Source organism: Lissotriton vulgaris, chromosome 4_1 (assembly GCF_964263255.1).
Source record: "Lissotriton vulgaris chromosome 4_1, aLisVul1.2, whole genome shotgun sequence".
In the NCBI taxonomy this organism is placed as follows: Eukaryota; Metazoa; Chordata; class Amphibia; order Caudata; family Salamandridae; genus Lissotriton; species Lissotriton vulgaris.
The window spans coordinates 2,125,493,155-2,126,646,587 of NC_141691.1; the positions used below are offsets into that span (position 1 = coordinate 2,125,493,155).

At 45.1% G+C, this 1,153,433-nt stretch overlaps 1 protein-coding gene across 1 annotated transcript; it reads right to left on the bottom strand.

The window, feature by feature from the left end:
- Window positions 1-250,186: 250,186 nt before the first annotated feature.
- On the bottom strand, window positions 250,187-921,438 carry LOC147725201 (glutathione S-transferase kappa 1-like). The gene is made up of 8 exons (XM_086967129.1): window positions 921,364-921,438; window positions 857,245-857,326; window positions 856,960-857,073; window positions 621,319-621,419; window positions 324,486-324,521; window positions 305,538-305,654; window positions 304,970-305,063; window positions 250,187-250,898 (listed from the first exon to the last, which is right to left on the bottom strand). Exons 1-8 carry the CDS (start codon window positions 921,436-921,438, stop codon window positions 250,849-250,851), a joined length of 669 nt encoding a protein of 222 aa, XP_086823255.1. The 3' UTR covers window positions 250,187-250,848.
- Between the last annotated feature and the right edge of the window lie 231,995 nt (window positions 921,439-1,153,433).

Here is a 1,153,433-nt window from a genome sequence, read left to right on the forward strand (position 1 = left end):
CATAGATGATATCTATCATAACCCACTCACACTAGACGCTCTTCCGCCTATTGATGTTAAAACATTTTCAGAACTCCTCTCCCGCGTCAAATCCGGTTCACCCAACAATAGATGCCCACCACATATTTTGAAGGAGGTTTGCTCAGCTTTCCCACTAAGCATCCTTCCATTTTTAAATGAATCACTCTCACAAGGCAAGGTTCCTGACAACTTTAAGAATGCCACGGTGATCCCACTAGTGAAAAAACCTGGAGCAAACCCCTTGGACCTGACCAATTATAGGCCCATCTCCTTCCTTCCCTTACTGTCCAAACTACTCAAGGCTCACGTGTCTAGATGTCTATCTAACTTCATTGAAAACTCTGAGTACCAAGAGCCGAATCAAGCAGGTTTTCGGCCATCTCACTCAACAGAAACTGTGATTCTGGCAGTTCAGGATACTTTAGAATCTAACGCAGACAAGGGCATCCACTAGGCCCGGGTGCTTCTTGATTTGTCAGCCACGTTTGACACGGTTTATTATAACATACTGATGAACCGTGTCGAGCAGGCCGGCCTCAGGGGTCCCGCCCTGAATTGGATATATTCCTTTATTACGAACTGTACACAGTCAGTGAGATTAGGGACATTTACAGCCCCCTGGTCCCCATCTACCTGTGGGGTGCCTCAAAGCTTGTCACTCTCACCTTTACTATTTAATCTATACCTCCTTAAAATACTATAGAATCACAATTTTTAACTATGCTGACGACCTCTAGCTAATCATTCCCCTAAACTCTACAGACTCGGTTGCCGAATTTCAGGCAACCGTGTCACATATACAGAGATGGATCAACTTTAACCATCTCAGACTCAACCTGGGCAAGACAGAACTTGTCTTGCCCGGGAAAAGTGAACTGAGCTGGGGTTGGCACTTCTGGCCACTCAACATGGGATGTCCTCCTACTAAGACCCACTCGGTCAAAAGCCTAGGGGTCACTATCAGCGCAGACCTATCACTCAAAGGACAGGTAGGAGCTGTCGTATCTTCCAGCTTCTTCCAATTCAGAAAAATCTGAAAAATAGCTCACCTATTAACACACTCAGCACTCATCCAAGTAGTTATAGCCCTTATACTTTCCCGTCTGCACTTCTCAAACGGCCTCTATCTGGGTATCCCAGCAGGTCTGCTAAAACGTCTCCAGATGGTCCAGAACCAGGCGGCGAGACTTACCTGGAAAGAACCCAAGTGGCAATCAGTTAGAACTGGGTTGGAAAAACTCCACTGGTTGCCAGTGGCCCAAAGGATCGCCTTTAAAGCGGGATGAACCACTTTTAAGGCATTGCATGGCAATGGCCCCAAACTCATCAGAAACCTGATCACCAACAATAAACCACCGCGCAACCACGCTCTGCTCACCTTGGCCTAGCAACCGTTCCCCCATTTAAAAAGAAATGTCAAGGAGGTAGTTGCTTTTACTACCTGGAGGCCACCTTCTGGAACTCCCTTTCCGCCACCCATTAGACACTGCAGTGATCTTCAGGCGTTTAGGAATTCCTTGAAAACGTGACTATTTAAGCAGGCCTACGTTTAGAGTTTGTGCTTCGTTTTCCTTACAAATAGCTCCATGAAACCTATGGGGTTAAGTGCGCTCTAGAAATAGTTATTAACATAACATAACATAACATTGCTAATGCCATTGCGTAGGCATCTTGAAGGATTATGGCAAGAACACTTGGTAGGTCCCAATTAACCGTTAAAGCCTGGCGTTATTGGGTAGGCTTGATCGGCGGATACTGGCAAGGACACATGGTTGATCCTGAATAAAAGGTGAACCTTAAGATAATACTTATGGTTTGGGCAGGACGCTAAATAGCAAAAACCTTTTCCGTGCGAGCCGCAAGGTGCTCGTAGAGGGGCCGAAATTGGATCCCGTCTGGAGGCGTGATGGCCGATGGTAATCAACAATGTGTCCGTATTGCTAGGATCATACGGATTTAATATAACCTGCATCGACTAATTGAAACTTGTCCGCAAACTGATGCGTGACAGCCACGTCTTGCCTACGGTGCACCGTCCGTTGAAACCGAAACGCGATTCTTGCGTCACGGCTTTACCGACCAATCAGGCAAAGCTCTTCATTATAGTCCTGAAGATGATCCCACTATATTTGTGGAGATAGGGATCGAAACGTTCGTCGACTGTTTGTGCAGTACTGCTCTTTCTATGATTTGTATTTTCCATTGCAGTTACTGTGGGTTTGAGCTTATTTAAAGTTTCTATTGTACTATAAGCCACCCTTTTCTCCTCTTTTGCCTGTTATTTTCTTTTCTATTTTTTCCTCACTAATTTTTTCCCCCATGTATTGTTTTTCCTTGACTTGGTACAGGCTTGTGCCCAGTTATTAATGTGTGACTCGTTTCACCTTATTCTGTGTATAACGTTATTTTATATTCAAAAGAAACACTTCTATGTCCGGCTGGACACTGAAGAAGAAAAACACACAGTCCTTATTTCAAGCCTGTGATAATTATTCTTTCAAGTATTACTAAAGCCTAGGACCTTTGTTAAATAAAAATAAGTAGTACTACCCGTGGTCCTTGGCCATCCTTACGGGTTCCCTTGTCCCTTGATACCTAGGGTTACATAGTCAGCATAAGGCCAAGGGGCAGTCCTGGCTCATGTGAGCATGCAAAATGCCTAAGATGGGCCTGCAAGATCTGCTTCCTCAAATAGCCTGACACGCTCTATACTAGGAGCAGGTGCATTCTACTAGCTAAGCCCTTCTGAGGATGTGCAAAGCTCTGAAGAGTGAAACAGCACATGGTGAAGTAGTGTGGCTCACTGGTTAGAGGCGGCAGACCCGAGAGCAGAGGACGGCCCGGGACCAGGGTTCGATTCCCGGCGCGGCAGGTTTCTGGACCAGGGTCAGCGGACTCGATAATTCTCTCGCCTCGGTGCCCACTCTGATCAGCGATCACACTCGGCAACTCTGGGCATTAGCTTGCCTCATCTTCACTAACGGCCCCACCAGACCGCTGGGGATGCCTGGTCTCACCCTGGAGATACCCATTAAGGGACCATCTCTCAGGGAAGCCAGGAAGGGTTTCGCAGCGGTCAAAGCGCCTTGGGACCCTACGGGTAAATAGTGCGCTATATAAATGCCTATACATTTACATTTACATTTACATTTACATTTACATTTACATGGCGAGCACATGGCTACCTAAAATGGCTGCCAACATACAAAATGGCTTTCAGCTCATGCTAACAAATCCCTGCAATATTTAACACGGTGGTCAATAAACTGGAATTAGCAATGGCACTGGTATGTTACCGGTGATCAATAAAATGGCACTATCAATGGTAATGGGATGTAACCGGTGATCAATATAGTCGCTTCAACAATGGCACGTGGATGTAACTAGTGATTAATATAGTGGAATTAGCAATGGCACTGGGATGTAACTGGTGATAAATAAATTGGCATTAGCAATGGCACTGAAATGTAACCGGTGATCAATAAAGTGGCATTAGCAATGGCACTGGGATGTTACCAGTGATCAATAACATGCGATTAATAAAGTGGCAATAGCAATGGCGCTGGGATGTAACCAGTGATCAATAAACTGGAATTAGAAATGGCACTGGGAAGTAACCGGTGATCAAGAAAGTGGCATTAGCAATGACAGATCTCTCCGCACTGCAACTCAACTCCTTCATTTCCACTCCAACTCATCTAGCTGGTCACATCCTAGACCCAGTTTTCTCAAACCTAGAGAAACTTACCTCAGAGTCACCCTTACCAATGGGATGGACGGATCACTCCCTTATTAAATTGGCCATTCCGGTCAATAAAAGCAGACACAATACGGCATCGACCCGCCGCCTAAAAAGACCATGGCATAAATTATCTCACAACGACCTACATACGACCTTAGGGGACTTCCACCTTGACACCAACTCTGACATCAACGCTAACTACAGCGCGTTTCATGAGTGGATCACGGGCGGACTAGACAGTCTCATTCCAGCAAAATGGGCAAAAGGTCGTAACTCCCCATCCAACCCCTGGTACAACGATACCCTCAAAAACTTACGCAAAGAGTGCAAAAAGGCAGAACGCCTCTGGCGTAGGGAATACAACAAAGAAGATAAATCGAAATACCTACTTCTACAGAAAACGTACCACAAAGCCATCCGTGCTGCACGGACCGCTTTCTACGCCGACAAGATCGAATCCAGTCCCACCCCTGCTAAAGAAATCTTCAAACTCGTACAAGAACTTCAGAGCAGTAAAGCTCCCCTCCCTACTATCTCCTCCGAGCAACAATGCGAAGACCTTGCCAGGTTCTTTGTCGACAAGGTACAGAAAATCTACACCTCCTTCCCTCAGTACGCCCCTAGCACTACCAGCAATCCCTCCTCTTCCCCCAGCTACTCGAACATGACTTGCATCCCAGAAATCTCCGATGATATCCTCATCAGACTATGCAAAAAAGTCAAATCTGGTTCCCCCGCGGACCCTATGCGCCCGGCTCAATTCTTAGAGTCACTCAACTTCTTCCTACCGGCACTTACCGCCATCCTGAACCTCTCCTTCACTACAGCGTGTGTACCATCTGCCTGGAAGCAAGCGTGGGTTTCGCCTATCATCAAGAAACCCACCCTAGACCCATCTAAACCGGAGAATTTTCGTCCAATCTCCCTGCTCCCATGGCTGTCTAAACTCGCTGAAGCGCATGTCAACAGCACTCTATCCCAGCACATGGTCAAAAACAACATTCTTGACCCATCACAAAACGGGTTTAGACCAGGCCATAGCACTGAGTCTGCTCTCTTAGCCACCACAGAGCACCTCCGAACGTTCTTAGATGCTGGTCAAAGTGCTGCGCTAATCCTTCTGGATCTCAGCGCAGCCTTTGACACGGTATCCCATGTCATCCTTCTCAACCGTTTGGAGGCCTTTGGAGTAGCTGGTCATGCCTTGGACTGGTTCAGATCTTTCCTCGAAAATAGGTCCTTTCGAGTTTCTGCCCCCCCCCCCTTCTTATCCAAACCCCACCCAGTTGCACAGGGAGTTCCGCAGGGCTCTGCGTTGAGCCCATCCCTTTTTAATCTCTACGTCCAGCCTTTGGCGGCAGTGGCCAAAGAGTGGGGCTTGACATTAGTATCATACGCTGACGATACACAGCTGGCCATCGCTCTCTCAGAAGGGCCTTCCAACTTATCCTCTAACTTCAAAAACGGACTCTCTGCGGTTGCCCAATGGATGACAATGAACTGTCTACAACTTAACGGCGGAAAGACAGAGGTACTACTCCTTGGCAAAAACACCAGCCTCTGGAATGAGCACTGGTGGCCGTCTTCCCTGGGCACCATCCCCCCCCCAAAACCCTAGTGAAAAATCTGGGCGTTTGGATGGATGCCTCACTCAACTTTCGGGCCCACACCAAAAAAGTTGCCGGCACCTGCATTGGCCTGTTGAGAAGCCTCAGCCACATACTAGGCTTTTTCGACGCCAAAACCCGCCAACTCATTATCCAAGCCACCATCCTCTCGCGTCTAGACTACGCCAATGTGCTCCTTCTTGGTGCCAACAAATGTGAGATAGCACGACTCCAACGCGTGCAGAACTCTGCGGCTAGAACTCCGGTCGGCCTCCCCCGCAGATGCTCAGCCAGAGCGACCATCAAAAAATTACACTGGCTACCCGTTGATTCTAGAATCAAATTCAAGACCCTCATTATGTCCTTCAAAATCCTCAAACTCAACACCCCCCCTCTGCTTCGACCCCTTCTCACTCCCTATGCGCCGTCACGGAACCTAAGATCCTCCAACCAAAACCTTCTATGGGTTCCTCGCATAAAACTCTGCCGCATGGGCGGCCGCTCCTTCAGGTTCCTTGGAGCCAAGATGTGGAACGACCTGCCACAACATATTCGTTCGATAGACAGCCTACCAGCATTCCGGAAAGCAGTGAAAACGTTTCTATTCCCTTGCCTGTAATCCTCCCTCTGTCCTGTCTCCCCGCTCAGGCTAGGATCTGGGTTCTTAGCGCCGGGACGCCTCATTGCTGGGGCAGCTGTTGCGCTCTACCAAAACTATAGAATGTAACCAGTGATCAATAAAGTGGCATTAGCAATGGCACTGGGATGTAACCAGTAATAAATAAAGTGGTATTAGCAATGACATTGGGATGTAACCGATGATCAATAAAGTGACATTAGCAATGGCACTGGGAAGTAACCGGTGATCAATAAATTGGCATTAGCAAAGGCACTGGGATGTAACCGGTGATCCATAAAGTGGCATTAGCAATGGCACTGGGCTGGAACCATTGATCAATAAAGTAGTCAAGTCACGTCAAGTCAAGTCAAGATATTTATATAGCGCGCTACATACCCATAGGGTCTCAAGGCTCTAGAGGAAGGGTGGGGAATTACTTGTCGAATATCCAAGTTTTAAGTTGTTTTCTGAATGCTAGGTGGTTCTGAGTAAGGCGTAGGTGAGTGGGAAGTGAGTTCCAGGTTTTAGCTGCCAGGTATGAGAAGGATCTACCTCCCATGGTGGTTTTGTTGATGCGAGGTACCGTGGCAAGGGCTTGGTTGGAGGATCGTAGCTGACGGGAGGGGGTGTACAAGGACAGTCGTGTGTTGAGGCATTCGGGTCCAAGTTCGTAAAGTGCTTTGTGTGCGTGGTTTAGGAGGCGGAAGGTAATCCTCTTATTTACGGGGAGCCAGTGGAGGTTTTTCAGGTGACCAGAGATGTGTTCTTTACGCGGGATGTCTAGTATGAGCCTGGCTGAAGCGTTCTGGATGCGTTGGAGTTTTTTCTGGAGTTTTGCGGTGGTACCGGCGTATAGTGTGTTTCCGTAGTCCAGTCGGCTCGTAACCAGTGCGTTGGTGACCGTTTTTCTAGTTTCGGTGGGGATCCAGCGAAATGTCTTTTTGAGCATGCGAAGAATGTTGAAGCAAGATGATGAAACGGCGTTGACTTGTCTGGTCATCGAGAGTGAGGAGTCCAAGATGACGCCTAGGTTCCGTGCGTGGTCCGTCGGGATGGGTGCCTTTCCAAGTGCTTCTGGCCACCAAGAGTCATCCCAGGCAGAGGGGGAGGTGCCTTGGATGAGGACTTCTGTTTTGTCTGAGTTCAGTTTCAGACGGCTGTGCTTCATCCACTCGGCTACTTCTTTCATTCCTTCGTGTAAGTTGGTTTTGGCGGTGTTAGGGTCTTTGGTGAGTGATAGGATCAGTTGAGTGTCATCCGCGTAGGAGATGATGTTGAGATTGTGTTGGCGAGCGATGGCCGCGAGGGGGCTCATGTATACGTTGAAGAGGGTGGGGCTGAGTGACGACCCTTGTGGCACGCCGCAGATGACTTCAGAGGCCTCTGACTTGAATGGTGGGAGGCGGACTCTCTGGGTTCTTCCGGTGAGGAACAAGGTGATCCATTCCAGTGCTTTTCCTTGGATTCCTACATTTCTTAGGCACTGTAGAAGGGTGCTATGGCAGACTGTGTCGAAGGCAGCGGAGAGGTCGAGGAGGATGAGGGCGACTGTGTCTCCATTGTCCAGTAGAGTTCGAATGTCGTCTGTTGCTGTGATAAGTGCGGTCTCAGTGCCGTGTTTGGCTCTGAAGCCGGACTGTGAGGGGTCGAGGGATTTTTTGGTTTCGAGGAAGGAGGCGAGTTGGTTGTTGACAGCTTTCTCGATGACTTTGGCCGGGAAAGGAAGAAGCGAGATGGGGCGGTAGTTTTTGAGTTCGGTGGGGTCAGCTGTGGGTTTTTTCAGAAGGGCGCTGAGTTCTGCGTGTTTCCAGCTTTCCGGGAAGGTGGCGGAGTAGAGGGAGCAGTTGATGATGTCTCGGAGGTGTGGAGCTATGATGGAGTCTGCTTTGTTGAAGATGTGGTGAGGGCTTGGGTCAGTCGGGGATCCTGAGTGGATGGAGTTCATCAGGCGGATGGTGTCCTCAGTGGAGATGGGGTTCCAGTCATTGAGGATGTTAAAGGGGGGTGAGGGTGCGGCAGAAGGTTGGGTGGGTTGGTCTCTGGGTTGGTAGTCGAAGCTGTTGTGGATGTCTGCAATTTTGTTGTGGAAGAAGGAAGCAAGGGAGTCGCAGAGGGCTTGAGAGGGAGTGATGTCGTTGGAGTTGGCTGAAGGGTTGGTAAATTCTTTGACGATGTTGAGTAATTCCTTGCTGTTGTGGGCGTTGTTATCTAGATGGTCTATGAATGCGGCTTTCTTGGCAGATCGGATTAGTTGGTGGTGTATGCGGGTGGCGTTTTTGAAGGCGTCCCTGGTGCTGGTGTTTGGGTCTTTTTTCCAGGCCTTCTCGAGGGAGCAACAGTGTTTCTTCGATTTCTTGAGATCATCGTTGAACCAGGAGGCGTTTTTGTTGCCTGGTTTGCTTTGACGTTTTTTCAGCGGTGCTAGGATGTCGGCGCTGTTGGATATCCATTGGGTGAGGTTAGTGGCTGCTTGGTCGGAGTTTGAGGAGTGGATAGGAGTGTTTTGAAGAAGCGATGAGGAGATCTGGTCGATGGTGATTTTGTTCCAGTTTCTTCGCATGGTGGGTTGAGGATGGTTGTGGATTGTGGTCTTATTGTATGTGAAGTGAACGCAGCTGTGGTCCGTCCAGTGGAGAGCTGTGGTGTGACTGAAGGAGACATGTTTGCTGGAAGTGAAGATAGGGTCGAGTGTGTGACCAGCAATGTGGGTGGGGGTAGTGACCAGTTGTTTGAGTCCGAGGTTGGCAAGATTGTCCAGAAGGGTGGTGGTGCTGTTGTCATTGTTCTTTTCTAGGTGAAAGTTGAGGTCTCCCAATAGAATGTAGTCCTCGGAGGGGAGGGCGTGTGGAGTGATAAAGTCAGAGATGTTGTCATTGAATTGTGCGCGGGGTCCTGGAGGCCGGTGGAGGAGGGTACCTCTGAGTGTGGTCTTGGGGTCGGTGTGGATCTGGAAGTGGAGGTGTTCGGCGCTTGCAAGGTTGACGTCTGAGCTGGTTGAGATGCGGATGGAGTTCTTATGGACGATGGCGATGCCTCCTCCTGTTTGCTCGATGTGGTCCTTACGGATGATCTTGTATCCTTCCGGGATGGCAATGGTGATGTCTGGGGCTGAAGAGGCATTCATCCATGTTTCTGTTAGGAAGGCGACGTCCGGTGAGATGGTGTCAAGTAGATTCCAGAGGTCGATGGCGTGTCTGTGGACCGAGCGGGTGTTGAGCAGGATGCATTTTAGGTGGTTGGTGTCGGATCTCTGTTTGGTGTTGGTGGATGAGGAGCTGGTTTTGGTGCTGTTGAACTTGCAGGAGTTGCAAGAGAAGGGTCCATGGGTGAGTCCAGGAGCGGCTTGTACGCATTTGGGGGAGCGGCCGGGGTTAAGGGCTAGGAGGGTGGGGGCGTCGTAAGTAAAGCGGGGGGAAGGGCATTGCGAGGGCCAGGGGGTCTGGCGCTGGGAGCGGTCCAGGCGCGGACGGGCGTAGACGGGCTTACCTTTGGCGCACCTTCGGCGCGCAAGGGGCGCGTTCGCTGCGCGTGAACGCTGCGCTCAAATACTCCTGTCATATATGGTGGTGAGGGGGGAGGGGCGAGGGAGGGTCAGCTGGGAAGGCGGTAGCGGGGTGGAGACTAGGGCAGGGCTACCAACAACAACAACAACAAAATGGCCGGCGGCCTTACAGGATCGAGTAGCAGCAATATAATACAATAAGTCTATGGTAACATCAATAGCGCGCAGCACGATGCGGCAATGAAAAAGTAATTCCAGGCAGGCAGCAGTGCGAGTGTTAAAGTATAGTCACAGCAAGCAGTGGAGCTGCGTTAAAATCAGACGTTAAGCTGTGATACACAGCGCTATGCAGCAATGTGTCAATCAATAAAGTGGCTATACGCAATGGCACTGGGATGTAACCGGTGATCAATAAAGTGGTCAGTAGAAATGGCACTGGGATGTAACCGGTGATTTTTACAGTGTGTATCAGAAATGGCACTGCGATGTAACCGGTGGTCAATAAAGTGGCATTAGCAAAGGCACTGGGATGTAACCAGTTATCAATAAAGAAGGTATCAGCAATGGCACTGGGATGTAATTAGTTATTGTTGGACCCGGCCCTATGGGCAGGTTCACCCCAAGACTTTTTGCTTTTTCCTAGCCTGTTTCTGGAACCTGGTGGTGGTGATTTTAGGCCTCTGCGTACTTTTTCACTTTGGTACAGTGTAAAGTGCTTGAGCTCTCTGTGTATGTGTGGTGAGTGACCTGCCCTCCCATAGGAAGGAATCGGGAATATGTATGCCCATGGTAGTTCCTGATGTGTGGGGAGTGCAGGGGCGAGTTTGATATGTGCGAACTCGTGAGATTGAATAGTGCGTAATGGTATATGCAGTATGAGTGTGTCTAGTCAAGAAGTGCCACTTATATAAGTTGGCATATTTGTGCAATTTGTGTCTGGCGTGTGATTGGCTGGTGAGCCTGGGTCAGGAGTGCCTGGGCCTGCTTGTGGACTGACTGTCTGGTTTGAGGGTGACAGGGGCTGGAGAGCCCAGGAGGATGTCTGAGTCAGCCCATGGATGAAAGGCAGCATCTGCTGCCAGGGAAGTGGGAGGAGATGGCACTTGATAGTGAAGGGCCGTGCCTGCCAAACCACAATGCTGGCTCCACCCCCCGCTGGGCGACTGTCACCTCTGTCCCTGATACTGACAAGACTTCCATATAACCAGTTCTAGCTGATTCTCACACTGCCTACAGAAAGACTTCAAAGACTTTTCTGTGTATAGGAAAGGGCTGTGTCCCCTTCCAATTTGTTCTTGTTTCTGACTTGAATCTACCAGGGGCGGGCGCTGCCCAGCCCCTGGATGCCCTGATGGACTGCTGGGGGACTCTTCCTGACTGTCCCCCTCCCTGCTGCATTTCTTGGAGGACTTTGCTGGCAAATAGCGCTTAGGAGCACTTTATTTGCCTTTCCTAGCTCTTGGGAGCGCTCTGCAAATTTCCTAGCGCTTTGGAGTGCTTTATTGCCCCCAAGCGCTGGAGAGCGCTTTATTTGTACTTACAGCGCTACTTGGCCCCAAGCGCTTAATAGCGCTTTTACTTTTATTGTTTTTGTTATCGAGGGTGCCACCCCTCGGATTGTGGTTCCCCGCCTGCCTGCCTAAACAGGGCCGCTGCGCTGCCCGCAGCGACCCGGAAGTGGTTGGCCAGCCGGCCGGCCAATCCCAGTGCGGCCAACCGGAAGTGCCAGCCCCCGCTGCCCGGGGGGGAAGAAAGGAGAAGATGGCGGCCGTTGCGGGGCTCCCGTGACCGAGAGGGGGTATGCACCTGTTACAACGCAATTTTTAATCCACACTACCACTACAACGCAGGCATTACAACGCATACCGTTACAACGCATTGCGCTGGGGGGCGCTCTAGGATAAGAGGTACGTTTAATTTACTATCCAACACCTTCCCTAGGGTCCACGGAGACTGGAGTTAGAATAGTAAATTATACTTACCACTATCCAGCACCCCAAAGCGCTATGCGTTGTAGCGGTATGCGTTGTAAATACCGCGTTGTAATGGTATGCGGAGTAAAAGTATGCGTTGTAACGACATACATCCCCGAGAGGGAGCCCCGAGAGAAGGAGAGAAGCCTGCCTGCCTTGTTGCCGGTCTCCCGTGTGTAGAGGGAGACTGGAATTGCTGGGAGCGGCATGAGGAGATGAGCGGAGGGGGCGCGAGGCACATTGCCGGTGCCTGCCCCCACCGCGAGCACAGGAGAGCCCCCGGGGGGAGAGAGAGAAGACGGCGCACTGAGCCGGTGAGTGGGGCCGGTACTGTTTTTGGCAGCAGGGGGCATCGGGGCACATTTCTGGGGCCCGCCCCCCTCCAGTGTGAAGCGCCTGTGGTGGCTCAGGGGCATAGCTTCGTGTCAGAGCCTGAGAGGCTCCGCGGGCCATGCTGGTTGTTTGAAGGCCACAAGAGGCCTTGGGGGCCACGACGATTTAAGGAGCCAGTGCGCTCCATGATGGTGGTGTAGTTAAGAGCGGCCCGATTGGCAGCAGGATGCCCCAACATTGTAGAGCCCTGAGAAGGCTCTGAGGGGGCATTTCTTTGTGTAGAGCCCCGAGGCCCCCTGCCCACATTATTGTTTGACAAGCCCCGAGAGGCTCATGGGGGTACATTTGTTTAGAGCTTGTGTGGCTCCCACAGTGGGTGCAGTTTGCGCCCAAGGGTCAGTGAGGACCCTGGCGCAGTTTTGAGACTCCAGCTGCCCAGCAATTAGTGGGCAGCTGCACCGTTTAGGCGCAAGATGGAGAGTGGGTCCCTGAGAAGGACAGAGATGGCACTTAGTGCCAGCTGCAGCGTTTAGGCCCTTGTGATGTTCCCAGGTGACCAGCAAGTAGTGGGCATCTGCACCGTTTCGGTTTTGCGCCAGTGGCGCACCCCTGACTGCTGCTGCATGGCAGCGCACCCTGACATTCTGGACATAGGGCTTTTAGTCCCTTTATTAGATGGGGCTAGCATGTGATTTTTGTGCAATGTGATTTCTATGTTTTTAATAGTAATTGCTAATGTGAGTTTTGCGCAATGTGGTTACCTATTATGTCTAGGATGGTAATTGCCTACTGTGAGTTTTGCGCCATTGTATGGTTATTGCACCTCTGAATGTGTTTTCTTGCATCATGTGTTATTCATGCACCTCTGAATGATTTTAGGCATCAGGTGATTTTTGCGCTATTGTATTGTTCTGGCACCTCTGAATGTTTTTAGGCATCATGTGTCTTCTTGCGCTGCACCTCTGAATGTATTTTATTGCATCATGTGTCTACTTTCCTGCGCTGCACCTCTGAATGTTTTAGCCGTCATGTGTCTCCTGGCGCTGGACCTCTGAATGTGTTTGTGATGCATCATGTGCCTTATTCTTAACACCGCGGAATGTGTAGGTTTATGCATCATGTGTTTCCCTTTACTACTCCTTTAAATGTATATTTATGCATCATGGGTAATGTGTTCTTTCCTAGACCCCTAAATGCTGTGTGATACTTATGTGGTTGTTATTTTTAGTACAGGTGGTCCTAGTGAGGTCCTGGTACCTATTCCCAGTAGTTACTGGATGTATTTTATAACTGGTATCTTGTGCTATACTTATTCTAAGTTCTAAAAGTGCTATTTAGGATTCTGACAGTGGCCCATGTGGCCCTGTCCTGTACATAATCCCTTGTGAATATTGCCCGTGCCAGTTGGCACAATGTACATGTGTGATACTATCTGATGTGTTTTTACAATACAAAAGTTATTTTATAAATAACCTTGTGTGGAGTTCCTTTTGTGGTGTGCCTAGTATGTTGTTGCTGTTGTGTGCTGGCACAAATGCTTTACACATTGCCTCCGAGTTTAGCATTACTGCTCGTGCCAAGCTACCAAGGGGGTGAGCAGGGGTTATCTTGGCATGTGACTTCCTTGCCCTGACTAGAATGGTGGTTTCTGCCTGGCTTTGGCATCAACCTTAGCCTACCAGAAATAGCCAGTTCTAACAGTTATCAATAAAGTGGCATTAGCAATCGTACTGGGATGGAACCGGTGATTAAAAAAGTGGCATTAGCAATCGTACTGGGATGAAACCAGTCCATACTAATATTGTAAAGAGAGAGCCCAAACCTCTGAGGTGGGTAATCTCAGTAACCACAGCACCAATCACAACATCCAATACAGCGTTGGAAAGGGCAGTTGCAGGAGAAGGATAAAGGCTATGCAGACGGATAAAAAAATTGCAAAAAAACTACATCATCCAGAAGGCCGAGGGCCAAAATAACATCAAACAGGAAATGATGTAATAATGTGACTCACTATAATGAGACTGAGAGGCTGGAGCCAAATTGATAGTGAACAAGAGATATGCTATCCCAAAATGCATAGATTTGTGCCTGCCTCCTTGAGAAACTCCATGCTGTTAGGATTAAAGAAAAAAGCACATAAGTTAAGACAAAACGCAAGTTTGTCCAGTTTTTCTCCCAGCTGGGGGAATTGGTTGTTGATTTAAATGCGGCGTGGTTCTGCCGGGTAGATTTATGAACCAGCCAGAGAGCGCTGCAAATTCTGGCGAAAAGGAACCGAGGGGTATTAATATATATATATATATATAACAGTAATCAGTTAAAAATGAATTGAGTTTACTCCTTTCTGCACTTTACGCAAGATGTTTTCAATGTTCATTAAGGACATCTCCCTCCGACTGCAATAGCCAATCAAATGTACTGGTTTTCAATGCACTAGCACTTTAAATTTAGCTCACTTCTCTCAGGGCGTCATGTGACCAAGGCCTCTGTGTAGGCCAAAACGTTATGCGGACGAGGTGTGCCAGAAAATAAAAAAACTCACCTGTACTCTGGGTCTTCCGTTTCTTCCTTTGCTGTAACCTGAGAGGAAACGAGTGGAGAATCATTTAAACCGGTTGAGTGTTTCTCCGGTGTTGGAAGACCCCTTCTCCGTAAGCGGCAGAGCAGCAGGAAACCGTGACCTTCGGTCACCTGGAAGTCGTGTATTTCTCCCGTTTGGGAGATACTGCTCCAGCCCCTGGACGCCGGACAAACTCGCCGTTTTTGATTCCGGGAGAGGTATGGTGGGATGGCTGTCCTAATACCGTGCCAAGCGCCCGTGATCCAACCGCGAACGAAGGGATTGTGCCAGTGGAGAAGTTATACGATACGGAGGACGGCAGCCATTGCGGCAGTATCCTCGTTTTTGTGAGTGAGATATTTATATCTTGGAGTGGGCAAACACCATGTTGGCAGGCGCACGTAAAGGGAGAGAGGTCGCAGCTCTTGAAGCCTTTGACGACTCCCCGGCCTGGGGGTCGGCAGCCAGCACTTCCGAGGAACCAGGTGCAATGGGAGGTTCCGACATTCGCGACAAGTTCAAAATCTTGGAAAAACTCCTCAAGCGAGAGCAGTCCAAATGGTGGGAACACCGTTCCCTCAGCAGATATCTGGAGGTAAATCGGATACCCCGGGGGCTGAGAGCTATGCTGGCCCCAAGCTACGAATTTATGGATCCGGCAATGCTTAAGGACTGGGCCGAATGGAGCCTGGATTCATCTCGCCGATTGGTGGTCATGTTGGTGGGTTATGCAGACAGTGACAGAACAAAAATCCAAGAACAGATTGAGGAAATCGAGGCGGAAATAGCAAATCTGTGTGCGGATAATGCAGACATTTCCCTGGAATGTAAAAAACACAGAGAAACAATGCAGCAAAGAGTCCAAAAAGAGGAGGATGTCATCAGGAAACGCAAAGCGTTTAAATTCTAGCGTGATAAGACAGACTATAATGAAGGTGGTATATTCACCTTTGCCCGCAAATATGATGCCATCAAAGCCACAAAAGCCTCAAGTTCACGCGCAATGCATAATACCGCCCCCACAACTGCTCCAACACGTTCCAGGTCACCAGATGACTCCACCAACACGGATCTCAGTTCTAATATGGACAGTGGGTCCGAAACAGAAGCGGCGAGAGGATCGGCACGATTGGGGTTTACCCAGTTTACCCTGGAGCAGGAATTGGAATGTATCCGCCATGACAGACGCGATACGTTGCGCCCCAGAATTCCAGCACCAGGAAAAACCCAAACGCAAAGCGACGAGAACGCAGAAAAAGCAACGCAAAGCGTAAAATCCAAGAAAAGAAACTACAAGCGGTGGAACACAAACAATAAGAAGTAACAGAAGTAAGCAAATTTTCTCATACACTGGATAATTGTTTATCTGTGATTAATGTAACCACTACTGCTTTTACTGCCTCAGAGATTGATATTTTGTCAATGGGATTGTCGTTTAGCCCCCCGAGCAACTTTAACTATGCGGACACAAGAATTGATCTTTTCAAATTCCCGCGCAAGCTCAAGCTGCAAAAACATTTTTCTAGCAGCAAGTCACGCAGCACTCTTAGAAAATCTACGGTTGCTACATCTACTATGGGGTTGGTAGTGAATGATATCCCGCTGATGCAGGATTTAGAAATGCTACGAGCGGAAGCCCCTGCCTCACAGATCACACAGGGGGATGCAAATGCCCATAATGGTAGGCTAACAAACTTTAAACCACGCTCTACATTCACTCCAGTAACACCTTATGACAACATCGACATTTTCCATGATGCTATCAGAAAACAAGTAAAGACATTGCATGCAAAGACATTGAAATCTAAACAATACAATCAAAGGGGTAACAATGAATATCAGAAACTGGTGAAAAAAATACAAATGGATGGTAACATGATAGTCAGTCAATCTGACAAAGGTGGCAACATCGTGCTCTGGCCCAGGAACCTCTATATGGAGGAGGCATATTTGCAATTGAATGATCCAAACTGCTACAAACATTGTGATGTGGGTGCGCTGAGAAAAGCACAATCAGACTTTCATTCCCTATTGATGGGCTGGCGCTCGAGTGGGCTTATCAGTATGGATGAATTGAAATATCTAAAAAATGATCACCCAATCACCCCTGTGTTGTACTTAATCCCCAAAGTGCATAAAAACTCTGTTAAACCGCCTGGAAGACCTATTATCTCTGCGTGTGGGGGGCTACTAGAGATAGCCACAACTTACATTGACTCATTCCTTCAGGAATATGTTATGGCACTTCCTTCTTATATCCAGGACTCAAGTGACCTCTTAAGAAAAATCAAAGCAGTGCAATGGGAGAAAGATTACTCGTTAATTACACTAGATGCTTCATGAGTTTATACCAGTATCATGCACGCAGATGGAATGAGAGCTATTCAATTTTACCTGGGCCAGCGTCCGATTGAACTCGCTGAGCACAACAAATTGTTACTCACCATGACTAGCTTCTGTTTAAATCACAACCATTTCATGTTCCTTAACCAGTACTAGTATCAGCAGATTAGAGGTGTCGCCATGCCTGTTTGCACATGGGTTACTGGGAGAGGCAGGTTCTCCATGGCGATCACCTTGAAATCTGCTCCCGCCACATCATACGATGGTATAGGTACATCGATGATATTCTCATGATCTGGCGGGGGACACATGAGGAAGCTGTAAGTTTTATTGAAACCCTTAATAACAATGCATACAACTTGGCCTTTACATCTCACATTAGTCATACACAAGCCCACTTTCTGGATGTTACAATAGAGGTCAGCCAGGACAGGTTGGAGACTAAACTCTACAGAAAGCCCACTGGGGGCAATACCGTGCTTCATGCTGACAGTCACCATCCTCCGCACTTAATAAGGAGCATCCCCTATGGGGAGATGCTCAGAATTAGGCGCATCTGCAGCACAGACATTCATTGTAAAGCAGCGCAGGCAGCAAGCAAACAAAGGTTTCTGGCAAGAGGCTATACAGAGAATTTAATTGATATAGCCATTAACAAAGCAAATGTACTGTCCTGTAACGATGCACTGATCCACAAGAAAGCCCAGAGGGTCACAGATCCCAGTGTATCACAGCCAACAAGACTCATATGGACCTATAATAGACAACACGGTGCACTTAGGAAGATAGTCAATAAACACTGGAACTTGATCAGGCTAGATCCAGTGATTGGTGAACACATGGCCAGCAAACCAGCCATCACCTTCAGAAGAGCATATTCCTTACAGGATGCTCTAGTAAAATCTAGTCCGGAGGTGATCCCCCCCAAAAACTGGATGGCTAAAACCGAGTTCCTTACTGCATTTTCCACAGTGCCCCGTAAAATCAACAAACAATTGACGTGCAAAAGTGAGTACGTGGTTTATGTGCTGGAGTGTCCTTGTGGCCTGCAATATATTGGTAGTACCAAGTTGCAGGTCCACAAGAGGATACTCCAGCACATAAGGGCCATCAATACTCACGAAACCACGTAGCCCGTTGCAAGGCATTTTAGGGAACACCACGACAACAACAGTGGACTCCTTAAATATTATGCCATAGATTCTGTAGGTCCTTTGAGGAGAGGTGGCAATAGAGAAGGTATTTTAAGAGCATTGGAGACCAGGTAATCTTGGAAATGGACATTAAGACCCCACATGGCCTCAACTCTACGGAGGATTTTTATACGTGTCTTTAAATGTCTCTTAAATGCCATGCAGTTATTTGCCACCCCCCTGTTTAATTGTGCCAAACATATCAATTGCTTACTACCCCATTTAGTGTACCGGTTACTATTACAACTATTCATGTGTTAACAACTAGGTTGTATAGTATGGTATTTTTGCAATGATCACACCTGATATACTCCTGTTGGAAGTTGCATTAGGCAGCACCTAACCAAAGTTTGAGTTATAAAAATTTCCTTTTTGACTTATCTTTTTTGGTTTTGTATGCACACATTAGTTTAATTTATTTTTGCTTTTATCACACCAGTACAAGTAATATGGCATAGGAGGTGAGCAAATAGGAATTGTATAAACCCTATGTATTTGATCTGTATAGGTGATATTTTTTATTGCTCCACATTAGTATTATTATCACCAAGGGTTTCTACTGCAGAAACAAGATGGCAGTGTATTTTGAACACAGTGTCACATGATCTGTTGTGCCAATCCTAATCAAATTTGATGTATTATATGTAAATACTATTCTGTTATGTTTTTCCTCCTTTTTTTTCATTTTTGATGTAACAAAAATGTGAAAAATATGAACTATTTATCAATTAGATTTTATAGTGATATGGATGTCATATGATAATAGGTATTGGCAAACCAACGGACCATATTGTATTTAAACAGTAATCAGTTAAAAATGAAATGAGTTTACTCCTATCTGCACTTTACGCAAGATGTTTTCTATGTTCATTAAGAACATCTCCCTCCTACTGCAACAGCCAAATGTACTGGTTTTCAATGCACTAGCACTTTAAATTTAGCTCACTTCTCTCAGGGCGTCATGTGACCAAGGCCTCTGTGTAGGCCGAAACGTTATGCGGACGAGGTGTGCCAGAAAAATAAAAAAACTCACCTGTACTCTGGGTCTTCCATTTCTTCCTTTGCTGTGGTTCCGGATGGTGGGCCTAAGCTGAGAGGAAACGATTGGAGAATATATATATTTATATATACTAGCAGCCCATCCCGACTTTGTCCGGGTATGAAATAGAATGTGTGTAATGTGTGTATTCATATACATCATTCACGTGTTCCCCCGCTTGAGGCCTAGCTGCAGCCCTGGTTGATATTAGCAGGCGCGTGTCCCCCCGCTTGAGGCCCGGCTGCAGCCCTATTTCATGTTAGCAGGTATTTGTATTTAGTGTAGTGATCCGCCGCCTGAGCCCGGCTACAGCCCTGGCTGATGTTAGCAGGCGCGTGTAATTTGGTTTAATGTGATAATTTAGTAACAGCGCAAATGAGAGGCTGCAGTAATTGTCCCAGCAGACACGCTCAGTCGCGTGTGCCCCCGTTTGAGTTCCAGCGGCCACCGTCTAGCAACTAGAATTGTGCGAGTCTTGAATGATTGGTTCCCGCTGTGCTTATTTTTTTATGAAGCACACCGACACTCTTCGGCTCCGAGTGCTTTTTAGACGCACCCAGGCCAAGCCACAAACTGCGTTCGGCCCTTTCAGATGCACCCAGGCCAAGGCACACACTGCATTCAGCACCCCAAGTATGTGAGAGACAACGGGCAGTCCCCCAAGGGAGTCTTGCGAATTGTTACTTACCCCCAGCACAGTGATGTCATGAGTAATGTCACTGACCATGTCATGAGTGATGTTATATGTGACGTCATCAGCAGTGAATTGCGGGCACGCAAGTTATAGTTAGCTGAGCTAACTATAATGGAGGAATTTCAAAGGTTTTGTATGAGAGAAATGTTCAGTTAACTATAACGTGTGAAAACTAGGGTTTTTTCAATAAATTTGCATAGTTTTTTAAATGCTAATTCCTAACTATAACGTGTGTGAAACCTATGGTTTTTTCAATGAATTTGCAAGGTTTTTTAAATGATAATTCCTAACTATAACGTTTGTGAAACCTATGTTTTTTTCAGTGAATTTCAAAGGTTTTGTAAATGATAAGTTATAAATGTGTTAATTATTATGTCTTTCTTTTTACACTAATTTCTTATATTTTTAATATAAATATTTATATGTATTTAATCTTTTAGATTATATTTCATATTCCTATTATAAAATAATAACAAAACTAAATTGCAAAGTAATTTTGGGATTAATTATTGCTTAACTCGGTTGCAAGTATAACACAACTCCAGCAATGCTCTGGGCCCTATGCTCACAAAGCTGTATCAATCCTTACACCTGCTTCAAGCAAGTGCAAGGTTTTGACGCAGCATAAGCTCAAAAGCGACTGAGTCACTTTTAGGAGGCGTTGATGCACCCCCTTGTGCACAGGAAAGCCTCTTTTGGCGCACAGCTTTACAATGTAATGCGCCCTCCAGATGCGTCACATTGTTAATAGCACACACCATGGCACATCTTTTGCACCACCACTGTGTCACAAAAGTGACGCAACAGCTGTGTGAATGAGGCACAAGGGTATTGTAAATCCACCCCTAACACATACAAATTCACCCAGGCAGTTTCACCAGCAGCACAAATTGAAGCATAGACTTCTAACATATTTATGTACATATGTTACATTTAACTTCTTCGCACATACTACAGTATACTATAGGTAAACACCTTAAAGATTTATGTTGTAGCACTTCTTCATAGTTCTGTACTTTCACATTCTCCGTACACTAGTAATATATTCATTCATTCATTTATGAACTACACATTCATTCTGACAAACTTTTACACACTAACATAGAAATATAGTTCTTTCTTTGACCAGTGAAGGTAGTTCTAAAAAGAACTGTTTTTTTGTTTTGTATTTTTTTTTCTGTTTTCTCAACAAATTCCAAGCGGAACAAAAGAATGAAAAATAGAACAACTAATGTCGAGGACAGCAATGATCCTGTATCCTGCATTTTATCAGGTCGATAGACTGTTCTCCATAACACAAAAGTTTATTGCAATAAATGCAAAGAAATTTAACTTTAGCAAAGTCAGAATCAATATGTGCGTGTGAACTGTTTGCTTGAAATGCTCCCGCAGTTGATGTGCTTAGTGTAGCAGCAGGTGGGGTCTCGTCCAACCTCCATCTTTCAGCTCGAGCAAAAGTTCTTGGGGTGCAAGTTCTCCACATGTCGCACCATGTTCGCAGTGCCAAAGGAGTATTTTTTACATGGATCACCCCTTCAAAGAGTTGTTTGGCAAATTTTGCAAGTTACTTTTGCAGGATTACCTTTTTTTGACCTTCTGGAAAAGTGAAAAACTTCCAAATTAGAGCTTCTTTCCTCTTCTTTGGAGCTTCTTCAGGAATAAAATCTCCCTCTGAAGAACTGTTGGAAGATGACTCCATTGATCTTATTATGGTGATCTCCCTTCTATTTGAGAAGATTCTCACAACAAATGCTTCTTTTTAGAAAGTCAAAGTCGAATAAATATAATAGGACGGAACATTCAACACTCGCAATAGGAAAAGGTTATGAACCAATCATATCTCTACTTTTAAAGTCACTTGGCTTGCGCAGCTCTTTCAATACGAGTACGCATGATCTTCTACCACGATTTGTATAATTCTTTTTAAAAGTAATATAGGAATATTAAAAGTATTCTAAAAAAATCATAGTTATCCCAAATGTCTGCTCTTAGTTTCTACATTAAATACATAAATAAATGTTTTAAAGCAAGTACAAACATTGCCCCCTTTCGCGCACAGAACGCCGTACATGACATCACACCGAAGCTTTAATGCGACGCGTAACGTCAAAGCATATTCGTACTGTATGCGCGGGTACACGCTGAGTATGATAAGCAGTACAAACTATGGTGTGATTGTAGGAAGGTGGATATCTGACTATGGTTACCCCCAAACTTTTTGCCTGGTGTTTAGCTGGTTTTTGACTTAGTTGGCCTGGGATCCTGCTATTCAGGGCCCCAGGCTGATTGCTCTCTCCTTAAAATGGACTCCACGCACCTTAGGTGCATAACACAATTGGAACTGGTTCACCTTATTGGCCCCTGTAACAGTGTACCCTAGGTACCCAGGGCATAGGTGTTTCCAAGGCCTACCAGGGGCTGCAGCATGTATTGTGCCACGCCTGGCCTGGCCTTCATATTTGACACAACTGGCTGATCACTCAGCTGGGGTAAGTTGGTGTAATCACCTATTACTTAGATATAGTATCCCTATATCTAACCTTAAACTGGACACATATGTTCCTATCAGCCACTCCTATGGAAGGCCTCAACAATCCTGGAGGCAGAGTGCTTGGAAATATGTGAGATGGTGCTCTAGCATGAGCTAAGCCTGTCTGCAGCTGTCGGGAACCACTCCCTAAGCTGTTCCGGGATATTGCCATACCATATACTCTTAAGTGCATTATAATCCTCGCGGTTATATGCTATCTTTGGTTTGGCTTTATCAAAACATGTCGAGTAAGGTGTCATACGAATTGGAATACTATCCCCTCGACAGTTCTGTCGACGGGGATAGCATTCCACCCTTCTAGAGGGACACGACATGTGTGTAGCCTTAACCCCGGTTAAAGTTAACCACAGCCTCAACATCACAAAATGGATGCTGCTACCACATACACAAGTCTGACCTCCTGCTGCTGGGAGTCGTTCCAGCGAGGGAGGCTTGGACAAAGTGTTTCCTGCCTTGGGAGGTGCGAGCACCACCCCAGACAGGGGTTTGTGTATTGGGTAGGACAGGGCTGAATGGATTGAGACATGCCCGGGGCACACAAGGTGTCCCCGTGCATAAACCAGTCCAAACCGGTCCTGGGACTTTCCAGACCCAGGCCTGGCAAGGAGCTGGACAAAGGAAAGGGGGTGTAACCGCCCCCCTTCCTGGTTCCACCCAGAGGAGGGACCTAGTAGGTGATCCGCACCTCAGATTGGGAATAAGAGTGGGAGCAGTGCCATTGCACAGCAGATCATCCTGAATCAACTTTATACGAAGAAGACGACTGGACTTCGACATTCTGCTGCACAGAAGACTGAAGAGAATCTCCCTTGTGGCCTAGGAGTGGCCACCCTGTGAATACAGGTACCAACCAGCGAATCGACGTCTGCTTTGCTGCCGCCTCCCGCCGGAGCCCGAGCCCGGAGCCTGACAAGACCCAGACTTCTCACAGCCCGATCCACAGTCCCTGCAAAGAAGGGACCCGTGGAGGCACCGAGAGACGTGGGACCAGACTTCTTGGAAGAAAACCGAAGAGCTGACAGCGCAGTACCAGAGACATCCTCGACATTGTGCTTTGGGGACTGAGAACCCCCACCACCGAGCAGCCCTTGCACCGAAGATCAGCCCCCCAGCATCTCCACGAGCTGCGTGGGGCCCTTTTGCATTGTGCCACTCGATGTGCCATCCCGGCCACTAGCCACGTGTCAGCGGCCATCTTGGCACTGAAACCGAAGAACTACACTACGGGTCTGGTTGCTCCAGACTTGCCCTAGCTCCTGTGAAAAGAAGCACCCGCTCTGACCTTGCTGGTCCGAGTGTTAAGCCTTTTTCGACTCCTGCGTGGCTTGCATTAGCCAAGGCCTGTGTGCTTCAATCAAGTTGCCGACACTGCCAACAGCAAGAAGCCTGCATGGGACAGCTCGTGACCGATTTCTGGACGTCCTCGACCCCCGGTGTCCACGTGGCTGCAGAGAGAAGCTACACCTCAACGCCTGTTTGCACCCAACATCGCCTGGTTCCAATCTGGTTCCACGGTAGTCGCTGGCTAGTGACTTTGAACATTGTCCCCTCTGCTTTCAGGTCTTCACATCTTTAGATTCACCCTTGGATCCACCGGAACTCTTCACATCGAGCCGCCTGCAGCATCTTCAGCTTCAAGCACCATCGACCAGCGTGACGAATCCCGACACTACTTCGACCCTGTGCACCCGCTTCCTGTGGGTGAGGTAACTCAGCTCAGCTGGTGTTCCTACACTGGTACACATTTCTAGGGCCTGTGTCTCAAGTTTCAGCTTTCTAGGTCACTCGGAAGGTTCCGAACTAACTAACTTTGTACTTTTTACGCACCATAGACTTTGCATTGGTGAGTGCGTGCACTTTAAACACTGCACCCGAGTCCCGCTGGCCTTTCCCGACTTAGTCACTGCTAGTCCCGAACAGCTCCAGCGATTCCCAAGGCCCTAGGCCTGTTTCCTTTCAGATTGGTATCTCTTATACTACTTTCTTAGTATATGTTTAGGTGGCCCCTAGGGCTCATCCATATTGTGCAACTTTTGTGTATTTTAAACTGTCTTGTGTTTAACGCTTCTGCTTCTGTGCTCATAAAGAGTCCAGGGGATACTTTTAGTTAACAAATCAATATATATTTTCAATATGTATCTGTGTGGTGTCCTTTCATTTGATATTCAAGGGGGTTGTGTATGGTAATACAGCTGGTTTCACATGCCTTTCAGAGGTTAGCCTAAGACTGCTTTGTCCACGTTGCCACTAGGATAACTGGTCTATAAGGTTGACTTACAACCAATCATCATAAGGGTTGCTTGGCATGGTACAAAGTGATCACTAGAATTAGTGAACATTATATACCAGGCCAACTTCTCACAGCGATCACCTTTCAGTGACAAATCACAGCTCAGAGCGCACTAAGAAGAATAATTAGAAGTGCTGACTCATTCCAGATCAGATTCTGGGCCTGCCTCTGCGCACATGATAACACCGCCCCCATCTCTCTCTGTTGCTAATTGTTGGTGCACACACTCACACTTGCACATGCTCGGTGCACGCCCGCCCACACAACCCGCATGCCACCACCAAGCATGCTTGCTATCATTTAGCCTGGAAACCAATACATTAGCCAATGTGATCTCCCCCAGGGCCATCATTCCTATAGAGCGCGAAAACGCTACCAATGACAGCCCTGGGCTTGGTTTGGTCAACCCCACGGATCACGTATTATGCAGGCACTGACGTGAGCGCGCTCTCTTTTGCCTTCCTCTGCTGCGATGACACACAGACTTCCGAAAACACCCCAGACTCAGCAAAACCACAGCCTTTCAAGACACAACAAAAGACGACAGAAACAAAGGTAAGAGAATACGTCACAACATCAGCCTCCACTGTAAATTGTATATGCATAATACTATTTTTTTATCCTTCGTTTGGCATTCCTACCCCTCAATAATTTTAAATTGTACTTACATAATTGAAATATTTCTTTATAAGTCACAAGGTCCTATACACCTCTAATCTTAATAATTGTGCGTGCATGAATTTCTGTGTCGTATTTCTGTACTACACCACGAGCTTAGGCCTCTATTATTATTAATTGTGCGTCCATGATAGTATTTTTTTTTCGCCGTCACGAGGCTTTCCCAGGCCTTTATTAAGTTATTGATCTTCCTTTGTTTGTTGGAGCTCTCTGCAACAGTCTTAACTACGGAATATTTAGAACCCACATTAAAATTCACTTTTGATAGTAGTTACGCAACTCAGTTTCAATGACTAATCAAAATGTCCTTTTGTTTCCTTCACCAAACATCGTTCAGAAGCAATTACAGCCTAACAGCAATGGAATTCTCTTTATACAAAGTAAGCACAGCAGCCTAGATCTACAAAGCCTGCATAGCAATGCATTTTAAATAAGTCGACATAACGAACGTCAGTAACGCAGTAGTCACATCCATATAGATACCACTTGAACGCGTTACTATAACAAGTAAAATGTACCAGGTATACTGCACTCGTAAAACTGTAGTGTAACTTTTATTTATGAAAGGAGAGAGGGCTGCATTATCAAACCTTGGAAACAGAATTATCGCCACTTTAGCCTCAGGAAACTGGCGATAATGGGTTTGATAATATACTCTATGGAATTCCAATCGAAGCTCATGTTAGATGTGAAGGACATCTGACATGAGCTTCGATTGGAATTCAATAGAGCATATTATCAAACCCATTATCGCTGCTTTGGCGACAGTTTCCTGCCGATAAAGTGGCAATAATTTTTGTCGACCAAGCTTGATATTATGGCCCAGAGTGCGTAGTGTACAGCAGCTTCTCTATAAAATGTATAATTACCTCCGAGCAGTGACAACAGATAGGTTACAACAGTCTGACAGACAGATCATTACACCACTTTTAAGTCACTTTTAACATGGGTAAAGTGATGAAAAGAGCTAGTAAATCTATGTCTGGTTCAACAAAAAATCTCAACTCCAGACTCTGCAACACAGTTTTAATGTTTTCTCTATCTCTCACTCTATGTGACATCATTTCTCTATCTCTCCTAAACTTAGACATTGCTGTCTGCTTGGATATCTAGAAGATCAGCCCCCCTGAAGTTGTCCATCCCAGTGGCTGCAATGTTTGGCCGCAAGCTTTATACAACGGTAAGCACAGAGGCCTAGATCTACAGATCCTTCATAGGAATGCATTAGAAATAGGTGGCCATAACAGGAGTCAGTAACGCAGTAAGCACTTCCATATAGACACCACTTGGACGCGGCACTATAATATACTAGTCACACTGAACACGTAAAACTGTAGAGTTACCACAACTTGTAATATTTCAGCTTAGTTACTCACATCTACATAATTCTAATCTCTAATTTTCTTGTTTCTTTCGCAGATTACCAATCAGACATCTTTTGGAATCCATTTCACAATTTCTTTATAACATTGTTTAACTTATTTTGCCAGTTCTAATATAGTTATAATTGAGTTTCGTTCACATTTATTGTTTAATAAAAGTTAATTAAAAAAAACTACATACTTTTATTTTCTAGGGGAGGGGTATGACGGTCCACAATAAAACTAATGTTGAAATACTATAGTAAAATATTCAAGACTATGATTGAAAACGACTGAATTCTAAATAACTGTTATTATTAATACAACGGTGAGAAACTACTAAAATGGCGGTGGACAAAGTACATAATCAACGTTTGGCGCCTCAGCACTACCTTTCAAATAAATATATAAAAATATGACTATTAATACTGTACAAAAGTACAGCACCGGATAAATCACACAAACCGGAAAAACAAAGCAATAGATTTACTAAGTAATATAAAGAAAGGTTTGCTCGTTGAACTTGAAGAAAAAACATGAACTTCGAAACGACGCTGATCATGCGAAGGTAGTACAACTGCTACACCAAAAAAAAGGAAAGCTTTACATACAAAAGGCGATACATTATTGCCGCTTTTATCGACAGGAAACTGCAGATAAAGCGGCGATAATGTGCTTGATGATAGCCCTTGTAACTTTCCATACCAGCCCAGGTTCTGATCCTAACCTAGGCAGCTATGGTTATTTACAAGTACATATTATCAACCCCAATATCTCCGCTTTATCAGCAGTTTCCTGCCAATAAATAAGACGATAATGTATCGCCTTTTGTTGATAATATGGACCATTGCTCTTTTTTTTTACCTGTAAACTTAGGTGCATATTATCAAGGACCGGTGTTAAAATTCAGCACCGGATGAATCACACGAACCGGGATCAGAAAGCGACAGATTTACTAACTGATATAAAGAAAGGTTTGCTTGTTGAACTTGAAGAAAAAAACGTGAACTTAGAAACGACGCTGAGCATACTGAGAGAGTGCAACTGCTACATCAAAAAAAGGAAAGTTTTACATACAAAAGGCGATAAATTATCGCCGCTTTTATCGACAGGAAACTGCCAATAAAGCGGTGATAATGTACTTGATGATAGGCCCTTGTAACTTCCCATAGCAGCCCAGGTTCTGATCCTAACTAGGCTGCTATGGTTATTCACAAGTACATATTATCAACCCCATTATCTCTGCTTTATCAGCAAATTCCTGCCAATAAATGCGACGATAATGAATCGCCTTTTCTTGATAATATGGACCATTGCTCTTTTTTTGACCAGTGAACTTAGGTGCATTTTATCAAGGACCGGTGTTAAAATTCAGCACCGGATAAATCACACAAACCGGGAACAGAAAGCGACAGATTTACTAACTGATATAATTAAAGGTTTGCTTGTTGAACTTGAAGAAAAAAACGTGAACTTAATGACGCTGAGCATGCGAAGAGAGTACAACTGCTACACCAAAAAAAAGGAAAGCTATACATACAAAAGGCGATACATTATCGCCGCTTTTATCGACAGGAAACTGTTGATTAAGCGGCGATAATGTGCTTGACAATAAGCCCTTGTAACCTCCCATAGCAGCACAGGTTCTGATCCTAACCTAGGCTGCTATGGTTATTCACAAGTACATATTATCAAGCCCATTATCTCCGCTTTATAGGCAGTTTCCTGCCAATAAATGCGCCGATAATGTATCGCTTTTTGTTGATAATATGGACCATTGATCTTTTTTTTGACCAGTAAACTTAGCTGCATATTATCAAGGTCCGATGTTATAATTAACGCCATTTTATTGTCAAGAAACTGCTGATAAAACGGCGATAATGAGCTTCATAAAACGGCCTTGTTATTTCCCATAGAACCCTATGATAGCACCAGAACATAGCCTTCTATGGGACTTAACAAGGACGTATTAGCAAGCCCACCCTCCCAACATTAATAAAAAACTCCAGACAATGCAGATACCCAGAGTTGGAAGGTCATTTTCCATATCACTGGCCCAGAAATGTGGCGTTCCCTGTGGCGTGTATGGGGAGAGAGAGAGAGAGAGCTCCAAAAATTTTTTTTTTAAAAAGACTCGAGGGGTGCCGCTCCCTGAGACTGCAGAGACTCGGAGTAGGACCGTAACACCCCGCATACCTCAAAATAAAACCAGAGGAGTCCCATTCCCCAGTGTTCGGGGTATCTTACAAGCCACCATAATGCAGAAAAATTGCCCCCGTAATTTACCCCCTGTGACCAAATGAATAAAATCGACTTCTACTTTTTTTCACCTTTTCCACCGCGTACAAGTACTGCGCGTGTACCCCGCCATTTTTTACTTTTTTTAAAATAAAAATTGAGCCTAAAGATCCACGTACCACCCCCAGACCAAGACTATAGGCTCAGAATGTTTCTACCCTGCCCCCTTTCCTTATTGTTCAACTTTGTTTTACTGTTTTCTTGTGACTCTGCTCTTCTGACAAACAACATGGCTGCCAATACTTCCTGGTTTGGAGTACTGACAGCCTATCAGCATGCAGCTCCTGCTTGTAATTGTAGGTATTTACATACGCGAACGCTGCAATTTTTCTTTAAATAAATAAAATAAAAAAATAGAGCTGTAACAGCTATATACAACCTCCTAAGCAACCCTAGAGGGTTAGAATATCTCTAACCTACCCCTTCCCTTATTTCTCAACTTTGTTGTCTTGTGACTCGGTTCTAGTGAGGCACAAGATGGCCGCCAACACTTCCTGGTTTCCAGTGTTGACAGACAGTTCACAGCCAAGCAGCATGCAGCTCGCGCTCGTAATTGAACAGATTTCAGTACGCGTACTGTACTCCGACTCTAGAAATCGCTATGATTTAACTTGCAATTTTCTCAGAACCTACTGAACGGATTTACACCATTTAACAAAAAGCACAATCTGCGAACAGAACTCTATCTCTCTGCCAAATTTAATGTAATTCCGTTCACCTGTTTGGGGTGTAGCCCTGGCTAAAGGTCCCTATGGAAAATTGCATGGGGAAAAAACATTTTGGGACCCCCTTTTTTCTCAGCCCTGCCTGACGAATCACCCCCAAACTTTCACAGAAGGAGCGGAACCAAGAAGGCCATTTTTTTGGGAGAAATTTGCAAAGATTCTTAAACCGATGCCAAAGTTATTCCAAATAGAATATTGTGGATTTCCTATGAAAAATAGGTCCTAACTATAACTACCTACTGGCACCCGCCAGTAGGTAATATATATATATCAATCAAGGCCCCGTATCGTGACCGAAACGCGTCATGCTGGCGAATCCGTGTGAATAAACCTTTTTGAATTTCACCCTTGCGCTGTGGAGTGGTCTGTACCTGTGGTATCCGTTGTGGCAGATTGGATCTTGGTCCTGGTTTGAGGCAGCGGAACAGGACTGTGAAGTGCATATATATATATATATATATATATATATATATATATATATATTACCTACTGGCGGTCGCCAGTAGGTAGTTATAGTTAGGATTTTTTTCAATGTTAAATCTGAAAATTCTATTTGGAATAACTTTGGAGCCGGTTGACGAATCTGCCTGAAAATTTCCTCAAAATGGCCTCGCGGCGTTCCGGTCCTTCCCTGAAAGTTTGGGGGGGATTCGTCAAGCGGGGGCCGAGATAAAAGGGGGGTCCCAAAACGCGTTTTCCCCATGTTAATTTCCATAGGGCGGTCGATTTCACTTTTAGCCCGAACGGCTGAATGGATTTCCACCAAACTTGGCAAAATTGTAGGGACTGGTAGCCCGATGTGCCTTTGCTATGTCTCAAGATATGTGCTCCAGTGGATTTTGAGTAATTTAGGTTCCAAAAAATATATATATCTATAGCCGCGCTCCGGTGCGCGCACCAGGGAGCGCTCCGGGCGCGTGACGCGAGGTGCGCATGGAAAGCTGATTGGCTCTCGGGTGTCTGTAAACATTCGAAACAGTCCAGAGCGGTCGCCATCTTGTGTCTCGGTAAAATCGAGACATAAGAGGTGGCTAAAACAAAGTGGGAACTGACCATAAGGCGTCAGGGATAGACCCCTTTGACCCCCTAGGTTTGATGTGGGGGCTATAAAAGGGCCCCGCGGGGCATTTAAATTATTTTTTTTTTTTCGTTTTGCGCGGGGGAAGCGCACGGTGCGCGCACCGGGGAGCGGCCCTGGGAGCGCACTATGATGAAAAAAGGTGACAGAGTGTTTAAAAAATGAAGTTTTGATTTAGAAATTGGAGGTAGTTCTAAAAAGAACTTTTTTTTTTCTTCTTTTTGTTGTTTTATATTTTTTTTGTGTTTTTTGAACTTTTTGTACTTTTTTTGGCTTTTCAAAACAGTTTTATATATTTTTTTGTATTTTTTTGGGGGAGAAACAAAAAAAGGGAATTGAAACTGGCTCAACTGGAGCAAAAAAACAAAAAACCCAAAAAATTACTTCTTTTTGGGGCACTTGTGATTATCACCTGCAAGGACGATGAATTTCACACTTTGTTCCCCATAGGAGATAAGTTTGCCACAAGCTTTGCAAGTAATTTTAAAATCAGCAAACCTCGGCTGAATGCAAGGCATCACCTCAGATGTTTCTGGTTGCGAGGAAGTGGGTTGGTTTCTTTGGGAGGGGGTCCTTGATGAATGGGGGAGGTTACTGGCCAGTTCCCGGAACTCTGCACGAGAGTAGTTGTTTGGATGCTTTCTTGTCATGTGCCGAATCATGGTATAGTTACCAAAAGAATATTTCTTATTTGGGTTGCCCCGTGAAAGTTCATCATTGCAGATGAGGCAAGTGACTTTGGGCGCATTCACCTTTTTTTTCCCCTCTGGAATTGAAAAAAACTGCCAAATAAAGTGTGGTTTGGGTTTATAAGGTGTATTTTCTTCTGGCAGCCATCTTCTTCTCCCCTCCTCCTCTTCCTCTTCCTCTTCCTCCTCCTGTTCTTGACCACCAATATAATTTGGAGCTGGTCCTCTTGGTTGTTGTGGTGGTGGTGGTGGGGCAGATGCACCAGCTGATGCTACTAATGAAGCCATTTTAAAGTACAAAATATTACTCAAAGAGCAAAAAAGTAGACAGAGCAACAAACAGGTCTTCCTCAGTCAAAGGACAAAGTCAGAATAAGGAAAAAAGGTGGGGTCTTTCATCATTTAGAAAAAAAAACTGTCCTGAACCAATGAGAAGTGTTATTTTCAGGTCACAAGACCAGGGGCTTCATCATTATGAAACCAAAACTGTTATGAACCAATGAAAAGTGTTATTTTCTGCTCACATGACCTGACGCGCTTACGCTACGCGCCCGGGGCGCGCCCGGGGGCGCGCCCCGGGTCGCGCAGCGTAAGCGCGTCGGAAGTTTACGTTGTGCGATCGTATTCGCTCGAGTACTTCCGGGTGCGCTTACGCCGTGCGTATCACGCGGTCGCGGCTACGCGATACGTCACGATTATGTTTTCGTTTGCGATATTGGCGCTTACGGGACGCTCCCCGGAGCGCGCCCCGGGGCGCTTTGTAAAAATACGCTTTTCGGGGCGCTCCCCGGGGCGCGCTCCGGGAGCGCTCCCCAAAATAATTTTTTAAAAAAAAATTGGGAAAATTGTAGGGACAGGTAGCTCTATTCTGAAGTGGTTTGTAAAAAACATTAACTTTAGAAAAATATGTATTGTGCTACATTGGGCTTAATATATGTTAGAGCCAAAATGTAGCCCAAATGTAGCCCAAAGTAGCCCAATGTAGCCCAAAGATGGCCACCAGAGATCAAAAATTGAAAATGTAGCCCAAAATTCAACTAGATGTAGCCCAACTGTAGCCCAATGAGAAAATGTACCAGAGTGTTAAAAAGAACAACTAGAGTGCTAACAGTCTTATTTATAAAGTGAAACTTATAGTTAGGAATTAGCATTAAAAAAACCATTGAAATTCACTGAAAAAACCATAGGTTTCACACCAGTTATAGTTAGGAATTAGCATTTAAAAAACCTATTAAATTCACTGAAAAAACCATAGGTTTCACACCAGTTATAGTTAGCTGGAAATTTTACTGATATAAAACCATTGAAATTCCCACGTTATAGTTAGTCGGACTCACTATAACTTGCGCGTGCAATGCACTGCTGATGACATCACATATTACATCACTCATGACATGGTCAGTGACATCACTCATGACATCACTGATGACACCATCCTTGTGACACAGTCACAGACCTCCTCTCAGTGTAAAGTAACCCTTGAGACACATATTCAAAAATAGAAACTGAAATTTTTAAAAAATGGACATACCTATATCAGTTACAACAAGCAATTCTGTACTTCCACTATCTATATACACATCCACTCATTCACCAACAGTTCTATATAGTCACTCATACATATACACACTCATCATATGAAGAGATACACCTATACATCCTGTTACACACCGACATTCATCCAAAAGTTACTCACACACATATTCACACGTGCAAATAAACTATTGAACAACCATTTATTTGAATATAGAGTTATACACACACTTCCACCTTACTTCTACTGAAAATTACACATATTTATTCTCTTAAACAATCACTTATAGAAACACATACTTATTTAAACAGGAAATCTTACAATCTCTTACTCTCACATATACTCACTTATATACATCAATATTCATATATACTAGATTAAAACATATGTAGTTACTGATAAAGACACTAGTGAGACAGTCATTCACTCACTAACAAACACATATAGACACTCATCCACCCATACAGTCCTGTACATATGCTGTCTTCAAAACACATACAAACAAAGAGTCAGTCACTCATGCATCTATGTGCTAAGTAATACCTCCACCAAACCATATAGACACTCATACTGATACTACTAAAAATATCAAATAACCCATATACATACGCATGTAGCTACTTATCAACACATGTAGCCACTTATACACAAAGTGAAACACTAATATATGTATTTAAATATTTAAACATAACTCACTAATATTTATTTTTCAGAAAGACACATATTCACTGGATGGTGTCATCAGTGATGTCATGAGTGATGTCACTGACCATGTCATGAGTGATGTAATATGTGATGTCATCAGCAGTGCATTGCACGCGCAAGTTATAGTGAGTCCGACTAACTATAACGTGGGAATTTCAATGGTTTTATATCAGTAAAATTTCCAGCTAACTATAACTGGTGTGAAACCTATGGTTTTTTCAGTGAATATATATATATATATATATATATATATATATATATATATATATATATATATTACCTACTGGCGGTCGCCAGTAGGTATATATAGTTAGGATTTTTTCCCTATGGGATTTCTGAAAATTCTATGCCTAATAACTTTTGCGTTTGTGGATGGAATTGGCTGAAATTTTCAGGAAAATGGCACATTTTGTTTCTGAGCAGCCCTTGAAAATTTGGGGGGGTTTTGTGGAGGGGGGGCCGAGAAAAAAGGGGGGTCCCAAAACGCCTTTTTCCCATGTTAATTTCCATAGGGCGGTTGGACTCACTTTTAGCCCGAACGGCTGAATGGATTTTCACGAAAATTGGCAAAATTGTAGGGACTGTTAGCCCGATGTGCCTTTGCTAGGTCTCAATATATGTGCTTCAGTGGATTTTGAGAAATTAACGTTTAAATCAAGATATATATCTGTAACAGCGCTCCGGGCAGCGATCCGGTTAGCGAACCTTTCGCGTATCGGAACTTTGCGATGCGAAGCTGATTGGCCCTCCGGTGTCTGTCAACATTCTAAACAGTCCGGAGCGGCCGCCATCTTGTCTCTCGGTAGGATCGAGAGACAAGAGGAGGCCAAAACAAAGGGGGAAATTACCATAAGGGGGCATAGTAGATCCTCGTTGTCCCCCTAGGTTTTATGTGGAGGTTTTAAAAGGGCCTAGGAGGGTCCAAAAAAAAAAAAAAAATTTTTTTTTTGCGTGGTAAGCGCCAAGTTCGCGAACCGGAAAGCGTTCTGGGCAGCGAACTTTATGGATAAAAGAATGAAAGACTTTTCTAATACTGTATGTTAATTGTTTGTTGTTTTTCTTGTTTTTTTTTGTTTTCTTTTTTTTAAAGTGTTTTTTTTATTTTGATTCTTTTTCATAATTTATTAAACTTTCTAACATTTCAGTGTCTGAAATGTCATTATTTTCTTGAAATATTGTTTGCAATCTGTGAGGTTGCAAAATGTCCTCATTTGCAAGGAGGACATCTACTGCTTGGACACATTGCAGCAGTTCATTATCCAAGCTTTCATCCATAAATTCCATGTCAATTTGTTCAATTAATTCCTGGCTGCTCTCTTGCAGGTCCATCTCAAAAGAAACTTGCTGCTCGCCTTCCATTTTGCCTGAAATTTGGATTAAAAAAATATATATTAGTAGAGATAGGGCACTGTTGGGATTAATTTTAGATAGGCAGTTTTTATCAGTGAATTTATCTTTTGGCAGTGTATTGTATGAGAGTGGAAATAGGACTATAAAAAAGTGTATGTGATTTAACCAAGACAAGCCTTACTCCATTCATAACTATAACAGAGAAGTCTATCTAAATACATTACTACTACAGAGGGATAGTGTATATCTAGCAGAAAAAGTCTACTATATTAAGTTATAGTGCACAATATATTAAATTATAACTTACCTTCACAAAGAAGTTGAAGTTTTTTGAAGCTATTGAAATAGGAGGTACAACAAGAAGTAGTAGTCAAAATGGCTGTGTTTCCTTCTCTCCCTTTATATATATACAGGTATATAACCAATCAAATGTCAGGTAATAAAAGTAGAAAATGAAAGTAACATTTTCATTGGTTGTCAATTCCAACAATTCAGATGTGTTTTGTGAAGTAATTTACCTCACGGTACTTGGAGAGGTCTACAGGCTAAATGGCTAAATGAAATTTCAATGAAATTTGTGAGAATGGAAGGGATTGTTATGTAGTATGAGCTAATCTATATTTGGTGAGAGTGTCTCTAGTCGTTTTTCTGTAAATTACTTTCCCACCTTTTTTTAGGACCGCTTTCCGGAAAGCGGCCCGGTTAGCGAACCTTAAGCGTCACGGGAGTCAACCATTTTGTGTTTCGGTCGCATTAAGATACAAGATGGAGGGCAAATAATGTTTAGAATGGGTAGAAGGGGTCATGGTAGACTTATCTTGACCCCCTAGGTTTTCTGAGCGTGGCTGAGGAGGCTTATATGTGTGGAAAAAAAACATTTTTTAAAAAAATCCGCGAGGTTAGCTTTCGGTTAGCGAACCGGGTAGCGCTCCGGGGAGCGAATTTTGTGGAAAATTAGTGAAAAAAGTTAGAAAAAAATAATAATTGTGAGTGATCAGATGAAGGGTAGCTCTGAGAAGAGCTTTTGGGTTTATGGTACATTTAGGTACTTATAAGTAGGTACCAATGCACAGTCTTAAATTCAGAATGAAAATTCTGTTGCCCTCATCTGAGAAGTGAACTCCATGTCCTCTGTAGATATCTTGCATGTAGTAACGCAAGTTATTGTTGTACAGAGAGCCCATTCCATGGTCTCTCATGAAAGCTGAAACAGATTTGTTTACATGCTTCCTCGCTTTCTCAATTTGTGGACAAAATTGGTTGGACCACTTCCATTTCTGTCTTTGGCATATATTGGAATATACCAAGGCAGTTTGAGGAAAAAGTGCCATTAATTGCTCAAAGGTGTCCTTTAAAAGCATTTCTAGACCTACCCCTGTCAAAGTGCCCAAATCATTACCTCCACAGTGCACAATTAACAGGTCAGGTTTTGGCAAATGCATAAAGGTTTTCACCAATGGTATCAATTGGTGACATTTTAATCCTCTTTGGCCCAACCACTTAATTTCCACATCTTGTAAATTGAGGTTAGGTAAATTTCTGTTCTCAGCATACCTTTGAGCCCAGTGGATGTAACTATGTCCAACAATCCAGACCTTAAACATGGTGGGAGAAGGTTGTTCTGCAGTCAGATGAAGTGTGGTAATGAAAGGGCAGTTGAAACAGTAGGAGTTTCTAAAGAAAATAAACTGTGGATTTACAATGCTAATGATTCATTAGCAGTGATTGGTGCATTTCCATTTCTGAAAACAGAACGTTAGGGTGCATGGATGTGTTCTTTGAAACATGTAATTTGAATGGTCAAGGAAGAAACATTTAATGAAAGATTGCACTGGATACGCAGGTGCACTGAGAGTTCGGAGTTCAATTGAAACATTGTTGTGTGAATTTGCAAACATGAGAGGTCTTCCAGGAGGTGGTTGCTATGGAAACAAGGCAGAGAGGGCAGAGGGGGGAAGGGTTTTGATTTGAAAAAAGTGAGGGAAGAGGTATGATTGGCTAATATGAGAGATATGTGAAATGAATATCTGTATTTCTGTGCTTTCAATAGCTGCAGCCTTTGGAGTGCATCCTTTTTCTTCTGCTGAAGACAATTTGGTGTATTTCTTAGACTGTTTTCAAAACTCAAAAAATATTTGCTAAGGTGAGAAAAGATTTATTTAATTTAGATAGAGAATAGTATGATTTAAGGAGAAAATGATGAAGAAAGCTGTGTTTTTAAAATGTGGTTTTGTCTCTAGTGATATAGTAATAGAATTAGTTTCATAGAGAAATTGTAATTGCATATTTGGTGTAACATTCTGGCATGCAGTAACACAAGTTATTGTGGTACATGGAGCCCATTCCATGGTTTGTTATGTAAGCTGAAACAGATATGTTGTTGTTAAAAACGATTTAAGAAATCAATTACTTTTCTGGATATGTACTGCTAGAGCTTCATCGGTTGTTTTGAGCCATATTTATAAGGTATTTGAGTGTCTAAGATGTTATGTTTTCCTTTTAAAATGTAAAGTGTTCCTCATGGGGCAAGTGTCTTGTAAATACGCTCCCACTTGCGCTTGGCAAATTTAGATTTTGATTATGGGAGTTACCTAGCCATGTTAATAGTGTCCCAAAAATGGTGCTAGGGAATTGCAGAAAACACTTTCATGTGTCTCAAGGACATTTTTAGTCATTTCTTCATGAATGCAGGTATACAATTGATTTATATGCTGTGTTTAAAAACGAATTTTGAAATCAATTAAATTTCAGGATATGTACTGTTAGAGCTTCATAGGTTGTTTGGGGTCATATTTAGAAGGCATTTTAGTGTCTTTGATGTTATTTTTCCCTTTTTAAATGGAAAGCGTTCCTCATGGGGCCCTGAGCAGTTCTTAGCCATGTTATTTAATAGGAAGTGGATAACATGGCTAAGAGCATTTGCTGGAAAATGCATGAATATCGCTGACTTTTCTGCGATATTCATGCATTGCGGCAGTTTTTTTTCGCATTTGCGAGCAGTTCTTAGCCATGTTATCCAATGGGAGGTGGATAACATGGCTAAGAGCATTTGCTGGATAATGCATGAATATCGTTGACTTTTCAGCGATATTCATGCATTGCGGCTGTTTTTAATCGCATTTGTGATAAACAATTACATTTCTTGATATGTACTTTTAGAGCTTGATAGGTTGTTTGGGGCTATATTTAGAAGGCATTTTAGTGTCTTTGATGTTATGTTTACCTTTTTAAATGGAAAGCGTTCCTCTTGGGGCAAGTGTCTTGTAAATACGCTCCCACTTGCGCTTGGCAAATTTAAATTTTGATTATGGGAGTTACCTAGCCATGTTAATAGTGTCTCAAAAATGGTGCTAGGGCATTCCAGAAAACACAATCATGTGTCTCAAGGACATTTTTAGTCATTTCTTCATGAATGCAGGTATACAATTGATTTATATGCTGTGTTTAAAAACGAATTTTGAAATCAATTAAATTTCAGGATATGTACTGTTAGAGCTTCATAGGTTGTTTGGGGTCATATTTAGAAGGCATTTTAGTGTTTTTGATGTTATTTTTCCCTTTTTAAATGGAAAGCGTTCCTCATGGGGCCCTGAGCAGTTCTTAGTCATGTTATTTAATAGGAAGTGGATAACATGGCTAAGAGCATTTGCTGGAAAATGCATGAATATCGCTGATTTTTCTGCGATATTCATGCATTGCGGCCGTTTTTTTCACATTTGCAAGCACTTCTTAGCCATGTTATCCAATGGGAGGTGGATAACATGGCTAAGAGCATTTGCTTCAAAGGTTGTTTGGGGTTATACACCATTTTTGGGAAATTATTAACATGCCTATCTAACTCCCATAATCAAAATCTAAATTTGCCAACCGCAGGTGGGAGCGTATTTACAATAAATTTGCACCATGAACAACGTAAAATAGCATACTAGACACTCAAATGCCTTATAAATATGACCCAAAACATCTTATGAAGCACTAGTAGTGCATATTTCCAGAAATGTATTGGTTTTCATTTAATGATTTACTTAATTGGTAGGCCTTCACATGTTTTTTTACCTTGGTTTTTTTCAGTGATAATCTTATCTGCAACCATGTGTTGGCCTCACCTCAAATAAACAAAACAGGTGATGGACTGAATGTGGATCAATGACACACATTCACCCCAGTCTAAAGATCTGGGCCTAAACAAATCTTTAGATAGGCTACATCTTATCGTCATCCTGAATTAATGATTTAAAATATTAGGGAGTGATTTATGAGTGTTGTATGCCTGTTTTGTACCATTGAGTGTCATTTTTGTGATGCAGTGCTGGTGGAAAATATTTGCTATGTTAAATAATTAGTACGGCATTAAGTTTTAGATGACTGTTATTCATTTACTGTTTGGTAATAGTGGTTAATAACATTTTATATTATATTTTTCCACAGATTCAACTGCAGATTCTTTCATAGTTTGTAAAATGCCTTCCAAAAGTAGAATAAGAAAGGCTAGAAAACGTCAAAGACAGCAGGATGATGTTTTATTGCAGCAGTCCTCTTCCCCAAATACTTGTCAAAACACCAAGAAAGGTCCGGGTAAGAGCACGAAATCATTCTTAAGAAATATTTGTAGTAAAAAAAGTTTTGCTCAAAAAAATGTTTCAGTTCACAAAAAGAAAAGTAATTTAAATGGAAAGGAGAGACCCATCACAAATGTTACTGGTAGAGGAAGAGATAACTCTGTGCATGATAGTAGAAGGAAACAACAGTTTAGGGACATTCGAAATCGAATGTTCCGTAATAGGATATTAGTTAATTTATTGAAAAATATTAAAAAGAAAGGCCAACAGAACGCGGCATTTTATAAGAAGAAGAAAAATGTAGAGAAAATTATTGATCATGCTTTTGAAATTAAGCGAAAGTTGTTTATTTTGGTAATCAATAGAATTAGGAAACTAAGCAAGGTAATTTCTGATTTCAAAACAAAAAGTAGATGGAAGAGAGTAGTAAATCGTACTAACTTTTGTGAAGTTTTTTCCGGAGAATGGATGCATAGTTCAAGTTCTGAGGCATTTTTTAATGAGGAGACTTATTTTCAGGATAATGATTTGGTGCATGCAGTTGACATCAGTGGTCGAGCTTATGAAGTGAAGGATGGTTGTCCAGTTGAAAAAGAACAACTTGTGACAACAGAAACAGAAGAGGCGCTAAGTGATGAGGTTTTAGGAAGACGTCCTAAGGGTCCTGTGTACATTTGGAAGTGTAGTTCTATTTGCAGTGTGCGACAGGTTTCCATCAATTTGCTTTGTGATTTTATACGGACATTTAATAAGAAAAGTTTGAAGCAGAAAATGAAGTTGTTGCAAGATTTAGATCCTTGCAGAGTGAGACAAATGACAGGTTTGCGTGGTCATTCACTGGCTTGTCTTTCCAGGAGAGTATGCCAGAGTGTTTTTCATCATTTCAGGATGCTAGCAGTGCATCATAATAAAGTGAGAAAATTAGTGAGAATGTTGTATTATGCTAAGAGTCCAGCAATTATGCTTAAACAATTATGTGCTGCTCTTTTGCATGGTTCTGAAATAGATGTGAAGAATATTTGTGAAGAAATTGAGTTTTGTTACTTTGGTAGTAAAGATGAGAATGTTCAAATTGACCCTGAAGTAGAGGGTAATGTGGAAGATAATGTACAGGTTTCCAGTACAGATAATTTTCAGAAGGAAATTGCCATGTTTCAGATGAAATCAAGTGAGAGGCCTAATTTCACTTGTGTATGTTGTCGACGCACTTATTATAAGAATCAGACTAAGTTAGTGGATATATATGCAAAAAGTGAAAGGGAAAATAATAGTGAATGGAAGGATTTTGCCACATACTTGATGGTAGAAAATTATTTTGATTTGGGATCGGATCAACGTGTGTGTACTTATTGTTGTAATAAATTAAACCAAAACCAGATGCCTGCTAGGGCAGTTCATAATAATCTGGAATTGGTTGAGATTCCTTCTGAATTGAAGGATTTAAATACTTATGAATCTATTTTGATTCAAAGTATCCATCCCTTTCAGGCTATTGTAAGAATGAAGCCAAAGACAGGGAAGTTGCCTCCAGCAGATTTACAGAAAGGATTAAAGGGAAGAGTTGTTTATTTGCCTCTAGATTTGAACAAAAACATTAACACAATTGGAATAGAAAAAGTGGAAGAGGAACCTCTGGTTATCTTGGTTAATGGGGTTCCGACAAAGAATAAGAAAATATGGCAAGATTTAGTGGATGTTAGGAAAGTCAAAAAGGCAACAGTGTATTTGAAGAAAAATAATAAATACTATAAGAATGTATATGTTGCTGAAGAGGAAGTAAGTGATGAAGAGGATAGCGATTTGTGTGCTGGCCAAATTGAGAAAGTAGAGGCCTCTAAAAGTGAAGAAATATATGAACATTATAGTGTTCATCCTTTGCATTCCAAGGAAGTCATGGGGAATGCTATTGAGTTGTTTCAAATGAAACAAGCCAAAGGGAGTCCCATTAGTGTTTGGGAGGAAAGTTTGGAAGCTCGGTGTTTCCCACAGCTATTTCCCACAGGTCAAGGAGGAAGATATGATGAGCGACCTCATCAAATTCCTGCGTCTGAATACCGGACTTTACGATTGTATGCAGCAGATCCTAGGTTTCGGCAATGCATTCCCTATTTGTTTCATCTCCTGTTTGAAAGCGATCTGTCTGGACTGTCATATGCAGTGAACCACATCTTAAAAAGTGGTATACAGATGCGAAACATCTCGGCAAGTGACTTTATGCATAAAGTCAATGTCCAAGACAGTATTTTGGATTCTCACTTAATTAATCTCATGGCGTGTCAGCGTGGTACTAATGAGTACTGGTACCGTCGTCATGGTGATTTAAAATGTATGCTGAGGAACTTAGGAACTCCAACATGGTTCCTCACTCTGAGCTGTGCCGAGTATGGCTGGGAAGACTTACTTGAATTTCTACGAGAGGCAAATGGAAATATTGAAAACATTGAATTCAAGACACCTGGAGAACTGTGTTCTTTGGATCCAGTGAATGTATGCAGGTACTTCAATCATAGATTTGAAGCTATGATGTCTTTCATCACAAATAAAAAGAATCCACCTCTTGGAGAGGTGTTGGATTTCTTCTGGAGAAAGGAGTACCAAGCAAGAGGTGCCCCTCATATACATATGTTGTTGTGGATCAAGGATGCACCTAAATTTGGAACAGATCCGGATGACTTAGTGATGAATTTCATCGAACAGTATTCTACGTGTGCTGTTCCAAACGCAACGGAGAAGAAAAGTCTAAGAGAACAAGTTCTACGTTTCCAAAGCCATTGTTGTGGAAAGTACTGTCGTCGTAAATTCAGAAACAAGGACAAGTTCTACACCAAATGTCGTTTCAACTTTCCACGACCGGTGATTTCTAAAGGAAGAGTGAACAGTTTGATGTCTTCGCTGCGACATAATGTGACGAGGAAATCACCCAAGAATACATACAATTTGAAAAGGAACGAAGAGTCCAAGTACATCAATGACTACAACCCAGTGATTTTGTCCATGTGGAATGCTAACATGGATATACAGTTTGTGGCTGACAACTGTATGGCTGTGGCTCGGTATGTGACATCTTACATCACCAAAAAAGAAAAGACCGAACTGAAGGATATGTGGGAGGACATTTCCCATGAAAAGAGCCTCAGCAAGAAGTTGTACAGTTTCAGTCTGAAGATGTTGTCGCATCGAGAAATCGGAGCTTACGAATGTTCTGACCGGTTGTCTTCAGCAAGTCTCTATGCCAAATCCAGGAGTCTCGTTTGGGCGAGTCTTGGTCTTGCTGCAACGCGAAATCGAGTTCTAAAACCTGTCCGGGAAATTGAGTATTTGGCAGAAAAGGAACCAAACAGTACCGACATTTTGAAGACCAACATGTTGGATACATATTATCCAAATCGAAGCAGTCACCTTGAAAATGTTTGTCTATATGAGGTTCTCCAAAATTATATATTCAAGAGGAACATCAAAGAAGATATTGAGAAAGGAGTGTATGCTGTAATTGGAAGTGAGGGATGCCTGGTCAAGCAAAGAAAATGCCAATTAGTAAACCATCGAAAATTGAGTGGTGAATCTCCAGAAAAAAAGGAGTTTTTTTATTTAGCACTTTTGCAACTTTTCAAGCCTTGGCGTGCAGAAGAGGAACTGCTTGGAGATTTCCTCTGTTACAAAGACTCTTTCAATGCAGCCAAGGAGTCCATAGAATGTCCTGCTTTTTCTAAATATCAAGAAATGCTAACTTTGGAAATTGAGCAGGAAGCAACGATTGCAGCCGAGATTGCCAAAGACAGTTCTCAGGACAGTCAGAGTTCTGTTTCATTGAGTCAAGATCCACTTGGAGGACCTATTATCGAAAATGAAGCTGCCACTGCTATGAATGAAGTAGAAAGAGCCATGGCACATGCTCAGGAGGATTCAGTTAACTTAGAAGACTTGGAAAAACAACTCAACGTTGAGCAGAGGAAAATATATGATGAAGTTACCAAGGAAATTGAGCACGGATTAAGTCATGAGAAGAACAAGTGCTCATGTACATCGTTGAAGCCTGTCCGACTGTACGTGAGTGGAGAAGCGGGAACTGGAAAAAGTTTCCTCATTAAAGCAATCTCTTGTTATTTGCAGGAAAGGACTGAGTCATCGCTGTCTTGTGTTGTCACCGCTCCTACTGGACTGGCAGCACATAACATTAAAGGTATTACTTTGCATCGTCTACTGATGCTGCCGGTGGAGCATGACAACAAATTACAATACAACAAGTTATCTGGAGATGCTTGCTGTGAAGTTTCAAGAGTCTTGAGGAAAATGAAACTACTTATCATTGACGAAGTAAGCATGGTTTCCAATGTCATGCTTGCCTTTGTGCATTTGAGAATGCAAGAAGTACTTAAAACTGAATATGATGTGTTATTTGGTGGGAAACACATAATTGTTTTCGGAGATCTTCTGCAGCTGACACCAGTAAAAGGTCAACCTGTGTTCAAAATACTCACGCATGAAGATACCAGGAAGTGCCTAGGGAGCATTGGCAACGTCAATATATGGTTAAACTTCAATTATGCAGAACTGCATCAAAATATGCGTCAGGCAAAGGATGAAGATTACAAGAATATTCTACAAGATATTAGAATTGGAAAAGTGACTGAGCATGGGAAAGAAGCTTTAAATGCACGATTACTGTCAAATTTATATCCCACACAAGAGATTGTGCCTGAGAATATTTTTCAGAAAATTACTGAGAAGAAATCCGGGATATGTCTCATGCCAACTCTTGCAGAATGTGCCATCTTCAACAACAAAATGTTGAATTTAGAAAAGCAAGAGATTTTGAAACTTGAAGCTATCGACAAATTAGAGCATATGGGATCAACAATTATTTTGTCAGACAATTTGAAATCAAAATTGGATTCATTAGAGAAGACTATATCTAAAACAGCGGGTTTTGAAAAGACTTTGAATGTGTGTTTAAATTGCCGAATCATTTTGAGAAGGAATTTACATGTAGAAAGAGGTCTGGTAAATGGATCAATGGGTAATGTTGTTGATTTTGAGAAATACAGAAATAGAGATGGAATAGAATTTTTAAGAATTAAATTTGATGGCATTGAGGAAGTACAGCAAATTGGTCGTTGTTCTGCTAGGTTTTTGCTTGTTAAAGACTTATATGTTCGCCGTAAACAGTTTCCTGTTTGCTTGGCATATGCGGTGACAATCCATAAATCGCAAGGTTTAAGTGTAGACTGTGCATTGGTGAATATTGGCAGTTCTGTGTTCAAGGAGGGTATGGCATATGTGGCATTGTCACGAGTTAGAACTTTATCGGGATTGTACTTGATTGACTGTGATGTCAGAAACATTTGTGCGGATCTAGATTGTGTTAAGGAATACAATAGGTTAAGAAGAGAGTATGCGCCACATTTGCCTCAATATCCTTTGTTTGAGAAACGTGTGGTAGGCCGGAAACGTAGAAATAGCAGTAATAGTAGGGAGGTTGTTGCAAAAAGACTAAAAGTCAATGAACCGAAAATTGTTAGCAGAAAGAAAGTGGATTCTGTTGAAGATGTTGTTGGTTTTCAATTTGAAAACAGTTCTGGTGTCAACTGCTATGCAAATGTAGTGGTTAATGTTCTCTTTTCACTAGAGAGTTTAAAAGAACAGATTCTGTTGAATTCAGAACAAATTTTATGCAGTTTGTTGAATTCTGTTTTCGAGAAATGTAGCACTGATCGAACAAAAGTAGAAAGTGTGTCTGAAGTTCGTTATCTGTTAGATGAATGTTCAGGTCAAACAGACTTCTCTGAAAATAATCAGCAAGATTGTCAGGAGTTTTTAATGTATATGCTTGATATATTGCAAGATGAGGGTGTAGATGTAGATCAACTGTTTGGGCTTTCTTATCAATGGCAGCATGACTGCGAGAATTGTAGGGTATCAAGTACTACTAGTGTAGACTCAGAAAGATTTATATATTTAACTTTGCCAGACAGTAAATCAGTCTCCTTTAATAAGCTAGTAAATGCAGCGGATCACAACATGGAGTGTAGCCAATGTAAATCTGAAATGATGTCAACATTACTTATACGTAGATATGGCCAGTATGTCATTTTAATGATGCAACGATGTAGGCCTGATGGATCAAAATTGTCAACTTTAATAAAAAATTTTGTGGCTTCTCAGCTTTCAATATCAGGAAGGACTTTTGTAACTGTAGCAATTATCTATCACGATGGTCCTTCAACTACTTCAGGACATTATACAGCTTATTTAAAGTCTCGAAACGGCTGGTCATTCTGCAATGATTCCGTTGTAAGTTTCAAAAAAAAATTGCCGTTTGACCTTAAAAATTCTTACCTGGTGTTTTTAAAACCAAAATTTTAAAGAAAGAATCTCGAGATTTCCTATGAAGAATTGGAAAAGGTTCATCAAGTTGAGGGAATGTAAGTCTGCAATGCTGTCTAGATTATTGGTCCAAAACTTTTAATTGTAATGTTATTTTGTAAAATCCGACTATATAAACCTGATGCAAGTAAGTCTGCTTCATAGTAAGCAGTATCAGTGTCATAGGAAAAGGAGAACTTGAGTGACAAAGAAGGGTAAGATATTAGTAGTCCAGGATTGTGAAAATTATCTTAAATGTTTTCTTTTTGAAAGTTGCGAATATAGAAAATGACGGGATTTGATTGGAAGAATTACAAGACTTGTGAATAGCTGCATCATGATTTGGCCAAGTGGAAACATGTGGTAGAATGTGAGAAGTCTTTTCTTGTATGTAGCATATTTTTCGAATCGTTGGAGGTTTTCTTTCAGAAAGTGGCGGGCTGACAATATTTATAGCACAACACAGTGGACGCTGTTCATAGGACATCCTTCGACGTCATTGAAAGTAAGTTAATTTTAAGGAGTTTTGAATTCAGATTTCTTATGTTGAATGGGTTTTTTAAACACAATCATTTTGATTGTGTTTTTTTTTCCCCGCTGTTACATGATGAATACCTTCAAGTCACTGATTTAAGTGAAATTTGATACATTCTGAGAACATCAAAAATAAACCATTTAACATGTATAATTAATGTTTTGCTTTTTGTACTTATGATATACATTTAGAAATGTGAAGTAGATATGGAGAAACTGAGTCTTCTGTAAGTGTCAATTTTAATCCTTACAGTGTTGTACTTCTGGGTACTGTTTTTTAAAAAAAAAAAATGAATAGGCCTCACCTCAAAGAAAGCTGTTGAAAGCAGACATCTTATTTGCATCCTGAAACAATCATTTAAAATGTTAGACACAATTTTATGATGGCTTAACATCTTTTTTGCGCTGCATTTGCATCACTATTGTGAGACATTAGCAGTGCAAAAAAAGCACCATGTTCCAAAATAGGCCTCAGTTCATCAACATCAAGATACAGTTTTTTGTAAAATATATATATTTAGGATTGTGTAGGGGACGTAGAGAAGCAGAGACTTCTGTAAATGTCAAAGTTGTTGAAAAACTGTTTGTTCTTGAACCTTTTCCCTTGTCTTTTCTAATTTTTAAGTACATGTTTTAATATTTTTGGAAATGTTTGTTCTCTGTTTTACAGATTGAAAGTATGAAAAAATATTTTAAAAAGGTAACAAGAATTATAAGGTAAATGTTTTCTACTCTTTTTACCCGCAATGCACTGCTGATGATGTCACTGACACTATCTCTCATTTACTCTCTATAGCTGTCTTTCTTTTTACATTATTCTCTGTTTACTTCCCTTATACTAACTCTTCTTTTTTTTAAAAAAATATTTTTTTAGTTCGCTTACAGTTCGCGAACCGGTCAGCGAACTTGAAGCGAACCAAAAGAAATAGAGCTTGCCAGAGTGATAAACATTCTAGCAATTTTATTTGAAAGGGGAGGTAGTTCTGAAAAGAACTTTTTTTTTTGTTTTTGTTGTTTTATATATATTTTTTTTTTTTCTGAACATTTTTTGATTTTTTTGTATTTTTAGAACAGTTTTATGTTTTTTTTGTGTTTTTTATGGAGGGGAAACAACAAAAAAACAGGCATTGAAAACGGCTCAACAGGAGCAAAAAAAAAATGAGTGCTTGGGTGCATTAGGGCACTTATGGTTTTCAAACACCATATTAATCAAGTTGATGCTCATGTTCCCATACGACAACATAGCACCACAATATATACAAGTAAACCTCATATGTTGGAAATTTGGTTGAATATTTGGCACAGTTTCCTGTGCCTCTCTTCCTGACAAAGACATTGATGAGGTAGATCTGGCCACAGGAGTTGTCGGGGGATTGTCTTGTAGGTCCCTTAACTCAGCCCGGCTGTAGTTCAAGGGATGCCACCTGGTCATATGTCGATGCATAGTATAGTTGCCCATACTATATTTCTTCTCTGTGCCTCTTGACAATCTGTAATCACAGATGAGGCAGGTGGCATATTTCGCATTCACCTTCTTCTCCCCTGGAGGGATGGAAAAAAACTGCCAGATGAAACTAGTTTTTCTCTTTGAAACACGGGGCAACTCCGGGATAAATTGTTGTTGATCTGTATCCTCTTCTTCTTCTTCCTCCTCTTCCTGCTCTCTGTTGGAGGTAAATTGACTTGGTGGTCCTCTCTTCTTATGAGGAGGTGGAGGTGGTGGTGGGGGTGCACCAGCTGCAGCAAGAATGGAAGCCATTGTTGAACTCCAGGTAAATGGTCTTTCTCTCACCAAGATGAAAGTCAGAGTGAGGAAAGAAGGAGGGGTTTACATGATTTGGGAAAAGCAAACGTTCTGAACCAATGAAAAGTGTTATTTTTAGGTCACATGACCTAGTCATACATCATTTGGAAACCAAAAGTGAAATGAACCAATGAAAAGTTTGATAAACAAGTCACATGACCTGTTCCGCTTACGTTACGCGGTGCGCGCCGCGTCTCGGATCGCTTCCGGTTCGCGGTCCGGAGCACTTCCGGGAGCGCTAACGCAGCGCGTCATTAGACGCATTACGCGACAACGTGATACGTCGCGCTTCCGCGACGCGTCACAGTTCCGCTAACGTAACGTTGACCGGTTCGCGGACTAGGTCGCGGCATCAAGATGAGCTAACGGAAAGCTTCCCGGTTCGCGAACTAGAAGCGAAGGAAAAAAAATATTAAAAAAAAAATTATTAATAAACATCTAAAATATATTTTAAGATTTAAAGAAGAATACATTTTACAGTTACAGATGTTAGCTTTTAAAAAACCAATGAAATTCACAGAAAAAACCATAGGTTATAGACCATATATAGTTAGGAATTTGCATTTACAAAACCTTGAAAATTCAGTGAAAAAACCATAGGTTATAGACCATATATAGTTAGGGATTTGCATTTACAAAACCTTATTTTACTCGCATAAAACCATTGAAATTCCATATATAGTTAGTTGCGCTAACTATATATCGCGCACCCGCAATCCACTGCTGATGATGTCACATATTACATCATTCATGACATGGTCAGTGACATCACTGATGACATCACTGATGACATCTCAAATGACATCACTGATGACATCACTGATGACATCTCAAATGACATCACTGATGACATCACTGATGACATCTCATTTGACATTACTGATCACATCACTGATGATATCATTCATGTGATAATACGATGAACCTCTTCAGACTCTAATATAACCTTAGATACAATCAGTGTAAACAGACACTCACAGACTGTCACTCATCTATGGAGTTACTCACACACCTAGTCAGTCATGCAAAGAATCAATCGCACCTCCATTTCCTCAACTATACAGTTATACAAACTTTACTTATTCAAACATATACTAACACATATTTACTCTCTTATACAATCCCTGATACAAGTTTACAATGATCCATACAGCCACTCACACATTCACTGGCTCTTATGCACAGTTATTTATATATGTCAACTCTCACATGTACTGTGTTTTACATATGTACTTACTTTGACATGTAGCACTGAGATATCCATTCACTCACCAATACACTCATGCACACAGTCAACCGCCCATACAGCTGTTTCCACATGCACTTTTGAAACCATACACCTAGGGAATCAACTGCTCACACATCTATGCACAGAGTCATACACCTCCCAGCCACCCACACACACACTCAGTCTCCCATACAAATACCTGGGCTACCAATCAATAACCCATATAGTTACTCATATAGCTACTTATCAACACATGCAGCAGTTTACAGAACAACAGACATAATAATGCACAAATTAAGACAGTTTAGTCACTAACCCATGCACTCAGTGAGACATATTTAATCACTCACTCATACAGTCAGTCATGCACCTACTAAATCCTTCATCCAGACACTTATACATCCACTCATTCTTCAATATGTAAGACATATTTACACTTTACAGAAACATACAGTCACTGGGTGTTGTCATCAGTGATGTCATCAGTGATGTCACTGACCATGTCATGAATGATGTAATATGTGACATCATCAGCAGTGGATTGCGGGTGCGCGATATATAGTTAGCGCAACTAACTATATATGGAATTTCAATGGTTTTATGCGAGTAAAATAAGGTTTTGTAAATGCAAATCCCTAACTATATATGGTCTATAACCTATGGTTTTTTCACTGAATATATATATATATATATATATATATTCACTGAAAAAAACATAGGTTTCACACCAGTTAAAGTTAGCTGGACATTTTACAAAACAATTGAAATTCCCCCGTTATAGTTAGTTGTACTCACTATAACTCGCGCGCACGCAATGCACTGCTGATGATGTCACAAATTACATCATTCATGACATGGTCAGTGACATCACTGATGACATCTCAAATGACATCACTGATGACATCACTGATGACATCATCCATGTGACAATCAAATACACCTCATCACACACTAGTATAATCTTTCATCACTCATTGTAAAATAGAAAGTACCATATTTGAGACCATTGACACACCAATAGACAATTCTAAACACCCACTCAGTTATTCATAGAACTATACACACATCTAATCACTTACCTATAGATTCAGTGTTATATGCATTGAATAATCAACAGAATACTATCAAATATACTTATACGCCTATTTCAACATTACACACAAGCACACATTGTATTCACCTATAAAGACATCCTGCTGACTTATGCAAACAATTGATTATACTTACATTTACTCACCTTCACACTTATACAAACACCACTTCATCTATTTATATACATAGTAACTCACACTTAGTGTGTTATAAAATCACTATTACAAGTATACAGTTGTCCATATAGTGACTCATACAATCACTAAGTCTTAGGCACACTTAATTAGATATAACTGTCACATACACTGCCTTTTTTTTCAAGTTTAATGGAGATGTATCATTGAGAGAAATATTTAATCACCACCACACCCATAAAGTCAAGTCAAGTCAAGTCATAAAATTTGTATAGCGCACTACATACCCAGAGGGTTTCAAGGCGCTTAGGAAGGGGAGGAGGATTATTTGTCAAATATCCACGTTTTAAGCTGCTTTCTGAACGCTAGGTGGTTCTGGGTGAGGCGAAGGTAAGCGGGGAGTGAGTTCCATGTTTTAGCAGCCAGGTATGAAAAGGATCTGCCTCCCATGGTGGTCTTGTTGATGTGAGGTACAGTGGCGAAGGCTTGGCTGGAAGAACGTAGTTGGCGGGAGGGGGTGTAGAAGGACAGTCGAGAGTTGAGGCAATCTGGTCCGATGTCGTAGAGTGATTTGTGTGCGTGGGTAAGCAGTCGGAAAGTGATCCTCTTATTGACGGGTAGCCAGTGGAGGTCTTTAAGGTGACCGGAGATGTGTTCGTTGCGTGGGATGTCTAATATGAGTCTGGCTGAGGCGTTTTGGATTCGTTGGAGTTTCTTCTGGAGTTTAGCGGTGGTACCTGCGTAGAGGGTGTTTCCGTAGTCCAGTCGGCTCGTGACCAGAGCATGGGTGACTGTTTTCCTTGTTTCGGAGGGGATCCAGCGAAATGTTTTTCTGAGCATGCGAAGAATGTTGAAGCAGGAAGAGGATACGGCGTTGACTTGTCTGTTCATTGAGAGTGAAGAATCCAGGATGACGCCAAGGTTCCGTGCGTTGTCTGTCGGGATGGGTGCTTTTCCGAGGGCTTCCGGCCACCAGGAGTCGTCCCAAGCAGAGGGGGATGTGCCTAAGATGAGGACTTCTGTTTTATCTGAGTTGAGTTTCAGACGGCTTTGTTTCATCCATTCGGCGACTTCTTGCATTCCTTCGTGTAGGTTAGTTTTGGCGGTGCTGGGGTCCTTGGTGAGAGAAAGGATCAGTTGAGTGTCGTCCGCGTAAGAGATGATGTTGAGGTTGTGTTGGCGGGCGATGGCCGCGAGGGGGCTCATGTATACGTTGAAGAGGGTGGGGCTGAGTGATGATCCTTGAGGCACGCTGCAGATGACTTCAGAGGCCTCGGACTTGAATGGTGGTAGGCGGACTCTCTGGGTTCTTCCGGTGAGGAACGAGGTGATCCATTCAAGTGCTTTTCCTTGGATTCCGATGTTATTGAGGCGTTGTAGAAGGGTGCTGTGGCAGACTGTGTCGAATGCTGCAGAGAGGTCGAGGAGGATGAGGGCGACTGTGTCTCCATTGTCCAGTAGAGTTCGAATGTCGTCTGTTGCTGCGATGAGGGCGGTCTCAGTGCTGTGTTTTGCTCGGAAGCCAGATTGTGAGGGGTCGAGTGATTTGTTGGCTTCGAGGAAGGCGGCGAGCTGGTTGTTGACGGCTTTCTCGATGACTTTGGCCGGGAATGGAAGAAGCGAGATGGGGCGGTAATTTTTGAGTTCGGTGGGGTCCGCTGTTGGTTTTTTCAGAAGGGCGGTGAGTTCAGCGTGTTTCCAGTCTTCTGGGAAGGTCGCGGATATCAAGGAGCAGTTGATGATGTCTCGGAGGTGCGGTGCTATGACGGAGTCTGCTTTGTTGAAGATGTGGTGAGGGCATGGGTCTGTGGGGGATCCAGAGTGGATGGAATTCATCAGGCGGATGGTTTCCTCAGTGGAGATTGGGTTCCAGGCGTTAAGGGTGTTTACGGGGGGAAGATGGTCAGCAGATGGTGGGGTGGGTTGGTGTCCGGGTTGGTTGTCAAAGCTGTTGTGGATGTCTGCAATCTTGTTGTGGAAAAAGGAGGCTAGGGAGTCGCAGAGGGTTTGAGAGGGGGTGATGTCGTTGGAGTTGGCCGAGGGATTGGAAAATTCCTTGACGATGTTGAAAAGTTACATATACACTCACTGAAACATATACACTCACTGAAACAACTGTTATAACATGTAGTCTTAACCTTATATACCTACTGAATGAACTATTCACACATTTTTGGGCAATCACACACCCCCCACAAACCACATAGACATTCATTTACCCATACAAATACTCAGTTAAGAACCCAATAACAAATATAGTCTTTAACATAGCAATTAAGACAAATCAATAAAGACTTTCACATAGTTTAGTACCTACACATTTTATATAGTGAGACTCTACAAATTAGTCAAGGAAACAATCAATGACACTGTTACTAAATCCAGCATCCATACATTTATATTTATATATCCATTCATTCTTCAATGCAAAGTAGTGTATTTATAAAACATATTTAAATATCCAATCAAACCACATTCACTGGATGATGTTGGAGTTCTGGACTTTTTGGTTCCGTCCAGAGGTGTCAGGGATAACACCCGAAGACCCCGGAGTTCTACCTGTCTCGGTGCACAAATAAACAGAAACACGGGCTTCTCGATGGTGGCGTCAAAGACCAAAGGTTTATTACTGCAGGGACACAGAAGTCACAGAAACTACACACGGGCAGTATCTAGGAGCTTGTTCGATTTGTACAAAGTGGGTTGCTCCTTATATACTAAATTTTAGGCTTGGGGCAAATTCTTTACATGTTAGTACATTTCTAAACCTTTGTGTCCTAAACAATAAATATTTGGCGTTGCACAGGAATCGTCAACAATATCTGATGTCAAAACATTATGAACGAGAGGTTCCCACTATTCCATCATAATCCCATGTCAACTTTTCATTCAAGAGTCGGACCGCCTCATCGTAAATTTCGTTACCTCCCCCTAATAAAGGCCCAGAAGGAAAGGAGCAGAGCCAGGTGCAGAAGATAGAAAAGCAGGATAAGAGATGTTTGTGGGTCGTAAATGGGCAAGGCTACCAGCTTCGGCCGCCTAATCATGATCAGGCCAACGAACACTAGAACCAGTATAGCAGGACTGGCCTCAGGCAGAGGAGGCAGTTTCTGTTGTGTCATGCAGCCATGGCGTTTTCTGTCCTAAGGTGCACGTGTCACTAGAGAGGTGAATCGCCGGCCAGACCTACGTGTCCTTAATTGAAATGATCAGAGGTCACTATGTGTCCATTGACTATGTGAGGGCAAGAAATACAAGATGGCTTCTGTAATCTAAAATGGATGCCATGGGTAGATCAGAAATGTGTTTGTAACAGGAGTTCTCTTGCTCGTAGCATAGCGAAAACACCAGGATATGCTAAATGGATCATTTGCGGTTCACTGATACCAAAATTATGTATTTACGACAATGTTGAAAACACGGGTTCAAATCGTCACGGAACCTCAGGCCCTCCTTTTGCCCTTACATAGGCAATTACTCAGTCTATGTCAGAGTCTAACTCTATGCTCATCAGGTCAGTGACATGTTGTTGTATCATCATCCTTTCTTGCACCTTTTCTCCAAACGCAAGTGGTTTTCTGAAACAGGTTGCAGCACAGAGACTACACAAAGCAGGACCACATTGGATAATAAGGCAGCACGAGAACAGGAATACTAGGATGATACCAATGACCATCAGAACCTTCCATCCCCACGCTGATAACAGAGTCCAAAGCCATTCCATTAAGGACCAGTTTCCCTTGTCTACGTGAATAGACTCGGAAATCTTGTGTAGCTTAGAGATCGCCTCATAGACAGTCGGAGCATTATTGGGAATAAAAACACAGCAGCTCGATTGGATCATTCTGCATACCCCACCTTGATCTGCAAGTATTACGTCTCGAACCATACGGTTCTGCAACGTCATGAGACGATCCGCCTGAAGCTCAGCTGTTAAGTTACTAAGGGCACCAGCAGTTTCTGTAATAGTAGATTCAACTACCCGTGTTAGCTGACGTTGATTTCTACTATTGGCCATAGGCCCCCAGATTGGAAGGAAACCTTTGAAGAAGTCTCCAGCTTCCTGACCAGCGGTATCTTCCTTGCTGAAAACACCTCTTGCTACTCTGGTCTTGTGATAATCTGAAGAAACAGTGTACGTTGGAGGCAACAGTCGAGCAATATAACATGAACCTGAAAAGTCAGCAGGCAACCATGTATACGCTCAGTCTTGACAGATGAAGTAGGTACCCCTAGCAGTCAGAAAGGCAGGGGAAGAGTTAGACGGAAACACGTAAGTCTCAACGCACTCACTCTTCCCTAGCTGAGCTCTCGGATTTCTCCCATTTCCCTGCAAACAGACTTGACCTCGGTGAGGTACGACCCAAACTGGAGTGGAGCTTTTACGCTTGCTTTCTCCCAAACTAAGGCGATACTCTGTAGAATTCCAACTCAAATATACCCGTAATTCATCTCTAGGGTAAGATGGGGTATTATTGACGTCTTTAATCATGTCAATGATTCCCTGAACTAAAGCTTTATTGGCAGAGTTGAATTTAGTGGAACGTGGTGGACTGAAATGATCCATTATAGCTAAAAGGCAAGACTAGATAGGGAATGCCTTTATCCATAGTGTGTGGTATCGGGCCACACACCCAGCAGTTTGTAGTGTTAACTACCAGTTGGTGTTGGTGCAAGAGCTGTACAAATGTGTTATTAATGAATTCTGAGCGTCGAGCTTGTTCGTGTTCAGGAAACGAGTGAAAAGAATGCATAGAAGCAACAGTAGAAGAAACAGGATCAAGGGGAGGTACTGTAGTTGTTACCGGTGTAAAAATTAAATGCACACCAAAGACGATTCCACCCACCAACGTTATTAAAACAATTAAAAACGTAACTGCACATTGTATCAGAAAGCATTTGCTATGAAGAATCTTGTAAAGTCTATTTCTGCGAACATAAATTACATTCTCTCGTTGCAGCTCAGGAAGCTCCATCTTCTACAATCCGCTCGCGACCACTGATGATGTGTACGTAGATGAAAATGCCTCTATCAGCCCTGGGAATTCCCAGAACTAACAGAAAGATCGACCTTGTGTCTGACCCCCGCAGATTCAACTAGGCACACAGCCACGACCCTACGGCTACCCAGATGGCAAGGCAATTTTAAAACAACAAAACAATACAAAGTATTAGCAAACTTCCTGGCTGGAGGCAATGTATCAAAATGTAAATGTGTAAAATAGGCAGTTTCCTGCTTTATTTGTCCATATTACGAGATCGTAAATTGTATCTCAATTTTGCAGGAGCTGTTTGATCCGGAAACAGTGTATTTTCAGCAGAGGTTGCAATATTCATGTTCGCAGATGGCAAATGTTCTTTTGATGCAGAGGGCAAATGTTCGGAGTTCAAAGGAGCAGTTTCAGAAGAGGAGTCAGAGTTTGGTGAATCAGTGATCAGTTCTGCATCGCTGAAAGGGATGAACCTGGGGACTTGTTCAGTTTCAGAGGCACCGATTCCTTTCTTCACCCAGTTATCATAAGGAAGTGGCAGAGGCACACGCTTAGCATGCGTTGCATGGATCCAGTTCTTTCGGCCAGCCACACGAATAGCAGTTCTCGTCGCCAATAACACTTGAAATGGTCCGACGAATCTTGGTTGGAGATTCCTTGTTCGTCCAAAATTTCGTATAACCACTTGGTCACCTGGTTTCAGCTGATGACCTGGACTCTCCGGTGGCTTTGGCAATGCATCGAAAACCTGTTGGTGAATAAGACTCAATTTAGCAGTCAAGTCGAAAAGGTAATCAATTAACATTGGATATTCCAGCTGCTTAAATTCCTTCGGTCTAGGTACTCCCCAAACATTTGCAGGCCGACCAAAAACTATTTCATATGGACTAAGCCCTACTCTAGAATGCTGGGTCGCTCTTGTGGATAACAGAGCCAAAGGTAGTGCATCTGGCCAGGACAAACCCGTGGATGCTTGTATCTTAGCAAGTTTTAGTTTAAGGGTGCCATTGTAACCCTCAACTAAACCAGCAGACTGGGGATGATTCGCACTGTGGAACTTCTGTTTTATCCCTAAACCGGCACACACACTCTGCATAACTTTCCCTACGAACTCACTTCCATTATCTGACCATACAATCCGTGGCATTCCGAATCTGGGGAAGTATTCTTTGAGAAGAATTTTGGCAGTGGACAAGGCAGTGTTGTCCTTCAGTGGATATGCTTCGATCCATCTGGAAAAAGCACAGACTACCACTAGGACGTATTTTAGATTATTGCACCGATCCATGTGGATGAAGTCTAACTGAATCACTTCGAAGGGGCAAGAAGGAGGAGCGAAGTGACCAACGGGTGTGGGGATTCCCTTGCCAGGATTATGCATCAGGCATACCATGCAATTTCTCACCACTCTCTCTGCACACTTACTAATCCCATCATTCTTCCAGACTGGAGCCAACATCTTACAAATCCCTTTAGAACTGATGTGCGCTGCTCCATGCGCCATCGTTACTACTGCAAGCACATACGCATCAGGCAACATCCAACGCTGCTGTTCTGACAAATCAATCCAACACCCACTCGAGTCCATTTTACCCGTACTCTCTTTCCATGCGAGCTTTTCCTTCTCAGTCGCTTCTTTCTGAATTTCTTTCACACTTTCCACTGTGTCTTCACACATTCCAGACTCAGAAATCCATCTTGCAGACGTTGCAACATACATTCTACTCATCATATTCCTAGCTGTCTGTTTAGCGGTCTCATCAGCAAAAGCATTCCCACGACCAACATCATCCGTGATTGCTTTATGAGCACTGCATTTCACAATCGCAACTTCAGTCGGCAAGGTTAGAGATTCCAACAAGTCGTTAACTAGCTGACCATGTTGAATCTTAGTCCCATGGGACGTAATGAAACCTCTCTCTTTCCACAAACGGCCAAAACTATGGGCCACGCCGAACGCGTACTGACTATCTGTGAACACATTCACTCCCTTTCCCTCAGCTAAAACACACGCTCTCGTTAGTGCGATCAATTCTGCAGCTTGGGCAGAATTCTGACTCACTCTCGCAGTCTCCATAATCGTACTCAAAGTCGTTACTGCGTAAGCAGCAGTCACATCGCCATTCTCCAATTTAAAGCAAGACCCATCAACATACAACGTGCCATCCGGATCTGACAACGGAGTGTCTTTTAGATCAATTCGTCCTTTTGTCTCTTCCTCGGTTCTGAAACAGCAGTCATGCGGTTCCGAATCACTCGACTCCTGATTAGTCGGCAACAATGTTGCTGGATTCAATACATTGCATCTTTTGATCTGAATATGACTCGCTAGCAGTGTCAGCTCATAGCCTGATAATCTAGCACTGGTAAGGTGTTGCGTCTTGGTTCGGTTCATGAGTGTATCCACGGCTTGTGGAACCATTACCACTAGCATGTTGTTCATCAGCAAACCAGCAGATTGTCGAATGGAAGCTGCAGCTGCCACTGTAGCTCTCAAACAACTAGGCAACGCTCTAGCTACCGGATCTAATGTTGATGAAAAATACGCACAAGGGCGTTGTTTATCACCAAATCGCTGCGTCAGAAAACTCAACGCGCAACCTTCTCTCTCGTGAACATAGAGCGTGAATGGCTTACTGTAATCAGGTGTACCCAATACAGGAGCTGAACATAATGCATTTCGTAACTCAGAGAAACTCTGCTGACATTCGGCAGACCATGGCACCGGACTCGGAACATTTTTCCCAGTCAAAGCTACCAATGGTTTTGCCAAAAGAGAAAAATTTGGGATCCATTGCCTACAGTATGAGGTAATACCTAAAAAGGCACGTACTTCTCTCTGTGTGCTGGGAACATTCATCTGCGTAATTGCTTTTATTCTCTCTGGGGTCAACTTCCTTCCCTCCTTTGACAAGAGATGACCTAGGTAGGTCACTTCTTGGCAACAGTATTGCATTTTCGAAGGTGACACCTTGTGATTTAAACTAGACAAATGATGCAATAAAGAAATCGTAGCTGCTTTGCAAGTTTCCTTCTCATCAGCAGCCACTAAAAGATCATCGACATATTGCACTAAAGCAGAACCAGGAGGAAGTACAAAGGAATCTAACTGACTTTTTAATGCCTGGCTGTAAATGGATGGACTCTCACAATAGCCTTGTGGAGCACGTTTAAACCTGCAGCTTCGACCTCCTAAAGAGAAGCCGAAAATATCTCTGCTTTCTTCGGCTATCGGAATGCTGAAAAAGGCATTCTTCAAGTCGATAACTGAAAACCATGTGGCTGTAGCAGGAATCAACGTTAACAATGCAGTAATGTCTGGAACCACAGAAAACTGTGGAATCACAATTTTATTAACCTCTCTAAGATCGATTACAAATCTATAGACTGGAGGCTTTGAAGGATCAGTACGTTTCAGAATTGGCAATACAGGACTGTTACAGACATTTCCTCTAGTTTCTTCTACTACGCCTTTTTTAATCAAATCTTGCACAATTAATAAAAGCGCATGTTCACCTTCACTAGAGATCTTGTATTGTGGAATTCGTGGAAATTTGACATTTGCTTTCAAAGTGACTACATATGGTGGGATTTCTAAGAGACCTACATCATTAGGACCAGTCGCCCAAAGAGTATCAGGGAGAGAACGCAGCTCTGGTGGGAGCGCATCCATCGACAAGTACATCGGAGAGGTTATTCTTTTACCCAATGTAAGCTGTACTCCTGAAGGAGAACAGTACAATGTCGCATACAGGCGTTTTAACAAGCCTAAACTAAGCAGATTTTCATTACAACCGGTTGTCAAAATCAAGGGTGCTTTCAATTGACGGGGTCCAACAGAAATAGACAAAGGACCAGATACGGGGTTGTAAACAGGGGCGCCTGAAAAACCTACAGAAACATTTGTTAAGCCAGACAAAGGTGCGCCAGGGAGTTTCGCATGAATGATAGAACTTTTTGCGGCACCAGTATCCAACAGAAACGGTTCGACTACACCTGATGTTGCTACTGCGACATAAGGCCCACTCTGATCTACTGGAACTGATACTACTCCCTCTCTTTGTCCATGGCTGTCCTAGTACTCATTTTGTCGAAATTCCTCATTAACTTCGCAGTAGTCTTCAACATGATACTGTTGAGATCTATTTTGTTGGGCAGACTGTCCATTTCGCTGATCGAAATGATTAGAAGGATGATCATTCGTTTGTGGAGGCATAGCACCTCGTCCTCGACCCCTAGAATTTTGCATAGAACCACCACGACCTCTCTGAGCTGCTGCAGCATTATTCTGCGCTAAGACTGGACAGTCATTCTTATAATGACCTTCTTTCTTACAGTAAGCACACTGATTCCATTGATATTGCGGTCTCTGAGAATTATAATCTGTCCTCTGATATGACCCTTGCTGTGTATTAGTCTGATTCGTGCGAGGCGGATATGCTTGCTGCAAAAGAACCTTAGTTTTCAAATCTTTCGTTTTCTTATCTGACTTTTCCTTCTCTTCTTTATCCCTATTTTCATAATACTGGGCAGTTGCAAGTATTTGCGCAGTTGTAGAGACAGCCCACGCACTCTCAGAATCTTTCAATTTATTACTGAGCTCTGGTAACAGATTGTGTACAAATTTATCAACAAATAGTCTCTGTCCTCCCTCCGTGCTCATATCCTGACCACTGTGATCTACGAAAGTTTCTTCAAACCTTGTGAAAAAGTCGGAGACACTTTCGTCCTTCTTCTGCCTGCATGCGGACAACTTGTCCCAGTTAACACGTAATGTTGGCATCAGAGTCTTCATTAAATCTATTATTCTACCAGGTAAATCAGCAATTAGTGGTTCGGGTTTGGAACCACCTACTTGTTGACCATCCGCTGCAATTATAGCTGCCCAATCACCACCTAGGGCAACTGGATGATTCTCTTTACGAATTTTAGCCCAAATTGGTTGCGGAACTACATTACCAAATAACATATCAATGTCCGCTAAATTCATCACGCAAGCTTCCACTGTCTGCGCTAACTCTTTATAGTATCCGGCAGGATTCTTCCGCGGATCAGGCAAGGCCTGTTTCACTGCTAACACTTCGGCTCGCTTCCACGGAATGTGTATCCACACTCTCTGGAATTGGGCCGGAGCGGCTGCAATACCACGGTTTGCATCAGCTGGCACAGCTTCGCGCCAAATTGGAGGAACCTCCCTCATAGGATATTGGCGATTCTGCTTCGTACTATGTTTCTCTAACTCCCTTGGTGAACGAAGGGATGGATCATTCCTATAACTTAAAATCAGTTCCATCGCTTCCTTTATATTCTGGCCAACTATCATACCTGCAGCAAATTCTTTTTGAACATGAATTAATTCGTCTAGATTTGATTCAGAGTCATCTTCTTCCAGTTCCTCACGCAAAAGAGAGCACATTTCATCGAACACATATCGCTGTGTCGGTTCATTCCATTGCATAAATGTATCTAATACATCTCTAGTACTATATCTTCCACTTTTCGAAATCCATCTAAGAGCTGTGGAATCTAGTATTCCCCGTTCTTCAGTACTGGGAAGCTGACTACGTCTCTGCACGGAGTCAGAGGCAGGAGTCTTAATTAAAGTTTTATAGAAGGGAGATAGAATATTAGTGACAGAATCAGTGATTCTCCGTCGAACAGAAAGCAGAGTCATAATGCTAGCAGAAGCCGAAAATAGAGTAGCAGTTGGAACAGATAGAACAGGAACAGTAGGAGTAGCAGGCAAAGTAGCTTGCGAAACAACAGGCATAAGTGTAGCAGGTATAGGCAAAGGAGTAGGAAGAGGGGGTGCCGGAGGAACATTAACATTGACCACAGGAGGCACAGGAGCTTGATTCGGGGGAGCCAGGAGCAGGAATACCAGGCTGTCCAGCAACCGGTAATTGAACATTCGGTAAAGGTGGAGCCGTAGCACCCTGTGCATACGGTGGGGGTGACCTCAACAAGTAAGACAACAGAGGATCGTTTTCGGGGTCCTCTACTATCTTAGCTGTACTCGAGGGCAAGGCAGGATAGCACTTGTCTATCGCTAAATTACGCTCTCTATTGGCCACCTCCATTGCTTTCTCAGACTCGTTGAGTTGCAGCTGCTTAGCAGACTGTTCTAAAGTCAACTCTTGTTCTTTCTGTTCTTTCTTTAACTTCTTAATTTCTCTCTGTTTAGATTCTTTTCGCCAATAACGGAGAGAATCAAACATTGCCGGCCGGGCTTTCTTCTTAAACAATTTCATTTCCAAATTATCAAGGACTTCGGGTTCAAAACTACCATGCAGTGGCCAACTAAGGACACCATCTTTCTCTGTATATCGGATCCATACCTCATTATAGGATATAGGACCCACACCAAACTTACAATACAGATCATATAGAGGAGTCCCAATCGAAGGAACCAGACATGAGTCCTCCAACCGGGAGTCACTGTTGCAACCAAAACACGACAACATACAATTTTTCCGACTTACCATTTTATAATCCGGAACACAGAACAGACAAAACACAAACAAAGATGTGCGCGCTCGAACCAAGAACTTAGGCCTACCAAAGCGAACAAATGTATCGATACCCAAACTAAACCAAATGATTATCGTAACCAGAACAACCAGTGATAATCTTACGAAACCAAACCAAACCAAGAACTAAAATGAATATCCAAACAGGAGCAACCCTTACGAAGTAACCAACTAGCAACCACTTAATACTTAACTGAGGCACTGAAGACGTCACCAAGGAGAAACCCGTCACGTCTCGCCGTACTAAGGACTGCACCTCGGGTCCAAGACAGGGCGACGGTCAAGGCAACGGATCACTGCAGCTGTCCGAACGGGAACCCTCGTGGAAGAGAACGTCGGGCCACTTTTGCGATATGCCGGGATCGATGAAGTGGGGCGCCTCCCTCAGGAATCTTCACACGAAGCTTCTCGAACTCTTCAGGCTTTTGGACCGGTACCGAATGACGTCGCCCCACGTGGGGCGCCAATTGGAGTTCTGGACTTTTTGGTTCCGTCCAGAGGTGTCAGGGATAACACCCGAAGACCCCGGAGTTCTACCTGTCTCGGTGCACAAATAAACAGAAACACGGGCTTCTCGATGGTGGCGTCAAAGACCAAAGGTTTATTACTGCAGGGACACAGAAGTCACAGAAACTACACACAGGCAGTATCTAGGAGCCTGTTCGATTTGTACAAAGTGGGTTGCTCCTTATATACTAAATTTTAGGCTTGGGGCAAATTCTTTACATGTTAGTACATTTCTAAACCTTTGTGTCCTAAACAATAAATATTTGGCGTTGCACAGGAATCGTCAACAATATCTGATGTCAAAACATTACAAACGAGGGGTTCCCACTATTCCATCTTAATCCCATGTCAACTTTTCATTCAAGAGTCGGACCGCCTCATCGTAAATTTCGTTACCTCCCCCTAATAAAGGCCCAGAAGGAAAGAAGCAGAGCCAGGTGCAGAAGATAGAAAAGCAGGATAAGAGATGTTTGTAGGTCGTAAATGGGCAAGGCTACCAGCTTCGGCCGCCTAATCATGATCAGGCCAACGAACACGAGAACCAGTATAGCAGGACTGGCCTCAGGCAGAGGAGGCAGTTTCTGTTGTGTCATGCAGCCATGGCGTTTTCTGTCCTAAGGTGCACGTGTCACTAGAGAGGTGAATCGCCGGCCAGACCTACGTGTCCTTAATTGAAATGATCAGAGGTCACTATGTGTCCATTGACTATGTGAGGGCAAGAAATACAAGATGGCTGCTGTAATCTAAAATGGATGCCATGGGTAGAACAGAAATGTGTTTGTAACAGGAGTTCTCTTGCTCGTAGCATAGCGAAAACACCAGGATATGCTAAATGGATCATTTGCGGTTCACTGATACCAAAATTATGTATTTATGACAATGTTGAAAACACGGGTTCAAATCGTCACGGAACCTCAATGTCATCAGTGAGGTAATTTGAGATGTCATCAGTGATGTCATCAGTGATGTCACTGACCATGTCATGAATGATGTAAGATGTGACATCATCAACAGTGGATTGCGGGTGCGCAAGTTATAGTGAGTACAACTAACTATAATGGGGGAATTTCAATAGTTTTGTACGAGGAAAATGTCCAGCTAACTATAACTGGTGTGAAACCTATTGTTTTTCAGTGAATTTTAAAGGTTTTTTAAATGCTAATTCCTAACTATAATGAGTATGAAACCTATGGGGCCTTATTTACGAGCCCCTTACGCCTCCGGAACGTCACTTTTTGTGACGTTACGGTGGCGCGGAAGACTGAGTGATATTTATCAGGTAGGACTAAGCCACTTTTTGTGGCGTAATCCTGCCTGATAAATATCAGTCCCTTTAACGCAGTGTCCTGCGTTAAAGGGGTATGCCATGGGAGTTGCTTGGTGCGTTCCCAGCAGCATCCAAGGGCTTGAGTAATTTATAGTATCCTCAAAGTCAGTCTTTCAAAAATTCCAAAGTATAGGACATGATAATCCAAATCCAAATGTTTCTCAAGAAAAGGACTTGAAGGAAATAGGAACGCCCTGAAGAAGTTCTGATGTCCAGAACAAAATGCGTCGGCTGGCTGTGGTACATAAACTTAAGGACAATAAAAGCATTTGAATATACACCAAGATTCAGCTCTTCAATAAGGACTCTAAGTGATATGATTTGATTGGACTTGTTGTGCAAGTGGTGCTGTGCCAAACTTTGGAATATTCCAACCTACTCTCTACTACTCACTCTCTACTACTCCACTACTCTCTAATACTCACTCTCTACTACTCATTCTCTACTACTCGACTACTCTCTCTCTACTACTCACTACCTACTACTCACTATCTACTACTGTCTACTACTCACTCTCTTCTACTCTCTATTCTCTAACACTCACTCTCTACTCTTCTCTCTCTACTACTCACTCTTTACTACTCACTCTCTACTACTCACTCTCTACTTCTCACCCTCTAATACTCTTTACTACTCACTCTACTACTCTCTCTCTACTACTCTCTACTACTCACTCTCTACTACTCACTCTCTACTACTCTCTACTGCTCACTATCTACTACTCTCTCTCTTCTATTCTCTACTACTAACTCTACTACTCACTCTCTACTACTCTCTATTATTCTCTCTCTCTCTGCTACTCACTCTCTACTACTCACTCTCTACTACTCTCTACTACTCACTTTTTACTACTCTCTACTCACTCTCTACTGCTCTCTACTACTCACTCTACTACTTACTCTCTACTACTCTCTACTTCTCACTCTCTACTACTCACTTCACTTCTTAAAATTTATTCGACAATTAAGTCATAAAAGTATACATAAAATACACATTTTTAGGTTAAAAATCCATTAAAACGTATACAATAAATATTAAAAAAATATTAAACTACATTAGACTATTGCCGAATATCTTCTTATATTATTTCATAGATCCTAAAAACAAACTCATCAATATACATTTTGAACAGAGGAGTATTGCACAAAGAGCTCATAAAAACAACCCCCAAAGATTTACAAGTATGAACATCTTAATATTCACATGTCTGCCGCTATTTGTTTTATACGTATTACCCAAGCCCATTTCAGATATTTAGCCACAGCAACAGCAATTAGGGGTGTCGGGTCAGTACATAGGATTCTTAGAGCTTCTTGATGTCTATGAATACCAAACAATTTACATATGGGCTTAATCCACATCGATCTAGGGGCCGTATACAAAGGACAGAAGAAGAGGAAGTGACTTAGTGACTCTTGTTCCTCCCCACACTTAGGACATATGTCATTACCATTTTCATCTGCCCATTTAGCTGTAAAAGACCTTACTGGAAGGGAGCCTACTCTCAGCTGGATAATAGAGCTTACGGTCCTGTTGTTTCCCAATAGTGTGCCAATATAATTCCAGCTTCAGTCGGGCTTTAATTTCCATGAATCGTCTGTTAAGTGCGAGGAGAGTCCCTTTTTCCTCACTTCTGTGATCACCATCTCCCAATACTTTTCTTTTACAAATTTTTTGGAGGGGAATATGGCATTTTCCGGGTCAACCCAGAGTTCCCTCATTCCCAATTTGAAAAGTAAAGACCGGATGGCCTTCAGCCAATGAATTTTCTGGCATGAATCCGTATTCATTATCTCCCTTAGCCCCTGGGCATAATGCCGTAATTCTTCAGTGGTCCATAAACGGCGCCAGTATAATAATGGCTGTAAAGAGGCAAGATCTTGCACCGCCTTTTTTCCAGAAGGACCACCAAGTGCAAACATTTTTTTTTTAAATAGCGCATTTTTGTTTGCATTATTTTTTTTTTTTTTGCCCTTGGGGATCCTTTTGGGACCCCCTGAGAAGGGCTAAAGGGTTGGGGGGTCTCTACCCTGCCCCCTTTTCGTGTTTTCCACTCTTGTTTTGGGCTCTCTTGTGCCTCACTTCTCCTGAAAAACAAGATGGTGGCCAACACTTCCTGGTTTGGACAGTTTGGAAGGTTGACAGTCGACTGCCAGCCAATCAGAAACTTGCTCGCACACGTAAGGGTACGCGCACGGTGCGCGTACGGTGAGCGCATATAGATATATAATTTGCTCAAATTCAATTTTCTCAACAACTACTGGAGGGATTTTCACCAAATATAGAAAAGGCACTACTGCATACCTGTCCCCAAGTTTGGTGTAATTCCGTTCAGCTGTTCGGGCTGTAGCCGTGTCTAAAGGTCCAATAGAAAATGCCATTCGAAAAAATTCAAATTCAATTTTCTCGAGAACTACTGGAGGGATTTTCACGAAACATAGCAAAGGCACATCTGCATACCAGGCCCTACCATTTTGCCAAGTTTGGTGTAATTCATTCAGCCGTTCGGGGTGTAGCCGTGTCTAAAGGTCCCTTTGGAAATTAACATGGGTAAAACACATTTTGGGACCCCCCTTTCGGCCCCCACTTGATGAATCCTCCAAAACTTTCAGGGAAGGAGCGGAGCGGAGCTGGCAAAATTCTGGAAAATTACACACAGATTCCTCAATCGGCTCCAAAGTTATTCCCAATAGAATGTTGAGCACATATAGTTATATAATTTGCTCAAATTCAATTTTCTCAACAACTACTGGAGGGATTTTCACCAAATATAGCAAAGGCACATCTGCATACCAGGCCCTACCATTTAACCAAGTTTGGTGTAATTCCATTCAGCCGTTCGGGCTGCAGACGTGTCTAAAGGTCCCTATGGAAATTACCATGGGGAAAACACGTTATGGGACCCCCTTTTTTCTCTGCCCCCGCTTGTCGAATCTCCCCAAAACTTTCAGGGAAGGAGCAGAGCGGAGCAGAGCGGAGCGAATCAATTTTAAGGAAAATTACACACAGATTCCTCAATCAGCTCCAAAGTTATTCCCAATAGAATGTTGGGGATTTCCTATGGTGACTAGGTCCTAACTACCGCCAGTAGGTAATATACATACATATATAAACATATATAATCTGCATATCTATATAAATACAAATTTAAATGCATGCATACATATACATATATGCATACATACGCATGTTATTTACATGAAAGTTTGAAAAACACTAATAAAAGCAAAGCTAAAAAGCCACCTCATTACAAACAGAATGGCTTTAACTTAAACGAGATCTGTTGCATTTTCAATGCTTGTTCACTTTGGTTCCATCAAGAAAGCATTCAGATGTGTCACACATTTTCCATAAATTCTGAATATTAGCACTCTAGTTGCTCATTAGATAACTGTAGTAAATCTACTGCTCACCAGGAAAGTCTGCTGCTGGTATTCAAAGTGCATGTTTCAGTCTGCATGTCAGAATTTTTTAATGAAATAGAAGAGGATTTGAGAAGTCACTCAAAATGTGCCCTAATTTTTCTTTCTGAAGCACTAATCATACTTTCTATGGCAAAATGAACCCCCTCATTTTGTTTCTATTTAAATTAAATGTTTTCAGACTTACCACTTCATTCCAATCAAGATGGCTTCAGGTGTGCCATACTTTTGTCATAATTAAGACTGTTAGCGCTCTAGTTGTTCTTTAGGACACTCTGGGACATTCTGTCATTGGGCTATACTTGGGCTCATCTGGGTGATATTTGGGCTACATTTGGGCTCTTTTGTCTCTGGTGGCCATCTTGGGGGGCTGCATGTCAGAATTTTTTAATGAAATTTGAACAGGATTTGAGAAGTCACTCAAAATATGCCCTAATTTTTCTTTATGCAGCACTAATCATACTTTCTATGGCAAAATAGACCCCCTCATTTTGTTCATTTTTAACTTAAATGTTTTAAGATTTACCACTTTATTCCAATCAAGATGGCTTCAGGTGGGGGGGCGCTAGAGGGCGCACTGCGGGATGGTTGGCTAGTAAGTCAGCTCCGCCGGAAGGGTGCAGGGAAAAGCAGCCTAGACACTCCAAAAGTACCGCCAGTACAACGGAAAAGATAAGACTGACAATCGCAACATGCAGCCCAAACACTATTGGCGATGAAACTCCGAAATAAGGGAAACTGACGGAAATATCAGCGAAAAATAGCACTGACGCGAGTAGCGATCCAAGATGGCCGCTCCCCACCATCGGACCTGCTGGCAATTGTAACGGATACACGAGCAGGTACGAGGAATGCCCCGGTCGATATGCGTCCAACTAATGTAACGACCAAGTTGTGCCATGGCGAGACGACCCTGATCTAGCGAAGGCATTGTAAACGCTGCTTGAAGGGTTGCGTTCCAAGGGCTTCAAGATGGCAACGGCAGTGGAACGCAGGGAGTGAACAGGTGAACAGCGGCGAGGATATATTACGGGACCGTACGGAAGCCCGCTGTCGGTGGGTTCTCGGCAGACCTGAGCGAGGGACGACTGATATGGCCAGAGGGCGGATGTAATAGCAGGCAAGGAGAGCACTCCTAGTTGGCTCGACCTCGGACTCGAGAACCGAGGCACTGGACGGCTGCAAAGGCGGGAAGGCATCGGTGAAGTATGTCGCACAGCACTCTGTAACGGCGCCGAGAACATGACAGTGTTGGCTGTCTGACACGGTGGACTACGTATAAACCCCACATGACTGCCAAAAAGACAAACCTGCAGGGCGTCTGATGAATAAATCTACTTCACTGTGGGCAGCTAGAACACCCCAACGGCGCAACCTGTCTGCTGCGAGAACCTTGACGACGGTAAGCTCGGGGACACTACTGCGTAGCCCTCTAACGTGCACTGGTATTATGGGGAAACCCGACAAACAGCAGACTAAGCTACCCTTTGAGGCGAGGAAACAGGCGAAAACCAATGCGACAACATCGGATGCAGAGGGGGAGCACGAGACGAACGACGGGACCGGCATGGAGGCAGTCCTATGGGCGATACAGCAAAGTCTGCAGGAAATGAATAACAATTTGGACAATGTGATGCAACGCGAGGACAATATGGCCGCGATAATAGAAAAACATGATGAGCGGATTGTGGAGGCGGATCAAAGGATATCCTGAGTGGAGGATGAATCCAGGACCACAACGCAGGCATGTGGAGGTATAGAAAAAACGCTAGAGGTCCTACGGGCTAAGGTGGAGGATCAGGAAGCGAGATCCAGACGGAATAACGTCCGCCTATCAGGCCTGCCGGAGTCCACAAACACAGGCAAAATGGAAAGCTACATCAAGGCGTTGCAGAAAGACTTATTTGGCACTGAAAAATTGTCTTCGGTTTTCCTTGTCGAACGCGTACACCGTTCCCTGGGGCCTAACCCAAAACCGGGTGCTACTCCGCGCATGATAATCGCCCGCATGCTCAACTACAGGGACAGAGAAACGGTCCTTAGACTAGCCAGAGAAATGGGTAAAATCACATATCAAGGGAACACCCTGGAATACTACCCAGACGACACCATGGCAGTGCAGTTAGCACACAAGGAATATGCACCAGTGAAAAAGAAATTACGTGATCTAGGAGTCGAGTACGCAATGTTCTATCCCGCGAAGCTCAAAGTCACAAATGCGGGCAAACCCGTGATTCTTCCCACGGTGCAAGCAGTGCAGGAATACATCAAGAAAGTGGGACGATGACGCAAGGCACAGGACCGAGATGGCCAGGCTAGTGATAATGACTAAGACGCCAGGGGGCCGTGTGACACTACTGTATACAAGACTTCACGCGGATGGCGGCACCTCAATGCTATAACCACTTCAAACATTTACGGATTGGCATTGCGGCACTTGGAGACATATAGAAGGGGCCCAAAGATAGGTGCAGATGCGGGCGGGGGCCCGAGTGTGCCTTTTGAACAGACATTGCCGGCACTTCAAATACGCACCAGTAATTTGCACAGTGAGTAACCTGGTAGTCCATAACGGACATGGGACAAGGGAGGGACCACGGGGCTGTGGCATGTATATGAAGAGACTCAGCTAAGTTACACTGACCATATACAGCACTAGCTGGCAGACAAACACTGGGTCCTGCCTGCACAACTAAGAAGGTGCGGGCTACTACAAAGACTAAGGGGCGGAAAACAGGGGTAGACTCACGTAACATGCTCGATTTAAACCACACTGCTGCAAAATGAGTCAATGGATAATTGTTGATGTATTGCGAAAGACTGCTGTCAGGATATGGCAGGGAAAGTGAGGTACAAAAGGTATAGTGGGTAGTATAATAGCGTGCGCACCCGTCCACATCCACTATGTGGATGGAGATGTGTGTACCTGGTGACACCCCCAAGCAGGTGCGCCCCAACTCCAGTTCTACTACTAGTTTGGTTAACACACGTTGATGGCTTTGGCAAAGTTTGGGTGCTAAAGTGGGTGGGGGGAGTACGTGGGAATTGGGAGTTGTTCGAATTGATTCACTGTGTCTGAGAAGCATTGCGACCTCTTTATTTACCACAAGCACTGTCACTAACGGTATACTCACTGCTAGAACATGTGTACTTAAATACGGGACAGAGCAAAATGCAATCATAATGTATGGAGAGATTAGTCCTAACAAGAAATGACAGACTCCAAAATCGATGTCATGATGCTACCCACCACACTGAAATTTATCAGGTGGGATGTTAGAGGCCTGGGTAATCCGAAGAAAATTCGGCAGATGTTTGCGTATTTTGATAGATTACATGTTGACGTAGCTTTCCTACGGGAAACACACATAGCGGCCAACAACACATCCACACTGGGAGCTAGATGGGCAGAATCAGTCACCAGCTTGAATTACTCTTCTTATTCTCGAGGGGTCAGCATTTTAATAAGAAAGGGGGTACACTTTGAGATCTCGAACATACACTGAGACGCCGAAGGAAGAAGCGTCATTGTCGTGGGTACGGTGAGCCATCGTCAAGTTGCACTGGTGAACACGTATGGCCTGAACATAGACGACCCAGGGCTCTTTGGGAAAATATGGCAAATCATAGCAGATATCCAGGCTGAGAACATAATATGGGGAGGTGACTTTAACATAGCACTGAAGGAGGGACTAGACAGATCACCGAACACACTTGAACCACACGTAAAAGCGAGAGCGACACTCCAGGATGCTCTGGAATATTTACAAATGACTGGCATATGGAGGGTCCACCATCCAGGGGAGCTAGCTGCAACGCACATAAATGCAGCACACACAAGTTGGTCTAGGCTAGACTACTGGCTAGAACACTTTCAGATCACAGCCATGTGCTCTTGGAGGTGGAAATACCGCACTACGAGCCTCCACCTTTCACAATGCGATTTAATGCAGTAGCTTTGCGTGACCCGCTTTTCGCAGACACCATACATAAAGCAATATTAGATTACTTTGACCTCAACTGCCCCACGACAGAAGACCCTTGCCTCCTGTGGGAAGCTTTCAAGGCTACATTGTGGGAGGTATGTATTAGCACGACCACGGGCATATTGAAAGACATCAGGCAACAATTAAAAACATGTGAAAGCGCCATACTCTCGTTAGAACAGAGATATACGCAAACAGGAGACATTGCAATACTGGAGGAAATACAAGTACTCCTGACAGAGCATCAACAATTTGCAACACACAAGCTTAAATACATATCAAAGCGCAAAACCGCAAGAATGTATGGGGAGGGAGGCAGGCCAGGCAGAGCCCTAGCTGAGAAAATATGTACATGACGAGCGCCGCAACACATCACTACAACCAAAACCCGAGCGGGAACCGTGACTCGTGACATAAAGGCATAATGGGTGAATTCATGGATTCCTACTGCCAATTATATGAGGCACGTCCCTCTGTACCACAAGAGGAACTACTGTCATACATGGCAGATGTAGAAATAGCGTGGTTATCAGAGGGCCATAAAGAATTCGTAGCTCGCCCCATAACGGTAGAGAAAGTTGTAGACACAATTAAACGTCTACCAAATGGCAAAGCACCGGTGCCTGACGTGTTTTCAATAGAATTCTATAAGACATTCGCGGACCTACTCGCTCCACATCTGGTGAGACTTTATGGAGCGGCTCACGAGGCCCAAACTCTCCCGACGTCAATGATGGAGCCTTGCTGATTGCATTATTAAAGCCAGGTAAAGATAAGGAGCAATGTGACTCCTACCGCCCCCAATACTCATAAATGTGGATACCAAAAAAATAGCGAGCCTTTTAGCGGACAGACTCAAACCACTTATGCCACTACTGGTAAGACCCGACCAATCTGGCTTCGTCCCGGACAGGTCAACGCCGCATAACACGCGCACTTTATTTGCACTAGCTCACTACCTGGCGCCAAAAATAAAAGCTGTGGCGGTTCTATTAGATGCGGCCAAAGCGTTTGACATGATCGATTGGCCTTTTCTTCACGCAGTACTAATACGCATGGGGTTTCCTCCGATATTCATAGGATGGATCATAATGCGTTACATGAATTTAACCGCATGCATCAGGGTAAACAAGCATGTTTCGGAGCCACTTGCAATATGTTGGGCTACTAGGCAGGGATGTCCACTCTCCCCGATGCTTTTTGCTTTGGTACTGGAGCCCTTAGCTTGCAAAATTAGACAGCACCACCACTACTCGCCATACAGCTCCCGACACGCCCTATACACATCTCGCTGTACGCAGATGATATGGTAATTTATGTAAAAAATCCAGAGCAACACCATAACCCGTTACTGCGCGAATATATAAAATTCCGCCAACACTCAGGGCTCCAGATAAACTGGGCTAAATCCCTCATTCTGGCGCTGACGGATGGCACACACCCAACGGCCCTGGATTATCCGCTAGAGTGGCAGGACGAGCCAACCAGATACTTGGGAGTGTGGTTCCACAGGGACCCTGAACTAGTCATCTGGACCAACTATGGAAGAGTGATATCGGCGTTAGAAGAGAAGATTAAGCGATGGAATAAACTGCCGCTGTCGCTGGCGGACAGAGCAGCAATCGTAAAAATGGTGCTTCTGCCCAAGTTCCTCTACTTGTTTAACAACATTCCAATTAAACCTCCTGCGGAGGTGTTCCGAAATATCAAAAAATTGGTGCTAAGTCTGCTTTGGGCGGGAAAGCAAGCCAGGTTAGAGTTACAAACAATGACACTACCATATGCTAAGGGGGGTTTCAAGGTCCCAGACCTATATCTTTATTATTTATGCGCTCAAGTGCAATTCGCGCACTACTGGTACCACAAGATTCCCTTCCTGACCCACGTGGCGGTGGAAGCGGGTGATGCAGACCCGGTCCCATTGGCCAACATATTACCACATAAATGAGTTAGATAACACGAACGTGACATAAACCCGGTAAACACCACCACGGAAGCGTGGAGACTGATGGGTAAGATAGCTGGAATCCTACCACTTTACGCACCTATACTCCTACTGGCACATCACCCGGCGCTATCAGTTACACAAGAACAGATCGGTATGGACTTGCTGAGACACGCTGGTATTGATACGATGGGTGATTTATATAAAGATGGAGTCTTTCAAACCCTAGACAAGTTAGATTACATTAGCCATCCAACACTATTATTTAGCTTTAACTACCATAGGCTACAAAGAGCAGTAAAAGAGCACTTTCCCACTTTTCCAGAGGAACCCCAGACCCTGACTCCCCTGCAACTAGTTCTCACCACACCCACAGCCTCCCACCTAGTATCGAGGTTATACACAAGCATACAGAAGGACATTGGAGGGAACACTGAGGGGATGAGAGGTAAATGGAGCGAAATGTTAGATGGCACGCTGTCAGAGGAGGAATGGGAAACCACTTGCCTGCTCACGGGCAAACTAACTCCGAATGGAAACTTGAGGATTATCCATTATAAATACATACACCAAATGTACTACACGCCTAAGCGGCTCCATAGGTACGGGTTAAGGGAAGACTCAAAATGTGTTAGATGTAAGCAAGACAATGCAGACTTCATGCATTTAGCATGGCAATGTTGCTCACTGGCTAGATTCTGGGAGCAGGTAGTACAGGCCATAAGTAACATGCTTGGGTTAACAATCGAAGGTACGGCCAAGGTCTGTTTGTTGGGTATTGTCCCGGAGCTAAGAGCGAAAAGGCGTAAGTTCTGTGTGGTAGCACTTTTAATGGCGAAAAGGAGGGTCTCACTACATTGGAATAGTAAAATGGGCCGAAGATGAAAAACTGTCTGGAAGACTTAACATATTGTCGAGACACACTGGCAACTTATGAGGAGGATTTGCTGATCGGATCACGCCCCAGGGACTACTGGATGTATTTAAGGGACTATTTGCAGACGCACGCACTAGTCCAAAAAGAATAAAATGGATAAGCAGGATTGCGACATAGTAAATGAAGTTGAGTACTAATAGACGGTTTCAAAAGGGGAGGGAGAATGCTGTGACACAGTGACCAGAGTAATAGGAGTTTTTGCTGTTTTACTTTATTTCCAGGTTTACGGACAAATAAAAATATAAAATGTAAGAACATAGACATGATTGGATGCGTATATAGCGCTGTTCTACTATGCGAATGCTTATTAATGCAACGTCGCCAGTCCTAAAGATATCGGCTGATGGGCTGTGTGCAACCAACAAAATATTACATGACTTGTACCAGTATGTGGCCGGCCTGTTATGGTTGTAGGCGCAAAATTGTGTTTTACTCATGCGAAATGTGCAATAAACGTCTTACACAAAAAAAGATGGCTTCAGGTGTGCCATACCTTTGTAATAAGTAGGACTGTTAGCGCTCTAGTTGTTCTTTAGAACACTCTAGGAGGCTGCAGTAGAACACAAAGGAATCAACTGACAGTCTCTGTCCTTGTGGATGTACGTGTTTTACTGAGAATTTCAGACTTCATTTTCACATGACTGAGAAAGATAATGTGAATTTACAGAAAATATGCTTTCAGTTTAGCTTATAGATCCCCTTCCAAACCACTGTGGGAAAAGCATGAGATAATAGTTTTCTTTCAAACATGATTCATGATATCCCAGCAGAAGGCTTTTTCACATGGTAAAATCACCTTAGAACCCACCACAATTCCTAAAATGAGTATGGCACCATCAAAAAATGATTTATAATGTAACTAAAGTCCTAAAACCTTCTATTACCTGCATTGCTTTTTAATGAGGTGCTATCATGTATATTGGTCCCAAGATGGCTGCCAACACTTCTTGGATGAAGTGCTGACAGCCAATCAGATATCACGATGAGATGTGTGGTTAGGCTCCGCCCAGATATATATATTTTTTTTCCTTTGATTTTCTCTGTAACTACAGGAGGGATTTACACCTTTTAACCAAAAGCATGATCTGCGTACCATACCCTACCATTTTCCCAAATTTGGTGTAATTCCATTCAGCGGTTCGGGCTTTAACCGTGTCTGATCGTCCTATGGAAATTAACATGGGGAAAACACGTTTTGGGACCCCCCCTTTTTTCTCGGCCTCCGCTTGACGAATCTTCCTGAGATTTTCAATGAAGGAGCGGGCCATCTTCTTTGAGAAATGCGCGAAGATTCAACAACCGGCGCCAAAGTTATTCCCAATAGAATGTTGCGGATTTCCTATGGAAACTAGGTCCTAACTATAACTACTCACTGGCGACCGCCAGTAGGTAATGTATATATATATATATATATATATTCACAGAAAAAACCATAGGTTTTACACACGTTATAGTTAGGAAGTAGCATTTAAAAAACCTATGAAATTCACTGAAAAAACCATAGGTTTGACACATGTTATAGTTAGCTGGAAATTTTACTGACATAAAACCAGTGAAATTCCACGTTATAGTTAGTTGGACTCACTATAACTTGCGCGTGCAATGCACTGCTGATGACGTCACATATTACATCACTCATGACATGGTCAGTGACATCACTGATGACACCATCCTTGTGACATAGTGACAGACCTCCTTTCACTGTAATGTAACCCTTGAGACACATATTCAAAAATAGAAACTGAAATTTAAAAAAAAATGGAGATACCTATATCAGTTACAACAAGCAATTCAGTAATTCCACTATCTATATACACATCCACTCATTCACCAACAGTTCTATATAGTCACTCATACATATACTCACTCATCATATGAAGTGATACACCTATACATCCTGATACACACCGACAGTCATCCAAAAGTTACTCACACACATATTCACACGTGCAAATAAACTATTGAACATCCATTTATTTGAATATAGAGTTATACACACACTTCCACCTTACTTCTATTGAAAATTACACATATTTATTCTCTTAAACAATCACTTATAGAAACACATACTTATTTAAACAGGAACTCTTACAATCTCTTACTCTCACATATACTCACTTATATACATCAATATTCATATATACTAGATTAAAACATATGTAGTTACTGATAAAGACACTAGTGAGACAGTCATTCACTCACTAACAAACACATATAGACACTCATCCACCCATACAGTCCTGTACATATGCTGTCTTCAAAACACATACAAACAGAGAGTCAGTCACTCATGCATCTATGTGCTAAGTAATACCCCCACCAAACCATATAGACACTCATACTGATACTAATAAAAATATCTAATAACCCATATACATACGCATGTAGCTACTTACCAACACATGTAGCCACTTATACACAAAGTGAAACACTAATATATATATTTAAATATTTAAACATAACTCACTAATATTTATTTTTCAGAAAGACACATATTCACTGGATGGTGTCATCAGTGATGTCATGAGTGATGTCACTGACCATGTCATGAGTGATGTAATATGTGACGTCATCAGCAGTGCATTGCACGCGCAAGTTATAGTGAGTCCAACTAACTATAACGTGGAATTTCATTGGTTTTATGTCAGTAAAATTTCCAGCTAACTATAACATGTGTCAAACCTATGGTTTTTTCAGTGAATTTCATAGGTTTTTAAAATGCTACTTCCTAACTATAACGTGTGTAAAACCTATGGTTTTTTCTGTGAATTTCATTGGTTTTTAAAATGCTAATTCAGAAAAATGTCGTGTATGCAACCTATACTTTTGGCAATAAAGTTCTGGCAATATTTTTTTCGAAAACAAGCCGTTTTCTTCACTGTTCAAGTTGCATAGAGACTCCTTGTAAAGCGATACAGAATTCGAAAGTCTGTACCTTGCCTTTTTTTAAACACATTAAAATTTGTCTGTAAATAAAAATAGCCTTACTAAACTTTCGTGCGCGACCCGGTGTGCGCACTCTCGGCAACAGTTGTCAATAAAATGGATATCGCATTTCCAGGCTTTCGTGCGCGACCGAGTGCGCGCACCTGCCTATATATTTCGTGAAAACTTTGCAATTTGAACTTTCCAAAAACAGCTCCAGGAGCATATTATAAAGGGCGTTTATCGGCTTTCGATCGTGCGCGACCGTGTGCGCGCAACCGCCTATATATATTTCGGGAAAAGTTTGCGATTGCAACTTATTAAATTTCTTCATACACCCACCATAGAACTTATACTACTCAGAAGATATATTAAATCCGGATATGTTTCGATTTACTCCTTTTCACGTTTTGAAATTGGACCGCTACTTCCAACCAGATACTATCACCGCGTACACGTCCTGAGACGCGCATGTGAAGTCATGTGACTTGAAAACAACACTTCCAATTGGTTCCTAGTAGTTTCTATGCTGCGTCAATACCTACGCCTGCTTCAAACACATGCACAGTTTTGAAACAGCATGGGCCTGAAAGTCACTGAGTGAAATATCATACATTACAGTCAGCCACTTTCAAGACGCATTCCTTCAGAGGAACACTTACCGTTTATTAGAGGTAGATCGTCCGACTCCACCGGAAAACACCCCTAATAAAAAAGACATATATATAAAATGCGGACTAGCCGCTGTATCGTACTAGCAAACTTTAACTTAAAACTCGTTAGAGAAAACAAAAGGAATCGAACAAATCAATAGGCCACTGATAGGATCTCTTTTTGACCTTGCTAAAATAGAAACATTAGGAACAACCCCTCATGAGAAATATGAAACTAGTGAAACTAGTGAGAGAAACCGAGCTCGACGCCATCTTGCCCCCTTTTAGGCCCCATCACGAACATAGATAGCCCTACATAGCAAAACGTGATCTTATCGCCTGCCCAACTTCAGATCTGACCCCCCCCCCTTTTGCTCTCATGTCCTGTCGGAATGTCCGGCTGTAGATTACAATCACATGTTCCATTTGGGAGGGGAAACGACATCAGAGCGACAAATATTAGAAATATACCACACGACAGCAAAATAAAAGATTAAAACGTTTTTATTCTTGAACAAAAATATATTAAAACAACTATGGAGAACCATTACGCGAATAGTCCGGAGGCGACAACATGCGCCAAGGCCTGTCCCCAGGATGAACCAAGGAATCCGTTCCTGGGACCGTGGCAAAGAGCAGCCGGTCGCCATCGGCCAGAGAAGGCATGGGCCCGACCCGAGATGTAGTTGTCTTCCCATTCTCTTCCTCTTTCGGCGCCTTGCAGGCCACGAGGGGGGGATGTCTTGCATATGCCTCCGACCTCCCCCCCCTCTCTTCATCGCCTGGTCCGGCCATAACAAATGTCAGCAAAACGCCGTGGGGTAGACTGGGAGGGAGAGACAGCGCGGACGATAATCTTTCGGCGCCTTGCAGGCCACGAGGGGGGATGTCTTGCATATGCCTCCAACCCCCCCCCCTCTCTTCATCGCCTGGTCCGGCCATAACAAATGTCAGCAAGACGCCGTGGGGTGCACTGGGAGGGACAGGCAGCGCGGACGAGCCTCTACCGCCTCCCCACTTGCAGGCCCCTCACCTGCACCCCCAAAGCTCCACGCACCCGTCAAAGGACTCGTCCACTCTTGCGGTGCAGCGACGCTCCATGCACCTGGCAAAGGACTCGTCCACTGTGGCGGTGCAACGATGCTTCGCCCGACAGGCTTGAGTCCATCAGCTCCTGCAACCCAGTGACTGCCGGTGGTTGCAGATCTTTACTTTCAAAATGCTGCCAACAATATTTTCTGAATGGCGTAGCCACGAGACGTTGGCGCTCTCATGCTGACGCCAGCCTCAGTTTGAATGACCAACAATCCGGGGCGCGGCGTGGACCGCGTAACGTAAGCATAACAGGTCATGTGACTTGTTAAGGCTTTTCATTGGTTTAGAAATATTTTTATGAGCATATTTGACTATTTTATTAAAAACACTACACATAACCTGTTTTTCAAGTTATGTTTAATTTTAAATGAAACGGTTTACATTTTCACTTTTTATTTCCAGTAAATTTGAAAAATAAATGTTTATAGTTCCATATGCTGAAGCACGTCAGCTTCCCACCCTATGTCATACAATTCTGACAAATCGGCATCCTCATCATGTTCTTTAAATCATCTAAGGGTTCCACTTCCACTGACGTTTCAATGACATGTTCAACAATAAGATCGAGACCAACGGATTGCTCATTATCACTCATGGCTAATGTCCTTATCTTTAAAGAAAGAGAACAACAATGAGATGTTGCAGAGTAAGAGACAAATCTCAGACACTATAATAGTAAAATTGTTTAACAACAGTAACATTTTGCAGCTATTATTTAGCCATGTCCAGCGATGCTGAGGAGGTGAGTCCTATGTCCAAGTTTTCAGTGAACAGGACTCATCTCTTTTTAACCTTCGATAAGCTTCACCAACTCTGTGTCCCCTGCTCATACTTAAATGTAAAGGGGCAGATTTATGTTAACTGGCGCATCCCCAGAGATGCACCAGTTAATGTGCACCGCTGCTCTGCCACCCATGGTGTGCCGCATTTACAATGTGGAGCACCATTTACTCGCAGTGACAAAATGGCGGTCAACACTTCCTGATTTCCTTCGAATCGAACGTTAACAGACGTCACGCAGCAAAAAAAATTCCGCTCGCGCGCAGCCCCTCCTTCCCCAAAGTAGCAATGTTGGGCTACTTTTGGGCTGCTTTCTAGTAGGGTTTTTGAGCGTCAGAAAGTCTACAAAAGCCGTCGGCAGCGGCCTGGGGTGGAGAACCATTACACGAATAGTCCAGAGGAGACACCACACGCCAAGGCCTGTCCCCAGGATGAACCAAGGGATCCGTTCCTGGGGCCGTGGCAAAGAGCGGCCGGCCGCCATCGGCCAGAGAAGGCATTGGCCCGACCCGAGATGTAGTTGTCTTCCCATTCTCTTCTTTTTTCGGTGCCTTGCAGGCCATAAGGGGGATGTGACATACCTAATAGTATAACTCATATATATCCGACCCCCCCCTCTCTTCATCGCCTGGTCCGGCCATAACAAATGTCAGCAAGACGCCGTGGGGTCCACTGGGAGGGAGAGGCGGCGCGGACGAGCCTCCCCAGATGGAGGCCCCTCAGCTGCACCCCCAACGATCCATGCACCCGGCAAAGGGTTCGTACTCTGTGGCGATATAGGGACACTCCACGAGCCCAGCAAAGCGTTCGCATACTGTGGCGGTATAGGGACGCTCCACGAGCCCAGCAAAGGACTCGCCCACTGTTGCGGTACAGCGACGCTCCACTCACCCAGCAGGGTCTCGTCCACTGTGGCGGTGCAACGATGCTTCGCCCGACAGGCTTGAGTCCATCTGCTCCTGCAACCCAGTGACTGCCGGTGGTTGCAGATCTCCTAAAAATGGCGGTCGACTTTGCAGGAATGGGCCTGGCGTGAAAAGTTGGCCTGGTCACCTGTTAACCAGAAAATTGGCCCCTGTCTTTCCTTTCAAAATGCTGCCAACAATATTATATCAAACTCTGCATTGGTACTTACTTATAAATGCAGAAACAACTCAATTAACACAAGGGCTCTTTTCAGAGCCACCTTATATCAAAGCACTCAAACTTCTGATTTATCTCCATTTTCACACTTTTGTAAATAGGTCTGCGCGCCTGAGTGCGCGCACCCCGCAACTTTTTCGAGAAAAAAATATATATATTTTCGCTTTTAAGGACCTTACTGCACACCCTGAGAAAACCTACGCAGCAAAACAATCTCTACCTTCTCCCCTTTCCATGTTCCAACGCTTTGAAATGACAATATATTTACTCGCAGTGACAAAATGGCGGTCAACACTTCCTGATTTCCTTCGAATCGAACGTTAACAGACGTCACGCAGCAAAAAAAAATTCCGCTCACGCGCAGCCACTTGGGTGCGCGCACGCATGCGCTCCTATAGATATATAATTGACTTTAACTTTAATTTTCTCAACAACTACTGAATGGATTTACACCATTCCAAAAAAAGCGTAATCTGCGAGCCGGACTGTACAGTTTTGCCAAATTTCTTATAAATCCATTCACCCGTTCGACCTGTAGCCGAGTCTAAAGGTCCTATGGAAAATAACATGGAGAAAACACGTTTTGGGACCCCCCTTTTATCTCAGCCCCCACTTGACCAATCCCCCCAAACTTTTAGGGAAGGAGCGCAGTGGACTGAGCCATCTTCTTTGAGAAATTCGCTAAGATTCTTCAACCAGGGCCAAAGTTATTCGAAATAGAATGTTGAGGATTTCCTATGGAAACTAGGTCCTAACTATAACTACCTATATATATATTACCTACTGGCTGTCGCCAGTAGGTATATATAGTTAAGATTTTTTCCCTATGGGATTTTTGAAAATTCTATGTCTAATAACTTTGGTGTTTGTGGACGGAATCGGCTGAAATTTTCAGGAAAATGGCACATTTTGTTTCTGAGCAGCCCTTGAAAATTGGGGGGGGGTTCGTCAAGGGGGGGCCGAGAAAAAGGCGGGTCCCAAAACGCGTTTTTCCCATGTTAATTTCCATAGGGCGGTTGGCATCACTTTTAGCTCGAACGGCTGAATGGATTTGCACGAAACTTGGCAAAATTGTAGGGACTGTTAGCCCGATGTGCCTTTGCTAGGTCTCAATACATGTGCTCCAGTGGATTTTGAGAAATTAACGTTCAAAACTAGATATATATCTGTAACAGCGCTCCGGGCTGCGCTCCGGTCCGCTTACTTTTTGGCGAAACGGAACTTTGCGATGCGAAGCTGATTGGCTCTCCGGTGTCTGTCAACATTCTAAACAGTCCGGGGCGGCCGCCATCTTATCTCTCGGTAGGATCGAGAGAGAAGAAGAGGTGAAAAACGAAGGGGGAATTTAATGAAAGGGGGCAAGGTAGACCCCTCTTGACCCCCTAGGTATGATGTTGGGGTTATTAAAGGGTCCCGTGGGGAAAATAAAAAAAAAATGATTTTTCAGAAGCGCTTCCTGGGGCCTCCCGATTCCAGTTGGTAATAGGAGAGAGCGATGTTAGGGACTGTTTCCAGTCGCTAACATCTTGGCACGCCCACTTTGCATGTCATTAGTGATAAATATCACTGATATGCAAAGCGGGGCCCAAGATGGTCGCTATCACCTTTTAGCTGTCACTAACTGGTGTTAGCGACAGCTTGGTAATAGGGAGATAATTTTCTCTCTTTTTTTTTTGGCTTTTAAAGCCCAAAAAGCGGAAATAAACCCCCTTGATAATATGCCCCATGATTTCTCGGGGGTTTCAGCTGACAGGGCTTGGTATTGTGTTACGTGCTAATTCTTCCAGGAAACGTCAGAGGGCCGATGCAGGGGCTCTAGAAGGGGTGATAAACCATTTAAGCCTCATTAACAAGCGCATGGTCTTTTAAAGATCTGTGAAGTACTCGGGGCGGCGGTGTGTATGTGCCCTATTTCAGGAGCTGGCGGGGGGGGGCACTGCCAGCAACTTGCCAGGCCAGGCAGTGTTCAACACTTGCATCACCCTTTCTCTGCCTGCTATTGCGCTCCATGCTTCGGAAAGGTAAGAAAAAGAACGTGCATTTGAGTTTGAAATGTCCGATCCTGTAGCAGCACACTTCCAAAGCCCACACATGACAATAACCCGATTCAAGGCCCCATTCACCCGATTTTTAAAAAATATATAGCACTCCAACAAAGTAGTAGGATTCTAAAACTTTATTAACTTATAAATATATAGAACCGAACAAAAACTGTAAATACATTTAAACATTTTTGGGAAAAAAGAAGCAACAATGGTCAGTAGCTGTCTTTTGTGCGAATAGTACCGAGGCAGCACAACGTGCTGAGTTCTGGACGGCACCCAGGTGATGTCACCTGGGTGCCGCACTGGTTTTCGGTATCCTACAATGCAGCTCAGAAAAACAGCGTGGGGTGCCCCGGGGGGTTCGCGGGGAGGCCTCGTCAGTAGCGGTCTGTTGTGCGAATAGTCCCAAGGCAGCAGAACGCGCTGAGATGTGGATGGCACCCAGGTGATGTCCAGTAAGCTGCCGCACTGGTTTTGGTATCCTACAATGCTGCTCCGAAAAACGGTGTGGGGCGCCCCGGGGGGGGCGTGGGGGAGGCGGCGTGAACGGGCCTCCCCAGGTGGAGGCTCGTCTGCTGTACTGGGGCGCCCCTTTACCGTTTCAGTTCCCATTCCGCCCGCTTTTGCTACACTGTGCCTCATCCTCCATTCAGCTGTTTATCGCCCGCTCTTGCGGCTACAGCGTCTCGCTCACCATGTAGTTGAGTTGCGCCCACTCTTGCGGTGCAGCGATAGGCGGCTGCCATAGGACTCTTAAAATGGCGGACGGCTCTTCGGATTTGGGCCTGGTCCACTAAAATGGCCCTGGGACACCTTGGAACTTGGACGCTTGCCTGCTAGGGCTTGGGCTCCATTCTCGAAAGCGTCCCCTCAGCCGTGAAGATTCTACAAAAGTCTTGGGGGCCCTCGACTCCTGCAGGCTTCCGGTGGGGAGCGGCTGCCATGATTGCTCGCGGAATGACCACGACGGAGCCACGAGATGGTGGTGCTCTCATGCTGACGCCAGCTTCAGTCTGAATCATCCAGAAACAAGGTGGGGCTTTCATCATTTGGGCAAAAAAAAAATTCTAAACCAATGAAAAGTGTTATTTTTAGGTCATATGACCAAGCCTTCCATCATTAGGAAACCAAAAGTAAAATGAACCAAAGAAACGTTTTATAAACAAGTCACATGACCTGTTATGCGACATAGGGCTACAAAAAGCGTAGAAAATCCGTTGGCACATGAGGCGGCGTCAGTAGCGGACCGATGTGCGAATAGGCCGAAGGCAGCACAACGCGCCGAGATCCGGATGGCACCGAGTTGGTGTCCAGCAAGTTGCTGCACTGGTGTGGCTATCCTACAATGCGCCGCCGAAAGTCGGCGTGGGGCGCCCCGTTGGCCTGTAAGGTTGCATCAGTCAGTGGGGGCTGTGCGTCTCCCCCAAGATGGAGGCTCCTCGGCTGCAGTGGGGCGCCCCTTAGCGTTTCACTCGCCGTCCAACTGAGTTGCGTCCGCACTTGCGGCTACAGTAGGCCGAAGGCAGCACAGCGCGCCGAGATCTGGATGGCACCGAGGTGGTGTCCAGCAAGTTGCCACACTGGTGTGGCCATCCTACAATGCTGCGCCGAAAGACGGCGTGTCCAGCAGAGTTCCGGTCACTCTTGCGGTACAGTGACTCGAACGCGCCGAGATCCGGATGGCACCGAGGTGGTGTCCAGCAAATTGCCGCACTGGTGTGGCCATCCTACAATGCTGCACCGAAAGACGGCGTGTCCAGCTGAGTTCCAGTCACTCTTGCGGTACAGTGTGACTCGAACGCGCCGAGATCCGGATGGCACCGAGGTGGTGTCCAGCAAGTTGCCGCACTGGTGTGGCCATCCTACAATGCTGCGCCGAAAGTCGGCGTGGGGTGCCTCGTTGGCTTATGAGGTGATGTCAGTAGTGGACCGATGTGTGAATAGGTCGGAACCAGCACAAGGCGCCAAGATCCGGATGGCAAGTCCTGGATGTTGAGTGCCATAGTTGAGAGTTTTGAGCAGTGTTTGTAACTTAATTCAACATTCTTCCTAAATGTAACAATGTGAGATTCACTAGGAGAACGGCTGTTTATCTTTCCTTTCAAAATTCTGCCAACAATATGTTCTGAATGGAAGACACCATCTTGTAGCATAAAGGGCCGAAAGGGGTTCTGGTCTGGCCGATGGTTGGTGGAGACATTTTGACTATATCTTGGACCTGCCCGGCCTCGCCCAAAATGGCGCCGGTATAAATGGGACTCGTAACTCCTTGTTGTGTACTGGTTGAACAACCTCGATATCACGAGATATGAATGCAGTTTTGATACTCATGGCGGGCGGGGACGAGAATTGATTGAATATTTCGACATCCCTATTGATATTAAGTTCTGATGTGTTATTGATTACTGTACTAGTGAAAGTTCGAATTAACGTCACCCATGGTACTTGCCCGCAAATGTATATCTAGATAATTTTTTTGTAAGTGGCCCTGTCGTATTTTAATTACAAAATGTACGTCCACCGATTCCGCAACTGTTAGACACCTTAGTTCTTGCAACCTAATGGCCCGCTCGTTACGTTCCTCTACAGTGTAAATGTCTCCTCATCATATACGATTTCAGTTTACTCCGTGGCCGGCCCACGTGGTTATAGGCCCGTATTTGTATACTGACATTTTCACAATAAAGGTTTTTAAAACAAAACATGGTAGTAGTATTTACATTGGTAAAGTTTTTACTTTTAGTCACTGTTTTCGAATCAGTAAAAGGCAAGTGAAATAAAGCAGTCCAATTACATGACGGATAAAAGGTATAATACGTAGGAACGCAGTAAACATAAATGGTCAAGGGCAGTTGTGTTTTCCACTCCTGCAACATAAAGTGATCGATAAGAATCTGATAATCAGGCGTATCGGCGACTAAGACAGCAGGCCGAGCCTCATTTACTCAACGGCTCCGTCATGGGACGAAGAAACGCCCTTTTTCTCGAAAAAGGAATATATTTTACTTGCAGGACAGTTGTAAATTTTCCGGGAAAGTACATTAGCCTGGAACATTATAACATATATGTTTAAAAAAAAATAATGTTCGAATCAAATAAAAAGCGTAATTTTTAGGTCATATGACCAAGCTTTTCATCATTAAAATAACAAAAGTAAAATGAACCAATGAAAAGTTTTATTAACAAGTCACATGACCTGTTATGCTTACGTTACGCGCTGCGCGCCGCGCCCCGGATCACTTCCGGGTGCGCTAACGCGGCGTGTCATATAACGCATTACGCGACAACGTAGGTCAAGAATATAGTCAAAATGTCTCCACCAACCAGCGTTCTGAACACAACCCCTTTCAGCAGTCCAAAAAGTTCTGTTAAATGACAACAGAGGGGACAGGCAACAAGAACCATCAGTCAAAGAGGGGAGGGCAAGTTCTTCTCTACCGGGTCATGTTGGGGCGCTACCGGAACTGATCGAATTGGTAGTCTACAGTGTTTCTGGATGTTTCAGACTGAAGCTGGCGTCAGCATGAGAGCACCACCATCTCGTAGCTCCGTCGTGGCCATTCCACGAGCAATCATGGCAGCCGCTCCCCACCAGAAGCCTGCGGGAGTCGGGGGCCCCCAAGACTTTTGTAGAATCTTCACGGCTGAGGGGACGCTTTCGAGAATGGGACCCAAGCCCTATCAGGCAAGCGTCCGAGTTCCAAGGTGTCCCAGGGCCATTTTAGTGGACCACGCCCAAATCTGAAGAGCCGGCCGCCATTTTGAGAGTCCTGTGGCATCCGCCTATCGCTGCATCGCAAGAGTGGGAGCAACTCAACTACATGGTGAGCGAGACGCTGTAGTCGCAAGAGCGGGTGGTAAACAGGTGAATGGCGGAAGAGGCACAGTGTAGCAAAAGCGGGCGGAATGGCAACTAAAACGGTAAAGGGGCGCCCCACTACAGCGTGTCTTCAGGTCAAACGGATTGTGGGACAAGGTCCAGAATAGAAGAGTCATCAAAAGGCAAAAAGTTCCGCCGGACCCCGGGAGCCGGCCGCCTATGTCGGGGGCGATCTCAGGCTACACCAGTGCTATAAGAGGGGAGGGGGTCGGAGTCAAGCGTCTTCTCCGAGTCCGTGCCATCACACCGCCCCTCGGGGGCCTCCGTCAAGCGGTTCAGGGAGGCACCACATCACATTGTTTTCCAATGCAGTCAGGTCCACAAACGGCCCTCACTTACTTTGAGAATAGTGAAGCTGCAGCAGGTGCAAATAAGCTTCAGACAGTGTTACAAGCGCTGCTCAGAACTCTGAACTATGGCACCCAACATCCAGAACTTATGCCATTTGAGAATGGCAGTGACATCGAAGCAACTCAGGGACCAAAACCATGAACGTACTTTCACGTATGAAAATCCTACTTGGGGAGGGGGCAGGAGCCAAGCGCCCCCTCCCAGTCCGCGCCACCACACCGTATGTTGAAAACCTGAAGCTATCGTTCTACAAACTCAACCAACCTTGGATGGAAAAATCTAGAAGAAAGAACAAACTGAAAACCAGTTTTGGTCTGCATAGCATCAGCAGCAACGCTTGCTATCACAGTGCATGAGTTTCATGCTCGATCGATTGAGCTAGCCGGATCGGGCAACAAAAAGTATAAAATAGTTATGTAAATAGTTATTTAATAAAATGTTTTACCCTGTTACTTTGCTGGTGTGTTGTATATATTTTTAATATTTGCAAAGGGTTTGTCGTTATTTTGGGCGGGGTGGGTGACGGATCCGAGCTGTCTTGCAGCCCTCATGGTGTGGAGCTCAGTTCATCTCACTATTTTCGTATTTCTCATGAAGGGTTGTTCCTAATGTTTCTATTTTAGCGAGGTCAAAAAGAGATCCAATTAGTGGCCTACTGATTTTGCTCGATTACTTTATTTTTTTACTCGATTTTTCACGATTTTTCACTATCTGCAAAGACTAAACAGAGTATTGCGACTTTGTGCTTGTTTATAAATAGAGAATGAACCAAAGAGAATCAATTGTAAAACAGTAAATGCTTGGATAACAATCAATCAAATGGAGAGACAAGCAGGCACGATGGATTACAACGGGGGTAAAGGCCTGCGTTAACTACCCTTCACTATCTGCAAAGAGAGAGTACTACTAAGAGAAAAGAGGGGAGGGGGGGGGCAGCGTTCAAAGCACATCAGCGAGCATAAACACGAAAAAGTTTTTACCTATCACGTACTTGACATTTGACAGCTTTTGATATTTGCTAATAAAAAACCATTGAAATTCACAGAAAAAACCATAGGTTTTAGGCCATATATAGTTAGGAATTTGCATTTACAAAACCTTGAAAATTCACTGAAAAAACCATTGGTTATAGACCATATATAGTTAGGGATTAGCCTTTTCAAAACCTTATTTTACTCACACAAAACCATTGAAATTCCATATATAGTTAGTTGCACTAACTATATATCGCGCACCCGCAATCCACTGCTGATGATGTCACATATTACATCATTCATGACATGGTTAGTGACATCACTGATGACATCACTGATGACATCTCAAATGACATCACTGATGACATCTCAAATGACATCACTGATGATATCACTGATGACATCTCAAATAACATCACTGATAAAATCACTGATAACATCTCATTTGACATTACTGATCACATCACTGATGATATCATTTATGTGATAATACAATGAACATATTCAGACTGAAATATAACCTTAGATACAATCAGTGTAAACAGACAGTCACAGACTGTCACTCATCCATGGAGTTACTCACACACCTAGTCAGTCATGCAAAGAATCAATCACACCTCCATTTTCTCAACTATACAGTTATACACACCTTACTTATTCAAACATATACTAACACATATTTACTCTCTTATACAATCCCTGATACATGTTCACAATGATCCATACAGCCACTCACACATTCACTGGCTCTTATGCACAGTTATTTATATATGTCAACTCTCACATGTACTGTGTTTTACATTTGTACTTACTTTGACATGTAGCACTGAGATATCCATTCACTCACCAATACACTCATGCACAGTCAACCGCCCATACAGCTGTTTCCACATGCACTTTTGAACCCATACATATAGTGAATCAACTACTCACACATCTATGTACAGAGTCACACACCTCCCAGCCACCCATACACACACACTCAGTCTCCCATACAAATACTTGGACAACCAATCAATAACCCATACAGTTACTCATATAGCTACTGATCAACACATGCAGCAGTTTGTAGAACAACAGATACAATGATGCACAAATTAAGACAGTTTAGTCACTAACCCATGCACTCAGTAAGACACATTTACTCATTCTCTCATACAGTCAGTCATGCACCTACTAAATCCTTCTTCCAGACACTTATACATCCACTCATTCTTCAATATGTAAGACATATTTTAACTTTACAGAAACATACAGTCACTGGATGTTGTCATCAGTGATGTCATCAGTGATGTCATTTGAGATGTCATCAGTGATGTCATCAGTGATGTCATTTGAGATGTCATCAGTGATGTCATTTGAGATGTCATCAGTGATGTCATCAGTGATGTTACTAACCATGTCATGAATGATGTAATATGTGACATCATCAGCAGTGGATTGCGGGTGCGCGATATATAGTTAGTGCAACTAACTATATATGGAATTTCAATGGTTTTGTGTGAGTAAAATAAGGTTTTGAAAAGGCTAATCCCTAACTATATATGGTCTATAACCAATGGTTTTTTCAGTGAATTTTCAAGGTTTTGTAAATGCAAATTCCTAACTATATATGGCCTAAAACCTATGGTTTTTTCTGTGAATATATATATATATATATATATATATATATATATATATATATATATATATATATATATATATATATATATTCACTGAAAAAACCATAGGTTATAGACCATATATAGTTAGGAATTTGCATTTACAAAACCTTGAACATTCACTGAAAAAACCATAGGTTAGAGACCATATATAGTTAGCTGGACATTTTATTGACATAAAACCAATGAAATTCCATATATAGTTAGTTGCACTAACTATATATCGCGCACCCGCAATCCACTGCTGATGATGTCACATATTACATCATTCATGACATGGTCAGTGACATCACTGATGACATCACTGATGACATCTCAAATGACATCACTGATGACATCACTGATGACATCTCAAATGACATCACTGATGACATCATCTAGTGTCTGTGTGTTTTTGTAAAGTTTAAATATGTTTTACATATTGAAGAATGAGTGGATGTATGGAAGACTGAGTGTGTGTGTGGCTGGCTGGGAGGTGTGTGACGCTGTGCATATCAATGTGTACTTGTATCAGTGATTGTATAAGAGAGTAAGTATGTGTTAGTTTATGTGTGAAAAGTATGGTGTTCTGTGTTTAACTGTATAGATGAGGAAATCGAAGTGTGATTGATTCTTCACAGGACTGACTAGGTGTATGAGTGCATATGATAGTGTTGTAATAATGAGTGACTGTATGTATGAGTGATTGTATGGGTGAATGAGTGAATGTGTGTGTAGACGTAGGAATCAGTGAGTGCGTATGTAGTAACTGGTATTGGTGTGTCATGATGTCATCAGTGTTGTCATTTGAGATGTCATCAGTGATGTCATTTGAGATGTCATCAGTGATGTCATCAGTGATGTCACTGAAGTATGGTGTTCTGTGTTTAACTGTATAGATGAGGAAATGGAAGTGTGATTGATTCTTTACAGGACTGACTAGGTGTGTGAGTAACTCCATGGATGGGTGGCAGTGTGTGAGTGTCTGCATAGGTGTATGAGTGCATATGATAGTGTTGTAATAATGAGTGACTGTATGTATGAGTGATTGTATGGGTGAATGAGTGAATGTGTGTGTAGACGTAGGAATCAGTGAGTGCGTGTGTAGTAACTGGTATTGGTGTGTCATGATGTCATCAGTGATGTCATTTGAGATGTCATCAGTGATGTCATCAGTGATGTCATTTGAGATGTCATCAGTGATGTCACTGACCATGTCATGAATGATGTAATATGTGACATCATCAGCAGTGGATTGCGGGTGCGCGATATATAGTTAGTGCAACTAACTATATATGGAATTTCATTGGTTTTATGTCAATAAAATGTCCAGCTAACTATATATGGTCTCTAACCTATGGTTTTTTCAGTGAATGTTCAAGGTTTTGTAAATGCAAATTCCTAACTATATATGGTCTATAACCTATGGTTTTTTCAGTGAATTTCATTGGTTTTTTAAAAGCTAATATCTATAGCTGTAAAATATATTCTTTATTACGTGACGTATCACGTAGCCACGTGAGACGCCTCATGACGCGTCGCATAACCGTGACGTATCGGCTCTGCAGCGCAAACAAAACCCGTAACGTAAGCGTGCCGGAGCACGCTTACAGATATATATATTTTTTTTAACCTTAATTAGACAAAATCCACACGTGCACATATCTTGAGGCCTTGCAAAGGCACATCAAACAAACAGTCCCTACAATTTTGCCAAGTTTGCTGGAAATCTATTCCCTTAATTTTTTTTTTACTGTTTCTCTTGGTTTTCCCCTTGTTACGCTTACCGGGACGCTACCCGGTACGCGAACCGGACGCTCCAAAAACACAAGATGGCCGACTCCCGTTACGCTGCCGGTTAGCTGCCCGGTTCGCGTACCGGGAAGCGCCTCTACCGCGAAAAATCGCGGGGGACTTTAATATCCCCCTCATCAAACCTAGGGGGTCAGGAGGGGTTTACCTTGCCCCCTTTCCTTCATTTCCCCCTTCTTTTTTCACCACATCTTGTCTCTCGAACCTACCGAGAGACAAGATGGCGGCCGCTCCGGACTGTTTAGAATGTTGACAGACACCGGAGAGCCAATCAGCTTTGCTTCGCGAAGTTCCGTTACGCGTCAGGTACGCGAACCGGGGCGCTAACCGGAGCGCTGTCACAGATATATATATTTTTTTAAACGTTAATTTCTCGAAATCCACTGGAGCACATATATTGAGACATAGCAAAGGCACGTCGGGCAAACCATATCTACAATTTTGCCAAGTTTCATGTAAATCTATTCAGCCATTCGAGCGAAAAGTGAGTCCAACCGCCCTATGGAAAAATGAATGGGAAAAACGCGTTTTGGGACCCCCCTTTTTTCTCGGCCCCCCTTGATGAAACCCCCCAAAATTTTCAGGGGCTGCTCGGAAACAAAATGTGCCATTTTCCTGGAAATTTCAGCCAATTCCGTCCACAAACGCCAAAGTTATTAGACATAGAATTTTCAGAAATCCCATAGAGAAAAAATCCTAACTATATATACCCACTGGCTATCGCCAGTAGGTAATATACATATATAAACATATATAATCTGCATATCTATATAAATATAAATGCATGCATACATATACATATATGCATACATATGCATGTTATTTACATGAAAGTTTTAAAAACACAAAGAAAAGCAAAGCTAAAAAGCCACCTCATTACAAACAGAATGGCTTTAACTTAAACGAGGGCGAGATCTATTGCATTTTCAATGCTTGTTTACTTTGGTTCTATCAAGAAGGCATTCAGATGTGTCACACATTTGCCATAAATTCTGAATGTTAGCACTCTAGTTGCTCATTAGATCACTGTAGTAAAGCTAGTGCTCACCAGGGAAGTCTGCTGCTAATCATGGTTTGCAGCCATTTTCCCGCATTTTTTATCCCGCAGACTTTCAGTCCGCATACCATTATCCCGCAAGGTCATTGACCTCGCATACCATTATCCCGCATTTTTTCAAAACGCATGTGCATTTATCGCGCATGCCTTTACAAAGAATTACGTTTTAAAGGCATGTATGGTAAATGCATTTGCGTTGTGAAAACCACGATGACGAGAGAGGTAAGTGGGTTTGTGTTCATTTTTTCGTGGGTTAGTGATTGTGTAGTGTAGTGTAGTGTTGTGTAGTGTAGTGTTGTGTTAGTATAGTGTAGAGTTGTGGTGGTTGTTTAGTGTAGGGTCATGCTGGGGGTAGTGTTTTAGGGTTTAGGGTTGTGTTGTAGTGTTTGCGTAGTGTAGGGTCATGCTGGGGGTAGTGTTTTAGGGTAGTGTTGTAGTGTTTGCGTAGTGTAGGGTCATGCTGGGGGTAGTGTTTTAGGGTTTAGGGTTGTGTTGAGGTGTTTGCGTAGTGTAGGGTCATGCTGGGGCTAGTGTTTTAGGGTTTAGGGTAGTGTTGTAGTGTTTGCGTAGTGTAGGGTCATGCTGGGCGTAGTGTTTTAGGGTTTAGGATAGTGTTGTAGTGTTTGCGTAGTGTAGGGTCATGCTGGGGGTAGTGTTTTAGGGTTTTGGGTAGTGTTGTAGTGTTTGCGTAGTGTAGGGTGATGCTGGGGTGTAGTATTTTAGGGTTTAGGGTAGTGTTGTAGTGTTTGCGTAGTGTAGGGTGATGCTGGGGTAGTGTTTTAGGGTTTTGGGTAGTGTTGTAGTGTTTGCGTAGTGTAGGGTCATGCTGGGGGTAGTGTTTTAGGGTTTTGGGTAGTGTTGTAGTGTTTGCGTAGTGTAGGGTCATGCTGGGGTGTAGTGTTTTAGGGTTTTGGGTAGTGTTGTAGTGTTTGCGTAGTGTAGGGTCATGCTGGGGGTAGTGTTTTAGGGATTTGGGTAGTGTTGTAGTGTTTGCGTAGTGTAGGGTCATGCTGGGGGTAGTGTTTTAGGGTTTTGGGTAGTGTTGTAGTGTTTGCGTAGTGTAGGGTCATGCTGGGGGTAGTGTTTTAGGGTTTAGGGTAGTGTTGTAGTGTTTGCGTAGTGTAGGGTCATGCTGGGGGTAGTGTTTTAGGGTTTAGGGTAGTGTTGTAGTGTTTGCGTAGTGTAGGGTCATGCTGGGGGTAGTGTTTTAGGGTTTTGGGTAGTGTTGTAGTGTTTGCGTAGTGTAGGGTGATGCTGGGGTGTAGTATTTTAGGGTTTAGGGTAGTGTTGTAGTGTTTGCGTAGTGTAGGGTGATGCTGGGGTGTAGTATTTTAGGGTTTAGGGTAGTGTTGTAGTGTTTGCGTAGTGTAGGGTGATGCTGGGGTAGTGTTTTAGGGTTTTGGGTAGTGTTGTAGTGTTTGCGTAGTGTAGGGTCATGCTGGGGGTAGTGTTTTAGGGTTTTGGGTAGTGTTGTAGTGTTTGCGTAGTGTAGGGTCATGCTGGGGTGTAGTGTTTTAGGGTTTTGGGTAGTGTTGTAGTGTTTGCGTAGTGTAGGGTCATGCTGGGGGTAGTGTTTTAGGGATTTGGGTAGTGTTGTAGTGTTTGCGTAGTGTAGGGTCATGCTGGGGGTAGTGTTTTAGGGTTTTGGGTAGTGTTGTAGTGTTTGCGTAGTGTAGGGTCATGCTGGGGGTAGTGTTTTAGGGTTTAGGGTAGTGTTGTAGTGTTTGCGTAGTGTAGGGTCATGCTGGGGGTAGTGTTTTAGGGTTTAGGGTAGTGTTGTAGTGTTTGCGTAGTGTAGGGTCATGCTGGGAGTAGTGTTTTAGGGTTTAGGGTAGTGTTGTAGTGTTTGCGTAGTGTAGGGTCATGCTGGGGGTAGTGTTTTAGGGTTTAGGGTAGTGTTGTAGTGTTTGCGTAGTGTAGGGTCATGCTGGGGGTAGTGTTTTAGGGTTTAGGGTAGTGTTGTCGTGTTTGCGTAGTGTAGGTTCATGCTGGGGTGTAGTGTTTTAGGGTTTTGGGTAGTGTTGTAGTGTTTGCGTAGTGTAGGGTCATGCTGGGGGTAGTGTTTTAGGGTTTAGGGTAGTGTTGTAGTGTTTGCGTAGTGTAGGGTCATGCTGGGGTGTAGTGTTTTAGGGTTTTGGGTAGTGTTGTAGTGTTTGCGTAGTGTAGGGTCATGCTGGGGGTAGTGTTTTAGGGTTTAGGGTAGTGTTGTAGTGTTTGCGTAGTGTAGGGTAATGCTGGGGGTAGTGGTTTAGGGTTTAGGGTTGTGTTGTAGTGTTTGCGTAGTGTAGGGTCATGCTGGGGGTAGTGTTTTAGGGTTTAGGGTTGTGTTGTAGTGTTTGCATAGTGTAGGGTCATGCTGGGGGTAGTGTTTTAGGGTTTAGGGTAGTGTTGTAGTGTTTGCGTAGTGTAGGGTTATGCTGGGAGTAGTGTTTTAGGGTTTAGGGTAGTGTTGTAGTGTTTGCGTAGTGTAGGGTCATGCTGGGGGTAGTGTTTTAGGGTTTAGGGTAGTGTTGTAGTGTTTGCGTAGTGTAGGGTCATGCTGGGGGTAGTGTTTTAGGGTTTAGGGTAGTGTTGTCGTGTTTGCGTAGTGTAGGGTCATGCTGGGGTGTAGTGTTTTAGGGTTTTGGGTAGTGTTGTAGTGTTTGCGTAGTGTAGGGTCATGCTGGGGGTAGTGTTTTAGGGTTTAGGGTAGTGTTGTAGTGTTTGCGTAGTGTAGGGTCATGCTGGGGTGTAGTGTTTTAGGGTTTTGGGTAGTGTTGTAGTGTTTGCGTAGTGTAGGGTCATGCTGGGGGTAGTGTTTTAGGGTTTAGGGTAGTGTTGTAGGGTTTGCGTAGTGTAGGGTAATGCTGGGGGTAGTGTTTTAGGGTTTAGGGTAGTGTTGTAGTGTTTGCGTAGTGTAGGGTCATGCTGGGGGTAGTGTTTTAGGGTTTAGGGTTGTGTTATAGTGTTTGTGTAGTGTAGGGTCATGCTGGGGGTAGTGTTTTAGGGTTTAGGGTAGTGTTGTAGTGTTTGCGTAGTGTAGGGTCATGCTGGGGTGTAGTGTTTTAGGGTTTTGGGTAGTGTTGTAGTGTTTGCGTAGTGTAGGGTCATGCTGGGGGTAGTGTTTTAGGGTTTAGGGTAGTGTTGTAGTGTTTGTGTAGTGTAGGGTCATGCTGGGGGTAGTGTTTTAGGGTTTAGGGTAGTGTTGTACTGTTTGTGTAGTGTAGGGTCATGCTGGGGGTAGTGTTTTAGGGTTTAGGGTAGTTTAGTTGTTTAGTGTATGCTAAAGGCATATTCGTTCTAAAAGTTTTCGTTATTTTAATTTGCGGCCTAATAGTACATGCGGGATTTTTTTTGCGGACTGATGGTATGTGGGATTTCGTCATATATTCGCTAATCATACTTTCTATGGCAAAATGAACCCCCTCATTTTGTTCCTTTTTAAATTATATGTTTTAAGAGTTACCACTTTATTCCAATCAAGATGGCTTCAGGTGTGCCATACCTTTGTAATAAGTAGGACTGTTAGCACTCTAGTTGTTCTTTAGAACACTCTGGGACATTCTGTCATTGGGCTATAGTTGGGCTACATCTGGCTGATATTTGGGCTACATTTGGTTTTTTTGTCTCTGGTGGCCATCTTTGGGCTACATTGGGCTACATTGGGCTACATTGGGCTACATTGGGCTACATTTGGGCTCCAACATATATATAGCCCAATGTAGCCCAATATATATTTTTCAAAGTTAATTTTCGTAAAAACTACTGGAGCCTATATCTTGAGACATAGCAAAGGCACATCGGGCTACCAGTCCCTACAATTTTGCCAAGTTTGGTGTAAATCCATTCAGCCGTTCAGGCTAAAAGTGAGGCCAACCGCCCTATGGAAAATTGCATGGGAAAAACACGTTTTGGGACCCCCCTTTTTTCTCGGCCCCACCTTGACGAAACCCCCCCAAATTTTCAGGGGCTGCTCAGAAACAAAATGTTCCATTTTCCTGAAAATTTCAGCCAATTCTGTCCTCAAACGCCAAAGTTATTTGACATAGAATTTTCAAAAATCCCATAGGAAAAAAATCCTAACTATATATACCTACTGGCTATCGCCAGTAGGTAATATATATATATATATATATATATATATATATATTCACTGAAAAAACATAAGTTTCACACATTTCACACATGTTATAGTTAGCTGGACATTTCGCTCATAAAAAACCTTTGAAATTCCCCCGTTATAGTTAGTTCAGTTAACTATAACTTGCGCGAATGCAATGCACTGCTGATGATGTCACATATTATATCACTCATGACATGGTCAGTGACATCACTCATGACATCACTGATGACATCTCAAATTACATCACTGATGACATCACTGATGACATCATCCTGTGAATGTGTGTCTTTCTGAAAAATAAATATGCTTTATATATGTACATCTAAAGGTCGATGGAAGAATAAATGTGTAAATAAGTGTCTAAATGAATCTTTTTAAGTGTATCTTAGTGAATACATATATTAGCGAGTAATGTTTAAATATTTTTATATCTGTACCTGTTTCTCACTTTGTGTATAAATGGCTGCATGGGTTGGTGAGTAGCTACATGAGTGTGTATATGGGTTATTAGTTGTTTTTTTGAGTATCAGTATTATTGTCTGTATGGTTTGGTGGGGGATATTACTTAGCGCACAGATGCATGAATGAGTGACTCACTGTTTGTATGTGTGTTGAAGACAGCAAGACTGTATGGGTAGATGATGGTATGTATGGGTGGGTTAGTGAGTGAATGATTATCTCAATAGTGTATTCATGAGTAACTGCATATGTTTTAAACTAGTATATGTGAGTATTGCTGTATATAATGGTACACAGACAAAATATCGAGATTTAAATTTCGAAATACAATTATATCGAAGTTTAAATATCGATGGGACATAATATAGAAGGTAAGTAATATCGACAGTCTTAATATCGATATTAGTATGATATCAGTAATTTCGAAGTTTGAAATATCGATGTCAATAATATCGAAATCAATAATTTCGATGTTACTAATATCGATTTTTAAATACATTTTGTGTATATTATAATGTATTTATTATGTTTTATTATGTAATTTTTAATGGAATTTAATTAAATATTGTCTTTTAGTACTGTAGCGGGTTGTGGGTTTATAGGGGAATAGGGTGGGAAGTAATTTAATAATAATCAATTAATTAATATATGTTTGTAAATATTTTTAATTAATAATTAATTGGTAATTAATTAATATTAATTAGTTAATTCATTAATATAATTTTGTATACATTTTTAATTAATCATTAATTGGTAATTAATTAATATTAATTAGTTAATTACATTAATTACTGTATTTTTTTTATATATATAATTTTTTGTTATTGTTAATTAATTAATTGGGAAAAAATAATATTAATTATTAAATTTAATTAATTACAGCTAATATGCTAATATATTTACTTTATTGTTATTGTTAATTAATAATTAATTGGTAATTAAATAATATTAATTAATTTTGGGTAAAGGAGTATTTTTAGGGTTCAGGGTCAGTTTTGGGTTTTTGGGTAAAGGGGTATTTTTAGGGTTCAGGGTCAGTTTTGGGTTTTTGGGTAAAGGGGTATTTTAGGGTTCAGGGTCAGTTTTGGGTTTTTGGGTAAAGGGGTATTTTTAGGGTTCAGGGTCAGTTTTCAGTTCTTGGGTAAAGGGGTATTTTTAGGGTTCAGGGTCAGTTTTCAGTTTTTGGGTAAAGGGGTATTTTTTGGGTTCAGGGTCAGTTTTCAGTTTTTGGGTAAAGGGGTATTTTTAGGTTTCAGGGCCAGTTTTGGGTTTTTGGGGTACAGTCGTACAGGGTAAAAATAAAATACATTTAAATTAAATCAATTAAATGAAATTAAAAAATATAAAATTACATTAAATTATTAAGTTTTTAATTTATTTTAAATGTATATGTATTAGTTTTAATTTTTTAATTATGTTTTAATATTTTTATTTAATATTTGTAACATTATATGTATTTTATAATTATTTTTACATTATTATTAATACATTTAAAAAAACGATATTTTTAATTTCGATATTTTTGTACTACGATATTAATTTTTCGATATTTTTGTACTTACCTTGTTAGGGATAGCATTCCTATATTTTTGATTTCGATATTTTTGTTCCTATATTTTTGTATTTCGATATTTTTGATTTCGATATTTTGTCAGACATTCGTATATAATTGAGTATATGTGAGAGTGAGAGTTTGGAAGAGTACTTTTATAAATAAGTATGTGTTTTTATAATTGATTGTTTAAGAGAGTAAATATGTGTACATTTCTGTAGAAGTAAGTGTAGTGGTGTGTATATAGCAGTATTATCAAGTAAATGGATTTTATTTGCATGTGTCAATATGTGTGTGAGTAACTGTATGGACGAGTATTAGTGTGTAGCAGGATGTATAGGTGTATGAGTATATATGATGAGTGAGTACATGTATGAGTGACTATATGGAACTGTTGGTGAATGAGTGGATGTGTACGTAGATATTGGAATTACCTAATAGGTTGTTGTAATTGGTGTTGGTATCTCAATTTTTTTGAAAATTGTAGTTTCTATTATTGAATGTGTGTATCAAAGGTTATATTAGGGTGAGAGGAGGTCTGCCACTCTTTCAGAAGGATGATGTCATCAGTGATGTCATCAGTGAGGTCATTTGAGATGTCATAAGTGATGTCATGAGTATCATCAGCAGTGCATTGCGGTCGCGTGAGTTATAGTTAGCTGAACTAACTATGATGGGGGAATTCAAAGGTTTTGTATGAGTGAAATGTCCAGCTAACTATAACACGTGTGAAACCTCTGATTTTTCAGTAAATTTGCAAGGTTTTTTAAATGCTAATTCCTAACGATAACTTGTGTGAAACCTATGGTTTTTTCAGTGAATTTGCAAGGTTTTTTCAATGCTAATTCCTAACTATAACGTGTGTGAAAACTATTTTTTTAAGTGAATTTCTACGGTTTTTAAAATGCTAATTTCTATATCAATTTTTATATTTATTATATATTTATTTTTCCACAAACTGCCTTTGTATATTGTAATACATTGACTGTATCCTGTAATATGCAACAGCACAGCTAGTTTTTATGATTTGGATAAAGTTGAACAGTATAGTCTACATCTTCAATCAACCTATAAACACTCAAATTTCTTATTTGACTTTTTTCTTGTGATTTTTTTTTCAAAATGCGCGCACCTCGTGATTTTTTAAAATGTTTTATTTGGCCTTTGGGGTCCTTCAGGGACCCCCTGAGAAGGCCCAGGGAGTCAGGGAGTCTCTACCCTGCCCCCTTTTCACGTTCTCCACTTTTGTTTTTGAGTCATTTCTGCCTCGAGGGTGCGAGCAACGTGCGTGCAACTCGCGGCTTTTTTTTTTTAAAATGTTTTTTTTGCCCTTCGGGCTCCTTCAGAGACCCTCTGTAAAGGCCTAGGGGGTCAAGAAGTCTCTACCCTGCCCCATTTTCACGTTTTACACTTTTGTTTTTGACTCACTACTGCCTCGAGGGTGCGAGCAACGTGGGCGCACCTCGCAAGTTTTTTTAAAAAACAAAATGTTTTTTTGGCCTTTGGGGTCCTTCAAGGACCCCCTGAGAAGGCATACGGGGTCAGGGAGTCTCTATCCTGCCCCCTTTTCATGTTCTCCACTTTTGTTTTGGGCTCTCTTCTGCCTCGGAGACACAAAATGGTGGCCAACAATTCCTGGTTTCCACCGATTAGAATGTTGACAGACGTCTAACAGCAAAATAGGATTCTGCTCATGCACCCCCGATTCGCGCGCGGTGCACGCATGGGTGCGCGCACCGTGTGCGCTTATAGATATATATATTTATTTTCTTTTGATTTTCTCAGGAACTATTAGATGGATTTACCCCATTTGAGCAAAAGCATGATCTGCGAATCAGACTCTACCATTTGGCCAAACTTTTTGTAATTCCATTCAGCCGTTTGGGCTGTAGCTGTGTCTAATCGTCCTATGTAAAATAACATGGGGAAAACAAGTTTTGGGACCCCCCTTTTTTCTCAGCCCCCACTTGACGAATCCCCCCAAAACTTTCAGGGAAAAAGCGCAGCGGAGCAGGCCATCTTCTTTGAGAAATTTGCAAAGATTCATCAACCGGCGATAAAGTTATTTCCAATAGAATGTTGCTGATTTCCTATGGAAACTAGATCCTAACTAAAACTACCTGCTGGCGACCGCCAGTAGGGTATATATATATATATGTATATATATATTCACTGAAAAAACCATAGGTTATAGACCATATATAGTTAGGGATTAGCATTTACAAAACCTTATTTTACTCGCACAAAACCATTGAAATTCCATATATAGTTAGTTGCACTAACTATATATCGCGCACCCGCAATCCACTGCTGATGATGTCACATATTACATCATTCATGACATGGTCAGTGACATCACTGATGACATCACTGATGACATCTCAATTGACATCACTGATGACATCACTGATGACAATATCCAGTGACTGTATGTTTCTGTAAAGTTAAAATATGTCTTACATATTGAAGAATGAGTGGATGTATAAGTGTCTGGATGAAGGATTTAGTAGGTGCATGACTGACTGTATGAGTGAGTGATTAAATGTGTCTCACTGAGTGCATGGGTTAGTGACTAAACTGTCTTAATTTGTGCATCATTATGTCTGTTGTTCTGTAAACTGTTGCATGTGTTGATAAGTAGCTATATGAGTAACTATATGGGTTATTGATTGGTTGCCCAAGTATTTGTATGGGAGACTGAGTGTGTGTGTGGGTGGCTGGGAGGTGTATGACTCTGTGCATAGATGTGTGAGCAGTTGATTCACTAGATGTATGGTTTCAAAAGTGCATGTGGAAACAGCTGTATGGGCGGTTGACTGTGTGCATGAGTGTATTGGTGAGTGAATGGATATCTCAGTGCTACATGTCAAAGTAAGTACATATGTAAAACACAGTACATGTGAGAGTTGACATATATAAATAACTGTGCATACGAGCCAGTGAATGTGTGAGTGGCTGTATGGATCATTGTGAACTTGTATCAGGGATTGTATAAGAGAGTAAATATGTGTTAGTATATGTTTGAATAAGTAAAGTTTGTATAACTGTATAGTTGAGGAAATGGAGGTGTGATTGATTCTTTGCATGACTGACTAGGTGTGTGAGTAACTCCATGGATGAGTGACAGTCTGTGAGTGTCTGTTTACACTGATTGTATCTAAGGTTATATTAGAGTCTGAAGAGGTTCATCGTATTATCACATGAATGATATCATCAGTGATGTGATCAGTAATGTCAAATGAGATGTCATCAGTGATGTCATAAGTGATGTCATTTGAGATGTCATCAGTGATGTCATTTGAGATGTCATAAGTGATGTCATCAGTGATGTCACTGACCATGTCATGAATGATGTAATATGTGACATCATCAGCAGTGGATTGCGGGTGAGCGATATATAGTTAGCGCAACTAACTATATATGCGAATTTCAATGGTTTTGTGCAAGTAAATTAAGGTTTTGTAATTGCTAATTCCTAACAATATATGGTCTATAACCTATAGTTTTTTCAGTGAATATATATATATATTACCTACTGGCGTTCGCCAGTAGGTATATATAGTTAGGATTTTTTCCCTATGGGATTTTTGAAAATTCTATGTCTAATAACTTTGGCGTTTGTGGACAGAATCGGCTGAAATTTTCAGGAAAATGGCACATTTTGTTTCTGAGCAGCCCCTGAAAATTTGGTGGGGTTTCGTCAAGGGGGGGCTGAGAAAAAAGGGGGGTCCCAAAATGCGTTTTTTACATTGAGTTTTCCATAGGGCGGTTGGACTCACTTTTAGCTCGAACGGCTGAATGGATTTGCACGAAACTTGGCAAAATTGTAGGGACTGTTAGCCCGATGTGCCTTTGCTAGGTCTCAATATATGTGCTTCAGTGGATTTTGAGAAATTAACGTTTAAATCAAGATATATATCTGTAACAGCGCTCCGGGCAGCGATCCGGTCCGCTTACTTTTCGCGTTTCGGAACTTTGCGCGCAGAAAGCTGATTGGCTCTCTGGTGTCTGTCAACATTCTAAACAGTCCGGAGCGGCCGCCATCTTGTCTCTCGGTAGGATCGAGAGAGAAGAAGAGGTGAAAAACGAAGGGGGAATTTAATGAAAGGGGGCAAGGTATCCCCCTCTTGACCCCCTAGGAATGTTGTTGGAGTTATTAAAGGGTCCCGTGGGGAAAAGAAAAAAAAAATGATTTTTCACGGTAGAAGCGCTTCACGGGCCGCGAACTGGGCCGCAAACTGGTAGCGAAACGGGAATTTGCCATTTTGTGCTTCGTTAATTAAATTACTAGGTACAAGGGGGTGCGGGAGACGTATCCTAATCCCCTATGTTTCCTGAGGGTGGCTGAGGAGGCTGATATATGTTGATACATCTCTTCCAGCGGCTGTGCGTGAGCTTTTTTTTTTTTTGCTGCGTGACAGTCCGGAGCGGCCGCCATCTTGTCTCTCTGTAGGATCGAGAGAGAAGAAGAGGTGAAAAACGAAGGGGGAATTTAATGAAAGGGGACAAGGTATCCCCCTCTTGACCCCCTAGGAATGTTGTTGGGGTTATTAAAGGGTCCCGTGGGGAAAATAAAAAAAAAAATGATTTTTCACGGTAGAAGCGCTTCACGGGCCGCGAACTGACCCGCAAACTGGTAGCGAAACGGGAATTCGCCATTTTGTGCTTCGTTAATTAAATTACTAGGTATAAGGGGGTGCGGGAGACGTATCCTAATCCCCTATGTTTCCTGAGGGTGGCTGAGGAGGCTGATATATGTTGATACATCTCTTCCAGCTGCTGCGCCATCTTGCCTTTTTTCCAATGCCACAATTTTGTCGTGCACGGCAGCCATTTTAGATGCCAGGCTGGTCCCAGGCTATCACCTACCCCTGCGGATGTAGTTTATGGCCCCAGCTGTAGAGAATTCAGACATGCCAACCCTCCCGATTCAGGCGTGTGACTACTGATTTCAGTGCTAGTCTCCCGCCTCCCGATTTCTGCAAGCAAAAACCCGGGGGCATATTACGAACAACTAGCGATAATTTTTGTCTCTAACTTGTTTAGAGACAAAAATTATCGCCGCACATCGGCGATTTTTATCGCAGATAAACCTTGCTATTATCGCAGAAAAGTCAGCGATATTCATGTATTATCGAGCAAATGCTCTTAGCCATGTTATCCACCTCCCATTGGATAACATGGCTAAGAATTGCTCAGGGCAGGTGTTAGATTTTGGAGATATTCGCGCTTAGCGCGAATATCTCCAAAAGTTGGTAATAGGAGATAGCGATGTTAGGGACTGTTTCCAGTCGCTAACATCTTGGCACGCCACTTTGCCTGTCATTAGTGATAAGTATCACTGACATGCAAAGCGGGGCCCAAGATGGTCGCTATCTCCTTTTAGCTGTCACTAACTGGTGTTAGCGACAGCTTGGTAATAGGGAGATAATTTTATCTCCGCTTTCATGGCTTTTAAAGCCAAAAAAGCGGAGATAAACCCCCTTGATAATATGCCCCACGATTCCTTGGGGGTTTCAGCTGACAGGGCTTGGTATTGTGTTACATGGTAATTTTTCCAGGAAACGTCAGAGGGTCGATGCAGGGGTTCTAGAAGAGGTGATAAACCATTTAAGCCTCATGAACAAGCGCATGGTCTTTTAAAGATTTGTGAAGTACTCGGGGCGGTGGTGTGTGTGTGCCCTCTTTCAGGAGCGGGCGGGGGGGCACTGCCAGCAACTTGCCAGGTCAGGTAGTGTTCAACACGTGCATCACCCTTTCTCTGCCTGCTATTGCGCTCCATGCTTCGGAAAGGTAAGAAAAAGAACGTGCATTTGAGTTTGAAATGTCCGATCCTGCAGCAGCACACTTCCAAAGCCCACACATGACAATAACCCGATTCAAGGCCCTATTCACCCGTTTTTAAAAAAATAGATAACACTCCAACAAAGTAAGATTATAAAACTTTATTAACTTTTAACTATAATGAACGGAACAAAAACTAAAAACATTTAAACATTTTTCAACTCAAAAAGCAACAATGGTTAGAAGCTGTCTTTTGTGCGAATAGTCCCAAGGCAGCACAACGTGCAGAGTTCTGGACGGCACCCAGGTGATGTCGCCTGGGTGCCGCACTGGTTTTGGGATCCTACAATGCAGCACAGAAAAACAGCGTGGGGCGTCCCGGGTGGTGCGGGGGGAGGCATCGTCAGTAGCGGTCTGTTGTGCGAATAGTCCCAAGGCAGCAGAACGCGTTGAGATGTTGATGGGACTGTGTCCAGTGTCCCATGGCTGACACAACATTTACGACAGGCACCCAGGTGATGTCCAGTAAACTGCCGCACTGGTTTTGGTATCCTACAATGCTGCTCCGAAAATTGGCGTGCGGCGGCCCGGGGGTGGGGGAGGCGGCGTGAACGGGCCTCCCCAGGTGGCGGCCATCTAGCTGAGTTGCGCCCGCTCTTGCGGCTACAGGGTCTCGCTCACCATGTTGTTGAGTTGCTCCCACTCTTGCAGTGCAGCGATAGGCGGCTGCCACATGGCTCTTAAAATGGCAGACGGCTCCTCGGTTTTGGGCCTGGTCCACTGAAATGGCCCTGGGACACCTTGGAACTCGGACGCTTGCCTGCTAGGGCTTGGGCTCCATTCTCGAAAAGCGTCCCCTCAGCCGTGAAGATTCTACAAAAGTCTTGGGGGCCCCCGACTCCCGCAGGCTTCCGGTGGGGAGCGGCTGCCATGATTGCTCGCGGAATGACCACGACGGAGCCACGAGATGGTGGTGCTCTCATGCTGACGCCAGCTTCAGTCTGAATGATCCAGAAACAAGGTGGGGCTTTCATCGTTTGGGAAAAAAAAATGTTCTAAACCAATGAAAAGTGTTATTTTTAGGTCATATGACCAAGCCTTCCATCTTTAGGAAACCAAAAGTAAAATGAACCAATGAAAAGTTTTATAAACAAGTCACATGACCTGTTATGCGGCATAGGGCTACAAAAAGCGTAGAAAATCCGTTGGCACGTGAGGCGGCGTCAGTAGCGGACCGATGTGCGAATAGGCCGAAGGCAGCACAACGCGCCGAGATCCGGATGGCACCGAGGTGGTGTCCAGCAAATTGCCACACTGGTGTTGCCATCCTACAATGCTGCGCCGAAAGACGGCGTGTCCAGCTGAGTTGCGGTCACTGTTGCGGTACAGTGACTCGAACGCGCCGAGATCCGGATGGCACCGAGGTGGTGTCCAGCAAATTTCCGCACTGGTGTGGCCATCCTACAATGCTGCGCCGAAAGACGGCGTGTCCAGCTGAGTTGCGGTCACTGTTGCGGTACAGTGACTCGAACGCGCCGAGATCCGGATGGCACCGAGGTGGTGTCCAGCAAATTGCCGCACTGGTGTGGCCATCCTACAATGCTGCGCCGAAAGATGGCGTGTCCAGCTGAGTTGCGGTCACTCTTGCGGTACAGTGAGTCGAACGCGCCGAGATCTGGATGGCCCCGATGTTGTGTCCAGCAAGTTGGTGTGGCAAACTGGTGTGGCCATCCTACAATGCTGCGCCGAAAGTCGGCGTGGGGTGCCCCGTTGGCTTATGAGGTGATGTCAGTAGTGGACCGATGTGTGAATAGGTCGGAACCAGCACAAGGCGCCAAGATCCGAATGGCAAGTCCTGGATGTTGAGTGCCTCAGTTGAGAGTTCTGAGCAGTGCTTGTAAGACTGTCTGAAGCTTATTTGCACCTGCTGCAGCTTCACTATTGCCCTGGTGTGGCCAAAGGTGGCACATGACATAGGCGGCCGGCTCCCGAGGTCCGGCGGAACTTTTTTCCTTTTCCTTTCTGCTTCTTTTCCTACAATCCGTTTCATCTGAAGACACGACCAGGTCCCTGAATGTGTGCAGGGGGACGCTATTGATTGAATGAAAATGGCGGCTTGACATAAAGCTGACTCAAGCGTTACTGTTGATGCTATACAGACAAAAATTAGTTTTCAGTTTGTACATTCTTCAGGTTTTTTTTTCCATCCAAGTCTGATTGAGAGTTTGTAGAAAAATGGCTTCAAATTTTCCACATACTACTCTTCAACATTCTTCCTAAATGTAACAATGTGAAACTCACTAGGAGAACGGCTGTTTCTATTTCCTTTCAAAATGCTGCCAACAATATTTTCTGAATGGAAGACACCATCTTGTAGCATAAAGGGCCGAAAGGGGTTCTGGTCTGGCCGATGGTTGGTGGAGACATTTTGACTATATCTTGGACCTGCCCGGCCTCGCCCAAAATGGCGCCGGTATAAATGGAACTCGTAACTCCTTGCCCGCAAATGTATATCTAGAAAATGTTATTGTAAGTGGCCCTGTCGTATTTTAATTACAAAATGTACGTCCACCGATTCCGCAACTGTTAGACACCTTTGTTCTTGCAACCTAATGGCCCGCTCGTTACGTTCCTCTACAGTGTAAATGTCTCCTCATCATATACGATTTCAGTTTGCTCCGTGGCCGGCCCACGTGGTTATAGGCCCGTATTTGTATACTGACATTTTCACAATAAAGGTTTTTAAAACAAAACACGGTAGTAGTATTTACATTGGTAAAGTTTTTACTTTTAGTCACTGTTTTCGAATCAGTAAAGGCAAGTGAAATAAAGCAGTCCAATTACATGACGGATAAAAGGTATAATATGTAGGAACGCAGTAAAGATAAATGGTCAAGGGCAGTTGTGTTTTTCATATCTGCAATATAAAGTGATCGATAAGAATCTGATAATCAGGCGTATCGGCGACTAAGACAGCAGGCCGAATCTCTTTTACTCAACGGCTCCGTCATGGAAGGAAGAAACGCCCTTTTTCTCCAAAAAAGGAATATATTTTACTTACAAGACAGTTGTAAATTTTCCGGGAAAGTACATTAGCCTGGAATATTATAACATATGTTTGAAAAAAAAATATTGTTCGAAAACAATAAAAAGCGTAATTTTTAGGTCATATGACCAAGCTTTTCATCATTAAATTAACAAAAGTAAAATGAACCAATGAAAAGTTTTATTAACAAGTCACATGACCTGTTATGCTTACGTTACGCGCTGCGCGCCGCGCCTCGGATCACTTCCGGGTACGCTAACGCGGCGTGTCATATAACGCATTACGCGACAACGTAGGTCAAGAATATAGTCAAAATGTCTCCACCAACCAGCGTTCGGAACACAACCCCTTTCAGCAGTCCAAAAAGTTCTGTTAAATGACAACAGAGGGGACAGGCAACAAGAACCATCAGTCAAAGAGGGGAGGGCAAGTTCTTCTCTTCCGGGTCACGTTGGGGCTCCACCGGAACTGATCGAATTGGAAGTCTACAGTGTTTCTGGATGTTTCAGACTGAAGCTGGCATCAGCATGAGAGCACCCCGTGGCTACGTCGTGGCCATTCTGTGAGCAATCATGGCAGTCGCTCCCCACCGGAAGTCTGCGGGAGTCGGGGGTCCCAGTGACTGTTGTAGAATCTTCAAGGCTGAGAGGACTCTTTTGGGAATGGGGCCCATGCCCTAGCAGTCAAGCGTCCGAGTTCCACGGTTGCCCAAAGCCATCCTTGCAGGCCAGGCCCAAGTCTGTGGAGCCGACCGCCATTTCGTGAGCTCCGTAGCAGCCGTCTGTCGCTGTACCGCAAGATTGGGTGCAATTCCGTTGGATGGCGGGTGAGACGTTGTAATAGCAAGAGCAGGCGCAATTCAGCTGGCCGAGTGAGGCACTGTGTCGCAAGAGCGGGCGCAAGTCAGCTGGTCGAGTGAAGCGCTGGGGTGTAGCTGAGAAACCTCCACCTGGGGAGGTGGGGGAGGCTTGTTCGCGCCGCCTCTCCCTTCTAGTGCACCCCACGCCGTCTCCTGGCACAGGTATATGTGATGGTCGGACCAGGGCACTGCAGGACGTGTCTTCAGGTCAAACGGATTGTGGGACAAGGTCCAGAATGGAAGAGTCACTAAAAGGCAAAAAGTTCCGCCTGACCCCGGGAGCCGGCCGCCTATGTCGGGGGCGATCTTAGGCTACACCAGGGCAACAAAACTTGGGGAGGGGGCAGGAGCCAAGCATCCCCTCCGAGTCCGTGCCATCACACCGCTCCTCTGGGGCCTCCATCAAGCGTTTCAGGGAGGCACCGCATCACATTGTTTTCCAATGCAGTCAGATCCACAAACAGCCCTCACTTACTTTGAGAATAGTGAAGCTGCAGCAGGTGCAAATAAGCTTCAGACAGTGTTACAAGCGCTGCTCGGAACCCACAACTATGGCACCCAACATCCAGGACTTATGCCATTTGTGCAAGGCAGTGACATCGAAGCATCTCAGAGACCAAGCAACATACCATATCCAGAGTCCTTCCCACAGCCTCTGCCTTCCTTCTTACCTAGTTATTGTTCTTTCACTCCCACTCCAGGCTTTTAGTCTGTGGATGGAAAACCATGAACCTACACTCACCTATGAAAATCTTACTATTGATGGTTGATTTTGAGCCCAAAATACAAAGGCTTGTTTGGATCGATGTTGCAGCAGGCTGCCATGTAAATAGTTATTTAATAAAACGTTTTACCCTGTTACTTGTTGATTTTGAGCCCCAAATACAAAGGCTTGTTTGGATCGATGTTGCAGCAGGCTGCCATGTAAATAGTTATTTAATAAAACGTTTTACCCTGTTACTTTGCTGGTGTGTTGTATATATTTATAATATTTGCATAGGGTTTGTCGTTGTTTAGGGCGGGGTGGACGGCGGAGCCGAGCTGTCTTGCAGCCATCATGGCGTCGAGCTCAGTTCCTCTCACTAGTTTAATATTTCTCATGAGGGGTTGTTCCTAATGTTTCTATTTTAGCGAAGTCAAAAAGAGATCCCATTAGTGGCCTACTGATTTTGCTTGATTCCTTTTGTTGTTTCTAACAATTTTTCACTATCTGCAAAGACTAAACAGAGTCTGGACTTGTTTGTAAAAAGAGAATGAACCAACGAGAACCAATTCTAAAACAGTAAATGCTTGGATAACAATCAATCAAATGGAGAGGGAAGCAGGCACGACAGATTACAATGGGGGCAAAGGCCTGGGTTACCTAGCCTTCACTATCTGCAAAGAGAGAATACTCCTAAAAGAAAAGAGGGGGGGAGAGGGCAGCGTTCAAAGCACATCAGCGTGCATCGACATGAAAATGATTTTACCTACCACGTACTTGACATTTTAAAGCTTTTGATTTTTGCTATTAAAAAACCATTGAAATTCACTGAAAAAACAATAGGTTATAGACCATATACAGTTAGGAATTAGCATTTACAAAACCTTGAAAATTCACTGAAAAAACCATGGGTTATAGACCATGTATAGTTAGGAATTAGCATTTACAAAACGTTATTTTACTCACACAAAACCATTGAAATTCGCATATATAGTTAGTTGCACTAACTATGTATCGCGCACCCGCAATCCACTGCTGATGATGTCACATATTACATCATTCATGACATGGTCAGTGACATCACTGATGACATCACTGAAGACAACTCGAATGACATCACTGACAACATCACTGATAATATCATTCATGTGATAATACGATGAACCTCTTCAGACTCTAATATAACCTTAGATACAATCAGTGTAAACAGACACTCACAGATTGTCACTCATCCATGGAGTTACTCATACATCTAGTCAGTCATGTGAATTTCAATGGTTTTGTGTGAGTAAAATAAGGTTTTGTAAATGCTAATCCCTAACTATATATGGTCTATAACCATAGGTTATAGACCATATATAGATAGGGATTAGCATTTACAAAACCTTATTTTACTCACACAAAACCATTGAAATTCGCATATATAGTTAGTTGCACTAACTATATATCGCGCACCCGCAATCCACTGCTGATGATGTCACTATATATGGTCTATAACCTTTGGTTTTTTCAGTGAATATATATGTATATATATATATATATATATATATATATATATACATATATATATATATATATATTACCTACTGGCTATCGCCAGTAGGTATATATAGTTAGGATTTATTCCCTATGGGATTTTTGAAAATTCTATGTCTAATAACTTTGGCGTTTGTGGACAGAATCGGCTGAAATTTTCAGGAAAATAGCCCATTTTGTTTCTGAGCAGCCCTTGAAAATTTGGGGGGGTTTTGTCGAGGGGGGGCCGAGAAAAAAGGGGGGTCCCAAAACACGTTTTTCCCATGTTAATTTCCATAGGGCGGTTGGACTCACTTTTAGCTCGAACGGCTGAATGGATTTGCACGAAACTTGGCAAAATTGTATGGACTGTTAGCCCGATGTGCCTTTGCTAGGTCTCAATGTATGTGCTACAGTAGTTTTTGAGAAATTAACGTTTAAATCAAGATATATATCTGTAACAGCGCTCCAGGCTGCGCTCCGGTTCGCTTACTTTTCGCGAAACGGAACTTTGCGATGCGAAGCTGATTGGCTCCCCTGTGTCTGTCAACATTCTAAACAGTCCGGAGCGGCCGCCATCTTATCTCTCGGTAGGATCGAGAGAGAAGAAGAGGTGAAAAACGAAGGGGGAATTTAATGAAAGGGGGCAAGGTATACCCCTCTTGACCCCCTAGGAATGTTGTTGGGGTTATTAAAGGGTCCCGTGGGGAAAATAAAAAAAAATGATTTTTCACGGTAGAAGCGCTTCACGGGCCGCAAACTGGGCCGCAAACTGGTAGCAAAACGGGAATTCGCCATTTTGTGCTTCGTTTTAATTAAATTAGTAGGTATAAGGGGGTGCGGGAGACGTATCCTAATCCCCTATGTTTCATGAGGGTGGCTGAGGAGGCTCATATATGTTGATACATCTCTTCCAGCGGCTGTGCTTGAGCTTTTTATTTTTTTTGCTGCGTGACGTCTGTTAACGTTCGATTCGATGGAAATCAGGAAGTGTTGACCGCCAATTTGTCACTGCGATAAAATATTTTGTTATAAATGAATCCTTATTGATAAACATTGTCTGCGCCATCTTGCCTTTTTTCCAATGCCACAATTTTGTCGTGCACGGCAGCCATTTTAGATGCCAGGCTGGTCCCAGGCTATCACCTACCCCTGCGGATGTAGTTTATGGCCCCAGCTGTAGAGAATCCAGACATGCCAACCCTCCCGATTCAGGCGTGAGACTACTGATTTCAGTGCTAGTATCCCGCCTCCCGATTTCTGCAAGCAAAAACCCGGGGGCATATTACCAACAACTAGCGATAATTTTTGTCTCTAACTTGTTTAGAGACAAAAATTATCGCCGCACATCGGCGATTTTTATCGCAGATAAACCTTGCTATTAGCAAGGTTTATCGCAAATGCGATAAAAAACGGCCGCAATGCATGAATATCGCAGAAAAGTCAGCAATATTCATGTATTATCGAGCAAATGCTCTTAGCCATGTTATCCACCTCCCATTGGATAACATGGCTAAGAACTGCTCAGGGCACTGTCACTGACATGCAAAGCGGGGCCCACGATGGTCGCTATCTCCTTTTAGCTGTCACTAACTGGTGTTAGCGACAGCTTGGTAATAGGGAGATAATTTTATCTCCGCTTTCTTGGCTTTTAAAGCCAAAAAAGCGGAGATAAACCCCCTTGATAATATGCCCCATGATTCCTCGGGGGTTTCAGCTGACAGGGCTTGGTATTGTGTTACGTGGTAATTCTTCCAGGAAACGTCAGAGGGTCGATGCAGGGGTTCTAGAAGGGGTGATAAACCATTTAAGCCTCACAAACAAGCGCATGGTCTTTTAAAGATCTGTGAAGTACTCGGGGCGGCGGTGTGTGTGTGTCCTCTTTCAGGAGCGGGCGGGGGGGGGCACTGCCAGCAACTTCCAGGCTAGGCAGTGTTCAACACTTGCATCACCCTTTCTCTGCCTGCTATTGCGCTCCATGCTTCGGAAAGGTAAGAAAAAGAACGTGCATTTGAGTTTGAAATGTCCGATCCTGTAGCAGTACACTTGCAAAGCCCACACATGACAATAACCCGATTCAAGGCCCCATTCACCCGTTTAAAAAAAAATTTATAACACTCCAACAAAGTAAGATTATAAAACTTTATTAACTTTTAAATATAATGAACGGAACAAAAACTGTAAAAACTTTTAAACATTTTTCACCAAAAAAAGCAACAATTGTCAGAAGCTGTCTTTTGTGAGAATAGTCCCAAGGCAGCACAACGTGCTGAGTTCTGGACGGCACCCAGGTGATGTCGCCTGGGTGCCGCACTGGTTTTGGTATCCTACAATGCTGCTCCGAAAATTGGCGTGGGGCGGCCCGGGGGGGGGGGGCGTGGGGGAGGCGGCGTGAACGGGCCTCCCCAGGTGGCGGCCATCCAGCTGAGTTGCGCCCGCTCTTGCGGCTACAGCGTCTCGCTCACCATGTTGTTGAGTTGCTCCCACTCTTGCAGTGCAGCGATAGGCGGCTGCCACATGACTCTTAAAATGGCGGACGGCTCTTCGGTTTTGGGCCTGGTCCACTGAAATGGCCCTGGGACACCTTGGAACTCGGACGCTTGCCTGCTAGGGCTTGGGCTCCATTCTCGAAAAGCGTCCCCTCAGCCGTGAAGATTCTACAAAAGTCTTGGGGGCCCCCGACTTCCGCAGGCTTCCGGTGGGGAGCGGCTGCCATGAGTGCTCGCGGAATTACCACGACGGAGCTACGAGATGGTGGTGCTCTCATGCTGACGCCAGCTTTAGTCTGAAACATCCAGAAACAAGGTGGGGCTTTCATCGTTTGGGAAAAAAAATGTTCTAAACCAATGAAAAGTGTTATTTTTAGGTCATATGACCAAGCCTTCCATCTTTAGGAAAGCAAAAGTAAAATGAACCAATGAAAAGTTTTATAAACAAGTCACATGACCTGTTATGCGGCATAGGGCTACAAAAAGCGTAGAAAATCCGTTGGCACGTGAGGCGGCGTCAGTAGCGGACCGATGTGCGAATAGGCCGAAGGCAGCACAACGCGCTGAGATCCGGATGGCACCGAGGTGGTGTCCAGCAAATTGCCGCACTGGTGTGGCCATCCTACAATGCTGCGCCGAAAGACGGCGTGTTCAGCTGAGTTCCGGTCACTCTTCCGGCACAGTGACTCGAACGCGCCGAGATCCGGATGGCACCGAGCTGGTGTCCAGCAAGTTGCCGCACTGGTGTGGCCATCCTACAATGCTGCGCCGAAAGACGGCGTGTTCAGCTGAGTTCCGGTCACTCTTCCGGCACAGTGACTCGAACGCGCCGAGATCCGGATGGCACCGAGGTGGTGTCCAGCAAGTTGCCGCACTGGTGTGGCCATCCTACAATGCTGCGCCGAAAGACGGCGTGGGGTGTCCCGTTGGCTTATGAGGTGATGTCAGTAGTGGACCGATGTGTGAATAGGTCGGAACCAGCACAAGGCGCCAAGATCCGAATGGCAAGTCCTGGATGTTGAGTGCCATAGTTGAGAGTTCTGAGCAGTGCTTGGAAGACTGTCTGAAGCTTATTTGCACCTGCTGCAGCTTCACTATTGCCCTGGTGTGGCCAAAGGTCGCACATGACATAGGCGGCCGGCTCCCGAGGTCCGGCGGAACTTTTTTCCTTTTCTTTTCTGCTTCTTGTCCTACAATCCGTTTCATCTGAAAACACGACCAGGTCCCTGAATGTGTGCAGGGGGACGCTATTGAGTGAATAAAAATGGCGGCTTGACACAAAGCTGACTCAAGCGTTGCTGTTGATGCTATACAGACAAAAATTGGTTTTCAGTTTGTACATTCTTCAGGATTTTTTTTCCATCCAAGGCTGATTGAGAGTTTGTAGAAAAATGGCTTCAGATTTTCCACATACTACTCTTCAACATTCTTCCTAAATGTAACAATGTGAAACTCACTAGGAGAACGGCTGTTTATGTTTCCTTTCAAAATGCTGCCAATAATATTTTCTGAATGGAAGACACCATCTTGTAGCATAAAGGGCCGAAAGGGGTTCTGGTCTGGCCGATGGTTGGTGGAGACATTTTGACTATATCTTGGACCTGCCCGGCCTCGCCCAAAATGGCGCCGGTATAAATGGGACTCGTAACTCCTTGTTGTGTACTAGTTGAACAACCTTGATATCATGAGATATGAATGCAGTTTTGATGCTCATGGCGGGCGGGGACGAGAATTGATTGAATATTTCGACATCCCTATTGATATTAAGTTCTGATGTGTTATTGATTACTGTACTATTGAAAGTTCGAATTAACGTCACCCATGGTACTTGCACGCAAATGTATATCTAGATAACTTTTTTGTAAGTGGCCCTGTCGTATTTTAATTACAAAATGTACGTCCACCGATTCCGCAATTGTTAGACACCTTAGTTCTTGCAACCTAATGGCTCGTTCGTTACGTTCCTCCATAATGTAAATGTCTCCTCATCATATACGATTCCAGTTTGCTCCGTGGCCAGCCCACGTGGTTATAGGCCCGTATTTGTATACTGACATTTTCACAATAAAGCTTTTTAAAACAAAACATGGTAGTAGTATTTACATTGGTAAAGTTTTTACTTTTAGTCACTGTTTTCGAATCAGTAAAAGGCAAGTGAAATAAAGTAGTCCAATTACATGACGGATAAAAGGTATAATATGTAGGAACGCAGTAAAGATAAATGGTCAAGGGCAGTTGTGTTTTTCATTTCTGCAACATAAAGTGATCGATAAGAATCTGATAATCAGGCGTATCGGCGACTAAGACAGCAGGCCGAGTCTCTTTTACTCAACGGCTCCGTCATGGAACGAAGAAACGCCCTTTTTCTCGAAAAAGGAATATATTTTACTTGCAGGACAGTTGTAAATTTTCCGGGAAAGTACATTAGCCTGGAATATTATAACATATATGTTTTTAAAAAAATAATGTTCGAAAACAATAAAAAGCGTAATTTTTAGGTCATATGACCAAGCTTTTCATCATTAAAATAACAAAAGTAAAATGAACCAATGAAAAGTTTTATTAACAAGTCACATGACCTGTTATGCTTACGTTACGCGCTGCGCGCCGCGCCCCGGATCACTTCCGGGTGCGCTAACGCGGCGTGTCATATAACGCATTACGCGACAACGTAGGTCAAGAATATAGTCAAAATGTCTCCACCAACCAGCGTTCGGAACACAACCCCTTTCAGCAGTCTAAAAAGTTCTGTTAAATGACAACAGAGGGGACAGGCAACAAGAACCATCAGTCAAAGAGGGGAGGGCAAGTTCTTCTCTTCCGGGTCATGTTGGGGCGCTACCGGAACTGATCGAATTGGTAGTCTACAGTGTTTCTGGATGTTTCAGACTAAAGCTGGCGTCAGCATGAGAGCACTACCATCTCGTAGCTCCGTCGTGGCCATTCCACGAGCAGACATGGCAGCCGCTCCCCACCAGAAGCCTGCGGGAGTCGGGGGGCCCCCAAGACTTTTGTAGAATCTTCACGGCTGAGGGGACGCTTTCGAGAATGGGACCCAAGCCCTATCAGGGAAGCGTCCGAGTTCCAAGGTGTCCCAGGGCCATTTTAGTGGACCAGGCCCAAAACCGAAGAGCCGGCCGCCATTTTGAGAGTCCTGTGGCAGCCGCCTATCGCTGCACCACAAGAGCGGGAGCAACTCAACTACATGGTGAGCGAGACGCTGTAGTCGCAAGAGCGGGCGGTAAACAGCTGAATGGCGGAAGAGGCATAGTGTAGCAAAAGCGGGCGGAATGGCAACTGAAACGGTAAAGGGGCGCCCCACTACAGCGTGTCTTCAGGTCAAACGGATTGTGGGACAAGGTCCAGAATAGAAGAGTCATCAAAAGGCAAAAAGTTCCGCCGGACCCCGGGAACCGGCCGCCTATGTCGGGGGCGATCTCAGGCTACACCAGTGCTATAAGACTTGGGGAGGGGGTCGGAGCCAAGCGTCTTCTCCGAGTCCATGGCCATCACACCGCCCCTCGGGGGCCTCCGTCAAGCTGTTTAGGAAGGTAACATATCACATTCTTTTCAAATGCAGTCAGGTCCACAAACGACACTCACTTACTTTGAGAATAGTGAAGCTGCAGTAGGTGGAAATAAGCTTCAGACAGTGTTACAAGCGCTGCTCAGAACTCTGAACTATGGCACCCAACATCCAGAACTTATGCCATTTGAGAATGGCAGTGACATTGAAGCAACTCAGGGACCAAAACCATTAACGTACTTTCACGTATGAAAATCTTACTTGGGGAGGGGGCAGGAGCGAAGCGCCCCCTCCCAGTCAGCGCCACCACACCGTATGTTGAAAATCTGAAGCCATCGTTCTACAAAGTCAACCAACCTTGGATTGAAAAATCTAGAAAAATGTACAAACTGAAAACCAGTTTTGGTCTGCATAGCAGAAGTAGCAACGCTTGCTATCAGAGTGCATGAGTTTCATGCTCGATCGATTGAGCTAGCCGGATCGGGCAATAAAAAGTATAAAATAGTTATGTAAATAGTTATTTAATAAAATGTTTTACCCTCTTTCTTTGCTGGTGTGTTGTCTATATTTTTAATATTTGCATAGGGTTTGTCGTTATTTTGGGCGGGATGGGTGACGGAGCCGAGCTGTCTTGCAGCCCTCATGTTGTGGAGCTCAGTTCATCTCACTATTTTCGTATTTCTCATGAAGGGTTGTTTATAATATTTCTATTTTAGCGAGGTCAAAAAGAGATCCAATTAGTGGCCTACTGATTTTGCTCGATTACTTTTATTTTTTTACACGATTTTTCACGATCTGCAAAGACTAAACAGAGTATTGCGACTTTGTGCTTGTTTGTAAATAGAGAATGAACCAAAGAGAATCAATTGTAAAACAGTAAATGCTTGGATAATAATCAATCAAATGGAGAGACAAGCAGGCAGGATGGATTACAACGGGGGTAAAGGCCTGCGTTAACTACTCTTCACTATCTGCAAAGAGAGAGTACTACTAAGAGAAAAGAGGGGAGGGGGGCAGCGTTCAAAGCACATCAGCGTGCATAAATACGAAAATGTTTTTATCTATCACGTACTTGACATTTTAAAGCTTTTCATATTTGCTATTAAAAAACCATTGAAATTCACTGAAAAAACCATAGGTTATAGTCGATATATAGTTAGGAATTTGCATTTACAAAACCTTGAAAATTCAATGAAAAAACCATAGGTTTTAGGCCACATATAGTTAGGGATTTGCATTTACAAAACCTTATTTTACTCACATAAAACCATTGAAATTCCATATATAGTTAGATGCGCTAACTATATATTGCGCACCCGCAATCCACTGCTGATGATGTCACATATTACATCATTCATGACATGGTCAGTGACATCACTGATGACATCACTGATGACAACTCAAATGACATCACTGATGACAACATCCAGTGACTGTATGTTTCTGTATGTGTTAGTATATGTTTGAATAAGTATGGTGTGTATAACTGTTTAGATGAAGAAATGGAGGTGTGATTGATTCTTTGCATGACTGACTAGGTGTGTGAGTAACTCCATGGATGAGTGACAGTCTGTGACTGTCTGGTTACACTGAGTGTATCTAAGGTTTTATTAGAGTCTGAAGAGGTTCATCGTATTATCACATGAATGATGTCATCAGTGATGTGATCAGTGATGTCATTTGAGATGTCATCAGTGATGTCATCAGTGATTTCATTTGAGATGTCATTAGTGATGTCATCAGTGATGTCATCAGTGATGTCACTGACCATGTCATGAATGATGTAATATGTGACATGATCAGCATTAGATTGCAGGTGTGCGATATATAGTTAGTGCATCTAACTATATATGCGAATTTCAATGGTTTTGTGTGAGTAAAATATGGTTTTGCAAATGCTAATTCCTAACTATATATGGTCTATAACCTATGGTTTTTTCAGTGAATTTCATTGGTTTTTTAAAAGCTAATATCTGTAGCTGTAAAATGTATTTTTCTTTAAATCCAAAAATATATTTTATATGTTTATGATTAATTTTTTTAAAGTATTTTTTTTTTCGCTCCCGGTTCCCGAACCGGGAAGCTTTCCGTTAGCTCAATTTGATGCCACGACCCGGTCCGCTAACCGGTAAATGTTCCGTTTGCGTAACTGCCGCATTAGAAATCAACATCGTGACGCGTCGCGGAAGCGCGACATATCACGTTGCCGCATAATGCGTCTTATGACGCGCCGCGTTAGCGCACCCGGAAGTGCTCCGGACCGCGAACGAGGCGCGAAACGCAGCTTTCCGGAAGCGAACCGGAGCGCGGCGCGCATCGCGTAACGTAAGCGGAACAGGTCATGTGACTTGTTCATAAAACTTTTCATTGGTTCATTTCACTTTTGGTTTCCTAATGATGTAAGACTGGGTCATGTGACCTAAAAATAAGACTTTTCAATGGTTTAGAACTATTTTTTTCCCAAATGATGAAATCCCCCACCTTTTTTCTCACTCTGACTTTCAACTTTGAGAAAGGAAGACCTATTTTGGAAAATGGCTTCACTAGTTGCTTCAGCTGCTGGATCCCCACCACCACCACCACCACCTCCTTCAAAAGAGAGGACCACCTCCACAGTTCCTGGCAAACCCAGAGGAGGAAGAGGATGAAGAAGAAGAAGAAGAAGAAGAGGAAGAACAGGCACCACAATTTTTAAAAGAGTTGCCCCGGGTATCTAAAAAAACAACTAGTTTTATTTGGCAGATTTTTTCTATTCCAGCAGGAAAGAAAAAAGTTAATGCACGCTACGTGACGTGCCTAATTTGCAAGGATGAGTTATCTAGAGGCACTGAAAAGAAATATAGTTATGGGAACCACACTATGCATCGTCACATGCAGAGGTGGCATCCTCTGAATTATAGCAGGGCCGAGATGCGTGACCTGCAAGATAACCCTCCAACTTCTGTGGCCAGGACATCAGCAGAAATATCTTTGTCGGTTGCAGAAGAACGAGATACAGTGCCAAACATTCAGAAAAAGTTTGTATATATGAAAATTGTTTGCTTATATTGTGGCGCCTTATTTTCATGTGCGAATATGAGTGTTAAATTAGTTAATTTAGCATTTGAAAAACACCAATGCCCTAAACGCCACAAGAAATAATTTTATTTTTTTGCTCTTGTTGAGACCTTTTCAATACCTGTTTTTTGTTCTTTCCCTTTCAAAAAAAACATAAAATTGTTCAAAAAATACAAAAAAAACAAATAATGTTCAAAAAAGAAAAAAAAAATATAAAACAACAAAAACATAAAAAAAAGTTCTTTTCAGAACTACCTCCCCTTTATACAAAAATTGTTAGAAAGTGTAACACTCTGGCAAGCTGTTTTTTTTTAGTTCGCTTTCCGGTTCGCTCGCCGGTACGCGAACCAGGAGCTAACCCCAAATTTAAAAAAATAAATAAATAAAGGAGTAAGTACAAGGGAAGTAAACAGAGAGTAATGTTAAAAGAAAGACAGCTATAGGGACTAAACCAGAGATGCTGTTTAATAGATTTATTTACCGAAGAAAAGATGGAAGAGGATATAATTGTGGAAAACAAAATAGATAAGGAAGTGAAAGAATCAAGCATTGAAAATGCAATAGGTCACACAATAGAAGAGTTTGTCCTTTTGGTTTTGCAAATGGATGAGTGGCGTTGCGTGGATGAGTGGCATTGCGTGAATGATTGGCATTGCGTGGATGATTGGCGTTGCGTGGATGAGTAGCGTTGCATGGATTAGTGGCGTTGCGTGGATGAGTTGCATGTGTGAGTGGCGTTGCGTGTGTGAGTGGCGTTGCGTGTGTGAGTGGCGTTGCGTGTGTGAGTGGCGTTGCATGTGTGAGTGGCGTTAGTGTGGGGAGGGAGGGGGGACGAGAAATGCACACGGCGGACAGGGGAGGGGACGGAGCGGGGAGAGCAGAATGAGGGTGTAAAGCAGCTGGGGCCTTTGAAGTGAAGCTAATCTTCACTTTAAAGGTGTGGGAGGAGTGTGGCTGAGGGAACAGACGGCGATTTGGTAATGTGCACACGCATTTTAGGTCAATGCACTTGCGCATTGACCTAAAAGCCACGGGCACAGCTCTAAATTTCCACATTTAGTTAAACTTTGTTTAAAGCTCTATAGTCTGAAGCCCTATAGTAGGTGAATGTGATAGAAATGTAACGAAAAGAGTAGAAAACATTTACCTTATAATTGTTGTTAACTTATTCTCTTTTTTTTCATACTTTCAATCTGTGAAAGAGAGAACAAACATTTGAAAAATATTAAAACATGAATTTAAAAATTAGAAAAGACAAGGGAAAAGGTTGAAGGACAAACAGTTTTTCAACAACTTTGACATTTACAGAAGCCTCTGCTTCTCTAGGCCCCCTACACAGTCCTAAAGATATATATTTTAAACTAACAGTATCTTGATGCTGATGAAGTGAGGCCTATTTTGGAACATGGTGCATCTTTTGCACTGCTGATGTCTCACAACAGTGATGCAATGGCAGCACAAAAAGAGATGTAAAGCCATCATAAAATTGTCCCTAACATTTTAAATGATTGTTTCAGGATGCAAATAAGATGTGTCCTTTCCAGAGGTTTGTTTGAGGTGAGGCCTACTCAGGTTTCAAAATAAAACAGTACCCAGAAGTGCAGCACTGTATGCATTAACTTTGACACTTACAGAAGCCTCAGTTTCTCCATGTCTACCTCACATTTCTAAATGTATATCATAAGTACAAAAAGTAGAGAATTAATTATACATGTTAAATGGTTTATTTTTGCTGTTCTCAGAATGTATCAAATTTCACTTAAATCAGTGACTTGAAGGTATTCATCATGTAACAGCGGGGAAAAAAACACAATCAAAATGATTGTGTTTAAAAAACCCATACAACATAAGAAATCAGAATTCAAAACTCCTTAAAATTAACTTACTTTCCATGATGTCGAAGGATGTCCTATGAACAGCTTACACTCTGTTGTGCTGTTAATATTTTCAGCCCGCCACTTTCTGAAAGAAAACCTCTATCGTTTTGAAAAATATGTTACATATGATAAAAGACTTCTCACATTCTACCACATGTTTCCACAAGGCCAAATCATGTTAGAGCGATTTACAACTCTTGGAATTCTTGTAAGAAAATCCCGTCGTTTTCTATTTTCGCAACTTTCAGAAAGAAAACGTTTAAGATTACTTTCACAATCCTGGACTACTAATATCTTACCCTTGTTGCTCACTCATGTTCTACTTTTCCTATCACACTGATACTGCTTACTATGAAGCAGACTTACTTGCATCAGGTTTATATAGTTGGATTTTTAAAATGACATTATAATCAAAATTTTGGACCAATAATCTAGACAGCATTGCAGACTTACATTCCCTCTACTCCATGAACCTCTTGAAATTCCTCAGAGCACATCCCGAGATTCTTTCCCTAAAATTTTGGTATTAAAAACACCAGGTAAGAATTTTTAAGGTCAAAAGGCAATTTCTTTTTGAAAGTTAAAGCAGAATCGTTGCAGAATGACCAGCCGTTTCTGGACTTTAAATACGTTGTGTAATGTCCTGATGTTGTTGTAGGACCGTCACGAAATATAATTGCTGCAGTTACAAAAGTCCTTCCTGATATTGACAACTGCGAAGCAACACATTTTTTATTAAAGTTGTCAATTTTGTTCCATCAGTCCTACATCGTTGGAACATTAAAATAACATACAGGCCATATCTTCGTAATATTAATGTTGACAACATTTCAGATTTACATTGGCTACACTCCATGTTGTGATCACCTGCTTTTACTAGCTTATGAAAGGACACTGATTTACTGTCTGGCAAAGTTAAATATATAAATCTTTCAGAATCTACACTAGCAGTACTTGATAGCCTACAATTCTCGCAGTCATGCTGCCATTGATAAGAAAGGCCAAATAGATAATCTACATCTACACCCTCATCTTGCAATACATCAAGCATATACATTAAAAACTCCTGACAATCCTGCTGAATATTTTCAGAGAATTCTGTGTGACCTGAACATTCGTCTAACAGAAAACGAATTTCAGACACACTTTCTACTCTCGTTTTATTAGCACTACATTTCTCTAACACAGAATTCAACAAACAGCATAAACTTTGTTCCGAATTGATCACAATCTGTTCTTTGAAAGTCTCTAGTGAAAAGAGAACATTAACCACTACATTAGCATAGCAGTTGACACCAGAACTATTTTCAAATTTAAAACCAACAACATCTTCAACAGAATCCATTTTCTTTCTGCTTATAATTTCAGGTTCATCAACTTTTCGTCTTTTTGCTATAACCTCCCTACTATTGGTCACATTTCTTCGTTTCCGGCCTACCACACGTTTCTCAAACAAAGGATATTGAGGCAAATGTGGCGCAAACTCTCTTCTTAACCTATTGTATTCCTTAACACAATCTAGATCTGCACAAATGTTTGTGACATCACAGTCAATCAAGTACAATCCCGATAAAGTTCAAACTCGTGACAATGCCACATATGCCATACCCTCCTTGAACACACAACTGCCAATATTCACCAAAGCACTATCTACACTTAAACCTTGTGATTTATGGATTGTCACCGCATATGCCAAGCAAACAAGAAACCGCTTACGGCGCACATATAAGTCTTTTACAAGCAAAAATCTGGCAGAAGAACGACCAATTAGCTGTACTTCCTCAATGCCATCAAATTTAATTTTTAAAAATTCAATTCCATCTCTATTTCTGTATTTCTCCAAATCAACAACATTACCCATTGATCCATTTACCAGACCTCTTTCAACATGTAAATTCCTTCTCAAAATGATTCGACAATTTAAGCACACATTCAAAGTCTTTTCAAAACCCGCTGTTTTAGAAATAGACTTTTCTAATGAATCCAATTTAGATTTCAAATTCTCAGACAAAATAATTGTTGCTCCCATATGCTCTATTTTGTCAATAGCTTCAAGTTTCACAATCTCTTGTTTTTCTAAATTCAACATTTTGTTGTTGAAGATGGAACATTCTGCAAGAGTTGGCATCAAACATATTCCAGATTTCTTCTCAGTAATTTTCTTAAAAATATTCTCAGGCACAATGTCTTGTTCTGGATATAAATTTGACAGTAATCATGCATGTAAAGCTTCTTTCGCATGCTCTGTCACTTTTCCAATTCTAACATCTTGTAAAATATTCTTGTAATCTTCATCCTTCGCCTGACGCATATTTTCATGCAGTTCAGCATAATTGAAGTTTAACCATATATTGACGTTGCCAATGCTCCCTAGACACTTCCTGGTATCTTCATGCGTGAGTATTTTGAACACAGGTTGTCCTTTCACTGGTGTTAGCTGCAGAAGATCTCCGAAAACAATGATGTGTTTGCCACCAAATAACACATCATACTCTGTTTTAAGAACTTCTTGCATTCTCAAATGCACAAAGGCAAGCATGAGATTTGAAACCATGCTTACTTCGTCAATGATAAGAAGTTTCATCTTCTTCAAGACTCTTGAAACTTCACAACAAGCATCTCCAGATAACTTGTGGTATTGTAATTTGTTGTCATGCTCCACTGGCAACATCAGTAGACGATGCAAAGTAATACCTTTAATGTTATGTGCTGCCAGTCCAGTTGGAGTGGTGACAACACAAGACAGCGATGACTCAGTCCTTTCCTGCAAATAACAAGAAAGTGCTTTAATGAGGAAACTTTTTCGAGTTCCCGCTTCTCCACTCACGTACAATCGGACAGGCTTCAACAACGTACATGAGCACTCTTTCTTCTCATGATTTAATCCATGCTCAATGTGATTGGTAACTTCGTCATATATTTTCCTCTGCTCAACGTTGAGTTGTCTTTCCAAGTCTTCTAAGTTAACCGCATCCTCCTGAGCATGTGCCATGGCTCTTTCTACTTCATTCATGGCAGTGGCGGCTTCATTTTCGATAACAGGTCCTCCTAGTGGATCCTGACTCAATGAAACAGTACTCTGACTGTCCTGAGAACTTTCTCTAGCAATCTCAGCTGCAATCGTTGCTTCCTGCTCGATTTCCAAAGTCAACATTTCTAGATATTTGGGAAAAGCAGAACATTCTATGGTTTCCTTGGCGGCATTGAAAGAGTCTTCGTAACAAAGAAAATCTCCAAGCAGTTCTTCTTCTGCACGCCAAGGCTTGAAAAGTTGCAAGAGTGCTAAATAGAAAAACTCTTTTTTTTCAGGAGATTCGCCACTCAATTTTCCATGGTTTACCAAGTGGCATTTTCTTTGCTTGACCAGACATCCCTCACTTCCAATTACAGCATACACTCCTTTCTCAATATCTTCTTTGATGTTCCTCTTGAATATGTAATTTTGTAGAACCTCATTTAGACAAACATTCTCGAGGTGACTGCTTCGATTTGGATAATATGTATCCAACATGTTGGTCTTCAAAATGTCGGTACTCTTTGGCTCCTTTTCCGCCAAATACTCAATTTCCCGGACAGGTTTTAGAACTCGATTTCGCGTTGCAGCAAGACCAAGACTCACCCAAACGATACTCCTGGATTTGGCATAGAGACTTGCTGAAGACAACCGGTCAGAACATTCGTAAGCTCCGATTTCTCGATGCGACAACATCTTCAAACTGAAACTGTACAACTTCTTGCTGAGGCTCTTTTCATGGGAAATATTCTCCCACATATCCTTCAATTCTGTCTTTTCTTTTTTGGTGATGTAAGATGTCACATACCGAGCCACAGCCATACAGTTGTCAGCCACAAACTGTATATCCATGTTAGCATTCCACATGGACAAAATCACTGGGTTGTAGTCGTTAATGTAATGTTCGTTTCTTTTCAAATTGTATGTGTTTTTGGGTGATTTCCTTGTCACATTATGTCGCAGCGAAGACATCAAATTGTTAACTCTTCCTTTTGATATCACCGACCGTGGAAATGCAAAACGACATTTGGTGTAGTACTTGTCCTTGTTTCTGAATTTACGACAACAGTACTTTCCACAACGATGGCTTTGAAACCGTAAAACTTGTTCTCTTACACTTTTGTCTTCGTTCGTCTTTGGAACAGCACATGTAGCATTCCACATGGACAAAATCACTGGGTTGTAGTCGTTGATGTACTTGGACTCTTCGTTTCTTTTCAAATTGTATGTGTTTTGGGTGATTTCCTCGTCACATTATGTCCCAGCGAAGACATCAAACTGTTTACTCTTCCTTTAGAAATCACCGGTCGTGGAAAGTTGAAACAACATCTGGTATAGAACTTGTCCTTGTTTCTGTATTTACGACGACAGTACTTTCCACAACGATGGCTTTGGAAACGTAGAACTTGTTCTCTTAGGCTTTTCTTCTCCTTTGCGTTTGGAACAGTACACGTAGAATACTGTTCTATGAAACTCATCACTAAGTCATCCGGATCTGTTCCAAATTTAGGTGCATCCTTGATCCACAGCAGCATATGTATATGAGGAGCACCTCTTGCTTGGTACTCCTTTCTCCAGAAGAAATCCAACACCTCTCCAAGAGGTGGATTCTTCTTATTCATGATGAAAGACATCATAGCTTCAAATCTATGATTGAAGTACCTGCATACATTCACTGGATCCAAAGAGCACAGTTCTCCGGGTGTCTTGAATTCAATATTTTCAATGTTTCCATTTGCCTCTCGTAGAAATTCAAGTAAGTCTTCCCAGCTATACTCGGCACAGCTGAGAGTGAGGAACCATGTCGGAATTCCTAAGTTCCTCAGCATACATTTTAAATCACCATGACGACGGTACCAGTACTCATTAGTACCACGCTGACACGCCATGAGATTAATTAGGTGAGAATCCAAAATACTGTCTTGCACATTGACTTTATCCATAAAGTCCCTTGCTGAGATATTTCGCAGTTGTACACCACTTTTCAGGATGTGGTTCACTGCATAAGACAGTCCAGACAGATCACTTTCAAACAGTAGATGAAACAAATAGGGAATGCATTGACGAAACCTAGGATCTTCTGCATACAATCGTAAAGTCCGGTATTCAGAAGCAGGAATTTGATCAGGTCGCTCATCATATCGTCCTCCTCGACCTGTGGGAAATAACTGTGGAAAACACCGAGCTTCCAAACTTTCCTCCCAAACACTAATGCGACTCCATTTGGCTTGTTTCATTTGAAACAACTCAATAGCATTCCCCATGACTTCCTTGGAATGCAAAGGATGAACACTATAATGTTCATATATCTGTTCATTTTTAGAGGCTTCTACTTTCTCAATTTGTCCAGCACACAAATCGCTGTCCTCTCCTTCACTTACTTCCTCTACTGCAACACATACATTCTTGTAGTACTCATTGTTTTTTATCAAATACAACGTTGCCTTTTTGACTTTCCTAACATCCACTAAATCTTGCCAGATTTTCTTACTCTTTGTCGGAACCCCATTAACTAGGATAACCAGAGGTTCCTCTTCCACTTTCTCTACTCCAATTGTATTAATGTTTTTCTTCAAATCCAGAGGCAAAAAAATAACTCTTCTCTTTAATCCTCTCTGTAAATCTGATGGAGGCAATTTCCCTGTCTTTGGCTCCATTCGTACAATAGCCTGTAAGGGATGCACACTTTGAATCAAAATAGATTCATAAGTATTTAAATCCTTCAATTCAGAAGGAATGTCAACCAATTCCATATTATTATGAACCGCTCTAGCAGGCATCCGGTTTTGTTTTAATTTGTTAAAACAATAAGTACACATACGTTGGTCCGATCCCAAATCAAAACAATTTTCTACTATCAAGTATGTGGCAAAATCCTTCCATTCACTATTGTTTTCCATTTCAGTTTTTGCATATAAATCCACTAACTTAGTCTGATTCTTATAATAAGTCCGTCGACAACACACACACGTGAAATTAGGCCTCTCACTTGATTTCACCTGAAAGATGGAAATTTCTTTGTGAAACTTATCTATATTCGAAATCTGTACACTCTCTTCCACATTACCTTCTTCTACTGGGTCAATTTCAACATTGTTCTCTTTACAAGCAAAGTAACAGAACTCAATTTCTTCACAAATATTCTTCACATGTAGTTCGGAACCATGCAAAAGAGCACTGCTTAATTGTTTAAGCATAATTGCTGGACTCTTAGCATAATACAACATTTCACTAATTTCCTCACTTTATTATGATGCACTGCTAGCATGCTGAAATGATGAAAAACACTCTGGCATACTCTTCTGGAAAGACAAGCCAGTGAATGACCATGCAAACCTGTTACTTCTCTCACTCTGCAAGGATCTAATTCTTGCAACAACTTCAACTTCAACTCCTACGCACGACGGGGGCCACACACTGGATGGCATCTTCACTAATGCCCCGGGTCTTCAAGTCACCCAAATACTCCCTCTCACTTGGTCCGATCACCGCCTTATCCTGGCCACCCTGTCAGCGCAGGATCCACTGGCTAACAAATCTAGCACCAAATCTCACCAACCTTACCTGGCTTGGGACGATATAGACGTAACAAGGTTACAAACCCTGCTGGATGATACCTCTCCTACTTTATCTGCCGACCCCAACACTGCCACCTCTCAATTTCACAATTGGGTTAGCTCGGCAGCTACAGACCTGGTTCAAACTAAACAACGATCCCGCAACAGACAAACCCCGTCGGCCCCATGGTATTCAGAGGCACTGCGCACTCAAAAGCAACTATGTAGGAATAGAGAGAGACTATGGCGGAAAAATTATATAGATGAAGCCAAACTTAGGTACAAGGAATCAGTGGCCATATATAAAACCATGATCTCCGAGGCAAAGAAAAAATACTACTGTGATAGAATAGAAACAGCTAAAAACTCTAACAAATCACTATATGAGACCACTAAACAGCTAGCTGGTCTATCCGTCGACCTAACTCCTCCCCCCTCCCAGGCTCTTTGCGACGCACTGTCCAACTTTTTCTTTAGCAAAGTTGATGACATTTATAGGGTCTTCACCAATAATACCTCTACCCCCTCGATGCCTTCAACTCACTACCAGGGTCACACATTTTCTCAGTTCAACAAGGTCACCTGTTTACAGGTACAGAATACAGTGTCATCCATCAAATCTGGTTCGGCTCTAGACCCATGCCCCTTGAAGGTATTACGACCAATTATGGAAACAGTTATTCCTGCCATGACTGCAATTTGCAACTCTATGTTTAGCACTGGCATCTTCCCAGAGACACTGAAAAAGACCTTTATAAAACCTCTCCTTGAGAAACCCAACCTCCATAAGGAAGAACTGAAAAATTATCGTCCTATTGCTAGTCTCCCGCTGATGGCAAAAATAGTGGAGAAAATCATGAACCTCCAACTCTCTTCCTTTATTGAGGAACACAAACTTCTGGAGGAATCACAGTTTGGGTTCCGTCAATTTCACGGAACTGAGAATGCATTGGTCAAAGCGGCGTACGACATAAGATCCATCCGGGATGCCGGAGGTACAGCTGTTCTCATCCTGTTGGACTTATCGGCAGCCTTCGACACGGTCAACCATATCACTTTTGTCGACCGTGTCGAGAGCACAGGAATTCGAGGCAATGCCAAGAGTCTTCTTGCCTCCTTCCTGGCAAATAGATCCCAGGTCGTTACTGTCGGACCTTTTGAATCTTCCCCTCTGTCACTGCCATGTGGAGTTCCTCAAGGCTCATCCCTAAGTCCGACACTATTCAACATTTACGTGTCGGACCTTGCCAAAGTCATCAGGGCATACGGGATGAGCCTTACCTCCTATGCAGACGACACTCAATTGGTCCTTGCCGTCAAGAATGACGGGCTCAAAATAGCCAACAACTTTAACCAAGGCATGCTGGCTATTGGAAGTTGGATGGCTCAGAATTGCCTGAAGCTGAACTCTGATAAGTCGGAGGTTGTAATTTTTGGCAACTTATCCCCGGAGTGGTCCCCCCTTTGGTGGCCAACATCTATGGGCCAGCCTCCGGACCTGACTAACAAGGTGAGGAATTTGGGAGTCATTTTTGACAACCAACTAAACTTTCTTCCACACGCCAACCAGATCTCTTCCTCAGCTTTCCATAAACTGAGGCTCATTAAGAAAATCCTGCCTTTCTTACCGGAGAGTGCCGGAAAAACGCTGATGAGCTCCCTCGTCTTGTCGACCCTAGATTATTGCAATGCTCTGTTTCTAGGTGCCCAGGAGAGAGTGCTATGGAAAATGCAGGCCATTCAGAATGCTGCCGCCAGGCTCTTAGGGCGCATTCCCAAACATCAATCGGCCGCACTCACCATAAGACAGCTCCACTGGCTACCAGTGAGAAAGAGAATTATGTTTAAGTCTCTCTGCCTGGTATACAAGGCTCTACACAATACTGGACCTGCATTCTTTACCCAAAACCTTATCCCTTACTGTCCTTCAAGAACGCTACGCTCGTCCAGTCTGCACGAGTTGGTGGTACCTCGAACCAAATCTGTCACATGGGGGGACAGAAGATTCATGGTAGCCGCACCGAAACTGTGGAACACATTACCACAATCGATCAAAATCAGCACCTCCCTCTGGATGTTCCGCAAGCAACTTAAAACCTGGCTTTTCACCCAATGAACCTCTGCCCTCCTGAGGGTTAAACACTGCAGCAACTTTAGCGCCGAGATGCCCTAGGGCCTTCGTTCGTGCTCTACAAATGCTTTTATAAATAAATAAATAAATACATTTTCTGTTTTAAACTTTTCTTATTAAATGTACGAACAAAATCACAAAGCAAATTGATGGAATCCTGTCGCACACTACAAACACTACTACACTTCCAGGTGTACACTGAACCCTTAGGACGTCTTCCTAAAACCTCATCACCTAACACCTCTTCTGCATCTGCAGACACAAGTTTTTCTTTTTCAACCGGACAACCGTCTTTCACCTCATATGCTCGACCACTGGTGTCAACTGCATGCACCAAATCATTGTCCTGGAAGTAACTCTCCTCATTGAAAAATGCCTCACAACTTGAACTATGAATCCATTCTCCTGAGAAAACTTCACAAAAATTACTACGATTAACAAATCTCTTCCATCTACTATTTGATTTGAAATCATAAATTACCTTGTTTAGTTTCCTAATTCTATTGATTACCAAAATAAATAACTTTCGCTTAATTTCAAAAGCCTGATCAATAATTTTCTCTACATTTTTCTTTTTCTTATAAAATGCCACTTTCTGTTGACCTTTCTTAATATTTTTTAACAAATTGACAATTATCCTGTTGCGGAACATTCATCTACCAATGTTCCTGAACTGATTTTCCCTTCTACTGCCATGCACAGAGTTATCTCCTGCTCTAGCAGAAACTTTTTTGACGGGCCTTTCCTTTTCCTTTAAATTGTCTCTCTTCTTCTGCACTAAAACATGTTCTGGTTCTGTAGTGGTATTTTTTTGTCTGCAAATTCTTTTTAAAAATGATTTCAGTTTCTTACCCGGAGCTTTTTTGCCGACTTGAAACGATTTTATAGTAGAGGACTGCTACAATTGTTTACCAAGGTGGAGTGTAAGTCGCTTTGCTTCTTTTTTTGTCCTCTGCCTTGAGGGCATTTTTGAATTTTTCAGAAGATCTTCAGTTAAATCTGTGGAAATGTTTTTAAAAAATTGTTATTAACCACTATTACCAAACAGTAAACCAATAACAGTAGGCAAACAATTAACACACTAGTTGTCAATTCTACCTACAGTAATTTAACAACATTTCTAAATTTTAAACTCTCAAATAATAGCAATGGAATGGAATGCTTCTACATATGACCTGTGCTCTGTTATATGTTAATCTCAACTAATTTCGAGACTCTATTTCACAGTTATATTAAAGACACTTCACACAGGGTGTTTTTGAAAACTTTTATATAATTTTAATTCAACATCTAGAGATTGTTCCTCATCTAGAGTTTGTTCCACATCTAGAGATTGTTCCTCATCTAGAGATTGTTCCACATCTAGAGATTGTTCCACATCAGACATTGTTGATGTTATTGTTATTGACTTAAAATTGCCAAGCACACATGAAGGCATATTTACAAGGCCCTTGCACCAGGGGGAAGTGACTTAAAATTGCCAAGCACACATGGGGGCGTATTTACAAGGCCCTTGCACCAGGGGGAAGTGACTTAAAATTGCCAAGCACACATGGGGGCGTATTTACAAGGCCCTTGCACCAGGGTAAAGTGACTTAAAATTGCCAAGCAGACATGAGGGCGTATTTACAATGCCCTTGCACCAGGGGGAAGTGACTTAAAATGGCCAAGCACACATGGGGGTGTATTTACAAGGCCCTTGCACCACTTATGCGTCACTTTTAACATTTACAATGTGGAGCTCCATGGGGCAAAAACGGCACAGATGCGTCATGCATCTGTACCGCAAAAGCGACGCATTGCAGGAGTCACATCGCAAGTGCGATATAACTCCTGCAATGCACAGGGGCGAGCCATACATTGCATGGTGCGTCACTCCTTACGCCTGCTTCAAGCAGGCGTAAGGATTTGATTCAGCAATGCCATAAAGCTGACTCAGTGAAATTTTGTAGATTTCACTGCTTTAGTTTTACAGGACTTTCATGCAAGGGAACGCCCACCCTGCGACAGAACGGCCACATGAAACCTGATGCAGGTTTCATGTGGCGCATCTGCCTAGATGCATCACGTTGTAAATATGTCGCAGCATGGCGCATCTTTTGCGCCGCCGCTGCGTCACAAAAGTGACGCAACGGCAGCGCAAAAGAGGCGCACGGCCATCATAAATCTGCCCCAAACATTTTAAAAGATTGGTTCAGGATGCCGATAAGGTGTGACCTATCCAGAGGTTTGTTTGAGGTGAGGCCTACTCAGGGTTGCAGATGAAATTTAGGCTTGTTGAAGAGTACAGAGGAGATAATACATGTGCAGGCCTACAGATGAAGTGAGTCAAGTCCACTGCATTCTTGAACAAAGGCCAGACCTCCTCTGTCTCCCTGGACAGGCCTAAACCTCATCTGCACAATGTGATTAGTAATGTTATGAAACACAGGTGATGTAATTGAAAAACGTGCAAATATTTTTGGTCATTTCACAATCCCATCACCTGTGTTTCCTCAGCATTGAGCAGATATAGTCTAGCATATCCAAGAGTACGCAGAAGGTGAGGACTGTATGCAGCAGTGCAATGTACATAATTCTCCTCCTTTGACAATTACAGAAGCCTCAGCATATCCATGCCCCCTAAACAGTCCTAAATGTATATCATTATTATCATAGTGACTATGAAACTCTAGCTGTACATATTGTGAAACCTAAATGTCTTAAAGTAACGATTTTTTAACCGACAAACAAGCAAATTATTCTCCCAGATTGATGGTGAAAAGTGAAATATTTATTAAAAGAAACACACACCATTTTGTCCTTCTCATAAATGTAAAAAGCATTACTTTTCTTTATGAACCATTTTCATGTCATAATTTAAAAACACAGCACAGCTCCTATGTACAAGTACACCCTGTCAGTACTTAAATTTGCCAAGCACACAAGGGGGCGTATTTACAAGGACCTTGCACCACGATAAAATGACTTAAATTTGCCAAGCACTCATGAGGGTGTATTTACAAGGACCTTGCACCACCTTTAAAGTCACTTTTAAAGTGGTGAAAATGACGTGAATGTGGCTCATAAGCCTTGTAAATATGCCCCCATGTTGACTACGTAACTCTTGCAGAACATATTGTGAAACCTAAATGACTTCAAGAAACGAGTTTTTAAACCGACAAACAAGCAAATTATTCTCCCATATTCATGGTGGGAAGTGAAATATTTATTTAAAGAACCAGACACCATTTTGTCCTTCTCATAAATGTAAAAAGCATTTCTTTTTTTAAAAAAACGATTTTCTGGTCATAATTTGAAAACACAGCACAGCTCCTATGTACAAGCACACCCTGTCAGTACTAATACTTCACATTATCTCTAATTATAATTTGTCAAAGAAGCAAAATCTTTTTGGAAAAGATAATGAAAACACTTGGCACAAAACAACATTTTAAATGCACAGCTGGCTTCCTTATTTTCTCCATAAACTATACTAGTCTCTATCTAAATTAAATGAATTTTTCTCACCTTAGCAAATGCTTTTTGAATTTCAAAACAGTCTCAGAAACATACCAATTTTTCTTTAGCAGAGCGAAGGGTATGCACTCCAGAGGCTGCAACCAACAAAGGCACAGAAATGCTGTATTTCATCACACATATCTCTCATGTCACCCAATCAAAACTCTTCCCTCACTTTTTTCAAATCAACACCCTTCCCCCCTCTGCTCTTTCTGCCCTTTTCCCATAGCAACTACCTCCTGATAGACCTCTCATGTTTACAAGTTCACACAACAATGTTTCAAATGAACTCTGAACTCTCAGTACACCTGCTAATGCACTGCAATGTTTCTTAAAATTTCTTAACCATTCAAATTACATCTTTCAAAGAACACACCCATGCACCCTAACTTTCTGTTTTCAGCAATGGAAATCCACCAATCACTGCTAGTGAATCATTAGCACTGAAACTCCACAGTTTTTTTTCTTTACAAACTCCTTCTGTTTCAACTGTCATTTCATTCCCACACTTCATCTGACTGCAGCAGAACCTCCTCTCACCATGTTTTCTGTCTGGATTCTTGGACATAGTTACATCCACTGGGCTCACAGGTATGCTGATAACAGAAATTTACACAACCTCAATTTACAAAATGTGGAAATCAAATGGATTGGGCAGAGAGGATTGAGATCTCATCAATTGATACCATTGGTGAAAACCTTTCTGCATTTGCCAAACCCTGACCTCATAATAGTGCACTGTGGAGGAAATGATTTGGGCACTTTGACTGGGGTAGGTCTGGAAATGTTTTTAAAGGACACCTTTGAGCAATTGATGGCACTTTTTCCTCAAACTGCCTTGGTGTATTCAAATATATGCCAAAGACAGAAATGGAGGTGGTCCAATCAATTTTATCCACAAATTGAGAAAGCGAGGAAGCATGTAAATAAGTCTGTTTCAGCTTACATGAGAGACCATGGAATGGGCTCCATCTACAACAATAACTTGCGTTACTACATGCAAGATATCTACAGAGAAGATGGTGCGCACTTCTCAGATGAGGGAAACAGAGTTTTCATACAAAATTTAAGACTACTTATAAGTACCTAGAACTTACACCGAACCTAAAAGCTCTTTTCAGAGCTACCTTAACTATAATTACTCTTTAAAAATTTCGAATGTACCTTTTTTCACTAATTTTCACTTATGTTCGCTTCCCGGTTCGCTACCCGGTTCGCGTACCGGCAGCTAACCGCGCGAAAATGTCAATTTTTTTTTCCGACATATATGAGCCTCCTCAGCCACCCTCACAAAACCTAGGGGGTCAGGATACGTCTCCCGTGCCCCCTTATACCCATTTCCCACATTGTTTTTCCTCCATCTTATGATTAAATTCGAGCGAAACACAAAATGGCGAACTCCCGTTACGCTACCGGTGAGCTTCCCGGTTCGCGTACCGGGTAGCGCTTCTACCGCGAAAAATCAAATTTTTTTATTTTTTTTATTTTTTGCCCCACGGGACCCTTTAATAGCCCCCATATCATTACTAGGGGGTCAGGAGGGGTCTACCTTGCCCCCTTTCATTAATTTACCCCTTCGTTTTTCTCCACCTCTTGTCTCTCGATCCTACCGAGAGACAAGATGGCGGCCGTTCCGGACTGTTTAGAATGTTGACAAACACCGGAGAGCCAATCAGCTTCACTTCGCGAAGTTCCGTTACGCGTCAGGTACGCGAACCGGGGCGCTAACCGGGACGCTGTCACAGATATATCTATTTTTAAAAAGTAAATTTCTCAAAATCCACTGGAGCACATATATTGAGACATAGCAAAGGCACGTCGGGCAAACCATATCTACAATTTTGCCAAGTTTCGTGTAAATCCATTCAGCCGTTCGAGCTAAAAGTAAGTCCAACCGCCCTATGGAAAAATGAATGGGAAAAACGTGTTTTGGGACCCCCCTTGTTTCTCGGCCCCCCCTTGACGAAACCCCCCCAAATTTTTAGGGGCTGCTCAGAATCCAAGCGTGCCATTTTCCTGGAAATTTCAGCCAATTCCCTCCACAAACGTCAAAGTTATTCGGCATAGAATTTTCAGAAATCCCATAGGAAAAAAATCCTAACTATAGGTCGCCAGTAGGTAGTTATAGCTAGGACCTAGTTTCCATAGGAAATCCTCAACATTCTACTTGGATTAACTTTGGCCCGGTGGATGAATCTTTGCGAATTTCTCACAGAAGATGGCTCGGTCCGCTGTGCTCCTTCCCTGAAAGTTTGGGGGGGATTCGTCAAGTGGGGGCTGAGATAAAAGGGGGGTCCCAAAACATGTTTTCTCCATGTTATTTTCCATAGGACGTTTAGACACGGCTACAGCTCGAACGGATTTATAAGTAATTTGGCAAAAAGGTAGAGTCCTGGTCGCAGATTACGCTTTTGTTTGAATGGTGTAAATCCGTTCAGTTGTTGCTAAAAAATTTAAGTTGAACTCAATTATACATCTATAAGCCCGCTCGGGTGTGCGCACTTATGCGGCTGCGCGCGAGCGGAATTTTTGTTTTGGTGTGTGACGTCTGTGAACGTTCGATTCGAAGGAAATCAGGAAGTGTTCACTGCCATTTTGTTAGTGTCCGAGTGAATATATTGTACATTTCAAAGCGTTGGAACATCGAAAGGGGACACAGTAGAGATTGTCTGGCCGCATAGGTTTTCTCAGGGGGTGCAGTCACGCCCTTGAACGTGAAAAGAATATTTTTTTTTTAAATAAAAGTTGCGGGTTCGTGCACTCTGTCGCGCACACCTATTTACAAAAGTGTGAAAATGGAGATAAATAAGAAGTTTGAGTGCTTAGATATAAGGTGACTCTGAAAAGAGCCCTTGTGTTAATTGAGTTTTTTCTGTATTAATAAGTAAGTACTGATGCAGAGTCTCATGTTACAGAGGAAGATTCTGTTTCCCTCATCCATGAAATGAACACCATCTTTCCTATAGATGCCTTGCATGTTGTAACGCAAGTTGCTGTGGTAAATATAACCCATGCTATAATCTCTGAGGAAAGCAGAAACAGATTTATTTACATGTTTCCTTGCTTTCTCAATTTGTGGACAATGTTGATTGGACCAATTCCATTTCTGTCTTTGGCATATATTGGAATATACCAAGGCAGTTTCCAGACCTACCCCAGTCAATGTGCCTAGATCGTTCCCACCACAGTGCACAATTATAAGGTCAGGTTCTGGGAGATGCATAAAAGTTTTCACCAATGGTATCAATTGGTGACATCTCAATCCTCTCTGGCCAATCCACGTTATCTGCACATTTGGTAAATAAAGGTTGGAAATTCGTCTGTTTGCTGCATATTTTCCACTCCAGTGAATATAGCTGTGTCCTAAAAGCCAAACCTTCATTTTCAAGGCAGATGCACTAGTACTCCGATGGGTTCTGGAAGTGGAATGGCAGTTAGAAGCTGAAAGTCAGGATAAAAAAATGGATGAGGCTTGGTGTGGTTGAAAAACTAAAAATGATTGGTTGATTGTAATACCTCAAGATTGAAGAGTACGTTGCATGTTAATGTTTATGTAAAACGAAAAGTACTATTGGGTGTCAAAAAAATGACATGTAACAGAGCAGTGGATAGGCAGGTGTTTTTGGAGGGAAAGCAGCATTCTTGGTTTGATGTAGAACGTTGAGATATGAACTTTTGACCTGTGCCTTCAGCCAGGTGCAGAATGAGGTGTTACCATGGAAACAGCCAGAGAAGGCATTGGGTGATGGGTTACTTTTATGTGACATTGAAAATATTGTAAGGGACAACCAACTGAAATGTTAATTTGATTTTAAAATTTTGCGGGAACAAATATGATTGGTTGAAGAGACATATATGAGTATGTATTGACAGGATATCTGTGCCATTGAATTTTGATTGCAGTGATAGAAGCATTATTCAGAGTTCCTCAAACGAATATCTGTTTTGTGACTGTCACTGTTCTACATCATACAAAGCATTGGTAAAGGTAAGTCTGTAACTGTTTGTTTTGTCATGTACCGTAAAATGTGGTTTAGTCACTATAATTGGTTCATTTTCCTCACAGTTTTTGAGTAACATCATTTTTGACTGTGACAATGTCTTGTATTTTTAAAACTATTTTTCCATTTTGTTTCATCACTCTTTAACGACATTATTTGTTTGCAATTATTAGTTTAAAATTTTGAATAATAAATTTCAATAAACTGAATGGTCTTCAGTCATGTTCTTATGTAATCTTTTACAGTTAGTTTTTTTAATTCACTGTCAGTCAGAGACGAAACTGGAACGAAATTTTGGGGGGGCAAATTAAAAAAAAATGTGTTAGGCGTACATGAATGTTTCATTAGTTGGCAGAGTAAAGCTGCAGGGGCTTTTAGGAGGGGTAAAACAACTGCAAGGCCTCATTAACATTCAAATGGATGTTTACAGAGATGTGAAACGTTCAGGTGCGGCTGTGTGTGTATCTGGAATATATATGTTACCTTGGGCTGCCACACCAGACGGGAGGGGGGTGGGGGCCTGACGTCCTGTGAATTTAATGGGGGTTGCGCACCTTTTCTCCACATTCTTTCAAGTGTAAATTATAGTTTTGTATATAATTTTGGTGAACAGCAAAAAATGGAATATAAAATATGTTTAATATAGACAGTAATTATTTGTGTGATTTTGAAGCGTTTACATATAATGAGAGAAGTTGGTTTTGAGATGAAAAAATGTTATTAGCAGAGACACAGATAATGCAGATAGAGAGAGAAATGGTACATTACATGTGATACCGTTGTCAAAAAGTGCTAATGCTTAAGGTATTCCTAAACATTCGGTCAGGCGACAAAATTACAGTGTGGTTTGTGGCCGCGGGCTGCACTGGTGCGGGTGGGATGAGAGGGGGAGGTGGCCGAGTAAAATAAAATGAAAACTTGTGACCATGAGGTTGTACACAGGTTTGTGCAGTACACATGTGAAACCGTCGTCAAAAAGTGCTAATGCTTAAGGTATTCATAAACTTTCTGTCAGATGACAGAATTACAGTGTGGTTTGTGGGCGTGGGCTGCACAGGTGGGAGTGGAGGGGGCAGAGTAAAAAAAAATGAAAAGTTGTGACCATGAGGTTGTACACAGGTTCGTGTACTACATGTCTTCATACATTGAGGTAGAAGACCGAGTATACATAGATCTCTCTCCCTCCTGCCGTTTGACTCCATCTTTATCTCCCTCCTGCTTTCCGTCTCCGTTGCCCTGTGTTATCTTAGTCTGTGTGTCTGTCTGTGTCTGCCTTCAGTCCGGGCTGAGGAAGTTTGCTCGGCAGGAACACACAGATAGTTGCATCAAAGTACTTGGCAGGTTTTCAAAAAACTATTTATATAATTGAGATGCTTTTTTGAAGCGCTAGTGAATGTCTACTTTCACAATTACCGCTCGGTTGGTTCCACAGAGCAGAGGGTATGTCGTATTTGACTTCTTAGTGTCTCTGCATCTGCACTCTGTTCTCTGGTGGCTGGCGGAGAAGTGTTTGTTATAGTGGAGATGAAAGGGTGATAAGGAGTGAAATACAACATAGTGTCTGGTCTGTAGAAGCGGGGGAGCAGTGATTAACACTGTGAGTGAAGCGGAACTGCGGCGGTGCTTGGTAACAGTAATAAATTATTTTCTTACTAGAGGTACGACTGTTTGAATGGTCCGTGACCCGCTAAGAAAGGCTTGACGGGCCGTCATAGGCCTGCGGGTTGTAGTATGAGTAACTCAGGTCGATAAAAGAAAACATGAACTTAGTACAGCTGAGGTTACGTGGAACACATGAATACTCTTTCAGTATACAATCATTTCAGTTCAGAATATGGATTAAAAGAGAGAACATGTATATTTGAAATGTTTATTCAGAAATGCACTGATTTCAAGGCAAGTTTCTTATCTAATACGAGTACAGATATTGTAAGAAACAAAGTAATCGGCATAGTCACTAGTCCATAGAATACAAACGGTATAGTTGATGTAAAATGAATACGGTTTAGCAAAATTTATTCTACACCGTTATGAGGAAGTACATTATATTTTATTAAATCTAAGAAGGTGTCTTGCCTTTCAGTTTAGCAACGATACATGAAAATGCTAGTGGTTAGACATCAGCTCATTAACAATCTGGTCTCTGCATGCGAAGCACTATCAACTTTGTGTTATGCTATTGTGTAAGGGAAAAAAAACGCGCCAAAAGCAACAAGTTGGCTGGAGGTGCATGTATGTTATCTGTTGGAACATTTGAAAATCAGTGTTGAGAAGAACTACTGTATTGACATATCTTTTGAAGGTTTCAGTACTCCATCTGAAATACAGCTCGAAAAGTAATGCAAATATTAGTGTAAGAACATATTTTTCTCATATGAATTAAAAATATTTCAGTACATGGAAAACTAAAGCAGCAGAGGTGTGTGAGGTGCAAATAAGCAGCTAAAAGGGGAAATGGCGTTTAAACTTATAAAAAACTCATGCTAACTTTACACATTAATCAGGGCACATGTAGCATATATTACCCTGCTTTGCTCCGAGTACGTTTGAAATAAGATAAGATAAGATATGCAACTGAATTGTTGAAATTAGAGTTTAATAAAAAGTTAAGTTCGAAATCGAGTAGCTGAGGAAAAAAAATGTAGTCCACATAAAACACGAAAATCTGACCAGCAGGAAATTGTAATGTCCACTGTTTGTAAAGCCAATAGGTCTGTTGATATAAAAAAAGTCCAAGAAAACGTGAAAAAGATAGGGAGGGAAAACAAAATGTAGACGTCAATGGCTTGCATAAGAGTCATCCAACAACTGAGTAGGCGAAATAAGCAGCTACCACTTCTAAAAGATAGTCACTGTTATCATCCGAAAACATGCCAGCCATCCAATTGAAAAGAGGAAAAGAACATACATGGTCTTGAATTACCGGAGCCTCTAGTACCATCAGAGGGCAACTCAGTATCTTTTCTATGTAGCTGTGTGCCAAGAAATCTTGCGCCACTGCGAATATATTCCAATGACCCAGAACTACATGTATCGCTGCAAAGGCCATAATCCCTCCGTCGGAACAAAGCTGTTCATGATCAATTAACGGATTCATGAGATGATTGTAATTCACTTCAGCAGATACCAAGTTGCAGAGACATAAGTCCAGGGCCCACATGAAATCACAGCTCAGGCAATGAAATACAGGCTGCACACAGGTGAAATAGGAAAATCGAAATGATAATCGATATGATGCACTCAAAGTCACGAGTGGCAGGATGCCATAGTACTCAAGCATCCTCTGGCGAAACAGTTCTAAGTGCTCCGGCTCATTTGGGAAGACAGGAGGGACATCCATTTTGTAATAAACAAAATAGGAACACAAAAGTCGCAGCCACTGGTAGTAGAACAGGATGTCCAGAAAAATAGGTCGCCGACTATGGAGTGATAGGTCGCCGACTATGGAGTGAAGAGTAGCAGAATGACTTCAAATAATTTCTGGCAACGAAGTCAATAAACCATTGCTTAGTAGTTATAAAAAGAAATAGGCCTGCCTTGAAGTGGAAGATGCGTTAAAGATTATTGGAGTCACCTCAGCAAATTGTAAAGGAAGGTCACTATTTTATAAGGAATGCACTTCTCTGTGAATATTAGCTAAGTGAAAGAAATATGTTTGTGAACAGATGGTAGGGTAACTTGTTTTTGTGACAATAAGGCTGTTGTTCATGTCCTGTGATTCAACTTTGAATTCAAGGCCGGAATTCGCGGCCAGATGGAAACATCAAGGTTGCCATGCGGGGGTGGATAAACTACATTCTTACAGGGAAGCATATGCAGAGTGACTATTACCGCGTAAGCTTTGCCGTTTAAAAACTCATAATAATTCTCATTACATGAAAAAAAAATAACCACTGTTGAAGAATAAGGAAAAAGTCGGCAATATAGCAGGCACTGGTGTATCTTTGAAAAGACATGCAACATTACAGCGCTTCTAGTTAAATAAGTCATGTAATTGAAAGTGCCTGGATGTGAACGACTAATTACATGTTTCAGTACACTCATCTCTATACAGATATAGGGGCAGATTAACATGCTCCGTACGGCACTTTTGCTTCACTTGTCCCATGTTAAAAGTGACGCTAAAGTGGCGTAAGGGGATTGTAAATCTGCCCGACATTTTTTTGCCGTCTCCAAGGCATTTGAAAGTGGAAGTGAGCGACTTGGTTTTATGACTGTAGGAAGTACTGAGCCACTGGTATCTATTTATGTGAAGACATTTATAGAATTTGTACACTGAAAAAATGCGAAAGGTAGACTAATTAATTTGTGCATTAGCCATGTTGCAGTTGCGGCTTCGGATACTAAAAAGGGAAAAGTGTCTAGGCGTTGAATGTGGAACATTGAAAGAAAACGTGTGTCATGGAAAGCAAACGTGGTTTGAAAATGAAATGTAAAGGTTTAAAGAGAGAGGAGAAAATTAAGATAGTTTCAGGGCTTTAAGTTGGCCGGGTCTGTTCGGGTCTCAGCACAGGCAGTTTCTTAAAGGTAGGCTTGCTGTCTATCGGGCTGCACTTTTGAGGCCTGGCGTAGGCAGACTTTTTAGTTAACTTGTGCAGCTATTAATCTGTGTCAAAGGTATTATTACTTAGTTGCTGTAGGTATGATGTTACGTGTTGTACCATACCTACATGAAAAATATGGAGGGCAAAATTTACAGTGTGGTTTGTGGCCGAGAGTTGCAATGGTGGGTGAGAGTTCAGAGGGGAAAGGGTTGGGGCTAAAAGGAAACAAAGAGTTGTGAGTTAAGATTATGCAGAAGTTCCTGTAATAGATACGTTCTTGCACTAAGTTAGTGGAGTCAGCATACATATATCTGTGTTGCTGTTTTCGTTATCTCAACATACTGTTTTTGTGCTGCTTACTTCATATATTTTAGTGTGTCTGGCTCGCCCTCTGTATCTCTGTCTACTGTGCAGTTTTTCTCCATGTTGCCTATCCTCTGATTTTTACCGTTCCTGTCTCTCATACATTTTCTCTCTATGCAGTTGTTGTTCTCCCTCACATGGGGCTTTATTTATGAAGGCCTTGCGCCGTTGGTGCGTCACTTTTAATATGGGAAAAAGTGATGCATCTGTGGCGCAAGGCTTTCATAAATGAGACCCTTTGTGTCCTATTCTTTTTGTTTCTCTTGCTCTCTCTGTCTGTTGTGCTTTTCACTATATTTATTCATTTCTGTCATTCTTTTCTTTTCTGGCCTGAAAGCACTCTTACCTTCACTGTCCCTTGTGATATCTCTCTGTTTCTCGTGCTCGTTTTGTATTGTTCTCTGTGTCCTGTTCTTAGTCTCCCTCCTACATTGTCTTTATGGTGGTGTATATCTCTTTCCCTCTTATTCACTCTTCTTCTCTCTATCTTTCTCTCTCGTCTGCTTTGTTTGTCCATCTCTGTGTTCCTTATGCTCTCTCTCACCCTATTATCAGTGTTTGCCTGCTGTGCTCTCTGTCCCTGTGCCTCCTGTCTTTTGTCTTCTTTGTGCTTTGTTTGTTATTTCTACTCTGTGACTCCCTCTGCATGGTCATCTTTTTCTTTATTGTACCTTCCCTTTCTTTCTTGACTTTTCAGTGCTGCTGTTATTTTTCTGTCTCTCCATTTGTGCTTTGAATGCTGGTCTGTCTCTGTATGTTCCTCTTCCTGCTACTGTCTCTCTCTCTCCTGTAGTCTGTATCTCTCCTGTCCTGTATCTATTGTCTACTCTATATTTAATATTTTATTTAATATTTAGTTATGTCATGTGTTCAAAAAACAATTATTGAACTTAGGCATTAGGATATCTAATGGTAGAGAATCTTAGGTAATTTATCTTTAGGCTTGTTGTTTGCTACAATGGCTCTATGTTGTGTAATAAATATGTCTGTAATATGTTAATTAAATTTAATTATTTCTCTTTTTTATAGTGTTTGGTGCTGAACAGCAACAACCTGCCTTCTACGTTACAGAGTTTTCAGGAATCGTATTCTTTTTTTCAGGTGAGTTGGTATTTTTGAAAGGCAATTTTTTTGGGTGCACATTAAAATAATAAGCAAGATTTTTTTAAATATTTGCAAAGTTTCGATTTGGAGCGTGATTTTATCTTCTATTTTTGCCATGTCTGTATCTGCTTGTACTAGATATGTATTTTGAGATATTTTTCCACTGACAGTTGATATTATCTTTTTATGGGCCTGGTGCATGTGTTCTTTTCGATGCAGTTCTGGTTCATCTATCATTTGATTATAATTCTTTGCGGTTTCCATGGAATAATTCTTGCTAAGTGTTCATTATTTTTCAAACTCATGCTGTATTATCTTTGGCAGTCTTTTTTCTTCATTTACAGAGGTGTATTATGATATGGCTCTTGGTGTGATGGGCATCTTTTCTGCATATCTGTGACTGTACTATCTGTGTGCACTGTTTTACATACATTTGCATAGCTTTATTATGATGTGGTTCCTCATGTTTAGCATGAAATTTTGTACATGCTATGAAATTCACATGCTGAGTATGCTGTTGAAACATAAAAGCAACTGTCTCTGTGGGAAGTAGTAATCTGTTAAGTGAATGTTATGGTTTGTACAATGTGAGCCTCCCCTTCAGACTGTATATAGTTTGAATAGCAGTTTGTAGTGGTGAACTCAGAAAATGGATCCCTAAAAATTAATTATAAAGTTTATCAATAGTTGTGATATCCAGAAAACCTAAAAACAAATTTTACAGTAAGATGTCTTTTTACAGCAGTAATTATTTAATGAAAAAAAAAGGAATAGTGTTAATGTCTAGGCTCATCGTGTCAATTTGTTTTCAAAACAAGAGGAAGGTGCTATCTTAATATATGTAGTTAATGAGTTAGAAAGTATAAAAATGTATGTAGTTTAAAAATTAGTAAAGGTACTTTTAAGTTATATATTTATGAAAAAGATATAATGTAGTCTTTATATTTTTTTAAAAGGATACAGAAGAAAGGAAAAAAATAGAGATGGAGAATTATTCTGAAAAAAAGCAAATACATTTTGAAATCGTAAATGATCTGCTGGAGGAGTTACTAGAATGAGTGTTTGAGGACGAAAATAACTTTGAAAATGAGGACTTTATGGATATATCATTGGACAGTGCTTATTTAGAGATGGTGGAAGGGGAAGAGGAGAGTTTGGAGGATGAGGGTCATGAATTGGAAGAAGTACCCGATGAACTTATGCTTCAAGTTCTTTTAGATTATGAACTTTTAAATAAATAAAATTATTTTGGATAGTAAATCATTCTTGAAGACAGTTTTCTTGTACTATTCGTCGTTGATCTGCTTTATGAAAGTGACAATACATGTTCTCATGAAGTGTATAAGAGATTATAGTAAAAAAAAATAAAAGCACTAGGATCACCGACAGTTTTTGAAAAACAGTGTACTGTTTGTATGCTTTAAAAATTAGAATCAGAAAATACGTCTATAATGTTAACACAGCTATGGACTGTCTTAAATTTAGAACCAACATTCACTACAGGATTTGTAATATATATATTTGTTATGTTTGTGTTTTACAGATTGTTATTTTCATCAGAAACGTAAATTAGTATGCCGACCAGAAATGAAAAAAGAAAGCTGTATAAACGGACTTACAATTTGAAGAGGAAAGAAATACAAGAATTATCAAAACAACAAATGACGGATTAAAAGAAGAGTGCTCCTGGTAAGAAAACCAAAGATTTTTTAAGAAGATTATGTCAAAGGAAAAGTGTAAACGATAATCTTCAAAAGGAAAAACAGTTATCAGTATCTAGAAGGACAAATGCTGCAAAAAATCAAAATGTTTCTCGAATCAGCAGAGAGGAAAATATATACAGTAAAACACGTACGAATCAGTTTACGGAAATCAGGAAGCGTATGTTTTATAACAGAGAAGTTTTGAATTTATTAAAAAAGGAGAAAGTTTGTAAAAGAAGATCTGCTTTTTATAAGAAGAAAGCACATATAGAGGATGTTGTTCAGCGCGCGTTTGAGACAAAAAGAAAATTATTTATTTTAGGAATTAATAGAATAAATACACTAAATAAGGCAATCAGAGTTTTAAAAGCTAAAAGTAAATGGAAGAGACATATAAATAGAAGTAATTTTTGTAAAGTGTTTTCTGGGAAGTGGATGCATACTTCAACTTCTGAGACATTTTTTAATGAAGAGAGTTACTTTCAAAGTAACGATTTGCTGCATGCAGTTGACACCAGTGGTCGAGCATATGAGGTGAAGGATGGTTGTGCAATTGAGAAAGAGAAAATTGTGGTTAGATATGCAGAAGAGGTGATAGCTGGAGAAGTTTTAGAGGGACGTCCTAATGTTCCTGTTTACAGTTGGAATTGTAGTAGCATTTGCAGTGTACGACAGGATTCAAGTGATTTCTTTCGCAATTTCCTACGTAAGTACACTAAGGAAAGTCTTTAAAAAAAAATGTAATGTTGCAAGAATTAGATCATTGCAGAGTGCGAGAAAAAATAGGTATGCAAGGCCATTCTCTGGCTTGTCTTTCTAAAAAAATATTCGTTACAAAATTGGGAACCAGTGATGGACAATGTTTAACGGGGTCCAGAGTATGTGTCCAGTCAACTATTAAGCAAAAGAATTCTAAGTTCCCCGGGGATGAATAATGAAGTAAGTGTAAAGATATGGAGACAGAACGTAAGCAGGGAACAAGGTGTTCCCTTATGGGAACTAGGAGGCCTCACACACCCAGGAACCTAGGTGTCATGCTTCATCATTGGTCTCCTGCTCCTCGTTAGATGGGCGCTGCAATGTCTGACGGGCGCCGTAGGCGCTCTTTGTTGGAGATCTTTTGTTCCAGCCAATGGTTTGAGTGCGTGTGAGGGGTCTGGTGAAGGTGTAGTCGTGAGGGAATAGTGAAATTAAAAGAAGGTGAGTCAATCCACAGGGTACTTTATTCACGTGGCTGACTCCCTTGGTTAAAATGGTGGGAGGGGAGAAAGGAACTGCTTAGTCTACAGTGGGCTAACTCAACCCTCTAAAAAGGTCGACATGTTTCTTGCCTGTCTGGCAATTCTTCAGGACCTCGGGTGTTAGGTACTACACAGTGAGAATAAGAATAACATTAAAATTGAAGAAGAAAGATACAACCTCACTCGGTCAATCAGGGAGCAGGCCAATTGGTTCTGCTCTAGAGGGGAGATTTTTTTGAATAGGGATTTCTGAAAATTCTATGTTGAATAACTTTGGCGTTTAAGGACAGAATTGGCAGAAATTTTCTGGAAAATGGCACATTTTGTTTCTGAGCGTCCCCTGAAAGTTTGGGGGGGTTTCTTGAAGTGGGGTCCGAGAAAAAAGGGGGGTCCCAAAACGTGTTTTTAACATTGAGTTTTCCATAGGGCGGTTGGACTCACTTTTAGCTCGAACGGCTGAATGGATTTCTATGAAACTTGGCAAAATTGTAGGGACTGGTAGCCCAATGTGCCTTTGCTAGGTCCCAAGATATGTGCTCCAGTGGATTTTGAGAAATTAACGTTCAAAAAAATATATATATCTGTGACAGCGTCCCGGTTAGCGCCCCGGTTCGCGTACCTGACGCGTAACGGAACTTCGCGAGGAGAAGCGGATTGGCTCCCCGGTGACTGTGAACATTCTAAACAGTTCGGAGCGGCCGCCATCTTGTCTCTTGGTAGGATCGAGAGACAAGAGGTGGAAATAAACGAACGGGGAAATGAATGAAAGGGGGTAAGGTAGACCCCTCCTGACCCCCTACGATTGATGTGGGGGCTATTAAAGGGCCCCGCGGGCAAAAAAGAAAAAAAAAAAAAAGTGTTTTCGCATTGGAAGCGCTACCCTGTACGTGAAGCGGGTAGCTTACCGGTAGCGTAATGGGAGTCCGCCATCTTGCGTTAAGGTCTAATTTGGACACAAGATGGATGATAAACAATGCTGGGATTGTGTAAAAGGGGGCAAGGGAGACATATCCTGACCCCCTAGGTTTTGTGAGGGTGGATGAGGAGGCCCATATATGCCCAAAAAAGAATAAGAAAATTCAAATTTTCGCGCGGTTAGCGCCCGGTGCGCGAACCGGGTAGCGCTCCGGAAAGCTTAAATCGTGAAAATTAGTAAAAAAAAAGTTACATTTAAAATGTATTTAGAGTGATCATAGTTAGGGTAGCTCTGAAAAGAGCTTTTGGGTCTGTGAAAGATTTAGGTACTTATAAGTAGGTACCAAAGCACAGTCTTAAATTTTGGATGAAAACTCTGTTCCCCTCATCTGAGAAGTGCACACCATCTCCTCTGTAGATATCTTGCATGTAGTAATGCAAGTTATTGTTGTAGATGGAGCCCATTCCATGGTCTTTCATGTAAGCTGAAACAGACTTATTTACATGCTTCCTCGCTTTTTCAATTTGTAGACAAAATTGATTGGACCACCTCCACTTCTGTCTTTGGCATATATTGGAATATACCAAGGAAGCTGAAGGAAAAAGTGCCATCAATTGCTCAAAGGTGTCCTTTAAAAGCATTTCCAGACCTACCCCAGTCAAAGTGCCCAAATCATTTCCTCCACAGTGCACTATTATGAGGTCAGGGTTTGGCAAATGCAAAACGGTTTTCACCAATGGTATCAATTGGTGACATCTCAATCCTCTCTGGCCAATCCATTTGATTTCCACATTTTGTAAATTGAGGCTGTGTAAATTTCTGTTATCAGCATACCTGTGAGCCCAGTGGATGTAGCTATGTCCAAGTATCCAGACAGAAAACATGGTGAGAGGAGGTTCTTTGAGCCACTTTCACGTTATTTTCACCATGGTAAAAGTGACACAAAAGTGGTGCAAGGGCCTTGTAAATACGCCCTCATGTGTGTTAGGGCATTTTAAGTCACTTGCCCCATGAATCTGGGAGAAAAATGTGCTTACTTGATTTGTTTAAAAACGTTTCTTGAAGTCATTTAGGTTTCTTGATATGTACTGCTAGAGTTTCATAGCCAGCATGGGGCATATTTACAAGGACTTTGAGCCACTTTCACGTCATTTTCCCCATGGTAAAAGTGATGCAAAAGTGGTGCAAGGGCCTTGTGAATACTCCCTCATGTGTGTTAGGGCATTTTAAGTCACTTCCCCATGAATCTGGGAGAATAATTTACTTACTTGATGTGTTTAAAAACGTTTCTTGAAGTCATTTAGGTCTCTTGATATGTACTGCTAGAGTTTCATAGCCAGCATGGGGCATATTTACAAGGACTTTGAGCCACTTTCACGTTATTTTCCCCATGTTAAAAGTGACGCAAAAGTGGTGCAAGGGCCTTGTAAATATGCCCTCATGTGTGTTAGGGCATTTTAAGTCACTTCCCCACAAATCTGGGAGAATAATTTGCTTACTTGATGTGTTTAAAAACGTTTCTTGAAGTCATTTAGGTTTCTTGATATGTACTGCTAGAGTTTCATAGCCAGCATGGGGCATATTTACAAGGACTTTGAGCCACTTTCACGTCATTTTTCCCATTTTAATAGTGACGCAAAAAAGGTGCAAGGGCCTTGTGAATACGCCTCCATGTGTGTTAGGCCATTTTAAGTCACTTCTCCCATGAATCTGGGAGAATAATTTGCTTACTTGATGTGTTTAAAAACGTTTCTTGAAGTCATTTAGGTTTCTTGATATGTACTGCTAGAGTTTCATAGCCAGCATGAGGCATATTTACAAGGACTTTGAGCCACTTTCACGTCATTTTTCCCTTTTTAATAGTGACGCAAAAGTGGTGCAAGGGCCTTGTGAATACGCCTCCATGTGTGTTAGGCCATTTTAAGTCACTTCTCCCATGAATCTGGGAGAATAATTTGCTTACTTGATGTGTTTAAAAACGTTTCTTGAAGTCATTTAGATTTCTTGATATGTACTGCTAGACTGGGGCACAGAGTGAGGTAACGCACTGGCAACAATCAGGCACAGAGAATATTAGGTAGCAGGCAATGCGAGCGCCACGGGACCAGCAGAGCAAAAGAGCAAATGCACAATTTCCCCACACAGCGCAAATAAGTCAAGGCAGCATAAGAGGCACTAAAGCGCTTTGAAATCAGGCGGCGCTAATGGGCAAATAGAGCGCTATGAGCGCTATGAGATCCGAGAAGGCACCGAGTTTAAAGGGCACAGAGTAATGCAAACGAAGTCAGTAACGATACCACAAGGAGGCCAGGGAGCGTGGGAGTGACCGCTTCTGATGTGAGTGCAGAGTGAGTGCGGGAGTGACTGTGAGTGCAGAGTGAGTGCGAGAGTGACTGTGAGTGCAGAGTGAGTGTGAGAGTGACAGTGAGTGCAGAGTGAGTGCAGAGTGACAGTGAGTGCAGAATTAGTGTGAGAGTGACTGTGAGTGCAGAGTTAGTGCCAGAGTGACTGTGAGTGCCAGAGTGACTGAGTGCCAGAGTGACTGTGGGTGCAGAGTGATTGCAATGTGACAAACGAAGTCAGTAACGATACCACAAGGAGGCCAGGGAGCGTGGGAGTGACCGCTTCTGATGTGAGTGCAGAGTGAGTGCGGGAGTGACTGTGAGTGCAGAGTGAGTGCGAGAGTGACAGTGAGTGCAGAGTGAGTGCGAGAGTGACTGTGAGTGCAGAGTGAGTGCGAGAGTGACTGTGAGTGCAGAGCGAGTGCAGAGTGAGTGCAGAGTGACAGTGAGTGCAGAGTGAGTACAGAGTGAGTGCGAGAGGGACGGTGAGTGCAGAGTGAGTGCGAGAGTGACTGTGAGTGCAGAGCGAGTGCAGAGTGAGTGCAGAGTGACAGTGAGTGCAGAGTGAGTACAGAGTGAGTGCGAGAGGGACGGTGAGTGCAGAGTGAGTGCAGAGCGACAGTGAGTGCAGAGTGACAGTGAGTGCAGAGTGAGTGCGAGAGTGACTGTGAGTGCAGAGTGAGTGCGAGAGTGACTGTGAGTGCAGAGTGAGTGCAGAGTGAGTGCAGAGTGACAGTGAGTGCAGAGTGAGTACAGAGTGAGTGCGAGAGGGACGGTGAGTGCAGAGTGAGTGCAGAGCGACAGTGAGTGCAGAGTGACAGTGAGTGCAGAGTGACAGTGTGTGCGAGGGTGACTGTGAGTGCAGAGTGAGTGCAGAGTGAGTGCCAGAATGACTGAGTGTAGTATGAGTGCTGAGTGAGTGCCAGAGTGACTGAGTGCGGAGTGAGTGCAGAGTGACTGTGAGTGCAGAGTGAGTACAGAGTGACTGTGAGTGCAGAGTGAGTGCAGAGTGACAGTGAGTGCAGAGTGAGTGCGAGAGACTGTGAGTACAGAGTGAGTACGAGAGTGACTGTGAGTGCAGAGTGAGTGCAGAGTGAGTGCGAGAGTGACAGTGAGTGCAGAGTGACAGTGAGTGCAGAGGGAGTACCAGAGTGACAGTGAGTGCAGAGTGAGTGCTAAAGTGGCAGTGAGTGCCAGAGTGACTGTGAGTGCCAGGGTGACTGTGAGTACAGAGTGATTGCAGAGTGACAGTGAGTGTAGAGTGAGTGCAAGAGTGACTGTGAGTGCAGAGTGAGTGCCAGAGTGACTGTAAGTGCAGAGTGAGTGTAGAGTGACAGTGAGTGCAGAGTTAGTGCAGAGTGACAGTGAGTGCAGAGTGAGTGCAGAGTGAGTGCGAGAGTTTCTGTGAGTGCAGAGTGAGTGCGAGAGTGATTGTGAGTGCAGAGTGAGTGCGAGAGTGACTGTGAGTGCAGAGTGAGTGCAGACTGAGAGCGAGAGTGACAGTGAGTGCAGAGTGAGTGCAGAGTGAAAGTCAGTGGAGAGTGAGTGCGAGAGTGACAGTGAGTGAAGAGTGAGTGCAGAGTGACAGTGAGTGCAGAGTGAGTGCAGAGTGACAGTGAGTGCAGAGTGAGTGCAGAGTGACAGAGATTGCAGAGTGAGTGTGAGAGTGACAGTGATTGCAGAAAGAGCGCTATGAGATCCGAGCAGGCACCGAGTTTAAAGGGCACAGAGTAATGCAAACAAAGTCAGTAACAATACCACAAGGAGGCCAGGGAGCGTGGGAGTGACCGCTTCTGATGGAGTCAGGACGGTCGTCCTGACTCCATCAGAAGTGAGTGCAGAGTGAGTGCCGGAGTGACTGTGAGTGCAGAGTGAGTGCGAGAGTGACTGTGAGTGCAGAGTGAGTGTGAGAGTGACAGTGAGTGCAGAGTGAGTGCAGAGTGACAGTGAGTGCAGAGTGAGTGCAGAGTGACAGTGAGTGCAGAATTAGTGTGAGAGTGACTGTGAGTGCAGAGTTAGTGCCAGAGTGACTGTGAGTGCCAGAGTGACTGAGTGCCAGAGTGACTGTGGGTGCAGAGTGATTGCAATGTGACAGTGAGTGCAGAGTGAGTGCGAGAGTGACTGTGAGTGCAGAGTGAGTGCAGAGTGAGTGCGAGAGTGACAGTGAGTGCAGAGTGAGTGCAGAGTGAAAGTCAGTGTAGAGTGAGTGCGAGAGTGACAGTGAGTGAAGAGTGAGTGCAGAGTGACAGTGAGTGCAGAGTGAGTGCAAGATTGACTGTGAGTGCAGAGTGAGTGCAGAGTGACAGTGAGTGCAGAGTGAGTGCAGAGTGACAGTGAGTGCAGAATTAGTGTGAGAGTGACTGTGAGTGCAGAGTTAGTGCCAGAGTGACTGTGAGTGCCAGAGTGACTGAGTGCCAGAGTGACTGTGGGTGCAGAGTGATTGCAATGTGACAGTGAGCGCAGAGTGAGTGCGAGAGTGACTGTGAGTGCAGAGTGAGTGCAGAGTGAGTGCGAGAGTGACAGTGAGTGCAGAGTGAGTGCAGAGTGAAAGTCAGTGGAGAGTGAGTGCGAGAGTGACGGTGAGTGAAGAGTGAGTGCAGAGTGACAGTGAGTGCAGAGTGAGTGCAAGATTGACTGTGAGTGCAGAGTGAGTGCAGAGTGACAGTGAGTGCAGAGTGAGTGCAGAGTGACAGAGAGTGCAGAGTGAGTGTGAGAATGACAGTGATTGCAGAAAGAGTGCCAGAGTGACTGTGACTGCAGAGTGAGTGCCAGAGTGAGTACAAGAGTGACTGTGAGTGCAGAATGAGTGCAGGAGTGACTGTGAGTGCAGAGTGAGTGCGAGAGTGACAGTGAGTGCAGAGTGAGTGCAGAGTGACAGTGAGTGCAGAGTGAGTGCAGAGTGACAGTGAGTGCAAAGTGAGTGGAGAGTGACAGTGAGTGCAGAGTGAGTGTGAGAGTGATGAGTGCAGAGTGAGTGCAAGAGTGACTGTAAGTGCAGAGTGAGTGCAGAGTGAATGCAGAGTGAGTGCGACAGTGACAGTGAGTGCAAAGTGAGTGCAGAGTGACAGTGAGTGCAGAGTGAGTGCAAGAGTGACTGTGAGTGCAGAGTGAGTGCGAGAGTGACTGTGAGTGCAGAGCGAGTGCAGAGTGAGTGCAGAGTGACAGTGAGTGCAGAGTGAGTACAGAGTGAGTGCGAGAGGGACGGTGAGTGCAGAGTGAGTGCGAGAGTGACTGTGAGTGCAGAGTGAGTCAGAGTGAGTGCAAGAGTGACAGTGAGTGCAGAGTGAGTGCAGAGCGACACTGAGTGCAGAGTGACAGTGAGTGCAGAGTGACAGTGTGTGCAGAGTACAGTGAGTGCAGAGTGAGTGCAAGAGTGACTGTGAGTGCAGAGTGAGTGCAAGAGTGACAGCGAGTGCAGAGTGAGTGCAGAGTGAGTGCAAGAGTGACAGTGAGTGCAGAGTGAGTGCGAGCGTGACTGTGAGTGCAGAGTGAGTTCAAGAGTGACTGTGAGTGCAGAGTGAGTGCAAGAGTGACTGTGAGTGCAGAGTGACAGTGAGTGCAGAGTGAGTGCAGAGTGACAGTGAGTGCAAAGTGAGTGCAGAGTGACCGTGAGTGCAGAGTGAGTGCGAGAGTGACTGTGAGTGCAGAGTGAGTAAGAGAGTGACTGTGAGTGCAGAGTGAGTGCAGAGTGAGTGCAGAGTGAATGCAGAATGAGTACAAGAGTGACAGTGAGTGCAGAGTGAGTGCAGAGTGACAGTGTGTGCAGAGTGAGTGCGAGAGTGACTGTGAGTGCAGAGTGAGTGCAGAGTGAGTGCCAGAGTGACTGAGTGTAGTATGAGTGCTGAGTGAGTGCCAGAGTGATTGAGTGCGGAGTGAGTGCAGAGTGACTGTGAGTGCAGAGTGAGTGCAGAGTGACTGTGAGTGCAGAGTGAGTGCAGAGTGACAGTGAGTGCAGAGTGAGTGCAAGATACTGTGAGTACAGAGTGAGTACGAGAGTGACTGTGAGTGCAGAGTGAGTGCAGAGTGAGTGCGAGAGTGACAGTGAGTGCAGAGTGACAGTGAGTGCAGAGGGAGTACCAGAGTGACAGTGAGTGCAGAGTGAGTGCTAGAGTGACAGTGAGTGCCAAAGTGACTGTGAGTGCCAGAGTGACTGTGAGTACAGAGTGATTGCAGAGTGACAGTGAGTGTAGAGTGAGTGCAAGAGTGACTGTGAGTGCAGAGTGAGTGCCAGAGTGACTGTGAGTGCAGAGTGAGTGTAGAGTGACAGTGAGTGCAGAGTTAGTGCAGAGTGACAGTGAGTGCAGAGTGAGTGCAGAGTGAGTGCGAGAGTTTCTGTGAGTGCAGAGTGAGTGCAAGAGTGACTGTGAGTGCAGAGTGAGTGCGAGAGTGACTGTGAGTGCAGAGTGAGTGCAGACTGAGTGCGAGAGTGACAGTGAGTGCAGAGTGAGTGCAGAGTGAAAGTCAGTGGAGAGTGAGTGCGAGAGTGACAGTGAGTGAAGAGTGAGTGCAGAGTGACAGTGAGTGCAGAGTGAGTGCAGAGTGACAGTGAGTGCAGAGTGAGTGCAGAGTGACAGAGATTGCAGAGTGAGTGTGAGAGTGACAGTGATTGCAGAAAGAGCGCTATGAGATCCAAGCAGGCACCGAGTTTAAAGGGCACAGAGTAATGCAAACGAAGTCAGTAACGATACCACAAGGAGGCCAGGGAGCGTGGGAGTGACCGCTTCTGATGGAGTCAGGACGGTCGTCCTGACTCCATCAGAAGTGAGTGCAGAGTGAGTGCCGGAGTGACTGTGAGTGCAGAGTGAGTGCGAGAGTGACTGTGAGTGCAGAGTGAGTGTGAGAGTGACAGTGAGTGCAGAGTGAGTGCAGAGTGACAGTGAGTGCAGAGTGAGTGCAGAGTGACAGTGAGTGCAGAATTAGTGTGAGAGTGACTGTGAGTGCAGAGTTAGTGCCAGAGTGACTGTGAGTGCCAGAGTGACTGAGTGCCAGAGTGACTGTGGGTGCAGAGTGATTGCAATGTGACAGTGAGTGCAGAGTGAGTGCGAGAGTGACTGTGAGTGCAGAGTGAGTGCAGAGTGAGTGCGAGAGTGACAGTGAGTGCAGAGTGAGTGCAGAGTGAAAGTCAGTGTAGAGTGAGTGCGAGAGTGACAGTGAGTGAAGAGTGAGTGCAGAGTGACAGTGAGTGCAGAGTGAGTGCAAGATTGACTGTGAGTGCAGAGTGAGTGCAGAGTGACAGTGAGTGCAGAGTGAGTGCAGAGTGACAGAGATTGCAGAGTGAGTGTGAGAGTGACAGTGATTGCAGAAAGAGTGCCAGAGTGACTGTGACTGCAGAGTGAGTGCCAGAGTGAGTGCGAGAGTGACTGTGAGTGCAGAGTGAGTACAAGAGTGACTGTGAGTGCAGAATGAGTGCAGGAGTGACTGTGAGTGCAGAGTGAGTGCGAGATTGACAGTGAGTGCAGAGTGAGTGCAGAGTGACAGTGAGTGCAGAGTGAGTGCAGAGTGACAGTGAGTGCAAAGTGAGTGCAGAGTGACAGTGAGTGCACAGTGAGTGCGAGAGTGACTGTAAGTGCAGAGTGAGTGCAGAGTGAATGCAGAGTGAGTGCGAGAGTGACAGTGAGTGCAGAGTGAGTGCAGAGTGACAGTGAGTGCAGAGTGAGTGCAAGAGCGACTGTGAGTGCAGAGTGAGTGCCAGAATGACTGTGAGTGCAAAGTGAGTGCACAGTTACTGTGAGTGCAGAGTGAGTGCAGAGTGACAGTGAGTGCAGAGTGAGTGCAGAATGAGTGCAGAGTGACAGTGAGTGCAGAGTGAGTGCAGAGTGAGTGCGAGAGGTATGGTGAGTGCAGAGTGAGTACAAAAGTGACTGTGAGTGCAGAGTGAGTGCAGAGTGAGTGTGAGAGTGACTGTGAGTGCAGAGTGAGTGACAGAGTGACTCTGAGTGCAGAGTGAGTGCAATAGTGAATGTGAGTGCAGAGTGAATGCAGGGTGAGTGTGAGAGTGACTGTGAGGTCAGAGTGAGTGCAGAGTGACAGTGAATGCAGAGTGTGAAAGTGACTGTGAGTGCAGAGTGAGTGCAGAGTGAGTGCGAGAGTGACTGTGAGTGCAGAGTTAGTGCGAGAGTGACTGTGAGTGCAGAGTGAGTGCAAAAGTGACTGTGAGTGCAGAGTGAGTGCCAGAGTGACTGTGAGTGCAGAGTGAGTGCAGAGTTACTGTGAGTGCAGAGTGAATACAGAGTGACAGTGAGTGCAGAGTGAGTGCAGAGTGACAGTGAGTGCACAGTGAGTGCAGAGTGAGTGCAAGAGGGACGGTGAGTGTATTGTGAGTGCAAGATGTGTGACCATTGTTTTGAAAAATATTATCTTCTTATTCAATAAAGAATATTTTAAACAAACAAAAGGCACCAGCATGAAAGCAACCTGTGCTCCCAGTCTGGCATGCCTGTACGTGGCACAATTTGAAGAGAAGCATATATTTCATTCTGGTGCACCTTTTTTTGAAAATATTACTGTTTGGTCCCGTTATATAGATGACGTTTTTTTTATTTGGACTTGACCAGTAAATATTTTAGAAGATTTTATCTCCTGGTTAAATCTAGGTGACAAGAATCTCAAATTCACAAGCCATTATGATCAACAAAAATGTGAATTTTTAGATAATATAATCAAACATAAATATGGACACTTACAAGTAGAACTTTTTACTAAAAAAACGGACAGAAACACCATGCTCCACTATCAAAGCCACCGCCCACCCTGTCAGAAAAACAATATTCCTTTCGGACAGTTTTTAAGACTGAAACAAAATTGTACACAGAATGATGATTTTACAAAACATGCAGAAGTTTTATCTACCAAACTTATCAATAGAGGATACCCAAAACGGATGGTCAAACAAGCTTTCAAAAGAGCTAGATACTTTAACAGAGATAATCTCCTTAATGAGAAAGCCAAAGAAAATCAGATGGACAACAGATGAGTATTTGTCAGTAACTTCAGTGGAGTAAGCAACAAAATAAAAAACATCATTAATCGTAACTGGAATCTAGTAACCAAAAAGAATAAAGATAAAATACAGAAACCAATGTTCACGTTCAGATGCAATCGGACTATTAGGAACAGCTTAGTCCATACCTACAGGGAAGATAATAAAAGGACCCAACTGACGATAGATAAGAACCCTCTCCTTTCAGGTACTTTTCCATGCAGCAACTGCTCAAACTGTACAAATATAATCAAGGGCGACTGCATTGAACATAAAAAAAGCAAACATAAAATAAAATCATTCATGAATTGTAGATTTAAAAATATGGTATATTTGATCAAATGCCCTTATGATCAGATATACATAGGAGAAACATCCCGTGAAATCAGGGTAAGAATAAATAAGCATAAATCTGCAAAAACGCTGCAACAGAATAGGTGCTCCCCTAGCAGACCACTGGAAGACAGCAGGACACAGTGTAGATGACCTACGGTGGTGCGGTTTAGAACTAACCACCCAAAACAGTAGAGGAGGCAACACCGACATTAAACGAAAAAAATGCGAACAATTCTTCATGTCCAGACTAGACTCAGTCAGAGAAGGACTTAACACCAGAGAGGACTGGGAAAGGATCTTGTAAACCTATCCTTAGTTGCCAACATTATTTCTAATAACACCAGTTCAGGTAGCATTAAGTTTGACAATATCCTAAAGATCATAAGCTCTTAAACTAAATATTAACCCGGATGAGACTTATAAGAACTGTGGGATTGTAAGTCAAATGCTCCACCTGAAAAACTGAACCACTATAGCGAATTGACAGTACCAAATAGAGACTATTTCTAATAACACCAGATCAGGGACCATTAAGTTTGATAATACCCTAAAGATCATAAGCCCTGAAACTAAACACTAACCCTGATGATACTTACAAGAACTGTGGGATTGTAAGCCAAATGCTCCCTTTGATGGACTGAACCACTAAAGCGAATTGGCAGTAAAAAATAGAAACTAAACAGGCACTTCACCCTAAAATCTATTTAGAATGCATAAATAATCGTCATAAGTATAGACAATAAGTATTGATCCGACTGGTGTATCTCGTGGTGTGTTATATTATATAAATGAAGGATGTGCGCTTATAAAAAACACATATTGTTTAGAAGTATAATTTAGATATCCGCTTTTAGTATAACGTAAAGAATCGCAGTAAACTCTATGCATAACCCTGTTCCATATAACCCAAGAAATGCGGTGATAATATAGAGCATAAAGAACTATAAGGGTAGACCAAACAACGCGTGTCACACATGTAAGAAGGACCGTGTTAATAAGATGCGAAGACAATACAGTGTATTGAAAACTACAATTGTAGTTCATACAACGCGTGTCGCACATTTATGACGATTCGCGTTGGAATTAAGCTCGGCGTGAGTACGCCGCTGAAAAAAACCACGAGAAATCCTTTAAATGATAAACGACCGAATGCGAGGAACAAACGCCGATTGAATCAAGATTGCGAGGAGCCGAGAGGGGTGCAGGGAGGCCAAATACAAGCTTTCAGGTAAGGGGTATTCCCCCATGGTTAGATTTTGAAACGCAAACTACCCCTTAAACATAGTTCCATCCGTGTACTAGTATTGGCGATGCTAATCATGGCAATTGTTCGTGATAGTTTTATTGAAACGCAAACTACCCCTCAAACCCAGCACCACCCTAGTATCAATATCACCTACGCGAATCATGGCAATTGTTCGTGATGATTGTACCGGAAGAGGAGAATAAGAGCCATGAAATAATATGGGAATATATCTGTTAAATTAATTCAAAATTGGTACAATTTTCTTAATGAATGTCCGACTTAGGCACCATGCTTTGCGTATCGGCACAGTGTAAATAAAGACACCGAAACGCAAACTACCCCTCAAACCTAGCACCACCTTTGTATCAACATCGCCTAAGCAAATCATGGCAATTGTGCGTGAGGGTTATATCGAAATAGGAGAATAAGAGCCATGAAACAATATAAGACTAAATCTGTTAAATAAATTAAAATCGGTACAATTAGCTTAATGAATGTCCGACTTCAGCAGTATGCCTTGCATATCGGCACAGTGTAATTAAAGACACTGAGCCTTACCTCATTGAGAAGGTAGTTATACTTCTAACAAAAAACGCTGCAGTTAAATCTATATAGCAATGATGTAAAATGAAGCATATGCGCAAGTTAATTTATGAAGATAAAACCAGAAAGATACAAATAATGTAACGCTTTGTAGTTGCAATTGGAAGAATCAATGCAAACACAGAATTCCAAAACTGGTAGAAGATAAAAGAATCCAGTCACGCTGTTGTGAGGGCCATTTAACCCTGTCCATAGGATGAGTACCATGTTTTACTTAATCAATTAGAATCATACCACATTAGTTTCCTTTATATAAGGATCCCCTTGAGTTTTCTATGTGCTGATAACTCTGGCACATACCACCTGAAGTATGATTAGCCGTATGGTTGAGCCTATACAGCCATACTGTAGACAGTATCATCTAATGCACACTACATCCTAATGTGTACATATATGTTTCCTTATAGTGATACTCTTTATAAGCGGTGGCCGCCCCCCGGCACTTTCCTCATCATTAAGTTCCTGAAATGCACAGGTAATATTAAATAAGAGAGACATTGATAAGTTGTGAACCAATGTTAAGTGACCACCCAATTAATAGTCACTTCCTGTCATTTTGTGCCCCTCCCAGAAATGAATTTTATATTTTGCCTTGGTAGACCAGAGCGTCTATTCCCTGTTTTACGATATGAACGTACAAACCTCCAATTGAAACACGAGGCATAATTAAAAGTCTGCAGGTATGCATAATGGTTTATCCTTAGAAAAGCTACCTTATAGTGACTTTCTGTCACTTAGTCAGGAACCTGTATGTATAGCCCACTGTAACTCAAATGCCACGCTATCAAAACAAATAGGAAAGTAGACTCATGTAGAAAAGAATATATAAGACTCTTTGAACAAAATTATGGTGCCTAGTTTAATGTAAAAGAAATGTGCTTTGTTAAACAGAAATTTGAAGATGTATCTAATTGTACGCCCTTTTTTTGTATAGAATCGTTTGTCCTGAGGAAGGGGATATCGCAATACACCGAAACGCTGCGTTGAAAACCTTGACAACTCTGAATTGTGTGGTTCTGATTATCCTGTTAATTGTGAACCCTATAGTTTTTATTTGTTACACATTGGTATAGGCACCTCTTTTTAATATGAAAACTTTTTTAATTGTATGGAACTGTATTGATGTTGTTAATTACTGATTGTATTGATTTGTAATAAACTGTGCAAATTTTTTTTAACAAACAAATATGTTTTATTAATTTAGTGAGAAATGTCTTTGTTTTCATTGTATGTCTTAAATGGTACACTTTTCTATTCTGTTGGCATTTTGAGTTATGAGGGTGATATACAAAAAGGCTCTTCAAGAGTTGACTACTGGGACTTGTTAAGTTCTTTACTTCTTCTCTCCTTGTCCCCCATCGGTCTATTTAGGAGGCCTCCCTTTCTTTTACTTTTCATCCAAGATATTAGATATTGTAGAAGAGTAGTAATCATTTAGGTCACTGACTGAGGTGATGTGGAGGGGGGGTGAAGGTCGGATTAGCCGTGAGTATCAGGTTCGTTAAGGTCCAGGTTTTCGGTGTCTCTGGCCCAACGTTTTGGGAGTACCGGTTGGGGTGTCCTTGTCCTGCGGGTGCCAGGTAGCAGGAAGGTGATGGCATGGTGTTCAGACCAGTCACAGGGGTCAATCAATATGAGCTTGACGGTTGCCTCCTTGGAGATGATCCAGTCTAGAGTGGCCCCTTTCGAGTGGGTTAAGAGAGGGCACGCTTGGGTCAGGGCTAGATCGGTCATGAGGTCTTTAATGGCATTGCCATGAGGGTCCTTAAGGTCGTTCCAGTGCAGGTTGAAATACCCGAGGAAAATGTCTTTGGTGTTGGGGGAGTTCCTTGCTGTTGGACGTGGCCCTTCTGGCAGGTCCCCCCCTGAAGTTTTGTGCTTGTTATATGTGACCTGGGACTGGTGATCCCCCTTCTGAGTGTGTGTGTGGTGAGAGAGACCTGCCTCCCATAGGAATGCATGGGGAATGTATGTGGCTCTGGTAGTTCCTGATGCGTGGGGCGTGCCGGGTCGTGTTTGGTATGTGTGCGCTCGTGAGGTTGAATGCTACAAGATGATGTATGCGGCATGTGTGTGACTAGAAGGGAAGTGCCACTTCTAGACCTTGGTGCATGTGTGCAGTAGGTGTGCTGACGTATGATTGGCTGAAGCCGGCTGGGCCTTCCCCCACCAGGCTGGCTCCACCCCCTAGGGTGCGTCCAGTGTCCCTGGCCTGGCCAGTAACATGAAATTCCTTATAACCAGTTCTAGCTGGTTCTCTCCCTGCCTGCCCCTTTTTGGAGACAAAGGAAGCTCCTGTATAAAAGGAGGGTGGGCCCTCTTCTCTCTCTCTTCCTCTTCTTCTTCGTCCTGCTTGGAACCCTGCCAGGGGCGTGCTGCTGCTTGGGCTCAGGGAGGGGCTTGCCTCCCTGAGCCCTGCACTGCTCCTGAACTACCTACTTCATGGACTTCCTATAGACTCTGCTGTCTATGCTTCTAGCGCTTGGGAGCGCTTTCCTGCTGTCCTAGCGCCTTGGGCGCTTCACCTATGCTTCTAGCGCTTGGGAGCGCTTTCCTGCTGTCCTAGCGCCTTGGGCGCATCACCTATGCTTCTAGCGCTCGGGAGCGCTGTCCGGCTTTCCTAGCGCCTCGGGGAGCTTCATCTCTGTTCCTTGCGCTGGGAGCGCTTTCCTCCAACAGCCGGTGCCACCCGGCAATTGCCCTGTTCATGTGAGGGGCCCGAGCCCCCAGCGAGTGTCTACCTCGCTTGCCCCCGCCCTCGCTGTATTTATCGAGGGAGCCCACTCCTCATTAATCCCCCCGGTGTTCACCGCCGCAGCCCGGGACCCCTCGTGAGGCCCGCCTCCGGGCCGCGCTCTGATTGGCCGGCGGCCCGGGGAGCTGTGGAGACGAGTGGAGAAGAGCCGGTAAGGCAGGGGACGGCGGGAGCCTACTCCGCGCCCCTGCGTCCACACAGCAGAAGTGCCGCTTCCCCCCTGGGGCCCCCAGGAGCGAGCGGGTGCCCCGGAGAGCGAGAGAGACCAGCGCGCTCGCCGACCGGTGAGTGATGCAGGAGGGGAGGCGGGGCATCGGGCCACATTGCCGGTGGCCGCCCCTTCCCTCCCGCGTGGGCAACCATGTGTTTAGAGGCCCGCGGGCCCTCCAGTAATGCCGGGTCCCCCGAGGGGGATCCCGCCTGGCCATCCCTTGTCCCCTGAGCCCCGAGAGGCTCCATCTGCACACTCTCCCCCGAGCCCCGAGGAGGCTCCAACGTGTCCTGGCCCCCTGAGCCCCGAGAGGCTCCATCTAAATTCCCGGGGCCCCGAGGAGGCTCCACCCCGGGCCCATTTGCCCTGAGCCCCGAGGAGGCTCCACCATGTGTCTCTGGCCCTCCGAGCCCGCGAGGCTCCGCCCAGTGTTCCTGAGCCCGAGTGGCTCCAGCTATAATCCCTGAGCCCCGAGAGGCTCCACCATGTGTCCCTGACCCTGCCGAGCCTGTGAGAGGCTCCACCATTGCCCCCCTGTCCCCCTGAGCCTGCAAGGCTACGTCCAAGTCCCCCAGCGGCCCAGCACTTCGTGGGCCGCTGCCACGTTTAGGTTTGCCCCGGGCCCCTTGCAGCCCACTCTGGACATCGAGACTCTAGAGCGCCCTTGCCCCAGGAAGGCCATCTGGCCTAGGGGGCGCTACTGACGATTATCAAAGTGTTGCTGAGAATTATTAGGTGTTGCCCTGCTGATGGGGGCCTCTGTTGTGTTATGTACCTTGCCATTCCTTCCCTCCTGTATAACCTTGCCTCATGTATGTCTATACTGGTTAGAGTGAGTTCTATTGCTAGTTCTATGAGACACCGGGGCATGACGTATTCTAATGCTAAGCTCCTGGTGATTATGTGTTCTAGTCCTAGTCCGAGGAAGCTCCCAGTGAATATGTGTTCTAATGCTAGATCCATCATGTGCATACCCCTGGCAGGGGCCCCTTGGCCCTGCCCTGTACCTTTTCCCTTGTAACCCCTGCCGTGCCTCGAGCCCATTGTAAAGTGTATGTTCCTATGTGTCCTTCGTAATACAAAGACTATTTTCATATATATACTTGGTGTGGAGTTCCTTTTGTGGGAGGCCCGGGATGTTGTTGTTGGTGGGTGCGTGTGCAAATGCTTCACACATGTCCCCCGAGATAGGCCTGGCTGCTCGCGCCGCGTTACCTAGATGGGTGAGCAGGGGGTCGACTTTACATAGGAGTGGAGGTCTCTGACTGGCTGGGGTGCAAGTCCTGGCCGGCCGGGGGTCCCATTTCCTACACTTGCCGTAATAACTTCCATGAGGTAGTCAGTGAAGGATTCGTGATTGCCTGGGGGTGGTAAAAGATGTGTAGGTTACAAAGGAGGGTGGTGCTACTGCAGACTGAGAGGGCTAGATATTCACAGGCATCAGTGGTATCCGTTAGAAGCTCTGTGACAAGGAGGTTAGAGCAATGGATGCAGGCGATTTCACTACCTTTTTTGTTATGTGGTCTGTCTAGCCTGGCAATGATAAAGTTGGGGGGGGATTAAGAGGTCGAGGCAACGAGATGATGCGTCATTAAGCCATGATTCTGTTAGAATGGCTAGTTCTGTGTTGTTCAGAATGAGAGCAGCGACATCGGCCGCATGCTTTACTGCAGAGCGGCAGTTGATTAAGAGCCCTTTCAGAGCAGGGAGGGGGGTGGTAGCGGGGGTCTGGTCCGACAGGGGTATGAATGCAAGGTTGCTTCTGATCACCCTTCTATTGCAGAGGGGGGCTGATCTGTGTGGGTTAATAGCGACCGTGCAGATGGGGTGTGCAGCACTCGCGTCTGGTAGACAAGGTAGAGAGGTAGGGGCTACTTTATGGTCTTTGAGAAAATCGAGGATTTCCTTTTCAGTGAGGACTTGTGAATTTGTTGGGGTGAGAGAAAGGTTGTAGGAGAGGGCGAGGTCAAGGGTTTCCTCTGATAGGTAGCTAGAGTGCTTGCGGGGTGAAGATGTCTCAAGGATGTTGGTATGGGGCGTTTGGGAAGCTCTGGGATTGGGAGGGAAGACACCTGAGGTGTGCGAAAGAGATTTCGACGAGGTGGAGGACGTTTGTTAGATCGAGGATGGAGGAGTGGAAGCTCTGAATTGTTTTGGAGGCTCTGGAGTGCAGAGAATAGATATCTGCGGAGGGAGGGTTGGCGGGTAAGGGTGGGCTGTGCTAGAAGTTGTGGAAGGGGTGGCTTGAGTGTTGGCGGGGCTGGCGTGTCCTGCGACAGCAGGAGTCGCTAGAGAGGGGGCGTTTTGAGGGCAAGAGTGGGCTGTGTTAGACATCGTGGAGGGGGTTGCTTGAGTGTTCGCGGGGCTGGCATGACCTGCAGCAGCCGGAGTCGCTGAGGAGGGGGGTTTGGAGGGCAAAGGAGGGCTGTGATAGGTGTAGTGGAAGGGTTGGTTTGAGTGTTGGCGGGGCTGGCATGACCTGCTACAGGAGAAGTCACTGAGGAGGGGGGGTTGGAGGGCATGGGTGGGCTGTGTTAGGAATCAAAGAGGGGGTGGCTTGAGTGTTTGCGGGGCTGGCTTGACCTGCCACAGCGAAAGATGTTGATGACGTAATGATGTAAGATACCGAGTGGGGAGCGTGGAGGGAGGTGACCAAAGATTCAGGGCTTATTTCGCTTGAGGAAGTTGTAGGAGGCCTGGTGGAGTTAAGGTGAGCTGTGATGGAAGCCGTGGATTTTGAGTGGGGAGCATGAAGGGGTGGAATCACGGGTCTCTGTTCCAAAGCGTTAAGGAGGTTGGTGGGAGTAGTGAGCGGATTAAGGTGTTCTAAATTGGGCAGGGGGTTGGTGTAGAGTCAGGCCGTGTGTAGGTCCGCGTCCCAGTGTCATGCACGTGGTTTCGGAGAGTGGTAAAAAGATCTAAGAATTTGTCAAGGTTTTTTGTTGAGGCTTGGATCAGTACAATGCCGCTTTTGTAGAGGTTGATAGTGAGGACAGCTTGAAGGGTTGTTGATGTCACTGTTGTGAGCTTAGTGCCATATGGAATGTTCATGGATGAGCATAACATCTCAGTAAGCACCAGAAATGATTGTTTCTGTTGCTCAAGGTCAGTATTAATAGAAATATCTGCTTAAGCCTATATATTACACTACATATACTGTGTATCCAGGAGACATTATTTTTCTTCCTCCCCTGAAGTTGATGGAGCACAACACTTACCTGGTTCCACCAAGATTACGATTTTTAGACTGAGGGACTGGGTGATGCAAAGGATGTCTGTTGAGATCTCTGCCCTCTGCTTTCTTCTCTTGTAGTATACTGGCCAATCACTATGCAGTAATGTAAGAAAACGTAACTACCCCAAATAATATTTAGAAAAGGTGTTGATTGATCAGCAGTTACTGAAAGTACTCCATGCATTCTTCATACACACATTAAGGTAAGTAACATCCTAACTTTTACTCTCCAGCCGGCCTTATTTAATTTTTTTTGCTATGGTGGAAGACCTAGGTGGCCTGCGGGAACCTCTTTCAAGATCCAATTTTATTTTTACTGTTGTTGCTGAGGACTGGCAGAACCTGGACCACTAAGAGCACATGGTTCTGACCATCAAAACATTGTGTCTAAAACATTTCTGTGGACAGTTGGGTTGGAGTAGCATTTTTGATGCACCAATTAAAAAGCGCTTGGTTTTCTGTCCTTTAAGACTATCTTTATTGACATTTTAGAAAATACCTTTGCAAACATTTGGTGTGGTACCAACAAACTACATTTATTTCTTAACTAGACAATTAAAACACCACATTGAAACCCAGTTCCTACATGACATGGCCTTTATTTAGAAATGTTACTTTATTTTAAGATATTTTTAAAGCGTATCACCATTAGTAAATTCACCTTCATCTATCCCACTGTTCGCCAGGGGCAAGTGGGAAAAAAAACCTTCCATTCACTTCTCTATTAAACCACTCCGTGATAGTTTATACACTAGTGAATTCATAGCTTGACTACTGGACTGCTTTGTACTCGATCCTTAGTTTTTACCTATCAAATAAAATGAGAACAAAAGCCTCAAATGTAGTTACGATTCAGAAAAGGGGTTGGTGATGAACAGAGTGTCTGAATTAAGCAGACCACTCTTACCCAGTCCATAGATCAGGGCTTGATCCATCACTGTTATTTATCTCACTGCACCATCCCAGCTCATAACCTGGCTATATGCAAATCAGTCTGCCCCTGGCCCAGTGCATCATGGGAACAGGGCAGACTAAACTACCAAGCCAATTCTTCACCAGAAAGGAGACAAGCTACCGGGGACCGGTTTCTGGCATTTCAGCCGTCTTCGGCCCGGCTTGTTTGAATCCTGATGGTGCAGTGAGAAAGGGACTCATGTCTGAGTATACCCTGCCACACCTATAGTGGCCAAAAACGATTCAGAAAAGGGGTTGGTGATGAACAGAGTGTCTGAATTAAGCAGACCACTCTTACCCAGTCCAAAGATCAGGGCTTGATCCATCACCGTTATTTATCTCAATGCACCATCCCAGCTCAGAACCTGGCTATATGCAAATCAGTCTGTCCCTGGCCCAGTGCATCATGGGAACAGGGCAGACTAAACTACCAAGCCAATTCTTCACCAGAAAGGAGACAAGCTACCGGGGACCGGTTTCTGGCATTTCAGCCGTCTTTGGCCCGGCTTGCTTGAATCCTGATGGTGCAGTGAGAAAGGGACTCATGTCTGAGTATACCCTGCCACACCTATAGTGGCCAAAAACGATTCAGAAAAGGGGTTGGTGATGAACAGAGTGTCTGAATTAAGCAGACCACTCTTACCCAGTCCAAAGATCAGGGCTTGATCCATCACCGTTATTTATCTCACTGCACCATCCCAGCTCAGAACCTGGCTATATGCAAATCAGTCTGTCCCTGGCCCAGTGCATCATGGGAACAGGGCAGACTAAACTACCAAGCCAATTCTTCACCAGAAAGGAGACAAGCTATCGGGGACCGGTTTCTGGCATTTCAGCCGTCTTCGGCCCGGCTTGCTTGAATCCTGATGGTGCAGTGAGAAAGGGACTCATGTCTGAGTATACCCTGCCACACCTATAGTGGCCAAAAACGATTCAGAAAAGGGGTTGGTGATGAACAGAGTGTCTGAATTAAGCAGACCACTCTTACCCAGTCCAAAAATCAGGGCTTGATCCATCACCGTTATTTATCTCACTGCACCATCCCAGCTCAGAACCTGGCTATATGCAAATCAGTCTGTCCCTGGCCCAGCGCATCATGGGAACAGGACAGACTAAACTAACAAGCCAATTCTTCACCAGAAAGGAGACAAGCTACCGGGGACTGGTTTCTGGCATTTCAGCCGTCTTCGGCCCGGCTTGCTTGAATCCTGATGGTGCAGTGAGAAAGGGACTCATGTCTGAGTATACCCTGCCACACCTATAGTGGCCAAAAACGATTCAGAAAAGGGGTTGGTGATGAACACTCTGTTCATCACCACCCCCTTTTCTGAATCATTTTTGTCCACCATAAGCGTGGAAGGGTATACTCAGATGTGAGTCCCTAGCTCATTGCACCATCAGGATTCAAGCAAGCCGGGCCGAAGACGGCTGAAATGCCAGACACCGGTCCCCGTTAGCTTGTTTCCTTCCCAGTATAAGAATTGGCTTGGTAGTTTGGTCTGCCCTGTTCCCATGATGCACTGGGCCAGGGTCAGACTAATTTGCATATAGCCAAGTTCTGAGCTGGGATGGTGCAGTGAGCTAAAAATTGGTGATGGATCAAGCCCTGATCTTTGGACTGGGTAAGAGTGGTCTGCTTAATTCAGACACTCTGTTCATCACCACCCCCTTTTCTGAATCATTTTTGTCCACCATAAGCGTGGAAGGGTATACTCAGATGTGAGTCCCGAGCTCATTGCACCATCAGGATTCAAGCAAGCCGGGCCGAAGACGGCTGAAATGCCAGAAACCGGTCCCCGGTAGCTTGTTTCCTTCCCAGTATAAGAATTGGCTTGGTAGTTTGGTCTGCCCTGTTCCCATGATGCACTGGGCCAGGGTCAGACTAATTTGCATATAGCCAAGTTCTGAGCTGGGATGGTGCAGTGAGCTAAAAAACGGTGATGGATCAAGCCCTGATCTTTGGACTGGGTAAGAGTGGTCTGCTTAATTCAGACACTCTGTTCATCACCACCCCCTTTTCTGAATCATTTTTGTCCACCATAAGCGTGGAAGGGTATACTCAGATGTGAGTCCCTAGCTCATTGCACCATCAGGATTCAAGCAAGCCGGGCCGAAGACGGTTGAAATGCCAGAAACCGGTCCCCGGTAGCTTGTTTCCTTCCCAGTATAAGAATTGGCTTGGTAGTTTGGTCTGCCCTGTACCCATGATGCACTGGGCCAGGGTCAGACTAATTTGCATATAGCCAAGTTCTGAGCTGGGATGGTGCAGTGAGCTAAAAAACGGTGATGGATCAAGCCCTGATCTTTGGACTGGGTAAGAGTGGTCTGCTTAATTCAGATACTCTGTTCATCACCACCCCCTTTTCTGAATCATTTTTGTCCACCATAAGTGTGGAAGGGTATACTCAGATGTGAGTCCCTAGCTCATTGCACCATCAGGATTCAAGCAAGCCGGGTCGAAGACGGCTGAAATGCCAGAAACCGGTCCCCGGTAGCTTGTTTCCTTCCCAGTATAAGAATTGGCTTGGTAATTTGGTCTGCCCTGTTCCCATGATGCACTGGGCCAGGGTCAGACTAATTTGCATATAGCCAAGTTCTGAGCTGGGATGGTGCAGTGAGCTAAAAAACGGTGATGGATCAAGCCCTTATCTTTGGACTGGGTAAGAGTGGTCTGCTTAATTCAGACACTCTGTTCATCACCACCCCCTTTTCTGAATCATTTTTGTCCACCATAAGCGTGGAAGGGTATACTCAGATGTAAGTCCCTAGCTCATTGCACCATCAGGATTCAAGCAAGCCGGGCCGAAGACGGCTGAAATGCCAGAAACCGGTCCCCGGTAGCTTGTTTCCTTCCCAGTATAAGAATTGGCTTGGTAGTTTGGTCTGCCCTGTTCCCATGATGCACTGGGCCAGGGTCAGACTAATTTGCATATAGCCAAGTTCTGAGCTGGGATGGTGCAGTGAGCTAAAAAACGGTGATGGATCAAGCCCTGATCTTTGGACTGGGTAAGAGTGGTCTGCTTAATTCAGACACTCTGTTAATCACCACCTCCTTTTCTGAATCATTTTTGTCCACCATAAGCGTGGAAGGGTATACTCAGATGTAAGTCCCTAGCTCATTGCACCATCAGGATTCAAGCAAGCCGGGCCGAAGACGGCTGAAATGCCAGAAACCGGTCCCCGGTAGCTTGTTTACTTCCCAGTATAAGAATTGGCTTGGTAGTTTGGTCTGCCCTGTTCCCATGATGCACTGGGCCAGGGTCAGACTAATTTGCATATAGCCAAGTTCTGAGCTGGGATGGTGCAGTGAGCTAAAAAACGGTGATGGATCAAGCCCTAATCTTTGGACTGGGTAAGAGTGGTCTGCTTAATTCAGACACTCTGTTCATCACCACCCCCTTTTCTGAATCATTTTTGTCCACCATAAGCGTGGAAGGGTATACTCAGATGTGAGTCCCTAGCTCATTGCACCATCAGGATTCAAGCAAGCCGGGCCGAAGACGGCTGAAATGCCAGAAGCCGGTCCCCAGTAGCTTGTTTGCTTCCCAGTATAAGAATTGGCTTGGTAGTTTGGTCTGCCCTGTTCCCATGATGCACTAGGCCAGGGTCAGACTAATTTGCATATAGCCAAGTTCTGAGCTGGGATGGTGCAGTGAGCTAAAAAACGGTGATGGATCAAGCCCTGATCTTTGGACTGGGTAAGAGTGGTCTGCTTAATTCAGACACTCTGTTCATCACCACCTCCTTTTCTGAATCATTTTTGTCCACCATAAGCGTGGAAGGGTATACTCAGATGTAAGTCCCTAGCTCATTGCACCATCAGGATTCAAGCAAGCCGGGCCGAAGACGGCTGAAATGCCAGAAACCGGTCCCCGGTAGCTTGTTTACTTCCCAGTATAAGAATTGGCTTGGTAGTTTGGTCTGCCCTGTTCCCATGATGCACTGGGCCAGGGTCAGACTAATTTGCATATAGCCAAGTTCTGAGCTGGGATGGTGCAGTGAGCTAAAAAACGGTGATGGATCAAGCCCTAATCTTTGGACTGGGTAAGAGTGGTCTGCTTAATTCAGACACTCTGTTCATCACCACCCCCTTTTCTGAATCATTTTTGTCCACCATAAGCGTGGAAGGGTATACTCAGATGTGAGTCCCTAGCTCATTGCACCATCAGGATTCAAGCAAGCCGGGCCGAAGACGGCTGAAATGCCAGAAGCCGGTCCCCAGTAGCTTGTTTCCTTCCCAGTATAAGAATTGGCTTGGTAGTTTGGTCTGCCCTGTTCCCATGATGCACTAGGCCAGGGTCAGACTAATTTGCATATAGCCAAGTTCTGAGCTGGGATGGTGCAGTGAGCTAAAAAACGGTGATGGATCAAGCCCTGATCTTTGGACTAGGTAAGAGTGGTCTGCTTAATTCAGACACTCTGTTCATCACCACCCCCTTTTCTGAATCATTTTTGTCCACCATAAGCGTGGAAGGGTATACTCAGATGTGAGTTCCTAGCTCATTGCACCATCAGGATTCAAGCAAGCCGGGCCGAAGACGGCTGAAATGCCAGAAACCGGTCCCCGGTAGCTTGTTTCCTTCCCAGTATAAGAATTGGCTTGGTAATTTGGTCTACCCTGTTCCCATGATGCACTGGGCCAGGGTCAGACTAATTTGCATATAGCCAAGTTCTGAGCTGGGATGGTGCAGTGAGCTAAAAAACGGTGATGGATCAAGCCCTAATCTTTGGACTGGGTAAGAGTGGTCTGCTTAATTCAGACACTCTGTTCATCACCACCCCCTTTTCTGAATCATTTTTGTCCACCATAAGCGTGGAAGGGTATACTCAGATGTGAGTCCCTAGCTCATTGCACCATCAGGATTCAAGCAAGCCGGGTCGAAGACGGCTGAAATGCCAGAAACCGGTCCCCGGTAGCTTGTTTCCTTCCCAGTATAAGAATTGGCTTGGTAGTTTGGTCTGCCCTGTTCCCATGATGCACTGGGCCAGGGTCAGACTAATTTGCATATAGCCAAGTACTGATCTGGGATGGTGCAGTGAGCTAAAAAACGGTGATGGATCAAGCCCTGATCTTTGGACTGGGTAAGAGTGGTCTGCTTAATTCAGACACTCTGTTCATCACCACCCCCTTTTCTGAATCATTTTTGTCCACCATAAGCGTGGAAGGGTATACTCAGATGTGAGTCCCTAGCTCATTGCACCATCAGGATTCAAGCAAGCCGGGCCGAAGACGGCTGAAATGCCGGAAACCGGTCCCCGGTAGCTTGTTTCCTTCCCAGTATAAGAATTGGCTTGGTAGTTTGGTCTGCCCTGTTCCCATGATGCACTGGGCCAGGGTCAGACTAATTTGCATATAGCCAAGTTCTGAGCTGGGATGGTGCAGTGAGCTAAAAAACAGTGATGGATCAAGCCCTGATCTTTGGACTGGGTAAGAGTGGTCTGCTTAATTCAGACACTCTGTTCATCACCACCCCCTTTTCTGAATCATTTTTGTCCACCATAAGCGTGGAAGGGTATACTCAGATGTGAGTCCCTAGCTCATTGCACCATCAGGATTCAAGCAAGCCGGGCCGAAGACGACTGAAATGCCAGAAACCGGTCCCCGGTAGCGTGTTTCCTTCCCAGTATAAGAATTGGCTTGGTAGTTTTGTCTGCCCTGTTCCCATGATGCACTGGGCCAGGGTCAGACTAATTTGCATATAGCCAAGTTCTGAGCTGGGATGGTGCAGTGAGCTAAAAAACGGTGATGGATCAAGCCCTAATCTTTGGACTGGGTAAGAGTGGTCTGCTTAATTCAGACACTCTGTTCATCACCACCCCCTTTTCTGAATCATTTTTGTCCACCATAAGCGTGGAAGGGTATACTCAGATGTGAGTCCCTAGCTCATTGCACCATCAGGATTCAAGCAAGCCGTGCCGAAGACGGCTGAAATGCCAGAAACCGGTCCCCGGTAGCTTGTTTCCTTCCCAGTATAAGAATTGGCTTGGTAGTTTGGTCTGCCCTGTTCCCATGATGCACTGGGCCAGGGTCAGACTAATTTGCATATAGCCAATTTCTGAGCTGGGATGGTGCAGTGAGCTAAAAAACGGTGATGGATCAAGCCCTGATCTTTGGACTGGGTAAGAGTGGTCTGCTTAATTCAGACACTCTGTTCATCACCACCCCCTTTTCTGAATCAAATGTAGTTAGGCATTTGGGAAGAGTTGTCAAATTTCCATTTAAAGATTCTGATTTACCTGCTATACAACTCAGCCCCTAAATAACTACAGCACAAGTTAAAATTCTGCCTTCCCTTTCAACGTTCTGTTAATCCAAAACTAATCTTACCATCCTAAAGTCTGCTTACAAAAACAAAGGTAACACAGACTTCTTGCAGGCCAACCTTTCGTATTGAACACCCTACCCAAAGACATCCATAGTGCCCTTACCCTTTTCAGAGCCTTACTACATAACACTATTTGTATTCATTTTCCATGACAAAGGCACCAGTTTATAACATAAGTTCCACCCACAGGATGGTAATATGTGCAAAACTATTTCATTAAGAGATTTCATGTGCCTAGCCAGGCCTCACCTTTCATTTCATTAAGATATTTCATGTGCCTAAACAGGCCTCACCTTTCATTTCATTTAGAGATTTCATGTGCCTAGCCAGGCCTTACCTTTCATTTCATTAAGAGATTTCATGTGCCTAGACAGGCCTCACCTTTCATTTCATTAAGAGATTTCATGTGCCTAGCCAGGCCTCAGCTTTCATTTCATTAAGAGATTTCATGTCCCTAGCCAGGCCTCACCTTTCATTTCATTAAGAGATTTCATGTGCCTAGCCAGGCCTCAGCTTTCATTTCATTAAGAGATTTCATGTGCCTAGCCAGGCCTCACCTTTCATTTCATTACAAGATTTCATGTGCCTAGCCAGGCCTCAGCTTTCATTTCATTAAGAGATTTCATGTGCCTAGCCAGGCCCCAGCTTTCATTTCATTAAGAGATTTCATGTGCCTAGCCAGGCCTCACCTTTCATTTCATTAAGAGATTTCATGTGCCTAGCCAGGCCTCAGCTTTCATTTCATTAAGAGATTTCATGTGCCTAGCCAGGCCTTACCTTTCATTTCATTAAGAGATTTCATGTGCCTAGCCAGGCCTCAGCTTTCATTTCATTAAGAGATTTCATGTGCCTAGCCAGGCCTCATCTTTCATTTCATTAAGAGATTTCATGTGCCTAGCCAAGCCTCACCTTTCATTTCATTAAGAGATTTCATGTCCCTAGCCAGGCCTCAGCTTTCATTTCATTAAGAGATTTCATGTGCCTAGCCAGGCCTCAGCTTTCATTTCATTAAGAGATTTCATGTGCCTAGCCAGGCCTCAGCTTTCATTTCATTAAGAGATTTCATGTGCCTAGCCAGGCCTCAGCTTTCATTTCATTTAGAGATTTCATGTGCCTAGCCAGGCCTCAGCTTTCTTTTCATTAAGAGATTTCATGTGCCTAGCCAGGCCTCAGCTTTCATTTCATTTAGAGATTTCATGTGCCTAGCCAGGCCTCAGCTTTCATTTCATTAAGAGATTTCATGTGCCTAGCCAGGCCTCAGCTTACATTTCATTAAGAGATTTCATGTGCCTAGCCAGGCCTCAGCTTTCATTTCATTAAGAGATTTCATGTGCCTAGCCAGGCCTCAGCTTTCATTTCATTTAGAGATTTCATGTGCCTAGCCAGGCCTCAGCTTTCATTTCATTAAGAGATTTCATGTCCCTAGCCAGGCCTCAGCTTTCATTTCATTAAGAGATTTCATGTGCCTAGCCAGGCCTCAGCTTTCATTTCATTAAGAGATTTCATGTCCCTAGCCAGGCCTCACCTTTCATTTCATTAAGAGATTTCATGTGCCTAGCCAGGCCTCAGCTTTCATTTCATTAAGAGATTTCATGTGCCTAGCCAGGCCTCAGCTTTCATTTCATTAAGAGATGTCATGTCCCTAGCCAGGCCTCAGCTTTCATTTCATTAAGAGATTTCATGTCCCTAGAGATTTCATGTGCCTAGCCAGGCCTCAGCTTTCATTTCATTAAGAGATTTCATGTCCCTAGAGATTTCATGTGCCTAGCCAGGCATCAGCTTTCATTTCATTAAGAGATTTCATGTGCCTAGCCAGGCCTCAGCTTTCATTTCATTAAGAGATTTCATGTCCCTAGCCAGGCCTCAGCTTTCATTTCATTAAGAGATTTCATGTGCCTAGCCAGGCCTCAGCTTTCATTTCATTAAGAGATTTCATGTGCCTAGCCAGGCCTCAGCTTTCATTTCATTAAGAGATTTCATGTGCCTAGCCAGGCCTCAGCTTTCATTTCATTAAGAGATTTCATGTCCCTAGCCAGGCCTCAGCTTTCATTTCATTAAGAGATTTCATGTGCCTAGCCAGGCCCCAGCTTTCATTTCATCAAGAGATTTCATGTCCCTAGCCAGGCCCCAGCTTTCATTTCATCAAGAGATTTCATGTGCCTAGCCAGGCCTCAGCTTTCATTTCATTAAGAGATTTCATGTGCCTAGCCAGGTCTCAGCTTTCATTTCATTAAGAGATTTCATGTGCCTAGCCAGGCCTCAGCTTTCATTTCATTAAGAGATTTCATGTGCCTAGCCAGGCCTCAGCTTTCATTTCATTAAGAGATTTCATGTGCCTAGCCAGGCCTCACCTTTCATTTCATTAAGAGATTTCATGTGCCTAGCCAGGCCTCAGCTTTCATTTCATTAAGAGATTTCATGTGCCTAGCCAGGCCTCAGCTTTCATTTCATTAAGAGATTTCATGTCCCTAGCCAGGCCTCAGCTTTCATTTCATTAAGAGATTTCATGTGCCTAGCAAGGCCCCAGCTTTCATTTCATCAAGAGATTTCATGTCCCTAGCCAGGACTCAGCTTTCATTTCATCAAGAGATTTCATGTGCCTAGCCAGGCCTCAGCTTTCATTTCATTAAGAGATTTCATGTGCCTAGCCAGGTCTCAGCTTTCATTTCATCAGGAGATTTCATGTGCCTAGCCAGGCCTCAGCTTTCATTTCATCAAGAGATTTCATGTGCCTAGCCAGGCCTCAGCTTTCATTTCATTAAGAGATTTCATGTGCCTAGCCAGGCCTCAGCTTTCATTTCATTAAGAGATTTCATGTGCCTAGCCAGGCCTCAGCTTTCATTTCATTAAGAGATTTCATGTGCCTAGCCAGGCCTCACCTTTCATTTCATTAAGAGATTTCATGTGCCTAGCCAGGCCTCAGCTTTCATTTCATTAAGAGATTTCATGTCCCTAGCCAGGCCTCAGCTTTCATTTCATTAAGAGATTTCATGTGCCTAGCCAGGCCTCAGCTTTCATTTCATTAAGAGATTTCATGTGCCTAGCCAGGCCCCAGCTTTCATTTCATCAAGAGATTTCATGTCCCTAGCCAGGCCTCAGCTTTCATTTCATCAAGAGATTTCATGTGCCTAGCCAGGCCTCAGCTTTCATTTCATTAAGAGATTTCATGTGCCTAGCCAGGCCTCAGCTTTCATTTCATCAAGAGATTTCATGTGCCTAGCCAGGCCTCAGCTTTCATTTCATCAAGAGATTTCATGTGCCTAGCCAGGCCTCAGCTTTCATTTCATTAAGAGATTTCATGTGCCTAGCCAGGCCTCAGCTTTCATTTCATTAAGAGATTTCATGTGCCTAGCCAGGCCTCAGCTTTCATTTCATTAAGAGATTTCATGTGCCTAGCCAGGCCTCAGCTTTCATTTCATTAAGAGATTTCATGTGCCTAGCCAGGCCTCAGCTTTCATTTCATTAAGAGATTTCATGTGCCTAGCCAGGCCTCAGCTTTCATTTCATTAAGAGATTTCATGTCCCTAGCCAGGCCTCAGCTTTCATTTCATTAAGAGATTTCATGTGCCTAGCCAGGCCTCAGCTTTCATTTCATTAAGAGATTTCATGTCCCTAGCCAGGCCTCAGCTTTCATTTCATTAAGAGATTTCATGTGCCTAGCCAGGCCTCAGCTTTCATTTCATTAAGAGATTTCATGTCCCTAGCCAGGCCTCACCTTTCATTTCATTAAGAGATTTCATGTGCCTAGCCAGGCCTCAGCTTTCATTTCATTAAGAGATTTCATGTGCCTAGCCAGGCCTCAGCTTTCATTTCATTAAGAGATTTCATGTGCCTAGCCAGGCCTCAGCTTTCATTTCATTAAGAGATGTCATGTCCCTAGCCAGGCCTCAGCTTTCATTTCATTAAGAGATTTCATGTCCCTAGCCAGGCCTCAGCTTTCATTTCATTAAGAGATTTCATGTGCCTAGCCAGGCCTCAGCTTTCATTTCATTAAGAGATTTCATGTCCCTAGAGATTTCATGTGCCTAGCCAGGCCTCAGCTTTCATTTCATTAAGAGATTTCATGTCCCTAGAGATTTCATGTGCCTAGCCAGGCCTCAGCTTTCATTTCATTAAGAGATTTCATGTGCCTAGCCAGGCCTCAGCTTTCATTTCATTAAGAGATTTCATGTCCCTAGCCAGGCCTCAGCTTTCATTTCATTAAGAGATTTCATGTGCCTAGCCAGGCCTCAGCTTTCATTTCATTAAGAGATTTCATGTGCCTAGCCAGGCCTCAGCTTTCATTTCATTAAGAGATTTCATGTGCCTAGCCAGGCCTCAGCTTTCATTTCATTAAGAGATTTCATGTCCCTAGCCAGGCCTCAGCTTTCATTTCATTAAGAGATTTCATGTGCCTAGCCAGGCCCCAGCTTTCATTTCATCAAGAGATTTCATGTCCCTAGCCAGGCCCCAGCTTTCATTTCATCAAGAGATTTCATGTGCCTAGCCAGGCCTCAGCTTTCATTTCATCAAGAGATTTCATGTGCCTAGCCAGGCCTCAGCTTTCATTTCATTAAGAGATTCCATGTGCCTAGCCAGGCCTCAGCTTTCATTTCATTAAGAGATTTCATGTGCCTAGCCAGGCCTCAGCTTTCATTTCATTAAGAGATTTCATGTGCCTAGCCAGGCCTCACCTTTCATTTCATTAAGAGATTTCATGTGCCTAGCCAGGCCTCAGCTTTCATTTCATTAAGAGATTTCATGTGCCTAGCCAGGCCTCAGCTTTCATTTCATTAAGAGATTTCATGACCCTAGCCAGGCCTCAGCTTTCATTTCATTAAGAGATTTCATGTGCCTAGCCAGGCCTCAGCTTTCATTTCATTAAGAGATTTCATGTGCCTAGCCAGGCCCCAGCTTTCATTTCATCAAGAGATTTCATGTCCCTAGCCAGGCCTCAGCTTTCATTTCATCAAGAGATTTCATGTGCCTAGCCAGGCCTCAGCTTTCATTTCATTAAGAGATTTCATGTGCCTAGCCAGGTCTCAGCTTTCATTTCATTAAGAGATTTCATGTGCCTAGCCAGGCCTCAGCTTTCATTTCATTAAGAGATTTCATGTGCCTAGCCAGGCCTCAGCTTTCATTTCATTAAGAGATTTCATGTGCCTAGCCAGGCCTCACCTTTCATTTCATTAAGAGATTTCATGTGCCTAGCCAGGCCTCAGCTTTAATTTCATTAAGAGATTTCATGTGCCTAGCCAGGCCTCAGCTTTCATTTCATTAAGAGATTTCATGTCCCTAGCCAGGCCTCAGCTTTCATTTCATTAAGAGATTTCATGTGCCTAGCCAGGCCTCAGCTTTCATTTCATTAAGAGATTTCATGTGCCTAGCCAGGCCTCAGCTTTCATTTCATTAAGAGATTTCATGTCCCTAGCCAGGCCTCAGCTTTCATTTCATTAAGAGATTTCATGTGCCTAGCCAGGCCTCAGCTTTCATTTCATTAAGAGATTTCATGTCCCTAGCCAGGCCTCAGCTTTCATTTCATTAAGAGATTTCATGTGCCTAGCCAGGCCTCAGCTTTCATTTCATTAAGAGATTTCATGTGCCTAGCCAGGCCTCAGCTTTCATTTCATTTAGAGATTTCATGTGCCTAGCCAGGCCTCAGCTTTCATTTCATTAAGAGATTTCATCTGCCTAGCCAGGCCTCATCTTTCATTTCATTAAGAGATTTCATGTGCCTAGCCAGGCCTCAGCTTTCATTTCATTAAGAGATTTCATGTGCCTAGCAAGGCCTCAGCTTTCATTTCATTAAGAGATTTCATGTGCCTAGCCAGGCCTCATCTTTCATTTCATTAAGAGATTTCATGTGCCTAGCCAGGCCTCAGCTTTCATTTCATTAAGAGATTTCATGTGCCTAGCCAGGCCTCAGCTTTCATTTCATTAAGAGATTTCATGTGCCTAGCCAGGCCTCAGCTTTCATTTCATTAAGAGATTTCATGTGCCTAGCCAGGTCTCAGCTTTCATTTCATTAAGAGATTTCATGTCCCTAGCCAGGCCTCAGCTTTCATTTCATTAAGAGATTTCATGTGCCTAGCCAGGCCTCAGCTTTCATTTCATTAAGAGATTTCATGTGCCTAGCCAGGTCTCAGCTTTCATTTCATTAAGAGATTTCATGTGCCTAGCCAGGCCTCAGCTTTCATTTCATTAAGAGATTTCATGTCCCTAGCCAGGCCTCACCTTTCATTTCATTAAGAGATTTCATGTGCCTAGCCAGGCCTCAGCTTTCATTTCATTAAGAGATTTCATGTCCCTAGCCAGGCCTCACCTTTCATTTCATTAAGAGATTTCATGTGCCTAGCCAGGCCTCAGCTTTCATTTCATTAAGAGATTTCATGTGCCTAGCCAGGCCTCAGCTTTCATTTCATTAAGAGATTTCATGTGCCTAGCCAGGCCTCAGCTTTCATTTCATTAAGAGATTTCATGTGCCTAGCCAGGCCTTACCTTTAATTGCATTAAGACATTTGATGTGCCTAGCCAGGCCTCAGCTTTCATTTCATTAAGAGATTTCATGTGCCTAGCCAGGTCTCAGCTTTCATTTCATTAAGAGATTTCATGTGCCTAGCCAGGTCTCACCTTTCATTTCATTAAGAGATTTCATGTCCCTAGCCAGGCCTCACCTTTCATTTCATTAAGAGATTTCATGTGCCTAGCCAGGCCTCAGCTTTCATTTCATTAAGAGATTTCATGTGCCTAGCCAGGCCTCAGCTTTCATTTCATTAAGAGATGTCATGTCCCTAGCCAGGCCTCAGCTTTCATTTCATTAAGAGATGTCATGTGCCTAGCCAGGCCTCAGCTTTCATTTCATTAAGAGATTTCATGTCCCTAGTCAGGCCTCAGCTTTCATTTCATTAAGAGATTTCATGTGCCTAGCCAGGCCTCAGCTTTCATTTCATTAAGAGATTTCATGTCCCTAGCCAGGCCTCAGCTTTCATTTCATTAAGAGATTTCATGTGCCTAGCCAGGCCTCAGCTTTCATTTCATTAAGAGATTTCATGTCCCTAGCCAGGCCTCAGCTTTCATTTCATTAAGAGATTTCATGTGCCTAGCAAGGCCTTACCTTTAATTGCATTAAGACATTTGATGTGCCTAGCCAGGCCTCAGCTTTCATTTCATTAAGAGATTTCATGTGCCTAGCCAGGCCTCAGCTTTCATTTCATTAAGAGATTTCATGTGCCTAGCCAGGCCTCAGCTTTCATTTCATTAAGAGATTTCATGTGCCTAGCCAGGCCTTACCTTTAATTGCATTAAGACATTTGATGTGCCTAGCCAGGCCTCAGCTTTCATTTCATTAAGAGATTTCATGTGCCTAGCCAGGTCTCAGCTTTCATTTCATTAAGAGATTTCATGTGCCTAGCCAGGTCTCACCTTTCATTTCATTAAGAGATTTCATGTGCCTAGCCAGGCCTCAGCTTTCATTTCATTAAGAGATTTCATGTCCCTAGCCAGGCCTCACCTTTCATTTCATTAAGAGATTTCATGTGCCTAGCCAGGCCTCAGCTTTCATTTCATAAAGAGATTTCATGTGCCTAGCCAGGCCTCAGCTTTCATTTCATTAAGAGATTTCATGTGCCTAGCCAGGCCTCAGCCTTCATTTCATTAAGAGATGTCATGTCCCTAGCCAGGCCTCACCTTTCATTTCATTAAGAGATTTCATGTGCCTAGCCAGGCCTCAGCTTTCATTTCATTAAGAGATTTCATGTCCCTAGCCAGGCCTCAGCTTTCATTTCATTAAGAGATGTCATGTCCCTAGCCAGGCCTCACCTTTCATTTCATTAAGAGATTTCATGTGCCTAGCCAGGCCTCAGCTTTCATTTCATTAAGAGATTTCATGTCCCTAGCCAGGCCTCAGCTTTCATTTCATTAAGAGATTTCATGTCCCTAGCCAGGCCTCAGCTTTCATTTCATTAAGAGATTTCATGTGCCTAGCAAGGCCTTACCTTTAATTGCATTAAGACATTTGATGTGCCTAGCCAGGCCTCACCTTTCATTTCATTAAGACATAAATAAAAACATCAATGCCAATAGCTTAAGCTTGCGTAAATGCGAGACCTATTGCATTGCAAATGATTGTTCTTGTGGTTACTTGGGCGGATCTTGCACCATCCATGGTGCTCTCCACGGGAGTGATTCTAGATTCATCTTGTTCGGAGTACGGCATTCAGGATCAAACACAAAACAGCCCCAAGAGGATGAACAGAGTCCCCTTCCTTTCTTTCGCCCACACAGTCCTACTATGGACCCCAGAAGGCACTTTGATCAGTGCAGTAAATGTTTCTAGACTAAGCGGCAAGAGACTCTGGTTTCTGTAAGTAAAGGAACCACAGGGGTGTGGGAACACAGGACTTCCTTTGCCATGAAGTCAATCAATTACCATCACTGTGCATTATGTGAAAATGAGGATTCATTTTTTATAGAAACATACTATGAATAGTAATGAATAAAAACTATTTTGCTGAATTTAATCTTAATTTTGAGGAATAATGACAAAGTCCGGACACATGCATTTTTCATTGACTGTGATTTCAGCATTGCAGGCTTGAAGATAGGATCTGGGGCCCCTGCTGTCTGAAGGGTTTGGTTAAGGTTAGGTGAGGTTTAGGAATGAGGTCTACTTCCTCATAGGACTTTAGTTTTGCCATGTGATTGGTGCCTCTACTACTTCTTCACGTTGGGTTGCACCCTCTCGTTAGTGGTGTGGCACCTAAACCAGTATCATACGCAGAGGAAATCATTGTGATCGGGCGGCATAGTACTGGGTGGGGATGTATGACGAGACAGCGCGATCATTTAGAACGCGGTACATTACATCGCTGTTTCCCCAACGCAAGTTGTTACAATTCTTGCGCTGGAGGGGGCTTGACTTAGGAATAGTGTGATTTACTATTCCAACTCCAGTCTACGTACAGCAGGGAAGGTATTGGAATAGTAAATCACACTATTCCTTAGTCTAGAGCGCCTTCCAGTGCAAGTCATTGTAACGACTTGCGTTGTAAAAACAGCGATGTAAATGTATTGCAGTGTTTTGACTGCGTTGTAAAGGCTGTTTTCCACTGGGTGGATCTGCAGCACATAGAGGCCGTATCAAGACGGGAGCCGGAGGAGCGATGCATGCTAGTATAAATACATGGCCTGGTGTGACAGAACTGGACAGCTCGATCCTGGGGGTGGATGTGGCTCAGGGGCCTCTTTTTGTAACTCTTAGGTAAGAGCCTAACCTCCCCCAACTTTCGTGACCCTATGTTTGGTGCATGCACAGATAAATGTCGTCTCCCCTCCTTTTTACCCGACCTAATGAATAAAAATAGCCATGATAGAAGGCTCTTCAGTAGACAGTGCTCACATGAAGTGCCCTCTGGACCCTTGAAGACAAGTACAGGTGAAAACGTTTTTGATTGCTTTTACAATACAGTTGCTTGATGGATCAACACTTGAAGTAGCCACTGAACATATACATCTTCTATTGTTCAATAATCACTGCCCTACATCAAGTGAAGAAAGCCTCCCTCAAGTGTCTCCATCTGGGCTTCAACCTAAAAGTATCACACAGAAAAGGTTTCTAACATATTTCCAGCAACACCCTCAGATCATTGAAGTGCGCTGCTCAAGGCCAGGGAGCCAAATTCAGGGACTCGGAAGCTTTCACACAGTCTATGCCTCAGTGTGCACACACAACTGTCCTGCATGCCAGGGGCACAAAAAAATACCAGTTAGAACTTCAGTTCAATTACGCAGGGCAGAGGTGCACATCTTGAAACTATGCAGGGGACATTCATGTTCCAAGTAGAAGTTATACTACATAATAATAATAATAAAAGAGCTTGTAAAGCATCTGGTTTGACTAGCTAGTGTGTTCCCGCGCTGCGGCCCTTGATGCTTAAGATAGGACTAATATTGAACAGGCAAAAATTTGTGGCTCTATATCTGAAAGAGCCAAGTCTTTAATTTTTTACGGAAAAGGTTTTCAGATTGTTCCACCCGGAGATCCTGGGGAAGAGAGTTCCACTGTTTAGCAGCTAGGTAGCAAAATGATCAGCCCCTCATTCTCATTCTTTTGAATACTGGGATTTGAACGTGTCCCGATCCCCAGGTTTGTAAGGTCCTGGTCGGAGTGTAGGGGGACAGTAGGTTATGTAGGTAATTCACACCCTTTCCCAGCAGGATACGTTGACTGATGCATAGAGCCTTAAAGAGAATTCTCTCCTTTACCGAGAGCCAGTGTAGAGTGGCTCCGGCATGCTTGGAGGGGGCTCTTCTTGGGAGCATCCAGACTAGGCGGGCCGCCGCGTTCTGAATACATTTTAGTCTTGCAAGCATGTGGAGAAATTGGTGCTGCCTCTTCATGAGATTGGGATAAAGATACTACTAGTTGCGTGTTATCCACGTAGGACACAACACTAATGCCGTATTTCTCAATGATGTCTGGCAAAAGGGCCATATAAAGATTAAAAGAGTGGGGCTCAGTATAGAACCCTGAGGAACCCCTTGAGCCAGCTTGATGTTCTTAGAGTAGTACGGCCCTTGGGACACCTGGAAGCACCTGACCTGTAGGAAAGATCTTAACCATTTCAGGGCCAGATTAGTCGGTCCTACTTCCTTGAGGCGCTGAAGGAGTATTGGATGGGCGACGGTGTCAAATGCGGCACTGAGATCCAGCAGAACCAATGTCACAGTCTGTCCTTCATCTACTTGACTGCTGATGATTTCTGTGGACAGAAGCAGCGCTGATTCTGTGGAATATGTTGCCGGAAACCTGATTGCGTGGGGTGGACATGCACAAATAACTAGAATAAAACATTTTATTGCATTTCACCCATGTGCAGCTACCTCTTATAAGGGATGTCCAGTCAATGTACTTTCTGAAAAACAGCAAGTCAAAAGAATCATCAGACTACTGGACACCCTTCCTGCCTAGAACAAAGAAATGTAAAACATTGTGAAATGAATATTACCAATAAGTAATTCGGGCAATACCCTTCATGCACCCAGAGTCCTTACAAATTAAGATGTATTATTTATGAAAGCGGACGTCGGGAAAAGGGTCACAAAAGTCAGACACCAACATTGCACGTCACACAAAATGTAATACAGTTCAGATAACAAGTTTGAATGCAGACACCCCAAGAGCAAAACCTTTTTACACAGTAGAGTGGAAGGGACACCAACAGAGCATAATGCCTATGGAATGCGCTGTTCGGGGCAAAATAAATCTGATCGGCTTGATCAGCAACCTCAGAAACCAACCTGCTAAAACAATGTCCTGAAATCGGTGAAAATGGAACAAAATTGCAGTAATAAGAGGAGCAAACTTCAACACCAGTCCATCGGTGAAGAACCTTACATAGTGTTCCCTTCACCAAAGGGACACAATCTCTCACAACAGAATGCCAACCGAAAAAGCCACTTGAAGACCAAAACATTTATAGGGCCCCTCAACTAAAGGTTCAAAAGTAGTATTCGTTATGGTCCATAAGGACCAGAGTTAGAACTCTAAGACAACCCAGCTTAAACCCTCTCAACACATGAGATGCATAGCACTCAATTAAGGAACGCGTTTCTAAACACTGAATATAAACTGATGGCTGCCAGCTAAGCATGAAAAAAAGTAGCCAGTCCCAACCCAAAACCACAATGCAAAAAATACACAATTTAAAAGAATTACAACTAGGAGGCTAAATATTGAGAGCCTACCTGTAGGAGTTGAAGGACTTCCAATGATGCAAATGCAAGCTCAGAATATGCCTCCCCAACTCCAGGGTGCATTAGAAATGACAACTACAAAATGCCTAGCCATCAGCCCCAAGATGGCAACTGTAAATAGGACAGCTAGCTGATAAATAAGCTGACTACTGCAGTGGTAAATAGGACAATAAAGGAGGCCACTTCGCCTTGACTGTCATCCTTTAAAGAAGTGGGAACCATGTCTTGAAGGACCAGAAGGAAGACATCAGAAAGAATGAAGACCTCTCCCTCCTGATCTTGTGTACAAGCTTGGGTAGAAAGAAGAAAGTATCTACTCTGGTCACAAAATATATCTTTCACATATGAAGCCCTCCCAGGGTTCCACGTGGTCTCGAGACATCTTCAATGTTTACATGGAGCTGCTTGGTGCAGTATCAAGATTCATCAATATGCCAAGGATATACAACTTTAAATGAAAGTCTCCAATGCTTCAGCCATCCATCGCCTCAAACCCTGCGTTCACATCATCCACACCTAGATGTCCAGCACCCACCAGAGTCTTAACCCCCAAATTGCCGAATGGCTAAAGGCCATCGATGCCCTCAATGGGAATCTCACTCTATCAGACTCTGTCAAATCTCTAGGCATCACTCTAGACTCAAAACTGAACATGACAAGACACATTAAGAACTCGGCCAAAAGTGCTTTCCTTTACCTCAGTCTACTGAACAAAACAAAACAGGCCACCCAATTTCTGGTACTGTCAGGACTGGACTATGGGAACGCAGTCCTCTCAGGAATTCCAAAATCACACCTGGCTCCCATCAAAACAACACTGCATGCGGCCACCAGAATGATCACCGGTATCAAGAAATTTAAGCATATCTCCCCAGCACGCAAGGAGCTTAAGTGGCTTCCAGTCAAAATTATAGCTTCAGAACAGCCTGCCTCACTGTTAGACCTGACATCATTGGCCTGAGTCTCTCCTCCATTTTTTTCTGTTTGCCTCCTCTGTTTACGATGTTTTTGCTGGTATACTGCTTTGGGCACTGTGCCACTGCTGATCAGTGCCACAGTGCAAGTGCTCCCTATGTTAAATTACTGTATTGATTGAATTCCATGTTTGGCTTATTTGGTTTACTGTCAGTCCCTAGTATAGTGCACGAGGAGTGCCAGGGCTTGTAAATACAAATGCTGCTAGTGGGCTTGCAGCACATGTTGTGCCACCCACAAGAGTGGCCTAGTAAAAATATGTCTAAAGGTCTGCCAACGCTAGACCCACGTGCAGTCTGGTACTGTCACGCGGACTGCGCGAGTACACCTACTTGCCAGTCCCCAAACCTTCCCTTAACTTCATGTTAGTCACCCCTATGGTAGGCCCGAGGGCAGGGTGCATTGTAAGCGTAAGGTAGGACAAGCCTGACGAAGTTGGCATGTCCTAATAGTGAATTACAGCCATATTCGTTCTTCACTATTGTAAGGTTGCCTGCTCTCCATAAGTTAGAATGGGCTGCCGGGATTATTAATGGTATAATCCTAGCGGGCTCGGGGAGTATGCCATAATGTCGAGTTTGGTATCCCTGAACTCAGGGTTTAATAACGCATCCGTTTGGGTGGATGGTTTTTGGACTCTGGGTTTGAAAATAGCACTTTTAGAAAGTGGCTATTTTCTTGTCTAACTATTACTGGTTTCTGCTGGTTTGGTGTGTGTGTGACAGGGGCTGGGTGGCTCCAGAGGTCTGAATGACTCAGTGTGGGGTGAGTGGGGCATTTACGTTGAGAGTAGGGGAAGAGTAGCTCCTGATAGCCGACCCTGCCCGATACAATGCTGGCTCCACCTCCTGCCGAGCGACGGATAGCTCTGCTCCTGCTAGTGACAATACTAGCTCCACCTCCTGCTGGGCGGCTGAGGACCCTGCCCTGCACAGTGAATAGGCCAGGTGCCTCTGCCTGGCTACACCCACAACAAACCCAGGATGAGGGGAGTTCCCCTGCATGGACAAAGGGATCAAAGCCAAAAAGGGGTATAAGAGAAGGACCCCTGAACCAAGACTTTAGATCAATTCTGACAAGGAACCCTGAACCAAGGACAAGAAGCCTGCTGATCCAAGGACTTGCCTACCCCTTCTGCCAGAGTGCTGTTTGCTGGGCGGAATCCTGCAGTCGCTTCTATATTTTTGCCAAGGAACCAGGAGAGAGGAACTGAGTGTGTACTCTCGAACTTTGCCAAGGAAATCTCCAAGGGCTGGAAGAGTGCCAGCCTCCTTCTGAAGTCACAGAGCTAAAGGACTTCACCATTTGCTGAAAGTGCTTGTTGCTCGAACCTGAAAGTCCAGCACCTCTGAAGAAATCCAGCAATCCCGACGCCGACGGACGCCACCGAATCCAGCTCGACATCGTGAGTGCAGCTCCCGTGTCCCGCATATTCGATGCCGGCCGCTTGGCCCGATCGACGCTAGTAGCGAAGCCGCTGCCGACGCCTCGACCCCGAGCCCTCTCGACGCCATGAGGCTGCTCACTCTTGCAACATCATCATCGACATCGACGACGACGCCGTATCCCGCTTCACCTCGTGAGCACTGCTCCTGCCTGACATCTGTCGACGCCACTGCAGATCGCCCCGACTCCGAGGCCTGATCGACGCCGAAGACGTGACGCCAGACATCTTGACGCCGCTGATCATCGTGTGCTTCGCTTTTCCAAGGTACTGTGTTGTGGGGGGTCCGTAGGACTCCGGGCTCGACGTAGCGCTACTCGCGGTCGACGCCAAACCTTTGGAATAACTTTGACTCGATGTTGTGTGACTCCCGTGTGGGTTACATTGTTGCCAAGAACTGTGATCTAAAGAAGAACACTTGCTTTTGTTACTAAAGACTTTTGTGCTAAGAAGAAACTACGCTTGAAATATTATTTTCCTTCCAAGAGTATTTATTAAGATTGTGGTATATTTTTGTCGTTATTTGGTCTTGTGCTAAGCCTTATATAAACATCCGTATTTTTATAATACTACTGTGTCGTGTCCATTTGTAGTACATTCACTTTATTACTGTATGTGGTCATAAATGCTTAACGCACTGCCTCTAAGATAAGCCTGTCTGCTTTGCCAAGCTACCGAGGGGATGAGCAGGGGTTATCTAAGTGTGTGATCCCCAAATTGCCCTGACTAGAGGAGGTGAGTCCCTATTTGTCAGAAGTGTATACCTCTGCCAACTAGAGACAGCCAAGTCTAACATTGGTGGGTCAGCGGTGAGGATTTGAACTTTGCATTTATGACCCATGTGCAGTGATTAGTGTGCGATACATAGTGAAAGCAGACCATAGCGCAGCCACAATCTATTTTTGGTAGGATATTCTATTTTTGTTCTCCGCTTTTCTGAAGCTTGTTCGAACAGTGCCAATTTTGACCATGAGTGATGCCGGAACCACGACCCCTGTTGTTGTGGAGGAGTTTGATAGGAGTAAAATCAACGATTACCCGGTAAAGATGCTGAAACACTTTTGCAGGCAGTTTAATGTTCCTACCCCTGGCATCTCAAAGAAAGGGGACTTTCTCTAAGCATTGCAGGCCTGGTTAGAGGCCAGAGATCCCGCTGATACGGTGGTGGAACCGCCAGTGGAAGGGGATGAGGGATGCCAGTGAATGGGCCCGTGTCCTCTCCAGGTAGCAGTGTGTCCTCAAAAGGTCTTTCCCCTGAAGAACGAGAAGAAAGGGCGAAAGAACGGGCATACAACCTAGAGATGGCAAAACTAAAGATAGATGGGCTGTTGGAGATAGAGAATGCAAGAAGCAGGAGAGAAGCTGATATTGAGATCAAAAGATTGGATTTCGAAAGAGAAAAGTTAGCTTTTGAACATGAGAAAATGGCGAGGGAGATGGAGCTTAAAGCAAAGAGTTTAGAGTTGAATCCCTCTGGTGGTAGAATCCCATCTGTGCCTGCAGAAAGTAGGTTTTATTTTCCCAAAGATGTGATCAAAGATTATCATAAGAATGAAGATATTGGCCAATGGTTTAAAGCATATGAGTTAGCATTGTTGGCCCACCGGGTCCCTGAGAAGGATTGGGGAGCGGGGTTGTGGGGTCGCTTTGTGAATGAGGGGAGAGATACCCTGTTAGATATTCCTATGGAGGATAGGATGTCTTATACTATTATGAAAGATGCTTTAATGTTGAGGTATGGCCTAACACCAGAAAAGTACAGACAAGCCTTTAGAGAATGTAAGAAATTGCCTGGTAGGACGTGGGTTGAATATGTGTCATTTTTTTGCAGAGCCATGGATGGTTGGGTAAAGGGCAGCAAAGTGGAAAGTTATGAAGCTCTTTATAATTTGTTTGCTTGGGAGCACTTGTCTAATAACTATTTTCCAGAGCTACGCCAGCACCTTATTGATAGCAAGACATCTATCCCTAGAAAACTTGCTGTGGAGGCGGACCACTGGGTCATTACCAGGGTCCACCAGGGTCCAGTGGGAGACTCAGCCAAAGGTGGGCAGGGTCCCCAGCAGAAGAGTGGGGGGGACAAGGGTAAACAGAAGGAGTCCCAGAAAGGGCCCCAAAGTAATTCCCAAGGGAACCAAGGGAAGGGTTCCCAGCCTCCCCCTGTGAAGAAGCCAGGGGCCCGACAGGTAAACCTGTTCATAGGGGCCCAATGACCTGCTACGTCTGGAAGCAGGTGGGACATCATTTTTATGATCCCCAGTGTCCCATGAGGGACTCGAATGCACCACCACATGCACCCCCCCGTCAGTTGGCGAGTGTAGCCCTGGGAGGGGAGGAGATGGTTGCCCCTAGTTGGAGGGGTCCAGCAGAGATGTCCCTGGTCCCGCTAGGAGACATGGAAATGGTCCCTCCACCCCCTCTGCCTAGTAACACTAATAAATGTAGGCAGTGGGTGACCATTAATGTCCATAGAGTGGAAGCTCTCAGAGGCACCGGAGCGAGTGTGACAGCTGTCAAGTGTCACTTGGTGTCCAGAGAGCAGGTGGTTCCCCATGCATTCTACCCTGTGATAGCTGCCGACAACTCCCAGAAAGAGTGTGAGGTAGCTAAGGTTCCCTTTGAAAGGGGGGAATTTCAGGTACTCTTCAAGTTGCTCTGAGGACCGCCATGCTTGTTGATTGTCTCCTGGGCAATGATTTGGAAGACTCCCCTTGGGCTAAGGTGGAGCGAGAGACACATTTGAAAATGTTTGGTGTGCCAGAGTGGATGTGCGCGACCACTCGATCGATGACAGCAAGTAAGGGTGTTGATGGGGTCCCGGAGCCTGAAAGTATGGCCCAGGACCCACCTGTAAAGAGAAGAGGCAGGAGGCGTGGGAAACCGGCCCCCACCATTCCCGTGGTCCAGGAGGAGGCAGACCCTGAGGGGGATGCCCTGGAGCCCACAGGGAAACAAGTTGCTGAACTGGGAGACCTGCCCGAGCTGACCCACTGGCAGCAGGATGGTGGTCCCTCCACGGAGGAATTTTGTGCCGAACAAAAAGTGTGCCCTTCTCTTGTGGGTATGAGGCAGCAGGCCTCAGACCAAACCGCAGGTGATCAGTCAGGATCACATTTTGTCTACTGGGAGAACGACCTCCTGTATAGCGAGCCTAAGGCTGCTGAGCCTGGATCAGCCCGTATGCTGGTGCTACCCCAGCGCTTCAGAGCCTTCCTACTGGGTTTGGCTCATGGCGTTCCGTTAGCTGGACATCTGGGGCAGGACAAGACCTATGACAGGCTTGTCACCCATTTGTTTTGGCCTCAGATGAGAAGGGATACAGATATCCATTGTAAAACCTGTCAAACTTGCCAGGCAAGTGGGAAAAGCGGAAGGAAGCAGAAGGCTCCCCTCCAACCTTTTCCAGTCGTCAGTATCCCCTTTGACCTTTGAGCGGGTGGGGATTGACATTGTTGGGCCCCTGGACCCCAAGACAGCCCTGGGCAACAGGTTCATCCTGGTCTTGGTGGACCATGCCACACGGTACCCGGAAGCCATCCCTCTCAGAACAGTGACGGCCCCCGTGGTGGGACGGGCACTGATGGGTGTTTTTTCCCGAATGGGGTTCCCCTGAGAGGTGGTGTCAGACCAGGGCACCAACTTCATTTCCAATTATATAAAGTCTCTGTGGAAGGAGTGTGGGGTAACCTACAAGTCCACCACTCCTTTCCACCCTCAACGTAATGGGCTGGTTGAGAGATTCAACCGGACCCTTAAAGGCATGATCATGGGTCTAGAAGAACCAATGAGGCATAAATGGGACGTCCTCTTGCCATTCCTACTGTTTGCTTACCGTGAGGTGCCACAGAAGTCTCTAGGGTTCAGCTCCTTTGAGCTTTTATATGGACACCCGGTAAGAGGACCTTTGAGTCTGGTCAAAGAAGGCTGGGAGCAATCTCCCAGGAAACCTCCCCAGGATGTATACAGTTATATGCTGGCCTTTAGGAACCAGACTCGGCGCTTCAGAGATCTTCCTCAGGCAAATCTGGAGGCCAGCCTGGAAGAGATGAAGCGGTGGTACGACCGGAATGCCACACTGGTCGAACTTCAGCCTGGTCAGAAGGTTTGGGTCATATCCCCTGTGGTACCTTGTGCGCTCAAGGACAGGTGGACTGGACCATTTGAGGTTGTGGAGAGGAAAAGCGATGTCACCTACTTGGTGGACTTGAAATATCCCAGGAACCCCTTGAGGGTCCTGCATGTCAACCGGTTAAAGCCCCACTCAGAAAGGTCCAAAGTAGGCATGCTCCTAGCTACAGATGCTGGAATGGAGGAGGAGAGCGAGCCTCTTCCAGACCTCCTGTATGCGAAAGAGCAAGATGGGTCAGTGGATGGTGTTGTCCTCTCCGACACACTGACCCCTGAGCAGCAGCTAGATTGTCGCCAACTGTTTGGACAATTCCCTCATCTGTTCTCCTTAATTCCTGGTGTCACTCATTGGTGTATCCATGACGTGGACATAGGGGACAGCACTCCTGTGAAGCATAAGGCCTACAGGGTGACGGACAAGGTCAGAGCATACATTAAGGAGGAGGTCTCCAAAATGTTTGCCATAGGGGTGGTTGAGTCCTCTAGCAGTCCTTGGGCCAGCCCAGTGGTCTTTGTCCCTAAGGCTGCAGGGCCTGGTGCTTCACCAGAACTTCGGTTCTGCGTGGATTACCGAGGACTTAATTCAGTCACCAAGACTGACACGCACCCCATCCCCAGAGCTGATGAGCTCATAGATCGGTTAGGGGCTGCCCGGTACTACAGTACGTTTGATCTAACGTCTGGGTACTGGCAGATCACCTTAACTGATGGGGCAAAGGAGAGGTCAGCATTCTCCACACCAGATGGGCTCTACCAGTTCCGGGTTATGCCCTTTGGGATGAAGAATGCCCCTGCCACCTTCCAGAGGTTGGTCAACCAGGTATTGGCTGGACTGGAGGATTTCAGTGCCGCCTACCTGGACGACATCGCAGTGTTCAGCGCCAGCTGGGAGGAACACTTGCGCCACCTCCAGGAAGTGTTGTTGGCCCTGCACAAAGCAGGCCTCCCAATCAAAGCCAGTAAGTGCCAGATTGGGCAGGGTTCAGTGGTGTACTTGGGGCACCAAGTAGGCAGCGGCAAGGTGGCCCCCCTGCAACCCAAGATAGATACCATCCTGGCTTGGGCACCGCCCAAAACCCAAACTCAGGTGAGAGCCTTCTTAGGTCTCACGGGTTACTACAGGAGGTTTGTCAAGGATTATGGTAACATTGTGCACCCCTTGACTTCGCTGACTTCCAGGAAGCAGCCACAAAATGTGATCTGGACTGACGCCTGTCAGACGGCCTTTGACACCCTGAAAACTGCAATGAGTACAGCACCCATACTCCAGGCACCCGACTTTTCTAAAGAATTTGTTGTCCAGGCAGACGCTTCAGAGCATGGCGTGGGGGCTGTTCTAGCTCAGGTGAATGAAGAGGGTCGAGACTTACCCGTAGCCTTCATCAGTAGGAGGTTACTTCCCAGGGAACAGAGGTGGAGTGCGATAGAGCGAGAAGCATTTGCTGTGGTCTGGGCACTGAAGAAGCTAAGACCCTACCTGTTTGGGACTCACTTCCGGGTTCATACAGATCACAGGCCCCTCAGATGGTTGATGCAGATGAGGGGTGAGAATCCAAAGCTGTTGAGGTGGTCCATTTCCCTACAGGGGATGGACTTCACGGTGGAACACCGCCCTGGTACAGATCACGCCAATGCTGATGGTCTGTCCAGATTTCTCCGCCTTAGTGATGAGGACTCCCTAGGTCAAGGGTAGTTCTCCCCACATTTCAGCTGGAGGGGACACGTGTTAGACCTGACATCATTGGCCTGAGTCTCTTCTCCATTTTTTTCTGTTTGCATCCTCTGTTTACGATTTTTTTGCTGGTATATCGCTCTGGGCACTGTGCCACTGCTGATCAGTGCCACAGTGCAAGTGCTCCCTATGTTAAATTACTGTATTGATTGAATTCCATGTTTGGCTTATTTGGTTTACTATCAGTCCCTAGTCTAGTGCACGAGGAGTGCCAGGGCTTGTAAATACAAATGCTGCTCGTGGGTCTGCAGCACATGTTGTGCCACCCACAAGAGAGGCCTAGTAAAAATATGTCTAAAGGTCTGCCATTGCTAGACCTACGTGCAGTCTGGTACTGTCACGCGGACTGCGCGAGTACACCTACTTGCCAGTCCCCAAACCTTCCCTTAACTTCATGTTAGTCACCCCTATGGTGGGCCCGAGGGCAGGGTGCATTGTAAGCATAAGGTAGGATAAGCCTGACGAAGTTGGCATGTCCTAATAGTGAATTACAGCCATATTCGTTCTTCACTATTGTAAGGTTGCCTGCTCTCCATAAGTTAGAATGGGCTGCCGGGATTATTAATGGTATAATCCTAGCAGGCTCGGGAAGCATCGCACTATGTCGAGTTTGGTATCCCTGAACTCAGGGTTTAATAACGCATCCGTTTGGGTGGATGGTTTTTGGACTCTGGGTTTAAAAATAGCACTTATAGAAAGTTGCTATATTCTTGTCTAACTATTACTGGTTTCTGCTGGTTTGGTGTGTGTGTGACAGGGGCTGGGTGGCTCCAGAGTTCTGAATGAATCAGTGTGGGGTGAGTGGGGCATTTGCGTTGAGAGTAGGGGAAGAGTAGCTCCTGATAGCCGACCCTGCACAATACAATGCTGGCTCCACCTCCTGCCGAGAGACGGATAGCTCTGCTCCTGCCAGTGACAATACTGGCTCCACCTCCTGCTGGGCGTCTGAGGACCCAGCCCTGCACAGTGAATAGGCCAGGTGCCTCTGACTGGCTACACCCACAACACACCCGGGATGAGGGGAGTTCCCCTGCATGGACAAAGGGATCAAAGCCAAAAAGGGGTATAAGAGAAGGACCCCTGAACCAAGACTTTAGATCAATTCTGACAAGGAACCCTGAACCAAGGACAAGAAGCCTGCTGATCCAAGGACTTGCCTACCCCTGCTGCCAGAGTGCTGTTTGCTGGGGGGAATCCTGCAGTCGCTTCTATATTTTTGCCAAGGAACTAGGAGAGAGGAACTGAGTGTGTACTCTCGAACTTTGCCAAGGAAATCTCCAAGGGCTGGAAGAGTACCAGCTTCTTGTTGAAGTCACAGGGTTAAAGGACTTCACCATTTGCTGAAAGTGCTTGTTGATGGAACCTGAAAGTCCAGCACCTCTGAAGAAATCCAGCAATCCCGACGCCGACGGACGCCGCCGAATCCAGCTCGACATCGTGAGTGCAGCTCCCGTGTCCCGCATCTTCGACGCCGGCCGCTGGGCCCGATCGACGCTAGTAGCGAAGCCGTTTCTGACGCCTCACCCCGAGCCCTCTCGACGCTGTGAGCGCTGCTCACTCTTGCAACATCATCATCGACATCGACGACGACGCCGTATCCCGCTTCACCTCGTGAGCGCTGCTCCTGTCTGACATCTGTCGAAGCTGCTGCAGATTGCCCCGACTCCGAGGCCTAATCGACGCCGAAGACGCAACGCCAGACATCTCGACGCCGCTGTACATCTTGTGCTTCACTTTTCCAAGGTACTGTGTTGTGGGGGGTCCGTAGGACTCCGGGCTTGACGTAGCGCTCCTCGCGGTCGACGAAGAACCTTTGGAATAACTTTGCCTGGACGTCATGTGACTCCCGTGTGGGTTACATTGTTGCCAAGAACTGTGATCTAAAGAAGAAGACTTGCTTTTGTTACTAAATACTTTTGTGCTAAGAAGAAACTACGCTTGAACTACTATTTTCCTTCCAAGAGTATTTATTAAGAATGTGGTATATTTTTGTCGTTATTTGGTTTTGTGCTAAGCCTTATATAAACATCTGTATTTTTATAATACTACTGTGTCGTGTCCTTTTGTAGTGCATTCACTTTATTACTGTATGTGGTCATAAATGCTTAACGCACTGCCTCTAAGATAAGCCTGTCTGCTTTGCTAAGCTACCGAGGGGGTGAGCAGGGGTTATCTTAGTGTGTGATAATCTTGCCCTGACTAGAGGAGGTGAGTCCCTATTTGTCAGAAGTGTATACCTCTGCCAACTAGAGACAGCCGAGTCTAACACTCACCCATAAAGCCCTTCACACCAGCAAACCTGAGTACTTTGCAAAAAAAACTCATAAAAGCCGGCCAAACCAGGAACCTGAGAAGTTCTAACTCCCTCCTACTCATCCCACCAAACACACACAAAAAAAAAACTGCGGACCGATCTTTCACTGGAAGTGCTCCCAAAATTTGGAACTCCATTCCCCCTCACATCAGAACCATTCCCTCCTTTGTAGAATTCAAAGGCCAACTCAAACCCTCATTCCTCAACCGATCCCCAGGGATTGGATAGCTTGGGGCAACTAGCGTTCTTCGAGCTCGGCTCCAGCACAATGACTTCAAAGGAATCTGAAGGAAAAACGGTCCTGCACTACAATATGTTGCTCTCTATTTTTGCGTGTTTATGTTGATATGTCACTCTTCTATCCTCTATCTTATAATTATTTGTTATGTTCCCATTGTAAAGCGCTCCGATACCCCTGGGTCTGGCCAGCGCTATAGAAAATATCTTAAGTAAAAATCATGAAATAGCACAAACCTCCCTCAGTGACATGAGTCTGGATGGCTCTCACCGAATGCCAAATCCCTTCTATTCTTTATGGACACCAACCTCTCCCTAAAAGAACACATTGCCAAAAACACAAAGACTGCCTGGTACCTGACAGACTTCACATTGGCACCCCTCTGGCTCAACCAGGGCCAAAAATTATGATCAGAACACCCCCATCCTGATGGAACTCTAATGGCTCCTCCCACCAGCATGCATCATCCTCAAATCTAGCAGCCTCATTTACAAAGCCCCCACATAAAGCACCCCGCTTCTACTGCACTCACCAGCTTTGGTGGTTCTTGGCACAGTCGCAGCCAGGACACCATCAGATTGCATACAAAGAAGTGTAAAAAATAAAAAAATAAAAAACAGGCCTTTGCCATTCATACACCCAGGATCTAGAACAACATCCTGATATCCATCAAGACTGTCCCACAGCTGCTACAATTTACGAAAGAGTTGAAGACTCACCCCTTTAAAGAACATTACATAACAATGCTTTAACTTTCCACAACCCTGCTTTCTCTCCTACTGCACACATACGTTGAGCAAGTGCAGTGCTACGCTGCTTTATGGTTAGTTTTGCAGAATACTGAGCCCTAGGGATGTTCTATCAAGCACACAACACACAGATGGAAATTGTTATATTTAGAAGCAAACAGGCTCATCCAAGGCTCGAGGAAGGCTGCGGCAGCGCCAGCAGGCCGAGACGATGGTTCACGTTGCAGAGGGCCGCGGTAGCGCCAGCAGGCTTGGGAGATGGTTTCACAAGGAAGGGCCGCGCCAGCAGGCTACGGAGATGGTTCACAAGAAAGGGCCGCGGCAGCGCCAGCAGGCCTCCAAGGATGAGTTCGTCTCGGTGTCTCTCGACTCCAGGATACAACTGCCTTCCTGCTCTGGAGCTGCCCCAGTTATAGGTCTGGTCTCCTTTGATGTCCGGACCCTCGCACTTGGAGGTCGGGAGGTCCGGGATGAGGGAGTCCAGACCCCCAGCAGGGGGGTGGAGCCAGCGCCCGGGGAGGCCGGGGGCGATCAACACCTGGCGGAGGGGAGCCATTGACACTCCTTCTCCCATTGATCTGCCAAGTGGTCTCTTCACCTCCTGGGTGGATGGTGGTGCCTCGATGTCGGGGCCTGGCCAGGCCCAGGGTTGGGGTCGAGCCGAGGCCACGCGGCCTTGTTATGTAGTGTCCAAAGATGGCGGCTGGGCCGGGGCAGTGGTGCTGACGGGGGCCCGGGCCAGCCGATACTGGGGTGTTCGGGAGCTGGAGTTCCGTTGTGGACGGGTCGTGGGTTGCCCCGGTGGGTTGCCGGAATGGTTCTTGGCGGGGATACAGGGAGAGCAGGGGTCCGGGCCCCGTCATGCGGGGAGGGAGCGGGCCTTCCACGAGGCCTGTCCAACATGCGTCCCCCCCAGCTGAAGGCAGGGAGAGTCACCCATCCTCTTGGGTACTCTCCTCGCCGAGGCAAAAGAAGCGTGACAGGCCGTCTGCTTTGGCGTGGTCCTGGCCTGGACGATGCTCCACAGTGAAGTCCATCCCCTGCAGGGAGATGGACCATCGCAACAGTTTTGGGTTCTCTCCCCGCATCTGCATCAGCCATTGCAGGGGTCGGTGATCTGTTTGCACCCAGAAATGGGTACCGAAGAGATAGGGCCAGAGCTTCTTGAGGGCCCATACCACGCCGAAGGCCTCCCGCTCGATGGTGCTCCAGCGCTGTTCTCGGGCCAGCAGGCATCGGCTGATGAAGGCCACTGGCTGATCGACTCCCTCGGTGTTGAGTTGAGAGAGGACAGCCCCAATGCCATGATCTGAGGCGTCCGTCTGCACTATGAATTCCCGGCTGTAGTCGGGGGCCTGGAGCATGGGGGCGGTGCACATGGCGGCCTTCAATTTCTCAAAGGCCGCTTGACAGTCCGGAGTCCAGTTGACTGTTCTGGGGTTTTTCTTGGATGTGAGTTCTGTGAGGGGCCCCACAATGCTGCCATAGTCCTTTACAAACCGCCGGTAGTACCCGGTGAGCCCCAGGAAGGCTCGGACCTCGGTTTGGGTGGTCGGGGGTTGCCAGGCCTGGATGGCAGCGATCTTGAGCTGGAGGGGGCCACCAGACCGCTCCCCACTTGATGTCCCAGGTAGGTCACGGACCCTTGGCCAATCTGGCATTTGCTGGCTTTGATGGTGAGCCCGGCCTGCCGGAGGGCATGCAGGACCTCCCGGAGGTGGTGGAGGTGGTCTGCCCAGTGGCGACTGTACACAGCAATGTCGTCCAGATAGGCGGCGCTGAATTCTTCGAGGCCCGCCAGTACCTGGTTCACGAGTCTCTGGAAGGTAGCTGGAGCGTTTTTCATGCCGAATGGCATCACCTTGAAGTGGTAGTGGCCAGGGTAGAGAAGGCGGATCGCTCTTGGGCCCCTGGGGTGAGGCCGATCTGCCAGTAGCCCGCTGTTAGATCGAAGATGCTCAGGTAGCGGGCGGCCCCCATGCGGTCAACCAGCTCATCCGCCCGGGGGATAGGGTGAGCGTCGGTTCTGGTAACGGCGTTCAGACCCCGATAGTCCACACAGAACCGGAGCTCGGGGGTAACGCCCGGGGCGGCAGCCTTGGGGACCAGTACGACTGGGCTGGCCCAGGGGCTGTCAGATGGCTCGATCACTCCCAGAGCCAGCATTTTGGAGACTTCGTTCTGGATGCAGGCGCGCACTCGATCCGGCACTCGGTACGCCCTGTGTCGAATAGGGGGACTATCCCCGGTGTCCACGTCGTGAAGGCACCAGGGGGTGACCCCGGGGATGAGGGAAAACAGGTCGGCGAATTGGAGCAAAAGGTCTCGACAGTCTTGGCGTTGCTCTGGGGATAAGGCATCAGAGAGTCTGACCCCTTCCACGGAGCCGTCCTTCTCGAGCGTCCTTAGCAGGTCAGGAAGGGGATCGGAGTCTTCTTCCATCCCACTATCGGTAGCCATCAGGAGGCTGAGCTCTGAGCGTACGAAGTGGGGTTTGAGTCTGTTGGCGTGGAGGACACTTACGGGGTTCCGGGGGGACTCCATGTCGATCAGGTAGGTGACGGGAACCTTGCGCTCTACCACCTTGAAGGGCCCCGTCCATTTGTCCTGAAGGGCGCAGGGTTCAACCGGGGACATCACCCAGACTTGTTGTCCCGGCTCGAACTCGATGGAGGAGGCATGCTGATCATACCATCTCTTCATGTCCTCCTGACTGGCTTCAAGGTTGGCCTTGGCGAGTTCCCTGAATCGCCAGGTCTGGTTGCGGAGGGTCAGGAGATACTTGTATACATCTGGCGGAGTCTTCTGGGGGGGCACCTCCCATCCTTCTTTGACCAGGCTGAGGGGACCCCGGACGGGGTGTCCATACAGGAGTTCGAAGGGGCTGAAGCCCAGGGATTTCTGGGGGACTTCTCGGTAGGCGAACAGGAGGCATGGGAGCAGCACATCCCATTGGCGACGTAGGGGTTCTTCCAGGCCCATGATCATCCCCTTGAGGGTGCGGTTAAACCGCTCGACCAGTCCATTTCCTTGCGGGTGATAGGGGGTCGTGAAGTTGTAGGTGACCCCGCACTGTTGCCAGAGGGACTTCATGTATTTAGAGATAAAGTTCGTGCCCCTGTCGCTGACGACTTCCCGGGGGAAGCCCACCCGAGAGAAGATCCCCATCAGGGCTCGGCCTACCACGGGCGCCGTCACGGTCCGAAGAGGAATGTCCTCGGGATAGCGGGTGGCGTGGTCCACCAGGACCAGGATGAACCGGTGTCCTTGTGCTGTTCGAGGCTCCAGAGGTCCCACAATGTCTATCCCCACCCGTTCGAACGGGGTGGTGACAATGGGGAAAGGCTGCAAGGGTGCTTTGATCTTTCGGCCGCTCTTCCCGCTGGCCTGGCAGGTTGGGCAGGCCCGGCAGTGGTTTGTTACGTCATTCCGCATCTTAGGCCAGTAGAAGTGGGTCACCAGGCGGCTGTACGTTTTGTCTTGCCCCAGGTGTCCGGCAAGAGGCACATGATGTGCTAGGTTCAAGAGGAAGTCTCTGAAGCGGAGGGGGACCACCAGCACCCGGCTGGCCCCCAGCTCAGCAATCTTTTGCTCACTGTAGAGCAGGTCATTGTCCCAATAAATCCAGTGGGCCTCCGAGGTGTCTCCGGTGCTCTGGGCGAGGGCTTGCTGCCGGAGTCCCTCGAGGGAGGGACATGTTCTCTGTTCCTGTCGGAATTGTTCCTGAGTGGGGCCACCCTCTTGACGCCACTGGGCCAGTCCGGGAAGGCCCCGGAGCCGATCGAGTCCTTCTTCGCTGTGCTCCGGAGAACTGGCTTCCAGGGTGGCTCCCTCTTGGACGATCGGGGGAGGGGGCTCTGGTCATTCGGGTTCTTCGGGACTGGGGATGGGGCGGGCGGCCATGGACCGGGTCGTTACGCAGACCCATTCAGGGAGGCACAGCATCCCCAGGTGCTCTCTTCTCTCGACGGCTAACCAGGGAGAACTTTCGAGGTCATTCCCCAGGAGGCAGTCCACGGGGGCATCGTCGCGGACAGTCACTTTCAGCATTCCGGATACTCCTCCCCACTCGAAGGGGACGCAGGCCATACGACACAGGTTTTCGGAGTTGTCGGCCGACCGTACTGGGCAAAGGATGTTTGGTAAGATCTGGTCCGGGGTCACCAGATGGCAGCGGACTGCGGTCACACTGGCCCCGGTGTCGCAGGGGGCTTCGGCCCGGTGCCCATTAATGTTGACCCACTGGCTGTACTTCTGCGTGTTGGCAGGAAGGGGTGCCCGTGGGATCAGGTCTCTTTCCCCTTGGCAGACCAGGGACGTGGCGGCTGGTTCCCACTCGGGCTGGTCTGGCTCGTACTCTTCAGTGTCTTCCTGGGTTTGTTCTTCTCCCAGAGCGGCGGCAGCGACCTGGTGGGGCATAGGGCTCTGGTTTTTCAGGCAGTTGGGATCATTGGCGTAGTGGCCGGGTCGCTGGCATCGATGGCAGGTAACGTTGGCGCGGAAACCTGGTCGCGTCGGGGGGCTCCCTCTTCCGGCCGGGGGCGGGGTGTTGCTGGTGGGAGCCACCGGGACGGTGTCCCTGCCCCGACCTTGGCCTCCTCCTCCCCCTCGGGGGCGATGGGGCCCTTGGGAGGCTCGGTTCTGTTCGCTGGGCCAGTTTCGGGGTACTCGGGTGCTCTCCCATCGGTCAGCCTCGATGGCGAGTTGCCGAGGTTCAGTCAGTTTACTGTCAAGGAGGTGCTGCCTGAGCTCGACGAAGCAGTTGTTAGAGAGGTGCTCCCATACAATCAGGTCAAAGAGCTGCTCGTAAGTGGTCACCTTGCTGCCCTTGATCCACCCTTCGAAGGCTCGGCTAAAGAAGTTCACGTACTCCACCTAAGTCGTACCCGGGATCCGTTTGCAGTCGCGGAACCTCTGGCGGTACATCTCGGTCGTGAGTCCATATCGAGTGAGGAGGGCGGCTTTCATGTGGTCGTAGGATGTCATCTGATGGTCCGGGAGTTGCAGAAGGGCGTCTTGCCCTTCGTTGACAAACCTCCCCCATAACCCGGCTCCCCAGTCACTCCGGGGAATCCGGTGGGAGGTCATGGCTACTTCGTAGGCTTTGAACCATTGCTGGATATCATCGTTCCGGTAATATTCTCTGACGACATCCTTGGGGATGTGGACCTTGGGGTCCGTAGTGACAGGGGGGCTCGGGTGCCCGGGGACCCCGAGATCTTTGTTCTGCCTCCGAATCTCTAGTTCCTTCAGGTTGTGCTCATGCTCGTAGGCTAGTTTTTTCTCTTCCAGCTCTCTCTGCCTTTGTTTCTCCTCTCGCTCCTCTCGGAGCCGTAAGTGTTCTAAAGTTATTTTTTGTTCCGCCAATTTAAGTTCTCCATCTAAGCGAAGTCGAGCCAGTTCCAATTCGTGGAGCCTGCTCTTCTCCCGTTCTCGGGCCTCCTCCGGTGAGAGACCCGGTCTTCTTTCTTCTGTCGGAGCAGTGCTTGTTTCCGTTGTCTCGAGGCTTTGGTTTTGGGGTACGGCTGTACCAGTCTCCGCCCAAGATTCCAAGGCGTGTTTGAAGTCTTCTTTCGTGCTCAGTCCTGTGGTAGCAATGCCCAGTTCTATGCAGAATTGTTTTAGTTCTCTGTGGCTGTATTCTTCTAGTTTTTCCGTCTGGAATTTTTCCGTTGTTCCACTCTCTTTTGTCGTCATGGTGGTTGTGTGTCGTGGGGTGAGTTACTCTCTGTAAGATTATGCGTTGACTCGGATCGCGCCGCTGCCACCAATGTTAGACGGGGACCTGGAGGGTCGGCCGAGTACAGGGGGGAGAGGCCTCCGGTGAGGGCCGTCTCCGGCGATCGTACAGACAAGTAACTTCCCCCCCACAGATAGACACCACACAAGAATGAGTTCAACACACTTTATATAAGAATCTTGAGGCAAGGTGATAAACGATACAGCGGGGACAGGACACGAGGATCCTCCCAATTCTAGTCTCTGTAGGGAAAAGGGGTAGCGGGACAGTCTTAGTACCGGTTCGGTACGGGAGCAGCAAGAGGGAAGCTCACAATCCTCGAGCTTGGGGGTCCGCAAAGATGGGCCGTGGCAGCGCCAGCAGGCTACGAAGATGGGTTGAGGTGATGAGGGCCGCGGCAGCGCCAGCAGGCTAGGACGGTGGTTCACAACGAGGAGGGCTGCGGCAGCGCCAGCAGGCTAGGACGGTGGTTCACAACGAGGAGGGCCGCGGCAGCGCCAGCAGGCTAGGACGGTGGTTCACAACGAGGAGGGCCGCGGCAGCGCCAGCAGGCTACGAAGATGGTGCACGACGAGGAAGGCTGCGGCAGCGCCAGCAGGCCGAGACGATGGTTCACGTTGCAGAGGGCCGCGGCAGCGCCAGCAGGCTTGGGAGATGGTTCACAAGAAAGGGCCGCGGCAGCGCCAGCAGGCCTCCAAGGATGAGTTCGTCTCGGTGTCTCTCGACTCCAGGATACAACTGCCTTCCTGCTCTGGAGCAGCCCCAGTTATAGGTCTGGTCTCCTTTGATGTCCGGACCCTCGCACTTGGAGGTCGGGAGGTCCGGGATGAGGGAGTCCAGACCCCCAGCAGGGGGGTGGAGCCAGCGCCCGGGGAGGCCGGGGGCGATCGACACCTGGCGGAGGGGAGCCATTGACACTCCTTCTCCCATTGATCTGCCAAGTGGTCTCTTCACCTCCTGGGTGGATGGTGGTGCCTCGATGTCGGGGCCTGGCCAGGCCCAGGGTTGGGGTCGAGCCGAGGCCACGCGGCCTTGTTATGTAGTGTCCAAAGATGGCAGCTGGGCCGGGGCAGTGGTGCTGACGGGGGCCCGGGCCAGCCGATACTGGGGTGTTCGGGAGCTGGAGTTCCGTTGTGGACGGGTCGTGGGTTGCCCCGGTGGGTTGCCGGGATGGTTCTTGGCGGGGATACAGGGAGAGCAGGGGTCTGGGCCCCGTCATGCGGGGAGGGAGCGGGCCTTCCACGAGGCCTGTCTAACAGGGGCCCCCAAATTTATTTGGACTTTCTGAAAAAAACACTAGATTTTGAGAGAATGCTAATGAGGATAGACAGATATGACTCTGGCCTTGGCCTCGACATCTTCTTCCCCCGAGAGGGCACAGTCCTGGCTTGATGGAATGCGAGACTTCACGAACATTAATAGGAAGTTTGCCAGTGAATGGAATGGAAAGATTTTTATATAGCGCATGGCTACCCGGGGGCATCCCAGCGCTGCAGCAGGACTGCGATAAGGAGAGGGGGAAGTACTCAGGGAAAGAGCCAAGTTTTCAACTGCTTTCGAAAGACCAGGTGGTTGGGTTCTTTCCTAAGAGCGAGAGGAAGGGAATTCCAGAGCTTGGACAGTTGTACCAAAAAAGGTGGCCCCCGATCTAGACCTTCTGATTCTAGGAACTGTCGCCAGATAAAGATCATCCGAGCGGAGACATCTAGAGGCCTTATAGGGTCTGACTAGATCCTTGATAAGGAGGGGATCAGATCCCTTCAGGGATTTGTGGGCAATACCCAATGCCTTAAAATAGATTCTCTCCTGTACCGGGAGCCAGTGGATGGAACAAAGGGCGGGTTTGTCCCGGTGAGCAGTCTTGCCGCTGAGTTCTGCACATCCTGAAGCTTGTTGATAACAGAAGTAGGGAGTAGGGGCATGGTATGATTGGGAAGCAAAGGGAGGTTTTTCCGGGTCGTTCTAAGAATGCCATAGCATGCTGCAGTGGTCTTCGTGCTTGAGTTTTGAATGAAAGTTCGTGGTCAAGCCATATTTCCAAACTCTTTATTTGAGTTGTGGGGATAGGGGCTGGGCCTATGCATGCTGGCCACATGGTGTTTGATTTGAAGCTCAGCTGGTTTCCTAACACCATCAGTTTGGTTTTGTCACCGTTCAGCTTCAGATGGGAGAGACACATCCAGTTGGTGACTTCCTTAAGGCAGGAGTGGAGGTCGATGGGAGACTGCTGGGCCTGATTTAGTCCTCAACCAGCTGAGTATCATCTGCATATGTGACAATATGGACCCCGAAGGGGGATACAATATCCACCAACGGGGCCATGTATACATTAAAGAACGTGGGGCTCAGGGAGGAACCCTGAGGAACTCCACATTGCAGGGAAAGGGGTTTGGAGAGGTGATCTCCCTTAAAAACTTGAAAATGTCTATTTTCTAAGAAAGAATGCAGCCATGCCAGAGCCATTCCTGAGACTCCAGCCTTCTTGAGACGGTGAACCAGAATGTGGTGGTTCACAGTGTCGAAGGCTGCACTGAGGCCGAGGAGTAGAATGCCAGAGGACCCTCCCTGATCGTTGATTTTCCTTACTTTCTCCACCGCTGAGAGTAGGGCAGTTTCGGTACCCTGAAGGGGCCAAAAACTAGTCTGGGAAGAGTGAAGGTGACCTTGGGAATCAAGGAAAGCTGATAGGGAGCTATTAACGCACAAGTTACTTACCTTCGGTAACGATATATCTGTAGGAAACAGTAGTTAGTGTTAGATTCCTTACCGTAAAATATCCCCTGACGCCAGACTGGATCCAGAAAGTTTTGCGTAGCAGTACCCCTGCGTGTCGGTAGGCGTCGTCTGTGGCTCTGTTTCCGTCAGCGGCGTTGTGATGACGTTGGAGTACTTAGACGCCGCCCTCGCGCGTGGACGTCAGCTCTTGTACATAGCTTTCCGTTCCAGAAATGCAGAGCCATGCCAGAGACCGACACTGGTGCCATGAAACTAGGGCCCTGAAAGGGATGTCCTTAACCCTAGGTATCAGTTCGCAGAGCGGGGAGAATGGGTGGGGCGGTAAGGAATCTAACACTAACTACTGTTGCTTACAGATATATTGTTACCGAAGGTAAGTAACTTGTGCATCTGAAAGAAACAGGTTAGTGTTAGATTACTTACCTTTGAATGGATACCCCAGCAATACCAACCCCGGTGGTGGGTCTGCGAACCAAGATCACACCAGAAAGTCCTGGAGAACGGATCAGCCGAAGAAGCCATCTCTCCGGATTTGGCTGTCCAGGCAGTAGTGTCTAGCGAACGTTTGGAGCGAGGCCCACGTAGCTGCCTGACAGATGTCCTGCAAGGGGACTCCCCGACCCAGGGCAGTAGTAGCCACCGTGGCCCAGGTGGAATGGGCCCTCAGCCCAACAGGGTGCTCCTTTCTAGCTAAGGAGTAACAGACCTTGATGCACAACACGACCCACCGAGAGACGGTTCGTTTGTGCACCGCCTGTGCCTTCTTCGCTCCCACGTAACCAACAAAGAGCTGGTCGTCCACTCGGAACTGGCATGTGCCATCAAGGTAAAAGGAGAGCGCATGTTTTGAGTCCAGACGGTGGAGCCTCTCTTCCTCCTTCGAAGGATGCGGAAAGAAGGTGGGCAAGGTGATGGACTGCCCAATGTGAAAGGCCGTAACCACCTTGGGCAGAAAAGAAGGACGAGTTTTTAAAACAACTTTTGTCCGGATGGAAAAGAGGCTTAGAAGATAGAGCCTAGAGCTCACTCACTCTCCTGGCAGAGGTGATGGCAACCAGGAATTCAGTCTTAAGCGTCAGAAGGCGAAGAGGGCAATTGTGAAGTGGCTCAAAAGGAGCTCACATCAGATAGGTTAGAACAAGGTTCAAGTCCCACTGAGGCATCACGAAAGGAACAGGAGGAAACTTGTGCGTGCTGACTTTCAAGAATCTATTTACAACAGGGGATTTGAAGAGAGGGCTGATCAGGACGCCTCAAGAAGGCTGAAATGGCAGAGAGATAACCCTTAAGAGTGCCCAGAGCAGAGCCCGGCTGGGCAAGAAAAAGGAGGAAGAGGAGCACCTCAGAAAGGGGTGCAGAGAGTGAATCCACAGCCTTTGCTGTGCACCATGCCACAAATTTGTTCCACCTATAGGCGTATACTGATTTTATGGAGGGACGCCTGGCTGCCAGAAACACATCACAAACTTCAGGAGACAAGTCAAATGGCCTCAACTGCCGCCGTTCATTCTCCACGCATGGAGGTGGAGGCTGAACAGGTTCGGGTGGAGGACCGTCCCCTGCTTCTGCGACAGAAGGTCCTCCTGAAGAGGCAGATGAATCGGGGGATCGGCTGACATGCGGAGTAGCTTGGTATACCAGTATCTTCGTGCCCAGTCCCGAACCACAAGGATGACTTGGGCCCGGTCGCGCCTGATCTTCTTCAGCACTCTGGGCAGAAGTGGTATAGGTTGAAAGGCGTACAACAGACCGCAACTCCACTCACAACGAAAAGCATCTCAGAGCGAGTGCCGCCTTGAAAATTCGAATGCGCAGAACTGATTACATTGATGACATTGCGCATTCTCTTCGGTGGCGAATAGATCTAACTAAGGCTCTCCCCACTGTTGAAAGAGGCCTTGCCCCATGTCCGATTTCGACGCCGTTCGTGATCGATCATGCACCGGCGGCTGAGTTTGTCCGCCCTGGCATTCAGGGAACCTGCCAGGTGTTGAACCACCAGGGTGACACCCTGGTGTTCCAGCCATTGCCAGAGACGCAGAGCCTCCTGACAAAGGGTCCATGACCCCACCCCGCCCTGTTTGTTGCAGTACCACATGGTGGTGGTGTTGTCCGTGAACACCTGCACTACACTTCCCCGGACAGAGGAAAGGAATGCCTTCAGTGCAAGCCGGATCGCCCGCAGCTCCAGAAGGTTGATGTGGAGCCGGGACTCCGCCGGAGACCGGAGGCCCCTGATCTCCCTCTCTCCCATGTGGCCCCCCATCCCAGGAGGGATGCATAAGTCACCACTAGGTGCTCCGGTTGGAGTAGGGAGAAAGATCTGCCGCTGACCCAATCGCGGTTCGTGAGCCACCACTGCAACTGTCTTGCAGTGCCGTCTGAGATCCGGGCGGGGTCGGACAGGTTTAACTGATGCTGTGCCCAATGAAACTTCAGGTCCCACTGCAGATCCCGCATGCGCCACCGGGCGTGATGCACCTGAATGATGCAGGAGGCCATCAGCCCCATGAGCCCCAGCGTCAACCTGACCGAGTCCCAGGATAAAGGCTGAAAGATCGGATTCAGAGCTTGAATATCCCGAACCCGCTGTTTGGGGGGATAAACCCGAAACTGCGCTGAGTCCAGAACTGCTCCGATGAAGAGGAGCTTCTGAGAGGGACACAGGTGTGACTTTGGTACATTGATGGAGAACCCCAGCAAGTGAAGGAGGTCGGCTGTAGTCTGGAGGTGGGAGACGACTGTCTGGGGCGAGCCCGCCTTCAACAACCAGTTGTCGAGATAAGGGAAAACTGAAACCCCCAATCTGCGCAGATGAGCTGCGACCACCGCCATCACTTTCGTGAACACCCCTGGGGCACTGGTGAGGCCGAAGGGGAGCACGGTAAACTGAAAGTGCTCGTGGCCTACCATGAACCGCAGGTAACGCCGGTGAACCCGGCAGGACGGGGATGTGGAAATATGGGTCCTGCAAGTCCAATGCTACCATCCAATCTTCTGGGTCAAGGGCAGCCAGGACCTGAGCCAAAGTCAGCATCGGAGGAAGCCATTGACGCTCCGAAGATCCAAGATAGGGCGTAGGCCTCCTTTGCCCTTCTTGGGTACTAGAAAGTAGTGGGAATAGCAAACCCGTCCTACTTCTGGCCCAGGAACGTGCTCAACGGCCCCCTTGGCCAAGAGGGCCATAACTTCCTCCTGTAGAAGTCACAAGTGATCCCCTGACATGCGGTGGTACTGAGGTGGCATGGCTGGAGGGGTCCCCTTGAAGGGGCGGGAGTAGCCCCTTCGGACGATTTGCTGCACCCACCTGTCCGATGTGACGGAGCACCAGTGAAGGAGGTGATGGCGAACCCTGCTCCCCACTGGCGTCGAATGGGCCTGAAAATTCAGGCTAGGAAGATTTTGAGGCAGGTGCTACAGGGGCGGGTGTGAACTGACCTTGCCGGTGTCCCTTGGCACCGCCACGGCGGTTACCACGTTCGTGTTGAGGTTGGTTCTGCGGCCTCTGGCTAGCTGGACGTGTGGGGGCGCCTCTTCCTTGGCCATGAAAGGTGGAAGTTTGCTGGCGTTGGCCTAGGCCCAAGGACTTGGCCGCAGCCCTGGAGTCCTTGAAACTGTCCGCCTTGTCGCCAAAGAGGAGACGGCCATCAAAGGGCATGTCCATAAGTGAGGCTTGGACATCCCTGGAAAAGTTCGCGGACCTCAGCCAGGCAGGGCAGCGATCCGCCACCGTCATCGCAATCGCCCTGCCAAGCGAGTCCATGGTATCCAGTCCACACCGAATTGAATATCATGCTGCATCCCGTCCCTCTGCAAGGGCTTGGGTAAGCTTTGCCTGGACCTCCGCCAGGCATTGCGGCAGCACTTCCGCAACCGTATTCCACACAGAGTGGGAGTAACGGCCCAAAAGGCAGGCGGTGTTTACAGACCGCAACCCCAAACTAAGTGAGGAGAACATTTTCTTCCCAAACTAATCGTACCTTTTGGATTCTCGATCCGGAGGAGCGGTTGGGAATGCGGTCTGGGAGGTAGAGGCCTGGATCGCCAGTCTCTCAGGGGTGGGATGAACGGAAAGGAAGAAGGGGTCGCCCGGAGCTGGGCAGTAGCATCAGGCCACGTTCCGACCTACAGGGAGGACTGTAGAGGGCGTGGACCAGGTGCCCATCAGAACGTCAGTGAGGGCTTCGTTAAACGGCAGGAGAGGCTCCGAGGAGCTTGTCTGCGGTTTGAGCACCGCAGTGAGGAGGTTAGTCCTCACGGCCGCGACTCAGAGCTCAAGAGCCAAGGCCTTGGCTGCCCTAGTCAACACCATGCTGTAAGCAGCCCCCTCCTCCGTAGCCACGGTAGGAGGGGAGACAAATCCAGTGTTGGGCGAAGTGTCCAAACCACTGGCCTCCCCCAGCTTGTCTGCCCAGTCCTGGCTCAACTGGCACTGCAGTGCCAGAGGGTCCTCAGACCCCTCCCAATCCCTCTCGTCATCCATTTCCTGATAGTCGGGAATAAAGGAGGGAGCCGGGTCGTCAGTGAAGGGCTCAAGGATCGGCGTCGAAGACGGCGCCGGATCTGGACCGGGGTGATGGCATCAGCGGAGGAGTCGTAAGGTCGACCAGCGTTGTCACAGATCCAAGCCTGGATCCTGAGGAGCCCTGCGGCGTTGGGACCGGAGTCGTCGACGGCGCCTGGGCCGAAGGACCCAACGGCGCCAGGGCCGGAACCGCTGGCCCGCTTGCGCTTCCAGATGGACCCGCGGGGCCCGAAGGCACCTCACGGGGTCCGATGGAGGGAAGCGCAACCTCATTGTTGTGAGGAAGGCGCTGATCTCCTCCGGCGTCGCGTGCAGCCCAGGAACCGGCGGGTATGGAGCTGGACGCAGTGCTTGCGGCTCCGGCAGGGCCGCGTGGGCGGTGTCGCCAGATGCTGGTCGCATCGCGGGGAGTCAGAAGAGCGACGTCACTTCTTCGACTTCTTTTGCCTCGACTTACCTGAGGACTTGGAGCCCGACGAGTGGTGTCGACTCGCCAAGCTGTGATGACTGCACCGGGACCTCGAGCGGCGCGGGCCGACTGCCAGATTCAGATGCTCCGTCCATCACCACCCCCTTTTGTACCGCTTTTGGCCGCCACAAGTGTGGCAGGGTATGCTCAGACGTGAGTCCCTTGCTCACTTTGCCACTGGATTCAAGCAAGCCGGGCTGAAGACGGCTGGAATGCCAGAAACCGGTCCTCGGAAGCTTTTTTCCGGTCCAGGGAAGATATTGCTTGGCAGTTCGGGCTGGACTGTTCCCATGAGGCACAGGGTCAGACTGATTTGCATATAGCCATATCTGAACTGGGGTGGCAGAGTGGGCTAAAGAACGGTGATGGATTAAACCCAGATCTTTTGACTGGGTGTGAGTCTTTGATTGATTCAGATGCTCCATCCATCACCACCCCCTTTTGTACCGCTTTTGCCCACCACAGGTGTGGCAGGGTATGCTCAGACGTGAGTCCCTTATTCACTTTGCCACTAGATTCAAGCAAGCCGGGCTGAAGACGGCTGGAATGCCAGAAACCGGTCCTCGGAAGCTTGTTTCCGGTCCAGGGAAGATATGGCTTGGCAGTTCGGGCTGGACTGTTCCCATGAGGCACAGGGTCAGACTGATTTGCATATAGCCATGTCTGAACTGGGGTGGCAGAGTGGGCTAAAGAACGGTGATGGATTAAAACTAGATCTTTTGACTGGGTGTGAAAGTTTGATTGATTCAGATGCTCCGTCCATCACCACCCTCTTTTGTACCGCTTTTGGCCGCCACAAGTGTGGCAGGGTATGCTCAGACGTGAGTCCCTTGCTCACTTTGCCACTGGATTCAAGCATGCCGGGCTGAAGACGGCTGGAATGCTAGAAACCGGTCCTCAAAAGCTTGTTTCCGGTCCAGGGAAGACATGGCTTGGCAGTTCGGGCTGGACTGTTCCCATGAGGCACAGGGTCAGACTGATGTGCATATAGCCATGTCTGAACTGGGGTGGCAGAGTGGGCTAAAGAACGGTGATGGATTAAACCCAGATCTTTTGACTGGGTGTGAGTGTTTGATTGATTCAGATGCTCCATCCATCACCACCCCCTTTTGTACCGCTTCTGCGCTTGCTGGCGTAGAAAAAAGAACTGACGTCAGCGCGCGAGGGCTGCATCTAAGTACTCCGACGACGTCATCCCGGCGATCACGATACCGGCGACGGACACGGAGCCGCAGACGACGCCTGCCAACGTGCAGGGGTACTGCTAAGCAAAACTTTCCGGATCCAGTCTGATGCCTGGGGATATTATAAGGTAAGGAATCTAACACTAACCTGTTTCTTTCAGATATGTTTTTCTGCAAGCTTACTGATACAGGGAAGAAGCGAGATGGGACGATAATTGCCCAGTTCTTCAGGGTCTAGGTGGTTTTGTTTTAGAAGAGCCTTTACCAGAGCATTTTTTTCATTGTGCAGTGACTGAGACAGCGGCTAATGAGGTATTAATTAAGTGAGTAATGAAGGGAGTGATAGTGGGTAGGACTTTTTTTAAATATATTAAGTGGTGCGGGGTCAGTCGGAGACCCACTTTTAACAGCCTATATTATGGGAAGGACAGATTCCTGGGTGAGAGGGGTGAAGATTTCTAAGCCAAGGTAGTTTTCGTTATGTGCTAAGTCTCTGCTTTGGGGTAAGGGAGGAAAGTCAGGAAAAGGGATGTGCTTCAGAATGTTTTGAATTTTTGTCTGGAAGAAGTCTGCTATTTTATTGCAGAATTCACCCGATGAATCAGGCCCAGTTTTGGTATCTGGAAGTTTTAATAACTGTTTAATGATGAGGAATGATTCTCTGGAGGGGTTTGTGAGAAGTTGGCCTGGTATGTGATGCTCACTAGTTCTAGTGATTACCTTGTACCATGCCAAGCAACCCTTATGATGATCGGTTGTTAGTCAACTTTATAGACCAGCTATCCTAGTGGTAGCATGGACAAAGCAGTCTTAGGCTAAACTCTGAAAGGCTTGTGAAGCAAGCTGTTTTACCATATACAACCCCCTTGAATACCAAATGAAAGGACACCACACAGATATATATTGAAAATATATATATATTTATTAACTACAAATATCCCCTATACTCTTTATTTTTTTTTTTAAATATATCCTTTATTAGGTTCACAGGATTAAAGAAAACATATACAGTATCTCGCATCTCGAGAATGTTTACGGTGGTCTCGGAGCAAATCACATAGTACACTGTTACATCACTTTGGGTACAATGGTGGAATTATGTCTCAATCATGTCTGCCTCATTAGCATTGAGTAAAGGAAAAGTGAAAATAGTAAGAAAAAGGGGAGGGGGTGGGGTTGCTAAACTTGGGGGTGTGCATTGTGCGGTGCGGTGGATGTGTGTCAATTCAGTTGGGGGCTTCGGGGTGATGTCGCAGCCTGCCCATGGCTAGTCTGTCAACTCGGGGAGGGCGGTGCGTCGTCAGCGGTGCGTGTATGTCGCGGATGGGGTGCTCTGGGGGGGGGGGGGCGGGGGTGGGTCCCATCCCATCGGTCAGGTAGGGTTGTCATCAGCAGGACCACCATTGGCAGTGCCTGGTGCTACGTTTCCGTCTTCGTGGTCCCTACTTGGGGAGGTGTCGCCTGTGGGGGCTCCCGGTGCCTGGCATTCTCTATGAAAGGAGGTTAGCATCTCGTCCCAGAGTGTCGCTATGGGGAACTGCCTCAGTCCTGCCGTCTCCTCATTGTGGAGGGAAATGCTTTCCGCTCTTGCCCAGTTGTCCAGAGAGGTGGGCCAGTGTTCTGTCAGGGGCGAGCCTGCGCGCTTCCAGTGTTTAGTGATTAGTCTCTTGGCCGCGATCAGGCCAAGGTCCCAAAAATGGGAGGGGACTTTGTTTTGTTTGGTCCTGTGATAGAGGCCTAATAGGCATGCCTCCCATGTGTGAGGAATTGGCATGGCCGTGCTTCGCTCGAGTATCGGCAACACTGACCGCCAGTACGGTTGGATCTGCGGACATTGCCACAGCACGTGTAAGAGGTCCGCCCCCTCCAGTGTGCATCTCGGGCAACCTGCCGCAGCTCCTGGGAAGTATTGGTTGATTTTGTCCGGGGAGAGGTATGCCCTGTGTAATATGTAGAATTGGATCTGCTTGAAGCGTGCATTACGGGGGATGTTCTTGGGGCTTGCCAGCATTACTGCCCACTCTTTGTCCGTCCAGGCTTTCCCTCTGTCTACTGCCCACTTATCCCTCAGTGGTTGTAAGGTGCATTGCGTGTGTGTTAACAGCGCTTGGGTCAACCAGTGCACCACATGCGTGCCATTCCCCATCACATGAAGGCATTGTATCAGTTGGTGTGTGGGAGGTTCTTCAGTGATGTTTCCCCATTGTTGTGTGAATGCTTTAATTATGGAGGTGTATTGTAAGAACTTTCCCGCCGGTAATCCCGTGTCAGTGGCCAGTGTCGCAAAAGGGATCAGGGCGCCGTCAGCGTATAAATCCGCCATGGTTTCTATTCCCGAGCGTGTCCAGTGCCCCATAGCTGCTTCAGTGACCACGGTCGTAGTTTTGGGGGTGCCCAGGAGTGGGAGCACCGGGGCATACGGTTTAGTGGCTTTGGTAAGCCGTAGGCAGCGAGAGTAGCATTTTACAGCCGCTGTTACATGCAGTTGGGTGTGTTTCCTTGCGTTCATCAGTGGGTGGAATAGTGTGTGTATCTGCAATGAGGATAACGTGTCCACAGCCGTGGCTGTGTCCTCCTGATGTCTGCCTGATAGCCAAGCCACCACCCACTGCAGTTGTGCCGCCAGGTAGTAAAGTTCCAGGTTTGGAACCGCAAGGCCTCCATCGCTGACAGGTGTATATAATTTTGTCAGCGCTACTCTGGGTCTACCCGTGTTCCAGATCAGATCTCTGATCATGGTTTCTAGTTCTTTGAAGATGCGGACCGGGACGTATAGTGGAATGTTCGCAAAGTAATATAGGAGTCTGGGTAGTACAATCATTTCCGTTAATGTCACTCTGCTCGGCACATTAAATGGTAGAGTCTTCCAAAAGGCGATTTAGGATCTTATAGAAGTGATGGCTCGTGTTAAGTTTCCATCTAAGATGTCCGGGAGATTTCTATATATATATTCCCAGGTATTTGAACGTGGAGTGGTGCCATGGCAACCTCTCACCATTGATCCTGAGCTCAGGGTCTGGGATGTCGGGAGCAAATGGGTACGCCCACGATTTCGCCCAGTTGACTTTCAGGCCCGATATGATCTCGAATGACCGGAAGATGTCCGATAATTCCAGTGGCAGATGATTGAGGTCTCTAATGTATAGGAGCAGATCATCAGCGTATAATGATACTATGTGTGTGCCGTCTGCCAGTGGGATGCCCCAGTGTTTGCCTTTGCTACGCAACATTTCAGCAAGAGGCTCCATCGCCAGCGAGAAGAGTAGTGGGGACAGCGGGCAGCCCTGCCTGGTGCCCCTTTTGACTCTGATGGCATCAGACAATAGCCTGCCCGTGCGTACTCTCACCTCGGGCATTCTGTACAGTAGTCCGACTAGCTCGATGTATTCATCGCTCAGGTCGAATTGGCGCAGCACTGCCAGTAGGTAGGGCCATTCCACTGAGTCGAACGCCTTTTCGAGGTCTAAAATTAAGCAGCCCGATACCGGCCAATTCTGGACCGCTAATTCCTGTACTCGGAACAGCCTTCTTATATTCTGGGAGGTGCACCGTGTTGGGACAGAGCCGTTCTGGTCTTTATGCACTAGGGTAGGTACCAAGGTCGTCAGCATCCTGGCCAGGGTGGACGCCAGAATCTTGTAGTCTGTGTTCAACAGTGCCAGAGGCCTGTACGATCCTAGAAGTGTGCCATCTCTACCCGGCTTAAGGAGAGACACCAATGTTGCCTCGTTCATTGACTTGGGCAAGGATGAGTCCTCTAATGCCGCCGAGTATATTCTAAGGAGTTCAGGGATTAGGATATCAGAGTAGGCCTAGTAATATTCGGCCGGTAGCCCATCTGGGCCTGGGGCCTTGCCATTTGAGAGGGCGAAGATGGCGTCACGTAGCTCATCTGCCGTTAACGGCGACCCAAGGTCGTCTCGTTGGGCATCTGTCAGGGTAGGGAGCGTTACCTCATCTAGGTATGCTGCAATGTCCGGCTGTGGGTTCTGCAGTTGCGACCGATATAGTGCGTCGTAATGAGTCACAAAGGCCTCATGGATTTTCGCCTGCGTGTACACCGCTGGGCCGTCAGCTGGGCGTTTCACCGTTACTGGTGGAGTTCGGTCTTCGCGCTGTATTAGCCAGGCTAGCAGTTTGCCGGGTTTGTCGCCGTAGCGGTGTGTGCGGGCCGAGTGGGCAGCATAATTAACATGTTTTAACCTATCCACTAGTCTATCATGTTCCGGCTGTGCCTCCAGTAGTCTGGCGTTTGCGCCCTCAGCTGCTTCCTGTTCTGCTTGCATTAGGTCTGTCTCCAGGCGTCTCAGGTCCATCTCTATCTGCCATCGGGAATGAGCCTGTGTGCCTAGACACGGCCCCCTGAGGACCACCTTGAACGCGTCCCATTCTAGCTGGGGTGTGGATGCTGTTCCTTTGTTTTCCTCGAAATATTGCAGTGTTTGCGCGCCTATGGAGCTCCTAAATGGGCCATCTAATAGTAAATCAGGTTGTAGCCTCCAAGTGGGTACTGGCGGCCGTGGTTGCTCCCATGCTAGTTCTATAAGGTGTGGGTTATGGTCTGAGTGTGTGCGGCCCATGTAGTGCGTGTCCCTGACGAACGTTAGAATCTCATTGGTGACCATGTACCTGTCTAGGCGTACGTGCAGGGCGTGTGCTCCCGAGTAGTATGAGTAGACTTTGGTGTTGGGGTTGCGGCTACGCAACACATCTTGCAAGTCCCATTGCGCGGACCAGGCCTGAAGGGTGTGTGCGGCGTGTAGTGCCTGTGAGTTGGGTGGTGGGGGGTGGGATCGGTCCAGGGCAGGATCTAAGGTGCAGTTGTAGTCTCCTCCCAACATCCACGGGGTGCCATGCCACGGTGCCAGTGTGTTCGACAATTGCACCAGGAAATCTGCTAGTCCCGTATTGGGTGCATATACCGAGGCTAGCACCAGTGGGTTCCCATCTAGTTTGCCCTTGACTACTACGTACCTCCCTCCGGGATCTACATGAGATTCCAGTGCCGCCCATGTGGTGCCCGGTTTTACCCATACCAGCGTCCCTCTGGTGTAAGATGAGTAGTATGTGGCATACAGTTGCCCCCGCCACCTGCACCGTAGGGTGTTGGTTTCTGACTCACTGAGGTGCGTCTCTTGTAAGAGGGCTATCTGTATGTGATGGCGTTTGAGGTATGAATAGATCTAGTATCGCCTAGACGGTGTGTGCATGCCCCTCACATTCCATGTACATATTTTAATCGTAGACATTACAGTTCTTCATCTGTCCCCCATTCCCATCCCCCCCGCTGTCCCCCGCGAGCTCTACAGACTCCATCAAGCCATTGATCTGTACAATGCTCATCAAGAGTGCATCTAGCACAGCACACCATAGCATCAGATTGAAGGGGGGGGAAGAAACACGGCTAATGGAACGATTAGCCATTGAACGTGATAAACATATAGAATACCAAAAGGAGAGTAACAAAGTCTAACTCTAAGGGGGTTGCTGTGCGGTGCGCACTATAGCGATGGTCTTTAAGTTAACAAAGTCATTTTGTGAAGGCCCCCCACCTTCCCGGGAGGTATACGCCAGTCCAGACCACACTAGTAATACAGGGAATCTTTCATATGTGTATTAAACACCATACATTACGTGTCCTAGCTGGTCGACTGCTGAGTAGGCGATCCCTGGGTCCGTGTGCCGTACGCGAGTCTCTGAGTTGTCCCCAGGCTGCGTATCCGCTGGAAAGGAGTCAGGTATGTTCTCGTCTCCTAGGCTCCACCTAGGACCGGGTGTGTCGTCTGCTGGCACAAGTTCTTCTGTCATCCTCTGCGTCGTGGCGCCGGTCGGTACTCTCCTCGTGGCCAGCATTGCATTCCACTTTGAGCAACTCCAGGGCATTGCATCCTATGGCTCAATCTGCTGATGTAGTCCGCTGTCTGAGGGGTGACATCCGGCCCGTCTTCTGAGGCCTGGGAGTCCGGCACCCCATAGATGGCTTCGTCGTCGCTAGGAAGATCTTGCGTACTGCCTCCTGCTGGTTCGCTCTGTGTAGGGGAACGGCTTAGTTCCATCACTAGGCGGAGGGCATCCTGCTTCTCCTGCTGCGTAGCGTCTGCCGGGGGGGTGTCCTCGCCGCTCCTCTTGTGCCTGTCTGTGCTCTCTGGCGAGGCCTGCGTCTTCTCCAGCTTCCGCCAGCTTGATGCCTGCCAGTGGGGTCCGCTGTCGCTCTGGGGGCCGTGTCTGTGCCACTGTCCAGCCATGCCTCCACCTCGTTCGGGTCAGTGAAGAAGTGGGTCCGTTCGCCAGCTACCACTCTCAGTTTCGCGGGAAACAACAAAGAATATTGCAGGCCTTGTTGTCACAGGCTTCGTTTCACTGCCAGGAAGGAGTGTCTTTGTCTCTGCACCTGCACTGTATAGTCCGGAAAGAACATCACAAACGCGTTTTCAATCCGTACCTCTTGGAGTTTGCGCGTTTCGCGTAGTATTGAGTCTCTGTCTCTGTAGTTTAGTATGCGGAGTAGCATGGGCCTCGGGTTGGAGCCCATTGTCAAGGGCCTGGTGGGAACTCTGTGGGCGCGTTCGACCACGAAGTGCGGCGAGAGTGACCCCCCCGGCAGTATATCTTTCAGCCATCGTTCCATGTGCTCCTCTGGGTTCCTTCCTTCCCATTTCTCCGGAATTCCAACCAGTCGCACGTTGTTTCTTCGTGCCCTGCCTTCCGCATCCTCGTCCCTGTCTTCTAGGAATTCCACCCTATTCAGCAGGTCCTGTATGTGTTTACTCGATTGTCCTACTTGGGGCTGGAGCTCCTTCACACCGCTTTTTAGGGACGTGGTGCGGTCCACCAGCTTTTTATGATCCGCCCGCAGATGCGTGAGGTCTATGGCCACACTATCAATTTTGGTGGCTAGGGAGGTGCGAGTGAGTTGGATGGACTCCTCCAGTCTTTCCATGGCCGCTAGCATGATGTCAAGTTTGGCCGCTGTCTGGTCCTGATCGGTCGTTTTACCAGATTTGTCCATTTTGCCTTTGGAGTTTGTGCCTCCGGTCCTGGTCCGTGTCCTGGTCCCGTTAGACATCTGTGCCCTGGCTCGCGTTCAGCACCTGCAGTGAGATCTGTAGTGATTTGGCCCCTGGATAGCGGGTCGGGGGTGTGGGTCCGTGGAGTAAAGGAGGGCGAGTTGGCGACTCTATGGCGACGGCCAGTAGGTGGTCAGCAGTCAGTGCCACCGTTCTTGTGTTGGCGAGCGGCAATGTTCAGTGCCAGTTAGCCACTCGTTCTTATCCGTGTGCTCCGTGTGGCCTCAGAATTCTCTCTCCAGACTGGGAAGCATGTGCGCTGCCCGGACGTGCTGGCTGTCAGTTGTCCTCGTGGTGGCGTTGTGGTACTGCCAGTGGTGCGGGCCTTGCTCACCTCGTGGCGCCGTTGCTGCCCTGTCTGATCGGCCCCTTGTCGTGTGTATGGTTGTGGCCCCGCCACACCTGGGCAGTGGTCGGTTGGTCTGCCTGTGGCTGCACGCGTTGTTGTCTGCCTTTGGGTCATGCTTTAGGTTCCGGCTTCCCCCGCCATCCGAGTTGCCGTCTCTCACTCTCGCCTAGTCTGTGCTGTGGGCGCCATATTGTTTGTTGTCAGGGGCCGGCCCGGGCGCCTGTGTGTGCCGGTTCCGTGTGCTCTGTGTGGCCCCAGAAATCCCATCTCAGTTCGAGTGCACTTATGGTGGCCCGTACTGCTGCCGATGGTGTGGGGTGGTGTGGGTTTCACGCTCCTCGTGTTCAGCTCTCGTCCGCAGGCGCCTTCGTGCCCGTGTCGCACGCCGGGGTCGTCCTCAGCTGTGTCTGCTTGTGGCTGTGTGTGGTACGCGCCCTTGGCCCCGGTCTCTCCCATCACCCGAGTCGACACTGCTCACCTCCTTCCTCAATGTGGTGTCGGCGCCGTGCAGCTCGGCGTCGGGAGTCCGGCTCCGAGCGTCCGTTCGGGCCTGCTCCGGACCTCCGGTCCCAGTGGTCCTCTCCTTCGTCTCCTGGTTGTCGGGTCAGTCCCGGTTCTCGCCGCACATAGGACACAGCGCCCACCCGTGTTTGGTGACAGGCTCCGGGTGTTCTGTTGGCGGATGCCTGCGTCCCGCAAACGCTTGCCACAGGCCGTACCCTTGGGCCTACCACTTCCGCCGGGACCTCGGGGTGGCCTAGGCGTCCGCCGGGCCCATAGGCGATGTGCGTGGCTGTGGTTCCCCGGGATGCAGCGGTGCAGTTCGGCTTCTCCGATTGGTGCCAAAATCGGACAGATGTTGGGTCTAGGCGTATGGTCTCTGCGCCCGTGGTTTTCGGCCGGCTGTGCAGGGTAATTCAGTGGATAACTGCGCCTGGAAGGGAAGCTTGGCGCGGAGCTCTACCCGCGGGTGTCCATTCCAGTCGCGCGCTTAGCCATGCCCCCATCCCCTATACTCTTTATGAGCACAGAAGCACAAGCGTTAAAACAAAACATAGTTAAAATACACAAACGTTGCACAATATGGATGAGGGCGGGTGGCCACTCAAACCATATATTAAGAAAGTGGTATAAGAGATACCAATCGAAAAGGAAATAGGCCTAGGGCCTTGGGAATCGCTGGAGCTGATCGGGACTAGCAGTGACTAAGTCGGGAAAGGCCCGCGGGACTCGAGTGCAGTGTTTAAAGTGCACGCATTCACCAATGCATTGTCTATGGTGCGTAAAAGTTACAAAGTTAGTGTTTTAGGAACCTTCCGAGTGACCTAGAGGGGTGAAACTTTAGACACAGACACTAGAGGTGTGAACCAGTGTAGGAACATCAGTGTTGATGAGTTACCTCACCCACAGGATGCGGGTACACAGGTGCCAAGTAGTGTCGGGTTTTGTCACGCAGGTCGATGGTGCTTGGAGCTGAAGATGCTGCAGGCGGCTCAATGTGAAGAGTTCCGGTGGATCCAAGGGTGGATATGAAGTTGTGAAGACCTGAAAGCAGAGGGGACAATGTTCAAAGTCACTAGCCAGTGACTACCTTGGAACCAGATTGGAACCAGGCGATGTTGAGTGCAAACAGGCGATGAGGTGTAGCTTCTCTCTGCAGCCACGTGGACACGAAGAGGTCAAGGACGTCCAGGCATCGGTCAAGAGCTGTCCCACAAAGGCTCTAGCTGATGGCGTGTCGGCAACTTGATTGGAGCAAACAGGCCTTGGCTAATGCAAGCCACGCAGGAATCAAAAAAGGTTTATCACTCGGACCAGCAAGGTCAGAGCGGGTGCTCCTTTTTACAGGAGCGAGGGCAAGTCTAAAGCAACTAGACCCGCAGTGTAGATTGTAGGTTTCGTCGCCAAGTTGGCCACTGACCACGTGGCAAGTGGCTGGGATGGCACGTCGAGTGGCACAATGCAAAAGGGCCCCACGGAGATCGTGGAGATGCTGGGGGGCTGATCTATGGTGCAAGAGCTGCTCAGTTGTGGGGCTTCTCAGTCTCCAAAGCACAGCATTGAGGGTGCCTTGGGTGCTGCGCAGTCAGCTTTTCGGGGGTCTTCCGAGATGTCCGGTCCCACGTCTCTCGATGCCTCCATGGGTCCCTTCTTTGCAAGGACTGTGGATCAGGCGGTGAGAAGTCTGGGAGTCTGGGTCTCGTCAGGCTCTGGGCTTGGGCTCCGGCAGGAGGCGGTGGCAAAGCAGACGTCGAGTTGCTGGATGGTGCCTGTGTTCACAGGGTGGCCCCTCCTAGGCCACAAGGGAGATGCTCTTCAGTCTTCTGTGCAGCAGAATGTCGAAGTCCGGCGTCTTCTTAGTTTTAAGTTGATTTCAGGATGATCTGAGGTGCTATGGCACTGCTCCCACTCTTATTCCCAATCTGAGGGGTGGATCACCTGCTAGGTCCCTCCTCTGGGTGGGACCAGGAAGGGCGGCGGTTACACCCCCTTTCCTTTGTCCAGCTCCTCGCCAGGCCTGGGTCTGGAGAGTCCCAGGACTGGTTTGGACTGGCTTATGCACGGGGACACCTTGTATACATGCTGCAGCCCCTGGTAGGCCTTGGATACACCTATGCCCTGGGTACCTAGGGTACACTGTTACAGGGGCCTATAAGGTGAACCAGCTCCAATTCGTAATGCACCTAGAGTGCATTGGCAATAATTTTAGAGAGAGAACAGCAGGCTGTGGGTCTGATTAGCAGGCCCACAGCCACATTAAGTCATAAACCAGTGAAGCAAAAAGCAAAAATTTGGGGTGACCATAGGATAGCAGACCCTACTCTCCTACACAAACCCCCCCAAACGCAGGGACATGAGACTAACCTTGACCAGTTGTGTCTTCGTGTTCTAAGTGGAAGTACCTGGAGAGACCATCTGCGTTGCCATGGTCAGTCCCTGGGCGGTGCTCCACTGTAAAGTCCATCCCCTGTAGGGAAATGGACCACCTGAGTAGTTTGGGGGTTTCACCCTTCATCTGATTAAGCCATAGGAGGGGCTTTGAGGTACCGGGTTTTTATGGACCCGGCGGTGCCAGGGGAACACCCAATGACCACGAGTCCTTCCTGTTTCAGACTACAGAAACACAGAGTCTTCTAGGTGAAGTCAAAGATCGTATTTATTGGCTGCAGCCAGTAACAGGTATCCTAGAAGTACAACAGCATGTATGTTCTCAGGAGACTGCTCGAATTTACAAAGCCAGCCTTCTCTTTTTATACAAAATAATAAGCTTCAGGCAAACATTCCTTATTTTACAGTTGACCATACACATATTTTCGCAACAAAGAAAAAGCAGAGTCATGATGACAAGCCCACATTTCAGTTTGTCCAGCTCATAATTAATTATCCGGCAAGGTCCAGTATTTCCATCAGATATCGACAGACCCCAATAAAATTGGGTACCTCCTCCTCGTAAAGCAAGTCATAAAGCAAGAAACAGGGACAGGTATGTGCAAGATTAGGCATGGTGTGTATGCGATGAAAGGTTTATGACATGTTGTGCCTTGATACTAATCTCATTCGGCCACTGGGAAAAGAACTGCCCCAACAGGTTTGGCTTCAGGCAGTGGAGTCAGCTCGCCCAGGTCACAGAGGAGTCAGAAAAGGTGTACGTGTCCTTTAGACCGAATTCAGCTTTAGTTATTTGACTATGTGAGGGCAATCACAAAATGGCTTCCGCTCACAAAATGGAACCCGAGGGTTCAAGACAAAAACTTCGATTTGAGGGTGATTTCGTCACTCGATCATGACGAAAATGCTTATGTATAGTATTTAAGTCATTACCGGTCTGCTAGTACCAAAATCGTCATGATACGATGATATTTATGACACGAGTGCAGAGCTTCGGTACTGCAGGGTAGCTGAGTCCAGAATTTTAAGTACCACAGACCCTCCTTTTGCCCTTACATAGGCAATAACCTATACTCATGCTAATCTGAGTCCAGGTCTGTATTCATAAAGTCATTGAGATGTTGCTGTAGCATCATCCTATTACTTAGTTCGCTTCTTGATACAGATTTCCTTACACATGATGTAGCACAGAGGCCACATATTGCAGGAGCACACTGTACACACAGACAGAACAGGAAAAGGATGGCTAAGATCATCCCAATGACTATCAGAATCTTCCATCCCCAGGCAGATATAAGTTCCCAGAACCACCCCATCAAGGACCAGTCTCCTTCATCCACGTGAATGGATTCAGAGATTTTATGCAGTTTTGAGATGGCCTGGTATACCGTCGGAGCGTTGTCTGGGATTAAAATGCAGCAACTTGATTGGATCACTTTACAAACCCCACCTCGGTCTGCAAGTATGACATCTAACGCGACCCTGTTTTGAAGAGTCATAAGGCGATCCGACTGGAGCTCAGCAGTCAAATTACTAAGGGCACCGGCAGTTTCAACTATAGTGGATTCAACCACCCTTTTCAATTGCCTTATGTTCCTGCTGTTCACCATCGGCCCCCAAAACGGCAGAAAACCCTTTGCAAAATCTCCGAACTCTTGTCCTGCAGTGTCTTCTTTGCTGATGACACCTCTAACTATCCTTGTCATATGGTAATCTGCTGCGGCCGTGTAGGTGGGAGGCAACAGGAACGAGACAAAACATGTGCCCGAGAAGTCAGGGGGCAACCATGTATAGGCTCTATCATGGCAGATGAAATAAGTACCCTTAGCTGCTAGGAACGAAGGGGAATTTTGAGATGCAAACACATATGTTTCCATGCAGACGCTCTTCCCCAACTGAGCTCTGGGATTTTTGCCATTACCTTGCAGACATAGGTGACCCTTATGGGGTACAATCCAAATCGGGGAGGATCTCCTTGCTTGCTCGTTTTCATTCAGGGCAACTCTATATCTGGTTATGTTCCATCTAGTGTATGCTTGCAACTCATCTTTAGGAATCGTTCTATACGAGTCAATGTCTCTACTCATATTCGTGATTCCTACCACTAACGCCTTGTTGCTCGAGTTACTCCTCGTGGAACGTGGGGGATATGGTTCGATGGCAAATAGGAACATCGTCTGAAACGCCCGCAAAGAACCATAGTAGCTGAATGGCAAGAAAAAATGTGGGATACCTTTATCCGTCGTACGTGGCATAAGGCCGCACACTCAACAACTAGTAGTGTTCATTACTAACTGGTGTTGGTGTAAGAGCTGAATGAAAGAGTTATTAATAAACTCTAATCTTCTAGAGGACTCATGTTCAGGCAGGGGGTGAAAAGAGTGCGAGGAAACAGTAGGAGGAGGTATGGGCTGTGTAGTGGGTGCAAATGAAACTTGAAAAGTGTATAAAACATATCCTATTAAAAATATCATGACACCAAGCAACATAAAAATACAACATATCAACAATCTCTTCTTTGACATTAATTTACACATTTTATCTTTAAAGTTCATTCGTTTGGCAGGTCTCGCCATCTCAGAAAACTCCATCCTCTCTAATTTGCTGCCCGCGGAGGTAGGTTGTTTCTGCTGAAGAGTGCTTCTGTCAGTCCAGGGTAACTCCCTTAGACCAACCAGAACTGTCGACCTAACTGTCTCCAGCTGCACTCAAAAGACTTGGGCAACCGCGACCCTAGCAGCAGAACCGGATGGCGGTTCAAAAAAACAAAAATGAGCAAGTTTCTCGGATGAGAGAGCTGCACAATCAAAAAGTAAAAAGAAATACTTTATTTGTCCATAGTCATAGTTCTTGGCCTTAAATTGTAACAATTTCTGCCAGGTGCTGTCTGGTCTTGGAATAAGAGTTCAGGCTCTGTAGTGTTCAATCGAATTGACAGAGGCACAGCTTCTTGCAAAATGTTGTCGCTCTCCTTTTCAGAAATTGTTCCTTTTATACGTGCATCGCTAAAAGGTAGGACACGAGGCACGGTCTCAGTTTCAGAGTCAGCGATCCCCTCATGGACCCACCGGTCGTACGGAAGAGGCAGTGGGACCCTCTTACAATGATTGCCGTGGACCCAATGTTTCTTTCCTTCCACTCGAACGGCTGATCTTGTCGAGAGAAGAACTAGATGAGGGCCGGTACACCGGGGCTGGTCATTCTTTGTTCGCTGGAAATTCTTAACCAGTGCATAGGAGCCAGGATCGATAGGATGCCCTGGAGCTTCAGAGGCCTGAGGTAGAGTGTTGTGGACCTGTTGGTGTAAAACACGCAATTTAGCCGTCAATTCATACAGATAATCAAGCAGTACAGGGTGTTCGATTTCGCTAAACCTGGTGGGCCTTGGCACTCCCCATATGTTGGCCGGGCGGCCGAACACAATTTCATAGGGACTAAGTCCCACTCTAGAGTGAACAGTCATTCTTGTTGATAGAAGTGCCAAGGGCAGGGCGTCAGGCCATTTAAGACCTGTGCTCGCTTGAATCTTGGCCAGTTTCAGTTTTAACGTGCCATTATAGCACTCTACTAGTCCAGTTGATTGGGGGTGATTTGCAGCATGGAATTTTTGCTGTATGCCTAGCCCTTCACACACTTTCTTCATCACTCGACCCACAAATTCACTCCTATTATCACTCCAAACCATTCTAGGCATTCTAAATCTGGGGAAAAATTCATTGACAAGGGCTTTAGCTGTAGACGGTAAACAGACATAATATCGATTCCAAAATATCGATTGGACAAAATATCGAGTAAAAAATATAGACAAGACAAAATATAGACTAGACAAAATATAGACAACAAAAATATCGACTAGAATAGCCAAAATATTGAATCAAAAATAAAGACTAGACATAATATAGACTAGATAAAATATAGACAACAAAAATATCGAAAATAAGGTAAGTTATTAATATTTAATAATATTTGTGTAATATAAATCTGTAGGGGGTTGTGGGTTTATAGGGGAATAGGGTGGGAAGTAATTTACTTATAAATAATTAATTATGTAAATTTAATCTAATTGTTAATTACATAATAATTGGTAATTAATTAAAACATAATTGTTAATTAATTTAAAACGAATAATTGATAAATATTAATTTTTATTAATTGATTTTCTGTAGTGGGTTGTGTGTTTACAGGGGAATAGGGTGGGAAGTAATTTAATTATAATTAATTAATTATGTAAATTTAATCTAATTGTTAATTAAATAATATTTAGTAATTAATGAAAATATAATTGGTAATTAATTAAAAATAAATAATTGATAAATAATTAAATTTTTGTAATTTATTTTCTGTAGCAGGTTGTATGTTAATAGGGGAATAGGGTGGGAAGTAATATAATTTTAAATACATAATATTGTAAATTATTTATAGTTTTAAATTAATTATTAATTGGTAAATAATTAAAATATAAGTGGTAATTAATTTAAAATAATTAATTGGGAATAGTAATTTTCACCCCTACGCTATCCAACGCTTTCCCTACTGTTGCACCCCCTGGAGTGGGAATAGTAATTTTTACCCCTACGCTATCCAACGCTTTCCCTACTGTAGCACCCACTGGAGTGGGAATAGTAATTTTTACCCCTACGCTATCCAACGCTTTCCCTACTGTTGCACCCACTGGAGTGGGAATAGTAATTTTTACCCCTACGCTATCCAACGCTTTCCCTACTGTAGCACCCACTGGAGTGGGAATAGTAATTATTACCCCTACGCTATCCAACGCTTTCCCTACTGTAGCACCCACTGGAGTGGGAATAGTCATTTTTACCTCTACGCTATCCAATGCTTTCCCTACTGTAGCACCCACTGGAGTGGGAATAGTAATTTTTACCCCCACGCTATCCAACGCTTTCCCTACTGTTGCACCCACTGGAGTGGGAATAGTAATTTTTACCTCTACGCTATCCAACGCTTTCCCTACTGTAGCACCCACTGGAGTGGGAATAGTAATTTTTACCCCTATGCTATCCAACGCTTTCCCTACTGTTGCACCCACTGGAGTGGGAATAGTAATTTTTACCCCTACGCTATCCAACGCTTTCCATACTGTAGCACCCACTGGAGTGGGAATAGTAATTTTTACCCCTACACTATCCAACGCTTTCCCTACTGTAGCACCCACTGGAGTGTGAATAGTAATTTTTACCCCTACGCTATCCAGCGCTTTCCCTACTGTTGCACTCTTTGGAGTGGGAATAGTAATTTTTACCCCTACGCTATCCAGCGCTTTCCCTACTGTTGCACCCACTGGAGTGGGAATAGTAATTTTTACCCCTACGCTATCCAACGATCTCTTTAATGTAGCACCCACTGGAGTGGTTACATTAAATTTAAACCTTTTGCTATGCTATGGTAAATATAATCTATATGTTTTATTATTGCCAGGGAATCCGTGCCAGCACCAGGGGGGAAAACTCGGACCCTGCCATTGGGGAAAGCTCACCTCATTAACGCCCACGCAGCGCCCGGTCTCTCCCAGCCGTCTGCGCTCCTCTGACACCAGCGCAACAGCGGAGGAGGGGAGACCGAGGGGCAGGAGAGACTTCATCTCCCAAGAGCTCTTGCGCTGTGCAGCTGACGACGGGGGATGACGCGCCAGGAGGCGCCTTGAAATTAACAATGACCTCGGTGGAGCGGGGCTATTGCCAGGGAATCCGTGCCAGCACCAGGGGGGAAAACTCGGAACCTGCCATTGGGGAAAGCTCACCTCATTAACGCCCACGCAGCGCCCGGTCTCTCCCAGCCGTCTGCGCTCCTCTGACACCAGCGCGACAGCGGAGGAGGGGAGACCGAGGGGCAGGAGAGACTTCATCTCCCAAGAGCCCTTGCGCTGTGCAGCTGACGACGGGGGATGACGCGCCAGGAGGCGCCTTGAATTTAACACTGACCTCCGCGTCGCGGGAGCGCGCGGGAACCGCGCCGGGCTAAGCCCGGGCAAAGGGCGGGCCCTCTACGGCCCTCATCGGACAGAGGAGGACGGGGACGGGCCACCCCATTTGCATGTACTGAGGTAAATCACTGACTTGTATTTCTATATCCATGCCCAAATCTAAATCAGGGGATATGCCCACTAAAATCCCGGATGACATTTTCGCTCAGTCTCCATCTAGTTTCCCATGGCTGGACGACTTAAATAGCCTGTGCAAGGTTAAATATGTTCCAGCCGCACTCCCCCCCACGCTAAAATCCTGCGGCCTATCACCATTTCCAAAGGAGTTGAAATCTCTTCCTGATACTAATTTTACACCATCTAGGGTCACGCCTGCCAAAAGGAAGACTGTTGGGAACAAAGACAATGGGAGTTCTATTAAATCTCTAACACCTGATAAACCTCCTCCAAGTCCTATTCCACCTTTAAATAACTCTTCCTCTACTATCCCACCTGGTGTCAATCTAGAGGACTTATCATCTTCTTCCCAGCAGGCCCTTCTATCAATGATTGAGCAACTGCTTAAATCCTTAATACACCCCTTGATGGTCAAAATCACCACGCTGGGAAATAAGCTCACGGGGTTGGAGAACTCCATTGAATCTCTCTTGAAACCCCCAGCCCACGTTGCAACAACTGATTGCTCGTCAACAACCACCCCCTCAAATTTCCCAATTTTGACTACCCCTTATGAAGCGGCGCCTATTCAATTGCCAACCTCCACCTCCTCATTGCCTATCAACCCCAAAGCCCCACCGAAATTGACAACTCCACGCCACATTCCATCTAAACATGTGCGCACCACTCACATACACTTACCTCCAGAAGCAGCACCTTTTGTAATTGTTCTCACGGGAGTGCCTGAACTACCAAAAGGCAAAGCCGAAAGACATAACGAACTTATGAACAAGGTCAAGTTCTGGCTATCAAAAAACAGACCTCTGCCTTACCACCTTGATGGCCGAATAATAAGTGTCCGGAGGGTGGGATGGCTTGGACCTCTTAAAAAAGACATCCAGGGGGATCTGATCCTGATACGGTTCAGGAGTAGACACATTGTGCCATACATGCAGACGTGGCGACCTCAAAATGGAGACGGACTTATTTCCACCTGGAATTTACAAGACTTTTACCCCTATACGTCCTACACGCTTTCCCCTAGTACCCAGGGCAGTGATTACATCCCGGGGGGTAGAGGAACCCATTTAAGTAATGGCAGTAGTTTTTCAGTGGCTTTTAATTGTCCCAAACCGTTGTATAATAGTTTTCTGTGTCATAATTATTAAGTCTTGTAGTCTACTGTGTCCTACAACGTTGCCTAAAGGTCGTGTAAAGTGTGCCCAAGCCATTAACTGTGCAACCTAAAACTAAACTATTAGGAGATTATTTTATTTTAAAATGTTTTTAAAATGTATTGTAGTACTTGTCTGTATGCTTTTATGATTTTAAAACTTAAAATCGAATAAAGCTTTTTGATACTGATTAATAACATGTATTTAAATATATATATGTATTATTAATATTATTAATTTTTAAAGGTACATTAATTATGTAATAATGTTACATTTATTTAATAATTTTAACTATGTTTATATTAAATATATTTAATATTATAGTTTTAACTTATTTTAAAGACATTAAAAAACGATATTTTGACAGTCTATATTTTTAACACTCGATATTTTAAACTCGATATTTTTGTACTTACCTTAGTGAAGATAGAAAGTCGATATTATGTCCCTCGATATTTTGGCATCGATACTATGGCAACTCGATATTTTTGCTGTAGATATTATTTCACTGATCCGCTGTGGACAAAGCAGTATTGTCCTTTAAGGGGTATGCTTCGATCCATCTTGAAAAGGCACAAACAACAACGAGTACGTATTTTAAGTTGTTGCACCTTTCCATGTGGATGAAATCTAGCTGCAAAACCTCGAACAGATACGTTGGAGGCGCAAAATGACCAACTGGAGTTGGAGTTCCCCTACCAGGATTGTATTTCAGACACACCATACAATTCTTGACCACATTCTCTGCACACTTAGGGATTCCAGCATTTTGCCATACCGGAGCCAACAACTTACAGATCCCTTTCACACTGATATGAGCCATTCCATGAGCCATTGTCACCACTGCAAGCACATACGCATCGGGTAACAACCATCTCTGATGCTCTGACAATTCAACCCAACAACCATTCGCATCCAATTTACCCTTACTTTCTCTCCATTCATTCAACTCTTTCTCTGTGGCTTCAGCTTGCATGGATTTCACGCTCTCAATCGTATCTTCGCACATACCAACATCACCAATCCATCTCGCAGGGCCTGCAACATACATTCGACTAATTATATTCCTAGCAGTTTCTTTCGCAACTTCATCCGCAAACGCATTTCCACGACCAACATCAGCCGTAACCTTTTTGTGTGCACTGCATTTCACAATCGCAACCTGTAACGGCAAGGTCAGTGACTCGAGAAGCTCATTCACCAACTGACCATGCTGGATCTTAGCACCATGCGAAGTCAGGAACCCACGTTCCTTCCACAATCGTCCAAAACTGTGAGCCACACCAAATGCATACTGGCTGTCCGTGTACCTATTCACTCGTTTTCCTTTCGCCAACACACACCCTCTTGTAAGTGCAATCAACTCTGCTGCTTGCGCTGAATTGTGTGGGATACGTGCAGCTTCAACAATCGTATGCAAAGTCGTCACAGCATATGCTGCAGTCGTATCACCATTCGGCAACTTGAAACACGAACCATCAACCCACAAAGTACCATCACATTCTGGAAGAGGAGTGTCTCTAAGATCTACTCTCCCTTTCGTCTCTTCTTTGGTTCTCAGAAAACAGTCATGCTGATCTTCACTATCATCATTTGTCTCAACTGAAATTGGCAACAATGTGGCTGGGTTTATGGTATTGCACCTCTTTATGTGCACATGACTTGCCAACAGTGTCAGCTCATACCCTGACAATCGAGCACTAGTTAAGTGATGTGTCTTCGTTCTATTTAACAGAATGTCCACTGCATGCGGGACCATCACAATGAACATGTTATTCATTACTAACTCAGCAGACTGTCGAATAGAAACAGCTGCTGCCACAGTGGCTGTCAAGCATCTTGGCAACGCCTTAGCTACCGGATCTAAAGTCGCCGAAAAATATGCGCATGGACGCTGTTTGTCCCCAAAAGACTGTGTCAGAACTGACAATGCGCAACCTTCTTTCTCATGGACATACAATGTAAAAGGCTTACTGTAGTCGGGGGTACCCAACACAGGAGCCGAACACAATGCATCACGCAATTCAGAAAAACTTTTCTGACACTCTTCAGACCACGGAATGGGATTTGGTGTATCTTTACAAGTTAATGCCACCAAAGGTTTGGCCAGCAAGGAAATATTCGGTATCCATTGTCTGCAATATGATGTAATACCCAAGAAAGCACGCACTTCTCTCTGTGTCCTTGGGACACTCAATTTTGCAATTGACTGTATTCTTTCTGGGGTCAGTTTCCTTCCCTCCTTCGATAAGAGGTGACCTAAGTAGGTTACTTCTTGTCGACAATATTGTAATTTTGAAAGATAGACTTTGTGGCACAGATCACACAAATGACGCAACAACGACAATGTGGCTTGTTTACAAATCTCCTCAGTGTCTGCAGCAATTAGCAAATCGTCGACGTATTGAATAAGGGTAGCGCCATCAGGTAAAACAATCGTATCAAGCTGTGTTTTTAAAGCCTGACTGTATATTGATGGACTTTCACAGTAGCCCTGAGGAGCGCGTTTGAAGCGGAAACTTCGGCCTCCTAAACTGAAGCCAAAAATATCCCTGCTCTCCTCGGCAATCGGGATGCTGAAGAAAGCATTTTTCCAGTCAATCACTGAGAGCCAAGTGGCTGAAGCTGGAATCATAGTCAGTAGGGCAGTTATATCAGGGACAACGGGAAACTGTGGCACAACTATTTTATTGACCTCCCTGAGATCAATCACAAATCTGTAAACAGGTGGCTGGGAAGGATCAGTACGCTTCAAAACCGGCAGAACAGGACTATTACAAACGTTGCCTCTTGTCTCTTCAATTACGTCTTTCTCAATCAGATCATAAATGATCGCTAACAATGCCTTTTCACCTTCACTAGAGATCTTGTATTGGGGAATACGTGGCATTCTAACATTGGCTTTCAGTGTTACAACATATGGCGCTATTTCCAAGAGACCCACATCATTAGGTCCAGTGGCCCAAAGAATGTCCGGAAGAGAAGACAATTCTGTCGGAAGTTTATCCTTCGACAAATACATTGGAGAAACCACTTTCTTACCCAGTGTAAGTTGTACTCCCGAAGGAGAACAGTACAAAGTCGCATATAACCATTCAGCAAATCCAGTCCCAACAAATTTTCACCACAACCTGTCGTAAGAATAAGGGGTGCTTCGAATTCACGAGGACCAACAGAAAGGGACATAGGACTAGAAATTGGGTTCCTAACCGGGGCGCCAGAAAAACCTACTGAAACGTTCATTTCGCCAGACAAAGGTGTGCCAGGGAGTTTTGAGTGCATAATAGAACTCTTTGTAGCACCAGTATCCAACAGAAAAGGCTCTGACACACCTGATGTAATCACCTCAACATAAGGCCCACTCTGATCTACTGGAACTGAAACAACTCTCTCTCTTTGTCCATGGCTGTCAATCATTACCTTCCATATTCCATTCTTCTGCATAGTAGTCATCAGCATAGTACTGAGGTATCCTAGTAAACGAGTTATTCTGCTGGTCAAAACTATTCATGGAATTCTGAGGCGGGAAAGAACGAGTGTTCTGCGGGAAATTTCCACGTCCCCTACCTCTAGGAGCTTGTTGAACACCTCGACCTCTTGCACCAGAAGCACCATTCATACGCTGTAACAAGACCGGACAACTACTCTTGAAATGACCCTCTTCTTTGCAATACGCGCACTGATTGGGACCATACGGTAAACGTTGCTCGGAAGACTCGTTTCTTTGCGAGTTCCTCGAATATTGCTGAGGTTGCTGATAGTCGCGCTGACTATTAGTACGAGGTGGATAAGCTTGCTGTAGAGGGACTTTAGTTTTCAATTCCTTAGTCTTTTTATCTGCTTTCTCTAACTTATCTTTACGCCTATTCTCATAGTACTGGGCCATAGCTAAAATCTGTGCTGACGTGGAAACAGCCCAAGCACTCTCAGAATCCTTCAACTTACTACATAATTCAGGAAGCAAATTATGTACAAATTTGTCAACAAACAATCTCTGACCACCCTCCGTAGACATATCCTGACCACTATGATCTACAAAAGTCTCTTCAAACCGCGTGAAAAAGTCAGACACAGTTTCATCTTCTGTTTGCACGCAGACAACTTATCCCAATTAACACGCAATTCGTGCATTAGAGTCTTCATATACGTAATAATCTTATCAGGTAGTTCAGTAAACAGATCCTCAGGCTTAGCTCCACCTACTTGTCTATTGTCAGTGTCCCTAAGATTAACCCATGTATCACCCAATTCAGCCACATGATCCGCATGACGAATCTTACTCCAAATAGGTTGTGGAACAACATTACCAAACAACATGTCTATGTCCGCCAAATTCATAATACACGAACCTACGGTCTGGGTCAGTTCCTTATAATACCCTGCTGGATTCTTGTGCGGATCAGGTAAAGACTGTTTGATAGCTGAAACTTCAGCGCGCTTCCATGGAACATGCACCCAGACGCGCTGAAAATGAGCCGGTACAAGTGGCAGATTATTACCTGGACCAGCAGCCACTTCCTCTTTCCACACAGGGGGATCCTCTCTCATTGGATATTGTCTTGCCTTCCGCTTAACCTCAGAGTCAAACAGCGACTGAGAAACACTTTCAACCCTAAACGACAACAATGTCGCAACTGCTTTCTTAACATCAGAACCCAGAATTGTGCCCTTTGCAAACTCGAACCGCACACGATACAACTCAGACATTTTGCGTTCCGAATTATCTTCTTCCAATTCCTCGCAAAGGAAAACACACATTGTCTTAAAGACGTATCTCTGCTTCGATGCTTCCCACTGATGGAAGACATCCATAATAGATTCTAAATCATATCGTATTGGGTCTGTAACCCATTTATGTGCCAAACGATCCAATATCTCTTTCTCTCTAGAGTCAGGCAATTGACTGCGTGACTGTCTACGCTCTGTAGCAGGGGACATACCCAATTGTCCCAACCAAGGAGCAAAGAACCCAGAAAAGGCAGCAGTCATTCGCTGTCTGGTAGAAGGAGAAGAAGAAAGAATAAGGGAAGAATCCAGAGTCGGAGCAGGAGGAGCATTAGGAACAGACGTAGAAGTAGCAGGCAAAGGCAAAGTTGGCGGCCTCTGAGGAGGCTGCGCCAAAGGAATGGTAACCAACGGAAGAGGAGCTGGTTGTGGAGGAATCACAGGAGGCACAATAATCGGAGGTTGTACAGCCACAACTGGTGGCGGTGGTGCCGTAGCATTTTGTGCATAAGGGGGTGGTGAACTCAGGAGATGTGACATTAATGGATCTTGCTTCCTGGTCTTTAGTCGGCAAAACTGGATAGCACCTATCTGCCGCTAATTTCTTTACTCGTTTCATCTGTTCGCTTTCTTGCTCTTCTTCATTATCCCTAAATGCAACAGCAGCTTGTACCATTGACATACCTCATTCTCGTTTATTTTTCTTCGCTAATTTCATTTCTCTCTGTTTGGGTTCTTGCGCCATAGGCGAAAAGAGTCAAACATCGCTGGCCGGGCTTTCTTCTTAAAAAGTTTAACTTCTAGATTATCCAAAATTTCTGTGTCAAAGCTACCATATTGGGACCATTTTAAAACACCATCCTTTCTGGTGTATCGGATCCATACTTCGTTATATGTGATAGGGCCTACGCCATGCTTCACATAGAGCTCATAGGTCGGAGTTCCAATCGGAGGAACCGGACACGAGTCCTCCAATCGGGAGTCCCTACTACAACCAAGACAAAACAAATTCCCAAGTCTGCTAAGACCAGGCATCTTCGCTCTCTAGTCTAGCTTCTAACTTCAAAGGATTATCGAATACGATAGTCTCGTGAATACACGAGTCCTTCGGCTTTGGCACTTGCAAGTTCCAAATCAAAGCGATCCCAAAGGGATACCAAACTAAGAACCAAACTAAGGACTGGGAGACGTTCCACTTATACTTAACTGAGGTATCGATGATTGATGACGTCACCAGAAGACTCGTCTATCGTTTCGCTCTACAAATCATCAAGGGTCCAAAACAGGGCGATAGTCAGGGCAGCAGTCCTTCGTAGCCGTCGGGACGCGGGGAACCTCGCAGCAAAGACCTTCGGACCACGTCGACATACAGGGGATGCTGAAGTGGTTGGCCGTCCTCTGGAATTTTCACACGAGGCTCCTCACGAACCTCTGGCTTGGACCGGTACCGCTGATACTGCCCCACGTTGGGCGCCAACTGAGGTACCGGGTTTTTATGGACCCGGCGGTGCCACAGGAACACCCAATGACCTCGAGTCCTTCCTGTTTCAGACTACAGAAACACAGAGTCTTCTAGGTGAAGTCAAAGATCGTATTTATTGGCTGCAGCCAGTAACAGGTATCCTAGAAGTACAACAGCATGTATGTTCTCAGGAGACTGCTCAAATTTACAAAGCCAGCCTTCTCTTTTTATACAAAATAATAAGCTTCAGGCAAACATTCCTTATTTTACAGTTGACCATACACATATTTTCGCAACAAAGAAAAAGCAGAGTCATGATGACAAGCCCACATTTCAGTTCGTCCAGCTCATAATGAATTATCCGGCAAGGTCCAGTATTTCCATCAGATATCGACAGACCCCCAATAAAATCGGGCACCTCCTCCTCGTAAAGCAAGTCATAAAGCAAGAAACAGGGACAGGTGTGTGCAAGATTAGGCATGGTTTGTATGCGATGAAAGGTTTATGACATGTTGTGCCTTGATACTAATCTCATTCGGCCACTGGGAAAAGAACTGCCCGAACAGGTTTGGCTTCAGGCAGTGGAGTCAGCTCGCCCAGGTCACAGATGAGTCAGAAAAGGTGTACGTGTCCTTTAGATCGAATTCGGCTTTAGTTATTTGACTATGTGAGGGCAATCACAAAATGGCTGCCGCTCACAAAATGGAACCTGAGGAATCAAGACGAAAACTTCGATTTGAGGGCGATTTCGTCACTCGATCATGACAAAAATGCTTATGTATGGTATTTAAGTCATTACCGGTCTGCTAGTACCAAAATCGCCATGATACGATGATATTTATGACACGAGTGCAGAGCTTCGGTACCGCAGGGTAGCTGAGTCCAGAATTTTCAGTACCACAGCTTATGGTCGGTCTGAATCTTGAAGTGAGTGCCAAACAAGTATGGTCTCAACTTCTTCAGGGCTCACACCACAGCAAAGGCCTCCCTCTCTATAGCTGACCAACGTTTCTCTCTGGTGGTCAGCCTTCTGCTAATAAAAGCAATGGGCTGGTCTTGACCATCTACATTAATTTGTGAAAGCACAGCTCCCACTCCAAACACAGAAGCATCTGTTTGGACAATGAACTCTCTTGAGTAGTCAGGACTCTTCAGGAAAGGTGCAGAGCACATGGCCTTCTTCAGGTCATCAAATGCCTTTTGACAGTTTACTGTCCACTGAACCTTTTTGGGCATCTTCTTGGATGTCAGATCATTAAGAGGAGTCACAATGGACCCATAGTTCTTAACAAACCTCCTGTAGTACCCAGTCAGGCCCAAGAAAGCTCTGACCTGAGTCTGGGTAGTTGGAGGGGACCAGTCCTTTATGGTCTGGATCTTACTCTCCAGTGGCTGAACTTGGCCTCCACCTACAAGGTGGCCCAAGTACACAACCTTACTCTGCCCTATCTGGCACTTGGTGGCCTTGATAAGTGAGGCCTGCCTTTTGCAGAGCCTCAAGCACTTCCTTCAGGTGGACCAGGTGATCCTCTCAGGTGGAGCTGAAGACAGCAATATCATCCAGATATGCTGCGCAAAAGTCATCCAACCCAGTAAGGACTTGATTCACCGCCCTTTGGAAGGTGGCAGGTGCATTTTTCAAACCAAAGGGCATCACCTAAAATTGATAATGCCCACCTGGGGTAAAAAATGCAGTTTTGGCTTTAGACTCCTCAGCTAACCTGATTTGCCAGTAGCCAGCTGTCAAGTCAAATGTGCTCAAATATTTGGCAGAAGCCAACTTGTCAATGAGCTCATCTGCCCTTGGAATAGGGTGTGCATCTGTCCTGGTGACAGCATTGAGTCCTCAGTAATCCACACATAACCTCATCTCTCTCCTGCCATCTTTGGTGTGAGGTTTGGGGACCAGAACCACTGGGCTAGCCCAGGGGCTCTCTGAAGGCTCAATAACACCTAATTCCAGCATCTTTTGCACCTCAGTCTTTATACAGTCCCTGACGTGGTCAGGTTGCCTGTAAATCTTGCTTTTTACAGGAAGACTGTCACCAGTGTCCACCACATGGGTACACCAGTTAGTCTGACTGGGTGTCAAGAAGAACATATGTCTGTATGACTGCAACACTTGTCTACAGTCATGTTGCTGATGTTCAGTGAGGCTGCCATCTAAGGCCACACCACCAACTGAGCCATCCTCAGGATTCTGAGTGAGCAGGTCTGGGAGAGGGTCGCTCTCTTCCTCCTGTCCCTCAACTGTAGCCATGAGCAAGCCCATGTCTTCCCTGTTAACATATGCCTTCAGTCTGTTGACATGGAGCACCCTGTGGGGGCTCCTGGGAGTTCCTAGGTCCACCAAGTAGGTAACCTCTCCCTTTTTCTCAACAATTGTATGGGGTCCAGACCATTTGTCTTGGAGTGCTGCTGGGGCCACTGGCTCCAACACCCATACCTTCTGTCCTGGCTGATACTCAATCAAGACAGCCTTTTGGTCATGCCAAGCTTTCTGCAATTCTTGGCTGCCCTCAAGGTTTTTGGATGCATTTTCTATATACTCAGCCATCCTGGAGCGGAGACCAAGTACATAGTCCACTATGTCCTGTTTAGGCTTTTTGAGAGGTAACTCCCATCCTTCCTTCACCAGACATAGGGGTCCTCTTACAGGGTGCCCAAACAACAATTCAAAGGGGCTGAAGCCAACCCCCTTTTGAGGAACCTCTCTGTAAGCAAACAAAAGGCAGGGTAGAAGGATGTACCATCTTCGCCTGAGCTTTTCTGGTAATCCTTTGATCATACCCTTTAGGGTCTTGTTAAACCTTTCAACAAGCCCATTACACTGTGGATGATAAGAGTGGTGAACTTGTAGTTGACACCACATTCCTTCCACATAGCTTTCAAGTAACCTGACATGAAGTTGGCACCTCTGTCAGATACTACCTCCTTAGGAAACCCCACTCTGGAGAAAACTCCAAGTAAGGCCCTGGCCACAACAGGAGCTGTTGTGGTCCTTAGTGGATTTGCCTCTGGGTTCCTGGTGGCATGGTCCACAGTATGAATCTGTGCCCAGCTGTTGTAGGGGGATCCATTGGACCAACAATATCAATCCCCACTCTTTCAAAGGGAACCCCCACCACAGGTAGTGGTATCAGGGGGGCCTTTGTGGTGCTACCTGCTTTACCACTGGCTTGGCAGGTTACACAGGAGCAACAAAACTCCTTGGTGTCTTCAGACATGTGAGGCCCGTGAAAGTGAGGGAAAAGCCTGTCCCAATTCTTATTCTGGCCTAGGTGTCCTGCTAAAGGAATATCATGGGCCACGATAAGAAGGAAGCCCCTAAATTGCAGAGGTATAACCAACCTCCTGGTTGTACCAGGCTTGGGGTCTCTACCCTATGAATAAAGGAGCCCATCATCCCAATATACTTTGTGGGTACCTTGGGCATTCCCAGCATCCTCAGCAGCAGCCTGCTGTCTGAGGGGTTCAAGAGAAGGACAGGTTAACTGAGCCTGCCCCAAGTCTGCCCTAGAAGGTCCCCCTGTCCCCAGAAACTCAACCTGATCAGGTTCAAGTTCTTCAGAGACAGTTCCTTCAGGGGTCTCCAGATAAGCTACCTGTGAAGGCTGATCCTCACTTGTAGGCAGTTGGGAAGGCACAGCCTTTACCCTCATGTTCTTCTTCTTGGAAGGTGCTTGGTCCATTGTTCCAGGATCCAAGACCTGAGGTTCAGAGAGGCACTTTTTGGCCTGTGACCTGGTCACAGCAAGGACATGTGATGATATCCCTAACATCTCTGCATGAGTCCTGTACTCAACTTCTGACCATAGAGAGCTCTCCAGGTCATTGCCCAACAAACATTCAACTGGGAGATCAGCACTAACCACAACTCTTTTTAGGCCAGTTACCCCTCCCCAGGAAAAGTTAACAATTGCCACACTATGTGTAGTGGTGGCATTGCTGGCATTGGTCACCAGGTAATTATCACCTGGCATGTATTATCCAGGGTCCACAAAGCTAGGTGTCACCATAGTGACACTGGCACATGTGTCCCTGTATGCTTGAGCCACTTTGTCATTAATCAAAGGCGTCTGTCTGTATTTGTCCAGATTACTGGGACTTATGGTAAGGGCTAAATCTATGTCCCCCTCACAAATCAGAACAACCTGTGTAAGGGTTCTGACTAGGTCAGAATCTCCCTCAGTTCCCAAGGTGATACCCACTACCCCCTTAGTTTGTGGACCAACACTGATAACTGTACTAGTGGGTGCAGGTGCCTTAGGGGCTGCAGTGTTGGGGGCTCCACCCTTTTTACACTCACTTGTCCAGTGAGAGGTGTTTTTACATGTACTACACCAGGGTTTTCTTTGACCTTCTTTCTTCTTCTTCTTGGAAGTTTGGGATCCACCATCTGTATTAGCTTGGGGCCCTGTTGAAGACTTCTGGTCTTTATCTTTCTGCTCCCCACCCTTCTGGTCTGTTTTCTTCTGGTCACCACCCTGGTTCTGGTTCTGGTTATTTTGCTTAACTCTGGTTCTAACCCATTTATCTGCCCTCTTTCCCAATTCTTGGGGAGAGGTCAAATCTGAGTTAACCAAATGTTGATGCAACTGCTGGTTCTGACAATTATTTAAAATTTGTTCTCTCATAAGCGAATTGTACAATCCTTAATAGTCTGTAACCTTGCTTCCCTGCAACCAGCCCTCCAGAGCCTTAGTGGCACATTCAACACATTCAGACCAGTCCTGAGTCTGTGTCTTCTGGGTATCTCTGAACATTAACCTGTACTGTTCAGTGGTTAAGCCTAACCCATCAATTAGAGCACTCTTCAGGACCAGGTAGTTTCTGGAATCCCCATCACTAACTGTGAGGAGTCTGTCTCAGCCTCTACCTTCAAAGGAGAGCCACAAGATTGCTGCCCACTGCTCCTGAGGGATCTTCTGTGCTTAACAGGCTCTCTCAAGTGCAGTCATCCATTTGTGGATATCATCCCCAGCTTTGCAGGGGGGCACAATCTTACTCAGGATTCTGTTATCAAAAGACCTGTCTTTATCCCTAGGGATAATGCTGCCACCAGTGGGTTCTAACCCACTCTCTCTAGACTGCCTTGCTCTAGCAAGTTTATCTTGGGACAGGGCAACCTCTAACTCTTGCTTCTGGATCCTAAGTTCAGCCTCTCTCATTTTGACCTCATGTTCCCTTCTCTGAGGGCTGGTCAACTCCCTTCTGGAGTGACCATGAGAACCTCTAGAAGCCTGGGAGGTATTGATTCACCTCAGTGATTCCTCCTCCTCCTATGCTCCTGGTTAAGTCCACTTGGGTGTCTGGGCAAGGTCATCCTTGCTTCAGTCCCAAATACACTTAAGTTAGTCTGGTTAAGCCTGCTGACTAGCACCTGACTATTTCTCCCATCATCAGAATCACTGCTCTTTCCTTCTGTCTCCTCTTCTTCTTCCTCCTCATCAGGCTGAATATCTCCAGTGACTTGGTCATCCTCATATACCTGGACTATGGGGACAGGGGCATCAGTATTGTCATCTTCAGTGGGAGAGCCTCCTTCAGCATTCCCTGTGGGGTCTGCTTTAGAGGTCTTTAGAGCCTCAGACTGGTCTAAGAGCTCTCCAAGGCGGTCTGTAGTAGGGGTTGGCCCTGTCCTAAGACCTCTTAAGGCACAAAGCTGCCTTAGTTCCTTAAAGGAGAATATAGCAAATTTGGATGGTGCCCTTTGAGGGTCACTCTCAACAGAGACATTCCCAGTGGAACCCTCTGCTCCAGACATTGCTCTAGTGTGGGTGGATATGTTGCAATCTACCTACACTGTTGTTTACCTACTAAACCTATCTAGTAGTTGTAGTCAGGGTATGCTACTCCTTATCCTCTACAGCAACTAAGTTCAGTAGAACTTAAGTTTACTAGTCTTGTTTTATATGTACCTAGCAGGTACCTGTATGATCTTTTAAATGATACTCTCAAAGATTGTAATGGTAAAACAAACAGCAAGCTCAGATCCCAATCCGCTGCTCACCAATGTGAGAAGTTGGCCTGGTATGTGATGCTCACTAGTTCTAGTGATCACCTTGTACCATGCCAAGCAACCCTTATGATGATTAGTTGTAAGTCAACCTTATAGACCAGCTATCCTAGTGGTAGCGTGGACAAAGCAGTCTTAGGCTAAAATCTGAAAGGCATGTGAAGCAAGCTGTTTTATCATATACAACCCCCTTGAATACCAAATGAAAGGACACCACACAGATATATATTGAAAATATATATATATTTATTAACTACAAATATCCCCTATACTCTTTATGAGCACAGAAGCACAAGCGTTAAAACAAAACACAGTTAAAATACACAAAAGTTGCACAATATGGATGAGGGCGGGTGGCCACTCAAACCATATATTAAGAAACTGGTATAAGAGATACCAATCAAAAAGGAAATAGGCCTAGGGCCTTGGGAATCGCTGGAGCTGATCGGGACTAGCAGTGACTAAATCGGGAAAGGCCCGCGGGACTCGGGTGCAGTGTTTAAAGTGCACCCATTCACCAATGCATTGTCTATGGTGCGTAAAAGTTACAAAGTTAGTGTTTTAGGAACCTTCCGAGTGACCTAGAGGAGTGAAACTTTAGACACAGACAATAGAGGTATGAACCAGTGTAGGAACACGGGCGTTGCTGAGTTACCTCACCCACAGGAAGCGGGTGCACAGGTGCGAAGTAGTGTCGGGTTTTGTCACGCATGTCGATGGTGCTTGGAGCTGAAGATGCTGCAGGTGGCTCGATGTGAAGAGTTCCGGTGGATCCAAGGGTGGATCTGAAGTGGTGAAGACCTGAAAGCAGAGGGGACAATGTTCAAAGTCACTAGCCAGTGAGAACCGTGGAACCAGATTGGAACCAGGCGATGTCGGGTGCAAACAGGCAATGAGGTGTAGCTTCTCTCTGCAGCCACGTGGACATGGAGAGGTCGAGGACGTCCAGGCGTCGGTCACGAGCTGTGCCACAAAGGCTCTAGCTGATGGCTGTGTCAGAAACTTGATTGGAGCAAACAGGCCTTGGCTAATGCAAGCCATGCAGGAATCAAAAAAGGCTTATCACTCGGACCAGCAAGGTCAGAGCGGGTGCTCCTTTTTACAGGAGCGAGGGCAAGTCTGGAGGAACCAGACCCGCAGTGTAGATTGTAGGTTTAGTTGCCAAGATGGTCGCTGACCACGTGGCAAGTGGCCGGGATGGTGCGTCAAGTGGCACAATGCAAAAGGGCCCCACACAGATTGTGGAGATGCTGGGGGGCTGATCTTCGGTGCAAGGGCTGCTTGGTTGTAGGGCTTCTCAGTCCTCAAAGCACAGCATCGAGGGTGCCTCGGGTGCTGCGCAGTCAGCTTTTCGGGGGTCTTCCGAGATGTCCGGTCCCACGTCTCTCGATGCCTTCATGGGTCCCTTCTTTGCAAGGACTGTGGATCGAGCGGTGAGAAGTTTGGGAGTTAGGGTCTCGTCAGGCTCTAGTCTCCGGCAGGAGGCGGCGGCAAAGCAGACGCCGAGTTGCTGGATGGTGCCTGTGTTCACAGGGTGGCTACTCCTAGGCCACAAGGGAGATACTCTTCAGTATTCTGTGCAGCAGAATGTCGAAGTCCGGCGTCTTCTTAGTTTTAAGTTGATTTCAGGATGATCTGAGGTGCTATGGCACTGCTCCCACTCTTATTCCCAATCTGAGGGGTGGATCACCTGCTAGGTCCCTCCTCTGGGTGGGACCAGGAAGGGGGGCGGTTACACCCCCTTTCCTTTGTCCAGCTCCTCGCCAGGCCTGGGTCTGGAGAGTCCCAGGACCGGTTTGGACTGGCTTATGCACGGGGATACCTTGTGTGCCCCGGGCATGTCTGATTATATTCAGCCCTGACCTACCCAATACACAAAATCCTGTCTGGGGTGGTGCTCGCACCTCCCAAGGCAGGAAACCCTTTGTCCAAGCCTCCCTCGCTGGAAGGACTCCCAGCAGCAGGAGGTCAGACTTGTGTCTGTGGTGGCAGCATCCATTTTGTGATGCTGAGGATCTAGTTAACTTTAACCGGGGTTAAGGCTATGTACATGTCGTGTCCCTCTAGAAGGGTGGAATGCTATCCCCGTTGACAGAACTGTCGAGGGGATAGTATTCCAAATCGTATGACACCTTACTCGACATGTTTTGATAAAGCCAAACCAAAGTTAGCATATAACCGCAAGGATTATAATGCACTTAAGAGTATATGGTATGGCAATATCCCGGAACAGCTAAGGGAGTTGTTCCCAACAGCTGCAGACAGGCTCAGCTCATGCTAGAGCACCATCTTACATGAAACCACGCACTCTGCCCCCAGGATTGCAGGGGCCTTCCATAGGAATGGCTTATAGATTAGCATGTGTCCAGTTAAGGTTAGATATAGGGATACTATATCTAAGTAAGAGGTGATTACACCAACTTACCCCAGCTGAGTGATCAGCCAGTTGTGTCAAAATATGGAGGCCAGGCCAGGGGTGGCACAATACATGCTGCAGCCCCTGGTAGGCCTTGGATATACCTATGCCCTGGGTACCTAGGGTACGCTGTTACAGGGGCCTATAAGGTGAACCAGTTCCAATTTGTTATGCACCTAGAGTGCATTGGAAATAATTTAGAGAGAGAAGAGCAGTCTGTGGGTCTGATTAGCAGGCCCACAGCCACATTAAGTCATAAAACAGTGAAGCAAAAAGCAAAAATTTGGGGTGACCATAGGATAGCAAACCCTACTCTCCTACAGGGTTGATAGAGTGCGATAGTTTTTGTTCATAATAGGTGGCCTGGGCAGTCTTTGTCTCAGCTTTATAGGTTGCTATGGCTGACCTATATTCTGCTTTTTTCCCAGGAGCGAAGTCTTTCCTCCAGGTTCTTTCCAATCTCTTTGCATTTTGTTTCAACAGACGAAGCTTGGGTGTAAACCAGGCGTGTTTATAGGGACCGGGTTTCTCCTGTAGAAATTTTTTGGAGAGCACAGTATTTAGGGAGTTTTCAATCCAGTTGGTGAAGTCGCTGGAAGAGGTGTGAGGGTTATCATTGAAGATAGGTCTAGTGTTTTCTAGAGTAAGGGTCCATTCTTCTACCGAACGTTTTGACCAGGGGCGGATTTCTGTGGGCACTGGCAATGTTGGGGGGGAGAGGAAGCATTCTTGGAGGGTACAAAAGGAAAGGAACTAAGAGATGATCGGTCCAGGGAAGGCGAATGGGGTCAATCCCTTTTAAATGTGCTAGGTTGGAGAAGATCTGATATAGGAGGTGTCCTTTAATGTGTGTGGCTAGATGTTCCTTCTGAGATAGCCTCAGATCTGGCGTCCTACCAGCTAAGTCGGTTTGTGATGGTCCAATGGATTATCAAAGTGGAGATGAGGGTCTCCAAGAATGGTGAAATTGGCTGTACTGCTAGAAATGGAGATTACTGCTTCTATTAGTGACTGGGAGAACTGATTCAGGGCTCCGGGAGGACGATATATGAGGAGGCCTGGGAAGGTGAGTGTGGGGAAGAATTCGATGGAATAATGGACATTCTCACAGTCTAATAAGGGACTGACTAGTAGTCGACAGGTCAGCTGGTCCTTATGGATAATAGCAATTCCGCCCCCTTTGCCGGATGTTCTATCTAGATGTTTAATTTGGAACCCTGGGAGGAGGGCTTGTATAATGTCAGAGTCTGAGCAAGGGGTAAGTAAGCCAGGTCTCTGTGAGGAACAGTACCTCGGGTGAAAGGTCCTCCAGGAGTTGGGAGATTTCTGTGTTGTGTTTAGGTAGGGTTCTGCAGTTGAGCAAATAGAATTTGAAAGGTATTATGGGGTCTGAAATGGGGAAGCCCAAGGGGGTGAATTTGTAGGAGCAAAGAGTGCACTTGTTATTGTCATTTGTGAGGGATAGTTGGTGGGAACAAGTGTGTTTATTCATAAGTTTCAACTCTTTGCTGGTATAATGTCAGCCATCGATAGTGGGGCAAGTAGGGGTCCTGGACCCGGCCTTGTGCAGACGGGCGCAGACTAACTTGCCTTTGGCGCGCCAGCGGCGTGCTCACTGCGCGCGTCCGCCGCACGTCGGGGAGTGCATCATCTTTTTTCCGGTTTGTAAGCAGCTAGACTACTAACCTGAGTGAAAGTTCGTACCGGAAGTGGAGTCCTTCCGGGTGTCTGGTCGGGTCAGGTCCTCCTTCCACACAAACGGAACTCTCCGCGGTGGACCGGGGAAACCTGGAAGAGTGCATGGTGCATCGGAGCAGAGAGGTAGCTTCTAAAGTTATTTAAAAACAGGTGTTGTTTAAAAATTGCATGCGGCGAGATCAGCAAACAGAAAAGGTGCGCAGCGTGCAAGAGGGCCTTTACCTAGTGCTCTAGCAGTGGCTTGCCTTGAGCCTGAGTGTCACAGCACCCCTAGCACATCCGCTGCGCGTCGGAGAGTACATCAGCTTTTATCCGGTTCGTGAGCAGCTAGACTGCTAACCTGAGTGAAAGGTATTACCGGAAGTGGAGCCCTTCCAGGTGTATGGTCAGGTCCTCCCTCCACACAAACGGAACTCTCTGCGGTGGACCAGGGAAGCCTGGAAGAGTGTAAGGTGCATCAGAGCAGAGAGGTAGCTTCTGAAGTTATTTAAAAACAGCAGAATTCCAAAAGGGTCAAGGCAGCAGACCTAGGTCAAGCACTACTGGTTCTATATTTCTAAATTTCGGGTGGTGCAAACTTCTTCCTACACCTGCTACCAATAGGTGTTCAGGTCAAGGATACAAAAACATAAGATGGAAGGTGCACACAATCAGAGTCCAAAGGAAGGATAGTGTATTATGTATCTTCTTCTTTATTTAACAGTTTTTTTCAAAAACAGGCACAGCCAACGCGTTTCGTTCCATTAGCCTTGTGGAACTTCGTCAGGGCGAATTGGTTTAATTTCGGAGTTTTTGTCAATCTATTTAAACACCCAATGTGGATCAGACAGCACCTAGCACTGGGATTTCAAGGCATGTAACCTTCTTATATTCAGCGATGATGTTCAAACTGGAAACGAGTGGGTAGGCCCAGTGAGTATTCAAATGCTGTATCCAGCAGAGTTCAGAATATTGGAGGCCCAAGTATAACGATTATTCAAGGTGGTGTGAACGTTCGTCAGAGAGTCTAATTTTCGCAAGGAAAGTTTCTTTCTTCTATTTCTAATGTCCAACTCCGGTACAGGCATAAATTGAAGCTGTGGAGGTCCGTAGAATAACGCGGTGGGATTCAGTATGCAGTCTCGTGGCGGTGTTCCGGGACGCCGCCACGAGACTGCATACTGAATCCAAGCACCCGACCACAGGTGCTCGGTGGTCATTACTACGACCACCGCGTTATTCTACGGACCTCCACAGCTTCAATTTATGCCTGTACCGGAGTTGGACATTAGAAATAGAAGAAAGAAACTTTCCTTGCGAAAATTAGACTCTCTGACGAACGTTCACACCACCTTGAATAATCGTTATACTTGGGCCTCCAATATTCTGAACTCTGCTGGATACAGCATTTGAATACTCACTGGGCCTACCCACTCGTTTCCAGTTTGAACATCATCGCTGAATATAAGAAGGTTACATGCCTTGAAATCCCAGTGCTAGTTGCTGTCTGATCCACATTGGGTGTTTAAATAGATTGACAAAAACTCCGAAATTAAACCAATTCGCCCTGACGAAGTTCCACAAGGCTAATGGAACGAAACGCGTTGGCTGTGCCTGTTTTTGAAAAAAACTGTTAAATAAAGAAGAAGATACATAATACACTATCCTTCCTTTGGACTCTGATTGTGTGCACCTTCCATCTTATGTTTTTATTTAAAAACAGGTGTTGTTTAAAAATTGCATGCGATGAGACTTTGAGTCTGCCTACCACTGATGTAAGGTTTTGCGAGCTGGTTGGAAGTCTGCACAAAAAGATCCTTCCATTGGATCTAGAGAGCAATGTCCTCCATTCCTATCCAGGTAGCTCTTAGTTCCCTCCATCAATGAGTCACATGAATTTTAAGATCACTTTTCAAACAAAGAGGACTCCAATACCCCCAAAATGTGCTGGACTGGATGCTATAGATGAAACACTGCACAACGGGCCCCCAAAGAAAAGACCGTATGCCTTTGCCGCCACGGAAAGGCATGTCCTGCAGCTCATCCTAATATGGCTGGCGGTGTCTGATAGACACCGCCACCATATTAGAGCTTTTCCGCCACGGTCGGAATGCGACAGCGGCGGAAAAGCGGCGGACGGTCTTCCCGTCCGCCAATGATCCCCCAGCCATCCTAATGTGGCGGGGGTCTTTTCATTTACGGCAGCGGTGAATCCGCATCCTCTGGGCCGGCAGTGGCTTCCGCCGGCCCGGAGGATGTGGATTCACCGAATTCCTCATCGACCCCCTAGCAAAAAACAAGCATTATGCACACCAGATCCATTTGCACTAGAGACAGGTGTGAGAAGTTGGCCTGATACATGATGTCTCCAATTCTGGGAGCATCTTGTATCAGTCCAAACAATCCCTTATGGTGATGGTTGTAAGTCAACCTTATAGACAAGCTATCCTAAGGGTAGCATGGACTAAGCAGCCTTAAAGGCTTAACTCAAGAGGTCATGTTAAGCGTGCTGTTTTACCAATCACAATCCTGTAATATCAAATGAAAGGACACCACACAAGTTATATATTATAAAAATATATGTATTTATTACTAGAATAATCCTCTGTACTTTTTATGAGTGCAGAGGCACAAGCGTTTAAACAAAAGCACAGTTAAACATATAAAAGTTGCACAATTATGGATGAGGCCCAGGGGCCACACAAACCATATACTAAAAAAGTGGTATAAGAGATACCAAGCGAACAGTGGTTAGGACTAGGGCCTAGGGCCTAGGGAATCGCTGGGAGCAGTCGGGACTAGCAATGCTGAAGTCAGGAAAACCCGCGGGATTCGGGTGCAGCGCTTAAAGCACACACATGCACCAATGCAAAGTCAATGGTGCGTAAAAGTTATAAAGTTACTGCAAAAGGAGACTTCCGCTTAACCTAGAAGGACAAAACTTTAGACACATACACTAGAGGTGTGTACCAGTGTATGAACACCGGCGTTGCTGAGTTACCTCACCCACAGGAAGCGGGTGCACAGGTGCGAAGTAGTGTCGGGTTTTGTCACGCAGGTTGATGGTGCCTGGAGATGAAGATGCTGCAGGCGTTGTGAAGAGACGTGTCCGGTGTGATCCAAGGGTGGATCGAAGATAACAATTATCTGAAAGAAGAGGGGACAGAGTCTGGGTCACTCAGCAGTGACCAGGGTGGAATCAGGAAGGAACCAGACAATGTCGGGCGATTTCAGGTCGCTGTTGTGAAGCTTCTCTCCGCTGCCACATGGACTCTGGGGCACCAAGGATATCCAGGAGTGGATCACGAGCTGTCCCACTCAGGCTCTCGCTGTCAGCGGTGTTGGCTTCCCGATTGGAGCAAACAACCCTTGGCAAGCGCAACCCACGCAGGATTCGAAGATGGCTTAACACTCGGACCAGGAGGGTCAGAGCGGGTGCTCCTTTTCAGGGGAGCGAGTGCAAGTCTGGAGCAACCAGACTCATGAGTTAGTTTTCAAGGTTTGTCGGTACTGGGGCCACTAGCCTACGGGCAAGTGACCGGACCAACGCGTTGAGCCAAAAGATGCAGAAGGGCCCCACGCAGCACTCGGTGAGTGTAGAAGGGTGAGCTTCGGTGCAAAAGAGGCTCAGGGCTGGGGCCTCTCAAACCCCAATGCACAGCTTTGAGGGTCACTCGTGGGCTGCACGGTCAGCGTCTCGTGGTCTTTCCAAGATGGCAGGCCCCACGCTTCAGGTCGCCTCCACGGGTCTCAGCTCTGCAGGGACTGTGGATCGGGCTATTAGAAGGCAGGCACGCTGGGTCTTGTCGAACTCTGTTGCTCGAGTTCCGGCAGGAACTGCAACAAATCAAATGTGGAGGTGCTGGATGGTGCCTGTTTGCACAGGGTGGTCACTCCTTGACCACAAGGGAGATTCTTCAGTCTTCTACATCGAGTAGGATGTTGAAGGGTCCAGAGTTTCATTTCATAAGTTTCAGTCAGGATAATCTGAGTACGTTGGCACTGCTCCCATTCTTATACTAATCTTAGGGGCTGGATTATCTGCTAGATCCCTCCTATGGGTGGGACCCAGGAAGGGGGTGTATACACCCCTTTCCCTTTGTCCAGGGTCGCGCTGGGACTGGGGCTGGTGTGCCCCAGAACCGGTTTGACCGGATTATGCAAGGGGAAGCCTTGTGCGCCCCAGGCACTGTCTGATTTCATTCAGCCCTCCCTGCCCCAATACACTATCTCCTGTATGGGGTGGTGTAGCACCTCCCCACGACAGGAAACCCTTTGTCCAGACCTCCTCTGCCAAGTTTCAGTCAGCAGCAGGAGGTCAGACTTGTGTCGGTGGAAGCAGCATCCATTTTGTGATGCTGAGGCTCCGGTTAGAATTAACCGCGTTTCAGTAAAGTAACATGTCTTCTCCCTCTAGAAGGGTGGAATGCTATCCCGTCGACAGGACTGTCGAGGGGATAGTATTCCAAATTGTATGACACCTTACACAACATGTTTTGATAAAGCCAAACCAAAGTTAGCATATAACCGCGATGGATTATAGTGCACTTAAGAGTATATGGTATGGCATTATCCCGGAACAGCTTAGGGAGTTGTACCCGACAGCTACAGACAGGCTTAGCTCATGCTCGAGCACCATCTCACGTTAAACCAAGCACTATGTGTCCAGATATAGGTTTAGATATAGGTATACTATATCTAAGCAAGAGGTGATTACACCAACTTGCCCCAGCTGAGTGATCAGCCAGTTGTGTCAATTTAAAGACCAGCCAGGGGTGGCAAAAGCTTTGCTGCAGCCCCTGGGAGGCCTTGGATGCACCTATGCCCTTGGCACCTATGGTACACTGTATAGGGGCTGACAAGGTGTCCAGTACCAATTTGGTTATGTACCTATAGTACAGGTCTGAATTTAGAGAGAGAACAGCAGGCTGTGGGTCTGATTAGCAGGCCCACAGCCACATTAAGTTGAAAACCAGTGAAGCAAAAAGCAAAAATTGGGGTGACCATAGGATCGCAGATCCTACTCTCCTACAACACGGCAAGAAAGCGTGCATTGGAGGTTTTCAGGACAACTGTAAATGATTAGTTTACCTCCTTTGTTTTTTCATTCTGTATTTGTTAAATATTCCACTTCTTGAAGTGCAGACTGTATGGTATTGCAACACATTGCAAATAATGAGGAAAAGGTTTAAAGAAAACTACACACTGAAGGTGTGGTCCTCTTCTATGCATTACAGGTCTACTAATGGCTCCAACGATCACAGTGATATGTCCCATTCAGTAAAAAGGGAGAAAATCTGTTTAGAAAAGAAAAACAAAAATAAAAAATGTACTGAAATATCTAGGGTAGTTTGGCCCTACACAGAAAGATAATACAAATCTCAAAGAAAGCTCGCTAGTTAGTGAATCCAGTTCACAAACGACCACTGGACACTGAGGTTGGTGAATAGGTAACACAATGAAATAGCTGGCTGTCCAGCAGGATCAAGCACAAGGCTACAGAGTGTCTAGATTCATGCTCCAGAGTGATGCTCTATCCACCTTGGGAGCAACAAAGCTGAACGCAGAGTTGATTTCAAGAGAATAAGGGCTCCAAGGCCTTCTTTCCACTCCACAGCCACTGTAGCATCACGCATACCTCATTCAAAAGCATATATGTATAGATCAAGGTCATACCCAAAGAAGACTCCAAAGTCAATGTATTTTTAATTAAACTTTTTTGATCACACAAGCACAATTACAACTCTAGCAATATGCATGTCAATGCCTGTATTTAAAATCAAGCCTAGAAAGAGTGGGACATAGAATATTAGGAGGGAAGCTGCCAGTCATTAAAGCATGTATCAATGCGAGAGCCGCTCATTATTGCTGTAAGCCTGATGGATGCAATGGAGCTGAGTCAGGATTGGAGTGGGGCAATGACAGGAAGCCACAGGTGACCCAGTGAGGGCAGCAGCTCCAGGCCCTCTCAGTTCTTGCTTAGAAGCTGCAACGTTCACTTAAGAGAATGTTTTCTGTTTGGAGAGCCCTGCATCAGCTTTCATAGATCTCAATCATAACAGTGTACACCTTCTTATATACAAGCTTGTAATCCTCCATGTCCCAGCTAGCTGGCTTAATTCAATTCTCCTCTCAACACATCCTATTGCATCCCTGTTAGAGCAGAATGTTGGGGGCTGATGGCAGGCACTGCTGAATGAATTCATATTCTGCAGCCCGTTGAAGCCTTGTCAATACCGATACCTCTTCTAAACCCGACATGCAACCGCTTGACACGACCAGGCACATTTCCCACCTCTCTACCACACTCGCCAAGCTATCTTCAAGTGATTGATTTTATACTGATCATGGTTTCTTCTCCTGGAACTGGCTTTTACAGCAGATCATTCTGCCCTGGTAGGACAGGCCCCATCCACTTCTCTCCTGTTGAAAGATAAGAAAACAAGCACATCAAATAAATTCCAAAGTACAGAGGCTTGAGAAAAAGTTAAGAATGGAAAGGAGACTGCTGGTCAAAGGGGAAATGTGGTGGTCATTCTGAGTTCATGGTGTTAGACAGGTGGAAGGGCTGGGGGAGTCCGTAACATGTTGACTGGGCTACTGCTACAAGAACATGGACACAGTGGGGTTAGTCAGTCACATGCGGCAAAGCTATGGAATTCCCTGCCTCTAACCCTCAGACAAAATAACAACCAAATGTCATTCAGGAGAGATCTAAAAACTTACCTGTTTTCAAAAGCGTACTAACTTACCCAGCAGCCAGACACACTATTCAGTCTAGAGCGCTGCGAGGCCTCCGGGTGGTTATGCGCTATATAAGTGTCATTTTTCATTTCATTTCATGTTGGACCTTTAGTGTATCTGCGATGGTAAAAGGGAATGGAATGGGGCAAAGGCAATCATACGACACGTATGAGCACCCTCTATAAACTTTCGACAGTTTTAGATCTGACTAACTGTTCTCATTCTGTACTTATAGCAAACTGTTTAAAACATAGGATCTGTGTGTCTTTGTGCTCAATACATGTTACGTATTAAAACTCAAAGATTACTTTATACAACACTTGTGATGAAGTAATTGGAGAAGAAGTCATTAGCTTTGGTATTATGCTAGCTTTCTTCCTTCTTTCATACATTCAATTAATGTATGCTTTCCGACACGTTCTCTATGGCTGCGAGTTGTTCTACCCATTCATGAAGCTTTCTTTAGAGAAGTCTTTTGGTGTATTATTCTAGAGCACTCCAGTTTAGTTTCATATCCTTCTTCCTGGTATGAGGAGCACTCATTAGGGATAAAACTGTAGTTTCTCAACCTGCACAAGGCTATTATTGTGGTATGCCGTGTGTCTCTAGATCCCCATCCTTCCACTGAACACATTCAGATTCCCAGGTCTCAAATCATAAGACTTATGCTGTTAAATTAGTCATGGTTTTGGGTCCAACAATTTCTGCAATGTCTTCAAACTTTCTGTATTCCTTAAGACAGGCGGCATTCACCGTTAGCGGGTATATTCTAAAAGTGACCTGCAGATTGGCAAGCAATACCCAAAGAAGACCTACATAAGTGTCCACCATACTTTACATGTGTCTCTGAGATTTGGGAAGAACATCACGGGTGAAGCCTCCAGAGCGGGACTAAATACTCCAGAAGTAGTCTTGTAATTAAAGTGCACAATAGTACACCATTTTAATAGCACTGCATATATACCTTCAATGCACCCTAATAGACTCTCAGATTAGCCGTGTTTCCTTGCTTAGCCAGTTGCGGTTTTTTATGCAATCCCCTTCTAAAGAGGTTGCACACTCAGGCAAGACCCTCAAGCATAATCCATGGAAGAAACCCCTGGTAAGGTAATGGGTCTATCCACACCTCATCAGACATATTAGAGCCCTTTGCAGAGCAGGTGTAGAGACTGTGGCAAGTGTGTTGGAGTCACACCCGCTGGAAAGGTAATAGATCCATGAACAGACATTGTCAGCAAAAACAATACATCAATGGAAGAGACCCCGGCAGAAGCGGAGGATTGATTGATGACTCTGCGGCTGAGATGGCCGATACCTCAAGCAGCCCTAAGCAGAGTTGGAAGATTTGTGATGCCAGCAGGGGAGGTGGACACATAAAAGAGTCCATGGCAGAGTCCCAGGTATCATGGTAGATTCATGAAAGACTCTCCTGTAGGGTTGTAGATTCATGCAAGACTCTCCTGTAGTGTGGCAATTCATGCAAGACTCTCCTGTAGGGTGGTAGATTCATGCACGACTCTCCTGTGGGTTTGTAGATTCATGCAAGACTCTCATGTAGTGTGGCAATTCATGCAAGACTCTCCTGTAGGATGGTAGATTCATGCAAGACTCTCCTGTAGGGTTGTAGATTCATGCAAGACTCTCATGTAGTGTGGCAATTCATGCAAGACTCTCCTGTAGGGTGGTAGATTCATGCAAGACTCTCCTGTGGGTTGGACGATGCATGCAAGACTCTCCTGTAGGGTGGTAGATTCATGCAAGATTCTCCTGTAGGGTTGTAGATTCATGCAAGACTCTCATGTAGTGTGGCAATTCATGCAAGACTCTCCTGTAGGGTGGTAGATTCATGCAAGACTCTCCTGTAGGGTAGTTGATTCATGAAAGACTCTCCTGTAGGGTAGTAGATTCATGCAAGATTCTCCTGTAGGGTGGTAGATTCATACAAGACTCTCCTGTAGGGTGGTAGATTCATGCAAGACTCTCCTGTAGAGTGGTAGATTCATGCAAGACTCTCCTGTAGGGTTTTTTGATTCATGCAAGACTCTCATATAGTGTGGCAATTCATGCAAGACTCTCCTGTAGGGGGGAAGATTCATGCAAGACTCTCCTGAAGGAAGGTAGATTCATGCAAGACTCTCCTGTAGGGTGGTAGATTCATGCAAGACTCTCATGTAGTGTGGCAATTCATGCAAGACTCTCCTGTAGGGTGGTAGATTCATGCAAGACTCTCCTGTAGGGTGGTTGATTCATGCAAGACTCTCCTATAGGGTTGTAGATTCATGCAAGACTCTCCTGTAGGGTGGTAGATTCAAACAAGACTCTCCTGTAGGGTGGTAGATTCATGCAAGACTCTCCTGTAGAGTGGTAGATTCATGCAAGACTCTCCTGTAGGGTGGTAGATTCATGCAAGACTCTCATATAGTGTTGCAATTCATGCAAGACTCTCCTGTAGGGTGGTAGATTCATGCATGACTCTCCTGTAGGAAGGTAGATTCATGCAAGACTCTCCTGTAGGGTGGTAGATTCATGCAAGACTCTCATGTAGTGTGGCAATTCATGCAAGACTCTCCTGTAGGGTGGTAGATTCATGCAAGACTCTCCTGTAGTGTGATTGATTCATGCAAGACTCTCCTGTAGGGTTGTAGATTCATGCAAGACTCTCCTGTAGTGTGGTAGATTCATGCAAGACTCTCCTGTAGGGTTGTAGATTCATGCAAGACTCCCATATAGTGTGGCAATTCATGCAAAACTCTCCTGTAGGGTGGTAGATTCATGCAAGACTCTCCTGTAGGAAGGTAGATTCATGCAATACTCTCCTGTAGGGTGGTAGATTCATGCAAGACTCTCATGTAGTGTGGCAATTCATGCAAGACTCTCCTGTAGGGTGGTAGATTCATGCAAGACTCTCCTGTAGGGTGGTTGATTCATGCAAGACTCTCCTGTAGGGTTGTAGATTCATGCAAGACTCTCCTGTAGGGTGGTAGATTCATGCAAGACTCTCATGTAGTGTGGCAAGTCATGCAAGACTCTCCTGTAGGGTGGTAGATTCATGCAAGACTCTCCTGTAGAGTGGTAGATTCATGCAAGACTGTCCTGTAGGGTGGTAGATTCATGCAAGACTCCCCTGTAGGATGGTAGATTCATGCAAGACTCTCCTGTAGGGTGGTAGATTCATGCAAGACCTGTAGGGTGGTAGATTTATGCAAGACTCTCCTGTAGGATGGTAGATTCATGCAAGACTCTCCTGTAGGGTGGTAGATTCAAACAAGACTCTCCTGTAGGGTGGTAGATTCATGCAAGACCTGTAGGGTGGTAGATTCATGCAAGACTCTCCTGTAGGATGGTAGATTCATGCAAGACTCTCCTGTAGAGTAGTAGATTCATGCAAGACTCTCCTGTAGGGTGGTAGATTCAAACAAGACTCTCCTGTAGGGTAGTAGATTCATGCGAGACTCTCCTGTAGGGTGGTAGATTCATGCAAGACTCTCCTGTAGGATGGTAGATTCATGCAAGACTCTCCTGTAGGGTGGTAGATTCAAACAAGACTCTCCTGTAGGGTGGTAGATTCATGCAAGACCTGTAGGGTGGTAGATTCATGCAAGACTCTCCTGTAGGATGGTAGATTCATGCAAGACTCTCCTGTAGGGTGGTATATTCATGCAAGACTTTCCTGTAGGATGGTAGATTCATGCAAGACTCTCCTGTAGAGTGGTATATTCATGCAAGACTCTCCTGTAGGATGGTAGATTCATGCAAGACTCTCCTGTAGGATGATAGATTCATGCAAGACTCTCCTGTAGGGTGGTAGATTCATGCGATTTTCTCCTGTAGGGTGGTTGATTCATGCAAGACTCTCCTGTAGGATGGTAGATTCATGCAAGACTCACCTGTAGGATGGTATATTCATGCAAGACTCTCCTGTAGGGTGGTAGATTCATGTGAGACTCTCCTGTAGGGTGGTAGATTCATGCAAGACTCTCTTGTAGGATGGTAGATTCATGCAAGACTCTCCTGTAGGATGGTAGATTCATGCAAGACTCTCCAGTAGAGTGGTAGATTCATGCAATACTCTCCTGTAGGATGGTAGATTCATGCAAGACTCTCCTGTAGGGTGGTAGATTCATGCAAGACTCTCATGTAGTGTGGCAATTCATGCAAGACTCTTCTGTAGGGTGGTACATTCAAACAAGACTCTCCTGTAGGGTGGTAGATTCATGCAAGACTCTCCTGTAGGGTGGTAGATTCATGCACGACTCTCATGTAGTGTGGCAATTCATGCAAGACTCTTCTGTAGGGTGGTAGATTCAAACAAGACTCTCCTGTAGGGTGGTAGATTCATGCAAGACTCTCCTGTAGGGTGGTAGATTCAAACAAGACTCTCCGGTAGGGTGGTAAATTCATGCAAGGCTCTCCTGTAGGGTGGTAGATTCATGCGATTTTCTCCTGTAGGGTGGTTGATTCATGCAAGACTCTCCTGTAGGATGGTAGATTCATGCAAGACTCTCCTGTAGGATGGTATATTCATGCAAGACTCTCCTGTAGGGTGGTAGATTCATGCGAGACTCTCCTGTAGGGTGATAGATTTATGCAAGACTCTCTTGTAGGATGGTAGATTCATGCAAGACTCTCCTGTAGGATGGTAGATTCATGCAAGACTCTCCAGTAGAGTGGTAGATTCATGCAATACTCTCCTGTAGGATGGTAGATTCATGCAAGACTCTCCTGTAGGATGGTAGATTCATGCAAGACTCTCCTGTAGGGTGGTAGATTCATGCAAGACTCTCATGTAGTGTGGCAATTCATGCAAGACTCTTCTGTAGGGTGGTAGATTCAAACAAGAATCTCCTGTAGGGTGGTAGATTCATGCAAGACTCTCCTGTAGGGTGGTAGATTCAAACAAGACTCTCCTGTAGGGTGGTAGATTCATGCAAGACCTGTAGGGTGGTAGATTCATGCAAGACTCTCCTGTAGGATGGTAGATTCATGCAAGACTCTCCTGTAGAGTGGTAGATTCATGCAAGACTCTCCTGTAGGGTGGTAGGTTCAAACAAGACTCTCCTGTAGGGTGGTAGATTTATGCGAGACTCTCCTGTAGGGTGGTAGATTCATGTTAGACTCTCCTGTAGGATGGTAGATTCATGCAAGACTCTCCTGTAGGGTGGTAGATTCAAACAAGACTCTCCTGTAGGGTGGTAGATTCATGCAAGACCTGTAGGGTGGTAGATTCATGCAAGACCTGTAGGGTGGTAGATTCATGCAAGACTCTCCTGTAGGGTAGTATATTCATGCAAGAATCTCCTGTAGGGTGGTAGATTCAAACAAGACTCTCCTATAGGGTGGTAGATTCATGCGAGACTCTCTTGTAGGGTGGCAGATTCATGCAAGACTCTCCTGTAGGAGGGTAGATTCATGCAAGACTTTCCTATAGGATGGTAGATTCATGCAAGACTCTCCTGTAGAGTGGTATATTCATGCAAGACTCTCCTGTAGGATGGTAGATTCATGCAAGACTCTCCTGTAGGATGGTAGATTCATGCAAGACTCTCCTGTAGGGTGGTAGATTCATGCGATTTTCTCCTGTAGGGTGGTAGATTCATGCAAGACTCTCCTGTAGGATGGTAGATTCATGCAAGACTCTCCTGTAGGATGGTATATTCATGCAAGACTCTCCTGTAGGGTGGTAGATTCATGCGAGACTCTCCTGTAGGGTGGTAGATTCATGCAAGACTCTCCTGTAGGGTGGTAGACTCATGCAAGGCTCTCCTGTAGGATGGTAGATTCATGCAAGACTCTCCTGTAGAGAGGTAGATTCATGCAAGACTCTCCTGTAGGGTGGTATATTCAAACAAGACTCTCCTGTAGGGTGGTAGATTCATGCAAGACTCTCCTGTAGGGTGGTAGATTCATGCAAGACTCTCATGTAGTGTGGCAATTCATGCAAGACTCTTCTGTAGGGTGGTAGATTCAAACAAGACTCTCATGTAGGGTGGTAGATTCATGCAACACTCTCCTGTAGGATGGTAGATTCATGCAAGACTCTCCTGTAGAGTGGGAGATTCATGCAAGACTCTCCTGTAGGGTGGTAGATTCAGACAAGACTCTCCTGTAGGGTGGTAGATTCATGCAAGACTCTCCTGTAGGATGGTAGATTCATGCAAGACTCTCCTGTAGAGTGGTAGATTCATGCAAGACTCTCCTGTAGGGTGGTAGATTCAGACAAGACTCTGCTGTAGGGTGGTAGATTCATGCAAGACTCTCCTGTAGGGTGGTAGATTCATGCAAGACCTGTAGGGTGGTAGATTCATGCAAGACTCTCCTGTAGGATGGTAGATTCATGCATGACTCTCCTGTAGGGTAGTATATTCATGCAAGACTCTCCTGTAGGGTGGTAGATTCAAACAAGATTCTCCTGTAGGGTGGTAGATTCATGCAAGACTCTCCTGTAGGGTGGCAGATTCATGCAAGACTCTCCTGTAGGAGGGTAGATTCATGCAAGACTTTCCTGTAGGATGGTAGATTCATGCAAGACTCTCCTGTAGAGTGGTATATTCATGCAAGACTCTCCTGTAGGATGGTAGATTCATGCAAGACTCTCCTGTAGGATGGTAGATTCATGCAAGACTCTCCTGTAGGGTGGTAGATTCATGCGATTTTCTCCTGTAGGGTGGTAGATTCATGCAAGACTCTCCTGTAGGATGGTAGATTCATGCAAGACTCTCCTGTAGGATGGTATATTCATGCAAGATTCTCCTGTAGGGTGGTAGATTCATGCGAGACTCTCCTGTAGGGTGGTAGATTCATGCAAGACTCTCCTGTAGGGTGGTAGATTCATGCAAGACTCTCCTGTAGGATGGTAGATTCATGCAAGACTCTCCTGTAGAGAGGTAGATTCATGCAAGACTCTCCTGTAGGGTGGTAGATTCAAACAAGACTCTCCTGTAGGGTGGTAGATTCATGCAAGACTCTCCTGTAGGGTGGTGGATTCATGCAAGACTCTCATGTAGTGTGGCAATTCATGCAAGACTCTTCTGTAGGGTGGTAGATTCAAACAAGACTCTCCTGTAGGGTGGTAGATTCATGCAAGACTCTCCTGTAGGATGGTAGATTCATGCAAGACTCTCCTGTAGAGTGGTAGATTCATGCAAGACTCTCATGTAGGGTGGTAGATTCAGACAAGACTCTCCTGTAGGGTGGTAGATTCATGCAAGACTCTCCTGTAGGATGGTAGATTCATGCAAGACTCTCCTGTAGAGTGGTAGATTCATGCAAGACTCTCCTGTAGGGTGGTAGATTCAGACAAGACTCTCCTGTAGGGTGGTAGATTCATGCAAGACTCTCCTGTAGGGTTGTAGATTCATGCAAGACTCTCATGTAGTGTGGCAATTTATGCAAGACTCTTCTGTAGGGTGGTAGATTCAAACAAGACTCTCCTGTAGGGTGGTAGATTCATGCAAGACTCTCTTGTAGGATGGTAGATTCATGCAAGACTCTCCTGTAGGATGGTAGATTCATGCAAGACTCTCCTGTAGAGTGGTAGATTCATGCAATACTCTCCTGTAGGATGGTAGATTCATGCAAGACTCTCCTGTAGGATGGTAGATTCATGCAAGACTCTACTGTAGGGTGGTAGATTCATGCGAGACTCTCATGTAGTGTGGCAATTCATGCAAGACTCTTCTGTAGGGTGGTAGATTCAAACAAGACTCTCCTGTAGGGTGGTAGATTCATGCAAGACTCTCCTGTAGGGTGGTAGATTCATGCAAGACTCTCATGTAGTGTGGCAATTCATGCAAGACTCTTCTGTAGGGTGGTAGATTCAAACAAGACTCTCCTGTAGTGTGGTAGATTCATGCAAGACTCTCCTGTAGGGTGGTAGATTCATCCAAGACTCTCATGAAGTGTGGCAATTCATGCAAGACTCTCCTGTAGAGTTGTAGATTCATGCAAGACTCTCCTGTAGGGTGGTAGATTCAAACAAGACTCTCCTGTAGGGTGGTAGATTCATGCAAGACTCTCCTGTAGGGTAGTAGATTCATGCAAGACTCTCATGTAGTGTGGTAATTCATGCAAGACTCTTCTGTGGGGTGGTAGATTCATGCAAAACTCTCATGTAGTGTGGCAATTCATGCACGACTCTTCTGTAGGGTAGTAGATTCAAACAAGACTCTCCTGTAGGGTGGTAGATTCGTGCAAGACTCTCATGTAGTGTGGCAATTCATGCAAGACTCTTCTGTAGGGTGGTAGATTCAAACAAGACTCTCCTGTAGGGTGGTAGATTCATGCAACACTCTCCTGTAGGATGGTAGATTCATGCAAGACTCTCCTGTAGAGTGGGAGATTCATGCAAGACTCTCCTGTAGGGTGGTAGATTCAGACAAGACTCTCCTGTAGGGTGGTAGATTCATGCAAGACTCTCCTGTAGGATGGTAGATTCATGCAAGACTCTCCTGTAGAGTGGTAGATTCATGCAAGACTCTCCTGTAGGGTGGTAGATTCAGACAAGACTCTCCTGTAGGGTGGTAGATTCATGCAAGACTCTCCTGTAGGGTGGTAGATTCATGCAAGACCTGTAGAGTGGTAGATTCATGCAAGACTCTCCTGTAGGATGGTAGATTCATGCATGACTCTCCTGTAGGGTAGTATATTCATGCAAGACTCTCCTGTAGGGTGGTAGATTCAAACAAGATTCTCCTGTAGGGTGGTAGATTCATGCAAGACTCTCCTGTAGGGTGGCAGATTCATGCAAGACTCTCCTGTAGGAGGGTAGATTCATGCAAGACTTTCCTGTAGGATGGTAGATTCATGCAAGACTCTCCTGTAGAGTGGTATATTCATGCAAGACTCTCCTGTAGGATGGTAGATTCATGCAAGACTCTCCTGTAGGATGGTAGATTCATGCAAGACTCTCCTGTAGGGTGGTAGATTCATGCGATTTTCTCCTGTAGGGTGGTAGATTCATGCAAGACTCTCCTGTAGGATGGTAGATTCATGCAAGACTCTCCTGTAGGATGGTATATTCATGCAAGATTCTCCTGTAGGGTGGTAGATTCATGCGAGACTCTCCTGTAGGGTGGTAGATTCATGCAAGACTCTCCTGTAGGGTGGTAGATTCATGCAAGACTCTCCTGTAGGATGGTAGATTCATGCAAGACTCTCCTGTAGAGAGGTAGATTCATGCAAGACTCTCCTGTAGGGTGGTAGATTCAAACAAGACTCTCCTGTAGGGTGGTAGATTCATGCAAGACTCTCCTGTAGGGTGGTAGATTCATGCAAGACTCTCATGTAGTGTGGCAATTCATGCAAGACTCTTCTGTAGGGTGGTAGATTCAAACAAGACTCTCCTGTAGGGTGGTAGATTCATGCAAGACTCTCCTGTAGGATGGTAGATTCATGCAAGACTCTCCTGTAGAGTGGTAGATTCATGCAAGACTCTCATGTAGGGTGGTAGATTCAGACAAGACTCTCCTGTAGGGTGGTAGATTCATGCAAGACTCTCCTGTAGGATGGTAGATTCATGCAAGACTCTCCTGTAGAGTGGTAGATTCATGCAAGACTCTCCTGTAGGGTGGTAGATTCAGACAAGACTCTCCTGTAGGGTGGTAGATTCATGCAAGACTCTCCTGTAGGGTTGTAGATTCATGCAAGACTCTCATGTAGTGTGGCAATTTATGCAAGACTCTTCTGTAGGGTGGTAGATTCAAACAAGACTCTCCTGTAGGGTGGTAGATTCATGCAAGACTCTCTTGTAGGATGGTAGATTCATGCAAGACTCTCCTGTAGGATGGTAGATTCATGCAAGACTCTCCTGTAGAGTGGTAGATTCATGCAATACTCTCCTGTAGGATGGTAGATTCATGCAAGACTCTCCTGTAGGATGGTAGATTCATGCAAGACTCTACTGTAGGGTGGTAGATTCATGCGAGACTCTCATGTAGTGTGGCAATTCATGCAAGACTCTTCTGTAGGGTGGTAGATTCAAACAAGACTCTCCTGTAGGGTGGTAGATTCATGCAAGACTCTCCTGTAGGGTGGTAGATTCATGCAAGACTCTCATGTAGTGTGGCAATTCATGCAAGACTCTTCTGTAGGGTGGTAGATTCAAACAAGACTCTCCTGTAGTGTGGTAGATTCATGCAAGACTCTCCTGTAGGGTGGTAGATTCATCCAAGACTCTCATGAAGTGTGGCAATTCATGCAAGACTCTCCTGTAGAGTTGTAGATTCATGCAAGACTCTCCTGTAGGGTGGTAGATTCAAACAAGACTCTCCTGTAGGGTGGTAGATTCATGCAAGACTCTCCTGTAGGGTAGTAGATTCATGCAAGACTCTCATGTAGTGTGGTAATTCATGCAAGACTCTTCTGTGGGGTGGTAGATTCATGCAAAACTCTCATGTAGTGTGGCAATTCATGCACGACTCTTCTGTAGGGTAGTAGATTCAAACAAGACTCTCCTGTAGGGTGGTAGATTCGTGCAAGACTCTCATGTAGTGTGGCAATTCATGCAAGACTCTTCTGTAGGGTGGTAGATTCAAACAAGACTCTCCTGTAGGGTGGTATATTCATGCAAGACTCTCCTGTAGGGTGGTAGATTCATGCAAGACTCTCATGTAGTGTGGCAATTCATGCAAAACTCTTCTGTAGGGTGGTATATTCAAACAAGACTCTCCTGTAGGGTGGTAGATTCATGCAAGACTTTCCTGTAGGGTGGTAGATTAATGCAAGACTCTCCTGTAGGATGGTAGATTCATGCAAGACTCTCTTGTAGAGTGGAAGATTCATGCAAGACTCTCCTGTAGGGTGGTAGATTCAAACAAGACTCTCCTGTAGGGTGGTAGATTCATGCAAGACTCTCCTGTAGTGTGGCAATTCATGCAGGACTCTTCTGTAGGGTGGTAGATTCAAACAAGACTCTCCTGTAGGGTGGTAGATTCATGCGAGACTCTCCTGTAGGGTGGTAGATTCATGCAATACTCTCCTGTAGGATGGTAGATTCATGCAAGACTCTCCTGTAGGATGGTAGATTCATGCAAGACTCTCCTGTAGAGTTGTAGATTCATGCAAGACTCTCCTGTAGGATGGTAGATTCATGCAAGACTCTCCTGTAGGATGGTAGATTCATGCAAGACTCTCCTGTAGGGTGGTAGATTCATGCAAGACTCTCCTGTAGGGTGGTAGATTCATGCAAGACTCTCCTGTAGGGTGGTAGATTCATGCAAGACCCTCCTATAGAGTGGTAGATTCATGCAAGACTCTCCTGTAGGGTGGTAGATTCATGCAAGACTCTCCCGTAGAGTGGTAGATTCAAACAAGACTCTCCTGTAGGGTGGTAGATTCATGCAAGACTCTCCTGTAGGGTGGTAGATTCATGCAAGACTCTCCTGTAGGGTGGTAGATTCATGCAAGACTCTCATGTCGTGTGGCAATTCATGCAAGACTCTTCTGTAGGGTGGTAGATTCAAACAAGACTCTCCTGTAGGGTGGTAAATTCATGCAAGACTCTCCTGTAGGGTGGTAGATTCATGCAAGACTCTCCTGAAGGATGGTAGATTCATGCAAGGCTCTCCTGTAGGATGGTAGATTCATGCAAGACTCTCCTGTAGAGAGGTAGATTCATGCAAGACTCTTCTGCAGGGAGGTAGATTCAAACAAGACTCTCCTGTAGGGTGGTAGATTCATGCAAGACTCTCCTGTAGGGTGGTAGATTCATGCAAGACTTTCATGTAGTGTGGCAATTTATGCAAGACTCTTCTGTAGGGTGGTAGATTCAAAAAAGACTCTCCTGTAGGGTGGTAGATTCATGCGAGACTCTCCTGTAGGATGGTAGATTCATGCAAGACTCTCCTGTAGAGTGGTAGATTCATGCAAGACTCTCCTGTAGGATGGTAGATTCATGCAAGACTCTCCTGTAGAGTGGTAGATTCATGCAAGACTCTCCTATAGGGTGGCAGATTCAGACAAGACTCTCCTGTAGGGTGGTAGATTCATGCAAGACTCTCCTGTAGGGTTGTAGATTCATGAAAGACTCTCATGTAGTGTTGCAATTCATGCAAGACTCTTCTGTAGGGTGGTAGATTCAAACAAGACTCTCCTGTAGGGTGGTAGATTCATGCAAGACTCTCTTGTAGGATGGTAGATTCATGCAAGACTCTCCTTTAGGATGGTAGATTCATGCAAGACTCTCCTGTAGAGTGGTAGATTCATGCAATACTCTCCTGTAGGATGGTAGATTCATGCAAGACTCTCCTATAGGATGGTAGATTCATGCAAGACTCTCCTGTAGGGTGGTAGATTCATGCAAGACTCTCATGTAGTGTGGAAATTCATGCAAGACTCTTCTGTAGGGTGGTAGATTCAAACAAGACTCTCCTGTAGGGTGGTAGATTCATGCAAGAATCTCCTGTAGGGTGGTAGATTCATGCAAGACTCTCCTGTAGGATGGTAGATTTATGCGATACTCTCCTGTAGGATGGTAGATTCATGCAAGACTCTCCTGTAGAGTGGTAGATTCATGCAAGACTCTTCTGTAGGATGGTAGATTCATGCAAGACTCTCCTGTAGGATAGTAGATTCATGCAAGACTCTCCTGTAGGGTGGTTGATTCATGCAAGACTCTCCTGTAGGGTTGTAGATTCATGCAAGACTCTCCTGTAGGATGGTAGATTCATGCGAGACTCTCCTGTAGGGTGGTTGATTCATGCAAGACTCTCCTGTAGGGTTGTAGATTCATGCAAGACTCTCCTGTAGGATGGTAGATTCATGCAAGACTCTCCTGTAGGGTGGTAGATTAATGCGAGACTCTCATGTAGTGTGGCAATTCATGCAAGACTCTTCTGTAGGTTGGTAGATTCAAACAAGACTCTCCTGTAGGGTGGTAGATTAATGCGAGACTCTCCTGTAGGATGGTAGATTCATGCAAGACTCTCCTGTAGGGTGGTAGATTCATGCAAGACTCTCCTGTAGGGTGGTAGATTCATGCAAGACTCTCATGTAGTGTGGCAATTCATGCAAGACTCTTCTGTAGGGTGGTAGATTCAAACAAGACTCTCCTGTAGGGTGGTAGATTCATGCAAGACTCTCCCGTAGAGTGGTAGATTCAAACAAGACTCTCCTGTAGGGTGGTAGATTCATGCAAGACTCTCCTGTAGGGTGGTAGATTCATGCAAGACTCTCCTGTAGGGTGGTAGATTCATGCAAGACTCTCATGTCGTGTGGCAATTCATGCAAGACTCTTCTGTAGGGTGGTAGATTCAAACAAGACTCTCCTGTAGGGTGGTAAATTCATGCAAGACTCTCCTGTAGGGTGGTAGATTCATGCAAGACTCTCCTGAAGGATGGTAGATTCATGCAAGGCTCTCCTGTAGGATGGTAGATTCATGCAAGACTCTCCTGTAGAGAGGTAGATTCATGCAAGACTCTTCTGCAGGGAGGTAGATTCAAACAAGACTCTCCTGTAGGGTGGTAGATTCATGCAAGACTCTCCTGTAGGGTGGTAGATTCATGCAAGACTTTCATGTAGTGTGGCAATTTATGCAAGACTCTTCTGTAGGGTGGTAGATTCAAAAAAGACTCTCCTGTAGGGTGGTAGATTCATGCGAGACTCTCCTGTAGGATGGTAGATTCATGCAAGACTCTCCTGTAGAGTGGTAGATTCATGCAAGACTCTCCTGTAGGATGGTAGATTCATGCAAGACTCTCCTGTAGAGTGGTAGATTCATGCAAGACTCTCCTATAGGGTGGCAGATTCAGACAAGACTCTCCTGTAGGGTGGTAGATTCATGCAAGACTCTCCTGTAGGGTTGTAGATTCATGAAAGACTCTCATGTAGTGTTGCAATTCATGCAAGACTCTTCTGTAGGGTGGTAGATTCAAACAAGACTCTCCTGTAGGGTGGTAGATTCATGCAAGACTCTCTTGTAGGATGGTAGATTCATGCAAGACTCTCCTTTAGGATGGTAGATTCATGCAAGACTCTCCTGTAGAGTGGTAGATTCATGCAATACTCTCCTGTAGGATGGTAGATTCATGCAAGACTCTCCTATAGGATGGTAGATTCATGCAAGACTCTCCTGTAGGGTGGTAGATTCATGCAAGACTCTCATGTAGTGTGGAAATTCATGCAAGACTCTTCTGTAGGGTGGTAGATTCAAACAAGACTCTCCTGTAGGGTGGTAGATTCATGCAAGAATCTCCTGTAGGGTGGTAGATTCATGCAAGACTCTCCTGTAGGATGGTAGATTTATGCGATACTCTCCTGTAGGATGGTAGATTCATGCAAGACTCTCCTGTAGAGTGGTAGATTCATGCAAGACTCTTCTGTAGGATGGTAGATTCATGCAAGACTCTCCTGTAGGATAGTAGATTCATGCAAGACTCTCCTGTAGGGTGGTTGATTCATGCAAGACTCTCCTGTAGGGTTGTAGATTCATGCAAGACTCTCCTGTAGGATGGTAGATTCATGCGAGACTCTCCTGTAGGGTGGTTGATTCATGCAAGACTCTCCTGTAGGGTTGTAGATTCATGCAAGACTCTCCTGTAGGATGGTAGATTCATGCAAGACTCTCCTGTAGGGTGGTAGATTAATGCGAGACTCTCATGTAGTGTGGCAATTCATGCAAGACTCTTCTGTAGGTTGGTAGATTCAAACAAGACTCTCCTGTAGGGTGGTAGATTAATGCGAGACTCTCCTGTAGGATGGTAGATTCATGCAAGAATCTCCTGTAGAGTGGTAGATTCATGCAAGACTCTCCTGTAGGGTGGTAGATTCAAACAAGACTCTCCTGTAGGGTGGTAGATTCATGCAAGACTCTCCTGTAGGGTGGTAGATTCATGCAAGACTCTCCTGTAGGGTGGTAGATTCATGCAAGACTCTCATGTAGTGTGGCAATTCATGCAAGACTCTTCTGTAGGGTGGTAGATTCAAACAAGACTCTCCTGTAGGGTGGTAGATTCATGCGAGACTCTCCTGTAGGGTGGTAGATTCATGCAAGACTCTCCTGTAGGATGGTAGATTCATGCAAGACTCTCCTGTAGGATAGTAGATTCATGCAAGACTCTCCTGTAGAGTGGTAGATTCATGCAAGACTCTCCTGTAGGGTGGTTGATTCATGCAAGACTCTCCTGTAGGGTTGTAGATTCATGCAAGACTCTCCTGTAGGATGGTAGATTCATGCGAGACTCTCCTGTAGGGTGGTTGATTCATGCAAGACTCTCCTGTAGGGTGGTAGATTCATTCAAGACTCTCCTGTAGGGTGGTTGATTCATGCAAGACTCTCCTGTAGGGTTGTAGATTCATGCAAGACTCTCCTGTAGGATGGTAGATTCATGCGAGACTCTCCTGTAGGGTGGTTGATTCATGCAAGACTCTCCTGTAGGGTGGTAGATTCATGCAAGACTCTCCTGTAGGGTGGTAGATTCATGAAAGACTCTCATGTAGTGTGGCAATTCATGCAAGACTCTTCTGTAGGGTGGTAGATTCAAACAAGACTCTCCTGTAGGGTGGTAGATTCATGCGAGACTCTCCTGTAGGGTGTTTGATTCATGCAAGACTATCCTGTAGGATGGTAGATTCATGCAAGACTCTCCTGTAGGATGGTAGATTCATGCAAGACTCTCCTGTAGAGTGGTAGATTCATGCAAGACTCTTCTGTAGGATGGTAGATTCATGCAAGACTCTCCTGTAGGGTGGTAGATTCAAACAAGACTCTCCTGTAGGGTGGTAGATTCATGCAAGACTCTCCTGTAGGGTGGTAGATTCATGCAAGACTCTTCTGTAGAGTGGTAGATTCGTGCGAGACTCTCCTGTAGGGTGGTAGATTCATGCAAGACTCTCCTGTAGAGTGGTAGATTCATAAAAGACTCTCCTGTAGGCTTCACAATTCACTTGCCTGTTCCCATGGGGCACAGGGTCAGATTGATTTGCATATGGCTTGTTCTTCACTGGGGTGGCATGGTGAGCAAAAGAACGATGGATTTAACTCCGATGTATTGATTGAGGGTGAATATTTGTTTTGTTCTGAATTCCGTCTATCATTTGTGTGGCTTTTGTTCTTCTGTCCTCACCTTGATTGGAATCAAGGTATGCCTGTTAAGTCCTCCATGTACCATTTGGAACAATAAAGACTGAGCTATCAGGAATGGTAAAACAGGAACTCCACTTTTTGCTCAGCGGTAGAGACCTACGCTTCCCACATTAGGACGCCCTTTGTGTTTTTTTCTTAGGGTAACTATGGTCAGTGCTCACCTGCAGGTATTTAGTTCACTCAGAGTAACAAAGTTTCAATTTCTACCAGTAACCGCTAAACCAGGGGCTGCTGATGAGAAGGGCGTCGATCAAAGCACCAGGTGTGGAGAGGCTTGGGCAGAGCCAATCCTGGGCGAGCTGGGGTTGGGCGAGAGCTGCCTCTGTTGGAAAATGATGCCTGGTACCCATCAACCCTGAGGGCCGACAGGAGGATTGATCACTTTTTAGTGATGCAGTCCAGAGCTTCCCATCAGACGTTTTGTTTGGCTTCGAGTACAATGCAGTGTAATGCACCCTATTGAGAGCAGGTCTAAAAGATGAGCATTCATGCGTTTAAGACTAAGGTGCAAATTCCAGGTTGTTACCACTGGCCAGTGTAGCTCACCCCCTCACTGAAGGAAAACAATTCTGATAATGGACACAAAACCTATTCAGTGTGATTGTCTGTAAATGGATGTTTCTATCAATGTTTGTATCTGGTTAAAACCTTTTTTATGTAACTACAACACACAACTAATCCGCACAGTGCACATGATATATGAAGATCTGTAGATAGTACCCAAGGGGTCAGACTAAGCAACTAACTTAGAAAGGCCTAGCACCTCTCCTTTGGCAACTTGCACCTCATACAAGAGTTGGTAATACCTGGAGCACGTGGCTACACTCATAGGGGGTCTCAGTCTCCTGCTGCTACCAGGAGAAAATGATGCCTAAAAAGTGATAGCAGTTACTTTGTAAAAAAATTAATTGATTTAGATGATTAAGGAATTTTGTACTGTAGCCGATTCACCTTCCAACAAAATTGGATATAGGAGACTTTCCCTTTAATATTTCTCTCCCCTACACATTTAACATGACCTCCTTGTGATTCTGGTTCACTAATATCACTGAGTATTGTGCCCAGGACTTAGTAAAAGGCCACTCCATCCGTGTATGTATGTGTGCGGTTTATTAGCATTTTCTTCAGCTGTCATAAGGATTTCTTATACACCTTTCCCTATTTAACCTTTAGAACCTCTTGTTCGACCTGCTCAAATATTCAGGGACTGAATAAAAGTGGATTCTATTTTTCATAAGTTTATGCATATTTGTTATATAGTGCAATAATTATCAGAACAAACAGTGCGGTTCCTGTGGACTAACCACGTTGCAGACAGAAAAAAAGGCTGCAAAACGGGAAAAATATAGGCAGAGCCCAAACTGTGTGAAATCACAAGTAGCCAAAGAAGAAGACTTCTGAAACTAACAACCAGACCCAGAAAACACGGCAGCCTTTTCGGATTGCAAAATAAAATGTCTTCCAAGCAAAGCTCGTCCCTAGGACAGTATTCAAATCCCCCATCTGCACTGTGCCTGCCGGATAATCTGTTTGGCTGTGAGCGACTCTGCTATTCAGTACAGCTCCCAATCACAGCAAGGCGGCAAAATATGAGCCAATCCGCTTTCTAGTCAAAACTGCCAATGCCTGTTTATTTTTAGGTCTCGCGACCTATCAATGCGCGCAAGCGCATTGAGCGGAGCGAGAATTCATGTCGGCAAAATCCTCGTCAAACCACGGGCTTTCAGCAGCGGTTTTCTTTAAGTTCATGTGAATCACGTGATTAAACAAGCACGCGCATTCACGGCCGCACAGCACATCAAAGGGCTTCACCCAGCGTGCGCTCTGCAGCTTCTCCTCCCCTAATTATTCATGGCCGGCCACAGGCCGGCCGTACTTTCAGTTTCCCCGAGTTGCTTCATTTCATGTGCCTTTTTTTTCATGTTTTAGTTTCCGAGGACTGTGTGCTTCTTACATTCAGTTTCCTCGTGTTGCTTCATTTCATGTGCATTTTTTTTCATGTTTTACTTTCCGAGGACTGTGTGCTTCTTACTTTCACTTTCCCCATGTTGCTTCATTTCATGTGCATTTTTTATCATGTTTTAGTTTCCGAGGACTGTGTGCTTCTCTCGTAGGCTCTCCCGCCCCCATCCGGCTTCCCTCCAACCATTTGACACACTCCTTGCCTCCCCCTCCATTCTCCTCCCCTTGCTCGCATTCCCGCCCCCCACCAGGCTCTCCCGCCCGTTTCTCTTTTTTATCTCTGTCTCTCGATAAACCTGTTTGCCAGGATCCACCCCTGGGCATCGCACTCAGGACGTATGAGGTGCAGACAGGTACATTAAGGTTAGTCGCAATGGCAGGCTTGTTTCATGGATGGGGACCTGCTCCGCAAAGATGGCTTTCTTGGACCAGAAGCACGGCCCAAAGACAGAAGAAGCCATAGGTGGATTGGGCCTTCCCATGGCTGCTTCATTAAGGCACATTAGTGCGAGGGGGAAACATTGCTATTTTCCGTAATGACTGAACTACACTCGGTGCCTTTGTGCGGCTGGGCTCGCATGATACACATTATTAAAGCCTATTAAAAGCATCACTATTTGGCAAAATTAGTAACTCGTCTTTAGGGAAATTATTACCAAAGTCAGCGTGGTTCGAAGTACAAGTGTTCCACATTCCTCTGGCGGCTCTGCAATCCGCAGGCCTATTTTTAGCTGCACCCAACTGCCAGAATAGTATAATCCTATCCTACGGCCGTCCACAACCTGAAACCCCCTTTGTGGTTGTAAACAGAAAAGGGCGAGTGCAAGTGCAGTTCGAGTTTTACGTTGAAGGGGTTTGTTGATATTTTTTCCACTGGTGGTGTGGACGGCATTCGCTTTCCCTCGTTCTGCTAAAACTGTCTTTTATTCCCGCCGGACTTTGCCTTACATGGCTCTCGGCCGCTAGGCCTCGATTCCAAGAACGGAAGGAAAGACTTGTATCCAGATCAAGGGCGGAAGACAAAGCTGTTCTTTGAAGCACGGCTGGGCTAGCAGTTAAAAAATATACCATTCAGTCAGGCATTACGCTTGGAATAAATGCAAGACATCGATTTTACACCTTTTTCAACAATTACTTACATGCAAAGCGATGGTGGTTTTTCAGATTGAGAAAAATTCTTTACATGCAATACAAGGGAAAATCTTGATTTCGTTTACCTTCTAGCAAGCCTTTGTACCTGGAACAAAATATAAATAGGCCTAAAACGAGCTACTAATGTAAGAGAACCTATTACACATGTACAATTATGATAAAAATAGGCAGCCACTCGTCTGGCTCCAACATGGCTCGAGTTTCTATTTGAACGGCAAGCCAGGACCGGGCTAGCGCTGGTCTTTCTCTCGCTTCTCAAATTGTATTGTATTGTATTTTATTGTAATTGCATTTCTATAGCGTTTACTAATCCTCATGAAGCGTCAAAGCGCTTTGGATCATATCAGTATTATGGGATTTGGGATGCATGAGAGAGTGGATGTAGAGGATATAGTGATATATGCAGTTTTGTTAAATTAATTGGAGTTGTTGCAATGCAGAATAGACATGATTTGAATCTGAAATGTGTGTTTTTCTGGTTTCAATTCAATGACAGTTTTAAATAAATGAAAATATTTTGCTTTGAGCATGGGCTAGAGAATGCAGTCAAAAGTCCCTTGCTCAGATCAGTGAAAGTTTACAGTCTGAGACGAAGCTCCCCAAGACATCTACAACTTCTAGTTTAATGGGCGGTGTGTGCAGGTTTAAGCAAGCGACCACACCTAGAGCAGATGTAACATGCATTGGTAAATGCATTAGGTTTTGCCTATGGTATTAATATTAAGAGGTGTGGGAGCAGTGTATGAGTGCAGGCAGAATGGGGTGAGTTTTCTCTGTGCAGGGCGAGTGGCGCATAAACGAAGGTTGATAAGTATCTGGGTGCAGGGCGAAAGTGCCTCAATGTATGGTGAGTGATGTGGATTCAGTGCAGAATGATAATTATGGGAGTATACAGGGTGAGAAATGTTAACCTGTACAAGGTAAGAGGTGTGCAAGTACAGGGTAAGCAGTATGTCAATAATGTGAGAGCAGGATGAGAGGTTTGAGTTCAGGGTGAAAGGTGTGGGTGGAGGGTGAGAGGAATGAGAGTGCTGGATGAGAGGTATGTCAATGGTATGTGAGTGCGTTCAGCACTGTGTGAGTGGTGGGTGAGCAGTATCTGACTGGGCAAATCATCATCATCATCATCAAAGATTTATTTCGATATATAGATTATCATAAAAGCACATAAAAGTATAAAACCACAATTCATTAGCATTACATTTTTTAAAATAGATTATAAAAAAAGACCATTCATATTTCAGTAAATATTTTTAAAAACATATTAAACTTTAACAGCTTTGTGAATATTTAAAAAGATTCAACTAAAACTAAAGTCATCTAATAGCCTTCAATCTAATCACCCAGGCCCAACTAACGAATTTCTGCCCCGCATCTATAAGACTAATTGGGCGATAGTTGGCAGGGTCCTCCCTGGGGCCCTTCTTGTAAATAGGGATCACCTCGGCCGCCTTCCATGAGTTCGGAACAGGTGAACCTTCCAGCAGTGCATTCGTCAGGTTTACAAAGTAAGTGGCCCAACCATAAGGATTGGCTTTAAAAAGGTACACCGTCCTGCCCTGGGGCTTTCGCAGGTACAATTTTAGCTATTGCTGCCAGGACCTCTTTTTTATCAACTCTCTTGAGGGGAGCCTGTCCAGAACCAGTATCCAGGGCACCACTCAAATGCCCTGGGGCTCCGGACGGTTCATTACCACCATAGAGTTTACTAAAGTGCTCAAACCATTCACTATCTGTAATATGGTTGGGGATTTGATCCGGGTCACAACTATTCGATCTTCTGACTAAGGCCCAAAATAGGTCACAATTCTTGGTTTTACTTGCATCTCTAAGAATTTCCCAATGGGATTCTTCCCATTCCCTTTTAGCTGTTGTTATAGCTTGTCTATAATGCAGTCCGGCCAGCCGAACAGCTACTGGGTTGCATGATTTGATAGCAAGAATTAAGTTATTTTTCATCATTCTGCAGTTGCTATCAAACCATTTCTGCACTGGTTTGACAGTTGTCAAACTCTTTTTACCTGGAACTATAAGCAGTTTGCCAATCTGATCCATAGTCACAGTGTGAATGGCTTCTACCTCTACAGGCCCAGCCGCGCCATTACATACTGCAGAAAGCCTTAAGGACTGCTCGCTAAGGATTCCATCCAGCGCACTCAGTCTAGTTTCGTCCATACTAAACTTAGGCCACTTGAGGAATCTATTGCAATTGAATGGTATTGTTTGCTTAGTTATTAACCTCGCACTATTTGATGAGTTATGTTCCCTTCTCTGCCACAAGTCCACCAGTGTGAGGGACAAGGGGTTATGGTCACTCTCCACTGATGGTATAATGACCATATCCACCACTGACTTCCAAGCTCTCCTGTCTACCATTATATAGTCAATTCTACTGTCACACTGTACTCTGTTGTATGTGTTTGCCCCCTGAGCATCAGAGATGGTGCGAACATTCACAGCTCTTAGACCTGTTTCAATCATTAGAGCATTCAGTTGAATGACTACTGGAGACCATCTCCTCACAGGCGAGAGGGAAAGGGGCGGAACGCCCCATTGGGCATCGCCATCATGCACTCCAAGAATGTCATCTACTGCCAAAGGTTCAAACGAGCAGTTAAAGTCCCCAGCAACCAAGATTACAGAGTCATGAGAACACAATTTAAGCAGATCAGTTAAAATATCAATAGTAGAGGATTTGGCCCCCCTTGGGTACCTCTAGCGAATACATTGAAGAATTCCCAAGTGGGGACACCATTCGTACTCCCAATAGAAATTCTCATAACATCCAGAGATGAACAAGTGTGGTGAGTAATCTTAAGATTAAAATCAACCCTTACCCATACCATAAGCCCTCCAGAGGGACGACCACGCCCAACCGTAGTAGCAGGTACATAAAAACAAGAAAATCCCTGCTTATATAGAGGTTCAAGGCTCCATGTCTCCTGAAACATACATATGTCATAGCCATCAATAAAATTATTACAATCCGGTAATTAAAGCTTGTTTCGCAGACCAGCCACATTCCACGAAACAAGTTTGAGATTATTAATATGAACCTAATCGGAAATTGGGACACGTGAAGTTTCACCTAAGTCCTGGCTAGTAACAGTATTAGAGATTCTCAAAATGTCCAGGGCTAAATTTGAGGACTCGGGCCCCTTCGACTGCCGTAATGTAGATGCATCGGGAGAGCAACCACCCGAGGGGGAAGGGGGATTATTCAATTCTCTTGCTCCATCATCGAGTCAATCAACAGCCGCCAAACAATCAAAGCGGTTGTGACTGAGGAAAGTGTCCATGTGAAGGGAGGGCATAGGCCATCCCCCCTGATGTGGTCCCCTCCCGCTCCGCTGTGCCAATGTCCAACCATCTAACTGTGGGGTAAAATAACCTGGGGGATAAAAGTAGGTCAATGGGAGTGAGTGAGTAGTCGTACCTGCACTAGGGTATCTCCAGTTACAAATATAATCAACAATTCTAGGGTTGTTGAAATTTATCAAAATACAGTCGCCCCTTATATATTTGGCCAAATAACCAACCCATGGTACCCTCCGAATCATAAGTAATTTACCAACAAGATGCGGGGGCAGGGGTCTATTCGTATTTAGCCAATGTACAACCCTATTCCAAAGTTTTGTGGGGGTTTCCACCTCATCTTTGCCCAACTTTGGTTCCCCGGCTAAGACTACCGCAAGTGGACAAACCTCCGGGGGTAAGTTTAAGATTTTCTTCCCTATATTAGATTGAGTAGTAGGGACCTCCCCACCTGTCATGTCTTGTGGTGGATTATGTTTTTGCTTACATGAGCTATTTATATTGGCAGATGCTGTGTCCTTAATAAGGGGTGAAGCTGCAGGTGCAGGTGAAACCAGATGGTCTGTATTTGATACTATTATTTATTTATGGGTGGCTGGAGCAGCATGAAATACTATAAAAACCTGAGAGTCTGGAAAGAACTAAATGTGTTCTTCACAAGTGAAACAACCAGTGCCCAGTACTAGGTAGCAGAGGAAGAATCGCTGTAAGCTATTGAACAAGAGTGCATCTGCCAACGCACATAGTCACCAGCAACTGTAGGTGTATCCCCATAAAGATGGATTCCCATCAAAGTCTTGTAAATGATCAATTCTATCATTTGGTCATCCAAGGTAGGGATGGTAAGTCTCTAGATCATTGAGACACTGTCCAAACCCTCCATGAGGGATAACCCTCTAGAGTTGCTCGAAGACCATGCGTTTGATCAAGAATTGGGAACTAGTGCAGTGCAAAAAGGAGTGAGTGAAATTAAAATGAATAGAAAAAGGCAACAAAATCAACTTTAATAGCTGCCAGTGTCTTTCAGATTAAAACCAAGAACAGCGCAATTATAGCAGTTCCAACAAATAGCTGCTGAGGGGCCGACATGTTTCAGCCAAACGGGTATAAACTCATAAGGCTTTCTTCAGGGCCTCTGTTCTGAATAGGTCTTGCGACTGCAAAATGTGATATACAAGGGTACACAAACACAACTTCTAAATGAAAAGAAAGTGCAAAAACCATAAAGGATATACACAGCTATTCCTCCATGTTACTTGGTGTATTGTTCAACTACAAGAATAAATGGTGACATCAGTGCATTGGACACTGCAACTTGAATGAAAAAATTCTTTAAAAAGTAGTATTGTAATTAACTCACCTAAGTTAACAGGGGATAGGACCTCACCTCACCTGGACCAAGCTCAGGATAGAGGAGGCCACGCGCTAAAAGGCAAGGAAAGAAGGAAGCTTGATCTAACAACAAGAAGAAAAAATACCTTCCTAGTTGCACATCATGATATGCTACCTATTCTTTTACCAGGCTTCCCATGTCCCGTGAAAGCTCACTGTCAAAAAACTCAACCACCCCTCACTCGGAAGCAGCTACACACTCAACGTTATAGCCCAAATAGCAGAACACATATGTTTACCAAGAGTGACAGACCCTTGAATCCCTACCTCTCCGTCGTTGCCTCGAAACTGGATCCGAGTCTGGGGGAGGCAACGAAGAAAAGGAGGGGCAGGGATTTGTAACAGAAGGTGGGCTCGCCTTTGGCCAATAGGGGAGTAGCCCAGATGGAAAATGCAGTGTTAGCTGTTTAGGACGGGTCAGAACCAGTTAAGCTTAATTTTAAGATAAAAGTTAGTTTACCGGCAAAGTCCGTCTTCTCATTCGATCTAGTTCTGTTGTTTATGGTGAGTTCCCGCGATAGAATGCGGTACTTTGTCAGTGAAAAGCGTCAAACTACAAAGTGACGTCATCCACGGCGTCGCCGTAGTACTATAGACCTAGGGATATTAGCGCTCCTGAGGCGGAAGCCGGGAGATAGTTTTATGAATTGCTGTATTTGAAAAACTGTTGTCGTTTTTAAAATTGCACTGCTGTGTTTAAAACTTGCACATTGATTTTATCAATTTTATTAATTTGCACCTCACATTAGACCCCTCTTGAGGCATTTTGCATTGTCCTACCTCGCGCCTCGCTCGCCCAGGGACTCGCAGCTCCCACTGAGCCGAGTTGGGCATTGTGTCCACGAAACCCACAGGGGCCGACTCAATTTAGCGGCATCTTGAGCGAGGACGAGGTTGCCGCGCTAGTGTTCGCGAGGCAGGGCTGGTCACGCGGCGCGGAAGCGCATATATTGAGCAGAATAGCGCACTCGGGTAAGACCTAGGGATATTAGCGCTCCTGAGGCGGAAGCCGGGAGATAGTTTTATGAATTGCTGTATTTGAAAAACTGTTGTCGTTTTTAAAATTGCACTGCTGTGTTTAAAACTTGCACATTGATTTTATCAATTTTATTAATTTGCACCTCACATTAGACCCCTCTTGAGGCATTTTGCATTGTCCTACCTCGCGCCTCGCTCGCCCAGGGACTCGCAGCTCCCACTGAGCCGAGTTGGGCATTGTGTCCACGAAACCCACAGGGGCCGACTCAATTTAGCGGCCATCTTGAGCGAGGACGAGGTTGCCGCGCTAGTGTTCGCGAGGCAGGGCTGGTCACGCGGCGCGGAAGCGCATATATTGAAACGGTTATTCTACGCGCTAGCGTACGCGTTTGTGGACGCACCCTACCGCGCCAAAGGAGCGCTTAAGGAGAGCCCGTCTGTGCCCGTCCGTGCCAGGCCGGGCTAGGACGTGGCTAGTGGGTAAGATCCATGGATCCTCCCCCTCATCCTAGCGTCAGTTACAGTGGTGATCTGCTCAGATCATTGAGAGGAAGGGCTAAGGATATCTGCCCTGGGGAGACACCTTTAGAGGAGGTTGCAGTCCCATGCCCCTACTGCAAGCCCATAAACCCCACAAGCTGAAACTTAGATAGCTTTTCACTTGCTTTGATCAACTGTCGCTCCCTTCCGAGGCATACCACTGAAATCAACCTGCTCCTAGAGGAACGAGATTTTGACGTTCTATTTTTAACTGAGACATGGCTGAATGATGACTCAGACCCTCATATAGTGCAAGCTCTCCCACCCAAGTATTCCATCGCCAGACAGGACCGCATGTCCGGTCGAGGAGGAGGTGTGGCGATTATTTATAAAAACACTCTCATATGTAGAACCTCGGATAGTCCACTTTTGGAATGTGAGAGTATTGGCTTCTCTATAACCTTTTCGCCCACCTGCACCTTTTCTGGGATCCTGGTTTATAGACCCCCAGGTGATTCTCATGACTTCTGTAATAATCTTTTAGATAAGATTTCTCTTTCCATCAGTAGTTCCCCCAATTTCACCATCTTGGGTGACCTTAATATTCACCTGGATGAAGTCAACGCCGTGTCATCGCAATGTTTGCTGGATACCCTGAGAGTGGTGCATCTGGAACAAATTGTGACTAGTCCCACGCATACAGGCGGCCATCTATTAGACCACTTTTTTACTAATCTTGGAAACATAATGTGTGGTCAGCCTAGTTTTGTACCATGGTCAGACCATGCACTACTGTCCTTTAGGTGGTCCCCAGTAACACAGATCCACAAGGCCGCCATTCTAAAGAAGGTTAGTCGAGTATGGTCTAGACTACCAGCTGAAAACTGGGAGGCAGCCCTGAAAAGCTGCCCGCCCGCCCCCCATGAGGATCCGGTTGTAGCCAATGAAGCCTTTGATCATTGGATCAACTCCACACTAGACCCTATTCTGCCAAAAAAAGATCTACTGCACAGAGAGGGTTCCAATAAACAAACTTGGTACACCAGGGAACTTAAGGAACACAAACAACTGTGTAAACGTGCGGAAAGGAAGTGGAGAAAGAACTACGCAGCTGCCGGGAAAAATGAATACAGGTCATCCCTGAGATCCTACAAAAACCTATTAAAAACCACACAGGCCGCCTACTACCAGAGCAAAATTGCGGAAGCAGCTAACGCCCCCAGGGAAATCTTTAAAATCTTTCAATCCCTAGCTACCACACCCAGGACTATTAGCCCTGTTTTGAACCCACAGAAACACTGTGAGGAGTTAGCCATCTTCTTCGCATCCAAGGTGTCTAATATCTATTCCGGCTTTGCACCAGTGACTGATTCCCCAGATATTTGGGAGAGTGGACAAAGGGGGGACCGGAAAGTAGACCCTAATCCATCTGCAGGTCTCAAAGTCTTCCTGCCATTGGATCTGGCTGGAGTGGATAGTCTCCTTGGCAATCTTAAATCTGGCTCCCCGTTAGATGCTGCTCCCCCGGCAGTTCTTAAACAGGCATCAGGGACAGTATGCCCTGTGATAATGCAGGTCATCAATGCGTCTCTGGCCTCCGGTGTTGTGCCCCCCAATTGGAAGAAGGCTAAGGTCAGAGCCTTGCTAAAGAAACCTAGCTTGGATCCTGAAGACCTGGCCAACTACAGGCCCATTTCTCTTCTACCGACCATCAGCAAAATAGCTGAAAAACATGTCAACCAGGTTCTCTCGTCCTTTATTGAATCCACGGATGGATTACACTCCACCCAGACAGGGTTCAGAGCAAAACAAGGAACAGAGACAGCTCTGGTGGCGGTAGTGGAGGCAGTTAGGGGCATTGTGGATGCAGGAGGCTGTGCTGCGGTGGTCCTGTTGGACCTCAGCGCAGCCTTCGATACAGTAAACCACTCTCTCTTGCTGCATCGGCTGCATCTCACAGGGGTCTCCGGAGTGGCCATCAAATGGTTCCATTCTTTTCTATCAGAAAGAAGCTTTTCCGTCTTTGAGGGAGAGGTGTCATCCAGCCAGCTGCAACTGAATCACGGCGTTCCCCAGGGATCTTCCCTCAGCCCCACTCTATTTAATATCTATATGAGACCTTTGGCTGAGGTGGTTCTTCCCTGGGGAATCCAACTTGTTACCTACGCCGATGACACGCAGCTGGTTGTATCCTTGGTGAGGAACGATGCCTTAAATCAGGGGATCAACAATCTAACCCCGTGTCTCACCAAGGTGCTTGAATGGATGACCTCCTCCTTTTTGAAGTTAAATGGGACCAAAACGGATATTATGCTTCTGGGCTACAAAGCCCCAATTAACTTGGACCCTTGGTGGCCTCACTGCTTAGGACCCCCCCCCCAGCACCTAAGACCCACATAAAAAGCCTGGGGATCTGGCTAGATTCCTCCCTTGGTTTTCACTATCAGGCTAAAAAGGTAGCCGCAACCTGCTATGGGCTGCTGAGAGTCTTAAAAAAAGTGCTAGACCTCTTGCCATTCGAAGCCAGACGATTGCTGGTCCAGTCGCTGATTTTGTCGCGGCTGGATTATGCAAACGCCGTCTATATGGGGGCTCCAGTCGGCACCATAAAAATTCTGCAATCTGTGCAGAACTGTGCTGCTCGGCTGCTTATGAAAGTCCCCAAAAGATGCTCAGCGAAAGCCGCACTTCAATACCTCCACTGGCTACCCATCAAGGGAAGGATTATTTTCAAAACCATGTGCTTGGTGCATAAGTCCATCCATGGCGCTGGCCCGCCGATTCTGGATCCCTTCTTTTGTCGCCATCAATCAGTGAGATCTCTGAGATCCAACCAGCGGAACTTGTTGGTAGTCCCCAGGATAAAGCTGGCCCGGATGGGTGGCCGCCGGCTCTCTGTGCATGCAGCTAAAGAATGGAACGCACTCCCAGATGACATCAGGCACGAGTCTAACCACCTTGCTTTCAGGAAGCGTTTAAAGACACACTTGTTTTAATAGTGTCTTCCTGGTCCCTTGGTCTTACAGCGCTGGGATGCTCAAGAGTAGCCATGCGCTATAGAAGAAGGTATTCATTCATTCATTCATTCATAGTTGAAATTCCTGTGTCTGCTAATAAGCGTTACGAGGCTTAGACACAAACTGTTGTTGAACTACAATATGACGTCAAAAGCGGCATCACAGTAGTTCATTCGTTGAAATAGTCAAGTAGTATCATTGTGTGGTTAGATGCATGCCGAGAAACCAGAATATTATTTGAGACCTGATTGTGCGAAACTTCAGGAGAGAATAAACAGATATGGTCATATATAGAAAATGTATTATTATTATATAAAACGCATGAATATTATCTGATGTTTCGCTAATGACCTAGTTTATTATTATGGTGGTATAATAAACTGGTCTGGGGTGTACACGGACTTCACAAACTACCAGGATCCATAGGGACCTAATAAAGCGCCGTGATTCATAGACTCTCAGATTAGCCACCGTCTCCTTACTTCGTTCGCAGTAGTAATTACAAAAATATTGAAGTGGGAAACTGATGGAACTTGACAAAGGAATAGAATACAAGTCGACTATAAACATTTATCATAAGTCATTTGTAATTAGATGATGAGTTATGCGCTGATGCTAATCTTGGATCATGTTCTCAGAGCGTGGTCCACGGAATATCGTCATTTAGCCCACCAGTGTCAGTAGATAGTTTATAGATCCATCTCTGCTCTTTGGCAAAAAGGTATCTGGACACGTCCCTGATGTGTGAAGGTACATATGGTTTTTCTAGTACCGTCCAGGTGAAATCTGTCTTAAGATGGTTCAGTTCCAGAAAATGTTTAGTTAATTTTGAAACACTTCTTTTACACCTAAAGGAGCTCTTGTGCTCCAACATCCTGGTGCGGACTTTTCTAGTTGTTATGCCTACGTATTTCTTCGCACAGGGGCATGTAAGTACGTAGATGACTTCTGAGCTGTTACAGTTAGAAAAATTCTTCTGAATCCAAGTGCGATTTTTCCCTATGTCTATCTGTGTAGATTTTGAAGTTTGTGGACACATGGAACAATTGCCACATGGATGATGGCCTGTCACTGCCGCCAAATCCCATGAGGTGCCTACAACCCGCTTAGATTTATCTTGGGGGCGGTCGCGAATGTTCCTGGACCTTTTGAAGGCAAAAAGAGGTGGTTCAATTTTATTATTGGTGCAGTTCAGTATACCCCAATGGCGCCTAACAATACGTTGCACCTGATTTGATTTAGTATTGAACGTACTTACGAAAGTACTGGAGCATCAGCCTTTTCCTTGTAGGTTTTAACTAATGATTTAGTAACTGTAGCAGGATTATCCCTTATGGTGGGTTCTACAATTCCCTTGATGTCACGCTCAATCCTTTTTAAATGGACCTCGATCTTGCTCAGCCTATCCTCTAATGGAACTAAAAGGAGCCTGAGAGTCTCATAGATGGCGTTTGTCTCAACCTCCAGCACCCCCTCCCGTTCCCCTTGGCTGGGCAAACCGCCTGTTACCTGGCTCACCCTGTACGGCAGGGAAGAATCAGCTAAGCCCGGGGCACAGTTTGCAGCAGGCTGCTCCAGGGTAACTGGATTTTCTTTCATGAATGTTCGGGCTTTCCTTTTCCTCCCATCAATGTTTTTACTAGCCCTTGCTTATTTTTTGGGATTGCCCCCGGGTCTCACCCACACTGTTGCCTAGTATTGTGCACCTTAACTATGTTAGGCACAGAAGGAAACCTTTGGGGGGATAACAACAATGATTCTGAGGCCGCGGACTGACTACTAAGTGAAGCCTGTGACAAATCACAAGTGGGTAGCTGTAAGGTATGGAGTTCTAAAATTGGCGAAGCACTTATACCACTATTAGCATTTAGGTTGACAGGAGTCCGCACATTCGCAATGTGTTCCATTGAAGACCTTCTTACAATAGCCAATTCCTGAGAGACACGTCGCTCCATTATTGTAATCCCCTCATCAACAACAAAGTTCATCCTCGTTATGAACTGGTGCGGCGGCGATGTCACGGGTGCGGCGCAAATGGTAGCAGCCCCAAAGGTAGCCTGTTGGGCCGTTCCCCTCACGGCAGCGGGTAAGTTCGCTCCGTCCTCTGTCACTTAACAAAACGCCTGGGCAAATGTGCATGGTCAGCGGTGCCTGAGAGTAGGTGAAAGGTGAGCAAGCGTTGTGCAACAGAATAAATTTTTATGATATGTAGATTACCTCTTTCTTGAAAGTCTCATTAAAACAATGGTCAATTGTTTCCTCCAATTCACCCAGTCCAAACTTCCAAGTTTATGAAATTGTGAAACATGAGCACTTTATTAAAAGCAAAGACAGGGAGGAATCTTGCATAACTATTGTTAGCTGACAACATGGCACATTGAGACACGGGCTTGCTGCTCAGATATCACCACCTTTTAACAGTACACACTGTCACCAAACACAGAATCTGCACCCAACTCATTCTGAATATGAAACTGCCTTGCAGTTAAGCCATCCAACAATACTGGGACTCGAACATGCTCTGACGTCCAGTGAGACACAGCCTGCGCTACACAAAAATGTACCAATCAAATATTGAAAAAACTGATGGTTTGCTTCACTACCCATTGTATATGGGCCATAGAAGGACAAGGCTTTGGCCAGAGCTCGTACTACCTAAACACGTGGCGTCCAAGAAGCTTGTAACATTTGATAGCTGGTAGAGCCACTGAAGTCACTTGTATGCTGGTGTTTTGTACTTTGAATGCATGGAAGCAGTGAATCGAAATTCAGGACTTTTGGTCAACTCCAAAGTCATAGCGTCCTCTCAGTTTTGTTCCTTTGTACAATGTAAAGGAAAACAAAGCCCCTAATTAGAGACGAAATTATGTTTGTACTGAGGGAGGCAAATTGAGGGAAGTCCATCGGTCCTCCTCTTAAAAAGCCTTGGGTGTATAATCAGCTTTTGTAGCAAACACGTCAAAGCCTGGAGACGGGCTGTTTTGTTTGTGGTAGAAACGTGTTTCGGTGGTATGATAATGTTGAGACTATTAATATGCTATTTTCTGGACGTTTGCACGATATTCTTTCAAATGTCTATAGCTACTGCACCAGATTGGTAACCAAAGCAGCGGTTGGCATTCATTAGTAGTAGCTGGAAGACTTTTTAGTTAGACTATCCCGACAATGGCTCCGTGCAGTCCTGATTATTATTGTTCATGGGATTTTCCTTTTAAGAAAAGAACCACCTGACTCACTGTTTATGTATGAGCTGTGCCCTTTTGGGAGGACTGGGACTGCTGGAATTATACCAGCACAGGTTAATGAGTAGGCCACTAACTCACAGGGCTCTTCAAGCTAAGGTTAACACCTCGCGGAAGAAGGCCAAGCCGCATAATTGCAGACTTCAATAAAGCACATGGGGCAAGTAAATTTCTTATCAAACGCCTTCAATCTCTAGGCATAAAGGGTAAAGCCCACAAGCCTCTGCAATAATTTCTTACAGAAAGATAACAATGTGTTGAATCAAATGGCCATAGCTCTTTTTCTTTTACATTACCTTGTGGTGTACCGCAAGGATCAGCACTGAGTCCGACTCTTTCATATCTATATGTAATACTTTTAGCATCACTGATCAAAAGTATTGGCTTCTCAGTCATCTCTTATGCTTATGACACCCAGATTGTGGTGTTGGTCACAGAAGATTTAGAGAGGACTACTGTTTGTTTCCACGATTGATTGCACACAACATATAGGGAGATGCATATCGAATAACCATCTGAAGCTGAACTCTGATAAAACCGAGGGTCTACTCTTTGGCAATCGTCCATCGTTCTGGTTTCCCAATTGGTGGCCCCAGGAATTGGAAGCCCTATCAACCCCTGTTGCCAAAGCAAAAAACATGGGGGCTCACTTTGATGAGAAACTTTCCTTTGTTGAATATGTAAATGCTATCACCTCCTCATGTATTCTAATGCTAAATTCACGTAGATTTTTTTTCCCTTTTATTCCTTTGGAATTACGTAAGGAAGTGAGCACTGCACTCGTCTTTTCTAAAATTGAATATTGCAGTGGGTTGCTCCGAACTGCTCACAAGAAATCTCTGCACAAGCTTGCAGATGGCTCAAAATTCGGCAGCAAGATTACTTCTGAGGATACCAAAATATGTTATGTTATGTTAATGCCATTTAAAACGAGCGCGGCTACTCAAAGAGTTTCCCAGCGCGAACCAGTGCGGAGTGGAAGAAGAACAGCTAGATGAAAAGAAAAGTCTTCAATCTTTTCCTGAAGAGTTTGGGGTCCTGAATACGGTGGAGATCCAGGGGAAGCAGATTCCAAACAGAGGCTGCCGTAAAGGCAATAGATCTTCCTCCAATTCCTTTGAAGCGAAAACGCGTACATGAGCAAGAAGCTGTGTCGCTGAACGCAGCTGTCTTGCGGGAACAAAAAAACCTGAAGCCCTTTCTCATATAGACCGGACCATGTCCGTACAAGGCTGAGTGAGCAAGGACAAGGGCTTTGAACTTGACTCTTTGTATCACAGATAACAAATGGAGATCACGTTTGTGTTGCCTTACTCTGGTTCTTATAGGGATAATAAGAAGAGTCCTAGCTGCTGCATTCTGGACTCCCTGCCATCTAGTCAAAAGGTAACCAGGAAGGCCTACACACAGGGCATTGGCATAGTCAATGTGTGAAAGAATTAATGCCCGGGTAACGATTTCCCTGGCTGACCTAGGGAGAAGTGATACAAATTTTCCTGAGGGGAAGCACTGCCCAGCAAGCTTCTTTATCTGAGTGGAGAAGAGTAGCTTCTCGTCAAACCATATCCCTAGGTTTTTGGTGGGAAGGCCCACGGAAGTAGGCCTGAGATATGCTGCCGTCCAGGGTGATTCCCGGAAAGGAGGAGGAAAGCTCCCAAAAAGAAGGATCTCTGACTTATCCTCATTGCAATATAATTGTGCAGAGGAAAGCCATTGGAAGATGGCCTTCAGACAAGTTATGGCTAGGGAGGTAGAGGAGTCGCCCTTCTTCCATGTAAAAAGGAGCTGGGTGTCATCCGCGTAAGCTATGATCTTAGCTCCAAGCTCTGCCGTCAACCGGACCAGGAGAGTGACGTATATACTAAAAAGAAGGGGGCTCAAGGTAGACCCTTACGGCACTCCTGTGGTCACAGTTTGAGAGGAGGAAGAACAAGCATTTACAATGCAATGGTCTCGTCTTTGTTAAAGTTAGAGCTATTGGCATTACTCATGACATTATTTTTGTTTTTAAAACATATAAATAAATGGCATTGTCAGTTACAATGCCAATTGCTTAATCTCTCGCAAATGCGAGACCTATTGCATTTGAACCCTGTTGGACTTGGCCCTTCTGGCAGGTTCACCCCTGAAGTTTTGTTGGATTATATGTAACCTGGGGATGGTGATTCCCACTCTGAGTGCGTGTGGTGAGAGAGACCTGCACTTCCATAGGAATGCATGGGGAATGTATGTGTCCCTGGTAGTTCCAGATGGGTAGGGTGTGTAGGGTCGAGTATGGTATGTGTGAACTCGTGAGATTGAATGCTGCACAACGGTATATGCGGTATGATTGTGTCTAGTGCAGAAGCGCCACTTTTAGAAGTAGGCATATTTGTGTAATGTGTGCCTGGCGTGTGATTGGCTGAGGCTGGCTGGTGAGTCTGGCTCCATGAGTCTGGGAGGTTCTGCCCCGGTGGTGAATGGAGTGTTTAGCATGCTGATGTGAGGGGAGGAGTGAGCCTGGGCCTGATTGTGGATTGACTGTCTGGTTTAAGGGTCCAGAATGATGCTGGGTTTCCCCACACAATGCTGGCTCCACCCCCTGGGGTGCATCTGATGTCCCTAGTCTGGCCAGTGAAAAGAATCCCCCATAACCAGTTCTAGCTGATTCTCCCCCTGCCTGCCCCCTTAGACAAAGGATGGTGTGTATAAAAAGGGTGCTGTGACACTCTGAAAATGTTCTTGTTTCTGACTTGAATCCTGCCTGGGGCGTGCTGCTGCTTGGGCTCAGGGGGAGGCTTGCCTCCCTGGGCCCTGCCCTGCTCCTGGACTTCTGATGGACTTTCCTTCCTAGGAGCTGCTGTGCTCCACCTGAGGTCCTGGACTCCTTATGGACTTTGGTGTTTTTCTGCCTACCTAGCGCTCCCTTTGACCCCTAGCGCTTGGGAGCGCTTTCTTTGACCCCCAGCGCTTGGGAGTGCTGACCCTCCTACCTAGCGCTTGGGAGCGCTGGTTCTTGCCCTCTAGCGCTTGAGAGCGCTGTGCTTACCGGCCGGTGCCCACCCGACATTTGCCCCGTTCTGGAAAAGGGCCCTGGGCCCCAGCGAGTGCCTTCCTCATTTCATTTGTCCTTTTTCGAGGGAGCCTACCCCTCGTCATTTCCCCCGAGTCACCGCCGCCAGCCCGAGACCCCTCGTGATGTTTACCCGGGGCCGCGCCGTGATTGGCCGCCGGTTCCGGATTCCCTGTGACGCTGTCCCCGGGCCGCACCGTGATTGGCTGCCAGCCCGAGGACTCTGAAGGCCTGTCCCCGACAGAACAACAAAGCAAGGAGCAGCGAGAGCCTACCCCGCACTACTACATCGCAGCAAGATGTCGCCAACCCCCCCCGGGGCTCTTGAGAGTGAGGGAGAGCCCCGGAGAGCGAGAGGAGGCCGGCAGAGCAAAAGGAGACCGGCGCGCCGACCGGTGAGTGCAAAGAGGGAGAGGGGGCGTCGGTGCCCGCCCCTCTCCCCCAGTGAATCCTTCTGGGTGCTAAGAGGCCCAGGAGGCCTCCAGTGTTGCTGGGTCCCCCGAGGGGGACTCCGCCTACCCCCACCCTTGCTTTCCGAGCCCGAGAGGCTCCCCCGGGCCCCAGTTGCTCCCGAGTCCCCCGAGGGGGACTCCAACGAAGGCCCCACATTAGTTCAGAGCCCTGAGAGGCTCATAGGTGGCCCAGTAGTCTCTCGAGCCCTGAGAGGCTCCATCATTGGCAATTGTCTTTCGAGCCTGCAAGGCTCCACCTCGTTGTTCTCGAGCCGGAAAGGCTCTCACCTGTTCATATTGGTTCAGAGCCTGTGAGGCTCCCATGTTGGCCCTATCTCCTACAGCTGCCCAGCACTTCTTGGGCAGCTGCCACGTTTAGGTTCATTTGTTGGCTCCCCACAGCCTGTCCTGACATTGAGACTTTGGGTCATCCTAGTCCCATAGAGGCCAGATGGCCTGTTGAAGTTGTGAGCTAATGTTCATGTGATTTCTTGAGAGTTCTTATGTGTTGCGCCTCTGAAGGTGTTTCTGTTGTGTTATGTGCCTTGTCACTTCTTCCCTCCTGGATACCCTATGCCTCATGTGTGTTGCTTCTGGTTAGAGTGAGGTCTACTGCTAGTTCTATGAAGCTTCCAGTTGTTATATGTTCTAATGCCAATTCCACCAAGTGCATATTCCTGGCAGTGGCCCCCTTGGTCCTGTCCTGTACATAGTCCCCTGTAAGTTCTGCCCGTGCCTTTGGCACCTTGTCAAATGTGTGTTCCTATCTAATGTGTTCTTTTAATACAAAGACTATTTTCATATACACCTTGTGTGGAGTTCCTTTTGTGGGGGGCCCTGGATGTTGTTGCTCATCAGTAATGAATGTGTTCTTTTTTTAGAAAGACAAAGATGTTATGCTTGACAAAAGTGCAGAATTATTATCATTCTGAGCAGTTCATGCCATATCCACAATGTTTTAGAACATCATGCATTATAACACTTTTAAATAAACATAAATCAATTTACTGGCTGTGTTACAAAGATATCAATGCCTAGGCATTTCGGGTTCTGCTGAACCCTTCTTCAGGGGAAATACACAGCGCAAATAATAAACATTTATACAAATTTTGGTGTCCTCCTCACGGATCTACAACACAATGTGAAATAAAGCTAATCAAAAAATAAATTGATATCTCATGAATACATTTGAAATACATTTAAGTATACTATTAGGATTTGCACTCAAAGTGAAGAAAAATGGAAGAAATGGTAAGGAACTAAAGTCTAACCTGTGTATTCAATTAAAGTGCCTATGCGAAACAGAGCCTGTGCTGGATCAAGTGTATGAAAAAGGCAATGTCAACCTCACCCGTGTTTTACTAGAAAATATCACAAAAGAAATCTGTTGGACAGGCCACATGAAGGGCCGCTCTCCCCCGGCCCGAGCCCGGTCACACAGGTACCACACACCCCCATTGCACGTCCTCCGTCCCCTCAGGGACCCCTGCCTTCGAACATGTCGACCTCGTGGACCCGACCCACTGCTGGCCCGCGCGCCCATCCTGGGCGCCATCTTGGACACTCCACCACGAGGCCGCCTGGCCCCCGATCGACCTCAACCCTGGGCCTGGTCAGGCCTCAGACATCCCGGCACCACCATCCACCCAGGAGGTGAGCGGGCTACTTGGCAGGTCAATGGGAGAAAGAGGTGTCGATGGCTCTCCCCCGCCAAGTGCCGCTCGCCCGTCGCCTCCCCGGGCGCTGGCCCCACCCCCCTGCTGGGTGTCTGGACTCCCCCATCCCGGACCTCCCGACCTCCAAGTGCGAGGGTCCGGACATCAAAGAACAGCAGCCCTATAACTGGGGCAGCTCCAGAGCAGGAAGGCAGTTGTATCTTGGAGTCGAGAGACGCAAAGAAGAACTCATCCCTGACGGACTACTGGCGCTGCCGTAGCTCTGCCTTGTGCACCATCGTCCTGCCTGCTGGCGCTGCCGCAACCTTCGCAACCTTCGTAATCCTTCATCGTCGTCGGGACCTGCTGGCGTGGCCGCGGACCGTTTGCAACCTTCATCTTCATCGGGACCTGCTGGCTCCGCCGCGGACCGTCGCTTCCTTCGTCCATCTCGGGACCTGCTGGCTCCGCCGCGGCCCGATCATCTAGAACACCGAGCTCGAGGATTGAGAGCTATTTCCATCTTTTGGTAACCAAGACTGTCCCGCTACCCTTTCCCCAAACCAGAGACCAGAATCGAGGGGACCCCTGAGTCCAGACCTCCTTGTACCATTTTATCGTACTTTAAGAATCGCCTATAAAATCTCGTTGAACCTTACCCTTGTGTGGTGTCCGTCTGTGGGGGGGAAGTTACTTGTCTGTACGTTCGCTGGAGCCGGCTCTCCCTGGAGACCGCTCCCCTTATCCTCGGCCGACCCTCCCGGTCCGTCTAACATTGGTGGCCAGCGGCGCGATCCGAATCACCGCATAATCGTACAGACAGTAGCTCACCCCACGACGAAATCACGATGACAACTAAAGAAAGCGGATCCACCGAGAAATTCCAGATGGAGAAATTGGACGAGTACAACCATCGTGAACTAAAACAATTCTGCATCGAACTAGGTATCGCTACCACCGGACTAAGTACCAAAGACGATTTCAAGCATGCCCTAGAGTCTTGGGCAGAGACCGGGGTTGCAGGAAACCCCGATCGAAGCATCGCAGCAAAAACCACCATGGCTCCTGAAGAGCAAAGAACGGGTCTCTCGCAAGACGAGATCCAGGAACGAGAAAAAACCCGACTACACGAGCTAGAAATGGCTCGGCTCAAAATGGACATTGAACTTAAGTTGGCCGAACAGAAAATAAACTTAGAGCACCTGCGTCTCCGAGAAGAAAGAGAGGAGAAACAGAGACAAAGGGAGCTCGAGGAAAAGAAACTGGCATATGAACACGAGCGACGACTAGCTGAGATTGATTTACGCAAGCAGAATAAAGAAGTAGGGGTGTCCGAGCAACCCCACACCCCAGGGACAACGGAGAAAAAGGTACACATCCCCAAGGATGTCGTTCGAGAATACTTCCGAGAGGACGACATCCAGCAATGGTTTAAGGCCTACGAAATCGCTATGACTGCACACCGGATCGATAGAAACGACTGGGGAGCCGGCCTATGGGGGAGATTCCTCAATGAGGGCCGCGACACCCTGCTACAGCTCCCGGACCACCAGATGACCTCCTATGACCATATGAAAGCTGCCCTCCTCACCCGCTATGGCCTCACACCCGAAATGTACCGTCAGAGGTTCCGAGACTGCACCCGCATCCCGGGTACAACTTGGGTGGACTATGTAACCTACTTTAGCCGAGCCTTCGAGGGCTGGATCAAAGGAAGCAAGGTTACAACCTACGAACAACTGTTCAATCTCATGGTATGGGAGCACCTATCAAACAATTGATTTATTGAACTCCGCCAGCACCTCCTCGACAGCAAGTTAACCGATCCCCGGCAGCTCGCAGCCGAAGCTGACCGATGGGAAATCACCAGAGTGGGCCGGAATGGGTCCTACGAACAGAACCGGAACAATAATGGTCAGCACCGTCCCCGAGGAGGAGGAGGAGGCCAAGGACGCGGAAGAGACAACGCTCCGGTCGCCCCCGCTACCAGCACCACCCCCCCGGCAAACCGGGGCAGCGCCCCGGCGCGACCGGGATACCGAGCCAATGTTACGTGCCATCGATGCCAACGAGTCGGCCACTATGCAAACGACCCAAATTGCCCACAGTACCAGAGCCCAAGACCCCGCCAGGTGGCTGCTGCTGCCCTGGGGGAAGAACAGATCTCCGAGGAGCAAGAAGAATATGAGCAAGAGCATCAGGAATGGGAGCCAGCCGCCATGGCTCTAGCCTGCTTAGGGGGGAAGGACATGGTCCCGCGGGTCCCCCTACCCGCTAACACCCAGAAGTACAGCCAATGGGTGAGCATCAATGGACGCCGGGCCGAAGCCCTTCGTGACACTGGGGCCAGTGTAACAGCCGTCCGCTGTCACCTGGTGACCCCGGAACAGTATCTACCAAACATTCTCTGCCCTGTACGTTCAGCCGATAACTCGGAAAGTCTGTGTCGGATGGCCTGCGTCCCTTTCGAATGGGGGGGGTCTCCGGCATGTTGAAAGTCACGGTCCGAGACGATGCCCCCGTAGACTGCCTCCTGGGGAATGACCTTGAAAGCTCCCCGTGGGCAGCCGTAGAACGAAGAGAACACCTGGGGATGTTAGGCGTCCCGGACTGGGCGTGCGTCACCACCCGGTCCATGGCCGCCCGTGCCAACCCCCGCCCAGAGGAACCCGAGTGGCCGGCGCCACCGCCTCCGGTTGCCTCAGCCGAAACCACCGACCGTGACGTCCCCCCAGAACAAGCTCAACCTCCAGACCTCGCTGACCTCGACCAGTGGCCTCAAGAGGGGGGGCCCACACAAGAACAATTTCGCCAAGAACAGAAGACCTGTCCCTCCCTCGAGGGACTCCGCCAGCAAGCGCGCGCCCAAAGCGCAGGGGATACCTCCGGCACTCACTGGGTCTACTGGGACAATGACCTGCTGTACAGTGAGCAAAGAATCGCGGAGCTGGGGGCCAGCTGAGTACTGGTGGTGCCCCTCCGTTTTAGAGACTTTCTGCTAAACCTGGCCCACGATGTTCCCCTGGCGGGACACCTGGGTCAAGATAAAACCTACAGTCGTCTGGTGACCCACTTCTTCTGGCCCAAAATGAGGAACGATGTACACCAGCATTGCCGATCTTGCCCCACGTGCCAAGCCAGTGGAAAGAGCGGCCGCAAACTGAAAGCCCCCCTGCAACCTTTTCCCGTGGTCACCACCCCGTTCGAGAGGGTCGGGATAGACATCGTGGGGCCCCTGGACCCACGCACAAAACAAGGTCATCGATTCATCTTGGTGCTAGTGGACCACGCCACCCGCTACCCCGAGGCTGTTCCCCTGCGAACTGTGACAGCCCCGGTAGTCGGCCGGGCTCTAATGGGGATCTTCTCCCGTGTGGGCTTCCCCCGAGAAGTCGTCAGCGACAGAGGCACGAACTTTATCTCTAAATATATGAAGTCCCTCTGGCAACAGTGCGGGGTTACCTACCGATTCACGACCCCCTATCACCCTCAAGGAAACGGACTCGTTGAGCGGTTCAACCGCACGCTCAAAGGAATGATCGGGGGGTTGGAAGAGCCCCTCCGTCGCCAGTGGGATGTACTGCTGCCGTGCCTCCTCTTCGCATATCGAGAGGTTCCCCAGAAGTCCCTGGGCTTCAGCCCGTTTGAACTGCTATATGGACACCCAGTGCGGGGGCCGCTCAGCCTAGTCAAAGAAGGCTGGGAGATGCCCCCTCTAAAGAACCCACCAGATGTCTTCCGGTACCTCCTAACCCTCCGCAACCAGACCCGGCGGTTCAGAGAGCTGGCAAAAGCCAACCTAGAGGCCAGTCAAGAGGACATGAAAAAGTGGTATGACCGGAATGCCTCCTCCATCGAATTTGAACCTGGGCAACAGGTATGGGTGATGTCCCCCACCGAACCCTGCACCCTGCAAGACAAGTGGACGGGGCCCTTCAAAGTAGTCAAGCGCAAGGGTCCTGCCACCTATCTCATCGACATGGAATCTTCCCGGAACCCCCTCCGGGTCCTCCACGCTAACAGACTGAAACCCCACTTTGTGCGTTCCGAACTCAGCCTCCTGATGGCCACAGACAATGGGGTTGAAGAAGACTCCGAGCCCCTCCCTGACCTCCTACGGACTCAGGAGAAAGACGGCTCCATGGATGGGGTCCGGCTCTCGGAGGCCCTCACCCGAGAGCAACACCAGGAGTGTCGAGTCCTCCTGTCACAGTTCGCCAACCTGTTCTCCCTCACCCCAGGTGTCACTTCCTGGTGTGTGCACGATGTGGACACGGGGGACAGCCCCCCTATCCGCCACCGGGCCTACCGCGTGCCAGATCGGGTACGGGCCTGCATCCAGGAAGAGGTAGCAAAAATGCTCACGCTCGGGGTCATTGAGCCCTCAGACAGCCCCTGGGCCAGCCCAGTAGTACTGGTCCCCAAAGCGGCCGCCCCTGGCACCACACCGGAACTCCAGTTCTGCGTCGACTACCGGGGCTTGAATTCGGTCACCAGAACAGATGCACATCCCATCCCCCGGGCAGATGAACTAATCGACCGCATGGGAGCTGCCCGCTACCTCAGTATTTTCGACCTGACGGCGGGCTACTGGCAAATCGGCCTCACACCCCGGGCCCAAGAACGTTCTGCCTTTTCCACCCCCGATGGGCATTACCATTTCAAGGTCATGCCCTTCGGCATGGAAAATGCCCCAGCAACATTTCAGCGGCTCGTCAATCAGGTCCTGGCGGGGCTCGAAGGGTTCAGTGCCGCCTACCTAGACGACATCGCTGTATACAGCCACCATTGGTCCGAGCACCTCCACCACCTCCGAGCAGTGCTACAAGCCCTTCAGCGAGCTGGCCTCACGATCAAGGCCAGCAAATGTCAAATTGGTCAAGGGTCTGTAACCTACCTCGGGCACCAGGTGGGAAGCGGCCGGGTGGCCCCTCTGCAGCTCAAAATTACCGCCATCCAGTCCTGGCAGCCACCCATCACCCAGACCGAGGTACGAGCCTTCCTGGGCCTCACGGGCTATTACCGAAGGTTCGTGAAAGACTATGGTACCATCGTGGGGCCCCTCACAGAACTCACGTCAAAAAATCAACCCAAGAAAGTCAACTGGACCCCAGAGTGTCAAACAGCATTCGAACAATTGAAAGCCGCCATGTGTTCCGCCCCTGTGCTCCAGGCCCCCGACTACAGCCGGGAATTCGTCGTCCAGACGGATGCCTCCGACCATGGCATTGGGGCAGTCCTGTCTCAAGTGAACACCGAAGGCCTTGATCAGCCAGTGGCCTTCATCAGCAGGCGACTCCTACCACGGGAACAACGCTGGAGCACCATAGAGAGGGAGGCCTTCGCTGTGGTATGGGCCCTCAAGAAGCTCCGGCCCTACCTCTTTGGCACACACTTTCGGGTGCAGACCGACCACCGACCCCTGCAGTGGCTGATGCAGATGCGGGGGGAAAACCCGAAGTTACTACGTTGGTCCATCTCCCTACAAGGGATGGACTTCACAGTTGAACATCGGCCTGGGCCGGATCACGCCAACGCAGATGGCCTGTCCCGGTTCTTCCGCCTCGACGAGGAGAGTCCCCAAGAGGATGGGTAACTCTCCCCGCCTTCAGCTGGGGGGGACGCATGTTGGACAGGCCACATGAAGGGCCGCTCTCCCCCGGCCCGAGCCCGGTCACACAGGTACCACACACCCCCATTGCACGTCCTCCGTCCCCTCAGGGACCCCTGCCTTCGAACATGTCGACCTCGTGGACCCGACCCACTGCTGGCCCGCGCGCCCATCCTGGGCGCCATCTTGGACACTCCACCACGAGGCCGCCTGGCCCCCGATCGACCTCAACCCTGGGCCTGGTCAGGCCTCAGACATCCCGGCACCACCATCCACCCAGGAGGTGAGCGGGCTACTTGGCAGGTCAATGGGAGAGAGAGGTGTCGATGGCTCTCCCCCGCCAAGTGCCGCTCGCCCGTCGCCTCCCCGGGTGCTGGCCCCACCCCCCTGCTGGGTGTCTGGACTCCCCCATCCCGGACCTCCCGACCTCCAAGTGCGAGGGTCCGGACATCAAAGAACAGCAGCCCTATAACTGGGGCAGCTCCAGAGCAGGAAGGCAGTTGTATCTTGGAGTCGAGAGACGCAAAGAAGAACTCACCCCTGACGGACTACTGGCGCTGCCGTAGCTCTGCCTTGTGCACCATCGTCCTGCCTGCTGGCGCTGCCGCAACCTTCGCAACCTTCGTAATCCTTCATCGTCGTCGGGACCTGCTGGCATGGCCGCGGACCGTTTGCAACCTTCATCTTCATCGGGACCTGCTGGCTCCGCCGCGGACCGTCGCTTCCTTCGTCCATCTCGGGACCTGCTGGCTCCGCCGCGGCCCGATCATCTAGAACACCGAGCTCGAGGATTGAGAGCTATTTCCATCTTTTGGTAACCAAGACTGTCCCGCTACCCTTTCCCCAAACCAGAGACCAGAATCGAGGGGACCCCTGAGTCCAGACCTCCTTGTACCATTTTATCGTACTTTAAGAATCGCCTATAAAATCTCGTTGAACCTTACCCTTGTGTGGTGTCCGTCTGTGGGGGGGAAGTTACTTGTCTGTACGTTCGCTGGAGCCGGCTCTCCCTGGAGACCGCTCCCCTTATCCTCGGCCGACCCTCCCGGTCCGTCTAACAAAATCCAAACTGTGCCAAAACCACCATATTCAATGGTGATATAAATAACGTAGTATCCAAGTGAACCTCACAGCCACAAACATTCCCTTTATAGGGTGCAAGTCTAAACCATGCAAAGGCGGCTTACCCAAGCCAAAGGTCAAAATCGTGCAAACTCCCAAAGCAATATGGAACTGTAAGGTAACAAAAGCGTATAAGGATAGGACGCTGAGCTTCAATAGACCTCAGATGCAACGTTCTAATCCCTTGGTGAAATGGCGTCTTAACCGTGTCAAACTTGGAGCCTCTAAGCAGCTTTGTCATAAACCAACCCGAAGGTTTAGTGGAAAACTCTGCAAAACATCAATATAATGCTGTGATAACACTATGCTGATCGTATATGTTTCCGTAAACACAAGCCAAGTTCAAAATACTCTGACACTCACAGTGTCATTGAAGCGCGTAGGGTTTCCTCGTGAAACGAAAGACCCTACTCTCATATGTGCAGGCGCACGCTCAAACTTCTTCAACGTTACGTCTATATTTAAAGAGCCAGACCTCCAACATGAAGGTCAGGCTAATGTTTTTATTAGCAACTCACAAAACTTTATTATGAATGAAGCTTTATTGTTCACAAAACTTTATTCTTCACAGCCCTCAAAATAATGAAGGGTAGCCTTACTGTATCACGAACAAAACCACCAATAACAAGGTCGTAGGTACTGTATACACACTACTTTAAGCGCTATTAAAATGCTCTACAGTCAATGTGTGGTGAAAAAAGATATAGCATAAGGAACCAAATACCTGTGTATGATGAACTAGACGCAGTGCCTCTCCGGTTAAAACAAGTGTAGTCAGGAAACCGAAACCTTCCGTGGGGCGGGACTTCCGTCTTTGGAAGCCCGCACACACGCCCACGGAGTGCCTGAGAGCGGGGCTCTCATGCCCGAGGGAGAGCCCCGCAGAGGCTGCAGAAGTCCAGAATGGCGGTAAGTGGGGCTTACTTGTAAGGGGAACGGGGGGTGCACTTGTGTGTGTGTGTATGTGTGCGGAGGCGGTGGAGGGGCGGGGGTCTCTGTATGTGTGTGTGCGTGCATGTGTGTAGGTGCACTGGTGTGTGTGTGTCTCTGTGTGTGTGTGTGTGTGCGGCGGGGCTGGAGGGGTCTCTGTATGTGTGTGTACCTGTCTGTTTGTGCGCGCCCATATACATTGTGTGTGTGAACAGCCTGCCAGAATCAGAGCGCGTGTTCACGCGCGCGGCCTGATCCGATTCCGGCAGGCTGCGTGCGCGTGCCAGTCTCTTGTCTCCAAGTCCTGCTAGTCCTTGAAAGCTGAAACGATTGCAATAGGCTTGCTTTGCGACAGCAGGGGCTTTGCCCCTGCATTTGCAGGCGCGAGTCCTAAAAATGCATTACAGTTGCAGCCCCTAAAGGCATCACAGATGATCACAGGATTAAGTTGTAAATACCGTTAGACACCCTAGCAGGAGTGTCTAGCCATTTAAATCTACTTTGCTTGTGACATCACCTTACACCAGTACTTCACATTGAACATCAGTCCCTCTAAAAGAAATAACCATTAATAAATGCATTTCAGTGCAATTACGCCATTTCACCTCCAGGGGATGCCTTCTCGAGACATCTCCAACTCAGCCCTTCAATCTTTGATGCACTTCTCAATGAACCCCCAGCTGTAGAACTAAAGTTCCAGCCTAGGAGGTGATGCAATCTTCGCTGAGAGTTGAGGGGTTATTCTTATTAAATCCTCAAGAAACTTAGGGTGGGACTTAGCTTTGTGCTGGGAGTGAGACTGCGCTGCTCCAGCAGCTCCCCCAGCACCTTTTCTACTCAAGGGTGACCCCTCTCCTCTGGGGGCGACCAAAACGCCAAAACAATCCATTTCTCATGCCTTGCAAGGCATCATGGGGCGCTTCAAGCTCCTGCCCCTTTCTGGGTTCTCGGTGGGGGGCCTAGTCCCATCCGGACCCCCGGGTAAAGGTATGCGACGTGGGGAGCCCACACCCGGCCGCTTTGCGCTTTGGTCGGGGGCCCGGTCTCACCCGGGCCCCTGGCTCCTCCTTCCTTGTGCAGGCCCCGGTCCCACCCAGGACCCCCACAGGCTCTCCACGTTGGAGGGCAGTCCATGGGACCTGACCCACCCCGGGGGCCTTTTCTGGACCGGCGGCGGAGCCTCACGTGCTTCGCCATCGGGGGCCACAAGTCAAATGTTGCTTACCTTCTGAGGGCCATATCTCAGCCCGTGGAGGTTCGATCTGCCCCATTTTCATGTCTTCTTGCTCCTGGCAGTGCCCCCCAGCCACTAGGAGCATTCTCCTTCACCCTCTGGGTCTCCAAGAGGGTGCATTCTGCAGGGAGCGGTCTGCACTGGCTCCCTGCGCCTTTCGCCTGGCTCTCCTCCTGCGCCTCTCTTCTCCCTGTGCAGAGGCCTCTTCTTCTGGGCACCAGTCCTGGGCTCTTCTTCTGGCACTGTTAGGGGCCAGGGGGGCAGTCATGGATGTCCTCCTACCAACTACCCATTGCACCAGGCTCCAGCACCTTTCGCCTCCGCAGACCACACCCCAGAGAGCTTCTCTTCCTGTGCAAGTACTTTTTAAAAGTTGAGTAGGGGGCTGGCAGAAAGTCTCTGTGGGTCCTATCAAAAAGCGACACATCACTTCCCTGCCCCTGCTCACTCCTTCTTGTCCAGCCTCTGGGTGTGTTCAAAATGGAGTCCAGTGTCTCTGGCCACATGGCCTCTGAAACCCAACTCTTTCCTTCTTGATGCAGCCTGGTGCCTGGCACCCAGTGACAGCAGCTAATGGATGAGCCTGTAGCCCCACCCATCTTCTTCTTTGTGAAGAGGAGGCCCTTGCTTGTGGAAGAAAGGTTATCAATCCATCCAGCTGAGGTCAACCCTCAGCCTGGGTCTGGTCATGGCTGGCTCAGAGAAATATGACAGTTCTGTATGACCCAAAAGCAGTACATATAACTTTGGACTCTGCAGAATACTTATTTTCACCTACACTACAATGGACTTTAGTGCGTGTCTGGAATCTGTAGGCCTTGTGGGAGTCATTTTAGCCAAGGGCCCCACATACCCATAGGGGAATAATGAAGTGAAAACACAGTAAACCACACTGACTTTCCCTGGCATGTTCCTTCCCAGGGTGTAAATCCTATTCCATGTCACCACCCAATTCTGCATAAGTCCTGCCACACCATTCACTCTGTAGCTGCTCCTGGACTGCACACGCTAGGAATCTCCCCTGCGCAGCTCCTACACGTGTGCACACGCATGTACACCCGTGTCTGCATGTAACCAGCACGGTGCCCCATACTCCAGCTGCTGCGCAGTGGCCTAGTCAAGCCAGGCGGACACCAGTAAAATCCCCATGCAGTCTCCTTCATTATGAGTTCACTGTGGATGAGTCCCAGATTAGGAGGCTCCCCCACAGTAAAAGCTCAACAATTAGGTGCTCAAAAAACAAAAAATCCAGGCGGCCCCTAGTGTCAGACCCACCTTCTAACACACGCTGCGCCCAGCTGATTCCTACAGGGAAGAAGTAGCCACTCTACATGGGTACCCTTCCCGTATTCAGCGATAACTAGTTATAAGGGGTTCTGACCAGACCCCCCTTTCTCACCAGTTATCCGCTCAGACCACCTGCTTCTCCCATCCATGAAATCTCTACCCATGACAGGGATCCCAGACTACCCTAAGAACCCTCCAGGCTCTAGGTTAGATCCCTCCAGGTCACTCATGGTCTACATGGACTCAGCCTAACTAGGCCCACCTTTGCCCTTGGGCAAGCAACACTATGCCTATCACTTCTCTGGACAAGGGTTCAGTGCCTCGGCACTAATGCGGAGTCCTGGGATAGGTCTACATCCCATGCCCGGTTCACTAGCTGGCCTCCATTCCAGAGTTTGTTCCAACCAGGACCCTCTCTCCGTTTTGGTCCTTGCACCCTAAAGATGCAACTTCTCTGAACCCTCACCCTCAGCATGCCGCTGAGGTCATTTTGCTGCCACCACCCTTTCGGCATGACTGTCTTCTCTAAAGAATGCACAGCCACTCATGCTTTTCCCACATAGGAAAGCTCCTCTGACCACTAGCCTGACTCCACAATTAGGACCTCAGACCGGCCTCACTACCACACTGGCAGTGCTAGGGAGGAACACTGAGGGTGCCTTGTCAGACCTCCTACAGCTCATTCCCTCCATCAGTAGCTCTACACGGAAACTACCCCGGGAACCTAGACCTCCTACTCGTTCTCCTCTGCAAGAACAGGGCCTATGCACCCTTCCCTCCGAGAGGCACACTCTCCTCCCGGAGTACCCTTAGAGAGCCAGTAGGCCCCGAGTTAGCTAGACCCAGGCCCACTTCTCATGGCTCTCCCCTGTCTCCCGGCAGCGCCTTGCGAGACCGTCCAGGGACCTACATGGTCCCTGGATGGCCTGCACCACCCCTTCTGAAGAGCAGGGTTCCTTCACTTAAGATAGGCCCCACCTGCCTTCAGGGTAGTACGACCACCCTCAGCCAGGGACCCTAAAGATCCCGGCTAGGCCTGCACCACCCCTTCGCGAAACACAGGGTCCCTTCACTGAAGATAGTCCGCACCTGTGTTCATGGTGGTACTACCTTGCAGAAGTCCACCTCCTGCCTCGAGCTAGGGGAACATCCCCATGCCCATGGTCCTTGGGTCCAAGTCCCACAGGACCTACCTGACTGGTTACCGGCTAGGCATCGCCCAAGCCACCACTTCAGGTTCCCTCCACCAGCTCCTGGTCCTGATGTTCAAGTCCCACAGGAACTACCGGACTGGTCACCATCCACCACTAACACTTCAACTGAAAACTAGGGAGCACATCCCCCAACTCAGATCTTCACTGGGTCAGTTACCTAGCCCACCTAGGGGATACCACTACACAAAATCACTCAACAACTACCCTCCTTTGGGGGCACCCACTACCAGGGGCCACCCCTGGGTTGCTCACCTCCCCATCAGTTAACCTGGGGGACCTGCCGGAAACTCAACTCTATCACACCCTCCTCCCACCGTGGGATAAGTTTGTTAGGGTGCCTAACCATGGTAACCCCTGGGGTGTTACTACCTGGAGGGAAGAAACCTCCTGCCCCACCCTTCAAGTGGTTTTGACTTGCGCCTATAGCAAAAAACTTTCAGCGGTGGAAGGATATCTGGGGCCTCTTCTGTGGAAGCCCTCCCTGCCCATAAAATCGCGAGAACCTCCCAGGACCCCCTTTTTCTCCTGTCCCCCATAAAGATCAATCCACCCTCACACCCCCCTCTGTGATGTACGAATCAGTTGCTGTCCCTATCTCTTGAGGAGACACCCTCCCCATGCAGGTGTAGTGTTAGAGTTCAAAGGTGTACAATATGGTTTAGAACATTTACATGTAATCATTTCCTGGAAAGCACCATCCCTCTAGCACATGATAATCAACATAGCGCTGTCATGTCAATACAGTTTACATTTAAACCATAATAATTTTCACATGACACATATGGGCGCAAGACTTTAAATTCCCATACCTTTAGTTCAAATAACCAAAACTTTGAACCCTTCTCAGAGCCTCGCGCTCTTCCATTTGCTCATTATTGTATAGTTAATGTGTGGCTAAACTGGACTTATCAAATGCTATAAATGCACACCAGAATGGGATACTATGTTTCCCGCTGCTAGACACTAATGTTGGAAAACGAGGCAGCATCTGTGAGGCCTGCACAAATAACATGACACATTTGTCCTTCACTGGGAACCAAACACCCAAGGGGAGCGCCTGACTCTCAGAGGGTAGCGTTGCAGAGCAGTCTGAGGCTTACTCAAGGGAGGTGGTGCAGGCTAGTAATTGCCATTTGCAGGTGCGCAAAAATAACACTCAATAATTGATTGTCCAGTCTGTACTTTGCTTTATAAAAGTAAGAGTACATTTATTAAACACACACACACCACTCAATACTATTCACCAATTTACAAATATACATAAGCTGTTGGAATTACTTTGTGACATTGCATAACATCCCCACCCCTCCCGCAGAGGGGGGGGGGGGGTCTAGTACCACCACTCCCATGTATGCACATCATCTTGCCCCCAATGCAATTAGTTGAAGCTATCCTGGAGCGAGGATCCTGCGCACTGGCACCATCCCAGTGGCGTCCCCCTCCCCCCTGAACCTCAACAAGCATTAAACAAGGGTACACCTGCCTTGGTGACACATGACCCTGACCAAGCATCTCCTACTGACCCTAATGTATACACCTCTACATCTTAAGGGCTAACAGTCTGGGGTCTTCACCTAAGCGCAGCAGCAAGACTACATGTTTACGCACACCTTAGAATGACAGTACTCAGCACATTTGGAAATCATTAAAAATGCATTGCAATTGCAGCCCCTAAAGGCATCACAGATGATCACAGGATTAAGTTGTAAATACCGTTAGACACCCTAGCAGGAGTGTCTAGCCACTTAAATCCACTTTGCTTGTGACATCACCTTACACCAGTACTTCACATTGAACATCAGTCCCTCACCTGACTTTCTACCCCATTTAGATACTACTCCTACCAGTCTTAATTTTAAAGGGGGGCTTATTATTGCACGTTCTATGTGCTGTCATAGTCAGGACATCAATGAATTAATCCTTGACCACCATCTAGACTTCCTCTTCATAACTGAGACGTGGCTCAATGACTCCAGCAACCCTGACCTGGCGATTGCCCTCACGCCCGGCTACGTCATTTTCAGACTGGACAGGCCGAGTGGAAGAGGAGGCGGAGTGGCTATAGTCATTAGAAGTTCCCTGAAATGTCATACAATCAATTTGGGCCCCCTCAAAGGCGCTGAAGGCATGGGCTTTTCTATCTCAATGCGGCCTCGTCCTTCACGGGAGGCATAATATATTGCCTGCCTGATAGTGCGACCATGTTTCTTGAGTCCCTGGGAGAATCCTTAGGTCAACTCCTACTTTACGCTCCTGGGCGATTTCAACCAGACACTTGAAATCTTCGGGCTCCACCAAACAGTGGCCCAGGCCACTCACTGTACAGGTCACACTCTTGATGGGGTCTGTTCTAACCTCCCCTCACTTGTGACACATAAGCCTACTCCTCAAATTTGGACGGATCATTGTTTTATCCCGTTCAACATTAGCGTGTAAAAGCAATGCAGCAGCCTCTATCCAATCTGAACTGGATGGCGGTTGCTGAAAGCATTAAGCTGAAGCCCCCGCTGCAGCCTCAGGCCCCTAGCCTGTCTGGTGAAGTGATCCAGGATTCGAAAACCTTCCACACATGGATGGAGCAAGTTATTGAAGACCTTGTTCCCCCAAAGCGCCCCTCTACAAAGGAGAAAAGGAAAAAGATAAGTGCCCCCTAGTACACACAGTCACTTGCTGAAACACATCTATTGTGCAAAAAAAGTGAACGCAAATGGAGAAAAACCTATCACCCGACAGCAAAAGCTCTCTATGTAAAACATAGGAATACATATTTTTCTAACATTAAAATTGCCAAGAAGGACTATTATACCAAAGCCATTAAAGATGCCCAACAAAAACAAAAAAACTCTTTTCTCTATAGTGCAATCTTTCACCCACCCGAAAGCCCTTCAATCCGAAATTCCGGCATCTCAAGGTCTATGCAACCAGTTTGCTGACTATTTTGAGGAAAAAATTAAACTTCTACAGGGGGATTTCCCGTCCGTCCCTCTGCCTTCCACGCAAGGCGCCAATGATACCATGGTGACAACGGCTCACACTTTTAGTATGTTTAAACCAGTTTCTCTTTTACAAACTCGCAAAGCCATCATGGCCTGCAAATCGAGAGCGCCTTCTGTCTCCTGCCCCCCGCTGATTCTTCACCAGATAATTGATGTAGTTAACCCATCATAAATGTCATAGTCAATGCCTCACTTAGTTCAGGTACTGTTCCTTCTGATTGGAAAACAGCAATAGTGAAACCGTTAATGAAAAAATAAAATAAAAATACAACTGACCTTTCCAATCTACGTCCAATATCTCTCCTCCCAGTTCTTGGGAAGATAACAGAATATATGGTTCACCAAGAGCTCAAGAACTTTGTCGAAATGCATTATATTCTACATCCTCAGCAGTCGGGCTTTCGCTCAAGGCATTCCACTGAAACGGCCCTCATTGATCTCACCGACTCGATCAAACTTTTTACAGGATGAAGGTAAAAACGCCGTCTTGATATTATTAGATCTATCGGCGGCATTCGATACCATTTCCCATAAAATACTGATTGGTCGGCTGAGAGAAAAAGGTATTACAGAGGCTGCCCTTGACTGGTTAAGCTCTCTCTATCTGAGAGAACACAAACCATTTCATTGGGACCCCCTTCCTCTCGAACGAAAAAAGGTCACATCAGGAGTTCCGCAAGGCTCTATTTTGAGTCCGTTGCTATTTATTATTTACATGGTGCCCCTTATCACTTTAATTGAATCATATGGGATACTAGTAACATCGTACGCCGATGATACTCAATTGATTGTATCCTTAGATAAGAAATCCACAAATGTTGAACAGAACTTTCAGAACTGCCTGACGGGCGTTTTTTTGTGGATGGAAAACAACCACCTGAAATGTAACGCTAACAAGACGGAAATACTGCCCATGGGTAAAAATGTCAATTTCAGCCCAAGTAATTAGTGGCCAGAGGATACCACCGCGCCGCCTAGTTCGGTGGAAGTAGCCAGAAATCTGGGTTTCCTTTTTGATTCCTCAATGTCCTTTGACCATCATGTAAGGAACGTTGCGGGAAGTTGCTTTAGCATTATAAAATCTCTAAAGAAATGTTTTGATTTCCTCCCCACTGAATCGAGAAAGGCAGTGGCCCTCATACTCTCCCGTCTTGATTATTGTAACGGTCTCATGGCAGGGGTCAAAAAGGTCACATTAAAAAAACTGCAGAGCATGCAACACGCTGCTGCAAGACTGGTACTAAAATTACATAGAAAATCCTCAGCATCCACAGCCCTTGGGACTCTGCACTGGCTGCCCCTTCATAAAAGGAACCTGTTTAAAATCCTTCCGAGCTCTCAGCAACATCGGTCCAAGGTATCTCTCAAGAAGACACACCTGTTACAATCTCTTTGTATCGCTTTCAAGGCCCTTCACCATGAGGGTCTAGAATCTATTAGACAGCTCTTTCAATGGTACACCCCTTCCAGACCGTTAAGATCTTCTTCTCTGATAATTTGGTCGTGCCCCTGGGGAGGCAAGAGCTTTGTGGTGGCAAGAACCAAAACATGGAATTCAATGCCACTTAGCCTAAAAACACAACCAATCTTCTAACCTTCCGCTTGGCCCTTAAAACATGGCTGTTTAATAAATAGTTATGCCTGCGTGGTTTCTTCATGGTTTATGCTTCCCCAGGCTCGGTTACATTTTTCTGTCTTTTTTCATCTGCAAGAATTTTTCAGTGCCTAGACACCCAAGGGTAGTAGCTATAAATCAATTTAATTTCATAGCTGTTAAACCCATTCAAGAGGGCAGAATCAAACCATTCTCGATTCCTTGAATTAGGAACTGGATTTCACTCCAGAAAGTTTTTTTTCCAGTTGACATAATTCTCCTCTAGGTACGCACAATGGCTTGTGCATAAGGTCCCTAATCCCAAAATTAAGCCATGGATGTAGGATTGTGAGCTTTTCTAGGTGGCAAAAACACTCAAATTTAGGCAAACGTGTATATGCCTAAAAAGTCTGAGGGTATTCACAAACATTTGTAGGCAGTTTGGCCCTCTGAAAACGTACGCACATTTGTGATGCGAAATGTAGAAGCGATTGCCTTTCCAGGGTTGGAATGGGCAGCTGACGCACTCATATTTTATGAAGAAGTAGGAAAGGTGATCTTGCAAGAGAAAAATGTGTTTCCCAGCAATAGAAAAAAACAAATCACACATGCAATTGTGTATTTACTCTACATCAGAGAGCTTTAAACTAGGGGGGGGGGGGGGCGGTTATTCTTTTTTTGGTGGGGGGGGGGGGGCATTTTATGGAAATGGCACAGAATTAAAAGTTTGAAGAACGCTGCTCAACCTTTTCCTGTGCTGAAATGTACACTTCATATACATTCTGTAGGCTTCTAGTTTAACCAAGTAAGCACTAGATTAGTTTCAGTCCTGGGAGTCATTTCTGAGCCCATGCAAGTATGAAGTTTGCTCTAATGGATACTACAGGAGCACATTTTCAACTTTTAATTTAGTACAATTCTGAATGGGCCTATGGGGACTATCTTATGTCTATTGATGGGTTCACAGGGACCGTTGTTTCACTCACCCAGCAGGTCAGCCAGCAGCTCAAACCTATCGGAACCGAAGAACATGTGTGGTTTGCCATCCACATGGGCAACCATAATGGGCATCCCAAATGCCTGGGGATACAAGGGAGAGCAGAGCGAGGGGTCAGAGCATAGTAAGCAATATGAAATGACAAAAGGCATGCAGCGAACGGGCAGTGCCCTTGGATACCCACTGTTGTGCCATCCTGTCAGCTGCCTCTGCTCTCTTTCCTCACCCAGTCTGTTTCATTCTCTACACTCATTCTCTTCAATACTAACTTATATCCGACATCCCGTTCATATCTATTTGTTCTTTATCTGCTTTTCCATCCCACCTTCCTTCACTACCTTTCTTTCTCCTTCCATTTTTCCTCTTCCTTCAATATTTCTATACCTGCGCTGGACATTTTCCCTTAATCACTCTTTTCCTTTGCGTCCCTCATCCCTTCCTCTTTCCCTCTCAATCTACTCCCTCCCCCCACATTTCTTGATTGTATCTCAGTCTCATGCAGCCAGATCACCACTTGTTCTCCCATTCTGACTCTGCTCACCACACATCTTTCATACCCCATAATTTAGGGCCTCCTCCGTCGTCTGTTTCAGCCGATCCTTGACCTCTGGTGTCGTGCACAGTCCCAGCAGCCTCTGCGCCTCTGCTGAGGGCAGACCAGCCTTCTGTGCAGCCTGGAAGGAAAGCAGAAACAGTCTCATAACTATCACTTACCACAACTTCACTGCTAATTTATTTCTTGCACAGCATCCTTAGGAAGCCTCTATCGTTAACAGCAGGTTCTAAATCCAGGATCTCACGAATGGAACCACTAAAAATATCTCATCTGCGCAAATTAATAACACCGGAGAGGAAGAGTGACGTAACTTATGGAATACCAAGAAAAAAATAATACGAACTGAATTACATTCCGATTTTCGAATTGATTATTGTAAAAATGGAATAATCCCTAGGGGACTTCAGGTAACAAATGAACCAGGGATCTATATTGGGAACCATAAAGTCATAGAAAAATGGACCCTAGTCGCCAATAGATGCAGCCGTGATTGGATGCTTTTAATAATAGAAACAGAATCTGATATACTAATAGTTGAGCGACAAGAATTGAAGGATCTAGAAAAGAAACTAACTGAAAGTACGGCGTTAGACGATGCCATCAAAAAATTTGAAAACATCCAAAAGGATGTCGACGGCTATAGGGACTATCTGTTTAATAAAAAAAGTAATAAAATAAGAAAAGATGTTACCAAATACAACCCAGAATTGATTTATCCATATTTACAAAAAGATTACTATGAACGCCCTAGAGAAATTCCTTAATATCGTAAACCCTGGCAACAACACCAGGGACATCATTTCCAAAAAAAGAAGGTCAGATTTTTTGATACCTCATACACTAGCTCCGACAGTGAACCAGAAATACAGAATGACAACAGAAATTCTGGAAAAGATAATGACACCTCCAAAGGCCCCAATAGGGACCCCTCCTCCCTTTCTTTTTTAGAACAACGACAGAATTTTGTCCAACAGAGAGGGAGAGGCAGAGGGAGAGGCAAATGCTTGCCTCAACCTCAGTTCCAACAGAGACCCTACACCAGGAGTCAGAAAACATGGGACATCTAAACAAAGCACATGTAATTAACCTTTCTAATATGGAACTATCACCCGTAGAAATAAAATTACTTGAAAAAAGGTTTAGGTTATGCGATTGCATCCCCGGTAGATAGATTCAGCTTGGAAAGGGACCTTCAAACATTCTTTAGAAAAATTAGACTTGTGTCATTTTTCGAAGATAAAGATAGAGCTCCATCCCTTAACAAATCAAGTCTTAAACCAAAATCCACTTGGACTCCCCACATTGCACAAGTGAGTAAAGAGATTGAAGCTTTTGAAATAGCTGTCGCCAAAAGCGTCTCTGATGTACTGGACCCAAAAAATTGGACTAACCTTAATCTGAAAAAAGATGAAATAGAGTCAGTGCAGAGTGAGTGCGACAGTGACTGTGAGTGCAGAGTGAGAGCGAGAGTGACTGTGAGTGCAGAGTCAGTGCGAGAGTGCCTGTGAGTGCAGAGTGAGTGGGAGAGTGACAGTGAGTGCAGAGTGGGTGCGAGAGTCACTGTGCGTCTCTGTGAGTGCAGGGTGAGTGCGAGAGTGACTGTGAGTGCAGAGTGAGTCTAGAGTGAGAGTGAGTGAGAGATTGACTGTGAGTGCTGAGTGAGTGCAGAGTGAGTGCAGAGTGAATGCAGAGTGAGTGCGAGAGTGACAGTGAGTGCAGAGTGAGTGCAGAGTGACAGTGAGTGCAGAGTGAGTGTGAGAGTGACTGTGAGTGCAGAGTGAGGGCTAGAGTGACTGCGAGTGCCAGAGTGACTGTGAGTGCAGAGTGATTGCAGAGTGACAGTGAGTGCAGAGTGAGTGGGAGAGTGACTGTGGGTGCAGAGTGAGTGCCAGAGTGACTGTGAGTGCAGAGTGAGTGCAGAGGTACTGTGAGTGCAGAGTGAGTGCAGAGTGACAGTGAGTGCAGAGTGAGTGCAGAGTTAGTGCATAGTGACAGTGAGTGCAGAGTGAGTGCAGAGTGACAGTGAGTGCAGAGTGAGTGCAGAGTGAGTGCGAGAGCGATGGTGAGTGCAGAGTGAGTGCGAGAGTGACTGTGAGTGCAGAGTGAGCCAGAGTGAGTGCAAGAGTGACAGTGAGTGCAGAGTGAGTGCAGAGTGACAGTGAGTGCAGAGTGACAGTGAGTGCAGAGTACAGTGAGTGCAGAGTGAGTGCAAGAGTGACTGTGAGTGCAGAGTGAGTGCAAGAGTGACAGTGAGTGCAGAGTGAGTGCGAGAGTGACTGAGTGCAGAGTGAGTGCGAGAGTGACTGTGAGTGCAGAGTGAGTTCGAGAGTGACTGTGAGTGCAGAGTGAGTGCAAGAGTGACTGTGAGTGCAGAGTGACCATGAGTGCAGAGTGACAGTGAGTGCAGAGTGAGTGCAGAGTAAGTGCGAGAGTGACTGTGAGTGCAGAGTGAGTGTGAGAGTGACTGTGAGTGCAGAGTAAGTGCATAGTAAGTGCAGAGTGAATGCAGAGTGAGTGCGAGAGTGACAGTGAGTGCAGACTGACAGTGAGTGCAGAGTGAGTGCAAGAGTGACTGAGTGTAGTATGAGTGCAGAGTGAGTGCCAGGTTGACTGAGTGCAGAGTGAGTGCAGAGTGACTGTGAGCACAGAGTGAGTGCAGAGTGACTGTGAGTGCAGAGTGAGTGCAGAGTGAGTGCAGAGTGACAGTGAGTGCAGAGAGAGTGCAGAATGAGTGCAAGAGACTGTGAGCGCAGAGTGAGTGCAGAGTGAGTGCCAGAGTGACTGTGAGTGCAGAGTGAGTGCAGAGGTACTGTGAGTGCAGAGTGAGTGCAGAGTGACAGTGAGTGCAAAGTGAGTGCATAGTGACAGTGAGTGCAGAGTGAGTGCAGAGTGACAGTGAGTGCAGAGTGAGTGCAGAGTGAGTGTGAAAGGGATGGTGTGTGCAGAGTGAGTGCGAGAGTGACTGTGAGTGCAGAGTGAGTCAGAGTGTATGCAAGAGTGACAGTGAGTGCAAAGTGAGTGCAGAGTGACAGTGAGTGCAGAGTGACAGTGAGTGCAGAGTGACAGTGAGTGCAGAGTACAGTGAGTGCAGAGTTAGTGCAAGAGTGACTGTGAGTGCAGAGTGAGTTCGAGAGTGACTTTGAGTACAGAGTGAGTGCAAGAGTGACTGTGAGTGCAGAGTGACAGTGGGTGCAGAGTGACAGTGAGTGCAAAGTGAGTGCAGAGTGACAGTGAGTGCAGAGTGAGTGCAGAGTAAGTGCAAGAGTGACTGTGAGTGCAGAGTGAGTGTGAGAGTGACTGTGAGTGCAGAGTCAGTGCATAGTAAGTGCAGAGTGAATGCAGAGTGAGTGCAAGAGTGACAGTGAGTGCAGAGTGACAGTGAGTGCAGAGTGAGTGCAAGAGTGACTGTGAGTGCAGAGTGAGTGCAGAGTGAGTGCAAGAGTGACTGTGAGTGCAGAGTGAGTGCCAGAGTGACTGAGTGTAGTATGAGTGCAGAGTGAATGCCAGGGTGACTGATTGCAGAGTGAGTGCAGAGTGACTGTGAGCACAGAGTGAGTGCAGAGTGACTGTGAGTGCAGAGTGAGTGCAGAGTGACAGTGAGTGCAGAGTGAGTGCAGAGTGACAGTGAGTGCAGAGAGAGTGCAGAGTGAGTGCCAGAGACTGTGAGCGCAGAGTGAGTACAGAGTGAGTGCAGAGTGAATGCAGAGTGAGTGCGAGAGTGACAGTGAGTGCAAAGAGAGTGCAGAGTGAGTGCAAGAGTGACTGTGAGTGCAGAGTGAGTGCAAAGTGAGTGCCAGAGTGACTGAGTGCAGTGTGAGTGCAGAGTGAGTGCCAGAGTGACTGAGTGCAGAGTGAGTGTATAGTGACTGTGAGTGCAGAGTGAGTGCAGAGTGACTATGAGTGCAGAGTGAGTTCATAGTGACAGTGAGTGCAGAGTGAGTGCAGAGTGAGTGCAGAGTGACAGTGAGTGCAGAGTGAGTGCAGAGTAAGTGCGAGAGTGACTGTGAGTGCAGAGTGAGTGCGAGAGTGACTGTGAGTGCAGAGTGAGTGCAAGAGTGACAGTGAGTGCAGAGTGAGTGCAAGAGTGACTGTGAATGCAGAGTGAGTGCGAGAGTGACAGTGAGTGCAGAGTGAGTGCAGAGTGAGTGCAAGAGTGACAGTGAGTGCAGAGTAACAGTGAGTGCAGAGTGACAGTGAGTGCATGTTAGAAGGCAACCTCAGGGGAGGGCAGGAAGTGCACCTAACCACCCTAGGACCCACCTCCCTAGGTACGAAGACGAGCACTGGAGGAAGAGACTCCTCAGGGGGAGAGTCTCGATTCTAGGATCATACACACTACAAAAGCACCACACAACAAAGAGACACCACACCGTAGCTTCTTAAGAACGTTTCTTTATCTTGTAGTTCAAGGGAGATCTTTATGATCTTGAAAGCTAGTAATTACAAGCGTAGCAGAGCTTCAGAGTCTTGGTCGGGGTAGGGGTAGCGGGACAGTGTTTAGTATCAGAGTCAATGTCGTTGTGTATCCGGTGCACAGCTCTCAATCCTCGAGCCGAGGGATACGGGTTGATCTTTCAGGGTGCAGCCGGACCAGGAGAGTCAGAGAGCCGCGAGTCGCTCAGCAGGGCTCAAGTAAGATGTCGGAGGTCTTAGGATCTTCAGGGGGAGCCGCGAGTCACTCAGCAGGGCTCAGGTGGTTCAAGGATGCAGGGGGAGCCGCGAGTCACTCAGCAGGGCTCAAGCACGATGTCGGAGTTCTTACGATCTTCCGGGGGAGCCGCGAGTCACTCAGCAGGGCTCAGGGGGTTCAAAGTTGCAAGAGAGCCACGAGTCACTCAGCAGGCTCAGGTGGTTCCAGCAGAAGTCCTTCTCTGCCAAACGAGCCACGACCACGTCAGCAGGGCTCTCGATGTTCCAGAGTTGAATCTGCCAATAGTGCCGGAGCAACCCCAGTTATAGGACTGCTCCTCTTTGATCTCCGGAGTTTGGTTGGCAGGGGTCTTGACACCTGGAGGCTGCTTGTTGGGGTTTCCTGCCACACGGCCCCTTTGATTCATTCAGTTGGTTTCGGGAGGAGTTCCAGACACGCAGCAGGCATGGAGCCAGCCCTCCGGGCGGCCGGAGGGTTGATCGAAACCCACTTCTCGAGGGGAGGTCGGAGGTGTGAAAGATCCTGCTCCTCCCTCTCTCATTCAAGGGGAGCGCTCTGTCCTCCAGCCAGGGTGGCGCCTCTTGACCTAGGCCGCGCTGGCTCGGGCGGTCATCTTAGGTGCCGAAAAGTGGGCACACAGGGCCTGCGGGTCGGGAAGATGGAGACACGGGCTGGGAAGTCCGGAAAGGGTCAGGACTTAACGTGGAGGAAAGGGTTGGATAAGCCAGGGAACTCAGGGGTCTTTTGTGGTGGAAGCTCGGACGGGAGTTTGCTACGGGTCAGGGAGGCCCACGCCACGAGGCCGGGTGTTAGACGGGGACCTGGAGGGTCGGCCGAGGACAAGGGAGAGGCCTCCGGTGAGGACCGTCTCCAGCGATCGTACAGACAGGTAACTTCCCCCCCACAGACGGACACCACACAAGGATAAGCTCAACACTCTTTATATACGATTCTTGAAGAAAGGTTATCAGCAATACAGGGAGATCGGGACGCGAGGGTCCTCTCAATTCTAGTCTCTTGAAGGGGAAAGGGGTAGCGGGACAGTCTGGGTACCGGTCTGGTACTGTGGTGGCAAGATGGGTAGCTCCCAATCCTCAAGCTCGGAGTTCTGGAAGGTCGGCAGGTCCCGACGAAGATGTAGGTTGCAGAGGGCCGCGGCAGCGCCAGCAGGCAGGAACGATGGTTCACAAGGATGGGCCGCGGCAGCGCCAGCAGGTCCCGACGAGGATGTAAGTTGCAGAGGGCCGCGGCAACGCCAGCAGGCAGGACGATGGTGCACAAGGATGGGCCGCGGCAGCGCCAGCAGGCAGGAACGATGGTGCACAAGGATGGGCCGCGGCAGCGCCAGCAGGCAGGAACGACGGTGCACAAGGATGGGCCGCGGCAGCGCCAGCAGGTCCCGAGGAGGATGTAAGTTGCAGAGGGCCGCGGCAGCGCCAGCAGGCAGGAACGATGATTCTCAAGGCAGGGCTGCGCCAGCTCCAGCAGTCCGTCAAGGATGAGTTCTTCTAGGTGTCTCTCCACTCCAGGATACAACTGCCCTCCTGCTCTGGAGCTGCCCCAGTTATAGGTCTGGCCTCCTTTGATGTCCAGACCCTCGCTCTTGGAGGTCGGGAGGTCCGGGATGAGGGAGTCCAGACACCCTGCAGGGGGGTGGAGCCAGTGCCCGGGGAGGCTGGGGGCGATCGGCACCTGGTGGGGGAGAGCCATCGACACTCCTCTCTCCCATTGACCTGCCAAGTGGTCGGTTCACCTCCTGGGTGGATGGTGGTGCCTCGATGTCGGGGCCTGGCCAGGCCCAGGGTTGAGGTCGAGCTGAGGCCACGCGGCCTCGTGGTGCCGTGTCCAAGATGGCGGCTGGGCCGGGGCAATGCTGCTGAGGGTGGCCTGGGCCGGCCGATGTTGTGGTGTTCGGGAGCAGGCGTCCCGTTGGGGACGGGTTGCGGGTTGCTTTTGTGGGTTGCCGGGGTGGTTCTTTTGGTGACACCGGGATAGCCGGTGTCCGGGTCTTATTATGCGGGGAGGGAGCGGCCCCTTCACGAGGCCTGTCCAACAGTGCTAGAGTGACTGAGTGCAGAGTGAGTGTAGAGTGACTGTGAGTGCAGAGTGAGTGCAGAGTGACTATGAGTGCAGAGTGAGTTCATAGTGACAGTGAGTGCAGAGTGAGTGCAGAGTGAGTGCAGAGTGACAGTGAGTGCAGAGTGAGTGTAGAGTGAGTGCGAGAGTGACTGTGAGTGCAGAGTGAGTGCGAGAGTGACTGTGAGTGCAGAGTGAGTGCAAGAGTGACAGTGAGTGCAGAGTGAGTGCAAGAGTGACTGTGAATGCAGAGTGAGTGTGAGAGTGACTGTGAGTGCAGAGTGAGTGCAGAGTGAGTGCAAGAGTGACAGTGAGTGCAGAGTAACAGTGAGTGCAGAGTGACAGTGAGTGCATGTTAGAAGGCAACCTCAGGGGAGGGCAGGAAGTGCACCTAACCACCCTAGGACCCACCTCCCCAGGTACGAAGACGAGCACTGGAGGAAGAGACTCCTCAGGGGGAGAGTCTCGATTCTAGGATCATACACACTACAAAAGCACCACACAACAAAGAGACACCACACCGTAGCTTCTTAAGAACGTTTCTTTATCTTGTAGTTCAAGGGAGATCTTTATGATCATAAAAGCTAGTAATTACAAGCGTAGCAGAGCTTCAGAGTCTTGGTTGGGGTAGGGGTAGCGGGACAGTGTTTAGTATCAGAGTCAATGTCGTTGTGTATCCGGTGCACAGCTCTCAATCCTCGAGCCGAGGGATACGGGTTGATCTTTCAGGGTGCAGCCGGACCAGGAGAGTCAGAGAGCCGCGAGTCGCTCAGCAGGGCTCAAGTAAGATGTCGGAGGTCTTAGGATCTTCCGGGGGAGCCGCGAGTCACTCAGCAGGGCTCAGGGGGTTCAAAGTTGCAAGAGAGCCACGAGTCACTCAGCAGGCTCAGGTGGTTCCAGCAGAAGTCCTTCTCTGCCAAACGAGCCACGACCACATCAGCAGGGCTCTCGATGTTCCAGAGTTGAATCTGCCAATAGTCCCGGAGCAACCCCAGTTATAGGACTGCTCCTCTTTGATCTCCGGAGTTTGGTTGGCAGGGGTCTTGACACCTGGAGGCTGCTTGTTGGGGTTTCCTGCCACACGGCCCCTTTGATTCATTCAGTTGGTTTCGGGAGGAGTTCCAGACACGCAGCAGGCATGGAGCCAGCCCTCCGGGCGGCGGGAGGGTCGATCGAAACCCACTTCTCGAGGGGAGGTCGGAGGTGTGAAAGATCCTGCTCCTCCCTCTCTCACTCAAGGGGAGCGCTCTGTCCTCCAGCCAGGGTGGCGCCTCTTGACCTGGGCTGCGCTGGCTCGGGCGGTCATCTTAGGTGCCGAAAAGTGGGCACACAGGGCCTGCGGGTCGGGTAGATGGAGACACGGGCTGGGAAGTCCGGAAAGGGTCACTACTTAACGTGGAGGAAAGGGTTGGATAAGCCAGGGAACTCAGGGGTCTTTTGTGGTGGAAGCTCGGACGGGAGTTTGCTACGGGTCAGGGAGGCCCACGCCACGAGGCCGGGTGTTAGACGGGGACCTGGAGGGTCGGCCGAGGACAAGGGAGAGGCCTCCGGTGAGGACCGTCTCCAGCGATCGTACAGACAGGTAACTTCCCCCCCACAGACGGACACCACACAAGGATAAGGTCAACACTCTTTATATATGATTCTTGAAGAAAGGTTATCAGCGATACAGGGAGATCGGGACGCAAGGGTCCTCTCAATTCTAGTCTCTTGAAGGGGAAAGGGGTAGCGGGACAATCTGGGTACTGGTCTGGTACTGTGGTGGCAAGATGGGTAGCTCACAATCCTCGAGCTCGAAGTTCTGGACGGTCGGGCCGCGGCAGCGCCAGCAGGCTAGGATGGTAAGTCTCACTTGAGAAGGGCCGCGGCAGCGCTAGCAGGCAAAGGTGGGGGCTCGCACAAGGATGGGCCGCGGCAGCGCCAGCAGGTCCCGACGAAGATGTAGGTTGCAGAGGGCCACTGCAGCGCCAGCAGGCAGGAACGATGGTGCACAAGGATGGGCCGCGGCAGCGCCAGCAGGTCCCGACGTGGATGTAAGTTGCAGAGGGCCGCGGCAGCGCCAGCAGGCAGGAACGATGATTCTCAAGGCAGGGCTGCGGCAGCGCCAGCAGTCCGTCAAGGATGAGTTCTTCTAGGTGTCTCTCGACTCCAGGATACAACTGCCCTCCTGCTCTGGAGCTGCCCCAGTTATAGGTCTGGCCTCCTTTGATGTCCGGACCCTCGCTCTTGGAGGTCGGGAGGTCCGGGATGAGGGAGTCCAGACACCCTGCAGGGGGGTGGAGCCAGCGCCCGGGGAGGCTGGGGGCGATCGGCACCTGGTGGGGGAGAGCCATCGACACTCCTCTCTCCCATTGACCTGCCAAGTGGTCCGTTCACCTCCTGGGTGGATGGTGGTGCCTCGATGTCGGGGTCTGGCCAGGCCCAGGGTTGAGGTCGGGCTGAGGCCACGCGGCCTCGTGGTGCCGTGTCCAAGATGGCGGCTGGGCCGGGGCAAGGCTGCTGAGGGTGGCCCGGGCCGGCCGATGTTGTGGTGTTCAGGAGCAGGCGTCCCGTTGGGGACGGGTTGCGGGTTGCCGGGGTGGTTCTTTTGGTGACACCGGGATAGCCGGTGTCCGGGTCTTATTATGCGGGGAGGGAGCGGCCCTTTCACGAGGCCTGTCCAACATGCGTCCCCCCCAGCTGAAGGCAGGGAGAGTCACCCATCTTCTTGGGTACTCTCCTCGCCGAGGCGGAAAAAGCGTGACAGGCCATCCGCGTTGGCGTGGTCTTGGCCAGGGCGATGCTCCACAGTGAAGTCCATCCCCTGCAAGGAGATGGACCATCGCAACAGTTTTGGGTTCTCCCCCCGCATCTGCATCAGCTATTGCAGGGGTCTATGGTCTGTTTGTACCCTGAAATGGGTACCGAAGAGGTAGGGCCGGAGCTTCTTGAGGGCCCATACTACAGCGAAGGCCTCGCGCTCGATGGTGCTCCAGCGCTGTTCTCGGGCCAGCAGGCGCCGGCTGATGAAGGCCACTGGTTGATCGACTCCCTCGGCGTTGAGTTGAGAGAGTACTGCCCAATGCCATGATCTGAGGCGTCCGTCTGGACGATGAACTCCTGGCTGTAGTCGGGGGCCTGGAGCACGGGGGCTGTGCACATGGCAGCCTTCAACTTCTCGAAGGCCGCTTGACAGTCTGGAGTCCAGTTGACGGTTTTGGGGTGTTTCTTGGATGTGAGTTCTGTGAGAGGCCCCACAATGCTGCCATAGTCCTTTACAAACCGCCGGTAGTATCCGGTGAGCCCGAGGAAGGCTCGGACCTCGGTTTGGGTGACAGGAGGTTGCCAGGACTGGATGGCAGCGATCTTGAGCTGAAGGGGGGCCACCAGACCGCTCCCCACTTGGTGTCCGAATTAGGTCACAGACCCCTGGCCAATTTGACATTTGCTGGCTTTGATGGTGAGGCCAGCCTGCTGGAGGGCGTGCAGGACTTCTCGGAGGTGGTGAAGGTGGTCTGCCCAGTGACGACTGTACACAGCGATATTGTCCAGGTAGGCGGCGCTGAATTCTTCGAGGCCCGCCAATACCTGGTTCACAAGTCGTTGGAAAGTAGCTGGAGCGTTTTTCATGTCGAATGGCATCACTTTAAAGTGGTAGTGACCATCCGGGGTAGAGAAGGCGGATCGTTCTTGTGCCCTGGGGGTGAGGCCGATCTGCCAGTAGCCTGCTGTCAGATCGAAGATGCTCAGATAGCGGGCAGCCCCCATGCGGTCAACCAGCTCATCCGCCCGGGGGATGGGGTGAGCGTCGGTTTGGGTAACAGCGTTCAGGCCCCGATAGTCTACACAGAACCGGAGCTCGGGGGTGACGCCCGGGGCGGCAGCCTTGGGGACCAGTACGACTGGGCTGGCCCAGGGGCTGTCGGATGGCTCAATCACTCCTAGAGCCAGCATTTTGGAGACTTCGTCCTGGATGCAGGTGCGCACCCGATCTGGCACTCGGTACGCCCTGTGTCGAATAGGTGGACTATCCCCAGTGTCCACGTCGTGAAGGCACCAGGGGGTGACCCCTGGGGTGAGGGAGAACAGATTCGCAAATTGTAGCAGGAGAGCCCGGCAGTCTTGGCGTTGTTCCGGGGACAAGGCCTCGGAGAGTCTGACCCCTTCCACTGAGCCATCTTTTTCACAGGTTCTCAGTAGGTCAGGGAGGGGTTCGGAGTCTTCTTCCGTCCCACTATCTGTTGCCATTAGTAGGCTGAGCTCCGAGCGTACGAAGTGGGGTTTGAGTCTGTTGGCATGGAGGACTCGGAGTGGGTTCCGGGGGGACTCCATGTCTATTAGGTAGGTGACAGGGCCCTTGCGCTCTATCACCTTGAAGGGTCCTGTCCATTTGTCCTGCAGGGCACAAGGTTCGACGGGGGACATCACCCATACTTGCTGGCCTGGTTCGAACTCGATGGAGGAGGCATGTTGATCGTACCATTTCTTCATGTCCTCCTGACTGGCCTCAAGGTTGGCTTTGGCGAGCTCCCTTAATCCCCGGGTCTGGTTGCGGAGGGTCAGGAGATATTTATATACGTCCGGAGGGGTCTTCTGGGGGGCCATCTCCCATCCTTCCTTGACCAGGCTGAGGGGGCCCCGGACGGGGTGTCCGTACAGGAGCTCGAAGGGGCTGAAACCGAGGGATTTCTGGGGAACTTCTCGATAGGCAAAGAGGAGGCAGGGGAGCAGCACGTCCCATTGGCAACGTAGGGGTTCTTCCAGGCCCATGATCATTCCCTTGAGAGTACGGTTAAACCGCTCGACCAGTCCGTTTCCTTGTGGGTGATAAGGGGTCGTGAACCGGTAGGTGACCCCGCACTGCTGCCAGAGAGACCTCATGTATTTTGAAATAAAGTTTGTGCCCCTGTCGCTGACGACCTCCCGTGGGAAGCCCACTCGAGAGAAGATCCCCATCAGGGCTCGGCCTACCACGGGTGCTGTCACGGTCCGAAGAGGAATGGCCTCGGGGTACCGGGTGGCGTGGTCCACCAGGACTAGGATGAACCGGTGCCCCTGGGCCGTTCGGGGGTCTAGGGGCCCCACAATATCTATTCCCACCCGTTCGAACGGGGTGGTGACGACGGGAAAGGGTTGCAAGGGTGCTTTGGTCTTTCGGCCGCTCATCCCTCTGGCCTGGCAGGTGGGGCAGGCCCGGCAGTGGTGGGAGACATCATTTTGCATTTTAGGCCAGTAAAAGTGTGTTACCAGGCGGTTGTATGTTTTGTCTTGTCCCAAGTGTCCAGCAAGGGGGACATTGTGCGCTAAGTTCAAAAGGAAGTCTCTGAAGCGGAGGGGCACCACCAGCACCCGACTGGCCCCCAGCTCAGCAATTCTTTGCTCGCTGTAGAGCAGGTCATTGTCCCAATAAATCCAGTGGGCCCCTGCGGTGTCTCCTGCGCCCTGGGCGAGGGCTTGCTGCCGGAGTCCCTCGAGGGAGGGACAGGTCTTCTGTTCTTGTTGGAATTGTTCCTGGGTGGGACCACCCTCTTGACGCCACTGGGCCAGTTCGGGAAGGTCCTGGAGTTGAACTGGCCCTTCTTCGTTTTGCTCTGGGGGATTGGCACTTCGGGCATCTCCCTCCGGGACAATCGGGGGAGGAGGTTCTGGCCATTCGGGTTCTTCGGGACTGGAGATGGCGCGGGCGGCCATGGACCGGGTCGTTATGCAGGCCCATTCAGGGAGGCCCAACATCCCCAGGTGCTCTCTTCTTTCGACGGCTGCCCTGGGGGAACTTTCGAGGTCGTTTCCCAGGAGGCAGTCCACGGGGGCATCATCGCGGACAGTCACTTTCAGCATTCCGGACACTCCTCCCCACTCGAAGGGGACGCAGGCCATCCGACACAGGCTTTCTGAGTTGTCGGCTGATCGGACGGGGCAAAGGACGTTAGGCAAGATCTGCTCCGGGGTTACCAGATGACAGCGGACTGCCGTCACACTGGCCCCGGTGTCGCGTAGGGCTTCAGCCTTGCGCCCATTTATGTTTACCCACTGGCTGTATTTCCTCGTATTGGCGGGTAGGGGAGCCCGCGGGATCATGTCTCTTTCCCCTAGGCAGACCAGGGAATTGGCGGCTGGTTCCCACTCGGGCTGTTCCTGCTTGTATTCCTCATACCCCTCTGGGGCTTGCTCTTCTCCCAGGGCGGCGGCAGCGACCTGGCGGGGCATAGGATTCTGGTTCTTCGGGCAATTAGGGTCGTTGGCATAGTGGCCGGTCCGCTGGCAAGTAACGTTGGCTCCGAACCCCGGACGCATCGGGGTGTTTCCCCTGCCGGCCGGGGGCGGGGTGTTGCTGGTGGGAGCCGCCGGGGCGGCGTCTCTGCCCCGACCCTGGCCTCCTCCTCCTCGGGGGCGATTGGGACCTTGGTTGGTTCTGTTTGGCTCGCTGGGTCCGCTTCGGGTAACTCGAGTGCTTTCCCATCGGTCAGCTTCGGCGGCGAGTTGCTGAGGGTCAGTCATTTTACTGTCGAGGAGGTGCTGCCTGAGCTCAACGAAGCAATTGTTGGAGAGGTGCTCCCACACGATGAGGTTAAAGAGTTGTTCATAGGTGGTTACCTGGCTGCCCTTGATCCACCCCTCGAATGCTCTGCTGAAAAAGTTCACGTACTCCACCCAAGTTGTACCCGGGATCCGTTTGCAGTCGCGGAACCGCTGGCGGTACATTTCGGGCGTGAGTCCGTATCGAGTGAGGAGGGCGGCCTTCATATGGTCATAGGAGGTCATCTGATGGTCCGGGAGTTGCAGCAGGGCGTCGCGCCCTTCGTTGATGAACCTCCCCCATAACCCGGCTCCCCAGTCACTTCGCGAAATCCGGTGGGAGGTCATGGCTATCTCATAGGCTTTGAACCATTGCTGGATATCGTCGTTCCGATAATACTCTCTGACGACATCCTTGGGGATGTGGACTTTAGGGTCTGTAGTGCCAGGAGTGTTCGGGCACTCGGGCACCCCGAGCTCTTTATTCTGCTTCCGAAGCTCTATTTCTGCTAGATTGCGCTCATGTTCGTAGGCCAGTTTTTTCTCTTCTAACTCCCTCTGTCTTTGCTTCTCTTCCCGCTCCTCTCGGAGCCGCAAGTGTTCCAAGGTTATCTTTTGTTCCGCCAACTTCAGTTCTCCATCCAACCGAAGTCGAGCCAGCTCTAATTCATGGAGTCTGCTTTTCTCTCGTTCTCGGATCTCTTCCGGGGAGAGACCCGATCTCCTTCCTTCTGTTGGAGTGGTGCTTGTTTCCGGCGCTTCGAGGTTTTGGTTCTGGGGTACGGCCGTACCCGTCTCCGCCCAAGACTCTAGGGCCTGTTTGAAGTCTTCTTTCGTGCTTAGCCCTGTGGTAGCAATGCCTAGTTCTATGCAAAATTGTTTTAGCTCTCGGTGGTTGTACTCTTCTAATTTCTCCATCTGGAATTTTTCTGTGGATCCGCTCTCTTTGGTTGTCATTGTGGTTGAGTCGTGGGGTGAGTTACTCTCTGTACGATTACGCGTTGGTTCGGATCGCGCCGCTGGCCACCAATGTTAGACGGGGACCTGGAGGGTCGGCCGAGGACAAGGGAGAGGCCTCCGGTGAGGACCGTCTCCAGCGATCGTACAGACAGGTAACTTCCCCCCCACAGACGGACACCACACAAGGATAAGGTCAACACTCTTTATATATGATTCTTGAAGAAAGGTTATCAGCGATTGTTGGACTTGGCCCGTCTGGCAGGTCCACCCCTGAAGTTTTGTGCTTATTATATGTGTCCGGTGGATTGGGATTCCCCTTCTGAGTGTGTGTGTGGTGAGAGAGACCTGCCTCCCATAGGAATGCATGGGGAATGTATGTGGCTCTGGTAGTTCCTGATGCGTGGGGCGTGCCGGGTCGTGTTTGGTATGTATGCACTCGTGAGGTTGAATGCTACAAGATGATGTATGCGGCATGTGTGCGACTAGAAGGGAAGTGCCACTTCTAGACTTTGGTGTGTGTGTGCAGTAGGTGTGCTGGCGCCTGATTGGCTGAAGCCGGCCGGGCCTTCCCCCACCAGGCTGGCTCCACCCCCCTGGGGTGCGTCCAGTGTCCCTGGCCTGGCCAGTAACCTGAAATTCCTTATAACCAGTTCTGGCTGGTTCTCTCCCTGCCTGCTCCTTTTGGAGACAAAGGAAGCTCCTGTATAAAAGGAGGGTGGGCCCTCTTCTCTCTCTCTTCTTCTTCCTGCTTGGGAAGAAGAAGCTCACTCACTCACAGTCACTCTCGTACTCACTCTGCACAGAAGAGGAGGACAGAAGAGGAGGAGGAGGGGAGTAGGACATTCTTACCACAAGAAAATACCCCATATAGGCCAAAGCAGCACATTGTATGGGAGTTTCTTTTCCATCCCAGAGGGCAAGAAGAAAGTGAATGCACCAAAGTTGACTTGCCTAATCTGTAACATGGAACTTTCAAGATGGAACCCTAATAAAAAATACTCATTTGGCAATAACACCATGATTCGGCCCATGCAGCGCAGGCATCCCAACAACTATGCTGCGGCAGAGGTGAGAGAACTGGCCAGCAACCCTCCCCAATCTTCACCCAGCACCTCCAAACGAAAGCAACCCACTCCAGCGGGACCAGAGACAAGGGAGATGGTCCCAAACATACAACCACAGTTTGGGGAATACAAGATCTCTTGTATATTTTGTGGTAAGACCATCACCTATGGTGAGCAAAGCATAAAGCTTATCAACCGTGCTGGTGACAACACAATTGCCCCAAAAAACAATATTTTTTTCCTTATTTTTTTTTGCTCCAGTTGAGCCGTTTACAATTCCCTGTTTTTTGTTTTTCTCCTTAAAAATAACAAAAAAAAATATAAAATAGTTCATAAAAGCCATAAAAAGTACAAAATGTTCATAAAAAATAAAAAAAATATAAAACAACAAAAAGAAGAAAAACACAGTTCTTTTTAGAACTACCTCCAATTTATGAAAAAAGGCTCCATTTTTTAAAAAGTCTGTCATTCTTTTTTCCCCAAGGTACGCTCCTTGGTCCGCTCCCCGGTGCACGTACCGGACGCTCCCCCCGCGCAAATTTCCCCCTTTGTTTTTGCCACCTCTTGTGTCTCTATCCTACCGAGACACAAGATGGCGGCCGCTCCGGACTGTTTGGAATGTTTACAGACACCCGAGAGCCAATTAGCTTTCCGCGCCCGAACTCGCGTAGCACGCTGGTTAGCGCCTCGGTGCGCGTACCCGGGCGCGCTTATAGATTTATATCTTTTTTTTAACCTAAATTACTCAAAATCCACTGGAGCACAAATCTTGAGACATAGCAAAGGCACATCGGGCTACCAGTCCCTACAATTTTGCCAAGTTTCGTGGAAATCCATTCAGCCGTTCAGGTAAAAGTGAGGTAGACCGCCCTATGGAAATTAACATTGGGAAAACACGTTTTGGGACCCCCCTTTTATCTCAGCCCCGCTTGACGAACCCCCCCCAAACTTTAAGGGAAGGACCGGAGCGCCGCAAGGCAAATTTGAGGAAATTTTCAGGCAGATTCCTCAACCGGCGCCAAAGTTATTCCCAATAGAATGTTGCGATTTCCTATTGAAAATAATCCTAACTATAACTACCTACTGGCGACCGCCAGTAGGTAATGTATTTATTATGAATATATTTATGTATATATGATTCTTACTACTATGTTATATACCGTGGGACTCCCACTTCGTCGAAGGGGAATTATTCAAGCATGTGAATCTATGAAAGACACCAATGCTGGAGAACCACAGTTTACAGGTAAGTAAATTCTGTTCATATGCATTATCTCTCATAGGAAAGCGTTGCTGAGCAAAGACGCATTAAAGTGAACTATTTATTTACCTGTAAAATTTCAGAACTAAAAAAGCACTCAGATTTATTCTTGAGAGTGTGTCTCATTTATTGCTCTGTGGGCACAACAAATGCTTAGCACTAACCTCTGATAAGACTAAATTGCTCACCCACACTACCACAAAAGAGAGCATTTAGAGTCATCATTTTTGCCTCTTTAAACCAATAAAGGGCTGTCTGGATTCTTTACACAGTGTACCTTGCTTTAGTGCACTATTTAAAGAGCCAGCTTCCTACAGCATTCAGCCAACCCACCACACCCAATTCTGGCACTTCTCTTGTGCTGGTCAAAAGCATGAGAGCAGCGTCTGGATTGGTTAGGGGAGTTCCTTGTGCCACAGACTGCAGAAGAACACTAAGGAGGATGTGCAGTTCATGGAGAAGTACCATTTAGTTTTATTTATTACTAATGTTAGTGTAATGCATGTCAATGTAGTGATTTGGTTTGCGTTGCATGATGTTTTTTTATTTTATGCTTTTTGAGGTAGGGGTGGTTTTATTTTAGGCTTTTGCAGGGAGGGTTTTTTTAATGTTGTTTGTTTTGGGTAGCAGTAGGGCACTTCATTCGCCCCACCACTTTTAAATGTTACCAGCTGCCCTTGATGAGTATTCCTTTTCTACTGTAGCTTGGTATGAAACATGCTGTGCATGGCTTTTCAATCTAGTAACAGTTGTAGTTGTTTGCTGCTCAGTAACTGGTTCCCATGCCAGTAATTATCATGTAGTCAACTAAATCAATTTCACTTTGAAGACCACAATTATGGAAGAGGTGGTAGGATTCTTCAATGCCACTGTTTTAACTTATTCAAGCATGTGAGCAGTCCTAATAGCAATCAACTAATTGAACCCAGGAATTGGTAATCTTTTAAGTTTGAGCAAGTAGTACCTATTAGAATGTGTTTTAATTGTTAATCATTGATGAAGTAACTCAGTTATTGCATACATTGTGAACCATGTGCCGGCTTCCTATTCATTTCTTTTCTCTAGACATTTTAATGAATTAAAAAAATTATGTTTTTAACGTTTGACTATGGAATTAGTCGAAAGTCTTCAATCTGCTTTTATATTTTGATAGATCTTGAAAAGGGCTTAACATTTAGGAGGCTATTAAGCAGGTCCCTTCCTGGGCTTTCCATCCAAATCGATTCAAATTAAATATCAATGGCTGCAGTTGTGTACAGACCATATGACACTGTCTGAGGTGCAGGAGGAGGGAGGTAGATTTCTGTAGTTAGTTCTGATACCAAGCTATCACCTTGTGGCAGATTACATATTCACACCTGCTGCTAGGGTTCGATTTTGGGGTGAAATTAACAGTTATGGTACAAGTGGATAAAGTATGCCAAACCAAAGAAACTTAGTAGTCGTCATAATGCAGTGGACTGCAGTGCTACATTTGTGAGATAAGTGCCGGGCCCATGGGTTTGCTCAGGAGTCTGTTGACTGTGTCACAGAAGGTTGGGGTGCCGATTACCAAGGTTGCACAGTCTGGATTCCTCCACATGCAACTTTAATCCACTGCCAGACACTCCGTCTCTTTATTTCCCTCATGCAGGCTCTTTTTCATCCCTACTTTCTCCCATGGTCACCGTTTTCTCTTTCTTCTTCTTCTGTGCATTTTCTCTCTAGCTGTGGATCATAGTCTGTTGAGGAACAATTATAGCCAGTCCCAAAACTAAGGGGCCCATTTCGATGTCGAGCGGATCGCCACCGCCATGGTGGTGGTGGCGATCCGCCCAACATCCATGCCCGCCCACCACCCATTTCCCCACCCCCGCCATATTACTATGGCGCGGGGGACCGTGACGGACGAAAACACTGTCCGACGCTTTTCCGCCCCGGACGCCTTGCGGCCGGGGCGGAAAAGGGTTTATATGGTGGCGGTGTCTATCAGACTCCGCCAGCCATATTAGGATAGGCTTAAAACAATGCCTTTCCGTGGCGGCGATGCCGCCATGGAAAGACATGCGGTCTTCACTTCGGGGGCCCCCTGCGGGCCCCCGAAGTGAAGGTGAGGTGAGGGTGCACATGGGGGTTACCTGTGGTACACCCCAGCATTTGCATACACAATGCAGCAGGCACCGCGCCGTGCCTGCCGCTTTGTGTATGCAAATGAATACATGCATTTTTAGCATTGCGGCCACAATGCTAAAAATGCAGGATTCGCCCGCCACTGTGGCGGGTGCATCCTAATATCCCCCACGGGACCCACACCCTTATGGCGGCGGTCCCATTGACCGATAGGATGGTGGGCGGACTAAGTCCGCCCTCCATCCTAATGGACTCCTAAGTGCCAGCAGTCCCCACCGGCAACTACTAGCTCACAACACTGGTGCAGAAAGACATGAAGAACATTGAACTTACAGACAAGATGATATCCGGCTGTGTGATGTCTTCATCCTGCGAAAGAGTGGAAAGAGATGGGATTTTTAGTTTCCAGCACTTTGTGAAACAATATATACCTCCACAAGTAAAATTATTTTAACAGCTGCAAAGTCCACACCAATACACTACCTCTCTTGAAAAAAATTTACTTCAGTATTAAATTAAAAAGTCATATTTACAAGACACAAAGTTTAGAAATTACGTATACATGCATATATGTGTGGACAAAGAAAAAAATCATAGCCATTGCAGCAATAAATCACTTGAGAAAAGACTTCAGCTGTGTTTGTACCTGTGTGCAGCAGGAGTGGAAGATATACATATACATACACATTCACACATGCATATTATATATTCACTGAAAAAACCATAGGTTTCACACCAGTTATAGTTAGCTGGAAATTTTACTGACATAAAACCATTGAGATTCCCATGTTATAGTTAGTTGGACTCACTATAACTTGCGCGCCTGCAATGCACTGTCACATATTGCATCACTCATGACATCACTGATGACACCATCCAGTGAATGTGTGTCTTTCTGAAAAACATATATGTTTTATAAATGTATTTGTAAAGGACGATGGAAGAATAAATGGTTAAATAAGTGAGTAAATGGATGTTTGTTAATATAAGAATTGATTGGTTAACTGCCTTATTAAGTGTATCTTAGTGAATACATATATTAGCAAGTAAATTTTAAATATTGAAATGTATGTATCATTGTTTCACTTTGTGTATAAGTGGCTGTATGGGTTGGTGACTGACTCACTGTTTGTATGAGTTTTGAAGACAGCATATGTACAAAACTGTATGGATGGATGAGTGTGTATATGTGTATGTTAGTGAGTAAACAACTGTCTTACTATTGTCTTTTTCAGTAACAACATATGTTTTAATCTAGTATATGTGAGTATTGATTTATATAAGTGAGTATATGTGAGAGTGAGAGATTGTAAGAGTTCCTGTTTAAATAAGTATGTGTTTCTATAAGTGATTGTTTAAGAGAGTAAGTATGTGTAAGTTTTCTTAGAAGTAAAGTGGTAGTGTGTGTATTGCTGTATATGCCAAAAAATGGATGTTCAATCGTTTTTTTGCATGTGTGAATATGTGTGTGAGTAACTTTTGGATGACTGTCGAAGTGTAACAGGATGTATAGGTGTATCACTACATATAATGAGTGAGTATATGTATGAGTGACTATATAGAACTGTTGGTGAATGAGTGGATGTGTATATAGATGGTGGAATTTCTGAATTGTTTGTTGTAACTGGTATGGGTATCTCCATTTTTTTGAAAATGTTAAATACTATTTTTGAATATGTGTTTCAAGGGTTACATTACACTGAAAGGAGGTCTGTCACTCTGTCACAAGGATGGTGTCATCAGTGATGTCATGAGTGATGTCACTGACCATGTCATGAGTGATGTAATATGTGACGTCATCAGCAGTGCATTGCAGGCGCGCAAGTTATAGTGAGTCCAAATAACTATAACGTGGGAATTTCAATGGTTTTATGTCTGTAAAATTTCCAGCTAAGTATAACTGGTGTGAAACCTATGGTTTTTTCAGTGGATTTAATAGGTTTTTTAAATGCTAATTCCTAACTATAACTGGTGTGAAACCTATAGTTTTTTCAGTGAATTTCATAGGTTTTTTAAATGTTAATTCCTTTCTATATCGAGTTTCTAACCTATGTTTTTTTAATAAATTTGCTGTTTTGTGTAAGTATTAATTTGTACGTTTTTTTTTTGTCATTTTTTCCTGGGGCGCTCTGGGTGCACGCTCCGGTAAGCTCTCCGGAAAGCGCACCCAGAGCGCTACTTTCGTTCGTGAAAAAAATATGAATGAAAAGTTGATAATAACGCAAAACATTTCGTACCATACAAATAAAAGCAGTTTTTTTTATAAGGAAATGAAAATGATTTTGCATTTCCGTGAAACTATCAAAACGTCACTTCGGCGCGCAGCATAAGCGCCCCCGAAAGTGCCTACGTTCGCGCCGCGTATGCGCCCCGGAAGCGCCTACGTTCGCGCCGCGTATGCGCCCCGGAAGCGCCTACGTTCGCGCCGCGTATGCGCCCCGGAAGCGCCTACGTTCGCGCTGCGTATGCGCCCCGGAAGCGCCTACGTTCGCGCCGCGTGTGCGCACCCGGAAGCGCTCCGGTGCGCGCAGCGCGTCAAGTCATGTGACCTTAAAATAACACTTTTCATTGGTTGGTAACAGTTTTTTTTACAAAGAATGAAATCCCCACCCATTTCCTTCACTTCTTTTTTCACTTTTGTGACTGAAAGACCTGTTTTTTGCTCCTGGATCTTTCTTGGTTTACCATGGCTGCCAGAGAATCCAGCAGTGATGAAGAGCGTGATTTCATCGATGAAGAGCCTCCTCAGCCAAAGGTGAAGGAGCATTTCATATGTAATTTTTTTTAAATTCCAACTGACCAGAAGAAAGTGAATGCTCCAAAAGTGGAGTGCAGGATCTGCAAAAAAGTCCTGTCACGGGGTGACCCCCCAAAAAAATACTCTTTTGGGAACTTCACAATGATCCGACATGTGGAGAGGAAGCACCCCCAGAATTTTGCTCGGGAAAGTGTCAGGGCTCTGGCACAAGAGGTTCCCAGTGATGGGGCCTCTACATCCACCGGAGGAGCAACTTCTTCTGGGAGGGGGCAATCGCAGGAGCAGGTGCCAAATATTCAGCCTGCATTTAACCATGGTGCCCTCAGATGCAGATACTGCAATCAACTCCTCACCTATGGGGAGAAAAGTGTCCAGCTCATGGTTCGAGCATTGGAGAACCCTCACTGCCCTTCCCACCCCTAATTTATTTTGTGTTTTTTGCTCCTGTTGAGCAGTTTCCATTCCCTGTTTTTGTTCCTGTTTTGAAAAAAGAAGAAAACAAAAAGTTATTCTCAGAACTACCTCCAATTCTCATCAAAGAGCTATTCTTAAAAAAATGAAAAAGAGTAAGTGAAATGGAGTGCATTGATAATGGAAAGGAAAATGAGTAAGAAAGAACAGAAAGGTATGAGAGGAGAAAGGAAGTGAAGTTGGGGGACTGAAAGAAGGTGAGTGTTGGGAAGGAAAGTAAGGAGAAGAAGAGGGAATATGGGGAATGTTGATATTCAAAGAAAATGTTGAAAAGGAACGGGGTTGTGGAAGGGTAAGAAAAGATGCATTGCTGGAGTTGAAGGCTGAAGGCCTCATTTATGAAGCCATGCGTCACTTTAACGCCACCAAAGCGTCACTTTTTGTAACGCATCAGTCCAGTAAAAAATGCACCTTATTTATTCATATTTACAAAGTGGCGCATCTAGGTAGATGCATCACTTTGTAAGCCCCTGCGCCACATTATTCCTACGTCAGGTGTAATGTATGCAAAAGGGACGTATTGACGCAAGAAAGGGTCGTAGAGGTGACGCAGTAAAATCCATGAGATATCACTGCGTCACTTTTATGACGCTGTTGCATCCAAATCTTACGCCTGTTTCACAGCAGGCGTGCAGGCCCTTTCACATGGGGCTTGGCCCCAAGTGAAAGGATACATTGCTGGAGTTGCTTCATTTTTGAGACACACTCCAGCAATGCATCACTTTTGCGCTAACAGATACGTCTGAAATACTGACGTATCAGTAAGAACTTCCAACATAATACGTCATAAAATTAATATGACGCATGAGTAGAAGACTGAAGGACTCATTTATGAGGTCATGCGTCACTTTAACACCACCAGAGCGTCACTTTTTGTGACGCACTAGTGCTGTAAAAAATGCACCTTATTCAGTCATTTTTACAAAGTGACGCATCTAGGTAGTTGCATCACTTTGTAAGCCCCTGCGCCACATTATTCCTATGTCAGGTGTAATGTATGCAAAAGGGACGTATTGACGCAAGAAAGGGTCGTAGAAGTGACGCAGTGAAATCTATGACATATCACCGCGTCACTTTTATGACGCTGTTGCTTCCAAATATTACGCCTGTTTCACAGCAGGCATGCAGGCCCTTTCACATGGGGCTTGGCCCCATGTGAAAGGATGCATTGCTGGAATAGCTTCATTTTTGTGACACACTCCAGCAATGCTTCACTTTTGCGCTTACAGATACGTCTGCAATACTAACGTATCTAAAAGAACTTCCAACATAATACGTCATAAATTTAATATGACGCATGAGTAGAAGACTGAAGGACTCATTTATGAGGCCATGCGTCACTTTAACGCCACCGGAACGTCACTTTTTGTGACGCACCAGTGCTGTAAAAAATGCACCTTATTCAGTCATATTTACAAAGTGACGCATCTAGGTAGTTACGTCACTTTGTAAGCCCCTGCGCCACATTATTCCTACGTCAGGTGTAATGTATGCAAAAGGGACGTATTGACGCAAGAAAGGGTCGTAGAGGTGACACAGTGAATAAACTGGGGGCCTCATTTCTGAAAAGTGACACATCGCTGCGTGAAAACAGCGATGCGTCACTTTTCTGTGCGCACTCCTTACGACATTCCTGATGTGTCATATTTAATGTATGACGAATCATGTCGCAAGGAGTTACAGATACGTCAGTATTTCTGACGTATCTGTAAGCGCAAAAGTGACGCATTGCTGGAGTGTGTCACAAAAGTGACGCAACTCCAGTAATGCGTCCTTTCACATGGGGAAAGCCCCATGTGAAAGGTCTTGCGTCAGTCTTATGCCTGCTGAGAGGCAGGCGCAAGATTTTGACGCAACAGTGTCCTAAAAGTGACGCAGTGAAATCTCATAGATTTCACTGCGTCACTATTACGAGGCTTTTTGCGGGGGAACGCCCCCTCTGCATACCTTATACCTGACGCAGGTATAATGTGGCACAGGGTTTCAAAAAGTAACCCATCTACCTAGATGCATCACTTTTTAAATATAGCGCAACGAGGCGCATTTTTTGCACCGCTGGTGCGTCACAAAAAGTGACGCACAGGCGGCGCAAAACTGTTGCAAGGCCTTCATAAATGAGGCCCTGGATTTTCCCCATGCTTGGCTCCCCGGTGCGCTCCCCGGTGCGCGTACCGGGCGCTCCCCCCACGCAAAATTTTTTTAAATGCCCCGCGGGACCCTATTTTAGCCCCCACATCAAACCTAGGTGGTCAGGGGGGTCTACCCTGCCCCCTTATAGTCATTTCTCCCTTTTTTTTATGTCACCTCTTGTGTCTCGATCCTACCGAGACACAAGATGGCGGCCGCTCCGGACTGTTTCGAATGTTTACAGACACCTGTGAGCCAATCAGCTTTCCGTGCGCAAGTCGCAGAGCACGCCCGGTGCGCTCCCCGGTGCACGTACCGGGGCGCGCCTATAGATATATATATTTTTTTGAACCTAAATTACTCAAAATCCACTGGAGCACATATCTTGAGACATAGCAAAGGCACATCGGGCTACCAGTCCCTAAAATGTTGCCAAGTTTGGTGTAAATCCATTCAGCCGTTCGGGCTAAAAGTGAGGTCGACCGCCCTATGGAAATTAACATGGGGCAAACACGTTTTGGGACCCCCTTTTATCTCGGCCCCCACTTGATGCATCCCCCCCAAACTTTCAGGGAAGGACCGGAGCTCGACGAGGCAATTTTGATGAAATTTTCAGGCAGATTCGTCAACCGTTGCCAAAGTTATTCCAAATAGAATTTTGAGATTTAACATTGAAAAAAATCCTAACTATAACTACCTCCTGGCGACCGCCAGTAGGTAATATATATAGATATATATATATACATATATCTATATATATTACCTACTGGCGGTCGCCAGTAGGTATATATAGTTAGGATTTTTTTACTATGGGATTTCTGAAAATTCTATGTCGAATAACTTTGGCGTTTGTGGACGGAATTGGCTGAAATTTTCAGGAAAATGGCACATTTTGTTTCTGAGCAGCCCCTGAAAAGTTAGGTTGGTTTCGTCAAGGGGGGGTCGAGAAAAAAGGGGGGTCCCAAAACGCGTTTTTCCCATTCATTTTTCCATAGGGTGGTTGGACTCACTTTTAGCTCGAACGGCTGAATGGATTTACACCAAACTTGGCAAAATTGTAGATATGGTTTGCCCGACGTGCCTTTGCTATGTCTCAATATATGTGCTCCAGTGGATTTTGAGAAATTAACGTTTTAAAAAATAGATATATCTGTGACAGCGCTCTGGTTAGCGCCCCGGTTCGCGTACCTGACGCGTAACGGAACTTCGCGAGGAGAAGCGGATTGGCTCCCCGGTGACTGTGAACATTCTAAACAGTCCGGAGCTGCCGCCATCTTGTGTTTCGGTAGGAGCGAGACACAAGAGGTGGCAAAAACAAAGGGGGAAATGAGCATAAGGGGGCAGAGTATATCCTCCCTGACCCCCTAGGTTTGATGAGGGGGCTTTAAAAGGGCCCCGGGGGGCAAAAAAAAAAAATTGTATTATCGTTTTTTTTTGTGGGGGGAGCGCTCGGTACGCACACCGGGAAGCGGTCCGGGGAGCGTAATATAGGGAAAATAGAATGAAAGAATGTTCAAATATTGTATGTTTATTGATTGTTCTTTTTGTTGTATTTTTAAAAAAAATTTTTATTAAAGTACCAACATGTAGGTACCAATGCAGAGTCTAAAAATAAATATACACTGTTTCCTTTGTAGATATCTTGCATGTTGTTTCAGAAGTTATTGTGGTATATGGAATTCATAGTATAGTCTGTGAGGAAAGCAGAAAGAACATGGAGGCAGGAGATGTTAAATACACATTGGAGATAAAATAGTGGGAGAAAGGAAGTAACTATGAGCAAACTTACTATGTAACACAAAAAAGTTGCACAGTATATTTTAAGTCTGACTTTACATTATAATCAATGTGGTACTAATTTAAGAAATACATATAAAAATGAATAATGTCTCAAACAATTTTTGAATTATAAAATATAAATTTATTTTTCAGATTCTTTTTCCAAATTTAACAGAACTTCTAATATTTGATTGTCAGAAATGTCCTCATTTTGAATCAGGAAATCTACTGATTGTACACATTGAAGTAGTTCATAGTCCCGTGATTCATCCATGAATTCTGAATCATTGGGTTCAATAACTTTATCATTGTTGCTCTCCAGAACAATTTCGATGGAATTTTTTTGCTCTCCTTCCATTTTTGAACTGTAATTTGCATTTAAAAAAAATATATCAGTAGAGATAGGGCACTGTTGGGTTTAAGTTCAGACAGGTACTTTGGTTTTTTTAACAGTGATTTTCTCTTTGGGCAGTGTATGGTATCAGAGTGGAAGTAAAAATATAAAAAAGTGTATGTGATAAAGCCTAAGTAAATTCACAATTATACAAGACAAGCCTAACTCCATCCATAACTATAACAGAGAAGTCTATCTTATTCTATAACTATTATAGAGGGATAGTATATAACTATCAGAAAATGTTTTCCAAATTAACTTAAAGTGCACAACATACTTCAGTTTTTAAAATAACATCTTACCTTTCAAAAAGAAGTTTAAGTTGTCAGTGAAAATGCTCTTGAAATGTACTTCAGGAAGTAGTAGTCAAAATGGCTGTGTTTCTCTCTCTTTCTTTATATATATTCAGGTACATAACCAATCAAATGTCATGAAATATTAGTAGATAATGAAAGTAGCATTTTAATTGGTTGTCAATTCTAACACTTCATATGTGTTTTTGTTATGTAATTTACCTCAGGATATTTAGTCAGGCCTACAGCATAATTTTCTCAATGGAATTCCATCAAATTTCGGTAAATGGTAGGGACTGCTATGTAGTAGGGCCTATTCTATATTTGGTGAAAGTGTCTCCAGTGGTTTTTCTATAAATTACTTTCTCACCTTTTTTTAGCGAGTGCTCACCGGTGCGCGCCCCGGTACGCGAACCGGCAGCGTTACGGGAGTCCTCCATTTTGTGTATCGGTAGAATTGAGACACAAGATGGAGGACAAACAATGTTCAGAACGGGTAGAAGAGGGCACGGTAGACACTTTGTGACCCTCTAGGTTTTCTGATGGGGGCTTAAGACGCTCATATAGGCAAAAAAAAAAAATTGCGTGGGGCGCGCCCGGTAAGCGAACCGGGGAGCGTACTTTGGGAAAAAAAACAAAAAAAGTTAGAAAAAGATAAACGTTTTGAATGATCAGAGGAAGGGTAGCTATGAAAAGAGCTATTGGGTTCTGTGGCTAATTTAGGTACCTACAGGTAGGTTCCAATGCACAGTTTTAAATTCAGGAGGAATATTCTATTCCCCTCATCAGAGAAGTGCACACCATCTCCTCTGTAGATGTCTTGCATGTTGTAACGCAAGTTATTGTTGTATATTAAACCCATTCTAATTTCTCTCATGTAAGCAGAAACAGATTTATTCACATGTTTCCCTGCCTTCTCAAATTGTGGAAAAAATTGGTTGGACCACTTTCATTTCTGTCTTTGGCATATATTGGAATATACCAAGGCAGTTTGGGGAAAAAGTGTCATCAATTGATGAAAGGTGTCCTTTAAAAGCATTTCCAGACTAACCCCAGTCATAGTCCCAAAATCATTTCCACCACAGTGCACTATTAAGAGGTCAGGTTTTGGCAGATGCATAAAAAAATTATATTAAAAACATATAAAATATATTTTTCATTTAAAAGAATAATACATTTAACAGCTTTTGATATTTGCTATAAAAAACATTGAAATTCACCGAAAAAACCATAGGTTATAGACCATATATAGTTAGGAATTAGCATTTACAAAAACTTGAAAATTCACTGAAAAAACCATAGGTTATAGACCATATATAGTTAGGGATTAGCATTTACAAAACCTTATTTTACTCACACAAAACCATTGAAATTCGCATATATAGTTAGTTGCATTAACTATATATCACGCACCCGCAATCCACTGTTGATGATGTCACATATTAGATCATTCATGACATGGTCAGTGACATCACTGATGACATCACTGATGACATATCAAATGACATCACTGATGACATCACTGATGACATCTCAAATGACATAATTTTTTTAATTATTTTTAAAAATGTATAATAAATTTTAGGAGCAGGATGTGGGTTTTTAGAGGAATAGGGTGGAGAGTGTTTTAAAAATGTGTAATTCATTTTTACTATTTTTTGTTAATATTTCAAAATTTTAAATTTTTTAAAATTAATTTTTAATAAATTATAGGAGTTGGATGTATTTTTGTAAAGGAAAATGGGTGGTTAGTGTGTTAAATTATGTATTTTTTGAAATTTAATATTAGAATTTAAAATTTTAAAAAATATGAAAAAAGTTTGGGTTATTGGTGTGTTATTTATGTTTGTGGGTGTTTAGGGTGTGTCTTTTTTTAAATTTGAAATATAATTTTACATTTAAAAAAATGGAGAAATTTTATTTTGAAAATTGTATTTTTATTAATAAATAAAAAAATGTTTTTTAAATAATTAAAAAATGTATATATTTAATTTTGATATTTATTTTGTGTTTAGTGTGCTTTTTGTGAAATATTTTTTTAATAGAAATGTAAATTTAAATATTAAAAATAAAAAATAAAAAAATTTTAAATTTCAAATTTTTAAAATGTTGAAATATACAAAATCATTAAAATATAAAAAATGTTTTATGTTTGTAAAAATTGTGTTATATTTTTTTTTACTTTTTTTTGTTTTTGCGAAAAATAATTTAATTATGTATTTTAAATGTAATTTTTTTTTACAATTTTGTTTTGAATTAAGTAGAGATTGAAAGTATCTAAATATTATTTAATTTTTTTTTGAAATATTGTAAAAAATATATAAAAAATAATAATAATGATAGAAAAATTTATAATTATTGTGAATATTCCAATTGAGATTGTGGATGATTCAAAGGGGTCATAGACCAAGTCCGCCCGCCATCCTGCCGGTATGCGGGACTGCCTGCCATAAGGGCAGGGGTACCGGGGGCGGTATTAGGATGTGCCTGCCACAGTGGCGGACACATCCTGCATGTAAAGCATTGTGGTGGGCGGTGCGCTCAGCACCGCCCGCCACAATGCTTAAAAAACACTTTTACATTTGCATAATCAAAGCGGCAGGCACCGTGCGGTGCCTGCCACTTTGATTATGCAAATGCAGGGAGGTACCACATCTACCCCTCCGTGTGCACCCCCATACTCTCCTTCACTCTGGGGCCTGCATGGGGCCCCCAGAGTGAAGTCTGCCTGCCTTTCCGCATTGCTTAAAGCACTTCATAATATGGCTGGTGGTTTTTGATAATCACCGCCACCATATTATTGTTTCCGCCCCAGATGCAAGGCGGACGGTGTTTTACTCTGCTGCAGTCCCCCCACCATTGTAATATGGCAGGGGGGAATTCGGGAAAAGACGTCGGGTGGATTGCCCCCACCAGGCTGGCGGAGGCTACCGCCAGCCTGGCGGGGGCAATCCGCCTGACATCCTAATGGGCCCCTTAGTATCTTAAAAGTAATTTTGATGTAAGAGGTATGTATTGTTCATGGAGGTTCGTTATATGTATTTATTGTATTTACTGTATATAATTGGTGGAGTGGGAATAGTAAATTATATGGTTTGCTTGTCCAGCACCTTCCCTTACTTTATACTTGGTGGAGTGGAAATAGTAAATTATATGGGTTTAGTCTCCAGCACCATTCCTGGCTTTATACTTGGTGGAGTGGGAATAGTAAGTTATATGGGTTAAGTGTCCAGCACCTTCCCTGACTTTATACTTGGTGGAGTGGGAATAGTAAAATATATGGGTTTAGTGTCCAGCACCTTCCCTTACTTTATACTTGGTGGAGCTGGAATAGTAAATTATATGGGTTTAGTGTCCAGCACCTTCCTGTAGTAACTTGGGACCAACTCGTCGCCAAAATAAATGTAGTAACTTGGGTCCAGACTGAAGGTAGCTTTTAATTAGATTTATTAGCACAAGTTACATGTAGGAGGTACAATGTCCATAGGCCCCATTAGCTAGTACAAAGCCCTTACAAAGCCCCACCGGAGCGCCTGGCTAGGTGCTCAGCCCAAGACCAACTGTGATGAATCAGGTCATAACATTCTAAATGACATCACATTTACAGAGTTCCACTAGTGGAGTAGAGGAAGACATGTGAACATATTTATTAAGATATTACACTTCCCTGACTGTATGCTTGGTGGAATGGAAATAGTAAATTATATGGGTTTAGTGTCCAGCACCTTTCCTGACTTTATACTTGCTGCAGTGGGAATAGTAAATGATATGGGTTTAGTGTCCAGCACCTTCCCTGACTGTATGCTTGGTGGAGTGGGAATAGTAAGTTATATAGGTAGAATGTCCAGCACCTTCCCTGACTGTATGCTTGGTGGAGTGGGAATAGTAAGTGATATGGGTTGACTGTCCAGCACCTTCCCTGACTTTATACTTAGTGGAGTGAGAATAGTAAATTATATGGTTTAACCCTTTCACTGTGCGGCAATTCCGCCGCAGCGCTACGCAGCAGGGGGCCGTGCTGCGCTCCGACGCTGGTGACGGAACCGCTCCATCACGCCCCTCGGGTGAGCTGTGCTTATGACGGAGCGGTTCCATCAAGGCCCCGCCCGCTCAATAGAACGCGCAGGCGCAAGATCAGCAGCGCGCAGGCGTGGCGAGCGGGCCGTGACGGAACTGTTCCGTCACCAGCACAGCCCACCCGAGGGGCGTGACGGAGCGGTTCCTTCACCAGCATGGGAGAGGTTAAGTGTCCAGCACCTTCACTGAGTTTATACTTGGTGGAGTGGGAATAGTAAATTATATGGGTTTTGTGCCCAGCATCTTCCCTGACTGTATACTTGGTGGAGTGGAAATAGTAAATTATATGGGTTTACTGTCCAGCACTTTCCCTGACTGTATGCTTGGTGGAGTGGGAATAGTCAATTATATGGGTTTAGTGTCCAGCACATTCCCTGAGTTTATACTTGGTGGAGTGGGAATAGTAAATTATATGGGTTTTGTGTCCAGCACATTATTTAACTTTATACTTGGTGGATTGGGAATAGTAAATTATATGGGTTTAGTGTAAAGCATCTTCCCTGACTGTAAACTTGGTGGAGTAGGAATAGTACATTGTAGGGGTTGACTGTCCAGCACCTTGCTAGAGTATATATTAGGTGGAGTGGGAATAGTGATGTATATGGTTTGATTGTCCAGCATTTTGTGACAGTATATACAATGTTATTAACAGTAGTTAAATACATATTGTACAGTAAAAATTATAGACAATTATTAATTAATTATTATAATTGACAGTAAGTGAAATTAAATTAATCAGACTCACAGCACGTTTTAAATATTTTATTATATCCAAAAGAGGGTAATAAAATGAGAAAGTAATTGTATTGACATTTTTCAATGTTAAGTACAAATTTTGTTTGATGATATATAGTTTAATAACATATTTACATTTTAGTTACAGTTGTATATTGGGCGAAAAAAATTGTATTGTATTCACATTTTTAATACAATCATTTTTAGGAAAAGTAATATTTATTCAGTATACATTTGTTTGTATATTTCACAATGTTTAATGTAAAAAGAAAGATTTATTTTACAAGTGATATAGAACAATTTTTTTATTATTTTTCAATAGTGTTTGTATTTTTAAAAATCTTTTTAAGGAAAAATATTTATACACATTACAAGTAGGTATTGTTGACATTATATATAATTTACAATTGTATTTTTGCAAAGAAATTATTTTTAATAATACATAAAATATTAATAATAAAAATTATTTGTACATAGAAAGAGTAAATCATAGTAACATGTATTACAGTATTTAATATTCATACAGTCATGTAAATAATTTTTATTAAAGTAAATGTTTGTTTAATTAACATAAAGTAATTGAAAATAACATATAAGACATTGTAAATAATTTTTATAACATTTTTACCATTTGTTTATTAAAAAAATACAATAGTTAGATGATATTGGTTGAAACGTGTAAAATAATGTTAGTAGGTTATTTAATGTTAATATGAATGGGACTATTTGTTTGTTAGGGACTATTTTGTAACCGCGTTATGTTATTTTGGGTCATTTCGACATGGAGAGCTCGCGGTTGGAGGCTGCTTCAAGTGTGAAAGGGTAAGTTTAATTTGAAGTAAGTTAGATGTATAGTGTGAGTGTTTGTGGAGTGTGTATAGGTTTTCTAGTGTTGGGTAGTTGTAGGATGTGTGTGTTTTAGGCAGTAGTTACGGTTTTCGTTTTGGTTCCAGTTTTCTCAATTTGGGCTTACTATGTTGAGGTAGGAGTAGGGTTATAAATGTTGATTAAATGATATGTATAATGTTTGATAATGTTTGAAAATGTATGTTGGGGTGTATTGTGTGTGGGTGGGTATGTTTTTTTTTTATTTTACAGGTACTTTGCGTGGATGTTGTTTTTTTAGTAAGAAGTGTGTCGATTTTTATTTAATCTTTTTTAGACACACTTTCTTACATTTTCGCTTTTTCAAGGAGTGTTTCTTTATTTTTTATACTATTTTCGGGTTTTTAATGGTTTATCCTTGGATTGATTATGGAGAAGATTTGTTATGGATGTGTTTTTAATTTTTATTTTTACATTTCCTTTCCTTGGAGTGTTTTTTTTTTAGTTTTTGGTAACTATTTTTGGGTTTTTAATGGTTTTCGACTGGATGGTATTGGAGAAGTATGTTTTTGGATTTGGTGGCATTTTTTCATGAGTTCCTTTGGATTGTTTGGATGGATTACTACTATTGAAGGATTTCTTTTGTTACAAAGCTTTGTCTTCAGCAACAAAGTGAGTAAGTTTTCTTCATTTATTTTTTGGGTGAGATTTTTATTTTATTTGTTTAATTATTGTACGTTATATGTTAGAAATGATAAGAAAAATGTTTAGATATATTTAATTAAATGTATTAAATACATTTGAAAATGTTGTTACAGTTTCTAACATGTATTTAAAATATATATTTTATGTTTAATGTTTGCTCAGTATAGGTATGTTAGATATGTTTTATGTATGGTTTTTGCTATCATAGACAGATCTTGTAGGCCTCAGGTAGTTGGGTATAGGGTTACCTGGTCTGGTAAGGTATTGTACATTTTTCGGTTTGTTTAGTTAGCTTCGGGGCATTTAGTCTTACAGATTGCTCCATTCGGAGTTCTTGGTAGCTTTGCTCCTTTTGTAATGCTTGAAGGAGTTTATGTAGTGTGGGGGTACCTCTGCCTGTACTTGCTTAGAAAGCATTGTGCCATCCTTCGACGGCGTTGTTTCTTTTAGCCTGTTTGTTTTGGGTACTTAGGTAGACGTTCCACCAGGGAATTTGAAATTTTAGTTGCCTTCTGTGTCCTGATCTGTGTAGCCTTACTACCCATGTGTCTTCGAAGTAATCTACTAGAGGGCTTAGTTGTGCATTGCGCTGTGTCCGCCCTGATTCCTTCGGAAGCGGACGCTCCCCACATCCCCTGGTCCCACCTGGGTATCGTTACTCTGCTGAATTACTGAGCAACTGAAATTGAATTGTGGTGATTGCGCTGCTCGCATTGCCTCCCCAGCTATTATTACGCTCGATTTTCAGCTTTTTGTTGTTGTATGCTGCTTGCTTTGCTTGGGTTTATTTTGCATATTTAATTCACATTGCCTCCATATTTATTTACTAGGGCTGTAGCGATTTGCCTGCTAAAGTGCTAAAGTGTGTTGCCTGCCGACAGCGTTACCCTGTCTGTGCCCCGGCCTGGTCCGGTTTCGTTTTACCAGCCAATTTGTTGTTGTTGTGCATAGGAGCCCGTCCCCTCCACCACGAGCCCGCCTCCCAGCTGCTCCTCCCTCGCCCCTCCCCCCTCCACTATCCACTTATGACAGATGCTTCTGCGCGCAGCGTTCACGAGCAGCGGACGCGCCCCATGCGCGCCGAAGGTGCGACAAAGGTAAGCCCGTCTACACCCGTCCGCGCCTGGACCGCGCCCAGCGCCAGACCCCTTGCCTCCCGCAAACCGCACTCATCCCGCATAACATATGACGCCGCCACCCTCCTAGCCCTTAACCCCGGACGCACACCACAATGCTACGAAGCTGCCACTGGACGTACCCAAGGTCCCTTCGCCTGCTACTCCTGCAAGTTTGCCTGCATCAAGACCCACACCAAATCCACTACCTCCAAACACAGCTCCAAATCTACCCACCTGAAGTGCATCCTGCTGGACACCCGCTCGTTCCACAGACACACCTACTGAACTCTGGGACCTACTCAACACTGCTTCACCGGACATCGCCTTCCTTACAGAAACCTGGATGAACGCCTCATCAGCGCCCGACATCACCATAGCCATCCCGGACGCTTTCAAGATCATCCGAAAAGACCGCACCAACCAAACAGGAGGAGGCATCGCCATCGTCCAGAATCACGACCAGCCTCGACGACAACCTTGCAACCGCTGAACACCTCCACTTCCAGATCCACACCGACCCCAGGACCACACTTAGAGGCGCCCTTATCTACAGACCACCAGGAACCCGTAAACAATTCAGCGAAGACATCATTGACTTCATCAGCCCACATGCCCTCACCTCCGAGAACTACATTCTACTGGGAGACCTCAACTTCCACCTGGAAAAGAAAAACGAAAGCAACACCACCACCCTTCTGGACAACCTGGCCAATCTCGGTCTCAAACAACTTGTTGACACCCCCACCCATGTAGCTGGACATACGCTCGACCCAATCTTCACATCCAGCAAGCACATCTCCTTCGATCACACCACAGCTCTCCATTGAAAGGACCATAGCTGTGTTCACTTCAGCTACAAAACTACCTCGACCCTCAACCTCCCACAACCTATTCCACGAAGAAACTGGAACAAAATCACCACCGACCAACTCCTCACATCGCTCAAACAAAACCCCCCCGCCCTCTCATCGGACCCAAACCAAGTGGCCACCAAACTCAAACAATGGATCACTCACAGCGTTGACGAACTAGCACCCTTGAAAAACCACCAAACCAAACAGGGTAGCAAAAAGGCCCCCTGGTTCAACGAAGACCTTAAGAAATCCAAGAAACTATGCCGTACTCTCGAGAAAACATGGAGAAAAAACCCAACCACTGACAACCTGACCACCTTCAAGACAGCCACCCGCAAACACCACCAATTGATACGATCCACCAAGAAATCAGCATTTAAGGATCGACTCGACAACAACGCCCAAAACAGCAAGGAACTATTCAACATCGTCAAAGAATTTACCAACCCCACCGCAGCCTCAAACAACATTACCCCCTCCCAAGACCTCTGCGATTCGTTATCCTCTTTCTTCTACAACAAAATCGCCGACATACATAACAGCTTTGAGAACATTTCCAAAGAACAGTCCACTCCACCCACCCCCGAACCTAAACCGCCCTCTAACATCCTTAACGCCTGGAACCCAATCACCACTGAAGACACCATCCGCCTAATGAACTTCATCCATTCAGGCTCGCCAACCGACCCCTGTCCCCACCACATCTTCAACAAAGCAGACTTCATCATCGCTCCCCATCTCCGTGATGTCATCAACTGCTCCTTCAACTCCGCTACCTTCCCAGAAAGCTGGAAACACACCAAACTCAGCGCCCTCTTGAAGAAACCCACAGCGGACCCCTCTGAATTTAAGAACTACCGCCCCATTTCCCTCCTCCCATTCCCTGCCAAAGTCATTGAGAAAGCCGTCAATAGCCAGCTCGCCGCCTTCCTTGAATCCAACAACTCCCTCGACTCCTCACAGTCCGGCTTTCAAGCCAAACACAGCACAGAAACCGCCCTTATTGCAGCGACAGACGACATCCGAACACTACTGGACAACGGAGAAACAGTTGCCCTCATCCTACTCGACCTCTTCGCCGCCTTCGACACAGTCTGTCATAGCACCCTCATACAACAGCAACATCGGCATACAAGGAAAAGCCTTAAACTGGATCATCTCGTTCCTCGCCGGGAGAACCCAGAGAGTCCGACTCCCCCCATTCAAATCAGAGGCCTCCAAAGTCATCTGCGGAGTACCACAGGGATCATCACTCAGTCCCACACTCTTCAATGTTTACATGAGTCCCTTGCATCCATCGCGCGACAACACAACCTTAACATCATCTCTTACGCTGACGACACCCAGCTGATCCTTTCCCTCACCAAAGATCCTAACACCGCCAAAACCAATCTTCATGAAGGCATGAAAGAAGTAGCCGAATGGATGAAAAACAGCCACCTAAAACTTAACTCAGACAAAACGGAAGTCCTCATCCTCGGATCATCCCCCTCTGCCTGGGAAGAATCATGGTGGCCATCGGCCCTGGGCACAGCACCCATACCCACAGACCACGCACGTAACCTAGACTTCATCCTAGACTCCTCCCTCTTGATGACCAGACAAGTCAACGCCGTCTCATCCTCTTGCTTCAACGTACTTCGTATGCTCAAAAAAACTTCCGTTGGATCCCCACCGAAACAAGAAAGACTGTCACCCACGCGCTGGTCACTAGCCGACTGGACTATGGAAACACCCTCTATGCCGGAACCACAGCCAAATTACAGAAAAAACTCCAACGCATCCAAAACGCATCAGCCAGACTCAATTTGGACATCCCGCGCCAAGCTCACATTACAGGTCACCTTAAAGACCTCCACTGGCTTCCCGTCAACAAAAGAATAACGTTCCGTCTCCTCACCCACGCACACAAGGCCCTCTACAAACTAGGACCTGAATGCCTCAACACACGACTGTCCTTCTACACACCAACCCGCCAACTGAGATCCAATTCGATAAATAATGCACCCCCTCCCCCAAGCGCCTTGAGACCCTCTGGGTGAGTAGTGCGCTATACAAATTCCTGAACTTGAACTTGTTGTATTTCGTTTTTTTTTATAATAGGGGCTGTCTATTAGTAGGTTGTAATGTTCTGACACATATATTCACTTACTAACACACAAATAAACACAATCAGACACCCAAATAACTGTTTTCATAAACACTCCTAAACCCATTGTGAAGATCTTACCAATACTGTTCCGCAGGAGCGCCAGGGATACCAGGAACATGTGGCTAGGTCCTCAACCTTCCGCTACCACCAATTGCCCCTATCAGACTCTGGAGTGCAATGGTAGGCAGGGGAAAGAAGGGAAACAAAACAAGGAAAGAAGGGAGGAGACAGTCTTCGCAATTCAGCCCTCTCTCTCTCTCTGCTGGCAGGTAGGTGGTAAGTTTTTCTGTAAAAGAAAGGGAATGCTTAACTATGCTCTATGAGACAAATAACAATGTAGCTCTAATAACCCTCTCCCAGAACGTTACCTAATACACCGGTATGGTACTCTATAACAAGGCTGGAACCCCTCCTTTTAGGCTTAAAGAATTTGTCTTTCTCTCTGAAGGAAAAAACATAGAAATCAATCGTAATAACTAAATTCTGGACACAGTGTCTTCTATATTTCTGTCTTAATATCAATCTCACCAAGGCTGTTTATGAGTCACAGATTAAGATGAGATATATGAATAGTTCTTCAAATACCCTGTAAGGTAATTATAACAATGTTGAGAATCTGCAACTTGATATTGTGCAAAAAGTACTTAAAGGAGCCCCAAGCGCTGTTACCGTGGTTCCAGGGTTTCCAGTTGGTAATTAAATCCAGCAAAGAAGGTAGCGCAGGCTTCCAAGGACTAAATAGTGCACAATCAGGGAGGGAAAAAAATATAATGGAGACGATTTCTCCCTGTAGCTGAACCCCCTTCCGAGTGAGCGCCGCAGCCAACGGAACACTCCCCACGTGACCCGGCAGACCCGCGGGACAAAATCCAGCCGGTCTGCAGAGCCCAGTGACGAAGACACCCGCTCACCTGAAAACACCCACCGGAGGAGTCCGGCCACACCAAGAACCCAGGAATGCAAGGGACAGCTCTACCAAAGAAGGAGAGCGGAAACGAGGAATCAAAACAAAGGGGAATCCAGGTTGGAGGCAAAAACGGGAATCTGTGAAGCAACAAAAGTACTCAGACTTGCGCCGAACGCGAGTGGCAAGTAATCCGTAGTCCGCAGTCCGGAAACAGAGGCAACACTAGGACGTGAAGCCTCAATGTCACAGGAAGTCAGGCTTTTCAACCTGCCTGACTTCCTTGCACATGTGCGGTAGAGAACCGCCATCTTGGAGTAAGACCTGGAATCGGCAATCCTGACACCCATATGCCTAGACAATCAACCAATCACACATCTATGCATAGAGTTACAACTCTCCCACCCAACCACAGATACACTCAGTCTCCCTTACAAATACTCAGCCAACTAATCAATAACTAATATAGACATTCATGTACTTAGTGACCAATTGATGCAGGTTATTCAACAACAGAGACAGTGATACACACATTCACATAGTTTGGTTACTAACCCATATATTTAGTGAGACACATTTAAATACTAACTTGAACAAACAGTCAGACAGCTACTAAATCCTCCATCCAGACAGTTATATATCAACTCAATCTTCAATACAGATTGGTATATATAATAGATATTTTAATTTCAAACAAAACCACATTCACTGGATGATTTCATCAGTAATGTCATCAGTGATGTAATTTGAGATGTCACTGACCATGTCATGAATGATGCAATATGTGACATCCTCAGCAGTGCTTTGCGGGCCTGTGCGTTATGGAAAGCAGAACTAATTATAACAGAGGAATTTCTATGGTTTTGTATGATTGAAATGGCCAGATAACTATAACACCCTTGAATCCTATGTTTTTTTTCTGTGAATTTCTAAAAAATGTAAATGCTAATTCTCCAGTATTAGGGTGTCTTTCATAGATTCACATGCTTGAATATTCCCCGTCGTCAGAGTGGGAGTCCCACTGTAAATAAAATAGAAATAATATGCATATAAAAATTTATATGTAACAACATAAAACCTGAAATATGGATCAGAAAAGGGCATAACCTGCCTACACATATTCCTACATAGGAATGAATGGGACTGGAAAAAACCATTCGCAGTCTATCCTTGTCATTATGTTGGTCCAAACTGCAGCCAATCAGGTGACTGCAAACCTCTGGAACCTTTTCCTCAGAGCTCACCACCTCAGATTTTCTACCGCACGTCGTGTGTAAGGGAGTCTCCCTGAGCTGTGCTCAGTTTTCTCCTTTCTTCAGGTGTTTCCTGGTTCAACAAACATGTCTACAAGTAAGAAGTCTCTTTTCAGAGCATGTTCATCCTGTGGAAAGCTGAGACTTTTTTCTGAGGACCCACACAGTAAGTGTATTTACTGTCTTTACCTGGACCATGAGGTGGGGAGCTGTAAATTCTGTAGAACTTTCTCCAGAAAGACTTTAAAGGATAGGGAAGGCCGTTTACTCATCTGGCTTCAAAGACTAAAGGATAAAGATAATGTACTTTCTGATGCTGTTTTCTTGTTTCTGGCCATTCCCAAGCAGCCTCCAAGCGTGGTAGTGTGCAGGAGGTGCCTTCTCCATATTTAAAGAAAAGGAGAATGTCTCTTTCCTTGGCCCCTGCGGTGTCTTCACCACTTCCTACCACTTCTGGGCCCACAAGATCTGGCTCTCAGGCTCCTGCTGCATCTTCCTCAAGTTTTTCTGTGAAGAAAACTGATTTTCCGTCAACGACGGTGTCGTCTACAGCTCCGTCGATGAAATTTGCTGCCTCTGGTTCGAAATCGACGACGACGGTCACGACGACGCTTGCATCTGGATCGTCTACGACCCTTTCGTTGACGTCATTGTCGTCAATGAAGGTAATTCTCAGTTCAAAGGCTGTGTCATCGATTATCCCTATTTCATCGTCGTAGACGAAGAAACCTCTGCCATCGACGGTTCGATCAACGTCGACGAAGGGTGTGAAGAAGTTGGCTTCGTCGACGCCTTCGACGACGAGTGTTCTGTCGACGAGTGTTCCTTCGATGATTGTTCCGTCGATCACTGTCCCGTCGGCGACTGTCCCGTTGATGAAGAAGATGAAAACAAAGGTTCCGTCGACATATACGTCGACAAAGGTTTCATCGTCGGCACCATTGCCGTCGACGATGTCACCGTCGACGACAGCCTCATCGACGAAGTCTCCATCGACGACGGTTTCGTCAAAGAAGACCGCAAAGACCGTAACAGTGTCTATGTCTCCAACAGCACCCTCGAAGGAAGGAGTACCATCGATGAAGGAGTCTAAAACTGTAGAAAAGACAGTACCGTCTACTTTTGCCTCGCTACCTTTGCTGCCACTGTCTTCCAGCAAGTTGGATAAGGTTACAACCTTTCCTTAAAGTAGTGTGGCATTACCACCCTCTCCTTTATTTGCAACAGACTCGGATCAAGAATCTGAAGAGGACGTGCATGAAGCTTTTACTGAAGCTAGAAGTCCATCAGACTTAATTATAAAGTGTCAGGAGTTTAGTAATGATGAGGAGGAGCAGTATAGCCAACATGATGAGGTTCAGACTCAAATGCCGGCTGCGATATTGCCTTTGTCGCTGGTTTAAAACCTCCAAACTATGTTGGACGACTATAATCGGGTTTTTCAGCCATCAACACAGGTAGCTACAGTTCCATCAGTCTTCACCCCTATCACGGAGCCGCCAGCTGTTCCTTCAGTACCTCCACCGCCTGCTACCATTCAGAGACACACATCAATTCAAGTACACACTACTGTGTATCCTGATGAGAATGAGGAGAACCCTCTGGAGCGAGATGATGGAGAGGTTACAGATGTGGATGGTGATGATCAGATGGCGGAGTGGGACGAATATCGGGTACAGACACCATCCCCATCTCAAGTGACGCCGGGGGATTCTCCTCCGGTGGATATTGCAAGCTTCCATCAATTGATGGATAAAGCGGCTCAGCGTTTTAAGCTGCCACAAGTGCAAAGAGATGAAGATTGTTTCCTCTATGATTTCAAGAGCCAACCATTCAAACAGATTCATACTGTTCCAATTATAGATTTCATCTGGGCAGAAGGGGTGAAACTCATGAAGATGCCAAATTCTTTGCCGGCCCAATTGCCACGGTTGGAAAAGAAGTATAAGGCACCGGTCGTAATCTCCAGCATGCCTCATTGGCCAGCCGAAGCCAGATTCGGTTGTTACACAGGCAGCTCAGAGGGGATCCCGGAATCCTGCATCTACTATTACAGCCCCTCCGGACCGGGAGGGCCGTCGCCTGGATGCTATAGGGCGCACGTTTTCATCGATGTCTTCCACTACTGTGAGGGTGGCTAATGCTATGGCCATCTTGGGTCGTTATGACCGTCAAGTTTGGGCAGATATGTTCGCCTATGTGGCGTTGCTTCCGGATGCTTCCACGGCGGAAGCTTTACAGCTTCTTCAGGAAGGAGAAAGAACATCTGAAGAATTGATTGACTGTGCTGTAGATGTGGCCTGCACTGGATTTCGGCAGCTCGCTGGAGCAGCTGTCTTACGTAGGCAAGGTTGGTTGCGCTCGACCTCCTTCCGTCAGGAAGTCCAAGCAAAAAATCTTGATATGCCATATGATGGCGAATCACTCTTTGGAGCACACATTGACGAAGCGTTACAATCTATTAAAAAGGACACGGACACTGCAAGTGCCTTAGGAACTCTTCAGTTTAAGAAACAGCCCTTTCGGGTGCTCGAAGACAAGGCGTTAATTCCAATTTTCGTGGAGGAAGCAATCAGTACCGCTCCTATAACCAAGGCAATCAGCGTTTCTCCGGTAACCGTCAGCAGTCTTCTCGTCAGCAGCCAGCCAAGACCTATCGAGGGAAGTCCTCATACAGAGGATCTTCAAATAAATGACAATGACTTGCCTTTAACCCAGCAAATTGGAGGTCGAATCTCTCTGTTTGGTTCTCAATCGTCCTCCATCACTACGGACCGTTGGGTGCTAGACATTGTGGAAAAGGGCCATGCTTTGGAATTCGTCAAAATCCCTCCTTCAACTCCACCTTCCGGGCCGCCTCCTCCGCACCTTAAGGAACTTTTACAACAAGTTCACCTCCTGCTTCAGAAGGGTGCAGTAGAGGTAGTGCCAAAGTCTCAAAGAGGTAAGGGGTTTTATTCCCGTTTTTTCCTGATCGTCAAGAAGAACAGAGAATGGAGACCAATTTCGGACTTGAGAGCACTAAATCAATATCTCAAGACCCAATCCTTCCGTATGCTAACGCTTACAGAAATCTTGCATTTGCTCTCAGTCGGAGATTTCATGGCTACTATCGACCCCTGAGACGCCTACTTCCATGTCCCAATACTCCTAAGTCATCGAAAGTTCCTACGTTTTCAGGTGGGGCAACAACATTTCCAGTTCAGAGTGTTGCCATTTGGCCTCCGTTCCGCCCCTCGAGTCTTTACCAAGATATTGGCTCCTGTCATGGCCTATCTACGCCTCCAGGGTGTCCAGATATTCCCATACCTCGACGATTGCCTCCTGAAGTCGCAGTCCCGCTCACAACTGCTGTGCCCTACCTTCCTTTGTCAGAGGGTGTTTTGCTCCTTGGGTCTGTCTCTCAACCTGGAAAAATCCCAGCTACTCCCTGCAACTTGCAAGGATTTCCTAGGAGCCACATTAGATACCTCACTGGCAAAGGCATTTGTGTCCCTGGAAAGTCAACAAAGGATCCTGTTCCTAGCGTTTCTTCTACTGTCAAAACAGTACGTTTCAGTTTGACTGCTGAAGTCATTTCTAGGGTTGGCATCATCGTGCATCGCTCTCATCCCACATTGCAGACTACGGGCGCATCCTATTCAAGAAGATTTGGACGGTCAGTGGCGTCAAGTCACCGGATCCTTCAACGATCTAATCTGTGTCATGACTTGCATGAAAGCGGCGCTCAAATGGTGGACACAGCCATTACATCTTGCAGCAGGGATGTCATTCCTATCACTCACGCCAGATCTTACACTCACAACGGACCCATCTCTGGAGGGATGAGGGGCACACCTCCAAGACATGTCCATAAAAAAATGGACATTACATCAGAAGACCTGGCACATCAACAAATTGGAACTCATGGCTATTTTTCTAGCGCTCAAGTCGTTTCTACCCGTGATCCAAGGAGAGTCTGTCCTTACACAGACAGACAACACAACCTGCATGCACTACATAAACAAGCAGGGCGGAACAAAGTCTCTGGTGCTGTCTCGACTGGCGCAGGCAATTTGGGACTGGTCACTCAAGCAACAGATCACGATCGCCGCAGTTCATCTCCAAGGGTTGTCTAACATCTTGGCGGATTCCCTAAGCAGGTCCCGATCATCAACCCACGAGTGGGAGCTTCATCAACCAACACTCGAAATGATCTTTCATTGCTGGGGTCGCCCGGCACTGGATCTCTATGGCACGCCGGAGAACCAGAAATGCCCAGATTACGCAAGTTGGCATCCCCACAAAGGGTCACAGGGCAGTGCCCTTTTGATGAACTGGTCAAATTTCTTTGCTTACGCCTTTCCACCGCTCCCTCTAGTACCTCGGGTGCTCTGAAAGATAAGGAGAGAACCCTGCCACGTCCTTCTCATTGCTCCCAGGAGGCCACGACAAGCATGGATCTCGGAGTTGCTTCTTCTGTCCCAGTGCAAGCCCATCCTTCTATATCCTCGGATGGATCTTCTTTCCATGGACAGGGGTCTTATTTATCATCCAGACCCCTCTTCTCTGAGCTAATCAGCCTGGAACCTGAACACTGCGAATTTGCACATCTGGTCATTCGTCAAGAATGCCAAGACATCCTTGCTCAGGCCAGAGCTCCTTCAACTATAAAGACTTACAAGTTGAAATGGAAATGATTCGGCCATTGGTGTGCTGCTGCCGGTATTCATCCCATCTGTGCAACGCCGACACAGCTTCTTCCTTTCGTCTTACAATTGGCTCAGTCAGGATTGTCTCATGCCACTTTAAGAGTTTTTCTGGCTGCAATTTCACGCTTCCGCCAAGATGGCTCCACCTCCCTGTGTTCCTCTCGGAGAATACGTCAATTTTTCAAAGGACTGTTTCGTAAATTTCCACCAATTCGGCGCCCTCCTTCTGCTTAGCGCCTTAACATTGTCTTAACACAATTAATGAAGACGCCATTTGAGCCAACACATAGAGCTGACCTAATGAATATCACCTGGAAGGTTGCTCTTCTCCTTGCATTAACGTCTTCTCGTCGAGTAAGTGACATTCAAGCATTTACAATTAATCCACCATTTCTTCAGTTTCAATCAGATGGTGTGGTGCTTCGCACTAACCCTGCTTTTCTACCTAAAGTACCTTCAGATTTCCACATCAATGAACCTGTTATTCTGAAGACTTTCTTTGCTAACCCACAGTCTCCTGCGGAACAACGCTTGCACTCCTTGGACATTAAATGGTGCTTGAAGTTCTACATCAGCAGAACGGCTCAGTTCCGCAAATCTGACCAACTTTTTGTAGCTTATGGACGTTTTCACAAGGGGCGTCCAGTTACCAAACCTACTATAGCCCGTTGGGTGTCTTCGGCGATTGCTTTCTGCCATCAAATGGTGGGTAAGCCTCTGCAATCTGCTGTGAGGGATCATTCAATCAGATCAATGGCATCCTCTACTGCCTTATTTGCCGGTGTCCCGCTGCATCAAATTTGCAGAGCAGCCACGTGGTCCAGCAGACACACGTTCACAAGACATTACTGTCTGGGTGCCATGAATGACGCGGATACTGCAGTAGGACAAGCTGTGCTTCGCAATCTATTTCAATAAGGTGAGCCTCTGTTCTTCCCTCCTCCTTTTAGTTTCCAAGTATTTATTGACTGTTTGCTGTATATATGTAATCCATACATATGATTTCAGTCTTTTATATGCTATGTAACTTTGGAAACTTTTCTTTGGTGCTGACTGCTATCTCTTCTATAATCAAGCATGTGAATCTATGAAAGACACCCTAATACTGGAGAAGAACAATTGTTACCTACCTGTAAACAGGTGGTTCTCCAGTATTGGTGTCTTGCATAGATCACATGCGACCCGCCCACCTCCCCTCAGAGGCTCTCTTCTCCTCATAGACTCTTGAGTCACTCTTGTGCTACGAAAATCTGAGGTGCTGAGCTCTGAGGAGAAGGTTCTAGAGGGTTGCTGTGGCCTGATTGGCTACAGTTTGGACCAACATAATGACAAGGATAGACTGCAAATGTTTTTTTCCTTTCCCTTGCATTCCTATGTAGAAATATGTGTAGGCAGGTTATGCCCTTTTCTGATCCATATTTCAGGTTTTATGTTGTTACATATATATTTATATATGCATATTATTGCTATTTTATTTACCGTGGGACTCCCACTCTGACGACGGGGAATATTCAAGCATGTGAATCTATGAAAGACACCAATACTGGAGAACCACCTGTTTATAGGTAAGAAACAATTGTTCTTTCTAAGTATAAAGTCTCTGAAACCTATGTTTTTTTTCAGTGAATTTCAAAGCTTTTTTAAATGCTAATTTCTAACTTTAATGGCTCTGAAATTCACTGGAAAAAACCATAGGTTTCAAAGGTTTTTTAAACGCAAATTTTTAAGTGTGATAGTAGTTATTCCTATTTTTTTGTGCTGATTTTCTACAGTTTGTTAACTGTTTATAAATATTTTATTAATTAAATACCATTATATATTTTTCTGAAAATTGCAAAAAAAACATTTAAAAAATGTAAAATGGAATATTGATCAATGTTTTTGTTTTCATTTTTTAAAAAATATATTTATATTCTTAAAAAAAATCCCGAATTGTTTTGGAGCCGCGCACTCAAAGCGTACACATCACAGTGGGTGCGCAGATTTTAGCTGCCATTGTAGAAAACTCGTGAAGGATCCGCGTACGGTGTCTGTCAGCTGCGTGTTTTTCAGTTACATCATATACATTTAACATTACGTGATATGCGCAATGGGTATGCGACCAGTTCGCGACTCCTGCTCCCACGCATTAGCAACACATGCGCATTACGGTACGAGATGCTTGCACGGTGGCGGGTAGAGCATGACATCATATACATGCCTGGGCGCGCTAGGGGCGCGACTCCCGCAAAAAAAGTTTATGTTACAAAATGATATGTGTCTTTAATATACATATTGGGGCAAGAGATTATCTATGATATTCATAAAAATAATATATTTGCACTTATAATAAACTTAGATTATTTTTAAATATATTTTTGCAGTCGAGTGCGTGCATCGTGAGCACAGAGAACCAGGTTAGCAGAGCTGCTGCAGAGCCAGAGAAACCAGGTCAGCAGAGCTGCTCTAGAGCCTAAGAAGCAGGTCAGCAGAGTTGCTTCAGAGCCAGAGACCCAGGTCAGCAGAGGTGCTCTGTAGGCCGAACACCAGGCCAGCAGAGCTGCTTTAGAGGGAGAGAACCAGGTCAGCAGAACTGCTTTAGAGCCAGAGAACCATGTCAGAAGAGCTGCTCTAGAGCCAAAGAACCAGGTCAGCAGAGCTGCTTTAGAACCATAGAACCAGGTCAGCAGAGCTGCTCTCGAGGCAGAGAACCAGGTCAGCAGAGCTGCTTTAGTGTAAGAGAACCAGGTCAGCAGAGTTCTTTAGATGGAGAGAACCAGGTCAGCAGAGCTGCTGTAGAGGCAGAGACCCAGGTCAGCAGAGCTGCTCTAGAGGCAGAGACCCAGGTCAGCAGAGCTGCTCTAGAGGCAGAGACCCAGGTCAGCAGAGCTGCCTCAGAGGGAGAGAACCAGGTCAGCAGAGCTCAGAGGGAGAGAACCAGGTCAGCAGAGCTGCTTTAGAGCCAGAGAACCAGGTCAACAGAGCTGCTCTAGAGCCAGAGAACCAGGTCAGCAGAGCTGCTTCATAGGCATAGAACCAGGAAATATTGTAAAAAATATATAAAAAATAATAATAATGATAGAAAAATGTATAATTATTGTAAATATTTATTTTAATTGAGATTGTGGATGATTCAAAGAGGTCATATGGATGACTGGCGGACTCTGTCCGCCCGCCATCCTGCCGGTATGCGGGACTGCCCGCCATAAGGGCAGGGGTCCCGGGGGTGGTATTAGGATGTGCCTGCCACAGTGGCGGGAACATCCTGCATGTAAAGCATTGTGGTGGGCGGTACTCTCAGCACCGCCCGCCACAATGCTTAAAAAACACTTTTACATTTGCATAATCAAAGCGGCAGGCACCATGCGGTGCCTGCCACTTTGATTATGCAAATGCAGGGGGGTACCACATTTACCCCTCCGTGTGCACCCCCATACTCTCCTTCACTCTGGGGGCCCACACGGGGCCCCCAGAGTGAAGTCTGCCTGCCTTTCCGCATTGCTTAAAGCACTTCATAATATGGCTGGTGGTGTTTGATAATCACCGCCTCCATATCATTGTTTCCGCCCCGTATGCAAGGCGGGTGGTGTTTTACTCTGCTGCAGTCCCCCCACCATTGTAATATGGCAGGGGGGAATTCGGGAAAAGACGTCGGGTGGATTGCCCCCGCCAGGCTGGCGGAGGCTACCGCCAGCCTGGCGGGGGCAATCCGCCTGACATCCTAATGGGCCCCTTAGTATCTCAAAAGTAATTTTGATGTAAGAGGTATGTATTGTTTATGGAGGTTCGTTATATGTATTTATTGTATTTACTGTATATAATTGGTGGAGTGGGAATAGTAAATTATATGGTTTGCTTGTCCAGCAACTTCCCTTACTTTATACTTGGTGGAGTGGAAATAGTAAATTATATGGGTTTAGTCTCCAGCACCTTCCCTGGCTTTATACTTGGTGGAGTGGGAATAGTAAGTTATATGGGTTTAGTGTCCAGCACCTTCCCTGACTTTATACTTTGTGGAGTGGGAATAGTAAATTATATGGGTTTAGTCTCCAGCACCTTCCCTGACTGTATGCTTGGTGGAGTGGGAATAGTAAGTTATATGGGTTGACTGTCCAGCACCTTCCCTGACTTTATACTTAGTGGAGTGAGAATAGTAAATGATATGGTTAACCCTTTCACTGGGCGGCAATTCCGCCGCAGCGCTAGGGTGCAGGGGGCCGCGCTGCGCTCCGACGCTGGTGATGAAACCGCTCCATCACGCCCCTCGGGTGAGCTGTGCTTGTGACGGAGTGGTTCCATCAAGGCCCCGCCCGCTCAATAGAACGCGCAGGTGCAAAATCAGCAGTGCGCAGGTGTGGCAAGCGGGCCGTGACGGAACCGTTCCGTCACCAGCACAGCCCACCCAAGGGGCGTGACGGAGCGGTTTCTTCACCAGCATGGGAGAGGTTAAGTGTCCAGCACCTTCACTGAGTTTATACTTGGTGGAGTGGGAATAGTAAATTATATGGGTTTTGTGCCCAGCATCTTCCCTGACTGTATACTTGGTGGAGTGGAAATAGTAAATTATATGGGTTTAGTGTCCAGCATCTTCCCTGACTGTAAACTTGGTGCATTGTAGGGGTTGACTGTCCAGCACCTTGCTAGAGTATATATTAGGTGGAGTGGGAATAGTGATGTATATGGTTTGATTGTCCAGCATTTTGTGACAGTATATACAATGTTATTAACAGTAGTTAAATACATATTGTACAGTAAAAATTATAGACAATTATTAATTAATTATTATAATTGACAGTAAGTGAAATTAAATTAATCAGACTCACAGCACGTTTTAAATATTTTATTATATCCAAAAGAGGGTAATAAAATGAGAAAGTAATTTTATTGACATTTTTCAATGTTAAGTACAATTTTTTTTGATGATATATAGTTTAATAACATATTTACATTTTAGTTACAGTTGTATATTGGACAAAAAAATGGTATTGTATTCACATTTTTAATACAATAATTTTTAGGAAAAGTAATATTTATTCAGTATACATTTGTTTGTATATTTCACAATTTTTTATGTTAAAAAAAGATTTATTTTACAAGTGATATAGAACAATGTTTTTATTATTTTTCAATAGTGTTTGTATTTTTAAACATTTTTTTAAGGAAAAATATTTATACACATTACCAAAAAAAGTAGGTATTGTTGACATTATATATAATTTACAATTGTATTTTTGCAAAGAAATTATTATTAATAATACATAAAATATTAATAATAATAATTTTTACAGAGGTAAAGTATTTTTACACAGGTAATGTTTTTAGGTAAATTGTTTGTACATAGAAAGAGTAAATAATAGTAACATGTATTACAGTATTTTATATTCATACAGTCGTGTAAGTAATGTTTATTAAAGTAAATGTTTGTTTAATTAATATAAAGTAATTGAAAATAACATATAGGACATTGTAAATAATTTTTAGAACATTTTTACAATTTGTTTATTAAAAAAATACAATAGTTAGATGATATTGGTTGAAACGTGTAAAATAATTTTAGTAGGTTATTTAATGTTAATATGAATGGGACTATTTGTTTGTTAGGGACTATTTTGTAACCGCGTTATGTTATTTTGGGTCACTTCGACATGGAAGAGCTCGCGGTTGGAGGCTGCCTCGAGTGTGAAACGGTAAGTTTAATTTCAAGTACTTTATTTAAGTTAGATGTATAGTGTAGGTGTTTGTGGAGTGTGTATAGGTTTTCTATTGTTGGGTAGTTGTAGGATGTGTGTGTTTTAGGCAGTAGTTACGGTTTTCGTTTTGGTTCCGGTTTGCTCCATTTGGGCTTACTATGTTGAGGTAGGAGGAAGGTTAGAAATGTTAATTAAATGATATGTATAATGTTTGATAATGTTTGAAAATGTATGTTGGGGTGTATTGTGTGTGGGTGGGTATGTTTTTTTCTATTTTACAGGTACTTTGCGTGGATATGGTTTTTTTAGTAAGAAGTGTGTCGATTTTTATTTAATCTTTTTTAGACACACTTTCTTACATTTTCACGTTTTCAAGGAGTGTTTATTTTTTATACTATTTTCGGGTTTTTAATGGTTTATCCTTGGATCGATTATGGAGAAGATTTGTTATGGATGTGTTTTTAATTTTTATTTTTACATTTCCTTTCCTTGGAGTGTTTTTTTTAATTTTTGGTAACTAATTTTGGGTTTTTAATGGTTTTCGACTGGATGGTATTGGAGAAGTATGTTTTTGGATTTGGTGGCATTTTTTCATGAGTTCCTTTGGATTGTTTGGATGGATTACTACTATGGAAGGATTTCTTTTGTTACAAAGGTTTGTCTTCAGCAACAAAGTGAGTAAGTTTTCTTCATTTATTTTTTGGGTGAGATTTTTATTTTATTTGTTTAATTATTGTACGTTATATGTTAGAAATGATAAGAAAAATGTTTAGATATATTTAATTAAATGTATTAAATATATTTGAAAATGTTGTTACAGTTTCTAACATGTATTTAAAATATATATTTTATGTTTAATGTTTGCTCAGTATAGGTATGTTAGATATGTTTTAAGTATGGTTTTTGCTATCATAGACAGATATTGTAGGCCTCTGGTAGTTGGGAATAGGGTTACCTGGTCTGGTAAGGTATTGTACATTTTTCTGGTTTGTTTAGTTAGCTTCGGGCCATTTAGTCTTACAGATTGCTCCATTCGGAGTTCTTGGTAGCTTTGCTCCTTTTGTAATGCTTGAAGGAGTTTATGTAGTGTGGGGGTACCTCTGCCTGTACTTGCTTAGAAAGCATTGTGCCATCCTTCGACGGCGTTGTTTCCTATAGCCTGTTTATTTTGGGTACTTAGGTAGACGTTCCACCAGGGAATTTGAAATTTTAGTGCCGTCTGTGTCCTGATTTGTGTAGCCTTCCTACCCATGTGTCTTCGAAGTAATCTAATAGAGGGCTTAGTTGTATTTCGTTTTTTTTTTTAAATAGGGGCTGTCTATTAGTAGGTAGTAATGTTCTGCTACGTCTGTAACTGGAACGTAGGCTAGGGCAATATGTTTTTTTTTACCTGGTAGGCAAAAGTGCTGTCATTGCAGTATTTGGAGCTCAGGGCAGATTTTTGTATATGTTTCCATATACATTGGTTAAAATGGTAGTAGCAACCTTGGATTGCTGTGTGAGGGTAGGTCTTTAGAATTGCATTTATCATTGCTTTTTCAAAGTCTATGATAATTTTTTTGGGGAAGTAATTATTTGTTTGTTCTGTTATTTTAGTTAGTAGCTCAACATAGGTTGTTTGCTGTTTGTTGGGTAGTAGGGCATATATGAAAGGAATACTGCAGTTTTGATAGTGTCCATGGATGGTGTATAATTGATAGAAAGGTTTTGGGCATACTGAAAATGTACCATCCATCATCCATGTTTTGCATTGGTGTAATTTTAACATATTTTCTGCTGTAGCAAACATTATAATTCTTTTTTCATTAGATGCATTGTCGTATAGAATGAAAGGTTCCTCATTATGAGTTATTCTCAGTTCAGGGGAATTTGGACGTGCTCAAAGGTTTTTGGGGTAGGTGAAGTAGGTGCAGTTAATCTTTGTTGCCTAGCTATTGTCCTTTTTAGAGATTCAATGGAAGGGAGTTGGCTTGATGCATGTTGGGGCAGAACGTTTAAGTGTTCTTTAAGGATAGTTGTAGTAGGGAGGTCGGTGCTATGGCCTGTTTCAGTTAGTGGGTCAAGCATTTGTCTAATTTCTATCTCTGTCACGTTGGGAGGGTGGTTATGTTCTGTTGTATTTGTTAGAGTTGTTTCCTGTGTTATTGCTCTACCATAACATTTATTAATGTAATATTTGCTGCAGTTCCAAAACGCTTTCATTTCATGCTGTTTTTCTTGGGTATATGTATAGCCCATATAACAAAGTAGCATTTTGCCTTTCTGTGAACTTATAAATTTGGCTCCTTCAGTCATTTTTCTTTTTTCTTTCTATAGTAAATACATGTTGCATAGAGATATTTAGGGGGTCATTAGGATGGCGGGCCGACTTTGCCTGCCCGCCATCCTCGTGGTAATAGAGACCGCCTGCCATAAGGGTGGGGGTCCCGTGGGGGTATTAGGATGTGCCCTCCACAGTGGCGGGCACATCCTGTATTTTTAGGATTGTGGCGGGCGGTGCTCTCTGCACCGCCTGCCACAATTCTAAAAATGCATTTCAGCATTTGCATTTACAAAGCGCCAGGTACCGCGCGGTGCCTGCCCCCATGTGCACCCCCCACCTCTCCTTCATTTTGGGGGCCCGCAGGGGGCCCCAGAGTGAAGACCGCATGCCTTTTCATGGCGGCAACGCCGCAGCGGAAAGGCACCTAAATACAACCTTCCTAATATGGCTGGCGGTGTCTGATAGACACGCCACCATATTTTTCCATTTCCGCCCCGGCCGCAAGGCGACCGGAGCGGAAAAGCGGCGGACGGTCTTTCCGTCCACCGAGGTCCCCCCCATACTAATATGGCGGGGGGAAACTAGTGTGGATGTCGGGTGGATTGCCTCCGCCAGGCCGGTGGTGGCTACCGCCAGCCTGGCGGAAGCAATCCGCCAAACATCATAATGGGCCCCTTAGTTGTCGATGGTTCTGTTGGGAAAACAAAATGAGATTTATTGTATATGTTTTGTTTTGTATTGATGGATTTCATTCCCTATGGACATTTTCTTGCTAGTTTTTCTTTTAAAAGTTGTCTCTATTATTTTAGTTTTTATACATACTTTTGTTTTAGAGTTGATAGAGTTGCAAAAGTTGGGCTTTTTTCCTGTAATTTTTATATATCTGCAAGACATGTTAAGAAGGAAAGAAAATGTTTCAGTTATTGTTGTTTAATTTTTTATTTTTAGTTTTTAGTGCTAAGTTTAGTAGTTATTATAAGTTAGTGGTACTTACTTTTTTTTCGTATATCCTTTTTTTGATTGTAGCAGCTTTGTGTTCTGGTGAAAATTTGGCAGAGTTTCCCCTGCACGTTTTGTGGCGCAAAGTGTTCATTAATTGTGTCTTTAATTTCATTTTATAGTGTTTCTATAATGTGTTGGTTGTTTTGATTGGTCTGCCTAATTTTTTGATGTTTTTTATTGGTTGCTTGAGAGTGTTGTGGTTTATATGGCAGACGCCAATTATTGTATTTTTTTTATCGTGAAGCCTTTTTTTCTTCTTTTTTTTATAATTGTTTGATAGTGTTAGATGTATAATGTTTTATACGTTAATTTGATGCAAATGTATTGTATTGTTAATTTGATGCAAATGTATTGTATTTTCGAAACCATCCATCATCCATGTTTCACATTGGTGTAATTTTAACATATTGTCTGCTGTAGCAAACATTATAATTCTTTTTTCATTAGATGCATTGTCGTATAGAATGAAAGGTTCCTCATTATGAGTTATTCTCAGTTCAGGGGACTTTGGACGTGCTCAAAGGTTTTTGGGGTAGGTGGAGTAGGTGCAGTTTATCTTTTTTATCAAATTTGTGATGTTTATTTATTCAGTGATTATAGTATGTTTAATTTTATATAAGTATGTGAATTTATGTTACCATTTACCATGTTTTTTCTGTGATATATTTTGTTTTTTATGATGTATAGAGAAGTCGATACATTTATTTTGCGAAATTTTAATTGTCTATACATTTTTTTTCGATATTCTTGCTTCTGTCTTTATATGTGTTGAAAGTCGATATATATTTTTTTCGAATTTTTTTGGGGTCGATAATGTTGTTTTCGATTTTTTTTTGTTGCAATATTGTGGAGTCGATATTTGTGTAGCTTCTTGTTTAAGTATTGGTAGTCAATATTTTTGTAGTCGATAATTTAACTTCGATATTCTAGGTACTCAATATTCGGTCTGTCGATATTGTTTCAGTGATCCCTGTAGGCATGCTGGCAGGAAAAGAGATTGAACTATTGTGCTCGCAAACTGTGTGCAATAGTTCCAGCAGCTCCCTGTGTGCAATAGCAATGCCGGCTCCCACAGGAGGAAGAGAGCCAGCTGGGACCAAGGACGCCTTGAGGCTACCCTCACAGTCTCCATCCTGTACACTGAGGGCTCTGGCAGGGACCAGGGTGCCAAGGGATACGTGGCCGCGGCCCAGGGCATGGGGACCCCAGGGCCAAAATCAGCCTGGGAGGGGGCCTAGCAGTTCCCTTCCCCATTGAGTTAGGGCCTGGTCCCAGGGAATGGGGTCCTCGAGGACGAAATCGGCCTGGGGAAAGGGGCCGCATGGCCCACCTCTCTCACTGTATTTTGGCTTTTCTCTAAACGATGGGGCCATAGGGCTGAAATCAGCCCGGGGCATGCCTCCCACCATTAAATTTCAGGTGGGTCCTGGGGGATGGGGTCCACGGGCCCGTCCTGGCCATAATGCCCATTTCACAGAAATGAAACCTCAACAGGAACCACTTATAAATATAAACATAGCACGTGCCACCATTGAAATGAGCCGCCCTTGAAGCTGCACTTCTGTAAATGACATATGATCCAGGGCTTCACAAAGGCAAAGCAGGTGTGTTTTCTCTGCAATTGCATATTGAACAAGCATTGAAAATGCAATAGGTCTCGCCTTTGATGAAGTTAAAGCCATTTGCTTTGCTAACGGTATTGTATAGCAAAGCAAATGATTTTAACTTCCACATGCAGTTACAGACACAGAATGGTAAAGCACGTGGCATTTTGTTAGTTTCATTGCTTTGTTGATACTAAGGACATATGAGACATCTCAGTGTGTCTAATACAGGTTTACGAGACAAAGGTGAGAGCGTATTTAACAGCTCGGACTGAAGAATTCTGAGCTACTATAGGGCTGCCCTTGTAACAATAGCCGAGTATTTCCAGTCCCTTTGAATCATTTGTATGTGCCACTGTTTAAAGTAAGTTTTAGAGCTAACAAAGGTTCTGAGCTTTTGGTAGATATGACATATAATGATAAGCACAGACATAAGATAAAGACTATGTATCTTTTCTCCAACGTCCAGCCGGACAAGGAGATTTTTATTTCAAAGATTTGGTGAATATATACAAGATTTGGGAAGTGGACCAAGCCACAATTAACCGGGCACAAGCCTGTACCGAGTCAGAGGAAAAAAGGAGAGACAATACATGGGGGGAAAAGGATAGAGTAGCAGGCAAACAAGGTGGAGAAAACGGTGGCTTATAGTACAATGAAGTGTTACATAAGCTCAAAACCGACAGTAACTGCAACACGTATTACAAGATTGAAAAGGGAAGCAGAACTGCACAAACTGTCGACGTTACGTTTCGATCCCTGTCTCCAAAAATTAAATTGGGATCATCTTCAGGACTACAGTGAACATTTTGCCTGAGTATATTTTAAAATAAGCCGGTGCACTTAATGAAGGTGCATTCACAGCGTTGGGGAACCAGGCGACGGGATGCAAAGGTCCATCTGAGGCGCCTATCGGGTAAGTAAGGGCAGCCTCCCGGTGCTTCTGGGGTATTGGAGTTCTGGTAAAGGCACAGGCAAGTGATCTTGGTGGTAGGAACTGCTGCCGTGCTTGGACACCTGGCGTTGTGTGGTCCCGCACAATGGAGAGAGCGTTCCGTAATAGGAGCGCCTTCGGGCAGCGAATGGGTCCCGTCTAGTATGCCGGATGGCGGATCCTATTACGGAACGCTCTCTCCATTGTGCGGGACCACACAACGCCAGGTGTCCAAGCACGCCAGCAGGTCCTACCACCAAGATCACTTGCCAGTGCCTTTACCAGAACTCCAATACCCCAGAAGCACCGGGAGGCTGCCCTTACTTACCAGATAGGCACCTCAGATGGACTGTTGCGTCCCGTCGCCTGGTTCCCCAACGCCGTGAATGCACCTTCATTAAGTGCACCGGCTTGTTTTAAAATATACTCAGGCAAAATGTTCACTGTAGTCCTGAAGATGATCCCAATTTAATTTTTGGAGACAGGGATCGAAACGTAACGTCGACAGTTTGTGCAGTTCTGCTTCCCTTTTCTTTTTTTTTTTTTGAAAACCTTTATTAGATCATTCACCAAAAATTACAGGAGTAGGCCTACAACCCCAGGGGCCGGACACCACATTTCGAGGATATATATAAGAAACACAGTGACACAGCTCTTCAGCCTGCAACCCTGAGGTCTGGCAGCGATACAGGATATACGTTTCAATATTCACAGTGCGGAGCGCAAGTTATTCATAAGGTTTTTATTTTGCATTTAACCCCACCCTCCCCCCTCAAAACAAGATACAGAAGAAGAAACAAGATATCCGGAGCCACACAGTCGAAGATATGATAAGAGCGGGTAGGTGTAGGAAGGCAGTCGCAGACCGACTTAAAGAGACAGTAAAGACGCAAGCGCTAATGAGGTCAAGGAGAGTAAAGAACCGAACAACCGATCTCACAGCTTGGCCGCCCACCCTTAAACCCCACCCACCCGCCTACTCCAGAATGAAACAGAAAGTGACGCTACTGGACACTGCAAGAAGAAGAAAGGGGCCGTAGAACTAAACAAAGGCAAAATAACAAACCCCCCCACACCCTCCACTCTGCACCCCTGCAATGGCTACGGCCTACCCCACTAGCAGCGTGCCTGTCGCCCATGGGAAACCCGAAAAATAGAGAAAGAGAAAGAAGGGCCCTAGAACATAATAAAGGCAAAATAACAAACCCCCCCCCCACCCTGCACCCCTGCAATGGCAACGGCCCAACCCACTAGCAGCGTGAGTGTCACACAGAAAGATCCCTAAAAGAGAGAAAAGCGGAGGAGGAGAAATAAAAATACACTCCCGGACTCCTTCACCTCCCACCAGGCGTAACCACCCCGAAACACAATCAATGTAATTTCCAGCGAAACATAAAATCAATCCGGGGAAGTAAAACACACACCACCTGACTCTCGTCCGTTACAGGTCACAATCCCAGCAGCGAAGTAAATTATTATGCTAACCCCAAAAAGGACACCAGTTAACCCTGGTCAATACGACAAATACCAGGAGCACGTATAATCCAGAACACGATGACAATTAAAGCAGTAGAGCGTCCATGAAAGTTCAAATCAATATGAGCGAGTTGAAAGAGGGGTAAAAATGCACGGGATACATGAAGCAAGTGAAGAAAAGCGTGAAAGGATAATTAAGCTCTCCGGTAGTCACTGGTGATCCTGTTGAGGTACTCAAGGTTGTCCATGGCGATGTTCAGTGGGTTATGGCAAAAGCAGGGGAAGCTAACAATGTTCACGGGCTCGCAAACCATCTTGTAGGGATCAGCAGCGTCTACAAAATCTGGCTCCTGCACAGGGTCCTCGAAGTGGAGCCCACAATGTTCCATGGGTAGTACTGCTGGTTGAATTAATGCCAAAAGATCGTCGTCCGGTCTCCGGCAGAAATTGTCCACTGTTGCAGACAGATTCCGACTTTGGGCGATAATCTGTGAGCGGAGCGCCCCAATGGCCGCCATTACGGCATGCAGCGATGGTGTGTCGTCTGTCCCCTCCATCTCCTCTCACGAAGCGACAGAGCAGGATATAGACCCCGGAGGTCGACAACACCGGGGTAGCAGGCACAATTGGAGCAGACAACAACGATGGGCGCCCTCACCTCACGATATCTACACCTTCGCCGCTGGACAGGGCTCTGGTCCGTCACCCCCGGGAGGCTTACAATGACTCCGGGCGTCGGATACAGGACCGAAGCAACCAAAGCATCACGCTGCAGCGTCTGCGGTGTAGTCAGGATAGTAGATCGCCATTGGAAATAAGAAAAATTGTGTCTCCGTTCAGGAGACCGGACAAACCAAAAATCCACTGCCGATATTGTTCAACTCCAGCCTGGGTGGGCTGGAAATCGAGGCCCCAGCTTCCACACTGAGTTAGGCCGAGAATGAAACACAGCGTATCTTTGTCACCCGATAAGTTAAAAAGTTCGGGACTGCACCTCCAGAGTCAGTAACTCCTCACACACACGGGAGTCAGGTGTAGGAGCAGGATAAATTGCAGGATATACGAGCTGCTGGCAGAGGTCGGCGGAGCCGGGAGCTTATGCGGCCATCTTGTTATCCTGCGTAGCTCCTCCCTCAGCTCTGCTTCCCTTTTCAATCTTGTAATACGTGTTGCAGTTACTGTCGGTTTTGAGCTTATGTAATACTTCATTGTACTATAAGCCACCGTTTTTCTCCACCTTGTGTAGTATTCTGAGTTGTATATTTATGTTCCTGCATTTCACGGCATCTAGCTGCTCAGCCAGTGTGAGTGTTCCAAGTAAGAATGTTGGTGTGATTGACATGTATGGAATGCTTGGGTGCTGGGTATGAGAGTTGGCAGTTAAAGATGGGCTGAGCAGCTAGGAGGCTGCTCCTGGTGGGGTTGCTTGTTCCATACTAAGACTATCTGTTCCTGTTCTATACTTCCTGTAAATTTATCGAAGGCTGAATAAACCTACTTCTTCATTCATCTACATCTGCCTCGGCTACATCATTATATGTATGTATGGACTAACATACTACAATATTCTTGGCGACGATCTGGAGGAGACTTTCCTGCACTAAGATGCCATCAAGAAAGAGTTGGGAGTATCCAGTTACGCAAGAGGAACAAGCATCATCAAAAGTAAGAAAGTAATCTTGTTTAGCACGTTAAGAAGCCCCACCAGTGCCGAACACACCAGGCAGCCCTAGTATAGTCATGCTGTTATGTCATCTCAGTGTCATCAACATCCAGAAAATCAACATCAAAGCTGTCTACGTTTGTCAGAAGAACCAATTCATCCAAAAAAAGGTACACAGTGCAAAAACCAACGTCAAGGCTCCCGCTACTAATGCAGAATGTGCCTAAGAAATCAAGGTAATTGGTGACTGCCTGTGTTTTTGAACTAATGCTATGTAATAGACTCGTCTCTACATAGGATGTTGGATTAATAAATTATTCTGTGTGCTCCTCATGCTAGCGCTGAACCTGTGTGGGAATCATTTGTGACACTTCCTGCAAAAAATTACTCACTGGCCCATTGACTTTTTTTTTATGGTTGTTATCAATTCAGTTCACGGAGTTTCTGCAACTTTAAAAGGAGATCTACATAGTCACTATAATGAGATTTTTACAGGAAGTTTAAAAATTTCGAGGTTGGCAGCAAGTTCTGGTTGCAATGACAGTTGTACTTCATTTGAAAATTCAAAAATTGGCACCTGAAACTGACCTTGTCTCAGATGTCGCGCGGAGCTCTTCACGAGGCTGCCATGACGTCTTGGGTATTCTGGAGTTTGATGCTGCATGTGTACGTTTTGCAGCAGGAGCGCGCCGCAAGCCGCACGGCATGCGTCTCCTGTGCTTCTCACCATATTGTAGTTGGCGGATCCAGTTTTTTTTTCATCCCGCGTTATGGATGGAAAATAGTGCCCTCCAATTACTCCGCCAACCGTTGTTAGGGCAATAAAGTTTTTTTTTGTTCAGCAGTGTAAATCTATCGATGGCTGAATAAACCTACTTCTTCACTCATCTACATCTGCCTCGGCTACATCATTATATGTATGTATGGACTAACATACTACACCTTGTTTGCCTGCTACTCTATCCTTTTCCCCCCATGTATTGTCTCTCCTTTTTTCCTCTGACTCGGTACTGGCTTGTGCCCAGTTAATTGTGGCTTGTTATACTTCCCAAATCTTGTATATATTCACCAAATCTTTGAAATAAAAATCTCGTTGTCCGGCTCGACGTTGGAGAAAAGATACATAGTCTTTATCTTAAGTCTGTGCTTATCATTATATGTCATATCTACCAAAAACTCAGGACCTTTGTTAGCTCTAAAACATATAAATTACCTGAGGTCCCTCGCTACCTTTACGAGTCCCCTTGTTTTGTATATTGATACTGTTTAAAGTAAAGCCTGTGTCACTGTTCGGTAAAAAAGTAAATACCCCCCACCATGGCTGCCTTCATGGTATCATCTGGCTGCTATTCTGGTGGTTCTTAACAACTGCTGGGCGCATTTGGAGCAGCAAACACTTGAAACACAGGTGCGCGCGCAGTTGCTGATGTTTTGTTGTATAGTGCTTAGCCTTTTTTCTATGTCAATCTTCTAGATTGTCTGTGGATTCTACCTATGATGCCTCTGTATGTTCCATGCTGTGGCAGTTAGAGCTATGGCCAGATGGGCGACAGACCTGTTCACTTCTGTGCTGCAATAAATCTACTCTAAGCCTTCTAACAGTGTGTTAGATCTTCATTCCTACTTACATCATTTGGCGACGAGGATGGGATGCGAACCCACGCGTGCAATATTGGTGAACTGATTTCCACACTCAAGGGGGCAACATTTTTCAGTAAGTTAGATTTTAAACATGCATATCACCAGATTCGTCTTGAAGAAGGTTCTAAACACCTGACAGCCTTCATTACTGCTGAAGGGACCTTTCAATTCACTCGATTACCGTTTGGGCTGATTTCAGCTGCAAGTGTCTTCCAGCGGATGGTATCGGAGGTGTTTAAGGGTTTAGACAAAGTAATATACTTTCAGGATGATATCCTGGTTTTTGGTGATTCGCTGGATGAGCACAACAGTGTTTTACAAAGTGTTTTATGCAGGGTAGCTGAGGCTGGACTCACTTTGCGACGAGAGAAGTGTGCGTTTCTGGTTAAAGAGGTTGAATACTTGAGTTACTGTCTTTCTGCTGAAGGTGTTAAACCAAAGAAAAACTTGTTGGAAGCTATTGAGTTATCTCCTTCTCCGGTTGACAAGGAGCAGCTCAGGTCCTTTATGGGACTAATTGAGTTCTATTCTAAGTTTGTGAGAGATTTCTCAACAAAAACTGCTCCTCTGAGGTGTTTATTAAAAAAGGGAGTCAAGTTTCTGTGGTCTAGTGAGCAAGTTTCTTGTTTTAATGAGATTAAAGCTGAACTCAAATCTGCAAATGTTCTTACTCCATTTGATACTAAACATTCATCTATTCTGATGGTAGATGCAAGTGGGATTGGTCTTGGTGCGGTTCTTCTTCAAAAACATGGTGGCGTAGAAAAAACCATTGCCTTTGCGTCTAGGCCATTGACTGTTTCTGAGTCAAATTATTCTGTGATTGAGCGGGAGGCCCTTGCGGCTGTTTGGGGTGCAAGTTATTTTAGAACTTATTTGTGGGGTTCCCGATTTATCCTTCGCACTGACCACAAACCCCTGCTTAATGTCTTAGCTCCTGGGGGGACTTGGAAGGGCTCACCCTGGTTGGCCAGATTGGCTTCTCGTTTACAGGATTATCAATTTGAAGTGCAGTTTGTACATGGTTGGAGGAATGTTCAGGTGGATTGTTTATCTCGCCTTCCTGTGCAACCAGAGAAGGTACAAGATTCTTTGGATGACGTACAGGATGATGCTGCGGTTGCCTTTTTACAAGATATTTTGTTCTTGGGGGAGGGTTCCTTTTCAGCTGAGGAGTGGTCAAAAAGCATGGAGGAGGATACTGTTTTAAAAGCTGTTGTTGATCTTGTTGTCAAAGGGGCAAGAAGAGAGAGTACTGTTGAGCCTCCAGTTAGGCCCTTTCTTAGGGTTTTGAGTGAGTTGTCTCTGTCTGGTAAGAATGTGTTGATGAGGGGTGATCGTTTTGTTCCTCCCAATTCTTTGAGGGGTAGAATTCTTAATCTGGCCCACGAAGGTCATTTGGGGCAGACCCTCACCCAACGACGTGTGAAGGAGAATTTCTGGTGGCCTTTGATTGATTCTGATGCTATAGATTGTGTTGTTAAGTGTAGTTTTTGTAAGGAGGGAGAGAAACGTCTGAAGGTTGTTGGCTCCAATTCGATTGGCAGCATTTCTTTTAAGGATTTGCCTTGGCACACTATCTGCCTAGATTTCATTGGTCCAATGAATGAGTTACCCTTTAATCAACGTTTTGCTGTTGTCGTAATTGATTGCTTTTCTAAATGGTTAACCGTTCGCTTTATGAAAGAGATCACTACTGATTCAACTATCAATTTTCTAAAGGGTGTCTTTGTTGATGAGGGTTTTCCCTCGGTGCTAATTACTGACAACGGCACTCAATTAACTTCTGCTAAAATGGTTTCCTTTGTACGTGAGTGTGGTATTGAGCATCACCGTACGTGTCTGTATAATCCAGAGAGCAATGGCTTGTGTGAGAGAATAAATCGCTTAGTGAAAGGTGTGATTCAGATGTTCGTTGCGAGTGGTTGTTTTTCTAATGAGCGTGTTCAGGAACTTGTGTGGGCCTATCGCTCAACTCCTCATAAACAGGGGGAAAAGTCTCCTTTCGAGTTGATGCATGGTCGTCCTCCCATTTCAAGGTTGACACCTTCCTGGTTAAGAGGCCTGGATAATCAATCTTCTTCATCCAACTTGACTTCTTTACCAATCTCAGTGGGTGACCTTGTCAAGGTTAAGCCTGGTCGTTGTGCTAAAGGTCTTACCAAGTTTAGGGGCCCTTTTGGTGTTAAGAAAGCTTTTGCCCATTTTGTGCTTCTTGATAATGGGGAAAAGTGGAATTACAGGAGGGTGGCACTTTATCAAAAGCGTGGAGCTGTTCCTCAGGAGGATTCTTCAAGTGCATGTGAAAAGAACTGTAATGGCTACATGTTATCCTCTCAATGTGACCCTAATGCTTTTTCTCCCTCTGCTGTACCGGGGGAGGTGGGTAGTGGTGATGCTTCCACTTCTTTCTGTGAAGAAGGTGGTTCTGTTCCTGTTTCCTCGACTCCTCTTAGTGTTAATCTGAGGAGCCCACGTTCTCGTCGCCCTCCGGTTTACTTGGATGATTATATTCATTGATGTTTTTTTTGTTCTTTTATTTGTTTTGTTTTCCTCATTTCCTTTTGTTGTCCAAGGGGGGGAGATATGTTGTATAGTGCTTAGCCTTTTCTCTATGTCAATCTTTTAGATTGTCTGTGGATTCTACGTATGATGCCTCTGTATGTTCCATGCTGTGGCAGTTAGAGCTATGGCCAGATGGGCGACAGACCTGTTCACTTCTGTGCTGCAATAAATCTACTCTAAGCCTTCTAACAGTGTGTTAGATCTTCATTCCTACTTACATCATGTTTGTATTCATAGCCAGATTTTTAAAGACTTCTTAGGCGTCTACTCAGAGACTGTCCTGCCAGAAACAAAACAGACGGTCTCCTCAGGGGCTTTTTTGTTGACTTTACTGCCTGTTTTCATGTGTTTGTGCCCATAAAGTACCTTAGTCATCTATGTGGTGGTCTGCTGCTAGTGTTCTTTGAAGGCGGGCACTGCTGTCAGGCACTGTGGAGACCACCAAGACACTCTGAGACACCTCTTTACGGATTGTGAGACTGTAGGTGTTTATTTTAAGACTGAAAGTCACTTTAAGCGAGGGCTGGAGCGGGCCCTTTTTTTTCTGCCCTTCTTTCTGCCCCCAATAACACGACTCTGGTAAACAACGCTGGCACTTCCCTGGCACTAAACACTGAATAAACTGTTTTGCTAAGCTCGGTCAGGAAGGTAGTACAATGCTTGCAGACTAAACTGGGGCGATACCAAGAGAATTCACATAGTGCCAAGCACCTAGCTGAGATGAAACTGGATTTGTATTCCCCTGTTGAATAACTCAACCGATTTGGTATAAAGAGTACACTGTGATCAGAACCACTCTGAGTTAGCTGACATTTTTGTTGCAAGTGGAGTGGAGTAACGGAAAATGATGGGAGACCCCGCGCGGAATGTGGTAAGGGCCCCAGGTCTCCCAATATCTCACACATATGGTCTGCATGGGGTTTCCTTGAAAGGTTTGGGTTCCCTCCGCTGCAGGGACAGTAGGGGACTAGGTTACTCCCTGTAGATTTTGGGAATGAATGCACTAGATGTTTAAAGCGATTTGCTCAGGGTCACACATTTAGGCAAAAAAGGAAATCGAGGCCGGATATCCCCTGAGACTCCAACCTGGTTCCCCAGTACCAAAGTTGTCAATTAATATTAGCCGCAGACATTAAGCTTTGATCGCGTTACAGAGGAATAACTTGCCGCCTCCAAAGACTGTTCAAAAAAGTTGCGTGAATCATGGAATCCGGAGTCTTGGTTTAAACGAGGTGAGGAAAAAAACATAAAAGTGAAAGGATGTCAAATTCTGGACTTTGTGGTCGGCCTTGCACTCCAGATACACCGGGACATGTTATGTCTAACCCCTCGCAAGCCCGGAATACTGACGAGCCTTCCGCAGAGACAAGGCTGCAAGATGTCTTAAGTGGAGGGCTCTGCAGCAGCTTGCAGTGTTTACGCTCAGCCTCATTGGCAGGCAGCCCCAGCTCCCTCCGTGGCCCAGAACACTTGTTATTGAGCTCTGCTCTTCATCATGTCTATCCCTGCTGCTGCCTGCCCGCTCCAAACATAGAAAGAACCCCACACGCCCCTAAAAATATAGAAAGGTATATATTTATACATTCACTGAAAACAAGCTCTCTAATTTGGCAAAGGCAGCCGCTTGTTTATAATTGCATCGCGCTTTCACTTTAAGTGAAAGCGCGATGCAAAAATAAACAAGAGGCTGCCTTTGCCAAAGTCGAGACACTGTCTCCCGCTGCAAGTAAAAGATCAAATCCCGGTGAGCGGGGCTATAAGGAGACAGGGTGGCAACAGGCAGCGATTGACATGATTTCGGTGCAATCATTGTATTGCCTTTGGCATAATTTGTGATGCCAAATGACACACACAAATGAAAACTGAAGGCGGAGCTGGGAAACGGCTTCTGGAATCGTATCGTAACTCGCGCACCCGCAATGCACTGCTGATGAAGTCACATATTACATCATTCATGACATGGTCAGTGACATCACTGATGACATCTCAAATGACATCACTGATGACATCATCCATGTGACAATCTGATACACCTCATCACACACTAGTATAACCTTTGATCACTCACTGTAAGATACAGAGTACCATATTTAAAAGCATTGACACACACATACCAGTTACTACATACTCACTCACTGATTCCTAAGTCTACACACACAACTGTCCATTCATTCACAGAATCACTTATACATGCAGGCACTGATCAGTGGTAACACTTTCAAATGTACTCATACACCTATATAGACATTGACACATCAGCAGTCATCCTAGTCGGTTATGCAGTGATGCTACTCACTCGTGAAAAGAGTCAATCACACTTACATTTACTCACCTACACAGTTATACACACAACACCTAATTTATACATGCACATAGTAAATGATAGTTACTATGTTAAAAAATCACTATTATAATTATTCACTCATTCATACAGTTACTCTCACAATCACTGACTCTTACATATACTTATTTAAATACACCAACTCTCATATACAATGCCTTTTATTTTTCTACTTTATTGGAGATGTACCACTGACACATATATTCACTTACTAACACACAAATAAACACAATCAGACACCCAAATAACTGTTTCCATAAACACTCCTAAACCCATTGTGAAGATCTTACCAATACTGTTCCGCAGGAGCGCCAGGGATACCAGGAACATGTGGCTAGTTCCTCAACCTTCCGCTACCACCAATTGCCCCTATCAGACTCTAGAGTGCAATGCTAGGCAGGGGAAAGAAGGGAAACAAAACAAGGAAAGAAGGGAAGAGACAGTCTTCACAATTCAGCCCTCTCTCTCTCTCTGCTGGCAGGTAGGTGGTAAGTTTTTCTGTAAAAGAAAGGGAATGCTTAACTATGCTCTATGAGACAAATAACAATGTAGCTCTAATAACCCTCTCCCAGAACGTTACCTAATACACCGGTATGGTACTCTATAACAAGGCTGGAACCCCTCCTTTTAGGCTTAAAGAATTTGTCTTTCTCTCTGAAGGAAAAAACATAGAAATCAATCGTAATAACTAAATTCTGGACACAGTGTCTTCTATATTTCTGTCTTAATATCAATCTCACCAAGGCTGTTTATGAGTCACAGATTAAGATGAGATGTATGAATAGTTCTTCAAATACCCTGTAAGGTAATTATAACAATGTTGAGAATCTGCAACTTCATATTGTGCAAAAAGTACTTAAAGCAGCGCCAAGCGCTGTTACCGTGGTTCCAGGGTTTCCAGTTGGTAATTAAATCCAGCAAAGAAGGTAGCGCAGGCTGTCAAGGACCAAATAGTGCACAATCAGGTAGGGAAATGGAGGAGGGAAAAAAATATAATGGAGACGGTTTCTCTGTGTAGCTGAACCCCCTTCCGAGTGAGCGCCGCAGCCAACGGAACCCTCCCCACGTGACCCGGCAGACCCGCGGGACAAAATCCAGCCGGTCTGCGTAGCCCAGTGACAAACACTCCCGCTCACCTGCAAACACCCATAGGAGGAGTCTGGCCACACCAAGAACCCAGGAATGCGAGGAACAGCTCTGCCAAAGAAGGAGAGTGGAAACGAGGAATCAAGACAAAGGGGAATCCAGGTTGGAGGCAAAAACGGGAATCTGTGAAGCAACAAAGGTTCTCAGACTCGCGCCGAACGCGAGTGGCAAGTAATCCGTAGTCCGCAGTCCGGAAACAGAGGCAACACTAGGACGTGAAGCCTCGATGTCACAGGAAGTCAGGCTTTTCAACCTGCCTGACTTCCTTGCACATGTGCGGTAGAGAACCGCCATCTTGGAGTAAGACCTGGAATCGGCAATCCTGACACCATATGCCTAGACAATCAACCAATCACACATCTATGCATAGAGTTACAACTCTCCCACCCAACCACAGATACACTCAGTCTCCCTTACAAATACTCAGCCAACTAATCAATAACTAATATAGACATTCATGTACTTAGTGACCAATTGATGCAGGTTATTCAACAACAGAGACAGTGATACACACATTCACATAGTTTGGTTACTAACCCATATATTTAGTGAGACACATTTAAATACTAACTTAAACAAACAGTCAGACAGCTACTAAATCCTCCATCCAGACAGTTATATATCAACTCAATCTTCAATACAGATTGGTATATATAATAGATATTTAAATTTCAAACGAAACCACATTCACTGGATGATGTCATCAGTAATGTCATTAGTGATGTCATTTGAGATGTCACTGACCAGGTCATGAATGATGCAATATGTGACATCCTCAGCAGTGCTTTGCGGGCCTGTGCGTTATGGAAAGCAGAACTAATTATAACAGAGGAATTTCTATGGTTTTGTACGAGTGAAATGGCCAGATAACTATAACACCCTTGAAACTTATGTTTTTTTTCTGTGAATTTCTAAAAAATGTAAATGCTAATTCTCCAGTATTAGGGTGTCTTTCATAGATTCACATGCTTGAATATACCCCGTCGTCAGAGTGGGAGTCCCACTGTAAATAAAATAGAAATAATATGCATATATAAATTTATATGTAACAACATAAAACCTGAAATATGGATCAGAAAAGGGCATAACCTGCCTACACATATTCCTACATAGGAATGAATGGGACCGGAAAAAAACATTTGCAGTATATCCTTGTCATTATGTTGGTCCAAACTGCAGCCAATTAGGTGACAGCAACCCTCTAGAACCTTCTTCTCAGAGCTCAGCACCTCAGATTTTTTTCCGCACGTCGTGTGTAAGGAAGTCTCCCTGAACTTTGCTCAGTTTTCTCCTTTCTTCAGGTGTTTCCTGGTTCAACAAACATGTCTACAAGTAAGATGTCTCTTTTCAGAGCATGTTCATCCTGTGGAAAGCTGAGACTTTTTTCGGAGGACCCACACAGTAAGTGTATTTACTGTCTTTACCCGGACCATGAGGTGGGGAGCTGTAAGTTTTTTTACCATTTTTTTTTTTACCATCCTCAGGCGGGATAGGCCCAACGGTCGGGGTGGCGGGTTGGCTATCATCGTTAAGAAACTCTTCAGGTGCCACACATTCGATTTGGCCTCTCTCAAGGACTGTGAAAGCATTGGCTTTGTGATCCACATTAACCCCTCCTCCTCCCTTTCAGGAGGACTCGTCTATCGTCCCCCTTGGAATGCCACACCATTCTTGGACTCCCTCGACGAGACTTTGGGATCACTCATGACCCACTATCCCACTTTCACCCTTCTCGGGGATTTCAATCTTCATTTAGAATCCTGCACAGACCCCGACACCTTTAACTTCCTACACTCACTTGAGATCTTTGGCCTTTCCCAATCGGTCTCCCATCCTACCCACCGGGCCGGGCACACACTGGACAGCATTTGCACAAACCTGGCCTCCCTAGATGTCTCTCCCCCATTACCGCAAATATGGACAGACCACTGTTTTATCCCCTTCTCCATTAAGACTAAACCCTCTTTGTCACCGCACATCAAATCCCCTCCCACCCCCTTTTCCATTAATTGGAAGAAAGTAGCCGAGCGCATCAAGCTGAACCCCCAGCTCTCTGTCCCCCCCCCTCCCATCGTGGGAGAGGCATCACAAGACTCCATAAATTTCCATTTGTGGATTGACGGAGTAGTCTCTGCCAACTCCAACCCCACCAACCAAAAATCAGGTCAAGGCAAAAGGAAGCCCAATGCTCCCTGGTACACTCAGGCCCTCACCGATTGTCACCTAAAGTGTAGGGTCCTGGAAAGAGAGTGGAGGAAAACTTACGATCCCATGTCCAGATCCATATACATCCTTCAGAGGAAACAATACCTCTCTAACATAAAAAAAGCAAAAAAGGTATTCTTCACTTCAGCTATAGACGCTGCCAAACAGAAACAGCAAATTATCTTCAACATAGTAAAGTCCTTTACCCACCCAAAGTCACTGGCACTCGAAATCCCCCCATCACAAACCCTCTGCGACCAAATAGCAGATTTCTTCATTGAAAAAATCAATAACATTCATAAGGATTTCCCCCCGCCACCAACTCTCACACAAGATGCCCACACAACTATCCCCTCTTTGAATAACTTTACTGCAGTCTCTCTGGCACAAACACAAAAGGCCATTTTGACCTGTAGATCAGGAGCCCCTACGGATTCCTGTCCCCCGATTATTCTACACCATCTTATCGAGGCTGTTAACCCGTCAATCAATGCCATTGTTAATGAATCCCTCAACTCCGGCATTATCCCCGCTGAATGGAAGAAGGCCATAGTTAAGCCCCTCATGAAGAAACAAAATAAATCCCCAACTGATTTTTCTAACATGCGCCCAATCTCCCTTCTCCCAGTATTAGGCAAAATCACTGAGCAGTTAGTTCACGAGGAACTAAAAATCTTTGTGGAAAATAAACGCATTTTGCACCCACAGCAATCCGGCTTTCGCCCGGGCCACTCCACAGAAACTGCACTGATCGAATTATCGGACACCATTAAGTTCTTGCAGGATGAGGGCAGACAGGCTGTCCTCATCCTGCTCGACTTAACCGCGGCCTTCGACACCATCTCACATGCCATTCTCATTAACAGAATGCGTGAGATTGGTGTCGCGGGTTCCGCCCTGGCCTGGATAACATCATTCCTATCCAACCGTTCGCAAACTGTCTCCTTAGGCCCCTTTCTTTCTGGCGAAAGACCCACCATCTCAGGTGTGCCCCAGGGATCCATACTGAGCCCTCTCTTTTTTAATATATATATGGCTCCCCTTCTCACGTTGATTGAATCCCACTGAATCCACGTGACTTCTTATGCTGACGACACCCAGCTTGTCGTCACCATTGACAAAAGACACTCTGACGCTGCCCTTAGATTTCAAAACTGCCTTTCCCAAGTTTTTGCCTGGCTTAACCTGAATCATCTTAAATGTAACAGTGCCAAAACCGAGATAATACCCCTAGGCAAAGGCATCCTCTTCTCCCCTAAAGACTGGTGGCCTCATAACTCCGAAGCACCCCCGAGCGCGGTCTCCTCAGCCCGCAATCTTGGAGTCCAATTTGACTCGTCCCTCAGCTTCGACAAGCATGTGCGCATTACTGCGGGGTGCTGTTTTAGCCTGATCAGGCAGCTAAAGAAATTTTTTGACTTTCTGCCCATCTCAGCCAGGAAATCAGTCGCGGTGGCTCTTATTCTCTCCCGGCTGGATTATTGTAATGGCCTCCTAGCAGGCATAAAGAAATCTTCCCTTAAGAAATTGCAAAGTGTTCAACACGCAGCGGCCAGGCTTGTTTTGAAACTCCCCCGCAGGTCCTCGGCCTCTGCAGCCCTTAACACTCTCCATTGGCTGCCCCTCCATGAGAGAATTCTTTTTAAGCTTTTTGTCACGGTCTTCAAAGCCACCAGGAATACTGGCCCATTTTACCTGACTAAGCGCTTTTTGCGTTACATTCCAACTCGTTGCCTGAGGTCGTCAGGAGCTAATTTAGTTACTGTACCCCGAATAAAATTAAAAACTAAAGGTGGAAAGACCTTTTCATTTCTGGCTTCCAAGGCATGGAATTGTCTCCCCCCCAACCTTAGGCATGCCCCCTCAGAAAGCCTTTTTAGGAAACTTCTGAAGACCTGGATTTTCTCTCAGTCTGACTCATCGGTCCTCGCAGCTATCTGAACCTCGCTCTCCATTGCTGGTTCTCTGTGTGCTCAGCGCCAAGATGCTCCTTCCGGAGCGATAGTCACGCTTTACAAATTTTAATAAATATCAAATATCAAATATCAAATAAGTTCTGTAGAACTTTCTCCAGAAAGACTTTAAAGGATAGGGAAGGCCGTTTACTCATCTGGCTTTAAAGACTAAAGGATAAAGATAATGTACTTTCTGATGCTGTTTTCTTGTTTCTGGCCATTCCCAAGCAGTCTCCAAGCGTGGTAGTGTGCAGGAGGTGCCTTCTCCATATTTAAAGAAAAGGAGAATGTCTCTTTCCCTGGCCCCTGCGGTGTCTTCACCACTTCCTACCACTTCAGGGCCCATGAGATCTTGCTCTCAAGCTCCTGCTGCATCTTCCTCAAGTTTTTCTGTGAAGAAAACTGATTTTCCGTCAACGACGGTGTCGTCTACAGCTCCGTCGATGAAATTTGCTGCCTGTGGTTCGAAATCAACGATGACGGTCACGACGACGCTTGCATCTGGATCGTCTACGACCCTTTCGTCGACGTCATTGTTGTCGATGAAGGTAATTCTCAGTTCAAAGACTGTGTCGTCGATTATCCCTATTTCATCATCGTCGACGAAGAAACCTCTGCCGTCGACGGTTCGATCAACGTCGACGAAGGGTGTGAAGACGTTGGCTTCGTCGACGCCTTCGACGACGAGTGTTCTGTCGACGAGTGTTCCGTCAACGATTGTTCCCTCGATCACTGTCCCGTCGGCAACTGTCCCGTCGATGAAGAAGATGAAAACAAAGGTTCCGTCGACATATACGTCGACAAAGGTTTCATCGTCGGCACCATTGCCATCGACGATGTCACCGTCGACGACAGCCTCATCGACGAAGTCTCAGTCGACGACGGTGTCGTCGAAGAAGACCGCAAAGACCGTAACATTGTCTATGTCTCCAACAGCACCGTCGAAGGAAGGAGTACCATCGATGAAGGAGTCTAAAACTGTAGAAAAGACAGTACCGTCTACTTTTGCCTCGCTACCTTTGCTGCCACTGTCTTCCAGCAAGTCGGATAAGGTTATAACCTTTCCTGAAAGTAGTGTGGCATTACCACCCTCTCCTTTGTTTGCAACAGACTCGGATCAAGAGTCTGAAGAGGATGTGCATGAAGCTTTTACTGAAGCTAGAAGTCCATCAGACTTAATTATAAAGTGTCAGGAGTTTAGTAATGATGAGGAGGAGCAGTATAGCCAACATGATGAGGTTCAGACTCAAATGCCGGCTGCGATGTTGCCTTTGTCGCTGATTTAAAACCTTCAAACTATGTTGGACGACTATAATCGGGGTTTCCAGCCATCAACACAGGTAGCTACAGTTCCATCAGTCTTCACCCCTATCACGGAACCGCCAGCTGTTCCTTCAGTACCTCCACCGCATGCTACATTCAGAGACACACATCAATTCAAGTACACACTACTGTGTATCCTGATGAGAACGAGGAGAACCCTCTGGAGCGAGATGATGGAGAGGTTACAGATGTGGATGGTGATGATCAGATGTCGGAGTGGGGCGAATATCGGGCACAGACACCATCCCTATCTCAAGTGACGCCGGGGGATTCTCCTCCGGTGGATATTGCAAGCTTCCATCAATTGATGGATAGAGCGGCTAAGCGTTTTAAGCTGCCATGAGTGCAAAGAGATGAAGATTGTTTCCTCTATGATTTCAAGAGCCAACCATTCAAACAGATTCATACTGTTCCAATTATAGATTTCATCTGGGCAGAAGGGGTGAAAATCATGAATACGCCAAATTCTTTGCCGGCCCAATTGCCACGGTTGGAAAAGAAGTATAAGGCACCCGTCGGATCTCCAGCATGCCTCATTGGCCAGCCAAAGCCAGATTCGGTTGTTACACAGGCAGCTCAGAGGGGATCCCGGAATCCTGCATCTACTATTACAGCCCCTCCGGACCGGGAGGGCCGTCGCCTGGATGCTATAGGGCGCACGTTTTCATCGATGTCTTCCACTACTGTGAGGGTGGCAAATGCTATGGCCATCTTGGGTCGTTATGACTGTCAAGTTTGGGCAGATATGTCCGCCTATGTGGCTTTGCTTCCGGATGCTTCCACGGCGGGAGCTTTACAGCTTCTTCAGGAAGGAGAAAGAACATCTGAAGAATTGATTGACTGTGCTGTAGATGTGGCCTACACTGGATTTCGGCAGCTCGCTGGAGCGGCTGTCTTACGTAGGCAAGGTTGGTTGCGCTCGACCTCCTTCCGTCAGGAAGTTCAAGCAAAAATTCTTGATATGCCATATGATGGCGAATCACTCTTTGGAGCACACATTGACGAAGCGTTACAATCCACTAAAAAGGACACAGACACTGCAAGTGCCTTAGGAAATCTTCAGTTTAAGAAACAGCCCTTTCGGGGTGCTCAAAGACGAGGCATCAATTCCAATTTTCGTGGAGGAAGCAATCAGTACCGCTCCTATAACCAAGGCAATCAGCGTTTCTCCGGTAACCGTCAGCAGTCTTCTCGTCAGCAGCCAGCCAAGACCTATCGAGGGAAGTCCTCTTACAGAGGATCTTCAAATAAACGACAATGACTTGCCTTTAACCCAGCAAATTGGAGGTCGAATCTCTCTGTTTGGTTCTCAATCGTCCTCCATCACTATGGACCGTTGGGTGCTAGACATTGTGGAAAAGGGCCATGCTTTGGAATTCGTCGAAATCCCTCCTTCAACTCCACCTTCCGGGCCGCCTCCTCCGCACCTCAAGGAACTTTTACAACAAGTTCACCTCCTGCTTCAGAAGGGTGCAGTAGAGGTAGTGCCAAAGTCTCAAAGAGGAAAGGGGTTTTATTCCCGTTTTTTCCTGATCGTCAAGAAGAACAGAGAATGAAGACCAATTTCGGACTTGAGAGCGCTAAATCAATATCTCAAGACCCAATCCTTCCATATGCTAACGCTTACAGAAGTCTTGCGTTTGCTCTCAGTCGGAGATTTCATGGCTACTATCGACCTCCGAGACGCCTACTTCCATGTCCCAATACTCCTAAGTCATCGAAAGTTCCTACGTTTTCAGGTGGGGCAACAACATTTCCAGTTCAGAGTGTTGCCATTTGGCCTCCGTTCCGCCCCTCGAGTCTTTACCAAGATATTGGCTCCTGTCATGGCCTATCTACGCCTCCAAGGTGTCCAGATATTCCCATATCTCGACGATTGCCTCCTGAAGTCGCAGTCCCGCTCACAACTGCTGTGCCATACCTTCCTTTGTCAGAGGGTGTTTCACTCCTTGGGTCTGTCTCTCAACCTGGAAAAATCCCAGCTACTCCCTGCAACTTGCAAGGATTTCCTAGGAGCCACATTAGATACCTCGCTGGCAAAGGCATTTGTGTCCCTGGAACGTCAACAAAGGATCCTGCGCCTAGCGTTTCTTCTAATGTCAAAACAGTACGTTTCAGTTCGACTGCTGAAGTCATTTCTAGGGATGGCATCATTGTGCATCGCTCAAATCCCACATTGCAGACTACGTGCGCGTCCTATTCAAGAAGATTTGGACGGTCAGTGGCGTCAAGTCACCGGATCCTTCAATGATCTAATCTGTGCCACGACTCGCATGAAAGCGGCGCTCAAATGGTGGACACAGCCATTACATCATGCAGCAGGGATGTCATTCCTATCACTCACGCCAGATCTTACACTCACAACGGACACATCTCTGAAGGAATGGGGGGCACACCTCCAAGACATGTCCATTAAAAAAATGGACATTACATCAGAAGACCTGGCACATCAACAAATTGGAACTCATGGCTATTTTTCTAGCGCTCAAGTCGTTTCTAACCATGATCCTTATACAGACAGACAACACAACCTGCATGCACTACATAAACAAGCAGGGCGGAACGAAATCTCTGGTGCTGTCTCGACTGTTGCAGGCAATTTGGGACTGGTCACTCAAGCACCAGATCATGATTGCCGCAGTACATCTCCCAGGCTTGTCCAACATCTTGGCAGATTCCCTAAGCAGGCCCCGATAATCAACCCACGAGTGGGAGCTGTGAGAAGTTGGCCTGATATATAGTGCTCACTATTCTAGTGATCACTGTGTATCATACCAAACGACCCTTATTGATGATTGGTTGTAAGTCAACCTTATAGACCAGCTATCCTAGTAGCATGGACAAGAGCAGTCTTTAGGCTAAACTCTAGAGGGCGTGTTAAGTCAGCTGTTATACCATCACATATACCCCTTGAACACCAAGTCAAAGGACACCACACAAGTTGTTATGAAAATAAAAGGATATTTATTTATAACAAGTCTACCCTGATCTCTTTATGAGTCAGGGAGCTAAGCACAATACAAAACTCTTAAGAAAATACTTTAAGTTGCACAATTTACACAAATGCCCGAGGGGCACGAAAAACCATATACTACAAAAGTGGAATGCGAAATACTAGCAGGTAAGTAACAAGATCCAGAGGCTTTAGGATCGCTAGGACTACACTACTGAACCTTCAAGTTAGGAGCAGGAGGCCTAGGGAGATCGGGTGCAGGGTGTGCACTCTCACGCGGGATGCAGGACAAAGTCTATGGATACAAGTATCTTGTAAAGTTACAGTTATCAGATGAATCCGACTAGTTAGGCTGAAAACGAAAAAGGATCTGGACACTTAGATAGTGAACCTACGTTGGAGCACCGAAATGCTCAGGTTACCTAGCCCAGGGGCTGTGGCTGCATAGGGTTCAAAAGAAGTCGGGAATCCTTGTTACAGTCTATGGAGCCTGAAAGAAGAAGTTGCTGGCAGGCGACCAGTGATGATGTCCGGAGTGATCCAAGCCTGGATCGGTGATGGAGACGACCTGAAAGCAGAGGGGACTCAGTTCTTAATCACTAGCCAGTGATCAGATGGGCACCAGGATGGCACCGGATGAAGTCACCTCGACCAGGTGAGTGGGCGACGCTGGGCTCTGCAGTCTCTCGGACCAGGAGGCTTTGTCGGTGACCAGGATGGAGGTGCGAGCTGTCCCACGAAGGTGTCTGCTGTCGGCGCTGCTGAAACTAGGATTGGAGCAACAAGCCTTGGCAAAGGCAAGCCCACGCAGTAAAGTCAAGATGGCATCTGGAGTGGACCAGGAGGGTCCGGAGTGCTCCTCTTTTGGAGGGGAGCAAGGGCCAGTTTGGAGCAACGAGACCAGCGGTGAAATCGTTGTGGTTCGTTGTCAGGAGGGCTACAAGCCAGCAGGCAAGTGGCCGGACAACGCGGTGAGCAGCAAAGAGCAGAAGGGCCCCACGCAGATCTCGCGGATGCTGGGGGGCTGGACTTCGGTGCTGGAGCTGCTTAGCGTTGGGGCTTCTCAAACCCCAAAGCACTCACTTGAGGATCCCTCGGCGGTCGTGCTGTATAAGCGTTGTGCAGTTTTGAAGATGGCCGGTCCCTTCAGGTCTCGCCGCACCCACGAATCTCTGCTGGGCTGATGATGCAGGTAGAGGTCAGAGATGCCAGGGAATCTGGGTCTCGTCGAGCTGGGCAGTCTTGATCCGGAGGAGAGACTTACAGCAAACCGCGATGCTTAGGTGGTGCCTGCGGGTGCAGGGTGGCTACTCCTTAGTCACAAGGGAGAGTCTTCAGAAATGTTCAAGAGTTCTTTCGTGGAAAGTAGTCAAGATTCAGAATTATCTAATTTGGGAAGGGGGCCTGCTCCTACCTTTATTCTCAGAAAAGTGGCTGGCACGCGACTAGGTCCTGCCCATGGGTGGGACCAGGAGGGGGGTGGTTACACCCCTCTCCCTTGTCCAGACTTTCCCCAGCTCAGGGGCTGGTGTGCCCCTGGAACTGGTTCAAGCTGGCATATGCACAGTGAGCACCGGGGTGCCACTTGCGGTCACCTTCCTCTCAGTCCTGCCTACCTGGGATACACAAAACTCTGTCTGGGATGGTGCTAGCACCGCCCCTGACAGGAAACCCTTTGTCCAAGCTCTCCTTGCTGGAAGGACTCCCAGCAGCAGGAGGTCAGACTTGTGTCTGTGGTGGCAGCATCCATTTTGTGATGCTGAGGCTCGAGTAAACTTTAACCGGGGTTCACAGTTACCTACATGTCGTGTCCCTCTAGAGGGGTTAGTATTCCAATTCGTATGACACCTTACTCGACATGTTTTGATAAAGCGATACCTAAGATTGCAAATAACTGCGAGGATTATAATGCATTTAAGAGTATATGGTACGTGTTATCATGGAACAGCTATTAGGACTTGGTTCCGCAAGCTGCAAATGGGCTCAACTCATGCCAGAGCACCATCTCACATGATTCCAAGCACTCTGCCTTCAGGATTGATAAGGCCTGCCATGGGAGTGACTGATAGGAATATATGTGTCCATTTTAGGGTTAGATATAGGAATACTATATCTAAAGCAAAGGGTGATTACACCACCTTGCCCCAGCTGTCGTGCAGCCAGTTGTGTCAGATGTAGATGGCCAGCCAGGGGTGGCACAATACATGCTGCAGCCCCTGGTAGGCCCCGGGTACACCTATGCCCTGAATACAGAGACTGATAAGTTGGCCCAGTACCAATTGGTAAATGCACCTAAGGTACACGTGTCAATTTAGAGAGAGAACAGCTAGGCTGTGGGTCTGATTAGCAGGCCCACAGCCAGGGAAGTCATAAACCAGAGAAGCAAAAAGCAAAAATCTGGGGTGATCATAGGATTGCAGACCCTACTCTCCTACATGACCCCCCCCCCAAACTTTGGGACAATAAACTAACCTTGACCAGGTGAGTCTTCTTGCTCTAAGTGGAAATACCTGGAGAGCCCATCTGCATTGCCATGATCAGTGCCAGGTCTATGCTCCACTGTAAAATCCATCCCCTGTAGGGAAATGGACCACCTAAGTAGTTTGGGGGTTTCACCCTTCATCTGATTTAGCCACAAGAGGGGCTTATGGTCGGTCTGAATCTTGAAATGAGTGCCAAACAAGTATGGCCTCAATTTCTTCAGGGCCCAAACCACAGCAAAGGCCTCCCTCTCAATAGCTGACCAATTTTTCTCTCTGGGGGTCAGCCTTCTGCTAATAAAAGCAATGGGCTGGTCATGACCTTCAAAATTCAGCTGAGATAGAACAGCACCCACACCCAACTCAGAAGCATCTGTTTGGACAATTAATGTTTTGGAGTAGTCTGGACTCTTTAGGATAGGTGCTGTGTACATGGCCTGCTTTAGGTCATCGAATGCTTTTTGACAGCTTGCTGTCCACTGAACTTTCTTTGGCATATTTTTACTTGTCAGGTCATTAAGTGGAGTCACAATAGATCCATAATTTCTGACAAATTTCCTGTAATATTCAGTCAGGCCCAAGAAAGCTCGAACCTGAGTCTGGGTGGTTGGAGGAGCCCAGTCCTTGATGGCCTGTATCTTGCTCTCCAATGGCTGAACTTGGCCCCCACCTACAAGGTGGCCCAGGTACACAACCTGTGTCTGCCCTATCTGGCACTTAGTGGCATTGATAGTGAGACCTGCCTCCTGCAGTGCCTCTAACACTTTCCTCAGGTGGACCAGGTGATCCTCCCAGGTGGAGCTAAAGACAGCTATATCATCAAGATATGCTGCACAGAAGTCATCCAGCCCAGTGAGAACTTGATACACCAGCCTTTGGAAGGTGGCAGGTGCATTTTTCAAACCAAAGGGCATTACCACAAATTGATAATGCCCACCAGGGGTAGAAAATGCTGTTTTGGGCTTGGCCTCCTCAGCTAACCTGATTTGCCAATACCCAGCTGTCAGGTCAAATGTACTTAAGTAGTTGGCAGAAGCCAATCTATCTATAAGCTCATCTGCCCTTGGTATTGGGTGGGCATCAGTCTTAGTGACTGCATTGAGGCCTCTGTAGTCTACGCAAAACCTCATCTCTTTCTTACCACCCTGGGTGTGAGGCTTTGGCACTAGAACTTCTGGACTAGCCCAAGGGCTATCTGAGGGCTCAATGACTCCCAGCTCCAACATTTTCTACACTTCTGTCTTGATGCAGTCTCTGACATGATCAGGCTTTCTGTAGATTTTACTCTTAACTGGCAGACTGTCCCCAGTGTCAACCTCATGGGTACACCAATTAGTCTGACTGGGTGTCAGAGATAACATATGTCTAAAGGATTGAAGAACTTGTTTGCAATCCTTTTGCTGATGCTCAGAGAGGCTGCCACAAAAGACAACACCATCTACTGACCCATCATCAGGGTTCTGAGTGAGCAGGTCTGGGAGAGGGTCACTCTCCTCCTCCTGTCCCTCATCTGTGGCCATGAGCAATCTCATGTCCTTCCTGTCGACATATGCTTTGAGCCTATTCACATGGAGCACCCTGAGGGGGCTCCTGGGAGTTCCAAGGTCCACCAGGTAGGTGACCTCTGCCTTTTGCTCAATGATTGTGTGGGGCCCAGATCATTTGTCTTTGAGTGCTACTGGGGCCACTGGCTCCAACACCCACACCTTCTGTCCAGGCTTGTACACAGTCAGGACAGCCTTTTGGTCATGCCGAGCTTTTTGGAGTTCTTGGCTTGCCTCAAGGTTTTTAGATGCTTTTCCATGTACTCAGCCATCCTGGAGCGGAGACCAAGTACATAGTCCAAAATGTTTGTTGCAGGCTTTTTGAGAGGTCTCTCCCATCCTTCCTTCACCAAACAAAGGGGTCCTCTTACAGGATGCCCATACAGAAGTTCAAAAGGGCTGTAGCCAACCCCCTTCTGTGGGACCTCTCTGTAAGCAAACAAGAGGCAGGGTATAAGGACATCCCATCTATGCCTGAGCTTTTCAGGTAGTCCATGAATCATCCCTTTGAGGGTCCTGTTGAACCTTTCAACAAGCCCATTGCACTGTGGATGATAGGGTGTGGTGAACTTGTAGTTGACACCACATTCCTTCCACATTGCAGTCAGATATCCTGACATGAAGTTTGCACCTCTGTCAGAGACAACCTCCTTAGGGAAGCCCACTCTGGAGAATACTCCAACTAGGGCTCTTGCCACAACAGGTGCTGTAGTGGTCCTAAGGGGAATAGCTTCAGGATACCTGGTGGCATGGTCCACCACCACCAGTATAAACTTGTGCCCTGATGCTGTCTGGGGTTCCATTGGACCAACAATGTCAATCCCCACTCTTTCAAAGGGTACCCCCACCACAGGTAGTGGTATAAGGGGGGCCTTTGTTGTGCCACCTGACTTACCACTGGCTTGGCAAGTGACACAGGAGCGACAAAACTCCTTGGTATCTTCATTCATGTGAGGCCAGTGAAAGTGTGAGACATGTCTGTCCCAAGTCTTATTCTGGCCTAAGTGTCCTGCAAGGGGAATCTCATGGGCCAAGGTAAGAAGGAAACCTCTCTGAGACAAGGGGATGACCAGCCTCCTGGTTGCACCAGGTTTGGGGTCTCTTGACTCAGAGTACAGGAGTCCATTATCCCAGTATACCCTGTGGGCACCTGTGGCGTTCCCTGCAGCCTCAGCAGCAGCCTGCTGTCTGAGGGGTTCAAGTGAGGGGCAGTCTAACTGTGCCTTCCCCAGGTCTTCCCTGGAGGGTCCCCCTGAGCCCAGAAACTCATCCTGATCAGGTTCAAGTTCTTTAGGCTCAGTTTCCCTCAGTTCTTTGAGGTCAGCCTCCTCTGAGACTTGATCCACAACCTGGGGCAAGGGGGAAAGCAATGCCCTAACCCTACTGCTCCTTCTCTTGGAAGGTGTCTGGTCCATTGTTCTAGGATCCAGCACCTGTTCAGTGGGGCATCTCTTGGCCTGTGACCTAGTCACAGCAAGGACATGTGCTGGCAAGCCTAACATTTCCATGTGAGTCCTCTGCTCCACTTCTGACCATAGTGATGTTTCCAAATCATTGCCCAACAAACAGTCTACTGGGAGGTCTGAACTAACCACAACTTTCTTTTGGCCACTTACCCCTCCCCAGGAGAAATCAACAATTGCCATACTATGGTGGGTAGTGAGATTGCTGGCATTGGTCACTAGGTAATCTGTACCTAGCATGATCTGTCCAGGGTCCACAAAGTTAGGTGTCACCATGGTGACACTGGCACAAGTGTCCCTGTAGGCCTGAGCCACTTTTCCATTAATTAAAGGTGTCTGCCTGTATTTTCCCAAAGTATTGGGACTGGCATCAGGGGATATATCCACATCCCCTGTACAGACAAGGACAGCCTGAGTGAGTGTGCCAACTAGGTTGTCATACCCCTCAGATCCCAAGGTTAACCCAATTAATCCCTTGGGAGGTGCACTACCACTACTGACTGTACTAGGTGGTGCAGGTGCCTTAGGGGCTGTAGTGGTAGGAGTTTGCCCTCCTTTCTTGGTGCACTCACTAAACCAGTGAGGCTTACTTTTAAAGTATTGGCACCACCTTTTTGACTGGCCTTCTTGAGTCTTCTTTTTCTGCTGTGAAGCCTGACCCCCACCCTCTTTGGTTTGTTGGAGACCTGTTGAAGACTTCTGGTCATTTTGTTCACTCTTGTTACTACCCTTTTGGTCTGCTTTCTTCTGACCACCCTGGTTCTGAGTCTGGTTCTGCTTGACCCTTGTTCTGACCCATCTGTCTGCCTTCTTTCCCAATTCTTGGGGAGAGGTCAGATCCGAGTCAACAAGGTGCTGATGCAACAACTGGTTCTGACAGTTATTTAAAATCTGTTCTCTCATGATCAGATTGTACAACCCTGTGTAATCAGTAACCTTACTACCCAGCAACCAGCCTTCCAAAGCCTTAGTGGCACAATCCACAAAGTCAGACCAATCCTGAGACTGAATTTTCTGGGTGTCTCTGAACAGCAACCTGTACTGCTCAGTTGTTAAGCCAAACCCATCAATTAGTGTATTCTTCAGGACTTGGTAATTGTTAGCATCCTCAGCTCTAGTAGTGAGGAGCTTATCTCTACCTTTGCCTTCAAAGGAGAGCCACAAGATAGCTGCCCACTGACTCTGGGGGATGCACTGGACAGTGCAGGCCCTCTCCAAAGCAGTCATCCATTTGTGGATGTCATCCCCTTGTTTAAAGGGGGGCACTATCTTACTCAGGTGTCTAGTGTCTAAACTCCCGGTCTATATCTCTAGGGATAATGCTGCCACCAGTGGGGTCTGCCCCACTCAATTTCTGCTCTCTAGCAAAGGCAAGTCTCTCTTTGGCCAAGGCAAGTTCTTCCCTCGCAATCCTCAGATTGACTTCCCTCATCTTAGCTTCATGCTCTCTTCTCTGCGGGGATGTCATCCCTCTGTGAGAAGACGTCTGAGAGCCATTGGTATGAATGGATCTGTTAGAGCCTCTGGAGAGAGACCTAACTCATCCATTCCCAATGTTAAGCCTGCCTGAGAGTGGGCCTGGGGGTCCCCCAAGTCCATTTTCATGCCTGCTTAAGTTGGTCCTAGTGAGCCTACTGACTACTACTGGACCTTTGTCTGCCTCATCCCCTGACAACTCCTGTTCTGTTCCTCTTCCTCCTCTTCACTTCCTGTTCCATTGAGGTTGAGGTCAGGGTCCCCAAGGGTTCCCTCTAAGGGAGGCATGTTCCCATCTGGATTAGAAGGGCCTGTGTTAGAAGCCCTCCTGGCATCATAAGTCTCCAAGAGACCTATCAGAAATGGGATGGTAGGGTTAGAACCCTGTTTTAGCTTCCTGGAGGTACACACTTGTCTCATCTCCTAGAAGCTAAGAGCTGCATATCTTGACATGACCTGTGGAGGGTCAACTGACACAAGGGGAGTCTCTGTGTTCTCTCCTTTGTCAGACATGCTTTTCTAGTGAGGTGTAAGTGGTGCACTTACCTACACTATGTGTTTGCCTACTGATCCCTTGCTAAGAGTTGTAGTCAGGGTGTGCTAAGCCCTGTTACACTACAACAGCTGGTTCAGTAGAACTCAGAGTATTCTAAGCTAAGTTATATGTACCTTGGTACTTATGTGATCTTTCAAAATATATTCTTAGGATACGTGTGGTAAAACAACAGCAAGCTCAAATCCCAACCGCTGCTCACCAATGTGAGAAGTTGGCCTGATATATAGTGCTCACTATTCTAGTGATCACTGTGTATCATACTAAACGACCCTTATTAATGATTGGTTGTAAGTCAACCTTAAAGACCAGCTATCCTAGTAGCATGGACAAGAGCAGTCTTTAGGCTAAACTCTAGAGGGCGTGTTAAGCCAGCTGTTATACCATCACATATACCCCTTGAACACCAAGTGAAAGGACACCACACAAGTTGTTATGACAATAAAAGGATATTTATTTATAACAAGTCTACCCTGATCTCTTTATGAGTCAGGGAGCTAAGCACACAACAAAACTCTTAAGAAAATACTTTAAGTTGCACAATTTACACAAATGCCCGAGGGGCACGAAAAACCATATACTACAAAAGTGGAATGCGAAATACTAGCAGGTAAGTAACAAGATCCAGAGGCTTTAGGATCGCTAGGACTACACTACTGAACCTTCAAGTTAGGAGCAGGAGGCCTAGGGAGATCGGGTGCAGAGTGTGCACTCTCACGCGGGATGCGGGACAAAGTCTATGGATACTAGTATCTCGTAAAGTTACAGTTATCGGACGAATCCGACTAGTTAGGCTGAAAACGAAAAAGGATCTGGACACTTAGATAGTGAACCTACGTTGGAGCACCGAAATGCTCAGGTTACCTAGCCCAGGGGCTGCAGCTGCATAGGGTTCAAAAGACGTCGGGAATCCTTGTTACTGTCTATGGAGCCTGAAAGAAGAAGTTGCTGGCAGGTGACCAGTGATGATGTCCGGAGTGATCCAAGCCTGGATCGGTGATGGAGATGACCTGAAAGCAGAGGGGATTCAGTTCTTAATCACTAGCCAGTGATCAGATGGGCACCATGATGGCACCGGATGAAGTTACCTCGACCAGGTGAGTGGGTTACGCTGGGCTCTGCAGTCTCTCGGACCAGGAGGCGTTGTCGGTGACCAGGATGGAGGTGCGAGCTGTCCCACAAAGGTGTCTGCTGTCGGCGCTGCTGAAACCAGGATTGGAGCAACAAGCCTTGGCAAAGGCAAGCCCACGCAGTAAAGTCAAGATGGCGTCTGGAGTGGACCAGGAGGGTCCGGGGTGCTCCTCTTTTGGAGGGGAGCAAGGGCCAGTCTGGAGCAACCAGACCAGCGGTGAAATCGTCGTGGTTCGTCGTCAGTAGGGCTACAAGCCAGCAGGCAAGTGGCCGGACAACGCGGTGAGCAGCAAAGAGCAGAAGGGCCCCACGCAGATCTCGTGGATGCTGGGGGGCTGGACTTTGGTGCTGGAGCTGCTCAGGGTTGGGGCTTCTCAAACCCCAAAGCACTCACTCGAGGATGCCTGGCGGTTGTGCTGGATAAGCGTCGTGCAGTTTTGAAGATGGCCGGTCCCTTCGGGTCTCGTCGCACCCACAAATCTCAGCTGGGCTGATGATGCAGGTAGAGGTCAGAGATGCCAGGGAATCCGGGTCTCGTTGAGCTGGGCAGTCTTGATCCGGAGGAGAGACTTACAGCAAACCGCAATGCTTAGGTGGTGCCTGCGGGTGCAGGGTGGCTACTCCTTAGCCACAAGGGAGAGTCTTCAGAAATGTTCAAGAGTTCTTTCGTGGAAAGTAGTCAAGATTCAGAATTATCTAATTTGGGAAGGGGGCCTGCTCCTACCTTTATTCTCAGAAAAGGGGCTGGCACGCGACTAGGTCCTGCCCATGGGTGGGACAAGGAGGGGGGTGGTTACACCCCTCTCCCTTGTCCGGACTTTCCCCAGCTCAGGGGCTGGTGTGCCCCTGGAACTGGTTCAAGCCGGCATATGCACAGTGAGCACCGGGGTGCCACTTGCAGTCACCTTCCTCTCAGCCCTGCCTACCTGGGTTACACAAAACCCTGTCTGGGATGGTGCTAGCACTGCCCCTGACAGGAAACCCTATGTCCAAGCTCTCCTCGCTGGAAGGACTCCCAGCAGCAGGAGGTCAGACTTGTGTCTGTGGTGGCAGCATCCATTTTGTGATGCTGAGGCTCGAGTAAACATTAACCGGGGTTCACAGTTACCTACATGTCGTGTCCCACCAGAATTGGCGAGGGGTTAGTATTCCAATTCGTATGACACCTTACTCGACATGTTTTGATAAAGCGATACCAAAGATAGCAAATAACCGCGAGGATTATAATGCACTTAAGAGTATATGGTACGCGTTATCATGGAACAGCTATTAGGACTTGGTTCCGCAAGCTGCAAACGGGCTCAGCTCATGCCAGAGCACCATCTCACATGATTCCAAGCACTCTGCCTTCAGGATTGATAAGGCCTGCCATAGGAGTGACTGATAGGAATATATGTGTCCATTTTAGGGTTAGATATAGGAATACTATATCTAAAGCAAAGGGTGATTACACCACCCTGCCCCAGCTGTCGTGCAGCCAGTTGTGTCAGATTTAGATGGCCAGCCAGGGGTGGCATAATACATGGTGCAGCCCTTGCTAGGCCCTGGGTACACCTATGCCCTGAATACAGAGACTGATAAGGTGGCCCAGTACCAATTGGTAAATGCACCTAAGGTACACGTGTCAATTTAGAGAGAGAACAGCTAGGCTGTGGGTATGATTAGCAGGCCCACAGCCAGGGAAGTCGTAAACCAGTGAAGCAAAAAGCAAAAATATGGGGTGATCATAGGATTGCAGACCTTACTCTCCTACAGGAGCTTCATCAACCAACACTCGAAATGATCTTTCGTATCTGGGGTTGCCCAGCACTGGATCTCTTTGCCACGCCGGAGAACCGGAAATGCCCAGATTACGCAAGTTGGCATCCCCACAAAGGGTCATAGGGGAATGCCCTTTTGATGAACTGGTCAAATTTCTTTGCTTAGGCCTTTCCACCGCTCCCTCTAGTACCTCGGGTGCTCTGAAAGATAAGGAGAGAACCCTGCCACGTCCTTCTCATTGCTCCCAGGTGGCCACGACAAGCATGGTTTTCCGAGTTGCTTCTTCTGTCCCAGTGCGAGCCCATCCTTCTACATCCTCGGATGGATCTTCTTTCCATGGACAGGGGTCTTATTTATCATCCAGACCCCTCTTCTCTGAGCCTATCAGCCTGGAACATGAACACTGCGAATTTGCACATCTGGTCATTCGTCAAGAATGCCGAGACATCCTTGCTCAGGCCAGAGCTCCTTCAACTATAAAGACTTACAAGTTGAAATGGAAATGATTCAGCCATTGGTGTTCTGCTGCTGGTATTCATCCCATATGTGGAACGCCGACACAGCTTCTTCCTTTCTTCTTACAATTGGCTCAGTCAGGATTGTCTCATTCCACTTTAAGAGTTTTTCTGGCGGCAATTTCACGCTTCCGCCAAGATGGCTCCACCTCCCTGTGTTCCTCTAGGATAATACGTCAATTTTTCAATGACTGTTTCGTAAATTTCCACCAATTCAGCGCCCTCCTTCTGCTTGGTGCCTTAACATTGTCTTAACACAATTAATGAAGACGCCATTCGAGCCAATACATAGAGCTGACCTAAAGTATCTCACCTGGAAGGTTGCTCTTCTCCTTGCATTAATGTCTTCTCGTCGAGTAAGTGACATTCATGCATTCACAATCAATCCACCATTTCTTCAGTTTAAATCAGATGGTGTGGTGCTTCTACCTAAAGTACCTTCAGATTTCCACATCAATGAACCTGTTATTCTGAAGACTTTCTTTGCTAACCCACAGTCTCCTGCGGAACAACGCTTGCACTCCTTGGACATTAAATGGTGCTTGAAGTTCTACATCAGCAGAAAGGCTCAATTCCGCAAATCTGACCAACTTTTTGCATGCTTATGGACGTTTTCACAAGGAAATCCAGTTACCAAACCTAGAATAGCCAGTTGGGTGTCTTCGGCGATTGCTTTCTGCCATCAAATGGTGGGTAAGCCTCAGCAATCATCGGTGAGGGCTCATTCAACCAAATCAATGGCGTCATCTACTGCCTTATTTGCCGGTGTCCCGCTGCATCAAATTTGCAGAGCAGCCACGTGGTCCAGCAGACAAACGTTCACAAGACATTACTGTCTGGGTGCCATGAATGACGCGGATACTGCAGTAGGACAAGCTGTGATTCGCAATCTATTTCAATAAGGTGAGCCTCTGTTCTTCCCTCCTCCTTTTAGTTTCCAAGTATTTATTGACTGTTTGCTGTATATATGTAATCCATACATATGATTTCAGTCTTTTATGTGCTTTGTAACTTTGGAAACTTTTTTTTGGTGCTGACTGCTACCTATTCTATATTCAAGCATTTGAATCTACACCCTAATACTGGAGAAGAACAATTGTTACTTACCTGTAAACAGGTGGTTCTCCAGTATTGGTGTCTTGCATAGATTCACATGCGACCCGCCCACCTCCCCTCAGAGGCTCTCTTCTCCTCATAGACTCTTGAGTCACTCTTGTGCTATGAAAATCTGAGGTGCTGAGCTCTGAGGAGAAGGTTCTAGAGGGTTGCTGTCGCCTGATTGGCTGCAGTTTGGACCAACATAATGAGTAGGATAGACTGCACATGGTTTTTTCCTTTCCCATGCATTCCTATGTAGAAATATGTGTAAGCAGGTTATGCCCTTTTATGATCCATATTTCAGGTTTTATGTTGTTACATATATATTTATATATGCATATTATTGCTATTTTATTTACCGTGGGACTCCCACTCCGACGACGGGGAATATTCAAGCATGTGAATCTATGAAAGACACCACTACTGGAGAACCACCTGTTTACAGGTAAGAAACAATTATTATTTCTAAGTATAAAGTCTCTGAAACCTATGTTTTTTTTCAGTGAATTTCAAAGCTTTTTTAAATGCTAATTTCTAACTTTAATGTCTCTGAAATTCACTGGAAAAAACATAGGTTTCAAAGGTTTTTTAAATGCTAATTTTTAAGTGTGATAGTAGTTATACCTATTTTTTTGTGCTGATTTTCTACAGTTTTTTAACTGTTTATAAATATTTTATTAATTAAATAACATTGTATGTTTTTCTGAAAATTGCAAAAAAACATTTAAAAAATGTAAAATGAAATATTGATCAATGTTTTTGTTTTCATTTTTTATTGTATTCTATTTATATTCTTTAAAAAAATCCCGAATTTTTTTGGAGCCGCGCACTCAAAGGGTACACATCACGGTGGGTGCGCAGATTTTAGCTGCCATTATTGAAAACTCGTGAATGATCCGCGTACGGTGTCTGTCAGCTGCGTGTTTTTCAGTTACATCATATACATTTAACATTACGTGATATGCGCAATGGGTATGCGACCAGTTCGCGACTCCTGCTCCCACGCATTAGCAACACATGCGCATTACGGTACGAGATGCTTGCACGGTGGCGGGTAGAGCATGACATCATATACATGCCTGGGCGCCCTAGGTGCGCTACTCCCGCAAAAAAAGTTTATGTTACAAAATGATATGTGTCTTTAATATACATATTGGGGCAAGAGATTATCTAAGATATTCATAAAAATAATATATTTGCACTTATAATAGATTTAGATTATTTTTAAATATATTTTTGCAGTCGGGTGCGTGCATCGTGAGCACAGAGAACCAGGTCAGCCGAGCTGCTGCAGAGCCAGAGAAACCAGGTCAGCAGAGCTGCTCTAGAGCCTAAGAAGCAGGTCAGCAGAGTTGCTTCAAAGCCAGAGACCCAGGTCAGCAGAGCTGCCCTGGAGGCCGAAAACAAGGTCAGCAGAGCTGCTTTAGAGGGAGAGAACCAGGTCAGCAGAACTGCTTTAGAGCCAGAGAACCATGTCAGAAGAGCTGCTCTAGAGCCAGAGGACCAGGTCAGCAGAGCTGCTTTAGAACCATAGAACCAGGTCAGCAGAGCTGCTCTCGAGGCAGAGAACCAGGTCAGCAGAGCTGCTTTAGTGTAAGAGAACCAGGTCAGCAGAGTTCTTTAGAGGGAGAGAACCAGGTCAGCAGAGCTGCTGTAGAGTCAGAGAACTAGGTCAGCAGAGCTGCTCTAGAGGCAGTTACACAGGTCAGCAGAGCTGCCTCAGAGGGAGAGAACCAGGAAAGCAGAGTTCAGAGGGAGAGAACCAGGTAAGGAGAGTTGCATTAGAGCCAGAGAACCAGGTCAACAGAGCTGCTCTAGAGCCAGAGAACCAGGTCAGCAGAGCTGCTTTATAGGCATAGAACCAAGTCAGCAGAGCAGCTTTAGAGCCAGAGAACTAGGTCAGCAGAACTGCTCTAGAGCCAGAGAACCAGGTCAGCAGAGCTGCTCTATAGCCAGAGAACCAGGTCAGCAGAGCTGCTGTAGAGCCAGAGAAACCCGGTCAGTAGAGCTGCTTTAAAGCGAGATAACCAGGTCAGCAGAGCTGCTTTTGAGGGAGAGAACCAGGTCAGCAGAGCTGCTTTAGAGCCAGAGAACCAGGTCAGCATAGCTGGTCTAGAGCCAGAGAACCAAATCAGCAGAGCTTCTCTAGAGCCTAAGAACAAGGTCAGCAGAGCTGCTCTAGAGCCAGAGAACCAGGACAGCTGAGCTTCTCTAGAGCCTATGAACTAGGTCAGCAGAGCTGCTCTAGAGCCAGAGAACCAGGACAGCAGAGCTTCTCTTGAGCCGGTGTACCAGGTCAGCAGAGCTTCTTCAGAGCCAGAGAAACCTTTTCTGATCCATAGTTCAGGTTTTATGTTGTTACATATATATTTATATATGCATATTATTGCTATTTCATTTACTGTGGGACTCCCACTCCGACAACAGGGAATATTCAAGCATGTGAATCTATGAAAGACACCACTACTGGAGAACCACCTGTTTACAGGTAAGAAACAATTGTTCTTTCTAAGTATAAAGTCTCTGAAACCTATGCTTTTTTTCAGTGAATTTCAAAGCTTTTTTAAATGCTAATTTCTAACTTTAATGTCTCTGAAATTCACTGGGAAAAACCATAGGTTTCAAAGGTTTTTTAAATGCTAATTTTTAAGTGTGATAGTAGTTATACCTATTTTTTTGTGCTGATTTTCTACAGTTTTTTAACTGTTTATAAATATTTTATTAATTAAATAACATTATGTATTTTTCTGAAAATTGCAAAAAAAACATTTAAAAAATGTAAAATGAAATATTGATCAATGTTTTAGTTTTCATTTTTTATTTTAATATATTTATATTCTTTAAAAAAAATCCTGAATTTTTGGGAGTCGCGCACTCAAAGCGTACACATCACGAAGGGGTGCGCAGATTTTAGCTGCTATTGTAGAAAAATCGTGAAGGATCCGCGTACGATGTCTGTCAGCTGCGTGTTTTTCAGTTACATCATATACATTTAACATTACGTGATATGGGTATGCGACCAGTTCGCGACTCCTGCTCCCACGCATTAGCAACACATGCGCATTACGGTACGAGATGCTTGCACGGTGGCGGGTAGAGCATGACATCATATACATGCCTGGGCGCCCTAGGTGCGCTACTCCCGCAAAAAAAGTTTATGTTACAAAATGATATGTGTCTTTAATATACATATTGGGGCAAGAGATTATCTAAGATATTCATAAAAATAATATATTTGCACTTATAATAAACTTAGATTATTTTTAAATATATTTTTGCAGTCGAGTGCGTGCATCGTGAGCACAGAGAACCAGGTCAGCAGAGCTGCTTCAGAGCCAGTGAAACCATGTCAGTGGAGTTGCTTTAGAGGGAGAGTGCCAGGTCAGCAGAGCTGCTCTAGAGGGGGAGAACCAGGTCAGCAGAGCTGCTCTAGAGCCAGAGAACCATGTCAGCAGAACTGCCTTAGAGCCATAGAACCGGTTCAGCAGAGCTGCTTTAGGTCCAGAGATCCAGGTCAGCAGAGCTGCTTTAGAGCCAGAGAACCAGGTCAGCAGAGCTGTTGTAGAGCCAGAGAACCAGATCAGCAGAGCTGCTCTGTAGCCTAAGAACTAGGTCAGCAGAGCTGCTGAAGAGCCAGAGAACCAGATCAGCAGAGCTGCTGTAGAGCCAGAGAAACCAGGTCAGCAAGGCTGCCTTAGAGCCAGAGAACCAGGCCAGCAGAGCTGCTTTAGAGCCAGAGAACCAGGTCGGCAGAGCTGCTTTAGAGCCAGATAACCAGGTCAGCAGAGCTGCTCTAGAGCCATAGAACCAGGTCAGCAGAGCTGCTCAAGATTCTAAGAACAAGGTCAGCAGAGCTGCTCTAGAGCGAGAGAGCCTGGTCAGCAGAGCCGTTGTAGAGCCAGAGAACAAGGTCAGCAGAGCCGTTGTAGAGCCAGAGAACCAGGTCAGTAGAGCTGCTCTAGAGCTTACGAAGCAGGTCAGCAGAGCTGCTCTAGAGCCAGAGACCCAGGTCAGCAGAGCTGCTCTAGAGGCCGAAAACAAGGTCAGCAGAGCTGCTGTAGAGCCGGAGAAACCAGGTCAGCAGAGCTGCTTTAGAGCCAGAGAACCAGGTCAACAGAGCTGCTTTAGAGCGAGAGAGCCAGGTCAGCAGAGCCTTTGTAGAGCCAGAGAACCAGGTCAGTAGAGCTGTTCTAGAGCTTAAGAAGCAGGTCAGCAGAGCTGCTCTAGAGCCAGAGACCCAGGTCAGCAGAGCTGCTCTAGAGGCCGAAAACCAAGTCAGCAGAGCTGCTGTAAAGCCAGAGAAACCAGGTCAGCAGAGCTGCCTTAGAGCCAGAGAACCAGGCCAGCAGAGCAGCTCTAGAGCCTAAGAAGCAGGTCAGCAGAGCTACTCTAGAGCCTAAGAACTAGGTCAGCAGAGCTGCGCAAGAGTCAGAGAACCAGGTCAGCAGAGCTGCTCTAGAGCCGGAGAACCATGTCAGCAGAGCTGCTCTAGAGCCTAAGAACTAGGTCAGCAGAGCTGCGCCAGAGCCCGAGAACCAGGTCAGCAGAGCTGCTCTAGAGCCGGAGAACCAGGTCAGCAGAGCTGCTCTAGAGCCTAAGAACTAGGTCAGCAGAGCTGCTCTAGAGCCAGAGAACCAGGCCAGTAGAGCTGCTCTAGAGCAAGAGAGCCAGGTCAGCAGAGCTGCTGTAGAGCCAGAGAACCAGGTCAGCAGAGCTGCTTTAGAACCACAGAACTAGGTCAGCAGAGCCGCTCTTGAGGCAGAGAACCAGGTCAGCAGAGCTGCTTTAGTGTAAGAGAACCAGGTGAGCAAAGTTCTTTAGATGGAGAGAACCATGTCAGCAGAGCTGCTTTTGAGCCAGAGAACCAGGTCAGCAGAGTTGCTCTAGAGGCAGAGACCCAGGTCAGCAGAGCTGCCTCAGAGGGAGAGAACCAGGTCAGCAGAGCTTAGAGGGAGAGAACCAGGTCAGCAGAGCTGCTTTAGAGCCAGAGAAACAGGTCAACAGAGCTGCTCTATAGCCAGAGAACCAGGTCAGCAGAGCTGCTTTATAGGCATAGAACCAGGTCAGCAGAGCAGTTTTAGAGCCAGAAAACTAGGTCCGCAGAGCAGCTCTAGAGCCAGAGAACCAGGTCAGCAGAGTGGCTCTAGAGCCAGAGAATCAGGTCAGCAGAGCTGCTGTAGAGCCAGAGAAACCAGGGCAGTAGAGCTGCTTTTGAGCGAGATAACCAGGTCAGCAGGGCCGGTTTTGAGGGAGAGAACCAGGTCAGCAGAACTGCTTTAGAGCCATAAAACCGGGTCAGCAGAGTTGCTTTAGAGCCAGAGAACCAGGTCAGCATAGCTGCTCTAGAGCCAGAGAACCAAGTCAGCAGAGCTTCTCTAGAGCCTAAGAACTAGTTCAGCAGAGCTGCTCTAGAGCCAGAGAACCAGGACAGCAGAGTTTCTCTAGAGCCGGAGAACCAGGTCAGCAGAGATGCTCTAGAGCCTAATAACTAGGTCAGCAGAGCTGCTCTAGAGCCAGAGAACCAGGACAGCAGAGCTTCTCCAGAGCCGGAGAACCAGGTCAGCAGAGCTGCTTCAGAGCCAGAGAAACCATGTCAGTGGAGCTGCTTTAGAGGGAGAGTGCCAGGTCAGCAGAGCTGCTCTAGAAGGGGAGAACCAGGTCAGCAGAGCTGCTCTAGAGCCAGAGAACCAGGTCAGCAGAGCTGCTGTAGAGCCAGAGAAACCAGGTCAGCAAAGTTGCCTTAGAGCCAGAGAACCAGGCCAGCAGAGCTACTTTAGAGCCAGAGAACCAGGTCGGCAGAGCTGCTTTAGAGCCAGATAACCAGGTCAGCAGAGCTGCTCTAGAGCCATAGAACCAGGTCAGCAGAGCTGCTCAAGATTCTAGGAACAAGGTCAGCAGAGCTGCTCTAGAGCGAGAGAGCCTGGTCAGCAGAGCCGTTGTAGAGCCAGAGAACAAGGTCAGCAGAGCCGTTGTAGAGCCAGAGTACCAGGTCAGTAGAGCTGCTCTAGAGCTTACGAAGCAGGTCAGTAGAGCTGCTGTAGAGCCAGAGACCCAGGTCAGCAGAGCTGCTCTTGCGCCAGAGACCCAGGTCAGCAGAGCTGCTTTAGAGGCCGAAAACCAGGTCAGCAGAGCTGCTGTAGAGCCGGAGAAACCAGGTCAGCAGAGCTGCTTTAGAGCAAGAGAACCAGGTCAACAGAGCTGCTTTAGAGCCAGAGAACCAGGTCATCAGAGCTGCTCTAGAGCGAGAGAGCCAGGTCAGCAGAGCCGTTGTAGAGCCAGAGAACCAGGTCAGTAGAGCTGCTCTAGAGCTTAAGAAGGAGGTCAGCAGAGCTGCTCTAGATCCAGAGACCCAGGTCAGCAGAGCTGCTCTAGAGGCCGAAAACCAGGTCAGCAGAGCTGCTGTAGAGCCAGAGAAACCAGGTCAGCAGAGCTGCCTTAGAGCCAGAAAACCAGGCCAGCAGAGCTGCTCTAGAGCCTAAGAATCAGGTCAGCAGAGCTGCTCTAGAGCCAAAGAACTAGGTCAGCGGAGCTGCGCAAGAGCCAGAGAACCAGGTCAGCAGAGCTGCTCTAGAGCCGGAGAACCATGTCAGCAGAGCTGCTCTAGAGCCTAAGAACTAGGTCAGCAGAGTTGCGCAAGAGCCAGAGAACCAGGTCAGCAGAGCTGCTCTAGAGCTGGAGAACCAGGTCAGCATAGCTGCTCTAGAGCCTAAGAACTGGGTCCGCAGAGCTGCTCTAGAGCCAGAGAACCAGGCCAGTAGAGCTGCTCTAGAGCCAGAGAGACAGGTCAGCAGAGCTGCTGTAGAGCCAGAGAAACCATGTCAGTAGAGCTGCTTTAGAGGGAGAGAGCCAGGTCAGCAGAGCTGCTCTAGAGGGGGAGAATCAGGTCAGCAGAGCTGCTTTAGAGCCAGAGAACAATGTCAGCAGAACTGCCTTAGAGCCATAGAACCGGTTCAGCAGAGCTGCTTTAGGTCCAGAGAACCAGGTCAGCAGAGCTGCTTTAGAGCCGCCAGAGAACCAGGCCAGCAGAGCTGTTGTAGAGCAAGAGAACCAGATCAGCAGAGCAGCTCTGTAGCCTAAGAACTAGGTCAGCAGAGCTGCTGAAGAGCCAGAGAACCAGGTCAGCAGAGCTGCTGTAGAGCCAGAGAAACCAGGTCAGCAACGCTGCCTTAGAGCCAGAGAACCAGGCCAGCAGAGCTGCTTTAGAGCCAGAGAACCAGGTCGGCAGAGCTGCATTAGAGCCAGAGAACCAGGTCAGCAGAGCTGCTCTAGAGCCATAGAACCAGGTCAGCAGAGCTGCTCAAGATTCTAAGAAAAAGGTCAGTAGAGCTGCTTTTGAGCGAGAGAGCCAGGTCAGCAGAGCCGTTGTAGAGCCAGAGAACAAGGTCAGCACAGCTGCTCTAGAGCCTAAAAAGCAGGTCAGCAGAGCTGCTCTAGAGCCAGAGAACCAGGTCAGCAGAGCTGCTCTAGAGCCGGAGAACAAGGTCAGCAGAGCTGCTCTAGAGCCTAAGAACTAGGTCAGCAGAGCTGCTCTACAGTCAGTGAACCAGGTCAGTAGAGCTGCTCTAGAGCCAGAAAGCCAGGCCAGCGGATCTGCTGTAGAGCCAGAGAAACCATGTCAGTAGAGCTGCTTTAGAGGGAGAGAGCCAGGTCAGCAGATCTGGTCTAGAGGGGCATAACCAGGTCAGCAGTGCTGCTCTAGAGCCAGAGAACCATGTCAGCAGAACTGCCTTAGAGCCATAGAAAAGGTTCAGCAGAGATGCTTTAGGTCCAGAGAACCAGGTTAGCAGAGCTGCTTTCGAGCCAGAGAACCAGGTCAGCAGAGCTGTTGTAGAGCCAGAGAACCAGATCAGTAGAGCTGCTCTGTAGCCTAAGAACTAGGTCAGCAGAGCTGCTGAAGAGCCAGACAACCAGGTCAGCAGAGCTGCTGTAGAGCCAGAGAAACCAGGTCAGCAAAGCTGCCTTAGAGCCAGAGAACCAGGCCAGCAGAGCTGCTTTAGAGCCAGAGAACCACGTCGGCAGAGCTGCTTTAGAGCCAGATAACCAGGTCAGCAGAGCTGCTCTAGAGCCATAGAACCAGGTAGGCAGAGCTGCTCAAGATTCTAAGAACAAGGTCAGCAGACCTGCTCTAGAGCGAGAGAGCCAGGTCAGCAGAGCCATTGTAGAGCCAGAGAATAAAGGTCAGCAGAGCCGTTGTAGAGCCAGAGAACCAGGTCAGTAGAGCTGCTCAAGAGCTTAAGAAGCAGGTCAGCAGAGCTGCTGTAGAGCCAGAAACCCAGGTCAGCAGAGCTGCTCTAGAGCCAGAGACCCAGGTCAGCAGAGCTGCTCTAGAGGCCGAAAACCAGGTCAGCAGAGCTGCTGAAGAGCCGGAGAAACCAGGTCAGCAGAGCTGCTTTAGAGCCACAGAACCAGGTCGGCAGAGCTGCTTTAGAGCCAGAGAACCAGGTCAGCAGAGCTGCTCTAGAGCGAGAGAGCCAGGTCAGCAGATCCATTGTAGAGCCAGAGAACAAGGTCAGCAGAGCTGCTCCAGAGCCTAAGAAGCAGGTCAGCAGAGCTGATCTAGAGCCAAAGAACTAGGTCAGCAGAGCTGCTCTAGAGCCAGAGAACCAGGTCAGCAGAGCTGCTCTAGAGCCGGAGAACCAGGTCAGCAGAGCTGCTCTAGAGCCTAAGAACTAGGTCAGCAGTGCTGCTCTAGAGCCAGTGAACCAGGTCAGTAGAGCTGCGCTAGAGCCAGAAAGCAAGGTCAGCGGAGCTGCTGTAGAGCCAGAGAAACCATGTCAGTAGAGCTGCTTTAGAGGGAGAGAGCCAGGTCAGCAGAGCTGCTCTAGAGGGGGAGAACCAGGTCAGCAGTGCTGCTCTAGAGCCAGAGAACCATGTCATCAGAACTGCCTTAGAGCCATAAAACTGGTTCAGCAGAGCTGCTTTAGGTCCAGAGAACCAGGTCAGCAGAGCTGCTTTAGAGCCAGAGAACCAGGTCAGCAGAGTTGTTGTAGAGCCATAGAACCGGGTCAGCAGAGCTGCTATAGAGCCATAGATATAGGTCAGCAGAGCTGCTCTAGAGGCAGAGAACCAGGTCGGCAGAGTTGCTTTAGAGCCAGAGAACCAGATCAGCAGAGCTGTTTTAGAGCCAGAGAACCTGGCCCGCAGAGCTGCTTTAGAGCCAGAGAACCAGGTCAGCAGAGCTGCCTTAGAGCCAGAGAACCTCTCTGGTGGCCATATTTGGGCTACATTGAGCTACATTGGGCTACATTTGGGCTCTAACATATATATAGCCCAATGTAGCCCAATATATATTTTTCAAAGTTAATTTTCGTAAAAACCACTGGAGCATATATCTTGAGACATAGCAAAGGCACATCGGGGTACCAGTCCCTACAATTTTGCCAAGTTTGCTGGAAATCCATTCAGCCGTTCGGGCCAAAAGTGAGTCCAACCGCCCTATGGAAAACTCAATGTTAAAAACACGTTTTGGGACCCCCCTTTTTTCTCGGCCCCCGTTGACGAAAACCCCCCAACATTTTAGGAAACGCTAAGAAACAAAATGTGCCATTTTCCTGAAAATCTCAGCCAATTCCGTCCATCAACGCCAAAGTTATTCAACATAGAATTTTCAGAAGTCCCTATTCAAAAAAATCCTAACTATATATACATACTGGCAACCGCCAGTAGGTAATGCGTACAGATGCATGTTATTTAGACACCTCATTACAAACAGAATGGCTTTAACTTAAACGAGGGCGAGATCTATTGCATTTTCAATGCTTATTTACTTTGGTTTCATCAAGAAGGCATTCAGATGTGTCACACATTTTCCATAAATTCTAAATATTAGCACTCTATTTGCTCATTAGATCACTCTAGTATATCTACTGCTCACCAGGGAAGTCTGCTGCTGGTATTCAAAGTGCATGTTTCAGTCTGCATATCAACATTTTTTTAATGAAATAGAAGAGGATTTGAGAAGTCACTCAAAATGATCCCTAATTTTTCTTTCTGAAGCACTAATCATACTTTCTATGGCAAAATGAACCCCCTCATTTTGTTCCTTTTCAAATTAAATGTTTTCAGACTTACCACTTCATTCCAATCAAGATGGCTTCTGGTGTGCCATACTTTTGTCATAAATAAGACTGTTAGCACTCTAGTTGTATTTTAGAACACTCTGGGACATTCTGTCATTGGGCTATACTCGGGCTACATCTGGGTGATATTTGGGCTACATTTGGGCTCTTTTGTCACTGGTGGCCATCTTGGGAGACTGTATGTCGGAATTTTTTTAAGAAATTGAAGAGGATTTGAGAAGTCACTCAAAATGTGCCCTAATTTTTCTTTCTGCAGCATTAATCATACTTTCCAAGGCAAAATATACCCCCTCATTTTGTTCTTTTTTAAATTAAATGTTTTAAGAGTTACCACTTTATTCCAATCAAGATGGCTTCAGGTGTGCCATACCTTTGTAATAAGTAGGACTGTTAACGCTCTAGTTGTTCTTCAGAACACTCTGGGACATTCTGTCATTGGGCTATACTTGGGCTACATCTGGGTGATATTTGGGCTACATTTGGGCTCTTTTGTCTCTGGTGGCCTTCTTGGGAGACTGCATGTCAGAATTTTTTAATGAAATAGAAGAGGATTTGAGAAGTCACTCAAAATGTGCCCTAATTTCTCTTTCTGCAGCACTAAACACACTTTCTATGGCATATTATACCCCCTCATTTTGTTCCTTTTTAAATTAAATGTTTTAAGAGTTACCACTTTATTCTCATCACAATGGCTTCAGGTGTGCTATACCTTTTTAATAAGTAGGACTGTTAGCGCTCTAGTTGTTCTTTAGAACACTCTAGGAGGTTGCAGTAGAACACAAAGGAATCAACTGACAGTCTCTGTCCTTGTTGGATGTACATGTTTTACTGAGAATGTCAAACTTCATTCTAACATGACTGAGAAAGATAATGTGAATTTACAGAAAATATGCTTTAAGTTTAGCTTATAGATCCCCTTCCAAACCACTGTGGGAAAATCATGAGATATTAGTTTTCTTTCAAACATGATTCATGATATCACAGCAGAAGGCTTTTTCACATGGTAAAATCACCTTAGAACACACCACAATTCCTAAAATGAGTTTATAATGTAACTAAAGTCCTAAAACCCTCTATTAACTACAATGCTTTTTAATGAGGTGCTATCATGTATATTGGTCCCAAGATGGCTGCCAACACTTCTTGGATGAAGTGCTGACAGCCAATTACAAAATGATATGTGTCTTTAATATACATATTGGGGCAAGAGATTATCTAAGATATTCATAAAAATAATATATTTGCACTTATAATAAACTTAGATTATTTTTAAATATATTTTTGCAGTCGAGTGCGTGCATCGTGAGCACAGAGAACCAGGTCAGCAGAGCTGCTTCAGAGCCAGTGAAACCATGTCAGTGGAGTTGCTTTAGAGGGAGAGTGCCAGGTCAGCAGAGCTGCTCTAGAGGGGGAGAACCAGGTCAGCAGAGCTGCTCTAGAGCCAGAGAACCATGTCAGCAGAACTGCCTTAGAGCCATAGAACCGGTTCAGCAGAGCTGCTTTAGGTCCAGAGATCCAGGTCAGCAGAGCTGCTTTAGAGCCAGATAACCAGGTCAGCAGAGCTGATCTAGAGCCATAGAACCAGGTCAGCAGAGCTGCTCAAGATTCTAAGAACAAGGTCAGCAGAGCTGCTCTAGAGCGAGAGAGCCTGGTCAGCAGAGCCGTTGTAGAGCCAGAGAACAAGGTCAGCAGAGCCGTTGTAGAGCCAGAGAACCAGGTCAGTAGAGCTGCTCTAGAGCTTACGAAGCAGGTCAGCAGAGCTGCTCTAGAGCCAGAGACCCAGGTCAGCAGAGCTGCTCTAGAGGCCGAAAACAAGGTCAGCAGAGCTGCTGTAGAGCCGGAGAAACCAGGTCAGCAGAGCTGCTTTAGAGCCAGAGAACCAGGTCAACAGAGCTGCTTTAGAGCGAGAGAGCCAGGTCAGCAGAGCCTTTGTAGAGCCAGAGAACCAGGTCAGTAGAGCTGTTCTAGAGCTTAAGAAGCAGGTCAGCAGAGCTGCTCTAGAGCCAGAGACCCAGGTCAGCAGAGCTGCTCTAGAGGCCGAAAACCAAGTCAGCAGAGCTGCTGTAAAGCCAGAGAAACCAGGTCAGCAGAGCTGCCTTAGAGCCAGAGAACCAGGCCAGCAGAGCAGCTCTAGAGCCTAAGAAGCAGGTCAGCAGAGCTACTCTAGAGCCTAAGAACTAGGTCAGCAGAGCTGCGCAAGAGTCAGAGAACCAGGTCAGCAGAGCTGCTCTAGAGCCGGAGAACCATGTCAGCAGAGCTGCTCTAGAGCCTAAGAACTAGGTCAGCAGAGCTGCGCCAGAGCCCGAGAACCAGGTCAGCAGAGCTGCTCTAGAGCCGGAGAACCAGGTCAGCAGAGCTGCTCTAGAGCCTAAGAACTAGGTCAGCAGAGCTGCTCTAGAGCCAGAGAACCAGGCCAGTAGAGCTGCTCTAGAGCAAGAGAGCCAGGTCAGCAGAGCTGCTGTAGAGCCAGAGAACCAGGTCAGCAGAGCTGCTTTAGAACCACAGAACTAGGTCAGCAGAGCCGCTCTTGAGGCAGAGAACCAGGTCAGCAGAGCTGCTTTAGTGTAAGAGAACCAGGTGAGCAAAGTTCTTTAGATGGAGAGAACCATGTCAGCAGAGCTGCTTTTGAGCCAGAGAACCAGGTCAGCAGAGTTGCTCTAGAGGCAGAGACCCAGGTCAGCAGAGCTGCCTCAGAGGGAGAGAACCAGGTCAGCAGAGCTTAGAGGGAGAGAACCAGGTCAGCAGAGCTGCTTTAGAGCCAGAGAAACAGGTCAACAGAGCTGCTCTATAGCCAGAGAACCAGGTCAGCAGAGCTGCTTTATAGGCATAGAACCAGGTCAGCAGAGCAGTTTTAGAGCCAGAAAACTAGGTCAGCAGAGCTGCTCTAGAGCCAGAGAACCAGGTCAGCAGAGTGGCTCTAGAGCCAGAGAATCAGGTCAGCAGAGCTGCTGTAGAGCCAGAGAAACCAGGTCAGTAGAGCTGCTTTTGAGCGAGATAACCAGGTCAGCAGGGCCGGTTTTGAGGGAGAGAGCCAGGTCAGCAGAACTGCTTTAGAGCCATAAAACTGGGTCAGCAGAGTTGCTTTAGAGCCAGAGAACCAGGTCAGCATAGCTGCTCTAGAGCCAGAGAACCAAGTCAGCAGAGCTTCTCTAGAGCCTAAGAACTAGTTCAGCAGAGCTGCTCTAGAGCCAGAGAACCAGGACAGCAGAGTTTCTCTAGAGCCGGAGAACCAGGTCAGCAGAGATGCTCTAGAGCCTAATAACTAGGTCAGCAGAGCTGCTCTAGAGCCAGAGAACCAGGACAGCAGAGCTTCTCCAGAGCCGGAGAACCAGGTCAGCAGAGCTGCTTCAGAGCCAGAGAAACCATGTCAGTGGAGCTGCTTTAGAGGGAGAGTGCCAGGTCAGCAGAGCTGCTCTAGAAGGGGAGAACCAGGTCAGCAGAGCTGCTCTAGAGCCAGAGAACCAGGTCAGCAGAGCTGCTGTAGAGCCAGAGAAACCAGGTCAGCAAAGTTGCCTTAGAGCCAGAGAACCAGGCCAGCAGAGCTACTTTAGAGCCAGAGAACCAGGTCGGCAGAGCTGCTTTAGAGCCAGATAACCAGGTCAGCAGAGCTGCTCTAGAGCCATAGAACCAGGTCAGCAGAGCTGCTCAAGATTCTAGGAACAAGGTCAGCAGAGCTGCTCTAGAGCGAGAGAGCCTGGTCAGCAGAGCCGTTGTAGAGCCAGAGAACAAGGTCAGCAGAGCCGTTGTAGAGCCAGAGTACCAGGTCAGTAGAGCTGCTCTAGAGCTTACGCAGCAGGTCAGTAGAGCTGCGGTAGAGCCAGAAACCCAGGTCAGCAGAGCTGCTCTTGCGCCAGAGACCCAGGTCAGGAGAGCTGCTTTAGAGGCCGAAAACCAGGTCAGCAGAGCTGCTGTAGAGCCGGATAAACCAGGTCAGCAGAGCTGCTTTAGAGCAAGAGAACCAGGTCAACAGAGCTGCTTTAGAGCCAGAGAACCAGGTCATCAGAGCTGCTCTAGAGCGAGAGAGCCAGGTCAGCAGAGCCGTTGTAGAGCCAGAGAACCAGGTCAGTAGAGCTGCTCTAGAGCTTAAGAAGCAGGTCAGCAGAGCTGCTCTAGATCCAGAGACCCAGGTCAGCATAGCTGCTCTAGAGGCCGAAAACCAGGTCAGCAGAGCTGCTGTAGAGCCAGAGAAACCAGGTCAGCAGAGCTGCCTTAGAGCCAGAAAACCAGGCCAGCAGAGCTGCTCTAGAGCCTAAGAAGCAGGTCAGTAGAGCTGCTCTAGAGCCAAAGAACTAGGTCAGCGGAGCTGCGCAAGAGCCAGAGAACCAGGTCAGCAGAGCTGCTCTAGAGCCGGAGAACCATGTCAGCAGAGCTGCTCTAGAGCCTAAGAACTAGGTCAGCAGAGTTGCGCAAGAGCCAGAGAACCAGGTCAGCAGAGCTGCTCTAGAGCTGGAGAACCAGGTCAGCATAGCTGCTCTAGAGCCTAAGAACTAGGTCCGCAGAGCTGATCTAGAGCCAGAGAACCAGGCCAGTAGAGCTGCTCTAGAGCCAGAGAGACAGGTCAGCAGAGCTGCTGTAGAGCCAGAGAAACCATGTCAGTAGAGCTGCTTTAGAGGGAGAGAGCCAGGTCAGCAGAGCTGCTCTAGAGGGGGAGAATCAGGTCAGCAGAGCTGCTTTAGAGCCAGAGAACAATGTCAGCAGAACTGCCTTAGAGCCATAGAACCGGTTCAGCAGAGCTGCTTTAGGTCCAGAGAACCAGGTCAGCAGAGCTGCTTTAGAGCCGCCAGAGAACCAGGCCAGCAGAGCTGTTGTAGAGCAAGAGAACCAGATCAGCAGAGCAGCTCTGTAGCCTAAGAACTAGGTCAGCAGAGCTGCTGAAGAGCCAGAGAACCAGGTCAGCTGAGCTTCTGTAGAGCCAGAGAAACCAGGTCAGCAACGCTGCCTTAGAGCCAGAGAACCAGGCCAGCAGAGCTGCTTTAGAGCCAGAGAACCAGGTCGGCAGAGCTGCATTAGAGCCAGAGAACCAGGTCAGCAGAGCTGCTCTAGAGCCATAGAACCAGGTCAGCAGAGCTGCTCAAGATTCTAAGAAAAAGGTCAGTAGAGCTGCTCTTGAGCGAGAGAGCCAGGTCAGCAGAGCCGCTGTAGAGCCAGAGAACAAGGTCAGCACAGCTGCTCTAGAGTCTAAAAAGCAGGTCAGCAGAGCTGCTCTAGAGCCAGAGAACCAGGTCAGCAGAGCTGCTCTAGAGCCGGAGAACAAGGTCAGCAGAGCTGCTCTAGAGCCTAAGAACTAGGTCAGCAGAGCTGCTCTACAGTCAGTGAACCAGGTCAGTAGAGCTGCTCTAGAGCCAGAAAGCCAGGCCAGCGGATCTGCTGTAGAGCCAGAGAAACCATGTCAGTAGAGCTGCTTTAGAGGGAGAGAGCCAGGTCAGCAGATCTGGTCTAGAGGGGTAGAACCAGGTCAGCAGTGCTGCTCTAGAGCCAGAGAACCATGTCAGCAGAACTGCCTTAGAGCCATAGAAAAGGTTCAGCAGAGATGCTTTAGGTCCATAGAACCAGGTTAGCAGAGCTGCTTTCGAGCCAGAGAACCAGGTCAGCAGAGCTGTTGTAGAGCCAGAGAACCAGATCAGTAGAGCTGCTCTGTAGCCTAAGAACTAGGTCAGCAGAGCTGCTGAAGAGCCAGACAACCAGGTCAGCAGAGCTGCTGTAGAGCCAGAGAAACCAGGTCAGCAAAGCTGCCTTAGAGCCAGAGAACCAGGCCAGCAGAGCTGCTTTAGAGCCAGAGAACCACGTCGGCAGAGCTGCTTTAGAGCCAGATAACCAGGTCAGCAGAGCTGCTCTAGAGCCATAGAACCAGGTAGGCAGAGCTGCTCAAGATTCTAAGAACAAGGTCAGCAGAGCTGCTCTAGAGCGAGAGAGCCAGGTCAGCAGACCCATTGTAGAGCCAGAGAATAAAGGTCAGCAGAGCCGTTGTAGAGCCAGAGAACCAGGTCAGTAGAGCTGCTCAAGAGCTTAAGAAGCAGGTCAGCAGAGCTGCCGTAGAGCCAGAAACCCAGGTCAGCAGAGCTGCTCTAGAGCCAGAGACCCAGGTCAGCAGAGCTGCTCTAGAGGCCGAAAACCAGGTCAGCAGAGCTGCTGTAGAGCCGGAGAAACCAGGTCAGCAGAGCTGCTTTAGAGCCACAGAACCAGGTCGGCAGAGCTGCTTTAGAGCCAGAGAACCAGGTCAGCAGAGCTGCTCTAGAGCGAGAGAGCCAGGTCAGCAGATCCATTGTAGAGCCAGAGAACAAGGTCAGCAGAGCTGCTCCAGAGCCTAAGAAGCAGGTCAGCAGAGCTGATCTAGAGCCAAAGAACTAGGTCAGCAGAGCTGCTCTAGAGCCAGAGAACCAGGTCAGCAGAGCTGCTCTAGAGCCGGAGAACCAGGTCAGCAGAGCTGCTCTAGAGCCTAAGAACTAGGTCAGCAGAGCTGCTCTAGAGCCAGTGAAGAAAGGTCAGTAGAGCTGCGCTAGAGCCAGAAAGCAAGGTCAGCGGAGCTGCTGTAGAGCCTAGGAAACCATGTCAGTAGAGCTGCTTTAGAGGGAGAGAGCCAGGTCAGCAGAGCTGCTCTAGAGGGGGAGAACCAGGTCAGCAGTGCTGCTCTAGAGCCAGAGAACCATGTCATCAGAACTGCCTTAGAGCCATAAAACTGGTTCAGCAGAGCTGCTTTAGGTCCAGAGAACCAGGTCAGCAGAGCTGCTTTAGAGCCAGAGAACCAGGTCAGCAGAGTTGTTGTAGAGCCATAGAACCGGGTCAGCAGAGCTGCTATAGAGCCATAGATATAGGTCAGCAGAGCTGCTCTAGAGGCAGAGAACCAGGTCGGCAGAGTTGCTTTAGAGCCAGAGAACCAGATCAGCAGAGCTGTTTTAGAGCCAGAGAACCTGGCCCGCAAAGCTGCTTTAGAGCCAGAGAACCAGGTCAGCAGAGCTGCCTTAGAGCCAGAGAACCTCTCTGGTGGCCATATTTGGGCTACATTGAGCTACATTGGGCTACATTTGGGCTCTAACATATATATAGCCCAATGTAGCCCAATATATATTTTTCAAAGTTAATTTTCGTAAAAACCACTGGAGCATATATCTTGAGACATAGCAAAGGCACATCGGGGTACCAGTCCCTACAATTTTGCCAAGTTTGCTGGAAATCCATTCAGCCGTTCGGGCCAAAAGTGAGTCCAACCGCCCTATGGAAAACTCAATGTTAAAAACACGTTTTGGGACCCCCCTTTTTTCTCGGCCCCCGTTGACGAAAACCCCCCAAAATTTTAGGAAACGCTCAGAAACATAATGTGCCATTTTCCTGAAAATCTCAGCCAATTCCGTCCATCAACGCCAAAGTTATTCAACATAGAATTTTCAGAAGTCCCTATTCAAAAAAATCCTAACTATATATACATACTGGCGACCGCCAGTAGGTAATGCATACAGATGCATGTTATTTAGACACCTCATTACAAACAGAATGGCTTTAACTTAAACGAGGGCGAGATCTATTGCATTTTCAATGCTTATTTACTTTGGTTTCATCAAGAAGGCATTCAGATGTGTCACACATTTTCCATAAATTCTAAATGTTAGCACTCTAGTTGCTCATTAGATCACTCTAGTATATCTACTGCTCACCAGGGAAGTCTGCTGCTGGTATTCAAAGTGCATGTTTCAGTCTGCATGTCAGAATTTTTTTAATGAAATAGAAGAGGATTTGAGAAGTCACTCAAAATGATCCCTAATTTTTCTTTCTATGGCAAAATGAACCCCCTCATTTTGTTCCTTTTCAAATTAAATGTTTTCAGACTTACCACTTCATTCCAATCAAGATGGCTTCTGGTGTGCCATACTTTTGTCATAAATAAGACTGTTAGCACTCTAGTTGTATTTTAGAACACTCTGGGACATTCTGTCATTGGGCTATACTCGGGCTACATCTGGGTGATATTTGGGCTACATTTAGGCTCTTTTGTCACTGGTGGCCATCTTGGGAGACTGTATGTCGGAATTTTTTTAAGAAATTGAAGAGGATTTGAGAAGTCACTCAAAATGTGCCCTAATTTTTCTTTCTGCAGCATTAATCATACTTTCCAAGGCAAAATATACCCCCTCATTTTGTTCTTTTTTAAATTAAATGTTTTAAGATTTACCACTTTATTCCAATCAAGATGGCTTCAGGTGTGCCATACCTTTGTAATAAGTAGGACTGTTAACGCTCTAGTTGTTCTTCAGAACACTCTGGGACATTCTGTCATTGGGCTATACTTGGGCTACATCTGGGTGATATTTGGGCTACATTTGGGCTCTTTTGTCTCTGGTGGCCTTCTTGGGAGACTGCATGTCAGAATTTTTTAATGAAATAGAAGAGGATTTGAGAAGTCACTCAAAATGTGCCCTAATTTCTCTTTCTGCAGCACTAAACACACTTTCTATGGCATATTATACCCCCTCATTTTGTTCCTTTTTAAATTAAATGTTTTAAGAGTTACCACTTTATTCTCATCACGATGGCTTCAGGTGTGCTATACCTTTTTAATAAGTAGGACTGTTAGCGCTCTAGTTGTTCTTTAGAACACTCTAGGAGGTTGCAGTAGAACACAAAGGAATCAACTGACAGTCTCTGTCCTTGTTGGATGTACATGTTTTACTGAGAATGTCAAACTTCATTCTAACATGACTGAGAAAGATAATGTGAATTTACAGAAAATATGCTTTAAGTTTAGCTTATAGATCCCCTTCCAAACCACTGTGGGAAAATCATGAGATATTAGTTTTCTTTCAAACATGATTCATGATATCACAGCAGAAGGCTTTTTCACATGGTAAAATCACCTTAGAACACACCACAATTCCTAAAATGAGTTTATAATGTAACTAAAGTCCTAAAACCCTCTATTAACTACAATGCTTTTTAATGAGGTGCTATCATGTATATTGGTCCCAAGATGGCTGCCAACACTTCTTGGATGAAGTGCTGACAGCCAATCAGATCAGATGTGTGGTTAGGCTCCGCCCAGACTCATATATTTTTTTTAACCTAAATTACTCAAAATCCACTGGAGCACATTTCTTGAGACATAGCAAAGGCACATCGGGCTACCAGTCCCTACAAACCCCCCTTTTATCTCGTCCCTCACTTGAAGAATCCCCCACAAACTTTCAAGGAAGGACCGGAGCTTTGCGAGGCAAATTTGAGGAAATTTTCAGGCAGATTTGTCAACCGGCGCCAAAGTTATTCACAATAGAATTTTGAGAATTTGCATTGAAAAAATCCTAACTATAACTACCTACTGGCGACCGCCAGTAGGTAATATATGTATATATGTAATATATGTATATGTACATATATACATATATTACCTACTGGCGGTCGCCAGTAGGTAGTTATAGTTAGGATTTTTTTCAATGTTAAATCTCAAAATTCTATTTGGAATAACTTTGGCGCCGGTTGACGAATCTGCCTGACAATTTCCTCAAAATGCCCTTGTCGAGCTCCGGTCCTTCCCTGAAAGTTTGGGGGGGATGCGTCATGCGGGGGCCGAGATAAAAGGGGGGTCCCAAAACACTTTTTTCCCATGTTAATTTCCATAGGGCGGTCGACCTCACTTTTAGCCCGAGCGGCTGAATGGATTTCCACAAAACTTGGCAAAATTGTAGGGACTGGTAGCCCGATGTGCCTTTGCTATGTCTCAAGATATGTGCTCCAGTGGATTTTGAGTAATTTAGGTTCAAAAATATATATATATCTAAAGCAGCGCTCCAGTACGCGCACCGGGGCGCGTACCGGGCGCGACACGCGACTTGCGAGCGGAAAGCTGATTGGCTCTCGGGTGTCTGTCAACATTCTAAACAGTCCGGAGCGGCCGCCATCTTGTGTCTCGGTAGGATCGAGACATGAGAGGTGGCCAAAACAAAGGGGGAAATGACAATAAGGGGGCAGGGTAGACCCCCCTGACCCCCTAGGTTTGATGTGGGGGCTTTAAAAGGGCCCCGTGGGGCAAAAAAAATAATAATTGGGAAGCGCACCGGGGAGCTTACTATGGGGAAAAAAGAATGATAGACTTTTCAAATATTGTATGTTTATTAATTGTTCTTTTTTTTAATTTTTTTTTATTTTTTTATTTAAGTACCAACATTTAAGTACCAATGCAGAGTCTAAAATGTAATATACACCGTCTCCTTTGTAGATATCTTGCATGTTGTTACAGAAGTTATTGTGGTATATGGAATTCATAGCATAGTCTGTCAGGAAAGCAGAAACAATATGGAGGCAGGAGATGATAAAGAGATGTTAAATACACATTGGAGATAATATAGTGGGAGAAAGGACGTAACTATGAGCAAACTTACTATGTAACACAAAAAAGTTGCACAGTATATTTTAAGTCTGACTTTACATCATAATCAATTTGGTACTAGTTTAAGAAATACATATAAAAATGAATAATGTCTCAAACAATTTTAGAATTATTAAATATAAATTTATTTTTCAGATTCATAGTCCCGTGATTCATCCATGAATTCGGAGTCATTGGGTTCAATAACTTTATTATTGTTGCTCTCCAGAACAATTTCGATTGAATTTTTTTGCTCTCCTTCCATTTTTGTGCTGTAATTTGCATTTTAAAAAAATATATCAGTAGAGATAGGGCACTGTTGGGTTTAAGTTCAGACAGGTACGTTGTTTTTTTTAACAGTGATTTTATCTTTGGGCAGTGTATGGTATCAGACTGGAAGTAGAAATATAAAAAAGTGTATGTGATAAAGCCTAAGTAAATTCATAATTATACAAGACAAGCCTAACTCCATCCATAACTATAACAGAGAAGTCTATCTTATTCTATAACTATTACAGAGGGATAGTATATAACTATCAGAAAATGTTTTCCAAATTAACTTAAAGTGCACAACATACTTCAGTTTTTAAAATAACATCTTACCTTTCAAAAAGAAGTTTAAGTTGTCAGTGAAAATGCTCTTGAAATGTACTTCAGGAAGTAGTGGTCAAAATGGCTGTGTTTCTCTCTTTTTTTTAATATATATTCAGGTACATAACCAATCAAATGTCATGAAATAATAGTAGAAAATGAAAGTAACATTTTAATTGGTTGTCAATTCTAACACTTCATATGTGTTTTTGTCATGTAATTTACCTCAGGATATTTAGTCAGGCCTACAGCATAAATGTCTCAATGGAATTCCATCAAATGTGGGTAAATGGTAGGGATTGCTATGTAGTTGGGCCTATTCTATATTTGATGAAAGTGTCTCCAGTGGTTTTTCCGAAAATTACTTTCCCACCTTTTTTTAGGGAGCGCTTACCGGTGCGCGCCCCAGTACGCGCACCGGCAGCGTTACGGGAGTCCTCCATTTTGTGTTTCGGTAGAATCGAGACACAAAATGGAGGACAAACAAGTTGGGAATGGGTAAAAGGTGGCACGGTAGTCACTTCCTGACCCTCTAGGTTTTCTGAGGGGGGCTTAGGACGCTCATATAGGCCAAAAATAAAAAAAAATTGAAAAATTTCGCGGGGGAGCGCCCGGTACACGCACCGGTAAGCGTACCGGGAAGCGTACTTTGGTGAAAAATAGTGAAAAAAGGTAGAAAAAGATAAACGTTTTGAATGATCAAAGGTAGGGTAGCTCTGAAAAGAGCTTTTGGGTTCCTTGGCTGATTTAGGTACCTACAAGTAGGTTCCAATGCACAGTCTTAAATTCAGGAGGAATATTCTATTCCCCTCATCTGAGAAGTGCACACCATCTCCTCTGTAGATGTCTTGCATGTTGTAACACAAGTTGTTGTTGTATATTGAACCCATTCCAAAATCTCTCATGTAAGCAGAAACAGATTTATTCACATGTTTCCGTGCTTTCTCAAATTGTGGACAAAATTGGTTGGACCAGTTCCATTTCTGTCTTTGGCATATATTGGAATATACCAAGGCAGTTTGTGGAAAAAGTGTCATCAATTGATCAAAGGTGTCCTTTAAAAGCATTTCCAGACCAACCCCAGTCATAGTGCCCAAATCATTCCCACCACAGTGCACTATTAAGAGGTCAGGGTTTGGCAGATGCAAAAAGGTTTTCACCAATGGTATCAATTGATGACATCTCAGTCCTCTCTGGCCAATCCACTTGATTTCCACATTTGATAAATCAAGGTTGTGATAATTTCTGCTTGCTGCATACCTTTGAGCCCAGTGGATGTAGCTATGTCCAATAATCCATACAGAATACATGATGTGAGAAGGTTCAGGTGCAGTCAGATGAAGTGTGGGAATGAAATGGTAGTTGGAACAGTAGGAGTTTACAAAAAAAAATTGTGGAGTTTCCCTGCTGTTGGATCACAAGCAATGATTGGTGGATTCAGATAGTTGAAAACTGAAAGTTAGGGTGCATGGTTGTGTTGTGTGAAAGAAGCAGTTTGAATGGTTAAGAAAAAGTCACTAAAAGCAATATTGCCCTGGATAAGCTGGTGTATTGAGAGGTCAAACATCCTTGCTGACTTAATTTGCAACATTGTAGAATACACTTTTGAACCTGAGAGTTCAGTTAGGAGGGAGTTGCTATGGTAACAGATAGAAAGGTCTGAGAGGGGGAAGGGTGTTGGTTTGAAAATAGTGAGGGAAGACTCTTGATTGGTTGAAATAAGGCATATGTGTGTCAAGTTAGAGATTTTCTATGCCAGTCTTGGTTTCAGTGTATTCAGTGCACACCTTTTGGTCTGCTAAAGAAAAATTGGTGTGTGTGTCTGACACTGTTTTCAATCTCCCAAAGCATTTGTAAAGGTAAGTAATGATGTATTTAATTTAGATAGAGACTTGTTTGCTCTATGGAGAATATTTGGAAGCAGATAGTGAAGTTTCAGTAGTGAAATTGATTCCTTGTACATAGGACTTGTGCTGTATTTGTAAAAAGTTATTTAACCCCTTCGATGCTGATGACGAGCTCAGCTCGTCATCCGCCATGGGTGGCGTGTGCGGATGAAGAGCTGAGCTTGTCATCTAACGCAGCTTTTGCAAAAAAGCCGCGAAGCGCAAAAATAACCGCTGCAGCGATGCGGTTAAAAAACGATTTTGGGGTAAAAGAATGGTTTTTATATTTTTGAGAAGTAATTATTAGTGTTTGCCTTATTAAATAAATATATTTGAACCATTTAGAATAATGTCACTTGCATTACCTCAGATTTGGAAGCAGATTGAGATTCTTTTTTATTGGTTTGTGGCATGTTTTTTGGAAATGCTTGCTATGAACATTTGCAAGATAGGGGATTTGTATTTTGTTAAACAGTGAGGTTTCAGTAGTGAAATTGAATGCTTGCACATAGGTCCTGTGTTGTGTTTCTAAAATGTTATTCAAAAAACGATTTTGGGGGCAAATCAATGGTATTTTTCATTTGGCCCTTATTTATGATTGTCTTGTGCTGCTGGTACATCACTTTAAACATGGGAAAAAAGTGACGCTTTGGTGGCGCAAGGCCTTCATAACTAAGGCCCTGAGTCCCTGATTTTTTTTGTTGTTGGTTTGTGTCTTGCTTTTTGATAATGCTTGATATCAACATTTGCAACATAGAGGATTTGTATTTTGTGAAATAGTGAGGGTTCAGTAGTGAAATTGAGTGCTTGTACATAGGATCTTTGCTGTGTTTCTAAAATGTTATTCAAAAAACGATTTTGGGTGCAAATCAATGGTATTTTCATTTGGCCCTTATTTATGATTGCGTTGTGCAGCCGGTGCATCACTTTAAACATGGGAAATAAGTAACGCTCTGGTGGCGCAAGGCCTTCATAAATAAGGCCCTGAGTTTGTTTGCTGTTGGTTTGTTTTTTGCTTTTTGATAATGCTTGTTATGAACATTTGCAAGATAGAGGATTTGTATTTTGGGAAACAGTGAGGTTTCAAAAGTGATATTGAGTGGTTGTACACAGATTCTGCGCAGTGTTTCTTAAATGTTATTCAAAAAACGATTTTGGGGGAAAATCAATGGTATTTACATTTAGCCCTTATTTATGATTGCCTTGTGGCACCAGTGCGTCTCTTTTAACATGGGACACACTCGTGGAGCAAGGCCTTCATTAATAAGGCCCTGAGTTTTTTTGTTGTTGGTTTGTGTCTTGCTTTTTGATAATGCTTGATATCAACATTTGCAAGATAGAGGATTCGTATTTTGTGAAATAGTGAGGGTTCAGTAGTGAAATTGAGTGCTTGTACATAGGATCTTCGCTGTGTTTCTAAAATGTTATTCAAAAAACGATTTTGGGGGAAATCAATGATATTTTTCATTTGGCCCTCATTTATGTTTGCCTTGTGCTGCTGGTGCATCACTTTAAACACGGGAAAAAAGTGACGCTCTGGTGGCGCAAGGCCTTCATAAATAAGGCCCTCAGTTTTTTTGTTGTTGGTTTGTGCCTTGCTTTTTGATAATGCTTGATATCAACATTTGCAAGATAGAGGATTCGTATTTTGTGAAATAGTGAGGGTTCAGTAGTGAAATTGAGTGCTTGTACATAGGATCTTCGCTGTGTTTCTAAAATGTTATTCAAAAAACGATTTTGGGGGAAATCAATGATATTTTTCATTTGGCCCTCATTTATGTTTGCCTTGTGCTGCTGGTGCATCACTTTAAACACGGGAAAAAAGTGACGCTCTGGTGGCGCAAGGCCTTCATAAATAAGGCCCTCAGTTTTTTTGTTGTTGGTTTGTGTCTTGCTTTTTGATAATGCTTGATATCAACATTTGCAAGATAGAGGATTTGTATTTTGTGAAATAATGAGGGTTCAGTAGTGAAATTGAGTGCTTGTACATAGGATCTTTGCTGTGTTTCTAAAATGTTATTCAAAAAACGATTTTGGGGGAAATCAATGGTATTTTCATTTGGCCCTTATTTATGATTGCCTTGTGCTGCTGTTGCATCACTTTAAACATGGGAAAAAAGTGACGCTCTGGTGGCGCAAGACCTTCATATATAAGGCCCTGAGTTTGTTTGCTGCTGGTTTGTTTTTTGCTTTTTGATATTGCTTGATATGAACATTTGCAAGATAGTGGATTTGTATTTTGGGAAACAGTGAGATTTCAAAAGTGATATGGAGTGGTTGTACATAGGTTCTGCGCAGTGTTTCTTAAATGTTATTCAAAAAACGATTTTGGGTGCAAATCAATGATATTTTCATTTGGCCCTTATTTATGATTGCCTTGTGCAGCCGGTGCATCACTTTAAACATGGGAAATAAGTGACGCTCTGGTGGCGTAAGGACTTCATAAATAAGGCCCTGAGTTTGTTTGCTGTTGGTTTGTGTCTTGCTTTTTGATATTGCTTGATATGAACATTTGCAAGATGGTGGATTTGTATTTTGAGAAACAGTGAGGTTTCAAAAGTGATATTGAGTGGTTGTACATAGGTTCTGCGCAGTGTTTTTTAAATGTTATTCAAAAAACGATTTTGGGGGAAAATCAATGGTATTTACATTTAGCCCTTATTTATGATTGCCTTGTGGCACCAGTGGGTCTCTTTTAACATGGGACGCATTGGTGGTGCAAGGCCTTCATAAATAGGGTCCTGAGTTTTTTTGTTGTTGGTTTGTGTCTTGCTTTTTGATAATGCTTGATATCAACATTTGCAAGATAGAGGATTCGTATTTTGTGAAATATTGAAGGTTTAGTAGTGAAATTTAGTGCTAGTACATAGGATCTTCGCTGTGTTTCTAAAATGTTATTCAAAAAACGATTTTTGATATCAACATTTGCAAGATAGAGTATTTGTATTTGGGGAAACTGTGAGGTTTGAAAGATGATATTGAGTGGTTGTACATAGGTTCTGCGCAGTGTTTCTTAAATTTTATTCAAAAAACGATTTTGGGGGCAAATCAATGGTATTTACATTTGGTCTTTATTTATGACTGCCTTGTGGCACCGGTGCGTCTCTTTTAACATGAGACGCACTGGTGGCGGAAGGCCTTCATTAATAAGGCCTTGAGTTTTTTTGTTGTTGGTTTGTATTTGGCTGTTTGATAATGCTTGCTATGAATATTTGCAAGATAGAGGATTTGTATTTTGGGAAACAGTGAGGTTTCAAAAGTGATATAGAGTCGTTGTACATAGGTTCTGCGCAGTGTTTCTTAAATGTTATTCAAAAAACGATTTTGGGTGCAAATCAATGGTATTTACATTTGGCCCTTATTTATTATTGCCTCGTGCTGCCGGTGCATCATTTTAACATGGAAGATAAGTGACGCTCTGGTGGCGCAAGGCCTTCATAAATAAAGCCCTGAGTTTATATGCTGTTGGTTTGTTTTTTGCTTTTTGATAATGCTTGCCATGAACATTTGCAAGATCGAGGATTTGTATTTTGGGAAACAGTGAGGTTTCAAAAGTGATATTGAGTGGTTGTATATAGGTACTGCGCAGTGTTTCTTAATTGTTATTCAAAAAACGATATTGGGGGCAAATCAATGGTATTTACATTTGGTCCTTATTTATGACTGCCTTGTGGCTCTGGTGCGTCTCTTTTAACATGGGACGCACTGGTGGCGCAAGGCTTTCGTAAATAAGGCCCTGAGTTTTTTTGTTGTTGGTTTGTGTCTTGCTTTTTTATAATGCTTGATATCAACATTTGCAAGATAGAGGATTTGTATTTTGTGAAATAGTGAGGGTTCAGTAGTGAAATTGAGTGCTTGTAAATAGAATCTTCGCTGAGTTTCTAAAATGTTATTCAAAAAACGATTTTGGGGGCAAATCAATGGTATTTTCATTTGCCCATTATTTATGATTGCCTTGTGCTGCCGGTGCATCACTTTAAACATGGGAAATAAGTGACGCTCTGGTGGCGCAAGGCCTTCATAAATAAGGCCCTGAGTTTGTTTGCTGTTGGTTTGTTTTTTGCTTTTTGATAATGCTTGCTATGAACATTTGCAAGATAGAGGATTTGTATTTTGGGAAACAGTGAGGTTTCAGAAGTGATATTGAGTGGTTGTACATAGGTTCTGTGCAGTGTTTCATAAATGTTATTCAAAAAACGTTTTTGGGGGCCAATCAATAGTATTTACATTTGGCCCTTATTTATGATTGCCTTGTGGCACCGGTGCGTCTCTTTTAACATGGGATGCACTGGTGGCGCAAGGCCTTCATAAATAAGGCCCTGAGTTGCTGTGGTATAAACTTTATGTTGCAAATTACTGTTTATATTGGGTTTTTTTTGTCATTACTTTGTTGTTTGCTAATAGTGGTCTTTAATGTGTTATTTTTTTCAGAACCACAGATTGAAATCAACATTTTAAAAGCAAGCAAAAATGCCGTCAAGGCAAAGGAGTAGAAAAAATACCATATGTAAAAGAACAAAATCATCAAAGGAATTAAAAGAATCCTGTACAACAAGTACTTCAAAAAACACCAGAAAAGCTCCTGGTAAGACAATTAAGTCTTTTCTGCGCAATTTATGTAGATCAAAAAGTAATGTTAATAGTAATGTGAAGGTCCAGAAGGAGAGAGCAAATCTAAAAAGGAAGGAGACGCCCTCAAAAAATGTTTCTATTGGAGCAGGAGATTAGAGTATGGATAGCAATAGAAGGTTAAATCAATTTAGGGACATTCGTAGACAAATGTTTCGCAATAGGGTAGTTTTAAATTTGCTAAAAAATGAAAAGAAAGGTAAACAAAGAGCTGGTTTTTACAAGAAAAAGAAAAGTGTAGAGAAGATTGTTGATCAGGCTTTTGAAGTTAAGAAAAAATTATTTATTTTAGTAATCAATAGGATTAGGATACTTAATAAGGTAATTCATGTTTTCAAATCGAACAGTAGATGGGAAAGAATTATTAATCAGACTATTTTTTGTGAAGTATTTTCTGGAGAATGGATGCATAGTTCAAGTTCTGAGCCATTTTTTAATGAGGAGAGTTACTTTCAGGAAAATGATTTGGTGCATGCAGTTGACACCAGTGGTCGAGCATATGAGGTGAAAGATGGTTGTGTGATGGAAAAAGAGAAACTTATGTCTAGAGATACAGTAGAGGTGTTAAGTGATGAAGTATTAGGGAGACGTACTAAGGGTCCAGTGTACACATGGAAGTGCAGTAGTGTTTGTAGTGTGCGACAGGATTCAATCGATTTGCTTTGAAATTTATTACGTATATATAGTAAGAAAAGTCTAAAACAAAAAATGAAGATCTTGCAAGAGTTAGATCCTTGCAGAGTAAGAAAAAAACACAGGTTTGCATGGGCATTCACTGGCTTGTCTTTCTAGAAAAGTATGTCAGAGTGTTTTTCACCATTTTAGGATGTTAGCAGTGCATCATAATAAGGTGAGGAAATTAGTGAGAAGGTTGTATTATGCAAAAAGTCCAGCACTTAAGCTTAAACAGTTAAACAGTGCTCTTTTGCATGGATCTGAAGTGGATGTGAAGACTATTTGTGAAGAAATTGAGTTTTGTTATTTTGGGAACAAAGAGGACAGTGTAGAAATGGATATAGTAATGGATGGTAATGTGGAAGACAATGTACAGATTTCAAGTACAGAAAGGTTTGACGAGGAAATTACCAAGTTTAAGGTGAAATCAAGTGAAAGGCCTAATTGAACTTGTGTGTGTTGTCGACGGACTCATTATAAGATTCAGACTAGGTTAGTTGATTTATATGCAAAATGTGAATTGGAAAAGAATAGTGAATGGAAGGATTTTGTAAGTTATTTGTTGGTGGAGAATTCTTTTATTTTGAGTTTTGATCAGCGTATTTGTAATTATTGTTTGAAAAAATTAAATGAAAATAGAATGCCTGCTAGAGCTGCTCATAATAATCTTCAGTTGATAGATATTCCTTCTGAATTGATGGATTTAAATACTTATGAATCAATTTTGATTCAATGTGTCCATCCTTTTCAAGCTATTGTTCGCATGGAGCCTAAGATAGGGAAATTACCTCCTACAGATTTACAAAGAGGATTAAAGGGAAGAGTTGTTTATTTGCCTCTAGATGTCAAGAAAAATATTGATACAATTGGTGTAGAAAGAGTAGAAGAGGATCCTCTGGTTATTCTAGTTAATGGGGTTCCGACAAAGAGTAAGAAAATCTGGCAAGATTTAGTGGATGTTAGGAAAGTCAAAAAGGCAACGTTGTATTTGGTCAAAAACAATGAGTACTATAAATATGTAAGTGTTGGAGCAGAGGAAACAGCTACAGAAGAAGACAGTGATTGTTCAGTTGGCCAAATTGAAAAAGTTGATGTGTCTAGAAGTGAAGAAATATATGAACATTATACTGTTCATCCTTTGCATTCCAAAGAAGTAATGGGGAATGCAATTGACTTGTTTCAAATGAAAGCAGCAAAAGGAAGTCCCATTAGTGTATGGGAAGAAAGTTTGGAAGCTCGTTGTTTTCCACAGTTATTTCCAACAGGTCGTGGTGGACGATATGACGATGGACCAGTTCAAATTCCTGCAGCTGAATACCGGACTTTAAGATTATATGCTGAAGATCCAAGGTTTTGGCAATGCATTCCATATTTGTTTCATCTACTGTATGAAAGTGATTTGTCTAGGCTTTCTTATGCAGTTAATCATATATTGAAAAGTGGAGCTCATCTGCAAAATGTTTCAGCAAGGGACTTTATGGAGAAAGTCAATCTGCAAGACAGTATTTTGGAATCTCAGCTAATCAATCTCATGGCATGTCAGCGTGGAACAAATGAGTTTTGGTTCCGTCGTCATGGGGAATTGAAATGTATGCTAAGAAACTTAGGAACTCCTACATGGTTCATCACTCTTAGCTGTGCTGAGTATGCATGGGACGACTTACTTCAATTTCTACGAGAGGCAAATGGAAACATACAAAATATAGAATTGAAAACACCTGGAGAACTGTGTTCTTTGGAACCAGTGAATGTTTGCAGATATTTTAATCATAGATTTGAAGCTATGATGTATTTTATTACCAACAAAAAAAATCCTCCCCTTGGAGAGGTTCTGGATTTCTTTTGGAGGAAGGAATATCAAGCGAGAGGTGCTCCTCATATACATATGTTGTTATGGATTAAAGATGCACCCAAATTTGGATTAGATTCAGATGAAACAGTGATGAGTTTCATTGAAGAGTATTCAACATGTGCTGTTCCAAAAACTACTGAAGAAAACTGTTTAAGGCAACAAGTTTTACGTTTTCAATCTCATCGTTGTGGAAAGTACTGTCGTCGAAAATTTAAAAACAAGGAAAAGTACTACACGAAATGTCGTTTTACGTTTCCACGACCAGTGATTTGTAAGGGAAGGGTAAATAATTTGATGTCATCTCTATGACATACTGTGACGAGGAAATCTCCCAAAAATACATATCATTTAAAAAGAAACGAAGAGTCCAAGTACATCAACGACTACAACCCAGTGATTTTGTCCATGTGGAATGCTAACATGGATATTCAGTTCGTTGCTGACAACTCTATTGCTGTGGCTTGATATGTGACATCTTACATCACAAAAAAAGAAAAGAAAGAACTGAAGGAAATGTGGGAGGACATTTCACATGAAAAGAGTCTAAGCAAGAAATTATACAGTTTCAGTCTGAAGATGTTGTCGCATCGAGAAAGTGGAGCATATGAATGTTCTGATCGGTTATCATCAGCAAGTCTCGATGCCAAATCAAGAACAATTATTTGGGTGAGTCTAGGTCTTGCTGCAACACGAAACCGAGTTTTGAAAACTGTACAAGAAATTGAATATTTGGCGGAGATAGAACCAAACAGTACAGATATTTTGAAGACAAATATGTTGGATACATACTATCCAAATAGAAGTACTCACCTTGAGAGCACTTGTTTGTATGAAGTTCTACAAAACTACAGTTATAAGAGGAACATCACAGAAGATATCAATAATGGAAAATATGCTGTCATTGGGTATGAAGGATGTCTAGTGAAGCAGAGAAAAGGCCATTTGATTAATCATCGAAAATTGAGTTGCGAAGCTCCAGACAAAAGAGAATTTTACTATTTAGCTCTTTTGCAACTCTTTAAGCCATGGCGTACAGAAGAGGAACTACTTGGAGATTTTCTCTGTTATCAAGACTCTTTTAATGCAACTAAGGATACCATAGAATGTCCTGTTTTTCTAAATTATCTGCAAATGTTGAACGAAGAAATAGAGCAAGAAACCACAATTGCTGAAGAGATTGCTAAAGACAGTTCTCAAGATAGTCAGAGCTCTACTTCATTGAGTCAGGATCCACTAGGAGGACCAATTATCCAAAATGAAGCTGCAACTGCCATGGATGAGGTGGAAAGAGCTATGGAACAAGCTCAAGAGGATGGAGTTAACTTAGAAGATTTGGTAAAGCAACTAAACGTTGAGCAGAAAAAGATATATGATGAAGTCACAGAACAGATTGAACATGGATTCAGACATGAGAAAAAAGTGTGCTCATGTACATCATTTGAGCCTGTTCGACTGTACGTAAGTGGAGAAGCGGGGACAGGAAAAAGTTTTCTGATTAAAGCTATTTCAACTTATCTGCAGAATAGGACTGATTCACCGCTGTCTTGTGTTGTAACTGCTTCAACTGGTCTGGCAGCACATAACATTAAAGGGATTACTCTACATCGTTTACTGATGCTGCCAGTTGAGCATGATAATAAATTGCATTACAACAAGTTATCTGGAGATGCGTGTTCTGAAGTTTCAAGAGTCTTGAAGAAAATGAAACTTCTTATCATTGATGAAGTAAGCATGGTCTCAAATCTAATGCTTGCTTTTGTGCATTTGAGAATGCAAGAAATTCTTAGAACAGAGTATGATGTGTTATTTGGAGGGAAACACATTATTGTTTTTGGAGATCTATTGCAGTTGACTCCAGTAAAAGGACAACCAGTGTTTAAAATGCTCACGCATGAAGATACCAGGTAGTCTCTTGGAAGCATTGGAAACGTTAATATATGGTTACATTTTAAATATGCTGAACTGCTTCAAAATATGCGACAGGCAAAGGGTGAAGATTATAAAAATATTCTACAACATGTAAGAATTGGAAAAGTAAGTGAGCTTGGGAAAGAAGCTTTACATGCTCGATTAATTTCAAATTTGTATCCAAATGAAAACATTCTGCCAGAGAATATTTTAAAAAAAATTACTGAGAAGAAATCTGGGATATGTTTGATGCCAACTCTGCAAGAATGTTCCATCTTCAACAACAAAATGTTAAAGTTAGAAAATGAAGAGATTGTGAAACTGGAAACAATAGATAAAATAGAGCATATGGGTGCAACAATTGTTTTGTCCGAAAATTTGAAAACAAAATTGGATTCATTAGAGAAAAGTATTTCTAAAACAGCTGGTTTTGAAAAGACTCTGATTGTGTGTTTAAATTGTCGTATCATTTTGAGAAGGAATTTAAATGTTGAAAGAGGTCTGGTAAATGGAGCAATGGGTTATGTTGTTGATTTTGTGAATTATAGAAATAGAGATGGAATTGAATTTTTAAAAATAAAATGTGATGGTATTGAGCAAGTACAACAAATCAGTCATTGTTCTGCTAGATTTTTACTTGTAAAAGACTTATATGTTCGCCAAAAACAGTTTCCTGTTTGTTTGGCATATGCAGTAACAATTCATAAATCTCAAGGTTTAAGTGTTGATAGTGCTTTGGTGAACATTGGAAGATCTGTGTTTAAAGAGGGTATGGCATATGTGGAATTATCCCGAGTCAGAACTTTATCAGGATTGTACTTGATTGAGTGTGATGAGACAAAGATTTGTGCAGATCTAGATTGTGTTAAAGATTACAATAGGTTAAGAAGAGAGTATGCTCCACATATGCCTCAATATCCTCTGTTTGAAAAACGTGTGGTAGGCCGAAAAAGAAGAAATGAGAATAATTGCAGTGAGGTAGAGGCAAAAAGACAAAACATAGATGAAACTGTAATCGTAAGCAGAAAGAAAAAGGATTTGGTTGAAGATGTTGTTGGATTTCAGTTTGAAAACAGTTCTGGTGTCAACTGCTATACTAATGTAGTGGTTAATGTTGTTTTTTCCTTAAAACTTTACAAGAACAGATTGTTGAAAATCAAGATCAAAGATTCTGTGGTTTATTGAATTCTGTGTTTCAGAAATGTAGCAGTGATAGAGCAAAAACAGAAAGTGTTTCAGAAATTAGAAATCTTTTAGACATATGTTCAGGTCAAAAAAAAAATTCACAAAATATTCAGCAGGATTGTCAGGAATTTTTAATGTATATGTTTGGTGTATTGAAAGATGAAGGTGTTGATGTACAAAATCTTTTTAGCCTTTCTTATCAATGGCAGCATGACTGCGACAATTGTAGTTTATCAAGTAGTACTAGAATAGACACTGAAAGATTTATATATTTGACTTTACCAGACTGCAAATCAGTTTTTTTTAATAATCTAGTGAAAGCAGCTGATCATATTATGTTGTGTACCCAATGTAAGTGTCCAATGCTGTCCACATTATTTATACAAACTTATGGACAGTATGTCATTTTAATGTTTCAACGATGTAGACCTGATGGAACTAAATTGACAACTTCTATTAAAAATGTTGTGGCTTCTCAGTTATCAATTTCAGGAAGAACCTTTGTAACTGTAGCTATTATTTATCATGACAGTCCTTCAACAACATCAGGACATTATACAGCTTATTTTAAATGTTGAAAAGGTTGGTCTTTCTGTAATGATACTCATTGACTTTCAAACAACGTTTGCCTTTTGACTTAAAAAATTCTTACCTAGTGTTTTTAGAACCAAAATGTAACTGAAGGTAATTGGCCTATGAAGACAGGAGCAGTTAATAAAAGTTACTCTGCTATTTAAAATTATATTGTGAGTAAAAGTGATGAACATAATATAAAAAATCTAGTTCTCATATAGGTACTGTAAGTGATCTCATAGTAAGTGATATCAGTATTATATGAAATGTTGAACATGAGTGATCCAGAGATGGGAATATGAATTATTAAACATTGTGAAAATGTTGTATGAGCTTTTCTTTGAAAACATTGGGTAAACGGTAATTTCAGAGTGCGAAAATAGACTGATAAATCTGACACTATTTGGCCGTAAGGAATAGTGTTAGAATGAGCAAAGAGTCATAACTTAACACAAGGAGCAAATGAAAAAAATGAGACATATTTCAGATGTTCTTAGAGTTTTTTTATAGGAAGTCGATGAAATGGAATTTTTAGTGAACAGCAAAGTATTTTCCTATGAAAGGGACCTTTACGAGCTACTATTTGGCCCCAAGGAAAAGTAAGTGAATGAAAGATTAGTGTAAATATGTGATTTGTAAGTTTATATGGTTTTTTTTAAACACAATCTTTTAGATTGTGTTTTTTCCCCTGCTGTTATATGATGAATACTTTGAACTCACTGTTTTTAGTGAAATTCAATAAATTCTGAGAACAGCAAAAATAAACTATGTAACATGTTGTAGAAGTTATTCTATAGTTTATTTTGTGTAATTTATATTGTATTGCCATTACTTCACACTCACTTTCCTTTTTCCACCCTTTTTCAGCTCTCTTTACTCACTCACACTGCCTTTCTCTCACTCTGTTTCATCCCGTTCCTTTACTCCACTTCTTTCACAACCCCTCAATCCTATTTCAACTGTCTGCATCCCCTCTGTCCTTTGCACCACTTTTCAGCTTTCAGTCTCTCTGCTTTACTTCCCTTTTCCGTCTTTTCCTCCTTTGTTCTTTGACTAATTCCTCTTTACTCACTCATCTCTTTTTTTGTACTCTGTCACTATAACTTACCCATTCTCTCTCACGTATCTTTCTTTGCTTCTTACTTTTATCCTCTTTTTTCGTTTACTACCTCTATATCCTCAGTCTCACACTCTCCTTGTGTTATGCTCATTTGTGTTTATCTACCTTCTATCTTTTCTCTTAAAACAACTTCACTGTTCCTCTCTCATCATTCTTCACCCCAGTTCTTTTACTCCGGTTCTGTTACTACCCCACATTTCCCATCTTTCAGTATCCTTCTCTTTAGTTTCATTACCGAATCTCATTCTCTCAGTACCATTGCTTTAGTCCTCTTCCCCTCTCTTTCCTTGTTTTGCTCCCTTACACATTTCCCATTCCTTACTCATTGTACTCCACTTCACTCACTCCTTCCCTTAGTCCCTCTGTGTACTTACTTCCTCACTCCTTTTCTCTCAATCCCTCTATATTATCGTCACTCCCTTCATCCCTTCATTCTGTGACTCCCCTTCACTCACTCTCAGTCATCTTCCATTCCTCTTTCTTGTAAATGAATTCTCAATCAGACTACTTTCCCTCTCACTCCTTCCCCCTTTACTTACTCTTCTTTCTTGATTTAGTTTTGCTAACTCACATTCTTTTAGTCTCTTACTTACCTTCACTTCATTTCTCTCATCTTGTCTTCCTCTCTGTCACTGAATTTATCTGACTTACTCTTAGTAATTTGCTCTTCTTCTATTTCTTTTTCCCTCTTTTTGTCCTTCTACATTACTTTATTTCCCTTTCTGTATCCTTCACTCTTGCTTTATTTCTTTTATGATTTTTAACCTCTTCACCTGTCTCTTTCATTTATTTTATTTATATTCTACTAATTATAACTTATTTTTTCTTCTCTCTTTCACAGATACAGTGAAAAAAAGTAATTAAGTTTACATTAATTATATGGTAAGTATGACTAAAAAATGTAGTTAGTCATCATCCTTTGCTTTAACCTCACTACTTTTCTCTCACCCTACCTCACCCCTATTTCCTTACTCTGCATCCCTCACTTATACTTATCCTCCATGTTTACTTCTCTTTTCCTTACTTTCCGACCACATTCTACTTCTTTCAGTCCTCCTGCTCACCCACACTCCTTCACTTTCCATTCTTTTCTGGTTCACTCAGTCCCTTTCTGTCACTCCTTCCTTTTCTCTCTCTGTCCTTTGTCTCTGTCACTCCCCATGTCTTTCCTTTTCTCAGTTACTTCCTCTAACACCTTTTCTCTGTCTTACTATCTATTACACAGTCCATTTGTGTTCCTCCCTCTAGCTCTCTTTCTCTTTACAGCACTCTTTCTGTCCCCTTTCTTTATGCTCACTTCTTCATTATTATTTTTTTTTTTTGGGTGCGCTAACGGGACGCGCTCTGGGAGCGCCCCAGGGCTAAAAAAAAAAAAAAACATAACAAAAATAGTATTACATAAATATATAATATAGGACTCATTTTAAAAAATATTACATTACATAGGTATAGAAATTTGCTAATAAAAAGCCTTTGAAATTCACTGAAAAAACCATAGGTTTCACACCAGTTATAGTTAGGAATTAGCATTTAAAAAACCGTGGAAATTCACTGAAAAAAACCATAGGTTTCACACCAGTTATAGTTAGGAATTAGCATTTAAAAAACTTATTAAATTCACTGAAAAAACCATAGGTTTCACACCAGTTATAGTTAGTTGGAAATGTTACTGACATAAAACCATTGAAATTCCCACGTTATAGTTAGTTGGACTCACTATAACTTACGCGCCTGCAATGCACTGCTGATGACGTCACATAATACATCACTCATGACATGGTCAGTGACATCACTCATGACATCACTGATGACACCATCCTTGTGACAGAGTGACAGCCCTGTTTTCAGTGTAATGTAACCCTTGAAACACATATTCAAAAATAGAAACTAATATTTTCAAAAAGATTGAGATACCCATACTAGTTACAACAACCAATTCAGTAATTCCACCATCTATATACATGTCCACTCATTGACCAACAGTTCTGTACAGTCACTCATACATATACTCACTCATCATATGAAGTGATACACCTATACATCCTTTTACACACTGACAGTCATCCAAAAGTTACTCACACACATACTCACACATGCAAATAAACTATTGAACATCCATTTATTTGCATATACAGCTATACACAAACTACCACCTTACTTCTAAGGAAACTTACACATACTTACTCTCTTAAACAATCACTTATAGAAACACATACGTATTTAAACAGGAACTCTTACAATCTCTCACTCTCACATATACTCACTTATATACATCAATACTCACATATAATAGATTAAAACATATGTTGTTACTGATAAAGACACTAGTGAGACAGTCATTTACTCACTAACACACACATATACACACTCATCCACCCATACAGTTCTGCACATAGGCTGTCTTCAAAACACATACAAACAGTGAGTCAGTCATTGATGCATCTATGTGCTAAGTAATACCCCCACCAAACCATACAGACACTCATACTGATACTAAAAAAAATCTAATAACCCATATACACACACATGTAGCTACTCACCAACCCATGCAGCCACTTATACACAAAGTGAAACACTGATACATATATTAAAATATTTAAACATTACTCGCTAATATATGTATTCACTAAGATACACTTAATAAGCCAGTTAACTAATCAATTTCTTTTTTAAAAACATCCATTAAGACACTTATCAAAATATAAATTTTGTTTTTTTGCTCCGCGGGGCCCTTTTAAAGCCCCCACATCAAACCTAGGGGGTCAGGGAGGGTCTACTCTGCCCCCTTATGGTTAATTCCACCTTTGTTTTTGGCCACCTCTTGTGTCTCGATCCTACCGAGACACAAGATGGCGGCCGCTCCGGAATGTTTGGAATGTTTACAGACACCTGAGAGCCAATCAGCTTTCCGTGCGCAAGTCGGGTGTCACGCACGGTACGCGCCCCGGTGGGCGTACCCGGGCGCGCCTATAGATATATATATATTTTTTGAACCTAAATTACTCAAAATCCACTGGAGCACATATCTTGAGACATAGGAAAGGCACATTGGGCTACCAGTCCATACAATTTTGCCAAGTTTGGTGGAAATCCATTCAGCCGTTCGGGCTAAAAGTGAGGTCGACCGCGCTATGGAAATTAACATGGGGAAAACACGTTTTGGGACCCCCTTTTATCTCCGCCCCCGCTTGACAAATCCCCCCCAAACTTTCAGAGAAGAACCGGGGTGCCGCGAGGCCATTTTGAGGAAAGTTTCAGGCAGATTCGTCAACCGGCGCCAAAGTTATTCCAAATAGTATTTTGAGATTTAACATTGAAAAAAATCCTAACTATAACTACCTACTGGCGACCGCCAGTAGGTAATATATATATCTATATCTATATTCACTGAAAAAACCATAGGTTATAGACCATATATAGTTAGGAATTAGCATTTACAAAACCTTGAAAATTCACTGAAAAAACCATGGGTTATAGACCATATTTAGTTAGGAATTAGCATTTACAAAACCTTATTTTACTCACACAAAACCATTGAAATTTCATATATAGTTAGTTGCACTAACTATATATCGCGCACCCGCAATCCACTGCTGATGATGTCACATATTACATCATTCATGACATGGTCAGTGACATCACTGATGACATCACTGATGACAACATCCAGTGACTGTCTGTTTCTGTAAAGTTAAAATATGTCTTACATATTGAAGAATGAGTGGATGTATAAGTGTCTGGATGAAGGATTTAGTAGGTGCATGACTGACTGTATGAGTGAGTGAGTGAGTGATTAAATGTGTCTCACTAAGTGCATGGGTTAGTGACTAAACTGTCTTAATTTGTGCATCATTATGTCTGTTGTTCTGTAAACTGCTGCATGTGTTGATCAGTAGCTATATGAGTAACTATATGGGTTATTGATTGATTGTCCAAGTATTTGTTTGGGAGACTGAGTGTGTGTGTGGCTGGCTGGGAGATGTGTGACTCTGTGCAGATCAATGTGTTCTTGTATCAATGATTGTATAAGAGAGTAAGTATGTGTTATTATATAATTGAAAATGTAAGGTACTCTATGTTTAACTGTATTGATTAGAAAATGGAAGTGTGATTGATTCTTTACAGGACTGACCAGGTGTGTGAGTAACTCCATGGATGAGTGGCAGAGTGTGAGTGTCTGTATAGGTGTATGAGTGCATATGATAGTGTTGTAAAGATGAGTGATTGTATGTATGAATGATTGTATGGGTGAATGAGTGAATGTGTGTGTAGACATAGGAATCAGTGAGTGCGTATGTAGTAACTAGTATTGGTGTGTCAATGGTTTAAAAAATTATATTCTGTATTTTACACTGGATGTAACAGAGGTTATATTAAAGTGTGAGGAGATGCATTGTATTGTCACATGAATTATATCATCAGTGATGTGACCATTGATATCAAATGAGATGTCATCAGTGATGTCATTTGTGATGTCATCAGTAATGTCATCAATGATGTCATTTGAGATGTCATCAGTGATGTAATTTGAGATGTCATCAGTGATGTCATTTGAGATGTCATCAGTGATGTCATCAGTGATGTCATTTGAGATGTCATCAGTGATGTCATCAGTGATGTCACTGACCATGTCATGAATGATGTAATATGTGACATCATCAGCAGTGGATTGCGGGTGCGCGATATATAGTTAGTGCAACTAACTATATATGAAATTTCAATGGTTTTGTGTGAGTAAAATAAGGTTTTGTAAATGCTAATTCCTAACTATATATGGTCTATAACCCATGGTTTTTTTAGTGAATTTTCAAGGTTTTGTAAATGCTAATTCCTAACTATATATGATCTATAACCTATGGTTTTTTCAGTGAATTTCAATGGTTTTTTAATAGCAAATATCAAAAGCTTTAAAATGTGAAGTACGTGGTAGTTAAAAACATTTTCGTGTTTATGCACGCTGATGTGCTTTGAACGCTGCCCCCCCCCTCTTTTCTTTTAGGAGTATTCTCTCTTTGCAGATAGTGAAGGGTAGGGAACGCAGGCCTTTGCCCCCGTTGTAATGGGTCGTGCCTGCTTCCCTCTCCATTTGATTGATTGTTATCCAAGCATTTACTGTTTAAGAATTGGTTCTCTTTGGTTCATTCTCTATTTACAAACAAGCACAGAGTCGCAATACTCTGTTTAGTCTTTGCAGATAGTGAAAAATCGTTAAAAAAACAAAAGGAATCAAGCAAAATCAGTAGGCCACTAATGGGATCTCTTTTTGACCTTACTAAAATGGAAACATTAGGAACAACCCCTCATGAGAAATACGAAACTAGTGAGAGGAACTGTGCTCGACACCATGATGGCTGCAAGACAGCTCGGCTCCACCGCCCACCCCGTCCAAAATAACGACAAACCCTTTGCAAATATTATAAATATATACAACACACCAGCAAAGTAACAGGGTAAAACATTTTATTAAATAACTATTTACATGGCAGCCTGCTGCAACATCGATCCAAATGCATGCCGCCATTCCCGGGATTTCTCCCCGACTACTCTGTGGCCTACGAGATGGATCAGTATGGGCAAATATACACTTGGGGATTCACAAGCACCAACAAGCCTTTGTATTTGGGGCTCAAAATCAACAACAGTGACAGAGAACAGAAGCAAACTAAGCACTCAGGGGCTACGTTTAAACGTAACATCATCTCCCCAGAGGTTCATCACCTTACACAGACATGCACTCTGATCTCCTTGGCCTCAGTCAAACATCAATAGTAAGATTTTCATAGGTGAGTGTAGGTTCATGGTTTTCCATCCACAGACTAAAAGCCTGGAGTGGGACTGAAAGAACCATAACTAGGTAAGAAGGAAGGCAGAGGCTGTAGGAAGGACTCTGGATATGGTATGTTGCTTGGTCCCTGAGATGCTTCGATGTCACTGCCTTGCACAAATGGCATAAGTCCTGGATGTTGGGTGCCATAGTTGAGTGTTCCGAGCAGCGCTTGTAACACTGTCTGAAGCTCATTTGCACCTGCTGCAGCTTCACTATTCTCAAAGTAAGTGGGGGCTGTTTGATGACCTGACTGCATTGGAAAGCAATGTGATGCGGTGCCTCCCTGAACCGCTTGACGGAGGCCCCCGAGGGGCGGTGTGGTGGCGTGGACTCGGAGGGGGCGCTTGGCTCCTGCCCCCTCCTCAAGTCTTGTTGCCCTGGTGTGGCCTGAGATCACCCCCGACATAGGCGGCTGGCTCCCGGGGTCAGGCGGAACTTTTTGCCTTTTGGTGACTCTTCCATTCTGGACCTTGTCCCACAATCCATTTGACCTGAAGACACGTCCTGCGGTGCCCTAGTCCGACCATCACATATACCTGCGCCAGGAGACGGCGTGGGGTGCACTAGAAGGGAGAGGCGGCGCGAACGAGCCTCCCCCACCTCCCCAGGTGGAGGTTTCTCAGCTACACCCAAGCACTTCACTCGGCCAGCTGACTTGCGCCCGCTCTTGCGGCACAGTGCCTCGCTCGGCCAGCTGAATTGCGCCTGCTCCACACCTTGTCCCACAATCCGTTTGACCTGAAGACACGTCCTGCGGTGCCCTGATCCGACCATCACATATACCTGTGCCAGGAGACGGCGTGGGGTGCACTAGAAGGGAGAGGCGGCGCGAACGAGCCTCCCCCACCTCCCCAGGTGGAGGTTTCCCAGCTACACCCCAGCACTTCACTCGACCAGCTGACTTGCGCCCGCTCTTGCGACACAGTGCCTCGCTCGGCCAGCTGAATTGCGCCTGCTCTTGCTATTACAGCGTCACACTCGCCATCCAACGGAATTGCACCCAATCTTGCGGTACAGCGACAGGCGGCTGCCACGGAGCTCACAAAATGGCGGTCGGCTCCACAGACTTGGACCTGGCCTGCAAGGATGGCTCAGGGCAACCCTGGAACTCGGACGCTTGACTGCTAGGGCATGGGCCCCATTCCCAAAAGCGTCCCCTCAGCCTTGAAGATTCTACAAGAGTCACCGGGGCCCCCGACTCCCGCAGACTTCCGGTGGGCAGCGACTGCCATGATTGCTCGCGGAATGGCCACGACGGAGCCACGAGATGGTGGTGTTCTCATGCCGACGCCAGCTTCAGTCTGAAACATCCAGAAACACTGTAGACTACCAATTTGATCAGTTCCGGTGGAGCCCCAACGTGACCCGGTAGAGAAGAACTAGCCCTCCCCTCTTTGACCGATGGTTCTTGTTGCCTGTCCCTTCTGTTGTCATTTAACAGAACTTTTTGGACTGCTGAAAGGGGTTCTGTTCCGACCGCTGGTTGGTGGAGACATTTTGACTATATTCTGGACCTGCATTGTCGCGTAATGCGTCATATGACGCGCCGCGTTAGCGCACCCGGAAGTGCTCCGGTACGCGAGGCGCGAAGCGCAGCTTCCCGGAAGCGCGGTGCGGAGCGCGTAACATAAGCATAACAGGTCATGTGACTTGTTAATAAAACTTTTCATTGGTTCATTTTACTTTTGGTTTCCTAATGATGGAAGGCTTGGTCATAGGACCTAAAAATAACACTTTTCATTGGTTTAGAACATTTTTTGCCTTTTACTGATTCGAAAACAGTGGCTATTATTCAAAAGTTTACCAATCTAGGTACTACTACCATGTTTTGCTTTAAAAACATAAATTTTATAATTAAAGTACGACAGGGCCAGTTACAATAAAATTATCTAGATATACATTTGCGGGCAAGTACCATGGGTGACGTTAATTCGAACTTTCAATAGTACAGTAATCAATAACACATCAGAACTTAATATCAATAGGGATGTCCAAATGTTCATTCAGTACCTGTCCCCGCCCGCCATGTGCTTCAAAACTGCGTACGTATCTCGTGATATCAAGGCTGGGCAACCAGTACACAACAAGGAGTTGCGAGTCCCATTTATACCGGCGCCATTTTGGGCGAGGCCGGGCAGGTCCAGGATATAGTCAAAATGTCTCCACCAACCAGCGGTCGGACCAGAACCCCTTTTGGCAGTCAAAAAAGGTACCGTTAAATAATAACAGAAGAGATAGGCAACAAGAACCATCAGTCAAAAGAGGGGAGGGCAAGTTCTTCCCTACCGGGTCACGTTCGGGCTCCACCGGAAATGATCGAATTGGTAGTCTACAGTGTTTCTGGATGTTTCAGACTGAAGCTGGCGTCAGCATGAGAGCACCACCATCTCGTGGCTCCGTCGTGACCATTCCGCAAGCAATCATGGCAGCCGCTCCCCACCGGAAGCCTGTGGGAGTCGGGGGCCCCGGTGACTTTTGTAGAATCTTCAAGGCTGAGGGGACGCTTTCGGGAATGGGGCCCATGCCCTAGCAGGCAAACGTCCGAGTTCCAAGGTGTCCCAGGGCCATTTTAGTGGACCAGGCCCAAATCCGAAGAGCCGGCCACCATTTTGAGAGTCCTGTGGCAGCCGCCTATCGCTGCACCGCAAGAGTGGGCGCAATTCAACTGGATGGTGGGCGAGACGCTGTAGCCGCAAGAGCGGGCGCAACTCAGCTGGATGGCGGGTGAGGCACTGTGCCGCAAGAGCGGTCGCAACTCAACTGGATGGCGACTGAAACGCCAAGGGGTGCCCCACTGCAGCTGAGGAGCCTCCACCTGGGGAGACGGGGGAGGCCCGTTCGCGCCGCCTCCCCCCCCCCGGGGCGCCCCACGCCATTTTTCGGCGCAGCATTGTAGGATGGCCAGACCAGTGAGGCAACTTGCTGGACACCACCTCGATGCCGTCCGGATCTCGGCGCGTTGTGCTTCCTTCGGCCTATTCGCACAACGGTCCGCTACTGACGCCGCCTCACAGGCCGACGGATTTTGTAGGCTTTTTATAACCCAAAGCCGACTACAAGACAGGCCAAAGCAGCCCATTGTTGCTACTCCGGGGAGGGAGGAGCAAGGACAGTGTCAAACGGACGGTGAATGCTTTGAGATGGATGTTGCAGCAGGCTGCCATGTAAATAGTTGTTTAAAATGTTTTTTTTAATGTGTTTACTTTGTTGGAGCGTTGTAAATATTTATAAGTTATTAAAGTGTTATAATCCTACTACTTTGTTGGAGTGCTATATATTTGTAATGTGACACATTCTTGTGAAGACTTTGATGTACAGAAAGGCATCCCTGGAATCTTCCGCTTCAGGCTCGGTCCCACACACCCTTACAGTGAGAATCCCCTCCCCAATCACAATACAGGATCATTATCAGATAGTAGGAACAGCAGGACATTCCGCCAATTCCCGGAATGCGTGTGGTGTGACGGATCTCAAGGGGTGGGGGCCTTGATCTACTGTAACTCCTTTGAAGAGAGGTGAATCTTTACAGATGGGGCCATAAACTACTTCCGCAGGGCTACGTAATAGCCTGGGACCGGCCTGGACAATCGGACACAGAAGAAGAGGAGTGTCAGAGGGTGCGGTAGTGAATAGGGTGAAAGGGAGGTGTCGGGCCGGCACGGGGTGGGATTCTCAGGGAAGAGCAGCGCAGATGGGGGGAGGTTTATGGCCCATGCATGAGAGAGAGAGCGGGGGTGACCAGTGCATGGGGGAGATGCTTGCGAGGGTAGGGAGCCGTGCTGAGGATCGGCGGCGTGCAGAGAGTGGGTCTGGTCAAGGCATCTAAAATGGCTGCCGTGCACGACAAAAGTGTGGCATTGGAAAAAAGCAAGATGGCGCAGGCAATGTTTATCAATACAGATTAATTTCCATACAGCCATAATCCATACAGCCACTCACACATTCACTGGCTCTTATGCACAGTTATTTATATATGTCAACTCTCACATGTACTGTGTTTTACATATGTTCTTACTTTGACATGTAGCACTGAGAAATCCATTCACTCACCAATACACTCATGCACACAGACAACCGCCCATACAGGTGTTTCCACATGCACTTTTGAACCCATACATCTAGTGAATCAACTGTTCACACATCTATGCACAGAGTCACACACCTCCCAGCCACCCACACACACACTCACTCTCCCATACAAATACTTGGGCAACCAATCAATAACCCATACAGTTACTCATATAGCTACTGATCAACACATGCAGTAGTTCATAGAACAACAGATATAATGATGCACACATTAAGATAGTTTAGTCACTAACCCATGCACTCAGTGAGACACATTTCATCACTCTCTCATACAGTCAGTCATGCACCTACTAAATCCTTCATCCAGATACTTAAACATCCACTCATTCTTCAATATGTAAGACATATTTTAACTTTACAGAAACAGACAGCCACTGGATGATGTCATCAGTGATGTCACTGACCATGTCATGAATGATGTAATATGTGACATCATCAGCAGTGGATTGCGGGTGCGCGATATATAGTTAGCGCAACTAACTATATATGCAAATTTCAATGGTTTTATGCGAGTAAAATAAGGTTTTGTAAATGCTAATCCCTAACTATATATGGTCTATAACCTATGGTTTTTTCAGTGAATTTTCAAGGTTTTGTAAATGCTAATTCCTAACTATATATGGTCTATAACCTATGGTTTTTTCAGTGAATTTCAATGGTTTTTTAATAGCAAATATCTATAGCTGTAACATATGTTCTTATTCTAATTCATAAATATATTTTATATATATTTGTATTATATGTTTAAAATTCAATTTATATTATAGTTTAAATTATTTTTTCTTGTTTTGCTGCCGATCCGTGAAACGGTAAACGTTCCGTTAGTGCAAATACCGCATTAGAAAGGCACATCGCGATGCGTCCCGTAAACGCAACATATCGCGTTACTACGTAATGTCCCTTAAGACGTTCTGCATTAGCGCACCCGGAAGCGTTCTGGAACGCGAACCAAGGCGCGAAACGTAAAAGCTCGGAATCGATCCGAGGCGCAGCGCGGAACGCGGAACGTAAGCATAACAGGTCATGTGACTTGTTTATAAAACTTTTCATTGGTTCATTTTACTTTTAGTTTAATAATGATGGAACGCTTGAGCATATGACGTAAAATAAACACTTTTCATTGGTTTAGAACATTTTCTTTTCTCAAATGATGAAAGTCCCACCTTCTTTCCTCACTCCGACTTTAATTTTTATGAGAGAAAGACCTGTTTTTGTTTGCTAAGACATGGCATTTGTATTAGCTGCAGCTGGTGGATCTCCACCACCTCCACCACCACCAAAGAAGAAAGGACCGACTAGCCAGGTCATCTTCGACCAGGAAGAAGAAGAAGAGGAAGACGAGGAACAGGAGCAAGGGACAAGTGGCTTTCTGAAAGAAATGCCAAGAACGTCCCGTGTGAAAGTGAATTTTATCTGGCAATTTTTTTCTTTTCCTTCTCATGAAAAGAAAGTTAATGCTAGGTTCGTTACCTGCCTCATCTGCAAAAAAACACTCTCGAGAGGGACCAAAAAAAAATATAGCTATGGTAATCATACCATGCATCGGCACCTGGAGACTTGGCACCCTCTTAATTATTCCAAAGCGCAACTTCGAGATTTGGTGGAAAACCCCCGACCGGCAAAAACATCCACCAATGACTTTACAATAAGTGAGTCAGAGGCAAGGGAAACAATTCCAAATCTGCAAAAGAACTTTGTGCACACGAGATTGACTTGTTTACAGTGTGGAAAATTAATTTCATGTGGAGAAATGAGTATTACTTTAATAAATAGATCATTTGAAAATCATCAATGTCCAAAACGTCCTAGAAAGTGATTTTTTTTTTCTTGTTGCTCCTGTTGAGCCCTTTGAAGTGAATCATTTTTGTTTCCCCTGCCTCAAAAAAAACACAAAAAAAATATAAAACATCAAAAAGAATAAAAAAAAGTTCTTTTCAGAACTACCTTCCCTTTTTAAAAAAAATGCTAGAATGTTTAGCACTCTAGCATCCTCTATTTCTTTTGATTCGCTTCCCGGTTAGCGTTCGGGTACGCGAACCGGGAGTGAACTAAAAAAAATATTTTTTAAAAAAAGACGAATAAATAAACAGAGAGTAATGTGAAAAGAAAGACAAATAGAGGGAGTAACACACAATAACTGTTGAAAGAGGGACTGATAGAAGAAGTGAAAAGAGTAGTATAAGTAAGTAAAAGAAAAAGAAATGAAGGAAGCAGCAAAGACAGGAAACTAAGGGTTAAAGAAAAGAAGCAGTGGAACTAATAAAAGTTAAATCTGATAGACATGTAACGTAAAGAGTACTAAACACTTACCTTATAATTGTCATTACCGTAGTGTATTATCATTTTCATAGTTTTAATCTGTGTAAGAAAGAACAAAAAAATTTAAATTAATACAAGATGGTAAAAAAAGAGTGAGCATAAGACAAAATGAATGTTAAATGTTAAATGTGGTATACTAGTAAAGCGTACAGCTGACCCAGCAAAGAGGCGTCCCGGCACTGTATACCGCTGGGGAACCCATCCTGGCTTTCCCTGTGAGATGGTCCCTCCTGAGCATCCCCAAGGTGAAGCCAGGCATCCCCGGCGCTGATGGGGCCGTTAGTAGAGATTAAGCAAGCTATTACCCAGAGTTGCTGAATGGGACCCATGGTTGGAGTAGGCACCGAAGCGAGAATTATCGAGACCGCTGACCATGGCCCAAGACCCTGCCGCGTCAGGAATCGAACCCTGGTCCCGGGCTGACCTCTGCTTCCGGGTCTGCCACCTCTAACCAGTGAGCCACACCAATCCATATATATATTAGAAATCACAATTCAAAGTAGAAAATTAATTAAACATATTAAATGGTTTATTTTTGCTGTTATCAGAAAATATCAAATTTCACTGAAAACAGTGAGTTGAAGGTATTCATCATATAACAGCGGGGAAAAAAAACACAATCAAAATGATTATGTTTAAAAAACCCAAATAATATAACTAAGCAGAAACAAGAACTCCTCCAAAGTAACTTACTTTCTATGACGTCAAAGGATATCCTATGAACAGCTTATACTCTGTTGTGCTGTTACTATTTTCTGCCCGCCACTTTCTGAAAGATAAACTCAATTGTTTTAAGAAAACTGAGACATACAAAGCAATTTGAAACAGCACACTAAATTACAGCAACACCTAGAATCATTATAGTCCAATTACCTACCCTAAATTCTGACTTCAAAAAACAAGTCAAAAGGCAACATTGCTTCATAGTCAATTAGTAATGTTTGCTGAAAGACTAGCCATTTTATAAATTTTAAATAAGCTGTGTAATATACAGATGTTGTCAAAGGACCAGTATATTATATAATAGCTGCAGTTGCAAATGTTCTTCCTGAAATCGATGACTATGTAGCCAAAACATTTTCAATTAGACTGGACAACTTATTTTCTTCCAGTTTATGTAGTTGAAATTGTAAAATGACATTTCATCCATAAGTTTCCATAAATAATGTGGACAGCATTGCAGACTTACATTTCCTCTACTCCTTATTTTGATCAGCTACTTGACTTTGCTTATAAAAACAAACAGTTTTCGCTCTGTACTACAATTATCCACAAGGCCATATAGAGTAGGAGCCATTAGAACATCTTGAAATTCCTCTGAACAAATCCCAAGCTTTTTTTCCTAAAATTTTGGTTGTAAGAACACCAGGTAAGAATTTTGAAGGTGAAAAGGCAATCTTTTTTGGAAAGTTAAAACAGAATCATTACAGAATGACCAGCCGTTTCCAGATTTCAAATAGGCTGTATAATGTCCTGAATTAGTTGAAGGACCATTATGAAATATAATTGCAGTAGTTTTAAAAGTCCTTCCTGATGCGAAGCCACAAAATTATTAATTAAAGTTGCCAATTTAGTTCCATAAGGCCTACATCGTTGGAACATTAAAATGACATACTGGCCATAACTTCGTAAAATTAACGTGGACAGCATTCCAGACTTACATTGGCTGCACTCCATATTTTGATCGGCTGCCTTTACTAGCTTATTGAAGGGTACTGATTTACTGTTAGGCAAAGTTAAATATATAAATCTTTCTGAGTCTACACTATTAGTACTTGATAGCCTACAGTTCTCGCAGTCATGTTGCCATTGATAAGAAAGGCCAAATAGATAATCTACATCTACACCTTCATCTTGCAATACATCAAGCATATACATTAAAAACTCCTGACAATCCTGCTGAATATTTTCAGAGAATTCTGTTTGACCTGAACATTCGTCTAACAGAAAACAAATTTCAGACACACTTTCTACTCTCGTTTTATCAGCACTACATTTCTCTAACACAGAATTCAACAAACAGCATAAACTTTGTTCCGAATTGATCACAATCTGTTCTTTGAAAGTCTCTAGTGAAAAGAGAACATTAACAACTACATTAGCATAGCAGTTGACACCAGAACTATTTTCAAATTTAAAACCAACAACATTTTCAACAGAATTCATTTTATTCCTGCTTCCACTTTTGGGTTAATCGACTTTTGGTATTTTTGCATCAACCTCCCTACTATTACTGATATTTCTTCGTTTCCGGCCTACCACACGTTTCTCAAACAAAGGATATTGAGGCAAATATGGCGCATACTCTCTTCTTAACCTATTGTATTCCTTAACACAATCTAGATCCGCACAAATGTTTGTGACATCACAGTCAATCAAGTACAATCCCGATAAACTTGTAACTCGTGACAATGCCACATATGCCATACCCTCCTTGAACACAGAACTGCCATTATTCACCAATGCACTGTCTACACTTAAACCTTGCAATTTATGGATTGTCACCGCATATGCCAAGCAAACAGGAAACTGCTTACGGCGAACATATAAGTCTTTAACAAGCAAAAACCTAGCAGAGCAACGACCAATTAGCTGTACTTCCTCAATGCCATCAAATTTAATTTTTAAAAATTCAATTCCATCTCTACTTCTGTATCTCTCAAAATCAACAACACTACCCATTGATTCATTTACCAGACCTCTTTCAACATTTAAATTCCTTCTCAAAATGATTCGGCAATTTAAGCATACATTCAAAGTCTTTTCAAAACCCGCAGTTTTAGATATAGTCTTCTCTAATGAATCCAATTTAGATTTCAAATTCTCTGACAAAATAATTGTTGCTCCCATATGCTCTATTTTGTCAATAGCTTCAAGTTTTACAATGTCTTGTTTTTCTAAATTCAACATTTTGTTGTTGAAGATGGAACATTCTGCAAGAGTTGGCATCAAACATATTCCAGATTTCTTCTCAGTAATTTTCTGAAAAATATCCTCTGGCAAAACGTCTTTTTCTGGATATAAATTTGACAGTAAGCGTGCATGTAAAGCTTCTTTACCACGCTCAGTCACTTTCCCGATTCTAACATCTTGCAAAATATTCTTGTAATCTTCGTCCTTCGCCTGACGCATATTTTCACGCAGCTCAGCATAACTGAAGTTTAACCATATGTTAACGTTGCCAATGCTCCCTAGGCACTTCTTGGTATCTTCATGTGTAAGCAGTTTAAACACTGGTTGTCCTTTCACTGGTGTCAGCTGCAGAAGATCACCAACAACAATGATGTGTTTGCCACCGAATAACACATCATACTCTGTTTTAGGAACTTCCTGCATTCTCAAATGCACAAAAGCAAGCATGACATTTGAAACCATGCTTACTTCGTCAATGATAAGAAGTTTCATCTTCTTAAGGACTCTAGATACTTCACAACAAGCATCTCCAGATAACTTGTGGTATTGTAATTTGTTATCATGCTCCACTGGTAGCATCAGTAGCCGATGCAAAGTAATCCCTTTAATGTTATGTGCTGCCAGTCCAGTTGGAGCGGTCACAACACAAGACAGCGATGATTCAGTCCTTTTCTGCAGCTAACATGAAATTGCTTTAATGAGGAAACTTTTTCCAGTTCCTGCTTCTCCACTCACGTACAGTCGGACAGGCTTCAACGACGTACATGAGCACTCTTCCTTCTCATGACTTAATCCATGATCTAGTTGGCTGGTAACTTCATCATATATTTTCCTTTGCTCAACGTTGAGTTGTCTTTCCAATTCTTCTAAGTTAACTGCATCCTTCTGAGCATGTGCCATGGCTCTTTCCACTTCAATCATGGCAGTGGGAGCTTCATTTTCGATAACTGGTTCTCCTAGTGGATCCTGACTCAATGAAACAGAACTCTGACTGTCCTGAGAACTGTCTCTAGCAAGCTCGGCTGCAATTGTTGCATCCTGCTCAATTTCTGCATTCAACATTTGTAGATATTTGGGAAAAACAGGACATTCTATGGACTCCTTGGCTGCATTGAAGGAGTCTTCGTAACAGAGAAAATCCCCAAGCAGTTCCTCTTCTGCACGCCAAGGCTTGAAAAGTTGCAAAAGAGCTAAATAGAAAAACTCTTTTCTTTCAGAAGATTCACAATCCAATTTTCGATGATTTATCAATTGACATTTTTTTTGCTTGACCAGACATCCTTCACTTCCAATTACAGCATACACTCCTTTATCGATATCTTCTTTGATGTTCCTTTTGAAAACGTAATTTTGAAGAACATCATACAGACAAGCATTCTCCAGGTGACTGCTTCGATTTGGATAATATGTATCCAACATGTTGGTCTTCAAAATGTCGGTACTGTTTGGCTCCTTTTCCGCCAAATACTCAATTTCCCGGACAGGTTTTAGAACTCGATTTCGCGTTGCAGCAAGACCAAGACTCGCCCAAACGATACTCCTGGATTTGGCATAGAGACTTGCTGAAGACAAGCGGTCAGAACATTCGTAAGCTCCGATTTCTTGATGCGACAACATCTTCAAACTGAAACTGTACAACTTCTTGCTGAGGCTCTTTTCATGGGAAATATCCTCCCACATATCCTTCAATTCTGTCTTTTCTTTTTTGGTGATGTAAGATGTCACATACCGAGCCACAGCCATACAGTTGTCAGCCACAAACTGTATATCCATGTTAGCATTCCACATGGACAAAATCACAGGGTTGTAGTCGTTGATGTACTTGGACTCTTCGTTTCTTTTCAAATTGTATGTGTTTTTGGGTGATTTCCTCGTCACATTATGTCGCAGTGAAGACATCAAACTGTTTACTCTTCCTTTAGAAATCACCGGTCATGGAAAGTTGAAACGACATTTGGTGTAGAACTTGTCCTTGTTTCTGAATTTACGACGACAGTAATTTCCACAACGATGGCTTTGGAAACGTAGAACTTGCTTTTCTTCTCCTTTGCGTTTGGAACAGCACACGTAGAATACTGTTCTATAAAACTCATCACTAAGTCATCCGGATCTGTTCCAAATTTGGGTGCATCTTTGATCCATAGCAGCATATGTATATGAAGAGCACCTCTTGCTTGGTACTCCTTTCTCCAGAAAAAATCCAACACCTCTCCAAGAGGTGGATTCTTTTTATTCATGATTGAAGTACCTGCATACATTCACTGGATCTAAAGAGCACAGTTCTCCGGGTGTCTTGAATTCAATATTTTCAATGTTTCCATTTGCCTCTCGTAGAAATTCAAGTAAGTCTTCCCAGCTATACTCGGCACAGCTGAGAGTGAGGAACCATGTCGGAGTTCCTAAGTTCCTCAGCATACATTTTAAATCACCATGACGACGGTACCAATACTCATTAGTACCACGCTGACAAGCCATGAGAATGAGGTGAGAATCCAAAATACTGTCTTGGACATTGACTTTATCCATAAAGTCCCTTGCCGAGATGTTTCGCATCTGTATACCACTTTTCAAGATGTGGTTCACTGCATATGACAGTCCTGACAGATCGCTTTCAAACAGGAGATGAAACAAATAGGGAGTGCATTGTCGAAACCTAGCATCTTCTGCATACAATCGTAAAGTCCGGTATTCTGAAGCAGGAATTTGAACAGGTCGCTCATCATATCGTCCTCCTCGACCTGTGGGAAATAGCTGTGGGAAACACAGAGCTTCCAAACTTTCCTCCCAAACACTAATGGGACTCCCTTTGGCTTGTTTCATTTGAAACAACTCAATAGCATTCCCCATAGCTTCCCTGGAATGCAAAGGATGAACACTATAATGTTCATAAATTTCTTCCTTTTTAGAGGCTTCTACTTTTTCAATTTGACCAGGATACAAATCGCTATCCTCTTCCTCACTTACTTCCTCTTCTGCAACATATACATTCTTATAGTACTTATTATTTTTTTTAAATACAATGTTGCCTTTTTGACTTTCCTAACATCCACTAAATCTTGCCATATTTTCTTACTCTTTGTCGGAACACCATTAACTATGATAACTAGAGGTTCCTCTTCCACTCTCTCTACTCCAATTGTGTTAATGTTTTTGTTCAAATCTAGAGGCAAATAAACAACTCTTCCCTTTAATCCTCTCTGTAAATCTGATGGAGGTAACTTCCCTGTCTTTGGCTCCATTCTTACAATAGCTTGAAAGGGATGCACACTTTGAATCAAAATAGATTCATAAGTATTTAAATCCTTCAATTCAGAAGGAATCTCTACCAATTCCAGATTATTATGAACCGCCCTAGCAGGCATCTGGTTTTAGTTTAATTTGTTAAAACAATAAGTACATATACGTTGGTCTGCTCCCAAATCAAAACAATTTTCTACCATCAAGTATGTGGCAAAATCCTTCCATTCACTATTGTTTTCAATATCACTTTTTGCATATATATCCACTAACTTAGTCTGATTCTTATAATAAGTCCGTCGACAACACACACACGTGAAATTAGGCCTCTCACATGTTTTCACCATAAACGTGGAAATTTCCTTATGAAACTTATCTGTACTGAAAATCTGTACACTGTGTTCCACATTACCTTCTTCTAGTGATTCAATATCAACATTGTTCTCTTTACCAGCAAAGTAACAGAACTCAATTTCTTGACAAATATTCTTCACATCTACTTCAGAACCATGCAAAAGAGCACTGCTTAATTGTTTAAGCATAATTGCTGGACTCTTAGCATAATACAACATTCTCACTAATTTCCTCACTTTATTATGATGCACTGCTAGCATCCTGAAATGATGAAATACACTCTGGCATACTCTCCTGGAAAGACAAGCCAGTGAATGACCACGCAAACCTGTCACTTGTCTCACTCTGCAAGGATCTAATTCTTGCAACATCTTTATTTTTTGCTTTACACTTTTCTTATGAAATGTCCGTATAAAATCACAAAGCAAATTGATGGAATCCTGTCGCACACTGCAAATAGAACTACACTTCCAGATGTACACTGGTCCCTTAGGACGTCTCCCTAAAACCTCATCACTTAACGCCTCTTCTGCATCTGCAGACACAAGTATTTCTTTTTCAACCGGTTGACCGTCTTTCACCTCATAAGCTCGACCACTGGTGTCAACTGCATGCACCAAATCATTGTCCTGAAAATAACTCTCCTCATTAAAAAATGCCTCACTATTTGAACTATGCATCCATTCTCCTGAGAAAACATCACAAAAATTAGTTCGATTTACTTCTCTCTTCCATCTACTATTAGATTTGAAAACATAGATTACCTTGTTTAGTTTCCTAATTCTATTAATTACCAAAATAAATAACTTTCGCTTAATTTCGAAAGCCTGATCAATAATTTTCTCTACATTTTTCTTTTTCTTATAAAATGCCGCTTTCTGTTGGCCTTTCTTGAATTGTTTTAGCAAATTGACAATTACCCTGTTGCGAAACATTCGCCTACGAATATCCCTGAATACATTTTCCCTTCTACTGCCATGCACAGAGTTATCTCCAGCTGTAGCAGAAACTTTTTTGACGGGCCTTTCCTTTCCATTTCAATTGGCTCTCTTTTTCGGCACTAAAACTTGATCTGTAGTTATACTTTTGTTTCTACAAATGTTTCTAAGAAATGATTTCGTTCGCTTACCCGAAGTTTTCTTCGTGCGTTGAGATGATTTAAATGTAGAGGACTGCTGCAAAAATGTAGTAATCTGCTGTCTTTGACGTTTCGTAGACTTTCGGATTCTATCTTTAGATGGCATTGTCTAATTTCTCAATATTCTGCAGTTGAATCTGTGGTAAAATATAATAAAAAATGCTATTAACCACTAATACCAAACAGTAAATGAACAGTAAGAATTTGATTCAGCAATGCTATAAAGATGATTCATTATTTTTTTTTAATGTTACTGTGATAGTGATAGTATTACAGGGCTTTCATGCAAATGACTACCCACCCTGCAAAAAAAAGCCCACATGAAACTTTACACACATTAAATTGTGTACTTACCTGCAATAATCCATATGCCAGTGTTTACGTCCCTCCACCCTGCCCCTCCCCCTCCCCGCATGCCTGCCCCACTGTAACTCCCTCCTTTTTACAGGCACACATAGGGGCGTATTTACAAGGGCCTTGCAGCACGGTGAAAGTGACTTCAAATGACCAGACACACATTGGGACGTATTTACAAGGCCCTTGAACCCGGGGGAAGTGACTTGAAATTGCTAAGCACACATAGGAGGGTATTTGCAACACTTATGCATCATTTTCTTTTAACATGGTTATGTAACTCAAACAATTAATCATTACTATGGGCTTTGAAGCCCATAGGAATGATTAGGCATTACCGATTCGGTATTTACCGAATCGGTAATTAAAGAATTCACAAGGGTGCAGGGGGTGTCACTTTGACACCCTCTGGCACCCTCAAAACAGGCACAGGTGCCATGTGGCAGGCATACCTGCCCTAAGGACAGGTCTGCCTTTCACATGACATAGGTGTGCATGCACACATGTGCATGCACACCGAAATTGGTATTTTACCATGAAGTTGGATTTCATGCTAAAATACCGATTCGTTAAGGCCTTTGAGACTCAGAAGAGTCCCCCCTACATAGGAAACTTACAGAATCGGTAAAATTACTGATTCGGTATTTTACCGAACCGATAATTTTTCCGATTCTGTAAATGTAGATTTACCTACATGTGGCCTTGGATTTAGGCCCCTACATACCGATTGGCCATTTACCGGTCGGAAACGGCCAAAATCGGCCGTAACCGGTCGGTAAATGGCCTGAAACAATCACCTACATCGGGCCCTAAGTATGCATGCATTTGATTTCAAACAAAGTTTTTAAACCTTTTATGTAAAACAATAATACACCTACATTCATGCGGAACAGACTTAAGATGCCCTAATACACATCAAAAAGTTTTTTTAAGGAACTTGCACCTTTTTTTCAATAACTTTTAACATGGCTATGTAACTCAAACAATCAAAATGAAAAATTTTCAGGCACACATGGGGGCGTATTTACAAGGGCCTTGCACTACGGGGAAAGTGACTTCAAATGACCAGACACACATGGGGACGTATTCACAAGGCCCTTGAACCCGGGGGAAGTGACTTGAAATTGCTAAGCACACACAGGAGAGTATTTACAATGCCCGTGCAACACTTATGCACCATTTTTTACATATACACCATAACAATACCAACACAAATGCATCATATATCTGTTCCGCAAAAGCGACGCATTGCAGGAGTCACATCACAAGTACATAGTTTCTCATAATTTTTTAAAGCATGCCTTTTCCTTAAAAACGATTTTCCGATCATAATTTGAAAACACAGCACAGCTCCTATGTACATACACACCTTGTCAGTACTAATAATTTACATTATCTACAATTACAATTGGTAAAAGAATCCAAAATCACCTTTGAAAGCAGAATGCAAAACACTTGACGCAAAACATCATTTTAAATACACAGCTGACTTTCTAATTTACGCAAAAAAGCATACTAGTCTTTATCTAAAATATATAAACGATAACTCACCTTTAAAAATTCTTTTTGAAATTCCAAACAGACTCAGAAACACACCAATTATTCTTTAGCAGAATTAAAGGTATGCACTCCAGAGGCTGGAACCAACAAAGGCACTGAAACGCTGATATTCATCACACATATCTCTCATGTCAGCCAATCAAAACTCTTCCCTCACTATTTTCAAATCAACACCCTTCCCCCCTCTGCCCTTTCTACCTCTTTTCCATAGCAACGACCACCTGCCAGACCTCTCAGGTTTACAAGTTCACACAACAATGTTTCAAATGAACTCTGAACTCTCAGTACACCTGCTAATCCACTGAAATCTTTCATAACATCATTTTATATTAACCATTCAAATTACATCTTTCAAAGAACACATCCATGCACCCTAACTTTCTGTTTTCAGCAATAGAAATACACCAATCACTGCTAATGAATCATTTGCACTTAAACGCCACAGTTTTTTTTCATTACAAACTTCACTATTTCAACTGCCATTTCATTCCCACACTTCATCTGACTGCAGCAAAAACTCCTCTAGCCATGTTTTCAGTCTGGATTCTTGGACATAGCTACATCCACTGGGCGCACAGGTATGCTGATAACAGCAATATACACAACCTCGATTTACAAAATGTGGAAATTAAATGGATTGGCCGAAGAGGATTGAAATGTCACCAATTGATACCATTGGTGAAAACCTTTTTTCATTTGCCAAACCCTGACCTCATAATAGTGCACTGTGGCGGAAACGATTTAGGCACTTTGACTGGGGTAGGTCTGGAAATGCTCCTAAAGGACACCTTTGAGCATTTGATGACACTTTTTCCTCAAACTGCCTTGGTATATTCCAATATATGCCAAAGACAAAAATGGAGGTGGTCCAATCAAATTTGTCCACAAATAGAAAAATCGAGGAAGCATGTAAATAAGTCTGTTTCAGCTTACATGAGGGACCATGGAATGGGCTGCATCTACAACAATAACTTGCGTTACTACATGCAAGATATCTACAGAGGAGATGGCGTGCATTTCTCAGATGAGGGGAACAAAGTTTTCATACTAAATTTAAGAATGTGTATTGGTTCCTACTTATAAGTTTCTAGAACATACACAAAACCCAAAAGCTCTTTTCAGAGCTCCCTTAACTTAGTGTACTCTTTTGAAATTTTGAATGTACCTTTTTTCCACTTATTTTCACCTATATTCGCTTCCCGGAACGCTAACTAGTTCGCGTACCGGCAGCTAACCACGCGAAAAAAAAACAATTTTTTTAAAACGACAAATATGAGCCTCCTGAGCCACCCTCAGAAAACTTAGGGATACAGGATACGTCTAAACTACCCCAATCCACCCATTCTGAACATTATTTACCCTCCATCTTGTATCTCAATTCTACCGAAACACAAAATGGAGGACTCCCGTATGTTGAAAGTGAGCCCATAATTCTATCGATGCCCAGGCTGCTGGCGCAAACCGCCTCTTAGTGCCCATTCTGAATAGTTACCAAAATAAAGAGACGGGCGCTGGAAGCAGGAATCAAGAACAGAGTTTATTTCTCATGAGGAGAGCCAGTCATTTCGGACACGAAACACAGTGTCTTTCGGGAGGTGCTCTAACAAGTGAGCTTGAGACTCTTGCTTTTATACATTGCAGAACATTTGATGATACAATCAGGTCAGTATGTCGCAAAAGGAAAACATTCCTATAATCCTCGTGATGATCCTACTCCACATACGTTCACAATGGGGACCCTTGACCTGCTGATAAGAGGGGAGGGCGAACGTGCAGCTGAGTGTGTCATAGGATGTGTGCGCCTGATCATGGCCCAGGAGGTGGGGTGGCTAGGCATACAATAAGGGCAGTAAATGGTATCTCCTGGCTTAGGCGATGGCCTCGGACATGTGTGGTCAGCCGAACTCGGGGGAAGGGGTCATCAAAGGAGTGGTATTCATGCCTACGTGGACAATCGAGCGCGGAGGGAGGGCTCGTCAATAGAGGGGCATTCATGGAAGGGAAGGGGGTGCTGGTCAGGCGCGGCCGAGACTCTCAAGGACAGGGCTTTGCGGAAGAAGAGGGTTTATGATTTGCTCATATGAGGAGAAGGAGGGGGCCAGGGTCAGGGTGCATGCAGGGCCAGAGTCGCGCAGAGAGAGAGAGAGAGAGATCTTATGACCTGTACATGAGAGAACAGGGGCAGTCAGCTACAACTGGGGGGGGGGCTATGTAAGCTGAGGCGAAGGATGCTTCTTCGAGAGGGAAATGAGGAAGGCCTGGGTCGAGCAGGAGGGTTACCTTTTCACATCAGGGTCGCGCAAAGGAAAAGGGTTTCATGGTCTATACATGAGAGAGGGGGTGCAAGATTCGCGCAGGAGGGAAGCTGGGGATTCCATTGGGTAGAAAGGCCATGGTGCCTGGAATGGCTGTCATGTACACATGGGTACAGGCCTTTGCGGGCGGAGGGATGCAGTCAATGCTTTACAATATTCATGGTGCGTGCAGGGAGGGGAGGGGGAAAAGGGAAATGAACGTTGCTTATGTACATCAATACTTCTTATTTTCTACAGTCGCCCCTTTTTACTTAGCAAAGTTCATTTTTGCGGTTGATGAAGGTACATATAAACAGGTGCGATCGAAGAATTTGCATTTGTCAATACTAACATATGGCATATAATCATGGACAGTTGATGTGTTTGGCAGAACGCAGCACATAGGGGATGGCATTTGTCGAGTTCCTACCATTTCAAATCACTACATAGCATAAATGTTTCTGACTTAAAAAGGTGACCAATGAACATTTTTGACCAGATAGTTGAGAGCGGAATTCAGTTCAATACACAAGATCTCTTCGTCACAGTGTCTTTTATCAGCGAGCCATCACTGGTAGGCTCTAATCCGGGCACTTTCGTTGGCACTGTTGAGCACCGGCGGTGGAGCTATAGGTCCAGCTCGGTTCGATCCTTACGCGTTGCAGGGTGCGGTCAGTCCTCTGCTGTTAGACCACAGTCCTGTTCCCTAAACAGTCCGTTGGCGGCGCCTTATGCTCGGCACCTATAGTTCTGTGGCAACACCCTCTTCCCATATGATTGCAGCTTTTTCCTTTGGCAGAAAGTCACGTGGGAAGGTGGGTGGATGTGGTTCAAATAGTCGATAGGAGAAAGAGCGAGCGGAGTTGGGTCAGAGTTCCTGGGACACACAAAAGGGACCAAGGGAGCAAAGGATAACAAGCAGGCAGGCCCATCAATCGGGCCCAAAGAAGGCAGACGGAGACTCCAGGCACACGTGGGTTAGCAGTCGGAGGGCTTCGAGGCGGCCCGTCATTTTTCATTTTCCACGTTGAAATTGCGGTCTCGTCCCGTGCCTTGTCGCTCTGCAGCTCCACTTCTGGTCGATGTCATACGTGTCCCAAGGTCTGCAGTCAGGCTGGACGTCACATCTGACCCATCTCCTCCGGTTATCGTGAATCTTTGAATGGGTACAAGACAACGTTTTAGAGAAATGGCAGAAGAAGACATCTACGCATATGAATTCCTCCCTCAATCCTCCGCATTTGAGTTCTTATGCTCATCGGTCACAGTCAGAGGTCTATTACCAAGTAGTGCATGTATCAGCATTCCTACCGAGTTTATGGCAGGTTTATTCATTGTCCTATTTATAACTCACATGAGGATAAATGACATTTCCATCAACTGTGCGTCACATCATATTCAATATTACAGAGCATTTCCTTTCAGGAACAATCATATTTTCAGACAGGGCGGGGGTGCTATCATCAAGAGTCGGGCAAAACAGGATTTCCTCAAGGGTCAACAGCTACCCATGGTCATTACGTTTATACCCGGGACAGCAGAAGTGGTTCTATCAAAAATGGGGCAGGGATGCTTCGGGCGCTTGCGCTTGGGTGCAAAGGGGGTGGGACAATCTGGGTATTGGGTGTCAGCCTAGACGTTGGCGCTCGTTTCTGAAGAACAGACATAGGATGCCATTGACATACAGTTCCCCTATAAATGGCCAGATTTGGGGGACTTTAGTCGTCTTACCTGTCCTTTCTATCTCGGCCAATTCAAGTTCATTCATTTTACAGAAAGGAGAGGCAGTAACATGGCGAGAGATGTTCATTTTAGTTTCGGTCAATTTCGCTGAACACCTTTGTGTTCAAATATGTATCGAATCAGACTGGTGCCGGTGGGGCACAATTTTACCAAAAGAGGGAGAAACAAATAGGGAGACTCTCATAGAGAGCGAGAGTCGTCCGCAACCTAAACGAGCCATTTGGTACACGTATGACATGTAAGGAGAGACAGAGAGAGATAGAGAAAGAAATAAAAAGGAGCGGAGAGAGAGAGAGAGAGAGACGTGTACGAAAATAGGTCATTTAGTGCGCTCACAACACAGAACGGCAAAGGTCAGGTGACCTATGGATACAGACAGAGGGGAGACATAAATTCGTACGTTACATACACACGAACTCAGACAGGGAAGACAGCACATATATTACGAAGGTACGAGACATTCACGACAAGACAGGAAACAAGTGTTAGTCTACAAGATCTGTTTTTATATTTTCTACATATCGTTACTATCCTATTTATCTACGTGCTTAGCTCTTTCTGCCCTTCCCCCCTTTCCCTTCTCGCGTGTCATGCCTGCAAGCGTTCCCAATTACCAATACTCACACCTCGGTTGGTCGATCAGAAATTAACCTGGTTGCGCTAGTTACCCATGGTTGGATCTTAAACCATTTTTCAGTTCCTTCCTTTGGTGGAAAGTTCTCCAGGCTGAGGTAACAGCAAGTATTGATCGAGAAAACAGTCGGACAGCTTGGCTGTATCTGCAAGAGTGTGAGAAAGGGGGCAGTGCATTTTGAACATCGGCAACATTTTCTAACTTCCTAGGCGGGTGGTGCCGTGGCAACCCTTACCCGTACAATTTTTCTTTGTCCTTTCCCTACCTAGTCAAAACGTCCAGTCATTTCATTTAACGCGTCGTTTCTAGTCAATTTTATCTTTGCCGTCATTCAGTACTTGTCCAGTCTCTATGTCAGTCCATCCTCCCGTTGCTATGCTCTAAGGAGGAACAGTCATGTTTAAGCCTACATCTTTTAAAAACTTTTATTTGTCCTAAGGACCATGCTCATATTCCCTTTTTCCCCCTCTCATCGGCGGTTCGGTCGTCGTCCATCCATACATCAGCCAGTGTTCCGACGTGACCTGCAGAAGGGAGGAGAAAGAAGGGGTGGGGGGCAACATTCAAAACCTCATCAACGTACAGTAATCCGGAAATGCTTTACCTACCACATACTCGACCTATTTCCACGTAGTGCATTTCCCTACCATCACGGCGTTTAAGCCCTAATGGACCAGGAAGGTCAGGCAGATAATCATTGATGATCTGTGTATCTACATGAGTTACTTGGTCGTAACCCCTTTCGACCGGGTACAAGGGTGGCGGTCAGGTGGCATTTCTGTGGTGTCGTTTTAGAGCTTTCAAAGCACTTTTCCGGCTGCCTGTGACACATAGTGTGGCTGCTGAATATCGGGTCCTTTTTAACCCCTTACCTTCATCATACTTTCTCGTTGCTCATAGTAGTAGTACATTCAAAACTCACTAATGCAACCGCTACAACTATGCTTTCGTTTTCAAAATACCTTTAATAAAAAGTGTTGACACATAAATACAGGCCTACAACCCGGTGGACTAGCCACGGAGCAGATTGGAACTGTACACGGGAAGAACGAAGCTGGTGGCAGTTCATTGCATAAAGTGCGGCAGTGCAATAAAATCATATTAAACTCCCCTACAGAGCAAGCATGATGTATGTCAGTAATTCATCTTTAATAAATTCATAAATACATTATCCAATGTTCATTCATTACCTTAAATTACACCAATTCATTTTTCAATTCATAATCGGTACCCACCCTTAAGTCAATTCATGGTCCAAGCACATACTCAATATCCTTCATATCTACTTTCATTATCCAAACGTTATATATATCTCGGGGTAAAAAGCTTGCGCAATCAGGGTGCAACAAAGTTCATTAAAAACGTCTCATTTTGGGTCGGCGCCATTTTGGGTGGGGTCAGGCAAGTTCTAGCACAGTCAGAGTGTCTCTAGTCTCGCAGGGTTGGCCCAGAACTTTCCATTGGCAGTTCAGAAAGTCTCGTGCAATGTGGTTAACAATCTAACAAATATGGACCATGAGTCAAAGAGTGGGAAGGGCGGCAACAATTTTCCTACCGGGTCATTCTGGTGTTCCTCCGGAACTGAACAAGCCTGTGCCGTGGCGGCATCTTAGCCATTTCCGATCCGAGTCTGGTGCCGGCAGGAGTAGCACCGATGTCGTGGTTCCCAGCGAAGGGGGCGGGGGCACCCATGCAGAGGGTCGGGGGCCCCCCGGCTCTTATAGAATCTTCAAGGTCGAGGAGAGGCGATATGGAGCAGGTGCCCGTCCTGGGCAGAAGACCTCTTTTTGATGTTGACCCTCTTTAAGCAAAGAGTGTTGGGGTGTCGCTGGAAGCCTCCACCTGGAGGGAGGTGGGGGAGGGTCGTTCGCGACACCTCCCCCTTCCAGCGACCCCGCGCCGTTCTCCGGCTCCATCGTTTTCGACATTGGCCGTGCCAGCCATTGATGATGGGGGGGGGGGTGGTCGGCGGCTGAGGCAAGACAGCCCCCCCCTTCCCTTGGCGACATGTGGCGGGACTACCTTCAACTCTCCAGGGAGCGTGGAATGTGGCGGGACTGCCTGCACCTATGCAGGCAGCGGCAGGCGGCGAATTTGGCATCTGGCGGGACTATTTGATTTGCCGCCGTTCTTGCCTTGGCTTCGGCTCTGGACCAGCAGGCGATGGCATGCGGCGAATTTGAAATGTGGCGGGACTACTTGATTCGCCGCCGTTCTCGCCTTGGCGTCGGCCTTCGGCAAAAGCCGGATCGGGTGAGAGAGAGGGGTGGTCGGTGGCCGAGGCAAGACAGCCCCCTCTCTCCCCGCGGCCTGCAGGGCGGCAGAAGGGAGAAGATGGAGAGGTCCTTGTCATCCTTTGGACCGCCTGCCCAACATCATCTCCTCCTGACCGTGGCCAGGCGAGTCCCTCGTGCCTCCAGGCCTCGCCTTCCGGATGGGCGTAACCGCGGACCTGTTGCACTTCGGGAGCTTCCGGAATGGGGGTAGGTACCTATTGATTTGTTTCTATTTCATGTGACCGTTATTTGGGCGGGGCGGGCAATGAGGCAGACATGCTGGGAACAGGAACAGGCAGTGAAGCCTAGCTACCTCGTGGCTATGCTCTGCTATCGAATCTTTTCGCCATTTTACATTTCCTATTACGAACTACTTCTAATGTTTCTTATTTTTGGTGAAGTCAAAAGCTCATCAAGGGGTTACTGACTTAGCCTGATTTCTTTTTATTTTTCTTTCTCTTCCTTAGCGTGTTTCGAGCTAAAGCTTTCTGTTAGTAGGGAACGGTGATCACTTCATATTTTTATGTGTCCTTTTCACTAGGGGGGTACGTCTGGACGGACCAGACGAGTCCCCTCCAATAAATGGTCCGGGGTGGAACGAGATTATCGATCAAAAAGGGGAACATATATTCCTTCATTGGGGTATCATCCTGGACAGACCGAGCGATGTACTTCCACTTACTAGGGTAGCCTCCTGGACGGACCAGTCGGTCTATTTCTATTAAATGGCCCATGAGTAGAGAGCATATGTCCTCCATAAGAGTAGTCTCCTGGGCGGACCATGCGAGCTATCCCACAATAACCAACCAGTGGGGAGTGGGTAGGACTGACGAATTCACAAAGGGGCATAACCTACCCTTTTCTACTTGCAAAGACTAGACAGAGTGTTTCTATTTTACGTTGTTTGCAAATAGAAAATACCTCAAACGAAACAATTCCTGGAACAACAATGTCCAGGCAACCAACCAATCAGTGGGGAGAAAAACAGGCATGACGGATTACAACGGGGACAAATGTCTGCATTACCTGCCCTTCGCTATCCAAAAAGGAAGACAGAATATTTCTACTCGTCTCAGTTTGTAGACAGGGAAGATCTCAAAGAGCAACAATCGATTATTAATCGACTTCAAACAATCAGTGGGGAGAAAAGTAGGCATGACGGATTACAACGGGGACAAAAGTCTGCATTACCTACCCTTCTCTATCTGCAAAGAGGGACGACGTTCCTATTCGCCGCTGTTTGCAAACAGAGAATGTCTCGTTCTCAAAAGAGAACCAATATGTCAAGTAGCCCTCAAAGCTAACTGAACCAATACCAACAATGCCAGTATACAAATACCGGTTTTCAATACAAACAATCAATCAATCAGGTGGACAGAGCCACCCTACCAATCAGGCGTAAAAACACCCTACTTAATCTTACCCGGACCGGACCATACGGACAGTTCTTCGACTCCCTCCTCCAGCGCCCGATCGTTCTCTTACTCCATGTAGCATTCCTGTGGGATTCCAGTCAGGACAATAGGTCACTCAAGAGAGGTCCGTTCAGAATTGGTGAAGTTCTGTCGATCGGCAGCCGGGCTAGGGCCCTCTCAAGGCAGGTATACTCCGATCATTTTAGACGTTCACTTCTTCGTCTGGATCTCTCTTACCGAACCCTATGTCACTGATGGACCCCGCGTTGGGACGCCAATTGTTGAAAGTGAGCCCATAATTCTATCGATGCCCAGGCTGCTGGCGCAAACCGCCTCTTAGTGCCCATTCTGAATAGTTACCAAAATAAAGAGACGGGCGCTGGAAGCAGGAATCAAGAACAGAGTTTATTTCTCATGAGGAGAGCCAGTCATTTCGGACACGAAACACAGTGTCTTTCGGGAGGTGCTCTAACAAGTGAGCTTGAGACTCTTGCTTTTATACATTGCAGAACATTTGATGATACAATCAGGTCAGTATGTCGCAAAAGGAAAACATTCCTATAATCCTCGTGATGATCCTACTCCACATACGTTCACAATGGGGACCCTTGACCTGCTGATAAGAGGGAAGGGCGAACGTGCAGCTGAGTGTGTCATAGGATGTGTGCGCCTGATCATGGCCCAGGAGGTGGGGTGGCTAGGCATACAATAAGGGCAGTAAATGGTATCTCCTGGCTTAGGCGATGGCCTCGGACATGTGTGGTCAGCCGAACTCGGGGGAAGGGGTCATCAAAGGAGTGGTATTCATGCCTACGTGGACAATCGAGCGCGGAGGGAGGGCTCGTCAATAGAGGGGCATTCATGGAAGGGAAGGGGGTGCTGGTCAGGCGCGGCCGAGACTCTCAAGGACAGGGCTTTGCGGAAGAAGAGGGTTTATGATTTGCTCATATGAGGAGAAGGAGGGGGCCAGGGTCAGGGTGCATGCAGGGCCAGAGTCGCGCAGAGAGAGAGAGAGAGAGAGAGATCTTATGACCTGTACATGAGAGAACAGGGGCAGTCAGCTACAACTGGGGGGGGGGCTATGTCAGCTGAGGTGAAGGATGCTTCTTCGAGAGGGAAATGAGGAAGGCCTGGGTCGAGCAGGAGGGTTACCTTTTCACATCAGGGTCGCGCAAAGGAAAAGGGTTTCATGGTCTATACATGAGAGAGGGGGTGCAAGATTCGCGCAGGAGGGAAGCTGGGGATTCCAATGGGTGGAAAGGCCATGGTGCCTGGAATGGCTGTCATGTACACATGGGTACAGGCCTTTGCGGGCGGAGGGATGCAGTCAATGCTTTACAATATTCATGGTGCGTGCAGGGAGGGGAGGGGGAAAAGGGAAATGAACGTTGCTTATGTACATCAATACTTCTTATTTTCTACACGTAACGCTGCAAGTTCGCGTACCGGGAAACACACTGACAAGCACTCGCTCAAAAAAGGTGGGAAAGTAATTTACAGAAAAACAACTGGAGACACTTTCACCAATTAAACATTAGCTCATACTACATACCAATCCTACCATTTTCACAAATATTGTAGGAATACCATTTAGCCATTGAGCATGTAGAACTCTCTAAAATCCCTGAGGTAAATTACTTCACAAAACATATCGGAAGTGTTGGAAATGACAACCAATTAAAAGATTACTTTCAATTTCTACTATTATTATATCATGACATTTCATTGGTTATGTACCTGAATATATATATACAAAGAGAGAGAAACACACCCATTTTGACTACTACTTCGAGAAGTGCATAACAACAAAAAATCAACTGATAACTTCAACTTATATTTAAAAGGTAAGATATTATTTATAAAACTGAAGTATGTTCTGTACTGAAAGCTAATTAGAAAAACATTTTCTGACAATCATATTCTATCACTCTGTAATACTTATAGAAAAAAATAGACTTCTCTGTTTTAGTTATGGCAGGGCCAGTCCTAGGATTTGCAAGACCATGGGCTAAAAGGGAAAGTGCGCGAGGCCCCCTCCAATTTACATAAGTGGCTCCTTGCAAGGAGAACATTCACAGACACTGAGGAGGCCCCATTGTCCAGCATTTTGACGCCCCCACAGTTTTAACTTTTACTCCACACGCATTTCTCACACCTTCATAGGTGTGAGAATTGATTGTGGTCTAAAAGTTAAAACTGTGGGTGCGCAAAAATGCTGGACAATGGGGCCCCCTCAGTGTCTGTGAATGTTCTCCTTGCAATTGAAGGAGCGTCTCCTTCTCCCTCCCCTATACCTCCTGACACCATCCATGGGAGGCCCAAGGAGGGGGCCCCCTCCAATGGACCTTAATTGCAAGCGACACCTTTCTTTATGATAGATCTCCAGGAAAACAAAAGGACACATCACCAGTGCGTAGCCCCATGCTGGTGGGCTGAGTGCGAGACCATGAGCGGCAGCCCACGCTGCCCATGCCTAGCGCCGGCCCTGAGTTAAGGATAGAGTTAGACTTCTATAGTATAATTCAGAATTGACGAAGAGTTTATTTGATAATTTTCTTCATATTTCTACTTCTAATTTGATACCATACACTGCCCAAAGAAAAAAACACTATATAAATAACCAAACTGCCAATCTGTACTAAAACCCAACAGTGCCCTATCTGTTCTGATATATTTTTTTAAAATTCATTTTACAGAATTGAAAATGGAAGAACAACAAAACAACATGAAAACTGAAACCGAAAAAAAAATTGAGACACAAGTTGACATGGATTTCTACGACGACACAATAAATAATGAACTTGTGCAATGTGTAGATGCAGTAGATTTTCTACTAAAAAATGAAGAAAAAAATGATCACGATTTTTTAGATTTTCTTTTAAATTTTGAAAAACAAAATGAAAAATAAATTTTAATTTCTTAATTCAAAAATTGTTTGACACATTATTTATTTTTATATGTATATTGAAAACTAGTAGCAAATGTATCATAACGTGAAGTCAGACTTAAAATATACTGTGCAACTTTTTGGTGTTACATACATTGCTTTGTTCATAGTTACTTCCTTTCTCCCACTATATAATCCCCAATGTGTATTTAACATCTCTTTATCATCTCCTGCCACCATGTTGTTTCGGCTTTCCAGACAGACTATGGTATGAATTCCATATACCACAATAACTTCTTTAACAACAGGCAAGATATCTACAAAAGAGACGGCGATTATTAATTTATAGACTCTGCATTGGTACCTACATGTAGCTACGTAAATAAAAATAAACAAAAAAAACAGCAAAACGAACAATTGATAAACATACAATAAGTTAAAAGTCAATCATTCTTGTTTCCTTATAGTACGTTCCCCAGACCGCTTTCCGGTACGCGAACCGGGCGCACCGCACGAAAAAAACAATTTTTTTTTAAAAAAATATTTTGGGGTCCCGCGGGGCACTTTAATATCCCCCTCATCAATCCTAGGGGGTCTGAAGGGGTCTACCTTGCCCCCTTTCCTTTATTTCCCCCTTCGTTTTGACATCCTCTTGTCTCTCGATCCTACTGAGAGACAAAATGGCAGCCGCTAAGGACTGTTTAGAATGTTGACAGACACCGGAGAGCCAATCAGCTTCGCTTCGCAAAGCACCGTTACGCGAAAAGTACGCGAACTGGTGCGCTATCCAGTACGCTGTCACAGATATATAAATTTTTTAAAACGTTAATTTCTCAAAATCCACTGGAGCACATATATTGAGACCCAGCAAAGGCACATCGGGCTAACAGTCCCTACAATTTTGCCAAGTTTCGTGCAAATCCATTCAGCCGTTCGAGCTAAAAGTGAGGCCAAACGCCCTATGGAAATTAACATGGTAAAAATGCGTTTTGGGACCCCCCTTTTTTCTCGGCCCCCCCTTGACGAAACCCCCGAAATTTTCAAGTTTTTCAATTTCAGCCGATTCCGTCCACAAACGCCAAAGTTATTAGACATAGAATTTTCAAAAGTCCCATAGAGAAAAAATCCTAACTATATATACCTACTTGGCGGTCGCCAGTAGGTATATATAGTTAGGATTTTTTCTCTATGGCATTTTTGAAAATTCTATGTCTAATAACTTTGGCGTTTGTGGACGGAATTGGCTGAAATTTTCAGGAAAATGGAACATTTTGTTTCTGAGCAGCCCCTGACAATTTGGGGGGGTTTCATCAAGGGGGGGCCGAGAAAAAAGGGGGGTCCCAAAACGCGTTTTTCCCATGTTAATTTCCATAGGCCTCACTTTTAGCTCGAACGGCTGAATGGATTTGCACGAAACTTGGCAAAATTGTAGGGACTGTTAGCCCGATGTGCCTTTGCTAGGTCTCAATATATGTGCTCCAGTGGATTTTGAGTAATTTAGGTTCAAAAAAAGATATATATCTGGGCGGAGCCTAACCACACATCTGATCTGATTGGCTGTCAGCACTTCATCCAAGAAGTGTTGGCAGCCATCTTGGGACCAATATACATGATAGCACCTCATTAAAAAGCATTGTAGTTAATAGAGGGTTTTAGGACTTTAGTTACATTATAAATCATTTGTTGATGGTACCATACTCGTTTTAGGAATTGTGGTGGGTTCTAAGGTGATTTTACCATGTGAAAAAACCTTCTGCTGTGATATCATGAATATTGTTTGAAAGAAAACTAATATCTCATGATTTTCCCACAGTGGTTTGGAAGGGGATCTATAGGCTAAACTGAAAGCATATTTTCTGTAAATTCACATTATCTTTCTCAGTCATGTGAAAATGAAGTCTGACATTCTCAGTAAAACATGTACATCCAACAAGGACAGAGACTGTCAGTTGATTCCTTTGTGTTCTACTGCAGCCTCCTAGAGTGTTCTAAAGAACAACTAGAGCGCTAACAGTCCTACTTATTACAAAGGTATGGCACACCTGAAGCCATCTTGATTGGAATAAAGTGGTAACTCTTAAAATATTTAATTTAAAAAGAAACAACATGAGGGGGTATATTTTGCCATAGAAAGTATGATTAGCGCTGCAGAATGAAAAATTAGGGCACATTTTGAGTGACTTCTCAAATCCTTTTCTATTTCATTAAAACATTCTGACATGCAGTCTCCCAAAATGGCCACCAGAGACAAAAGAGCCCAAATGTAGCCCAAATATCACCCAGATGTAGCCCAAGTATAGCCCAATGACAGAATGTCCCAGAGTGTTCTAAAGAACAACTAGAGCGCTAACAGTCCTACTTATTACAAAGGTATGGCACACCTGAAGCCATCTTGATTGGAATAAAGTGGTAACTCTTAAAACATTTAATTCAAAAAGAAACAACATGAGGGGGTATATTTTGCCATAGAAAGTATGATTAGTGCTGCAGAATGAAAAATTAGGGCACATTTTGAGTGACTTCTCAAATCCTTTTCTATTTCATTAAAACATTGTGACATGCAGTCTCCCAAAATGGCCACCAGAGACAAAAGAGCCCAAATGTAGCCCAAATATCACCCAGATGTAGCCCAAGTATAGCCCAATGACAGAATGTCCCAGAGTGTTCTAAAGAACAACTAGAGCGCTAACAGTCCTACTTATTACAAAGGTATAGCACACCTGGAGCCATCGTGATGGGAATAAAGTGGTAACTCTTAAAATATTTAATTTAAAAAGGAACAAAATGAGGGGGTATATTATGCAATAGAAGGTATTATTAGTGCTGCAGAAAGAAAAATTAGGGCACATTTTGAGTGACTTTTCAAATCCTTTTCTATTTCATTAAAACATTGTGACATGCAGTCTCCCAAAATGGCCACCAGAGACAAAAGAGCCCAAATGTAGCCCAAATATCACCCAGATGTAGCCCAAGTATAGCCCAATGACAGAATGTCCCAGAGTGTTCTAAAGAACAACTAGAGCGCTAACAGTCCTACTTATTACAAAGGTATAGCACACCTGGAGCCATCGTGATGGGAATAAAGTGGTAACTCTTAAAACATTTAATTTAAAAAGGAACAAAATGAGGGGGTATATTATGCAATAGAAGGTATTATTAGTGCTGCAGAAAGAAAAATTAGGGCACATTTTGAGTGACTTCTCAAATCCTTTTCTATTTCATTAAAACATTGTGACATGCAGTCTCCCAAAATGGCCACCAGAGACAAAAGAGCCCAAATGTAGCCCAAATATCACCCAGATGTAGCCCAAGTATAGCCCAATGACAGAATGTCCCAGAGTGTTCTAAAGAACAACTAGAGCGCTAACAGTCCTACTTATTACAAAGGTATAGCACACCTGGAGCCATCGTGATGGGAATAAAGTGGTAACTCTTAAAACATTTAATTTAAAAAGGAACAAAATGAGGGGGTATATTATGCAATAGAAGGTATTACTAGTGCTGCAGAAAGAAAAATTAGGGCACATTTTGAGTGACTTTTCAAATCCTCTTCTATTTCATTAAAAAATTCTGACATGCAGTCTCCCAAAATGGCCACCAGAGACAAAAGAGCCCAAATGTAGCCCAAATATCACCCAGATGTAGCCCAAGTATAGCCCAATGACAGAATGTCCCAGAGTGTTCTAAAGAACAACTAGAGCGCTAACAGTCCTACTTATTACAAAGGTATGGCACACCTGAAGCCATCTTGATTGGAATAAAGTGGTAACTCTTAAAACATTTAATTTAAAAAGGAACAAAATGAGGGGGTATATTTTACCATATGAATTATGATTAGTGCTGCAGAAAGAAAAATGAGGGCACATTTTGAGTGACTTCTCAAACCCTCTTCAATTTCATTAAAAAATTCTGACATACAGTCTCCCAAGATGGCCACCAGAGACAAAAGAGCCTAAATGTAGCCCAAATATCACCCAGATGTACCCCAAGTATAGCCCAATGACAGAATGTCCCAGAGTGTTCTAAAGAACAACTAGAGCGCTAACAGTCTTACTTATGACAAAAGTATGGCACACCAGAAGCCATCTTGATTGGAATGAAGTGGTAAGTCTGAAAACACTCAATTTAAAAAGGAACAACATGAGGGGGTTAATTTTGCCATAGAAAGTATGATTAGTGCTTCAGAAAGAAAAATTAGGGATCATTTTGAGTGACTTCTCAAATCCTCTTCTATTTCATTAAAAAAATTCTGACATGCAGACTGAAACATGCACTTTGAATACCAGCAGCAGACGTCCCTGGTGAGCAGTAGCTTTACTACAGTGATCTAATGTGCAACTAGAGTGCTAACATTCAGAATGTATGGCAAATGTGTGACACATCTGAATGCCTTCTTGATGGAACCAAAGTAAACAAGCATTGAAAATGCAATAGATCTCGCCCTCGTTTAAGTTAAAGCCATTCTGTTTGTAATGAGGTGGCTTTTTAGCTTTGCTTTTATTAGTGTTTTTTCAACTTTCATGTAAATAACATGCATCTGTATGCATATAAGTATATGTATGCATGCATTTATGTTTGTATTTATATAGATATACGGATGATATATGTTTATATATGTATGTATATATATATATTCACTGAAAAAAACATAGGCTATAGACCATATATAGTTAGGAATTAGCATTTACAAAACCTTGAAAATTCACTGAAAAAACCATAAGTTATAGACCATATATAGTTAGGAATTAGCATTTACAAAACCTTGAAAATTCACTGAAAAAACCATAGGTTATAGACCATATATAGTTAGGAATTCGCATTTACAAAACCTTATTTTACTCACACAAAACCATTGAAATTCCATATATAGTTAGTTGCACTAACTATATATCGCGCACCCGCAATCCACTGCTGATGATGTCACATATTACATCATTCATGACATGGTCAGTGACATCACTGATGACATCACTGATGACATCTAAAATGACATCACTGATGACATCACTGATGACAACATTCAGTGACTGTATGTTTCTGTAAAGTTAAAATATGTCTTACATATTGAAGAATGAGTGGATGTATAACTGTCTGGATGAAGGATTTAGTAGGTGCATGACTGACTGTATGAGTGAGTGATTAAATGTGTCTCACTGAGTGCATGGGTTAGTGACTAAACTGTCTTAATTTGTGCATCATTATGTCTGTTGTTCTGTAAACTGTTGCATGTGTTGATAAGTAGCTATATGAGTAACTATATGGGTTATTGATTGGTTGCCCAAGTATTTGTATGGGAGACTGAGTGTGTGTGTGGGTGGCTGGGAGGTGTATGACTCTTTGCATAGATGTGTGAGCAGTTGATTCACTAGATGTATGGTTTCAAAAGTGCATGTGGAAACAGCTGTATGGGCGGTTGACTGTGTGCATGAGTGTATTGGTGAGTGAATGGATATCTCAGTGCTACATGTCAAAGTAAGTACATATGTAAAACACAGTACATGTGAGAGTTGACATATATAAATACCTGTGCATAAGAGCCAGTGAATGTGTGAGTGGCTGTATGGATCATTGTGAACTTGTATCAGGGATTGTATAAGAGAGTAAATATGTGTTAGTATATGTTTGAATAAGTAAAGTTTGTATAACTGTATAGTTGAGGAAATGGAGGTGTGATTGATTCTTTGCATGACTGATTAGGTGTGTGAGTAACTCCATGGATGAGTGACAGTCTGTGAGTGTCTGTTTACACTGATTGTATCTAAGGTTATATTAGAGTCTGAAGAGGTTCATCGTATTATCACATGAATGATATCATCAGTGATGTGATCAGTAATGTCAAATGAGATGTCATCAGTGATGTCATCAGTGATGTCATTTGAGATGTCATCAGTGATGTCATTTGAGATGTCATCAGTGATGTCATCAGTGATGTCACTGACCATGTCATGAATGATGTAATATGTGACATCATCAGCAGTGGATTGCGGGTGCACGATATATAGTTAGTGCAACTAACTATATATGGAATTTCAATGGTTTTGTGTGAGTAAAATAAGGTTTTTTAAATGCGAATTCCTAACTATATATGGTCTATAAACTATGGTTTTTTCAGTGAATATATATATTCTCAACCTAGAAGAAGATTTAAAAACACACCTTTAGATAAGGTTGTCTAGACAACTTGCTTTAGTCTAGACGTGTAATTTTGCTCATAGGCTGCTGTACTAGTATATTTGTCCAACAGGAGTAGGTGGATGGCCCAGGATCCCCGCTCCCACAATGAAAAAGGTTTTTATCTTATTTTGCACATTTCTCAAGGGTGTCACAAATTTCAGTAGGGTACACGTGTGAAACTGGTACGGCTTATTTGCCCACTTGGGCAATATTCCTTGCGGATTGCTTAGCATGATGTTAAAAAACGGCCTAGAATTGTCAATGACATAAGCCCACTGGGGCGTAATTTTTTTGAACTACTTATAATATTGTGGTATAGTTCGTTGTACTGCATTTAATTTTGACGTTGTATTATAATGTGTGTATACATGTCATTGCTGCCGAGGAATTTGCTCATTAAGCTGTGCTTAACTATGATTTTTAACTGTCTATTTACGTGATGGAATGAACTATGAGTCTTTTTTCCATTTCTTTTCCTAATTTCCCGTTTCCGTGCACGTGACCTTACAACCTGTTTTTGCACTTTAAATGGCGATGGTTTACATTGTACCTTAGGTGATCAAGCCTGCTGGTCAGGCGAAACGCGTCCAGGGTTTTGACAAATAAAACTTTAATTTGTCTGGTACACGGTCTCGTCAGCGTGTGGTCTTTCTACCCGTTGTGGCTTTATGTGCAAAGACCCGGCAGCGGAGGTCTTTTGAACAGACGAGACACCCGTTGGTTTGGCGGCGGTGACTACTTCCGAGGCAAGGAGAGGAGAAGATATATATATATATATATATATATATATATATATATATATATATATATATATATATATATATATATATATATATATATATATATATATATATATATATATATAACCTACTGGCGGTCGCCAGTAGGTATATATAGTTAGGATTTTTTCCCTATGGGATTTCTGGAAATTCTATGTCTAATAACTTTGGCGTTTGTAGACGGAATCGGCTGAAATTTTCAGGAAAATGGCACATTTCGTTTCTGAGCAGCTCCTGGAAATTTGGGGGGGGTTCGTCAAAGGGGGGCCGAGAAAAAAGGGGCGTCCCAAAACGCGTTTTTCCCATGTTAATTTCCATAGGGCGGTTGGACTCACTTTTAGCCCGAACGGCTGAATGGATTTCCACGAAACTTGGCAAAATTGTAGGGACTGTTAGCCCGATGTGCCTTTGCTAGGTCTCAATATATGTGCTTCAGTGGATTTTGAGAAATTAACGTTTAAATCAAGATATATATCTGTAACAGCGGTCCGGGCAGCGATCCGGTTCGCGTACTTTTCGCGTAACGGAACTTTGCGCACGGAAAGCTGATTGGCTCTTCGGTGTCTGTCAACATTCTAAACAGTCCGGTGCAGCCGCCATCTTGTCTCTCAGTAGGATCGAGAGACAAGAGGAGGCCAAAACAAAGGGGGAAATTTCCATAAGGGGGCATAGTAGATCCTCCCTGACCCCCTAGGTTTTATGTGGAGGTTTTAAAAGGGCCCAGCAGGGTTTTTTTTTTGCGCCTAGTACGCGAACCGGAAAGCGTTCTGGGCAGCGTACTATAAGGATAATAGAATGATACACTTTTCAAAGACTGTATGTTAATTGTTTGTTGTTTTTGTTGTTTTTTTTTGTTTTCTTTATTTTTAAAGTTTTTTTTTTATTTTGATTGTTTTTCATAATTTATTAAACTTTCTAACATTTCAGTGTCTGAAATGTTATTATTTTCTTGAAATATTGTTTGCAATCTGTGAGGTTGTAAAATTTCCTCATTTGCAAGGAGGGCATCTACTGCTTGGACACATTGCAGCAGTTCATTATCCAAGCTTTCATCCATAAATTCCATGTCAATTTGTTCAATCAATTCCTGGCTGCTCTCTTGCAGGTCCATTTCAAAAGAAACTTGGTTTTCGCCTTCCATTTTGCCTGAAATTTGGATTAAAAAAATATATGTTAGTAGAGATAGGGCACTGTTGGGATTAATTTTATATAGGCAGTTTTTATCAGTGAATGTATCTTTTGGCAGTGTATAGTATCAGAGTGGAAATAGGACTATAAAAAAGTGTATGTGATTTAACCAAGACAAGCCTAACTCCATTCATAACTATAACAGAGAAGTCTATCTAAATACATTACTACTACAGAGGGATAGTGTATATCTAGCAGAAAAAGTCTACTATATTAAGTTATAGTGCACAATATATTTCATTTTTAAAAATTATAACTTACCTTCACAAAGAAGTTGAAGTTTTTGGAAGCTATTGAAATGTGATGTACAACAAGTAGTAGTAGTCAAAATGGCTGTGTTTTCTTCTCTTCCTTTATATATATTCAAGTATATAACCAATCAAATGTCAGGTAATAAAAGTAGAAAATGAAAGTAACATTTTCATTGGTTGTCAATTCCAACAGTTCAGATGTGTTGTGTGAAGTAATTTACCTCACGGTACTTGGAGAGGTCTACAGGCTAAATGGCTAAATGAAATTTCAATCAAATTTGTGAGAATGAAAGGGATTGTTATGTAGTATGAGCTAATTTATATTTGGTGAGAGTGTCTGTAGTCGTTTTTCTGTAAATTACTTTCCCACCTTTTTTTTGGACCGCTTCCCGGAAAGCGGTCCGGTCCGCGAACTAGGAGCGTAACGGGAGTCCACCATTTTGTGTTTCGGTCGAATCAAGGTATAAAATGGAGGGTAAATAATGTTCTGAATGGGTAGAAGGGGGCATGGTACAAGTATTTTGCCCCCCTACGTTTTCTGAGGGTGGCTGAGGAGGACTATATGTGCGAAGAAAAAACTTTTTTTTTGAAATTTTGCGCGGTTAGCTTCCAGTTCGCGTACCGGATAGCGCTCTTTGAGCGTAGTTTGTTGAAAATTACAGAAAAAAGTTAGAAAAAAAATAATAAAAGTGTGTGATCAGATGAAGGGTAGCTCTGAGAAGAGCTTTTGGGTTTATGGTACATTTAGGTACTTATAAGTAGGTACCAATGCACAGTCTTAAATTCAGAATGAAAATTCTGTTGCCCTCATCTGAGAAGTGAACTCCATCTCCTCTGTAGATATCTTGCATGTAGTAACGCAAGTTATTGTTGTACAGAGAGCCCATTCCATGGTCTCTCATGAAAGCTGAAACAGATTTGTTTACATGCTTCCTCGCTTTCTCAATTTGTGGAGAAAATTGGTTGGACCACCTCCATTTCTGTCTTTGGCATATATTGGAATATACCAAGGCAGTTTGAGGAAAAAGTGCCATTAATTGCTCAAAGGTGTCCTTTAAAAGCATTTCCAGACCTACCCCTGTCAAAGTGCCCAAATCGTTACCTCCACAGTGCACTATTAACAGGTCAGGTTTTGGCAAATGCATAAAGGTTTTCACCAATGGTATCAATTGGTGACATTTTAATCCTCTTTGGCCCAACCACTTAATTTCCACATCCTGTAAATTGAGGTTAGGTAAATTTCTGTTCTCAGCATACCTTTGAGCCCAGTGGATGTAACTATGTCCAACAATCCAGACCTTAAACATGGTGGGAGAAGGTTGTTCTGCAGTCAGATGAAGTGTGGTAATGAAAGGGCAGTTGAAACAGTAGGAGTTTGTAAAGAAAAAAAACTGTGGATTTCCAATGCTAATGAATCATTAGCAGTGATTGGTGCATTTCCATTTCTGAAAACAGAAAGTTAGGGTGCATGGATGTGTTCTTTGAAAGATGTAATTTGAATGGTCAAGGAAGAAACATTTAATGAAAGATTGTACTGGATACGCAGGTGCACTGAGAGTTCAGAGTTCAATTGAAACATTGTTGTGTGAATTTGCAAACATGAGAGGTCTTCCAGGAGGTGGTTGCTGTGGAAAAAAGGCAGAGAGGGCAGAGGGGGGAAGGGTTTTGATTTGAAAAAAGTGAGGGAAGAGTTATGATTGGCTAATATGAGAGATATGTGAAATGAATATCTGTATTTCTCTGCTTTCAATAGCTGCAGCCTCTGGAGTGCATCCTTTTTCTTCTGCTGAAGACAATTTGGTGTATTTCTGAGACTGTTTTCAAAACTCAAAAAATATTTGCTAAGGTGAGAAAAGATTTATTTAATTTAGATAGAGAATAGTATGATTTAAGGAGAAAATGATGAAGAAAGCTGTGTTTTTAAAATGTGGTTTTGTCTCTAGTGATATACAAATAGAATTAGTTTCTTTGAGAAATTGTAATTGCATATTCGGTGTAGCATTCTGGCATGCAGTAACACAAGTTATTGTGGTACATGGAGCCCATTCCATGGTCTGTTATGTAAGCTGAAACAGATATGTTGTTTTTAAAAACGATTTTAGAAATCAATTACATTTCTGGATATGTACTGCTAGAGCTTCATAGGTTGTTTTGGGCCATATTTAAAAGGCATTTGAGTGTCTTTGATGTTATGTTTTCCTTTTAAAATGGAAAGTGTTCCTCATGGGGCAAGTGTCTTGTAAATACGCTCCCACTTGTGCTTTGCAAATTTAGATTTTGATTATGGGAGTTACCTAGCCATGTTAATAGTGTCCCAAAAATGGTGCTAGGGCATTCCAGAAAACACTTTCATGTGTCTCAAGGACATTTTCAGTCCTTTCCTCTTGAATACAGGTATACAATTGATTTATATGCTGTGTTTAAAAACGAATTTTGAAATCAATTAAATTTCTGGATATGTACTGTTAGAGCTTCATAGGTTGTTTGGGGTCATATTTAGAAGGCATTTTAGTGTCTTTGATGTTATGTTTACCTTTTTAAATGGAAAGCGTTCCTCATGGGGCCCTGAGCAGTACTTAGCCATGTTATTTAATGGGAAGTGGATAACATGGCTAAGAGCATTTGCTGGAAAATGCATGAATATCGCTGACTTTTCAGCGATATTCATGCATTGCGGCCTTTTTTTTCGCATTTGCGAGCAGTTCTTAGCCATGTTATCCAATGGGAGGTGGATAACATGGCTAAGAGCATTTGCTGGATAATGCATGAATATCGCTGACTTTTCAGCGATATTCATGCATTGCGGCCGTTTTTTATCGCATTTGCGATAAATCTTGCTAAGGAGAAAATGATGAAGAAAGCTGTGTTTTTAAACTGTGGCTTTGTCTGTAGTGATATAGAAATAGATTTTGTTTCTTTGAGAAATTGTAATTGCATATTCGGTGTACCATTCTGGCATGCAGTAACACAAGTTATTGTTGTATATGAAGCCCATTCCAGGGTCTCTTATGTAAGCTGAAACAGATATGTTGTTTTTAAAAACCATTTTTGAAATCAATTACATTTCTGGATATGTACTGCTAGAGCTTCATAGGTTGTTTTGGGTCATATTTATAAGGCATTTGAGTGTCTTTGATGTTATTTTTCCTTTTTAAATGGCAAGCATTCCTCATGGGGCAAGTGTCTTGTAAATACGCTCCCACCTGCGCTTGGCAAATTTAGATTTTGATTATGGGAGTTACATAGCCATGTTAATAATGTCCAAAAAATGGTGCTAGGGCATTCCAGAAAACGCTTTTATGTGTCTCAAGGACATTTTCAGTCCTTTCCTCTTGAATACAGGTATACAATTGATTTATATGCTGTGTTTAAAAACGAATTTTGAAATCAATTAAATTTCTGAATATGTCCTGCTAGAGCTTCATAGGTTGTTTGGGGTCATACACCATTTTTGGGAAATTATTAACATGCCTATGTAACTCCCATAATCAAAATCTAAATTTGCCATCCGCAGGTGGGAGCGTATTTACAAGAAATTTGCACCATGAAGAACGTAAAATAGCATAATAGACACTCAAATGCCTTATAAATATGACCCAAAACAACTTATGAAGCACTAGCAGTGCATATTTCCAGAAATGTAATGGTTTTCAAATAATGACTTACTTCATTGGTAGGCCTTCACATGTATTTTCTCCTTGGTTTTTTTCAGTGAAAATCTTATCTGCAACCATGTGTTGGCCTCACCTCAAATAAACAAAACAGGTGATGGACCGAATGTGGATCAATGACACACATTCACCCCAGTCCAAAGATCTGGGCCTAAACAAACCTTTAGATAGGCTACATCTTATCGTCATCCTGAATTAATCATTTAAAATATTAGGGAGTGATTTATGATTGTTCTATGCCTGTTTTGTACCATTGAGTGTCATTGTTGTGATGCAGTGCTGGTGCAAAAGATTTGCTATGTTAAATAATTAGTAGGGCATTAAGTTTTAGATGACTGTTATTCATTTACTGTTTGGTAATAGTGGTTAATAACATTTTTTATTATATTTTTCCACAGATTCAACTGCAGATTCTTTCATAGTTTGGAAAATGCCTACAAAAAATAGAATTAGAAAGGCTAGAAAACGTCAAAGACAGCAGGATGATGTTTTATTGCAGCAGTCCTCTTCCCCAAATACTTTTCAAAACACCAAGAAAGGTCCGGGTAAGAGCACGAAATCATTCTTAAGAAATATTTGTAGTAAAAAAAGTATTTCTCCAAAAAATGTTTCAGTCCACAAAAAGAAAAGCAATTTAAATGGAAAGGAGAGACCCATCAAAAATGTTACTGGTAGAGGAAGAGATAACTCTGTGCATGATAGTAGAAGGAAACAACAGTTTAGGGACATTCGAAATCGAATGTTCCGTAACAGGATAATAGTTAATTTATTGAAAAATATTAAAAAAAAAGGCCAACAGAAAGCGGCATTTTATAAGAAGAAGAAAAATGTAGAGAAAATTATTGATAATGCTTTTGAAATTAAGCGAAAGTTGTTTATTTTGGTAATCAATAGAATTAGGAAACTAAGCAAGGTAATTTCTGATTTCAAAACAAAAAGTAGATGGAAGAGAGTGGTAAATCGTACTAACTTTTGTGAAGTTTTTTCCGGAGAATGGATGCATAGTTCAAGTTGTGAGGCATTTTTTAATGAGGAGAGTTATTTTCAGGATAATGATTTGGTGTTTGCAGTTGACACCAGTGGTCGAGCTTATGAAGTGAAGGATGGTTGTCCAGTTGAAAAAGAACAACTTGTGACAACAGAGACAGAAGAGGCGCTAAGTGATGAGGTTTTAGGAAGACGTCCTAAGGGTCCTGTGTACATTTGGAAGTGTAGTTCTATTTGCAGTGTGCGACAGGTTTCCATCAATTTGCTTTGTGATTTTATACGGACATTTAATAAGAAAAGTTTGAAGCAGAAAATAAAGTTGTTGCAAGATTTAGATCCTTGCAGAGTGAGACAAATGACAGGTTTGCGTGGTCATTCACTGGCTTGTCTTTCCAGGAGAGTATGCCAGAGTGTTTTTCATCATTTCAGGATGCTAGCAGTGCATCATAATAAAGTGAGAAAATTAGTGAGAATGTTGTATTATGCTAAGAGTCCAGCAATTATGCTTAAACAATTATGTGCTGCTCTTTTGCATGGTTCTGAAATAGATGTGAAGAATATTTGTGAAGAAATTGAGTTTTGTTACTTTGGTAGTAGAGATGAGAATGTTCAAATTGACCCAGAAGTAGAGGGTTATGTTGAAGATAATATACAGGTTTCTAGTTCAGATAATTTTCAGAAGGAAATTGCCACGTTTCAGATGAAATCAAGTGAGAGGCCTAATTTCACTTGTGTATGTTGTCGACGCACTTATTATAAGAATCAGACTAAGTTAGTGGATTTATATGCAAAAACTGAAAGGGAAAATAATAGTGAATGGAAGGATTTTGCCACATACTTGATGGTAGAAAATTGTTTTGATTTGGGAGTGGACCAACGTGTGTGTACTTATTGTTGTAATAAATTAAATCAAAACCAGATGCCTGCTAGGGCAGTTCATAATAATCTGGAATTGGTTGAGATTCCTTCAGAATTGAAGGATTTAAATACTTATGAATCTATTTTGATTCAAAGTATCCATCCCTTTCAGGCTATTGTAAGAATGGAGCCAAAGACAGGGAAGTTGCCTCCAACAGATTTACAGAGAGGATTAAAGGGAAGAGTTGTTTATTTGCCTCTAGATTTGAACAAAAACATTAACACAATTGGAGTTGAGAAAGTGGAAGAGGAACCTCTGGTTATCTTGGTTAATGGGGTTCCGACAAAGAATAAGAAAATATGGCAAGATTTAGTGGATGTTAGGAAAGTGAAAAATGCAACTTTGTATTTGAAGAAAAATAATAAGTACTATAAGAATGTATATGTTGCAGAAGAGGAAGTAAGTGATGAAGAGGATAGCGTTTTGTGTGCTGGCCAAATTGAGAAAGTAGAGGTGTCTAATAGTGAAGAAATATATGAACATTATAGTGTTCATCCTTTGCATTCCAAGGAAGTCATGGGGAATGCTATTGAGTTGTTTCAAATGAAACAAGCCAAAGGGAGTCCCATTAGTGTTTGGGAGGAAAGTTTGGAAGCTCGGTGTTTCCCACAGCTATTTCCCACAGGTCAAGGAGGAAGATATGATGAGCGACCTCATCAAATTCCTGCGTCTGAATACCGGACTTTACGATTGTATGCAGAAGATCCTAGGTTTCGTCAATGCATTCCCTATTTGTTTCATCTCCTGTTTGAAAGCGATCTGTCTGGACTGTCATATGCAGTGAACCACATTTTAAAAAGTGGTATACAGATGCGAAACATCTCGGCAAGTGATTTTATGCATAAAATCAATGTCCAAGACAGTATTTTGGATTCTCACTTAATTAATCTCATGGCGTGTCAGCGTGGTACTAATGAGTACTGGTACCGTCGTCATGGTGATTTAAAATGTATGCTGAGGAACTTAGGAACTCCGACATGGTTCCTCACTCTGAGCTGTGCCGAGTATGGCTGGGAAGACTTACTTGAATTTCTACGAGAGGCAAATGGAAATATTGAAAACATTGAATTCAAGACACCTGGAGAACTGTGTTCTTTGGATCCAGTGAATGTATGCAGGTACTTCAATCATAGATTTGAAGCTATGATGTCTTTCATCACAAATAAGAAGAATCCACCTCTTGGAGAGGTGTTGGATTTCCTCTGGAGAAAGGAGTACCAAGCAAGAGGTGCCCCTCATATACATATGTTGTTGTGGATCAAGGATGCACCTAAATTTGGAACAGACTCGGATGACTTAGTGATGAATTTCATAGAACAGTATTCTACGTGTGCTGTTCCAAACGCAACAGAGAAGAAAAGCCTAAGAGAACAAGTTCTACGTTTCCAAAGCCATCGTTGTGGAAAGTACTGTCGTCGTAAATTCACAAACAAGGACAAGTTCTACACCAAATGTCGTTTCAACTTTCCACGACCGGTGATTTCTAAAGGAAGAGTGAACAGTTTGATGTCTTCGCTGCGACATAATGTGACGAGGAAATCACCCAAGAATACATACAATTTGAAAAGGAACGAAGAGTCCAAGTACATCAATGACTACAACCCAGTGATTTTGTCCATGTGGAATGCTAACATGGATATACAGTTTGTGGCTGACAACTGTATGGCTGTGGCTCGGTATGTGACATCATACATCACCAAAAAAGAAAAGACAGAACTGAAGGATATGTGGGAGGACATTTCCCATGAAAAGAGCCTCAGCAAGAAGTTGTACAGTTTCAGTCTGAAGATGTTGTCGCATCGAGAAATCGGAGCTTACGAATGTTCTGATCGATTGTCTTCAGCAAGTCTCTATGCCAAATCCAGGAGTATCGTTTGGGCGAGTCTTGGTCTTGCTGCAACGCGAAATCGAGTTCTAAAACCTGTCCGGGAAATTGAGTATTTGGCAGAAAAGGAACCAAACAGTACCGACATTTTGAAGACCAACATGTTGGATACATATTATCCAAATCGAAGCAGTCACCTTGAGAATGTTTGTCTATATGAGGTTCTCCAAAATTATATATTCAAGAGGAACATCAAAGAAGATATTGAGAAAGGAGTGTATGCTGTAATTGGAAGTGAGGGATGCCTGGTCAAGCAAAGAAAATGCCAATTAGTAAACCATCGAAAATTGAGTGGTAAATCTCCAGAAAAAAAGGAGTTTTTCTATTTAGCACTTTTGCAACTTTTCAAGCCTTGGCGTGCAGAAGAGGAACTGCTTGGAGATTTCCTCTGTTACGAAGACTCTTTCAATGCAGCCAAGGAGTCCATAGAATGTCCTGCTTTTCCTTAATATCAAGAAATGCTAACTTTGGAAATTGAGCAGGAAGCAACGATTGCAGCCGAGATTGCCAGAGACAGTTCTCAGGACAGTCAGAGTTCTGTTTCATTGAGTCAAGATCCACTTGGAGGACCTATTATCGAAAATGAAGCTGCCACTGCTATGAATGAAGTGGAAAGAGCCATGGCACATGCTCAGGAGGATTCAGTTAACTTAGAAGACTTGGAAAAACAACTCAACGTTGAGCAGAGGAAAATATATGATGAAGTTACCAAGGAAATTGAGCACGGATTAAGTCATGAGAAGAAAGAGTGCTCATGTACATCGTTGAAGCCTGTCCGACTGTACGTGAGTGGAGAAGCGGGAACTGGAAAAAGTTTCCTCATTAAAGCAATTTCTTGTTATTTGCAGGAAAGGACTGAGTCATCGCTGTCTTGTGTTGTCACCGCTCCTACTGGACTGGCAGCACATAACATTAAAGGTATTACTTTGCATCGTCTACTGATGCTGCCAGTGGAGCATGACAACAAATTACAATACCAAAAGTTATCTGGGGATGCTTGCTGTGAAGTTTCAAGAGCCTTGAGGAAAATGAAACTACTTATCATTGACGAAGTAAGCATGGTTTCCAATGTCATGCTTGCCTTTGTGCATTTGAGAATGCAAGAAGTACTTAAAACTGAATATGATGTGTTATTTGGTGGCAAACACATCATTGTTTTCGGAGATCTTCTGCAGCTGACACCAGTAAAAGGTCAACCTGTGTTCAAAATACTCACGCATGAAGATACCAGGAAGTGCCTAGGGAGCATTGGCAACGTCAATATATGGATACACTTCAATTATGCTGAACTGCATGAAAATATGCGTCAGGCAAAGGATGAAGATTACAAGAATATTCTACAAGATATTAGAATTGGAAAAGTGACCGAGCATGGGAAAGAAGCTTTAAATGCACGATTACTGTCAAATTTATATCCCAAACAAGAGATTGTGCCTGAGAATATTTTTCAGAAAATTACTGAGAAGAAATCCGGGATATGTTTGATGCCAACTCTTGCAGAATGTGCCATCTTCAACAACAAAATGTTGAATTTAGAAAAGCAAGAGATTGTGAAACTTGAAGCTATCGACAAAATAGAGCATATGGGATCAACAATTATTTTGTCAGACAATTTGAAATCAAAATTGGATTCATTAGAGAAGACTATATCTAAAACAGCGGGTTTTGAAAAGATTTTGAATGTGTGTTTAAATTGCCGAATCATTTTGAGAAGGAATTTACATGTAGAAAGAGGTCTGGTAAATGGATCAATGGGTAATGTTGTTGATTTTGAGAAATACAGAAATAGAGATGGAATAGAATTTTTAAAAATTAAATTTGATGGCATTGAGGAAGTACAGCTAATTGGTCGTTGTTCTGCTAGGTTTTTGCTTGTTAAAGACTTATATGTTCGCCGTAAACAGTTTCCTGTTTGCTTGGCATATGCGGTGACAATCCATAAATCGCAAGGTTTAAGTGTAGACAGTGCATTGGTGAATATTGGCAGTTCTGTGTTCAAGGAGGGTATGGCATATGTGGCATTGTCACGAGTTAGAACTTTATCGGGATTGTACTTGATTGACTGTGATGTCACAAACATTTGTGCGGATCTAGATTGTGTTAAGGAATACAATAGGTTAAGAAGAGAGTATGCGCCACATTTGCCTCAATATCCTTTGTTTGAGAAACGTGTGGTAGGCCGGAAACGTAGAAATATCAGTAATAGTAGGGAGGTTGTTGCAAAAAGACTAAAAGTCAATGAACCGAAAATTGTTAGCAGAAAGAAAGTGGATTCTGTTGAAGATGTTGTCGTTTTTCAATTTGAAAACAGTTCTGGTGTCAACTGCTATGCAAATGTAGTGGTTAATGTTCTCTTTTCACTAGAGAGTTTAAAAGAACAGATTCTGTTGAATTCAGAACAAATTTTATGCTGTTTGTTGAATTCTGTTTTCGAGAAATGTAGCACTGATCGAACAAAAGTAGAAAGTGTGTCTGAAGTTCGTTGTCTGTTAGATGAATGTTCAGGTCAAACAGACTTCTCTGAAAATAATCAGCAAGATTGTCAGGAGTTTTTAATGTATATGCTTGATGTATTGCAAGATGAGGGTGTAGATGTAGATCACCTGTTTGGGCTTTCTTATCAATGGCAGCATGACTGCGAGAACTGTATGGTATCAAGTACTACTAGTGTAGACTCAGAAAGATTTATATATTTAACTTTGCCAGACAGTAAATCAGTGTCCTTTAATAAGCTAGTAAATGCAGCGGATCACAACATGGAGTGTAGCCAATGTAAATGTGATATGATGTCAACATTATTTATACGTAGATATGGCCAGTATGTCATTTTAATGATCCAACGATGTAGGCCTGATGGATCAAAATTGTCAACTTTAATAAAAAAAATTGTGGCTTCTCAGCTGTCAATATCAGGGAGGACTTTTGTAACTGTAGCAATTATCTATCACGATGGTCCTTCAACAACATCAGGACATTATACAGCTTACTTAAAGTCTCGAAACGGCTGGTCATTCTGCAATGATTCTGTTGTAACTTTCAAAAAAAAATTGCCGTTTGACCTTAAAAATTCTTACCTGGTGTTTTTAAAACCAAAATTTTAAAGAAAGAATTTTGGGATTTCCTGTGAGGAATTGGAAATTGTTCATCAAGTAGAGGGAATGTAAGTCTGCAATGCTGTCTAGATTATTGGTCCAAAACTTTTAATTATAATGTCAATTTTAAAATCCAACTATATAAACCTGATGCAAGTAAGTCTGCTTCATAGTAAGCAGTATCATAGGAAAAGGAGAACATGAGTGACAAAGAAGGGTAAGATATTAGTAGTCCAGGATTGTGAAAATAATCTCAAATGTTTTCTTTTTGAAAGATGCGAAAATAGAAAATGACGGGATTTGATTGGAAGGATTACAAGAGTTGCGAATCGCTGCAACATGATTTGGCCTAGTGGAAACATGTGATAGAATGTGAGAAGTCTTTTCTTGTATGTAACATATTTTTCGAAATGATGGAGGTTTTCTTTCAGAAAGTGGCGGGCTGAAAATATTTATAGCACAACAGAGTGGATGCTGTTCATAGGAGATCCTTTGACGTTATTGAAAGTAAGTTAATTTTAAGGAGTTTTGAATTCAGATTTCTTAGGTTGTATGGGTTTTTTAAACACAATCATTTTGATTGTGGTTTTTTTTCCCGCTGTTACATGATGAATACCTTCAAATCACTGATTTAAGTGAAATTTGATACATTCTGAGAACAGCAAAAATAAACCATTTAACATGTATAATTAATGTTCTGCTTTTTGTACTTATGATATACATTTAGAAATGTGAGGTAGATATGGAGAAACTGAGTCTTCTGTAAGTGTCAAAGTTAATGCTTACAGTGCAGTACTTCTGGGTACTGTTTTTTTTAAAAAAAAGAAATAGGCCTCACCTCAAAGAAAGCTCTTGAAAGCACACATCTTATTTGCATCCTGAAACAATCATTTAAAATGTTAGACACAATTTTATGATGGTTTTACATCTCTTTTGCGCTGTTATTGCATCACTATTGTGAGACATAAGCAATGCAAAAGAAGCATCATGTTTCAAAATAGGCCTCATTTCATCAGCATGAAGATACTGTTTGTTTAAAATAAATATCTTTAGGATTGTGTACGGGTCGTAGAGAAGTAGAGGTTTCTGTAAGTGTCAAAGTTGTTTAAAAACTGTTTCTTCTTGAACCTTTTCCCTTCTTTTTTCTAATTTTTAAATACATGTTTTAATATTTTTGGAAATGTTTGTTCTCTCTTTTACAGATTGAATGTATGAAAAATTTTCTTTAAAAGTTAACAAGAATTATAAGGTAAATGTTTTCTACTTTTTTAACCCGCATTCCACTGCTGATGATGTCACTGACTATGTTATGAATGATGTAATAAGTGGGCATGTTTTACTACAATGGTAGGTCTTCACATCTATTATCTCCTCTGTATTCTTCAACAAGCATAAATTTGATATGCAACCCAGAGTACGGTTCACCTTAAACAAACTTTTAGAGAGGACACACCTTATCGTCACCCTCAATCAATCATTTAATCTATCACATTTAACATCTATTAGTTCTACTGCTTCATTTCTTTAATCTTTACTTTCCTGTGTTTGCTACTTCTCTCATTCCTTTCTCTATTACTTAATTTTTCTACTCCTTCCAGTATTTTTCTCACTCACTCCCTCTCTTCTCATACTTCTTCATTATTATTCACTAATTCTGTCTCTATTAATGTTACTGTTTCTGAATGATCTCCAAAAATTTTTAAAACAAGAACAGTAAGTATAAGGATAGGAAAAGACATTTATGTTACAAGAAAGACAGCTATAGGAAGTAAACAAAAAAAACTGTTACTCGCATCCACTGCTGATGATGTCACTGACCATGTCAAAAATTATGTAATATATGACATGATCAGAAGTGAATTGCGGGTAACAGTATATTTTCTTTACTCCCTATAGCTGTCTTTTTTGTAACATAACTGTCTGTTTCCTTTCCTTATACTTACTGTTCTTTTTTAAAAAAAATTGTTTTTGGTTCGCTCAAAGTTCGCGTACCGGAGTGCGAACTGGGAGCGAACTAATAGAAATAGAGCTTGGCAGAGTTCAAAGAATTCTACCAATTTTTTTTAATAATGGGGAGGTAGTTCTGAAAAGAACTTTTTTTTTGTTTTTGTTGTTTTAAATTTTTTTTATTAGTTTTCTGAACATTTTTTATATTTTTTTGTTTTTTTCTGAACATTTTGTATTTTTTTTTATTTTTTGGGGGGAGGGGGGAAACAAAAATGATTAATCGAAGAGGGCTCAACAGGAGCAACAAAAAAAAGAAGAATTTATTTTTGGGGGCGTTTTGGACATACATGATTTTTGATGGCTCTTATTGTAAGAGTTATGCTACTTTCGCGGTAGCATAATATTTGATTGCACCTCACACAAACTTGTTTCACTTCCCCCATGTCCATTTGAATATTTGGGATCAACTCCCTTGCTTCAGGTCCCGAAACTTCTGGCACGACCGATCTTCTGGCTATTGCTGGGGAATTCTGTTGTTCATCCCGAAGCTGAGCAGCACTATAGTTATTTGGGTGCCACCTGCTCATGTGCCTGTGCATAGTGAAATTCCCATAACTATATTTTTTGTCCGTCCCTCTAGAAAGACGATCATCACAGATACGGCAAAAGACATACCTGGCGTTCACTTTCTTTTGCCCTGGTGGAAATTTAAAAAATTGCCAAATGAAATTTTCCTTCCTGTTGTACCTCCTGGGCTCCTCTGGCAAATATTCAGGCTCTTCCTCCTCTTCCTGATCTTCCTCTTCTTGAAAGATTGGTTGAGTTGGTGGTCCTTTCTTTCCATGAGGAGGTGGAGGTGGTGGTGGGGGAACACTACCAGAAGCAACAACAGAAGCCATTTCTCTGGATTGTACAAAGGTCTTTCTCTCACCAAGATGAAAGTCAGAGTGAGGAAAGAAGGAGGGGTTTTCATCATTTGGGAAAAGCCAAAGTTCTAAACCAATGAAAAGTGTTAATTTTAGATCACATGACCTAGTATTACATCATTAGGAAACCAAAAGTGAAATGAACCAATGAAAAGTGTTATTACCGAGTCACATGACCTGCTGTGTTTACGTTTCGCGCTTTGCGCCGCTTTCGGTCCGCTTCCGGGTTCGCTAACTTGGCGCGTCCGATGACGTATTACGCGACAACGCAAAACGTCATTCTAACGTAACAGTTACGCTGAAAGAACGTTTACCGGTTCGCGGACTAGGAGCGGCTTTAAAATGAGCTAACGGAAAGCTGACCGGTTCGCGAACTGGGAGCGGAACAAAAAAATATTTTTTAAAAACATGTATTAAAAACATGTAAAATATATTTAAAGATTTAAAAAAGAATAGATTTTACAGCTACAGATATTAGCTTTCAAAAAACCATTGAAATTCAATGAAAAAACCATAGGTTATTGTCCATATATAGTTAGGAATTTGCATTTACAAAACCTTGAAAATTCAATGAAAAAACCATTGGTTATAGAACATATATAGTTAGGAATTTGCATTTACAAAACCTTATTTTACTCGCATAAAACCATTGAAATTCCATATATAGTTAGATGCGCTAACTATATATCGCGGACCCGCAATCCACTGCTGATGATGCCACATATTACATCATTCATGACATGGTCAGTGACATCACTGATGACATCTCAAATGACATCACTGATGACATCACTGATGACAACACCCAGTGACTGTATGTTTCTGCAAAGTTAAAATATGTCTCACATATTGAAGAATGAGTGGATGTATAAATGTCTGGATGAAGGATTTAGTAGGTGCATGACTGATTGTATGAGGGAGTGATTAAATGTGTCTCACTGAGTGCATGGGTTAGTGATTAAACTGTATTAATTTGTGCATCATTATATCTGTTGTTCTGTAAACTGCTGCACGTGTTGATCAGTAGCTATATGAGTAACTATATGGGTTATTGATTGGTTGCCCGAGTATTTGTATGGGAGACTGAGTATGTGTGTGAGTGGCTGGGAGGTGTGTGACTCTGTGCATAGATGTGTGAACAGCTGATTCACTAGATGTATGGGTTCAAAACTGCATGTGGAAACAACTGTATGGGTGGTTGACTGTGTGTATGAGTGTATTGGTGAGTGAATGGATATCTCAGTGCTACATGTCAAAGTAAGTACATATGTAAAAGACAGTACATGTGAGAGTTGACATATATAAATAACTGTGCATAAGAGCCAGTGAATGTGTGAGTGGCTGTATGGATCATTGTGAACTTGTATCAGGGATTGTATAAGAGAGAAAATATGTGTTAGTACATATTTGAATAAGTAAAGTTTGTATAACTGTATAGTTCAGGAAATGGAGGTGTGATTGATTGTTTGCATGACTGACTATTTGTGTGAGTAACTCCATGGATGAGTGACAGTCTGTGAGTGTCTGTTTACACTGATTGTATCTAAGGTTATATTAGAGTCTGAAGAGGTTCATTGTATTATCACATGAATGATATCATGAGTGATGTCACCAGTGATGTCATTTGAGATGTCATCAGTGATGTCACCAGTGATGTCATTTGAGATGTCATCAGTGATGTCATTTGAGATGTCATCAGTGATGTCATCAGTGATGTCACTGACCATGTCATGAATGATGTAATATGCTGATGATGTAATATGTGACATCATCAGCAGTGGATTGCGGGTGCACGATATATAGTTAGCGCATCTAACTATATATGGAATTTCAATGGTTTTATGCGAGTAAAATAAGGTTTTGTAAATGCAAATTCCTAACTATATATGTTCTATAACCAATGGTTTTTTCATTGAATATATGATGAGCGGTAGCCAAACAGCGTACACATAGATTAATGCTTATTTGCACTTATTTGTATATATATGAATTATGTCTCACAGACAACTTTGATTGACTACCATTTGCGTAGCAGTGCATAATAAGAATTGTTCGCTTTATTTATTTGATTTTTAAAGCCTTTGATTAAATGATGTCGGATACTGAAAATGTATTTATACAGGAATTATGTCAGCAATTGCACTTTATCTTTTCATACCCTGCGTTGTGATTTGGCACATGTATTTGAAAAAATGTCTGCAAAGGTGTTTTCAATTGTGATTGTTTAAATAATGACCAATCAGATTTGACGTTGAGTCTGCACCGGCACTTTAAATTTACGCAACTTCTTTCATGGCGCCATGTGACCAAGCCCTCTGTGTAGGGCGAAACGTTATCTTGGCGTGGTGTGCGAAGAAATAAAAACTCACCTGCACTCTGGGTCTTCCTGTGTCCTTGTTGGGGTTAGCTGAATACTGATAGCTGGCGCAGCGAAGCGGCACTCTTGGCGATACTTTTCGAGCCGGTTGAGTGTTTCTCCGGCGTTTGGAAGACCCCTCCTCCGCAAGTGGCCGAACAGCAGGAAACCGTGACCTCCGCTCAACCGGAAGTCCTTTGCTTTCTCCCGTTGGGGAGTTACTATTCGGCCCCTGGACGTCTGAGACAATCGCTTGCAGTTGGACTTTGTCGGATGCCTTTTGGGACGGCTGTCTCAACTGTGACGCCCGCGTTTCAGCAGCAAGCCATAAAGAACGTTTCAGTGGAGGAGTTGTGCACGACCGGCGGAAGGGCAGCGATTACTGCAGCAGCCTTCGTGGTCAGTGAGTACGACAATTGTTTTCAATTTAGCATACACCATGTCAGCGGGCGCCCGCAAAGGGAGAGAGGTTGCCGCTCTAGAAGCGTTCGATGATTCCCCGGCTGGGGGGTCTACAGTCACGGCTGCAGAGGAAGCTGGCGTTGTTCGTGGGGATAATCTCCATGAAAAATTTAAAACACTAGAAAAGCTTTACAAACGAGAGCAATCCAAGTGGTGGGAGCACCGCTCCCTTAGTCGGTATCTAGAAGTCAACCGGATACCGCGGGGGTTAAGAGTCATGCTAGCCCCGAGCTATGAATACATGGACCCGGCGTTGCTAAAAGACTGGGCAGAATGGAGCCTTGATTCTTCCCGTCGGCTGGTTACAATGCTCGTGCGCTATGCGGAAAGTGATCGAATTAAAATTCAATCGGAAATCGATGCACTAGAAGCAGTCATAGCCAGCATGTGCGAGGAAGACGCTAATGTCACGCAAGAAAGTAAAAAATACAGGGAAGTCTTGGAACAAAGGGTGCAGAAAGAAGAGGACGTCATCAGGAAGCGTAAGGCATTCAAGTTCCAACGTGACAAAAATGATTACAACGAGGGCAGAATCTTTACGTTTGCTCGTAAATATGATGCGATTAAAGCATCAAAACTAAAGAATTCACGGGCAGGCGCCACCATGGCCCAAAGCACACTGCAAGCACGCTCCAATTCTCTTGAAGGATCAACTCTTACTGACTTGAGTTCCAACATGGGAAGTGGGTCAGAAACAGAAGCTGGAGGACCCTCTGAGCGTGTGGGGTTTACACGGCTCACAGTGGAGGAGGAAATGGAATGTGTCCAGCAGGACAGGCGGGGAACCTTACGCCCCAGATTTCCAGCAACCAAAAAACCTCAAACGCAAGGCGACGGGAGCGCAGGAAAAGCAGCGCCCAACGAAAAGCCAAAGAAAAGAAATTATTCACGCTGGAATGCCAACAAAAAACAGTGAACAGCTTAGCATGTGCACAAAATCAGACCCAGACAATTGACAATTGTTCATCTGTTATTAACCTGACTAACACCTTATTTTCGGACCTGGAAATTAACATTCTCTCTAAAGGATTGTCGTACAGCCCCCCAAGTAACTTCAATTACGTGGATACAAGACTAGATCTTTTTAAATTTACGCGTAAATTGAAGCTTAAAAAACATTTTGCCATTAACAAAACGCGCAATTTTGGCAAAAAAGTGGTGGTGGCTGATACACCGAGTGGCTTAGCGGTTAGTGATGTCCCGCTTATGCAGGATTTGGCAGCTCTTCAAGCGGAAACTCCAAATTCTCAAAGCACTCAGGATCAAGGGAAGACATACACGGGCGGTTTAAGCAATCTTAAACCACGTTCAACATTCACCCCTGTCACTCCATATGACAACATAGATATTTTCCAGGATGTAGTGGTCAAGCAGATCAAAACACTACATGTGAAAACTTTGAAAGCCAACAAAAGTAAATGTCAAAGAAATAACAACTATCAGAAACTAATTGCAAAAATCAAAGCGGACGGAAACATAATAGTCAGGCAATCTGACAAAGGAGGCAACGTCGTGCTCTGGCCTAGAGCACTTTATCTTGAGGAGGCCTACCTTCAACTTAATGACCCAGATTGCTACAAGCATTGTGATGCAAATGCCCTCAAAAAAGCACAAACAGACTTCCACTCTTTTCTCATGGGATGGCGTTCCAGTGGTCTCATCAGTATGGACGAACTGAAATGCCTTAAAAATGATCATCCTGTAACCCCCGTGTTGTATCTTATTCCGAAGGTACACAAGGATTCAGTTAAGCCGCCTGGTAGACCGATCATATCGGCGTGTGGGGGGTTACTCGAGAAAACTACTTCCTACATTGACTTGTTCCTTCAGGAACATGTGCTGGCATTACCTTCATACATCCAGGACTCCAGCGACCTAATGAGGAAGTTGATGGATTTTGAGTGGCAGGATGACTATTGGCTGGTAACCCTAGATGTGGCTTCCTTATATACCAGCATTGTGCACAAAGATGGACTCAGGGCCACAGAATTCTTTCTAGGCAAGCGACCAATAGAGATGTTGGAACATAACAAAATGTTGCTTGCTATGATGAATTTTTGTTTACATCACAACTATTTTATGTTCCTTAACCGCTATTACCAACAAACGCGAGGAGTCGCCATGGGGGCGTGTTTCTCTCCCAGTTACGCCTGTCTCCACATGGGGTACTGGGAGAGACAGGTCCTCATGGGCATTCATCAAGACACCTGCACTCGCCATGTCATTCGATGGTATCGATACATCGATGACATTCTCATGATTTGGCGGGGTACATTGGAGCAAGTCACGTGTTTCATTGAGACCTTGAATTGCAATTCGTACAATCTTTCATTTACATCACACATTAGTCAGGATGTAGCACATTTTCTAGATGTGACACTAGTGGTCAACCAGGGCAAACTAGAGACCAAGTTGTTTAGAAAGCCTACTGCGGGCAATACTATATTGCATGCAGAAAGTCACCATCCCCCACATTTAATTCGAAGCATCCCCTACGGGGAGATGCTTAGAATTAGGCGTGTCTGCAGTACTGAATCTCACTGTAGGGAGGCACAAACAGCTAGCAAACTTAGGTTTCTGGCCAGAGGCTATAAGGAACATCTTATAGATTCAGCAATCAATAAAGCTAATGCCCTTTCCCGCACGGTTGCATTGACCCATAGAAAACATCAGAAACCCAATGCAATTGATTGTGAGCAGCCAGTCAGACTTATTTGGGCTTATAACAGTCAGCATGGAGCACTCAGGAAAATTGTCAATCAGAACTGGAATCTGATTAAACTGGATCCAGTTATAGGAGACCATATGTGTAACAAGCCTGCCATCACTTACAGGAAAGCATTTGCAATGCAAAATGCCCTGGTCAAATCCAGCCCTGAAGTGATCCCTCCTAAAAACTGGTTGGCGGCAAGCCGTGGATTCAGAAAGTGTTCCAGTTGTAAGGCCTGTACTCAGGGACTCAATAAGACCGAGTTCCTAACAGCCTTTTCTACAGTGCCACGTAAAATCAATAAGCAGCTGACATGTAAATCTGAATATGTGGTGTATGTGCTGGAGTGCCCGTGTGGCCTGCAGTACATTGGTAGTACCAAACTGCAGGTTCACAAGAGGGTACTCCAGCACATCCGTGCTATCAACACTAGCGACGCCACATACCCAGTGGCCAGGCATTTCAAGGAGTTCCACAACAACAACAGTGGGCTCCTAAGATACTATGCCATTGACGCCATTGGCCCACTGAGAAGGGGAGGGAATAGGGAAGGGATCTTGAGGGCTCTCGAGACCCGGTACATTCTGGAAATGGACAGTAAAAGCCCCAATGGGCTTAACTCCACTGAGGATTTTTACACTTGTCTATAGTTCCATATATTCCCATCCCCATGATTTGTGCTGCTTACCACGTTTATTTATTTTTTTGTCATGTCTGGGTCAATTCTCATGTGCCTTTTATTTGCTGTTCGCTGTATTTTCTGCTCTGTAGCTAAGTTTTGACTGTAATTTAGATAACTTGATTCAGCAATATTAGAACATCATTGCTTTTTAACTTTCACTGGTTTATTTGGTGCACAGTATTTCAACGTCTTAGGGTAATACTGACCTAACACCCTTAGCAGGGTATGAATGTTTTCTGACAAAGGTATGTCTATTCATTAGGCCTTACCTGTCTATCCGGCATATATTACCATTTTAAAACCTCTATGGTAATCAGTGACAAACGTGTATAGTATACTCGTTGTATATAGATGTATATATATGAACTAATGTGTATATATTTTAAGGTTTTGGACATAATTTTGGCTTTTTGCATTCATGCAGTGATGAGCGGTAGCCAAACAGCGTACACATAGATTAATGCTTATTTGCACTTATTTGTATATATATGAATTATGTCTCACAGACAACTTTGATTGACTACCATTTGCGTAGCAGTGCATAATAAGAATTGTTCGCTTTATTTATTTGATTTTTAAAGCCTTTGATTAAATGATGTCGGATACTGAAAATGTATTTATACAGGAATTATGTCAGCAATTGCACTTTATCTTTTCATACCCTGCGTTGTGATTTGGCACATGTATTTGAAAAAATGTCTGCAAAGGTGTTTTCAATTGTGATTGTTTAAATAATGACCAATCAGATTTGACGTTGAGTCTGCACCGGCACTTTAAATTTACGCAACTTCTTTCATGGCGCCATGTGACCAAGCCCTCTGTGTAGGGCGAAACGTTATCTTGGCGTGGTGTGCGAAGAAATAAAAACTCACCTGCACTCTGGGTCTTCCTGTGTCCTTGTTGGGGTTAGCTGAATACTGATAGCTGGCGCAGCGAAGCGGCACTCTTGGCGATATATATATATATATATATATATATATATATATATATATATATATATATATATATATATTACCTACTGGCGATAGCCAGTAGGTATATATAGTTAGGATTTTTTTCCTATGGGATTTTTGAAAATTCTATGTCGAATAAATTTGGCTTATGAGGACAGAATTGGCTGAAATTGTCAGGAAAATGGAACATTTTGTTTCTGTGCAGCCCCTGAAAATTTGGGGGGGTTTCGTCAAGGGGGGGCCGAGAAAAAAGGGGGGTCCCAAAACGTGTTTTTCCCATGCAATTTTCCATAGGGCGGTTGGCCTCACTTTTAGCCTGAACGGCTGAATGGATTTACACCAAACTTGGCAAAATTGTAGGGACTGGTAGCCCGATGTGCCTTTGCTATGTCTCAAGATATAGGCTCCAGTGGTTTTTACGAAAATTAACTTTGAAAAATATATATTGGGCTACATTGGGCTATATATATGTTGGAGCCCAAATGTAGCCCAATGTAGCCCAATGTAGCCCAATGTAGCCCAAAGATGGCCACCAGAGACAAAAAAAACCAAATGTAGCCCAAATATCAGCCAGATGTAGCCCAACTATAGCCCAATGACAGATTGTCCCAGAGTGTTCTAAAGAACAACTAGAGTGCTAACAGTCCTACTTATTACAAAGGTATGGCACACCTGAAGCCATCTTGATTGGAATAAAGTGGTAACTCTTAAAATATTTAATTTAAAAAGGAACAAAATGAGGGGGTTCATTTTGCCATAGAAAGTATGATTAGCGAATATATGACGAAATCCCGCATACCATCAGTCCGCAAAAAAAATCCTGCATGTACTATTAGGCCGCAAATTAAAATAACGAAAACTTTTAGAACGAATATGCCTTTAGCATACACTAAACAACTAAACTACCCTAAACCCTAAAACACTACCCCCAGCATGACCCTACACTACACAAACAGTACAACACTACCCTAAACCTAAAACACTACCCCCAGCATGACCCTACACTACACAAACACTACAACACTACCCTAAACCCTAAAACACTACCCCCAGCATGACCCTACACTACACAAACACTACAACACTACCCTAAACCCTAAAACACTACCCCCAGCATGACCCTACACTACACAAACACTACAACACTACCCTAAACCCTAAAACACAACCCCCAGCATGACCCTACACTACACAAACACTACAAAACTACCCAAAACCCTAAAACACTACACCCCAGCATGACCCTACACTACGCAAACACTACAACACTACCCTAAACCCTAAAACACTACCCCCAGCATGACCCTACACTACACAAACACTACAACACAACCCTAAACCCTAAAACACTACCCCCAGCATGACCCTACACTACGTAAACACTACAACACAACCCTAAACCCTAAAACACTACCCCCAGCATGACCCTACACTACGCAAACACTACAACACTAACCTAAATCCTGAAACACTACCCCCAGCATGACCCTACACTACGCAAACACTACAACACTACCCAAAACCCTAAAACACTACACCCCAGCATGACCCTACACTACGCAAACACTACAACACTACCCTAAACCCTAAAACACTACCCCCAGCATGACCCTACACTACGCAAGCACTACAACACTACCCAAAACCCTAAAACACTACACCCCAGCATGACCCTACACTACGCAAACACTACAACACTACCCTAAACACTAAAACACTACCCCCAGCATGACCCTACACTACGCAAACACTACAACACTACCCTAAACCCTAAAACACTACCCCCAGCATGACCCTACACTACGCAAACACTACAACACTACCCTAAACCCTAAAACACTACCCCCAGCATGACCCTACACTACGCAAACACTACAACAATACCCAAAACCCTAAAACACTACCCCCAGCATGATCCTACACTACGCAAACACTACAACACTACCCAAAACCCTAAAACACTACCCCCCAGCATGACCCTACACTACGCAAACACTACAACACTACCCAAAACCCTAAAACACTACCCCCAGCATGACCCTACACTACGCAAACACTACAACACTACCCTAAACCCTAAAACACTACCCCCAGCATGACCCTACACTACGCAAACACTACAACACTACCCAAAACCCTAAAACACTACACCCCAGCATGACCCTACACTACGCAAACACTACAACACTACCCTAAACCCAAACACTACAACACTACCCTAAACCCTAAAACACTACCCCCAGCATGACCCTACACTACGCAAACACTACAACACTACCCTAAACCCTAAAACACTACCCCCAGCATGACCCTACACTACGCAAACACTACAACACTACCCTAAACCCTAAAACACTACCCCCAGCATGACCCTACACTACGCAAACACTACAACACTACCCTAAACCCTAAAACACTACCCCCAGCATGACCCTACACTACGCAAACACTACAACACTACCCAAAACCCTAAAACACTACCCCCCAGCATGACCCTACACTACGCAAACACTACAACACTACCCAAAACTCTAAAACACTACCCCCAGCATGACCCTACACTACGCCAACACTAAAACACTACCCAAAACCCTAAAACACTACCCCCAGCATGACCCTACACTACGCAAACACTACAACACTACCCAAAACCCTAAAACACTACACCCCAGCATGACCCTACACTACGCAAACACTACAACACTACCCAAAACCCTAAAACACTACACCCCAGCATGACCCTACACTACGCAAACACTACAACACTACCCAAAACCCTAAAACACTACCCCCAGCATGACCCTACACTACGCAAACACTACAACACTACCCTAAACCCTAAAATACTACACCCCAGCATGACCCTACACTACGCAAACACTACAACACTACCCAAAACCCTAAAACACTACCCCCAGCATGACCCTACACTACGCAAACACTACAACACTATCCTAAACCCTAAAACACTACGCCCAGCATGACCCTACACTACGCAAACACTACAACACTACCCTAAACCCTAAAACACTAGCCCCAGCATGACCCTACACTACGCAAACACTACAACACAACCCTGAACCCTAAAACACTACCCCCAGCATGACCCTACACTACGCAAACACTACAACACTACCCTGAACCCTAAAACACTACCCCCAGCATGACCCTACACTACACAACCACCACAACTCTACACTACACTAACACAACACTACACTACACAACACTACACTACACTACACAATCACTAACCCACGAAAAAATTAACACAAACCCACTTACCTCTCTCGTCATCGTGGTTTTCACAACGCAAATGCATTTACCATACATGCCTTTAAAACATAATTCTTTGTAAAGGCAAGCGCGATAAATGCACATGCGTTTTGAAAAAATGCGGGATAATGGTATGAGAGCTCAATGACCTTGCGGGATAATGGTATGCGGACTGAAAGTCTGCGGGATAAAAAATGCGGGAAAATGGCTGCAAACCATGATTAGCAGCAGACTTCCCTGGTGAGCACTAGCTTTACTACAGTGATCTAATGAGCAACTAGAGTGCTAACATTCAGAATTTATGGCAAATGTGTGACACATCTGAATGCCTTCTTGATAGAACCAAAGTAAACAAGCATTGAAAATGCAATAGATCTCGCCCTCGTTTAAGTTAAAGCCATTCTGTTTGTAATGAGGTGGCTTTTTAGCTTTGCTTTTATTAGTGTTTTTAAAACTTTCATGTAAATAACATGCATATGTATGCATATATGTATATGTATGCATGCATTTATATTTATATAGATATGCAGATTACATATGTTTATATATGTATATTACCTACTGGCGATAGCCAGTGGGTATATATAGTTAGGATTTTTTCTCTATGGGATTTCTGAAAATTCTATGTCTAATAACTTTGGCGTTTGTGGACGGAATTGGCTGAAATTTTCAGGAAAATGGCACATTTTTTTTCTGAGCAGCCCCTGAAAATTTGGTGGGGTTTCGTCAAGGGGGGGCCGAGAACAAAGGGGGGTCCCAAAACGCGTTTTTCCCATTCATTTTTCCATAGGGCGGTTGGACTCACTTTTAGCTCGAACGGCTGAATAGATTTACATGAAACTTGGCAAAATTGTAGATATGGTTTGCCCGACGTGCCTTTGCTATGTCTCAATATATGTGCTCCAGTGGATTTTGAGAAATTAACGTTTAAAAAAATATATATATCTGTGACAGCGCTCCGGTTAGCGCCCCGGTTCGCGTACCTGACGCGTAACGGAACTTCGCGAAGCGAATCTGATTGGCTCTCCGGTGTCTGTCAACATTCTAAACAAACCGGAGCCGCCGCCATCTTGTCTCTCGGTACGATCGAGAGACAAGATGTGGTGAAAAACGAAGGGGGAAATGAAGGAAAGGGGGCAAGGTAGACCACTCCTGACCCCCTAGGATTGATGAGGGGGATATTAAAGTGCCCCGCGGGGCAAAAAATTTTGCGATTTTACGCCGTAGAGGCGCGTCCCGGTACGCGAACCGGGCAGCTCACCGGGCAGCTAACCGGGCAGCTAACCGGCAGCGTAGCTGTCAACATTGTAAACAGTCCGGAGCGGCCGCCATCTTGTCTCTCGGTAGGTTCGAGAGACAAGATGTGGTGAAAAAAGAAGGGGGAAATGAAGGAAAGGGGGCAAGGTAAACCCCTCCTGACCCCCTAGGATTGATGAGGGGGATATTAAAGTCCCCCGCGATTTTTCGCGGTAGAGGCGCTTCCCGGTACGCGAACCGGGCAGCTAACCGGCAGCGTAATGGGAGTCCGCCATCTTGTGTTTTTGGAGCGTCCGGTTCGCGTACCGGGTAGCGTCCCGGTAAGCGTAACAAGGGGAAAACCAAGAGAAACAGTAAAAAAAAATTAAGGGAATAGATTTCCAGCAAACTTGGCAAAATTGTAGGGACTGTTTGTTTGATGTGCCTTTGCAAGGCCTCAAGATATGTGCACGTGTGGATTTTGTCTAATTAAGGTTAAAAAATATATATATATCTGTAAGCGTGCTCCGGCACGCTTACGTTACGGGTTTTGTTTGCGCTGCAGAACCGATACGTCACGGTTATGCGACGCGTCATGAGGCGTCTCACGTGGCTACGTGATACGTCACGTAATAAAGAATATATTTTACAGCTATAGATATTAGCTTTTAAAAAACCAATGAAATTCACTGAAAAAACCATAGGTTATAGACCATATATAGTTAGGAATTTGCATTTACAAAACCTTGAAAATTCACTGAAAAAACCATAGGTTAGAGACCATATATAGTTAGCTGGACATTTTATTGACATAAAACCAATGAAATTCCATATATAGTTAGTTGCACTAACTATATATCGCGCACCCGCAATCCACTGCTGATGATGTCACATATTACATCATTCATGACATGGTCAGTGACATCACTGATGACATCACTGATGACATCTCAAATGACATCACTGATGACATCACTGATGACATCTCAAATGACATCAGTGATGACATCATGACACACCAATACCAGTTACTACATACGCACTCACTGATTCCTACGTCTACACACACATTCCCTCATTCACCCATACAATCACTCATACATACAGTCACTCATTATTACAACACTATCATATGCACTCATACACCTATGCAGACACTCACACACTGCCACTCATCCATGGAGTTACTCACACACCTAGTCAGTCCTGTAAAGAATCAATCACACTTCCATTTCCTCATCTATACAGTTAAACACAGAACACCATACTTCAGTGACATCACTGATGACATCACTGATGACATCTCAAATGACATCACTGATGACATCTCAAATGACATCACTGATGACATCATGACACACCAATACCAGTTACTACATACGCACTCACTGATTCCTACGTCTACACACACATTCACTCATTCACCCATACAATCACTCATACATACAGTCACTCATTATTACAACACTATCATATGCACTCATACACCTAGTCAGTCCTGTGAAGAATCAATCACACTTCGATTTCCTCATCTATACAGTTAAACACAGAACACCATACTTTTCACACATATACTAACACATACTTACTCTCTTATACAATCACTGATACAAGTACACATTGATATGCACAGAGTCACACACCTCCCAGCCAGCCACACACACACTCAGTCTTCCATACATCCACTCATTCTTCAATATGTAAAACATATTTAAACTTTACAAAAACACACAGACACTAGATGATGTCATCAGTGATGTCATTTGAGATGTCATCAGTGATGTCATCAGTGATGTCATTTGAGATGTCATCAGTGATGTCATCAGTGATGTCACTGACCATGTCATGAATGATGTAATATGTGACATCATCAGCAGTGGATTGCGGGTGCGCGATATATAGTTAGTGCAACTAACTATATATGGAATTTCATTGGTTTTATGTCAATAAAATGTCCAGCTAACTATATATGGTCTCTAACCTATGGTTTTTTCAGTGAATTTTCAAGGTTTTGTAAATGCAAATTCCTAACTATATATGGTCTATAACCTATGGTTTTTTCAGTGAATATATATATATATATATATATATATATATATATATATATATATATATATATATATATATATATATATATATATATATATATATATGACGGAAAAATCCTTTCGAAGAAAAGATCAGAGGCCACAAGGGGGGATCCGAGCAAAACACAACTTTATTCCATCAGACCCCAGCGGCGGCGGATGCATTTCGGCGTAGTCGCCTTCCTCAGCGCCCTTTCGCTGTAAAGAACACACCCCGTACTAACTCCTCCTGTGTAAAATACTTAATTGCACCTGGGTCTCCTCCCCCATGCCGTCTGCACACCAATAGAAGTTCGTGAAGAAATGAAGCGAACTGCAAATCCCAACAGGCACTATGTTGGCAACGTCAGGTAGGTGGTGTGGGGGAGTGAGTAACATCATTGGATGGGCGCAAGTTCAGGTGAGTCTGGTGGGTCAAGAGTCAGATGAAACAGGCGTGTCTGCCCTGGGTCCCCTTGCATACTGCAGTTGCCTGTTGCTCCAAATCGCACACCGAGTGGGGGCAGTCGAATGCGCGACTTGAATTGCCCCACAGAGATAGAATACCTCAGTCCATTCAGGGCTAATTGAAGTTCCAGGCGGACTCACGGGATTACCGATACCTCGGTCATGAAAGTTGCTGCACGCAGCGGGTCGCCAGTTGAATCCCGGGTCTCTTGTCACTGCAGGGCCTCCGTGCTGTGTATCTGGCAAACACAGAAACAATGACGGAAAAATCCTTTCGAAGAAAAGATCAGAGGCCACAAGGGGGGATCCGAGCAAAACACAACTTTATTCCATCAGACCCCAGCGGCGGCGGATGCATTTCGGCGTAGTCGCCTTCCTCAGCGCCCTTTCGCTGTAAAGAACACACCCCGTACTAACTCCTCCTGTGTAAAATACTTAATTGCACCTGGGTCTCCTCCCCCATGCCGTCTGCACACCAATAGAAGTTCGTGAAGAAATGAAGCGAACTGCAAATCCCAACAGGCACTATGTTGGCAACGTCAGGTAGGTGGTGTGGGGGAGTGAGTAACATCATTGGATGGGCGCAAGTTCAGGTGAGTCTGGTGGGTCAAGAGTCAGATGAAACAGGCGTGTCTGCCCTGGGTCCCCTTGCATACTGCAGTTGCCTGTTGCTCCAAATCGCACACCGAGTGGGGGCAGTCGAATGCGCGACTTGAATTGCCCCACAGAGATAGAATACCTCAGTCCATTCAGGGCTAATTGAAGTTCCAGGCGGACTCACGGGATTACCGATACCTCGGTCATGAAAGTTGCTGCACGCAGCGGGTCGCCAGTTGAATCCCGGGTCTCTTGTCACTGCAGGGCCTCCGTGCTGTGTATCTGGCAAACACAGAAACAATGACGGAAAAATCCTTTCGAAGAAAAGATCAGAGGCCACAAGGGGGGATCCGAGCAAAACACAACTTTATTCCATCAGACCCCAGCGGCGGCGGATGCATTTCGGCGTAGTCGCCTTCCTCAGCGCCCTTTCGCTGTAAAGAACACACCCCGTACTAACTCCTCCTGTGTAAAATACTTAATTGCACCTGGGTCTCCTCCCCCATGCCGTCTGCACACCAATAGAAGTTCGTGAAGAAATGAAGCGAACTGCAAATCCCAACAGGCACTATGTTGGCAACGTCAGGTAGGTGGTGTGGGGGAGTGAGTAACATCATTGGATGGGCGCAAGTTCAGGTGAGTCTGGTGGGTCAAGAGTCAGATGAAACAGGCGTGTCTGCCCTGGGTCCCCTTGCATACTGCAGTTGCCTGTTGCTCCAAATCGCACACCGAGTGGGGGCAGTCGAATGCGCGACTTGAATTGCCCCACAGAGATAGAATACCTCAGTCCATTCAGGGCTAATTGAAGTTCCAGGCGGACTCACGGGATTACCGATACCTCGGTCATGAAAGTTGCTGCACGCAGCGGGTCGCCAGTTGAATCCCGGGTCTCTTGTCACTGCAGGGCCTCCGTGCTGTGTATCTGGCAAACACAGAAACAATGACGGAAAAATCCTTTCGAAGAAAAGATCAGAGGCCACAAGGGGGGATCCGAGCAAAACACAACTTTATTCCATCAGACCCCAGCGGCGGCGGATGCATTTCGGCGTAGTCGCCTTCCTCAGCGCCCTTTCGCTGTAAAGAACACACCCCGTACTAACTCCTCCTGTGTAAAATACTTAATTGCACCTGGGTCTCCTCCCCCATGCCGTCTGCACACCAATAGAAGTTCGTGAAGAAATGAAGCGAACTGCAAATCCCAACAGGCACTATGTTGGCAACGTCAGGTAGGTGGTGTGGGGGAGTGAGTAACATCATTGGATGGGCGCAAGTTCAGGTGAGTCTGGTGGGTCAAGAGTCAGATGAAACAGGCGTGTCTGCCCTGGGTCCCCTTGCATACTGCAGTTGCCTGTTGCTCCAAATCGCACACCGAGTGGGGGCAGTCGAATGCGCGACTTGAATTGCCCCACAGAGATAGAATACCTCAGTCCATTCAGGGCTAATTGAAGTTCCAGGCGGACTCACGGGATTACCGATACCTCGGTCATGAAAGTTGCTGCACGCAGCGGGTCGCCAGTTGAATCCCGGGTCTCTTGTCACTGCAGGGCCTCCGTGCTGTGTATCTGGCAAACACAGAAACAATGACGGAAAAATCCTTTCGAAGAAAAGATCAGAGGCCACAAGGGGGGATCCGAGCAAAACACAACTTTATTCCATCAGACCCCAGCGGCGGCGGATGCATTTCGGCGTAGTCGCCTTCCTCAGCGCCCTTTCGCTGTAAAGAACACACCCCGTACTAACTCCTCCTGTGTAAAATACTTAATTGCACCTGGGTCTCCTCCCCCATGCCGTCTGCACACCAATAGAAGTTCGTGAAGAAATGAAGCGAACTGCAAATCCCAACAGGCACTATGTTGGCAACGTCAGGTAGGTGGTGTGGGGGAGTGAGTAACATCATTGGATGGGCGCAAGTTCAGGTGAGTCTGGTGGGTCAAGAGTCAGATGAAACAGGCGTGTCTGCCCTGGGTCCCCTTGCATACTGCAGTTGCCTGTTGCTCCAAATCGCACACCGAGTGGGGGCAGTCGAATGCGCGATATATATGTATATGTATATATATATTACCTACTGGCGGTCGCCAGTAGGTATATATAGTTAGGATTTTTTCTCTATGGGATTTTTGAAAATTCTATGTCTAATAACTTTGGCGTTTGTGGACGGAATTGGCTGAAATTTTCAGGAAAATGGAACATTTTGTTTCTGAGCAGCCCCTGACAATTTGGGGGGGTTTCATCAAGGGGGGGCCGAGAAAAAAGGGGGGTCCCAAAACGCGTTTTTCCCATGTTAATTTCCATAGGGCGGTTGGCCTCACTTTTAGCTCGAACGGCTGAATGGATTTGCACGAAACTTGGCAAAATTGTAGGGACTGTTAGCCCGATGTGCCTTTGCTAGGTCTCAATATATGTGCTCCAGTGGATTTTGAGTAATTTAGGTTCAAAAAAAGATATATATCTGGGCGGAGCCTAACTACACATCTGATCTGATTGGCTGTCAGCACTTCATCCAAGCAGTGTTGGCAGCCATCTTGGGACCAATATACATGATAGCACCTCATTAAAAAGCATTGTAGTTAATAGAGGGTTTTAGGACTTTAGTTACATTATAAATCATTTGTTGATGGTACCATACTCGTTTTAGGAATTGTGGTGGGTTCTAAGGTGATTTTACCATGTGAAAAAACCTTCTGCTGTGATATCATGAATATTGTTTGAAAGAAAACTAATATCTCATGATTTTCCCACAGTGGTTTGGAAGGGGATCTATAAGCTAAACTGAAAGCATATTTTCTGTAAATTCACATTATCTTTCTCAGTCATGTGAAAATGAAGTCTGACATTCTCAGTAAAACATGTACATCCAACAAGGACAGAGACTGTCAGTTGATTCCTTTGTGTTCTACTGCAGCCTCCTAGAGTGTTCTAAAGAACAACTAGAGCGCTAACAGTCCTACTTATTACAAAGGTATGGCACACCTGAAGCCATCTTGATTGGAATAAAGTGGTAACTCTTAAAACATTTAATTTAAAAAGAAACAACATGAGGGGGTATATTTTGCCATAGAAAGTATGATTAGTGCTGCAGAATGAAAAATTAGGGCACATTTTGAGTGACTTCTCAAATCCTTTTCTATTTCATTAAAACATTCTGACATGCAGTCTCCCAAAATGGCCACCAGAGACAAAAGAGCCCAAATGTAGCCCAAATATCACCCAGATGTAGCCCAAGTATAGCCCAATGACAGAATGTCCCAGAGTGTTCTAAAGAACAACTAGAGCGCTAACAGTCCTACTTATTACAAAGGTATGGCACACCTGAAGCCATCTTGATTGGAATAAAGTGGTAACTCTTAAAACATTTAATTTAAAAAGAAACAACATGAGGGGGTATATTTTGCCATAGAAAGTATGATTAGTGCTGCAGAATGAAAAATTAGGGCACATTTTGAGTGACTTCTCAAATCCTTTTATATTTCATTAAAACATTCTGACATGCAGTCTCCCAAAATGGCCACCAGAGACAAAAGAGCCCAAATGTAGCCCAAATATCACCCAGATGTAGCCCAAGTATAGCCCAATGACAGAATGTCCCAGAGTGTTCTAAAGAACAACTAGAGCGCTAACAGTCCTACTTATTACAAAGATATAGCACACCTGGAGCCATCGTGATGGGAGTAAAGTGGTAACTCTTAAAACATTTAATTTAAAAAGGAACAAAATGAGGGGGTATATTATGCAATAGAAGGTATTATTAGTGCTGCAGAAAGAAAAATTAGGGCACATTTTGAGTGACTTTTCAAATCCTCTTCTATTTCATTAAAAAATTCTGACATGCAGTCTCCCAAAATGGCCACCAGAGACAAAAGAGCCCAAATGTAGCCCAAATATCACCCAGATGTAGCCCAAGTATAGCCCAATGACAGAATGTCCCAGAGTGTTCTAAAGAACAACTAGAGCGCTAACAGTCCTACTTATTACAAAGGTATGGCACACCTGAAGCCATCTTGATTGGAATAAAGTGGTAACTCTTAAAACATTTAATTTAAAAAGGAACAAAATGAGGGGGTATATTTTGCCATATGAATTATGATTAGTGCTGCAGAAAGAAAAATGAGGGCACATTTTGAGTGACTTCTCAAACCCTCTTCAATTTCATTAAAAAATTCTGACATACAGTCTCCCAAGATGGCCACCAGAGACAAAAGAGCCTAAATGTAGCCCAAATATCACCCAGATGTACCCCAAGTATAGCCCAATGACAGAATGTCCCAGAGTGTTCTAAAGAACAAGTAGAGCGCTAACAGTCTTACTTATGACAAAAGTATGGCACACCAGAAGCCATCTTGATTGGAATGAAGTGGTAAGTCTGAAAACACTCAATTTAAAAAGGAACAACATGAGGGGGTTAATTTTGCCATAGAAAGTATGATTAGTGCTTCAGAAAGAAAAATTAGGGATCATTTTGAGTGACTTCTCAAATCCTCTTCTATTTCATTAAAAAAATTCTGACATGCAGACTGAAACATGCACTTTGAATACCAGCAGCAGACGTCCCTGGTGAGCAGTAGCTTTACTACAGTGATCTAATGTGCAACTAGAGTGCTAACATTCAGAATTTATGGCAAATGTGTGACACATCTGAATGCCTTCTTGATGGAACCAAAGTAAACAAGCATTGAAAATGCAATAGATCTCGCCCTCGTTTAAGTTAAAGCCATTCTGTTTGTAATGAGGTGGCTTTTTAGCTTTGCTTTTATTAGTGTTTTTTCAACTTTCATGTAAATAACATGCATCTGTATGCATATTAGTATATGTATGCATGCATTTATGTTTGTATTTATATAGATATACAGATGATATATGTTTATATATGTATGTATATATATATATTCACTGAAAAAACCATAGGCTATAGACCATATATAGTTAGGAATTAGCATTTACAAAACCTTGAAAATTCACTGAAAAAACCATAGGTTATAGACCATATATAGTTAGGAATTAGCATTTACAAAACCTTGAAAATTCACTGAAAAAACCATAGGTTATAGACCATATATAGTTAGGAATTCGCATTTACAAAACCTTATTTTACTCACACAAAACCATTGAAATTCCATATATAGTTAGTTGCACTAACTATATATCGCGCACCCGCAATCCACTGCTGATGATGTCACATATTACATCATTCATGACATGGTCAGTGACATCACTGATGACATCTCAAATGACATCACTGATGACATCACTGATGACAACATCCAGTGACTGTATGTTTCTGTAAAGTTAAAATATGTCTTACATATTGAAGAATGAGTGGATGTATAAGTGTCTGGATGAAGGATTTAGTAGGTGCATGACTGACTGTATGAGTGAGTGATTAAATGTGTCTCACTGAGTGCATGGGTTAGTGACTAAACTGTCTTAATTTGTGCATCATTATGTCTGTTGTTCTGTAAACTGTTGCATGTGTTGATAAGTAGCTATATGAGTAACTATATGGGTTATTGATTGGTTGCCCAAGTATTTGTATGGGAGACTGAGTGTGTGTGTGGGTGGCTGGGAGGTGTATGACTCTGTGCATAGATGTGTGAGCAGTTGATTCACTAGATGTATGGTTTCAAAAGTGCATGTGGAAACAGCTGTATGGGCGGTTGACTGTGTGCATGAGTGTATTGGTGAGTGAATGGATATCTCAGTGCTACATGTCAAAGTAAGTACATATGTAAAACACAGTACATGTGAGAGTTGGCATATATAAATAACTGTGCATAAGAGCCAGTGAATGTGTGAGTGGCTGTATGGATCATTGTGAACTTGTATCAGGGATTGTATAAGAGAGTAAATATGTGTTAGTATATGTTTGAATAAGTAAAGTTTGTATAACTGTATAGTTGAGGAAATGGAGGTGTGATTGATTCTTTGCATGACTGACTAGGTGTGTGAGTAACTCCATGGATGAGTGACAGTCTGTGAGTGTCTGTTTACACTGATTGTATCTAAGGTTATATTAGAGTCTGAAGAGGTTCATCGTATTATCACATGAATGATATCATCAGTGATGTGATCAGTAATGTCAAATGAGATGTCATCAGTGATGTCATCAGTGATGTCATTTGAGATGTCATCAGTGATGTCATTTGAGATGTCATCAGTGATGTCATCAGTGATGTCACTGACCATGTCATGAATGATGTAATATGTGACATCATCAGCAGTGGATTGCGGGTGCGCGATATATAGTTAGTGCAACTAACTATATATGGAATTTCAATGGTTTTGTGTGAGTAAAATAAGGTTTTGTAAATGCGAATTCCTAACTATATATGGTCTATAACCTATGGTTTTTTCAGTGAATATATATATATATATATATATGTATATATATATATATATATATATATATATATATATATATATATATATATATATATATATATATATATATATATATATATATATATATATATATATATATATATTACCTACTGGCGATAGCCAGTAGGTATATATAGTTAGGATTTTTTTCCTATGGGATTTTTGAAAATTCTATGTCGAATAACTTTGGCGTTTGAGGACAGAATTGGCTGAAATTTTCAGGAAAATGGAACATTTTGTTTCTGAGCAGCCCCTGAAAATTTGGGGGGGTTTCGTCAAGGGGGGGCCGAGAAAAAAGGGGGGTCCCAAAACGTGTTTTTCCCATGCAATTTTCCATAGGGCGGTTGGCCTCACTTTTAGCCTGAACGGCTGAATGGATTTACACCAAACTTGGCAAAATTGTAGGGGCTGGTAGCCCGATGTGCCTTTGCTATGTCTCAAGATATAGGCTCCAGTGGTTTTTACGAAAATTAACTTTGAAAAATATATATTGGGCTACTTTGGGCTATATATATGTTGGAGCCCAAATGTAGCCCAATGTAGCCCAATGTAGCCCAATGTAGCCCAAAGATGGCCACCAGAGACAAAAAAAACAAATGTAGCCCAAATATCAGCCAGATGTAGCCCAACTATAGCCCAATGACAGAATGTCCCAGAGTGTTCTAAAGAACAACTAGAGTGCTAACAGTCCTACTTATTACAAAGGTATGGCACACCTGAAGCCATCTTGATTGGAATAAAGTGGTAACTCTTAAAACATTTAATTTAAAAAGGAACAAAATGAGGGGGTTCATTTTGCCATAGAAAGTATGATTAGCGAATATATGACGAAATCCCGCATACCATCAGTCTGCAAAAAAAATCCTGCATGTACTATTAGGCCGCAAATTAAAATAACGAAAACTTTTAGAACGAATATGCCTTTAGCATACACTAAACAACTAAACTACCCTAAACCCTAAAACACTACCCCCAGCATGACCCTACACTAAACAAACAGTACAACACTACCCTAAACCCTAAAACACTACCCCCAGCATGACCCTACACTACGCAAACACTACAACACTACCCAAAACCCTAAAACACTACACCCCAGCATGAACCTACACTACGCAAACACTACAACACTACCCTAAACCCTAAAACACTACCCCCAGCATGACCCTACACTACGCAAACACTACAACACAACCCTAAACCCTAAAACACTACCCCCAGCATGACCCTACACTACGCAAACACTACAACACTACCCTAAACCCTAAAACACTACCCCCAGCATGACCCTACACTACGCAAACACTACAACACTACCCAAAACCCTAAAACACTACCCCCAGCATGACCCTACACTACGCAAACACTACAACACTACCCAAAACCCTAAAACACTACCCCCAGCATGACCCTACACTACGCAAACACTACAACACTACCCTAAACCCTAAAACACTACCCCCAGCATGACCCTACACTACGCAAACACTACAACACAACCCTAAACCCTAAAACACTACCCCCAGCATGACCCTACACTACGCAAACACTACAACACTACCCTAAACCCTAAAACACTACCCCCAGCATGACCCTACACTACGCAAACACTACAACACTACCCTAAACGCTAAAACACTACCCCCAGCATGACCCTACACTACGCAAACACTACAACACTACCCAAAACCCTAAAACACTACCCCCAGCATGACCCTACACTAAGCAAACACTACAACACTACCCAAAACCCTAAAACACTACACCCCAGCATGACCCTACACTACGCAAACACTACAACACTACCCTAAACCCTAAAACACTACCCCCAGCATGACCCTACACTACGCAAACACTGCAACACTACCCAAAACCCTAAAACACTACACCCCAGCATGACCCTACACTACGCAAACACTGCAACACTACCCTAAACCCTAAAACACTACCCCCAGCATGACCCTACACTACGCAAACACTACAACACTACCCTAAACCCTAAAACACTACCCCCAGCATGACCCTACACTACGCAAACACTACAACACTACCCTAAACCCTAAAACACTACCCCCAGCATGACCCTACACTACGCAAACACTACAACACTACCCTAAACCCTAAAACACTACCCCCAGCATGACCCTACACTACGCAAACACTACAACACTACCCAAAACCCTAAAACACTACCCCCAGCATGACCCTACACTACGCAAACACTACAACACTACCCAAAACCCTAAAACACTACCCCCAGCATGACCCTTCACTACGCAAACACTACAACACTACCCAAAACCCTAAAACACTACACCCCAGCATGACCCTACACTACGCAAACACTACAACACTACCCTAAACCCTAAAACACTACCCCCAGCATGACCCTACACTACGCAAACACTACAACACTACCCTAAACCCTAAAACACTACCCCCAGCATGACCCTACACTACGCAAACACTGCAACACTACCCAAAACCCTAAAACACTACACCCCAGCATGACCCCACACTACGCAAACACTGCAACACTACCCTAAACCCTAAAACACTACCCCCAGCATGACCCTACACTACGCAAACACTGCAACACTACCCAAAACCCTAAAACACTACACCCCAGCATGACCCCACACTACGCAAACACTGCAACACTACCCTAAACCCTAAAACACTACCCCCAGCATGACCCTACACTACGCAAACACTACAACACTACCCTAAACCCTAAAACACTACCCCCAGCATGACCCTACACTACGCAAACACTACAACACTACCCTAAACCCTAAAACACTACCCCCAGCATGACCCTACACTACGCAAACACTACAACACTACCCAAAACCCTAAAACACTACCCCCAGCATGACCCTACACTACACAAACACTACAACACTACCCAAAACCCTAAAACACTACCCCCAGCATGACCCTACACTACGCAAACACTACAACACTACCCAAAACCCTAAAACACTACCCCCAGCATGACCCTTCACTACGCAAACACTACAACACTACCCAAAACCCTAAAACACTACACCCCAACATGACCCTACACTACACAAACACTACAACACAACCCTAAACCCTAAAACACTACCCCCAGCATGACCCTACACTACGCAAACACTACAACACTACCCTAAACCCTAAAACACTACCCTCAGCATGACCCTACACTACGCAAACACTACAACACAACCCTAAACCCTAAAACACTACCCCGAGCATGACCCTACACTAAACAACCACCACAACTCTACACTACACTAACACAACACTACACTACACAACACTACACTACACTACACAATCACTAACCCACGAAAAAATTAACACAAACCCACTTACCTCTCTCGTCATCGTGGTTTTCACAACGCAAATGCATTTACCATACATGCCTTTAAAACGTAATTCTTTGTAAAGGCATGCGCGATAAATGCACATGCGTTTTGAAAAAATGCGGGATAATGGTATGCGAGGTCAATGACCTTGCGGGATAATGGTATGCGGACTGAAAGTCTGCGGCATAAAAAATGCTGGAAAATGGCTGCAAACCATGATTAGCAGCAGACTTCCCTGGTGAGCACTAGCTTTACTACAGTGATCTAATGAGCAACTAGAGTGCTAACATTCAGAATTTATGGCAAATGTGTGAAACATCTGAATGCCTTCTTGATAGAACCAAAGTAAACAAGCATTGAAAATGCAATAGATCTCGCCCTCGTTTAAGTTAAAGCCATTCTGTTTGTAATGAGGTGGCTTTTTAGCTTTGCTTTTATTAGTGTTTTTAAAACTTTCATGTAAATAAAATGCATATGTATGCATATATGTATATGTATGCATGCATTTATATTTATATAGATATGCAGATTATATATGTTTATATATGTATATTACCTACTGGCGATAGCCAGTGGGTATATATAGTTAGGATTTTTTCTCTATGGGATTTCTGAAAATTCTATGTCTAATAACTTTGGCGTTTGTGGACGGAATTGGCTGAGATTTTCAGGAAAATGGCACATTTCGTTTCTTAGCAGCCCCTGAACATTTGGGGGGGTTTCGTCAAGGGGGGGTCGAGAAACAAGGGGGGTCCCAAAACACGTTTTTCCCATTCATTTTTCCATAGGGCGGTTAGACTCACTTTTAGCTCGAACGGCTGAATAGATTTACATGAAACTTGGCAAAATTGTAGATATGGTTTGCCCGACGGGCCTTTGCTATGTCTCAATATATGTGCTCCAGTGGATTTTGAGAAATAAACGTTTAAAAAAAAATATATATCTGTGACAGCGCTCCGGTTAGCGCCCCGGTTTGCGTACCTGACGCGTAACGGAACTTCGCGAAGCGAAGCTGATTGGCTCTCCGGTGTCTGTCAACATTCTAAACAGTCCGTAGCGGCCGCCATCTTGTCTCTCGGTACGATCGAGAGACAAGATGTGGTGAAAAACGAAGGGGGAAATGAAGGAAAGGGGGCAAGGTAGACCCCTCCTGACCCCCTAGGATTGATGAGGGGGATATTAAAGTGCCCCGCGGGGCAAAAAAAATAAAAATAATTTTTTTGCGATTTTACGCCGTAGAGGCGCGTCCCGGTACGCGAACCGGGCAGCTCACCCGGCAGCTAACCGGGCAGCTAACCGGCAGCGCAGCTGTCAACATTGTAAACAGTCCGGAGCGGCCGCTATCTTGTCTCTCGGTAGGTTCGAGAGACAAGATGTGGTGAAAAAAGAAGGGGGAAATGAAGGAAAGGGGGCAAGGTAAACCCCTCCTGACCCCCTAGGATTGATGAGGGGGATATTAAAGTCCCCAGCGATTTTTCGCGGTAGAGGCGCTTCCCGGTACGCGAACCGGGCAGCTAACCGGCAGCGTAACGGGAGTCCGCCATCTTGTGTTTTTGGAGCGTCCGGTTCGTGTACCGGGTAGCGTCCCGGTAAGCGTAACAAGGGGAAAACCAAGAGAAACAGTGAAAAAAAAATTAAGGGAATAGATTTCCAGCAAACTTGACAAAATTGTAGGGACTGTTTGTTTGATGTGCCTTTGCAAGGCCTCAAGATATGTGCACGTGTGGATTTTGTCTAATTAAGGTTAAAAAAAATATATATATCTGTAAGCGTGCTCCGGCACGCTTACGTTACGGGTTTTGTTTGCGCTGCAGAGCCGATACGTCACGGTTATGCGACGCGTCATGAGGCGTCTCACGTGGCTACGTGATACGTCACGTAATAAAGAATATATTTTACAGCTATAGATATTAGCTTTTAAAAAACCAATGAAATTCACTGAAAAAACCATAGGTTATAGACCATATATAGTTAGGAATTTGCATTTACAAAACCTTGAAAATTCACTGAAAAAACCATAGGTTAGAGACCATATATAGTTAGCTGGACATTTTATTGACATAAAACCAATGAAATTCCATATATAGTTAGTTGCACTAACTATATATCGCGCACCCGCAATCCACTGCTGATGATGTCACATATTACATCATTCATGACATGGTCAGTGACATCACTGATGACATCACTGATGACATCTCAAATGACATCACTGATGACATCACTGATGACATCTCAAATGACATCACTGATGACATCATGACACACCAATACCAGTTACTACATACACACTCACTGATTCCTACGTCTACACACACATTCACTCATTCACCCATACAATCACTCATACATACAGTCACTCATTATTACAACACTATCATATGCACTCATACACCTATGCAGACACTCACATACTGCCACTCATCCATGGAGTTACTCACACATCTAGTCAGTCCTGTAAAGAATCAATCACACTTCCATTTCCTCATCTATACAGTTAAACACAGAACACCATACTTCAGTGACATCACTGATGACATCACTGATGACATCTCAAATGACATCACTGATGACATCTCAAATGACATCACTGATGACATCATGACACACCAATACCAGTTACTACATACGCACTCACTGATTCCTACGTCTACACACACATTCACTCATTCACCCATACAATCACTCATACATACAGTCACTCATTATTACAAGACTATCATATGCACTCATACACCTAGTTAGTCCTGTGAAGAATCAATCACACTTCGATTTCCTCATCTATACAGTTAAACACAGAACACCATACTTTTCACACATATACTAACACATACTTACTCTCTTATACAATCACTGATACAAGTACACATTGATATGCACAGAGTCACACACCTCCCAGCCAGCCACACACACACTCAGTCTTCCATACATCCACTCATTCTTCAATATGTAAAACATAATTAAACTTTACAAAAACACACAGACACTAGATGATGTTATCAGTGATGTCATTTGAGATGTCATCAGTGATGTCATCAGTGATGTCATTTGAGATGTCATCAGTGATGTCATCAGTAATGTCACTGACCATGTCATGAATGATGTAATATGTGACATCATCAGCAGTGGATTGCGGGTGCGCGATATATAGTTAGTGCAACTAACTATATATGGAATTTCATTGGTTTTATGTCAATAAAATGTCCAGCTAACTATATATGGTCTCTAACCTATGGTTTTTTCAGTGAATATATATATATATATATATATATATATATATATATATATATATATATATACATATATATATTACCTACTGGCAATAGCCAGTAGGTATATATATATTTAGGACCTAGTTACCATAGGGAATGCCGAACATTCTATTGGGAATAACTTTGGAGCCAAATGAGGGATATGCCTGTAATTTTCATCAAATTTGCCTCTCTGCGTTCCGCTCCTTTCCTGAAAGTTTCGGGGGAATCGTCAAGCGGGGGCCGAGAAAAAAGGGGGGTCCCAAAACATGTTTTCCCCATGTTAATTTCCATAGGGACATTATGACAAGGCTACAGCTCGAACGGCTGAACGGAATTACACCAGATTTGGCAAAATGGTAGGGACTGGTATGGAGCAGTGCCTTTTGTATGTTTGATGTAAATCCCTCCAGTAGTTTATGAGAAAATTGAATGTGAAATTGAGTCCAATGTAATTTTCTATTGGACCTTTAGACACAGCTACATGCCGAATGGCTGAATGGAATTACTGCAAACTTGGCAAAATGGTAGAGCCTGGTATGCACAAGTGCCTTTTGTATAGTTGGTGAAAATCCCTCCAGTAACTGTTGAGAAAATCGACTTTTTTCAAATTATATATCTATGGGCGGGACACGGTGCGCGCACGGGCATGCTCCGCCCTTGCACTGTCTTTGCACGTGCGCGGACCTTTGCGTGCGCGTGCGGAATTCTGATTGGCTGTTGAACGTCTGTCAACATTCCAGTCAGTCGAAATGAGGAAGTGTTGTCCGCCATCTTGTTTTTGTGGCAAATGAGAGTGGTTGTAAACAAAGTGTAGCAGTTGACAAGGAGGCAGGGTAGAGATTCCTGAGCCTCCTAGGTTTTGTCATGGGGTCTGTAAAGGACCCCGAAGGTTAAAAAAAATGAAAAAATAATTTAAAAATCACAGGGTCCGTGCACCATGCGCGGACCGCGGCTCAAAAAAACTAAAAAGAAATACATTAAAATAATAAGTTTTAGTGTTTAGATGTTGGTTGAGTGCAACATTGAGTGATGACTCTTTCACCTTTGGGTTTTGGTAGGTGTTTTGTGGAGAATTAGTATGGTAATTGTTAGAGAGCATTGAGGGTAGGTTGAAGATCATGTGAGTTTGAATGTGTTGATAATTTGAACCAATTAAAATTCTACTTTGGTTTTGATTTTGTGTGTGATGAAATGTGATTGGCTGGGTATTTGAATATGTATGAAAAATGGGAGGGAAACACAGCCATTTTGAGATTTTAGTGTTTGAGGTATACCTCTGAGGTGTGAGATTGAGACAGATTTTACTGTACAACAGTTTTCTTGAAGGTGAGTTGTTAATTTGTAAGCAGTACTAAGGTAGGTCTGGTTGTACTCAGATGAGGGCTGTAAATGAAATGCATTTGTAAAGCTTGCAGTTTTGATAAAAAAAGAGGATTATATTCACTGCACTTTAAATTTAAGAAATGATTGGTGCTTTTTGAAAATGCAGCACAGCATATTAGGGTGCATAGTTTTGATTTTTAAAAGAAGCAATTCTAATGGTTCAGAAAAGTTCATTGAAAGGAACATTGCACATGATTAGCTGTTATATTGAGTTTGAAAGTGTGGGAATATAGAACCAATTGAAATGTTAGTTTAGTTTTGAAATAGTGTGGGAAGACATTTGATTGGTTAAGACCTGAGATATGTGTGAAGAATGAGCGGGAAAGTGTGCCATTTCCTGTTTCAGTGTCTGAGGTGCATATCAGAGATTCTTCCTTAGAAAATCTGATATGTGTTTGACACTGTTCTATATTTTCAAAAGCGATTTTAAAGGTGAGTAATATAGAGAGAGTGCTGTTTCAAGTATTGGGAAGCATAACAAGCATATTGGGCTTCATTCCTGTTGCATTTTGAAAATGAGTCAGGTTTCTGCATTGCAGTGTAGTGTTCATTTAAATGGGTTGTGCTCTGTGTGTAAAAGGATCACAGTGAGTGTCTGTGTGAATTAAGGAATTATATTTTTAACTTTTTCCATAATGTTAGCTGTGTGTGCTTACAGTTTGTATTTTTTAGTTTATAAGGTAGACTTCTTTTTTAAAATGTTTTTTATGCTTGGATTCAATGCTGGTATAGAGATAGGGTAATGGTTTCATTGGCATATTTACAAGCCCTTTGCACAATGTTTGACATTAATGTTGGTATACAGATAGTGTAATGGTTTCATTGGCATATATACAAGCCCCTTGCGCTTTGTTTGACATTAATGCTGGTATACAGATAGTGTAATGGTTTCATTGGCATATTTACAAGCCCCTTGCACAATGTTTGACAGTAATGCTGGTATAGAGATAGTGTAATGGTTTAATTGGCATATTTACAAGCCCCTTGTGCAATGTTTGACATTAATGCTGCTATAGAGATAGTGTAATGGTTTCATTGGCATATTTACAAGCCCCTTGTGCAATGTTTGACATTAATGCTGCTATAGAGATAGTGTAATGGTTTCATTGGCATATTTACAAGCCTCTTGCGCAATGTTTGACATTAATGCTGGTATAAAGATCGTGTAATGGTTTCATTGGCATATTTACAAGCTCCTTGCGCTATGTTTAACATTAATGCTGGTATAGAGGTAGTGTAATGGTTTCATTGGCATATTTACAAGACCCTTGCGTAATGTTTGACATTAATGCTGGTATAGAGATAGTGTAATGGTTTTATTGGCATATTTACAAGCCCTTTGCGCAATGTTTGACATTAATGCTGGTGTAGAGATAGTATAATGGTTTCATTGGCATATTTACAAGCCTCTTGCACAATGTTTGACATTAATGCTGGTATAGAGATAGTGTAATGGTTTCATTGGCATATTTACAAGCCCCTTGTGCAATGTTTGACATTAATGCTGGGTGGAGTCTCCTTGGGTGGAGATATAAATATTGTAAGTTGTTACGAAAGATGTTGCACCTTTTCATGCAGAAGGTTGAGAAATGGAAGTTCAAGAGTATTATTACGTATTTTCCCAAACAATGAATTTTGACGTACTATTTGGCCATGTGGGATAGTACATCAATGAAAAATGATTTTTTCGGGTAAATGTTGATAAGATATGTTTTTACATAAGTTTGTAATGATACTCAATTGATTTTCAAAATTGATTCCAATGGGCTTCAAGGCCCATAGGAATCAATGGCAAATACAGATTCGGTAATTATTGAATCAGTAATTAACAAATTTTACCGAATCGGTAATTAATTTGGTAAAAATATGTACATCTCCATTACCAGTTCTTAACCACATGGCTGCTGCAGAGATTTCCCTACTGTGCTGCAGACCCTTGAATTCCATTGTTCTTGACGAGCTCAGCTCGTCATCAGCACACGACCAGCGTACTGCATGACGAGCTGAGCTCATCATGAGCATGGAAGGGGTTAAATACCGAATCAATATGATTCGGTTTTCAAGAAGTGGTTATCTGGGAATACCTACATCGGGCCCTCGTTACTTATGAGTAGGTAAATCGAGATGACGTACATCTGGCCCATTGAGTTGCAACATATTTATATACATATGTTACATTTCAGTGCTTTGGAAGTAGTACAGTGTACTATAGGTAAACACCATATAGGTTTATCCTGTACCACATCCTTATAGTTTTGCACTTTGACATGCACTATGACAAACCTTTACATACAAACATAGAAATTTAGTTCTTTCTTTAACCAATAGAGGTAGTTCTAAAAAGAACTGTTTTTTTGTTGGTTTTGCTGGAAAAACGATGTAAAGGAATAAACTTTTAAAGGCAGATAATTGTTCAACCGGAACAAACTATGAAAAATAAAGCAAAACATTATGGGGTGCACCTGTGCTTCCTGTTTTTTTGCAGGATAACTTGAATGGACTCTTGTCCAAAGGCTATCAGTTTCTGGCAATGAATGCATTGCATCATCAATTTTTTTTGGTTGGATATTTGCAACCGCTGATGCTTGCATTGGTGGTGCTGTTGATTGAGAAGAAGTGCTGGGAGCAGAGCCCTGCTCCTCTGATGATCTTTTCATTACAGCTTTACTCCAATTATTTGGATGCATATTCTTGACATGGCGTTCCATGCTAAAAGTTCCAAAGCAGTACTTCTTCTGTGGATCCCCTCTGGAAGGTACTGTGTCACAGATTTTGCATGTGACAAAAGGCGCATTTACCTTTTTCTGCTCTTCTGGGAATTTAAAACATTTCCAAACTATTGACTCTTTTGGTAATCTAGGGGTTTCAGGAACAAACTCAGGTTCCTCATCTTCAGAATGGTCAGATTCCTCATGCTCTGAATGCTCAAGTTCCTGCTGTTCAGACTTTTCAATAGATTTTTCATGAGCAAAGCCAAAGAAGAATGATGAACATGGGAAGGGTCTTTAACAATTGCAGTAGGAAGTATTATAAACCAATTAAATCTTTTGTTTTGAGGTCACATGATTGGACGTAAGCTTACAGAGTGCTTACATTGCGTTTACGGAGTTCTGACGTCATCTTACGATGCGTTTACGTAGTACGCACCCTCACGAGATTTATAATTGCCTAAAGTTATATATGGCCTTTAAAATTCAAAAGATAATGTGTACCTTTATATTGTGCAATGAATACGTAAATATAACGATTTAAAGTTTATAAAACTTTCAGAGGTAAGAGCTCGAAGCCTTCACGGTGCGCGGACGGAGCTCTTACGTTGCGTGCACGTGCGACGAACCCTCGCGAGATGTGTTACTACTCCAAAAAGTAATATACTGTTGTTAAAAGTTCTTAAAAAACATTTTCTACATTTAAGCAGATATTGTCTACCTTTAAAATCTACGTTAAAAATGTAGATATTATGTTTTAGAAACTAAAAAAAATTGCTGGGGTAAGAGCTCAGAGCATTTATGGTGCGCGGACCCTGTAATCATATAAAAAAAAAACTTGAAAATAAAAATTATATATATATTATATTAAATATATATATTTACTGAATAAACCATAGGTTTCAAGCCTTACATAGTTAGGTATTAGCATTAAAAAAAACTTGCAAATTCATTGAAAAAACCATAGGTTTCAGGTCACATATAGTTAGGAATTAGCATATAAAAAACCATTGATATTGCTCCTATATAGTTAGTTGTACTAACTATATTTCGCGCACCCGCAATCTACTGCTGATGATGTCACATATTACATAACTCATGACATGGTCAGTGACATCACTGATGACATCACTGATGACATCTCAAATGACATCACTGATGACATCTCAATTGACATCACTGATCAGATCACTGATGATATAATTCATGTGATAATACAATGCACCTCTTCACACTCTAATATAACCTTTGATACACCCAGTGTTAAACACAGACTAGCATTCTTGAAAACATTGACACACCAATACCAGTTACTTCATACGCACACACCGATTGCTAGGTCTATACACACATCCAATCATTTACCCATACAATCTCTCATACATACAGTCACTCATCAATAGAACACTATCATCTGCACTCAAACACCTATACAGACACTCACACTCTGCCACTCATCCATTGAGTTACTCACAAATCTAGTCAGTCATGCAAAGAATAAATCACACTTCCATTTCCTCAACTATACAGTTATACACACAACATCTTACTTATTGAAACATATACTAACACATGCTTACTTTGTTATACAATTACTGATACAAGTACACAATGATCCATACAGCCACTCGCACAATCAGTTGCTCTTATGTATAGTCATTGATATATGCCAGCTACCCCCACACACACTCAGTCTCCCATACAAATACTTGGGCAAACAATCAATAACACATATAGCCACTCAAATAGCTACTTATCAACACATGCAGCAGCTTACACAACAACAGACATACTGATGCACACATTCAGACAGTTTAGTCACTAACCCATGCATTTAGTAAGACACATTTAATAACTCACTCATACAGTCAGTCACGCACCTACTAAATCCTTCATCCAGACACTTATACTTCCACTCATTCTTCAATATGTAAAACATATTTAAACTTTACAAAAACACACAGTCACTGGATGATGTCATCAGTGATGTCATTTGAGTAGTCATCAGTGATGTCATCAGTGATGTCACTGACCATGTCATTAATGATGTAATATGTGACATCATCAGTATATATATATATATATATTACCTACTGGTGGTCGCCAGTAGGTATATATAGTTAGGATTTTTTCTCTATGGGACTTTTGAAAATTCTATGTCTAATAACTTTGGCATTTGTGGACGGAATTGGCTGGAATTTTCAGGAAAATGGCACATTTTGTTTCTGAGCATCCCCTAAAAATTTGGGGGGGTTTCGTCAAGGGGGGGCCGAGAAAAAAGGGGGGTCCCAAAACGCGTTTTTCCCATTCATTTTTCCATAGGGCTGTTGGCCTCACTTTTAGCTCGAACGGCTGAATGGATTTGCACGAAACTTGGCAAAATTGTAGGGACTGTTAGCCCGATGTGCCTTTGCTAGGTCTCCAGTGGATTTTGAGAAATTAACGTTTTAAAAAACAGATATATCTGTGACAGCGCTCCGGGTAGCGCTCCGGTTCGCGTACTTGACGCGTAACGGAACTTCGCAAAGCGAAGCTGATTGGCTCTCCGGTGTCTGTCAACATTCTAAACAGTCCAGAGCGGCCACCATCTTGTCTCTCGGTAGGATCGAGAGACAAGAGGAGGAGAAAAACAAAGGGGGAATGTAATGAAAGGGGGCAAGGTAGACCCCTCCTGACACCCTAGGAATGATGTGGGGGTTATTAAAGGGTCCCGTGGGGCAAATAAAAAAAATTGATTTTTTGCGGTAGAAGCGCTTCCCGGTACGCGAACCTGCAGCGTTACGGGAGTCCTCCATTTTGTGTTTCGGTAGAATTGAGATACAAGATGGAGGGTAAATAATGTTCAGAATGGGTAGAAGGGGGCACGGTAGACGTATCCTGACCCCCTAGGTTTTCTGAGGGTGGCTGAGGAGTCCCATATGTGCGACAAAAAATATATTTTTTTTTTATTTTTCACGCGGTTAGCTGCCGGTACGCGAACCGGGTAGTGAACCGGTAAGCGAACATAAGTGAAAATTAGTGAAAAAAGGTATATTCGAAATTTTTAAAGAGTAATTAAAGTTAAGGTAGCTCTGAAAAGAGCTTTTGGGTTCTGTGTAAGTTCTAGGTACTTATAAGTAGGTACCAATACACAGTCTTAAATTTGTATGAAAACTCTGTTCCCCTCATCTGAGAAGTGCACGCCATCTCCTTTGTAGATATCTTGCATGTAGTAACGTAAGTTATTGTTGTAGATGCAGCCCATTCCATGGTCTCTCATGTAAGCTGAAACAGACTTATTTACATGCTTCCTCGATTTTTCAATTTGTGGACAAAATTGATTGGACCACCTCCATTTTTGTCTTTGGCATATATTGGAATATACCAAGGCAGTTTGAGGAAAAAGTGCCATCAATTGGTCAAAGGTGTCCTTTAAGAGCATTTCCAGACCTACCCCAGTCAAAGTGCCCAAATCATTTCCTCCACAGTGCACTATTATGAGGTCAGGGTTTGGCAAATGCAAAAATGTTTTCACCAATGGTATCAATTGGTGACATCTCAATCCTCTTTGCCCAATCCATTTGATTTCCACATTTTGTTAATTGAGGTTGTGTAAATTTCTGTTATCAGTATACCTGTGAGCCCAGTGGATGTAGCTATGTCCTAGAATCCAGACAGAAAACATGGCGAGAGGAGGTTCTGCTGCAGTCAGATGAAGTGTGGGAATGAAATGGCAGTTGAAATAGTGGAGTTTGTAAAGAAAAAAACTGTGGAGTTTGAGTGCTAATGATTCATTAGCAGTGATTGGTGGATTTTCATTGCTGAAAACAGAAAGTTAGGGTGCATGGATGTGTTCTTTAAAAGATGTAATTTGAATGGTTAATAAAAATGATTTTATGAAAGATTGCAGTGGATTAGCAGGTGTACTGAGAGTTCAGAGTTCATTTGAAACATTGTTGTGTGAACTTGTAAACATGAGAGGTCTGGCAGGAGGTAGTTGCTATGGAAAAATGGCAGAAACGGCAGAGGGGGGATGGGTGTTGATTTGAAAAAAGTGAGGGAAGAGTTTTATTGGCTGACATGAGAGATATGTGTGATGAATATCCGCATTTATGTGCCTTTCTTGGTTGCAGCCTCCGGAGTGCATACCTTTTGTTCTGCTAAAGAAAAATTGGTGTGTTTCTGAGACTGTTTTGAAATTCAAAAAGCATTTGTTAAGGTGAGATATCGTTTTTTTTATTTTAGATAGAGACTAGAATGTTTTTTTGAGAAAATAAGAAAGCCAGCTGTGCATTTAAAATGATGTTTTGAGTCAAGTGTTTGCATTATGTTTTCAAAGAAGATTTTGCATTCTTTTACAAATTGTAATTGCAGATAATGTAAAGTATTAGTACTGACAAGGTGTGGTTGTACATAGGAGCTGTGCTGTGTTTTCAAATTATGATTAGAAAATCGTTTTTAAGGAAAAGGAATGCTTTAAAAATTTATGAGAATTTATTTACTTGCGATGTGACTCCTGCAATGCATTGCTTTTGCGGAACAGATGCATGATGCATCTGTGTTGTTTTTGCCCCATGGTGCTCCACAGTGTACATGTTAAAAGTGATGCATAAGTGGTGCAAGGGCCTTGTAAATACACCCCTATGTGTGCTTGGTCATTTTAAGTCACTTCCCCCTGGGTAAAGGGTCTTCAAAATATGTCCTCATGTGTACTTTGCAATTTTAAGTCACTTCTCTCTGGTGCAAGTTCTTTGTAAATACGCCGTTATGTGTGCTTGGCCATTTCAAGTCATTTCCCTCTGGTGCAAGGCCAGGGCCTTGTAAATACGCTCTCATGTGTGCTTGTCCATTTCAAGTCACTTCCCCCTGGTGCAAGGTCCTTGTAAATACGTCCCCATGTGTGCTTGGCCATTTCAAGTTACTTCCCCCTGGTGCAAGGTCCTTGTAAATACGTCCCCATGTGTGCTTGGCCATTTCAAGTCACTTCCCCCTGGTTCAAGGGCCTTGTAAATACGTCCCCAAGTGTGTTTGGTCATTTGTAGTCACTTTCCCCGTGGTGCAAGGTCCTTGTAAATACGCCCCCATGTGTGCTTGGCAAATTTTGATTTTGATTGTTTGAGTTACATAGCCATGTTAAAAGTGATGGAAAAAAAGGTGCAAGGGCCTTAAAAAAACGTTTTCATGTGTATTAGTGCATTTTAAGTCAGTTCCCCATGAATGTAGGTATATAAGTGTTTTACATAAAAGGTTTAAAAACGTTTTTTGAAATCAATAAGGTTTCTTGATATGTACTGCTAGTGTTTCATAGGTTGTTTGGGGCATATTTACAAGGCCTTTGAGTCCCTTTGATGTAATTTATCCCATTTTAATTTAAGACATTTCCCCTGGAGCAAGGTCCTTGTAAATACGCTCCCATGTGTGCTTGGGTAATTTAAGTATTGATAGGGTGTGCTTCTACATAGGACGTAGACTACATCTGCACAATGAGATAACTAAGCTGAAGAAATACAGGTGATGTGATTGTTAAATGTGCCAAAACATTTGCATGTTTTTCAATTATATCACTTGTGTTTCCTAACATTATGAATCATATTGTGCAGATGAGGTTTAGTCGTGTTCAGGGAGATAGAGGAGGTCTGACCTTTGTTCAAGAGTGCAGTGGACATGATTCACTTCATTGGTAGGCTTGTACATGTATTATCACCTCTGTACTCTTCAACAAGCCTGAATTTCATCTGCAACCCTGAGTAGGCCTCACCTCAAACAAACTTCTAGATAGTCCACACCTTATCGTCATCCTGAATCAATCATTTAAAGTGTTAGGGGCAGATTTATGATGGCTGTGCGCCTCTTTTGTGCTGCTGTTGCATCACTTTTATAATGCAGCAGTGATTTACAAGATGCACCATGTTGCAAGATAGCAGCCGCGGGTCGTGGAGAGAGTTACGGTGGGCCAGGGAGGTGGGGAGGGGGAGGGGTAGGGTGGAGGGACCTAAACACTGGCATATGGATTATTGCAGGTAAGTACACAATTTAACGTGCGTCAAGTTTCATGTGGGCTTTTTGTTGCAGGGTGGGCAGTCATTTGCATGAAAGCCCTGTAAAACTAACACAGTAAAATTAAGAAGATTTCACTGAATCATTTTTATGGCATTGCTGAATCAAATCCTTACTGTTATTGATTTACTGTTTGGTATTAGTGGTTAATAACATTTTTTATTATATATTACCACAGATTCAACTGCAGATTATTTAGAAATTAGACAATGCCGTCTAAGGATAGAATCCGAAAGGCTACGAAACGTCAAAGACAGCAGATTACTAAATGCTTGCAGCAGTCCTCTACAATAAAATCTTGTCAATGCACGAAGAAATCTCCGGGTAAGAGAACAAAATCATTCCTTAGAAACATTTGTAGAAACAAAAGTATAACTACAGAACAAGTTTTAGTCCAGAAAAAGAGAGCCAATTTAAATGGAAAGAAAAGGCCCGTCAAAAAAGTTTCTGCTACAGCTGGAGATAACTCTGTGCATGGCAGTAGAAGGGAAAATGTATTCAAGGACATTCGTAGGCGAATGTTCCGCAACAGGGTAATTGTCAATTTGCTAAAACAATTCAAGAAAGGCCAACAGAAAGTGGCATTTTATAAGAAAAAGAAAAATGGAGAGAAAATTATTGATCAGGCTTTCGAAATTAAGCTAAAGTTATTTATTTTGGTAATCAATAGAATTAGGAAACTAAACAAGGTAATTTCTGATTTCAAATCAAATAGTAGATGGAAGAGAGTAGTTAATCGTAGTAATTTTTGTGAAGTTTTCTCAGGAGAATGGATGCATAGTTCAAGTTGTGAGGCATTTTTTAATGAGGAGAGTTATTTTCAGGACAATGATTTGGTGCATGCAGTTGACACCAGTGGTCGAGCATATGAGGTAAAAGATGGTCGTCCGGTTGAAAAAGAAAAGCTTGTGTCTGCAGATGCAGAAGAGGTGTTAAGTGATGAGGTTTTAGGGAGACGTCCTAAGGGACCAGTGTACACCTGGAAGTGTAGTTCTATTTGCAGTGTGCGACAGGATTCCATCAATTTGCTTTGTGATTTTGTACGGACATTTAATAAGAAAAGTTTAAAACAAAAAATAAAGTTGTTGCAAGAATTAGATCCTTGCAGAGTGAGACAAGTGACAGGTTTGCATGGTCATTCACTGGCTTGTCTTTCCAGGAAAGTATGCCAGAGTGTTTTTCATCATTTCAGGATGCTAGCAGTGCATCATAATAAAGTGAGGAAATTAGTTAGAATGTTGTATTATGCTAAGAGTCCAGCAATTATGCTTAAACAATTAAGCAGTGCTCTTTTGCATGGTTCTGAAGTAGATGTGAGGAATATTTGTCAAGAAATTGAGTTCTGTTACTTTGCTGGTAAAGAGAACAATGTTGAAATTGACCCACTAGAAGAAGGTATTGTGGAAGAGAGTGTACAGATTTTCAGTACAGATAAGTTTCACAAGGAAATTTCCACGTTTATGGTGAAATCAAGTGAGAGGCCTAATTTCACTTGTGTGTGTTGTCGACAGACTTATTATAAGAATCAGACTAAGTTAGTGGATTTATATGCAAAAAGTGATATGGAAAACAATAGTGAATGGAAGGATTTTGCCACATACTTGATGGGAGAAAATTGTTTTGATTTGGGAGCGGACCAACGTATGTGTACTTATTGTTTTAACAAATTAAACCAAAACCAGATGCCTGCTAGAGCGGTTCAGAATAATCTGGAATTAGTTGACATTCCTTCTGAATTGAAGGATTTAAATACTTATGAATCTATTTTGATTCAAAGTGTCCATCCCTTCCAGGCTACTGTACGAATGGAGCCAAAGACAGGGAAATTGCCTCCATCAGATTTACAGAGAGGATTAAAGGGAAGAGTTGTTTATTTGCCTTTAGATTTGAAGAAAAACATTAATACAATTGGAGTAGAGAAAGTGGAAGAGGAACCTCTGGTTATCATAGTTAATGGGGTTCCGAAAAAGAGTGAGAAAATCTGGCAAGATTTAGTGGATGTTAGGAAAGTCAAAAAGGCAACATTGTATTTGATAAAAAACAATGAGTACTACAAGAATGTATGTGTTGCAGAAGAGGAAGTAAGTGAAGAAGAGGACAGCGATTTGTGTGCTGGACAAATTGAGAAAGTTTTCCCCATGTTAATTTCCATAGGGACATTATGACAAGGCTACAGCTCGAACGGCTGAACGGAATTACACCAGATTTGGCAAAATGGTAGGGACTGGTATGGAGCAGTGCCTTTTGTATGTTTGATGTAAATCCCTCCAGTAGTTTATGAGAAAATTGAATGTGAAATTGAGTCCAATGTAATTTTCTATTGGACCTTTAGACACAGCTACATGCCGAATGGCTGAATGGAATTACTGCAAACTTGGCAACATGGTAGAGCCTGGTATGCACAAGTGCCTTTTGTATAGTTGGTGAAAATCCCTCCAGTAACTGTTGAGAAAATCGACTTTTTTCAAATTATATATCTATGGGCGGGACACGGTGCGCGCACGGGAATGCTCCGCCCTTGCACTGTCTTTGCACGTGCGCGGACCTTTGCGTGCGCGTGCGGAATTCTGATTGGCTGTTGAACGTCTGTCAACATTCCAGTCAGTCGAAATGAGGAAGTGTTGTCCGCCATCTTGTTTTTGTGGCAAATGAGAGTGGTTGTAAACAAAGTGTAGCAGTTGACAAGGAGGCAGGGTAGAGATTCCTGAGCCTCCTAGGTTTTGTCATGGGGTCTGTAAAGGACCCCGAAGGTTAAAAAATATAACCTTTGATACACCCAGTGTTAAACACAGACTAGCATTCTTGAAAACATTGACACACCAATACCAGTTACTTCATACGCACACACCGATTGCTAGGTCTATACACACATCCAATCATTTACCCATACAATCTCTCATACATACAGTCACTAGCCAAGAGGCCTAGAAGGGGACCAGCCGGGGGAGACGTCCCTGTTCCCTGTACCCCGCTCGAGGCGCCAACCCCGGTACCGGTGGAGGGGAATCCGATTCCCGTCGGGGTCACCCCGACATCCACTGAGGATATGCCCCCCGAGCTGGCGGCACAGCTAGCAGCGTGGTTGGGCGACAGTAGCGAGGGCACCACGGCTGCCGAGGCACAAGCGCTGGTCAAACAGTTGCGCGAGAAGCGAGATGCAGCCAAGGTGCCCGCGCCGGCGGCAGTGATAGACAAGCCGCAGGCCCCGGTTGCGACCACAGAAGCAACGTCCGGTGCAGGTAAGCGGCCATTGCCGATCGCGAGGGACGAGTCAGCACCCTCTCGTAGAGAAAAGTTGGGGCAACATGTTCCTTTGGCAATAAAGGAAAAGATTTGGGCGGGGGAATATGTGAACATTTTCTCCTTGCTTGTCGACCATTATGAGGTGGAGCATGTTAAAGGTCAGAAGGATTTGATGCATCCGAGTGTTTGGCGCGCAAAAATGGCCGCCTTTAAAGTAAATGAGAATATTGGCAATTGGGGCAATGCTTGGGGGATTTTTACGTCGATCTTAGGGGAACGTAGGCCTGAATTGCTTTCTGAGCTACCAATCTATCAGTCACGAATTATGGGGTACTCGACGTCTCACCAGGGTAACCACTGGTTCTGTTATGATAATCTCTTTAGGAAGGCGAAGGAGCATAACAAAAGTTTAACCTGGGACTGTTATGATTCTTTGACATGGGATAAAATGAAAGAGTCAGGAATGTTGAAAATGCCGTTGGTGGGGAGCAATGTTGGCGAGTCCTCCCGCCAATATGCGGGGACGCCCTTTCGGTCAGGTACGAGTACCGACGATTACTCGAGATCTGCCAGTAATTCAGGAAAAAAGGGTTTCTGCTTCAATTTCAACAAAGGTAAATGTACTAGGCCACAGGGATCGTGTAAATTCAAGCACGAATGTAGTGGTTGCGGTTCGTCCCATCCTGAGTCCTCGTGCAGGGCCAGAACGGGTGAGAATGGGGGTAGGGGAGGCGCCAAACAGGTCTAACATAGTCCGAGGGGCGCCTTTACCAACCCCGATTGATACCTTGGCGATGATTCCCTGGCTCAGTGAATACCCAGATCGTACTTCTGCTGGATTGCTGCGAAACGGTTTTTCATATGGTTTCCGCATTCCGGTGGGGGACTTTCAGGGTGTCGGGATATGCAAAAATCAACTTTCCGTCCTGCAGCATACGACTGTAGTACGGGAGAAGATCCGGAAAGAGGTTATCCGAGGTCGTGTCTCCGGCCCGTTCACTGCACCCCCGGTACAGGATTTTGTTTGTTCTCCTTTAGGGGTGGTCCCCAAGAAGGACCCGGGTGAGTTTCGATTGATTCATAATTTGTCAGCTCCACGTGGTCTTTCTGTAAACGATGCAATAGACCCTGAAGTGTGTTCGGTGCGGTACGCATCCTTCGATGAGGCCGTAGCCATTTTGAATCGCCTGGGGCCCGGGGCGCTGATGGCGAAGTCAGATATCGAGTCAGCGTTCCGGTTGCTCCCGGTACACCCGGACGATCAGCGTCTCCTAGGTTTTAATTTTCAGGGTTGTTTTTACATGGATAAGTGTATGCCGATGGGGTGCTCTATATCTTGTGCCTATTTCGAGAAATTCAGTAGTTTTCTGCAATGGGTCTTCACAAAGAAGACGGGTTTCCAACATGTAATGCATTACCTGGATGATTTTCTGTTCCTTGGGGCAGCCGGGGATCTTGAATGTGGCCGGGCCTTGGCCGAATTTTGTTTGTTAATGAAACAGTTTGGTGTGCCATTGGCACCAGGTAAGACGGTGGGTCCTGCGACTCGCCTCGAGTTTCTGGGGATCGAGTTAGACTCCAGAGAAGGTTGTTTTCGTTTGCCAGCTGACAAAGTGTTAAAGTTCAGGGCAACCCTGCAAGAGTGTCTAAATGGGTCAAAAATTACGCTGCATCAGTTACAACAGTTGGTGGGACAGTTGAATTTTGCCCTAAGAGTTATACCAATGGCCCGCCCCTTTTCTTGCACAAGCTATGGTCGGCTTACAGGAGGGTCACCACCGCACGAGACTATCGTCTGAGGTCCGCCAGGACGTGCGTATTTGGTTAGCATTTCTGGCGGACTTTAATGGTCGAGTCATATGGAACAAACCAGCCGTATCTTCTGAAGAGCTGGGGCTGTGGACAGATTCTGCAGGTAGCATAGGTTTTGGTGCCATCTTCGGCACAAAATGGTCAGCACAAAGGTGGCCGACGTGGTGGCACGACAATGGTCTTACAAGTAATATTGCTTTCTTGGAACTTTTTCCCATTTTGGTGGCCTTGAGAACCTGGCCAGAAGGGTTCAAGGATCACTCTGTGATATTTTGGTCCGACAATATGACTGTGGTTGAGTGCATCAATAGTCAGGCAGCACGATGTAAGCTGATTTTAAGACTACTCAAAGAGATTGTTTTGTTGTGCATGCAACTGAATGTGCTGTTCAGAGCAAAACATGTCCCAGGGGTACAGAATCAGGCGGCTGATGCACTGTCTCGTTTTCATATGCAGGCTTTCTCGGGCTTCCTTCCCTCAGCGGACCCAGAGCCGGCACCCTTCCCCGAAGCTCTCTGGTCTCTCGGTGCCCCGAACTTTGTCACCTCGTGGGAGAGAGTCTAGCACCACGGACGAGGAAGGCATATGAAGGGGCGTTTAGGTCCTATTTAACCTTCTTGGGGACTGATAGAGAGAAGCTTTGGGGCCATGAGGAATGGGTGGTGAATTCCTGATGTCCTTACGTAGGGCTGGGAAATCTGTGGCTACGGCTCAGAGGCATCGTGCTGCTATTTCCTTTGTTGCCAGGGCTCATAGTATCCAGGACCCGACAGCGTCTTTCGTTGTACAAAAAGCGCTGCGTGGGTGGCAACGCCTTGAGGGTCGCAGTGTAGATGAGAGGCGCCCGATAGGTTTGGATAGGTTGGCCCAGTTGTTGGCTACACTCCCTGCCACATGTTCATCTCCGTTTGAGGCGGTGTTGTTCCGAGCCGCTTTCACGCTAGCATTTCACGGGGCGATGCGAGTAAGCGAACTGGTGGCAAGGAATAAACAGGATGTGGCGGGGGGTTTGTGCCAAGAACACGTTCAGATCAGAAGAGAGGCAATGACGGTCTCCTTTGTCAAATCCAAGACCGATCAAGATGGGATGGGTGACTGCATAATCATACGCAGGATTCCCGGGTCCTCCATATGCCCGGTAAAGTGTTTAGAAGATTACCTAGCACGAAGGGTGGCAGTATGGGGGGGGACCTTGTTGAGACACGCGGACGCCACCCCACTGACGAGGTTTCAGTTTCAGCGGGTGCTTGCGATGTCAATTGCCGCTGCGGGCTTGAACCCGGGCGAGTTTGGGACCCATTCCTTTCGTATAGGGGCTGCTACAGAAGCTACAGCCAGGGGTCTTAATGTTGAACAAGTGAAACGAGTGGGGCATTGGTCCTCCAATTGTTATAAGAGGTATGTACAGTTACACATGTTGTAAAGCTATAATGATGTGCTCACGCCTCTTGTTTTTGTTTGGTTTTCAGTTGCGCAAGCCTACGAGGCGAGGCGGACTTTGCAGTCGACCCAACACCGGGACAGCGGTCAGACATCACCGGCTGTGAAAAAGGAGGTGTGGGTCGTGGGCCACTCATACGTGAGGCGTGCCGCGGACGTATTCAAAGCAGGTGACATGATTCACGTAGCTGGGGAATACGGGTACAGGGTGTCCTTCTACGGAAGAGGCGGTCTCTGTATTGACCAGTTTCAAGCATATTTTGAAGATTTGTTAGGGCGGACGAGGTCACCGCCGTCTATAGTCATAGTGCATCTAGGGGGCAATGATTTGGTCACCACCGGTAGACGACTTCTCCTTGAGGCAAGGCTTTCCACTGTAAGTTGGTTGGCGAGGAGAGTTCCGGGGTGCACAATTGCGTGGTCCCATATGATCCCGCGAAAGGTATGGCGGGGGGCTATTTCTATTCCTGCTTTGAATCACTCTGTTAGGAAGCTTAATAACAAAGTGAGTAGGTTGTTTCGTTCCGGGACATTGCATTCTATTTCGCATGGATGTATTAATGATGACAGTATGTATTCGGGGGATGGTGTGCATTTGTCTCGGGTGGGAAATGAGTTACTCATAGGAGACTTCTTAGCATGGTTAAAAACGTTGAAGCATGACCTTTAGGTAGGAGCTTTGTGGGGGGTCCGGATAGCCGGTCAACTATCCGGACCTGTGGCGGTAAGGTCATGATCGGTGAGCAGTAATTGGAAGATCCCTATGAGTGGGCGTCACCCAACACGGATGGGAGCGCTCGGGAGAGGTGGCCATTGGCCCCTCAACGGGGAGGCGGTCCTGTCTAAGGAGAGGCCGCCGGAAGGAAAGGAAAGGCGGTCAAGGCCCCTTCCTGTGTAGGAGGGGTTACAGCCCCCTCCTGGGGAATTTCCCGGGGCCAGTGACGTCTGCGACGGCAGATGTGGTAAGTGTGTGGGGTTTGGGGGGAGGTCTACGCTACCTTCTAGATACTCACACGAGTCCTCGAACGACCTTTAAGTGGCGTCGAGTTTATTGGGGCCCCCGACAAGTCAAAGGGAAATTGGTAGTTGCACGTGGGGTACGCCTCAGTGCTGTCGCCCCTCCCAAGTGGGGGGGGGGTATTTCTGGTTAGGGATCTTGACACCGGTTACGACCTTGCCGTTGGCCCTTAAACGTTAGGATGTACAATTTCATTATTTCAAGAAAATGTTTTGCAGGTTGGTAGTTCGGCTAGGAGAACCTCTGTATTAGAGAATCTGTTAAGGTTAGCCAAACATCGCAATGTGGTTATGAAATTGTACATTAATATGAACTGTTTAACGTTTAATTTTTTGTTTTAATAAATACGGCCGGGGAGGGTCACTCCCTCCCTCTTCCAAAAACTTCAAGAACTGTTTCCGGTTTCCCTCCTTTTGGGGATTGTGTTGAGAGGGGGTGGCGGGTATCTCAGCCATATGGAAAGGGGCGACCACTCGGTCCCCCCGAACTTATGGTGGAGTACCGCGATCCCCCCGGGAAGCCATTTTGGGCGGGAGGCGCGGCTCGGCTGGTATGCCCGTAGCGGCGTAGCCGGGGCGCGCTCTTTCCCGCCCTGGAGTGGGCTGGCCTAGACACTGACGCAGCTGGCCACGCCCTCGGGGCAGGCAGGGGCGGGTTTACGCCCGCCCTGAAGACGGATAAAAAGGGACGCAAGACCGGAAGACATCCTCTTGTTCCTGTGCTCTGAAGCTGCACCTCCTCGCTGCACGTGAGCTCGAGACGGAACGAAGAGCCAATTTTGACCCACCCACCAGCCCCTGAGGACAGCTAGTTGTTTTAAGATGGTTCGATACTTCTAATTTTTCGTTTACAGGTTGTGGCATTAGCATGTTGATATTGAGTGTGTAATAAAGTTGGCCGTTTATGTATGTTCTGAGATTAAAGATTTTCTGTTTTGTGTCCGTTGGTATTATCATGTTGATATTGAGTATGTAATAAAGTTGGACGAAGTTTTGATGTTCTGGGATTAAAGATTTTCTGTTTTGTGTCCGTTATAAGCATGCCTATTCGGGTCATAGTGGCCAATGGATTGTTGGTTTAGTTAGCATTGTCGTATTTATTTGGTAGGCGGTAAGGTCAAGATCGGTGAGCAGTAATTGGAAGATCCCTATGAGTGGGCGTCACCCAACACGGATGAGAGCGCTCGGGAGAGGTGGCCATTGGCCCCTCAACGGGGAGGCGGTCCTGTCTAAGGAGAGGCCGCCGGAAGGAAAGGAAAGGCGGTCAAGGCCCCTTCCTGTGTAGGAGGGGTTACAGCCCCCTCCTGGGGAATTTCCCGGGGCCAGTGACGTCTGCGACGGCAGATGTGGTAAGTGTGTGGGGTTTGGGGGGAGGTCTACGCTACCTTCTAGATACTCACACGAGTCCTCGAACGACCTTTAAGTGGCGTCGAGTTTATTGGGGCCCCCGACAAGTCAAAGGGAAATTGGTAGTTGCACGTGGGGTACGCCTCAGTGCTGTCGCCCCTCCCAAGTGGGGGGGGTATTTCTGGTTAGGGATCTTGACACCGGTTACGACCTTGCCGTTGGCCCTTAAACGTTAGGATGTACAATTTCATTATTTCAAGAAAATGTTTTGCAGGTTGGTAGTTCGGCTAGGAGAACCTCTGTATTAGAGAATCTGTTAAGGTTAGCCAAACATCGCAATGTGGTTATGAAATTGTACATTAATATGAACTGTTTAACGTTTAATTTTTTGTTTTAAATAAATACGGCCGGGGAGGGTCACTCCCTCCCTCTTCCAAAAACTTCAAGAACTGTTTCCGGTTTCCCTCCTTTTGGGGATTGTGTTGAGAGGGGGTGGCGGGTATCTCAGCCATATATTCACTGCACTTTAAATTTAAGAAATGATTGGTGCTTTTTGAAAATGCAGCACAGCATATTAGGGTGCATAGTTTTGTTTTTTAAAAGAAGCAATTCTAATGGTTCAGAAAAGTTCATTGAAAGGAACATTGCACATGATTAGCTGTTATATTGAGTTTGAAAGTGTGGGAATATAGAACCAATTGAAATGTTAGTTTAGTTTTGAAATAGTGTGGGAAGACATTTGATTGGTTAAGACCTGAGATATGTGTGAAGAATGAGCGGGAAAGTGTGCCATTTCCTGTTTCAGTGTCTGAGGTGCATATCAGAGATTCTTCCTTAGAAAATCTGATATGTGTTTGACACTGTTCTATATTTTCAAAAGCGATTTTAAAGGTGAGTAATATAGAGAGAGTGCTGTTTTAAGTATTGGGAAGCATAACAAGCATATTGGGCTTCATTCCTGTTGCATTTTGAAAATGAGTCAGGTTTCTGTATTGCAGTGTAGTGTTCATTTAAATGGGTTGTGCTCTGTGTGTAAAAGGATCACAGTGAGTGTCTGTGTGAATTAAGGAATTATATTTTTAACTTTTTCCATAATGTTAGCTGTGTGTGCTTACAGTTTGTATTTTTTAGTTTATAAGGTAGACTTCTTTTTTAAAATGTTTTTTATGCTTGGATTCAATGCTGGTATAGAGATAGGGTAATGGTTTCATTGGCATATTTACAAGCCCTTTGCACAATGTTTGACATTAATGTTGGTATACAGATAGTGTAATGGTTTCATTGGCATATATACAAGCCCCTTGCGCTTTGTTTGACATTAATGCTGGTATACAGATAGTGTAATGGTTTCATTGGCATATTTACAAGCCCCTTGCACAATGTTTGACAGTAATGCTGGTATAGAGATAGTGTAATGGTTTAATTGGCATATTTACAAGCCCCTTGTGCAATGTTTGACATTAATGCTGCTATAGAGATAGTGTAATGGTTTCATTGGCATATTTACAAGCCCCTTGTGCAATGTTTGACATTAATGCTGCTATAGAGATAGTGTAATGGTTTCATTGGCATATTTACAAGCCTCTTGCGCAATGTTTGACATTAATGCTGGTATAAAGATCGTGTAATGGTTTCATTGGCATATTTACAAGCTCCTTGCGCTATGTTTAACATTAATGCTGGTATAGAGGTAGTGTAATGGTTTCATTGGCATATTTACAAGACCCTTGCGTAATGTTTGATATTAATGCTGGTATAGAGATAGTGTAATGGTTTTATTGGCATATTTACAAGCCCTTTGCGCAATGTTTGACATTAATGCTGGTGTAGAGATAGTATAATGGTTTCATTGGCATATTTACAAGCCTCTTGCACAATGTTTGACATTAATGCTGGTATAGAGATAGTGTAATGGTTTCATTGGCATATTTACAAGCCCCTTGTGCAATGTTTGACATTAATGCTGGGTGGAGTCTCCTTGGGTGGAGATATAAATATTGTAAGTTGTTACGAAAGACGTTGCACCTTTTCATGCAGAAGGTTGAGAAATGGAAGTTCAAGAGTATTATTACGTATTTTCCCAAACAATGAATTTTGACGTACTATTTGGCCATGTGGGATAGTACATCAATGAAAAATGATTTTTTCGGGTAAATGTTGATAAGATATGTTTTTACATAAGTTTGTAATGATACTCAATTGATTTTCAAAATTGATTCCAATGGGCTTCAAGGCCCATAGGAATCAATGGCAAATACAGATTCGGTAATTATTGAATCAGTAATTAACAAATTTTACCGAATCGGTAATTAATTTGGTAAAAATATGTACATCTCCATTACCAGTTCTTAACCACATGGCTGCTGCAGAGATTTCCCTACTGTGCTGCAGACCCTTGAATTCCATTGTTCTTGACGAGCTCAGCTCGTCATCAGCACACGACCAGCGTACTGCATGACAAGCTGAGCTCATCATGAGCATGGAAGGGGTTAAATACCGAATCAATATGATTCGGTTTTCAAGAAGTGGTTATCTGGGAATACCTACATCGGGCCCTCGTTACTTATGAGTAGGTAAATCGAGATGACGTACATCTGGCCCATTGAGTTGCAACATATTTATATACATATGTTACATTTCAGTGCTTTGGAAGTAGTACAGTGTACTATAGGTAAACACCATATAGGTTTATCCTGTACCACATCCTTATAGTTTTGCACTTTGACATGCACTATGACAAACCTTTACATACAAACATAGAAATTTAGTTCTTTCTTTAACCAATAGAGGTAGTTCTAAAAAGAACTGTTTTTTTGTTGGTTTTGCTGGAAAAACGATGTAAAGGAATAAACTTTTAAAGGCAGATAATTGTTCAACCGGAACAAACTATGAAAAATAAAGCAAAACATTATGGGGTGCACCTGTGCTTCCTGTTTTTTTGCAGGATAACTTGAATGGACTCTTGTCCAAAGGCTATCAGTTTCTGGCAATGAATGCATTGCATCATCAATTTTTTTTGGTTGGATATTTGCAACCGCTGATGCTTGCATTGGTGGTGCTGTTGATTGAGAAGAAGTGCTGGGAGCAGAGCCCTGCTCCTCTGATGATCTTTTCATTACAGCTTTACTCCAATTATTTGGATGCATATTCTTGACATGGCGTTCCATGCTAAAAGTTCCAAAGCAGTACTTCTTCTGTGGATCCCCTCTGGAAGGTACTGTGTCACAGATTTTGCATGTGACAAAAGGCGCATTTACCTTTTTCTGCTCTTCTGGGAATTTAAAACATTTCCAAACTATTGACTCTTTTGGTAATCTAGGGGTTTCAGGAACAAACTCAGGTTCCTCATCTTCAGAATGGTCAGATTCCTCATGCCCTGAATGCTCAAGTTCCTGCTGTTCAGACTTTTCAATAGATTTTTCATGAGCAAAGCCAAAGAAGAATGATGAACATGGGAAGGGTCTTTAACAATTGCAGTAGGAAGTATTATAAACCAATTAAATCTTTTGTTTTGAGGTCACATGATTGGACGTAAGCTTACAGAGTGCTTACATTGCGTTTACGGAGTTCTGACGTCATCTTACGATGCGTTTACGTCGTACGCACCCTCACGAGATTTATAATTGCCTAAAGTTATATATGGCCTTTAAAATTCAAAAGTAATATGTTCTTTATTATCCCAGATAATGTGTACCTTTATATTGTGCAATGAATACGTAAATATAACGATTTAAAGTTTATAAAACTTTCAGAGGTAAGAGCTCGAAGCCTTCACGGTGCGCGGACGGAGCTCTTACGTTGCGTGCACGTGCGACGAACCCTCGCGAGATGTGTTACTACTCCAAAAAGTAATATACTGTTGTTAAAAGTTCTTAAAAAATATTTTCTACATTTAAGCAGATATTGTCTACCTTTAAAATCTACGTTAAAAATGTAGATATTATGTTTTAGAAACTAAAAAAAATTGCCGGGGTAAGAGCTCAGAGCATTTATGGTGCGCGGACCCTGTAATCATATAAAAAAAAAACTTGAAAATAAAAATTATATATATATTATATTAAATATATATATTTACTGAATAAACCATAGGTTTCAAGCCTTACATAGTTAGGTATTAGCATTAAAAAAAACTTGCAAATTCACTAAAAAAAACATAGGTTTCAGGTCATATATAGTTAGATATTAGCATTAGAAAAAACCTTGCATATTAACTGAAAAAACCATAGGTTTCAGGTCATATATAGTTAGGAATTAGCATTAAAAAAACCTTGCAAATTCATTGAAAAAACCATAGGTTTCAGGTCACATATAGTTAGGAATTAGCATATAAAAAACCATTGATATTGCTCCTATATAGTTAGTTGTACTAACTATATTTCGCGCACCCGCAATCTACTGCTGATGATGTCACATATTACATAACTCATGACATGGTCAGTGACATCACTGATGACATCACTGATGACATCTCAAATGACATCACTGATGACATCACTGATGACATCTCAATTGACATCACTGATCAGATCACTGATGATATAATTCATGTGATAATACAATGCACCTCTTCACACTCTAATATAACCTTTGATACACCCAGTGTTAAACACAGACTAGCATTCTTGAAAACATTGACACACCAATACCAGTTACTTCATACGCACACACCGATTGCTAGGTCTATACACACATCCAATCATTTACCCATACAATCTCTCATACATACAGTCACTCATCAATAGAACACTATCATCTGCACTCAAACACCTATACAGACACTCACACTCTGCCACTCATCCATTGAGTTACTCACAAATCTAGTCAGTCATGCAAAGAATAAATCACACTTCCATTTCCTCAACTATACAGTTATACACACAACATCTTACTTATTGAAACATATACTAACACATGCTTACTTTGTTATACAATTACTGATACAAGTACACAATGATCCATACAGCCACTCGCACAATCAGTTGCTCTTATGTATAGTCATTGATATATGCCAGCTACCCCCACACACACTCAGTCTCCCATACAAATACTTGGGCAAACAATCAATAACACATATAGCCACTCAAATAGCTACTTATCAACGCATGCAGCAGCTTACACAACAACAGACATACTGATGCACACATTCAGATAGTTTAGTCACTAACCCATGCATTTAGTAAGACACATTTAATAACTCACTCATACAGTCAGTCACGCACCTACTAAATCCTTCATCCAGACACTTATACTTCCACTCATTCTTCAATATGTAAAACATATTTAAACTTTACAAAAACACACAGTCACTGGATGATGTCATCAGTGATGTCATTTGAGTAGTCATCAGTGATGTCATCAGTGATGTCACTGACCATGTCATTAATGATGTAATATGTGACATCATCATTATATATATATATATATATTACCTACTGGTGGTCGCCAGTAGGTATATATAGTTAGGATTTTTTCTCTATGGGACTTTTGAAAATTCTATGTCTAATAACTTTGGCATTTGTGGACGGAATTGGCTGGAATTTTCAGGAAAATGGCACATTTTGTTTCTGAGCATCCCCTAAAAATTTGGGGGGGTTTCGTCAAGGGGGGGCCGAGAAAAAAGGGGGGTCCCAAAACGCGTTTTTCCCATTCATTTTTCCATAGGGCTGTTGGCCTCACTTTTAGCTCGAACGGCTGAATGGATTTGCACGAAACTTGGCAAAATTGTAGGGACTGTTAGCCCGATGTGCCTTTGCTAGGTCTCCAGTGGATTTTAAGAAATTAACGTTTTAAAAAACAGATATATCTGTGACAGCGCTCCGGGTAGCGCTCCGGTTCGCGTACTTGACGCGTAACGGAACTTCGCAAAGCGAAGCTGATTGGCTCTCCGGTGTCTGTCAACATTCTAAACAGTCCGGAGCGGCCACCATCTTGTCTCTCGGTAGGATCGAGAGACAAGAGGAGGAGAAAAACGAAGGGGGAATGTAATGAAAGGGGGCAAGGTAGACCCCTCCTGACACCCTAGGAATGATGTGGGGGTTATTAAAGGGTCCCGTGGGGCAAATAAAAAAAAAATTGATTTCTTGCGGTAGAAGCGCTTCCCGGTACGCGAACCTGCAGCGTTACGGGAGTCCTCCATTTTGTGTTTCGGTAGAATTGAGATACAAGATGGAGGGTAAATAATGTTCAGAATGGGTAGAAGGGGGCACAGTAGACGTATCCTGACCCCCTAGGTTTTCTGAGGGTGGCTGAGGATTCCCATATGTGCGACAAAAAATATATTTTTTTTTTTATTTTTCACGCGGTTAGCTGCCGGTACGCGAACCGGGTAGTGAACCGGTAAGCGAACATAAGTGAAAATTAGTGAAAAAAGGTACATTCGAAATTTTTAAAGAGTAATTAAAGTTAAGGTAGCTCTGAAAAGAGCTTTTGGGTTCTGTGTAAGTTCTAGGTACTTATAAGTAGGTACCAATACACAGTCTTAAATTTGTATGAAAACTCTGTTCCCCTCATCTGAGAAGTGCACGCCATCTCCTTTGTAGATATCTTGCATGTAGTAACGTAAGTTATTGTTGTAGATGCAGCCCATTCCATGGTCTCTCATGTAAGCTGAAACAGACTTATTTACATGCTTCCTCGATTTTTCAATTTGTGGACAAAATTGATTGGACCACCTCCATTTTTGTCTTTGGCATATATTGGAATATACCAAGGCAGTTTGAGGAAAAAGTGCCATCAATTGGTCAAAGGTGTCCTTTAAGAGCATTTCCAGACCTACCCCAGTCAAAGTGCCCAAATCATTTCCTCCACAGTGCACTATTATGAGGTCAGGGTTTGGCAAATGCAAAAATGTTTTCACCAATGGTATCAATTGGTGACATCTCAATCCTCTTTGCCCAATCCATTTGATTTCCACATTTTGTTAATTGAGGTTGTGTAAATTTCTGTTATCAGTATACCTGTGAGCCCAGTGGATGTAGCTATGTCCTAGAATCCAGACAGAAAACATGGCGAGAGGAGGTTCTGCTGCAGTCAGATGAAGTGTGGGAATGAAATGGCAGTTGAAATAGTGGAGTTTGTAAAGAAAAAAACTGTGGAGTTTGAGTGCTAATGATTCATTAGCAGTGATTGGTGGATTTTCATTGCTGAAAACAGAAAGTTAGGGTGCATGGATGTGTTCTTTAAAAGATGTAATTTGAATGGTTAATAAAAATGATTTTATGAAAGATTGCAGTGGATTAGCAGGTGTACTGAGAGTTCAGAGTTCATTTGAAACATTGTTGTGTGAACTTGTAAACATGAGAGGTCTGGCAGGAGGTAGTTGCTATGGAAAAATGGCAGAAACGGCAGAGGGGGGATGGGTGTTGATTTGAAAAAAGTGAGGGAAGAGTTTTATTGGCTGACATGAGAGATATGTGTGATGAATATCCGCATTTATGTGCCTTTCTTGGTTGCAGCCTCCGGAGTGCATACCTTTTGTTCTGCTAAAGAAAAATTGGTGTGTTTCTGAGACTGTTTTGAAATTCAAAAAGCATTTGTTAAGGTGAGATATCGTTTTTTTTATTTTAGATAGAGACTAGAATGTTTTTTTGAGAAAATAAGAAAGCCAGCTGTGCATTTAAAATGATGTTTTGAGTCAAGTGTTTGCATTATGTTTTCAAAGAAGATTTTGCATTCTTTTACAAATTGTAATTGCAGATAATGTAAAGTATTAGTACTGACAAGGTGTGGTTGTACATAGGAGCTGTGCTGTGTTTTCAAATTATGATTAGAAAATCATTTTTAAGGAAAAGGAATGCTTTAAAAATTTATGAGAATTTATTTACTTGCGATGTGACTCCTGCAATGCATTGCTTTTGCGGAACAGATGCATGATGCATCTGTGTTGTTTTTGCCCCATGGTGCTCCACAGTGTACATGTTAAAAGTGATGCATAAGTGGTGCAAGGGCCTTGTAAATACACCTCTATGTGTGCTTGGTCATTTTAAGTCACTTCCCCCTGGGTAAAGGGTCTTCAAAATATGTCCTCATGTGTACTTTGCAATTTTAAGTCACTTCTCTCTGGTGCAAGTTCTTTGTAAATACGCCGTTATGTGTGCTTGGCCATTTCAAGTCATTTCCCTCTGGTGCAAGGCCAGGGCCTTGTAAATACGCTCTCATGTGTGCTTGTCCATTTCAAGTCACTTCCCCCTGGTGCAAGGTCCTTGTAAATACGTCCCCATGTGTGCTTGGCCATTTCAAGTTACTTCCCCCTGGTGCAAGGTCCTTGTAAATACGTCCCCATGTGTGCTTGGCCATTTCAAGTCACTTCCCCCTGGTTCAAGGGCCTTGTAAATACGTCCCCAAGTGTGTTTGGTCATTTGTAGTCACTTTCCCCGTGGTGCAAGGTCCTTGTAAATACGCCCCCATGTGTGCTTGGCAAATTTTGATTTTGATTGTTTGAGTTACATAGCCATGTTAAAAGTGATGGAAAAAAAGGTGCAAGGGCCTTAAAAAAACGTTTTCATGTGTATTAGTGCATTTTAAGTCAGTTCCCCATGAATGTAGGTATATAAGTGTTTTACATAAAAGGTTTAAAAACGTTTTTTGAAATCAATAAGGTTTCTTGATATGTACTGCTAGTGTTTCATAGGTTGTTTGGGGCATATTTACAAGGCCTTTGAGTCCCTTTGATGTAATTTATCCCATTTTAATTTAAGACATTTCCCCTGGAGCAAGGTCCTTGTAAATACGCTCCCATGTGTGCTTGGGTAATTTAAGTATTGATAGGGTGTGCTTCTACATAGGACGTAGACTACATCTGCACAATGAGATAACTAAGCTGAAGAAATACAGGTGATGTGATTGTTAAATGTGCCAAAACATTTGCATGTTTTTCAATTATATCACTTGTGTTTCCTAACATTATGAATCATATTGTGCAGATGAGGTTTAGTCGTGTTCAGGGAGATAGAGGAGGTCTGACCTTTGTTCAAGAGTGCAGTGGACATGATTCACTTCATTGGTAGGCTTGTACATGTATTATCACCTCTGTACTCTTCAACAAGCCTGAATTTCATCTGCAACCCTGAGTAGGCCTCACCTCAAACAAACTTCTAGATAGTCCACACCTTATCGTCATCCTGAATCAATCATTTAAAGTGTTAGGGGCAGATTTATGATGGCTGTGCGCCTCTTTTGTGCTGCTGTTGCATCACTTTTATAATGCAGCAGTGATTTACAAGATGCACCATGTTGCAAGATAGCAGCCGCGGGTCGTGGAGAGAGTTACGGTGGGCCAGGGAGGCGGGGAGGGGGAGGGGTAGGGTGGAGGGACCTAAACACTGGCATATGGATTATTGCAGGTAAGTACACAATTTAACGTGCGTCAAGTTTCATGTGGGCTTTTTGTTGCAGGGTGGGCAGTCATTTGCATGAAAGCCCTGTAAAACTAACACAGTAAAATTAAGAAGATTTCACTGAATCATTTTTATGGCATTGCTGAATCAAATCCTTACTGTTATTGATTTACTGTTTGGTATTAGTGGTTAATAACATTTTTTATTATATATTACCACAGATTCAACTGCAGATTATTTAGAAATTAGACAATGCCGTCTAAGGATAGAATCCGAAAGGCTACGAAACGTCAAAGACAGCAGATTACTAAATGCTTGCAGCAGTCCTCTACAATAAAATCTTGTCAATGCACGAAGAAAGCTCCGGGTAAGAGAACAAAATCATTCCTTAGAAACATTTGTAGAAACAAAAGTATAACTACAGAACAAGTTTTAGTCCAGAAAAAGAGAGCCAATTTAAATGGAAAGAAAAGGCCCGTCAAAAAAGTTTCTGCTACAGCTGGAGATAACTCTGTGCATGGCAGTAGAAGGGAAAATGTATTCAAGGACATTCGTAGGCGAATGTTCCGCAACAGGGTAATTGTCAATTTGCTAAAACAATTCAAGAAAGGCCAACAGAAAGTGGCATTTTATAAGAAAAAGAAAAATGGAGAGAAAATTATTGATCAGGCTTTCGAAATTAAGCTAAAGTTATTTATTTTGGTAATCAATAGAATTAGGAAACTAAACAAGGTAATTTCTGATTTCAAATCAAATAGTAGATGGAAGAGAGTAGTTAATCGTAGTAATTTTTGTGAAGTTTTCTCAGGAGAATGGATGCATAGTTCAAGTTGTGAGGCATTTTTTAATGAGGAGAGTTATTTTCAGGACAATGATTTGGTGCATGCAGTTGACACCAGTGGTCGAGCATATGAGGTAAAAGATGGTCGTCCGGTTGAAAAAGAAAAGCTTGTGTCTGCAGATGCAGAAGAGGTGTTAAGTGATGAGGTTTTAGGGAGACGTCCTAAGGGACCAGTGTACACCTGGAAGTGTAGTTCTATTTGCAGTGTGCGACAGGATTCCATCAATTTGCTTTGTGATTTTGTACGGACATTTAATAAGAAAAGTTTAAAACAAAAAATAAAGTTGTTGCAAGAATTAGATCCTTGCAGAGTGAGACAAGTGACAGGTTTGCATGGTCATTCACTGGCTTGTCTTTCCAGGAAAGTATGCCAGAGTGTTTTTCATCATTTCAGGATGCTAGCAGTGCATCATAATAAAGTGAGGAAATTAGTTAGAATGTTGTATTATGCTAAGAGTCCAGCAATTATGCTTAAACAATTAAGCAGTGCTCTTTTGCATGGTTCTGAAGTAGATGTGAGGAATATTTGTCAAGAAATTGAGTTCTGTTACTTTGCTGGTAAAGAGAACAATGTTGAAATTGACCCACTAGAAGAAGGTAATGTGGAAGAGAGTGTACAGATTTTCAGTACAGATAAGTTTCACAAGGAAATTTCCACGTTTATGGTGAAATCAAGTGAGAGGCCTAATTTCACTTGTGTGTGTTGTCGACAGACTTATTATAAGAATCAGACTAAGTTAGTGGATTTATATGCAAAAAGTGATATGGAAAACAATAGTGAATGGAAGGATTTTGCCACATACTTGATGGGAGAAAATTGTTTTGATTTGGGAGCGGACCAACGTATGTGTACTTATTGTTTTAACAAATTAAACCAAAACCAGATGCCTGCTAGAGCGGTTCAGAATAATCTGGAATTAGTTGACATTCCTTCTGAATTGAAGGATTTAAATACTTATGAATCTATTTTGATTCAAAGTGTCCATCCCTTCCAGGCTACTGTACGAATGGAGCCAAAGACAGGGAAATTGCCTCCATCAGATTTACAGAGAGGATTAAAGGGAAGAGTTGTTTATTTGCCTTTAGATTTGAAGAAAAACATTAATACAATTGGAATAGAGAAAGTGGAAGAGGAACCTCTGGTTATCATAGTTAATGGGGTTCCGAAAAAGAGTGAGAAAATCTGGCAAGATTTAGTGGATGTTAGGAAAGTCAAAAAGGCAACATTGTATTTGATAAAAAACAATGAAGCCTACAAGAATGTATGTGTTGCAGAAGAGGAAGTAAGTGAAGAAGAGGACAGCGATTTGTGTGCTGGACAAATTGAGAAAGTAGAAGCCTCTAAAAATGAAGAAATATATGAACATTATAGTGTTCATCCTTTGCATTCCAAGGAAGTCATGGGGAATGCTATTGAGTTGTTTCAAATGAAACAAGCCAAAGGGAGTCCCATTAGTGTTTGGGAGGAAAGTTTGGAAGCTCAATGTTTCCCACAGTTATTTCCCACAGGTCAAGGAGGAAGATATGATGAGCGACCTGTTCAAATTCCTGCTTCAGAATACCAGACTTTACGATTGTATGCAGAAGATCCTAGGTTTCGTCAATGCATTCCCTATTTGTTTCATCTACTGTTTGAAAGTGATCTCTCTGGATTGTCTTATGCAGTGAACCACATCTTGAAAAGTGGTGTACAACTGCGAAATATCTCGGCAAGGGTCTTTATGGATAAAGTAAATGTGCAAGACAGTATTTTGGATTCTCACCTGATTAATCTCATGGCTTGTCAGCGTTGTACTAATGAGTATTGGTACCGCCGTCATGGTGACTTAAAATGTATGCTGAGGAACTTAGAAACTCCCACATGGTTCCTCACTCTCAGCTGTGCTGAGTATGGCTGGGAAGACTTACTTGAATTTCTACGAGAGGCAAATGGAAACATTGAAAATATCGAATTCAAGACACCCGGAGAACTGTGCTCTTTGGATCCAGTGAATGTATGCAGATACTTCAATCATAGATTTGAAGCTATGATGTCTTTCAGCACGAACAAGAAAAATCCACCTCTTGGAGAGGTGTTGGATTTCTTCTGGAGAAAGGAGTATCAAGCAAGAGGTGCTCCTCATATACATATGCTGCTATGGATCAGAGATGCACCCAAATTTGGAACAGATCCGGATGACTTAGTGATGAGTTTCATAGAACAGTATTCTACATGTGCTGTTCCAAAGACAAAGGAAGATAAAAGTCTAAGAGAACAAGTTTTACGGTTTCAAAGCCATCGTTGTGGAAAGTACTGTTGTCGTAAATTCAGAAACAAGGACAAGTACTACACCAAATGTCGTTTTGCATTACCACGATCGATGATATCTAAAGGAAGAGTGAACAATTTGATGTCTTCGCTGCAACATAATGTGACGAGGAAATCACCCAAAAACACATACAATTTGAAAAGAAACGAAGAGTCCAAGTACATTAACAACTACAACCCAGTGATTTTGTCCATGTGGAATGCTAACATGGATATACAGTTTGTGGCTGACAACTGTATGGCTGTGGCTCGGTATGTGACGTCTTACATCACCAAAAAAGAAAAGACAGAACTGAAGGATATGTGGGAGGATATTTCCCATGAAAAGAGCCTCAGTAAGAAGTTGTACAGTTTCAGTCTGAAGATGTTGTCGCATCGAGAAATTGGAACTTACGAATGTTCTGACCGGTTATCTTCAGCAAGTCTCTATGCCAAATCTAGGAGTATCATTTGGGCGAGTCTTGGTCTTGCTGCAACGCGTAATCGAGTTCTGAAACCTGTACGGGAAATTGAGTATTTGGTGGAGAAGGAGCCAAGCAGTACAGATATTTTGAAGACCAACATGTTGGATACATATTATCCAAATAGAAGCAGTCACCTGGAGAATGTTTGTCTGTATGAGGTTCTACAAAATTACATTTTCAAGAGGAACATCAAAGAAGATATTGATAAAGGAGTGTATGCTGTAATTGGAAGTGAGGGATGTATGGTCAAGCAAAGAAAATGTCATTTGGTAAATCATCGAAAATTGAATTGCGAATCTCCAGAAAGATAAGAGTTTTTCTATTTAGCTCTTTGGCAACTTTTCAAGCCTTGGCGTGCAGAAGAGGAACTGCTTGGAGATTTCCTCTGTTATGAAGACTCTTTCAATGCAGCCAAGGAGTCCATAGAATGTCCTATTTTTCCAAAATATCTAGAAATGTTGAATGCAGAAATCGAGCAGGATGCAACAATTGCAGCCGAGATTGCTAGAGACAGTTCTCAGGACAGTCAGAGTTCTGTTTCATTGAGTCAGGATCCACTAGGAGAACCAGTTATCGAAAATGAAGCTGCCACTGCTATGATTGAAGTGGAAAGAGCCATGGCACATGCTCAGAAGGATGCGGTTAACTTAGAAGATTTGGAAAGACAACTCAACGTTGAGCAGAGGAAAATATATGACGAAGTTACCAACCAAATTGATCATGGATTAAGTCATGAGAAGAAAGAGTGCTCATGTACGTCATTGAAGCCTGTCCGACTGTACGTGAGTGGAGAAGCAGGAACTGGAAAAAGTTTCCTCATTAAAGCAATTTCATGTTATCTGCAGAAAAGGACTGAGTCATCGCTGTCTTGTGTTGTCACCGCTCCAACTGGACTGGCAGCACATAACATTAAAGGTATTACTTTGCATCGGCTACTGATGCTGCCAGTGGAGCATGATAACAAATTACAATACCACAAGTTATCTGGGGATACTTGTTGTGAAGTATCTAGAGTCCTGAAGAAGATGAAACTTCTTATCATTGACAAAGTAAGCATGGTTTCCAATGTCATGCTTGCCTTTGTGCATTTGAGAATGCAGGAAGTTCTTAAAACAGAGTATGATGTGTTATTCGGTGACAAACACATCATTGTTTTCGGTGATCTTCTGCAGCTGACACCAGTGAAAGGACAACCAGTGTTTAAACTGCTTACGCATGAAGATACCAGGAAGTGCCTAAGGAGCATTGGCAACGTTAACATATGGTTAAACTTCAATTATGCTGAGCTGCGTGAAAATATGCGTCAGGCGAAGGACGAAGATTACAAGAATATTCTACAAGATGTTAGAATCGGGAAAGTGACTGAGCGTGGGAAAGAAGCTTTACATGCACGATTACTGTCAATTTTGTATCCAGAAGAAGACGTTCTGCCAGAGGATATTTTTCAGAAAATTACTGAGAAGAAATCTGGAATATGTTTGATGCCAACTCTTGCAGAATGTTCCATCTTCAACAACAAAATTTTGAATTTAGAAAACCAAGAGATTGTGAAACTGGAAGCTATTGACAGAATAGAGCATATGGGAGCAACAATTATTTTGTCTGAGAATTTGAAATCTAAATTGGATTCATTAGAGAAGACTACATCTAAAACTGCGGGTTTTGAAAAGACTCTGAATGTGTGCTTAAATTGCTGTATCATTTTGAGAAGGAATTTACATGTTGAAAGAGGTCTGGTAAATGGATCAATGGGTAATGTTGTTGATTTTGAGAAATACAGAAGTAGAGATGGAATTGAATTTTTAAAAATTAAATTTGATGGTATTGAGGAAGTACAGCTAATTGGTCGTTGCACAGCTAGGTTTTTGCTTGTAAAAGACTTATATGTTCGCCATAAGCAGTTTCCTCTTTGCTTGGCATATGCGGTGACAATTCATAAATCGCAAGGTTTAAGTGTAGACACTGCTTTAGTGAATATTGGCAGTTCTGTGTTCAAAGAGGGTATGGCTTATGTAGCATTGTCACGAGTCAGAACTTTATCGGGATTGTACTTGATTGACTGTGATGTCACAAACATTTGTGCGAATCTAGATTGTGTTAAGGAATACAATAGGTTAAGAAGAGAGTATGCGCCACATTTGCCTCAATATCCTTTGTTTGAGAAACGTGTGGTAGGCTGGAAACGAACAAATATCAGTAATAGTAGGGAGGTTGTAGCAAAAAGACCAAAAGTCGATGAACTGAAAATTGTAAGCAGAAAGAAAATTAATTCTGTTGAAGATGTTGTTGGTTTTCAATTTGAAAATAGTTCTGGTGTCAACTGCTATGCTAATGTAGTGGTTAATGTTGTCTTTTCACTAGAGACTTTAAAAGAACAGATTGTGATCAATTTGGAACAAAGTTTATGCTGTTTGTTGAATTCTGTGTTAGAGAAATGTAGCGCTGATAGAACAAGAGTAGAAAGTGTGTCTGAAATTCGTTATCTGTTAGAGGAATGTTCAGGTCACACGCAATTCTCTCAAAATATTCAGCAGGATTGTCAGGAGTTTTTAATGTATATGCTCGATGTATTGCAAGATGAAGGTGTAGATGTAGATTATCTGTTTGGCCTTTCTTATCAATTGCAGAATGATTGCGAGAACTGTAGGCTATCAAGTACTACTAGTGTAGACTCAGAAAGATTTATATATTTAACTTTGCCTGACAGTAAATCAGTATCCTTCAATAAGCTAGTAAAAGCAGCCGATCAAAACATGGAGTGTAGCCAATGTAAGTCTGCAATGCTGTCCACGTTAATTATACGAAGTTAGGGCCAGTATGTCATTTTAATGATCCAACGATGTAGGCCTGATGGAACTAAATTGACAACTTTAATTAATAATTTTGTGGCTTCGCAGTTGTCAATATCAGGAAGGACTTTTGTAACTACAGCAATTATATATCATGACGGTCCTTCAACTACTTCAGGACATTACACAGCTTATTTAAAATCTGGAAACGGCTGGTCATTCTGCAATGATTCTGTTTTAACTTTCAAAAAAAGATTGCCTTTCCACCTTCAAAATTCTTACCTGGTGTTCGTACAACCAAAATTTTAGGAAAGGAATCTTGGGATTTGTTCTGAGGAATATCATGAGGTTCTAATGGCTCCTACTCTATATGGCCTTGTGGATAAGTGTAGTACAGAGCGAAAACTGTTTGTGTTTATAAGCTAATTCAAGCAGCAGATCAAAACAAGGAGTAGAGGAAATGTAAGTCTGCAATGGTGTCCATATTATTTATGGAAACTTATGGGTGAAATGTCATTTTACAATTTCAACTACATAAACTGGATGAAAATAAGTTGTCAAGTCTAATTAAAAATGTTTTGGCTACAGTCATCGATTTCAGGAAGAACATTTGTAACTGCAGCTATTATATATTAAGATGGTCCTTTGACAACATCAGGATATTACACAGCTTATTTGAAATATAAAAAAGGCTAGTCTTTCAGCAAACATTACCAATTGAGTATGAAGCAATGTTGCCTTTTGACTTGTTTTCGAAGTGAGAATTTAGGGTAGGTAACTGGACTATAATGATTCTAGGTGTTGCTGTAATTTAGTGTGCTGTTTTAAATTGCTTTGTATGTCTCATTTTTCTTAAAACGATGGAGTTTATCTTTCAGAAAGTGGCGGGCAGAAAACAGTAACAGCACAACAGAGTATAAGCTGCATAGGACATCCTTTGACGTCATAGAAAGTAAGTTACTTTTGAGGAGTTCTTATTTCTGATTGATTATATTTAAGGGTTTTTTAAACACAATCATTTTGATTGTGTTTTTTTCTCCCGCTGTTATGTGATGAATACCTTCAACTCACTGTTTTCAGTGAAATTTGATATATTCTGAGAACAGCAAAAATAAACCATTAAATATGTATAATTAATTTTGTACTTTGAATTGTGATTTATAATATGTATTCATCTTGTCTCATGCTCACTCATTCTATCAATTTTAAAAATGTTTGTTCTTTCTTACACAGATAAAAAGTATAAAAATTACAATTGACTAAGTTAACGACAATTATAAGGTAAGTGTTTAGTACTCTTTACGTTACATCTCTATCAAATTTAACTTTTATTAGTTCCACTGCTTCATTTCTTTAACCTTCAGTTTCCTGCCTTTGCTACTTCCCTCATTTCTTTTTCTATTACTTACTTATACTACTCTTTCCACTCCTTTTCTCAGTCCCTCTTTCAACAGTAACTGTGTGTTACTCACTCTATTTGTCTTTCTTTTAACATTACTCTCTGTTTACTTACTCTTCTTTTTAAAAAAAAAAAAAACCATTTAGTTCGCTTCCGGTTCACGTACCGGCGCGCGAACCGGGAAGCGAATCAAAAGAAATAGAGGTTGCTAGAGTGCTAAACATTCTAGCAATCTTTTATAAAGGGGAGGTAGTTCTGAAAAGAACTTTTTTTTATTATTTTTGTTGTTTTATATTTTTTTTGGTTTTTTTGGTGGGGGGAAACAAAAATGATTCATTAGAAAGGGCTCATAGCTTTGTTCTTACCGCCTCCTCCATACACACATATCCAAAAATCTGAATCTAAGATCTTTTTAAGCTTTAGTTTTCCAATAAGAAAATCTCGGATTTGTATGTATTTAAAGTACGCATGCCCCGGTAGTTTATATAGTATCCTAAGTGTTTCAAACTCTAACAAGCCTGAGGAGCCGTATAAATCGCCCAGTTTAGTTATGCCTAAATTGGACCAGATCCTACACCCCAAGTCACTAAAAATACCTGGTAAACCCGGATTGTTCCAGAGAGTTACATCAGGGTGAAAAATTGACGTTTTGTTGAGTACCAGTATTATATTCCATATATTTATTATATCTTTAGCGGTCTTAAATCTGACTCTTTTAAAATAGTTTGGATCATTGGTTCTAGCAAGGAACTGAATCGAGTCGGTACCAAGCATAAATTGGTGAAAGTAATAAGGATTATTGGAATTAAAAAGGCTCTGTAGACGTCCCAAAAAGGATGCAAAAAAATAAGTTCTAAAGTCTGGAAAATTAAGGCCGCCTTTACTCAATGGTAACTTTAAAGTAGATATTGATCTGCGGTTTTTTTTAAACCCCCATATAAAGCTGCCTAGAATGCCATCAAGTTTACTAAAAAATAATTTGTTGATTTTTAGGTTTAAAGTATTTTATTGAAGCAGGGTGGGATAGGACACAAAGGGGCAGAGAACAGGTGAACCACAAGATCCGCGCACCAATGCGCATCATACAGCCAATACAACAATGCAATTACAATTTGGCAAGAGGCTCCATCCGACTCGGGAGCATAGCTTTCGCACCTGTGGGCGCTGACAGACAACGAGGGGGGGGGAGGGGGTGGGAGAAAGGGAGGGGAGGGGCGGGAGGAGGAGAGGAGAAAAATCAGGAGGGAAGGAACAAGAGAGAGAACAAATGAAAAAAGGGGAGGGGGGTGAAGGGAGGAGAAACAACCCCGCTCCAAAAACCTACCTAACCAAACTAAACCCCCAACTACCATACCCCGACCCACCCCCTGTACTGTGCCAGCTTCTGCAGTCTCCACTACTGTGAACTCTCCATGAATCTCTACTATGCAGTACCGACCCCACCCAATCAAGCAGGCGGGTCCGGTGGCGGCGTCAGCCGCAACAACCGAAGATATCTAGGGCAGGTGATCTCTCGAAACTCGGAACATAACAGGCTGTGAAAGGGCTCCCACAATTCCTCAAAGGTATCAGTATCCCCCAGGGCTACTAAGGACATCTTTTCCATTCCAAGAACATGCCATAATCTGTGCAGCCAACCAACTACAGAGGGAAGTGTTGTAGTGCGCCAGTGTATGAGAATATTCTGCACCGCTGATCCCAGCGCAATTGCGATCTGTCTACCCCTCTTAGACCTAAGGGGATACATCAACCCATTCGGCAACCCCAACAGGACATAGGCCGGGAATCTAGGCAGTTCTATCCCAAAGCATTTGTCCACCTCGCTCAGGACCTCTTCCCAGTAAGGAGCCAGCAGGGGGCAATCCCATAGTATGTGTGTTAGTGTACCAGTGTTGCCACAGTTGCGCCAGCACGTCCCCGGTATCGCCCTATCCATCTCGTGCAGTTTCTCCGGGGTGCGGTACCAGTAGGTCGAGATTTTAGTAAAGGTCTCTGTAAGACCCGTGTGGTAGGCCGAGTGGCGCGCGCGGTAGGAGATGTGGTCCCATTCTTTATGACTCAGCCCGCGCCCAAGCTCTCGCTCCCAACGTTCCCGACCAGGGTTGTGAATGTGAAATGAGGGGGGCTGCAGCATTCTATACAGGTCTGAGATCAGTTTGGCGTCCGACGTGCGAGTAATTAACCAACGCTCATACTCCGTGATTTCCCTGTGTGCCGCGTCGCGCACTTGGGGTTGTAATGCCCAGTGGCGCGCCTGCATGTATCGCATGCGCTCCGTTTCGGGGTGGCCATAATCCCTCTGCAAGTCCTGGAAGGAGACAACTCCCTCAGGGGAGTACAAGTGGTATAGAGTGCAGCAGCGGGCCACCCGCCAGCGCTCATAGGCACCCTGTTCCATCCCCGGGCCGAAGTCCGGGTTGCCAATGAGCGGCGTGAAGGGAGAGGGGAAGGTAGTTAACTCGCATCTGGCCGCCACCGAGTCCCACGTCTGGAGCGGGACCCGCGTTACCAAAGACGCGTAAAGATTGGGGGGCCGATGGGCTCGCCTCAAGAATGGCACTTCCTGCAGCGTCCTACCCGCCACCGCCTGATCTTGGAACAACCAGTGTTTATCAGACTCCCACCGGCTCCATTCCACGAGGTATCAGAGCTGAGCGGCCTGAAAATATTTCCGCAAGTCCGGTATCCCCAGCCCTCCGGATTCCGGTGAGAGCATAGCGATGCCCCTCTTGATCCTCGGCCTGCGGCCCTGCCACACGAACCGTGCTATGGCAGTCTGAGTCTCCGCGAGCCACCCCGCAGGAGGATGGAGCGGTAACGCTCTGAAGAGGTAAAGCACCTGAGGCAGGAGGGTCATCTTCACCGCAGCCACCCTACCCAGTAGCGACAGCGTGCCTTTATCCCACCGGCCCAGTTCCTCCCTGATTTTCGTGCCTAGAGCTGCGTAATTGGCCGTAACCATCTCCGGGAGGGAGGGCGCCAACAGGATCCCCAAATACGGGATCCGGTCCTTGGACCAGCTCAGAGGGTGAAGCCTCTGCAGTTCCACTCTAGTGGCAGCAGTAAGCGAGATGTCTAGGGCGGCTGACTTACCCAGGTTCACCTTGAAGCCCGCCACGTCAGCGAATAAGTTCAGTTCCTCCACACAGGCCGGTAGCGATCTCCGCGGGTCATCCAGCGTCAGAATGACATCGTCCGCGTACAGGCTAATCGCATGACGAAATCCACCCATCTGGACGCCGATAATGTCAGGGTTCTGCCTAACCCTCTGGGCAAATGGCTCCATGTACAAGGCAAAGAGCAAAGGGGAGAGCGGGCATCCCTGTCTCGTGCCCCGCTCAATGGGGAAGGGTCGAGAGCTGCCGCCGTTCACCCGGACCACCGCAGATGGGAACCGGTAGCAATTGAAGATCAGATGACGGAACTTCTCCCCTATCCCAAATTTGCTCAGGACTTTCTCAAGGTAGGGCCAGTGCACCCTGTCAAAAGCCTTCTCCGCGTCTATGGACAGGAGCATCCTCTCTCCAGGGATCCTGGAAGCCTTTTCGAGAATGTGTGTCACCCTTTTCGTATTATCTACCGTTTGCCTACCGGGCACGAAGCCCGCCTGGTCCGAGTCAACCATGCCGGGGAGGTGCAACGCCAGGCGTGCAGCTAAGATACTGGTGAACACCTTCAAATCAGTGTTCAGCAGCGAAATGGGACGATAGGACCCGCAGGCGGTCCTGTCCTTGCCCGGCTTAGGGATCACCGAGACCGTGGCCTGGAGAAATTCGGAGGGGATGGCTCCCGGTTCAGCGAAGGAGTTAAAGAGGCGAGTCAGCAGAGGCGCCAGTTCCTGACAGAAGGTTTTGTAAAACAGCGGGATGAAGCCATCCGGTCCCGGGGCCTTGCCCAGTTTGAGCCGGGATATCGCCGTGACCACCTCCTCGATACGTATGTCACGCTCCAGATACTGAGCCTGATCCTGTGTCAGCGACGGGAGCGGGACCGAGTCCAGATAGTCCCCCTCAGCCTGGGCCGAAGGGGGCTCCCCGGAGTAGAGGTCCGCATAAAAGCCGCGGAAGACGTCCGCGATGCGCTCATCGGTCGTGACTCTGCCTCCGGCCGGGTCCAGTAGTTCTTTCACTCGGTGCTGCTGGTGCTGCACCCTGAGTTTGTTAGCCAGGAGCCGCCCACACCGATCGCCCCCTGTGTAATATTTGTGCTTCAGGCGGAGCACCGCGTACTCCGCCCGATCCGTGTCAAGGGCCGCCAGGAGCTTCCGCGCCGCCTTCAGCTGCCTCCACACCCTGGGTGCCCCTGTCCTGTGATGAACCTGCTCCAGCTCCCTCACCTGCCGGGTAAGCTCATCCCTCTTGAGTTGTCGGTCCCTATTCTCGGCAGCGGAAATCGCGATAAATTCGCCTCGGAGCACGGCCTTAAGGGCTGCCCACTGTGTCGCGCGGGAAGTATCCCCATTATCGTTCACGGTCTGAAAAGCCAAAATGGCCGCCCTGATCTGATCCACCACCGACCGCCTATGCAAAAGCGTGTCTCGGAGCCTCCAGACTCCCCTCGGCCGAGCCACCGGCGGAAGAGTGAAAGCGCCCTCCACCGGAGCGTGGTCAGAAAGAGAGAGGACCCCCATGTCCGCATTCGAAGCCAAAAGGAGCAGTGGGCCCGACACTAGGAGGTGGTCTAAGCGCGCATAAGATCTATGGGCGTGTGAGAAGTAAGAGTATGCGCGGGTGGTGGGGTGGAGGCAGCGCCACATGTCATGCAGGTCCAGCTCCTCAAGTCGAGTTCGAACCGAGCCCAAAAGCTCACCCAACTGATGGCGCCGCTGCACAGACCTATCCAGCGCCGCGTCGAAAACCAGGTTCAAATCACCCCCCAACACTATGTGCCTGTCAGAGGTGAATGCAACGTCTTCCAAGGCCCTGTGTAAGAATTGGTCCTGATGATCATTGGGGCAGTAAACGGAGCCTACAGTCAGTGCTAAGCCCCCCACCTTAATCCTATATACCAGAAGTCTCCCTTTCTGTTCTGCCACCTTGCTCACGACCTCACCCCTGAACCCTCTAGAAAACAAAATGGCCACCCCTGCCGTCTTGGAGGTGCTAGAGGAGAATAGCTGTGTGGGGAACTTGGGGGTACGCATCCGCGAGCAATCCTTAGCCAGCAAATGGGTCTCCTGCAACAGGCAGATATCCGCTTGTGAGTTTTCCAACAGGGATAACACTGCCCGCCGCTTAACCGGATTATTCAGCCCTTTCACATTGAGAGTAAGCACCTTAAGAGCCATCAAAGAGAGAGGTCAAGGAGCACATATCGAGAAGCAAAGCCCCACCAGCAAACACAGAAGGCACCCTTCGAGGCCTCAAAACAGAGCAACTTTGAATCAACCACTGGCACAGTACAGTCCCCGAACCCCAACACCCCACAACCTAAAACCCCCCCCCTGTCCCTACACCCCCAAATCCACACCACCCCCCGCTACTGGCCCCCCCTCTAGGTCCCAAAATCAAAACATCTGCCCGCCCGCCCCAACCCCTCTCCCCGCTTCTCAAACTTTTCAAAAAAGACATTGTCCCAGTCCGGCCCGGAACGGGCAAGGCCGTGGTAAGTCAAACTAGTGGACGTCCAGCCACCACCTCCAGCACTCGCCCTTCCTCCCAGCCCACCCCCTGGATCCCCGCACCTGCAATAAGAATGAGCTAAAGAAGACTCCCCCCGGAGTGAGTTCAGGCCGTTAAGGCCACTTCGCCATTCACCGCCACTCTGGAGGCCTCCTGGATGGCAGCCGCCATTTCTGCCCGGATTGCAGGCGAGCCCGGGCGCTCCGCCGGAGGAGAGGTCCCCCCCCCAGCTTGTTGCCATCCATTACGAGTGCTGCGCCTCCGCCGTGGGGCCGGGGTATCCGTGTCCGATGCAGTGAGGCCCAGCACCGCGCAAACATCTTGAAGGGACCGAAGCTGATGCAAGACACCGTTCCACCTGAAGATCAGACGGAAAGGGTGCCCCCAGGAGTACTGTGTCTCATGCTCTCGGAGGAAGTCCGTAGCGATCTTGAAGGATTTCCTCTTCTGTAGCGTGACTGTGGATAAGTCCTGAAACAGGGTCACCGGGTGGTCCCGGAATCGGAAAGGCTGCTGCCCTCGCGCCTCGCGGAGGATCCGCTCCTTCAAGGGAAAGTTCGGGAGGAAGGCCAAAATGTCCGGAGCGGGCGCCGTGGCTCTGCGGGGGCGACCCACCCGATGTGCCCGGTCAATGCGAATCCGAAAGTCCTCCGGCTCTCCCAGGATCGCACGGAAGAGGGCCACCAGATATGCAGTCACGTCTTCACCCTCCTCACCGGACGGCACACCGCGGACCCGTATGTTGTTCCGCCTGGACCGATTTTCAAGGTCCTCGGCGTGGGCCTGTAGCTCAATCTGTTGCTCCCGTAGCCGCAGAACCTCCTGCTGCAGATGGGTGATCTCCTCATCCCTGGAATGGCCCGCCTCCTCCACTGTGTTCACACGATCCCCCAGGGAGTCCATCTCTCTCCTCACTTCGCGGACCTCCCCGGCCACCTCACGCTTGAGTGTTTGGAAGTCTTCCCGAAGGGAGCTAAACAGGGACTCGAGGAACGACCTCGTCACCGGGGGCTCTCCACCTTCTGCCCCCCTGGTTGGTGCCGGGGAGGTCGCGGCCGGCTGGACACCTCCGCTGCGTAGGGCGCCCCGTCCCAGCATTTCCGGCAAGGTCCGGTCGCCCCGTCGCTGCCCCCTGGCATTCGACATTGTAGATCAATAACGGACACTGAGGCTCACTGAACAGCAAAGAAAGCAGCTATATGCCAGCCGGGAGCAGCCCACACAAAGAGCACCAGGAGGGCCGAGCTGCCCGGCCGTACTCCACAAAATGGCCGCTCAGTAGCGTCGAGGGGACAACGCCCAAGATAGAGACCCTCTCTCCTTCTCCGGTCCGAGATCCAGAAATCTGGCCAGTGGGCTGAGTCACAATGCAACGTTCGCCGTGGTCCACTGCTTCAGGGAAAGATCTGCCCCGGGAGACTCGTTCCACAGTCCCGCACAGATAACGAGCCGAGGCGACCTCCTCCGGCAGGCCTCGCCAAGCCACGGGCTGGCGTAGTGAGGTGATGCCGACTCCGCCTCCGCTCTGCACCTCCGCTGCGTTCCGCTCCGTATAGCCGCTGTTGGACAGCTCCGAGCCGCTTGCGGAGCCGTCGCGGACTCCCACTCCAACAGCTCATGCACCACTGCGGGCTTCACACCTCGGAGGCCGGTCGCCTCGTCGCGCTCCGAGGGTTAGGAGACTCGCGGCTTCCAGCTTTCACTCGGGCCGTTCAGCGGGGTCCGACCTGGGCTTCACCGGCCAAAATCTCATCCCCGACGGCGCAAACCAGGCTCTCCACACCTCCACCGCAAGCACCAGGCTCAGTGACCGCTTGATCCGGGGGGGAATCAGCGGTTCCAAGCGGTGCAGGAATTCAGGGGTCCGGGAGCTCTCGGCAAGTGCGACCGCTCAGCCCGCCATCTTGGCCACGCCCCCATTTGTTGATTTTTAAAGGAATACACCTAAATAAATAAAGAAACTTTGGCAGAATATTCATTTTAATGAGATTTATTCGACCAATAAGGTTTAGAGGAACCTTATGCCATTTTTTAAGAAGAATGCTAGTGTCTTTTAATAAAGCATCATAGTTCAGTGCAGTAATAGACTTGATGTTAGATGTAATTTTAATACCTAAGTAGGTAGCTGTGTGGCATATGCCAGCGACTGGAATCCGTGGCTTCTAATTAACTATGATTTGTGTTTTATTTAGATTTAATTTATAGCCCGATACTGCACCAAAGGCGTCAGCTTCTTTAATAATTCCGTCCATGGCTTCTGCGACATCTGTTGTATAGATTGCTGAATCGTCAGCGTATGCTGTAATTTTAAGTGAATTAGTGCCAAAGTTAAATGATTTTATATGTTCCTGAGATTGTATAGCATTAATAAAGGGCTCCATAGCAAGAGCAAATAAAAGAGGTGATAGCGGACACCCCTGACGTGTCCCTCTTAAAATTGGAAATCTAGAGGACAGCAGATTATCGTACCCTATCATAGCATTTGGACAATCATAAAGTGCTTGTATTTTCATTAGGAAGTGTTTTTTAAAACCAATTACCTTAAGAGTAGCCCAAAGATATCCCCACCCCACTCGGTCAAATGCTTTTTCAGCATCGAGTAATACCATGCCGAGTGGGGAGGAATTTGTTGCAGCAACATCAAACGCAGTGATAGCCATGTTAACATGCAATGTTGTGTCTCTCCCTACCACAAAACCGTGTTGATGTTGGCTCACTAATTTGGGCATAAGAGGAGATAATCTTGTAGCAATTAATTTTGCATATGCTTTGGCATCTGAATTAATCAGGGAAATGGGCCTGTAGGACCCACACTCTGAAGGTATTTTATTCTTTTTTAGAAAGAAAATGATTTTAGCGGTATTCCAAGATCTCGGAGCCTTACTAGTTATCCCTATTTGATTTATAATAGAGCAAAGAAAAGGAAGAAGCTCCTCACTACAACTTTTGTATATTTCAATCGGAAGTGTATCATCCCCAGCGGCTTTCCCGGAGGGAAGGGAAAAGATAGCTAATTTCAATTCAGCAAGGCTAAAATCTTCTTCCAATTTTTCCATCGTTTCTGCATCTGTTTCTGCTGGCCAATTGGTTCTAATATACCTTTGAATAGATTCAATCGGAGGTAAATTCTCGGGGGTATAGAGTTTAGTATAATATTTAACAAATTGTTGCAGAATCTGCTCGGGTAGAGTATATTTAGTTCCATCGGCTCCTCTTATGCTCTTAATTAAAGAGGTAGCTCTATCATCAGCAACCTCATAGGCAAGAATCTTGCCGATTCTGTCACTGCTCTCATATTGTGATAGTTTATACTTGTGCAGCTTAGTACTAACTCTATCCCTAAGGAATTTTTTGGTCTCGCAGCGTAAAGTAATTAGTTTAAGTTCCAGCCTTGCTTTATTCAAATTAGTAGTTAACCCTGCCTCCTCTTGCTTAGTAATTTCAGCCAAATGTTCTTCCAAGGCCCTGATCTTAGATGTAATGCCCCGTATCTCCTCTTTTTGAATAGCATTCTGCTGAATAATAAACTGCTGGGCAAAGCCTCTAATACTTGCTTTGCAAGCATCCCATACAGTAATAGGTAGGGCCGAGTCAATATTAAACTCCAAAAATTCTTTTATATGTTCCTTCAACTGATTGATGAACAGTGAGTTGGATAACAAGTGTCTTGGAAATGTGAATAGCCTGGGTTCTTGTTTTTTAGATAAGATATTAAAACTGAACAAAATGGGATTGTGGTCTGAAGTTACTTTAGGACAGATCTCCATTCTACTACCTTTAAGTATATTATCTGTAGAATCATGCCTAGGGTATAAATGTTTTAGTCAATATAAGATAGATGATTGCCCTAAATTGGCTCAGAAATGGACCTTAAAATTTACGACCGGTATTTCATCAAACATTATTTTTTCATAATTAAATAATATTGATACTTTAGTCCATTCAACCAGTTTAAAACTCCAAGCTTATAAGACCATCTGTCAGCTTTATTACACCCCGCAACAATTTTGTAAATGGTCTTCTAATAATGTTCACAATGATCGCATGAAATGCCCAAAATGTCAACTACAGGCTGCTGATCTGGAACACATGATTGTTTCATGTCCGGTTTTGGTTTCATTCTGGGAGAGCTTAGAAAACATTCTGAAACAGAAATTATTAATTGACACATCATTACGACCTGAAATGATTCTTCTTGGTATTCAACCTACTATTTCCACATTTCAAGATGTTGTTTTTTATTTTGTTATCATGCGCAAGATTGGTTATTGCAAGGGCATGGATCTCGGACCAACTACCTCATGTGAACGAATGGTGGTTTTTGGTGAAGGAGATATATGATATGGAATTATCTTTAGCTAGGAAAAGGGGTGATGAAGCACTTAAGAAAATTGACAGAATATGGGGATGTCTTTTTACTTGTTCAAATATGAATTGATTTTATTAAGGGTTTTGTCTACCTTGATATGTTATTATTTGTCTTTTAGTTGATATATGAATCTGCTCTGATTATTTGATGACTTTTTTCTTCTTTTCTTTTTATGTATTACTCTCTGTATTACGAAGAAATTCAAAAGATAATATGTACTGATCAAATGCATTTTTTGTTTATACTTCTTTTGTTTTTCTTTTTTTTTTATTAACTATTGGCTGCTTGTGTTATCAATAAAAAAATGAGAAAGAGAAAAAAAAAAAAAGAAAGGGCTCAACAGGAGCAACAAAAAAAAACGAACATTTATTTTTTGGGACGTTTTGTACATTGATGATGTTCAAAAGCTCTATTGATTAGAGTTACACTCCTCTCTCCACAGGAAATTAATTTGCCGCAAGTTAAACAGGTTATTTTCATTTGGCCAAAGTTCATCTGTAGATTTGGGACCGTCTCCCTTGCCTCTGATCCCGTCACTGCCTCTTTATTGGTGGATGTACTGGCAACAGGTCGGGGGTTATCCACCAGATCACGTATTTGGGCAGCACTGTAATTTATCGGGTGCCACCTCTCCATATGGCGATGCATGGTATAATTACCATAACTGTATTTTTTTTCTGTTCCTCTGGGCAGTTCATTGTGGCAGATCAGGCAGGTAACGTACCGGGCATTTACCTTTTTTTGATGTGGGGGAAAAAAATTGCCAAATAAAATTTTCTTTTATATGGGACCTCCTTGGCTGTTCTTTTAAAAACCTCCTTGTCCCTTGCTCCTCTTCCTCTTCTTCCTCTTCTTCCTCCTCTTGTTGGAGGATGACCTGAGCAGATGGTCCTCTCTTCCTTGGAGGTGGTGGTGGTGGTGGGGGTCCACCAGCTGCAGCAATAATTGAAGCCATTTGTAAGGTCGTCAGTGATGTCATTTGAGATGTCATCAGTGATGTCATCAGTGATATCACTGACCATGTCATGAATGATGTAATATGTGACATCATCAGCAGTGGATTGCGGGTGCGCGATATGTAGTTATTGCAACTAACTATATATGCGAATTTCTATGGTTTTGTGCGAGTAAATTAAGGTTTTGTAAATGCTAATCCCTAACTATATATGGTCTATAACCTATGGTTTTTTCAGTGAATTTTCTAGGTTTTGTAAATGCTAATCCCTAACTATATATGGTCTATAAGCTATGTTTTTTTCAGTGAATATATATATATATTTTGAGATGTCATCAGTGATGTCATTAGTGATGTCACTGACCATGTCATGAATGATGTATATGTGACATCATCAGCAGTGGATTGCGGGTGCGCGATATATAGTTATTGCAACTAACTATATATGCGAATTTCTATGGTTTTGTGCGAGTAAATTAAGGTTTTGTAAATGCTAATCCCTAACTATATATGGTCTATAACCTATGGTTTTTTCAGTGAATTTTCTAGGTTTTGTACATGTTTTTGAAACGATTACACAAATAAAACATTTGTGAGTTTTAAATTTCCGGAGAAGTATAATTCACCAATAGCTTTCTCTGTAGATGTTTTTCCATTAACAATCCCAGTTCCATCACCCGCCCAGGATATCACTACTGTTAGTTGTCATTGTTGCTTCTGTTTTAATAAAAAATGTTTTGAGGTGTTTACTGTTTTTGTTGCGATGTATATATTTATATGTTATTAAAGTGTTAGAATCCTACTAATTTTTTATCGATTATTGCTCTTTGAGATATTCCCTGTCTACAAACAGTGAAGAATAGGAATATTCTGTCTCCCTTTGCAGATAGTGAAGGATAGGTAATGCGGACTTTTGTCCCCCGTTGTAATCCGTCATGCCTGTTTTTCTCCCCACTTATTGATTGATTGGCTGGACATTTATTGTTCAAGGAATAGTTCTTTCGAGGTATTCTCTGTTTGCAAATAACGTGGAATAGAAATATTCTGTCTAGTCTTTGCAAGTAGTGAAGGGTGGGTAATTCGGACCTTTGTCCCCCGTTGTAATCTGTCATGCCCATCTACTCCCCACTGATTGATAAACTAGTTCCACCCGGACCATTTATTAGAGGTACATCATCTGGCTCAACCGGAGGGTACCCCTAATAAAGAAGACATATGTAAAATACGAAGTAATCACTGTATCCTGTTAAACAGAAACTTTAGCATGAAACACACTTGAAAAGGAAGGGAAAGAAATCGAACAAAATCAGTAGGCCACTGATGAGTTTTTGACTTCGCTAGAAATAAGAAACATGAAAGTGGTGAGAGAAGCCAAGCTTGACGTTACGGCAGCCACGAGGTAGCTAGGCTCCGCCACCCCCCCACTGCTCCAAGCATGTCTGTCCCACCGCCCGCCACGCCCAATAACGGTAACATGAAATAGATACAAATCAGCAGATACCTACCCCCATTCCGGAAACTCCCGCAGTGCAACAGGTTCGTGGCTACGCCCATCCGGAAGACGAGGCCTTCGGCACGTGTAGGGCGGGTCCTGCTGGCAGCCGTCGGCCGGGGAGGTCGTCGCGTAAGGTGGACCAGGAGAGGAGCCGAGGCCGACGGGATCCCTTGTCCCATTCTCTTCTTCTTTTTTCAATAATGGCTGCGACAGGAGAGGAGCCGAGGCCAACGGGATCCCTTGTCCCATTCTCTTCTTCTTTCTTTAATAACAATGGCTGCGACAACGGGGGGGGATGTCTTGCACATGCCTCCGACCCCCCCCCTCTTATCGCCTGGTCCGGACATCACGGATATCAACGCCCGGTGTCGGCATGGGGTGCACTGGGAGGGAGAGGCGGCACGAACGAGCCTCTCCCACCCCCCCAGCGGCACCCCCAACGCTCCACTCACCCAACAAAAGGTTTCGTCCACTATTGCGAGGCAATGATGCTCCGCTCACCCAGCGGGGGTCTCGTCCACTGTTGCGGTGCAACGGCGCTTCTGAGTTCAGCTAGAAAATGAGTCCTGCGTCCAGAAATATTCTCCTTGACTTTGAAGATTCTATAAGAGCCACGGGGGCCCCCGACCCCCGCAGACACCCCCGATGGGGAATGACTGCCATGATCACCCACGGAACGACCACGACGTAGCCGCGGGACGTCGGCGCGCTCATGCCGGCGCCGGCCTCAGTCTTGAAATGACCAAAATCCTGCAAGACTACCAACTTGATCAGTTCCGGTGGGACACCAGTATGACCCGGTAGGAGAGATTGTTGCCTCCCACCCCACTTTGACTGATGGTTCATGTCGCCAGTCCCCTCTGCTACCCTTCAACGAAAACTTTTGGACTGCCGAAAGAGGTCCCGGTCCAACCACGAGTTGGTGGAGACATTTTGACTATACTTGGACCTTCCTGACCTCACCCAAAATGGCGCCGGTACAAATGAAACTCTCAACTCCTTGTTGTGCCCCGATTGCTCAGCCTTGATATCATGAGATATGTATGCAGTTTTTAGCACATGAATTGATATGGGATAAGACTGATTATATGTTCGGACACTAAATTGATCCGGGATGGGTATTGATTATACGTTAGAACAATAAATTGACATGGGACGGGTACTGATTACACGTTCGGACAATGAATTGATATTAAGTTCTAATGCATCATTGATTACTGTATTTATTGAAGGTTCGAATTGTCGACACTTTTGGTACTTGCTCACAATGAATTATCGATATGATTTTGTTGCACTTGTCGCACTTTTTACTATGAAATCAATGACCACTGACTCTGTTATGTTTTCCACAAATAAATACCTCCCTCCCCCCCCATTTACAGTTCCATCCTGCTCCATGGCCGGCCCACTGGGTTGTAGGCCCGTATTTGTGCACCAACATTTTTATTAAAGGTTTTTGAAAAAGCAAACGTAGTTGTAACGCGTAGATTGGTAAGTTTCGAAAAAATGTCCACTGTTTCCGATATAAAAAAAAAAAAAAAGCAGGTGAAATGAAGCAGCTCGATTAGTTAAGGGTTAAAAAGTATAGTACGCAGAAACATTGCAAATATGAATGGTCCAGGTTTGTTGTATGTGTTTTTCATTTTTGTACAGCATAAAGCAATCGATAAAGATCCTGGTATTTAGCCTCTACTTTATATGCTACCTGTATCAGGGAAGTTGTTTTAAATGCCCCTAAGCCACCCCGAAGGAATGTCACCTGGCCCCCCTAGTACGAACGAAAACGACTGCGTACCACTGTAGGTTATCTCTCTTCCTCCAAGGAGAGCACGAGCTCGCCCCCACTTTACACCGACTGCCCTTTGTTTTGACCCTCCCCTGCACACTATCCGTAATGCCACACTTGGGCGACCTATTCTATCCACAGGCCTCCGATAATTATCTCTCCCACATTACCGGTCCCCCCTGGGCTTAAACGCCGAGATGGTAGGGACTGCATCCCGTGGAGATAGGCCGAGTATGTAGTAAGTAAAAGCCTTTTCTGTTTTATGCGCGCTAATGTGTTTTAAACGCTGCCCCCGCCCCTTCTTTTTCCCTCTTTTCTGCAGGTCAATTCGGAACGTCGATTAAAGTACGGAAAAATGGTGACTTAACAATCTTAAAAATCTTATCGCCTGCCCAACCTTTGATCTGATCATCCCCTCCTGCCCTCGTGTCCTGTAGGAATGTCCGGCTGAGAGATCACAATCTCTTCTTACATTCAGGAGGGGGGGGATGACATCCGAGCGACTGGTATGGGAATAGGCCTGAAGCTTGGATTCCAAACATGCTTTTCCTACTTCGAGGTATCTTTATTGCAATAAGGAATGTTTGTGCATCATAAAGATGTGTATAAAAGACGAAACCTCGGAGAAACTTGTTAGAGCACCTCCTGACGACACTATGTGCGTGTCCGAAATGACAGGCTCTCCTCATGAGAAATAAAACTCTGTTCTTGTGTTCCTGCTCCCAGCGCCCGTCTCTTTATTTGGTAACCGTTCAAGATGGGAACTAAGTGGCGTCTTGTGCCAGCAGCCTGGGCATCGGTTGTAATCTGGGCTGAATTTTCCTCAGCACGGGGTGTGATTCTCAGGGAAGAGGAGCGCATATGGGAGGAGGTTTATGGCCCATGCATGAGAGAGAGAGCGTGGGTGACCAGTGCTTGGGGGAGATGCTTGCGAAGGTGGGGTGCCATGCTGAAGATCGGCGGCGTTCAGAGAGTGGGTCTGGTCAAGGCATCTAAAATGGCTGCCGTGCACGACAAAAGTGTGGCATTGGAAAAATAGCAAGATGGCGCAGACAATGTTTATCAATACGAATTAATTTTTAACAATTATTTTTAACAATATATTTACTCGCAGTATCAAAATGGCGGTCAACACTTCCTTATTTCCTTCGAATCGAACGTTAACAGACGTCACGATCGGCGTCCTGCAGAGAGTGGGTCTGGTCAAGGCATCTAAAATGGCTGCCATGCACGACAAAAGTGTGGCATTGGAAGAAAAGCAAGATGGCGCAGACAATGTTTATCAATACGGATTAATTTATAACAATTATTTTTTACAATATATTTACTCGCAGTGTCAAAATGGTGGTCAACACTTCCTGATTTCCTTCGAATCGAACGTTAACAGATGTCACGCAGCAAAAAAAAAAAAAACGCTCACGCGCAGCCGCTGGAAGACAAGTATCAACATATATGAGCATCCTCAGCCACCCTCAGAAAACATAGGGGGTCAGGATACGTCTCCCGTACCCCCTTATACCCATTTCTAAAATTGTTTTTCCTCCATCTTGTAATTTAATTAAAACGAAACACAAAATGGCGAATTCCAGTTTCGCGTCCCGATTCGCTACCCAGTTCGCGAACCGGAAAGCGCTTCTTCCGCAAAAAATCAATTTTTTTTATTTGCCCCATGGGACCCTTTAATAACCCCAACATCATTCCTAGGGGGTCAAGAAGGGTCTACCTTGCCCCCTTTCCTTCATTTCCCCCTTCGTTTTGGCCTCCTCTTGTCTCTCGATCCTACCGAGAGACAAGATGGCGGCCGCACCGGACTATTTAGAATGTTGACAGACACCGGAGAGCCAATCAGCTTCGCTTCGCAAAGCTCCGTTACGCGAAAAGTACGCAAACTGGAGCGCTATCCGGGACGCTGTCACAGATATATCTGTTTTTTTAAACGTTAATTTCTCAAAAACCACTGGAGCACATATATTGAGACCCAGCAAAGGCACATCGGGCTAACAGTCCCTACAATTTTGCCAAGTTTCGTGTAAATTCATTCAGCCGTTCGAGCTAAAAGTGAGGCCAAACGCCCAATGGAAAAATGAATGGGAAAAACGCGTTTTGGGACCCCCCTTTTTTCTCGGCCTCCCCTTGACGAACCCCCCCCAGATTTTCAGGGGCTGATCAGAAACAAAATGTGCCATTTTCCTGAAAATTTCAGCCGATTCTGTCCACAAACGCCAATGTTATTAGACATAGAAATTTCAAAAGTTCCATAGAGAAAAAATCCTAACTATATATACCTACTGGCGACCGCCAGTAGGTAATATTACCTACTGGCTATCGCCAGTAGGTATATATAGTTAGGATTAATTCCCTATGGGATTTTTGAAAATTCTATGTCTAATAACTTTGGCGTTTGTGGACGGAATCGGCTGAAATTTTCAGGAAAATGGCACATTTTGTTTCTGAGCAGCCCTTGAAAATTTGGGGGGGTTATGTCGAGGGGGGGCCGAGAAAAAAGGGGGGTCCCAAAACGCGTTTTTCCCATGTTAATTTCCATAGGGCGGTTGGACTCACTTTTAGCTCGAACGGCTGAATGGATTTGCACGAAACTTGGCAAAATTGTAGGGACTGTTAGCCCGATGTGCCTTTGCTAGGTCTCAATATATGTGCTCCAGTAGTTTTTGAGAAATTAACGTTCAAAACAAGATATATATCTGTAACAGCGCTCCGGGCTGCACTCCGGTTCGCTTACTTTTCGCGAAACGGAACTTTGCGAGCAGAAAGCTGATTGGCTCTCCGGTGTCTGTCAACATTCTAAACAGTCCGGAGCGGCCGCCATCTTATCTCTCGGTAGGATCGAGAGAGAAGAAGAGGTGAAAAACGAAGGGGGAATTTAATGAAAGGAGGCAAGGTATACCCCTCTTGACCCCCTAGGAATGTTGTTGGGGTTATCAAAGGGTCCCGTGCAAGCATGTCTGTCCCACCGCCCGCCACGCCCAATAACGGTAACATGAAATAGATACAAATCAGCAGATACCTACCCCCATTCCGGAAACTCCCGCAGTGCAACAGGTTCGCGGCTACGCCCATCCGGAAGACGAGGCCTTCGGCACGTGTAGGGCGGGTCCTGCTGGCAGCCGTCGGCCGGGGAGGTCGTCGCGTAAGGTGGACCAGGAGAGGAGCCGAGGCCGACGGGATCCCTTGTCCCATTCTCTTCTTCTTTGTTCAATAATGGCTGCGACAGGAGAGGAGCCGAGGCCGACGGGATCCCTTGTCCCATTCTCTTCTTCTTTCTTTAATAACAATGGCTGCGACAACGGGGGGGGATGTCTTGCACATGCCTCCGACCCCCCCCTCTTATCGCCTGGTCCGGACATCAGGGATATCAACGCCCGGTGTCGGCGTGGGGTGCACTGGGAGGGAGAGGCGGCATGAACGAGCCTCTCCCACCCCCCCAGCGGCACCCCCAACGCTCCACTCACCCAACAAAAGGTTTCGTCCACTATTGCGAGGCAATGATGCTCCGCTCACCCAGCGGGGGTCTCGTCCACTGTTGCGGTGCAACGGCGCTTCTGAGTTCAGCTAGAAAATGAGTCCTGCGTCCAGAAACATTCTCCTCGACTTTGAAGATTCTATAAGAGCCACGGGGGCCCCCGACCCCCGCAGACACCCCCGATGGAGAATGACTGCCATGATCACCCACGGAACGACCACGACGTAGCCGCGGGACGTCGGCGCGCTCATGCCGGCGCCGGCCTCAGTCTTGAAATGACCAAAATCCTGCAAGACTACCAACTTGATCAGTTCCGGTGGGACACCAGTATGACCCGGTAGGAGAGATTGTTGCCTCCCACCCCACTTTGACTGATGGTTCATGTCGCCAGTCCCCTCTGCTACCCTTCAACGAAAACTTTTGGACTGCCGAAAGAGGTCCCGGTCCAACCACGAGTTGGTGGAGACATTTTGACTATACTTGGACCTTCCTGACCTCACCCAAAATGGCGCCGGTACAAATGAAACTCTCAACTCCTTGTTGTGCCCCGATTGCTCAGCCTTGATATCATGAGATATGTATGCAGTTTTTAGCACATGAATTGATATGGGATAAGACTGATTATATGTTCGGACAATGAATTGATCCGGGATGGGTATTTATTATACGTTAGAACAATAAATTGACATGGGACGGGTACTGATTACACGTTCGGACAATGAATTGATATTAAGTTCTAATGCATCATTGATTACTGTATTTATTGAAGGTTCGAATTGTCGACACTTTTGGTACTTGCTCACAATGAATTATCGATATGATTTTGTTGCACTTGTTGCACTTTTTACTATGAAATCAACGACCACTGACTCTGTTATGTTTTCCACAAATAAATACCCCCTTCCCCCCCCATTTACAGTTCCATCCTGCTCCATGGCCGGCCCACTGGGTTGTAGGCCCGTATTTGTGCACCAACATTTTTATTAAAGGTTTTTGAAAAAGCAAACGTAGTTGTAACGCGTAGATTGGTAAGTTTCGAAAAAATGTCCACTGTTTCCGATATAAAAAAAAAAGCAGGTGAAATGAAGCAGCTCGATTAGTTAAGGGTTAAAAAGTATAGTACGCAGAAACATTGCAAATATGAATGGTCCAGGTTTGTTGTATGTGTTTTTCATTTTTGTACAGCATAAAGCAATCGATAAAGATCCTGGTATTTAGCCTCTACTTTATATGCTACCTGTATCAGGGAAGTTGTTTTAAATGCCCCTAAGCCACCCCGAAGGAATGTCACCTGGCCCCCCTAGTACGAACGAAAATGACTGCGTATCACTGTAGGTTATCTCTCTTCCTCCAAGGAGAGCACGAGCTCGCCCCTACTTTACACCGACTGCCCTTTGTTTTGACCCTCCCCTGCACACTATCCGTAATGCCACACTTGGGCGACCTATTCTATCCACAGGCCTCCGATAATTATCTCTCCCACATTACCGGTCCCCCCTGGGCTTAAACGCCGAGATGGTAGGGACTGCATCCCGTGGAGATAGGCCGAGTATGTAGTAAGTAAAAGCCTTTTCTGTTTTATGAGCGCTAATGTGTTTTAAACGCTGCCCCCGCCCCTTCTTTTTCCCACTTTTCTGCAGGTCAATTCGGAACGTCGATTAAAGTACGGAAAAATGGTGACTTAACAATCTTAAAAATCTTATCGCCTGCCCAACCTTTGATCTGATCATCCCCTCCTGCCCTCGTGTCCTGTAGGAATGTCCGGCTGAGAGATCACAATCTCTTCTTACATTCAGGAGGGGGGGGATGACATCCGAGCGACTGGTATGGGAATAGGCCTGAAGCTTGGATTCCAAACATGCTTTTCCTACTTCGAGGTATCTTTATTGCAATAAGGAATGTTTGTGCATCATAAAGATGTGTATAAAAGACGAAACCTCGGAGAAACTTGTTAGAGCACCTCCTGAAGACACTATGTGCGTGTCCGAAATGACAGGCTCTCCTCATGAGAAATAAAACTCTGTTCTTGTGTTCCTGCTCCCAGCGCCCGTCTCTTTATTTGGTAACCGTTCAAGATGGGAACTAAGTGGCGTCTTGTGCCAGCAGCCTGGGCATCGGTTGTAATCTGGGCTGAATTTTCCTCAGCACGGGGTGTGATTCTCAGGGAAGAGGAGCGCATATGGGAGGAGGTTTATGGCCCATGCATGAGAGAGAGAGCGTGGGTGACCAGTGCGTGGGGGAGATGCTTGCGAAGGTGGGGTGCCATGCTGAAGATCGGCGGCGTTCAGAGAGTGGGTCTGGTCAAGGCATCTAAAATGGCTGCCGTGCACGACAAAAGTGTGGCATTGGAAAAATAGCAAGATGGCGCAGACAATGTTTATCAATACGAATTAATTTTTAACAATTATTTTTAACAATATATTTACTCGCAGTATCAAAATGGCGGTCAACACTTCCTTATTTCCTTCGAATCGAACGTTAACAGACGTCACGATCGGCGTCCTGCAGAGAGTGGGTCTGGTCAAGGCATCTAAAATGGCTGCCATGCACGACAAAAGTGTGGCACTGGAAGAAAAGCAAGATGGTGCAGACAATGTTTATCAATACGGATTAATTTATAACAATTATTTTTTACAATATATTTACTTGCAGTGTCAAAATGGTGGTCAACACTTCCTGATTTCCTTCGAATCGAACGTTAACAGACGTCATGCAGCAAAAAAAAAAAAACGCTCACGCGCAGCCGCTGGAAGACAAGTATCAACATATATGAGCATCCTCAGCCACCCTCAGAAAACATAGGGGGTCAGGATACGTCTCCCGTACCCCCTTATACCCATTTCTAAAATTGTTTTTCCTCCATCTTGTAATTTAATTAAAACGAAACACAAAATGGCGAATTCCAGTTTCGCGTCCCGATTCGCTACCCAGTTCGCGAACCGGAAAGCGCTTCTTCCGCAAAAAATCAATTTTTTTTATTTGCCCCACGGGACCCTTTAATAACCCCAACATCATTCCTAGGGGGTCAAGAAGGGTCTACCTTGCCCCCTTTCCTTCATTTCCCCCTTTGTTTTGGCCTCCTCTTGTCTCTCGATCCTAACGAGAGACAAGATGGCGGCCGCACCGGACTATTTAGAATGTTGACAGACACCGGAGAGCCAATCAGCTTTGCTTCGCAAAGCTCCGGTACGCGAAAAGTACGCAAACTGGAGCGCTATCCGGGACGCTGTCACAGATATATCTGTTTTTTTAAACGTTAATTTCTCAAAAACCACTGGAGCACATATATTGAGACCCAGCAAAGGCACATCGGGCTAACAGTCCCTACAATTTTGCCAAGTTTCGTGTAAATTCATTCAGCCGTTCGAGCTAAAAGTGAGGCCAAACGCCCAATGGAAAAATGAATGGGAAAAACGTGTTTTGGGACCCCCCTTTTTTCTCGGCCCCCCCTTGACGAACCCCCCCCAGATTTTCAGGGGCTGATCAGAAACAAAATGTGCCATTTTCCTGAAAATTTCAGCCGATTCTGTCCACAAACGCCAATGTTATTAGACATAGAAATTTCAAAAGTTCCATAGAGAAAAAATCCTAACTATATATACCTACTGGCGACCGCCAGTAGGCAATATTACCTACTGGCTATCGCCAGTAGGTATATATAGTTAGGATTAATTCCCTATGGGATTTTTGAAAATTCTATGTCTAATAACTTTGGCGTTTGTGGACGGAATCGGCTGAAATTTTCAGGAAAATGGCACATTTTGTTTCTGAGCAGCCCTTGAAAATTTGGGGGGGTTTTGTCGAGGGGGGGCCGAGAAAAAAGGGGGGTCCCAAAACGCGTCTTTCCCATGTTAATTTCCATAGGGCGGTAGGACTCACTTTTAGCTCGAACGGCTGAATGGATTTGCACGAAACTTGGCAAAATTGTAGGGACTGTTAGCCCGATGTGCCTTTGCTAGGTCTCAATATATGTGCTCCAGTAGTTTTTGAGAAATTAACGTTCAAAACAAGATATATATCTGTAACAGCGCTCCGGGCTGCGCTCCGGTTCGCTTACTTTTCGCGAAACGGAACTTTGCGAGCAGAAAGCTGATTGGCTCTCCGGTGTCTGTCAACATTCTAAACAGTCCGGAGCGGCCGCCATCTTATCTCTCGGTAGGATCGAGAGAGAAGAAGAGGTGAAAAACGAAGGGGGAATTTAATGAAAGGAGGCAAGGTATACCCCTCTTGACCCCCTAGGAATGTTGTTGGGGTTATTAAAGGGTCCCGTGGGGAAAATAAAAAAAAAATGATTTTTCACGGTAGAAGCGCTTCACGGGCCGCGAACTGGGCCGCAAACTGGTAGCGAAACGGGAATTAGCCATTTTGTGCTTCGTTTTAATTAAATTACTAGGTATAAGGGGGTGCGGGAGACGTATCCTAATCCCCTATGTTTCCTGAGGGTGGCTGAGGAGGCTCATATATGTTGATACATCTCTTCCAGCGGCTGTGCGTGAGCTTTTTTTTTTTTTTTGCTGCGTGACGTCTGTTAACGTTCGATTCGATGGAAATCAGGAAGTGTTGACCGCCAATTTGTCACTGCGATAAAATATTTTGTTATAAATGAATCCTTATTGATAAACATTGTCTGCGCCATCTTGCCTTTTTTCCAGTGCCACAATTTTGTCATGCACGGCAGCCATTTTAGATGCCAGGCTGGTCCCAGGCTATCACCTACCCCTGCGGATGTAGTTTATGGCCCCAGCTGTAGAGAATCCAGACATGCCAACCCTCCCGATTCAGGCGTGAGACTACTGATTTCAGTGCTAGTCTTCCGCCTCCCGATTCCTGCAAGGAAAAATCCGGGGGCATATTACCAACAACTAGCGATAATTTTTGTCTCTAACTTGTTTAGAGACAAAAATTATCGCCGCACATCGGCGATTTTTATCGCAGATAAACCTTGCTATTAGCAAGGTTTATCGCAAATGCGATAAAAAACGGCCGCAATGCATGAATATCGCAGAAAAGTCAGCGATATTCATGTATTATCGAGCAAATGCTCTTAGCCATGTTATCCACCTCCCATTGGATAACATGGCTAAGAACTGCTCAGGTCAGGTGTTAGCTTTTGGAGATATTCGCGCTTAGCGCGAATATCTCCAAAAGTTGGTAATAGGAGATAGCGATGTTAGGGACTGTTTCCAGTCGGTAACATCTTGGCACGCCCACTTTGCATGTCATTAGTGATAAATATCACTGACATGCAAAGCGGGGCCCAAGATGGTCGCTATCTCTTTTTAGCTGTCACTAACTGGTGTTAGCGACAGCTTGGTAATAGGGAGATAATTTTATCTCCGCTTTCTTGTCTTTTAAAGCCAAAAAAGCGGAGATAAACCCCCTTGATAATATGCCCCACGATTCCTCGGGAGTTTCAGTTGACAAGGCTTGGTATTGTGTTACGTGGTAATTCTTCCAGGAAACGTCAGAGGGTCGATGCAGGGGTTCTAGAAGGGGTGATAAACCATTTAAGCCTCATGAACAAGCGCATGGTCTTTTAAAGATCTGTGAAGTACTCGGGGCGGCGGTGTGTGTGTGTCCTCTTTCAGGAGCGGGCGGGGGGGGCACTGCCAGCAATTCGCCAGGCCAGGCAGTGTTCAATAGTTGCATCACCCTTTCTCTGCCTGCTATTGCGCTCCATGCTTCGGAAAGATAAGAAAAAGAACGTGCATTTGAGTTTGAAATGTCCGATCCTGTAGCAGTACACTTGCAAAGCCCACACATGACAATAACCCAATTCAAGGCCCCATTCACCCGATTTTTTAAAAAAATATAGTACTCCAAGAAAGTTGGATTATAAAACTTTATTAACTTTTAAATATAACGAACGCAACAAAAACTGTAAATATATTTAAACATTTTTTGATAAAAAAAAACAACAATGGTCAGAAGCTGTCTTTTGTGCGAATAGTCCCAAGGCAGCACAACGTGCTGAGTTGTGGAAGGCACCCAGGTGAAGAACCATCCCTTCTTTAAACCCCATGGTGATCAACTAAAGTTTCAATGAGTGCTATGTCCCAGGTTTTACATAAAGTAGTGTTTACCTAGAGTGGTGCTGTGTAGGACACTCTGAATGGAAATTAACTAGAACTATAACGATAACAACAACAATAACAATAATATAACTTTTATGCCTAAATTACGCAAACATTTAGCTAATCTGCTAAAGGGGGGAGTCGCCATTTCTTTACAATAATCAATAATGAAAAATCAACATCAATAGGGTTGTCCGTATTCCCGATGCAGCACTATAGTGCAACATACACAGCACCTGGGGTGTCAAGAGTGAACAGGTCCTAGCTGCTTAACCAATGACTGTCAAATGCTATATTAAACACTTACTATGTATAATACTTGCGTTCACAATAGTTTTACTTTATAAAACAGAACAAAAGATGTCCCCTGTAAGTAAACCCATATTAGCTGTTTCAGTTATTGAACATCCTAAGGTTTTATGACATGGGGAACAGTGGTGATATCCTGGGCGGGTGATGGAACTGGGATTGTTAATGGGAAAACATCTACAAACAAAACTATAACCATAACAACAACAACAATAATATAACTTTAATGTCCAAATTACGCAAAGATTTAGCAAATTTGCTAAAGGGGGGAGTCGCCATTTCTTTACAATAATCAATAATGAAAAATCAACATCAATAGGGTTGTCCGTATTCCCGATGCAGCACTATATTTATTTATCCATCCGTAGCCTCTCTAATCTCCATTACAATATGTTTCTTGCTGTCGCTAGCTGATGAAAAAACTAAAGTGATAGCTTCCTCATCCTTATTTTGTCTTTCTTTGTTCCTTAAGATGTTATCTGTGTCAACCTCTTCCGAGAATGCTGATGCGTTAGGGATTTCCTTGTGTTTCTTAATAGCATTGGTGTCTGCACACTTCTTTGTCAATTCTGTGAACATGATAACTGCTTCATAAACAGACGATATCTTTGTTTAGTCATTAGTGTTAAGTGTGTCTGAAACTACAGTGCCCTTCTGTTTTTCTTTCTTCAGGCTCTACAGAGTTTTGTGTGTTGTTCTTTTGAGCGACAATTATTCCAGAGGTTTTAGGTTTACTTGTTTTGTCCTGCAGTGAGTTAACAGCTTTAGAGACTTCATGTTTATTTGCTATGTCCTGCTGTTCAACAACTGCTTCAGAGACGTCAGCCTTATTTGTTATGTTTGACTAGATCCTGGACCTGCCCGGCCGCGCCCAAAATGGCGCCGGTGTAAATGGGACTCGTAACTGCTTGTTGTGTACTGGTTGCCCAACCTTGATATCACGAGATACATATTCAGTTTTGAAGCACATGGCGGAGGCTCGTCTGCTGTAGTGGGGCGCCCCTTTATCGTTTCAGTCGCCATTCCGCCCGCTTTTGCTACACTGTGTCTTTTCCGCCATTCAGCTGTTTACCGCTCGCTCTTACGGCTACAGCGTCTCGCTCACCATGTAGTTGAGTTGCTCCCACTCTTGCGGTGCAGCGATAGGCGGCTGCCACAGGACTCTTAAAATGGCGGCCGGCTCTTCGGATTTGGGCCTGGTCCAGTAAAATGGCCCTGGGACACCTTGGAACTCGGACGCTTGTCTGCCAGGGCTTGGGTTCCATTCTCGAAAGCGTCCCCTCAGCCTTGAAGATTGTACAAAAGTCTTGGGGGCCCTCGACTCCCGCAGGCTTCCGGTGGGGAGCGGCTGCCATGATTGCTTGCGGAATGGCCACGACGGAGCTACGAGATGGTGGTGCTCTCATGGTGACGCCAGCTTCAGTCTGAAACATCCAGAAACAAGGTGGGGCTTTCATCGTTTGGGAAAAAAAAATGTTTTAATCCAATGAAAAGTGTTATTTTTAGGTCACATGACCTAGTCTTACATCATTAGGAAAACAAAAGTAAAATGAACCAATGAAAAGTTTTATTAACAAGTCACATGACCTGTTATGCTTACGTTACGCGCTGCGCGGCGCGCTCTGGATCGTTTCCAGGAAGCTGCGCCTTGCGCACCGGAGCACTTCCGGGTGCGCTAACGCGTCGCGTCATATGACGCATTACGCGACAATGCAGGTCCAGAATATAGTCAAAATGTCTCCACCAACCAGCGGTCGGAATACAACCGCTTTCAGCAGTCCAAAAAGTTCGGTTAAATCTTAAGAGCGGGAGCAACTCAACTACATGGTGAGCGAGACGCTGTAGTCGCAAGAGCGGGCGGTAAACAGTTGAATGGCGGAAGAGGCACAGAGTACCAAAAGCGGGCGGAATGGCAACTAAAACGGTAAAGGGGCGCCCCACGACAGCGTGTCTTCAGGTCAAACGGATTGTGGGACAAGGTCCAGAATGGAAGAGTCATCAAAAGGGAAAAAAATCCGCCGGACCCCGGGAGCCGGCCGCCTATGCCGGGGGCGATCTCAGGCCACACCAGGGCAACACGACTTGGGGAGGGGGCAGGAGCCAAGCGCCCCCTCTCAGTCCGCGCCATCTCACCGCCCCTCGGGGGCCTCCGTCAAGCGGTTTAGGGAGGCACCGTATCACATTGTTTTCCAATGCAGTCAGGTCCACAAACGGACCCCACTTACTTTGAATAGTGAAGCTGCAGCAGGTGCAAATAAGGTTTAAACATTGTTACAAGCGCTGCTTAGAACTCTGAAGTATGGCACTCAACATCCAGGACTTATGCCATTTGTGTAAGGCAGTGACATCGAAGCAACTCAGGGACAGAAAGCATGAACGAACATTCACGTATGAAAATCTTATTTGGGGAAGGGGTAGAATCCAAACGCCCCCTCCCAGTTTGCGCCACTACACCGTATGTGGAAAATCTGAAGCCATCGTTCTACAAACTCTCAACGCTTGCTATCAGTGCATGAGTTTCATGCTCGATAGATTGAGCTAGCCGGATCGGGCAATAAAAAGTATAAAATAGTTATGTAAATAGTTATTTAATAAAATTTTTACCCTGTTTCTTTGCTGGTGTGTTGTCTATATTTATAATATTTGCATAGGGTTTGTCGTTATTTTGGGGGGGGTGGGTGGCGGAGTCGAGCTGTCTTGCAGCCCTCATGGTGTGGAGCTCAGTTCATTTCACTATTTTCGTATTTCTCATGAAGGGTTGTTCCTAATGTTTGTATTTTACCGAGGTCAAAAAGAGATCGAATTAGTGGTCTACTGATTTTGCTCGATTACTTTTATTTTTTTACACGATTTTTCACTATCTGCAAAGACTAAACAGAGTATTGCGACTTTGTGCTTGTTTGTAAATAGAGAATGATCCAAAGAGAACCAATTCTAAAACAGTAAATGCTTGGATAACAATCAATCAAATGGAGAGACAAGCAGGTACGACGGATTACAACGGGGGTAAAGGTCTGCGTTAACTACCCTTCACTATCTGCAAAGAGAGAGTACTACTAACAGAAAAGAGGGGAGTGGGGGTGCGGGGGGGCAGCGTTCAAAGCACATCAGCGTGCATAAACACGAAAACGTTTTTACCTATCACGTACTTTACATTTGACAGCTTTTGATATTTGCTATTAAAAAACCATTGAAATTCACAGAAAAAACCATAGGTTATAGTCGATATATAGTTAGGAATTTGCATTTACAAAACCTTGAAAATTCAATGAGAAAACCATAGGTTATAGTCCATATATAGTTAGGAATTTGCATTTACAAAACCTTATTTTACTCGCATAAAACCATTGAAATTCCATATATAGTTAGATGCGCTAACTATATATCACGCACCCGCAATCCACTGCTGATGATGTCACATATTACATCATTCATGACATGGTCAGTGACATCACTGATGACATCACTGATGACATCACTGATGACATCTCATTTGACATCACTGATCACATCACTGATGACATCACTCATGTGATAATACAATGAACCTCTTCAGACTCTAATATAACCTTACATACACTCAGTATAAACAGACACTCACAGACTGTCACTCATCCATGGAGTTACTCACACACCTAGTCAGTCATGCAAAGAATCAATCACACCTCCATTTCCTCAACTATACAGTTATACACACCTTACTTATTCAAACATATTCTAACACATATTTACTCTCTTATACAATCCCTGATACAAGCTCACAGTGATCCATACAGCCACTCACACATTCACTGGCTCTTATCCACAGTTATTTATATATGTCAACTCTCACATGTATTGTGTTTTACATACGTACTTACTTGCACATGTAGCACTGAGATATCCATTCACTCACCAACACACCCATGCACAGTCAACCGCCCATATAGCTGTTTCCACATGCACTCTTGAACTCATACACCTAGTGAATCAACTGCTTACACATCTATGCACAGAGTCACACACCTCCCAGCCACCCACACACACACACTCAGCCTCCCATTCAAATACTTGGGCAACCAATCAATAACCCATATAGCCACTCTTATAGCTACTGATCAACACATGCAGCAGCTTACACAACAACAGATATAATGATGCACAAATTAATACAGTTTAATCACTAACCCATGCACGCAGTGAGACACATTTAATCACTCACTCATACAGTCAGTCATGCACCTACTAAATCCTTCATCCAGACACTTATACATCCACTCATTCTTCAATATGTAAGACATATTTTAACTTTACAGAAACATACAGTCACTGGATGTTGTCATCAGTGATGTCATCAGTGATGTCATTTGAGATGTCATCAGTGATGTCATCAGTGATGTCACTGACCATGTCATGAATGATATAATATGTGACATCATCAGCAGTGGATTGCGGGTGCGCGATATATAGTTAGCGCATCTAACTATATATGGAATTTCAATGGTTTTATGCGAGTAAAATAAGGTTTTGTAAATGCAAATTCCTAACTATATATCGACTATAACCTATGGTTTTTTCTGTGAATATATATATATATATATATATATATATTACCTACTGGCGGTCGCCAGTAGGTAGTTATAGTTAGGATTTTTTTCAATGTTAAATCTCAAAATTCTATTTGGAATAACTTTGGCGCCGGTTGACGAATCTGCCTGAAAATTTCCTGAAAATGGCCTCGCGGCGTTCCGGTCCTTCCCTGAAAGTTTGGGGGGGATACGTCAAGCGGGGGCGAGATAAAAGGGGGTCCCAAAACGCGTTTTCCCCATGTTAATTTCCATAGGGCGGTCGATTTCACTTTTAGCCCGAACGGCTGAATGGATTTCCACCAAACTTGGCAAAATTGTAGGGACTGGTAGCCCGATGTGCCTTTGCTATGTCTCAAGATATGTGCTTCAGTGGATTTTGAGAAATTAACGTTCAAAAAAATATATATATCTGTAGCCGCGCTCCGGTACGCGCACCGGGGAGCGCACCGGGCGCGACACGCGACTTGCGCGCAGAAAGCTGATTGGCTCTCAGTTGTCTGTAAACATTCTAAACAGTCCGGAGCGGCCGCCATCTTGTCTATCGGTAAAATCTAGTCATAAGAGGTGGCAAAAACAAAGGGGGGAATTGACCATAAGGGGGTAGGGTAGACCCCCCTGACCCCCTAGGTTTGATATGGGGGCCATTAAAGGGCCCCGCGGGGCCTCAAAAAAAAAATTTTTTTTGTGTTTTTCGCGGGGGAAGCGCCCGGTACGCTCACCGGGGAGCGCACCGGGGAGCGCTCCAAGGAGGGTACTTTGGAAAAATAATCACTTTAAAAAATTGTATGTTTATTAATTGTTTTTTTTTTATTTTTTGTAAGTACCTACATATAGGTACCAATGCAGAGACTTTAATTTAATGTACACCATCTCCTCTGTAGATATCTTGCATGTTGTTATTGTATTTCTTGTGGTATATGGAAGTTATAACATAGTCTGTCTGGAAAGCAGAAACAGATCTTTTAAGCACTCCCTGAGAATTTCTAGGGGATCATGAGTAGTCTATCCTGCTCCCTTATGAAAAAGAGGTGTAAAATATACATAGGAGATAATATAGTGTGAGAAAGGTAGTAACTATGAGTAAACTTACTATGTAACAGAAAAATAGTTGAACAGTATACTATAAGTCTCACTTTATATTTTAAACATTTTTGGTAATACTTTATGAATTACATATTAAAATGAATATTGTCTCAAACAATTTGAAATTATTAAATATTAATTTATTCCTCTGATTCTTTTTCATAATTTAATAAAATTTCTAACATAATATTGTCCGGAATTTCCTCATAATTATTAGTACATGATTCCATTTGTTCCAAATATTCTATAAACTGTTCATCCAAAGAGTCATCCATGAAATCAACTTCTTTTTTTTGATCTTCTGGTTTTTCCACCTTTACTTTGATAGAAGTATCATTTGCCTGATTTTCTCCTTCCATTTTCTTTCTGAAAATTGCATACAAATTAACTATATTAGTAGAGTTAGGGTACTGTATACCAGAGAAGCCTAACTCAATCCATAACTATTACAGAGAAGTCTATCTCTATCTCTAACTATTAAAGAGGGATAGCATATCACTAACAGAATATTTTTTCAGAAATTAACTTAAAGTGTACAATATACTTCCATAATTAGAACTTACCTTAGAGAAATCAGTTGAAGTTGTCAGTGATATTTGTTTTCAAATGTACTTCTGGAAGCAGTAGTCAAAATGGCTGTGTTTCCCTCTCTTCTTTTATATATATTCTTGTACTTAACCAATCAAACGTCAGGAAATAATCGTAGAAAATGAAAGATACTTTTTAATTGGTTGTAAATTCTAACATTACAAGTGTGTTTTTGTCATGTAATTTACCTCAGGATATTTAGACAGGCCTGTAGCCTAAATGTCTCAATGGAATTTCACCAAATTTGGGCAAATGTTAGGGACTGCTATGTAGTAGGGCGTATTCTATATTTGATGAAAGTGTCTCCATTGGGTTTTCCGTAAATTACTTTCCCACCTTTTTTTATCGAGCGCTTACCGGTGCGCGCTCCGTTACGCGCACCGGCAGCGTTACGGGAGTCCTCCATTTTGTGTTTCGGGACAATCGAGACACAAGATGGAGGGCAATCAATGTTCGGTATGGCTAGAAGGGGGCACAGTAGAGACTTCTTGACCCTCTAGGTTTTCAGAGGGGGTCTTAGGAGGCTCATAAAGGTAAAAACAAACAAAAAATGTAATATTTTTCGCGGGGGAAGCGCCCGGTACGCGCACCGTTAAGCGTACCGGAAAGCGTACTTTGGTGAAAAATAGTGAAAAAAGTTAGAAAAAAATTAACGCTTTAAATGATCAGAGGTAGGGTAGCTCTGAAAAGAGCTTTTGGGTTCTGTGGTTGATTTAGGTACCTACAAGTAGGTTCCAATACACATTCTTAAATTCAGGAGGAATATTCTATTCCCCTCATCTGAGAAGTGCACTCCATCTCCTCTGTAGATGTCTTGCATGTTGTAACGCAAGTTATTATTGTATATTGAACCCATTCCATAGTCTCTCATGTAAGCAGAAACAGATTTATTCACATGTTTCCGTGCTTTCTCAAATTGTGGACAAAATTGGTTGGACCAGTTCCATTTCTGTCTTTGGCATATATTGGAATATACCAAGGCAGTTTGGGGAAAAAGTATCATCAATTGATGAAAGGTGTCCTTTAAAAGCATTTCCAGACCTACCCCAGTCAATGTGCCTAGATCGTTTCCACCACAGTGCACAATTATAAGGTCAGGTTCTGGCAGATGCAAAAAGGTTTTCACCAATGGTATCAATTGGTGACATTTTAATCCTCTGTGGCCAATCCACTTGATTTCCACATTTGATAAATCAAGGTTATGAAAATTTCTGCTAGCTGCATACCTTTGAGCCCAGTGGATGTAGCTATGTCCAATAATCCAAACAGAGTACATGATGTGAGAAGGTTCTGGTCCAGTCAGATGAAGTGTGGGAATGAAATGGCAGTTGGAACAGTAGGAGTTTACAAAAAAATAATTGTGGAGTTTCTCTGCTCTTGAATCACAAGCAATGATTGGTGGATTCAGATAGTTGAAAACTGAAAGTTAGGGTGCATGGTTATGTTGTGTGAAAGAAGCAATTTGAATGGTTTAAAAAAAGTCACCAAAAGCAAAAATACCCTGTATAGGCTGCTGTATTGAGAGGTCAAACATCCTTGCTGAGTTAATTTGCAACATTGTAAGATAAACTTTTGAACCTTAGAGTTCAGTTAGGAGGGAGTTGCTATGGTAACAGATAGAAAGGTCTGAGAGGGGGATGGGTGTTGGTTTGAAAATAGTGAGGGAAGACTTTTGATTGGTTGAATTAAGGCATATGTGTACAAAGATAGAGATTTTCTATGCCAGTCTTGGTTTCAGTGTATTGAGAGCACACCTTTTGCTCTGCTAAAGAAAAATTGGTGTGTGTGTCTGACACTGTTCTCAATCTCCAAAAGCATTTGTAAAGGTAAGTAATGATTTATTTAATTTAGATAGAGACTTATTTGCTCTATGGAGAATATTTGGAAGCAGATAGTTATGTTTTAGAAGTGAAATTGTATGTTAGTATATAAGTCCTGCGCAGTGTTTCTTACATGTTATTCAAAAATCGATTTTGGGTGCAAATGAATGGTATTTTTATTTGGCCTTTTTTTATGATTGCCATGTGCAGCTGATGCATCACTTTAAACATGGGTAATAAGTGATGCAGTGGTGGCGCAAGGCTTTCATAAATAAGGCTCTGACTTTGTTTTATGATATTGAGTGGTTGTACATAGGTTCTGCGCAGTGTTTCTTACATGTTATTCAAAAATCGATTTTTGGGTGCAATTGATTGGTATTTGCATTTGGCCCTTTTTTATGATTGACTTGTGCAGCTAGTGCATCACTTTAAACATGGGTAATAAGTGACGCACTGGTGGCGCAAGGCCTTTATAAATCAGGCCCTGACTTTGTTTGATGATATTGAGTGGTTGTACATAGGTTCTGCGCAGTGTTTCTTACATGTTATTCAAAAATCGATTTTTGGGTGCAATTGATTGGTATATGTATTTGGCCCTTATTTATGATTGCCATGTGCAGCTGATGCATGACTTTAAACATGGGTAATAAGTGACGCACTGGTGGCGCAAGGCTTTCATAAATAAGGCCCTGACTTTGTTTGATGATATTGAGTGGTTGTACATAGGTTCTGCGCAGTGTTTCTTACATGTTATTCAAAAATCGATTTTTGGGTGCAATTGATTGGTATTTGCATTTGGCCCTTATTTATGAATGCCATGTGCAGCTGATGCATCACTTTAAACATGGGTAATAAGTGACGCATTGGTGGCGCAAGGCCTTTATAAATCAGGCCCTGACTTTGTTTGATGATATTGAGTGGTTGTACATAGGTTCTGCGCAGTGTTTCTTACATGTTATTCAGAAATCGATTTTTGGGTGCAATTGATTGTTATTTGCATTTGGCCTTTATTTATGAATGCCATGTGCAGCTGATGCATCACTTTAAACATGGGTAATAAGTGATGCACTGGTGGCGCAAGGCCTTTATAAATGAGACCCTGACTTTGTTTGATGATATTGAGTGGTTGTACTATGGCTGAGATACCCGCCACCCCCTCTCAACACAATCCCCAAAGGAGGGAAACCGGAAACAGTTCTTGAAGTTTTTGGAAGTGGGAGGGAGTGACCCTCCCGGCCGTATTTATTAAAACAAAAAATTAAAACATTAAACAGTTCATATTATGTACAATTTCATTACCACATTGCGATGTTTGGCTAACCTTAACAGATTCTCTAATACAGAGGTTCTCCTAGCCGAACTAACATCCTACAAAAAACATTTTCTTGAAATATTGAAATTGTACATCCTAACGTTTAAGGGCCAACGGCAAGGTCGTAACCGGTGTCAAGATCCCTAACCAGACATACCCCCCCCACTTGGGAGGGGCGACAGCACGGAGGCGTACCTCAAGTGCAACTACTACCAATTTCCCTTGACTTGACGGGGGCACCTATAAACTCGACGCCAGTTAAAGGTCGTTCGAAGACTCATGTGAGGTATCTAGAAGGTATCGTAGACCTCCCCCCAACCCCACACAACTTACCACATCTGCCGTCGCAGACGTCACTGGCCCCGGGAAATTCACCAGGAGGGGGCTGTAACCCCTCCTACAAAGGAAGGGGCCTTGACCGCCTTTCCTTTACTTTCGGCGACCCATCCTTAGAAGGGACCGCCTCCCCATTGAGGGGCCAAAGGCCACCTCTCCCGAGCGCTCCCATCCGTGTTGGGTGACGCCCACTCATAGGGATCTTCTAATTAGTGCTCACCGATCATGACCTTACCGCCCGACCAAAATAAATACGACAATGCTACTAAACCTAAAACTACATTGGCCACTATGACCGAAAAAGCATGCTTATAAATCGACACTATATCGGAATTACTTTAATCACAAAATTCACATAAGATAGACCATTCTTTATTACACTCTAAAATCAACACGATACTACCACAACCTGTAAACGAAACAGAATTAATGATCACTTTTATTACAAACAACTGGCTGTCTTCAGGGGCTGGTGGGTGGGTCAAAATTGGCTCTTCGTTCCGTCTCGAGCTCACGTGCAGCGAGGAGGTGCAGCTTCAGAGCACAGGAACAAGAGGATGTCTTCTGGTCTTGCGTCCCTTTTTATCCGTCTTCAGGGCGGGCGTAAACCCGCCCCTGCCTGCCCCGAGGGCGTGGCCAGCCGCGTCAGTGTCTAGGCCAGCCCACTCTAGGGCGGGAAAAAGCGCGCCCCGGCTACGCCGCTTTGGGCATACCAGCCGAGACGCGCCTCCCGCCCAAAAATGGCTTCCCGGGGGGATCGAGGTACTCTGCCATACGTTCGGGGGGACCGAGTGGTCGCCCCTTTCCATATGGCTGAGATACCCGCCACCCCCTCTCAACACAATCCCCAAAGGAGGGAAACCGGAAACAGTTCTTGAAGTTTTTGGAAGTGGGAGGGAGTGACCCTCCCGGCCGTATTTATTAAAACAAAAAATTAAAACATTAAACAGTTCATATTATGTACAATTTCATTACCACATTGCGATGTTTGGCTAACCTTAACAGATTCTCTAATACAGAGGTTCTCCTAGCCGAACTAACATCCTACAAAAAACATTTTCTTGAAATATTGAAATTGTACATCCTAACGTTTAAGGGCCAACGGCAAGGTCGTAACCGGTGTCAAGATCCCTAACCAGACATAACCCCCCCACTTGGGAGGGGCGACAGCACGGAGGCGTACCTCAAGTGCAACTACTACCAATTTCCCTTGACTTGACGGGGGCACCTATAAACTCGACGCCAGTTAAAGGTCGTTCGAAGACTCGTGTGAGGTATCTAGAAGGTATCGTAGACCTCCCCCCAACCCCACACAACTTACCACATCTGCCGTCGCAGACGTCACTGGCCCCGGGAAATTCCCCAGGAGGGGGCTGTAACCCCTCCTACAAAGGAAGGGGCCTTGACCGCCTTTCCTTTACTTTCGGCGACCCATCCTTAGAAGGGACCGCCTCCCCATTGAGGGGCCAAAGGCCACCTCTCCCGAGCGCTCCCATCCGTGTTGGGTGACGCCCACTCATAGGGATCTTCTAATTAGTGCTCACCGATCATGACCTTACCGCCACAGGCCGGATAGTTGACCGGCTATCCGGACCCCCCACAAAACTCCTACCTAAAGGTCATGTTTCAACGTTTTTAACCATGCTAAGAAGTCTCCTATTAGTAACTCATTCCCCACCCGAGACAAATGCACACCATCCCCCAAATACATACTGTCATCATTAATACAACCATGCGGGATAGAATGCAATGTCCTGGAACGGAACAACCTACTCACTTTGTTATTAAGCTTTCTAACAGAATGGTTCAAAGCAGGAATAGAAATAGCCCCCCGCCACACCTTTCGTGGAATCATATGGGACCACGCAATGGTGCACCCCGGAACTCTCCTCGCCAACCAACTTACAGTGGAAAGCATTGCCTCCAGGAGAAGTCGTCTACCGGTGGTGACCAAATCATTGCCCCCTAAATGTACTATAACTATAGACGGCGGTGACCTCGTCCGCCCTAACAAACCCTCAAAAAATGTTTGAAACTGGTCAATACAGAGACCGCCTCTTCCGTAGAAGGACACCCTGTACCCGTATTCCCCAGCTACGTGAATCATGTCACCTGCTTTGAATACGTCTGCGGCACGCCTCACGTATGAGTGGCCCACGACCCACACCTCCTTTCTCACAGCCGGTGATGTCTGACCGCTGGCCCGGTGTTGGGTCGACTGCATAGTCCGCCCCGCCTCGTAGGCTTGCGTAACTGAAAACCAAACAAAAACAAGAAGCATGAGTATATTATTACAGCTTCACAACATGTGCAACCGCACATATCTCTTATAACAATTGGAGGACCAACGCCCCACTCGTTTCACTTGTTCAACATTAAGACCCCTGGCTGTAGCTTCTGTGGCAGCCCCTATACGAAAGGAATGGGTCCCAAATTCGCCCGGGTTCAAGCCCGCTGCGGCAATTGACATCGCAAGCACCCGCTGAAACTGAAATTTCGTCAGTGGGGTGGCGTCCGCGTGTCTCAACAAGGTCCCCCCCCATGATGCCACCCTTCGTGCTAGGTAATCTTCTAAACACTTTACCGGACACATGGAGGACCCGGGAATCCTGCGTATGATTATGCAGTCACCCATCCCATCCTGATCGGTCTTGGACCTGACAAAGGAGACAGTCATCGTCTCTCCCCTGATCTGAACGTGTTCCTGGCACAAACCCCCCGCCACATCCAGTTTGTTCCTCGCCACCAGCTCGCTTACCCTCATCGCCCCGTGAAATGCAAGCGTAAAAGCGGCTCGGAACAATACCGTCTCAAACTGAGAGGAGCATGTGGCAGGGAGTGTGGCCAGCAACTGGGACAACCTATCCAAACCTATCGGGCGCCTCTCGTCTACTCTGCGACCCTCAAGGCGTTGCCACCCACGCAGCGCTTTCTGTACCACGAAAGATGCTGTCGGGTCCTGGATATTATGAGCCCTGGCAACAAAGGAAATTGCAGCACGATGCCTCTGGGCCGTAGCCACCGATTTCCCAGCCCTACGTAAGGACATCAGAAAATTCACTACCCATTCCTCTTGGCCCCAAAGCCCCTCTCTGTCAGTCCCCAAAAAGGCTAAATAGGCCCGAAACGCCCCTTCATATGCCTTCCTCGTCCGTGGTGCTAGACTCTCTCCCACGAGGTGACGAAGTTCGGGGCACCGAGAGACCAGAGAGCTTCGGGAAAGGGTGCCGGCTCTGGGTCCGCTGAGGGAAGGAAACCCGAGAAAGCCTGCATTTGAAAACGAGACAGTGCGTCAGCCGCCTGATTCATCACCCCTGGGACATGTTTTGCTCTGAATATCACGTTCAGTTGCATACACAGTAAAACAATTTCTTTGAGCAGTCTCAAAATCAGTTTACAACGTGCTGCCTGACTATTGATGCATTCCACCACGGTCATATTGTCAGACCAAAATATGACCGAGTGATCTTTGAACCCTTCGGGCCAGGTTCTGAGGGCCACCAAAATGGGAAACAGTTCCAGGAAAGCAATATTACTCGTCAGACCATTATCGCGCCACCACGTCGGCCATCTTTGTGCCGACCATTTCGTGCCGAAGATGGCGCCAAAGCCTATGCTTCCTGCTGAATCTGTCCATAGCCCCAGCTCTTCAGAGGACACGGCTGGCTTGTTCCAGACTACTCGACCATTAAAGTCCGCCAAAAATGCTAACCAAATACGCATGTCCTGGCGGACCTCAGTCGATAGTCTCGTGCGATGATGACCCTCCTTTAGGCCGACCATCGCCTGGGCAATCGAACGGGAAAAGGGGCGGGCCATTGGTATCACCCTCAGGGCAAAATTCAATTTCCCCACCAACTGCTGTAATTGCTGCAGCGTAACTTTAGATGCATTTATACACACTTGCAGGGCTGCCCTGAATTTCAACACTTTGGCAGTCGGCAAACAAAAACAACCCTCACTGGAGTCCAACTCGATCCCCAGAAACTCGAGGCAAGTCGTAGGACCCACTGTTTTACCCGGTGCCAATGGCACACCAAACTGGTTCATTAACACACAAAATTCGGCCAAGGCCCGGCCACATTCAAGATCCCCGGCTGCCCCAAGAAACAGAAAATCATCAAGGTAATGCATTACATTTTGGAAACCCGTCTTCTTTGTGAAGACCCATTGTAGAAAACTACTGAATTTCTCGAAATAAGCACAGGATATAGAGCACCCCATCGGCATACACCTATCCATGTAATAACAACCTTGAAACATGAATCCCAGGAGACGCTGGTCGTCTGGGTGTACCGGGAGCAATCGGAACGCTGACTCGATATCTGATTTCGCCATCAGCGTCCCGGGCCCCAGGCAATTCAAAATGGCTACGGCTTCATCGAATGATGCGTACCGCACCGAACACACTTCTGGATCGATTGCATCGTTTACAGACAGACCATGTGGAGCTGATAAATTGTGAATCAGTCGAAACTCACCTGGGTCCTTCTTGGGGACCACCCCTAGGGGAGAACAAACAAAATTCTGCACCGGGGGTACACTAAACGGGCCAGCGACCCGACCTCGATTAACCTCTTTCCGGATCTTATCCTGTACTACGGTCGTATGCTGCAGGACGGAAAGTTGATTTTTGCACTTCCCGACACCCTGAAAGTCCCCTACCGGGATGCGGAAACCATACGATAATCCGTTCTGCAGCACCCCAGCAGAAGTACGATCCGGGTATTCACTGAGCCAGGGAATCATCGCCAAGGTATCAATCGGGGTTGGTAAAGGCGCCCCTCGGACTACATTAGACCTGTTTGGCGCCTCCTCTCCCCCCATTCTCACCCGTTCTGGCTCTGCACATGGACTCAGGATGGGACGACCCGCAACCACTGCATTCATGTTTGAATTTACACGATCCCTGGGGCCTAGTACATTTACCTCTGTTGAAATTAAAGCAGAAACCCCTTTTTCCTGTATTGCCGGCAGGTTTCGAGTAATCGTCGGTACCCGTACCTGACCGAAAGGGCGTCCCCGCATATTGGCGGGAGGATTCGCCAACATTGCTCCCCACCAACGGCATTTTTAACATTCCTGACTCCTTCATTTTATCCCATGTCAAAGAATCATAACAATCCCAGGTTAAACTTTTGTTATGCTCCTTCGCCTTTCTGAAAAGATTATCATAACAGAACCAATGGTTACCTTGGTGCGATGTCGAGTACCCCATGATTCGCGACTGGTAGATTGGAAACTCGGGAAGCAACTCTGGCCTACGTTCCCCTAGGATTGACGTAAAAATTCCCCATGCATTGCCCCAATTGCCAATATTCTCATTCACTTTAAAGGCGGCCATTTTTGCGCGCCAAACACTCGGATGCATGAGATCCTTCTGACCCTTAACATGCTCCACCTCATAATGATCGACAAGCAACGAGAAGATGTTCACATATTCCCCCGCCCAAATCTTTTCTTTAATTGCCAAAGGAACATGTTGCCCCAACTTTTCTCTACGAGAGGGTGCTGACTCATCCCTCGCGATCGGCAATGGCCGCTTACCTGCACCGGACGCTGCTTCTGCGGTCGCAATCGTCCCTTGTGGCTTGTCTACTACTGCAGCCGGCGCGGACACCTTGGCTGCATCCCGTTTCTTGCGCAATTGTTTCATCAGCGCCTGTGCCTCGGCAGCCGTGGCGCCCTCGCTACTGTCGCCCAACCACGCTGCAAGCTGTGCTGCCAGCTCGGGCGGCATGTCCTCATTCGACATCGGGGTGACCACCACGGGAATCGGATTCCCCTCGGCCGGTACTGGGGTTGGCGCCTCGAGCGGGGTACAGGGAACCGGGACGTCTCCCCCGGCTGGTCCCCTCCTTGGCCTCTTGGCTTTCCCTCCTGGAGCTGCTCCAGCCGATGGACGCCCCGATCCCCCCTCCCCGTCTCGCTCCGCCACCCGCTTCTTCAGCTCGGACATCTCCTTCATGAGGACCCGAACCATCTGTTCAGTCGTCATTCTCTTCGCGCCTTTCTTGGGCATCTCTCCGACAAAGTATCTGGAAGACAAAAGAAAGATTACAACGTTCAAAATTGGCTCTTCGTTCCGTCTCGAGCTCACGTGCAGCGAGGAGGTGCAGCTTCAGAGCACAGGAACAAGAGGATGTCTTCTGGTCTTGCGTCCCTTTTTATCCGTCTTCAGGGCGGGCGTAAACCCGCCCCTGCCTGCCCCGAGGGCGTGGCCAGCCGCGTCAGTGTCTAGGCCAGCCCACTCTAGGGCGGGAAAAAGCGCGCCCCGGCTACACCGCTTTGGGCATACCAGCCGAGACGCGCCTCCCGCCCAAAAATGGCTTCCCCGGGGGATCGAGGTACTCTGCCATACGTTCGGGGGGACCGAGTGGTCGCCCCTTTCCATTAGGTTCTGCGCAGTGTTTCTTACATGTTATTCAAAAATCGATTTTTGGGTGCAATTGATTGGTATTTGCATTTGGCCCTTTTTTATGATTGACTTGTGCAGCTAGTGCATCACTTTTAAACATGGGTAATAAGTGACGCACTGGTGGCGCAAGGCCTTTATAAATCAGGCCCTGACTTTGTTTGATGATATTGAGTGGTTGTACTTAGGTTCTGCGCAGTGTTTCTTACATGTTATTCAAAAATCGATTTTTGGGTGCAATTGATTGGTATATGTATTTGGCCCTTATTTATGATTGCCATGTGCAGCTGATGCATGACTTTAAACATGGGTAATAAGTGACGCACTGGTGGCGCAAGGCTTTCATAAATAAGGCCCTGACTTTGTTTGATGATATTGAGTGGTTGTACTTAGGTTCTGCGCAGTGTTTCTTACATGTTATTTTAAATTCGATTTTTGGGTGCAATTGATTGGTATTTGCATTTGGCCCTTTTTTTTGATTGCCTTATGCAACTGGTGCATCATTTTAAACATGGGTAATAAGTGACGCACTGGTGGCGCAAGGCCTTTATAAATCAGGCCCTGACTTTGTTTGATGATATTGAGTGGTTGTACATATGTTCTGCGCAGTGTTTCTTACATGTTATTCAAAAATCGATTTTTGGGTGCAATTGATTGGTATATGTATTTGGCCCTTATTTATGATTGCCATGTGCAGCTGATGCATGACTTTAAACATGGGTAATAAGTGACGCACTGGTGGCGCAAGGCTTTCATAAATAAGGCCCTGACTTTGTTTGATGATATTGAGTGGTTGTACATAGGTTCTGCGCAGTGTTTCTTACATGTTATTCAAAAATCGATTTTTGGGTGCAATTGATTGGTATTTGCATTTGGCCCTTATTTATGAATGCCATGTGCAGCTGATGCATCACTTTAAACATGGGTAATAAGTGATGCACTGGTGGCGCAAGGCCTTTATAAATCAGACCCTGACTTTGTTTGATGATATTGAGTGGTTGTACTTAGGTTCTGCGCAGTGTTTCTTACATGTTATTCAAAAATCGATTTTTGGGTGCAATTGATTGGTATTTGCATTTGGCCCTTTTTTATGATTGACTTGTGCAGCTAGTGCATCACTTTAAACATGGGTAATAAGTGATGCACTGGTGGCGCAAGGCCTTTATAAATCAGGCCCTGACTTTGTTTGATGATATTGAGTGGTTGTACTTAGGTTCTGCGCAGTGTTTCTTACATGTTATTCAAAAATCGATTTTTGGGTGCAATTGATTGGTATTTGCATTTGGCCCTTTTTTATGATTGCCTTGTGCAGCTAGTGCATCACTTTAAACATGGGTAATAAGTGACGCACTGGTGGCGCAATGCCTTTATAAATCAGGCCCTGACTTTGTTTGATGATATTGAGTGGTTGTACTTAGGTTCTGCGCAGTGTTTCTTACATGTTATTTTAAATTCGATTTTTGGGTGCAATTGATTGGTATTTGTATTTGGCTCTTTTTTATGATTACCTTGTGCAGGTGGTGCATCACTTTAAACATGGGTAATAAGTGATGCACTGGTGGCGCAAGGCCTTTATAAATCAGGCCCCGACTTTGTTTGATGATATTGAGTGGTTGTACTTAGGTTCTGCGCAGTGTTTCTTACATGTTATTCAAAAATCGATTTTTGGGTGCAATTGATTGGTATTTGCATTTGGCCCTTTTTAATGATTACCTTGTGCAGCTGATGCATCACTTTAAACATGGGTAATAAGTGACGCACTGGTGGCGCAAGGCCTTTATAAATCAGGCCCTGACTTTGTTTGATGATATTGAGTGGTTGTACTTAGGTTCTGCGCAGTGTTTCTTACATGTTATTTTAAATTCGATTTTTGGGTGCAATTGATTGGTATTTGCATTTGGCCCTTTTTTATGATTACCTTGTGCAGCTGATGCATCACTTTAAACATGGGTAATAAGTGACGCACTGGTGGCGCAAGGCCTTTATAAATAAGGCCCTGAGTTTGTTTGATGATATTGAGTGGTTGTACTTAGGTTCTGCGCAGTGTTTCTTACATGTTATTCAAAAATCGATTTTTGGGTGCAATTGATTGGTATTTGCATTTGGCCCTTATTTATGATTGCCATGTGCAGCTGATGCATCACTTTAAACATGGGTAATAAGTGATGCACTGGTGGCGCAAGGCCTTTATAAATCAGGCCCTGACTTTGTTTGATGATATTGAGTGGTTGTACTTAGGTTCTGCGCAGTGTTTCTTACATGTTATTCAAAAATCGATTTTTGGGTGCAATTGATTGGTATTTGCATTTGGCCCTTTTTTATGATTACCTTTTGCAGCTAGTGCATCACTTTAAACATGGGTAATAAGTGACGCACTGGTGGCGCAAAGTCTTTATAAATCAGGCCCTGACTTTGTTTGATGATATTGAGTGGTTGTACTTAGGTTCTGCGCAGTGTTTCTTACATGTTATTCAAAAATCGATTTTTGGGTGCAATTGATTGGTATTTGCATTTGGCCCTTTTTTATGATTGCCTTGTGCAGCTAGTGCATCACTTTAAACATGGGTAATAAGTGACGCACTGGTGGCGCAAGGCCTTTATAAATAAGGCCCTGACTTTGTTTGATGATATTGAGTGGTTGTACATATGTTCTGCGCAGTGTTTCTTACATGTTATTCAAAAATCGATTTTTGGGTGCAATTGATTGGTATTTGCATTTGGCCCTTATTTATGATTGCCATGTGCAGCTGGTGCATTACTTTAAACATGGGTAATAAGTGACGCACTGGTGGCGCAAGGCCTTTATAAATAAAGCCATGAGTTGCTATTGTATAAACTTAAATATGTTGCAATTTATTGTATATATTGTTTGCTTTTTAACATTACTTTGTTGTTTGCTAATAGTGGTCTTTCATGTGTTTTTTTAACAGAACAACAGATTCAAATCAACTTCTGAAAAGGAAGCAAAAATGCCTTCAAAGCAAAGAAATATCAAAAATAACATACGGAAAAGGAGAACATCAACAACAGAGTTTATGGAATCCTCTTCAACAAGTACTTCAAAAAACACCAGAAAAGCTTCTGGTAAGCCAATTAAGTCTTTTCTTCGCAACATATGTCGTAGAAAAAAAAATGATATTGCTAATGTGAATATACAGAAAAAGTCAACAAATCTAAAAAGGAAAGAGAAGCCCACAAAAAATGTTTCCATTGGAGCAGGAGAGAAGAGAATGGATAGCAATAGAAGGGTAAATGTTTTTAGGGACATTCGTAGGCGAATGTTTCGCAATAGGGTAGTTTTAAATTTGCTAAAAAATGATAAGAAAAGTAAACTAAAAGCTGCTTTTTACAAGAAAAAGAAAAGTGTAGAAAAGATTGTTGATCAGGCTTTTGAAGTTAAGAAAAAATTATTTATTTTAATAATCAATAGAATTAGGATACTTAATAAGGCAATTGATGTTTTCAAATCGAACAGTAGATGGAAAAGAATTATTAATCGGAGTAATTTTTGTGAAGTATTTTCTGGTGAATGGATGCATAGTTCAAGTTCTGAGCCTTTTTTCAATGAGGAGAGTTACTTTCAGGAAAATGATTTGGTGCATGCAGTTGACACCAGTGGTCGTGCATATGAGGTGAAAGATAGTTGTGTGATGGAAAAAGAGAAACTTGTATCTAGAGATGCAGAAGAGGTGTTAGCTGATGAAGTTTTAGGGAGACGTACTAAGGGTCCAGTGTACACATGGAAATGCAGTAGTATTTGTAGTGTGCGACAGGAATCAATCGATTTGCTTCGAAATTTCTTACGTACATATAGTAAAAAAAGTCTCAAACCAAAAATGAAGATCCTGCAAGAGTTAGATCCTTGCAGAGTGAGAGAAAGCACAGGTTTGCAAGGGCATTCACTAGCTTGTCTTTCTAGAAAAGTTTGTCGGAGTGTTTTTCATCATTTTAGGATGTTAGCAGTGCATCATAATAACGTAAGGAAATTAGTGAGAAAGTTGTATTATGCAAAAAGTCCTGCACTTAAGCTTAAACAGTTAAATAGTGCTCTTTTGCATGGATCTGAAGTGGATGTGAAGACTATTTGTGAAGAAATTGAGTTTTGTTATTTTGGGAACAAAGAGGACAGTGTAGAAATAGATATAGTAATGGATGGTAATGCAGAAGATAATGGACAAATTTCAAGTATTGAAAAGTTTGATGAGGAAATTATCAAGTTTAAGGTGAAATCAAGTGAGAGGCCTAATTTAACTTGTGTGTGTTGTCGACGGACTCATTATAAAATTCAGACTAGGTTAGTTGATTTATATGCAAAAAGTGAATTGGAAAATAATAGTGAATGGGAGGATTTTGTAAGTTATTTGTTGGTGGAGAATTCTTTTGATTTGAGTTTGGATCAGCGTATTTGTAATTATTGTTTGAAAAAATTAAATGAAAATAGAATGCCTGCTAGAGCAGTTTATAATAATCTTCAGTTGATAGATATTCCTTCTGAATTGATGGATCTAAATACTTATGAATCTATTTTGATTCAATGTGTCCATCCTTTTCAGGCTATTGTACGCATGGAGCCTAAGACAGGGAAATTGCCTCCATCAGATTTACTGAGAGGATTAAAGGGAAGAGTTGTTTATTTGCCTCTAGATGTAAAGAAAAATATTAATACAATTGGTGTAGAAAGAGTAGAAGAAGATCCTTTAGTTATTCTAGTTAATGGGGTTCCAACAAAGAGTAAGAAAATTTGGCAAGATTTAGTGGATGTTAAAAAAGTCAAGAAGGCAATGTTGTATTTGGTCAAAAACAATGAGTACTACAAAGATGTAAGTGTTGGAGCAGAGGAAACAGCTATAGAAGAAGATAGTGATTCTTCAGTTGGTCAAATTGAAAAAGTTGATGTGTCTAGAACTGAAGAAATATATGAACATTATACTGTTCATCCTTTGCATTCCAAAGAAGTAATGGGAAATGCAATTGACTTGTTTCAAATGAAAGCAGCAAAAGGGAGTCCCATTAGTGTATGGGAAGAAAGTTTTAAAGCTCATTGTTTTCCACAATTATTTCCAACAGGTTGTGGTGGACGATATGATGATCGACCAGTTCAAATTCCTGCAGCTGAATACCGGACTCTAAGATTATATGCAGAAGATCCAAGGTTTCGTCAATGCATTCCATATTTATTTCATCTACTGTTTGAAAGTGATTTGTCTGGGCTTTCTTATGCAGTTAATCATATATTAAAAAGTGGACCTCATTTGCAGAATGTTTGTGCAAGGGACTTTATGGAGAAAGTTAATCTGCAAGACAGTATTTTGGAATCTCAGCTAATCAATCTCATGGCATGTCAACGTGGAACCAACGAGTATTGGTTTCGTCGTCATGGAGAATTGAAATGTATGCTAAGAAACTTAGGAACTCCTACATGGTTCCTCACTCTTAGCTGTGCTGAGTATGCATGGGACGATTTACTTCAATTTCTACGAGAGGCAAATGAAAACATACCAAATATAGAATTGAAAACACCAGGAGAACTGTGTTCTTTAGATCCAGTGAATGTTTGCAGATATTTTAATCATAGATTTGAAGCTATGATGTCTTTTATTACCAACAAAAAAAATCCTCCCCTTGGAGAGGTTTTGGATTTCTTTTGGAGGAAGGAATATCAAGCGAGAGGTGCTCCTCATATACATATGTTGTTGTGGATTAAAGATGCACCCAAATTTGGATCAGATTCAGATGAAACAGTGATGAGTTTCATTGAAGAGTATTCAACATGTGCTGTTCCAAAATCTACTGAAGAAAACAATTTAAGGCAACAAGTTTTACGTTTTCAATCTCATCGTTGTGGAAAGTACTGTCGTCGAAAATTTAAAAACAAGGAAAAGTACTACACGAAATGTCGTTTTGCATGTCCTCGACCAGTGATTTCTAAGGGAAGAGTAAATAATTTGATGTCATCTCTACGACATACTGTGACGAGGAAATCTCCCAAAAATACATATAATTTGAAAAGAAATGAAGAATCTAAGTACATCAACGATTACAACCCAGTGATTTTGTCCATGTGGAATGCTAACATGGATATTCAGTTCGTTGCTGACAACTCTATTGCTGTGGCTCGATATGTGACATCTTACATCACGAAAAAAGAAAAGACAGAATTGAAGGAAATGTGGGAGGACATTTCACATGAAAAGAGTCTAAGCAAGAAATTATACAGTTTCAGTCTGAAGATGTTGTTGCATCGAGAAATTGGAGCATATGAATGTTCTGATCGGTTATCATCAGCAAGTCTCTATGCCAAATCAAGAACAATCATTTGGGTGAGTCTTGGTCTTGCTGCAACACGAAACCGAGTTTTGAAATCTGTACAAGAAATTGAATATTTGGCGGAAAAAGAACCAAACAGTACAGATATTTTGAAGACAAATATGTTGGATACATACTATCCAAATAGAAGTACTCACCTTGAGAACACATGTTTGTATGAAGTTCTTCAAAACTACAGTTATAAGAGGAACATCACAGAAGATATCAATAATGGAAAATATGCACTCATTGGCTATGAAGGATGTCTAGTGAAGCAGAAAAAAGGCCATTTGATTAATCATCGAAAATTGAGTTGTGAAGTTCCAGACAAAAGAGAATTTTACTATTTAGCTCTTTTGCAACTCTTTAAGCCATGGCGTACAGAAGAGGAACTACTTGGAGATTTTCTCTGTTATGAAGACTCTTTTAATGCAACTAAGGATACCATAGAATGTCCTATTTTTCTAAATTATCTGCAAATGTTGAATGAAGAAATGGAGCAAGAAACTACAATTGCTGAAGAGATAGCTAGAAACAGTTCTCAAGATAGTCAGAGTTCTACTTCATTGAGCCAGGATCCACTAGGAGGACCAATTATCCAAAATGAAGCTGCCACTGCCATGGATGAGGTGGAAAGAGCTATGGAACAAGCTCAAGAGGATGGAGTTAACTTAGAAGATTTGGTAAAGCAACTAAACATTGAGCAGAAAAAGATATATGATGAAGTCACAGAGCAGATTGAACATGGATTCAGACATGAGAAAAAAGAGTGCTCATGTATATTATTTGACCCTGTCCGATTGTACGTAAGTGGAGAAGCGGGGACAGGAAAAAGTTTTCTAATTAAAGCCGTTGCAAGTTATCTGCAGAAAAGGACTGATTCACCACTGTCTTGTGTTGTAACTGCTCCAACTGGTCTGGCAGCACATAACATTAAAGGGATTACTCTACATCGTTTATTGATGCTGCCAGTTGAACATGATAATAAATTGCATTACAACAAGATATCTGGAGATGCGTGTTCTGAAGTTTCAAGAGTCTTGAAGAAAATGAAACTTCTTATCATAGATGAAGTAAGCATGGTCTCAAATCTAATGCTTGCTTTTGTGCATTTGAGAATGCAAGAAATTCTTAAAACAGACTATGATGTGTTATTTGGAGGAAAACACATTATTGTTTTTGGAGATCTATTGCAGTTGACTCCAGTAAAAGGACAACCAGTGTTTAAAATACTCAAGCATGAAGATACCAGGAAGTCCCTTGGAAGCATTGGAAATGTTAATATATGGCTAAATTTTAAATATGCTGAACTGCTTCAAAATATGCGACAGGCCAAGGATGAAGATTATAAAAATATTCTACAAGATGTAAGAATTGGAAAAGTGACTGAGAAAGGGAAAAAAGCTTTGCATAGTCGATTAATTTCAAATTTGTATCCAAATGAAAACATTCTTCCAGAGAATATTTTTAAAAAAATGACTGAGAAGAAATCTGGGATATGTTTGATGCCAACTCTGCAAGAATGTTCCATCTTCAACCAAAAAATGTTAGACTTAGAAAATGAAGAGATTGTGAAACTGGAAGCAATAGATAAAATAGAGCATATGGGTGCAACAATTGTTTTGTCAGAAAATTTGCAAACTAAATTGGATTCATTGGAGAAAAGTATTTCAAAAACAGCTGGTTTTGAAAAGACTCTGAATGTGTGTTTAAATTGTCGTATCATTTTGAGAAGGAATTTAAATGTTGAAAGCGGTCTGGTAAATGGAGCAATGGGTTATGTTGTTGATTTTGTGAATTACAGAAATAGAGATGGAATTGAATTTTTAAAAATAAAATTTGATGGCATTGAACAAGTACAACAAATAAGTCGTTGTTCTGCTAGATTTTTACTTGTAAAAGACTTATATGTTCGCCGAAAACAGTTTCCTGTTTGTTTGGCGTATGCGGTGACAATTCATAAATCTCAAGGTTTAAGTGTAGATAGTGCTTTGGTGAACATTGGAAGATCTGTGTTTAAAGAGGGTATGGCATATGTGGCATTATCTCGAGTCAGAACTTTATCAGGATTGTACTTGATTGCGTGTGATGAGACAAAGATTTCTGCAGATCTAGATTGTGTTAAAGAATACAATAGGTTAAGAAGAGAGTATGCTCCACATTTGCCTCAATATCCTCTGTTTGAAAAACGTGTGGTAGGCCGAAAAAGAAGAAATGAGTATAATTGTAGTGAGGTAGTTGCAAAAAGACAAAAAGTAGAGAAAACTGTAATTGAAAACAGGAAGAAAAAGAATTGTGGAGAAAATGTTGTTGGATTTCAGTTTGAAAATAGTTCTGGTGTCAACTGCTATGCTAATGTAGTGGTTAATGTTGTTTTTTTTCTTAAAAGTTTACAAGAACAGATTGTTGAAAATCGGGATCAAAGATTGTGTGGTTTATTGAATTCTGTGTTTCAGAAATGTAGCAGTGGTACAGCACAAATAGAAAGTGTAACAGAAATTCGAAATATTTTAGATTTGTGTTCTGGTCAAGATAGATTTTCACAGAACATTCAGCAGGATTGTCAGGAATTTTTAATGTATATGTTTGGTGTTTTGGAAGATGAAGGTGTAGATGTAGATAATCTTTTCAGTCTTTCTTATCAATGGCAGCATGACTGCCACAATTGTAGTTTATCAAGTACTACTAGAATAGACACTGAAAGATTTATATATTTGACTTTACCAGACTGTAAATCAGTGTCTTTTAAAAATCTAGTTAAAGCAGCAGATCATAATATGGTGTGTACCCAATGTAACTGTACAATGCTGTCCACATTATTGATACAAAGGTATGGGCAGTATATCATTTTAGTTTTCCAACGATGTAGACCTGATGGAACTAAATTGACAACTTCTATCAAACATTTTGTGGCTTCTCAGTTATCAATTTCTGGAAGGACCTTTACAACTGAAGCTATTATTTATCATGATGGATCTTCGACCACCTCAGGGCATTATACATGCTACTTAAAATCTGAAAATGGATGGAGTTACTGCAATGATTCTCATTAAACTTATAAACAACGTTTGCCTTATGACTCTACAAATTCTTATCTAGTGTTTTTAAAACCAAAGTTTTAGTAAAGGGAATTGGCCTTTGAAGACGGGAATAGTTAATAAAAGTTAGTTAGTTAGTTAGTTAATCTAATATTTTAAATTATTTATCTCATGTAGATACTTTAAGTGGATCTCAAAGTAAAAAATACTGATATATCAGACACAAATTGGCCGTGAGGATTGTGTATGGTATGATGTTTTTAGATCTTTTTTCATAGGAAGTTGATGAAATGGAACTTATAAGGCACAGCAGACTTTTTTCCACCAAAAGGACCTTCACTATCTTCTATTTGGCCTCATGGAAAAGTAAGTGAATCAAAGATTAGTGTACATATATGAGATGTATGTTTGAATGGGTTTTTTTAAACACAATCTTTTAGATTGTGTTTTTTTTTTCCCGCTGTTATATGATGAAGACTTTGAACTCACTAATTTAAGTGGAATTCAATATATTCTGAGAACAGCAAAAATAAATAATGTAACATATTGTAGAAGTTATTGTGTAGTTTGCATTGTGTAATTTATATTGTGTTCACATTGTTATACACTCATTTTCTTTTTCACCCTTATTTACCTCTCTTTACTAATTTACACTCTTTTTTCATTGCTGTTTCTTTACTGCACTTCATTCACAACTTCTTAATCTAATAGGAACTATCTGCATTTCCTCTGTTCCTTCCACCACTTTTTATCTTTTTCATATTCTCTTAGTACCACTGCTTTAGTTTCCTAACCCTCTTTCTCTTTCTCCATTTTTTTTCTTTCACACTCATTGTACTGTAGTTCAGTTAGTTCTTCATTTTGTCTTTCTTTGTACTTACTCTCTCACTCCTGTTTTATCCATCGTTCTATAATAACTTCATTTCTTTCATCCCTTCACTCTGTGACTTCACTTCACTCACTCTCAATCATCTTCTATTCCTCTATTTTATTTATAGTTTATCAATCTGACTTCTCTCCTTTTCACTCATTTTTCTTTTACTTTCTTATCTTTACTCATTTTGTTTTGATATTTTACATTCTTTTAGTATCTTATTTACCTTTAGGAATTTGTTCTCTAACTATTTATTTTTCCTTTTTTTTCTTTCTACATTACTTTCTTTCTGTTTTTGTATCCTTCACTATTGCTTCATTTCTTAGTAAACTTTTGTAGATTTTTAAACCTCATGAACTGTTTCTTCTATTTTATTATACATTTTTATGTAATTATAACATGTTTTTTCCTTTATCTTTCACAGATACAAATTTGCATAGATTATATGGTAAGTGTGTTTGTAAAATGTTTTTTGTTATCACCTTTTGTTTTATTTTCACTATTTTTCTGTCACCCTACCGCACACCTATTTCCTTACTTTGCTTCCCTCACTTATTCTTTTCTTCCATGTTTACTTCCTACCACATTCAATTTCTTTCAGTACTTCTGCCTATGCACACTCCTTCACTTACCTTTTTTACTGGTTCACTTAGTCCCTTTGTGACACTCCTTCTTTTACTCTCTCTCTTCTTTCTCTCTATTACTCCCCATGTGTTACCCTTATTCACTTACATGTACCCTCTTTCACCCCTCTTTACTTATATTCACTGCTATTTACTTTCCCTCCATCACTGCTATTCTTTTCCTCTGATTCCGTCACTACCTGTCATTCCCATACTTAACTGTCCTTCTTTTTACTTTCAACATCCATTTACATTCTCCCTTAACCTCTGCTTTAGTCTTCTTCCTATTTCTTCTTTCTTTTGTTCCCTTATTCATTTTTCTTTTTCTCAGTTACTTCCTCTTACATTTTTTCTCTGTCTTACTATCTATTACTCAGTCTCTCTGTGTTCCTCCCTTTAGCTCTCTTTCTCTTAACACCACTCTCTCTGTTACCATTCCTTATGGTTACTCCTTCATTATTTTTTTTTATTTTTTTTTTGTTAGTGCGCTGACGGTACGCACACCGGTGCGCGTACCGAAAGCGCACCAGGGTGAAATATAAAAAAAAAACTATTTTAAATTAAAAATATTATCTCAATATACATTATAGTGTTCATTTTTAGAAAAACATACTTTAGCAATTCACTAAAAAACACATAGGTATGAGTCTGTATAAAAAGTTAGGAATTAGCATTAAAAAAACCTATGAAATTCACTGAAAAAACCAAAGGTTTCACACCAGTTATAGTTAGGAATTAGCATTTAAAAAACCTATGAAATTCACTGAAAAAACCATAGGTTTCACACCAGTTATAGTTAGGAATTAGCATTTAAAAAACCTATGAAATTCACTGAAAAAACCATAGGTTTCACACCGGTTATAGTTAGGAATTAGCATTTAAAAAACCTATTAAATTCACTGAAAAAACCATAGGTTTCACACCAGTTATAGTTAGCTGAAAATTTTACTGATATAAAACCATTGAAATTCCCACGTTATAGTTAGTTGGACTCACTATAACTTGCACGTGCAATGCACTGCTGACGACATCACATATTACATCACTCATGACATGGTCAGTGACATCACTCATGACATCACTGATGACACCATCCTTGTGACAGAGTGACAGACCTCCTTTCACTGTAAAGTAACCTTTGAAACACATATTCAAAAATAGAAACTAACATTAACAAAAAAGTGGATATACCCATACCAGTTACAACAACCAATTCAGTAATTTCACCATCTATATACAAATTCACACATTCACCAACAGTTTTATGTATTCACTCATACATATACTCACTCATCATATGTAGTGATACCCCTATTCATTCTGTTACACACTGACAGTCATCAAAAACTTACTCATACATATACTCACACATACAAATAAACTAATAAACATCCATTTATTTGCATATACAACTATACACACATTAGCACATTACTTCTAAGGAAACTTACACATACTTACTCTCTTAAACAATCACTTATAGAAACACATACTTATTTAAACAGGAACTCTTTCAATCTCTCACTCTCACATATACTTACTTATATACATCAATTCTCATATATACAAGATTAAAACATATGTAGTTACTCATTAAGACACTAGTGAGAGAGGCATTCACTCTCTAACACACACATATACACACTCATCCACCCATACAATCCTACACAAATGCTGTCTTCAAAACACATACAAACAGTGAATCAGTCATTGATGCATCTATGTGCTAAGTAACAGCCCCACCAAACCATACAGACACTCATACTGATACTAAAAAAAATCTAATAACCCATATACACACACATGTAGCTACTCACCAACCCATGCAGCCACTTATACACAAAGTAAAACACTGATACATATATTTAAATATTTAAACATTACTCGCTAATATATGTATTCACTAAGATACACTAAATAAGCCAGTTAACCAATCAATTTCTTTAAAAAAAACATCCATTCAGACACTTATTTAAACATTTATTCTTCCATCGATCTTAACATATACATATATAAAATATATTTATGTTTCAGAAAGACACATTCACTGGAAGATGTCATCAGTGATGTCATTTGAGATGTCATCAGTGATGTCATGAGTGATGTCACTGACCATGTCATGAGTGATGTAATATGTGATGTCATCAGCAGTGCATTGCACGCGCAAGTTATAGTGAGTCCAACTAACTATAACGTGGGAATTTCAATGGTTTTATATCAGTAAAATTTTCAGCTAACTATAACTGGTGTGAAACCTATGGTTTTTTCAGTGAATTTAATAGGTTTTTTAAATGCTAATTCCTAACTATAACCGGTGTGAAACCTATGGTTTTTTCAGTGAATATATATATATATATATATATATATATTCACTGAAAAAAACATAGGTTATAGACCATATATAGTTAGGAATTAGCATTTACAAAACCTTAATTTACTCGCACAAAACCATAGAAATTCGCATATATAGTTAGTTGCAATAACTATATATCGCGCACCCGCAATCCACTGCTGATGATGTCACATATTACATCATTCATGACATGGTCAGTGACATCACTGATGACATCACTGATGACATCAACCAGTGTTTGTATGTTTCTGTAAAGTTAAAATATGTCTTACATATTGAAGAATGAGTGGATGTATAACTGTCTGGATGAAGGATTTAGTAGGTGCATGACTGACTGTATGAGAGAGTGATTACATGTGTTTCACTGAGTGCATGGGTTAGTGACTAAACTGTCTTAATTTGAGCATCATTATGTCTGTTGTTCTGTAAACTGCTGCATGTGTTAATCAGTAGCTATATGAGTAACTATATGGGTTATTGATTGATTGCCCAAGTATTTGTATGGGAGACTGAGTATGTGTGTGGGTGGCTGGGAGGTGTATGACTCTGTGCATAGATGTGTGAGCAGTTGATTCACTAGATGTATAGGTTCAAACGTGCATGTGGAAACAGCTGTATGGGCAGTTGACTGTGTGCATGAGTGTATTGGTGAGTGAATGGATATCTCAGTGCTACATGTCAAAGTAAGTACATATGTAAAACACAGTACATGTGAGAGTTGACATATATAAATAACTGAGCATAAGAGCCAGTGAATGTGAGAGTGGCTTTATGAATCATTGTGAACTTGTATCAGAGATTGTATAAGAGAGTAAATATGTGTTAGAATATGTTTGAATTAGTAAGGTGTGTATAACTGTATAGTTGAGGAAATGGAGGAGTGATTGATTCTTTTCATGACTGAATAGATGTGTGAGTAACTCCATGGATGAGTGACAATGTGTGAGTGTCTGTTTACACTGATTGTATCTAAGGTTATATTAGAGTCTGAAGAGGTTCATCGTATTATCACATGAATGATATTATCAGTGATGTGATCAGTAATGTCAAATGAGATGTCATCAGTGATGTCATCAGTGATGTCATCAGTGATGTCACTGACCATGTCATGAATGATGTAATATGTGACATCATCAGCAGTGGATTGCGGGTGCGCGATATATAGTTATTGCAACTAACTATATATGCGAATTTCTATGGTTTTGTGCGAGTAAATTAAGGTTTTGTAAATGCTAATTCCTAACTATATATGGTCTATAACCTATGGTTTTTTCAGTGAATTTCAATGGTTTTTTAATAGCAAATATCAAAAGCTGTAAAATGTCAAGTACGTGGTAGGTAAAAACATTTTCGTATTTATGCACACTGATGTGCTTTGAACGCTGCCCCCCCCTCCTCTTTTCTTTTAGGAGTATTCTCTCTTTGCAGATATTGAAGGGTAGGTAACGTAAGCCTTTGCCCCCATTGTAACCCGTCGTGCCTCTACATTTGATTGATTGTTATCCCAGCATTTACTGTTTTAGAATTGGGTGCTCTCATGCTGACGCCAGCTTCAATCTGAAAACATCCAGAAACACTGTAGACTACCAATTCAATCAGTTCCGGTGGAGCCCCAACGTGACCCGGTAGAGAAGAACTTGCCCTCCCCTCTTTGACTGATTGTTCTTGTTGCCTGTCCCTTCTCTTGTCATTTAACAGAACTTTTTGGACTGCTGAAAGGGGTTGTATTCCGACCGCTGGTTGGTGGAGACATTTTGACTATATTCTGGACCTGCGTTGTCGCGTAATGCGTCATATGACGCGCCGCGTTAGCGCACCCGGAAGTGCTCCGGTGCGCAAGGCGCAGCTTCCCGGAAACGATCCAGAGCGCGGCGCGTGGCGTGCGGCGCGCGGCGCGTAACATAAGCATAACAGGTCATGTGACTTGTTAATAAAACTTTTCATTGGTTCATTTTACTTTTGGTTTCTTAATGATGGAAGGCTTGATCATATGACCTAAAAATAACACTTTTCATTGGATTAAAACATTTTTTTTTCCCAAACGATGAAAGACCCACCTTTTTTTTTCTCACTCGGCAATCAAAAAAGGTTCCGTTAGATGACAACAGAGGGGACAGGCAACAAGAACCATCACTCAAAACAGGAGAGGGCAAGTTCTTCCCTACCGGGTCACGTTGGGGCTCCACCGGAACTCATCGAATTGATAGTCTACAGTGTTTCTGGAAGTTTCAGACTAAAGCTGGCGTCAGCATGAGAGCACCACCATCTCCTAGCTCCGTCGTGGCCATTCCGCAAGCAATCATGGCAGCGGCTACCCACTGCAAACCTGCGGGAGTCGGGGGCCCCCAAGACTTTTGTAGAATCTTCAAGGCTGAGGGGACGCTTTCGAGAATGGAGCCCAAGCCCTAGCAGACAAGCGTCCGACTTCCAAGGTGTCCCAGGGCCATTTTATTGGACCAGGCCCAAATCCGAAGAGCCGGCCGCCATTTTAAGAGTCCTGTGGCAGCCGCCTATCACTGCACCGCAAGAGTGGGAGCAACTCAACTACATGGTGAGCGAGACGCTGTAGCCGCAAGAGCGGGCGGTAAACAGCTGAATGGCGGAAAAGGCACAGTGTAGCAAAAGCGGGCGGAATGGCAACTGAAACGGTAAAGGGGCGCCCCACTACAGCAGACGAGCCTCCGCCTGGGGAGGCCCGTTCATGCCGCCTCTGTCCCCCCCCCCTCTCCGGGGCGCCCCACGCCGTTTTTCGGAGCAGCATTGTAGGATACCAAAACCAGTGCGACAACTTACTGGACATCACCTGGGTGACGTCCAGATCTCAGCGCGTTCTGCTGCCTTGGGACTATTCGCACAACAGACCGCTACTGACGAGGCACAGTGCAGCAAAAGCGGGCAAGTACCATGAGTGACGTTAATTCGATCTTTCAATAGTACAGTAATCAATAACACATCAGAACTTAATATCAATAGGGATGTCAAAATGTTCAATCAATTCTCGTCCCTGCTCGCCATGTGCTTCAAAACTGCATACGTATCTTGTGATATCAAGGTTGGGCAACCAGTACACAACAAGGAGTTACGAGTCCCATTTATACTGGTGCCATTTTGGGCGCGGCCGGGCAGGTCCAGGATATAGTCAAACATAACAAATGAGGCTGACGTCTCTGAAGCAGTTGACGCACAGCAGGACATAGCAAATAAACATGAAGTTTCTGAAGCTGTTAACTCACTGCAAGACAAAACAACTGAACCTGAAACCTCTGGAATAATTGTCGCTCAGAAGAACAACACCCAAAACTCTGTAGTGTCTGAGGAAAGTAAAACAGAAGGGCACTGTAGTTTGAGACACACTTAACACTAATGACTTAACAAAGATACCGTCTGTCTATGAAGCAGCTGTCAAGTTCACAGAATTGACAAAGAAGTGTGCAGACACCAATGCTATTAAGAAACACAAGGAAATCCCTAACGCATCAGCATTCTCGGAAGAGGTTGACACAGATGACATCTTAAGAAACAAAGAAAGACAAATTAAGGATGAGGAAGTTATCACTTTATTTTTTTCATTAGCTAGCGACAGCAACAAACACATTGTAATGGAGATTAGAGAGGCTACGGATGGGTGAATAAATTATCAAAAGAAATGGCGACTCCCCCCTTTAGCAGATTAGCTAAATCTTTGCGTAATTTGGGCATAAAAGTTATATTATTGTTGTTGTTGTTGTTATGGTTATAGTTCTGGTTAATTTCGATCCAGAGTGTCCTACACAGCACCACTCTAGGTAAACACTACTTTATGTAAAACCTGGGACATAGCACTCATTGAAATGTTTGTGATCTTTCCTGTTAAGTTGCATAATAAGTTATTTTAACCATTCCATATAAAGGCCTTTTTTAAAGGTAATTACCCACTGGTGGTCGCCAGTAGGTATATATAGTTAGGATTTTTTTCCTATGGGATTTCTGAAAATTCTATGTCGAATAACTTTGGCGTTTGTGGACGGAATTGGCTGAAATTTTCAGGAAAATGGCACATTTTATTTCCGAGCAGCCCCTGAAGATTTGGGTGGGTTTCGTTAAGGGGGGGCCGAGAAATAAGGGGGGTCCCAAAACACATTTTTAACATTGAGTTTTCCATAGGGCAGTTGGACTCACTTTTAGCTCGAACGGCTGAATGGATTTACACGAAACTTGGCAAAATTGTAGATATGGTTTGCCCGACATGCCTTTGCTATGTCTCAATATATGTGCTCCAGTGGATTTTGAGAAATTAACGTTTTAAAAAACAGATATATCTGTGACAGCGCTCCGGTTAGCGCTCCGGTTCGCGTAGCTGACGCATACCGGAACTTCGTGAAGCGAAGCTGATTGGCTCTCCGGTGTCTGTTAACATTCTAAACAGTCCGGACCGGCCGCCATCTTGTCTCTCGGTAGGATCGAGAGACAAGAGGAGGAGTAAAACGAATGGGGAATTTAATGAAAGGGGGCAAGGTGGACCCCTCTTGACCCCCTAGAAATGATGTTGGGGTTATTAAAGGGTCCCGTGGGGCAAATAAAAAAATTTCTATTTTTCGCGGTAGAAGCGCTTCCCGGTACGTGAACCGGGTCGTGAACCGGGTCGCTCACCGGTAGCGGAACGGGAGTTCGCCATTTTGTGTTTCGGTGGAATTTAATCACAAGATGGAGGAAAAACAATGTGGGAAATGGGTATAAGGGGGCACGGGGGACGTATCCTGACCCCCTAGGTTTTCTGAGGGTGGCTGAGGAGGCTCATATATGTTGGAATAAAAAAAAATTGAATTTTTCTCGCGGTTCACTGCCGGTACGCGAACCGGGTAGCGAACCGGGAAGCGAACATAAGTGAAAATTAGTGAAAAAAGGTACATTCGAAATTTGGAAAGACTAATTATAGTTAAGGTAGCTCTGAAAAGAGCTTTTGTGTTCTGTGTAAGTTCTAGGTACTTATAAGTAGGTACCAATACACAGTCTTAAATTTTGTATGAAAACTCTGTTTCCCTCATCTGAGAAGTGCACACCATCTCCTCTGTAGATATCTTGCATCTAGTAACGCAAGTTATTGTTGTAGATGGCTCCCATTCCATGGTCTCTCATATAAGCTGAAACAGACTTATTTACATGCTCCCTCGCTTTCTCAATTTGTGGACAAAATTGATTGGACCACCTCCATTTTTGTCTTTGGCATATATTGGAATATACCAAGGCAGTTTGAGGAAAAAGTGCCATTAATTGCTCAAAGGTGTCCTTTAAGAGCATTTCCAGACCTACCCCAGTCAAAGTGCCCAAATCATTTCCTCCACAGTGCACTATTATGAGGTCAGGGTTTGGCAAATGCAAAAAGGTTTTCACCAATGGTATCAATTGGTGACATCTCAATCCTCTTTGCCCAATCCATTTGATATCCACATTTTGTAAATTGAGGTTGTGTAAATTTCTGTTATCAGCATACCTGTGAGCCCAGTGGATGTAGCTATGTCCAAGAATACAGACAGAAAACATGGTGAGAGGAGGTTCTGTTGCAGTCAGATGAAGTGTGGGAATGAAATGGCAGTTGAAACAGCCGGAGTTTGTAAAGAAAAAAACTGTGGAGTTTCAGTGCTAATGGTTCATTAGCAGTGATTGGTGGTTTTCCATTGCTGAACACAGAAAGTTAGGGTGCATGGATGTGTTCTTTGAAAGATGTAATTTGAATGGTTAAGAAAAAATGATTTTATGAAAGATTGCTGTGGATTAGCAGGTGTACTGAGAGTTCAGAGTTCATTTGAAACATTGTTGTGTGAACTTTTAGTGAAGTAGTGTGGCTCACTGGTTAGAGGCGGCAGACCCGAGAGCAGAGGACGGCCCGGGACCAGGGTTCGATTCCCGGCGCGGCAGGTTTCTGGACCAGGGTCAGCGGACTTGATAATTCTCTCGCCTCGGTGCCCACTCTGATCAGCGATCACACTCGGCAACTCTGGGCATTAGCTTGCCTCATCTTCACTAACGGCCCCACCAGACCGCCGGGGATGCCTGGTCTCACCCTGGAGATACCCATTAAGGGACCATCTCTCAGGGAAGCCAGGAAGGGTTTCGCAGCGGTCGAAGCGCCTTGGGACCCTACGGGTAAGTAGTGCGCTATATAAATGCCAATACATTTACATTTACATTTACATTTACAACTTTTAAACATGAGAGGTCTGTCAGGAGGTAGTTGCTATGGAAAAAGGGCAGAAAGGGCAGAGGGGGGAAGGGTGTTGATTTGAAAAAAGTGAGGGAAGAGTTTTGATTGGGTGACATGAGAGATATGTGTGATGAATTTCAGCATTTCTGTGCCTTTCTTGGTTGCAGCCTCTGGAGTGCATACCTTTTGCTCGGCTAAAGAAAAATTGGTGTGTTTCTGAGACTGTTTTGAAATTCAAAAAGCATTTGCTAAGGTGAGATATGGTTCCTTTATTTTAGAAAGAGACTAGTATGCTTTTTGGAGAAAATAAGGAAGCCAGCTGTGCATTTAAAATGATGTTTTGAGTCAAGTGTTTGCATTATGTTTTCCAAGAAGATTTTGCATTCTTTTACAAATTGTAATTGCAGATAATGTTAAGTATTAGTACTGACAAGGTGTGGTTGTACATAGGAGCTGTGCTGTGTTTTCAAATTATGATCAGAAAATCGTTTTTAAGGAAAAGGAATGCTTTTTAAATTTATAACAATTTATTTACTTGTGATGTGACTCTTGCAATGCGTCGCTTTTGTGCAATAGATGCATGATGCATCTGTTCTGTTTTTGCCCCATGGTGCTTCACATTGTAAATGTTAAAAGCGATGCATAAGTGGTGCAAGGGCCTTGTAAATACACCTCTATGTGTGCATGGCCATTTTAAGTCACTTCCCCCTGGTGCAAGGGCCTTCTAAATATGCCCTCATGTGTGCTTGGCAATTTTAAATCACTTACCCCTGGTGCAAGTTCCTTGTAAATTCGCCGTCATGTGTGCTTGCACATTTCAAATCACTTCCCACTGGTGCAAGGGCCTTGTAAATAAGCCCCCATGTGTGCTTGGCCATTTTAAGTCACTTCCCCCTGGTGCAAGGGCCTCTGAGACTGTTTTGAAATTCCAAAAAGCATTTGGTAAGGTGAGATATGGTTCCTTTATTTTAGAAAGAGACTAGTATGCTTTTTGGAGAAAATAAGGAAGCCAGCTGTGCATTTAAAATGATGTTTTGTGTCAAGTGTTTGCTTTATGTTTTCCAAGAAGCTTTTGCATTCTTTTACAAATTGTAATTGTAGATAATGTGAAGTATTAGTACTGACAAGGTGTGTTTCTACATAGAAGCTGTGCTGTGTTTTCAAATTATAATCAGAAAATCGTTTTTAAGGAAAAGGAATGCTTTTTAAATGTATAAGAATGTATTTACTTGCGATGTGACTCCTGCATTGCGTCGCTTTTGTTGAATAGATGCATGATGCATCTGTGCTGTTTTTGCCCCATGGTGCTCCACATTGTAAATGTTAAAAGCGATGCATAAGTGGTGTAAGGGCCTTGTAAATACTCCCCTATGTGTGTGCATGGCCATTTTAAGTCACTTACCCCTGGTGCAAGGGCCTTCTAAATATGCCCTCATGTGTGCTTGGCATTTTTAAATCACTTACCCCTGGTGCAAGTTCCTTGTAAATACGCCGTCATGTGTGCTTGCACATTTCAAATCACTTCCCCCTGGTGCAAGGGCCTTGTAAATACGCCCCCATGTGTGCTTGGCCATTTCAAGACACTTCCCCCTGGTGCAAGGGCTACTGAGACTGTTTTGAAATTCAAAAAGCATTTGGTAAGGTGAGATATGGTTCTTTTATTTTAGAAAGAGACTAGTATGCTTTTTGGAGAAAATAAGGAAGCCAGCTGTGCATTTAAAATGTTGTTTGTGTCAAGAGTTTGCATTATGTTTTCCAAGAAGATTTTGCATTCTTTTACAAATTGTAATTGTAGATAATGTGAAGTATTACTACTGACAAGGTGTGGTTGTACATAGGAGCTGTGCTGTGTTTTCAAATTATGATCAGAAAATCGTTTTTAAGGAAAAGGAATGCTTTCTAAATTTATAAGAATTTATTTACTTGCGATGTGACTCCTGCAATGCGTCGCTTTTGTGGAATAGATGCATGATGTATCTGTGCTGTTTATGCCCCATGGTGCTCCACAGTGTCAATGTCAAAAGCGATGCATAAGTGGTGCAAGGGCCTTCTAAATACGCCTCCATGTGTGCTTGGCAATTTTAAGTCATTTTCCCCTGGTGCAAGTTCCTTGTAAATACGCCGTCATGTGTGCTTGACCATTTCAAGTCACTTTCCCTTGGTGGAAGGGCCTTGTAAATACGCTCCCATTGGTGCTTGGCCATTTCAAGTCACTTCCCCCTGGTGCAAGGGCCTTGTAAATATGTCCTCATGTGTGCTTGGGAATTTTAAGTCACTTCCCCTTGGTGCAAGGGCCTTGTTTTTACGCCCCCATGTGTGCTTGGCAATTTTAAGTGACTTCCCCCTGGTGCAAGGGCCTTGTAAATACGCCCCCATGTGTGCTTGGCCATTTCAAGTCACTTCCCCCTGGTGCAAGGGCCTTGTAAATACGCCCTCATGTGTGCTTGGCCATTTTAAGTCACTTCCCCCTGGTGCAAGGGCCTTGTAAATACGCCCCCATGTGTGCTTGGCAATTTTATATGACTTCCCCCTGGTGCAAGGGCGTTGTAAATACACCCCCATGTGTGCTTGGCCATTTTAAGTCACTTCCCCCTGGTGCAAGGGCCTTGTAAATACGCCCTCATGTGTGCTTGGCCATTTTAAGTCACTTCCCCCTGGTGCAAGGGCCTTGTAAATACGCCCCCATGTGTGCTTGGCCATTTCAAGTCACTTCCCCCTGGTGCAAGGGCCTTGTAAATACGCCCTCATGTGTGCTTGGTAATTTTAAGTCACTTCCCCCTGGTGCAAGGGTCTAGTAAATATGCCTTCATGTGTGCTTGGTCATTTTAAGTCAATAACAATAACATCAACAATGTCTGTTCTGGAACAATCTCTAAATAGAAATAGAGTCTCGAAATTAGTTGAGATTAACATATAACAGAGCACAGGTCATATGTAGAAGCATTCCATTCCATTGCTATTTCCTACCATCAAGTATGTTGCAAAATCCTTCCATTCAATTGTTTGTTTACTGTTATTGATTTCCTGTTTGGTAATAGTATTTAATAACATTTTTTTAATACATTTTCCACAGATTCAACTCAAGATATTCTTTAAAATTCAAACATGCCCTCAAGGCAAAGAAAAAAAAAAGAAGCAAAGCGACTTACACCGCACCTTGGTAAAAATGGAGATAATGGACCTTTGCAGCAGTCCTCTAGAATTAAAAGTTGTGAAGTAAGACAACAAAATCTTTTTTAAGAAACATTTGCCGACGAAAAAGTATCACTAGAGAACATGTTTTAGTTCAGAAGAAGAGAGCCAATTTAAACGGGAAGGAAAGGTCCCTCAAAAATGTTACTGCTAGAGCAGGAGATAAGTCTGTGCATGGTAGTAGAAGGAAAAATCTGTTTAGAGACTTTCGTAGACGAATGTTCCGCAACAGGATAATTGGCAATTTGTTAAAAAATATTAAGAAAGGTCAACAGAAAGTGGCTTTTTATAAGAGAAAGAAAAATGTAGAGAAAATTGTTGATCAGGCTTTTGAAATTAAGTGAAAGTTATTTATTTTGGTAATCAATAGAATTAGGAATTTAAACAGGGTAATTTATGATTTCAAAGCAAATAGTAGATGGAAGAGAATAGTTAATCGTAGTAATTTTTGTGAAGTTTTCTCAGGAGAATGGATGCATAGTTCAAGTTGTGAGGCATTTTTCAATGAGGAGAGTTACTTCCAGGACAATGATTTGGTCCATGCAGTTGACACCAGTGGTCGAGCATATGAGGTAAAAGATGGTTGTCCGGTTGAAAAAGAAAAACTTATGTCTGCAGATGCAGAAGAGGTGTTAGGTGATGAGGTTTTAGGGAGACGTCCTAAGGAACCAGTGTACACCTGGAAGTGTAGTTCTATTTGAAGTGTGCGACAGGATTCCATCAATTTGCTTTGTGATTTTGTACGGACATTTAATAAGAAAAGTTTAAGACAAAAATAAAGTTGTTGCAAGAATTAGATCCTTGCAGAGTGAGACAAGTGACAGGTTTGCGTGGTCATTCACTGGCTTGTCTTTCCAGGAGAGTATGCCAGAGTGTTTTTCATCATTTCAGGATGCTAGCAGTGCATCATAATAAAGTGAGGAAATTAGTTAGAATATTGTATTATGCTAAGAGTCCGCCAATTATGCTTAAACAATTAAGCACTGCTCTTTTGCATGGTTCTGAAGTAGATGTGAACAATATTTGTGAAGAAATTGAGTTCTGTTACTTTGCTGGTGAAGAGAACAATGTTGAAATTGACCCAGTAGTAGAAGGTAATGTGGAAGAGAGTGTACCGATTTCTAATATAGATAAGTTTCACAAGGAAATTTCCATCTTTCAGGTGAAATCAAGTGAGTGGCCTAATTTCACTTGTGTGTGTTGTCGACGGACTTATTATAAGAATCAGACTAAGTTAGTGGATTTATATGCAAAAAGTGAAATGGAAAACAATAGTGAATGGAAGGATTTTGCCACATACTTGATGGTAGAAAATCGTTTTGATTTGGGATCGGACCAACGTATGTGTACTTATTGTTTTAAAAAATTAAACCAAAACCGGATGCCTGCTAGAGCGGTTCATAATAATATGGAATTGGTTGACATTCCTTCTGAATTGAAGGATTTAAATACTTATGAATCTATTTTGATTCAAAGTGTGCATCCCTTTCAGGCTATTGAACGAATGGAGCCAAAGACAGGGAAATTGCCTCCATCAGATTTACAGAGAGGATTAAAGGGAAGAGTTGTTTATTTGCCTTTAGATTTGAAGAAAAACCTTAATACAATTGGAGTAGAGAAAGTGGAAGAGGAACCTCTAGTTATCCTAGTTAATGGGGTTCCGACAAAGAGTAAGAAAATCTGGCAAGATTTAGTGGATGTTAGGAAAGTCAAAAAGGCAACATTGTATTTGATAAAAAACAATGAGTACTACAAGAATGTATGTGCTGCAGAAGAGGAAGTAAGTGAAGAAGAGGACAGCAAATTGTGTGCTGGGCAAATTGAGAAAGTAGAAGCCTCTAAAAATGAAGAAATATATGAACATTATAGTGTTCATCCTTTGCATTCCAAGGAAGTCATAGGGAATGCTATTGAGTTGTTTCAAATGAAACAAGCCAAAGGGAGTCCCATTAGTGTTTGGGAGGAAAGTTTGGAAGCTCAGTGTTTTCCACAGTTATTTCCCACAGGTCGAGGAGGACGATATGATGAGCGACCTGATCAAATTCCTGCTTCAGAATACCGGACTTTACGATTGTATGCAGAAGATCCTAGGTTTCGTCAATGCATTCCCTATTTATTTCATCTACTGTTTGAAAGTGATCTGTCTGGACTGTCTAATGCAGTGAACCACATCCTGAAAAGTGGTTTACAACTACGAAATATCTCAGCAAGGAACTTTATGGATAAAGTCAATGTGCAAGACAGTATTTTGGATTCTCACCTGATTAATCTCATGGCATGTCAGCATGGTACTAATGAGTATTGGTACCGTTGTCATGGTGACTTAAAATGTATGCTGAGGAACTTAGGAACTCCTACTTGGTTCCTCACTCTCAGCTGTGCTGAGTATGGCTGGGAAGACTTACTTGAATTTCTACGAGAGGCAAATGGAAACATTGAAAATATTGAATTCAAGACACCCGGAGAACTGTGCTCTTTGGATCCAGTGAATGTATGCAGGTACTTCAATCATAGATTTGAAGCTATGATGTCTTTCATCACGAACAAGAAAAATCCACCTCTTGGAAAGGTGTTGGATTTCTTCTGGAGAAAGGAGTATCAAGCAAGAGGTGCTCCTCATATACATATGCTGCTATGGATCAAAGATGCACCCAAATTTGGAACAGATCCGGATGACTTAGGGATGAGTTTCATAGAACAGTATTCTACATGTGCTGTTCCAAAGACAAAGGAAGATAAAAGTCTAGGAGAACAAGTTGTACGGTTTCAAATCCATTGTTGTGGAAAGTATTGTCGTCGTAAATTCAGAAACAAGGACAAGTACTACACCAAATGTCGTTTTGCATTTCCACGATTGGTGATATCTAAAGGAAGAGTGAACAATTTGATGTCTTCGCTGCGACATAATGTGACGAGGAAATCACCCAAAAACACATACAATTTGAAAAGAAACGAAGAGTCTAAGTACATTAACGACTACAACCCAGTGATTTTGTCCATGTGGAATGCTAACATGGATATACAGTTTGTGGCTGACAACTGTATGGCTGTGGCTTGGTATGTGACGTCTTACATCACAAAAAAAGAATAGACAGAACTGAAGGATATGTGGGAGGATATTTCCCATGAAAAGAGCCTCAGCAAGAAGTTGTACAGTTTCAGTCTGAAGATGTTGTCGCATCGAGAAATCGGAGCTTACGAATGTTCTGACCGGTTATCTTCAGCAAGTCTCTATGCCAAATCTAGGAGTATCATTTGGGTGAGTCTTGGTATTGCTGCAATGCGTAATCGAGTTCTGAAACCTGTACGGGAAATTGAGTATTTGGCGGAGAAGGAGCCAAGCAGTACAGATATTTTGAAGACCAACATGTTGGATACATATTATCCAAATAGAAGCAGTTACCTGGAGAATGTTTGTCTGTATGAGGTTCTACAAAATCACATTTCCAAGAGGAACATCAAAGAAGATATTGATAAAGGAGTGTATGCTGTAATTGGAAGTGAGGGATGTCTGGTCAAGCAAAGAAAATGTCAATTGGTAAATCATCGAAAATTGAATTGCGAATCTCCAGAAAGAAAAGAGTTTTTCTATTTAGCTCTTTTGCAACTTTTCAAGCCTTGGCGTGCAGAAGAGGAACTGCTTGGAGATTTCCTCTGTTATGAAGACTCTTTCAATGCAGCCAAGGAGTCCATAGAATGTCCTATTTTTCCAAAATATCTAGAAATGTTGAATGCAGAAATCGAGCAGGAAGCAACAATTGCAGCTGAGATTGCTAGAGACAGTTCTCAGGACAGTCAGAGTTCTGTTTCATTGAGTCAGGATCCACTAGGAGTACCAGTTATCGAAAATGAAGCTACCACTGCCATGATTGAAGTGGAAAGAGCCATGGCACATGGTCAGGAGGATGCGGTTAACTTAGAAGATTTGGAAAGACAACTCAACGTTGAGCAGAGGAAAATATATGACGAAGTTACCAAACAAATTGAGCATGGATTAAATCATGAGAAGAAAGAGTGCTCATGTACGTCGTTGAAGCCTGTCAGACTGTACGTGAGTGGAGAAGCAGGAACTGGAAAAAGTTTCCTCATTAAAACAATTTCATGTTATCTGCAGAAAAGGACTGAGTCATCGCTGTCTTGTGTTGTTACCGCTCCAACTGGACTGGCAGCACATAATATTAAAGGTATTACTTTGCATCGGCTACAGATGCTGCCAGTGGAGCATGATAACAAATTACAATACCACAAGTTATCTGGAGATGCTTGTTGTGAAGTATCTAGAGTCCTGAAGAAGATGAAACTTCTTATCATTGACGAAGTAAGCATGGTTTCCAATGTCATGCTTGCCTTTGTGCATTTGAGAATGCAGGAAGTTCTTAAAACAGAGTATGATGTGTTATTTGGTGGCAAACACATCATTGTTTTCGGTGATCTTCTGCAGCTGACACCAGTGAAAGGACAACCAGTGTTTAAACTGCTTACGGATGAAGATACCAGGAAGTGCCTAGGGAGCATTGGCAACGTTAACATATGGTTAAACTTCAATTATGCTGAGCTGCGTGAAAATATGCGTCAGGCGAAGGATAAAGATTACAAGAATATTCTACAAGATGTTAGAATTGGGAAAGTGACCGAGCGTGGGAAAGAAGCTTTACATGCACGATTACTGTCAAATTTGTATCCAGAAGAAGACGTTCTGCCAGAGGATATTTTTCTGAAAATTACTGAGAAGAAATCTGGAATATGTTTGATGCCAACTCTTGCAGAATGTTCCATCTTCAACAACAAAATGTTGAATTTAGAAAACCAAGAGATTGTGAAACTGGAAGCTATTGACAGAATAGAGCATATGGGAGCAACAATTATTTCGTCTGAGAATTTGAAATCTAAATTGGATTCATTAGAGAAGACTATATCTAAAACTGCTGGTTTTGAAAAGACTCCAAGAATGGTTAATGTTGTTGATTTTGAGAAATACAGAAATAGAGATGGAAGTGAATTTTTAAAAATTAAATTTGATGGTATTGAGGAAGTACAGCTAATTGGTCGTTGTTCAGCTAGGTTTTTGCTTGTAAAAGACTTATATGTTCGTCATAAGCAGTTTCCTGTTTGCTTGGCATATGCGGTGACAATCCATAAATCGCAAGGTTTAAGTGTAGACACTGCTTTAGTGAATATTGGCAGTTCTGTGTCCAAAGAGGGTATGGCTTATGTAGCATTGTCACAAGTCAGAACGTTATCGGGATTGTACTTGATTGACTGTGATGTCACAAACATTTGTGCGGATCTAGATTGTGTTAAGGAATACAATAGGTTAAGAAGAGAGTATGCGCCACATTCGCCTCAATATCCTTTGTTTGAGAAACGTGTGGTAGGCCGGAAACGAAGAAATATCAGTAATAGTAGGGAGGTTGTAGCAAAAAGACCAAAAGTCGATGAACCGAAAATTGTAAGCAGAAAGAAAATGAATTCTGTTGAAGATGTTGTTGGTTTTCAATTTGAAAATAGTTCTGGTGTCAACTGCTATGCTAATGTAGTGGTTAATGTTGTCTTTTCACTAGACACTTTAAAAGAACAGATTGTGATCAATTCGGAACAAAGTTTATGCTGTTTGTTGAATTCTGTGTTAGAGAAATGTAGCACTGATAGAACAAGAGTAGAAAGTGTGTCTGAAATTCGTAATCTGTTAGACAAATGTTCAGGTCAAACGCAATCCTCTCAAAATATTCAGCAGGATTGTCAGGAGTTTTTAATGTATATGCTTGATGTATTGCAAGATGAAGGTGTAGATGTCGATTATCTGTTTGGCCTTTCTTATCAATGGCAGAATGATTGCGAGAACTGTAGGCTATCAAGTACTACTAGTGTAGACTCAGAAAGATTTATATATTTAACTTTGCCTGACAGTAAATCAGTATCCTTCAATAAGCTAGTAAAAGCAGCTGATCAAAACATGGAGTGTAGCCAATGTAAGTCTGCAATGCTGTCCATGTTAATTATACAAAGTTATGGCAAGTATGTCATTTTAATGTTCCAATGATGTAGGTCTGATGGAACTAAATTGACAACTTTAATTAAAAAATTTGTGGCTTCGCAGTTGTCAATATCAGGAAGGACTTTTGTAACTACAGCAATTATATATCATGACGGTCCTTCAACAACTTCAGGACATTACACAGCTTATTTAAAATCTGGAAACGGCTGGTCATTCTGCAATGATTCTGTTTTAACTTTCAAAAACAGATTGCCTTTTCACCTTCAAAATTCTTACCTGGTGTTCTTACAACCAAAATTTTAGGGAAGGAATCTCGGGATTTGTTCAGAGGAATTTCAAGAGGTTCTAATAGCTCCTACTCTATATGCCTTGTGGATAAGTGTAGTACAGAGCGAAAACTCTTTGTGTTTATAAGCTAATTCAAGCAGCAGATCAAAAGAAGGAGTAGAGGTGATGTAAGTCTGTAATGCTGTCTACATTATTTATAGAAACTTATCGGTGAAATGTCATTTTACAATTCCAACTATATAAACCGGATGTAAATAAGTTGTCAAGTCTAATTAAATATGTTTTGGCTGCACAGTCGTCGATTTCAGGAAGAAAATTTGTACCTGCAGCTATTATATGACATGATGGTCCTTTAACAACTTCAAGATATTACACAGCTTATTCGAAATTTAAAAAAGGCTGGTCTTTCGGCAATGATTAGAATTTGACTATGAAGCAATGTTGCCTTTTGACTTGTTTTCAGAAGTGAGAATTTAGGGTAGGTAACTGGATTATAATGATTCTAGGTGTTGTTGTAATTTAGTGTGCTGTTTTAAATTGCTTTGTATGTCTCATTTTTCTTAAAACGATGGAGCTTATCTTTCAGAAAGTGGCGGGCAGAAAATAATAACAGCACAACAGAGTATAAGCTGTTCATAGGACATCTTTTGACGTCATGGAAAGTAAATTACTTTTGAGGATTTCTGATTTCTGATTGATAATATTATATGGGTTTTTTAAACACAATCATTTTGATTGTGTTTTTTTTCCCCGCGGTTATATGATGAATACCTTCAACTCACTGTTTTCAGTGAAATTTGATATATTCTGAGAACAGCAAAAATAAACCATTTAATATGTATAATTAATTCTGTACTTTGAATTGTGAGTTTTAATATGTACTCATCTTGTCTCATGCTCACTCATCTTTTACTACTTTCTATCAATTTTAAAATTTTTGTTCTCTCATCACAGATTGAAAGTATAAAAATAACACGTGACTAAGTTAACGATAATTATAAGGTAAGTGTTTAGTACTCATTCTGTTACATCTCTTTTACATTTAACTTTTAATAGTTCCACTGCTTCATTTCTTTAACCCTCAGTTTCCTGCCTTTGCTAGTTCCCTCATTCCTTTTTCTATTACATTTTTTACTCTACTCTTTCCACTCCTGTTCTCAGTTCCTTTTTAAACAGTATCTCTGTGTTACTCCCTCTAACTGTCTTTCTTTTAACATTACTCTCAGTTTACTTACTCTTCTTTTTAAAAAAAAATAATAATTTGGGTTCGCTTCCGGTTCGCGTACCGGCGCGCGAACCGGGAAGCGAACCAAAAGAAATAGAGGTTGTCAGAGTGCTAAACATTCTAGCAAATTCTTATAAAGGGGAGGTAGTTCTGAAAAGAACTTTTTTTTTATTATTTTTGTTGTTTTATATTTTTTTTGTATTTTTCTGAACATTTTTATTTTTTGTATTTTTTGAACGGTTTTATATTTCTTTTGTTTTTTTTTGATGGGGGAGAAACAAAAATGATTCATTATGAAGGGCTCAACAGGAGCAACAAAAAAAAAAGATAATTTATTTTCAGGGGCGTTTTGCACATTTGTGATTGTCAATTGCTTTATTAATTAAATTTATGCTGCTCTCTCTGAAGCAAATCAGTTGGCCACAAAAAATGCAGATGTGCTTCACGTTGCCAAATTTCATTTGTATATTTGTCCCTTGCTCCTCTTCCTCTTCTTCCTCTTCTTACTCCTCTTGTTGTAGGATGACCTGAGGAGGTGGTCCTCTCCTCCTAGGAGGTTGTGGTGGTGGGGGTCCACCAGCTGCAGCAATCAATGAAGCCATTTCTATGGTATTCAAAAAAGGTCTTTCTCTCATAAAAATGAAAGTCAGAGTGAGGAAAAAAAGGTGGGGCTTTCATCATTTGGGAAAAAAAAAAATGTTCTAAACCAATGAAAAGTGTTATTTTTAGGTCATATGACCAAGCCTTCCATCATTAGGAAACCAAAAGTAAAATGAACCAATGAAAAGTTTTATAAACAATTCACATGACCTGTTATGCTTACGTTACGCGCTCCGCGCCGCGCCCCAGATCGCTTCCGGGGCGCTGCGCTTCGCGCCTCGGTTCGTGTTCCGGAGCGCTTCCGGGTGCACTAACGCGGCGCGTCATAAGACGCATTACGCGGTAACGCGATACGTCGCGCTTACGCGACGCGTCACGATGTTGCTTTCTAACGCGGTAATTACGCTAACGGAACGTTTACCGGTTCGCGGACCGGGTCGCGGAACAAAATGAAGCTAACAGGTAGCTGCCCGGTTCGCGGACCGGCAGCGAAACAAAAAAAAATAATTAAAAAAATATATAAATAAAAAATTTATATTACAAAAATATAAAATATATTTTTTAATTAGAATAAGAATAAATTTTACAGCTTTTGATATTTGCTATTAAAAAACCATTGAAATTCACTGAAAAAAACATAGGTTATAGACCATATATAGTTAGGAATTAGCATTTACAAAACCTTAAAAATTCACTGAAAAAACCATAGGTTATAGACCATATATAGTTAGGGATTAGCATTTACAAAACCTTATTTTACTTGCACAAAACCATTGAAATTCGCATATATAGTTAGTTGCACTAACTATATATCGCGCACCCGCAATCCACTGCATTACATCATTCATGACATGGTCAGTGACATCACTGATGACATCACTGATGACATCTCAAATGACATCACTGATGACATCACTGATGACATCTCAAATGACATCACTGATGACATCTCATTTGACATTATTGATCACATCACTGATGATATCATTCATGTGATAATACGTTGAACCTCTTCAGACTCTAATATAACCTTACATACACTCAGTGTAAACAGACACTCACAGACTGTCACTCATCCATGGAGTTACTCACACACCTAGTCAGTCATGCAAAGAATCAATCACACCTCCATTTCCTCAACTATACAGTTATACACACCTTACTTATTCAAACATATTCTAACACATATTTACTCTCTTATACACTCACTGATACAAGTTCACAATGATCCATACAGCCACTCACACATTCACTGGCTCTTATGCACAGGTATTTATATATGTCAACTCTCACATGTACTGTGTTTTACATATGTACTTACTTGGACATGTAGCACTGAGATATCCATTCACTCACCAATACACTCATGCACACAGTCAACCGCCCATACAGCTGTTTCCACATGCACTTTTGAACCCATACATCTAGTGAATCAACTGCTCACACATCTATGCACAGAGTCATACACCTCCCAGCCACCCACACACACACACTCAGTCTCCCATACAAATACTTGGGCAACCAATCGATAACCCACATAGTTACTCATATAGCTACTGATCAACACATGCAGCAGTTTACAAAACAACAGACATAATGATGCACAAATTAAGACAGTTTAGTCACTAACCCATGCACTCCGTGAGACACATTTAATCACTCACTCATACAGTCAGTCATGCACCTACTAAATCCTTCATCCAGACACTTATACATCCACTCATTCTTCAATATGTAAGACATATTTTAACTTTACAGAAACATACAGTCACTGGATGTTGTCATCAGTGATGTCATCAGTGATGTCATTTGAGATGTCATCAGTGATGTCATTTGAGATGTCATCAGTGATGTCATCAGTGATGTCACTGACCATGTCATGAATGATGTAATATGTGACATCAACAGCAGTGGATTGCGGGTGCGCGATATATAGTTAGTGCAACTAACTATATATGCGAATTTCAATGGTTTTGTGTGAGTAAAATAAGGTTTTGTAAATGCTAATTCCTAACTATATATGGTCTATAACCTATGGGTTTTTTCAGTAAATATATATATATATGATAAAGGCTCAGGTGAGCCAAAATGTTATAATGGCCACAGCAATAAAATAATTTGAAGTACCGAATTTGTGGTCCGTGCTTGGTTCCTGGTCGTGGCTGGCAGTGGAGTTGCAGCGCTAAGGAAACGAAGGTCTTGGCATGTATATATATATATACACACACACACACACGCTCACACACATATACACACACACATTCATTATCTATTTAACTCCCATTTGTCATCACTTGTGAAAGTGGAAATGAAATTCTTAAATGGAGAGTGAGCATATTCATGAGCGTGTAAATTTAACTTGTTGCTCTGCTACATAGCTAGAGTGAAAGAGGAGCGAAAAGCAATGGTAATTGTAGAATATTTTTTGGCTTGGAATGGTACTGATATTTTTTTTAAGTATGTGACACTGAAGACATCAGATGGTATTATAGTAATGAGGCATTCTCATATGATTGTCATTGTACACTTGATGTTTCTCTAAATATAACTAATATAGATGAAATTCCTGAGATTGTAGGTTTTGTGTCATTTTGTATATTAAAATATGTTTACCATGCATTTTTTGCAGTAACTGCAGTTATTGTACCTTTCCCTTAGATTCCAGAGAATGGGCTCAATTCACAGAACTAACTTAAGACACAATCCTAAACGTACTACTTTTGGAATTCACAGAAGGCATTTAGTAGTAGTAAAGTTAGGATTTTGTCTTAAGTCTGTCTTGAGTCTGTCTTGTGTCTGTCTTGAGTCTGTCCTACTACTTTCGGTATTCACAGAAGGCATTTAGTATTAGTAACGTTAGGATTTTGTCTTAAGTTTGACTTAAGTTTGACTTATGACAGACTTAGGACAGTCTTAGGACAGTCTTAGGACAGTCTTAGGACAGACTTAAGACAGACTTAGGACAGTCTTAGGACAGATTTAAGACAGGCTTAAGACAGGCTTAAGACAGACTTGGGACAGACTTAGGACAGACTTAGGACAGTCTTAGGACAGTCTTAGGACAGTCTTAGGACAGACTTAGGACAGACTTAGGACAGACTTAAGACAGACTTTAGACAGACTTAGGATAGACTTAAGACAAAATCCTAAATTTACTACTACTAAATACCTTCTGAGAATACCAAAAGTAGTAAGTTTTAGATTTTGTCTTAAGTTAGTTCTGTGAATCGGGCCTAATGATTTTACTTTGCATACTCTATTGTGGCTTTAAACAAGGTCAAGGTGCACCACTTCAGAGTTTGCATGAACTGATAACTTAGATGAGGTTAACAGCAATAATCACATTAGTTGTTATTTTTGTTCTTTAAGAGTTCTTTAATTGAGTTCAGTTGTAAGTAACAAATCACACACAGGAGCTACAGCCGACGCGTTTCGTCCTCTTGGGACTTCTTCAGGGCTGTTTACAAAAAAATGACAATATACAAAGACATACAGTTAAAATTTACATTAAAAACAAAGGCAATTATGCTTCTATAGACAAAGCCAGGCTTAAAAAAACAGTACACTACAGGATTAAGGACTAGTTCCAGGATTATATACAAATTGCCATGAAGAAGTCCCAAGAGGATGAAACGCGTCGGCTGTAGCTCCTGTGTGTGATTTGTTACTTACAACTGAACTCAATTAAAGAACTCTTAAAGAACAAAAATAACAACTAATGTGATTATTGCTGTTAACCTCATCTAAGTTATCAGTTCATGCAAACTCTGAAGTGGTGCACCTTGACCTTGTTTAAAGTAATTCTCAGTTCATGTTTTGAACCAACATTGTAACGGTGGGTGTTATTGAAGTGTGCACACATATTGTCCCATGTATTATAGTGTGGGTCCAAACTAATTTTGGGAGAATATTTGACCAGGTGCTGTTCTGGTGGGAATCCTCTACCGTTGCTCTTTTTCCAAAACTCTATTGTGGCTTTTCAAGTTGATGTCCTTCAAAATCTAGATTCCAGCCATTCTTACATATAAAATAAATGTAAATAATTATAATGTACGTTGTGTCCTTATTTACTTTTTGTGTGAACATTTGTTGTACTGACACAAATCATCCTAGACTCCCCTCCAGTTCTAGCTATTTCAGTTAATTTCATAAGCTTCCCTGGGTATATTCTGCATCGGAGCACTACCCCGGCTGCCTGTTTGCTCTTGTGGAGAGTGTGCTGCAGCAGATTATAGCAGTTCGGCCTTCCTTCCGCCTCATTTTTTGGAGGCTTAAAAAAAGACCTTTTACAGCTGACAGCTGCCCTGTTTGTAAGTGCGGACAGGGTCCCAGACCAGCAAATGAGTTCTGGGACAGTGGTCTCCTGCTTCTGGCTTTTTTGTGCTGCAAACAGGCTCTAGCCAAGAAGGACTTGGGCAGATTTCACTTGCAATGGCATCCTGTCTCTACTGTGGAGAGGGTGGTGTGCCAGCTATCTTGGGATCTCCTTACCTTCATATTTCTGTGGGTGAAGTTAGCCTGTGACAGTTGACAGCTGCAATCCCCCTGAAGGAGTCTTTGGGTCCAGCCCTCCCAGTCTGAGATGAGAGAGAACTCTGGTGAAACCAGAAATGACCCCAAACTGTGTCATCCTAAGGTAAAGCACTTCACAGAAACAATTTTAATTAAAAGCAAACTGCGATAGAGTACACTGCATGCAGAGAGGGGAGTGACTACAAGTGACTTAATTCATAGGTGAAGGTACTGAGGAAACACACTGACCCTTGACCACATCCTCATCCAAAGCTCTCGAGACACCGGCTCTACGAAATGCGGCTGCTCCATATCCACAGCTGTGACAAACCGCATCGTCGGGAGACTGCCTGGAAGAAAGAAAGCACATCATGTGACAACATATTGGACAAAATGAGGCAGCTGAAAGGGCCAAAAGACAATATAATCCATCCACCTCCATGTTGTCTCCATGACTTTTTGGTATATCAGTGCATTTAGCCTCTGTGTATTGGAATCCCAGGACAAGACTGCTTAATAGTCTAAGGATCCTGGAGAGAGTAATGTGATTATTAAGTACCTAGTCACCACTCAAGGTACTTATTCTGGTTGGTTCTCTCATTCACCATATTTTTTACTCTCTTGCCATTTCCTTCCCTCCAAGGAAAGAGGGCAGGAGGCTAAAAAATAGGTTCTCCAGAAGACACGCAAAGCCTTGTCTTGTAGAGAAATGACCTTTCCAGCTGTTCTCATGAGCTGTGGCTGGAGCATCTGGAACAGCAGCAGACTAAATGAAAATGCCCTATTTCTCCTTTCACATTTGAATTAGGAGCAAACAGCAGCCCTGCATTTCTTACAAGGTCCTCCAGGGGTATGAATAGGAGTTTCAACCAACAGAATTGTAAATTGTATTTTATTTTCAGAAAAGGCGATATTTGCCAATGGCTAGTTCAGATAAATCTGCAATGGGAAAGCTGCTGTACTAGCTAACCCCGGTACGGTCTGCTCTGGATTAAACTTCACCTGTTCCATTAAAACACCAACTTGGGTATCATTCAGACTTTTTGTAATTGGTACATTTATAGCTGCCCTTCATTGCACAGTCCACTTTACGGCTTTAGTATGCTAGGGCACAATGCTCGCCATTCACATGGACAGCTTTGTAGTGGGCCGTAAACTTATTCTTTTTTTACTTTTTATATGTTAAATGTAATTCTCTATAAAGTGTTTATCTACTGTGTATTGTTTGCGATGAATGGCGGACTGATCTGATAGATTTGACTAAGAGCTTTTTGCTTCTAGGCACCATATTCTGCTTATAGAGTGACAGCAGTGGTCCATATCCATCCTAGACCTTGACGGTACCACAGACAACACTGGTAGTGGGTCTGGCTTGCATCGTCTTACCTCTTCAAATACACACACACACACACATATATTTTGAGTAAATTAAAGAAAGTTAAATGGGAGGATGACTGTTATTTAATAGTGATGGACATTAGTTTGTTATATACCAGTATTGACCATCATAGTGATGGTATAAATGCAGTTCGCTATTATTTGGAGAAAAGGAGTATACACAAGTAAGAACACAACAAAATGCCTATAAAAATGATAGATATTTACCTAACCCACATACACGTGTTACCATCCTTGTGGGGACTATGTGTGAATACCTGCCTTGTGGATACTAACCTTGCCCAATGTTTTTAAAACACACTAATTTCACAAAAATGTTAAGAAAAAAATCATGATACAGGATCCTGCTTCAAATTTGAAAATATATTGTTAATTAATCATGCGCACAGCACCATCCATGTGGGAACTTGAACACGTGCTACCATCCTTGTGGGGACCTTGTCCGTAACACTATTTGTGATTGAATACAGTTGAAGGCACATGGCTAAATGTTTATTTTATCAACAATATACACAAACAACATTATAATCTATTCATATATGAATTGCTGCATATAATAGGTGAGTACATTAAAGGCAGATTATGTTAATGTGCCAGAAAATATCGTATCATACTTAAAGAAAGACACTTAAAGCTACATTCAACCTATTTATTAGTGCTTAAAATCATCTTAGGAGATGAAGGAACTAACACGTAAAGAAATTAACATATGGAACCAAGGAATATGGTCAAGTGGAACCCGGTGCTTGATTAGCTGCTTACATTTGTGTCAAAATAGATGTTCAAGTCCCCACAGAGATAGTGGGTGAAGATCATTGTGTTTAAGTCTCTATAGAAATAGTGTGTACATTCAAAGCTTAAACTTCATTACAAAGAGTGTGAAGCTAATGAGGATCAAGTCCACACAGAGGTTGTGTGTAAAAATAGGAATGTTCAAGTCCCCACAAAGATGGTATGTTATTATAGCAATGTTGAAGTCCCCAGAAAGATAGTGTGTTATCATGGAGATGTTTAGCTCCCCACAGAGATGGTGTGTAATTACAGTGTTGTTCAAGTCCCCACAAACATTGTGTGTCTTTATAGAGATGTTTACGTTCCCACAGAGATAGTGCATGAAAGTGATTGTACTTAAGTCCTCATTAAGCATGGGCGAATTTTGCGAATCTGGCGTTCGCGAATTTGCGCATTTGCGAACTCGCAATCCGCAAAATCCGCGAATTGTCGCAAATTTGCGGATTTTTTTTTGTGTGTTCGCAAGGGTTTCTGCCAGTTCGCGAGGGTTTTGTACCAGTTCGCAATTGCGAACTTACTTGCCGGCTCGCAACGGTCGCGACTATGTTGTTTCTACGTCTGGTTCATCATCACAGGTTCCCAGCACCCTCTGTTTTACCACTGCCACCCTCTGTTTCACCCATGCCACCCTCTGGTACATCAATGCCACCCTCTAGTTCATCATCACTGTAGATTATGGGGGGAAAAACAAGCACACTTGCCCTGCTTCAACTGACATGAATTAATTTGGGGTTGATTTATTAATGTGTCACTGTTTTAAAATTCCAGTCGGGCACCTGCTTCCTTATCTGTAATTTGCTTTCTGTTGCAGTGCAATTTTTTTCTCCAGGACCTTTGTGGCCTACTTGTAGCTATTCTATGAGCCTGCTGTGAGGGTCAGAGCAGGGTCATACAATTGTTGCAACTAGCAACTGAACTCTGGAGGGGCCCCAGTCAGGAAGCACTACAGGGAATGGTTACTAATGATGAGTTTGAACTTTTGCACCTGCTGAGTGCTTTCACTTTTGCAAAACTCGTTTTTCTGCAATTTCGCGGGATTCGCGGGGCGCGAAAGTGCGCGAGATCGAATTCGGAAGCCGCGAATTCGTGCGAATATGCGATTTGTTTTTTTGCGGAGTGTTAGTTTGCAAGGTTTTGTGCGTTTTAGCGAGCTGCTTGTAGCGCAACGGCGCGAAGTTACCCTCACGGTCGTTCACTGGCGCGGCCATCTTGTTTGCATGACGTATTTCCGTTTCCGGGCGCGATGTGTAATCTCGCAAAGTGTGCTGCTCACTAGTACAATTTCGCGTGTTTGCAGGGAAAAACTTGCGCGAACTTACCCAAGCGGTCGTGAACGGGCGCGGCCATCTTGTTTCTCATTCATTGCTATGGTTCTGAGCATGCTTTTTCTATCCTCTCTGAATCTCTGCCATCCTTTGCTTGTTTGAAGTTTTTTTTATCTATTTTACTTATTATCTATCCCTCTATTTTTCTAGCTCTATATTTTTGTGTTTTCTGCTACTTTTGGTTAATTTTAAACTACTTTTTTTAACTCTTTTCTTTTCTTCTCTTCCATATTCTATTTTCTTTATTATTTAGCTTCCTTTCTGCCCAGACCATGGTAAAGGGAGCCGGGAAGCATCCCGAGAAGGGGAAGGGTCCCGCACCCCGTGCCCGGCTCCCGTGCGGGCGTTTGAGGGGGGAGGAGGTCGCACTTCGGGAGATCTTCAGCCCGGAGAAGGTGGCCGCACTAGTTTATTATGTTCAGCGCCGCCTCCCCAGGACCATCATGGCAGGCAGCAAGATCGCAAGCGGATACGGGATGAAGGAGCGCCGGAAGCGGTGTGAGAAGGTGTGCCGGGCCATGTACCAACACTCTCGGGTCCGGCGCACCTACAACCAGGCCACCCACCGTCGGATGGATCTCCTGGACCGGGAACGCGATCTGCTCGACCTGCTAGGCCTTGAGATCCCCGGGCTTGGTGAGTAGTAGTAGCTATTTCTTTACTATGTTTTCTCCTGCTCTGTGTGTTATTATCTTGCAAATTTTTGTTTTTTACCAAGAGCAATAATGGCTGCTGATTACATTGTAGGTAAATTATATTTCAAAATCTTCTGTGCATTTCAGGTGCACTTCTCTCCTTCTCAGTAGCGCTGCTACTATGCTTATTAGTTTTCGATATTGAGTTCATTTCATTGGCCTGTGAAATTATGCATGAGTGTAGTTTAAAAAACTGCGTAATGCTAGACACTAAGGGTCAGATTTTTAATTACCGGCGCATCCCTGCAAAGTAGCAGGGATGCGCCAGTAATTGTGCGCCACGCCACCACCACCCATGGTGCGCCGTATTTACAATGCGGCGCACCATGGGCCCAAAACGTCACCAAAGCGTTACGCATCTGTGCCGTAAAGGCGGCGCATTGCTGGAGTTGCATCGCAACGATGGCGCAGCTCCAGCAATGCTCTGGGGTGCCCTATCTCCCCAATGCTGCGTCAAGCCGTACGTCTGCTTCAAGCAGGCGCAGGGTTTTAGTCACGCATCATTGTCCTCAAAGTGACTGATTGAAATCTTGTAGAGTTCCCTCAGCTACTTTTAGGATGCGTTTCTGCGCAGGAACACCCTCCCTTGCGCCCCAACGCCCCCTGATGGCGCAGGGCTTTACAACGTGATGCATCTCCCATATGCGTCACGTTGTTAATATACGCCGCACCATGGCGCCAATTTTGTTCTGCCGCTGTGTCACAAAAGTCACGCAACAATGGAGCAAAAGAGCTGCAAGGGGCTTCTAAATCAGCCCCTACAGACTCAAGTCCAGTCCTTCCTTTGTACACATGGCGATAAGAAGAAATAGTGGTGGTGGATTGATAGTTTGAGTATTTTAATGACTGGTTAATGTAGTAGGAAACTTTAGTGTTGTCGCTGATCTGCAATCACGATGGACTTTGTCTGTCACTTCGCGTGCTGCGGACTGCTGCCTGCCAGTCCTAAGCAAACCTTTTTAGTACTTTGTTTAGTGAGTTACCTAAGAAATTTCCAAGTCGACGGTCCACAAATCAAGCAATACTAATAACGTAGTAGACCACATGTGATCGGTCAATATATCCCGTGGAATAGTTGTCTATTTGCTATTTCGCCAAAATATTTTGTTATTGTTCTTTTGAAATGTTTGATTTGGTTGACAAATATCATCCATGTTTTCTGGTCTTTCTTTCTTTCATGTTGTACATCAGCTCCCCCCAGGGGCAAGAGGACACAGGAGGAGGAGGGTGCTGTTCAACAGGATGCAGGTCAGGATCGGGCAGGCGAGGGCTCCTTTGCTGGTCCCGGTAAGTTTTAATTTTAATATAGAGTACCTATTTTTTCCTAGCGTTCCTCATTCGATTTTTTATAAATCGTCTTTGATCTTCTTGTAGACTGGATCTAAATTCTTATCCTGCCTCAACTATGACTCCCTGTGGTATTATTAGCTTATTCTTATTAGTCTGTCTGTGTAGCTAACGAAGATTGCACATTTGGCAATTCCATTGGACTCCCATTCTAGTCAGCAATAGCTCTATGCACTGAGTGCAATTCTCTGGGATTGTCCATACTGTCTTTTCAAGTCTTCTAAATGTTTATGCTTTGACAATTGCCAACAATAAAAAGGTGAATGACCACCAAGAAAGAATAAGATACTACTTTACTTTTGGTTTGGATAGGAGGACAATCCATTCTACTACTGTTGCAGGGACAAATCTGCACAAACAGAACTATGGACACTAAATAATGCATTGCTTAGCTTATAAATTATAATAGGCGCTGTTAGACTTTCCACATACCTCAGTGATAACAGATTTTGTAGTTGAACCCCCAATCTCCTTACTGACTAGATAGTGTGGCAGAGTCATTTAGCTCCCAAAGTTACCGATGATTGATCCCCAATGATGATTAGATTATCCAACACAGGACAAGAGTACGGAGTCAGAGTCAAGAAGTGTCAGAGGCACGTACTCATGCTTGCAAAAATTCCAAAACCTTTAGCTCAGCCACTCTATTCTGGAGGACCAAAAACCACAGAGTCTATTTAAGTTTAAAAGCTTTATTAAAAGTAAACACATTTATTAAAATCAAGTTTGCCATAAAACTAAACGTTTAACTGAAAATGGAAAAGTGCTTAGTGCTGACGATTAATTGGACACATTTCTTGTGGTTAAGCCGAGCTCTCACCTGGTTTGAACTTGATCTTGCTCGTGTTCTTAGAAGTCAATCTTCTGTCTGTTAGGAGAGAAAGTGGTGCGTGTTAAAAATAAAAAGCAAGCATTCATCAGTTGTGCCAAAAAGTGCAGCAAGACAATAGCCTTCCCTGGAAAAAGGGAAATTTTTACTTTAGAGTAGACAGACACAAATTATTACATTGTTTGCTGTTTTTTTAACATTTCTTTATTCCTAGACCAAATATTATATAGTAGTGAGTGGTGTATTCTAACATTCTTGAATGTACTTTGTAGGTGAAACATCTGGTGGTGAGGCCAGCGCGGGGGTGGTGGTGGTGGATGAGGGGAACACTTCTGGGGAGGATGCGGTGCAAGTGCCGGATGACACCAATGTGCCTGTGAGGGTTCACACGGTGGTGGCGGGCAGAGGTAAGCTATATATTCCTTACTTATTGAGATTGAAGACTGCAGAGTGTGCTATCTGGGGCTCTGGGATGGGGAGGCTGAGGGGGCGCACCAGCAAGTGCAAGGAGCCTGCGCCCACTATCGGCACGGGTGTATTATAAATCAACCAGGTAGTAGCCTCCTCTAAATGTACTTCGACTTAGCTGTGAAGTTTTTGGCGAGAAGAATCCCAATCAGATCTGAGATGAACCTGATGGATGGGATGAACAAAAAGTGAAAGAAGGGTGTAAGTAAGTGTGGAAGGATGGGAAATGTAATGATGACTGGCAAAGAAGAATGATATGTGTTTGCATGGTCCCCAAGGTGGCTGGGAAGGAAAGAATATGGTATGGTGCATGGCTGGGTGAATGATGAAGCAAGGATGGGTGGGAGGAGAACAGCCTGGGTGGGTGAAACAGAAACTGTATGTGTGCATATACTTTGAATGGATGGATGCCTGGATCATGGTACTATCTGAATCTTAGATAGCATATACTCTTAGATAGCATATGTGTATCTAGAGAGAGTAGACGGTCACTGGATGAACTAAGTGTTACTTTGAAGAGCACCCGCACGTCCGTTCCAGTGTATGAAAGGCAAGGAAAAGAAGTTGTAATTTTGTCCATGAATAGTAGCAGTAGTTTGTATTGCAACTGCAGGCACAGCACATATCCGGTTCTTACGGTGGACACTCCCTACTTCTCTTAATAACTTTAGTTTAGTAGTAGTACGTCATTCATGTGTGGGTGTATCACTGTTCACTCAATAATAAGCAAAGCACCTAAAGTCATCCCATATGTAATCAAATACATCCCATGTGAAGTGATGGATAATCAGATTATTTAGCTTCTTCATTTTCCTTTTCTAGTACTCATTTGCACTGTAGGGTGAAAGCTAAATTAATTAAGCAGTAGCCCTTTTAACAGAGTATTCCCAGTGCCACCCGTAATAGAAAAGTAAGAGCTTCACCACCTGCATGTACTGGACCGGTACAGTAACGCAAGTCTGTCTCACTCATCATGGTGTGCATCTGTTTTTCTCGGGTGCAAGTTCACTGCGCTGGCATTATGCCGGCTTGCATAAGATAACGTACCAATTTTCCTAAACAAGAGAGAAGAAGAAGAATAAGACTGGTGTACTGTCATAGTCGACTGTAATGGAAGTCCATAGTGCTCGTAGAATTTGTTCCTTAAACTCCCACTAATGTAAATGTACAGGAATTTATATAGCGCAAATCACCAAGCGGTTTCTAAGCGCTTGCTTAGGGAACCCGTCCTGGTATTCCCCTGTGAGATAACCCCGGCAGGGTATCCGCAAGGTGAAAGCCTGGCATCCCGCCACGAGGTGCCGTTGTGGAGATTAAGCAAGCTATTGCCCAGAGTCGCAGAGTGTGAACCCGTGAATCGAGTAGGCACCGGAGCGAGAATTGTCGAGTCCATGGACATTTTAGGACTCAGGACCCCGCCGAGCCGGGAATTGAACCCTGGTCCCAGGCTGACCTCTGCTTCCAGGTCTGCCTCCTCTAACCAGTGAGCCACACTTCTCCTAATGTTAGAGCAAGGATGAAGAAGTGGGAGGTTAGATAGATACTGTCCTCAATAGTTATGTACTGTGCTTTCAATTTGCTACTTGTACTGTGACACAACTTTCTGCTCAATCATTTTGTGTTAATCTTAAGGAGCATTGGTTACAGACTATGTCTTTCTTTCTTCATATAGTTGCTCCTTCCAATTCAAACAGACCATCAAGGAAGGAGCTGGCGCGAATGGCCCGGCAACGGAGGCTGGATGCCACTGTCGCCGAATATCGGCGGCTGGTGGCCCTGGAGGAGGAGGACACGCAGTCTACCGGTACAACATCCACTGGGACAGCTGCAACCTCCTCCGTGCCCCCACGGGCTGCCAGCCAGCGCAGTGCTCCAGCGGTACGGAGCCAGGCTACCAAAGCCAACCGCCACCGCCGAGCAGCAAAGACAGTAGCTGCCCCCCACAGGAGTCGCAAGGCACGCCAGCACCGCTTATCCCTCAGAGTGTCCTACCTGGAGCAGGAGGTCCTAACGTATAAGACCTTGGTAAAGGGCCTCTGCTCCGACCATGCCACCCTCCGCAAGGAGTATGATGCCCTGGCCGCAAAAGTGAACAGCATCCTGCCGTAGTGTCCCTTGCCCCTTTTTTAGAGACTTTTGGGGGGTGGGAATTGGGAGTTGGGTTGTTTTTGGGACTTTTGAAGGACAATCGTTGGGGTTAGGGAGGGTCTTGCTGGAGATTATTTTGTTAGGGCTACAAAAATATATTTTTTGAAACTTTATCTGAGCATACCTGTTTTTTACTGCTTTTGAGTCTGGTGGGTGGGGGTTTAACAGAAAGTTTGTGTCCCTGAAACTTAAGTCTGTGTCATTTTCTTCCTTTAAGTGTAAATGGCTAAATCTTTTCAACACTAAGTGCCTCTCATAGAGTAAGTGAATTCAAGAGTGTTAGGACTTTAATAGAACTACCGTCAATCTTTCGTCTCTCTTAATATTCCATTATACTACCTCCCACCAAACGCTTATCTTACCTGTAATTTGTGTTTGAAAGTAGGGCTAGGCCCAGGGCTGGCTCCACGGGAAATGGCGATTGATGTTGGCAATCCTGGGCGGATGAAATGTCCTCATTGCGGTGGTACTAGTGGTGTGACACAGTGACAGTTGCATGCCTATGGAAAAGAAGAAAATGAAACCTTGTTTGTCCTTACTGTAGCATTACAACAGTACGATAGAGAATATAGCAGGTGACAGTACACTAGAACAGTGCCACAATGTAGCCTAACAAATGGTAAAGTATTGAAAGTATAACTAGTACTTGAGTTGAATTTCTTTGACATTGGCTACTACTACAAGAAATAGTACTGAAGCTGAGTAAGTCTAGAATATATCCTCGGATTCCTTCACCAGCCTGTTGCTATGACCTTATCCTCCCCAGCAAGTGTGTGGAATTATTGATGTCATTCAGTTACACATCAATCAAAACCACACAGCCCGGGGGAAGAGGGTTAGGGTTTGGAAAATAGATGGGAATGGGGGTTTCTTTTTGGGTAGGTTTTGAGAGAAGAAAGAAAAAAGAACAGCATGGACAAACAATAATTGAAGATAAATAAATCTTTGGGTACAAAGCTAACCATAAATCTTTTAAGTGACATAAAGGAAGTGCATGCACTACTGCATGCATTGTTACTGAAAAGTAAGTAGTACTTTCGACAACCGTGAATGATAGAATGCAACAGTACAGGGCTGCAGCGTTTTCACTTGCCTATCTCTGCACTCAGAGAAACACTTCTTACATTAAATTAGGTTTAAAAAATAGCCGAAGTAAAACCTATAGAATGGTTGTAGGGATCAATTTAGAAGCAGAGAGAGATCCAAGAAATGCAGAGTCACACTCATAGAAGAAAACAATGGATATTGTATCTGTATGTTGTTGTAGTTGTCCTGTTGAATTTGGTAAGTAAGTTGCACGCATCAAACAATTCCTCTTATTAGCGGCACTCTTCCATTCCAGCTGATGCTTCGTCCATCAATGTTGGTGACCAGAAGACACCCTGTCCACTGCCTGCCTGGCGGATGCTGAATTGCGGCTCGCTAATGTGAAGCCTGACTCCATCCTTTTTTTCCCATTGCACAGACTGAAACCCGGCCTGTAATTATTGACGGAAAAACAGGAAGTGATATTAGAACACCACTGATAAATAAATATAAGGTATGTACGCTATGTAGTGCAAAAAGTCACACTTTGAGTTTCCTAATAGACAGTACAATATTTTTGAAAGTGCGTACTCTGTCTGAGTCTCCTTTTGAAGGATAAATAAGTATTGGAAAATGAATTTAGCGGATCTTTCCCCTCAAGCTAGGTGTACTGTAAACTGTGTTTTAGAACAAAATTAGACCTTCCCAGCAGTGCTCGCACCCAGACCCTTACTAAAGCCAGTTGCAAAAATGTAGAAGACCCCCAATCAGATCTCAAAAAACGAGGCCTAGTAGAAAACTGGTGACAAAACGTACTTTGAAAGTAAAAGTAGGCCCAAATACCCCTTTACCCACCGTGGATTGTATTCAAACCACTTGCAAGCAAGCAAAAGTATCCATACCCAGCATCGCTCCAAGACTCGCTAACCCCCCCACCCAAACACATGCAATACAAAATACTGCTAACCCTGACGAGCCCTAAGTTAAGAATAGTGGCAAAGGCTTTCTTTAACTATGCCAAATCCCCCCTTTCCCACCATGGATTTTCTTCAAATCACTTGCAACCAAAATTACACATTCCCACAAGTGCTCTAAGACCCCAGAACTCAGTTGCAAAAATCTAGAACACCCCGAAACACATGCAATCCTGCTGGTAGGGCTAACCCTAACGAGCCCTAAGTTACAAAAGTGCTAAAAGGCTTTTCCTTATGGATTTTGTCCAAACCACTTCTATCCGGTATTAGACCTTCCCGGGAATGCCCCAAGACCCGCCAACCCACCCGCAAAAAAGCACAACACCCCCAAACAGCCAAAAAGGAAAATCTCATACTTACAATATTTATGGGCCTTCGGTCTAAACGCGCTGTGCAGCTAGGTCATAACTCCCGTTTTCCAATACGGATTTCCTGAAAAGCAAATGCAATCAAGATTAGACTGTCCCAGCAGTGCTCCCAGACCCCAAAACTCACCCAAAAACACCGGAACCCCCGCAAGGAGCACCTGAAAGGCAAGCAAGTCAGTAAAAACGCAAAAAAAAATTTGCCTCCGATTTGGTCCAAACCACTTTTATCCGGTATTAGAGCTTCCCAGCAATGGCCCCAGAGCCGTCAACCCAGGCAAAACCTAGTAGAAGACCCCCAAACAGCCAAAAAGCAAAAGTACAAAAATGGGGACTTAGTCATTTTCTTGGCAATTTCCAAAATCACTCTGCGCGCGCTCTTCAGCTAGGCCCTAACTCCCCTCTGCCACCATGGATTTGCTTCAAACCTCTTGCAATCTAAAGTATCCATAGCCAGCAGTGCTCCCAGACCCCAAAACTCACCCACAAACACCAGGAAGCCCCCCAAACAGGCCCCCGAAAACGCTACATTGAGCAAAATGTCAGAAATAGCAAAAACAATTCTGCATGAATTTTGTCCAAACCACTTCTATCCGGTATTAGACCTTCCCAGGAATGCCCCAAGACCCGCCAACCCACCCGCAAAAAAGCACAACACCCCCAAACAGCCAAAAAGGAAAATCTCATACTTACAATATTTATGGGCCTTCGGTCCAAACGCGCTGTGCAGCTAGGTCATAACTCCCGTTTTCCACCACGGATTTCCTGAAAAGCAAATGCAATCAAGATTAGACTGTCCCAGCAGTGCTCCCAGACCCCAAAACTCACCCACAAACTCCCGGAACCCCCCCAAAGAGCACCTGAAAGGCAAGCAAGTCAGCAAAAACGCAAAAACTATTTCGCCTTCGATTTGGTCCAAACCACTTTTATCCGGTATTAGAGCTTCCCAGCAATGGCCCCAGAGCCGTCAACTCACCCGCAAAGAAGTAGAACACCCCCACAAGTGCAGAGTCTTTCTTCATTTGCGTAATCCAGCCCTCTGCTTTGAGGGAAATAGGAGTCTGGAAGAGGAGGATAGAGGAGCATGTTCTTGTGAACTTGTGAACCTGAGGAATGCGGACTGCGGCACCTTCAAATCAATAAGCAAGCAAGTTAAGACAGTTCTTCTGATGGGCTTGTTTTTGTGATTAGGTGATTAAAGTTTGAATTATATTAACTGTGCAAAACAAAGAAAGACAGACACACAGGAATAAAAGTTAATAAGGACGAAAAAGAAAGTTATTGATTCATTGTCTCATTTTCAGGGCTCGGTGTCAGGGAATAAGAATGAGGGTTCGTCATCATACTCTGCGAATTCAGGCAGGATGAGGTCAGTGTCACCTAACAGAGAAGAAATTCCCTCATCTACGTTGCTGTGCACCTCGTTTTCATCCGGCGTGTTTTCTCGTACTTTGTAATCTGGTGGTATGAGGTGCTGATTCATCTTGATCATTGTTAACCTCTCCACATTTTTGGGCGAGAGGCGGCTCCGTTTGGAAGTTACAATGCCACCAGCAGCACTGAAAACACGTTCAGAAGACATGCTTGCGAGTGGGCAAGACAAGTAGTTTATAGCAAGGTTGGAGAGCTGTGCCCACAATTCTTTTTTCCCATGCCAATACGCCAATGGGTCAGCATTAACATAGACCTCTGTTGAGTCATTCAGATAGTCCTGCACCATCGACTCAAGGTCCTCCAAGGTTCCTCCTCTTTGCTTACTTTTTGCTGTGACCTTTTGAGAACCAAACCCAAGCCGAGTTAGCCAATCCTCTTCTGCATTCAATGTTACTGTTGTGTCTGGTGCAGATGATCCGGTTGCCGGTGTCTTTAACGGCTGAGAGGTCACATGTGCCACAGCCACAGGTGCCGAAGTGGATTCTTTTGACTAGGGATGGCCTGCTGATGCTGATATACTGCCTTTTCCTTCAATTTGCTGCTGTTCTCCTTCAAACCTCTCGGCTGACAAGGCTAGCCAACGTTTGTACTTAGTAACATCTTCATCATCAAAAGGAAAGAATGCTCGGCCTGCCAGCGCCTTTTTGTAGCGTGGATCCAGAATAGTAGCACAAATGTAATGCTGTTCTGAGTGGATCATTTTAAGACGTTCATCACCACTTAGGAGCTCTAATAATTTCTCCGCCAAAACAAAAGCGTCTTGCTTTTTTTCATCTTTTTGAAACGTAGAAGACACCGCCCTCAGTTGGTGCTCCAGCATGCGCAACAATGGGATAGCTTTTCCCAAATTACAGTCCTCCTTGCTGACTGCACGCGTGAAGACTTCAAAAGGAAGAAGCATGTCTGTCAGGCTTTTAACTAGGTTCCATTGCGCCGCATCTAGCCTCAGGTCCTTCTGAGCTGTACCCAGTGTTAAGAAATAGTGATCGAGTACCGTATACTGCTCATACAGACGCTCAAGTATGTAGAAGGTTGAGTTCCAATGTGTTGGCACCTCCTGGATGAGTGCTTTCACTGGCATTCAACGTTCATGTAGCAGGCTCCTGAGATGCATCCGGGCCTTAAAAGAATGGCTGAAATGGTTGCACATTCTTCGGCAGGTGGCCACTAACTGGTACACTGGACTGTCTTCATCACTCAAGAATTTTTTAACAACCAGGTTTATACAGTGCGCCAGACACGGCACTCTGAAATACTGACCCAGCTCCATGGCCTTAACTACATTGGTGCCATTATCCGTGGAAACATAACCAATCTGGCGTTTTTTTTGGGGACAGACAGTGAAAGACCTTTGTGTTAAACTCATTCAAAATGTTTTCTGCTGTGTGACGTTTCTCCAAGCCAAACATGGCTAGTGTTGCATGTTTCCGAGCAGCTTTAAAAACTTGGTCCGGGTCAACACCTGCGTTTAGCTTTGCTTTAACCCCTGAAAAAGAGACCCAGTGTGCAGTGAAGCACATGTAATCAGCGCCTGCGCCACCGGTCCATATGTCTGTTGTCAGATGTATAGTGTGAACAGCACTCTTCTGCAAAGCTGCCCCAATCACCTCCAGCACATCTTCATCTAGTGCTGGAACCGCAACTCTGGCAAAATAGAACCGGCTAGGAACATTCCATTTAGGGCAGAGCGCTGCCACTAATTCTAGAAAACCAACCCTTTCTACAAAAGAAAAAGGGAGAAGGTCCAGAGATAGCATTTTAGCCAGCTTAGTGTTATACAGACGCGTTAGTGGGTGGTTGCGATCATATGGCATGTCTGAAAACAACATGGTTCTAATGTTGCCCTGGACCAAGCATTTACGGGAAGATGATGATGACTTCTTTGACCCAGTTACTCTCGGTGATGAACTTTTTCGCATTGGTGTCTCACTCTCTCCCACACTCTTAGTGTGGCTCACATGGGGTGTGCTGCTGACAGGGATACTGGGTGTAAGTGAAGTGTTTGACACGTCTTCTTCCTCCTCGTCATCATCTTCAGACGAAACATCAACGTTTTCTTGACTTGCAATTTGGGCTTCCTTGATCTCCTTTAGGTGCGCCAACCATTGGACAGTGTGCTGTCTCCTAAGATGACCTCTCTGGCCTCTGGTACCATAGTTGGTACCAAGCTTACCACGACTAACTGCAAGCTTACAAATGCTGCAAATGGCGACGTTTTCCTTTTTTGGGCAAACACTAAAGAAGTCCCAAAATGGGGACTTGAAATGTCTGTGGGGGCCGGAGGAGGCGGCGATACTGGTGGTGGTGGTCATGCTGCTAATGCCAGATGAAGTGGAGGATGTGGATTGCCGAACTTTAGTACATTGTGCACTTTCACCACCACTAATTGAGGTCGAGGTGGGTGGAGGTCCCTTCTGGCGAGGAAGAAATATGGAAGCGGTACGTGATGGTGTACTAGTTAACTCCAATGATTGTTGTGTTTCCATTGCCTCCTTGTCGACAACATCATCAAAACGTTCAGCAGCTTCTCGGGCTAGGGTCAATATGTCTGTTTGCTGCATGCCCGCTGGGGCTGCAGTGACCTTTATGATGACTGGGTCGTCGTCGCGAGAGCCTTCATCAGCAGCAGTATCCGCCACTTCTTGTTGAGCCTCATCACACTCCATAACTATGAGACTTTGGACGAGCTTCCTTTTACGCTTAAGTACCTTCGTCATATCATGGTGTGCCTCACTCTCAGACGGCAGTGGTGCTGGTTCCCAATTTTGATCCATATCATCAGAAGGAGGTGTGCTTGAAGAAGATGTAGACACCACCCTTGATATCTTCCTTGCTAGGGGTGTGGAAGACAATAAATGATCATCAGGAGGAGTGGCTTCCTCAAATGATACCTCGCCTTGAATGTCGATTTCCTGATGTGCCCCTACTTCGGGAGGAACAACTATTGCGGGCACTTGTGACCCTCCATGCACCTCTGCTTGCGCATCTCCTTGCGCTGCCTCTCCTTCCACTTGTACTTGGGCTTGTACTTGCACATGTGGTTGTTGTTACGGCTGTGGTTGTTCAACACTCATCAGATGAGTTACAACAACCTGTGTTGATTGAGGGACATTGCTGCTACTTTCTTGCGATGAGCCAATATCACTGGACGATGGTGATTGAACAACTAGACTAAGTGCCTCTGCAGCACTCAAGGGCTTGGACTTAAGTTGGCGTGGTGGTGGTGGTGGCACTGAGCCCAATGGAGCGGGGGTGCTGCTCCCAGCTTGGTCCCCAGCAGATCCCGCTGCTGCTGCAGGCATACTTTTTTTTTACTCCCAAAAAATGTGGCGGGCGGCACACCAGTCTCCTTGGTAACTTGCTTCTTCTGCTCCTTACTGGCAACTTTCTTGCTGGAGGAGCTACGGGGAACTTTTTTTGGGGCCATCTTCTTCAGAGGTCAGAACAGCCGGCCGCAGTTGCACGAGTTGCAGAGTTGTCTGTGGCCAGACGTGACGTCGTGTGACGTTATGCTGCACACACACACCGCTGCAGGACTTCTTCCTGGCACTGGTGGTTCTCTTGAGTCTTGTGCACCTAAAAGCAATGGAAGACAGAGGAACATCAGTTCAGTTATACACCCCAAAAAGTCGAAAAACACACAAAAATCAGCACAATACCATGCCATCCATGCCCTCCATGATGTTTAAATTCAAGACACCCCACAGAAAGACTAGGCCCATGCACCACTCACTACCCCTGGGCATAAAGGTTGAAAGCTAGGTAAAATGCTTGCAGACCTAAGAACACTGCCTGCATTCAAAATGGCCCCCTGCCTCCCAGCACATGACCAGGGCCTGCCTGTAGCAGCATTCAAAATGGCCCCCACCCACATGGCCTGTCCCCATGAACACCCCAAAAAATCGAAAAACACAGAAAAATCAGCACAATCTCATGCCATCCAGGCCCTCCATGATGTTTAAATTCAAGACACCCCACAGAAAGAATAGGCCCATGCACCACTCAATACCCCTGGTGAAAAGGCCACAACAACAGCCCAAAAAAACGAAAATCACTGAAAAATCAGCACAATCCCAAGTCATCCATGATGTTTAAATTCAAGACACCCAACAGAAAGACTAGGCCCATGCACCACTCACTACCCCTGGGCATAAAGGTTGAAAGCTAGGCAAAATGATTGCAGACCTAAGAACACTGCCTGCATTCAAAATGGCCCCCTGCCTCCCAGCACATGGCCAGGGCCTGCCTGTAGCAGCACTCAAAATGGCCCCCACCTACATGGCCTGTCCCCATGAACACCCCAAAAAATCGAAAAACACAGAAAAATCAGCACAATCCCATGACATCTAGGCCCTCCATGATGTTTAAATTCAAGACACCCCACAGAAAGACTAGGCCTATGCACCACTCAATACCCCTGGTGGAAAGGCCACAACAACAGCCCAAAAAAATGAAAATCACAGAAAAATCAGCACAATCCCAAGCCATCCATGATGTTTAAATTCAAGACACCCCACAGAAAGACTAGGCCTATGCACCACTCACTACCCCTGGGCATAAAGGTTGAAAGCTAGGCAAAATGGTTGCAGACCTAAGAACACTGCCTGCATTCAAAATGGCCCCCTGCCTCCCAGCACATGGTCAGAGCCTGCCTGTAGCAGCACTCAAAATGGCCCCCACCCACATGGCCTGTCCCCATGAACACCCCAAAAAATCGAAAAACACAGAAAAATCAGCACAATCCCATGCCATCCAGGCCCTCCATGATGTTTAAATTCAAGACACCCCACAGAAAGACTAGGCCCATGCACGACTCAATACTCCTGGTGAAAAGGCCACAACAACAGCTAAAAAAAACGAAAATCACAGAAAAATCAGCACAATCCCAAGCCATCCAGGCCCTCCATGATGTTTAAATTCAATACACCCCACAGAAAGACTAGGCCCATGCACCACTCACTACCCCTGGGCATAAAGGTTGAAAGCTAGGCAAAATGGTTGCAGACCTAAGAACACTGCCTGCATTCAAAATGTCCCCCTGCCTCCCAGCACATGGCCAGGGCCTGCCTGTAGCAGCACTCAAAATGCCCCCCACCCACATGGCCTGTCCCCATGAACATCCCAAAAAATCGAAAAACACAGAAAATTCAGCACAATCCTATGCCATTCAGGCCCTCCATGATGTTTAAATTCAAGACACCCCACAGAAAGACTAGGCCCATGTACCACTCAATACCCCTGGTGAAAAGGCCACAACAACAGCCCAAAAATCACAGAAAAATCAGCACAATCCCAAGCCATCCATGATGTTTAAATTCAAGACACCCCACAGAAAGACTAAGCCCATGCACCACTCACTACCCCTGGGCATGAAGGTTGAAAGCTAGGCAAAATGGTTGCAGACCTAAGAACACTGCCTGCATTCAAAATGGCCCCCTGCCTCCCAGCACATGGCCAGGGCCTGCCTGTAGCAGCACTCAAAATGGCCCCCACCCACATGGCCTGTCCCCATGAACACCCCAAAAAATCAAAAAACACAGAAAAACCAGCACAATCCCATGCCATCCATGCCCTCCATGATGTTTAAATTCAAGACACCCCACAGAAAGACTAGGCCCATGCACCACTCACTACCCCTGGTGAACAGGCCACAACAACAGCCCAAAAAAACGAAAATCACAGAAAAATCAGCACAATCCCAAGCCATCCATGATGTTTAAATTCAAGACACCCCACAGAAAGACTAGGCCCATGCACCACTCACTACCCCTGGGCATAAAGGTTGAAAGCTAGGCAAAATGCTTGCAGACCTAAGAACACTGCCTGCTTTCAAAATGGCCCCCTGCCTCCCAGCACATGGCCAGGGCCTGCCTGTAGCAGCACTCAAAATGGCCCCCACCCACATGGCCTGTCCCCATGAACACCCCAAAAAATAAAAAAAAACAGAAAAACCAGCACAATCCCATGCCATCCATGCCCTCCATGATGTTTAAATTCAAGACACCCCACAGAAAGACTAGGCCCATGCACCACTCACTACCCCTGGTGAACAGGCCACAACAACAGCCCAAAAAAACGAAAATCACAGAAAAATCAGCAAAATCCCAAGCCATCCATGATGTTTAAATTCAAGACACCCCACAGAAAGACTAGGCCCATGCACCACTCACTACCCCTGGGCATAAAGGTTGAAAGCTAGGCAAAATGCTTGCAGACCTAAGAACACTGCCTGCATTCAAAATGGCCCCCAGCCTCCCAGCACATGGCCAGGGCCTGCCTGTAGCAGCACTCAAAATGGCCCCCACCCACATGGCCTGTCCCCATGAACACCCCGAAAAATTGAAAAACACAGAAAAATCAGCACAATCCCATGCCATCCAGGCCCTCCATGATGTTTAAATTCAAGACACCCCACAGAAAGACTAGGCCCATGCACCACTCAATACCCCTGGTAAAAAGGCCACAACAACAGCCCAAAAAATCGAAAATCACAGAAAAATCAGCACAATCCCAAGCCATCCAGGCTCTCCATGATGTTTAAATTCAAGACACCCCACAGAAAGACTAGGCCCATGCACCACTCACTACCCCTGGGCAAAAGGCCACAACAACAGCCCGAAAAAATGAAAAAATCACAGAAAAACCAGCACAATCCCAAGCCATCCAGGCCCTCCATGATGTTTTTATTAAAGAGACCCCACAGAAAGACTCAGTCCACCCACCACTGAGTACCCCTGGGCAAATGGCCCCAACAACAGCCCAAAAATTGAAAATTCCAAAATTGTAGTTGCAGCAACTGTAATGCCCCAAACAAACTTACTTGTGAAATTTCTAATCCAAAAGTGATCCAAAGAAAGTCAAAAAGGCCTCAAATCAAAATATCCAGCAGCATCCACAAAAAGTAATCCTTCCAGGTGAAGAATCCGAATGAAAGTGACCAGCACATGAAGAAAGCACTGGGAGGAGCCTGCTGGACAGGAACAGGAAGTTGGAGACTGTGGGGCACTTCCTTCCAACCCACCCCCCCCCCAAAAAAATGGACTCCTTGCAAAAAAAAGTACAGGCAAATGTCAACCTGAGGAGTTATTTTGATAGAAATCATCATTTCCAGAAGGTTTATGCTGCTTGCTGGTGGATTTCTTGTGCATAATTGCAAATTTTGTAGTTTCGCGAGTGCGAGATTGTTGCTGCCCGCCGCATCTACGTGTTCGCAATTGCGAACTCCCGCGATACGTGATCACGGTGTACTCGCGTTGACAAACTCTCGCTGTGCAAGGTGGCAAGCGGCGATGACGTAATCGCGGTCGCCAAACTCCCGCGGGATCCCGCAGGAAGATCCAAAATGGCGCAGCACGCACAAAAATCAGAAAAACAACTCGGCAAACGCTGAATGACGGTAAGTGAACGCGGCACGCCCCAAAATTGTATCACCAAGAAAAAAAAATCCGCTGCATGCGAATTTGCGGATTTTGCCGGAAATTCGCGAATCTCGCGGATTGCGAATTCACCGAAAATCCGCAAAATCCGCGAGCGGAACGGATTTTCCACCCATGCTTAGTCCTCTTTAAAAACGGGCCTGATTCACAAATGTAAACTTAGACAAAGTCTAACTTTACTACTTTTTAGTATTCACTAAGAACACTGCCTGCTTTCAAAATGGCCCCCTGCCTCCCAGCACATGGCCAGGGCCTGCCTGTAGCAGCACTCAAAATGGCCCCCACCCACATGGCCTGTCCCCATGAACACCCCAAAAAATCAAAAAACACAGAAAAACCAGCACAATCCCATGCCATCCATGCCCTCCATGATGTTTAAATTCAAGACACCCCACAGAAAGACTAGGCCCATGCACCACTCACTACCCCTGGTGAACAGGCCACAACAACAGCCCAAAAAAACGAAAATCACAGAAAAATCAGCACAATCCCAAGCCATCCATGATGTTTAAATTCAAGGCACCCCACAGAAAGACTAGGCCCATGCACCACTCACTACCCCTGGGCATAAAGGTTGAAAGCTAGGCAAAATGCTTGCAGACCTAAGAACACTGCCTGCATTCAAAATGGCCCCCAGCCTCCCAGCACATGGCCAGGGCCTGCCTGTAGCAGCACTCAAAATGGCCCCCACCCACATGGCCTGTCCCCATGAACACCCCGAATTTAGACCAAAAGTCAAACTTTACTGCTACTCCAGTATTAGGGTGTCTTTCATAGATTCACATGCTTGAATATTCCCCGTTGTCAGAGTGGGAGTCCCACGGTAAATAAAATAGCAATAACATACTCATAATATGTATATGTAAAACATCACACATGAAATACACATTAGAAAAAAGGTAGTAAATGCCTAGACATAATTTCACATAGGAATACATGAAGAGAGAAAAAGACACTTGTAGTCTATTCCTGTCATTATGTTGGTCCAAACTGTAGCCAATCAGGCGCCAGCAGCCCTCCAGAACCTTCTCCTCAGAGCTCAGTACCTCAGATTTTCTACAGCTCGTCATGTGAAAGGGAGTCTGTAGAAAGGTGGATATCTGACTATGGTTGCCCCCAACTTTTTGCCTAGTGTTTTGCTGCTTTTCGACTTAGTTGGCCTGGGATCCTGCTATTCAGGACCCCAGGCTTCCTCCTCTCTCTGTTAAAATGGACTCCATGTACCTTAGGTACATATCTAAATGGTATTTGGTCACTCTTGTAAGTCCTTGTACAGTGTACCATAGGTCCCCAGAGCATGAGTGCACCCAAAGCCTACCAGGGGCTGCAGCATGTATTATGCCACCCCTGGCTGGCCATCCAAAATTGACACAACTGGCTGTTAACACAGCTGTGGCAAGGTGGTGTAGTCACCCTTTGCTTTAGATATAGTATACCTACATATAAACCTAAAATGGACACATATACTCTAATAAGTCACTCCTATGGCAGGCCTTAACAATCTAGGAGGTAGAGTGCTTGGAATTATGTGAGATGGTACTCTAGCATGAGCTGAGCCTGTCTGCAGCTTTTGGAACTTTTAGCTGTTTCCATGATAACGCTATACCATATACTCTTAAGTCATTATAATCCTCGCGGTTATTGCTAATTTTTTTTTTTTTTTTTTTTTAAGTGCAACTAAACCCATAGGCATCAAGGCGCTGAAGATGGTAAACAGAGAGCTCAGATATCAACCAGGGGGGGGAACTTAGAGATAAGCTGCTAGGAATAGCCAAGTCTTAAGTGCCTTGCGGAACTGAAGGTGAGAGGAGATCAACTTGAGATCACTAGGGAGCGTATTCCAAAGTCTAGGCGCAAGGAAGCGAAAAGACCTTCCTCCCCACCGGACCTTGGATATACGAGGAACCACAAGCAGGTTTTTATTGGAAGAGCGGAGTGCTCTCCCAGGGACATAGTGGGCCACCAGGGCACGAATAGCCTCCGGTCCAGATTCATTAAGGGCACAATGAGTAAGGCATAGGGCCTTAAAGTTGATCCTTGCCTGCATGGGGAGCCAATGCAGGTCTTTTCTGATGGTAGTGCCCGAGGAACGTTTAGGAGCACCTACAACAAACCGGGCAGCCGCATTCTGTACGGTCTGGAGGCGCTGAATGAGACCACTGCTAATGCCAAGGTATAGGGCATTGCAATAGTCCAGTCTGGAGGCAATGACCGCTATTGCTACCTGTTTGCGTGCCTCAAGGGAAAGGTAGTGAGAGATCTTCCTTAAAATCCTCAGGGCATTACAACAAGTGGACACCGTCCTACTGACCTGTTTATCCAGGGAGAGAGAGGTGTCCAATATGATCCTAAGGTTACGGGCGGAAAAAGTGGGCGTAGGACAGGCCCCGAGGACAGACGGCCACCAATCCATAGACCAGATCTCACTTTTGCCTCCGAAAACAAGAACCTCCGTTTTCTCGCCATTTAACTTAAGGAAGTTCTTAAGCATCCATCCGGCGACCGCCTCCATACAGTTTTTAAAATTGTACGCGGTTTGGCTCACAGATTGGGAGATGGAAGCCATAATCTGCGTGTCGTCGGCATAGGAGAGAACTTCCAGGCCAAAGGATCTTATAAGCCTGGCGAGAGGGGCGACGTAAATGTTAAAAAGCGTCGGGCTCAGTGAAGAGCCCTGGGGGACCCCACACTTCACGGCCTTGACAGGTGATATATACTCGCCAAGCTTGACCCTTTGTTTCCGTTGGTCAAGAAAGGAGGCAAGAAGATTGAGTGCAGAGCCCTTGACTCCCAGCTCACTGAGTCGGTTAACAAGAATATTTGGAGACAGGGTGTCGAAAGCCGCCGTAAGGTCTAGTAACACCAGTAAGGTGGTGTGACCGGTGTCGACCCTAGAGCGAATGCTATCGACTACCACTGTAAGTGCCGACTCAGTGCTATGGGTCCTCCGGAAACCATGCTGTGAGGGATCAAGAGAGTTGGTACTGTCAAGGAAAGAACTCAAGTGGAGGTTGAGATGAGTCTCCAAAAGTTTAGCAGGGGCAGGAAGAAGGGAGATGGGACGAAAGTTCTTTAATGTCCCAGGGTCCAGGGTAGGTTTCTTAAGTAGGGGCTTGACAGTGGCCAATTTCCAAGGGAGGGGATAAATCCCCTCTGAGATGGCCAAGTTCATCACTTCCATCAAAGGGGGAAGGATAGTCTGTCTGCAGTCTTTGAGGACCTTAAGGGGGCATGGATCCAGAGGTGATCCAGACTTAAGTTTGTCAAGCAGAGAGTTAAGATGCGCGGAGGTGATGGCGGGGAACTGGGAGAGAGCGTGGAAGGGGGTAGGGACAGGGATAACAGGGGGGATTAAGGAAGAGGCAAGGAGGGGACTGGAATTCTGAGTTTCCAAGTCTGTGTAGATATCCATGATCTTCTCATGGAAGAAAGTGGAGATCTGATCACACAGGACCTGTGAAGCTGTTATGGGATCAGGCATCTGAATGAGGGAGAGATTATCCACTATCTTAAATAGATCACTGGATGATTTGAGAGAGGATGTGAGTTTGGAGAAGTGAGCCTGTTTGTCTCTGAGTACGGCCGATTTGTACTCTTTGAGAAGGGTTCTGTGTTTTTCCCTCTCTATAGGATCAAGATGTGTCCTCCAAAGCCTTTCCTGCCTTCTGCATCCTTGGCACTTTGGCATAGCATTATCAAAACATGTGGAGTAAGGTGTCATACGAATTGGAATACTACCCCCTCGCCAGTTCTGGCGAGGGGGGTAGCATTCCACCCTTTTAGAGGGACACAACATGTATGTAACTGTGAACCCAGGTTAAAGTTAACTCGAGTCTCAGCATCACAAAATGGATGCTGCCACCACAGACACAAGTCTGACCTCCTGCTGCTGGGAGTCCTTCCAGTTAGGGAGGCTTGGACAAAGGGTTTACTGCCTTGGGACGTGCTAGCACCACCCCAGACAGGATTTTATGTATTGAGGTAGGACAGGCTGAAAGGAATGAGACATGCCTGGGGCTCACAAGGTGTCCCTGTGTATACCCCGGTTCAAACCAGTTGCTGGGGCACTCCAGCCCCAGCTCTGGCACGAAACCCGACAAAGGATAGGGGGATAGGGGGTGTAACCAACCCCCTTCTTGGTCCCACCCATAGGAGGTACCTAGTCACAGTACAGCCCCCTTTAGGAGAATAAAGGTAGGAGCTGGTCCCATTCCAAATTAGATTAATCCTGATTTGAAACTACAAAGAAGAAACTCTGGGCTTCGACGTTCTGCTCCACAGAAGACTGAAGAAATCTCCCTTGTGGCGAAGGAGTGACCACCCTGCACAAGCAGGCGCCATCAGGCTTCCTAGCGGTTCACTTTGTTGTCCTTCCATCTGGACTTCCAGACCTCTCTGACCTCTACCTACATCTGCAGCACAGCTAAAATCTGTGGGTGCGACGAGACACGTGGGACCGGTCATCTTGAAGAAACTGCACTTCGCTTCCAGCACGACTTCAGAGGCATCCTCGAAAAAGTGCTTTGGGGATTGAGAAGCCCCAGCCCCGAGCAGCTCCTGCACAAAAGATCAGCCCTCCAGCATCCACGAGATCTGCGTGGGGCCCTTTTGCTTGATTGCTGCTCGACGCGTTGTCTGGTCACTTGCCGGCTGGCTAGTGGCCTCCTAGACGTCGAACCTTGAAATCTACACTGCTGGTCTGGTAGGATCTTCTGACCTTTGTATCTTGCTTTCCACAAGAAGAGCAAGGTCTAAAGATAGACTTTACTAGAAGACATCCTGAGAACACAGGAAAACCTCAAGTAGAAGAGAAACTGAGCAGTGCTCAGGGAGACTTTGTGAGAAGTTAGCCTGATATATGATGCTCACTAGTTCTAGTGATCACATTGTATCAGTCCAAACACCCCTTATGGTGATTGGTTGTAAGTCAACCTTATAGACCAGCTATCCTAATGGTAGCATGGACAAAGCAGTCTTAGGTTAAACTATATCACAGTCAAAGCAGTGTTGGTCTACTAGTTTCAGCCTTCTACGATAATCGTGAGGCTTTCTTCAGGAACACTGGTGAGCTGACCCAAACATGGGCACAGCCGTGTGTGTATATCTTCTCAATGCACACCCTAAAGCGCGTTGTGTATGCAGTGGATCAATATACTCACAGATCCGGTTCGTAAAGTATCTGAAAAGGAAGCAGAACAATGCGAGGCATATATAGTCATAATACTTAAAATGATTAATATTGTGCCTATGGTGAGCGGAAGTTGCCCAGGTGGAGATACCTGCTACGTAAATACTTCATGCATATCTGGAGCTTGTGCAGCATGCACGGGAACACTCAAAATAATAAACCTTGCATGGGTACGATGTGCCAGGTGGGCTTTTGTTAACTATTACAGTGAAATTGTAATTGTGCTTAGAAATATACCTAAGGCACATCCTGTGTAGCTATATCTCTATGTTAAAAATAGCGCGTGGTATGAGGTATTGAGAATCAATTACACATGTGCAAGGACACCACAAGACAATACAACATGTAACATGAAGAACATGTAACATAAAGAAGGAGCTCAGCTCACGTTGTCTTTACGGGTACGAGGCTACATGGATCATGCCTCACATCGGAGTGCTAGGGGACCCTGTAAATAGATGAGGATGCCATAAAGTTCTGGATATAGGCGTTAAAATGTCTACAGGGAATTCACACTGCTGTTCGAGGGGAGAATGGATTGTTACTCACGTTTGTCACCACTAGTTTAGCTTCCAAACCTAGTACGTGGAGCTCGTCCGATAACGCAGCGGTACAGGGAGCTGAATGTATACGGAAGTCGGTAGAACCACGTGATCTCGGGTGCGAGTTGCGTGGTTACAAAAGACTAGAATGTTAACTGAAAGCAGCGTGGTGGCTGCACGGGAGTGTACAGCGCATGCGTAGGCGATTGCTAATGGGAGCAGCCTGGTGGGAGTGTACAGCAACTGCGTGGGCGTTGCTACTTTATTGAGATGCACACAAAAAATATTTTTATAGTGAAGCAGCTAAAACGATCACAAAGTAATAAACAATGCCTGTGAATGCATAAGAACTAGTTATATGAGTGAATTGAAATATCATCATGATTGCCAGTGTAGATCATAAGATATCAGGGAACTTGTATGGTAACTAGGTCCGCTACATAACTAATGAAATGGTGAATATGATGCCTACAACGTGTTGGTCTTCATAAATCATACACGCCTGGTTAATGTTTTAATAGTGAAATTACAAATGTGACGCAAAGGTGAAGCGTTTCAATATCGGTGACAGAAAATAGGATAGTATGGTGTGGTGGTCTTAGCACACTAGGTTTAAAGTATTACATTACGCATAGAATAACTAGCGTGCAAACTATATAGCTCTATATTGGGTAAATGGGCATCATGCTGCTAAGTGGGTGTGGGAGCAGCATAAGTGTACAGTGCTGATATTGTACTGGGCCCCTAAGACGGTAAACGTGGCATGCCACACAGGGTTTGCTATACCGAAAGGACAGGTGGAATAAGGTGTCAACAATAAGATTTTAGTGGTAGATCAATATCCAGTTCATGGTTTCAATATCGAGCTCCAAGGCACATAATCATTGAGGGCTGAAAAAAGTGAGAGTTTTCCCTATTTAACCCAGAAATGACCGGGAGATATCACAACCAAAAAATAATTTCCTTTCTGTGTAATATAGTTTTAAAGCGTTAATGTAGCTTGTAAGCAATGACATCTGTTTTGATCAATTATACCACCGACTCATCATACATTATATTCAAACCACAACAAAACATTGAATGTATCTATACAATTTTTATTAAAAAAAGTTATATACTTAATATAAAGACTTTATCACAAATAAAAATGAAGAACATATAGTACTTTTCCGAACAACAGTATGCATATATTTACTAAACATAATACATGATTCTTAATATATAAAAATTAATCAATTAAAAGCAGTTTGTCAACGCGTTTCGGTGCTTCGATGTTTGGAACACCTTCCTCAGGACTAAATTAAAATATCTTCTTTCTAAAGAATAGATACATAACATCGGTTAGTTTGAAATGTGTATGGAGATTTATGGTTTTACTCATAAGCTGTCGAGGGCAAAAGATCTTATAATAATCTTACATTTGTTGCAATTTTACTTTGCGGTACCAGTTTTAATCCGGCAGTTGAAGTAATGATAAGTATTCCCCTTCCACTCAGCTGTATCGTCAGAGGATCTATATAAAATAACATCATTTTTAAATTTAAATTTGATAAACAATTGTGGAAGTCGATAGTTTTGTAAACGAAACATCTAACATTGTCGCTTACTTAGTAGTTTGTGCAGGACCATCCAAGTCAATACATGCACTACGTTAGGCTTTGTACTTATTGTTTCCTTTTTCAACTTGGTCCGTCCTAGTCCTTTGTTCCTTATGGACTTGCATGGTGATCTTCCCTCTTCATTAATTTGAGGTGATCAGCAACGTCTGAATAGACAATACATGATATCAGTAGAGATATTAGGTACATGTGTACACATCAACTCTCAATCTCATTAGTGAATATTATATTTAGCACTAAATCCTATACTTATCAATGAGAAAAGGGTTAAATAGATTACCTCCTCTCATATTTCATATATAATAGAGTCTGTTTCTAACAAGTGTGAATCATATTCAGATGTAGCCTTAAAAACAAACATTTTTGGTGAGCTAGTCCATTTCTATACTACGTTTAAGCATCATGCTTAGCGATACATGAAAAGCACACCCCCTTCTGGAATGGGTTGCTTATACTAAAAACATAAAACATAATGAAAAAGCAGTTCAAAGAGAAAAACTTTTAACCCTTAGATAAACCCTCTTTCCGTTATTGCTTTTCCAGCGTAGTTTGGAACGGCAGCTAGAAGATTTTCTAGACTGATAAACGAGCCTTCTAAAGTTCATTGCAGTTCAACAATTCAAACATAGCCTTCTTTAAAATAAGCGTTTTTGGCGAGCTAGTTCATTTCTATATTGTGTTTAAGCATAGTGCTTAACGTTACATGAAAAGCACACCCCATCTGGAGTGGGTTGCTCAGACTACCAGTTTAATGAAAGAGCAGTTTAAAGAGAAAAGCTTTAAACCCTTAGATAAATCCCCTTTTCCGTTCTTGCTTTTCCAGCGTAGTTTAGAGCGGCAGCTAGAAGTTCTTCTAGACCGATAAACGAGCCCTCTATAGTTATCGCAGTATGAGTGACTCTTACCTTTCAAAAAGACGAACGCTACGCCTGCCCGGTCTACCTGGTTGCCCGTGTGAAAATGAATGTACCACTCGGTTTTCCTTTTTTATACACAGTGCGGTACTAATTAGTAAGAAATTGTAACCACCTTTGTTTAATTAGGCAATGTTTACGATCGGCGTGGGCGCCATGTTTGTAGTTTTTAACAAATTGTTTTCAATGCCGTCCACAATTGAAGACGGACTAACACGGACTTACTCCTTATGTTGCCTTATTTAGGTTAACAGGAGTAAGTATGGGCGGAAAATCCGTTACGCTCGCGGATTTTGCGGATTTTCGGTAAATTCGCAATCCGCGAGATTTGCGGATTCCCCGCAAAATCCGCAAATTCGCACGCAGCGGATTTTTTTTGTCTTGGTGATACAATTTTGCGGCGCGCGGCGTTTACTTCCCGTCATTCATCGTTTGCCGAGTTATATTTCTTGATATTTTGCGAGTGCTGCACCATTTTGGATCTTGCTGCGGGAACCCGCGGGAATTTGGCAAGCGCGATTACGTAATCGCGGCTTGCCAACTTTTACAGCGAGAGTTTGTCAACGCGAGTACGCCGTGATCACGAATCGCGGTACTTCGCAATTGCGAGCTTTGAGATGCGGCGAGCAGCAACAATCTCGCACTCGCGAAATCATAAAATTTGCAATTCTGCACAAGAAATCCACCAGCAAGCAGCATAAACCTTCTGGAAATGATGATTTTTATCTGAATAACTCCTCAGGTTGACATTTGCCTGCACTTTTTTTTGCGAGGAGTCCATTTTGGGGAGGGGGGGGTGGGAGGAAGGAAGTGCCCCACAGTCTTCAACTTCCTGTTCCTGTCCAGCAGGCTCCTCCCAGTGCTTTGTCCATCTCCTGGTCACTTTTCATTTGGATCTGGAGCTGGAAGGATTACTTTTTGTGGATGCTGCTGGATATTTGGATTTGAGGCCTTTTTGACTTTCTTTGGATCACTTTTGGATTAGAAATTTCACAAGTAAGTTTGTTTGGGGCATTACAGTTGCTGCAACCACATTTTGGAATTTTCGATTTCTGGGCTGTTTTGGGGCCTTTTGCCCAGGGGTACTCAGTGGTGGGTGCACTGAGTCTTTCTGTGGGGTGTTTTGAATTTAAACATAATGGAGGGGCTGGATGGCTTGGGATTGACTGCTGATTTTTCTGTGATTTTCTTTTTTTTGGCCTGTTGTGGCCTTTTCACCCGGGGTAGTGAGTGGTGCATGTGCCTAGTCTTTCTGTGGGTTGTCTTGAATTTAAACATCATGGAGGGGCTGGATGGCATGGGATTGTGCTGATTTTTCTGTGATTTTCGTTTTTTGGGCCTGTTGTGGACAGGCCATGTGGTTGGGGGCCATTTTGAGTGCTGCTACAGGCCCTGGCCATGTGCTGTGATGGAGGGGGCCATTTTGAATGCAGGCAGTGTTCTCAGGCCTGCACCCATTTTGCCTAGCTTTCATCCATTATGCCCAGGGGTAGTGAGTGGTGCATGTGCCTAGTCTTTCTGTGGGTGTTCTTGAATTTAAACATCATGGAGGGGCTGGATGGCATGGGATTGTGCTGATTTTTCTGTGATTTTCGTTTTTTGGGCCTGTTGTGGACAGGCCATGTGGTTGGGGGCCATTTTGAGTGCTGCTACAGGCCCTGGCCATGTGCAGTGATGGAGGGGGCCATTTTGAATGCAGGCAGTGTTCTCAGGCCTGCACCCATTTTGCCTAGCTTTCATCCATTATGCCCAGGGGTAGTGAGTGGTGCATATGCCTAGTCTTTCTGTGGGTTGTCTTGAATTTAAACATCATGGAGGGGCTGGATGGCATGGGATTGTGCTGATTTTTCTGTGATTTTCGTTTTTTGGGCCTGTTGTTGTGGCCTTTTCACCAGGGGTGTTGCATGTGCCTAGCCTTTCTGTGGGGTGTCTTGAATTTAAGCATCATGGAGGGCATGGGATTGTGCTGATTTTTCTGGGTTTTTTTCGATTTTTTTGGGGTGTATAACTGAACTGATGTTCCTCTGTCTTTCATTGCTTTTAGGTGCACAAGACTCAAGAGAACCACCAGTGCCAGGAAGAAGTCCTGCAGCGGTGTGTGTGTGCAGCATAACGTCACGCGACGTCACGTCTGGCCTCAGACAACTCTACAATTCGTGCAATTGCGGCCTGCTGTCTGACCTGCTCTGAAGAAGATGGCCCCAAAAAAAGGTCTCCGTAGCTCCTCTAGCAAGAAAGTTGCTAGTAAGGAGCAGAAGAAGCAAGTTACCAAGGAGGCTGGTGTGCCGGCCGCCACGTTTTTTGGGAGCAAAAAAAAAAGTACGCCTGCAGCAGCAGCAGGATCTGCTGGGGACCAAGCTGGGAGCAGCACCCCCGCCTCATTGGGTTCAGTGCCTCCACCACCACGCCAACTTAAGTCAAAGCCCTTGAGTGCTTCAGAGGCAGTCAGTGTACTTCTCCAATCACCATCGACCAGTGATGTTGGCTCATCGCAAGAAAGTAGCAGCAATGTCCCTGAATCAACACAGATTGTTGTAACTCATCTGACAAGTGTTGAACAACCACAGCCGCAACAACAACACCATGTGCAAGTACAAGCCCAAGTACATGTGGAAGGAGAGGCAGCGCAAGGAGATGCGCAAGCAGAGGTGCATGGAGGGTCACAAGTGCCCACAATAGTTGTTCCTGCCGAAGTAGGGGCACATCAGGAAATCGACAATCAAGCCGAGGTATCATTGGAAGCCACTCCTCCTGATGATCATTCATTGTTTCCACATCCGTAGCAAGGAAAAGATCAAGGTTGGTGTCTACATCTTCTTCAAGCCCACCTCCTTCTGATGATACGGATCCCAATTGGGAACCAGCACCACTGCCGTCTGAGAGTGAGGCACACCATGATATGACAAAGGTACCTAAGCGTAAAAGGAAGGTCGTCGAAAAACTCATAGCTATGGAGTGTGATGAGGCTCAACAAGAAGTGACGGATACTGCTGCTGATGAAGCCTCTCACGATGACGACGAGCCAGTCATCATAAAGGTCACTGCAGCTCCAGCGGGCATGCAGCAAAGAGACATTTTGACCCTATCCCGAGAAGCTGCTGAGCGTGATGATGATGTCGACGAGGAGGCAATGGAAATACAACAATCATTGGATTTGGAGTTAACTAGTACACCATCACCTACCGCTTCCATATTTCTTCCTCGCAAGAAGGGACATCCATCCACCTTGACCTCAATTAGTGGTGGTGACTGAAAGTGCAAAACGTACTGAAGTTCGGCAATCCACATCCTCCACTTCATCTGGCATTAGCAGCAGGACCACCACCACCAGTATCGCCGCCTCCTCCGGCCCCCAAAGACATTTCAAGTCTCCAGTTTGGGACTTCTTTAGTGTTTGCCCAAAAAAGGAAAACGTAGCCATTTGTAGCATTTGTAAGCTTCGAGTTAGTCGTGGTAAGTTTGGTACCTACCAACTATGGTACCGGAGGCCAGAGAGGTCATCTTAGGAGAACACACGCTGTCCAATGGTTTGCGCACCTAGAGGCGATCAAGGAAGCCCGAATTGCACGTAATGAAAACGTTGATTTTTCATCTGATGATGACGAGGAGGAAGAAGACGATTCAAACACTTCACTTACACCCAGTACCCCTGTCAGCAGCACACCCCATGTGAGCCACACTAAGAGTGTGGGAGAGAGTGAGACACCAATGCAAAAAAGTTCATCAGCGAGCGTAACTGGTTTGAAGAAATCATCATCATCCCGTAAATCCTTGGTCCAGGGCTACATTAAAAAGACGTTGTTTACAGAAGCGCAATTTGAACGCAACCACCCACTGATGCGTCTGTATAACACTAAGCTGGCTAAAATGCTAGCTCTGGACCTTCTCCCTTTTTCTTTTGTAGAAGGGGTTGGTTTTCTAGAATTAGTGGCAGCGCTGTGCCCTAAATGGAAGGTTCCTAGCCAGTTCTATTTTGCCCGAGTTGCGGTTCTAGCACTACATGAAGATGTTCTGGAGGTGATTGGGGCAGCTTTGCAGAAGAGTGCTGTTCACACTATACATCTGACAACAGACATGTGGACCAGTGGCGCAGGCGCTGATTACATGTGCATCACTGCACACTGGGTCTCTTTTTCAGGGGTTAAAGCAAAGCTAAACGCAGGTGTTGCCCCGGACATTGTTTTTAAAGCTGATCGGAAACATGCAACACTAGCCATGTTTGGTTTGGAGAAACGTCACACAGCACAAAACATTTTGGATGTGTTTAACACAAAGGTCCTTGACTGGCTGTCCCCCAAAAAACGCCAGGTTGGTTATGTTTCCACGGACAATGGCGCCAATATAGTTAAGGCCATGCAGCTGGGTGACTATTTCAGAGTGCCGTGTTTGGCGCACTATATAAACCTGGTTGTCAAAAAATTCTTGAGTGATAAAGACAGTGCAGCGTACAGAGTAGTGGACACCTGCCGAAAAATGTGCAACCATTTCAGCCATTCTTTTAAGGCCCGGAAGCATCTGAGGAGCCTGCTATATGAACGTCAAATGCCAGTGAAAGCACTCATCCAGGAGGTGGTAACACGTTGGAACTCAACCTTCTACATGCTTGAGCGTCTGTATGAGCAGTATACGGTACTCGATCACAATTTCTTAACACAGGGTACAGCTCAGAAGGAGGACCTGAGGATGGGTGCGGCGCAATGGAACATAGTTAAAAGCCTGACACGCATGCTTCGTCCTTTTGAGTTCTTCACTCGTGCAGTCAGCAAGGAGGACTGTAATTTGGGAAAAGCTATCCCATTGTTGTACATGCTGGAGCACCAACTGAAGGAGGTGTGTTCTGTGTTTGAAAAAGATGAAGAAAACCAGGAGCCTTTTGTTCTGGCTGAGAAATTATTAGAGCACCTACAAGGTGATGAATGTCTTAAAATGATCCACTCAAACCAGCATTACATTTGTGCTACTATTCTGGATCCATGCTACAAAAAGGCGCTGGCAGGCCAAGCATTCTTTCCTTTTGCTGATGAAGATGTTACAAAGTACAAACAGTGGCTAGCCTCCTCAGCCAAGAGGTTTGAAAGAGAACGGCAGCAAATTGAAGGAAAAGGCAGTACATCAGCATCAGCAGGCCATCCCCAGTCAGAACAATCCACTTCCGCACCTGTGGCTGCGGCACAAGTGACCTCTCAGCCGTTAAAGAGACCGGCAACCGGATCATCTGCACCACCAGACACAACAGTAACATTGGAGGCTGAAGAGGATTGGCTAGCTCGGCTTGGGTTTGGTTCTCAAAAGGTCACAGCAACAGCTAAGCAAAGTGGAGGAACCTTGGAGGAGAACCTTGAGTCGATGGTGAAGGACTATCTGAATGACTCAACAGAGGTCTATGTTAATGCTGACCCATTGGCGTATTGGCATGGGAAAAAAGAATTGTGGCCACAGCTCTCCAACCTGGCTTTAAACTACTTGTCTTCCCCACTCGCAAGCGTGTCTTCTGAACGTGTTTTCAGTGCTGCTGGTGGCATTGTAACTTCCAAACGGAGCCGCCTCTCGCCCAAAAATGTGGAGAGGTTAACAATGATCAAGATGAATCAGCACCTCATACCACCAGATTTCAGAGTACGAGAAAGCGCGCCGGATGAAGACGAGGTGGACAGCAACATAGATGAGGGAATTTCTTCTCTGTCAGGTGACACTGAGCTCACCCTGCCTGAATTCGCAGAGTATGATGACGAAGCCTTATTCTTATTCATGGACCGTGATACCGAGCCCTGAAAAGGAGACAACGAATCAATAACTTTCTTTTTCGTCCCTATTCACTTTTATTCCTGTGTGTCTGTCTTTCTTTGTTGTGCACAGTTAATATAATTCAAACTTTAATCACATGATCACAAAAACAAGCCCATCAGCAGAACTGTCTTCACTTGTTTGCTAATTGATTTGAAGGTGCCGCAGTCTGCATTCCTCAGGTTCACAAGTTCAGAAGAACATGCTCCTCTATCCTCTTCCTCCAGACTCCTATTTCCATCAAAGCAGAGGGCTGGTTTACGCCCAATAAAGAAAGACTCAGCACTTTTGGGGGGGTGTTGTTCTACCTCTTTGCAGGTGAGTTGACGGCTCTGGGGCCATTGCTGGGAAGCTCTAATACCGGATAAAGGTGGTTTGGCCCAAATCCGAGGCGGAAATTTTTTGGTGTTTTTGCTGACTTGCTTGCCTTTGAGGTGCTCTTTGGGGGGGTTCCGGCTGTTTGTGGGTGAGTTTTGGGGTCTGTGAGCACTGCTGGGACACTCTAATCTTGATTGCATTTGCTTTTCAGGAAATCCGTGGTGGTAAACCGGACTTATGGCCTAGCTACACAGCGCGTTTGGACCGAAGGCCGAGAAATATTGCAAGTATGAGATTTTGCTTTTGGCCTGCTTGGGGGTGTTATGCTTTTTGGCGGGTGGGTTGGCGGGTCTTGGGGCATTCCTGGGAAGGTCTAATACCGGATAGAAGTGGTTGGGACAAAATCCACGCCGTTTTTTATTTTGCTATTTCTGACATTTTGCTCAATGTAGCGGTTTCGGGGGCCTGTTTGGGGGGCTTCCTGGTGTTTGTGGGTGGGTTTCGGGGTCTGGGAGCACTGCTGGGACACTCTAATCTTGATTGCATTTGCTTTTCAGGAAATCCGTGGTGGTAAACCGGACTTATGGCCTAGCTACACAGCGCGTTTGGACCGAAGACCGAGAAATATTGTAAGTATGAGATTTTGCTTTTGGCCTGTTTGGGGGTGTTATGCTTTTTGGCGGGTGGGTTGGCGGGTCTTGGGGCATTCCTGGGAAGGTCTAATACCGGATAGAAGTGGTTGGGACAAAATCCACGCCAATTTTTTTTGGGCTATTTCTGACATTTTGCTCAATGTAGCGTTTTCGGGGGCCTGTTTGGGAGGCTTCCTGGTGTTTGTGGGTGGGTTTCGGGGTCTGGGAGCACTGCTGGGACACTCTAATCTTGATTGCATTTGCTTTTCAGGAAATACGTGGTGGTAAACCGGACTTATGGCCTAGCTACACAGCGCGTTTGGACCGAAGGCCGAGAAATATTGTAAGTATGAGATTTTGCTTTTGGCCTGTTTGTGGGTGTTATGCTTTTTGGCGGGTGGGTTGGCGGGTCTTGGGGCATTCCTGGGAAGGTCTAATACCGGATAGAAGTGGTTGGGACAAAATCCACGCCGATTTTTTGTTGTTGCTATTTCTGACATTTTGCTCAATGTAGCGTTTTCGGGGGCCTGTTTGGGGGGCTTCCTGGTGTTTGTGGGTGGGTTTCAGGGTCTGGGAGCACTGCTGGCTATGGATACTTTACTTTGCAAGAGGTTTGAAGCAAATCCATGGTGGCAGAGGGGAGTTAGGGCCTAGCTGCAGAGCGCGCGCGGAGTGATTTGGGAAATTTGCCAAAAAATGACAAAGTCCCCATTTTTGTACTTTTGCTCTTTGGCTGTTTGGGGGTCTTCTACTCGTTTTCTCCTGGGTTGACGGCTCTGGGGCCATTGCTGGGAAGCTCTAATACCGGATAAAAGTTGTTTGGACCAAATCCCAGGCGGAAATTTTTGGGTGTTTTTGCTGACTTACTTACCTTTGAGGTGCTCTTTGAGGGGGTTCCGGCTGTTTGTGGGTGAGTTTCGGGGTCTGTGAGCACTGCTGGGACACTCTAATCTTGATTGCATTTGCTTTTCAGGAAATCTGTGGTGGTAAACCGGACTTATGGCCTAGCTACACAGCGCGTTTGGACCGAAGGCCGAGAAATATTGTAAGTATGAGAGTTTGCTTTTGGCCTGTTTGGGGGTGTTATGCTTTTTGGCGGGTGGGTTGGCGGGTCTTGGGGCATTCCTGGGAAGGTCTAATACCGGATAGAAGTGGTTGGGACAAAATCCACGCCGATTTTTTTTGTTGTTATTTCTGACATTTTGCTCAATGTAGCGTTTTGGGGGTCTGTTTGGGGGGCTTCCTGGTGTTTGTGGGTGGGTTTCGGGGTCTGGGAGCACTGCTGGGACACTCTAATCTTGATTGCATTTGCTTTTCAGGAAATCCGCGGTGGTAAACCGGACTTATGGCCTAGCTACACAGCGCGTTTGGACCGAAGGCCGCAAAATATTGTAAGTATGAGATTTTGCTTCTGGCCTGTTTGGGGGTGTTATGCTTTTTGGCGGGTGGGTTGGGGGGTCTTGGGGCATTCCTGGGAAGGTCTAATACCGGATAGAAGTGGTTGGGACAAAATCCACGCGGAAAAGCCTTTTGGCACTTTTTGTAATTTAGGGTTCGTTAGGGTTAGCCCTAGCAGCAGGATTGCATGTGTTTCGGGGTGTTCTAGATTTTTGCAACTGAGTTCTGGGGTCTTACAGCACTCGTGAGAATGTGTGATTTTGGTTGCAAGTCATTTGAAGAAAATCCATGGTGGGAAAGGGGGGATTTGGCATAGTGAAAGAAAGCCTTTGCCACTATTCTTAACTTAGGGTTTGTTAGGGTTAGCAGTATTTCTATTGCATGTGTTTGGGTGGGGGGGGTTTCGAGTCTTGGAGCGATGCTGGCTATAGATACTTTTACTTGGTTGCTTGCAAGTGGTTTGAATGCAATCCACGGTGGGTAAGGGGGTATCTGGGCCTACTTTTACTTTCAAAGTACGTTTTGTAATCAGTTTTCTGTTAGGCCTCGTTTTTTGAGATTTGATTGGGGGTCTTCTACATTTTTGCGACTGGCTTTAGTAAGGGTATGGGTGGGAGCACTGCTGGGAAGATCTAATTTTGTTCTAAAACACAGTGTACAGTACACCTAGCTTGAGGGGAAAGATCCGCTACATTAATTTGCCCATACTTAGTTATCCTTCAAAAGGTGACTCAGACAGAGTACGCACTTTCAAAAATATTGTACTGTCTACTAGGAAAATCAAAGTGTGACTTTTTGCACTCCACAGCCTACATACCTTATATTTATTTATCAGTGGTGTTGTAATATTATATCACTTCCTGTTTTTTGTTGAATGATTACAGGCCGGGTTTCAGTCTGTGCAATGGGGAAAAAAGGATGGAGTCAGGCTTCACGTTAGCGAGCCGCAATTCAGCATCCGCCAGGCAGGCAGTGGACAGGGTGTCTTCTGGTCACCAACATTGATGGACGAAGCGTCAGATGGAATGGAGGAGTGCCGCTAATAAGATGAATTTTTTTCTGCATGCAACTTACTTACCAAATTCAACAGGACAACTACAACAACATACAGATACAGTATCCATTGTGTTTTTCTATGACTGTGACTGCATTTCTTGGATCTCTCTCTGCTTCTAAATTGATCCCTTAACACATCACTTAGTCCACTCCACTATCACATCTGCACCACACATAGTCATTTGTAAGTGCTCCTACGTAATTCGCAAGTCGCAGCACGCCCCAGCCCGTAGAGGACTGGGATGGCCCCAATGATGAAGCATGTCACCAAGGGGCAACCCTGGTGAGTGAGGGGACACCTAGAAAAAGAGCAATTTCTCCTTTTCTATCTACTATACCTTCCAGACCAACCCCATTGAGTGTTGTGAATGGATTTATAGTGACCAGCAAGGCTCTCAGGTATCTGGCAACAGAGACCTTATGTTGAATATAGTTATCAATATTTCCACACACGCCCTGTACTGTCGCATTCTTTCTTCCACAGTTGTCGAAAGTACTTCTTACTTTTCACTGACATGCATGCAGTAGTGCATGCACTTTCAAAGATTGATGGATAGGTTTGTACCCAAACATTTGTTTATTTTCACAATTGTTTGTCCATGCTGTGTTTTTTTTACAGACTGTCTTCTGGTGACCAACATTGATGGACGAAGCGTCAGATGGAATGGAGGAGTGCCGCTAATAACAGGAATTTTTTTCTGCATCCAATTTACTTACCAATTTCAACAGGACAACTACAACAACATACAGATACAGTATCCATTGTTTCTTTCTATGACTGTGACTGCATTTCTTGGATCTCTCTGCTTCTAAATTGATCCCTTAACACATCACTTAGTCCACTCCACTATCACATCTGCACCACACATAGTCATTTATAAGTGCTCCTACGTAATTCCCAAGTCGCAGCACGCCCCAGCCCGTAGAGGACTGGGATGGCCCCAATGATGAAGCATGTCACCAAGGGGCAACCCTGGTGAGTGAGGGGACACCTAGAAAAAGAGCAATTTCTCCTTTTCTATCTACTATACCTTCCAGACCAACCCCATTGAGTGTTGTGAATGGATTTATAGTGACCAGCAAGGCTCAGGTATCTGGCAACAGAGACCTTATGTTGAATATAGTTATCAATATTTCCACACACGCCCTGTACTGTCGCATTCTTTCTTCCACAGGTGTCGAAAGTACTACTTACTTTTCACTGACATGCATGCAGTAGTGCATGCACTTTCAAAGATTGATGGATAGGTTTGTACCCAAGGATTTGTTTATGTTCACAATTGTTTGTCCATGCTGTGCTATTTTTTCTTGTCTCCCAAACCCTTTCCCAAAAACCCCCGTACAAATCCATTTTTCAAACCCTAACCCTATTCCCCCGGGCTGTGTGGTTTTGATTGATGTGTGACTAAATTACAGCAATAAATCCACACACTTGCTGGGGAGGATAAGGTGATAGCAACAGGCTGGTGAAGAAATCCGAGGATATATTCTTACTCTGCTTGACAAAGACCCATGGCTAATGTCAAAGAACTTCAACCGAATTAGTACTTATACTTTACCATTTGTTAGGCTACAATGTGGCACTGTTCTAGTGTACTGTCACCTGCTATATTCTCTATTGTACCGTTGTATTGCTCAGGAGGACAAACCAGATTTCATTTTCTTTTTTTTCATAGGCATGCAACTGCCACTGTGTCACACCACTAGTACCACCGCTATGAGGAAATTTTATCCGCCCAGGATCGCCAACCTTATTCGCTGTTTCCCGTGGAGCCAGCCCTGGGTCTAGCCCTACTTTCAAACACAAATTACAGGTAAGATAAGCGTTTGGTGGGAGGGAGTATAATGGAGTATTAGGAGAGACGAGAGACTGACAGTAGTACTACTAAAGTCCTAGGACTCTTGAATTCACTTCACTTACTCTGTGAGAGGCACTTAGTGTTGAAAACATTTGGGAATTTACACTTAAAGGAAGAAAATGGAACTAAACTTTCAGGAAAACAAAGTTACTGTTAAACCCCCACCCACCAGGCAAGCAGTAAAAAACAGGTATGCTCAGATAAAGTTTGAAAAAGTATATTTATATCCCTAACAAAATAATCTCCCGCAAGACCCTCCCTAACTCCAACGGTTGTCCTTTAAAAGTCCCAAACCCAACTCCGATTCCCACCCCCCAAATGTCTCTAAAAAAGGGGCAAGGGACACTATGGGTGGATGCTGTTTACTTTTTGGGCCAGGGCATCATACTCCTGGCGGAGCAAGGCGTGCTCTACGCGGAGCCCCTCCAACACGTTTGTAAAGTGGTGGAGCTCCTGCTGAAGGCGGGACACCCTCAGGGTACTGCGGCGCAGGCGTGCCTTGCTGTTACAATGGCTGTGAGAGGCAGCTGTTGTCCTTGCTGCTCGGTGGTGGCGTTTGGCTTTGGCAGCCCGGCTCAGTCTGGCTGGAGCACTGTCCTGTGTAGCAGCCGGTGGGGGCACGGAGGCCGATGCAGACGACGTTGTTGTTGTGGTCGACTGCACACTTTCGTCGTCCTCCAGGGCCACCAGCCGCCGATATTCTGCAACAGTGGCAGCGATCCTCTGTTGCCGGGCCGCTCTAGCCAGCTCCTTCCTCCTTGTTTGTTTGGAAGGAGCATCTATATGAAGAAAGAAAGACATAGTCTGTAACCAATGCTCTTTAAGATTAACTCAATCATTCAGCAGAAATTTGTGTTGCAGTACAACTAGCAACTTGCAAGCGCTTTACATAACTATTGAGGCCAGTATCTATCTAACCTCACACTTCTTCATCCTTGCTCTAACATTAGTGGGAGTTTAAGGAACAAATTCTACGAGCACTATGGACTTCCATTGGAGTCGACTATGAAAGTACACCAGTCTTATTCTTCTTCTTGTCTCTTGTTTAGGAAAATTGGTACGTTATCTTCTGCAAGCCGGCATAATGCCAGCGCAGTGAACTTGCACCCGAGAAAAAGAGACGCACGCCATGATGAGTGACCTAGACTTGCGTTACTGTACCGGTCCAGTACATGCAGGTGGTGAAACTCTTACTTTTCTATTACGGGTGGCACTGAGAATACTCTGTTACAAGGGCTACTGCTTAATTAATTTAACTTTCACCCTACAGTGCAAATGAGTACTAGAAATGGAAAAATGAAGAAGATAAATAATCTGATTATCTATCACTTCACATGGGATGTTTTTGCTTACAAATGGGATGACTTTAGGTGCTTTGCTTTTTATTGAGTGACCAGTGATACATCCACACATGAATGACTGAGTACTACTAAACCTATTAAGAGAGGTAGGGAGTGGCCACCGTAATAACCGGATCTATGCTGTGCTTGCAATACAAACTACTGCTACTATTGATGGTAGTATTTGGACAAAATTACAACTTCTTTTCCTTGCCTTTCCTACACTGGAATGGACGTGCGGGTGCTGTGTTACATGCTCTTCAAAGTTACACTTAGTTCATCCACTGACCGTCTACTCTCTCTAGATCATGGGTACTCACAAACTTTCTCTCAGGGTCTAAATTTACAGTGTAGTTTGTGGCCGAGGGCCGCACTGGTGGGGGCGGAGTCAGAGGGGGCGGGGCTAAAGCAAAACAAAATCTTGTGACCATGAGGTTGCACACAGGTCCCTGCAGCAGATGCCTTCATCCACTGAGCCACCAGACCCAGCATTTACATACATCTCTCTCCCTCCTGCTCTCCCTCCTGCCCTCCCTCTCCATCTCTCTCTCTCACTCCTGCCCTCCCTCTCCATGCCCCTCTGTCATCTCACTGTGTGTGTGTCTGTCTGTGTCAGCCTTCAGCCCGGGCTTGTGGTAAATAAAGTATTACCCTGTCATAATTTCTATACTTAAACAAAGGGTCATGCATATAATGAGAGGCAGAGTCCGTGGTGTCCGATTCAAAAGGGCTTTATTTCAGTAACTCGAGTTAAGGGAGAATCGGGTTCCATCACCACTAAGGTTCAGGAAGGGTCTTCTGAACTTTATTCACAGAGCACAATATTTATACATTAAATTGCATAGAGAAGGAGGAGCGCTCCAGGCAGAGCAAGAGAAAGAGAGAGATAAGAGCATGTGAGCGTGCATGAGGGCGTTCACTTGAGGAGTCATAGGTAAGTCATAGGTGGGTGGATACATGCAGGGGGTCTGCAGGGCCAGCTGGAACCTTTGCCCTACTAGCGTGCGCAACTTGGTCATGACGTGCAATTGACGTGTAACTGGGGGAAACTGGGGGGAGCTGACTTTCGGCCTAGCAGAGAAGCCTTCAGTGTCAGGGCGACCTGCACGTCTGGTATTATCTGATATCTTAAGTTTGGAGGATGTATTATCTGAAGTTAAGGTCGCTCATCACTAAGAGCTAGTGTGGGCATATATTTCTTCGTTCATTGCGTGAGGGCTTTGGGCTTTCTATGGATGCGAGCACTGCAAATCATTTAAACAGAGACAGAAAGGCTAGGCTCTATCTCTGCAGACGGGTTCTGTTTACCTTCTTCACCAGGCAGGAATGTGATTTCTGTAGAGCAAGCAGATAACTGTGTGCAAAATACTGTCTTGGCACACCGTGCTGGGCCCCTCTCAGCTGAGCAAAAAGTTTGCGAGAGGTCAGGGATACGTAGCTGCAGCCCTCAGAGTGTCTGGAGGCGTGAAAATCTTAATTCGAGTCCTGGCTCAGGCTGAGCCACAAAATGGGTTTTAAACGTGCACAATGCAAATAAATTGGCAACATGGGCCTCAGTGCAGAATTAACATTTCTTTTATGAAAGACTTGGTAACTGACATCCTAATGTGGGACGGAAATGCAGAGGCATTATTATTGCAGGCCATAGAGCGAAAATGCATGGGTGACATGCACATACACTAAACGTGGGGTACACGCAGGGGACACATAGGCCATGTAAAATTTCTATTTCCTCAGGCTGAGACAGCTTCCTCAACGTGCACACACAGACAGCCACACCAAAGTACTTAACAGGTCTTTAAAAGACCATTAACATATTATTGAGGCTTTGTTTGTTGTAGCGCCCCTGCATCTCCACCCTGACAATCACTGCTTGCCTGGCCCCACAGAGCAGAGGCTTTGTTCTATTTCACCTATTTGTGGCCCTGCATCTCCACTCTGGTATGTGGGGGCTGGGGGAGCAGTGATTGTCTGCAAGGTCTGCGCACCGCCAAGGAAGGCTTGCCGGGCCGCCTCCGGCCCGCGGGCCGTACTATGAGTACCCCTGCTCTAGATACACATATGCTATCTAAGAGTCAGATAGTAGCATGATCCAGGTATATTTTGGACACATACAGTTTCTGTATCACCCACCCAGGCTGTTGTCCTTCCACCAATCATTGCTTCATCATCATTCAAAGCAGATAGAACACTTCAAAAGACATTATGGACAATCCCAGAGGACTGCACTGCACTAAGTTGATAGAGCTATTGCTGACTAGAATGGGAGTTTCGCCAACCGTGCAATCTTAGTTAGCTACACAGACAGACTAATAAGAATAATCTAGTAATACCACAGGGAGTCATAGTAGAGGCAGGATAAGAATTTAGATACAGTCTACAAGAAGATCAAAGACGATTTTGAAAAAATCAAATGAGGAACGCTTGGAAAAATAGGTACTAGTCTAAAATGAAAAATTACTGGGGCCAGCAAAGGAGCCCTCGCCTGCCCGATCCTGGCCCTGTTCAACAGCATTCGCCACCTGCTGCTCCTGTGTCCCCTCGCCCCTGGGGGGAGCTGACGTACAACATGAAAGAAAGAACAGAAAACATGGATGATTCTTGTTTGTCAATGTCAACCAAATCAAACATTTCAAAACAACAATAACAAAATATTTCCGCGAAATTATATTGATTAGGGTTAGTTTTCATTGATTTGCGGACCTGCGACTTCGAAAGTCACGTAACTCACTAAACAAAGTACTGAAAGGTTCACCTAGGACTGGCAGGCAGCAGTCCGCAGGCAAGACGCAAAGTGACAGACAAACTCCATTGTGATTTCAGTCAGATCAGTGACAACACTAACAGTTGCCTGCTACATAACCAGTCATTTAAATAGGAACACATCCTAAAAGTGGCCGAGGGAAATCTACAAAATTTCAATCAGTCACCTTTAGGACAATGATGCGTCACACAAACGCTGCACCTGCTTGAAGCAGACGTACGGCTTGACCCAGCATTGGGGAGATAGGGTACCCCAGAGCATTGCTGGGGCTGCGCCATCGTTGCGACGCAACTCCAGCAGTAAATCTTCGGTGACGTTTTGGGCCCATGGTGCGCCACATTGCAAATACGGCGCACCATGTTTGGTGGTGGTAGCGGGCCGCACAATTACTGGCGCATCCCTGCTACTTTGCAGGGATGCGACGGTAATTACAATTCTGCCCCTTAGGGGCATACTTACTTACGCGTTCTGGCGCATCTCCAGAGATGCGCCAGATCAAATGCGTCACGCAAAACTACCCTTGCGACACGGCAGATGCGCCTCATTTACAATGCGGCGTGCCCTGGCGCAAGGGTAGGCACTTGCGTGATGCATCTCGTCACGTAAGAGCGGCGCATCGCTGGAGTCACGTCGCCAACGCAATGCAACTCCAGTAATGCTCAGGGCCACCCAATACTTAACATGCTGTGTCAGTCCTTACGCCTGCTTTAAGCAGGCATAAGGAATTGAATTGACGTAGCAGCATCGCAGAAGTGCCTGCGTTAAATCTTGTAGATTTCACGCAGGCACTTTTGCGAGGCGCACAGCCGCAGGACCGCCCACCCTGCATACTAGGAACGCACCCATTGTGGCGCAGGCCCATGGCTTTATAACGTGACGCATCTCCCTAGATGCGTCACGCTGTAAATGACTCGCAGGGATGCGCCACGTTTACGCAGCTGTTGCGTCACGCAAGGCAACGTAAACGTGGCGCAAGGAGCTTGTAAATGTAATCTGCCCCCTAGTGTCTAGCATTACGCAGTTCTGTAAAGTACACTCATACATAATAGTTACTCAGGCCAATGAGACCACAAAATAGAAAACAAATAAGCATAGTAGCAACGCCACTGAGAAGGAGAGCAGTGCACCTGAAATGCACAGAAGATTTTGAAATATAATTTAACTACAATGTAATCGTCAGCAGCATTATTGGCTTGCTCAATGTAAAAAACAAATATTTGCAATACAACAACACAGAGCAGGAGAAAACATAGTAGTGAGTGATGAAATAGCTACTACTACTCACCAAGCCCGGGGATCTCCAAGCCGAGCTGGTCCAGCAGGTCGCACTCCCGGTCCAGGAGGTCCGTCCAGCGGTGGGTGACCTTGCTGTAGGTGCGCTGGACCCCAGAGAGTTGGGACATGGCCCAGCACACCTTCTGCCACTGCTTCCGGCGCTCCCGGATGTTGTAGCCGCCGGCCGCGATCCTGCCGCCTCCCGCGATGGTCCTGGGCAGGCGGCGATGGACGAAGTAGACCAGCGCACCCACTTCCTCCGGGCTGAAGATCTCCCGTCGTGTCACCTGCTCCCCCCTCAATCGCCCGCATGCAGTCCTGGCACGGGGTCCAGGACTCCTCCTCCCCGCCGCCGCTGCGTCCCTCAAGTGCCTGGGCAGCTTCACGGCGCCTGGCTTCACCATGGTCTGGGCAGGTAAAGAAAAATTAAGAAGGAATAGGATAGGGAAGAAGAAAAGAAAAGAGTTTAAAAAGTAGTTTAAAAGTAAACAAAAATAGCAGAAAAGACAAAAATATACAGCTAGGAAAAGAGAGGGATAGATAAGAAGCAAAATCGTTCTAAAAAAAAACTCAAAACAAGCAAAGGATGGCAAAGATAGCAAGAGGATAAACACCATGCCCAGACACAGGAAATGAATGAAAAACAAGATGGCCGCCCGTTCACGAGCGCGAAAGTAAGTTCGCACGCAATTTTCCTCGCGATCTCGTGCGAACTTGTACTCGCAATGCGCTTACCTCGCGGGATTATACATAGCGGGCGGAAACGGAAATACGTCACGCAAACAAAATGGCCGCGGCCGTACTCGACCTTGGGGTAAATTCGCGTGTTGCGCTGCAAGCGGCTCGCGAATACAGCAAAAAAACTCGCGAAATAATACGCTGCAAAAAAATATAAAGCTCATTTGCACGAATTGGCGGCTTCCGCGGTCGGTTTCGCACGACGCCGAGCCTCGCAAATAGCGCGAAATTACAGAAAAACGATTTTTGCAAAAGCAAAACAAATGAGCAGGTGCAAAAGGTCAATCTCATGATTTGTAACGATTCCCTGTTGTGCTTCCTGAGGGGGCCCTCCAGAATTCGGGTGCCTGCTTGCAACTATTGTGTGACCCTGCTCTGATCTTAACTGTATGCCACAAAGGTCCTGATTTACAGCTAAGGGAGCAGACAAGCAGGTGCCAGGCTGGAACTTCAATCAATCAATCAATCAATCAGTGACACTTATAAAGCGCGCTACATACCCGTAGGGTCTCAAGGCGCTGGGGGGGGGGAGGGATGAGCCGCTACTGCTCGAACAGCCAGGTCTTCAGCTTCTTCCTGAAGGAGAGGTGGTCTTGGGTCAGGCGCAGGTCGGTCGGGAGGGAGTTCCAGGTCTTGGCGGCCAGGTAGGAGAAGGACCTTCCTCCTGTAGTCGCTCTTCGGATGCGGGGGACGGCGGCGAGGGCGTGGTTGGCTGATCGGAGGTGGCGTTTGGGAGCGTAGAAGTTGACTCGGCTGTTGAGGTAGCTCGGGCCTTGGTCGTGTAGGGCTTTGTGTGCGTGGGTGAGGAGGCGGAAGGTGATTCTTTTGTTGACCGGGAGCCAGTGAAGGTCTCTCAGATGTCCGGAGATGTGGCTGGTTCGTGGGATGTCGAGGATGAGTCTGGCTGAGGCGTTCTGGATCCGCTGGAGTCTCTTCTGGAGCTTGGCGGTGGTACCGGCGTAGAGGGCGTTGCCGTAGTCCAGTCGGCTGGTGACGAGGGCCTGGATGACGGTCTTCCTGGTCTCGGTGGGGATCCACCAGAAGATCTTCCGTAGCATGCGTAGGATGTTGAAGCATGCCGAGGAGACGTTGTTGACTTGCCTGGTCATGGAGAGGGAGGAGTCAAGGATGAAGCCCAGGTTGCGTGCATGGTCTGTCGGTTTGGGTGCGGTGCCCAGGGCGGGAGGCCACCAGGAGTCGTCCCAGGCGGAGGGAGAGGAGCCCAGGATGAGGACCTCCGTCTTGTCCGAGTTCAGTTTCAGGTGGCTGGTCGTCATCCACTCGGCTACCTCTTTCATCCCTTCGTGCAGGTTGGCTCTGGCGGCGGTGGGGTCGTTGGTCAGGGAGAGGATCAGCTGGGTGTCGTCGGCGTAGGAGATTATGCTGAGGTTGTGTTTGCGTACGATGGCCGCGAGGGGGCTCATGTAGACGTTGAAGAGGGTGGGGCTCAGAGATGATCCTTGGGGGACGCCGCAGATGACTTTGGTAGCCTCTGACTTGTACGGTGGTAGGCGGACTCTCTGTGTTCTTCCGTCGAGGAAGGAGATGATCCATTCCAGCGCCTTGTCCTGGATTCCGACGTTGCTGAGGCGCCGTACTAGGGTGCGGTGGCAGACCGTGTCGAATGCCGCGGAGAGGTCTAGGAGGATGAGGGCCGCTGTTTCTCCGTTGTCCATCAGGGCTCGGATGTCATCGGTGGCGGCGATGAGGGCGGTCTCGGTGCTGTGGTTGGCTCGGAAGCCGGACTGTGAGGGGTCGAGGGATCCGTTCGTCTCGAGGAACGCGGCCATCTGCTTGTTGACGATCTTCTCGATGACTTTGGCTGGAAACGGGAGGAGCGAGATGGGGCGGTAATTCTTGAGGTCGGTGGGGTCCGCTGTTGGTTTCTTGAGTAGAGCGCTGAGTTCGGCGTGTTTCCAGCTCTCAGGGAAGATGGTGGTGTCGAAGGATGTGTTGATGATGTCTCGCAGGTGGGGTGCGATGACAGCGTCGGCCTTGTTGAAGACGTGGTGAGGGCAGGGGTCGGTCGGTGATCCGGAGTGGATGGAGTTCATCGTGCGGATGGTGTCTTCGGTGCTGATCGGGGTCCAGGCGTGGACGGTGGTGGTGGGGGGTGGTTGTTCGGTCATGGTGTGCGTTGGTTGGTTGTTGAAGCTGTTGTGTATGTCCGCGATCTTGTTGTGGAAGTATGAAGCGAGGGAGTTGCAGAGGTCTTGCGATGGGGTGATGTCGTTGTTTCCTGCGCTGGGGTTGGAAAGCTCTTTCAAATTCAGTGACACGTTAATTAGCCCCTAATTCATTATTGTCAGTTGGGGCAGGGCAGGTGTTGTTAATAAACTAACCCCAAATTAATTCATGTCAGTTGAAGCAGGGCAGGTGTGCTTGCTTTTCCCCCCATCTTCTACAGTGATGAATCATGAACCAGAGGGTGGCATTGATGTAACAGAGGGTGGCATGGGTCAAAGAGAGGGTGGCAGTGGTGAAACAGAGGGTGCTGGGAGGCTGTGATGATGAACCAGACGTAGAAACAACATAGTCACGACCGTTGCGAGTCGACAAGTAAGTTCGCAATTGCGAACTACTACCAAACCCTCGCGAACTGGCAGAAACACTTGCGAACACAAAAAAAATCCGCAAATTCGCGGGAATTCGCGGATTTTGCGGATTGCGAGTTCGCAATTTCGCTAAATTCGCGAACGCCAGATTCGCAAAATTCGCCCATACTTAAACAGGAGCGCCATGTTCATAGTTTTAATAAAAGATTTTTTCTCAGCCATCCACGATGGAGAACGGACTAACCCGGGTATAATCCCAAAATAGCCAACGTATTCAGTTTTAGTTTTTGACTTTCACTCTAATGCTATATTGTTTCTATATCTATTTTTATTTTTAATTATGGTTTAGGTTATATTGATACCAGCCTGTCCACGATAGGTTATATCTGTTGTTTCGTATTGTATAACGTATTACTGAAAAGATGTCCGCCATTTTAGTAATTTCCATTTACGTTGACCGTTATCAATACAGTTCTAACCTTGATGTTTACATAAAACAGTGAAACCAGAGTTATGAGTAACGAACGCTCCCATCATAGTTGGCGACCTGTTTCTGAAAAACCAAAAACACTTGCCAATCATGTCTCAACTGGGGCTATGTTGTTGTTGAGATTTATTATTTTTAAAGCAATTAATATTTTCAGAGCAATTAATATTTTCTGACCAGTAGACACAGATATCCCAAATGACGAGAACGTCCGTTAATCCCGCTGATCTTAATACACAGTCATATGAAGCCTATTTACAGATGATCATATCATGTTAAATGCAATTTGCATTAAAGGTAACAGATATATAGGCAACTTGGGTTGGAGGATGTTTGTCAGATCAATATATTCACATTTTTAGAACATGCCATAAAAAATCTAATTCTCATGATGTTTACATTTTTCACACCTCCGTAATTGGCATATTTTATAGTACTTCTAGTTTGGTTATCTAAGTTCTTAAATGAACAGTAATAAAATCAATCACTCATTTTATAAGAATGATGCATATATTGAGCATATCATTCAGAATACATCACAGATATATACACAACTTAGGTTGGAGAATGTTTGTCAGGTCTGTAATACATTCACATTTTTAGAACGAACCAGGAAAGATCTAATACTCATGTTATTTACATTCTTAACATCTCCATGATTGGCATATTCTACAATACTTTTAATCTGGTTATCTAAGTTATTGAATAAACAGAAGTAAATTCAATCTCTCATTTTAGAAATGATGCATACGTTAAGCATAACAAACACAGTTCATTTATTTTCTCAATATGGTGATGTGCTCAAAACAGCTATTGTGAGACTATTTCAAAAACCTCTTCCCTGCACATGTCTATATATACATAGGTTTTGTTGGATGGTATATAAACATTGGGTGTACATATTCCAGCATGATGTAAAATAAACAATGTACATAAAAGCATCCATTTCCACTGTTTAACAATTTATCAATCAGGTAATGTCCACATTAAACGTCACATCCTCAAGTTAAGATACATTTGTCCAATTGATCAAAACAGATGCCATTGCTTACAAGCTACATTAACGCTTTAAAACTATATTACACAGAAAGGAAATTCTTTTTTGGTTGTTGACATAATCATTGAGGCCAGTAACGTGGGTCTGAAGTCTATACACCCAACGCTGTTCCTTCTCCAAGAGCGCATTCTGCAGGTTGGGTCTGTTACTCTCCAGTTGTTCAATGACTACCCATGTCATGTCGTTCGTGGTGTGTGCTGCAGTCAGGAAATGGTCAGTTAATTTGGTAGTGTTGCATTTGCACCTGATATTACTTCTGTGCTCACAGATTATGGTTTTGACTTTCCTGGAAGTCATGCAGATGTACCTTAAGCTGCATGGACATGTAATCATGTAAACGTTGGCTGAATTACAGTTCGCGTGTTTATGGATTTGCCATATTTTGTCTGATCCGAGGTTCAGATTTTTTGCAGTCTTAGTCAAATGACACATGCTGCAATTACTGCAGGCGAAATGGCCGGTGATATTAGGCAAACCCCAGGAGTTGGGAACTGTTTGCTCTCTGTTGAGATTTTGTCTTGGACGTGTGGATACCAGGCTATCTCGTAGATTTTGTGATCTTTTATAGGAGAATAACGGTTTTTCCCACTGCAATTTTCCCGAATTCAGTATCCTCCAATTGCTCTGGATGATTTTGGCAACTTTGGTAGAGATGGAGTTATATGTTGTTACGCAAGTCAGTGGGATGGTAGTCTCAGGTTTTGCTGAGGGTTCAAGTAAAGCATCCCTGTTTTGGTTCCTAGCCCGTTTCTGTGCCTTCTGGACGATCCTTGTAGGGTAGCCTCTCATGGTGAGTTTCTGTGTGGGGGCGTCTGATTCTGTTTTGTAATCTCTGATCTCACTACAATTTCGCCTCAGTCTTAAATATTGTCCATACGGAAGATTTTCACGTAGAGGTCCAGGGTGAAAGCTCTCGTACCTGAGCAGGGAATTTCTTGCCGTGGGCTTAAAGTGTGTTTCCGTTGTTAGGGTGCCGTCTTGTGCTTGTATATCCAGATCGAGAAACGTGATACTTTCCCTGCTCACGCAGTGTGTGAACCTGAGATTGGGATCCAGTGTATTGATCCAGATCAAGAATTCCATCAGTTTTTGTTCTGTTCCTTGCCAAATGAACAGGACATCGTCAATGTATCTCTTGTTAAAAACTAGTTCATCATGGAAAGGGGATGCTGTGTTGAGAACATGTTGGGATTTAAATTAGACACATATAGCCCTGCCACACTTGACGCGAATGTGCTGCCAATAGATGTTCCATACTGTTGAAGGTACAGTGTACCTTCATACTCGAAAAAGTTGTCTTTTAGGGCTAGTTCTGCACATTGTAAGACAAAGCTCCTAGGTGTTCTATTTGGCCAATCTGCTTGTTCCAGGGCGATCTGGAGGACATCCAAAGTGTCATCTTGAGGCAGGCTGGTAAATAGGCTTTCAATGTCAATACTGGCCAGAATGGATGTAGTTGGATCAAAAGGAATATCTTTTATTTGAGTCAGTAAGTCCTTAGTGTCTTTTAGGTAAGCCGGTGACGTCTGTACCAATGGCTTCAAGAAAAAGTCGCAAAAGCGTGATAGTGGCTCAAGTAATGATCCAATACCAGAAACTATTGGACGGCCAGGTGGAGGGTTTTTGTTTCTATGAATTTTTGGTATTGTATAGAAGTATGGGATCCGTTTTTCTCCAGAGGTGAGGAATAAGGCTTCTTGTCTGCTGATTCTCATCAAGAAAAGCGGAGATTGGCGGCCAATATTGGACTTGCGAGCACTCAACAAGTATATCAAGTGCCAGTCCTTCCGCATGCTAACGTTTTCAGAGACCTTACGCTTGCTCTTAATGGGAGATTTCATGGCAACTATCGATCTCCAAGACGCCTATTTCCATGTCCCTATTCTTCCGCGACATCGGAAGTACTTACGTTTCCACGTTGGAAGGAAGGATTTCCAGTTCAATGTGCTGCCTTTCGGCCTACGCTCCGCCCTTCGCGTCTTTATTTATGTATTTATTTATTTATTTATGATATTTGTTAAGCGCGAACAAATGCCCGTGGGCCTCTCGGCGCTAAAAAACTTCTTGCGCAATTCTCCATTGCTGGGTCATAAGAGGGTTACTGATTAAACAGCCAAGTCTTCAGCCTTTTGCGAAATGACAAAAGGGAGTGACTTGTTCTGATAGACAATGGCAGGGTGTTCCATAATCTGGGTGCCATAACCAAGAACCGGCGGTCTCCCCAGGAAACCATTTTAGTATGTGGCACCACAAGTTTATTCAAGGTTGTGGATCGAAGTTGTCTAGGGGGACAGTAGGATGCCAGCTGGTCCAGGAGAAACTGAGGTCCTTGCTTGTGTAACGCTTTATATACTATACACAAAGTCTTAAATTTAATCCGGTTTCTGACCGTAAGCCAGTGGTAACTCTTAATTGTGTATACGATGGATTTATGTTTGGGGGTTCTGGAGAGCAGTCTTGCTGCAGCGTTCTGTATAGTCTGCATTTTGTTGGTCCCACGGATCTGTGCATTATCAAATAGGCTGTTGCAATAATCTAGTGATGATAATACCATTGAACTTATAAGGATTTTTCCAGCGCTATCTGGTAGAAAGGGAATTATCTTTCTTACCTGTCTCGGCTTATGGAAAGCCGTTGCCGCTATTTGGTTGGCATGGGCAACAAAGTTAAGGCTTTCATCAAAAACCACTCCCAGGTTCCTGACCCAGGAGACCGGTTTGGGCAGAGCTCCGAAAGATAAGGGCCACCAGGCGGGGGACCAGCTTGGTGCGAGCTGTCCAAAAATGACGACCTCTGTCTTCTCGGAGTTAAGCTTAAGACAATTGGAGGCCATCCACTCTCCAATTGCCAGCATTCCCCCCTGGAAACATTTGGACACCCGTTCTCCATCATTATTGATGGCCAGCACTAACTGAGTGTCGTCTGCGTAAGAGGTAAGGCTCATCCCAGGCGCTTTGATGACCTTAGCTAAGTCCTACACATAGATATTAAAAAGTGTCGGACTCAGGGATGAGCCTTGAGGAACACCACAAGACAGAGACAACTTAGCTGACTGAAATGGTCCCAGGGTGACAGCCTGTGTTCTCTCGGACAAAAAAGAAGCCAATAGATCTTTTGCTGCCTGTTGAATACCCATTTTTTCGACACGGTTGACCAGATTCGAATGGTCAACCGTGTCAAAAGCCGCTGATAGGTCCAGTAACACTAACAAAGCTGTCCTTCCCTGATCTCAAATGACTCTAATGTCGTCAGCGGCTTTGATCAGGGCAGTTTCTGTGCCATGCAACTTACGGAACCCAAATTGGGTGCCATCCAATAGGTGGTGTTTCTCGATGAATTCTGACATCTGCTGATTCATCGCTTTCTCTACCACTTTTGCCAAGAATGGAAGACTAGCTATCGATAGATAGTTTTTTAAATCGTCCTTATCTAGGTGCAGTTTTTTTAAAAGTGGTTTTAGGAGAGTGTTTTTCAATATGTCTGGATAGATCCCAGATTTAAAAATGGTATTGCAGACTTGAGTAATAATCGTAATCAGAGAATCCATAACCGGGGAAAGAATGTTAAAGGGGCCAGGGCTGATCCTGTTTTGATGGATATAATAATGTCCGCTATTTGAGATTCCGTAAGTTCATTAACGTGGGTTAATAAGAAGTCAGAGGGAGTGATACATGTGGAGTACTGGGTAGCGTCTATCTTGGAGGAAAAAGCTAAGTAAATGTCATTGACTTTTGTGAAAAAGAAATTTGCTAATGCGTCACAGAGGGATTGAGAGGGAGGGGGAGCTAGATCAGGGGCATTCCCTGCTAAGTGCTTTGTGATGTCATACAATTGTTTATTTGAATTTTTTGCTTTCTCTATTTGTTCGCTGAAATACTTCCTCTTGGCGTCAGTGATCATTATTTTGTATGTAGCAATAGTCTCCTTATAGCGAAATCTACTATCTGAATTGTAAGATTCAATCAATCAATCATAACACTTGTATAGCGCGCTACTCACCCGGAAGGGTCTCAAGGCGCTTGGGGTAAGGGGGCCGCTACTGCTCGAACAGCCAGGTCTTGAGTTGTCTCCTGAAGGCGAGGTGGTCCTGGGTCTGCCGAAGGTGGATGGGGAGGGAGTTCCATGTCTTGGCCGCCAGGTAGGAGAAGGAACTGCCTCCTGCTGTGGCTCTTCGGATGCGTGGTACGGCGGCGAGGGCGAGGCTAGCAGATCGTAGCTGGCGGGTGGGCGTGTGGAAGGTCAGGCGGTCGTTGAGGTACTTGGGGCCCAGGTTGTGGAGAGACTTGTGTGCGTGGGTGAGGAGCCTGAACGTGATCCTCTTGTTGACGGGGAGCCAGTGCAGGTTCCTCAGGTGGCCGGAGATGTGGCTGCGTCGAGGGATGTCCAGGATGAGTCGGGCGGAGGCGTTCTGGATGCGTTGTAGTCTTTTCTGTAGCTTGGCTGTGGTTCCGGCGTAGAGGGTGTTTCCATAGTCCAGCCGGCTGGTGACGAGGGCCTGGGTGACCGTCTTCCTGGTTTTGATCGGGATCCATCGGAAGATCTTGCGGAGCATGCGGAGGGTGTGAAAGCATGAAGAGGAGACGGCGTTGACTTGTCTGGTCATCGAGAGGGAGGAGTCCAGGATGAAGCCCAGGTTGCGTGCGTGGTCTGTCGGCTTGGGGGGCGGTGCCTAGGGCTGGGGGCCACCAGGAGTCGTCCCAGGCGGAGGGTGATGGTCCAAGGATGAGGACTTCCGTCTTGTCTGAGTTCAGTTTCAAGCGGCTGTTCTTCATCCACTCGGTGACGTCTTTCATCCCTTTGTGGAGGCTGGTTCTGGCGGTGTCGGGGTCTCTGGTGAGGGAGAGGATCAGCTGGGTGTCGTCGGCGTAGGAGAGGATGTTGAGGTTGTGTTGGCGTGCGATGGCTGCGAGAGGTCTCATGCAGACGTTGAAGAGGTCGAGGTGTTCAACAAGCTCCTAGAGGTAGGGGACGTGGAAATTTCCACCAGAACGCTCGTTCTTTCCCGCCTCAGAATTCCATGAATAGTTTTGACCAGCAGAATAACGCGTCTACTAGGACCACTCAGTACTATGCTGATGACTACTATGCAGAAGATGGGAATATGGAAGGTAATGATTGCTAGGACAGCCATGGACAAAGAGAGGGAGTTGTTTCAGTTCCAGTAGATCAGAGTGGGCCTTATGTTGAGGTGATTACATCAGGAGTGTCAGAGCCTTTTCTGTTGGATACTGGTGCTACAAAGAGTTCTAATATGCACTCAAAACTCCCTGGCGCACCTTTGTCTGGCAAAATGAATGTTTCAGTAGGTTTTTCTGGCACCCCGGTTAGGAACCCGATTTCTAGTCCCATGTCCCTTTCTGTTGGTCCTTGTGAATTCGAAGCACCCCTTATTCTTACGACAGGTTGTGGTGAAAATTTGCTGGGACTGGATTTGCTAAAAAGGTTATATGCGACTTTGTACTGTTCTCCTTCGGGAGTACAACTTACAGTGGGCAAGAAAGTGGTTTCTCCAATGTATTTGTCGAAGGATAAACTTCCGACAGAATTGTCTTCTCTTTGGGCCACTGGTCCTAATGATGTGGGTCTCTTGGAAATAGCGCCATATGTTGTCACACTGAAAGCCAATGTAAGAATGCCACGTATTCCCCAATACAAAATCTCTAGCGAAGTTAAAAAGGCTTTGTTAGCGATCATTTATGATCTGATTGAGAAAGATGTAATTGAAGAGACAAGAGGCAACATTTGTAATAGTCCGGTTCTGCCCGTTCTGAAATGTACTGATCCTTCCCAGCCACCTGTTTACAGATTTGTGATTGACCTTAGGGCGGTCAATAAAATAGTCGTACCACAGTTTCCCGTTGTCCCTGAAATCACTGCTCTATTGACTATTATTCCAGCTTCAGCCACTTGGTTCTCAGTGATTGACTTGAAGAATGCTTTCTTTAGCATCCCGATAGCCGAGGAGAGCAGAGATATTTTTGGCTTCAGTTTAGGAGGCCGAAGTTTCCGCTTCAAACGCGCTCCTCAGGGCTACTGTGAAAGTCCATCAATATACAGCCAGGCTTTGAAAAAACAGTTTGATACGATTGTTTTACCTGATGGCGCAACACTCATTCTGTACGTTGACGATTTGCTAATTGCTGCAGATACTGAGGAGGCTTGTAAAGAAGCCACATTGTCATTGTTGCGTCATTTGTGTGATCTGCACCACAAAGTCTCTCTTTCCAAATTACAATACTGTCGACAAGAAGTAACCTCCTTAGGTCACATCTTATCGAAGGAGGGAAGGAAACTGACCCCAGAAAGAATTCAGGCAATTACAAAATTGAGTGTCCCAAGGACACAGAGAGAAGTACGTGCTTTCTTGGGCATTACATCATATTGCAGACAATGGATACCGAATTTTTCTTTGCTGGCCAAACCTCTGGTGGCATTAACTTGTAAAGATACACCAAATCCCATTCCGTGGTCTGAAGAGTGTCAGAAAAGTTTTTCTGAATTGCGTTATGCATTATGTTCGGCTCCTGTGTTGGGTACCCCCGACTACAGTAAGCCTTTTACATTGTATGTCCATGAGAAAGAAGGTGCACTACCTTAAACCCAGCCACATTGTTGCCAATACCAGTTGAGACAGATGATGATAGTGAAGATCAGCATGACTGTTTTCTGAGAACCGAAGAAGAGACGAAAGGGAGAGTAGACCTTAGGGACACTCCTCTCCCTGAAAGTGATGGTACTTTGTGGGTTGATGGTTCGTGTTTCAAATTGCCGAATGGTGATACGACATCAGCATATGCTGTGACGACTTTGCATACGATTGTTGAAACTGCACATATCCCACACAATTCAGCACAAGCAGCAGAGTTGATTACACTTACAAGAGCGTGTGTGTTGGCGAAAGGTAAAAGAGTGAATGTGTACACGGACAGCCAATATGCATTTGGTGTGGCTCACAGTTTTGGACGATTGTGGAGAGAACGTGGGTTCCTGACTTCGCATGGTGCTAAGATCCAGCATGGTCAGTTGGTAAATGAGCTTCTCGAGTCACTGACCTTGCCATTACAAGTTGCGATTGTGAAATGCAGTGCACACAAAAAGGTTACGGATGATGTTGGTCGTGGAAATGCGTTTTTGCAGATGAAGTTGCGAAAGAAACTGCTAGGAGTGTAATGAGTCAAATGTATGTTGCAGGCCCTGCGAGATGGATTGGTGATGTTGGTATGTGCGAAGATACGATTGAGAGCGTGAAATCCATTCAAGCCGAGGCCACAGAGAAAGAGTTGAATGAATGGAGAGAAAGTAAGGGTAAATTGGATGCGAATGGTTGTTGGACTGATTTGTCAGAACATCAGCGATGGTTGCTACCCGATGCGTATGTGTTTGCTGTGGTGACAATGGCTCATGGAATGGCTCATATCAGTGTGAAAGGGATCTCTAAGTTGTTGGCTCCAGTATGGCAAAATGCTGGAATCCCCAAGTGTGCAGAAAATGTGGTCAAGAATTGTATGGTGTTTCTGCAATACAATCCTGGTAGGGGAACTCCAACTCCAGCTGGTCATTTTGCGCCTCCAACGTATCCGTTTGAGGTTTTGCAGCTAGACTTCATCCACATGGAAAGGTGCAACAACTTGAAATACGTACTCGTTGTTGTTTGTGCCTTTTCACGATGGATCGAAGCATACCCCTTAAAGGACAATACTGCTTTGTCCACAGCTAAAGCCCTTGTCAAAGAATTTTTCCCCAGATTTGGAATGCCTAGAATGGTTTGGAGTGATAATGGGAGTGAATTGGTGGGTCGAGTGATGAAGAGAGTGTGTGAAGGGCTAGGCATACAACAAAAGTTCCACGCTGCAAATCACCCCCAATCAGCTGGACTAGTAGAGTGCTACAATAGCACGTTAAAATTGAAACTGGCCAAGATTCAAGCGAGCACAGGTCTTAAATGGCCTGACGCTCTGCCCTTGGCACTCCTATCAACCAGAATGACTGTTCACTCTAGAGTGGGAATTAGTCCCTATGAGATTGTGTTTGGCCGCCCGGCCAACATATGGGGAGTGCCAAGGCCGAAAAAGTATAGCGAACTTGAACATCCTGTGCTGCTTGATTACCTGTATGAATTGACGGCTAAATTGCGTATTTTACACCACCAGGTTCACAACACTCTACCTCAGGCCTCTGAAGCTCCAGGGCATCCTATCGATCATGGCATCTACATGCTGATTAAAAACTTCCAGCGAACAAAGAATGACCAGCCCCGGTGGACCGGCCCTCATCTAGTCCTTCTCTCAACAAGAACAGCCGTTCGAGTGGAAGGAAAGAAATCTTGGGTCCACGGAAATATTTGTAACAGGGTCTCACTGCCCCTTCCGTACGACCTGTGGGTCCAGGAGGGGATCGCTGACTCTGAAACTGAGACCGTGCCTCGTTTTCTGCCTTTTAGCGATGCACGTATAAGAGGAACAATTTCTGAGAAGGAGAGCGACAACATTTTGTAAGAAGCTGTGCCTCCGTCAATTCAATTGAACACTACAGAGCCTGAACTCCTGTTCCAAGACCAGACAGCACCTAGCAGAACCCATTACAATTTAAGGCTAAGAACTTTGACTATGGACAAATAAAAAAAGATCTTTCTTTTTACTTTTTGTGCAGCTCTCTCATCCGAGAAACTTGCTCATTTTTGTTTTTTCGAACCGCCATCCGGTTCTGCTGCTAGGGTCGCGGTTGCTTAAAGTCTTTGGAGTGCAGCTGGAGACGGTTAGGTCGACAGTTCTGGTTGGTCTAAGGGAGTTACCCTGGACTGACAGAAGCACTCTTCAGCAGAAACAACCTACCACCGCGGGCAGCAAATTAGAGAGGATGGAGTTTTCTGAGATGGAGAGACCTGCCAAACGAATGAACTTTAAAGAACAAATATGTATACTGTTGACGAAGAAAAGATCTTGGCTAATTTGTATTCTTATGTTGCTTGGTGTGATGATGTTTTTAATTGGATATATTTGCTTCACTTTTCAAGTGACTTTTGCACCTACTTCACAGCCCATACCTCCTCCTACTGTTTCCTCACATTCTTTTCACCCTTTTCCTGAACACGAGATCGCTAGAAGATCAGAATTTGCAAATAACTCATTCGTCCAGCTCCTACACCAACACCAGTTAGTAACGAACATGACAAGTTGTTGGGTGTGCGGCCTCATGCCACATACGACGGATAAAGGTATCCCATATTTTGTTTTGCCATTCAGTTACTATGGTTCTCTGTGGGCGTTTCAGACGATGTTCCTATTTGCCATCGAACCATATCCCCAACGTTCCACAAAGAGTAATTCGAGCAACAAGGCATTAGTGGTAGGAATAACGAATATGAGTAGAGACATTGACTCATATAGAACGATTCCTGGAGATGAGTTGCAAGCATACACTAGATGGAACATAACAGGATATAGAGTTGCCCTGAATGAAAATGAGCAAAGAACGAGATCCTCCCCAATTTGGATTGTACCCCATAAGGGTCACCTATGTGTGCAAGGTATTGGCAGGGATCCCAGAGCTCGGTTGGGGAAAAGCGTCTGCATGGAAACATATGTGTTTGCATCTCGGACTTCCCCTTCGTTCTTAGCAGCTAAGGGTACTTATTTCATCTGCCATGACAGAGCCTATACATGGTTGCCCCCTGACTTCTCGGGCACATGTTTTGTCTCATTCCTGTTGCCTCCCACCTACACGGCCGCAGCAGATTACCACAGGACAAGGATAGTTAGAGGTGTCATCAGCAAGGAAGACACTGCAGGACAAGAATTCGGAGATTTTGCGAAGGGTTTTCTGCCGTTTTGGGGGCCAATGGTGAACAGCAGGAACATAAGGCAATTGACAAGGGTGGTTGAATCTACTATAGTTGAAACTGCCGGTGCCCTTAGTAATTTGACTGCTGAGCTCCAGTCGGATCGCCTTATGACCCTTCAAAACAGGGTCGCGTTAGATGTCATACTTGCAGACCGTAAAGTGATCCAATCAAGTTGCTGCATTATTATCCCCGACAACGCTCCGACAGTATACCAGGCCATCTCCAAACTGCATAAAATCTCTGAATCCATTCACGTGGATGAAGGAGACTGGTCCTTGATGGGGTGGTTCTGGGAACTAATATCTGCCTGGGGATGGAAAATTCTGATAGTCATTGGGATGATCTTAGCCATTTTGTTCCTGTTCTGTCTGTGTGAACAGTGTGCTCCTGCAATATGTGGCCTCTGTGCTACATCATGTATAAGGAAGCCTGTATCAAGAAATTAACTAAGTAATAGAATGATGCTACAGCAACACCTCAATGACTTTGTGAATATAGACCTGGACTCAGATTAGCATGAGTATAGGTTATTGCCTATGTAAGGGCAAAAGGAGGGGCTGTGGTACTGAACATTCTGGAGTCAGCTACCCTGCGGTACCGAAGCTCTGCACCGTGTCATAAATATCATCGTATCTTGACGATTTTGGTACCAACAGACCGGTAATGACTCAAACACTATACATAAGCATTTCCGTCTTGTTCGAGTGACGAAATCACCCTGAAATCGAGGTTTTCGTCTTGAACCCTCGGGTTCCATTTTGTGAGCGGCAGCCATTTTGTGATTGCCCTCACATAGCCAATTGATTAGGGCCGAATTCGACCTGAAGGACACGTACACCTTTCCTGACTCCTCTGTGACCTGGATGAGCTGACTCCACTGCCTCAAGCCAAACCTGTTCAGGCTGTTACTTTCCCAGTGGCCGAATGAGATTAGAATCAAGGCACAACATGTCATAAACCTTTCATCGCTCTAATACACCACCACATCACTCAGCCCAACTACATCATCACTCAGCACCACAACAGCACTGTCCTTGATTGCTACCAACAAGCATTGCCATAGCCAATAGGACTCGCATTAGGAAAGTGTAAGCTATTGACTTTGTGAATAGCAATGCTATAAATTTATATATTTTCAAAGCCAACACATATTAAAAAAATGTGTCATTTACAATACCAATAGCTCCCATTTTCCTAATGCGAGACCAATTGCATTGCAAATGCTTGTTTTCTTAAGGCAGCCAGTAGTATCCTTCCGAGGGGCAGAGGAAAGTCTATTCAAATCGGGTAAAGTGATTTTTCTTTGAGCAGACTTGCAAAGTTGTTTTGCTTAAATCCTTGCTCATAAAGTTCACAGGCATGTTTTTCAAACCATTAATTTCACGGACTCCGCTTTAAAAAAATAACACATGTTTTAAGTAAGAGCTGAATGTTCAGAAAAGTCCCAAACATTATACAAGGCAAATATCCAATAAATCGTACATTGCTGTTCCTGAATTCTCCCTCATAGGAGTCGGGGATGCTTCAAAAAGCCTAATAATAATACAACTGCAATTTAAACTCAGCACTAGTGCAAGTTGTGGAGGGTAGCTATGCGCTTAATAAAAACGAAACAACTTTTATCACTAGTGTGTACATAGACTATTGTTTTCTGTGCCCTACACAAACTGTTTCAAGGTGAAAGTTAAAAAAGGCATTTTTAGGACAGTATTACTCCATTCAAGATAAAAATTCAAGTTAAAAGAATCCATTAATTGTATGTGCAAATGATAAATTACAAGTTCTGTCCTTTTTTTGCAAACACGCTTCCTTCATACCAATGTAAACTCTAATCTCACTTAAACGCAAACAGGGCACACATTTCTCATCCCAAGAATTTTTACAGGCAGAATTTTCTTCAGGAAAGAATGAGGGAAACATACCTTTTGCACATTACCTCATCCCTCAGTTTTAAGTGCAAAGCTGATAACAGTGAGCACATTACTCATCAGTATTTAGCGTACCCCTCGCGTGATTTATTTATTATGTTTTCTATGCAGAACGCCTCTTATTTAAGTGGCATATTTGTGCACTTTGCAAACAACAAGACAAATCAACAGTATTTGCTCTTAGATTAGCTCTCACATTAAGATAATAGAAATAGATTTTAAAATGAGTGCTGTGCACTTCAAGAATAGAATATTCTCTTTTTCCCTAAATGATATGTGTTTCGGATTGTCCAAACTGTGAAGGGTGTATATATGTAATGTGCAGGGATGGGGGAACAACGGGCTACAAAGGATGCAATAGATGTCCAGCCTGACATCCAGCACCGCAGCTCCATGGTGTCTGCTCCATCTTACGAAGCACCACCAAGTATCCATGTGGCAATGTAGAGCACAGCCCTAGAGCAATTGAGCTTTCAATAAGGGTGGGAGCCCTGCCTAATGATCCTGGATCAGTTACAAAAAATCGAAAGGTTTGTAGATTGTGAATCTCATCATGTGGGGAAGCAGTGCTCTCTGGTGAGATGTCAGGAGTGAGTGCTCCAAAGAAGGCCACAAGTAACTTGCTTAAATACCCAGTGATGAATGTGTGTTCAGTCAAAGACGGCAACAGGAACTGTACTCTTAGGTGATTTTCCATTGCTGATGCCTTCAACACTATTGGATGCAATAAGACTCCTGGCTAGAAGATGCAGTGGTGTGCCTTGGGCTTTCTTGAATTGCAAGAGTGGCTTGAAATGCAGATTGCAGATAAAAGAATGATCTGAAGTTATGTAAGTCAGAGAACGTGATAGAGGCACAGCAGAGTTGGCCATACACATACAGTCTATTGAACACAAGGATATTGGGAACACTGGATAAGACCACTTGAACATGAAAGATGCCCCACCCTGGGATGAAAAACCTGGGGATGGGGAGCTACCTACAGGCCCGCTTCAGAGTGGTGCTGCTGGTGAAGTCCCACCTGGCGCTGAGATCAGGGAGGTGGGCTATGCTTAGAAATAACCTATGAGCTTGAAAGCACCTGCTGCCGAGTTAATTGTTTGTACATCAGTTTTCAGATAACAATAAAAGTCACAAGATAACTCTGGTGATTAATGTTCCTGCTGGAGAGAGTTTGGAGTTTTGGCTAGTGGTAGTTTTGATTCATCATAAAGTAGTGCAGATGGTTAATATTGGGGGTCGGTGAAACTTGCTTAATTTAGTATAGTGTAACCAAAAGACATAAAGCAGCAGACAAGGTCAAGCACAACGGTTCTATATGTTCTGGATATTAGGTGGTGCAATCACTTCCGACATCCGCTGCCTAAGGATGTACAAGTTACCACAGTACAAAAAACCAAAATGGAAGGTGCACTCAAATGAAGTCAATAGAGAAAAGTAGTTTGTAAATATCTTCTTCTTTATTCAGAGTATTCTGTAAGCAAAGGCACAGCCAAAGCGTTTCATTCCCTTTTTTTGCCTTTAGGAACTTCGTCAGGGCAAACTAGTAATATCAGGAGGAGGCAATCGTAAGCTGGCACTGTATGTGAACTGGGGTGAGGGCGTTCTGACTTGGCCAATTAGGTTTCCTTGGCTTGGAAAGTTACAGCCCTGGTTGAAATGTACTCAAAGATTCCAATCAATGCGGTAGAATCATTTGTAATGCAAGCGCTATTCAGATCCCCAAGTTGGGATATGTAGAAAATGAATCAAAATAGACCATCACGTCTTCATCAAAGTTTCTCGTTATAAAGCGGCGATCATGTAATAATTAACCCCCGATTCGTTATCCGGCTATTGTTGCAGCTACATGACAGGTGGTGACCACAACCGATTTTAGACAGAAAGTGCCGCACCTGTGATAAGGTCAAGGCTTCAGAAATCATCATTGGGAATACGTCCTTCCCGATGACGATTTCTGAAACTGTGACCTTATCACAGGTTGTGGTCACCATCTGACCTGTAGCTGCAACGATATGGTCTATTTTGATTTATTTTCTACGTCTCCCAACTTGGGGATATGAATAGCGCTTGCATTACAAATGATTCTACCGCATCGACTGGAATCTTTTAGTACATTTTAACCAGGGCTGTAACTTTCCAAGCCAAGGAAACCTAATTGGCCAAGTCAGAACGCTTTCACCCCGGTTCACATACAGTGTCGGCTTGCGATTACCGCCTCCTGATAAAACTAGTTTGCCCTGACGAAGTTCCTAAAGGCAAAAAAAGGGAACAAAACGCGTTGGCTGTGCCTTTGCTTACAGAATACTCTGAATAAAGAAGAAGATATTTACAAACTACTTTTCTCTATTGACTTCATTTGAGTGCACCTTCCATTTTTTTTTAATTCAGCATAGTGTAAACAAGTGGAATTTTCTGTCAATTATGTAATATGTATAATTACGCATATAGAGTAATTCTACGTTTAGTGCTATTTCTTAATTGTAAAATACAACCTTGCGTCAAAAAATAGACACAAGAATGCTTTTTATGCTAAGAAATAGTACTAAATGCAACAGAACACGAACAGCAAGGAACTGATCGTGCTTTCTAAATGTGCTCTTGGGTTAGGTTTTTTACCAAATTTACCCCCTGGTATTAATCACTATTTTCTTATTACAAAATACTCCCCTCACATCCGAAATGGACGTGAGAAGGCATTTTGCACTAAGAAAAGGTGCTAAATGTGCTATTGCAGAAGAATCTTCCCTCCAACGAACTCCCAACTTCTAGCTCTAATTTCCATTTTAGACGCAAGGATAAATTTTACATTAAGAAATAGCACAAGCCGCCATTTGCAGTCACTAAATGTTTTCACCCGGTAGGATTGTTTTTCCCCAAATTACTATTTGTTAAGTGAGATAGAGTGATTGCATTATCATCAGTATTTCTATGTCAAAGAGTAACTACGAAAAAGGAATTACAAAATTACTCTGATTAGCGCGATTAAAATTATGCCCAGGCCTAGTTATTGAGCCTACTGCAAAGACACTTGCTCAGTGGATAACGGCTCTTGTTGCAGAGATCTTTACCTTTCTTGGAGTTCATAAATTACATTCCTAAAATAACACAGTGACCTATGAACTCTCATCAAAGATCTGCATGCAGACTGCATGGTATACGTTAGAATGTAATGTTTTTGCTAAAAACACTTTGGATGGGATGTGGTTAGCGACCAGGCCAGATGGCCGCAGCCTAGGAGAGCCCAGAGACCCGAGGAGCTTCCTGCCGAATCCGACCACTGATCCTGACCCACACTGGCTCAAAAGCGTAAATATTTGAACCGGAGTGCATCCGCTCCCAGTGCAGCCGACTTTCAGCGTCCAGGCCCCACCACACGTGAATATCCGGCACAGGGAACCCGACGGCCTTCTCTCCCCGCAGGAGCCTGGGACTCTAGTAGCCACGAGGCCCGAGAACAGCTCGACCAAGGGTGGGCCACTCCAGGTGCCGCCGCAAGGGCTGAACCGGCCGTTGGGACCTCCTGCTGGCAACGCCCGCGTGTCAGCACAGGCGGATCGTCTTTACTGCCGGGGCACACACTGCATGCTCCGAGGGGCACGCAGCGCACACGGCCGGTAGGTGCCCTAGAAGATCTTCCACGCCAGAGGCTGAGGTTCCGTGAATCCTGAATCCGTTTTATAAATGTCATGGTTTCGTTACAAATTTGATAGTAGCGAACCGTAACTTGCGAGTACGGCAAGTAAGAGTGATTTTGTTATGTTAGACCGATGGAATCACTATATATTTAGGGATTTTGTTCCGAATCATAGGTTCCATTTTGTGTATGGCAGCCATTTTGTGGTTGCCCTCACATAGGCTGATGACTGCAGCCAAACGAGTCTTTAGTACACGTACACGTTAGCTGACTTCCGGATCACCCGAGTGAACTGACCCCGTTGCTTGAAGCTGACCTTGTTAAGCCAGTTCCTTGCCCGATAGCTGATCAAGATTGAGGATCAGAGCACAGGACATTGTAAAGTTTGGTATGCACACACACACCCCTTATCCTGCTTTTTATCTGTTTCTGTTTCTTCTTTTATGGTCTATTTATGATATGGGTTGTGGTCTTTTATTATGGGTTTGTCCGGCTTGTGCAAGAAGGAATGTTGGGCTTTCACGTATAATTAATGGTGGGCCGGACAACTGAAAAGTGGGTTTGTCGTCATGCGATACCTTTTGTAATGTTACCTATGATTGGACAAATTGTAAAAAGTGGGTGTTTGTCCAAAATGTGATTTTTGGCATAAAAGAGGATGACTCGCCTTACGAATTTGAGCAGTCTCTTACGAATATACCTGTGTTGTACTTCGTGGACTTCTGTTTCTGGTTGCAGCCAATAAACTCGATCTTTGACGCCACCGAGAAGTATCCAGTGTCTCTGTATTCTAAGACAGGTGAACCCGAAGACTTTGGGCGTGCCCCTGGCGCCGCTGGGTTCTAAAACCCGGTTCTTCAGTTGGCGCCCAACGTGGGGCGACTTCAGCGGTACCGGTCCAAGCCTGAAGATCGTGAGGAGCTTCCTGAGGAAATTCTGGAAGAAGGCCCCCACTTCATCGACCCCAGCATGTCGAACGTGGACTGAAGGTTTTTGCTGCGAGGCTTCCCGCTTCCGACGGCTACGAAGGACTGCTGCCCTGACTGTCGCCCTGTCTTGGACCCTTTGTGACGATTTGTATGGCGAGACGATAGACGGGTTTTCTGGTGACGTGACTGATACCTTAGTTAAGTATAAGTGGGTCGTTCCCAGTCCTTTGTTTTGGGTCTCTTACGTCTTTGATTTGGTTCTTGCAAGCACAAAAGCCGAGGGACTCGTATATATTTGCGAGACTATCGTTTTTGGTAATCCCTCGAAGTTTGAAGCTAGATTAGTGAGCGAAGATGCCGGGTCTTAGTAAAATTAGGAATTTGTTTTGTTGTGGTTGTAACAGGGATTCCCGATTGGAGGACTCGTGTCCGATACCTCCGATTGGAACTCCGACTTATGAGCTCTACTCTAAACATGGCGTGGGCCCCATTACGTATAATGAAGTATGGGTCTGCTATACTAGGAAAGACGGTGTCTTAAAATGGCCACATCATGGTAGTTTCGAATCAGATATCTTAGATAATTTCCAAGTTAAACTATTTAAGAAGATAGCCCGCCCGGCGATGTTTGACTCTTTCCGCCTTTGGCGTAAGGTAGCCAAACAGAGAGAAATTAAGAAAGCTAAAAGAGATAGGAAAGATAGGAATCTATCAATAATGCAAGTTGCTAGGCAGTTTAAAGAAGATGAGGAAGACCGTGAGATTAAGGTGTCAGATAGACAGCGTTGCATTGCCATTGATAAGTCCTGTCTCAAATGTGCCAAAGGACTCTGAAAAGGATCCTTTGATGTCACATTTGTTGAGTTCACCACCCCCTTATGTGAAGAGTGCTACGGCACCTCTGCAACCTCTAGTTGTGCAACCTCCAGTTGTTGTGCCTCTTGCTGTTGTTCAGCCACCGGTTGTTCCACAGTTGGTTCCTCCTCCTCTGGCGCAGTTGGTTCCTCCTCCTCTGGCGCAGCCTCCTCTAGGGCCGGCAACTTTGCTATCAGTTTTGCCTCAAACTCCTTTGTCTTCTTCTCCTGTACTCGCAACTTCTCCTGCTTCCACTCCTACGTTTGTTTCATCTCAGAATACTTTGTCTCCTGTCCTTATGACAGCTTCTCCTTCTGTTCGACAAACAATGACTGATACTGTTACTGGTCTTTTGTCTCCTTTCTTTGGGTCATAGAGTGTGACCCCTGTTTCTGAGCGTAAATAATTACGTAGCCAGCTTCCTAGTCCCGAAGAATGGGCAGTGTTAGATCTTTTGGCTCGTAGATGGGTTTCGAATATTTTGAGATATAATCTAGAGTCAGTTATGGATGTCTTCCAGCAATGGGAAGCCCCGAAGCAAAGGTATGTCTTCAATGTTATGTGTACTTTCCTCTGTGAGGAATGGGAAGATAGTGAGTTGGGTCAGATCCCATTGGAGTTACTTAATGTATAGTCTGAGTTTGCGAAAGGGACGATAGTCGGTCCCGATGTTGAGAAAGCAGTTGCGACGATACTTGCGTTTAGGAGCGAGTTTCCTTCTCAGTCGTTGTTTGAACCTGATCCTTCTGTTAGGAGACAAGTGAGACAGTATCCAATGAGAGAAGTTCCTCAAGTATGGCGCAAAGCGGTAGCTCGGGTTTGAATGATAATCCCCCAGCTGTAGCAGCTCATTTTCAGCGTGTTTGGGTACATGTTCCGTGGAAGAGAGCTGAAGTTTTGGCTCTTAAACAGACTCTACCTGACCCCCGTAAGAATCCTGCAGGGTATTACAAGGAGTTGTCACAGACAGTTGACGCATGCATCATGAATTTAGCTGACATAGATATGTTGTTGGGTAACCTAGTTCCTCAACCTTTGTGGGCGAAGATTTGTCACGAGAATCATGCGCAGGAGTTAGGTGATACATGGGTGAATATTGTTGCAGCGGATTCTAGACAAGTTGGTGGAGCTAAGCCTGAGCCTTTAGTTGCAGAATTACCTGGCAGGATTATCAATCTTATGAAGACGATGATGCCTGCTATGCGAGTGAATTGGGATAAGTTAGCTGCATGTAAACAGAAGAAGGATGAAAGTGTGTCTGATTTCTTCACTAGGTTTGAGGAGACGTTTATCGATCACAGTGGTCAAGATATGAGTACGGAAGGTGGCCAAAGGTTGTTTTTGGACAGGTTTGTTCATAATTTGCTTCCAGAGTTGTGTATTAAATTGAAGGACTCTGAGAGTTCATGGGCTGTTTCCTCTTCGGCCCAGATATTGGCTACTGCACAATATTATGAAAATAGAGATAAAGATGAGAAAGAGAAAGCAGAGAAGACTAAAGATTTAAAGACAAAGGTTCTTTTGCAACAGGCGTATGCGCCTCGTTATAATCAGCGTGAGTTTCAACAACCTCAACAGTTTCAGAGAGGGTCACAGAAGCCCGAGTCTTTTCAGCAGCGTGTTCCGGTAGGCCCTAATCAGTGTGCATATTGTGAGGAAGAAGGCCACTTCAAGGATAGTTGTCCGATTCTGCTACAGCATGCGAATGGTGTTTCTGGTGTGCGAGGTCGAGATGTTCAGCCAGCACCTAGAGGTAGAGGACGAGGCGTGTTCCCCCAGAATGGACGATCCTTTCCTCCACAGAATTCCATGAATTGTTTTGATCAACAGAATGTTGCGTCTGGTCAGTCGACTCAATACTATGCTGATGACAACTATGTTGAGAGTGAGAATGCTGACGGTACTGATTGCTAGGACAGGCATAGACAAAGAGAGGGAGTATTGTCGGCTCCAGTAGACCAGAGTGGACCTTATGTTGCAGTAGTTACATCAGGTGTGGTAAAGTCTTTTCTTTTGGATACTGGTGCAGCGAAGAGTTCTATCATGCACTCTAAACTCACTGGCGCACCTTTGTCTGGCTTAACAAATGTTTCGGTAGGTTTTTCTGGTGCCCCAGTTCATAATCCGGTTTCTAGTCCCTTGTCTCTTTTTGTTGGACCGTGTGAATTGGAAGCACCCCTCATTTTGACGACAGGTTGTGGTGAGAATTTGTTGGGTTTGGATTTGTTGAAAAGATTGTATGCGACATTGCATTGTTCTCCTTCAGGAGTACAGCTTACATTCTGTAAGAAAGTGATTTCTCTGATGTATTTGTCTAAAGATCGGTTTCCATTGGAATTGCGTTCTCTCCCTGATACTCTTTGGGCTACTGGTCCTAATGACGTGGGTCTTTTGGAGATTCCACCTTATGTTGTGACGCTTAAAGCGAATGCTAGATTGCCACGTATTCCCCAATATAGGATTTCTAGTGATGGTGAAAGAGCCCTTTCAGCGATCATCTATGATCTGATTGAGAAAGATGTGATTGAGGAAACGAGAGGTAATGTTTGTAACAGTCCGGTTTTGCCTGTCCTGAAACGTACTGACTCTTCTCAGCTGCCTGTGTATAGGTTTGTAATCAACCTTTGAGAAGTGAATAAGATTGTTATACTGCAGTTTCCTGTTGTTCCGGACATTACTGCTTTGTTGACTATGATCCCTGCTTCAGCTGCCTGGTTTTCGGTTATTGATCTGAAGAATGCTTTCCTCAGTATCCCAATTGCTGAGGAGAGTAGAGATATTTTTGGCTTCTCTTTAGGAGGCCGAAGCTTCCGGTTTAAGCACGCTCCTCAAGGTTATTGTGAAAGTCCATCCATCTATAGTCAGGCTTTGAAAACACAGCTTGATACGATTGTCTTGCCTGCTGGTGCTGCTCTTATTCAGTATGTGGACACCTGTTAGTTGCTGCTGATGATGAGGAGATTTGTAAAGAAGCTACTCTTTCTTTATTGCAACATTTGTCTGACCTTCATCATAAAGTGTCACCTTCAAAGTTGCAGTATTGTCGACAAGAAGTGCACTGGTTGCCAGTGAGGCAAAGAGTGGCTTTCAAGGCGCTGTGTATTGCGCATCAGGCCTTTTGGAAAACGGGATCAGCTATTAATAACAACCTTGTCACTCCCTACCACCCAAACAGGAACCTTCGGTCTACGGAGGCTTTCCTAGCAGTTGTTCCTAGAGTGAAGAGAGCCAGGACCGGGGGTAGGTTGTTCTCGTTGAACACCGCTAAGCTCTGGAATGCCCTCCCCCTCTCACTTCGGTCCGACCCTGACCTGCTCTCATTCCGGAGAAAACTGAAAACATTACTGTTCGCCAAACCCTCCTAGTCCTATTCTCCCCTGCTCCGCCACTTCTCTGCTTCAACTCAGCGCTTGGACGCCCGTGGGCAGCAACCGCGCTTAACAAATTTATTTTCATTCATTTTCATTCATTTCATTTCATTTCATTCATTCATTTCATTTCATTTCATTTCATTTCACCTACTTAGGTCATCTCTTATCGAAGGAGGGAAGAAGTTGACCCCAGAACTAATTCAAGCGATTGTGCAAATGACTGTGCCAACCACACAGAGAGAAGTGCGCGCTTTCTTGGGTATTACCTTGTATTGTAGACAATGGATTCCGAACTTTTCATTACTTGCAAAACCTCTGTTGGCACTTACTCTTAAGGATACTCCGAATCCTCTTCCTTGGTCTGACGAATGTCAGAAGAGTTTTTCTGAATTGCGTGATGCATTGTGTTCGGCTCCGGTGTTGGGTACTCCCGACTACAGTAAGCCTTTTACACTCTATGTTCACGAGAGAGAGGGTTTTGCATTATCAGTTCTGATGCAACACTTTGGCGACAAGCAGCGTCCATGTGCGTATTTCTCGTCGACTTTGGATCCAGTAGCGAGAGCGTTGCCGAGTTGTTTGAGAGCTACAGCGGCTGTTTCTATTTGACAGTCTGCCAGTTTGGTGATGGATAATACGTTAATTGTGATGGTTCCACATGCAGTGGATACTTTATTAAACAGGACCAAGACCCAGCACTTGACTAGTGCGCGATTGTCAGGTTATGAGTTGACGCTTTTGGCGAGTCATGTGCATATAAAGCGATGCAACATGTTGAATCCAGCTACGTTGTTGCTGATTTCTGTAGAGACAGATGTTCAGGAACAGCATATGATTGCTTTCTTAGGACAGAGGAAGAAACAAAGGGTAGAATTGATCTGAAAGATACTCCTCTTTCGAATTCTGATGGTACCTTATGGGTAGATGGTTCATGCTTCAAGCTTCCGAATGGCGATACGACTGCACCATATGCGGTTACGACTTTACATACGATTGTTGAAGCTTCACGGATACCACAGAATTCAGCTCAAGCAGCAGAGTTGATTGCACTGACAAGAGCGTGTGTGTTGTCAAAAGGAAAGAGAGTGACTGTGTATACCGATAGTCAATATGCGTTTGGTGTTCCCCATAGTTTTGGGCATTTGTGGAAGGAACGTGAATTCCTTACTTCTCATGGTACGAAGATTCAGCATGGACAGTTGGTGAATGAACTTCTTGAGTCACTTACGTTGCCGACGCAAGTTGCGATCATGAAATGCAGTGCACATAAGAAGGTTACCGATGACGTTGGTCGTGGTAATGCGTTTGCGGATGAAGTAGCGAAAGAAGCGACGAAAGATGTGACGAGTCGAATGTATGTTGCAGGTCCAGTGAGATGGGTTCCGGATAGAGGAATGTGTGAAGATACAATAGAGAGTGTGAAATCGATTCAGGCTGAAGCTACTGAGAAAGAGTTGAGTGTGTGGAGAGAGAGTAGCGAATGTTGGATTCGACTGGTTGGTGGATTGAGTTGTCAGAACATCAGCGATGGTTGTTGCCTGATGCGTATGTGCTTCCAGTGGTTACGATGGCACATGGAATGGCTCACATTAGTGCGAAAGGGATTTGTAAGTTGTTGGATCCAGTTTGGGCGAATGGTGTAATTCCTAAGTTTGCGGAGAATCTGGTCAAGAATTGCATGGTTTGCCTGATGTATAATCCTGGCAAGGGAACTTCAACTCCAGCTAGTCACTTTGCGCCTCCAACTTATCCATTCGAGGTGCTGCAATTGGATTTTATCCATATGGAGAGATGTAACAATTTAAAATACGTCCTTGTGGTTGTCTGTGCCTTTTCAAGATGGGTAGAAGCTTACCCCCTAAAAGATAATACTGCCTTATCCACAGCCAAAGTCTTGCTCAAGGAATTTTTCCCTAGGTTTGGTTTGCCAAAGATGGTGTGGAGTGATAACGGAAGTGAATTTGTGGGCCTGGTTATGAAGAGAGTGTGCGAGGGTTTGGGCATTAGGCAGAAATTCCATACTGCAAATCACCCCAGTCAGCTGGTTTAGTCGAATGCTATAATGGCACTCTGAAGCTGAAGTTAGCCAAGATTCAGGCGAGTTCTGGTCTCAAATGGCCCGATGCTTTGCCGTTGGCACTTTTGTCAACTAGAACTATAGTGCATTCCCGAATAGGCCTTAGTCCATACGAAATTGTATTCGGTCGCCCGGCTAATGTGTGGGGAGTGCCGAGGCCGACAAAGTTTAGCGAGATTGAATATCTTGTGTTGATTGATTACTTGTATGGCCAGACGGCTAAATTGCGTGTCTTACATCAACAGGTTCATGATAACCTTCCACAAGCATTTGAAGATCCAGGTCACGCTATTAATCCTGGACATTGGGTTCTAGTTCGTAAGTTTCAACGGACCAAGAATGATCAGCCCCGTTGGACAGGACCACATCAGGTACTTTTGTCAACACGAACATCAGTGAGAGTCCACGGCAAAAAGAATTGGATCCACAGCGTACATTGTAAGAGGGTTCCTTTACCTCTGCCATACGACCAGTGGGTCCGTGAAGGTGTTGGCGATTCAGAGACAGAGGGAGTGCCGAAATTTGTGCTTTTTAGCGACGCACATTTGGTTGGAACAAGGTCTGAGTGAGAGGACGATGATATTTTGCAAGCAGCTGTGCCTCCTTCTTTGAGATTGGACACCACTGAGCCTGAGTTGTTGTTCCGAGATCAGACAGTGCCTGGTAAAGGCCGCTATAATTTGAGACCAAGAAACAATGGACAAATAAAAAAATGATTCCATTTAATTTTTGAAAACTACACTCTCTCATCCAAAAAGCTGTTTTGGTCTATTTTTCTTTTTCGATTCGTCATCCGGGTTCAGCTGTAGGGTCGCGGTATCAAGACATGGAGTGGATAACTGTGTAGACGTAAGGTCAATGGTTCTGGTTTGTTCTAGGGCGTTCCCTGGACTTACAGAAGCACACCTGAGCGAAGACAACCACCTGCCGCGAACAGCACGGTTAAAGGATGGAGTTTTTTTAGATCGAGAGAGTTGTTGCAGAAATGAACTTAAGATGAAATTGTGTAAATTGATACGTAGCAAATGTTTCTTAGTAACGTGTCTATTGGTATTTCTTAGCATGACGTTGTCTTTGGTGGGCTGGATTGTTTTTGCTTCCCAATTGACATCTGCACCCACCTCCCAACCTATGTCTTTTCCTACTACTACTACTTTGCATTCTTTTCATACCTTACCTGAACATGAACTGGTTAGGAGGACAGAGTTTATTAATAATTCCTTTGTACAGCTTTTGCATCAACACCAGTTGGTAGTGAGCACCACTAATTGCTGGGTGTGTGGTCTTATGCCACATACTACGGATAGAGGTATTCCTTATCTGGTTCTGTAGCGGGAATTCCGTTCTCCTACAGAACTGTGCATAGAGACCTGGAACCTCGGTGAATTAGGATGACCCAAAACTCACCTCAGTACCCAAAATCCCCTTACTGAGCTAGCTACGGTGTCTCATTGGTCATAACAAACTCCCAATGCTTAGACAGACCAGAACATGAACTTAGATTACCTCAGGTATCGTGGAACACATGAACACTCTTTCGTTATATAATCATTGCAAACCAGAACATGGAGTAAATGACACACGTGCATGTTTGAAATATTTATTTACTAATGTATGGTTCTCAATCGCAGTATCTTGTACAATATAAGCAAACATATTATAAGCAAAAAAGTTATCAGCATAGTTATTAGTCCATAAAAGGCGAATGGTGACAGCATACTAAGATGCTGAAATGAATAGGAATTAACAACGCCTAACTCACACCCTCCCTATTTAGCATAGTATTTTATATCTATGAAGGTCTCATTTGGGTTTTAGCAGGGCGGGCCCATACCTCAAAATCTCAGTGGCAGAGGATCACATCATCTTCCACCAGCTCTCTGCATGCGAAGCACCATCAAGTGTCTTTTGTGTGTTTTCAGCACAACAATATAAAACCCGCCTAGAGCCAGATTTTGGCAGCAGCATGTGTGTTATGTCTATGGAGGTGCGAAGATCAGACCTCACAAGAACATCGTGTCGAGTTATCCTTGCAGCCTTCAGCACTCACTGTGCAGACAGTGTACCGAGCAAAACTGATATCAGAGCAATAACATATTATTTCTCAAGTAAATCACGAAGCTCTTCTGGGTTGAAAGCTAAAATAACAATTATGTGTTGTGTGCAAAATGAGGCAGAAAGGTAAAATGGCGTTTAAACATTTAATAAGCTCATGCTAACTTAACACAGTATATAGAAAAGAATTAGCTATATGGCACCCCCCCAATGATCCGAGCACGGACAAAACCAAGGTAAGGTAAAACCAGAACAGGGGCATAACATGAAAGCAAAGTTCAATAATAATGAGCTAAGCTAATCTGAAAAGGTCTACATGATGGCCTATAGCGGCCAAAATAAATGGTCCAAACTCTTCAACACAAGGCCCCTAAAGACAATGTCAATAGGCCTGGGGCGTATAAAAAGAATTGAGCGTAAAAAAAAGGCACCATAACAAAAAATACAAACGGGTACGTGCCTAAATAATAAAAAGTTTCCGAGGCATCTCAGGGTAGGACTGTATACGCAAAATATGCAGCAACAGCCTCCAATATGAAATCACTGTCATCATCCGAAAACAGTTCAGCCATCCAATTAAGCAGCGGAAAATAACATACATGCTCCTCCAGCACTGGATCCTCTAGCATCATCAGAGGACAACTCAGTGGGTTTTCAAGAACGCTCTGGGCCAAGAACTCATGCGCCGCTGCGAGTATGTCCCAATGACCCATTAGTCCATGCATCGCTGCCAGGGCCATAATCCTTTCGCCAGAACTAACCAACTCCTGAGCAACTATGGGGCTCATCAGATGATTAAAATCGACGTCAGGAGACACCGTCAAGCAGAGACACAAATCAAGGGCCCATTCGAAATCGCAGCTCAGGCAATGAAACAGAGGCTGCGCACATGAGAAATAGGAAAATCGAAACGATAATCCAAATGCTGTGCTTAAAGTCGCAAGCGGCAGGATGCCATAGTAATCAAGCATCCGGTTGCGAAACAGCAGTAGGAGGGGCTCTGCGGCTTCCAGCACAGGACGGGCATCCATGTTTAAGAAAACAAAATATCACCAAAACGCCTGCAGCTAATGCCAGCAAAACCGGGAAGCCACCAAACAGACTTGAAAATATAGAATGGAAAAAGCTAGAGATGACTCCAAATATTTTCTTGAATGAAGTCAGGAGACCACTGCTAACTAATTTAAAAAAGTAAGCCAGGCCAGAAGTGGAGGAGGCATTAAATATTTGATGAACCAGCTCGCTGAAATGTAACGGTAAATCAGTATTCAAAAGGGCCTGCACCTCCGTGCGCGTGTTAGCTATGTGAAGGATGAATGTTTCTCGGGCCGAACTCAGGGCCACTTCTTTTTGAGACAAAAGGTCTCTTATTCTACTCATACCATTGAACTCTGCTTTCAAGGTTGGGTTGCGTGGCCAGATGGATACAGCTGAATTCCCATGCGTAGGGGGATACAGAACATTTTTGCAACAGACGACACGTTCTGATACAGTTACCACATAAGCGACACCTTTAACTAAACCGCAACACTCCTCGTTATTCAACAGCAAATAACTACCATTCGCCAGGAATGTGAATGTGGGAACTATTGCAGGAACTGGAGTCCCTTTTAAAAAACAGGCTAAATTAGGACGGTCCTGATTACAAGAACCATGTAACTGGATGTGCCTGCATATCAATGAATGGTCAGGGGACTCTGTGCATTCTTCACCATTAAGATACATTTCTTTCTCGTCTTTCAAGCATCTATAAGAGAATGGAAGAGACCACGCCTCGTGTAGGAATGAGTTCCCTAATGGTTCATATCTCCCTATAGCTTTGTAACACATACAATTAGTAAACTTGTACAAGGCAAATAGTAATGTGATTCATCTGTGGATAAGCCCCGTTGCAGCAGTAGCTTCAGCTACAGAGAATGGTAAAGATTCCAACCTCTCAATGTGTAACATGGAAAATGAAGCATCACGCATTGAAAGCATGCGTTGTTTGTCAGTTGAATGAATGAATGAATGAATGAAGTCCGTCTTATATTGCGCTACTTAGCCCAAAGGGCATCAAGGCGCTAAATTAAAAGGGGCAAAAAGAGAGGAAACGTTCATGTAACTCCAAGGCACTCGACCAGCCTTAAGCGTCTGCAGGGTCCATGCAAAGTGCATAATAGAATGCAATTGATTTTGACCATGGTACAAAACAGACACTTCATCATGTACAATGTCAACAACAGAAGATACAATATTATTCAATGTATAAATGCGGGAAGAAAGCATGTTAATACTGTCATCGACAACTGCAAGCACTTTTTCTAAATTAGCTTGACCTATTGCCCTTAGGCGCTTAGCAGCCTCAACCTGTGAAGTTTTCCAGATTTCATTGTAAATTGAATAAATCCATCTTTTAGATCTACCATTAGCTGGGCCCTTTAGGAAATCATTTAAATCCATATCATCAGTCAGCTTGGAAAGATGCAATTTAACAGCAGCTAATGTAGAATGATGTAGCCAATGTTGGTGGTGACAGTATGGTCAGTATCAAGACGTGGATCAGGCCTGACTTGTGTAAAACCTTTAGTTAAACCCAAAAAGCGCTGTTGGCAAGAATCAGAGCTTCTGTGCCACATTAGCCAACCCTTCAGATCTAAACTGGATACATTGAAGGATGAATTGTGCATTAACGTTTGCAATTCTTGAGTGGAAAACTGTGTGAAATTTTTCCAACCAGAATATTCCTCTAAATCAGGACTAGAAGGGGTATTTAATGTTTTCGAAGTAGCCAATCCAAAGCATGTTGTCTGGAAAATGGTAACATTTAAAAACAACATATGATTTGGGATGAGACATGCAAAGTGCAAAGCCTCAGTGCCTTGTACCTGCCAACTTTTTGAACCCCAAACCGATTTAAGGTCAATGGTTTCCTTCCATAGCTCGTAGCCCTCAGCAGCTAATTTGTCTAGAAAGGACTTCGAATACAACAATTTAGTATCAGTAAGTCTAACTTTGGACATGGCCTTTTGTGTCATCTTAAAATAAAAGGACTCAGGACTTGATTGATTAAAGTCTGTAAAATATGTGTACTTTTTCAAAAATGTACTGGAGCTGCCTTGTAATGGTGCAGAGCAATGTTCCCACTGTGTGCAATTTACAGTACCCCTTCTGAAACTTGTTTTATGCAGGAAATGGTTATCAAAATGTTGACAGCAAAATAAATCACCATAATTAGCAGATTCTAAATATAAATCTTCAGCATCAAAGGCAGCATAATATTTCAAATCAGAAAACAATGATTCTACGGCCTGAACATCCCAATCATCAGAACGTATGTTTTGTTTCACCACATCCCCCATGTTCACTCTGAGTACATTAGGGACATTAACCACTTCAGTAGGGCCATGGATTTGAAATTTAACTGCATCCCACACAATCCCATCAAGAACCGGCCAAGCAGTGATGTTTACAAAATTCAATTCTCTCTTCAGTCTGTGTGCAGAATGGGACGAGGAAAGGAGGGCCAAAGTTCCACTAAGATGCTGACTGCACGTTATCTCCTCGACATAGTGTCCATCGATCAGACAGAAAAAATAAAACACAAAATCAATTGACATAAAAAGATAAATTGAAAAAAGCACCAGCCAAATCTATGTCCATGAAGGGATCAAAAAATGTTTTTTAAATAATGTGGCATATGTTGCTAGACGTGAGGGTTTTTCGAATTCACTGAAACAGCGTCAAATGAGAATCGGGATTCTGTGGTCAAACGTGTCTGTAAATCAGGCATCGATAAATCAGCAGGATAGGCATAGTCTATGTCATCAATGTTATTAACGTGAAAAGTATTTAATAAAGGATTGGAAATGGCAGTTATCTCGAGGGCCACTTCTGGCTCAGCATTAGAAGTAGTGGCCAACACAGAAGTTCTCACAATCGAAGGACAGGAGACCGCCGGTGTCATACTATGAAGAATCGGCCACCCTGTGTATCTTGACATTGTCAATTGAGATAAACCTGTTTTCCTTACGACCTGGAAGCGGTGGTAATATGACTGTTCTTGTGCCCTTCACTCCAAGAACGGGAACCGGTGCTCGAAAGGAAGGACCAAATTCTTTCTTGTTATCGATCTTCTCTCGAACCAGTTCTCCAACTTTGGGTAGCCAGCCAACTACCGGGATCTGTAACGCATCATCCGATGTGGAAGGCATATGTTCCTTTGCAAGACTGTCTCTGGTCTTTTGTAGATCCTGTAAAACATTGCAATGTTCATCTACGTCAAAGGCCGTGGCTTGAGCCACGCAGTCTAGACCGTCGAGGTCAGGGACATACATCTTGATTCCAAAGAGCATTTCGTACGAGGTGCACCCACCCAGAGACCTTCTAGGGAGATTGTTTAGAGCACTCTGCACGTCATTAAGGTGGGTCAACTAGTTTCTGCCAGTGCCTATAACTCGAGCTGTCAAAGATTGCTTTAAGTCATGGTTCATTCGCTCCACTACACTATTACCCTCAGGTCTGTATGGAGACGAAAACTTGACTTGGACCCCCAACAAAATCATAGCATCCTTATACGCCTTAGAGGCGAAAGCCGGACCCTGATCCAAATAGAAGGTACCACAGGCAAAAATCCCTACAAAGACACACAAATCTCTTATGACAGTCCGTGAATCAGCGCTGCGATGGGGCCATTCCCACACAAAGCGTGTGCATGAATCAACTGCTACTAAGATGTATATATACGCAGTATCATAAGCAAAAGGAACGCAGTGATCCAAATAAACGCATCCTAGTGGCTTATTAGATATGTACAACTGTGTCTGTGGCGGACGCGCAGCAGTCGAAGGCTTGATATGCTGGCAAATGTCACATTGAAAGACATATTCGTGTGTCTGTTTGTACAGTCCCCACCACCAGAACCTTTGTTGTAGCTGAGTTACAGAGGCTGAGACGCCCGCATGCGCAGACGCCACACCTTCATGCGCCGCTGTAATCAAAGTAGCTCTGCGATCCGAGTTGGGAATCTACCATTCCCCAACTACAGGAATTTTCACATAAGGAACCTTATCAAGACTTAAGTGGTATGTGTACTTCGAAGGGAACCCCGCAGGATATTTACCTCCCTTCTCAGTGGCAGCAACTGCCGCCAAGATGTCATTATCTATTTTACTTTTGGACCGTGTAACTGCTGCAACTAAATATTTTGATACTGCAGATTTCGCTGCCTCATCAGCAAGCGAGTTACCGACAACGTGGACTCCTACATGCTGATGGCCGAGAGTATGAATCACAAACACAAGTGGCAATTGCTCTTTAAGCTCAGCCACTCGGACCCAGATCATCTTATGTTTTATTGTGCTACACTTGGAATCATGAAAGTCATTCTGAATCCAAAAGAACAAGTTCTCATTGTAAGACTGGACACAGTAGTAAGAATCACTTACTATTAGAGTTGTCACACTAGGATCTGCGTACTCCAATGCAAGCATCAGAGTACGAAGCTCTGCTAATTGTGCAGTGCAGTCCCCTAGTGTCTGCGTGTGCACGACACTGGACTTGAACTCATCGTCCACCATGACACCAACCACAATGGCGCATGCGGAAACGTAGGCCTGTTTAGAGCCATGCGCAACCTGCGCGGAGCCATCAGTGTAAATGATGCAATGGAAATCCTCCAGGGGTCGCATTGCTAAAGGAGCTGGATGAACAAATTCATACTGCAAGTACTCCTGCGACCGTAATGAGGCGTCAAAAATAAACGTGACATCCTGGGATATCAAGGACGCAGCCCATGGAATCCACCGAGGGTGCAAAGCTTTAGAATTTGGTACCCTGGCTTTTGTGACTGCCTCCAAGGCAGGACACGGGGTAACAACCAACATGCGCTTTCCCTGTGACAGGGCACGTTCCTTAAGAATTGCCATCTGCACAGCCGTCAAAACTTTCTCCACAGTGGAAAAGCGCAACTCAGCCGAAGTGTACAAGTGTGACTTGTAAGCAATAGGTACTCTGTCTCCTTCATTAAAAGTCAGGTACGTGAAACCTACCGTCCCAGGTATAATTCTTATCACCAGGTTGGTCTTGTTATCACGAGTCAGTAAGAATTTAGAAGCGAGCAGATCAGCTTGCAAAGACCGCAGAATAGCTGAATGCTGAGGCAGCCAGCATGATTTGGAAAAAGATGGTTGTATCAAAGCATACAAAGGCTTGATACGCTGGGCATTTTCTGGAATGTATGTTCTCCCAAAAATCAAGAAGCCCAGTAAAGATTGTAATTTTTTCAGTGTTGTCGGAGTGCGCATTTGTGCGCATTTCTCCAGGAAGTGAGGAGCCAATCCCTTTCCCTTATTGTTGAGCTCATAGCCCAGAAACAACACTGTGTACTCTGCAATGTGCGATTTTGCAAAGTTGAAATTGTAACCCAAGTTTGCAAAGGTACAAATGATCCTGTTGACTCGACACAGATGCTCCCAAAGTTCGTCGTCTGTGAGATATATGTCATCGACATACGAACAAGCATCTGGGTTGATTCTCTCCAAAAGAGAGACAATGCGGGCAGTAAAAATCCCAGGACTATTCCCATAGCCCATAGGCAAACGCCGAAATTGTTAATTGACACCGCCGCAAGTAAAGGAGGTCCATTGGGAACTTAGACCATCCAATCGATGGGCATAAAAACCGTTGGAAATGTCAAGCGTGGTTTTAAACTGCTTACGCACAAGACTATTCACTAGAGCAGAGCCGTGGGTATTCTGTACTGCACAGTTACGGCAATGCGAGTTTAAATTTCGGTAATCCAATACCAGACAATATGAACCGTCTGGCTTGTTTACAGTAAAAAGAGGGTTATTCATTGGTGACACACATGTTTCAATTACACCTTGATATTCTAATTGTTCAAGGATAGCCGCGACGGAAGCCTTTGCTTCACGTCGTATGGGATATTGAGGTTGAGGTTGTAGCTGAGACCGTAAAGGAATCTCGTGGCATGGGGACAATTTATCCCAACCACATTGATTGCGGTACACAGCCGGTGCTAGAGCCAGAGCCCACTCTTCTGCAAAATGCAGCGCATACTCTTTCGAGACTGTGTTCGCGAAACAGGGGAGGATTACCTCCTCCCCTCGCGGAGCTGCAAGCACAAAAGGTGGGGGCCAGTCAGCCTCCGCAAGCAAAATGTCATGTGTAGACGAAAGATTTTCCCAAAATACCCCTTTTATAGTTCGCTGTAAGTCACCCTCGATTAACAGGACAATTTCAAAAAGTCTATCAGGGGGAGCAACTCTTGTATCAGCTGTTTCAATCACAACATAAGTATCAGTCGCTGTCACCTTCAGTAGTGGACGGAGGACCTCTCTCACTATGGTAATCTCCGCCGCGCTGTCCAGCAAGGTCAGAGCCCACGTCAGATTCCGAAGAACCGTTCTCACTATCTGTGGCATATCGATGGGCTGTTAAGGCTGCGACTTTCTTCTTGGCAAACTGTGGTCTCTTAGGCATAGAGCCTTCCTGCTTTTCTGCACCGTTTCTCAGGTGGGGCTGGTCACGTCCTTGCTGGCCACCCCGACCCCTGCCGCCCCCTCTACCACCGGTTGTCGGGGCCGATGAGTCCTGAAAGGAACGAGGAGAGCGTTGGTCAGAAGCCTGAAATCGATCAGGAGTTTTAATCGTCACGCGATCGCACAAGTCATAAACACGTTCCGACTGCGCAGGCAACGGAGACGCAGGACGCGAAGCCTGTGTTTGTTGTTGTTGCTGTTGCCCTCCCTGCTTCTGTTTTTTAGGCCAATTTTGTTTTTTGGACTTGGGCTGAACTTCCGTTACTGAAGTTTGTCCCTGGGGCTGCTTTTTTTCCTTAACAGAAAAAGACTTAAGACAATTACTATTGCGACCCACGGTTTTATAAGCCACCACAATAATTTTTGCTAACTGTCGCGGTTTCTCGGCATCGGGAAGCGCCGCCAACGCATTAGCAACCTGAAAGTTCACTGCATCCCCCTTGACATTAGCAAGGATCAGATCGCAAACTACATCAAAAGTGCCACACAGGCGCGTGCCAAATTCTACCGCAGACTCCGGTCCGTGTTCATCTTGAACACGTTTAAGGACAGCACGGACATAGACGGGGTGCCGTAGCACCTAGCATAGACCGCTGCAAAAGTCTTACCCCAGGTCTCACAGTCAACAAGCTCAGGTGTTAAATCTTTCGGCAAACTAGGCGTAAGAATCCGGTGCTTTTCACCAGGAGTCGTGTTAGGAAATACAGCTTCCAGCTGGTCAAATTTCTCGCCAAGCCAGAAAGGAAAATCATCCTTATCCTGGGGCTTCTTGCCCATTACGGCATCGACCATAATGGGACTGAGTTTCAAACCACCCTGTCTAGCCGTAAGCACCGCACCCCCCGGGACTCCCCACCCGGAAGATTACGGCCCATGTAATGCACTAATGCTCTAATCACAGCAATTGTGACTACATGTAGTAGCCGAAGTGCAGCCACGTTACAATTGCCGTGTAGAGGATGAGGAGTAAATCCAGCCAAAACAGGCCAACTAGCGCCTGGAATGGACAAAGGACCCAACCTCGGAGCGTTCAAAGAATGGAGTAGGGCGCCACCAAACCAAACTCAATGCTTCCAAACGTCAATAGGAAACTTCCTGTGCCCTGTACAGAGCATACTCATGAGGTACAGCCGGGGGAGTGTATGTGTGGAACACACCAGAACTCACGTCCACCTCCGGAAATGTCACCCACGAATAAAACAATTTGTAAGGGTAAGAAGCATCTGCACTCACCACCATTATCACAGCTAAGCCTTCCAAAGGCACATTGTACATCCGCAAATGATCTCGCACCGCAATGCGACTATGCTGCGGTATGTCCACGGCAGCCATGACAGCACAGGAAATATGAAAAACAAAGTAAACTTTGTGGCACAACTGGGTAGTAATTCAAGGAAACCGTTTTAGTAAGAAACAAGCTTGAAAAGACCTATGTCAAAATAAGTAGGTTTTTCCAACACCACAGTTTTCGGGAAACGGCAGTGAAGGGGTTAAGGAAAGAATGATATACTACTCGAGTGTCATGATATAAGGCCACCAACGTATGGGCGCCATGTAGCGGGAATTCCGTTCTCCTACAGAACTGTGCATAGAGACCTGGAACCTCAGTGAATTAGGTTGACCCAAAACTCACCTCAGTACCCATAACAAACTCCTAATGCTTAGACAGACCAGAACATGAACTTAGATTACCTCAGGTATCGTGGAACACATGAACACTCTTTCGTTATATAATCATTGCAAACCAGAACATGGAGTAAATGAGGACACGTGCATGTTTGAAATATTTATTTACTAATGCATGGTTCTCAAACGCAGTGTCTTGTACAATACTAGCAAACATATTATAAGTAACAAAGTTATCAGCATAGTTATTAGTCCATAAAAGGCGAATGGTGACACCATACTAAGATGCTGAAATGAATAGGAATTAACAACGCCTAATTCACACCCTCCCTATTTAGCATAGTATTTTATGTCTATGAAGGTCTAATTTGGGTTTTAGCAAGGCGGGCCCATACCTCAAAATCTCAGTGGCAGAGGATCACATCATCTTCCACCAGCTCTCTGCATGCGAAGCACCATCAAGTGTCTTTTGTGTGTGTTCAGCACAACAATATAAAACCCGCCTAGAGCCAGATTTTGGCAGCAGCATGTGTGTTATGTATATGGAGGTGCGAAGATCAGACCTCACAACAACATCGTGTCAAGTTATTCTTGCAGCCTTCAGCACTCTCTGTGCAGACAGTGTACCGAGCAAAACTGATATCAGAGCAATAACATATTATTTCTCAAGTAAATCACGAAGCTCTTCTGGGTTGAAAGCTAAAACAACAATTATGTGTCGTGTGCAAAATGAGGCAGAAAGGTAAAATGGCGTTTAAACATTTAATAAGCTCATGCTGTAATGTAATGTAATGTATTGGCATTTATATAGCGCACTACTTACCCGTAGGGTCCCAAGGCGCTTCGACCGCTGCGAAACCCTTCCTGGCTTCCCTGAGAGATGGTCCCTTAATGGGTATCTCCAGGGTGAGACCAGGCATCCCCGGCGGTCTGGTGGGGCCGTTAGTGAAGATGAGGCAAGCTAATGCCCAGAGTTGCCGAGTGTGATCGCTGATCAGAGTGGGCACCGAGGCAAGAGAATTATCGAGTCCGCTGACCCTGGTCCAGAAACCTGCCGCGCCGGGAATCGAACCCTGGTCCCGGGCCGTCCTCTGCTCTCAGGTCTGCCGCCTCTAACCAGTGAGCCACACTACTTCACTGCTTCAATGCTAACTTAACACAGTATATAGAAAAGAATTAGCTATATGACAGTTCTGCCATTCAGTTATAATGGATATGTATGGGCGTATCAGACGATATTTAATTATGCCCACGAAATCTATCCCCTGCGTTCTATGAAAGATAACTCGAGTAATAGTGCCTTGTTGAAGGGAATAAGGGATATGATCAGAGATATCAATACATGTGAGAAGTTGACCTGATATATGATGTTTCCAATTCTGGAACATCCTTGTATCAGTCCAAACAATCCTTTATGGTGTCGGGTTGTAAGTCAACCTCATTAGACAAGCTATACTACTGGTAGCATGGACTAAGCAGCCTTAAAGGCTAAACTCAAGAGGTCGTGTTAAGCAAGCTGTTTTACCAATCACAATCCTGTAATATCAAATGAAAGGACACCACACAAGTATATATTATAAAAATATATGTGTTTATTACTAAAATAATCCCCAGTACTCTTTATGAGCAAAGGGGCACAAGCGTTTAAACAAAAGCACAGTATAACATATGAAAGTTGCACAATTATGGATGAGGGCGGGTGGCCACTCAAACCATATATTAAGAAAGTGGTATAAGAGATACCAATCGATCAGTGGTTAGGCCTAGGGCCTAGGGAATCGCTGGGAGCAGTCGGGACTAGCAGTTCTGAAGTCGGGAAAAGCCCGCGGGATTCGGGTGCAGCGCTTAAAGCACACACATGCACCAATGCAAAGTCAATGGTGCGTAAACGTTACACAAATAGAGTTTAAGGATACTTCCGCTGAACCTAGAAGGACAAAACTTTAGACACAGACCCTAGAGGTATGTACCAGTGTGGGAACACCGGCGTTGCTGAGTTACCTCACCCACAGGAAGCGGGTGCATAGGGTCGAAGTGGCGTCGGGTTTCGTCACGCAGGTTGTTGGTGCTTGAAGATGCTGCAGGCGATGTGAAGGAGAAGTGTCCGGTGTGATCCAAGGGTGGATCAGAGTCGTAAAGTACCTGAAAGCAGAGGGGACAGGGTCTGGGTCACTCAGCAGTGACCAGGGTGGAACCAGGACGGAACCAGGTAATGTCGGGCGCAATCAGGTGGTTGTCAAAGAGCTTCTCTCCGCTGCCACGTGGACTATGGGGCATCTGCGACGTCCAGGAGTGGGTCATGAGCTGTCCCACGCAGGCTCTCACCGTCGGCGCTGTCAGCTTCAAGATCGGAGAAAACAACACTTGGCAAGGGCAATCCACGCGGGATTGGAAGATTGCTTCTTACTCAGACCAGGAGGGTCAGAGCAAGTTCTCTTTTCAGAGGAGCGGGTGCAAATCTGGAGCAACCAGAATCACAAGTCGTATTTTAAGTTTCGTCAGCACAGGGGCCACAAGCCGGCTGGCAAGTCACCGGGCCAACGCATTGAGCCAAAGAAAGCAGAAGGGCCCCACGCAGCGCTCGTCGAGTGTAGAGGGGTGAGCTTCGGAGAAAAAGTGGCTCAGGGCTGGGGCTTCTCAAACCCCGGTGTACAGCTTCGAGAGTCACTCATGGGCTGCACAGTCAGCGTCTCGTTGTCTTTTCAAGATGGCCTGCCCCACGATTTTGGTCGCATCCACGGGTCTCATCTCTGCAGGGACTGTGGATCGGGCTGTAAGAAGGCAGGCAAGCTTGATCTCGTTGATCTCTGTCACTCGAGTTCCGGCGGGAACTGCAACAAAGCACATGTAGAGGTGCTGGATGGTGCCTGGTTGCACAGGGTGGTCACTCCTTGACCACAAGGGAGATTCTTCAGTCTTCTACGTTGAGTAGGATGTCGAAGGGTCCAGAGTTTCAATTCAAATGTTTCATCAGGACAATCTGAGTGTGTTGGCACTGCTCCCATTCTTATACCAATCTAGGGGGCTGTATTACCTGCTAGGTCCCCTCCTATGGGTGGGACCCAGGAAGGGGGTGGATACACCCCTTTCCCTTTGATCCAGGCCATGCTGGGACTGGGGCTGGTGTGCCCCTGTACCGGTTTGGCCGGATTATGCAAGGGGAAGCCTTGTGCTCCCCAGCAGTGTCTGGTTTCTTTCAAACCTCCCTGCTACAATCCGCTATCTCCTGTCTGGGGTGGTGTGACACCTCCCTGCGACAGGAAAGACTTTGTCCAGGCCTCCTCTGCTGTGTTTCGGTCAGCAGCAGGAGGTCAGACTTGTGTCTGTGGCAGAAGCATCTATTTTGTGGATCTGAGGCTCTTTTAAAAGTCAACCGCGTTTCAGTAAAGTAACATGTCTTCTCCCTCTAGAGGGGTAGAATGCTATCCCCGTCGACAGGACTGGTGAGGGGATAGTATTCCAAATTGTATGACACCTTACACGACATGTTTTGATAAAGCCAAACCAAATTTGCTATATAACCGCAAGGATTATAATGCACTTAATAGTATATGGTATGGCATTATCCCGGAACAGCTTAGGGAGTTGTTCCCGACAGCTGCAGACAGACTCAGCTCATGCTAGAGCACCATCTCACATTAAACCACGCACTCTGCCTCCAGGATTGATAAGGCCTTCCCTTCCATAGGAGTGGCTCACAGGTTTATATGTGTCCAGATATAGGTTTAGATATAGGTATACTATATCTAAGCAAGGGGTGATTACACCCACTTGCCCCAGCTGAGTGATCAGCCAGTTGTGTCAATCTAAGAACCAGCCAGGGGTGGCAAAACCTATGCTGCAGCCCCTGGTAGGCCTTGGTGGCACCTATGCCCTGAGCACCTATAGTGCATGGTACAGGGGCTGACAAGGAGTCCATTTCCAATTGGGTTATGTACCTATAGTACATGTATGTGAATTTAGAGAGAGAACAGCAGGCTGGGGGTCTGATTAACAGGCCCACAGCCTCAATAAGTCGAAAACCAGTGAAGCAAAAATTGGGGTGACCATAGGATAGCAGACCCAACTCTCCTACACAACCCCCCCCCCCCCCCCCCCCCAAACGCAGGGACATTAAACTTAACCTTGACCAGATAAGTCTTCATGTTCTAAGTGGAAGTACCTGGAGAGACCATCTGCATTACCATGGTTAGTCCCTGGGCGGTGCTCCACTGTAAAGTCCATCCCCTGTAGGGAAATGGACCACCTGAGTAGTTTGGGGTTTTCACCCTTCATCTGATTTAGCCACAAGAGGGGCGTATGGTCTGTCTGAATTAGGAAGTGAGTTCCAAACAAGTATGGACTCAACTTCTTCAGGGCCCAAACCACAGCAAAGGCCTCCCTCTCAATAGCTGACCAACGTTTCTCCCTGGGGGTCAGCCTTCTGCTAATAAAAGCAATGGGCTGGTCATGACCATCTGTATTCAGTTGTGAAAGCACAGCTCCCACCCCAACTCAGAAGCATCTGTCTGTAAAATTAACTGTTTGGAGTAGTCAGGACTCTTCAGGATAGGTGCAGAGCACATGGCCTTCTTCAGGTCATCAAATGCCTTTTGACAGCTAACTGTCCACTGAACCTTTTTTGGCATCTTCTTGGATGTCAAGTCATTTAATGGTGTCACAATGGACCCATAGTTCTTCACAAACGTTCTGTAATACCCAGTCAGGCCCAAGAAGGCTCTGACTTGTGTCTGGGTAGTTGGAGGAGCCCAGGCCTGTATGGTCTGGATCTTGCTCTCCAATGGTTGAACCTGACCCCCACCTACTAGGTGGCCCAGGTACACAACCTTGCTCTGCCCTATCTGGCACTTGGTAGCCTTGATAGTCAGGCCTGCCTTCTGCAGGGCCTCCAGAACCTTCTTCAGGTGGATGAGGTGATCGTCCCAGGTGGAGCTAAAGACAGAAATATCATCTAGATAAGCTGCACAAAAGTCATCCAACCCAGCAAGGACTTGATTCACCAACCTTTGGAAGGTGGCAAGTGCATTCTTCAAACCAAAGGGCATTACCACAAACTGATAATGTCCACTAGGGGTAGAGAATGCTGTTTTGGCTTTTGACTCTTCAGCTAACCTGATCTGCCAGTAGCCAACAGTCAAATCAAATGTGCTCAGAAACTTGGCAGAAGCCAATTTATCAATGAGCTCATCTGCTCTTGGCATGGGATGAGCATCTGTCCTAGTGACAGCATTGAGACCTCTGTAGTCCACACAAAACCTCATTTCTCTCTTTCCATCTTTGGTATGAGGTTTTGGCACAAGGACCACTGGGCTGGCCCATGGGCTCTCTGATGGCTCAATCACTCCAAGCTCCAACATCTTTTGTACCCCAGCCTTTATACAATCCCTGACATGGTCAGGTTGCCTGTAGATTTTATTCTTCACAGGCAGACTGTCACCAGTGTCCACCTCATGGGTGCACCAGTTAGTTTGACTGGGTGTGAGTGAAAACATATGTCTGTGGGCCTGCAGCACCTGTCTGCAGTCCAGCTGTTGCTGCTCAGTGAGGCTGTCTGCCAAGGCTACTCCATCAACTGAACCATCATCAGTGTTCTGGGAAAGCAGGTCTGGGAGAGGGTCACTCTCTTCCTCCTGATCCCCATCTGTGGCCATGGGGAGACTCATGTCCTCCCTGTCAACAAATGCTTTCAAACGATTTACATGGAGCACCCTGTGGGGGCTCCTAGGGGTTCCAAAGTCAACCACATAGGTGACTTATCCCTTCTTTTCAACAATTGGGTAGGGACCAGTCCATTTGTCCTGGAGTGCTGCTGGGGCCACTGGCTCCAACACCCACACCATCTGCCCTGGTTTGTACTCCACCAGAACAGCCTTTTGGTCATGCCAAGCTTTCTGTAATTCTTGACTGGCCTCCAGGTTTTTGGATGCTCTTTCCGTATACTCAGACATCCTGGAGCGGAGACCAAGTACATAGTCCACAACATCTAGCTTAGGCTTTTTGAGAGGTAACTCCCATCCTTCCTTCACCAAACATAGTGGACCCCTCACAGGGTGGCCAAACAAAAGTTCAAAAGAGTTGTAGCCAACCCCCTTCTGTGGGACCTCTCTGTAAGCAAAGAGCAAGCAGGGTAAAAGGATGTCCCATTTCCGTCTAAGCTTCTCTGGTAATCCTTTTATCATTCCCTTGTGGGTCTTGTTGAATCTCTCCACAAGCCCATTGCACTGTGGGTGATAGGGTGTAGTAAACTTGTAGTTTACTCCACACTCCTTCCACATTGCCTTTAAGTATCCAGACATGAAGTTGGTACCTCTGTCTGAAAGAACCTCCTTTGGAAAACCCACTCTTGAGAAAACTGCAAGAAGGGCCTTTGCCACAACAGGTGCTGGTGTGGTCCTCAGGGGAATTGCCTCTGGATACCTGGTGGCATGATCCACTACCACCAGTATAAATCTGTGCCCAGATGCTGTTTGAGGATCCATGGGACCCACAATGTCTATTCCAACTCTTTCAAAGTCTACCCCCACCACAGGTAGTGGTATCAGGGGGCCTTTGTTGTGCCACCTGACTTACCACTGGCTTGGCAAGTGACACAGGAGCGACAAAACTCCTTGACATTTTCTGACATATGAGGCCAGTGAAAGTGAGGGGCAAGCCTGTCCCAAGTCTTGTTCTGGCCTAAGTGTCTTGCAAGGGGAATATCATGGGCCAAGGTAAGAAGGAAGCCCCTAAACTTCAAAGGTATATCCAACCTCCTGGTAGCACCAGGCTTGGGGTCTCTAGCCTCTGAGTAAAGGAGCCCATCATCCCAATATACTTTATGGGTACCTTGAGCATTCCCTGCAGTCTCAGCAGCAGCTTGCTGTCTGAGGGGTTCAAGAGAAGGGCAATCTAATTGGGCCTGCCCCAGGTCTCCCCTTGAGGGTCACCCTGTCCCCAAAAACTCAACCTGATCAGGCTCAAGTTCCTCAGAGACAGTTTTCTCCTGGACTGCAGAATCAGCTTCCTGTGAAGGCTGACCCTCAACCTGGGGCAAGTGGGAAGGCACTGCCTTAACCCTCTTGCTCTTTCTCTTGAGTTGTGGTTGGTCTATTGTTCCAAGATCCACCACTGGTTCAGGAAGGTTCTTCTTAGCCTGAGTCCTTGTCACTGCAAGGACATGTGCTGAAATCCCTAGCATTTCTGCATGAGTCCTGTACTCCACTTCTGACCAAACTGAGCTTTCAAGATCATTGCCTAACAGACAGTCTACTGGGAGGTCTGCACTTACCACAACTTTCTTTAGGCCATTTACCCCTCCCCAGGAGAAGTTCACAACAGCCACACTATGTGTAGTAGTGGTGTTGCTTGCATTGGTCACTAGGTAATTCTCACCTAGTAAAATCTGACCAGGGTCCACAAAGTCAGGTGTCACCATTGTGACACTGGCACAAGTGTCCCTGTAGGCCTGAGCCAATTTCTCATTTATCAAAGGCGTCTGCCTATACTTGCCCAGGTTACTGGGACTCACAGTAGTGGTCAAAGATAAGTCCACATCATAAAGCAGAACTGCCTGAGTAGGGACTCTGACTAGGCCAGATTCCATCTCAGTACCCAGGGGTAACCCTACTATACCCTTAGGTTGTGCACTACCACTGCTGACTGTACTAGGGGGTGCAGGTGCTTTAGGAGCTGCAGTGGTAGGAACTGGATTTTTCTTGGTGCATTCACTGCCCCAGTGTGAAACTGATTTGCAGGTATTACACCAAGGTTTCCCTGGGCCATCATTTTTCTTCTTTTTGTTACCATTTTGGGAACCACTCTCCTTATTAGAATTTTGTGGGCCTGAAGAAGACTTCTGGTCTTTTTCTTTATCTTTCTTATCCCCACCCTTCTGGTCTGTTTTCTTCTGGTCACCACCATGGTTCTGGGGTTTCTGCTTAATCCTTGTTCTGACCCATTTGTCCGCCTTCTTTCCCAATTTTTGGGGAGAGGTCAAATCAGAGTCACTAAGGTATTGATGCAACAGCTGGTTCTGACAGTTATTAAGGATCTGCTCTCTCATCATAAGATTGTACAATCCTGTATAGTCTGAGACTTTACTTCCCTGCAGCCAACCCTCCAGAGCCTTAGTGGCACAATCTACAAAATCAGTCCAGTCCTGAGTCTGTGCTTTTTGGGTCTCTCTGAACAACAACCTGTATTGCTCAGTGGTTAGGCCAAACCCTTCAATAAGAGCACTCTTCAGGACAGAGTAGTTTTTGGCATCCTCAGGTCTAACTGTGAGGAGCCAATCCCTCCCTTTCTCAGAAAAGGAGTACCATAAAATTGCAGCCCACTGATCCTGAGGAACCTGCTGTATGTATGTATGTATGTATGTATAGGCATTTATATAGCGCACTACTTACCCGTAGGGTCCCAAGGCGCTTCGACCGCTGCGAAACCCTTCCTGGCTTCCCTGAGAGATGGTCCCTTAATGGGTATCTCCAGGGTGAGACCAGGCATCCCCGGCGGTCTGGTGGGGCCGTTAGTGAAGATGAGGCAAGCTAATGCCCAGAGTTGCCGAGTGTGATCGCTGATCAGAGTGGGCACCGAGGCGAGAGAATTATCGAGTCCGCTGACCCTGGTCCAGAAACCTGCCGCGCCGGGAATCGAACCCTGGTCCCGGGCCGTCCTCTGCTCTCGGGTCTGCCGCCTCTAACCAGTGAGCCACACTACTTCACTGCTGTACCATGCAGGCTCTCTCAAGAGCAGTCATCCATTTGTTGATGTCACCCCCTTCCTTGTAGTGAGGCACAATTTTTGTCAGGTTTCTATTGTCATAGCCCCTGTCTTTCTCTCTAGGAATATTGCTGCCACCAGTGGCATCTAAGCCACAAAACTTCTGTTCTCTTGCTAAAGCAAGTTTAGCTTGAGCCAAGGCTATCTCTCCCCTCTCTATCTGGAGTTGGACAGCCCTCATCCTGGCCCTATGCTCTTTCCTCTGGGGGGAAGTCATTCCCCTTTGAGATTCCCTTGAGACACTAGAAATAAGAGAGTCCCCTGATGGAGATCTCACCCTTCTGTTGCCTGTGGGAATTATGTTATAGGATCTGGGGAGGTGCTGGCCCTCTTCATTCCCATGTAGGTCTAAGTTGGTCTGGTTAAGCCTGCCAACTATAACCTGGTTACCCCTCTGATCCTGATCAGGCTCATCTACTTCTGAGCCATCCTCCTCTTCTTCCTCCTCTTCTTCTTCCTCATCTGGAGTTTTCTCATTCTCAGGGGTGTTCACTCCATCTCCTGTGTCTAAGGGAGCTGCACTCGCCTTATCTAAGTCATCCTTTTCCAGGATAGCTATCAGGGAAGGAATGGTGGGGTTGCGACCCATTTTTAGCCCTCTTGCAATGCATAAGGCACCCAAGTCTTTATGATTAAGTTTGTCATAATTGGAAGTTGCCTTGGTAAGGTCAACTGTCACAGGGGCAGAGCCTGAAGCTCCTCCTGTGCCAGACATGACTGCTAGTGAGGTGTAAGTGGTGCACTTACCTACACTAAGTGTTTTCCTACTGTACCTTGCTAGTGAGTTGTAGTCAGGGTGTGCTACTCCCTTTAATCTACAACTACTAAGTTCAGTAGAACTTAAATATGCTAAGCTTTTGTTTATATGTACCTAAGGTACTTTATGTGATCTTTCAATTTGATAAAAAGATTGCAATGGTAAAACAACAGCAAGCTCAAATCCGCACCGCTGCGCACCAATGTGAGAAGTTGGCCTGATATATGGTGTTTCCAATTCTGGAACCACCGTGTATCAGTCCAAACAATCCCTTGTAAGTCAACCTTATTAGACAAGCTGTCCTAGTGGTAGCATGGACTAAGCAGCCTTAAAGGCTAAACTCAAGAGGTTGTGTTAAGCGAGCTGTTTTACCATTCACAATCCTGTAATATCAAATGAAAGGACACCACACAAGTATATATTATAAAAATATATGTGTTTATTACTAAAATAATCCCCAGTACTCTTTATGAGCAAAGGGGCACAAGCGTTTAAACAAAAGCACAGTATAACATATGAAAGTTGCACAATTATGGATGAAGGCGGGTGGCCACTCAAACCATATATTAAGAAAGTGGTATAAGAGATACCAATCGATCAGTGGTTAGGCCTAGGGCCTAGGGAATCGCTGGGAGCAGTCGGGACTAGCAGTTCTGAAGTCGGGAAAAGCCCGCGGGATTCGGGTGCAGCGCTTAAAGCACACACATGCACCAATGCAAAGTCAATGGTGCGTAAACGTTACACAAATAGAGTTTAAGGATACTTCCGCTGAACCTAGAAGGACAAAACTTTAGACACAGACCCTAAAGGTATGTACCAGTGTGGGAACACCGGCGTTGCTGAGTTACCTCACCCACAGGAAGCGGGTGCATAGCGTCGAAGTGGCGTTGGGTTTCGTCACGCAGGTTGTTGGTGCTTGAAGATGCTGCAGGCGATGTGAAGGAGAAGTGTCCGGTGTGATCCAAGGGTGGATCAGAGTCGTAAAGTACCTGAAAGCAGAGGGGACAGAGTCTGGGTCACTCAGCAGGGACCAGGGTGGAACCAGGACGGAACCAGGTAATGTCGGGCGCAATCAGGTGGTTGTCAAAGAGCTTCTCTCCGCTGCCACATGGACCAGGAGGGTCAGAGCGGGTGCTCCTTTTCAGAGGAGCAGGTGCAATTCTGGAGCAATCAGAATCACAAGTCGTATTTCAAGTTTCGTCGGCACAGGGGCCACAAGCTGGCTGGCAAGTGGCCGGGCCAACGCTTTCAGCCAAAGAAAGCAGAAGGGCCCCACGCAGCACTCGTCAAGTGTAGAGGGGTGAGCTTCGGTGCAAAAGTGGCTCAGGGCTGGGGCTTCTTAATTCCTGGTGTACAGCTACGAGGGTCAATCGTGGGCTGCACGGTCAGCGTCTCGTTGTCTTTTCAAAATGGCGTGCCCCACGCTTCCGGTCACCTCCACGGGTCTCAGCTCTGCAGCGACTGTGGATCGGGCTGTAAGAAGGCAGGAAAGCTTGATCTCGTCGATCTCTGGTGCTCGAGTTCTGGCGGGAACTGCAACAAAGCAGACGTCGATGTGCTGGGTGGTGCCTGTTTGCACAGGGTGGTCACTCCTTGACCACAAGGGAGATTCTTCAGTCTTCTACATCGAGTAGGATGTCGAAGGGTCCAGAGTTTTATTTCAAATGTTTCATCAGGATAATCTGAGTGCGTTGGTACTGCTCCCATTCTTATACCAATTTAGGGGGCTGGATTACCTGCTAGCTCCCTTCCTATGGGTGGGACCCAGGAAGGGGGTGGATACACCCCTTTCCCTTTGATCCAGGCCGTGCTGGGACTGGGGCTGGTGTGCCCCAGAACCGGTTTGGCCGGATTATGCAAGGGGAAGCCTTGTGCTCCCCAGGCAGTGTCTGGTTTCTTTCAAACCTCCCTGCTACAATCCACTATCTCCTGTCTGGGGCGGTGTAACACCTCCCTGCGACAGGAAAGCCTTTTTCCAGGCCTCCTCTGCTGAGTTTCGGTCAGCAGCAGGAGGTCAGACTTGTGTCTTTGGCAGAAGCATCCATTTTGTGGATATGAGGCTCTTTTAAAAATCAACTGCGTTTCAGTAAAGTAACACGTCTTCTCCCTCTAGAGGGGTGGAATGCTATCCCCGTCGACAGGACTGTCGAGGGGATAGTATTCTAAATCGTATTACACCTTACATGACATGTTTTGATAAAGCCAAACCAAAGTTGCAATATAACCGCGAGGATTATAATGCACTTAATAGTATATGGTATGGCATTATCCCGGAACAGCTTAGGGAGTTTTTCCCGACTGCTGCAGACAGGCTCAGCTCATGCTAGAGCACCATCTCACATTAAACAACACACTCTGCCTCCAGGATTGATGAGGCCTTCCATAGGAGTGGCTCACAGGTTTATATGTGTCCAGATATAGGTTTAGATATATGTATACTATATCTAAGCAAGGGGTGATTACACCCACTTGCCCCAGCTGAGTGATCAGCCAGTTGTGTCAATTTAAGAACCAGCCAGGGGTGGCAAAAGCTATGCTGCAGCCCCTGATAGGCCTTGGTGGCACCTATGCCCTGAGCACCGATAGTGCAGGGTACAGGGGCTGACAAGGAGTCCATTTCCAATTGGGTTATGTACCTATAGTACATATATGTGAATTTAGAGAGAGAACAGCAGGCTGGGGGTCTGTTTAGCAGGCCCACAGCCTCAGTAAGTTGAAAACCAGTGAAGCAAAAAGCAAAAATTGGGGTGACCATAGGATAGCAGACCCTACTCTCCTACAATACATATGAGACTATTCCTAAAGATGAGGCATTAACTTGTATTGGATGGAACGTGACTGGATATAGTCTTAGTCTGAGTGAAAAGCAGCGATGGAAAAAGTCACCTCAGATTTGGATCGTACCCCATTGTGGTTATTTTTGTCTACAAGGTATTGGCAAGAATCCGAGAGTTCAATTGGGGAAGAGTGTTTGTACTCGGACGTATGTTTTTGCGTCCCAGACTTCCCCACCATTTTTAGCAGCTAAGGGCACGTATTTTGTCTACTATGATAGAGCATATACATGGTTGCCCCCTGATTTTTCTGGAACATGTTATGTTGCGTATTTGTTACCCCCTACGTATACTGCAGCTGCAGATTACCACTGAACAAGAGTTGTTAGAGGTGTCTTCGATAAGGAAGATACCGCGGGATGAGAATTGGGAGACTTTCTCAAGGGTTTCCTGCCATTTTGGGGACCTATGGCTAACAGTAGAAACATACGGCAATTGACGAGAGTGGTTGAGTCCACCATGAATGAAACTGCTGGTGCCCTTAGTAATTTGACTGCTGACCTTCAATCGGATCGTCTTATGACATTACAAAATTGTATGGTTTTAGATGTCATACTTGTAGATCGAGGTAGAGTATGTAAACTGATTCAATCGAGCTGCTGCGTTTTCATACCAGACAATGCTCCTTCAGTATACCAAGCCATTTCTAAGTTACATAAGATCTCCCAGTCTGTACATGTGGAAGAAGGAGATTGGTCGTTGACTGGTTGGTTTTGGGGAATGTTATCCACTTGGGGATGGAAGATTCTGATGATCATTGAGATGGCTTTAGCAAATCTTTTCTCATTTTGTCTTTGTGTACAGTGTGCTCCTGCTATATGTGGCCTTTGTGCTACTACATGTGTAAGGAGACCTGTCTCGAGAGAGGTACTGAGTAATAGGATGATGCTCCAGCAACATCTTGATGGTCTGATGAAGATTGATATAGACTTGGATTCTGATTGACGTGAGTTTAGGTTATTGCCTATGTAAGGGCAAAAGGAGGGCCTGAGGTTCCGTGAATTCTGAACTCGTTTAATAAATGTCATGGTTTTGTTACGAATTTGATAGTAGCGAACCGTAACTAGAGGCCCTAAAAATCGAGGAACGGCCCGTGGCGACCCAGAGGAAGGCAGACAACGTGGGATGGATGGCCACTGAGGACATTACCCTGGAGGACTGCAGCGTAACTATGGGACAGCAACTGAACTGATGCTTAAAGTTAAGGTAACAGCACGGCGGACTATGGCTGCTGGGGGGGCGCTGATTGGGGTGGGGAGAGTCCGCTGTACAATGAACATCGGTAGCAGACTTGGGTGGACACTGCAGACCACTCTGTGAAGACGGCAAGAGTTGGAGATGTCGTACCTAAACAGCCATAATGGGACTAATTCCGAATGGGGGCTCACTGGGTCCAACGAGGTCTCACCCTCATCATTATGCAGGTTACAAGGGAATGTAAGCAATCTACTCAGTTGGGGAGGTGGATAGTTTTGGATCCGCCGGGCAGGGAGGGGGGATGGGGTATTCAGTTATGCAATGTTTATGTGCATTTGTTCACAGGTTATAGTTACGCAGTCTCTCCTAGGATCTTTAGTACGCAGGCCTGGCACACAGGAGGTACATATAGGCCACAGGTACACTGACAGCCGCTTCACTCCTGACATTACCCCCGACAGATACCATGCAGAGCACCAGACTGACGGGGCATGATCCCCAGGCACCTCGAATGGTCACCCCCCCCCCTTAACAGTGATATCATGGAACGTAAACAGTTTGGGCCACAAAATTAAACGGGGTCTAGTCCTGCAATATCTAAAGCCGAAGGCACCCACCGTGGTTCTGCTTCAAGAGACTCACTTAACGGAGCCGTCGTGTAAGGCACTCAACCAATGGGGGTTTAAAATGCGGAGTAGATGTCTTGATACAAAAAAGCTCCCCACTAGTGGTCACCGGAACGTGGAGGGATGATCATGGGAGGTTTGCAGCACTCGCCTCTTAATAAGAGGGGCGCAGCTATAATATGGTTTCGGTATACATTCCACCGACACTTCACCAGGCAATGCTTCATGATCTTAGTAAACTGATGTTAGACTTACCTGAGGGTGAATTAATCCTAGGTGGGGATCTGAATGCTGTTTGTGACACTACCGTCGACCGCTGCCCACCCAGAGACAGTAACAGACCCAGCCAACTCATTATAGACTTTCTTTAGGCCATGGGTGTAGGAAGGTACCTCCTGACTATGGTTGCCCCCAACTTTTTGCCCGGTGTTTTAGCTGGTTTTTGACATAGTCGACCTGGGACCCTGCCAATCAGGACCCCAGGCCTACTGCTCTCTCTGTAAAATGGATTCCATGTACCTTAGGTACATTTCCAATTGGGACTGGACCACCTTATCAGACCCTGTAACTCAGGGCATAGGTGTACCCAGGGCCTACCAGGGGCTGAAGCATGTATTATGCCACCCCTGGATGGCCATCTAAATCTGACACAACTGGCTGCACGACAGCTGGGGCAAGGGGGTGTAATCACCCTTTGCTTTAGGTATAGTATACCTATATCTAACCCTAGAATGGACACACAGATTCCTATCAGTCACTCCTATGGCAGGCCTTGACAATCCTGAAGGCAGAGTGCTTGGAATCGTGTGAGATGGTGCTCTGGCATGAGCTGAGCCCGTCTGCAGCTTGCGGAATCAAGTCCTATTAGCTGTTCCATGATAACGCATACCATATACTCTTAAGTGCATTATAATCCTCGCGGTTAAATGCTATCTTTGGTATTGCTTTATCAAAACATGTCGAGTAAGGTGTCATACGAATTGGAATACTAACCCCTCGCCAATTCTGGCGACGGGGTTAGCATTCCACCCTTCTAGAGGGACACGACATGTATGTAACTGTGAACCCCGGTTAAAGTTAAGCGAAGCCTCAGCTCCACAAAATGGATGCTGCCACCACAGACACGAGTCTGACCTCCTGCTGCTGGGAGTCCTTCCAGCGAGGAGAGCTTGGACAAAGGGTTTCCTGTCAGGGGCGGTGCTAGCACCATCCCAGACAGGGTTTTGTGTATCCTGGGTAGGCAGGGCTTTACAGGAAGGTGACTGCTGAGTGGCACCCCGGTGCTCACTACGCATAGGCCGGTCAGAACCAGTTCCAGGGGCACACCAGCCCCTGGCCTGGGGAAAGTCCGGCATGGGAGAGGGGTGTAACCACCCCCCTCCTAGTCCCACCCATAGGCAGGACCTAGTCACCGGGTCAGCCCCTTTTCTTAGTATAAAGATAGGAGCGGGCCCCCTGTTCAAATTAGATCATCTTTGGAATCAAGACACAACTTTCTATGAAAGGACTTCAAGATTTCTTCTTCAAGATTCTCCCTTGTGGCTAAGGAGTAGTCACCCTGCATCCGCAGGCACCATCAAGAACACTGCGGTCTGCTGCAAGTCCTTCCTCAGGAATCCGACGACCCAGCTCGACAAGACCCGGCTTCCCTGGAACCTCTGACCTCTACTCACCTCTACAGCCAAGCTGAGAACCGTGAGTGCGACGAGACCTCAAGGGACCGACGATCGCCAAGACTGCACGACTTCTTCACAACAAGCCCGCCGAGTGTCCCTCTGGTGAGTGCTTTGAGGTCCGAGCTCCCCGACCCTGAGCAAGTCCAGCACTGAAGATCAGCCTCCCAGCATCTCCACGATCTGCGTGGGGCCCTTCTGCTTTTTGCTGCTCACCGCGTTGTTTGGCTACTAGCCGGCTGGCTTGTGGCCTTCTTAACGACGCCCGACAACATCACTGCTGCTGGTCTGGTTGCTCCAGACTGGCCCTTGCTCCCTTCCAAAAGAGGAGCACCCCGGACCCTCCTGGTCCACTCCAGACGCCATTTTAGGTCCACCGCGTGGGCTTGAATTAGCCAAGGCTTTGTAGCCCAATCCTGGGTCCAGCGACGCCGTCAGCTTCAACCATCGTGGGACAGCTCGCTCCTCCATCCTGGTCGCCAACAACGCCTCCTGGTCCGTGAGATCTGCAGAGCACAGCGTCGCCCACTCACCTAGTCAAGGTGACTACCATCCAGTGCCCTCCTGGTGCCACCTGACTACTGGCTAGTAGTCACGAACTTGGTCCCCTCTGCTTTCAGGTGTCATCCATCTTCAAGATCCAGGCTTGGATCACTTCGAACTCTCTTCACTGGTCGCCTGCCAGCATCTTTCTTCCAGGCTCCTGGTCCGTCTACGAGGATTCCCGACGTCTTTTGAGACATATGCAGCTGCAGCCCCTGGGCAAGGTAACTTCGGCATTTCGGTGCCCCAGCATAGCCTCACTATCCAAGGGTCAGAATCCACTTTCGTTTTCCTCCTACCAGGTCGGGTTCGCCCAAGAACACTAACTTTGTCTTTACTAGCTACCATAGACTTTGTCCCGCATCACGCGTGAGAGTGCACACTCTGCACCCGAGTCCCCTGGGTCTCCTAGAAGTAATCTGAAGATTCTATAGTCAAGTCCTAGCGATTCCAAAGCCTATTAGTCCAGTACTTACCTGCTAGTAATTTCGCATTCCACTTTCAGAGTATATGGTTTCCCGTGCCCCTCGGGCATTTGTGTATACTGTGCTAACTTAAGTATTTTCGTAAGAGTTTTGTGTTGTGCTTAGTACCCTGTCCTCATAAAGAGTACAGGGCTGTTGTGATTCTAATAAATACACTGTTTATTTTCATAACACTTGTGTGGTGTCCTTTCACTTGGTGTTCAAGGGGTATATGTGTGGTATAACAGCTGGCTTAACACGCCCTCTCGAGTCTTTAGCCTTAGACTGCTCGTATCCACGCTACTAGGATAGCTGGTCTATAAGGTTGACTTACAACCAATCATCAATAAGGGTTGTTGGACTGATACATAGTGTTCACTAGAATAGTGAGCACTGCATATCAGGCCACCTTCTCACATTGGTGAGCAGCGGTTGGGATTTGAGCTTGCTGTTGTTTTACCACACGTATCCTAAGAATATCTTGTTGAAAGATCACATAAGTACTTCAGGTACATATAACTTAGCTCAGAATACTCTGAGTTCTACTGAACCAGCTGTTGTAGCTCCTCAAGGCTTAGCACACCTTGGCTGCAACTCTTAACAAGGGATCAGTAGGCAAACACATAGTGTAGGTAGGTGCATCACTTACACCACACTAGAAGCATGTCTAATCTCGGAGAGTCTACTGAGACCCCTCTGGTGGTTGAGGACCCTCCACAGGCCTCTTCTAGATATGCAGCCCTTAGCTTCCAGGAGATGAGACAAGTGTGTACCTCCAGGAAGCTAAAACAGGGGTCTAACCCCACAATCCCAATTCTGATTGGTCTCTTGGAGACTTATGATGCCAGAAAGGCTGAGAAACTTCTTAGCTCTTCTCATCCAGAAGGGGACATGCCTGCCCTAGAAGGAACCAGGGATGAGTTATCAGGGGATGAGGCAGACAAGGGACAGGTAGAAGTCAGCAGACTTACCAGGTCCAACTTAAGCAGGCATGATAATGGTACTAGGGGAACCCTGGGACCCCTCTCAGGCCAGCTTAACATTGGGAGTGGACGAGTTAGGTCTCTATCAAGAGGCTCTAGCAGATCCATTCAAACCAATGCCTCTCAGAACTCTGCTCTGAGGAGGATGACCTCCCCTCAGAGGAGAATCTATGAAGCTAAGGAAAGGGAAGTCAATCTGAGGATTGAAAGGGAAGAACTTGCCCTGGCCAAAGAAAGACTTGCCTTTGCTAGAGAGCAAGAATTGTGTGGGTCAAAACCCACTGGTGGCAGCAATATACCTAGTAATAGGGAAAGGAGTTTTGATACAAAACACCTGAATAAGATAGTGCCCCCCTTTAAACAAGGGGATGACATCCATAAATGGATAACTGCTTTGGAGAGGGCCTGCACTGTGCAGGGTGTTCCCCAAAGTCAGTGGGCAGCTATCTTGTGGCTCTCCTTTGAAGGTAAAGGTAGAGATAAGCTCCTCACTACTAGAGTTGAGGATGCTAACAATTACCAAGTCCTGAAGAATACACTGGTTGATGGGTTTGGTTTAACCACTGAACAGTACAGGTTGATGTTCAGAGACACCCAGAAAACTCAGTCTCAGGATTGGACTGACTTTGTTGATTGTGCCACTAAGGCTTTTGAAGGCTGGCTACTGGGTAGTAAGGTTACTGATTTTAAAGGATTGTACAATCTAATTATGAGGGAGCAAATCTTAAGTAATTGTCAGAACTGTGAGAAGTTGGCCTGGTATATAATGCTCACTAATTCTTAGTGATCACTTTGTACCATGCCAAGCAACCCTTATGATGATGGTTGTAATTCAACCTTGTAGACCAGTTATCCTAGTGGTAACGTGGACAAAGCAGTCTTAGGCTAAACTCTGAAAGGCATGTGAAGCCAGCTGTTATACCATATACAACCCCCTTGAATACCAAATGAAAGGGACACCACACAGATATACTGAAAATATATATTGATTTATTAACTATAAAATCCCCTGGACTCTTTATGAGCACAGAAGCACAAGCGTTAAATCACAAGACAGTTTAAAATACACAAAAGTTGCACAATATGGATGAGCCCTAGGGGCCACCTAAACCATATACTAAGAAAGTGGTATAAGAGATACCAATAGGAAAGGGAAGAGGCCTAGGGCCTTGGGAATCGCTGGAGCTATTAGAGACTAGCAATGATTAAGTCGGGAAAGGCCCACGGGACTCGGGTGCAGTGTTCAAAGTGCACGCACTTTCCAATGCAAAGTCTATGGTGCGTAAAAAGTACACAAAGTTAGTTTAAAGGCACTTCCGCTGAACCTAGAGGAACAAAACTTAAGACACAGACCCTAGAGGTGTGTACCAGTGTAGGGACACTGGCGTTGCAATGTTACCTCACCCACAGGAAGTGGGTGCACAGGGTCGAAGTGGCGTCGGGTTTTGACACGCAGGTTCTTGGCGCTTGAAGCTGAAGATGCTGCAGGCGATGTGAAGGAGAAGTGTCCGGTGGATCCAAGGGTGGATCTGAAGTGGTGAAGACCTGAAAGCAGAGGGGACAATGTTCAAAGTCACTGACCAGTGACCACCGTGGAACCAGATTGGAACCAGGCAAAGTCGGGTGCAAACAGGTGATCAGGGGTTGCTTCTCTCTGCAGCCACGTGGACACGAAGAGGTCAAGGACGTCCAGGAGTCGATCACGAGCTGTACCTTGAAGGTTCTAGCTGATGGCGGTGTCGGCAACTCGATTGAAGCAAACAAGCCTTGGCTAATGCAAGCCACGAGGAAAGTGAAAAAGGCTTATTACTCGGACCAGCAAGGTCAGAGCGGGTAATCCTTTCTACAGGAGCGAGGGCAGATCTGGAGCAATCAGACCCACAGTGTAAATTGTAGGTTTCGTTGCTAAGATGGACGCTGACCACGTGACAAGCGGGCGGGATGGCGAGTCGAGTGGCACAAAACAAAAGGGCCCCACGCAGATCGTGGAGATGCTGGAGGGCTGATCTTTGGTGCAAATGCTGCTCGGTTGTGGGGCTTTACAAACCCCAAAGCACAGAATCGAGGGTGCCTCGGGTGCTGCGCAGTTAGCGTCTCGGGGGTCTTTCAAGATGGCCGCTCCCACGTCTCTCGGTGCCTCCACGGGTCCCTTCTTTGCAGGGACTGTGGATCGGGCTGGGAGAGGTCTGGGAAGCTGGGTCTTGTCAGGCTCTGCACTCGGGCTCCGGTGGGAGGCGGCAGCAAAGCAGACATCGAGGTGCTGGGTGATGCCTGTGTTCACAGGGTGGCCCCTCCTAGGCCACAAGGGAGATGCTCTTCAGTCTTCTGTTCATCAGAATGTTGAAGTCCAGTCGTCTTCTTAGTTTAAAGTTGATTTCAGGATGATCTGAGTTGCATTGGCACTGCTCCCACTCTTATTCCAATCTGAGGGGTGGATCTCCTGCTAGGTCCCTCCCCTATGGGTGGGACCAGGAAGGGGGGTGGTTACACCCCCTCTCCTTTGTCCAGCTCCTCGCCAGGACTGGGGCTGGAAAGCCCCAGAACCGGTTTGGGCTGGCTTATGCACAGGGACACCTTGTGTGCCCCAGGCATGTCTCAATCTATTCAGCCCTGTCCTACCCAATACACAAAACCCTGTCTGGGGTGGTGCTCGCACCTCCCCAGGCAGGAAACCCTTTGTCCAGGCCCTCCTCGCTGGAAGGACTCCCAGCAGCAGGAGGTCAGACATGTGTCTGTGGTGGCAGCATCCATTTTGTGATGCTGAGGCTCTGTTTAACTTTAACCGGGGTTAAGGCTACACACATGTCGTGTCCCTCTAGAAGGGTGGAATGCTATCCCCGTCGCCAGAACTGGCGAGGGGATAGTATTCCAATTCGTATGACACCTTACTCGACATGTTTTGATAAAGCCAAACCAAAGATAGCATTTAACCGCGAGGATTATAATGCACTTAAGAGTATATGGTATGGCAATATCCCGGAACAGCTTAGGGAGTGGTTCCCGACAGCTGCAGACAGGCTCAGCTCATGCTAGAGCACCATCTCACATATTTCCAAGCACTCTGCCTCCAGGATTGATGAGGCCTTCCATAGGAGTGGCTGATAGGAACATATGTGTCCAGTTTAGGGTTAGGCACAGGCATACTGTACCTAAGTAAGAGGTGATTACACCAACTTACCCCAGCTGAGTGATCAGCCAGTTGTGTCAAATATGGAGGCCAGGCCAGGGGTGGCACAACACATGCTGCAGCCCCTGGTAGGCCTTGGCTACACATATGCCCTGGGTACCTATGGTACACTGTTACAGGGGCCTATAAGGTGAACCAATTCCAATTGTGTTATGCACCTAAGGTACATGGAGTCCATTTTAAGGAGAGAGCAATCAGCCTGGGGTCCTGAATAGCAGGAACCCAGGCCAACTAAGTCAAAAACCAGCTAAACACCAGGCAAAAAGTTTGGGGGTAACCATAGTCAGATATCCACCTTCCTACATAACCCCCCCCCCCAAACGAAAGGAGATAAGGCTATCCTTGACCAGGTAAGCCTATATTGCCTAAGTGGCCATATAAGGAGGTACCAGCTCTGGCTTGGTAACCCCCTGTCTCATGGTCCACTAAGCAATCCCTCACCCTAAGGGTATCTGAGGGTCTCCACCATAGGGAATCTCTACCTGTGGTGTGTCTTTGCAAAGTCAAAGGCTGGTGTTGAGATGGAGTACTGAAGTGAGTCTCCTCTGTAGGGCTCAGCTTCCTCCAATCTCTCTCCACCATGTGTGCCTTTCTTTCTTTGACTGAGTTGCACTGTGCTCTCAGGGTCAACCTCTGGCTACCTAAAGCTGGAGGCTGAGTCCCTCTGTTTGGCTTACTGGAGGGACAGTTCAGGTTTGGGCCCTTAGGGTCCCAGGTTTGGCTGTGCCCAACAATATCCATCTGGGGGAGGTCCCTAACTACTTTTAAGGGGGATCCCTCAGGAGTTTTTAAAGCTTGCACCTCACTAGGGCTACTCGTTTCGGTGCCCCTAATCTGCTCATGGGGGTGCTTTATTTGACAGGGGGCCCTTTGGGTCTCACTGTCCTTCTTGTCCTCTGCAGCCCTGGGCTGAGTAAGGCAAGGTAGAGAGGGGCAGGTTACCTGCTCCAGACTGGGTCCCACCTGAGAAGGGTCCACTGCCATCAGAGGCTCTGTCAGGCAAGGCCTAACAACCTCTGGGACAGTTCCTTCATCAGGGGTAAGATCAGTTCCCTGAGGAGGCTGATCCTTTCCTAAAGTCTGGTGGGAGGGAGATGTCTCTTCCTCCTCAATGCTCTCTGTTTGGGTGGAGTGATCCATCATTTCAGGCTTCACTACCCATGTATCAGTTTGAGTTTGGGCTGTGGCCATCACAGCCCCACCAACCTTTTCAGGAGGAGACTCAGTTTGGGTATGGGCTGTTATCAGTACAGCCCTGCTACTCTCTTCAGGAGGGAAGTTATCTAAAGATGGGGCTGAGGTTTGCTCAGCCCTCCCAACCTTTTCAGGAAGGACATCTTGAATTGGGGCTGTAGCCATTACAGCCCCACTAACCTTTCCATGGAGATTTACCATTCTAGAATGGGTTTGCTGTTCAACCTCAGCCCAGGCTGAGATTTCCAAATCATTACCCAGTAGGCAATCTACAGGCAAGTTTGCTGACACTGCCACTCTCTTTAGGCCAGTGACACCTCCCCAGCTAAGGTTGACTACTGCCATGGGATGATTGGATTCTATGCCATCAATGTTTGTCACCTGATATCTGGCATCAGGTAAAAGTTGCCTTGAGGGGACTAGACATTCAGCCACCATGGTGATGCTAGCCCCTGTGTCTCTGAAGGCCTCAACTTTCAAACCATTGACGAGGGGCTCCTGTCTATACTTGCTCAAAGTGTTTGGGCAAGCAGTGAAATTGGCAAACCCCATGCCAGTCTCATAGACAAGAGTATCTGTGTTAGGGGACCTGGATAGGCCAGAGTCCACCTGTCCTCCAAAAGTAAACCCACCCAAATTCTTGGGGGTGCTCCCACCACCTGGGGGACCACTGCTAACAGTGACAGGAGGTGTTGGAGCCTTACCTGGAGGTATATTCTCTTTATTGCCATTCTTGGGACAACAGCTATCTGTTTTGTAATGCCCAACCTGTTTACAGGTATGACAATAAGGCTTTTTCTGGGTTGTAGAAGTGTCTTGGGGCCCACCCCCATTCTTGGAGTTTTGGGGCCCTGGGGAAGTCTTTTCCTTACTTTTATCCCCACCCTTCTCTTGAGGCTTGGTAGTCTCTTTCTTTTGGTCACCACCCTGGTTCTTAGGCCTGATCCTGGTTCTGACCCATTTGTCTGCCCTCCTACCCAATTCTTGTGGGGAGGTCAGATCAGAGTCAACCAGGTGCTGATGTAGAAGCTGATTTTGACAATTACTTAAGAGTTGCTCTCTCATAATTAAATTATACAATCATGTATAGTCAGTAACCTTACTTCCCAGCAACCAGCCCTCCAGAGCCTTAGTGGCACACTCAACAAATTCAGACCAGTCCGGAGTCTGTGTCTTCTGGGTATCTCTGAACATTAACCTGTACTGTTCAGTGGTTAAGCCTAACCCATCAATCAGAGCACTCTTCAGGACCATATAGTTTGTAGAATCCCCATCACTAACTGTGAGGAGTCTGTCTCTGCCTCTACCTTCAAAGGAGAGCCACAAGATTGCTGCCCACTGCTCCTGAGGGATCTGCTGTACCATGCAGGCCCTCTCAAGTGCAGTCATCCATTTGTGGATATCATCCCCAGCTTTGTAGGGGGGCACAATCTTACTCAGGTTTCTTGTATCAAAAGACCGGCCTTTATCCTTCTGGATATTGCTGCCACCAGTGGATCCTAATCCACTCTCTCTAGGCTGTCTTGCTCTAGCAAGTTTCTCTTGGGCCAGGGCAATCTCTAACTCTTGTCTCTGGACTCTCAATTCAGCCTCTCTAATTTGAGATTCTCTCAATTTGGCCTCATGTTCCCTTCTCTGAGGGCTAGTCATTCTCTTTCTGGAGTGACCATGAGAACCTCTAGAAGCATGGGAGTTGTCAGAGTCACCTGAGTGAGTCCTTCTCCTCCTAGGCTCCTGGTTAAGTCCACCTGGGGGTCTGAATGGGTTGTTACCTGATTCATTCCCAAGTAAGCTTAAGTTAGCCTGGTTCAGTCTACTGACCAGCACCTGACTATTTCTGTCATCATCTGACTCACTGCTTTCCACCTCCTCCTCTTCCTCTTCCTCCTCATCTACCTGAGGAGCTCCAGTGGTGGAGGCTTCCTCATCTACCAGGATGATAGGGGCAGGGGTGTCCACAGTGTCATCCTCTGAAGGATGGCCTCCTTCAGCATTCCCTGTGGGGTTTGCCTTAGAGGGCTTTAGAGTCTCAGACTGGTCTAAGAGCTCTCTTAGGTGGTCTGTAGTAGGGGAAGGCCCTGTCTTCAGACCCCTTAAGACACAAAGCTGTCTTAATTCCTTAAAGGAAAAAATAGCAAATTTGGATGGTGCCCTTGGAGGGTCACTCTCAACAAGAGTAAGTCCACTGGACCCCTCTGCTCCAGACATTGCTCTAGTGTGGGTGGAGGTGTTGCAATCTACCTACACTGGTGTTTACCTACTAAACCTATCTAGTAGTTGTAGCTAGGGTGTGCTACTCCCTTTGCTCTACAACAACTAAGTTCAGTAGAACTTAAGTATACTAGTCTTGTTTTATATGTACCTAGCAGGTACCTGTATGATCTTTCAAATGATAATCTCAAAGATTGTAATGGTAAAACAACAGCAAGCTCAGATCCCAATCCGCTGCTCACCAATGTGAGAAGTTGGCCTGGTATATAATGCTCACTAATTCTTAGTGATCACTTTGTACCATGCCAAGCAACCCTTATGATGATGGTTGTAATTCAACCTTGTAGACCAGTTATCCTAGTGGTAACGTGGACAAAGCAGTCTTAGGCTAAACTCTGAAAGGCATGTGAAGCCAGCTGTTATACCATATACAACCCCCTTGAATACCAAATGAAAGGGACACCACACAGATATATATTGAAAATATATATTGATTTATTAACTATAAAATCCCCTGGACTCTTTATGAGCACAGAAGCACAAGCGTTAAATCACAAGACAGTTTAAAATACACAAAAGTTGCACAATATGGATGAGCCCTAGGGGCCACCTAAACCATATACTAAGAAAGTGGTATAAGAGATACCAATAGGAAAGGGAAGAGGCCTAGGGCCTTGGGAATCGCTGGAGCTATTCGAGACTAGCAATGATTAAGTCGGGAAAGGCCCACGGGACTCGGGTGCAGTGTTCAAAGTGCACGCACTTTCCAATGCAAAGTCTATGGTGCGTAAAAAGTACACAAAGTTAGTTTAAAGGCACTTCCGCTGAACCTAGAGGAACAAAACTTAAGACACAGACCCTAGAGGTGTGTACCAGTGTAGGGACACCGGCGTTGCAATGTTACCTCACCCACAGGAAGTGGGTGCACAGGGTCGAAGTGGCGTCGGGTTTTGACACGCAGGTTCTTGGCGCTTGAAGCTGAAGATGCTGCAGGCGATGTGAAGGAGAAGTGTCCGGTGGATCCAAGGGTGGATCTGAAGTGGTGAAGACCTGAAAGCAGAGGGGACAATGTTCAAAGTCACTGACCAGTGACCACCGTGGAACCAGATTGGAACCAGGCAAAGTCGGGTGCAAACAGGTGATCAGGGGTTGCTTCTCTCTGCAGCCACGTGGACACGAAGAGGTCAAGGACGTCCAGGATTCGATCGCGAGCTGTCTTTGAAGGTTCTAGCTGATGGCGGTGTCGGCAACTCGATTGAAGCAAACAAGCCTTGGCTAATGCAAGCCACAAGGAAAGTGAAAAAGGCTTATTACTCGGACCAGCAAGGTCAGAGCGGGTACTCCTTTCTACAGGAGCGAGGGCAGGTCTGGAGCAACCAGACCCACAGTGTAAATTGTAGGTTTCGTTGCCAAGATGGACGCTGACCACGTGACAAGCGGACGGGATGGCGAGTCGAGTGGCACAAAACAAAAGGGCCCCACGCAAATCGTGGAGATGCTGGAGGGCTGATCTTTGGTGCAAATGCTGCTCGGTTGTGGGGCTTCACAAACCTCAAAGCACAGAATCGAGGGTGCCTCGGGTGCTGCGCAGTTAGCGTCTCGGGGGTCTTTCAAGATGGCCGCTCACACGTCTCTCGGTGCCTCCACGGGTCCCTTCTTTGCAGGGACTGTGGATCAGGCTGGGAGAAGTCTGCGAAACTGGGTCTTGTCAGGCTCTGCACTCGGGCTCCGGCAGGAGGCGGCAGCAAAGCGGACGTCGAGGTGCTGGGTGATGCCTGTGTTCACAGGGTGGCCCCTCCTAGGCCACAAGGGAGATGCTCTTCAGTCTTCTGTTCATCAGAATGTTGAAGTCCAGTCGTCTTCTTAGTTTAAAGTTGATTTCAGGATGATCTGAGTTGCATTGGCACTGCTCCCACTCTTATTCCAATCTGAGGGGTGGATCTCCTGCTAGGTCCCTCCCCTATGGGTGGGACCAGGAAGGGGGGTGGTTACACCCCCTCTCCTTTGTACAGCTCCTCGCCAGGACTGGGGCTGGAAAGCCCCAGAACCGGTTTGGGCTGGCTTATGCACAGGGACACCTTGTGTGCCCCAGGCATGTCTCAATCTATTCAGCCCTGTCCTACCCAATACACAAAACCCTGTCTGGGGTGGTGCTCGCACCTCCCCAGGCAGGAAACCCTTTGTCCAGGCCCTCCTCGCTGGAAGGACTCCCAGCAGCAGGAGGTCAGACATGTGTCTGTGGTGGCAGCATCCATTTTGTGATGCTGAGGCTCTGTTTAACTTTAACCGGGGTTAAGGCTACACACATGTCGTGTCCCTCTAGAAGGGTGGAATGCTATCCCCGTCGCCAGAACTGGTGAGGGGATAGTATTCCAATTCGTATGACACCTTACTCGACATGTTTTGATAAAGCCAAACCAAAGATAGCATTTAACCGCGAGGATTATAATGCACTTAAGAGTATATGGTATGGCAATATCCCGGAACAGCTTAGGGAGTGGTTCCCGACAGCTGCAGACAGGCTCAGCTCATGCTAGAGCACCATCTCACATATTTCCAAGCACTCTGCCTCCAGGATTGATGAGGCCTTCCATAGGAGTGGCTGATAGGAACATATGTGTCCAGTTTAGGGTTAGGCACAGGCATACTGTACCTAAGTAAGAGGTGATTACACCAACTTACCCCAGCTGAGTGATCAGCCAGTTGTGTCAAATATGGAGGCCAGGCCAGGGGTGGCACAACACATGCTGCAGCCCCTGGTAGGCCTTGGCTACACATATGCCCTGGGTACCTATGGTACACTGTTACAGGGGCCTATAAGGTGAACCAATTCCAATTGTGTTATGCACCTAAGGTACATGGAGTCCATTTTAAGGAGAGAGCAATCAGCCTGGGGTCCTGAATAGCAGGAACCCAGGCCAACTAAGTCAAAAACCAGCTAAACACCAGGCAAAAAGTTTGGGGGTAACAATAGGCAGATATCCACCTTCCTACAAGAACCAGTTATTACACCAGCACCTGGTAGACTCTGATCTGACCTCTCCACAAGAATTGGGTAAGAGGGCAGACAAATGGGTCAGAACCAGGGTCAGGCCTAAGAACCAGGGTGGTGACCAAAAGAAGGAATCAACCAAGCCTCAAGAGAAGGGTGGGGATAAATCCACAGAGAAGACTTCCCAAGGGCCCCAAAACTCCAACAAGGGTGGTGGGCCCCAGAACACTCCTTCAGAACAGAAGAAACCTTATTGGCATACCTGTAAACAGGTGGGCCATTACAAAAGTGATGCCAAGTGCCCTAAAAATAGCAATAAGGAAAACATACCCCCAGGTAATACTCCCAGACCTCCTGTTACCACTAGTGGTAATCCCCCAGGTGGTGGGAGTGCCCCCAAGAATATAGTGGGCATTACTTTGGGAAACCAGGAGGACTATGGCCTAGCCAGGTCCCCTAACAACACTCTTGTCTGTGAGACTGGCATGGGGTTTGCCAACTTCACTACTGGTCCCCACATTTTGGGAAAGTATAGACAAGAGCTCCTAGTCAATGGTCAGAAAGTTGAGGCATTCAGAGACACAGGGGCCAGCATCACCATGGTGATTGACCATCTGGTCCCCTCTGCTCAACTGACCCCTGGTTTTACTTATCAGGTGACAGACATTCATGGAGTAAAAAGAAGGCACCCCATGGCAGTAGTCAAGCTCAGCTGGGGTAATGTCACAGGGCCCATGAGAGTGGCAGTGACAGATAACCTACCTGTAGATTGCTTACTGGGGAATGACCTGGAACTCTCAGCATGGGCTGAGGTGGAGCAAGAAACTCACTCCAGGATGATAGGCCTACCCAGAAAGGTTAGTGGGGCAGTAATAGCTACAGCCCCAGTCCAAGCACCATTCCTCCCTGAAAAGGTTGGAAGGACAGTGGTAGCCACTACCCAGGCTCAGACAGACTTCCCAGAACAGGATAGGATGGCTATGACAATCACAGCCCAAACACAAACTGAGTGCCCTCCTGAAAAGGTTGGCAAGGCTGTAATGGTCTCAGCCTCCACTCAAACAGATAGTGTTGTGAAGCCTGAAACAATGAGAGCATTGAGGAGGAAGAGAAATCTCCCTCCCACCAGACTCTAGGAAAGGATCAGCCTCCTCAGGGAACTGATCTGACCCCTTGTGAAGGAACTGCCCCAGAGGTAGTCAGGCCTAGCCTGGCAGAGCCCCTGATGTCTGTGGACCCTTCCAAGGTGGGACCCAGTCTGGAGCAGGTAACCTGCCCCTCTCTACCCTGCCTCAGTCAGCCCAGGGCTGAAGAGGTCAGGGAGGCCAGTGGTGGACCCCAAGGGACCCCCTGTCCAACAGAACTCCTTAATCAACAGATTAGGATCACTGAAGCTGGTAAACCTAGCCAAGTGAAAATAAATCAGACTCCTGAGGGATCCCCCTTAAAAGTAGTTAGGGACCTCCCACAGCTGGACACTGGTGGGCACAGCCAAACATGGGGCCTAAAAACCCCAAACCTGACCTGTCCCTCCAGTAAGCCAAACAGAGGGACTCAGCCTCCAGCTTTAGGTAGCCAGAGGCTGACCCTGAGAGCACAGTGCATCTCAGCTAAGGAAAGAAAGGCACACATGATGGATGGTGATTGGAGGAAGTTGAGCCCAAAGGTAGAGGAGCCTCACTTCAGCACTCCATCCCAGCATCAGCCTTTTTCTTCCCCAAGACACACCAAAGACAGAGATTCCCTATGGTGGAGACCCTCAGATACCCTTAGGGTGAGGGGTTGCTTAGTGGACCATGACACAGGGGGAAACCAAGCCAGAGCTGGTCCTTCCTTATATGGCCACTTAGGTAATAGAGGCTTACCTGGACAAGGATAGCCTTATCTCCTTTCGTTTGGGGGGTGGGGGGGTTGTGTAGGAAGGTACCTCCTGACTATGGTTGCCCCCAACTTTTTGCCCGGTGTTTTAGCTGGTTTTTGACATAGTCGACCTGGGACCCTGCCAATCAGGACCCCAGGCCTACTGCTCTCTCTGTAAAATGGATTCCATGTACCTTAGGTACATTTCCAATTGGGACTGGACCACCTTATCAGACCCTGTAACTCAGGGCATAGGTGTACCCAGGGCCTACCAGGGGCTGAAGCATGTATTATGCCACCCCTGGATGGCCATCTAAATCTGACACAACTGGCTGCACGACAGCTGGGGCAAGGGGGTGTAATCACCCTTTGCTTTAGGTATAGTATACCTATATCTAACCCTAGAATGGACACACAGATTCCTATCAGTCACTCCTATGGCAGGCCTTGACAATCCTGAAGGCAGAGTGCTTGGAATCGTGTGAGATGGTGCTCTGGCATGAGCTGAGCCCGTCTGCAGCTTGCGGAATCAAGTCCTAATAGCTGTTCCATGATAACGCATACCATATACTCTTAAGTGCATTATAATCCTCGCGGTTAAATGCTATCTTTGGTATTGCTTTATCAAAACATGTCGAGTAAGGTGTCATACGAATTGGAATACTAACCCCTCGCCAATTCTGGCGACGGGGTTAGCATTCCACCCTTCTAGAGGGACACAACATGTATGTAACTGTGAACCCCGGTTAAAGTTAAGCGAAGCCTCAGCTCCACAAAATGGATGCTGCCACCACAGACACGAGTCTGACCTCCTGCTGCTGGGAGTCCTTCCAGCGAGGAGAGCTTGGACAAAGGGTTTCCTGTCAGGGGCGGTGCTAGCACAATCCCAGACAGGGTTTTGTGTATCCTGGGTAGGCAGGGCTTTACAGGAAGGTGACTGCTGAGTGGCACCCAGGTGCTCACTACCCGTAGGCCGGTCAGAACCAGTTCCAGGGGCACACCAGCCCCTGGCCTGGGGAAAGTCCGGCATGGGAGAGGGGTGTAACCACCCCCCTCCTAGTCCCACCCATAGGCAGGACCTAGTCACCGGGTCAGCCCCTTTTCTTAGTATAAAGATAGGAGCGGGCCCCCTGTTCAAATTAGATCATCTTTGGAATCAAGACACGACTTTCTACGAAAGGACTTCAAGATTTCTTCTTCAAGATTCTCCCTTGTGGCTAAGGAGTAGTCACCCTGCATCCGCAGGCACCATCAAGAACACTGCGGTCTGCTGCAAGTCCTTCCTCAGGAATCCGACGACCCAGCTCGACGAGACCCGGCTTCCCTGGCACCTCTGACCTCTACTCACCTTTACAGCCAAGCTGAGAACCGTGAGTGCGAGGAGACCTCAAGGGACCGACGATCGCCAAGACTGCACGACTTCTTCACAACAAGCCCGCTGAGTGTCCTTCTGGTGAGTGCTTTGGGGTCCGAGAAGCCCCGACCCTGAGCAGCTCCAGCACCGAAGATCAGCCTCCCAGCATCTCCACGATCTGCGTGGGGCCCTTCTGCTTTTTGCTGCTCACCGCGTTGTTTGGCTACTAGCCGGCTGGCTTGTGGCCTTCTTAACGACGCCCGACGACATCACTGCTGCTGGTCTGGTTGCTCCAGACTGGCCCTTGCTCCCTTCCAAAAGAGGAGCACCCCGGACCCTCCTGGTCCACTCCAGACGCCATTTTAGGTCCACCGCGTGGGCTTGAATTAGCCAAGGCTTTGTTGCCCAATCCTGGGTCCAGCGACGCCGACAGCTTCAACCATCGTGGGACAGCTCGCTCCTCCATCCTGGTCGCCAACAACGCCTCCTGGTCCGTGAGATCTGCAGAGCACAGCGTCGCCCACTCACCTAGTCGAGGTGACTACCATCCGGTGCCCTCCTGGTGCCACCTGACTACTGGCTAGTAGTCACGAACTTGGTCCCCTCTGCTTTCAGGTGTCATCCATCTTCAAGATCCAGGCTTGGATCACTTCGAACTCTCTTCACTGGTCGCCTGCCAGCATCTTTCTTCCAGGCTCCTGGTCCGTCTACGAGGATTCCCGACGTCTTTTGAGACATATGCAGCTGCAGCCCCTGGGCTAGGTAACTTCGGCATTTCGGTGCCCCAGCATAGCCTCACTATCCAAGGGTCAGAATCCACTTTCGTTTTCCTCCTACCAGGTAGGGTTCGCCCGAGAACACTAACTTTGTCTTTACTAGCTACCATAGACTTTGTCCCGCATCACGCGTGAGAGTGCACACTCTGCACCCGAGTCCCCTGGGTCTCCTAGAAGTAATCTGAAGATTCTATAGTCAAGTCCTAGCGATTCCAAAGCCTATTAGTCCAGTACTTACCTGCTAGTAATTTCGCATTCCACTTTCAGAGTATATGGTTTCCCGTGCCCCTCGGGCATTTGTATATACTGTGCTAACTTAAGTATTTTCGTAAGAGTTTTGTGTTGTGCTTAGTACCCTGTCCTCATAAAGAGTACAGGGCTGTTGTGATTCTAATAAATACACTGTTTATTTTCATAACACTTGTGTGGTGTCCTTCCACTTGGTATTCAAGGGGTATATGTGTGGTATAACAGCTGGCTTAACACGCCCTCTCGAGTCTTTAGCCTTAGACTGCTAGTATCCACGCTACTAGGATAGCTGGTCTATAAGGTTGACTTACAACCAATCATCAATAAGGGTTGTTGGACTGATACATAGTGTTCACTAGAATAGTGAGCACTGCATATCAGGCCACCTTCTCACAATGGGTTTGACCGACATATGGAGACTTAAACATCTCACAGAACAACAATACACGTACTACTCAGCGGCACACAATAGCCTTTCCCTTATAGGTTACATCCTTACTCTGCTGATCTCCCCCGAGAACATCACAGCGATTGACCATCTAGCTAGGGGAATTTCAGATCACTCCCTGATACAGCTTACTTACACTACTCACCGTCTGCGGCAATAGCGCATCTACCCATTATATCCCGGTTTCTTTCAGAATCGTAAGATTGCAAAAGCCCTGGTAACAGCCACAGACCTTTATTTTGCTAAAAACGTAGGGTCAGTGGATTCCCTGTGTGTACTCTGGAAGGCGTACAAGTCGGTCATTAGGGGGCACACAATCTCCACTATCACCTGACACAAGTGGGAACAAAAACAAATCATGGACTCACTAGAAGCAACAGCACTACAGGCGAAGAGAGCGCACGCCATAGACCCCAATGAAACCACGGCGCATGCATTAACACTAGCGGGGAAGGAGTTTCGGGCATACCCCGAAGATGTGGCTAAAGCGAGACACGTGGGCACAATGCACAGAATATACGAATTAGGTGACAAAACAGGGAAAATGCTTGCATGGTTGGAAAAGAAAGAAAGGGCGAGTAGGTTGATAGCACAACTGACACTTGTGGATGGTACACTGACCAATGACCCTCGGCTAATTGTCGAGGAGCTGGCAACACACTATGAGAGGGTTTACACTACCCGTGCACAGGCGACAGAGGAAGACTGTAGGCAGTTCCTGGCCAATATACCACTACCAACACTGCAGGAGGAGGATGTGGAAACGTTAGAAGCCGATCTATTGATAGAAGAGGTGGGGAAAGCACTAGGGGCACTACACAGGGGCAAAGCGATGGGGCCTAACGGGCTACTGGTGGAATTGTATAAAAAGGTAACGAGTAAGGTCACCCCCCATTTGATCCACATGTACAACGACAGCCTAACGCAGGGAACGATGGCCCTGGATTAAAGACTAGCAACAATCGTAACGATACATAGACCGGGTAAGCCCCCGGAGCACCCCTCGTCTTACCGGCCAATATCCTTGATCAATGTGGAGGCGAAGTTGCTTGCCGAAATGCTGGCGATACGTTTACAGCCTCATCTGGCGACGCTGGTCCACCCAGACCAGTCGGGGTTTCTGCCTGGCTGCAACACCTCCCTTAATCTGCGGCGCCTACACGGTGTACTGGCTGTACCCACCTCCTTCGCCAGGACGCGGTCATCCTCTCCTTGGACGCGACGATGGCTTTCGATCAGGTAGAGTGGCCATTTCTGTTTGCCGTCTTACGATGGATGGGTTTCGGCCCCAAGTTTTGTGGCTGGATCAGGCTTCTCTACACGGCACCCCCGGCACATGTGGTCGCCAATGGTCATATCTCGAGGGAGATTGCACTGGGCATAGGGACGCGCCAGGGCCGCCCGCTCTCGCCGCTCCTCTTTGCCTTGATCTTAGAACCATTGGCAGCCTGGACACGCACAACACCACTATTTAATGGTATAACATGGGCAGCAGGCTGGGAAGACCGTATATCCTTATACCCCGATGACGTACTGCTCTACATAAGCAGAATTGCGCTCTAGGTGCACAGCCCTTTTTAAACGTACGTTTTTTTCTTGTATACTGCGAACAATTGTTGTTAATACTATAGGTGCTCCTGAGGTGACGTCTTCCGACCAGTGGCGTCTCTCAACATAAATGTAAAACGTGCTGCTAATGGGCCATTACCGGCATCGCACCAGGGCACACTGGGATCTCCTCTGGATAAAAAGGATTCCACTCAATTTTTCATTTAAATGTTCACGTTTTTATTATTAATTTCATGAGTTCATCTTGATTCGACATCTCTTAATTCATAAATCAACTTGTGTTTCCAATTAACATCATTGCTATCCAATCCTCCTATGCATTTCGGGCCTGAGAAGCCCTTCCTCAGGGAGTGGCACTAAGAATTCAAAAGCATATAAATAAAATCAGATTGTCGTGCATCATCAAAAATAACAATAAATAACATGAAATATCGTGCTGCATGCAAAAAAGGTGTACGTGTTTTGTGTTCGGGTGATGGTGAAAAACGCGAAGTGCTACCAGTGCGAAAAAATACTCACATGATTGTCCTCTTAGTGATGTTGTAATAAACCTGCAGTTGTAACAAAACAAGGTTGCGGGTTAAAACCAACTACCTACTAGAATCTCTAACGTTATACTGTCAATTTTTTCGTGTGAAACAGGACTGACCTTAAATGGGATCGTCTATGGCTTAGCCGTTAATCAATACTCTCCGCACCTTCTGAAGCTTTCAGGAACCTGGAGTGCTCTTACGCGCTTCCGTGTTTAAAACCAAAGTGTGTTCTAATTGGACGGACGCTTGATCACGTGACGGTAAACTGTCCTTTAAGCTAAATACCATAGAAAAAAAGACTTCCGTACTGTCCATAATGAGCAAACCTGCAGAGTTCGAATCCACGTCCAAACAAAATACTCAACACCAAACAAAAACGAGTCTGTCAAAAAAAGTATCTGTCAGAAGCCCGAAGTGTGTAAAAAATGTCAGGGTGGGTGACGTGTTTGAGATGAAAGGTGTGTGTCATGGAAAAAATAAAATAAAATAAATTGAATAAAATAAATTGAAATTCAAATGCATGATAGTTACAGGGTATTGTAAAAAACGCAGACATTTTTTACCACAATGGTATCAAGGAACCTGTGACTCAAAGGTCGCTAATTACAGATAACATGACAACTCCATTCGATCATTGAGCCCGGTTGGCTTGCTTGAACATAGTCTTTGTATCCAAACATTTTCACGTTGAAGCCGGTATTTATTATTGTCTCTTTCTTCTTGTTTCTCTACGCACTCCAGTATTAGGAATTTCAATTGAGAGATATTGTGATGTGCTTCCAAAAAGAGCGCTGCGATTGAAGATTTAGTGTTATGTGTCCGAAAGTTAGATTTGTGTTCTGTTACTCTGACTTTGATTTTCCTTTCTGTTTTTCCCACATATGCTTTGCCGCACAGGCATTTGAGTAGCTAGATTACGTTTGAGGTGCCACATGTTGCTGTTACTTTTAATTTAATTTCATGTCCTTTCATGGGATGATTTATAACATTACCTCTGATAATATTATTGCAGTTCCCACAGTTCAGACAGGGTCTTGTCCCCTTGTGTATCTCTTTTGTACACAATTTCTGCTTCAAGATTTCTCCTAGATTTCTGCCACAAGTATAGGCAAAGAGAGGTGGTTTATTAAAAATGCGGTTGAGGGGGGGCGTGGCCAAGACAGATATGTGAATGGGCGCATCTCGAGTGAGCTTCGTCGCCCCGCTGCCTAAATAAGCTATCATAAGCGAAATTCGGGGGGCTTCATTGGGGGCCCCATCTACTAACTGAGCCCCGAGTACGAGGTGACCCTCGGGGAGACCACTCCGGTGCAGGAGACCCAGCTGGGGGCAGCTAGGGGCCTGGACACTCTGCTGCCGGAGTCCTATTGCCATTTTGTCACCGCGCCTGGTGGCCGGCGCCCTGGTTTCCTTTCCCCTGTGGACAGTTCCCAGCGTTGAGGCGGCGACCAGAGACACAAGCGGATCCTCCGAGGCGGATCCCCCAGCTGTGGACTGCACACCGGGAGACCAGCGGATGGAGGGGACGGGGCTGCCAGCGTAGGGGCGACCCCCAGGCAGGGGCGTTGTGGGCGCTCGGCTGCAGACCCTAAGAGAGGCCCCAGCTTTGGTGGAGACGCAAGGCCGCACTTGGCGCGGAAATGCCGCCGGCTGGCCTACTGCTGGGAGACCCTGCTGCGGGATCACAAGCTGTCACAGGGACAAACTGGTGAGCTGTCTCCATTGCATTCCCCCCCTGCCTACCGACGGATGCATCCTGGTGACTGTGGGAACGCCCTGGACTACTGAGCCACGACTGGGCCCATTGAAGGTACTGTCCGCCATCTTGCCTCCCCCGTCTGGCGCCCTCCGCCTGGATGCCTGGCCCCTCGGGCTGCGACTGGACTTTGCCGAGCACTGCGGTCCCCGGCGGGTGGTGTCCGCCTGCTGGAGCGGAGTTGGGTGCTGCAGAGGCGGCCCCACCAACCCACGCTGCCATCTGGGTGGGGAGAAACGGACCACGACTCAAGAGGCATAGCCGGGCCTGGTCCCTGACTCATCAGCGGACCGAGCTGGGCCTAAGGTCACTGCGCCCCTACTTCGGGGCGGGGGGCGCTATCCGGGGGGCCGCGGAGGCGGTTGGAGCACTCTCCCCCTCACCTGTGGAGTGAACTGGGCCTTGTCCGCGATCTTGCCTTCTCTGATCGGCACCTTCAACCCGGGTGCCTGACCCTGCTGAATATCGGGACTCCCGGTGAGTGTTGGCCGCCTGCTTGAGCGGAACCGGGTGCGGGAGAGTTGGCCCTGCCTGCTCCCGCTGCCGTTCTGGAGGGGAGAGGCGGGGCCCTGCCTTGAGAGATGCACACCGGCCTAGGCCCTACACCACAATCCAGCCCTGCTGTCCTTGCCTGCGGGCCCACGCTTAACCTGAAACACTACACCCCCACTTCAGAGCGGACTTCAGAGCGGATGACACTGCCCGGGAGGCTGCAGAGGCGGCTCGAGCGCTTTCCCCCTCACCGGTGGGTCGGACTGGGCCTGGCTGCTTGACAGTGCTGCAAGAGGTGTGTGGCCCGGCCCCCCCTGTTTGGAGAGAGCATCGTAGTCGGCTGGCTGGGCGAAACGCTACACCCGCTAGTGTCTGCACCCCACAGCCTGGCCGGACGACTCGGAGTAGAGGGGGGGAAGCTATTGAAGACGCGTGAGTACCCCTTCATTTGCTTTGGAGCCCCTGGGTGACTTGTGCACATCTTATTTGCCCTCTGGGAGACACGAGACAATAGTGGTGAGGGAGCTGGGGTGCACTTCAACTGCCCTCGAGAGGAGCCACCACAATCTGCGGGGGGAGTGGTGCAGCGCCCTTGGCTCGAAGAGAGGACTGCCCCCATAGCAGATCCCTCACGTACTGTTGACACCTTAAAGACTCCTGAGGACTCAGGCCTGACCTTCACTTGCCGGGCAGAGCGGGTCTACATGTGAGAAGGTGCTCGAGAGGGGAGAGGGCTACTGGTGGTGTACTGATTAACCCCCACGCTGCTGCAGCGACATAGAGAAATCGCACCCACGGCGACGGGTGACGCATCGGGTGGCTGGACATTGCGCTCCGGATTGATAATGACCCGCGGCAGAGGGGGCAAGACGGACCCGGCGGCGGTGCCTAGGGGCACATCGGTGGTTGCCATGTGGGGCAAAGCAGGAGCTCCAGCATCAACTGAAGAAGTGCCGCAACCTGCTGTTGACTCCCCTCCGGTGACCCAGGCCTTCATGTCCTCTTTCATGACAGACCTGAAATCGGAAATAGGGTCCCTGAGATCAGAAGTGCACTCGTGCGTCAAAGAGCTGCGCAAGGAGATGACCGTGCTGGGAGACAGGGTTGATGGACTTGAGAAAGTTGTTGATACATGCACGGAAGATCTGGAGCAGCTGTGGCAGAGAGTGTCGGCCCTGGAGGAACAAAACATCGAGCTCCAGGTCAAGCAGGAGGACCTCGAAAATAGAGGACACCGCAACAACCTCCGTATACGGGGTGTGCCACTCGGGGAGGAAGGGACTGACGCCATGGCCTATGTGGCTCAACTCCTACACGAGGTGTGGGGCAACGAAGAAGCCTCCCCACCGGTCTTGGACCGTGCTCATCGAGTCTTTGGGGCGGGAGGCAAGACGGGCCACCTCCCGGACATTATAACCCGAGTGCACTACTTCACAAAGAAGGAGGCCATACTGAAAGCGGCGAGGGACAAGCCGGACCTACGCTGTGGAGGGCACAAGATCCAAATCTTGCAAAACCTGGCCCCCAACACGCTGCATAGAAGGAAAGTCTTCCGCCCGGTGACAGAGAAGCTGCGGGCTCTCAATATTCCCTTTGCCCTCATCTTTCGCTGGGAAGACAAGCGCAGAGTCATTCGATCTTACTGCAAGGTGAAGTAGTGTGGCTCACTGGTTAGAGGCGGCAGACCCGAGAGCAGAGGACGGCCCGGGACCAGGGTTCGATTCCCGGCGCGCCAGGTTTCTGGACCAGGGTCAGCGGACTCGATAATTCTCTCGCCTCGGTGCCCACTCTGATCAGCGATCACACTCGGCAACTCTGGGCATTAGCTTGCCTCATCTTCACTAACGGCCCCACCAGACCGCCGGGGATGCCTGGTCTCACCCTGGAGATACCCATTAAGGGACCATCTCTCAGGGAAGCCAGGAAGGGTTTCGCAGCGGTCGAAGCGCCTTGGGACCCTACGGGTAAGTAGTGCGCTTTATAAATGCCTATAAATGCCTATACATACAAGGCAGCACAGCTGCTTAGACTCTCGGAATCCCCGGAGCACAGCCCCTCCAGCTCCAAGCGCCAAGAGAGACTCCCGCTCGACCGGACTGGACCACTGTACATCGACGTCGCCGAACCCCCCCAGTGGATGACGGCTCCACATCTCAGGCCAAGCAGGATATCATAGAGCACATCCACTCCCTTGAAGGTGATCGCGATGGGCAACTCTCGCGGCCTCACACTCCGTGAAATGAAGAAGAACAGCTCCCGACCTTAGGTGGTCAACGGCCAGCGAGGAGAACACCTCCACAATCCCTGATCAAAGACCTCTACATCTGTGAATGAGGTGGACACCATGGAGTGAACTCGCCCCCCTGAAGGTGATCGTGGAGAGCAACCCCGCGGCCTTACGCCCAGTGAAATGGAGAATAACGACTCCTGCGGCCCTTAGGGGGTCACACACTTTGGTGGAGACCGTTGACACCGTGCCTCTCTGATGGCTGGTCGCTCTGGGCCCCAGGTCAAGTAGGACATCATAGAGTACGCTTGTTCCCCTGAAGGCGATCATGAGGAGCAATCCACCGCGGCCTCACACTCCGAGAAACCGAGAAAGGTGCCCCCTGAACTGATGCATCATAGAACACATTTGCTCTCTAGAAGGTGATCATGATGGGCAACCCTCGCGGCCTTGCACCCCTGAAATAAGGTAGAACAACTCCTGCACTTCTGCGGCTCATATGGGACTACATACCTCGATAACGTAGGCGTAGAACACTCCTGGTGTTGAGCCCACCGCATCAACGCATGGGGACAGCTGGGCACTGGAGGCGATCCTGATAAGCTAACAGCGAGAATAGGGGCTGAAGTAGAACATCATGGGGCGCTGATGCTCCCCTAAAGGTGATCGCTGGGGCCCGACACTTCTGAGCCGACTGATATGGCACACCTACCTTTGTGATGTGTGAGTTAATTTCCCCCAAACCCACCCTGAGCAGCGTGGCAGATGGGCCTCGGGGCAACCGGGACCCATATCTTCAGTAGAAACCCCCCCATTTTGTCCCATAGGAAGTGACATTCCTGAGACCATCCAAACCCTCAGGTAGAGGATGCCCGGAACCTGGGACATTATACTATGGCCCTGCTGGCCTGCTGTGGTTGTATGCCTTCTACGTACTTTCTATTTTCCTGCTCTTTCTGCTCTTCCTACTTCTCATCTGAGCTTTCCCTGTTGTTGGCCCCTTCTCCCTTTGTGAAGTGTGGTGGTCCAGAGGCTATTGAAGGTATCTGCGCGACAGTGGTGGAAGGGGGAGGCTAATGCCCTAAACTCCACAGGGTGGAGGGTACTGGGTGATGAGGCGGCTCCAACCCCCTTAGTGTCATGGCGGTAAATGTTCACAATACCCTAAAGGTCCTGACGCTCAATGTCAAAGGACTTAACTCCCCCAACAAGCGGAATCAGGTATGGCGTTATCTTCTCCATCATTCCCCTGACATCATCTTCCTTCAGGAGACACACCTTTTGCGGGGGGACACTAGACGCATGGCGCATCCCAGATACCCCACACAATTCTGGGCATCGGCTGACACTAAAACGGCGGGGGTGGCAATCCTGTGTAGAGATGGCTTTAGGCAGGGATCCACAAAACCCTACAAGAGTGGAGATGGGTGCTTCCTTCGGGCCACGGTACAGGTGGGAGGGGTACAGTTCACTCTTGGTAATGTATATGCACCTAACCAGTCGCAAGATAAATATCTCCAGTCGCTCCTGCGGGAACAGTTTAAGACCGGCGAACCGCGTACAATATTTGGAGGGGATTTCAATCTAGTATGGGACCCAGACATAGACCGTGGGGAGACCACTTTTAGCGGCGCGGGCGTGATGTCCTCCACGCTTAGGACGCAGATTACGGACCTAGGGCTTGTCGATGCGTGACGCTACCATAATCCAGGAGTCTGAGACTACACTTTTTACTCGCACTCCCACTAAACTTACTCGCGCATCGACCACATCTTTACCTCTCTTGACCTGACCCGGGACACGCTGAAGGTTGCCATCTCGGATATCTCGCTATCGGACCACGCACATGTGGAACTAATGCTACAGGACCCATTAGCACACACCCCCAGGGAGCGATGATGGACCCTCCCACCGAGCGTCCTCCGGGACCCGGAGGATGTTAACAGCATGTGGGCAGCCATAGACTCGTACTTCGCCATTAACGACAACTCGGAAACGTCCTTCCCGATAGTGTGGGATGCCTTTAAGGCAACCATACGGGGTCACATTACCTCCCTGGTGATAGCGAGGAGAAGGGCGGCCTATAAACTGGAGACTGACCTAGCAGGTGAGATCAAACAGGCAGAGGCACAAGACAGGGACCGACCTTCCCTGGCGTCCAGGAGGACGCTACCTAACCTCAGGGGACAACTTTGACTCCTGCGCACTAACAAGGCGGAACACTCTCTACTAGCACTAAAGCAAAAATACTACGAGGGAGGGGATAAGGTGGGGCGCCTGCTGGCAGGAAGGCTGAGGGCGAGAGCAGCTAGAGCCCATATCGCTAATATACAACGTCAGGATGGCTCTAGTGCCGTCACTGAAAGAGCCAAACAGGACGCCTTTGTAGCCTACTATACCTCCCTGTACGCGGGGGAACCTACATCAGTGGAAGCACGAGCGGCCATCCTCACTGACTATGAGGGGACTCCATTACCGCCTGTATGTGCGACAGAGCTGGAAGAGCCCATACTGGAAGATGAGGTCTCTGCGGCTATTAAAGATCTCCCCACGGGGAAAACTCCGGGGCTGGATGGCTTGCCGCTGACCTTTTACCAAATTTTTCTGACTCAACTTTGTCCCTATCTACTGAGGCTGTTCCACTCTTTTTCGGATGCATCTGGCCTGTCCCCCGATATGGGAATGGCGGAGATTGCGTTGATGCCAAAGCCAGGGAAGAATCCTGCGCTATGTGCCTCCTACCGTCCTATCGCCCTCCTGAACACCGACCTAAAGATCTATACAAAGATACTGGCTAAACGACTCGACCCATACATGCCAGGGTTGGTGAACCCGGACCAGGTGGGGTTCATCCGGGACCAGCAGTGGGCTGATAATGTACGGAGACTGGCGCATCTAGTAGGCAAAGTGCGGCATTGGGACATCACGGCTTGTCTTCTCTCGCTTGACGCGGAGAAGACCTTTGATCGGGTAGACTGGGCCTTCCTGAAAGAGGTACTCCAGAAGCTCGGTCTAGGCCCAAAAATGATAGCGAGTATCATGGCCCCATACCTAGGGCCACAAGCCAGAATCAGGGTAAATGGTCAATTAACACAGCCGCTAACGATACACAGAGGCACGAGGCAGGGGTGCCCACTTTCGCCGCTCTTGTTCGCCCTTGCAGTGGAACTGCTTGCGGCAATGATAAGGCGCGATCCTAGAATACATGGAATAGCCCATGGGGGGAGAGACAATAAGGTGGCACTATTCGCTGACGACCTGATCCTCACTCTTACGCACCCTCGTGAATCCCTACCAGCGGTCCACGAGGTGCTCTGTCTATATGAACAGGCGTCAGGCCTTAAAATAAATCATACTAAATCTTGGGTGCTCAACCTCACTATACCTGAAGAGGAGATCCCATCCCTGAAGAAGGCTGTGCCCTACCAATGGGAGGAGAGCCACATCAAGTGTTTGGGCCTTGCCCTGACCCCCCATTTAGATTCCTGGTCCTCGGTAAACTGGACGGAGTGTTGCAAAGCGGTGCTGGAGAACCTTCGGAAGTGGAAGCCTCTGATGATCTCATGGCTGGGGCGCCTTAACGCGGTTAAAATGTCAATCCTCCCTAGAATTCTATACGTATTCCAATGTCTGCCCACCCCGATCCCGCTCCACTGCATTCGGAGCCTTCAGCGCGAGATCACGTCCTTCATCTGGGGCGGGAAGCGCCCCCGGTTCTCGCAGAAGATTCTTATGGAACCAAGGGATAGAGGCGGCCTGGCATGCCCCAACTTGGTGCACTACTACTGGGCAGCACACCTCCGCTTTGTGGTGGAGTGGGGCGCATGCAAAAGCAACAAGCATTGGCTCCACATGGATCGAGCGGTCACAGGACGCACCATATGGGACCTACCCTGGCACCCGCGGACAGCACGCTCCAGAAGTGCGTACATAGCGGTCCCCACAAAAACGGTCCTGGATATTTGGGATAGTGTAGCTGTGTCTAGGGGTCTCACTACGTTCCCATCCCCGCACACCCCGATAGCGGGAAACCCACAATTCCCCCCGGCTTCCCGGACTCGGGCGTTTGAAAAAAGGACACAAGGGGACTGCAGAGTTATTGATGACCATTTCCTCGGGGGCTCGCCCAAAACTTGGGAGGACTGCAGGGAGGAATTTAGGGTACCGCTGACGGCTGGCTTACAGCATGCTCAGTTACGCCACTGGACTACGGGTGAAGACATGTACCAAGCGGCCACTAGGGCCTACACCCCTTCGAGAAGTTGGCACGTTCCCTTGGGGGGCTGAAGAGGCTAATCTCGCAAATATACTACATACTGCAGCACCCTGCATCGAAGCCTGCACACCCCTATCAGAGACAATGGCAATTAGCGGCAGACACAGACATTGAACTCTCCCAATGGAACAGACTATGTCGAGATATACCCAAGATATACTGCAGTGTCCCGCAGAGGGAAAACGCCTATAAACTGCTCACTCAATGGTACTACACCCCGCTGCGCCTTAGCAAGATGTTCCCCAACACCTCGCCGATGTGCTGGAGATGTGGCTCTGCGACTGGTGACTTTGTGCATATATGGTGGACGTGTCCGACCCTGGCTGTTTTTTGGAAGGAGGTGCTTAGCCATATCAAAGGGGTGCTGGGTTTCCCCCTGTCTGAAGAAGTGAGCACGATCTTACTCCGCATTCAGCCTACCGCACTTAAGGCACTCACCCACAGCGACTGGATCCTTACGCTCCAAATGCTGGATACAGCTAAACAACTCATCGCCTTATACTGGAAGCGAACGGAGGCGCCGCCCATAGCTTCCTGGTTTGTGCGCCTTTGGCAGGTCCTGGCAATGGAACTACTCACGGCAAGGTTGCAGGCGCAGGACACACGCTTCAAAGCGGTTTGGGAGTCCTTAGTGCGGCACCTCTGCTCTGCGCGACATATGCCCCCTAGACTCCGAGCTCTGCACCTCTTTGAGGACGCAATCGACCCTGCCAGGCTATGCCCTTGACTACCATACACATTACAGATGCTGCTGCTACTACACACGCCCCCTATACCCTACTCCCCGGCACGCTGCACGTATCCACCAGCCTCTCTCCCTTTCTCTGCCTACTCTCAGGCTCTCTTGTCTCACCTACTTCCTTTCTTCCTACTTGCCACTCTGGCCTTCGTCTCTCTATGAGAAATTTGCGCCCTGTATGGCTGTTTGTGACAGTTGGGCTAGTTACCCGCTACATACCCTCCTTGCAAAGCGGATATACACTCGCATGCGACAATCCTCTGCGAAACTCACTCCTAAGCCACGCGGCCGGCCCTCCCTAGAGGGTTGTAGGCAAGGCACTGTGTTAAAGCTCCTCTCCCGTCCAAGTTGGCACAGAAACACAAGAGCTATCACATACGCGGCCGGCCTCGGCATGAGGTTGTAGGCTTAACGCTGTGTTCACAATAAAAACAGATTTGAACTAAAAATGCAGTTGAAATCCACTTCTAGGTCTAGAATTCACCAATGTCGTAATATGCTTTTTTAAAAATCTTTACTCAAGGTTGAATTTTGGACACAGCCACTATTCTGTTTTCTATGCTTTTGGTGTGTTCTTTTAGTAGATCTCTTCGTTTGGTGTCCTGCGCTCTTTTTTGGCTTTATAAATGGTTTCCTGTGGATAACCTCTCTTTGAAAATCTGCAACCCATCTCGTCTATCCTTTGTATTGCTTTGGTTTCATCTGATGTTATACGTTTCACCCTTGTCATTTGTGAAAATGGCAGGTGCTGTTTCAAGGACATCTGATGGAAGCTTGAAAAGTGTAGGGTAGTATTCCTGTCAGTCGGTTTGCGGTATATGTCAGTTTCAAACCCCTTTTCCGTGATTGTGACTTCTACAACAAGAAAGGTGACTTTCTTTTCTGACATCTCCCATGTAAATTGTATTCTATCATTTGCTCTGTTCAATTCCATTAGTGCTACTAGCTGCAGCTTTTCTTTCTTACTTTTCCAAATTATAAACATAGCGTCTATATATCTGATGATCAGTTTACAATTTTCACGCCATTCATGTTAGACAAAATGTTTTGGTCCTCATAATGCATCATAAAGATATTTGCATCCGCCGCCTACGAGTTGTTGGTATCATTCATTGTCGTATTTGAAATAACTGTGATAGAGTGTGAATAACATCAACTCCATTAAGAATGTTTTCATTGGAATTTCCAATTCAGTGTTTATGATAGCCTGTTCCACAGCTTCTATGCCTAATGCATGGGGAATTGAGGTGTACAGCGATCTCACTTCTGCTGTACATAATATTAATCATTGTCTGATTTCCACTGCTTGATGCTTGAGTAAAATGTCAGTGGTATCTTTCACATATGTTGTCATGCTCCTGACAGTCGGTTGTAAATATTTGTCCAGTAATTGGCCCAATGGTTCATGTAAACTGCCACATGTAGAAACAATCGGTCGAAGAGGCGGATCATGGAGGTTTTTGTGTATCTTGGGTATCATGTACAATACTGGGCTTCTAGGGTGTTCTTTTATCAAAAATCTTTTTGTTTTTTCATTGATCGTACCCATTCTGTATGCCTTCTCTATTATTTCTCACAGTACCTTCATGTATTCCATTGTGGGGTTACCCTCCAATTTCGAGTACGTGTTTTGGTCAAGACTTTTTTTCCAGGACTTTTCCTGGACTTTTTTGGGTACATGTTCTTATTCATGATAACCAGGGCGCCCCCTTTATCCGCTTTAGTGAATATTTTTGAGTCATTATTTGCTAGTTTTTTGAAAGTATCCAAGTCCTTCTGTGTGATGTTTTCCTTTTTTACATGTCGTCTTGGGTTGATTTTAGATAGATCATGTCTGACTAATTTCTCAAAGCGGTCGAGCGTTTTATGACTCACTGGTGCTTGGAAAGAACTACTGGGTCTTAGTCCCTTTAGTTGATCAGGTTCTCCTGTGTCTGGTTTAGGGAAAACGTTATCAAAAAAATGCCTCAATTTTAATTTCCTCATGAGCTTGAAGAAGCTCACCTCTAACTCCAGTTGATCTGAACTAGTTGTCGGTACGAAGGATGTTCCCTTTTGAAGTAACCTGATCTCATGGTTAGTTAAGTTATAATCTGAAATGTTTATGACCAGCTGGTCTAGGTCTGGGTATTCTTTTTCTCCTTGTCTTTCTTGGGCACTGTTGTGCTCCTTGTGTTGGGATGTTCCTTTTCCTTTACTCCTCCTGGGTCTCCTGAAGGTGGCTGGCTCTGCTCTAAAAAAGAACTTGTTTTTGCGGTTTCCTTGTTGATTGCTATTTCCTGGGTTCTAGGTGGTACTTGAACTCTTCCTGGTTGCATGCAGTGTGTTGTGTCACTGTCTGACATCCCCGACATAGTCCCTGCAGGCCCTCCTGGATATACAGATGTATATCGTTACAAAGCATGCTTTTTCGACGCATGCCTTTACAACGCAGGTTTTACAATGCAAGTCGTTACAACGACTTGCGTTGGGGGGCGCTGGATAGTGAATAGTTTAATTTACTATTCCAACTCCAGTCCCCGTGGATAGTAGGGAAGGGTTTGGATAGTAAATTAAACTATTCCCTATCCTACAGTGCCCCCCAGCGCAAGTCGTTGTAAGGAATTGCGTTGTAAAAGTTGCGTTGTAAAGGTACTGCGTGAAAAAAGTTTAGTTGTAAAAAATGTTTCCCGCATATACTTACAATGTTTGGGGGGAAATCCGGCTACACAATAAACTGGTCCAAATCACTACTTTACCTACTGCACGGCCCGGCACCCACCCTGCCCCCAGACTGTCCAGTACAAATAGTGACCAGAGGATTCAAATACCTGGGAATTTATATCACGCCTCAGGCCACCACCTTTATGGCAGAAAACCTTCTGAAGCCACTACATAGACTAAAATCTGACGTTTCACACTGTCGATCTCTCCCGCTCACTCTGCTAGGTAGAGCAGCGCTCTTCAAAATGTTGGCGCTCCCCAGACACCATTACGCACTACAGAACACTCCTTTCCCGGTCCCGCTCTCCAATGTTCCAGCCGTTAATACGGAAGTGGCGGCTTTGTTGTGGGATGGACCTCCGGCTCGGATCGCACACCCAAACTGACTCGTAGCTGGTATGATGGCGGTATAGCACTACCTAGCGTCAAATTGTATTACTGGGTGGCACACCTAGTGGTAATCAATCAGTGGCTACATGCTCCCCATGACGACCCGGCTGACCGACTAGATAGGGAGGTGTTGTGGGCTGACCGCCTGATGAGAGCCTTATACACCACTAAGAGATGCCAAGCACTAACTGACCCCACTGCCCACACCATTCAAATATGGCACATGGCCCAGAAAGCACTGGGTTGGGAGGGAGTGCTTACGCTGGCTACTCCACTCTGGGAGACGAGACATTTGGGCTCATTAGCAAACACTAAAAGGTTCAGGCACTGGGACCTCATGGGTATCACAAACATTGGGGACCTATGGGTTAGGGGAGAAATCCTATCCTTCGCTGCACTCAAAGACAAATACGGCATGGCAGACACAGAGTTGTACCGCTACTCCCAAATCCGACACGCACCACAGTGTGCTATTCCCCCCGAAACTACATTAGCAGACGCCTCTCCACTGGAGGACAGGCTCCTCACCGATTATCCGGATAAGAAAGCCATCTCACAAACCTACCGAAAACTGGTCAACAACCTTCCTGACCCCACTGTAGTGCTGCGCAGCAAGTGGGAGGTAGAACTTGGGGACATAGATGACTCGGACTGGATGGAGGCACTTGCATCAGCCAGAGAGGCAGCAATCCCTTCCCGTTTGAAATTGGTGCAGCTTAAAATCCTGCATTGGGTATATTACTCTCGCACCATGGTACACAAAATGGGGCGTGCTCCTGACCCACTTTGTCTAAGGGGATACGGACATACCGGCACTTACTACCATATACTGTGGGCTTGCCCCAAAATACAATCATATTGGGAACAAGTGCTGGAGCAAATCTCGGAAGTGAGTGGGGTGGAAGTTCTGGCAGACCCTAGATGTTGTATTCTGACCATATGGCAACCTACCGATCTTAATGTGGCACAGAAAATGTGGGCTACATTGGGAATGGCCCTTGCGTAACAGAATGTAGCAAGGAACTGGGGCTCCGGGGTGACACCCTCACAATCTCAGTGGGAAAAGGATATGGACAGTGCATGATAGCCAAGAAAGCGGTTTACATGCATAGGGGTTTCCCCAAAAAGTGGACGCGGATATGGGGGAATTGGAATGAAGCCAGAGGGAATTTAAGTGAACCACCACATACAGAGCCCACACCTGAAAACAGTCCATGAGAGAGGGGGCCCCTGGAATGGCCAATGGAATTCACAATGCTGCGGGGAGTGGAGGGAGGAGGGTGGGGGGATATGAGGGGTAATTACTGTAGGTGTGATGCCCTAGATTAGAACCTTACAATGTGAACGATACGGGCCATTTATTCTTGACTACTGTAAATGGAGAAGACTGTACTTGATTGATGTGTTATCACTGCTTGATGAAATGAAAATAGAAATTGTTTTAAAAAAAACACTTTGGATAGTAGTAGAAGTACATTCACATTAGAAAAGCCAAACCCACACATCATTATTTTTTCAATGAGCTTCTACTGAGTTGACGTTTTCACAGTTTTTTGACGGTCAAAAAACTGTGAAAATGTCAACTCAGTAAATTATGTGTCTTAAAAAAGCTAATGCTGAGTACTGAACTCTAAAACTTAATTTATTTTGCCAAGATATCATAAAAACTAATGATGTGTATTGAATTGGTAAAATTACATCGTCGTAGGATACTATATCATGACATGACGTAAGTATGCCTCTCAGGACAAGCAGTCCTCCATTGAAAATAGCAATAACAGTTACATTTCCTTTCTGTAAATAGTGTAATGTTGAATTTAATGTACTACATGTCCCAGAATGCTACATTGAGCCAGCTTGGTTTAAATAGTTCAATGAAGAAAGGACTCCCTAACCGTGAGCAAAGCCGTGAGAGGCTGAAACGTGTTGGTTGAGTTGTGCCAATAAACTCATTTGAATAATCTTCACTACAGAGTGCCGCGTCCTTTGTGTGCAAAATTGAATTAGGGGCCAGGATCTGACCCCCACGCTGAGCACCCGCTGTGAGAGAGCACTGAACAAAGGGATCACATTGTGAATATACAGAAGTGTTCAGTAGCGCCCGAGGAAACCCGTCTGGATTGACTCACCTGCAGCTTGGGGGCAAACTCTGTCCAATATCTTTTTGCACCAGCTACCGCCGAACTTGCTCCTGTCTTCCTCCCTCCCGCCGCCGCAGCCCACAGCCACCAGCGGCCGCAGTGCGGAGGGGGGGGCAATCCCGGACCACAACTCCCAGACGCCCTAGCGGCACCGGAAGCCGCAGCACGTCATTTCCGCGCCAGGAGGCGCACAAAAAGGGTCACAACCTCCGTGGAGTGCGGGACTCACCTGCCGCTTGGGGGCAAACTCTGTCCAATATCTTTTTGCACCAGCTACCACCAAACTTGCTCCTGTCTTCCTCCCTCCCGCAGCCCACAGCCACCAGCGGCCGCAGTGCGGAGGGGGGGGCAATCACGGACCACAACTCCCAGACGCCCTAGCGGCACCGGAAGCCGCAGCATGTAATTTCCGCACCAGGAGGCGCACAAAAAGGGTCACAACCTCCACGTCGCTGGACCGCGCCCGGGCTAAGCCCGGGCAAAGGGCGGGCCCTCTGTGGACCTCGGAGGCCTTAGGAGGACAGGACGGGCCACCCCCCTTGGCCTTCAAAGAGGAGGTAAAGCCACTGATTGACTATTCCATTGACTATCACATCCGCCTAGAAACTGTTACCTAGACCCCTAAGGGAGTGGTTACAAATATACCCTTTCGGCTGGACCCATGCCTTAGGACATAAGACGGGCACGCAATTGACAATTGACATTTCGGTACCAATGAATGTATAGTACAGTTGATATAATTACTACAGCTCAGCTCATAGACACCCCAACCAGCATGGAACCCCCTCCAAAAACAATCATTACAGCGTCTAATCTCCCCTGGCTAGACGAGTTAAATAGTATGTGTAATATCAGGTATACCTTTATGACATCACCTCACCAGGCAACAAACACTAGTCCGCTAGGCCGCAACGCAAGTATACAGGGGCCTCTACCTACACTCATAAAAGCCAATGCCCAAAGTACAATTCCCGTTCAGGTCACATCTGCTAAAAGGAAACACGACGGGATTGGAGAAAGTGGGTCCCAAACCAAAACATCAAAATTACAGAATGCGTCTCCAAATATAAACTTGCCCGTTATTACTGCTCTGTCAACTCCAGAGGTGGGTAAAAAACTAGATTATCCAGCATCCTCTTCCCAATTGGCTTTACTGGCCATGATCGAACAACTGATCAAAACTATTATGCATCCCCTGATCGATAAAATTAACACCTTGGGGGATAGACTGACGGGGATTGAGCAAACTGTTAAATTCAATCTGGCACAATCTTCCCATACTGTAACATCTAACTGTTCGCTCCATGCTGCTCTTCCCAATACGCCCAAACAAGCCATGCAAAACAAAGCTCCCCCAACTCAAGTATCAGTCCCTACTACTGTGCTTCCATATGTCCCTAAGGCACCACCTATACCTGTCATAGATCGCAATGTTGATCCCAGAGTAGAATGTATTAAGATTCCTCGTATTAATCTTCCCCCAGAGGCCGCTCCATTTGTGTTCATCCTCTCGGGGGTCCCTCCACTGAAACATGGAAAATCTGAGAGAACCACCGACCTGCTAAACAAAGTCAAGTTTTGGCTATCAAAAAATAGACCCTTACCCCATGACCTTGATGGCAGGATAATCAGCGCGAGGAGAGTGGGCTGGCTGGGTCCCCTTCAAAAAGATATTAGTGGCGACTTGGTTCTAATTAGATTTAGGAGCAGACAAGTTGTTCCCTATCTCCAGTCTTGGCAGCCCCAAGAAGGTGATGGCCCCATAACAACCTGGGATCTACACGATTTTTATCCAAGCAACTCATATATCCCCCTCCAGAAACAAATCATCGAATATAACACTGAGTTGGGTCATAGAATTTGCTTACCAAATGAGCGTAGCATCCCTGCTTTTAATCGATTTGTTTTACCGCAAAGCAGTTTTAAGTATAGCAACCTTTATCAATTTAACCCTTTGACGTAACATAAGAACTGTTAATATTAGGCTTGTGAATACCATGTAATCTATTTAGATAATCATAATCGCAGGGTTAGCAAATCCTATTAACTTGTAGATAATATGTTGCTTTTTAAATGTATGTTGCTTGTTAAATTATGATTGTATTTTTAAATTGTATGCTTTTATGGTTTTAAACAAAAAATCGAATAAAGCAATTTGAACTTGAACTTGAACTTGACCAAAATAAGAAACTCATCTGAGAGGTAGAGCTCTGCAGGACGGGGTCGGAGTACGGCGCCCGTACGGGAATCTCCCCATATGTGAGTGACATCCGTCAAATGCAGCAAGCGTTTAACTAGAAGCGGCCATTGCATGTTTGAGACCAAGGGTACCGGGCACGTACACAATACAGCCGGTCATTCTCAAACAAGCGGGCGGGAGTGAAGAGAAACTTGTGAACTGTGGTAAATTGTTTGTTTAACATCACAGCAGCAGCAACTCAAAGTGAGAATCACTGTATTGTTACAATGGAGGCTCTTAATGCGAAACGGATAACAACAGCGGGCAACACTGTTTCAGGTGAGCATAGACACCGAGGACATTAATGTGTAACGCAGCAGATCGTAGATAAAAGAACAGTTCAACCAAATGGAAAAACCATATAAAACGGAAATTAATAAAAACTGGGAGATTTTGGTCCTGGAAAATTACATTGAAGTCAAACAAATTCCAAGAGGACTATGTATTTTTACCATGCCCACTCACCAAGACACAAAATCGGAATTACTAGAGGAATGGGCATGTAATAATAATCAATGCTCTCTAAACACGATGCGCATATTAATAAAACACGCAAGAATGTATGTAATAGAGATAACCAAGCTACTGTGTGCTTTGTGTGCAAAAAAAACTAAGAAAACAAAAAAATATATATATATAAGTACCAATGCAGAGTCTCATGTTACAGAGGAAGATTCTGTTTCCCTCATCCGTGAAATGAACACCATCTCTCCTATAGATGCCTTGCACGTTGTAACGCAAGTTGTTGTGGTAAATAGAACCCATGCTATAATCTCTGAGGAAAGCAGAAACAGATTTATTTACATGTTTCCTTGCTTTCTCAATCTGTGGACAATGTTGATTGGACCAATTCATTTTCTGTCTTTGGCATATATTGGAATACACCAAGACAGTCCAAGGAAAAAGTGTCATCATTTGCCGAAAGGTGTCCTTTAGAAGCATTTAGAAGCATTTCCAGAACTACCCCAGTCAATGTGCCTAGATCGTTCCCACCACAGTGCACAATTATATGGTCAGGTTCTGGGAGACGCATAAAAGTTTTCACCAATGGTATCAATTGGTGACATCTCAATCCTCTCTGGCCAATCCACCTAATCTGCACATTTGGTAAATCAAGGTTGGAAATTCGTCTGTTTGCTGCATATTTTTCACTCCAGTGAATATAGCTGTGTCCTAAAAGCCAAACCTTCATTTTCAAGGCAGATGCAGTAGTACTCCGATGGGTTCTGGAAGTAGAATGGTACTTAAAAGCTGAAAGTCCGGATAAAAAAGTGGATGAGGCTTGGTGTGGTTGAAAAAAGATTGGTTGATTCTAATACCTTAAGATTGAAGACTACGTTGCATGTTAATGTTTTTGTAAAACGAAAAGTACTATTGGTTGTGAAAAAAAATGAAATGCAACAAAGCAGTGGATAGGCAGGTGTTTTTGGAGGGATATCAGCCTTCTTGGTTTGATGTAGAACGTTGAGATATGAACTTTTGACCTGTGGCTTCAGCCAGGTGCAGAATGAGGTGTTACCATGGTAACAGCCAGAGAAGGCAGAAGGTGAAGGGTGACCTTTATGTGACTTTGAAAATATTGAAAGGGACAACCAACTGAAATGTTAATTTGATTTTAAAATTGTGCGGGAACACATATGATTGGTCGAAGAGACATATATGAATCTGTATTGAGAGGACATCTGTGCCATTGAATTTTGGTTGCAGTGATAGAAGCTTTATTGAGAGTTCTGTCAAACGAATATCTGTTTTGTGACTGTCACTGTTCTACATCTTATAAAGCATTAGTAAAGGTGAGTCTCTAACTGTTTCTTTTGTGATGTACCGTACAATGTGGTTTAGTCACTATAATTGTTTATTTCCCTCACAGTCTCTGAGTAACCTCATTTTTGACTATGACAATGTCTTGTATTTTTAAAACTATTGTTCCATTTCGTTTCATCACTCTTTAACGACATTATTTGTTTGCAATTATTAATTTAAAATTTTGAATAATAAACTTCATTAAGCTGAATGGTCCTCAGTCATGTTCTTATGTAATCTTTTACTGTTAGTTCTTCTAATTCACTGTCAGTCAGAGACGAAACTGGAACGAAATTTCGGGGGGGGCAAATCAAAAAAATGTTGTCAGGCGGACATGACCGTTTAATTAGTAGGCAGAGTAAAGCTGCAAGGGCTCTTAGAAGGGGTAAAACAACTGCAAGGCCTAATTAACATTGAACTGGTTCTTTACAGAGATGTGAAACGTTCAGGTGCGGCTTTGTGTGTATCTGGAATCTATGTTACCTTGGGCTGCCACACCAGACGGGAGTGGGGGCCTGAAGTCCTGTGGATTTTATGGGGGTTGCACGCCTTTTCTTCACATTCTTTCAAGTGTAAATTATAGGTTTGCATATATTTTTGGTGTACTGAAAAAAATGGGATATAAAATATGTTTAAAATAGACAGTAATTATTTGTGTGATTCTGAAGTGTTTCCTTATAATGTGAGAAGTTGGTTTTGAGATGAAAAATTGGTATTAGCAGAGACACAGATAATGCAGGTAGAGAGAGAAATGGTAGATTACATGTGATACCATCGTTAAAAAGTGCTAATGCTTAAGGTATTCATAAACTTTCTGTCAGACGACAAAATTACAGTGTGCTTTGTGGCCGCGGGCTGCACTAGTGGGGGTGGGGTGAGAGGGGGAGTGGGCTGAGTAAAATAAAATGAAAACTTGTGACCATGAGGTTGTGTACAGGTTCGTGTAGTACATGCCTTCATACATTGAGGTAGCAGACCGAGTATACATAGATCTCTCTCCCTCCTGCCGTCTGACTCCATCTTTATCTCCCACCTTATGTATTCCCTTACTGTTAGTTCTTTTTATTCACTGTCAGTCAGAGACGGAACTGGAACGAAATTTCGGGGGGGGGGGGGGCAAATAAAAATTGAAATATGTTTAAAATAGACAGTAATTATTTGAGTGAATTGGATACGTTCCCATATAATCTGTAAAGTTGGTTTGGAGATGAAAAAATGGTATTAGCAGAGACACTGATAATGCAGGTAGAGAGAGAAATGGTACATTACATGTGAGAGCATCTTCAAAAAGTGCTAATGCTTAAGGTATTCATAAACTTTCTGTCAGACAACAGAATTAGAGTGTGGTTTGTGGCCGCGGGCTGCACTGGTAGGGGTGGGGTGAGAGGGGGAGGGGGCCGAGTAAAATAAAATGAAAACTTGTGACCATGAGGTTGTATACAGGTTTGTGCAGTACATGCCTTCATATATTGAGGTAGCAGACCGAGTGTACATAGATCTCTCTTCCTCCTGCCATCTGACTCCATCTTTATTTCCCTCCTGCTTTCCGTCACCGTTGCCCTGTGTTATCTTAGTGTGTGTGTGTCTGTCTGTGTCTGCCTTCAGTCCGGGCTGAGGAAGTTTGCTCTACAGGCACACACAGATAGTCGCATTAATGTACTTGGCAGGTTTTCAAAAAACTATTTATAAAATTGAGATGCTTTTTTGAAGCGCTAGTGAATGTCTACTTTCTCAATTACCGCTCGCTCGGCTCCACAGAGTAGAGGGTATGTCGTATTTCACTTCTTAGTGCCTTTGCTTTTCCACTCTGTTCTCTGGTGGCTGGCGGAGAAGTGTTTGTTATAGTGGAGATGAAAGCGTGATAAGTAGTGAAATACAACATAGCGTCTGGTCTGTAGAAGCAGGGGAGCAGTGATTATCAGTGTGAGTGAAGAGCAACTGCGGCGGTGCTTGGTAACAGTGATAAATTCTTTTCTTACCACAGGTACGATTGTTTGCATGGTCCGTGACCCGCTAAGAAAGGCTTGACGGGCCATCTCAGGCCTGCGGGTTGTAGTATGAGTAATTCAGGTCGACAAAAGGAAACGTGAACTTAGTACAGCTGAGGTTACGTGAAACACATGAATACACTTTCAGTATACAATAATTTCAGTTCAGAATATGGATTAAAAGAGAGAACGTGTATATTTGAAATGTTTATTCAGTAATGCAATGCTTTCAAGCGTAGTTTCTTATCTAATACGAGTAAAGATATTGTAAGAAACAAAGTAATCGGCATAGTCACTAGTCCATAGAATACAAACGGTGCAAGCATAGTATGATGTAAAATGAATACGGTTTACCAAAACTTATTCTACACCGTTCTGAGGAAGTTTTCTAAATTGTATTAAATCTAAGAATTTATTTTAGGCATTTGTTAAGAGCACTGTCACCATTGCAGGCATCCTGGTGCTGACTGAATCAGATGGAGGCAAGAAAGTGAAACACAGGAGCAGTAGTTATCAGACGGTTGTCTTGGGGAATAGCCAGGTTTTAATTATTCTCCTAAATGGGAGAAGTTCAGAGATGTGCCTAATTTTGGCTGGGAGCGTATTCCAGAGCTTGGCAGCTGCTACCTCGAAGGATCTGCCTCCGGATCTGACCTTCTTGAATCTGGGAACCACTGCCAGCTTGGCCTCAGAGGAGCGAAGCTGCCTAGCTGGAGTGTACCAAGCAAATTTCGATTGGAGGGAGGCAGGACCAATTCCGTGGAGCGCCCTGAATGCTGTACAAAGGGCTTTGAATTGCACTCTCTGCCTCACCGGTAACCAGTGGAGTTTGCTCAATGAGGATGACCCGTGTGCTCTTCTAGGAAGCCCCAAGGCCAATTTAGCAGCTGCTGATTGGACCCTTTGGAGCCTATCCAGCAAGAACCCATGGGATCCCAGCAAAAGAGCATTGCAATAGTCCAGTCTGCTGAGGATGGTACATCTTACCACTTGGGCGCACGCATGAGAGGGAAGGAGAGGCAGTACTTTCCTTAGGGATCGGAGGATGGCAAAACAGCAAGCCGTAGTCTTTTGTTTATGCGTCTCCATACTGAGCCTATGGTCCAGCATGACCCCAAGGTTACGGACTGATTGCACCGGCCGGACAGTGGTCCCAGTTTCAGAGGGCCAGAAGTTATCTGGGAATGGCCGTGGAATCTTAGTATCAGCGCTAAAGAGCACCTCCGTTTTCCCTGCATTAAACTGGAGGGAGTTGTCCTTTAGCCAGTGAGAGGTGTAACGTAAGCAGTTGTGGAAGACCTCAACCGAAGTAGAGTCCTCTCCCTCCAAGGAGAGGATCATTTGCGTGTCGTCAGCGTAGTTGACAATTTTAATATTAAAGCTTTTGATTAGCGTAATCAGAGGTCTGAGATAAAGGTTAAAAAGGATTGGGCTACTTGCAGAGCCTTGGGGAACACCATGTGAAATCAAAGTAAAAGCTGACTGATAGGGGGGGATAGACACCGCCTGCTGCGTATCCTGCAGAAATGAGTGGAACCACTGCACTGCCGACCCTCTTACTCCCGCCTCAAACAACCGCTTCAGCAAAATGTTATGGTTCACAGTGTCAAAGGCGGCAGACATGTCAAGCAGGATCAGAAATGCTGCCTGCCTTCTGTCTGCACACCTCTGAAGCTCGTCCATAGCGATGATTAGGGCGGTCTCGGTTCCGTGGGCGGGCCGTAAGCCAAATTGATCAACATCTAGTAGTTGGTGACGTTCCAGATGGTTAGAGAGGGTGTTGCTAACCCAGCGTTCGACAATCTTGGCTGGGAATGGTAACAGGGAGATGGGACGATAGTTTTTAGAGCAGTCCGGGTCGAGAGAGGGCTTTTTTAACAAAGGAGATACTAACGCCCGCTTCCACTGAGCTGGAACAGTCCCAGTCGCAAGTGATTGATTGCAGATTAGATGGAGGGATGGAAAAAGTTCCCTCTCAAATTCCTTCCATATTTTATGTGGAACAGGGTCTAAGGGAGACCCAGAAGAAATCTTTCTGGCTAATTTACAGAAGGCCTCGTACGTGAGAGGTGGGAACTCGAGTAGAAGATCATTCGAAGCCAAGGTTGGCCCTGCTGGCTGGTCCACTGGGGATCCCAGTCTCAGGTCGGGGGGAGGGATAGAGTCTGGCGAGACTTCTAGGTCCTTAATGATGAGTTCAATTTTTCCTTGAAGAAAACAGCAAGGTTCTCTCAGAGATCTTGAGACGGGACGATGGCTTTTTTGGCGCATTCCGGGTTGGTAACGCTATTCAGTATATTAAAAATGTTTCTGGAGCTGTTGGTGGAGTTACAGATCATGGAGGAATAGTATTCGGCTTTTGATTTTTTAATCAGGTTCTTATAATCACAAACTTTATTTTTCCACAGATCCTTAAAGGTTTCTGTATAGTCACGTCGCCACCTTCTCTCGGCTTGTTTGCAGCCCTGCTTCAGATCTTTTAAGGTATCGTTGAACCAAGGCGCGGAGTCAGTGCCCTTACAGCTGCGAGTTTTTTGAGGGGCATGAGCGTCGAGGATAGTTGTTATACTTGTGCAAAGTGAGGAGTAGTTGTCATCTACCTGTTTTTCCTCATCAAAGAATTGCTCATCAAAGAATTGCTCCAACTGGAACACTTCCCCTATGGATTGCAGACGTGTAAGGGCTCTCAGGTCAAACAGGACCTCACCAAAATCAAAACCCACCACCATGGCACAAAAAACATCACACTAAAGGATCTAGACACCCTAAGGAGACTATCTACCAATGAAAAAATTATCTGCACCAAAGCAGACAAAGGTGGTGCAATAGTTATAATGAATCTTTACTCTTTATTTTTTTTAATTTCTATATTTTGCACACTGAGTTGGATCTTCACCAACATTATTTTTTAAATTCACTGCGACTATACTCGTAACAATTCTTCCTATCCAGGCAGAAATAACCACAGACAGACTTAGCACGCACGAGTTAGTTTCCACAGAATAGTCTGTTTTCAGTTGCTGCATACCACCTGATCGCTAGTAACCCCGAGCAGGTAAACATAATGGCGAACACTCCACTGAGTGGCGTCTTCAGACAGAAGGAACCAGCAACGCTATAACGAAGATGTTTAACTACACGCAGCAGGTTAGTTAGCCATAAGATCTCACCAGATACCACCGATGTAATGGTATACAAAAACCCAGATAGGTAGCAACGATTGTCTCTTTATTTTTACCCAGAGCTTTTAAGCACCCACGAGTAAGGACAGGCATGTAAGTTTCACGCTGCTAGAGCGTTTTTTCTTATTTTCCTTTTTCTTGTTTTCCGTTTTTTCTAATGTCTACTGCATTCAAATGTCAAACAATGAGTTTAAAACACGAGTGAACAGATGGCAAACATGTTTACTATTTACCTTAAACACATTATATCGTAATTTACTTTTTTTCAAAACAGTGTTATTCTTTTCAGCAGTGTTATTCCTTGATGAAGGGCTATGTATTGGCCCGAAATGCATTGGAAATGACTGCAATATAATGATGCCCCATTCATGAAATATGGAATTATCCAAATTAACCTTTTTTTAAATTTATTACAAAGAATAAACAGATCTTTTGTTACAACACTGATAAAACTTGTGGAATCTTCTTATTTTGTTACCTGTTGTACCACACCTACATGCAAAAATATGGAGGGCAAAATTTACTGTGTGGTTTGTGGCCGAGGGCTGCACTGTTGGGTGAGAGGTCAGAGGGGAAAGGGTTGGGGCTAAAGGGAAACAAAGAGTTGTGACTATGAGGTTATGCAGAAGTTCCTGCAACAGATATGTTCATGCTCTAAGTTAGTGGAGTCAGCATACATATATCTGTGTTGCTGTTTTCCTTTTCTCAACATACTGTTTTTGTGCTGCTTACTTCATATATTTTAGTGTGTCTGGCTCGCCCTCTGTATCTCTGTCTATTGTGCAGTTTTTCTCCATGTTGCCTACCCTCTGATTTCTACCGTTCCTGTCTCTCATAAATTCTTTCTCTATGCAGCTCTTGTTCTCCCTCACTCTGTGTCCTATTCTTTCTGTTTGTCTTGCTCTCCCTCTCTTTGTTGTCCTTTTTACTATTTTTTCCCTTCTATCATTCTTTTCCTTTCTGGCCTGAAAGCACTCTTACCTTCACTGTCCCTTGTGATATCTCTCTCTTTCTCGTGCTCGTTTTGTATCTTTCTCTGTGTCATGTTCTCAGTCTTCCTCCTACATTGTCTGTATGGTGGTATATATCTCTTTCCCTCTTATTCACTCGTCTTCTCTCCGTCTTTCTCTCTCTTCTGCTTTGTTTGTCCATCTCTGTGTTCCTTCTGCTCTCTCTCTTCCTATTGTACTGTTTGCCTGCTGTCCTCTCTGTCCCTGTGCCTCCTGCCGTTTGTCTCCTTTGAGCCCTGTCTGTTGTTTCTACTCTGTGACTCCCTGTCCATGTTGATCTTTTTCTTTATTGTACCTTCCTTCTCTTTCTTGACTTTTTCTCTGCTCCTGTTATTTTTCTGTCTCTCCATTTGTGCTTTGAATGCTGGTCTGTCTCTGCATGTTCCTCTCCCTGCTACTGTCTCTCTCTCTCTCCTGTGGTCTGTATGCCTCCTGTCCTGTGTCTCTTTTCTACTCTCCATCTGTCTCCATCTCTGTCATTAGTTTTGTGCAACTAGTGATTGTCCAAATGTAGGAAAGAAAACAAATCACTATAATTAGCAGAATCTAAATATAAAACTTGAAAACAAATTATTCACCCAAAATTATATAAAAAGAGGCTTTAAACACAGTGTGATGTTGGTGTTCCATGGTGGTTTATTTTGGCAAGTAAAATTGGTAACAGATAAGCTAAGTGAGACTGTCTAGCAGTGCAACTCATAAATATTGCATGTAGTATCCTGGAAATGTGTGGGAGATTACACTGTAGATGAAGTTTGATTTAAAATAAATCTGGGTGAAAAATTTGGTTATTTGATGTGTTTACAAAACTATTATTGAACTTAGTTAGGCATTAGGATATATAATTGTAGAGAACCTTAGGGAATATATCTGATAGGCTTGTTGTTTGCTACAATGGGTGTATGTTGTGTAATAAATATGTCTGTAATATGTTAATTACATTTCAGTATTTCTCTTTTTTATAGTGTTTGATGCTGAACAGCAACAACCTGTCTTCTACTTGATAGACTTTTCAAAAATCACATTCTTTTTTCAGGTGAGTTTGTATTTTTTAAAGGCAATTTTTTTGGGTGCAGATTAAAATAATAAGCAAGATTTTTTAGAATATTTGCAAAGTTTCTCTTATGCTGGATGATTTTATCTTCTATTTTTGCCATGTCTGTATCTGCTTGCACTAGATATGTATTTTGACATAGTTTTCCACTGTCTATTGGCACTTTCTTTTTATGGGCCTGGTCGATGTGTTATTTTCGATGCAGTTCTGGTTCATCTATCCTTTGACTATAAGAGTTTGCTGTTTCCGTGGAATAATTCTTGCGAAGTCTTCAATATTTCTCTAACTCATGCTGTATCATCTGTGTGCAGTCCTTTTTCTTCATTTACAGAGGTGTATTAGGATATGGCTGTTGGTGTGATGGGCATCTTTTCTGCATATCTGTGACTGTACTATCTGTCTGCACTCTTTTACATACATTTGCAGAGGTTTATTATGATGTGGTTCCTCATGGTTAGCATGAAATTTTGTACATGCTATGAAATTCACATGCTGAGTATGCTGTTGAAACATAAAAGCAACTGTCTCTGTGGGAAGTAGTAATCTGTTAAGTGAATGTTATGATTTGTACATTGTGATCCTCCGCTTCAGACTGTATATAGTTTGAATAGCAGTTTGTAGTGGTGAACTCAGAAAATGGATCCCTAAAAATCAATTATAAAGTTTATCAACAGTTGTAATATCCAGAAAACCTAAAAACAAATTTCACAGTAAGATGTCTTTTTACAGCAGTAATTATTTAAAAAAAATAAAAAGGAATAGTGTTAACGTCTAGGCTCATAGTGTCAATTTGTTTACAAACAAGACGAAGGTGCTATCTTAATATATGTAGTTAATGAGTTACAAAGTATAAAAATGTATGTAGTTTAAAAATTAGTAAAGGTAGTTTTAAGTTATCTATTGATGAAAAAGATATAATTTAGTCTTCATATTTTTTTAAAAGGATACAGAAGACACAAAAAAGATCCCAAAAATGGAGAATTGCTCTGAGAAAAGTGGATTAAATTTTGAAATCACTAATGAACTAATCGAGGACTTACTAGATGGAGTGTTTGAGGAGGAAATTGAGACAGAAAATGAGGACTTTATGGACAATACATTCGACAGTGCTTATTTAGAAATGGTGGAAGGGGAAGAGCAGAATTTGGAGGATGAGAATTTGGAATCTGATGAAGTACCCGATCAAATTATGCTACAAGTCCTTTTAGAATATGAACTTTTAAATAAATAAAATTATTTTTGATACTAAAACATTCTTGAAGACAGTTTTCTTGTACTATTTGCCGATTATCTGCTTTCTGAGAGTGAGAATACATGTTTTCATGAAGTGTATAAGAGATTATAGTCAAAAAAATTAAAAGCACTAGGATCACCTACAGTGCTTGAAAAACAGTGTACTGTTCGTATGCCTGAAAAATTAGAATCAGAAAATACGTCTATAATGCTGACACAGCTATGGACTTTATTCTACTTATAAAATGAACCAACGGTTATAATTTGTATGTTATATGCTAGTAGAGGTCTATAATATTTGTTATCTTTTTTCTTAACAGATTGTCATTTTTATCAGAAACATACATCAGTATGCCGACCAGAAATGAAAAAAGAAAGCTGTATAAACGGACATACCATTTGAAGAGGAAAGAATTAGAAGAATTATCTAATCAACAAAGGACGGAAAAAAAGAAGAGTGCACCTGGTAAGAAAAGCAAGGATTTCATTAAAAAGTTATGTCAAAGGAAAAGTGCATTAGATAATCTTCAAAAGGAAAGTTATCAGTATCTACAAGGAGAAATGCCAGAAAAAAGCAAAATGTTTCTGAAATCAGCGGTGAGGAAGTATGTACAGTAAAAGACGTACTAATCAGTTTGCGGAAATCAGGAAGCGTACGTTTTATAACAGAGTAGTTTCAAATGTATTAAAAAAGGAAAAAGTTTCTAAAAGGAAATCTGCTTTTTATAAGAAGAAAAAATATATAGAGGATGTTGTGAGCGCGCGTTTGCGACAAAAAGAAAATTATTTATTTTAGTAATTAATAGAATAAATACACTGAATAAGGCAATCAGAGTTTTAAAAGCTAAGAGTAAATGGAAGAGACACATAAAAAGAAGTAATTTTTGTAAAGTGTTTTCTGGGAAATGGATGCATACTTCAACTTCTGAGACATTTTTTAATGAAGAGAGTTACTTTCAAAGTAACGATTTGTTGCATGCAGTTGACACTAGTGGTCAAGCATATGAGGTGAAGGATGGTTGTGCTATTGAGAAAGAGAAAATTGTGGTTAGAAATGCAGAAGAGGTGATAGCTGGAGAAGTTTCAGAGGGACGTCCTAATGTTCCTGTTTACAGTTGGAATGGTAGTAGTATTTGCAGTGTACGACAGGATTCAATTGATTTCTTTCGCAATTTCTTACGTAAGTACACTAAGGAAAGTCTTAAAAAAAAATTGTAATGTTGCAAGAATTAGACCATTGCAGAGTGAGAGAAAAAATAGGTCTGCAAGGCCATTCTTTGGCTTGTCTTTCTAAAAAAATATGCCAGAGTGTGTTTCATCACCTCAGGATGTTAGCAGTGCTTCATACGAAAATGAGAAAATTAGTGAGAAAGTTGTATTATGCAAAAAGTCCAGCACTTAAACTTAAACAGTTAAATAGTGATCTTTTGCATGGATGTGAATTAGATGTTAAGAAGATTTTTGCAGAAATTGGTCCAGATGAATACAATGCAGAAACTGATATAGTTATAGAAGGAAATGTGTTAGAAAATGTCGGAAATTTTAATACTGAAAAATTTGAACAGGAAATAACAAAGTTTAAGGTCATTGCAGGTGAAAAACCAAATTTTCCTTGTGTGTGTTGTCAATGCATTCATTACAAAAGTCAAACTAGGTTAGTTGATTTATATTTAAAAAGTGAAGATGTAAATATTAGTCAGTGGAAAGATTGTGCGACTTATTTGTTGGTAGAAAACTATTTTGATTTGGATTTTGAGCAACGTATTTGTAAGTATTGTTATAATAAATTAAATGAAAATAGAATGCCTGCTAGAGGTACATAATAATCTTGAGTTGATAAATATTCCATCGGAACTGATGGATTTAAATACTTATGAGACAATTCTGAATCAATGTGTACATCCTTTTTGTTGGACTTGGCCCTTCTGGCAGGTTCACCCCTGTACTTTTTGCCTAGTGATTTCTGGTCTTTGCACACTTTGACACTGTGGCGCAGTGTAAAGTGCGTGCGCTCCCTGAGTGCGTGTGTGAGATTGGCCTGCTCTCCCATAGGAATGCATGGGGAATGTCTGTGTCCCTGGTAGTTCCTGATGCGTGAGGTGTGCATGGTCAAGTTTGGTATGTGCAAACTCGTGTGATTAAATGCTTCACAACGATGTATGTGGCATGGTTGTGTCTTGTGCGGAAGTGCTACTTCTAGACATGGCTGTGTATGTGCTGTGAAGGTGCTGGCGTGTGATTGGCTGGAGCTGGCTGGGATGCCAGGCTCCAGGATACTGTGTGGGTCTGCCCCGGTGGTGAATGGAGAGATTAGCATGCTGATGTGAGGGAGGGGCTGCGCCTGTGTCCTGAATGAGGCTGGGTTTCCCCCACACAATGCTGGCTCCGTCCCCTGTGGTGCGACTGATGACCCTAGCCTGCCTGATGAATGAAAGGGGTGGTTGAGCCATCAACAGCGCTCACAGACCAGCTGCGACTGGTTCTGCCACCACCCTGCACCTACAGACAAAGGAAAAGGTGTATAAAAGAGGGTCTGTGACCCCATGAAAAGGTTCTTGTTTGCTGCTTGAATCTGCCAGGGGCCTGCTGCTGCTTGGGCTCAGGGGAAGGCTTGTGAGCACTTCCACGCCGGATTGGCTGCACTGTCACAAGGAGCGCCTTAAAAGTGATTTTATCAAATCAGCAACATTTCACTGAGTCAGTTCATCAACGCTAATATATGAAAACATTGGAGGTAAATGATGTGTGTTAAAGAACTTTGGGGCATATTATCAAGGGGGTTTATCTCCGCTTTTTTGGCTTTAAAAAAAAAAACAGAGATAAAATGATCTCGCTATTACCTAGCTGTTGCAAACACCAGTTAGCGACATCTAGTAGGAGATAGTGACCATCTTGGGTCCCACTTTGCTTGTCAGTGATATTTATAAGTAATGACATGCAAAGTGGGCGTGCCAAGATGTTAGTGACTGGAAACAGTCGGTAACATTGCTATCTCCAATTACCCACTTTTTGAGATATTTGCGCTAAGCATGAATATCTCCAAAAGCAAACACCTGCCCCATAGCAGTTCTTAGCTATGTTACTCAATGGTAGGTGGATAACATGACTAAGAGCAGTAGCTCAATAATGCATGAATATTGCTGACTTTACAGCAATAATCATGCATTTCGACTGATTTTTATTGCTTGGCACAGTGGTTCCCAAACTTTTTTGACCTGTGTTTCCCTTGACCTAATCAGCAGTTGGCCGTGGCTCCCCACCATTTTTTTTACCGGTGGGTGGGTGGTATGTACCTCCTGTTATCTTCCTTAAAGTAATTGGGACCCATTCTTTCACTTATCCAACCATCTGTTCACGCATTCTGCCTTCCGCTGTCTCATCCATCCACCCTTTCACTTCACTCATCTATCCATCCTTTTGACCATGTACCCCCATTCACTAACTTATCAATGCTTACATTCAACGTTTCACTCATTCATGCATTCACCGTTTCACTTATCAATTAATCCATCCACCCGTTCAGTTGCCCATCATCTATCCTTTCATTCATCCATTCATCTATCCTTTCACACACCCATCCACCAATTCACTCACCCATCAGGTGCCCTTTCACTCTTCTTTCCATCCTTTAACACACCCATCCATTATTTTACCCATCCATCCACTGTTCATCCCATACATCCATCTATTTACCTTTTCTCTCAACCATACTTCTACTCATTCGCTTATCTATCCATCCTTTCTTTCATTATCTATCTATTCGCCTTTTATTCATCCATTCATCCTTTCAGTAATTCATCCAACCATTCGGACATTCCATACTTATTTACTCACCCACCTTTCCACATTATAAGCTGAGCCTTTGTCTGCAGAGTTGCAGGGAGAAGGGGCCCATCAAGAACGAACTACAGCAAGGGGTGGGGTGCGTGGGGGAGAGTTCACTGTGCCCCTGCACATAGGCAGACTGAAAACGTAGAAGTCATGAGTCACACATGATGTACAGTGTCAGGATGTGAGGATAATGTTAAATGGTGTTGTTTCCAGGGCTTTAAGAGGTGTTTAAAAAATGGGGGGTCTCTTCAAAGGGGGTGTTGGTTGTAATTCAGAGGGCAGTTTAAAACACGTACGCTAAAAATCTGCGCTTAGCATAGTGTTGCGCCCGACTGGTGTTATGTTGTTTCTGTCATTCAATGCAGATATATAATATTGCAAGTATTTTTTCACCAACAACAAGAAAAGACTATTGGCTTTGTCAATGGCTGCTAGTTTCTTAACATTAAAAAGCAGCAACCATGGCATTCTTGAAAATAATATTGTAAATACTTATGTTCAAGAATGATGACCTGTTCTTTTAAACTTATTTCACAGGCTTCTTTGAATGAAGTGTTCTCTAACATTGTAGCGTGGGCGTATTACTTTTTTATACCTAACTCAATCCCTTCTGTACGCTGAGGCAGGAGGAGCGCCACATGCTTGAACATCCTTGACTGCCCCATTCTCATTCATTAAGTGGCAATCAGCCCGATACAGAACTTCAATGGGCGGGAGCGGCTGCTCCTGTTTTTCTGGAGGAGTGCGAGGCCGCTCCAGCAGTGGGAGTGAGGCCTCTCAGAGGGGAGACAGCGCTGCTCCCTAAGATGGCCACAATTACAGATAACAGGGTAGGGACGTCCGTGCAATTTACGGATGGTTAGTCACCCGCAGACTGTGCGCTGCGCCCCTGGCACCTCATTACGGCACACTGGGGAGCCGCGGTGCACAGTTTGGGAACCACAGACTTAGGAGATAAACCTTCATAATAGCAAGGCTCCTAAGCGATAAAAATTGCCGCTGCTCAGCGATAAAAATATCGCCGCTAAACCAACATAACGATCATTATCGCTAGTTGTTGGTAATATGCCCCGCAGATCGCACATTTGACTTTCGCTGGCTATCGCCGGAATTTTCCGTGGTGTTAGTGCATTAATATCAATGCGAACACATATGTGATAGTAAATCCTGTAACAGCCGGCGGTAGTTAACATTACCGCATGAAAACAAGCGTTGTTTTCACGCACTAATGTGTGCCTTGTAATTAGGGGACGGGGTGGATTCAGTTTTATTTTCCACACCCTCATGTTAACGCTGCCGAATGCTTGATCAGAGCAGGCTTTGGCAGTCCTACGATAAACAAGTTTATTCCACCTCTTTTTCTCGCAACGCCTGTCTTTGTGATAGGGTCTTTTCCCCTCCAACCACATTTTGCATGTGGTTTGACATACGCCCACTTTGCATGTCATTAACTTTCTGTGCGGCAGACATGCAAAGTGGTCTTACGGCAGGCGTTGTAATGCCGATTTTAATAAGGTGCTGGGGAATATTTACAAGGATAGGCAAAACATTATCGCCGCTTTTATCGGCAGAAAACTGCAGATTTAGCGGCGATAACGGCCTTGATAATATGCTCTATTAATTGCAATCGTACCTAATGTTAGATATAAAGACAACTAACATAGGTTTCGTTTGCAATTCATAGAACATACTATGAAGGCCATTATCGTCATTTTAGATGTCATCAGTGATGTCATCAGTGATGTCACTGACCATGTCATGAATGATGTAATATGTGACATCATCAGCAGTGGATTGCGGGTACGCGATATATAGTTAGTGCAACTAACTATATATGGGAATTTCAATGGTTTTGTGCGAGTAAAATAAGGTTTTGTAAATGCTAATCCCTAACTATATATGGTCTATAACCTATGGTTTTTTCAGTGAATTTTCAAGGTTTTGTAAATGCTAATTCCTAACTATATATGGTCTATAACCTATGGTTTTTTCAGTGAATTTCAATGGTTTTTTATTAGCAAATATCAAAAGCTGTAAAATTTATTCTTCTTTTAAATGACAGTTTTTCCCCAAACTGCCTTGGTATATTCTAATACATGTCAAAGACAAAAATATAAGTGGTCCAATCAATTTTTTCCACAATTTGAGAAAGCACGGAAACATGTGAATAAATCTGTTTCTGCTTACATGAGAGACTATGGAATGGGTTTAATATACAACAATAACTTGCGTTACAACATTCAAGACATCTACAGAAGAGATGGTGTGCACTTCCCCGATGAAGGGAATAGAATATTCGTCCTTTATTTAAAAGTGTGCATTGGAACCTACTTGTAGGTACCTAAATTAGCCACAGAACACAATAGCTCTTTTCAGAGCTAACCTACCTCTGATCATTCAAAACGTTTATCTTTTTCTAATTTTTTTTTCTTCACCAAAGTACGCTCCCCGGTTCGCTTACCGGTGCGCGTACCGGGCGCTCCCCCCGCGAAATTTTCAAAAATTTAAATGTTGTATTTTTCCATATATCAGCGTCCTAACCCCCCCTCAGAAAACCTAGAGGGTCACAAAGTGTCTACCGTGCCCCCTTCTACCCATTCCGTACATTGTTTGTCCTCCATCTTATGTATCAATTCTACCGATACACAAAATGCAGGACTCCCGTAACGCTGCCGGTTCACGTACCGGGGAGCGCACCGGTAAGCGCTCGATAAAAAAAGGTGGGAAAGTAATTTACAGAAAAACTACTACAGACACTTTCACCAAATTTGGAATAGTCCCTACTACATACCAGTCCCTACCATTTTCTCAAATTTGATGGAATTCCATAGAGCCATTCAAGTTGTAGCCCTGTCTAAATAACCTGAGGTAAATTACATGGCAAAAACACATCAGAAAGAGTTGACATTTTCAACCAATGATAACATTACTTTCAAGTTGTATTTTTATGTGCTGACATTTGATTGGTTTGGTACATGAATATATATGAAAAATAAGAGGGAAAGACAGCCATTTTGACTGGAACTCCCTGAGGCACATTTACAGAGCATTTCCTGAGAAACCTAAGACACTTTTCCAAAGGTAAGTTAATAGTTTCTAAGGAGAAATATGTTGTGCACCTAAAGTTATTTTTATAAAATCGTTTCCTGTTAGATATTTACTGTCCCTCAGTTATAGTTATAGATTGAGTAAGGCTTCTCTGTTGTAGTCATAGATTGAGTTAGACTTGATCACATGCAGTACTTTATATTTCTACTTCCTGCCTTGTAGAATACACTGCCCAAACATAAATTCACTCTTAAAAACCCAGAAGTATGCTGTACACGTTAAGTTAAAAATAAAAATGTTGAAGTTTCTTACTTAAACTCTATTTCTCTCTCTCTTTTTATTCTACCTTAACAGCAATTATGGATAAAGAAGCACAGGAACCCAAAGTACAATCTGAAATATAAGACAATAATGACGATTTGTTTAATGTGACAGTAGATGAACAACTGTTGGAATTTATGGACAATTTTGATAAACAAGAGACAATTTATGAAAATAAAGATCATGACATTTCAGATGAAGTACTACTTGAAATTTCCAAAGATTTTTAAAATTAATATCAATAAAATTTTATTTATAAATAAAAAATTGTTTAAGACATTATTCTTTTTTTTTCAAAATGTAAGATATAATAGTAGAGTAATTATAAAAAAAGTCAGACTAATGGTAAAGAGTACAACATTTTTATATTACTATGTGCTCAGGGAGTGCTCAAAGGATCTGTTTCTACTTTCCCATGAATCTAGGAGAATAATTTACTTACTTGATGTGTTTTAAAAATGTGTTTTTTTTACTTAAAATGGCTCAAAGGCTTTGTAAATATGCCCCATGCTGACTATGAATCTTTAGCAGTATATATCAAGAAACCTAAATGACCTCAATAAACGTTTTTAAACACATCAAGTAAGCAAATTATTATCCCCCATTCATGGGGAAGTTACTTAAAATGCCCTAATACACATGAGGGCGTATTTACAAGACCCTTGCACCACTTTTGCATCACTTTTAACATGGGGAAAATAACTTGAAAGTGGCTCAAAGGCCTTGTAAATATGCCACATGCTGGCTATGAAACTCTAGCAGTACATATCAAGAAACCTAAATGACTTCAAGAAACGTTTTTATACACATCAAGTAAGCAAATTATTCTCCCTGAATCATGGGGCAAGTGAAATATTTGTTTAAAGAAGCAGACACCATTTTTTCCTTCTCTGGGGTAGATCTGGAAATGCTTTTAAAGGACACCTTTGAGCAATTGATGGCACTTTTTCCTCAAACTGCCTTGGTATATTTCAATATATGCCAAAGACAGAAATGGAAGTGGTCCAATCAATTTTGTCCACAAATTGAGAAAGCGAGGAAGCATGTAAATAAGTCTGTTTCAGCTTACATAACAAACCATGGAATGGGCTCCATCTACAACAATAACTTGCGTTACTACATGCAAGATATCTACAGAGGAGATGGTGTGCACTTCTCAGATGAGGGAAACAGAGTTTTCATACAAAATTTAAGACTGTGTATTGGTACCTACTTATAAGTACCTAGAACTTACACAGAACACAAAAGCTCTTTTCAGAGCTACCTTAACTATAATTACTCTTTCCAAATTTCGAATGTACCTTTTTTAACTAATTTTCACTTATGTTCGCGTCCCGGTTCGCGTACCGGCAGCTAACCGCGCGAAAAATCTAAATTTTTTTTTATTCCAACATATATGAGCCTCCTCAGCCACCCTCAGAAAACCTAGGGGGTCAGGATACGTCTCCCGTGCCCCCTTATACCTTTTTCCCACATTGTTTTTCCTCCATCTTGTGATTAAATTCCACCGAAACACAAAATGGTGAACTCCCGTTACGCTACCGGTGAGCGACCCGGTTCGCGTACCGGGAAGCGTTCTACCGCGAAAAATCGATTTTTTTTTATGTGCCCGACGGGACCCTTTAATAACCCCAACATCATTCCTAGGGGGTCAAGAGGGGTCTACCTTGCCCCCTTTCATTTAATTCCCCCTTCGTTTTTCTCCTCCTCTTGTCTCTCGATCCTACCGAGAGACAAGATGGCGGCCGGTCCGGACTGTTTAGAATGTTGACAGACACCGGAGAGCCAATCAGCTTCACTTCGCGAAGTTCCGTTACGCGACAGGTACGCAAACCGGGGCGCTAACAGGAGCGCTGTCACAGATATATCTGTTTTTTAAAATGTTAATTTCTCAAAATCCACTGGAGCCCATATATTGAGACATAGCAAAGGCACGTCGGGCAAACCATATCTACAATTTTGCCAAGTTTTATGTAAATCCATTCAGCGGTTCGAGCTAAAAGTGAGTCCAACCGCCCTATGGAAAACTCAATGTTAAAAACACGCTTTGGGACCCCCCTTTTTTCTCAGCCCCACTGCACGAAACCCCCCCAAACTTTCAGAGAACGCTCAGAAACAAAATGTGCCATTTTCCTGAAAATGTCAGCCAATTCCGTCCACAAACGCCAAAGTTATTCGATATAGAATTTTCAGAAATCCCATAGGAAAAAAATCCTATCTATATATATTACCTACTGGCGGTCGCTAGTAGGTATATATAGTTAGGATTTTTTTGAATAGGGATTTCTGAAAATTCTATGTTGAATAACTTTGGCGTTGATGGACGGAATTGGCTGACATTTTCAGGAAAATGGCACATTTTGTTTCTGAGCGTCCCCTAAAAGTTTAGGGGGGTTTCGTCAAGCGGGGCCGAGAAAAAAGGGGGTCCCAAAACATGTTTTTAACATTGAGTTTTCCATAGGGCGGTTGGACTCACTTTTAGCCCGAACGGCTGAATGGATTTCCACCAAACTTGACAAAATTGTAGGGACTGGTACCCCGATGTGCCTTTGCTATGTCTCAAGATATATGCTCCAGTGGTTTTTCTGAAAATTAACTTTGAAAAATATATATTGGGCTACATTGGGCTATATATATGTTAGAGCCCAAATGTAGCCCAATGTAGCCCAATGTAGCCCAATGTAGCCCAAAGATGGCCACCAGAGACAAAAAAAACAAATGTAGCCCAAATATCAGCCAGATGTAGCCCAACTATAGCCCAATGACAGAATGTCCCAGAGTGTCCTAAAGAACAACTAGAGCACTAACAGTCTTACTTATGACAAAAGTATGGCACACCTGAAGTCATCTTGATTGGAATAAAGTGTTAACACTTAAAACATTTAATTTGCAAAGGAACAAAATGAGGGGGTTCATTTTGCCATAGAAATTATGATTATTGCTGAAGAAAGAAAAATTAGGGCACATTTTGAGTGACCTCTCAAATCCTCTTATATTTCATTAAAAAAGTTCTGATATGCAGTCTCCCAAGATGGCCACCAGAGACAAAAGAGCCCAAATGTAGCCCAAATATCAGCCAGATGTAGCCCAACTATAGCCCAATGACAGAATGTCCCAGAGTGTTCTAAAGAACAACTAGAACGCTAACAGTCTTACTTATGACAAAAGTATGGCACACCTGAAATCATCTTGATTGGAATAAAGTGGTAACACTTAATACATTCAATTTGAAAATGAACAAAATGAGGGGTTTCATTTTCCCATAGGAATTATATATATATATATATATATATATATATATATATATATATATATATATATATATATATATTACCTACTGGCGGTCGCCAGTAGGTAGTTATAGTTAGGATTTTTTTCAATGTTAAATCTCAAAATTCTATTTGGAATAACTTTTGCGCCGGTTGACGAATCTGCCTGAAAATTTCCTGAAAATGGCCTCGCGGCGTTCCGGTCCTTCCCTGAAAGTTTGGGGGGGATTTGTCAAGCGGGGGCCGAGATAAAAGGGGGGTCCCAAAACGCGTTTTCCCCATGTTAATTTCCATAGGGCGGTCGATTTCACTTTTAGCCCGAACGGCTGAATGGATTTCCACCAAACTTGGCAAAATTGTAGGGACTGGTAGCCCGATGTGCCTTTGCTATGTCTCAAGATATGTGCTCCAGTGGATTTTGAGTAATTTAGGTTCAAAAAAATATATATATCTATAGCAGCGCACCGGTGCGCGCACCGGGGAGCGCTCCAGGCGCGCCACGCGAGGTGCGCATGGAAAGCTGATTGGCTCTCGGGTGTCTGTAAACATTCGAAACAGTCCAGAGCGGTCGCCATCTTGTGTCTCTGTAAAATCGAGACATAAGAGGTGGCTAAAACAAAGTGGGAACTGACCATAAGGCGTCAGGGATAGACCCCTTTGACCCCCTAGGTTTGATGTGGGGGCTATAAAAGGGCCCCGCGGGGCATTTAAAATATTTTTTTTTTTTCGTTTTGCGCGGGGGAAGCGCACGGTGCGCGCACCGGGGAGCGGCCCTGGGAGCGCACTATGATGAAAAAAGGTGACAGAGTGTTTAAAAAATGAAGTTTTGATTTAGAAATTGGAGGTAGTTCTAAAAAGAACTTTTTTTTTTCTTCTTTTTGTTGTTTTATATTTTTTTTGGGTTTTTTGAACTTTTTGTACTTTTTTTGGCTTTTCAAAACAGTTTTATATATTTTTTTGTATTTTTTTGAGGGAGAAACAAAAAAAGGGAATTGAAACTGGCTCAACTGGAGCAAAAAAACAAAAAACCCAAAAAATTACTTCTTTTTGGGGCACTTGTGATTATCACCTGCAAGGACGATGAGTTTCACACTTTGTTCCCCATAGGAGATAAGTTTGCCACAAGCTTTGCAAGTAATTTTAAAATCAGCAAACCTCGGCTGAATGCAAGGCATCACCTCAGATGTTTCTGGTTGCGAGGAAGTGGGTTGGTTTCTTTGGGAGGGGGTCCTTGATGAATGGGGGAGGTTACTGGCCAGTTCCCGGAACTCTGCACGAGAGTAGTTGTTTGGATGCTTTCTTGTCATGTGCCGAATCATGGTATAGTTACCAAAAGAATATTTCTTATTTGGGTTGCCCCGTGAAAGTTCATCATTGCAGATGAGGCAAGTGACTTTTGGCGCATTCACCTTTTTTTTCCCCTCTGGAATTGAAAAAAACTCCCAAATGAAGTGTGGTTTGGGTTTATAAGGTGTGTTTTCTTCAGGCAGCCATCTTCTTCTCCCCCTCCTCCACCTTACTTTTATTGAAAATTACACATATTTATTCTCTTAAACAATCACTTATAGAAACACATACTTATTTAAACAGGAAATCTTACAATCTCTTACTCTCACATATACTCACTTATATACATCAATATTCATATATACTAGATTAAAACATATGTAGTTACTGATAAAGACACTAGTGAGACAGTCATTCACTCACTAACAAACACATATAGACACTCATCCACCCATACAGTCCTGTACATATGCTGTCTTCAAAACACATACAAACAAAGAGTCAGTCACTCATGCATCTATGTGCTAAGTAATACCCCCACCAAACCATATAGACACTCATAGTGATACTAATAAAAATATCAAATAACCCATATACATACGCATGTAGCTACTTATCAACACATGTAGTCACTTATACACAAAGTGAAACACTAATATATGTATTTAAATATTTAAACATAACTCACTAATATTTATTTTTCAGAAAGACACATATTCACTGGATGGTGTCATCAGTGATGTCATGAGTGATGTCACTGACCATGTCATGAGTGATGTAATATGTGATGTCATCAGCAGTGCATTGCACGCGCAAGTTATAGTGAGTCCGACTAACTATAACGTGGGAATTTCAATGGTTTTATATCAGTAAAATTTCCAGCTAACTATAACTGGTGTGAAACCTATGGTTTTTTCAGTGAATTTAATAGGTTTTTTAAATGCTAATTCCTAACTATAACTGGTGTGAAACCTATGGTTTTTTCAGTGAATATATATATATATATATATATATATATATATATATATATATATATATTCACAGAAAAAACCATAGGTTATAGACCATATATAGTTAGGAATTTGCATTTACAAAACCTTGAAAATTCACTGAAAAAACCATAGGTTATAGACCATATATAGTTAGGGATTAGCATTTACAAAACTTTATTTTACTCGCATAAAACCATTGAAATTCCATATATAGTTAGTTGCGCTAACTATATATCGCGCACCCGCAATCCACTGCTGATGATGTCACATATTACATCATTCATGACATGGTCAGTGACATCACTGATGACATCACTGATGACATCTCAAATGACATCACTGATGACATCTCAAATGACATCATTGATGACATCACTGATGACATCTCAAATGACATCACTGATGAAATCACTGATAACATCTCATTTGACATTACTGATCACATCACTGATGATATCATTCATGTGATAATATGATGAACCTCTTCAGACTCTAATATAACATTAGATACAATCAGTGTAAACAGACACTCACAGACTGTCACTCATCCATGGAGTTACTCACACACCTAGTCAGTCATGCAAAGAATCAATCACACCTCCATTTCCTCAACTATACAGTTATACAAACTTTACTTATTCAAACATATACTAACACATATTTACTCTCTTATACAATCCCTGATACAAGTTCACAATGATCCATACAGCCACTCACACATTCACTGGCTCTTATGCACAGTTATTTATATATGTCAACTCTCACATGTACTGTGTTTTACATATGTACTTACTTTGACATGTAGCACTGAGATATCCATTGACTCACCAATACACTCATGCACACAGTCAACCGCCCATTCAGCTGTTTCCACATGCACTTTTGAAACCATACATATAGTGAATCAACTGCTCACACATCTATGCACAGAGTCATACACCTCCCAGCCACCCACACACACACTCAGTCTCCCATACAAATACTTGGGCAACCAATCAGTAACCCATATAGTTACTCATATAGCTACTTATCAACACATGCAACAGTTTACAGAACAACAGACATAATGATGCACAAATTAAGACAGTTTAGTCACTAACCTATGCACTCAGTGAGACACATTTAATCACTCACTCATACAGTCAGTCATGCACCTACTAAATCCTTCATCCAGACACTTATACATCCACTCATTCTTCAATATGTAAGACATATTTACACTTTACAGAAACATACAGTCACTGGATGTTGTCATCAGTGATGTCATCAGTGATGTCACTGACCATGTCATGAATGATGTAATATGTGACATCATCAGCAGTGGATTGCGGGTGCGCGATATATAGTTAGCGCAACTAACTATATATGGAATTTCAATGGTTTTATGCGAGTAAAATAAAGTTTTGTAAATGCTAATCCCTAACTATATATGGTCTATAACCTATGGTTTTTTCAGTGAATTTTCAAGGTTTTGTAAATGCAAATTCCTAACTATATATGGTCTATAACCTGTGGTTTTTTCTGTGAATTTCATTGGTTTTTTAAAAGCTAACATCTGTAGCTGTAAAATGTATTCTTCTTTAAATCTTAAAATATATTTTAGATGTTTATTAAAAAATTTTTTTAAAATATTTTTTTTCTTCGCTTCCAGTTCGCGAACCAGGAAGCTTTCCGTTAGCTCATCTTGATGCTGCGACGTAGTCCGCGAACCGGTAAACGTTACGTTAGCGGAACTGTGACGCGTCGCGGAAGCGCGACGTATCACGTTGTCGCGTAATGCGTCTAATGACGCGCCGCGTTAGCGCTCCCGGAAGTGCTCCGGACCGCGAACCGGAAGCGATCCGGGACGCGGCGCGCACCGCGTAACGTAAGCGGAACAGGTCATGTGACTTGTTTATCAAACTTTTCATTGGTTCATTTCACTTTTGGTTTCCAAATGATGTATGACTAGGTCATGTGACCTAAAAATAACACTTTTCATTGGTTCAGAACTTTTGCTTTTCCCAAATCATGTAAACCCCTCCTTCTTTCCTCACTCTGACTTTCATCTTGGTGAGAGAAAGACCATTTTCCTGGAGTTCAGCAATGGCTTCTATACTTGCTGCAGCTGGTGCACCCCCACCACCACCTCCACCTCCTCATAAGAAGAGAGGACCACAAAGTCAATTCATCTCCAACAGAGAGGAGGAAGAGGAGGAAGAAGAAGAAGAGGATAGAGATGAACCAGAATTTATACAGGAGTTGCCCCGTGTTTCTAAAAGGAAAACAAGTTTCATATGGCAGTTTTTTTCCATCCCTCCAGGGGAAAAGAAGGTCAATGCTAAATATGCCACCTGCCTCATCTGTAAATACAGATTGTCTAGAGGCACAGAGAAAAAATATAGTATGGGCAACTATACTATGCATCGCCATATGGCCAGGTGGCATCCCTTAAACTACAGCCGGGCAGAGTTGAGGGACCTACAAGATAATCCCCCGACAACTCCTGTGGCCCGATCAACGTCAACTATATCGTTGACAGGAAGAGAGGCACAGGAAACTGTGCCAAATATTCAGCCAAATTTCAAACATATGAAGTTTACCTGTATATATTGTGGTGCTATGCTCTCATATGGGAACATGAGCGTGAACTTGATCAATATGGTGTACGAAAACCATAAGTGCCCTAACCCACCCAAGCAGTAATTTTTTTTTTGCTCCTGTTGAGCCCTTTTCAATGCCTGTTTTTTTGTTGTTTCCCCTCCATAAAAAACACAAAAAAAACATAAAACTGTTCTAAAAATACAAAAAAATCAAAAAATGTTCAGAAAAAAAAAAAATAAATAAAACAACAAAAACAAAAAAAAAAAAGTTCTTTTCAGAACTACCTCCCCTTTCAAATAAAATTGCTAGAATGTTTATCACTCTGGCAAGCTCTATTTCTTTTGGTTCGCTTTCCCGTTCGCTGCCCGGTTCGCGAACTTGAAGCGAACCAAAAAAATATTTTTTTAAAAAAAAGAAGAGTTAGTATAAGGGAAGTAAACAGAGAGTAATGTTAAAAGAAAGACAGCTATAGGGAGTAAACCAGAGATACTGTTTAATAGATCTATTTATTAATTCAGGATGACGATAAGGTGTGATCTGTCCTGAGGTTTGTTTAAGGTGAGACCTACTCAGGGTTACAGATCAATTTTACACTTGTTGAAGAATACAGAGCAGATAATGCATGTGAAGGCCTACCAATGAAGTAAGTCATGTCCTCTTATTACATCATTCATGACATGGTCAGTGCCATCATCAGCAGTGCATTGCGGGTAAAAAGAGTAGAAAACATTTACCTTATAATTCTTGTTACCTTTTTAAAATATTTTTTCATACTTTCAATCTGTAAAAGAGAGAACAAACATTTCCAAAAATATTAAAACATGTATTTAAAAATTAGAAAAGACAAGGGAAAAGGTTCAAGAACAAACAGTTTTTCAACAACTTTGACATTTACAGAAGCCTCTGCTTCTCTACGTCCCCTACACAATCCTAAACATATATATTTTAAACAAACTGTATCTTGATGTTGATGAACTGACGCCTATTTTGGAACATGGTGCTTCTTTTGCACTGCTAATGTCTCACAATAGTGATGCAATAGCAGCGCAAAAAAGATGTAAAGCCATCATAAAATTGTGTCTAACATTTTAAATGATTGTTTCAGGATGCAAATAAGATGTGTGCTTTCAAGAGCTTTCTTTGAGGTGAGGCCTATTCATTTTTTTTTAAAAAAAACAGTACCCAGAAGTACAGCACTGTAAGCATTAAAATTGACACTTACAGAAGACTCAGTTTCTCCATATCTACCTCACATTTCTAAATGTATATCATAAGTACAAAAAGCAGAACATTAATTATACATGTTAAATGGTTTATTTTTGCTGTTCTCAGAATGTATCAAATTTCACTTAAATCAGTGACTTGAAGGTATTCATCATGTAACAGCGGGGAAAAAAAAACACAATCAAAATGATTGTGTTTAAAAAACCCATTCAACATAAGAAATCTGAATTTAAAACTCCTTAAAATTAACTTACTTTCAATGACGTCGAAGGATGTCCTATGAACAGCGTCCACTGTGTTGTGCTATAAATATTGTCAGCCCGCCACTTTCTGAAAGAAAACCTCCAACGATTCGAAAAATATGTTACATACAAGAAAAGACTTCTCACATTCTACCACATGTTTCCACTTGGCCAAATCATGTTGCAGCTATTCACAAGTCTTGTAATTCTTCCAATCAAATCCCGTCATTTTCTATTTTCGCAACTTTCAAAAAGAAAACATTTAAGATAATTTTCACAATCCTGGACTACTAATATCTTACCCTTCTTTGTCACTCATGTTCTCCTTTTCCTATGACACTGATACTGCTTACTATGAAGCAGACTTACTTGCATCAGGTTTATATAGTCGGATTTTACAAAATGACATTATAATTAAAAGTTTTGGACCAATAATCTAGACAGCATTGCAGACTTACATTCCCTCAACTTCATGAACCTTTTGCAATTCTTCACAGGAAATCCCGAGATTCTTTCTTTAAAATTTTGGTTTTAAAAACACCAGGTAAGAATTTTTAAGGTCAAACGGCAATTTTTTTTCTAAAGTTACAACGGAATCATTGCAGAATGACCAGCCGTTTCGAGACTTTAAATAAGCTGTATAATGTCCTGAAGTTGTTGAAGGACCATCGTGATAGATAATTGCTACAGTTACAAAAGTCCTTCCTGATATTGAAAGCTGAGAAGCCACAACATTTTTTATTAAAGTTGACAATTTTGATCCATCAGGCCTACATCGTTGCATCATTAAAATGACATACTGTCCATATCTACGTATAAGTAATGTTGACATCATTTCAGATTTACATTGGCTACACTCCATGTTGTGATCCGCTGCATTTACTAGCTTATTAAAGGAGACTGATTTACTGTCTGGCAAAGTTAAATATATAAATCTTTCTGAGTCTACACTAGTAGTACTTGATACCCTACAATTCTCGCAGTCATGCTGCCATTGATAAGAAAGCCCAAACAGGTGATCTACATCTACACCCTCATCTTGCAATATATCAAGCATATACATTAAAAACTCCTGACAATCTTGCTGATTATTTTCAGAGAAGTCTGTTTGACCTGAACATTCATCTAACAGATAACGAACTTCAGACACACTTTCTACTTTTGTTCAATCAGTGCTACATTTCTCGAAAACAGAATTCAACAAACAGCATAAAATTTGTTCTGAATTCAACAGAATCTGTTCTTTTAAACTCTCTAGTGAAAAGAGAACATTAACCACTACATTTGCATAGCAGTTGACACCAGAACTGTTTTCAAATTGAAAACCGACAACATCTTCAACAGAATCCACTTTCTTTCTGCTAACAATTTTCGGTTCATTGACTTTTAGTCTTTTTGCAACAACCTCCCTACTATTACTGCTATTTCTACGTTTCCGGCCTACCACACGTTTCTCAAACAAAGGATATTGAGGCAAATGTGGCGCATACTCTCTTCTTAACCTATTGTATTCCTTAACACAATCTAGATCCGCACAAATGTTTGTGACATCACAGTCAATCAAGTACAATCCCGATAAAGTTCTAACTCGTGACAATGCCACATATGCCATACCCTCCTTGAACACAGAACTGCCAATATTCACCAATGCACAGTCTACACTTAAACCTTGCGATTTATGGATTGTCACCGCATATGCCAAGCAAACAGGAAACTGTTTACGGCGAACATATAAGTCTTTAACAAGCAAAAACCTAGCAGAACAACGACCAATTTGCTGTACTTCCTCAATGCCATCAAATTTAATTCTTAAAAATTCTACTCCATCTCTATTTCTGTATTTCTCAAAATCAACAACATTACCCATTGATCCATTTACCAGACCTCTTTCTACATGTAAATTCCTTCTCAAAATGATTCGGCAATTTAAACACATATTCAAAGTCTTTTCAAAACCCGCTGTTTTAGATGTAGTCTTCTCTAATGAATCCAATTTTGATTTCAAATTGTCTGACAAAATAATTGTTGATCCCATATGCTCTAATTTGTCGATAGCTTCAAGTTTCACAATCTCTTGCTTTTCTAAATTCAACATTTTGTTGTTGAAGATGGCACATTCTGCAAGAGTTGGCATGAGACATATCCCGGATTTCTTCTCAGTAATTTTCTGAAAAATATTCTCAGGCACAATCTCTTGTTTGGGATATAAATTTGACAGTAATCGTGCATTTAAAGCTTCTTTCCCATGCTCGGTCACTTTTCCAATTCTAATATCTTGTAGAATATTCTTGTAATCTTCATCCTTTGCCTGACGCATATTTTGATGCAGTTCAGCATAATTGAAGTTTAACCATATATTGACGTTGCCAATGCTCCCTAGGCACTTCCTGGTATCTTCATGCGTGAGTATTTTGAACACAGGTTGACCTTTTACTGGTGTCAGCTGCAGAAGATCTCCGAAAACAATGATGTGTTTCCCACCAAATAACACATCATATTCAGTTTTAAGTACTTCTTGCATTCTCAAATGCACAAAGGCAAGCATGACATTGGAAACCATGCTTACTTCGTCAATGATAAGTAGTTTCATTTTCCTCAAGACTCTTGAAACTTCACAGCAAGCATCTCCAGATAACTTGTTGTATTGTAATTTGTTGTCATGCTCCACCGGCAGCATCAGTAGACGATGCAAAGTAATACCTTTAATGTTATGTGCTGCCAGTCCAGTAGGAGCGGTGACAACACAAGACAGCGATGACTCAGTCCTTTCCTGCAAATAACAAGAGATTGCTTTAATGAGGAAACTTTTTCCAGTTCCCGCTTCTCCACTCACGTACAGTCGAACAGGCTTCAACGATGTACATGAGCACTTGTTCTTCTCATGACTTAATCCGTGCTTAATTTCCTTGGTAACTTCATCATATATTTTCCTCTGCTCAACGTTGAGTTGTTTTTCCAAGTCTTCTAAGTTAACTGAATCCTCCTGAGCATGTGCCATGGCTCTTTCTACTTCATTCATAGCAGTGGCAGCTTCATTTTCGATAATAGGTCCTCCAAGTGGATCTTGACTCAATGAAACAGAACTCTGACTGTCCTGAGAACTGTCTCTGGCAATCTCGGCTGCAATCGTTGCTTCCTGCTCAATTTCCAAAGTTAGCATTTCTTGATATTTAGAAAAAGCAGGACATTCTATGGACTCCTTGGCTGCATTGAAAGAGTCTTCGTAACAGAGGAAATCTCCAAGCAGTTCCTCTTCTGCACGCCAAGGCTTGAAAAGTTGCAAAAGTGCTAAATAAAAAAACTCCTTTTTTTCTGGAGATTCACCACTCAATTTTCGATGGTTTACTAATTGGCATTTTCTTTGCTTGACCAGGCATCCCTCACTTCCAATTACAGCATACACTCCTTTCTCAATATCTTCTTTGATGTTCCTCTTGAATATATAATTTTGGAGAACCTCATATAGACAAACATTCTCAAGGTGACTGCTTCGATTTGGATAATATGTATCCAACATGTTGGTCTTCAAAATGTCGGTACTGTTTGGTTCCTTTTCTGCCAAATACTCAATTTCCCGGACAGGTTTTAGAACTCGATTTCGCGTTGCAGCAAGACCAAGACTCGCCCAAACGAGACTCCTGGATTTGGCATAGAGACTTGCTGAAGACAATCGATCAGAACATTCGTAAGCTCCGATTTCTCGATGCGACAACATCTTCAGACTGAAACTGTACAACTTCTTGCTGAGGCTCTTTTCATGGGAAATGTCCTCCCACATATCCTTCAGTTCGGTCTTTTCTTTTTTGGTGATGTAAGATGTCACATACCGAGCCACAGCCATACAGTTGTCAGCCACAAACTGTATATCCATGTTAGCATTCCACATGGACAAAATCACTGGGTTGAAGTCATTGATGTACTTGGACTCTTCGTTCCTTTTCAAATTGTATGTATTCTTGGGTGATTTCCTCGTCACATTATGTCGCAGCGAAGACATCAAACTGTTCACTCTTCCTTTAGAAATCACCGGTCGTGGAAAGTTGAAACGACATTTGGTGTAGAACTTGTCCTTGTTTCTGAATTTACGACGACAGTACTTTCCACAACGATGGCTTTGGAAACGTAGAACTTGTTCTCTTAGACTTTTCTTCTCCGTTGCGTTTGGAACAGCACACGTAGAATACTGTTCTATGAAATTCATCACTAAGTCATCCGGATCTGTTCCAAATTTAGGTGCATCCTTGATCCACAACAACATATGTATATGAGGGGCACCTCTTGCTTGGACTCCTTTCTCCAGAAGAAATCCAACACCTCTCCAAGAGGTGGATTCTTTTTATTTGTGATGAAAGACATCATAGCTTCAAATCTATGATTGAAGTACCTGCATACATTCACTGGATCCAAAGAACACAGTTCTCCAGGTGTCTTGAATTCAATGTTTTCAATATTTCCATTTGCCTCTCGTAGAAATTCAAGTAAGTCTTCCCAGCCATACTCGGCACAGCTCAGAGTGAGGAACCATGTTGGAGTTCCTAAGTTCCTCAGCATACATTTTAAATCACCATGACGACGGTACCAGTACTCATTAGTACCACGCTGACACGCCATGAGATTAATTAAGTGAGAATCCAAAATACTGTCTTGGACATTGACTTTATGCATAAAGTCACTTGCCGAGATGTTTTGCATCTGTATACCACTTTTTAAAATGTGGTTCACTGCATATGACAGTCCTGACAGATCGCTTTCAAACAAGAGATGAAACAAATAGGGAATGCATTGCCGAAACCTAGGATCTTCTGCATACAATCGTAAAGTCCGGTATTCAGACGCAGGAATTTGATGAGGTCGCTCATCATATCTTCCTCCTTGACCTGTGGGAAATAGCTGTGGGAAACACCGAGCTTCCAAACTTTCCTCCCAAACACTAATGGGACTCCCTTTGGCTTGTTTCATTTGAAACAACTCAATTGCATTCCCCATGACTTCCTTGGAATGCAAAGGATGAACACTATAATGTTCATATATTTCTTCACTATTAGACACCTCTACTTTCTCAATTTGGCCAGCACACAAAACGCTATCCTCTTTATCACTTACTTCCTCTTCTGCAACATATACATTCTTATAGTACTTATTATTTTTCTTCAAATACAAAGTTGCATTTTTCACTTTCCTAACATCCACTAAATCTTGCCATATTTTCTTATTCTTTGTCGGAACCCCATTAACCAAGATAACCAGAGGTTCCTCTTCCACTTTCTCAACTCCAATTGTGTTAATGTTTTTGTTCAAATCTAGAGGCAAATAAACAACTCTTCCCTTTAATCCTCTCTGTAAATCTGCTGGAGGCAACTTCCCTGTCTTTGGCTCCATTCTTACAATAGCCTGAAAGGGATGGATACTTTGAATCAAAATAGATTCATAAGTATTTAAATCCTTCAATTCTGAAGGAATCTCAACCAATTCCAGATTATTATGAACCGCCCTAGCAGGCATCTGGTTTTGGTTTAATTTGTTACAACAATAAGTACACACACGTTGGTCCACTCCCAAATCAAAACAATTTTCTACCATCAAGTATGTGGCAAAATCCTTCCATTCACTATTATTTTCCCTTTCACTTTTTGCATATAAATCCACTAACTTAGTCTGATTCTTATAATAAGTGCGTCGACAACATACACAAGTGAAATTAGGCCTCTCACTTGATTTCATCTGAAACGTGGCAATTTCCTTCTGAAAATAATCTGTACTGGAAACCTGTACATTATCTTCAACATTACCCTCTACTTCAGGGTCAATTTGAACATTCTCATCTTTACTACCAAAGTAACAAAACTCAATTTCTTCACAAATATTCTTCACATCTATTTCAGAACCATGCAAAAGAGCAGCACATAATTGTTTAAGCATAATTGCTGGACTCTTAGCATAATACAACATTCTCACTAATTTTCTCACTTTATTATGATGCACTGCTAGCATCCTGAAATGATGAAAAACACTCTGGCATACTCTCCTGGAAAGACAAGCCAGTGAATGACCACGCAAACCTGTCATTTGTCTCACTCTGCAAGGATCTAAATCTTGCAACAACTTCATTTTCTGCTTCAAACTTTTCTTATTAAATGTCCGTATAAAATCACAAAGCAAATTGATGGAAACCTGTCGCACACTGCAAATAGAACTACACTTCCAAATGTACACAGGACCCTTAGGACGTCTTCCTAAAACCTCATCACTTAGCGCCTCTTCTGTCTCTGTTGTCACAAGTTGTTCTTTTTCAACTGGACAACCATCCTTCACTTCATAAGCTCGACCACTGGTGTCAACTGCAAACACCAAATCATTATCCTGAAAATAACTCTCCTCATTAAAAAATGCCTCACAACTTGAACTATGCATCCATTCTCCGGAAAAAACTTCACAAAAGTTAGTACGATTTACTACTCTCTTCCATCTACTTTTTGTTTTGAAATCAGAAATTACCTTGCTTAGTTTCCTAATTCTATTGATTACCAAAATAAACAACTTTCGCTTAATTTCAAAAGCATGATCAATAATTTTCTCTACATTTTTCTTCTTCTTATAAAATGCCGCTTTCTGTTGGCCTTTCTTTTTAATATTTTTCAATAAATTAACTAATATCCTATTACGGAACATTCGATTTCGAATGTCCCTAAACTGTTGTTTCCTTCTACTATCATGCACAGAGTTATCTCTTCCTCTACCAGTAACATTTGTGATGGGTCTCTCCTTTCCATTTAAATTACTTTTCTTTTTGTGGACTGAAACATTTTTTTGAGCAAAACGTTTTTTACTACAAATATTTCTTAGGAATGATTTCGTGCTCTTACCCGGACCTTTCTTGGTGTTTTGACAAGTATTTGGGGAAGAGGACTGCTGCAATAAAACATCATCCTGCTGTCTTTGACGTTTTCTAGCCTTTCTTATTCTACTTTTTGTAGGCATTTTCCAAACTATGAAAGAATCTGCAGTTGAATCTGTGGAAAAATATAATATAAAATGTTATTAACCACTATTACCAAACAGTAAATAAATAACAGTCATCTAAAACTTAATGCCCTACTAATTATTTAACATAGCAAATGTTTTCCACCAGCACTGCATCACAAAAATGACACTCAATGGTACAAAACAGGCATACAACAATCATAAATCACTCCCTAATATTTTAAATGATTAATTCAGGATGACGATAAGATGTAGCCTATCTAAAGATTTGTTTAGGCCCAGATCTTTAGACTGGGGTGAATGTGTGTCATTGATCCACATTCAGTCCATCACCTGTTTTGTTTATTTGAGGTGAGGCCAACACATGGTTGCAGATAAGATTTTCACTGAAAAAAACCAAGGTAAAAAAACATGTGGAGGCCTACCAATGAAGTAAATCATTAAATGAAAACCAATACATTTCTGGAAATATGCACTGCTAGTGCTTCATAAGATGTTTTGGGTCATATTTATAAGGCATTTGAGTGTCTATTATGCTATTTTACGTTCTTCATGGTGCAAATTTATTGTAAATACGCTCCCACCTGCGGTTGGCAAATTTAGATTTTGATTATGGGAGTTACATAGGCATGTTAATAATTTCCCAAAAATGGTGTATGACCCCAAACAACCTTTGAAGCAAATGCTCTTAGCCATGTTATCCACCTCCCATTGGATAACATGGCTAAGAAGTGCTTGCAAATGGGAAAAAAAACGGCCGCAATGCATGAATATCGCAGAAAAGTCAGCGATATTCATGCATTTTCCAGCAAATGCTCTTAGCCATGTTATCCACTTCCTATTAAATAACATGGCTAAGAACTGCTCAGGGCCCCATGAGGAACGCTTTCCATTTAAAAAGGGAAAAATAACATCAAAGACACTAAAATGCCTTCTAAATATGACCCCAAACAACCTATGAAGCTCTAACAGTACATATCCTGAAATTTAATTGATTTCAAAATTCGTTTTTAAACACAGCATATAAATCAATTGTATACCTGCATTCATGAAGAAATGACTAAAAATGTCCTTGAGACACATGAAAGTGTTTTCTGGAATGCCCTAGCACCATTTTTGGGACACTATTAACATGGCTAGGTAACTCCCTTAATCAAAATCTAAATTTGCCAAGCGCAAGTGGGAGCGTATTTACAAGACACTTGCCCGAAGAGGAACGCTTTCCATTTAAAAAGGTAAACATAGCATCAAAGACACTAAAATGCCTTCTAAATATGACCCCAAACAACCTATGAAGCTCTAAAAGTACATATCAAGAAATGTAATTGTTTATCACAAATGCGATTAAAAACGGCCGCAATGCATGAATATCGCTGAAAAGTCAACGATATTCATGCATTATCCAGCAAATGCTCTTAGCCATGTTATCCACCTCCAATTGGATAACATGGCTAAGAACTGCTCGCAAATGCGAAAAAAAACGGCCGCAATGCATGAATATCGCAGAAAAGTCCGCGATATTCATGCATTTTCCAGCAAATGCTCTTAGCCATGTTATCCACCTCCCATTGGATAACATGGCTAAGAACTGCTCGCAAATGCGAAAAAAAATGGCCGCAATGCATGAATATCGCAGAAAAGTCAGCGATATTCATGCATTTTCCAGCAAATGCTCTTAGCCATGTTATCCACTTCCTATTAAATAACATGGCTAAGAACTGCTCAGGGCCCCATGAGGAACGCTTTCCATTTAAAAAGGGAAAAATAACATCAAAGACACTAAAATGCCTTCTAAATATGACCCCAAACAACCTATGAAGCTCTAACAGTACATATCCAGAAATTTAATTGATTTCAAAATTCGTTTTTAAACACAGCATATAAATCAATTGTATACCTGCATTCATGAAGAAATGACTAAAAATGTCCTTGAGACACATGAAAGTGTTTTCTGGAATGCCCTAGCACCATTTTTGGGACACTATTAACATGGCTAGGTAACTCCCATAATCAAAATCTAAATTTGCCAAGCGCAAGTGGGAGCGTATTTACAAGACACTTGCCCCATGAGGAACGCTTTCCATTTAAAAAGGTAAACATAACATCAAAGACACTGAAATGCCTTCTAAATATGACCCCAAACAACCTATGAAGCTCTAACAGTACATATCAAGAAATGTAATTGTTTATCACAAATGCGATTAAAAACGGCTGCAATGCATGAATATCGCTGAAAAATCAACGATATTCATGCATTATCCAGCAAATGCTCTTAGCCATGTTATCCACCTCCCATTGGATAACATGGCTAAGAACTGCTCGCAAATGCGAAAAAAAACGGCCGCAATGCATGAATATTGCTGAAAAGTCAGCGATATTCATGCATTTTCCAGCAAATGCTCTTAGCCATGTTATCCACCTCCCATTGGATAACATGGCTAAGAACTGCTCGCAAATGCGAAAAAAAAAACGCCCACAATGCATGAATATCGCAGAAAAGTCAGCAATATTCATGCATTTTCCAGCAAATGCTCTTAGCCATGATATCCACTTCCCATTAAATAACATGGCTAAGAACTGCTCAGGGCCCCATGAGGAACGCTTTCCATTTAAAAAGGTAAACATAACATCAAAGACACTAAAATGCCTTCTAAATATGACCCCAAACAACCTATGAAGCTCTAACAGTACATATCAAGAAATGTAATTGATTTGAAAATTCGTTTTTAAACACAGCATATAAATCAATTGTATACCTGCATTCAAGAGGAAAGGACTGAAAATGTCCTAGAGACACAGAAAAACGTTTTCTTGAATGCCCTACCACCATTGTTTGGACATTATTAACATGGCTATGTAACTCCCATAATCAAAATCTAAATTTGCAAAGCACAAGTGGGAGCGTATTTACAAGACACTTGCCCCATGAGGAACACTTTACATTTTAAAAGGAAAACATAACATCAAAGACACTCAAATGCCTTATAAATATGGCTCAAAACAACCTATGAAGCTCTAGCAGTACATATCCAGAAATGTAATTGATTTCTTAAATCGTTTTTAAAAACAACATATCTGTTTCGGCTTACATAACAGACCATGGAATGGGCTCCATGTACCACAATAACTTGTGTTACTGCATGCCAGAATGCTACACCGAATATGCAATTACAATTTCTCAAAGAAACTAATTCTATTAGTATATCACTAGAGACAAAACCACATTTTAAAAACACAGCTTTCTTCATCATTTTCTCCTTAAATCATACTATTCTCTATCTAAATTAAATAAATCTTTTCTCACCTTAGCAAATATTTTTTGAGTTTTGAAAACAGTCTCAGAAATACACCAAATTGTCTTCAGCAGAAGAAAAAGGATGCACTCCAGAGGCTGCAGCTATTGAAAGCACAGAAATACAGATATTCATTTCACATATCTCTCATATTAGCCAATCATACCTCTTCCCTCACTTTTTTCAAATCAAAACCCTTCCCCCCTCTGCCCTCTCTGCCTTGTTTCCATAGCAACCACCTCCTGGAAGACCTCTCATGTTTGCAAATTCACACAACAATGTTTCAATTGAACTCTGAACTCTCAGTGCACCTGCGTATCCAGTGCAATCTTTCATTAAATGTTTCTTCCTTGACCATTCAAATTACATGTTTCAAAGAACACATCCATGCACCCTAACTTTCTGTTTTCAGAAATGGAAATGCACCAATCACTGCTAATGAATCATTAGCATTGGAAATCCACAGTTTTTTTTCTTTAGAAACTCCTACTGTTTCAACTGCCCTTTCATTACCACACTTCATCTGACTGCAGAACAACCTTCTCCCACCATGTGTAAGGTCTGGATTGTTGGACATAGTTACATCCACTGGGCTCAAAGGTATGCTGAGAACAGAAATTTACCTAACCTCAATTTACAAGATGTGGAAATTAAGTGGTTGGGCCAAAGAGGATTAAAATGTCACCAATTGATACCATTGGTGAAAACCTTTATGCATTTGCCAAAACCTGACCTGTTAATAGTGCACTGTGGAGGTAATGATTTGGGCACTTTGACAGGGGTAGGTCTGGAAATGCTTTTAAAGGACACCTTTGAGCAATTAATGGCACTTTTTCCTCAAACTGCCTTGGTATATTCCAATATATGCCAAAGACAGAAATGGAGGTGGTCCAACCAATTTTGTCCACAAATTGAGAAAGCGAGGAAGCATGTAAACAAATCTGTTTCAGCTTTCATGAGAGACCATGGAATGGGCTCTCTGTACAACAATAACTTGCGTTACTACATGCAAGATATCTACAGAGGAGATGGAGTTCACTTCTCAGATGAGGGCAACAGAATTTTCATTCTGAATTTAAGACTGTGCATTGGTACCTACTTATAAGTACCTAAATGTACCATAAACCCAAAAGCTCTTCTCAGAGCTACCCTTCATCTGATCACTCACAATTATTATTTTTTTCTAACTTTTTTCACTAATTTTCCACAAAATACGCTCCCCGGGGCGCTACCCGGTTCGCGAACCGAAAGCTAACCTCGCGGAATTTTTAAAAAAAATGTTTTTTTCCGCACATATAAGCCTCCTCAGCCACCCTCAGAAAACCTAGAGGATCAAGATAAGTCTACCATGACCCCTTCTACCCATTCTAAACATTATTTGCCCTCCATCTTGTATCTTAATGCGACCGAAACACAAAATGGTGGACTCCCGTGACGCTTAAGGTTCGCGAACCGGGCCGCTTCCCGGAAAGCGGTCCTAAAAAAAAGGTGGGAAAGTAATTTACAGAAAAACGACTAGAGACACTCTCACCAAATATAGATTAGCTCATACTACATAACAATCCCTTTCATTTTCACAAATTTGATTGAAATTCCATTTAGCCATTAAGCCTGTAGACCTCTCTAAGTACCGTGAGGTAAATTACTTCACAAAACACATCTGAAGTGTTGGAATTGACAACCAATGAAAATGTTACTTTCATTTTCAATTTTTTTTTCCTGACATTTGATTGGTTATGTACCTGAATATATATAAAGGAAGAGAAGGAAACACAGCCATTTTGACTACTACTTCCTGAACTACATTTCAAGAGCCTTTTCACCTCCCTGTAAATTAAATTGATAATTTGTAAGTGGCACTTTAAATTAATTTGTAAAAACGTTTTTTGATAATTATTTACTGTCCCCCTGCTATACTTATAGATACAGATAGACTCCTCTGTTATATTTATTGATTGACTTACACTTCTCTGCTATATTTATGAATTTACTTACTTTAACTTCACTGTTAAAAAAACAGAACTACCTGTCTGAACTTAAACCCAACAGTGCCCTAACTCTTCTAATTTAATTTTTTTTTTTATGCAATTTACAGCAAAAAAATGGAAGGGGAGCAAGAAAAAACTAATGTTTCCTTGGAGATTACATCCGAAGACATTGTAACTGAAGAAAATGTGGATGAAGATTTTATGGATCAATCTTTTGACGAACAATTTATTCAAACCTTACAAGAGACAGAAACATCCATGTTTGACGAGATACCAGATGATATAATGCTGGAAGTTTTAATGAACTATGAAAATAATAAATAATTTTTTTTAAAATCAAAATAAATAAATAAATAAAAAAACGAACAAAAACAACAAATAATTAACATACAGTATTAGAAAAGTCTATCATTCTTTTATCCTTAAAGTTTTTTTTTTTGGACCCTCCTAGGCCCTTTTAAAACCTCCACATAAAACCTAGGGGGTCAACGAGGATCTACTATGCCCCCTTATGGTAATTTCCCCCTTTGTTTTGGCCTCCTCTTGTCTCTCGATCCTACCGAGAGACAAGATGGCGGCCGCTCCGGACTGTTTAGAATGGTGACAGACACCGGAGGGCCAATCAGCTTCGCATCGCAAAGTTCCGATACGCGAAAGGTTCGCTAACCGGATCGCTGCCCGGAGCGCTGTTACAGATATATATCTTGATTTAAACGTTAATTTCTCAAAATCCACTGAAGCACATATATTGAGACCTAGCAAAGGCACATCGGGCTAACAGTCCCTACAATTTTGCCAAGTTTCGTGCAAATCCATTCAGCCGTTCGGGCTAAAAGTGAGTCCAACCGCCCTATGGAAATTAACATGGAAAAAACGCGTTTTGGGACCCCCCTTTTTTCTCGGCCCCCCCTCCACAAACCCCCCCAAATTTTCAAGGGCTGCTCAGAAACAAAATGTGCCATTTTCCTGAAAATTTCAGCCAATTCCGTCCACAAACGCCAAAGTTATTAGGCATAGAATTTTCAGAAATCCCATAGGGAAAAAATCCTAACTATATATACCTACTGGCGACCGCCAGTAGGTAATATATATATATATATATATATATATATGTATTCAATGAAAAAACCATAGGTTTTAGGCCATATATAGTTAGGGATTTGCATTTACAAAACCTTATTTTACTCGCATAAAACCATTGAAATTCCATATATAGTTAGATGCGCTAACTATATATCGCGCACCCGCAATCCACTGCTGATGATGTCACATATTACATCATTCATGACATGGTCAGTGACATCACTGATGACATCACTGATGACAACTCAAATGACATCACTGATGACAACATCCAGTGACTGTATGTTTCTGTAAAGTTAAAATATGTCTTACATATTGAAGAATGAGTGGATGTATAAATGTCTGGATGAAGGATTTAGTAGGTGCATGACTGATTGTATGAGGGAGTGATTAAATGTGTCTCACTGAGTGCATGGATTAGTGATTAAACTGTATTAATTTGTGCATCATTATATCTGTTGTTCTGTAAACTGCTGCATGTGTTGATCAGTAGCTATATGAATAACTATATGGGTTATTGATTGGTTGCTCAAGTATTTGTATGGGAGACTGAGTATGTGTGTGGCTGGCTGGGAGGTGTGTGACTCTGTGCATAGATGTGTAAGCAGTTGATTCACTAGGTGTATGAGTTCAAGAGTGCATGTGGAAACAGCTATATGGGCGGTTGACTGTGTGCATGAGTGTATTGGTGAGTGAATGGATATCTCAGTGCTACATGTCAAAGTAAGTACATATGTAAAACACAGTACATGTGAGAGTTAACATATATAAATAACTGTGCATAAGAGCCAGTGAATGTGTGAGTGGCTGTATGGATCATTGTGAACATGTATCAAGGATTGTATAAGAGAGTAAATATGTGTTAGAATATGTTTCAATAAGTAAGGTGTGTATAACTGTATAGTAGAGGAATTGGAGGTGTGTTTGATTCTTTGCATGACTGTCTAGGTGTATGAGTAACTCCATGGATGAGTGACAGTCTGTGAGTGTCTGTTTTCACTAAGTGTATCTAAGGATATATCAGAGTCTGTAGAGGTTCATCGTATTAACACATGAATGATGTCATCTGTGATGTTGTCAGTGATGTCATTTGAGTTGTCATCAGTGATGTCATCAGTGATGTCATTTGAGATGTCATCAGTGATGTCATTTGAGTTGTCATCAGTGATGTCATCAGTGATGTCACTGACCATGTCATGAATGATGTAATATGTGACATCATCAGCAGTGGATTGCGGGTGCGCGATATATAGTTAGCGCATCTAACTATATATGGAATTTCAATGGTTTTATGCGAGTAAAATAAGGTTTTGTAAATGCAAATCCCTAACTATATATGGCCTAAAACCTATGTTTTTTTCATTGAATTTTCAAGGTTTTGTAAATGCAAATTCCTAACTATATATCGACTATAACCTATGGTTTTTTCTGTGAATTTCAATGGTTTTTTAATAGCAAATATGAAAAGCTTTAAAATGTCAAGTACGTGATAGATAAAAACATTTTCGTATTTATGCACGCTGATGTGCTTTGAACGCTGCCCCCCTCCCCTCTTTTCTCTTAGTAGTACTCTCTCTTTGCAGATAGTGAAGAGTAGTTAACGCAGGCCTTTGCCCCCGTTGTAATCCGTCCTGCCTGCTTGTCTCTCCATTTGATTGATTATTATCCAAGCATTTACTGTTTTACAATTGATTCTCTTTGGTTCATTCTCTATTTACAAACAAGCACAAAGTCGCAATACTCTGTTTAGTCTTTGCATATCGTGAAAAATCGTGTAAAAAAATAAAAGTAATCGAGCAAAATCAGTAGGCCACTAATTGGATCTCTTTTTGACCTCGCTAAAATAGAAATATTATAAACAACCCTTCATGAGAAATACGAAAATAGTGAGATGAACTGAGCTCCACACCATGAGGGCTGCAAGACAGCTCGGCTCCGTCACCCACCCCGCCCAAAATAACGACAAACCCTATGCAAATATTAAAAATATAGACAACACACCAGCAAAGTAACAGGGTAAAACATTTTATTAAATAACTATTTACATAACGTTGGTTTATAAGATGATGTCAGTAGTGGACCGATGTGTGAATAGGTCGGAAGCAGCACAAGGCGCCAAGATCCGGATGGAAAGTCCTGGATGTTGGGTGCCATAGTTCAGAGTTCTGAGTTTGAGCCTTTTTCAATGCCTGTGCTTTGTTGTTTCCCCTCCATCAAAAAAAATAAAAAAATATAAAACTGTGCAAAAATACAAAAAAATCAAAAAATGTTTACAAAAGCAGTGCTTGTAAGACTGTCTGAAGCTTATTTCCACCTACTGCAGCTTCACTATTCTCAAAGTAAGTGAGGGTCGTTTGTGGACCTGACTGCATTTGAAAACAATGTTATATGGTACCTCCCTAAACCGCTTGACGGAGGCCCCCAAGGGGCGGTGTGATGGCACGGACTCGGAGAAGACGCTTGGCTCCGACCCCCTCCCCAAGTCTTATAGCACTGGTGTAGCCTGAGATCGCCCCCGACATAGGCGGCCGGCTCCCGGGGTCCGGCGGAACTTTTTGCCTTTTGATGACTCTTCTATTCTGGACTTTGTCCCACAATCCGTTTGACCTGAAGACACGCTGTAGTGGGGCGCCCCTTTACCGTTTTAGTTGCCATTCCGCCCGCTTTTGCTACACTGTGCCTCTTCCGCCATTCAGCTGTTTACCGCCCGCTCTTGCGACTACAGCGTCTCGCTCACCATGTATTTAAGTTGCTCCCGCTCTTGCGGTGCAGCGATAGGCGGCTGCCACAGGACTCTCAAAATGGCGGCCGGCTCTTCGGTTTTGGGCCTGGTCCACTAAAATGGCCCTGGGACACCTTGGAACTCGGACGCTTCCCTGATAGGGCTTGGGTCCCATTCTCGAAAGCGTCCCCTCAGCCGTGAAGATTCTACAAAAGTCTTGGGGGCCCCCGACTCCCGCAGGCTTCTGGTGGGGAGCGGCTGCCATGTCTGCTCGTGGAATGGCCACGACGGAGCTACGAGATGGTAGTGCTCTCATGCTGACGCCAGCTTTAGTCTGAAACATCCAGAAACACTGTAGACTACCAATTCGATCAGTTCCGGTAGCGCCCCAACATGACCCGGAAGAGAAGAACTTGCCCTCCCCTCTTTGACTGATGGTTCTTGTTGCCTGTCCCCTCTGTTGTCATTTAACAGAACTTTTTGGACTGCTGAATGGGGTTGTGTTCCGAACGATGGTTGGTGGAGACATTTTGACTATATTCTTGACCTACGTTGTCGCGTAATGCGTTATATGACACGCCGCGTTAGCGCACCCGGAAGTGATCCGGGGCGCGGCGCGCAGCGCGTAACGTAAGCATAACAGGTCATGTGACTTGTTAATAAAACTTTTCATTGGTTCATTTTACTTTTGTTATTTTAATGATGAAAAGCTTGGTCATATGACCTAAAAATTACGCTTTTTATTGTTTTCGAACATTATTTTTTTTATAACATATATGTTATAATATTCCAGGCTAATGTACTTTCCCGGAAAATTTACAACTGTCCTGCAAGTAAAATATATTCCTTTTTCGAGAAAAAGGGCGTTTCTTCGTTCCATGACGGAGCCGTTGAGTAAAAGAGACTCGGCCTGCTGTCTTAGTCGCCGATACGCCTGATTATCAGATTCTTATCGATCACTTTATGTTGCAGGAGTGGAAAACACAAATGCCCTTGACCATTTATCTTTACTACGTTCCTACATATTATACCTTTTATCCGTCATGTAATTGGACTGCTTTATATCACTTGCCTTTTACTGATTCGAAAACAGTGACTAAAAGTAAAAACTTTACCAATGTAAATACTACTACCGTGTTTTGTTTTAAAAACCTTTATTGTGAAAATGTCAGTATACAAATACGGGCCTATAACCACGTGGGCCGGCCACGGAGCAAACTGAAATCGTATATGATGAGGAGACATTTACACTGTAGAGGAACGTAACGAGCGGGCCATTAGGTTGCAAGAACTAAGGTGTCTAACAGTTGCGGAATCGGTGGACGTACATTTTGTAATTAAAATAAGACAGGGCCACTTACAATAAAATTTTCTAGATATACATTTGCGGGCAAGGAGTTACGAGTCCCATTTATACCGGCACCATTTTGGGCGAGGCCGGGCAGGTCCAAGATATAGTCAAAATGTCTCCACCAACAATCGGCCAGACCAGAACCCCTTTCGGCCCTTTATGCTACAAGATGGTGTCTTCCATTCAGAAAATATTGTTGGCAGCATTTTGAAAGGAAAGATAAACAGCCGTTCTCCTAGTGAATCTCACATTGTTACATTTAGGAAGAATGTTGAAGAGTAATATGTGGAAAATATGAAGCCATTTTTCTACAAACTCTCAATCAGCCTAAGTCATGGGCGATCTTTGTCCACACCAGGGCAATAGTGAAGCTGCAGCAGGTGCAAAAGAGCTTCAGACAGTCTTACAAGCACTGCTTTTCTAAACATTTTTTTGTATTTTTGCACAGTTTTATATATTTTTTTTGTTTTTGATGGAGGGGAAACAACAAAAAACAGGCATTGAAAAAAGCTCAACAGTGCAGGGCGCCTTGTGCTGGTTCCGACCTATTCACACATCGATCCACTACTGACATCACCTCATAAGCCAACGGGGCACCCCACACTGACTTTCGGCGCAGCATTGTAGGATGGCCACACCAGTGCGGCAACTTGCTGGACACCACCTCGGTGCCATCCGGATCTCGGAGCGTTCGAGTCACTGTACCGCAAGAGTGACCGGAACTCAGCTGGTCACGCCGTCTTTCGGCGCAGCATTGTAGGATGGCCATACCAGTGCGCCAACTTGCTGGACACCACCTCGGTGCCATCCGGATCTCGGCGCGTTCGAGTCACTGTACCGCAAGACTGACCGGAACTCAGCTGAACACGCCGTCTTTCGGCGCAGCATTGTAGGATGGCCACACCAGTGCAGCAATTTGCTGGACACCACTTTGGGCAACAGTGAAGCTGCAGCAGGTGCAAATAAGCTTCAGATAGTCTTACAAGCACTGCTCAGAACTCTCAACTATGGCACTCAACATCCAGGACTTGCCATTCGGATCTTGGCGCCTTGTGCTGGTTCCGACCTATTCACACATCGGTCCACTACTGACATCACCTCATAAGCCAACGGGGCACCCCACGCCGACTTTCGGCGCAGCATTGTAGGATGGCCACACCAGTGCGGCAACTTGCTGGACACAACCTCGGTGCCATCCGGATCTCGGCGCGTTCGACTCACTGTACCACAAGAGTGACCGGAACTCAGCTGGACACGCCGTCTTTCGGCGCAGCATTGTAGGATGGCCACACCAGTGCGGCAATTTGCTGGACACCACCTCGGTGCCATCCGGATCTCAGCGTGTTGTGCTGCCTTCGGCCTATTCGCACATCGGTCCGCTACTGACGCCGCCTCACGTGCCAACGGATTTTCTACGCTTTTTGTAGCCCTATGCCGCATAACAGGTCATGTGACTTGTTTATAAAACTTTTCATTGGTTCATTTTACTTTTGGTTTCCTAAAGATGGAAGGCTTGGTCATATGACCTAAAAATAACACTTTTCATTGGTTTAGAACATTTTTTTTTCCCAAACGATGAAAGCCCTACCTTGTTTCTGGATGTTTCAGACTGAATCTGGCGTCAGCATGAGAGCACCACCATCTCGTAGCTCCGTCGTGGTCATTCAGCGAGCAATCATGGCAGCCGCTCCCCACCGGAAGCCTGCGGGATTCGGGGGCCCCCAAGACTTTTATAGAATCTTCACGGCTGAGGGGACGCTTTCGAGAATGGGACCCAAGCCCTATCAGGGAAGCGTCCGAGTTCCAAGGTGTCCCAGGGCCATTTCAGTGGACCAGGCCCAAAACCGAAGAGCCGTCCGCCATTTTAAGAGTCATGTGGCAGCCGCCTATCGCTGCACTGCAAGAGTGGGAGCAACTCAACAACATGGTGAGCGAGACGCTGTAGCCGCAAGAGCGGGCGCAACTCAGCTGGATGGCCGCCACCTGGGGAGGCCCGTTCACGCCGCCTCCCCCACGCCCCCCCCCCCGGGCCGCCCCACGCCAATTTGCGGAGCACCATTGTAGGATACCAAAACCAGTGCGGCAGTTTCCTGGACATCACCTGGGTGCCATCAACATCTCAGCGCGTCCTGCTGGCCTTGGGACTATTCGCACAACAGACCGCTACTGACGAGGCCTCCCCCCGCACCACCCGGGACGCCCCACGCCAATTTTCGGAGCAGCATTGTAGGATACCAAAACCAGTGCGGCACCCAGGCGACATCACCTGGGTGCCGTCCAGAACTCAGCACGTTGTGCTGCCTTGGGACTATTCGCACAAAAGACAGCTTCTGACAATTGTTGCTTTTTTTGGTGAAAAATGTTTAAAAGTTTTTACAGTTTTTGTTCCGTTCATTATATTTAAAAGTTAATAAAGTTTTATAATCTTACTTTGTTGGAGTGTTATACATTTTTTTGAAAACGGGTGAATGGGGCCTTGAATCGGGTTATTGTCATGTGTGGGCTTTGCAAGTGTACTGCTACAGGATCGGACATTTCAAACTCAAATGCACGTTCTTTTTCTTACCTTTCCGAAGCATGGAGCGCAATAGCAGGCAGAGAAAGGGTGATGCAAGTGTTGAACACTGCCTGGCCTGGAAGTTGCTGGCAGTGCCCCCCCCCCCGCCCGCTCCTGAAAGAAGACACACACACACCGCCGCCCCGAGTACTTCACAGATCTTTAAAAGACCATGCGCTTGTTCATGAGGCTTAAATGGTTTATCACCCCTTCTAGAACCCCTGCATCGACCCTCTGACGTTTCCTGGAAGAATTACCACGTAACACAATACCAAGCCCTGTCAGCTGAAACCCCCGAGGAATCATGGGGCATATTATCAAGGGGGTTTATCTCCGCTTTTTTGGCTTTAAAAGCCAAGAAAGCGGAGATAAAATTATCTCCCTATTACCAAGGTGTCGCTAACACCAGTTAGTGACAGCTAAAAGGAGATAGCGACCATCGTGGGCCCCGCTTTGCATGTCAGTGATAGTGCCCTGAGCAGTTCTTAGCCATGTTATCCAATGGGAGGTGGATAACATGGCTAAGAGCATTTGCTCGATAATACATGAATATCGCTGACTTTTTTGCGATATTCATGCATTGCGGCCGTTTTTTATCGCATTTGCGATAAACCTTGCTAATAGCAAGGTTTATCTGCGATAAAAATCGCCGATGTGCGGCGATAATTTTTGTCTCTAAACAAGTTAGAGACAAAAATTATCGCTAGTTGTTGGTAATATGCCCCGGGTTTTTGCTTGCAGAAATCGGGAGGCGGGAGACTAGCACTGAAATCAGTAGTCTCACGCCTGAATCGGGAGGGTTGGCATGTCTGGATTCTCTGCAGCTGGGGCCATAAACTACATCCGCAGGGCTAGGTGATAGCCTGGGTCCGGCCTGGACAATCGGACACAGAGGAAGAGGAGTGTCAGAGGGTGCGGTAGTGAATAGGGTGAAAGGGAGGTGTCGGGCGGGCACAGGGTGTGATTCTCAGGGAAGAGCAGCGCAGATGGGGGGAAGTTTATGGCCCATGCTTGAGAGAGAGAGGGGGGGTGACCAGTGCATGGGGGAGATACTTGCGAGGGTGGGGAGCCGTGCTGAGAATCGACAGCGTGCAGAGAGTGGGTCTGGTCAAGGCATCTAAAATGGCTGCTGTGCACGACAAAATTGTGCCATTGGAAAAAAGGCAAGATGGCGCATACAATGTTTATCAATAGGGATTCATTTATAACAAAATATTTTATCGGAGTGACAAATTGGCGGTCAACACTTACTGATTTCCATCGAATCGAACGTTAACAGACGTCACGCAGCAAAAAAAAAAAAAACGCTCACGCACAGCCGCTGGAAGACATGTATCAACATATATGAGCCTCCTCAGCCACCCTCAGAAAACATAAGGGATCAGGATACGTCTCCCGCACCCTCTTATACCTAGTAATTTAATTAAAACGAAACACAAAATGGCGAATTCCCGTTTCGCTACCAGTTTGCGGCCCAGTTCGCGGCCCGAGAAGCACTTCTACCGTGAAAAATCAATTTTTTTTTATTTTCCCCACGGGACCCTTTAATAACCCCAACATCATTCCTAGGGGGTCAAGAGGGGTCTACCTTGCCCCCTTTCATTAAATTCCACCTTCGTTTTTCACCTCTTCTTCTCTCTCGATCCTACCGAGAGACAAGATGGCGCACGCACAGCCGCTGGAAGACATATATCAACATATATGAGCCTCCTCAGCCACCCTCAGAAAACATAAGGGATCAGGATACGTCTCCCGCACCCCCTTATACCTAGTAATTTAATTAAAACGAAACACAAAATGGCGAATTCCCGTTTCGCTACCAGTTTGCGGCCCAGTTCGGGGCCCGAGAAGCGCTTCTACCGTGAAAAATCATTTTTTTTTCATTTTCCCCACGGGACCCTTTAATAACCCCAACATCATTCCTAGGGGGTCAAGAAGGGTCTACCTTGCCCCCTTTCATTAAATTCCCCCTTCGTTTTTCACCTCTTCTTCTCTCTCGATCCTACCGAGAGATAAGATGGCGGCCGCTCCGGACTGTTTAGAATGTTGACAGACACGGGGGAGCCAATCAGCTTCGCATCGCAAAGTTCCGTTTCGCGAAAAGTAAGCGAACCGGAGCGCAGCCTGGAGCGCTGTTACAGATATATATCTTGATTTAAACGTTAATTTCTCAAAAACTACTGGAGCACATACATTGAGACCTAGCAAAGGCACATCGGGCTAACAGTCCCTACAATTTTGCCAAGTTTCGTGCAAATCCATTCAGCCGTTCGAGCTAAAAGTGAGTCCAACCGCCCTATGGAAATTAACATGGGAAAAACGCGTTTTGGGACCCCCCTTTTTTCTCGTCCCCCCTTGACAAAACCCCCCCAAATTTTCAAGGGCTGCTCAGAAACAAAATGTGCCATTTTCCTGAAAATTTCAGCCGATTCCGTCCACAAACGCCAAAGTTATTAGACATAGAATTTTCAAAAATCCCATAGGGAATAAATCCTAACTATATATACCTACTGGCGATAGCCAGTAGGTATATATAGTTAGGATTTTTTCTCTATGGAACTTTTGAAAATTCTATGTCAAATAACTTTGGCGTTTGTGGACGGAATCGGCTGAAATTTTCAGGAAAATGGCACATTTTGTTTCTAATCAGCCCCTGGAAATTTGGGGGGGTTTCGTCAAGGGGGGGCCGAGAAAAAAGGGGGGGTCCCAAAACACGTTTTTCCCATTCATTTTTCCATAGGGCGTTTGGCCTCACTTTTAGCTCGAACGGCTGAATGGATTTACATGAAACTTGGCAAAATTGTAGTGACTGTTAGCCCGATGTGCCTTTGCTGGGTCTCAATATATGTGCTCCAGTGGATTTTGAGAAATTAACGTTTAAAAAAACATATATATCTGTGACAGCGTCCCGGATAGCGCTCCAGTTCGTGTACTTTTCGAGTAACGGAGCTTTGCGAAGCGAAGCTGATTGGCTCTCCGGTGTCTGTCAACATTCTAAACAGTCCGTAGCGGCCGCCATCTTGTCTCTCGGTAGGATCGAGAGACAAGAGGAGGCCAAAGCGAAGGGGCAAATTACCATAAGGGGGCATAGTAGATCCTCCCCGACCCCCTAGGTTTGATGTGGAGGCTTTAAAAGGGCCCGGCGGGGCAAAAAAAAAAAATCGTATTTTTTCGCGGGGTGCGCCCGGTACCGGAAAGCGGTCTGGGGAGCGTACTATAAGGAAACAAGAATGATTGACTTTTAACTTATTGTATGTTTATTGATTGTTCGTTTTGTTTTTTTTGTTTTTTTTTGTTTTTTATTTACGTAGCAACATGTAGGTACCAATGCAGAGTCTAAAAATCAATAAACGCCATCTCCTTTGTAGATATCTTGCATGTTGTTAAAGAAGTTATTGTGGTATATGGAATTCATACCATAGTCTGTCAGGAGAGCCGAAACAACATGGAGGCAGGAGATGATAAAGAGATGTTAAATACACATTGGAGATTATATAGTGGAAGAAAGGAAGTAACTATGAACAAACTTAGTATGTAACACAAAAAAGTTGCACAGTATATTTAAAGTCTGATTTCACGTTATAATCAATTTGCTACTAGTTTACAATATACATATAAAAATGAATAATGTGTCAAACAATTTTTGAATTATGAAATAAAAATGTATTATTCTGATTCTTTCTCAAAATTTAAAAGAAATTCTAAAAAATCATTATCATTTTTTTTTTCATTTTCCAGTAGAAAATCCACTGTTTCCACACATTGCAGAATTTCATTGTTCAGTGAATCGTCATAGAATTCCTGGTCAATTTCCGACTCGTTTTTTGTTCCTGCTTCAATTTTCAAGTTATTTTCCTGTTGTCTTTCCATTTTGTATGCTGAAAAATGAATTTTTAAAAAATATATCAGTACAGATAGGGCACTGTTGGGTTTCAGTACAGACAGGCAGTTTGGTTATTTGAACAGTGATTTTTTCGTTGGGCAGTGTATGGTATCAAACTGGAAGTAGAAATATGAAAAAAATTATCAAATAAACTCTTAGTCAATTCTGAATTATACAAGACAAGTCTAACTCCATCCATAACTAAAACAGAGAAGTCTATTGTATTCTATAAGTATTACAGAGTATTACAGAGTGATAGAATATAACTATCAGAAAATGTTTTCCTAATTAGCTTACAGTACAGAACATACTTCAATTTTTAAAATAATATCTTACCTTTTAACTACAACTTGAAGTTATCAGTTGAAATTTAGTGGATATGCACTTCAAGAAGTAGTAGTCAAAATGGCTGTGTTTCTCTCTCTTTGTCTATATATATTCAGGTACATAACCAATCAAATGTCATGATATAATAGTAGAAATTGAAAGTAATATTTTAATTGGTGGTCAATTCCAACACTTCCGATATGTTTTGTGAAGTAATTTACCTCAGGGATTTTAGAGAGTTCTACATGCTAAATGGCTAAATGGTATTCCAACGAAATTTGTGAAAATGGTAGGGATTGGTATGTAGTATGAGCTAATGTTTAATTGGTGAAAGTGTCTCCAGTGGTTTTTCTGTAAATTACTTTCCCACCTTTTTTGAGCGAGTGCTTGTCAGTGCGTGTCCCGGTACGCGAACCTGCAGCGTTACGGGAGTCCTCCATTTTGTGTTTCGGTAGAATTGAGATACAAGATGGAGGGTAAATAATGTTTAGAATGGGTAGAAGGGGGTACTTTAGACGTATCCTGACCCCCTAAGTTTTCTGAGGGTGGCTGAGGAGGCTCATATATGTCGAGAAAAAAAATTGAATTTTTCGCGCGGTTAGCTGCCGGTACGCGAACCGGTACGCGAACCGGGAAGCGAACATAAGTGAAAATTAGTGAAAAAAGGTACATTCGAAATTTCAAAAGAGTAAATAAAGTTAAGGTAGCTCTGAAAAGAGCTTTTGGGTTCTGTGTAAGTTCTAGATACTTATAAGTAGGAACCAATACACATTCTTAAATTTAGTATGAAAACTCTGTTCCCCTCATCTGAGAAATGCACGCCATCTCCTCTGTAGATATCTTGCATATAGTAACGCAAGTTATTGTTGTAGATGCAGCCCATTCCATGGTCTCTCATGTAAGCTGAAACAGACTTATTTACATGCTTCCTCGATTTCTCAATTTGTGGACAAAATGTATTGGACCACCTCCATTTTTGTCTTTGGCATATATTGGAATATACCAAGGCAGTTTGAGGAAAAAGTGTCATCAATTGCTCAAAGGTGTCTTTTAAGAGCATTTCCAGACCTACCCCAGTCAAAGTGCCCAAATCGTTTCCTCCACAGTGCACTATTATGAGGTCAGGGTTTGGCAAATGTAAAAAGGTTTTCACCAATGGTATCAATTGGTGACATTTCAATCCTCTTAGGCCAATCCATTTGATTTCCACATTTTGTAAATTGAGGTTGTGTATATTGCTGTTATCAGCATACCTGTGAGCCCAGTGGATGTAGCTATGTCCAAGAATCCAGACTGAAAACATGGCGAGAGGAGGTTCTGCTGCAGTCAGATGAAGTGTGGGAATGAAATGGCAGTTGAAATAGTGAAGTTTGTAATGAAAAAAAACTGTGGAGTTTAAGTGCAAATGATTCATTAGCAGTGATTGGTGTATTTCCATTGCAGAAAACAGAAAGTTAGGGTGCATGGATGTGTTCTTTGAAAGATGTAATTTGAATGGTTATTTAAAAATGTTGTTATGAAACATTGCAGTGGATTAGCAGGTGTACTGAGAGTTCAGAGTTCATTTGAAACATTGTTGTGTGAACTTGTAAACATGAGAGGTCTGGCAGGCGGTAGTTGCTATGAAAAAAAGGTAAAAAGGGCAGAGGGGGGAAGGGTGTTGATTTGAAAATAGTGAGGGAAGAGTTTTGATTGGCTGACATGAGAGATATGTGTGATGAATATCAGCGTTTCAGTGCCTTTGTTGGTTCCAGCCTCTGGAGTGCATACCTTTAATTCTGCTCAAGAATAATTGGTGTGTTTCTGAGACTGTTTTGAAATTCAAAAAGAATTTGTAAAGGTGACTTATCGTTTCTATATTTTAGATAAAGACTAGTATGCTTTTTTGCGTAAATAAGAAAGTCAGCTGTGTATTTAAAATGATGTTTTGCGTCAATTGTTTGCATTATGCTTTCAAAGGCGATTTTGCATTCTTTTACCAATTGTAATTGTAGATAATGTAAAGTATTAGTACTGATAAGGTGTGTATGTACATAGGAGCTGTGCTGTGTTTTTTGAAATTATGATCAGAAAATCGTTTTTAAGGAAAAGGCATGCTTTAAAAAAATATGAGAATTTATTTACTTGTGATGTGATTCCTGCAATGCGTCGCTTTTGCAGAACAGATGCATGATGCATCTGTGTTGTTATTGCCCCATGCTGTTCTACAGTGTATATGTAAAAAATGATGCATAAGTGTTGCACGGGCATTGTAAATACTCTCCTATGTGTCCTTAGCCATTTCAAGTCACTCCCCCTGGTTCAAGGGCCTTGTAAATACGTCCCCATGTGTGTCTGGTCATTTGTAGTCACTTTCCCCGTGGTGCAAGGCCCTTGTAAATACGCCCCGATGTGTGCTTGAAAAATTTTGTTTTTGATTGTTTGAGTTACATAGCCATGTAAAAAGTTATTGAAAAAAAGGTGCAAGTACCTTAAAAACACGTTTTCATGTGTATTAGGGCATTTTAAGTCAGTTCCCCATGAATGTAGGTGTATAATTGTTTTACATAAAAGGTTTAAAAACTTTTTTTGAAATCAAATGCATGCACACTTAGGGCCCGATTTAGGTGGCCGTTTCAGGCCATTTACCGACCGGTTACGGCCGATTTCGGCCGTTTCCGACCGGTAAATGGCCAATCGGTATGTAGGGGCCTAAATCCAAGGCCACATGTAGGTAAATCTACATTTACAGAATCTGTAAAATTACCGATTCGGTAAAATACTGAATCGGTAATTTTACCGATTCTGTAAATTTCATATGTAGGTGGGACTCTTCTGAGTCCCAAAGGCCTTAACGAATCGGTATTTTACCATGAAATCCAACTTCATGGGAAAATACCGATTCCGGTGTGCATGCACATGTGTGCATGCACACCTATGTCATGTGACAGGCAGACCTGCCCTTAGGGCAGGTATGCCTGCCACATGGCACCTGTGCCTGTTTTGGGGGTGCCTCAGGGTGTCAAAGTGACACCCTCTGCACCCTTGTGAATTCTTTAATTACTGATTCGGTAAATACCGAATCGGTAATGCCTAATCATTCCTATGGGCTTCAAAGCCCATAGGAATGAATGGGCATTACCGATTCGGTATTTACCGAATCGGTAATTAAAGAATTGTTAAGGATTCGGTAACGAATTCAGATGTTGAGACCTACATACCATTTACCGATTTTGAAATACCGAATCGGTACAATTCGGTATTTTAAAATCGGTAAATGTTTTTTTACCTACATCTGGCCCTAGAATCGGTATTTTACCATCAAATTGGTTTTGATGGTAAAATACCGATTCGTAAAGGCTCCTGGCACTCTGAAGAGTCCCACCTACATATGGGTGGCTTAAAATCTGTATATTTACCAATGTTTTATTTTACTGAATCGGTAAAATTACCTATTCGGTAATTTTACCGATTCGGTAATATATTGCCCCCTACATAACAAATTTTGTAAACTGGTCGGTGTCGGCCGAAAATACAGTTTTTCGGCCGTTACCGACCGACCTACATCTGGCCCTTAATGTCTTAGGGACAGATTTATGATGGTTGTGCGCCTCTTTTGTGCTGCTGTTGCGTCACTTTTATAATGCAGGAGAGATTTACAAGATGCACCATGTTGCAAAACAGCAGCTGCGGGTCGTGGAGGGAGTTACGGTGGGGCAGGCAGGCGGGGAGGGGGAGGGGCAGGGTGGAGGGACGTAAACACTGGCATATGGATTATTGCAGGTAAGTACACAATTTAATGTGCGTAAAGTTTCATGTGGGCTTTTTGTTGCAGGGTGGGCAGTCATTTGCATGAAAGCCCTGTAATACTATCACTATCACAGTAAAATTAAAAATATTTTATCGAATCATTTTTATAGCATTGCTGAATCTAATTCTTACTGTTATTGATTTACTGTTTGGTAATAGTGGTTAATAACATTTTTTATTATATTTTACCACAGATTCAACTGCAGATTATTTAGAAATTAGACAATGCCGTCTAAGGATAGAATCCGAAAGGCTACGAAACGTCAATGTGGTTGGGATAAAATGTCCCCATGCCACGAGATTCCTTTATGGTCTCAGCCACAACCTCAACCTCAATATCCCATACGGCGGGAAGCTAAGGCTTCCGTCGCGGCTATCCTTGAACAATTGGAATATCAAGGTGTAATTGAAACGTGTGTGTCACCGATGAATAACACTCTTTTTACTGTAAACGAGCCAGACGGTTCATATCGTTTGGTATGGGATTACCGGCATTTAAACACGCATTGCCGTAACTGTGCAGTACAGAATACTCACGGCTCTGCCCTAGTGAATAGTCTTGTGCATAAGCGGTTTAAAACCACTCTTGACATATTCAATGGTTTTTATGCCCATAGATTGGATGGTCTTAGTTCCCAATGGACCTCCTTTACTTGCGGCGGTGTTAAAGAACAATTTCGGCGTTTGCCTATGGGCTATAGAATAGCCCTGGGATTTTCACTGCCTGCATTGTCTCTCTTTTGGAGAGAATCGACCCGGATGCTTGTTCGTATGTGGATGACATATATCTAACAGACGACGAACTTTGGGAGCATCTGTGTCGAGTCAACGGGATTATTTGTACCTTTGCCAACTTAGGTTACAAATTCAACTTTGCAAAATCGCACATTGCAGAGTACACAGTGTTGTTTCTGGGCTACAAGCTCAACAATGAGGGAAAGGGATTGGCTCCTCACTTCCTGGAGAAATGCGCACAACTGCGCGCTCCGGCAACACTGAAAAAATACAATCTTTACTGGGCTTCTTGAATTTCGGCAAAACATACATTTCGGAATATGCCCAGCATATCAAGCCGTTGTATGCTTTGATACAACCATCTTTTTCCAAATCATGCTGGCTGCCTGAGCATTCATCTATTCTGCAGTCTTTGCAAGCTGATCTGCTCGCTTCTAAATACTTACTGACTCGTGATAACCAGACCAACCTGGTGATAAGGATTATTCCTGGGATGGTGGGTTTCACGTATCTAACTTTTAATGAAGGAGACACAGTACCTATTGCTTACAAGTCACACTTGTACACTTTGGCTGAATTGCGCTTTTCCACTGTGGAGAAAGTTTTGACGGCAGGTAAAGCGCATGTTGGTTGTTACCCCGTGTCCTGCATTGGAGGCAGTTACGAAGGCCAGTGTACCAAATTCCAAAGCTTTGCACCCTCAGTGGATTCAATGGGCTGCATCCTTGAAGTCCCAGGATGTCACGTTTATTTTTGACGCCTCGTTGAGGTCATTGGAGTACTTACAGTATGAATTCGTTCATCCAGCTCCTTTAGCAATGCGGCCTTTGGAGGATTTCCATTGCATCATTTACACTGATGGTTCGGAGCAGGTTGCGCATGGCTCTAAACATGCCTATGTTTTCGCATGCGCCATTGTGGTCAGTGCCATGGTGAACGATTAGTTCAAGTCCTTGTGATGTGATTCCTGCAATGCGTCGCTTTTGCAGAACAGATGCATGATGCATCTGTGTTGTTATTGCCCCATGCTGTTCTACAGTGTATATGTGAAAAATGATGCATAAGTGTTGCACGGGCATTGTAAATACTCTCCTATGTGTCCTTAGCCATTTCAAGTCACTCCCCCTGGTTCAAGGGCCTTGTAAATACGTCCCCATGTGTGTCTGGTCATTTGTAGTCACTTTCCCCGTGGTGCAAGGCCCTTGTAAATACGCCCCGATGTGTGCTTGAAAAATTTTGTTTTTGATTGTTTGAGTTACATAGCCATGTAAAAAGTTATTGAAAAAAAGGTGCAAGTACCTTAAAAACACGTTTTCATGTGTATTAGGGCATTTTAAGTCAGTTCCCCATGAATGTAGGTGTATAATTGTTTTACATAAAAGGTTTAAAAACTTTTTTTGAAATCAAATGCATGCACACTTAGGGCCCGATGTAGGTGGCCGTTTCAGGCCATTTACCGACCGGTTACGGCCGATTTCGGCCGTTTCCGACCGGTAAATGGCCAATCGGTATGTAGGGGCCTAAATCCAAGGCCACATGTAGGTAAATCTACATTTACAGAATCTGTAAAATTACCGATTCGGTAAAATACCGAATCGGTAATTTTACCGATTCTGTAAATTTCATATGTAGGTGGGACTCTTCTGAGTCCCAAAGGCCTTAACGAATCGGTATTTTACCATGAAATCCAACTTCATGGGAAAATACCGATTCCGGTGTGCATGCACATGTGTGCATGCACACCTATGTCATGTGACAGGCAGACCTGCCCTTAGGGCAGGTATGCCTGCCACATGGCACCTGTGCCTGTTTTGGGGGTGCCTCAGGGTGTCAAAGTGACACCCTCTGCACCCTTGTGAATTCTTTAATTACTGATTCGGTAAATACCGAATCGGTAATGCCTAATCATTCCTATGGGCTTCAAAGCCCATAGGAATGAATGGGTATTACCGATTCGGTATTTACCGAATCGGTAATTAAAGAATTGTTAAGGATTCGGTAACGAATTCAGATGTTGAGACCTACATACCATTTACCGATTTTGTAATACCGAATCGGTACAATTCGGTATTTTAAAATCGGTAAATGTTTTTTTACCTACATCTGGCCCTAGAATCGGTATTTTACCATCAAATTGGTTTTGATGGTAAAATACCGATTCGTAAAGGCTCCTGGCACTCTGAAGAGTCCCACCTACATATGGGTGGCTTAAAATCGGTATATTTACCAATGTTTTATTTTACCGAATCGGGAAAATTACCTATTCGGTAATTTTACCGATTCGGTAATATATTGCCCCCTACATAACAAATTTTGTAAACTGGTCGGTGTCGGCCGAAAATACAGTTTTTCGGCCGTTACCGACCGACCTACATCTGGCCCTTAATGTCTTAGGGACAGATTTATGATGGTTGCGCGCCTCTTTTGTGCTGCTGTTGCGTCACTTTTATAATGCAGGAGAGATTTACAAGATGCACCATGTTGCAAAACAGCAGCTGCGGGTCGTGGAGGGAGTTACGGTGGGGCAGGCAGGCGGGGATGGGGAGGGGCAGGGTGGAGGGACGTAAACACTGGCATATGGATTATTGCAGGTAAGTACACAATTTAATGTGCGTAAAGTTTCATGTGCCATTGTGGTCAGTGCCATGGTGAACGATTAGTTCAAGTCCAGTGTCGTGCACACGCAGACGCTAGGGGACTGCACCGCACAATTAGCAGAGCTTCGTGCTCTGATGCTTGCATTGGAGTACGCAGATCCTAGTGTGACAACTTTAATCGTAAGTGATTCTAACTACTGTGTCCAGTCTTACAATGAGAACTTGTTCTTTTGGATTCAGAATGACTTTCGTGATTCCAAGGGTAGCACAATAAAACATATGATGATCTGGGTCCGAGTGGCTGAGCTTAAAGAGCAGTTGCCACTTGTGTTTGTGATTCATACTCTCGGCCATCAGCGTGTTGGAGTCCATGCTGTCGGTAACTCGCTTGCTGATGAAGCGGCGAAATCTGCAGTATCAAAATATTTAGTTGCAGCAGTTACACGGTCCAAAAGTAAAATAGATGATGACATCTTGGTGGCTGTGGCTTCCACTGAGAAGGAAGGTAAATATCCTGCGGGATTCCCTTTGAAGTACACATACCACTTAAGTTATGATAAGGTTCCTTATGTGAAAGTTCCTGATGTTGGCGAACTTTTGATTCCCAACTCCGATCACAGGGCTACGTTGATTACAGCGGCGCATGAAGGTGTGGCGTCTGCGCATGCGGGCATCTCAGCCACTGTAACTCAGCTACAACAAAGGTTCTGGTGGCAGGGACTGTACAAACTGACGCGCGATTATGTCTTTCAATGTGACATTTGCCAGCAGATCAAGCCTTCGACTGCTGCGCGTCCGCCTCAGACACAGTTGTACATATCTAATAAACCACTGGGTTGCGTTTATTTAGATCACTGCGGTCCTTTTTCTTCTGATACTGCGTATAAGTACATCTTAGTAGCAGTTGATTCATGCACATGCTTTGTGTGGGTATGGCTCCATCGCAGCGCTGATTCACGGACTGTCATAAGAGATTTGCGTGTCATTGTAGGGATTTTTGCCTGTGGTACCTTCCATTCGGATCAGGGTCCGGCTTTCGCCTCTAAGGCGTATAAGGATGCTATGATTTTGTTGGGGGTCCAAGTCAAGTTTTTGTCTCCGTACAGACCTGAGGGTAATAGTGTAGTGGAGCGAATGAACCGTGACTTAAAGCAATCTTTGACAGCACGAGTCATAGGCACTGGCAGAAACTGGTTGGCCCATCTCAATGGCGTGCAGCGTGCTCTAAATAATCTCCCTAGAAGGTCTCTGGGTGGGCGGACCCCTTACGAAATGCTCTTTGGTATCAATATGTATGCCCCTGACCTCAACGGTCTAGACTGCATGGCTCAAGCCACGGCCTCTGATGTAGATGTACATTGCAATGTTTTACAGGATCTACAAAAGACCAGAGACAGTCTTGCAAAGGAACATTTGCCCTCTACATCGGATGATGCGTTGCAGATCCCGGTAGTTAGCTGGGTACCCAAAGTTGGAGAACTGGTTCGAGAGAAGATCGATAACAAGAAAGAATTTGGTCCTTCCTATAGAGCACCGGTTCCCGTTCTTGGAGTGAAGGGCACAAGAACAGTCATTTTACCACCACTTCCAGGTCGTGAGGAAAACAGGTTTATCTCAATTGACAATGTCAAGATACACAGGGTGGCCGATTATTCATAGTATGACACCGGCAGTCTCCTGTCCTTCGATTGTGAGAAATTCTGTTTTGGCCACTACTTATAATGCTGAGCCAGGAGTGGCCCTCGGGATGACTGCGATTTCCAACCCTTTATTAAATACTTATCACGTTAATAACATTGATGACCTAGACTATGCCTATCCTGCTGATTTGTCAATGCCTGATTTACAAACACGTTTGGCCACAGAATCCCGATTCTCATCTGACTCTGTTTCAGTAAATTAAAAAAAAACCCTCACGTCTGGCAACATATGCCACATTACTTAAAAAACATTTTTTGATCCCTCCATGGACATATATTTGGCTGGTGCTTTTTTCAGTATATCTTTTTATGTCAATTGGTTTTGTGTTTTTTTTTTTCGTCTGGTCGATGGACACTATGTCGAGGACAGAACCTGCATTCAGCATCTTAATGGAACTTTGGCGCCCCTTTCCTCGTCCCATTCTGCACACAGACTGGAGAGACTTGAATTTTGTAAACATCACTGCTAGGCCGGTTCTTTATGGGATTGTGTGGGATGCAGTTAAATTTCAGATCCATTGCCCTACTGAAGTGGTTAATGTCCCTAATGTACTCAGAGTGAACATGGGGGATGTGGTGAAACAAAACATACGTTCTGATGATTGGGATGTTCAGGCCATAGAATCATTGTTTTCTGATTTGAAATATAATGCTGCCTTTGATGCTGAAGATTTGTATTTAGAATCTGCTAATTATGGTGATTTATTTTGCTTTCAACCTTTTGGTAACCATTTCCTGCATAAAACGAGTTCCAGAAGGGGGTACTGTAAATTACACACAGTGGGAACATTGCCCAGCACCATTACAAGGCAGCTCTAGTACATTTCTGAAAAAGTTCACTTATTTTACCGACTTTAATCAATCAAGTCCTGAGTCCTTTTATTTTAAGATGACACAAAAGTCCATGTCCAAAGTTAGATTTACCGATACTAAATTGTTGTATTCGAAGTCCTTTCTAGACAAATTAGCTACAGAGGGCTACAAGCTATGGAAGGAAACCATTGACCTTAAATCGGTTTCGGGTTCTAAAAGTTGGCAGGTACATGGTACTAAGGCTTTGCACCGTGCATGTCTCATCCCAAATCATATGTTGTTTTTATATTCTACCATTTTCCAGACTACATGCTTTGGATTGGCTACTTCAAAAAAATTGAATACCCCTTCTTTTCCTGATTTGGAAGAATATTCCGGTTGGAATCATTTCACACAGTTTTCCACTCGAGAATTGCAAACATTAAAGCACAATTCATCCTTCAATGTATCCAGTTTGGATCCGAAGGGTTGGCTGATGTGGCACAGAAGCTCTGATTCTTGCCATCGTCGTTTTTTGTGTTTAACTGAAGGTTTTACACAAGTCAGGCCTGATCCACGTTTTGATACTGACCATACTGTCACCACTTACTCAGTTGGCAAATTATGTCAGAATTGGCTACAACATTCTACATTAGCTGCTGTTAAATTACATCTATCCAAACTGACTGATGATGTGGATTTAAATGATTTCATAATGGGCCCGGCTAATGGTAGATCTAAAAGATGGATTTATGCAATTTACAATGAAATCTGGAGAACTTCACAAGTTGAGGCTGCTAAGCGCCTAAGGGCAATAGATCAAGCTAATTTGGAAAAGGTGCTTGCAGTTGTCGATAACAGTATTAACATGCTTTCTTCCCGCATCTATACGTTAAATAATATTGTATCTTCTGTTGTTGACATTGTACATGATGAAGTGTCTGTATTATACCATGGTCAAAATCAATTGCGTTATATTATGCAATTTGCATGGACCATGCAGACGCTTAAGTCTGTTAGAGTGCCTTGGAGTTACATGAATGTATCCTCCCTATTTGCCCCATTTAATTTGACTGACAAACAGCGCATGCTTTCTATGTGTGACTCGTCCTTTTCCATGTTACACATTGAGAGGTTGGAGTCTTTCCCGTTCTCTGTAGCTGAAGCCACAGCTGCAATGTGGCTTATCCACGGATTAATAACGTTACCTTTTGCCCTGTACAAGTTTACTAATTGTATGTGTTACATTGCGATAGGGAGATATGAACCGTTAGGGAGCTCATTCCTCCACGAGGCATGGTCTCTTCCATTCACATATAGATGCCTGAAAGATGAGAAAGAAGTGTATCTTAATGGGGAAGAATGCACTAAATCCCCTTACCATTCATTGATATGCAGGCACATCCAGTTACATGGTTCCTGTAATCAGGAACAGCCTAATTTGGCCTGTTTTTTAAAAGGGACTCTGGTTCCTGCTATAGTTCCCACGTTCACATTACTGGCGAATGGTAGTTATTTGCTGTTGAATAACGATGAGTGTTGTGGTTTAATTAAAGGTGTCGTTTATGTGGTAACTGTGTCAGAATGTGTTGTCTGTTGCAAAATCGTTCTGTATCCCCCTACGCATGGGAATTCAGTAGGCATGGGCGGAAAATCCGTTACGCTCGCGGATTTTGCGGATTTTCGGTAAATTCGCAATCCGCGAGATTCGCGAATTTCCCGCAAAATCCGCAAATCCGCGAGCTGCGGATTTATTGCTTGTGTTCGCACAGCTCGCGGTCCGCGGCGCGGGCAGCAACAATCTCGCACTCGCGAAATTACAAAAATTACAATTGGGGAGGGGTGAAGGAAGTGGCCCAGTCTCCAACTTCCTGTTCCTGTCCAGCAAGCTCCTCCCATTGGGGTGGGGTGAAGGAAGTGCCCCAGTTTCCAACTTCCTGTTCCTGTCCAGCAAGCTCCTCCCATTGCTTAGTCCATTTCCTGGCCACTTTGAATTCGATCTTGACTGGGAAGGATTACTTTTTGTGGATGCTGCTGGATATTTGGATTTGAGGCCTTTTGGATTACTTTTGGATTCTTTCACAAGTAAGTTGATAAGTTGATGTTGTTTGTTTGTGGTGATTTATTTTTGTGTGTGTTTTTCGACTTTTTGGGGTGGGTTTGGGGGCTGGCTATGTTGGTGGGGGGCCATTTTGAGGCATGGTCCTGCAGGTACTGGCCATGTGAATGGGGTCAAGCGGCCATTTTGAAGTCAGGCAGTGTGCTTTGTGCCCTAGGCCCACCCAGTCTACTCTGATTTCTTTCATGATGCCCAGGGGGCCTAGAACTCCCGCGGATTTACCGAAAATCGGATTTTTTTGCTTGTGTTCGCACTGCTTGCGTCCCGCGCAGCAACAATCTCGCACTCGCGAAATTGTAAAAATTACAATTCTGCACATGAATTGAAATCCACCAGGCTTAGTTATGGGTGCATGCATGATACAACTGTTTTGTTGAATTTTAACATGATTCTGGCCAGTGCATGGATGGCATTGGATTGTGGTGATTTTTGTGTGTTTTATGACTTTTTGGGGTGGTGTTGGGGGCTTGCTATGTGGGTGGGGGCCATTGTATTGCCTGGTCCCGTGTGGGTGGGGGTCTAGGGGCCATTTCTAAGCCAGTTTGTGTGCTTGGTGCCATAGGCCTGCACCCAGTGTGCTCTGATTTCATTCATTATGCCCAGGGGGCCCAGAATCGGTCTGTTCACGGATTTTGCGGGTTTTTCGCCACGTTCGCGTCGTGAAGCAACAATCTCGCACTCGCGAAATTGCAAAAATTGCAATTCTGCACCAGAAAACCACGAGCAGGCAGCATATACCTTCTGAAACTTGATGGATGGCATTTGATATTGGATTGTGGTGATTTGTGTTGTTTTTTTTTACTTTTTGGAGTAGGGGTTGGGGGCTGGCTATGTTGGTGGGGGCCATTTTGAGGCATGGTCCTGGCCATGTGGATGGGGGTCAAGCGGCCATTTTGAAGGCAGGCAGTGAGCTTTGTGACACAGGCCTGCACCCATTTTGCCTTGCTTTCACCCATTGTGCCCAGGGGGAGTCAGTGGTACATGAAACTACAACCCTCTCTGTGGGCTCTCTTGGATCAATGTTAAATTCCTGTTTACCAAAAATTTAGCAATTCTTATTTTTGATATTTCCATATTGTGGTGTGCACGTGTGTATTCATAAATGCCTACTTGCAAACTATTAATTGAAGCGCTACATATGCAACATATATTTAACTGATGTTCCTCTGTCTTCGTTTGCTTTTAGGTGCACAAAGTCAAGAACTCTGCATCATCGTTGAGCATCAGTGCCAGGAAGAAGTCCTGCTGCGGCCTGCTGTTCTGACATCTGAAGAAGATGGGTCCAAAAAGAGGTGGCCGTAGCTCCTCTTGCAAGAAAGATGTCTCTACTAAGGAGAAGAAGAAGCAAGTGGCACCACTTACCAAGGAGACTGGTGCCTCGACCACTAAATTTTTGTGGAAAAAAGAAAAGTCCACCATGAGTGCTGCACAGGTAGCCTGTTTAGTGGTTGAATCACCAACGACCAGTGATGTTGGCTCATCGCAAGAAAGTAGCAGCACACAATCAACACAGGTTGTAACTCATCTCACAAGTACTATTCAACAACCAAAGCCGCAACAACAACTGCATGGGCTACTGGTACAAGCACAAGTACATGCGCAAGGAGCTGTCCGAGAAGGAGCTGTCCGAGAAGGAGCTGGCCGAGAAGGAGCTGTCCGAGAAGGAGCTGTCCGAGAAGGAGCTGTCCGAGAAGGAGAAAGCGGAGACGGAGCTGGCCGAGAAGGAGAAGGCCGAGAAGGAGCTGTCTGAGAAGGAGCTGTCCGAGAAGGAGAAGGCCGAGAAGGAGAAGGCCGAGAAGGAGAGGTCCATGGAGAGTTGCAAGTAGAGGTCAGTGAAGAGGCCTATGTAGCGGCGCATGGAGCGGTGCAAGTGGCCACAATGGTTGTTCTTCCAGAAGTAGGGGCACAGGAGGAAATTGACTTTGGAGCCGGGGTATTATGTCAGGAAGACGAAGCCACTCCTCCTGATGATTCATTTTCTCCCAGCTCCCCAGCAAGGAAAAGATCAAGGAGGGTGTGTAGAAGTTCCTCTTTAAGCGCCGTTCCATCAGATGATCTGGATCTAGAATGACAACCATCTCCGACGTCTGAGAGGGAGGCACACCATGAGCTGAGAAAGGTATCAAATGTTAAAAGGAAGGGCCCCGGAAAGCTCATACTTATGGATCCGAACGTCGGACTTGATGAAGTGGTACATTCTGATGTTGATGAACAGGATGACAGCAATGACCTAGTCATCACACACGTCATTCCAGCCACACCGGCCATGCAGCAGACAGACATTTATACCCTATCCCGACGTCATGCTGAGCGTGACCCTGTGGACGTGGCACTGGTAGCACCACCAACGCAGTCAAGTAGTACAACAAGTTCAACAAAACCTACAGCTCCCATATTTTCTCCCCAGAGGGGAACTCCATCCAGCTCAACTCCCTCAAGTAGGGTTGCTGCAATAATTGCACAACCCAGTAGATGTCTGCAAGGCTCATCCACCACTGCTTCATATGGCATTGGCAGTATCATCTCATGCGGCAAAACCAGAAGTTTCCAGTCCCCAGTTTGGAACTTTTTTAGTGTCCATGCAAAGCATGATTATATAGCCGTTTGTTCCATTTGTAAGACTAGAGTTAGCCGTGGTAAGACTGGTACCAACTATGGTACCGGAGGCCAGATAGGTCATCTTAGAAGAAGGCACGCTGTCGAATGGTTTGCGCACCTAGCAAATATCAAGGGAAAGCAATCCCAAAGGGCAAGTGGCCAAAATATACCCGTACTAGGTTTTTCATCTGAAGATGACGGGGAGGTAGAAGCGTCAGACATTTGTCCGGTTGCACCCAGTACCCCTGGCAGCACCACAACCTCCGCAACACATAGGAGGCACACTGAGAGTCTGGGAGACACACCAATGCGGAAAATGTCAACACTGAGCACAACTGGGTCGAAGAAGGCATCAGCATCATCCAGTAAATTTGTCCAGCGCACCATTACAGACATGTTCTCCTCAGATGCGCCATTTCAACGCAACCACCCAATTGTGCGCCTGTATAACACAAAGCTGGCTAAAATGCTAGCGGTGGACCTTCTCCCTTTTTCGTTTGTCGAAGGTGTGGGTTTTATTGAACTCGTGGCAACACTGGCCCCTAAATGGAATGTTCCTAGCCGGTTCTATTTTGCCAGGGTTCCTGTTCCAGCACTACACAAAGAGGTGCTTGAGTTGGTTGGGGCAGCTTTGCAGAAGAGTGCTGTTCACACTATACACCTGACAACAGACATGTGGACCAGTTGCCAAGCCCTTGATTACATGTGCATCACTGCACACTGGGTCTCTTTTTCAGGGGTTGCAAAACAGATAAATGCAGGTGGTGACTTGGTCGAGATTTTTAAGGGTGCTCGTAAACATGCAACATTAGCCATGTTTGGCATGGAGAAAACTCATACTGCAGACAACATTTTGGATGACTTTAACAAAAAGGTCTCGCAATGGCTGCCCCCAAGAAATTGCAAGGTTGGTTATGTTTCTACTGATAATGGCAGCAATGTAGTTAATGCCATGGAGGACGGTGACTATTTTAGAGTGCCGTGTTTGGCGCACTGTATGAACCTGGTAGTGCAAAAGTTCTTGAAAAAAGAACCTGCAGTCGAGAAAATACTGACCATCTGCAGAAGAATATGCACACATTTCAACCATTCTTTTAAGGACCGGAAGGAGCTGAGGCGCCAGCAAAATGTACGTAGAATGCCAGTGAAAGCACTTATCCAGGAGGTGGCAACACGTTGGAACTCAACCTTCTACATGCTTGAGCGTCTGCATGAGCTTTTTCCAGTAGTCAATGAGTATTTCTACAACCTGGGTGGTGATACGACAGAAATGATGCTAGCGGTGGAGCAATGGCAGCTAGTTAAAAGCCTGACAGACATGCTTCGTCCTTTTGAGGTCTTCACGCGTGAAGTCAGCAGGGAGGACTGTTCTTTGAGCAAAGCTATCCCATTGTTGCTGAAGCTCGAGCACCAAGTCAAGGTGGTGTCTTCAAAATTAAAGGATGCTGGAAAGAATGAAGCACATGAGTTGGCGCAGAGATTATTACAACGCCTAGTTAGCAATGAACGGCTTGTAAATATCAAGAAACAACAGAACTACATTTGTGCTACTATTCTGGATCCACGTTACAAAAAGCCATTGTTTGGCAAAGTATTAATTCCTTTTGAAACTTCAGATGTTACAGAGTACAAAGGTTGGCTAGCTCAGTCAGCCATTCGTTTTGAAAGAGAGCGGAAGGAAACTGTAGGAGAAGACAGTACTAGTGAATCAGCAGGCCATCAGGCGTCCCAAAAAAGCACTTCTGCATCTGTGCCTGTGGCAGAAGTGAGTGTCTTTTCCTCTGAGCCGTTAACCACACCAGCAACCGTATCATCTGCACCAGGCCCAGGCGATATGTCTGAAGAGGATTGGCTAAGTCAGCTAGGGTTTCCTTGTCCCAGAAAGGACACAGAAGTGCAAAGTACAGGAATCCGGGAGAACATTGTTTCAATGGTGCAGGCCTACCTGGATGACTCAACAGCGGTCAATATTACTGAGGACCCATTGGCGTATTGGCATGGGAAAAGAAACATATGGCGAGAGCTCACCAACCTGGCTATCAATTACTTGTCTTGCCCACTCGCAAGCGTGTCTTCAGAACGTGTTTTTAGTTCTGCTGGTGGCATTGTGACTTCCAAAAGGTCCCGCCTCTTGCCCGCAAATGTGGAGCGGCTCACCATGATAAAGATGAACCAGCACTTCATACCACCAGATTACAAAGTACGAGAATGCACGCAGGAAGAAGAGGACACCGACCTACCTGAGGAAAGTTCTCCTCAGTTACCAGAAGTACTACCGACTGAATTTGCAGAGTATGAGGACGAGTTCTGCTTCCCTGACAGCGAGTTCTGAAAATGAGTCAATGATTCATTAACTTTATTTTTCGTCCTTATTCACTTTTATTCTTGTGTGTCTGTCTTTCTTTGTTTAGCAAGTGCTTGATCCCATTCACAACAAAACTGTAATCACCCAATCAAACAACAAGCCCATCAGCAGAACTGTCTTGATTTTGATGCCGCAGCATTCCTCAGGTTCACAAGTTAGTTGCCAAGAACTCAGTCCTGGTCATCCATTTCCCGTAATGCTGATGCCTGGATTCTGCACAATGAAGAAACTTACGTTGACGAGTCCCCTAAAGAGGTACTGGAAGTAGTGAGTCCTCATTTAAATACATTTTGCTAAGTGTGGCTTTTTTCCCGGATTTGCTTTTTGGCTGTTTTGGGGGTGTCAAACTTGTTTGCGCTTGGGTTAACGGGTCTTGGCTGGGCCTTTGCTGGCAAGGTCTATTAAGGGATGAAATTGGTTAGGAGGAAATGGGAGGGGAAAACGGCTTCCACATTTCTAATGTTGATTGCTTTTGTTTTGCAGAAAATCCATGCCGGGAAACTCCAGTTGGGGCCCTGCTGCAGAACGCTGTAGGACACTGTGAATTCCAGGTGGAGCCAGCCCTCAAACACAAATTACAGGTAAGATAAGCGTTTGGATCGGAGGTAGTATAATGGAGTATTAGGAGAGGCGAGAGAGTGACAGTGGTACTAGTAAAGTCCAAGGACTCTTGAATTAACAAACTCTGTGACAGGCATTTACTTTGGAAAACATTTGGCCAATTACACGTGAGCGTTTAGGCGTTATTATTGCTCGCTTGCCTGTCTTAGGGGTGCTGTCTGTGGGGCTTCTAGGTTTTTGGGTGTGGGTTTTGGGGTCTGTGAGCACGGCTGACACATTTCTAATGTTGATTGCTTTTGTTTTGCAGAAAATCCACGCCGGGAAACTCCAGTTGGGGCCCTGCTGCAGAACGCTTTAGGACACTGTGAATTCCAGGTGGAGCCAGCCCTCAAACACAAATTACAAGTAAGATAAGCGTTTGGATGGGAGGTAGTATAATGGAGTATTAGGAGAGGCGAGAGAGTGACAGTGGTACTAGTAAAGTCCTAGGACTCTTGAATTAACAAACTCTGTGACAGGCATTTACTTTGGAAAACATTTGGCCAATTACACGTGAGCGTTTAGGCGTTATTATTGCTCGCTTGCCTGTCTTAGGGGTGCTGTCTGTGGGGCTTCTAGGTTTTTGGGTGTGGGTTTTGGGGTCTGTGAGCACGGCTGCCACATTTCTAATGTTGATTGCTTTTGTTTTGCAGAAAACTCACGCCGGGAAACTCCAGTTGGGGCCCTGCTGCAGAACGCTTTAGGACACTGAGAATTCCAGGTGGAGCCAGCCCTCAAACACAAATTACAGGTAAGATAAGCGTTTGGATGGGAGGTAGTATAATGGAGTATTAGGAGAGGCGAGAGAGTGACAGTGGTACTAGTAAAGTCCTAGGACTCTTGAATTAACAAACTCTGTGACAGGCATTTACTTTGGAAAACATTTGGCCAATTACACGTGAACCAACACGATGACAGTGTTCAGTAAAACGAACTTACTGCAAAACCACCACCCACCAGGCTCAAAAGTAGTAAAAAACAGGTATGCTCAGATAAAGTTTGAAAAAGTATATTTTTATATCCCTAACAAAATAATCTCCTGCAAGACCCTCCCTAACCCCAACAAATAAATAGTCCTTAAAAAGTCCCCAAAAACCCCAACTCCCAATTCCCACCCCCCAAAAGTCACTAGAAAAGGGGCAAGGGACATTCTAGGGATGCATGGTGTGGACTTTGGCCTCCAGGGCATCATGCCTTAGGGCCAGGGCATCGTACTGCTCCCGGAGGGTGGCGTGGTCTAAGCGGAGGCCCTCCAACAAATTTTGATATTCTTTCAACTTCCGGACCTCCGCCTCCAGGTCGGACACTCTGTGGATTGCACGGCGCAAGCGAGCCTTTAGAGTACTGTGAGGGGCAGCCTTTGCTGCTCGGCGGTGGCGTCTGCCAGCCCGGATCCGTATCGCCGGAGCACTGCGCTGACCGGCAGAACGTGGGGTCACGGAGGAGGATGCAGGTGTCCCATTCGATGTACTGAACTGCGTGTCCTCCCCCTCCAGTTCCACCAGCCGCTGATATTGGGCAACAGTAGCATCCAGCCTCCGTTGCCGGGCCAGTAGAGCCTGCATACTCCTGGATGGTTAGTACGACCAACTATATGAAGAAAGAAAGACATAATCTGTAACCAATGCTCTTTAAGAATATGATTAACACAAAATGATTCAGCAGAAAGATGTGTCACAGTACAACTAGAAACTAGCCAGCGCAGTACAAAACTATTGAGGCCAGTATCATGGGCGTCCGCAGGGAGGGGCAAGGGGGGGCGCTTGCCCCCCCCCCGGATCGCAGGTCCATCCAGTGCTGGCCCAGTGACAAATTACAATATGGTAATTACAGCAGGCTGGGACCGACAGACAGATAGAGGCAGAGACAGGGACAGAGAGATAGAGAGGGAGATGGCGAGGGAGAGAGAGAGAGGGATTGAGACTGAGGGTGACGGAGGGAGGGAGACAGAGAGGGAGACAGAGAGGCGGAGACAGAGGGAGACAGAGAGACGGAGACGGAGGGAGACAGAGAGAGAGGGAGACGGACAGAGTGAGTGAGACAGAGGGAGAGAGAGAGAGGGGGAGAGAGAGCAAGAGAGGGAGACAGGCAGAGAGGGAGGGAGACAGAGAGAGAGAGGGAGGGAGGGAGACAGAGACAGACAGAGAGATACAGACAGAGACAGATGGAGGCAGAGACAGGGAAAGGGGCAGACAGGCAGAGACAGACAGAGAGACAGAGAGGGAGACAGAGGGAGGGAAACAGGGACAGATAGCGACAGGGACAGACTGACAGGGGCAGAGACAGGTACAGACAGAGATGACGACAGAAGGAGATAGAGAGAGGGAGGGAGCCAGAGGGTGACAGAGGGAGGGTGAGGGAGGGAGACAGAGAGAGAGAGACAGCGAGGTAGAGGGAGACACAGGGAGACAGAAAGAGGGAGACAGAGAGAGAGAGAGAGAGAGAGAGAGGGAAACAGGGACAGATAGCGACAGGGACAGACTGACAGGGGCAGAGACAGGGACAGACAGAGAGGAAGACAGAAGGAGAGAGAGAGAGGGAGGGAGCCAGAGGGTGACAGAGGGAGGGTGAGGGAGGGAGACAGAGAGAGAGAGACAGCGAGGTAGAGGGAGACACAGGGAGACAGAAAGAGGGAGACAGAGAGAGAGAGAGAGAGAGAGGGAAACAGGGACAGATAGCGACAGGGACAGACTGACAGGGGCAGAGACAGGGACAGACAGAGAGGAAGACAGAAGGAGAGAGAGAGAGGGAGGGAGCCAGAGGGTGACAGAGGGAGGGTGAGGGAGGGAGACAGAGAGAGAGAGACAGCGAGGTAGAGGGAGACACAGGGAGACAGAAAGAGGGAGACAGAGAGAGAGAGAGAGAGAGAGAGAGAGGGAAACAGAGAGAGGGAGGGAGACAGAGAGAGAGGGAGGGAGACAGAGAGAGAGGGAGGGAGAGAGACAGAGAGAGAGACAAAGAGAGAGAGAAAGAAAGATGTGTGTAATGTGTATGCCAGGTCTGGTGGCTCAGTGGACGAAGGCATCCGCTGCAGGGGCATGAGTTCAACCTCATGGTCATAGTTTTTTTTGTTGCTCTAGATCCACCCCCCTCCCCCACTGACCCTGCCCCCTTCGGTGCGGCCCTTGGCCACAAACCACACTGTCAATTTGGCCCCGAGAAAAAGTTTGTGAGGACCCATGCTCTAAAACCACATCCTCCTGATTTAGATTGAATTGTTTTTTTCTGGCATTTTTTGTTTTTCCCTCTGTTTTAATGTAGTTGCCAGGTCGTCTGCTGTGGTGCCGCACAAGATTTTTCTCTTCCCCCTATGGGGCTCTTTGTTTATTTAAGCTCTATGTTGTGTTAGATTTAAAAAAAATGTATTTAATACTTGTGCTCAATCATGTCAGGACTCAGGAGATGGTGATGATGTTGCCCCCCCCCCCCGGAAACATTTCATAGTATTTTCGTAGTTCATCCAGTGATCGTCTACTCTCTGTAGATACACATCATATGCTATCTAAGAGTCAGATAGTACCATGATCCAGCTTACCTCTACCCGCCACCACCACTGTCTGTTTCCTCACAGTCTCTTCTTTGGCCACTTGTGCCGCCTCCTCCCCAGAGTTGTCCTCGGAGTCGACCACCACCACCACATCCGAGCTGGCCCCGCCACCAGATGTTCCACCTACAAAGTAGATTTAAGAATGTTAGATTACACCACCCACTAGTATTTGGTCTAGGAATGAAGAAATGTGAAAACAGAAAAAGTAATTGACTGTCTACTCTAGTCTAAAGTAAAAATGTCCCTCCTTCCAGGGAAGGCTGTTGTCTTGCTGCACTTTTTGGTCACAATTGATGAATGCTTGCTTAATTATAACACACACCATTTTTCTCTGAACAGACAGAAGCTGGACTTCTAAGGACAAGAGCAACATCAACTTCAAACCAGGTGAAAGCTCGGCTCGACCACAAGAAATGTGTTCCATCACTCATCAACTCAGCACCAAGCACTTTTCCATTTCCAGCTAACTTAATTTTAATATATGTGTTTACTTTTACTTTTAATAAAGCTTTTAAACTTGAATAGACTCTGTGGTTTTTGGTCCTCCAGACTAGAGTGACTGAGCGAAAGGTTTTGCAAATTTTGGCAAGGAGGAGTCCGTGCCGCTGACACTACCAGGTTTATACAGTGTGCCAAACACGCCACTCTGAAATATTATTACTCTGGTGTTTAGTGTCCATAGTTCGGTTTGTGGAGAATTGTCCCTGCAACAGTAGTATTATGGATTGTGCTCCTATCTAAACACTATTTCGAAAAAATTAAATTAGGAACGCTTGGACAACAATAGGTCCTCTATACAACAATCAGCCCTTCTGTCAGTGACAGATAACATCAGAATGTCACTTGACAGAGGGAGCTCAGTGATTTTGGTGCTATTGGATTTGTCCGCTGCCTTCGACACGGTGTCGCACGAAGTTCTTCTCGGCCGTCTGAAGGGAGCGGGAGTAGAAGGGACCGCCCTTGCGTGGCTGGAAAGCTTCCTCGAAGACAGACAACAAGGTGTCAAATTAGGCTCCTATAAATCTGTCTGCAGGAAGCTCACCAAGGGGGTGCCACAGGGCTCATGTTTAAGCCCCACGTTATTCAACGTATATGTGGCCCCCCTGGCAGAGATTATTAGATCTCACGGGTTCTCACCAATCTCTTACGCTGACGACACTCAGCTGCTTTTCCCCTTTCAAACCATTACACCCGCAGTCATGCAATCTTTCCAAGACGGTATGAGAGCGGTGGCAGGTTGGATGGCCCAGAACTTCCTCCAATGCAACGTGACCAAAACTGAGGTCATGTTGTTTGGAGGGGCCACCCTGCTCTGGTCCCCGGAATGGTGGCCACCTGAGCTTGGACCTGTCCCAGCGCCTAAACAAACCATCAAAAACCTGGGGGTACGCCTAGACCAAACTCTGATCATGAAAGATCACGTCAGTCAGGTTGCGGGAACGTGTTTCCGTACAATTGGTCTTCTACGGCGTATCTTCCCTTTCCTACCAAACACCCATAGGAAGACGCTGGTTCAGGCACTAGTCCTTGGACGGGTGGACTATTGTAATAGTCTACTCATTTCCGCCAACCAGGAACAACTTCGCAGACTGCAGGTGGTACAGAACACCGCGGCAAGACTTACCCTGAATGCTCCCCCCCGTACCCCTTCCCGCCCCCTCCTTTCCCACCTTCACTGGCTCCCAGTGCAACAGCGGGTTCAGTTTAAACTCTGCTGCATCATGCACAAATGTATCTACGGGTCTGGTCCCAAATATTTGAAGGATATCTTCCTTCCCTACTCTCCTGGACGCACTCTACGCTCTAGCAACACTATGTTGCTATATGTACCTAAAGTAAACAGAGCAAGACAGGGTGGCCGTGCCCCCTCCCTTAAAGGTCCAATGCTGTGGAATTCCCTCCCCCCCCAGCTAAGACAAACTCCTAACCTTCTCAATTTCAGGAAGAAATTGAAAACTTACCTATTCACACAGGATTAATTTAGCCTCCCCTCTGCCCTTTCCGATCTATAGTTTTTTTGTTTAACTCACTCAGAAGCCACGCGCGGAGATACCCCTTCGGGGCTGATTCACGCGCGATACAAGACTATAAATAAATAAATAAATAAATAAATATATTTAAATGAAAACTTACTGGGGCCAGCAAAGGAGCACTCGCCGCTCTGGCCTGCATCCTCCTCCTCTGGAGCCACAGCATCCTCCTGTTCCACTTCCGTCCGCTTGCCCCTGGGGGGACCTGACATACAACATGAAAGAAAGAACAGAAAACATTGATGATTGCTGCTTGTCGATGTCCTTGTCAACCAAATCAAACATTTAGAAAGAACAAGAACCAACTATTTCAGCCAAAAAGAGGGCTACAAAGGAAGGACTGCACCTGAGCCTCTACTCTAGGGGCAGATTTACAAGCCCCTTGCAGCTCTTTTGCTCCGTTCTTGTGTCACTTTTGTGACGCAGCGCCACAACAAGAGAGGCGCCATGGTGTGGCGTATATTAACAACGTGACGCATATGGGAGAAGCATCCCATTTCAAAGCCCTGCGCCATAAGGGAGCGTTCCAGCGCAAGGGAGGGCGTTCTGCGCAGGAACGCATGCTAAAAGTGGCTATGGGGAATATATAAAATTTCAATCCATCATTTAGGACAATGATGCGTCACTCAAACCCTGCGCCTGCATGAAGCAGACGTACGGCTTGACGCAGCATTGCTGGAGCTGCGCCATCGTTGCGACGCAACTCCATCAATGAGCCGCCTTTACGGCACCGATGCGTAACGCTTCGGTGACGTTTTGGGACCATGGTGTGCCGCATTGTAAATACGGCGCACCATGGATGGTGCTGGCGTGCCGCACAATTTGCAGGGATGCGCAGGTAATTGCTAATCTGACACTTAGGGGCATACTTACGAGTTCTGGGCTGCACACCTCCAGAGGTGCACCAGAACAAATGCGTAACGCAAAACTAACCTTGCGTCACGGCAGATGCGCCGCAATTACAATGCGGCACACCCTGGCGCAAGGGTAGGCAGATGCGTGACGCATCTCGTGACGAAAGAGGGGCGCATCTCTAGAGTCGCGTCGCAGGCGCGATGCAACTCTAGCAATGCTCAGGGCTGCCCAATACTCAACATACCACATCAGTCCTTACGCCTGCTTCAAGCAAGCAGGCATAAAGAATTGACGTAGCAGCGTCGCGGAAGTGCCTGCGTTAAATCTTGTAGATTTCACGCAGGCACTTTTGCGAGACGCAAAGCTGCCTGACCGCCCCCCCCCCCCTGCGTGCGAACGCACCCATTGTGGCGCAGGCCCAGGCCTTAACGTGGCGCATCTCCCTAGATGCATCACGTTGTACATGACTCGCAGGGATGCGCCACGTTTACGTCGCTGTTGCGTCAGGTAAGGCAGCGTAAACGTGGCACAAGGGGCTTGTAAATCTGCCCATTTGTGTCTAGCATTACGCAGTTCTGTAAAGTACACTCATACATTACTCAGCCCAATTAAATGAACACAAAATAGAAAACAAATAAGCAGTGGCACCGCCACAGAGAAGGAGAGCAGTGCACCTGAAATGCACAGAAGATTTTGAAATATTAATTTACCTCTACTATCAATGTAATCGGCAGCATTATTGCTCTTTGTAAAAAAGTGAAAACAAACATTTGCAATATAACACACAGAGCAGGGGAAAAAACAGAGCAGTGAGTGATGAAAAAATTGCTACTACTACTCACCAAGCCCGGGGACCTCCACTCCCAGCAGGTCGAGCAGGTCGCGCTCCCTGTCCAGGATATCCGTCCAGCGGTGGGTCACCTGGTTGTAGGTGCGCTGGACCCCCGAGATGTCAAACAGGGCCCGGCACACCTGCTCCCACCGCTTCCGTCGCTCCTGGCGGTTGGTGTAGCCAGCAGCGATCCTGCCGCCTGCCGCGATGGTCCTGGGGAGGCGGCGCTGTACATAGAAAACCACGGCGCCCACCTCCTCAGGGCTGAAGATGTCCCTGGGCACCACCATTTCCGCCCTTAAACGGCCACACGGGAGCCGGGCACGGGCTGCGGGGCCAGTCTTGGGCAGCTTCACTGCTGGCTTCACCATGGTCTGGGCAAGTGGTAGCAACAAGGAGAAAAAATAAATAAAAAGGATAAGACTAGGGAAGAAGATAATAAAAGTTTAAAAAAGTAGTTGAAAAGTAAACAAAGTAGCCTAAAACACAAAATTATAAAGCTAGAAAACTAGAGGGATAGATAATAATTTAAATAGATTCAAAAAATATTAAAACAAGCAAAGGATGGCAGAGATATAGAGAGGATTAGAAACACCATGCCCAGACACATAGGAATGAATGAAAAACAAGATGGCGGCCCGATCACGTGCGCGTAAGTAAGTTCGCATGCGATTTCTCTCGCGAATTCGTGCAAACTTGTATTCGCAAGGCGCTCATTCCGCGAGATTACACATAGCGGGCGGAAACGGAAATACATCACGCAAACAAAATGGCGGCACCCATACTCGACCTTGGGGTAATTCGCACGAGTTTGCGGCTTCCACGGTCGATTTCGCACGACGCCGCGCCTCGCGAATAGCGCAAAATTACAGAAAAACGATTTTTGCAAAAGCAAAAGCAATGAGCAGGTGCAAAAGTTCAACCTCATCATTTGTAACCATTCCCTGTAGTGCTTCCTGAAGGGACCCTCCAGAATTCGGTTAGGTTCCTGTTAAAAATTTTTTACATTGCAACAAAAAGGAAAAGGAAAGGAAAGGGAGCAGACAAGCAGGTGCCAGCCTTCATTAATGTCAGTTGGGGAAGGGCAGGTGTTGTTGTAATTTAATTTTGCAAAACTTAAAGCACTTAGCAGGTGTGCTTTGCTTTGCCACAATAATGTACACTCACTGGTCAACCAGAGGGTGCTGTGATGACACCGAGGGTGGCATGGGTGTGCCAGCCAGAGGGTGGCATGGGTGTGCCAGCCAGAGGGTGGCATGGGTGAACCAGAGTGCCAGTGTTGACAGAGGATGGCAGTGCTTTGCTTTGCCCCAATAATGTACACTGGTGAACCAGAGGGTGCTGTGATGACACAGAGGGTGACATGGGTGAGCCAGAGGGTGGCATGGGTGAACAAAGAGAGTGCCAGTGGTGACAGAGGGTGGCAGTGATGAAGAAAGGCTTGCAAACAGGCTGGGCACGTAGAAACAACAAGTTCACAAAACTGGCGACCTGACAAGTAAGTTCGCAATTTGCGAAATTGTACAAAACCCTCGCGAACTTGCAGAAACCCGTGCGAACACAAAAAAAAATCCGCAAAATCCGCAGATTTTGCGGATTTTCGCAATCCGCAAATTCGCAAATCCGCAAATTTGCGGATTGCAAATCCGCAAAATCCGCCCATGCCTAGAATTCAGCTGTATCCATCTGGCCGTGCATCCCAACCTTGAAAGCAGAGTTCAATGGTATGAGTAGAATAAGAGCCCTTTTGTCTCAAAAGGAAGTGGCCCCGAGTTCGGCCCGAGAAACATTCGTCCTTCACATAGCTAACACGCGCACCGAGGTGCAGGCACTTTTAAATACTGATTTGCCGTTACATTTCAGCGAACTGGTTCATCAAATCTTTAATGCCTCCTCCACTTCTGGCCTGGCTCATTTTTTAAAATTAGTTAGCAGTGGTCTCGTGACTTCATTCGAGAAGATATTTGGAGTCATCCCTAGCTTTTTCCATTCTATATTTTCAAGTCTGTTTGGTGGCTTCCCGGTTTTGCTGGCATTAGCTGCAGGCTTTTTGGTGATATTTTGTTTAATTAACATGGATGCCCATCCTGCATTAGAAGCCGCAGAGCCCCTCCTACTGCTATTTCGCAACCGGATGCTTGATTACTATGGCACCCTGCCGGTTGCAACTTTAAGCACGGCATTTGGATTATCGTTTCAATTTTCCTATTTCACATGTGTCCAGCTTGTGTTTCATTGCCTGAGCTGCGATTTCGAATGGGCCCTTGATTTGTGTCTCTGCTTGACGGTGTCTCCTGACGTCGATTTTATTCATCTGATGAGCCCCGTAGTTGCCCACGAGTTGTTTTTTTCTGGCAAAAGGATTATGGCCTTGGCAGCGATGCATGGACTAATGAGTCATTGGGACATACTCGCAGCGGTGCATGAGTTTTTGGCACAGAGCGTTCTCGAAAACCCACGAGTTGTCCTCTGATGATGCTAGAGGATCCAGTGCTGGAGGAGCACGTATGTTCTTTTCCGCTGCTTAATTGGATGGCTGAACTGTTTTCGGATGATGACAGTGATTTCATGTTGGAGGCTGCTGCTGCATATTTTGCGTATACAGTCCTCTCCTGAGATGCCTTGGAGACTTTTTTATTAAATGGGCACTTACCCGTTTGTATTTTTGGATTTGCCTTTTTCTTACGTTTAGTTCTTTTTATACGCCCTGGGCCTATTGAGCCCTGGGCCTATTGACGTACACTGTAGAGGCCTTGATTTAAAAAGTTTAGACCGTTTCATTGGGCCACTATAGGCCATCATACATGCTTTTTAAGATTAGCTTAGCTCATTATTATTGAACTTGCTTTCATGTTATGCCCCTGTTTTGGTCTTACCTTACCTTGATTTTGTCCGTGCTCGGATCATTGGGGGGGTGTCATATAGCTAATTCTTTTCTATTTACTGTGTTAAGTTAGCATGAGCTTATTAAATATTTAAACGCCATTTTTCCTTTCTGCTTCATCTTGCACACGACACATAATTTTAGTTTTAGCTTTCAACCCAGAAGAGCTTTGTGATTTACTTGAGAAATAATATGTTATTGCTCTGATATCAGTTTTGCTCGATACACTGTCTGCACAGTGAGTGCTGAAGGCTCCAAGGATAACTCGAAATGATGTTGTGAGGGCTGATCTTCGCACCTCTATAGACATAACACACATGCTGCTGCCAAAATCTGGCTCTAGGCGTGTTTTATATTGTTGTGCTGAACACACATGTAACACACTTGATGGTGCTTCGCATGCAGAGAGCTGGTGGAAGATGATGTGATCCTCTGCCACTGAGATTTTGAGGTATGGGCCTGCCCTGCTAAAACCTAAATGAGACCTTCATAGATATACAATACTATGCTAAATAGGGAGGGTGAGAATTGGGTGTTGTTAATTCCTATTCATTTCAGCATCTTAGTATGCTGTCACCATTCGCCTTTTATGGACTAATAACTATGCTGATAACTTTGTTGCTTATAATATGTTTGCTAGTATTGTACAAGATACTGTGTTTGAGAACTCTGCATTAGTAAATAAATATTTCAAACATGCACGTGTCCTCATTTACTCCACGTTCTGGTTTGCAATGATTATATAACGAAAGAATGTTCATGTGTTTCACGATATCTGAGGTAATCTAAGTTCATGTTCTGGTCTGTCTAAGCATTGGGAGTTTGTTATGACCAATGAGACACCGTAGCTAGCTCAGTAAGGGGATTTTGGGTACTGAGGTGAGTTTTGGGCCATCCTAATTCACCGAAGTTCCAGGTCTCTATGCACAGTTCTGTAGGAGAATGGAATTCCAGCTACACTACATACCACACATCTGCACACCCCACCCCACCCCACCAACACCTTGCACAACACACACCATGGCACCCAAGAAAAACCCCAAGTTCACAGAGAGTGAGTTGAAGGTCATGGTGGATGAAATCATCCGTGTTGAACCACATTTGTTTGGTACCCTAGTGCAGCAGACCACCTTGGCAAATAAAACCACTATGTGGGACAGGATAGTCACCAGAGTCAATGCTTCAGGGACCGTGCCACGAACCAAACACGACATCCAGAGGCGGTGGCACGACCTCAAGGCAAGGATCAAAGGCATCAGGTTCAAGACCCACCTGCGAGCACACGACACTGGAGTTGGCGGTCCCGCGGAGCAAATACCATATGCCAAATGGGAGGAGAAGGTGCTAGGCATACTGCACCCTGAGAGTCTGGAAGGAATAGAAAAGGGAGTTGAGGCTGGTAAGTACAAACCAATGACCACTATCACACTGTCATGGTCTGCCATGCACAACTGCTACAACACATCCCCAGGCTCCAATCCATGCATGTGGACCACACAGTCACCCAAATGTGAACCCCAGGGCTCAAGGCATCCACCATGACGAACCACAAATGTTGCCTCCTACGTTCCCAGCCATGCATATGGTCAGCAGCCAACACTTCAACTCCCAACATGCCCCCACGTCTACAGGGAGGGCGGGGTTGAGAGTGGGTCCAGCACTACGACTCCCAACAGGCCCCCATGTCTACAGGGAAGGTGAGGGTTTGTGTGGGTGTGGGTCCAGCACTACAACTCCCAACAGGCCACCATGACTACAGGGAGGGTGGTGTTGGGGGTGGGTCCAGCACTACAACTCCCAACAGGCCCCCATGTCTACAGGGAGGATGGTGGTGGGGGTGGGTCCAGCACTACAACTCCCAACAGGCCCCCATGTCTACAGGGAGGGTAAAGGTGTTGGTGGGTGTGGGGCCAGCACTACAACTCCCAACAGGTCACCATGTCTAGAGGGAGGGTGAGGGTGGTGGTGGGGGTGGGTCCAGCACTACAACTCCCAACAGGCCCCCATGTCTACAGGGAGGGTGGTGGTAGGGGTGGGTTCAGCACTACAACTCCCAACAGGCCCCCATGTCTACAGGAAGGGTGAGGGTGGTGGTGGTTGTGGGTCCAGCACTACAACTCCCAACAGGCCACCATGTCTACAGGGAGGGTGGGTGTGGTGGTGGGGCTGGGTACCGCACTACAACTCCCAACAGGCCCCCATGTCTACGGGGAGGGTGAGGGTGATGGTAGGGGTGGGTCCAGCACTACAACTCCCAACAGGCTCCCATGTCTACAGGGAGGGTGAGGGTGGTGGTGGGGGTTGGTCCAGCACTACAACTCCCAACTGGCCCCCATGTCTACAAGGAGGGTGGTGGTGGGGATGGGTCCAGCACTATAACTCCCAACAGGCCCCCATGTCTACAGGGAGGGCGAGGGTGGTGGTGGTGGTGGGTCCAGCACTACAACTCCCAACAGGCCCCAATGTCTAAAGGGAGGGTGAGGGTGGTGGTTGGGTCCAGCACTACAACTTCCAACAGGCCCCCATGTCCCATCCCAGAGCAATATGGAGTCCGCCAATCATTTGCTGACCACAGCATCTCCCTCTTCAAACTTACATGTAAGTAGCCTTCTTCACAGGGGCACCATCCAATAGCAGGACAGGACCACACATATCCAAGTATTGTCTCCCCACCTCCATATCACCATAATGCCCAGTTCTGTGTACTACAACAATTTGATTACACCAACAACCATGTCCTGATTCCCGAGAAAATAGAAATGTAACAACAACAAACCTGTCATGTCCACAGCAATGATTCCTATATTCTTGTCCCTCAGTTGACCGAGACTTGACAGGTTAAACCAGCAACCGCCAGCACCAGTAGCCCCCCTCACAGCCTGGACTCTCAGGTGATGATCCCGTGGACACCTCGGGTGCGGAGGACGACCCCGGTCCAGCTACACTCCCAGGGCCATCAGGCTCCCAGGACATCCCTGCCTCCACCACCTTGAACACTGGACCAACAGCAACTACTGCCACTGTGACCTGTGCAGCTACCACTACCACCACCACCACCACCACTCCTGCCAGTGCCATCCTGCCTGACCCATCAGACGATGATGGACCATCAACATCAAAGGCTAGCAGGGAGAGTGGACGAGGGAGGACACAGGTGAGGCCACAGCTCACAAACACGAGGGCAGGTGCAAGGCGAGGTCGGGGACAAGACCTACACAATCCTGGGACCGAGACCCTGGATGCCATTGCAAGAATGCAAGCGACATACGAGCGGTCGCAGGCACAGGCGGATCATGCGCGCCAAGACTCCCTTGACACCTGCCAGCTGTTGCGGTCCATGGACAACCGTATGGGCCAAATGGTGGACCTCATGGGGCAGCAAACAACTCTTTGGATGGAGTGGTTATCCTGCGCCACACCACCTCCCCCTCCCACAAGTGGCCAGCGGGACAGGACACCTCCACCACCGCCAACATCTCCTGAGGCCACTGACAGGGAGGTGTCCCCCGAACAACCTGCCCCCACAGCTGGGTCCAATCAGGCTCCAAGACGGAGGGGCCGTCCGAGGCTGGATCCAGGGCAGAGCAGTGGCAAAGCACCAGCCACCCGCACGAAGAGGAGCCTGGCATTGACTCTGTGAACTATTTTGCCCCACATTGCCAAGCATTGGCACAAGTCTGTTGTACTAGGTGTCCATCACACAATGTGGTGTCCCCACGGTGGTGTCATCTGACATGACCTTCAACTCACACTTCCCCTTCACCACCCATTTATAAATATGTACTGACACAAATCCACACCCTGTAAATAAAAATCACGGAAACATTCAAGGCTGTGTGATCTCCATGTTTAAACACAGGTTTGTCTCAGTTGTTGTCATCAGCAGGTGCAGGGATCAATGTTGTTTGGAATCATGGCTCTGTGTGAGTGACCTAGGGACAATCAGAGAACAACAAGCACAGGTCAGGAAACTGAATCACACCCATCACACAACAACGTACTGCAACATCCCACAAACCACAAACATCACAAAGTAAGCGCATCACAGGACACACATCAGGGAGCATTACTCATACACCATGTCCCACACACATGTGCAAACAGAACATTACAGAACAGGCAGCATACACACACCACATACACCCATCACCACCAGACATACATCACACATTGAACTGTAGCACAAGAGGTAGTTACTCACAATCAAGGAAAGTACCGATCAATGAGCTGACGCCTCTGGTCCACACCTTCTTTCTCCCCACTATCCTCATCACTGGACATGGGTGCAATGGGAGGCGGAGCAACATGTTGGGCAGCAGGGTCCATGATCAGTTCAATATCCTTGCACAAGGCCAGGTTGTGGAGCATGCAGCAGGCAACCACGATTTTGCATACTTTGCCGGGTGAGTATGGCAGGGCCCCTCCGGTTTTATCCAGGTAGCGAAACCTAGACTTCAGCAGTCCATAAGTACTTTCCACCACCCTACGTGTCTTCCAATAGGCCTCATTATAGCGCTTTTCTCCTGGGATAGTAGGACTCCGTAGGGGGCTTAGCAGCCACGGGCGGTTTGGGTACGCAGAGTCACCTAGGTGGGGGGATGACAGACACATACATCATTACCAGGAATGGTGTGAACAGCATGGCACACATACAACACAGTAGTCATCACAGCACACTCACCCACAAACCACGCACATTATTGATGCAGATTGGCCATCAGTTTGGGGACAATGCTGCTCCGCAGGATGTGGGAGTCATGTGCGGACCTGGGAAATCTGGCACACACATAGGAGATGATGTTGTCAGCCAGGCACACCACTTGCACATTGATAGAATGGTAGTGCTTCCGATTGTGATAGATGGGTTCGCGTGCCTGGGGTGGAACCAGACCAATATGTGTGCCATTGATGGAACCTACTACATGTGGAATCTGGCCCAGGGCTTAGAAGTCCCCTTTCACTGCAGCTAGCTCTGCCGGAGATGGCATGGCTTCCAGCACATCCCGCAGTACCATACTGAATATGGATTGGGACATCCCCCCGGCATGACCAACTGTGTACTGGAATGTGCCTGTCGCAAAGAAGTGAAGTGCCGCCATCACCTTTGCTGTGGGTGTAATTGCTCCAGGATATGGTCTGCGTGGCTGCAGATGAGGAGCCAATTGTGCTACAAGGTCCCGCAATGTCGGTCGGTCAAGCCGGAATTTGCGGATCACATCCTCTTCAACCATGTCCTCCAGCACAGTGTATGGCCAATGCACATTTGGAGCCCTCCTGTGTGGGAGTAGATGGTAGCAGATGTCAATTGTACAACACCGCACAGCTGTGCCACACTATTACATCTTGACCAACACAATACAAATTATACATGTTGCAGACACTGATTGTATATGTGACGTGACAGAAATATAAGGCACTACAGACAACTACACACACACTGTTCACCCACAAACAACATCCTGTGTGCAAACATGTCCAATGCTACGTGCACACATGTTGAAAGAACAGCCAACATCACATGACTGAGGGCCCATGTGTGGACAAGCATCCAAACAATCACATGGATGTGCACTCACAACATGAACATGGAACACACCCTCCTTGTCTTCATGCACCCATAACCCCACCAACAATGCTGTGCATTCTCACATGACAGGCATGGACATACAACAGACGACACACAGGCGCATACACAGAAAGCATGTATAACCCCATCATTGCTACTTGCACACACAAAACACACACTCACAACTGCTTCAAAATGTTGTTACACAGCCTTAATGGACTGTGTAGATATGTATAATTACAAACGTGTAACCTCAAAACCAATATGTCACCACATTGCCATGTACATATGACGCAACTTGGGCTCACATCACTGTGCTTTGTTAAGCACTGGCAAGGTCATTATCATGATCACACAAGCAACAAATGGACATTAATGTGACAAGTGGACAGGTGCCATTTACATAACATAACGAGTATTGTCCTTTTCCGGACATGGCCTGACACACATGTACACCTACAATCATTACATGTGTGCGGAGACATGCAGTGTGTATACACACGGCATCCAGGTACGCCTTCCACCATCACAGAACATGATCCTTGATACTGCAATTCTGCGTACCATTGGCTGCATGGTCAATGTCCATTACGGTCACACACCGCCAACCGCATGTGCGCGCTACCGCGATGGTGCATCGTTTGAAATTCATCACTCAGTGGCGTTGCAATGGTGGAGCACGCATTCCGCGGCAGCGGGGCAGGCTAACACATACATTTGAATGTGCAAGTGGAAATGGCAGTTAGTACCCCCCTTTCAGTCACATTGCAGCACCCACTGCTGACCGCATGGTGCGGGTGGTCACCCACCGCCGGGTGTGGGCAGTCACCCACCGCCTGGTGCAGGCAATGGGTGACCGCCCTGTGTCTTGCTGTTACCCTGGCATGGATAACCCCGTGTGGGTGCTGCAATGTGACTGAAATGGGGGTACCAACTGTCATTTCCACTTGCACATTCAAATGTATGTGTTAGCCTGCCCCGCCCCCGCGGAATGCGTGCTCCTCCATTGCGACACCACTGAGTGATGAATTTCAAATGATGCACCACTGCGGTAGCGCGCACATGCGGTTGGAGGTGTGTGACCGTGATGGTCCTTGCACATGTAGCCAATGGATACAGGTAACGCAGGACCCGTAAGCGATTTCAAAAATACCAGAAGCCGTGCACCGCCACAGCAGGGCCAGTCATTGGTTCATTTTGAATGAGGCAGCCCGGGAACACCAATCGCTGCAGACGTGTGCCACTGATATCAGCTCAGGGCCCTATAAATGTGTGAATTTCATCAGCACAAATCCACTGCTTCCAGCCACTGCTGCCTGCATACATCACCTCTACCTGCTGCTGCTGAGCACTCCAACAACTGCTGCTGTTGTGCCACAGTCCTGGACCTTGCCATGCCGAGAGTTGGAGAGATCCAGTCTCGTCCCTTCACCACAGCGGAGCTGGAGGTCCTTGTGGATGGTGTGCTCCGCCACTATGAACAGCTCTACGGTGCCCCCGTATAGGTGGCAAGTGCAGTGGGGGACATGTTGGTGTGCATGAGGTGGTCACTGACTCCTGGCTTCTGAAATCTTGGCGGTGTGCTGAGAGACCTTCACATATGTTGTACTGTGCATGGCTGCTGAAAGATATGTGTTGCTCCTATCTGTGTGAATGGCCAACTGTCCACTGAGTTGCCCCCTCTTGTCTCCCATCATGGTAGGTCAAGCTGCACCTTCGCAAGGCCGTGTGGAGGACCATAGCACGTGATGTACGGGCAGTGGGGGTGTGCAATAGGCGACACACACACTGCCACAAGTGGTGGGACGACATCTCCAGGCTCAGCAAGAATGTGGCGGAGATGACACTGGGGCTGATTCCAAGATCAGGCCGGCTTGCACGACGTACCATGACCCCTCTAATGCTCCGTATCTTAGCTGTGACACATCCTGACCTGTCCTCCCGGTTGAGAGGGGAGCAGCAGCAAACTAGCGGTAAGCACACTGAATGGGTTTGTGACTTGTGAGTGCATGCATGTATTTCTGCTCGGACACAGTAGTGACATCCGTTGTGTATCTGTTGTGCTGCAATTGCATGTTGGTGCCATTAGCAGAGTGAGCGTTGGCATCCATGTCAGCCAGGTGGAAATACCAGTTGCATTGTAGTGCAGGGTCCACGGAAATGCGTGAGTGTGGCAATTAGGTATACCTCTTTTCTCTCTTTTACAGCTTTGGACGAGGGCACTGACCCACAAATGACAGCGCTTAGTGGTGGCAATGCATCCGGATCAGAGATCGCACTCACGCAGACCGAGACTGAAGAGAGCAGCCCCGGAGAGGGGGACAGAACTGTCCCTGAGGACTCACATGTGGAGAGCCCATCGCCCTCATCTTCAGACAGTGGTGGTGAGTCTGCACTGTTGTTGGAGACAGGGAGTGTACAAACTACACCTTCAGTAGGTACACACACACACTGGGCCCACACTGCCACCAACTACAACAAGTTCTGCTCGTGCTCGCCAGAGTAGGGGGAGCAGAGTGGCCTTCGGTGCAGGCACCGCTGCTCCTGCCCCTGTGACACAAACTGCCCTTAGTGCTGAGGCGTTGATCTGCTACGACAGCTGTGTATAGTGCAGACAAACATGATTAATGCATTACTGGACCACGATAGGAAGTTGGGTCAGGTGGTGGCATTCATGGAGGGGATGCATGGCGATGTTGCAGGTCTCCATAGAACAGTACAGTCATTATCCAACACAGTGTCTGCAGCCATTCAACTGTCGCATAGACAAGGTCCTACTTCAGTTCCCCCATCCACGCCACTTAATGTCTCAGGGGAGAGTGACATTTCAGAAAAGGCCTCATTTTCTGGCTATTGCACTAGAAGCAGGCACAGGCAGCAAGGCAGGGCAGGACACCAGCTACCCTGGAGTTGACACACAGGATCGTCAAGGGGTGTTGGGGGACAGGGATTCACATGGCACACAGGCATCCCCCACAAAAAGTACTCCCAAGGAAAGGGCACCTCCAAAGGAAAGGGCACCTCTCAAGGACAGGAACACTACCAAGGACAGGGCACCTCCCAAGAACAGGGACACTACCAAGGACAGGGACACTCCCAAGGACAGGGCACCTCCCAAGGACAGGAGCACTCCCAAGGACAGGCCACCTCCCAAGGACAGGGACACTACCAAGGACAGGACACTCCCAAGGACAGGGCACCTCCCAAGGACAGGGACACTCCCAAGGACAGGGCACCTCCCAGGGACAGGGAAACTACCAAGGACAGGGACCCACCCAAGGACAGGGCACCTCCCAAGGACAGGGCGCCTCCCATGGACAGGGACACTCCCAAGGACAGGGCACCTCCCAAGGACAGGGACACTCCCAATGATAGGGACACTACAAAGGACAAGCCAACTCCCAGGGACAGAGCACCTCGCAAGGACAGGGACACTACCAAGGACAGGGACTCTCCCAAGGACAGGGCACCTCCCAAGGACCGGGACACTCCCAGGGACAGAGCACCGCCCATGGATAAGGCACATTCCAAAGACAGGACACCTCCTCAGGCCAAGGCATCTCCCACGGCCAAGGTACCTCCCAGGGAGCAGGCACCTCCCAGGGCCAAGGGTTCTCCCATGGACACAACATCCACCAAGGACAGGCATACATCACCCCTGCGTCCCCTGAAGCTGGTGTTGTTGATGGAACGTAAACCACATGTGTCAGCGGCGGAGTCCCCCCATACCTCTACTCCCATCCACACCACGGTTAAGCAGAGGAAGCAGTACACTATTGTTGCATCCCCCATTACACATGATGCAGAGGGCAGAAGGCAGGGCCACGTCAAGCAGGGTCCAGCACGTCCCCAGAGAGCAGACCCCCACCAGCACATGATTCACCTTTGATGGGTGATGTTTCAGATGAGCCCGCACCAATTACCAGTCCAGTGATGTCCAGGGTGCCCTTACATATCCAAAATAAACGGAAACACACACCAGTGACCCTGACCACCCCTATGTCGCTCCAGTACAGCTGTCCCCAGCTCCCAGAGCCACCCTGCCTCCTGGACCATACAGCTCTGTGGCTCATCATTTCAGTGGTCCTAGTGGGTCAGCTGCAGTTCACTCTCATGGGTCAGATAGTGGGACTGTGTCAGTTGTGCCCTCTCCTGTTTCAGGTACTGCCACTGTGTGACCGTCTGGACTACCTCCATTACGGTCGCTCCCCCAGCACTCTGCTCACATAACGGAAGGCTTCTCCTCGCTGCCTGACGAACCTGCCCTGATACCTGCTGCCTGCTCACATAACGGAAGGCTTCTCCTCGCTGCCTGACGAACCTGCCCTGATACCTGCTGCCTGCCGCCCTGCTACAGCGTACAGCACACTTCACAGCGCTTGGTATTGTTATTGCCTGCATTACTCTAATACTGCCATTTAGTGCATAGAGGCTGATTAGAATCTTGCGAAGCGTTTCTCTGCCTCCTTAATATCTATTATAATCTGACTCAAGCTCCGGCTGTGCCCCAGTTTCGATTTCTTACCGGGTGGCCATTTCAGTTGTTTTTACTTTTTGCCGTGTCCCCTTCTAGACCCCGCCTCCCAGCTGACCCTCCCACACACTGTTTCACTACACTCGGACCGTCCTCTCTTTCCCTGTGACCGTCTGGATTACCTCCATTACGGTCGCTCCCCCAGCACTCTGCTCACATAACGGAAGGCTTCTCCTCGCTGCCTGACGAACCTGCCCTGATACCTGCTGCCTGCTCACATAACGGAAGGCTTCTCCTCGCTGCCTGACGAACCTGCCCTGATACCTGCTGCCTGCTCACATAACGGAAGGCTTCTCCTCGCTGCCTGACGAACCTGCCCTGATACCTGCTGCCTGCCGCCCTGCTACAGCGCACAGCGCACTTCACAGCGCTTGGTATCGTTATTGCCTGCATTACTCTAATACTGCCATTTAGTGCATAGAGGCTGATTAGATTCTTGCGAAGCGTTTCTCTGCCTACTTAATATCTATTATAATCTGACTCAAGCTCCGGCTGTGCCCCAGTTTCAATTTCTTACCGGGCGGCCATTTCAGTTCTTTTTACTTTTTGCCGTGTCCCCTCCTAGACTCCGCCTCCCAGCTGACCCTCCCACGCTCCGCCCCCCTCCACTCTCCATTTATGTCAGATGTCCCAACGCGCAGCGTCCACGCGCTGCGGCCGCGCCGAAGGTGCGCCAAAGGTAAGCCCGTCTACGCCCGTCCGCGCCTGGACCGCGCCCAGCGCCAGACCCCCTGTCCCCCGTAAAACCCACCCCACCCGCATTACATACGACGCCTCCACCCTCCTAGCCCTTAACCCCGGCCGCTCCCCCAACTGCGTCCAAGCCGCTCCTGGACTCACCCATGGACCCTTCTCCTGCAACTCCTGCAAGTTCGACGGCACCAAAACCAGCTCCTCATCTACCAACAGCAATCAGAGACCTGACACCAACCACCTAAAATGCATCCTGCTCAACACCCGCTCGGTCCACAGACACGCCATCGACCTCTGGAATCTACTCGACACCATCTCACCGGACGTCGCCTTCCTAACAGAAACATGGATGAATGCCTCTTCAGCCCCAGACATCGCCATTGCCATCCCGGAAGGATACAAGATCATCCGTAAGGACCGCATCGAGCAAACAGGAGGAGGCATCGCTATCGTCCATAAGAACTCCATCCGCATCTCAACCAGCTCAGACGTCAACCCTGCCAGCGCCGAACACCTCCACTTCCAGATCCACACCGACCCCAAGACCACACTCAGAGGCACCCTCCTCTACCGGCCTCCTGGACCCCGTGCACAATTCAGTGACGACATCACTGACTTTATCACCCCACACGCCCTCCCCTCCGAGGACTACATTCTATTGGGAGACCTCAATTTTCACCTGGAAAAGAGCAACGACAGCAGCGCCACCACCCTTCTGGACAATCTTGCCAACCTCGAACTCAAACAACTGGTCACTTCCCCCACCCACATTGCAGGTCACACACTCGACCCTATCTTCACTTCCAGCAAACATGTCTCCTTCAGTCACACCACAGCTCTTTACTGGACGGACCACAGCTGCGTTCACTTCACCTACAATAAGACCACAATCCACAACCATCCTCAACCCACCATGCGAAGAAACTGGAACAAAATCACCATCGACCAGATCTCCTCATCGCTTCTTCTAAACCCCCCCGCCCACTCCTCAAACCCCAACCAAGCAGCCATTAACCTCACCCAATGGATATCCAACAGCGCCGACATCCTAGCACCGTTGAAAAAACGTCAAAGCAAACCAGGCAGCAAAATCGCCTCCTGGTTCAACGATGATCTTAAGAAATCGAAGAAACACTGTCGCTCCCTCAAGAAGGCCTGGAAAAAAGACCCAAACACCTGCACCAGGGACGCCTTCAAAAACGCCACCCGCATACACCACCAACTAATCCGGTCTGCCAAGAAAGCCGCATTCAAACACCGTCTAGATAACAACGCCCATAACAGCAAGGAGTTATTCAACATCGTCAAAGAATTTACCAACCCATCAGCCAACTCCGACGACATCACCCCCTCCCAAGCCCTCTGCGACTCCCTAGCTTCCTTCTTCCACAGCAAAATCGCAGACATCCACAACAGCTTCGACAACCGACCCGGAGACCAACCCACCCAACCTTCTGCAGGACCTTCACCCCCCCTGAACATCCTTAATGACTGGAACCCAATCTCCACTGAGGACACCATCCGCCTGATGAACTCCATCCACTCAGGATCCCCAACTGACCCATGCCCTCACCACATCTTCAACAAAGCAGACTCCATCATAGCACCATACCTCCGAGATGTCATCAACTGCTCCCTCAACTCCGCCACCTTCCCGGAAAGCTGGAAACACGCAGAACTCAGCGCCCTTCTGAAAAAACCCACAGCCGACCCCACCAAACTCAAAAACTACTGCCCCATCTCGCTTCTTCCATTCCCGGCCAAAGTCATCGAGAAAGCTGTCAACAACCAACTCGCCTCCTTCCTCGAAACCAGCAAATCCCTCGACCCCTCACAGTCCGGCTTCCGAGCCAAACACAGCACTGAAACCGCACTCATCGCAGCAACAGACGACATTCGAACTCTACTGGACAATGGAGACACAGTCGCCCTCATCCTCCTCGACCTCTCCGCTGCCTTCGACACAGTCTGTCATAGCACCCTTCTACAGCGCCTCAGAAACGTAGGAATCCAAGGAAAAGCACTGGAATGGATCACCTCGTTCCTCACCGGAAGAACCCAGAGAGTCCGCCTCCCACCATTCAAGTCAGAGGCCTCTGAAGTCATCTGCGGCGTGCCACAAGGATCGTCACTCAGCCCCACCCTCTTCAACGTATACATGAGCCCCCTTGCGGACATCGCTCGCCAACACAATCTCAACATCATCTTGTACGCGGATGACACTCAACTGATCCTATCACTCACCAAAGACCCTAACACCGCCAAAACCAACTTACACGAAGGAATGAAAGAAGTAGCCGAGTGGATGAAGCACAGCCGTCTGAAACTGAACTCAGACAAAATAGAAGTCCTCATCTTAGGCACCTCCCCCTCCGCCTGGGATGACTCTTGGTGGCCAGAAGCCCTTGGAAAAGCACCCATCCCGACGGACCACGCACGGAACCTGGGCGTCATCCTGGACTCCTCACTCTCGATGACCAGACAAGTCAACGCCGTTTCATCATCTTGCTTCAACATTCTTCGCATGCTCAAAAAAACATTTCGCTGGATCCCCACCGAAACTAGAAAAACGGTCACCCACGCACTGGTTATGAGCCGCCTGGACTACGGAAACACACTATACGCCGGTACCACCGCAAAACTCCAGAAAAAACTCCAACGCATCCAGAACGCTTCAGCCAGGCTCATACTAGACATCCCGCGTAAAGAACACATCTCTGATCACCTGAAAAACCTCCACTGGCTCCCCGTAAATAAGAGGATTACTTTCCGCCTCCTAACCCACGCACACAAAGCACTTTACGAACTTGGACCCGAATGCCTCAACACACGATTGTCCTTCTACACCCCCTCCCGTCAGCTACGATCCTCCAACCAAGCCCTTGCAACTGTACCTCGCATCAACAAAACCACCATGGGAGGTAGATCCTTCTCCTACCTGGCAGCTAAAACCTGGAACTCACTTCCCACTCACCTTCGCCTTACTCAGAACCACCTTGCATTCAGAAAAGAACTTAAAACTTGGATATTCGACAAGTAATTCCCCACCCTTCCTCTAGCGCCTTGAGACTCTATGGGTATGTAGCGCGCTATATAAATCTCTTGACTTGACTTGACTTGACTTGTGTCCGCCACTCTCATGTCTCAGATGCTGGCATGGTATCTGTTGGTCACTGTACAGGGACATGTCATGGCAGTGGGTCTGGGTATGTGGCTCATGTGTCAGTCACTAGATCTGTGGCTGTGTCTCACACTCCTGTATCTGGTGCTGCCGGTGTGTCTGGGTCGATGGCTCATGTGTCAGTCACTACAGCTGTGGCTGTGTTTCACACTCCTGTATCTGGTGCTGCCAGTGGGTCTGGGTCTATGGCTCATGTGTCAGTCAGTCGATCTGTGGCTGTGTCTAACACTCCTGTATCTGGTGCTGCCAGTGTGTCTGGGTCTATGGCTTATGTGTCAGTCAGTCGATCTGTGGCTGTGTCTCACACTCCTGTGTCTGGTGCTGACAGTGGGTCTTGGTCAAAGGCTCATGTGTCAGTCAGTTGATCTGTGGCTGTGTCTCACACTCCTGTATATGGTGCTGCCAGTGGGTCAGGGTATATGGCTCATGTGTCAGTCACTAGTACTGGGCCTGTATCTCCCATTCCTGTATCAGATCCTGCAACTGTGTCCAAAGCAACGAGCTCACACAGTCCACCTGATTCTTTGCTGTGAGGTGCAGTTCACATCACTGAAATGTGATTGTAATTGATGTCAGGAATGTCCATTGTAACCATCCTTGCATTATTATTGTCCATGGGAAGGTGCGCATGACACACGTCCTTGTGCTTCCTCAGATGTACCTGTTCTGTGCCATGGCCTGTTGATGCTTGTTGCCCCTCTCATGTGCAGCCTCAGCTGTACCTGTTCTGTACCATGGACTGTTGATGCACTTAGCCCCTCTCATGTGCTGCCTCAGATGTACCTGTTCTGTGCCATGGCCTGTTGATGCTCGTTGCCCCTCTCATGTGCTGCCTCAGATGTACCTGCTCTGTACCATGGACTGTTGAGGCACTTGGCCCCTCTCATATGCTGCCTCAGATGTACCTTCTCTGTACCATGGACTGTTGATGCTCGTTGCCCCTCTCCTGTGCTTCCCCAGCTGTACCTGTTCTGTACCATGGACTGTTCATGCACTTGGTCCCTCTCATGTGCAGCCTCAGCTGTACCTGCTCTGTACCATGGACTGTTGATGAACTTAGCCCCTCTCATGTGCTGCCTCAGATGTATCTGCTCTGTACCATGGACTGTTGATGCTCGTTGCCCCTCTCATATACTGCCTCAGATGTACCTGCTCTGTACCATGGCATGTTGATGCTCGTTGCCCCTCTCATATATGCTGCCTCAGATGTACCTGTTCTGTGCCATGGACTGTTGATGCTTGTTGCTCTCTCATGTGCTGCCTCAGCTGTACCTGTTCTGTGCCATGGACTGTTGATGCACTTAACCCCTCTCATGTGCTGCCTCAGATGTACCTGCTCTGTACCATGGCATGTTGATGCTCGTTGCCCCTCTCATATGCTGCCTCAGATGTACCTGTTCTGTGCCATGGACTGTTGATGCTTGTTGCTCTCTCATGTGCTGCCTCAGCTGTACCTGTTCTGTGCCATGGACTGTTGATGCACTTAACCCCTCTCATGTGCTGCCTCAGATGTACCTGCTCTGTACCGTGGCATGTTGATGCTCGTTGCCCCTCTCATATGCTGCCTCAGATGTACCTGTTCTGTGCCATGGACTGTTGATGCTTGTTGCTCTCTAATGTGCTGCCTCGGCTGTACCTGTTCTGTGCCATGGACTGTTGATGCACTTAACCCCTCTCATGTGCTGCCTCAGATGTACCTGCTCTGTACCATGGCATGTTGATGCTCGTTGCCCCTCTCATATGCTGCCTCAGATGTACCTGTTCTGTGCCATGGACTGTTGATGCTTGTTGCTCTCTCATGTGCTGCCTCAGCTGTACCTGTTCTGTGCCATGGACTGTTGATGCACTTAACCCCTCTCATGTGCTGCCTCAGATGTACCTGCTCTGTACCATGGCATGTTGATGCTCGTTGCCCCTCTCATATGCTGCCTCAGATGTACCTGTTCTGTGCCATGGACTGTTGATGCTTGTTGCTCTCTCATGTGCTGCCTCAGCTGTACCTGTTCTGTGCCATGGACTGTTGATGCACTTAACCCCTCTCATGTGCTGCCTCAGATGTACCTGCTCTGTACCATGGCATGTTGATGCTCGTTGCCCCTCTCATATGCTGCCTCAGATGTACCTGTTCTGTGCCATGGACTGTTGATGCTTGTTGCTCTCTCATGTGCTGCCTCAGCTGTACCTGTTCTGTGCCATGGACTGTTGATGCACTTAGCCCCTCTCATGTGCTGCCTCAGATGTACCTGCTCTGTACCATGGACTGTTGATGCTCTTTGCCCCTCTCATGTGCTGCCTCAGATGTACCTGCTCTGTACCATGGCATGTTGATGCTCGTTGCCCCTCTCATATGCTGCCTCAGATGTACCTGTTCTGTGCCATGGACTGTTGATGCTTGTTGCTCTCTCATGTGCTGCCTCAGCTGTACCTGTTCTGTGCCATGGACTGTTGATGCACTTAACCCCTCTCATGTGCTGCCTCAGATGTACCTGCTCTGTACCATGGCATGTTGATGCTCGTTGCCCCTCTCATATGCTGCCTCAGATGTACCTGTTCTGTGCCATGGACTGTTGATGCTTGTTGCTCTCTCATGTGCTGCCTCAGCTGTACCTGTTCTGTGCCATGGACTGTTGATGCACTTAACCCCTCTCATGTGCTGCCTCAGATGTACCTGCTCTGTACCATGGCATGTTGATGCTCGTTGCCCCTCTCATATGCTGCCTCAGATGTACCTGTTCTGTGCCATGGACTGTTGATGCTTGTTGCTCTCTCATCTGCTGCCTCAGCTGTACCTGTTCTGTGCCATGGACTGTTGATGCACTTAGCCCCTCTCATGTGCTGCCTCAGATGTACCTGCTCTGTACCATGGACTGTTGATGCTCTTTGCCCCTCTCATATACTGCCTCAGATGTACCTGTTCTGTACCATGGCCTGTTGATGCTTGTTGTTCTCTCTTGTGTTGCCTCAGATGTACCTGTTCTGTGCCATGGCCTGTTGGTGCTCGTTGCCCCTCTCATGAGCTGCCTCAGATGTACCTGTTCTTGTCTATCCAGTGGCCATGCTCCTGGCTACTCTAGGACTCAAACTCTATTATGTGCAATAAAGCAAGTTACTCCTGTGTAGTGTTTTCTCTGTGTCATTCCTGGTTGTCTCCTTGCATTGTTGATATTTTGGTGCTATCGTAAATGCTGTGTCTGCCACTTTCACATTACCATTGCCCAGTACTGTTTCCCTTTGTTTGGCTGGGGGGGATAGTCATTACAATGTGGCTGTGGACTGTGTAAGGGTGGAGGAGGCACTCAGAGGCTTATTTTGGGACAACAGTGGCTTCCCATGCAATGTAGATTATGTGGATGTTTTTCATTTGGTGCATGTGTCACACTCATGATTTGTGGGTACACAGTAGGTTGTTCAGTGTCGACTTTGTCAGTGTACCAGTCAGGGCTCATCCTGTGTGTGTTAGTTGTTTATGTGTGTGCAGCAGTGTTGTATTTTGTGGTGTGTTGTGTATAAGCCCCTGTCTGTTAGTGTGGTAGGTGTGGGGTTGGGCTGAGGGTGGGCCAGCATGTCTCCTTATGTGTGGTATGCCTTGTGTGTTGGTGTGTGTATGTGGGCCTGTGAGCTGTGTGGCCTAACCATTCCTGCATGCCTGCCTAGTTGATTGTGGGCATGATTTCCGTTGTCTGCTCTGCTCTGCTACATTGCGTTGTCTGTGGTGTGGCTGTTTGTTGGCGGTGCGTGTGTGTTCTGGGTGGGTGGGGTCAGATTTGTTTGATTTATTTATATGTTGACTTACCTGCATACATCCGTTTACCATACATTGTTGACCTCCAACATGCCCCTCCCCCTCCCCACGTCACAGCCCAGGCAGGTACTCCCTTTCCGACAGCGGTCGTTGTGTTTGCGTACCTGCGTCGTCGTCGGTGACGGTCCATGACTTGCTGGTGGTGGAGCACGAAGAGTAGCGGAAATGCGTGTAGAGCTGGGTCCGTGACAGCGGTCTGCCTGTAGTGGGTATCTCTGCAATGTTTTACCTCTCCGCTGTGGTGAATCCGCCGTGTTCAGGCTGGTGGTTTCTCCGCAGCGTTTTGCTGTGTCATTTCCGCCATCGTGATTTCGAGGACGGTCGGAGACGTTATTCCGTACGGCGGTGTCTCTGGATTGGTTACGTCCGCCGCGGGGTCAGGTGTATTTACGTGGCGGTGCATGTTTTTCCGCGGCGTACAGAAATTTAACAGTGATTCCCATCCTGATATGGTGGACAGACTAGCCGCGGCAGGCAGGCTGAAAATGGCAATTTCCGCAAACTCCAGGCCCGCGGTCGTCCTTCCCTCCACCATCGTAATCGACCCCAAAGTTGGGGGATTACGTCCCCTTGCATACTGGAGGTCCCTGGGGGCCAACTAGCCCACCAGGAACCTCCAGTATGAGCCAGGGGGCAGCGTTGCAGAGAGTTGTAAAAAGGGACGTGGTCTCATTACACCTCTCTGCAACGCAGCCCCCTGGCGCATTTCCAGAGGGGGAACTAAATCCACTTGAATACTGGGGGTCCCTGGGGGCCAACTAGCCCACTAGGAACCTCCAGTATGCACCAAGGGGCTGCGTTGCAGAGAGGTGTAAAAAGGGGAGTGGCCTCATTACACCTCTCTGGCACGCAGCCCCCTGGCGTGTTTTCAGAGGAGGAGCTAAATCCCCTTGAATATTGGGGGTCCCTGGTGGCCAACTAGCCCACCAGGAATCTCCAGTATGCGCCAGGGGGCTGCATTGCAGAGAGGTGTAAAAAGGGACGTTGGCTCATTACATCTCGCTGCAACGCTGCCCCCTCGCACGTTTCCATAGGGGGAACTAAATCCCCTTGAATACTGGGGGTCCCTGGGGCCAACTAGCTTATCAGAAACCTCCAGTATGCGCCAGGGGGCTGCGTCGCAGAGAGGAGTAAAAAAGGACGTGGGCCCATTACACCTTTCTGCACGCAGCCCGCTGGCACATTTCCAGAGTGGGAGCTAAATCCCCTTGAACACTGGGGGTCTCTGGGGGCCAAGTAGCCCACCAGGAACCTCCAGTATGCGCCAGGGGGCTGCGTTGCAGAGAGGTGGTGTTTTTGGGATCGGCAGGGTACTCGTACCCTGCGCGCATCCCGTGATTTTTGAAAAAAAATTATTTGGGGGGGCCTTGGGGTTCCTTGTGGGACCCTATAAGCAGGCCTAGGGGGTCAGGGTGTTTCTAACCTGCCCCCTTTCCATCTTTTTGCAAACTTGTTTTTCTGTTTTCTTGTGCCTCGGTTCTACCGAGGCACAAGATGGCTGCCAACACTTCCTGGTTTGGAGTGTTGACAGCCAATTAGCATAAAGCTTATTCCAAATAGATTGTTGCAGATTTCCTATGGAAACTGGGTCCTAACTATAATTACCTACTGGCGACCGCCAGAAGGTAATATATATATATATATCTCCACAATGGACCCCTCCACCAGGAAGCAATCGGAGGGACCAGGGTCTTCAGAAAGATTCTTTACTGACGTGGCGAGTGTGTCTTTTTCAAATGGCTTCACATCTGGCTGTGGCTCCCAACGCAGTTTTAACAGTTAAGCTTATTCCCAGCAAGTACCATGTTGGCTTGCTCGATAAGTATCTCTAAGTGCTGAAAATTTAAATGTTGAAACCTTTGTTGGTGCGCATGTAGATGCAGGTCCGATGTTTTTGCAATTTTCCTCTTACTTGGCCCCCATACGTCCAGCCACAACAGTCCAAGTCTTGCTAAACTGTCGATAGAGATACAGTGAAATCCATCTCTCCGTGTGGTCACGAACTGTGCCTTGACAGCAGTTAATTGCATTCATTGGATGCGGCGGTCACGGAGATATCCAATACCTTCTCCTTCGTTGTTTGCCCATGAAACTCCGGACACTTTTTGGATATATATATATATATGTGGATTTTCTTCTTCAAATGGAGGATCGGGGACATTGATTGGGTTTCAGCTGGTATCTATTATGAATGTTTTTCAAATGAACCGCTGTTGCACTACAGCTCGGGCCAGCAGAAGTTTGCGGTAATGAAGGAAGAAATTATGGAACAGGATTGAAACCATTATGCAGAAAGAAAAGAGAAATTCTGCAAAGCATTCTGCTGCAGTATTAATTTGTAATTTTGACACACATTATTACTGGGCTCACGTTTCACCTCATTAATGCCAGTGTAACACTTGATTCAGCCAATGGTAGATTCTGTGGCTATAGTGCTAAAACCATTACTGCAGTGGAGCAGGTGAAATGATCAAAGAGAAGAGCGAACATTCAAGAAACCCGTATAATGGTCCTTGAGCCCGAATGGGACTGGGCGATTGTTGTGCTGAAAAGGCCAGCAGTTGCATTTATCATGAAAGGTGAGCGATGCACTCACAGAAGAGAAAGGTGGCAGGTGTCTCTGGAGAGAGCACAGCCAGTCAGCCTGTGCCTCAGAGACTGTGTTTTCTGGCTGCTTCTATGTTATGAATATTGGGACATTGTAAATTCCCAATTCCCATGTGCCGCCCCGCCCTCCACCCCCGTGTAAACATCCAATTAACAATCTACACTAATACCCATTGTAGCATGGCATAAATCAAACGTATTGCCAATAGCCCAAATACATTCCCTTTTTTCACCCAATTCTTTGTTCACCGACTTCTTTGGGGCCATACACCAATCTACCCCTCTCCTACACGTGCCCAAATCCAGACTTTAACCTGTCACTCAATTCTTTGGCTTTTCTCTAGCCACCCCTCGCTTACTGACTCTCCCCAGCCACTTCCTTTCACAAAGGTAGCACCCACCAAGGTATTGCCATCTGTAGGTTCACCACCAGCAAACGGGGCAATGCCCAGTGTTGATGATTGTAATGGTTCCATTAACTTTTTTAGGTCCTCAGGGGCATGGAATGGTTTGATTTTCCATCCAACATGACATCATAGAGGTAAAAGCCAGCAGCCTAAACATGAAATTCCCATTTACACAGCAATGGACGGAGTGATAATACCCTTTCCGCTTAATGCTGGTTTCATGGGAGAAGTCAAACAAAAGGTATATCTTGTGAATGTTAAGAAGAAACTGATCTTCCTTTTTAGCTGAAATGAAGACCCTCATAGCAAGTGTTAACCTTTGGGGTGTTTTTTACAGGCGTGCAAATTGTGCAGCCTTTGGAACTTGAAAGAAGGTAGGAATTCTTGTGTAGTTGTTCAGGTCGTCCTTTTCCATCTTTTCTCTTGGCCCATGGCAGGTACATAACTTAGTTGGTTTCTAGAGTCTCAAGTCTCCGATCTAATTGTGACGCAAACATGAGCATCTTAGTGTATAATTAAGCCACAAGGTGCATACTTTTAAAGAGCAGATTGTTGATTTAATGAAGGTAAGATCCAGCATCACGAGCCCCAGATTACCTCTGACATTTTTGTTGGGGTAAATGTCTACTGACACGGCTTTGAGCTAGCGGGCAAAGCCTCTGAAAAAATTTGGTTTTCTCTGTAAATTCCAGTCAAATATGAGGCATAATGGTTTGAGGCAGTACCTCAATCAGGTTTAAAATGCCAAAGAGGTAGGATGCTGTATCTCTGGCATAAGAAAAGGGGAACATAAAGCATTGCTTCAGAACAGTAGCTGTGTTAATCCCACTCAGAAAAAGCTCTAAACAGTGCTGTCAAGGGTATTGTGGCCATGTGTTGCAGCGAAGGATGTAATTCAAGTTGTCAGCTTCCCAGGCCAGCACTAATAAAGGATGCCCCATGCATGCACAGAGGGCTGCAAAGTCAAAAAGAGGCCCATACCAATGGCCGGAGCATGGAAATTGTAGAATTCGATCCCAAGTAGAAGATGGCCACGGTACAGCAAAGGGCAGAGGCCACCTTCAACTTGCCACACAAAACGTTTGCCTTTACTTGATCTGTTGTGATCTTGCATGAGGGCTCCACTGATGAAGGGGGCTGGGCAGTCTGTGGAGGATGCAGCTTAGAGCCAATGGGCAACCACAGTGGCAGACATCTTTGTTGATGCTAGCCTCCACCTCACTCTTAGATTCTTTCACTGACGATTACTGCTGAGATCTTGCCTAGAGCCTGTGTTGCCATGCGCTTATCTGTGGAGCCGGAAGGAGTCAAGCAGATGAAGGTGTGCATGCAAAAGACACTTCTATTTGGAACGACCAATGCAACATGTTTAGATTCTGCTGAACTTATTGTGTAATCATAGTTCCTGATGCTGCACATCTTTAGGGGTGAGTAAGAACTCTCGATTACAGTGTCAGGGGTTGAAAAATGAACAGAAGGCGAAACAGCGGGGTGGAGAATCTAAAGGGACAACGGGGCAAAACAGTGGATCCACACCATCATACTACTGCTCTCAGATGAAACAGGGAACACACAGCAACACAGAAACCAACTGGCATATAGCCTGGTTTACCTTTCTTAAAGTCCTTGGGACGTTGTATTGGGACCTGGAAGTACTTGGCGAGCCGCATAACGTCCTTAACCATGTAGACACCTTTCTTAGAGACCAAGTCTGGTGACTGGTTTCCTGCTCGCAAAAAAAGAGAATAGGAAGACAAGGGTGGGGTGGTCACAAATGATCACTGATGTAATCTGGTAGATCACAATCTTGCCTGTGTGCACAGTGAATTTATATCCACTCACCGGTCTCACGTAATACCCTGTGGACCTATCAAAGGCTCCTATCCGTGGAACGTACCTGACTCTTTCATGATGCCAATGAGGAAACCAGGGCGTAGGCGGATGTCCACATTCCAGACACTGCGGTACCGGCACATCACCTGCAAGAGAAAATTGGCCCAGTCAGATAAAACTAGCCAGACTCCACAAAGGAGGCAGTAAAAAGAGCCAAACGACAAAACCATGCAGCAAGAAATGGGCAAGACCCAATGACGAAATCATGCAGCATGGAGTGGACAAGGCACATTGAAGTGCCCATGCAATGTGGACTGGTCAAAAACTAGTTAACTAGGTAAACAGCCTAGACTTCTCACAAATCCCAGAAGCAGAAGGTTCTATCTATATTGGGCATGAACCCATTACTGTAAAAGAAGCTCATCCTTTGTCGCCAGAGGACCTATTTGAGGGGGCACGAGGAGGATTCAGATCAAGCATCTGAATAACCTTGTTCCTCCTCCTTCTGGTCTAAAGCCGAGATATGCACATTTCAATGCAGCAGCTAAGAAAAAGATGAAATGTGAGCTGTCCGGACTTTCCATAACTAGAACTATTCTTTACTTTATGTTGCAAAGACAGACACATCATGCATGTCGGAAGGAGGCCGATTAGAGCCCACAGTGCACCTGGAGCCTTGTTGTAGAAAGGACTGGGCAATATGTAGGAATGGGGCAACGAGGATAACTGCAATGGAAAATGATGATGCATAGGGTTCTAATACCGTATAGCAGGATTTCCTCAATGTACATCAGAGTAACAGGTTAAAGAGAGGGGTAGTCGAACACTTGCCACCTCAGGAGGGAGCTGTACCTATTACAAATACACTTTATGGGGAACTACTAGAATTTCATTGGTCTTGGAAGGTATAGGTTACTTCAGTCATTCAGGTTGTAGTTCAGAATACAGAGGAGGCACAATTTCAATGAATAGATCCACGACCCTAATGTTGGAAAAGACAAGAGTGCTAACCAAGGGTTGCTATGCTATGGTGAGCTGGGAAAGTAAACAACTGTTGCTGGTTTATGTTTAAGCCCCTCTGGGTTTGAAATCCTCTGCGTTGCAAGTGCTGGGTTCACTCTTACTGGAGCTCTACAAGCACTACATTAACTGGAAAGGATGTTTCATGCATTTTGTTTCATCTTAACAAAATGCTGTGCCTAAGTAGCCACAGAGCATCAATGGTGGCTATCTAGAATAGCTATTTCAAAAATTGAGAGAGACCTCTTAACCAGCCAGGGGAATATGGTACTTTTAACAGTAAAGAGAAACCTTCCCTTGGTGAACTGATTCACGTTACACAACCAATATGGTTGTCGAACGTGAATCAGTTCGCCAAGGGAAGGTTTCTCTTTACTATCTAGAATTGCAACAAGTATTGGGAAGTGAATACCTTCCAGAGCCAAGACACATTGGGTTCACTGTCGAATGTTTTAACCCCTTCCCCGCTGGGTTAATTCCCCTGCGGTGAAGGGGGGACGGCGGCAAGCGCAGCGCTGCGGTGCCGTGACGAGCTCAGCTCGTCACGCTGCACAGCGATGCTGTGCTCATGACGAGCTGAGCTCATCATGACTCCGCCCACTCAATGGAACGCCGCACAGGAGGGGTATAGGAAATACTCATGAAGCATGCTTGAAGTTAGTCATTTATTGGTAAGCGGCACAGCAACAGATGAGGACAGCCAGCACAGAGCAGGAAGGTCAAAGCAACTGACTATGATGGCTTGCAGCTCGCTAAGGTTCCAATTAGAACAGTAAGCATGCAAAGCATTACAAGGGCATTTAAAGGTACAGAGATAAAAATACAAGGTCATGAAGAATGTAACACATCTCCCTCAATAAGAGAAAGAAAATAAATAGGTACAAGTAATAAAAAAAACAAAGGAAGGTAAGGAAAGAGAAGGATATGACAAAATAAGAGAAAATGCATTAAGAAACAAAATCAGCAAATCTCCTTGGCACAGATTTTAGACGTGAAAAAGACTTAATCCTAGATGCAATAGATTCTGTACATTCCCGTTGTGGAACAGTAAAGTTAGTGTTATGAAGATCAGGACATTTTGCAACACGCTTGATGTTCCACAACTTACCATCTTGTGTGATGACACTGTTAGTGAAAAGCATAACAACTTTCATAGGTTTACCAAATTTATCTGAACATTTGGTAAGAAAACCTGGTCTCCTAATTCTAATCCAATCTCCCACAGACAAATTAGAGTTTTTAGTATTCCACTTACTATCATACCACTCTTTAGATTTAGCTTGTTTACTTTCAACTTTATGAGCAACATCATTAATGACTACTTCTGAGAAAGATTTGCTAGAACATTTCTCCTTAATCCACCAAGGACAAATATTAGAAGCAGGATCACGCCCTTTTTGAAGACGAAAAGGACTAACCTCAGTAGTTGAGTGTGGAGTTATGCGATACAACCAGAGTTTTTCCCTCAAAACATTTTTCCAATCAGATCCTGACTTAATAACATCAGAAATGAAACCCTTCAAACCCCTGTTGAAACGCTCAACTAAACCATTTTCATGGGGTTCATAAACAGAAACAGTGTAATGTATAATGTTCTGTCGTTTGAGGAAATCCTCAATTTCTAAAGAAGTCAACTGAACTCCATTATCAGTGACAAGAGTCGAAGGACAACCTTCTCTTGAAAAGACTTCTTTAAAGAATTCAATTACCTTACACGTTGAAGCAGCAGACACAAATTTGACCGCAGGCCATTTAAAGTGGTAATCAATAAGGACAAAAGCATAACGGGAATCTGAGGGTAGACACATAAAAGGACCAGAAATATCAAATGATATTTTTTTCCAGGGATCAGTGTGCCAGGGTGCAGTCTTCAACGGGGGAACATTAACTATTAACATTTTTTCACTACCCATACAAACCAAGCACTCTCTTACCTTCCGATCAACCATGGAATCTAAGCCTGACCACCAAAAATAATTCCTTATTAAACGTTTCATTTGAGACATACCTGGATGCATTTAGTGAGCCAGTTCTAAAATAAAATTTTGCATGGCAAATGGTTGAACACATTTTCCAGACTTGAAAACAAAATTATTTTCTAATTCCAATTCATCATAAACTTTAAACATAGGCCATCCCTCCAAAATATATTTTTTGATAGACTGTAAAGAAAGATCTTGATTATCTGCAAGAGCCCAAGATTCTTCAGAAACATCTTCAAACATACCCCACAAAACATCTTGTAAACATGTGAAAACATCAGTGTCATCAGAAATATAATTTGAAGAAATTTGGCAAGGAAGACGAGACATGAAATCGGCAAAACCATTTTTTTTTCCAGGAACATATTCAGGTGTGAAACAATACTCTTGTAACCTAGAAGTCAATCTGGCAGTACGTGCAGTTGAATTCCACCCCCCACCTGGAGAAAGGATGTTCACAAGGGGTTTGTGATCTGTTTTCAAAACAAATTTGCTACCCCAAATATAGTTCCTGAAATGTTGTTCGCCCAAACACATGCCAACAGCTCTTTCTCTATGACAGCATATCTGCGTTCACTTTCATTTAAAGCTTGTGAGGCAAAACAAACATTCCATTCTTCTTTGCCAGATTTCTGAGACAAAACTGAACCAATACCATACATGCTTGCATCCACAGTAATAATACATGTCTTGTTTAAGCAGAAAGGCTTAAGTGTGGAAGCATGTAAAATCTCTGATTTAATATTATCAAAAGCATACTGCTGTTCACTCCCCCATTCAAACACATTACCCTGTTGGAGAAGCTTCCTAAGTGGTTCCATTTTTGCTGCAAAATTGTTAACAAATTTGCTATAATATTCGCACATACCTGCGAAAGAAAGCAACTGTTCCTTGTTGGATGGAGGAGGAGCATTGCTAATACCTTCTACATTGGATTTTTTAGGTATTACCCCATTACCAGATAACGTGTGCCCAAGATATTCAACGGAGTCTTGAAACAGTTTACACTTACTCGACTTTAAAGTCAAACCACTTTTCCTCAGTTTCTCACACACACAACGCAAATGTAAAACATGTTCCTCAGTGGTAGCAGAATAAATAAGAATGTCATCTTGGAAACACTTGACGAATTGATCTACGCCCCTAAAAAATGTTAAACATAACCCTTTGAAAAACAGAGGCTGCAGATGCCAACCCAAACGGCATTCTAGTATATTGATACAGCCCTTGAGGAGTGATAAATGCCGTGAGGCACTTAGAATCCTCAGTCAGGGGAATTTGGTGATAGGCAGATCTTAAGTCGAGGGTGGAGAAAACTTTAGCTCCCTCCAACATAGAAACCACTTCATTTATGTTGGGAAGAGGATGACAATCCACAATAATTGCGGCATTTAAAGCTCTGAGATCAACACACATCCCAAACTTTTATCAGGTTTTTTCACCAAAACAATGGGAGAAACCCACTCTGCCGACTCAATGGGTTCAATTATACCTTCTAAAACTAACTCGTCCAAATTTTTTTAAAGTACTTCTCTAACATTAATTGGCACCCCCCTTAACCTCTGTTTGACGGGAGAAACGCCCATTTTTAGTTTTATTGGATGAGAAAAATCCTGTATCATTCCCAACTTGTCAGAAAAACATCCTTAAATTCAGATTTAACCATATCAGTCTTCTTTTGAGATACAATAGAAGTGACTTTGTACACTCAAACGTATAATCTAATGACACCGGATCTTTAGCACTGCGATTGAGTATATTTCCATATTTCCACTGGTCTTTCCAACCTACGACATTAAAACCCTTAACTGCCACATAAAATTTTTCATTAACACACCTAGATCTAAAAGTAATATCAACCGGGAAGAAACCTAACATGTCAATTCTCGAACCATTAAAGCTCAAAGGACAAACATCAGGTGGCAAAATATTGTTCAAATCCAAAACAGAACCTAAACGCTCCTCAAAATATTTCTTGGTAATTATAGTCCACGGGGAACCTGAATCTGCCATGAGATCAATTTTGAGTCCCAACACAAACATTTCACAGATAGGTTTTTTTATAGAGCCATCCTCCAAAGATCCATTAATGCTATACACATCTTCAGAAAGATAAACAACAAATCCTTTTTTCTCCTCAGTACAAGAAGATCCATTAGCACAAGTGCAATTACATGTTTTTGTACTATCTTCAGAAACATAAGCTATTTTGTTCCTGGTATTTTGAACAAACTTCCTTACATCTCTACATACAGTAGAAAAATGACCTAATCTTCCACATTTCCTGGACTCCTTGTTAATAGCAGGACACCCAGCATATGAAGCAACATGTCCCTTACTACCACACTTATAACATGTAACATTTTTTTCAAATCTTTTAAACTGCCTTGAATTGTTAACTTTGGAATAATTTTGCGAAGAGTGCGAATTTTCAGTAACTTGGCCATCTGTTTGCTTAACCAAACAAACTTCATCAAGTGAGTTAGACTTCTGCTCAGTATGTTTTTTAACAGTTAACATCAATTTTTCTGATTGTTCTAGCGATTTAGCTATAGCAATGGCTTCTGACAATTTTGGATCCCCCAACTCCCACAAGCGTTCCTGGGTTTTCTTATTCTTAACATGAACAATGATTTGGTCTCTCAACATTTCATCGCACATATTACCAAAATTACAATGTATGGATAATGACTTTAAGGCAGTTATAAAATCATCAAATGATTCTAAATCATGTTGTGCACGTGTATAGAACTTATACCTATTTAAGGCAATATTTGATACAGGTTTGAATCTTTTCTCTATTCTAAGTAAAGCTTCCTTATACACATTTGAACCATCACCCTCACCCTCTGCAGATGGAATGGGTGGTAACGCTCTAAAAACCATTTGTCCTTCTGAACCTAAGCAATGTGACAGAATACTCTTCTTCCTCTCCGACCCCATACGTACACCATCGATGGCTTTCATGTAATTGAAGAATTCCTCCTTCCATCCTGTCCAAGGAATGGCAGGATCCCCTTTATTTTGAAGACATTTTTCTGGTGGATCGAATTGCATATTCCAACGATGAAATACAATAACAATAAATGAAATGCAAGAGAAAATAAAATAAAAACTCAGCCGTGTTTCTTTTGAAATGTAAACATTTAAAAAAAAAAATAACTAAATAAATATACAAAACTGTCACAAATGTTAACCAGGTTTCCAAAAGAAAAATAGATATGCTGCAATGAATATCAATGTTCCTCAAAACTCATGTTGGAAGTTGTATACAAAAGTATATAAAAGTGCCAAAATGAAACACACCGTTTCTCCACAAGATGGACAGCACTTACTTTGTGTTTCCGCTGTTCCAGATTAAGGTTAATGTAATTTCTACCTCAACATTATTCTTTCCGCCTTTGTAGCCTCTATTTCCGAAGTAAACTCGCACTCGCGATTGATAGTGTAACCATGGAAACGAAATAAACAAAATGGCTGCCACGTAACACGATGACGTAATGCGCGTTTGCGTGTAATGTGTGATGATGCAATGCGCGTTCCTCTCTTCCGCCTCCACGTCACTTGGAAGTCTCGGTGCGATAAATGAAGGGTGCTCACGCTCCGGATGAATACAGGCTACTCGCGCTCCATGTGAAGAATGTCCACGAGTCTTCACAAGTCCCAGCGGCCGGTAATGAAAAATCAAATCTAAACAAAGTCTGGAAACATTATAAAATAGCTTCACTCACTGTTGGCTGGAACTAATTTTCCGCAGATTTCAATGAAAAGGATGAATAAAGGTGGTGATAACGAATTTCAAGACCGTTTCCGTCCTTTTCCTTAGAGTAAACATCCAGACGCAGAAAGTAAGTCAAAATAATAAAAATAGTTCCACACCTGTGCCGCTTAATTGGTTCTTCTCCCTCATCGCCAAAATTTGTAGGAAATACTCATGAAGCATGCTTGAAGTTAGTCATTTATTGGTAAGTGACACAGCAACAGATGAGGACAGCCAGCACAGAGCAGTAAGGTCAAAGCAACTGACTCTGATGGCTTGCAGCTCGCTAAGGTTCCAATTAGAACAGTAAGCATGCAAAACATAACAAGGGCATTTAAAGTTACAGAGATAAAAATACAAGGTCATGAAGAATGTAACATGGGGAATTATCCCTGCGTGGGCATTCCACGGCGGTTATGACAAGCTCAGCTCGCCATGAGCACAGCTCCACTGTGCCTCATGACGAGCTGAGCTCGTCATGAACGCCGAAAGGGTTGACAGTTTTCAAAAACTTTCTGCACTCCTCGATTCCTCCATTGCAAGCTTGGGTTACTTGGCATGAAATGTCTCACTTCTTTCCTTATGTGATTTTTCATTTTTTTAATTTTTCATTACTCTTTCCTCTTTCTGGCATTGAGCACTCATGTTTTAGGTCTTGCTACAGAAAGCAGTGTTAACCAAAATTTCAAAATAAACTTAAGAGTGGGTTTTGGGTCAGCACCATGCATATAACTGAATAGCTTTACAATCTAAGCTCCTTGTTCCTACTTCGTTGTAAAGGCATGCATAGTAAAAGCTATGCGTGGTAATGGTACATGCACTGTAATGCATGCCTGGTTAAGGATATGTGTGGAAACAGCCGAGGTACAGTGGCTGTATCCTGTTGCACAGTGGTGGTTCTGAAGGCAGAGCAGTGTCTCTGACCCAAGCAAAGGCACTGATGCGCCTATTATGGTTCACGCAACAGGGGCTATGGACCGGTTCTGATCTGCACAGTGGCGGTGATGCGTTGGTGTTGACCATGCAGTAGCGCTGATGCACCGGTTCTGTCTCTGCAGTGGCAAGGAAGTGTTCAGCAAGCCACCTTAAGCCCACTTCCAATGGTCCAGGACTGAGGTGGCACCATTTAACGGGGTAGACTCACAAAGGACAGAGTCAAGGTGCAGAAGCAGGACAGCTGGAAATCTGTTGTGGCCCAGAGGCTTCAGATCAAGAGGCTAGCCCTTTAGACCTTGGAACCACTCTTGGTTCTGAGGGGTCAAGTGATGCAAATAGAGTCCTTCTCACCCAGACCAGATGTGCAGCATACAGTGGGTCAGCACCTAAAGAAAGCAGTTCTTCTAAAGCAAAAGTGTAGCAAAGTGACAGCCCTTCAGCAGAACAGCAGTCTTTCTTCCTGGCAAAGTATCCACATTTCCAGAAGTGTGTTGAAGTGGAAGGATCTGAGGTCCACTTCTTATACCCAGTGGTGCCTCTGAAGTGGGGAAGACTTCAAAGAAGGGCCTTTGGAATGCGCAGAGGACTTTTCTTTCTGTCCTGGCTGCAGACACTACAGGGGGTATGCAGCCCTTTGTGTGGAGATAGGACACAGCCTATTCAGGTGTATGGGTGACGCTGTTCCCAGCTCCTCCCTCCCGTTCTCCCAGGATGGCCCATCAAACTAAGCCATTGTGTGTGGCTTTCTAGTGGGAATACACAAAGTCCAGCTGTCACCCTCCCCAGGCGAATATTAGAGAGGGGCTGCAGGCACACATGGCTAAGAGCAGGAAAAGTCCAACTTTATAATACTGGCATTTTCAAAATTGTAATAATAAATTTGACTTTGCCATTAAAGAACATGTATTATAACAATTCCATAGGTACTATACATGACAGAGCTACCTCCTCACAATTAGGAATTGAAGGTTATTAAATGTAATTGGGAATCTCCAGTGTTATCCTATGAGATGGGATAGGCCTTACAAAACAAATCTGGGAGTTTTTCACTAGCAGGAAATGTAAAACTTAAGAGAACATGCTGTGCCTTTACTCACATATTACATTACCCTATTGGCTACCTAGGGCCTATCTGATGTGTGAATTATATTGTAATTGTACTTATATAGTGCTTACTACCCCTAACAAGATGTTGTACCGCTTTATGGCTAGTAGCACACTGCTCCGGAACCCAAAAAGAATTTGTGATGGATTAGTAAAGGGATGTATGAGTTAGTTTGAGTAGTGGACATGAGTCTTTTAGTTAGACTGAATAGGATAATGAAGGGATATAAGAGGGAAGTGTCTAGAAAGCGTTTATTCAGGTGATCGTAGTATTAAGATTAGGGTTGGGGTGAGTAAAAGAGAGATCAAGGAGGGAAGATTCTCAAGAAATAGATTAGGGAGATCATAGTAGTAAAATTAGTTTTGGGGTGGTCCAAGGAGGGAAGAGTCCTGGCAGGCAGAATAATAACCTTCTAACTCTTCACCCTCACCCATGTTACAGGGTCCACCACAACACCGGACCAGCATATCTGAACAGTCGCCTCTCCTTCCAGCCACCCAAAAAAAACCTACGCTCCCCTCAGCTCACCCTGGCCACTGTCCCACAGATGCGCCAGAGCAGAACCAGAAGAAAGTCCTTCTTCCTTGCTGCAAAGACCTGGAACACCCTACCTCTCCACCTCAGACTATCTCCCTCACTATCCAAGTTTAGGAAGGACCTCCAGATCTGACTCTTCGAATGACCCCAGCACTTAGACAGATCTGCTTCCCACCTCCCCCCAGTGCCTTGTCACATAGTAGTAGAATGAGGTTTAGGATGAGTCAGAGAGTGGAGGTAGAGCTTATACTGAGAGAGGTACATTGGGTAGTATATTGGAGGGAGGCAAAGCTTTTTTTTAATAGTCAGAGTAAAGTAATAAATATATACATATATGAAATAAAAGGGGAGTTTAAGGATTGGCAAGGGGCTTTAAATGCCAAGTTGACATGACAGTTTAATATTGCATTCACTACAATGGCAGGCCTCCAACATGTTTTAGAGAGCTGCTTAAGAGGGTGGCACAATAAGTGCTGCACGCCTATTGGTAGCATTTAATTTACAGGCCCTGGGTATATAGTATACCACTTTACAAGTGACTTACAAGTACATTCAATATGCCAATCAAACCATGTTTAGGGGAGAGTTATTTGCACTGGTTGGCAGTGATAAAGTGATGAAACAACGAAAATGAATTCAGCAAAATTGGAGGCAAGCCAACAAATTGGTTTCCGGGAAGACCACTGTAAGGCTGTCAGGTTTAACATGCAGTTACCCTGGGACCCACAGGCTGGCCTGGTTCTAAAGGTCAAGCCATAACACACATGGCATGTAAATTTTGCACACACTTAATGAACACGTGTTAAGGAGGTGACTCTTCAAAATTTAAAAAAGTATGTGAAAGATGTTAGACCTGGCACCATTGGCGTGGGTCTCCCTTCCACTTTTTGCTCTTGCATCTTTTGTTTTTGCTGGTTTTATATGCTTCTGGGCACTGTGCCACTGCTGTTCAGCGCCACAGTGCACTGGGTGTGCCATGGGCTTGTAAATCCAATGCTGCTGGTGGACTTGTCTAAGTGTAGACATACCAAGTATTAGTGATATACATCATTCACACATGCTAGCCACTATTTATGAGGAAGATGAAATTGGTAATGTGGTTGACTTCACAAACTTACTTGGTATTTATGAGGACTGTAATGAGGATAGTGGAATATGTAACAAGTCTAAATTTATACCACCACAGTCAAAAGACAGTGTTATCGATGAGTTCCATAAAAAGGTGGCCATAGACCTCTATAAATTGGAGGACAATCATGCAAGATCCCATAAATGTAAACATCAGATGAATATGTCGACAAATGATTGGACTTTACTGAATAATTTGAGACAGGATGATGAGTTGGTAATCAAAGAGGCGGATAAGGGTGGAAGTGTTGTTCTCATGAATAAAAGGATTACCAAGGTGAAATTAACAGGCAATTATCGGACTCAGAATGGTATGAAAAATTAAATCATAACCCCACATCCAGAATTGAGACCCTAATAAATGGAAAAGTGTATGAATGGCATGAATCTTGTCTATTATCATATGATGAATATCGATATTTACAGGCACATCATTCCAGATTTCCGTGTCTGTATATCTTAACCAAGATTCATAAAGTAGGCGCGTTTCCACATGGGAGACCCATTATTTCAGGTAATGGTGGCTCAACTGAGCGCCTTTCGGAGTTTGTTGATTTCTACATCAAACCATATGTACAAAATCTTCCATCCTATCTACGCGACAGTGGTGACTTACTGTGCAAATTAGAGGATTTTATTTGGCAGGATCCACAGTTACTATTTGTACCAATGGACGTTGAAAGCCTGTACACCTGTATTGAACAAAGACAAGGCATACGGGCCTTGAGATATTTTTTGTTCAAACGAGATTGTAACAAATTGGAACACACTTTCATGCTGCTAGAAATGTCAGAACTAATTTTGATGAATAATGCCTTTTTGAGTAATGAAGAATGGTTCATACAGAAACGTGGCACAGTGATGGGCTCCAGGTTTGCTCCATCATATGCCAACCTCTTTATGGGCTTGTTTGAGGTGGAGCACGCCTGGGGTCCCAGAACCAAAAACTGGTGTGATCAAATTATATTCTATGCCCGTTATATTGATGATGTCATTCTAATATGGAATGGGCCCATAATTGACCTGGTGGCTTACTTTGACTATCTCAATGAGAATGACTTCAACGTTAAACTAACTATGAAATACTCATCCAAAGAAATAGAATCTTTGGACTTGAGACTCTATGCTTCTGATGGGAAAATTCACAGTGATGTTTTTAAAAAACCCACAGCATGCAACAGTGCATTGCATGCCTCTAGCGCTCCCTCTCAATCTACCATAAAAGCCATACCTTATGGTGAGATGGTGCGCGCTAGGCGCAACTGCAGCAGAGAGTGTGATTTTACTAAAAATCTGAAACAGATCAAATGTAACTTCTAAAGAAGGGGTTATGACTCAGAATGTTTGGACAAAGCTGAGACATGTGCACTCGCTCTGGATAGAGCGAGCACATTAAAACATGCTAAAAACAAGAAAATAAATGAAACTCACTCAGCACAAGTGTTCTTTATAACTCAGTACAATTCTTATAGCAGTTATCTTAATAACATACTGCGCAAGAATTGGCATCTTCTATAGGCAGAAAGCATCCCGAAAGACATTGTTTCTGTGAAACCAAAAATTGTTTATAAAAGAGGAACAACCTTGAAGGACACTTTGTGCCCTAGTTATGTAGGAGCTACTCAAAAAAAGACCAATTGGTTTCCAGAAAAGTCCAAAGGATGTTTTGTATGTGGCTGTTGTTCCATATGCAAATTTGGGAAAAATAAGATCAATCAATTCTCGTATAATGGCTCCAAATGCTTTGAGATTAAAGAATTCATCACTTGCAATACTACTTTCACAGTATACATATTATTGTGTGCGTGTGGTAAAACCTATGTTGGTAGCAGTATCCGATGTTTAAAAATTCGCCTACAAGAACATGTGAGAGCAATCAACAATGGAGATGCAAAATATCCGATGGCAGTCCACATTTCTGAAGAACATCCAAATGATATAAATATTGAATTTCATGCCATTGATCATCTCAAAGCTGGAGTCAGAGGAGGGAATAGGGAGCTTGCCCTCAGACAACTTGAATCTAAATGGATTTGTCGTCTGAGGAGTGTACAACAGGGACTTAATCAACATTCTGAATTTCATCACTTCCTATGAATTAGCTCAAAGGTCAAGCTTCAGTTTATTCATTATGCTTATGTATTAGCGATATGAACAGTGACTATTTTTCTCTATGCATTTGATCCTCTGCTATATACAATGTAAATGGCTTAAAAACAATTCTTCTGTCTATATAATTGACCTTGATATTTTTTGTAAACTATATTGTACCTGATGTTATCATTCAGCCGTCCATTTTTCCTTTATATATTATTTTTGGTATTTTTGACAACTCATTTTTCTAAAAAGGTCCCATTTCCTCTCCATTGGAATTATGGTTAGATGATATGGCATTAATCTGAATTTATGTTCAGTTCTTTTTGTCACTTCTAAAAATCTAAGATGACTGCTGGTTTTTGACTATAGATGTGACTAGCACAGAATTATCGGAATACTATGTATTAATATGCCAACCCATTCTACACTATGACTTCGGTATCACACAACTTTATTATAGCTAGTCCGGTTAATATTTAGCTCTTGGTGCCAAACTATATCGATATTACCAACTCCACTATTTTGATTTTAACAATAGCACCCGTTTATGCTACTCCAGTTGAGGTGACGAATGTATCACCTTTGACTTTTAAAGATGACTGCCGGTTTCGCCCTAACATACGTGGCCTCAAGCACCTGTTCTTAATAAATAGCGACGTATTTCTCAGTACATTATGGTGGTGGTTTTACCTTTCCTACTGTATGTTTTGATTTCACTTGCGTGTGATATATAATTATTTTGTTCGGAATTATTTTTACTTTGAACACGCTGACTAACATCTTAATTTTTCAAATCTTGATAATTTCATTAAAAACACGACGGGTCACGATCTATTTTGATTTATATTAATTAATATTCAATGTTATTATCTCTTCTGTTGTGGAACCATTCACTTTCTTATGGTGAACTGTATGGTTTCAACTAATGGATTTAAACCTTTCAAGATGGCCGCCGGTTTCGCTGAAGAAATGTGGCCTTTATACTACCTTCTTTCAAATTAGCGCAGCATATTCGGAACATTTCTAACTTTGAATCGCGCTACCCATTGCGTTTTTAATTTTATTCTTCATACTTTTTCTCGTAAACGGGTGTCCCTTATATAAAAAAAGAATTCTCGACGATAGCCATACATTTTGATGCTCGAAATCGTCAACTTATTTATTATATAATTTTCAACATCATTTACACTCGCGTTTTAATTTCTTTGTATTTTGGGCTTTGGAGTATCTTAATTTTTGGAGCCCATAAATTTAAATACTCAGCAATACAACTGTGTTCAGACACATGCTAGTATAATTGTCACATTACAAGATGTCCGCCGCCGGTAATGCTTGATACGCTGGGAATCGCGGACCTACTTAAGAATAGTTTAACATGTTAATAAATTCACGTTTAATTCTGGCGCATTTCATATGGGTTTCAGGCTCTGTTGTAACTTATATTTTGAGCCTAAATACGTAAACAAATAAGAATAGAACCTTGTTCAATTATACATACCGGTCTATCTTTCACGTTACAAGATGGCCGCCGCTTGGATTGCTCGAATCTCGGCCTCCTTTGGCGCCAAGTAAGAATTTAATTAAACCCAGGTGCAACCTATTACACCTTAGCCCAGGGTATATAAGACAGGGGCTTTGACAGCTCATTTAGTTGCTGTCCTACCATTGATGTGGAACTTCTGCTGGTTACCATACCTTTCTTAGTTAAGTGCAGATAGTCAGGTCAATTATTTCTAGTTTTTTAACTAGGTTGGGTAACTCTATCAAAATCAACTCTTGCTTAATATTTTTGCTAATCTTTCATTAGCTTTTTTGTTTTTTCAGATCTATCTCTACTTTTTTTTTTTGGTACCTTAAGGGTTCCCAGTCCTTTACATTTATGGACCAGATAGTTTCCCTCTAAATAGTTCCTTTATCCCAATAATATTACTGTCTTAGAGGGATCTAAGGACTAGTATATACAATAGATGTCATGGTAAATGACAAAATCATGTCCAATGTTAGTACCCAAGAGTCTATGTTTTATATTATACACTGAACGTTATTTTATAGAGAGTTACTGGAAAGATACTGGGTGCAATCTTAGTTTATTTGTGAAATTGCAACTGTGAAGGCATTATATGAAGACCAACTTCAAAGACTTTAGATCTAAGAACTTGTGAGCTCTCAGAGACAGCCTAAATTACAATTGTTAATAATTGATATGCCATAGATCAACAGTGACTAAAATATAGTTTTTTCTTTTCTTTACACTTGTTCTTTTTTCTGTGAACCATGTTTAGATTATCGAGATCAAGCACGACAAGAACAGGTAGTCCTTTAATTTTAGATGTGTCTATTGATTATATGATCTAAACATTTTTTACTATTGTAGTTCAACAAGTAAAGTCATGTCACATATGTACAATTGATATTTATTTTCAGTGTTAGAAACACAACTATCATATAGACAGGGATTCCTGATTGTGTACGGGTTCTATCCCTTTGAGCAGATCTCGTCCGGATAAAGAGGTAATCAATAAGTCTGTTGAAACATATCATGAAAAATCTAATCTAGCATTATAACTGATGATACTTTGGCACAGCAGTATTATAGCTATAGTGAATACCACAGTGTCTCATATCTCGTCCAATTCATCTTTGACTTTTCAATGAACATCGATAGATAATCTCTCACAGGACTATACTGTTACCAGAACAATAATGTGCCTTTTGAGTTGAACTAGTCAATAACTTAGATGAGTATGTTGATATGGGTAGACACTTTATGCTTGCGAAAAATCAGACACATCAAACATTTGTAATAGAAAATAAATAGATAGTTTCCTACAGGATTATACTGTTGCTTGAATGACACCATGCTCTTGTTCGATTCTCTTTTGCTATTTAATTTAATGTGGAATTTTTTTCTGTTCTGCAGCTCTTTAGAAATTATCACAACAAGCTGTTTTCAAGGAAATCTACCATGATGTACTGATTTATGATTATCAATTAACGTTTAAGGTATGCTACTGGTTCATGCTCTTTGAAAAGAATCGTTTTCCTTGCTGTTTGATCAATATTCCGCAAAGTAATTTTCTCAATTTTCAAGAGTCTTTTATACTAATAGAAGACTCTTGTGAGCACCGTAGTTCAACAAGTGGGGTCCTCCTTAAGAACAGTGCTTCCTTCTGTTCTGTTCGTTCAATCAATCTTTCTCCTTTTTTGAAATCAAATCATTAGCCAACTTGGATAAACTCAATGGATATAACATTGTTTTGGATGTTTTTGTAGATTTTTTAAATTTCAACTCAATTGTATTTGTAAATGTTATAAAGTATCTAATATCGGTATGTTTTACCCTTAGCCCTGAAGAAGTCTCATTGTCAGAGACGAAACGCGTTGGCTGGCTAAGAAGGAAATCCATTTGTGGCCTTGGATTTTTCCTGTGTTGAAATACCACAATAAAGAACTTGAATAAGAAAATCTTGCAAGAATCTGGACCTTTTTTTACAAGATTGTGCACTTTTATATGTATTGTGGACATTTGCAATTACAAAGAAAATATTTTTGGGATGGGTGCTGATTTCGTATCCTCTTCGGAGGTGATAGATTGTGCTATGGACATAGCGACTACTGCTTTTCGTGCCCTGGCGGGTTCAGCTGTGTTAAGGCACCAGGGTTGGCTGCGTGCAACCTGGTTTCGCCAGGAGGTCAAGAACAAGATCTTAGATTTGCCATACAATGGGGACAAGCTTTTCGGAAAGCATGTGGATAAAGCCCTTCAAGGCATCAAAAAGGACACGGACAGGGCGAAGTCCTTGGGGTCTTTGAACTACTGCAAAGTTCCATTCAAAGGTGCGAGAGGGAGAGGTTTTCCTCATACAGAGGTGGCAACCAACAGCGGTACTCATCATATTCGCAATCCTCCCAATCTTACAAACCCCAATACTCCAATCAACGCCAAGGCCAGTCGGCGTCTTTCTCTCGCCAATCACAGAGAGGGCGTCAAGGTCAAAAAGGACGGGATAACTTCACACAACAATAGGGGCCTCACGGCTCTTTGTACTGTTCCTACCCCTCCGATGACATCAGGGGGGGCAGGATTTCTCATTGTCTAAGCAGTTGGAAGGTTATTACATCAGACCAATGGGTCCTGAATATTGTTCAGAGCGGCCACACATTGGAATTTCAACATCTTCCTCCAAACAGAGCTTCAGGCGCCAACTGGTCAAAACATCTGAGACTGCTACGTCTCGAAGCCCACCAGCTTTTCAAGAAGGGGGCAATAGAACCTGTACCTCTCTCACAAAGGGGGAAAGGGTTTTATACCTGTTTCACAAAACAACAGAAAAATGGCACCCCATATTAGATCTACGGGAGCTCAACACCTATCTCATCAAGCTATCCTTCAGGATGGTCACTTTCCAAGATATTCTTCGTCTTCCCGGAGACTACATGGCGACTCTGGATTTAGAGGATGCTTATTTCCATGTGCCGATCCATCCAGCTCACAGACAATACTTGCGCTTCACAATAGGCAAGAGCCATTTTCAGTTCAAAGTACTTCCTTTTGGTCTCCGGTCTGCACCAAGGATATTTACAAAGGTGTTGGCTCCGGTGGGGGAATTCCTCAGAAAACAATCTCTGGAAGTCTTTCCCTACCTGGACGACTGGCTGGTCAAGGCTCCGTCTTTCCAGGGAACTTCCAAGGCCATTACGACCTGCATCCAACCTTTCAACCACCTGGGCCTTCTGCTCAACAAGGACAAATCAGTTCTTCAACCATTCAGGTCAGCAAGGTTTCTGGGATCCATTCTGGACACGAAACGCTGCTTGGCTTACCCAACGGAGGAACGTCAAAACAAATTGATGCTATCGGCTCGCTTCTTGCTAAAGAGGAAATCCCTGTATATCCTGTCACGGCTCTACAAGTCCCTGCTCGGATCGATCTCATCCTGCATACCATTGATTCCACTTTGCAGGCTGCGAATGTGTCCAGTGCAAGAGCAGCTCGGCAAGCAATGGTATCAGGCGGAGGGCTCTTTCGACGACAGGATTATGGTAACACCAGCAATGAAAACAGCATGCAGCTGGTGGTTGGTGAAAGAAAACATCGCAAAAGGATTAACATTCATGCTTCCTCCATCTCCAATGGTTCTCACCACGGAGGCCTCGTTAGAAGGCTGGGGAGCGGTGCTCCAGGAACTGCACGTGAGCAGTCACTGGGATCCAGTTCAACGCAAGTGCCACTTCAACCTGTTAAAACTCAAAGCCATTCGATTAGCCATGCAAGCTTTTCTGCCACGAATTCAGAATTGTTGAGTGCTGGTCCGGACGTACAACACAACGGCCATGCACTATATCAACAAGCAGAGCGGGACAAGATCCCAAATTCTCTCCAAAGAAGCTCAACTGATTTGGGATTGGGCGATTCTTCACAATATTGCTCTGACAGCAGAACACCTCGCAGGTTCGCTCAATATAACAGCAGATGCGCTGAGTCATCGGAAATCGATCAGTCATGAATGGGAATTGGACCAAACCATTCTGGAGGAGGTATTCTCGGTCTGGGGGACCCCGACCATAGACCTGTTTGCAACCCCGGAGAACACTAAATGCCAATTCAATGCAAGCAGGGATCACAATCCGGGGTCCTTGGGGAACGCGCTTTCGATTGCCTGGTACGGCACATTCTTTTACGCTTTTCCTCCGATACCTCTAATTCCGAGGTTGATCAGGAAAGCCAAGGCGGAGCCATGCAGAATGATCTTGATTGCACCGGCGTGGTCCCAACAGTTCTGGTACACAGAACTCCTCCTGCTTTCTCAAGACCATCCAATTTGCCTGCAACCAGTTCCTTTTCTGTTGACGAGGTCTCAGGGTCAAGTATTCAATCCGGACCCAAGCTCGCTTCACTTGACAGCGTGGCTCCTGAGTACAGGGAATTCCAGAATCTGAACCTCACTGTGGAGTGTAGGGACATCTTGTTTCAAGCTCGAGCTCCAAGTACGAGCAGGGCAAAATGGAAAAGGTTCTGCCTCTAGTGTCAGAAACAACATCTTCACCCTTACACTTCAGCTCCGCATCATATTTTGCCATATATCCTGTCGCTGGCTAAATCTGGGTTGGCTCATTCTTCTGTTAAAGTTCATCTGGCAGCCATCTCGAGGTTCAGACGGATGTCTTCAGGTCCTTCGCTTTGGTCCGCTAGGATTGTCAAGCAGTTCTTAAAAGGCCTGTTCAGGGTTTTTCCTCCAGTCCGTCCTCCTCCACCAGTCTGGCAACTTAATTTAGTCTTGGCTCAGCTAATGAGGGCACCGTTTGAACCCATTCACAAGACGGACCTTAAATTCCTATCTTGGAAGCTAGCTCTTCTGTTGGCATTGACATCGGCCAGACGGATTTGCGAGCACCAGGCACGGACAATCGTGGAGCCTTTCCTACAATTCAAACCGGATGTCCTGATCCTACGGACGAATCCAAAGTTCATCCCGAAGGTTCCGTCTGAATTACATCTGAATGAACCATTGATTTTGAAGTCTTTTTTCCCGTGACCTACTATTCCAGCAGAGAGGTCCTTGCATTCTTTGGACGTTCAGAGATGTCTAAAGTTCTATTTGGAGCGCACGAAACCTTTTAGGAAGTGTACACTGTTAAGACTAAGCTTTCATGTCTAAACTGTTAAACATTGTACTTAGGTAGTTTTCATGCGCAGGGATTGTGTTAAATATTTTTTTAATGTGTATATCCTTCCTAATGTGAATTATGAAGTGGTATATGTCTTATCAAATGTATGAATTTATGTGCTTTTTTTTAATTATAATAACATGTATACAAACAAATAATAAATATATATGAGGATGATTTTTTAACTATTTTGTTGGTTTCCCCTTACATATGGTTTTCATGGTGGGAAGTATGAGTATGAAAGATATTTGAATGTTGGAGGTGTAAAGATTATGTTTCAGTCCTTATAGGATTTACCTCAGGGATCCTTTCTTTTTTCACTGTTAAAGTGCCCTACTCCCTTACAGGTGTTAAGGGGCCCCTCTTATCTCTAAACGGCCTGCGAAAAAGGCCCAGGTGCCTGCCCTAACCCTTTCCATGCGGCCGCGATTCCCCTGGTGTGCTGTAAACAGCACGAACAGGGGCGGGCCGTGACGAACCCCAGCCGTCATCAGCACACGAGCACCGTAGTGCATGACGGCTGGGGTTCGTCATCAGCATGGAAGGGGTTAGAGAGAAGAGGTAGGGAGCACAGGAAACCAGCCCCTGAGACTCCCACGGCCCAGGAGGAGGCAGACCCTGAGGGGGATGCCTACCAGGGAAGATATAGCTGAACTGGGAGACCTGTCTGAGCTAACCCATTGGCAGCAGGATCGAGGTCCCTTCAGGGAGGAGACCTGTGAGGAGTAGAACAAGTGCCCTTCTCTTGTGGGTTTGAGGCAGCAGCTGCAAACCAGGCAGCAGGTGATCAGTCTGGATCACATTGGACCTACTGGGAGAATGGTCTCCTGTATTCCGAGCCTAAGGTTGCTGAACCTGGGTCAGCCCATGTGCTGGTGGTACCTCAGAAGTTCAGAGCCTTCCTACTGGGGCTGGCTCATGATGTGCCTTTAGCAGGACATTTGGGGCAGAACAGGACCTTTGAAAGGCTTGTCACCAATGTTCCTCTAATTTTTCTTATGTGCGGCAATAGAATGTTGATGTGCACTCTTTTATTACCTGTGTGCGCAACTGAGTGATAAGATGCGCAACAAGGCAAGTCGATCTGCTACCACTTATAGGTAAATAACAAGCATTGGCACTGTCAATAAGCCTTGCTTTTAATTTAAAGCGAATTCTTGGTCACTGATTGGTTTAAGCACTGAATAAGTCATCACAAATGCACCATGGCAATCATCCTTGCACTTGTGTATCCATAAATCACTTATTCATTCTTGCACTCACCAACGTACACAACCACAATACAGCACATACACAAGTTGAGCCACATTTGCAAGATAAATTGAAAGAATAAAAGTTGAAAAAATACAACATGCTATCGGCTAAAAATGGCAGACATATGTGTGCAGTAATAAAGTTAAACAAAGCAGCTCATTTCTTGCCCTCTATTTGTGCCTTCTCCGCTTATTTCTTGCCCTTTGTTTGTGCCTTCTCTGCTCGTTTCTTGCCCTCTTTTTGCCTTTTCTGGCCATTTCTTGCCCATTGTTTCTGACTTCACTGCTAGTATCTTGCCCTCTTTTTGTCTTTTCTGCTTGTTTTTTGCTCTCGGTTTGTGCCTTCTCTCATCATTTCTTGCCCTCTTTTTGCCCTTTCAGCTCAATTCTTGACCTCTGTTTGTGCCTTCTCTTTTTCTTGCCCTCTTTTTGCCTTTTCTGTTCACTTCTTGCCCTCTGTTTCTACCTACTCTGCTCATTTCTCACCCTTTGTTTGCCTTTTCTGCTTACTTCTTACTCTGTTTTGCTTTTTCTGCTCGTCTCTTGACCTCTTCCTGCCGTTTTCCTCCTCCTGCTGCCCAGCGCCTCTCCTTCCCCCAGGACACCTTCCCTGGTGGAGTTCAGAAACAAACTCTAAACGTGGCTTTTTGCATCCCAGCACTCAGATATCCCTATGGGTGACAGCGCTTCACACTAAAAATGCTGAGTGAATGATTCAAATAAAGATACTTTACAAAAGGTTATGTTTGAAAAATGTTGATTTGCAACATTTCTAATGGAGGTGAGTGTGAGAACTTGGTGAACTGGTTTGTGGGCAAAGGCGTATTGTTTGGGAAGTCCAGTGCAGGTCCTTGCTTTCTAGCTCATGTTCCAAAGTACTTGACGTTTATTTTTATAATCAGATAAGTAATATTGCGAAATCATTCCCCAAATGCCCCTAAATGCCCGATGACCTTTTAAGTACTTAGTGCCTGGGCAAGTATTTTCAGTGGCCACTTAGAGTGTACTCTATGCTAAGCCTAAAATGTTTGCCCAATTTGATCATCTTTTGCTTTTTCATGTGTATACAGTTGGCAATAACCTGTTTCACTAATAAAAGATATGAAAAGGACACTCACTTGTTCCTAATCTGTCTGGGGCACCAAAAACCCTAGAACTAGCCCTGCTGCTGTGTGTGTAATAACTGCCTAAGTGTCAACGGCACATACTGCAGAGCTCCTGGCAGTTTCGAGAAGTGGAATGAAAAACTAACATATTGAGTAGTTTGAGGCGGGAGAAAAGAATGTGAATGGCAGCATGCAGTAGGGAGCATTTTAAGAGTCACTTCATATGTAACCGACTAACAATAACAGCTGAAGGTGCTGTACTGGATGGAAGCATCTTACAAACAGTAAAAGCACATGTGAAGCCAGTGACGCCACAAAGTGCATAAAAAAAAGAGAAGAACAGGAGAAATCAGGAGGTGGCCTAGTCAGAGGCAGTGCTGTAAGGAGCAGCACGCTGGTGAACAGCGTTTAACAAGTTACTGCAGAGGTGAATGGTCAGCAAAAATAGCAGGGGCTGCTGAACTGAGACCAACCAGCATACCGACTGATAAGGCCTCAGACAAGCATGTGTGACGCCACAGCCAGACCCAGAAGGACAAAACAAAAGGTGAAGGCAGCTCGGCCAAGTACCACAAATCAGGCGTTGGACTAACACATTTCAGTGTGGTGATCCGCATCACTGCACTGAAATGCAAAGTCATGCATTATAGCAGACAGCAAAACACAAAAGAGGGTTGAGGCAGAGATCCTGCACCTGTAACTAAGAGTGGCTTAGCACCATGGTGATGGTGCTAGAAACCAGGAAGTGCACCCCCCTCCACTTCCTTTTGGGTAAAACCCAAACACAATCTTGAAAAAGAATTGGAATTAGCACACATCAGTTATACATCTCATTAAAGTTCATTACAGCATCGAATATCCGTGATGATTGGTAGAAAAAGCAAGTCCAGATTTTTCTTATAATCGTAAAGGTTGTTCTTTATTGCTAAATATATTCAGTTGTTCAAATCCAATGGTCACAAAATTCATTTAGCCATGCGAGACTTCTTCTTCAGAATTATATATATGTTATTTGTTCGTATTCCATTAGCAAAAAGAACTCTGGGACACAAATAAATATAGTGTCATGGTAATCATCTTAGTGCAATGAAAATAATGCAGACGGTAGCGTTTGTAGGCAGGGGGGCCAGCTACAGTAGAAAAAATGTCAGTGTTCAAAGCATGATAGCGCCTCAGCTGTGAAGCTGAGAGCGCTGCTATAATTATAAAGCACCATACAAGCTGCAGTGGCAGCGTGTGGTGTACGCTGCTGCCGGCAAACTAAGGGTGCTCTTTGGCTGAGCTATAGCTTAGTTCCACTGTACAAAGTGGTGTGCTACAATGTTACAAAGTTACAAATACACCAACGTGGCGCAATATCCTTGACGTCAGAATAGGATGGGTCCGAGCCCAATTGCTACCTAGTGTCTTGACTGACAACAGACTTTAGGCGGGCCTGGCTCCAGCTTCTTGAGGTCGGAGTGGGTGGACCGCCACGCAGATCAAAATTGGCTGATGGAGCAATCGTGATACCGTCCCCATGGATGACTGTCACAAACAATAATAGCTTACTTTTAGTAGCTTGCACACCTGCGGTATCCGCAGGTGTGCAAGCTACTAAAAGTAAGCTGCTACCGGACCCGGCCCCACCATGGATACATGTGTGTAATCAGAGCTGAGCAGAAGAATCTTTGCCGCAAGACTGAGCCAGTCAGTCCCGGTACTCAGCATAATCATTGGTTACGGCCAGCAGGGCCGCTGATTGCCGTTGTCCCTGTTCCCACACAAGTCAGTGATTATTTTGGAAAAAAGTCAGAAGCTGCACATGAAGGTGGATTCTTCCCTTAGTTAATAAAGAAGCCCACAGGCTTCCCGGCCGGCCAGATCAGCTATCACAGCAAACCATCTCCCACAGGGAATGAATATTTTAGCGTAGGCTGTGTCCGGTTTATTCTTAGTGCCCAATTAAATGGCACAGTTTACTTTCAATTTATTAGGGCATCTTTTTAAAATACAAAGAATTTCGAGGAATTATTCTAATGGAAACGGACAGTGCAAACATAGGTGAACTGCTCACCCAGTTGTATGTGTAAAGTGTGGATCATGTCAATTACAGTGCCATCCCATAAAGTACAGCTGCCTGCTTAGTTGTGACCTAAATGCATGTCCCCCACTCTCAGCTTTCGAATGCAGCTGTGCTCACTGCTCATGTCGCTGTGTGTGAGTCTGTGAGTCACACAGCTTTCAGTGTGCCTTATCTTTCGTCTGCAATTTTGGCTAGAGTCTGATAAAGCAAAGTTGTTTATATTTCTTACCTTTTGCCGCAGTTAACTTAGTTTCTCATTTCTCGAAAGGTGATCTTTCTGATATTTATGTGTTCCCCTAGTCTTCATTGCTTGATTTTGCTCGTGATAAACTGGATGCCATTAGTTTAGAAAACAATAACACCTGTTACATAGAGAAGTGAGAAGCGCCTAAAGTGCAGTGAAAAATGCTATATAAAAATCAACGTATTATTATGGGTTCTCTAGTAAAGCACATTTTACCAGTTTCATTTTCAGTATTGTAGAATGTTATATTTTTATTTGGACCTAAAAAATAAGTATGGCGTCGCATCTTAAATACATGGGCTTTCACACTTCTACTTCCTATGCCAGACCAGTAAAATTAATCACATGCAAAAATGAACATGCAGGCATTATCTTCAGATCAGTCGTCCGACAAAAAAAACATATCTGACACAGCATGTTATGCTAGCGCTATCTGTTACATGAGAGAGATTTAGCAGTACAAACGTTTTAGATCGATATATTTATTGGTATAGTGGATACATATCTTTTGTTTTAGTTTCTGAATGTAATCGATTTTGGTTAAGGGCACCGCTGTCCTGATTAACAGCAGTGGTTCGTCATAGCAATACAACAGACTCCAATAAAGTTCAAATATAAAGTTTCTGTGTTTTATTTCAAATGTTCATTTTTAAATTCATTTCTTTTCATAGGTTAACGTTCATAGTATTTCGTTGATTATTTCTCAACTTTATGAGATAAGGACTTATCTAGAAATGCTCCAATGCATTTCGGACCTGAAGGGTCCTTTATCAAGGAGCGCTGTAAGAAGAAACAGAATAAAGCTCTTATCAATGGCTGTCTTATATTCAAATCATGCTATAACCTAACATAAACTAAAACATCATGCAGCGCTATGCGCACATGCACACTGAGTGACAGATCTGGGGTGTGGAAAATAGACGTGCACAGTGTTCTGGATCGGGGTGTCAAGGCAGGGGTGACAGTGGATAAATCAAAAAATGGGGATGGTTCGTCAAAACCGCTGTACGACGGTGCATGTTAAAGAGGGTTTTTACCGGGAGTGATTTGAATATCAGACAGCCATTGATAAGAGCTTTATTCTGTTTCTTTTTACAGCGCTCCTTGATAAAGGACCCTTCAGGTCCGAAATGCATTGGAGCATTTCTTGATAAGTCCTTATCTCATAAAGTTGGGAAATAAACAACGAAATACTATGAACGTTAACCTATGAAAAGAAATGAATTTAAAAATGAACATTTGAAATAAAACACAGAAACTTTATATTTGAACTTTATTGGAGACGAACCATGTAAGTGTGCCCAACTGCAGGGATGCGCCTACGCCTCTAGTAGCGCACTCAACCTATCAACAGTCTTGACGTACTAGGACAGTTGCGTCACCTGCTGGAGCACCTTTATCCTTTATGAAACATCTTCAATCATCCAATTAAACCGCTCCATGAAAATAAGCAGTGCGCCATGCCAACACCCTTGTCTGATTAACAGCAGTCTAATTATATTTGACACCCCTTGTACTTCACTTTAAAATCTTGAACGATTTCTCATATACTTTCAGCAAAAAATATTCTCAATTTTATTTATAATGAAATTCTCAGTGTCACTCATAGTCAAAAAAATGCACTAATAATTACTTTAAAATTACGAGGATGTCACACATGGCAATCTGAAACCCTGGAAGCTATGTGGAGGAGCCAGAGGTCGATGGTCTTTGTAAACGGGACTTGAGCTGAAAAGAAAGGTCTGGGAATACTCTCCTGCTCTTTAATGACAGCACTGCAGGCATTTAAACGCCCCCATTAGCATTTCTAAAGACGAAAAACACGTCTTTAGAAATGCATTTGGAAGCGCAGCAGTATCACCATGAGCCGCACTTCAGAGGCTCCAGTGAAGTATTTACTGAATGCTTGGAGTCCTTTGTTGTGCGCACTGACTGTAGGTGTCTGCACGGAGGGAAACCTAGGTGTGCGTGCCCGCTCAGGCGGCAGGTTAGAGGAGACCATGCTTGTCACCCATTTTTATTGGCCCCAAATGAGCAAGAGCTCAGACACTCATAACAGGACCTGTCAGACTTGCCAGGAAAGTGGAAAGAGTGGGAGGAAGTACAACGCTCCTCTACAGCAATTTCCTGTGGTCTGCAACCCCTGTGAAAGGGTGGGCATTGACATTGTGGGGCCACTGGACCTCAAGACAGCCATGGGCAACAGGTTCATCCTGGTCTTGGTGGACCATGCCACCCGGTACCCGGAAGCCAGACCTCTGAGGACAGTGACAACCCCGTGGTTGGATGGGCACTGATGGGAATTTTCTCACGAGTATTTATTTATAAATTCATTTATTTATAAAGTTTTATATGGATTCCCTAGAGAGGTGGTGTCTGACCGAGGTGCCAACTTAATTTCTAAGTAAATGAAGTCCTTGTGGCAGGAGTGTGGTGTAACATACAAGTTCACCACTCCTTACCACCCCCAAGGAAATGGGTTGGTTGAAAGGTTCAACCAAACCCTGAAAGACATGATTATGGGTCTTGAGGAACCTATGAGAGTAAGTGGGATGTCCTCTTGCCGTGCCTTCTCTTTGTATACCATGAGGTGCCACAGAAATCTCTAGGGTTAAGTCCCTTTGATCTTCTCTATGGACTACCAAGGGCTCAATTCAGTCACCAGGACTGATGCACACCCCATCCCCAGAGCTGATGAGCTCAATGATTGGTTAGGGGCTACCCGGTACCTCAGCACGTTTGAGTCAACGTCTGGGTACTGGCAGATCGCCTTGACTGATGGGGTAAGAGAGAGGTCAGCATTCTCCATACCAGAGGGGCACTACCAATTATCCAGTATTGGGGTATCTTTCATAGATTCACATGCCTGAATCATTCCCCGTCACCGAGGCGGGAGTGCCACAGTACATAAAAAAGCAGTGCCAAAGGCAAATTATAGTAGTAGGCCCTAAATACAGGCCTGAGGCCTAGATTGCAGTAGCCTATCTACCTCATTATGCTGAAAAGACTCAAGTCTTTGCCACAACCAATCAGCTCTCAGCACCCTTTAGGACCCTCTCTGCAGACCCATTTCTCCTCAGATTTTCACCGCACGTCGTGTGGAAGGGAGTCACCCTGAGTGCCTACTCAGTTTTTCCTTCAGGATGTCAGACAAGAAGGCCTTGTTCAGGCCTTGCAGGACATGCGACAAACCGAGAGTCCATGTTGATGATCAACATAAGGACTGTATTTATTGCCTCTTTCCTGCTCATGAGGCACAGAATTGTGAGATTTGCCAAACCTTCCCTTCTAAAACCCTAAGGGATAGGGAGGCTAGAGTCCTGTTATGGCTCAAATCTTCTAAAGCTGATGATGATGCTGCAGCCTCAACATCAAGCAAGAGAGCAAGATCTCAGGAGAGTATATCAAGGGAGAAAACAATTGAAAACCCCCCACTCCACTCCTGGTCATTCTCGAAGATCTCCATCAGCTTCTTCAGGACATTCTACTCTAAAGGACTATAAAAAACACAAAACTGTGAGTAAAAGCTGCTCTGTCTCTTCAGCTTTCTCTGTATCCACTATAACATCTTCAGCGCCATCGTCGACGGCTACTGTCTCTAATACTGCTATCACTTCACCAATAGTGTCAACTAGGATTTCCATCGTGGCTAAAAGGACCATCGTCGACGAGTTGTCGACGAGAACCTCGTCGTCGAAGCATTCGGTCGAAGAGAACCCCGTCGATGGCATCTTGGTCGTTGGCGAAGTCATCATCCATACTGTCGACGACGACTGCCCCGCCGACGAAGAAGTCCAGCCCGTCGACGGCGACCCCGTCGACGACGACTCCGTCGATGATGCCTCCATCGACGTCGATCCCTCCGTCGACGACGAGTATTGTATTGTATTGTATTGTGGCATACTTGTATAGCGCGACCTGTCACCACCAAGGGCATCCTGGCGCTTTGACCCATAATCCAGCGAAAACAGTAGCTCAGCCTATCCTAGGAAAAAGGTGGGTTTTCAGAGCCTTTCTAAAAGCTAAAAGATCTTCAAGGCTTCTCAAGGATATAGGCAGAGAGTTCCAGAGTCTGGCTGCTGCTACTCTGAATGAGCGGCCACCCATCCTCACTCTCTGGAATCGCGGGACTACCAGTAGCCTGGACGAGGAGGAGCGTAAAGCTCTAGATGGACGATACCAGGCAAACATTCGCCGCAAAGGGATAGGGCCCAGGCCATGAATAGCCCTGAACACAATACAAGCTGCTTTGTAGCGCACCCGCAGATGGACTGGCAGCCAATGAAGTTCGCGCAACGCTGCCGTAGAAGAGCTAAAGTAGGGGCGAGAGAGGGCGAGTTTGGCAGCAATATTTTCCACCCTTTGCAGCTTGCCCAGAAGTGTTACCGGGGCCTCCAGAAGTAGTGCGTTACAATAGTCAAGTCGACTTAGGATGGTACAACGCACTACTTCTGGTCTGGCTTGCTCAGGGAGGAGAGGTAGGACCTTGCGCAGCATACGAATCAGCATCATACATGTAGAGGTGGTTTTGTTTACATGTAGATCCAGCTGCAGGTTAGGCCCAAAAGTAACACCTAGGTTGCGCGCTGATTGTGCAGAAGACACGTCTCTGAGAAGGACGGAGGCCAGAAGTCAACTGGGAGATCTCGAGGAACTCGATCGGTGGAACAATGCAGGACCCCTGTCTTTGTTCCGTTGAACTGTAACGAGTTCAGACGGAGCCATTCCGCTGTCGCCTGCATGCACCGGTGAAAAGTCTCCAATGTGACTGCATCCTGTCCCTCCAGGGAGAAGACCAGCTGGGTATCATCCGCATAATTAAATGCGGAGATACCAAAGGATTTAATGAGCTGGACTAGAGGGCGGAGGTAGATATTAAAGAGTATAGGGCTGATGGCTGAGCCCTGGGGTACTCCTTGTCCCACTCTCCGCTCCTCTGAACTGAAGGGGGGTAACGAAACCCGTTGTTGACGGCAGTCCAAGTAGGAGATTAACCAATCCCTGGCCTTGTCTTTGACCCCGCATTCTTCCAGCCTAGAGATCAAGGTGGGATGGCTGACCGTGTCGAACGCGGCCGACATGTCGAGCAGCACCAAGAATGCTGCCCGACCACTGTCGACTCGCGCCCGCAGATTGTCTAGCACGGTCACCAGCGCGGAGTCCGTCGACAATGCCTCCGTCGATGTCGAGTCCTCCATCGATGTCGAGTCCGTCGACGATGCCCCCATCGACTATGCTGTCGAAGTTGAAAAAGAAGAGCCCATTAACAGCTGTACCATCCACAGCACTGGCAACAACTTCAGATAAATCTATATCAACGATGCAGACATTTTCAACGCCTGTTGTATCCAAGAGTTTCCAGCTCACATCTTTCCAGAGACAGGAATACTCATAAATCTCACCACTTATGCCTTCTCACCTCTTGGACACTTACGCTCAGGATGAATAACGAAATTATGATGATGACAAGAATGAAGGAGCCTTTGGAGTAGCTCGCCATCCTTCTGACCTAATAATAACATGTCAAGACGACGATGAGAAGGATTAAATTGCGCACTATTATCAGGAGGACATTGTGGTTCCTCATCACGCAAGTTATCCACGGACTGCAGATACCAGCCATCTGCCTCCTAACCTCTTTCAGGACCTGCAGGCCATGTTGGCTGACTGCAGGCAGCGATTTCCACTGCAGCAGGTCATTTCACCACCTACTTCTGCGGCAGGACCAGACCCGATACCTCAGCCTCAAACTCCAGTGCCCATGTCTCCGGTTGAAGACACACGCCAGCCTGCTCCAGCTGCTCGTACGCCTGATACATCCTCGGACGAAGAGGTAGAAGGAGGAGAACTTCCTGAGAATCCTCCCTCAAATCTGTGGGATTCATACGTTATCCCTATGCCATCTCCGCCAACTCCACAGCCATCTGAATCACCACCTGAGTACATAGGTGGATTCCACAATCTCATTCAAAGAGTCTCGAAAAGGTTCAAGCTTTCAGTTGCAGTAGAACAAACTGATTGTTTTCTATATGATTTTAAGGAGGACACTAGAAGAATTTCCAGAGCAATTCCAATAATTGATTACATCTGGAAAGAAGGCATCAAAATAATGAAGAATCCTGCTTCTGTGCCAGCCGTGCTACCACGGATTGATAAAAAGTATCGCGCAACATCCGACAGTCCACCTTGCCTTGTGGGTCACCCGAGACCAGACTCGGTTATTTCACAGGCTGCACAGCAGAGGTAAAACAAGCATTAGAAATGCAATAGGTCTCGCAGCATTAGAGTTAGTGCTTTTAGAATTGTTTATGGGTTTTTTTGTAAATCTTTAGCATGAGGTTGAGGGTGAGTGAGGGTGAGTGAGGGTGAGGGGTTGAGGGTGAGGCTGAGGGGTTGAGGGTGAGGGTGAGTGAGGGGTTGAGGGTGAGGGGTTGAGGGTGAGTGAGGGTGAGGGGTTGAGGGTGGGTGAGGGGTTGAGGGTGGGTGAGGGTGAGGGGTTGAGGGTGAGTGAGGGTGAGGGTGAGTGAGGGTGAGGGTGAGTGAGGGTGAGTGAGGGTGAGTGAGGGTGAGGGTGAGTGAGGGTGAGTGAGGGTGAGGGTGAGTGAGGGTGAGTGAGGGTGAGTGAGGGTGAGGGTGAGTGAGGGTGGGTGAGTGTGAGTGTGAGTGAGGGTGAGTGGGGGTGAGTGTGGGTGAGTGTGGGTGAGTGTGGGTGAGGGATTGAGGGTGAGGGGTTGAGGGTGAGTGAGGGTGAGGGGTTGAGGGTGAGTGAGGGTGAGGGGTTGAGGGTGAGTGAGGGTGAGGGAGGGTGAGGGGTTGAGGGTGAGGGGTTGAGGGTGAGTGGGGGTTAGTGAGGGTGAGGGGTTGAGGGTGAGTGAGGGTGAAGGTGAGTGAGGGTGAGGGTGAGTGAGGGTGAGTGAGGGTGAGTGTGGGTGAGTGTGGGTGAGTGAGGGTGAGGGATTGAGGGTGAGGGGTTGAGGGTGGGTGAGGGGTTGAGGGTGAGTGAGGGTGAGGGTGAATGAGGGTGAGGGGTTGAGGGTGAGGGGTTGAGGGTGAGTGGGGGTGAGTGAGGGTGAGGGGTTGAGGGTGAGTGAGGGTGAGGGGTTGAGGGTGAGTGAGGATGAGGGGTTGAGGGTGGGTGAGGGTGAGTGAGGGTGAGTGTGAGTGAGGGTGAGTGAGGGTGAGGGTGAGTGAAGGTGGGTGAGAGTGAGGGGTTGAGGGTGATTGAGGGTGAGGCGTTGAGGGTGAGTGAGAGTGAGGGGTTGAGGGTGAGTGAAGAATTACAATACAATACAATACAATATACCAAGCCAGCTTCTCACACTAACTTTGAGGAATGTTTACAGTCTATAAAATACACAGAGTGAAGATAATCTATTCCAAATACTCTAAATCTGCTGTTCTCTAAACTATTAATGTATGATGTTGCCCTTTGACATCCATATTGGATTATTTGTTACTTCTTTTCTTCTTTGCTTCTAGAGAAAAATCGGTAAAGAAGGAATTTTATAATGTTTTCCTTTGTATCTTTAACTAAATATAAGCCTCTTGCCACGTTAAAAAAAAATATTTTTATTGGAGCAATAATGTAAGGTAGTGGCCTACGTAAAATAGAACAGCACAGCTTAGCTATACATCATGCTCAGCACATTAACTCAGAAAGGGTTACTCGGGTGCAGCACACAAATATGGCATAAAGCACGAGTTTTGCAAATGGATAAAACAATGCCCCTCAACTCCCACTAACCAACCCCCATCCAGCAGCCAAATAGCATCATATTAGTACCCAAGCTACCTCCTGCCACGTTAATGAGGGTCCTTCGTATTGTTAATTATGCGGTGGCAATGCTGTCATGGAGTAGCACGAATGCCCATGTAAACATGTGTATTAAATAAAAAACCGTGGCTTTATGATCATGACAACACCTGGCACTGGAAATAGATAGCCATTAGGCCTATATTCCTAAGAACGAATATTTTAATGACTCATGCACTCTGACGAACGGCTATTACAAAACAGGTCATGCAATGGAAATCGTTGCATAAGAATGCACTTCACCTCTCTGTACCCATCGACACCAGGTTCACTTTCAGAGCAACTTATCTAGCAGGGCTTGTCGTGCTTGGAAGTAAAGGTGGGCAAGAAAAGCAGGTCTCGCGGCTGGCTCGGGCCCGATGTCTAGCTCTGGCTCAGCCATTTTCTCATGGGAACTGACGAGCCAAAATAGCGCCAATCCAAGCATTCCAGGCGCCGAACGTTCCATCCCTATTGCCTTTAAGGAAACAAAATACTTTAGACGCAGGACAGATAAGCACAAGACAAAAACGTTCTTGTTTTGCTGTGTATGGTTTCATTGGTATTGCGTTTACTACCCCCGACGACTCAGCAAGTGGGCTGATAGTCGCATGAGTCTCAATGAAGACTTGTAACTCCAGAGCAACGTCTCGAGGGTGGGGGCAAGGGGAGTGTCCGATGCTGTAATAATCAATGGCATTACGTTGCTTTGTTTGAGATGCTGGCCCTCCTTACTTTTAGTTGCATGGGGATGGCAATGATATTAACATAAAAATAGTATCTCCTGTTTTCCCATATGCATACACTTGTACTTTAAACAAGCCTTTCACCGTAACACGGCGGGCAGGGGAGGGGGCGGAGAGGGGAGAGGTGCGACACGGCAGGCAGGCAGGGGAGGAGAGTAGGAGGAGGAGGGGGGAGGAGAGTAGGGGAGGCACGGCCTATTACAGCAATTACAGGCCGGAATTTTCTGCAGGAGGCGCATTGAGAGATATGTTAACTGTACTGTTAAGGGCTTATCATTATTTACCCTTTTGGCATACTTCTTATCTCTGATCTATGCCCTGCTTGACAGCTACTCACTCTTCACACTATTGAGCCCTTTGTTGTAGGAAAAATGGCCAAAAAAAATGCTGCAAAATTGCCGCTAAATTTCCATATTTGTGCCGCTAAACTTCCATTTTTGTGCCGCTAAATTTGCTAATCCATGCCGCTATATCCTGGGGGGTCTGAATGTAGAGGGTAAAACGTTGGAAAGGGTTAATTCCTTCCTGTACTTAGGCCGGGATTTTGATGAAGGCTGTACATGGCATACCTGCATAAATAATAGAATAATAATATTCACACGCGCAGTTGGCACTGCTTATTCTCTTGCAATGTCCATAGCCCCAATTTTAGAGATTTATAAGCGCAAATGTATTCCAATTTTAACATTTGGTATGGGGATCTGGGGTTACAGGGACGTTTTTGCTATGCAGCTGGAGGAGAATAGATTTTACTGTTTTAGGAGTGCCCCTCCCTCGCCACATTTTCCCTACCATTTGGAGCTAGGTCTCGAGTATGTCCAAGATACCATTAATTCAGCACCTCTAGCTACCTGGTGTTCTATCTGGACAAATGAAGAGGCTGATTTTAATCGGGCAATTATTAGAGACTTGTTGGACAGGCCACATGAAGGGCTCGCTCCCTCCCCGCATGACAGAGCCCGGGCACCGGCTCTCCAGGTGCTACCCACCGATGCGACTCGCAACCCATCCCCTACGGGACCCCTGCTCCCGGACATCTCCATTGCCCGGCCCGGCCGCCATCTTAGACACTGCACCACGAGGCCGCATGGCCTCAGCTCGACCCCAACCCTGGGCCTGGCCAGGCCCCGACAGCCCGGCACCACCATCCACCCAGGAGGTGAACGGACCACTTGGCAGGTCAATGGGAGAAAGAAGTGTCAATGGCTCTCCCCCGCCAGGTGCCAATCGCCCCAGCTCCCCCGGGCGCTGGCTCCACCCCCCTGCTGGGTGTCTGGACTCCCTCATCCCGGACTTCCCGACCTCCAAGTGCGAGGGTCCGGACATCAAAGGGCGCCAGACCTATAACTGGGGCAGCTCCAGAGCAGGACGGCAGTTGTTTCCTGGAGTCGAGAGACCCGAGAAGAACTCATCCTTGACGGACTGCTGGCGCTGCCGCAGCCCTGCCTTGTGAAACTGTCGTCCTGCCGCTGGCGCTGCCGCGGCCTTCTGCAATCTACCATCTTCGTCGGGACCTGCTGGCGCTGCCGCGGACCGTTGCCACCTCCGACCACCCCGGGATCTGCTGGTGCTGCCGCAACCCGTCCTCCAAGAACGCCGAGCTCGAGGATTGTGAGCTACCCATCATCTCATCGTGACTACCCGATTGGTAGTAAGACTGTCCCGCTACCCTTTCCCATCCAAGAGACTAGAATCGAGGGGACCCCTGAGTCCAGACCTCCTTGTACCATTCTACCGTACTTCGAGATTACTTATAAAGAACGTTGAATCTTATCCTTGTGTGGTGCCTATTCTGTGGGGGGGAAGTTACTTGTCTGTACGATCGCTGGAGACGGCTCTCCCCGGAGGCCTCTCCCCTTGTCCTCGGCCGACCCTCCAGGTCCCGTCTAACATTGGTGGCCAGCGGCGCGATCCGAACCAACGCGTAATCGTACAGAAAGCAACTCACCCCACGACTAAACCACAATGCCGGCCCAAGAGAGCGGGTCTACAGAGAAATTCCAAATGGACAAGCTGGAGGAGTACAACCATCGAGAATTAAAACAATTTTGTATAGAACTGGGCATTGCTACCACCGGTCTGAGCACCAAAGATTACTTTAAACACGCCCTAGAAGCATGGGCAGAGGTAAACCCCGCTGGTCCCCGGGACCAACACAGCGAAGCCCCAGAAACTGACCCCGCTCCTCCCGAGGAAAGGAGGGCAGGTCTCTCCCGGGAAGAGATCAAAGAGCGGGAGAAAACCAGACTACATGAATTAGAGTTGGCACGGCTCAAAATGGATGGAGAACTAAAACTAGCGGAACAAAAACTGAACCTAGAACACTTACGGCTCCGAGAAGAGCGAGAGGAAAAACAAAGACAAAGAGAGCTTGAAGAAAAAAGACTGGCATATGAACACGAGCGCAAACTAGCCGAAATAGAACTACGTAAGCAGGGCAAGGACCTGGGGGTGCCCGAGCGACCGCGCACCCCAGGGACTTCAGAGGCAAAGGTTCACATTCCCAAAGACGTCGTCCGAGAGTTCTACCGAAACGACGACATACAGCAGTGGTTCAAGGCCTATGAGATCGCCATGTCCTCCCACCGGATCGATCGAAGTGACTGGGGAGCCGGTCTATGGGGGAGGTTCGTCAACGAAGGCTGTGGTGCCCTGTTACAGCTCCCGGATCACCAAATGACGTCCTATGATCACATGAAGGCCGCCCTCCTCACTCGATATGGGCTGACACCCGAAATGTACCGCCAGAGGTTCCGCGAATGCACCCGAATCCCGGGTACCACTTGGGTGGAATATGTGAACTATTTCAGCCAAGCCAACGAGGGGTGGATCAAGGGGAGCAACGTAACGACCTACGAGCAGCTTTTTAACCTTGTTGTGTGGGAGCACCTCTCCAATAACTGCTATGTCGAGCTCAGGCAGCACCTCTTCGACAGTAAAATGACTGATCCACGGCAGCTCGCCGCCGAGGCTGACCGATGGGAGAGCACCCGAGTGGGCCGGGGTGGCCCGAACGAGCAGAACCGGAACAACCAAGGCCATCACCGCCCCCGAGGAGGAGGAGGAGGCCAGGGCCGGGGGAAAGACACCGTCCCGGCCACTCCTGCCACCAGCACCCCGCCCCCGGCCAACAGGGGCAACCCCCAGATGCGCCCGGGGTTCAGAGCCAATGTCACGTGTCACCGATGCCAGCGAGTCGGTCACTACGCCAATGACCCAAACTGTCCACAGAACCAGACTCCGAGGCCCCGCCAGGTAGCAGCCGCCGCCCTCGGAGAAGAGCAGGTCTCCGAGGACCAGGAAGAGTACGGACACGAGCAACAAGAGTGGGAGCCAGCCGCCATGGTCCTGGCGTGCCTGGGAGGGAGAGACATAGTCCCGCGGGCTCCCCTACCCGCCAACACCAGAAAGTATAGTCAGTGGGTGAGCATCAATGGGCGCAAGGCCGAAGCCCTACGTTACACCGGGGCCAGTGTGACGGCCGTCCGCTGTCACCTGGTGACCCCCGAACAAATAATACCGAACATTCTCTGCCCTGTCCGGTCAGCCGACAATTCAGAGAGCATGTGTCAGATGGCCTGCATCCCCTTCGAGTGGGGAGGAGTATCCGGCATGCTGAAAGTGACGGTCCGCGATGATGCCCCCGTGGACTGTCTCCTGGGGAACGATCTTGAGAGTTCCCCTTGGGCCGCCGTAGAAAGAAGAGAACACCTGGGGATGTTGGGCCTTCCGGACTGGGCGTGCGTAACCACCCGATCCATGGCGGCCCGCACCATCCCCCGACCAGAAGAACCAGAATGGCCAGCACCTCCTCCCCCGATCGCTCCCGTGGGGGACGCCGACACCATCGACCATCCCAGAACCAACCCCAGAAGAACTTGTTCAGCCCCAGGATCTCCCAGATCTGGCCCAGTGGCGTCAGGAAGGGGGACCCACCCAGGAGCAATTCCGTCAGGAACAGAAGACATGTCCCTCCCTCGAGGGACTACAACAGCAAGCCCTCGCCCAGAGTGCGGGAGATACCGCCGGGGCCCACTGGATCTATTGGGACAATGATCTATTGTACAGTGAACAGAGAATCGCCGAGTTGGGGGCCAGTCGAGTGTTAGTGGTGCCCCTCCGTTTTAGAGACTTCCTGCTGAACTTGGCCCACGATGTCCCCCTGGCCGGACACTTGGGTCAGGACAAAACCTACCACCGCCTGGTGACCCACTTTTACTGGCCCAAAATGAGAAACGATGTGCTCAATCACTGCCGGTCTTGTCCCACTTGTCAGGCCAGCGGGAAGAGTGGCCGCAAACTCAAAGCACTCCTGCAGCCCTTTCCCGTGGTTACCACCCCGTTCGAAAAAGTGGGAATAGACATTGTGGGGCCCCTGGACCCCCGAACAGCACAAGGACATCGTTTTATCCTGGTACTGGTGGACCATGCCACACGCTATCCCGAGGCCGTCCCCCTTCGAACTGTAACCGCACCGGTGGTCGGCCGAGCCTTAATGGGGATTTTCTCCTGAGTGGGCTTCCCCCGGGAAGTCGTCAGTGACAGAGGCACGAACTTTATTTCAAAATACATGAAATCCCTCTGGCAGCAGTGCGGGGTCACCTACTGATTCACAACCCCCTATCACCCCCAGGGGAACGGACTGGTTGAGCGGTTCAACCGTACACTCAAGGGAATGATTATGGGGTTAGAAGAGCCCCTCCGCCGCCAGTGGGATGTGCTTCTCCCGTGCCTCCTCTTCGCCTACCGAGAAGTCCCTCAGAAGTCCCTCGGCTTCAGCCCCTTCGAACTCTTGTACGGGCACCCTGTCCGAGGGCCCCTCAGCCTAGTCAAGGAAAGTTGGGAGATGGCCCCCCTGAAGACCCCTCCAGACGTCTACAAGTACCTCCTGACCCTCCGCAATCAGACCAGGCGGTTCTGAGAAATCGCCAAAGCCAATCTTGAAGCCAGTCAGGAGGACATGAAGAAATGGTACGATCAGAACGCCTCCTCCATAGAGTTCGTACCTGGCCAGCAAGTGTGGGTGATGTCCCCCACCGAACCTTGTGCCCTGCAAGATAAGTCGACGGGGCCCTTCAAGGTGGTCGAGCGCAAGAGCCCGTCACCTATCTCATCGACATGGGATCTTCCCGGAAACCCCTCCGGGTCCTCCACGCTAACAGACTCAAGCCTCACTTTGTGCGCTCGGAGCTCAGCCTGTTGATGGCTACTGACAGTGGGACAGAAGAAGACTCCGAGCCCCTCCCTGACCTACTGAAGACACGTGAAAAGGATGGTTCGGTAGACGGGGTCCGGCTGTCAGATGCCCTGACCTCAGAGCAGCGCCAAGACTGCCGGGCGCTCCTGCTGCAGTTCGCAGCTCTCTTTTCCCTCACCCCCAGGGTCATCCCCTGGTGCCTACACGACGTGGACACGGGGGACAGTCCCCCCATCAAACATCGGGCGTACCGCGTGCCAGATTGGGTACGTGCCTGCATCCAAGCCGAAGTCTCCAAGATGCTCACCCTCGGAGTCATCGAACCCTCGGACAGCCCGTGGGCCAGCCCAGTCGTACTGGTCCCCAAAGCTGCTACCCTCGGCACCACCCCTGAGCTCCGATTCTGTGTTGACTATCGGGGTCTGAACGCTGTCACCCGAACCGACGCTCACCCCGAGCAGATGAGCTGATCGACCGCATGGGGGCTGGCCGCTACCTCAGCATCTTCGACCTGACAGCGGGGTACTGGCAGATCGGCCTCACCCCCAGGGCCCAAGAACGATCCGCTTTCTCCACCCCGGATGGCCACTACCAATTCAAAGTGATGCCATTCGTCATGAAAAATGCTCCCGCCACTTTCCAGCGACTGGTGAACCAGGTATTGGCTGGCCTCGAAGACTTCAGCGCCGCCTACCTGGACGATATCGCAGTATACAGCCGCCACTGATCAGACCACCTCAACCACCTCCGAGAGGTCCTGCAGGCCCTCCAACAAGCCGGCCTCACAATCAAGGCCAGCAAATGCCAGATTGGCCAGGGGTCCGTGACCTACCTCGGACACCAAGTGGGGAGCGGTCTGGTGGCCCCCCTCCAGCTCAAGATCGCTGCCATACAGTCCTGGCAACCACCCATCACCCAAACCGAGGTCCGAGCCTTCTTGGGGCTCACCGGATACTACCGGCGGTTTGTGAAGGACTATGGCAGCATTGTGGGGCCCCTCACGACACTTACATCCAAGAACCAACCAAAAAGAGTCAACTGGACTCCTGACTGTCAAGCGGCCTTCGAGAAGCTGAAGGCCGCTGTGAGAAGGTGGCCTGATATGCAGTGCTCACTATTCTAGTGAACACTATGTATCAGTCCAACAACCCTTATTGATGATTGGTTGTAAGTCAACCTTATAGACCAGCTATCCTAGTAGCGTGGATACGAGCAGTCTAAGGCTAAAGACTCGAGAGGGCGTGTTAAGCCAGCTGTTATACCACACATATACCACTTGAACACCAAGTGAAAGGACACCACACAAGTGTTATGAAAATAAACAGTGTATTTATTAGAATCACAACAGCCCTGTACTCTTTATGAGGACAGGGTACTAAGCACAAAACAAAACTCTTACGAAAATACTTAAGTTAGCACAGTATATACAAATGCCCGAGGGGCACGGTAAACCATATACTCTGAAAGTGGAATGCGAAATCACTAGCAGGTAAGTACAGTACTAATAGGCTTTGGAATCGCTAGGACTTGACTATAGAATCGTTAGATTACTTCTAGGAGACCCAGGGGACTCGGGTGCAGAGTGTGCACTCTCACGCGTGATGCGGGACAAAGTCTATGGTAGCTAGTAAAGACAAAGTTAGTGTTCTCGGGCGAACCCGACCTGGTAGGGAGAAAACGAAAGTGGATCCTGACCCTTGGATAGTGAGGCTATGCTGGGGCACCGAAGTGCCGAAGTTACCTAGCCCAGGGGCTGCAGCTGCATAGGTCTCAAAAGACGTCGGGAATCCTCGTTGACGGACCAGGAGCCTGGAAGAAAGATGCTGGCAGGCGACCAGTGAAGAGAGTTCGAAGTGATCCAAGCCTGGATCTTGAAGACAGATGGCACCTGAAAGCAGAGGGGACCAAGTTCGTGACTACTAGCCAGTAGTCAGGTGGCACCAGGAGGGCACCGGATGGTAGTCACCTCGACTAGGTGAGTGGGCGACGCTGTGCTCTGCAGATCTCACGGACCAGGAGGCGTTGTCGGCGACCAGGATGGAGGAGTGAGCTGTCCCACGATGGATGAAGCTGTCGGCGTCGCTGGACCCAGGATTGGGCAACAAAGCCTTGGCAAATTCAAGCCCACGCGGTGGACCTAAAATGGCGTCTTGAGTGGACCAGGAGGGTCCGGGGTGCTTCTCTTTTGGAAGGAAGCAAGGGCCAGTCTGGAGCAACCAGGCCAGCAGCAGTGATGTTGTCGGGCGTCGTTAAGAAGGCCACAAGCCAGCGGGCTAGTAGCCAAACAACGCGGTGAGCAGCAAAAAGCAGAAGGGCCCCACGCAGATCGTGGAGATGCTGGGAGGCTGTACTTCGGTGCTGGAGCTGCTCAGGGTCGGGGCTTCTCGGACCCCAAAGCACTCACCAGAGGAATACTTGGCGGGCGTGCTGTAAAGAAGTCGTGCAGTCTTGGCGATCGTCGGTCCCTTGAGGTCTCGTCGCACTCACGGTTCTCAGCTTGGCTGTAGAGGTGAGTAGAGGTCAGAGGTGCCAGGGAAGCCGGGTCTCGTCGAGCTGTGTCGTCGGATTCCTGAGGAAGGACTTGCAGCAGACCGCAGTGTTCTTTAGATGGTGCCTGCGGATGCAGGGTGACTACTCCTTAGTCACAAGGGAGAATCTTGAAGAAGAAATCTTGATGTCCTTTCGCAGAAAGTTGTGTCTTGATTCCAAAGATGATCTAATTTGAACAGGGGGCCCGCTCCTATCTTTATACTAAGAAAAGGGGCTGACCCGGTGACTAGGTCCTGCCTATGGGTGGGACTAGGAGGGGGGTGGTTACACCCCTCTCCCATGCCGGACTTTCCCCAGGCCAGGGGCTGGTGTGCCCCTGGAACTGGTTCTGGCCGGCCTATGCGTAGTGAGCACCGGGGTGCCACTCAGCAGTCACCTTCCTGTAAAGCCCTGCCTACCCAGGATACACAAAACCCTGTCTGGGATGGTGCTAGCACCGCCCCTGACAGGAAACCCTTTGTCCAAGCTCTCCTTGCTGGAAGGACTCCCAGCAGCAGGAGGTCAGACTCGTGTCTGTGGTGGCAGCATCCATTTTGTGGAGCTGAGGCTTCAGTTAACTTTAACCGGGGTTCACAGTTACATACATGTCGTGTCCCTCTAGAAGGGTGGAATGCTAACCCCGTCGCCAGAATTGGCTAGGGGTTAGTATTCCAATTCGTATGACACCTTACTCGACATGTTTTGATAAAGCAATACCAAAGATAGCATTTAACCGCGAGGATTATAATGCACTTAAGAGTATATGGTATGCGATATCATGGAACAGCTATTAGGACTTGGTTCCGCAAGCTGCAGACAGGCTCAGCTCATGCCAGAGCACCATCTCACACGATTCCAAGCATTCTGCCTTCAGGATTGTTAAGGCCTGCCATAGGAGTGACTGATAGGAATCTGTGTGTCCATTTTAGGGTTAGATATCGGTATACTATATCTACAGCAAAGGGTGATTACACGACTTTGCCCCAGCTGTCATGCAGCCAGTTGTGTCAAATTTAGGAGGCCAGCCAGGGGTGGCATAATACATGCTGCAGCCCCTGGTAGGCCCTGGGTACACCTATGCCCTGAGTTACAGGGTCTGATAAGGTGGCCCAGTACCAATTGGTAAATGCACCTAGGGTACATGTTGTAATTTAGAGAGAGAACAGCCAGGCTGTGGGTCTGATTAGCAGGCCCACAGCCAGAGAAAGTCGTAAACCAGTGAAACAAAAGCAAAAAATCTGGGTGATCATAGGATTGCAGACCCTACTCTCCTACATAACCCCCCCCAAACTTTGGGACAATAAGCTAACCTTGACCAGGTGAGTCTTCTTGTTCTAAGTGGAAATATCTGGAGAGCCCATCGGCATTGCCATGATCAGTACCAGGTCTATGTTCCACTGTAAAGTCCATCCCCTGTAGGGAAATGGACCACCTAAGCAGTTTGGGGTTTTCACCCTTCATCTGATTTAGCCACAAGAGGGGCTTATGGTCGGTCTGAATCTTGAAGTGAGTGCCAAACAAGTATGGCCTCAGCTTCTTCAGGGCCCAAACCACAGCAAAGGCCTCCCTCTCAATAGCTGACCAATTCTTCTCTCTGGGGGTCAGCCTTCTGCTTATAAAAGCAATGGGCTGGTCTTGACCATCAAAATTCAGTTGAGAAAGAACAGCTCCCACACCCAACTCAGAAGCATCTGTTTGGACAATGAATGGTTTGGAGTAGTCTGGACTCTTAAGGATAGGTGCTGTACACATGGCCTGCTTTAGGTCATCGAATGCTTTTTGACAGCCTGCTGTCCACTGAACCTTTTTTGGCATTTTCTTACTTGTCAGTTCATTTAATGGAGTCACAATTGATCCATAGTTCCTGACAAACTTTCTGTAGTAACCAGTCAGGCCCAAGAAAGCTCGAACCTGAGTCTGGGTGGTTGGAGGAGCCCAGTCCCTGATTGACTGTATTTTGCTCTCCAGTGGCTGAACCTGGCCTCCACCTACAAGGTGGCCCAGGTATACAACCTGTGTCTGCCCTATCTGGCACTTGGTGGCCTTGATAGTGAGGCCTGCTGCTTGCAGAGCCTCTAACACTTTCCTCAGGTGGACCAGGTGATCCTCCCAGGTGGAGCTAAAGACAGCAATATCATCTAGATATGCTGCACAGAAGTCATCCAGCCCAGTGAGGACTTGATTCACCAACCTTTGGAAGGTGGCAGGTGCATTTTTCAGACCAAAGGGCATTACCACAAATTGATAATGCCCACCAGGGGTTGAAAATGCTGTCTTGGGCTTGGCATCCTCAGCTAACCTGATTTGCCAATACCCAGCTGTCAGGTCAAATGTGCTTAAGTAGTTGGCAGAAGCCAATCTATCTATAAGCTCATCTGCCCTTGGTATTGGGTGGGCATTAGTCTTAGTGACTGCATTGAGACCCCTGTAGTTTACGCAGAACCTCATCTCTTTCTTACCACCCTGGGTGTGAGGTTTTGGCACTAGAACTACTGGACTAGCCCAAGGGCTATCTGAGGGTTCAATGACTCCCAACTCCAACATTTTCTACACTTCAGTTTTTATGCAGTCTCTAACATGATCAGGCTGCCTGTAGATTTTACTCTTAACTGGCAGGCTGTCACCAGTGTCAACCTCATGGGTGCACCAATTGGTCTGACTGGGTGTCAGAGAGAACATATGTCTGAAAGACTGAAGAACCTGTTTACAGTCTTTCTGTTGATGCTCAGAGAGGCTGCCACAAAAGACAACACCATCTACTGACCCATCATCAGGATTCTGAGTGAGCAGGTATGGGAGAGGGTCACTCTCTTCCTCCTGTCCCTCATCTATGGCCATGAGCAAGCTCATGTCCTTCCTGTCGACATATGCTTTGAGCCGGTTGACATGGAGTACCCTGTGGGGGCTCCTGGGAGTTCCAAGGTCCACCAGGTAGGTGACCTCTCCCTTTTGCTCAAGAATTGTGTGGGGCCCAGACCATTTGTCTTTGAGTGCTGCTGGGGCCACTGGCTCCAACACCCACACCTTCTGTCCAGGCTGGTAAACAGTCAGGACAGCCTTTTGGTCATGCCAAGCTTTTTGGAGTTCTTGACTGGCCTTAAGGTTTTCAGATGCCTTCTCCATATACTCAGCCATCCTGGAGCGGAGACCAAGTACATAGTCCACTATGTTGGTTGCAGGCTTTTTGAGAGGTCTCTCCCATCCTTCCTTCACCAAACACAGGGGGCCTCTCACATGATGCCCATACAAAAGTTCAAAAGGGCTGTAGCCAAACCCCTTTTGTGGGACCTCTCTGTAAGCAAACAGAAGGCAGGGAATCAGGACATCCCATCTACGCCTGAGCTTTTCGGGTAGTCCATGAATCATCCCTTTTAGGGTCCTGTTGAACCTTTCAACAAGCCCATTGCATTGTGGATGATAGGGTGTAGTGAACTTGTAGTTGACACCACATTCCTTCCACATAGCAGTTAAGTAGCTTGACATGAAGTTTGTACCTCTGTCAGAGACAACCTCCTTAGGGAAGCCCACTCTGGAGAACACTCCAACTAGGGCCCTTGCCACTACAGGTGCTGTAGTGGTCCTAAGTGGAATAGCTTCAGGATACCTGGTGGCATGATCCACTACCACCAGTATAAACTTGTGCCCTGATGCTGTCTGGGGTTCCATTGGACCAACAATGTCAATCCCCACTCTTTCAAAGGGCACCCCCACCACAGGCATTGGTATAAGGGGGGCCTTTGTTGTGCCACCTGACTTACCACTGGCTTGGTAAGTGACACAGGAGCGACAAAACTCCTTGGTATCCTCATTCATGTGAGGCCAGTGAAAGTGTGAGACAAGCCTGTCCCAAGTCTTTGTCTGGCCTAAGTGACCTGCTAAGGGAATCTCATGGGCCAAGGTAAGGAGGAAACCTCTCTGAGACAAGGGTACAACCAGCCTCCTGGTCATGCCAGGCTTGGGGTCTCTTGCCTCAGTGTACAGGAGTCCATCTTCCCAGTATACCTTGTGGGTACCTGTGGCGTTCCCAGCAGCCTCAGCAGCAGCCTGCTGTCTGAGGGGTTCAAGAGAAGGGCAGTCTAACTGGTCCTTCCCCAGGTCTTCCCTTGAGGGTCCCCCTGAACCCAAGAATTCAACTTGATCAAGTTCAAACTCTCTAGGCTCAGTTTCCCTCAATTCCTGTAGGTCAGCCTCCTCTGAGACTTGATCCACAACCTGGGGCAAGGGGGAAGGCACAGCCTTAACCCTACTGCTCTTTTTCTTGGAAGGTGTCTGGTCCATTGTTCCAGGATCCAGCACCTGTTCAGTGGGGCATTTCCTGACCTGTGACCTGGTCACAGCAAACACATGTGCTGGCAAGCCTAACATTTCCATGTGAGTCCTCTGCTCCACTTCTGACCATTGTGATGACTCCAAATCATTGCCCAACAAACAATCCACTGGGAGGTCTGAACTAACTACAACCTTCTTTTGGCCAGTTACCCCTCCCCAGGAGAAAGCTACCATTGCCATACTGTGATTGGTAGTGACATTGCTTGCATTGGTCACCAGGAATTCTGTACCTGGCATGATCTGTCCAGGGTCCACAAAGTTAGGTGTCACCATTGTGACACTGGCACAAGTGTCCCTATAGGCCTGAGCCATTTTTCCATTAATGAAAGGTGTCTGTCTGTATTTGCCCAAAGTATTGGGACTTATATCAGGGGACATATCCACATCCCCTGTACAAACAAGGACAGCCTGAGTGAGTGTGCCAACTAAGTTGTCACTCCCCTCAGAACCCAGGGTTAACCCTACTAAACCCTTGGGAGGTGCACTACCACTGCTGACTGTACTAGGGGGCACAGGTGCCTTAGGGGCTGCAGTGGCAGGAGTCTGCCCTCCTCCTTTCTTGGTGCACTCACTAAACCTGTGAGTTTTACTTTTGCAGTATTGGCACCACCTTTTAGATTGGCCTTCTTGGTTTTTCTTCTTCTGGGGAGCCTGAGCCCCACCCTCTTTGGGTTGTTGGGGACCTGTCGAAGACTTCTGGTCATTTTGTTCCCCCTTAGAATCTTTACCCTTCTGGTCTGCTTTCTTCTGACCACCTTGATTCTGGCCCTGGTTCTGTTTAACTCTTGTTCTGACCCATCTGTCTGCCTTCTTTCCCAATTCTTGGGGAGAGGTCAGATCTGAGTCAACAAGATGCTGATGCAACAACTGGTTCTGACAATTGTTTAAAATTTGTTCTCTCATGATCAAATTATACAATCCTGTGTAATCAGTAACCTTACTGCCCAGCAACCAGCCCTCCAAAGCCTTAGTGGCACAATCTACAAAGTCAGACCAATCTTGAGACTGAGTTTTCTGGGAATCCCTGAACAGCACCCTGTACTGCTCAGTGGTTAGGCCAAACCCATCAATCAGTGTATTTTTCAAGATTTGGTAATTGTTAGCATCCTCCACTCTAGTAGTGAGGAGCTTGTCTCTACCTTTACCTTCAAAGGAGAGCCACAAGATAGCTGCCCACTGACTCTGGGGGATGCACTGGACAGTGCAGGCCCTCTCCAAAGCAGTCATCCATTTGTGGATGTCATCCCCTTGTTTAAAGGGGGGCACTATCTTACCCAGGTGTTTTGTATCAAAACTCCTTTCCCTATTGCTAGGTACAATGCTGCCACCAGTGGGGACTACCCCACTTAACTGTTGCTCTCTAGCAAAGGCAAGCCTCTCTTTGGCCAGGGCAAGTTCTTCCCTTTCAATCCTCAGATTAGCTGCCCTTTCTTTAGCTTCATACACTCTCCTCTGAGGGGAAGTCATCCCTCTGTGAGAAGAGCTTTGAGAGCCATTGGTTTGAATAGATCTGCCAGAGCCTCTTGATAGAGATCTGGCTTGTCCATTCCCAATGTTAAGCTGACCTGAGAGTGGCCCCAGGGGTCCCCCAGTACCAATCTCATGTCTGCTTAAGTTGGACCTGGTTAGTCTACTGACTTCTACCTGTCCCTTATCTGCCTCATCCCCAGAGGGATCCTCATCCTCCTCCCCCTCTTCAGTCTCAGCTGAGAGGTGGATTAGGTCAGGGTCTCCTCTGGTTCCCTCAAGGGGAGGCATGCTTCCATCTGGATTAGAAGAGCTAAGAAGTTTCTCAGCTTTTCTGGCATCATAAGTCTCTAAGAGACCAATCAGAAAGGAAGTTGTGGGGTTAGACCCCTGTTTTATCTTCCTAGAGGTACACACCTGTCGTAACTCATGGAAGCTAAGAACAGTATATCTGGAAGGGAGGACCTGTGGAGGGTCCACTGACACAAGGGGAGACTCAGAGTTTCCTCCTTTGTCTGACATACTGTTTCTAGTGTGGTGTAAGTGATGCACCTACCTACACTATGTGTTTGCCTACTGATCCCTTGCTAAGAGTTGTAGCCAAGGTGTGCTAAGCCTTGAGGAGCTACAACAGCTGGTTCAGTAGAACTCAGAGTATTCTAAGCTAAGTTATATGTACCTAACAGTACTTATGTGATCTTTCAACAAGATATTCTTAGGATACGTGTGGTAAAACAACAGCAAGCTCAAATCCCACCGCTGCCACCAATGTGAGAAGGTGGCCTGATATGCAGTGCTCACTATTCTAGTGAACACTATGTATCAGTCCAACAACCCTTATTGATGATTGGTTGTAAGTCAACCTTATAGACCAGCTATCCTAGTAGCGTGGATACGAGCAGTCTAAGGCTAAAGACTCGAGAGGGCGTGTTAAGCCAGCTGTTATACCACACATATACCACTTGAACACCAAGTGAAAGGACACCACACAAGTGTTATGAAAATAAACAGTGTATTTATTAGAATCACAACAGCCCTGTACTCTTTATGAGGACAGGGTACTAAGCACAAAACAAAACTCTTACGAAAATACTTAAGTTAGCACAGTATATACAAATGCCCGAGGGGCACGGTAAACCATATACTCTGAAAGTGGAATGCAAAATCACTAGCAGGTAAGTACAGTACTAATAGGCTTTGGAATCGCTAGGACTTGACTATAGAATCGTTAGATTACTTCTAGGAGACCCAGGGGACTCGGGTGCAGAGTGTGCACTCTCACGCGTGATGCGGGACAAAGTCTATGGTAGCTAGTAAAGACAAAGTTAGTGTTCTCGGGCGAACCCGACCTGGTAGGGAGAAAACGAAAGTGGATCCTGACCCTTGGATAGTGAGGCTATGCTGGGGCACCGAAGTGCCGAAGTTACCTAGCCCAGGGGCTGCAGCTGCATAGGTCTCAAAAGACGTCGGGAATCCTCGTTGACGGACCAGGAGCCTGGAAGAAAGATGCTGGCAGGCGACCAGTGAAGAGAGTTCGAAGTGATCCAAGCCTGGATCTTGAAGACAGATGGCACCTGAAAGCAGAGGGGACCAAGTTCGTGACTACTAGCCAGTAGTCAGGTGGCACCAGGAGGGCACCGGATGGTAGTCACCTCGACTAGGTGAGTGGGCGACGCTGTGCTCTGCAGATCTCACGGACCAGGAGGCGTTGTCGGCGACCAGGATGGAGGAGTGAGCTGTCCCACGATGGATGAAGCTGTCGGCGTCGCTGGACCCAGGATTGGGCAACAAAGCCTTGGCAAATTCAAGCCCACGCGGTGGACCTAAAATGGCGTCTTGAGTGGATCAGGAGGGTCCGGGGTGCTTCTCTTTTGGAAGGAAGCAAGGGCCAGTCTGGAGCAACCAGGCCAGCAGCAGTGATGTTGTCGGGCGTCGTTAAGAAGGCCACAAGCCAGCGGGCTAGTAGCCAAACAACGCGGTGAGCAGCAAAAAGCAGAAGGGCCCCACGCAGATCGTGGAGATGCTGGGAGGCTGTACTTCGGTGCTGGAGCTGCTCAGGGTCGGGGCTTCTCGGACCCCAAAGCACTCACCAGAGGAATACTTGGCGGGCGTGCTGTAAAGAAGTCGTGCAGTCTTGGCGATCGTCGGTCCCTTGAGGTCTCGTCGCACTCACGGTTCTCAGCTTGGCTGTAGAGGTGAGTAGAGGTCAGAGGTGCCAGGGAAGCCGGGTCTCGTCGAGCTGTGTCGTCGGATTCCTGAGGAAGGACTTGCAGCAGACCGCAGTGTTCTTTAGATGGTGCCTGCGGATGCAGGGTGACTACTCCTTAGTCACAAGGGAGAATCTTGAAGAAGAAATCTTGATGTCCTTTCGCAGAAAGTTGTGTCTTGATTCCAAAGATGATCTAATTTGAACAGGGGGCCCGCTCCTATCTTTATACTAAGAAAAGGGGCTGACCCGGTGACTAGGTCCTGCCTATGGGTGGGACTAGGAGGGGGGTGGTTACACCCCTCTCCCATGCCGGACTTTCCCCAGGCCAGGGGCTGGTGTGCCCCTGGAACTGGTTCTGGCCGGCCTATGCGTAGTGAGCACCGGGGTGCCACTCAGCAGTCACCTTCCTGTAAAGCCCTGCCTACCCAGGATACACAAAACCCTGTCTGGGATGGTGCTAGCACCGCCCCTGACAGGAAACCCTTTGTCCAAGCTCTCCTTGCTGGAAGGACTCCCAGCAGCAGGAGGTCAGACTCGTGTCTGTGGTGGCAGCATCCATTTTGTGGAGCTGAGGCTTCAGTTAACTTTAACCGGGGTTCACAGTTACATACATGTCGTGTCCCTCTAGAAGGGTGGAATGCTAACCCCGTCGCCAGAATTGGCTAGGGGTTAGTATTCCAATTCGTATGACACCTTACTCGACATGTTTTGATAAAGCAATACCAAAGATAGCATTTAACCGCGAGGATTATAATGCACTTAAGAGTATATGGTATGCGATATCATGGAACAGCTATTAGGACTTGGTTCCGCAAGCTGCAGACAGGCTCAGCTCATGCCAGAGCACCATCTCACACGATTCCAAGCATTCTGCCTTCAGGATTGTTAAGGCCTGCCATAGGAGTGACTGATAGGAATCTGTGTGTCCATTTTAGGGTTAGATATCGGTATACTATATCTACAGCAAAGGGTGATTACACGACTTTGCCCCAGCTGTCATGCAGCCAGTTGTGTCAAATTTAGGAGGCCAGCCAGGGGTGGCATAATACATGCTGCAGCCCCTGGTAGGCCCTGGGTACACCTATGCCCTGAGTTACAGGGTCTGATAAGGTGGCCCAGTACCAATTGGTAAATGCACCTAGGGTACATGTTGTAATTTAGAGAGAGAACAGCCAGGCTGTGGGTCTGATTAGCAGGCCCACAGCCAGAGAAAGTCGTAAACCAGTGAAACAAAAGCAAAAAATCTGGGTGATCATAGGATTGCAGACCCTACTCTCCTACAGCCGCCATGTGCACCGCCCCTGTGCTCCAAGCTCCCGACTACAGCCGAGAGTTCATTGTCCAGACTGATGCCTCCGACCATGGCATTGGGGCTGTCCTCTCCCAACTGAATCCCGAGGGAGTCGACCAACCAGTAGCCTTCATCAGCAGACGCCTACTGGACCGGGAACAGCGCTGGAGCACCATCGAGAGGGAGGCCTTCGCAGTAGTGTGGGCCCTCAAGAAGCTCCGGCCCTACCTCTTCGGTACCCACTTTCGGGTGCAAACAGATCATCGCCCCCTGCAATGGTTATTGCAGATGCGGGGGGAGAATCCCAAGCTGTTGCGATGGTCCATCTCCCTGCAGGAGATGGACTTCACTGTGGAGCACCGCCCTGGCCAGGATCACGCCAATGCGGATGGCCTGTCACGCTTTTTCCGCCTCGACGAGGAAAGTCCCCAAGAAGATGGGTGACTCTCCCCGCCTTCAGCTGGGGGGGATGCATGTTGGACAGGCCACATGAAGGGCTCACTCCCTCCCCGCACGACAGGGCCCGGGCGCCGGCTCTCCAGGTGCTACCCACCGATGCGACTCGCAACCCGTCCCCTACGGGACCCCTGCTCCCGGACATCTCCATTGCCCGGCCCGGCCGCCATCTTAGACACTGCACCACGAGGCCGCATGGCCTCAGCTCGACCCCAACCCTGGGCCTGGCCAGGCCCCGACAGCCCGGCACCACCGTCCACCCAGGAGGTGAACGGACCACTTGGCAGGTCAATGGGAGAAAGAAGTGTCGATGGCTCTCCCCCGCCAGGTGCCGATCGCCCCAGCTCCCCCGGGCGCTGGCTCCACCCCCCTGCTGGGTGTCTGGACTCCCTCATCCCGGACTTCCCAACCTCCAAGTGCGAGGGTCCGGACATCAAAGGGCGCCAGACCTATAACTGGGGCAGCTCCAGAGCAGGACGGCAGTTGTATCCTGGAGTCGAGAGACCCGAGAAGAACTCATCCTTGACGGACTGCTGGCGCTGCCGCAGCCCTGCCTTGTGAAACTTTTGTCCTGCCGCTGGCGCTGCCGCGGCCTTCTGCAATCTACCCTCTTTGTCGGGACCTGCTGGCGCTGCCGCGGACCGTTGCCACCTCCGACCACCCCGGGATCTGCTGGCGCTGCCGCAACCCGTCCTCCAAGAACGCCGAGCTCGAGGATTGTGAGCTACCCATCATCTCATCGTGACTACCCGATTGGTAGTAAGACTGTCCCGCTACCCTTTCCCATCCAAGAGACTAGAATCGAGGGGACCCCTGAGTCCAGACCTCCTTGTACCATTCTACCGTACTTCGAGATTACTTATAAAGAACGTTGAATCTTATCCTTGTGTGGTGCCTATTCTGTGGGGGGGAAGTTACTTGTCTGTACGATCGCTGGAGACGGCTCTCCCCGGAGGCCTCTCCCCTTGTCCTCGGCCGACCCTCCAGGTCCCGTCTAACAAGACTGTTTAAGCTGTACTCGTGGTCTTTGTATCCCCTAGCTCCAATATTTTAAAACTGGCCTTTCGGCACTTGGTTACTCCTCTTTGTTTAAGTACCCAGATATAATTGGCAAAGGAGATCGACAGCGGGTGTTGTTGGACTTTCGGAAACATAAAGAATTGTCCAGGGAACTGCCCGAAGTAGCCACACCCACTGTCATGGATTATTGGTTTATACAAGTACCTGCCTATATTGCCCTGTACTTACTATATGTAAATAATGTGCATGAAAGGAATCTGCTGACTAGTTTCAGGATGGGGTAATTTCGGTGGTTGGTATGCTTTCCCTTGGTCAGTATTCTTCGGACTCTATTACTATCTGCCCTTGTGATGAACATTCAGCTCAAACTAGTTTACATTTTGTCTTTTTTTGTCAGTTTTATCTTCTATTTACCAGGAACTTTTTAATACCTCTTTTGGCAGATATTAATTGTTCAAGTGCAAATCGGCTTTGTATTTCTGCAGCAACTCAATAACCATGATGTTTGCTTTGCTGTTGGGAGCTTTTTGAAGTGTATTTTAGCAAAGAGAAGAAGCATGCTGTTTTAATTCCATTTCACAATACCATTTTCCTGCATGGATTGTATCTGTATCGCTGCTAAAATGTCCACCCCTACTGCTAACCATTTTATAGGATTGATTTTTATTTTTCATGTACTATTGGTTATTTATTTATTTATGAGCCTAATCGCTTTGCATTGTCATTTAATATGGTGTATCTTTTATTACCTTCTTCGGAAGGACGAATAAAAAAAGAATTGAATTGAATATTACATCCGATAATCGTAACTGACTCAGGGAACTAGGTAGACATTTGAGTTTAGAATGCCTGAACTCAGAATGATAAAACACATAATTTAGTGAAGTTGGTGTTAACATTCTGTGTTTGAAAATACCACTTTTAGAAAGTAGGTATTTTCATGCCTAACTATCCAAGCCTGCATCTGCTAGGTTGTGTATTCCTTGTCTGGAGTTTGAGTGACAGGGACTGGGGGATTCCAGGAGAGAGGGTGAGTTAGCACATGGCTGGATAGAGAGCTCTGCATGCAGATAGGAGGAAGGAGTTTCACCTGGGGCCTGAATAGGGCTGGGCCTTCCCTCCACAATGCTGGCTCAACTTCCTGTGGTGTGTCTGATGTCCCTGGCCTACACAATCAAAGGAAAGCAGGAGTCTTGTCAACAAAGTGCTCCAGGACTGTCAAGAACTGGTTTGAACTAGGCAAAGGCCTCTCTGCCTTCAGACAACAAAGAGAAAAGTAGTATAAATATTGGGACCCAGACCCAAGAACTTTAGATCACTTCTGGGAATCAAGACGAACCTTTGCTGAGGAGAAGAACCAGGAAGCTGAAGAAGGAGACTACCCCTGTGCTGAGTGTTTGGGGGTTGGCCTGCAATGGTGGCTTCATTACCAAAGAGAGAAGAAAAGGACTGAGTGTGCTTTCTATCAACTCAAAGAAAAATCTCCAAGGGCTTGAACTAGAGCCTGCCTCCTGCCTGAAGTCTCAGGGACACAAGATTCACCAACCAGCCCTCCCTGAATTCTCAAAAGTCACATCACCAGAGAAGCGCGTCGCAGGGGCTGTCGTGGCTTCAAAGATCATAGAGTCACCGCACGGCCGTTGGGCGTGCAAGCATCACACCAACATTGTCGCATCACAACCAAGACGCCATTTTGTCGCATCGCATCGCAACGGAGAAGAGAAACGCATCGAGGTGCCATCTTGTTGCATCGCACCGGAGAGCAGTAAGAAACCAACGCATCAACTCCCCACACAGTAAGGAAGTGAGCATCAACTCCCCTGCGCAGCAGCAAGGAACCAACGCATCTACTCCCCTGCATGTAAAGAACCAACGCATCACCTTCCCTGCGACCCTTTTGTTTTCTTTGCGTTATGCATTCAAGGTACATTGAGAGTAAAGTGTCTCATTTACAACTTGAGAGAACTGAGCTATTTTATAACATTTTAAAGTCTATTTTTGAGTACAGTTTTGTGGATTGTTGTCGTTTGGTCTTGTGTTAAGTCTATATAAAAATACCTATTTTATTAATACAACCTATGTGGTGTTCATTTGTACTGTTGTCACAGTATTACTGTATGTGTTGGGAAATGCTTTACACACTGCCTCTGAAATAAGCCTGCCTGCTCATGCCAAGCTACCAAGGGGGCGAGCGGGGGTTATTATAGGAGTGTAGCCCCTTACCCTGACTAGACGCAAGGGTCCCTATTTGTCACAGGTATCTATCTGTGCCAACTAGAGACCCCCAAATCTAACAAAAGCGTTTTTACTAAAGTACATTAGATTGTATTGCCTTATTTAGTGCCATTTATCATAGTATTTGTGCCCCTCATCACCCTAATGGCAATGCTGGAACCAATAGGCAAGCCAGTCGTCATGCATGTGGGATGCTCAGCTTTCAAATGTGATGATGGTGGAAAAATGAGGCACAGTCAAATAAAGGTAAGTGCCTAGGATCACTCATTCGGTCAAACCGGGAAGTCGCACCCTTTTGCAGAATAGATGCTCACGGATGTGCTACGTAGGAGTTGGGAGTGGACCTGATTAAAAGGTTCTCTCTTTATGTGGATGATACAATAATATACATAGAACATAACACAAATCACTGGAGATGATGTCACTGGAGTTCATCGTAAAAAGTGGAAGTCAAACGGAGGCTTCCTATATCCCTGATTAATGCACACCTTAAGTATTTGGGGAGCCAGATATCAACGGACCGCCTGACATTCTATGCAGACAGTCCCGGCCCACTGCTACTGGCGAAGTGGTCCTCCACTTGAACCATTTAAAAATCATTGTGTTTCCAAAATTCCTTACAAAATGTAGAGTATGCTGTACCTGACAGATTCTTCAAGAATATAGATTATTTAATGACAATGCTGTTGTGGAAGGACCATGCCATAGGATGTTGATGGCAAACAGCTCAAACGAGTATATTTGAGGGTGGAGAAGCTCGGGAGACGACCTTTACTTTGTGGGCGTTTCACCGCTGTAGGTTTACAACGTGGGCTTTACAACGAAAGTCCTTTCAACGACTTGCGCTGCATGGCGCTGTAAGCTAGGGAAAAGTATGATTTAGTATTCCAACACTTTCCCTACTGTATGTAGACTGGTGTTGAAATAGTAAATCGTACTATCCCTAAGTCCAGCGCCCACCAGCGCAAGTCGTTGAAACGACATGCGCTGTTGAGAATGCATTGTAACATACCGCGATCAACATGATTGCGTAGTATCATCATACATTCAGAAGTTCTTCCCAATTTCAGAAAATATCATGCTGTGGCACCGTTAACACTAATAAAAGCCCAGGTCTCTGAATATTAGTGAGTCAGTATTTTCGAACCTCTGCACAAAACACTGCTGCTTTTTCTTTTTTGTCATTGTAGGTTCATTTGCCAATGATCACGATCTAACCCTTCACTCTCGACTTTGTACTAGATTTCCCATTTACGTGATAATCAGGGTCGAGAACATAGTTGCTTTTATCTCACCTCCTACAAGGCATTGAGACTGTCGGTATTCAGTTTTTAGTGCTACCGTGTACAGTCTTGACCACTGTTACTGACTCTACAAGCTTTAAAATGGTTAATTTACCACATTTCTCTCTAAAAATTACCTATTTTTTCCAACGAAGCAATGTTTTGTTAAAAGTTGGCGATACGCAAATGTGGGCCAATTTTGTAGAGGGTGCCCGGGCATATTTTTCAATCCTCCTCTGACTATGGATAGGAGTACTCAAGACAGGCTCACCCTCACTTATTTCATTTGATGATGTAGAGAAAAGGATCGCAAAAACATCTCTCTCCAACCATTGAGTGCCTAAGGAGGATGAAGTCAAGTGTAGGCTTGAGTATCCCCACTGAAGTCAATACACATGTGAGAATGAGGACAACGTAGAGAGTGGGAGAGCAGTGCTTTAAATGGGCAGGGACTCTCTGGGTCTAAGTAGCCGCACTTTTTGGATTTGGTAGGGAGCATGGCCGGACTGGCCATAGCGGGCACCGGGCAATCCCCTGGTGCGCTGCAAGAGTGGAGGCGGTTTTGGGCCCCTGTGGGCCATTTTTGTTACAGGGCCGTTTTTGCAGCACAGCTGCATAATCGGCCCTGTATCAAAATCGGCCGAAAAACCGGCCCCGGCAAAGAGCTTGGTGTCACCTCCAACACCCCCGAGTGGGGAGGGGGGGGGGCGGGGCTGCCAAGCACTTTGCCTGGGTTGGTTGTGGTTCCCAGTCCGGCCCTGGTAGGGAGTGTCTACAATACTCAGCACTGCTGCTGTACATTTAAAGGGAGAGTGCAGGCTCTTCTCAAGACCCCACAGGCACTATAAATAGTCTGTGGGAAGCACGTGGCTTGTTGGAGGGTGAAAAAGGACTAAAAGGGGAGCAACTTTCCCCATATTAAGGACAGTTAGATATTTAGCCTTTAACATGGAGAATTCTTCCTGCCAAAAGAAAACATACCGCTGACCCTCAAACACAGCAAAAACAAAATAATTCCGTATTTTTTCCACATATTGAGATATACGGAGGACAATGGACCACAAATCTCTCCTCTTCCAAAGACACTTCTAGAATTAATACATCCCACTTCATGTCCCCCAAGGAAGTTCTTACAAGGTTGTTAATATGTTATCTAAGCTTTTACGATCCTAATGTGTTTTTGATTTTTGTGTGACTGCCACCTATTTTTTATTTTACTTTTTCCTCTATCTCGTTTGTATCTGTAATGTGTAAGTATATACCTTTCTTCACGTAACGTACTTGGTTCTCTTGTGAAGCGCTCCAACACCTTTGTGTAAAGTCTGCGCCATATAAAATTGCATTAAATACATTTGTAGGTCTCGACTATAGTATTGCTTTAGCAATGCTTGTTTGTTGAGGTTATAGTATAGTATAGTAAGGCTTTCAAAAGTCTACCCAAACTGCGGATCGGGTACAGTTCATGTGAGCCTGGCGCGTGCACATCACCAGCCGCATCACACATCGCACATCCACACTATTTGTCTGAGCCTCGGCATCAGACTTCAAAGGAAGCCGCTCCCCCCCCCCGGCACGCAAAGCCGCTCCCCCGCTACGCAATGCCGAGAGCTTAAATGGCCAAAGGGAAGGGATGTGTTCAACAGAAGCAACAGGATGAACTCATAGCCGCCTGTTCGCAATTCAGACCCAGCATCCCAGGGCCGGTCGCTCCACGCACCGCCCGGCTCCCCGTGTGTGACCAGGACCTCTGCCCCTCTCCGCTGCTGCCGCGAGTTTGCCGCTGCACCACCTGCTGCTGGCCCGTGGTTTTCCTGAGTATTTTTGTCTCTCTGTACCCAGTTTTGTTTCACTTTGTGCCCTGGTTGTTTCCTGATTGCCAGTGTTTGTCCCTAATTTCTCTGTGACTGTTTCCCGCTTCTGTGCCCCCCCCCGCTCCCTGCTTCCCACCGCTGCTCCCTTGCAGCCTGCCCCTTTTTCTTCTGTACCACGCCCCCTCCTAACGCCCATTGGCCGCCCCGCTCCTGACTCCCAGCTGCTCCTTTCTCCCACTTCGCCATTTATGGAGGACGCCGCGTGGAAGCGCAGTGGATTCGCGCAGCGGGCACGCCAAAGGCAAGCCCGTCTGCGCCCGTCCACTCCTGGACCGTGCCCAGCGCCAGACTACATTGTAACTCCTTTAAATGTATAATACAAATATTTTACCTAATATAAAGACATAAAAGTGTAAAACAATAATTCATTATCTGATTGGAAAAACGTGGGAACGACCGCAAGGTTATTCTTTTGGAAGAGATATTTTAAAAACTGATTGATCTATGCCCACCGTACATGATTTATGGTCCCAGAAATTCTCTCTTGGGCTGATACACTTATAGCAGAAAAAAAGCAGATGGCTAAGTAAATTCAGAGACTTTTACTCACAATTATGTTTCGCTGAGTTTGTGTTTTTGTTTTAATACTATCTAGGCATAATGAACAAGGCTCAATTAGAAAGGGTCACTGAACAAAGTGAGTCAGTATTAATGTTAGAAAACCTCACCATCTTACTTCAGCACTGGAAACAGAGTCAAGTACATGCATTTCCACACATGAATCTTATGATAGCTAGGGACTGCAGTCAGGCTTCTCAAGGTGTTAGCGAGGCGGACAAGAACTCAGCTGTCAAGAAAAAGACTCAATAATGGAATATCCAGGGCAGTTATCTTCTATGGAAAATGAAATTACCAATTTCGCAGCATTGTATGAAAATTAATAAGTTCATTGTTTTCACACTGCTAGCAATTAACAAGCATATCCTCCAACATGACTGTGTGCCCGGAGCTAAGAAGGCTGCGCTACCTGAACCGCGCTGTTCTTTTGTGTACGTTAAATACGCATGTAGCTAAGTAGGTTATAGTGCCTGCTGCAAATGCGTGTCTGTGATTTTCTGTGTAGCTTAACAATGTGTCCTCTGTATAAACGGGACACACATCGTTTTTTTATTATTATTTATAAAGCAACCCTCCACTTCCTGGAGGACCAGGGGCCACACTGCCAAAAGAGCACAAAGTGCCGGTGCACTCTTTATAACTACTTTTATAGCTACATAGGCCACCCCACAAACTTTGTAGAGCCTCTAACTACCGGTGACTATATGACCACATAAAAACCCTTTCCCCAGTGCTTTATTTGTAAAATATGAAGTGCAGGTGCTCAAATGTTTGTCTGGAACACACCTACTTTTTCCAAGCTCCAACAACTTCCTCCGCTGGCTCCACCCAATTATTGTATTAGCTCCACCCACATCCTCAACTGGCACCGCTAAAAGTTAGATGTAATACCCGATCTGAATTTCAGCAAGGGAGCCTTCCTCATAGTAAGGTTTTGATCACACTAGAGGAGTATTTTTTCTATGGAGCAAAATAGAGTACATTTTCACCATAACCTTGGCCTACAAATTAGAATCATCCCTCTAAGGTGTTGAACAATCACAGACCTGTAACGCCCTGTTTGGGAGCATAATGTAGCGGATTCAGCTCGAAACGTATGATTTAGACAATCTTGATGCACAAATGGGTGATATTTATAATTTTCGAATCTCTCGTCTTCATTGCTTGATTTTAGTAACGAGAAAGTGTCATTCATAGTTGTTGAAATGTCACTCATAATTATACTGAATTGACTAAAATTATGAAAATGGCCGTCATAGCAATCTGAAACCCTTTTTCTCAGTGCACCCTCTCCACGCGACTGCATGGAGACATCAGCGCAGGGCAAAGGAGCAGGCAGGGGCCACAATGTGTGCCTCATATGAGTTGGTGCACTAATGTGCTGTCTCCATAGCAGTTTCATTCAAGTGAATTAGGGTATCAATCTACTGAGGTGGTATCTTTGTCCAGTGAGTGGAAAGTTTAAGCCCATTAATTTGAGGGTCTCTCCGGCTAATAGAAATAAATCTAAGAGACCAGTGAAACAAGAGTGCAGCTGAGTGAAGAGGATTTCAACCATTAATAAGGCAGGCAGTTAAGGCTAGTGTCTAAAGTGAGTGAGGTGGATGTCTCATAGGTGACAGGTGTATCAGTCTCTTTTGGAGCGCTGCTCATTGTGATGATAAAAGAGTGTTTGAGCAATGTTAGTAGGTATTTTGTAGTAAAATTGTGTTTTAGATCAAAGGCCTGGGGTCTTGGTTCACATAGTTACTTGGGGGGCTCACAACAAGTGACATATAATGTCAATACAGTGCGGAAAGGACTTTGAGGCTTTCTGTATCATCATGGAGTTGCAGATTATATGAAGTTAGGTGGAGGTCTCATAATATTGAGTTTGGAGTCCTGTCCGGTCGGTAAGTATGGAGAAAGCACGCTCCTTCAGGGTATGTGGCATCAACCGTGGCATTAGGACACACGACTCCTTTGGGGCCAGGCCCATATCCTCCCCTGCTTGCTCTCATGATTCTTTGGCCTGGAAGCTGCTAGTGGAAGGATACATGAGGCACTGTATTTGTCTGTGGTACTGATAGGTGACTGACTTCTAGACCATTGAAATACTCCTAGACGCCTCCAACATTCGCCCCTGCTGTTCGACCAAAGGCAGAGGAGCAGCTTTAAAACAAGTACGTAGGCAGAAAAATGTCATTCGGTTGCTCAGTATATCTTATAGGGCTACCCCAAATCCGATATACAAATGAAAATGTATATGGAGGCAGTTACACACAGTTTGGAGCTACACCTTTGTGGACTGAAGGCATAACAAATTAATCAGTCTTTGTATCTGGTACTCGGTAGCATGTCATCGGTCTGCTAGCATTGGTAACCGAATGAATATTAATTGGAGGCTGGCGGAGGCTCATATGAGGAAATAGATGCATGTGTTTGAGTTCAGCTTCACAGAAGACACAATTAACTTACATTTAGCGGTCATACGACTATTTAATTATGGCATGGTTTCACTACTGGAACTTAATCTTTACTCACATGGATGGTCACGTCGTACAATAACTGCAAGAACTGATGGTGAACCAAACATAGAGCGAAACCTACATGGTCCGGAAAACCACATTCTGAGTTCGCCCTGGTGCCCCTTGAATCGTAGTGGAGTACATAATGCATTTTGTCATTTTGTGTGCTAAGGCCTAGGGCAACACATCCAGTGGGCTGGAGAGTGGACTCAGTGTGTCTATTTATTTTGAGCAGCACTGAAGAACCAGAATAGGACCGCATTTCAGTTGACTGCTCTTTATTTACTGATAATGGTCCAATCTGATTGCAGTACATGAACTAGCGAGAGCCAGCAAATCTTTGTGTAATGGCGCAACAAAATTGTAATTTAAAGCATACACAGTCAACTGAAATGCGGTCCTATTCTGGTTCTTCAGTGCTGCTCAAAATAAATAGACACACTGAGTCCACTCTCCAGCCCACTGGATGTGTTATGAATTGCCCTAGGCCTTAGCACACAAAACGACAAAATGCATTATGTACAAATGAGTTGTCAGCCCAAGCTATGCCTCAGGCTGGGGCGGATTGGCGGACAGTAACAACGAAGCGTTTATGACTACTACTGCTTACTATAAAATGAATCCTGCTATTTAGTAGTACTTACTACTTACGGTTACGTGTTGGACTGGGCTGGGGGCGGGCACACTGCTTAAGAGCCTTTATTAATAGACTGGCCTGGGCCTCGTGCTACTGGCTGCCGCCTGCTCTCTATGTCGTCGCGCTGAGGTTGCTGCCTTGGATAATGGTGAATGTGATTGTGCCGGGCGTGGCAATCTAAATAAAATCTGCGTACGTTGCCGCACAGCCCTACCCCCAAACAACCAAATCCAGCCCAATGCCCCGATCTCAATGTCCCGTCTCATCTGCAAAAACAACTGTGAATTAAGGGTCGAGGCTACAAATGCCATGATTGTCACCATATCAATGGCTCAGGCTCTCTCAGCCGCCGCAACAATCTTCCTCACTGTGACTGTGGAGCAGAGTCGGACTTGGGAGCAATCAAAAACAACACTCTGCGCCGAATTAGTGAGTTACATAATATACATATATATATGTGAGTAAGGCGCGCAACACCCATTGAATTCACCGGGCTTCAGCCCCCCTCCCCCCCGTCGTGTGTGGCAGCCCGGGATGAGACAGATCCCGGGCACACACAGAGCTGCACCTGAACATTTCACATCTCTGTAAAGAACCATTTGAATGTTAATTAGGCCTGGCAGTTGTTTCACCCCTTCTAAGAGCCCCTGCAGCTCCACTCTGCCTACCGATTAAATGTTCAGCCCCCCCGAAATCTTAGCCCCCTCCGAAATTTGGCTCTAGTTGCGCCTCTGATGTGAGTTATACTTATACATAATATAGATGGGAATAATACTGTGTGTCAGGGGCGTAACACAGGCCTCCGCATCCCCCGCATTGCGGGGAGGCCCATGAGCTCCAGGAGGCCCCCTCAGCACTGCACTTTGGCGGGGGAGATCCTGATAGAGTCCAGAGGGGGCCCCTCTATGTACCTTGCAGGGGGGCCCCCTCAATTATCGTTACGCTACTGCTGTGTGTAGCAGACACGTAGACCCGGCCCTGATAAATAAGTGCCGGTGCTAAGCACCGGTAAGCACCTGCTCAAATGAAGCACTGCCTTTCCCACATATTTGGGAAGGCTTCCTTCCGCGTACTCTGGATGGCACACACTACAGTTTATAAAGACCCTGTGCGCGGTATTTAGATGCCCTCTGCCACCCGTACTTATTCATAGTGACGGCAACATCCTTACATGCATTCCAGCCTGACCGCAATGTTAATTCAATTACAATACCCATACACTTTGCCTGCATATGTTTAACAGAGTACATTCATACTTCATTCACAAGGATAACATGCTTAACTTACAGCAAAGTCTGTGCACATCTTTCACACAGATAGCAAAATATGTACATATCACATTGAATGTCCATGAAAATGCCCATGCATTTCTTTAAAACCGACACCTGGTTTCAAGCACATTTTACTCATAATAGCAAAGCCTGTGCACATTTCCTTTGGACTGACAGCAATGTCCATGCACATTTATTTCATAATAGCAATGTCAATATGTCAATTCACAGTACTCTCGTCATCATGGTAATTAGTCCCTGCACATTACTTTCATCGAGATGGCAATATTGATGCCCAGGACTGTCATCACCTGGCAAATCTCGTGCATATTACTGGTTTCTGAAATAACTGAAACTACCATGACAGTATGTAGATGTTGCATAAAAAATAAAAGGGATAATGTCCTTTTACATGGAAGGGTGTGAATAAAACTAGGCATCCCAAACATCGTGGACACAACATTCACTTTATTTCATGGCTACGTCACTCTCCATACTGTGAATTGACATATTGACATTGCTATTGTGAAAGGACCATGCCATAGGATGTTGATGGCAAACAGCTCAAACGAGTATATCTTGGGGTTTGATATATTTTTGCTGTAATAATATTCTTTGGTAAGCACCCCTCTATTCCTCGGATCAAGTTCCATGCCATAATCCCAAAACCAAAAATCTGCCCTTGCACCACAAAGATGTGTTCCACTGCATCAAGAGATGTTTTAAGTGTGCACCAGTGAGCTGTCCTGTTGATGCAGTGGCGAAATGCAGTACCTAGGCCCCTAGACTGAATCTGTTTCCTTCAGGGCATTTATCTGATACAGTGCAAACAGCAGCTGTCTATGTCGGAGTATTACAGCCTAGTAGCATAGCACCTCTCCAGCACAATGACATAACATATCTCAGGTACAATACCTGTCTCCAGGGCAATAAACAGAAGAGCATGTTGCTGTTACTTTGTCAAAGCATCTTTACGTTAAACACCACAGCATGTCTTCAGTGAAATGTTCAACTATCTCTCCATCTATGCCTTCCGCGTTTTCAAGGAGCATCTCAATTGCGCATTTCAAGAGGATGTCTGGACAAGGCAACAGCGGGTCATCTCATCAGTGAAATGCCTGATTAACATTCCAGCTGTCTGGTACAAGGGATTTCCTGTGTAATTCAACAGCATCTCACTCGTGCATTGCAAGAGGATCTTTCTCGCCACATAATTACACTCTACTGAATGCAACACACACTCCAAACAATACCACTCAGTGCCACATAATTATACGCTACATAATTACACAGGACTCAATGCAACATACACTCCAAACAATACCACTCAGTGCCACATAAATACATGCCACACAATTACACTCAACTGAATACAATATACACTCCTCATAATATCACTCAGTGCCACATAATTAAACACAACCTAATTACACTCTACTCAATACAACATACATTCCAAACACCACTCAGTGCCACATAGTTACACACCACATAATTACACTGCACTCAAAGCAACATACACTCAAAATAACACTCAGTGCCACATAATCACACGCCACATAATTACACTGCACTCAAAGCAACATACACTCAAAATAACACTCAGTGCCACATAATCACACGCCACATAACTACACTGCGCTCAACGCAACATACACTTCAAATACCACTCAATGCCACATAATTATATGCTACATAATTACACTGCGCTCAATGCAACATACACTCCAAATACCACTCAGTGCCACATAATTACATGCCACATAACTACACTGCACTCAATGTGACATACACTCCAAATACCACTGAGTGCCATATAATTATATGCTACATATTTACACTGTGCTCAACGCAACATACACTCCAAATACCACTCAATGCCACATAATTACACGCCACATAATTACTCTATCTGTCTATGTATATATCTATCACCCTCACTCTGTCTATCGCCCTCACTCTATCTATATCCTCACTCTATCAATCTATCAATCTATCGCCCTCACTCTATCTATTTATCGGCCTCACTCTATCTATTGCCCTCACTCTGTCTATCTATCTAACGCCCTTTATCTATCTTTCACCCTAACTCTATCTGTTTATTTATCAAACTCACTCTAACTATTGCTATCTATCTATCTATCTATCTATCTATCTATCTATCTATCTATCTATCTATCTATCTATCTATCTATCTATCTCTCTCTATCTATCTATCTATCTATCTATCTATCGCACTATCTATCTATCTATCTATCGGCCTTACTCTATCTACCTATCGCCCTCTCTCTATCTATCGCACTCACTCTATCTATCCCACCACCACAACATCACTCAGCGCCACCACAGCATCAATCTATGCAACCATTCAACTGGTTCAAATATGTTCTCTCAATGTTTCAAGCTTTATTACAAATGTCACAAAAAGATGTTAATATTTCACTTCTGTTCTTGGATTTTCGTCACAATAAAATACACTGAACATAATCTTCACAAAAGTTATTTACAAAAGTTTAAAGTATCGCCATTATAAATTACAATAACTTTTATTTGAGTATTAATTATTTTAAAAAATTAAAGCTGTTGTTATTTGTAATATCTTTACATCTAAGTCATGTAAATACAACACATATTGCATTACAAATGCTATAGGTGTCACATTTGTGAAAGTTGTAACTATTGTCATTGTAAATGATGAAGTTATTAATTTCGCTATTTTCAAAACCGACACAAATAAAAAAAATTGTCATTTACAAGACCAATAGCTCAAAGTTTCCTAATGCGAAACCTATTGCATTGCATTGCATATGATTGTTTAAATTGGGCACTGTAGGGCTTCCCCTCACCTCCAAAGAGAGGCAGTAGTAAGAACAACCCCCTCACCTCGAAACTCAGCCAGGAGTAGGGGGACACCACGTCGTAGAAGAGCTCCAGCACGCGCTTGCCGGCCCCGGCCATGGCTGTTGGACAGTTCGGGATGCCCCTGGGTCGTCTGCCTCTGTTCTGGCTTCTCTGGAAACAGGAATGCCGCCAGCAGAGAGTTCAAGGCTGGGAGGAGAGCGATATTCACAACGCCCCCGAGACGGTATCTGACGGAATCCGCGCCACCCAGTGGTCTTAGAGTCCATCAGCAGGCTGGCGCCTCGCTCCAGCTATGCGTTCATCTTTAATCTCTTATTCATGTAACACAACCTTGAGACATGGTGAATGAATGGGTTACATTTCACGGAGGGTGTCTACTTTTACGGCGTGAGGCAATTGAAGAAGTGCATTTTACATTTAGCGTAAGACTCCTCCCCTTCCGCCCTTAAACTGCTGCAGCCAGAGTCGAGCCGGCCTTAGGTTCATTTTCACTGACAGCCAGGACGCGAGCAAGGATTGATCTTTAGCATGGCGAGCAACAATGGAAAAAGACCCATCTTGGCTTTTTTTATATTTATCTCCAGTTTTTCATAGCTCGATTCGAACATGTTATAATAAGGGCATTGGAGCGCTTACAAGGATTCAAGTTCGGACAATCAACAATTAGATTGAAAAAAATGAGTGTTAAAGCGGATGTGGTGTAGTCCAAGAGGCTTTCAAAATGATGAATTTTGCAATTGCTTCTTAGGTCTTGTTTGCAGCCAGTGTTGTCACTGCGAGGGCTGGTTACTATTAGGAGTTCGGAGCCCTTCTTTTTCTGCCATTCGTTGGCTTTGTTGTCACTCTTATTTTGAGCCTCCTAATTGTCCAGCACCTGTGAATGTAACTTACTGTTCAACAGTTTGGAGCAGCGACCAAGTACTGATTGATTTACTTTTATTAGTGTCCTTCCCCTGTCCATCCATTGCTGGTTGGGCTTCAGGAAGTATTTTGGTTATTGGTTCCCTACTGCTTATTCCCCCTCTGACCCCCCCTTCCTTCTTTCCATTTCACCCCAACCTGTTGTGGTGCTTGCAGGGCTGGCCGCATCATAGCGCTTTTTAGGTTTTGCCTCGGCGAAGGATGCGCTCTGCGCATCTTTTCGGCGCAGGCGAAATCCTGTTGAGTTCCATAGTGTGGCTTGGTTCGGCCCTCGTCCTTGATTGGCTGGCTCCGTAAACGGAGCCTTGCCATTGGACGAGGGGCCTGTCCGTCAATGCCGGACCAGACACGGGGGCGTTCCCGACATTCTTTGGCTTTTGCCGACGTCACGGGACGCCGGGAACGCCCCCGTGTCTGGTCCGGCATTGCCGGCACCTCCCTTGTTTTTCCTCGTGGCCGCCTTTCGTCAGCTCTCTCCTCCCCCTTTCCCGCCCCCTCCCGCTTCTCTCTAATGCCCGCCTTCCTGCTCCGGCCTTTCCTTTCCCGCCCCCTCCCGCTTGTTTCCTCATGGCCGCCTTTCGTCAGCTCTCTCCTCCCTGGCCGCCTTTCGTCAGCTCTCTCCTCCCCCTTTCCCGCCCCCTCCCGCTTCTCTCTAATGCCCGCCTTCCTGCTCCGGCCTTTCCTTTCCCGCCCCCTCCCGCTTGTTTCCTCATGGCCGCCTTTCGTCAGCTCTCTCCTCCCTGGCCGCCTTTCGTCAGCTCTCTCCTCCCCCTTTCCCGCCCCCTCCCGCTTCTCTCTAATGCCCGCCTTCCTGCTCCGGCCTCTCCTTTCCCGCCCCCTCCCGCTTGTTTCCTCATGGCCGCCTTTCGTCAGCTCCCGGCCTCTCCTTTCCCGCCCCCTCCCGCTTGTTTCCTCATGGCCGCCTTCCTGCTCCAAGGCCGTCGTCGGCCGTCGTCAGCATCTCCCAAAAAAGTTCAAGGTACGTGTGCTAGCAAACCTTTTTTTGTGCGTAAGAGCGCTCAAGTTATATAAAAATTTTTTTTTTTAAAAAGTAGCAGATGCCTGCATTTCCGTTTGGCAGGAAGGGAGCGTAGCTAGTAGTGTTGCCGAGTGGCTTCAATCACCCGAGATCCACACCGGGTCTTCCCCCTTTTTATTAACAACTGGACCCGTGGACCTGGCCACTTTTTCGCGTGCATAATAAATAACTTAGTGTTGCATGCAGCGCGTGCGGAGCTTATTGGTATAAATAAAGAATAAGAAATCAAATTACATAGGAGGAACACGAGCAGCTAGCAGGCGCAGGAGGGCTCTAGACGGGCCTTCCCCTCTGCCCACAAGTTTTTTCTGCGGATACCGCGGACCGCATTCTTATCCCCGGCACCCACAGATGGGACCGAGATACCGAGGTGGCGACATATATAGGGGAATGGAACCTGCAAGCACATTTCGAGGTAGTGTTTACAGAAACCCAGCTCAACGCATCCTAAGGAAAGGGCACAAAAGGAACATGGCGTACCGAGCAAGGTCCGGTAAGAGAGTACAAAATGTATGTTAAGATTCTTTCTAAAGCGAGCAGAGAGGCTATCCCGCCCCTCGGGCTACCTTAGTAGCAATGGTGCTCTAACTCAAGAATATAGAGTTCGAAAATGTCCCTTGGTCATGGTGTGATGAAAGGTCAGGAATCATCCGAAATTAAAAGTCCCGGCATAGAGGACCACTTCCACAGGCCACGCAAATAGGCTTAGTCACGGCACCGCAGGTTCAAGGTGGAGCAAGGGGTTATCACACCTGTGTAGTTAGTTGGGTCATTTGAATGCCTTACTGCGGAATTATCAAAGCTAGAGAAGTGATTTATTGTGCTACTGAACGAATGAACATAAGCAGTTGAAGTACTCTCTTGAACGATTCTGATTGCTCGAAATAGCGTGGGATTTTTAGTCACTAGGTTAAAAAATGTATTTATAGCATTTCAAAAAGCCTTTGAGTCCAGCGGGTGTGAAAACAGCTGGACACTACGCAGTGGGTGCATTACCGGAATACGTTCCTTGCCACCTGTTTCCAGGCGTCCCATTGTGAGGCAGCGCCTGGTGGCTCAGTGGACTACTGCTTCCATTGCCGGGGCCTGTGTCCGACATCATGGTCACAGGTTTAAGTCCCGGCGGGTCCACCCAGCCTATCATTCATCTGGGGTCGATACACGAGTACGAGTTGGGTAACAAAAAAGAGGTGTTGTTCAGCACCAAGGTGAACGTGCGTTGTTAAAAGTACATATGTTTGGTTATGTTCAACGAATGAATCTGTGTGCCCCTGCTTGTGCCTCTGTGTGCCCCTGTTGTCTGCTTGTGCCTCTGTGTGCCCCTGTTGTCTGCTTGTGCCTCTGTGTGCCCCTGTTGTCTGCTTGTGCCTCTGTGTGCCCCTGTTGTCTGCTTGTGCCTCTGTGTGCCCCTGTTGTCTGCTTGTGCCTCTGTGTGCCCCTGTTGCCTGCTTGTGCCTCTGTGTGCCCCTGTTGCCTGCTTGTGCCTCTGTGTGCCCCTGCTTGTGCCTCTGTGTGCCCCTGTTGTCTGCTTGTGCCTCTGTGTGCCCCTGTTGTCTGCTTGTGCCTCTGTGTGCCCCTGTTGCCTGCTTGTGCCTCTGTGTGCCCCTGTTGCCTGCTTGTGCCTCTGTGTGCCCCTGCTTGTGCCTCTGTGTGCCCCTGTTGCCTGCTTGTGCCTCTGTGTGCCCCTGTTGCCTGCTTGTGCCTCTGTGTGCCCCTGTTGCCTGCTTGTGCCTCTGTGTGCCCCTGTTGCCTGCTTGTGCCTCTGTGTGCCCCTGTTGCCTGCTTGTGCCTCTGTGTGCCCCTGTTGCCTGCTTGTGCCTCTGTGTGCCCCTGTTGCCTGCTTGTGCCTCCGTCTGCCCCTGTTGCCTGCTTGTGACCCTGTTGCTTGCTTGGGACCCTGTTGCTTGCTTGTGACCCTGTTGCTTGCTTGTGACCCTGTTTTCGTGCCTCTGTTGCCTGCGGGGGGCTCGCAGCGAGCCCACAGTGTGTGGGGTGGGGCTCACAGTGTGTGGGGGGCTCTGTGTGGGTGTGTGTGTGGGGGGGCTCTGTGTGGGTGTGTGTGGGGGGCTTTGTGTGGCTGTGTGTGGGGGGGCTCTGTGTGGGTGTGTGTGTGGGGGGGGGGGTTGTGTGTGTTGGGGGGCTCTCTGTGGGTGTTGGTGTGTGTCATTTGCAAGAGATAAAGCTAGTGGCATTGTAAATAACAATGCCATTTATTTATGTTAAAAAAAAAACATAAATAAAAATAATGTCAAGAGCAATGCCAATCGCTCTAACTTTAACAAAGGCAAAACCATTGCATTGTAAATGCTTGTTGTATTAGCATCCTGTTCCATCTCATGTTGTCCGTCATGCCCTTTCTCTCCCTTTCACCCTCCCTTCCATTGTCTATCTTGCCTACCTGCTTGATGGGGAAAAAAAAGCGCTATCACACTGCCAGCAGTGTCCACTTCACAGCATATTTTTATGTCTTTGCTTTTAGCCATGCTGCCCACCTATGCTGCAGAACAGTATACCTAAAAGACATTGGCAAAGCCAATAGCTCTTCACATTGGTGCAGCCTATTGCTTTTGCCACTGCAAGGAACATAACACAGGCCCGTGCAGCCCCTGTGGTGCACGGGGCCTAACATCCTTCAGGGCCCCTCAACCATCAGGGGGCCAATAGAGCCCAAGACCAATGATTATCTGTGAAATATGGGAGACTGAGGGGCCCATCTTCACATTCTTCAAAAGGCAGGGGCGGCCTTAGGCATGTGCAAGCTGTGCATCTGCACAGGGCCACCAAACCCCAGGGGCCACCACGCCAATATATATCTATCTATACTGATATAAAAAAGAGAGAGCCCAAACCTTTGAGGCGGGTAACAGCACCAATCACAAAACCCAATACAGCGTTGGAAAGGGCAGTATGCAGACGCCCACCATATACATTTAAAAGGTAAAAGAATTGTGCCAGCAAAGTAGTCCCTTGTGGGCATGTCTGCGTTGTGTGTGGGTGTGTGCTGGGAGCGTAACAAACGCTGGGGGCGTGTGGTACGTTCAGCCCTTCATGCCATGTCTCATATCGTGTGCTAATCCCACCCTGTTCCCTTTAAATACCCCTGCACCCCATAATCATAACCCACCCTTACTCCTTAAAATAACCCAACACCCTTAAAAACTAACCCATCTTAACCCTATAAAAATACCCCTGTACCCCAAAACCCAAACCTATCCCTAAACCCTAAAATTACCCCTGTACCCCAAAACCCAAACCTAGCACTGAACCTTATAAATACCCCTGTACCTCAAAACCCAAACCTACCACGAACCCTAAAAATACCCCTGTACCCCAAAACCCAAACCTAGCCCTGAACCCTAACAAAACCACTGTACCACAAACCACCCCTGAACCCAAAAATACCCCTGTACCCCAAAACCCAAACCTAGCTCTGAACCCCTAAAATACCCCATTTACCCCAAAACCCAAACCTAGCCCTGAACCCTAAAAATACCCCTGTGCCCCAAAACCCAAACCTAGCCCTGAACCCTAAAAATAACCCTGTACCCCAAAACCCAAACCTACCCCTGAACTCTAACATACACCTGTACCCCAAAACCAAAACCTAGCCCTGAAACCTAAAAATACCCCTGTACCCCAAAACCCAAATCTAGCCCTGAACCCTTAAAATACCCCTGTACCCCAAAACCCAAACCTACCCCTGAACCCTAAAAACACCCCTATACCCTAAAACCCAACCCTAGCCCTCAACCCTAAAAATACCCCTGTACCCCAAAACCCATACCTATCCCTAAACCCTAAAACTACCCCTGTACACCATAACCCAAAACTATATCTGAACCCTTAAAATACCCAAACACCCCAAAACATATACCTCAGTACCCCAAACCATATACCCCTATACCCATACTTACCTTATCCAAACATTAAAAAAAACCCTGCTTTTACCATTCATGCATTTGCAACCAATTTCGTTGTAAATGTATGCGTGGTAAAAGCATATGAAATGTAATGCCATGCGTTATAATGCCATTGTGGAGTCATGGTACTTTCGTAATGAAAGTATGCGGAGTGATGGTATGCGGAAAGAAGGTTGCGGAATAATGGGTGTTTACGCTCCCCCGATAAGTGCATTGGTGGCACGGCGGCCTACATCTCCAGCAACATACTCATATTTTTTCACCACCCATTTGAAAAATGCACAGGTCTCTCTCATAAATTGGCCAGCACCGACATACACTTTTAGACACACCTCCCGCCACAAGTTCTAGAATTGCGAACTTTAGAGCTGGGGAGCTACCTTTGAATCTCGGCATCAGCTCAACATCCTGTGATTCCAGGCAAATCGCTTTGTCTCCCCGTGCCTACCACAAATGAATGTATTCTTCTGTAATGTAAATTGTGCTAGTGCCATTTTGTCGAGTTCGCGCTATATAATATTGCAAGGAAAATTAAAGTATGGAAACTCTAGTTCACACACTACCGCCCGGACCCCCACTTACGGGCCCCCTACCTACGCTCCCTGCCTAGGGCCGCCATGAGCCTAGAGCCGCCCCTGCAGGAGGGCTGCATCAATTGGTGTTACGCCACTGGCCAGTGCTGGTTAAATATGGAATGATAGGTGGTCGTACAAAGGGTGGGAGAAAGAGACTTCCAAAACTGTGCTGCCCTTCCAGAAAAAGCTTGATTCATTTACGTTCTTGCTTGACAGGGGCTTCAGCAGGCCCGGCTCCAGGAATTTTTATTTGGGTGGTCCAAGGGTGCTTTCGGGTGGGCCACTACCGGCCCAATTTGTCAGTTCTGGAGGTAGTCTACAAGCCATAGATTACATCATATCTACTTGCAAACAGTCACCAATTTACAAGGATTGCTTCTGTGTGTATACAGAGCATGTGGAGAGTTATTTATTGGCACCCCACCACTAAGCTCTTTCTCAGTAGATACCTTTACTACCATCGTCCAACTGTAGTGTAGTTCCTATATTCCCAAGAGGCTCTGCGCATTGGAATAACATAAACAGCAGTGTAGACGTAGGACTGAGGTCATCTAGGTCTCTACTGACTATGTTAGACTTAATTAGTTTTGCCAGCTAGCTCAGAAGTCACTATAAGCTTTCTCGAATGTTCAGGAAAGAGTTAACCGTCCTGATTTAGACAAGACGGGATTAGTTTCTGACAACCCCATAAACATGACAAGTTTGCTCCCTCAGAATAAAGAGTGTATCTCCAGAGTTGTGTGAAAACAACAGACACCTATTTCACTCAGTCAATTGTGCGTTCTTAGTTTCACCAGAGTGCAGAGAAATAGAGAGACGGGCGTTTTCAATAAAAAGGTGTTATTTTATTGAGCAGTCTTCTTTCTCATGCAAGAGAAATGAATTGCCACAATTGCAATACTTGTTATAAATTAAAGTGCGTACAGTAAAAGTAGTATTATGAAATTATACTGTAAAAGCATTGGTATGGTTTCTTAGCCATATGATACTTTAAAATGGATTAAATATATACATACATAAAAACATTGACTAACGGACTCAACTGATGCTTCTAAGATACGCCTACCCCGGTGTACCTGACCTAAGCCTAATACGTGGGAAGGAGTAAGTAAGTAGCAGTTTTAAGTTGAAGTTAGGTTTTTGCCAAGGATCCGAATCAATAATTCTCTCTAAGGTTTTAATAAGCTCCGTACCTTGTGTAGGAAGGTGGATATCTGACTATGGTTACCCCCAAACATTTTGCCTGGTGTTTAGCTGGTTTTTGACATAGTTGGCCTGGGATCCTGCTAATCAGGGCCCCAGGCTAGTTGCTCTCTCCTTAAAATGGACTCCATGTACCCTAGGTACATGGAACTGGTACACCTTATAGGCACCTGTAACAGTGTACCATAGGTACCCATGGCATAGGTGTAGCCAAGGCCTACCAGGGGCTGCAGCATGTATTGTGCCACCCCTGGCCTGGCCTCCATATTTTGACACAACTGGCTGATCACTCAGCTGGGGTAAGTTGGTGTAATCACCTCTTACTTAGATATAGTATCCCTATATCTAACCTTAAACTGGACACATGTTAACCTATAAGCCATTCCTATGGAAGGCCCCTGCAATCCTGGGGGCAGAGTGCGTGGTTTCATGTGAGATGGTGCTCTAGCATGAGCTGAGCCTGTCTGCAGCTGTCAGGAACAACTCCCTTAGCTGTTGCGGGATATTGCCATGCCATATACTCTTAAGTGCATTATAATCCTCGCGGTTATATGCTAACTTTGGTTTGGCTTTATCAAAACATGTCGAGTAAGGTGTCATACGATTTGGAATACTATCCCCTCGACAGTTCTGTCGACGGGGAGAGCATTCCACCCTTCTAGAGGGACATGACATGTACATAGCCTTAACCATGGTTAAAGTTAACCAGAGCCTCAGCATCACAAAATGGATGCTGCCACCACAGACACAAGTCTGACCTCCTGCTGCTGGGAGTCCTTCCAGCGAGGGAGGCTTGGACAAATGGTTTCCTGCCTTGGGAGGTGCGAGCACCACCCCAGACAATATTTTGTGTATTGGGTAGGACAGGGCTGAATAGAATCAGACATGCCCGGGGCACACAAGGTGTCCTCGTGCATAAGCCAGTCCAAACCGGTCCTGGGACTTTCCAGACCCAGGCCTGGCGAGGAGCTGGACAAAGGAAAGGGGGTGTAACCGCCCCCCTTCCTGGTCCCACCCAGAGGAGGGACCTAGCAGGTGATCCACCCCTCAGATTGGGAATAAGAGTGGGAGCAGTGCCAAAGCACCTCAGATCATCCTGAAATCAACTTAACACTAAGAAGACGCCGGACTTCGACATTCTGCTGCACAGAAGACTGAAGAGAATCTCCCTTGTGGCCTAGGAGTGGCCACCCTGTGAACACAGGCACCATCCAGCAACTCGACATCTGGTTTGCCGCCGCCTCCCACCGGAGCCCGAGCCCAGAGCTTGATGAGACCCAGACTCCCAGACTTCACACCGCCCGATCCACAGTCCTTGCAAAGAAGGGACCCATGGAGGCACCGAGAGACGTGAGACCGGACATCTCGGAAGACCCTCAAAAAGCTGATTGCGCAGCACCCAAGGCACCCTCGATGCTGTGCTTTGGGCATTGAGTACTCCTACAACCGAACAGCCCTGGCACCGAAGATCAGCCCCCCAGCATCTCCAGGATCTGCGTGGGGCCCTTTTGCATCGTGCCACTTGACGCGCCATCTCAGCCACTTGCCACGTGGTAAGCGGCCATCTTGGTGACGAAACCTACAATCCTCTGTATCCTCTGAGGCGGAAGCCGGAGGACTGTGACCACAATTTTACTTTTAAAAACTGTATATTCTGTGCTCTTTTGTTGATTTTAAAATCCTGGAGCTCACCTGTTTGAAGGGCTCACCTCACGCGCTGACACAGCCCTCCTTGACCTTCCCTGAGACAGCGACCCGCGCTGAGACAGGGAAACGCCCAAAACGCCCAAGGCGGTAGCCACGCCCACTCTATGCCTAAAACAGCCAACCAAAAGGTAAGCTACTCACGTAGAGAGCTGCTAAGTCTTAGACGCCCAAGGCGGTAGCCACGCCCACTCTATGCCTAAAACAGCCAACCAAAAGGTAAGCTACTCACGTAGAGAGCTGCGAAGTCTTAGACCCCCAACCTCTTCCTGTGATTACATCCATGATCTTAATGGACCTTTCACTCGCTGCTCTCTATGTAAGCCAGCCCAGCTCACACTCCCTACTAAATCTCACAAGCCCGCCTCCCTCAAACTCGCTTCACTAAACTGTCGCTCACTTCCTAAACATGCGACACAAATCAACCATCTCATAGAAGACCTGGAGATAGATATCCTTTTTCTTACGGAAACGTGGCTTGCCCCACATTCACAATCAGACATGGCACTAGCAACTCCACCGGGCTATCTCATTCAGTCCCTACCCCGCCCCTTAGGCAGAGGTGGCGGTGTGGCCATTATCCACCGAGACTATCTCCACTGTAAAACCAGTGATGCGCAGATTATGGACTCAGAAAGTCTCCACTTTACTATTAAGCTAAACCCAACCAACTCATTAACGGGAATACTTGTGTACCGGCCTCCCGGTCTCCCAGGTCCCTTCGCTAGTTCCCTCCTGGACTCAGTTACAACCCAGGCCCACTCTCTATCAAATTTTATGATAGTAGGTGACCTGAACATTCATCTCGAAGACCCGGCAGACTCAGTAGCTAACGATCTGATCTCAGATCTGGCGGCACTTGACATTCGCCTCCCTAACTCCGGAGCCACCCACATCAAGGGTCATCTACTGGACCCAGTGTTTACTAGCTCTCCCTCGATGCAAGCGAAGGAGGCTCTTCCCCTTCCCTGGACAGACCACTTCTTAGTCTCCTGCCAACTACCTGGAATTTTCAGGAAACCCCAAAAACCGCCCACCTACTGCAGGGACAGGACCTGGTCCAGACTCCCCACTGAAGAATGGGCCAAGACCCTAGAAAGGACTACCCCTGCATACGTGGAAGACCCGGATATTGCCGACAAAAAATTCAGAGAATGGATCACCTCCTCCCTGGACTCAGTGCTCCCACTTAGAACTAGGGAGGACAAAAACGGCAAACCTGGGTCGGCCCCGTGGTATACCTCGGACCTCCGACTACTTCGCAAAAACTGCAAAAAAGCCGAACGGCTTTGGAGAAGAGACTGGCAGCATGCCAATAAAGAAGCTTACCAGATTACAGTCAGACTTTATAAAGAGGCCATCAGACAAGCCAAAGCCTCACACTATGACACGAGGATACAAGAATCATCCAACTCAGCCAGGGAATCCTTCTTAATTGTAAAGGAGCTGCTCAAAGTCCCCAACACCCCCCCTTTCACCACCCCCAAAGTTGATCGAAGTAATGAACTAGCTAATTACTTTAACGACAAAATCACCCGCATCCTGGCCTCCCTCCCACCCCCCGACCCCCCGAGTCACATGGAAAGCCGTTTATTCTTCGACCAGGCCGACAGCAACCTGCGCCCCTCACTGTCAACATTTCGGCCAGTAACCTGCCTAGAGGTAGAAAGAACCTTGACGAAAATGAAAAGCGGATCGCCTCGGGACCCAGCACCGATCAGGTTCCTCAAAACCGTAACCTCAGTCATCATGCCCACTGTCACAGAACTTATTAACAGTTCGCTCGCCCACGGATCCGTCCCCGACAGCTGGAAGAGTGCTGTGGTGAAAGCACTTCAAAAAAAACCCCAGCTAGACCCAGCAGACATGTCTAATTACCGACCAATATCACTCCTCCCTGGTATCAGCAAAGTAGCAGAGAAATTGGTAAACGTACAATTATCTCAGTTCTTTGAGACCAACAAAGTACTCAGGCAATCCCAAACTGGATTTCGCCCGGGCCACGGCACAGACACCGCACTCCTTGCCGTCATTGAAGAAGCAAGGCGCATACTGGATTCAGGAGGAGATCACCACCCCCTTTTGTAAATCGATTTTGGCCACTATAGGTGTGGCAGGGTATACTCAGACATGAGTCCCTTTCTCACTGCTCCATCAGGATTCAAGCAAGCCGGGCCGAAGAGGCTGAAATGCCAGAAACCGGTCCCCGGTAGCTTGTCTCCTTTCTGGTAAAGAATTGGCTTGGTAGTTTAGTCTGCCCTGTTCCCATGATGCACTGGGCCAGGGACAGACTGATTTGCATATAGCCAGGTTCTGAGCTGGGATGGGGCAGTGAGATAAATAACGGTGATGGATCAAGCCCTGATCTTTGGACTGGGTAAGAGTGGTCTGCTCAATTCAGACACTCTGTTCATCACCACCCCCTTTTGTAAATCGATTTTGGCCACTATAGGTGTGGCAGGGTATACTCAGACATGAGTCCCTTTCTCACTGCTCCATCAGGATTCAAGCAAGCCGGGCCGAAGAGGCTGAAATGCCAGAAACCGGTCCCCGGTAGCTTGTCTCCTTTCTGGTAAAGAATTGGCTTGGTAGTTTAGTCTGCCCTGTTCCCATGATGCACTGGGCCAGGGACAGACTGATTTGCATATAGCCAGGTTCTGAGCTGGGATGGGGCAGTGAGATAAATAACGGTGATGGATCAAGCCCTGATCTTTGGACTGGGTAAGAGTGGTCTGCTCAATTCAGACACTCTGTTCATCACCACCCCCTTTTGTAAATCGATTTTGGCCACTATAGGTGTGGCAGGGTATACTCAGACATGAGTCCCTTTCTCACTGCTCCATCAGGATTCAAGCAAGCCGGGCCGAAGAGGCTGAAATGCCAGAAACCGGTCCCCGGTAGCTTGTCTCCTTTCTGGTAAAGAATTGGCTTGGTAGTTTAGTCTGCCCTGTTCCCATGATGCACTGGGCCAGGGACAGACTGATTTGCATATAGCCAGGTTCTGAGCTGGGATGGGGCAGTGAGATAAATAACGGTGATGGATCAAGCCCTGATCTTTGGACTGGGTAAGAGTGGTCTGCTCAATTCAGACACTCTGTTCATCACCACCCCCTTTTGTAAATCGATTTTGGCCACTATAGGTGTGGCAGGGTATACTCAGACATGAGTCCCTTTCTCACTGCTCCATCAGGATTCAAGCAAGCCGGGCCGAAGAGGCTGAAATGCCAGAAACCGGTCCCCGGTAGCTTGTCTCCTTTCTGGTAAAGAATTGGCTTGGTAGTTTAGTCTGCCCTGTTCCCATGATGCACTGGGCCAGGGACAGACTGATTTGCATATAGCCAGGTTCTGAGCTGGGATGGGGCAGTGAGATAAATAACGGTGATGGATCAAGCCCTGATCTTTGGACTGGGTAAGAGTGGTCTGCTCAATTCAGACACTCTGTTCATCACCACCCCCTTTTGTAAATCGATTTTGGCCACTATAGGTGTGGCAGGGTATACTCAGACATGAGTCCCTTTCTCACTGCTCCATCAGGATTCAAGCAAGCCGGGCCGAAGAGGCTGAAATGCCAGAAACCGGTCCCCGGTAGCTTGTGTCCTTTCTGGTAAAGAATTGGCTTGGTAGTTTAGTCTGCCCTGTTCCCATGATGCACTGGGCCAGGGACAGACTGATTTGCATATAGCCAGGTTCTGAGCTGGGATGGGGCAGTGAGATAAATAACGGTGATGGATCAAGCCCTGATCTTTGGACTGGGTAAGAGTGGTCTGCTCAATTCAGACACTCTGTTCATCACCACCCCCTTTTGTAAATCGCTTTTGGCCACTATAGGTGTGGCAGGGTATACTCAGACATGAGTCCCTTTCTCACTGCTCCATCAGGATTCAAGCAAGCCGGGCCGAAGAGGCTGAAATGCCAGAAACCGGTCCCCGGTAGCTTGTCTCCTTTCTGGTAAAGAATTGGCTTGGTAGTTTAGTCTGCCCTGTTCCCATGATGCACTGGGCCAGGGACAGACTGATTTGCATATAGCCAGGTTCTGAGCTGGGATGGGGCAGTGAGATAAATAACGGTGATGGATCAAGCCCTGATCTTTGGACTGGGTAAGAGTGGTCTACTCAATTCAGACACTCTGTTCATCACCACCCCCTTTTGTAAATCGATTTTGGCCACTATAGATGTGGCAGGGTATACTCAGACATGAGTCCCTTTCTCACTGCTCCATCAGGATTCAAGCAAGCCGGGCCGAAGAGGCTGAAATGCCAGAAACCGGTCCCCGGTAGCTTGTCTCCTTTCTGGTAAAGAATTGGCTTGGTAGTTTAGTCTGCCCTGTTCCCATGATGCACTGGGCCAGGGACAGACTGATTTGCATATAGCCAGGTTCTGAGCTGGGATGGGGCAGTGAGATAAATAACGGTGATGGATCAAGCCCTGATCTTTGGACTGGGTAAGAGTGGTCTGCTCAATTCAGACACTCTGTTCATCACCACCCCCTTTTGTAAATCGATTTTGGCCACTATAGGTGTGGCAGGGTATACTCAGACATGAGTCCCTTTCTCACTGCTCCATCAGGATTCAAGCAAGCCGGGCCGAAGAGGCTGAAATGCCAGAAACCGGTCCCCGGTAGCTTGTCTCCTTTCTGGTAAAGAATTGGCTTGGTAGTTTAGTCTGCCCTGTTCCCATGATGCACTGGGCCAGGGACAGACTGATTTGCATATAGCCAGGTTCTGAGCTGGGATGGGGCAGTGAGATAAATAACGGTGATGGATCAAGCCCTGATCTTTGGACTGGGTAAGAGTGGTCTGCTCAATTCAGACACTCTGTTCATCACCACCCCCTTTTGTAAATCGATTTTGGCCACTATAGGTGTGGCAGGGTATACTCAGACATGAGTCCCTTTCTCACTGCTCCATCAGGATTCAAGCAAGCCGGGCCGAAGAGGCTGAAATGCCAGAAACCGGTCCCCGGTAGCTTGTCTCCTTTCTGGTAAAGAATTGGCTTGGTAGTTTAGTCTGCCCTGTTCCCATGATGCACTGGGCCAGGGACAGACTGATTTGCATATAGCCAGGTTCTGAGCTGGGATGGGGCAGTGAGATAAATAACGGTGATGGATCAAGCCCTGATCTTTGGACTGGGTAAGAGTGGTCTGCTCAATTCAGACACTCTGTTCATCACCACCCCCTTTTGTAAATCGATTTTGGCCACTATAGGTGTGGCAGGGTATACTCAGACATGAGTCCCTTTCTCACTGCTCCATCAGGATTCAAGCAAGCCGGGCCGAAGAGGCTGAAATGCCAGAAACCGGTCCCCGGTAGCTTGTGTCCTTTCTGGTAAAGAATTGGCTTGGTAGTTTAGTCTGCCCTGTTCCCATGATGCACTGGGCCAGGGACAGACTGATTTGCATATAGCCAGGTTCTGAGCTGGGATGGGGCAGTGAGATAAATAACGGTGATGGATCAAGCCCTGATCTTTGGACTGGGTAAGAGTGGTCTGCTCAATTCAGACACTCTGTTCATCACCACCCCCTTTTGTAAATCGATTTTGGCCACTATAGGTGTGGCAGGGTATACTCAGACATGAGTCCCTTTCTCACTGCTCCATCAGGATTCAAGCAAGCCGGGCCGAAGAGGCTGAAATGCCAGAAACCGGTCCCCGGTAGCTTGTCTCCTTTCTGGTAAAGAATTGGCTTGGTAGTTTAGTCTGCCCTGTTCCCATGATGCACTGGGCCAGGGACAGACTGATTTGCATATAGCCAGGTTCTGAGCTGGGATGGGGCAGTGAGATAAATAACGGTGATGGATCAAGCCCTGATCTTTGGACTGGGTAAGAGTGGTCTGCTCAATTCAGACACTCTGTTCATCACCACCCCCTTTTGTAAATCGATTTTGGCCACTATAGATGTGGCAGGGTATACTCAGACATGAGTCCCTTTCTCACTGCTCCATCAGGATTCAAGCAAGCCGGGCCGAAGAGGCTGAAATGCCAGAAACCGGTCCCCGGTAGCTTGTCTCCTTTCTGGTAAAGAATTGGCTTGGTAGTTTAGTCTGCCCTGTTCCCATGATGCACTGGGCCAGGGACAGACTGATTTGCATATAGCCAGGTTCTGAGCTGGGATGGGGCAGTGAGATAAATAACGGTGATGGATCAAGCCCTGATCTTTGGACTGGGTAAGAGTGGTCTGCTCAATTCAGACACTCTGTTCATCACCACCCCCTTTTGTAAATCGATTTTGGCCACTATAGGTGTGGCAGGGTATACTCAGACATGAGTCCCTTTCTCACTGCTCCATCAGGATTCAAGCAAGCCGGGCCGAAGAGGCTGAAATGCCAGAAACCGGTCCCCGGTAGCTTGTCTCCTTTCTGGTAAAGAATTGGCTTGGTAGTTTAGTCTGCCCTGTTCCCATGATGCACTGGGCCAGGGACAGACTGATTTGCATATAGCCAGGTTCTGAGCTGGGATGGGGCAGTGAGATAAATAACGGTGATGGATCAAGCCCTGATCTTTGGACTGGGTAAGAGTGGTCTGCTCAATTCAGACACTCTGTTCATCACCACCCCCTTTTGTAAATCGATTTTGGCCACTATAGGTGTGGCAGGGTATACTCAGACATGAGTCCCTTTCTCACTGCTCCATCAGGATTCAAGCAAGCCGGGCCGAAGAGGCTGAAATGCCAGAAACCGGTCCCCGGTAGCTTGTCTCCTTTCTGGTTAAGAATTGGCTTGGTAGTTTAGTCTGCCCTGTTCCCATGATGCACTGGGCCAGGGACAGACTGATTTGCATATAGCCAGGTTCTGAGCTGGGATGGGGCAGTGAGATAAATAACGGTGATGGATCAAGCCCTGATCTTTGGACTGGGTAAGAGTGGTCTGCTCAATTCAGACACTCTGTTCATCACCACCCCCTTTTGTAAATCGATTTTGGCCACTATAGGTGTGGCAGGGTATACTCAGACATGAGTTCCTTTCTCACTGCTCCATCAGGATTCAAGCAAGCCGGGCCGAAGAGGCTGAAATGCCAGAAACCGGTCCCCGGTAGCTTGTCTCCTTTCTGGTAAAGAATTGGCTTGGTAGTTTAGTCTGCCCTGTTCCCATGATGCACTGGGCCAGGGACAGACTGATTTGCATATAGCCAGGTTCTGAGCTGGGATGGGGCAGTGAGATAAATAACGGTGATGGATCAAGCCCTAATCTTTGGACTGGGTAAGAGTGGTCTGCTCAATTCAGACACTCTGTTCATCACCACCCCCTTTTGTAAATCGATTTTGGCCACTATAGGTGTGGCAGGGTATACTCAGACATGAGTCCCTTTCTCACTGCTCCATCAGGATTCAAGCAAGCCGGGCCGAAGAGGCTGAAATGCCAGAAACCGGTCCCCGGTAGCTTGTCTCCTTTCTGGTAAAGAATTGGCTTGGTAGTTTAGTCTGCCCTGTTCCCATGATGCACTGGGCCAGGGACAGACTGATTTGCATATAGCCAGGTTCTGAGCTGGGATGGGGCAGTGAGATAAATAACGGTGATGGATCAAGCCCTGATCTTTGGACTGGGTAAGAGTGGTCTGCTCAATTCAGACACTCTGTTCATCACCACCCCCTTTTGTAAATCGATTTTGGCCACTATAGGTGTGGCAGGGTATACTCAGACATGAGTCCCTTTCTCACTGCTCCATCAGGATTCAAGCAAGCCGGGCCGAAGAGGCTGAAATGCCAGAAACCGGTCCCCGGTAGCTTGTCTCCTTTCTGGTAAAGAATTGGCTTGGTAGTTTAGTCTGCCCTGTTCCCATGATGCACTGGGCCAGGGACAGACTGATTTGCATATAGCCAGGTTCTGAGCTGGGATGGGGCAGTGAGATAAATAAAGGTGATGGATCAAGCCCTGATCTTTGGACTGGGTAAGAGTGGTCTGCTCAATTCAGACACTCTGTTCATCACCACCCCCTTTTGTAAATCCCTCCTGGATCTAAGCGCAGCCTTCGACACAGTCAACCACCGTGTCCTTCTGCATAGACTGGCGGAGGCAGGACTTACCGGGACGGCACTCAGTTGGGTTGAATCCTTTCTAACAGGGCGCACGTTCCAAGTGTGGGACAACAATCACCACTCATCCACCCTCCCACTCACAAGCGGTGTCCCTCAGGGCTCCTCCCTGAGCCCGACGCTTTTTAATGCATATATGGCCCCCCTTGAGGACGTGGTAACACCATTTAATATAAAAATGGTAAGTTATGCTGACGACACCCAGCTTGTCGTCTCCTTGTCCCAATTGATCGACCACCCAGAAAACCTGACCAATTGTCTTATAGAAATTCACAACTGAATGAATAAATCATCATTAAAACTTAATGGGTCAAAGACGGAGGTGATGCTCCTAGGGAAACAATGGACGACCATCCCTCCAGCACTCTGGCCCGACGTATTCGGAGAAATCCCCCCCCCGAAGCGTGAAATTAAGACACTCGGTGTGTGGCTCGAACCAGAGCTGTCTATGAAGACACAAGCAGCTAAAACTTCGGGCACCTGCTTCGGGCTCCTACGCACGACCCGCAAGATCCTCCCCTTACTACCACCTACTTCCAGGAAACTGCTCATCCAGGGACTAGTACTGTCTCGCCTGGACTACAGTAATTTAGTCTACCTAGGAGCCCCTGAGGCCACTCTGACAAAGCTCCAGCGGACACAGAACGCGGCGGCACGCCTACTCACCAACCTCCCCTCCAGAATGTCTGCCAAACCGGCCCTCAAAGCTCTGCACTGGCTCCCTGTGCGCCAAAGGGTGCAATTCAAAGCGATGTGCACGACACATAAGCTGATCAACGGATCTGGCCTGGTGATCCTCAGCAAAATGATCACCCCCTACACAGCTACCAGATCCCTACGATCCCAGAATGAGAACCTGGCCAACATTCCTAGATTTAAAAGGACTCGCACAGGAGGACGCCAATTTTCCGTTCAAGCAGCTGCTGGTTGGAACGCTCTCCCACGCTCCCTCAGACTTGAACCTAACTACCTGGCATTTCGCAAGAAATTAAAGACACACCTATTCCCTAAATAGAGTCCCTCTATAAGTTTTCTCCTCCCTCCCTCCCCCTCAACAGGATCACAAACTTTATAGCGCGGGGATGCCCTTGGGTCACCAGGCGCTTTAGAAATCGTTATTAAATTAAATTAAATTAAATCTACACTGCGGGTCTAGTTTCTCCAGACTTGCCCTCGCTCCTGTGAAAAGGAGCACCAGCTCTGACCTTGCTGGTCCGAGTGATAAGCCTTTTTTGATTCCTGCATTGCTTGCATTAGCCAAGGCCTGTTTGCTCCGATCAAGTTGCCGACACCGCCATCAGCTAGAACGTTTTCAGGGCAGCTCGTAACCGACGCCTGAACATCCTCGATCTCTTCGTGTCCACGTGGCTGTAGAGAGAAGCTACACCTCATTGCCTGTTTGCACCCGACATCGCCTGGTTCCATCCTGGTTCCACGATATTCACTGGCTAGTGACTTTGAACATTGTCCCCTCTGCTTTCAGGTCTTCACCACTTCAGATCCACCCTTGGGTCCACCGGAACTCTTCACATCGAGCCGCCTGCAGCATCTTCAGCTCCAAGCACCATCGACCTGTGTGACGAAACCCGACACTACTTCGCACCTGTGCACACGCTTCCTGTGGGTGAGGTAACTCAGCAACGCCAGTGTTCCTACACTGGTACACACCTCTAGTGTCTGTGTCTAAAGTTTCACTCCTCTAGGTCACTCGGAAGGTTCCTTAATAACTAACTTTGTAAATTTTACGCACTATTGACTTAACATTGGTATATGCGTGCACTTTCCGCACTGCACTCGAGTCCCGCGGGCCTTTCCCGACTTCATCACTGTTAGTCCCGAACAGCTCCAGCGATTCACCAGGCCCTAGGCCTACTTCCTTTCAGCTAGGTGGTTCTTATACCACTATTTTTGTATATGGTTTAGGTGGCCCCTAGGGCTCATCCACATTGTGCAACTTTTGTATATTTAAACTGTGTTTTGTTTTAACGCATTTGCTTCTGTGCTCATAAAGAGTATAGGGGATTTTTTAGTAAATAAATATATATATATATTTTCAATATATATCTGTGTGGTGTCCTTTCATTTGGTATTCAAGGGGATTGTGTATGGTAAAACAGCTTGCTTCACATGCCTTTACAGAGTTTAGCCTAAGGCTGCTTTGTCCACGCTACTAGGATAGCTGGTCTATAAGGTTGACTTACAACCAATCATCATAAGGGTTGCTTGGCATGGTACAAGGTGATCACTAGAATTAGTGGTATATTTATACCTGAAAGGTGCCGGGTTTGACATAAGAATGGACATAAGACGTCACTAAGAACTAACAGTTCTTTCTGGACTCCAGGAGTTCTTGTTCAAATCAAAACAAAAGCAGGGGGTTTTCCCGGGCTGCTGGAGGCTTGGTTTGTTTAAAGAACGCGTTGTGCTTTCAAGGAGTCTATGGGAGTAGCCTTGCCGTGCTTTGGACTGCATGGGCTATTACTAAATATGGATATGATTCTTATGCCTTTATAAGGATATTATTTATTATAACCACATAAGGGCATGAATCGGGAATATCGAATTAGGGTCCTGGATAGAAATACAACACCCACTCCACGTATTAATGTCCATCATTTCTAAAAAATAAGCAATATTAAACATACAATGCATGTGTTTTTTCCAACCCACCACAAAATACATAATTGCATTTGAAATGGTGTATGGTTTATATACGAAAATGAGTATTGGTACTGTACGTTTTTAGGCAGGGTTATCATTCAGTTAAATGCATATATATCAGCTGAATGAATTGTGAAAATTACACATGAAATGGCTCTGTATACAGAAAAGAAGGTCGAGACCATTCCATCACATATCTATACGATACTGTACATGTGCTAGAGGCTGAGGTAAAATATTGTCTCTAATGTCTCTAAAAATAGAAGCTCTGTTCTCTAAGAATAGTTCTACTTTAAGCAAAGTACCATGTGCCGGAAAAAATGGTAAATATTTGTGATTTGAAAGAAAAAATAATTTTGTTTTCAGGGGAAAAATAATTCCAAATGTTTTCAGTTTGCTTTGTTTAACAGAACTGAAGGCCAAATTCAGATTTCAGGGAACCCTGTGTGCTTATTGTTTTTAAAAGTTATTCTCGTTGTTCAGGGGAGAACATCATATCAGATAGGCTTGCAAAAAATTGGTCTAGAACATCAGGTGAAAGTTCGACCAAGTTCGAAAATACTGAAACTGTGCAGTTCTGTGCGTGATTGCTATCATCGATGTTTGGATCAGCAATGCTCACAGAAGATTGTACCTGTTTGGTGCTGCTTTCCTCTCGTACTTCTCCGCCACCTACTCGTAGTGGTGAAGTCTCAACGAATGCAGTCATCAGAATAGGTAGCCGCTGGGGACAACACGTTGCATGAGTCGTTACAGGACAAAGCAAAGTATCGACATCCATTGGTACTGCTGATGGTAGTGTAAGACAGACGTCCAACATGCATTCTTCTCCGCAAAGCAGACATCGAAGCACAGGTAAGATGCAATCCTGCCAGATTGGTCTGAATGAAAGAATCCAAGTTGTACTCAGATCTCTTAGCCGGGCTAATCCGAGGACCTTAGTGAAACGGTCTCGGTATCGTATTGCTAGGATCGTTTCTTCCATCGCTGCTGGAGTCTTGTCTGTGGATTGGCTTGCCATATCGGAGCAGAAGGAACAAAAATACAATTCCTGCTACGAGTCCCAAAATTAAAGGTAGGCCGCCAAAGACAGAATGGACAAAATTCGGAAGATGCCCAGAACCGTTTCAAATGGTGTTAACAGTCCCGAAAAAATTGTCTTAAATACATGTGCGATGCCACTGGTGTCAGACATGTTTAAAATTTGGCTTAACATTTCTGCGAAATGCACAGGGCAATTTGTCGACAAAAGGGTATGTATCTCTACCGCTGTCCTTGCAACTTGCAGTTCATACGTTTCTTTGAACGAGGTCAAAGGCACAGTGTCTGTAAAAGAATAAACTTCATTCTGCTTAAAGTATCAATTCGAATAGAAGAGATATTCACATGAGGCCATATTGCCGCCTCCATGTCTGGGTTGCTGTTTGGATACAATACTTGAATACAGCAAACGACCCTGGAAGTAACATTTATGAAATAGCACTCTCCTGGCACCATTCCACAACGGCTGTGGTCAGTTATTATAACGTAGCTACCGTTGGAGAGTTGTCTGAAGAATGGTTCTATCTGTGTTGCAGGAGTGCCGTGCAGGTGACATGAAAGGTTATTTGAAGACCCTTTGCAGGCTCCATGCAAGTTAATACCTTGACACAGAAGTGTACCGTTTAGTGATTTTTTACAATTATTGCCACTAAGGAATACCTCCTTTTTCCCTACATTATAACATTTGTGTGTGTAAGGTAAATCCCAGGTTTATTTGATGTATCGTTTACCCAACCTTTCATACTGGCCTGCTGGTATATACTCTTGGCAATATTTAAACTGGAAAGTTGTTATCGGAATTGTAATTGTTCTGTGTATTATCCATTCAATGACAGGTCTCTCTGACATTGTCAATGTTAATCTCTCAAGTTTTTCAATGCTCAGAATCGTATAATCTGCTCCTTTTTGTGCCAAACTGATTTGTTTATCAGTAAGGTTAAAGATAGAAAATAATGATGTTATTTTGATCAGACGCCATGGCACGTAGCCTGAATCTAGGTTTTGCACCGTCCAGCCAAGCTGTACAATAGAACGCAATAAGGACTGACCATGTTGTAACATTAGCAAGTCTTGCTCTATTATATCAAAGGCAGATGATACAATACTGTCCAGTGAATAAATTCTGGAAGACCGAGTCGTTAACCCATTGTCCACAACAGAAAGTGATTTTTCCAAATTTATACGATCAATTTCTCGTATTTTTTCTGCTGTTTCAATTTGCATTACTTTCCAAGCTTTGTTGTATGCAGCGAATATACCGGCTGCTATGAAACATTTTTGACGCTGTTTGCGAGGTCCCATTATGAAATCTCGCAAGTCAGCACCTTCTTTAAGTAAAGTCAAGTGTTGCTTAATTTCAGCCAGTGTGGATTTCTGTAGCCATTCAAGGCATAAGTTGCCTACACTGTATGTTGTAACTATACCTAGATGTTGTCTCTGGGAATATCTTGGGTCTGGCCTGGTCAGTTTGAACCCCTGTGTTTTGTTCAGGAATCTATCTTGACAGTTATTTGTGTCTGTGGGCCAGATCAACCATTTTTTCCAATCAGGATTTGTTCTGTTCTGCTGAAAAATATGGGATACGTCTATTTCCATATCCGTAGTACTATTGTCATCAGGTATGGGCTTCGGAATAGACAGTTTATTTATGTCTTTTATCTTAGCTAAACCAAGACAAGTAGTTTGTTGAATGGTATCATTCAGGAATATTATTTGTTCATGCAGGCTCTGAATAATGATTCTAGACTTTGTACCTGCCAGTCTTTTGTCCCCCAGATGGTTTTTGTTTCAATGTTGTTTTTCCAAAATTCAAAACCTAATGTAGACATTTTGTCATAAAATGTTTCAGAATAAATCAATTTAGTATTTGTCAACATTGTTTTCATTCCTGTCTTATTTAATATTTTAAAATAAAACGTTTCTGGATCACTGGGATTAAACCATGAGAAGTATGGAAATTTCTCATAAAATGTTTTTGATCCTTTTGGTGAAGTTGGACAATGTTCCCATTGATTATAAGTCAAAACATTTCTAGGTTGTGCAGATGTATGCAAATAGTGATGACCATAGTGATTGTAACAGTATAATTCTTCATAATTTTATGTACCCTGTAAATATTCATGTTCTGTGAATGTGACTGACATTACTAAATCTGACATCATATTATTAATATTTTCAAAACCCAATCATCAGAAAAAGAACTTGGTTTCACAAAATCGCTTCAGGAAATTTTAAACTGGTCTAGATACTTCAAGAGCTCAATCGGACCATAAATATCATAGTCAGTTCTGTCCCATGCAATACCCCCAGGTATTGGGTTGGCTGTGATGTTCACTGATGATAGTTCTCTTTTCTCGATGTGAGAGGATCTGTGAGACTTTAAGACCAAGTTGATGTTCTGACTTGCTGTGTCCATTGTACTATATTTTCCATCAATGAATCTACCCAAACATAAAACCATGATGAGCCAAAGCAGGAGGAAAAGTACACCTAACACAATCCAAAATTCAATCCATGGTGAAATCAGATATGTCTCTTTTAGTTGATGAAACAGCTCGGTCATTTTTTCTTTGAAAGTTTTTGTTACTGGCTTGTCTCCATGTTCACTTGGATCATCGGAAAAGTCATCAAAGTTGATAAAATAGCCAGATGCAGTTATGTAAATTGATACTTGTATAGTGCACTACTCACCCCCAAGGGTCTCAAGGCGCTTGTATGAATACCGCTGTGGAACCCATCCTGGCTTTCCCTGTGAGGCGTCCACTTCTGGGCACCCCCAAGGTGGAGGCCAGGCATCCTTAGCGTTGTGGGGGCCGTTGTGGAGATTAAGCAAGCTATTGCCCAGAGTTACAGAGTGGGACTCAATGATTGGAATAGGCACCGAGGCGAGAATTATCAGGTCCGTGGAATTTTTGAGCCCAAGACCCGCAGAGGCAGGGAATTGAACCCTGGTCCCGGGCTAGAACTCTGCATCAGGGTCTGCCGCTCTAATAATTGATCCACACTTCTCCACTACTCCAGTTCTGTCAATTGGTGGGATCGCTTCAGGATTTCCATTGAACTTTGCATTTTCTTTTATTACATTTGTACATTCTGATGCTACATCGTTGTAGATTGGTGTATCATCACGCATTGTTGCAATTTGGGTTTCAAGAGGCACAAGTTCCATGGCTTTGTTGCATAGTCCCTTTTTATTTACTGCAGTTTTATCGAATGTTATTAGTCTTTCAGTTTGAACCTCTTGGATTGTTGCAAAGTTTGGTCTTCTGCTATTTCTTGGTAGTCCACTGGGTGTGCTATTTATTATCGGCCACATGTTTGTGGTCTCAACAGATCGATGGAAACAATTCTGTTTTCCTTTTTTCCAGCAAGTGGCGGTAGTACTACTGATCTTGTTCCGCTGACAGCTAAGACAGGTACTGCTTTTCTGTAAGAAGGCCCAAATTCCTTCTTCACCGCAATTTTTTTTCTGACCAGATCCCCAGTTTTTGGAATCCAGACAGGTCTTGCTGGGACAGGTGGTTCTTCAGTGGTTGTTGGCCTACACTTTATGTTACTTAGACTCTTTCTTGTTTCATTCAAGTCCTGTAAAACAGCCAAACGATCTTTGATATCAAATGTTTTTTCTTGTACCACTGAAGTTTGACGATCCAGATCCTGGATAATAATTCTAGTATCAAACAAAAGTTTGTATGGACTGATACCTCCTAGAGAATTTCTTGGCATGTTATTAAGACTACGTTGTACACTTATGAGATGTTTGACCCTTGACGTTATAGATTGCTTTATGTCACAGTTTTTTCTTTCCACTACCGTATTTCCCTCAGGATGGAAGGGAGAAGAGTACCGCAATGCAATGCCCATGCTGGTCATGGCCTCTTTGTAAGCTCGAGAGCTAAACGCAGGACCCTGGTCAGAATTTAGCATGCCAATTGCGTATGTGCCGATAAAGACTCGCAAATCTTTTATAACTGTTCTGGCATCAGTAGAGTGCTGGTGTCTACATTTTTAAGTGAATTCAGTCTTAATAATTATTGGTCCCATGCACAAGAGAAATAAGAGCACAAAATGAATATAGACACAATGGAAGCTATATTAAGTAATGACTTGTCCAGCCGGACAGAGGTCCAATTTTTTCTTTAAACAACAAATGTTTTGAAGGGATACCTTCAACAGTTCCATAGAGAGGGGCACAAGCCTGTACCCAAACATATACAATTTGGCATAGTGAGGAGAGTAGTAAGAGAATTGAACAGAATTTTTAGGCAGAAGCTGTTGTTTCCTGTAAATATTATAATAACAGAAATTCCATTTAACACCATTACTCGCCTAACATGGCAATTTGTACATTTCGCAGTATATGGTGTTTTAAAAGTCGACGGCGTTTCGATCCCATTTAGAGAATCACAGGGATCTTCATCAGGACAGAATAATGCCTAAATATTAGAAGCCATGATAGCCAGGGGAATCAGCCTGACCACAGAGGGTTTTGGCCAGGTGGAGAACGGCGTGGTTTTGGAAGCAGGGACGGAACGAGCAAGGTATTGAGTTCCGTGTAATAAGGAATGGACGGGATCAGTCTGCCACGGTTCGGGAGGTAGTACTTTAAGGCGCTAGTCAGAAAGAAATTCCCTTTGGGTAAGGTAACAATAGTACAAAAATACTTTCAAACAACCATTTAAGCCACCCATATATAACACGGAAGCAATGTAGACAGATGAGACCAACAATATATGTGAAAACAATCTAAAAATCTTTTTAAATTATAAAAACAATTTATTAAGGATCCATTACATTAGATAAAAACAGAATAAGAAATTGGGAAACACACAAAGACAGTACAATAATCAATAAAAACCACATTCAAGTAAAAAGGAGTATACAGGGAAAAAGGATAGAACTCAAATAGAAAAACACAGTTTTGAATTCCTCCTTGGTTTATTTTCCCAGATTCACTCCTTAGGCGTCGACGCGTTTCGGCGGAGTATTCATTTTAATCCGCCTTCATCAGGACAGTAATAACGTTTCCCAAATAGATTCTGAAATTAAATAAAACCAATCTTAGGCTTGCTTGCTAGAGACGGAGGATCCACTTACTGTATAGAAACCTAATGGCACTTTCTTAAAAAAACCCGTGATGTTTTCAATTCATTATGCTAACACACATATGTACACATTGCTTCCAAACAAGAACACATAATACATAAAACACGCACATATAGATATGCATAATCTGACAATAATAAAACATCGTTTTTAGTAATAGTCTCATCATTTAAAAAAGAAGTACGCTTTGAACTTTAAAAAACATCTATACTAGACACTAGACACTAAGCAATAACATACAGTGCACACAAAAAATAAAAAAACGCAGAGGGTACTTTTAACTGGCGAAATTACACGATTCACTGTTATATATTACCTACTGGCGGTCGCCAGTAGGTATATATAGTTAGGATTTTTTCCCTATGGGATTTCTGAAAATTCTATGCCTAATAACGTTTGCGTTTGTGGACGGAATTGGCTGAAATTTTCAGGAAAATGGCACATTTTGTTTCTGAGCAGCCCTTGAAAATTTGGGGGGGGTTTGTGGAGGGGGGGCCGAGAAAAAAGGGGGGTCCCAAAACGCCTTTTTCCCATGTTAATTTCCATAGGGCGGTTGGACTTACTTTTAGCTCGAACGGCTGAATGGATTTGCACGAAACTTGGCAAAATTGTAGGGACTGTTAGCCCGATGTGCCTTTGCTGGGTCTCAATATATGTGCTCCAGTGGATTTTGAGAAATTAACGTTTAAATCAAGATATATATCTGTAACAGCGCTCCGGGCAGCGATCCGGTTCGCGAACTTTTCGCGTATCGGAACTTTGCGATGCGAAGCTGATTGGCCCTCCGGTGTCTGTCAACATTCTAAACAGTCCGGAGCGGCCGCCATCTTGTCTCTCGGTAGGATCGAGAGACAAGAGGAGGCCAAAACAAAGGGGGAAATTACCATAAGGGGGCATAGTAGATCCTCGTTGACCCCCTAGGTTTTATGTGGAGGTTTTAAAAGGGCCTAGGAGGGTCCAAAAAAAAAAATGAAAAAATTTTTTTTTGCGTGGTAAGCGCCAAGTTCGCGAACCGGAAAGCGTTCTGGGCAGCGAACTTTATGGATAAAAGAATGAAAGACTTTTCTAATACTGTATGTTAATTGTTTGTTGTTTTTCTTGTTTTTTTTTGTTTTCTTTTTTTTAAAGTGTTTTTTTTATTTTGATTCTTTTTCATAATTTATTAAACTTTCTAACATTTCAGTGTCTGAAATGTCATTATTTTCTTGAAATATTGTTTGCAATCGGTGAGGTTGCAAAATGTCCTCATTTGCAAGGAGGACATCTACTGCTTGGACACATTGCAGCAGTTCATTATCCAAGCTTTCATCCATAAATTCCAGGTCAATTTGTTCATATAATTCCTGGCTGCTCTCTTGCAGGTCCATCTCAAAAGAAACTTGCTGCTCGCCTTCCATTTTGCCTGAAATTTGGATTAAAAAAAATATATATTAGTAGAGATAGGGCACTGTTGGGATTAATTTTAGATAGGCAGTTTTTATCAGTGAATTTATCTTTTGGCAGTGTATAGTATGAGAGTGGAAATAGGACTATAAAAAAGTGTATGTGATTTAACCAAGACAAGCCTTACTCCATTCATAACTATAACAGAGAAGTCTATCTAAATACATTACTACTACAGAGGGATAGTGTATATTTAGCAGAAAAAGTCTACTATATTAAGTTATACTGCACAATATATTAAATTATAACTTACCTTCACAAAGAAGTTGAAGTTTTTTGAAGCTATTGAAATAGGAGGTACAACAAGAAGTAGTAGTCAAAATGGCTGTGTTTCCTTCTCTCCCTTTATATATATACAGGTATATAACCAATCAAATGTCAGGTAATAAAAGTAGAAAATGAAAGTAACATTTTCATTGGTTGTCAATTCCAACACTTCAGATGTGTTTTGTGAAGTAATTTACCTCACGGTACTTGGAGAGGTCTACAGGCTAAATGGCTAAATGAAATTTCAATGAAATTTGTGAGAATGGAAGGGATTGTTATGTAGTATGAGCTAATCTATATTTGGTGAGAGTGTGTCTAGTCGTTTTTCTGTAAATTACTTTCCCACCTTTTTTTCTGGACCGCTTTCCGGGAAGCGGCCCGGTTCGCGAACCTTAAGCGTCACGGGAGTCCACCATTTTGTGTTTCGGTCGCATTAAGATACAAGATGGAGGGCAAATAATGTTTAGAATGGGTAGAAGGGGTCATGGTAGACTTATCTTGACCCCCTAGGTTTTCTGAGCGTGGCTGAGGAGGCTTATATGTGCGGAAAAAAAAACTTTTTTTTAAAAAATTCCGCGAGGTTAGCTTTCGGTTCGCGAACCGGGTAGCGCTCCGGGGAGCGAATTTTGTGGAAAATTAGTGAAAAAAGTTAGAGAAAAATAATAATTGTGAGTGATCAGATGTAGGGTAGCTCTGAGAAGAGCTTTTGGGTTTATGGTACATTTAGGTGCTTATAAGTAGGTACCAATGCACAGTCTTAAATTCAGAATGAAAATTCTGTTGCCCTCATCTGAGAAGTGAACTCCATCTCCTCTGTAGATATCTTGCATGTAGTAACGCAAGTTATTGTTGTAAAGAGAGCCCATTCCATGGTCTCTCATGTAAGCTGAAACAGATTTGTTTACATGCTTCCTCGCTTTCTCAATTTGTGGACAAAATTGGTTGGACCACCTCCATTTCTGTCTTTGGCATATATTGGAATATACCAAGGCAGTTTGAGGAAAAAGTGCCATTAATTGTTCCAAGGTGTCCTTTAAAAGCATTTCCAGACCTACCCCTGTCAAAGTGCCCAAATCATTACCTCCACAGTGCACTATTAACAGGTCAGGTTTTGGCAAATGCATAAAGGTTTTCACCAATGGTATCAATTGGTGACATTTTAATCCTCTTTGGCCCAACCACTTAATTTCCACATCTTGTAAATTGAGGTTAGGTAAATTTCTGCTCTCAGCATACCTTTGAGCCCAGTGGATGTAACTATGTCCAACAATCCAGACCTTAAACATGGTGGGAGAAGGTTGTTCTGCAGTCAGATGAAATGTGGTAATGAAAGGGCAGTTGAAACAGTAGGAGTTTCAATAGAAAAAAAACTGTGGATTTGCAATGCTAATGATTCATTAGCAGTGATTGGTGCATTTCCATTTCTGAAAACAGAAAGTTAGGGTGCATGGATGTGTTCCTTGAAAGATGTAATTTGAATGGTCAAGGAAGAAACATTTAATGAAAGATTGCACTGGATACGCAGGTGCACTGAGAGTTCAGAGTTCAATTGAAACATTGTTGTGTGAATTTGCAAACATGAGAGGTCTTCCAGGAGGTGGTTGCTATGGAAACAAGGCAGATAGGGCAGAGGGGGGAAGGGTTTTGATTTGAAAAAAGTGAGGGAAGAGGAATGATTGGCTAATATGAGAGATATGTGAAATGAATATCTGTATTTCTGTGCTTTCAATAGCTGCAGCCTTTGGAGTGCATCCTTTTTCTTCTGCTGAAGACAATTTGGTGTATTTCTGAGACTGTTTTCAAAACTCAAAAAAATATTTGCTAAGGTGAGAAAAGATTTATTTAATTTAGATAGAGAATAGTATGATTTAAGGAGAAAATGATGAAAAAAGCTGTGTTTACAAAATGTGGTTTTGTCTCTAGTGATATACTAATAGAATTAGTTTCATAGAGGAATTGTAATTGCATATTTGGTGTAACATTCTGGCATGCAGTAACACAAGATATTGTGATACATGGAGCTCATTTCATGGTCTGTAATGTAAGCTGAAACAGATATGTTGCTTTTAAAAACGATTTAAGAATTCAATTACATTTCTGTATATGTACTGCTAGAGCTTCATAGGTTGTTTTGGGCCATATTTATAAGGTATTTGAGTGTCTAAGATGTTATGTTCGCCTTTTAAAATGTAAAGTGTTCCTCATGGGGCAAGTGTCTTGTAAATACGCTCCCACTTGTGCTTGGCAAATTTAGATTTTGATTATGGGAGTTACCTAGCCATATTAATAGTGTCCCAAAAATGGTGCTAGGGCATTCCAGAAAACACTTTCATGTGTCTCAAGGACATTTTTAGTCATTTCTTCATGAATGCAGGTATACAATTGATTTATATGCTGTGTTTAAAAACGAATTTTGAAATCAATTACATTTCAGGATATGTACTGTTAGAGCTTCATAGGTTGTTTGGGGTCATATTTAGAAGGCATTTTAGTGTCTTTGATGTTATTTTTCCCTTTTTAAATGGAAAGCGTTCCTCATGGGGCCCTGAGCAGTTCTTAGCCATGTTATTTAATAGGAAGTGGATAACATGGCTAAGAGCATTTGCTGGAAAATGCATGAATATCGCTGACTTTTCTGCGATGTTATGTTTACCTTTCAAAATGTAAAGTGTTCCTCATGGGGCAAGTGTCTTGTAAATACGCTCCCACTTGTGCTTGGCAAATTTAGATTTTGATTATGGGAGTTACCTAGCCATGTTAATAGTGTCCCAAAAATGGTGCTAGGGCATTCCAGAAAACACTTTCATGTGTCTCAAGGACATTTTTAGTCATTTCTTCATGAATGCAGGTATACAATTGATTTATATGCTGTGTTTAAAAACGAATTTTGAAATCAATTAAATTTCAGGATATGTACTGTTAGAGCTTCATAGGTTGTTTGGGGTCATATTTAGAAGGCATTTTAGTGTCTTTGATGTTATTTTTCCCTTTTTAAATGGAAAGCGTTCCTCATGGGGCCCTGAGCAGTTCTTAGCCATGTTATTTAATAGGAAGTGGATAACATGGCTAAGAGCATTTGCTGGAAAATGCATGAATATCGCTGACTTTTCTGCGATGTTATGTTTACCTTTCAAAATGTAAAGTGTTCCTCATGGGGCAAGTGTCTTGTAAATACGCTCCCACTTGTGTTTGGCAAATTTAGATTTTCATTATGGGAGTTACCTAGCCATGTTAATAGTGTCCCAAAAATGGTGCTTGGGCATTCCAGAAAACACTTTCATGTGTCTCAAGGACATTTTTAGTCATTTCTTCATGAATGCAGGTATACAATTGATTTATATGTTGTGTTTAAAAACGAATTTTGAAATCAATTAAATTTCAGGATATGTACTGTTAGAGCTTCATAGGTTGTTTGGGGTCATATTTAGAAGGCATTTTAGTGTCTTTGATGTTATTTTTCCCTTTTTAAATGGAAAGCGTTCCTCATGGGGCCCTGAGCAGTTCTTAGCCATGTTATTTAATAGGAAGTGGATAACATGGCTAAGAGCATTTGCTGGAAAATGCATGAATATCGCTGATTTTTCTGCTATATTCATGCATTGTGGCCGTTTTTTTTCACATTGCTTCATAGGTTGTTTGGGTTCATATTTAGAAGGCATTTTAGTGTCTTTGATGTTATTTTTCCCTTTTTAAATGGAAAGCGTTCCTCATGGGGCCCTGAGCAGTTCTTAGCCATGTTATTTAATTGGAAGTGGATAACATGGCTAAGAGCATTTGCTGGAAAATGCATGAATATCGCTGACTTTTCTGCTATATTCATGCATTGCGGCAGTTTTTTTTCACATTGCTTCATAGGTTGTTTGGGTTCATATTTAGAAGGCATTTTAGTGTCTTTGATGTTATTTTTCCCTTTTTAAATGGAAAGCGTTCCTCATGGGGCCCTGAGCAGTTCTTAGCCATGTTATTTAATAGGAAGTGGATAACATGGCTAAGAGCATTTGCTGGAAAATGCATGAATATCGCTGACTTTTCTGCGATATTCATGCATTGCGGCCTTTTTTTATCACATTTGCAAGCACTTTTTAGCCATGTTATCCAATGGGAGGTGGATAACATGGCTAAGAGCATTTGCTTCAAAGGTTGTTTGGGGTTATACACCATTTTTGGGAAATTATTAACATGCCTATCTAACTCCCATAATCAAAATCTAAATTTGCCAACCGCAGGTGGGAGCGTATTTACAATAAATTTGCACCATGAAGAACGTAAAATAGCATACTAGATACTCAAATAACTTATAAATATGACCCAAAACATCTTATGAAGCACTAGTAGTGCATATTTCCAGAAATGTATTGGTTTTCATTTAATGATTTACTTCATTGGTAGGCCTTCACATGTTTTTTTACCTTGGTTTTTTTCAGTGAAAATCTTATCTGCAACCATGTGTTGGCCTCACCTCAAATAAACAAAACAGGTGATGGACTGAATGTGGATCAATGACACACATTCACCCCAGTCTAAAGATCAGGGCCTAAACAAATCTTTAGATAGGCTACATCTTATCGTCATCCTGAATTAATGATTAAAAATATTAGGGAGTGATTTATGAGTGTTGTATGCCTCTTTTGTACCATTGAGTGTCATTTTTGTGATGCAGTGCTGGTGGAAAATATTTGCTATGTTAAATAATTAGTACGGCATTAAGTTTTAGATGACTGTTATTTATTTACTGTTTGGTAATAGTGGTTAATAACATTTTATATTATATTTTTCCACAGATTCAACTGCAGATTCTTTCATAGTTTGGAAAATGCCTTCCAGAAGTCGAATACGAAAGGCTAGAAAACGTCAAAGACAGCAGGATGATGTTTTATTGCAGCAGTCCTCTTCCCCAAATACTTGTCAAAACACCAAGAAAGGTCCGGGTAAGAGCACGAAATCATTCTTAAGAAATATTTGTAGTAAAAAAAGTTTTGCTCAAAAAAATGTTTCAGTTCACAAAAAGAAAAGTAATTTAAATGGAAAGGAGAGACCCATCACAAATGTTACTGGTAGAGGAAGAGATAACTCTGTGCATGATAGTAGAAGGAAACAACAGTTTAGGGACATTCGAAATCGAATGTTCCGTAATAGGATATTAGTTAATTTATTGAAAAATATTAAAAAGAAAGGCCAACAGAAAGCGGCATTTTATAAGAAGAAGAAAAATGTAGAGAAAATTATTGATCATGCTTTTGAAATTAAGCGAAAGTTGTTTATTTTGGTAATCAATAGAATTAGGAAACTAAGCAAGGTAATTTCTGATTTCAAAACAAAAAGTAGATGGAAGAGAGTAGTAAATCGTACTAACTTTTGTGAAGTTTTTTCCGGAGAATGGATGCATAGTTCAAGTTCTGAGGCATTTTTTAATGAGGAGACTTATTTTCAGGATAATGATTTGGTGCATGCAGTTGACATCAGTGGTCGAGCTTATGAAGTGAAGGATGGTTGTCCAGTTGAAAAAGAACAACTTGTGACAACAGAGACAGAAGAGGCGCTAAGTGATGAGGTTTTAGGAAGGCGTCCTAAGGGTCCTGTGTACATTTGGAAGTGTAGTTCTATTTGCAGTGTGCGACAGGTTTCCATCAATTTGCTTTGTGATTTTATACGGACATTTAATAAGAAAAGTTTGAAGCAGAAAATGAAGTTGTTGCAAGATTTAGATCCTTGCAGAGTGAGACAAATGACAGGTTTGCGTGGTCATTCACTGGCTTGTCTTTCCAGGAGAGTATGCCAGAGTGTTTTTCATCATTTCAGGATGCTAGCAGTGCATCATAATAAAGTGAGAAAATTAGTGAGAATGTTGTATTATGCTAAGAGTCCAGCAATTATGCTTAAACAATTATGTGCTGCTCTTTTGCATGGTTCTGAAATAGATGTGAAGAATATTTGTGAAGAAATTGAGTTTTGTTACTTTGGTAGTAAAGATGAGAATGTTCAAATTGACCCTGAAGTAGAGGGTAATGTGGAAGATAATGTACAGGTTTCCAGTACAGATAATTTTCAGAAGGAAATTGCCACGTTTCAGATGAAATCAAGTGAGAGGCCTAATTTCACTTGTGTATGTTGTCGACGCACTTATTATAAGAATCAGACTAAGGTAGTGGATTTATATGCAAAAAGTGAAAGGGAAAATAATAGTGAATGGAAGGATTTTGCCACATACTTGATGGTAGAAAATTATTTTGATTTGGGATCGGATCAACGTGTGTGTACTTATTGTTGTAATAAATTAAACCAAAACCAGATGCCTGCTAGGGCAGTTCATAATAATCTGGAATTGGTTGAGATTCCTTCAGAATTGAAGGATTTAAATACTTATGAATCTATTTTGATTCAAAGTATCCATCCCTTTCAGGCTATTGTAAGAATGGAGCCAAAGACAGGGAAGTTGCCTCCAGCAGATTTACAGAGAGGATTAAAGGGAAGAGTTGTTTATTTGCCTCTAGATTTGAAGAAAAACATTAACACAATTGGAATAGAAAAAGTGGAAGAGGAACCTCTGGTTATCTTGGTTAATGGGGTTCCGACAAAGAATAAGAAAATATGGCAAGATTTAGTGGATGTTAGGAAAGTCAAAAAGGCAACAGTGTATTTGAAGAAAAATAATAAGTACTATAAGAATGTATATGTTGCAGAAGAGGAAGTAAGTGATGAAGAGGATAGCGATTTGTGTGCAGGCCAAATTGAGAAAGTAGAGGCCTCTAAAAGTGAAGAAATATATGAACATTATAGTGTTCATCCTTTGCATTCCAAGGAAGTCATGGGGAATGCTATTGAGTTGTTTCAAATGAAACAAGCCAAAGGGAGTCCCATTAGTGTTTGGGAGGAAAGTTTGGAAGCTCGGTGTTTCCCACAGCTATTTCCCACAGGTCAAGGAGGAAGATATGATGAGCGACCTCATCAAATTCCTGCGTCTGAATACCGGACTTTACGATTGTATGCAGAAGATCCTAGGTTTCGGCAATGCATTCCCTATTTGTTTCATCTCCTGTTTGAAAGCGATCTGTCTGGACTGTCATATGCAGTGAACCACATCTTAAAAAGTGGTATACAGATGCGAAATATCTCGGCAAGTGACTTTATGCATAAAGTCAATGTCCAAGACAGTATTTTGGATTCTCACTTAATTAATCTCATGGCGTGTCAGCGTGGTACTAATGAGTACTGGTACCGTCGTCATGGTGATTTAAAATGTATGCTGAGGAACTTAGGAACTCCAACATGGTTCCTCACTCTGAGCTGTGCCGAGTATGGCTGGGAAGACTTACTTGAATTTCTACGAGAGGCAAATGGAAATATTGAAAACATTGAATTCAAGACACCTGGAGAACTGTGTTCTTTGGATCCTGTGAATGTATGCAGGTACTTCAATCATAGATTTGAAGCTATGATGTCTTTCATCACAAATAAAAAGAATCCACCTCTTGGAGAGGTGTTGGATTTCTTCTGGAGAAAGGAGTACCAAGCAAGAGGTGCCCCTCATATACATATGTTGCTGTGGATCAAGGATGCACCTAAATTTGGAACAGATCCGGATGACTTAGTGATGAATTTCATCGAACAGTATTCTACGTGTGCTGTTCCAAACGCAACGGAGAAGAAAAGTCTAAGAGAACAAGTTCTACGTTTCCAAAGTCATCGTTGTGGAAAGTACTGTCGTCGTAAATTCAGAAACAAGGACAAGTTCTACACCAAATGTCATTTCAACTTTCCACGACCGGTGATTTCTAAAGGAAGAGTGAACAGTTTGATGTCTTCGCTGCGACATAATGTGACGAGGAAATCACCCAAGAATACATACAATTTGAAAAGGAATGAAGAGTCCAAGTACATCAATGACTACAACCCAGTGATTTTGTCCATGTGGAATGCCAACATGGATATACAGTTTGTGGCTGACAACTGTATGGCTGTGGCTCGGTATGTGACATCTTACATCACCAAAAAAGAAAAGACCGAACTGAAGGATATGTGGGAGGACATTTCCCATGAAAAGAGCCTCAGCAAGAAATTGTACAGTTTCAGTCTGAAGATGTTGTCGCATCGAGAAATCGGAGCTTACGAATGTTCTGATCGATTGTCTTCAGCAAGTCTCTATGCCAAATCCAGGAGTCTCGTTTGGGCGAGTCTTGGTCTTGCTGCAACGCGAAATCGAGTTCTAAAACCTGTTCGGGAAATTGAGTATTTGGCAGAAAAGGAACCAAACAGTACCGACATTTTGAAGACCAACATGTTGGATACATATTATCCAAATCGAAGCAGTCACCTTGAGAATGTTTGTCTATATGAGGTTCTCCAAAATTATATATTCAAGAGGAACATCAAAGAAGATATTGAGAAAGGAGTGTATGCTGTAATTGGAAGTGAGGGATGCCTGGTCAAGCAAAGAAAATGCCAATTAGTAAACCATCGAAAATTGAGTGGCGAATCTCCAGAAAAAAAGGAGTTTTTCTATTTAGCACTTTTGCAACTTTTCAAGCCTTGGCGTGCAGAAGAGGAACTGCTTGGAGATTTCCTCTGTTACGAAGACTCTTTCAATGCAGCCAAGGAGTCCATAGAATGTCCTGCTTTTTCTAAATATCAAGAAATGCTAACTTTGGAAATTGAGCAGGAAGCAACGATTGCAGCCGAGATTGCCAGAGACAGTTCTCAGGACAGTCAGAGTTCTGTTTCATTGAGTCAAGATCCACTTGGAGGACCTATTATCGAAAATGAAGCTGCCACTGCTATGAGTGAAGTAGAAAGAGCCATGGCACATGCTCAGGAGGATTCAGTTAACTTACAAGACTTGGAAAAACAACTCAACGTTGAGCAGAGGAAAATATATGATGAAGTTACCAAGGAAATTGAGCACGGATTAAGTCATGAGAAGAAAGAGTGCTCATGTACGTCGTTGAAGCCTGTCCGACTGTACGTGAGTGGAGAAGCGGGAACTGGAAAAAGTTTCCTCATTAAAGCAATCTCTTGTTATTTGCAGGAAAGGACTGAGTCATCGCTGTCTTGTGTTGTCACCGCTCCTACTGGACTGGCAGCACATAATATTAAAGGTATTACTTTGCATCGTCTACTGATGCTGCCGGTGGAGCATGACAACAAATTACAATACAACAAGTTATCTGGAGATGCTTGCTGTGAAGTTTCAAGAGTTTTGAGGAAAATGAAACTACTTATCATTGACGAAGTAAGCATGGTTTCCAATGTCATGCTTGCCTTTGTGCATTTGAGAATGCAAGAAGTACTTAAAACTGAATATGATGTCTTATTTGGTGGGAAACACATCATTGTTTTCGGAGATCTTCTACAGCTGACACCAGTAAAAGGTCAACCTGTGTTCAAAATACTCACGCATGAAGATACCAGGAAGTGCCTAGGGAGCATTGGAAACGTCAATATATGGTTAAACTTCAATTATGCAGAACTGCATCAAAATATGCGTCAGGCAAAGGATGAAGATTACAAGAATATTCTACAAGATATTAGAATTGGAAAAGTGACCGAGCATGGGAAAGAAGCTTTAAATGCACGATTACTGTCAAATTTATTTCCCAAACAAGAGATTGTGCCTGAGAATATTTTTCAGAAAATTACTGAGAAGAAATCCGGGATATGTCTCATGCCAACTCTTGCAGAATGTGCCATCTTCAACAACAAAATGTTGAATTTAGAAAAGCAAGAGATTGTGAAACTTGAAGCTATCGACAAATTAGAGCATATGGGATCAACAATTATTTTGTCAGACAATTTGAAATCAAAATTGGATTCATTAGAGAAGACTATATCTAAGACAGCGGGTTTTGAAAAGACTCTGAATGTGTGTTTAAATTGCCGAATCATTTTGAGACGGAATTTACATGTAGAAAGAGGTCTGGTAAATGGATCAATGGGTAATGTTGTTGATTTTGAGAAATACAGAAATAGAGATGGAATAGAATTTTTAAGAATTAAATTTGATGGCATTGAGGAAGTACAGCAAATTGGTCGTTGTTCTGCTAGGTTTTTGCTTGTTAAAGACTTATATGTTCGCCGTAAACAGTTTCCTGTTTGCTTGGCATATGCGGTGACAATCCATAAATCGCAAGGTTTAAGTGTAGACTGTGCATTGGTGAATATTGGCAGTTCAGTGTTCAAGGAGGGTATGGCATATGTGGCATTGTCACGAGTTAGAACTTTATCGGGATTGTACTTGATTGACTGTGATGTCACAAACATTTGTGCCGATCTAGATTGTGTTAAGGAATACAATAGGTTAAGAAGAGAGTATGCGCCACATTTGCCTCAATATCCTTTGTTTGAGAAACGTGTGGTAGGCCGGAAACGTAGAAATAGCAGTAATAGTAGGGAGGTTGTTGCAAAAAGACTAAAAGTCAATGAACCGAAAGTTGTTAGCAGAAAGAAAGTGGATACTGTTGAAGAGATTGTTGGTTTTCAATTTGAAAACAGTTGTGGTGTCAACTGCTATGCAAATGTCGTTGTTAATGTTCTCTTTTCACTAGAGAGTTTAAAAGAACAGATTGTGTTCAATTCAGAACAAAGTTTATGCTGCTTGTTGAATTCTGTGTTAGAGAAATGTAGCACTGATCGAACAAAAGTAGAAAGTGTGTCTGAAGTTCGTTATCTGTTAGATGAATGTTCAGGTCAAACAGACTTCTCTGAAAATAATCAGCAAGATTGTCAGGAGTTTTTAATGTATATGCTTGATATATTGCAAGATGAGGGTGTAGATGTAGATCACCTGTTTGGGCTTTCTTATCAATGGCAGCATGACTGCGAGAACTGTATGGTATCAAGTACTACTAGTGTAGACTCAGAAAGATTTATATATTTAACTTTGCCAGACAGTAAATCAGTGTCCTTTAATAAGCTAGTAAATGCAGCGGATCACAACATGGAGTGTAGCCAATGTAAATGTGATATGATGTCAACATTATTTATACGTAGATATGGCCAGTATGTCATTTTAATGATGCAACGATGTAGGCCTGATGGATCAAAATTGTCAACTTTAATAAAAAATGTTGTGGCTTCTCAGCTGTCAATATCAGGGAGGACTTTTGTTACTGTAGCAAGTATCTATCACGATGGTCCATCAACAACATCAGGACATTATACAGCTTACTTAAAGTCTGGAAACGGCTGGTCATTCTGTAATGATTCTGTTGTAACTTTCAAAAAAAAATTGCCGTTTGACCTTAAAAATTCTTACCTGGTGTTTTTAAAACCAAAATTTTAAGTAGAGGGAATGTAAGTCTGCAATGCTGTCTCGATTAAAAATCCAACTATATAAACCTGATGCAAGTAAGTCTGCTTCATAGTAAGCAGTATCAGTGTCATAGGAAAAGGAGAACATGAGTGACAAAGAAGAGTAAGATATTAGTAGTCCAGGATTGTGAAAATAATCTCAAATATTTTATTTTTGAAAGTTGCGAAAATAGAAAATGTCGGGATTTGATTGGAAGAATTACAAGACTTGCGAATCGCGGCAACATGATTTGGCCTAGTGGAAACATGTGATATAATGAGAGAAGTTTTTTTTCTATGTAACATATTTCACGTATCGATGGAGGTTTTCTTTCAGAAAGTGGCGGGCTGAAAATATTTAAAGCACAACAGAGTGGATGCTGTTTATAGGAGATTGTTTGACGTCATTCAAAGTAAGTTAATTTTAAGAAGTTTTGAAATCAGATTTCTTAGGTTGTATGGGTTTTTTAAACACAGTCATTTTGATTGTGTTTTTTTTTCCCCGCTGTTACATGATGAATACCTTCAAGTCACTGATTTAAGTGAAATTTGATACATTCTGAGAACAGCAAAAATAAACCATTTAACATGTATAATTAATGTTATGCTTTTTGTCCTTATGATATACATTTAGAAATGTGTGGTACATATGGGTAAGCTGAGTTCTGTAAATATCATTTTTAATGCTTAGAGTGCTGTACTTCTGGGTAGTGTTTTTTTTTTAAAAAAAAAGAGGCCTCACCTCAAAGAAAGCTCTTGAAAGCACACATCTTATTTGCATCCTAAAACAATCATTTACAATGTTAGACACAATTTTATGATGGCTTTACATCTTTTTTGCGCTGCTATTGCATCACTATTGTGAGACATTAGCAGTGCAAGAAAAACATCATGTTCCAAAATAGGCCTCAGTTCAGCAACATCAAGATACAGTTTCTTTCGAATATATATCTTTAGGATTGTGTAGGGGACGTAGAGAAGCAGAGACTTCTGTAAATGTCAAAGTTGTTGAAAAACTGTTTGTTTTTGAACCTTTTCCCTTGTCTTTTCTAATTTTTAAAAACATGTTTTAATATTTTTTGAAATGTTTGTTCTTTGTTTTACAGATTGAAAGTATGAAAAAATATTTTAAAAAGGTAACAAGAATTATAAGGTAAATGTTTTCCACTCTTTTTACCTGCAATGCACTGCTGATGATGTCATTGACACTATCTCTCATTTACTCTCTCTAGCTGTCTTTCTTTTTACATTATTCTCTGTTTACTTCCCTTATACTAACTCTTCTTTTTTTTAAAAAAATATTTTTTTAGTTCGCTTAAAGTTCGCGAACCGGTCAGCGAACTTGAAGCGAACCAAAAGAAATAGAGCTTGCCAGAGTGATAAACATTCTAGCAATTTTGTTTGAAAGGGGAGGTAGTTCTGAAAAGAACTGTTTTTTTTTGTTTTTGTTGTTTTATATTTTTTTTTTATTTTTTGAACATTTTTTGATTTTTTTGTATTTTTAGAACTGTTTTATGTTTTTTTTGTGTTTTTTATGGAGGGGAGACAACAAAAAACAGGCTTTCAAAACGGCTCAACTGGAGCAAAAAAAATAAATTACTTTTTGGGTGCTTTAGGGCATTTATGATTTTCAAATGCAATGTTCATCAGGTTGACACTCATGTTGCCATATGACAACATAGCACCACAGTAAATGCAAGATAACTTCATATGCTGGAAGTTGGGTTGGATGTTTGGCACAGTCTCTTGTGCCTCTCTTCCCGTCAAAGACAATGTGGATGTAGATCTTGCCACAGGAGTTGCCGTCGGATTGTCTTCAAGATCCCTTAATTCAGCCCGGCTGTAGTTCAAGGGATGCCACCTGCTCATGTGACGATGCATTGTATAGTTCCCCATACTGTACTTCTTTTCTGTGCCTCTCGACAATCTGTAATCACAGATGAGGCAGGTGGCATATTTTGCATTCACTTTCTTAGATCCAGGAGGGATGGTGAAAAACTGCCAGATGAAACTGGTTTTTCGTTTAGAAACCCGGGGCAACTCTTCGACAAATTGTGGTTCCTCTCTGTCCTCTTCTTCTTCTTGCTCATCTTCCTCCTCTCTGTTAGTCAAAATTTGACTAGGTGGTCCTCTCTTCTTATGAGGAGGTGGAGGTGGTGGTGGGGGTGCACCAGCTGCAGCAAGAATGGAAGCCATTGTGGAACTTCAGATAAATGGTCTTTCTCTCACCAAGATGAAAGTCAGAGTGAGGAAATAAGGAGGGGTTTACATGATTTTTGGAAAACAAAAGTTCTGAGCCAATGAAAAGTGTTATTTTTAGGTCACATGACCTAGTCATACATCATTTGGAAACCAAAAGTGAAATGAACCAATGAGAAGTTTGATAAACAAGTCACATGACCTGTTCCGCTTACGTTACGCGGCGCGCGCCGCGTCCCAGATCGCTTCCGGTTCGCGGTCCGGAGCACTTCCGGGAGCGCTAACGCGACGCGTCATTAGACGCATTACGCGATAACGTGATACGTCGCGCTTCCGCGACGCGTCACTGTTCCGCTAACGTAACGTTGACCGGTTCGCGGACTAGATCGCGGCATCAAGATGAGCTAATGGAAAGCTTCCCGGTTCGCGAACTAGAAGCGAAGAAAAAAATATTAAAAAAAAAATTATCAATAAACATCTAAATATATTTTGGGATTTAAAGAATAATACATTTTACAGCTACAGATGTTAGCTTTTAAAAAACCAATGAAATTCACCGAAAAAACCATAGGTTATAGACCATATATAGTTAGAAATTTGCATTTAAAAAACCATTGAAATTCAATGAAAAAACCATAGGTTATAGACCATATATAGTTAGGGATTTGCATTTACAAAACCTTATTTTACTCACACAAAACCATTGAAATTCCATATATAGTTAGTTGCACTAACTATATATCGCGCACCCGCAATCCACTGCTGATGATGTCACATATTACATCATTCATGACATGGTCAGTGACATCACTGATGACATCACTGATGACATCTCAAATGACATCACTGATGACATCACTGATGACAACATCCAGTGACTGTATGTTTCTGTAAAGTTAAAATATGTCTTACATATTGAAGAATGAGTGTATGTATAAGTGTCTGGATGAAGGATTTAGTAGGTGCATGACTGACTGTATGAGTGAGTGATTAAATGTGTCTCACTGAGTGCATGGGTTAGTGACTAAACTGTCTTAATTTGTGCATCATTATGTCTGTTGTTCTGTAAACTGTTGCATGTGTTGATAAGTAGCTATATGAGTAACTATATGGGTTATTGATTGGTTGCTCAAGTATTTGTATGGGAGACTGAGTGTGTGTGTGGGTGGCTGGGAGGTGTATGACTCTGTGCATAGATGTGTGAGCAGTTGATTCACTAGATGTATGGTTTCAAAAGTGCATGTGGAAACAGCTGTATGGGCGGTTGACTGTGTGCATGAGTGTATTGGTGAGTGAATGGATACCTCAGTGCTACATGTCAAAGTAAGTACATATGTAAAACACAGTACATGTGAGAGTTGACATATATAAATAACTGTGCATAAGAGCCAGTGAATGTGTGAGTGGCTGTATGGATCATTGTGAACTTGTATCAGGGATTGTATAAGAGAGTAAATATGTGTTAGTATATGTTTGAATAAGTAAAGTTTGTATAACTGTATAGTTGAGGAAATGGAGGTGTGATTCATTCTTTGCATGACTGACTAGGTGTGTGAGTAACTCCATGGATGAGTGACAGTCTGTGAGTGTCTGTTTACACTGATTGTATCTAAGGTTATATTAGAGTCTGAAGAGGTTCATCGTATTATCACATGAATGATATCATCAGTGATGTGATCAGTAATGTCAAATGAGATGTCATCAGTGATGTCATCAGTGATGTCATTTGAGATGTCATCAGTGATGTCATCAGTGATGTCACTGACCATGTCATGAATGATGTAATATGTGACATCATCAGCAGTGGATTGCGGGTGCGCGATATATAGTTAGTGCAACTAACTATATATGGAATTTCAATGGTTTTGTGTGAGTAAAATAAGGTTTTGTAAATGCAAATCCCTAACTATATATGGTCTATAACCTATGGTTTTTTCATTGAATATATATAAACACTTAATCCTCCCGGGGTTCCACTTAAATTAACAACACAGGCGCCATCCGAAATACCGTCAGCTACTCGGATCTCAGATTTTGCCTCTTCTCTATTGACTATTGAAATAGAGGGTTCCCTTCCCTGTCACCATATACCAGACAGGGGCTTCCTCACTTGATAAATATTGAAAAGACGACGGCTCCAATCTTTTCCTTCCCTGTGATCCTATATGTACAGAGGATCCCTTGAGAAAACAGACACATGCATTTGGAAGACGCCAGACGCACCTTCCCTTCCCTGATAATCTATTAGATTTAGTCAGAGGCCCTCCCTTTCCAGAGAGGCACGGTTATAAAACATAAGCGTTGTAAGGGTGCTGAATCCACTCCTTCCTTCCCCGTTTCTCTATATATGTAACGGGGGATTCCTTAAAAAGCCAAATAACTGCTTGAAAAAATACCAGCCATAATCCTTCCTTGTAACTACATGAGGCACAGCAATAACATGTGTCTATTTCGAGAAAGATAAACACGTAAATCACAATAATGTCCTAACTTACAGGCCCAGTCTCCACTTGGCACACAACCTCTCCCTTTCCAGAAATAACAAATAGCGAGGCTTAACAGACAGAAAGAACGGATAACCTGGCAGTGATTCAGCCGCGCCACAACAACAATACACACCTCCCCACCGCACCCAAGAGAGAAGACAATATCACAGCAGACAGTCAAATAATATGCTTACCTGTGCACTGTGTTCTCCTTATGGCTCGGACAGAAAGGGGTGCACGATCGCTAAGCAGGCTGCATGCTTCCTCCAGCAATCCAGATGCTTCCTGTTCAGTTAGTTTCTGCTATCCGAGTCACCACGGCACCAAAAATGTTGGAGGGAGATTTATTACAGGGCAGGAGGGGTCAGGGGCTGGGGCGCAACGGCTCAGAAGCCTGCGCTGGGAAGACCGTGAGAGAGAACAAGGGACAATGTGACACCTTAATTTGTACCCGGTTGTGCCAGAACCCTTGCTCTAAAAATAGAGAAAAACAGATATATGAGCCATGGAAACCGATGCTGAAAGTGTAACAGTTTTATTGAAGATGCAACTTCTAGAAACAAGCAGTCATAGCATGAATAAAATAAACATAAGTACTTGGCCAGCGCGCCACATTCACTGAAAGTAGCATAGGCCAGTCTGATTAAACAAAATACAGTTTTTAGCTTATATTTGAGAAAGAGAGTCTATACTTTGTAGACACTTGTAATCTTTGAGGCAGATTGCATATAAACGGTTATGCACATTTCATTGAGAATACTCACATTCACTTGTAAGTATGAAATCCTGAAATTACAATAGAATTCAAAAGCACACACTATTGGAAAAACTCACAACATTATATAAGTGAGACATCCTAGAAACATAATATGAGTGCATTAAAGTTTGGAAACAAGTTACTAGGAACATATGCAGATATAAAATGTCTTATTTGAAAAGCAGCTAAAATACAATGCAGGTAAAGTATATGTGTATACAAAGTATGAACAATTGATCAAGGGCCCTTGGAGACAACTCTCTGCCTGAATACCTACAAACAGACGAGGAGTTGCCCGAAGATATTCTTGCGAATCTCCCTTTTATACTGTCCAAATGGTGAGAATATAATCACGTCATCTCACGCCACCACGTATCACATACCCTTCCATCGTCACTTACGACCTGCCCTGTACCTTTCCCACCTGTACGCTCAAATGTAGGGCCATTCCTGTAACTGTGCCACGCACATCAGTCTAGACTAAAGGTCGCACCTTGTTGACTGGAAGGTTGTCATAAATTGTGCATGGATGGCAGAAAAAGTGTTATTATTGCGCAAAAGGATTTTATTTATGCGTCTATGTGCCAGTCTGTGATTCTTGTAGCCACATTTATCACACAAGACTATCGTAGCTGTGGCTGGCACTTCCCCTTTCCTCATTCAAAGCCTTAGGTGGTGCCCCAGGGTGTGTTGAAATAATAGAGGGGAACTTGGACTTTAGCGTTCGTGAACTTAGCACACAGTAGGGTGGGGGCCTAAATAGAAGTGTGGAGCCTCGCAGAAGTGGAGCTGGGTGAAACCTGGGTCAGACCTGCTCTCTGCTTAAACGGAGAGAAAATGGCAGCTCTCTGGCCAATATAACTAAGCCCTATAACTTTCAAGCAGCAGGGCCTACACAGGGGTTCAGGCTGGCTAAGTATTGAGAGTGTCCCATGGTATCTACATAGTAAAATCTTCCCCTCCCTCAGCAGCGCTGGACATAAAACACTATTCTGGCCACCTCCTCCGTGCTAAAGATCTCCCGGGCTGTCATTTGCTCCCCCTCAAACGCCCGCATGGGAGCCGGGCATGGGGTGCGGGACCCTTCCCCTTCTCAGGCTGCTTCCCGGCTCCCTTTACCATGGTCTGGGCAGAAAGGAAGGTAAATAAGAAATAAGAAATAGAATAGGGAAGAAGAAAAGAAAAGAGTTTAAAAAAGTAGTTTACAATTAACCAAAAGTAGCAGAAAACACAAAAATATAGAGCTAGAAAAATAGAGGGATAGATAATAAGTAAAATAGAATTAAAAAAACTTCAAACAAGCAAAGGATGGCAGAGATTGACAGAGGATACAGAAAGCATGCCCAGAACCATAGCAATGAATGAAAAACAAGATGGCCGCGCCCGTTCACGACCGCGTAGTTAGGTTCGCGCGAGATTTCCCTCGCGATCACACGCAAACTTGTACTAGCGAGCCGCACACTTTGCGAGATTACACATAGCGCCCAGAAATGGAAATACGTCATGCAAACAAGATGGCCACGCCCATGTATGTCTGCGAGGGTAACTTCGCCTCGTTGCGCCACCAGCGGCTTGCTAAAACGCACAAAACCACGCAAACTAACACGCCGCAAAAAATAAATTGCATATTCGCACGAATTTGCGGCTTCCGAATTGATCTCGCGCAAATTCACGCCCCACGAATCCCGCGAAATTGCAGAAAAACGATTTTTGAAAAACTGAAAGCACTCAGCAGGTGCAAAAGTTCAAGCTCATCATTAGTAACCATTCCCTGTAGTGCTTCCTGAGAGCCCCCTCCAGAGTTCAGTTGCCTACTTGCAACTATTCTATGACCCTGCTATGACCCTCACAGCAGGCTCAGAGAATAGCTACAAGTAGGCCACAAAGATCCTGTGAACAAAAAATTGCACTGCAACAGAAAGCAATTACAGATAAGAAAGCAGGTGCCAGACTGGAAGTTCAAATTCAGTGACACATTAATCAACCCCAAATTAATTCATGTCAGTTGAAGCAGGACAGGTATGCTTTTCCCCCCATAATCTACAGTGATGGACCAGAGGGTGGCAGTGATGTACCAGAGGGTGGCATGGGTAAACCAGAGGGTGGCAGTTGTGAAACAGAGGGTGCTGTGATGAACCAGATGTAGAAACAACATAGTCGCGACCGTTGCGACCCGACAAGTAAGTTTGCGTTTGTGAACTGATACAAAACCCTTGCAAACTGGCAGAAACCCTAGCGAACACAAAAAAAAGAAAAAATCTGCAAATTCGCGAGAGTTCACGGATTTTGCGGATTGCGAATTCGTGAATACGCAAATTTGCGAACCGTGAATTCGCAAAATTCGCCCATACTTAGAAATTATGCAATTCATTATTGGTGTTCAACCCATGAGTCGTAGTCCTCAATCTACAGATCCATCCCGCCTCAGCTTTTCTTAAAGATAGTTCCCTTTTCCTGCCCCTTATGGGAATCTGTATATTTTCAAGTGCATTTTTTTTTGAGATTTTTATTGCGCGACAATTACCCGAAGGTGTCTCGGCGCATGTGACTATTCAGAAGGACCAATACCCAGAAGCCTTACTGGTTGAATAACCATGTTTTAAGAAGCTTACGAAAGCTGACAAGATTCGGAGCTGTTTTAATAGTCAGAGGGAGGGCATTCCATAGCTTGGGTGTTGCTACCATGAAACGCCTGCCCCCCCAGGTCACAGTTCTGGTTCGGGGAACCGGGAGTAAACAAATGTTTGCGGATCTAAGCTGTCTTTTAGGGCTGTAAATCTGAAAGGCCTCTATCAGAAACCTGGGGCCCATGTCGTGGATAGCCTTGTAAGCAATACAGAGGGCCTTGAACTTGATGCGATTTTCCACTTTAAGCCAGTGGAGCTGACGAATGGCTGTGGTGGTCGGGTGACGTCGGGGAATGCCTAGCAGGATTCTCGCTGCCGCGTTCTGTATGGACTGAAGTTTATTTAGGACTTGTTTCTGAGTGTTAAGAAAAAGGGCATTCCCATAGTCCATCTTAGAAAATACCAACGTGGTAATAAGGGTTTTTCCTGCAGAGGTCGGAAGATAGGGCATGAGTTTCTTGATTTTCTTTAAGATAAAAAAAGCAGATGAAACAACTTTGTTTACGTGGTAATTGAAAGACAACTTATTGTCGAAGATAACTCCCAGGTTTCTGACCTTGGCAACCGGGACAGGCGGGGGACCCATCTGACTGGGCCACCAGATGGATGACCAATCCGGAACAAGGTTGCCGAAGGTCATGACCTCGGTCTTATCCGAGTTGAGCTTCAGACAATTTGTAGACATCCAGGAGCAGACAGCAAGCATTGCTTCCTGGAATTTTGCTGCCACCACTGGACCATCCTTGTGCACCGCCAGGACCAATTGGGTGTCGTCTGCATAGGATGTCAGACGCAACCTAGGGGCTTTTATCACCCTCGCTAAGTCCGTCACATAGATGTTGAATAGCGTCGGACTTAGCGAGGAGCCCTGGGGGACCCCAGATGGGAGCGCAAAGACGGGGGAGTAGAAGTTGCCTAATTTTACTGTCTGCGTTCGACTAGCCAGGAAAGATGAAATGAGATCTCTGGCCAGGCCGACAACCCCCAAGGCTGCGACACGGTCGATCAGAATAGCATGATCGACCGTGTCGAAAGCCGCGGACAAGTCCATAAGGATGAGGACTGCATGAAACCAGATATCACTTTCAGTGGGATGGCATTCTTGTATATGTACAGAAACTGGGTATCTTTCATCCTTATTTCTGATGGCTCTAATGTGTTCCTTTATTCTGGTTTTTAAACACCTAATGCTGCTACCTATATATACTTTGTTGCATACACAACCTAAAGCATATACAGTATATGTGGTATTGCAATTGATGAATGTACGAATATCATATTCCCTCTTGGTGTTATATTTAAATGTTGTTTTTTTGTTGAGGCCATATTGACAAGTGACACATGAACCACAAACAAAGAAACCTGCGGGTTTATTAGATAACCATGTGATCCTGTTCTTCTCCTTTTTTTCTTTTACATAGCTTGGGCATAGTATTTTTTTCAGATTTTTTCCCCATTTGTACACAACTTTAGGTTTGGCTGGTATTGTACCCAGGGGCATCTGGCCTGATGCGATTATATGCCAGTTCTTGCGTAGAATATTATAGACATGGTTACTATATACATTATATTGGGTTATGAACAGGATTTCATCTCTACTCTCCTTTTTGTTCTCATTCTTATTTACACTGCTCTTTAAGGTAGTCTTACGATCCACCGTTTTAATCCTTGATTCGGCCTTGTCCAAGCACACATTTGTATATCCTCTTTCATTACCATGACATGTTTTTGGAAGTTTTTTTCTTCGCTACAATTGCGGCAAGCTCTTGTCATTTCTCCATACGGTATAGCATTTATTGTGCCTCTGGGATGTGCACTTTCCACATGCAAGATACTATTGCATGCTGTAGTTTTTTGAAAATGACACTTTTGATCTTGTTTCCTTTGACATATAGTCGAAGGTCCAAAAACTCAATAGATTCATTAGAATAGTTCATGGTCATTTTTACATTGAATCTATTCCTGTTCAAGTAGTCAAAGTAGGCCATCAATTCAGTTATGTCACCATTCCAAATCATTAGAATTTCGTCTATGTATCTACCATAGAAGATTATGTTATTATTCCATAGCTGTGACCCAGGTCCCCAGGCATGCTCCGCCTCATACAGGCCCATTAAAAGGCCTGCATAGGACGGAGCAAACCTGGAACCCATTGCCATGCCCTGTTTCTTCAGGAACCAATCCCCATTGTGTAGGAAAGCATTCATTTCAATAATCATACGTGTCATTTCAAGCAACATGAGGGTATGTTCCAAATTGCTTGCGCTGCGTTTGTATAGAAAATGTTTTACTACATCTATACCACAATCACTTTTTATACACGTATATAAACTTTCTACATCTAATGGTACAAAGAGTAGATCTGGGCTGTCCCAAACAAAATCCTCCAGTTTACATAAAACGTCCCCACTGTCTTTAATGTAGGAAGGCAAGTTCTTAACAAAGGGCTGGAGATATCCGTCCACAAACTGTGAGAGACGATCAGTGGGTCCACCATTCCCGGATATTATTGGCCTTCCGGGTGGAAACCCCCCCCCCCCCCCCCCTTGTAAGACTAATACACTAAGACATATCACCCAGGTTTCTTTCTTTCTGTGACATAGTGCTTCAACAATTGTCTGACGCCCAAAAGGGAACAATTGGAAAATCGATTATACAGCGCTTGATTAACCAAATAAGAATAACACCAGTTGAAAACAGAGGAAGAATTTTGCAAAGGTATGTTTAATTAGGAACAATTATCTGTTGACAGGATCCTTTCCCTATTGGATTAAAACAACAATAGACAAAAATTAAGGATATGCTCTTTTTATCAGACACTTTAACCTAAACTGGATTGGACAGAGGATACCTTTCCACAGATTTAACGTTAAAAGAAGAGTTCTTTATTTTGGTAAGCTGATCCTCTTGAAGTTAATAATAACCTATATAGTCACTCATGCCAGAAACCCACCTTCACACTGCATAGCTAATAGATCTCCAAAGAAGGCCCCAATGTGTGTTTTCTCTTGTCAACTACTGACCATTCTTTATGAGATATAGTGGTAAAACTAAAAACTTGAAATGCCAGCAGAATCAGTATAATGTCAAAGACAATGGTCAAACCTTTACTTGATTAACTGTGCCGACAATGATTGTATATAATGTATAAAGTGTTTAAAAGATGGACATAAGGGAAATATGTTTTAATTGTAAAAAATTGTATATATTGTATATTTTGTGTATAATAATTGACTGTATGCATATGTGTTATTTGTAGCCCTGAAGAAGTCGTGGAGGACGAAACGCATTGGCTACAGTGTTTTATGAAGATTAAATAAAGATTGAACTTCAAAACAACATCACTGATTCTGCTATCGAATGTTTCACTATTGCGCTTGATAAACTATGGTTATTGTTGCATAATTGTAAAAGAAATTTGTGTGCTGGATCAAAATTTGTTAAGACTTGATGGAATCACTAGCCGCGGGCCTCGGAGCAGACAACCCCTGCTATCGACCGAAAGTTCATCTTTGACTCGCACAATTGATTCCAGAATGATCTTTGCTTGTGGCGTTCATCGGGTCATGGTGGATTAAATGGGGTGCCAGTCGTTCGATTGGATTGCGGTTACGGCCAGTTGCAGGCATTCATCACTCCGGGTAGCTTCTACAATGGTCTCGAGACTTATAGGCAATGGTCGGGATCATGCAGATACAAAACGGACATATTCTTCATTGTCTTCGGCATGCTCCTCTTCTGCCTTGGTGGCCGCCCTGGGGTGCCTCCAGAGGTAATCCACTGGGTTGGACAAGCACGGTTTGTATTCCACTCGGTAATCGTATCCCTGCAGTTGAAGTATCCACTTTTCAATCCTCGGCGGAGGTTTGGACGCTGATCCTTGAAACAGGGGGATAAGGGCCTTGTGGTCTGTGGACACTGTGAAGGGATGGCCATAGACGTAGACGTGGAAGTGTCAACAGGCCCAGTGGATGGCGATCGCTTCTCGTTCGATTTGCGAGTATCTCTGTTTTGTGTCTGTCAGGGAGCGACTAGCGTATGCTATTGGGGTCCACTCTCCGTTCCCCTTGCAATTGAGTGAGTACCGCTCCAAGCCCATGTGGGCTGGCATCCACTACGACGTTGGTGGATTGGGCCGGGTCAAAATAGGACAGCGTAGGTCTGCCGACAGAGCTGACTTAGTGTCTTTGAATGCTTGCTCCTCTTCAGGGTCCCACTGCCACCTGGTGGAGGCTTTAGTTATTTCCCTGAGGTGCTTAGTGAGATTCGACAGGTCTGGGACAAAGCGCCCGCAAAAGTTCACCATTCCCAGGAAACTTATCTCTGAGATGTTAGCTGGTGCTGGGGCTTCTTGTACGTCTTGTACCTTGTCAGGGTCTGGGGCCACTCTCTGTTCCGAGAACGTGTAGCCCAAAAAACGTATCTTGTTGTTTAGGAATTAGGACTTTTCTCTATGTAGAGCTAGTTCGGATTCTTTGATTCTCTGGAAAACCCCACACATTCTCCGATGGTGGTCTTCTATCGAGGATGCATAGATGAGTAAATCATCACTTATGCTTAGAACCCTTGGGAGCCCGCTGAGGACTTCCTGTATGGTGTTTTGAAACACCGCCGCAGCGATCGAACTCCCGAAATTGAGACGTTGGTATCTCCTGAGACCGACGTGCGTAGAGAAGGTGGTGATGCATCAAGAGTCCGGGTGTAGTGGTAGTTGGTGATAGCCAGACCGGAGGTCCATCTTCGAGAACCACCTTGCGCCGTTCAGTTCTCCCAATATGTCGTCAATGGTGGGGGCTAGGTGACGTTCCCTTTTTACAGCGGCATTTGAGAGGCGCATGTCAACACAGATGCGGTTTCCTTGCCACTACGATCGGGGACACCCACGGTGTAGGCCCACTGACCTTCTCGATAATACTTTGCCTCTCCAGCGCCTCCAGCTCTTCTTTCAGCTTCTGTCTCAGGTGGAACGCAATGCGCCTGTGCCACAGCGCCACCAGTTAGACTTGGTCAATATGGAGGATGACCTCTTTTTCTTTCAGGCATCAAATACCTTTGAAGATGTCTGCGAACTCCTACATGATGGCCTCTAGTTCTTCCTCTTGCACCGCCATGACAAATGATATTAGCTTCAGTTCTTCTGCTGATTGACCGCTTATCAGCATGCCGCTTCCTTCGTATACTGTGGTGGGGGTGTTGAGGTCCTTGTGTTGCAGTTAAGTTTTGAACCATCCCAGGAGCGGGATGGGTGTCTTCTGGCCGTATGCAAATACTCTGATCCTGGCCTCACGTAATGGCTGGCGTGGACTTAGTTGAATGTATATATTGGAAGCCATTAGTTCAAACCATGCCCCAGTGTCAATAGTGGCTCTCACCTCCTGGTGGTGGATCTTAATTCTGCACCTTGGAAGTCGTTGTCTCTTTTTCGTGGGTGATCCACTGCGAACACATATTGAACCGGGTAGTCGCCTGTGTCATCATCCATTTCCTCGCTGTCTCGCTCTTCAGCTACCGCCTGCGCCACTTCCTTCCTTGATTTCGCCTTCCGGCATACCGCAGCGCAGTGGTTCATCCACCCGCACGGCACTTTATCCCTCTCGCCGGGCAGTTTTGCATGCGATGGGGCGCGCCTCCGCAGTAGCCACACTCCTTCTTCCGGTCTTGCTGTCGTCTCCCGGCGTTTTGGCGCACTTTGGGCCTCACCACATTTGCCTTTTCCACCAAGTTGACTTGTTCCGTCTTGATGGGTCGGTGAGGACCGTTTCCATATGGGACGCTCGGGCTTGCGACAGCTCCTTGGACCACCCGAGGGTGAGGATATCCGCCAACGGCTTGCCATCCTCCTGAAGAATACTCACTCTCAGTTTGGATGAATAGCATCCTTGTATTATCTGACCTCGGATTTCTTCCTGTTCATCGCGGAATCCGCACGTGCTGGCCAGCTCTTTCAGCATCTGAGGAACGCGTCTAGCGATTCCTCCGCTTCCTGCTTGGCCTGGCGAAAAATGAATCTTTCGTAGTCCCAGTTCGCCATTGGCTCGAAGTGCGCATTTTGGGCATTGAGAAGCGTGACATACGTTTTAGGTGTGGCTTCTACCAGGGTCTTGTAGATGCGGTGGATATCTTTGCCTCCGAGGTGGAGGAGTAGGGCCCTGCGCCTTTCCCTGTTTATGCCTGCCCCTTCAAAGTAGATCTGGAGGCGGTCAGTCCAATCTTTCCATCGCGGGGCAAGGGATGAGGGTGCCCCATCCACCACAAAGGGCTCAATGGCGGGAATAAACGCCATCTTGGCGCAGATGCAGTCACACCTCGAGGCACGTGCACTGCTTACCTCCTGGGAACACTAGCAGCCGCCTGGCCGAGGGTGAAGATGATGCAGTCAGGGTCCTCTCCTGTGGCCTGTATGTTCAAGGCCTCACCGTGGTTTCTTCCTTCTGTCCCCTGATGCTTGGGTACACCCAACTGATGTTTTTACCATGTGTGCAGGGGCCTCTGTCTCACCAAAGCACAATCAGGAGCTGCAGGGGCTGCCTTGACTGCCACAGACTCGCCTGAGAGCACACAACAGGTCAGGAATACTCGGGCAGCACAACATGGACCTAGGGCCGTGATCAAAGGCCCACTGATTGCCCCAATCAGCCACTAATGGTGTTAAGTGCACTGCACTACATGGGGTCGTTTCTGCCCCTCGTCGCCAGTGTTGTGGGGGAGGTGCCGCTAGCACGCGTGCTATGAGCGCTGCGACCGCAATGAATACTCGGGACACCTGGATTCAATTGCTGCATAGTCCCCACTGACTCTTCTGGGTTCCGCCCCCTTTATTTATAGCTGGCGCATGAGGACCCGCGCCAGCGCTAGCTTAACATCGCCGACACGGGTAGACTGCACCGCTACCTCACTTCGGAGATCGGAGAACACTACAAGAGAGAGACTGTGAGACTGACTGAGAGAGAGATTGAGAGAGACAGAGACTGTGAGAGAGAGACTGTGTGAGAGAGAAAGACTGTAAGAGAGAGAGACTGTGAGAGAGACTGAAACGGAAAGAGACTGTGTGAGAGAGAGCGTGCGAGAGAGAGTTGCGAGAGACAGAGAGAGAGAAACTGAGTGAGAGACTGTGAGAGAGTGAGGGAGACTGGGAGAGAGAGTGAGAGAAACTGTGAGAGAGAGACTGACGTCAGTACTTTGTGAAGTTAGTACATTGTGCCAGAGGTAGAAAACAACAAAAGATTACTGTAGGGGAGAAGCAATGGAAAGAGCATGAGCTAGAAAAGGGCAAAGCTAAATAAAGAGAGAAATTTAGGGGAAAGAGCAGGACATGCACTTCCCTGGAGTGGTAAACAAAAATTGTAAAGAAATAGAAGTTGTTCACTGATATCAGCATTTCAAGGAAACAATTCATTCAGTCAGGGTAAAGCCAAATTCCTCTAGGAGTGGGACCAGCACAAGAATAGAGAGAAACAACATAAAATCAGGATCTGGCAATGGAATGGACAAAAAGACTTGCAATCATGCAGGGGGCTGAACCAAAGCCCACTCTATGCAAAATTGTATGTAAAGCTAGGAAAGACTTCTGAAGCTGTCTATAGCGAGCCCACAAAAATGATCGGAATAGTCAGCAACACTGATAGTGTCTATGGATAGTAGATCCAGGGTGTGTGATGGCAGTGTGGTAGCATGGATATAAAGGTGAATAAACAAAGGAAGAGTGTCCGTCAGAAAAGCATTGAAAATGATTATAGCACGTGAGATTGAGGCCAGGTGTAAGTGGTCGTATGGCAAGACCAATTTCAAGAAAAAATGCAAGATTTTTTCAGGAAACCCTCACTCACCCTAGTGGTGACATGCTTCATCATCGGGTCCACCGGGAGAGATCGAATACCTCCCTGGTGTGCTGCGACGCCAGGAGACTGCGGAGCAGGTTATTGTGAGGGTAAGGAGTGAAAAAAGTGGTGAATTTAAAAATGTCCAAGGTTGTACCAAAAAATCATTTATTGGCTGGTCAACCTGACATAATAAAAACTATGTGTGGGGAAAACTAACCAAATAAAGTATACTGGTGTTTCCCTTTTAAAGAAAGGTCAACATGTTTCTGCCCATGTTATGTGTGAATTTACAGGGCTTTCTTCAGGACCAGTTTGTGAGTGTCACCTTGACAGGTCTGGGCGCGCTAAGGCCCACCCTGCCAAAGGCAGTGAAAGTTAAACATAGCACTATGTGTGAAAAAAGGTGCATAAAAAATACAAACTTGTAAGTCTGGGGTTTTGCCTCTGTTACGAGGAACCTAGAAGTCTGTGGACAAATGGTGAGACAAACAGACGAATAAACAAACAAAGACTTAAAATCAATCAATATTGTTCATATTATAATGACAATTGATGCAACTCGGTGGTGTGACACGTGCTGGCATACCTATCAAAGGCCGTGGCCGTGATGAGTGGGATGCGAAGGAGAAGTTGTGCCACAAACCTGGGTGGTGGGCCTCAACTAGCGCTGAGAAGTGTAATCCAGCGCGCTCTGTTGCATGATTACCTAAGGCAACAGACTGGAAAATGGAGACTTGCAGTGTTAAGTTCATCCGTGTGGGAGGCCAAAAGTGGCTACCCGTTGTTACATGGCTACCTTTGGTCGGGAGACAAAGAGTTGGTCCCCGAAGTGGTGAGCGTGGAGGCAAAGATACCGAGTAAATATTGGTAACTCTGCTGGCCGTGGCTTGTAACTTTGATCAAGCACACATGTACATGAGCGTGAAAAGGAAGATTATCCTCACTTGTAAACAAATGAACCATGCCCCATAGAACCCAGCCAATAAATGATTTTTTGGTACAACCTTGGACATTTTTAAATTCACCACTTTTTTCACTTCTTACCCTCACAATAACCTGCTCCGCAGTCTCCTGGCGTTGCAGCACACCGGGGAGGTATTCGATCTCTCCCGGTGGACCCGATGATGAAGCATGTCACCACTAGGGTGAGTGAGCGTTTCCTGTAAAAATCTTGCATTTTTTCTTGAAATTAGTCTTGCCATACGACCACTTACACCTGGCCTCAATCTCATGTGCTATAATCATTTTGAACGCTTTTCTGACGGACACTCTTCCTTTGTTTATTTGCTATTTACTGGGGACTAAGAGTGCCCAAATCCCTTTCTCTCCTTTTGTTGATTGATACTTAGCTGCACACAGCAGTGAGAGCCCCTTCTCTATATACATATATATTTGATAGATACAACACCTAGTATCTATTGAAAGAAAACAACATAGAGCAATGGCTAACTTGGGACTCACAGAGGAAATAGATGAACTACTGGCAGATCCCAATATATTTGCAGACCCAGCAATATCTCAAGTAATTTCACATACAGCGGAATGGGAACAACTGACTGAACTTAAACGAGATAGAATAAGGACCATACTTCATGGTACCATACTTAAACAATACCTTACTTCCAACTCAGCCCCAAAAGGGCTTTTGGTCACAAACGCACCCAGGATCTTTCTAAATGATGCCACATTTAGAAGGGACTGGGCCATGATTGCATGGCATTGTACAAGAGACTGGCTAGTGTTGATAATAAAAACAGCACTTCGCCTATCTGAGGCTCTACAGATAGAGATCCAACAAACAGAAACCCAGTTTAAAACTACGATAACAGGCTATAAGAAAAAATTGGATGAAATCAATAAAGACCTCACAGAATACAAGGACAATCTCATGCAGGCAAAACTGACCAAATTCCAGAAAGACCTAAAGAAATTCAAATTCGAAAGTGTGTACCCTTACTCCGACCCTAATTACAGTGTTCCTAAAAAGGACACTAGAAAATCTGATGACTCAGACAGTCACTCTTCTAGTGGGAGTACTGCTAGCAACCAAAGTCCTAGACAAAAAGGGCGAAGAGGAGGGAGGGGCAGATTCAACTACCCGAATCAACAACCAAGATGGCAAAATTATGGTCATCCAAGCAATGGCCCTACACCGCTGTTCTTTCAGCAACCACAGTTCCCCATGATGAATTGGAACCCGTATATGCAACCTCAATTTCCCCAAAACCATCCACCAATGCCTTTTTTAGGGAGAGGCGGGCGGGGACGGGGACGGAGCAGAGGCAACACGCAAGTAACCTGGGAAGACGAAGATGCAGTGGGGAAACACACCCGCAGCCGAACAGCAACAGCCAGCACGAGCACAATATAAGTCTTGTGACGAATCTTTCAAAGAAAGTCCTAACCCCAGATGAGACTAAAGTACTGGAAAAAGGTCTAGGCTTTGTCCCGACCTCTTGCCCCGACAAATTCCAACTCCATTGCGAACTCTCACAATTCTTCAGGAAACTCAAATTAAAGGCATTTTTTGAGTCCAAAGACCAGTCCACAATGAATGAACAGGATTTTGATACCAACTTTAGATTGAAATCTACCTTCATGCCACCACCACACACAATACCTGCAGCAATTACTGCTTTTGAACAGGCTGTTGTGAAAGACCTGGAAACCACTGAAAACCCTAAACGGTTTAACAACTTCACGGCTGCAGAACATAAAGCCCTGGAGAGTCTAAAGAATGATAGGGAAATTACCATCAAACCAGCCGATAAGGGCGGCGGGATTGTCATTCAGGATACTTCTGAATATGACAAAGTGTGCATGACACTCCTGAATGATAGGACAAATTATTTGCCCCTCTCTACAGACCCCACCACAGAAATTAAAACACGCATAGAATCTTTTGAACGAGAGGCTGAGACCAATGAGCATATCTCCCCACATGAAGCTGCATACCTTTTGGCAGGAGGTCCAACAATTCCCTACTTTTATACTTTGCCAAAAACCCATAAAAATGTCTTACCACCTCCAGGTCGGCCGATCGTTTCTGGAATCGGTTCAGTGTTAGAACCATTATCTACTCTCTGTGATCACTACCTAAAACCGTTAGTGCAGAACTCTAGCACCTACCTGAAGGACACAAAAAGTCTACTCAGACTACTCAAAGACATCTCTTTTGCAAAAGACTCTATCATACTGGTCACCATGGACATAGAGAGTCTTTATACCAGTATCCCCCAGGAAGAAACACTGCGGGTACTGGCTGAAGCACTTGACACAGTCAACTGGGAGTACACCACCCCAAAGGAATTCATCTTACAATGTGCGAGGATGGCACTCAGAGAGAATTATTTCGAATACAAAGGACAACTGTCCCTTCAGTGCACGGTTACCTCAATGGGGAGCACTTTTGCTCCGAGCATAGCGGGGCTGTATGTATATGACTTTGAAACCAAACATATTTTACCTACTACAAACCCCTATGCCTCCTCCATAGGATTATGGAGGAGATACATTGATGACATTCTCCTCCTGTGGACAGGGAATGAAGACAGTCTTTCACAGTTCCTGAGCTGGGTCAATACCCTTGACCCATACTTGAGATTCACCCACAATCATAGCAAAGAATCGATTGTCTTCCTTGACGTAGTGATAAAGATAGAGGAAACATCTCTCACCACTGTAACTCATCATAAACCTACAGCAAAAAATAATCTTTTGGAGTTCAGCAGTTTCCACCCAAGACCTCTACAAGAAAATCTGCCCTATGGACAATTCCTTCGCCTGAGAAGGAATTGCAGTACCATCACTGACTACAAGGTCCAGGCTAAAGAACTGACCGAAAAATTGAAGCAAAGAGGATATCCGCAAGGAATCCTAAACAAAGGCCAGACCCGGGCACGCAACCAACCCCGCGATGCCCTTCTTGAGGAAAATGTGAAGACAAACACAGAGGTGCCGCTCACATGTGTGACCACCTATAGCACCCTCTCAGACAACGTCAAGAAATCCATCAATAAAAATTGGAGAATAATCACAAGTAACATGAAAGATTGGGAGAAACCCCTTTTTTCCTTCAAAAAGGGTAGGAGCCTCAAAGATACCCTAGTATATACAAGACCCTTACCATGCTCAACACCGGCTACACTAACTAGGTTGTTACAGAACCCTGGCACCTTCCTCCCATTACTGGTCATTTTCCTTGCACTGACTGCAGTGTTTGTCATCTTACTACCCACACTAAACAACTGAATTTGGAACCCGGAAAAGTGTGGATTCAAAAATCCCATACTAACTGTAACTCTACTAATGTAGTCTATCTGATTACTTGCCCATGTGCGAAACGCTATGTGGGAATGACAACCCGAAAGGTAAAAACACGCATTGGCGAACACCGCAGCAACATTCGCTGCAAAAAAGTCACCACCAAACTCAGCGAGCATTTTCTGCAGGCACATCACACCCCAAATGACATGACCTGGACAGTCATCGAGCAGGTCAACAATCCAAGAAATAGAGACAGCATCCTGTTTGAGAAAGAACAGCTTTGGGTGTATAGACTCAGTACCCACATCCATGGGCTCAATGACCAAATTCCATGGACTAGTATCCTGAAACGTTAGATCTAACACCCATTTAACACTAGCCAGAGTTGTGGTGCTTTCTAGCCCAGTACGGTTTTTGACCATAGGAGTCATTTTGAGTCTGGGCCATACCCAAGCACCATGTGAACTATATTTCTATTTTTCTCCTTTTTTTCTATCTTTCTCGAATCATGGAAGTAGAGGACTCTTGGTATAATGAGCATCACTCACTACCACTCGGAATGAATATATAAGTGAACATATATCCATTTATTTTCAACTATACCTAGAAAATCCTGCACCCTCTAATGCTGAGATACTAACCTGTGACTCAAACATCTGTTGCGCCAACAATGTTTTGCAAAATCAGAATATATGAACTACCTTTCGCTCCCTCCTCTGTTCTAACTCAATGGCCGCACTATGTTTGCTTTCCAAGCCTCGTTTCCACCCCAATTCCAATTCCCGTTTTGACACAACCTCTCGCGGGAATACGAGACGTGCCCTTCAAGCCTCATTTTGAATCGCGGCTCCCATTGGCCCATGCTTTGTCACCTCCCTCATAATACCGGGCTCGCCCTTCACTCAGGATCCACGAGATCCAGTGAGGGAACAGCTAGGTACCGAGAGGGTGCAGAGCGTTGCGGGTGTAAGGAACTTTCTCCGGACATCTTCCACTAAGATAAGTCTATTGCACAAGATCCTGCCAGGTCTCTAAAATCCTCTATGTTTTTTCCTTCCCAAACAGGGTGTGCCATTCTCGCTCCCACCCCCCTCCTGAGTTCTATGGGGCGTGGTTCATTTGTTTACAAGTGAGGATAATCTTCCTTTTCACGCTCATGTACATGTGTGCTCGATCAAAGTTACAAGCCACGGCCAGCAGAGTTACCGATATTTACTCGGTATCTTTGCCTCCACGCTCACCACTTCGGGGACCAACTCTTTGTCTCCCGACCAAAGGTAGCCATGTAACAACGGGTAGCCACTTTTGGCCTCCCGTACGGATGAACTTAACACTGCAAGTCTCCATTTTCCAGTCTGTTGCCTTAGGTAATCATGCAACAGAGCGCGCTGGATTACACTTCCCAGCGCTAGTTGAGGCCCACCACCCAGGTTTGTGGCACAACTTCTCCTTCGCATCCCACTCATCACGGCCACGGCCTTTGATAGGTATGCCAGCACGTGTCACGCCACCGAGTTGCATCAATTGTCATTATAATATGAACAATATCGATTGATTTTAAGTCTTTGTTTGTTTATTCGACTGTTTGTCTCACCATTTGTCCACAGACTTCTAGGTTCCTCGTAACAGAGGCAAAACCCCAGACTTACAAGTTTGTATTTTTTATGCACCTTTTTTCACACATAGTGCTATTTTTAACTTTCACTGCCTTTGGCAGGGTGGGCCTTAGCGCGCCCAGACCTGTCAAGGTGACACTCGCAAACTGGTCCTGAAGAAAGCCCTGTAAATTCACACATAACACGGGCAGAAACATGTTGACCTTTCTTTAAAAGGGAAACACCAGTATACTTTATTTGGTTAGTTTTCCCCACACATAGTTTTTATTATGTCAGGTTGACCAGCCAATAAATGATTTTTTGGTACAACCTTGGACATTTTTAAATTCACCACTTTTTTCACTCCTTACCCTCACAATAACCTGCTCCGCAGTCTCCTGGCGTCGCAGCACACCGGGGAGGTATTCGATCTCTCCCGGTGGACCCGATGATGAAGCATGTCACCACTAGGGTGAGTGAGGGTTTCCTGAAAAAATCTTGCATTTTTTCTTGAAATTGGTCTTGCCATACGACCACTTACACCTGGCCTCAATCTCACGTGCTATAATCATTTTGAACGCTTTTCTGACGGACACTCTTCCGTTGTTTATTTGCTATTTACTGGGGACTAAGAGTGCCCGAATCCCTTTCTCTCCTTTTGTTGATGGATATAAAGGTGTCCACCTTGTAGGATGCCATTGCACCCTCATTGCAGCCAACAAAAAAGGTCACCTGTCATTTTGCTAATTTCTAAAAACCTAAAGCGCAAAATACTTCAATGCATGGGAACAATGATTTGTTATGTATTTAAAGCTATTCTTATATGATAGCATGTTACATCGTGCTTATGTCTTGCATTTCCCCTGCTTAGACTTCCCCATTGCTTAGCCACTGTATCTGGTAGAATGTTTGATGACACCTTAGAATGTTTGGTACCTGACTGATCTGTGGAGAGGCAGTTGATGGCAGGCAGGCTGAGCGACAGAAGAACTGCTCCTGGTGGGGTTTTATATTTACATCTACTTATATCTTTATTATTATATTTACCTGGAACTAAGCTACAATAAATCATATCTATTTATACATACTGGATTTAAGAACTTTATTTGCTACAAATTGGCGACGAGGTACAGAACAGAACCTATGAGTGGAAAGAAGACTGATTACATGGATTATTACTGCAACTAAGGAACTTAAAGACTATTGAAACTACTGCAACTGGACAATTTTTTCAGGCCAAGGAAGAAAAGGTATTTTATGTGAGCACCCTAGTTAACCCCACCAGTGTCTTATGTGATCTAGACAGCCTGTTTCCCTAGGGTGTTAGAATTCTTGCAGCGTGATTTGGACTGAATCTGAAGAGAACTTGGAATGAACTATTAAGTTATGGTTTCTGTGTTTTAAAAAGAGATTTTTATTTCTGGATTTTTGGATTTAAGGAAACCTCTTCCAAGTACTGTGCTCACACCAAGCTTCTAACTGTGGGACCTACACCCAGTCAACCACTGATATACATGATTTTGATTTGAACACGAAAAAACGCGTCTACCATCATCTGTAGGGAAGTGGATGCGCAGTGTTTGCTTGTTATTTGACGACTCAGAGCATAAGCAACAGCGTTTTAGCCTTGCAGGAGAGACAGGGATGCTGGAGGTTGTGAGCAAGAGCACAAGGTACGGTCTGCTGTTGGATTGGAAAAAAGTACAGTTTTGTTGTAAAAGTGCAATACTAGCGGCATTTTGAAAGCGCGTGTTTCTAGCACATGTTAAAGCATCGTGGTGATTATTTTACATATTTTCAACGCTTTACTATTGAGGCAATTTTTAAAATTAAAACGAACGACTCACTTATGCGATGGCTCGAGCACCGGCATCTTCAGAGCGTCTACCGTGACGTCTGCATCTGTGTCTTCATTCTTGCTGCTCAAAGACGGCGTCAAAGCATCGACGTGAGGAGAGCCACCCGGTGCAGCGTCTGTGTACGTGCTGCCATTTTGCTGTGAACAGTTTCCTGCATAGTGACTATCCAAGTTTATTTTGGCAGAAGGACATTGCTGCTTCTGATTTCTTATCTCATGGCGGAACGGAGTCCTGGGGTGAGTTTTCTTATCATTGTACACTTCATGGAGGAACTCTGGCCCAATTTTGAAGCCGCGTGAAACACGCATGAATTTTCGTCAGTTTTGAAGCCAAATTAAAGAGAGGTCATGACTTTGTCTTCTGTGAGGGAAGTTGCTAAATTGTGAAGAATCTTGTTACATGACTTCGGCGATGGTGATGCTTATGAAGTCTTCAGCTTCCCGATTTACTATCATACTTTAGAATTGTTTTCTAAGAAGAAATTTCAGCATTTTGCTTTGATCTGCGAATCTTGCTATTTGATAAAAGGAAGCCCATTCGGGTGAGAGATCGCTCACCGGAGTGTATGTTCATCTTTACTGGAAAAATTAGTATCTTTATTGTAACTTGTTTTCTGAGGATGGTGGTGTATTTTCGTATATTTATTCTTTGGGAAGGACTGCACATCATTTTAATTGCAATGTATTTCTTCTCATATGAGTAACGTGTGTGTACTTTGCATGTGTGTACTTTGCATGTATGTAATTTGCATGTGCGTTCTGGAACTAATAGTATCTTTAATGGTTGAGGTGTTTAGTTATACTACAGTGAGATAGTATCGTTTTAATTGTGCATGTCTGTTTGGGAGCTTATAATACTACAGTTTTATGTATCTTTAATGTGGGAGCCATTTTATGCTCAACGTTGGTTGAGGTGCTCAGTTGTTTTATTTAAATCCGTTGTTGATTGAATGTTTATATCAGTTACATCTAATTACATGGTCATGGGGGTGTACATGTGTATTTTTGCTGGAGCCACTTCGGTGCTCATGTTTGAGGCGCTCCACATTGGATATGTACTTTTGGGGGAGCCACTTCGGTGCTCATTTTTGAGGCGCTCCATTTTTCTAGTTTTAGGTTGTGAAGAGCCGTAGGTTGCTCAATTTTCTTGATATGGACTCTGAGGGGTTCAATAGTTTAATGTTGTGAAGAGCCGCAGGTTGCTCAATTTTCTTGATATGGACTCTGAGGGGTTCAATTGTTTAATGTTGTGAAGAGCCGCAGGTTGCTCAATTTTCTTGATATGGACTCTGAGGGGTTCAATTGTTTAATGTTGTGAAGAGCCGTAGGTTGCTCAATTTTCTTGATATGAACTCTGAGGAGTTCAATTGTTTAATGTTGTGTGAAGCCGCAAGTTACTCTATTTGGCTGATATGAACCACGCAAGTGCTCTAATGTTTTAGAGGAGTTCATATTGTATTTATTTTTGGTATGGAAGTTGTGGGAGCTGTGTACTCCAATTCATTTTAAAAGTTTAGTGACCTGTGTCTCCAAGTTGTGGATTATAGGAACATCTGTTTAATTTTTCCCTAGGGAGTGGGATGGTGTCATTATATTTGAGAATGCAATTGTTGATTTATTTGAGATGCAATTGTCATATGTTTAAGAATGCAATGTAATGTGATCTTTTCATTTTGCGTTGTGTTTTTTTTGATTTGTATATATATTTTCTTCATTTCAGTTTGTTGTTTTCTAAGGAAGGGGGATGTGTTACATCGTGCTTATGTCTTGCATTTCCCCTGCTTAGACTTCCCCATTGCCTAGCCACTGTATCTGGTAGAATGTTTGATGACACCTTAGAATGTTTGGTACCTGACTGATCTGTGGAGAGGCAGTTGATGGCAGACAGGCTGAGCGACAGAAGAACTGCTCCTGGTGGGGTTTTATATTTACATCTACTTATATCTTTATTATTATATTTACCTGGAACTAAGCTACAATAAATCATATCTATTTATACATACTGGATTTAAGAACTTTATTTGCTACATAGCATCTCACAGATGAAGATGCAATAAGTAACATTAATATTTGACATACAGCATTACTATTTACAAAAGGAAACCCTTACATAAATTAGGGAGAAAGGATGAAGTAAACAGTGAAAAGGGATGTTCTTCATCACCATGGCATTTTGTTGTATTTGTATTGCTTCAGCATGGCTGGATCACAATCCCCCATCCTTCCAGCAATGGCAAGGGTGCTTCTTAGTGTCTGCACTATAAGAGTGCAAAGGGAGGAAGGCTAGGCAGAAGGGGAAGAAAATCTGGGGGGCTTTTTCAGACTGGCCTCAGCGGTCATGGAGTTTGCTCCAGGAATAAAAAGTAAACTCTTGGAGTCCTCTTGACTCTCTTCAGTTTTTGGTCCTTGCCTTTCCGCCATTCCACTAGCAAGACCTTGCAGGCTATTGTGGGTTTAAGGGTGGGCCAAAAGTAATCTTGTTTTGGAATTGGGGTCAAAGTGTGTATAAAGCTATGCAATGCCTCCTATGATTGTTATTGTCTGCTAATAAAAATGTATTATCAAAATGTGCTCTTTGTAGTTATATCTGCTTTTGAAATACAGCATTGTCACATTGTCTAATAATGTTTTGAAACGGATTTGATATATTTACTCTAGCCCCGCCCCCTGACCCTGCCCCCACTGACCCCACCCCTACCAGTGCGGCCCTCGGCCACAAACCACACTGTAATTTTGGCCCCCGACAGAAAGTTTGCGAGTACCCATGTATAGATGAAACCTGCAAACACAATCACAGTCAAATTGGAGCCCTCTTCAGCTATAAGAGAGCTCTACAGCCTTGGCACGCGAACGCTGTACTGGCTTGGCAAAGGTAGGGCACAAGAAAACCCTCACTGAAGGCAAGGACTTATGTTTGATCATTTCTTGTTTATGGACCAAGTAAAAGACGGGAAACATCATTTACTACGAAGGAATTACCATCCATCACGTTTACCACGGGTCACTCACCACGCAAACGTCTTTTGAACGTGGGTGCCTTCAACGACCGTCTTTACCATACGAGTGGTATTCCTTCCTGTCGTTCTGCCTGTATGATCTGCGTGGGCTTGGGGGGGGGCTGGGGGGTCTAGGGGGGGTTGGGGGGTCTTCCCCCAAAAAACAAGTGGATATTAATAAATAAATTAGAAGAAAACTTTAAAAAAACGCTCTACAATGCATCAAAACGAACAAGGAAAGAGCCTCACCAACAAGGAGACATGTACGTCATAATAGAAGTCCTTTATCAGTTTTGATAGACGTGTTTTGACGCTTGTTTCCGTGGTCGGTGGAAGAAAGGGCTGATGGTGAAAGACGTACAGGGGTCAGATAAGAATCTAAACTTTGTTAATTAAGGTATTAGTTAAGCGCATTATGAAAAAAAGAAAAAGAAAGATCTTTTTTCCTTCGTACTGCATGTAGCCTATCAGTACCATTATCTAAATTTCAATGAGACGTGAGATGTTTCGTAACGTTATTATTGCGGTGTAAAAACATGCGTTGTCAAATGCTGCGTGGTAAAGACACATGCAAACTAAAATTTGCGTGGTAATGCCATGCGTGGAACTTGTAATCGTGGAAAACTCATATATTCGTAAAAGACGAGCATTCTGCCCACCAGATTCATTTGTGCTAGAGACAGGTGGAGAAAGCGTTCATTGGAGGTTTTCATTACTACTGTCAATGATTAGTTTAACTGCTTTTTTTTGTTTCTGTATTTGTTAAATATTCCTCTCCTTGAAGTGTAGGATGTATGGTACTGCAACATATGGCAAATAATAAAGAAAAGGTGTAAAGAAAATTACACACTGAAGGTGCGATCCTCTTCTCTGCATACATGTCCAAAGATCTACAGGGCTATGTCCACTTCAGTAAAAAGGGAGAAAATTATGTTTAGAAAAGAAAAACAGAAACCTATTTTGTAAAATATGTAGGGCTGATTGGCGCGAAACAGAAAGATAATCAAAATCTCAAGGAAAGCTTGCTAGTGAGAGATTCCAGTTCACAAACGTCTACTGGAAACTGAGGTTGGTGCGTAGGTAACATAGTAAAAAGGCTGACTGTCCAGCGAGAGCATGCGCATGGCCATAGAGTTTTTAGATGTATGCTCTTGAGTGATGCCATATCCGGTTTGGGTACCACAGAGGTGAACGCAGCGTTGGTTGCAACAGAATAAGGGTTCCAAGGCCTTCCGTCCACGCCACAGCAGCATCATGCATACCTCATTCAAAAGCTATATGTATACATCAAGGTCATACCCAAAAAAGAATTCAAAGTCAATTATCACCCAAGCACAACTATAACTCTAACAATATGCACAAGTCAATGCAAGCCTGTATTCAATATCAAGCCTGGTAACAGTGGGATTCAGAATGTTAGGAGGGAAGCTACCAGTCAATGAAGCATGTATAATGCGAGAGCTGCTCATTTAACCCATAGGGAGGATTATTGTTATACGCCTGATGCATGTGATGGGTGCAGAGTCAGGCTGGAGTGGGAAACTGACAGGAAGCCACAGGTGGCCCAGTGAGGACAGCAGCTCCAAGTCACCTTGGTCGTTGCTTAGGAGCTGTGATGCTCACTTAAGAGCTTGTTTTTCTGTTTGGAGAGCTCTGCATCAGCTTTCATAGATCTCAACAATAACAGTGTACACCACCTTATATACAAACCTAAAATCCCCTCATGTCCCAGTCAGCTGGCTTATTTTAATCCTCCTCTCAATGAACAGACAGCCATTGCATTCCTTGTAGAGCTGATGGCAGGCACCACTGTCTCAGTTCATATTCTGCAGCCCTTTGAAGCCATGTCAATACCGACACCTCTTCTAAACCCAGTACTCAACCGCTTGACACAACCAGGCCCATTTACCACCTCTCCACCGTACTCGCCAAGCAATCTTCAAGTGATTAATTTTATATTGATCAGTTTCTTCTCCTGGATCTGGCCTTTACAGCAGAGCTCTCTATCCTGGCAGGACAGGCCCCAGTCACTTCTCACCTGTAGAAAGATAAGAAAACAAACATGTCAAACAAATTCTAAAGTGTAGAGGCTTGAGAAAATGTTAAGAATGGATAGCAGACTGCTGGTCAAAGGGAAAATAAGGTGATATTTCTAAGTTGTTGGTGTTAGACAGGCGGAATGGCTGGGGAGAGTCCGTAACATGTTGGCTGGGCTACTGCTACCAGAACATTGACACAGTTAGTCAATCACATGGGGAAAATCGCAGGACTTTCCCTGTCTTTGTTTGTTTGCATATGTGGTCTCCCATTTTGTTGGTAATGATCTTTGCTGCTTATCTCGGGCACCCATTTTGTCATCTGGTCACTGGAGCTTGTAGTGGAATGACCCCCTCTATCCCCCGGCCTCTTTGCTCGGAGGAGCACAGAAAACGAAAGGGGCGGGTTCCACCCTCTGCTTTATTTATTTATTTATTTATTTATTTTGTGCGACCATCTTGGTGTGGGCATGCAAATATGTGTAGGAGAGTAGGTTCTGCTTCCTATGGTCACCCTCACGTTTGGCTGTGATTCTCTGTTTTTTTTACTTTAGTGTGGCTGTGGGCCTGCCAATCAGACCCACAGCCCAGTTGTTCTCCCTCTAAATTGATACCATGTACTTTAGGTAAATACCAGATTGGTTACTGGGTCACCCTTGTGAGCCCCTGTATAGTGTACCATAGGTACCCAGGGCATAGGTGCACCCTAGGCCAAGCAGGGGCTGCAGCATGTATTGTGCCACCCCTGGTTTGCCTTCCAAACTGACACCACAGGTCTATTCACACAGCCTGGGTAAGGTGGTGTAATCACCCCTTACTTAGATATAGTATACCTATATCTACCTTTACATATAGACACATATACACCTATAAGCCACTCCTATGGTAGGCCTCAACAATCCTGGAGGCAGAGTACTTGGTTTTATGTGAGAGGGTGACCTAGCATGAGCTGAGCCCCTCTGCAGATTTCGGAACCATCTCCTTATAGCTGTTCTATGATATAGCCATACCATATACTCTTAAGTGCATTATAATGCTAACTTTGGTTTAGCTTCATCAAAACATGTTGTGTAAGGTGTCAAACACTTTGGAATACTACCCCCCGCCAGTCCTGGTGGCAGAGGTAGCATTCCACCCTTCTAGAGGGAAAAGACATGTAGTTACTGGTTTACCCGGTTGAAGTTAAACAGAGCCTCAACATCACAAAATAGATGCTGCTGCTACAGACACGAGTTTGACCTCCTGTTGCTGGACGAAACTCCATCAGGGGAGGCCTGGACAATAGGTTTCCTGTCCAGGGAGGTGATGGCGCCTCCCCAGACAGGGTTTTTTTAGTATTGGGGCAGGGAGGGCTGCATTCAGTGAATGCTTCTAGACACTGCATGGGGCACACAAGGTGCTCCATGCATAGCCCAGTTCAAACCGGTTGCTGGGGTGCACAGTCCCAGCTCTGGCGCAAAACTGGACAAAGGGAAAGGGGTGTAACCACCCCCTTCTCAGGTCTACCCATAGGAGGGTCCTAGCCAGGTAGTCAAGCTCCCATCCTTAGTATAAGTATAGGAGCTGTGTCCCCAGGACTTTAGATTACCCTGGACGAATCTTTGAAAGACATATGCTGGACCTTCGACATACTATTTCACCTGGAAGACGGAAGCTATCTCCCTTGTAGTCAAGGAGGGACCACCCTGTGCAAACAGGCACCAACAGCAACTTCGCCGGTCTACATTCTCGAGGCCCCTGTCGGATCCCGAAGCTTCTGTGACTCAAAAACTGGACTTCCAGACTTCTCTGACCCCGACCCACACCCACAGCAAAGCTGAGACACGTGGCGGACACGTGAGACGTGGGACCGGACATCCTGGGCATCCTGCATTTTGCTACCTGCACTCCTTTCCTGAAGGCTCAGTAAATTTTTGCATTGGGGTACGAGAATCCCCATCCCCATCCCCGAGCATCATTTGCACCAAAGCCCAGGCCCCCACACTCTGTGAGTGTCCCGTGGACGCCGCCTTTGCATTTGAGCTTGACGCGTCTTCTTGGTTCTTTGCCTGTTGGCTTGTGAGCCCCCTGAAGACCTTCCTTTGAATTTAACTTTCTGGCCTGATTGCTCCAGGCTTGCTTCACCTTTCCTGAAAAGGAGAAGTGCCACAGACCTTGCTGGTCTGCAACAGAGCCAATCTCGGCATTCTGGTTGGGTTTCGTTTGCCAAGGCTTGTTAGGTCTAATCCGAATACTGACACCGCAGTCATCTAGATCCATCTTGGGACAGCTCAAATCCAGCACCTGGTCATTGTCGATGCCTCTTGGACCTCGTGGCTAAAGAGACAAACTCACCATCTTCACCTTCAAGCACCCAACATCGCCTGGTTCCTTCCAGGTCACTGGCTAGTGACCCAGACTCTGTCCCCTCTGCTTTTAGCTTCTTTACATCTCCGATCCACCATTGGATACACCTGGACACTTTTCCTCTGGTCGCCTGCAGCACTTTGCAGCTCTCCATAGAAAACGACGAAGAAACCCGACACGAAAAGACACCTATGCACCCGACTTCCCTGGGTGAGGTAACACGAGTAATCCGGTGCTCCTGTGGGTCTTGACTCTCAAAGTGTCCTAGTTTAAAAGGGTTCCATCCTAGTCCATCCGGAAGTTTCAATAATTGTATATTTGTAACTTTTACGATCTCCATAGAAAGTCAATGGTGTTTAGACACTGCACACATCTCCCGTGGGCCTCCTTCTTTCTAACCTTTGGTTGATTAGTGTAGCTCAGTGATTCCACAGGCCCCAGGCCAGCTTTCTAATTCTCTTGTGGTACTTATACCACTTTCTTAGTATATGGTATGTGAGGTCCCTAGGGCATAACGTATACTGTGCAAATGATCGTATATTAACTGTGTGACTTGTATTGTATTTTTATCTCTGACCTCATAAAGAGTGCAGAGGGGTTGTGTTTAGATTAAATACATATATATATGATATATACCTTGTGTGGTGTCTTTTCATTTGGTATTCAAGGGATTATAAATGGTAAAACAACTTGCTTAACTCGCCTACTGAAGTCTTATCCTGAAAACTGCTGGTTCATGCTACCACTAGGATAGCTTTCTATAAGGTTGACTTTTCAACAACCATCAATAAGGGTCGATTAGACTGGTGCAAGGTGCCCACTAGAACTAGTGGACATCATATGCAAGGCTAACTTCTCACAATATTATCCTACACTCCTGATCTGAACAGTGAAAGAAATAAGGGCTGGTCCCACCCTTTGCTTTTGGCGTACATCTTGGAGTGGGAATGCTGGCAATACCCCACACACCTTGAATGGTCATAGAAAGAGAAAAGGACTTAGGAAGTGATAAGGGCTGGTTTTACTCTCTTCTTATTAGATTGGGCATCGTAGATTGGGCACTTTGTCATTACCCCACACAACTGGTTATGGAATTATCCGCTTAACACCATCTTTGCCCTAAGACATCACCATCGGACATTAGACACACCCTCAAAATGGAGTTTAGCCCGATCCCTCAGGATCCAATGCATTCACGATCAACTACCCACCCAACCTATAGAAAAACACCGCCAAAAACACAAGCATCACATACTAAGGGCTAGGCCTGAAACCTTAATCTCAGACGTCTACTTCTGTACAAACAAAGGTAGTAGAGTTAATGACCTTATTTTCTACACTTGGAAAAGAGCTTGTTGGCAAAAGTCCTCTACTATATGCTCCGAATATCAGGTACCAGAAAAACACCTCATGGTCTCAAACTTACTACAGCGCCCTCATCTACGGTCAACACCAATGCCACCATGACCCTCTATAACAATGGGATCATCCTAGCGCAAGCATCTAACATCAATCTAATTAAAAAGGCCATTATCTTCCTGTTACTCAAATATGCGGTCTCAGCGAAAGCCATTGACACCCACTCTCACCCTACCTTCTCTCAGGTCATCATCAGTCCTTCCCCCACCCCTCGGGGGAAGTCCCCACTCTAACTATACCACTCTTCACCTTTAGATGATCACAATGCGACTCTATCCCCTGTTGATGTGCCTAAACCCCCAACTCAGATGGTGAGAAACTATTCAAGTACACTCGACGCACAGCCAGCCAGTCTGATTCTATCCGTTACTCGCTCGGAGAGTTCCCAGTGTGACCGACTATCTTTGCCTTTACCGACTAATCCCTCTTCCTTCATCCCTCCCCCCACTCCCTCTTCTATGCAGGTGAAGGGGAAAATGCCCTCCACCGACCTTGATCGTCCAAACCCACTATTTCCTATCGGGTCTGTACCTGACCCTCAGCTCAGGGGTCGTATCTCCCTCGCCAATGCCTCAACTTTGATATCCAATGGCCAAAGATCTCCATTAGACCCAAATGATCAACTCCCTCCCCATGAACCTCTCTCCATCACCCTGGACCCCCAAGGACCTACACCGAGTCCCCCCTTCCCTGCTCGCTTTCTCAACAAAACCTTTACCCCTCTCAAACTTGTTTGCACGCCTGGATGGTATATCTCTCCAGCTGTACCCACTCATTACTGAACTACATGACCTGAAAGCCCTCTCAAAATATTTTTTCCACACAATTAGCTCCCTCCTTCCTTTAGAAAACCTGCCCAGAGCCTCCCCTAGCGTGAGTGAAAGAATGGGTCAGTTTTTAGCCCCTTCCATCTCGCAAAGCCTTGCCTTAGCTAATGTGCCCTCCCTCCCCAGAAGATTTGAGACCTACCTGGGGTCCAATGAAATTAAGGACCTTCATAACTCTTACTCTACCAGCTCCAACTCTAACTTGATCCCACCAAGACAAATTCAAAACCATCCATTCCAACCTGTATAGAGAACCTCTTCACAATCTTAGTCATCAATAAAGACAACCTCACAAGAGTGAACTTCATCTAGATTCCCTCCCACTCTAATCCACCACGACTTAAATGTGTACTACTCAATTGCAGGTCAGTCAATAAACATGCCTCCGACATCTTCGACCTCATCCAACACTTGGATTTAGACATTATTATCCTCACTGAAACTTGGTTAAATCCTGCCTCATCTCCTATCTTATACCTCCTATCCCTCCTACTCACAACATAATTATGCTAGACCGAGTTCTGAATCTAGGGGTGGCCTAGCCTGTAGTCATAGGAACACACTCTCGATCTCGCACTTGGAGTCCCCTTCACACTCCTCCTGTGAATACCTTTGTCTCAGCATATTAAGTAATAAAATGCCAATTTGTGAACTCCACACTTTCTCTAACCCCCTGGGAGACAATCTCCCCTTCATCGTTCAACTAATGGTCGAGGTCCCCAAATCTTCCTTGGGGACCTCACTCTTCACTGGTCTAATCCCAATGACCAGGCGGTATACTGCCTTGAAGCATGTCTGAATGATCATGAGCTGATCCAGCATTATGACCAACCAACTCACAATAAAGGTGAAACGCTACACCTCATTATCTCGAAAGGGCAGACCATCACATTGGATTCCATTACCCCTTGCGATTGGTCCGACCATCATTGCATTCTCTTCTATATTAACAGGGAGGTGTCAATGAGGAAGGTTCAACCAACAAAATCAAAGATCTGGAAATGGGACCTTAGATCAATAAATGCAACTGAACTAGCAGCCCACTGTAAATCTGCCCTCTCCTCCCTAGCTGACTTGGTTGATGTTCAGTTACTCCCGGACTCCTACAATTCGACCATCTCCAACATCATGGATGACTTTGCACCATTCCAACAAAAAACGCTTCAACAAAAATATGCAAACCATGGTACAGCAACACTTTCAACACCGAACGCTCCTGGAAATCCAATCCCTCCTTGGAACAACTCTTAGAGATGTTAGGAGCTTTTATAACAAACAAATCAGGAGTGCCAAGTCAGATTATTTCAGACACCAACTTGATCAAGCCGCAAACCGCCCAAAGAAAGTTTTTGAATTGGTCAATTAGTAATCAGTGGCAGGCCCAAACCACTCTGATTTTGGAGTCATCCCACCTTCTTGCATTGATCTTGCTGCTTTCTTCAAACAGAAATCAAGACTCATCATCATTGAACTCGCCTCAAGAAAGCTCTGCCATCCCTTGGCCTCATAGATAAGTGCAAACCAATCAGTATGAGCACTAAGAACAATGCGTCATGGGACACCTTAACTCCATTCAGTGAAAAAAACATCTACAAGATTCTTCAGAACATCAATCCACTTCAGTGTCCCATTGCTTTCGGCCATCTTCAAAGAAATTAGGAATGTACTCATCCCTACTAGGACAAGGATTGTAAACGCCTCTCTATCACAAGGCACAATCCCAGACTGCCTAAAAGCAGCTCAGGTGTCACCCATACCAAAAAAAAACAAACACAGATAAAACTGACCTCAATAATTTCCACACTATCTCCAACATCCCAACACTAGCCAAACTACTGGAAAAATGCGCACAATCCCAACTTTGTGCTCACATAGAGAATTTCCAACTACTAGACCAGCATCAATCCTGCTTTCGGATGGGCCACAGTACCGAATCGGCGCTCATGCACATTATGGATGAAGTTTTAAAAATGCTTGACCAAAATGATTCCTGCCTCCTAATCCTCCTTGACCGTTCCTCCGCGTTCAACACGGTTAATCACGACAACCTCCTATCCATTCTAAAGAACAGGATGGGTTTCTCGGGTCTGGTATTAAAATGGTTCTCCTCCTTTCTCCATCATAGATCACAAAGAGTCAAGGCAAACCACTCCCTCTCCCTGCCCTCTCCAGTCTCCAGTATTATTACTTGATGTTGATAATTGGTTTTTACCCTCTTCCACCCTTTTGTAAAGCGCTCTGATATCCTTTAGGATCATGTTTGTGCTAAATAAAACTTAATAAAAAAACATGTTGGACAATTAGCTGTATTTGCATTTCTAAAAGGAGTTGGAATGGGGCAAAGGCAATCATACGTCATGAACAATACTACCTCTAGAAACTTTGACAGTTTTAGCTCTGTACAACTGTTACAATTCTGTACTTCTAGCAAACCCTTGGAAACATAGGGCATCTGTGTCTTTGTGCACAATACATGTTACTTATAAAATTCAAAGATTACTTTATACAACATGTAGGAAGGTGGATATCTGACTATGGTTACCCCCCAAACTTTTTGCCTGGTGTTTAGCTGGTTTTTGACATAGTTGGCCTGGGATCCTGCTATTCAGGGCCCCAGGCTAATTGCTCTCTCCTTAAAATGGACTCCATATACCTTAGGTGCATACACAATTGGAACTGGTTCACCTTATAGGCCCCTGTAGCAGTGTACCATAGGTACCCAGGGCATAGGTGTAGCCAAGGCCTACCAGGGGCTGCAGCATGTATTGTGCCACCCCTGGCCTGGTATCCATATTTGACACAACTGGCTGATCACTCAGCTGGGGTAAGTTGGTGTAATCACCTCTTACTTACATATAGTATATGTATGTCCAACCTAACTAGACACATAGTAACCTATAAGTCACTCCTATGGCAGGCCTTAACAATCCTGGAGGCAGAGTGTGTGGTTTCATGTGATATGGTGCTCTAGCATGAGCTGAGCCTGTCTGTAGCTGTCGGGAACAACTCCATTAGCTGTTCCGGGATATTGCCATACCATACACTCTTAAGTGCAGTATAATCCTCGCGGTTATATGTTAACTTTGGTTTGGCTTTATGAAAACATGTCGAGTAAGGTGTCATACGATTTGGAATACTATCCCCTCGACAGTTCTGTCGACGGGGATAGCATTCCACCCTTCTAGAGGGACAAGACTTGTACATAACCAGAACCTCGGTTAAAGTTAAACTCTAGCCTCAGCATCACAAAATGGATGCTACCACCACAGACACAAGTCTGACCTCCTGCTGCTGGGAGTCCTTCCAGCGAGGGGGGCTTGGACAAAGGGTTTCCTGCCTTGGGAGGTGCGAGCACCACCCCAGACAGGATTTTGTGTATTGGGTAGGACAGGGCTGAAAAGAATCAGACATGCCCCGGGGACACAAGGTGTCCTCGTGCATAAGCCAGTCCAAACCAGTGCTGGGGATTTCCAGCCCCAGTCCTGGCGCAGAGCTGGACAAAGGAAAGGGCGTGTAACCGCCCCCTTCCTGGTCCCACCCAGAGGAGGGACCTAGCAGGTGATCCACCCCTCAGATTAGGGATAAAAGTGGGAGCAGTGCCATTGCACCTCAGATCATCCTGAATCAACTTGAAACTAGGAAGATGACTGGACTTCGACATTCTTCTGCACAGAAGACTGAAGAGCATCTCCCTTGTGGCCTAGGAGTGGCCACCCTGTGAACACAGGCACCATCCAGCAACTCAACATCTGTTTTGCCGCTGCCTCCTGCTGGAGCCCGAGCCCATAAATATATATATATATATATATATATATATATATATATATATATATATATATATATATATATATATATGTACATTTTCAATATATATCTGTGTGGTGTCCTTTCATTTAGTATTCAAGGGGATTGTATATGGTAAAACAGCTCGCTTCATATGCCTTTACAGAGTTTAGCCTAAGACTGCTTTGTCCACGTTACCACTAGGATAACTGGTCTACAAGGTTGACTTACAACCAATCATCATAAGGGTTGCTTGGCATGGTACAAGGTGATCACTAGAATTAGTGAGCATCACATACCAGGCCAACTTCTCACACAACACTTGTGATGAAGTAATTGGAGAAGTCATTAGCCTTTGGTATTATACAAGCTTTCTCCTTATTCGATACATTCATGTGTGTTATGTTATGTTATGTTAGATCAATTTCTATAGCGCACAGCTGCCCCAGCTAAGGGGCGTCCCGGCGCTTTAGCAGAGAAGACGAAGCAGCCCTCAGAATTTAGCGAGCAGCAGAAGCGGAGTAAAAGAATTATATCTTGCGTGGGTACAGATAGGTCTTAATCGCCGTCCTAAATGAAAGAAGATCATTGAGCGCTCGGATGTGGTTTGGCAATGAGTTCCACAATTTTGCCACCAGATAGCGGAAAGAGCGGCCTCCAGCTCTACAACGTTTAAAATGGGGCACAGTGACCAGGCCCTGCCTGACACCTTCTACACGGCTGCGAGTTGATTTGCCAATTCACTAACCTTTTTTTAGAGAAGTCTTTTAGTGTATTATTCTTGAGCACTCCCGTTTAGTTTCATATCCTTCTTCCTGGTATGAGGAGCACTCATTAGGGATAAAACTGTTGTTTCTCAAACTGCACAAGGCTATTATTGTGGTATGCCGTGTGTCTCTAGATCCCCATCCTTCCACTGAACACATTCAGATTCCCAGGTCTCAATCATAAGACTTATGCTGTTAAATTAGTTGTGGTTTTGGTCTAATAATTTCAGCAATGTCTTCAAACTTTCTGTATTCTTTAAAAAAGGTGACATTCACCGTTAGCTTGTATATCCTAAAAGTGACCTGCGGAATGGCAAGCAATACCCAAAAGGAGACCTAAAGAAGTGTCCACAGTACTTTAAATTTTTGGGAAAATACTGCGGGTGAAGCCTGCAGAACAGGACAGAATACTCCAGAAGTAGTCTTGTCATTAAAGTGACAATGGTGCACAATTTTTATACCACTACATATGTACCTTTAATGCATCCTAATAGACTCTCAGATTAGCCTTGTTTCCTTGCTTAGCAAGTTGTGGTTGATTCATGCAAGTCCCTCCAAAAGAGGCTGTACACTCTGGCAAGTCCCACAAGCAGAATCCATGGAAGAACCCCCAAGTGAGGTAATGGGTCTATGCACACCTTTGCAGACATGTAAGAGCCTCTTGTAGAGCAGGTGTAAAAGTAGCAAATGTGTTGGGATCACACCGTAAGGAAAGGTAATAGATCCACAAACAGCCATTGTCAGCAAACACAATACATCAATGGAAGAGACCCCGGCAAAAACTGATGATTCATGGATGACCCATCAGTTAAGAAGGTTGTTAGCTCAAGCAGCCCTAAGCAGAGGCGGTAGATTTGTGATGCCTGCATGGAGGTCGACACATAAAAGAGGAGGTGGGTCAATGGAAGAGTCCAAGGCAGACATAAAATTGATACTTGTATAGCGCACTACTCACCCGCAAGGGTCTCAAGGTGCTTGTACGAATACCGCTGTGGAACCCATCCTGGCTTCCCCTGTGAGGCGTCCACTCCTGGGCACCACCAAGGTGGGGGCCAGGCATCCTTAGCGTTGTGGGGGCAGTTGTGGAGATTAAGCAAGCTATTGCCAGAGTTGCAGAGTGGGACTCCATGATTGGAATAGGCACTGAGGCGAGAATTATCAGGTCTGTGGAATTTTGAGCCCAAGACCCGCCGAGGCGGGGAATTGAACCCTGGTCCCGGCATCAGGGTCTGCCGCTCTAATCATTGAGCCACTCTTCTCCATTCATGCAAGACTCTCCCAGTGTGTGGTAGATTCATGCAAGACTCTCCAGTAGGGTGGTAGATTCATGCAAGACTGCCCTGTAAGGTGGTATATTTCTGGATGGGTGCACAAAAGAGGTGAAGAAGCAATAAAGGATCCCCAAGGGAGGAGGCGAATACTTAGTAAAGCCCCCACAAAAGTAGAAAATCTGTGAAAGGGTTCCAGAGGGAGTGGTCGGTCCATACAAACGACCTCAGCGAGGTGGTGTATCGTTGGAAGAAAACTCGGAGCAGAGGTGGTTGAACCTGGGAGGACCACTCACCTCACAACAGATATGACGGATTCATGGTCTAACACCCAGAAGTGGGTGTGGATCTAAGGAATAGTCTAAGCAGGGAGGGTCCTGAATGGATCCACTGCACAGGTCACTGTAGAGGTGGTTGGACAAAACCATGTATAAGGTTTAGGAAGTCTTGAGCTAAGCTGCGAGGATGGCCCAGAAGAAACAGCGAGGGAAAAGATAAACAATGGGTAGGCTCAGTGGTGGACAAATGCAGACAGGTTTTCTACATGTTTAAGTTTTGGAAAGTTTGAACTATTACACTATATGCATATTATGCAGCAGTTTATGGCTTTATTCTGTGACAGTGTCACTGTGGAGCTAGTTGCTCTGAAGGTCATCGAGCCCCATCTCCTGGCAGGACCTATTGGGTCCCTTTTACATTCAATGATGCTCTCACCCCTGAAATCTATGCATCATAACCATCCAAGAGTGCAACCACAAGCATGTGTCTACTCTTGCCAGGCGCCATTTAGGGTACTAAGATAAGGATAAGATAGTGGAATATTACAAGGCTTCACCATTTACTTGCCTATGCCCAGAACACGTGTTCAACCTTGGATCTGGCATGGAGAGCAGACTTAGACCATAGAGTTCCATTCTTTGTCACAACTTTACTCTTACAATTCAGGCCACTGTATCCCTGCAGAGGAAGGAGGGTGCTCTTCTGTCCTCACCTTGATTTGAATCAATGTATGCCTGTTGAGTCCTCTGTAGGAAGGTGGATATCTGACTTTGGTTACCCCCAAACTTTTTGTCTTTTGTTTAGCTGGTTTTTGACATAGTTGGCCTGGGATCCTGCTATTCAGGGCCCCATGCTAATTGCTCTATCCTTAAAATGGACTCCATGTACCTTAGGTGCATACACAGTTGGAACTGGTTCACATTATGGGCCCCTGTAATAGTGTACCATAGGTACCCAGGGCATAGGTGTATCCAAGGCCTACCAGGGGCTGCAGCATGTCTTGTGCCGCCCCTGACCTGGCCTCCATATTTTGACATTACTGGCTGATCACTCAGCTGGGGTAAGTTGGTGTAATCACCTCTTACTTAGATATAGTATCCAAATATCTAACCTTAACTGGACACATGTTAACCTATAAGCTATTCCTATGGAAGGCCCCTGCAATCCTGGGGGCAGAGTGCTTGGAAATATGTGAGATGGTGCTCTAGCATGAGCTGAGCCTGTCTGCAGCTGTCGGGAACAACTCCCTTAGCTGTTCCGGCATATTGCCATACCATATACTCTTAGGTGCATTATAATCCTCGCGGTTATTTGCTAACTTTGGTTTGGCTTTATCAAAACATGTCGAGTAAGGTGTCATACAATTTGGAATACTATCCCCTCGACAGTTCTGTCGACGGGGATAGCATTCCACCCTTCTAGAGGGACACGACATGTACATAGCCTTAACCCCAGTTAAAGTTAACCAGAGCCTCAGCATCACAAAATGGATGCTGCCACCACAGACACAAGTCTGACCTCCTGCTGCTGGGAGTCCTTCCAGCGAGGGAGGCTTGGAAACAGGGTTTCCTGCCTTGGGAGGTGCGAGCACCACCCCAGACAGGATTTTGTGTATTGGGTAGGACAGGGCTGAATAGAATCAGACATGCCCGGGGCACACAAGGTGTCCCCGTGCATAAACCAGTCCAAACCGGTCCTGGGACTTTCCAGACCCCGGCCTGGTGAGGAGCTGGACAAAGGAAAGGGAGTGTAACCACCCCCCTTCCTGGTCCCACCCAAAGGAGGGACCTAGCAGGTGATCCACCCCTCAGATTGGGGATAAGAGTGTAAGCAGTGCCATAGCACCTCAGATCATCCTGAATCAACTTGAAACTAAGAAGACAACTGGACTTCGACATTCTGCTGCACAGAAGACTGAAGAGCATCTCCCTTATGGCCTAGGAGTGGCCACCCTGTGAACACAGGCACCATCCTGCAACTCGATGTCTGCTTTGCCGCTGCCTCCTGCCAGAGCCCGAGCCCAGAGCCTGACAAGACCCAAACTCCCAGACTTCACACAGCCCGATCCACAGTCCCTGCAAAGAAGGGACCCATGGAGGCACCGAGAGACGTGGGACCAGACCTCTTGAAAGACCCCCGAGACGCTGACTGAGCAGCACCCAAGGCCCCCTCGATACAGTGCTTTGGGGATTGAGAACCCCTACAAACGAGCAGCCCTTGCACCGAAGATCAGCCCCCCAGCATCTCCACGATCTGCGTGGGGCCCTTTTGCATCGTGCCACTTGACGCGTCATCCCGGCCACTTGCCACGTGGTCAGCGGCCATCTTGGCAACAAAACCTACAATCTACACTGCGGGTCTAGTTGCTTTAGACTTGCCCTTGCTCCTGTAAAAAGGAGCACCCGCTCTGACCTTGCTGGTCTGAGTGATAAGCCTTTTTTGATTCCTGTGTGGCTTGCATTAGCCAAGGCCTGTTTGCTCTGATCAAGTTGCCAACACCGCCATCAGCTAGAGCCTATGTGGGACAGCTCGTGACCGACACCTGGACATACTCGACCTCTTCGTGTCCACGTGGCTGCAGAGAGAAGCAACACCTCATTGCCTGTTTGCACCCGACATCGCCTGGTTCCAATCTGGTTCCACGGTAGTCACTGGCTAGTGACTTTGAACATTGTCCCCTCTGCTTTCAGGTCTTCACCACTTCAGATCCACCCTTGGATCCACCAGAACTCTTCCCATCGAGCCGCCTGCAGCATCTTCAGCTCCAAGCACCATCGACCTGCGAGACGAAACCTGACACTACTTCGCACCTGTGCACCCGCTTCCTGTGGGTGAGGTAACTCAACAACGCCGGTGTTCCTACACTGATACACACCTCTAGTGCCTGTGTCTAAAGTTTCACTCCTCTAGGTCACTCGGAAGGTTCCTAAAACACTAACTTTGTAACTTTTACGCACCATAGACAATGCATTGGAGAATGCGTGCACTTTGAACATTGCACCCGAGTCCCGCAGGCCTTTCCCGACTTAGTCACTGCTAGTCCCGATCAGCTCCAGCAATTCCCAAGGCCCTAGGCCTGTTTCCTTTTCGATTGGTATCTCTTATACCACTTTCTTAGTATATGGTTTAGATGGCCCCTAGGGCTCATCCATATTGTGCAACTTTTGTGTATTTTAACTGTGTTTTGTTTTAACGCTTGTGCTTCTGTGCTCATAAAGAGTATAGGGGATATTTGTAGTTAATAAATATATATATATTTTCAATATATATCTGTGTGGTGTCCTTTCATTTGGTATTCAAGGGGGTTGTATATGGTAAACCAGCTTGCTTCACATGCCTTTCAGAGTTTAGCCTAAGACTGCTTTGTCCACGCTACCACTAGGATAGCTGGTCTATAAGGTTGACTTACAACCAATCATCATAAGGGTTGCTTGGCATGGTACAAGGTGATCACTAGAATTAGTGAGCATCACATACCAGGCCAACTTCTCACATCCTCCATGTACCATTTGGAACAATAAAGACTGAGCTATCAGGAATGGTAAAACAGGAACTCCACTTTTTGCTCAGCGGTAGAGACCTACGCTTCCCACATTAGGACGCCCTTTGTGTTTTTTTCTTAGGGTAACTATGGTCAGTGCTCACCTGCAGGTATTTAGTTCTCTCAGAGTAACAAAGTTTCAATTTCTACCAGTAACCGCTAAACCAGGGGCTGCTGATGAGAAGGGCGTCGATCAAAGCACCAGGTGTGGAGAGGCTTGGGCAGAGCCAATCCTGGGCGAGCTGGGGTTGGGCGAGAGCTGCCTCTGTTGGAAAATGATGCCTGGTACCCATCAACCCTGAGGGTTGACAGGAGGATTGATCACTTTTTAGTGATGCAGTCCAGAGCTTCCCATCAGACGTTTTGTTTGGCTTCGAGTACAATGCAGTGTAATGCACCCTATTGAGAGCAGGTCTAAAAGATGAGCATTCATGCATTTAAGACTAAAGTGCAAATTCCAGGTTGTTACCACTGGCCAGTGTAGCTCACCCCCTCATTGAAGGAAAACAATTCTGATAATGGACACAAAACCTATTCAGTGTGATTGTCTGTAAATGGATGTTTCTATCAATGTTTGTATCTAGTTAAAACCTTTTTTATGTAACTACAACACACAACTAATCCGCACAGTGCACATGATATATGAAGATCTGTAGATAGTACCCAAGGGGTCAGACTAAGCAACTAACTTAGAAAGGCCTAGCACCTCTCCGTTGGCAACTTGCGCCTCATACAAGAGTTGGTAATACCTGGAGCACGTGGCTACACTCATAGGGGGTCTCAGTCTCCTGCTGCTACCAGGAGAAAATGATGCCTAAAAAGTGATAGCAGTTACTTTGTAAAAAAATTAATTGATTAAGATGATTAAGTAATTTTGTACTGTATCCGATTCACCTCCCAACAAAATTGGATGTCGGAGACTTTCCCTTTAATATTTCTCTCCCCTACACATTTAATATGACCTCCTTGTGATTCTGGTTCACTAATATCACTGAGTATTGTGCCCAGGACTTAAAGGCCACTCCAGATGGGTGACCAGATTCTCAAAACAACAAGCATTTGCAATGTAATAGGTCTCGCATTAGGAAAGTTTGAACTACTGGTCTTGTAAATGACACATTTTGTATTTATATGTTGGTATTGAAAATAGCAAAATTAATAGCTTTGTCATTTACAATGCCAATACTTTTAACTTTTGCAAATGTGACACTTAGAGCATTTGTAATGCAACATGTTTTGTATTTACGTGACTTAGATGTATTGATAATACAAATAACAATGGCTTTTAATTTTTTTAAATAATTGATACTTAAATAACATTTATTGTAATTTATAATTGCAATAGCTTAAACTTTTGTAAATACCTTTTGTGAAGATTATGTTCAGTGTATTTTATTGTGATGAAAATCCAAGAACAGAAGTGAATTATTAACGTCTTTTTGTGACAATTGTAATAAAGGTTGAAACATTGAGAGAACATATTTGAACCAGTTGTTGTTGAATGGTTGCACTGATTGATGCTGTGGTGCAGCGGAGAGATGCTGTGGTGGCGACGAGTGATGCTGTGGCGTTCAGTGATGCTGTGGTAGCGCATAGTGATGCTGTGGTGCCCCTGAGTGATGATGTGGTGGTGTGATAGATAGATAGAGGGCGATATATAGATAAATAGAGTGAGGGCGATAGATAGATAGACAGAGTGATGCGATAGATAAATAGACAGAGTGAGGGCGATAGATAGATAGACAGAGTGAGAGCGATAGATAGACAGACTGAGGGCGATAGATAGCTAGACAGAGTGAAGCAATGGATAGATAGACAGAGTGAGGGCTATAGATAGATAGACAGAGTGAGGGCGATAGATAGAGTAAGGGCGATAGATAGAGTGAGGGTGATAGATAGATAGAGTGAGGCAGATAGATAGATTGATAGATAGATAGAGAATGAGGGCGATAGTGAGATAGAGTGAGGGCAATAGATAGATAGAGTGAGGGGAATAGATAGATATAGTGAGGGCGACAGATAGAGTGCGGGCGATAGATGTGTGTGTGTGTGTGGTTGTGTGTGGAGTTGTATGTATGAGCGGTTGTATGCGTGAGTGGTTGTATGCGTGAGTGGTTGTATGTGTGAGTGGTTGTATGTGTGTATGGTTGTGGTTGTGTGTGTGGTGGGATGTGTGGGGTTGTGTGTGGGGTTGTGTGTGTGGTTGTGTGTGGTTAGGTGTGTGGGGTTGTGTGTGGGGTTGTGTGTGTAGTTGTGTGTGTAGTTTTGTATGTGGTTGTGTGTGGTTGGGTGTGGTTGTGTGTGTGTGTGGTTGTATGTGTGGTTTTGTGTGTGGTTTTATGTGTGGTTGTGTGTGTGGTTGTGTGTGTGGTTGTGTGTGAGATTGTGTGTGTGGTGTGGTTATGTGTTTGTGTGGTTATGTGTGGTTTTGTGTGTGTATAGTTGTGTGTGTGTGGTTGTATGTGTGGCTGTGTGTGTGGTTGTGGTTGGGTGTGTGGTTTGGTATGTGGTTGTGTGTGTGGTTGTGTGTGGTTGTGTGTGAGATTGTGTGTGTGGTGTGATTGTGTGTGTTTTTGTGGTTGTGTGTGTGGTTGTATGTGTGTGTGTGCATGGTTGTATGTGTGTAGAGAAGGATGTATGTGGAAGAGAGCAGCAGATTAGCACAGCAGAAGAGAACACGGAGTTAAAGAAGGAGGCGGGTGAAAGAGTGCAGCAGATCAGCACAAGAGAAGAGAACAGGGAGTTAGAGAAAGAGGTGCCTGGAAGAGATCAGCAGATCAGCACGGGAGAACAAAACAGGGAGTTAGAGAAGGGGCGGGCTGGAAGAGAGCTGCAGATCAGCATGGGAGAACAGACCAGGGAGTTAAAGAAGGTGGCGGGTGGAAGAGAGCAGCAGATCAGCACAGGAGAAGAGAAGACAACAGGGAGTTAGAGAAGGAGGCGGTGGAGTTGTAGGGTGGAGTTGGAAGGTGGATTTGGATTTGGAGGGTGGAGTTGGAGGGTGGATTTGGATTTGGAGGGTGAAGTTGTAGTTGGAGGGTGGAGTTGGATTTGGATGATGGAGTTGGATTTGGAGGGTGGATTTGGAGGGTAGAGTTGGATGGTGGATGAAGGGCCAGAAATATTGGGGCAGATTCATTGACTTGGTAAACAGTGTGCTTCTGAAGGGCCGATAGGGCTGGGACAGAGTTGGTCATTCGTGAGACAGCTTGATGCTTCAAATGAGCCGGTAATATTAGGGCAGAGTCAGTGACTTGGCCGAGAGGGTGTTTCTAAAGGGCTGGTAGGGCTGAGACAGAGTCGGTAACTCGTGAGACAATTTGGTGCTCCTGAAGGGCTGGTAATATTCGGGTAAAGTGAGTGACATGGGCAGAATAAGGCTGAGACAGAGTCAGTCACTTGTGAGACAGTCTGATACTTCTGGGGAACCTAACGGGTGAAGCAGCCAGCTTCAGAGGCCGTATGCTGACATCTTTGCTAGCACAGTCAAGCGTCTGCCCGATGTCATTGGTACACAGACTAGTGCCAGATAGGCTTGGTTACGGGGAGACACCCCAGCAAAATACCAGCATCATTTAATGAAATACTCGTAGGGAAGGCAGTAGGCACAAATACAGGAGAAGTACACTAGAGACAAAGGAGTGGAAGGAAGAACAAAAACATCACATTTCTATTTAGTAACAACATATGAGTCCGTGGTGGAAAAGAGAGAGTCTGTTTGTGAAATCCCTCGCCAGCCCAAACACACAAGCACTATCTGTAGGTCTTTTATTGCTGTCTGTCTGCTGAGGGCGGAGGGGCCAATGCGGGCAAGCTTAGTGTGATGTTATGGAGTGAAAAGCTCTGGCATTGCGCAGAGGGGGGCGGGGGAAGCTCTGGCATTGTGGAGGAGAAAAGCTGTAGTGAAAACACAATGAAAAATACGTGACAATAAAAGCAGTTGTTATTGCGTTGGTGGACATCGAGCGGAAGTCACGGTGGGGAGGCAGTAGTGTTGTTAAAAAGAAAGAACACGTTATGTGCCATGAAGTCTGTAGTGTAGGAGTAGTATTTATTTTTCTGGTAATATTTTAATATAAGAATGGTACAGTGAAGTAATACGCACGCATCTTGTTGTTATACTAAAAGCCAATGCGTGCACCATGAAGTCTGTAGTATGGGGGCTGTTTTGATTTTTTCCTGTAATGTTTTTAAAGGTGTGAATGGTGGTGTGAAGGAATACGCATGCACCTTGTTGTAAAACTAAAGTCGAGGGCGTGCGCCATGAAGTCTGTAGTATGGGAGCTGTTTTGATTGTTTCCTGTAATGTTTTTAAAGGTGTGAATATTGGTGTGAACGAATGTGCACACATTTTGCTGTTAAACGAAAGACTAAGGCGTGTGCCATGAAGTCTGGACTGTGTGAGCAGTTTCTATTGTTGCTTGTAATGTTTGTAAATTTGTGTATGGAGGTGTGAGCAAATGCGCACGCACCTAAAGTTGTGCTGCCTGGTAACTTCACCTTTTTTTGTAGTAAAGGCTTTTTTAAGTAGAAATAAATGGAATCATTGATACCAAATGCTCGTCCCTCTTGTGAGAAAATAAAAACAAAGCCCAACATGAATTTTAAAAAAAACAGTATAAGCCACGACAGTTGCACTCGGGATAATTTCTACCATATAAAAATGCAAGTCCCTATCATAGGAAAATAAAAAGAAAGCTCAACATAAAAGGGGGGGAAAAATTAAAAATCGCACAAGTTGGACTCGGGAAACATGAAGCACAAGTTTAACTCGGGAAAGTGGTACTCTGGATAATTATTACAAGATGCTAATACACGTCCCTGTCATGGGGAAATGAAAACAAAGCGCAAGCTAAAAGTGGGTGAAAAAAAAATTGCAAGTTAAACAGAGATAATTGTTTCCGGAAACACAGAGCACAAGTTGAACTCGGGAATGTGGCACTCTGGATATGAAGCACGTCCCTATCATGGGGAAATAAAAAGTAAGCGAAAGCTAAAAGTGGGTTAAATAAAAGTAAATATGGCAAGTTAAACCGAGATAATTGTTTATGGAAACACAAAGCACAAGTTGAACTCGTGAAAGTGCCACTCCAGATATGCACGTCCCTATCATGGGGAAATGAAAACAAAGCGCAAGCTAAAAGTGGGTTAAATGAAAGTTAATATGGCAAGTTAAACCAAGATAATTGTTTATGGAAACACGAAGCACAAGTTGAACTCGTGAAAGTGCCACTCAAGATATCCACGTCCCTATCATGGGGAAATGAAAACAAAGCGCAAGCTAAAAGTAGGTTAAATAAAAGTAAATATGGCAAGTTAAACTGAGATAATTGTTTATGGATACACGAAGCACAAGTTGAACTCGTGAAAGTGGCACTCAAGATATGTACGTCCCTATCATGGGGAAATGAAAACAAAGCGCAAGCTAAAAGTAGGTTAAATAAAAGTAAATATGGCAAGTTAAACCGAGATATTTGTTTATGGAAACGCGAAGCACAAGTTGAACTCGTGAAAGTGGCACTCAAGATAAGCACGTCCCTATCATGGGGAGATGAAAACAAAGTGGCAAGTTAAAAGTGAGTGAAAACAAAATGGCAAGTTAAACAGAGATATTTGTTTCCGGAAACACAGATCATAAGTTGAACTCGGGAAAGTGGCACTCAGGATATATGGAATGCCTTTAGGAGACAAATGTTGGTGTGCGAGGCTTCCTTTCAAGTCGGGTGGGGGAGCAGGGGAGCCAGCAAGTGGGAGGGAATAGCTCTCGGCATTGCTGGGTGGGCGGGGGAGCAGCAGCCTGTAGTGTGAAAGACCAATGTTGGTGTGCGAGGCTTCCTTTCAAGTCGGGTGGGGGAGCAGGGGAGCCAGCAAGTGGGAGGGAATGACTGAGGCCAAGCGCGCATTGGTGAAGCGTCACGCTTCAATACTTAACATGCATTGTGAGAAATCCGCTTGGTCAAGAGAGTTGTTCTAACACAATAGTTTTGAGTAATAAATCACTCGACTTAAAAAACGGGGACAGATCATAGACACAGAAGTAGGACTACGGTTTGCAGTAACCATCGACATAAAAGTAAGACTATTTGACAGCTGTCGTAGACATAGAAAAAGGACTACAATAACAGCTTTCTCCACAGACCCAGATGAAGCATTACAAACAAACCAGAGGTATTTTATTGACACCCCTCTCCCTTACACAACTTCATAAGTACTTTATATTACATTTACACTTTTAAGGACAATAGCATATATTTTCCAAAAATCAATAAAACATCACAGGCTAGCAAACGCCAGATTTACTAGCTTTATCAATGCTCATTTCTAAAGCTGCACGTCAGCACCACGTAAAGTAGAACTCACTAATGTTACTTAGTTGCTCATGACAGAAAAGCATGGGAGGTAAACTGGGGAATGCTAAATTCCCAAAGAGCAGCCATGTACCAATGTAAGAAAAACACTTCTCTCCAGGTATAACTGCCTTAGGGTCTTAAGGGCCGCTAAGGCTGGCCGACCACACAGTCCTCCCACATTTGTGTGGGCACTGCTGGGAGGTCATGTTACCTTACTGGGGTATGTATAGTGCACTCTAGCCAGGATGGGTTTGTCCGAAAACGTGCTGAAATGGTTCAATTCTTTCCTACAGAACAGGACTCAGCGATTCCTGGTCAACCAAGCAATCTCTTCCCAGCGCCCTAACGCAATCGGGGTCCCGCAAGGTTCAACGTTATCCTCAGATCTATTCAACTTGTATGTAGAACCTCTCACGGAGATTCTTCGTAAATCACAGATATCCTATCACATGTATGCAGACGACACGCAAATATACATAAAGATCGCCTCCCTTGATGACATTGACCTAATGAACAAAACACTAAAGAGAGCTTTGCGATGGTTAACAACTAATCATCTGAAACTAAATGCCCATAAAACAGAATTCCTGCTAATTTCACCGACAAGGAGCCAACCTGAGGTAAAGGAATGGACTAAGTTGGTGACGGCGCTAAATTGCACCCCGACCCTAGTTAACTCAGCCAAATCACTAGGAATTACGTTAGATGAGAACCTCAACATGAAAGACCACATTAACTCAATGGCCAAGATCGCCCGTTTCCACTTGAACTATTTAAGAAAACTGAAACCCTTTATCTCAGAGGCGGATCTAAAACTGGTTATCCAATCACTAGTTATCTCGAGGATCGAATACGGTTGCACCACGTTAGCTGGCCTACCGAAAACATCCACAGCACCACTAAAAGCCTGCCTCAACGCAGCGGCAAGACTCATTACGGGAACGAAGAAATTCGATCACATATCTCCTGACCTGAAAGAACTAAACTGGCTACCTTACGAGGCCAGAATTCAAATGAAGATGGCCTGTATTACCCACAAAGCGGTACACTACAACACGCCTAGATACCTAGCCAAGAAAATTAAGCTATCGGGAGGTAACAGACCAACTAGAAGCGCTAAAGAGCTGCTATTGCGGCCAGCCTTTTTCCGTAAGATAAAGGCCTATGACCGAGCATTCTCCGGAGCTGCCCCCAGAAATTCACTCCCTCCAAACATCAGGAAGATTAAAAGTACTGTAACATTCAAACGGGAACTGAAGAGCCACTTGATGAGTAAATATCCTACATAGAGAAGCCTACAGATCACTGGTATGAACATTTACGCCAAAAGAGGGTTGTCCTCATCATGAAGAATTTGAAGATCAATATCTGACAAATGACTGATTCCACGTTCAAGCCTCGGATGTACACTTTACTGCTACCTCATATATATGTGATCTTATAACTGTATCTCACAGCCAAAACTATATAACCTCTACCTCACTTTGTTTATCTATATGATCCTTGATACAAGCTAAACCTTATTCACTCTTAATGCTATATGCACATGTAATTGCACTGGTAATGCTTTATAACCCTACCTCACCAAGCTTGGCTATATGCCTATGACACAAGCTAAGCCTTATTTCACCTCTTAATGCTAATTGCACAGGCGTTAGGAATATATATATCTAATCACTCCCTTATAGCATATCGCCTTCTACCTCATATCAGTTTTGTTGTTATAATTGCTCTTATAATGTCAATCTGTAATCTTTCTATGTTAAGCACTCTGATACCCACGGGTCTTGTCCGCGCTATACAAAACACTATAAATAAATAAATAAATAAATAAACATAGTGCAATAGTATGAAGAACTGAGCAAAAAGCTCGAGCAGGGCCGCTCGCCTCTTCCACAGGCGTTAATACCGCTCCTTTAAGTCCTTTACAGCTAAACAGTTTGCTGTGATCTGAAAGGTCAGTCAAAAGGTCAAGTCATAGCTTTGATATGAAGAGCAAAAATTTTTTGTTTTGATCTTGGAACTGGTAGAAAGGAAAGGTTGGAGCTTGAGAAGGAAGTTGGGGACGTCATCACCACATGTGTTATCGGACACTCATCCTAACATTCAGAAATACTTTAAAGTTTCTGTTTTGTGTACTTCTAGGTGGGACATCTGGGGGAGCAGCAAACACACATCCTCAACAAATCACAGAAGTTCAGAAAGTTCATAATCTGGGGTTGCACCTTAATATCACTATTTCCTCCTCTAGCGAAGATTCAGTTTTGATGATATGCAATTGTTCAATTATGGCTGGCACGATGACGTAGGTGGCCCTGCGTGTAAAAAGAGAAGGGAATTCCAGAGAGAAAATGTCTTTCTTCAAAGGATTTCCCCTTCCTGCTACATAGCTCACCTCAGTGACGGCACACGCCGTAAACAGTGCAAAGAGAGCATGTGCGTGCATGCTCAACCGTAACAATGAAAAATAGGGATGTTTCTGTGTTTAACCCGGACACTAGTTGAAAACAGGGACATTTGAGTCACTTGGAGAAAAGTGTCGGAGCACTTCTCCAAAAACGGGGACCGTCCCTGGGAAAACAGGGACGTTTGGTCACCCTACACTCCAGGCGTTTTTGCTATTCAAAATACATGTACATACATTGATTGTCTTAATACTAACCAGGTGAATTTAAAATTTACAAGACATAGATTTCTTAGATGTCAGAGTCACAAAGACCAATAACCAATTGACCACCTCACTTTTTCGTAAAGAGACAGCAGGGAACTCTCTACTCAATATCAAATTAATTGGAGCCTCAAGGGGGTGAAAGAGGGAACAGGCCGCCCCTCACTCAAACCTATAATAAACAACAAATGGCCTGTCCCTCCTGACACATTTATAATTTTATATACAAGAAATGCAGTGGTGAACAATTTCTACTCCTACAAGCCCACCAATTTTGGGCTGTTCATAACTGTATATGTGTCAGAAATTATTAAGGTACACACAGGTTCAAATAAAATTGTCACACTACCAACACCCACCAAAATTACAGTGGAAAAAATGTGACAGCAAGAGTTAGCCCCTCACGGAAGAACCGCCAATGGGGTTATCTGGCTGTCAATTGCCAGTGTACCCATTTATCATCATCGGTAACTCACTCTTGAGCAAGTGGAAAAACAAACACAAGAAAAAGACACCAACATAAAACAGTGCTTTTACTTAACAGCAGCCCCACGATCTGCTGAATGTTCTTACCATAGCCAGGTAACGTAAACCCTTGCTATTGCAGTGTACACATACACAAAACCCTAGTGAGAAATGAAAATGTGTATCTCACACAGTTAAAATTGAAGGATTCACTGGCCACTATGGATTTATTCCGGGCTGTGAATACTTCAAATCAGTGACTGAGATAAGGAGTTGCCGGTTATCCGGCACGGAGTACCTGACGATAGCGGGTCTCTCAGTGGGCTACGTGATCATTCAGGACACGAATGCAACAGTTGAGTGGGGTAGCAGGTACGCATGAGAGACGCTAACCCCAGGTGTGGTTTACCAAAGAGTGGAAAGTGAAGTGGATAACCCCTGTTTGCCCTGAAGAAGTTGCGTAAATTAATAGCAACGAAACATGTTGGCGACACTGATTCACACAAGACTTTGCTTGGTGTGAGTCGTTTTAATTTGAAGTATTCACAGCCCAGAATAAATCCATAGTGGCCAGTGAATCCTTCAATTTTAACTGTGTGAGATACACGTTTTCATTTCTCACTAGGGGTTTGTGTATGTGCATGTTTTATGTTGGTGTCTTTTTCTTGTGTTTGTTTTTCATTCCACTTGATTAGGTCTTTGAAGTATTATTATGAATTCTATAGACGTTCTGAGTGCACAAGACGAATCAATGTACTCTTTCCTCTTCTTTCTCTAGGTTGTGAAGAAGAAGACACCAATTTTGAATTGCGTCTACACATGGGAATTTCACGTTTTTCCAACTAAAAATCTATATTATTCTAAACAAAATGTTTTTGAATATGTATATTCAGTTGCACAAAATAGAAATTGTCTATGGAGAAAGTATATTGTGTTTTATAAGGGTACTACACCTAAATCATGGACTGTTGCAAAACTTCATTGCTGAACGGATTGTTTCTTAAACAAAGAGCTGGGTGTGTTATTTTGCACTTTTTCAATAACGGGTTCTTTCACATTAATGACACATGTAAATACTGTATGAATTTCTGTCAGTGACAATAACTGATATTGAAGCCAATACGTTTTTCAAGCATTATTGAGCGTATGAGGAGAAATGTCTTCTATGTTTATGAGTTTGTGTGACTACACCTTTAAATAGTGGGTTGAGATGAACGCGGGTCATGTGACCAAGAACAACTTGTTGTTCGAAACGCGTTATCCCTCGACTTTTGTGTTCGCCGAATAAAAGATCTTTCGGATGAACTACGGGCTTTTCTGGATTCATTTACCTGGATTCTGTTTCTGCACGTACATATATGTATGTATGCATGTATTCAGTGTGCATATGCAGTTTGGTGGCATTTTCTTCAGGTCTCATGAGGATTTCTTATGCACCCTTCCAAAAATGACTTCCCCCTTCTAACCTTTGAGAACCCCTTGTTCGCTCTGCTTAAATCATCAGTGACTGAATAAAAGTGGATTTGATTTTATAAAGGTTTGTGCAGATTTCTTATTTAGCACAATATTTATCTGAACAAACAGTGCTTTTCATGCGGACTAACCACATTGTCGACAGGTAAAAGCTGTAAAATATGTAAAATATAGGCAGAGCCCAGACTGTGTAAAATCACAAGCAGCCAAAGAAGAGGTGTTGTGCAACTAACAATCAGACCCAGTAAACAAGGCAGCGGTCGGCTGTGAAATAAAAGGTCTTCCAAGCAAAGTTCGACCCCAGGACAGTATTCATCTCCCCAAGTGCACTTTGCCTGCCGGATAATCTGTTTGGGAGCTGTAAAGAATGGCGGTGTCACTCAGAGCCAGTCACAGCAAGGCGGCAAAATATGAGCCAATCCGCTTTCTAGTCAAAACTGTCAATGCCTGTTTATTTTTTAATGGGCGGTGTGTGCAGGTTTAAGCAAGCGACCACACCTAGAGCAGATGTAACATGCATTGGTAAATGCATTAGGTTTTGCCTATGGTATTAATATTAAGAGGTGTGGGAGCAGTGTATGAGTGCAGGCAGAATGGGGTGAGTTTTCTCTGTGCAGGGCGAGTGGCGCATAAACGAAGGTTGATAAGTATCTGGGTGCAGGGCGAACGTGCCTCAATGTATGGTGAGTGATGTGGATTCAGTGCAGAATGATAATTATGGGAGTATACAGGGTGAGAAATGTTAACCTGTACAAGGTAAGAGGTGTGCAAGTACAGGGTAAGCAGTATGTCAATAATGTGAGAGCAGGATGAGAGGTTTGAGTTCAGGGTGAAAGGTGTGGGTGGAGGGTGAGAGGAATGAGAGTGCTGGATGAGAGGTATGTCAATGGTATGTGAGTGCGTTCAGCACTGTGTGAGTGGTGGGTGAGCAGTATCTGACTGGGCAAATGTGCATGGTCAGCGGTGCCTGAGAGTAGGTGAAAGATATGTAAGCGTTGTGCAACAGAATACATTTTTATGATATGTAGATTACCTCTTTCTTCAAAGTCTCATTAAAACAATGGTCAATTGTTTCCTCCAATTCACCCAGTCCAAACTTCCAAGTTTATGAAATTGTGAAACATGAGCACTTTATTAAAAGCAAAGACAGGGAGGAATCTTGCATAACTATTGTTAGCTGACAACATGGCACATTGAGACACGGGCTTGCTGCTCAGATATCACCACCTTTTAACAGTACACACTGTCACCAAACACAGAATCTGCACCCAACTCATTCTGAATATGAAACTGCCTTGCAGTTAAGCCATTCAACAATCAGACCCCCAGGATATAGCGGCAATGATTAGCAAATTTAGCGGCACAAATATAGAAATTTAGCAGCATTTTGCGGCACTTTATTTTGCAATTTATGCCTCTGGGGCCCGGCGCACACTGGGCACGCAGCGGGCCCCTCCTGGCATTTAAAAAAAAAAATGGTTGTTGGGCCAACCGCCTGCCCAGTGTGCGGCGGGCCTCGGGGGCATTATGTTTTTGGGGCCCACCGCACACTGGGCATGTCCTGAGAGTGGAGTGTACCTGAGGAAGGTGTGCTTGTGGCTAGATGTGTTTGATTTTTTTTGTTAAAGTAATTTTTATTGTAGGCATACAGCGCTCAGACCAGGAGATACACAGTCATAACATTTCTGCGACACGTTATCATCAAACATTCTTCGTCATGATATACACAGCCTGTGGACCCACAACCCGGAGGTCGGGCGGCAGCAAATGATCGGTCTGATTGCGACGTTTAGGATCAGTTATTTTCGCATTAAAGTGTGCATGTCTACTTTTCTGTCCTAACTTAACTAAACGATAAAACGCCTTCCTTACCCCGTCCCTGTGTAACTCCATTCCCCTCCCCTCCCCTCCCCCCTCCACCATCCGCTCATAGGGTCTTGTATTAGAATATCCTAGGGTGTGGCTTGAAACCTGCCATTGTCTAATTTTGTGCTACGCTTGAGAATGCTTGGGTCCCATTCCCGTCTGCACTGAGGGTCTCCTCGTCTTCCGTGAGCATGGTATCTCTGAGGGCCTGTACTAACTCCTCCCAGGCTGTCGCCAATTCTAACGCTCTAGGGTCCGGGTTTCTACGCGCTATCTGGTATCTGTGCGTGCTGTCGCAAGCTGCCCATTTGAGGAATTCGTTGTACCATCTCCTGTGCGTTGGGCCTGTTTTCGCCTTCCACTGTCTGGTTATCTCCCTTTTGGCTATCATCAGTCCCATATCCACGAATTTACTGGAGGTTTTGTTTTTGGGCGTTTGAGGGAACCAATGCAGAAGGCAAGCCGCCGAGTCGAAGTCGATGGCTCTTTCTGTAACCTCGTTCAGGGTCTCTCCTATGGCCTGCCAATACTCCAGGAGGGACAGGCAAGACCATAGCATATGTTCCAGCTCCGCCCCTTCCGTTGTACAGCAAGGGCACGCCGACTCAGCCACCCCAAAATATTTCTTAATTCTCCCTGGGGTCATGTAGGCCCTGTGCAGCACGTAGTAATGTATGAGCTGAAATCTCGCGTTCCTCGTACTGTTGCGGGCTCGACGCACAAGCTGGGCCCAGGTCGTGTCAGGAATATCTTTTCCCAGATCAGTTTCCCATTTGGTCTTCAGCGTCATGAGGGGCAACAGGTTTTCACGAAGCATTCTTGAGTACAGGCGTGTCACCGCCTTAACCGTCCACGCTGCCATCATAGTGTATTGGCAAACCAGAGACTTCTCGGGCTCCGTTAGGCCACCGCCCCAATGCGCCTGCATCGCCCCGACCACCGCCGAGTGCAGGAGGAATCCTCCTCGTGGTAGGTCAAAGCGTTCGAAAAGGACCTGATATGGGAGGAGCGTCCCTTTCTCATAGAGGTCCCCCACAACCTATACACCCACTTCTTCCCATCGCTGCAGTTGCGACCAATCACCGCGTCGGGTAGCGCTGTCAGCAAGCCCAGGGGAATTTCCGGGGCATATGGATGCCTTAGTCCCGCTCGATGTTGGGAGCGATTCCAGGCAAGCCGGAATGTCCGCTGCTCAAGTGTCACGTCGCGGGTAGCGATCTTCTGCTGTAAGGCTATATAAGCCAAGACGTGTCTCGGCGTGCCTCTAGTCTCCTCAGCTTCCGGGCCTCGGTACACTCTCGCCACCTCTTGCGTGAATGTCTGCATTTGGGCGGCCAGATAATAAAGCTCAAAATCTGGTACCAATAACGCACCCTCATCCTTGGGGCGGGTGAGCGTCGCCAGCGCTACTCTGCACCTGCCTGGCCTCCATCGGAACAAAGTCAGCTGGGATTTGTGTTGGCGGAAAAAGGAGCTGGAGATCCAGACCGGGAGTGTCCGAAAGTTATATAACAATCTCGGCAGAGCAACCATTTTTAATAGGGCTATGCGGCCAGCCACAGAGAGCGGGAGCGTAGCCCAAAAGGCCATGTTGCCCCTCAGAGCATGCATGCACCGACCGACGTTACCCTCGAACATGTCCGCTGCCGTGTGATATATGTGCACTCCTAAATATTTAAAACAAGTCGGTTCCCAGTTTAATGTGGGTCGATGGTCAGGACGACCGGTGTCCCTCTGTAGCGGAAATACACATGTCTTCGCCCAGTTGACCTTTAGGCCCGATACTACGCCAAATCGCCCCAGCAATCCTTCTGCTCCTTCAAGGACGGTTGTGTCATTTTCCAGAAATAACAGCAAGTCGTTGGCATACAGTGATATAAACTGCTGCCTGTCTCTGCTACCTATGCCCTCGAAATGTCTTCCCGTTCGGGCCTCAGCCACTAATGGTTCAATCGCCAGTGCGAACAATAAAGGGGACAAGGAGCAGCCCTGACGGGTGCCCCTCTCCACCGGATATTGCTGCGAGACCAGAGGCCCTATCCGCACCCTTGCCACTGCCGCCGAGTATAGGACCCAAGTCCACTTAATATACCCTTCTCCGAGTCCAAAGCGGTCCATAACCTTGTACAAATAGTCCCACTCTAGGTTATCAAAGGCCTTTTCGATGTCTACGGATAAGACTAGGGGCGCATAAGACCCAGCCTGCGAGCTCTCTAGCAGACGTGTTAGCCTCCTGATGTTAATCGTCGTGTTTCGGGCGGGGATGAATCCATTCTGGTCTGCGTGTACTAAGCCGGGCATATGCTTAAGAAGTCTAGCTGCTAATATGGAGCTCAGTATCTTATAGTCAGCGGTTAGCATGGAGAGCGGCCTGTATGATGCAGGGTTACCACTTTCCCTACCCGGCTTCAGGAGCGGTATCACTAGCGCCTCCCGCATTGATTGGGGCAGGTGGCCCATTGCCATGGCCTCCTTGTATATTGTCTGGAGTCTCGGCGCTAAGATGTCTAGATATTTACAGAAAAATTCAATGGGAAGCCCGTCTAACCCTGGCGGTTTGTTGCGGGCCATTTTTTTGATCGCTCCCCTGATCTCTCCCAGAGTGACGTCTCTCCCCAAATCTTTTGTCTGTTCCTCATCTAGTTAGGGCAATTGAAGGCCGTCCAGGAAGACCTCGGTCTCATTCTCCCGGTCCACCTGTACGCTTTTGTACAGGGTCTCATAATGTCTTTGGAAGCTATCCAGTATCTCCGTTTGGGAGTAACAGGTGCGGCCCACTTCATCCTCTATAGCTAGTATAGGGGAACTTCGCTTGGTGGGGTTCGCCAACCACGCTAACAGCGTGCCGGCTTTGTCTCCCTCTACGTGGGTTCTAAGCATGTACGCTCGGTGGTCAAAGGCATGAAGCCGTTCCACCTCCACCGCTACCGCCTCCCTAGCCGTGCAAACCTCCTCTTGGAGGTCGGGACGGCCAGGCTGCTTCTTCTCTGCCTCTCGCAACTTGGAGTCTGCCTTAAGGATGTCTTCTAGCAACACCTTCCTCGCACCCACGTATTTTGTTATGCATTGGCCCCTCACTACCACTTTGAACGCGTCCCATTCTATCGCTCTGGTGGCTGTCGTCCCCACATTATCAGTGAAGTATTGGGTTATACCCTCCTCCAGTGCCGCGTGGAATACCGGGTCCTCAAGGGTCTCTGGTTCTTAGTTTCCAGGTCGGCACCCGGGGCACCGCAGTCGCCCAGGCCAAGTTAATGATCAGTGGGTTGTGGTCCTAGATCGTCCTCGAGAGGTACTCCGACCAGGTTACAGATGGCAACACACCCTGCGAGCACAATATCGCATCAAGCCAGACGTGTAGGTCATGCAGGCTGGAGAAGTGGGAATAATCGCGAGTCGTTGGATGGTGCGCCCTCCATACATCAGTCAGACCCCATCCCTCCTGCCATTCCAATCTGCCCTTAGTTAGTCTGTGAACCGGGGAGTCCCTCAATGGTGGGTGGGACCTGTCTAACGTCATGTCCGCTATGGAGTTGAAGTCTCCACCTATCAAGATCGGGCCAGCTAGGAAGTGTGCCAAACTCCCCGACAACCCTGTTAGAAAGGCCAACTGCTCTGTATTCGGCGCATATAAGCTACACAGGACCACGTCCCTCCCTCTCAGCCTGCCTTCCACCACTACGTATCTCCCCTCTGGATCCACTAGGTGTCGTGTTGGTTGAAAAGGTGTCCCCGCCCTAATCCATATCAGTGCTCCCCTAGCATATGCTGAATAGGAAGTGTGAAAGACCTGACCCCTCCACCTCCTCTGTAGTACCACCCCCTCCTGCTTCGTAAGATGAGTTTCTTGCAGCAGCGCAATGTGAACCCCCCTTCGAATTAAGTAGGCGTGTACCTTATGCCTCCGTTGCATCGTGTGGAGCCCCCGCACATTCCAGGTCATGCACTTCAATACACCTACATTAGCCATTGTCCCAGAAGCCAAATCCCTGTCGCACATCAAATTTCAGTCCCTCAAGGATGGTGTCTCCCATCCCCAATTCCCCTGAGTGTTTCGAACTTTCCATTGCCCAGATTTCCCTGGAACCTCAATCGCCGAACGTGGAAGAAAACCCCAACAGTGTGCCCCCTCCTCCCCCCAGAACAGGCCCCAATATTGGACTATCAGATCCCATCCAAACTATTGCAACTTCCCCAAACAGTGTTGCTACAACACGGTCGTAACCGTGGGTGCCTTAAGGGCTAGTGGAGCGCGGCCAAGGCCAAAAGGGGGCCGCGCAAGCTCTCTCCCCGCACCCCCCCCTCGTTTGTTCCCCATGATCAGCAGCAGGCTCGAAACCCAGTTCACAATCCCCGATCGTCTCACTCTTTAGGTCGAGAAGTTCTCATTGGCCATCCTGCTCACCGCCTGCCAGCTCCAAGTCAATTGTTCAGGATCGTTTCCGATGACTGTGGCGTCACCGACGGGCCCTTGGTCCTGTGCATTCCCGATAAATCTGAGTCCAAGCCCGAGGCTGAGGCGTGTGTCTCAGTGTCCGTCTCCTGTTTGGATTGGGAGCCTCCGGATCTCGCCAACGTCTCCACGGCTTGAAGCGCGGCCTTCCGCTCTGCTTCCGTTTGTGATGCCGAAGGTTTCTTTGTGCCGTGCCGCCTTTTGTGCAATCGTTGCGATTTCCGTAGGCCCTTTTGCGCCCGTTCTCGTTCCTGTTGTCTTTCTTCTCGGGCCTTGGCTCCGTCAGTGCCCGCCTTATATGTGTCCCACCACTCCCATGCGTCCGCTGCCGTTCCAAAGAAGTGTGTCTTCTCATCGATCACCACCCTGAGTTTCGCCGGGAAGAGCAAGGAGTATGGGATGCCCTCTGTCTGGAGCTCCTTTTTGAGCGATAGGAACGAGGCCCGCAATTGCTGCGTCTCGAAGATGATGTCAGGGTACAAAGTTACTCTGCTGTTCGCCATTTGAAACGGACCAGTGTCCCGGGCCCTCTGAAGTAGGAGGTCCCTGTCCTTATAGTGCAGTAATTTAGCGATGATCGGTCTCGGTGGTAGGCCTGGTTTTGGCGCACCGGAAGGAACCCGGTGCGCACGTTCTAGAGTGAAGTAGGGCGACAGGCCCTCTGGTGCCACCACAGTCTTGAGCCAAGTATCAAGGAACTCTACCATGTCCGCCCCTTCCTCCTTTTCCGGCACTCCTACGATACGGACGTTGCTTCGCCGACTTCTATTTTCAGCGTCCTCCGCTCGCCTTTCAAGGACCTGGATCCGATCAAGGGCATCCGTTAGTTTACTTTCCAAAGTCTTATGCGCAGGAGCTAGGTGCTGTAGAGTGTCTTCAACCCCTTTGACCCTGTCCTTGAGTTTGTCGTGGTCCGCTCGTAGGAGGCCTAGTCCCGAGACCACTTGCGCAATATCCTGTTGCAAAGTATCTTGTGTGGCAGCTATGGCTTCCAGGATGCGGTTCTGCAGCTGCTGTAGCTCAGAGGGGCCTGCAGGGTCACCTTCTGCCATATCTGAGGCCGCCGCTCCCTCGGTTTTCCCCTTCGGCTTCACCATGTTTCTCAGCCACCTTTTTCAAGTGCGTCCACGGCCCCCGATCATGAATCAGATCATCTGTCGATCTCCGGACCTTGTCATGGGCGTTGGATCCTAGGTGTGGGACCTCCGTTTTCTCTGCCTCTCCCGTCTCCGTAGGTTCTCTGGATTATCCCCCAGCTCGCTAGACCGCTTCGGGTCTGTGGTTCGCTATAGCGCTCCGTGGGTCACTCGGGTCAGTCACGTCCTCAGCAATCCGCACCACTCCTCTGCTCTTCGCTGGTTGTAGGTCCGCACGTCTTTGGCCTTCGTCCTTCTATGTGACTCAGTAGCTCAAGTCACACCGCCATCTTGCCTAGCCTTTGTTCTCGGACTAGACGGCTCGGTTGGCAGGTTTCCCTTTCGACATTCGCTCGGGTTCCTCCCCGGGCCACCAATTCTTGTTCGGCGACGGTATTCGGATTCGGGGCTCCGGTTCTTTCAAGGGGAAAGGTGGATCTTAAGCCGGTCTGCTTTTTTCACACCTCGGCCGCCATTTTAGGAGCGTCTTTGTTTCGTTTAGTTTTGAGACGGATCAGTGCTCCAGCTGGAAATCTCTATCAATCGGCTCCGTTGGTGGATCTCCGTGCGCCCCTTGAATTCATCTGCCAGAGCCCCCGTTTTTCCGGGGTCGTCGTGGGTTTTATAGCCCCGATTTTCAGGATATTTGTGGGGATCGGGCGCGGAGCTCCGAGCTCACGCCGCCATTCTCTCCGGCGTCCAAGCCACGCCCCCGGCTAGATGTGTTTGATGCTGGGTGCACACTGAGATGTGTGCTGTTTTGTCTGGGTGCACTTGGGGTTTGGTGTGCTTGAGTTTGTATGCACTTTTCGGTGGGGGAACTTGGGCTTGGTGCTCTAGGGTTTGACTGTGGTTGGATGCACTTGGGTCTGTGATAGTTGGATGCACTTGGGATTGAATGCACTTGAGCTTAAGGGATCTCGGCACTAGATGCTTTTGTGTTGGGTTCACTCTGAGTATGCAATTGAGAGTGCTTGTGGTTGGGTACACTTGGGATATGCTTGGGTTGGTATCACTTGTGGTTCAGGGTACTCTGGACTGTATGCACTTGGAGAAGAGTTCACTGGGAAGATGTCCATGGCTGCGCTTGCAGGCAGGTAAACTTGAGGCTGGGTGTGCTTGAGGATGGTGCCAGCTGGGGTTGGGTGCACTTGTGCATGGGTAAGTTGCCTTTAAGGAAGGAGATGGAGACAGGTAAAGCAGCAAAACATAAAAAGCCAGGCCAGACACACATAGCGCCCTTGTGCTGAACACTGATACGCACACCTTTCAGTGACCACAACTACCACTAGAGAGTCACATGCCCTAGATCCCAAATAACTCTTGCAGACCAAGAACGTACAACCCATACCTGCAATGACGACACGCAGTATTGCCTTTGGGACTTCCAAGGACTCCCTACAACCAAATGCACCATGAGAGAAATTCTTGATATTGTCAAGGGGATAAGAATAAAAGCTTGTAAAATCCAGACTGCTACCCTAATACCTTCCCTAATTTATGTCGTACTTATGGATAGTAACAAACAAGGGGTGGCTGCATAAAACATCAGCAATCCAACCTTTTGTAGCTGGCGTAGGCGCTTTGTAAAGACAAGCGCTTCACCCCTTGTGTGTTTGTGTTGTACTGCAGAGCCAGGCCGCCTCAGTGTACATTCCACTCTTAAAACACCTTTTAATGTAAGGAAATACAGGTAGAGAACAAGTGGACTGAGACGGCCGATGGACACACCAGGTGTTGTTGAGAAATAAACTGTAAATGTACATAGGGCTGATTGTTTCTTAGCCTTCAGGCTGCGAGAAGCACCTGGTGATGTATTTTAGCGCTATGTATGAAGCACTTGAACCCAAGTGAGGCTCACACATGTGCTAACAAACAGTGGGGATGGTGCTTTGGAGGGGGAAGAGTACATGGGTTTAAGAATAGCAGGTGCAGGGAGGGTCATCTGTAAGTACCGGTTAGAGGACAGAGATAGAAATGAGCCTGCTATTTCAGCCTGACATTTTTATGCGTTGTGTGCTGAGGATGCATGTCAGTTGCAGAGGAATAGCTCACTGCTGCCCCAGTGGTGCAGGTGGACAATTGTGAGGTCCAGCCCCCCCCCCTTACCCCGGCTCTGTGCAGGGGGCCCTGGCCTGACACAGATTCTGTGGTGACGTGCTCTAGTCTTTGAGAGCGTGCGCCCGTGGAGTGCCGGGAATGTAAGGCGGCCATTTTGGAATGCCCCAAGCGCAGTGTAGGCGAAGCATTTCCCGGCGCTCGGGGAATACATCTTAATGTTTAACTCTATCTCGAGTCTGCGGTGGACTTTACTGTGGCCGAATTTCTATAAAAAAATTGGCGACGAGGATGGGAGGATGCCACGACCACCCACTTATCGTGTGAGTCCAGAACCCACCGCGCCCGACCACTAACCCAAGCGTGGCAGAGGGACGAGCAGCACAAAACAACAGTAGATGAACAGAATGCATACATTCACCCAAGAACAGAGATCTGGGTCTAAATCCATCGTTTATTTGCACTCCACACCACCCCAGTTCAGACATGGCCATATGGCCATATGCAAATCAGCCTTGACCCTGTGCCTTATGGGAACAGTCCAGCCCGAACTACCAAGCCATGTCTGTCCTGGACCGGAATCAAGCATCCTAGGACCAGTTTCTGTCTATCAGCCGTCTTCAGCCAGGATAGCTTGACTCCAGTGGTGTGGAGAGCATGGGACTCACGTCTGAGCATACCCATCCCACTCGGGGTGACAAATGCAAAAACAACAGTTGATGGACAGAATGCAGAACAATGTCATACATTCACCCCAGTACAACGATCTGGGCCTAAATCCATAGTTTATTTGCACTCTACACCACCCCAGTTCAGACATGGCCATATGCAAATCAGCCTTGACCCTGTGCCTCATGGGAACAGTCCAGCCCAAACTGCCAAGCCATGTCTTTCCTGGACTGGAATCAAGGATCCTAGGACCGGTTTCTGGCTATCAGCCGTCTTCAGCCAGGATAGCTTTAGCATGACTCCAGTGGTGCGGAGAGCATGGGACTCACGTCTGAGCATACCCATCCCACTAGGGGTGACAAATGCAAAAACAACAGTTGATGGACAGAATGTAGAACAATATCATAAATTCACCCCAGTACAGAGATCTGGGCCTAAATCCATTGTTTCTTTGCACTCCACACCACCCCAGTTCAGACATGGCCATATGCAAATCAGCCTTGACCCTGTGCCTCATGGGAACAGTCCAGCCCGAATTGCCAAGCCATGTCTTTCCTGGACCGGAATCAAGCATCCTAGGACCGGTTTCTGGCTATCAGCCGTCTTCAGCCAGGATAGCTTGAATCCAGTGGTGTGGAGAGCATGGGACTCACGTCTGAGCATACCCATCCCACTAGGGGTGACAAATGCAAAAACAACAGTTGATGGACAGAATGTAGAACAATGTCATACATTCACCCCAGTACAGAGATCTGGGCCTAAATCCATTGTTTCTTTGCACTCCACACCACCCCAGTTCAGACATGGCCATATGCAAATCAGCCTTGACCCTGTGCCTCATGGGAACAGTCCAGCCCGAATTGCCAAGCCATGTCTTTCCTGGACCGGAATCAAGCATCCTAGGACCGGTTTCTGGCTATCAGCCGTCTTCAGCCAGGATAGCTTGAATCCAGTGGTGTGGAGAGCATGGGACTCACTTCTGAGCATACCCATCCCACTCGGGGTGACAAATGCAAAAACAACAGTTGATGGACAGAATGCAGAACAATGTCATATATTAAACCCAGTACAGAGATCTGGGACTAAATCCATAGATTTTTAGCACTCCACACCACTCCAGTGAAGACATTGCCATATGCAAATCAGCCTTGACCCTGTGCCTCATGGGAACAGTCCAGCCCAAACTGCCAAGCCATGTCTTTCCTGGACTGGAATCAAGCATCCTAGGACCGGTTTCTGGCTATCAGCCGTCTTCAGCCAGGATAGCTTGACTCCAGTGGTGTGGAGAGCATGAGATTCACGTCTGAGCATACCCATCCCACACGGGGTGACAAATGCAAGAACAACAGTTGATGGGCAGAATGCAGAATAATGTCATACATTCACCCCAGTACAGAGATCTGGGCCTAAATCCATCGTTTGTTTGCACTCAACAGCACCCCAGTTCAGACATGGTCATATGCAAATCAGCCTTGAACCTGTGCCTCATAGGAACAGTCCAGCCCGAACTGCCAAGCCATGTCTTTCCTGGAACGGAATCAAGCATCCTAGGACCGGTTTCTGGCTATCAGCCGTCTTCAGCCAGGATAGCTTGACTCCAGTGGTGTGGTGAGCATGGGACACACGTCTGAGCATACCCATCTCACGGATGACAAATGCAAAAACAACAGTTGATGGACAGAATGCAGAACATTTTCATAGATTCACCCCAGTACAGAGATCTGGGCCTAAATCCATCGTTTTTTTTTCACTTCACACCACCCCAGTTCTGACATGGCCATATGCAAATCAGCCTTGACCCTGTGCCTCATGGGAACAGTCCAGCCAGAACTGCCAAGCCATTTCTTTCCTGGACCGGAATCAAGCATCCTAGGACTGGTTTCTGGCTATCAGCCGTCTTCAGCCAGGATAGCTTTAGCTTGACTCCAGTGGTGTGGAGAGCATGGGACTCACGTCTGAGCATACCCATCCCACTCGGGGTGACAAATGCAAAAACAACAGGTGATGGACAAAATGCAGAACAATGTCATACATTCACCCCAGTACAGAGATCTGGGCTTAAATCCATAGTTTGTTTGCACTCCACATCACCCCAGTTCAGACATGGCCATATGCAAATCAGCATTGACCCTGTGCCTCATGGGAACAGTCCAGCCCGAACTGCCAAGCAATGTCTTTCCTGGACCGGAAACAAGCATCCTAGGACTGGTTTCTGGCTATCAGCCGTCTTCAGCAAGGATAGCTAGACTCTTGTGGTGTGGAGAGCATGGGACTCACGTCTGAGCATACCCATCCCACTCAGGGTGACAATTGCAAAAACAACAGTTGATGGACAGAATGCAGAACAATGTCATACATTCACCCCAGTACAGAGATCTGGGTCTAAATTCATCGTTTTTTTGCACTTCACACCACCCCAGTTCAGACAAGGCCATATGCAAATCAGCCTTGACCCTTTGCCTCTTTGGAAAAGTCCAGCCCGAAAAGCCAAGCCATTTCTTTCCTGGACCGGAATCAAGCATCCTAGGACCGGTCTCTGGCTATCAGCCGTCTTCAGCCAGGATAGCTTTAGCTTGACTCCAGTGGTGTGGAGAGCATGGGACTCACGTCTGAGCATACCCATCCCACTCGGGGTGACAAATGCCATAACAACAGTTGATGGACAGAATGCAGAACAATCTCATACATTCACCCCAGTACAGAAATCTGGGCCTAAATCCATCGTTTTTTTGCCCCCCGCACCACTCCAGTTCAGACATTGCCATATGCAAATGAGCCTTGACCCTGTGCCTCATGGGAACAGTCCAGCCCGAACTGCCAAGCAATGTCTTTCCTGGAACGGAATCAAGCATCCTAGGACCGGTTTCTGGCTATCAGCCGTCTTCAGCCAGGATAGCTTGACTCCAGTGGTGTGGTGAGCATGGGACACACGTCTGAGCATACCCATCTCACTCGGGGTGACAAATGCAAAAACAACAGTTGATGGACAGAATGCAGAACAAAGCCATACATTCACCCCAGTACAGAGATCTGGGCCTAAATCTATCGTTTTTTTGCACTCCACACCACCCCAGTTCAGACATGGCCATATGCAAATCAGCCTTGACCCTGTGCCTCATGGGAACAGTCCAGCCAGAACTGCCAAGCCATGTCTTTCCTGGACCAGAATCAAGCATCCTAGGACCGGTTTCTGGCTATCACCCGTCTTCAGCCAGGATAGCTTGACTCCAATGGTGTGGAGAGCATGGGACTCACTTCTGAGCATACCCATCCCACTCGGGATGACAAATGCAAAAACAACAGTTGATGGACAGAATGCAGAACAATGTCATACATTAACCCCAGTACAGAGATCTGGGCCTAAATCCATAGTTTGTTTGCATTCCACACCACCCCAGTTCAGACATGGCCATATGCAAATCAGCATTGACCCTGTGCCTCATGGGAACATTCCAGCCCGAACTGCCAAGCAATGTCTTTCCTGGACCGGAATCAAGCATCCTAGGACCAGTTTCTGGCTATCAGCTGTCTTCAGCCAGGATAGCTAGACTGCAGTGGTGTGGAGAGCGTGGGACTCACGTCTGAGCATACCCATCCCACTCGGGGTGACAATTGCAAAAACAACAGTTGATGGACAGAATGCAGAACAAAGTCATACATTCACCCCAGTACAGAGATCTGGGCCTAAATCCATCGTTTTTTTGCACTTCACACAACCCCAGTTGAGACATGGCCATATGCAAATCAGACTTGACCCTGTGCCTCATGGGAACAATCCAGCCCGAACTGCCAAGCCATTTCTTTCCTGGACCAGAATCAAGCATCCTAGGACCGGTTTCTGGCTATCAGCCGTCTTCAGCCAGGATAGCTTTAGCTTGACTCCAGTGGTGTGGAGTGCATGGGACTCACGTCTGAGCATACCCATCCCACTCGGGGTGACAAATGCAAAAACAACAGTTTATGGACAGAATGCAGAACAATGTCATACATTCACCACAGTACAGAGATCTGGGCCTAAATCTATCGTTTTTTGCCCTCCACACCACCCCAGTTCAGACATGGCCATATGCAAATCAGCCTTGACCCCGTGCCTCATGGGAAAAGTCAAGCCCTAACTGCCAAGCAATGTCTTTCCTGGACCGGAATCAAGCATCCAAGGACCGGTTTCTGGCTATCAGCCGTCTTCAGCCAGGATAGCTTGACTCCAGTGGTGTGGTGAGCATGGGACAAACATCTGAGCATACCCATCCCACTCGGGGTGACAAATGCAAAAACAACAGTTGATGGAAAGAATGCAGAACAATGTCATACATTCACCCCAGTACAGAGATCTGGGCCTAAATCCATAGTTTGTTTGCAATCCACACCACCCCAGTTCAGACATGGCCATATGCAAATCAGCATTGACCCTGTGCTTAATGGGATCAGTCCAGCCGTAACTGCCAAGCAATGTCTATCCTGGACCGGAATTAGGCATCCTAGGACCGTTTTCTGGCTATCAGCCATCTTCAGCCAGGATAGATTGACTCCAGTGGTGTGGAGAGCATGAGACTCACGTCTGAGCATACCCATCCCACTCGGGGTGACAAAAGCAAAAAACAACAGTTGATGAACAGAATGCAGAACAATGTCATACATTCACCCCAGTACAGAGATCTTGGCCTAAATCCATAGTTTGTTTGCACTCCACACCACCCCAGGTCAGACATGACCATATGCAAGTCAGCCTTGACCCTGTGCCACATGGGAACAGTCCAGCCCGAACTGCCAAGCCATGTCTTTCCTGGACCGAAATCAAGCATCCTAGGACCGGTTCTGGCTATCAGCCGTCTTCAGCCAGGATAGCTTGACTCAAGTGGAGTGGTGAGCATGGGACACACGTCTGAGCATACCCATCCCACTCGGGGTGACAAATGCAAAAACAACAGTTGATGGACAGAATGCAGAACAATTTCATACATTCACCCCAGTACAGAGATCTGGGCCTAAATCCATCGTTTTTTTGCACGTCACACCACCCCATTTCAGACATGGCCATATGCAATTCAGCCTTGACCCTGTGCCTCATGGGAACAGTCCAGCCCAAACTGCCAAGCCATGTCTTTCCTGGACCGGAATCAAGCATCCTAGGACTGGTTTCTGGCTATCAGCCGTCTTCAGCCAGGATAGCTTTAGCTTGACTCCAGTGGTGTGGAGAGCATGGGACTCATGTCTGAGCATACCCATCCCACTCGGGGTGACAAATGCATAAACAACAGTTGATGGACAGAATGCAGAACAATGTCATACATTCACCCTAGTCCAGAGATCTGGGCCTAAATCCATCATTTTTTTGCACTCCACAGCACCCCAGTTCAGATATGGTCATATGCAAATCAGCCTTGACCATGTGCCTTAGGGGAACAGTCCAGCCCGAACTGCCAAGCCATGTCTTTCCTGGAACGAAATCAAGCATCCTAGGACCGGTTTCTGGCTATCAGCCGTCTTCAGCCAGGATAGCTTGACTCCAGCGGTGTGGTGAGCATGGGACACACGTCTGAGCATCCCCATCCCACTCGGGGTGACAAATGCAAAAACAACAGTTGATGGACAGAATGCAGAACAATTTCATACATTCACCCCAGTACAGAGATCTGGGCCTAAATCCATCGTTTTTTTGCAATTCACACCACCCCAGTTCAGACAAGGCCATATGCAAATCAGCCTTGACCCTGTGCCTCATGGGAACAGTCCAGCTCGAACTGCCAAGCCATGTCTTTCCTGGACCGGAATCAAGCATCCTAGGACCGGTTTCTGGCTATCAGCCGTCTTCTGCCAGGATAGCTTTACTCCAGTGGTGTGGAGAGCATGGGACTCACTTCTGAGCATAACCATCCGACTCGGGGTGACAATTGCAAAAACAGCAGTTGATGGACAGAATGCAGAACAATGTCATACATTCACCCCAGTACAGAAATCTGGGCCTAAATCCATCGTTTTTTTGCACTTCACACCACCTCAGTTCAGACATGGCATATGCAAATCAGCCTTGCCCTGTGCCTCATGGGAACAGTCCAGCCCGAACTGCCAAGCCATTTCCTTCCAGGACCGGAATCAAGCATCCTAGGACCGGTTTCTGGCTATCAGCCGTCTTCAGCCAGGATAGCTTTAGCTTGACTCCAGTGGTGTGGAGAGCATCGGACTTACGTCTGAGCATACCCATCCCACTCGGGGTGACAAATGCAAAAACAACAGTTGATGGACAGAATGCAGAACATTGTCATACATTAACCCCAGTACAGAGATCTGTGCCTAAATCCATCATTTTTTTACACTCTACACAACCCCAGTTCAGACATGGCCATATGCAAATCAGCCTTGACCCTGTGCCTCATGGGAATAGTCCAGCCCGAACTGCCAAGCCATGTCTTTCCTGGACCTGAATCAAGCATCCTAGGACCGGTTTCTGGCTATCTGCCGTCTTCAGCCAGGATAGCTTGACTCCAGTGGTGTGGAGAGCATGGGACTCACGTCTGAGCATACCCATCCCACTCGGGGTGACAAATGCAAAAACAACAGTTGATGGACAGAATGGAGAACAATATCATACATTCACCCCAGTAGAGAGATCTGAGCCTAAATCCATAGTTTTTTTGCACTCCACACCACCCCAGGTCAGACATGGCCATATGCAAGTCAGCCTTGACCCTGTGCATCATGGGGGGAACAGTCCAGCCCGAACTGCCAAGCCATGTCTTTCCTGGACCGGAATCAAGCATCCTAGGACCGTTTTCTAGCTATCAGCCGTCTTCAGTCAGGATAGCTTGACTCCAGTGGTGTGATGAGCATGGGACACACGTCTGAGCATACCCATCCCACTCGGGGTGACAAATGCAAAAACAACAGTTGATGGACAGAATGCAGAACAATGTCATACATTCACCCCAGTACAGAGATCTGGGCCTAAATCTATTGTTTTTTTGCACTTCACACCACCCCAGTTCAGACATGGCATATGCAAATCAACCTTGACCCTGTGCCTCATGGGAACAGTCCAGCCCGAACTGCCAAGCCATTTCATTCCAGGACCGGAATCAAGCATCCTAGGACCGGTTTCTGGCTATCAGTCGTCTTCAGCCAGGATAGCTTAAGCTTGACTCCAGTGGTGTGGAGAGCATGGGACTCACGTCTGAGCATACCCATCCCACTCGGGGTGACAAATGCAAAAACAACAGTTGATGGACAGTATGCAGAACAATGTCATACATTCACCCCAGTTCAGAGATCTAGGCCTAAATCCATCGTTTTTTTGCACTCCACAGCACCCCAGTTCAGATATGGTCATATGCAAATCAGCCTTGACCATGTGCCTTAGGGGAACAGTCCAGCCGAACTGCCAAGCCATGTCTTTCCTGGAACGAAATCAAGCATCCTAGGACCGGTTTCTGGCTATCAGCCGTCTTCAGCCAGGATAGCTTGACTCCAGCGATGTGGTGAGCATGGGACACACGTCTGAGCATCCCCATCCCACTCGGGGTGACAAATGCAAAAACAACAGTTGATGGACAGTATGCAGAACAATGTCATACATTCACCCCAGTACAGAGATCAGGGCCTAAATCCATCTTTTTTTGGGACTCCACACCACCCCAGTTTAGATAAGGCCATATGCAAATCAGCCTTGACCCTGTGCCTCATGGGAACAGTCCAGCTCGAACTGCCAAGCCATGTCTTTCCTGGACCGGAATCAAGCATCCTAGGACCGGTTTCTGGCTATCAGCCGTCTTCTACCAGGATAGCTTGACTCCAGTGGTGTGGAGAGCATGGGACTCACTTCTGAGCATAACCATCCCACTCGGGGTGACAATTGCAAAAACAGCAGTTGATGGACAGAATGCAGAACAATGTCATACATTCACCCCAGTACAGAGATCTGGGCCTAAATCCATCGTTTTTTTGCACTTCACACCACCTCAGTTCAGACATGGCATATGCAAATCAGCCTTGACCCTGTGCCTCATGGGAACAGTCCAGCCCGAACTGCCAAGCCATTTTCTTCCAGGACCGGAATCAAGCATCCTAGGACCGGTTTCTGGCTATCTGCCGTCTTCAGCCAGGATAGCTTTAGCTTGACTCCAGTGGTGTGGAGAGCATCGGACTTACGTCTGAGCATACCCATCCCACTTGGGGTGACAAATGCAAAAACAACAGTTGATGGACAGAATGCAGAACAATGTCATACATTCACCCCAGTACAGAGATCTGTGCCTAAATCCATCGTTTTTTTGCACTCCACACCACCCCAGTTCAGACATGGCCATATGCAAATCAGCCTTGACCCTGTGCCTCATGGGAATAGTCCAGCCCGAACTGCCAAGCCATGTCTTTCCTGGACCGGAATCAAGCATCCTAGGACCGTTTTCTGGCTATCAGCCGTCTTCAGTCAGGATAGCTTGACTCCAGTGGTGTGATGAGCATGGGACACACGTCTGAGCATACCCATCCCACTCGGCGTGACAAATGCAAAAACAACAGTTGATGGACAGAATGCAGAACAATGTCATACATTCACCCCAGTACAGAGATCTGGGCCTAAATCTATTGTTTTTTTGCACTTCACACCACCTCAGTTCAGACATGGCATATGCAAATCAACCTTGACCCTGTGCCTCATGGGAACAGTCCAGCCCGAACTGCCAAGCCATTTCCTTCCAGGACCGGAATCAAGCATCCTAGGACCGGTTTCTGGCTATCAGCCGTCTTCAGCCAGGATAGCTTAAGCTTGACTCCAGTGGTGTGGAGAGCATGGGACTCACGTCTGAGCATAACCATCCCACTTGGGGTGACAAATGCAAAAACAACAGTTGATGGACAGAATGCAGAACAATGTCATACATTCACCCCAGTTTAGAGATCTAGGCCTAAATCCATCGTTTTTTTGCACTCCACAGCACCCCAGTTCAGATATGGTAATATGCAAATCAGCCTTGACCCTGTGCCTCATGGGAACAGTCCAGCCCGAACTGCCAAGCCATGTCTTTCCTGGACCAGAATCAAGCATCCTGGGACCGGTTTCTGGCTATCAGCCGTCTTCAACCAGGATAGCTTTAGCTTGACTCCAGTAGTGTGGAGAGCATGGGACTCACGTCTGAGCATACCCATCCCACTCGGGGTATCAAATGCAAAAACAACAGTTGATGGACAGAATGCAGAACAATGTCATACATTCACCCCACTACAGAGATCTGGGCCTAAATCTATTGTTTCTTGCACTTCACACCACCCCAGTTCAGACATGGCATATGCAAATCAACCTTGACCCTGTGCCTCATGGGAACAGTCCAGCCCGAACTGCCAAGCCATTTCCTTCCAGGACCGGAATCAAGCATCCTAGGACCGGTTTCTGGCTATCAGCCGTCTTCAGCCAGGATAGCTTAAGCTTGACTCCAGTGGTGTGGAGAGCATGGGACTCACGTCTGAGCATACCCATCCCACTCGGGGTGACAAATGCAAAAACAACAGTTGATGGACAGTATGCAGAACAATGTCATACATTCACCCCAGTTCAGAGATCTAGGCCTAAATCCATCGTTATTTTGCACTCCACAGCACCCCAGTTCAGATATGGTCATATGCAAATCAGCCTTGACCATGTGCCTTAGGGGAACAGTCCAGCCCGAACTGCCAAGCCATGTCTTTCCTGGAACGAAATCAAGCATCCTAGGACCGGTTTCTGGCTATCAGCCGTCTTCAGCCAGGATAGCTTGACTCCAGTGGTGTGGTGAGCATGGGACAAACGTCTGAGCATACCCATCCCACTCGGGGTGACAAATGCAAAAACAACAGTTGATGGAAAGAATGCAGAACAATGTCATACATTCACCCCAGTACAGAGATCTGGGCCTAAATCCATAGTTTGTTTGCAATCCACACCACCCCAGTTCAGGCATGGCCATATGCAAATCAGCATTGACCCTGTGCTTAATGGGAACAGTCCAGCCGTACTGCCAAGCAATGTCTATCCTGGACCGGAATCAAGCATCCTAGGACCGGTTTCTGGCTATCAGCCATCTTCAGCCAGGATAGATTGACTCCAGTGGTGTGGAGAGCATGAGACTCACGTCTGAGCATACCCATCCCATTCGGGGTGACAAATGCAAAAAACAACAGTTGATGGACAGAATGCAGAACAATGTCATACATTCACCCTAGTACAGAGATCTGGGCCTAAATCCATAGTTTGTTTGCACTCCACACCACCCCAGGTCAGACATGACCATATGCAAGTCAGCCTTGACCCTGTGCCACATGGAAACAGTCCAGCCAGAACTGCCAAGCCATGTCTTTCCTGGACCAGAATCAAGCATCCTAGGACCGGTTTCTGGCTATCAGCCGTCTTCAGCCAGGATAGCTTGACTCCAATGGTGTGGAGAGCATGGGACTCACTTCTGAGCATACCCATCCCACTCGGGATGACAAATGCAAAAACAACAGTTGATGGACAGAATGCAGAACAATGTCATACATTAACCCCAGTACAGAGATCTGGGCCTAAATCCATAGTTTGTTTGCATTCCACACCACCCCAGTTCAGACATGGCCATATGCAAATCCGCATTGACCCTGTGCCTCATGGGAACATTCCAGCCCGAACTGCCAAGCAATGTCTTTCCTGGACCGGAATCAAGCATCCTAGGACCAGTTTCTGGCTATCAGCTGTCTTCAGCCAGGATAGCTAGACTGCAGTGGTGTGGAGAGCGTGGGACTCACGTCTGAGCATACCCATCCCACTCGGGGTGACAATTGCAAAAACAACAGTTGATGGACAGAATGCAGAACAAAGTCATACATTCACCCCAGTACAGAGATCTGGGCCTAAATCCATCGTTTTTTTGCACTTCACACAACCCCAGTTGAGACATGGCCATATGCAAATCAGACTTGACCCTGTGCCTCATGGGAACAATTCAGCCCGAACTGCCAAGCCATTTCTTTCCTGGACCAGAATCAAGCATCCTAGGACCGGTTTCTGGCTATCAGCCGTCTTCAGCCAGGATAGCTTTAGCTTGACTCCAGTGGTGTGGAGTGCATGGGACTCACGTCTGAGCATACCCATCCCACTCGGGGTGACAAATGCAAAAACAACAGTTTATGGACAGAATGCAGAACAATGTCATACATTCACCACAGTACAGAGATCTGGGCCTAAATCTATCGTTTTTTTGCCCTCCACACCACCCCAGTTCAGACATGGCCATATGCAAATCAGCCTTGACCCTGTGCCTCATGGGAAAAGTCAAGCCCTAACTGCCAAGCAATGTCTTTCCTGGACCGGAATCAAGCATCCAAGGACCGGTTTCTGGCTATCAGCCGTCTTCAGCCAGGATAGCTTGACTCCAGTGGTGTGGTGAGCATGGGACAAACGTCTGAGCATACCCATCCCACTCGGGGTGACAAATGCAAAAACAACAGTTGATGGAAAGAATGCAGAACAATGTCATACATTCACCCCAGTACAGAGATCTGGGCCTAAATCCATAGTTTGTTTGCAATCCACACCACCCCAGTTCAGACATGGCCATATGCAAATCAGCATTGACCCTGTGCTTAATGGGATCAGTCCAGCCGTAACTGCCAAGCAATGTCTATCCTGGACCGGAATTAGGCATCCTAGGACCGTTTTCTGGCTATCAGCCATCTTCAGCCAGGATAGATTGACTCCAGTGGTGTGGAGAGCATGAGACTCACGTCTGAGCATACCCATCCCACTCGGGGTGACAAAAGCAAAAAACAACAGTTGATGGACAGAATGCAGAACAATGTCATACATTCACCCCAGTACAGAGATCTTGGCCTAAATCCATAGTTTGTTTGCACTCCACACCACCCCAGGTCAGACATGACCATATGCAAGTCAGCCTTGACCCTGTGCCACATGGGAACAGTCCAGCCCGAACTGCCAAGCCATGTCTTTCCTGGACCGAAATCAAGCATCCTAGGACCGGTTCTGGCTATCAGCCGTCTTCAGCCAGGATAGCTTGACTCAAGTGGTGTGGTGAGCATGGGACACACGTCTGAGCATACCCATCCCACTCGGGGTGACAAATGCAAAAACAACAGTCTGAGGTTCCGTGACAATTGTAAGTGGTGTTTTCGACTCGCACGAATATGGTCGAGTCTGGTATCTATGAACCGCAAATGACGAGTTTAGTAAGTGTGCGCAGTTTCGCTGTGCTAACTTAAACCGTTCGTTTGTTATGTGGGTTTTTCATCTGTACCCACGGGTTCCATCTTAGATACGGCATCCATTTTGTCTCTTGCCCTCAAGTAGCCAGCGAACGGACGTTGTCCGCTTCGCGACCCTGGGACACCCAAGATATTTGCGGAAGACACATGTTCTTTGAGAGTGTCTTTTATGATGAGGGGGTTGCTACTGTAAGGCAGATGGCGCCGCTCGAGGCTCATCTTGCCGCACGGACTTATTGTCTCAGCCGTGCATCTCATTAGGCACGTCTCTTTGATGCCTGTACCTCGTGTTTCTTGATACCTCCCCTTTTACACCCTTTCCGATCTCCCCACTGTCTCCGTCTTCCTCTGCACCTGTCTTTGTTCCTATTTCGATCTGTTTTACTGCTGATTGGAATTTGCTAATGGTGGGAAGATGGTTTTTACAGTTGGGAACTGCCAAATGTTTCCGCACTTATGTTCCAGACCTGATGTGTTTCAAAGTGACCAAAGTGACCCCTCTGGGGGATAATTGTGGGAACCGGGTTGTAAACTTTTGTGTTCAATGTTATCCTATGGGTAAAAACTGTATAAAAGGAGCGATCCACAGAACCAATTTGAAGCAGTCTCCCCAAGTTGCACGCTGTGTACTTGTCGTGATCTCTGTGTTCCCTGCAGCAAATAAACCTTGAATCTTTGACGTCCAAGGAAGTGTCCCGTGTCTCTGTGATTCGTACGCCGGAGCAGGTTACCCACGAAGGTTTCAGGTGTTATGCCCTGGCACCGCTGGGTCTTAAAGAACCCAGTCCTTCAGTTGGCGCCCAACGTGGGGCTGCATCAGTGGTACCGGTCCAAGCCCGACGATCGTGAGGAACTTCGTGTGAAATCTCCGAGGGAAGGTGCACTCCGCTTCATCGATCCTGTTGTCGAAATAAGTGGCCCGAAGACTTTTCCCGCGAAGATTCCCGCCTCCGGACGGCTGCGACGGACTGCTGCCCTGACTGTAGACCTGTTTTGGCGCCTGGCGTAGACCTTGGTATAGTGAGACGATTGACGGGCCTTCCTGGAGACGCCATCGATTTTTGAGTTAAGTATTTGTGGGTCGCTCCCATAGTTCTTGGTTGTTGACACTTTAGCGAGTGTTGTTGGCGCTGTGTGAGTGTTTTTGTCGGTGACACTTTGCTAGCGTACTTTGTTGTGTTGTTTGACGACTGCAGCCGCCAAAAACCGAGGGTTTTGTTCTTTGCTGGGACTTGGTAAATCCCGTAACCCTTGAAGTTTGTGAAACTCGGCTAGTGTGCAAGATGCCTGGTCGTAGTACTCTGTTTAGTTGTTTCAGACCTTGTGGTATGGATTCCCGATTGGAGGACTCATGTCCGATACCTCCGGTTGGAACTCCCACGTATGAGCTCTATAGTAAGCATGGGCTAGGCCCAGTTACCTTTAACGATTACTGGATTAAATACACGAAAAAGGACGGCGACCTTCGTTGGCCACCTCATGGTAGCTTCGAAGCTCCGATCTTAGATAATCTAGAGATTAAATTGTTCGAAAGGAAGTCAAGGCCGGCCATGTTTGATGCCTTTCGGTTGTGGCGCAAAGAAGCCCGACAGAAAGAAATCAGACAGAATAAACGTAGTCAGCGAGATAACGTTGCTACCATAGTGAAGAAAGCAGAGCAATTTCAGCGAGATAAGGAGGTTAAGGATAAGGAAGTGTTTGATCGATTACAGCATATGACTGTAGATAAATGTTACCCCGCTTTACCAACGGAGTCGGGAAAGAAGGACGAGCCAGTTGAGGATCCCTTAATGTCTTATCTTATGAAGTCGCCACCTCCGTACGTACAGGGTACCGCAGCTCCTGTGGTCCCTGCCGTACCTGTTCTTCCACCTATTCCTCCTCCGCCTGTTCCTCAACCTGCACCCGTTCTTCCGACTGTTCCTGCTCCTTTGTCTGTTTCTATTCCTACTGCTCCTCCGCTTCCATATACTCCTGTTCCCGCTACTACTTCTGCTACTGCTCCTGTTTTGTTAACCCCTGCTGTTGCCACTGTTTCTACTCCTTCTCTTGTTAGTCCTGTGTCTTATTCTTCTCCCTCTACTCGTATTCGCAATTCTCCTCTTGCGGCTAGCTTCTTTCATTCGCTTGGACCTGTTCATGGGTCCGCTGGTTCCGATGGTCCTCAGAGACGTAGTCAGCTTCCTGGAAACAGAGAACGTGTTGCGCTATATAATATGGCGATGGGTTGGATGGTAAATCCGCAGAGAAGTCCACCCCGTGTTGTCCTCGAAACATTCTGTCAATTCAATATACCAACCCAAAGATATGTGTTTAATGAAATGTGTAAATTCCTTCATGATCAGATAGCGGCCGATGCGCCTGACGAGGTGCTCGCCGCTCTGTCTGATCTTCAGCTTCAGTTCGCAAATGGGCTGATAGTGGATACCAACGTTCGACGTGCTGTTGAACGATTGCTATCTTTTCGTCCCGCTCCAATCCCTCATGCACTGTTCGTTGAGGATATTGAAAAACAACCAGACGAGTTTGGTCAATACCCTATGCGTGAAGTTCCACCGGTTTGGATGCCTGGTAACCCCGCAGCTGCCCCTCCGGTCCCGCCGTATTTCCAGAGAGTATGGATACATCTCCCATGGAAAAGATCGGAAGTGTTGCAGGTGAAGCAGTCTTTGCCTGACCCTCGCAAAAATCCTGCAGGGTATTACAAAGAATTATCGCAGCTCGTAGATGCTACGATAATGAATCTTGCCGATATTGACATGTTGTTTGGCAATGTCGTACCGCAACCGGTATGGGCTAAGATTCGCCAGCAAGATCACGCTAATGAATTAGGTGGTGATTGGGCGGCCATCTTAGCGGCGGATGGGTTGCAAGTTGGTGGCGCTAAGCCTGAACAGTTGATTGCTGCTCTCCCTCAAAGAATTATAACATTAATGAAAACTCTTATGCCAGCTATGAGAGTCAATTGGGACAAGTTGTCAGCCTGTAAGCAGAAGAAAGATGAGAGTGTATCTGACTTCTTTACGAGGTTCGAGGAAGCATTCATCGACCATAGTGGTCAGGATACGGGCACAGAGGGCGGTCAAAGGTTGTTTGTGGATAAATTTGTTTCAAATTTATTGCCCGACTTGAGCAATAAATTGAGAAATTCGGAAAGTGCATGGGCCGTTTCTACTTCGGCTCAGATATTGGCTACGGCACAATACTATGAGAATAGAGAGAAAGAAGAGATTGACCGTGCTGACAAAAAGACGAAAGAACTAAAAACTAAAGTGTTGTTGCAACAAGCGTATCCTCTGCGGTCAAATCAGAATAATTCGCAACAGAATAGATCGCAGTCGCAATCGAATCGGTCACAGCCGCGAAACGATTCCTCCTCCCAAAGATCATCGTTGGGGTACAATCAATGTGCTTATTGTAGACAGGAGGGACACATTAAATTCAATTGCCCTGTTTTAAACGAACGTAATAGTGGTAACTCATCTAGAGGAGGTCGTGGTGGTTCGCAGCAAACATCACGTGGTAGAGGTCGTGGTGCTCAGAATGATCGCTCAGATCACTCATCCAGTTCTAATAATTGTTTCGATCAACGTGGATCATCGCAAGGACGATCTGCGCAGTATAATGTAGACGATTATTACGTCGATCAGGGAACTGACGACAGTAATTACTAGGACAGCCAAAGACAAGGAGAGGGAGTGGTATCAGTTCCGGTTGATCAGAGAGGGCCTTACGTCGCGGTTGCTACATCGGGCGTCGTTGAGCCTTTTCTGTTGGACACTGGTGCAGCGAAAAGTTCTATCATGTATTCGAAACTCCCTGGCGCACCTTTGTCTGGCTTAACAAATGTTTCCGTTGGATTCTCTGGCGCCCCTGTTAGCAATCCAGTTTCACGCCCTTTGCCCCTTCAAATTGGGCCACGTGAGCTAGAAGCTCCGTTGATTTTAACCACGGGTTGTGGCGAAAATCTTTTGGGCTTGGATTTGCTTAAACGTTTGTACGCAACTTTGTATTGTTCTCCTGCGGGTGTAAAGCTTACGTTAGGAGAGAGGGTTGTCTCTCCTATGTATTTGTCTCTCGATAAGCTTCCACTGGAATTGAGTTCTCTTCCTGCGTCTTTGTGGGCGACAGGTCCAAATGACGTGGGCCTGCTTGACATCTCCCCCTATGTTGTTCAGTTGAAATCTAATGTGCGGCTGCCACGTATTCCCCAATATCGTATCTCCCTTGATGGTGAACGAGCACTGTTGGCGATCATCTATGATTTGATCGAGAAAGATGTTATTGAAGAGACTCGGGGAAACGTGTGCAACAGCCCTGTACTGCCCATTCTTAAACGTACTGATCCTTCAAAACCGCCTGTTTATCGCTTTGTTATCGATTTACGGGAGGTAAATAAAATTGTGGTTCCTCAATTTCCTGTTGTGCCTGACATCACGGCGCTACTGACTCTGATTCCAGCTTCTGCATCATGGTTCTCGGTGATTGACTTGAAAAATGCGTTTTTCAGCATCCCGATTGCCGAAGAGAGCAGGGACCTTTTCGGTTTCTCTCTCGGTGGACGCAGTTTCTGGTTCAAACGCGCTCCTCAGGGCTACTGTGAAAGTCCATCTATTTACAGTCAAGCCTTGAAGGGTCAACTGGATGCATTTCGGTTGCCGGTTGGTGCGGCTTTGATCCAATACGTCGACGACTTATTGGTGGCTGCTGATACTCAGGACATTTGCAAAATTGCTACAGTGTCGTTGCTGCAACATCTCTGTGTGTTAAATCACAAGGTGTCACCTTCTAAACTCCAATATTGTTGTCAAGAAGTAACCTACCTAGGTCACTTATTGTCAAAGGAGGGAAGGAGATTGACCCCAGAGAGAATTGCAGCGATTGCGCGAATGGCTGTGCCACAAACCCAAAGAGATGTGCGTGCCTTTCTAGGTATCACGTCGTACTGCAGGCAATGGATTCCTAATTTTTCATTGCTAGCGAAACCATTGGTGGCTCTTACGTGCAAGGATGTTTCAACTCCTTTACCATGGACGGAAGAATGTCAGAAAAGTTTTTCTGAACTGCGTGATTCATTGTGTTCGGCTCCTGTGTTAGGTACCCCTGACTACGGTAAGCCGTTCACGTTATATGTTCACGAGAGGGAAGGTTGTGCTTTGAGTGTCCTAACGCAACCTTTTGGTGGTAAGCAACGTCCATGTGCATATTTTTCCTCGACCTTGGACCCAGTAGCTAGAGCATTGCCGAGTTGTTTACGAGCAACAGCGGCAGCTGCGGTCTCTATCCGACAATCAGAAGGATTGGTCATGGATAATATGCTTACGGTGATGGTTCCGCATGCAGTCGATACTCTTTTGAATCGAACAAAAACTCAGCACTTGACGAGTGCGAGGTTGTCTGGGTACGAATTGACGCTCTTGGCAAGCCACATCCAGATAAAACGTTGTAACGTTCTGAACCCGGCAACTTTGTTACCGATTAGCACAGAGTCAGATGAAGTAGCAGAACATGACTGCCACTTGAGGACTGAAGAGGAAACGAAAGGTCGAGTGGACCTTAAAAACACCCCATTGGAAGATCCGGATGGCACTCTGTATGTGGATGGGTCATGTTTTAAGTTGCCGAATGGCGATGTGACTACTGCTTATGCTGTTGTAACATTGAATACTGTTGTTGAGACTGCAAGGTTGAATCAGAATTCTGCCCAAGCTGCGGAGCTGATTGCTCTTACTAGAGCATGTGTATTGGCGAAAGGGAAACGTGTGAATGTGTTTACCGACAGTCAATATGCGTTTGGTGTTGCACATAGTTTTGGACGATTGTGGAGAGAGAGAGGTTTCTTGACGTCGCACGGTACGAAGATACAGCATGGCCAGCTTGTGAACGATCTTTTGGATGCATTGACTTTGCCTACGCAAGTTGCGATTGTTAAATGTAGTGCGCATCGTAAGGTGACGGATGATGTTGGTCGTGGTAATGCGTTTGCGGACGAGACTGCTAAGGAGACTGCCCGGAACCTTAGCACTCGAATGTATGTGACGAGTTCGGTTAGGTGGCCTACAGAATCGAGCATGTGTGAAGACACTATCGAAAGTGTGAAAGCAATTCAGAATGAGGCCACTGAGACTGAAAAGACGAAGTGGAAAGAAAGTACGGGAAAGTTGGATGCGAATGGTTGTTGGATTGATTTGTCGGATCAGAAAAGATGGATGTTGCCTGATGCGTATGTGCTGGCCGTTGTGACAATGGCGCATGGGTTAGCACATATTAGCGCGAAAGGTATTTGTAAGTTGCTGGCTGCTGTGTGGAAGAATGATGGCATTATGAAATGTGCTGAACGTCTGGTGAAGAATTGTATGGTGTGTATAATGTACAATCCTGGCAAAGGAACCCCAACTCCCCCTGGCAGTTTTGCTCCTCCTTCGTATCCCTTTGAGGTGATTCAATTGGACTTCATCCATATGGAGCGATGCAATAACCTGAAATACGTTTTAGTTGTGGTTTGCGCATTCTCCCGATGGATCGAGGCCTATCCTCTCAAAGACAATACTGCTTTGTCTACTGCGAAAATCCTACTGAAGGAATACTTTCCTCGGTATGGAATGCCTAGAGTCGTGTGGTCAGATAACGGAAGTGAGTTTGTTGGAAGTGTGATGAAGAGTGTGTGTAAGGGCCTTGGAATTAATCAGAAATTCCACAGCGCCAATCATCCCCAGTCAGCTGGATTGGTTGAAGGGTACAACGGCACCCTTAAACTAAAGCTAGCGAAGATTCAGGCCACGACTGGTCTTTCGTGGCCTGACGCTTTGCCTTTGGCACTACTGTCAACTAGGGCGACTGTACACTCCCGAATAGGGCTTAGTCCCTATGAGATAGTGTTCGGCCGTCCTGCGAATGTGTGGGGGGTTCCTAGGCCAGGAATATTTTCTGATCTTGAGTATCCCATGTTGATTGATTATCTACATGACTTGACTGCTAAACTGAGGTTAATTCACCAACAGGTTTACGACGCATTGCCGACGCAGACAGAGGGTCCAGGCCACCAGCTCCAGCCCGGAGACTGGGTGGTGACACGGAACTTTTCACGCAAAAATAACCTGGACCCGAGGTTCACCGGACCCTATCAAGTGCTCCTGGCCACGAGGACTGCCGTTCGTCTTGAGGGACGTAAAAATTGGGTGCATGCTACGCACACCAAGCGAGTCCCCATCCCTTTGCCGGCAGACCCGTGGGTAAGGAGAGGCATTGCGTCATCTGAAGCAGAAATATTGCCGGCGTTTGTGCCTTTTAGCGACGCACAGCTTGTTGAAGAATCCTCAGCGCAGCAGAAAGACACTGTTGAACAATTGACATTAAAAGACTCAAGACCAGAACACTCAACTGATCAGCAGGACGCTGTCTCTTCAACGGATCCTTTGTTTGACGAGCAGACACGTCCTGGGAAAACCCGATATTTTTTGCGATCTCGCACTAAGGACAAATAAAAAGATCTTGCTTTGCCATATCGACAACTGCATTATCCCGTTTTCCGTGATCAGTTTTGAACTTTCGTATCACTGTAATTATTTTTGTACATATATTTTGAGCTTCACTCCTTGTACCTTTTTGCCTTTACAGCTGAGAGACTTTGTTTTTGCATACGTACATATTGTGCATTGAAGGCCGTAGGGCCGCGCGCGTACTTACTTCTGGACAGTAGGTCTTGACGCTAGGTTAAGGGCCGTCGGTTCCTAGGAACTCCTAGGGATTGACTACTGCTGCACAGAACGAAGTGCGTCAAGAAACGTTGCGGACGGTCGTAGGGAATGGCATTCTCGAAGCTGAATGATTTGGAGGGAGCTCAAGTCCATAGATTCAAGCTGCAGCAACTCAGTCGTACCAAATGTTTCATATTCCAACTGGTTGTATTATTCTTGACTGCTTCTGCATTATTGGCGGGTGGGGTGTATTACACGATGTCTTACTTCTTACCTGCTACACCTACTCCTACTCCTTACCCTAATCTTACCTCTACTGCTTCTCCCCATTCCTTTCACATGTTACCGGAACACGAGCAGGCTAGACGTGTAGAATTCCGCAACAATTCCTTTATTCAGCTCCTCCATCAGCATCAGTTAGTGGTTAACACTACTAATTGTTGGGTGTGTGGGTTGATGCCACATACTACGGATAAGGGAATTCCATATCTGGTGTTACCGTACAGTTCCCAAGGGTCAGCTCGAGCATTTCAAACAATGTTTCGAAGCGCACTGGGTTTCCACCCCATTCGAGAACCACGTTCCCCCTACTCTGGTCCTACCTCGTACCAAAAACCTTTGTCGATAGCAATAGAGGATTTAGATAGTGAGATCTATGATCCTTCGCTTATTCCCGAAGAAGAGGTACAGGCCTATAAGGTCCTAAGTAGAGGTGAATATAGTGTGTTCACTAGTGAAAAGCAGCTTAAAAGCTCGCCTCCAATATGGGTCGTACCCCACACTGGTAATTTTTGTCTTATGGGTCGTGGCCGAAGATCGCAAGCCCGACTTGGAGCAAGTGCTTGAACTGAAAATTACATTCTGCCGATGTTCTCGTCCCCTGTGTTTCTGGCTGCCAAGGGTACATACTTTATTTGTTATGATCGTGCATACACATGGTTGCCCGCAGACTTCATGGGCTCATGTTTTATTGCAAATCTGTTGCCTCCGACGTTCACTGTAGATGCCGATTATTATAAGACTAGAGTTGTGCGAGGCGTAATTAGTGAAGAGGATACTGCCGGTCAAGAGGCAGGAGACTTTTTCAAGGGTTTCCTCCCGTTTTCGGGACCTATGGTCAATAGTAGGAACCTGAGACAGTTGACTCGGGTGGTAGAATCGACAGCTAATATTACTGCCAGTGCCCTTGGTAATATCACCACAGAACTTCAGGCGGAGAGACTTATGACGTTACAAAACCGTATGGTTTTAGATGTCATCCTAGCGGATCGAGGTGGGGTATGTAAAGTGATCCATTCGAGCTGCTGCATTTTCATTCCAGATAATGCTCCTACTGTCTATCAAGCCATCTCGAGGTTGCATAAGATCTCCGAATCCATACACGTGGATGTAGGGGATTGGACGCTACTTGGATGGTTTTGGGGCCTGATGTCGACTTGGGGTTGGAAGATTCTAATGATCATCGGAGTCGTTGTAGTGTTCCTGTTCACGTGTTGCCTTTGTGTGCAGTGTGGTCCTGCCTTATGTGGCCTTTGTGCTACAACGTGTATGAGACAACCATCTGTTACCAAGGGGACTCGGTTGGACAGAGCTATGCTACAGCAACATCTCGATGGTCTGATGAATATCGAATATGATTCCGACTAGTGCTTGCCTACATGAGGGCAAAAGGAGCGTCTGAGGTTCCGTGACAATTGTAAGTGGTGTTTTCGACTCGCACGAATATGGTCGAGTCTGGTATCTATGAACCGCAAATGACGAGTTTAGTAAGTGTGCGCAGTTTCGCTGTGCTAACTTAAACCGTTCGTTTGTTATGTGGGTTTTTCATCTGTACCCACGGGTTCCATCTTAGATACGGCATCCATTTTGTCTCTTGCCCTCAAGTAGCCAGCGAACGGACGTTGTCCGCTTCGCGACCCTGGGACACCCAAGATATTTGCGGAAGACACATGTTCTTTGAGAGTGTCTTTTATGATGAGGGGGTTGCTACTGTAAGGCAGATGGCGCCGCTCGAGGCTCATCTTGCCGCACTGACTTATTGTCTCAGCCGTGCATCTCATTAGGCACGTCTCTTTGATGCCTGTACCTCGTGTTTCTTGATACCTCCCCTTTTACACCCTTTCCGATCTCCCCACTGTCTCCGTCTTCCTCTGCACCTGTCTTTGTTCCTATTTCGATCTGTTTTACTGCTGATTGGAATTTGCTAATGGTGGGAAGATGGTTTTTACAGTTGGGAACTGCCAAATGTTTCCGCACTTATGTTCCGGACCTGATGTGTTTCAAAGTGACCAAAGTGACCCCTCTGGGGGATAATTGTGGGAACCGGGTTGTAAACTTTTGTGTTCAATGTTATCCTATGGGTAAAAACTGTATAAAAGGAGCGATCCACAGAACCAATTTGAAGCAGTCTCCCCAAGTTGCACGCTGTGTACTTGTCGTGATCTCTGTGTTCCCTGCAGCAAATAAACCTTGAATCTTTGACGTCCAAGGAAGTGTCCCGTGTCTCTGTGATTCGTACGCCGGAGCAGGTTACCCACGAAGGTTTCAGGTGTTATGCCCTGGCACCGCTGGGTCTTAAAGAACCCAGTCCTTCAAGTTGATGGACAGAATGCAGAACAATTTCATACATTCACCCCAGTACAGAGATCTGGGCCTAAATCCATCGTTTTTTTGCACGTCACACCACCCCATTTCAGACATGGCCATATGCAATTCAGCCTTGACCCTGTGCCTCATGGGAACAGTCCAGCCCAAACTGCCAAGCCATGTCTTTCCTGGACCGGAATCAAGCATCCTAGGACTGGTTTCTGGCTATCAGCCGTCTTCAGCCAGGATAGCTTTAGCTTGACTCCAGTGGTGTGGAGAGCATGGGACTCATGTCTGAGCATACCCATCCCACTCGGGGTGACAAATGCATAAACAACAGTTGATGGACAGAATGCAGAACAATGTCATACATTCACCCTAGTCCTGAGATCTGGGCCTAAATCCATCATTTTTTTGCACTCCACAGCACCCCAGTTCAGATATGGTCATATGCAAATCAGCCTTGACCATGTGCCTTAGGGGAACAGTCCAGCCCGAACTGCCAAGCCATGTCTTTCCTGGAACGAAATCAAGCATCCTAGGACCGGTTTCTGGCTATCAGCCGTCTTCAGCCAGGATAGCTTGACTCCAGCGGTGTGGTGAGCATGGGACACACGTCTGAGCATCCCCATCCCACTCGGGGTGACAAATGCAAAAACAACAGTTGAAGGACAGAATGCAGAACAATTTCATACATTCACCCCAGTACAGAGATCTGGGCCTAAATCCATCGTTTTTTTGCAATTCACACCACCCCAGTTCAGACATGGCCATATGCAAATCACCCTTGACCCTGTGCCTCATGGGAACAGTCCAGCCCGAACTGCCAAGCCATGTCTTTCCTGGACCAGAATCAAGCATCCTGGGACCGGTTTCTGGCTATCAGCCGTCTTCAACCAGGATAGCTTTAGCTTGACTCCAGTGGTGTGGAGAGCATGGGACTCACGTCTGAGCATACCCATCCCACTCGGGGTATCAAATGCAAAAACAACAGTTGATGGACAGAATGCAGAACAATGTCATACATTCACCCCAGTACAGAGATCAGGGCCTAAATCCATCTTTTTTTTGGACTCCACACCACCCCAGTTCAGACAAGGCCATATGCAAATCAGCCTTGACCCTGTGCCTCATGGGAACAGTCCAGCTCGAACTGCCAAGCCATGTCTTTCCTGGACCGGAATCAAGCATCCTAGGACCGGTTTCTGGCTATCAGCCGTCTTCTGCCAGGATAGCTTTACTCCAGTGGTGTGGAGAGCATGGGACTCACTTCTGAGCATAACCATCCCACTCGGGGTGACAATTGCAAAAACAGCAGTTGATGGACAGAATGCAGAACAATGTCATACATTCACCCCAGTACAGAGATCTGGGCCTAAATCCATCGTTTTTTTGCAGTTCACACCACCTCAGTTCAGACATGGCATATGCAAATCAGCCTTGCCCTGTGCCTCATGGGAACAGTCCAGCCCGAACTGCCAAGCCATTTCCTTCCAGGACCGGAATCAAGCATCCTAGGACCGGTTTCTGGCTATCAGCCGTCTTCAGCCAGGATAGCTTTAGCTTGACTCCAGTGGTGTGGAGAGCAACGGACTTACGTCTGAGCATACCCATCCCACTCGGGGTGACAAATGCAAAAACAACAGTTGATGGACAGAATGCAGAACATTGTCATACATTCACCCCAGTACAGAGATCTGTGCCTAAATCCATCGTTTTTTTGCACTCCACATCACCCCAGTTCAGACATGGCCATATGCAAATCAGCCTTGACCCTGTGCCTCATGGGAATAGTCCAGCCCGAACTGCCAAGCCATGTCTTTCCTGGACCTGAATCAAGCATCCTAGGACCGGTTTCTGGCTATCTGCCGTCTTCAGCCAGGATAGCTTGACTCCAGTGGTGTGGAGAGCATGGGACTCACGTCTGAGCATACCCATCCCACTCGGGGTGACAAATGCAAAAACAACAGTTGATGGACAGAATGGAGAACAATATCATACATTCACCCCAGTAGAGAGATCTGAGCCTAAATCCATAGTTTTTTTGCACTCCACACCGCCCCAGGTCAGACATGGCCATATGCAAGTCAGCCTTGACCCTGTGCATCATGGGGGGAACAGTCCAGCCCGAACTGCCAAGCCATGTCTTTCCTGGACCGGAATCAAGCATCCTAGGACCGTTTTCTAGCTATCAGCCGTCTTCAGTCAGGATAGCTTGACTCCAGTGGTGTGATGAGCATGGGACACACGTCTGATCATACCCATCCCACTCGGGGTGACAAATGCAAAAACAACAGTTGATGGACAGAATGCAGAACAATGTCATACATTCACCCCAGTACAGAGATCTGGGCCTAAATGTATTGTTTTTTTGCACTTCACACCACCCCAGTTCAGACATGGCATATGCAAATCAACCTTGACCCTGTGCCTCATGGGAACAGTCCAGCCCGAACTGCCAAGCCATTTCATTCCAGGACCGGAATCAAGCATCCTAGGACCGGTTTCTGGCTATCAGTCGTCTTCAGCCAGGATAGCTTAAGCTTGACTCCAGTGGTGTGGAGAGCATGGGACTCACGTCTGAGCATACCCATCCCACTCGGGGTGACAAATGCAAAAACAACAGTTGATGGACAGTATGCAGAACAATGTCATACATTCACCCCAGTTCAGAGATCTAGGCCTAAATCCATCGTTTTTTTGCACTCCACAGCACCCCAGTTCAGATATGGTCATATGCAAATCAGCCTTGACCATGTGCCTTAGGTTAACAGTCCAGCCCGAACTGCCAAGCCATGTCTTTCCTGAAACGAAATCAAGCATACTAGGACCGGTTTCTGGCTATCAGCCGTCTTCAGCCAGGATAGCTTGACTCCAACGATGTGGTGAGCATGGGACACACGTCTGAGCATCCCCATCCCACTCGGGGTGACAAATGCAAAAACAACAGTTGATGGACGGTATGCAGAACAATGTCATACATTCACCCCAGTACAGAGATCAGGGCCTAAATCCATCTTTTTTTGGGACTCCACACCACCCCAGTTTAGACAAGGCCATATGCAAATCAGCCTTGACCCTGTGCCTCATGGGAACAGTCCAGCTCGAACTGCCAAGCCATGACTTTCCTGGACCGGAATCAAGCATCCTAGGACCGGTTTCTGGCTATCAGCCGTCTTCTACCAGGATAGCTTGACTCCAGTGGTGTGGAGAGCATGGGACTCACTTCTGAGCATAACCATCCCACTCGGGGTGACAATTGCAAAAACAGCAGTTGATGGACAGAATGCAGAACAATGTCATACATTCACCCCAGTACAGAGATCTGGCCCTAAATCCATCGTTTTTTTGCACTTCACACCACCTCAGTTCAGACATGGCATATGCAAATCAGCCTTGACCCTGTGCCTCATGGGTACAGTCCAGCCCGAACTACCAAGCCATTTCCTTCCAGGACCGGAATCAAGCATCCTAGGACCGGTTTCTGGCTATCAGCCGTCTTCAGCCAGGATAGCTTTAGCTTGACTCCAGTGGTGTGGAGAGCATCGGACTTACGTCTGAGCATACCCATCCCACTTGGGGTGACAAATGCAAAAACAACAGTTGATGGACAGAATGCAGAACAATGTCATACATTCACCCCAGTACAGAGATCTGTGCCTAAATCCATCGTTTTTTTGCACTCCACACCACCCCAGTTCAGACATGGCCATATGCAAATCAGCCTTGACCCTGTGCCTCATGGGAATAGTCCAGCCCGAAATGCCAAGCCATGTCTTTCCTGAACCGGAATCAAGCATCCTAGGACCGTTTTCTGGCTATCAGCCGTCTTCAGTCAGGATAGCTTGACTCCAGTGGTGTGATGAGCATGGGACACACGTCTGAGCATACCCATCCCACTCGGGGTGACAAATGCAAAAACAACAGTTGATGGACAGAATGCAGAACAATGTCATACATTCACCCCAGTACAGAGATCTGGGCCTAAATCTATTGTTTTTTTGCACTTCACACCACCTCAGTTCAGACATGGCATATGCAAATCAACCTTGACCCTGTGCCTCATGGGAACAGTCCAGCCCGAACTGCCAAGCCATTTCCTTCCAGGACCGGAATCAAGCATCCTAGGACCGGTTTCTGGCTATCAGCCGTCTTCAGCCAGGATAGCTTAAGCTTGACTCCAGTGGTGTGGAGAGCATGGGACTCACGTCTGAGCATACCCATCCCACTTGGGGTGACAAATGCAAAAACAACAGTTGATGGACAGAATGCAGAACAATGTCATACATTCACCCCAGTTCAGAGATCTAGGCCTAAATCCATCGTTTTTTTGCACTCCACAGCACCCCAGTTCAGATATGTAATATGCAAATCAGCCTTGACCCTGTGTCTCATGGGAACAGTCCAGCCCGAACTGCCAAGCCATGTCTTTCCTGGACCAGAATCAAGCATCCTGGGACCGGTTTCTGGCTATCAGCCGTCTTCAACCAGGATAGCTTTAGCTTGACTCCAGTAGTGTGGAGAGCATGGGACTCACGTCTGAGCATACCCATCCCACTCGGGGTATCAAATGCAAAAACAACAGTTGATGGACAGAATGCAGAACAATGTCATACATTTACCCCACTACAGAGATCTGGGCCTAAATCTATTGTTTTTTGCACTTCACACCACCCCAGTTCAGACATGGCATATGCAAATCAACCTTGACCCTGTGCCTCATGGGAACAGTCCAGCCCGAACTACCAAGCCATTTCCTTCCAGGACCGGAATCAAGCATCCTAGGACCGGTTTCTGGCTATCAGCCGTCTTCAGCCAGGATAGCTTAAGCTTGACTCCAGTGGTGTGGAGAGCATGGGACTCACGTCTGAGCATACCCATCCCACTCGGGGTGACAAATGCAAAAACAACAGTTGATGGACAGTATGCAGAACAATGTCATACATTCACCCCAGTTCAGAGATCTAGGCCTAAATCCATTGTTATTTTGCACTCCACAGCACCCCAGTTCAGATATGGTCATATGCAAATCAGCCTTGACCATGTGCCTTAGGGGAACAGTCCAGCCCGAACTGCCAAGCCATGTCTTTCCTGGAACGAAATCAAGCATCCTAGGACCGGTTTCTGGCTATCAGCCGTCTTCAGCCAGGATAGCTTGACTCCAGTGGTGTGGTGAGCATGGGACAAACGTCTGAGCATACCCATCCCACTCGGGGTGACAAATGCAAAAACAACAGTTGATGGAAAGAATGCAGAACAATGTCATACATTCACCCCAGTACAGAGATCTGGGCCTAAATCCATAGTTTGTTTGCAATCCACACCACCCCAGTTCAGACATAGCCATATGCAAATCAGCATTGACCCTGTGCTTAATGGGAACAGTCCAGCCGTACTGCCAAGCAATGTCTATCCTGGACCGGAATCAAGCATCCTAGGACCGGTTTCTGGCTATCAGCCATCTTCAGCCAGGATAGATTGACTCCAGTGGTGTGGAGAGCATGAGACTCACGTCTGAGCATACCCATCCCATTCGGGGTGACAAATGCAAAAAACAACAGTTGATGGACAGAATGCAGAACAATGTCATACATTCACCCTAGTACAGAGATCTGGGCCTAAATCCATAGTTTGTTTGCACTCCACACCACCACAGGTCAGACATGACCATATGCAAGTCAGCCTTGACCCTGTGCCACATGGAAACAGTCCAGCCCGAACTGCCAAGCCATGTCTTTCCTGGACCGAAATCAAGCATCCTAGGACCGGTTCTGGCTATCAGCCGTCTTCAGCCAGGATAGCTTGACTCAAGTGGTGTGGTGAGCATGGGACACACGTCTGAGCATACACATCCCACTCGGGGTGACAAATGCAAAAACAACAGTTGATGGACAGAATGCAGAACAATTTCATACATTCACCCCAGTACAGAGATCTGGGCCTAAATCCATAGTTTTTTTTGCACGTCACACCACCCCATTTCAGACATGGCCATATGCAATTCAGCTTTGACCCTGTGCCTCATGGGAACAGTCCAGCCCGAACTGCCAAGCCATGTCTTTCCTGGAACGGAATCAAGCAATCTAGGACCGGTTTCTGGCTATCAGCGGACTTCAGCCAGGATAGCTTGACTCCAGTGGTGTGGTGAGCATGGGACACACGTCTGAGCATACCCATCTCACGGATGACAAATGCAAAAACAACAGTTGATGGACAGAATGCAGAACATTTTCATAGATTCACCCCAGTACAGAGATCTGGGCCTAAATCCATCGGTTTTTTTTCACTTCACACCACCCCAGTTCTGACATGGCCATATGCAAATCAGCCTTGACCCTGTGCCTCATGGGAAGAGTCCAGCTAGAACTGCCAAGCCATTTCTTTCCTGGACCGGAATCAAGCATCCTAGGACTGGTTTCTGGCTATCAGCCATCTTCAGCCAGGATAGCTTTAGCTTGACTCCAGTGGTGTGGAGAGCATGGGACTCACGTCTGAGCATACCCATCCCACTCGGGGTGACAAATGCAAAAACAACAGTTGATGGACAGAATGCAGAACAATGTCATACATTCACCCTAGTCCAGAGATCTGGGCCTAAATCCATCATTTTTTTGCACTCCACAGCACCCCAGTTCAGATATGGTCATATGCAAATCAGCCTTGACCATGTGCCTTAGGGGAACAGTCCAGCCCGAACTGCCAAGCCATGTCTTTCCTGGAACGGAATCAAGCAATCTAGGACCGGTTTCTGGCTATCAGCGGACTTCAGCCAGGATAGCTTGACTCCAGTGGTGTGGTGAGCATGGGACACACGTCTGAGCATACCCATCACACGGATGACAAATGCAAAAACAACAGTTGATGGACAGAATGCAGAACATTTTCATAGATTCACCCCAGTACAGAGACCTGGGCCTAAATCCATCGTTTTTTTTTCACTTCACACCACCCCAGTTCTGACATGGCCATATGCATATCAGCCTTGACCCTGTGCCTCATGGGAAGAGTCCAGCTAGAACTGCCAAGCCATTTCTTTCCTGGACCGGAATCAAGCATCCTAGGACTGGTTTCTGGCTATCAGCCATCTTCAGCCAGGATAGCTTTAGCTTGACTCCAGTGGTGTGGAGAGCATGGGACTCACGTCTGAGCATACCCATCCCACTCGGGGTGACAAATGCAAAAACAACAGGTGATGGACAAAATGCAGAACAATGTCATACATTCACCCCAGTACAGAGAGCTGGGCTTAAATCCATAGTTTGTTTGCACTCCACATCACCCCAGTTCAGACATGGCCATATGCAAATCAGCATTGACCCTGTGCCTCATGGGAACAGTCCAGCCCGAACTGCCAAGCAATGTCTTTCCTGGACCGGAAACAAGCATCCTAGGACTGGTTTCTGGCTATCAGCCGTCTTCAGCAAGGATAGCTAGACTCCTGTGGTGTGGAGAGCATGGGACTCACGTCTGAGCATACCCATCCCACTCAGGGTGACAATTGCAAAAACAACAGTTGATGGACAGAATGCAGAACAATGTCATACATTCACCCCAGTACAGAGATCTGGGTCTAAATTCATCGTTTTTTTGCACTTCACACCACCCCAGTTCAGACATGGTCATATGCAAATCAGCCTTGACCCTTTGCCTCTTTGGAAAAGTCCAGCCCGAAAAGCCAAGCCATTTCTTTCCTGGACCGGAATCAAGCATCCTAGGACCGGTCTCTGGCTATCAGCCGTCTTCAGCCAGGATAGCTGTAGCTTGACTCCAGTGGTGTGGAGAGCATGGGACTCACGTCTGAGCATACCCATCCCACTCGGGGTGACAAATGCCATAACAACAGTTGATGGACAGAATGCAGAACAATGTCATACATTCACCCCAGTACAGAAATCTGGGCCTAAATCCATCGTTTTTTTGCCCCCCGCACCACTCCAGTTCAGACATTGCCATATGCAAATCAGCCTTGACCCTGTGCCTCATGGGAACAGTCCAGCCCGAACTGCCAAGCAATGTCTTTCCTGGAACGGAATCAAGCATCCTAGGACCGGTTTCTGGCTATCAGCCGTCTTCAGCCAGGATAGCTTGACTCCAGTGGTGTGGTGAGCATGGGACACACGTCTGAGCATACCCATCTCACTCGGGGTGACAAATGCAAAAACAACAGTTGATGGACAGAATCCAGAACATTTTCATAGATTCACCCCAGTACAGAGATCTGGGCATAAATCCATCGTTTTTTTGCACTTCACACCACCCCAGTTCAGATAAGGCCATATGCAAATCAGCCTTGACCCTGTGCCTCATGGGAACAGTCCAGCCCGAACTGCCAAGCCATTTTTTTCCTGGACCGGAATCAAGCATCCTAGAACTGGTTTCTGGCTTTCAGCCGTCTTCAGCCAGGATAGCTTTAGCTTGACTCCAGTGGTGTGGAGATCATGGGACTCACGTCTGAGCATACCCATCCCACTCGGGGTGACAAATGCAAAAACAACAGTTGATGGACAGAATGCAGAACAATGTCATACATTCACCCCAGTTCAGAGATCTGGGCCTAAATCTATCGTTTTTTTGCACTCCACACCACCCCAGTTCAGACATGGCCATATGCAAATCAGCCTTGACCCTGTGCCTCATGGGAACAGTCCAGCCAGAACTGCCAAGCCATGTCTTTCCTGGACCATAATCAAGCATCCTAGGACCGGTTTCTGGCTATCAGCCGTCTTCAGCCAGGATAGCTTGACTCCAATGGTGTGGAGAGCATGGGACTCACTTCTGAGCATACCCATCCCACTCGGGATGACAAATGCAAAAACAACAGTTGATGGACAGAATGCAGAACAATGTCATACATTAACCCCAGTACAGAGATCTGGGACTAAATCCATAGTTTGTTTGCATTCCACACCACCCCAGTTCAGACATGGCCATATGCAAATCAGCATTGACCCTGTGCCTCATGGGAACATTCCAGCCCGAACTGCCAAGCAATGTCTTTCCTGGACCGGAATCAAGCATCCTAGGTCCAGTTTCTGGCTATCAGCCGTCTTCAGCCAGGATAGCTAGACTGCAGTGGTGTGGAGAGCGTGGGACTCACGTCTGAGCATACCCATCCCACTCGGGGTGACAATTGCAAAAACAACAGTTGATGGACAGAATGCAGAACAAAGTCATACATTCACCCCAGTACAGAGATCTGGGCCTAAATCCATCGGTTTTTTGCACTTCACACAACCCCAGTTGAGACATGGCCATATGCAAATCAGACTTGACCCTGTGCCTCATGGGAACAATCCAGCCCGAACTGCCAAGCCATTTCTTTCCTGGACCAGAATCAAGCATCCTAGGACCGGTTTCTGGCTATCAGCCGTCTTCAGCCAGGATAGCTTTAGCTTGACTCCAGTGGTGTGGAGTGCATGGGACTCACGTCTGAGCATACCCATACCACTCGGGGTGACAAATGCAAAAACAACAGTTTATGGACAGAATGCAGAACAATGTCATACATTCACCACAGTACAGAGATCTGGGCCTAAATCTATCGTTTTTTTGCCCTCCACACCACCCCAGTTTATTTATTTATTTATTTGCTTATTAAGCGCATGAATAAATTCCCGAAGGGATATCTCTGCGCTGGTGCTCGCATATTAGAGGGTTCCTGCAGGGATTAGAGCTGAGGAAGAGAAACCTGAGAAATTTTAAAGCATGGTAAACAGGTAGGTTTTTAAATTCTTTCTAAATAATTCCAGGCTCCTAATTTGTTTTAGTTCAGTAGGCAGGGAGTTCCAAAGAATTGGCCCTCTGTAGGACAGTGCTCGACCTCCCTGTCTGGCCCTTCTGATTTTTGGGACCTGAAGCAAGAGAAGGTTGCTGGACCGTAGTGTGCGGGCAGGGATGTAGGGCAGAAATTTTTCTTTTAGATAGCTGGGGCTTGTGCTAAACAGGCATCTGTGTATAACGTTACATATTTTAAATTTGATGCGCTGCTTTACGGGTAGCCAATGGAGTTGGTGAAGTAAGGGACTGGACGGTGTTCTGGGGGGGGCGTTAAGGGCCAGTCTGGCCGCCGTATTCTGTACGACCTGGAGTTTGTTCACCTGTGCTTCATTAGCTGAGATGTATAAACCATTGCAGTAATCCATTCTGCTTATGATCAGGGTCTGGATGAGAGTCTTCCTATGGTTAGGGGGTAGAAACGGGAAGGCTCGTCTCAGAAGCCCCACCACATGGAGGCAGGCACCTACCACTTGCGTGGTGTGCTCTTTTAGAAGGAGCGCTTGGTCTAGTTTAACACCTAGATTTTTTGCTGTTTGTTTGGGCTTAGGGATGGGGCCAAGTTCCAGAGGCCACCAATCTGGGGACCAGAGAAGAGAGGCCCCTCCAAACAGCATAACCTCCGTTTTGGATACATTGCATTGTAAAAAATTTTGAGCCATCCAATGTGCTACCGCCCTCATCCCACTGGCAAATGATGATTGAGTTGCCGGCGTGAGGGTTTGGAAGGGGAAAAGCAGCTGGGTGTCGTCAGCGTATGATACAGGAGTAAATCCAAAAGATCTTATCAAATTAGCTAAGGGGGCCACGTAAATGTTAAACAGCGTAGGGCTGAGACACGAGCCCTGTGGCACACCCTTAGTTAGCTTTCTTGATGGTGATGAATGGGAGCCCAGTCTGACACCTTGGGTTCGATCAGAAAGAAAGCTGTGCAGCCACGATAGAGCTGTAGAGCTTCAGACATGGCCATATGCAAATCAGCCTTGACCCTGTGCCTCATGGGAAAAGTCAAGCCCGAACTGCCAAGCAATGTCTTTCCTGGACCGGAATCAAGCATCCAAGGACCAGTTTCTGGCTATCAGCCGTCTTCAGCCAGGATAGCTTGACTCCAGTGGTGTGGTGAGCATGGGACAAACGTCTGAGCATACCCATCCCACTCGGGGTGACAAATGCAAAAACAACAGTTGATGGAAAGAATGCAGAACAATGTCATACATTCACCCCAGTACAGAGATCTGGGTCTAAATCCATAGTTTGTTTGCAATCCACACCACCCCAGTTCAGACATGGCCATATGCAAATCAGCATTGACCCTGTGCTTAATGGTATCAGTCCAGCCGTAACTGCCAAGCAATGTCTATCCTGGACCGGAATTAGGCATCCTAGGACCGTTTTCTGGCTATCAGCCATCTTCAGCCAGGATAGATTGACTCCAGTGGTGTGGAGAGCATGAGACTCACGTCTGAGCATACCCATCCCACTCGGGGTGACAAATGCAAAAAACAACAGTTGATGGACAGAATGCAGAACAATGTCATACATTCACCCCAGTACAGAGATCTTGGCCTAAATCCATAGTTTGTTTGAACTCCACACCACCCCAGGTCAGACATGACCTTATGCAAGTCAGCCTTGACCCTGTGCCACATGGGAACAGTCCAGCCCGAACTGCCAAGCCATGTCTTTCCTGGACCGAAATCAAGCATCCTAGGACCGGTTCTGGCTATCAGCCATCTTCAGCCAGGATAGCTTGACTCAAGTGGTGTGGTGAGCATGGGACACACGTTTGAGCATACCCATCCCACTCGGGGTGACAAATGCAAAAACAACAGTTGATGGACAGAATGCAGAACAATTTCATACATTCACCCCAGTACAGAGATCTGGGCCTAAATCCATCGTTTTTTTGCACGTCACACCACCCCATTTCAGACATGGCCATATGCAATTCAGCCTTGACCCTGTGCCTCATGGGAACAGTCCAGCCCAAACTGCCAAGCCATGTCTTTCCTGGACCGGAATCAAGCATCCTAGGACTGGTTTCTGGCTATCAGCCGTCTTCAGCCAGGATAGCTTTAGCTTGACTCCAGTGGTGTGGAGAGCATGGGACTCACGTCTGAGCATACCCATCCCACTCGGGGTGACAAATGCAAAAACAACAGTTGATGGACAGAATGCAGAACAATGTCATACATTCACCCTAGTCCAGAGATCTGGGCCTAAATCCATCATTTTTTTGCACTCCACAGCACCCCAGTTCAGATATGGTCATATGCAAATCAGCCTTGACCATGTGCCTTAGGGAAACAGTCCAGCCCGAACTGCCAAGCCATGTCTTTCCTGGAACGAAATCAAGCATCCTAGGACCGGTTTCTGGCTATCAGCCGTCTTCAGCCAGGATAGCTTGACTCCAGCGGTGTGGTGAGCATGGGACACACGTCTGAGCATCCCCATCCCACTCGGGGTGACAAATGCAAAAACAACAGTTGATGGACAGAATGCAGAACAATTTCATACATTCACCCCAGTACAGAGATCTGGGCCTAAATCCATCGTTTTTTTGCAATTCACACCACCCCAGTTCAGACATGGCCATATGCAAATCACCCTTGACCCTGTGCCTCATGGGAACAGTCCAGCCCGAACTGCCAAGCCATGTCTTTCCTGGACCAGAATCATGCATCCTGGGACCGGTTTCTGGCTATCAGCCGTCTTCAACCAGGATAGCTTTAGCTTGACTCCAGTAGTGTGGAGAGCATGGGAATCACGTCTGAGCATACCCATCCCACTCGGGGTATCAAATGCAAAAACAACAGTTGATGGACAGAATGCAGAACAATGTCATACATTCACCCCAGTACAGAGATCAGGGCCTAAATCCATCTTTTTTTTGGACTCCACACCACCCCAGTTCAGACAAGGCCATATGCAAATCAGCCTTGACCCTGTGCCTCATGGGTACAGTCCAGCTCGAACTGCCAAGCCATGTCTTTCCTAGACCGGAACCAAGCATCCTAGGACCGGTTTCTGGCTATCAGCCGTCTTCTGCCAGGACAGCTTTACTCCAGTGGTGTGGAGAGCATGGGACAAACGTCTGAGCATACCCATCCCACTCGGGGTGACAAATGCAAAAACAACAGTTGATGGAAAGAATGCAGAACAATGTCATACATTCACCCCAGTACAGAGATCTGGGTCTAAATCCATAGTTTGTTTGCAATCCACAATACCCCAGTTCAGACATGGCCATATGCAAATCAGCATTGACCCTGTGCTTAATAGTATCAGTCCAGCCGTAACTGCCAAGCAATGTCTATCCTGGACCGGAATTAGGCATCCTAGGACCGTTTTCTGGCTATCAGCCATCTTCAGCCAGGATAGATTGACTCCAGTGGTGTGGAGAGCATGAGACTCACGTCTGAGCATACCCATCCCACTCGGGGTGACAAATGCAAAAAACAACAGTTGATGGACAGAATGCAGAACAATGTCATACATTCACCCCAGTACAGAGATCTTGGCCTAAATCCATAGTTTGTTTGAACTCCACACCACCCCAGGTCAGACATGACCTTATGCAAGTCAGCCTTGACCCTGTGCCACATGGGAACAGTCCAGCCCGAACTGCCAAGCCATGTCTTTCCTGGACCGAAATCAAGCATCCTAGGACCGGTTCTGGCTATCAGCCATCTTCAGCCAGGATAGCTTGACTCAAGTGGTGTGGTGAGCATGGGACACACGTTTGAGCATACCCATCCCACTCGGGGTGACAAATGCAAAAACAACAGTTGATGGACAGAATGCAGAACAATTTCATACATTCACCCCAGTACAGAGATCTGGGCCTAAATCCATCGTTTTTTTGCACGTCACACCACCCCATTTCAGACATGGCCATATGCAATTCAGCCTTGACCCTGTGCCTCATGGGAACAGTCCAGCCCAAACTGCCAAGCCATGTCTTTCCTGGACCGGAATCAAGCATCCTAGGACTGGTTTCTGGCTATCAGCCGTCTTCAGCCAGGATAGCTTTAGCTTGACTCCAGTGGTGTGGAGAACATGGGACTCACGTCTGAGCATACCCATCCCACTCGGGGTGACAAATGCAAAAACAACAGTTGATGGACAGAATGCAGAACAATGTCATACATTCACCCTAGTCCAGAGATCTGGGCCTAAATCCATCATTTTTTTGCACTCCACAGCACCCCAGTTCAGATATGGTCATATGCAAATCAGCCTTGACCATGTGCCTTAGGGAAACAGTCCAGCCCGAACTGCCAAGCCATGTCTTTCCTGGAACGAAATCAAGCATCCTAGGACCGGTTTCTGGCTATCAGCCGTCTTCAGCCAGGATAGCTTGACTCCAGCGGTGTGGTGAGCATGGGACACACGTCTGAGCATCCCCATCCCACTCGGGGTGACAAATGCAAAAACAACAGTTGATGGACAGAATGCAGAACAATTTCATACATTCACCCCAGTACAGAGATCTGGGCCTAAATCCATCGTTTTTTTGCAATTCACACCACCCCAGTTCAGACATGGCCATATGCAAATCACCCTTGACCCTGTGCCTCATGGGAACAGTCCAGCCCGAACTGCCAAGCCATGTCTTTCCTGGACCAGAATCATGCATCCTGGGACCGGTTTCTGGCTATCAGCCGTCTTCAACCAGGATAGCTTTAGCTTGACTCCAGTAGTGTGGAGAGCATGGGAATCACGTCTGAGCATACCCATCCCACTCGGGGTATCAAATGCAAAAACAACAGTTGATGGACAGAATGCAGAACAATGTCATACATTCACCCCAGTACAGAGATCAGGGCCTAAATCCATCTTTTTTTTGGACTCCACACCACCCCAGTTCAGACAAGGCCATATGCAAATCAGCCTTGACCCTGTGCCTCATGGGTACAGTCCAGCTCGAACTGCCAAGCCATGTCTTTCCTAGACCGGAACCAAGCATCCTAGGACCGGTTTCTGGCTATCAGCCGTCTTCTGCCAGGACAGCTTTACTCCAGTGGTGTGGAGAGCATGGGACTCACTTCTGAGCATAACCATCCCACTCGGGGTGACAATTGCAAAAACAGAAGTTGATGGACAGAATGCATCAGTACAGAGATCTGGGCCTAAATCCATCGTTTTTTTGCACTTCACACCACCTCAGTTCAGACATGGCATATGCAAATCAGCCTTGACCCTGTGCCTCATGGGAACAGTCCAGCCCGAACTGCCAAGCCATTTCCTTCCAGGACCGGAATCAAGCATCCTAGGACCGGTTTCTGGCTATCAGCCGTCTTCAGCCAGGATAGCTTTAGCTTGACTCCAGTGGTGTGGAGAGCATCGGACTTACGTCTGAGCATACCCATCCCACTCGGGGTGACAAATGCAAAAACAACAGTTGATGGACAGAATGCAGAACAATGTCATACATTCACCCCAGTACAGAGATCTGTGCCTAAATCCATCGTTTTTTTGCACTCCACATCACCCCAGTTCAGACATGGCCATATGCAAATCAGCCTTGACCCTGTGCCTCATGGGAATAGTCCAGCCCGAACTGCCAAGCCATGTCTTTCCTGGACCTGAATCAAGCATCCTAGGACCGGTTTCTGGCTATCTGCCGTCTTCAGCCAGGATAGCTTGACTCCAGTGGTGTGGAGAGCATGGGACTCACGTCTGAGCATACCCATCCCACTCGGGGTGACAAATGCAAAAACAACAGTTGATGGACAGAATGGAGAACAATGTCATACATTCACCCCAGTAGAGAGATCTGAGCCTAAATCCATAGTTTTTTTGCACTCCACACCACCCCAGGTCAGACATGGCCATATGCAAGTCAGCCTTGACCCTGTGCATCATGGGGGGAACAGTCCAGCCCGAACTGCCAAGCCATGTCTTTCCTGGACCGGAATCAAGCATCCTAGGACCGTTTTCTGGCTATCAGCGGTCTTCAGCCAGGATAGCTTGACTCCAGTGGTGTGGAGAGCATGGGACTCACGTCTGAGCATACCCATCCCACTCGGGGTGACAAATGCAAAAACAACAGTTGATGGACAGAATGGAGAACAATGTCATACATTCACCCCAGTAGAGAGATCTGAGCCTAAATCCATAGTTTTTTTGCACTCCACACCACCCCAGGTCAGACATGGCCATATGCAAGTCAGCCTTGACCCTGTGCATCATGGGGGGAACAGTCCAGCCCGAACTGCCAAGCCATGTCTTTCCTGGACCGGAATCAAGCATCCTAGGACCGTTTTCTGGCTATCAGCCGTCTTCAGTCAGGATAGCTTGACTCCAGTGGTGTGATGAGCATGGGACACACGTCTGAGCATACCCATCCCACTCGGGGTGACAAATGCAAAAACAACAGTTGATGGACAGAATGCAGAACAATGTCATACATTCACCCCAGTACAGAGATCTGGGCCTAAATCTATTGTTTTTTTGCACTTCACACCACCCCAGTTCAGACATAGCATATGCAAATCAACCTTGACCCTGTGCCTCATGGGAACAGTCCAGCCCGAACTGCCAAGCCATTTCCTTCCAGGACCGGAATCAAGCATCCTAGGACCGGTTTCTGGCTATCAGTCGTCTTCAGCCAGGATAGCTTAAGCTTGACTCCAGTGGTGTGGAGAGCATGGGACTCACGTCTGAGCATACCCATCCCACTCGGGTGACAAATGCAAAAACAACAGTTGATGGACAGTATGCAGAACAATGTCATACATTCACCCCAGTTCAGAGATCTAGGCCTAAATCCATCGTTTTTTTGCACTCCACAGCACCCCAGTTCAGATATGGTCATATGCAAATCAGCCTTGACCATGTGCCTTAGGGGAACAGTCCAGCCCGAACTGCCAAGCCATGTCTTTCCTGGAACGAAATCAAGCATCCTAGGACCGGTTTCTGGCTATCAGCCGTCTTCAGCCAGGATAGCTTGACTCCAGCGGTGTGGTGAGCATGGGACACACGTCTGAGCATCCCCATCCCACTCGGGGTGACAAATGTAAAAACAACAGTTGATGGACTGAATGCAGAACAATTTCATACATTCACCCCAGTACAGAGATCTGGTCCTAAATCCATCGTTTTTTTGCAATTCACACCACCCCAGTTCAGACATGGCCATATGCAAATCACCCTTGACCCTGTGCCTCATGGGAACAGTCCAGCCCGAACTGCCAAGCCATGTCTTTCCTGGACCAGAATCAAGCATCCTGGGACCGGTTTCTGGCTATCAGCCGTCTTCAACCAGGATAGCTTTAGCTTGACTCCAGTAGTGTGGAGAGCATGGGACTCACGTCTGAGCATACCCATCCCACTCGGGGTATCAAATGCAAAAACAACAGTTGATGGACAGAATGCAGAACAATGTTATACATTCACCCCAGTACAGAGATCAGGGCCTAAATCCATCTTTTTTTGGGACTCCACACCACCCCAGTTCAGACAAGGCCATATGCAAATCAGCCTTGACCCTGTGCCTCATGGGAACAGTCCAGCTCGAACTGCCAAGCCATGTCTTTCCTGGACCGGAATCAAGCATCCTAGGACCGGTTTCTGGCTATCAGCCGTCTTCTACCAGGATAGCTTTACTCCAGTGGTGTGGAGAGCATGGGACTCACTTCTGAGCATAACCATCCCACTCGGGGTATCAAATGCAAAAACAACAGTTGATGGACAGAATGCAGAACAATGTCAAACATTCACCCCAGTACAGAGATCTGGGCCTAAATCCATCGTTTTTTTGCACTTCACACCACCTCAGTTCAGACATGGCATATGCAAACCAGCCTTGACCCTGTGCCTCATGGGAACAGTCCAGCCCGAACTGCCAAGCCATTTCCTTCCAGGACCGGAATCAAGCATCCTAGGACCGGTTTCTGGCTATCAGCCGTCTTCAGCCAGGATAGCTTTAGCTTGACTCCAGTGGTGTGGAGAGCATCGGACTTACGTCTGAGCATACCCATCCCACTTGGGGTGACAAATGCAAAAACAACAGTTGATGGACAGAATGCAGAACAATGTCATACATTCACCCCAGTACAGAGATCTGTGCCTAAATCCATCGTTTTTTTGCACTCCACACCACCCCAGTTCAGACATGGCCATATGCAAATCAGCCTTGACCCTGTGCCTCATGGGAATAGTCCAGCCCGAACTGCCAAGCCATGTCTTTCCTGGACCTGAATCAAGCATCCTAGGACCGGTTTCTGGCTATCTGCCGTCTTCATCCAGGATAGCTTGACTCCAGTGGTGTGGAGAGCATGGGACACACGTCTGAGCATACCCATCCCACTCGGGGTGACAAATGCAAAAACAACAGTTGATTGACAGAATGGAGAACAATATCATACATTCACCCCAGTAGAGAGATCTGAGCCTAAATCCATAGTTTTTTTGCACTCCACACCACCCCAGGTCAGACATGGCCATATGCAAGTCAGCCTTGACCCTGTGCCTCATTGGGGGAACAGTCCAGCCCGAACTGCCAAGCCATGTCTTTCCTGGACGGGAATCAAGCATCCTAGGACCGTTTTCTGGCTATCAGCCGTCTTCAGTCAGGATAGCTTGACTCCAGTGGTGTGATGAGCATGGGACACACGTCTGAGCATACCCATCCCACTCGGGGTGACAAATGCCAAATCAACGGTTGATGGACAGAATGCAGAACAATGTCATACATTCACCCCAGTACAGAGATCTGGGCCTAAATCTATTGTTTTTTTGCACTTCACACCACCCCAGTTCAGACATGGCATATGCAAATCAACCTTGACCCTGTGCCTCATGGGAACAGTCCAGCCCGAACTGCCAAGCCATTTCCTTCCAGGACCGGAATCAAGCATCCTAGGACCGGTTTCTGGCTATCAGCCGTCTTCAGCCAGGATAGCTTAAGCTTGACTCCAGTGGTGTGGAGAGCATGGGACTCACGTCTGAGCATACCCATCCCACTTGGGGTGACAAATGCAAAAACAACAGTTGATGGACAGAATGCAGAACAATGTCATACATTCACCCCAGTTCAGAGATCTAGGCCTAAATCCATCGTTTTTTTGCACTCCACAGCACCCCAGTTCAGATATGGTAATATTCAAATCCGCCTTGACCCTGTGCCTCATGGGAACAGTCCAGCCCGAACTGCCAAGCCATGTCTTTCCTGGACCAGAATCAAGCATCCTGGGACCGGTTTCTGGCTATCAGCCGTCTTCAACCAGGATAGCTTTAGCTTGACTCCAGTGGTGTGGAGAGCCTGGGACTCACGTCTGAGCATACCCATCCCACTCGGGGTATCAAATGCAAAAACAACAGTTGATGGACAGAATGCAGAACAATGTCATACATTCACCCCACTACAGAGATCTGGGCCTAAATCTATTGTTTTTTTGCACTTCACACCACCCCAGTTCAGACATGGCATATGCAAATCAACCTTGACCCTGTGCCTCATGGGAACAGTCCAGCCCGAACTGCCAAGCCATTTCCTTCCAGGACCGGAATCAAGCATCCTAGGACCGGTTTCTGGCTATCAGCCGTCTTCAGCCAGGATAGCTTAAGCTTGACTCCAGTGGTGTGGAGAGCATGGGACTCACGTCTGAGCATACCCATCCCACTCGGGGTGACAAATGCAAAAACAACAGTTGATGGACAGTATGCAGAACAATGTCATACATTCACCCCAGTTCAGAGATCTAGGCCTAAATCCATCGTTATTTTGCACTCCACAGCACCCCAGTTCAGATATGGTCATATGCAAATCAGCCTTGACCATGTGCCTTAGGGGAACAGTCCAGCCCGAACTGCCAAGCCATGTCTTTCCTGGAACGAAATCAAGCATCCTAGGACCGGTTTCTGGCTATCAGCCGTCTTCAGCCAGGATAGCTTGACTCCAGCGGTGTGGTGAGCATGGGACACACGTCTGAGCATCCCCATCCCACTCGGGGTGACAAATGCAAAAACAACAGTTGATGGACAGAATGCAGAACAATTTCATACATTCACCCCAGTACAGAGATCTGGGCCTAAATCCATCGTTTTTTTGCAATTCACACCACCCCAGTTCAGACATGGCCATATGCAAATCACCCTTGACCCTGTGCTTCATGGGAACAGTCCAGCCCGAACTGCCAAGCCATGTCTTTCCTGGACCAGAATCAAGCATCCTGGGACCGGTTTCTGGCTATCAGCCGTCTTCAACCAGGATAGCTTTAGCTTGACTCCAGTAGTGTGGAGAGCATGAGACTCACGTCTGAGCATACCCATCCCACTCGGGGTATCAAATGCAAAAACAACAGTTGATGGACAGAATGCAGAACAATGTCATACATTCACCCCAGTACAGAGATCAGGGCCTAAATCCATCTTTTTTTGGGACTCCACACCACCCCAGTTCAGACAAGGCCATATGCAAATCAGCCTTGACCCTGTGCCTCATGGGAACAGTCCAGCTCGAACTGCCAAGCCATGTCTTTCCTGGACCGGAATCAAGCATCCTAGGACCGGTTTCTGGCTATCAGCCGTCTTCTGCCAGGATAGCTTTACTCCAGTGGTGTGGAGAGCATGGGACTCACTTCTGAGCATAACCATCCCACTCGGGGTGACAATTGCAAAAACAGCAGTTGATGGACAGAATGCAGAACAATGTCATACATTCACCCCAGTACAGAGATCTGGGCCTAAATCCATCGTTTTTTTGCACTTCACACCACCCCAGTTCAGACATGGCATATGCAAATCAGCCTTGACCCTGTGCCTCAGGGGAACAGTCCAGCCCGAACTGCCAAGCCATTTCCTTCCAGGACCGGAATCAAGCATCCTAGGACCGGTTTCTGGCTATCAGCCGTCTTCAGCCAGGATAGCTTTAGCTTGACTCCAGTGGTGTGGAGAGCATCGGACTTACGTCTGAGCATACCCATCCCACTTGGGGTGACAAATGCAAAAACAACAGTTGATGGACAGAATGCAGAACAATGTCATACATTCACCCCAGTACAGAGATCTGTGCCTAAATCCATCGTTTTTTTGCACTCCACACCACCCCAGTTCAGACATGGCCATATGCAAATCAGCCTTGACCCTGTGCATCATGGGAATAGTCCAGCCCGAATTGCCAAGCCATGTCTTTCCTGGACCTGAATCAAGCATCCTAGGACCGGTTTCTGGCTATCTGCCGTCTTCAGCCAGGATAGCTTGACTCCAGTGGTGTGGAGAGCATGGGACACACGTCTGAGCATACCCATCCCACTCGGGGTGATAAATGCAAAAACAACAGTTGATGGACAGAATGCAGAACAATGTCATACATTCACCCCAGTACAGAGATCTGGGCCTAAATCTATTGTTTTTTTGCACTTCACACCACCCCAGTTCAGACATGGCATATGCAAATCAGCCTTGACCCTGTGCCTCAGGGGAACAGTCCAGCCCGAACTGCCAAGCCATTTCCTTCCAGGACCGGAATCAAGCATCCTAGGACCGGTTTCTGGCTATCAGCCGTCTTCATCCAGGATAGCTTTAGCTTGACTCCAGTGGTGTGGAGAGCATCGGACTTACGTCTGAGCATACCCATCCCACTTGGGGTGACAAATGCAAAAACAACAGTTGATGGACAGAATGCAGAACAATGTCATACATTCACCCCAGTACAGAGATCTGTGCCTAAATCCATCGTTTTTTTGCACTCCACACCACCCCAGTTCAGACATGGCCATATGCAAATCAGCCTTGACCCTGTGCATCATGGGAATAGTCCAGACCGAATTGCCAAGCCATGTCTTTCCTGGACCTGAATCAAGCATCCTAGGACCGGTTTCTGGCTATCTGCCGTCTTCAGCCAGGATAGCTTGACTCCAGTGGTGTGGAGAGCATGGGACACACGTCTGAGCATACCAATCCCACTCGGGGTGACAAATGCAAAAACAACAGTTGATGGACAGAATGGAGAACAATATCATACATTCACCCCAGTATAGAGATCTGAGCCTAAATCCATAGTTTTTTTGCACTCCACACCACCCCAGGTCAGACATGGCCATATGCAAGTCAGCCTTGACCCTGTGCCTCATGGGGGGAACAGTCCAGCCCGAACTGCCAAGCCATGTCTTTCCTGGACCGGAATCAAGCATCCTAGGACCGTTTTCTGGCTATCAGCCGTCTTCAATCAGGATAGCTTGACTCCAGTGGTGTGATGAGCATGGGACACACGTCTGAGCATACCCATCCCACTCGGGGTGACAAATGCAAAAACAACAGTTGATGGACAGAATGCAGAACAATGTCATACATTCACCCCAGTACAGAGATCTGGGCCTAAATCTATTGTTTTTTTGCACTTCACACCAACCCAGTTCAGACATGGCATATGCAAATCAACCTTGACCCTGTGCCTCATGGGAACAGTCCAGCCCGAACTGCCAAGCCATTTCCTTCCAGGACCCGAATCAAGCATCCTAGGACCGGTTTCTGGCTATCAGCCGTCTTCAGCCAGGATAGCTTAAGCTTGACTCCAGTGGTGTGGAGAGCTTGGGACTCACGTCTGAGCATACCCATCCCACTCGGGGTGACAAATGCAAAAACAACAGTTGATGGACAGAATGCAGAACAATGTCATACATTCACCCTAGTTCAGAGATCTAGGCCTAAATCCATTGTTTTTTTGCACTCCACAGCACCCCTGTTCAGCTATGGTAATATGCAAATCAGCCTTGACCCTGTGCCTCATGGGAACAGTCCAGCCCGAACTGCCAAGCTATGTCTTTCCTGGAACGAAATCAAGCATCCTTGGACCGGTTTCTGGCTATCAGCTGACTTCAGCCAGGATAGCTTGACTCCAGTGGTGTGACGAGCATGGGACACTCGTCTGAGCATACCCATCCCAATCGGGGTGACAAATGCAAAAACAACAGTAGATGGACAGAATGCAGAACAATTTAACACATTCACCCCAGTACAGAGATCTGGGCCTAAATCCATCGTTTTTTTGCACTACACACCACCCCAGTTCAGACATGGCCATATGCAAATCAGCCTTGACCCTGTGCCTCATGGGAACAGTCCAGCCCGAACTACCAAGCCATGTCTTTCCCGGACCGGAATCAAGCATCCTAGGACCGGTTTCTGGCTATCAGCTGTCTTCAGCCAGGATAGCTTTAGCTCGACTTCAGTGGTGTGGAGAGCATGGGACTCACGTCTGAGCACCCATCCCACTCGGGGTAGCAAATGCAAAAACAACAGTTAATGGACAGAATGCAGAACAATGTCATACATTCACACCAGTACAGAGATCTTGGCCTAAATCCATCGTTTTTTGCACTCCACACTGTGAGAAGTTGGCCTGGTATATGATGCTCACTAATTCTAGTGATCACCTTGTACCATGCCAAGCAACCCTTATGATGATTGGTTGGAAGTCATCCTTATAGACCAGCTATCCTAGTGGTAGCATGGACAAAGCAGTCTTAGGCTAAACTCTGAAAGGCATGTGAAGCAAGCTGTTTTACCATATACAACCCCCTTGAATACCGAATGAAAGGACACCACACAGATATATATTGAAAAAATATATATATATTTATTAACTACAAATATCCCCTATACTCTTTATGAGCACAGAAGCTGAAGCGTTAAAACAAAACACAGTCAAAATACACAAAAGTTGCACAATATGGATGAGGGCGGGTGGCCACTCAAACCATATATTAAGAAAGTGGTATAAGAGATACCAATCGAAAAGGAAACAGGCCTCGGGCCTTGGGAATCGCTGGAGCTGATCGGGACTAGCAGTGACTAAGTCGGGAAAGGCCCGCGGGGCTCGGGTGCAGTGTTTAAATTGCACGCATTCACCAATGCATTGTCTATGGTGCGTAAAAGTTACAAAGTTAGTGTTTTAGGAACCTTCCGAGTGACCTAGAGGAGTGAAACATTAGACACAGACACTAGAGGTGTGTACCAGTGTAGGAACACTGGCGTTGCTGAGTTACCTCACCCACAGGAAGCGGGTTCACAGGTGCGAAGTAGTGTCGGGTTTCGTCACGCAGGTCGATGGTGATTGGAGCTGAAGATGCTGCAGGCGGCTCGATGTGAAGAGTTCCGGTGGATCAAAGGGTGGATCTGAAGTTGTGAAGACCTGAAAGCAGAGGGGACAATGTTCAAAGTCACTAGCCAGTGACTACCGTAGAACCAGATTGGAACCAGGCGATGTCGGGTTCAAACAGGCGATGAGGTGTAGCTTCTCTCTGAAGCCACGTGGACACGAAGAGGTCGAGGACGTCCAGGCATCGGTCACAAGCTGTCCCACGAGGGCTCTAGCTGATGGCTGTGTTGGCAACTTGATCGGAGCAAACAGGCCTTGGCTAATGCAAGCCAAGCAGGAATCAAAAAAGGCTTATCACTCGAACTAGCAAGGTCAGAGCGGTTGTTCCTTTTTACAGGAGCGAGGGCAAGCCTGGAGCAACGAGATCCGCAGTGTAGATAGTAGGTTTTGTTGCCAAGATGGCCGCTGACCACGTGGCAAGTGGCCGGGATGGTGCGTCAAGTGGCACAATGCAAAAGGGGCCCATGCAGATCGTGGAGAAGCTGGGGGGCTGATCTTCGGTGCAAGTGCTGCTCGGTTGTAGGGCTTCTTAATCCCCAAAGCACAGCGTCAAGGGTGCCTGGGGTGCTGCGCAGTCAGCTTTTTGGGGTCTTCCGAGATGTTTAGTCCCACGTCTCTCGATGCCTCCATGGGTCCCTTCTTTGTAAGGACTGTGGATTGGGCCGTGAGAAGTCTGGGAGTCTGGGTCTTGTCAAGCTCTGGGCTCGGGCTCCGGCGGGAGGCGGCAGAAAAACAGATGTCGAGTTGCTGGATGGTGCCTGTGTTCACAGGGTGGCCACTCCTAGGCCACAAGGGAGATGCTCTTCAGTCTTCTGTGCAGCAGAATGTCAAAGTCCGGCGTCTTCATAGTTTTAAGTTGATTTCAGGATGATCTGAGGTGCTATGGCACTGCTACCACTCTTATTCCCAATCTGAGGGGTGGATCACCTGCTAGGTCCCTCCTCTGGGGGGACCAGGATGGGGGGCGGTTACACCCCCTTTCCTTTGTCCAGTTCCTCGCCAGGCCTTGGTCTGGAAAGTCCCAGGACCGGTTTGGACTGGCTAATGCACGGGGACACCTTGTGTGCCCCAGGCATGTCTGATTCTATTCAGCCCTGTCCTACCCAATACACAAAATCCTGTCTGGGGTGGTTCTCGCACCTCCCAAGGCAGGAAACCCTTTGTCCAAGCCTACCTCGCTGGAAGGACTCCAGCAGCAGGAGGTCAGACTTGTGTCTGTGGTGGCAGCATCCATTTTGTGATGCTGAGGCTCTGGTTAACTTTAACCGGGGTTAAGGCTATGTACATGTCGTGTCCCTCTAGAAGGGTGGAATGCTATACCCGTCGACAGAACTGTCGAGGGGATAGCATTCCAAATCGTATGACACCTTACTCGACATGTTTTGATAAAGCCAAAACAAAGTTAGCATATAACCGCGAGGATTATAATGCACTTAAGAGTATATGGTATGGCAATATCCCAGAACAGCTAAGGGAGTTGTTCCCGACAGCTGCAGACACGCTCACCTCATGCTAGAGCACCATCTTACATGAAACCACGCACTCTGCCCCCAGGATTGCAGGGGCCTTCCATGGGAATGGCTTATAGGTTAACATGTGTCTAGTTAAGGTTAGATTTAGGGATACTATATCTAAGTAAGAGGTGATTACTGCAACTTACCCCAGCTGAGTGATCAGCCAGTTGTGTCAAAATATGGAGGCCAGGCCAGGGGTGGCACAATACATGCTGTAGCCCCTGGTAGGCTTTGGCTACACCTATGCCCTGGGTACCTCTGGTACACTCTTACAGGGGCCTATAAGGTGAACCAGTTCCAATTCGTAATGCACCTAGAGTGCATTGACAATAATTTAGAGAGAGAACAGCAGGCTGTGGGTCTGATTAGCAGGCCCATAGCCACATTAAGTCATAAACCAGTGAAGCAAAAAGCAAAAATTTGGGGTGACCATAGGATAGCAGACCCTACTCTCCTACACAAACCACCCCAGTTCAGACATGGCCATATGCAAATCAGCCTTGACCCTATGCCTCATGTGAACAATCCAGCCCGACCTGCCAAGTCATGTCTTTCCTGGACCGGAATCAAGCATCCTAGGACCGGTTTCTGGCTATCAGCCGTCTTCCGCCAGGATAGCTTAAGCTTGACTCCAGTGGTGTGGAGAGCATGGGACTCACGTCTGAGCATACCCATCCCACTCGGGGTGACAAATGCAAAAACAACAGTTGATGGACAGTATGCAGAACAATGTCATACATTCACCCCAGTTCAGAGATCTAGGCCTAAATCCATCGTTTTTTGCACTCCACAGCACCCCAGTTCAGATATGGTCATATGCAAATCAGCCATGACCATGTGCCTTAGGGGAACAGTCCAGCCCGAACTGCCAAGCCATGTCTTTCCTGGAACGAAATCAAGCATCCTAGGACCGGTTTCTGGCTATCAGCCGTCTTCAGCCAGGATAGCTTGACTCCCGTGGTGTGGAGAGCATGGGACTCACTTCTGAGCATACCCATCCCACTCGGGGTGACAAATGCAAAAACAACAGTTGATGGACAGAATGCAGAACAATTTCATACATTAACCCCTGTACAGAGATCTGGGACTAAATCCATAGTTTGTTTGCACTCCACACCACCCCAGTTCAGACATGTCCATATGCAAATCAGCATTGACCCTGTGCCTCATGGGAACAGTACAGCCCGAACTGCCAAGCAATGTCTTTCCTGGACCGGAATCAAGCATCCGAGGACCGGTTTCTGGCTATCAGCCGTCTTCAGCCAGGATAGATTGACTCCAGTGGTGTGGAGAGCATGGTACTCACGTCTGAGCATACCCATCCCACTCGCGGTGACAAATGCAAAAACAACAGTTGATGGACAGAATGCAGAACAATGTCATACATTCACCCCAGTAGGGAGATCTGGGCCTAAATCCATAGTTTGTTTGCACTCCACACCACCCCAGGTCAGACATGGCCATATGCAAGTCAGCCTTGACCCTGTGCCACATGGGAACTGTCCAGCCCGAACTGCCAAGCCATGTCTTTCCTGGACCGGAATCAAGCATCCTAGGACCCGTTTCTGGCTATCAGCCGTCTTCAGCCAGGATAGCTTGACTCCAGTGGTGTGGTAAGCATGGGACACACGTCTGAGCATACCAATCCCACTCGGGGTGACAAATACAAAAACAACAGTTGATGGACAGAATGCAGAACAATGTCATACATTCACCCCAGTAGAGAGATCTGGGCCTAAATCCATAGTTTGTTTGCACTCCATACCACCCCGGGTCAGACATGGCCATATGCAAGTCAGCCTTGACCCTGTGCCACATGGGAACAGTCCAGCCCAAACTGCCAAGCCATGTCTTTCCTGCACTGGAATCAAGCATCCTAGGACCGGTTTCTGGCTATCAGCCGTCTTAGGCCAGGATAGCTTGACTCCAGTGGTGTGGTGAGCATGGGACACACGTCTGAGCATACCCATCCCACTCGGGGTGACGTATGCAAAAACAACAGTTGATGGACAGAATGCAGAACAATTTCATACATTCACCCCAGTACAGAGATCTGGGCCTAAATCCATCATTTTTTTGCACTTCACACCACCCCAGTTCAGACATGGCCATATGCTAATCAGCCTTGACCCTGTGCCTCATGAGAACAGTCCAGCCCGAACTGCCAAGCCATGTCTTCTGCCAGGATAGCCTTTCTGGCTATCACCCGTCTTCAGCCAGGATAGCTTTAGCTTGTCTCCAGTGGTGTGGAGAGCATGGGACTCACGTCTGAGCATAGCCATCCCACTCGGGGTGACAAATGCAAAAACAAGAGTTGATGGACAGTATGCAGAACAATGTCATACATTCACCCCAGTATAGAGATTTGGGCCTAAATCCATCGTTTTTTTTGGACTCCTCACCACCCCAGTTCAGACATGACAAATCTGCATTGATCCTGTGCCTCATGGGAACAGTCCAGCCCGAACTGCCAAGCCATTTCTTTCCTGGACCGGAATCAAGCATCCTAGGACCGGTTTTGGCTATCAACTGTCTTCAGCCAGGATAGCTTGACTCCAGTGCATTTTTTTTGTTTTTGTTGTTGTTTTTGCTTTTGTCACCCCGAGTGGGCTGGGTATGCTCAGACGTGAGTCCCATGCTCTCCCCACCACTGGAGTCAAGCTTTTCTCACTGAAGACGGCTGATAACCAAAAACTGGTCCTAGGATGCTTGATTCAGGTCCAGGAAAGACATGGCTTGGCAGTTCCGGCTGGACTGTTCCCATGAGGCACAGTGTCAAAGCTGATTTGCATATGGCCATGTCTGAACTGGGGTGGTGTGTAGTGCACAAAATGATCGATTTAGGCCCAGATCTCTGTACTGGGGTGAATGTATGACATTGTTCTGCATTCTGTACATCAATTGTTGTTTTTGCAGAGGGACGAGCCGCACCACGCGGAGACAGCACCTAGGGGGGAGCCCTCGAGAGTGCTGCACCTACACAGAGACGTTACCCCAGCAGGTGAAATAAACGACCCTCAGTGCACACAGAGACCAGTGCAGGAGGAGGAGTGCACACTGAGGCCAGTGCAGGAGGAAGAAGAGTCCAGGGGCGCTACCAGACATCGATCTGGCACCATCAGGGTGCAGACACAGCCAAGGACGAAACAGACAGCTGATTCCAAGGCTAGAAGAGGTGCTATCCTCGCGCGATGAGTAGCCAGACGCACAGCTGTGCACCGTAGAGCACAGACACGCGTCCCTGCGCACGCCAGGAAGGACCCCTAGTGATATGCCTACACGCCATAGGTGAGCAAAGCGCTGGAGGCCCAAGGTGCATCCCGAGAAGGGGAAGGAAACCCTTCACCTACACAACCAAGCAGGGCAGGGGAGAGGCAAGCCCCAGGGAGTCCACCAGGTGTAGCTGCAAAACAAGTTCCCGCCCAAAGCAACAGGGGGAAAATCTGTGCGCAGTCGTCTTCACTCACCAACCTAGTCCCCTTTTTACCTAAGTGGGGCGAGCCAGCAATGCCATGGGAAGACTGGAAGCAATATTTTCTGAACTACCTAGCCACTCTAGAGGAGGAAGGTGAAGGGGCATTCTCCACTTCAAGGAGGAAGAAAATACTTATGCACAACCTAGGTCGAGAAGGCATCAGAGTGTATGACAACCTGGTGAAGAAGATTTAAATATTATACTTGGTTCACTGTGCACACGTTTATGATTGATTTCCTCAAATTAGTTGGGTGCTGCTACATTCGTTGCACTTAGTCACAGTGCCTGGCATTTGAATTGTAAAAGTTTCGGTCAAGAATATCCTTCTCTGAGGAATGTGCACATTTTTAGATTGGAACTATTCCTGTTCCTTATCTATTTTATAGCATGCTTTTTCAAAATAAATCCAGTGACAGATGTCTGATATTCAATGATTTATTCCAAAGTTCATATTTCCTTTCTTTCAATGTATAGGATCATTCAAAGTTATCAATAATCATTCCATCCAAACCCATTGCATTTCTGGTAACTCGAATGGTCCCTTCTTCTGGGGTCTAGAAAGTAAACAATACAAAAATCTAATCAGTCCTACAAAATATGGCATGATGGTAATGTACTGTGCAAACAAATGATGAAATTATACATTTTCAATAAAGTTTGTTCAAAACAATAAAAAGGTTTAGTGCATATTCTCCAAAATTATATGTCATGAGCATTTTAAGAAATGTTCTTCATGCGAAAACAGTAAACAGGAGTCTACAAGTAAATGCCAGTAACATGAGATGAATATCCTGCATTTTTAAAGTGTATATATGTCTATATAGCTGTGATCGATATTACATACGCTGACAAAGTGCTTCATATTTATAATCACTGGGTCGAGAATCTAATATTGCGTTAACAAGTTGCCCATTAAAAGTTGATACATTCAATGTATCTTAAAAAAATGGTTGATCATACCATGTATGGTGAAGGAATGTGTACGATTTTTATGATGATGTTAGTTTAAAAAAAATCATAAAAATGCTTTAAGGGGTAAATTGGTTGTGTAATTACGATTGACAAATAGATCATACCCGTCGGTACAAAAAGTGACCTACAGCGGTCCTGAATAAGATTACATTAGCGGCGTCAAACACAGGTTACAGGCGCAGAATGCAGCAAGTTTGTTTTAACAAATACAGATCTGGAAAACTGCCGGATATCAGCAGTTCAGGGCTGTAAGCCTTCACCCGTATTAAAAAAGCTTACCGCTTTATGTCTGGCAGCAAATTCTCGGCATGCGCCGTATTCTTCTGCTTGGGTACTGTTTCAGACGCAGGTCTGCTTTCAAACATTGTTATCCAAATTCACGCTACGTTTTACGTACTGAACGCCACGTGTAGCGATCCCATGTTCTGGTGTTAAAGGGATAGTGGTAAAAGTCATTAGTTCACGTGGAGAAAAAGTTGGAATGGATTCCTGTGATTCTCCAGTATTGGGGTGTCTTTCAGAGATTCACATGCCTGAATCATTCCCCGTCGTCGGAGTGGGAGTCCCACGGTACATAAAAAAGCAATAATATGCAATAATACCCTTAGAAAATCTGGTAATAACCAACCAGGAAGTAAAGTAGCCAAGCTACCATAGAAAAAACTTCCACACTCATGACTATCCTAGTCATTTTGTATTACCCAAACTGCAGCCAATCAGGCGACAGCACCCATCAGAAAGTCCTCCTCAGAGGCTCAGGCTCTCAGATTTTCTACCGCAAGTCATATGAAGGGAGTCTCCCTGAGCTCTGCTCAGTACTTCTCTATTTCCTTCAAGTGTCTGTATTTAAAGATGTCTTCATCTAAGAAGTCTTTATTCAGGCCTTGTGACTCTTGTGGTAAGCTTAGACGATCCCCACAAGAGGTGCATTTGCTGCCTGTACCCTGACCATCAGGTGAAGGACTGCAAGATTTGTAGGACCTTCTCTCTGAAAACTCTCAAGGACAGAGAGGGCCGCTTGCTTTTGTGGCTACAAAAGCTCAAGGATCAAGAAAATCCTGTTTCTGAAGTGGGCAGCATTGCCTCTGGGTCTACTGCAGCTTCCAGGAAGAGAGCTGCTGATGAGGTGTTATCTTCTCTTGGGGCCAAGATTGTAAGGAAAGAACAATCTACTAAGGGGTCTGAGAGGCCTTCCACTTCTAAGACTATTCCCCATAGCAAGACAAAACTGATGTCATCCCCGAGAAGAGCAACCAAAATTTTACCTAAAAAAACAACTTCTGAGAAGACTTTACCTCAGAAAAAGACCCTGTCATCGGCGACACTGTCGTCGACGAAGATTCCAGTCGACGCAACATCTACGTCTATGGTAACTTTTACTTCTCCAATGCCTGAGATGTTAATGTCGGCGTCTTCACCGTCGACAAAGGTTTATGTCACTGTCAGACCTATCTCGCTGAGGAGTGAATCGTCAACGGCCATAGTCAGCACCCTGTCGATGGCCAGGCTGAAGTAGATTCCGTTAACGACAGCTTCGTCGACATCACCGTCGACGAACATCCCGCCGTCGACGAGCTTGTCGACGAAGACACCGTCATCGACGAAGACAGCTCAATCATCGATGACGTCTCTTCATTGTCTGGATCTAAACCCCCGTCGACGAGCCCATCTATGGGGCCTACGTTGATGCCGCAACTGTCTACACGTACCACCATGCAGGTTTGGTCACCGTCTACGGCTTTTATGTCAACACCAAAGTCATCCTAGCTTCAGAGACGCAGTTCTGACCTAGAACCTTTATCTCCTCTATGGCTGTCACCTGAATCTGTACCTCTACAGGTCCCTGACAAGTTACTGGACTCTGAACATAGTGAGGAGGATTCTGACATGGATGAAAGGTTTGGGACGGCTCCAAGTCCTTTACAATTAAAGATCAAATACCAGTAGGACGAGGAAGACTACCAACATTCACCTGAGCATGTGGCATTGCCTGTTACTAATGTTCCATCAGCTCAGATGCCAGTAACGTTGCTAACGAATCTACAGCACATGCTGAATGACTATTATAGATGTTTTCCGACGTCTGAGTCAGCTGATTCTGTGCCTCCTACACCTATGGTGCAAAAGCCTATATCTGATTTCAGACCTCCAGGTTCTCCTCCACCTGGAGCATCCCATCAGCAGGAACAACAACATTCTTCTGACGAAGAAGAAAGAGAAGAAGGGGAAGTCGATGAGGGATGCATGATGTCGGAGTGGGACGGTTATCAAGTCCAAACACCTTCTCCTTCACCTCCGGTAACCGCTGATTCACCTCCTGTGGATGTAGGAGGGTTCCATCTTCTAATGGAAAGAGCTACAACACATTTCCACAGTGACATGGACATTACACAGCAGGAAGGTGAAAAGATCTCGGCTGAGATAATTGATTCTGCATTTGTTGTGGCTTCAACTGGATTCAGGCAGTTGGCAGTTGCGGTTGTTTTGCGTAGACAAGGCTGGCTAAGAGCGACTTCGTTCCGTCAAGAAGTTCAAGCTAAGGTATTAGATATGCCTTTGGTCTGCCAGTAGAGGAAGCTTTGCAGACAATCAAAAAGGATACAGGAACATCCAGATCCCTTGGCACCTTACAATTTCGGAAGCCGCCCTTTCGAGGTGCGAGAGGACGTGGATGGTCTTCTACTAGAGAAGGTTATAATCAGCAGTCTCCTACAGACAAGGGAATCAACATTACCAAACTCAACGTTACTAGTCCTACGGCCAGGTCAACACTAATTATTCCCAAAACAAAAGAATGCCTGCCTGCCAAGGAAAGGATAAGAGACAATGAGTATCATCGCCTGCCACCGCTACTGCTGAATTCTCCCATAAAAATTGGAGGAAAAATCTCAAAATTCTACTCGAAATGGTCCTCAATAACAACAGACAGGTGGGTCTTGGACATTGTGGCCAAGGGCCATGCCCTCGAATTCGAAAATTTTCCTCCAAACGTCCCCCCAAGGGGCCCACCTCCAGCTCATCTCAAAGAGCTATTTTCACAGATCAATTTAATGCTAAAAAAAGGAGCAATCGAAGAGGTTCCTCAGATTGAGAAAGGAGCATGATTCTACTCCAGAATCTTCCTAATAAAGAAAAGTCTGGGGAGTGGCATCCAATTCTGGATCTCCGGGCCCTAAACAAGTATTTGAAAAAGCTAACGTTCCGGATGCTAACATTTCAGGAAATACTGCATCTTCTCTCGGCGGGAGAATTCATGGCGATCTTGGACCTCCAAGATGCATATTTCCACATCCCCATTTTACCTCGTCACAGGAGGGTCCTGCGATTCAGTGTGGCTGGCAGGGATTTTCAGTTCAAGGCCCTCCCCTTCGGGCTGCGTTCAGCACCCAGGGTGTTTACAAAGGTCTTGGCTCCGGTAGCAGCATACCTCCGGCTGGAGGGAATACAGATTTGTCCCTACTTAGATGACTGCCTTATCAAGGGGAGTTCTAACGCAGACACAGACAACCATATCCATTGGTGTCTGTCTCTATTCCAGTCACTGGGTCTCTCCATCAATGTCAGCAAGTCACAGCTAGAACCATCCCAAAGACAAGCTTTCTTGGGAGCAACCTTGGCCACACAACTGGTACAAGCCTTTGTGTCGGACGAAAGGCAAGAAAGAATACAGAACATGGCTTGAATCTTACTCTCAAAAGAGTCAGTTTCAGTCCGACAGTACAAGTCCTTTCTGGGGATGGTTTCTTCTTGCATTCCTTTGATACCGAATTGCCGTCTCAGGATGAGACCTCTTCAAGAATAACTCAATCTGCAGTGGCTGCAGGTCTCCGGCTCATTCGAGGACATCATCCGGATCACCCCTCGCATCTGAGGTGCTCTTCGCTGGTGGATTCAAAGAAACAATTTACAACAGAGTTGCGCGTTCCTCCAAGACGCGCCAAACTTCACAGTCACCACGGACGCATCCCTCGAAGGCTGGGGAGCACAACTTCAAGGGCTGACGGTGAGCGGGAGATGGAGTCCTCAACAGAAGGTCTGGCACATCAATCTGTCGAAGTTAAGAGCCATCTTCCTAGCCCTCAAGTCCTTTCGGGCTATCTTTCAAGGGGCCACGGTATACGTTCACACAGACAATACTACAAGCATGCACTATTTGAACAAACAGGGAGAAACAAGATCGGCTCTTCTGTCGCAGGAAGCCCAAGATATATGGGCATGGGCAATATGTTACAGAATCAATCTTCAGACGGTCCACGTACCGGGGAAGGCGAACGTTCTTGCGGACACTCTCAGCAGGACAACGGTGTCCACCCACGAATGGGAACTTCATCAACCTACGGTGGATCGGATTTTTCAACAATGGGGTCATCCAGAACTAGACCAAGAAGAACAACAAATGCTGGTTCTTTGCAAGTTGGCATCCCCACACGCCTTTCCTCCAATACCGTTGGTTCCCAGAGTGCTCCGGAAGATGAAGAAAGAACTGTGTCGCCTGATTCTTATTGCCCCCAGATGGCCTCGCCAATACTGGTTCACCGAGCTCCTTCTCCTATCGGAATGGAAACTAATCCAATTTCGCCCCAAACCGGGTCTCCTATCAATTCAAGATGGTCAGATTTACCATCCGGACCCGACATCTCTGAAATTAGCTGCTTGGTGCCTGAGTACCTTGAATTTGCCCATCTGAATATCCCTGCAGATTGCAAGGAGGTACTAGCCAAAGCAAGAGCACATGCTACGATAAAGACATACAGGCTGTAGTGGAAGAGGTTCTGTATCTGGTGTCAATCAGCTGGGATTCATCCTTTTCAGGCAAGACCAGATCAGATATTGCATTTTTTCTTACATCTGGCAAAATCGGGATTATCTCACACAACTTTGAAAGTTTTCCTAGCTGCCATTTCAAGATATCGTCAGGATGGGTCCACTTCACTTTACTCTTCAAGAATTATACAGCAGTTTTTTAACCCCTTCGATGCTCATGACGGAACGGTTCCGTCATGAGCATCAGCTGAGCTGTGCTGATGATGGAACCGTTCCGTCATGACCACACCCAATTCAAAGCATCCAGCACAGGAGAAAAATCTCCTTAGCAGCGATGAGGTTAAAGGACTTTTTAGAATGTTTCCTCCGGTGCGTTGTCCACCGCCATCGTGGCATCTCAATGTAGTGTTAGTGCAATTAATGCGCCACCCTTTTGAACCAATTCACAGAGTGGATTTAAAATTTCTTACATGGAAAGTTTCACTTTTGTTGGCCTTGACTTCATCTATAAGGGTCAGTGATGTCCAGGCTTTCACAGTCCATCCACCCTTCTTACAATTCACATCCGAATCAGTTGTGCTCCGCACTAACCCAAAATTCATGCCTAAGGTGCCTTCGAACTTTCATCTGAACGAGCCAGTCATCTTAAGGACATTTTTTCCTAACCCACAATCCCCTGCAGAGAGGCCATTGCATACATTAGACATCAAAAGGTGTTTAACGTTCTATTTACAAAGAACCTCTACAATACGCAAATCTGACCAGTTGTTTCTCGCCTATGGAAAAATTTGTCAAGGTCATGCAGTGTCTAAGCAAACAATAGCAAGATGGATCTCTGCAGCTATTGATTTTTGCCATATACAAGCAGGAAGAGCTTTGCAGGCAGCTTCAAGGGCTCACTCTACGAGAGCCATGTCTTCCTCGACTGCTATTTTTGCTGGGGTTCCTCTTCGGCACATTTGCAGAGCAGCAACCTGGGCCAGCAGGCATACTTTCACCAAGCATTATTGTTTGGATGCAGCCAGCGAAACTGATGCTTCAGTGGGTAAAGCAGTTCTGCATAATCTTTTCAGATAAGGTGAGCTTCTGTTTCCCTCCTCCTCTTTATTGCTTTCCAGACGCTTATTTCATGTTTATTATTATTATTATTATTATTATGTACATTCTTATAAGACTATGAAGTTTCATGCTTTTAGGAATGAGGCATTTCATTATATGATTATGTGTCTTTCATATGCACTGTCTTATGCTACAAATAGCGTCTTCCAAGCATTAATATATACTGCTAGCTACGCTGATTCAGGCATGTGAATCTATGAAAGACACCCCAATACTGGAGAAGAACAATGGTTACTTACCTGTAATCTGTGGTTCTCCAGTACTGGTGTCTTTCATAGATTCACATGCAACCCGCCCACCGCCGCTCACAGGCTCTTAGGCTAGGTTGGTATTACCTTCACTCCTGTGCGAGAAGACCTGAGAGCCTAGCCTCTGAGGAGGACTTTCTGGTGGGTGCTGTCGCCTGATTGGCTGCAGTTTGGGCTATACAAAATGACTGGGATAGTCATGAGTGTGGAAGTTTTTTCTATGGTATCTTAGGCTACTTTAGTTCCTGGATGGTTATTACCAGGTTTTCTAAGGATATTATTGCATATTAATGAGGGTGGGGTCGCACACTACTCACACACCGGCCATGTCGCCCCTAAGGACTCTGGTCAATGTAGTAACGTGTTCGCGATGCATCATCTTTTGATCTTCAGCTATCTTCGCTGTCTTCGCCATCTCTGGACACGTGTTTCGGGGTATCACCCCTCGTCAGCAGGGATAGGCAGTTTTCATCTGGTTGCCGTTGGCTGCCAATACCTACCAGGTATTGTACCACACAGGCGCGTAGGTGCGGGATCTTATAATTGCTTTTTTATGTATTGTGGGACTACCACTCCAACGACAGGGAATGATTCAGGCATGTGAATCTATGAAAGACACCAATACTGGAGAACCACAGATTACAGGTAAGTAACTATTGTTCTTTATACTATGTGTAAATCTAATATAGGCTGTCCTAAGTGTGTTAATACATACACGGATGTAGAAAAACTCTTGTATGGAGTATGTATTCAGCTCTGCAAACACTCTAAGCAATGTATACTGAATAGGCAAAATATACAGTGAAAAGTACATTTAAAAACAGATTCAGAGTTACGATGTATAATAATTTTAAGTCATAAAGAAATCATAGAAAACACGCTAATTCAGTACGGTGATTTAACCCTGCAGGTTCTAGAGAATTAAGTCTCTTAATCCAGAAAAAATCAGATTTGAGTAACTGCTTATGTGGATCAATTGCAGGGCATGTTTTCATTGGTTCAAGTACAGTAAATCTTAATTGAGAAACATTGTGCATTGCTACTGATGATTTTTCATTTTTCAATCTTGTATTGATCTTATGCTCAGTCATCCTGTCTTTAATTTTCCTCTCTGTTATATCAATATATGTTTTGCCACATGGACATTATATGGCGTAGACTACATTTTTGGTGTTACAAGTACTTGTATGTTGTAACATGATCTTGTATCCTTTTGTGGGATGTACAAAATTATTTCCTTATATAACGTTATGACAATGTACACAATTTCTGCATGTTTGCATTCCTTTAAATATGCTACATGTTGATGTTCAAACTTTTTCGGATAACAATTCTTAAGGATTCTTGGATCGTTGAAATGCAAAAAATATTTAGTTTTTGGAGATACATTCAAGATCACTTTAATTTTGAATGATGTGCCAATGTTTTTTGATGATGTTTTTAATTTTATAGGCTTCTTTTGAATACTTCAATATACAGATATTGAGTTGCTCTTTTGTGTGAGGTTTTTGTTTAAGAAGCGTTTTCCTTTCCATTAATTGTACTTTCTCTATGGATTCATTAATCACAGTGGGAGGATACCCTCTCTTTTGAAATCTTTTTGCGTATTTTGTGAGGGTTTCAGTAACTGCATCCTCTTTATTAATGATCCTTTTTAGCCTGATAAACTGTGACCTCGGAAGGGGTTGTTTTAATGCTTGCTGATGGAAGTTTTGATAATGCAGGCAATTGTTTCGATCTGTTGGTTTTGAATAAACGCGGGTTATGATTTTGTTATTGGATTTGTTGTTGACATTCGTTCAGTTCTTGTATTTTTATTTCAAGGGTTTCTTCTTCTCCCCTCCAAATTAAAACAATATCGTCAATGTACCTTTTATATGTCACCAATTTCTCTGTCCATATGTTGTCATTCATAATATAATCATGTTCAAACTTGGACATAAACCGATTTGCATATGTTGGGGCTCCTGCAAAGCCAATAGATGTGCCATTACATAGGGCATAGAAAGTGCAGTCGAATTCGAAGTAGCTGTGATATAACGTAAAGTGCATTAATTCAAGAATTAGGATTTTGTTGGCTCCTGGACACTCATTATTTAGTAAAAACCATCCAATGGCTTTAAGGCCTTCTTTGTGTGGGATTGATGTGTAGAGTGAAGTAACATCCACTGTACATAGTACCCATTCAGTTTTGTCTTCATCAGTTAGTGTTTCCAATAAGTTCAGAAATGTTGTGGTGTCCTTAATATAAGATGACCAGGATTGGACCATGGGTTGCAAGAAGTAATCCAGATATTGTCCAATTGATTCTGAGATCGATCCACATGCAGATACTATTGGTCTAAAAGGTGGTTGATATAGGTTTTTGTGGATTTTCTGCAGCATATATAGTTTTGGGCGCTGTGGGTATTTGTTATCCAAAAATTGATATGTTTTGTTGTTAATCCAGCCCATATCTTGTGCTTTCTCCAAGATTTGTCTGAGAATTTTCTGAAATTCTATTGTGGGATCTTTATTCAATTTCAAGTGTGTTGCTTGATCTTCTACATGATTTGATGCGCGCTGCTGTTATAGTATTCAGTATTCATGACGACTAGAGCGCCTCCATTATCTGCTCTTTGAAAAATCAGAGCTTCATTATTGGCTAAATCTCGTAGGATGTTCCATTTGTTTTTTGTAAAGTTGGACCCAGATGTTTTGCCAAAGTGGATTTTAATACAGTCAGTTTTGACAAGGTGTTCAAATTATGTATGGGCGAATTTTGCGAATCAGCGGTTCCCGAATTCACGCGAAATCGCAAAAAATCCCCAAATTCGTGGATTTCCCCACGAAATTGCGGATATTTTTGTGGTTTTGCACCACTGCTAGTGTGTGTGCGGGGGAGGGGCAAACCGGGGGGCTTCGATGCAAGTTCGCATGCCTCTTGTGTGTATAAAAGGACAGGCACCGATCAGAGCAGCAGATGAGGAGAAAGAAGCTTGTGGTCACAGGAACTGCAAGGGGATAGAGCTCGTGAAAGTCAAGGATGCAAAGGCCTCCATCAAGAATCATAGCTAATTTTTGACAGTAGATATGGGGAGAACCCACACCTGCCCAGCCTCGAAAAAGCGCACATTTTTTTGGGCTGATTAACTTTGCCATTGCGCTGAATGGCACAGGGGTCCCTCGAGTGAGCTGTCCATCATGGTGGCTAAAGGGTGGGAAGAAGGTGCACACCGCTAGTGTGTGGGGGGCAAATGGGGGGGGCTTCTATGCGAGTTTACATGCCTCTTGTGTGTATAAAAGGACAGGCACCGATCAGAGCAGCAGATGAGGAGAAAGAAGCTCGTGGTCACAGGAACTGCCCAGCCTCGACAAAACGCACATTTTTTGGGGGCTGATTAACGTTGCCATCGCGCCGAAGGGTGCCGGGGTCCCTCGAGTGAGCTGTCCATCATAGTAGCTAAAGGGCGGGAAGACGGTGCACACCGCTAGTGTGTGTGGGGGAGACAAACGGGGGGCTTCTATGCGAGTTCACATGCCTCTTCTGTGTATAAAAGGACAGGCACCGATCAGAGCAGCAGATGAGGAGAAAGAAGCTTGTGGTCACAGGAACTGCACGGGCATAGAGCTCGTGAAAGTCAAGGATGCAAAGGCCTCCATCAAGCATCATAGCTAATTTTCGATAGTAGATATGGGGAGAACACACACCTGCCCAGCCTCGAAAAAACGCACATTTTTAAAGAGTTACTGAATTTGACCTTCAACTCAGGCACCTGCTTTATCTATATCTGTAAGGTGCAAAATGCAGCTGCGAGAGTCTTAATGGCTGTTCCCAGAAGGCAGTCTGCCGCCCCGGCCCTCAAAATGCTTCACTGGCTCCCCGTGAAGGAGCGGGTGAAATTTAAAGCGCTATGCACGGCCCACAAAATCCTGCATGGTAAGGGCCCCCCCATCCTTGTTAACCCCTTTACTGCTAAGGCATTATTCCTGCACTCATATAATTTCCATTGAAATCAATGGAAAGTCCATGACGAGTTACCCTTGTCATTAGCGGCGAAGAGGTTAATATGGCCCGTCCTTATAAGCCCACACGTCCTTTGCGCTCGGACCAAAAACATCTTCTGCAGTCTGCGAGAGTAAGGAGAGCTCGCTCTGGGGGCAGGTGTTTCTCAGTGCAAGTGGCGACTCTGTGGAACTCTTTGCCCCTTAAGATTCGTTCAGAGCCCAAGATCCTACTGTTTAGGAAGCTCCTGAAGACCTATTTGTTCCCACAGTAGTGATTGGACTTGAGTCTCTCCTCTTGGTTCTGTCTCGCGCCGGGATGCCCCCGGGTAATCTGAGCGCGCTATAAATTTCATATAATAATAATATAATAAGTGCTTCCTGCAGGAGCCTCGTTGTCTACTTGTAACTATTCTCTGACCCTGCTTCGAGGGTCAGAGCAGGGTCAGAGAATAGTTGCAAGTAGGCAAGGAGGCGCCGCTCAGGAAGCACTTACAGGGTTACAGCAGGTGCCCAAGTTGAAGTTAATTTCTTTGTAACCATTTTGTAAATGGTTACAAGGAAATTAGCTTCAACTTGGGCACCTGCTGTAAGCCTGTAAGTGCTTCCTGAGCAGAATTCATCCCGCTCGCGAATCTTGGATTTTGCCGCAATTTCACGCGGCAGAACGAATTTTCCGCCCATACTTAGTTCAAATATGTCAATAGATTTGTGTGATATAGGTGCACAGAACGTGCTCTTTTTCTTGAATTCTTTGTATTCTTGTGTACTTGTTTCTTCTGAATATGTTGGATTCAACCTATTCACCCCTTAAAGCATTTTTCTGATGTTTTTTTAAACTGACATCATCAAAGAAATCGTAGACATTCGTTCACCTTACATATTATGATGAACCACTTTTTTTAAGATACATTGAATGTATCGAATTTTAATGGGCAACTTGTTAACGCAACATTAGATTCTCTACCCAGCGATTATAAACATGAAGCACTTTGTCAGCTTATGTAATATCGATGACGGCTATATATATACACATTAAAAATGCATGATATTCATCTCATGTTACTGGCATTTACTTGTAGACTCATGATTACTGTTTTCGCATGAAGAACATTTCTTACAATGCTCATGACTTATGATTTTGGAGAATATGCACTAGAACGTTTTATTGTTTTGAACAAACTTTATTGAAAATGTATAACCTCATTATTGTTTTTTTGCACAGTACATTACCATCATGCCATATATTGTAGGACTGATTAGTTTGTTGTTGTTTATTTTTTAGACCCCTGAAACAGTGTTCATTTGAGTGACCCGAAATGCATTTGGTTTTGATGGAATGATTATTGATAACTTTGAACGATCCTATAAATTGAAAGAAAGAAGAAATATGAACTTTGGAATAAATCATTGAATAACAGACATCTTTTACTGGATTTATTTTGAAAAAGCATGCTATAAAATAGATAAGGAACAAGAATAGTTCCAATCTAAAAGTGCGCACATTCCTCGGAGAAGGATCTTCCTGACCAAAACTTTTACAACCTATTGAAGAAGACCAGACTCCCAAACGAGACTGATGAGTTCCAATACACACCTGAAGATTTAGACTCCCACTACCGCCCAGTAGTGTGCATAGCAATAGACAGGTGCAATTTCTTCCAAAGGAAACAAAGCAGCGGAGAATCGATAGATGAGGCTACAGAAGTTGGCAGTGATGTGCAAATTTGGCACACTGCACGATGAACTCATCAGAGATCAGATCATAATGCACACCGCTAACACAGCAATCCAAGAAAAGTTGTGGGTCAATGGAGATGCACCTCTCAAAGCAGTTGTTGCACTTGCGAAGAAAGCAGAACTATCAAAGAGGTGCGCAGAGGCGGCGAAAAGGGAGAGTGTCAACAGAAGTCCTGTATGCAAGATATCAGACAAAAACAGGCCAGAAGCAACACAGCAACAAACACCACCAAACCCAAGGTTCCAGAAGAAATACCTTCAGAGACCCATGAGAACCAAGAGACCACAAGGAGAAAACAGAAACACGTGCTACAGGTGTGGTAGCCAAACACATGTAAGCAACAACAAGGGTTGTCCGGCGTTTAGACCCAAGTGCTCATACTGCGGAATAATGGGACACTATGGAAAGGTCTGCCGGCGTAAGCTCAGAAGAACGGAAGTGAAGTACGTCACCCAAGCGTTGGAAGATGACGAGGAAGCCCCTGAAGGAGAAGAAGAAGAAGACAAAGTTCTGTGCATCGATGACCAAGTTCTTGGAGTAATCTGCACAAGATCCAGGAAACCGGCATTACAAATGTTGATCGGAGGAGAACAGGTGAACATGGTGGCAGATTCAGGCTCCCCGCACACCATAATTCAACGAACTATCTGGGAAATAGACTTCGAACCCAGAGTGGGCACAAACCTACATCCCACGGACATACACCAGGTCACGTTCACAGGTGAACCTATACCCATGGTAGGCTATCGCCCACTGACGTTTGAGTTCAAGGGGCGAACTGCAGAAGGGAAACTGTACATCGCAGAAAAAAACCCTTCTGTCCTAGGGTGGATGGCTCAAGGTGCCCTAGGAATCCAACTCAACCCCGGTGGTATTAATCAAGTGTTGATGACAGACACAGTCCAAGCCTACAAAGAAATATGTGGAAGAAGGAATACCCAGAAGTCTTCAAGGGGACGATAGGCAGTATGACAAAATTTACGCACAAAACATGCCTCAAGGATGGAGCAAAACCAGTATGCCACAGAGTTTGCAACATTCCCTTCAGAAGCAGGGAAGCCGTTCAGAAAGAACTTCAACGCCTCGAAAGGAACAGAGTCATAGAGGCCATCGAAAGTGCGGAGTTGCTGGCCCCATTAGTGGTTGCACAGAAACCCAATGGTTAAGGTGCGCGTGTGTGTAGACCTAAGGGAGCTAAACAAGAACATCATGGTGGACAAGTTCCCACTACCCCGGATAATTGAAATGCTGGTGAAAACAAAGGGAGTCAAGTGGTTCTCAATGGTGGATCTCACATCGGCATACCATCAAATTGCCTTGCACCCGTCATGCAGCCACCTGACTTTGTTCATCACACCTTTTGGATGCTAAAAGTTCCTGAGGTTGCCATTTGGATTAACATCGGTGAACGCAGTATTCTAAAAGCTCATGCAATGGTTGTTCCTGAAGGTGGATGGAGTACAATACTTTCAGGACAATATCCTCGTGATGGGGAAATCGAAGGAGGACCATGATGCCAAACTGCTTGCAGTTTTGACCATACTTGCAAAAACCGGTCTCAGCGCAGAATAGAACTGAAAGGGCCAATGTGGCTGCCATCAAGGAAGCACCTACACCCAAGCGGAAGGAAGATGTCCGTTCCTTCTTAGGCATGGTGGAGTTTTCCAGCAAATTCGTTCCCCACTTTGCATCCAAAACACACCATCTGAGGCAACTTCTGAAGGAGAAGAACATCTTCAAATGGGCAGACGAAGAGCAAAAGGAATTTGATATGTTAAAGCAAGACATCTGTGCCGCACTTCCTCTCAATGGGTTTGACCAAGCAGCCCTGTCCATACTAACCACCACTTCCAGCGACAAGGGACTGGTAGCGGTGCTAATGCAGAGATCCCCGGAAGGAGAAGTCACCACAATCAGTTTTGCCTCGGGGTCCCTAGTGCCTAACGAGCAGAAATTCAGCGTGATAGAGAAAGAGATGTTGGCAACAGTCTGGGCCATGGAATGGTTCAGACAGTTCTTTTGGGGTTCGAAATTCTTGCTCTGCACTGATCACAAACCACTCGTGAGGGTCCTGACATCTTGTGGGCATGCATGCGCATAGCGAAGATGACCCTGAGACAAGACCATGAAGGAGTGATCGGTGCACAAGAGTGGGAGGAAGCGGACGCTAATGATAATAACTTGGAAGCCATGAAGAGCTACGTAACGCAAGGGTGGCCTGACATGAAACACCTAGACAGTGAGTGAGAACGTCCCGGGAAGTCCGGGAAGAATTATCTATCGGAGACAATTCAGTGTTCCAACTAAGAGGAGACAAAGTAGTCCCCCCCGCAGCCATTAGTGAATCATCTCCTAACCGTTCTTCATGAAGGACACCTTGGAATCATGAAGACCAAAGCGAGAGCGGAGCAGGTGTATTGGTGGCCAGCCATGGACAGACATCTAGAAAACACATCAGAACATGCGAACAATGCAACGGGGCAGACACAACTCAAGTACTACTACGCCAGCTCTAGGAAGATTTGCATGTCCCTCCTGTCCATGGGAAATGCTCTCAGTAGACATATTGGGTCCTATTCTGGATACCAATGGTGTGCCCAATTACGCCATAGTGGCCAGAAGTGGGAGTGTGTGAAGTGGTCGACACAGAGGCAGTACTAGCTTTTCTCATCTCCACGTTCTTGAGGGAAGGTATCCCAAAAGTGGTCACCTGTGACAATGGACCGCAGTTCATTTCAGCAAAATGGAACGCGTTCATGGAATGCAATGGAATAGAAGTGCACACTCCAGTGTACCACCCAGCAGGAAATGGACTAGCCGAGAGATTCAATCGGGTATTTATGGGGTCGGTGCAAGCCGCGATAAGTGCTTGCCAAGACTGGGAGAAGAAGCTCCAATGAATGCTATGAGCGTATCGTATCACCCCAGCAAACACCGGATACAGCCGATTCAAACGACTCAGAGGACGTGACCCCTTCACGAGGAACAACCTAGCATGGAAACAACTCATTGACCAAAGCAGGTCGTCTGCACCCGAGGGAGAAGACGAGCCCGAAATGGCGCCGGAACCGGAGAACATCGGGCAAGGGACCACCACTCCCCAGAGAGGTAGAGAAGACCAGTACACATCAAGGGAGATTGAAGGCATGGAGATAGACAGTCAGTACATCCGAGGGGCCCAGGCGTCATGAGAAAAGAGAGAGAGCATCAGGTGGAAGCAAAGATAGGAGAAGGGCTTCCCGCAAATGACCAGAGTGCGGCCCTCACTCCGACATACACCCGAACAAGGTTGGGCAGACTGGACAAGGCACCAAAGAGATTTGAAGACTATGACATGAGAGTCAAGCAAGACTGTAATGTACTCTTTGTTCCCTGCTGGCTTACCTGTTATTTTGTTGATGTGCCAAAGGGGGGGAGATATGCTGTGATGCGCTCTAGTCTTTGAGAGTGTGCGCCCGAGGAATGCCCGGAACGTAAGGCGGCCAATTTGGAATGCCGCGAGCGCAGTGTAGGAAAAGGGTTTCCTGGCGCTCGGGGAATAAATCTTAATGTTTAACTCAATCTCAAGTCTGCGGTTGACTTTACTGTGGCCAAATTTCTATAGCTTCTGACTGGGTCCATAGCGTGCGCCTCTCCATGTTGTGCCCTGCAGGTGCGCCTACGTGTTTGATTTTGCACGCGCCTCTGACCACCTGTAGTGTTACAACTGTTCTCAGCTGTTTTTACTTTTAAAAGAGAAAACAAAGGAAAGTAGGTCATTTTTTACCAACTCTACAAACTTTGCATCTTTGCTGCTGGACAAGTAATTGCTCAGATTTACAGTGAATGGATGTTGTGGCTACTTTCAGAGAAAACTCAAAATGAAGTACACCAGCCAGCCTAACTGTCATATTGTTGTGAAACTAATTTTTGGACAGAGTGTAGAAAGAACACTGAAGAGAGCAAGAAAGAAAGAAAGTCGCCAGGAACGGGCGGAGGATTATGTAGACGGTAGGTAAAAGAGAAGCAAGGGATCTGAGTGATCCACAAAGGAACAGAATGCTGTAGATTGTTTAGACATGAAGTTGTTTGGCTGGATGTATTTGCCTCTGAACTGAAAAAGTTGGAGAAACCCCCTCGATGGAGAAAGTTTCTCTATAGCAAGTTTCTTTAAATGTGCTCTATCCGCTGAAATTCACATAAGCTGCTGCACCCATGCCTATGTTACAGTCTGGTGATTTATAGGAGTGATCGGTTAAGTTGCAACGTTTTTTTTAACAGAACAAAAAATAGACAAAGCCTCAAACAATGTCAGAATTGCAATCCACCTGGTTTAAAGGCCACCAGCAAAGCCATACCTGCAATCTTATTTTCACCGGAATTGGAGAAGTGCCGATTTCGCGGGTACTTTTGTAAACATTGTGCATTTTTACAAAAGTGCCGATTTCGCTGCAAACCACGAAATCGCGAAATCCTGGAGGGTCTGAACAATACTGAAACTCGAACATGCTCCAACGTCCAGCGAGATAGAGCCCGTGCTACACAAACATTTACCAATCAAATGATGAAATAAGTATATGGACAATAGAAGTACGATGTTTTGGCCAGAGCTCATACTATCTGAATACCTGGAGTCCAAGAAGCTTGTAACATTTTCTAGCTGGTACAAACAATGAGGTCGCTTGCATGCTGGTGTTTTGTAGTTTGAACTCTTGGAATCAGTTAAAAGAAATTCAGGACTTTTGGTACACCCACAAGTCATAGCGACCTCTCAGCTTTGTTCCTTTGTACAATGTAAAGGAACACAAAGCCCCTAATTGGAGACAGAGCTAGGTTTGTACTGGACGAGGCAAATAGAGGGAAGGGCATCAGCCCTTCTCTTAAAAAAGCGTTGGGGGTTTAATCAGCTTTCGTAGCAAACACGTCAAAGCCTGGAGACGGGCTGTTATTGTGTTTGTGGTAGATACGCGTCTAATGGTATGTTAATGTTGAGCCTTTTAATATGCTGTTTTCTGGAAATGTTGCACGATATTCTTTCAAATGTCTATTGCTAGTGCACCAGATTTAGACGGTATCGTAACCAAAGCACCGGTTGGCATTGATTGGTAGTAGTTGGAAGACTTTCCAGTTGGACTATCCCGACAATGGCTCCGTGCAGTCCTGATTATTATTGTTCATGGGATTTTCCTTTTAAGAAAAGAACCACCTGAGTCACTGTTTATGTAGGAGCTGTGCCCTTTTTGGGAGGACTGGGACTGCTGGAATTATACCAGCACAGGTTAATAAGTAGACCACAAACTTATAAGCCTTATATTTGCAGTCTTTGATAAATGTGATCACTTAATTTATTATTTACTCAGCACATGGGGCTAGTAAATTTCCTCTTACTTGCCTCATTTATTTTTCTTGGACTTGCATGCAAAATCAATACAGATTGCAAATGCATTAATCATTAATTTCCGTAGTGCACTGACTGCCATTATATTATCCTGATTAGTAATACATTCTGTCGTGTGGACATCGAATGCCAAATATCATTTTTAAGTGCTACTTTTCGCAAGACTTTTAGAAAGCTTTGATTTGTATTTAGTAAGCCTGAAAAGAAATCAAATGACAGCAGGAGAGGTTTTTCTCATTTTTGATGTGTAGGGTCAATATGATAAAACCACTGAGGTGATCAGTCCATGCATATCTGAGAAAGCAAATCTTTCAAACCCGGATTAAGTAAATCAACGGAATGTCTCTGGGTATTTATTATATGAGGTTATTGAATATGATGATACTCAGCTAATATTTTCCTTCAGAGACCACTCTGACAAAGGACTAGACAATTTTAAATCTGGCCTCAACAACATTGTACAATGGATGACATCCAATACATTAAAACTGACCACGAGAAAACTGAGGTGCTATTTTTTAATCTTAAAACCCCTGTGCTGTCTTCTGCATGGTAGCCGACTGAGCTGAACCCACCTCCTATTCCCACCAATTCAGCCCGGGACCTAGGGTTTCATTTTGATAATGAACTCTCCTGCAAAACACAAATCCAGAAGGTTACTTCCGCCTGCTTTGGCAAATTAAAAATGATTAATAATCTCCCCCTATCTGTCTAGGGACTCGATGAGGACTGTCGTGCATGCCCTCATAACCTCACACCTGGACTACTCCAATAGTCTTTATGTAGGGGTTCCTGCATATTTACGGCACCAACTACAAATTGTCCAGAACGCGGCGGCTAGACTGATCTGCCACATTCCCTATCGTCACTCTATTTCCCTGTACCTGAAGAGCTTGCATTGGCTTCAAATCTCTCACCGCATCCAGTTCAAAGCCCTGGTCCTGGCTTTCAGAGCACTTAATGGGTATGGTCCAGGCTACCTAAGGGACAGACTGAAGCAGGTCCATTCAGTCCGTGCCCTTAGATCCAACGATCTCCGTCTCCTACTTCCTCCTCGCTTCCTGCGTTCGAGAAGAGGAGGCAGAGCTTTTGCGGTGGTCACTGCTAAGCTGTGGAACTCCCTACCGCTGGACCTAAGACTTATTGAACTGGAATACATTTTAGACCTGTTCTCCTGCTACTAGTCGCTTTGATCACTACCGCTGCTGTCCACAGCGCCGGGACACCCCTTGGCGGGGGTAGCCGGGCGCTTAATCAAGTTCTATAAATAATAAATAAAAAATTATAATACTTATGGCGTACTCTGTACACCGAAGCTTTATGATGCTACTGAATCAAACATAGCCACAGAACAAAGAAAGAATAACCGGAAACCTGTGGATCTAAGAAATGAATAGATACTTGTAGGAAAGTAGGATCCTTCTGCATGGTTACCCCTCCCCCGTTTTGCCTGGTGCTGTATTTTGATTAGTCTGACTGGGAACCTGCTAATCAGGACCCCAAGCTATCCGCTTTCTCCCTATACTGTTGTGTTCTGTACTTGTGTACAACCCAGATTCGATACTGGGGTACCCATATCAGTCCCTAGTATATGGTACTAAGGTACCCAGGTCTTAGGTACACCAGAGGTCTCCCATGGGCTGAAACATGTATTATGCCACCCATGAGACACCATTCAAAATGGAACTACAGACCTGCCATTGCAGCCTGTGCTAGCACCACTTACTAACAATATAGGTTTACTATGTCTAGGGTCACTGCACTTAAAACCTAAATGTTACCCTTATAGTGGGCCTTTGCAATCCTGAAGGCAGGGTGATTGGTTCTAAGTGAGAAGGTGCCCCTGCATGAGCAGGACACCCCTGCAGCCTACAGAGTCCATTTTCCTGGGTGGTCAGTGAAGCAGCCATATACTATATAAAGGGGCACCACGTAATAACATGATGACCATCTTGAAAACTGCTGCAATGAATCCTAAAATATTTGGTATCTAACATGTTGGAATCATACCCTCAATACAGTAAAAGGTGTGGGAGGTATGATTCCAAGCACTGGAAGAGCTCTCCGTTAGGCTATTAGTGTTCCCGGTGCCAACCTTCTAGTCCAGGATAGCACAAAATGGTTGCTGCCCACCAGAGACACATTTCTGCCCTCCGACTGCGGAGCCAAGCTCAAGCAGAGGAAGGTGGAAGAATAGGCATCCTGTCACAGGGAGGTGTGACCACCTCCCAGACATATTTAGTTTATTGGGACCGGGTGTGTGCGCTTGCCAGCCCCTGAAAGTCTGCATGGGGGGCACAATTGGTGTCCCTGTGCATAGTCCAGTTCAAACAAGTTCTGGGAGCTGTTCACTCCTGCGCGAAACTGGACAAAAGGACATGGAAAGAACCTCCCCCCTGTCCAGAACCTCTCCAGGGAGGGTCTCCTGAATCTTCACAACCCTTTCTCTAGAGCACTTTAGGGCTTACCTGGGTGTAGGTCCCTAGATTCGTCGTGGGATTAGATTTAGATCAGACACCTCTTCACTTCTACTGTCTGGGCACTCTGAACTTCGCTGGAATTTGTTTGGGCCTGACTTCGTCTCTCTTCCAGTTTGCTGCATCGTCTGGGCCTGTGCATCATACAGGAACCTCCAAGGCATGTGAAGCATCAAAGACACCCGAATATATCTCCCTTGGAGTGCAGGAGTCAGTCTCCTGTATTTGCAGGCACTGCAACTAAGTTGACCAGTCTGCAGATCCTGAGCTTCTCTGGATTCTGTGGACTCTGCAACACAGGTAGTGGTTTTCCACAGCTCCCGAAGCCAGCTCTACCCTCTCACTAAGTTTGAGGCCAGTTTTCCTCTAGGGGGTTGCAATAACAAAACACTTGTGTACCACGTCCAACTTGCAGTTGCAAAGGCTTATTGGCTTCTTTGCAAGCAGATCTTCGGGCTCCAAGTAGCCCCAACCTCGAGCATCTACTGTGACCAAAATCTTCAGCCACACCACATCGTGTGCACCGTTTCCTGCATCTTTTGGTGAGCTACTTGAGGTTCTCTCGCGACTCCAGTGCCTTCAACCTGTGGGTCCACTTGAGGGTCACACTTGTTTCTTTTTTGCTCCCCTCATTTCTCAGGTCCTGCTCTTACTCCCCTGACATCGGTGAGTCCCCTTGAACCTTGCATGTCTTGACTTTACTCCTTCTTTGATTGCTGTGTGTCTGGCCTTTGCCAATGTTTGTTGGTGCTCCTGCCGGACACCGAGCCCTCAGCACTTGACATTCTTAATGGAACAGCTTGTATCCAAGTCCTGGTCTTCCTCAGCATCACCTGGTCCTCACAGCTGCAGAGTCAAAGTCATTATCATCTTTTCTGAAGCACCCAACATCAGGGGGCATTCATCTTCCAAGTCTCCAGATCACTCTTGAGTGACATAGACTCTGTCCCCTCTGCTTTCAGGTACTCCTCTTCAAGAATCCACATTTGGATTCCCATGGACACTTTCTCCTTTTCCAGCAGTGGCACTTTCCTGAAGTCCTCCATTGGGCTTGACACCAGTTCATACGTATGCACCCTGCTTCCCTGGTGTGAGTAATATGGGTACTCGGGTATCCACGTGTAGGGTGGCTCTCCAACCTTCTGTCTTCAATGGGGTTACTTAAGGGTCCACTGGGAAGGGTCCTTATCTTTAAAAATCCAAACACGACTTGCACATAGACTTCTCCCGAGTACGCAGTCGTCCCACGCTGCAAGCGCTCTTCACAGGGTCCCTATCTACTTACCTTGGGTGGTCCTGTGGGCCCCCAGCAATTCTACGTTCTCTCAACACTGTTGATCTGAGTTGTAGTTCTTATGCCACTTACTTAGTATATGGTTAGGTCCCTCCCTGGACCCACTGTATTTTGAAGTATTTACGGTGTTTCTTTGCTAAAGTATTGTGTGCATTGTAATGATCTCCGTGTTGGAGATACTTCAACATCCTAGAGAGTATTATATATTAAATACATAGTTTTATAAATACTTGGTGTGATTCTTTTCACTTAATCTATACTAGAAGATTGCATTCTGGTAAAAACAAGCTGCTTAACACTCCTTCTAGACCAAGCCTTAAGGCTGCTTTCCACACCTACCACTTAGAGAGTTTTCTATGGTTGTCTAAGACCTCTTAAATCACCTTAAGGATTGGCTGGACTCATGCATGGTTCCCTCTTTCATTAGTGGACATCATAGCTCTCCTCTCACACCTACCCAGGCCCCTTAAGGCTTTGCTGGGTGCACCCCAAATTATTCTCCTCCATCTTGTGAGCTGCAGCATCCCTGTGCCCCAGATTGCAGTGAACAGAGTCCAGGAAGTGGCAAGGAGGCAGACTAGTGAGGTCTCATTCCTAAAAAAGTTTAAAAAATAATTTTCCCTACCTGTGATTGCATCATCTTATTTTTTTCTTTTTACATTTAACTGCCTTTGCCTTTGGTTGTTACAGTTTAAAAGTGTAGTTTTAACCTGCCAGTGATTGCATAATTTATCCCATGTTTTTGTGTTTAAAATTGTGGTTTTTCCTGCCTGTGACTGCTTCCATTTAACCTGTTGAATTGAGGGATGGGCAGTCAAAACTCTGTAGTTTTTCCCTCTCAATCCCTGTGACTATCAGGTTTTCCCTCCAAATGTCTCCGTTGCTCTGTGCTAAGATCTGTATGTTAAGCAGTGCACACCCAGCAACCATTTTGTGTCAGCAAATCAGTGAAACCTGCCTCCCTTCCCCCTGAGACAGCAGTAATGTGCCGTTGGCTTTGTAAACTGTGTTTAATAGGGACTGTGCACTTTGTTTTTTGGCCAGGAGACTACCTCGGAGCTCCTGCCACTATCCCTGTGAGGCAATCCTGGTCAGTCCTGGCTGCCACCCTCACTTGTGCTGGTCCTCCCCTGTACTTAGATGGAGGGGCTTGAGAGTGTGACCCTTGAGACCCACTGCCCAGTTACAGGTCATTAACAGGGCACAGTTGAATAACACCCTTCTGCTAGCATGTATGTGAGAGCTACAGGACACTTGTTGGAATGGCGCGTCCCCTCATCCTTTCACCCTTCCGGTCAGTGGTGGATAAAAGGAGTGTGCAGAGTTTTAGGACGAAGTGATCTAGTTGATTGTATCAACTGAAATAAACATTGTAATCCTGCTGCCTCCTGTTGTACTCACCATGTGATATTGCGCTACTTGTATTACCTTGTAGCGTTTGTTTAGTCACTTTTAAAAATACTTTTGTGCAAGCCCACAACCGCAGAGATCAGAAAGGTTCCCAGCACCGCCCTCTCAGATGCACCCTGTTCTTTTCCTTCCTACGTTGTAATCTGCTCATTTGATGAGCCCCAGCTGGCACTCTGTGTGATCTTTGGCACGCATAGTGCTTAGAAGTGAATACCTTAGTAAATTAACATATGCACATACTCTTCGTCATCAGGCAAATGAACTTTTCCGTTCTCCCGCTTGCAAGGTCACCACTATTAGGCATCCAGCACTCTGCCCTTGTTTTGAATCTGTTCCCTCATCAGAGACATGTTCTTGAGACCGTGATGCACTTGCAGATATTCAGTCAGTCAAATAACTTTATTCGATTTGAATGAATCATAAAAGTTCACAGAAAAAAACATACATTCAAGAATAAGTTTCTACACCAAAATTTTAAATATACAGGACAAACAATGCTTATTGCCTTATCACATGACCCCTGTAAATTACTTTCACATTGCATAACGTTTCCTTATTATAAAAACAAGTTTGATAAAACTAAGCACAGAGCTGCAGATAGAAACAGTTGATAATGACCATAAATCATTAAAACCCTCCTTATAGGAGCAGGGACGAATTGTATTTAAAATCGGTTTAAGGAAACGCACCCTAGTGTCTTTGTATAATGTGCAAAATAGCTTAATGTGCATTGTACTTTGTTGTACCAAGTTATTACACGTACAGGGGGGGGGGTAGTCTCTCACACCACCCCGCCTGTTTTGGAAAACCTACTAGAAAGTGCAAAATGCCTAAGCGAAATCTGCTCATTAAAAAATGTGAATGAGCTTCCCGGGTAAAAGACAAATAAAATTGTTGCAGATTTGGAGGAAAACAGTCCAATCTTTCCGTAGCCCGGTGTGATTTTCTCAAATCAGATCGATATGCATCTTTTATAACCATTTTCATATTTCAGACCTCCAGGTTCTCCTCCACCTGGAGCATCCCATCAGCAGGAACAACAACATTCTTCTGACGAAGAAGAAAGAGAAGAAGGGGAAGTCGATGAGGGATGCATGATGTCGGAGTAGGACGATTATCAAGTCCAAACACCTTCTTCTTCACCTCCGGTAACCGCTGATTCACCTCCTGTGGATGTAGGAGGGTTCCATCTTCTAATGAAAAGAGCTACAAAACGTTTCCATAGTGACATGGACATTAAACAGCAGGAACGCTTCCTTTATGATTTCAAGGACCAGCCTAGGAAGCAGGTTAAATCTATTCCTATTATTGAATTAATCTGGAAAGAGAGAATTAAGGTTATGTCTACTCCTGCATCTATCACTCCAGTACTGCCGAGGTTAGATAAAAAATATAAGGCTCCTGAAAAGTCCTCAGCTTGCCTTATAGGACATCCAAAATTGGATTTGGTGATCGTTCAGGCTGCACAGAAGCGATCTTGAAATCCTTCCTCTCCATTCGCAGCCCCACAGGATAGAGACGGCAGGCGTCTAGACGCTATTCGGAAGCGTGTGTCTACGATGGCAGCAACTACAGTCCGGGATGCCAACTCATTAGCCATTCTGGGTAGATATGACCGGCAGATGTGGTCTGACATCTCGCCATATGTCAACATGCTTGCAGAGCCCTCCATATCAGAAGCTCTGAAAATATTGCAGGAAGGTGAAAAGATCTCGGCTGAGATAATTGATTCTGCATTTGATGTGGCTTCAACTGGATTCAGGCAGTTAGCAGTTGCTGCTGTTTCACGTAGACAAGGCTGGCTAAGAGCGACTTTGTTCCGTTAAGAAGTTCAAGCTAAGGAATTAGATATGCCTTTGGTCAGCAAGTAGAGGAAGATTTGCAGACGATCAAAAAGGACACAGAAACAGCCTGATCCCTTGGCACCATACAATTTCGGAAGCCGCCCTTTCGAGGTGGGAGAGGACGTGGATGGTCCTCTACTAGAGGAGGTTATAATCAACAGTCCTCCTACAGACAAGGGAATCAATGTTACCAAACTCAACGTTACCAGTCCTACAGCCAGCGCAACGCTAATTATTCCCAAAACAAAAGAAAGCCTGCCTACCACGGAAAGGATAAGAGACAATGAGTATCATCGCCTGCCACCGCTACTGCCGCAGTCTCCCATAAAAGTTGGATGAAAAATCACAAAATTCTACTCAAAGTGGTCCTCAATAACAATAGACAGGTGGGTCTTGGACATTGTGGCCAAGAGCCATGCCCTCGAATTCGAAAAGTTTCCTCCAAACGTCCCCCCAAGGGGCCCAGCTCCAGCTCACCTCAAAGAGCTATTTTCACAGATCAATTTGATGATCCCATGCTCTCTACACCACTGGAGTCAAGCTATCCTGGCTGAAGACGGCTGAAAGCCAGAAACTGGTCCTAGGATGCTTGATTCAGGTCCAGGAAAGACATGGCCTGGCAGTTCGGGCTGGACTGTTCCCATGAGGCACAGGGTCAATGCTGATTTGCATATGGCCATGTCTGAACTGGGGTGGTATGTAGTGCACAAAACAATCGATTTAGGCCCAGATCTCTGTACTGGGGTGAATGTATGACATTGTTCTGCATTCTGTACATCAATTGTTGTTTTTGCAGAGGGACGAGCCGCACCACGCGGAGACAGCACCTAGAGGAGAGCCCTAGAGAGCGCTGCACCTATACAGAGACGTTACCCCAGCAGGTGAAATAAACGACCCTCTTGGGCACACTGTGCCAACTAGACTTGTTGGGGCACAAGAGACCATTCAGTGCACACAGAGACCATTGCAGGAGGAGGAGTACACACTGAGGCCAGTGCAGGAGGAAGAAGAGTCCAGGGGCGCTACTAGACATCGATCTGGCACCATCAGGGTGCAGACACAGCCAAAGACGAAACAGACAGCTCATTCCAAGGCTAGAAGAGGTGCTATCCTCACGCGGTGAGTAGCCAGACGCACAGCTGTGCACCGTAGAGCACAGACACGCGTCCCTGCGCACGCCAGGAAGGACCCCTAGTGATCTGCCTACACGCAATAGGTGAGCAAAGCGCTGGAGGCCCAAGGTGCATCCCGAGAAGGGGAAGGAAACCCTTCACCTACACAACCAAGCAGGGCAGGGGAGAGGCAAGCCCCAGGGAGTCCACCAGGTGTAGCTGCAAAACAAGTTCCCGCCCAAAGCAACAGGGGGAAAGTCTGTGCGCAGTCGTCTTCACTCACCAACCTAGTCCCCTTTTTACCTAAGTGGGGCGAGCCAGCAATGCCATGGGAAGACTGGAAGCAATATTTTCTGAACTACCTAGCCACTCTAGAGGAGGAAGGTGAAGGGGCATTCTCCACTTCAAGGAGGAAGAAAATACTTATGCACAACCTAGGTCGAGAAGGCATCAGAGTGTATGACAACCTGGTGAAGAAGATTTAAATATTATACTTGGTTCACTGTGCACACGTTTATGATTGATTTCCTCAAATTAGTTGGGTGCTGCTACATTCGTTGCACTTAGTCACAGTGCCTGGCATTTGAATTGTAAAAGTTTCGGTCAAGAATATCCTTCTCTGAGGAATGTGCACATTTTTAGATTGGAACTATTCCTGTTCCTTATCTATTTTATAGCATGCTTTTTCAAAATAAATCCAGTGACAGATGTCTGATATTCAATGATTTATTCCAAAGTTCATATTTCCTTTCTTTCAATGTATAGGATCATTCAAAGTTATCAATAATCATTCCATCCAAACCCATTGCATTTCTGGTAACTCGAATGGTCCCTTCTTCTGGGGTCTAGAAAGTAAACAATACAAAAAACTAATCAGTCCTACAAAATATGGCATGATGGTAATGTACTGTGCAAACAAATGATGAAATTATACATTTTCAATAAAGTTTGTTCAAAACAATAAAAAGGTTTAGTGCATATTCTCCAAAATTATATGTCATGAGCATTTTAAGAAATGTTCTTCATGCGAAAACAGTAAACAGGAGTCTACAAGTAAATGCCAGTAACATGAGATGAATATCCTGCATTTTTAAAGTGTATATATGTCTATATAGCTGTGATCGATATTACATACGCTGACAAAGTGCTTCATATTTATAATCACTGGGTCGAGAATCTAATGTTGCGTTAACAAGTTGCCCATTAAAAGTCGATACATTCAATGTATCTTAAAAAAATGGTTGATCATGCCATGTATGGTGAAGGAATGGTTACGATTTTTTTGATGATGTTAGTTTCAAAAAACATCAGAAAAATGCTTTAAGGGGTGAATTAGTTGTGTAATGACGATTGACAAATAGATCATACCCGTCGGTACAAAAAGTGACCTACAGCGGTCCTGAATAAGATTACATTGGCGGCGTCAAACGCAGGTTACAGGCGCGGAATGCAGCAAGTTTGTTTTAACAAATACAGATCTGGAAAACTTCCGGATATCAGCAGTTCAGGGCTGTAAGCCTTCTTTTGTAAAAGATGAAAAATTAGTTGGCCCTTTGTTGAATGAATACATTAAAGTGAACCGTAGTTTATATTAATTTATGTCTGTCTTCTGCCTATAAATGAAATGAGCAACTCATATGGAAGGTAGCTCCATGCTGCACAAATGGTTAAAATTAAGTTGTCTGAAATTCAGCTGAAACCAAAAAGAATTGCAAGTGAACATGTACGTGTCCATTCTGCTGTAACTCCAACTTGTTTAATGATTCACAAGATTTCACCTGTGTACAGAGCCAGTTCAGCGAGTCAATTCCTAGAAAGGGCTCGCTGACCTAGGACGTGTCAAGTTTGCTCTGCCCTTGCCTGGGTAACGTAAAAGGGTAAAGTGCTTGTTCAGCACAAATAGTATGTGCGTCATTTGCATGGGGAAAGCAGAAAACACGTGCCTCTGCTGATTAGATCAAACAGTGCACATTGACATTTCAAGATAACCGACCAAGGCTGTAGGTCAGGAGGTAGTGGTGTAAAAGATTAACCAGTATCTGCATGGTCCGATCCGTCAGGAATAATGTAAAGTGTGAACGTAGACATATTTCTGAAATGCACCATGATGTTGTAATGTACACGTGGCTGAGATGGTCACACCACCATGTAGTAGTTAATGAATAATGTGTCAGGGGTCTGTGAAAACATATATAAGGACTGATTTCCTCTCTGTAAAACTAGATCTCTTTGCAGTCCTGCAAATTGTCTCAGCTGCAGCTTATTGGCAATAAAGCCATTTTCTCTGAAACTTTGTATGTGCCTTTCTTGTCCCTATTCACAAATGTTGTGCTTTTACACACCCATATTAAAAAAGCTTACCGCTTTATGTCTGGCAGCAAATTCTCGGCATGCGCCGTATTCTTCTGCTTGGGTATTGTTTCAGACGCAGGTCTGCTTTCAAACATTGTTATCCAAATTCACGCTACGTTTTACGTACTGAACGCCACGTGTAGCTATCCCATGTTCTGGTGTTAAAGGGATAGTGGTAAAAGTAATTAGTTCACGTGGAGAAAAAGTTGGAATGGATTCCTGTGATTCTCCAGTATTGGGGTGTCTTTCAGAGATTCACATGCCTGAATCATTCCCCGTCGTCGGAGTGGGAGTTCCACGGTACATAAAAAAAGCAATAATATGCAATAATACCCTTAGAAAATCTGGTAATAACCAACCAGGAAGTAAAGTAGCCAAGCTACCATAGAAAAAACTTCCACACTCATGACTATCTTAGTCATTTTGTATTACCCAAACTGCAGCCAATCAGGCGACAGCACCCATCAGAAAGTCCTCCTCAGAGGCTCAGGCTCTCAGATTTTCTACCGCAAGTCATATGAAGGGAGTCTCCCTGAGCTCTGCTCAGTACTTCTCTATTTCCTTCAAGTGTCTGTATTTAAAGATGTCTTCATCTAAGAAGTCTTTATTCAGGCCTTGTGACTCTTGTGGTAAGCTTAGACGATCCCCACAAGAGGTGCATTTACTGCCTGTACCCTGACCATCAGGTGAAGGACTGCAAGATTTGTAGGACCTTCTCTCTGAAAACTCTCAAGGACAGAGAGGGCCACTTGCTTTTGTGGCTACAAAAGCTCAAGGATCAAGAATATCCTGTTTCTGAAGTGGGCAGCATTGCCTCTGGGTCTACTGCAGCTTCCAGGAAGAGAGCTGCGGATGAGGTGTTATCTTCTCTTGGGGCCAAGATTGTAAGGAAGGAACAATCTACTAAGGGGTCTGAGAGGCCTTCCACTTCTAAGACTATTCCCCATTGTAGGAAGGTACATCCTGACTATGGTTGCCCCCAACTTTTTGCCCTGTGTTTTAGCTGGTTTTTGACATAGTCGACCTGGGATCCTGCCAATCAGGACCCCAGGCCTACTGCTCTCTCTTTAAAATGGATTCCATGTACCCTAGGTGCATTTCCAATTGGTACTGGGCCACCTTATCAGACCCTGTAACTCAGGGCATAGGTGTACCCAGGGCTACCAGGGGCTGCAGCATGTATTATGCCACCCCTGGCTGGCCTCCTAAATTTGACACAACTGGCTGCATGACAGCTGGGGCAAAGTCGTGTAATCACCCTTTGCTGTAGGTGTAGTATACCTATACCTAACCCTAAAATGGACACACAGATTCCTATCAGTCACTCCTATGGCAGGCCTTGACAATCCTGAAGGCAGAGTGCTTGGAATCGTGTGAGATGGTGCTCTGGCATGAGCTGAGCCTGTCTGCAGCTTGCGGAACCAAGTCCTAATAGCTGTTCCATGATAACGCATACCATATACTCTTAAGTGCATTATAATCCTCGCGGTTAAATGCTAACTTTGGTATTGCTTTATCAAAACATGTCGAGTAAGGTGTCATACGAATTGGAATACTAACCCCTCACCAATTCTGGCGACGGGACTAGCATTCTACCCTTCTAGAGGGACACGACATGTATGTAACTGTGAACCCCGGTTAAAGTTAACTGAAGCCTCAGCTCCACAAAATGGATGCTGCCACCACAGACACGAGTCTGACCCCCTGCAGCTGGGAGTCCTTCCAGCGAGGGGAGCCTGGACAAAGGGTTTCCTGTCAGGGGCGGTGCTAGCACCGTCCCAGACATGGTTTTGTGTATCCTGGGTAGGCAGGGCTTTACAGGAAGGTGACTGCTGAGTGGCACCCCGGTGCTCACTACGCATAGGCCGGTCTGAACCAGTTCCAGGGGCACACCAGCCCCTGGCCTGGGGAAAGTCCGGCATGGCAGAGGGGTGTAACCACCCCCCTCCTAGTCCCACCCATAGGCAGGACCTAGTCACCGGGTCAGCCCCCTTTTTTAGTATAAAGATGGGAGCGGGCCCCCTGTTAAAATTAGATCATCTTTGGAATCAAGACACGACTTTCTTCGAAAGGACTTCACAATTTCTTCATCAAGATTCTCCCTTGTGGCTAAGGAGTAGTCACCCTGCATCCGCAGGCACCATCCTAAAGAACACTGCGGTCAGCTGCAAGTCCTTCATCACGAATCCGACGACCCAGCTCGACGAGACCCGGCTTCCCTGGCACCTCTGACCTCTACTCACCTCTACAGCAAAGCTGAGAACCGTGAGTGCGACGAGACCTCGAGGGACCGACGATCGCCAAGACTGCACGACATCTTTACAACAAGCCCACCGTGTCCTCCACTGGTGAGTGCTTTGGGGTCCGAGAAGCCCCAACCCTGCGCAGCTCCAGCACCCAAGATCAGCCTCCCTGCATCTCCACGATCTGCGTGGGGCCCTTCTGCTGTTTGCTGTGCACCGCGTTGTTTGGCTACTAGCCGGCTGGCTTGTGGCCTTCTGAACGACGCCCGACGACATCACTGCTGCTGGTCTGGTTGCTCCAGACTGGCCCTTGCTTCCGTCTTGAAGAGAGGCACCCCGGACCCTCCTGGTCCACTCCAGACGCCATTTTAGGTCCACCGCATGGGCTTGAATTTGCCAAGGCTTTGTTGCCCAATCCTGGGTCCAGCGACGCCGACAGCTTCTATCTTCGTGGGACAGCTCGATCCTCCTTCCTGGTCGCCGACAACGCCTCCTGGTCCGTGAGATCTCCGAGCACAGCGTCACCCACTCACCTTGACGAGGTGGCTACCATCCGGTGCCCTCCTGGTGCCCACTGACTACTGGCTAGTAGTCTCGAACTTGGTCCCCTCTGCTTTCAGGTGTCATCTTCCATCGATCCAGGCTTGGATCCACCGAACTGTCTTCACTGGTCGCCTGCCAGCAACTTCTTTCTTCCAGGCTCCTGGTCCGTCAACGAGGATTCCCGACGTCTTTTGAGTCCTATGCAGCTGCAGCCCCTGGGCTAGGTAACTTCGGCATTTCGGTGCCCCAGCATAGCCTCACTATCCAAGGGTCAGAATCTACTTTCGTTTTCTCCCTACCAGGTCGGGTTCGCCCGAGAACACTAACTTTGCAATTTCTAGCTACCATAGACTTTGTCCCGCATCTCGCGTGAGAGTGCACACACTGCACCCGAGTCCCCTGGGTCTCCTAGAAGTAATCTAACGATTCTATAGTCAAGTCCTAGCGATTCCAAAGCCTATTAGTACTGTACTTACCTGCTAGTAATTTCGCATTCCACTTTTCAAGTATATGGTTTTCCGTGCCCCTCGGGCATTTGTATATACTGTGCTAACTTAAGTATTTTTGTAAGAGTTTTGGTTTGTGCTTAGTACCCTGTCCTCATAAAGAGTACAGGGCTGTTGTGATCTTTAATAAATAACTGTTTATTTTCATAACACTTGTGTGGTGTCCTTTCACTTGGTGTTCAAGGGGTATATGTGGTATAACAGCTGGCTTAACACGCCCTCTCGAGTCTTTAGCCTTAGACTGCTCGTATCCACGCTACTAGGATAGCTGGTCTATAAGGTTGACTTACAACCAATCATCAATAAGGGTTGCTGGACTGATACCTAGTGTTCACTAGAATAGTGACCACTGCATATCAGGCCACCTTCTCACATTGGTGAGCAGCGGTTGGGATTTGAGCTTGCTGTTGTTTTACCACACGTATCCTAAGAATATCTTGTTGAAAGATCACATAAGTACTGTTAGTACATATAACCAAGCTTAGAATACTCTGAGTTCTACTGAACCAGCTGTTGCAGCTCCTCAAGGCTTAGCACACCTTGGCTGCAACTCTTAGCAAGGGATCAGTAGGCAAACACATAGTGTAGGTAGGTGCATCACTTACACCACACTAGAATCAGCATGTCAGACAAAGGAGGAAACTCTGAGTATCCCCTTGTGTCAGTGGACCCTCCACAGGTCCTTACTTCAAAATATGCTGCTCTTAGCTTCCATGAGATGAGACAAGTGTGTACTCTCAGGAAACTAAAACAGGGGTCTAACCCCACCACTTCCTTTCTGATTGGTCTCTTAGAGGCTTATGATGCCAGTAGGGCTGGTAACCCAGACCCTTCTAATCCAGAAGGAAGTTTGCCCTCCTTACAGGGACCCTTTGATAGCCCTGACCATCCCCTCCAGGAAGCAGATGATGCTGAGGATGAGGATGAGGACCAGTTGTCAGGGGATGAGGCAGATAAGGGATAGCTAGAAGTCAGTAGACTAAGCAGGTCCAACTTAAGCAGACATGAGCTTGGTACTGGGGGACCCCTGGGCCCACTCTCAGGTCAGCTTAACATTGGGAATGGACGAGTTAGGTCTCTATCAAGAGGCTCTAACAGATCCTTTCGAACCAATGGCTCTCTCAACTCTTCTCACAGAGGGATGTCTTCCCCCAAGAGGAGAGTGTATGAAGCTGAGGAAAGGGCAATCAAACTGAGGATTGAAAGGGAAGAACTTGCCCTGGCCAAAGAGAGACTTGCCCTTGCTAGAGAGCAAGAATTATGTGGGCTACAGCCCACTGGTGGCAGCAATAAACCTAGCAATAGGGAAAGGAGTTTTGATACAAAGCACCTGAATAAGATAGTGCCCCCCTTTAAAGAAGGGGATGACATCCACAAATGGATTACTGCTTTGGAGAGAGCCTGCACTGTGCAGGGTGTTCCCCAAAGTCAGTGGGCAGCTATCTTGTGGCTCTCCTTTGATGGTAAAGGTAGAGATAAGCTCCTCACCACAAGGGTGGAGGATGCTAACAATTACAAAATCTTGAAGAATACACTGGTTGATGGGTTTGGTTTAACCACTGAACAATACAGGATGCTGTTCAGAGACACCCAGAAAACTCAGTCTCAAGATTGGACTGACTTTGTTTTTTGTGCCACTAAGGCTTTTGAAGGCTGGCTACTGGGTAGTAAGGTTACTGATTTTAAAGGATTGTACAATCTAATTATGAGGGAGCAAATCTTAAATAATTGTCAGAACCAGTTATTACACCAGCACCTGGCAGACTCTGATCTGACCTCTCCACAGGAATTGGGTAAGAGGGCAGACAAATGGGTCAGAACCAGGGTTAGGCCTAAAAACCAGGGTGGTGACCAGAAAAAGGAATCAACCAAGCCTCAAGAGAAGGGTGGGGATAAATCCACAGAGAAGACTTCCCAAGGGCCCCAAAACTCCAACAAGGGTGGTGGGTCCCAGAACACTCCTTCAGAACAGAAGAAACCTTATTGCCATACCTGTAAACAGGTGGGTCATTACAAAAGTGATGCCAGTTGCCCTAAAAATGGTAATAAGGGAAATATACCCCCAGGTAATACTCCTAAACCTCCTGTTACCACTAGTGGTAATCCCCCAGGAGGTGGGAGTACCCCCAAGAATGTGGTGGGCATTACTTTGGGCAATCAGGAGGACTATGGCCTAGCCAGGTTCCCTGACCACACTCTTGTCTGTGAGACTGGCATGGGGTTTGCCAACTTCACTACTGGACCCCACATTTTGGGAAAGTATAGACAAGAAGTTTTATTGAATGGTCAGAAAGTTGAGGCATTCAGAGACACAGGGGCCAGCCTCACCATGGTGAGTGACCATCTGGTCCCCTCTGCTCAACTGACCCCTGGTTTTACTTATCAGGTGACAGACATTCATGGAATGAAGAGAAGGCATCCCATGGCAGTAGTCAAGCTCAGCTGGGGTAATGTCACAGGGCCCATGAGAGTGGCAGTGACAGATAACCTACCTGTAGATTGCTTACTGGGGAATGACCTGGAACTCTCAGCATGGGCTGAGGTGGAACAAGAAACTCATTCCAGAATGATAGGCCTATCCAGACAGGTTAGTGGGGCAGTAATAGCTACAGCCCCAGTCCCAGCACCATTCCTCCCTGAAAAGGTTGGAAGGGCAGTGGTAGCCACTGCCCAAGCTCAGACAGACTTTCCAGAACAGGATAGGAGGGCTGTGACAGTCACAGCCCAAACACAGACTGAGTGCCCTCCTGAAAAGGTTGGCAAGGTTGAAATGGTCTCAGCCTCTACTCAAACAGATAGTGAGGTTGTGAAGCCTGAAACAATGGATCACTCCACTCAAACAGAGAGCATTGAGGAGGAAGAAGAGTCTTCCCCCTCCCAGACACTAGGTGAGAGCCAGCCTCCTCAGGGAACTGACTCTACCCCTGTTGAAGGAACTGCCCCAGAGGTAGTCAGGCCTAGCCTGGCAGAACCCCTGATGGCAGTGGACCCTTCCCAGGTGGGACCCAGTCTGGAGCAGGTAACCTGCACCTCTCTACCCTGCCTCAGTCAGCCCAGGGCTGAAGAGGACAGGGAGGCCAGTGGTGGACCCCAAAGGGCCCCCTGTCCAAAAGAACCCCTTAATCAGCAGATTAGGATCACTGAAGCTGGTACCCCTAGCCAAGTGAAAATAGAACAGACTCCTGAGGGATCCCCCTTAAAAGTAGTTAGGGAACTCCCACAGCTGGACACTGTTGGGCACAGCCAAACATGGGGCCTAAAAACCCCAGACCTGACCTGTCCCTCCAGTAAGCCAAACAGAGGGACTCAGCCTCCAGCTTTAGGTAGCCAGAGGCTGACCCTGAGAGCTCAGTGCATCTCAGCTAAAGAAAGAAAGGCCCACATGATGAATGGTGATTGGAGGAATTTGAGCCCAAAGGTAGAGGAGCCTCACTTCAGTACTCCATCCCAGCATCAGCCTTCTTCTTTCCCAAGACACTCCAGAGACAGAGATTCCCTATGGTGGAGACCCTCAGATACCCTTAGGGTGAGGGGTTGCCTAGTGGACCATGACACAGGGGGAAACCAAGCCAGAGCTGGTCCTTCCTTATATGGCCACTTAGGTAATAGAGGCCTACCTGGACAAGGATAGCCTTATCTCCTTTCGTTTGGGGGGGGGGGGGGGTTGTGTAGGAAGGTACATCCTGACTATGGTTGCCCCCAACTTTTTGCCCTGTGTTTTAGCTGGTTTTTGACATAGTCGACCTGGGATCCTGCCAATCAGGACCCCAGGCCTACTGCTCTCTCTTTAAAATGGATTCCATGTACCCTAGGTGCATTTCCAAGTGGTACTGGGCCACCTTATCAGACCCTGTAACTCAGGGCATAGGTGTACCCAGGGCTACCAGGGGCTGCAGCATGTATTATGCCACCCCTGGCTGGCCTCCTAAATTTGACACAACTGGCTGCATGACAGCTGGCGCAAAGTCGTGTAATCACCCTTTGCTGTAGGTGTAGTATACCTATACCTAACCCTAAAATGGGCACACAGATTCCTATCAGTCACTCCTATGGCAGGCCTTGACAATCCTGAAGGCAGAGTGCTTGGAATCGTGTGAGATGGTGCTCTGGCATGAGCTGAGCCTGTCTGCAGCTTGCGGAACCAAGTCCTAATAGCTGTTCCATGATAACGCATACCATAGACTCTTAAGTGCATTATAATCCTCGCGGTTAAATGCTAACTTTGGTATTGCTTTATCAAAACATGTCGAGTAAGGTGTCATACGAATTGGAATACTAACCCCTCGCCAATTCTGGCGACGGGGTTAGCATTCCACCCTTCTAGAGGGACACGACCTGTATGTAACTGTGAACCCCGGTTAAAGTTAACTGAAGCCTCAGCTCCACAAAATGGATGCTGCCACCACAGACACGAGTCTGACCCCCTGCAGCTGGGAGTCCTTCCAGCGAGGGGAGCCTGGACAAAGGGTTTCCTGTCAGGGGCGGTGCTAGCACCGTCCCAGACATGGTTTTGTGTATCCTGGGTAGGCAGGGCTTTACAGGAAGGTGACTGCTGAGTGGCACCCCGGTGCTCACTACGCATAGGCCGGTCTGAACCAGTTCCAGGGGCACACCAGCCCCTGGCCTGGGGAAAGTCCTGCATGGCAGAGGGGTGTAACCACCCCCCTCCTAGTCCCACCCATAGGCAGGACCTAGTCACCGGGTCAGCCCCCTTTTTTAGTATAAAGATGGGAGCGGACCCCCTGTTCAAATTAGATCATCTTTGGAATCAAGACACGACTTTCTTCGAAAGGACTTCACGATTTCTTCATCAAGATTCTCCCTTGTGGCTAAGGAGTAGTCACCCTGCATCCGCAGGCACCATCCTAAAGAACACTGCGGTCAGCTGCAAGTCCTTCATCACGAATCCGACGACCCAGCTCGACGAGACCCGGCTTCCCTGGCACCTCTGACCTCTACTCACCTCTACAGCAAAGCTGAGAACCGTGAGTGCGACGAGACCTCGAGGGACCGACGATCGCCAAGACTGCACGACATCTTTACAACAAGCCCACCGTGTCCTCCACTGGTGAGTGCTTTGGGGTCCGAGAAGCCCCAACCCTGCGCAGCTCCAGCACCCAAGATCAGCCTCCCTGCATCTCCACGATCTGCGTGGGGCCCTTCTGCTGTTTGCTGTGCACCGCGTTGTTTGGCTACTAGCCGGCTGGCTTGTGGCCTTCTGAACGACGCCCGACGACATCACTGCTGCTGGTCTGGTTGCTCCAGACTGGCCCTTGCTTCCTTCTTGAAGAGAGGCACCCCGGACCCTCCTGGTCAACTCCAGACGCCATTTTAGGTCCACCGCGTGGGCTTGAATTTGCCAAGGCTTTGTTGCCCAATCCTGGGTCCAGCGACGCCGACAGCTTCTATCTTCGTGGGACAGCTCGATCCTCCTTCCTGGTCGCCGACAACGCCTCCTGGTCCGTGAGATCTCCGAGCACAGCGTCACCCACTCACCTTGTCGAGGTGGCTACCATCCGGTGCCCTCCTGGTGCCCACTGACTACTGGCTAGTAGTCTCGAACTTGGTCCCCTCTGCTTTCAGGTGTCATCTTCCATCGATCCAGGCTTGGATCCACCGAACTGTCTTCACTGGTCGCCTGCCAGCAACTTCTTTCTTACAGGCTCCTGGTCCGTCAACGAGGATTCCCGACGTCTTTTGAGTCCTATGCAGGTGCAGCCCCTGGGCTAGGTAACTTCGGCATTTCGGTGCCCCAGCATAGCCTCACTATCCAAGGGTCAGAATCTACTTTAGTTTTCTCCCTACCAGGTCGGGTTCGCCCGAGAACACTAACTTTGCAATTTCTAGCTACCATAGACTTTGTCCCGCATCTCGCGTGAGAGTGCACACACTGCACCCGAGTCCCCTGGGTCTCCTAGAAGTAATCTAATGATTCTATAGTCAAGTCCTAGCGATTCCAAAGCCTATTAGTACTGTACTTACCTGCTAGTAATTTCGCATTCCACTTTTCAAGTATATGGTTTTCCGTGCCCCTCGGGCATTTGTATATACTGTGCTAACTTAAGTATTTTTGTAAGAGTTTTGGTTTGTGCTTAGTACCCTGTCCTCATAAAGAGTACAGGGCTGTTGTGATCTTTAATAAATACCTGTTTATTTTCATAACACTTGTGTGGTGTCCTTTCACTTGGTGTTCAAGGGGTATATGTGGTATAACAGCTGGCTTAACACGCCCTCTCGAGTCTTTAGCCTTAGACTGCTCGTATCCACGCTACTAGGATAGCTGGTCTATAAGGTTGACTTACAACCAATCATCAATAAGGGTTGCTGGACTGATACCTAGTGTTCACTAGAATAGTGACCACTGCATATCAGGCCACCTTCTCACACCCATACCAAGACAAAACTGATGTCATCCCCGAGAAGAGCAACCATAATTCTACCTAAAAAATCAACTTCTGAGAAGACTTTACCTCAGAAAAAGACCCTGTCATCGACGACACTGTCGTTGACGAAGATTCCAGTCGACGCAACATCTACATCTACGGTAACTTTTACTTCTCCAATGCCTGAGATGATAATGTCGGCGTCTTCACTGTCGACAATGGTTTATGTTGCTGTCAGACCTATCTCGCTGATGAGTGAATCGTCGACAGCCATAGTCAGCACCCTGTCGATGGCCAGGCTGAAGAAGATTCCGTCAACAACAGCTTCGTCGACATCACCATTGACGAACATCCCGCCGTCGACGAGCTCGTCGACGAAGACACCGTCATCGACGAAGACAGCTCAATCATTGATGACGATATTTTCATTGTCTGGATCTAGACCCCCGTCAACGAGCTCGTCGATGGGGCCTACGTCGACGCCGCAACTGTCTACATGTACCGCCATGCAGGTTTGGTCACCGTCTACGGCTTTTATGTCGACACCAAAGTCAACCTTGCTTCAAAGACGCAGTTCTGACCTAGAACCTTTATCTCCTCTACGACTGTCACCTGAATCTGTACCTCTACAGGTCCCTGACAAGTTACTGGACTCTGAAGATAGTGAGGAGGATTCTGACATGGATGAAAGGTTTGGGACGGCTACAAGTCCTTCACAATTAAAGATCAAATACCAGTAGGACGAGCAAGACGACCAACATTCACCTGAGCATGTGGCATTGCCTGTTACTAATGTTCCATCAGCTCAGATGCCAGTAAGTATGGGCAGAAAATCCGTTCCGCTCGCGGATTTTGCGGATTTTCGGTAAATTTGCAATCCGCGAGATTTGCGAATTTCCCGCAAAATCCGCAAATCCGCGAGCAGCGGATTTTATGGCTTGCTCGCACTGTTCGCGTGAGTTCGCGGCTTCCCAGTTCAACTTCGCGCCCCGCGAATAAGCGCTAAATTGCAGAAATACGATCTTAGCAAAACTGAAACTACTTACCAGGTTCAAAAGTTCAAGCTCATCATTAGTAGCCATTTCCTGTAGTGCTTCCTGAGGGGCCCCTCCAGAGTTCAGTTGCCTACTTGCAACTATTATGTGACCCTGCTCTGAGCCTCAGAATAGTTACACATATGCCACAAAGGTCCTGAATTACAGCTAAGGGAGACAAGCAGGAGCCAGGCTGGAAGTTCAAATCCAGTGACACATTAATCAGCCCCTAATTCATTATTGTCAGTTGGGGCAGGGCAGGTGTTGTAACTAATTTTGCAACAATGAAAGCACTTAGCAAGTGCAAAAGATCACTAATCAGGAAGCACTAAGGAAGCAGGTGCCAGCTAAAAAAATATTCTGTGACACATTAATCAGCCCCAAATTAATTCAGGTCACTTGCGGCAGGGAAGGTGTGCTTTGCTTTGCCACAATAATGTACACTGGACAACCAGAGGGTGCTGTGATGAAACAGAGGGTGGCATGGGTGGGCCAGAGGGTGGCATGAGTAGTCAGAGAGTGGCAGTGGTGACAGAGGGTGGCAGTGATGAAGAAGAGTGTCCCAAACAGGCTGGACACATAGAAACAACAAGTTCGCAAAACTTGCGACCCGACAGGTAAGTTTGCGTTTGCGAAATTGTACAAAACCCTCGCGAACTGGCAGAAACCCGCGCGCACACAAAAAAAATCCGCGGATTTTTGCGGATTGCGAGTTCGCAAATCCGCAAAATTCGCGAACGCGAAATTCGCAAAATTCGCCCATGCTTAGATGCCAGTGACGTTGCTAACGAATCTATAGCACATGCTGAATGGCTATTATAGACGTTTTCCACCGTCTGAGTCAGCTGATTCTGTGCCTCCTACACCTATTGTGCAAACGCCTATATCTGATTTCAGACCTCCAGGTTCTCCTCCACCTGGAGCATCCCATCAGCAGGAACAACAACATTCTTCTGATGAAGAAGAAAGAGAAGAAGGGGAAGTCGATGACGGATGCATGATGTCGGAGTAGGACGATTATCAAGTCCAAACACCTTCTACTTCACCTCCGGTAACCGCTGATTCATCTCCTGTGGATGTAGGAGGGTTCAATCTTCAAATGGAAAGAGCTACAAAACCTTTCCATAGTGACATGGACATTACACAGCAGGAAGGTGAGAAGATCTTGGCTGAGATAATTGATTCTGCATTTGATGTGGCTTCAACTGGATTCAGGCAGTTGGCAGATGCAGTTGTTTTGCGTAGACAAGGCTGGCTAAGAGCGACTTGGTTCCGTCAAGAAGTTCAAGCTAAGGTATTAGATATGCCTTTGGTCTGCAAGTAGAGGAAGATTTGCAGACGATCAAAAAGGATACAGAAACATCCAGATCCCTTGGCACCTTACAATTTCGGAAGCCGCCCTTTCGAGGTGCGAGAGGACGTGGATGGTCCTCTACTAGAGGAGGTTATAATCAGCAGTCCTCCTACAGACAAGGGAATCAACGTTACCAAACTCAACGTTACCAGTCCTACAGCCAGCGCAACACTAATTATTCCCAAAACAAAAGAAAGCCTGCCTACCACGGAAAGTATAAGAGACAATGAGTATCATCGCCTGCCACCGCTACTGCCGCATTCTCCCATAAAAATTGGAGGGAAAATCTCAAAATTCTACTCAAAATGGTCCTCAATAACAACAGACAGGTGGGTCTTGGACATTGTGGCCAAGGGCCATGCCCTCGAATTTGAAACTTTTCCTCCAAACGTCCCCCCAAGGGGCCCACCTCCAGCTCTTCTCAAAGAGCTATTTTCACAGATAAATTTGATGCTAAAAAAGGAGCAATCGAAGAGGTTTCTCAGATTGAGAAAGAAGCATGATTCAACTCCAGATTCTTCCTAATAAAGAAAAGTCTGGGGAGTGGCGTCCAATTCTGGATCTCCGGTCCCTAAACAAGTATTCTGAAAAAGCTAACGTTCCGGATGCTAACACTTCAGGATACACTGCATCTTCTCTCGACGGGAGAATTCATGGCCACCTTGGACCTCCAAGATGCATATTTCCACATCCCCATTGTCCCTCATCACAGGAGGTTCCTGCGATTCAGTGTGGCTGGCAGGGACTTTAAGTTCAAGGTCCTCCCCTTCAGGCTGCGTTCAGCACCCAGGGTGTTTACAAAGGTCTTGGCTCCGGTAGCAGCATACCTCCGGCTGGAGGGAAAACAGATTTTTCCCTACTTAGACGACTGCCTTATCAAGGCGAGTTCTTACGCAGACACAGACAACCATATCCATTGGTGCCTGTCTCTATTCCAGTCACTGGGTCTCTCCATCAATGTCAGCAAGTCACAGCTAGAACCATACCAAAGACAAGCTTTCTTGGGAGCAACCTTGGACACACAGCTGGTACAAGCCTTTGTGTTGGACGAAAGGCAAGAAAGAATACAGAACATGGCTCGAATTTTACTCTCAAAAGAGTCAGTTTCAGTCCGACAGTACAAGTCCTTTCTGGGGATGGTTTCTTCTTGCATTCCTTTGATACCTAATTGCCGTCTCAGGATGAGACCTCTTCAAGAAGAACTCAACCTGCAGTGGCTGCAGGTCTCTGGCATCATCCGGATCACCCCTCGCATCCGAGGTGCTCTTTACTGGTGGATTCAAAGAAAAGATTTACAACAGGGTTGCGCATTCCTCCAAGATGCGCCAAACTTCACAGTCACCATGGACGCATCCCTCGAAGGCTGGGGAGCACTTCTTCAATGGATGACGGTTAGCAGGAGATGAAGTCGTCAACAGAAGGTCTGGCACATCAATCTGTCGAAGTAAAGAGCCATCTTCCTAGCCCTCAAGTCCTTTCGGGCTATCGTTCAAGGGGCCACGGTATTGGTTCGCACAGACAATTTACAAGCATGCACTATTTGAACGAACAGGGAGGAACAAGATTGGCTCTTCTGTTGCAGGAAGCCCTATATATATGGGCATGGGCAATATGTCACAGAATCAATCTTCTGGCGGTCCACGTACCGGGGAAGGCGAACGTTCTTGCGGACACTCTCAGGAGGACAACGGTGCCCACCCACGAATGGGAACTTTATCAACCTACGGTGGATCTGATTTTTCAACAGTGGGGTCATCCAGATCTAGACCTCTTTGCGACCAAGAAGAACAACAAATGGCATCCCTACAAAGACTCTCAGGGGAATGCGTTTTTGATCAACTGTTCTCAAATATATGCTTACCCCTTTCATCCGATAGCATTGGTTCCCAGAGTGCTCCGGAAGATGAAGAAAGAACCGTGTCGCCTGATTCTTATTGCCCCCACATGGCCTCGCCAATACTGGTTCACCGAGCTCCTTCTCCTATCGGAATGCGAACCAATCCAATTTCGCCCAATAAAGAATCTCCACTCAATTCAAGATGGTCAGATTTACCATCCGGACCCAACATCTCTGAAATTAGCTGCTTGGCACCTGAGTACTTTGAATTTGCCCATCTGAATATCCCTGCAGATTGCAAGGAGGTACTAGACAAAGCGAGAGCACCTGCCATGATAAAGACATACAGGCTGTAGTGGAAGAGGTTCTGTATCTGGTGTCAAATGGCTGGGAATCATCCTTTTCAGGCTAGACCAGATCAGATATTGCCTTTTTTCTTACATCTGGCAAAATCGGGATTATCTCACGCAACTTTGAAAGTTTTCCTAGCTGCCATTTCAAGATATCGTCAGGATGGGTCCACTTCACTTTACTCTTCAAGAATTATACAGCAGTTTTTTAACCCCTTCGATGCTCATGACGGAACGGTTCCGTCATGAGCATCAGCTGAGCTGTGCTGATGATGGAACCGTTCCGTCATGACCACACCCAATTCAAAGCATCCAGCACAGGAGAAAAATCTCCTTAGCAGCGATGAGGTTAAAGGACTTTTTAAAACGTTTCTTCCGGTGCGTTGTCCACCACCATCGTGGCATCTCAATGTAGTGTCAGTGCAATTAATGCGCCACCCTTTTGAACCAATTCATAGAGTGGATTTAAAATTTCTTACTTGGAAAGTTTCACTTTTGTTGGCCTTGACTTCATCTATAAGGGTCAGTGATGTCCAGGCTTTCACAGTCCATCCACCCTTCTTACAATTCACATCCGAATCAGTTGTGCTCCGCACTAACCCAAAATTCATGCCTAAGGTGCCTTCGAACTTTCATCTGAACGAGCCAGTCATCTTAAGGACATTTTTTCCTAACCCACAATCCCCTGCAGAGAGGCCATTGCATACATTAGACATCAAAAGGTGTTTAAAGTTCTATTTACAAAGAACCTCTACAATACGCAAATCTGACCAGTTGTTTCTCGCCTATGGAAAAATTTGTCAAGGTCATGCAGTGTCTAAGCAAACAATAGCAAGATGGATCTCTGCAGCTATTGATTTTTGCCATATACAAGCAGGAAGAGCTTTGCAGGCAGCTTCAAGGGCTCACTCTACGAGAGCCATGTCTTCCTCGACTGCTATTTTTGCTGGGGTTCCTCTTCGGCACATTTGCAGAGCAGCAACCTGGGCCAGCAGGCATACTTTCACCAAGCATTATTGTTTGGATGCAGCCAGCGAAACTGATGCTTCAGTGGGTAAAGCAGTTCTGCATAATCTTTTCAGATAAGGTGAGCTTCTGTTTCCCTCCTCCTCTTTATTGCTTTCCAGACGCTTATTTCATGTTTATTATTATTATTATTATTATTATTATTATTATTATGTACATTCTTATAAGACTATGAAGTTTCATGCTTTTAGGAATGAGGCATTTCATTATATGATTATGTGTCTTTCATATGCACTGTCTTATGCTACAAATAGCGTCTTCCAAGCATTAATATATACTGCTATCTACGCTGATTCAGGCATGTGAATCTATGAAAGACACCCCAATACTGGAGAAGAACAATGGTTACTTACCTGTAATCTGTGGTTCTCCAGTACTGGTGTCTTTCATAGATTCACATGCAGCCCGCCCACCGCCGCTCACAGGCTCTTAGGCTAGGTTGGTATTACCTTCACTCCTGTGCGAGAAGACCTGAGAGCCTAGCCTCTGAGGAGGACTTTCTGGTGGGTGCTGTCGCCTGATTGGCTGCAGTATGGGCTATACAAAATGACTGGGATAGTCATGAGTGAGGAAGTTTTTTCTATGGTAGCTTAGGCTACTTTAGTTCCTGGATGGTTATTACCAGGTTTTCTAAGGATATTATTGCATATTAATGAGGGTGGGGTCGCACACTACTCACACACCGGCCGTGTCGCCCCTAAGGACTCTGGTCAATGTAGTAACGTGTTCGCGATGCATCATCTTTTGATCTTCTGCTATCTTCGCTGTCTTCACCATCCCTGGACACGTGTTTCGGGGTTTCACCCCTCGTCAGCAGGGATAGGCAGTGTTCTGGGGTTGCCGATGGCTGCCAATACCTACCAGGTATTGTACCACACAGGCGCGTAGGTGCGGGATCTTATAATTGCTTTTTTATGTATTGTGGGACTACCACTCTGACGACAGGGAATGATTCAGGCATGTGAATCTATGAAAGACACCAATACTGGAGAACCACAGATTACAGGTAAGTAACTAATGTTCTTTAAACTATGTGTAAATCTAATATAGGCTGTCCTGAGTGCGTTAATATATACACGGATGTAGAAAAACTCATGTATGGAGTATGTATTCAGCTCTGCAAACACTCTAAGCAATGTATACTGAATAGGCAAAATATACTGTGAAAATTACATTTAAAAACAGATTCAAAGTTACGATGTATAACAATTTTAAGTCATAAAGAAATCATGGAAAACACGCTAATTCAGTATGGTGATTTAACCCTGCAGGTTCTAGAGAATTAAGTCTCTTAATCCAGAAAAAATCAGATTTGAGTAACTGCTTATGTGGATCAATTGCAGGACAGGTTTTCATTGGTTCAAGTACAGTAAATCTTAATTGAGAAACATTGTGTCCAGCTTCTTACCAGTGCATTGCTGCTGATGATTTTTTCATTTTTCAATCTTATATTGCTCTTATGCTCAGTCATCCTGACTTTAATTTTCCTTTCTGTTATACCAATATATGTTTTGTCACATGGACATTATATGGCGTAGACTACATTTTTGGTGTCACAAGTACTCGTATTTTTTAACTTGATGTTGTATCCTTTAGTGGGCTGTACACAATTATTTCCGCTTATAACGTTATGACAATGTACACAATTTCCGCATGTTTGCATTCCTTTAAATATGCTAGATGTTGATGTTTGAGCTTTTTTGGATAACAATTGTTTAATATTCTTGGATCGTTGAAATGCAAAAATTATTTTGTTTTATGAGATACATTCAAGATCACTTTAATTTTGAATGATGTGGCAATGTTTTTGATGATTTTTTTTATTTTATTGGCTTCTTTTGAATACTTCAATATACAGATATTGAGTTGCTTTTTTGTGTGAGGTTTTTGTTTAAGAAACGTTTTCCTTTCTATTTCTTGTACTTTCTCTATGGATTCATTAATCACAGTGGGAGGGTACCCTCTCTTTTGAAATCTTTTTGCGTATTTTGTGAGGGTTTCAGTAACTGCGTCCTCTTTATTAATGATCCTTTTTAGCCTGATAAACTGTGACCTCGGAAGGTGTTGTTTTAATGATTGCTGATAGAAGCTTTGATAATGCAAGCAATTGTTTCGATCTGTTGGTTTTGAATAAACGCGGGTTATGATTTTGTTATCTGCGATTTGTACCCATACATCCAAAAACGGAATTTTTCTTTTGTAAATGTGATGCGTGAATTTGATTTGTTGTTGACATTCGTTCAGTTCTTATATTTTTATTTCAAGGGTTTCTTCTTCTCCCCTCCAAATGAAAAAGATATAGTCAATGTACCTTTTATATGTCACCAAGTTCTATGTCCATATGTTGGTATTCATAATATAATCATGTTCAAACTTGGACATAAACAGATTTGTGTATGTTGGGGCTCCTGCAAAGCCCATAGATGTGCCTTTACATTGGGCATAGAAAGTGCCGTCCCATTCGAAGTAGCTGTGATATAACGCAAAGTGCATTAATTCAAGAATTCGAATTTAGTTGGCTCCTGTACAATCATTATTTAGTAAAAACCATTCAATGGCTTCAAGGCCTTCTTTGTGTGGGACTGATGTGTAGAGTGAAGTAACATCCACTCTATATAGTAACCATTCAGTTTTGTCTTCATCAGTTAAAGTTTCCAATAAGTCCAGAAATGTTGTGGTTTCTTTAATATAAGATGAGCAGGATTAGACCATGGGTTGCAAGAAGTAATCTAGATATTGTCCAATTGATTCTGAGATCGATCCACATGCAGATACTATTGGTCTGAAAGGTGGTTGATATAGGTTTTTGTGGATTTTCGGCAGCATCTAAAGTTTTGGGCGCCATGGGTATTCGTTATCCAAAAATTGATATGTTTTGTTGTTAATCCAGCCCATATCTCGGGATTTCTCAAAGATTTGTCTGAGAATTTTCTGAAATTCTATTGTGGGATCTTTATTCAATTTCATGTACATTGCTTGATCTTCTACATGAATCGACGCGCTGTTGTTATAGTATTCAGTATTTATGACGACTAGAGCGCCTCCATTATCTGCTCGTTGAAAAGTCAGAGCTTGGGGGGCGTGGTCTGGCCATGCAGGAAGATGGCCGCCTGCTAGGGGAGCTCCGCCGAGGGACGGACCCCTGACGAGCTTCTCGGACTCACCTGCTCCAGTGGGTCGTCTTTCTACCGATGGCAGGGCTCCGGAGTTTGTGTGTGTTGCTGCGGTAGTCTTCTTTCCCGGGTAGCGTCTCTGGTTCCTTTGTCAGCGGAGTGACGGTGAGGTGCCCGACATCGGCTGTGCACGCCTCGGCATTCGCGCGCTTCCGTGGCCGTGTCTCTCCTCAGCTGAGGCGGTGCCAGAGCTACTCCAGGGCCGCGCCTCCTCCGCTCCAAGGCCGCGCCTCCTCAGACGGTGGGGGCTTGCTTTAAGACTGCAGCAGGCTGCCTTTCTGTGGACTACCTCACTGCTCATGTTCCCAATAAGCTATGCCCTTCTCAGGCTCTTTTCACGCCCCTTTACAAGTTGCCAGTAATGCAGTTTAATTGGAATAGGGACCATGACAGGAATGCAGGCACAGCTAAAAGACTGTCATAATTATTATTTCACTGAATAGTATTTACTCTATTAACTTTGCACATGTGCCCAGCGGTCCTATCAGTTCTGGCACAGCAAAAAATTGCCTGAATTATTCCTTCTACTATTTATTTTGTAAACTGAGGCAATTTGTGACTGTTATTTGAAGGGGCAAAACTTAACGGTACTAGCAGATTCACATGCAGTAGTACTGATCCATTTTTCCCTTTAACTTCTCACAACTGATTTTTGGCATTTTTGATTAACTGCTTTTTGTGCCATAAGTGACATTTGTGTCAAATTGACTTGACCTTATCAGTTTTCTCCTTTCTAGTACATATCTTCTCCTTAGTGTGTTGATGACATCATCACATGACATATTCTTATGTTCATGCAGTTCTCATATGTACAATTATTCTCTCACCGTTACACCACTCATTTATAGCTGTACTCATTTACGGTGTAAATATGTCTTGCTTCTGAGGTGATTTTGACGCTAATGGTATGCTGTTCATGTTGGTTATTTACTGAATGCTCACATTTTATTGCCTCCTTGTTATTTAATGAATCTCTGGTTTCATCATTGCCTCCAATTCCTATATTACCTCTATTCGCTATTGTTGACCGCCACTACAACGGTGTGCGACAATGTCTAATAACAGGATTGACGGCCGGGGGCCTAAACAGAGTCTTTTCACTGATGTGGTCAAACAATCCTCTACTTCAACAGTTAAAGGCAATGGCTCTATGTCACCTTCTTCTTCACAGGCTGCATTACCACAGAACGGTAAATCACTATCTGACACTATGGACCGCATTTTACTGGAGCTATCTGGGGTTAACCGACGGCTAGAGGAACTGGATATTGCCATGAGTTCATTGACTACGGAAACTAAAACTATTAGGGCAGAACTCACTACTTTTCACACACGGATTGACGTCATTGACTCCAAAATATTGGAAATGGAGGGCCGGCTGGACTCTGTTCAGGGTTCGGATCAGGACCTCCTCTTTCTCCACAGTAAGATCGTCGATTTGGAAGATCGCAGTCGTAGAGACAACATCCTTTTTTTTGGTTTTCCAGAAAGTATTGAAAAACAAGATATAAGTCCTTTCTTTGTGATGCACTTCCCACTTTGACTGGTATTTCTTTTACTCCTCCTCTTGAACTTCAACGTGCTCATCGACTGGGTCCACCACGTTCTGGGCCTTCTGTCATGCCCAGACCAATCATTTCTTGTTTCCTTCGGCATGAAGAAACCAGACAGATTTTATCACTGGCTTGTACACGTGGCCCTTTTATATTTCAAGGTCATACTATCCATATGGCTGCAGACTTCTCAAAAGAAACGAATGAACGGCGGAAGGCGTTTCTTTCCATGCGACCACAGTTACGTCAAATGGACATCACGTATGGCTTATTAGAGCCTGCACGTTTTCGAATAACCAGGAATGGAGTATCCAGACGACTTTTATGGTCCTGCACTTCTACAGCAGTTTCTGGACGATATCAAGTCCGATGATATGGAAACCCAGTCTTTTTCGAATACCCACCCTCCTCAGTTCAAGTTTCCATCTACGAATATGCCAATGTCTCATTTGTATACCTCCCCTGAATCTAGACAATGCAGAAGAGATCCTACTCGCCTGCCTCGCTCTCAAGATGACAGGGAATCAGCTCTACACTCTGTATCCTCTCTTACTAACATGCAACAAAGAGACAAATCTAGATCGCCTCTTAAGACGCCTTCTGATGCTGATTGAAGGCTTATAGCAGTGTCTGTTGTTCATCATGTTTTTGCTACTTATTTCGCTCATTGCGACTTTAATGCATGATATAATAAGGTACCTTCTACTTCGTGTTTTTCTATGTTGCTTCATGTTCTACTGTTCTTTTCTATTCGCTATTATTAGATGCTGACTGATATTTTTGCTTTATTGTATTATTGCTATTTTTTGGATTAGGATAATTCCTATTATCTGATGTTTTAACTGGTTACATCTTCACCTGTGGATCTATAGTATTATAAACTATGCGCATTGTTTTATTTTGTGCTATATGTTTTATTGTTATACTGTGAGTTTTCAACAAATAGGAGTATTTATGCATTGTAGGTCTCGCTCATTATATACTGCATATGCATTATTTATTACATATGGGACTTACTCCCCATTCATGCTCTGGTTATTGTGTTTAGATGTACACTGTTCATCTGCTTTATCAGATACTTTGGGTTTTGACATGATACACTTTTATTATATTGTTCTACTCACTTATATATATATATTGTCTCTAGTCATGCTCTCATGTTTCCCCATGAGTGCTTTTCTTCTTTTCTCCAATAATGCTTTCTCTCTCTCTTCCTACGGCATTCTTTACTTTGTCCTGTTTCATACATTATTTCTCATGTTTCCTTCATATATCTTATTTATCTCTTTTACTGTTTGCTATGGGCACTCCTTCATTTACTCCACTTCCTTTAGTCTTCTTTTCTTACCTTCTCGAGTTATTATTTGTTGTATGGTATTTTAACGTGCATTTAATCATTATCTTTATTCATTGGCTGTCTTTTATGATTATACTTAAGGTTTTCACACGATTTTTGATAACGTTGGCTTGCTCTAATTTTGTCTCGTATATTCCATATTATCCTTTGCTCTCTAGATCCCCAGTCTTTTTTCCTCGGAGGGGGTCAGATTACCCCTTGGCTCTGCTTTCAGTGCGCCCAGACCCGTAGATAACACTCTAGGTTCTCTTCTCTTTTCCTATTTTATTGTTTTTCTCTTGTTAGTTTCTACCTGATTTGTTTATCTTAGATACTTGCTTTGCCTCTCTAAACTACTTCTGTATTTTGGCAGTTTTAACAAGGCGTTCAAATTAAGTATGGGCGAATTTTGCGAATCAGCGGTTCACAAATTCGCGCGAAATCGCAAAAAAATCTGCAAATTCGCAGATTTCCCTACGAAATCGTGGATTTTTTTGCGATTTTGCACCACAGCTAGTGTGTGTGGGCGGGCAAACGAGGGGGCTTCTATGCGAGTTCACATGCCTCTTGTGTGTATAAAAGGACAGGCACCGCAGAGCAGCAGATGAGGAGAAAGAGGCTTGTGGTCACAGGAACTGCACGGGGATAGAGCTCGTGAAAGTCAAGGATGCAAAGTCCTCCATCAAGCATCATAGCTAATTTTCGACTGTAGATATTGGGAGAACACACACCTGCCCAGCCTTGACAAAGCGCACATTTTTTTGGACTGGTTAACTTTGCCATCGCGCTGAATGGCGCCATGGTCCCTCGAGTGAGCTGTCCATCATAGTGGCTAAAGGACAGGAAGTGGGTGCACACCGTTAGGGTGTGTGGGGCGGGGTCAAACAGTGGGGGGCTTCTATGCGAGTTCACATGCCTCTTCTGTGTATAAAAGGACAGGCACCGATCAGACCAGCAGATGAGGAGAAAGAAGCTTGTGGTCACAGGAACTGCACGGGAATAGAGCTCATGAAAGTCAAGGATGCAAAGGCCTCCATAAAGTATCATAGCTAATTTTCGACGGTAGATATGGGGAGAACACACACCTGCCCAGCCTCGACAAAACGCACATTTTTAAGGAGTTACTGAATTTGACCTTCAACCCAGGCACCTGCTTTATCTATATCTGTAAGTTCTTCCTGCAGGAGCCTCGTTGTCTACTTGTAACTAGGGTTTGAGGGTCAGAGCAGGGTCAGAGAATAGTTGCAAGTAGGCAAGGAGGCACCGCTCAGGAAGCACTTACAGGGTTACAGCAGGTGCCCAAATTAAAGTTAATTTCGTTGTAACCATTTTGTAAATGGTTACAAAGAAATTAGCTTTGACTTGGGCACTTGCTGTAACCCTGTAAGTGCTTCCTGAGCAGAATTCATCCGGCTCGCGAATTCGCGGATTTTGCAGCGATTTCCCGCGGATCGCTAAGTCGTGGAAAATCCGCAAATTCACGAGCGGAACAAATTTTCCGCCCATACTTAGTTCAAATATGTCAATAGATTTGTGTGATATAGGTGCACAGAACGTGCTCCTTTTCATGAATTCTTTGTATTCTTGTGTACTAGTTTCTTCTGAATATGTTGGATGCAACCAATTCACAGCTTAAAGCATTTTTCTGATGCTTTTTTAAACTAACATCATCAAAAAAATCGTAGACATTCGTTCACCTTACATATTATGATCAACCACTTTTATTACATTGAATGTATCGAATTTTAATGGGCAACTTGTTAATGCTCAAAAGAACAAAATGGAGGAGTACTACCCGATGAGGGTATGTGAAGGCTCTTGTCTGAACTCAGGAAGAATTGTTCCTTTGTTAGGAAACCCCTCACTCACCACCTAGTGGTGACTTGCTTCATCATCGGGGCCCACCCAAGTGGCCTAGCGTCACTTGGGTGTGCTTCAACACCTGCAACTGCAGTGGAGCTGGTAGTGAAATGTGGGGTGCAAACAAAAAAGAATGTGAGTGTTAAAAATGTCCTGGTATTCTTTTGTATAGAGTTTTAATAAAAAAGATACTGGACAAAATTAAAAGATAAGGTTGAGATAGTAGTGGGGAAGTTACGGCCCACTTATCTCTATTTTATGTGTTGGTCGACATGTTTCTACCATCAGGGGAAAATCCCCGGTATTCCTCAGGACCAAAACAAGGAAGTGGGTGGTATGTGCCCCCTAAAAGACACACCCAGACCTAAATCCTTGGACAGCCAGAAGAAAAATCAGCTTCTGGGACGCACACCTAGAATGGAGGGTGCTTTAAAACAGTGCTGTAGCTCAACTCGAGCTGCATCAAGCAGGAGGGGGGCGCTATGCCGGTAACAACATAGTAGTTGTCAGGGCGGGATCAGGCGGTTCACCTACTTCCCCGTGCTCGCTGCACATTTATTGAATGGGAAGTGGAAGCTCGTCTGCACCCTTGGGAGGAGACGAGCCCGAAATGGCGCCTGAACGGGAGAACATCGGGCAAGGGACCACCACTCCCAAAAGAGGTAGAGAAGACCAGTACACATCAGGGGAGATTGAAGGCATGGAGATAGACAGTCAGTACACTCCGAGGGGCCCAGGTGTCATGAGAAAAGAGAGAGAGCATCAGGTGGAAGTGAAGATAGGAGAAGGGCCTCCCGCAAATGACCAGAGTGCGGCCCTCACTCCGACATACACCCGAACAAGGTTGGGCAGACTGGACAATGCACCAAAGAGATTTGAAGACTATGACATGAGAGTCAAGCAAGACTGTAATGTACTCTTTGTTCCCTGCTGGCTTACCTGTTATTTTGTTGATGTGCCAAAGGGGGGGAGATATGCTGTGATGCGCTCTAGTCTTTGAGAGTGTGCGCCCGAGGAATGCCCGGAACGTAAGGCGGCCAATTTGGAATGCCGCGAGCGCAGTGTTGGCAAAGGGTTTCCTGGCGCTCGGGGAATAAAACTTAATGTTTAACTCTATCTCGAGTCTGCGGTGGTCTTCACTGTGGCCTCATTTCTATAGCTTCTGACTGGGTCCATAGCGTGCGCCTCTCCATGTTGTGCCCTGCAGGTGCGCCTACGTGTTTGATTTTGCACGCGCCTCTGACCACCTGTAGTGTTACAACTGTTCTCAGCTGTTTTTACTTTTAAAAGAGAAAACAAAGGAAAGTAGGTCATTTTTTACCAACTCTACAAACTTTGCATCTTTGCTGCTGGACAAGTAATTGCTCAGATTTACAGTGAATGGATGTTGTGGCTACTTTCAGAGAAAACTCAAAATGAAGTACACCAGCCAGCCTAACTGTCATATTGTTGTGAAACTAATTTTTGGACAGAGTGTAGAAAGAACACTGAAGAGAGCAAGAAAGAAAGAAAGTCGCCAGGAACGGGCGGAGGATTATGTAGACGGTAGGTAAAAGAGAAGCAAGGGATCTGAGTGATCCACAAAGGAACAGAATGCTGTAGATTGTTTAGACATGAAGTTGTTTGGCTGGATGTATTTGCCTCTGAACTGAAAAAGTTGGAGAAACCCCCTCGATGGAGAAAGTTTCTCTATAGCAAGTTTCTTTAAATGTGCTCTATCCGCTGAAATTCACATAAGCTGCTGCACCCATGCCTATGTTACAGTCTGGTGATTTATAGGAGTGATCGGTTAAGTTGCAACGTTTTTTTTAACAGAACAAAAAATAGACAAAGCCTCAAACAATGTCAGAATTGCAATCCACCTGGTTTAAAGGCCACCAGCAAAGCCATACCTGCAATCTTATTTTCACCGGAATTGGAGAAGTGCCGATTTCGCGGGTACTTTTGTAAACATTGTGCATTTTTACAAAAGTGCCGATTTCGCTGCAAACCACGAAATCGCGAAATCCTGGAGGGTCTGAACAATACTGAAACTCGAACATGCTCCAACGTCCAGCGAGATAGAGCCCGTGCTACACAAACATTTACCAATCAAATGATGAAATAAGTATATGGACAATAGAAGTACGATGTTTTGGCCAGAGCTCATACTATCTGAATACCTGGAGTCCAAGAAGCTTGTAACATTTTCTAGCTGGTACAAACAATGAGGTCGCTTGCATGCTGGTGTTTTGTAGTTTGAACTCTTGGAATCAGTTAAAAGAAATTCAGGACTTTTGGTACACCCACAAGTCATAGCGACCTCTCAGCTTTGTTCCTTTGTACAATGTAAAGGAACACAAAGCCCCTAATTGGAGACAGAGCTAGGTTTGTACTGGACGAGGCAAATAGAGGGAAGGGCATCAGCCCTTCTCTTAAAAAAGCGTTGGGGGTTTAATCAGCTTTCGTAGCAAACACGTCAAAGCCTGGAGACGGGCTGTTATTGTGTTTGTGGTAGATACGCGTCTAATGGTATGTTAATGTTGAGCCTTTTAATATGCTGTTTTCTGGAAATGTTGCACGATATTCTTTCAAATGTCTATTGCTAGTGCACCAGATTTAGACGGTATCGTAACCAAAGCACCGGTTGGCATTGATTGGTAGTAGTTGGAAGACTTTCCAGTTGGACTATCCCGACAATGGCTCCGTGCAGTCCTGATTATTATTGTTCATGGGATTTTCCTTTTAAGAAAAGAACCACCTGAGTCACTGTTTATGTAGGAGCTGTGCCCTTTTTGGGAGGACTGGGACTGCTGGAATTATACCAGCACAGGTTAATAAGTAGACCACAAACTTATAAGCCTTATATTTGCAGTCTTTGATAAATGTGATCACTTAATTTATTATTTACTCAGCACATGGGGCTAGTAAATTTCCTCTTACTTGCCTCATTTATTTTTCTTGGACTTGCATGCAAAATCAATACAGATTGCAAATGCATTAATCATTAATTTCCGTAGTGCACTGACTGCCATTATATTATCCTGATTAGTAATACATTCTGTCGTGTGGACATCGAATGCCAAATATCATTTTTAAGTGCTACTTTTCGCAAGACTTTTAGAAAGCTTTGATTTGTATTTAGTAAGCCTGAAAAGAAATCAAATGACAGCAGGAGAGGTTTTTCTCATTTTTGATGTGTAGGGTCAATATGATAAAACCACTGAGGTGATCAGTCCATGCATATCTGAGAAAGCAAATCTTTCAAACCCGGATTAAGTAAATCAACGGAATGTCTCTGGGTATTTATTATATGAGGTTATTGAATATGATGATACTCAGCTAATATTTTCCTTCAGAGACCACTCTGACAAAGGACTAGACAATTTTAAATCTGGCCTCAACAACATTGTACAATGGATGACATCCAATACATTAAAACTGACCACGAGAAAACTGAGGTGCTATTTTTTAATCTTAAAACCCCTGTGCTGTCTTCTGCATGGTAGCCGACTGAGCTGAACCCACCTCCTATTCCCACCAATTCAGCCCGGGACCTAGGGTTTCATTTTGATAATGAACTCTCCTGCAAAACACAAATCCAGAAGGTTACTTCCGCCTGCTTTGGCAAATTAAAAATGATTAATAATCTCCCCCTATCTGTCTAGGGACTCGATGAGGACTGTCGTGCATGCCCTCATAACCTCACACCTGGACTACTCTAATAGTCTTTATGTAGGGGTTCCTGCATATTTACGGCACCAACTACAAATTGTCCAGAACGCGGCGGCTAGACTGATCTGCCACATTCCCTATCGTCACTCTATTTCCCTGTACCTGAAGAGCTTGCATTGGCTTCAAATCTCTCACCGCATCCAGTTCAAAGCCCTGGTCCTGGCTTTCAGAGCACTTAATGGGTATGGTCCAGGCTACCTAAGGGACAGACTGAAGCAGGTCCATTCAGTCCGTGCCCTTAGATCCAACGATCTCCGTCTCCTACTTCCTCCTCGCTTCCTGCGTTCGAGAAGAGGAGGCAGAGCTTTTGCGGTGGTCACTGCTAAGCTGTGGAACTCCCTACCGCTGGACCTAAGACTTATTGAACTGGAATAAATTTTAGACATGTTCTCCTGCTACTAGTCGCTTTGATCACTACCGCTGCTGTCCACAGCGCCGGGACACCCCTTGGCGGGGGTAGCCGGGCGCTTAATCAAGTTCTATAAATAATAAATAAAAAATGATAATACTTATGGCGTACTCTGTACACCGAAGCTTTATGATGCTACTGAATCAAACATAGCCACAGAACAAAGAAAGAATAACCGGAAACCTGTGGATCTAAGAAATGAATAGATACTTGTAGGAAAGTAGGATCCTTCTGCATGGTTACCCCTCCCCCGTTTTGCCTGGTGCTGTATTTTGATTAGTCTGACTGGGAACCTGCTAATCAGGACCCCAAGCTATCCGCTTTCTCCCTATACTGTTGTGTTCTGTACTTGTGTACAACCCAGATTCGATACTGGGGTATCCATATCAGTCCCTAGTATATGGTACTAAGGTACCCAGGTCTTAGGTACACCAGAGGTCTCCCATGGGCTGAAACATGTATTATGCCACCCATGAGACACCATTCAAAATGGAACTACAGACCTGCCATTGCAGCCTGTGCTAGCACCACTTACTAACAATATAGGTTTACTATGTCTAGGGTCACTGCACTTAAAACCTAAATGTTACCCTTATAGTGGGCCTTTGCAATCCTGAAGGCAGGGTGATTGGTTCTAAGTGAGAAGGTGCCCCTGCATGAGCAGGACACCCCTGCAGCCTACAGAGTCCATTTTCCTGGGTGGTCAGTGAAGCAGCCATATACTATATAAAGGGGCCCGACGTAATAACATGATGACCATCTTGAAAACTGCTGCAATGAATCCTAAAATATTTGGTATCTAACATGTTGGAATCATACCCTCAATACAGTAAAAGGTGTGGGAGGTATGATTCCAAGCACTGGAAGAGCTCTCCGTTAGGCTATTAGTGTTCCCGGTGCCAACCTTCTAGTCCAGGATAGCACAAAATGGTTGCTGCCCACCAGAGACACATTTCTGCCCTCCGACTGCGGAGCCAAGCTCAAGCAGAGGAAGGTGGAAGAATAGGCATCCTGTCACAGGGAGGTGTGACCACCTCCCAGACATATTTAGTTTATTGGGACCGGGTGTGTGCGCTTGCCAGCCCCTGAAAGTCTGCATGGGGGGCACAATTGGTGTCCCTGTGCATAGTCCAGTTCAAACAAGTTCTGGGAGCTGTTCACTCCTGCGCGAAACTGGACAAAAGGACATGGAAAGAACCTCCCCCCTGTCCAGAACCTCTCCAGGGAGGGTCTCCTGAATCTTCACAACCCTTTCTCTAGAGCACTTTAGGGCTTACCTGGGTGTAGGTCCCTAGATTCGTCGTGGGATTAGATTTAGATCAGACACCTCTTCACTTCTACTGTCTGGGCACTCTGAACTTCGCTGGAATTTGTTTGGGCCTGACTTCGTCTCTCTTCCAGTTTGCTGCATCGTCTGGGCCTGTGCATCATACAGGAACCTCCAAGGCATGTGAAGCATCAAAGACACCCGAATATATCTCCCTTGGAGTGCAGGAGTCAGTCTCCTGTATTTGCAGGCACTGCAACTAAGTTGACCAGTCTGCAGATCCTGAGCTTCTCTGGATTATGTGGACTCTGCAACACAGGTAGTGGTTTTCCACAGCTCCCGAAGCCAGCTCTACCCTCTCACTAAGTTTGAGGCCAGTTTTCCTCTAGGGGGTTGCAATAACAAAACACTTGTGTACCACGTCCAACTTGCAGTTGCAAAGGCTTATTGGCTTCTTTGCAAGCAGATCTTCGGGCTCCAAGTAGCCCCAACCTCGAGCATCTACTGTGACCAAAATCTTCAGCCACACCACATCGTGTGCACCGTTTCCTGCATCTTTTGGTGAGCTACTTGAGGTTCTCTCGCGACTCCAGTGCCTTCAACCTGTGGGTCCACTTGAGGGTCACACTTGTTTCTTTTTTGCTCCCCTCATTTCTCAGGTCCTGCTCTTACTCCCCTGACATCGGTGAGTCCCCTTGAACCTTGCATGTCTTGACTTTACTCCTTCTTTGATTGCTGTGTGTCTGGCCTTTGCCAATGTTTGTTGGTGCTCCTGCCGGACACCGATCCCTCAGCACTTGACATTCTTAATGGAACAGCTTGTATCCAAGTCCTGGTCTTCCTCAGCATCACCTGGTCCTCACAGCTGCAGAGTCAAAGTCATTATCATCTTTTCTGAAGCACCCAACATCAGGGGGCATTCATCTTCCAAGTCTCCAGATCACTCTTGAGTGACATAGACTCTGTCCCCTCTGCTTTCAGGTACTCCTCTTCAAGAATCCACATTTGGATTCCCATGGACACTTTCTCCTTTTCCAGCAGTGGCACTTTCCTGAAGTCCTCCATTGGGCTTGACACCAGTTCATACGTATGCACCCTGCTTCCCTGGTGTGAGTAATATGGGTACTCGGGTATCCACGTGTAGGGTGGCTCTCCAACCTTCTGTCTTCAATGGGGTTACTTAAGGGTCCACTGGGAAGGGTCCTTATCTTTAAAAATCCAAACACGACTTGCACATAGACTTCTCCCGAGTACGCAGTCGTCCCACGCTGCAAGCGCTCTTCACAGGGTCCCTATCTACTTACCTTGGGTGGTCCTGTGGGCCCCCAGCAATTCTACGTTCTCTCAACACTGTTGATCTGAGTTGTAGTTCTTATGCCACTTACTTAGTATATGGTTAGGTCCCTCCCTGGACCCACTGTATTTTGAAGTATTTACGGTGTTTCTTTGCTAAAGTATTATGTGCATTGTAATGATCTCCGTGTTGGAGATACTTCAACATCCTAGAGAGTATTATATATTAAATACATAGTTTTATAAATACTTGGTGTGATTCTTTTCACTTAATCTATACTAGAAGATTGCATTCTGGTAAAAACAAGCTGCTTAACACTCCTTCTAGACCAAGCCTTAAGGCTGCTTTCCACACCTACCACTTAGAGAGTTTTCTATGGTTGTCTAAGACCTCTTAAATCACCTTAAGGATTGGCTGGACTCATGCATGGTTCCCTCTTTCATTAGTGGACATCATAGCTCTCCTCTCACACCTACCCAGGCCCCTTAAGGCTTTGCTGGGTGCACCCCAAATTATTCTCCTCCATCTTGTGAGCTGCAGCATCCCTGTGCCCCAGATTGCAGTGAACAGAGTCCAGGAAGTGGCAAGGAGGCAGACTAGTGAGGTCTCATTCCTAAAAAAGTTTAAAAAATAATTTTCCCTACCTGTGATTGCATCATCTTATTTTTTTCTTTTTACATTTAACTGCCTTTGCCTTTGGTTGTTACAGTTTAAAGTGTAGTTTTAACCTGCCAGTGATTGCATAATTTATCCCATGTTTTTGTGTTTAAAATTGTGGTTTTTCCTGCCTGTGACTGCTTCCATTTAACCTGTTGAATTGAGGGATGGGCAGTCAAAACTCTGTAGTTTTTCCCTCTCAATCCCTGTGACTATCAGGTTTTCCCTCCAAATGTCTCCGTTGCTCTGTGCTAAGATCTGTATGTTAAGCAGTGCACACCCAGCAACCATTTTGTGTCAGCAAATCAGTGAAACCTGCCTCCCTTCCCCCTGAGACAGCAGTAATGTGCCGTTGGCTTTTTAAACTGTGTTTAATAGGGACTGTGCACTTTGTTTTTTGGCCAGTAGACTACCTCGGAGCTCCTGCCACTATCCCTGTGAGGCAATCCTGGTCAGTCCTGGCTGCCACCCTCACTTGTGCTGGTCCTCCCCTGTACTTAGATGGAGGGGCTTGAGAGTGTGACCCTTGAGACCCACTGCCCAGTTACAGGTCATTAACAGGGCACAGTTGATTAACACCCTTCTGCTAGCATGTATGTGAGAGCTACAGGACACTTGTTGGAATGGCGCGTCCCCTCATCCTTTCACCCTTCCGGTCAGTGGTGGATAAAAGGAGTGTGCAGAGTTTTAGGACGAAGTGATCTAGTTGATTGTATCAACTGAAATAAACGTTGTAATCCTGCTGCCTCCTGTTGTACTCACCATGTGATATTGCGCTACTTGTATTACCTTGTAGCGTTTGTTTAGTCACTTTTAAAAATACTTTTGTGCAAGCCCACAACCGCAGAGATCAGAAAGGTTCCCAGCACCGCCCTCTCAGATGCACCCTGTTCTTTTCCTTCCTACGTTGTAATCTGCTCATTTGATGAGCCCCAGCTGGCACTCTGTGTGATCTTTGGCACGCATAGTGCTTAGAAGTGAATACCTTAGTAAATTAACATATGCACATACTCTTCGTCATCAGGCAAATGAACTTTTCCGTTCTCCCGCTTGCAAGGTCACCACTATTAGGCATCCAGCACTCTGCCCTTGTTTTGAATCTGTTCCCTCATCAGAGACATGTTCTTGAGACCGTGATGCACTTGCAGATATTCAGTCAGTCAAATAACTTTATTCGATTTGAATGAATCATAAAAGTTCACAGAAGAAAACATACATTCAAGAATAAGTTTCTACACCAAAATTTTAAATATACAGGACAAACAAAGCTTATTGCCTTATCACATGACCCCTGTAAATTACTTTCACATTGCATAACGTTTCCTTATTATAAAAACAAGTTTGATAAAACTAAGCACAGAGCTGCAGATAGAAACAGTTGATAATGACCATAAATCATTAAAACCCTCCTTATAGGAGCAGGGACGAATTGTATTTAAAATCGGTTTAAGGAAACGCACCCTAGTGTCTTTGTATAATGTGCAAAATAGCTTAATGTGCATTGTACTTTGTTGTACCAAGTTATTACACGTACAGGGGGGGGGGTAGTCTCTCACACCACCCCGCCTGTTTTGGAAAACCTACTAGAAAGTGCAAAATGCCTAAGCGAAATCTGCTCATTAAAAAATGTGAATGAGCTTCCCGGGTAAAAGACAAATAAAATTGTTGCAGATTTGGAGGAAAACAGTCCAATCTTTCCGTAGCCCGGTGTGATTTTCTCAAATCAGATCGATATGCATCTTTTATAACCATTTTCATATTTCAGACCTCCAGGTTCTCCTCCACCTGGAGCATCCCATCAGCAGGAACAACAACATTCTTCTGACGAAGAAGAAAGAGAAGAAGGGGAAGTCGATGAGGGATGCATGATGTCGGAGTAGGACGATTATCAAGTCCAAACACCTTCTTCTTCACCTCCGGTAACCGCTGATTCACCTCCTGTGGATGTAGGAGGGTTCCATCTTCTAATGAAAAGAGCTACAAAACGTTTCCATAGTGACATGGACATTACACAGCAGGAACGCTTCCTTTATGATTTCAAGGACCAGCCTAGGAAGCAGGTTAAATCTATTCCTATTATTGAATTAATCTGGAAAGAGAGAATTAAGGTTATGTCTACTCCTGCATCTATCACTCCAGTACTGCCGAGGTTAGATAAAAAATATAAGGCTCCTGAAAAGTCCTCAGCTTGCCTTATAGGACATCCAAAATTGGATTTGGTGATCGTTCAGGCTGCACAGAAGCGATCTTGAAATCCTTCCTCTCCATTCGCAGCCCCACAGGATAGAGACGGCAGGCGTCTAGACGCTATTCGGAAGCGTGTGTCTACGATGGCAGCAACTACAGTCCGGGATGCCAACTCATTAGCCATTCTGGGTAGATATGACCGGCAGATGTGGTCTGACATCTCGCCATATGTCAACATGCTTGCAGAGCCCTCCATATCAGAAGCTCTGAAAATATTGCAGGAAGGTGAAAAGATCTCGGCTGAGATAATTGATTCTGCATTTGATGTGGCTTCAACTGGATTCAGGCAGTTAGCAGTTGCTGCTGTTTCACGTAGACAAGGCTGGCTAAGAGCGACTTTGTTCCGTTAAGAAGTTCAAGCTAAGGAATTAGATATGCCTTTGGTCAGCAAGTAGAGGAAGATTTGCAGACGATCAAAAAGGACACAGAAACAGCCTGATCCCTTGGCACCATACAATTTCGGAAGCCGCCCTTTCGAGGTGGGAGAGGACGTGGATGGTCCTCTACTAGAGGAGGTTATAATCAACAGTCCTCCTACAGACAAGGGAATCAATGTTACCAAACTCAACGTTACCAGTCCTACAGCCAGCGCAACGCTAATTATTCCCAAAACAAAAGAAAGCCTGCCTACCACGGAAAGGATAAGAGACAATGAGTATCATCGCCTGCCACCGCTACTGCCGCAGTCTCCCATAAAAGTTGGATGAAAAATCACAAAATTCTACTCAAAGTGGTCCTCAATAACAATAGACAGGTGGGTCTTGGACATTGTGGCCAAGAGCCATGCCCTCGAATTCGAAAAGTTTCCTCCAAACGTCCCCCCAAGGGGCCCAGCTCCAGCTCACCTCAAAGAGCTATTTTCACAGATCAATTTGATGATCCCATGCTCTCTACACCACTGGAGTCAAGCTATCCTGGCTGAAGACGGCTGAAAGCCAGAAACTGGTCCTAGGATGCTTGATTCAGGTCCAGGAAAGACATGGCCTGGCAGTTCGGGCTGGACTGTTCCCATGAGGCACAGGGTCAATGCTGATTTGCATATGGCCATGTCTGAACTGGGGTGGTATGTAGTGCACAAAACAATCGATTTAGGCCCAGATCTCTGTACTGGGGTGAATGTATGACATTGTTCTGCATTCTGTACATCAATTGTTGTTTTTGCAGAGGGACGAGCCGCACCACGCGGAGACAGCACCTAGAGGAGAGCCCTAGAGAGCGCTGCACCTATACAGAGACGTTACCCCAGCAGGTGAAATAAATGACCCTCTTGGGCACACTGTGCCAACTAGACTTGTTGGGGCACAAGAGACCATTCAGTGCACACAGAGACCATTGCAGGAGGAGGAGTACACACTGAGGCCAGTGCAGGAGGAAGAAGAGTCCAGGGGCGCTACTAGACATCGATCTGGCACCATCAGGGTGCAGACACAGCCAAAGACGAAACAGACAGCTCATTCCAAGGCTAGAAGAGGTGCTATCCTCACGCGGTGAGTAGCCAGACGCACAGCTGTGCACCGTAGAGCACAGACACCCGTCCCTGCGAACGCCAGGAAGGACCCCTAGTGATCTGCCTACACGCAATAGGTGAGCAAAGCGCTGGAGGCCCAAGGTGCATCCTGAGAAGGGGAAGGAAACCCTTCACCTACACAACCAAGCAGGGCAGGGGAGAGGCAAGCCCCAGGGAGTCCACCAGGTGTAGCTGCAAAACAAGTTCCCGCCCAAAGCAACAGGGGGAAAGTCTGTGCGCAGTCGTCTTCACTCACCAACCTAGTCCCCTTTTTACCTAAGTGGGGCGAGCCAGCAATGCCATGGGAAGACTGGAAGCAATATTTTCTGAACTACCTAGCCACTCTAGAGGAGGAAGGTGAAGGGGCATTCTCCACTTCAAGGAGGAAGAAAATACTTATGCACAACCTAGGTCGAGAAGGCATCAGAGTGTATGACAACCTGGTGAAGAAGATTTAAATATTATACTTGGTTCACTGTGCACACGTTTATGATTGATTTCCTCAAATTAGTTGGGTGCTGCTACATTCGTTGCACTTAGTCACAGTGCCTGGCATTTGAATTGTAAAAGTTTCGGTCAAGAATATCCTTCTCTGAGGAATGTGCACATTTTTAGATTGGAACTATTCCTGTTCCTTATCTATTTTATAGCATGCTTTTTCAAAATAAATCCAGTGACAGATGTCTGATATTCAATGATTTATTCCAAAGTTCATATTTCCTTTCTTTCAATGTATAGGATCATTCAAAGTTATCAATAATCATTCCATCCAAACCCATTGCATTTCTGGTAACTCGAATGGTCCCTTCTTCTGGGGTCTAGAAAGTAAACAATACAAAAAACTAATCAGTCCTACAAAATATGGCATGATGGTAATGTACTGTGCAAACAAATGATGAAATTATACATTTTCAATAAAGTTTGTTCAAAACAATAAAAAGGTTTAGTGCATATTCTCCAAAATTATATGTCATGAGCATTTTAAGAAATGTTCTTCATGCGAAAACAGTAAACAGGAGTCTACAAGTAAATGCCAGTAACATGAGATGAATATCCTGCATTTTTAAAGTGTATATATGTCTATATAGCTGTGATCGATATTACATACGCTGACAAAGTGCTTCATATTTATAATCACTGGGTCGAGAATCTAATGTTGCGTTAACAAGTTGCCCATTAAAAGTCGATACATTCAATGTATCTTAAAAAAATGGTTGATCATGCCATGTATGGTGAAGGAATGGTTACGATTTTTTTGATGATGTTAGTTTCAAAAAACATCAGAAAAATGCTTTAAGGGGTGAATTAGTTGTGTAATGACGATTGACAAATAGATCATACCCGTCGGTACAAAAAGTGACCTACAGCGGTCCTGAATAAGATTACATTGGCGGCGTCAAACGCAGGTTACAGGCGCGGAATGCAGCAAGTTTGTTTTAACAAATACAGATCTGGAAAACTTCCGGATATCAGCAGTTCAGGGCTGTAAGCCTTCTTTTGTAAAAGATGAAAAATTAGTTGGCCCTTTGTTGAATGAATACATTAAAGTGAACCGTAGTTTATATTAATTTATGTCTGTCTTCTGCCTATAAATGAAATGAGCAACTCATATGGAAGGTAGCTCCATGCTGCACAAATGGTTAAAATTAAGTTGTCTGAAATTCAGCTGAAACCAAAAAGAATTGCAAGTGAACGTGTACGTGTCCATTCTGCTGTAACTCCAACTTGTTTAATGATTCACAAGATTTCACCTGTGTACAGAGCCAGTTCAGCGAGTCAATTCCTAGAAAGGGCTCGCTGACCTAGGACGTGTCAAGTTTGCTCTGCCCTTGCCTGGGTAACGTAAAAGGGTAAAGTGCTTGTTCAGCACAAATAGTATGTGCGTCATTTGCATGGGGAAAGCAGAAAACACGTGCCTCTGCTGATTAGATCAAACAGTGCACATTGACATTTCAAGATAACCGACCAAGGCTGTAGGTCAGGAGGTAGTGGTGTAAAAGATTAACCAGTATCTGCATGGTCCGATCCGTCAGGAATAATGTAAAGTGTGAACGTAGACATATTTCTGAAATGCACCATGATGTTGTAATGTACACGTGGCTGAGATGGTCACACCACCATGTAGTAGTTAATGAATAATGTGTCAGGGGTCTGTGAAAACATATATAAGGACTGATTTCCTCTCTGTAAAACTAGATCTCTTTGCAGTCCTGCAAATTGTCTCAGCTGCAGCTTATTGGCAATAAAGCCATTTTCTCTGAAACTTTGTATGTGCCTTTCTTGTCCCTATTCACAAATGTTGTGCTTTTACACACCCATATTAAAAAAGCTTACCGCTTTATGTCTGGCAGCAAATTCTCGGCATGCGCCGTATTCTTCTGCTTGGGTATTGTTTCAGACGCAGGTCTGCTTTCAAACATTGTTATCCAAATTCACGCTACGTTTTACATACTGAACGCCACGTGTAGCTATCCCATGTTCTGGTGTTAAAGGGATAGTGGTAAAAGTCATTAGTTCACGTGGAGAAAAAGTTGGAATGGATTCCTGTGATTCTCCAGTATTGGGGTGTCTTTCAGAGATTCACATGCCTGAATCATTCCCCGTCGTCGGAGTGGGAGTCCCACGGTACATAAAAAAGCAATAATATGCAATAATACCCTTAGAAAATCTGGTAATAACCAACCAGGAAGTAAAGTAGCCAAGCTACCATAGAAAAAACTTCCACACTCATGACTATCCTAGTCATTTTGTATTACCCAAACTGCAGCCAATCAGGCGACAGCACCCATCAGAAAGTCCTCCTCAGAGGCTCAGGCTCTCAGATTTTCTACCGCAAGTCATATGAAGGGAGTCTCCCTGAGCTCTGCTCAGTACTTCTCTATTTCCTTCAAGTGTCTGTATTTAAAGATGTCTTCATCTAAGAAGTCTTTATTCAGGCCTTGTGACTCTTGTGGTAAGCTTAGACGATCCCCACAAGAGGTGCATTTACTGCCTGTACCCTGACCATCAGGTGAAGGACTGCAAGATTTGTAGGACCTTCTCTCTGAAAACTCTCAAGGACAGAGAGGGCCACTTGCTTTTGTGGCTACAAAAGCTCAAGGATCAAGAATATCCTGTTTCTGAAGTGGGCAGCATTGCCTCTGGGTCTACTGCAGCTTCCAGGAAGAGAGCTGCGGATGAGGTGTTATCTTCTCTTGGGGCCAAGATTGTAAGGAAGGAACAATCTACTAAGGGGTCTGAGAGGCCTTCCACTTCTAAGACTATTCCCCATTGTAGGAAGGTACATCCTGACTATGGTTGCCCCCAACTTTTTGCCCTGTGTTTTAGCTGGTTTTTGACATAGTCGACCTGGGATCCTGCCAATCAGGACCCCAGGCCTACTGCTCTCTCTTTAAAATGGATTCCATGTACCCTAGGTGCATTTCCAATTGGTACTGGGCCACCTTATCAGACCCTGTAACTCAGGGCATAGGTGTACCCAGGGCTACCAGGGGCTGCAGCATGTATTATGCCACCCCTGGCTGGCCTCCTAAATTTGACACAACTGGCTGCATGACAGCTGGGGCAAAGTCGTGTAATCACCCTTTGCTGTAGGTGTAGTATACCTATACCTAACCCTAAAATGGACACACAGATTCCTATCAGTCACTCCTATGGCAGGCCTTGACAATCCTGAAGGCAGAGTGCTTGGAATCGTGTGAGATGGTGCTCTGGCATGAGCTGAGCCTGTCTGCAGCTTGCGGAACCAAGTCCTAATAGCTGTTCCATGATAACGCATACCATATACTCTTAAGTGCATTATAATCCTCGCGGTTAAATGCTAACTTTGGTATTGCTTTATCAAAACATGTCGAGTAAGGTGTCATACGAATTGGAATACTAACCCCTCACCAATTCTGGCGACGGGACTAGCATTCTACCCTTCTAGAGGGACACGACATGTATGTAACTGTGAACCCCGGTTAAAGTTAACTGAAGCCTCAGCTCCACAAAATGGATGCTGCCACCACAGACACGAGTCTGACCCCCTGCAGCTGGGAGTCCTTCCAGCGAGGGGAGCCTGGACAAAGGGTTTCCTGTCAGGGGCGGTGCTAGCACCGTCCCAGACATGGTTTTGTGTATCCTGGGTAGGCAGGGCTTTACAGGAAGGTGACTGCTGAGTGGCACCCCGGTGCTCACTACGCATAGGCCGGTCTGAACCAGTTCCAGGGGCACACCAACCCCTGGCCTGGGGAAAGTCCGGCATGGCAGAGGGGTGTAACCACCCCCCTCCTAGTCCCACCCATAGGCAGGACCTAGTCACCGGGTCAGCCCCCTTTTTTAGTATAAAGATGGGAGCGGGCCCCCTGTTAAAATTAGATCATCTTTGGAATCAAGACACGACTTTCTTCGAAAGGACTTCACAATTTCTTCATCAAGATTCTCCCTTGTGGCTAAGGAGTAGTCACCCTGCATCCGCAGGCACCATCCTAAAGAACACTGCGGTCAGCTGCAAGTCCTTCATCACGAATCCGACGACCCAGCTCGACGAGACCCGGCTTCCCTGGCACCTCTGACCTCTACTCACCTCTACAGCAAAGCTGAGAACCGTGAGTGCGACGAGACCTCGAGGGACCGACGATCGCCAAGACTGCACGACATCTTTACAACAAGCCCACCGTGTCCTCCACTGGTGAGTGCTTTGGGGTCCGAGAAGCCCCAACCCTGCGCAGCTCCAGCACCCAAGATCAGCCTCCCTGCATCTCCACGATCTGCGTGGGGCCCTTCTGCTGTTTGCTGTGCACCGCGTTGTTTGGCTACTAGCCGGCTGGCTTGTGGCCTTCTGAACGACGCCCGACGACATCACTGCTGCTGGTCTGGTTGCTCCAGACTGGCCCTTGCTTCCGTCTTGAAGAGAGGCACCCCGGACCCTCCTGGTCCACTCCAGACGCCATTTTAGGTCCACCGCGTGGGCTTGAATTTGCCAAGGCTTTATTGCCCAATCCTGGGTCCAGCGACGCCGACAGCTTCTATCTTCGTGGGACAGCTCGATCCTCCTTCCTGGTCGCCGACAACGCCTCCTGGTCCGTGAGATCTCCGAGCACAGCGTCACCCACTCACCTTGACGAGGTGGCTACCATCCGGTGCCCTCCTGGTGCCCACTGACTACTGGCTAGTAGTCTCGAACTTGGTCCCCTCTGCTTTCAGGTGTCATCTTCCATCGATCCAGGCTTGGATCCACCGAACTGTCTTCACTGGTCGCCTGCCAGCAACTTCTTTCTTCCAGGCTCCTGGTCCGTCAACGAGGATTCCCGACGTCTTTTGAGTCCTATGCAGCTGCAGCCCCTGGGCTAGGTAACTTCGGCATTTCGGTGCCCCAGCATAGCCTCACTATCCAAGGGTCAGAATCTACTTTCGTTTTCTCCCTACCAGGTCGGGTTCGCCCGAGAACACTAACTTTGCAAATTCTAGCTACCATAGACTTTGTCCCGCATCTCGCGTGAGAGTGCACACACTGCACCCGAGTCCCCTGGGTCTCCTAGAAGTAATCTAACGATTCTATAGTCAAGTCCTAGCGATTCCAAAGCCTATTAGTACTGTACTTACCTGCTAGTAATTTCGCATTCCACTTTTCAAGTATATGGTTTTCCGTGCCCCTCGGGCATTTGTATATACTGTGCTAACTTAAGTATTTTTGTAAGAGTTTTGGTTTGTGCTTAGTACCCTGTCCTCATAAAGAGTACAGGGCTGTTGTGATCTTTAATAAATAACTGTTTATTTTCATAACACTTGTGTGGTGTCCTTTCACTTGGTGTTCAAGGGGTATATGTGGTATAACAGCTGGCTTAACACGCCCTCTCGAGTCTTTAGCCTTAGACTGCTCGTATCCACGCTACTAGGATAGCTGGTCTATAAGGTTGACTTACAACCAATCATCAATAAGGGTTGCTGGACTGATACCTAGTGTTCACTAGAATAGTGACCACTGCATATCAGGCCACCTTCTCACATTGGTGAGCAGCGGTTGGGATTTGAGCTTGCTGTTGTTTTACCACACGTATCCTAAGAATATCTTGTTGAAAGATCACATAAGTACTGTTAGTACATATAACCAAGCTTAGAATACTCTGAGTTCTACTGAACCAGCTGTTGCAGCTCCTCAAGGCTTAGCACACCTTGGCTGCAACTCTTAGCAAGGGATCAGTAGGCAAACACATAGTGTAGGTAGGTGCATCACTTACACCACACTAGAATCAGCATGTCAGACAAAGGAGGAAACTCTGAGTATCCCCTTGTGTCAGTGGACCCTCCACAGGTCCTTACTTCAAAATATGCTGCTCTTAGCTTCCATGAGATGAGACAAGTGTGTACTCTCAGGAAACTAAAACAGGGGTCTAACCCCACCACTTCCTTTCTGATTGGTCTCTTAGAGGCTTATGATGCCAGTAGGGCTGGTAACCCAGACCCTTCTAATCCAGAAGGAAGTTTGCCCTCCTTACAGGGACCCTTTGATAGCCCTGACCATCCCCTCCAGGAAGCAGATGATGCTGAGGATGAGGATGAGGACCAGTTGTCAGGGGATGAGGCAGATAAGGGATAGCTAGAAGTCAGTAGACTAAGCAGGTCCAACTTAAGCAGACATGAGCTTGGTACTGGGGGACCCCTGGGCCCACTCTCAGGTCAGCTTAACATTGGGAATGGACGAGTTAGGTCTCTATCAAGAGGCTCTAACAGATCCTTTCGAACCAATGGCTCTCTCAACTCTTCTCACAGAGGGATGTCTTCCCCCAAGAGAAGAGTGTATGAAGCTGAGGAAAGGGCAATCAAACTGAGGATTGAAAGGGAAGAACTTGCCCTGGCCAAAGAGAGACTTGCCCTTGCTAGAGAGCAAGAATTATGTGGGCTACAGCCCACTGGTGGCAGCAATAAACCTAGCAATAGGGAAAGGAGTTTTGATACAAAGCACCTGAATAAGATAGTGCCCCCCTTTAAAGAAGGGGATGACATCCACAAATGGATTACTGCTTTGGAGAGAGCCTGCACTGTGCAGGGTGTTCCCCAAAGTCAGTGGGCAGCTATCTTGTGGCTCTCCTTTGATGGTAAAGGTAGAGATAAGCTCCTCACCACAAGGGTGGAGGATGCTAACAATTACAAAATCTTGAAGAATACACTGGTTGATGGGTTTGGTTTAACCACTGAACAATACAGGATGCTGTTCAGAGACACCCAGAAAACTCAGTCTCAAGATTGGACTGACTTTGTTGATTGTGCCACTAAGGCTTTTGAAGGCTGGCTACTGGGTAGTAAGGTTACTGATTTTAAAGGATTGTACAATCTAATTATGAGGGAGCAAATCTTAAATAATTGTCAGAACCAGTTATTACACCAGCACCTCGCAGACTCTGATCTGACCTCTCCACAGGAATTGGGTAAGAGGGCAGACAAATGGGTCAGAACCAGGGTTAGGCCTAAAAACCAGGGTGGTGACCAGAAAAAGGAATCAACCAAGCCTCAAGAGAAGGGTGGGGATAAATCCACAGAGAAGACTTCCCAAGGGCCCCAAAACTCCAACAAGGGTGGTGGGTCCCAGAACACTCCTTCAGAACAGAAGAAACCTTATTGCCATACCTGTAAACAGGTGGGTCATTACAAAAGTGATGCCAGTTGCCCTAAAAATGGTAATAAGGGAAATATACCCCCAGGTAATACTCCTAAACCTCCTGTTACCACTAGTGGTAATCCCCCAGGAGGTGGGAGTACCCCCAAGAATGTGGTGGGCATTACTTTGGGCAATCAGGAGGACTATGGCCTAGCCAGGTTCCCTGACCACACTCTTGTCTGTGAGACTGGCATGGGGTTTGCCAACTTCACTACTGGACCCCACATTTTGGGAAAGTATAGACAAGAAGTTTTATTGAATGGTCAGAAAGTTGAGGCATTCAGAGACACAGGGGCCAGCCTCACCATGGTGAGTGACCATCTGGTCCCCTCTGCTCAACTGACCCCTGGTTTTACTTATCAGGTGACAGACATTCATGGAATGAAGAGAAGGCATCCCATGGCAGTAGTCAAGCTCAGCTGGGGTAATGTCACAGGGCCCATGAGAGTGGCAGTGACAGATAACCTACCTGTAGATTGCTTACTGGGGAATGACCTGGAACTCTCAGCATGGGCTGAGGTGGAACAAGAAACTCATTCCAGAATGATAGGCCTATCCAGACAGGTTAGTGGGGCAGTAATAGCTACAGCCCCAGTCCCAGCACCATTCCTCCCTGAAAAGGTTGGAAGGGCAGTGGTAGCCACTGCCCAAGCTCAGACAGACTTTCCAGAACAGGATAGGAGGGCTGTGACAGTCACAGCCCAAACACAGACTGAGTGCCCTCCTGAAAAGGTTGGCAAGGTTGAAATGGTCTCAGCCTCTACTCAAACAGATAGTGAGGTTGTGAAGCCTGAAACAATGGATCACTCCACTCAAACAGAGAGCATTGAGGAGGAAGAAGAGTCTTCCCCCTCCCAGACACTAGGTGAGAGCCAGCCTCCTCAGGGAACTGACTCTACCCCTGTTGAAGGAACTGCCCCAGAGGTAGTCAGGCCTAGCCTGGCAGAACCCCTGATGGCAGTGGACCCTTCCCAGGTGGGACCCAGTCTGGAGCAGGTAACCTGCACCTCTCTACCCTGCCTCAGTCAGCCCAGGGCTGAAGAGGACAGGGAGGCCAGTGGTGGACCCCAAAGGGCCCCCTGTCCAAAAGAACCCCTTAATCAGCAGATTAGGATCACTGAAGCTGGTACCCCTAGCCAAGTGAAAATAGAACAGACTCCTGAGGGATCCCCCTTAAAAGTAGTTAGGGAACTCCCACAGCTGGACACTGTTGGGCACAGCCAAACATGGGGCCTAAAAACCCCAGACCTGACCTGTCCCTCCAGTAAGCCAAACAGAGGGACTCAGCCTCCAGCTTTAAGTAGCCAGAGGCTGACCCTGAGAGCTCAGTGCATCTCAGCTAAAGAAAGAAAGGCCCACATGATGAATGGTGATTGGAGGAAGTTGAGCCCAAAGGTAGAGGAGCCTCACTTCAGTACTCCATCCCAGCATCAGCCTTCTTCTTTCCCAAGACACTCCAGAGACAGAGATTCCCTATGGTGGAGACCCTCAGATACCCTTAGGGTGAGGGGTTGCCTAGTGGACCATGACACAGGGGGAAACCAAGCCAGAGCTGGTCCTTCCTTATATGGCCACTTAGGTAATAGAGGCCTACCTGGACAAGGATAGCCTTATCTCCTTTCGTTTGGGGGGGGGGGGTTGTGTAGGAAGGTACATCCTGACTATGGTTGCCCCCAACTTTTTGCCCTGTGTTTTAGCTGGTTTTTGACATAGTCGACCTGGGATCCTGCCAATCAGGACCCCAGGCCTACTGCTCTCTCTTTAAAATGGATTCCATGTACCCTAGGTGCATTTCCAATTGGTACTGGGCCACCTTATCAGACCCTGTAACTCAGGGCATAGGTGTACCCAGGGCTACCAGGGGCTGCAGCATGTATTATGCCACCCCTGGCTGGCCTCCTAAATTTGACACAACTGGCTGCATGACAGCTGGCGCAAAGTCGTGTAATCACCCTTTGCTGTAGGTGTAGTATACCTATACCTAACCCTAAAATGGGCACACAGATTCCTATCAGTCACTCCTATGGCAGGCCTTGACAATCCTGAAGGCAGAGTGCTTGGAATCGTGTGAGATGGTGCTCTGGCATGAGCTGAGCCTGTCTGCAGCTTGCGGAACCAAGTCCTAATAGCTGTTCCATGATAACGCATACCATATACTCTTAAGTGCATTATAATCCTCGCGGTTAAATGCTAACTTTGGTATTGCTTTATCAAAACATGTCGAGTAAGGTGTCATACGAATTGGAATACTAACCCCTCGCCAATTCTGGCGACGGGGTTAGCATTCCACCCTTCTAGAGGGACACGACATGTATGTAACTGTGAACCCCGGTTAAAGTTAACTGAAGCCTCAGCTCCACAAAATGGATGCTGCCACCACAGACACGAGTCTGACCCCCTGCAGCTGGGAGTCCTTCCAGCGAGGGGAGCCTGGACAAAGGGTTTCCTGTCAGGGGCGGTGCTAGCACCGTCCCAGACATGGTTTTGTGTATCCTGGGTAGGCAGGGCTTTACAGGAAGGTGACTGCTGAGTGGCACCCCGGTGCTCACTACGCATAGGCCGGTCTGAACCAGTTCCAGGGGCACACCAGCCCCTGGCCTGGGGAAAGTCCGGCATGGCAGAGGGGTGTAACCACCCCCCTCCTAGTCCCACCCATAGGCAGGACCTAGTCACCGGGTCAGCCCCCTTTTTTAGTATAAAGATGGGAGCGGGCCCCCTGTTCAAATTAGATCATCTTTCGAATCAAGACACGACTTTCTTCGAAAGGACTTCACGATTTCTTCATCAAGATTCTCCCTTGTGGCTAAGGAGTAGTCACCCTGCATCCGCAGGCACCATCCTAAAGAACACTGCGGTCAGCTGCAAGTCCTTCATCACGAATCCGACGACCCAGCTCCTCGAGACCCGGCTTCCCTGGCACCTCTGACCTCTACTCACCTCTACAGCAAAGCTGAGAACCGTGAGTGCGACGAGACCTCGAGGGACCGACGATCGCCAAGACTGCACGACATCTTTACAACAAGCCCACCGTGTCCTCCACTGGTGAGTGCTTTGGGGTCCGAGAAGCCCCAACCCTGCGCAGCTCCAGCACCCAAGATCAGCCTCCCTGCATCTCCACGATCTGCGTGGGGCCCTTCTGCTGTTTGCTGTGCACCGCGTTGTTTGGCTACTAGCCGGCTGGCTTGTGGCCTTCTGAACGACGCCCGACGACATCACTGCTGCTGGTCTGGTTGCTCCAGACTGGCCCTTGCTTCCTTCTTGAAGAGAGGCACCCCGGACCCTCCTGGTCAACTCCAGACGCCATTTTAGGTCCACCGCGTGGGCTTGAATTTGCCAAGGCTTTGTTGCCCAATCCTGGGTACAGCGACGCCGACAGCTTCTATCTTCGTGGGACAGCTCGATCCTCCTTCCTGGTCGCCGACAACGCCTCCTGGTCCGTGAGATCTCCGAGCACAGCGTCACCCACTCACCTTGTCGAGGTGGCTACCATCCGGTGCCCTCCTGGTGCCCACTGACTACTGGCTAGTAGTCTCGAACTTGGTCCCCTCTGCTTTCAGGTGTCATCTTCCATCGATCCAGGCTTGGATCCACCGAACTGTCTTCACTGGTCGCCTGCCAGCAACTTCTTTCTTCCAGGCTCCTGGTCCGTCAACGAGGATTCCCGACGTCTTTTGAGTCCTATGCAGCTGCAGCCCCTGGGCTAGGTAACTTCGGCATTTCGGTGCCCCAGCATAGCCTCACTATCCAAGGGTCAGAATCTACTTTAGTTTTCTCCCTACCAGGTCGGGTTCGCCCGAGAACACTAACTTTGCAATTTCTAGCTACCATAGACTTTGTCCCGCATCTCGCGTGAGAGTGCACACACTGCACCCGAGTCCCCTGGGTCTCCTAGAAGTAATCTAACGATTCTATAGTCAAGTCCTAGCGATTCCAAAGCCTATTAGTACTGTACTTACCTGCTAGTAATTTCGCATTCCACTTTTCAAGTATATGGTTTTCCGTGCCCCTCGGGCATTTGTATATACTGTGCTAACTTAAGTATTTTTGCAAGAGTTTTGGTTTGTGCTTAGTACCCTGTCCTCATAAAGAGTACAGGGCTGTTGTGATCTTTAATAAATACCTGTATATTTTCATAACACTTGTGTGGTGTCCTTTCACTTGGTGTTCAAGGGGTATATGTGGTATAACAGCTGGCTTAACACGCCCTCTCGAGTCTTTAGCCTTAGACTGCTCGTATCCACGCTACTAGGATAGCTGGTCTATAAGGTTGACTTACAACCAATCATCAATAAGGGTTGCTGGACTGATACCTAGTGTTCACTAGAATAGTGACCACTGCATATCAGGCCACCTTCTCACACCCATACCAAGACAAAACTGATGTCATCCCCGAGAAGAGCAACCATAATTCTACCTAAAAAATCAACTTCTGAGAAGACTTTACCTCAGAAAAAGACCCTGTCATCGACGACACTGTCGTTGACGAAGATTCCAGTCGACGCAACATCTACGTCTACGGTAACTTTTACTTCTCCAATGCCTGAGATGATAATGTCGGCGTCTTCACTGTCGACAATGGTTTATGTTGCTGTCAGACCTATCTCGCTGATGAGTGAATCGTCGACAGCCATAGTCAGCACCCTGTCGATGGCCAGGCTGAAGAAGATTCCGTCAACAACAGCTTCGTCGACATCACCATTGACGAACATCCCGCCGTCGACGAGCTCCTCGACGAAGACACCGTCATCGACGAAGACAGCTCAATCATTGATGACGATATTTTCATTGTCTGGATCTAGACCCCCGTCAACGAGCTCGTCGATGGGGCCTACGTCGACGCCGGAACTGTCTACATGTACCGCCATGCAGGTTTGGTCACCGTCTACGGCTTTTATGTCGACACCAAAGTCAACCTTGCTTCAAAGACGCAGTTCTGACCTAGAACCTTTATCTCCTCTACGACTGTCACCTGAATCTGTACCTCTACAGGTCCCTGACAAGTTACTGGACTCTGAAGATAGTGAGGAGGATTCTGACATGGATGAAAGGTTTGGGACGGCTACAAGTCCTTCACAATTAAAGATCAAATACCAGTAGGACGAGCAAGACGACCAACATTCACCTGAGCATGTGGCATTGCCTGTTACTAATGTTCCATCAGCTCAGATGCCAGTAAGTATGGGCAGAAAATCCGTTCCGCTCTCGGATTTTGCGGATTTTCGGTAAATTTGCAATCCGCGAGATTTGCGAATTTCCCGCAAAATCCGCAAATCCGCGAGCAGCGGATTTTATGGCTTGCTCGCACTGTTCGCGTGAGTTCGCGGCTTCCCAGTTCAACTTCGCGCCCCGCGAATAAGCGCTAAATTGCAGAAATACGATCTTAGCAAAACTGAAACTACTTACCAGGTTCAAAAGTTCAAGCTCATCATTAGTAGCCATTTCCTGTAGTGCTTCCTGAGGGGCCCCTCCAGAGTTCAGTTGCCTACTTGCAACTATTATGTGACCCTGCTCTGAGCCTCAGAATAGTTACACATATGCCACAAAGGTCCTGAATTACAGCTAAGGGAGACAAGCAGGAGCCAGGCTGGAAGTTCAAATCCAGTGACACATTAATCAGCCCCTAATTCATTATTGTCAGTTGGGGCAGGGCAGGTGTTGTAACTAATTTTGCAACAATGAAAGCACTTAGCAAGTGCAAAAGATCACTAATCAGGAAGCACTAAGGAAGCAGGTGCCAGCTAAAAAAATATTCTGTGACACATTAATCAGCCCCAAATTAATTCAGGTCACTTGCGGCAGGGAAGGTGTGCTTTGCTTTGCCACAATAATGTACACTGGACAACCAGAGGGTGCTGTGATGAAACAGAGGGTGGCATGGGTGGGCCAGAGGGTGGCATGAGTAGTCAGAGAGTGGCAGTGGTGACAGAGGGTGGCAGTGATGAAGAAGAGTGTCCCAAACAGGCTGGACACGTAGAAACAACAAGTTCGCAAAACTTGCGACCCGACAGGTAAGTTTGCGTTTGCGAAATTGTACAAAACCCTCGCGAACTGGCAGAAACCCGCGCGAACACAAAAAAAATCCGCGGATTTTTGCGGATTGCGAGTTCGCAAATCCGCAAAATTCGCGAACGCGAAATTCGCAAAATTCGCCCATGCTTAGATGCCAGTGACGTTGCTAACGAATCTATAGCACATGCTGAATGGCTATTATAGACGTTTTCCACCGTCTGAGTCAGCTGATTCTGTGCCTCCTACACCTATTGTGCAAACGCCTATATCTGATTTCAGACCTCCAGGTTCTCCTCCACCTGGAGCATCCCATCAGCAGGAACAACAACATTCTTCTGATGAAGAAGAAAGAGAAGAAGGGGAAGTCGATGACGGATGCATGATGTCGGAGTAGGACGATTATCAAGTCCAAACACCTTCTACTTCACCTCCGGTAACCGCTGATTCATCTCCTGTGGATGTAGGAGGGTTCAATCTTCAAATGGAAAGAGCTACAAAACCTTTCCATAGTGACATGGACATTACACAGCAGGAAGGTGAGAAGATCTTGGCTGAGATAATTGATTCTGCATTTGATGTGGCTTCAACTGGATTCAGGCAGTTGGCAGATGCAGTTGTTTTGCGTAGACAAGGCTGGCTAAGAGCGACTTGGTTCCGTCAAGAAGTTCAAGCTAAGGTATTAGATATGCCTTTGGTCTGCAAGTAGAGGAAGATTTGCAGACGATCAAAAAGGATACAGAAACATCCAGATCCCTTGGCACCTTACAATTTCGGAAGCCGCCCTTTCGAGGTGCGAGAGGACGTGGATGGTCCTCTACTAGAGGAGGTTATAATCAGCAGTCCTCCTACAGACAAGGGAATCAACGTTACCAAACTCAACG

Bases quoted from the DNA above. Each gene is read 5' to 3' on its own strand.
- LOC147725201 (XM_086967129.1), bottom strand. From the start codon at position 921,438: ATGGCCGGGGCCGGCAAGCGCGTGCTGGAGCTCTTCTACGACGTGGTG. The intron at 305,655-324,485 runs GTAAGTTCAATG...CTTTCCTTCCAG, and splicing joins AGCCGGATATCATCTTGTCT to GCTGCACAGAAGGCTGGTCT. The intron at 250,899-304,969 runs GTGAGTGAAACA...ATCTTTCAACAG, and splicing joins GCTGCTGGCTGACCTGCTGG to GAGAGAAGTGGATGGGGCCT.